The sequence below is a fragment of the Nomascus leucogenys genome, chromosome 3 (genome assembly GCF_006542625.1).
Source record: "Nomascus leucogenys isolate Asia chromosome 3, Asia_NLE_v1, whole genome shotgun sequence".
Lineage (NCBI taxonomy): Eukaryota > Metazoa > Chordata > Mammalia > Primates > Hylobatidae > Nomascus > Nomascus leucogenys.
In genome coordinates, this window is record NC_044383.1 from 62,092,721 (window position 1) to 63,246,153 (window position 1,153,433).

Below are 1,153,433 nucleotides of genomic sequence, written 5' to 3' on the forward strand. Positions count from 1 at the left end.
CCCTACTTTTATTTTTTCTAAGAAGCACTTTATTTTTCCCTACACAATGATGTGTTGCTGGGGCATTGGAGTTTCCATAAAGAACTAAAAATACCATTTGACTCAGCAATCCTATTATGGAGTATATAGCCAAACGAAAATAAATTGTTCTACCAAAAAGACGCATACACTTGCATGTTCATTACAGCACTATTTGCAATAGTAAACACATGGAATCAGCCCAGGTGCCTATCAATGGTGGATTGGATTATGAAAATGTGGTACATATACACAATGGAATACTATGCAGTCATGAAAAATAATGAAATCCTGTCCTCTGCAGCAACATAGATGCAACTGGAGAACACTAATACCACATGTTCTCACAAGTGGGAGCTAAACAGTGAGTACATGTGGACATAAAGATAGAAATAACAGACAATGAGGAATACAAGTGGGGCAGGGAAAAAGGGGATAACAGCTGAAAAACTACCTATTGGGTACTATGATCACTATCTGGGTAATGGGTTCCGTTGTAGTCTAAATCTCAGCATCACACAATATACCTCTGTAACAAACCTGCACATGTACCCCCTGAATCTAAAATAAAAGTTGAAAAAACATTTCATCAGAAATGAAAAAAATATATATAGGTTAGGTACAAATATCTAATAGAAAATGGAAGAAAAAAATGTGAACGAAATCTTAACAACGAAAAAAGATGTAAAAATGACTCACACACATGGGAATAAGTTTCATTTTATTCAAAAGAAGTGAATGTAAATTTTTTTCAAAACTGAGATTTTGTATTTACAGGTAAAATGATGTAACAGGGACCAATTTATAGTCCATCTACAACAAGCAAAAAGTAAAGCCAAAAATATGAAACAAAAATTTTCAAGACACTGGATATTATGACATAAAAGGTAATGATCTTTGAGTGTTAGAAAACAAGTAATGTCAGCCCTGGGATTTATTAGCTTAATGTATTGAGTAAATTTTGAAACAGTGGTGCAGAGAACGTAGGTAAAACCTGGGGTACTCTCTCTGTTGGGGAGATTGAGCTGAGGGTCTAGGAAGAACAAGGTGATTAGAATTTGTTGAATGGTGTACAAAATAGGTTTCTATGAAAGGTGGAAAAATATATAGAATGTCAATACAGTTGAGAGGAAGTTAGGATAGCTATATTAGTATCAAAGTAGATTTCAAAGCAAAAAATATTATAAGGTATAAAGAAGCTTATGTCATGAAGATAAAATGTGATTTTTTTCATAGGATATAAAAAGCCTAAGCATTTATATGTGTAGTCAGAAAGCTTCAAAATATATAGAATGAAAAGTGCTAGAAATTCACAGAGAAATTAACAGATCTAAAACTGTAGTCAGAGACATCAATAACCTCTCAAAAATTCACAAAACAATTAAAAAATCAGAAGCAAATAATAGAAATGAAAAATACTATTAATCAATTTGAACTAATTGATATTTATAAAACACTCCATTCAACAACAGCAGAATACACATTTTCAAGTACAACCATTTAATCAGACAGATCATAGTCTGATCTTAATCTGTCCCAGAAAATAATTGAAAGCTTTTCTTCTAAGACCTGGACTCAAGCAAGAATACCCATTTTCACCATTTTCTTTCAACATTATACTGAATGTTCTAGCCAGATAGATTATGCAAGAAAGAGAAATAAAAACATCCAAGTTGAAAAGAAGGAAGCTAATTTACCTGATTGCAGATGACATGATCTTATAAATAGAAAACCCTAAAGACTTCATTAAAAAAAACCTGTTAGAACTAATAAACAAATTCCATAAAGTTGCAGGATACAAAATCAACATACAAAACCACTAGTGTTTCTATATGCCATTACTGAACTATCTGAAAAACAAATCAAGAAAATAATAACATTTACAACAACAAAAAGAGAGAAAGCTAGGAACAAATTTAACCAAGGAGGTAAAAGATCTCTATAGTAAAAACTATAAAACATTAATGAAAGAAATTGAAGAGGACACAATAAATAGGTATTCTCTGTTCAGGGATTGAAAGAATTAATATTATTAAAATGCCCATATTACTCAAAGTGATCTACAGGTTCAATATACTTTTGTCAAAACATCAATGATATTCTTCCCCCAAACAGAAAAAAATCTCTGAAGTTTGTATGGAACTACAAAAGACCACAAATAGCTGCAAAACTAATCTTGAGCAAAAAGAATGAAAGCTTGAAGCATCACACCGCCTGACTTCAAAATATACCATAAGGCTACAGTAACCCAAACAGCATAGTATTGACATAGACACACAGAAAGATGAAATAGAATAGAAAATACAAAAATAGATCTATGCACTTACAGCCAAATGATTCTTTACAAAGACCCCAAGAACACAGATTAGGGAAAAGAGTTGTTTTTTTGTTTGTTTTTTTTTTTCAATAAATGTTGCTGGGAAAACTGGATCCTCACATGCAGGGAGAATAAAACTAGATCTCTATTTCTCACAACTTACAAAAATCAATTCAAAACAAATTAAAGACTTAAATGTAAGACCCCAACTAAAATTACTAGAACAAAACATAGAAATATTTCATTAGATTGGTCTGGGAAAGCACTGTTTTGAATAAAAACTGAAAAGCACAGAGGACAAAAACAAAAATAGACAAATAGGATCACATCAAACTGAAAAGCTTCTGCACAATAAAAGGGATAATCAACATGTGAAGAGGCCATCTACAGAATGGGAGAAAGTTTTTACAAACTATACATCTGAGTAGCAGGTAGCATTTGAAAAATGTAAGGAACTCAAACAACTCAATAGCAAGAAAATAAATAATCTGACTAAAAAGTGGACAAAGCACTGTTGGATACAGTGAGTTCTTCTTCAAAGGTTCCACTTGTTCAACTCCCTTGTTCTTTGTCCTCTATTTTCAAAGCCTAACTTCCTTGCCTCCTTGCTCCTAGTTATGGTAAACAATCTTCCAGCCATTGCCAATCTGTAACCCACATCCATTCCCAATCTGTAACCCACATCCGTTCCCAATCTGTAACAACCCACATCTGTTCCTTATTTGGTGCCCTTAGTTCCAAAACTGTCCTTTCTGCAGCTGTAGCTCCCACCACTGCTCCACTTGAAGTAGCCAACTGGGATCAGCTTAGATTGTGTGGTCCAACTCCAGCCAATGGGGACCAGACACAGTAGCAGGGACTGACTGCCTCAGGGATAAAAACCCCTTCCCTATTTTGTTCAGTGTGCTCTCCCAGCAACCAGAAGAGCAAGCAGCACCCTTCTGCAGAAGTAAATTTGCCTTGCTGAGAAATCCTTTGAGTGATCATTTTCTTTGCGACTCCGAACTCTTATTTCCAACAGCAGTTGAATAGGCATTCCTCAAAAGAAGATATACAAATGGCTAACAGGTACATGAATAAATGCTCAATATCACTAATCATCAGGGAAATGTAAATCAAAATCATAGTGAGATACCACATTGGAGTGAGATACTCCAATTACAATGACTATTATCAAAAAGACAAAAAAAATGCTAGCATGGATGTGGAGAAATGAAAACATTTAGACAATGTTTCTGGGAATGTAAATTAGCAAAGCTAGTATGAAAAGCAGTTTACAAATCCTAAAAAATTTAAGAAAAAAGAACTACAATATGATCCAACAATCTCACTACTGGGAATATATCGAAAGAAAATGAAATTAGTATGTTGAGAGATATCTGTACTCTCATGTTTATCACAATGCTATTTGCAGTAGCTAATATATGCAATCAATTTAAATGTCCCTAAATAGATGAATGCATAAAGAATATGTGATATATACACATAATGGAATACTATTTAGCCAAGAAAAATAATAAAATCCTGTTATTTGTGAAAACATGGATGAACCTGAAGGACATTGTGTTAAGTGAAATAAGCCAGACACAGGAAGACAAATCCCACATGATCGTACTCATTTGTGGAATCTAAAAACCTTATCTCATAGAGGTACAGAGTAGAAATAGTGGTTATGAGTAGAGATTGATCAATGGGTGCAATAATCCAGTTAGGAAGAATAGTTCTCTGTTCTACTGCACAGTGGCTATAGTAAACAATATTGTATTGTATATTTCAAAATAACTAGAAGAGAGTATTTTGATGTTCTTACCACAAAAAAAAAGTAAATCTTTAAGGTGACAGATATGCTAATTGTCCTAATTTGATCATTGTACAATGTATACATGTATTGAAACAACACACTGTATTACATAAATATATATGTTTATTATGAGTTAATTAAAAGTGAAATAAAACTTTAAAAATACACCCACATATTTTTCCTCCTTATTTTCCAATATAATAAGAGTTTTTGGTTAAGTCAGCATTAATGTTTACATTATCATGATGGTGTATATCAGTCAGGGTACTAGCAAATGCTGATGGCACTTGAATTGGATAATATGGGAGGAGTTTAATAAGAGACTATGTATAAGAGTGTAGGCATGGTATAGGGAAACCAGTAGGGATACAGCTGGTAAACAGTGGGGATGCCTTTGCTATTCATAGGCCTCAAAGAACCTGCAGACAAACTGCTGTATGTAGAGAGCTGTAACTATATGCCATCAGCCTGGCATAACTACACTAGAGGCAGAGCCTGGAAACTTCTTATTCTCAACTCACCTCTTCCCTTCTTCCCTTTGATCTGCTGGGGCTCAAAATATATTTTTTTTCTCACTCTGTCATCCAGGCTGGAGTGTAATGACGTGATCTCGGCTCACTGCCACCTCCGCCTCATATATTCCAGCTATTCTTCTTCCTCAGGCTCCCGAGTAACTGGGATTACAGGCACATGCCACCATGCTTTGCTAATTTTCTGTATTTTTAGAAGAGACAGTGTTTCACCATGTTGGCCAGGCAGGTCTCAAACTCCTGATCTCAGGTGATCTACCTGTCTTGGCCTCCCAAAGTGCTGAAATTACCATTGTGAGCCACTGCATCTCACCTTCACAAAATTTAAAAATTATGAAGTTATGCAAAGGGCAATCTGCGATCACAATAAAATTTAACTTAAATAATTAATAACAGAAAGATAGCTAAAAAAATCCCCAAATAGATGGAAACAAAATTGTCTATTTCTGAATAAGCTATGGTTCAAAGAAGAAATCAAAAGGAAATTATAAAATATTTCAAACTGAGTGAAAAGAAATATACAAAATATCAAAATTTGTGGGATGCTACCAATAGAAGACTTAGGAGAAAATTATAGCACTAAAAACTGCCAATATTAGAACAGTTTTAAAAGTCACAAATCAGTGACCTCACTTTACACCCAAGAAATACTAGAAAAAGCAAGTAAGCAACATACTATAACTAATAATATTCAAAGCAGAAATCAGTATGGTACAAAACAAAACAAAAAATTAAAAAGATATCAAAAGTTGTTTATTTGATGAGAAACTTTATTAGTAAGAACGCTAAAACAGATGTTCAGATAAAAATGAGGCACAAGTTACAAATATCAGGAATAAGAGAGGTGCCTCATTGAATATTCTACAGTTTTACTAAGAGTAATACGAAATATTAGGAACAAATTTGAGAATATATTCAGAATTATATGAAATGGAAAAAAAAATTCAATAGAAACACAATGCTGACTGTTCCTTAAAATGAACTAGATAATCGGAATAGCTGTACATTTGACATCTATGTTTTCATTTATGTATAAAAGCCATAATAGTTTCTATAAAATAGAACTAATAAGTATGATTAACAAGATTGCATAACAAAATATTAATATACAAATTAGTTGAATTGCATTTTTAATAAATGAAGAAATCACATCTGTAAAATGGCTTTATTGATAAATGCTACTACACAGTAAAGAAAGAAATAATACATTTTCCAGAAAATTGAAGAGGAAGAAATATTTCCTCACTCATTCTATGAAGGCCAGAATTGCCCTGATATCAATACTAGAAAAAGACATTTCAAAAAAAGAAAACTGCAAATGAAAATTCCTCCTGTTATAAATGCAAATGTTCTAAACATAAGACTGGCAAATCCAACCCAACTTCATAAAATAAGCTAATTCATAATGATCACATGGTGTTAACCTTAGGAAAGTTGGGCTTTCATATTTGGAAGCATCATTATAATCCATTATATTGATAAACTAAAAAAAAAGAAAAGCCATATAATTATCTCTGTAAATACAGAAAAAGCATTTGACAAAATTCAACACCGATTTCTGACCAAAACTCTTAGCAAATTAAGAATAGAACTTCCTTTACTACATCAGGGGCATCAACAATAACAACAAGAATTTAGCTGATTTTAATGATGAAAGAATGAATGCTCTTCTCTTAAGATCTGTAGCCAAACATTGAAGCAAAATAACAAACAAACAAAAAGTAACAAAAAGAAAATAATCCAAATTGAAAGAAAAAATTAAAAATGTATTTTCAATGTAAAATATAATCATCTGCATAGAAAACATAATAGATTCTATTAAAAATAGAATTAATGAGTATGATTAACAAGAGTGAATAACAATATTAATATGCAAATCAATTGTAATTCTGTATACTATAAATTTCAAAAATTGAAATTCAAAGAGAAATTCTGATCACAATTGTATGAAAATATGAAGTACTTAGAAATAAATCTGACCAAAGATTTACATGCACACCAAAACAAAAATCCGAGATAAATCTTTGGAAAATCTAAAAAAAAGATGACCTACACCTTGTTCCTGGACCAGAAAACACAATATTGTTAAGTTGTCAATTCTTGTCATATTGGCATATGTATTCAAAGCAATCCTGATCAAAACCTTATCTAGTATTTTGGTAAAATTGACAAGCTGATTTTATAATTTATATTGGAATACAAAGAAAAACTAGAAGAGCAAAAACAACTTGAACAATAAAGGCAAAGTTGAAAAGTTAATTCTAGGTGATTTCAAGTTTATTACGAATCTACAGCATTCAGAAAAGTGTGGCATTGGCACAAAAGTAGAAAGATAAAACAATGAAACAGAATTGCAATACTAGAAATAGACCAACACATACATTTATAATTGATTTTTTACAAAACTGAGAAGGCAATTAGTGGCTAAAGTACAGTTCTTACACAAATGTTGCGGCAATAATTAGCTATAAGTGAGGAAAATTGAAGTTTCCTACAGAACTCACATCACTTATAATAATTAACTAAAAATTAATCATAGATGTAAACATAACATCTAAAGCGATCAACTAGAAAAAAGCAAATGGTAAGATGTTGTGTGCTTGGGATAGAAAAGATTTCTCAGCTGTAACATCAAAAGCATGATTCATAAAATAATTATTTGATAATCTGACTTCATTGAAATGAAAATCTCTGCTTTTCAAAGACAATGTTAAGAGAAGCCACACACTGCAGGAAAATATTTGCCAAGCATTGACAAAGGAAGTATATTTCAAGATTCAAATAGAAAATAAATGCCCCAACTAGATAATGGCCAAAACATTTGAATAGATGTTTTAACAAATAAGTTTTATAGATTTCAAGCAAGCATATGAGGAGATGCTCAATATTTTTAGGAATTAGGAAATCTTAAAGCGACATTGAAATGTCATGATACATCTGTTACATTGGTAAAAATTTAAAAGACTCATAATACCAAATATTTGTGATATGCCTCAAATCCAGTTGTTAAACACTGTGGTGGGGGGAATGCAAATTGGTACTGGTTAGTAATTCCTTAAAGAGTTAAATATGCATCCATTAATCTCTGCCATTTAATATACCTATACACAGACTTGTGCATGAGTGTTCACAGAAGCTTTATTTGTAATAGCCACCCTTGGTAACAGTGCAAATATCCATTGACAGATGAAAAAAATAAATTATGGCATAGCTATATAATGAATTACTTGGCAACAAAATAATATACTATTAAAACATACACATAACAATGGGGATGAATCTCAAAATGATTTTTCCTGAGTGAAAGAAACTAGTTACAGAAGGCTAGATATCATATGACACCATTTATTATATAACCCTCTAGAAAATTAAGCCTATGTGATTGCGTAAGCATGTGGATATGTGCTCAGCACCATTGGCATTAGGAAAATACATGTTTCATGTAACCTATAGTGTAAAAAATCAGATGAGTGATTGCCAGCAGGTTAAGGGGTAGTAGGGAAGGCTTATAAAGGTGCATAAAGAACCTTTTGGGGCTGCACACAGTGGATCACACCTATAATCTCAGCACTGTGGGAGGCAGAGGTGGGGGGATCACTTCAAGTCAGGAGTTTGAGACAAGCCTGGGGAACATAGTGAGACTTCATTTCTAAAGAACTAAAAAAATAAAAATCAAATACAAAGAAACTTTTGGGGTAATGCACGTTTGCTTTTTTAAAAAATTGTTTTCATTTTCTTAATAAGTATAGGACTATTGAGATGATCTATTCCCCTTGTATGAGATTTGATATATTTTGCTTTTCAGGGAACTCCTTCATTTCATCTAAGCTATCACATTTGTGTGCATAAATGTTTTTTATTGTATTTTCACTGTTCATGGGATCTGTAATGATGGCCTCTCTTTCAGTTCGTATATTAGTAATTTGTGTCTTCTCCCTTTTTTTTTTCTTGATTAGCCTGGGTAGGGGTTTATTGATCATTTCAAAGAAGCAGCTTTAGGTTTTGTTGATTTTCTCTATTGGTTTCCTGTTTTCACTTTCATTGGTTTCTGCTTTAAATTTTAGTATTTCTTTTCTTCTGCTTACTTTGGACTTTAATTTTTAATTTTTGTGGGTATGTAGTAGGTATAAATATTTATGGGGTATATAAGACATTTTGATATAAGCATACAATGCATAATAATTACATCAGAGTAAGTGAGATATCCATCACTTAAAACATTTATCTTTTCTTTATATTACCAACAATCCAATTATACTCTTAGTTATTTAAACATGTATCATAAGTTATTTTTGACTGTAGTCACCCTGTTATGCGTTCAAGTACTAGATCTTATTCATTCTATCTAACTATATTTTTCTACCCATTAGCCATCCTTACTACCCTCACCTCCCTCTACCCTTCCCAGCCACTAGTAACCATCATTCTACTCGCTATTTCCATGAGTTCAATTGTTCTAATTTTTAGCTGCCACAAATAAGTGATGACATGTGGAGTTTGTCTTTCTGTGCCTGGCTTATTTCACTTAACATAATGGCCTCCAGTTCCATTCATATTGTTGCAAATGACAAGATCTCATTCTTTTTTATGGCTGAATAGTACTCCATCACACGCATGCACAACATTTTCTTTATCTATTCTTACACTGATGGACACTTAGGTTGCTTGCAAGTCAGTTATTGTGAATAGTGCTGCAATAAATATGGAAGTGCAGAGACTTCTTTAATATACTGATTTCCTTTCTTCGGGGTATATAGTTGGCAGTGGAATTGAAGTATCATATGGTAGTTCCATTTTTAGTTTTTTGGAGGAACCTCCAATCTGTTCTCCATAGCAGTTGTAATAATTTATATTCCCAATAGCGTATGAGGGTTCCCATTTCTTCACACCCTCATCAACATTTGTTATTGTCTCTTTTGAAAAAAAAATACATTTTAACTAGGGTGAGATAATATCTCATTGTAGTTTTGACTTGCATTTATCTGATGATCAAAGATGTTGAGCACTTTTATGTATATATGTGATATTTGTATGTCTTCTTTTGAGAAATGTTTGTTTTGATCTTCTGTCCATTTTGATGGAATTATTAGATTTTTTCCTATAGAATTGTTTGAATTCCTTATGTATTCTGATTATTAATCCCTTGTCAGGTAGTTTGCAAGTATATTTTTCCCATTCTGATGTTGTCTCTTCACTTTGTTGATTGTTTCCTTTTCTGTGCAGAAGCTTTTTCACTTGATATAATCCCAATTGTCCATGTTTGCATTGTTTGCCTGTGCTTGTGGGATATTACCCAAGGAATCTTTGCCCAGATCAATGCTCTGGAGTGATTACCCAATGTTTTCTTGTAGTGGTTTCATAGTTTGTGGTTTTAGACTGAAATATTTGATTCATTTTGATTTGACTTTTGTATATGGTGAGAAATGGTGTCTAGTTTCATTCTTCTGTATACTGACATCCAGTTTTGCCAATTTATTGAAGAGACTGTCTTTTCTACAGTGTATTTTTTGGCACCTTTGTCAAAAATGAGTTCAGTGTAGGTGTGTGGATTTGTTTATGGGCTCTCTAATGTGCGTCACTGGTCTATGTGTTTTTATGCCAATACTAAGCTGATTTGGTGACTATATTCTGTAGTAAAATTGAAGTCAGGTGATGTGATTTTTCCAGTTTTACTGTGTTTGCTCAGGATAGCTTTGGCTATCCTGGGTTATTTGTGTTTCCATGTATATTTCTGGATTATTTTATCTACTTCTGTGAAGAATATCATTGGTTTTTTGACAGGGATTTCATTGAATCTGTAGGTTGCTTTGGGTAGTATAGGCCTTATAACAATATTGATTCTTTCAATCCATGAACATGGAATATTTTTCCTTTTTTGGTTTTCTCTTCAATTTATTTTATCAGTGTTTTATTTTTTCATTATAGAGATCTTTCACTTCTTTGGTTAAGTTAATTTCTAGGTATGTTATTTTATTTTTAGGTATTAAAATGGGATTTTTTGATATCTTTTTTAGGTAGTTAACTGTTGAAAAATGGAAATGTGAAGTGTCTGTTCATGTGGCCAACAAGCATATGTAAAAAAGCTCATTGTCACCAGTCATTAGAAAAATGCAAATGAAAATCACAATGAGATACCACCTCATGCCAGTTTGAATGGCGATCATTAAAAAGTGAGGAAACAACAGATGCTGAAAAGGGTGTGGAGAAATAGGAATGTTTTTACACTGTTGGTGGGAGCATAAATTAGTTTAACCATTGTGGAAGAGAGTGTGGCGATTCCTCAAGGATCTAGAAGCAGAAATACCATTTGACACAGCAACCCCATTACTGGGTATATACCCAAAGGATTATAAATAATTCTACTATAAAGACACATGCACATGTATGTTTATTGCAGCACTATTCACAATAGCAAAGACTGGGGACCAACACAAATGCCCATAAATGATAGACTGGATAAAGAAAATGTGGCACATATACACCATGGAATACTATGCAGCCATAAAAAAGGATGAGTTCATGTCATTTGCAGGGACGTGGATAAAACTGGAAACCATCATTCTCAGCAAACTAACACAGGAACAGAAAACCAAACACCACATGTTCTCACTCATAAGTCGGTGTTGAAAAATGATAACACATGGACACAGCAAGGGAAACATCACACACTAGGGCCTGTCAGGGGGTGGTGGGCTAGGGGAGCAATAGCAGTAGGAGAAATACCTAATGTAGATCACGGGTTGATGTGTGAAGCAAACCACCATGGCATGTGTATACCTATGTAACAAACCTGCACATTGTGCACATGTATCTCAAAATTTAAAGTATTATAATAAAAGAAGATAAATGGAAATATGAAAATGCTACCATTTGTATGTTGATTTTGTATCTTGCAACTTTGGTGAATTTATCAGTCCTAATAGATTTTTTGGTGGTGTCTTTATGTTTTTCCAAAATATAACATTATATCGTCTGCAAACAAGGCTACTTTTATTTCTTTCTTTCAAATTCGATGCCCTTTAGTTCTTTCTCTTATCTGGTTGTTATAGCTGCAACTTTCATTATTATGTTGAATAACAGTGGTGAAAGCAGGCATCCTTATCTCTTTCCAGATCTTAAGGAAGGGCTTTTAGTTTTTCACTATTCAGTATGATACTAGCTGTGGGTCTTTCATATATGTTTTGCTTTGTTGAGGTATACCCAATGTTTTGAGAGTTTTTAATTATAAAGGGATGTTGAAGTTTGTCAAATGTTATTTCAGCATCAATAAGAATGATCATATGTTTTTGTCCTTCATTCTGTTGATATGATGTATTACATTGACTGATATGTATGTGTAGAAACCATCCTTGCATCCCTGGGATAAATTTCGCTTGGTCAAGAAGAATGATTTTTCTTAATGTTTTGTTGAATTTGGTTTGCTAGTATTTTTGCTAGGATTTTTGTGTTAATGTTTATCAGTGATATATGGTTGTATTTTTCTTTTTATGATGTGTCTTTGCCTGGTTTTGGTATTAGAGTAATACTGGCCTCATTGAGAGAATTTGGAAGTGTCTGCTTTTCTATATTTTGGCATAGTTTGAGTAGGTTTGATTTGAGTTCTTTATATTTTTGGTAAAATTCAATGGTAGAGCCATTGGGTGTTGGGCTTTTCTTTGCTCAGAAACATTTTATTATGGCTCCAATCTCTTTACTTGTTATTGGTCTCTTCATGTCATGGATTTCTTTGTAGCTCAATCTTGGTCAGTTGTACATTTGTTATAATTTATCCATTTCTTCTAGGTTTTCAAATTTATGGGCATATTGTTTCTCATAATTACCTCTAATGATCCTTTCAATTTCTGCTGTATCTGATGTAATGTCCCCATTTTTATCTGATTTTATTTATTTGGATCTTGCCTTTTTTTTCTTAGTTTTGTTAAAGGCTTGTTGATTTTATTTATCTTTTCAAAAAGCCAACTTTTCATTTTGTTGCTTTTTTGTACATATCCTTCTTTTCAGTTTCATTTATTTCTGCTCTAATCAGTATTATTACTTTTCTTCTACTAATTTTGTGTTTCATATGCTTTTGCTTTTCTAGTTCCTTTAAATGAATCACTAGGGTGTTTGTTTAAATATTTTATACATTTTTGATATAGGTACTTCTTGATATAAACTTTTCTCTTGGTAATGCATTTGCTGTATCACATAGGTTTTCATATGTTGTACTTCCATTTTCACTTGTTTCAAAAAAAATTTTTAATTTCCTTTTAAATGTCTTCATTGACCACTAGTGATTCAGGAACATATTGTTTAATTTCCATGTAGTTGTGTAGTTTCAAAAATTCCTCGTTGTTAATTTCTAGATTTATTCCATGGTGTCAGAAAAGACACAACATAATTCATTTTTTTTGAAATTTTTAAGACTTCTTTTGAGTCCTAATATATTATCTATCCTTGAGAATGATCCATGTGCTAAGGAACAGAAGGTGTATTCTCTGTATGTTGGGTAGAATGATTTACAAATATCTCAGGTCCATTTGATTTTAGTGCAGATTAAAAGTCCAATATTTCTTCATTGATTTTCTGTCTGGATGGACTTCCTAATGCTGAAAGTTGGGTGTTGAAGTCTCTAGGTGTTATTTTATTTTATTTTATTTTATTGAGCTCCATCTCTTTAACACTAGTAGTATTTGCTTAATATATCCAGATGCTCCATTGTTGAGTATATATATTTTATATATATACACACACACAAATATATACAATGTGTATATACACACACACATATAATGTGTGTATATAATAAAAATATATACACATATAATGTGTATATATATATCAAATAGCTCTTTAGCACTAGTAATATTTGCTTAATATATCTGGATGCTCCATTGTTGCGTGTATATATATATATACATATATATATTTATAAATATATATAACAAATACGTATATATTTGCTGAATTCACCCCTTTATCATTATATATTAAGTTTCTTTATCTCTCCTTATAGTTTTTGTCTTGAAATCTATACTTTGTTTTGATATAAATATAGATTATCCTGATCCTTTTTTTTTTTCTGATTTTGATTGGCATAAAATATCTTTTTCCATTCCTTTATTTTCAGTCTATGTGTGGCTTTATAGTTGAGGTGTGTTTCTCATAGGCAGCAGATCAAAGGTTCTTGTTTCTTTAGCCATTTGGCCCCTCTGTGTCTTTTGATTGGAGAGACTAGTCCATTTACATTCAATATTATTACTAACAAGTAAGGACATACTCATTTTATTTGTTTTCTTGTTATTTTGTGTTCTTCTCTTCCCTCTTTCCATCCTTCCTATCTTCCTTTTAGTGAAGGTGATTTTCTCTGGTGGTACGTTTTAATTTCTTTCTTTTTATTTTTTTGTATCAATTGTATGCTTTTGATTTGAGGTTACAATGAGGCTTGCAAATAATATCTTATAACCCATTATTTTAAATTTATGACAAATTAACATTGATTGCATAAACTAACAAATGAGCTAATAAAAATACTAAAGAGAAAGCTAAGAAATCTCTACACTTTAATTCTCTCCCTCCATTTTTCCCTTTTTGTTATTTCTATTTATATTTTATTGTACTGATATATTGAAAAGTTGTTATTATTTTTTATCAGTTCATTGTTTTGTCTTTTTACTTAAGACATGAGTAGTTTGTACAACACAATTACAGTGTTATAATATTATTTGTTTTTCTGTGTATTTACTTTTACCAGTGAGTTTTCTACCTTCAGATGATTTCTTAATGCTCATTAACATCCTTTTCTTTAATGTGGAAGAACTTCTTTTGACATTTCTTGTAGGACAGGTGTGGTGTTGATGAAATCCCTCAGCATTCATTTGTCTCAGAAGGTCTCTATTTCTCCTTCATGTTTTAAAGATATTTTTGCTGGATATACTATTCTAAGGTAGAATTCTTTTTTCTTTCAGCTTTAAATATATCATGCCACTACCTCTTGGTCTATAACATTTCCACTGTAAAGTCTGCTGCCATACATATTGGAGCTCCATTGTATGTTGTTTGTTTCTTTTCTATTGCTGCGTTTAAGATCCTTTCTTTCACCTTGATCTTTAGAAGTTTGATTATTAAATGTCTGGAGGTAGTTTATTAGGGTTAAATTTTCTTGGAGTTCTATAACCTTCTTGTAGTTGAATACTGATATCTTTCTCTAGGTTTGGGATATTCTGTAATTCAGGCTTTGAGTAAACTTTTTACATCTATATCTTTCTCTTTTCCCCCTCTTTAAGGTCAATAACTTTTAGATTTGCCCTAGATATTGTAGGTGCACTTCATTCTTTTTTATTCCTTTTATTTGTCTCCTGTGACTGGGTATTTTCAAATATCCTATCTTTAAGCTCAGTAATTTTTTTTTTTTTTTTTGAGACAGAGTCTCGCTCTGTTGCCCAGGCTGGAGTGCAGTGGTGCAATTGCGGCTCACTGCAAGCTCCGCCTCCCGGGTTCACACCATTATCCTGCCTCAGCCTCCAGAGTAGCTGGGACTACAGGCACCCGCCACCATGCCTGGCCAATTTTTTGTATTTTTAGTAGAGACGGGGTTTCACTCTGTTAGCCAGGATAGTCTTGATCTCCTGACCTTGTGATCTGCCCACCTTGGCCTCCCAAAAGCTAATTTTTTTGTTCTGCTGATCAATTCTGCTGTTAAGAGACTCTAATGCGTTTTTTGGTATGTCAATAATATTTTTTAAACTACAGAATTTCTGTTTGATTCTTTTTAATTATTTCAAGCTCTTTGTTAAATGTATCTTACAGGATTCTGTACACCTTCTCTGTGTTATCTTAAATTTCATTGAGCTCTCTCAAAGCAGCTAACTTGAATTCTCTGTCTAAAAGGTCACATTTCACTGTCTCTCCAGAATTGGTCCTGTTGCCTTTTTTAGATCCTTTGGTGAAGTCATGTTTTCCTGGATGGTTTTGATGCTTGTGAATGTACATTGGTGTCCAAGCATTGAAGCGTTAGATACTTATTGTAGCCCTTGTAGTCTTTGCTTGTTTATACCCATCATTCATGGGAAAGCTTTCCAGGTATTTGAAGTGACTTGGGTGTTATGATCTATGTTTTGGCCCCTGCAGCCATATTTGCATCAGTGGGCACCCCAAGCACAGTAACACTATAGATCTTGCAGACTCTTAGAGGCATTGACTTGGTGATCTTGAATAAGATCTAGAAGATTTCTCTGAATTACCAAGGAGAGACACTTGTTTTCTTCCTTTACTTTCTCCCAGAGTCTCTCTCTCTCTCTCTCCTGAGTTCCCTGGAGCTGGGGGAGGGGTAAAACAAACATCCCTGTGGCTACCACCACTGGTTCTGCCATGGGTTAGACCTGAAGCCAGTACTGTACTGAAACATGTCCAAGGCCCACAGTAACAACTGCCTGGCTACTACCTATGTTTACTCAAGGCTCTATGGCTCTACCATCAGCAGGTGGCAAAGGAAGACAGGCTTGTATCTTTCCCTTAAGGGCAATGAGTTCTCCCCAGTACTAGTCAGGCCCAGAGATGCTGTCTGGGAGCCAGGGTCTGGAGTCAGAAACCTTAGGAATCTACCTGGTGCTCTGTTCTACTGTGGCTGAGCTGGTACTCAAGCCACAAGACAAAGTCTTTCCCAGTTTTTCTTACCCTTTCCAAAAGCAGTCAAATCTCCTGCCATGGCCACCACTGCTCAGGACTATGACAAGTACTATCTGGCTATGATCAATGTTCACTCAAGGCCCAAGGGCTCTTCAGGCAGCTTGTAATGAATGTTGCTAGTCCTGAGTCTCTTCCTTCAGGAAGTGGGCTCTTCTTTGGCCCAGAATAGGTCAAGAAGTGCCATCCACAACCAAGGTGTGGAATTGGGGACCCCAAGAGCCTGCTTGCTCCTCTATCCCACTGTTGCCAACCTGGTACATAAGCTGCAAGACAAAGTCCCCTGTACACATTCCTCCCCTTTTCTCAAGCCATAAGAGTCTCTCCCCATGGCCAGTAGTAGGAATGTGCTTGCTCATACTTGAAGCCAGCACAGCTCTGAGGCTCATCCAAGGCCCACAGTGAATAGTGCTGGCCACTGCTGCTGATTATGTATGGCCCAAGGACTCCTTAGTCAGTGGGTGCTGAATTCTGTCAAGACTGAGGCCTTCCTTCAGGGCAGCTTGTTATCTTTTGATCCAGGGTATGTCTGAAAATGTCATCTGAAATCTAGGGCCTGGAATGGGGGCCTCAGGGCTCTGCTTGGTGCCCTATTCTACTGTGGCTGTGCTGGTATCAAAGTTGTAAGAAAAGGTCCCCTTTACTCTCCCTTCTCTTCTCCTCAAGTGGAAGGAAGGAATCTCTCCTGGAGCTGCATGCTATGCTGCCTGGGATGGGGGAGGGAGTGACACAAGCAGTCCCTCTGTTACCCTGGCTGGTACCTCATTAGGTCACATGCATTCCAAGTGCACTGGCTCTGAGCCTAGTACAGCACCAGGTCTTGTCCAGGAATTGCAGTTCTTGCTATCTAGACTGCCTTTCAAGTGTATTTAGGGCCCCAGAACAATTCAGCTCATGGTTGCTGGCCTTGCTGGAACTCAAGCTCCTTGTGTTGCGATGGATGATTCCCCTCTGGCTAGGGCTGGTCTAAATTCTCCCTCCGTGGGTGCCATCTGGGTTCTTCTGGTGTATCTTGCTGCTGTGGTAGAACAGCACAGAATTCCAATGCAAAATCCCACAACCACTCCAATTTCCCTCTTCAAAGTGCACAGATTTTCTCTCTGTGTATGTGGCCACTGCCAGGGGAAGGGGGAAAGGCAGTGTCAGTAATAAAAGAGAGGCTTTTTTTTTTTTTTTTTTTCAAGACAGAGTCTCGCTCAATCAACAAGGCTGGAGTGCAGTGGTGCCACCTAGGCTCACTGCAACCTCTGCGTCCTGGGTTCAAGCCATTCTCCTGCCTCAGCCTCCTGGGTAACAGAGACTATAGGCATGTGCCACTGTGCCTGGCTAAATTTTGTATTTTTAATGGAGGCAGGGTTTTTCTATCCCCTGCAGTGTCTCTTTCAGTGATATGAAATTAAAACCAGGTACTGTGATTGCTAACCTAATTTTTAGTCCTTATGAATGTGTTTTTTCTGTGGAAAGCTGTTCAGTTTGCTGCTCTTACAGGGAGGATGATTGGTGGAGGTTTTTAATTTGGCCATCTTGCTCTGCATTCAATCCTGTTCATTATCTTGACTGTCATGGTGGTTTCGTGTGTGTGTGTGTGTGTGTGTGTGTGTGTGTATTTCAAAACTTATGAAACTGTCCACTTTAAATATGTGCAATGTATTGTATGTCAATTAAACCTCAATAAGATAGTAAAAAAAAAACCTAAAATACCACAAATATGTTATGTCTCACCTAGTAAATGGACAAAATTCTGAAATATGACAGCATGTTCTTTTGACACTGGGGAAACAGGCACTCTTTTCATTGCTCATGAGAATGTAATATGACACAATCTTTCTGGAGGGGAATTCGACAACATCTAACCAGTCTATAAATACACTTAACTTTTGCCCTAACAATATGAAAACACATATGTACCATGTCATGTTTTGATAGTGGCTAATGCTACTCCCTCTGCTTGGAGTGTTCATCTGTCTTAGTTAATTTTGATTACTATAACAAAGCACTTCAAACTGGAATTTATAAACAACAAAAACATATTTCTCACAGTTTTGGAAGCTGGGAAGTCCAAGACCTAAGTGACAGCAGTTTCAGTGCCTGGCGAGGACTCTCTGATTCACAGGTGATACTTTAAAAGAAATTTTTTTCTTTTTAAATTTATTTTATTTTTACTTTTTATTTCCATAGGTTTTTGGTGGAACAGGTGGTGTTCGGTTACATGAATAAATTCTTTAGTGGTGATTTCTGAGATTTTGGTGCACCGATCACCCAAGCAGTATACACTGTACCCAATTTGTAGTCTTTTATCCCTCACCCCTCTCCCACCCTTTCCCTGGAGTCCCCAAAGCCCATTGTATCTTTCTTATGTCTTTGCATTCCCATAACTTAGCCCCCACTTATGAACGAGAACATGCAATGTTTGGTTTTTCATTCCTGAGTTACTTAGAATAATGGTCTCCAATTCCATTCAGGTCGCTATGAATGCTATTATTTTTAGAAGACATTTATTTCTCACAGTTCTGGAGGCTAGACGAGCAAAATCAGGGTGTTAGCACTGTCAGGTCCTGGCAAGGGCCCTTTTCCCAAGTTATGGACTTCTCACATTGTGGAAAGAGAAGATGAGAGAGATCTCTGTGGTCCCTTTTATAAGGACACTAATCCCATTCACGAAGCCTCCACTCCCATGACGTAATCACTTCCCAAAGGTCCCACCTCCAAATGCCATCACATTGGTGGTTAGGATTTCAAAATAGGAACTTGGGGGGAACAAACATTCAGCCCTTAACAAGGAAGAAAGAGAAAATGGAAGATTGTGTGGGACAATTTCTAGCCAGACCTAGAAGTGCATTCAACATTTTTGCCTACATTTCTTTGACCAGAACTCTGCCCTATTGTTCCACCCTAGTGGTGTGGAAAACTGGGAAATGTGTTCCCAGCAGGAGAATGCATTGGCAAACCACAGCATTATTTCTACCATGTGGACTTTTTCTGGATCCTGATAATGTTTTAAGCAGTAAGAGTAGAATATGACTATTATTTTAGGTCTCTAGTCTATTTTGTTACCTTTTACCATATAAAGTGACAACCTCAATACCTAAATTTAGTATTTGCTTTGTATTGTTGTGTAACAAATTATCACAAATGTACACCACCACCCAATTATTATCTCATAGTTCTGTAAGTGAGAAGACTGGCATGGCATGGCTCTATTCCCTGCTCAGAGTCTAATAAGCCAAAATCAAGCTATTGGAAGATATGCATGCTTTTTCTGGAGGATCTGGGGAGGAATTCATATCCAAGCTCATTCAGCTTATTGTAGGATTCTGTTCCTTGCCACTGAACCTGGGACTGATGTTCCGAATTATTTGGCTTGTGGCTCTTTCCAACTTCAAGCCAGCAATGTTGCACGAAACCCCTCTCATCCCCCAGTGCTTCTGTCCCCTCTTCACCCACCCAGCCAGTGGTGACAGAGAGTAGCCCACTCTTCCACACACACCTGTAATCAGATAGAAGAGCAAAACTGGTAACATCTGGTACTTTAGGCTGCAATTGGGGGAGGCTAGGGTTCTCTTGGGACCTTGACAGATTTGGAAAATGAGTAAAAAGAGAAGGAAGGCTATCCCTGTGGGATACTCCTCTTGTAGCAGGCAGAATTTTGGTCCTAATAACATGTGCTCCCTGGTGTTACAACCCATGAATATGTTACCTTTCATGGTGAAAAGGACTTTGCATATGTAATTAAGGTTATGACTCAGTTAAACCTTAAGACAGGAAGATTATTCTGGAGTACTTGGGTGGGCCCAAGGTAACCATCTGAGCCCTTAAAAGCAGAAAACAAAGGCAGAGAGATTCGAAGGTGATACTTCTTTACTGTGTCCTCACATGGTGGAAAGGCAAAAGGGATCCCTAGTGACTCTTTGATAAGGGCATCAATCCCATTTATGTGAGCAGAGTCCTCATGATCTCATAGCTCCCCAAAGGCTGTCTCTATTAATGCCATAAACTTGTGGGTTAGCTTTCAATAGACACATTTCCATAAACATTTAGATCATAGCAGGAAAGATAAAGCATAAATTAAGGAAGTTATTTCCTATATATAGTAGGTTGAAAAGGTGAATAGAAAATGAAAACAGACATGTGGTATCCAAGATGAGAAGTAGTGACACATCTATGAGTACATTTTTGTATATCTCTGAGCTTCTCTTGCATTATTTCACATAAACATTAAATTCCTAAAATATAAATTATTAAAACCAAAAAAGTGAATAAAAGATAAAATGTAATATAAACAATAACGAATAAATAATATAGCAACACTTACGGCATTGAGGGAAAAAAAATAACCTAAGCAACTTTTGTAAACCATGTTTTGACTTAATACTGACAGCCTACAAATAAAAATATACATACATGCTGCACTCTAATCAGTAAATATGTTTTCCACAGGGCTATAAATTAGCAACTACAAAATTATTTTGTGTGCATGCTGAAATTGAAAAAGTACATTTGTAATGTATGATAAAAATTGAAATTTTTACTATTAGAATAAAATTATAAATAAAGGCAGACAGGAGGTCAAAATCAATAAATTGCACCCTGTAGTGTTGGATTGGAATAAAGAGGTTAGCGTAACTCATGGATACCACAGCTAGATATTTGTGTGTATTTAATGAGCTAGTATATATGGGTATCTATCTATCTATCAACATATAATTATGTGTTATATACAAAGCATATATGTATACATGTTTCCTAGCTCTTTCCACTGAGAGGGATTAAAGAAGTAACACTCTAGATAGTAATAAGCACACCCACCCTATGGATCTTGATTTGTAAATATCATTCCCAATAAAAGATACCAGAGCTCTTTGGATAATCTCTTGATCTCAGTCTTAGAGCAAGGAGAATAGAAAATGACCCTGGAACAACTTGTGGTGTCAACAAGTGAGGATACGCTCAAAATAAAAGATAGAGATTTGTTTAAAGAACAAAGGAGGAAATGATGGGGTTCCTAATGCCTACAATTTGAACAATTTAGCTAGCAACATAAACATTGATAGTACTGGATTTTAACCCACAGGTTAAAATAAACATCCAGAAGTCCATATTGATATACATAAACAACAAAATACACACATAAAAATTAACCAGTGAGGCAACAAGAATAGCTAATCCATATAATAGAATTCCAATTAATAAATGTAGTAAGAAAGAAGGAAGTGGGAAGCTCCATTAGGCAACTCCATTAATAATAACAGTTGAAGACAAGATCCACTAATGGATGTTAAAATTAGTAAGTGAAAGCTTGAAAGGAAACAGAATTTCTGTTTTAAATTAACTCCTCCAAGGTATCTATTAACATGAAGGAGGAATATAGTGCAGTGGAGAAACACAGTGGTTAATCACCTAAACCAAATAGAGTCTAACATTACAGGTAATAACAAATATTGACAAAATAAACCCCAGGATGTCATTTACTGAGAACACATAATTGATGGGGTTTCTTGCAAATAATGCATAACATCAATACAAATATGTACAAAAATCAAACAAGTATTGAGGGATATACAATAACTGGTCAATACTTTTCAGAGTCAAGGTCATGAAAAACAAGGAAAGATTGAAGAATATTGGGAATGGTTACAAACTGCAGGAGACAAGAAAAATAACAGATAAGTGCAATGTACAATCATGGATATGTTCCTGGAACAGAAAAAAAAAAATATTAGTGTAAAAATTATGGAGAAGTAGTTTCTTAATAGTATTTTACCAATGTTAATTTACTAGTTCTGATCATTGTACCATTGTTAAGGAAGATTCTACCATTAAAGGGAGTGGGGTGAAGTGTATACAGAAGCTCTTTACTATTTTTTTAATAATCTGAAATCTAAAATCAGATCAAAATAAAAATTTAAAAATAATAATGTGTAAAAAATAATTTGAGGAATGTTAAAGACAAGAGCGCATTTTGTCTGAGCCATTCTCAGCTCCTGTACTACATATGTAGAACCCATAAACCCTTGTAGTCTTCAAGGAGAAATATTGCAGCAAGCTTAGCTGAGGGCAGCAGTCCTGCCATGTGGCCTGCTTTGATAACAAAAGCGACTTCAGAGTTTGAATTACGGATAAAGGACAAGACAGAAACTTCAGAGGTTCTACAGTGTCAGGGAGAACCCTTGTAAAGTCCTATCAGTTGCGAAGCTCTGTTAGTACAGCGAGAGATACTAGCATAGATTACAACTGCTGAGGCCCCAGCTGCAAGCACTGGTAGAGAGACAAAGGTAGTCACGCAGAATGGTGATGCTGTCCAGACTGTCTGAACCAAAGCTCCTGTAGAACTGAAGACCACGTTTCCTTTGCTACTGCCATAAAAAAAGAATAGTTCACACTCTTCCCTCACGTTTCTAGATTTCATCTTTAGAAGAATAGGAATGAAGATTTCAAAGATTATGTGTTTTTACCAGAAATGTTCATCTACAGGAACTCTTTCATGTATTGCATGGGACTGAGTTTACCAAATTTGGAAAACACACACAGACATACAGATACATTTGCACACACGCACTGCAAAACAGCAGCAACATCAGCAATGGAAACACAGAAATGTCCCATTCTTACCCTCCACCACTGAGTGGATGCTCATAAAGGAGATCAGGAGTCTAACTACAACAATTGATATTCCCTCTGAGATATGATATGAGTAACAACTGTGGCCTCTCTATTCTTATGAAATAATGTTCAACCTAAGTGTGATGAGGGGAAATGTAAAGTAGATGACATTTAGGTAACATAATTTTTACGGTAAGATTATTACAATTTAAAAAATAATCACTTTCGATGTTGATGGTAGAGGAAAACAGCAACCTCATTTCTGAGTGTAAATTGCGACAAACGTTCTGGAAAGTGATCAGGTAAAATAAAATGTTAACTATCCTTAATACTCTTTGACCTGGATATTCTACTTTTGGGAATCTCTATTGCATCAGTATCTGAAGATATATACACAAAAAAATATTTACTTCTGCATTAATATGTATTGACAAACCTTGAAAGAAACTAGTCTATTAACAAGAAAATGGTAGTACAAATTCTTGCAAAATGTGTTCTATGAAAATTATCGTCGTTATTACAAAGAATGAGCCAGATGTGCATAATGATAATCATGTCATACATTTTAGGCATGGAAAAAAGAAAGTTTAGATTAAAAAATAGAAAATTTCTAAGTAGTTGGTATGGGTAAATGCAAATTTAAAGGGACAAAAATAAACTGAAATAAAAACATTAAATTAGACAAATTTAAATATATAGAAACATTTTTTAAAAGGAAAACTCATTGGTGGCTAGAATGAGAAAAATTATGTGTCTAGAAAAAATATGTACTAAATGCATGTTAGGATTCTTTATTAAATTTAAAGTTTATCCTTATATTAAAGTTAAACTTTAATATAATATCATTTTGCTACTCTTTGCAGGCCTGTTTGAAAATTTTGTTTGTTTTGGTTGTGTTCTATGATTTGCATTTGAGCTATTGGTTCAAACACAGGCTGTCAAAAATAATGGCAACTAATGTAAATAAGTGACAATTTGTGAAAAAAAAAATCAGGTAATTTACCGCCAAAGTGAATTAATTTAGGAAATGGTTGTTTATTTTGCTGATCTCTACATTACCTGAATGGAAAATATGCTCCTTATGTCACTATATTTGTGATGTTTCAATTTTTTAAAATTATTTAATTTTTTTTTTTGAGGTGGAGTCTCACTCTATTGCCCAGGCTGGAGTGCAGCGGTGCAAGCTCAGCTGCACTGCAAGCTCTGCCTCCCGGTTTCACTCCATTCTCCTGCCTCAGCCTCCCGAGTAGCTGGGACTACAGGTGCACACCACCATGATGGGCTAATTTTTTTGTATTTTTAGTAGAGATGGGGTTTCACCATGTTATTCAGGATGGTCTCGATCTCCTGACCTCGGGATCCACCCGCCTCAGCCTCCCAAAGTGCTGAGATTACAGGCATGAGTCACTGTGCCCAGCCTTATTTTTCTTTTAGAAAGAAGTCAGCCCTTTAAAAAATCACCAAGAATAAAAGGAAAATGTAGATTGTTTTTGAAGAAATAAATTTACATGTCCTCTCTCAGATATTTTTACATGTTTTTTTTACAAATAGGTTTAAGTAATTTTGTTGAGAAACAAAAAATTCAAATACTTATTTTCCCACTTCCTTTTCATTCCATTTGAATCTATTCTTGGTTAGTTAACGGAACTAGAAATCAGGCAACATTATTCAAGCTTTAAAATAAAAATAATATAGTAATAAGACAATTGAAATTAAAAAATAAAAAGAATTGATTCCATAGCAGTCGGTATTTTACAGCTTTGCACCTATAGATGTGTTACACTGGACATTTTAAAAAATCATGAATTCATTAAATGAGGATTCATCTAAATTCATGTTTTAAATTTCTACAACTTGCTACCAGACATTGTCATAATGAATTCACCCTGAAACACACCATCACCCTCACGTTTATCACAAATTAACAGAAATAGACAAACATTAGCGAGGCAAATCATGTTATTGCACTGGTGGTTTACAGAGAGCAGTATCATAATGATGGCACACAGGCCAGATCTGTCAGGAGGCAAATGACAATATAATTAGATTCTATGTCTCACAGGAGAATCTAGAAAGTGTCCACAGGACAGTCATTTTTTTTTCATTTTCTCTTCTGTCAAATAATAAAAAGAGATTCTTAAAGAAGGAATATGTCAGATATGCAAGTTTTTTTTTTAATTTTTGTTTTTTACAATATTTACATATGGTTATTGCATAGCCTATACTAGTTAAATGCAAATTTGATATGACACATCCATTTGGTGTGCAAATCCAGAATTTGAAAGCATGAATTCTAAGCAGAATGAAACCACAAACATTAATCTTCTAGTTTACCATCCCTCTAAATTTGCTTGACAATGATTATGGTCAAAGTATTTGATTCATACAAACATTGCTACTAAAATTAATATAATAGTGTCTTCTTGAAAAATTAAAAACATTGTGCCTGATTTTAGAAAGTGCATGTCAAATCCCTATGTGAATAGAGGCTGCACTTCTAGTTGAGAAGAAAATGAAATCAATTAGACATTCTGAAGTTTCATAAAAACATGCAGATTGCAACAGAATTTTGGACCTTATGTCTTTATACTGCACGGAGACTTTTAGTCTTTTATCTTCCCATTCGTATTCATTTTACACAATTCTATTTCTTTCTAACTACAATCTGCAATGATTAATGGACATAGAACAGTTGTAACTGTTCTTATAATGAGTTTTCTGAATTAACTTTGCCATCTACATCTTTAAAATTGTACCAGGTGACACAGGAGAACTATTTTAAATCCTTTGATCTTTTACATTTGAAATGAACACCTTAAGGAATACAACAAATTAATATCAAAATGAATGTTGCAGCTATGAAGAGTATATGTTTATTTAGGCAGGCATATATAATGAATGTTCTGATCATATTTATATTAGTAGGTTGAATTTAAACTTATATTCATGGAAATATTGACACCTGTCAATATTAAATAAGTTATGTGAATTTAAACATATTTTAATCTCTTCACAGTCACATTTTTTATTATAAAATAATGTAGAAAGTTAAATTTATTAAAAAGGGAGAAAATTTAAAGTCCGTTTACTTTTGTCAATTCTCTCTTCAAGCAATTGATTTGTTATACTTTTACTATAAAGGCCAAGATTAAACAAATTATATAATTTATTATCAAAGATACAGCTGTTTAGAAATGTATGTACTAAATAGATTAATATGAAACTGTTTACTAGACTTTTTATAAAAATTAACATTTAAATAAGGTAGATCAAATTAGTGAATTATTTAAAATGACTTTATTTTCTAAAAAGAGACATATATGCATATAAGCGTGTGTGTATACTTCTTTTAATGGGTAGGATATACATACAGGTTATTGGTAATTATAAAATAATACAATGAAAATAACATAACTGTTTATTGGATTAATACCGTATGGAAGGAAGTGGGTATTGTTGAATCTAATCCTAATAATAATTATGCATGTAAGTTAAGCATTTTTACCTCCATTTTGCAGTTAAGAAAAATATGTCCCAAGATGTTAACTCACTAGTCCAAAAGGATACTTAGGTGAACAATTGAACAATAGTCACCAGGAACTAAAGTCATGTTCCACTCTGTTTCCAGGACCCATGTGTTTTCTACTAAATCACACTAGTCAAAGTGAGAGTTTTAATATGAAATCTTTTAAAGCAGAGCTTTGGTTATAAATACATAAAAGTTAGAATAATTGTATTTACATTAAATAGTTGTTTAAAGATTAAACGCAGTGACAAATAAAATCCCTAGCACATATTAGGGAATATGCGTATTATGAAGAGAGAAAGAATATGTATACACCCTCTCTCTCTGTATGTATGTATGTATGTACATGTATGTACATACGTGTGTGTGTATATACACATATACATATGAGAGAGAGGGAAGCATTTTTTAGATTGAGTTCAATAAAAATTTACAAATATTCTTTCTAATTACATTTTCTGCAAATGCAGATAAGTGGAGAGCTCATATAATCTCTGTTCAGAAAGCACTTACAATATTCTAGGTATTCTGTATTTTTTTTTCTCTTAACTGGAGCTTTCATAAAGTTTTATCTGCAACAGGGTGGAATTGTTTACATAAGATGTTGTTATTTTATGACCCATTTCGGAGGCTCCCTGAAAAGAACTACAGACATGTCTGCTAAATAAAACAGCTTTTATTATTAAATTGGGACATAAAATTTCAGAACAATGACATTGTAAGGAGACTGATTTACTTAAATATTTAACTTTTTCCTCTTGTGATGACTACAGTTCATTATTCCAGTTTGGTTATGTTTTGTTAAGTGATTATTCTTTCTAAGTCCTTAGGAAAACCTTAGTCATAATTTGAACATAATTTTTTCTCTTCTACCTACATTTTATGCTTTTCTTTTCCTTATGTAAATGTATGATTTCCTAATGCTTCTTCAACTTGAATTTTAAATAGCATGAGTGAATAGCACAATTTCTTATTTTGAATTTTGAATACAACATAGAGAAAACACCTGAGTAAGTAAATATGTATGTATTAACTTTTTATATCTTGGATCATTTCATAATTATTGTTAGCATCCTATAACATGAATCAGTGAAGACAATGTATAGATCTATTAAAGTAGTACTGTTAATAGCATATCTATTTAGTGGATAAAGTAAATGCACCTTATGGATGGTCACAAACAAATTTGTATTTTTACCTCCATTTTGTACTATTTTACCTTCATTTATGTAATGTTCTTCTCTAATTATTTATATACAATATGCTAGCTTTGATCTATACTACTTTTCTGTTTCAGCAAATTAGATTATTGCTAAATTCAAGTCAGTAGGCTAAATTTAACATTTAAGTTTCTATGCAGTGTATTGTAAGGCAAATACTTTAATATCAAAATTTTACCATATTATTACATGAGTTCAAATTATATTAATCATTTAAACCAATGCATCCGAAGGAACATAAATCAAATGTAGAACTGATAACTACTTTTTATGCTAGTAAATATATTGGCTGTTTTGACTCTCCTGAAAGATAAGACTCAGCAGATACAACTCATAAAGTCATATTTTAGCCATGGAATTTCTTATTTTGCTATGTTATAATTTATTATATTCAGTAACAAGATGTTTTATTTAAGGTTAAGATAAATTACTTGAATTGTATAGATCACTCTGGAAACAGCATTATACCTTAATATTTATTTAAAATTATTTATTTGAAAATAATAATACTCATACAAGTTAATTATAAATGCACAAATATGTACATGCCCTGCCAAGTAAGATTATAAATATTACTTTTTGGTAAAATATTCTATTGTCAGATAACTTTTTAATTGAAGGAAATGTTAAGCCTAAAATATATAAAAACACTTAAAGATTTTTAAATTATCATTTAATATCCAGGTGTTTGGGAAAAATAAAATCAATTACTATTTTGCTTACATCATAGGGGAAAAATATTTTCCTGATTTCAGTTCCTGTGTTTATAATGAATATGAGCTAGTAAGATGATATTCATAGTATGAAAACAGGATTTCTTTATATCCTTGTGTTCCTTTCCAAGATACCCAAGGAATACTGTTACATATCAGCCTACATAGTTTCCTATAAATTTCAGTTTCACACATTACGATTTTGTTAACTCTGTGCAAACTTCCATAATTACATATCTCTGGAGTCATGCATATAGAACCAAATTATATATACATTTGTGTATACATGTAATTATATATAAATAGTTTACATGCATATATAACTTATACATACACATGTAAATAAATTATATAAATAAATATATATAAATTATATATATATTTATTTTCCTAGTCACCTTTGTGAGGAAAGGGTAGGGTCTTTACTAAGAAATTTGTAAATATTATGTTAAATGCAGAAATTGACTTACTATATATCATATATATATATGAAAAGAGAGAGACAGATTCTTTTTATGCACATTTTAATACTTATACCACATTTGACATTTGGAACATTTCATAATCTAAAGTGGTAATCAATGTCAAATCCATATTATTATCTCCACTTTACAGGAGACAATATGAAAATATGAATCAGAAACAATAAGAGAGAATCAATTAAAAGGTAAAGTATGTCGCACTCTATCTCTTCAATCACTTTTCAATATCCACATACTCAAGCACTAAAATTAATCATAGAGAATGATTTATTGTTTGAAAGAAAAAAAAAAGCAAGCCTCTTGACTTGGTTTCTCTAGACATTTGTGTAAATAGTTTTATTTAATTTAAGTCCTTATATGACCATTTATTTGAGGAAATTTTCTTCTTTTCTGAATGTGATCCTACTTATTGTCTGTATCATTTGTTTGGCAATTCAAATGCCATAGAACATTGGAATATAAAAAAGTAACAACAGTTTTGGAATTCTGACAATGTGACATAAGTTGTGTGACCTTGGATATGTTACTAGACTTCTTGAACCTAGTTCACAGGGTACAGTGTTCCTCCTTTTTCAAGGTTTCACTTTCCACAGTGTCAATAACCTGTGGTCAATGCAGTCCAAAAATATTAAATTAAAAATTCCAAAAATAAACAATTCATAATTTTAAATTACAAGCCATGCTGAGTAGTGTGATGAAATCTCACTCTATGCTGCTTTATATCACCCAGGATATGAATAATCCCTTTGTGCACTTTATACACTTGTTTATACTACCCACTCGCTAGGCATCAACATCATCTGTTTCTGACATCCAGCCATAGACATCGTTATGCCAGATGATCCCGGATCAACCAGAGCCGATGATCCCCCTTCTGACATATTTTCAGAAGGTCAGTAATTGCCTAACATTACAATACTTGCATCATGAACCTCATGTCAACTCATTGTGTACGTATTATATCATCTCACATTATCACAAGTAAGATGAGTACAGTACAGTAAGATATTCTCAGACAAAAAGAGAAAGAGAAAGAGAGTGACTGCACCCACATAACTTTTTTACAGCATATTGCTATACTTCTATTTTATTGTTGTCATTAATCTCTTACTGTGTCTAATTTATGAATTAAATATTATAGCATGCATAGAAAAAAACCATAGTACAGTCATTCCCATCCCATGTCCAGGATTCTCCACAATACCAAAATCTGCAGATGCTCAAGTCTCTTACACAAAATGGCATAGTATTTGAATATAACCTACACACATCCTCCCATATACTTTAAATCATCTCTAAATTACTTATAAACCTAATATAATATTATGTAAATAACTGTTATACTGTATTTTAAAATTTGTATTATTTTATTGTTTCATTACCTTTTTTTCCAAATATTTTCAGTCCATGGTTGCCTGAATTCATGGGTATGGAACTCATGGATACAAAAGCCAACTTTATATAGAGCGTTAGCTATTACATATAGTTTCATGCATCCACTAGAGGTCTTGAAACACATTCCCTGAGGATAAGGAGGACTACCGTATTTGTAGGTATAAAGAGACCTAAGTTGCTGCAAAGCAGCCTAGTAAAGTGAGAGGGAACAGAGGCAGAGGGTATTAATTAAGAGGATGGCTTCTGGAGTCAGGCAGTTAAATTTGAATCTACCACTTTGCTTGTGAGGTTTATGTGTTATATCAGTGTTTTCAATTATTGTTAATTTTATTGCCATGACATAAATCTCAAATAATGATTACCATATTGTTTACTTTTAAAATATGTTTTTATGGCTGGGTGCAGTGCCTCACATCTGTAATCACAGCAGTTTGGGAGGCCAAGGTGGGTGGATCTCTTGAGCCCAGGAGTTCGAGAGAAGCCTGGTCAATGTGGCCAAATCCTGTCTCTTCAAGAAACTATTAAAAATTATCCAGGCATGGTGGGATATGCTTGTAGTCCCAACTGTCCGAGAGGTTGAAGTGGGGGATCCTTTGAACCTGAGAAGTGGAGGCTACAGTGAGCCGTGACTGTGCCACTGCACTGCAGCCTGGGTGAGACAGTGAGACTCTGTCTCAAAAAATACAATACAATACAATACAATACAATACAACACAATACAATACACTCATTTAAATTCTGTACACTTATCAAGTTTGATTAAATTATAAACTAAAATGTATCCAAAAACTGTGTATAGCATATGGCTTCCATAACATATTTCTAGATGGGAGATGAGATCTGTCTGAAAACTGGAAATACTTGGTGATATAAATGATTCCAGTTAAAATTCATTTTTTAAATTTGGCAAATATAAAATTATACTCAGTGAGAAAATAATTAAAACAAAGAACCAAGTTGCTTGATTTTTAACAGAGGCAGCTCAGAATGTGGTGGCTCAAGAAAGATGATTATTTCTCTTCCATCTAGTGCTTTAGAGGTGAAAGGCTCCACATTAACGATCCACGAGATCACCTAGGAATCTGGTTTATTCTATATCGTCACTCTACAGACCCCTAAATATGTTCCCTGCTCACATACTTGAGGCTGGCTCACTGGTACCACCTTCTTATTCTGGGTGAAGCGCAGGCATTTTCCCTGTTAAAGCACACGGCTCAGAATTTGCATACATTCCTTTAGATTACATGTCACTAGTTGGAACTTGGAAGCATGTCCATCCCTAGCTGAAAAGAAACTATGTTTTCTAGCCTATCTGTGTTCCCGCCTTAAAGAAAGGTGAGAATGGATGCTGAAGGACAATTTGCTTTGTTACAACTCAGTTAATATTTCTAGAAACATTACAATGATGACTCCTAATTCAAATTAATGTCTGAGTCTGAATTTCAGACAGCATAAACTGAAGAAAGAAGTGAGGATACAATAGAGATAGGGAGGTAGTATTACCAATAGTTAGGTATATTTACCATTTTCGTTATCCTTTTGAAATATTTTCATAAATTCTTTATCCCCTCATGAACCGATATTTTCTCTATAGACACTCAGTTTTTTCACTGATCTTGCTGCAAAAGTGGCCTGTAGGGTTCCAAAGCATGTGCAGAGAAATAGTTTGGTGGAGACTTTTGGTGAACATCTTATTTTCATATTTCTTCTAGCTTCAAAGAACAAAATCTATCCAAGCTCCCTCAATGGAATGAGAATCGTCAGGGATGTAGCAAGCTCACAGGCATCAAGAGCATTGGGGTCTCACAGGAGCATTGTGGTTTGATGTGAGAAGGTGCTATAAAGTATTTTCTTCTCTTCTCTGTATGTATGCTTCTTTCTTCTTAGTAAAATAATTTTTTTAACTGTGCTGCATCTTTTCTCTGTAGACTTGACTCTACTGATGACTAATAGTTTATGCATAGGCATGGCTCTTAGCTTTCAGCTCAGCTTTCTTTTATCCAAATCCCACATACTTCATAAATTTTTATTAAAAGTTTCAAATGTGAATCTGATTAGTTGTCAATTCTCAGATATTGTAGCACAGTTTCTTACAACTACTATGATTGTGAGTAAAATATTTCAAAAGAGCTATTTGCAGGTTAAGCTAGATTTAGTGGACTTTTATCATTCTGTCATGAATATACTTTGTACCGCTGTTCTTAAGTCATTTGTAAATTGCACCTGCCTGCTTGTTTTAAGGTTAGGAAAACAACAACAACCACAAAAACTAAACCTACTGGCTTTATTTCATAAAATTCATAGCCTATTTTTTAAAGCGCTTTTTGTACTGTGAACTCAATTAAAGGGATGTTAATATGGAAAAAATAATGCATTAAATTACACATATAAAACATATGCCTTTAAAACATGGATACATCCAAAGTTTTATTTCATATTAAAAATTGGTAAATTATGTAGGCATATACAACTTTACACATTCTGAAACAGAGAAGGACTATTGGGTAATTTTTATAAACATTGAAAAGAAGTTCATATGAGAACAGTAACACGAAAATGATGCAGTTTCTTTTAGAAGGCTATCCTATTTGAAAAATTTCTTAAGGTATAGACTTAATTTTGTTATTTACTCAGTTAAATTTATATATACTAACAGTCATAGCTTGAACTATATACATCATATAGAAAAACATTTTACTTTTTTGTTTTTATGTTCTACAGTGCAGTGCTCATTGATATTGTCCACAAATAGAATTTATACAAAATCTTTTTATATAAAAGGAATCCAATATGCTACATTGTATTTCCAAATGAATCAAACTAACTTGGGCTTTGTCTAAAGACAAAAAGTAAAAATATAAAGAAGGAAAATAATATTGATAATTTAGATCAAATATATTGCTACAATGAAAAATGCAATTTTACTGATTTTAATTTTCCAGAATTCCTACAGATATTTCTCTGAAGAAGAACAATTTTATAACCATCCTCTGTAATTTTTATGGTAAATTTAAAAGTTAAGGTCATTTTTCTCTTTATGCTTTGTTTTAACTACAATGTCAATTATTACACTATACTCATTCTGGTAGCTAAATACATTATTTTAAAAAATGAACTTTCTATCATAAACTTCAATTGAGTAAAAAAATTGGTAATAAAATTTATAATGTCTTAAAAATTGATAGCTTGTGAAACTATGCTTTTAAAAATAATTTGAAGCAAAAAGATCATAGGCATCTGAATTTTTCAAAACAAAATGTGTCAAGTAGTATGAATATTACTAAATAAAGGAATAATCTAGTAAATGAAATGGTAATTTGATTGGTGTACATGTCAATTCATTAATGAGTTTAAACTCATTAAGCAAATTTTATGAGATATCTATTTTGTGTCAACTACTAATTTAACTGCTGGATGTAGAGCAATGACCAAAAGTAAAATTCCCTGATCTAGTGGAGCATATATTTTAGACAATAAAATAATCAACAACAATAACAAAATACGTGTACACATACACACTATGAGTGGTGATAGGTCCTTTGTAGAAAAAAAATAGGCCACTGCAATAGTAAAGAAGATAGCAATTTTTGATAGAGAAGTTATTTGTCAGAGACCTGACTAAAATAAGAAAAAGAAAAACAAGTGATAAAGCAAAAATACATAAAGATATGTGAGGTATTGAATGCTATTCATGAAAACAATTCTACCCATCAAAATAACTTGCTAAAGCCAAGTTTATTAACCTACTACAGTAAAGGAGAGATTCAGAATATGGAGTATCTCACATTAATGAGATTTCGAAGGGCAGGGCAGACGTTGTGACTGCAGATCTAAGAGTGAGCCCAGCTGAGAGTAGCTGAACTTCCCAGGAAAACCATAGTCAATCGCCAACACTCAGAATCATGAGCCAATTACATTGCTATTGTTTTAAATTTGGGGGTGCTTATTATGTAGTATTAGACAGGTAATACAAACAAGAACTTGAAAAGATTAGTTACTGATGACTAAATAAATTAAATTGTGCTATAGATAAGCCATTTTCTTCAGCATTTTATCAGTTTTTATGACTTAATATTCAGCAGTATTACATAGAATATACTGAGCAATTGATCCAATAAGATTTACAGATCATGGTATTTCCACATAACCACCCTCTTCGCAACTCTTCATGATTAGATTTTAATCTTTGTTTCATTTCATTTAGCAGTGTATCAAAGTAACTTTGAAAGACCCCAATTAAACAAAAAAAATCCAAATTAAGGGTAATCAAAATACAATATATGTGTTTATATAATTCTAAAATTTAATGTTCAAAAAAATATTGTTTTTAAATATAAACCTTGTATGGAATCTTCCTACAAACTCAAGAATATATTTAAAATATGTTGCTATGAAAATTATCAACAAAACAGCAATCTAAATGACTTGATCTCAAAATCAATATTAAGAAGATTGCAGACATGCTATTTTCATTATATTTAACTTTATGTGTTGATTAAAAGTTTCAGTTTCCTGTGTAATTCACATGACTTGGAAGCAATCCAGTACTCAGGCAGGAACGTTAAGAACTATATAAGAATATAGAACCGGAAAGCAAGAATATGAGCTAAATTTGTGTAGTACCTGTTTGGAATTTTGTTTACGAGGTTCTTAAATATTATTCAAGAGTTACAATTCAATGTCGGCTGCCATATTTGTCAATTCAATGTATAGAAATTAATTCAATAACAATGAGAAATAAACATGACTAGAAGAAGGGACAGAAAAAGTTATTGAGATTTTGAAGATGATAACTATGTATAAGCTAATTAAAGCACTAAGATTCTTCTTTGGAAGGCAGGATGATAATAGATTCAATTGAAGAAAAAATAGAAGTGAGAAAACTAGGTCAATGGCAGATTTTCCATCTGTCCCATTCTCAAAGATTTTGATTAATTACACACTTTCTTCTTCCCATTTTTTCTCTCTTATTCTTCTATAGGTTTCTCCTTTTGGCCTTTTAATATGTTTTCTTTTTTAAAATTTTTTAAAACATGTGATGGGCCTCCAAAAATTATAAAAATAATCAACTAAAATTGAAAAAGGCAAGTTAGCAAAACAACCAGCTCTATTTACTAAGCTCCTACTCTATGTTTCAAGAAAGGTACTGGTCTGCAGGGGGTAACAGGCCTAGTTCCTATGCTTAAGAAAAACTTAGCAAAGGTTGGTAACAGTGAGACTACCTTTTATATGTTTACTTACCCACTAAAATTTTATTAGCTAAAACACCAAAAAATGAAAACGTTATTTAATGTTTTTTTCATTGATTTCAAGGAAACAAATGCAAAATGAAAAGTAAAATGGAAAAAAAATTATGTGGTTAGAAGTATATTTGATGGTTTAGGACAAGATTGCTATTTATAAAAGGAAAAAAGCTGTATTAAGAACATGTATGAGCAATAGATATGCAATATGATGAAGTAAAAATTGAGGGTAAAAGAGATAACTGGAATTTCAAAAGTCATGCAACTGCCTAAGTGATATGTAGGAGTTCTGTGGGTGATCCTGTATGGGAATTACTTGTAGGTGTTAATGGAAGGCTTGGAAAAGTGCACAGAAAGCACATGCCTGGGGCTCCCTGATAGAAATCAATGAAAATGGTTGTTTAGTAAGAGAACTATATAAGTGACAATTTTCCCTAAGAACCCAGGACTACAAATACGTTAACAATATTCCATAAAATAATTATGTGTTGAGTGTAATAGAAAAATGAATGTAGCAAACAGATACTTTGAGAAGGGGGAGAAAGGGAACATCTTAGAATGTTCCTCTGTTTTCTCATTTCAAAGAGGCCCTCAAATTAATGGCTAAAATATTTACTAATTAACTAGTGTATTATGTGTGTAAAATTTTATATTGCTAGATAACTTAGTTATTCATGAATTATCTAAGCAGTTTATGTCCATCTTCACTAAGATGCCCAGGTTTGTTGGTTTATCTAAGTAGATTTACCACCAGGAGAGAGAGAGAGAGAGAGAGAGAGAGAGAGAGAGAGAGGAGAGAGAGAGGGGAGAGGGAGAGAGAGGAGAGAGAGAGCAGAAAGGAGAAGAGAGCAGAGGAGAGGAGAGGAGAGGAGAGGAGAGGAGAGGAGAGGAGATATTTCTACACATTATTCAGGATGGATGCGGTATTTTTTTTTTTAGTATTATGTAGTATCATTTTATGTGTTGTTTAAATTCCTTTGAGAACTCTCAGTTTTGTTTTAAACTTTCCTAAATATATTTCACGTACATTTTTTTCTTCAAAATTATTCCTAGGTAATATTTGTTGTAATCACTTTTTAGAGAATAAAAATATGTCTAGATGTAAAATTAAATGTATAAAGACTTACTCTACTTTCTGTTTCAGATAAAAAGTTAACTTTTTGTATATTTTCTAAGATTAACAAGGTTTGTTAATATTTCAAGAGAATTAGATTACTAAAATTAAAATCAATAAACTATTTGTATTGCCCAATAATTCCTGTACTGACATACACTCCTTTCCTCTAAAGCTTTTACTTTCTCACCAATGAAGCTAACCCATTTATGCCTGAGGTAGCAATTTTTTTAATTTTTGCAATCAGACATTGGCAATGGCCTTAAGCAGTAGGATATAAATAACTCCCACATACATAGTGTTCCAATAATGGAACACTAGACATAAATAGGTTAAGAGCTTTTGAATGCCTGTGGTATCACTAGGGTCAAAACAGACTATTTTTAGTTCACTGACCTTTAAAATTTGGGAAGGGGCCCCAATACTATTATGTCATAGAAATATCTGTGATATAGTGCAATAATTGTATTCTGATATTATAATGAATAATATTGTTATATGATGTGGTCTAGTGACCAAAAGGGTATAACAAAACTTAGAATAGATTTATCCTAGGAGAACCTGGGTTTTGTAGGAAGAAATGTACGGAAGAAAATAATATGTCCACCAAGTTGTGGAAACAAAAATATTTAAGAGCCAATGCAGGACTGTGATCCCATTTTTCTTTTTGAGAATCATATCACCATGCTATAAACCCTCCTGCGGCAGTAAGTATGTACTATTCCTAAAATATTTTTCTAAAAAGCTTTGAAGTCTTGCTGGCATTATGGTTTCTGTATCACATAGGTTGTAAAACATCCAACCCTAACCTAGTACCTGTTTTGTGTGTGTGTCTGTATGTGTGTGTGTGTGTCTGTTTCTGGAAACAGAAGGACAGATACTTCTGAACTGGGGATTAATAGTCATTTACTCTTCATTTCTGTGGTTTTCTGAAACATTCATTCATTCATTTATCAATAAAAATTTTCTGCTGATTTTCCAAATGTCAATCACACTGTAAATTCACTTGCATGACATGAACTGAAGGACACTAGGGGGAAAATATCCATTAATTTATTTAATAAAGCTCCTAGCAGAGTATAAAGGAACAAGTAGAAGTATATATATAATTAATTCAAAAGTGAAGGTGATTATCTGAAGCCTAAATAAAATTAGGCAAGAAAAAAAATAAGTTGTGGGCTAACTAAAATGAAAGCATGCCTGTGATAATAAGAGCATCATATAATAAATGCTATGATTTATCTGAAATTTTATTGTGTTTATGTTTTTCTAATGTCAAGTATAAATGTCTTTAATTATCTCTAGAAAGCTTCAAATTATGGTCATATTTTTTACATACACAGTTGTTTTTATTAACTACCACATAGTCTTTACTATCATATCTTACATTTGCTTTTTCCTTTGGGCCTACTCCTTCACAAATATTACCTACCTTTAATATTCTAACTCATCTCCCAGCTATAACTCCAAACATTTTATGTCTTTCTATTTTGAAATATTTCAGCAATTAAGTTTGTGCTCAGTGATTTAATAAAATTATCTACTGCCTTGGTTTTTCCAAAACTGTTTCCTGGTTTGTTTCAAAGTACTTGGGAAAGAAGTCTGGCAAAATTTGTTCTACTCCCTTTGCCATTTCTTACAAGCTGTTGACCTTGGATGACTTTTAAAGCTAGCTTAATCTGCGTTCACTGCTCCACTGACAGGTTAATGCTGTGAGAAGTTGAGTGATTCTTAAAGCTACCAAGCCAGCCATTACTTGCATTTTTGTAGAATTTTCAGCTTTTTCTGAAGATATTCATATGTTACTAAGATTTTCTTTTTCATCATGAAATAGCTTGTTACTGATTACTTCAATGCATATCATGCTGGGAAACATCACATATGACCCAACATGAATTTCACATTAAAACTTACATTACTTCCCATATGACAACTTTGTATGAGTCAGTTCTCACTAAAGAACCACACGTTGTAGCAGAATATATTAAAGTGAATTTGATTTTTTTTTTGAGATGAGTAGTTAGACATATGGGTCTGCAGTTTAGAGGAAACATCTGAACTAAAGATATAAATGCTGATTATCTGAGCATGGTTTTTATTGAAGGCCTGCTGGTAAATGAGATTACACATGCAGGAAAAGAATAAACAGTGAAAAGACAGGGCCTAAGACTGAGCTGGAAGAACTTCACTTTTGTATCACCATGATTCTTCAAAATGAAATGGAAAAGGAGTGACCAGAAAGTCTAAAGAAAAGCAGGAAAATGAGTGACAGCATCCAAGGGAAGAGGTAAACCCACAATTCAAACATTCTCATTTAATTATCATCTTCCTTTCTGATGCCATTTTACTAATAACTTAAATAAATTTAAGTAAAATTAAAACAACATTGAAAAAAGTGTTAATATTAGAATGTTTATAAAATTCATCTATAGTAATATATTTAGGAGTTTAAAAACAGATGTTTATTCCTCACGTGTGTGTGTTTGTACATTTGTGTATAGGTGTTTGCAGTTTTTACATAATTTGTGTGCATATTACTTTTTTTTCCTTTAATCTCTCCTAATAAAATGTTGAATAAATGACTTATGTGCAGGCTAGTAGAGACACCATATAGATGTGCTCACTTTGTGAAAGAGTATAGAGGGGAACTTCTATAAAGGATTATATGCACATAAAAATCCAACAGATATGCCAAAGAAAAATGGCATCTCTATCTTGATTCACAATGATACATGGAATTTAAAAGGATCACAGAAGGCATTAGTAACTACTCAAAAGTTCACGCAAAAATTCAAAGACATGTAGTACTGCCAAGAAGCCAAGAACCACAACTGAGGAAATGGAACCCCATAGTTAGAAGATACCAACTATAATAAAAGAGGAGAACAGTAGTGTGAAATGAACAAGGGTACATTGTGAACTTTGTAATTTCTGATAAAACAGGAACTACAGAGAAAGACAGTATATGAAAAAATATTAAAAAATCATTGGTAAAGTACTTTCTGGGTAATAGAAATAACTAAAAGTACAGTGAAAGATAAATAGAAATCTTATGTATCAGATGTAGAAACAGATCTTTGAAAATCAACTGGATAACTCACAGCTACTACAATCCTGGTCCAATCGTACTGGCATCAGTTTTCAGCACTAGGACTAACATAAACCCCTTGTGACTGACTTGATGAGATTTTCTACTCTCTTTTTCAGGTGGCTCTCAAGTCTCACACTTAAAAGTAATTTGTAAGCCTCTTAATACCACCTTGCTCAGGGTCCTGTCTGCAGAGATATAAAGGAGTAAAAGGCGATGAAGATGAACAGGTATTCTTACTCCTTCTTTAGAAGACTTCCCTGCCCTTTTTCAAAATTGACTGCACAATATCAACAAGCTTATATTTTTATACCTTTTCTTCATGCCTTCATCAGCTGTACAGTTTATGCCTCTGCTCACCTCTGGATAGGTATGCTTTTAAATTGCTTTGTTTAATATTCTTCTCGAAGTCATATAGCTTGAGGACTTTGAATTACAGCATTGTCCTATAATAGGTACAGCACCTTTGGGGTTGGGCTGCTTATTATTTAACGTAGGCTTCATCAGAAGTTTTTTACTGGGCTTATTCTATTCATGATGAAATTATTTAATGGATTGGACTTGGCAGGCTGTAATCCAGAACGTGTTTTTATTTCTTTATATCAGTGGCTTTAGAATATGCTGTCAGATCTCCCTTTCCTGCAGTAAGGCCCTATTTCATGAAAATTCTAGAACTTTTTAAATTCACCTTTGAATATTAAAAAGGTTTCTTTTTCTTTTGAAAACAGTTTTTATAATTATATTTCTTATTCAATTTAACACTTTTTTTTCCTTCTCATATAAGCTCAGGTAGGTCTGACCAACATTTGGCAGATGACAGTGTAGAAAGTTACACAGGTAGTAAATAGAAATGGTAAAGCTGGTGATATCTTAGTATAGCTTCTGGAATCCCTTTCTGGCAGAGTTTAATGTTTCCTCAAAATATTGGTATTTTGCAGATGGATGACTTTTAATATTGCACTGTTCCCTAACAGATGATGGTGTGTTGTTTGATTCCCTGTTCAAATCATGCATCCAATGAGATATCCAGTGGATAAGGGTAGCTCTTATTGTTGGAGCTACCCTTGCCTGGGATTGCAGAGCTCTTGACCAAGTTCCCTTTAAGATAACTCTCCAACCCAGCTCCTTATTGTGTACATACATAATGCAGCCAAGATCTAGATGTTCATGTTGATCTCAGCTCTAACATCAGAGACAGATGCAACTATCTTTTTACCTTTAAATTTTCACTGAAGGGCACTAGATACAAGTCCCTGGGCTGTTTAAAGACCAAAAGACACATACAATGACTAAGTAGATGTCATGAAGTCAGTTGACTTGAAATGGTAAAGGTCCAGATGGGTGGAAGTAGGACAGGGCACACACAGCTTTCTTCAGATAATTCTCTATCAATCCTCTCTGAAAATTGGTCTCTTGCTTTCCCCTTTGTACCATTAGGAGTGGGAATGAGCTAAATTTTCCTTCCTTCAGCAAGACCTCTATTTGAAATTTGAGTGAAAGTTGTCACCTATTGTCCCCAGGTTTCCATTCTCATCTAAATTGAGAAAATAGAAATTTTTTTAACATCCCATTATATATTTAAGAATCATTTCTTAACCTTTTAAATCAGGAAAAGGTGATGATGATAAAAATGTTAGTTATTAAAAAACATAATGTATAGACTCTTATGATTGAATAAAAAGAATGGTGTAGAGCTAAACCAAATGAAGGAATTATTGTTTGGAGGCAAAATTCACTGATTTCATTATTGAAAGATCACCTGGATATTCAGGGGAACAGCTCATTTTAATTTGCTTGTCTTAATAAAAATGCTTCATGAACTAAAATGAAGAAAAACAGGAAATATATTTCTAAATTTCAATATATAATTTAATATTTGAGCTCAATATTTGATATTAATGTAGTTCTTTAACAAATAGTCTTTATTAAATGAAATTGGTATACATATTGTTTAAATATTTGTTATTAATATCATTGCTCTTCTTAGTGGAATTTAAAAATTATAATATCCTGAAAACTATGTAAAACAGTGATTGCAATTAGAATATTCTTTGTATGGTGGAAAGTAATGTGCTCTTTTAAAGAGACAGGAGAACATTATCATTAAACAACCAGGGAAACAGTATCAGATACTGTACTTCTGATATCTAATAACCTTCACAGTTGATAGTGTCGAAGTTGAATCAAATCATTTCATTATACTGCAAAAGCTGTTCAGGAAAGATCTAAATATGTCATATTTTATGCTTTGTACAACTATATCTTTAGCAGCTACAGGCACTAGGTAGTGAGAACTCTATTTTAACTTTAAATCTAGATTAGCCAATTTAGAGTAGAAAACAGAAATTTTGATCAACAAACATGTCAATATCAGAAGTGAAATTTAAAAAAAATGTGGGGATAAACTAAACTAGTACCGACCAAATGTCTAATAAAAATAATGCACACATAGAAAAAAAGATAAATATACCTCAAGAAAAAAATCTTGGAATCATTCTTTATTACAAGGGTTAAATTAAAAAAAAAAAAATCCAGGCTGCCTTTCAGAGTTTCAGGCAATTTCCATTAGGCTTAATTTTCAAGCATGGTGTCAGGAGGAGGGGAACAAAAATATTTAAACACTGGAAATTTTAAAGTGCTAGTTTTGATTTGACAATTACTTTTTACATATATTTTATGTGGATAAGACAATTCAATCTTTTATTGGTTATAAAGAAGACATTTGACTTGATGAGCTCACAGTATCTCCATCTTTGTTGTTTTAGTTCTCTCAATATATGGCCTTACTCATGATAAGATTGCCAAGTCCTCTCAAAGCGTTAATTCCCTGATAATTGATAGGTAACAGTACTCTCATTAGTTTAACTTTTAGAGAGATGTGTTTATTGCAAAGAATATTCTTGCCTGATATATTCTTAATTGAAAATTAGGCTGTTGGCCTTAAATTTCTTGTGTATATCCTTTGCTAATGTGCTAACCTGGGAAACAATGTGAGCTCCCAATAATGATTTTCACCATTTATCCAAATAGCTTAATAAAGATAGGTTTAAGAAGCTTGCTTCACTCTATGAACCTGGCTCTTGGCCTTACTTTGATTTTAATTGACCTTTCAAAGTTTGGAGAAGAGAATGGCCTTCCAAATGAAACTCTGCATCCCAAGATAGACATACGATAGAAAAAGAACTATGAGGCAAACAGATAGCTCTTTTTTTACAAACCATTTTTGTCAATTGAAACTCCAGTACCTAGTACGATGAACTACCTTCATTTCACAGATGGCATTATTTTATTACTTATCCATAGCAAGTCTTTCCCTAGAGATGAAACAGGGAAGGGGATCTGTAAGCTATATTTAAAGCACAGATTGCTATACTTTGGAACAGCATACCTTTCTAAGGATCTGATGAAAAACCCATAAGCATTCTCTCTAGAGAAAGTCACAAATACATGTATCTGTGCAGGAGACTACTTACTACTCAACAATAAAAAGGAAGGAATTGCTGGTATGGCAATACAAATAAACTTCAAAAACATTATCTCAAGTAAAAGAAACTAGAAATAAAAAAATTTATGATTTTACTTATATGCAACTTGGCAAAACTAAGCTATAATGATGGAACATAGACACAATGTTTACCAGAGGTTAGGCATTGAGATGATTACAAAGAAATACAAAAAACTATCTGGAGTGTGGAACACGTTCTATATGTTGACAGTAGTTGGAATTACACAGGTACTTTTATTGGTTAAACCTCATTTTAATTAATAAAAGTTAAACTTCAATAAATTTACTTTCAAAAAGTCACATACAGGCCAGGCACAGTGGCTTGTGCCTGTAATCCCAGAATTTTGGAATGTTGAGGTGGGAGAATTGCTTGAGCCCAGGAGTTTGAGACCACCCTGGGCAACATAGTGAGACTCCATCTCTACAGAAAAAAAAAATAGCCATATGTGGTGGTGGGTGCCTGTGGTCCCAGCTACTTGGGAGGCTGAGGTGGGGGGAATCACTTAAGCTCAAGAGGTCAAGGCTAAAATGAGCCATGATTGTGCCACTGCACCACGGGTTAGGCAACAGAGTGAGACCCTGTTGAGAGAGAGAGAAGTAACATACCCACAGATTCAGGTGGTCCACGGACTGGATGAAGTCCTTCTATGTATCTCTTAAATATCTTTGAATCCAAGTCTGTATAATAAAATATGTAGTACAAAGTACATAATAAAAAAATTGGATTAGATTATGAAAGGCCACAGTGCCTTAGTATTTTCTCTGAAAGAGAGTGAGGAAGCATATATATTTTACAAAAAATCAAACAGTACACAAAATTTTAGTGTTCATTACTTGTATAGCCTTGAGCCCAAAAAAAGATAATTCTGAAGTTCGCTCTAAAAATTATCATAACTTATAATGAGAAACAGATCCTTTGCATATATTTTTGAATATTCTGATAAATTCCAAAAAATAGGTATTACATGTGTGCATGCACACACACACAACACACACACACATTTGACATAAATAAAAGCAGGGAGAAAACAGAAGGATCTAATTATGAAGTATTGGAGTTGACAGGAACTATCCAGATTGTCTATTTCGCTCTGGAAACTAATAGATGATGCCCTCTGTCGTTCAGGGAACCAAAGAGTGCAGGTATAGAGTGTGGGCTTGAGGAAAGGGATATAGGTTTGCAATAGCTGCTTAGGGAAATAAGAAGGAAATGATGTAAAACAAAAGAAAGGTCTGCAGAGTGGCAGAGACTATCCAGCTAAAACTGGAATCCAGAGATCTCTCCCATTGTGCTCCATAGTCCTGGAGGGAAGAAGAGCTACAGATGAATTAGGATGGGAGGGAGGGGCTTGAAGGTCGATGTCTGAAGCACTAGAAGATAGCATTGCTTGTGGGAGTGGAATCAATGCTACTGACCTTGGGATCCATGCTGAAAAGGAAAGAAAGAGACCCTGGGCAGAGAAAGTTGATAAACTAAAGGAAAAGGAGGTAGTTCAAGGCATCAAGGCACAGGTGTCCTGAGAAGGCAAAGAAGTGAGTAGGTTAGAGTCCTGGAGAAAGAAGATGCTACAGGAAAGGGTGGTATATTTGGCGTTTAAAATCTTAGCAGTACAGTAATGTGCTTTCTGAAATCTGGGCTTTATTATCTTCTAAGACTGAAAGTGAGACTGCACTTTCCATTGAATCAGAAACAGAATTGGTGGAAGTGACCTACTTACTAACTCAACAGGCACAGATGTAAAACTTAGTAGGAAAAAAAATACTTAAAAAATTTGCTTTATCAAGATTAGGAAGAGAACATAAGAGATAGGAGAAGTGAGGGGAGCAAGAAAGACCGAAGAGAGAAGAAAGATAAGTCATTGTGTTGTTTATTTTTTTCCTGAGACATCTAATTTACAATCTCTTTCTCATGTCTATTCTAAATTCTAACTACATCTATCTATCTATCTATCTATCTATCTATCTATCTATCTATCTATCTATCTATCTATCTATCTATCTTACAGTGTAAGGAACGTGGGCCTTCTCCCGATTGTCTGATTATTTCGGTCTTAATGCAAGGTTAGATTCACTTTCCAAAGCCATATTCTGGTCCTGACACAGGGATTTTCTCAGTGAAAATTCCTAGCAGATTCCCCACCAGTCTGTCATCCAGGAGTGAAGCTGTATTGCTTTTAAAAACCAAAAAGAATCTGCTCATCTTTAGCACTGACCCCGCCCTTCTCAGGTTTCTCTCATGAACATCAGAATTGACTACAGAAAAGAATAAGAAAACAGAATACAGGTACTTCTTCATGGCCAGTTTCCTGGGGGCTCAGGGACTTTATTTTTGCATTGTGCAAATTACGTTCCCCAAATAAAATTCTATTATGGATGTAAATGTCTAGTTCAAAGGTTTTTTATTCTAGTTATTTAAAAAGTAAATCATTAAATACATTAAAAGTATAAAATGTAGGTATGCATATTTATATCATCTCTGTCTATCTATCTATCATATATCTATCTATCTAGTAAACATGAGTAGATTCTAAAGTAAATTAACTATTTTGGACTTCCAAAGAGATATAGTCATTTTTTGTTGCAATAAGCTATATGAAAAAAGATGGTCCTGAACAATACTCCTTATGAATAGGAGAGACAGAGCCAATGGCTTTTGAAGGTGATTTCTCCCATGCTATTTCCTGAAAGTCAGGAGAATTCTTTATATATATATATACTTTAAGTTCTGGGGTACATGTGCAGAGTGTGCAGGTTTGTTACATAAGTATACACGTGCCATGGTGGTTTGCTGCACCTATCAACCCATCACCTACATTAGGTATTTCTCTTAATGCTATCCCTCTCCTAACCCCCCATCCCCTGACAGGGCCCAGTGTATGACGTTCCCCTCCCTGTGTCCATGTGTTCTCATTGTTCAACTCATTGTTCAACATGAGTGAGAACATGTGCTGTTCGGTTTTCTGTTCTCGTGTTAGTTTACTGAGAATGATGGTTTCCAGCTTCATCTATGTCCCTGCAAAGGACATGAACTCATCCTTTTTTATGGCTGCATAGTATTCCATGGTGTATATGTGCCACATTTTCTTTATCCAGTCTGTCATTGATGGACATTTGGGTTGGTTCCAAGTCTTTGCTATTGTGAATAGTGCTGCAACAAACATACGTGTGCATGTGTCTTTGTCGTAGAATTATTTATAATCCTTTGGATATATACCCAGTAATGGGATTGCTGGGTCAAGTGATATTTCTAGTTCTAGATCCTTGAGGAATCGCCACACTGTCTTCTACAATGGTTGAACTAATTTACTCTCCCAGCAACAGATGCATTCTTATTTCTCCACATCCTCTCCAACATCTGTTGTTTCCTGACTTTTTAATGATTGCCGTTCTAACTGGCATGAGATGGTATCTCATTGTGGTTTTGATCTGCATTTCTCTAATGACCAGCAAGAACAGGAATCATAACAAACAGTCTACAGGAGAATTCTAAAGATACAGTATTATAAAGTAAAGAGACAAAGCTTAAGTGTGAGGTTAGCTCTTCAAAGGGTCATATAGTCTAACTCAGGATCCAGAAACAGACATACCTGTAGGATCCAGGTAGATCCAACTCTATCTGAGGGAAGGAGCATGGGCTGGTTAAAAGGATCAGTGGCAAATTGGAAAGTATTAAAGAATTTAAATTAGCAGTTACTATTCCCTTTAACTCATTCTTGATATGTGAAAAGGTGAATATTCCCAAATAATTTAATAATTTCAGAGGGGTTACAATTAAGATTTTTAGATTAAATCTCTAAATATGTTAATTATACAACAGAATTTAAAGGTGTAAACTGTACTGTTTGAGCCAGAAAACAGCCTGCAGGCAAGAGGGAGCCTTAAGGGTGTCTGGTTTGTACTCTCTGGTCTGAAGACAAAGCATTTAGTTAGTAATCTGAAAGCTCAGGACCTTCCCCTGGATATCTCTGGCCTAATATGTAATGTCATACAATAACTTCAAGGTTCTTTGCTTTTATTTACTTAACAGAAAAATATTGGTGATATCTGACTGCTTACATTTTAGGATTGTTATAAGGGCCAAATAAGATAATGGAGAATTGGATCTGAAATGTTCAAAATGCTACTGAAAAATAATTTTATTAATTACAATGGTGACTTATGAACCACGACAAAGATCTATCACTGATGAACAAATAATATATTGTTTCTGGGTTGTCACCTCTGTTTTCAGTCTAGAGAATTGTTTGTTGTACTGTCTTCATAAGAAACTATTATCACTTTAAAGTGTGTAAAATACCACTGGGCAAGCACAATTTATCACTTGGCCAGACTCATAGGAAGTTGGTTGACATGTTAATTTAACAAGTGTTATTTCAGCTGTAAAATTTTGAGTGGTTGCCTGGTCCCTGGAGATTTGAGGTAATCTTGATATGATTAATACCTTCGTGGTTCTCTTCCAGTATGACTTGTAACTGAACTGAATTTTTAGAAAATATCTTAATCACACAATAGTGCTATTAAATGAGTGCTTATGGATTTAGAAATGAAAGATGTTTTAACAATTTAAATATTAGACTATAGAGAGGGGGTAAAATTAGCACCAGTTAAGATGAATGTTACAAAACTGACTGGGTTGTTCAATGGCTCTCATGGACAGCTGTAAAGTTCAGCCACTGTGTCCAAAGGGATGTATTAAGCTTGAGCGTGGTTTGGGAATTTGTCAATATCAAAGAGGTGAACTTTCATAAGCAGGTTCTAGCTGCTCTGTAGAAGTTTGCAAATAATCCTCAAGAAGGCTCAGTTCCATGGAAAGCATCATTTATACATGACTGCAACTTGTACATCCAGTGGCATGAATGGGAGACTCTAGAAGCCATATCGATGAGCATCTGGAGCTGTATCAATTCAGTGATTTCACTGGTCATATATATTTTGTTTTTAAATTATATATAATTTAATAATATCAAAGATACATGTAGTGAAGATACAGTTGGATAAGTTTTGGAAAATACCACCCATGTAAACCCACAGATGAATTAAATGTGTATTGAACATTCCAACACTTTAGTAAGTCATCTCATACCCCTTTTATGCACACCCCTATCCTGAGAGGCAGCTACTCTTCTAGTTCTATAACCATAGATCCTTTTGTTTGTTATAAAATTTTATCCAAATAGAATTATACCTTACACCATTTTCTCGTATCTAGCTTCTTTTGCTCAGTATGTTGTTAACATTCATCCAGGTTGTTTAGCATATCAGTAGAACATTCCTTTCTATTGCTCTATCTCTCTCATTATTTTTCTTATTCTCTCTTGATTAGCCTAAGTTTTTATCAAAATAAAAATTTCAAATATTGGCTTTACTAATTTTTTATTGTTTGTCCATATTTTGTTGATTTCCTATCATTTATTATTTCTTCTATTTATTTTGGGCAAAATTCACAATTTTGCTGGCTTTTAGTTTAATTCTCAGGTATATTAAAGTATACAGAAAAAGAAAAATAAAATTATATATATTTACTTGTAAAATGTGATGTTTTGACAAATATATACAATGTAAAATGAATGAATCAAGCTAATTTACATATCTATCACCTCACATACTTATTTTTTTATAGTAAGACATTTTAGTATCTACTGTCTTTGCAATTTTCAAGCATACAATATATTATTGTTAACTGTGGGCACCATGCTGTACAATAGATTCCCAGAACTTATTCATCTTAACTGAGACTTTGCACATTTTGACCAATATCACCCTCTTTCCATCTCCTTTCCTACCTACTGGTAAACATCATTCCACTTTCTATTTCTATGTTGAGTTCAACTTTTTTAGATTGCACATATAAGTGACATCATGGATTATTTGTCTTTGTGTGCCTGGCTTAGTTCTCTTAGCAACATATATTCCAGGATCATGCATGTTGTTGCAAATGACAGAATTTCCTTTTTTTAGGTTGTATAATATGTCATTGTATACATGCATTTTACACACACACACACACACACACACAAACACACACACACACTTTATCCATTCATCTGTCGATGGACCCTCAGGTTGATTCTATATCTTGGCTATTGGAAAAAATGCTATGATTAATATGGAAGTGGAGATACTTCCTTGACATACTAACTTCAGTTTCTTTGGACACATACCAGAAGTGGGATTGTTGCATCATATGGTAGTCTTATTTTTTATTTTTTAAGAACCACCATCTCTTTTCCAAAATGGAACTGTGCTAATATACATTCCCACCAATACTGCACGGGGGTTCCCTTTATGCCACATTCTCACCAACACTTGTTGTGTTTTGTCTTCTTTTTGTATTTATAAATGTTTTAGTTTTAATTGAACAAAATATCCATATATAACATTGAAAACACTGTTTTAAAATATGTATACATTGCAAAATGACTAAATAAAGCTAATTAATGTATGTATTACTTCCTATACTTATCATCTTTTGTGGACTTTTGTCTTTTTGATATAGCTATTCTAATAGATGTCAAAGAATATCTCATTGTGGTTTTAATTTGCTTTTACTTGATGGTTAGTGATGTTGAGCAATTTGTGGATAATTGTTGGCCATTTGTGTATCTTCTATTAAAAAATGTTTACACTAACCATTTGCTCATTTTTTGAATTATTTGAATTATTTATATATTTTGGATATTAACCTTTTATTGGGTGTATGATTTGAAATATTTTATCTCATTCTATAGGTTTTCTCTTCACTGTGTTGTTTTCTTTTTTGTGCAGAAGCTTTTTAGCTTGTTGTAACCTTAAGCTTGCAGCAAAAGAAGCTTATCTATTTTTATTGCTGCTGTCTGTGCTTATAAGATAATATCCAATTTGTTTTTTTCCCAGACCCATGTCAAGAAACATTTTCCCTATGTATTCTTTTAGTAGTTTACAGTTACAGGTCTTATATTTAAGTGTTTAATCCATTTTAGTTCATATTTGTATATGAGGTGCCATAAAGTTCTCATTTCGTTATTTTGCAAGTGGATATCCAGTTTTTCCAACATTATTTATTCAAAGACTGTTCTTTCCACATTTTGTGTTGGCACATTTGTTGAAGATCAATTGACTGTAAATTTACAGATTTATGTCCCCGTTCTGTATTATTTTCCATTGGTTTATGGGTCTTCTTTTATGCCATTGTCATGGTCTTTTGATTTCTAAAGTTTTGTAGTATATTTTGAAATCAAGTAATGTGATGCCTTCAGCTTTGTTCTATTTTGCTCAGGATTTCTTTGGCTATTCAGAGTCTTTTTTGGTTCCTTGAAAATTTTAGGATTGTTTTTACTATTTCTATAAAAAAAAAGTCATTGGAATTTTTAGAGGGATTGCACTGAATCTGTAAATTGCTTTGGGTATCATGGATACTTTAATAATATTAATTTTCCAAACCATGAACATGGGATATATATTCACATTTGTGTCTTCAATTTCCTTTATCAGTTTTATAAATTTCAGTGTACAGATTTTTTACCTCCTTATGTAAATTAATTCCTAAGTATTTTAATTTTTAAGGCTATTCTAAGTGAGATAATTTTATTAACTTCTTTTTTACAGAGGTTTTTGTTAGTGTATAGAAATGTTCCTAATTTTTCTATCTTGATGTTGTATTCTATAATCTCCCTGAATTTATATATTAGTTCTAACAGTTATTTGTTCAATTATTTAGCATTTTCAATTTAAAAGATCATGACATCTGCAAACAGTTTTACTTCTTCTTTCCAATTTGGATACCTTTTATTTGTCCTGCTTCATTGCTCTGGCTAGGACTTCCAGCGCTATATTGAGTAGGAGTAACAAGAGTGGCATACTTGTCATGTTCCCGTTGAGTACAATGTTAGCTTGTGTGCTTGTCCTATATAGCCTTTATTATGTTGAGATACATTATTTCTCTAATTTGTGAGAGTTATTTTTTGATTATAAATTGATGTATTTTTTAAATGCTTTTTCTGCCTCTATTGAGATAATCTTTTGATTTTTATCCTTTTTCTGTCAATATGGTATATCACATTGATTGATTTGCATATGTTGAACCATCTTTACATATCAGAAGTATATGCCACTTGATTACAGTGTACGATCTTTTCAATATGATGCTCAATTTGGTTTGTCAATACTTTGTTGAGAAAGTTTACACCTGTGTTTACTGGAGATATGGGCCTATAATTTTCTTTTCCTGTAGGCTCCTTCTCTTGCTTTGGTCAGAATAATGCTGGTCTCATAAGAATTTGAAAGTGTTCTCTCCCTTCAGATTTTATGTATAAATTTGAGAAGTATTGTTATTCGTTTTTCTTTTTCTTTAAACGACTGGTAGAATTCACCAATGAAGCCATCATGTTTTGGGCTTTACATTTTGGAAGGTTTTTGATTACTGATTCAATCTCTTTATTAATTATGATCTGTTCAGGCTTCCTATTTCTTTATGATTTAGTCTTAATTGGTTGTATGCTCCTATAAATTGACCCATTTCTTCTAAGCTCTCTATCCAATTTTTAGCATGTAATTTTCCATATTATTCTGATGGTTGGATTTCTGTGGTATCAGGAGCTTAATGTCTCTATTTCATTGATAATTTTATTTTAGCTTTTTCTATTTTTTCCCTTTGGTAGTTCAGTTAAAAGTCTGTCAGTTTTATCTTTTCAAAAAACCAGCCTTTTTTAAATGATCTTTTTATTGTTTTGTAGTTTTTCTTTCACGTATTCCTCCTATGGTTTGTGTTTTTTCCTCTATTCTGCTGCATTTTGGCTTGGTTTATTCTATTGCTACTTCATTGAGGTGTTGAGTTATTTGAGACACGATTTTCTTAATCTAGGTGTTTATAAATGTGAAATTTGGTCTGTGTTTGCTGCATCCTGTATGTTTTGGTATGTTGTGTTTTCATTTTCATTTATCTCAAGAAGATATATCTTGTTTTCCCTTTTGATTTTTTCTTGAGCCATTAGGTATTTAGAAGTTTTTGTTTGATTTCCACATATTTCTAAATTTTCCAAGTATTCTTCTCTTATTGACACAGTTTCATACTATTGGGATCACAAAAAAAACTTGATATAATTTACAACTTTAAAAAAATTGTTAAGACTAGTTTTGTGGCCTAACATATAATCTCTGCTGGAGAATGTCCTGTGTATGCTTAAAAAGAATGTGTATTCTGCTGCTGTTGGATGAAATGTTACATATATGTCTTTTAGGTCCTTTTGTTTTATACAGTTGTTCAAGTCTGTTTTCTATTGATTTTCTGTCTGATCTATTCATTGTTAAAAGTGTGGAGCTGAAATCGCCTACTCTTATTGCATTATAATATTTGCTTTATATATCCATATATTTTGATGTTGAACAAATACATATTTAGATTGCTTTTTTTATACAAGTTTCATTTGGTTAGTTTTAGATATGAGGATTTACTCTGTTTCCAGAGTTGGACTTGAACCCCTGGATTCAAGCCATCCTCCTGCCTCAGCCTCCCCAGTAGCTGCGACTACAGGCATGTGCCACTATGCCAAACAACATAGCTTTTTCTTCTTGATATATTGACTTATTTATCGTTATTTAATGGCTTTCTTTGTGTCTGTTGACAGCTTCTTACTTGTAGTATATTTTGTTTGTGTAAGTATAGCCACCCCAACTCTATTTTTTTTTTACCATTTTAATGGAATAACTTTTGCCATCCCTTCACTGACAGCCTGTGTCCTTAAAGCTAAAAAGTGAGTGTCTTCTAAATATTATATGGGTGGATTTTGTTTTTTATCTGTTAATTCACCCTACATCTTTTGATTGATTGGATTATTTAATTTATTCACATATAAAGCAACTATTGGTAGGTAAGGATTCACTACTGCCATTTTGTTAATTATTTTCTGACTGTTAATGTAATCACTGTTTCATTCTTCCTTTATCATTTTGTAATTTTTTGTGACAATGCAAAAGAAGGGAATCAAAATTTATTTTTATCTTTTGCATATCTACTACAGCTTATTTTTTTATTTGTGGTTGCCATGAGGCTTTTATAAAATATTTTACAGTTATAACAATCTATTTTAAGCTGCTTACACTTAACTTTCACTATATGCAGAAACTCCACACTTTAACTTATTTTTGCCCCAGATTTAAAAATATTGATATCATATTTTACATATTTTTATATCATGCATCTATTGTTACTATAGTTATAATTATTTTTATCTTTGCCTTTTAACTTTTATATTATTTTGCCTTTTAACTTTCATACTAGAGTTGAAAGTGATTAATGCACCACCCTTACAATATTAGAATATTACAAGTGCTTTTCTACTTACAATGGGTTTATATAGATGTAACCATATCCTAAGTCATGCACCATCTGTATTCTTACCTTTACAGTTTCATACTTTCATATGTTTTTATTTTGCTCTTTAGTGACCTCTTATTTCAACATCAATAACTCCCTTTAGAGTTTATTCTAAGACAAGTGTAGTGGTGATAAACTCCCACAGCTTTTGTTTGTCTAGAAAATTCCTTATCTCTCCTTCATTCCTGCAATATACTCCTGACATTTATATTCTTACTTGACAGGTTTTTTTTTCAGTACTTTGAATATATTATTTCCACTCTTCCCTGCCCTTCAGGTTTCTGATGAAAAGTCCACTGATATTCTATGAATATTTTCTTGTGTGTAATGTTCTGCTTTTCTCTTGCTGCTTTTAAAATCCTCTTTGTCTTTGAATTTTGAAATTTTTATTATAACGTGTCTGTATTAGCCCATTATTGCATTTCCATAAAGAAATACTTCAGATTGGGCAATTTATAAAGAAAAGAGGTTTAATTGGCTCACAGTTCTGCAGGTTGTACAGGAAACATTGTGCTGATATCCACTTGGCTTCTAGAGAGACCTCAGAAAGTTTTCAGTCGTGGTTGAAGGCAAAGGGGGAGCCAGCCCATCACATGGCAGAGTGGTATGAAGAAAAGGATAGATGCTACACATTTTGAAACAATCAGATTGCATGATAACTCACTCACTATCATGAGGAGAGCACCATGCCATTCATGAGGGCTCTGCCCTCATGACCCAAACACCTCCAACCAAGCCCTACTAACACTGTGGATAACATTTCAACATCAGATTCGGAGACACACTCATCCAGACTATTTCAGAGTCTCAGTGAAAATCTCTTTATATTTAATCAAATCAGCTTTTGAAGCTCTCTATGGAAGTTTTCAGTTCAGTCATCCTGTTCTTTAGCTTAAAATTTTTTGTTTGGTTTTATTTTATAGTTCCTTTTTCTTTACCTTCTCATTTTGCTAATATATTGTTTTCTTGATTTCATTTAGTTATCTATTAGTCATCTCTTGTTGCTCACAGGACTTCTTTAAGATGATTATTTTGAATTCTTTATCAGGCAATTTGTAAATCTCCATTCCTTTAGGATTGCTCACTTGTACCTTCTTTTGTTCTCTGGTGGTGTCATGTTTTCCTGATTATTTGTAATCCTTGTGCCCATGCATTCATGTCTGCACATTAGAAGAAACAGACATTCACTCTAGACTCTACAGACTGGATGTGTCAGGTAAAACCTTCCAAAAGTCAACCTGTCCACAGATTCTGGGTAGATTATCTGGTGAGGTTCATAGGCAAACTTGCTGCTAGAGTTCTCAGGCAGACTGGCTTGATGCCTTGGTAAGCAGTTGGGCAGGCCTGTAGCCTGAGTTCATAGAGGCCAGCCTGGAGCTTGGAAATGTGAGGTTGGGCCTGGAACCTGGGTCTCCTGTGGAGGTCCTGAAGCTTGGGTCCTGAGTTCACAGGAGCTGGCATGGAGCCTGGGTCTGTGGGAAGCAGCCTAGTTATGGAGACTACTAGAGGTCCCAGACCTTGAGTTTGCTAGAGTGGGCCTGGAACCCTGGGTCCTCTGGGACTAGAGCTATGGGAAATAACCTGGAGCCCAGAGAAGGCCTGATGTTGGGGTTAGCCTGGAGCCTGGGTCTGTGGGGGCTTGTCTAGAGCTTGGGACTGGGGAGCTGACCTGCTACCTGGAGCTGTGGGGGCAAGCCTGGGGTATGTGTCCACAAGGGCTGACCTGGAGGATGTATCTGTAGGTACTGGTCTGCAGGCTAGGTCTCTAGGGGGCTGGCCTGGAGCCTGGGGAAACCAACGCTGGCCTGTTGTTGAGTAGACCTGAAGACTGATTCTGCTGGGGTGAACCTGGGTCCCAACTGCAAGGACTAGCCAGCCTAATATGTAGGGGTGATCCTGGAACCAAGGTCCATGGAGATTGGCCTGGTGCCAGGTCTAGTGGGGCAGGCCTTGACACTGGGTCTGCTAGAGAGGGCCTAGACCCTGTGTCTGCTAGATTGTAGACTCACAGGGGTCAATCTGGTACTAGGCTGGTCTGGTGCCTGTATCTGTGGGGCCCAGCCCTGATGTTGGGTACACATATGCTGAGTGGTTATTTAGGTAATTGGCAGCCAGACTGGAGCTGAAGTCTGTGAATACCATACAATAGTCTGGGGCTTAAGGCGGATTGGCTGGCACTGGAGCAAGACTGAAGCCTATGACCACAGGTAGTAGTATGGAGCTTGAATCTGCAGGGCCTGTCCTGGAGTCAGGGGCTGCAGCTACCTGCCTGGAACCTGGATTCATGGATCGCAGCCTAGATATGTGGTCTATGGGTCCTGTACTGGAGTATGGAGCTGTGACAGCTGGCCTGGTGATGGGGTGGATCTGGAATACGGGTCTTCTTGTGCTGACCTGAAGTCTGCGACTGTGGGAGCCAGTGTGAAGCCTCATATTTTGGTCATTAGACTAGGGCTTAAGGATCTAGCCTGAATCTGGGGTGGATCTCAAAACCTGGGGCCATGGGTACTTGTCTGGAGCCTGGAGCTGCAGGAGCTTCCTTGGAGTCTCAGTCTCTGTGTGATAGCCTAGTGCTTAGGATGGCCAGGAGGCAAGGTCCACTGGTACTGGCCTTGAATTTGGAGCTTCAGATACCAGGCAGGTGCTATGGCTGAACTGGAGCCATGGTGGGCCTTGATCCGAATCTGCAGAGACCGAACCTGTGGCCTAGGGCCAGGCTAATTCTATGGTGGGCCTGAAAACTGGCTCTGTCAAGGAATAACCTTGCACTGGGTTTCACTAAGGCATGTCTGGTCCAGGGGTCTGTGGCAAAAAAGAGGTGCTCACTTCACTGTCTTTCCTCCAGATGGAGAGTATCTCTGTGCTGTGGTGCTCTGACTTTGAGGAGGGAGTTACAAGGATAATGTGAAAATTTCCCTCATACTTTCCTTAATGTGTTTTTCTTTTTTCTGTGCTATACGCACGTACTGTAATCCATTACCTGAACTTCTGAGATATTATGAAGGCATTTTCATGTGTGGATAGTTGTTCAAGGTGATGTTTCTGCCAGGGGAAAAATGCTGGAAAGCCTATTATGCCATTTTGCTGATGTTACCCTTTCAGAAGACTTTGCTTACTTCTTAGGATGTAGTCCTAAGTCAATGATTTTAAAACTTTATGTATTTATAATATAATAAATTCAATCCATATCTATATCTTTTCCTCTAAGACTACTTTGACTACATGTTACAAATTTTAATGTGCTGTGTTTTCATCATTATTCAATTTGAAATATTTTGTAATTTTTCTTATGATTTCTTCTTGTACATGAGTTATTTCGAAGTTTTTTTTTAAATTTTCCAATATTTGGAAATTCTACAGGTATAGTTCTATTAATTTCTAGCTTAATGCTGTTGATTACTTAGTCTGTTATAGAAGAATAAAACAGAGAAATGAATAAATCAAAGAAAAGTCCTAGCCTTCAAGCAATTTACATGCTAATAGGGGAGCTAGACAAAAAATTACATCAATTAATAAAATTTATATCATGTTTTATATCAATTGAGGGGAAAAATTAAATAGATAAGGGGGCTAAAAGTCATCATATATGAGAGGTTGCAATTTAGTTTATATATCTTTGACCCAAATTGCTTATTACTACAAAATACAGAGACAGATTATTTCTATATGAACACCCACTGGCCTACTTTTCAGAAGTTATTAACTCCTTACATTGCTCACTAAGCATTTCATAGATTCTTCAGCTCGGTGCCCCAGGTGTGCATATGCTGAGGTTCCTCAGGATCCTGCCCAATATCCATGCTCTGTTATTTTTCTGCTGACCTGGCTAATGAATCTGACTGAAACAGTTGCAATACCTACTGTCTTGCTCAGAGCTGCCAACAATCCAAAATGGGGACCCTCTATTCATTTTCTGATAGTAATGTTGCTCTCAAAGCTGGTTATTGGGTTATAACTATTGAAATGATTCCAGGTTTCTCATATCTTAGAATTCTCATGCCTTAGAGTTCTATGTCTACTGAATCACTGTTTCACAGGGAGAACTGGTATTTTATCTACTCTAATTCAAGGCAACCTCATTGCATGCCTAAAATAACTGAAATAAATAAATAACTATTTACTTGATCAGAAATATCAACCCCTTTTCTCAGCTGCAAGAGTGGTTCCTCCCATCAGGGCTCAGATAATGCAATCTGATGTTACTGATGTTCCTGAAGCCATCGACATGCATGCTAATCCACGGTCATTTTTTCTAAAGCTTGAATTATACAACTTCCTGCACATTGATGGTTTCCAAGCCCCTCATACCTTAAATATAATTCATTATCAGTCTACGGTATTATCTCTGCTAGGCAGAGATAGATTCTCTTTAATTGGCATCTGGGGCTATGCTCTTAACTCTGGAGAAAGATGACATTTCTTTAGCTTTCCTGACATTGGTTCATTCAGTGGGTGAATAGTAGCAACGAAACAAATTAGTGAATTGTCCTGAATTCTCAATTCAGTAAGTATATCAACTATTTTGGCTAAAGAATAAAATATTATGATGCCAAAATTAAGAGAAACATATATTTCTGATTTCCAAGAGGTCACAGAATCCGTTGTGGGCAAGGAACAGGAAAGAGGAAAGAGCCAGGATGGTGTCCCCTGTGTGTATGTATGTATGCATGCATATGGGTTTGTGTGTAAATATGTATCTTCCATTCAAATGCATTCTGAGTTTGCATGACCATTTTACTTCCTTTGAACTCCAAACAACTTTCTTCCTACTATCCCAAAGAATATTTGTAGCTGGGGTAGATATGATTTTTAGCATTTTTGTGAAAATAAATCATTTTTAAAGAATATTGTTTTAGTTCAATTTTCATCTCTTTTTATAGACAGTTGTTTAATGAAGCTAAATTATTTCCTATTTCAGGGGATACATGTGCTACAGCTGCATATTAATATCTTTGAGGCATTTATTTTTCTTTACTACAACACTGGAAAAGATTTTGGCTATTGAAGGACAAACTATTTTTAATTTCTTAAAAGTTTTTTACTCTATAGTACCTTCCTGTCCTGTGTTCCATTATTAACTACAGTAGAAGTGATTTAAAAGATATTTTTGCTTCACCTTTGTATGGTACCATTTGTCAAATCCTAAGAAAATTCCAAGGGTTTCCTTTCTTTTTGATACAGAACTAAGAATGAGTTAGAACCTAGTGTAAAAATACTGTATGGACCACTCTGTCTACATGTGTCTGTTTCAAAATTTATAGTTGTCTTAGTTATTATACATTTCACTTTTGTGCTCTCCTTGTTTCTATATGGCTGGGGGAGTCAGAAGACCATAAGCTCCATCTGTTTGTATCTGCTCAATACCTTTTTTTAAAAATCAGCATCTCCATGACAATATTATTTTGATAGACTTTGTGTATGAGTCTTTTTATTCCTATTAGCAAATTCATGATTGATGTTTAAAGGGGGAGGGATGGAACAGTAATAACAGTGCCCAGCCCCAAAAGTTGAATGATAATTTATCCAATCCAACCAGGGGAAGGAACCTTCTTCTGTTCCAGTATGTGACAAGTATATGACCCACATCTGATCAATGAAATGTATAAAAAAGTCTGCTGGGCTAAGCAAAATATAGGATATATGAACTTTTTTGTCACTAATAAAAAAAAGCACAAAAAGATGTTTGTTCTTTGGACTCATCACCCTTTTTCCCTGCTTGGTGCCTAGGCTTCACACTGCAACTATCACTGGGGTAGATAGGACTAAAATGTTGAATAAGGAGGAAGACCTTTGGAATTCGAGGAGAGAATAAAATAAAATACCCAATTCTGGTTTTGATTTTTCCAAATTTCTTGTATTTAAGAAAGAGTAAAACTGTTTATTTTAAGATCCTATTAGTAAAATATTATATAGAAAAAATCTTAATAGAAACAGATACCAAAAGTCAGGCCAAGGTTAGCTTAATAATAAAAATTATATGAAACAGTTATATTTGCATATTACCTTTTCATCTCCATTTGCTTGGGGCTAGCGGACTTGGCATTTTATACCATTGCAATAATGAGCTTTCATATTAGGAGTGCTTTTAGAAAAAGCAGCAGATATTTACTTGGTTCATCTTTGGAAGTTAGAATACCTCCAACCTTGTTAAAAAAAATCTGTGCCAGGTAGTCTATGCAGTCAAGGTCTATGCAGTCAAAACAATAGCTCTATATTGAAGTTCTGCAGTTTGGATTCAAAGCGCAGCTTTGGTTCAACAATGCTCTGTCAAGTATTTTAAAAATTATCTATCTATCCATCCATCTATCTAATCTATCTGCCCTTTGGAAGCAACCTCAGTACTTAGGGTTGGTTGTGCCATTCCAGATTTCGAGTATAATTCCTGGGTCTCTTGGATAAATATAATCCTAACCCCTATGTCTGTTTAATAACATGTGGAGTTATACCATTCATATACCATATAAATAGGACATATGCAGCTTCATGAGACAAATTAAAAATACTCATAAGCATTGCAGCCACACTTACAATTGTTTTAAATTCCATTTTAAAGTCACTATTATTCCGTCCAACAGTATGTCAATCTCTTTCTAAGGAGGAACTCTCTACTCCTATATCTCTCTGCGACCATTTGAATGCTTTAAAATAATTATGGAGTAGTACTAAGAGTTTAATGGGGATCTTGAATTTTGACAGATGTATTCAATTTGGAGTCCCTGAAGAAATACTAAAGATATTTAAGCAGAATGATAATGATAATAAAAAATTGAGGTAAATAAAATAGAAGAAGATTCAGTCAAGAGCTACCTTGTCTACTGTGGAATATGCTGAAGTCAAGAAGTGAATTCAGCAGAGATATCTAAAGTGGCAATCCCTAAGATATTAGATTCTTTCCCATAAGATGAAGTTTCTAGACATCTAATATAAAATGTGTATGTATGTAAAGTGATGAAATTTATTTTGTAAACATATTCTTAACAAAAACTGAACTTTGATGACATATTTTAATGCAAAATGTTATTGCGGTGTTTTCACATAACACTATTCCAGAACAGCAGGTGATTACTTCGAAGTGTAACTTGTTCATTGATAATCTATCCAAATAACAAAGTTATCATCAATACTATAACACACTATATCAATGTTTAATATCAAAATTAAAAGATACTGTAGTGGGTGACGTGTTCATTTTGTCTACAATCATCACAAGTGATTTCTTGTCAATTTCTGAAGTAAATTTAATATAAATCTATGTATTTCTCATGGAAAGCATAAGCACTATGAATGCCTTAGGAGACTAACTCAGTCCTATTTTGAGCGAGATTTATGCTTAAATTGGGAAAAAAATGTTTTCCTTGAATTTGTAGCCTTTAGGATCTTAGGTTAATTGGAGCTTTCTGTCATGTTCTACAAGCCCCATCTAAGAAAAATCCTGAGTTACCCTGGATGAAACATTCTGAAACTGCCTTGGGACTAAAATAAGAGGCCAGTTTTTTCTTGCTCCTGGAACTAGGGAGAAAACACCCAAGAAACAGCAACCGGGGCTGGGCGCGGTGGCTCACGCCTGTAATCCCAGCACTTTGGGAGGCCGAGGCTGGCAAATCACGAGGTCAGGAGATAAAGACCATCCTGGCTAACATGGTGAAACCCCATCTCTACTAAAAATACAAAATATTAGCCGGGCATGGTGGCGGGCGCCTGTAGTCCCAGCAACTCGGGAGGCTGAGGCAGGAGAATGGCGTGAACCCGGGAGGTGGAGCTTGCAGTGAGCAGAGATCGCGCCACTGCACTCCAGCCTGGGCGACAGAGCGAGACTCCGTCTCAAAAAAAAAAAAGAAAAAAAGAAAAAAAACAGCAGTCGGACTCATTGTCCTCCTGAGTATCTCTGTTTTTTGTGAAGTGATGTTTGGACAGTAATCTGTCCTGGACAGTCCTCCATAATCAAGTCCAGTTGTATTCCTTTATGAAATATATTCACCAAAACAATGTATATACTTAAAATGTATCATTTCTCTTATATTTGAATGTAAAATAATTAGTATAATATTGGAAAGGAAAAATAAATAAAATATTTTAGAACTATTTTCCTTATATAATAAATGCTTTCAAGTGAAATAATTTAGTTATAAAAGATTTAGTTTGGCATACATTGGGAAAAGTAGAAAAATATTAGTTTTTAATGATCTAAATTAGCATTCTGTGATTCACTAAGCAAATACATTTTTTATCTCCTCTATTTCCAGTATGCAATAGGCAGTTGAAATAAGTTTTAATATATAGAGAGACTATTTTGGTTTTATTTTTCCAATGTAAATATTATTATTAACAAACTAAGCATTCTAAAAGCTACTGTAGCTAAACCTATTGTTTACTTGATATAATTCTGTTTGGCTCTTATGGCTGAAGAATTGTAAATGGCAGCAGGATTTAAACATCAACTCCTAACTTCACTTGGCTGAGAAAGGAATTAAATTGGTCGGGAGTAATGCTGATAATCTGATGTCTTTGACCTTTCTACATATCCTGCTTGGAAGAAGGAGGAAGAAATATTGGAACAGGTAATGGAAACTGGCATATTATGACATTTAGTGTCTAAGTGAAGCACTGTACTTAAAAAGTTTGCTTGTAATTATAAGTAAAATAACTCATTATGATATCTCTTGTTTCCAAATAAATGTGAATGCTTTGTGTCCAACATATCATCTGATTAGATTTGGTGACTTGTCTTGCTTTGTAAGTTGTAATACACTATACAAATAATAAGTAACACTCTTTGGCATTTTGCCATCACCACAGTTACCCTCTGCCCACCATACACAAGCCAAAATCAATTTCTCTGCCAAGGAAGAACATCATAAACTTCTAGCTCTATGCACCACAGATGTAGATACCCAATCAGATGAGGAAGAAGATGATGGAGTAGAGGACTAAATCTGAGCTAAAATGAGCCCTAAAATAGGAAAGCCTATGTTGGTGAATGAGTCTGCCTCATGCCTGGCAATCTAGGGTTACAGATATCTGTTGGTTTTTTTATCTATCCAGTAGCTGTCCTTCTTTCTTCTCATAATAGAACTCCTTTTCATGTTGAAAACTCGTTTGAGGAGATTTGAAATTGTGTTATTATAAACATGGTGCCTTGTGACAGTAATAAATATATAGGCCGGGACAACAGGCTATTCCATTTACTTTATCTTCCCAGCTAAAAATAATTGGCTCAGAAAAGGGCATATGACCCAAGCTAGGCCATCAGAGTCTTCTGTATAACCTTACTGCTGTACTTCTCAGAAAGATGGTCTCTTTTTCTTGCGATCTGAAACTGGCAGAATGTGTGTTTGGGTTTGGATGTGACCATCTTTCCAGTGATAGGGAGAGCAATTCTATCTGGACGCTCCCCAAACATGGTATTATAAATATTTTCTGAACTCCTAAGTTCAAATAATATCTGTCATTAAGGAAGCCATGCTTTGCCAATGCTTTTTGTCTCTTTCTCTGATAAATGATTAATGAATATCATTAATTATTTGACTAAATGTAAAATTAGATTATCTCAGCTCAATTTTTTTCACATTTAGTAAATTCTAGTAAACTGATTATTTGAGCAAAATTTCCCTCCTATAGTAAAAGGAGCTTCAACCAATTTCTTCAAAGATATAGAAACATAGAACACCAGCATATTAAAGAGATATTTTTCAAAGAATTTTGCTTTCATATTAACATACATATTTGAAAAACTAATATCTGAATTAATGAGCAAAAATAGATACCACATCTTTTATGTGGTATTGAATAAGTTATTACTCTAGTTTTCAGCTTCTTAATTATACATTTCAGATTATGATTGTTTCGACCTCATTCAAATATTAAAGAAAATGATATATATAATGTGGTTAGCATCCTAAGGTATAAAGTACTCAATAAACATTACACTATATAATCTCTTCTTCCTTCTTCTTCTTCCCTTTATAAGCCAGCACCATCATTTTCAAGAAAAATATTGCATTTATAGACCATGAAGTATAAAATAGCATCAAGTCTGTCACATGCATTTGCTTGAGCATCATTGTACTTATTCACCATTTTCCCCACTATATTTTCTATGACATTCTTGAAACTATCAGTTTGGGAAGGACACATCTGGGAACATATGGGAGAAAGAAGATTGAGAAGCTGATGTTTCTCATGCATCATAACACAATGGAAAATTTTCTTATGAATAGTGATGTTGATGGCAGAGGACACAAAGCTCAGCTGACTATACACTCTAATCTTAAATAGTTTAGGGTACTCTAAGCTACTGAATCCAAGAAGACTAGGGTTTACATAAAAGAAGTTGTGTATGTATGTGTGTCTGAGCATGTGTGTGTGTGTGTGTGTGTGTGTGTGTGTGTAGTTTGTTGGAATGGGAAAGTAATCCAAACAGAATTATTTTAAGTATTGCAGATTTTATAATGTTACCTCTTTAACATTGGATAATGTCTTATGACAGCATTGCAATGACTAGTATCTGTTTTAAATCTATCTTTATGCCAGGTATTGTGAAAATGAGCACTGACAATAGAAGAGTTGCAAAACAATTCTGCAATATTGACTCAGATTATCACAAATCCAAAGGTACAGGGTAAGGAAATTAAAAACCTAAGAACAGGTACAGTGTTACGGAGTATGCATGGTTTTTAATTTTGTATTTTTTATTTTACTACTTAACTACTACTAACTTGACCTTTCTGCTTCCTCATCTTATACTCAGCTTCTTCTTTTCTTTCTTTCTTTTTTCTTCTTTTATCTCTTCAAACTTCCCTCTTCTTTTTTTCTCCTACCTGATTAATTACTATCATGTTTATTCCACAGTTTAAACTTTCTAGAAAATAAATTACAGAACCAGGTACATTGTATCGTTTAAAGTAAAAACATAGTGCATAGACTGAAATTCTACAGTTTATTTGTTTTACTTTAGTTTTAAATTTTATTTATAGATTGTGTAAAATTGATCATGAGTAACAAAAATTTATATGTGAAAATAAATATGATAGCTTGTATCCTATAACTCAGTTGCTCAGCTGGCACATTAGATTAAGAAAATAATAGTGGCAATGTCACTCATAATCCATTTATGAGAAAAAAGAAACAAAATTTTATTTCTTAGACATTTGGTGGAAATCAATTGTGTGTGTGTGCATGTGTGTGTGTGTGTGTGTGTTGACTGAAGAGAGAGATTTATTTTAATAAGTTGGCTCAGATGATTACACCATACACTTCAAGGTGGCACACTGAGACCAAGGGGAGAGTTGATGTTGCAGTCTAGACTCTAGAAAGACCGTCTGGAAGAAATATTTCTTCTTCCTTAAGAATCTCCATCTTTTTTTTTTTATTAAGGCATTCAACTGATTGGATGAAACCCACCCATCTTGTAAAGGTTGATTTTCTCTACTCAAAGTCTACTGATTTAAATGCAAATCTCACATCTACCAAAATACCTTCACAGCAAAATCCAGCCTGGAGCTTGACCAAACATCTGTGCACCACAGCCTAGCCTAGTTGACTCATAAATTAAATTAGCACAAATTCAACCCTTCCCCATCTGGCACCCATACACATATCTTTAAACCATACTTAATCTCCAAAAAAAAGATAATAACAAGGTCATACTTCCATCTAACAGGATAATATGATACTATATTTATTTGAAAATACACCAACCCTTTCCCCAGAAGAAGATACAGAGATCTCGAGTGATGTCGACACTTCTTGATATCTTGTAACATATATACTATAATTCTAAGTTCCCAATACTTAAATACTATGATATAAAATCGATACATTTTGTGTTATATGTTGAGAGTAAGAAAATAAACAAATTTGACATGCAGGCATATTCAAACAAAATAAAAAAGAAATACTCATAACAGCCCTTAGTTCTGTAATTTGTCATGTGCTCATAGCTGACATTTATTCTGACCTTCTTTCACTACCCACTCTGTATTTCCTTTGCCCTTAAGAAGCCCCCCACTTAGTCATGGTTCCTTACCTGTAGAGGGAACTCAAACCTTCATTCTTGAAGGATCTGGGCCATTAGTATTATTGCTTGAACTAGGTTGTTGTAGTTTTCCATTAATTTTCTTCAAAAGGCATGGGAATAATAAGAAAAACAATAATTAATATCCTGTATTCTAAACATTCTCTTCCTTACTTTCATTGAGGAGAGCTGAACTAGTTTCCCTTTGGTAGTCAGGATCAATCACCCCTGTTAGCACAGCAACTCCCTTCTTCGTCTGATGGTTCAGAGCCATAGGGAGCCAAGGTGGCAATCTTAACCTCCAGTTCAACTGAATGATTTTGTCTTCTGGGGAAACTCGTTTTGAAAGTAAGACTTTTAGACTAGAGAGTAAGGTAGCAGGGACAGGAAGCAAATATTTTGTTAAGGAATCACAGTAGGTAACAGTGAATACTGCTACTTCCACTCCACTGCATGAATCCTGGACCTGTAAATCCTGCCTATGGGAGAAGCAGTACAATATACTGAACACTGATTTAGGGGATATAGAGCTCCTGGAAATTCTTGACTCATAAGTATTTGATTAGTAGCATCCAATGGTGATATTTTGCATATTTCTATTACCATATAACACCATAGCATGTCAGTGCTTTCTTTATGACTAAAAATTGAGTTATTGGTACCTTTACATCTAATCAGATTAGAGAACCAATAAAGGGTATTCAACTAGGAAAAGAGGAAGTCAAATTGTCCCTGTTTGCAGATGAATGATTGTGTATCTAGGAAACCCCATCGTCTCAGCCCAAAGTCTCCTTAAGCTGATAGGCAACTTCAGCAAAGTCTCAGGATACAAAATCAATGTGTAAAAATCACAAGCATTCTTTTACACCAATAACAGACAAACAGAGAGCCAAATCGTGAGTGAATTCCCATTCACAATTGCTTCAAAGAGAATAAAATACCTAGGAATCCAACTTACAAGGGATGTGAAGGACCTCTTCAAGGAGAACTACAAACCACTGCTCAATGAAATAAAAGAGGATACAAACAAATGGAAGAACATTCCATGCTCATGGATAGGAAGAATCAGTATTGTGAAAATGGCCATACAGCCCAAGGTAATTTATAGATTCAATGCCGTCCCCATCAAGCTACCAATGACTTTCTTCACAGAATTGGAAAAAAACTACTTTAAGGTTCATATAGAACCAAAAAAGAGCCCGCATTGCCAAGTCAATCCTAAGCCAAAAGAACAAAGCTGGAGGCATCATGCTACCTGACTTCAAACTATACTACAAGGCTACAGTAACCAAAACAGCATGGTACTGGTACCAAAACAGAGATATAGACCAATGGGACAGAACAGAGTCCTCAGAAATAATGCCGCATATCTACAACTATCTGATCTTTGACAAACCTGACAAAAACAAGAAATGGGGAAAGGATTCCCTAATTAATAAATGGTGCTGAGAAAACTGGCTAGCCATGTGTAGAAAGCTGAAACTGGATCCCTTCCTTACACCTTATACAAAAATTAATTCAGAAACTGGATCCCTTCCTTACACATTATACAAAAATTAATTCAAGATGGATTAAAGACTTAAAATGTTAGACCTAAAACCATAAAAACTCTAGAAGAAAACCTAGGAAATACCATTCAGGACATAGGCATGGGCAAGGACCTCATGTCTAAAACACCAAAAGCAATGGCAACAAAAGCCAAAATTGACAAATGGGATCTAATTAAACCAAAGAGCTTCTGCACAGCAAAAGAAACTACCATTAGAGTGAATAGGCAACCTACAAAATGGGAGAAAATGTTTGCAATCTGCTCATCTGACAAAGGGCTAATATCCAGAATCTACAATGAACTCAAACAAATTTACAAGAAAAAATCAAACAACCCCATCAAAAAGTGGGCAGAGGATATGAACAGACACTTCTGAAAAGAAGATATTTATGCAGCCAAAAGACACATGAAAAAATGCTCATCATCACTGGCCATCAGAGAAATGCAAATCAAAATCACAATGAGATACCATCTCACACCAGTTAGAATGGCCATCATTAAAAAGTCAGGAAACAACAGGTGCTGGAGAGAATGTGGAGGAATAGGAACACTTTTACGCTGTTGGTGGGACTGTAAACTAGTACAACCACTGTGGAAGTCAGTGTGGCAATTCCTCAGGGATCTAGAACTAGAAATACCATTTGATCCAGCCATCCCATTACTGGGTATATACCCAAAGGATTGTAAATCATGCTGCTATAAAGACACACACACATGTATGTTTATTGCGGCACTATTCACAATAGCAAGGACTTGGAACCAAGCCGAGTGTCCAACAATGATAGACTGGATAAAGAAAATGTGGCACCTGTACACCATGGAATACTATGCAGCCATAAAAAATGATGAGTTCATGTCCTTTGTAGGGACATGGATGAAACTGGAAACCATCATTCTCAGCAAACTATCGCAAGGACAAAAAACCAAACACCGCGTGTTCTCACTCATAGGTGCCAATTGAACAACGAGAACACATGGACACAGGAAGGGGAACATCACACACTGGGGCCTGTTGTGGGGTTGGGTGGGGGAGGGATACCATTAGGAGATAAATCTAATGTTAAATGACAAGTTAATGGGTGCAACACACCAACATGGCACATGTATACATATGTAACAAACCTGCACATTGTGCACATGTACCCTAAAACTTAAGGTATAATAATAAAAAAAAAGAAATCCCAGAACAAATTCAGAAAACTCATCCTTAAGATTCTGTTTCTCTAAAACCACTCTTGCTACAAGTCTGTTAGTCAGGATTCTCCAGAAAAACAGTACCAATAATCGTGTGTGTGTGCGTGTGTGTGTGTGTGTTAGTACACAGAGTGAGACAAAGATTTATTAATATCAACAAATTGGCTCATAGTTTGATCTAATAATAAATGATCTAGTGTACCAGAAAAAGCACCAGAGAAAGACTACTTTTGAACATTGTTCCAAGGTTTTCTGTCAGGTAATTTTAACTAGTAATACAGCAATTAAATTATAAGAATTAATCCTTGGGTTCATATGTCTCAAGGATTCATCTTGTCAATAAGAATTGGAAATAATTGGAAAGCTAAAAATCTCAAACTCAGTTTCCACAGACACCTTTCAGATGGTCCCTGTAGCTTTACTGCTTACTTGAATTTTTAGAGAAAGTGTCCACTCAACAAGGCCAGGACAAAATTTTATATATGTTACAATTTCATTTATCTAAATCTTGTTTGCTATCCTTTTGGCTGGACTTTTTATCTTTACTGATTGCAGTTTACATATAGTTGACTTAGTCTATTATCTCCATTTACCAATAATAAAGTGTTGTTTATTTCAAGACTTCCTAGAGGAAATAATTACCATACATTTTGAATTGAGTTTTTCCAGTTATTAATGCAGCCAATTTGCAAGTTTGTCAAATATGTCATCCCTTGCCAAATCCTGGGAAAATGCACATAATTGTTGTACCTGAAATTAATGCTACTAAACTGAATTTTGATCATTGATATTCTAATAAATAGCCTTATCTAATATCAGAAATGATATCTATTAGTAGACATTTAGAAGAGCATTGACATAACTAATGTAACTTTTATAATCATAATTCAAAATGATCATGTGCATTGTTCCATTCTCCACTGATAATTCTCATCTATCATTTGTATATCCATATTCTTTTCAGTAATAATTCAAATCAAATAATACTAAAAATGAGTGAACATTTAAAACCATAGGTTATTTCAATAATTGGAAAATATCTATATTTCTAATGTACTAGATTTCATGTTTTACTACAGCCCCCAAAGATAATATACACTTCCATTAAGTTTTATGGATCACTTCTCCTATGGCTTTGTTTTATTTTCCTACTCAGGAATCAGATTCTTCTATGTTTACCACAGCCTAAATTTTCAGTGGGGATATTGGTCAGACAGCTCTAAGCTTATAAAATACTCACAATAAATATTTACTCTTTAAAAAGTAGATGAAGGAACAATACTCTTCCTAGGGGTATATATACTAACTAATATAAATATGATTTTTAAGTATTTTAATACCACCAATATGATTTGGAGTAATTTGGCTGGCATAAAAAGTGTCTCATTTTATCTGACATGAAACACTGTACATCCTGAACCCTGGAAGCACAATAAGTTTTTTAGCCTAATAAGTTACAGATAATGAATTAACTTTAAATTTTCTTTCGGTAAACTGGGAAGGTGGGGCTTTGCATCACTGTTCATTAACACTTTATGTTATACCCGTAGTAACACAATAGTTGTATTGTAATAATTTATATCAAAGCTCAAAGAAAAGGCAAGTTGTCTATGTAGATGTACTTTGGAAGACTTTGGGACTTCTTTACTTATTCAGGCCTGGGAAATTTTTGCCATGTTGCAAGAATATTGCCCAATGCTTTCTTATTATCCTTCTAGTAATAATTGTTTGTCTCACATTAGTTCAATGTCTGTGAATCAGAATTCTAAGGTTTACCACAGAGTCATATCCTGATTGTAAAAAAAAAATTAAAATATAACAGATAGACTGTAATATTTCTGATGAACTCTCAAACACAAAGTTGGATCCTTGCACATAAAACCTTATTTTAAAGGAGGCATGACATTGGTGAAAGTCTTTACAACCGTTGATGATATTGTTGCGGCTTCTGTTAATTGAAAAGCAAAAAAGGAACTGATAATTTTAAAATCGTAGTTCTAACACTCAAAGAAAAAAACAATTATTTTGTAGCTATGGTAACAAATATCACCAGACTGCTTTTAACTTCATGGAATTGATCAACTAAAACTAGTCTCAGTAAAAATGCTTTGCAAGCCAAACAATCAGTATCAGCTTCTCATTTCTGAATGTCAGCCAATCAGGAACATACCCACTCCAGTGCACATACTTCTGAGTGTTAATCAGTTAGCAGCAGGTCTCACACAAGTAACCATAGTTTTATAGATGATGTCAATCCATTTACATCTTTAAAAGTTGGCCAACCCTTATACTTTTATTAATTCCAAAGTAATACGAACAGTATGTTTGGCTTGGAGAGCCTATACCTGATCATCCCGTCTCTTTCTTAACAGTAAGTTTGACTTTAATATTTTAATTTTACTTTTTTTATAAAGTAAAATGATTTAATCATTCTTTGAAATTAGGGAAAAAAAACTGGGTATTGTGTACCCAAATATGCACCCAGGATCCTTTATCTAAGACAAATAACTTTTTTAGTAGTTACTTTCTTTATTACTAAAACGGTGCTGAATGAGATATTTTTTAAGTTTTATTAGCATTCAACATTCTGAATGCTTACACATGCATATGCCATTGAATTGCATTGTAATGAATAATTTAGGAATCAGTAAAGTTGTATAATTTGCATATTATATAAATTCTTAAATGAGACATGTTTGTAGTTCAATTTACAGATTGGTATTAAAGGAAAGGGGCAAGCCTGAAGGAGAGAATATTGATTGACTACATTTATGAAAATTATTCTGGTAAGCATTTAATTTCCAAATTACTTAATAGCTTACTTTCAGGAAATACAACGTAATGCTATTATACAAATAATCTCACAAGCATTATAAAAGGAATCTGAAAACTTTATTTGTGTGATACAATCTCTTTTGACACATCAGATAACTCACAAGAGAGCTAAAGTAGTTCATTATACTGCTTTGAATCTAAGTCTCCACTTTGGTGAAGTGAAATGAAATGAAGTGATAACAATCTCTTTTGACATATCAGATAACTCACAAGAGAGCTAAAGTAGTTCATTATACTGCTTTGAATCTAAGTCTCCACTTTGGTGAAGTGAAATGAAATGAAAATACTTAAAAGCTAATTGGAGATTGAATGGGAATACATATTTTCCTACACATGAAATACCTACTTTCTATATTTTCAAGATGTGTATGTATACATTTAATTTTATCTTTTTAGTTTATTTGCTTTTATACATTATTTACATAGATCATTCTTCCAAATGCCATGTTTATTTATTCACTTTATTATATGCTTACACAAATAGAATATGTTTGATTAAGCAACTTCATTGAAATAAATTATCCCTAAAATGTGTATCCCACGTATCTCTTTCAGGACATGGTTGGCAGTTTGGCTTAGCCAAATAAGACTTTCTGTTTTATTTTAAAGAACAATATGATATCCCAACATTCAGATAATTTTATTTTCTCTCTTTCAACTGTAAATAATGTAAAAATATTATTTAGCTTTTAAATTGAAGAGAAGTAGATGCTGACCATAATGATCAACTACTATATACTAACAAGTGTTCAATATTATAATTCAAATATAATTTATCTGAATTTTTGTAGATTAAATGAACATTGTTTGTCTTCCAAAAACATTTAAAAAAATTAGACTCTCCCTTCTTAAAGAATTAGAAATATCAAGACAAACAAGAAAGGAAAGACACAGAAAATTTGAACATAAGAGCTACTGGCACTGAATATACTGCTCACTTGCTGACCTGTGGAACTATTGCTTTGCCTTTATAATATATCCAATTTTTTATATCACATATGGGAGAATTTCTCCCCTAAAACCTGAAAGAAGCTAATAAATAGAGATATTTATCATTTTACTTTCAAACTTTCATTTTTACGGAGCTAACCAAAGGAATAAGCACAAGAAAATTTCATAAACTGATTTGTGACAGAAGAATCCTTAAAAATGTGGTAGCTTCTGGAGGAAAATGATGCACCTGGTTATTGGCAGGTAAAATCAAAGGACAAACCAACATTAAGATACATTACTGGGTTAAAAAAAAAAAAGGTAAACTAAGCTATTAATACTGGTACAAAAAGATAAGTTGTTTTAAAATCTATAACTGCAAATTATTTATGAATATAATTGTATTAGAATAATATTTCCCCTTCCTTTCTTTCCTATGCTTTGCTAAGGGAATAATATAAAACATATACATAGAAAGCAGGAAGAACTTGAGCACTGTTTTCTTCCTGTGGCACCTAGAACCACCGAATCCCAAGTGACATTGTGGCCAAATCCCCTCCAAGCTTCAAGCTCAAACATAAATGAAATCACTAAACAGTCTTTGATAGCAGTGATACCATGGGAGACCTGGAGTTGAATTAACCAGAGATGAGTTCATCAGCAGCTTCTGAGACCCAAATCACCTCAATAGTGGGTGATATGTAAATAATTGCCTGCTTGATTTAGTCACTGGAAATATAATAGAGCTTACATTCTCAGGGGTGTGGGAGAAGGGGATATAATCAAACAAAATAATATAATAGTATATCTTAATTTCAGAGAGAAAGATAAATAGATAGACATATCAGTACCAAATATTAGACATGTAAACTAGCAAGACATTTAGAAAGCAATGAAATGACAGCTACCTAAAGAAAAAAAGTCTGCATAAACACACAGACTACCCTTTTTATTGAAATTGGCAAAGACATTTTAAAATAACAATTATACATGTATTCAGACATCTAGAGATAAAGTAGAAAGAATTAAGAGATTGCAATCCCAAAGAACCATGTAGAAAAGACAAAAATTATAAATACAAAGAAAGTCATGGATATAGTAGTAGCAAGCATCACTGAACTTAAAAAGAGATCAATATAAATTACCCCAAACAGAAAACAGCACAAAGAGATAGATGGGAGTTAAAATTTAATAACCCAACACAATATTAGTATTGAAGTATCACACAATCTTTTATATCTATAATAAAAATAATTGTCTAAAAGGAGGTAAAAGGAATAAAGAGGAAGAAACTGTTTTTTATAATGGTGGCCTGACATTTTCAGATTTTAAAGAACACTATCAATTTATGAAGTTCAAAAAACCAAAAGTGCAATGGATGTACAGAAAATCAGATTTGACACATAATAGTAAATCTATTGGAATAAATCTAGTTTAAAATTTTTTAAAGTAATTTAAAGGAGAAAAACTGATACCTTACATACAATAAGGTAGGGATAAATGTAACAGTTTATTTATTTTATTTTATTTTATTATACTTTAAGTTTTAGGGTACATGTGCACAATGCTCAGGTTTGTTACATATGTATACATGTGCCATGTTGGTGTGCTGCACCCATTAACTCGTCATTTAGCATTAGGTATATCTCCTAATGCTATCCTTCCCCGCTTCCTCCACACCACAACAGTCCCCGGAGTGTGATGTTCCCCTTCCTGTGTCCATGGGTTCTCATTGTTCAACTCCCACCTATGAGTGAGAACATGCGGTCTTTGGTTTTTTGTCCTTGCGATAGTTTACTGAGAATGATGATTTCCAGTTTCATCCATGTCCCTACAAAGGACATGAACTCATCATTTTTTATGGCTGTATAGTATTCCATGGTGTATATGCACCACATTTTCTTAATCCAGTCTATTGTTGTTGGACATTTGGGTTGGTTCCAAGTCTTTGCCATTGTGAATAGTGCCACAATAAACATAGGTGTGCATGTGTCTTTATAGCAGCATGATTTATATACCCAGTAATGGGTATATACCCAGTAATGGGATGGCTGGGTCAAATGGTATTTCTAGTTCTAGATCCCTGAGGAATCGCCACACTAACTTCCACAATGGTTGAACTAGTTTACAGTCCCACCAACAGTGTAAAAGTGTTCCTATTTCTCCACATCCTCTCCAGCACCTGTTGTTTCCTCACTTTTTAATGATGGCCATTCTAACTGCTGTGAGATGGTATCTCATTGTGGTTTTGATTTGCATTTCTCTGATGGCCAGTGATGATGAACATTTTTTCATGTGTTTTTTGGCTGCATAAATGTCTTCTTTTGAGAAGTGTCTGTTCATGTCCTTAGCCCACTTTTTGATGGGGTTGTTTGTTTTTTTTCTTGTAAATTTGAGTTCATTGTGGATTCTGGATATTAGCCCTTTGTCAGATGAGTAGGTTGCGAAAATTTTCTCCCATTTTGTAGGTTGCCTGTTCTTAAAAGAAGTCATTCAATCCAAAAAATAGAAGAAAAAGAAATATCACCTCTGAAATACTGAAGGACAAAAGACTCTCAAATTTGGGTTCAGTACTCAGCAAAGTCATTCTTTAAAATGAAATGAAGATAGTTTCAGGTATATTGTAACAGTATTTGTTACTGTTAGATCTCGATTCCTATATGCATGTATGTGTGTGTGTGTGTGTGTGTGTTTGTGTGTGTGAATATATATATATCTGAAATTCTCCAAGCTGAAGAGAAAATATATCAGTTGGAAATTTAGATCTACAGAAATTATTAAAGAGCATTATAAATGGGTAGATATACTAAACTGTCTTTTGGTTTCTCTAATTTTGTCGAAATATATTGAAGTGTTCAAAGACAAAACAATTGCATTGTATGTGGTATTTAAATCATATATAGGAGTAACAATATTTAAAAAATGGAAAGATAGTAATTAAAATAATACTGTTATAGTTCATATTTTGCATGAAGTGGTAGAATAATAATACAAAAACTTTAATAAATTAAGGATACACATTAAAATATTTAAACAAAATATAAAGAAGAAACACAAAAATCCAATACCGTAACTAATGTACAATGCTAAAAAGTAATATTTTTTAAAAAAGCTAAAAAGAAAAACCAAATAAAAAATAGAGATTTTTTTTTAAAAAAGAAAAAGATTCAAACCCAATTATATCAATATTATGTAAATATAAAAGGGCTAAATATTTCAATTACAAAGACGGCCGGGTGCGGTGGTTTGCGCCTGTAGTCCCACCACTTTGTGAGGCCAAGACAGGGGCGTTGCTTGAGCCCACAATTTCAAGACCACCCTGGGCAATACAGTGAGACACCATCTCTAACAAAAAAAAAAAAAGAGGGAAGATTTGTCAAAATATATTTAATAAAAACAGGTCCCAATTAGGCACTGTTTACAAGAGATGCAATGCATATAAAAGCACAAATTTATTAAAATTAAAACAATGCAGAGATATATGCAACATTAAAATAATAAAGAAATGTATAGATGTAAGCACTCATCATAAAAATGCTGCTGCGATTTAATAATGATAAAAGAGTCAATTCATCAAGAAAAAATAGTAACCCTAAATGTGTTGGCACATAATAAGAGTTTTAAAATATGTGAAGCAAATTTTCAGAAATGAAGGGAAAAATAAACCAACTAACAATAATAGTTGAAGACTTTACTATTACTTTCTTAGTTATTGATGAAAATAAATGGACAAAATTAAGTAAGGAAAGAACATATATGAAAACAAACACTATTAAATATCTTTAACGGATTATGCAAAAATAAAACAAATAGATAACATTACTTTTATATACATAAATTCAACAAGATAGACTACATGATGGAGTATAATACATTCTCACAGTTTCAAATTACTAAAATTATACAGAGCATACTATCTTACAAAAACAGAACTAAATTAAAATAAAAAATTGAGTTCTAAAAATTTTAAATATTTAGAAAATATTTAAAATGTTTTTAAATTATACATGAATCAAAGAAATATTTAAAAAGTCATTAAAATTTTGAACTGAAAAACTATGTGACTTAGCTAAAGCAGTTCTAAATAATAAATTTATATGTTTAGCAATCATATTAGAAAAATAGAAAAATCTAATACATCAGTTTTAAGCTTGAGAAGTTCAAAAATGAGAGAAAGGCATATCAAAGGGGGTAGAAAAAAATATTCAGAGGAAATGAATTAGAAAGTATTCCAAAAAGCCAAAATTTGTTTTTTTATAAGAAAAATATTTTTTTATTTTTATTTTATTATTCTTTTTTTTTATCTTAACTGATTTCTTTAGTTAGGACTTCTAGTATTATATTGAATAGGAGCAGTGAAACTGCGCATCTTTTGTTCATGATTTTAAGAGGAATGCTTTCAGCTTTTTTTTATTCAGAATGGTTTTGGTTTTGGGTTTGTCATAGATGACTCTATTTTGAGATATATTCATTCAATGCTTAGTTTGTTGAAATTTTTATCATGAATGGAATTTGGATTTTATTGAAAGACTTTTCTGTGTCTACTGAGATGATCATATGGTTTTTGTTTTTGATTCTGTTTATGTGGTGAATCATATTTATTTGTTTTTGTATATTGAACCAACCCTGAATCCCAGGAATAAAACCTACTTGTTCATAGTGAATTAACTTTTTCATGTGCTGCTGGATTCAGTTTGCTAGCATTTTGCTGAGAATTTTCACATCTTTGTTCATCAGAGATATTAGTCTGTAGTTTTTTTTTTTAATTGTGTCTTTGTCAGATTTTGGTATCAGGGTGATGTTGGCTTCATAGGATTAGCTAGAAAGGAGTCTTACCTCTTGGATTTTGGGGAACAATTTTAATAGAATTAGTATCAGATCTTTTTTGTACATTTGGTAGAATTTGGTTGTGAATCCTTCTGGTCCAAGGTTACAAAATACTGCTGAAAGAAATCAGAGATGACACAAACAAGTAAAAAAAAAATGCCATGCTCATGGATTGGCATTGTTAAAATAACCATACTGCCCAAAGCAATCTACAGATTGAACACTATTTCTCTCAAACTACCGATGTCATTTTTCACAAAACTAGAAAAAATACTAAAATTCATATGAAACAAAAGAGAACCTGAATAGCCAAAGCAATCCTAAACAAAAAGAACAAAGTTTAAAGCATCACATTACCCAATTTCAAACTATACTACAATGCTCCAGTAACCAAAACAGCACAGTACTGGAACAAGAACAGGCACCTAGACCAATAGAATAGAAGAGAGGGCCCAGAAATAAAGCGACACACGTAACAGACATCTTATCTAAGCAATAAGGAAAGGACTGCCTCTTCAATAAATAGAGCTGGGATAACTGACTAGCCATATGTAGGAGAATGAAACTGAACTCTTACCTTTTCTCATATACAAAAAATAACTCAAGATGGAATAAAGATTTAACTGTAAGACCTCAAACTACAAGAATCATAGAAAAAAAAAAAACTGAAGAAATGCCATGTGGACATGGGCCTTGGGAAAGAATTTATGACCAAGTCTTCAAAAGCAATTGCAACAAAAACAAAAATTAACAAATGAGACCTAATTAAACTAAGGAGATTCTGTACAGCAAAATAAACTATTAATAGATTAAACAGAGACCATATAGAGTGGGAGAAAATATTTTCAAATGATGCATCCAACAAATATCTAATATCCAGGAATCCCACAAGGTTGTCAGAAAAATTCTCTTATGATGAGTCAGAAAACCAATCATGTTCTTTGAAGCAGTTTGGAAGAGGTAATCTTTTTGAAGACATAACAAAGGCCTACTAAATAAAAGAGAAGACTTTACTAGCATCTTAGCCTACATGGGGGTAGGGAAATAATCAAACTTTAGATACTGCTAGCTTTACTGTATCATACAAAAGGGGATTCTCTAATAAATACTTGTGAAGTTCACAGCTGAAAAATGAATCCTTAATAAAAAAAACTGAGACTGAATCATAGCATTATAGCACAGTTCCTTTCTCTCACAATTTGACATAACATCAGCAGGGCATAAGATATTAACAACAGACTGTAGCTAAAAAAAACTGCAAGTGTCAGACTGTATTTATAAATTGTTTAGAGAAATCTAGACAAAAGGGCACATGCAAAAAAACAGCAAACCCAAAAACCTAGAAGAAAATCAAAGACTTGCCTTTCTTCTTTGATTGCGCTGTGTTTAGTGCAGCTACAGCAAGCAATAAACACAGCCCAATTCCTAGTTCAGAATAACATAAAACATCACAGCAAAGGTCTATTTCCCATAGTTCCCATTAGCTGATACATGATATACAGCTTTTAAAAATGCAAAGCATAAATAAAAGCCAAGAAATACAACAGCCTGAAGAGACAAAGCATGCATCAAAACCAGACTCAGACATGGCAGAGATTTTGCAATTATCAGACTGGGAATTTTCCATAACTATGAATGGTTTCTTAAGAATTCTATTGAAAAAGCCAAAATGCAGTAACAAAGCGGCAATGTAAGTACAGAGATTTTTAAAAATCTAAAAAATATTGAAAATTTTCTATCTATTGAAAACTCTGTAATACAAATAAACAACAGCCTTAATGGGTTCATCACTGGACTGGACATGCCAAAGGATAAAATCAGTGAGCTTAAATGTGTATCAATAAAAGTTTCATAAAGTGACATGCAAAGAGAAAACAAAAGAGAATATCAAAGACCTATGGAAAAATTTCAGATGCAACATATGTATTATGGGAATACCAGAAGAAGAAAGAGATAGTAAAGAGATAAAATATCTGAAGTAATAATTTCTGAGAATATTTCATATATTAATGGCAGACATCAAACCATAGATTCAGGAACACACAGTGAATGCCAAGCAGGTTAAAAAGAAAAAAACAAAAATAAACAAATTCACATGTCAGCATATTATATTCAAACCACATAATACCAAAGATAAAATAAAAATCAGGAAATCAGCCATGTAAAAAGACAAACATCTAATCTGTGGAGGAACAAGTATAACAACTACATTGACCATCTTATCAGGAACCATGCAAAAACAATACACGAGTCAAGTGGTTTCTCTTAGTAGTTTTGATTTACATTTTCCTCATGACTAATAATGTGAAGCATCTTTTCAAATACCTGTTGGCCATTTTCATGTCTTCTTTGAAGAAATATCTATTTAGGTTTCTTGCCCATTTTAAAAATTGGGTTTCATGTTTTATTCTATAGAGTTGCATATCTTTATACATTTTTGATATTAACTCTTATTAGGCATATAGTTTACACAGCTTTTTTCCTATCCATATATTATCTTTTCATTTTCTTGTTTTCTGTGCTGTACAGAAGCATAGTTTGATGTAGTCTAATTCATTTATTTTTGCTTTGTAGCTGGAACTTTTCATGCTATATCCAATAAATCATTGCAAGGCCAATGTCAAAACGTTTTTTCTGTGTGTTGGTTTTTTTTCTTTTTGGACTTTAGTGGTTTCAAAGACCCACGATGATAGCTATCATCAAAAAGACAAATATTGGTGGGAGTGTGAAGGAAGGGAACCCTTGTGTACTTTAGATGGGAATGCACATTGGTGCCACCATGATGGAAAACAATATGGAGATTTCTAAATAAATAAAAAGTAGAATTACTTTATGACATATAAATCCTTCTTCTATGTATGTACCCAAAGAAAATCAAATCAAATCATCACCTCATAAAGATATTTGCACTGGGGAGGGGTCAAAATGGCCAAATAGAAACAGTTCTGCAGCTCCCAGCAAGACCAATGCAGAAGGCAGGCGATTTCTGCATTTCCAACTGAGGTACCCAGTTCATCTCATTGGGACTGGCTAGGCAGTGGGTGAAACCCATGGAGGGCGAGCAGAAGCAGGGTGTGGTGTTGCTTCACCCAGGAAATGAAAGGAGCTGGGTGACCTCCCTCCCCCAGCCAAGGGAAGTGGTGAGCGACTGTGCTATCCACCCCAGGTACTAGGCTTTTCCCAGGATTTTTGCAATCCACAGAACAGAAGATTCCCTTATGAGCCTACACCACCAGGGCCCTGGGTTTCAAGCACAAAACTGGGCAGCTGTTTGGGCAGGAACTGAGCTAGCTGCATAGATTTTTTCATACTCCAGCAGCACCTGGAACCCCAGCCAGACAGGAGAACCATCCAGTCTGCTAAAAAGAGGGCTGAAGCCAGGGAGCCAAGTGTTCTCACTCAGCAGGTTCCACTCCCACAGAGCCCAGCAAGCTAAGAAACACTTGTTTGAAATTCTCACTGCCAGCACTGCAGTCTGGAGTCCACCTGGGATGATCAAGCTTGGTGGGGGGATGGGCATCCATCATTACTGAGGCTTTAGTAGGTGGTTTTCCCTTGACGGTGCTAAGGAGTTGGGGAGATTTGTACTGCGTGGAATTCACCACAATATGGCAGACTGGCTGTGGCCAGACTGCTTCTCTAGATTCCTTCTCACAGGATAAGGCATCTCTGAAGGAAATGCAGCAGCCCCAGTCAGGGGCTTATGGATAAAATTCCTATCTCCCTGGGACAGAGGCCCTGGGGGAAGGGGCGACGGTGGGCGCAGCTTTAGTGGACTTAAACTTTCCTGCCTGACGGCTCTGAAGAGAGGAGCTGATCCTGACAAGGAGGGTTCTCTCAGCATAGCACACCAGATCTGCTAAGGGACAGACTGCCTTGTCAAGTTAGTCTCCCGTGTCCTCTGACTTGGAGAGACCTCGGAACAAGGGTCAACGGACACCTCATACAGGAAAGCTCTGGCTGGCATCAGGGCAGTGCCCTTTTGGGATAAAGCTTCCAGAGGAAGGAGCAGGAAGCAATCTTTGCTGTTCTGCTGCCTCCACTGGTGATATTCAGGTGAACAGGGTGTGGAGTGGACCTCCAGCAAACTGCAGTAGACCTGCAGAAGATGTGCCTCACTGTTAGAAAAATAACTAACAAACAGAAAGCAACAACAACAACAGCAAAAGACTACCACACAAAAACCTCATCCAAAGGTCATCAGCCTCAGAGAGTAAAGCTAGATAAATCCATGAAAATGAGGAAAAAACAGCGCAAAAATGCTGAAAATTTCAAAAGCCAGAATGCCTCTTTTCCTCCAAATGATCACAACACCTTTACAGCAAGGGCACAAAACTGAACAGAGAATGAAATTGATGAATTGACAGAAGTAGGCTTCAGAAGGCGGGTAATAACAAACTCTTCAGAGCAAAAGAAACATGTTCTAACCCAATACAAGGAAGCTAAGAACCTTGATAAAAGGTTACATGAACTGCTAAATAGAATAACCAGCTTAGAGAAGAACATAAATGACTTGATGGAGCTGAAACACAGAGTATGAGAAGTTTATGAAGCATACACAAGTGTCACTGGCCAAATAGATCAACCAGGAGAAAGGATATCAGAGATTGAAGACCACCTTGCTGAAATAAGGCCTGAAGACAAGATTAGAGAAAAAAAATGAAAAGGAATGAATAAAGCCTCCTAGACATATGAGATTATGTGAAAAGACCAAACCTATGATTGACTGGTGTACCTGAAAGTGACAGGGAGAATGGAATCAAGTTGGAAAACACACTTCAAGATATTATCCAAGAGAACTTCCCCAACCTAGCAAGACAGGCCAACATTCAAATTCAAGAAATACAGAGAATACCAATAAAATACTCCATGAGAAGATCAACCCAAAGACACATAATCATCGGATTCTCCAAGGTTGAAATGCAGAAAAAATGTTAAGGGCATCCAGAGGGAAAGGGCAGGTAACTTACAAGGGAAGCCCATCAGACTAATAACAGGTCTCTCTGCAGAAACTATACAAGAGAGAAGAAAGTGCAGGCCAATATTCAACATTCTTAAAGAAAATAATTTTTACCCAGAATTTCATATGCAGCCAAACTAAGCTTCATAAGTGAAGGAGAAATAAAATCCTTTCCAGACAAGTAAATGCTGAGAGATTTTGTCTCCAGGCCTGCCTTGCAAGAGCTCCTGAGGGAAGCACTATAAATATATATGTAAAGAAAAAAACAGTACCAGCCACTGCAAAAACACACCAAAATGGAAAGACCATCAGTACTATGAAGAACCTGCATCAACTAGTATGCAAAATAACCAGCTAGCATTATAATGACAGGATCAAATACACACATAACAATAGTAACCTTAAATGGGCTAAATTCCCCAATTAAAAGACACAGGCAAAAAAAAAAAAAAAAAAATTAAATAGAGTCAAGACCTATCTCATGTGCAAAGACACACATAGGCCCAAAATAAAGGGATAGAGTGTTTCCCAAGCAAGTGGGGGGTGGGGGGGAAGCAGGGATTGCAATCCTAGTCTCTGATAAAACCGACTATAAACCAACAAAGATCAAAAAAGACAAAGAAGGGCATTACATAATAGGAAAGGGATCAATGCAACAAGAAGAGCTAACTATCCTAAATATATATGCACCCAACAGGAGCACCCAGATTCATAAAACAAGTTCTTAGGGACCTACAAAGAGACGAGCGCCCACACAATAATAGTGGGAGTCTTTAACACTCCACTATCAACATTAGATCAATAAAACAGAAAATTAACAAAGATATTCAGGGCTTGAACTCAGCTCTGGATCAAGTGGACCTAATCGACATCTACAGAACTCTCCACCCCAAATCAACAGAATATACATTCTTCTCAGTGCCATGTAGCATTTATTCAAAAATTGACCACATAATTGGAAGTAAAACATTCCTCAGCAAATGCAAAAAAAATGGAAATCATAACAAACAGTCTCTTAAACCACAGTGCAATCAAATTAAAATTCAGGATTTAAAAACTCACACAAAAGCTCACAACTACATAAAAATTGAACAACATGCTCCTGAATGACTCCTGGGTAAATAACAAAAATAAGGCAGAAATCAAGAAGCTCTTTGAAACCAATAAAAACAAAGAGACAATATAACAGAATCTCAGTGTTAAGAGGAAAATTTATGGCACTAAATGTCCACATCTGAAAGCTGGAAAGATCTCAAATGGACACCCTAACATCACAATTAAAAGAACTAGAGAAGCAAGAGCAAACAAATTCAAAATCTGCAGAAGACAAGAAATTACTAAGATCAGAGCAGAACTGAAGGATACAGAAACATGAAAAGCCTTTAAAAGTCAATTAATTCATGAGCTGGTTTTTTTGAAAAGATTAACAAACTAGACCACTAGCTAGACCAACAAAGAAAAAAAGAGAGAAGAATCAAATAGACACAATAAAAAATGATAGAGTGGATATCACCCCGATCCCACAGAAATACAAACTACCATCAGAGAATACTATAAACACCTCTACACAAATAAACTAGAAAATCTGGAAGAAATGGATAAATTTCTGGACACATAAACCCTCCCAAGACTAGATCAGGAAGTTGAAACCCTGAACAGACCAATAACAAGTTCTAAAATTGAGTCAGTAATTAATAGCCTATCAACCAAAAACAGCCCAGGACCAGATGAATTCATAGCTGAATTCTACCAGAGGTACAAAGAGGAGCTGGTACCATCCATTTTGAAACTACTCCACAGAATTGAAAAAGAGAGACTCCTCCCTAACTCATTTTATGAGGCCAACATCATCCTGATACCAAAACCTGGCTGAAACACAACAAAAAAAGAAAACTTCAGGCCAATATCCCTGTTGATTGAAAATCATCAATAAAATACTGGCAAACTGAATCCAGCAGCACATCAAAAAGCTTATCCACCACAAACAAGTTGGCTTCATCCCTGGGATGCAAGGCTGATTTGACATATGCTAATCAATAAACATAATTCATCACATGAACAGAAACAATGGCAAAAACCACAGACTATCTCACTAGATCCTAAAAAAAGTCTTTGAAAAAATTCAACATAACTTCATGCAAAAAACTCTCAATAAAATAGGTACTGATGAAACATATCTCATAATAACATAATAATAAAAGCTATTTACAACAAACCCATAGGCAATATCATACTGCATGGGCAAAATCTGGAAGCAATCCCTTTGAAAACCGGTACGAGACAAGGGTGCCCTATCTCACCACTCCTATTAAACATAGTATTGGAAGTTCTGACCAGGCCAATCAGGCAAGAGAAAGAAATAAAGGGTATTCACACAGGAAGTGATGAAGTTAAATTGTCTCTGATTGCAGATGACATGATTCTATACTAAGAAAACCCCATCATCTCAGCCCCAAAACTCCTTAAGCTGGTTAGCAACTTCAGCAAAGTCTCAGGATACAAAATCAATGTGCAAAAATCACAAGCATTCCTGTACACGAACAATAGAGAAGTAAAGATCCAAATTATGAATGAATTCCCACTCACAATTGCTACAAAGAAAATAAAATACCTAGGAATACAATTTACAAGGGATGTGAAGGACCTCTTCAAGAACTACAAACCACTGATCAAGAAAATAAGAGAGGACACAAACAAATGGAAAAACATTCCATGCTTATGGATAGGAAGAATCAATATCATGAAAATGGCCATACTGCCCAAAGTAATTTATAGATTTAATACTATTCTCATCAAGCTACCATTGACTTTCTTCAAATAATTAGAAAAAAAAACTACTTTAAATTAGTATGGAAGCAAAAAAGAGCCCATATATCCAAGACAATCCTAAGCAAAAAGAACAAGGCTGGAGGCATCAAGCTACCTGACTCAAGCTATACTATAAGGCTACAGTAACCAAAGCAGCATGGCATTAGTACCCAAACAGATATATAGACCAATGGAAAAGAACAGAAGGTTCAGAAATAAAACCACATATCTACACCATCTGATCTTCAACAAACCTGACAAAAACAAGCAATGGGGAAAGGATTTTCTATTTAATAAGTGGTGCTGGAAAAAATTGGCTAGCCATATGCAAAAAATAGAAACTGGACCCCTTCCTTACACCTTATACAAAAATTAACTCAAGATGGGTTACAGACTTAAATGCCAAACTCCAAATCATGAAAACCCTAGGAGAAAACTTAGGAAATACCATTCAGGGCATAGGCATGGGCAAAGACTTTATGAATAAAACACTAAAAACAATTTCAACAAAAGCCAAAATGGATAAATGGGATCTTATCAAGCTTCTGCACAGCACAAGAAATTAGCATCAGAGTGAACAGGCAACCTACAGAATGAGAGAACATTTTTGCAATCTATCCACCTGACAAAGGTCTAACATCGAGAATCTACAAGGAACTTAAACACATTTACAAAAAAAAAAAAAAAAAAAAAAAACAACACCATCAAAAAGTGGACAAAGGATATAAACAGACCCTTCTCTAAAGAAAATATTTATTCAGACAACAAACATGAAAAAAAGCTCATCACTGATGGTTACAGAAATGCAAATGTAAACCACAATGAGATACCATCTCATGCCAATCAGAATGGTGATTATTAAAAAGTCAGGAAAAAATAGATTTTGGCGAGGCTGTGGAAAAATAGGAATGATTTTACACTGTTGGTGGGAGTGCCAATTAGTTCAATCATTGTGGAAGACAATGTGGTGATTCCTCAAGGATCTAGAAGCAGAAATACCACTTGACATAGCAATCCCATTACTGGGTATATACCCAAAGGATTATAAATCATTCTACTGTAAAGACACATGTACATGTATCTTTATTACAGCACTATTTACAATAGTAAAGACTTGGAACAAAACAAAATGCCCATCAATGACAGACTGAATAAAGAAGAGTGGCACATATACACCATGGAACACTATGCAACCATAAAAAAGAATGGGTTCATGTCATTTGCAGGGACATGGATGATGCTGGAAGCCATCATTCTCACAAACTTACACAGGAAGAGAAAACCAAACACTGCATGTTCTCATGCATAAGTGGGAGTTAAACAATGAGAACACATGGACACAGGGAGGGGTACATCATACGCTGGGGCCTGTTGGGGGATTGAGGACTAGGGGAGAGAGATCATTAGGACAAATATTTAATGCATGTAGGGATTGAAACCTAGATGATGGGTTGATAGGAGCAGCAAACCACCATGGCACATGTATACCTACATAACAAACCTGCACATTCTGCACATGTATCCTGAAATTTAAAGTAAAATTTAAAAAATTAAAACAAGAAGATATCTGCACTCCCTTGTCCATTGCAACCTTATTCACAAAAACTAATGTATAGAAACAGTCTAAGTTTCCATCTATGAATAAGTGGATAAAGAAAATCTGCAATATACCTACGTCACACAAACACACACACACACACACACACACACACACACACTCACACATTCAATGGAATACTATTCCACCTTAAATATGAAAGAGATTCTGCCATTTTCCACAACATGCACAACATGGATGAGCCTGGAGGACATAAGGTAAGTAAAAAAAGCCTGATACAGAAAGAAAAATATTGTGTGATCTCGCTTACTTAGGAAATCTTAAAAATAGTCATATTTATATAGATAATAAAATAGTGGTTAATAGGGATGGGCTTGAGGTGGAAGAATTAAAGAGATGTAGGTCAAAAGATACAAAGTAGCAGATTCTTAAGATAAACAAGTCTAAAATCTAATCTGAAGCCAGGTGTTTGTGACCAGTCTGGGCCACAGAGTGAGACTTCCTTCTCAATAAAAACAAACAAATTACTTTTTAAGAATATTTACAAAAAACATCTAATGTACAATATGAAGACTACAGTTAATAATATTGTATTATAGCCAAGATTTGGATAAATAAATAGATTACAGTTGCTTTTGCCACAGGAAATAAAAATGGTTAACTATATAAGATAATGAATATGTTAATTTGTTTTACTATAATAACTATTTTGCTGTATATATATGTATCTCATAAAATCATACACGATTTATTTTTAAAAAGACTGAGAGGAGTGAAATATCTAAAGTGTTGATTTAAACAATTATAAACAGAATTCTATTTTCAAGGAAACTATCTTTTAAAAATAATGGGGAAATAAAAGACTTGTCAAGTGAACAAATACTGAGGGAATTCATCATTCATCAGTAACCTTCCTACCAAAAAATGTTAAAAGAAATTCTTGAAGGAGAAGAGAAATTATATAAGTCAGAAACTGAGATCTGTATAAAAACAGGATGAGTGACAGAGAAGAAATAAATGAAGGTAAACTAGAATCCTTTATTGACCTAAAAATTATTTTTCAGAGTAATGATAGTAACTTTATATTGGGTCATTATAGAAAAAGATAAGTAAAACAAATGACAACAACATAAGGATCAAGAGGAAGAAATTGTTAATACTCTGTTGTAAGGTACAGGCATGACTCGCACACACATATAGTGCTATTTTATTTTAGGGTGGAGTTACATTTGTTGTGGAAGTTTCCTGAATTTAGAACGATAATTTTAAAAAACTAAGAAGAAAAGTGTTATAATAGTACTGTAAGAGAGAAGAAAAAAAGAATAAGACAATTCATTAAAACAAAAAAATGAGGGAAAAGAAGTCAAAGTGAAATAAATAGTAGCAAGTGAAATGAATGGTAACAGTTACAAACCTGGTGGCTGCTAAAACAATTTTATTGATAGTAATTTTTTAAACTTTTATTTTAAGCTCATGGGTACAACTGCAGGTTTGTTACATAGGTAAACTTGTGTCATGGGAGTTTGTTATACAGATTATTTCATTACCTAGGTATCAAGCCTAGTACCTATTTGCTGTTTTTCCTGATTCCCTCCTCTCACCCTCCACCCTTCAAAAGACCCCAGTGTGGGTTGTTCTCCTCTATGGATCCATATGGTCTCCTCATTTATCTCCCATGTATAAGCGAGAACATGTGGTATTTGGTTTCTCTTACTGTGTTAGTTTGCTAAGGATAATGTCCTCCTGCTCCATCCATGTCACTGCAAAGGACATGGTCTCTTTCTTTCTTACACCTGCATCATATTCCATGGTGTATATATACCACATTTCTTTATCTGGTCTATCATCGATAGATATTTTGGTATATTTCATGTCTTTGCTATTGTGAGTAGTGCTGTAATGAACATACATGTACAGGTGTCTTTATAATAGAATAATTTTTATTCCTTTGGGTAATATCTAGTAATGGGATTGCTGGGCTGAATGGTATTTCTATCTTTAGGTTTCCAAGGATGTGCCACACTGACTTCCACAATGACTGAACTAATTTACACTCCCACAGTGTATAAGCATTCCTTTTTCTCCACAACCTCACCAGCATCTGTTATTTTATAACTTTTTAATAATAGCCATTCTGTCTGGTGTTAGATGGTATCTCATTGTCAATCATATGATAGCTACTTTAAATACGAATGTTTTAAGTACACTAAGAGGCAGAGTTTTTAAGAGTGAATTAAAAACATGTTGTAAAAAAGAAACCCACTTAAATATAAACCATGGACGGTAAATTAAAAAAAAAAAAACTATCGATGGTTTAAATTATAGGAATGGAGAAAGATGTATCATGCTAATACTGATCAACAGAATCTTGGGGGAGATTTACATCAGTATAATTTTGTAAATTATGCAGCTCCAAGGGTCTATCTCTCCACATAATCTTTTCTTAAAGAGAAGAAAAAATGGTCAGTATCAGGTTTGTCAGAACTTTTGGAAAGAGTCAAAGGCTTATAGCTGCTACATAAATAGTAAATCAATAAGAGGCAACCTAAAAATGGCATTCAAGGAAATCTGTCAAAACCCTAGCTACTATACGCTAAAAGAAATGGAGGCTTCAGAGACCACACACAATGTAGAATATGGTATATTATGTCTTAAGAAAAGGTTTAAAATTAACTAAACAAACAACTATTACCTACAAAAGGCAACAACAAAAATCCCTGAAGAGAAGTAAGAATCTGATTACCTTAGCTGACACATCATTTGATTGACATATGATGTGAAATTAACAGAGAATATCCCTGAGGAAGCATAGCTGGAACTACTGTACAAAGACTTTAAGCAAACTGCCTAAATATAGTCAGATAGCTAAAAGAAACCCGAACATGATGTCTTAACAAATAGAGAATATCAACAAAAACAGAAAGTACAGAAATAATCCAAACAAAATTTTGGAGCTCTAAAGCACAAAATCTGCAATGAAAACATTACTAGATCATTTCAATAGCAAATTTGAGCAGATAAAGAATTAATAAACCATCTTAGGTCCATTGGGGTTAACTGGGCTGAGGAGCAGGATGAAGAAAAGACTAAATAAAGCCTAAGAGAGCTGTGGGACACAATAAAGTACACCAATATATGCATAAAGGGAGTCTCAGAGTATGGGAAATGAGATAAAGGAACAGAGAGAATATCTGAAAAAAGAATGACAAAAAGTCTCCGAATTCGATGAATTCATTAATCTATACATACAAGAAACTCAACAAAATTTAAGAATAAAAACCAAGTGTTCCACACCAAGACACATCATAATTAAGCTATTGAAATCTAATGACATAGAAAAAAACTTGAAAGCGGCAAGAGAAAAGCAACTCATCATATACAAGAGATCCTCATTATGATTAAGAGTAGATTTATTATCAATGAGAATGTCATAGCCAAGAAAGGAATGGGATGACATATTAAAAGTGCTGAAAGAAAAAAAGAAACTGTCAACTGAAAATTTGTTAAACTATCCATCAAAAATTAAGGAGAAATTAAGACACTCACGTGCAAAGGTTGAGAGGATTAATAATAATCGGCCCTATAAGAAATGCTAAAAATGTCCAACAAGCAAAAATTAAAAGACACTAGAGAGTGATTTTGAAGTTATACTGAAAAATAAAGAGCACCATTAAAGGTAATTACACATGTAAATATGACAAGAAGTATTGATTTATTTTTGATTTGTAACTGTTTTTCCTATGAGATTTAAGGTACAAACATAAAATGTTAATTATAGATCTATTTTAATGGTTAAGCATTGTATAAGGATGTGATTTGCGATGACAGCAATATAAGGGGAAAGGGAAAAAGCTTTATAAAAGCAGATTTTTATACACTATTGAAGCTAAGGTGGTATTAATCAAAGTACATTGTTACAAGTTTAGTTTATTTTTTGTCCCCAGGTTAAATAGTAAGAAATTACCTGAAAGATATACAGAAAAAGGAAATAAAAATAAACTAAAATGGTACACTATAAATAAATAAACAGCAAAGACGACAAGAAATAAATTTAGAAACAAAACACAAAAAAGACACAGAAAAAATAGCTAAATGGAAGAGGTAAATCTTTCCTTATCAGAAATTACATGAAATATAAATGGATTAAATTCTCCAAGAAAAAGGTAGTGTGTCCAGAATTGGTGGGTTCTTGGTCTCATTGACTTCAAGAATGAAGCTGTGGACCCTCGCAGTGAGTGTTACAGTTCTTAAAGATTTAAAGATGGTGTGTCCAGAGTTTGTTCCTTCAGATGTTCAGATCTGCCCAGAGTTTCTTCCTTCTGGTGGGTTCGTGGTCTCGCTGGCTTCAGGAGTGAAGCCGCAGACCTTCATGGTGAGTGTTACAGCTCTTAAGGTGGCGCGTCTGGAGTTGTTCATTCCTCTGGGTGGGTTTGTGGTCTTGCTGGCTCAGGAGTGAAGCTACAGACCTTCATGGCGAGTGTTACAGCTCATAAAGGCAGTGCAGGCCCAAAGAGTGAGCAGCAGCAAGATTTATTGCAAAGAGTGAAAGAACAAAGCTTCCACAGTGTGGAAGGAGACCTGAGCGGGTTGCCACTGCTGGCTCCGGCAACCTGCTTTTATTCCCTTATTTGGCCCCACCCACATCCTGCTGATTGGTCCATTTTATAGAGAGCTGATTGGTCTGTTTTACAGAGAGCTGATTGGTCCATTTTGACAGGGTGCTGATTGGTGCGTTTACAATCCCTGAGCTAGACACAAAAGTTCTCCAAGTCCCCACTAGATTAGCTAGACACAGAGCACTGATTGGTGCATTTACAAACCTTGAGCTAGACATAGGGTGCTGATTGGTGTGTTTATAAATCTTGAGCTAGACACAGAGTGCTGATTGGTGTATTTACAATCCCTTAGCTAGACATAAAAGTTCTCCAAGTCCCCACCAGGTTAGCTAGATACAGAGTGCTGACTGGTGCATCCACAAACCCCAAGTTAGACACAGAGTGCTGACTGGTGCATATACAATCCTCCAGCTAGACATAAAAGTTCTCCAAGTCCCCACTAGACTCAGGAGCCCAGCTGGCTTCACCTAGTGGATCCTGCACCGGGGCCACAGCCGGAGCTGCCCGTCAGTCCCGCACCGTGTGCCCACACTCCTCGGCCCTTGGGTGGTTGATGGGACTAAGCTCTGTGGAGTGGGGGTGGTGCTCATCAGGGAGGCTCGGGCCACGCAGGAGCCCACAGCATGGGAGAGGCTTGGGCATGGTGGGCTGCAGGTCCCGAGCCCTGCCCCATGGGGAGGTAGCTGAGTCCTGGCAAGAATTCGAGCATGGTGCCAGCAGGCCGGTGCTGCTGGGGGACCCAGCGCACCCTCCGCAGCTGCTGGCCTGGGTGCTAAGCCCCTCACTGCCTGGGGCTGGCGGTGTTGGCTGGCTGTTCCAAGTGTGGGGCCCACCGAGCCCACACCCACCCAGAACTTATGCTGGCCTGCGAGCGCCATGTGCAGCCCCAGTTCCTGCCTGCACTTCTCCCTCCACACCTCCCCACAAGCAGAGGGTGAAGGCTCCAGCCTCAGCCAGCCCAGAGAGGGTCTCCCACAGTGCAGCGGTGGGCTGAAGGGCTCCTCAGGAGTGACCAGAGTGGCCTCCAAGGCTGAGGAGGTGCCGAGAGCGAGCGAGGGCTGTGAGGGCTGCCAGCACACTGTCACCTCTCAATCCCCCCTCTAAACAGGACACCTCAACTGCTGTTGGGAATTTGACCAATGACTGTTCTAGCTACTTCCTGCTGGATGGGGCAATGAAGGGGCCCTGCAGTTGTAGTGTCCTGCAGAGGGGAGCTCTCTAGTCCAGTCAAAGTGCCAGTGGGTCAGTCCAGGGGTCCTCGGTAGAAATTGTTAGTTGAACTCATTTGGGGTTCCATTCATAAGACCATCTGTAGCTTGAAGGCCTCGATTCTACAGGAAACAAATTTGACAAGAAGGTTAAAAATACAGGGCCCAAAGGCGAGTAACAGCAAGATGGCTGCCACAGTACCTAGAAAGGGGAGAAGCCCTGTTGCCCAACTCCAGAGGTTGGTATAAAAGTTTGAAATGCATTGTCTGATTTAGAAGCCTTTTCCTGTAAATTCCAGGCAGCATCTCATACTATCCCTGACTGGTTAGTGTAAAAACAACACTCTTCCCCTAAGAAGGTGCAGAGTCCTCCTCTCTCAGCAGTGAGGAGGTCTAGGCCTCAGCGGTTTTTGAGAGTCACTGCTGCCAAAGAGTCTATTTGGGATTGTAAAGTAAGGATAGATTTCATTATTTCTTGTAAACTGTCTGAAAAATCCTTTGAGAGTGTGTGGTAGTAGGATAATGAAGTAGTTAAACTGGCTATTCCGGTTCCTGTAGCAGTAGCCATTTCTAACCCTATAAGCAAAAGCAGTGATTTGAAAGAAATTTATTGTTGCAAATATCTACATTAAAAGAAAGTTTTCAAAACACTAACCAATTTTACACCTTAAAGATGTAAAATAGATAAGCAAACTAAACACACATCTAGCAGAAGAAAAGGAATAATGATTATCAAAGTATCAATAAGTTAAATACAACATTCAAAATTAATAATCAACAAAAGCAAAAGTTAGTTATTTGAAAATATCAAAAATTTAAAAAATAGCTAGGTTGACTTAGAAAACTCAATTACTAAAATCTGAAATAAATGTGAGGACATTACTACTTACAGCACAAAATAAACAGAATTATAAGATAATATTATAGGTAATTATAAGCCAATAAATAAGGTAATCTAAATGAAATGAACAAATGTCTAGATAAAATTAGTGAGACTAACTGAAGATGTGTCCGAAAATATGAACACCTATAACAAAAGAGATAATCAGTATTCAAAAGTCACCCCAAAATGAAAAGACCAGAGTAAAAATGTCTTCTCTGGTGACTTCTACAAATCCTTTAAAGAAGACAACACCAATCCTTTCACATTCTTCCAGTGTATAAAATAGAAAAGAATATTTACTAACTCATCCTATGACCTAAATTCAGATGAAGACATTACAATAATTAAAAAAAAACTACAGATTAAAATCCCTTATGAATACAAATGGAAAAACTCTCTGAAATGCAATGATGGTTTAGCATGTAACAATCAGTCAATATAATGTGTCACATTAATAGAATGAATAAAGAAAACCCATAAAATTATCTCAACTGATACAGAAAACAAATGGAAATAAATCCCACACCGTTTCGTAACAAATATTCAAAAAACAAGAAATAGAAGAGAACATCTTCAGCATGATAAAGGTTATTTACAAAAATCTCACAGCTAACATCATATTCCATGGGATAAGAATGAAAGAATTCTCTCCAAGATGGGGAAAAAATGAAGACACTGGCTTCTATTACTTCTATTAAACACTGTACTAGAATAGCTAGCCTGAACATTTAGGGAAACCAAAGAAATACAACGCATCCAAATTAAAAAGGAAAAAGTAAAGTGAAATTCTTCTTATTCACAAATGACAAAACCTTACATATAGAGAATCCTAAAGAATCCACCAAAAACTTAAAAATTATTGGAGTTAATAAATGAATTTAGCTAAGTTGTGGGGCACAAAATCAACAAACAAAAATCAGTTTGTTTCTATAAACTAGCAACGAACAATCCAAAAATTAAAAAAATTAAAAAGTATTCCAACAGGATTCAAAATAATAAAATATCTAGGAATAAATTTAACCAAGTAAGTGAAAGAATTTAGCACTGAAAACTCCTAAAACATTGTTGAAAGACATTAAAGAAGACATACATAAATGGAAATGTAGCTTGTGTTGATGGATGGGAAGACAATATATTTAAGATGGCAATGTTACCCAAAGTAATCTATAGATTTAATGCAATCTCAACATTCCAATGGTGTGTTTCACAGAAATGGAAAATTCAATTAATAAATTTATATGGAATTAGAAGGTGATCACTTTTTTGGAAGTTTGAGAATAACATATGTGGATACTTATGAAATGTTTAGTATAATTTACTTACGCCAAACTTGAGTGTCTTTTCATGGTATATTTTTGAGATAGACTCTGAAAATTCTGTAATGGAACATGTTGATGTGTTCACTTGAGCTGTTTTTTGGAAGGGATTTCAGATTCAAATCTTACAGAATAGGTTCTATAAAAGTCTTCAGGCCGTTGATTTTTTTTTTAATCTTTAAGAAATATAAAGATTTGATCCATGGGGTTCTTCAGCTCACCTAAAACTTTGCGTGTATTCTTATCCAATCCTACATTTTTGGTTTACCAGATCTTTCCTGAAATATCTCTCCTTAACACCTATTTTTGTGGTATGGTTTGGTAACCAGGTGTGATGTTCTCCTGATACACGAGTGCTTGAGAATCTTCCTATTGATTTCATGCTATGCTGAAGAATGGATATATCAGGAAGACTGCCTGAGATCTTACCTGCCTAGATTCATTGTTCAGTGTTCTGTATTTCTGGCTCTGCCTAAAGAAGAGCCACCGTAACTATGACTCCTACCCTCTCAGATGTATTTTATCTTTGACAATAACCATATATAATATTCACCTATATTCTTAAATACCTGAAACCAAAGCAAACATATGTTGATCAATATATCTGTAGATTACTATATATTTACCAAAGTATCAGAATAAACTTTCAATCATATTAGCTATTTTAAGCTGGTACTGTAAATAGAATGGATGCTTTTGTTCATACACAGAAGCTGACAAAAAAAAAATCTAAATTTAAAATTGGCAAGTGATTCTGTTCATTTCTTAACTGTGAGTTCTGAGAACAGCAAAAAAAAATAGTGAAATTTTTGTTGTCATAATCCAGTATTAATTTCTGCTGGTTATTTCTTGGAGGTTGGGAAAGTTTGGTTAGGATGCAAGATACAATAAGCACTGGAATGTAGAAAATAATTATAAATTGGACTCTATTAAATTTAGAAACTTTTATTTATTAATAGATTTCCTTAAAAGTATAAGGAGCCAAGATATCATGGTGATGACATTTCAATGCATATAACAAATGGAGGGCCCTACCAAAAAAAAAGAAGAATTCAGAAAGAATCTTTGCTAACCAATAAGAAAATATTAAACAATCCTATAAAAAGATGGGTAAAATATGAGAACAGGCAATCATTCCAAAATATTTCCAAGTGGCCAATAAATATTTAAAATGTGCTAAACCTCATCAAGGAGATGTGAATGAAAACCATCATGAGATATAACTACACATCCTCCCTGATTACTTAAAAAATGCACAGTACTCTTTGTTGAAGATCTTGGACAATGAAACTCCCATACACTACTTGTGAATAAGAAAATTAGTATAACTATTTGGGAAAATTGTTTTGCAATATTTCCTGAAATCGAGTTGATGCCATCCCTGTGGCCATGCAGTTCTATTCCTAGGTAGACACTCCAACCAAATGTATCCTATTTAATCCAAAACTGTATAACTATTTGTAGCAACATTATTTATATTAACCCAAAACACTTGGAAATTATTTATGTGTTTATTAATTGCAATAATTAATCATTAGTAATTATTATAGCATACTATAATAATATTAAAGTGAAGCACTACTACTCATGGAAAAAGAAGTGAATGGATCTCACTAACATAATAAGCCAGACACAAATAATGCATGTTGTATATTTTCTTCCACATAAAGTTAAAAAACAGCTATGTTGTTAGAAATCAGGATACTGATTTACAATTGAGCAAGAGGGATTATTACTAAGGGTCAGTTAAAGGGTTTCTGGAATTTTGGTAGTATTCTGTCTCTTAGGTGGTTTTCATTGGTTTATTCAATTTTTGTGACACATAGAATTGTATACTTATTATTTGTGATTTTTTTCTGTAAGCATCTTATACGCCAATTTAAACTTAATTTAAAAGTTGTGAAAGTTATCTAAACAATCTATCCATAACTTCTTTCAAAAGAATATATCTTCTGCCTTCAACCCCAATCCATAGCTTAGAACTTGTGACTGAGCTGAGATTATTTAAGTAAAGGGGAACAATTTGTATAACAGATGCTCTCTGGGCACTGCTCTTCTGAATGTCTTGTAGGGTTAGCAGTGCTCAAGATGCAAAAAATTATTCTTAAATCATTGAATCAGCGTAAAGATTATAAAAAGTAGACAAAGTTGTTTATATTAATAATATAGAATTTTATTCACTGTGAATTCTTCTTTAGAAAATACCAACATAGCCTTTCTTTTGGAATATAAGAGTATCTTCTTGATTTACTAGAACAGATAATAATCCGTACTTTGGGTGTTTAATGAAGCAACCTATTCTGCCTTTCTTCCATCTTCCAGCCCCACTCTCAGTAGTGAACCAAAAAAGTAACTTTGAGATATTCATTGATTTTTAAACTTTGTCTTTTAATAAATTTTGATTTGAATGATGCATTCGGCTCTGTAGTAATCCATGTAACTGCATGCAAACAATTGTAATAGTCTTTTAGCTCCATAATAGGCTTCTTATAACATGATAAATTCAAATACAGTAGTCCACTTAAACCCTTCATATCTCATACTCATTCTGATTTTTTAACTATGGCATTTGATCTCTGGGTTTGTCCATAACTTCGTATGACATTTAGGTTAAAATCATTAGATACATTCAGCATTTACTGAATTCAAAGTATTGATCTCTCTTTGGGAAATTTTTTTCTCTTTCCTCTTACATTATGTTGAATAAGATATTAACACAAAAATTCTGGTTTTCTCATGTAATAGCCTATGTGGTCATTGAAACAAAACTCTGTAAGCTCACTTTTTATATTTGTTTAAAATTTGTTAATTGGTTGAATATTCTGTCTTCAGTTGCTTTTAAAGGTGAGAAAGAATACTGTCAATCATATTTTTCAAGTCTTACATCCTCCAGACTAAGTTTGTGTTCATACTTTGACGTGCTTCTACTGCATATTAAAAGTGAGCTTATTTTTTTTAAATTCCTCTAAGATGAATTATTCTGCTTGAGAGGGCCAAGCTGTTCCAAAAAGCCTACTGCTGACAGTGCTTAACTAAAGTCAACAAAGAGAAGATAAGGCTTACTGGTATTGTTTGTTGAAATATTAATACCAATTCCAGCTGTAAAAATGATACATACTTTAATAAAGATAGCTTGTTCCTCACCAAAGTTTGCAGTACTCTTTATTCTATCCATGCAGGAATATTCCCAGCAGACAGATTTAATCTCATAAAAGATATGGGTTACTAAAATGTGGCTATCTTACGAATGTCCCTAAGGCTTTTAAAACAAGCAGCCAACATGTACTACCTACATTTCGCAACCTTTAAAACACCACATATCTTTTCCTAATTAGTTTTATTTAAAGGAATACATTAATTTTGTTTAAGATACTACTTCACATATGGACCTCTAAGATGTTCATCTGTACACCAATTGTGTGATATTTTCCTTTGGTTCTCGGATTTTGTTTAGCTTTTATTTTTTTCTGTGTGTGGTGTTTGTTGAGGTTTCTTTTGGGACTTTTTGTGAGATTTCATTTTTATTTTTGCTTTTGTAAAATACATTCACATGGACCACATGGAGTCAGGAAGCAGCATAAATTATGTAGGACTACAGAGTTAAATTGCCAAACTAAACTTGAATGGTAGAAACATTAGGTACTAATTTGTCGGCAGAGATGCTTTGTGTCATGTGCTGTGTGTATGCTGATTAAAAAAGCATTATATGGGTCCAATGCCACTTCAGTTCCATGAACTTTTTATGTGACATGGCACATCAAATCTGCCAAGCACAGGACCATCTGGAAAGAGAGTACCAGTCAGGAAGGTGATTTTATGAAGGAAAATAATCTAGATAAATAGTACACATAATAAAAGATAAAAAAGTAACACATGGAAACATGGCAATTGTGTACCTATGTATATACATACACACACATATATGGACACACATAATTATACATATATACCCACATTATATATATAAACATCTGTGTCAGTATCTATATCATTTAACAAATAAGTAATTTTCTAAAATGTTTAGTGTATATATATGTAAGTTCAATCTTGTTTATATAACAAGATAAAATAAACTACTGCAATACATATTTTGTTAAAATATATCTTAACATTTAAAAATTATTTTCTCTATAGCTATTTATAATAGCAAATTCAGCACATACCATGTACCAATCATTATGTTAGGGACTAGGGATTTCATGGCACTCCAAATAAAAACATTTGGAAAGTAACTGAACTGAAAAATAACCAAAATGTTTGGAGCTGAAGTAGCCCCAAGTTGTACTGGGCAAAGCAAGGCTCAAATCATGGAGACTGAAAAGATTACAGGGGAAGAAAAAAAAAAAAACCACCTACATTATCTTCATTTTAAGACATTTGAGATAGTTTAAGAAGGTATGTATAAAGCACCTGTTTTTGTTTGTTTGTTGTTAAGTCACTGTCTATGACATAATAAATGCAGTGAAGATAATTTACAGAACTGGAATAGTTTGCTTTAATATTTACAGGTAGATATAACAACCAACTTAGAGTTCCAAAAGTGTTGTGTTTTTAAGTGTTCAGTTTTTTATAAACACCTAATCATCTGTTTACCTTTTTAATATTTTTAACCAATTTGATAGGAGAAAATTATGCATTATGCCAGTTTAATTAATAATCAGGGCAATAATTTTGAAATATCATATTTGCTACCCTGTAGTCCTGTTTCTGTGAGTGTTCCATGTATGCCTTTGCCCATGACATCTATGGGAAGAGCATTTCAGGCTGAAGTGAAAACAAGTGCAAAAGCCTTTAGGTGAAAAAGAGTGGGTTATTAGAGAGTCAGGTAAAGATTACTTTTTTACTTTATACTAAAGTATCAGAAAGAATAAATATGTAAATTTTATTCCATTTAATTTTTTTATTAAAATAGTATTATTGATTTAAATTAATTTCAAATAGCTAAAACTGATAGCAATTTGCTATAGAGACTTATATTGTTAAAAAATCAAGTGTATGCATATATATGTTTTATGTATGTACATAGACACAGGTTTACATGTTTGTATATATTAATACATATTTATAAATATTTGCATTTATACATATTAATATTTATATATGGATATGTATTGTATGCAGTACATATATACATAAATATATTGAAATGTGTTTATATTTATGCATATGAATGCACCAAACATATATTTATTTATCTGTTTAGAAAGATTATATCCTATTATTTTACATTACATGGTAAAATGTCATGAACTTCACTTTAGATTAATATAGAAAGCTGAATTCACTGTTTTGTTTTTTTTTTTTTTGAGACAGAGTCTCACTCTGTCGCCCAGGCCGGAGTGCAGTGGCGCGAAATCTGCTCACTGCAAGCTCCGCCTCCTGGGTTCACATCATTCTCCTGCCTCAGCCTCCCAAGTAGCTGGGACTACAGGTGCCCGCCACCAAACCCTGCTAATTTTTTTTTGTATTTTTTTTTTTAGTAGAGACGGGGTTTCACCATGTTAGCCATGATGGTCTCGATCTCCTGACCTCATGATCTGCCTGCCTTGGCCTCCCAAAGTGCTGGGATTACAGGCGTGAGCCACTGCACCCGGCCTGAATTCACTATTTTTAAAAAGTTTTTAGTAGTTTAAATTATGGATGCAACACAATTTATTTAACAATTTCTCAAAGAAACATAGGTTATTCATTTTTCCACTCCCAATAACTCTGTATTTAACATCTTTTCAAATACATACTTCTGTCTTGGTATTCCAGGTACATTTTTCAAAATGTGATTCTTTTGTTTTGCATTTTTTTGATTTAAAGGTATGGGCTTGCTGTGTACAGAAGGTAGATACGAATTGTGTTCTCTTCTTTGAGTCATATCCCCTGAAATCTTGGTGAGGAGAGCTCTTTTATGCCCCTCCGCCATTTTTTAAAATAATGAATGTAAGCTGATTTTGACATGAAGAAGCTCATTGTGAGGTGATGTTTTGTTTTTGACTTAAATGGTAGGTCTAGGTAAGCAATGTGATGGTCTAAGTAAGAGTTTTAGGAAGAAGCAAAAGTATGTACAAGTTGTAGTTCTCATTGTGATGAAGAATGAAGCTGATTTGTTTAGTGAAGTAGAGACACAAGCCTGCAAAGCCCTGAACAGGCAGAACGAGTAAATGTAACTCATGATTTCTTTGGTCTTGGTTTTAGCATCCTGGCCATCTTGCAGTACATGTGTCTATGGGTTCTGAATGATAACCCTTTGTTGGTTAATTTTGAACTTTCTTTTTTCTTTATATAGTATAAGGGGTTTCTTATAGTAAAAATATTATTGATTTCTTATAAAATACTTTGGAGCAGACATTTTCCCACCATTATCCATTTTGTGAGTGATTAGATATGGCAATATTTAAATACGATGTTAACATTTTTCAAAAACTGAACCATTTTGCAGAATATTTATGGCATAGTCCTCTGTGAGGTAACATAATGCTGACTTAAATTTGTATAATTAACTTTTATGAGTCTGACTATTGGTAGAATCAAACTGGTACTTTTTAAAGCATTCTCACTTTATCCATCTCAATCCTTCGTACCATAAAGGGTAAGTGCAAGAATTTTCTTATGTGAAAAGTTGATAAGTACAAAACATTATTGGAAGCAGATGACCTGCATTTCCCAAACTTAAAAGTTCTGAGAACGTACTGTATTATTAGCAACATTTCTTGGAATCCATAAGGTAGCTGTAATTTGTTAACACATTCCTTTTGTCCCAATTTAAAAAAATAAAAGACCAAGTGAACTAACCTGGCCCAGAAAGGTTACATGACTGGCCCACAGTGACTGAGTTATTTAGTGACTGAATGTAATTTTTGTTCGTTTGTTTGTTTCTCAGGTAATGCTCTTTTGGGGACTTACAGAAAGATAAGACTTCTAAGTCATCATCATCATCTCTCCAATTAAAAGTATAGTGGAGGCACAGGGACAAATGTAAGCCAACACCTGACTAACCCAAACTACCAAGAATATATTTTCAGTTTTTACCAAACAATGTATTATGTAATTAGAGTTCTTTTTGGAGGCTTGCAAATCCTCTAACAGTAGAATTTTGTCTTTCTTTCTTTTAATTTTCCTGCTACTTAGGTTTATGTTAAGAAAATCTTTTCATTTTACATTAGTTCTTCACTGAATGTAAGTCTCTGGTGGCAATGTAATAAAATAGAATTTATTAATCTTAAAGTGGATTAGAGTTATCTTAGTCACTCTAGCCTGGAAATCATTCATAGCTGTCAGATAATTGGGATAAAACTTATGATCTCTTATCAAGAAAATGCTCTGTGAGCAGTAATACTTAAGATTCATATAATTTCAATTAATATATATGTATTAATTCATTAATACATGAAACCTTAAATTGATATAATCACCCCAGCTTCACAAGATACTCATCAATATAAGTAGTTATAGTTTAAAATATGTATGCACTTCAGGAAAAAATTCTATATTTCATAGAAAGTAGAATTTGTCATATTGGTGTGTGGCATTATTTCAGCAAGCCTATTTCCATCCTGTTCTTAGCTGCGTAACTTTTAAAGATTTATTGTTTCGGTTACAATTAGATAGTAATGGTAATACTTCCAAAGTAAATGTAAGGAAGTTTATTAGCTTATATAAGGTATAAGTCTGACAGCAAACTAGAACTACCTAAAAGAATTTCACTTCAGATGATAAAGGATAAGGGAAGGAACCTAAAAGCAGCAAGAGAAAAGAAACAAATAACATACAATGGAGCTCCAATATTTCTGGCAGCAGAGTTTTCAGTGGAAATCTTCTAGGCCAGTAAAGGGTGGCATGACATATATAAAGTGCTGAAGGAAAAAATCTTTTACCCTAGAATAGTGTATCTGGTAAAATATATTCTTCAAACATGAAGGAGAAATAAAGACTTTCCTAGACAAACAAAAGCTGAGGAATTTCATAAATACCAGACCTGTCCTATAAGAAATGCTAAAGAAATTACTTCAATCAGAAAGAAAATGTCATTCATAAGAAGTAAGTAATCAACCTAAGGTACAAAACTTAATGGCAATAGTAAGTACACAGGAAAAACTCAGAATATTATAACACTGTAACTGTGCTATGCAAACTGCTCTTATCCTAAGTAGAAAAAATAAATAATGAATCAATAAAAAATAATAACTACACAACTTTTCAAGACATAGTCATTACAGTAAGATATCAATAGAAACAACAAAATGTTAAAAAGTTGGGGGGAAGTTAAGGCAAGTTTTTAGTAGTTTACTTTTTGTTTGTTTATGCAAAAGGTGTTAAGTCATTATCAGGTTAAAATAATGTGTTATAAGACAGTATCTGCAAGCCTCATGGTAACCTATAAATGAAAATGCATCCAATGCATAGACACACACACACACACACACACACACACACCACACACACACACAAAAAAAAAAAAAAAAAGCAAGAAACTAAATCATATCACCAGAGAAAATCACCCTCATTAGAGGAAGATAGAAAGGAAAGAAAGAAGGAAGAGAAGACCAGAAAACAAATAATGAAATGGTAAGACTAAGTCTTTGCTTATCAATAATAACATTGAATGTAAATGTACTAAACTCTTCAATCAAAAGACATAGGCTATCTGAAAGGAAAAGAAATAAAACCCATTCATCTGTTGCCTACAAGAAACACACTTTATCTATAAAGAGGTATGTAGGCTAAATGTAAAGGGATGAAAAAGATCTTCCAAGCCAATAGAAACCAAAAAAAAAAAAAAAAAAAAAAAAAAAGCAGGAGTAGCTATACCTGTATCAGACAAAATAGATTTCAAGACAAAAACTATAGAAAGAGACAAAGACAGTCACTATGTAATTATAAGGGGTCAATTCAGCAAGAGGATATAACAATTTTAAACATACATGCTCCCAACACTGAAGCATCCAGATATATAAAGGAAATATTATTAGAGCTAAAGAAAAGATAGGTCTCGATACAATAATAGCTAGAGACTTTAGCCCTGAACTTTCAGTATTAGACAGATCTTCAGACAGCAAATCAACAAAGAAAGATCACAATTAATCTTCAGTATAGACCAAATGAATCCAATTGATATTTACAAAAAATTTCATTCAAGAGCTGCAGAGTACACATTCTTTTTTTCAACACATGGATCATTCTCCAGGATAGACCATATGTTAGGTTAGAAATCAAGTCTTCCATCATTCTAAAATAGTAAAATAATATCAAGCATCTTCTCTGACCACAATGGAATAAACCTAGGAATTAATAACCGTTAATTTCAGAATTTTTAATTTAAGAAATTTTGGAAACTATAAAAATGCATGTAAATTAAGGAATATGCTTCTGAATGGCCAGTGGGTCAATAAAGAAATTAAGAAAGAAATTGAAAATTTTTTGAAACAAATGATAATGGAAACAGCATAGCAAAAGCTATGTGACACAACAAAAGCAGTACTAACAGGGAAGCTAATAGCTATAACTGCCTACATCAAAAAAGAAAAAAACTTTCAAATAAACAATCTAATTATCCATCTTAAATAATTAGAAAAGCAAGAGCTAACCAAACACAAAATCAGTAGAAGAGAAGAAATAGTAAATATCAAAGCAGAAATAAATGAAATTGAAAACAACAATACAAACGACCAATGATACAAGAAGTTGGATTTTTGAAAAGTTAAATGAAATTGACAAGCCTTTAGCCAGACTACCTAAGAAAAAAAGAAGAGCCAAATAAATAAAATCAGAAATGAAAAGGGAGACATTACCACTGACGTTGCAGAAATTGAAAGGATCATTAGTGGCTACACTGAGTAACTATATGCCAATATATTGAAAAATCTAGAAGAAGTAGATAAATTCCTACACACATACAACCTACCAAGACTGAACCACAAAGAAATGCAAATACTGAACAGATCGATAAAAAGTAATAATATTGAATTCATAATAAATAGTCTTCCAATAGAGAAAAAGCCAGAAATCAAAGGCTTCACTGCTGAATTCTACCAAACATTTAAAGAACTAATAAAACATCCTATTCAAACTATTCTGAAGATGGAGGAAGAGGGAATGTGTCCAAACTCATTCTACAAGGCCAGTATTACCTTGATTCCAAAATGACACAAAGACACATCAAACAAACAAATGATCTCTGTGAGCAGTAATACTTCAGATTCATATAATTTCAATTAATATATTGAAATTATATATTATATATATTATATATATATGGCCCACAGGCCAATATCTCTGATGAATATTGATGCAAAAATTCTCAACAAAATATTAGTAAATGGAATTCACCAATGCATTAATAAGATCAGTCATCATCACCAACTGAAACTTATACCTGGGATGCAAGAATGGTTCAATGTATGCAAATCAATCAAAGTGATACATAATTATCGATAGAATTAAGAATAAAAATCATATCATTTCAATTGATACAGACAAGAAAGATTTGGTAAAATTTAACATCACTTTATGATAAAAAGCCTCAAACAACTGGAGATAGAAGTAACATACCTCAACATAATAGAGGTCACTTATGGCTAGTATCATGCTGAATGGGGGAAAAAAAAAACAAAAAACTGAAACCCTTTCCTCTAAGTTCTGGAACATGACAAGGATGCCCACTGTCACCACTGTTATTCAACATAGTACTGGAAGACCTGGCTAGAGCAATCAGAAAACAGAAAGATATAAAAGTAGCCATAATGGAAAGTAAGAAGTCAAATTATCCTTGTTTGCAAATGATATGATCTTATATTAGGAAAAAACCCAAAGACTCCACCAAAAACTATTAAAACTGATGAACAAATTCAGCAAAATTGCAGGATACAAAATCAACTTACAAAAATCTGTGTCATTTCTATATGCTAACAATGAACTATATGAAAAAGAAATAAAATTAGTAATCCTATTTATAATAAACACACACAAATTAAATACCTAGAATTAACCAAGGAAGTAAAAGATCTCTATAATAAAAACTATAAAATATACATAACAGAAATTGAAGAGAAAACCAAACAAATGTAAAAATATTCCATGTTTGTGGATTGAAAGAATCAATATTGTTAAAATGTCCATACTACCCAAAGCAATCTACAGACTCAATGCAATCTTTATCAAACTTTCAATTAAATTCTTCACAGAAACAGAAAAAAAATTTCAAATTTATATGTAACCACAAAAGGCCCAGAGTAGACAAAGCTATCCTAAGCTAAAATAACAAAACTGGAGGAACCACATTACCTGACTTTAAATTATACTACAGAGCTATAGTAAGCAAAACAGCATGGCACTGGCATAAAAACAGACACATAGATCAATGGGACAGAGTAGAAAAGTCAGAAACCAAAACAGCATGGTACTGGCATAGAACCAGACACATAGATTGATGGAATAGAATAGAGAAGCCAGAAACACTCACACACACAGAGTGAGCTTATTTTTGACAAAGGTGCCAGTAACATACATGGAGGAAAGACAATCTCTTTAATAAAGGGTGCTGGGAAATTGGATATCTATAAGCAGGAGAATGAAACTAGACCCTTATCTGTCACTACACATAAAAGCCAAATAAAATGAATTAAAGACTTAAATATGAGACCTCAAACTATGAAACTACTGTAAGAAAACATTGGAGAAACTCTCCGAGACATTGGTCTAGGCAAAGATTTCTTTAACAATACCATACAAGCACAGGAAACCAAAGTAAAAATGAACAAATTGAATTACATTAACTTAAAAAGCTTTTTTACAGTTAAAGAATACAATCAACATAGTGAAGAGACAACACACATAATGGGAGAGAATATTTTCAAACTAACAGTCTGACAAGGGATTAATAACCAGAATACATAATGAGTTCAAACAACTCTATAGGAAAAAATTTAATAATCCAATCAAAAAATGGGTACAAGATTTGAATATACATTTCTCAAAAGAAGACATACAAATGGCAAACAGGCATATGAAAAGGTCATCAACATAATTGATCATCAGAAAAATGCAAATTGAAATTACAATGACATATGACCTCACCCCTCTTAAAATGGCTTTTGTCCAAAAGACAAGCAATAACAAAGTCTACCAAGGATGTGAAGTAAAGGGAACTCTTATACATTGTTGGTGGGGATGGAAGGTAGTACAACTACTGTGGAGAAATGTTGGGGGTTCCTAATAAAATTAAAAATTGAGCTACCATATGATTCATCCCATTGCTGGGTATATACCCAAAATAAAGGAAATCAGTATATCGAAGAGGTATCTGCACTTCTGTGTTTATTGCACCACTGTTTACAATAGTTAAAATTTTAAGCAACCTAAGTGTCCATTAACAGATGAACAGATAAAGAAAATGTGGTACATATACACAATGCAGTATTATTCAAAAAAAGCAATGAGACCCAGTCATTTGCAAAAACATGGATTGAATTAGAGATCATTGTGTTAAGTGAAATAAGTCAGGCACAGAAAGACAAGCACCACATGTTCTCACTTACTTATGAGATCCAAAAATCAAAACAATTTAACTTATGGGCATGGAGGGTAGAAGTGTTGTTAGCGGAGGCTGGGAAGGGTAATAAGAGGCTGGGTGAGAGGTGGGGATAGTTAATGGGTATAAAAAAATTAGAAAGAATGAATAAGATCTACTATTTGATAGCACAACAGGGTGATTATAGTCAATAGTAACTTAACTGTACATTTTAAATAACTTAAACAGTGTAATTGGATTGTTTGCAACTCAATGAGTAAACGCCTGAGGGGATGGGTACCCCATTCATCATGATGTGCTTTTGTCACATCATATGCCTGTATCAAAACATCTCATGTCTCTCATAAATATATACACACACTATGTACCTACAAAAATTAAAAATTAAAAATAATGAAATCAGGGTTCTGTTTCAGTGAGTTAGGTTCTAACTACTGAATGTTACTACAAGGCCAAAAAAAAAACAGCCTGTCATTTTTTTCCATCCACACCTAGAATGCCATTTTACATGAATTAAATGAATTAATGGATGGATGGCTGGCTGGCTGGATGGATGAATGAATAAGTCATCCATTTATATTTTTAAAAATATTTATATACAACTTATTTGATGAGATCAGCCATGGCAACATAGCAAGGCCCTGTGTCTGTAGAAAATTACATGTATATATCTAAAATCTTACTTGAAACTAAGCTATCAGTTTTCAATCATTTTACCTTGCTTGAAAGATAGAAATGACGGGTACAAGTTTTAACTGAAAAGAGAAATGGAGGAAAACAATTTACTGATTATACTATAGAAGCCAGAGGTTGGAATTACATATCAAAAGGACAGCATTCCTTTTAAGGGTTCTCAGTTTAGCAGAAGAGACAGGCAGATATGGTGGAGTTTTATTGGAGTAAACGTGATAAGTGCTAGTATTATTAGGGCTCATCTGAGGATCTTGTAAATAAATTCAAGTGTTAAAGGGAAAGCTCAAGAAATATCATTGTGAGCAATCAATAACACATTATGTTCTTGAAACTATAGTCAGTTTTGTCTTTTCAAAACATACAGGGAATAATGAGAAGCAGTAGAAGTGGAGACTGATATGGTTTGGCTGTGTCCCCACCAAAATCTCATCTTGAATTGACCTCCCAGAATCCCTACATGTCATGGGAGGGACCCAGTGGGAGGTAATTGAATCATTGGGGCAGGTTTTTCCCCTGCTGTTCTCATGACAGTGAATAAGTCTCACAAGAGCTAATGGTTTTATAAAGGTCATTTCCCCTGCACATGTTCTCTTGCCTGTTGCCATGTAAGACATGCCTTTGCTCCTCCTTCACCTTCTGCCATGATTGTGAGGCCTCTCCATCCATGTGAAACTGTGAGTCCATTAAACCTCTTTCCTTTATTAATTGCCCAGTCTCAGGTATGCCTTTCTTAGCACTGTGAGAACAGACTAATACAGAAACATAGTCAGGTAGCAGATTACAGTGAGCTTCATAAGCCCTGCTTTGAAGTCTGACTTTAGCTTGTTTGGCTGAGGAGAGTTTGCAGGCTGAGAAGACCATAGAGGGAAAATCCTAGAAATTACCAATATAGATGGATTAAAGTTTGGAAATGTGGATCATTATATGCCTAGGAGCTCTATCATTTTGTTTATACTACCAAATATATTATCATGCAAAATATGATGAATGGCTTTGCTATTCCATGTGGCATGCAGAAGAGTAGATAAAACAAATGGAGGACAGCCAGTCTGGAGCTATGGGTATTTAATAGTGAGCCAAGAGGGAAGGCACTAAATAAAACACATAAGGGCTCTTGTGGAACCAGGTATCCTGTTTGCTAGTTCTTTTTATTAGTTCAACTGTGTTCAGTACTATATTTCTCTCTGTAAGACATTCCTTGCAGCTATATATAAATACTTTCATCAATAAACTAATGAGTGGGAAAGAAACAGAAATTTACCAATATTCTTTATACCTTTGATAACTGAGAGTAGATTATGAAACAGATGTTTTGCATTAAGGTGCATTGTAAAAGTGTACTCTAGCATAACTTCTAGAATTTTTTTTTTTTTTTTTTTGAGACGAAGTCTTGCTCTGTCGCCCAGGCTGGAGTGCAGTGGCGCAATCTTGGCTCACTGCAAGCTCCGCCTCCCAGGTTCACGCCATTCTCCTGCCTCAGCCTCTCCGAGTAGCTGGGACTACAGGCGCCCGCCACCACGCCTGGCTAATTTTTTGTGTTTTTAGTAGAGACGGGGTTTCACCGTGGTCTCGATCTCCTGACCTCATGATCCGCCCGCCTCAGCCTCCCAAAGTGCTGGGATTACAAGCATGAGCCACCACGCCCGGCTAGAATTTTTCTATAAAAATAATAGCAATTTATTTACCAATCAAGCAAAGTGTAGGCAGTAGTTCAACACCTGTCAAGGAGATTATAGTCAAGGCACAACAATTATATCCTCTATATAATACTAATCCAACATAGTCTAAATATATTTATTTAGACAAGGTAGCTTTTATTCTATATGCTAAAGAAAATTGGTATTTGGAACTTTAAAAGAAACAAATTCCCCACTAATGTGTATGTCCAATACAATTGTTGGAAAAAGGCAAGTTAGATTAGAATTCCAAAGCTACACATGGTGATAGAAGTGATTGTACATTCCTTGGTGATCTATAAAATCAATTGCAACAATAGATCAAGCAGAATCAAAGTTCCCTCAGAAATCTCAGCATAAGTAACAAGTCATTACAAACTCCCTTTGGTGCAATGACTAGGCCTAAGCCCAGATTGAAAATTTTAAAATAATTGACTCTGAGGGAGATGGGCGATCAGCTGTGTAGCAACTTTTATGTAAAACTCTTGCCAAGGCCAGTATATTTTATATGGGAACATTGGAATCAAATTGTCCTTTAAAAGATGGAGATATACTTTTCTGCTACTACAAAACAGGATTTATATAATTTATGTTTCAAATAAGACTGGGAATATTGTAGTATCAAATGAGGTATGTTTTTGGAATTCCATATCCCAAAGGAAGTTTTTCTATAATAAATGGAAACTAAATAGCAAAATCTTAACATCTCACTATATAAGGATACTGCACCCACTGAAGTTGACTTTATCCCAAATGTCTTTTCACTGTGTGGAACTTAAATTTACATACACTTTTATGCATTCTGAGATAAACACATAGTTATTCATCTTCTTTGTTTCCCAGTTTAGCCAAAATAATGTATTATTATTTCTCTCTCTCTCTGTGTGTGTCTCTCTCTCTCCCCATCTCTCTCTCTCTCCCCGCTGTCACTTTTTTTTTCCCTCTCTCTCCTTCCATGACCCTTCTCTCTCCTATCCATCTTTAAGCCATATTTTCTTTAGGGACGATGGTGTTTTGTTTTCTTTATTTCATTGAAAAACTTTCAGTTGTTTTACTGTTTGACAACAATGAAAAGTTTGGCAATGGGACTACAATGAGAAATCTCAATTATCTTAGAAAAGAAAAATCAGATCTTTCATTAGATTTGGCCCACATGCTCAGTGTGTGAGACATCAAAGCAAAAATATAATATTAACACTATTGAGATATGATGGCAGAGCAGGACTTGATCAAAAGCATTATATACCTAAAGAAAAAGATGGAAAGTACCAGCCACAAGATAAATTAGGCAGATTTAGGAAGATATAAAATTGTATTTGTTAAATACAAATATTTAAGATGCTCACTTTAATTATGTACATTAGAAATTCAATGATGTTCAGTCTTTTGGAGTCACTGGAAAGACAATTTCAATATTGAAAATGTCTACAGAAGATCACTTCAATCCAGATTAACTGCATTTTTGAATTGTGTTACTAGCACCTAGCACATTTCCTGTCATATAATTGATAAAATAAATTATCTGTTCTGATTTTATGCTCTTTTGGTGAATCCACCCTTAAACATTGATTTACCAATGTAAACTAATGTATACACCTTCCTTAGATAAATCTTATGGTAACATCTTACCTTCCCTTAAGGAAGGGAATCAAATTGTATATTCCAACATGGGTATTCTGATTTCACTCTAGTTATAATTCTTTCGGATAATTGAATTGAGTTGGATTGTGGGTTTTATTCACTAGTCTCATGAGCTTGGCCAGCTTTCTCTTTGATAGATTACACTTGTCCTTTGGCACAGTCATGTTTAGATTTGGTAATACTTGATGATGCCAAATTCCCTATAAGTAATATTACCCTTGAAACTTCTTGATAGCTAGATTGCTTCTAGTAATCTTTGCCTTTCATAATAGCCTTTTTGGACTATTACAGTTGATTTTGTTTCATTAAGAAATCAGGAATAACTGTTAAAAGAAAAAAACTACTTCTTCAAAATCATAAGAAAATAAATTCTCAATAGTTAACTGTCAAACTAAGTATTTTCTAGAGTGTAACATAGTGTGCTAAGGCTTTAAACATCTTTTCATTATATCTTCTCAACATTTTTATTGGTAGGTCTTATTGTTATCATTTTAGGAATGGAAGGATTGAAGATTGAAGCAATTTTACCCTGGTCAGTTAGTGATGTAGCTAGGATTTGAACCATGTTATTTCTGATTCTGAGTCTTGTATTTTAAAAGCTTGCTACCTATTGACACCAAGCACAACCTTATTAAAGATTCATAATCTATTTGCTAATATTACAATGCTTTAAAATAGTATTTTCCAAAATTTTGAGGAAGATTTTCTCTTCAGTCTAATGCTCTCCCAACTGAGCTATTTCAGCTGCTTGAGGAAGATTTTCTATGATAAAAATATTTAAGAATTCCAATTTAAAAACAGCTTCTTACAAAATTCTTCAGAGCTTTTAATATAACAATAAATGTTTTCAATCTAGAAGAAAAGAATGCAGCATAAACTCTTTTTAGGCTTATTTGAGCATAGTATATTATTTTCAGAAGGTATTTCATTGGGTAACAGCTTCATATACATATATCGATATCACTGGTTTTTAAAATCTAGCAGTGAGAAACAAGGGAAAATTATGAAGCCTGTAAATTTGCAATTTTAATAAAAAAGCACTCATGTAAATGGAAATTGATAATTTGTTGGGAGCAAGCCCCCCAAAGTCTAGTCATAAACTGGCCCCAAAACTGGCCATAAATAAAATCTCTGCAGCAATGTAACATGTCCATAATGGCCATAACACCCCAGCTGGAAGGTTGTGGGTTTTTGGGAATGAGGGCAAGGAACACCTGGCCCCCCCAGGGTGGAAAACCCCTTATAGGCATTCTTAAGCCACAAACAAAAGCCTGAGCGATCTGTGTCTTAAGGGCGTGTTCCTGCTGCAATTAATTCGGCCCATCCCTTTGTTTCCCTTAAGGGATACTTTTAGTTAATTTAATATTTATAGAAACAATGCTAATGATTGGTTTGTTGTTAATAAATATTTGGGTAAATCTCTGTTCGGGGCTCTCAGCTCTGAAGGCTGTGAGACCCCTGATTTCCCACTTCACATCTCTATATTTGTGTGTGTGTGTCCTTAATTCCTCTAGTGCCGCCGGGTTAGTGTCTCCCTGACCGAGCTGGTCTTGGCAATAATCAATATCACCACCATTAAATCTATTCACTATAACTCAGAGTCTTCTAGCTGCTGCCTAGCCTCAGAATTTACAGAATTTCTATTTGGATAAAAGAGCTTTATTTTCAGAAGAAGGCCACAATAATTATTTTTTTTTCTAATAAGAATACCTGTAAACAATTTATATTTGTTTTTAAAATGTGCCCAATGTACCTACAATGCAGATGGATGATCAAGTAACAGGAAACTTTATGTTCCCATCATTGACCTTCTTCACTAGTCAGCTACGTAAGTGCAATCTTGGGTTTTGGCACCTCACCTCATCTGTGGTCCTCACCAGAATTCATAAACTCACATATGCCATTTAATTTGGTCTTCAAAAATTGTGAAATAATCCAAAAAAACTTTGTTATGAAAGATATTCACATAATGAAAGATTTGGCAATATTATATATGTATATATGTGTATATATAATATATATGTATATATATTATATATTTGTATGTATGTATAATATTACATATGTTTATGTATATATAATGTCTATATTTTATCTATATATATTAAAAATATATTTACACAGACATTTAAGACATTTTACATTATAAAAAAGACTCATGGAAAATGTTAGTGACTTGTCAAAATATTTTTAAAGTGTTCTATAAGTTGAGAGGAATTTATACTAATACAGAGTTCTGGAAAATAGTAAGAAATCATAAATTCTTCATGTGCAAAAATAATCTACTAAACCTAAAACAAATATCATATAACTAGAAATAAACATAATGTTTTTATGACTACTGATATATTTATAGGTAGAAAGAGCATAAGACAATTTTTTTTTTTTTTGAGACGGAGTCTCGCTCTGTTGTCCAAGCTGGAGTGCAGTGGCGCAGTCTTGGGTCACTGCAAGCTCCGCCTCCCAGATAAATGCTATTCTCCTGCCTCAGCCTCCCAAGTAGCTGGGACTACAGGCGCCCGCCACCACGCCTGGCTAATTTTTTGTATTTTTAATAGAGACAGGGTTTCACTGTGTTAGCCAGGATGGTCTCGATCTCCTGACCTCATGATCCGCCTGCCTCAGCCTCCCAAAGTGCTGGGATTACAGGCGTGAGCCACCATGCCTGGCACAGACAATATATTTTTAAATACATAAGCAAAAATTTATGTTTTGATAAATATATTAGAAATACTTAAAAGAAATTGTAAGATAAATTTGAATATATTTGTTGACACTATTACAAAACAATTCTATTGCACTATTGGCATCCTACATAGAATTACAAAGCAAGCAGAATGTTGAAATTAACTTGACATATTTTTTATACAGGTAGTTAGGGTAGATCAAGGCAAATATTTTGCCAAACTTGATGCAAAATAACACATCAAAACTATTTCAAAACCACACTTCTATGCTATTTAGCCAGAGTTATGTATCACAGCATGTTTGTATAGGTTAAGCAACAAGAAAGCTTTATTTAAAACTACTATTTCAGTAATTGTCATAGTCACATAAATGGCAGTAAGGTAGTTTTTACAGAATTGCAAAAACCTCATGTTTTATCTCAAAACCTTGAAAAATAATAGTTTCAATGGTAGGAAACCCATCATCACCAAATACTGCAAAAGAATATCACTGATGAAATCTACCTATCATCATTACTATTTGCTTATTGAAAACTGCATGTATTCTATTAGAAACTGTAATATCATTTGTATTCAAAAAATAAATTATCCTCAGTAACCCAAAAGGTCTTACCTATTTGGAAAAAAATGATACATGTCATGCTCGGGACAATGCTAATAGAAAATAGCATTTCAGAGCAAGTGACTGCAGCTCAGTCATACTGTGGGTGAAGCCTGCACTTCAGATTTCCCAGAGTGTTCATTTTTCACAGGAGCCACTCTATCCAACCATCCCCCCAAATATTCACCCAGCAGGTGGTCTAAAAGTAGAAGTTACTAAAAGTAGAAGTTTATTAATTCTGGAGAGGCCCACAGATGAGGTGCCAAAATCCCAGATTGCCCTTATGTAGCTGACTAGTGAAGAAGGTCAGTGATGGAGACACAAAGGTTCCTATTACTTGATCTTCCATCTGCATTGTAGGTACATTGGACACATTATTAAATCAGAAGATACTGCCATACTTTGACAACTGGTCTTTAATTTCCATCATAAAGCCAAAAAATTTTGTCTGACACAAATCAACATAACTATATTTGTTCTCTTTTATTAATGTGTATTATATTACTCTAATAATTGGTAATTTGTCAATGACCAAATGATATTTTGTGTAATATATCCCATTTGACACAGCTGTATTTCATGTGACTTCCAAATGTTCTAAATTACTCTTTCCTAAAATTTATTGGTTTCTAGTAAAAAATTCTTTTAATCTTTTTTCCTCAGCTAATATTTTGCTGATTTATCTTTTTTTATATTTCAAACTCTAGCTTCAAACCTGCCATCTTTACTGGTATGAATTTCTATTTTTGAAAACCAAATAAGCTCAGCTTAATAGCAATTTATCAAAAGCTAGCTTGGAGTTCTGCATGCAACTGCTTGGAGCACAAATGTAATAAGAAAATAATTGTGGAGAATTATAATGAGAAAAGTACCAATAATTCAGGCGATTAATCTTCTACAAAAGAAAGGATAATTCTTCCTATGAAGCCAGTGATAAACAAATGCTATAGGAAGTAGAGGAAAACAGCAATCAGTGGGTTCATGTCTAGTATTTTCTTTTTTCTTCATTAACTCAAGCGCTGACAATAAAAGGATGGGAATTTTGTAGGAGATTAGACTGGAAGAGTTACGGTTTGATTTGTTCTTAATGTTAATCATTTTCACATTATAAATTTAGTTTTGCTCAAATGTATGTAATTTAATTTGTTAAAATCAATGTTATCCCAAAATGTCTTAAGCAGATCAGTTTGCTTTTTCAATATGAATACATTTTTAAAAAACCATTTATTTTAACTTCAACTTTGAAACATTTTTTCTTAAAGACCTTTCTTTAATTTATCTCACACTTCCTGGCATTTAGAATGAGAAATAGATTTCCTGTTCCTTAATCTAATCCTTTATGTTATTTTTATACTTTTGACTACTTAAACACAAATTTTCTCATCATTCAACTACTTCTGAAAAATTCTCAGATTTTGAATAAATTAATTTGTGCTATTATTGTAACAAGAACAGAAAGAATTACATCTTCAACTTTTGATAGGAGAATTCAAATTTACACCTGCTTTAGCTATGTCAACAAAAGTTATCATAGGGGATCTCTTTTGCATTTGTCTTTTGGATTGGGAATTTTGTGATAATACAAATCTCACAAATTTTAATATCAAACCTACATTAAGGCAGTGCAGTAGTATTAATTTGCCTAAGAGCCTGGCAGAGAAAAACGTGGTTCTTGATATGTCCCTGTATTGGTGGGTAGATTTTTTTTTCTCTCACTTTTCATTCAATGTGTATCCTTCGTGGTCAAACTTTATGTGATGACTTATCTTTCAGTATTATTCCTGTGGTCTACACGTGGGAATTCATACGCAATTAATCACAAACCTGGGGTGAGTGGGGGGGGATGTCAGCTTACAAGTGCATGTCCAATATTTATCTTCCTCTTCATTCCTAGCCTTCATTTATTTTGGAGGCATTAGCTGTTTGCTATGCTTAATACCTATTGGCCAGATTTCCAAGGGGTTTGTAACAAGATGACTGAAATAATTGACCCAAGTCACGAGGTATTTTGTAACTAAAGCAGAATTTTTACTCTTTTAAGTCATTGTTCTTTGAGATATTTTCTGCACAATTGTAAAACATAAAATACGATTATTTTTCTTACTCATGAATATCCATCCTCCATATATATATGTATGTGTGTGTATATATATATGTGTGTGTGTGTATATGTGTGTGTATATATATGTGTGTATATATATATTTAGAGAGAGAGAGTTGGATAGTTTCTGGGATGTCTAGTTTATTGAGATAGACATAGATATAGATAGATAGATAGATAGATAGATAGATAGATAGATAGGGATAGCTAGCTATATAACTCAAACTTTTTCATACCTGCTTAATATCGCATAATATACATATGCCAAAATTATTTAGCTATTTTCCTCTTCCTGAACATTTAGATATGGTTGTTGCTACTACAGTTATAAATACTTCTTAATCTAGAGCAGTTTTATGTTCATAATAAAATTAAGAGAAAGGTACGGTGATTTCTCATTTACCCTCTTCCTCCACACATGTATAATCTATAAACACCATTATCAATATTCCCCATCAGAGTGGTACATTTGTTACAACTGATGAATCTACATTGCCATATAATAATCACCCAAAATTGATAATATACATTAGAACACACTCTAGATATCCATACATTCTATGGATTTGAATAAATGTGTAACACATGTATCCATTATAGTATCATGTGGAGTATTTTCACTGCCCTAAAAATATTTCATATTCCCACTCTTTCTCTTCACCCCACTCCCCTAGGAAACCACAGTTTTTTGCTGTCTCTAAAATTTTATCTTTTCTAGAATGTCATATATTTAGAATCATACTGTATGTAGCCTTTTCAGACTGAATATCTTTTACCTATTTATATGAACTTAAGTTTCCTCCACCTCTTTTAATGGCTTGATAGCTAATTCCTTAGTGCCAAATAATATTTCGTTGTTTGAATGTACCACAGTTTATTTTTTTTATTTGCCTACTGAATCATATCATGGTTGCTTCCAAGTTTTTGTAATTATAAAAAAGTGGCTAAAACATCCATAAGAACATTTATGGTGTGGGTATAACTTTTCAACTTTTGGGATAAATACCAAAGAATATGATTACTAAATCATCTTGCAAGACCATTTTTAGTGTTGTGAGAAACCCCCAAAATGTTTTCCACAGTGGGAGTACCATTTTGCACTCCCAGCAGCAATGATGGCCATCCTGGCCAGTATTTAGTGTTGTCAGTTTTCTGGAATTTGGCCATTCTAACAGGTGTATAGTGATATCTCATTTTTTATTTTTAATTTGCAGTTCTCTGATGACATGTGATGTGGAGGACCTTTTTATGTGCTTATTGGACACCCGTATATTTTATTTGGTGAGATGTCTGTTAATGTCTTTGGTCCACTTTTTAAGTGGGTTTATTGCTTTTTCTTACTGTTGAGTTTTAAGAATTCTTTGTATATTTTTGGATAATGACCCTTTATCAGATGTCTTTTGCAAATATTTTCTTCCAGTCTGTTTCTTGTCCTCCCATTATTTTAATAGTGTTCTTTGCAGAGCAGAAGTTTTTAATTTTAATAAAGTCAGCTTACCAATTCTTTCTTTCATGGATTGTGCCTTTGGTATATATCAAGCTTGTTTAACCCATGGCCCAAGAGCTGCATGCAGTCGAGGAAGGCTTTGAATGTGGCCCAATACAAATCTGTAAACTTTCTTAAAGCACTATGAGGTTTCTGTTGCAACTTTTTTTTTTTTTTTAGCTCATCGGCTATTATTAGTGTTAGTGAATTTTATGTGTGGCCCAAGACAATTCTTTTTCCAATGTGCCCCAGAGAAGCCAAAAGATTGGACACCCCTGGTATATGTAAAAAGTTATCCCTAAACCCGATGCCATCTAAGTTTTTCTCTTATGTTATTTCTAAGATTTTTATAGTTTGGGGTTATATATTCACCTCTATGTTCAATTTTTAGTTTTTTTGTGGAGGGTAAGGTCCGTCTCTAGATTTATTTTTATTTTTTATTTTTTGCAAATAGATGTCCAGTTGCTCCAGCACCATTTGTTGAAAATATTATTATTCTCCATTGAATTGCCTTTGCTATTTTGTCAAAGATAAACTGACCATATTTATGTGGGTCTATTGCTGTGCTCCCTATTCTGTTCCATTAAGCCATTAATGTTCTTCTACTGATACCACATTGTCTTGCTTTCTGTAGCTTTACAGTAAGTGTTGAAGTCAGATAGTGTGAATCCTCACTTTGATCCTCTTTTAAAATATTATGCTGGTTATTCTCTGTCTTTTGGTTCCCCATATAAACTTTTGAACTAGTTTGTTGATATCCACAAAATAGCTTGCTAGGAATTTGATTGTTCTATATATTCAGTTCTTTCCTTTTTTTCAACAGTGTTGTAGTTTTCCTCATATTGATCTTTCATATATGTTGTTAGATTTATCCCTAAGAACTTTGTTTTTGCATGCTAATATTAATGGTATTGTGTTTTTAATTTCAAATTTCACTTGTTCATTTGTGCTATATAGGAAAGTAATAGACATTTGTATGTCATCCTTGTATCCTATAACCTTGCTGTATTTGTTCATTTGTTCCAGTAAGGTTTTTTGTTGTTGTTGTTAATTCTTTTGGATTTTCTACATAGATGATTATGTCATTTGCAGAAAAGGCAGTTTTATTTATTTCTTCCTTATCTATATATCTTTTATTTTGTTTTCTTGTCTAAGTGCATGAGCTAGTACTTCCAGTATGATGTTGAAAAGGAGTGCTGAGAGGTGATATCCTTGCCTATTCTGATATTATTAGGAAAGCTTCCAGTTTCTCATTATTAAGGATAATGTTAGCTGTTAAGTTTTCGTAGATATTAAATTGAGAAAGTTACCCTCTATTTCTAGTTTACTGACAGTGTTTATCATAAGTGAGTGCCAAATTTTGTCAAATGCTTTTTGTGTTTTTACTATGATTATATGATCTTTCTTTTATAAACATAGCCTAGTAATATGATGGTTTACATTGATTAATTTACTAATATTGAACCAGCTCTGTATACTTGGGATAATTTTCACTTGGCCATGGTGTATAATTATTTGTATATATTAGAATATTTGATATACTAATATTCTATTGATAATTTTTCACATCTATATCCATAAGAAATGTTGATATGTAGATGAATTGTCTTGACGTGTTTTTGTCAGCTTTTAGTACATAGGCAATGCTGGCCTCATAGAAAGAGTTAAAAAGTAATCTATCTGCTTTTATGTTTTGAAAGACAATGGACAATTGGTATAATTTATTCCATAAATGTTTGTTAGAATTCACTATGGAACCCACCTGGACCTGCCTGGTACTTTCTGTTTTGAAACATTATAAATTATTGATCATATATATATATACATATATATATATATGCTTATTCAGCTTCCCTATTTCTTGTTTGTAAATTTTGGCAAATTGTTTATTTTAAAAAACTGATCCATTTTATCTAAAGTATATAATATGAGTTATTTATACTATACTTTTATTATCCTTTTAGTGATCATTAAATACATAGTGATGTTCTGTGATTCGTAATTTGTGTCCTTTTTTAGTTTGCCTTGAAACATTTTTTAAATAATTGAATTTCTCTGAAAAAAAGAATATCAGATTACCTTCAAAAAAGGTTGTGTGGAGTATCTAACATTTATAACAGTAATGTGATTTTCTTTTTTTCTGAAATTTGGTAAAGTTTAGATGGTGCTTAGATGTTTGCCAAACAGGTGGATGGAAAATATTTTGTAATTTCTGCTGTAGCTTAGAGTTATCTGGATCCTAAAAATTATACATTTCTTTGTCAATTTTTATTTATTTATTTATTTTTATTTTAGAGACAGGGCCTTACTCTGTCACCCAGGCTAGAGGGCAGTGCTTCAATCATAGCTCACTGCAGCCTCAAACTCCTGGGCTCAAGTAATTCTCCTGCCTCAGCCTCCTACGTAGCTAGGACTACAGGTGCACACCACCATACCTGGTTAACTTTTTAAATTTTTTACAGAGATGGAGTCTTGCTATGTTGTCCAGGCTGGTATCAAATTTTTGGCCTCAAGCTATTCTCTCACCTTCACCTCCCAAAGTGCTGGGATTACAGGTGTGCATAATTATACTTAACTCAGAAAAACTCTTATATTAATGACAGATGTACATTTTAAAAATGTTTTGACTATTATTTTACATTTATATTTTGTATCTATTTAAAAGGAGATATTATCGATATTAGAAATATTCATACTTGTCTAAGCCACATATTGCTTGCTTTTTTAAAAAGTCTTCCTTTTTTAAGTCTTCTTATCTGTATTAGAAATATTCATACTTGTCTGAGCTACATATTGCTTGTTTTTTTTAAAGTCTTCCTTTTTTTAAGTTTTCTTATCTTTCTTAGGATTTCCTCCTTCACATTAAACTTATTTTAAGAGCTTAGATTAGATTATTATATTTTTTGAATGCAAATATAATTTATAAAAATGTTCTGCAATATAAAATTATACAAAAATACAGCAATTTTTTTTCTATTCCATTTTTACTTTATTTTAATTTTGAGACTGGGTCTTTCTCTGTTGTCCAGGCTGGAGTACAGAGGTGCGATGACTGCTCGCTGCAACCTCTGCCTCCTGGGCTCAAGCAATCCTCCCACCTCAGCCTCTTGAGCAGCTGGGACTATAGGCATGCACAATCATGCCCAGCTAATTTTTGTATTTTTGGTAGAGATGGGGTTTTGTTATGTTGCCCAGGCTGTTCTGGAACTTATAAGCTCAAGCCATCTGCCTGCCTTGACATCTCAAAGTACTGGGAAAACAACTGTGAACCACTGTGCCCAGCCTTCTATTCCATTTTTATTGATTGATTTAAAAGCATGCTTCAGGTTTCTAAAATAAGAAACAATTGATTACTATAACAAACATTTTGGGATATTTTAATATATATATATATATATAATCTATCTATCTATATACATGCTATCTTTGAACCATATCTATTTTTTTCTTTTTCATTCTTTTCTTTCTGACTATACAAAAATAAAGATTAATTTCAAAGAACCACCAAAGTATTGCTATGCTAATTTCTGAAGTACAGAAACAAAATATTAAGTATTGTTTCAGAAAATTTATTTAATTATGTGTATTTTTCAATGTAATAAAATGTACTCTAGCTAGTGGTTTGATGATATAAATAACTCTGTGAGAGATATTTTTATCTGCTTCCTTTGCTCTTCCACTCTTTTTTTACACAATAAGTTTGTTGAAAAGAATCGTGGGTCCAAGGTAGGAGGTTTAGTTTTCAAGCTTTTTGATACATATTTCTAAACTGCCATTCAAAATATTATGCCAATTTTCATTTCCATCAGTAAATACATGAGTGTGCTTTCTGACTCACAGCACTGAAAATTATCATTACTAAAACAAAAAATGCAAATGTACCTTATTGTCTATTAACATGTTGCTTACTTTGGAAGCAATGAAAATACCCTGTGAGTACATAACTACATAAGTTGTGAAACAAAATACAACTAATTATACAAATAAAATATATAGATTTCCATTTGCCGATACATCAAGATGTTCAAAAACTCTTGAGTTATATAAAGTTTCATCACCATATGCCTATAATTTCAGTTTAGTCGTATATATTCATTTATATGCAAGGCTTTGGGTTTAAAAAACATAATGTAAGTGGATGCTAATGATACATGGTAAGTGGTGGGTAGCCTTGACTTTAAAAGCTACACATTTATAACCTATTCACTAATTTTCCAACAAATCTATGTATGACTTATTAAAGATATAATAAAGATGAAAAACAGAGAATTGTATTTACAAAGACACAATTGATAAGCAACACAAACACATTATGTCGTTTACTTATCCTCCTTAAAACAGCCTGCCTTTGCCTGCTAATAGATTCTGAAATAGGTAAATTCAATCCATTGGAGCTTTAATGGTAAAGTGATTCTAATGCAAAGAGCAATCCCTATGGTGTACAGAAATTTAGGGTGATCTTAGCTAGTAAAGAGCATTTCGAAAATGTTGTGGAAGGCACTGGAAACAAAGTGGGCCCAGATCTGATCTCAGGGTACTCTGTCTCCTGGCACTGCTAGTTCCAGTTTGTCTACGTCACCAGAGTTGGGCTGAAAAAATTTTAAGCAAGGAACTCTAAAGCACTAGAAACCCTGTGATGGGGGTCCCTGATCAGGTCCTTGCTTGATGAAGTCTCAAGGTGGTCTTTATCATGCATACAAATGAGATTATAACACCATGCTCAAGCTATTGTGGCTTCCTTACTTTGTACACACTGGATAGATCCCAGAATAAGAGAGCTGTGAAACCTAATAGACAATTTAGGAAGTTTTCTAATATCATGTTTGCTAATGAGATGTCATTACAAATTTTGTAATGTTGTGAAATGTAAGAGATTTTATTGATCAGGGTGCATACTAATGGCATAGAAAAATCTACATAGTATTTTTTAAGAAGGTATTGTGGGACAGTGTTAACGAAAAGAGTCAAACTGTGAAATATTTGAAGAATTTATTCTGAGGCAAATGTGACCAATGACCCATGATGCAGTCCTCAAGAGCTTCTGAGAGCATGTTCTCGAGTTGGTCAGGGTATAGCTTAGTTTTATATATTTTAGGGAGACACGAGACATCAGTCAAATACATGTAAGATTTACCCTGGTTCAGCCTAGAAAGGTGAGACAATTGGAAGTGTGGGGTTCCATGTCATAGGCAGATTCCAAGATTTTTTGATTGGCAATTAATTGGAAGAGTTAAGTTATTGTCTAAAGACTGAAGAATATCTGGATTAAAATAAGAACTTGTGACCAGGGTTTTATCAAGCAAGCGAAGCCTCCAGGTAGCAGATGTGAGGGAGACTAGATTGTAAATGTTTCTTATCAGACTTTAAGAGTCTATTTCATCAGTAATTTCAAAATAGAGGAGGGTATAATGAGGCATGTTCAACGCCTCCCTTCCCATCATGGCCTGAACTAGTTTTTCAAGTTAGCTTTGGAATAACCTTGCCAAGAGGAGGGGTCCATTTGGATGAATGAGAGGCTTAGAATTTTATTTTTAATATACATTCTCCACTTTTTGGCCAAGATTTGCTAGAAGCAACATCAATGGCCACCAAATTTTTACTTTGTCCCATAGCATAGCTGAGGTGGAATGGCTGCCTGCCCCAGGCCCATCCTGTCCCTTGGTAGGACCCTTCCCTTGCATGGCCAAGGACTTACAATTAAAATATTTATGGCCAATTCAAATGATCCAGGCCAGATGGGAATGGATGTGAACAGACATTTGTTAACCCTTAAATAAATTAAGCAAAAAGACAACAAACAGAAAGCCAAGGACAAGGTTACAAAGCTGACTAAGCTACTGTAATCTTAGTTTTTGTTACAGGCCTATAGCAATTAGCTATACAAAACATAAGCAATACTAAAGCCTTTTAGCTAAGGGATTTTAGAGATTGGTGCTGTAATGCCTTTTGCAGTCTTTTAGTAAGTTTTAACTATCAGTATTATACCCAGAAGGCTTTGTCACAAAATGTTTTTATAATCTCTCAGTAATAATTTTCTTTTAATTCTATAAGAAGGATACAATTCTTTAAGGTTGGGATGGATGAAAATATGCCAGATAATAGTTCAAAAGAAAGTCTCTTGTTTTACCAACTGTTTAGACATCTACATACCCACCTACATTTGATTGGGGTGGTCTGAACTAATTCTATCCCACAAAACCAGCCCCTTTTAATCTCATGTGCCCACCTTTTCCATGATAGCTCCTGGGCCTAGAGGGAGGGCACTTGTATAGTTTTAACAGCAGGGAATTTGTGTGAAAAAGTTTGTTTTCAGTGGGATGCCAATTGGGGGAGACTTGCACCTTTAGTCTTCAGAATAGCATTATTCTGGTTTCCTTGGAGGTAAAACAAGGAGAGACAAATAACATTAATATTTGACAATGAAAAGATTACTTGTATGTCAGAACAAAAAAGGAAACTATTCCATTAGGGCATCAACTAAAAATGTGAAGAAAAGTTATAGTCTCGTACTCTTTAGAGGATCACTGTAGCCAAGAAATAATTCATGATTCAATCTGCACTCAACAAAAAAAGTCAGGGCTGAAATCCAGTAACAAGTGTTACACTCTTCCTTTGAAACAATTTGTCTTTCTTTTTAGCCCTCCTTTTCTACTAAAGAGAAATTATATTATAGTAAGAACGATTTGTGTGCATAGTTAGTTTTAGGTTTATTATACTTGGCTTGATTATTCACATCAACTGCAACAAGAATTGATTGGCCATATAGGCTCTTTTTAATTTGGCTTTATTGAAACTTTACCTACAAATATATTAATCTAGTCAAAGTCTTGGTAAAATAACAAAAGTCTCCAAATGAACTGTTTGAAAAGAAAGGACTCTTACTAAACTTATGCAAGTAACTATATTGCCATAAAATTAAGAAGTTTCCAAATTTGGAAGAACTCAGGTAGAGAGAAAGGTAAACTTGTTCACAAAAATGTAACTTGCCCAAATGCTGTAAAATGTAAGTAACTCCAAAGAAAAGAATTTCCTTGACTCCCCTTTAACAAAAGCAGCAGCCTCTCAAGCAAAATGTCCGCCTTTGGAACTGCCATTCACATGCTAAGCAGCTCTTGTTGTTGTTACATGAGATCACTTTATCAGGCACTGTAGAAACCTGGAAGCTTGTCACATAGTTAGAGTAAGTCTTAGGGGAAAAAAAGAGGCTCCCTGCTTTTGAGTATCTCCTCCTTGTACCCCAGGTTGCAAGATCCTAAGTAAATCATTTTTATTTGATCATGGAACTCTTTTAGACACCATGATTTTCATTAGCATAAGGATCCCTTCAGGTAACATTCCACAACAAGGTAGTAAATGTCTCTCAAGTTGAAATTCTCTACTCCGGTAATTGCCATTGGGAAGTACTCCCAGTTTTTTGCTATAAACCACAATAAAAGCTCCACAAAGGACTCTGAAGTGGAGGATTTGTCCTGACTAGCACTTCAGCTTTTACCCTATATTCTGTGGATTCAGGCAATCTTACTAGATCTCATTTAGTGTGTCCATTTAACATTTCTCAAAGGGAAGATCTACATGCCTTCAGTTTTATACTACTAGATAGGGGGACATCCCCCAGTCAGATACAATACCCATTTTTAGAACACATTTAGGTAAAGGAATCACAACTACCTCGCATAAAGACTGTTTTTTAAGCATCTCAAATTTTATAATCGTAACAATCTATGCATTTCTATGTTCTGATACCAGGGAACATTTCTACCACTAGACCTTTTTACCCAAAAGAATTTGGGTTCCCAGCAGGTGGTTGAACCAAGGGACTCAGGCTCAGAAAGATGATAATACTAATAGGATTCATGTCCCCACCCAAATCTCACCTTGAATTATAACAATCCCCATGTGTCAAAGGTGGGATCAGATGGAGATAATGAAATCATGGGAATGATCTCCCACATGCTATTCTCATGATAGTGAATAAGTTCTCATGAGATCTGATGGTTTCTTTAGGGGTTTCTTCCTTTGCCCAGCTCTCATTCTTCTCTCTCCTGCCACCATGTGAGAGAGATTTGCTTCCTCTTCCACCATGATTGTAAGTTTTCTGAGGCTTCCCCAGCCCTGCAGAACTGTGAATCAATTAAAGTTATTTTCTTTATAAATTACCCAGCCTTGAGTATTTTGTGATAGCAGCATGAGAATAGACTAATACAAATACCAATCTCCAAAATGGAAAAATTCCTTTTGATTATACCCTCTGGTTTGAACCGTTACTTGGTTTTGTCCTCCACCCACATTGACTTATCCTTTTGGTAAACACGGGTGGAGCCCACCACAGCTCAAGGAGGCCTGCCTGCCTCTGTAGGCTCCACCTCTGGGGGCAGGGCACAGACAAACAAAAACTCTGCAAGAACTTCCACAGACTTAAATGTCCCTGTCTGACTGACAGCTTTGAAGAGAGTAGTGGTTCTCCCAGCACGCAGCTGGAGATCTGAGAACAGTCAGACTGCCTCCTAAAGTGGGTCCCTCACCCCTGAGCAGCCTAACTGGGAGGCACCCCCCCAGTAGGGACAGACTGACACCTCATTCAACCCGGTACTTCTCTGAGACAAAACTTTCAGAGGAACTATCAGACAGCTGAATTTGTGGTCTCACGAAAATCTGCTGTTCTGCAGCCACCGCTGCTGACACCCAGCCAAACAGGGTCTGGAGTGCACCTCTAGTAAACTCCAACAGACCTGCAGCTGAGGGTCCTGTCTGGTAGAAGGAAAACTAACAAACAGAAAGGACATCCACACCAAAAACCCATCTGTACATCACCATCATCAAAGACAAAAAGTAGATAAAACCACAAAGATGGGGAAAAAACAGACCAAAAAAACTGGAAACTCTAAAAAGCAGAGCACCTCTCCTCCGCCAAAGGAACGCAGTTCCTCACCAGCAACGGAACAAAGCTGGATGGAGGATGACTTTGATGAGTTGAGAGAAGAAGGCTTCAGACGATCAAACTACTCTGAGCTACGAGAGGAAATTCAAAACAACAGCAAAGAAGTTAAAAACTTTGAAAAAAAATTAGAAGAATGGATAACTAGAATAACCAATGGAGAGAAGGGCTTCAAGGAGCCGATGGAGCTGAAAGCCAAGTTTCGAGAACTACGCGAAGATTGCAGAAGCCTCAGTAGCAGATGTGATCAACTGGAAGAAAGGGTATCGCTGATGGAAGATGAAATGAATGAAATGAAGAGAGAAGGGAAGTTTAGAGAAAAAAGGATAAAAAGAAATGAACAAAGCCTCCAAGAAATTTGGGACTATGTGAAAAGACCAAACCTACGTCTGATTGGTGTACCTGAAAATGATGGGGAGAATGGAACCAAGTTGGAAAACACTCTGCAAGATATTATCCAGGAGAACTTCCCCAATCTAGCAAGGCAGGCCAGCATTCAGATTCAGGAAATACAGAGAACGCCACAAAGATACTCCTCGAGAAGGGCAACTCCAAGACACATTATTGTCAGATTCACCAAAGTTGAAATGAAAGAAAAAATGTTAAGGGCAGCCAGAGAGAAAGGTCGGGTTACCCACAAAGGGAAGCCCATCAGACTAACAGCTGATCTCTCAGCAGAAACTCTACAAGCCAGAAGAGAGTGGGGGCCGATATTCACCATTCTTAAAGAAAAGAATTTTCAACCCAGAATCTCCTATCCCGCCAAACTAAGCTTCATAAGTGAAGGAGAAATAAAACACTTTACAGACAAGCAAACGCTGAGTGATTTTGTCACCACCAGGCCTGCCCTAAAAGAGCTCCTGAAGGAAGCACTAAACATGGAAAGGAACAACCGGTACCAGCCACTGCAAAAACATGCCAAATTGTAAAGACCATCGAGACTAGGAAGAAACTATAGCAACTAACGAGCAAAATAACCAACTAACATCATAATGACAGGATCAGATTCACACATAACAATATTAACGTTAAATGTAAATGGGCTAAATGCTCCAATCAAAAGACACAGACTGGCAAACTGGATAAGGAGTCAGGACCCATCAGTGTGCTGTATTCAGGAAACCCATCTCACGTGCAGAGACACACATAGACTCAAAATAAAGGGATGGAGGAAGATCTATCAAGCAACTGGAAAACAAAAAAAGGCAGGGGTTGCAATCCTAGTCTCTGATAAAATAGACTTTAAACCAACAAAGATCAAAAGAGACAAAGAAGGCCATTACATAATGGTAAAGGGATCAATTCATCAAGAAGAGCTAACTATCCTAAATATATATGCACCCAACACAGGAGCACCCAGATTCATAAAGCAAGTCCTGAGTGACCTACAAAGGGACTTAAACTCCCACACAATAATAATGGGAGATTTTAACACCCCACTGTCAGCATTAGACAGATCAACGAGACAGAAAGTTAACAAGGATATCCAGGAATTGAACTCAGCTCTACATAAAGTGGACCTAATAGACATCTACAGAACTCTCCACCCCAAGTCAACAGAATATACATTTTTTTCAGCACCACACCACACCTATTCCAAAATTGACCACATAGTTGGAAGTAAAGCTCTCCTCAGCAAATGTAAAAGAACAGAAATTATAACAAACTGTCTCTCAGACCACAGTGCAATCAAACTAGAACTCAGGATTAAGAAACTCACTCAAAACCGCTCTACTACATGGAAACTGAACAACCTGCTCCTGAATGACTATTGGGTACATAATGAAATGAAGGCAGAAATAAAGATGTTCTTTGAAACCAACGAGAACAAAGACACAACATACCAGAATCTCTGGGACACATTCAAAGCAGTGTGTAGAGGGAAATTTATAGCACTAAATGCCCACAAGAGAAAGCAGGAAAGATCCAAAATTGACTCCCTAACATCACAATTAAAAGAACTAGAAAAGCAAGAGCAAACACATTCAAAAGCTAGCAGAAGGCTAGAAATAACTAAAATCAGAGCAGAACTGAAGGAAATAGAGACACAAAAAACCCTTCAAAAAATTAATGAATCCAGGAGCTGGTTTTTTGAAAAGATCAACAAAATTGATGGACCGCTAGCAAGACTAATAAAGAAGAAAAGAGAGAAGAATCAAATAGATGCAATAAAAAACGAAAAAGGGGATATCACCACCGATCCCACAGAAATACAATCTACCATCAGAGAATACTACAAACACCTCTATGCAAATAAACTAGAAAATCTAGAAGAAATGGATAAATTCCTCGACAAATACACCCTCCCAAGACTAAACCAGGAAGAAGTTGAATCTCTGAATAGACCAATAACAGGTTCTGAAATTGTGGCAATAATCAATAGCTTACCAACCAAAAAGAGTCCAGGACCTGATGGATTCACAGCTGAATTCTACCAGAGGTACAAGGAGGAACTGGTACCATTCCTTCTGAAACTATTCCAATCGATAGAAAAAGAGGGAATCCTCCCTAACACATTTTATGAAGCCAGCATCGTCCTGATACCAAAACCTGGCAGAGACATAACCAAAAAAGAGAATTTCAGACCAATATCCTTGATGAACATTGATGCAAAAATCCTCAATAAAATACTGGCAAACCGAATCCAGCAGCACATCAAAAAGCTTATCCACCATGATCAAGTGGGCTTCATCCCTGGGATGCAAGGCTGGTTCAACATACGCAAATCAATAAATGTAATCCAACATATAAACAGAACCAAAGACAAAAACCACATGATTATCTCAATAGATGCAGAAAAGGCCTTTGACAAAATTCAACAACCCTTCATGCTAAAAACTCTCAATAAAGTAGGTATTGATGGGACGTATCTCAAAATAATAAGAGCTATCTACGACAAACCCACAGCCAATATCATACTGAATGGGCAAAAACTGGAAGCATTCCCTCTGAAAACTGGCACAAGACAGGGATGCCCTCTCTCACCGCTCCTGTTCAACATAGTGCTGGAAGTTCTGGCCAGAGCAATCAGGCAGGAGAAGGAAATAAAAGGTATTCAATTAGGAAAAGAGGAAGTCAAATTGTCCCTGTTTGCAGATGACATGATTGTATATCTAGAAAACCCCATTGTCTCAGCCCAAAATCTCCTTAAGCTGATTAGCAACTTCAGCGAAGTCTCAGGATACAAAATTAATGTACAAAAATCACAAGCATTCTTGTACACCAATAACAGACAAACAGAGAGCCAAATCATGAGTGAACTCCCATTCACAATTGCTTCAAAGAGAATAAAATACCTAGGAATCCAACTTACAAGGGATGTGAAGGACCTCTTCAAGGAGAACTACAAACCACTGCTCAATGAAATAAAAGAGGATACAAACAAATGGAAGAACATTCCATGCTCATGGGTTGGAAGAATCAATATCGTGAAAATGGCCATACTGCCCAAGGTAATTTATAGATTCAATGCCATCCCCATCAAGCTACCAATGACTTTCTTCACAGAATTGGAAAAAACTACTTTAAAGTTCATATGGAACCAAAAAAGAGCCCGCATCGCCAAGTCAATCCTAAGCCAAAAGAACAAAGCTGGAGGCATCACGCTACCTGACTTCAAACTATACTACAAGGCTACAGTAACCAAAACAGCATGGTACTGGTACCACAACAGAGACATAGATCAATGGAACAGAACAGAGCCCTCAGAAATGATGCCGCATAGCTACAACTATCTGATCTTTGACAAACCTGACAAAAACAAGAAATGGGGAAAGGATTCCCTATTTAATAAATGGTGCTGGGAAAACTGGCTAGCCATATGTAGAAAGCTGCAACTGGATCCCTTCCTTACACCTTATACAAAAATTAATTCAAGATGGATTAAAGACTTATATGTTAGACCTAAAACCATTAAAATCCTACAAGAAAACCTAGGCAATACCATTCAGGACATAGGCGTGGGCAAGGACTTCATGTCTAAAACACCAAAAGCAATGGCAACAAAAGCCAAAATCGACAAATGGGATCTCATTAAACTAAAGAGCTTCTGCACAGCAAAAGAAACTATCATCAGAATGAACAGGCAACCTACAGAATGGGAAAAAATTTTTGCAACCTACTCATCTGACAAAGGGCTAATATCCAGAATCTATAATGAACTCAAACAAATTTACAAGAAAAAAACAAACAACCCCATCAAAAAGTGGGCAGAGGACATGAACAGACACTTCTCAAAAGAAGACATTTATGCAGCCAGAAAACACATGAAGAAATGCTCATCATCACTGGCCATCAGAGAAATGCAAATCAAAACCACAGTGAGATACCATCTCACACCAGTTAGAATGGCCATCATTAAAAAATCAGGAAACAACAGGTGCTGGAGAGGATGTGGAGAAATAGGAACACTTTTACACTGTTGGTGGGACTGTAAACTAGTTCAACCATTGTGGAAGTCAGTGTGGCGATTCCTCAGGGATCTCGAACTAGAAATACCATTTGACCCAGCCATCCCATTACTGGGTATATACCCAAAGGACTATAAATCATGCTGCTATAAAGACACATGCACACGTATGTTTATTGCGGCACTATTCACAATAGCAAAGAGTTGGAACCAACCCAAATGTCCAACAACGATAGACTGGATTAAGAAAATGTGGCACATATACACCATGGAATACTATGCAGCCATAAAAAATGATGAGTTCGTGTCCTTTGTAGGGACATGGATGAAACTGGAAAACATCATTCTCAGTAAACTATCGCAAGGACAAAAAACCAAACACCGCATGTTCTCACTCATAGGTGGGAATTGAACAATGAGAACTCATGGACACAGGAAGGGGAACATCACCCTCTGGGGACTGTTGTGGGGTGGGGGGAGGGGGGAGGGACAGCATTAGGAGATACACCTAATGCTAAATGACGAGTTAATGGGTGCAGGAAATCAACATGGCACATGGATACATATGTAACAAACCTGCACATTGTGCACATGTACCCTAAAACCCTAAAGTATAATAAAAAAAAAAAAAAAAAAAAAAAAAAAAGAAGTAACTTTTTGTTGCCCCAGTTTAAGTTATTTTGGTGGATAGCTTTGAGGTTAGTATCCTGAGCTGACAGAGACCCATATCTGAGCTTAGTCTAGCCTTAAGGCTGAACCAGGACTCCTTCACTTTCATTTCAGGTATTTGCAAATAACAATAATTTTAAAATAAAGAGGAAAATGATATAGTACAACTAAATGAATAAAGAGAAAAATAAAAAGATTGGGAATGAGAAACCTTAATCCTTGTGTGACCATGTGGTCACTCATCTTGAGCTGAAGCTAGGCTGTATTAGTTACTAAACATAAAAGTTTGAATATTTTGCTTTTTTATGATTAGTTAGGATTTCCTTATGCATTCAGTGAACTAACTCCCTGGGGTTATGGGTATGATTCATCTATAAATTCCACTGGTAACTTTCATGTCTGGTGACTGAATACAGCCCAGCTGCAGGCCCTGAAGATGGGTGACCACATGGTCACTCAAGAGTTAAGATTTCTCATTCCCCATCTTTTTATTTTTCTCCTTATACATTTAGTTTGAATATATAATTTGCCCTTTATTTTAAAGCGACTCTTAGTCTCTAAACTAGAAAAAAATTACATTTTCCTTCACAAAAACCACATCCTTGTGTTTTTATAAGTGTCACCATAAACACCTTTTACTCTCCTATAATTTTTAACTCTTAGTAACCCCAATTCCCAGTGACAAAACTGAGGTTACTTAATTTATCATAACATGATTTTAAAATTTTAGCTACAGGAGAGAATTTTCAGATTAAATTTACCAGATGAATCTTACCTAAAAATACCAAGGTAATTCAAATTAAAAGACATCTGGGATAGCTGATGTTAATCTGATAAGCACTTACCTTTCTTTAAGCCAATAGCTTAGAGCTTGTTCCTATAGTTCAGTAGTGAAATATCACTTCTACCTGACACATATAAACATATAGATATAACAGACATACAGAAAAGGCAGGTGGAAAAGATTTTCTATTTACGTGTTTTCAAAAAATTCCCTCCAATACTTTACATTATTAATTAAAAAAAAAGTTACAGGAGATAAGAAGAGGTGGAGGAGAGAGTTACCATCTCAGGCCTTTTCAAAAGAGAGGAATTTCCAAAGTAAGAGGGTACAGTAGAACTTGAACTTCTAAGATATCAATCTAAAGAATTTCTAAGAGAAACATTATAAAATTTAAAAACTAAAAACTTATATTATTAAGAATAAGTCAATATTTTAAATAAAATCTTGTTCTAACCAATTATTTACTTTTGTATTAGTGTATTTTAATATCGCGGTCTATTTTCTAGAAAGAATTATAATTTGGTTTTGATAATAGCAAAGTTAATTAGATAACTCTTTTTAAAAATAAATTCATCTTTTACACAGACTATTCAAAATATGCTTGGACTTTTTGATTTGTGTTAAATATTCTTCTTTCATGAACAACCAGTTCTTTCACTTTAGGACAAAAAATCCACAATAAAAAAAATTTTTCTCATATAAAATGACTTTTAACTTTTCGTACCAAAAATACCTCTTTATAGCTATAACTTTCTTTATATCTCTCTTATCTCCTGGTTCATTTTACTTTGTTTTATACATAACCTCTAAATAACCTCTGACCCAGACAAAAATTATTCACCTTTAAGAGCAACAACACACTTTTAAGATGGATTAAAGACTTACATGTTAGACCTAAAACCATAAAAACCCTAGAAGAAAACCTAGGCAATACCATTCAGGACATAGGCATGGGCAAAGACTTCATGTCTAAAACACCAAAAGCAATGGCAACAAAAGCCAAAATTGACACATGGGATCTCATTAAACTAAAGAGCTTCTGCACAGCAAAATAAACTACCATCAGAGTGAACAGGCAACCTACACAATGGGAGAAAATTTTCGCAACCTACTCATCTGACAAAGGGCTAATATCCAGAATCTACAATGAACTCAAACAAATTTACAAGAAAAAAAACAAACAACCCCATCAAAAAGTGGGTGAAGGACATGAACAGACACTTCTCAAAAGAAGACATTTATGCAGCCAAAAAACACATGAAAAAATGTTCATCATCACTGGCCATCAGAGAAATGCAAATCAAAACCACAATGAGATACCATCTCACACCAATTAGAATGGCCATCATTAAAAAGTCAGGAAACAACAGGTGCTGGAGAGGATGTGGAGAAATAGGAACACTTTTACATTGTTGGTAGGACTGTAAACTGGTTCAACCATTGTGGAAGTCAGTGTGGCTATTCCTCAGGGATCTAGAACTAGAAATACCATTTCACCCAGCCATCCCGTTACTGGGTATATACCCAAAGGATTATAAATCATGCTGCTATATAGACACATGCACACATATGTTTATTGCGGCACTATTCACAATAGCAAAGACTTGAAACCAACCCAAATGTCCAACAACGACATACTGGATTAAGAAAATGTGGTACATATACACCATGGAATACTATGCAGCCATAAAAAATGATGAGTTCATGTCCTTTGTAGGGACATGGATGAAACTGGAAATCATCATTCTCAGTAAATTATCGCAAGGACAAAAAAACCAAACACTGCATGTTCTCACTCATAGGTGGGAATTGAACAATGAGAACACATGGACACAGGAAGGGGAACATCACACTCCGGGGACTGTTGTGGGTTGGGGGGAGGGGCGAGGGACAGGATTAGGAGATATACCTAATGCTAAATGACGAGTTAATGGGTGCAGCACACCAACATGGCACATGGATACATATGTAACAAACCTGCACATTGTGCACATGTACTCTAAAACGTAAAGTATAATAATAATAATAAAAAAAACCACTTTTAAAAATGTTTTTCTATCATTATTAAATTAGAAATTAGAAATTCACCCAGACGTTTAACTATTATTTAATATAATGTTAGATTCTAAATTATATGATGTTTATGAGCATTTATTCCATTGCATCTACCTGATTAATATATTTAATACTTTCCCTAGATTATTTATGAAAACTGTGCTAGCCGCCATTTAAAGTAATTTCACTGTTAACTATTTTAACCCATTTATGCCTGAGGTGGCAGTTTTTTGAATTTTTGCAATCAGATGTTTGTGATGACATTGTGTAGTAGGATATAAATAACTCCCACATGCTTAGTGTTCCCATAATGGAACACTAGGCATAAATGGGTTTTAGTAGCCTATGAATTTAAGGTTTTTACCTAAGTAGAAAACTTAAGGTTAAATATATTGGTATTTTATAAATAACTCAGGATTTAGCTGTTTTCATTAAACCAGCAATAATTAATATCTTATTTATCAAAAATTACATAACCAAAAATCATTCTGTTGGGGGTTGAGTTTATAGTTTTATAACTCTTATGCCAAATTTTGACATGCTGTTTGGTTTTCAGCTCAGAGGTGCATTCTAGAGGGTCTTCTCCACTGCATTTTTCTTCCCAAATTAAACTCAATTGGATTTTCTGCACATTTGCATGAGGAACTGAACTGTCATTTTTATTGATAAATGAGAGACTGAGTTTCCTCAGTTCCAAAGAGAAAGTGCGTTTTGCTTCTCTTAGCCAAAAGGCACCTTGGGTGACTAGTGGCCAAGTGGGAGTGTCTGTGGTATTAACTCATTGCAACATGCAGTGGACCTAAAGGGAACCCCCCAAAAAATTAGTTTTAAAAAGACTCATCCAGTAAACAGATATAGGAGCTGGTCTCCCTGTGTTTTGAGCTGTTTGGAGCTACTAGACCTCTGGAGAGAGAAACTGACACACATAAGAGGATGGAAATGACTCCGTGGTGACACACTATGGAGTCCTGCCCACAATCAGCACACTTCAATCCACTATACTAAACCCTAGGCCACAGTTCAGTTATTCCTTCTAAGAAAAAACAAGTCAGAAACAAATAATCTAAGAATAAGGAAAGACAACGAGAGTAACCCTTGTCAGGCATCCTATTGGTTTTATGGTGCCTTTACTTGCAAGTGTTTCTGTAACATGAACATATTATGGTCTTTTTGTGTACATTTTAAACTGATAGACAAATTAAATCAAGGAGAAATTCAGAGCCCAAAGGTTAACCTGCAACCATAGAGTTCTTAAGCTCTCTACTTCTCTATTTTCTTTTCTGCCTGCTTTAAATCTGCTGTTACTTTTCTACTTAAATAAAAACCACAGTTTGGATCCAACCCATTTTGTTTTTGTTGTTGCAAACTGAAGAGTTTGTATTAATATCTCATGGCTAGAATTCTGAAGTAAAACTATAGGATCTTTGTTTTTTTGTGTGTCTATGTGTACGTACGTATATTTTGTTATGTGTATTGGCCACAAGGTACTGAAATGGCTAAAATTTAAACAGTACTCGTAAATTAAATAATAAGCCCAAAGGCTTTTCAAGTTCATGTGACAAAAGTAAAATCTTTAGTAAGTAGTCTGATTTTAAAATTATTGGTAAAGTCATATTAGAAATGTCTTAATAATTGTCAGCATTTTTGTTTGCATTTATCGATCAAGAAGTTTAATACTTATTCTTGAAGAACACTATAACGTTAACTTAGACGTGTCTTTCTCTGCAGCAGTGGTTCTCCAAATTACATGCTCATAAAAAGAACTTGGAGGACCTGTTGAAACAGAGAAAGCTGAATCTCACACCAGAGATTCTGAGAGTAAGTCCAGATTGAGGGCCCAGATTTGCATTTCTAACAAATTCCCAAATAATGCTAATGTTGTTGGTCCAGAAATCACCTTTTGCAAATCACTGGTTTATAACCTTTACTCTTTGTTAATAGTCAATCTTCTCACCAATCTGCATTTTGTAATTGGGAACAAAAATTTTTGGAGATCAGAGGGCTTAAACCAAAAACTATGTGATATATTCCTTTTTATCTTGTATGAAACGACTGTATTAGAATAAATTTAATGTGTTAATTGTATTTCTGAAATACAGTGATACTGCAGAGGCATTAGAAGTTAGTTGTAATGGAAGTGGTTGATTGCAAATAGAAAGAATTAACAGTTGTTTTCGTTATTTGTTTTTGTTTTTTGTTTACGAGACAATGTCTCACTCTTTCACCTAAGCTGGAGTGCAGTGGCATAATCACGACTCACTGCAGCTTCAACATCTGGCTCATCTAGGCCCAACTGATCCTCCCACCTCAGCCTTCTGAGTAGCTGAGCCTGCAGGTACACACCAACATACCCAGCTAATTTTTTAAAAATTATTTTTAGAAGAGATGAGGTATTGCTATGTTGTCCAGGCTGGCTTCAAACTCTTGGCTTCATCCGGTTCTCTCACCTTGGCTTTCCAAAGTGCTGGGATTACAGCACAAGCCACTCTGCTGAGCGGAAGTGATAGTTAAGCTGTGACTATGCAGGATGAGAAAAAACGTTTGATTTTAATAAGCAAGATTTCACTTGGGATTGCTATCATAAAATAAGGGTCCTTTGGAAATCACTGGTTGATTTCAGATAGTAGAGAATTCTCTTAATAAAAAAATGAAGATAAGGTAATAAAATTCAAAAAGAAATTCTAGAAAAGTACAGAAGACATAGGAAAAGAGAACTGCTATGCATTCATGAGAAAGAATGAGATCATGTCCTTTGCAGGGACATGGATGGAACTGGAGGCCATTATCTTTAGCAAACTAACATAGAAACAGAAAACCAAATACTGCATGTTCTCATTTGTAAGTGAAGCTAAATGATGAGAACACATGCACACATCGAGGGGAACAACACACACTGGGGCCTATCATAGGGTGTAGAGAAGAGGGTGAGGATCATACAAAAGAACTAATAGGTACTAGGCTTAATACCTGAGTGATGAAATAATCTGTACAACAAACCCCCATAATACAAGTTTACCTATGTAACACATCTGCATATGTAACCCTGAACTTAAAATAAAAGTTAAAAAAGAAAAAGTGAAATATTTATCATTGAAGTATGTAATATTTGTAATTATTAATAATATAGATGTGATATTTGTACCATTTTCTAAACAATAACTCAGATTTAACTTTTAATGCTGGTTCAAAAATAGAATCAAAATAAGGAAAGTTAATACATTTCAGGATATGGCAATAAAAATACATATTTTTGAAGCCATAGATAAAAACCTGCTACATGTTTTTTGGGTGTTCATCCTCAGAGACCTATTTATTGGTTGTCTTTTGTAATTTTTCTTACGTCATAATGTACAATGTCTACATTAAATCTTTAATCACAGAAAACACTTGAATCCATTTGTTTGAAGTCAATTTTTAAAAGTTTTATTTGTTTGGGCTGGGCGCACTGGCTCAGGCCTGTAATCCCAGAACTTTGGGAGGCCGAGGAGGGTGGATCATTTGAGGTCAGGAGTTTGAGACCAGCCTAGCCAACACGGTGAAACCCAGTCTCTGATAAAAATACAAAAATTATCCCTGTGTGGTGGCAGGGGCCTGTAATCCCAGCTACTCGGGAGGCTGAGGCAAAAGAATTGCTTGAACCCGGAAGGTGGAGGTTGCACTGAGCCGAGATCATGCCACTGCAGTACAGCCTGGGTGATGCAGCAAGAAGCAGTCTCAAAAAATTAAAAAAATAAAAAAAGTTTTCTCTGTTTGAAAAGAAAATTTGCAACAATAATATATATTGCAAAATTGATTAAAAATAAACTTATTTTAAATAGACATAATAGCATACAGTATAGAATATCCAGTTTTATTAATTCTATTTTGAATTTATCAGCAAAAAATAATTTCATAATCCACAAATATTTAAAAGTATTTTAAAATGTTATTTAATTTCAGACCATCCAGAAACTTAATCAAGTTGAGCAAAGAAAAGTAAAAATATGATGAGCTAATAAAAATTAGAGGCTTTTACGAAGGAAAGTAAAATTTTTATAATTGAGACATAATATTGAAGAATCTATGACAGTAATATAGTAAAAGGATCTAATGAATGATGTGATTGACCACCCTGTAATTGTCAGTACAGAAAATTGACAGGCTAGAGATAGCATTGTCAGAGAGTAGCATTGTCAGCTGCCAGCCTTCAATTTGCTTCAATGAGTATTAAATAAGTTGATGTGAATAATAAAAAGATAATGAGGGTGATGCATTCAGCAGACATTTTTTGAGCACTGACTATGCACAATACTATTCCAGGCATTATTTTCATAATGAATACACCACACTGAACAACATGATGCAGAACAAAATGTCACCGCTTAGTTGAACTTGAAATCTAATGAAAATGAACAAAAATAAAGAGTATATATGATAAATAAGACTCCTCCTCTTACAAGTAGAATAGGAAAAGGGGAATTGGGAGTCTTGCAGTAGGTAGGCAGGCCTTAATAAGTAGGGTAATAAAGATGAGGATTCAGTGTTTTATTGTAGTTAACGAGTGGAGCTGTATAAGGGCTGGTATAAGGAGCTGGGTGGGGCTGGTGGAGGATTGTATGGTTATAACTTACTGCTGGCACCAACAGAGTGTGAGCTTTTTATCAGCTTCTCCAGATGGTGGTAGTTTGACACTGTCAGTACTCAAACATCAAAAATTGAGTTGGATTGTTTACTATAAATCTTCCCTGATGTTTGATGAATTTAATCAGCCATATTTCATTTAATGACATTTAAATTTGATTAAATAATCATTATGGTGCTCTATGAGGACTATAGCCTGAAAGCAGAAAGGATGGTGAAAATCCTATGAGTTTCTTATTTAACAATCCAGCCTTGTGTATTTTGAGATACAAAATGAGTCTCTTAGTCATTATCAAAGATGTTTGGAATTTCAAAGTAGACAAGAAGTACCTGTGAAGCCTTGTGTTGTGGCTTTAAGCATGATCTGGATTTATATTTTGGATATCTATGAGGCAAGAAATTCCTAGAGTTCATCTAGCCAAAATGTGCTTCCTTGAACAAGTGATTGTTGCTGCCATTGCCTGGACCACACAGCCACACTATTGGCAATGGTGCAACAGAGTGTAAAAATGTATAGAAGGGTGGATTGTTGGCCGGGGCATCCAGGGCTAAGATGACTATCTGAAGTTTGCCTTATTGTGCTGAACCTTGGTTCCTGCTCTTAATCATGACTTCTCCTACCTTTATTCTACCATTTGTAGTAATGACAGTGCCAGCTATAGAGTGTACAAACTCTCTTTTTTATTACTCAGTTGTTTGCAAGCCCTCCTTCCATCCCACTCTTTCGCCCCCAAGTAGCTAATGGCTTTTGGTGCAGTTAAGATCTTGTCTGCAGTGACTGTGTACAAAGGCAGGGCTGGCGAGGTAATCCCCATGGACAGTCAGATAAATATTTATTGTGTTCATTCAAATATGAAGGTAAACTGTGGCTGACAGTTTATTCACCCAGGCACCAAATAGAACATATTAACTCTGACTCCAAAAAATGTAACAGTTACAAATTGACTGTAGTAATGGGAAGCATAAAAATATAGGCTACAAATTATGTCATTGACTGATTGGTGTGTTTCTTAATTTATATGATATTTTCAGTTTATTAACTAATGGATGTTACATATATTATTTTTATGTATCAAATATTATGTTGAAAATACCTGATAGCTAACACAATAAAACTCCTCAATATACTAATGATGAACTGTTAATATTCCCCTTGTAAACCAGTTAATCAATTTCGACTTTATAAATTTCGAATGTATAATACTAAACAAATACAAATATATGACTTTTATAACTTACCTGTAAATTAAAGTTGTCCTTTATTACTAATATCCTGTGAAGTAATAATTTTTTTTCTTAAAATTATTTTTAGTGTTACTAATATAGCTACATCATTTTCTTTGTGATATATCTATGTTCTTAGAAAAGTAATATCCAATATTGTAAAAATATATTTAAATAGAAAATTCATAAAAAGAAAAGGATGAAAATACAGATGAACAGGTGAACATAATCTTTCTGAATGGCAACTGTCTAACGTACATGAAAGTCCCCAAATTATGTATCTTTGACCGCAAAAATGATTTCTACGATCTTATTTTAAGAAAGTAATCAACAAATAAACAAAAGTTATTTTGTTTTTCAGTAAGTTAATCAGCATAAGAATTGTGAATATTTAGGAAAGTTTAAAAAGTCAAAAAGGTTTTGATCATTGTTTTGGGGGTTAGTGATGGAAAAGTATGAGTACTGCTACTGTACTCAAGCTCAAGAACAGGTACTCCAACAAAGAACCTATGCCACAGAAATAACTGTAACGGACTATGAGTAACTGACTCAGGACAAGATGAGAACCAGGAGTTAGTTCTAAGCAAAGAAGGCCTTGGTTTGGGAAGGCAAACAAGTGTTAAAGTAAGTCAATAAAAGACTGATTTTAGTGAGCAAAAAAGCTAAAAAAAAAAAAAAAAAAAAAGCAAGCAAGCAAGAAAGAAAGATACAAGGGGTCTGAACTAAAATTTAGAATTGTGATAAAGCCCAAGGATGGGTGAGGGTGAGGATCAATAATATATGTTGATATTATGGATTTCTCACAGAAAACTACAAGGTAATATTCTGTATTCCATGTCACAAGATAAGAATAAATGGCAACATGTCAAATCAAACTATGTTCATAGATGAGTGTTCTTGCTTGGTATATTTTCTTCACAGTGTAATTTGATGCAGAGAGTGATGGCAACAATTCTGTTTTGGGAGGATTTGTGGATCCAATGTACAAAATTGAGGGAAAACACAGCAATAGGAAATGACATGGTCACTTTACAGTTGGCTTTTGGAAATCAGAGGAAAAGAAATTATGTATCACTAGTAACTTTCATCTTAAGTGTTACTGCCTATAATTTTTCATTGTTTTTGTCCCTAGAAAAATAAATAAATGTATATATATAATCATTTTTCTTCATCCTTAAATCATATCAAAACACCTAATGTAGCATTCAGTATTAATTTGAACAGCACAAGTGACACTTCAGTCCAACAAAAACATAAACAATATTTTTCTAAGAAAATAAAATAGAGTTCTCAACTGCTCCATTATTTTACATAGATCAAATAAGCATAATTACTTTTAAAAGCTGACTTCTCATAATCTGCACAGTATCAAACTGTGGGTAGGTAATTAGGAATTATATGTCATATTTCTAATCCACTTTTTTTTCAGAAGGCTATCATTTCTCAGGAATTTACAAACATAACATGCTGATTTTTTAAAATTTTGTGTACTATTGAAAAGGTTTAAGATTAATATAAACAACTAATGATCCTAGGACAAAAAGTCCAAAACTCTCAAAAATAAGAAGAGAAGCTTGTTGCAAACTGTAATGTATTAAGTAGGCTTGTAGAATATGTCACAATGATTCTTTTGTCCTTTCTGTTTTTGTGTAAGTGGTAGCTAAATTTACAATTCAACTGAAAATTATGTTTTCAAAATTCACCTTGGCTCAGTCATTCCCTAATCTTCCAACCACTTATTTCCTGCTACAATACTGTCTTGTCTTTTCTGCCTAAATACAAGAGGCACATATCCTCTAATCATCTTAATTCATGTGGTAGAGATTTTTTCTAGATAAGACATTATTTATAGTCCTTTTATAAAATGTTCTTTTATGTTTATTTGGACCAATGGATTGAAAGGGAAAGTTGGTCAGTAATCTGGCTACTAAACTCAAATAAAATTTAAAAGAGAAAGATATTAGTTGTGCATCTGTTACATGCCAGGACCTATGCTAGTACTAAAAGTTCAAAGAAGAAGGAACAAATAAATGAAAAAAATTGTTTGCTCAGGGCAGATAATAAGATCCAGATAACCAAACAATATAACAAAATTTAGTGTGAAGTGAATGGTAAAGTTGGTAGACGCATTGTGTATTTTAGGGAGGTGGATCTTAATAGAGGTTTTGATGGATGAACTTTTGAAGGATGATTCAGGACTTGCCAGTCAGCAAAGAAGGGAGTGACATTCCAAATAAACAATACAGTGTATTATCAAATGTGGCAGAATTGAAATAGCACAGCTTGTTCAGGAATACCCAAAAATTTAGTACTGCTTTGATTAGCAGGTACTGCTGGTTGCCTGTCCCAATGCAATCCCTCTTTCTTCATAGATGGCAGAAGTATATTTACTTGTACTTAATTTCTGGTGTTATCTTTATGAGTAGCTAGTTTCTCAGAAAGAGAAGTCCTTGCCGTGTCCACTACATTGGGGACACAACACTATGTGTTCATTGAATAGTTTCCTTTCCTTCTTGGCTGCATTAAAAAATAACATTTCTCAGAGCTCTTGCAACTAGGTGGTGCCACTATAAATAGTTACTATAAAATAATCTTTAGTTACAGGAAAGGCAGTTTCTGGCAGATACAATGCTGTGTTTCTTACATAGTTTGATTGTCCCAGTGGACTCAGGAAAGCATTTTCCAGCTCCTTTGTATCTGGATAAGTCAATGACCACATAATGCACAACAGCTCCTACCCTGAAGTCTCTTGTGCTATTGATAGAGGCAGGAGACAGCCAAATGCTGTCTAGTCATGGTGTACAGGGGGCTTACCTAAACATGCCCATGATGAAAAATCCCGGGGCCGGGAGCAGTGGCTCACGCCTGTAATCCCAACACTTTGGAAGGCTGAGGTGGGCAGATCACAAGGTCAGGAGTTCAAGACCAGCTTGGCCAACATGGTGAGACCCTGTCTTTACTAAAAATACAAAAATTAGCTGGGCATGGTGGCACGTGCCTGTAATCCCAGCTACTCAGGAAGCTGAGGCAGGAGAATTGCTTGAACAGGGACCCGGGAGGCAGAGGTTGTTGTGGGCCGAGATCGCATCACTGCACTCCAGCCTGGGCTACAGAGCAAGACTCTGTCTCCAAAAAAAAAGAAAAGAAAAGGAAAAATTCCATTCCTTAACACATGTGCAGTAAGGGAAATAAATCAATGTGGAGTGGCTCACACTAAAGGTCCACGTGTGCCTGGAAGAATGGGTGGAGACACCAGAAACTTGTGCCTTATGCTGGGGAGGAGCCTGGCCTCTTTGACTCATGTGTGGTGGCCTGATATTCAGTTTTCTGAGCTGGAAAATCTGTGTGCAGGGCCCCTATTTTTGTTGAGAGCTTTCCTTTTGCTTAATAAATTCTCTCCTCACCTTTCAATGTGTCTGCATGCCTAATTTTTCCTGGTCATGAGGCAAGAACTCAGATTTTAGCTGAACTAAGGAGCAAAAATCTTGCATCACTTTGGCAGCCTGGATGAGGACATGAGGAAGGGTGAGTAAAATGCAGACACCCAAACCTCTTTCACTTTTGTCTCCAAGCTTTCTCATCCTTGGACATTTCCTGGAAGCAGACGAAACTGCCCCCACCATTCCGTCACTCTCAGGAGTCAGGAATGTCAGCCTTGGTCCAACCCAGTTTTTTCTATAGAATTTCCCTTCTTTTATATTTTGTGACTGTAATGGAACCTATTTTTTCTTTTACAATATTGGGGGTGTTTTGGCCCCACCCCAATGCCACAGGCATGCACTTGGACAGATAGGCAAATGGCAGCTCCCCACCACACCATTCCCTCCTGGGGTGCATGTTTATGTCTGCAGCATGTGCATATGGTGTCCAACAGCCATACGAGGATGGACTGAGTCACAGCCATTGCCTGGGCCCTATGGTGGTCTCAGGGACCCAGTCCTCACTCGGACAGCTGGCCAACATTTCCCAACATGCATCCATGAAGCGTTCCCCTCCCCAGGTCAAGGTGTCCAGCTCAATCTGACAGCAATGAAAAGCTTATCTCCCTATTGGAGAAACCCATTTGCACAGGAATAAGAGGTTTCTTCCCCAGGTATCTTTTTTTTTTTCTCCACTCTGTCAGCAGTTAACACATCTCTATATTTAAGTTTTTTTTTTATTTTCTCTACCCTATCAGCAGTTAGCACAGCCTTGTATTAAAGCTGTTGTTTTTTTTTCTTTTTCTCTACCAAATCAGGAGTTGGTTAGTTGGTGAGAAAGTAATTGTGGTTTTTGCCATTACTTAGAATGGTGGGGATTGCAGTTGCTTTGGCACCAACCTAATAAAAGAGCTCTGTGAGTAGAGGGGGTTCGGTATGCCAGAGATTTTTTTCCTTTTGGAAGGCATCTTATTAGACCAGGACCCCAATTTACAGGACAGACTTTTTCCCTTCCTTGTTTGAGAAAGACCCAGTTCTACAGCTTCACCTTAGCATTCAGCTTATGATAATGCAACAGTCAGTCAGATGAGGGAAACCTGGGGCCTGATGAGTCCATGCACCCCCTGAGGCAGTTCTTTCATCCCAAACTCAATTCCAAGCTTCGGGTTGAAGCCCTAGGTGTAAAAAACATCCAAACAAACAAAAAACTGGATCTGAGGGATCCAGAAGCAGATATCAATGAAAGTTAAAATGTGCAGCACAGAGCACAGGTGAGCATGACTAATTTCTGCCAATTAAGCCAAGCCTCTTGTTTCATGGGTAAAGGTCTTGCTAGTATCCATGGCATAAATGAAGTCTAGGAAACTCAAAGGCTACTGACAGCAGAGGGAAAGGCAGCATGTAGGTAAGAACAGATAATCCCACCCCTTAGAACCCCATTATCATGGGTGAAAGTGGCATGTGAAACCTTGTCAAGGTTGCCAGGACTTGGGGATATAAGGACAACAGAAGGAAAGACAACGCTTTTTCTTTCTATCCCTCATGTATCCCAGGGATGCCTGGCTCCCCTTTTTCTGAGTACCTGTTCATCGTCAGTCCATACCCCTTTTGAATGTATCCTGAACCCCTAGGGCTTCTTTGAAAAAGAAATGCCTTTTTTCTCCTTTGTCCTCTCTTCACAGATGGGTAAGTGTGTCCTCATACCAAGTGACACTCCCCTTGGATGCATCCTTCAAACTGAAAAAAGTTAATATCTGAAACCTTAAACTAGTTGGCTTAGAATTGAGCTTGGGAGAAGCATGACATGCCAGCAAATGAGTAAAATATTTTTTTACCAGTCAAAATTTTAACCTCTCTCTCTCCTTGTGCAAAGTGGCAAAAAGAATGATAAGAACCACTGTTTATATTCTCTGTAAAGTTTTGATTAATGAACAAGGATTTATGGGGTTGGTCTTAAGCTGTAGACAATCTGGTGTGCTTTTGGTTTCTTAATTGAGGCTTGTTGGTTTCACCTGTAAGGTTACTGCTGATAAAGTTCAAAAGCCAGAAATACTGGCTACTTGGCATAACTAAAGTTGGGTAATATGGGATTGAAAAGGACTTTCTTAAAGAGTGCTCAGCTTAATTAAAAGTGGATATTCAAGTTACAGGTATATTTGAAAGGACTTTATCCTTTTCTCTTCTTGGACCTTGCTTTGCTGGGAAAAGTGTTTTTTTTTTTTTTTTTCTCAGTAGATTAAATTACTTTTCTCCATTTTGCCTTTCCATTCTTAATGCATGCAGGAGGGGCCCTAAGATAACTTCTAATGCCCTGGGACTCCTTCGGAAAAACAAAAAAGGTGCCATGAATTCCATTTTGGGAGACACCTCTGTTTTCCTCATGGAACCCCAGGAATTACAGGCAGATAGATCTCTCTCAAAATCTGTTTTTGTCTTCCAGCTATGCCTGTTTATTAGGCCCTAGAAACTGCATTATCTCCTAGACCTGCTCTTAAAGAGCCCCACCAGAGACCAATAATCCTATTAAAAGACTGACAAATGAAAAATTTTATAACTACTGTATCTTCTTCTGTCTGTGTAGTTACATATGTGTTGTGTGTAACGCCTATAAAAAAGAATTCTTATTAATTGGCCTAAAGAAAAATAAGTGCTTAGATCAAATATTTTTGAGGAAAAAATACAAGCTGTAATGCTTTTTAGTTCATATGACTTTAATCTTTGAGAAATAAAAACAGTCTTAAAGATTATTGGTAAAACACAAATGTCATTACAATGTAAGTAGGTGGCCTAAATATATGGGTTAGATACTAGGTTTACTAAATATTTTTAGGTTATAAACTGCTTCTTTAGCTATTGAGAATTGTTTCACCTGCCTGCTTCACAATTGGTAAGGCCTGGGGACATATGGAATTAACTACTCCCTTAACTATGCTGTAAGCAGTCAAACTTTATTGGCACCTAGTGTGTAATTAAAACAACTTACCAGATTTTACACTAAAGTTAAAAAATTGCTAAGAGGTACTATTGTAACATGTAATTGAGAGTACTGAAAATAGATTTACATGCAAGGTGTGTAAGAATAAAATATGCTTTTAGAAAAAAAGATTATAAGAAGGCATGGAAAGGTAAATTTTTGCCTAGGGTTAAAAGATTGTTTTAAATTAGATAAGATAAAGCTAAAGGTTTAAGCAAGTTATGGAAGGTTTCTAAATTTAATATTGCACAAAAAATTATGTGTGTGAACACTAAATTAAAAAGGGTATTATATGGTTTTTCTGTAAATTGAGCATTGAAATAAGAGCAGAAGATTTCCTTAAGGCATTAATCTACTCTGTAGTAAAATTTGTAAAGAGTTCTAAAAGATTGATAAGAATCTTTCCTCAGGGTCAAACTGGTTAAGATTGGATAGAATTGTCTATAAGGTTTTACTAGAAAATTAGGGTTGATGGGCCAGGCATGGTGGATCACGCCTGTAATCCCAGCACTTTGGGAAGCCAAGGTGGGCAGATCACAAGGTCAGGAGACTGAGACCATTCTGGCCAACATGGTGAAATAATGTCCCTACTAAAAATGCAAAAATTAGCGGGGCGTGGTGGCACATGCCTGTAGTCCCAGCTACTTGGGAGGCTGAGGCAGGATAATCACTTGAACCAGGAAGTCAGAGGTTGCAGTGAGCTGAGATTGCACCACTGCACTCCAACCTGGTGACAGAGTTAGATTCCATCTCAAAAAAAAGAAAGAAAGAAAAGAAAATTCGGGCTGATATTAAACAAATGTAAGAGAAAAATTTGGTTTTCTCTCCCTTGTACAGTATTTTCATGTAATAATATAGGATAATAAAAGATTTCCATTTGCCTTGGGGATACCCTGCTAAGGAAAAGACAAGAGACAAATTGTTTGGAAAGCTAAGTATTTCCTGTTAATGATTAAAAAAAAATCTTAAGATTTTTGCTTGTCTTTTATATGCTTTATCGGCGGCCTTTTCAGCTGCCTGTGTTGCTGGTTTCTGTTTTTCAAATTCCCGGTTTTCAAAAACCTTTTGGGCTATTTCTAAAAGCTGACTGATATTCATTCCAGCAAATCCTTCTAGTTTTTGGAGTTTTGTCCTAATATCTGGGGCTGCCTGGGCCACAAATGCCAAATTAAGAACACGGCTATTTTTGGGAGCCGCTGGGTCAAAAGGGGTATGAATTAGAGAAGCCTCCTGGAGTCGTTCCAAAAACGCCTCTGGTAACTCATCAGGCCCCCGGACAACCTCAGTTGTCTTAGACAAGTTTATGGGCTTCCCAGTGGCTCCTTTAATACCAGCGAGGAAGTACCTGTGAAAATCGTCTAAAGCTCTCCTTCCACCTGAGGAATTTGGGTCCCAATTAGGCCGGGTGAAGAGAAAGACCTCCTCCAGGAGGTCTCTAGCTTCCTCCTCAGGCCTACCGGCTGACGCAAGGAAGTGCTTTCTGGCCTCCCTTCAGATATGCTCCCTCTCCTCAGAGGGAAAGAGGGTTAAAAGGAGCTGTTGGCAGTCATCCCAGGTGGGCTGATGGGTCCGGAGCACGGACTCCATCAGTGAGGTCAAAGCCTGAGGCTTTTCAGAGAAGGGAGGATTATGAGTTTTCCAATTATACAAGTCTGAAGTGGAAAAAGGAACATAAACCAAGAAGGCGGGCTGAGCGCGCTCGTCTCCCGGAGGGACTTGTGCCTCTCTCAGTGGTAGGAGAGGGGCTGCTTCCTCCCGCCACAGCCGCAGCCGGGAGGAAATGGGCGGCGAGCCCACAGGGGACGTCGTTGAAGTAACATGAGAGGACGCTAGAGGGGCAGGTTGGTTGTAAGGCGGCGGAACTGCGAGAGGAAGACTCTCCTCTTCTTCAGAGAGGGGCAGAACAGGGGGAACCGAACCGGTTGAGGGTCGAGGCAAAAATGCGGCCTGGCTCAGAAGTACTTTGGAGGTGGAGTTGTGAATAGCACATGAACCAAGCCATGGAGGTGGGTTTTCAACCAAACATAGCCATTGATCTACGTAGGGGAACTGATCAGGGTGGCCGGAGTTCCAGTAACAACCCGCTACACGGCTTGAACAATGGTAGGATTTAATGACCCTTCAGAGGGTCATCCTACTCCAAACCTTGGCCATTCCAGTTCACACAGTGTCCAGTTTGCCTTTCTTAAGGCGGACTCCATAGTCTTCTGAGAAACCAAGAGAAAAATGGTTCAGCATACACTGGAGAGGGCTCCAACCCTTAGAGGGCTGGGAGAAAGTGTTTCCCATTTTATTATTACTATTATTTAAAAGAAACTTAGCAAAGTCTCGAGCAGAATTTTCAGATCCAACATGGACAGAAAAACTCTTTCCCTGGGGAGCTGGAGTGTCAGAAAAACAGAATTAGCATGATCAGGAAGAACAGAAAAACCACAACAGCTAATACCACTTGCCACATTGTTGTAGCTTTTAGATTGAGAGAGAAGAACTCGGGGCCAGCCCGTGATCTCCTGGGCCGGTTCGACCTAGGCGTCCTCCTTCTTTCCTTTTCTCTAGACTTATACCCTAAATATTTTTGATGTCTCCACGATTCAAAAGCAAACAGTTCAAATTCAGCTTTTTCCTTTAAGGGTTCAAGGAGTGAGAGCAGAGCCAAGTCTTGGAGACACTGAACTTGCTGTCGCACCGGAAAATGAGATGTACAGGGGAGGGGGCAAGGACCAGGGGAAAAGGACTACTCGGATCGTCCTTAAGATGAGAGAGTAGCCACAGGCGAACAGAAGAGGAGTCTAAGCGGAGTAAAGCATGACAGGCGTAGGCTTCTTTACAAAAGGCCTTATTTAAGGGCACAGGAAAAGTTACAGAATGACAAAAAGAGGTGAGCAAGGTCTTCAGGGTGGCTATTTTGAATCCACCACCAGTTTAATTTAGTAGAGGACCAATCACTAGGACGTGGGGTATGACAATCTAAATATCCACAACCTTCATGGTGCCAAAAATTCCATTCAGGTGAATGTTCTCCACACTCTTTTCCATAACAACACCTTACTTGTTTATGACAGAACAGACAAGACTGTGGTGGCCAGCCTAAACGATTGATGAGATCTCTAACCTCTTATGTCAAAAAATCAGCACTACGGACCTTGAAGAAATTTTTACCCAGACGTCGCGGACAATATCGACGTCCTGACATGTAACACCTTAACAACTATTAAACAAGACAATAGACACTGAACAAGACAATAAACGTAGAACAAACAATTGACCTTAAGGCATGTAAACAATTATGACAGTTTTCCCTGTTTTACCTTCTTTATTAGACAGACAAAGGAAGGGGGTCCCGTGATGGGATCATTCAGATGCCCGCCTGGCCGCTCCCCGGGAGGGGACTTGGGCTCCTCTTAGCATAAGCAGGCCGGTGTAAACTGCCGGCTCGGATTGAGCTATGCCGGATGCTGCCTTAAGCCTTATGAGGTCGCCACGGAACCGCAGGTGAGGGCCCACTCGAACTCCGTAGCTTTTGCCGTGGAGCTACAAATTGGAAGACAAACGCAAGCCTTTGTCCTCCCACATTCACACACCATTCACACAGAGTTTATAACAGTTTTTTTTCTTTTCTTTATCGGAGATTCTCCAAGAAACTGGAACAAAAGGAGGATATAAGATAGAAAAGAGAGAGAGAGAAAGAGAGAGAGAGAGAGAGAGAGAGAGAGACCAGTCAGCCAGAAACCAAGGCTTAACTCCCCAGCGTCCTGGGTGCGAGTTAAGTCAAAGGGGGAGAAACCTTCGTCAAGATGTCTCCCCACCCAAACCAAGATACAAAGGCACCTACCAGAAACCAAGGCTTGACCCCTAGCACCCCAGTGTAACGGGCCAAGTCAAAAGAGGAACGCCCTCGTCAGGGCCGCTCCCCTCTTACCAGAAACGAAGTCAAAATCTGACCTACCCCAAAACGAAGTCAAAAATCTGACCTACCTGACCCCAGGGATAGAAGCTGAGGACTCGAATGCTGAATTTTAGGGCACTAGCACGGTGGTCGACCCGCTCTCCTCCAGAAGGAGGTCACTCTTCTGGGACCTGAAAAATTCTCTGCTCGGGTGCCCCTCCCCCCACCCCCCGAGCCGGCCGTCCTTCCTTCCTTCCGGGGGAGCCCGGAGTGAGACCCGCTCTCGCCAGGTGGGGTTAATAATCTCGCTGGGGCCTCCAATTATGTCGTAACCAGAGAATTAATTAAAACACCACACTTTGAGACTAATTGAGTCCTTTATTAAGCCGGCGGCCAAAGAGACAGCTAATGCTCAAAATTCTCTCGACCACGAGGAAGGGGCTCGATTAACTTTTATACCTGGGTTTAGGAAGGGGAGGGGGACTCAAAAGTAATAATTCTACAGAAATAAAAACATGCAAGAATAAAAAGAATCAAAATGGTTACATAGTGATAAACAACTTAAAAGACAAATGGTTACAAGAAGAGCCACGGTACCAGGTGCAAGGTTTTAAATCTTTCATTATACTTAGATATAGGGTCTATGCCGGACATGAACTCAAGGTTTTATATTGTTATCTCTTGGAGAAAGTTCCTGGGAACTTCATACATGGTTGGTGTTGGTACCTTATCAGTTAATTGGGCTCCTTTGAAATGCCGAGGATCTGTTTACCCAGGCCAACTCCTCACGAAAAGGGGTTGGGTGAGGAGCCCTAGTGTCTTGTAAATTAAGGGGTCAATTGGAGTTTGTCTGGCTTTCCTAGCTAGAGAGAGTCTTATTTACCTGAGAAGCAAGGCTAGGTGATTTAAAGAGACAAGCAGGACAAAATTCAAAGTAACGGGTTAAAGTAAAAGCACAGTTAGGCACTTCAACAGCCAAACAATATCGAATACTGAAGGAGAAAATATTATAATTAAATTTTTACAGAGGAAGGATATAGGGCTTATTAATAAGAAGTAACTTACCAAATCACTGAAATTCATGTTTATGAAGGAATTTGTTAAATAAATAGAATGTTATATTTTTTATAAAAAAGACAACACTGAAGGCAAATTTTTTAAGAAGGGAACAATTGGTTTCATATAATTTGGCTTCAGAAATTATAATACCATATATATGTGTGTGTATGTATGTATATACATAGATATATTTCCATACAATTTGTATGTACACACATATGTGTGCGTATACATATACATGTACACACATATATATGGTTTTATAATTTCTGAATTATACAGACACATATACATATACATACATATACATATGTATATGTATGCTTTTTTATATAAAATTCATATAAATCATCTTATTTAATATTTATAAATATTTTGAAGTTGAATATCTTTATAGTATAGGTGAGAAAACTATGGCTCAGAAATTTTATGTCACACAGGTAGTAAATGAGCCACCTAGCACAAGAACTAGGACATTCTGATTCTACATCCCATATACATTATCTTATCCTATTCTGTGTTTGTGCTTAGCTTGGATAAATTTTTTATTAGATATTAACGTATTTGTGTTGTAGTCTTATCTGTCCCTCAATATTGTGTGGCAATGAAAAACACTCTTCTACTTGCTCATATTGCAGTGTTGTCATCTCTAATATCCCTTTCAACCTTGCATGTCTTTGTTCATAATTTAAGCTTAGATAGGTGGGACTGATAATGTCTCACATCATTAGCTCTTTCTTATATAACTTGCATTTAAACCTTATTTTTCTAATTTAAGTTGAATATTTAGGTCACAGTTTTAGAAAGGGTCACTGAGGGAGTTATTTGATATAAGATTTTATTTTTGAGTCACTCATATCACATTCCCTTTGACAGTTAAAACAGCTCTGCTTATACAAAAATAACTCATAAAAAGTGTGTTTATTCATATTTTATAACATTTTAAAACTACAGAGGTTTTTATTCAATATAGCTATGATGTAACAACTTATGACATGCTTAACAGTGGGCAGAAGTAGCTGTCATACTATCATAATTTATCAGCCTCCCTTTTGGGATAAGAAGGATGATGGGCTAACATGGGAGCAGGAGGAAATCTGCCAACTCATTGCCCTGCACCTGGGGCTCAGCCTGTTGCTAGTCTCTGTAGAGCATGCACGGTAATAAATCTATACTGATTAATTAAGTGGTGCTGCCCATTGCTCTTCTTGTCAATGAACAAAACAAATGCACTCTGAAATTTCCAGTTCCCAGTCAAGCTATTATCTATCTATGCTTAGATTTGTCTTTCAATTTTCGTTCAAGAAATATTTACTGGGCAGCTTTTACGTAACAGTCAAAATATACAAAAATAAATAATCTCTGACCTCTGAATTTTTTAATTCTAGTAGAAAAAGGAACAAAGAAACCCATGGTTACAGTACATTGAGGAAAGTGTTAAGAGAGTGTTGATGGGTTATATAGGATGTTCTTATTGGAGCATAGAAGAAAAACTACCTTAAGGGTACAACTGAAAATAAGATGCATAAAGGAGGACAGTAAGGGTTACAAAAATGAGTCAGAGCATATTGATTTAGCATTTGCTACAGGCAACTGCCCTTCTTTGGATTCTGTTGTGAGGGAAGCATTAGATGCTTTAGGAAAATGCACAAACCTTTCAGGTCAGACCTTGAGATTTAGAGCAAGTGAACAGCAACATCAAAGTATTTGTGATATTTTCATTCACTCATTCATTCATTTACCCATTTGTATATTCATTTATTTATTTACAAGTTGCTGGAATAAAATTGAGCATATCACATGTGCTAAAAAGATTCACAACCACTATAAACCATATGTGGGATTGTTTTTGTTGTTTTCCTTGTTTGCAGTGAGGACCATAAGAAGTAGAATTGACTGAGACAGGGAGAGACTCAGCATCACAGTGTGAAAACACTGTAAACACAAAAACTTTGAGTTTCATTCCAAATTGAAGTGATGCTTTTTCTAAGACTATACTACTGTGCTGAGGAATGAGCCGGCTAAACAGTTCTATCTCTGATCAGCACACCCAGTTTGCACATTAAGTCCATTCTTCAGCCAAGCCAGTTGCCTCTGCTGGAGGAACCCAGCCCAGCTTGTGGCTGTTGCACACTGCAGAAAGCACATTTCTTCTGCTGGAATTGCATTCGGCTCTACTATTTCATATCACATCATCTAAATGGCTCTCTCAGATAATGGTGTTACCAAGCTCTGCCTTAGTGGAAATTTAACTCAAAGTCTTTCATCTCACAGCCTTAGAGACTACAAACATGTATTTTGCAGCATATTTTAATGGTGTCATACCTTTCACCCTTCTAAGCTCTCTTTCCTGGAATGCGTCTCTACTAGTGAGAGGGCTTTTGTGATAGGAACTAACTGGAAAATCGTTCTGCAATACTTGTTCAATGGAAGTAGGGGTAGGGAGTTCCTAGTGATTCCATCATTCTTACCAAAATTTGGATGATCGTCTGCAATACAATGCATGCTAGCAAAGCACCGTTGGTGAGTCAGAAGGCCCTCTTCACTGTTCTGCTGACAGTCGTGGTGGGTTCATGTCTGCACATCTGATGTGCCTACAGCGAGTTGATATGCTACCTCTGGCTCATTCAAATTAGAGCTCAGCGTCACTTATAAAACCATCAAACACCAACTGCTTTTCCTCCTGAGCTTGTGACTCCAGGAAACCAGTATCAACATGTAATAACTCCTGAAAGACTATTTCAAAGCCTGTCCTGTAGTTCTACTTTCTGGATGAGCACAAGTTAATCTTGACATAAAGACTCAGATTCCTTTGGGCCTCAGCTATGTGGGGTTGTTTGATGGGAGAACTGTAATAGAAAAATCAAGAGAATTCTTCACACCTTTAAAAGGATTCTGAATATGGAACTGAGTCCTACAAATATGGCAGAGCTAAAATATACTGGTTTCCAATATGAAAAGAGACCACACTGCCTGATGCTATTCATCACAATCTCTATGAGGATCCTTTATGTTTGAGGGCCTGCTGACACTGCTGCTACTTTATATTTGAAAATACTTTATATGTATTATTTACTTTATATGGGAAAATAAGTCCCAGGTAAATGTGTTATATGTTACCAGCTCTGCCTTTCCAACTGCAGTTTATTGTGGATCTGCCATTTTTAAGGGCTGCATCTGCTATTAGCAAACACACTACACACCTGTATGCTTTTTACCTGGCATGACTTTAAAATATTTTTGTTTAATGAATAGAAACTTTCTAGAAAAGTTAGTTGTAAGGAACATCTTATGTTTGCACTGGCTGTTATTACATAATCAAAAATGTATTTGTAGGAAATACAAAGAAATGGCAACTTTTCTGAAAAAGGAGATAACACCGTGTCTTTTCCTCTCGACATTTTTAGCCTTGCAGCATGCTGGCAGAATTATGTCAGAAGAGATTTGGAGTCTAAAATATACATTTTGTCCTTTGCTTTTTTCAGTTTTATTCTTGTTTTTAGAACTTTCATAACTAGAAATCTCTCCTATAGAGCGGACTCCTGGCTAAAGAAATATCTATAAACAGTGAACTATAAGGACTTTAAAAAAAACATTTAACTCTGCTCATTTTAAACAGAAACTTTAAATTGGATTCTCCCACTTTTCTCTGAATATACAATTTTGTTGGATTTAAATTGCTATATATTTTATTATGCTCACAATTTACTGAACTCCAGATTTCTTGTTTTTCATGCTTCAGAAACTATAAAACAAATTTTGAAGAAATAACTGGACATATGGTCAGTCATGATTTACGGTTACCAGATATTTCTCATGAACGCCAAACTGTGATAAGAAGTTCACTTTCCTACATTAAGATGTTGTCCAAAGACACATGGTTTTCATTGGCTTAAACTAAAAACTCCCTAGCTGCTCAAGGCATAGGATGTTCATAACAATTGTCGGTGATACCATTAATAACCAACGATGCCGAGGATAATTTTTCTGAGTATCCAATCTCATTTTCTTAATTCCAAAAGCATATGTAACTGTTTTCATACTTTTTATGTGACCATGAAATAAGTCATATAGGAAGAACAGGTTCTACACCAGGAGTTTCAGAGTAACAAACTACACAGATCTGAACAAAAATCTTTAGGAAAGTCAATATCTAAAATTTCTAAAATAAAGAATGAAATCTTTGAAATAAAGTAGCAGATATATAAATAAATATGTGTATCAATAAAGATTTCTTTGAGCAGTACAAATCAAAGAAAGAAATTCAGTTTAAATCAAAGGATTTGATCTTTCTACTGTAGACAGTTTGAGGATACATAGCACAGTGGCATAAAGAAAAAATCAATGAAGAAAAAACAACTAGAATGATAAAAACAAGGTACTCTAGAAAATGCCAGCTCAGAGAATATTTTGAATCTCTGAGTTCACTAACAAGCAGTGATTGTATTCAATATCACAATTGCATTCCTTTGGATGTTTAAATATATTCACATCCCATTTTAAATACACTGGAGAAACATATTAATACATAATATATTCCATAATATTTTTTGATCATTAAAAATTCCCTAATTTAAATTTTTATGTAATGCATGTGTTAATTAGCTTGATTTATCCATTTCACAATGTAAATGTACATTAAAACATCATGTTATAACCATAAATATTTAGTTTTTACTTATCAATCAAAAAATAATTAAAAAATACATGATTAAATGGAATTTCTCAAGCCTCTGTTAAAAAACAATTGTTACAATTTTATTTTATATACAGCTTTTAAACGTGACTTTATTATGTTCTGAACTATGTATTACACAAATATCTGGTTAGTATAATTTTTAGCAATTTAAGAAATTTACTTAAAAGGGTTGCCTATATCATGCTTCATATAGAAATTATAATTTGTTTTGAATGTATGTCAATTAAAATATATTTTACTTACATATCCTGATAACTGGTACATGAACATAAGCATACATTCCAGCATATGAAAGTGTAATTGTTAGAGGGGGCAAAATGGCTGACTGGACGCAGCCAGAAGGAACATCTCCCACTGAGAAACTGGGCATTGGGAAGACTGGTGCACCCCTAGCAGATCTTCAGAGGGAAGGCATTGAGAGCGAACAGAGGGATGACAAAGATGCTGGGCTGAAGTGGGAGGAAGCTGGGAACCATGCATTAGGCTATCACACACCATGACTCATTCCTGGCTCGCAGCAACTCCTCGGGCAGGGGTGAGTTGAGCAGGCAAGCCACCCTGAGCCTCTGGAATCCCAACAGGTGGAAACCCCTTGACCACCATACACATTTGAATTCTCAGGGAGAACTGCTCAGAGAAGTGGTAGAGGCAGAACTCCAGCTGCAGCAGAGCCCAGAGTGTTTGGTGTTGGGGTCCCTGTAGAGGAGCACGACCGGGGTCACCATCCCCTTAGGCTAGACTTGCTCCCATAGGAGACTTTAGCCCTAGGAAAGTATCAGACCTGAACTCAGCAGAATGGTCTTGCCCATCAGACTGGGCCAGTAAAAGTTGAGCATCTCTCAGTCTGCTGGCCTCTCCCGGGGTCCCAGCAAGCCCTCAGCTTCTTGCAGTGCAGCCCCCAAGTACTTCCTGTGCCTACATCATGGATCCTGGACTAGCAGATCATGCCTGACTGGCAGAGTGCTCCAGCAGAACAGCCGCAAGGGACCGCCAGCTCCCTTCTCCCACTGCAGCCTCCCTATGCTACATGCACTCGCCCACAGCCACCCCCCACATCACTTTGCTGGTGTGTGTGTGCATAGGAAAGCCTGACATTTCCTTCTCCACCAACATGGATGTGAATGTGCACCCTGCCAGGTCACTGCTGCCTGAGTGAGTGCACCCCATACCCCTCCCCTTGCTGCACTGCCATTGTTGTCAGACCCCGTCAGACCCATAACCACCAGCACCCCACCCCTGTGCTGAAACTGCCGCTAGCATGATACAAGGCATGGATAAAAGCAGACAACCCTCACCCTGAGTGGCCATTGCAAGCTACAAGAACATGCACAGAGAGGCAAACACCGCCACCTGCGGGGGAGCCCCTGCGTCCTTGCTGAGCCATACTCTTGCTACAAATGCCCATATGGAAGCCAGCATGCCAGCACCTGCTAGCGCCCTGCCACAGCCAGTGAGTGTGTATCCCATCATGCTGCAGCTGCAGCTGCAACTGGCACATGCAAATATGGGTAGATTCTGATGCCACTGCCCTACGAAGTGCTTTGCCTGGCACTACTTTTGGAATGTTGTGCCCAGCAGTCCAAGAGTGCCTTGGCTGTTCTAGCACAGGAAGTTCCTAAATTGAGTAGCCAGAGTTCAAAGCAGGGGCCTTATACCAGTTCCCCAGAGATAAGAGTACAGAGGTCAGGGTTCCTAAACTGAGCTTTGGCCTCCTAAATTCTTCCAGAAATAAAGCCAGTCATCTGAACTCACCTTATGCCACAGTTAAACCCCCAAAGTCATCAAATAGATTAAAAAACAAACAAACAAAAATATTCAAAGAATTCCAACTTCGAAGATTGAGAAACATTAGCCCACAAAGATGAGAAAGAACCAGCCCAAGAACTCTGACAACAAAAAAAGCCAGTGTCTTCTTTCCTAAAAACAACAACACTAGGCCTCCAGCAAAGGTTCTAAACTGTGCTGAGATGGCTGAAATGACAGAGAGTTCACGATATGGATAGAAATGAAGATCACTGAGTTCCAGGAGAATGTTCAAACCCAATCTAAGGAAGCTAAGCATCACACTAAAAAGATAAAGGAGCTGACAGACAATATAGTCAGTATAGAAAAGAATGTAACCAACTTGAGAGAGCTCAGAAACACTTCAAAAATGTCACAATGCAATCCAAGTATTAACAGCAGAATTGCCCAAGTTGAGGAAAGAATCTCAGAGCTTGAAGACTGGCTTGCTGAAATATGATAGTCAGACAAGAATAAAGAGAAAAGAATTAAAAGGAACAGATAAAACTTCTGTGAAATACGGGATTCTGTAAAGACACCGAATCTATGACTCATTGACTTTCCTGAAAGAGATGGGGAGAATGGAATCAGCTTGGAAAACATACTTTAGGATATCATCCATGAGAACTTCCCCAAATTAGTTAGAGAGATCTGCATCCAAATTCAGAAAATGCAAAGAACTCCCACAAAATACTTTATAAGAAGATCATTCCCAACACACACAATCATCAGATTCTCCAAGGTCAAAATGAAAGAAAATTGTTGTTAAAGTGAACTCAATATGACCTGAGAAGGACTCTGTACCTTTATATTTGAGTCCCTGTGGACAAACTACAACCTAATTTAATAGGTAGACAAAATTGAGAACCTAACTTGGGAGTGTGCACCTGTAACAGTGGCTGGGTCTTGGCCAATCCCAGCAGCCATACGTCAACCACTCATACACTGTCAAGTGTTCAAACTGTGCTTAAATAAGGCAAACACTGAGCTGTAACCAATCCAGCCATTCTGTGCCTCACTTTCCATTTCTGTATGTAACTTCCCTTTTTTTGTTTTGTCTATAAATCTTCCAGCATGTGGCTGCACTAGTCTCCCTGAGTCTGCTGTGGCACTGGGGGCTGCCTGATTTGCAACCAATTCATTGTTCAATTAAACACTTAAATTACTTAAATTTAATTCAGCTGAAGTCTTTCTTTCTTCCTTCCTTCATCTTTCTTTCTTTCTTTCTTTTTTTCTTCTTTCTTTTTCTTTTTTTCTCTTTCTTCTTTCTTTCTCTTTCCCCTCTCCCTCTTTCTGTCTTTCTTCTTTCGCTTTCTTCTTTAAAAAAAAATGTTAAAGGCATCTAGAGAGAAAGGACAGGTCACCTACAAAAAGAAGCCCAGCAGACTAACAGTAGACCTCTCAGCTGAAACCTTACGAGCCAGAAGAGATTGAGAACCTGCATTCAACATTCTTAAAGAAAATAATTAAAACTATTTTAAATTCATATGCAATCTAAAAATGAGCCCATATAACAAAGGTAATCCTAAGCAAAAAGAACAAACTGGAGACATCACATTACCTGGTTTCAAACTATACTACAGAGGTACAGTAACCAAAACAGCATGGTACTGGTACAAAATCAGACCCAGAAACCAATGAAAAGAATAGAGAGCCCAGAAATAAGGCCACACACCTACAACTAACTGATCTTCAAAAACGGTGACAAAAGCAATGTAGAAAGGACTCTATTCAATAAATGATGCTGGGACAACTGGTTAGCCATATGCAGAAGGTTGACACTGGACCCCTTCCTTACACCATATAAAAAAATCAACTCAAAATAAATTAAGGATGTAAATGTTGGATCCAAAGCTATAAAACTCTGGAAGACAACTTATGCAATATCATTCTTGACATGGGAACTGGAAAATATTTCATGACAAAGATGCCAAAAGCAATTGTAATAAAAACGAACATTGATAAATGGGGTCCAATTAAACTAAAGAGCTTTTGCACAAAAAACACAACTACCAAAAGAGTAAACAGACAACCTACAGAATAGAACATATTTGCAAACTATGCATCTTACAAAGGTCTAATATCCAGCATCTTTAAGAAACAAACAAATTTACAAGAAATAAAAAGCAAATCCCATTAAGAAGTGAGCAAAGGAAATAAGCAGACACTTTCAAAAATAAGACATACATGTGCCAACAGGCATAGGTAAAAAAGCTCAACATCACTGACTATTACAGAAGTGACTATCAGAACTACAGTGAGATATTGTCTCACACCAGTCAGAATGGCTATTATTAAATAGTCAAAAAAGGACAAAAAACCAACCGCATGTTCTCACTCATAAGTGAGAATTGAACAATGAGAACACATGGACACAGGAAGGGGAACAACACACACCAGGACCTGTTGTGGGGTGGCGGGGGGGAGATAGCATTAGGAGATATACCTAATGTTAAATGATGAGTTAATGGGTGCAGCACACCAACATGGCACATGTATACATATGTAACCTGCATGTTGTGCACATGTACCCTAAAACTTAAAGTATGATAATAAAAAAATAAAAATATCAAAAAAAGAAAAACAGATGTTGTCAAGGCTTTAGAGAAAAAAGGAATATTTATGCACTGTTGGTGGGAATGTAAATTAGTTCAAACAATGTGGAAAGTAGTATGAAATTTCCTCAAAGAGCTGAAAACAGAACTACCACTTGAAACAGCAATATCATTACTAAGTGTATACCCAAAGAAATATAAATTGTTCTATCATAAAGACACATGCATGCATGCATTCATTGAACTAGTCACAATAGCAAAGACATGGAATCAAGCTAAATGCCTATCACTGGTAGACTGGATGAAGACACATAGAGGGGAAAACACACACTGGGGTCTACAGAGGGTAGAGGGTGAGAGGAGGGAGAGAATTAGAAAAAATAACTAATGGGCACTAGTCTTAATATCTGGGCAATGAAATAATCTGTATAACAAACCTCCATGACACAAGTTTACCTATGTAATAAACCCACACTTGTATCCCTGATCTTAAAATAAAAGCTTAAAAAAAGGAAAATGTGTCACATATATACCACGGAACACTATGCACCAATAACAAAGAATGAGATCATATGTTTTGCAGAAAATTTGATGGAGTTGGAGGCCAATATCCTTGTCAAACCAATATAGGAACAGAAAACCAAATACCACATGTTCTTACTTATAAGTGGGAGCTAAATGATGAGAACACATGGACAAAAAGATGGAAAAAACAGACACTAGGGCCTATCTGAGGGTGGAGGGTGGGAGGTGGGAGAGGAAGAGAAAAAGTAATTATTGGATTTTAAACTTAATACCTGAGTGACAGAATAATCTGCACAACAAACCCCCATGACATGAGTTTGTTCTATTTTTAGGTGTAATTGTTATTGGGTACATGGTGAAATAATACATTTCAAACTTTGTATGACAGAGCATAATTAGTTATTAACTTATTTAAAAATTTTATTTACTCTTCTTGCTTAGTGAAAATTAAATGTTGGTCATTAAATAATAAGGCTAATATTTTCTCCTAAACCTCAGACTTAAGAAAAAATGTTTTATAAATAGCCTATACAGTCAATTATTTAAAAAACGAAATTCAGCTTTTAGAAATGGAAAATTTATTGAGTAGAGACTCTCCTTGTCCTGCCCAAAGCATGTAAAATATTTTGAGTAAAGGCAGACCAAACTCCTCAATTTACAGTGATAAATATGCCAAATATTGCCATTTGTCTCAAGTAATATATATTAAAGTTAATGGGAACCAAATATCTAAAAACCAACATTTGTCATTTTATACAAATATCTGGTATGTTTTCATTACAGTTAATCTCATGCTGTTAGGTTGTAGGCTTTTTTTTCTTTCCAATTTACTAGTCATATAAATGAGAGAGGACTACCTGTACTGGAAATTGAACTGAGAATGATTTGGCTTCCTGATATTACTTAATAACAGCTTGCAAGAAGTTAATGCCATTCTGAAACCCATGGCCAAGAGTAATTATAGCTGTAAAGTCAGTATAAAAATAGTAGAAAAGGATAAGTCTCTGACTATGAAGCTGTGTCTATATGCAACATAATGGAAATACAGGAAAAAAGGGAGTGTATCCATTTGGCAATATTACCTGCCAGTGTGATTCAGCATTCTTATTTATGGTATTTGAACCTTAATTTATAAATCAAATAGAAGCAGTTGGTACACATTTTCAATTTGAATTGTCCCAGTGTGATTATCACTAAGGTACACGAATGTATATACGTTTTACCAGAAGCAGCATTTTAATAATTGACTTGAGTTTAGAGCATTCTGTCAGAAACCATCATAATCAAAACCATCATACCTTTAGGAAGGAATTCACAAGAATATACTGACCATTGCTTAATTTTTATTTCTAAAATAGAATAAAAAATTAATGCTACATCATTATATTCTAGGCAGGGTCATGGTTAATTTCTATATCACATATTACATAATGTTATTCTCAACAACAACTGCAAGGCTGACTCTCTGGACTTAATTTTATTAAGGAATAAAAAAGTAGGTTCTAAAGATTTATATCTTTCAAAGCCCTATCAAACTGTGAAAGATTAGGCTGCCCTCTATGTGTCTATATTATATTTTCTAGAATTGCTAATGAGATTTCAGATGAGGTTTAGTTGTAACTTCTCAGCTCTTTTGGCCTCCACATACTACAAGACCATAAGCTAAATATCAGTTGAAGAGCTCTCTGCCACCTGAATTTTTGGTGAAATTGCATATAAACCCACATTCAATAGAATTTTGTCAACCTTCAAAGATGTTGTCCGATTCTCAGGGTTCTACAGTCTCTGAGCCTTTTATTTACCCTAATTCTAGTGTTTCTCAATGATGGCTGTCCCTCTCTCTTCAAATAGCAACTCTTCCTCATTTTCCATGTCATTCCACCACCTTTCTTCTTCACATCACTATAGCCATTAAGCATTTCATTCAGAGTATACGTGTATCCAGCAGCATGTTCCGAGATGGTTTGAGACCCTAATAACTGGTCACATTTAATGCACTTCAACTTCTATCCTTTGTTTGCTCTCTTTCTCTTCTTCCTAATATAATTACTTCCTTAATGTCTTTGATATTCTTCTGTAGATTTGGTACATTATATTACTCCATCCTGAAAAGGAAAAAGGGGATAGTGAAATTCACCTTGTAAAACAATTAATTATCAAAATAATATTCCACAAAATATAGTCTTCCCAAGGAGCTTATGTGGTAGGTTTTAAGGAAATTGCATTTTGTTGCATCTGTTTGCAAGTTAAATCACAATTAATAGACTTTTCTTCTATCAAAGTAAGCATGCAGAGCTCACAAAAATCAAGGATAGCTAAGTTAGGGGAGCTAAGTTTTAATTGCCTACATTCTTTTTTCTATTTTTATTATCATGAATTGTAACCAAATTTCACATGTTCTCATTTATAAATGGGAGGTAAGTTATGCAAAAACATGGAAACATTGAGGGAAACAACATGCAGTGGGGTCTTTTTGAGGCTGGAGGATCAGAAGAGAGAGATTAGAAAAAATAACTAAAGGGTACTAGGCTTAATACTTGGGTGATAAAATAATCTGTACAACAAGGCTTCATGACACAAGTTTACCTATGTAGCAAACCTGCACATGTAACCCTGAACACAAAATAAAAGTTAAAAAAATAAAGTTTTTATTGATAGAATCTCATGGTGTTTTCGAATGACTTCAGCTTCCATTAATTCATTCAGCAAGGGTTTCAGAGTACCTGTGATGCATCAGAGACTATTTCAGGTTCTATATATCTGGCAACAACAACATAAATAACCAAAAATGTGTTAAAGGGAGACAAAAACCTAAATAACATACTATATATTATGTTCCATACTAATAAATACAAAAGAAGAAAATAGAGCTTAAAGGGATATTGAAATGGCTGATATTAGAGGAGGTATAGTAGTTTAAATAGGAAGGTAAGGGAAAGCTTTAGCATGTGCAGGATGAAAACAAGAGAAAAATTTCCTATTTCCATCTTAGGTCCAACACTGAATAAAAAGCAACAGAAATCTACTTCTGAGAGGAGGAGAAGTTTGAGGAGAGAAACTCCCCACCGTGATTCAGGCAAACGAGAATGACTAAAACCTCAGGGTAAAATACAAAGACTCAGAAAAAAAAAATCCTTAGACATCCGAAATGTCATCCTTAACACAAGGCAATCACATCCAACTGCTAGAAGAATTTGAAGACTGTGACGTCCTGAAGGTCACAGTATCAGCAAGAAAACTCAAACTCAGCTCAACTACTTATTGGTTTGGCACACTGACAGAAACATTGAAGAAGAAGTCCACTTATTTCAGAAATAAGTGATCTTGACTTCAGTGTCTCATGTTTCTCCTACAATGTTGACATCAATTAAAAAACATAAGCTCATACAAATGCAAGCAAGCAAACAAACAAGCAAACAGAACACAAAATGTCAATTGTACTAGTCTCAGAGAGATATCTAGATGTTGAAACCATTGAACAGAAAATTTAAAATAACTATTACTATATGTTTCACAATTTAATGGAAAAGGTAGGCAATAGGCATGAACATTTAGATAATGTTTTTAGAAAGAATAAACCTATAAGACAGCTAAATAAAAATTCCATAATTAAAAAATGCAAGAGATAAAATTCTTTCAATAGGCTCACCAGTGAACTTAACACAGCTTAGGGAAGAATTGGTAGATTTAAATATAGGCCAACAGAAATTGCTAAAAACTAAAATACACAAAGAAAAATGATTGACAAAAAGCAAGCAAACACTGCCACCGTAAAAACAGATAAGAGCATCCAAAACTGGAAAAAAATTCAGTCTAAAAAATGTGTCATTGGATTAGAAGAAGGGGAAAAATGAGAAAATAGCAAAAGTGATATTGGAACAGAGAATGTTCGAATTTTTTAAAAAATAATAAAAGACGCTAAACCCAGATTCAAGAAGCTAAGAATAACACAAGCAGAATGAATAGCTCCAGAAAACCATACCTAGGCATATTATAGCCAAACTGCTAAAAATAAAAAATAAAGAAACATGTCTTTAAAGACAAGAGAAAGGTAAAAAGAAAATACAGTTTACATACAAAGTGGCAAAGATAAGAATTATACCAGACTCTGTTTAGACACCACACAAGCCAAAAGATGTGTGAGATCTTTGAAGTGCAGAAAGCAGAGGCAAAAACAAAAATCTTTGTCAACACAGAATTCTGGACTCAGAAAAAATGTATATTTTTTAAATCAAAGCCTAATAACAACAGCTTCAGATGATCATAATCTGAGAGAATTAATAACCAGCATTCTTGTCCTACAGGAACTGTTAAACAAAGTTCTTCTGAGAGGCCTTTGGTTCTAGATATGAATCTACACAAAGAAATGGAGGCTCTAGAAATTGTAAAATAAATAAACATTATTTCCTTATTTTTAATCACTTTTAATGACATTTGGCCATCTAAAGTAAAATTAGTAGAAATATCACATGCTTATAACACTTCTAAAATAAAACATATGACAACAATAGCATAAATATTTGGAGAGAGGGATTAGAAAAAATACGATTCTGGGAGGAGAGGTGTGATTTCATTAAGTAGTCTCTGCTGCCTTAAAATACATTGAATTTTATGGAAAAAAGCGATTGCATTAGTTAAAATAATAGGTTATGTTGAAGGAATTGGCGAACTTATAAACGTTAGTTACTTTGTACCACACAATTTTATATTTCACACAATTTCATAATTTCAGATCTGTATTGGGTAGCTCTTCAGGGCTGCTTGTTCTTCATGACTCAATGGCCCTTATCTTATCACAGTAGATGAAGAGAAAGGATGGACTGTCACGCACAGGATTCTGATTCCCTTTGCCAGTCATTGAAATGTATCATATTCATTGGTCAGAACCAGTCACATGTCTCTGCTGCCATTCCTTAAATGTATGTTGACTGGTAAGTATAAAAATTTGTAAACCAGGTGTGGTGGGTTACATCTGTAATTCTAGCACTTTCGGAGGCTGAGGCAGGATCACTGGAGCTCGGGAGTTTGAACCAGCTTGGCCAACATTGCAAAACCTGATCTTTATTAAAAAAAAAAAAAAAGTGATAATTTATATTCCTGGGAAGGGGAAAAAAACTAGACATGCATGTGCATTGGTAATTTTTGCCACAGAGCTTCACTAGGTGAACTAGCGATTAACTTATACTCAGCATGTTGGCCCATGAAATATGAAATTGATGCATTTGCAGTTCCCTAAAAGCATGGAAACATTTCTATATTTGTCTACCTATCTGTCTGTCTATCTATCTATCTATCATCTATCTATCTATCATCTCTCTATCATCTATCTACCTATCTATCCATTGATCTATCTTACCTATCTCTGGGTTAAGCATCTCTAATCTGACAATCCAAAATCCAAACTGTTCCAAAATCTGAAACTTTATGAGCACCAACATGATGCCACAAGTAAAAAATTTCACATCTGTCCTGCTGAGAGAAGAAGTAGTCAAAATGCAAAGAAAACTTTGTTTCATGAACAAAATTTTTAAAAAACGTATAAAATTTTCTTCAGGCTATGTGTATACGGCACATATAAAACATAAATAAATTTTGTGTGTAGATTCGGGTCTTTTTCTCAAAATATCGCATTATGATATATGCAAATATTCCAAAACTTGAAATTTAAAACACTTCTGGTTTCAAACATTTCAGAGAAGAAATAATCTAACTATATCATCTCTATATATTATGGCTTCAATTATATAAAAAAGCCTGATAAAATGAGTGTGGCTAACAAAAAAATCTTAATATTTTATATGTGTTACAGCCTTAACAAAGATTAAATAGCAGAATACATGTTCTAACTTAGTTGTTTTTATTCCTTTTTAAAGCCAATTTAGTCCCCTCACATTTCATTTAATAACAGTAGAAATTTTTATAATATTTGGAATATATATGACATTACATATCCTAATGCTGCATGATAATCGCCACATGATGAACTTTAATAATCAATGCTTAAGATGTTAATATAAAGTTTCAGATTGTTAGTAATAACATTTTAAGAAACTCGAAGTCCATTTTTTAGATTGTAAATACTCCTGCAGTTATATCAAGTCTTATATAGTTTATTAGGAATTATCTTTATATAAAAATATATTTTTATCTGTCATCCAATTACCTTACTCTCTAAAATTATAGTCACTGATTTGGAATAATCATGATTGATTTTGTTTTGTTTTCAGAATATAAGTCAAGAAAACCAGAAACAAATCCTCTTACCTATCCAATTTTGACAATAAAAGTACTTCTATTTTTCCATCATTTTTTTCTAATTACAATATAACCAAATAAAATTCTTTTATTTTTGAAAAAGTTGAAGTATAGCACATTTCTCCAACTGTTCCTGCTAAGCTTAGAAATTAACAAACCTTCTACATGAATTTATCGGTTAAAACATGCTAAACAGTTTCCAATATAGTGAACCTGGAGTATTAATTTCTTAAGAAATTATAATATCACTTCATTATGTGTACATCTTCACAGCCTGTTCAGCTTTTGCTTAATAATAATTAAATGGGAGATATGGTTAGTAAAAGCTGATGATCTATGTTTTTCATTGGCATGGACTTAGACATTCATATGCTAAAATACACACAGATTCACAAACACAAGCAGTTATACATGATGTCTAGAATAGAAGTGAATTAGAAATTTATTTGTTTTAAGAACAAAAAACATAAGAGACAGGCTCAGAATATTATGAATAAGTGTATATAAACATATCTTCCTAAGAAGGCAGTGGATGAAAATTATTTGAAATTTTTTTCTTAATATTATATATAATTTCATTTATTCTTAAACTTGTTACTAATCATTTTTGATGAGAGGAGAAACAGACAAATTGGTTTAATAGTTTTACAAGGATTGATTAAAATTTTGCTTGGCTAAAAACCCAATTTTCATAATTTTAAATGTCATTCCCATGGAAAAATAGTCAACATTATCTGTCTAACATTTGTAGACATTCATGGAGTAAATCTCCCACTGGATTATAATTCCCTTAAATTTTGAGACTAATTTTCTTTTTGTTTCCTACAGCATTTAGCATGATGCTTGTCACATAGGAATGTCTCCACAGATATTTTTTGAAAGAATTAATAAAAACACGGTGGCTGTAATTAAACATCATAGAATGTACTTATTATACATTTCTCTCATTAATAGTTTTAATTCCATCCAGTTGTTTTAAAAGATTTGTGATTTCCTTTATCACACACTACAAAGAAATTCCCAGGCCTTTAAATGAAACTTGGAACATACTGAGAGTGTCTTGATTTAAAGATCATTTCCCATGGGATTCCAAGATATCATCTTCTGTGCCATAACTGCATTTTGAGGGAAAAAGAATATCAAGCTTCTATTAAAAATATAATAATGACAATTATTTAGAGGGCATTTACTAATGGTCACCCCAAGTGTGTGAGAGGAGTCAGTGCTTTAACTCTCATTATTCAAAACTCATTAGCCACTGTTGAGTTCATGGGCAAATTAAGTATCATGTGGTTAAAGACCACTGTCAACAATAATATGAGATGTGTGATGGAAAATTGTATCCCTTTCTGTAAATGCTATTTTGTATAAAATAAATTGAAAATATAAGTACTCTTGTGTTCCTACCTATAAAATTTTACATTTTCTTAAAACTATTTCTTTAGTATATTTTCTTCAATTGCCAGGTTGGGGAGAGGGGCATCTCATGATTCCATTTTTTACCAATGGGACGAAGTCTCAAATGGGTAAAATGATGCAAGGGCACACATGACTAGTAAATTACAAATTTTGAAATGAACTAAAAGCATTATTCTTTACATTTAGATTCAGGGTGACTTTCTTGATAGCCCCACAAATTTATGTTGGACTGAGTAGTACAGTTGCCAGGTAACATATAGAATGATCAGTTAAAGTTAAATTTTAGATTAACTTATCGATGTTTTAGTATGCATGTGTTCTAAATATTGCATGTAACACACATAAACTAAAAAAAAGTTTGCTTACCTAAAATGAGAATTTAACTGAACTTAGAAATACACATTCTATGTAACATTAATGAACTTAATAAGCAATGCTTAAAATGTTAATATAAAGTTTCAGATTCTTAGTAATAGCATTTTAATAAACAGTAACTCAAGGCCCATTACTTTAATTTTTAGACTATAAATATTCATATGTCTATATAAAAAAACAGAATGTTTTTTTCTTTGTTTGGTTGGGTTTGGCTAAAACTCGCAACTCTAGTTGGGTAGGGATATATGAAAGACTCATGTTTAGCAAATGAAGAAGGAGCGTCTGATAGACAGAAAGTAAAAACATTTTAAGATTGTTAGTAATCTGCTATAGATCTCTGATATATCCAAAACACTTTAGACCTGATTAAGAAACAATAAACTAAATAAATAAAGCAAATGAAGATACCGCTAGCAAACAATAATCCACGAAATCAATGGTCCATTTTAACTTTATTGATTTCCACTTTTGTACAAGTAATATCAGCCTGTTCATTTGTGCTTTTGTTTCTTTTGCTCAGCAGTAACATAGTTATCTTCTCAGCAGAAGACATATTACACTCGGCTTGCGATATTGTGGCTCTGTGGTGCTCTGGACATGGAAGACTTAGAGCTGGAAATATAGTCTCATTGATCTGGTTTCAATTCTGGCAGTGGAGGGAAAGGTGGATCTTTAGACTAAATCTTTATGGATGCAAGTTCAAGAGCCCAGACCTTGAAACCAGAAGTCGTGGGTTCAAATACTGACTGCCACTTACTAACCGCAGTAATTAAATCAGTTACATAGCTTCCTCTTTATGATTCTTAATCTGTCAACTGTGCTTGATATTATACTAGGCTTATAGAGTTTTTATAAAGAGCAATGACTAATTGTACATAATGCTCTTATAATGATCCAGGGAATATGGTCCTTTTATTACTATTGATATTATTAGACATTTAATCTACCATTTCTAGAAAAATTTTAGTTTTATCTAAGAGATAAGATTTAAAACATATAGTAGTGAGAGTAATAAAATATACTTTTTTTTACTACCAACATTAGACATTTGAAATTTACTGAAAGTAAAATAATTAACGGCAGATGTGATACAATAAATGGAATTAAAAATTAGGCACCTGTTTCCCTTTTGTACCTGCACCAAGTCCACTGTCTTTTGTGTTTATAAGAGTATACCACTCATATATATACATTTACATATATAATTAGCGTTACATGCTTAGAAATGCTTATCCATGCATGCTCTGTGCGGCTCTGTTCATTACTTGCACCATTTGTCTTGAGACCTATGGATTGTTTTTGTAATATCAAAATCATCTTCAAATTCATATCTATGAGTATTTTAAGTTATATTCTTTATAGGAACCAAACTGGCAAATAATAAAATTAATATTTCAATATAGCTAATATAAACACAGAACTAAAAATAATCTATACTTCTGAAGATATATGCAGCCTTAATTAATCAATAGTAATAGGTAGTAAAATATTTGAATTAGATTCTGGCAATTCAATATGGTTTTAATTTCTAAAAAGTAGTTTCCAAATTACTGCTACTGCCTCAAAATACAAAGAGAAAAAGGAGAATGGTATAAGTAGTACAGGAGTTGAACCAAATAGCTCTACACTAGAGTATCATTGGATGTGTATTCTGAGTTCTTAGCACTTCACATAACGATTTCCACATGAGGGGCATTAGCTTTTTTCTGATAGTTTCTCTCCACTTCAGTCTATTTCTTAATGGGTATTTTCATCAAGCAGAAGTAAGAGAAGTAATATACAAGCATAAGATTTCTGCCGTGCTTTTTACATTGTCTTCTCCTCCGTGTCTCTGTGTCTCACATCTCTCTACTTTTCTTTCATAAGGACACCTGCCATTGGATTTATGTGACCCATCCTAAAAAGGATGATTGAATCTCAATATCTTTAACACAGTTACTTCTGCAAAGACTTATTTTTCCAATGCATATAGAAGTTATGTTTACCTATTCTGTAGTCTATTAAGTATGCAGTGACATTATGTCTAAAAAACAATGTAATTATGTTAAAGCAATTTGGGAGGCCAAGATGGGTGGATCACAAGGTCAGGCATTCGAGACCAGCCTGGTCAGCATAGTGAAACCCTGTCTCTACTAAAAATACAAAAAATTAGCCGGGCATGGTGGTGGGCTCCTGTAGTCCCAGCTACTCAGGAGGCTGAGGCAGGAGAATCACTTGAACCTGGGAGGCAGAGGTTGCGGTGAGCTGAGATTGTGCCATTACACTCCAGCCTGGGCAACAAAAGCGAAGCTCTGTCTCAAAAAATGTATACATATATATATACTTTATCACTAAAAAATGCTAATGATCATCTGAGCCTTCAGTGAGTCATAATCATTTTGCTGTGGAGGGTCTTGATTTTTTTGTTGATTGCCCCTGACTGATCAGAGAGGTGGTGGCTGAAGGCTGGGGTGGCTGTGGTAACTTCTTAAATAACACAATAATTAAGTTTGTCACATAAATTGGCAAGTCATTTCTCTGTAGCATGCAGTACTGTGTAAACGCATTTTAGCCACAGTATAACTTCTTTCAAAAGTGGAGTCAATCCTCTCAAACCTTCTTGCTGCTTCATCAACCACGTTTATAAATTATTCTAAATCCTTTGTTCTTATTTCAACAATGATCACATCTTCACCAGGAGTAGACTTTATCTCAAGAAACATTTATTTTTGCTCATTCATAAGAAGCAACTCCTCATTTGTTCCAGTTTTTTCATGAGATGACAGTAATTCCGTCACATCTCAAGGATTCATTTCTAATTCTATTTCTCCTGCTATTTAGACCACATCTGCAGCTACCCACTTCTCTTAAGTTATGGACCCTTCAAAGTCATTCATGAGGTTTGGTATCAAATTTTTCCAAACTCCTATTAATGTAGATATTTTGACTTTCTCCTATCAATCACACATGTATTTAATGAAACCTAGAATGGTGAATCCTTTCTAGAAGTTTTTCAATTTACCTTGCCCAGATGCATCAGAGTAATCCCTATCTGTGACAGCTATAGCCTTATGAAATGTATTTCTTAAATAATAAGAATCAAAATTTGAAATTAATCCTTAATCCACAGGCTCCAGAATGTATGTTGTGCTATGAGGCATGAAAACAACATGAATCTCTTTGTGCATCTACATCAAAGCCCTTGGGTGACTAGGTGCATTGTCAATAAGCAGTAATATTTTGAAAGAAATATTTTTTTTTCTGAGGAGTATGTCTCAACTTTAGTCTTAAAATATTAAGTAAACCATGCTGTAAACAGATGTGCTGTCATCCAGGCTTTATTGTTTCTTTGATAGCGAAAAGGCAAAGTAGACTTAGCATAATTCTGAAGGGTTCTAGAATTTTTTTTTTTTTTTTTTGTTGAGACAGAGTCTGGCTCTGTCCCCCAGGCTGGAGTGCAGTGGCACCATCTCGGCTCACTGCAAGCTCCGCCTCCTGGGTTCACGCCATTCTCCTGCCTCAGCCTCCCGAGTAGGTGGGACTACAGGCGCCCGCCACCATGCCCTGCTAATTTTTTTTGTATTTTTAGTAGAGACAGGTTTCACTATGTTGGCCAGGATGGTCTCGAACTCCTGACCTCGTGATCCGCCCACCTCGGCCTCCCAAAGTGCTAGGATTACAGGCTTGAGCCACCGCACCCAGCCTGGGGTTCTAGAATTTTTGAAATGGTAAATGAGCATTGGTTTCAACTCAACATTACCAGCTACATTAAGCCTCTAATGAGAGATTGTGGCTGTCATTTGAAGCTTTCTTCTACCAATAGAAGGCAGTTTTGTCTACATTGCAAATCTGTTGCTTAGCCTAGCCACCTTCATCAATAATCTTAGGTACTTCTGGATAAGTTGCTGCATTTTCTACATTAGCACTTGCTGCTTCATCTTGCACTTTGTAAATTATGGAAATAACTTTTTCTCCTTTAACCTCATGAACTAAACTTTGCTAGCTCCCAACTTTTCTTCTGTAGCATCCTCACCTATATCAGTCTTCTTGAATTGATGGGAGTTAGGGCCTTGCTCTAAGTATTAGCTTAATGGAATATTGTGGTTGGTTTGATCTTCTATCCAGACCACTTAAATTTCTCTATATCAGCAATAAAGCTGTTTTGCTTTCTTATAATTCATTCATTCACTGGAGTAGTACTTTTAATACCCTTCAAGAAGTTTTCCTTTGCATTCGCAACCTGGCTAACTGCTTTATACAAAAGGCATAGATTTTGGCCGTTCTTGGCTTTCTCCATGCCTTCTTCACTAAGCTTAATCATTTCTAGCTTTTGATTTAAAGCGAGAGATGTCACTCTTCTCTTGAAAACTTAGAGGCTATTATGGGGTTATTAATTGGCCTAATTTCAATATTATTTTGTCTCAGAGAAAAGCGAAGCCTGAGGAGACAGAGAGAGGGAAGGAGAAAGGACCATTCAATGGAGCAGTCCAACATTTAATTATGTTTACTTTTATGGACACAGTTTGCAATGCCCCCTCCCCCAAATTATAATAGTAACAAAAGATTACTGATTACAGACCATTATAACATATAAAATAATAATTTAAAAGTTTAAAATATTGTAAGAATACCCAAAATGCGACAAAAGATACAAAATGAGCACATTGTTGGAAAAATTGTACCAACAGACTTGCTTGATGCAAGGTAGCCACAAATCTTCAATTTGTAAAAAGCATAAAATCTAATGAGCACAATAAAGGGAGGTATAATAAAAGGAGGCATGCTTGTATTAGTCGGCTGATATAAGTATTCCTACTGTGATGTAACATAGATTATCCTTGGTTTGCATAGTTTTGATATTAATGAGTTTTAGTTTTCATGATTTAGTTAAATAACACCAACCCTCCAACAACTTGGTCTTAATTTTGGAAGTCCCACTGTATTTTCTGTGAAGAACTGCAAAAGGTACAAATTTGGCTGTTAGCTTGTTATTCTACTAATCACTGTGAAATAACTGATGCATTTACTTCATTATCAACGACTACGGAGTCAATTCTTTTCGAGTATGTCAGTGATTAGCCACTGCTCATCCGTTATTCATTTCACATGTAGACACAAAGCTGTAGTTGTATTATGTGGCACTTTTGTCTCTCACTGAAAAACCCTCATACAATTTTACAAAAATAGGTAATTAAAAGACAACATTAATCATCCAAGATGAAAGTGCAGCAAAGAAACTTGATGTCTGGAAATGAAATTTGAATGAAATTCAAATAGAATGAAGTTACAAAAGAAATAGCTAATGGCAAAAATGTTGATATTGTCTCCATTTGGAGAAACTAAATATGCAGCTGGAGAAACTTAGTAAAGGTAAATTTACCCACATGCATAAAGAAAGTGGTTATGATGAAAATAATAAAAATGTCTCACAGGACTGGCAGCTGCAACAAAGTTTACATTAAAGAAACACTAGGAGATTTTTATGACATTGAAAGCTGAAAGGACAAAATGTTGGAAAATAATAAAAACTTCAAAAGGAGTATGACTATTGGCCTAGCCATGGAAACGACACACCATGTAAGTTATATGACCAACAAGAAGGTAAGCACTATCCAAGCTACTGTAAACCCAGAAATAAAGCCCTTTAATTTTCAGTAAGTCAGAGTATAATAACATTTATCCCATCTTCATTAAATTTCAGTACTAAGCAAAAGTGTTTTACTATTTTTATTTGTGTATAGTCTTCTAATTAACGGTATGATAAAAGTTTTTTTTTATTTAGTTGAAGTTTACTAAATAGTTTCCTATTTGTTGTTTTAATGTTTAAGAAATGAACATTTTTATTTATTTATTTTTTATTTTTTTATTATTATGCTTTAAGTTGTAGGGTACATGTGAACAATGTGCAGGTTTGTTACATATGTATCCATGTGCCATGTTGGTGTGCTGCACCCATTAACTCGTCAATTAGCATTAGGTATACCTCCAAATACTATCCCTCCCCCCTCCTCCCACCCCACAACAGTCCCCGGAGTGTGAGGTTCCCCTTCCTGTGTCCATGTGTTCTCATTGTTCAATTCCCACCTATGAGTGAGAACATGCGGTATTTGGTTTTTTGTCCTTGTGATAGTTTACTGAGAATGATGATTTCCAGTTTCATCCATATCCCTACAAAGGACATGAACTCATCCTTTTTTATGGCTACATAGTATTCCATGGTGTATATGTGCCACATTTTCTTAATCCAGTCTATCGTTGTTGGACATTTGGGTTGGTTCCAAGTCTTTGCTATTGTGAATAGTGCCACAATAAACATACGTGTGCATGTGTCTATATAGCAGCATGATTTATAATCCTTTGGGTATATACCCAGTAATGGGATGGCTGGGTCAAATGGTATTTCTAGTTCTAGATCCCTGAGGAATCGCCACACTGACTTCCACAATGGTTGAACTAGTTTACAGTCCCACCAACAGTGTAAAAGTGTTCCTATTTCTCCACATCCTCTCCAGCACCTGTTGTTTCCTGACATTTTAATGATAGCCATTCTAACTGGTGTGAGATGGTATCTCATTGTGGTTTTGATTTGCATTTCTCTGATGGCCAGTGATGATGAGCATTTTTGCATGTGTCTTTTGGCTGCATAAATGTCTTCTTTTGAGAAGTATCTGTTCATGTCCTTCGCCCACTTTTTGATGGGGTTGTTTGTTTTTTTCTTGTAAATTTGTTTGAGTTCATTGTAGATTCTGGATATTAGCCATTTGTCAGATGAGTAGGTTGCAAAAATTTTCTCCCATTTTGTAGGTTGCCTGTTCACTCTAATGGTAGTTTCTTTTGCTGTGCAGAAGCTCTTTAGTTTAATGAGATCCCATTTGTCAATTTTGGCTTTTGTTGCCACTGCTTTTGGTGTTTTAGACATGAAGTCCTTGCCCATGCCTATGACCTGAATGGTATTGCCTAGGTTTTCTTCTAGGGTTTTTATGGTTTTAGGTCTAACATGTAAGTCTTTAATCCATCTTGAATTAATTTTTGTATAAGGTGTAAGGAAGGGATCCAGTGGCAGCTTTCTACATATGGCTAGCCAGTTTTCCCAGCACCATTTATTAAATAGGGAATCCTTTCCCCATTTCTTGTTTTTGTCAGGTTTGTCAAAGATCAGATAGTTGTAGATATGCGGCATTATTTCTGAGGGCTCTGTTCTGTTCCATTGATCTATATCTCTGTTTTGATACCAGTACCATGCTGTTTTGGTTACTGCAGCCTTTTAGTATAGTTTGAAGTCAGGTAGCGTGATGCCTCCAGCTTTGTTCTTTTGGCTTAGGATTGACTTGGCAATGCAGGCTCTTTTTTGGTTCCATATGAACTTTAAAGTAGTTTTTTCCAATTCTGTGAAGAAAGTCATTGGTAGCTTGATGGGGATGGTATTTAATCTATAAATTACCTTGGGCAGTATGGCCATTTTCAGGATATTGATTCTTCCAACCCATGAGCATGGAATGTTCTTCCATTTGTTTGTATCCTCTTTTATTTCATTGAGCAGTGGTTTATTTTATATCTTGATAAATATTTTGATATGATTTTACAAGGACACAGGTGAATTGTAAAGTTTCCCATTGGTTATTAGGATTGTTTCGCAAGGTTTCAGCAAAACAGTGATAAGAAATATTATAGTAAATGATTGGGAAAGCTGAATAATAATCCATCAAAGTCAGAGCCTAAGGTCTAACTATGCCAAAAGGAAGATGGTGGGATGAAGGCCACTGTTTTCTACTTCAGTTGACCTAGGGTTGTTTACTTTCAACTGTTGTTTCTTGGTAATCCCAAATATTGTCTGAAAAATGTGGTTTATAAAATAAGGCAATTACCACTTAATAAAATAGTCTGTCTTTATCAAATGCATATGAAACAATTCATACTACAGAAATGTAATTTTTGCATAAAAATTAGTGTGTGTGCTTACATTTAATCAGATTAAATTTTTCAGTGATTGTAATACATCCTCTAGTGTTATGTACATTCAAAAAGAAAAATATGTGTTGACATAGTGCTTTTTCATAATGGCTTTATATTTGGTAATTTTTGGCTGGTGTTTAGATTTAATAAGCCAGAAATTATTTTTGCTATCTGATATTTATAAAAAAAAGAGAGAGAATAGACAAAATTTAAGAAAAAAACACACACAAAATATAAATTAAATAATCTGGTTAAAATATTCCTAAGATTTCTTCACTTTTAGAGTTTAATTCTTTATTGTATTTTTGGCTTAAACTAGTTGATGTTTATATCATTTACAAAATATAATTTTTTGTTTTACGAAAGCATTGGTGGTGCAACATTTCTTAAAATAATCTGTTTAAGAAATAAAAGCCATCCGTGGAACTACGTAGAGCTAATCTACCTTTGACTCCTGCTTGAAAAATGTTGAAAAATATATTTTATTGTCTACTTCCCCTCTCTCTATACCAGTTTGCTCCTTGGGATTAAAAGATTGCTCCACTCTTCTCCTTGGGATTTCCTTTCAAGCTCTTACTCTTCTTTTTACTTTTTTAGGGAATAATTATGTTCTTATCTTTCATTTCTAACACACTTAATCTAAATACAGTTTCTCTAGAGAGAGCTTGTCTGATTTATTTGAAAAAAGCTGCCATGAACCCAGGATTTGGGGCAATTAGCCACACTGATCTTCAGAGAGAACTCTATCATGGTTTTTAACCTCTGTTTTGAAATAAAATGTATATCTATTACATTTTAATGAAAGTGCAACTGCATTACTTTTAATGGTAAAAACTGCAATTACTTTTGCACCGCCTAATATTATTGTGACCATTTTGCTATTTTTATTTTATTTCATTTTTTGAATAAAAATGCTGGGTGAAGTAGTGTTTTAAAGCATTGTTAAGTACGTTGTTCATAAAATGCTGCATTAAAACACATTCAATTGCAAATTGTGAAGCACGATTTTGTTTTTGATAAGTCTCTTTGAAGCTTGTTTGTATTTTCATTCTAAATCCAGGATATTGGTGGGAATATATATAGTACTATGTTGGTAGAAAACTCATTCAGATAATTATGTTACAAGCTCCTGTACGTTACATAATTCTTATTTTCAAGTGGAATTTTACTGTAACTCTTACTTAAGACTGCTGGATATTGCTATTAAAGTCTTCTCTTGAACTCCAGCAGTCAAAGCCAAGGAAACTGGCACATGTTCCTCTGTAATGTAGCCTGGGAGACTCTGATCTTATAAACACTCTATCCAGCAATCTTTCTGAACTCTGGAAAACAATTCAAATAACATTTAAGAGGTTACAATAATGAAAGGCAGGTCTTTTAGAACTAACATAGTAGTTTCAGCATAGAGAAAAATGTTATTTTGATTACTTCTAAACTGTTGAATTTTAAGGGATTTGCTAGTGCTTTAACATATTTTATCTATTGCTACAAATTATGAGTTATAGCAGTACTCACGACAGAAAAAAAATACCTCCAACAAATATGCATACAGGAGAAAATACTCGAAATCTGGAAAAGTCTGTGGGGCAACATCATTACCTAAAAAGTAAAACAAACATGTAATATAAATTTTACTAATGTAATTTATTTGTCCAGCATACCTAAACTATTATAATTTATACATGTAACCTAATTTTAAAAGTTAATGAAGCATTATATATATATATATTCAACTAAGTCTTTGTGTTATATTATATAAAATATGTCTCAATTCAGACAAATTACATTTCAAGTGCTCAAGAGCCACTGTGGCTAGTGGTAACCATATTGAACAGATGTAGGAATGTATTCTTCTCTCATTAAAAATAAATATTTAGAGATAGTCTTCTTTTTGGTATATATTGAAAAAGAGACATAATATTTTCTCACTTCCCCAATTCCTTTACACATGTTCCTAGACAAAAGGATGCACAATACTTTCTTCAGCATTTAATTATGCATCTGGTTTCAGTATGGATTGCACACAAAAAAATATTTTCTCCAGAACTGTAAGATTGTAAAGCAATCTTTTCTGTGAAATATTCCTGATCAGCCACCAAGCACTTTGAGTAGTTTGTCTTAGAGTGGTAATCTATCAAAATATTTTATTTAAAAAAATTGAAGAATTAAGTAATTTATATAGAAATAATCACTTTTAAATTTCTTCTTTTACTAACAGGCAATGACGGATTGAAAATGCACTAGTTTTAGGTTCAATTTAGACAAATAGGCATGTCTAAATCCCAGTATGTTGGGATATACGAACTTGAGTGAGTTATCTAGCTTTTTGCTTGGTCTCAGTTTTCTAATTTATAAAATTTGATAGATAGCTATATTAAATAATTGCCCAAAGTCACCTATTGGTAGTAATTGGTTAAACTCATTTTTGAGTCAGTAAAGAGAATACACATACATATAAAGAGTTTAAAAATGAATTATTCAGTAACATAAGAAAACATTTCAATAAACATAAACTGTCAAGACGTGGTTTTGTAGCAAAAAAAAAACAATATGATGCTATAAATTTTCAGAGAAGGATGATCACAGTGTAAACAGGAATACACAGAAAGACATCATAATAATAGTCACATTTTTGTCTTGGTCATTTTTAAAAAATTTTGCACTGAAGATAGTGTGCCATCCAAATCACAAAATAGCTTGAATAAACGCATTTCATCAGGAAATCACATGATATGTTCAGAAAAAAAAATAATCAGATCTACCTGACTGAACTTTTGGGAAGTACATTTAGCACTTTTGGAAATAAAGTAAATCCATATTGTAGACATAAATAATAGATTACCTATTTTAGGTTGGTGGAGATACAATAACGAAAGTAGCCTTTAAGAAAGAAATTCTAAAAATAATGTCCACATTAATTCTAATATGCTCATTTTTTTCCTGTCTTGCATTTTCATTTTTAATGTTGTTACTATTTAGAGGGCTTATGTGATTAGAACATTGAGTTTTCTATCCTTGATGGATTCAGGTTCTGAAAATCTGCTCTGAATTAACTAAAACAGTTTTACACATAATATCTCTAATTCTACCAATAATAGTGTATGATAGATATTATTATCCTGCTTAATATATAAGGCAAACAAGGCATGGGAAGGTTTACAAATTTTCTCAAATTCACACTTCATAATATAATGAAGCTAGGAGGCTGACTTAAGTGAATTTGATGGCAGAGCTACTTTATCCTATCCTATGTTATTAGATGTTCCTCTATGTCTTGGACACATTTATGTTTACCATTTGTGAAACTCACATATCTATTCCTGCCTTGTTCTTAATAATTCTTAATGCATCAATGAAAAAAAAAAACAGCATGATTCAAGGGATTAATGCACTAGACTCACCACAGGGTTAAATAACAGAAAGAAAGGTGGTCATTCTCACTTCTGTAGGACAATAGTTATTCAAGAAAAGAATCTCCCACTCATATGCCCAACTGTCACAAAATGTTTAGGTTCTAATTATTTATCGCATACTTTTAAAAAACAACAATTTAATTATGGAGGAAACATTACCTAATTTGAATTTATTTCTTACATCTGTTATATTCTTATATTCAAATGTTTAAACAGGTGAATAGCACAGCATTCTACATTTTCAGATAAAATGATAGCAAAATAGCAGAAATTCACATACTGCATAAAGAATTATTATATGTTGGCTCTTTCTATCATGGTCTGTTTGTGCAGGCTGGTGACAAAAGATGAGTAGAATATGAGAAAAAATTGAAAAATTTAGTATTCTCAATAAAAGATTATAATTTTTTATTCAGACTCAGAAAGGAAAAAGAAAATTCTCAGTGTTTATTTTGGCTAAATTGTTAACTGCACTTGCTGTTTTATAAGATGAAAGAAAATGGCACTCATCATAAATGCACATTTTAGATATAGCCATATAGTCATGTGTATGTGCATAAATTGTCTGGGGCTGAATAGAAAATAAAAATCATTATCTTATTCAGTGTAATGGAAAGTATGAGTCATTCATTTCCTTCAGAAGCTTGTTCTCCTCCTTTGTTCCCTATTTTAGTTAATTGTAACATCCTCCTCCTAGCCCTTCAGCTTGTAAAATATGAAATTATTATATCTTTATAATTCTATATCATTCAATCTATACCCTACCATTATTTCCTAAAACTTTCATGTCTCTGTACCATTTTTTGTACTATTTCCTCAGCCCAGAATTGTATCTTCTTTAATTCAACATATATGTATTCTTTATCTTTTTCAGAAATATATGATATAAATTTTGACTTATGATATCTTTTCTCAAAGTTTTACATAGTAAAAGTCTTTTTTCTATTTTGCATTCTGCTAGAATCATATCAGTTTATTTTAAGACCTTTAATATTTTCTATCTTGATTTATCTAACACCTCATTATATCTATTTCTTATTCCTCCTTCTGTAGTGTAAGATGCCTGAGAGGTTTCAGTGTGCAGCACAAAAACTAAATAACTGTTAATTGACTGGTTGAATAGTTTAGTGCATTTTTCTAAAGTAGAAACTAAATGGGAGTAAACTAGACAGCTTTGGTGACTGCACTGGTATTGTTTTGTTTTCTTTTTAAATTAAAAAATATAAATTCTCTAAGCAGCTTTCTTACTACAAACAATAATATAATAAAGTTCGGGATAAATGATATTTAGTTCTAAATAAAAGTGTCATTTATCAATATATTTCTGTTATATTTAATATTACTTGTTCAACCAGTCACTGATTAATGAGGTAATATTTGAAAGGATTCCTGTGGGATCTATTCAAAGCTGTATTTTTAGTACTTCTTTAATATTTTAAAATTATTTTCTTAATGTTAAATTCCAATTTTACCATAAATTGGTTATTCTTATATAATCTTATGTCCAAAAACCTTTAATAGTAACAAATTAACAGGTTAAAATGGCAATGACCTATGAAATGGAAAGGAACTGACAATTTGGAAAAGCAAAATAGCAACCTATAAAGTAAAATACAATGCATAACAGAGAAACATTTAAGGAGTACTATAGAAGCTATTGCCTTTTGAATTTAATAACCTATAATGGATGAAGAAAACTTTTCTATCATGTCTTTTTAAAAACTGAGATATAAATTTTACTTATCTGACATACATTTTAAACTCAATTGTTAATAATAAGAAAAAATAGAAGAATTATACAGCTATACTATACTTTTTCTTCCTTGTTTTCTGAAACAGCATCTAAAGTTCCACTCCCTGGCAGGGTATATGAGATTTTCAGTTTCCTGGCAGATGTACTGTCCTGAGGCAAGGCCCACAGAATTGACAAATCTCCTCCCCTAGGCCCTGGTTTTCTTATTTCAGAAAAACATTCCAAAGACTGTGAACTCACAACAGTGGTAACATCTGTGGATATCCTTCTTGAATGCTTTAAAGTATCAAAAAACACAATAAAGTGGCTATTTAAAATAATTTACCAATATGAAATCTAATTGAAAATATAATAAATATAGCAGAACAATGTTAATGAAGTATTTAAGAAAAGAATATAAGAAAACAGCATCTTTTTTCATCAATATAAATTGTTGTATCATTTTTATTTCTAATTTTAATCACTGAGTACACATAATTTCTTAAGTAATACAAGTATTTCCCTATGAAATATTTCAAAATACATAAATTGGCATTGGGGAAAAGAGACTTACCAAGGACCCACTCATTCTTGTAGTGAGTGAAATGTATCAAAGAAAACCCTAAATGTTCATAATTTGGAGTGATTTTAGCCACAGTATAAATGTGGTATATATACACCATAAAATACTACCCAGCCATAAAAAAATGAAATCCTGTCATTTGTTGCTGCATGGATAAACTAAGAGGTCATGATGTTCAGTGAAAAAAGCTCGACGCAAAAGGAATACCACATGATCTCACTCAGTTTTGGAATTTAAACAACTAGATCTCATAGAAGCATAGAATAGAATAATGGCTAACCGAAGTTGAAGTGGGCTGTAAAGAAGGAATGATAGTAACTGAGACTGGTCAAAATTATAGTTAGATAGGAGAAAAAAATTATGTGTTCTATATCACAATAAGATGACTATAAACAATATTATAATTGGTATTTCAAAATAACTAGAGGAGAGGATTTTGAAGGTTCTATCCACAAAGAATAAATAAATTTTGAGGTGATGGATATGCTTAATACACTGGTATGATTATTAAACAATGTATATTTGTATCAAAACATTACACTGAACCCCATAAATATGTGCAAGTATTATGTATCAAGTACAACAAAATAAATAAAATATTTCCTGTATCCCATGACACATGTAAATAAAAATAAGTAGGGCTAGAGAATTTGCTGAACACAAAGCAAGAACAAAGACATCTCAAAGATTGTCTAATAAAACACATCAGAGGAACTAGCTCGTATCAATTGTTGCCAAAATCCCTGTAGCTTTCCAAATGCAGAAACTGACTAGCTTCCAAATTTTTATTTTTTCAACACTTTAGTCAAGAGGAGACTTTTCCTGAACATGGGGTATACTTACTGTATGACAGAGTGCATATCAAACATCAAATGACATATTATGCTTCCCTTGCAGTGATTGGCAAGCAAGTAATAATTAGATGTATCAAGATGAGTTCAGAGGACAGAACTTGCTGTCACATCTGTTTATTTTCCAAAAGTAAATACATACACACATATATATATATACACACACACAGATACATATATATGTATATATACAGACATATATATATACACACATATATATACACACATATGTATATATATGCACAAGGAGTTATACTGTAATAAAATCTTACTCTTGAATAAGAGGTCAAGAAGGAAATACAATGCTTTGTTGTGCTATTTGATAGTCCTATCTTAAATAAAGAGACTTTCATAATGTTTCTTTATGTTGTATTATATTTAACACAAAATAGATGAATAAACAAAATCACGTATTAATTAGGGAGGATTTGAATAAAAGGTTCTTCTTGTAGGGATAATTATTCTAGCATCATAATTTTGTAAGGAATTAAATGAACTTCATTTTAAGGCTTCTTAGAAAGCCAAAATTAGAAAAAACTTTGGTCTTATTAAAAGTCTGGTAAGAACAAAGGGAAGTTGAAGTTCCAGACATGTAAATTCCAGTGCATATGTCTTTATACTTCCTTAACCAATTTCATTCTTGTTGAAATGTGAATGCTATAAATTTAGCATCTGTTCTACCTACACTTGTTCTAGAGTGAACCAAATGGTAGTTGAGTTCAGAAAACATATAATCAGTATTCCACTGTCTCAGTGGACTACGTAACTTGAGAAAACAATGGGAGACAATTCAGTATCTTCATATAAATTCCAATACATTTATAATTTAAAAATATATATCTAAGAAATCATAGCAAACACATCCTTAATGAAGGCATATATAAAATGATAAACATCAATAAATTTCTGTTATATAGTTACCTTCATTTATAATCCATATCATATTGCATTCTCATTACATATGAAAGCTTATATTGGATGTTACTTTTATTCTTTGACATCAAAGTTATACTAACATTTTACCATACCTGTTTTTGCACAAAGAAATCTATGACAATTTATTACTTCCTTTAAACTATGTTTTTTATGATGTTCTATGTTAGAAACTTTAATATCAATCTATGTTCAGGCTTGACCAACACTTGGAAATCTGTTTTTGTCATAGATAGAGAAAGATAAAACCAACAAATATATATCTCAGTGTTTTAATAGGCCAATCTTGATGATCTGGTTTTGGTATTTCTGTCATTATATTGGATTTCCTTTTTCCTGGATTCAAAATTCATTCTCTTTAATGCTGTGCTTCCCTTGCCCTATACCCTAGTTACTGGGTTTCTTCTCTTACCTACTTTGTTTGTGTCCTCTCTGTAACTGGGTGTATTAGTGCCTAATTCATACATCCAATCATTAGATCTCCTTTATGCCTTGTGGCTGTGATATAAATAATGAAAATAAAAACTTTATTAATTTTTTTAATATAGGTGTCTTTGTTTATATGTTTTATATTATATATTTTCTATAATACCCATGACAACACCATGCTGTAGGTATTGTTGTTTCTATTTTATACACTTAATAATTGAAAAATGTATGTATTAAAAGGCTTAGCTGTTTCACTCACTGATGCCTAATTGGTCAGGAAAGTTTCTCACCAATTTTTAAAGGTACTTTCCTCAGTGTCAAAGTAAAAATATGTAACCTCTTATACCATTAGCATTATGCACATGGGCTAAAAATTTATCTGCCTCTCTTTGATTTATCACCGCCACTAGATTGTAGTTTTATCTTTAGCACTAACTCTGGTTAATTGGTTGAAATAACCTATAATTCTGGGTCACAAAACTGTATTTATTTAATTTTTTATTACTTTTTATTTTGAGATAATTGTAGATTCACATGCAGTTGTAAGAAACAATAGAGAAATGCAAAATGCCCTTTACCCAATTTTCCCCAACGGTAACATTTTTTGGAATCAAATAGTACAACATCACAACCAGGAAATTGGCATTGATATAATTCACCAAACATATTCAGATTTCACCAGTTTTATTTTCACTTGTGTGTGTATGTGTGGGTATTTAGTTCTGTGCAATTTTATCACGTGTAGATTTGTGTCACTGCCATCAGAGTCAAAATACAAGACAGTTCTCTTACAATAAGCTCTTATGCTACCCTTTTGTAACCATGGCCACCTCCTAACTTCCTAACCCTGGTAACCACTCATCTCTTCTCCATCTCTATAATTTTTTCATTTCAAGAATATAAATGTAGCCTTCTGAGGTTGGCTTTTTTCAGGTATCATTTCCTTTAGATCCATTTATGTTTTTATGTCCCTCAATAATACATTCCTTTTTATTTTTGAGTCATATTGCTTGGTATAAATGTGCCACAATTTTTTAAAATTATTTTAATATGGTAGGTTTGGGTTGTCTTCAGTTTTTGGATAGTATAAATGAAGCTGCTGTAAACATTATATTACTTTCTTTATGATCATACATTTCATTTCTCTGGGCTAAATATACAATCACTGTATCATATGAAATCCACACCATTACTTGTGTAAGAAACTTCCATACTCTTTCCCAGAGGCTGTATTATTTTACATTCTTAACCAAAGTATATTAGTAGTTGTTTCTTTGCAATTTTGACATCATTCCCTAAGTGATATTACTATTTTAAAAAACTTTTAGTATTCTTATAGGTGACTAGTTGTATTCATTCCTCCTCACACTGCTTTAAAGAACTACCTGAGACTGGGTAATTTATGAAGACAAAAGGTTTGACTCACAGTTCTGCTGGATGTATAGAAAGCATGGCTTGGGAGGTCTCAGAAAACTTTCAATTATGGCAGAAGGAGAAGGGGAAGCAAGCACTGTCTTCATGTGGCAACGAGAGAGACAGAGTGAGAGAGAGAGAGAGAGAATGAGGAAGTGCTATACACTTTCAAACTAACAGATCTCATGAGAACTCATTCAGTATCATGGGAACAGCATGAGGAAAATCTGCCCTCATGATCCAATTACCTCTTATAAGATCCCTCTCCCTATATTGGGAATTACCATTCAACATGAGATTTGGGTGGGGACACAGAGCCAAACCATATCATTCTTCCCCTGGCCCCTCCCAAATATCATGTCCCTCTCACATTTTGAAACACGATAATGCCTTCCCAACAGTCCCCTAATGTCTTAACTAATTTCAGCATTTGCCTTCCCAAGAGTCCCCTAATGTCTTAAATAATTTCAGCATTAACCTGAAAATTCAAGCCCAAAGTCTCATCTGAGACAAGGCAAGTCTCTTCCACCTATGAGCCTGTAAAATAAAAAAAAAAAGTTAGTTACTTCCAAGATACAATGGAGTTACAGACATTGGGTAAATGCCTCCATTCCAAGTGGGATGGAGTTTGGCCAAAACAAAGAGCTACATAACCTTTGCAGGTCTGCAATACAACAGGGCAGTCATTAAATCTTAAAGCACCCAAATTACCTCTTTTGATTCCATGTCTCACATGCAAGGCACACTGATGCATGAGACAGGCTCCTAATGCCTTGGGAAGCTCTACTTTGGTGGATCTGCATGGTACAGCCCCCATGATTGCTTTAACAGGCTGGCATTGAGTGCCTGCAGCTTTTATAGGTATGTGGTGCAAGTTGTCAGTGGATCTACAATTCTTGAGTCTGGAGAACAATGGCCCTCTTCTCACAGCTCCACTAGGTAGTTCCCCAGCGGGGACTCCATGTGTGGGCTTCAACCCCATATTTTTCCTCCACATGGCCCTAGTAGAGTTCTCCATGAGGTCTGCACCTGGGCAGCAGACTTCTGCCTGTATATCCAGGCACTTCCATGCACTCTATGAAATCTAGGCGTAGACTCCCAAACCTCAACTCTTGCTTTCTGCATCCCTGCAGACCCAAACCACGTGAAAGCTACCAAAACTTGGGACTTGCACCATCTGAAGAAATGGCTTGAGCTGTGCCTTGGCCCCTTTTAGCCATGGCTGAAGCTAGACCAGCTGGGATGTAGGGCACCATGCCCTGAGGCTGCACAGAGCAGTGGGGCCCTGAGCTTGGCCCATGAAATCATTTTTTCCCTCCTAGGCCTCCATGCCTGTGATGGGAGGGGCTACTGCAAAGGTCTCTAAAATACCTTGGAATCATTTTCCCCAAATCTTGGTCATTAACATTTGGGTCCTTTCATGTAAGTTTCTGCAGACAGCTTGAATTTCTTCCCAGAAAATGTTTTTTTTTTCTTTTCTACCACATGGCCAGGCTGCAGATTTTTCAAACTTTTATGCTCTGCTTTTCTTTTAAATATAAGTTCCAGTTTCAGATAATGTCTTGTTCATGCATATGGTTGTACACTGTTAGAAGCAGCAGGTCACATCTTGAATGTTTTGCTGTATAAAATTTCTTCTGCCAGATACCCTAAATCATCTCTCTAAAGTTCAATGTTCCACAGGTCTCTGGAGCAGGGACATAATGCTGCCAGTCTCTTTGCTAAAGCTTGGCCAAGAGTGACCTTTACTCCAATTCCTAATAAATTCCTCATCTCCATCTGAGACCACCTCAGCCTAATATCATTGTTCATACAGATATCAGTATTTTGGTGAAAACCATTCAATAAGTCTCTAGGAAGTTTCAAACCTTCCCTAATCTTCCTGTCTTCTTTTGAGCCCTCCAAACTGTTACAACATCTGTTATTTAGTTCCAGATTTGCTTCCACATTTTCAGGTATCTTTATAGCAATGCCTAACTTCTCTGGTACCATTTTTTTGTATTAGTTTATTCTCACAGTGCTAGAAAGAACTATCTGAGACAGGGTAATTTATGAAGAAAAAAAAGATTTAATTGGCTCACTGTTCTACAGGCTGTAGAAGAAGTATGGCTGGGAGGGGAAGCAAGCACTGTCTTCACATGGTGGCAGGGGAGAGAGAGAGAAAAGGAGGAAGTGCTACACACTTTCAAACCAACAAATCTTGTGACAACTCACTATCATGAGAGCAGCATAGGCAACATCCAGCCTCATGATCCAATCACCTCCCACTAGGTCCCTCCCCCAACTTTGGGAATTGCAATTCAATATGAGATTTGGGTAGGGACACAGAGTCAAACCATAGCACTAGGGATATCTCATTATGGTTTTGTTTTTCTGTCTTTTACTGGCTAATGGTATTAAACATTGTTTAATTAATCTGTCTGTGTCTTGTTTTTTCTAATTGTTTATTTCAACTTATGAATTTTCATAACTCTTTAAATATTTAAAACATAAGCTATTTGTCATATCAGTGGTTTGCAATTTTTTTTCCACTGTGTAGCTTGAGACAATAGGATTTAATGCTTTGTTTAGGTTTATATGATAGAATTCCATGACAGTTTAGCAATTTGTAGGAAGAAAACAGGGAAGAGACTTAAAAAATCCTAGTTCTCTATGTATTTGCTATTCTTATTCTAGATATTAAACATAGTCCAGACTTTGAGCATGCATACTATCTTTGCTTCTCATCTCTTACAATCTGTTCAATTGGAAAAATGTATACAAACCAATCTTGTAATTTATTAACCAGAATAATAACCAGAATAATAGACTTTGATTGGTTCTAACTATATGCTCTTGCTATCAACCCTTGGAAAGTCATTTTAAAAATTGTCGCATTGAACATCTTAATAGAAAATCACTGACACAGGTTTTACCAATGTAATCCAAAATAATTTATAAGTGATTGTTAAGTTCATTAACACTTGTAAAACATATGTGTATACTAATATTTAATGCTGGATTTTATTTACTATATTCTTGTGACACATTTCTGCCAGTTTTTATGATAGAATTATATTTGGGCTAAGTTGTCATAAAATTTATTTTAAAGAATCTATTTTTCTTTTTTGTGTGACTAAACAACAAGATAAAAGAAAGCCCAACATATTCTTCCTTCCTTATCAGCTACAGCTAGGCGTATTCTTAAATTTGAGCCTGAGTTGATGGTTTAATGTTAATATTTTCAGAATCATTCAGTTATGTGCTCCTAGAAAGAGGAAGACCCCACCACATGTAGTACATAAGAGTCATTTCCTAAATCTGAGCCCTTATATGCAGGAGTGATGGAAAAAAAATTCCATTAAGTCCCCCTCCCTAACTATTAAGATAATACCAAATATTTACTTTGAGCTTGATTCAAACAATCTGTTTATATATGCTTTCAAAATTGATTGATGACCACATATGTATGATGGTAATAAATCTAAACTTTTTTTTCTGGAAATAAAGTCTTGGTCTTCACAGGCAAAACTAACTGCTTAGTGAAATGGTCACCTCTTAGTGAAAGGATAGAGGAAATGAGGACCATCTTTGCTAGGCACTTCTTCCTCTCTATCCTCTTTATTTTTTCCTACTAATTAGCAGACTGTATTTGTTTTTAACGTGTCATTTTTGCCTGCATAGAAAGAATTACAGATTGATTTGGAGGCCAGCTGTGAGGTCGGGGTAAAAATGCCCTTCAATATGTGTCCCCCTTATGGCCATTCTCCAGTTGCTTCCTTACGATGAGGGTGCCGGCCATTAGCTCACATTGTATAACGTAGGCTAGGCAATCAAGTCTTATACCTGGATAATACTTTCTGGGGTAAACTTCTCAATCCAGGTACATGAATTTTATTTTGTCAGCTTGAAGAGAGAGATCATGGTTCAAAACAAAGAAAGATTGACCTAAGCTTCTGATGTGAAAAATGACACAGTTCTGCTCAAAGATTTTGCTCCTTCAATTCAAATATGAAGTCATTCATTTTAAATAAATAAATAAGCATATGTGAATTTTTTCTCCTGTTCTTAAGCAATAGATAAAGGTAAATAGAAAATTATAATTGTAGTCAGAAGCATTTCTGTTCAAATTTCTAAAATTCTACAAGAAAACCTAGGCAATACCATTCAGGACATAGGCGTGGGCAAGGACTTCATGTCTAAAACACCAAAAGCAATGGCAACAAAGGCCAAAATTGACAAATGGGATCTAATTAAACTAAAGAGCTTCTGCACAGCAAAAGAAACTACCATCAGAGTGAACAGGCAACCTACAGAATGGGAGAAAATTTTTGCAACCTACTCATCTGACAAAGCGCTAATATCCAGAATCTACAATGAACTCAAATAAATTTACAAGAAAAAAACAACCCCATCAAAAAGTGGGCAAAGGACATGAACAGACACTTCTCAAAAGAAGACATTTATGCAGCCAAAAAACACATGAAGAAATGCTCATCATCACTGGCCATCAGAGAAATGCAAATCAAAACCACAGTGAGATACCATCTCACACCAGTTAGAATGGCCATCATTAAAAAATCAGGAAACAACAGGTGCTGGAGAGGATGTGGAGAAATAGGAACACTTTTACACTGTTGGTGGGACTGTAAACTAGTTCAACCATTGTGGAAGTCAGTGTGGCGATTCCTCAGGGATCTAGAACTAGAAATACCATTTGACCCAGCCGTCTCATTGCTGGGTATATACCCAAAGGACTATAAATCATGCTGCTATAAAGACACATGCACACGTATGTTTATTGCGGCACTATTCACAATAGCAAAGAGTTGGAACCAACCCAAATGTCCAACAACGATAGACTGGATTAAGAAAATGTGGCACATATACACCATGGAATACTATGCAGCCATAAAAAATCATGAGTTCATGTCCTTTGTAGGGACATGGATGAAACTGGAAAACATCATTCTCAGTAAACTATCGCAAGGACAAAAAACCAAACACCGCATGTTCTCACTCATAGGTGGGAATTGAACAATGAGAACTCATGGACACAGGAAGGGGAACATCACACTCCGGTGACTGTTGTGGGGTGGGGGGAAGGGGGAGGGACAGCATTAGGAGATATACCTAATGCTAAATGACAAGTTAATGGGTACAGGAAATCAACATGGCACATGGATACATATGTAACAAACCTGCACATTGTGCACATGTACCCTAAAACCTAAATTATAATAAAAAAATCTGATATTATGATATTATTGTTAGCAGTGATTATCTCTTCTAAATGGAATATATAGCACTTCATTAACATGTGAATTTTTACAGCGATGTAAATGTTAGTTTTAATTAGGTAGTATAATAAAAGTGAAAAAAACCCAGAAAACTTACATTTTAGAATATGAACTTCAAGCTTCATTCTTTAGTTAAGTGTTTTTTAACATTTCAAATTTTTGCCAAACTATGGGAAAGACAATTTGGTGTGAAATGTTCCCAAAGGACTTAATCCATAGGTCATTCTTAAAGCACATTTACTTTTAAGAGCAAATTCATGTGAGAGGATTTATTCAACTAAAATATAATTTAAATTACAGAACAAGTATATTACTCCTAAGACGTATTTTATTCATTGTAAATTTCAGAAGATGAGGTTAAATAATTCATGTTCCTTTAACTGGTTTACTGGTAAACTAAATGTAAAATGCTTTACCTTATAATATTCAATATAATAACCACAACAAAATGAATTTAAAATATTTTTACAAATCTTTGTGTGGTGTACCTGCAGACAGACTGCCTGAGACATTTAAAATCACCTCTATTTTAATTCCTGTCAGATTCCCATCATTCTAAATTTTCTAGAAGACAGTGAAACATATTAAAATATTTGAACAACATCAATGTAGCTACAGAACCCCTGAAATTAAGGCAGGCCATCTGGATCCCGTTTTGAGCTTTATTTGGACTGCAAGTCTTCAAAAGATAGGTTATCTATTTTTCTAGTTTACTGTAGATTAGAAGTTGCAGTTAGATTAAAAGCAACAAACTAGATGTGGGAGGAGGTAGTGAATGGGGGTGGTTAGAGATATTCTGACAGCATTGAGAAGTTGGAGCTGACAATCTGACATTGAGGGATACAGAAACTCCCAAGCATATGCAGAATGTGCTGTGGTTTTAGCACAGAACAAGAATGGAGATACATAATGATGGTGATGAGTCATGAAGAAAACGACTACATTATGTGCTGTGTCCTCTGTTAGGGAAGGAAGTAAAATGTACTCTGTGCTTTTTGGAAGAATTTCTATCAAAACAAACAAACAAAAAAGTGAAAATGAATCATCAGCACCCGATGGAACAAACTTCATTTATCTAGAATATTCAGTCCTATAAAATGTGGCTTCATGATAAAATCACTCTGATTCTCCTAGGGTTTTATCCTGGAACAAACTGAGATTGTAAAACTATACAAGTCCTAATCTACCAAAAATCTGGTTTGGAATTAAAGTTTCATTCTTTAGTTAAGTGTGACTTTGGACAATGGAGCCTATTTGAAGTTGAGTGTTCATGTATCTGTAAATGCCAGTTTTGCATTTGTCATGAGGTTTCATTGCAAACCAAAAGGGAATATGGAATTGAAAGTGAAGTCACATATGATAAAGGAGTATTACTAATAATCCTTTTAAGCCTCCTCTGTTGATAACTGAGAGCATCTGGGATTTTGGAGTAATTTTTTTAAAGAACAAGCTCTAACAATCTTGCTGAATTTAAGGATACTTTATTTTCTAAGGCTCTTACTTGGATATCATGTAAAGTACCAGTCGGACTCCAGGTCAGATACCCGTCACCTTAAACACTCTGAAAGACAATAGAACACTTGCAAACGTACACAGCCTCAGAGCAACTTAAACAGAACCACAGAGTCTCTGAAATTAAGAGACCCTCAAGCTCTCTCTCTGAGCTCTGTTGGACTCTAAATCTTAAAAAGCTGGTTTATCTGTTTTCTATCTTATTGCAGATTAGAAGTCACAAACCAGTAGTGGGTGGAGGTAGGGAGGGGCAGTTGTTAAATACATTCTGATAGCATTGAGAAGTTACAGCTGACAGCCTGACATTGAGCAATACAAAAACTGCTTCAAACTCACACATTACCATATGGAGGAGATAAAAAAGAATTAGAACCACACATAATTTCCAAAGATACCTCAATTCATCTCATTCCTTTAACATGACTTCGTTGTGAAATTTTTCAATGTTTTACCTTAAGCATTGAGTTGGGTAGTCCAGTGGATGAGGATTTCATACAGAGGCAAGGTGAAGACAAATAGGAACTGAACTTACATTTAAAGATCATGGAATGGAGATGGAGTCCTGTGACTGGTGTGCAAAGGCCAGTCATAACAACTTTGGTTGAGAAAGCTGGGAGACTGGTAGAACATTCTCAAATTTGCAGGGAGAACATACACATAAAACTAGTGAGAAAGAAGTCAATTAAATAAGTGATTCTCCTTGCGTTTGGAGTTTTTTGTTGCTATCATTACCATCACTTTTGTTTTTCCCATTTTGAGCGTACTAAAAAAATTATGTTATTGAAAATTAAATCTGAGTTACATAAGTGTAGTGAGATGCCAAAGGGAGGATTTGCACTCCATATTCACACTTAACTGGTATTAGTGCTGTTCAGTAGAACTGTCTGCAGTGAAGTAAATTCTGTATCTGTGTTGTTCATTAATACATGTAGCTGTATTAGCCACATGTAGCTACTGGGCATCTCAAATGTGCCTGGTATGATCAAGGAAGCAATTATTAATCTTTAATTAATATTGTTTCATTTAAATTTAAATTAAGTGGCCAGATGTTACTTGTATTTATGCTATTGGACAATACTGGTCATCATGATTTTTAAACATCAAAACAATTCAAATGAATGGAAAGGTGTTAGGATCCAAAAACATGTAAGATAGTCTTTGTGTAAACTTATTCAATGTAAAAATCTCACCAAAATCTGAGAGGCTATTTATTGAAGCTGAATGTAAGGAAAATGGTATCAAATACTGCAAAAGCAGTTCTCGCCTCATTTTGATGCCTGCCCCGAAACCGAGTAATATTATCAGGGCACCAAGGGAATCACTGAGGCATTGATGTTGATGTTTATGCAAGAGAAAGATCTATTGGGATTTAGAATGAAAACATTTTTTTTCCTCAAGATAAAGGCAGCAGAGAAAAAAATTTTAGAAAGTAAGTGATCTCAGGAAGAACACTATTTATTTTAATAATAAACTTTATTATCTCAGACAGGTATAGCTGATGTTGGAGCAAGGTAACAAAGAATTCCTTTCAGAGACAAAAATAGAAAATCAAGTCTCTGTTATTCCTCCTAGAATTAAATAAAGCATGAAAATAGATGTTTAATTAAGTTTAAAAGAATAAAAGAATACTTTTTAATAAAAAAGTATCAAAATATTAGACTTAATATTTATACATTTAATTTATAATAATTATAAATACATAAATTTATATGTCTTCAATTTACTAAATGCATATAAGTGAAACTGTTTATCTTTTTTGTTATAATTTGCTTTGTTTGCTTATATTAAGTATTATAACATGGCAACAATTTAAAGAGCCATTACTTCTAATGGTGAAAACTGCAATTACTTTTGCATCAAGCTAATAACTTTAAAGTGAATGCTTTTAAGACAAAAATATATTGTATAGGCAATGAAATTATTTAATAAAACATGAAGTGCCTTGATAGTAAGCTAGGAGAGAATGTGACTAATTTTAATGTGACATGGTTTTCTAGGCTTATATAAAACAGATTTGTCTCATTTGCAATATCTTCTCATCTCCTCTGTCTCCTAATTTTGAAAACTTGTTCATTATATATTTAAGGACTAATATATACCTGTGCTAGATTTCAGAGAAATATACATGGGGCTAATGAGACAATGTAGGTTATCACATTTTAAACCAGGGTATCATTTCTTCTATAATGATGACTATATTGTATCAGGTAATAGACTAAGAACAATTAAACTGATCGAATTAATATTGATTCTTTGTTGGTTCTATTTTATCTTAAAATTGTAAGTGTCTCTTAAGAGTACATAGGAAGTGAAAATCTTTAATTATAAAAACAATCACAAAAAGTAGGATAAGACATCAATACATTGATTATGCCTACTATCTCAATTTATTTATCTTATATAAAGGATAAGCTAAAGAAAAGTAAACATTCACAAGAAAACAATGACTTTTTAAAAAGTATTAATTTCTGAAAGGATAATCTGTTTTTGAAGGACCATATACTTTTATTAAACCAAAATTTAAGTGATGATACTACGAAGTAATGTATTTCCTCCTTGAAAGTGGTGATAGATTGTAATATGTAATGGTTTGCATGCCACAAAACAAAGTTCTGTCTTCCATAAGCACAGAAAAGCTTATTTATTTTTATTTTTATTTTTTTTTTTTAGATGGAGACTCTGTCTCTGTCACCCAGGCTGGAGTGCAGTGGTGCGATCTTGGCTCACTGAAACCTCTGCCTCCCAGGTTCAAGTGATTCTCTTGCCTCATCCTCCCCAGTAGCTAGGATTATACTTGCCCGCCACCATACTAGGCTAATTTTTGTACTTTTAGTAGAGACAGGTTTCACAATGTTGGCCAGGCTGTTCTTGAACTCCTGACCTCAGGTGATCTACCCATCTTGGCCTCCCAAAGTGCTGAGATTACAGGCGTTAGCCACTGCCACTGGTCATAAGCACAGAAAAGCTTTAACTCAAGGAAGTAACATTAATCTTTTTAAGTATTAAGTTCTTTTAGAAATATTTTATCGCATTTCCAAAAAGAGTGATCTTTTCTCATTACCTTACACCTTTTTGTTGGTGGGTTTAAGCAAAATCATTATTAAAAGAACACAGTGTTTTTATTTAAAACGTAATCAGCTTAAAAAATGAAATACCTTAAAACAACAAAATCCTCTCATTCAATTTAACATGGAATAATATTTTTTATTAAAACCAGAAGAGTTATGGTTTTCTTAGCATTCCCCACTAAGAAATTTCTTTCAAATTCTTTAAGTCTTTTTAAGTCAAACATTTGAGTTGTACTGTAACATGGACTACAATAAGTTACTCAGTGGACCTGAATGGAAATGTAGAAATTATTTATTATTATTAAATTAACCATTATTTATTGCCTATACTACTGCACATTGCATCCTAATAGGTGCACTGGGTGTGTCAGTCAATAAAACATAGTTCAATACGTATGAAGTTTCAGTTATGCAAGATGATTAATTTTAGAAACCTGCTTTATGACATTGTGCATATAGTTAACAATACTCTATTGTATACATAAAAATTTGTTGATAGTGTAGTACACACAATAAGTGTTTTTACCATGATAAAACAAAACAAAATGACAGCAGAATAACCTCACAATACTATTTCTTCAAAATTTAGGAATTTAGCAGATGTCTAAAAGATGAACAATTTGGAATGTGAGGTACATGGGAAATGTAGTAGAAAAGGGGTTTGGAAGGTATATTGGAAGGCCCAATTGTGATATGTTTACATAAATTTAGGTAATATCATATATTTATAAAGAACTTTTTCACCAGAACATGGCTAGTGATGTACACTGTACTTTAAGACTTCATTATTGATCATGATGGAAAAGATGAGTGGAAAGACAAGAACATGCAGACCAGAGGGTCTATTAATAGTCTTACTATAATAGGCACGTCAAGACAAGCCTCTTGACTTAGTTAATGTCAGTGGAATTGTAAAGGAGAGATATTCAAATGACCCTACACATTTAGAAACTTAAGAAGACAAAAGTGCTGAGTGATTGTGAATACATGATTCACTCAGTATCAGCTATAAAAATAACAATAACAAAACTATATAATATTAAAGATAGAATTATTTAAATCAAAAGTGAGTTCCTCTATAAATTATGACAAGATGGCATCCTGAAATGAATCTTTCATGTTGACTCACTATGGTTTCTGATTTTTGTAGTCTCTTATGAAGGATGATGGATGCAGTAGTCTTGTGCCCAAGAAACTAAGGTTATTATTTTTTAAAGAAGACTAGTCATGAGCAGTAGTGAGAAGGGGGAAAGGATAGAACAAAAAGTCTGAACTGTAACAGTCTGAGTAATCAATTGAGATAACTCTCCACCTTCAAATCAGTCCAAGATACTAAGATTTCAAGGCAAGTCTATCAATATTTAAATTAATAAAGTTGAAATAAATAGGTTATGAAATAGATGTTTAGATAATTTTGCTTCTCAAAATTAATGAACATTTATAAATGTACATAATGTATACATGTATATTAGATATATTACATATAATTTATAATATGCAATATATACACAATATATAATGTACATATATTACATTCTGTTCTATATACATGTGTATATATGCATATAAATATACACATGTGTTCACATATACATATTTGTAAATACAGATATATGTATATATGTACATATATATTTTGTGTATATATATGTATATACGCATATACATATATGTGCACATATGCGTATATAGTAGAAATCTTAGGGTCAGAAAATGACTTTTTTCTATAACTTAAAATGCATTAAAATTAAATGCATGAATAAATGCTTATAAATTAAAAAGAAAGGCAGAGAGGGTAATAGTGAGAAACCTCAAAACACCCAACTAATCCCTGAAATCGTATTGATTAAAAAGAATGCCCTATAAGTCATGTATATTTGAATCATGTCAGCTTTCAAATTGATGATTTCTCAACCCAGATTTTTAATATAATTACATCATACTAAGTTTAAGAACATAGCAGGAAGTCTATGAAAACTGGAACAAATTCTACTTGTTTTGCATTTTTGAAACCATAATATGCATGATGTGAAGTAAAATTTAGATACTTTTGCTGCAGACATATTAGCTTCTATTTTTGAAGAAAAGTTATAAGGAAACAAGGAGATTTAAGAGACGTTTGAGGAGAAAACGGGCTCTGCTTGCTTTAAATTTTAACTCATCTCTACAACATGGCAAGCTAATTAAAATCCTGGCTTTAATAAACTTAAAATTATATTATACCAGAGAAGTAAATATAAAATTTTTTTTGAGTCAGACAAATTTGAAGGTTAAGTCAATAAACAATTGCAATTGTTCTTGTGTTATAGTCTAAATTAAATTTTTAAAATACCCTGATTTATGTATGTGCATGTTTTGCCTTGCAGTACTTTTTTTCTTGATATTCCATTGTTTCTTTGTACAGAAAAAAAATTATTAAGTTGGAAAGCTCCAAGTAAACAAATCATAAAATAAATGATCAGTTTTATTTTTCTTAGCTATTTTTTATTTCTTTTAACTCGTTTAACAATTTATTTCTTCCTTTTCTGCATTGTTCTTTGATTCAAAATTTGTATTTTTTCCTTTCCTATATTTATAAAGTGTTATTAAATAATTCTATGAATATTTGGGTATTAAATCATTTTATAATATCATTGTTCATTTATTTCAGACACTAAACCCAGAAAAGCAGCCTATTAAAAGAGTTTCTCATCAATGATAAATTTTATATATTTCATAATCATAATGGGGAAAGGTTTCCATGTGATCAATGGTAAGCGGGGGAACAATTACCATTATTTTCAATGAATGCTGTGCTGTGATTTCTATCCTATTGAACATAAATTTACTTTTTGATCATTTAAAATGCCCCAGGGAAATAATGCACAATTGATATATTTACTTTTCCTCTTGCAATTGAATAAGCATAAAATTTATAAATTAAAAGTATGGATTATTCATTATATTTGAATGACTCTCAAATTTAAAGAGTTTTTTTTCACATTAATACAATATATAGTAGGAGAAAAGAAGGCAGGTGTATTAGTCTGTTATCACACTGCTAATAAAGACATATTAGAGGCTGGGTAATTTATAAAGAAAAAGAGGTTTAATGGACTCACAGTTCCACATGGCTGGGGAGGCCTCACAATCATAACAGAAAACAAAGGAGGAGCAAAGTCATGTCTTACATGGCAGCAGGCAAGAAAGAATGAGAGCCAAGCAAAAGGGGAAACTCTTTATAAAACCATCAGATCTCGTGAGACTTATTCACTACCACACGAACAATATGGGGGAAACTGCTCCCATAATTCAATTATCTCTCACTGAGCTTCTTTCACAACACATGGGAATTATGGGAGCTACAATTCAAGGTGAGATTTGGGTAATGACACAGCCAAAGTGTACCATTCCAACCCAGCCCCTCCAAAATCTCATGTCTTCACATTTCAAAATCAATCATGCCTTCCCAACAGTCCCCCAAAGGCCTAACTCATTTCAGCATTAACTCAAAAGTTCACAGTCCAAAGTCCTATCTGAGACAAGTCCTTTCTGCCTATGAGCCTGTAGAATCAAAAGCAAGTTAATTACTTCCTAGATATAATGGAGCTATATGGATTGGATGAATACACCCATTTCAAATGAGAGAAATTGACCAAAATGAAGGGGCTAAAGGCCCCATGCAAGTCCAAAATCCAGCAGGGCAGTAAAATCTTACAGTTCCATAATGATCTCATTTGACTCTATGTCTCATATTCATGTCATATTGATGCAAGGGATGGGTTCCCATTGTCTTGGGCAGCTCAGTTCCTGTGGCTTTACAGGGTACAGCCTCCCTCCCAACTGCTTTCACTGGCTGGTGTTGAATGTCTGTAGCTTTTCCAGACACATGTGCATGCTGTTGGTGATTCTACCATTCTGGGGTCTGGAGGAAGGTGGCCCTCTCCTCACAGCTCCACTAGGCAGTGCCCCAAGGGGGACTCTGTGTGAAAGCTTCAGCCCCACATTTTTCTTCTGCACCACCCACAGGTTCTCCATGTGGGCTCCACCTCTGCAGCAAACTTCTGCCTGGACACCCAGGCATTTCCATACACCCTCTGAAATCTAGGTGGAGGTTCCCAAACTTCATTTCGTGACTTCTGTGCACCCACACATTCAACCTCATGTGGAAAGTGCCAATGCTTGGGGCTTGCACCTTTTAAAGCTAGAGCCCAAGCTGTACCTTGACTCCTTTTAGCCATGGCTAGAGTAGCTGGAACGAATGACACCAAGTCCCTATGCTGTACACTGCAGGGGGGCCCTGGGCCCAGCCCACAAAACCATTTTTTCCTCCTAGGCCTCAGGGCATGTGATGGGAGGGGCTGCCACAGAGATCTCTGTCATGCCCTGGAGACATTTTTGCCATTGTCTTGGGGATTCGCATTTGGCTCCTTAATACTTATGCAAATTCCTGCAGCTTGAATTTCTCCTCAGAAAATAGGTTTTTCTTTTCCATTGCATTGTCAGGCTGCAAATTTATGAACTGTTATGCTCTGTTTCCCTTTTAAAACTAAATGCTTTTAACAGCACCCAATTCAACTCTTGAATGCTTTACTGCTTAGAAATGTTTTCTACCAGACACCCTAAATCATCTCCCTCAAGTTCCAAGTTTCATAAATCTCTAGGGCAAGAGCAAAATGTTGCCAGTCTATTTGCTAAAATATAGCAAGAGTCACCTTTACTCTGGGTCCCACATTCCTCACCTCCTTTTGAGGCCACCTTAGCCTGGATTTCATTGCCCATATCATTATCAATATTTTTGGTTAAAACCATTCAACAAGTCTTAGAAAGTTCCTAACTTTCCCACATTTTCCTGTTTTCTTCTGAGCCTTCCAAACTTTTCCAAAACTTGCATGTTACCTAGTTCCAAAGTTGCTTCCACATTTTTGTGTATCTTTACAGTAACACCCCACTCTACCAGGACCAATTTACTGTATTAGTCCATTCTTACACTACTAATAAAGACATACCCAAGACTGAGTAATTTATAAAGAAAAAGAGGGTTAATGGACTCACAGTTCCATGTGGCTGAGGAGACCTTACAATCATGGCAGAAGGCAAAGGAGGATCCAAGTCACATCTTAAATGGCAGAAGGCAAGAGAGTAACAGCCAAGTGAAAGGGGAAACCCCTTATAAAACCATCAGATTTCATAAGACTTATTCACTACCACCAGAACAGTATGGAGGAAACTGTCCCCATGATTCAATTATCTCCTACCGGGTTCCTCCCACAACAAATGAGAATTATGGGAGCTACAATTCAAGTAGAGATTTGGGTGGGGACACAGACAAACCATATGAGTAGGATATTTAATAACTAGATACAGACACAGAGCAGATTAAACTGCATTACCCTACAGTCTTGACAATGCTCTTGTTTTATTACATTTTAAATCGTTCACAAACAAATACCTTCTGAAGTGATTTATTACATCTAAAGTCATTTCTCAATCAAATATCTTCTGTTTTACTTTTGGAAACAGAAATAACTAAAAATTATTATTACCAAGGAATAATTCAATTCTCTTCAAACATATAAAGTAAAATATTATTTAATATTTTTAGTTCATTATCTACTCTTTATACAAATGATCATTATCTACTCTTTATACAAATGATCATTAATAATATTATTTATAGTAGGCTTACATTATTTTGCTAGTGTACTTAATTTGATGACAATTATCTCAACAATTAAAACATTTGTGTCTTTTGACTTACAAACTATGTCTACATATGATGCAAATTTTAATTCATGGTCCTAAGCTGTCATATAAAATGCTTCATTAAGTCCTAAAGTAGCCATAGTAATAAATCAGTGTACAAGTTAGGTAAGTTTATTTACCCTGCAGTGTGCATATTCTAGTGCATTTAGACAACCATTTTAGTAACAGCTTTTCATTCATGGCTTCTCAGCCTTTTCATCTGCCATCAAGCATCTATTGCTTTTATATCCATTATAATTTATATAATCTCTTCATAAACAAAACTCAATTGAAATCCCATCATTCATCCATTTATCTGTTGATTGACAAAAAGGTTAATTCCATATCTTGTCTATTGTGAATAGTGTAGAAATAATCATGGGAATGCAGATATCTCCTTGACACGTTGGTTTTCTCTCTTGAATATATACCCAGCAGAACTTTTTAGTTTTTTTGAGAACTTCCATACTGTTCTCTTTAGTGGTCATGTGGTACATATACACAATGGAACATTATTCGGCCATAAGATAATAATATTCTGTCATTTGCAAAAACATAGATAGAACTGGAGGACATTGCATGTTTTCACTCATATAGTAGGTAAAAAAATAAAATTTAACACTGAAAGATAGAGAGTAGAATGATAGTTCTCAGAGGATGGGAAGGGTAATGAGGAGAGGGGAATAATGAGGCGATGGTTAATGGGTACAAAAATACAGTTAGAAATAACAAGATCTAGTGTTTGGTAGCACAATAGGGTGAACAATCATTAACATTAAATTATTGCATATGTCAAAACAATTGAAAGATTGAAATTGGAATATTCCTAATACAAAGAAAAAAAATTTGAGGTGATGGATACCCCAATTATCCTGAATTCATCATTACACACCATACGCTTGTATAAAATATCACACATATACCAATAAATATGTACTATTATGTGTCTATAATAATTATAAATAAAAACATAAAATAAAATGAAATAAAATCTCAAGTCAAGTCATTACACTTCACAAGAGGATCCACAAAAAGAGATGTTAAGAGCGTATATGAACGTATGAGTAAAATATTTACTTGTTCATTACCACATGTATTCATTCAGCTAATATTTATTTGGAGTATACTTTGTGCTGAACATTCTTCTATCCATTGGTGAATAAATCAGTGCCAGTTAAGTCTCTTTATCTTTCAATGTGTATATTATAGTATATCTATACCACCACTATAGCAGAGTTTTCATTCACAGCTGTCCAACAGTCATAATTTCATATTTTATAGTTTCCTACAATTTGTATATATGTCGTTCCCACAGTGTGTGTATATGTTTGTATTTAGGCATACACACACACACACACACACATACATATATATATTTATGTTTATAAATTTGTGTTTATAAATGTGTATGGACATCAATATATCTATATTTCTATCCTTCCATCTATCTGACCTCCCTTACTTCTGAATTGTAAATACATTTAAGTTCAAAACATTTCACTTACAAGGGACTCAATTTAAAACTTCATTAAAAATGAAAAAATGCAAATCACAAAACATATAATTTTTAGTTTCTTTTTAAAAATTTTTGAATACATAATAGTTGTCTATATGTATTGGGTACCTGTGATATTTTGATACAAGCATATTATGTGTATTAGTTAATCATGGTAATAAAGATTTCCATCACCTACAACATTTATCATTCCTTTGTGTTAGAAACATTCCAATTTCTATTTTTTAGTTATTTTAAAACACAATAAATGATTCCTAACTATTGTCACTCTATTGTGCTACTGAACACTAAGTCTTATTTTTTCTATCCAACTGGTGGGTCAGTTTAGTAGTTTGGTTTTAATTCTTCTCAGAGCAAAGAACAGGCTAGAATATCTTCAGTTCCTAAAATTTATGATAGCTAGTTAGCTAGATATGGGTAATATCTAGATAGATATAGATGAAAAGAGAGTTTTGCTTACTCTGTTTAAAATTGATACAATGGATTCCACTGTGTTGTCTGAAAATACCAGCTAGTATTTTAATTGGTTTAAGAAGTGGAGTATTGTACCAGGTTCTACAAAATAGCCATGGCTTAATTAAAAGGGTAGAGAATTTTCATACGAACTCAGCTACTTCATTTTGTAAAGCTGATGAACTGAGTTTCCTAGTGAACATATTTGTTGCAACTGTCATGTTCTGTATGTTGACCAGTCAAACAAAGTGCCAACCAATGCTGTAGCAATGCTAGAAATAATAAAGTCTAAATCTTGGTATAATTTGGCTCCATGTTGTCAGATTCAACAAAATCCAGTAAGAGACAGTAAAGCAATTGAACTAATCTAAAAGCAGAGATGGAAGGAAATACAGTTTAGTGAATGGAGAGATTTACTACACTCCCAGTTAGAAACTACAAAGGGTCAAAAAAAAAAAAATGCTTCTGTATGCAAAGTGAGAAGCCCTGGGAGTTGCAACCTAAGCAGAAAGTCAAACTAGTCCTGCAACACAAATGTGATGAGCCTGTTGGCAAAGGCAATGAGTCTATTGGAAAAGATAATTTAACTGGTTTGGTTCCACACACAAGTTCATTATTTAATAAAGTTTCAGCCTAGCAGCCACTAAGTTGAGGAAAAGGGACGTAGATGCAGCTTAGAGGCCTATAAGTAAAGTATTATTGTCTTCAGGCTTAAAAACTATATGTAGAGAGTACTAAATGGTGAGATTATCTGGAAGGAAATAAACTGGGAGCCTTATAAGTTTTTGCTAAAACAGCGCTACCAAAAACCCCAAAACCTGACCTGAAACTATCTGTATATATTAAATTCTTAAAAGAATGCTTAGAATGCCCAAGTTTAATCTTTAAGATCTCAATTACTAAAGCTGTGCAGACTTTAAAAATGACATATTCTTTCTGCTCACCTCATGGTCATGAAAGATAATGAGTAAAGAATAACTTCCTTGATAGTAATGCTATGCAAGAAGCATGTTTCACTGCAAGAGTAGGAGACTGAAATATTACCTATGAGAGATATTACTTAGAATATTTTCTCTTTTCCCCTTTCCTAAGTTGGATATTTTATCCCTAGTATTCTATTACATCTTCACAGCATGTATTACGTATAGCTTATTTTGTATACTAGTGACAAATAACTGGGCTTTTTAAATTACAGGATCAGCAGTCCTCAGATTTGAACTAGATTGAAAAAATTGAACATCACTCAGATATCTTTGACCTCGAATATGGAGTCAAATACTGAACTTCATAGGGCAATTATATTTATCTTTCTTAGAAAGCCAACGAGTGTGTGTCATGCATAGAAAAAAAATGGTATAAATTTTGTGGAAACCAAAGGGATGGATTCAGAGAAAAACAAAACAAAACTGTCCATATCTATTTTTATTCTTTAACAATATAACTTTTTATTCAGAGTGGCAACGCATCCAGCTCTAACACAACATTTCACAGCCTCTTTGATGTGGGAACATGACTATACTCTGATTGGTAATGTGTAAGAGGTAATGGTATGTGGAAATTCTCACTGGGAGCTTGCTCAGCTGGAAAGTGAGTCACTATCGCCCTCCTCTCTTTCCTCTTTTCTCTTGTCTCAACACAAATGTTTCCCAAAGCTGTGGCATAGTTTTTTTTTTTTTTTTTTTTTTTTTTTTTTTTTTTTTTTTTTTTGCTTTTTCTAGGGAATGAAATCCAGAGTCAAAAAAAAGCCTACATTCACAATGGCTTCATGGGAATTATAAAGTGGCCTTAGATTGCTTATATCTGGACTTTTTGCTATGTGTGAGATAAATAAACCAGAGTCATATTTATTATTTTTCCATTTGTTTGTGTCCTCTTACTTCCTTGAGCAATGGTTTGTAATTCTCCTTGAAGAGGTCCTTCACATCCCTTGTAAGTTGTATTCCTAGGTATTTTATTCTCTTTGTAGCAATTGTGAATGTGAGTTTATTCATGATTTGGCTCTCTATTATTGGTGTATAGGAATGCTTGTGATTTTTGCACCTTGATTTTGTATCCTGAGACTTTGCTGAAGTTGCTTATTAGCTTAAGGAGAGTTTGGCCTGAGATGATGGGGTTTTCTAAATATACAATCATGTCATCTCCAAAGACAGGCAATTTGACTTCCTCTCTTCCTGTCTGAATACGATTTCTTTCTTTCTCTTGCCTGAATGCCGTGGCCAGAATTTCCAATATTATGTTGAACAGGAGAGTGGTGAGAGAGGGCATCCTTGTCTTGTGCCAGTTTTCAAAGGGAATGCTTCCAGCTATTTCCCATTCAGTATGATATTGGCTGTGGGTCTGTCATAAATAGCTCTTATTATTTTGAGATATGTTCCATCAATACCTAGTTTATAGAGAGTTTTTAGCATGAATCGGTGTGGAATTTTATTGAAGGCTTTTTCTGCATCTATTGAGATTAGCATGTGGTTCTTGTCATTGGTTCTGTTTATGTGACGAATTACATTTATTGATTTGCATATGTTGAACCAGGCTTTCAGGGATGAAGCTGATTTGATGTTGGTGGATAAGCTTTTTGATATGCTGCTAGATTCAGTTTGCCAGTATTTTGTTGAGGATTTCTGCATCGATGTTCATCCATGCTCATGGATAGAAAGAATGAATATCATAAAAATGTCCATACTGCCCAAAGTAATTTATAGATTTGATGCTATCACCATCAAGTTACCATTGACTTTCTTCACAGAATTAGAAAAAAAACTACTTTAAATTTCATATGGAACCAAAAAAGAGCCCGCATAGACAAGACAATCCCAAGCAAAAAGAACAAAGCTGGAGGCATCATGCTACCAGACTTCAAATTATAATACAAGGCTACAGTTACCAAAACCGCACGGTACTGGTACCAGAACAGATATATAGACCAATGGAACAGAACAGAAGCCTCAGAAATAATGCTACACATCAACAACCATCTGATCTTTGACACACCTGACAAAAACTAGCAATGGGAAAAGGATTCCCTATTAAGTAAATGATGCTGGGAAAACTGGCTAGGCACATGCAGAAAGCTGAAACTGGACCTCTTCCTTACACTTTGTACAAAAATTAACTCAAGATGGATTAAAAACTTAAATATAAGACCTAAAGCCATAAAAACCCTAGAAGAAAACCTGGGCAATACCATTCAGGACATAGGCACAGGCAAATACTTCATGACTAAAACACCAAAAGTAATGGCAACAAAAGCCAAAATTGACAAATGGGATCTAATTAAACTAAAGAGCTTCTGCACAGCAAAAGAAACTATCATCAGAGCGACAAGGCAACCTACAGAATAGGAGAAAATTTTGCAATCTATCCATCTGACAAAGGGCTAATATCCAGAATCTACAAGGAACTTATATAAATTTACAAGAAACAAACAAACAACTCCCCCTTAAAGTGGCCAAAGGATATGAGCAGACACTTCTCAAAAGAAGACATTTATGCAGCCAACAAACACATTTAAAAAAGCTCATCATCACCGGTCATTAGAGAAATGCAAATCAAAACCACAACGAGATACCATCTCATGCCAGTTACAATGGCAATCATTAAAAAATCAGGAAACAACAGATGCTGGAGAGGGTATGAAGGATTAGGACTACTTTTACACTTTTGGTGGGAATGTAAATTAGTTTAGCCATTGTGGAAGACAGTGTGGTGATTCCTCAAGGATCTAGAACCAGAAATACCATTTGACCCAGCAATCCCATTACTGGGTATATACGCAAAGGATTATAAATCATTCTACTATAAAGACACAGGCACACGTGTGTTTATTGCAGCATTATTCACAATAGCAATGACTTGGAACCAACAAAAATGCCCATCAATGATAGACTGGATAAAGAAAATATGGCACATATACACCATGGAATACTATGCAGCTACAAAAAAGGATGAGTTCATGTCCTTTGCAGAGACATAGATGAAGCTGGAAACCATCACTCTCAGCAAACTAACAGGACCAGAAAACTAAACAGCACGTGTTCTCACTCATAAGTGGGAGTTGAACAATGAGAACGCATGGACACAAGAAGGAGAACATTACACACTGGGGCCTGTCAGGGGCTAGGGGGCTAGGGGAGGGATAGCACTAGGAGAAATACATAATGTAGATGAGGGGTTGATGGATGCAGCAAACCACCATGGCACATATATACCTATGTAACAAACCTGCACGTTCTGCACGTGTACCTCAGAACTTAAAGTATAATAATAATAATAATAATAATAATAATAAAAAGACATTATATCCAGGCATCGTTACCCCAAAATGAAATTGTGTCCTAACTGATAGAAGGTACAAACACTAGATTATAAATGACATGATTTCAGCTAGAAGAGAAATACTTTTGAGAAAGAGAGAATAATTGGCAATAAGGTAAATAAAGGCCCACTGAAGTGGTAAAATTTGAGCTGAGTAGCAACTAAGGAGCATGCTATGTGAAGATCTCTGAAGAAAAAAGAAATTGCAGGCAGAGGAAAATGCAAGAGCAAAGAGCTTGAGTCAGGAAGGATTTGCAAATAATTGAAAGGCCAGAGGAACAGGAAGATATATGTTATGGGAGAGCAGCAGAGAATTATATAAGAAAGACTGGCAGTTGGCTAACCATGAAGAATTATAAAATTTTATTTTATTTTCAAGAGAGATTTGAAGCCATGGGGGTAGTTTCAGTAAAATGATGGCATAATTAATTTGTAATGATCACTTTCACTGCTCTGTAGAAAATGAATTTTAGGTGCTTAACAGTTGAAACACACAGACAAATAAAAATTATTGTGGGACTTTAGGAGAGAAATGATAGTAGTTTGTTTTAATGGTAGAAATAATGGAAATGGTAAAACTGTTCAAGTCAGGATACATTGTGTGATTAGAGGTACATACTCTGGTAATTTGATTGGAGGATGGGTATTTGTGAGGGAACAAAAAGAACAAGGTTATTATATTTGCTTTTGTGTTGATGGTAGCTTTGGTGATGGTAAGGATGATGAGTTAATGGTCCTAGTGACATACACTGGATTTGAATATAATTATAATGGAATTTCTTGGAATTTTTAAAATAAACTTAAAAAAAAACACCTACAAGGTATATAACAAAACATAAAACTTGAGAATTGTAAATATGTGAATATGTCCAGATAAACACCGCCAAATAAAGAGCAACAATGCCTTTTCATTCTCATGAATCTACATACCTAAACTATGCACTATTCTGATTTCTCTTACCATACATTAGCTTTACATTTTTTTGAATTTATATGTAATATAAATTATCTCACATGCATTATTTTTGTGGGTACTTGATCATTTTGGTAAACATTTTGTTTACAAAATTTACCCATTTTTATGACAAACAGTAGTTTGTTCCCATTACCGTTTGATATTTCATTGTATAAATACCAAATTTTATGTATCCATTTTATTATTTATGAATATTTGGGCTATTTCAGTTTCTATTTTAATGTAATTGTGTGTGTCTTTTGATGTATAAGGTATGCATTTCTTTGGAGTATATACATAGATTTAAAATTTCTGGATAATAAAAAGTGCATGTTTTCACCTTTGGTAATTCAAAATTTTTTTTATTATATTGTTTGACTCCTACTGGCTTACGAGAGTTACTGTTGCTTCACATCCATGTCAACAGTTGGTGTTATGGGTTGTTAATTTTAGACATTTTGGCAGGTGTGTAGTGTTATCTTTTCATAATTTTAATTTATATTTTATTTATTTTTTTTTTTTTTTTTGCACATTCAGCAAGCACATATTTATTGGGAATGAGTGAGGAAAGTCTGAAAGCATATGGTGTGATCATATAGATGGCTGAGAGCCCTCGATTTCCTTGTAGGTTTGCCTTCACATGGACCTGGGTTTTGGGATCAGGGTCATCAGATTCCAAAGCCAAGCCCTGACTCCTATTAATTGATTTATTATGCAGGGCCATGAGGATTTGTAAAGAGTTTCCTACTATAAACAATTAATGAGGTTGTGAAGATTTTTAGCAGCTTTTTGCCTGTTTAAATATCCTTCAGCTGTTTAAATTTTGCACATTTTTAAGTTAGGTTGTTTGTCTTTTTCTAATCTGTTTAATGTGGGTCATGAGTCCTTTGTTATATAAACTAGATCTATAATTTAGATCTATATTATTTTTTCTTTCTATAAATCTACTTATAATCTATGGCTTACTTTTTCAATCTTTGATGATGTCTTTTAATGACTTAAAAGCCTTAAACTTAATATAGCACAGTTTACCAGTGTTATAAGGTATGATTAGAGTTTTATATCTTGTTCTAGAAAACTTTGCCTATCTTAGATCATGAAGATATTCTCCTCTATTTTCTTCTAAATAATTTTTGTTTTATACGCTGAAATTTATTTTTATGCATGTTTTGATGCATAAGATATATAATGCATATATATGTATTAAATCTATAATTTACTCAAAATCATTTCTTTCCTCATTAAAATGGTGTTTCAATGTTGTTGTTAACTTAGTGCTAATTTTTAAGTTCTATTTCTATACTTAATTCTGTGTCTTTGGTCTACTTTCTGTGCTTGTACACATTTCTAATTTATTACAATTCTATAACAAATATTTATATCTGGTATTGTATATCACCTAAGCTGCTTCTTTGCATTCAAAACTGTCTTCACTACTCTTGGCTTTTACTTTTACCTATAAATTCTAAAATCATACTGTCAAATTTTTACTAAAATATTCAAATGACTACAAGTTTTTCTATTTCTTAAATTTTGTCAATTTTAATTTTATTATATACATGTATTATTCATATTATATTATTGGTTACATAATGTTTACTTTTTATAAACTATTTGGCCATTGTAAAATATATTTATTTCTAATAATTATGTTTGTCTTGCCTTAGTATTCTTTTCGTTCTTTTCGTTGTATATTCGTGGTATATCTTCTTTGTCATTTTTTCTTTATATTGTCTGTGTTCTCATATCGATTTACATATCATTAAATCATATTTGAGGATTTTGTTTTTTAATTTCATTTGGCAATTTTTGACTATTAATTAGATTAGCTTACTTTAATGTAATTACTAAAATATCCGGAGTAAGCCTTACCATTTTACTTTTTATTTCCTGCTTATTTCACCTATTCTATGTTTATCTCTTATTTCCTATATTATTTTGGATTATACAAAATATTTGAAATATTATTCAATTTTTCTCAGTTTCTTAGTTAAATACGATTATAGAATTATTATTTGACTTAATGGAATCTACCATAAATGATTAATTTTATTATACTGTACCTTAGATAAACCAGAACCATTGAACACTTTAACTCCATCCATCACATTGTATCATTGTATGACTCATGTTACAGATTTAATTATATGTCTTAGTGATGCACATGATGTAATTATGTGTTTGGTCAAATACAATTTAGATTTACCTGTATATTTAACCTTTTTTTTTTTTGAGACAGAGTCTCACTCTGTCGCCCAGGCTAGAGTGCAGTGGTGCCATCTCGGCTCACTGCAAGCTCTGCCTACCGGGTTCACGCCATTCTCCTGCCTCAGCCTCCGGAGTAGCAGGGACCACAGGTGCCCGCCACCATGTGCAGCTAATTTTTTGTATTTTTAGTAGATACGGGGTTTCACTGTGTTAGCCAGGATGGTCTCTCCTGACCTCGTGATCTGCCAGCTTCAGCCTCCCAAAGTGGTGGGATTACAGGCGTGAGCCACCGCGCCCAGCCATATTTAACATTTTGATTGCTAGTAATTCCTTTCTGTCTTTCTTTACTTCCATATGGGATCATTTTTTTTCCACCTGACTAACTTACTTCTTCCACTGCAGGTCTGCCGAAAATGAATTCTCTTAATTTTTGGTTTGTATGTATTATTGTTTTACTTTTAAGTATATTTTCACTGAGTATGGATTGATGATCTTTTATTTTAAGCATGTAAAGATATGAATCTATGGTCTTTTGTCTTCCATTGTTTCAATAGAGAGTAAATAGAGTAGGTCTTACTTTTTGTTGCCAACATGTCTTTTTGACTGATACTAAAAATTTATCTTGAAATGTGAAATTTAATGATGTATTTCATAATTTTGGAATTTTTTTTGTTGTGATATCTTCAAAAGTATCTTTTGCTGTATTTCCTCCTCTCCTTCTCTTGCTGAACTTCAATTGCATAACATTTTATTATGCATTTTTCCTCATACATTTTATATGCTCTTTGATGTATTTTATATACTTTTCCATCTGTTTTTCCTTGTGTACTTTGACATGATTACTAACCTGTTTTCCAGTTCATTAATTATATTTTTGTGTCCAATCTGCTATCAAGTCCCTTTGTCATATTCTTTAATTATTATAATTTTCTGTCTCAAAATTTCAGTATGAGTTTTAAAAATATTCTAGTTCTACTTAAATCAATCATCCTATCAATGTTTTTGAACTTATTACTCACAAGTATTTTAGAAGTTCAGTAATATAAGACTAACGTCTGGAACTCATTTGTACATATTTATATGTTATGGTTATTTCTTAATTTTGATTTTTTAAAAATATGGATATCATATATGAAAATTTGAAGAGGATCTGGAAAACAAATTAACACAGAGAATATAAACCTTGTGTTCTGGCAGCCATATTGATTTCGAGATTTCTCAATTCCTTCAGCAACAGAGTTTACTACAGGATACTTTCAAAGTCTGTGAAGCCTAATAAACCTCTATTTAGTCCCCAACCCCAAGGTATAGCCTTTTAAGCTTTCCATCTGGAAGCTTAATATATTCACCAGAAATCCTTCTTGGTAGGCCTTAAACTATATTTTCCCCCCAGTTTTATTTAGGACTGATGAAAGCTCCACTGAGGTTATTATAAACCAATTTTTTTCTTGGCTTCTTAGCCCCCTTTATATTACAGGTGAAATACCTCAAATATCTCAAGTAGAAAAACTGGTGCAGATTTTCATCCTGTCTTCAATACTATTTTTCTTTCCAAAATGTTTACTTCTTAGTGTTTGTTGGCCCGGTACTTATTGCCTTCAAATTCTGTCTCCTCAGAATTATGACATAATTAAAAATTATTCTGGCTATTCTGGCTCTTAATGGGTACCCTTTTCAGCCTCCAGCACCGATAATGTAGAACTTGGAAAAATGTCTTGCAGCATGGGGATCTCACCCCAGTGAAATGTCATTTTCTTCTCCAAAATATTAATAAACAATGTCACGGCTACCTCTGATGCTATCCATTTACTAGAATATATATGTTGCTGCTGTTGTTTCTTGTTATCTAGCTTTTGTAGTTTTTCTTGACATAGGTTAATCTGGTAAAAGTTTCTCCAACATAAGCATGATCTCTTTGGTTTTGCCTTTAGTAACTAGTTAGTTGTGCCATTTATTAAAATGTGACATATTCATGCAGAAACACATATGAGGGTGTCAGAAATACATAATTCTATCTTGGGTATGTAAAGTTTGAAATGCCTTTAACACACAAGTGGATAGGATCAGTCAATAATGGCATGTTTAAGTCTGGTTTATTCCTGAATTCAACAATTAATGTCCATCATATGCCAGATACTATTCTCATGGCCAAGTAATAAAGACACATTTGATTTAAAAATACATTAAAATATATTTAAATGATGTAAAAATAACTCTATATTTTATAAATTATGTTTTCACATGTTTTGCATAACATATAAAATCTGCTATAATGTTTTTTCATAATTTATAATTTTCTTACTGAATATTTCTAGTTATTTCTTATTATGTGATGGTTTATAGCTTCATAGCACTTTTTGTTTCTCTGAAACATACTTAATATATAACATATTTAATATTATGTAGTTAGATTAAATAATTGCTTCCAATAGGGCTTTGAAAGCCATTTTGAGAAATTTTTATGAAAAAGTATTGATATAGTAATTGGGGTCTTGTATTTGTTTGTTCAATTATACCTCTCCACTACATCCTGTCCTGCTTAGCATAAAGTGTGGCTCTTCCATGAATCCTAATGAATTATATGACTTCCTCTAAACTTTCCAACAACTCTGTAAGGAAGTTATTACATTTTTATTTATATATTTTTAAAAAATTGAAGCATACAGGTTAAAAACTTTGGCGATTTCTTAATTTTTACAAACATGCAAAAGACCACACATGGAAAGCTGGGACATGATATGTGGAATAGGGAGAAGTAGAATCAGAGTCTGACTGTCACTTGCATAAACATTAGAAATAAAGGAAAATTTTAATGATTTAAGTATCCTTAAATATTAGAAAATAAACACTTGGAATATTCATTAATCATTTTTAAATATATAAAAATCTGTTATTTATTTTTAACTCACACTGTATTTTTCCAATACTCATCCATTAGCTGTTTTATTAGTCCTTCTTTCAATTGTTTTTTTAACTCATTACTTATGCTGCACCAGATATTATAATAAAATTACACATGGTCATGTAAATTAAGTATGTTATGGGTTGAATGTTTGTTTTCCCCAAAAATTCATAGGTTGAAGCCCTAACATCCAATGTGATGATATTTAGAAATAGGACTTTTGGGCTTATTAGGTTTAGATGAGGTAATTAGGATTAGGTAATGATGGGGGGGCTCTTGATGGAATAAGTGCCTTATAAGATGAGACTGGAGAGCTAGCTTTCACTCTCTCCACGATGTGAGATAGTGCAAGAAGGCCACAGTCTGTAAGCCAGCAAGTGGACTCTTTCCAGAACTTGGCAATGCTCACATCAAAATCTCAGACTTCCCGATGTCTAGAACAGTGAGAAGTATATTTCTCTTGTTAACACCCCCCAGCGTGTAGCAGGCCAAGCTAAATACTATGCTACTTATAGTAAATACGCATTATAAATACATACCTATGCAAAATATCTGAGTGCCAGGCCAACAGAGGACCCCTAAGAAGTATAGAGCAGTGGTTCTTAAAAATTAAAGTATGTGAGAATCACCTGGAAGAGTTAATAAATTACAGATTGAAGGCTCACCTCAAGTTTTTTATTCAGTACACCTAGTATGTTTTTGAGAATTTGCATTTTTGCAGAGTTCTCAGGTGTTGCTACTATTGTTGATGTGTGGACTCTATTCTGAAAACCAATGCTCTAGATCAGGTGTCAAAATATATTTTTTAAAAAGATGTATTATTTTAAAACCTGTCAAGCATTCAAATTTGCCTTGGCTAGCTTTGTAATTTAAAGTGGTTTGCCAGAATATGTTCCTAAACATTCTGCAATACTTAAAACATTTATCTTGTGGCAAAATAAGTCACTTTTAAATAGAAACAAAAGGATGATGAGACTCCTAAAAAGACTAAAAATATTCAGTTTAATATTTCAACTCTCTCACAAATAAAAAAATGTGTGCTGATAATAGAGCTTTATCTCTTGCTAACTTCACTCCTTGAAATATAGACTAGAAAAACAAGAATGCATGCCTGATTTTGATGCATAATGTCTTTTTCTTCTTGCAAGAATTTATTTATATAGGCATTTGAATTTTGGATTAAATGTTTTTTTTCTTTCCCTTTGAGAATTCAAGATATTATAAACGCTTGGGGTTTTTGAGAATTTGTTGAATGAGAGATAAATGTGTATACTTCTCTTTAGAGCTATCACTAAATATATGACCAAACCATCAAATAAGATTTTCTCTGAATTTATTAGACAATCTGTACAAGGAAAAAAACTGCTCAAATTAAAATTTGTTTGACATTTTTATATGAATGAGATTCCAAACATACTTCTTAGAGAAAGTGCTACTGATAAAAATATACCATAAAATGTTAAAAAATACTCGAAAGACAGGATATATCTATTTGCCTCCTTCTGTAAAAGGCTTTAAACACACATTTGCTCACACATAATACAAGTTTTCATTACAAACAATTATCATTACAAAATGATAAAGAAAAATAAAAATATAAAGAAAAAGTGAGCAAAGTTTATAAATAGAGTAGGCAAAAGAAAGGTAAAACGTCAGTAAATAAGGAAAAAAACATATTTCCACACTATTTTAGAAACGGAAATCAAACAAAATGCCTTTGATTGTGTATGAAATACAATGGCAATTAATTTTCCTTCCTTTTAAATCTTCAACAATTAAAAACAGAAGTATTGATGACATCCAGCTCTATTGACATAGCAGGTAATAAAACATTTTCGAAGGGTAATCTGGCAATATTTATTTAAATTATATATAAATGCAATGTCATTTATTCCTACTTCAAACTTTTGGAAGCCTAGCTTGAAACGATACAAGCAAAAGCTGAATCAATACCTGCATGCAGACATTCACGAGATGTTAATTTGTAAACGAAAAAATAAGAAGAGAAACTAGAAACAACTCGAATGCCCATTAAATTGGAAAGATTGAATATGTTATGATGTAGCTGGTAGATACTATACAGCTATTGAATATAGCTATATATGTTATATCCCTATCAGATACACAAATGCATATTTGTACACAAATAACAAGAGTAGGAGGATGAAATAATTGTTAGCTATTCTTCAAATCTCCAAAACTGTCAGTTACAATATTTCACCTCCTATATACCTCCTCCAACACTTTATGTATTGTTAAATTTTCTGAACATTATATTCCAGACATCATTTTAACAGAACTTACATTCTTTTTTCATCTTTATCATATTCTATTATTTAGCTCATTAATGGATTATTCATCTTAATACTAATTGTATTAATTTCCATACTTTATTCCATGAAAATAGTTTCTAAATTGCTTCTTTCTTATAGCATCCCGATCTTGCTTTATGGATATCAAGTCCAGCTGTTCTATTGATTCATCTTGATCCACTTTTTTTTTGATTTCTAAAAATGTTTAGTAATTTTTTAATGTTTCTTCATATGCAAATATTCACATGCAAATAAAAAAAAAGCTCTGGTTTATTTAGGTAGCTGTAGGAGGTTTTTGTTTTTGTTTTTGTTTTCTCTACAGCCTTATACCACTACTGGGCAATGCCTACAGTAAAATATGGACGAGAGGACCAGGGTTACTGACATGTGGCTTCATCAGAGAATAAGTGGAAACTCTGGAACTCCCTGCACTGTTAAAATAACTTTTCTCTAAGAATTGTTAACTATGTTATATTTTCTGTTAAGCAAAGTTGTATTGCCTTACCTTGCCTTTCTTTCAACCCATCTTTTTTAGAGGGCCATCAAAATGAAATTGAGTCACTTAATTACTCGGATAATTTTTGATTGTTTGTTGGTGAGACGGAACCTCGCTGCGTCACCCAGGCTGGAGTTCAGTGGCGCGATCTCCGCTCACTGCAAGCTTCGCCTCCCGGGTTCACACCATTCTCCTGCCTCAGCCTCCCGAGTAGCTGGGACTACAGGTTCCCGCCATCACGCCTGGCTAATTTTTTTCTATTTTTAGTAGAGATGGGGTTTCACCGTGTTAGCCAGGATGGTCTTGATCTCCTGACCTCGTGATCCGCCTGCCCCGGCCTCCCAAAGTGCTGGGATTACAGACGTGAGCCACCGCTCCCGGCTAATGACTCGGATAATTTTTAAATGCCCATGTCCTATCTTTCTTAGTAGTTAATGATCCCTCATTTAGTACACTTTTGGCACTCCTTATGAAGAACCTTACTTATCTCTTTAAATTTTTCTCTGCTTTCATTTCTTCACCAATGTGATTTCACAAGTAGTTGAACAGCCTGAAATGTATTTAAAAATTTCAACTATTTATGGATCTTCCAGTTTTTAGCTCTTTGACTGGATATTCTCCATGTTTGTTTTAAGCTGACGATGCCATTCTAGACCTATTCATTAGCCAACACTACCTTCTCTACAAATCATAATATTCATTCTGAAGAGCTCCACTTTACCTGTTTATTACACAACACCATCCAATTCTCATTCTTTCTAGCTTCTAACTTTGCTTACTCCTCTGTTAATAGCCCTGCTGGTATATTCCAGGGCACAGTTTTGTATTATTGTAATCTTGATCATGATTCAGAGTCTTTTTATTCAGTTTCTCTATGTGAAATCCTACTGATTTCCTTTGACCACAGAATCTGGGTGCCATCCACTTGTGGCTGATGTTTTGTGGGAATTAGCCACTGTCCTGCAAGCCAAAACTGCTCAGTGATATTGATTACACCACTCTGGGGAGGCCTGTTCTGTGTAAATACAATTCTTTATTCTCCAGCAATGCCTTGAGGCATGATATTTGCCAAAACAATATTTATCCATGGGCACTTCATTTTACTGGCAAGGTTAGGAAATATATTTTTCACACCATTTTTTTATAAGTGCTCACTTCACTTAGCAAATCCTTAAAGCATGATTCAACTTTTATTGGTTTTCTGTTACCAGTGCACAATTATAAAATTTGGTGCCAATACTGAAAGATATTCCTAATCCTACCTGCAAGTCAAGAATCACTGAGCATTTCAATTTCACTAGAGAAGTAATAGGCTTAAGGAGCTTTCAGGTAGAGAGACAGTATCACAGAAAACTCACAAAGATGGTATAGTTATTGACAGCTCTGAAGATCCTAAGGGACAGCAAACTCTTAAAAGGGAAATTTGCTAAGGGAATTGATAAAGTAGATGTTTGATCTGTCAAGTGAATAAAAATATCTCTACCAAAATAAAATCAGTGTAAATTGGAGAAAAGAAGTGGACACAAGAGCTAAAAGCTACTCAATATATTGTGAATGTAATTAGATTTATTGCATGCATGTACATTCAGCGATAGATACAATTAACCTTGTTTGTTCTGTGATTTCTATCTTGCAGTTTGAAATCTGTACCATTTGTGAGTAATTTTCTTAAAAGCATAATCAGATTAAATAGGTATTGTCAGTGATTGCTGCCAGCTGGACTTCAGCATGTACCGGTCTTAATTTAAGAATGATTAACTTCCACTCCATAATTTCATTGTTTAACGTTTGCCAATTGATTCCCCCACACTGACTAACAAACAAGCCTCTCTGTTTTTAATGCTTTTTGCCTTGATTTTTTTCACTGCTTTATGTGGTTGATGTGATCCTAGCTACAAGAAAACGAGTGCAGGGCAGGGGATATGCTCTGTGAGAATTTGCAAATTATCCAAAGGAGGCCCTGAATCCCTGCCCATTCAGAGAGTGTTGGGATTATTTTTTTGGTTATGGTAAAACTGCAGTGGCATATAAAATTGTATACATAAGTGTTTAATCATTTCATAATGTACCTGAATCATCTTTAAAGATGATTTTTTTTTCTTCCCCAGAAACTGATGGCTTTAGGTAAAAAGCCTTAGCTTGGCACAAAAGTCACTTTGAAGCACTTTGGACTGCTTCCCAGATCTGCTGTGCCTCATTTTTTGCTATATAGTGACATCAGCATTTCATATTTCAATGTTTATTTTAAGGAAAAAGTGCTTTTCAAAGCTAAATAAACAATGATATCATTAAATTGGCAACATTGAAAGAATAACAAAAACATCTTTATATGCATTATGTCCTTTTAAAACTGGAATAGAGAAACAAAAAATGACTTTATTAATCAAACATAGTTCATAAAATTGGTAACACAAAAAAGGCTCCTCTCAAGCTGGAAAACATGCATGTTGTTACTTCTCGTTTTTCAAATGTGACTTATTAAATATCACAAAATTAGGTGCATCTCATATTTCTTAAAATGCTTTGCATTTACAACTTGAGGAAATATTCTTTGTGGAAAGCTTATGCAACAAATTTTGGTCGGGTGATTGGAAATTGGACACATACATTGACACAACAAACTGATAGATATATTCCTTATGTGATGTTAGATTTATTATAAGTAATTAAACTTTTATGTTAGTGTGTTATATATATTGTATAGGTAAGTATATTTTGAAAATGTAAAGATAAAATACATTTTTTCAAGCTTTATATGTTTTAAGGGCATTTTTTTGTATCCAGGGTAAATTGAGCAAGTCAGAAAATACTTAAATTTTCACTGCATGCAAACTTGGGGTTCATAGTGCTCTGCTGGTTGTTATGAGAACTAACAAGAAGCACGTGTATATTCCTTTTTAAGAAGTAAAAGATACTGATAGAAAATTTAAAAACCCGTAAGTACAAAATTATATTACAGTTTAAGTAAACAATTCATGAGAATGTTATATGAGATAGAGAAATGGGAGTCCTCTAGGAAAATGATTCATTTGAGAGACTGGTCAAAGTCTTTGCTCCATCAACCACTGTGAATCAAATAGTTAAACCACTTTGTTGTTGTTGCTGCTGTTGTTGTTTTTTAACACTTTTAAGTTCAGGGATACAAGTGCAGGTTTGTTACATAGGTAAACTAGTGTCATGGGGGTTTGTTGTACAGATTATTTCATCGTCTAGGTATTAAGCCTCATACCCATTAGTTATTTTTCCTGCTCTTCTCTCTCCGCTCATCCTCCACCCTCTGATATGTCCCAGTGCATGTCATTCCCCTCTATGTGTTCATGTCTTCTCATTATTTAGCTCCCACTTACATGTGAGAACATGTGGTATTTGGTTTTCTTTTCTTCTGTTAGTTTGCTAAGGATAATGGTCTCTAGTTCTATCCATGTCCCTGCAAAGGACATGATATTGTTCTTTTTTATGGCTGCATAGTATTTCACTTTTTCTGTAACATCTTCTGCACTTTTCTAGAATTCCTCTTGGTAGCATAAAATAAAAATCCTTTGGAAATGACTGGTTTATTTTAGATAATTAGTTCTGGTGTGCAAATATTATGTAATGTCCCTAGGAGCATTCTCTTAATAAATTAATTAATATAAACTAATAAAACTCAAAGAGGCACGCTAGAAATGTATAGAAGGTACTATAGAAAAAGTGAAATAGTATTCAGCCAAAAAAAATGGGCATTTAGGTTGATTCCATGTCTTTGCTATTGTGAGTAGCAATATTGTGTGCTGCAGTGAACACACGTGTATTTTCTCTTTATAATAGAACAATTTAGTGGACAGGGAAGACATATTTGAAGAAAAATGATTCAAAAATTACTTTTGATTAATAAAGTGTAAGTTGTCATATTACTTGAAGTATGTCTTCCCTGAACACAAATTGTCCATAATGACATATTATTTTACTTCCTAATACAAATATGTAATCCCTTAGGCACCACATCATGTGTGTATATATGTGTGTGTGACACATATGTATATATATATGGCATATATGGATCCATTTTTTATGCATGCATTCAGTCCTCCTAATTATGCTACATTCTTACAGTGGAGACCTTTATATTACACCTTTTGTTTACTTATTACCAAGTAGACCTTATTATATGTGTTAGGCACTCCATGAATGTTTGCTGATCAAACACAATATGCTTTAATTGCAAAAGATGTACTTTGTGGCACGTACCCTGTCCCAAGCCCCTTGAAAAGGCAGTCCTTGTGCCATATAAACCTCTCTCTAGATAAAGATCTAGCTGAGGCAAATAATCCATAGATATTCTAATAACCTATGACATGTAAGAAGACAAGACCACCAAATTCTACCTATGGATAATTTAAATTGAGCAACACAGAAAGACTTACCCTCCGGAGTGAGCTGTGGGTAACCAGATGGGTCATAATGAAGAATCAGACTGGGGTCATATTTTGCCGAACGTGAGATACTTATGTGGAGGGAGCTGGTTGAGAGAAAAAAGAGGTTGAAGTATACAAGAAAGAACGAGTAGCCCCAAAGAAATGCGCTGTTTTAAGTACTGGAGGCTTTTGAGACAAGATTCAGTTTGCAACAATTTACCTGTTTCATTTTTTGCCTGGTGGAGTGGAGAAAAGATATAACTAACTATCTTTGTACAATTTAAAGGGGAAAAAAGTCCCTTTACATTATTTTGATGAGATGATCTTGAATAAGCCCCTCCTACTAGTTGAGAATCATTGACAGGATAGATAAAAATTAATGTCAGTTTTTAGATCTCATTATTTAATTTTATTAGAGCACGTAAGATAGAACAGCTCTTTTTCTTAGTGAAAATTAGTACAGAAATTCAAAATAGAAATATCTAAACACTTTATCTATTTTAGATTGATAAATGTGTATTTAAACTTAAATGTATATATCAAATTCTAGAAGTCAGTTCCATAAAAAACAAAATAAATATGCATGCATAGAATTACACACCTTGCTAAATTATCGCTGTTTAATATCTTCCACTTACGTCTGAACAACCAAGTCATAAGCTATGTTTTCAGTAGCTTTTGAGGTTTAATTGAACATAAGATCTAAACACATTTTAAGCTTTTTTATTGTTTAAGAATAAGTTCTATACGGCTTGACAGGATTAAAACAATAAACTCCAATCATTCTCTGAACCAGTTTGGTTCAGAGAATGGGTAATTTCTGATTCAGTTTCCTTTAGATGATCAACATAATCCTTCATAAATGTCATATGATGAATTGCTAATAAAGAAGTAACAATGTTAACACAATTCTAGAAAGAATATCTAAAGTCAAATTGATTTTAAGGTTGAAATGCCATGTACAACATTTATACTCAAGGTAATGTTCAGTTATTTAAACTCACCACTGGCCAGAATGTGACAAGAAGAACCATTTAAGTGATAAAATTTTCAATTTCATTCTGTAAATATTTATTGGGCAATTACAATGTGCAAACCACTGTGTAAAATTCAGTTAAGAAGACAAGATATAAAAGACAAGATCTTTGCCCTACATTCTGTAAAAAATGTAAGCAACAATATAAGCTTACGCTTGTTATCTTTCATATTAGCTGCAGACATCTTTCCTGAATTGTTATTATAGTTTTCAAAGTATAATCCATATTTTCCAAACTGTGATTATCTTTTGTCTCCTAAAGAAAGTAAATCATAAGAACAGGCTCAAGAGATAATTCAATGATTTTCTTAAAGGAGCCAAGTCCTGAGCGAGTGGTTATAAAAAAGCTAACTCTAGAAACCAGGGCTTCTCACTTGTGGTTTCTTATCCCCCATGTGATATATTCCCTTTGTCTAAATTGCTGCTTTGAGAAATAAAAAGCCATTGTCTTGGCAGTATGTAGAGGACGTTAAGAACAGTTACATAGAGGTAACTGTACAGGTTCAGCTTAGCAAGTACGGCCAATTTGTGAGAGAAAAATGGGTTAGTGACATTTTCAATGAAAAAGCAAAGGAAAACACGACAAAGAAATAACAAGCATTCTTCACAAAAGATGAACATACTCTTGCCTTACTTTTCTACCAAAATGTGGTGAGGACATTGAAAGTCTTTAGTTTACCGAACTGTGTTTATTTCCAATTGAGTCTCGGCAAGTTGGGGTTCAGCATTCAGCACGTGGAGTTAGGATAATTTTATTACAGCTTATGTGTTGAGTATGATTTTCAGCACGTTTTTGTTTGTCTAAAATACTCAGAGAATCCAAAACAAAACCATTAAAGTAGGCACATTATTACAAAAGTGAACACTGCTTATAGCTTTGCTAGGGTTTCCTGTGATACATTTATTTTTATGTAACCCTGATCTTTATTCTAATATAAAATATTTTCTTCAAAAATAAACCAAACATTTCCAGGAGACATGGCTGTATCTACATCTCATTAAATAAGTAGATATTATATTGTATTAGTTTACCAGGGTTGCTGCAACAAAGCCACTGAGTGGCTTCAACAACAAAATTTATTTTTTCATAATTGTGGACAGTAGAAGTCAGAGAGAAAAGTGTCAGCAAGGTTGGTTTTTCTCTGAGGACTCTCATTTTGGTTTTTGTGTAGATCTTTGTTCTCTTCCTGTTCCTTCATAAGGTCTTCCTTTTGTGTGTCCTAATCTTTCATTTTATTAGGAAACTAGTTATATTGGATTAGATCCCACTCTGATGACCTCATTTAAACTTGATTACTGCTTTAAACACTCTATCTCCAAATACAATAATATTCTCAGCTACTAAAAGTACTTCAACCTAAAAAAAATTTAGGATGGGGAACACAAGTCAGCCATAATATGTTTGAAATACATAGTTCCTTCTTTAGAGTAATGTAATATTGCACCTCAAGACCTTTATTTCTAGGGTAAAAATTATTGCTATAATTAACACCCTTTATTTTTTCATCTATTGATATGGAAAATATTCTTTTTTGAGCAAATGTAAAAATCAAATTATATTACATATTATACAAAACATCTAAAAATTATATATTGATCAAAACTGTCTTAGATACAATAAATCTAAAGAAAACATAATTAAATAAATTAAATTTAAATACCTTTTGAAATATGCATTATGATCAAGTAATGTTTATTCTAGCAGGGTAAGACGTGGTCAATTAGGGAAATATATCAACATGAATTTTTAAATAAATTAAAGTATACATAAAACCATTTACTTCTGGATGCAGACAAATCACACAATAAAATTTGGTAGCTATTCCTAATTTCCATCTCTAGTGAACACGAAATTAAAAAATTAAATATAACAAAATGCATTCTCCTAGCCAAAATCAATTAGTAATGGTGAAAATAATAAATTCAATTGGATCAAAATTAGAGAAAATATTATTTTGGCTGTTATTTAACTGAAATCCACAAGGATGCTGATGGTTAGATCCAGTTAGGGTACATTTCATATGTCCTAAAGAGGATGTCCCCCCATGAATGAACTCTCTTCAGAATGTCAAGTACTGTCTATGTCTTTAAATTCAATTTTGTGATGTACTAGCTAATTCTGGAAAACAAGAAAAGAACATTTTCCATAGTAAATTCCATTCTATTTTAGTGCCATAAAATAGAATTCTAAGCATTCTATTATATGGCAGCAACAACAATTAGAGATCATTTTAAAAATTCATTTACAATACTGGCAAAATAAAAATTCCTAAAAAAATTATACAGAAAATATCGAGGCCCTGTACGAATGGAGCAACAAAATTTTTAAAGTAAATAAATGTATCTGAGTTATAGTGAGAGATGTACAATTTTTGTGGTTTTGAAGGCAATTTCAAAATTTCAATTCTGTTAAATAAATACAGGAATTTACTGAAATGACAATGATAATTCAAGTGTGGTTTCTTGAAATTGTTATAAGTGACTCATAAGATCAAAAAAAGAAATACACATCTTAGAATTTTAATTGGATTTTGAAAAAAATATCCACAAATTGAAGACTCAAAATAAAATTGGTATAATGAAATCAACTAGCATTATAATAGTAATAAATAGAATTAAGAAGAAATAGTACATCAATGAGGAATAATGATTAATTTATTTAGCTATAATTGATGAAATTATGGGAAAGAAAAATCAAAGGTGTACTCCCAAATACACTGTATATAAAATAAATAATTTCTGTTCATTTTTAGATATAGTTATTGAAAATAAAACTATAAAATATTAGAAAAATTAAGAAAAATGAATGTAAATGGTTCTAGTGAAAAAGGTCTGATTAAGGAAAATAGAAAACACAAAAGCCATAAAATAATACATTATTAAATATATTTTTCTGTATGGAAGAACAAACTGAAATCAGATGACAAATTAATTATACTCCAAATAACTGCTTGTGATCTATAATATGCACAAAGGATTAATATCACAGTATGAAAAGATTACTCAAAAATCTTCCAGGAAAACACAAGCAGAATTTTAAGTAGGCAATTCTTAGTGGAAACATGTAAAAATATATTTAAAAGTAGTAGGTAATCATTACTACATATGTTATTTTTAAAATCACATTTTACTTTGTGTTTTATAAGTGATTTTACCCTGACTATATTTTTTTAATCTTACATAAATTAATGTAATAAAGAAAAGCTTGTAAGTTATTTTTACCCTAAAGATATCTGCATAATAAGAGGGAATGCTCCCTAAATCCTTCTAGGACTTGAATATTACTCTAATACCAAAACCAGACAAGAACATAACAACAACAAAAAACTACAGACCAATAACCCTGATGAACACAGACGTGAAAATGTCCAACAAAATACTAGCAAACTGAATTCAACAGTATACCAAAAAGATAATACACCATGATCAAGTCTCATACCAAGGATGCAGTGCCAGTTTAACATAAGCAAGTCAATAAATGTGATATATCACACAAACAGAAGTAAAAACAAAAATTATATGATTATCTCAATAGACACAGAAAAAGTATTTTGACAAAATCCAGCTTCCCTTTAGGATTAAAACCCTCAGCAAAATCAGCATAGAAGGGACACAGCTTAAGGTAATTAAAACCATCTATGACAAACCCACAGCCAACATTATATTGAATCGGGAAAAGATGAAGCATTTCCCCTGAACACTGGAACAAGACAAGGATGCCCACTTTCACTGCTTTTATTCAGCATAGTACTGGAGGTCATAGTCAAAGCAATCAGACAAGAGAAATAAATAAAAGTCATTAAACTGACATTATTTCTTTAAAAGAAACACAGATTCCTCTCCACATTTTGGGACAGTTAAGTACATTAAGTAATTTATTAAATTTTTGTTTTAATTATATGTTAACACAAGATTATATGAAGGACAATATTGTTAACATCATTTCTATATAGTTAAAAAACTATATTTACCACTAATTTGTGATGATCCTTAAAGCAAAAATTATTTGGCAAAAGCAATATGACACAACATGAGATTCTCACAATATGAGATTCTCACAACACAATCTCACACAATATGAGATTCTTCTCATGCTGTGGCATCAGTTGACAACTCTATAAGACTTTTGTTCAAAAACGTGTGTCTAGAAGAACAATGTACCTTGTATAGGACACAATTATAAACCATATTTTAGTTATTTGCTTTACAAAAAACAATGTACATAATGTATATCTGAATTTACTTTTAATGATAAAATATTGTTAAAACTTTGTCACTGTTATTTTATATTTCTATTGCATATGGTCTCATGCATGTGCTTATTTGTCCAAATACTTGCATAATAATAAAAGATGAACAATTATTTTTGTTCTGGACCAAGAGTCAACAACACACAAGTTACATCCCACAGGTTATATCCAGCCAGCAGCTTGCTTTAAATCTGGCCTAAGAACTAAGAATGGTTTTACATCTTTAAACCACTGTAAAAACAATGAAAGAAAACAAAATTGAAGAAGAATATATGATAGAATTGTATGAGTTGAAAAACCTGAAATATTTGCTACCTGACCCTTCAAAGGAAAAAAAAAGCCAATTTCTACAATAAGTAATTACAAATCCATCACATCTGAAGCTAAATTATGTTCCAAAAGTTTACAAAAATCTATTTTTATACATACTTTGTTATTATCATTTCCACAAAGTTAATATACAAATTACGAAAATATTCAGACTCTTGTGAGTCTCAACTATGTTGTAACATTCAAATAGCAAACCTTTGTTATGCAAAGAAGTATGGTGCCAGTTTGTGACTGTGAATTAATTACTTATCTAGTCTAAGCTGCATTTTCTTCATCTGTGACATAGGGATGATGGCGATAACCCCTGGGTGGTATTTTGATGTTCATTGAATTAATATAGGTGAATTACTTAATACAGTGACTCGCACACAGTAAGTAACTCAAGAATACCAGTTTTTCTTCCCACATTTTTACACTGATTCATTTTATATAATCATTTAAATTATGGGGATTAGAGCTCCACCAGCAGGAATGGACAAAAGCAGTTTCTTTCTTAAAATGCAAAAAAATAAAACAATAGTGCTAGTGCCAATATAGAATTATATTAGTATACTAAAATAAAAAATTTTATTATATGACTAATGTTCTGTGTTTGATGCATATGGTTAACAGTGGAGTATTTTGAAATTATTCTGCTCAATAAATTTATATATATGAGGGACATAAAATTACCTATGGGACTTAGTCACTAATAGAATGGAGAAAATTTCTCTGTGTTTTTCTCATTGTTAACTGTGTATTGAATAATAGCTAATGGCTGTAATTGCTCACAATTGTTAAATACCTACATGTTAGTCTTCTGCTGTACAGAATACTTCTCACGCATTATTGCACTTAATCTTCAAAAATCCTTTGAATTAAGTATTATTACCCTCATTTTAAAGATGAGAGAATTGAAGCTTAAAAAGTGTAAGTGATTTGCGCTGGATCTCACAGCTATTAACTGATGAAGTCAGAATTAAAACCAAAGAAATCTGACCCAGAACCTGTGCTCTTCACTGTGCTAAACCATTGCTGAACTGATAGAAACTTGTCAACAGTTAATTTGAAGTTGCTTATTAAAGCTCTTCACTAATTTTAGATAGTATATTAATTTAAATAGTTTAATTCTAAAATATGGGGAAATGGGAGAAAAAGAAAAAGATGTGCAATATTTGAAATAATTCTAGGCCTATTGAAAGAGTAGGCAGTTCAGAAAGAACAGGCATAAAATATAATATTAGAAAAGTGTAAAAGAGGTTTTGTAAATTGTTGTTGTGGTCTGTTTTTGAAAGATTAGCCATTAAAAAAGGATAAGTTCATGTCCTTTGGAGGGACATGGATGAAGCTGGAAACCATCATTCTCAGCAAACTAACAGAAGAATAGAAAACCAAACACCACATGTTCTCATTCATAAGTGGCAGTTGAACAATGAGAACACATGGACACAGGGAGGGGAACATCACACACTGGGGCCTGTTGTGGGGTGTAAGGTTGGGGGAGGGATAGCATTAGGAGAAATATCTAATGTAGATGACGGGTTGATGGGTGCAGCAAACCACCACGGCACATGTATACCTGTGTAACAAACCTGCACGTTCTGCACATGTACCCCAGAACTCAAAGAATATTTAAAAAATATTAATCTTTTGAAAGATTAATATGGTTGTAGATATAAACAAATATGACAAAGCAAATATATATTTCAAATTTCTGATTTCATACAGAGTAGTTGGATTTTCAAACAACCACATTAAATTATTACACCACTTTCTAAATATATTTATTCCACAGATTCCTTCTAGCAGTTTTTATAGATAACAAATAATTATAGATTATTCAGTCACTGCATGAAATGCCTGACTTGTTTTGTCCTCAAGATTATCCTCACATAGTGAAAAATAATTATTCCTGATTTCCAACCATGTAGGCTTTTTTTTAAAAATTAAGAACCCAATAGAATGTTCTAGTAATCAAATTATTTGTGGATTTTATAATATATATATATTTAAAATATTAGTGTGCCATGTTTATTTTCTCGCTCAAAGAAGCATCAGGACAAAAGGTGAATTTTGTGTGTATACGAATCAATATTAGTAAGCTCTAGAGTACGGTATCCACTTTCCAGACCCTTGCAGGTATCTGACACATCTCACTAGAGGATGTTAAGAAATGATCTCCAAGTTCAGTGAGTTCTCCAGGCCTGAAGCCCTTTACGTGAATTTCAAAGTGAGAATTTTATTCAACAATTGATTTCTTTGCTCTTGCCATAGCGCATACTTAGCTACTGCTACCAAAATATATGAAATAATCTTACAAACTACTTTAGAAAAAATTAATTTCATATAAAGCAAGATAAATGGCTTCCAGGGATTCTCATATTATTTAAGAATCTCTCAAAAAGAATGGCAAAAAATATCAATATTCTTTTTTTCCACTGCCTGGCTGTAACTTTTATCACCCTTTGCAATAACGGGCCAATAAGTTTTAATTTCTTATTATTAAGACAATCATGTATTTTATGAAGCACTTAATATAACAGCTTTATTCCAGTACAATATTAATATAATAACAAATATAATCCTTCTCAGAGCCATTTGAGGAGCATATCAGAAACAAGTAAAGGAATTTAAAAGCATGTGCAATGGGAGTAAAGGATTTAGAGTTATGTAGTTTGGAGCGGGGCACTTGGCAACTGGAGTTTAAATCAAATGGATTGCACAAATGTAAAGTCTACCCAGCAGAGAATTGCAATAATAAAGTTATATATTAGTTCTGAAAGCTATGACTAGAGATCTAAACTAATTTTCTTCTATTGCTGTCTTAGATGATCAATGGGGTTAGGTGTAAATGTTCTAGCTAGATGATGAGAAGCTATTATTCTTGAACTTATTATTGTTAAGTAGCAACCAAAAATATAACTACCTTAACATTTTGAGTAACATCAAATTTAAAGAGAAATAAGCTTGTTTTATCAGTAGCAGAATTTATTTAAAATAATGAGATTAAATTAAGAATTCTAACTCAATGACAAACCAAGTTTTCAGAAATGTTTAAGTCTAATTTTGACAGTTTTACTGCATTTCCAGTTATCACTAAAACTCAAGAATGAAAGATTAAGTTTGCTGTAAAGTTTATTTTATTTCATTATTTATTTTATAATTAGAAGTTTTAAGATATATTTCATCACATTGAAGTTGAGATTTTACATTACTTTCCTCGGTGTTTTTATTCTACTCTAGACTATAAGATTTACCTGAGGGGAAAAGGCTATATCTGTTAGATTCACTAATATTTTTTCAGTTTTTAGAACAGTATCTGGAATGATATATATGTTTGTTAAATAAAAAATGAAAAATGAACATTATGTATAATGTTATATGAGGTATAAACAGTTAAAAATTCTCTTAAGAAAATTAAAACCAGTAATGGACCAAAAGTATAGGAAGGAGATATAAAGAAAGACAACAGCACGTATCAGTGTGAGGAATACAATCACATAATTGTGATTTTACTTCATAAGAAGGTCTACTGAACATAAAATACTTATAGAGCTAAGAAAATATGGTGTTTTTTTTTTTTTTTTTTTTTTTGACAGTAAGCATTGAAAGTCTAAGTCCACTAGGGAGAAAGAAGTCGAAAATTGTGTAGCTCAGTTCCCTTAGGTTTAGGAAAATAGGGACTTTTTAGTTTGGGTACCTAAAGCCTGAAATTTGTCATGAATCATCAAATATTCACTTAAATACAATGTAATATTAAGTTATAAAATATCACATAGAACCTTCTGTTACATTGTCCATCTCCAGAACTAAATATTTAGATAAAAGTACTATTATCACAATAATTAATTTGTAACCAAGACAGTTCTAATTATTATTTAGTTCTAACTCAATTCAGATGGGTATCTAGCTAATATTTCCTAAAATCATACGGTGGGTGTTCTCTTAAACGTGAGAACTCAAAAGGAAAACTAATGTCAGTGCTGCTTAAAGGTTTGTTTACATTTTATTAATGCCCCTGTTAAAATATTATTAGTAAGTTTAAACAAACAAAAGAAATAAAACAAAGTAAAAATTATCCAAGCCATTAACTGGTAAATTCTGAAACTGGCTTAAATTACTTATTGAAATTATGACCATAAATTTAACTGCATTTATCTTCTGGAGTCTAGTGAAAAGGTACTGTCTATAGGGATTCAATAATGCTTAAAACTTTCTCCTCTTTTGAATCTTTTTTCTTGCCAGGCACTACTCTAGGTGTTAGTTCTGCAGATCTCAACTGTACTCTCACAGAACTCATTTTCTGTAGCTAGTTAAGTCCCCAAATTCATACTATGTAATATAAGGAAAGTACAGTGCTCTCAGATCACATGAGATGAGCATTTACACTAGATGCCTAAGCTGTGAAATGGAAGAGTTAAAATGAGTTGGCAAGCATGCTTTTGTAGAAGTTTTCTAAGTCAAAACACATCACCTAACAAGAATCCCAAGCCAATGTGATAATAACACAATAGAGAGAATTAAAGGATGTCAATATGGTGCAACGTAAGTTGTCACAAATATACAGAAATCTGCTTATTAATGGTCTCGCATGCCCTGTTAAGGAGATTTTGTCTTATCTCAAGAAAAATATCAGGATTATTGAACAGCTTATCTTTAAATAGGTGAGTAAAGTGATTTGAAAGCTAATACATTTTTTTCAAATACTTTATAGCACAGAGTTTATTATTGTATCTTAAATCCTTGAAGATAAATTTATATGTGACTTTTGATGCAATGAAACAGATAAAGATTGATTTTACAATAGAGTTTACTTTTTAGAGCAGTTTTTGGTTTACAGAAAAATTAAACAGTTGGTATAGAGATTTCCCAAATATTCCCTGCCTCTACACATGCATATTCTCTCCTATCATCATCATCATCCCTTCAGTGGTACATTTGTTACTACTGATGAACCTACACTGACCCAAAATAATAAACCAAGGTTCCTAGTTTTCATTAGGGTTCACTCTTGGGGTTTTACCTTCTATAAATTTGTACAAATGTATAATGACAAGTATGCATCTATCATTATAGTATCATATAGAGTAAAAGACCTCTGAGATACACCATTCATCTCTCCCTGCCCCAAGTGTTGGCAGTAAATAATCTTTCTAATGTATCCATAGTTTAACCTTTTCCAGAATGTCATATAGTTGGAATCATACTGTATATAGGCTTTCTAGATTGGCTTCTTTCATTTAGAAATATACATTTAAGATCTCTCTACCTCTTTTCATGGCTTGAGAGCTCATTCCTTTTTACGGCAGAAGAATATTAAGTAGTTTATTCATTTACTGGAAGACATCTTGGTTGGTTCCATATTTTAGCAGGTATGAAAAAATCTGCCATAAATATCCAAATATCCATTATTATCCACACTTATTTTGTGTGGAAAATAAGTTTTCAATTCATTTGGATAAATACCAATGAGTGCCAATGCTGAATCATTTGGTAAAAACATGTTTAATTTTTAAGAAACTGCTAAAGTGTCTTGCAAAGTAGTTGTACTGTTTTGCTGACACACCAATAATGAATTAGCATTCCTGTTGCTCCACATTAGCACATTTTAAATATTATCTACAAATTAGGTTGAAGGAGAAAAGATGGTGCATGAAGATGCAATAAGAATAATTTTTAAATGTCCCGTGGAGTATGGTGACTTAAATGAGAACACTAACAGGCAAAGAAAGTAAGTACATTTAAAGTATAATATGAATATAGAAATTTACTTCTGAAATGGCACCATCAGAAGGTCCATAGACAAGTTTTTCAGTGAAACAAGCACTACTGGTAAAAATCATTGAAAAAAACTCTTTTGAAATTATTCAGAGGAGATAAAACAAATGAGATATTCAAGAAAATCTACTTGAACTTGGTAAAAACAGTGAAGCTATGGAATTTAAAATGTGAGCATATCCCTTTCTCTTCCCTTCTACTTCAGCAAGATGGAAATTCCAGGCATGTACAGTAAAAAACACAGAGCTCCCTTCTTCAAACTCTAATTCTAGAGATATTGTACCTTCTCGGGAGGGAAAGACCACTAGAGTTTTCTATTCTCCATAGCTTCGCATTGCAAAGCTTAAATTCTAGAGGAGTATAATCAAAAGATTGGGGGCTTCTTTCTTCTTTCCAGCCCAACTCACAAGGCACGGATCAACCTCAAGTACAGTATACTGAGAATATTGGGCATCATAATATTTACCCCAATTTATTTGTAAGGCAGAAATTTTATGGAGGGGAAGCATGAAGGAAGAACAGTTTGACCTACCACTCTGCTCCTAAAGGGTGTCACCTAGAGAGAAGCATCATACTGTCTCGACCATCAGCTCCAGAGCTGAACATCAGATTGTTTGCCATGGGAAGAGGCAGACCACAAATCAGAGAACTCTGAAGCCTTACCCAAAGGAAATGCCTCTATCTGAAACAGAGTATTGAGAAGTCCAAGTTGAAGGGTGACATAAAAAACAATGGAGCTCTTGATAGTAAGCAAATTAGTAAAGACTGATGCTTCATGGGAAATAAGGCCTAAACAATTAGCCAGCTTGTTTGCCAGAGAGAAATAGGAAAATACAAAGCTGAGATGGCTCCATCTGAAGTGAGACAAAAAATCTCAAACATTTACCTCAAAAGCTATCCTCACAAAGGACTCTGGATTTAATTGGATTAAACTGTGGGTCAATTTATGCCATAGGACCATCTTGAAAACAATAGAGGAATTAGCTAAAAATTAGTGTACCCTAACAGTTAGACGTGCTCAGGGAAAGAGAAAATCAAAATTAGCCTTGTTAAACCACTTTCATTTAAGTGTGACTTTGTGCATACCCAAGGCTGCACCGTCTAAGAAGCAACGCCAAGATGTCACCCTGTGGAGGTAATATGCTTCACTAAAATAGTACAGCTAGTCATTAAATAAGTAAGCAAACAACAGTAAGAGGCACTAGAGGGATGAATAGTTGTTATTTGAGTTGCTACAATATATCTAATATTTCCAGTTTTAAGTAAAAAGTATTAAAATGCAAAAATAAATAATAGAAGTGTGATTCATACACATATACATATACTATGCAAATAGGCAAAATAAAGAGCTAGTGAAAGAGACCAGATGTCAAATTCAAATTTCAAAGTAGCTATTTTAAATACACTTAAGGAAAAACAACAGCAACAAAACATGATCAAAGAAGTAAAGACAGTTACAATGTCAGTGTTATATAAATTGGAGAATACCAATAAAGAGAAATTATAAAAATAAACTGTACATAAGTTTTTGAATTGAAAACTACAATAACTGGCCACGCATGATGACATACGTTGCTAATCCCAGCATATTATAAGCCTGAGGCAGGAGGACTGCTTGAGGCCAGCAGTTTGAGACCAGCCTAGGAAACATAGCAAGATCTTGTCTCTATAGACAAAAAGAAAGAAGAAAAAAAGGAAACTATAATAACTTATAAGAAATTTCACTAGCAAGACGAAAAGCAGATTTGAACTGGTAGAACATACAATTAGTAAACTTGAAGATAGATTGATAGTGATTATACAATCCAAAAAGTGGGTGAGAGAGAGAAAGAGAGAGAAAAAAATAAAGAAAATAATCTTAGAGAAATGTGGGATATTGTGATGGGGTAAATTCATGTCAATTTGGATAGGGTATGGTGCCCAGACACTGATCAAACACCATTGTAGATTTTGCCATGAATGTGTTTTAGATTTGTTAACACTTAAATCAGTAAACTTCGAGTAAAGCAGATTACCCTCCATAATGTTGGTGAACTTTATCAATTATTTGAAAGGTCTATGAGAAAAAGACTAAAGTCCCCTCAGGAAAAGGAATTCTGCCTCCAAGCTGTTTTCAGGCTTGAGACTATAATATCAACTCTCCTGGGTTACCATCCTGCCCTTCAGATTTGAGACTTACCTGCTGTGTGAGGCCAATTTACACACACACATACACACACCCACACACACAAAATTGGTTCTCTTTGTCTCTGGAAAACATTGATTAATACCAATACCATTAGGTATACCATAATATGCGTAAAGACAGTACTGGAAGAAGAGAAAGGATGCAAAAAAGAATTCAAATAAATAATGTTTTTAAATTTCTGAAATTCATTGAAACACTTACACACATTCAAGTAACTGGACATAATCCAAGTAGGATAAATACAAAAATTCACACAGACATAGCATACAGTAAAAATGCTAAAAGTCAAAGAATAGAGAAACTCTCAAAAGCAACAAAAGAGAAACAGCCAATCATGTACAAAAAACTCCATGAAGATAAACAGTTAACTTCTTATTAAAAAAAATACGAAGACAGAAGTCAGTAAGAGAACATATTCAAAGGGCTGAATGAATAAAAACCTGTCACCCAAGAAACACATATCTGGAAAAACAATCTTTCAAAAAGGAAGGCAAAATAAAAACATTTTCAACTGAACAAAAACTGAGAGAATTAATTGTTATCAGACTCCGTACAAGAAACACTAGAGAAAATTCTTCAGGGTTAAAGCAAGGGACCCCAGAGAGTAATTTAAAACCACACATTAAAACAAAACAAAGCAAAAAAAGAGGACTTACATTTCTGGTCTAAGATATAAAGGGCTTGGAAGTTGAATTAGTCAGAGTTCTCTTAGAGAAACAGAACTAACATGACATATACATCCTGTTTATATATATATACATATATATACACATATATACACATATATATATAACATATACATGGGATGTACATATACATATATGTATATATACATACGTATGTATACATACGTATATACATACATATATACATACGTACATACATATATATACACACACACACACACATATACATGGGAATTTATTATTAACTTACACAATCACAAGGTTCCACAATAGGCTGTCTGCAAGCTGAGGGGCAAGGAGAGCCACTCCGAGTCCCAAAACTGAAGAACTTGGAGTCCGATGTTTGAGGGAAGGAAGCATCCAGCGTGAGAGAAAGATGTAGGCTTGGAGGTTAGGCCTATCTCATCGCTTCATGTTTTTCTGCCTGCTTTATATTCGCTGGCAGCTTATTAGATGGTGTCCACCTGATTAAGGGTGGGTCTGCCTTCCCCATTCCACTGACTCAAATGTTTATCTCCTTTTGCAACACCCTCAAAGACATACCCAGGATCAATAGTGCATCCTTCAATCCAATCAAGTTGGCACTTAGTATAACCATCACAGAAGTCATCACCCCTATCTTCAAAATAAGAAATATCTGGACAAACTGAAAACCAACAACTTTTCTTAGATCATAAAAGTATTGAGGACATACTGCCACTTTGAAAATCAGAAAGTCAAAAAAATATGAAGATTCACACCTTACCAGAAGCAGAATCCTAAGAGTACAGTTCCATTGCTGGGGCAGTAATAATAGAAACTCTTAAACTGTGATTGACAAATTGGTAGGGGATAAGTGTTAATGAGATTGAAAGTTCATTACTCCAGTGATCCAGTCTTAGGAAGAACCACCACACTCTATTGAACTCAGATTATTTTACTCAATATATTATGTGTGGCTGTGAACAAAAAATTACAAGGCATACTAAAAGGCAAAATATAAAACCTGAAAATATAAATACTAAAAGGCAAAATATAAAATTATATAAAATCTCTTCAGATTTTATATCATTAGGATTAAACTCAGATATGGCAAAGATTTTGGGATTATCAGAATGGTAACTTGAAATAACTATAATATTTTGCTAAGGGTCCTAATGTAAAAATTAAATAGCATGCATAAACAAACAGGTAATGTAATGTAAGCAAAAAGATAAACTTATAAAAATCCAAAGGAAATGCTAGAAATAAAATTACACTCTAACAGAAATGAAAAATGTATTTGACATATTCAAGAGTAGACTGGATATAGTTTAAAAAATCAAAAACCTTGACATTATATCAATAGACTCACAAAACTGAAATGCAAGAGAAAAAAGAAAAAATATATAACAGAATATCCAAGTATTCTGAGACACCTGCAAAACCTAGAATATATGCATAATGAGAATACCAGAAGAAGGCAAAAGAGGTAAAAAATAATAAATATTTACAGTAATAATAACTGATAATTTTCAAAAATCAAGGACAGACACAAAACCATAGATACTGAAAGCTCAGAGAATACCAGAGGAAATAAAAACCAAATAATGTATATTTAGGCATATCATATTTAATCTGAAGAAAATCATAAATAGAAAATCTGGAATGAAATAATAAAAGGAAAAATGCTTTATCTGTAGAGGAACAGGCATAGGGATTTAATTAGACTTATCTCAGAAATCGTGTAGGCAAGAAGACAGTGGAATGGACTAATCTGTTAATAAAAAAAAGCAAACAAAACACAAATCTAGAATTCTATATCCAGGAGAATTATTAATCCGAATTAAGCAGTAAAAACAACTTATTCAGATAGGCGAAAATTGATAGAATTTGTTGCTAGTAAACCTGTCTTGCAGGAAATATTTTCAAAAGTTATTCAGAAAAAGGAAAAATGAAATAGGTTAGATTCTCATAACTACATAAAAGAAATAGACAAATCCCCCATTGTCACTAAAGATTTCAACATCTCTTTATAAGTAATTGGCAGATTCAACAGGCAGAAAATAGGTTAGTGTACAGTTGGCCCCAACAGTTTTTTCAATTAACATTAATTGGCATTTATAAACATTTCAACCAACAATAAATATGATTATATTTATTATAAAATATATTCATATATATTTCAACCAACAATATATATTTAATATTATATAAAATATATTCATATATATTTCAACCAACAATAAATATGATTATATTTATTCTAAATAAATATAAATATAAAAATAAATATATATGATTATATATATTATAAATATAATATATAATTATACATATATATTTATATAAAATATATTCTTATCACACTCACATGGAACATTTACCAAGATAAGCTGTGTGATGGGCCAAAAAGAACTTCTTAACAAATTAGACAAAGTATATTCTGAGACTTATATGGAGTTAGACTAGAAAACGATGAAAGAAGAAGAGCTAGAAAACTTCAAATTTTTACAGATTAAATAACTAACTTCTAAATAGTTCATGGTTAATTAATGTCTCAATAACAAATTAAAAATATTTTAAATTAAATGAAAATGAGAATATGGTTTTATAAGGTTTGTGGAATTATGGAAGGCAGTGTTCAGAATGATAGACACACCACTGAAGGCATATATTAGAAAAAAGCATCAAATAAAAATAAACGTTTATTTATAGATCTAGCTAGATAAATCCAAGGGCTATATGAGGAAACTTATAAAACTATGAAAAAAAAATCAGTTAAGATATAAATAAATATATAGTTCATGTTTATTGACAGAAACACTCAACATTGCTAAGATGTGCATTTTTTCAACTTGATCTGTAAATCCAATGCAATTCTAGTCAAAATTCCAATGAGTTGTTTTTTTGCATATTGGCAAACTGATAACAAAGTTTACATGAAAAGGCATCAACAAGAATAGTAAAAGCACTTGGGGAGGCTGAGGCAGGTGGATCACTTCAGGCCACTAGTTTGATACCTGCTTAGGCAACATAGTGAGTTCCCACCTCTCTTTATATGTTTTTTTTTTTTTTTAATTGGCAAGGTTTGGTAGTGCACTCTTGTAGTCCCAGCTATTCTTGAGGCTGAAGTGGGAGAATTGCTTGCACTCAGGAGTTTAAAGTTACAGTGAGCTATGATCATGCCACTGCACTCCAGCCTGGGAAACAGAGTAATACCCTATTTCAAAAGAATTGAATTACAATTTTGGAAGACTCACAATGCATGACTTCAAAACTATTACAAAGCTGCAGTAATCAAGACAGCCTGGTTTTGGTGAAAGAATGATTATATTGACCAATGCAACAGAATCGAGAGCCCAGGAATAGACCCATACAGATATAGTCAACTAACATTTGAAAAAGGAGCAAAGGCAGTTCAAAGGGGAAAAATAGTGTTTTCAATAAACAGTTGTACAATAATTGGATATCCATATGCAAAAATGAACCGAGAAACAAACTTCATATCTTTCACAAAAACCAGCACAAAATGGAACACGGACCTAAATGTAAAACACAAAATAATATAATTTCTGGAAATGCAGTAGAAAGTCTACATGACCTTGTGTTTGATGATGAGTTTGTAGATAAAAACTTCAAATGTACAATCTGTGAAAAAAAAGAAAGTTTATACTTTCTTAAAATTGAAATTGATCTGCTTTTTAAAAGATAATTAACAAAAAAAACCTGAATGATAGTTAACAAAATAAAAATACTGATCTTTACTAAATAAAAAATAATAACTTTTTAAAAATCAATGGTCTTTAAGAAACATGGAATTACATAAAGCAACCAATCGTTATAAGTTGTTGGCTTTTATGAAAGAGAAGGAGAAAAGAACCTGAAAAACATATTTAAGGGAATAATTTAAGATAAATTTTCTAATATTCCTAGTCAGATAGACATTCAGATACAAGAAATCCAGAGAACACCAACAAGATACTATGCAAAATGAATTTTACTAAGGCATGTAGTCACCAGACTGTCCAAGGTCAGTACTAAAGAAAAAAAATATTAAAGCAGTTGGAGAAAAAAGTCAGATCATATACAAAGGGAACCTCATCAAGTTAACAGCAGATTTCTCAGCAGAAACCTTACAATCCAGGAGAGATTGGGGATCTATTTTCAGCATTATTAAAGGAAAGGAATTCTAACCAAGAATTTCATATCTTGCCAAACTAAGCTTTATAAGTGAAGAAGAAAGAAAATATTTTCCAGAGAAGCAAGCACTAAGGGAATTCATTATGATGAGATTAGCCTTACAAGAGAGTTCTAAACATGTTAATGAAAGAACAATACTTGATACACACACACACACACACCCCTCAGTTACGTACATAGTTCACAGACCCTGTGAACCAAGCACGCAATATAAAATACAAAGAAAACAGCTAAAAACTTCATAATAACCACACATATCAATACTAACCTTGAATGTAAATGGTCTAAACCTCACTTAGAAGGCACAGAGTAGCAAGCTAAGTTGTTTAAAAAAAGGACCCATTCATCTTCTTTCTTCCAAAGACTCATCTCACATGCAACAACACCCATAGGCTCAAAGTAAAATAATAGAGAAAGATCTATCATGCAAATGGAAGGCACATACAAAAAAATAAGTGCTCACTATTTTTAAACTAGATTTTAAACCAACGATAGTAGAACAAAAGACAAAGAATGGCATTATATAATGATAAAGTGTTCAATTTAACAAGAGGACAACTATCCTAAATATATATGCACCCAACATTGGAACACACAGATTCATAAAACAGGTTTTTATGAATGTAAAAACAAAAACAAAAATTTTGGACAGCCACAAATTAATAGTGGAGGACTTCAACACCCTACTGACAGCATTAGACAGATAATGAAGGCAAAAAGCTAACATAGAAATTTTGGACTGAAATTCTACACTTAACCAATGGGAACTAATAAACATTTACATAATACTTTACCATCAGCCACAGAATATATATTCTTCTTATCTGCACACAGAACATACTCTAAGCTCAACCACATGTTCAGCCATAAACCAAGTCACAATAAATTCAAAAAACTTGAAATCATACCAGCCACACTCTTGGATCACAGTGGAATAAAAATAGGAATCAACACAAAAAATCTCTCAAAACCACACAGCTACATGGGAATTCTTGCTCCTGAATGACTTTTAGTAAACACAGAAATCAAGACAGAAATTTAAAAAAATTCTTTGAAAAAAACGAAAACAGAGACACAACATACCAAAATCCCTGGGATGCGGCAAAAATAGTGTTAAAAAAAGTTTCTAGCACCAACCACCTACCTCAAAAAGTTAGAAAAATCTAAAATTTATGATTTCATATTACACCTAGAGGAACTAGAAAAACAAAAGCAAACTAAATTCAAAGTTATAAAAGGAAGGGAAATAAATAAAATCAGAGTGGAACTGAATAAAATTGAGATCTAAAAATCCATACAAAGAATCAATGAAACCAAAAGTTTTTGTTTGAAAGGATAAACAAAATTAATAGACTACTATCTGTATTAACACAGGAAAAAAAAGAGGCAACCTCAATAAGTATCATCAGAAAAAAAAAGTAATGTTATAACTGATTCCACAGAAAAACAGAATATATACTCACAGACTATTATGAACACCTCTATGCACCCAAGCTAGAACATCTAGAGGCAATGGTTACATTCCAGGAAACACTAAACCTCTCAAGACTGAATCAGGAAGAAATTGAAACCCTGAACAGACTAATATCAAATTCTGAAACTGATCAGTAATAAAAACCTACAAACCCCCCAAAATTCTGGACCAGATAGATTCACAGAAAAATTCAACCAGATATACAAATAGCTTGTACCAATTCTACTGAAACTATTTCAAAAAATAATAAAGACTCCTTTCTACTTTATTTTATGGAGCCATTATCACCCTGATACTATTACATGGTAAAGACATCACAAAAAAAGGAAACCTACAGGCCAATATTCCTGACAAATATAGACACAAAAATCCTCAACAAAATACTAGCACACTGAATTCAACAGCACATAAAAAGTTAATTCGCCACAATTAAGTAGTCTTCATTCCTGGGATGTGAGGATGGTTGAACGAATCAATAAATGTGATTCACAACATTAACAAAATTAAAAACAAGAACCATATGATCATCTCAATAGACATACAAAAAAATTATAAGATTAAACATCCCTTCATGAAAAAATCCTCAACAAGCTAGACATGAAAATAACATACAGTAAAATAATAAGAGCTATCTATGACAAACCCACAGCCAACATCAGACTGAACAGACAAAAGCTGGAGGTATTCACCTTAAGATGAGGAACAAGACAAGATTGCCCATACTCACCCTTCAATTCAACATAGTACTGGAAGTCCTAGCTAAATGAATCATGCAAGAGAAAGAAATGAAGGCACCCAAATATGAAAATGAGAATACAAATTATCTCCCTTCACTAAAGATAGGATTCTTTACCTAGAAAACCCTAAAGACTCTGCCAAAGCCTCTTAGAACTGATAAATGACTTCGGTAAAGTTTTAGCATAAAAAGTCAATGTAAGAAATTAGTAGCATTTCTATACACCAAAAATGTTTAAGCTGGGAGTCAAATCCAGAATGCAACCCATTTACAATAGCCACCAAAAAATGAAATAAAATACCTCAGAATACATCTAACCAAGAAGTGAAAGATCTGTACAAGGACAACTACAACACATTGCTGAAATAAATCATAGATAACACAGACAAATAGCCAATCATACTATACTCATGGATTGAAAAAATCAACACTGTTAAAATGACCCTATTGCCCAAAACAATATACAGTTTCAATGCTATTCGTATCAAACTACCAATGTCATTTTTCACAGAATTAGGAAAAAAATTACTCCAAAATTCATATGGAATTAAAACAGAGCCCAACAAGGAAAACTCTCTTAAGAAAAAAGAACAAAGCCAGAGGCCTCATATTATTCGGTTTCAAACTATATTATAAGGCTACAGAAACCCAAACAACATGGTATGGTACAAAAACAGATACACAGAACACAATAGAGAACTCAGAAATAAAACCACACACATACAGCCATCTGATCTTTGACAAAGTCCACAAAAGTAAGGAATGGGAAAATGATTCCCTATTCAGTAAATCGTGCTGGGATAGCTTTCTAATCATATGCAGAAAAGTGAAACTGGATGATTGTCTCTCCCTCTATAATAAAATTAACTCAAGAGAGATTAAAGATTTAGATGTAAGACCTTAAACTATAAGGATTTTAGAAGAAAATGAAACAAATACCATTATAGACATAGGCCTTGGTAAAGAATTTATGGTTAAGACCTCAAAATTAATTGCAACAACAAAAAAAAGTTGCAAATGGAGCCTAATTAAATTAAAGAGCTTCTGCACAACAAAATAAACTATCAACAGAGTAAACAGGCAACCTGCAGAGTGGGAGAAAATATTTACAAACTATGCATCCAACAAAAGTCTAATACCCAGAATGTATAAGAAATTACAATTTCGACAAGCAGAAAAATAACCTTATTAAAAAGTGGTCAAAACAAATAAGCAGATATTTCTCAAAAGAAGATATACAGGTGGCCAACAAACATGAAAAAATGCTCTATATCACAAATCGTCGAAGAAAAGCAAATGAAAACCACAATGAAATATAATCTCACACCAGTGAGAATGACTATTATTTTAAAAATTAAAAAAAAACATATTAGTGATGCTGTGGAGAAGAGGGAACACTTACGGAAACCTATAGGTGGGAATGTAGATTAGGTCAGCCACTTTGAAAGCAGTTTGGAGATTTTTCAAAGAACTTGGAACCCACCACTGGACTCAAGAATCCCATCACTGAGTATATACACAAAGGAAAATGAATAGGTCTACCAAAAAGACACATGCACTTACATGTTCACTGCAGCACTATTCACAATAGCAAAATATGGAATGAAGCTGCATGCTCATCAGTGGAAGAGTGAATAAAGAAAATGTGGTGCATGTACACCATGAAGTACTATCCATTCATAAAAATGAATGAAATCATGTCCTTTGCAGCAACATGTTTGCAGCTGTTTGCCATTATTCTAAGCAAATTAATATAGAAATTAAAAAGCATGTATTGCATGTTAGCACTTATAAGTGGGGGCTAAAAATTGGGTACGTACGTACTGAAAGATGGAAAAAATAGACACTGGAGACTACTAGAGGCGGGAGAGGTGGAGTGGAAAAAGGGTTAAAAAACTACCTATTGGGTACTATGCTCAATACCTGGGTGATGGAATCATTCACTTGCCAAACCATGGTGTCACATAGTATATCTATGTAACAAACCTGTACATAAATCTAAAATATAAATTGAAATTTTTTTTAAAAAAAGAAAAAAAATCATGGAGTTTAAAAAGTTATTTGAAAAGCAAGTATCTAGTAAATAACTTGTGTCCAAAAAGTACAAAAAGTTCTTAAAACACAATAGCATGACAGGAAAACAATCTAATTTAAAAGATTATCACTGACCCACAAAAATGTAAATAACCATAAGGGAATATTATGAAGACCTCTATACATATAAACTAGAAAATCTAGAAGAAATGGATAAATTCCTAGACACATACATCCTGCCAAGACTGAGCCAAGAATAAAGTGAATCTCTGAACAGACCAATTATGAGCTCTGAAATTGAATCAGTAATAAATAGCCTACCAACCAACCAAAGTTCAGTAGCAGTAAAATTAACAGCTGAATCCTATCAGACGTAAAAAAAAAAAAAAAAAAAAAAAAGCTGGCACCATTCCTACTGAAACTAGTCCAAAGAAAAAAAGACAAAGAGGGACCCCCACTTAACTCATTCTATGAGGCCAATATCATACTGATACCAATACCTGGCAAAGACACAACAAAAAAAGAAAACTTCAGGCCAATATCCTTGATGAACATAGATTCAAAACTCCTCAACAAAATACTGGCAAACCAAATCCAGCAACATATTCCACCATGAGCCAGTAGACTATCCCTGAAATGCAAGCTTGGTTCAGCATACTTAAATCAGTAAATGTGATTCATCACATAAACAGAGCTGAAGACAAAAACCAAACGATTATTTCAATTGATGCAGAAAAGGCATTTGATAAAATTCAACAGCACTTCCTGTTAAAAACTATCCACAAGCTAGGTATTGAAGGAACATACCTCAAAATAATAAGAGCCATCTATGACAAACCCATAGCCAACATCATACTGAATGGACAACAGCTGAAAGCATTCCCCTTGAAAACTGGTGCAAGACAAGAATTCCCTCTCTCACCACTCCTATTCAACGTAGTACTGGAAGTTCTGCCCAGGGCAATCAGGCAAGAGAAAGATATAAAGGGCATCCACATGGGAAGAGAATAAGTAAAACTACTACTGTTTGCAGAAGACATGATACTGTATCTAGAAAAGCCTATAGCCTTGGCCCTAAAGCTCCTTGAGCTGATGAGCAACTTCAACAAAGTCTCAGGATACAAAATCAATGTGCAAAAATCACTAGAATTCCTACAGACCAACAATAGTCAAGCCAAGAGCCAAACTAGGAATGCAATCCCATTCACAATTGCTACAAAAAGAATAAAATACCTAAGAATACAGCTAAGGAGGTGAAAATTCTCCACAAACAGAACAAATCACTGCTCAAAGAATTCAGAGATGACACAAAAAATGGAATAATATTCCATGCTCATGGAAAAAAAGGATCAAGATTATTTAAATGGCAATACTTCCCAAAGCAATGTATTGATTCAATGCTATTCCTATCAAACTAACAATAACATTCTTCACAGAACTAGAAAAAAATATATTAAAATTCATAAGGAATCAAAAAAGAGCCAGCATGGCCAAGGCAATGCTAAGAAAACAAAACAAAACAAAAAAAAACTGCCTTCAAACTATAGTATAGGGCTACAGTAACCAAAATAGCATAGTACTGGTATAAAAACAGAAACATAAAACAACGAAACAGAATAGAGAGCCTAGAAATAAGATTGCACACCTACAACTATGTGATCTTTGACAAAGCTGACAAAAATAAGCAATGGAGAAAGGACTCCATGTTCAATAAATGGTTCTTGAGCTACTTTGGAAGAACAATGACATATGCATGTACATGTGCATCACAGCACTATTCACAATAGCCTATATATAGAATCAACTTAGGTGCTTATCAATGATGGATTGGATAAATAAAATGTGGCACATATACACCATGGAATACTACAGAGCCATAAGACGGAATAAAAGCAAATTCTTTGCAGCAACATGGATGCAGCTGGAAGTCATTATCCTAAGCAAACTAATGCAGGAACAGAAAATCATATACCACATGGTCCCACTTACAAGCGGGAGCTAAATGATGAGAATGAACACATAGAGGGGAACAACTGACACTGGGGCCAACCAGAAGGTGGAGGGTGTGAGGAGGGAGAGGATCAGGAATAATAAATAATGGGAACTAGGCCTAACAGCTGGGTGATTAAATAATCTATACAACAAGCCCCCATGACACAAGTTTACCTATGTAACAAAACTGCACATGTACCCCTGAATTTAAAGTAGAATTTAAAAAAAGAAAAAATGAAATTATATTTATTGTTGAAGTATGTAATATTTGTAGATATTAATAATATAAATGTAATATTAGTACAATTTTCTAAACAAGAACTCAGGTTTAACTTCAAATGTTGGTTCAAAAATAGAATCAAAATAGGGAAAGTTAATACAGCTCAGAATACAGCCGTATAAATACGTATTTTTGAAACCATAGATAAAAACCTGCTACATGATTTTTCTTATCTTCATTCTTAGAGACCTGTTTATTAGTTCACTTTTATAATTTTTCTTACATTATAATGTACTATGTCTACATCAACTCCCTAAGCACAGAAAACATTTGAATCCCTTTGCTTACAGTGTACCTATAACAAACCTGAACATGTGCCCTGAACTAAAAATAAAAGCTAACTAAAATAAAATAAATTAAAAAATTACAAAAGGAATCTTACCAAAGACTATACACAAAACAGCAAAGAAATATACAGAAAGATTATCAATATCATTTGTCATTAGGAAATTGCAAGTTAAATCAGTGAGATAATACTATACACCTGTTAGAATGACTAAAATCTAATAACTGATAATTCCAAATGTTTTTGAGAACTTAGAAAACAGGAAATGTCATTAATTTCTAGTGGGACATTTGGCAGATTCTTACCAAGCTACAAAGTCCCAGCATTTACATTTCTAGATATTTACCCAGTTCTTTTGAAAATCTTTATCCACACAAAAACCTGCACAAGAATGTATATAGCACCTTTATTTGTAATTACTAATAAATGGACATAACCAAGGTGTTCTTCAACAGATGAACTGATAAGCATATTTGTATAAAACCATACAAGGAATATTATTCAACAATAAAAAATGTGCAATCAATCCACGAGAATACATGAATGAACCTTAAATGCATATTTATAAGTGAAAGGAGACATTCTGAAAAGGGTACATACTGTATTATTACAATTATATGACATTCTAAATAAAGCAAAACTATAGAGTCAGTAAAAAAAAAAACTATTCTTGTAATTCATGAGAAGGGGATTGTGTTGAATAGGTCAAAGATGGCATATTTTTAGGGTCATGAGACAATTTCATATGATAGTATAATGATTTAAACCATAGTGCATGTTTCAAAACCTATAGACACCTGTGGCTTTTTAGGGTACAGCCACCCTCCAGTACAGTGACGGTGGCTTTTCCAGGTGCACAGTACAAGCTGTCAGTAGATCTACCATTCTGGGGTCTGGAGGATGGTGGTCCTCTTCTAAAAGCTCCACTAGGTGGTGCCCGAGTAGCAACTCTGTGTGGAAGCTCTGGCCCCACATTTCCTTTCCACACTGACCTAGCAAAGGTTCTCCATGAACCTGCAGCAAACTGCCTGGATATCCAGGTATTTCCATACATCCTCTGAAATCTAGGTGGAGGTTCCCAAACCCCAATTCTTGACTTCTGTGCATTCACAGGCTCAACACCACATGGAAGCTGCCAAGGCTCAGGGCTTGCACCCTCTGAATCCATGGCCTGAGCTCTGCATTGGCCTTTTTCAGCCATGGTTAGAGAGGCTGGGACACAGGACACCAAGTCCCTAGGCTGCACACAGCATGAGGACCCTGGGCCTGACCCATGAAACCATTTTTTCTTCCTAGGTCTCCAGGCCTGTGATGGGAGGGGGCTGCTGCAAAGGTCTCTGACACCCCCTGAAGACATTTTTTCCATTGTCTTGGGGATTAACATTTGGCTCCTTGTTACTTATGCAAATTTCTGCAGCCTGCTTGAATTTCTCTTTAGAAAATGGGATTTTCTTTTCTATCTCATTGTCAGGCTGCAAATTTTCTGAACATTTATGCTCTGCTTCCCTTATAAAATTGAATGCCTTTAACAGCACCCAAGTCACCTCTTAAATACTTTGCTTCTTAGAAATTTCTTCCACGAGATACCCTGAATCATCTCCCTCAAGTTCAAATCTCCACAAATCTCTAGGGCCGGGGCAAAATGCCACCACTCTCTTTGCTAAAACATAGCAAGAGTTACCTTTGCTACAGTTCCCAACAATTTCCTCATTTCCATCTCAGCCTACCTCAGCCAGGACTTTATTGTCCATATTACTATCAGCATTTTGGCCAAAGCCATTCAACTACTCTTTAGGAAGTTTCAAATTTTCTCACATTTTCCTGTCTTCTTCTGAACCCTCCAAACTGTTCCAACCCCAGCCTGTTTCCCAGTTCCAAAGTCACTTCCACATTGTCAGGTATCTTTTAAGCAGCACCCCACTCTACTGGTACCAATTTACGGTATTAGTCTGTTTTTAAGCTGCTGATAAATACATACCCAAGACTGGGCATTTTACAAAAGCAGGAGATATAATGCACTTACAGTTCCATGTGTCTGGGGAGGCCTCACGATCATGGCAGAAGGTGAAAGGCGCATCTCACATGATTGCAGACAAGAGAAGAGCTTGTGCAGGGAAACTCTCATTTTTTAAAACTATCAGGTCTAGTGAGACTTATTCACTATCATGAGTACAGCATGGGAAAGATCTGCTTTCATGATTCAAGTACCTCCCACTGGGTCCCTCCCATACCACATGGGAATTCAAGATGAGATTTCGGTGGGGACACAGTCGACCCATATCAAAGATGTATTGTAGTTTTGATTGGAATTAATTTAAATTTATAATTAATATTTTTGCAATAATTATATCCAAGTGTATAGCTCATTTTTTCAGTTTTAAAGTTTTGTTAAAACTTTCCTAATGTCTTTAAATATATCTCCTTTCATTCCTTTTTAAGTTGATTCCTGTTTAATATCATTCAAATAAAGAAAAATATAAACATCTCTAAATTTTTTTAACTGTTCCCCTTACTGAAAAGCTCTTTGCATTTTCTTTCTAATAATTTGTCATGGGCTTGTTTTAGATGTTACTAATAGAAAACCATACAATATTTTTCAAAATAAGTTTTATACTACATTAAATTTTAAAGAGCAAATTTAGAGCCCTATGTACTATTACTCTTTACCCCTAGTCAGGTTGATAAGAGAGGTAAGTTGGAGTTACAATCTGGCTGTATCTATTGACCCACAACCACTAGTTGCCACAGCTATATTACTGATATTTGTCTTTTAGTTAAATCATGTAACAAATTATGTATTATAAATATATATTACAAATTTTATATATAAACATTATATATTACAAATTATATATAAACGTATACAATTATAATACATAATTTTACTATAACTAAAAGTTATTGATATAGTAAATGTGTGTGTATATTATATATAAATATATTATTGTATCTGTAAGGTATACATTGTATATATAGTACATATACTATATATAATATATACATAATATTGTTTACATATATAATATGTAAATACAATATACTTAATATATAATTATATATTATATATAATATTGTATTTATGTAATATATACACAAATTTACTGTAACAGGTAGGGTAGTAACTCAGAAACATTTACATAATTAAAAAAGGATTTATTATTAGAAGCAATACACTAAACATAGGGGTTTCTCTTGAGGAATATTATGAGAATATGGAGACATAGGGCATTATATTCCATGAAATTGTTCAGTATTATTTTCCAAATTACCTTTTTATAATTTGATATTTCTTTATGAATATAAAGCTAAACATTTATATTAAGATGGAAACAAAAAGTGAAATGTAATCCATCAACTGCTTCCTCTGGTTTATTAACTATGATGTAAATCAGTATTAGATTTGAATCCCTATCTCATCACTAGAAAGGTGCACAACTATGAGGTAAGTCTTTATATTGTTAGCCTTAATTCCCTTACAGGTATAATAAAAATAATCTTACCTATACCTCATGATTTCTTACAAATTAAAAAAGGAAATTATAGGGAGAAATGCAAATGTTTAGATTTTATATGACGAAGATGTTTACCAAACCAACCCAAATATTCATGAGGCAAACAAGTTTTGAGTGTTTAAACAATGTAATTTAAATCAAGTTATAGTTTACCTTAAATCCCCAACTGAAAAAAAGAAATGGAATTATAGGGGAGAAAAACAATTGGATCATATATAAAACCTCAGCATTAAATTTATAATACAAACAATTGGAAACACAGTCCTTATTGTTATATAAACATTGAAAAATTGATCATTTTTGATGGAGTAAATGACATAATTTGCATATGAATAAATTTGAAACCATACAGAATGTATATTACTTTAAAAAGAAATCACATACGTTTTCAGTAGTTTTTATTGAGTTGGGAATAGCCTTTGAGGAATTAAATGAATATTTTCTCTTTGCATTTACCAAACAGATTAAGAACAGATGCTGGAAAGTTACGTACAATTCCCAAGAGCAAAAGAAGAACCAAAGTTTAGGAGAGACAGGTGGTCAGGCAATTAAAATATCTGAATCTCAAAAATCTCTAGGGTCCAATAAAATCCCTACAAGAATTCAGAAATAAAAGCACATTGCTATGAAGAATATTTTCTTTAATATTGAGATATACTTTTAAAGAGTGACAAATATGGATGAAGAATTAATTTTTACTTTTCGAAAAAACAAAGTAGATGAGAAATATGGTGAGTATATAAAGTTCGAGGATTATAGGACAACAGATATATTAGTTAATAATATGTTAAATGAACTTTAAAATATTGTGACATTGTGTCTATTATGACTTTTTTGCCTTAAACAGCAATTGCTTCAAAATTTCAGAGTATAATGGCATTCTTTGAACTGCCAACCACTCACGAAAAGATTTTACCTATTAAAGAAAATAAAACTTGTTCATTGTGTTTTTCCTCTGCTAACTTTAATTTAAAAAAATGAGTAAATCAAGGCCCACACGACTTAAAATGAACTTGAATGAGACAAAATGAAGAAGAGAGAAAAGTTGATTAGTAATTGCATAAAGGGAAAACACATCTATAATCTTAAAAGCTTAACTGAAAAGCTATATTAGATGATTAAATATTATGCATTCTAGGGCTACAGAAGCAAGCAGAATAGGCTTCTACTGAGTTCAAACACATTTGATAATAAAATTAACAAAAAATATATTATTTCTTCTATAGTAAGTAATGTTCTTTTTTTAGTTTGTGTGAATTAAATATGTAAACAGAAATAGAACATATCATTTTAAATAAATAAAAAAGATAATTTACAACAAAATGTGGATTTATTTATGTTACCTAATATAACTGAATGCCTATAAAATAATACTCCAAACAGTTTTATGTTATTATGATTTATACAATACATGTTTCTGAAGAATATATGCATATATTTATGTGTATATGCTATTATGCACATTTTCTTCTAATTTAACACTTTCATTGTGCCCTTCACTTCCACACATCTCCAAAAGATCAGGAGGAGGCCTACAATATAGTGAGGAACTGGACAAGTCCAGTGACCTTTTATTTCCCCAGGAATGGTCCTCACTGTTTCCCTGGGAGGTTGTTCCATTGCTTATAGCTTCCATTCTGCTGTGGACTGCATTGTGTTCCTTCAGAATGTATGTAGTAAAGCTTTAACCCCCAATGTGATTGTATTTGGAGATACATTCTACAAGGAGTGAATTAGGCTTAAATGAGGTGATCAAGTGGGGCCCAAACCTAATGGTTTAGTAGTTTTTCTGATAAGAAGAGACACCCGCAGATCTTCTCTTCCTCTCTCTCTGCACTCACATAAAAGAGACCATCTGCAAGTCACACCAGAAAGTGCATCATGTGACACCTTGATCTTGTACTTCCCAACCTCTTCAACTGTAAGAAAATAAAGGTCTTTTGTGTAAGCCAAAATAAACAAGCAAACAAAAAAACATAACTTTGGCTTAGTAGAATGTATCACCTCATAAAGAAGAACCTACGTTACAGTTGACCCTTGAACAACACAGGTTTGAATTGAGCATGTTGACTTATATACAGATTTTCTTCTACCTCTGCCATTCCTGAGGTTCCAAGACCAACCCCTTCTCTTTTTCCTCCTCCTTAGCCTACAAAACTGAAGATTATGAGGATGAAGACCTTTATGATGATTCACTTCCACTTAATAAATAAAAATATATATTTTCTCTTCCTGCTGATTTTCTTAATGATATTCCTTTTATCTTCCTAACTCAACTGTAAGAATACAGTTTGTAATACCTACGCAAAATATGTGTTAAAAGAGAGTTTATCAGTAAGTCTTTTTGTTAACAGTAGGTAACTAGTTGTTAAGTTTTGGGGAGTCAGTGGTAACATGACTGGTTTTTGATAGCTTCAAGGGTCGACTGTATATTCTTTTAACAAACAAATATTACTGATATTTAATAACTGAATAATTTCATTTTGGGTCAACAATTAATCAGCCTCTGTCTGTTGAATATGTAACTGAATTTAATTGCCTATTAAATAGAAAAAAATAGATCTGGGACTAATAAATAAGTTCACACACTTAAGTCCAGAGGTCTTCTGTCCTTAATATTTTAACTATAAAATAAGTTACAGAGAATGATAAAAGATTACAGAATCAAAACACAAAGATAGCCATGGGAGGTCCTAAAAGGCAATAGGTGCATCTCTAGCAAGTGGCAAAGACAGAGCCTGGAAAAATCTCATGATAATAATAACTTGGCAAAAAAGGGAATTTATATATAGAGTAACAACTTCAAAGGTTTCTGGGATTCTTTTGAGTAGAATTATCCTTAGTTAACAAGAATATATTACACAAGTATTTGTTGAACTATTAGTTGTGTGCTGTGTGCCAAGTCTTATGGTAGATGCTACCCACTGGAAGTTAGATGTGGTCTCTATTCTCATAAATCATGCAATGTATTGGAGGTGTCATTTGACTTAATGATAATATTAACTTCAAGGCCTACAAACCCTTTGGTGGAAAATTCAGGAATACACAACTGGAACTTTCGACCTTGTATTCAATGTTAGCGCATCTCAAATGAAGTGACAGTGAGGATTACTAGGAATCAACCAGGTAAAGAGAAGATACTAAAGGTTTCCAGTCAGATGAAATAACATAAGAAAAGAAACGAGTTCATTCAGTGTGGCTGCAGATAAAGTGTAGAGAGTGAGGATAGAATGGGAGACTGAAAAAGTTTAAAATGGGTTACATCCTGAAGCACTTCACAAACTGGATGCATTCCTTGTAGTTTGAATATTAACAGAAAGCATGACTGACATTTCTGTATTGAGGGGCATTAGTGATTTTGTTTCTCAGAAAGAACATTGTAGGTGCAGCATTGTGAAATAATTTAGCAAAGGGCAAGTTAATCTAAAGGAAAGACGATGGTGACCTAAATGAAGGAAATGGTAAAAGCAACAGAGTTAAAGTCTTTTTTCAAATTAGAGAAAATGGTGGTTATATTTTAGGGGAGAAAGAGAAAAAGAAATTAAAGATAATACTGAAATATTTTAATCTAAAATTAACAGTTTTCCAGGAACTTTGCTAAGTGCTTTAAACATCTTTGTACAACCTTGTGAGGCTAAGAACAATGTACAAATGTTAAAACAGGCTAAACGGGTAAAATATCTTACCAGTCATCTCACTACCAATAAGTGATGGAACAAAATTAAAATTAAAAAAACTAATATTTGATTCAGAGCATATATTATCATCCACTGCTTCATTTTAAAGAAGCAAGAGATATTTAGATTCATGGTACATTTAATTACCAATTATAGGTATATATTATTTAATTAATAACCTTATAATTATATAAACTGAAATAAAGTCAGCTGTTTAAAATATTTAAGAAAAATTTATGGATGCTGTGGAGCCAGCGTTGAGTGAATTTGAGAATGAAAGCACATACAGAGAGAGACAATGTTGATTTTCATTGTTCTAAGTAGCAGAGTTAGTGCTGGTAATTGAAATGGTAGTCGTGGCAGATAAAGACAGAACAGAGTGGGAGAGAAATGAATATATCTGAAGAAATGGCAGAAACAGCAAAGACAAAGGCAATCATCCCAGAAATGTCACAGTGTTGGCGAGCTGATACTACTTCAAGAAAAATTTCAGTGACAGATGGATATAAGAGGAGCTACATCAGAAGTAGAAGGTAAAAAATAAATGGTGCTATAGGTGGTGAGAAAGGAAATCTTTGCAGCAGATGATACAGTGGTTTGGATCCAAAAAATGACTTTGATACTGATGCAGTTTATATATCGATATTGATATTGAAGTGCTGATACTACTTCAAGAAAAATTTCAGTGACAGATGGAGATAACAGAAGATACATCAGAGATAGAAGGTAAGAAATAAATGGTGCTATGGGTGGTGAGAAAGGAAATCTTTGCAGCAGATAACGCAATGGTTTGGATCCAAAAAATGACTTTGATAATGATCCAAGTCTACATCTGTATCAGTATTACTTTCCTTTTAATTTCCGAGTAGTATGCCATTGAGTGGATGTACCACAATTTGTTTTGCCATTCAATTCCTTAATGCACATTTGGGTTATTTCAATTTGGGATACTATGTTTAACTGAATAAGAAATTTTAAAACTTTATTTCCAAAGTGTTTGTACCATTTAATAGTCCCACCAGTAGTGTTACTTGGCATTCTAGTCCACCCTTTCTCATGGGCAAGCAGTCATATTGTCTTGTGATTTTAATTTACATTTTCCTGATGAATAATGGACTTTTACATCTTTTTATACCATCATGTGTCACCAAACATTTTGGTCAATGATTGACTATATACAATGATGAGAGATTATAATACTGCATTGTTACTGTGCCTTTTCAATATTTAAATATGTTTGGATACACAAATACTTATCATTCTATTACCATTGCCTACAATATTCAGTATACTAATATGCTGTACAGGTTTGTAGCCCAGGAGCAATAGAACCATATAGCCTAGGTGTATAACAGGCCATACCATCTAGTTTTGGGTAAGTACGGTCTATGATGTTTACATAATGATGACATGGCCACACAACACATTTCTTAGAATACATCACCCTTATTAAATGATGTATAACTGCATGTATATTGGTCACGATCCTAGTAATGTTTTTATTTAAAATATTTTACATATTTTTTATTGCACTACTTATTTTCACATCTGTGAGTTTTAAGAATTCTTTACACAGGAACACATATGTTTAGCCTGTGGATTGCATTTTAATTTCTCGAACCTTATTTTTTTAAAAATAGAAGCTTTACATTTTTGCAAAGACCATTTTATCAGTTTCTTTAATGTTTCAGCATTATGTTACTAAATTAAATGTTTGACTACCCCAAGTTTTCAAAGAGATACTCCAACATATTCTACAATATCAGATAATTTTGGGGTTTAGCATTCAAAAATTTTAGTCTATGACACATTTTGAGTTAACTTGTATGCTCAAGTATAGATTAAAAATTAAGATAGTCTGGTTTCTACTATTTTAGCACCATTTGTTGAAAATTGCTTTCTTATTAACTTAGCTGTGCTCATTTTGCAAATCAATTGATTGTGTATATGTGTGTTTCCAGACTCTATTCTAAAACCAGTATGTATTGACCTATCTGTATCTATGTTTATGCTAATTTAACACTGCTTTAATTACTGCAACATATTTTAAGACTTGAAATCAAGTAAAAGAAATCACCCAACTTTATTCTTCATTTTCAAAATTATATTAGTTATTACACACTCTTTGTGCTTACATATACATTTTAGAATCAGCTTATACGTTTCTACAGGTAAACCTTCTTAAAATTTTGATGTAGATTACAATGGATCTGTAGAACAGTTTGGGGAAACATTAATGGTATTGAGTCTTCCTATCCATGAACATGATATATCTCTCGTATTATTTCTTCTTTTATTTCACCTAGTAATTTTTGTAGCACTTTAAAATAAAGTTCTTGTACATATTATTACATGTAACCATATTTATTTCATATTTTATACTCATAAGTAATGTTATATTTAACTTTCTAATGGTGTTTTTTCTAAATATACTAAAAACAATTGATATATGAGTAGTAACCTTTTATTTCCTAATCTTACTAAATCACTTCTTATTTCTATTGGCTTTTTTTAATGCTGGCTACATATAGAATCATTCTTTCTATGAGCTAAGAGAGTTTTACATCTTTCTTTACATTCTGTATGCATTTTATTTTTTCATTGCCTTGTTAAACTGGGGATGCCTTCAACTATAATGTCGAACAGCAATAAAACAAAGTTGTTTTCTGTTTCTGCTTCTATTTAGCATTGTAATTTTCTACACAAATTTGAATATGTTGTGTTTAATTTTTTAAGTTCAGAATAGTTGTTAAGCATTTTTGTTTTATCTTTTGAAGCATATGTAATTTAGAGATGTGTTGCTTACTTTCTAAACAACAGTTTTTTTAAAAAAATCTTTTGATAATTATCAACCCAAAGTCAATGTGATCATAGTTCATATACTGCATAATAATCTTTAAAAATTGTTGAGAGTTCTTTTATAATACATCATATGGTCAATTTGTTGAAAATACTATGTTCACTGGAAAAACAGCATCTATTCTGTTATTGTATAAACTGTTAATAAATGTTAATTATGCTCAATTTGTTTATTATGTTGTTTAGTTCTTTTATAACCTAAGTGTTTTTCTGCAGGTGTGGTGTATAAATATGGAAAGAGTATTATTAAAATACATAGTTACAATTGTGCATTTGTCTGTTCTAGGTTACATCAGTTTTTACTTTATATATTTTGACATCATTGTGGAGGGCATACAGAATTGTTATGTCATCTTACTGACTTGTTATCTTTCTCATTGTGAAATTCTCCTCTTTTTTTCTTATTTGCTAAGACTGTATTGTCTTATATTAATGTAGCCACTGTGGCTTTTTTACACTTTGCATAATATAACTTTTCCCATATTTTATTTTGGTCCTATGTATGTCTTTATATTTCAATTGAGTTTATGCATACAGCAAGTGGTTGGTCTTTCTTTTTATATCTAGTATGACCATCTCTGTATTTTAATTATAATCTTTAGTCTATTTACACTCATTTTAACTGTACATATAAATTTATATCTACCATCCAGTTTTTTTAATTGTACCCTCATTTTTCATTTTCTATTTTCTTTTGCATTAATTTAGTATATTTTGGTAATTGATTGCTTATTAACTATTTTATTGTATTTTCATTTTTTCTTTGGGATTTACAATATGCATTTTAATCACAGTATCCCTTCCATTATGTTATACCATTTAATTTTCTGTGCATGACACTTAAAAGGGTATAATTTCATTTCTCACTTCTTGAATCTTGTGCTATAATAGTACTATATGTTGCTTCTTCATAAGATATAAAACACACAATGCATTTAAACAGTTGATAATATTTTGGAAAAATGTTTAAAGTTAAAAAAACCTGTTTTACATTTACTCTAATATTTATAATTTGTGCGCTCTTTATTCATTCCTGGAAAAAAAAATACCATGTGATTCTATTAGCCATTATTTTCCTTCATCCTGACTAACTTTTTGAAATATGTTTTGTAGTATAGGTCTGCTAGCATCAATTTTTTTAATCTTTCTTTTTTTATTTCACCTTATTTATGGATATATTTGCTGGATATAAAAGTCTACATTGACAAATTTCTTCTTTCAGCACAGGAAGACTTTATTTTTATTATCTTCTGGATTGCATTGTTTGGTATTAAAAGTTAACTGTCATTCATATTATACTTTTTTCTATAGGGAATATGGAGTTTTATGGGGAATTTTCACTGTTTTTTAACAATTTAATTATGATGGTTCTTATGGTATTATTTTCTGTGTATATACTACTTACATTTATTAAACACCATGGAAATATGTAATTATACTTTATTTATTCAAATATATTCTCCTCATCATCACTACTCTCTTATTTCTTTAAAAATTCCAATTGCATGTGCAAAAATATTTGATAATTTACCTCAGGTAACTGAATCACTGAAACTTTTTTCCTTTCTCATTTTCTTCTCTCTTTATTTTTGATATATATTATTACTTTATTTTCAAGTTTACTAAATGTTTCTTTTGTAGTGCCTGATTAACTTTTAAGTTTATACAAAAATATTGTCATTACAGCCATTTTCTTTTTTAACTCTAAAATTTCCATCTGGTTCCTTTGTATGTTTTATTTCTTTAGCTATATGTTTTATGTTCCACTATATGGCTTGTTTTGTTGAATGTTTTCTGTGCACCTGAAAAGAGTATGTCTTCTGTTGCTGTTGTGTGAAATGTTTCTTAAATGACAATTAGGTTTTCTTTGTTTATTCTATTGTTCAAGACTTCTACAGCTATTAATATATCTAATATATTCTTGATTTTTTGTCATTTTGCTATATGAATGTTAGAGAGAGCTTTAAAATGTCAACATGTAACTGTAGATATTTGGTTTTCTATAATTTTAGTACACGTAGCCCTTTAAAACATTTTTTTCTGCTGGTTACATCATCTCTCTCTTTTATTGTTGTTGATTCTATTGAGTGATAATATTCCTAGCTTTGGTCACATATTTTTCTCTTGGCATGTCTAATAATTTGTGATCTGATGTTATGCACCGTGAGTTATGTTAATGAATTATCACATCAATGAATTATCACATCAATGAGTTACATCATGTTTATGCTGTATGTTGTTTCTTGTCATTTCCCACTGGACTTCAAAAAAATTCAGCTTCTTTTTTTTTTTTTTTTTTTGCTGATTGTTTTGATCTATTTTAGACTTAGGATTTAGTTTTTCTAAGACAGGTCCAAAGTAGTGTTCAATTCAAGGCCACTACTATTAATATATGTCCCTTCTAGAGTGTCCACTAAGTTATCCAGATGATCACGACAATCTTACTACTATTCTTGTGATTGTCTTGTGGAGTTATACTTCAAAGACGAGGGACCTAATACACAGAAAATAAAAGGGACTCCATATGTAGAGGTCTTTTTCTGAGCAATTTCTCCTTTCTAGAACTCTAGCCTGCAATTTTCAACTATCTGAGCATTCTGACACTACTAACTCTGACACCTCAAGTTAGAAGGTCTGCCAAGCTGTTTTCTTTTTCATTTCTTGTGTGTACAGTCTTAAAATTGCCTTAATTAATAAAAATATACACACATAGTGATTGACTTAATATTCACTATGTTTCTTTTCTATTAGTACTTAGAGTTGTATGCTTTTTGTTTAATATTTTTAAAAGTATTATTTTATATATTTTGCAGAGATTTCTAGTTGTTTATAAGGGGAGGTTAAGCCTGAACAAAAGCACTGAGCTAGGGGCATGCTTTGTTGCTGTTCCTATAATGGTTTAAGAAGCTTGTTTGTTCCAATATTTGTGTATTTCAGACTAATCAAAGTACATGCTGCCTTGGCTGGTTGAAGTAAGCAAAAAAGTGGTCCAGAAAATAAAGCTTGTTGCCTCACATACATCATATTATGCATACCAAAAGTTATTTCAGTATATACATATGGAAGAAGTATATTTCATCATAGCTGAGCTGAGTAAAGTTTTTTGAGCAACTTCATGAAGGAATTGAATTCCTCATACTGTGACCTGCCTCGGTAGTAAGCCAGGTAAATCAAAGTATCGGTGAAATATTTAACATAGTATTTGAAACATGTGAACAGGCAAAAATAATTACTTACTTACCTGACTTCTCTGACACTGGAATGCACTGAAAGTGCCACACAGGGTTTTAGTTTACAAATGACAAGCAGTTAACACAGCTCTTTCCATTATGTTTTTGGATTTTAAAAATTGTAATGAGAGAATATTTAAGTAAAATAAAGTACAATTAATTAAATTTATTGAATACAAAATGACATATATGTGCTTAGGACTATGATTTACAGAATATCATTTTTCAGATCATTTATCGCCATGATTAAACAAACGATTTAATACAATTATGAATAGTACATGTATCTATTTTAATCTATGGTATTATGTTATATTTCAACCAAGATCAAATTCCATAAAACTATGTAAGAATTCTGAATTCATTTTGGTCATAAAGAAGCTTTATTTTAGTATGGATGATTTGTTTAGTGGAATGCTTTCATGGTAGTTCTTTAAACTGATCTAGCCTTACACCATTCAAATTGATTTTAAAAATTCAGAGTATGTTTTAAATAAAATGTACTTTATTTGTACTATATACATATGTATATATGTAATTACAAATAACTAACTGTTTGGCAAGTTTAATTACATTCTTCTTCATTTTTTTCTGGAATTTTCCAAGATGTCTTTTACTGAGGTTTTGTTTTTTTTTTAAGGGGGCATGGATATTTATGTGAACTCCCTCAGATTCAGGCAACGTCTTAAGCTTAACACACATAAGCTTGACCCATGTCTTGCATTCCAATCTTGGAGTGACAGCCAAACTTCTCGGAAGGTATTAACTTCTGTGATCTATTGGCACTAAGTAAACAGAAGAGAACACTTTCTGTGCCCCAAGAAAATCCCAGTGAATTAGAGAAAACAGCAATTAAAAATTAAAAATAACTATTTTTTCAACGATCTGCAAAGATAAGTCTCTTCTCTTATGAGAACTTTTGAGTGGCTTTGCACTTAAATTTCTTGTCAAGTTCATAATTCTGAGTGCTATTTAAAATATTTTAGATCAGATAAAATGAAAAAAGGTCTGTCATAAATTCTATCTTACTAGCATACTATTAATACTAAAAATCATAAAGATAGTCTGAAAACAAACTGATGATTGATGTAGGTCAAAAACTATAAAGTTCAACAAATGGTTTGTCATTTGGCAGTATATCAGAAGACTTATTTCCAAAGACCAAGTAAGACACAGACCTCCAATTCAGGAGCATTCATCATGAGAGAAGTTATTATCCTAATTCATTATTTCAAAAAAGTAAGGAAGATAAAAACGTGATAATATCAATAAATATTAAAAATTATTCTGATAATATTTACTAGTCATTTACTAAAAATTAAGTAAAATAATAAAAGGAAGTAATTGTTAAATATGATCAAGACTATATAAACCGGCCAGGTGCGGTGGCTCGTTCCTGTAATCTCAGCACTTTGGGAGGCTGAGGAGGGCAAATCATGAGGTTAGGATTTCGAGACCAGCCTGGCCAATGTGGTAAAACCCCGTCTCTACTAAAAATACCAAAAAATTGGCTAGACATGGTGGCACGCGCCTGTAGTGCCAGCTACTTGGTAGGCTGAGGCAGGAGAATTACTTGAACCCGAGAGGCGGAGGTTGCAGTGAGCCGAGATCCGTCACTGCTCTCCAGCCGGGCTACAGAGCAAGACTCAGTCTCAAAAACAAAACAAAACGAACAAACAAACAGAAACACCTCAGTTATTTAGTAAGGTAATTATATTACTGATTGTCTGTTTTTTTGTTTTTTTTTTGAGACGAAGTCTTGCTCTTATTGCCCAGACTGGAGTGCAGTGGCGCAATCTCGGCTGACTGCAATCTCCGCCTTCCGGGTTCCAGCGGTTCTCGTGCCTCAGCCTCTCTAGTAGCTGGGATCACAGACGCTCACCTCCTTCCCCGGCTAATTTTTTGTATTTTTAGGAGAGACGGGGTTTTGCCATATTGGCCAGGGTGGTCTCAAATTCCTGACTGACCTCAGGTCATCTGCCTGCCTCGGCCTACCAAAGTGCTGGGATTACAAGCGGGAACCACCACTCCGGCCTAGAATGGGGCTTTCAATCACTTCTTTTAAAAGCAAAATTTTGTAAACCGTTTGACTACAAAGATCTATATTTCATGGAATCAACACCTGTATGCTGTACAATATTTTAAATTATGTTTTAATTAGTTTATCTGGAAGTTTTAGCCCCAAGAGGTCATTCCACATACCAAATGTAGGGTTAAGTCAGGGTTAAACCTTTCTTTTTTACCAAATAGAAAGGAGTGGTTGTGAAAGGTCAGAAGAGATACTTCTCCATCACTGATATGTTCTCAGGCAGATCTGTTTTAAAAAAGGGTACATGTGAAGTCAAGAATCTGGAAAATTATTCTTGTAAGACTCACTCAGAACAAGCATACTTATAAAACCTTCATCGCAAGTACAATATCTTGGTTTGAAGACCACACTCAAAAATGTATTCCCTAACAAGATAAAAGGCAAGTAATCCGTGAATAATGAAAATGTGTGTCATGAGTCCAACCAAGAAAAAGAATTTCTTTTTTAAATTTTATGTGGCAGGAAGGTTAGTGTGGACTCAAATAGAGACTTTTAGAAAAATTTCTCCTTAAGATTTTGGAAACATAAAAAGTGTCTCTAAAATTAGAAAGTTTGAATCTAATGTATTATTTAATTAAAAAATAGATAAAAGGGAATACAGTGTACTTATATTATAGGAATCTAATGTACTATATTGTGTAGTGTATTCCTACATTGCCTGTTTCAATAGAAATGAAAAATAATAGATTCAATATTCTATTCAATATTTTATTGGATTTCTATTCAATTGAATATAGTGTACTATATTCCTACATGACCTGTTTCAGTAAAATAAACATTGGCCAATGGATGTTATAAAAGAAATACTGGAATATACCCATACATAATTGGGTGATTTAAGCTATATTATATTTTTTCAAATAATTTAATGTTAAATACAGAAATGATGTAAATAATATTTATTCTTTTAGTAAAATAAAGGAAGCAAAATATGACTTTTTAATGGTATTTTTACAAGTATTTTTCTCACATAATAAAATTTAATGGCTTAATGGCATATTTGCTTCATTTATAAACATTTCATCATGAAATCTAACATAAAATTTTACTACATAAATATATTTTATCTTTGTATTATTTTAGAAAAACGTAGTTACTCCTTGCTGTCCATGCTCAACTTTACAGGTTGCCTTGCTTCCCCTGGGAACTTTTCAGGGAGAGAAAATGCTACCTTTAATCATATGCTTTATTACTTTTTCTAAATGAAATCTTCAGCAATATTTTTCAGCATGTTAAGAAGAGACGCTTAGAATTTGGGATTGACTATGAAAGGAATTCTATATTGTAAGATTTATATCAACATGAGTAGAGCTAGAGGTAATGATAATCAAATATATCTGCATATTTTAAAAAACTATTTCAACTTATGTTTACAATCATATAATTTATTCATGCTGCATCAGCCATGTGATTACAATAAAGCTACTGTAAGCATCAAGTCTCATTAAGTTTAGCAGGAAGATGAAGCAACCCCAAAACAGAGACACACTAAAGTTGAATTTTTAAATCATTGAACAGAGCACTAAGATTTTATTTCCTAAACTTACTGGAGCATGTAGGATTTGAGGGAAAAATGTGTACACATGTAGATGTGTAAACCTTTATGCTTATAATTCTTTTTGTTATTATCTTATGAAAAGTGATTGATGGAAGGTGTTTTAGGATTATTGAAAGACTTAAAGGTAGAAAGCAGGCAGAGCAAGATGACCAAACAATCGCTCCCCCCAACCCCAAGAACATAAAGTTGAACATCTATCCATGCTAGAAAGCACTTCCATTAGAACCAAAAATTAGGTAAGCAGTCACAGAATATAGTGTTAACATTATGACAAGGAAAGAGGCACTGAAGATGGTAGAAAAGACAGTCTTGGTATCTGCACTACCCCTTCTAATCCCTTGGCAGTGGACAGAGAGATTCTGTGTGCTTATGGGAGGGAGAGCAAAGTGATTGTGGGAATTGCATTGGAAATTAATGCTGCTCTGTCACAGAAGAACAAAACACACAGCACAATTCTGGCACCCATGGAGGCAGCAGTTAGACTACCCTCAGCTAGAGAAGATTCCTCTGCCCTAGCAGTATAAACCTGAATTCCATCTAATTCCACTATCTGACCAAAGTGGTCTAGAGTCCTGAATAAATTTAGGCCACAAGGCTGCAGTCTTTAGGCAAGCCCTGGGGCTTGGCTAGACTCAGACTCAGTGGACTTGGTGGGGCATGTGACCCAGTGACACACTAGCTGTGGTGTCCAAGGGAGTGCTTGCATCACCCCCCCCCAACTTCAGCCAATGCAGCTTGGGAAGAGACTCCATGCCCCTGCCAAAGGAAGAGGAAAGAGTACTCTGCCTTGCAAGAGTCTCTGCTTGAGTACCAGCTCAGTTACAGTAAAATAAAGCACAAAGCAGTTTTCTGAAGGCCCTATTGCTAGGCCCTAGCTACCGAACTGCTATTTGTGTTTGTGATGGAGTTTCGCTTTTGTTGCCCAGTCTGGAGTGCAATGGAGTGATCTCATCTCACTGCAACTTCTGCCTCCCAAGATCAAGTGATTCTCCTGCCTCAGCCTCCAGAGTAGCTGGGATTACAGGCATGCCGCCACCATGCCCGGCTAATTTTTTGTATTTTTAGTAGAGATGGGGTTTCTCCATGTTGGTCAGGCTGGTCTCGAACTCCTGACCTCAGGTGATCCCCGCCACCTTGGCCTCCCAAATTGCTGGGATTACAGGCATGAGCCACCACGCCCAGCTGGACTGCATTTTTGGATGTGCTGTGGACCCACAAAGGAACTTGCTGTCACACAGGGAAGAACTCAGTCCTGGTAATATTCACCACATGCTGACTAAAGATCTCTTTTGCCTTGAATAAACATCAGTGATAGCCAGGAAGTAGTCACCATGGGCCTTGGGACAACCCACTACTATGCAGGATTCAAGTGTCACTCAGTGTTGTTCTAGCTGTGATAGACATGAGAGTGCTTGCATCATGCTCCCCCCAACTCCAGGTATTCCAGCAAGGAGTGGTGCCTTCTGCTTGAGGAAAAGTGAAGAAAAAGAATGAAAGTCTTCCTGTGAATCCAGGAAATTCTCCTGAATCGTACCCAAGCCCATCAAGGCAGCAGGAATCTGCAAAGTTTTTAAAATTCCTGAGTTTGGGACATTCCCTAGTGCAGATAAAACTGCATTAATCAGAGACTTAGATTACAACACTTAATTTCCTTTGAATATCTGGAAAGCCTTCTCAAGAAGGATGGATAGAAACTCATCCAGATTGAGATTAGAATGAATACCCAACTCTTGAACTTAAAACAACACAAAGAAAGACTTCAGAATCCTGTCAGAGAAATGTAACAAAGAGATTAAAATAATGAAAAAGCAAGTAGAAATCCTAGAGTTGAACATTTTAGTTAATAGACTTAAAACTTCTTAGAGTTTCTTAACAGCAGAATTGATCGAGCAGAAGAAAGAATGAGCTAATTTGAAGATACACTATATAAATACACAATCAGAAGAGAAAACAAACACAAAAAAAAATTTAAAAAAGCATGGCTTTTTGCTGGCAAGATGGCTAAATAGGAACAGCTCCAGTCTGCAGCTCTCAGTGGGATCAATGCAGAAAGAGAGTGATTTCTACATTTCCAAATGAGTTACCTGGTTCATCTCATTGGAACTGGTTAGACAGTGGGTGCAGCCCAAGGAGGGCAGCCAAAGCAGGGTGGGGCATCGCCTCACCCAGGAAGCGCAAGGAGTGGGGGAACTCCCTCTCCTGGCCAAGGGAATCCGTCAAGGACTGTACAGTGCATGCAGGCCCAGATACTGTGCTTTTCCCATGATCTTGGCAACCTGCAGACGAAGAGATTCACTCCAGTGCCTACACCAAGAAGACCCTGGGTTTCCAGCACAAAACTAGGTCACCACCTGGGCAGACACTAAGCTAGCCTCAGTAGTTTTTTTTCATACCCTACTGGTGCATGGAGCACCAGGAAGACAGAACCATTCACTCCCCTGGAAAGCGGGCTGAAGCCAGGGAGCCAAGTGGTCTGACTCAGCGGATCACCCCATCACGAGGCCAGCAAGCTGAGATCCACTGGCTTGAAATTCTCCCTGCTAGCACAGCAGTCTGAGCTTGACCTGGGACACACAAGCTTATTGTGGGGAGGGGCGTCCACCATTGCTGAGGCTTGAGTAGGCGGTTTTACCCTCACAGAGTAAACAAAGCTGGCAAGAAGTTCAAAGTGGGCAAAGCCCAAAGCAACTCAGCAAAGCCACTGAGGCGAGACTGCCTCTCCTCTCTGGGCAGGGCATCTCTGAAGAAAAGGCAGCAGCCCCAGTGAGAGACTTATAGATAAAACCTCCAACTTCCTGGGACAGAGCACGTGGGGGAAGAGGCGGTTGTAGGCACAGCATCAAGCAGACTCAAACATCCCTGCCTGGCAGCTCTGCAGAGAGCAGCAAAACTCCCAGAACAGCATTTGAACTCTGATAAGAAACAGACTGCATTCTCAAGTGGGTATCTGACCCTTGTTTATCCTGACTGGGAGATACCTCCCAGTAGGGGCTGAGAGACTCCTCATACAGGAGAGCCCTGGCTGGCATCTTGCCGGTGCCCCTCTGGGATGAAGCTTCCAGAGGAAGGAACAGGCAGGAATCATTGCTATTCTGCAGCCTCCACTGGTGATATCCAGGCAAACAGGGTCTGGAGTGGACCTTCAGCAAAATCCAGCAGACCTGCAGCAGAGGGGCCTGACTGTTAAAAGGAAACTAACAAACAGAAAAAAAAAGTATAAACATTAACAAAACGACGTCCACTCAGAGACCCCATTTGAAGGTCACCAACTTCAAAGAACAAAGGTAGATAAATCCACGAAGATGGGGAGAAACCAGTGCAAAAGGCTGAAAATTCCAAAAACTAGAATGACTCTTCTCCTCCAAAGGATCATAATTCCTCCCCAGCAAGGGAAGAAAAATGGATGGAGAATGAGTTTGATGAACTGACAGAAGTAGGCTTCAAAAGGTGAGTAATAACAAACTCCTCTGAGCTAAAGGAGCGTGTTCTAACCCAATGCAAAGAAGCTAAGAACCTTGAAAAAAGGTTAGACAAATGTCTAACTAGAATAATCAGTTTAGAGAAGAACATAAATGACCTGATGGAGCTGAAAAACACAGCACGAGAGCTTTGTGAAGCATACACAAATATCAATAGCTGAACCAATCAAGCGGAAGGAAGGATATCAGAGATTGAAATTCAACTCAATGGAATAAAGCGAGAAGACAAGATTAGAAAAAAAAAGAGTGAAAAGAAACTAACAAAGCCTCCAAGAAATATGGGACTATGTAAAAAGACCAAATCTATGTTTGATTGGTGGACCTGAAACTGACTGGGAGAATGGAACCAAGTTGGAAAACACTCTTCAGGATATTATCCAGGAGAACTTCCCCAACCTAGCAAAACAGGCCAACATTCAAATTCAGGAAATACAGAGAACACCACAAAGTTACTCCTTGAGAAGAGCAACCCCAAGGCACATAATCGTCATATTCACAAAGGTTAAAATAAAGCAAAAATGTTAAGGGCAGCCAGAAAGAGAGGTCGGGTTACCCACAAAGGGAAGCCCATCAGACTAACAGTGGATCTCTCTGCAGAAACACTACAAGCAAGAAGAGAGTGGGTGCCAATATTCAACATTTTTAAAGAAAAGAATTTTCAATCCATAATTTCATATCCAGCCAAACTAAGCTTCAAAAGTGAAGAATAATAAAATCCTTTACAGACAAGCAAATGCTGAGATTTTGTTACCACCAAGCCTGCCTTACAAGAGCTCCAGAAGGAAGCACTAAACATGGAAAAGAACAACCAATACCAGCCCCTGCAAAAACATACCAAATTGTAAAGACCATTGACGATATGAAGAAACTGCATCAACTCGCTTGAAAAATAACCAGCTAGCACCTAATGGTAGGATCAAATTCACACATAACTACATTAGCCATAAATGTAAATGGGCTAAATGCCCCAATTAAAAGACACAGACTGGCAAATTGGATAAAGAGTCAAGGCCCATTAGTGTTCTGTATTCAAGAGACCCATCTCATGTGCAAAGACACACATAGGCTCAAAATAAAGGGATGGAGGAATATCTACCAAGCAAATGGAAAAACAAAAATAGGTTGCAATCCTAATCTATGATAAAACACACTTTAAACCAACAAAGATCAAAAGAGACAAGGGCATTACATAATGGTAAAAGAATCAGTGCAACAAGAGGAGATAACTATCCTAAGTATATATGCACCCAATATAGGAGCACCTAGATTCATAGAGCAAGTTCTTAGTGACATACAAAAAGACTTAGACTCCCACACAATAATACTGGGAGACTTTAACACCCCACTGTCAATATTAGACAGATCAATGAGACAGAAAATTAACAAAGATATCCAGGACTTGAACTCAGCTCTGGATCAAGCGAACCTAATAGACATCTTCAGATCTCTCCAGCCAAAATCGACAGAATGTACATTCTTCTCAGCACCACATAGCACTTAGTTTAAAATTGACCACATAATTGGAAGTAAAACACTCCTCAGCAAATGCAAAAGAACAGAAATCATAACGAACAGTCTCTCAGACCACAGTGCAATCAAATTAGAACTCAGGATTAAGAAACTCACTCAAAACCACACAACTACATGGAAACTGAACAACCTGCTCCTGAATGACTACTAGATAAATGATGAAATGAAGGGAGAAATAAAGATATTCTTTGAAACCAATGAAAACAAAGACACAACATACCAGAATATCTGGGACACTTTTAAAGCAGTGTGTAGAGGGAAATTTAAAGCACTAAATGCCAACAAGAGAAAGCAGTTAAGATCTAAAATCAACACCCTACCATCACAATTAAAAGAACCAGAGAAGCAAGAGCAAACAAATTCAAAAGCTAGCAGAAGGCAAGAAATAACTAAGATCAGAGCAGAACTGAAGAAGATAGAAACATGAAAATCCCTTCAAAAAATCAATGAATCCAAGAGTTGGTATTTTGAAAAGATCAACAAAATGGATAGACCGCTAGCCAGACTAATAAAGAAGAAAAGAGAGAAGAATTAAATAGACGCAATAAAAAATGTTAAAGGGGATATCACCATCAATCCGACAGAAATACGAACTACCATAAGAGAATACTATAAACACCTCTGTGTAAATAAATTACAAATTCTAGAAAAAATGGATAAGTTCCTGGACACATACTCCATCCCAAAACTAAACTAGGAAGAAATTGAATCCTGAATAGACCAATAACAAGTTGTGAAATTGAGGCTGCAATTAACAGCCAACCAACCAAAAAAATTCCAGGACTAGACAGATTCACAGCCGAATTATACCAGAGGTACAAAGAGAGGCTGGTACCATTCCTTCTGAAACTATTCCAAACAATAGAAAAAGAGGCACTCCTCCCTAACTCATTTTATAAGGCCAGCAGCATCCTGATACCAAAACCTGGCAGATAAACAACAAAAAAAATGAAAATTTCAGGCCAGTATCGCTGATGAGCATTGATGTGAAGATCCTCAATAAAATACTGGCAAACTGAATCCAGCAGCACATCAAAAAGCTTATCCACCACAATCAAATTGGCTTCACCCCTGGAATGCAAGGCTGATTCAACATAAGGAAATCAATAAACCTAATCCATCACGTAAACAGAAACAATGACAGAAAAAATAAACACACATGATTATCTCAATAGATGCAGAAAAGACCTTCAATAAAATTCAACAGCCCTTCATGCTAAAAATTCTCAATAAACTAGGTACTGATTGAACATATCTCAAAATAGTAAGAGCTATTTACGACAAGTCCACAGCCAATATCATACCGAATGGGCAAAAACTGGAAGCATTCCCCTTGAAAACGGACACAAGACTAGGATGCCTTCTCTCACCACTCCTATTCAAGACAGTATTGGAACTTCTGACGAGAACAATCAGAAAAGAGAAAGAAATAAAGTGTATTTAAACAGGAAGAGAGGAAGTCAAATTGTCTCTGTTTGCAGATGACATGATTCTATATTTAGAAAACCCCATAATCTCCGATCAAAATCTCCTTAAACTGAGAAGCAACTTCAGCAAAGTCTCAGGATACAAAATCAATGTGCGAAAATCACAAGCATTCCTATACACAAATGACAGAGAGCCAAATGGTGAGTGAACTCCCATTCACAATTGCTACAAAGAGAATAAAATACCTAGGAATATAACTTACAAGGGATATGAAGGACCTTTTCAAGAAGAACTACAAACCACTGCTCAAGGAAATAAGAGAGGACACAAACAAATGGAAAAACATTCCATGCTCATGGATAGGAAGAATCAATATCTTGAAAATGGCCATACTGCCCAAAATTATGTATATATTTAATGCTATACCCATCAAGCTACCATTGACTTTCCTTAAAGAATTGGAAAAAACTACTTTAAATTTTATATGGAACCAAAAAAAATCCCGCATACACAAGACAATCCTAAGCAAAAAGAACAAAGCTGGAGTCATTATGCTACCTGACTTCAAACGACACTACACGGCTACAGTAACCAAAACAGCATGATACTGGTACCAAAACAGATATACAGACAAATGGAACAAAACAGAGGGCTCAAAAATAACGCCAGACATCTACAACCATCTGATTTTTGACAAACCTGACAAAAACAAACAATAGGGAAAGGATTCCCTATATAATAAATGGTGTTGGGAAAACTGGCTAGCCATATCCAGAAAGCTGAAACTGGATCCCTTCCTTATACCTTATACAAAAACTAACTCAAGATGGAATAAAGACTTAAATGTATGACTTAGGACCATAAAAACCCTAGAAGAAAACCTAGGCAATACGATTCAGGGCATAGGCATGGGCAAAGACTTCATGACTAAAACACTAAAAGCAATGGCAGCAGAAACCAAAATAGACAAATGGGAACTAATTAAGCTGAAGAGCTTGCACACAGCAAAATAAACTATCATCAGAGTGAAAAGGCAACCTACAGAATGCGGGAAAATTTTTGCAATCTATCCATCTGACAAAGGGTTAATATTCAGAAGCTACAAAGAAGTTAAACAAATATACAAGAAAAAACAACCCCATCAAAAAGTGGGCGAAGGAAATGAACAGACATGTCTCAAAAGAAGACATTTATGCAGCCAAGAAACACATGAAAAAAAGCTCAGTATCACTGGTCCTTAGAGAAATGCAAATCAAAACCACAATAAGATACCATCTCATGCCAGTTAGGATGGCCATCATTAAAAAGTCAGAAATCAACAGATGCTGGAGAGGATGTGGAGAAATAGGAATGCTTTTACATTGTTGGTGGGAATGTAAATTAGTTTAACTATTGTAGAAGACAGTGTGCCGTTTCCTCTAGGATCTAGAACTAGAAATACCATTTGACTCAGCAATCCCATTACTGGGTTTATACCCAAAGGATTATAAATCATCCTACTATAAAGACACATGCACACTTACATTTGTTGTGTCAATGTTTACAATTGAAACTATTTGGAACCAACCCAAATGCTCATCACTGATAGACTGGATAGTGAAAACGTGGCACATATACACCATGGAATACTAAACCGCCATAAAAAAGGATGAGTTCCTGTCCTTTGCAGGGACTTGGATGAAGCTGGAAACCATAATTCTCAGCAAACTATCTCAAGAACAGAAAACCAAACACCGCATGTTCTCATTCATAAGTGGGAGTTGAACAATGAGAACACATGGACACAGGGAGGGGAGCATCACACACCAGGGCCTTTCAGGGGGTTGGGAGCTAGTGGTGGGATAACATTAGGAGAAATACCTAATGCAGATGACGTGTTGATGAGTGCAGCAAACCACCATGGCACGTGTATACCTATGTAACAAACCTGCACGTTCTGTACATGTACCCTGGAACTTAAAATATAATAAAAAAGCATGCCTACAAGATTTACAAAATAGCCTCAAAAGTGCGAATCTGACAGTTATTGGTTTAAAAGAGGAGATTGAGAGAATGGCATAAAAAGTTTTTCAAATAAAATATAACAACTTTGCAAAACTAGAGGAAGATATCAATATCCAAGTACAACAATATAATAGAACACAAAGCAGATTTAAATCAAATACAACTACCTCAAGACAGTTAATAATGAAACTCCCAAAGGTCGAAGTTAAAGAAAGGATCTTAAAAGCTTTTTAATAAGTCCAATATTTCTGTTAGTAGACTTCTTAGTGGAAACCTGACCGGCCAGAAGAGAGTGGCATGATATATTCAAGTGCTGAAGGAAAAAAAGGACAACTTTTTTTTTCTTTTTTTTTTTTTTGAGATGGAGTCTTGCTCTGTCACCCAGGCTGGAGTGCAGTGGCGCAATCTCGGCTCACTGCAAGCTCTGCCTTCCAGGTTCACGCCATTCTCCTGCCTCAGCCTCTCTGAGTAGCTGGGACTACAGGCAACCGCCACCACACCCGGCTAATTTTTTTTGTATTTTTTAGTAGAGACGGGGTTTCACCGTGGTCTCGATCTCCTGACCTCGTGATCCACCCGCCTCGGCCTCCCAAAGTGCTGGGATTACAAGCGTGAGCCACCGCCCCTTATATCCAGAACAAAAAATCCTTGTCACATGAAGGGGAAATAAAAACTTTCCAAGACAAACAAAAGCTGAGATATTTTGATCAACACCAGACCTGTCCTACAAGAAATGCTTAAGGGAGTTCATTGATCTGAAAGAAGAGGTCATTAATGAGCAACAAGAAATCATATAAAGGTACAAAACTCACTGGTAACAGTAAACAAATAAAAAAATACAGGATATTCTAACACTGTAATTGTGTTTTGTAGACCACTCATATCTTGAGTAGGAAGACTAAGGACAAACCTATCAAAAATAGTAGCTACAACTTTTTAAGAGATAGAGAGTATAAAAATATAAACAGAAACAACAAAAAAATTAAAAATCAGGGGAATTAACTTAAAGGGTACAGAATGTATTAGTTTTTTCCACCCCTTCTCTTTCAGACTTTTCTTTTTTTATTATTGTCATTATACTTTAAGTTTTAGGGTACATGTGCACAATGTGCAGGTTTGTTACATATGTATACATGTGCCATGTTGGTGTGCTGCACCCATTAACTCGTCATTTACATTGGGTATATCTCCTAATGCTTTCCCTCCCCCCTCTCCCCACCTCACAACAGGCCCGGTGTGTGATGTTCTCCCTCCTGTATCCAAGTGTTCTCATTGTTCAATTCCCATCTATGAGTGATAACATGCGGTGTTTGATTTTTTATCCTTGGGATAGCTTGCTGAGATGGTTTCCAGCTTCATCCATGTCCCTACAAAGGACATGAACTCATCCTTTTTTATGGCTGCATAGTATTCCGTGGTATATATGTGCCACATTTTCTTAATCCATTCTATCATTGATGGACATTTGGGTTGGTTCCAAGTCTTTGCTATTGTGAATAGTGCCGCAATAAAAATCCGTGTGCATGTGCCTTTATAGCAGCATGATTTATAATCCTTTGGGTATATACCCAGTAATGGGATGGCTAGTTTTAGAACCTTGAGGAATTGTCACACTGTCTTCAACAATGGTTGAACTAGTTTACCGTCTCACCAACAGTGTAAAAGCATTCCTATTTCTCCACATCCTCTCCAGCACCTGTTGTTTCTTGACTTTTTAATGATCACCATTCTAACTGGTGTGAGATGGTATCTCATTGTGGTTTTGATTTGCATTTCTCTGATGGCCAGTGATGAGCATTTTTTCATGTGTCTGTTGGCTGCATAAATGTCACGATAAAGTGGGCTTCATCCCTGGGATGCAAAGCTGGTTCAACATATGCAAATCAATAAACGTAATCCAGCACATAAACAGAACCAAAGACAAAAACCACATGATTATCTCAATAGATGCAGAAAAGGCCTTTTACAAAATTCAACAGCACTTCATGCTAAAAATTCTCGATAAATTATGTATTGATGGGACGTATCTCAAAATAATAAGAGCTATTTATGACAAACTCACAGCCAATATTATACTGAATGGGCAAAAACTGGAAGCATTCACTTTGAAAACTGGCACAAGACAGGGATGCCCTCTCTCACCACTCCTATTCAACATAGTGTTGGAACTTCTGGCCAGGGCAATCAGGCAGGAGAAAGAAATAAAGGGTATTCAATTAGGAAAAGAGGAAGTCAAATTGTCCCTGTTTGCAGATGACATGATTGTATATGTAGAAAACCCCCTCATCTCAGCCCAGAATCTCCTTAAGCTGTATTAGTTTTACCTTAAATTAAAATATACTACTAGAGAAAATTACTTTTAGACAAAGAAAGACAGGTAAGAAAAAGGTAGAGAGGATCGTGAAACAACCAGAAAACAACAAACTGGCAGTAGTAAGTCCTTACCAATTAATAATAACATTGAATGTAAAGGGACTAAACTTCCCAATCAAAAGGCATAGGGTGGCAGAATAGGTTTTAAAAAATAAATAAAATATAATATAATAACATATAAAATAATAAATATAATATAATAAAATAAAAAATAAATATAATATAATATAATATAATAACATAATATCTATAATTATATTATAATAATAATATAAAATATAATAATATAATACAATATAATATAATGCTGCCTATAAGAAACTCACTTCACCTATAAAGACACATGTAGGCTAAAAACAAAGGGATGGGAAAAGATATTTTATGCAAATGTAAACTAAAGAAGAGCAGGAGTAGCTTTGATCAAATCAGATAAAATAGATTTAAAGATAAAACTATAAAAAATACAAGGAAGGATATTATGTAACGATAAAGGGGTCAATTCATCAGGAGGTTACAACAGTTTTATTTATTCACCTAACACTGGACCACCAATATATTTATAAAGCAAATATTACTAGAAGTAAAGAGAGAGATAGACCTTCATACAATAATAGCTTGATACCTAAACATTCTACATTCAGCATCAGACAAACCATCCAGACAGAAAATCAACAAAGGAACATTGGACATATTCTGCACTATAAACTAAATGCACCTAATAGATATTTACAGAACATTTTATCTAAAAGCTGTTGTATACACATTCTTTTCCCCAGTAAGTGGATTATTCTCAAAGATAGACCATATATTAAGCCACAAAGTGAGACAGAAAACTAAAAAAAAATTCAAATCAACATAAATTAAAGTCTTAAATGAAACACCTGAAATTATGAAACTACCAAAGGAAAACTTTGGGGAAATTCTGCACGACATTGGTCTGGACCAATATTTCTTGAGGAATACCACAAAAGCACAGGGAACTAAAGCAGAAATGGACAAATGAGATCACAGAAAGGTAAAATGCTTCTGTGCAGCAAAGGAAGCAATCAGCAAAATGAAGAGACAATGCACATAATGGTAATAAATATTTGCAAACTACCCATCTGACAAGGAATTAATACATAATATATAAGGAGACCAAAAACTCAATAGAAAAAGTCAAATAATATTATTTTAAAATGTGTAAAAGATCTGATAGGCATTTCTCAAAGGAAGACATACAAATAGCCAACAGGCATAAAAAATATGCTCAACATCATTAGTCATCAGAGAAATGCAAATAAAAATTACAATGATATTAATCTCATACCAATTAAAACTGTTTTTCCACAAAGACAGGCAATAATAAATGTTAGTGGGGTTGTGAAGAAATGGGAAATTTCGTATATTGTTGGTGGGAACGTAAGTAAGTACAGCTACTATGGAGTGTAGTATGGAGGTTCCTCAAAAAACTAAAAATAGAACTGCCACGTAATCTAGCAATTCCACTACTAGTTAATGTATCCAAAAGCAAGGAAATCAGTATATCAAAGTTATATCTGCACTCCCATGTTTATTGCAGCATTATTCACATTAGGCAAGATTTAGAATCAACCTAAGTGTTTATCAACAGATAAATCAATACAACACGTGGCACATATATGCAATGAAATATCCAGCCATAAAAAGGCATAATATTCTATCATTTGCAACAACATAAATGGAACTAGAGGGCATAATGTTAAGTAAAATCAGCCAGGCACAGAAACACTCATTTTGCATGTTCTCACTCATATGTGGGAATTAAAAATAACAAAAAATGGAACTAATAGAGATGGAGAGTAGAATGATGCTTACTAGAGGCTGGGAAGGGAAGAGGGGAAGTGGGGAGAAGTGGTGATAGCTACTGAGTGCAGAAATATATCTAGATAAATTAAATAAGATCTAGTATTTTATAGCAAAATAGAGGGACTATAGTAAGCAATAATTTCTTGCATATTTAAAAATAACTAAAAGAGTGGAATTTGAATATTCCTAACACAAAAAAAGATAAATGTTCAAGGTGAGAGATATCCCAATTACCCTGATTTGATCATTACAAATTGTGTGCCTGTATCAGAACATTATATATAACTCATAAATATATGCACGTATCATGTACCCATAATAACTAAAAAAAAGAAACTTTAAAGATTTTAGGGATTTTTAAATGAATGACATAAAAAGATGAAAAGCAAAGCAGGTAAAGAGAAAAGCGGCATATTTTCATAATGTATTTAGTAATTTGTTATATATTCAATATATTATGTATTAAATTTATTATATATTCAATTATATATTTAATGACATTATATACTCACTATATTGTACATATCCACTTTATTGTGTATATATAATGTATGTAATATCACATATATATCATATATATAATTTGGGCCTAAATTGCCTTCTTAGATTCATTTTCATTGTTTATAATTACTAAATATTAATACTCTTTTATAATACAGAAAGGCACTTTTACACACTAATTTTATTAAATGTACATCAGGTATATATATTCATGTTACTATGATACATCTTGCCAAGTGGGGAAAAACCCAGCGTGGGTTATCTTTATTACTGATTACAACTGAAAACTTTGGTCCACAACCTGAGGACTCTGAATGGTAAAGCAACACAACCAGGTTGAGACACAAAGTCAAAAGTTAAAGTGACCTGTATGGGTTGCATGTAAGTATGAGCTTGCTTGCATGCTCTGTCTCACACACTGTCTCTCTCTCTCTCTTTCTCTCTCTCTCATCATATGTATGTGAATTTGATTATTTTCATAAAGCACAGCATGAATAATTATTTGCCACATAAGATCCTTTTTATAATGGCTTTGAAGGAACTTTGTTCTATCTCAGAAAAGACTTTTTAAAGCCTTAAGCCTAGTCATGGTTTATTTGTGTCATTAAATTCCTTTGTAAGTCGGATATATTCCTCTGTACTTGAGGTGTCAAGACAACATGGGGCTCCTCAGCTTGTTAGAAAGTTACATTCTATTGCCCAGAACCAGTCTCAAAAAATAAAAAGAAAAAAGAGAAAATTTACATTCTTTATTTCCAGAAGTAAGGAACTCTGTGCAAGGACTGTATAGACAAGGTATGATGTCAGTTTCCCAAAAGGCTTTCATTGGCTATATAAGTCAAATTGTATTTCTTAAAAGGAAAGCATGCCATTCCAATCAAAGCCTTGGTAAAATAACCAGTTTCTCCAATTGTGTCCTTTTGCAAAAGAAAACATTCTTGTTTTAAAAAAATATGGAATGCTTCATGAATTTGCATGTCATCCTTGTGCAGGGGCCATATATCCTTCCAATTTTAGTATGTATGCTGCCAAAGTGAGCACAGAAAACAGATTCTTATCACACTTATGCAAATAAATATATTGCCATAAGTTAAGAATACTCAAAAATAGTTTCCAAATTCTGGAGAAATCAGATAGAGAGAAATATGCTCCAAATTTTATTTATAGGATTATACTTTACTCAATTGTTAAAAGCTGCAAAAAGCTCAAAAGTTTTCTTCACTTTAAAAAAATGAAGAACTAGCAACGTTTTAAGTAGAGTCATAAAAGGATTATTTTAGTCTTCTATTAGTTCAGTCCATGTAGTCAACTACAGTATTGCTAGAATTCATAAACATTTCAGCTATCGATGGGAGTCCTGAAAGTTTTTCCTCTTTTCTAATGTCACAACATCCAAAGTTATCAGAAACGTGCATTTAAGAGCACCTTTTAGAGTCCTTTAGATTATAAAACCTTCTTTTAAAGAGGATTAACATGAAACAATAATTGTCTGTGGATGACAAAAAGTCTTAGGGCAGCCACAGTTAAAGGCATAACTGACAAAGAAATTTGTTACCTCTGTGGCACACAATAATTTAACATAACAATTGTAATTATTAGCATATGCCAAAAACACATTTATAAAAATACTGTCCAAAAAAGCCATATTTTACCTCTGCATTAGTGTACTATTGATGTCAAACCTAATTCTTGATAAAACATTATAGATAAATATATCCAATCTTAATTAGTTTGAGCATAAGGTAAGATTCTCATAAACCTTTTATAATTTTTTTTACAATTTTTCTAATGAAATGTTCAATGCTTTAATACAAGCTTATCTAACCCATGGCCTGTGTACTGCATGTGGCCCAAGACATCTTTGAATGTGAACCAACACAAATTCATAAACTTTTTAAAAACATTATAATTTTGGGGGGGACTTTATTTTTTTTTTAGCTCATCAGCTAACATTAGTGTTAGTAGTTTTGTGTGTGTGTGTGGCCAAACACAAGGCTTCTTCTTTCAATGTGGCCCAGGAAGCCAAAAGATTGGCCACCCCTGCTCTAATAAAACTCTGTTGTGCTTTCATTCAAATATTATATTTATGAAGAAAACTGCGTAATACTTCTTTATAGTTGATATGTTCACACACAGAATTTCTTTTACAAGTTTAATCTTTTATGAACCTTCCACAACTTTCTTAAATTTTCAACTTTATCCTATCTAACTTAAAACAATCCTTTATCCTTCTAAACTAGGCAAAATAGTTCACATTTCCTGGCTTTTTATAACGTTTTGCTAAAAGCACATTCTTGTTTCCTTACATACCTTGCATGTAAAACTGTTTTTGCAGTAGTCTTGAGTACATGTTGTACTATTAACTTTTAGCAACTTTTACTTTTGGTGAAAAACCTGGTAAATAGTGATTCTAATTTTGTACTAGGTCTGGAGCCTAGGAAACCCAACAGTGCAGGTTAGGCCTGATGTTTTCTAGCATTGCAAGGAGTCATGGCTAACTCTGTATGTTCCCAGGCCTTACCTATCTTTAAAGCAGGCAAGTTGTACAGTTAAGGATCATAGTAGCAATCTATGACATTAAAGCTTTTAGTAGACCTAATACCCTTTAAAACTGTACATTGTTAATAAATTTCCTTTCATGAATGTTTTATGACTTACACAGATCATCTATGACATGCTTGGACTTTCTGACTTATCCTAAACATCCTTCTTTTCAAACAACCAGTCATTTTACTTTAGGGCAAGGATTTAACATATAGGATGCTTTGTCACATAAAATCTCTTCCCTTTATAACATTCGTTGCCAAATGAGGTTCTGGAATAAACTGGTCTTACTGTTTACACGACACCTTGACTTCATCTTTGATATGGTAATCTGCTAGGCAGGGACCACACTTCTTCTCTGTCCTGTGGGTCTCTCGTGCTTGAGGCCTTGGGCCAGCCTATATTCTTGTCTCCATGACCTTACAGTGACTCTTTGAAGGAGCATTTTAGCAACAAAATGTTTATATCTTTTCTTATAATCTTGTATCACATGTTCTTTAAATCAATGAGGAGATGACTTTTCAGGTAACTGATGCAAAAGAGCTAGAATTCCTTCCCTTGGAATATGACCCTGAAGGTCCTGATACATATTGAGAAGGGTTTGGAAGTGATTAGAGAAATGGCGCTTACAGGAGGAAGTGAGAGGAAGCTGTAGGAATACTCACAGAAGGCCTTTATATGCTTGCAAAAACAGTAGGCCTTGGATTTGAGAGAGAAATGTTTATTTGCCCTCTTGACATAAAGAAGTAACCTCCAGAGGACTTTGGACTTGGGAGAAAAACTTGCAAATGGAAAAGAAACAATTTCCCCTCCTCCAAAAAGGGAGCTAACACATAGCTCATAAAGGAAACTAAGTAGGATCTTTAAACGACCAGTGTGAGATACTATGATGGGAGCACACTGCTTCAAAAGCCACAGGAAAACTCAGCCCTGGGGCACAGCATGAATAAAAAGCATACGGTAAGTCACAAGAAGCTGGCAGAACTGGGCTTCTAATTAGTGTGTTTTTAGAAGTCACAAGGCCTGTGAAGTGAAAGCAAAGAGGCAGATTTGCCTGTGGGGTGGATGGTCTTGTGGGTGCCCAAGACCATTTTAAAATACACACAGAGAAAACAGAAGAATAGATGGTACTGGTTTGTAAAAAAATCTGATGTTAGTTGTGAAAGGAGAGGAAACTTACAATCATGATAGAAGGCATCTCTTAAGGAAGCAGGAGAGAGAATGAGTGCTAGCAGGGGAAATGCCAGATGCTTATAAAACCATCAGATTTTGTAAAGACTCACTCACTATCACGAGAACAGCATGGGGGAAATGCCCCCATGATTCAATTATCTCCCACCGGTTCCATCTCCTGACATGTGGGGATTATGAGATTATAGTACAAGATGAGATTTGGGTGGGCACACAGAGCCAAACCATATCATTCTGCCTCGGCCCCTCCCAAATCTCATGTCCTCATGTTTCAAAACACAATCATTTCTTTCCAGCAGTCACCCAAAATTCTTAGCTCATTCCAGCATTATCTCAAAAGTCCACATCCAAAGTCTCATCTGAAACCATGAAAGTCCCTTCCACTTATAAGCCAATAAAATCAAAAGCAAGTTAGTTACTTTCTAGATACAATGAGGGTACAGGCATCAGGAAAACACACCTGTTCCAATTGGGATAAATTGGCCAAAACAAAGGGGCTATAAGCCCCAGGCAAGTCTATAATCCAATATAGTGTTAAACCTTAAAGTTCCAAAATGATCTCCTTTGACTTCATTTCTCACAACCAGGTCACACTAATGCAAGAGGTGGGCTCCCATGGCCTTGGGCAGCTTCATCCCTCTGGCTTTTCAGGGTACTGCCCCACTCCTGGCTGCTTTCATTTGCTGGTATTTAGTGTCTGTGGCTTTTCTGAGTGCATGGTAGAAGCTGTCAATGGATTTATCATTCTGGAATTTGGAGGACAATGACCCTCGTCTCAGAGCATCACTAGGAAGTGCCCCAGTGGGGATGCTTTGTGGAGGCTTGGACCCCATATTTCCCTTCCACACTGCCCTGGCAGTTGTTCTCCATGAAGGCACCACTCGTGCAGCAAACTTCTGCCTGGACACACAGGCTTTCCCCTACATCCTCTGCAATCTAGGTGGAGCTTCCCAAACCTCAATTATTGTCTTCTGCACACCCACAGGCAGGACTGACACCAAGTAGAAGCTCCCGAGGCTTGAGGCATGTGCCCTTCAATTCAATGGCCTGTGCTGTACCTTGGGTTTTAGCCATGTCTGGAGTATCTGGAATGCAGGGCGCCAATTCTATTTTTTCCCTCCTGTGGCTCCAGGCCTGTTAGGAGAGGGGCTGCCACAAAGGTCTCTGACATACCGTGGAGACATTTATCTAATTGCCTTGGTGATTAACATTTGGCTCCTTATTACTTATGCAAATTTCTGCAGCTGGCTTGAATTTCAACTCAGAAAATGGATTTTTTTCTGTTGCATCTTTAGACTGAAAATGTTTCAAACTTTTACGCTCTGCTTCCTCTCAAATGCTCTGCCACTTAGAAATTTCTTCTGTCAGATACCCTAAATCATCTCTTTCAAGTTCAAAGTTCCACAGATCTCCAGGGCAGGAGCTAAATGTCACCATTCTCTTTGCTAAAGAACAGTAAGCATCACCTTTATTATAGTTTCTAACAAGTTCTTCATCTCCATCTGAGACAACCTCAGCCTGGACTTAATTGTCCATATCATTATCAGCAATTTGGTCAAAGCCATTCAGCAAGTATCTAGGAAGTTCCAAGCTTTCTCACAACTCCCTGTTTCTGGAACCTTCCAAATCTCTAGGAAGTTCCAAACTTTTCTACGTTTTTCTGTCTTCTTCTGAGCCCTCCAAACTGTTCAAACCTCTGCCTGTTAACCACTTCCAAAGTCACTGCCACATTTTTGGGTATCCTTACAGCAGCGCCCCACTCCCTCAGGACCAATTTACTGTATTAGTCCATTTTCACACTACTGTGAAGAAATACCTGAGACTGGGTAATTTACGAAGAAAAGAGGTTTAATTGACACTCAGTTCTGCATGGCTGGGGAGGCATCAGGAAACTTAAAGTCATGGTGGAAGGTACCTCTTCACAGGGCATAAGGAGAGAGAATGAGTGCTAGAAGGGTAAATGCCAGATGCTTATAAAACCCTCAAGTTTCATGAAAACTTACCATAAGAACAGCATGGAAGAAACTGCCCTCATGAATCAACCACCTCTCACCATATTTCTTCCACACACATGAGGATTACAACATTACAATTCAAGATGAGAATTGGGTGGAGACACAGAGCCAAATCATGTTATTTCTTTTGCTTTAATATGTTTATTGTTGTGACTAATACTGCTATAAATGTCAGTATTTTTTTTCTTCTTGTGGACCAGTGCTTTTACTTATCTTGAACAAATATCTCTAAATCTTCTGCTTATATAATAAAAAGCTTGTTTATCTTAAGTGGCTGTGTCAATTTTTATCAGCAATGGATTTCCCCTGGAGTAAGCATTCCAAGAGGCTCAGATGGGATGTTTCTATAATGTAGCCTTGGAATACCCAGCATATCACTTGTTCCATAATGTATTACTTAAACAAGTTATTCGGGTGGGATTAATCAAACTAGAATTCTAAAACAAAAAAAGAAAAAAGTTCAAGCAACACACAGGAAAGGCTAGAAAAAGAAAACATAAATTAACCCTGTCTCTACTAAAAACACAAAAATTAGCTGGATGTGGTTTTGTGTGCCTGTAATCCCAGCTACTCAGGAGGCTGAGGTAGGAGAATCACTTGAACCCGGGAGGTGGATGTTGCACTGAGCTGAGATCACATCACTGCACTCCAGCCAGGGCGACGGAGCAAGACTTCATCTCAGAAAAACAAAAACAAACAAAAAAAAACTGTAGATAACAAAGAGAAAAAATAAAATAAAATGAATGACTGAAACCCTAACATATCAGTAACTATATTAAATGTGGATGGTCCAAATGCATCAACTAAAAGACAGATGTTGGCAGAGCAGATAAGAGCCTAACTCAAGAACACATTGTCATTAAGACATTCATCTTTAATACAATGATATAGGGAGAATAAAAATAAAAAATAGAAAAAACATATTCCATGAAAACAATCAAAAGAATGAAGGAATGGTTATAACATGTCAAATAAAGTAGACTTCTCAGCAGTTTAGTATATTGTCTATAATGGTGGTCTCACATGTTATAAATCGTAGAGAACTAAATAAACAAACACATAAATGAGTGTATGTAAAAATTAGTGAAATCTGAATAGACTTCATGGATTGCAGCAGTGTCATTTTCCCATTTGGAATATTATTATACTTCCATGTGCAAAATGGTAATATTTTAATAAACAGAGTAAAGATTCTTTGACGTCTCTCAGTTTTATTCTCTGCAACTGCATGTGATTCTATAGTAATCTTAAAATAATAAGTAAAAGAATGAGTAATAAATCTGGCCCTTAAATAAAAGAATGAGAGTGTTTTCAATACACAGATATAGAAAGACCTCCAAGTTATAGTGTAATGTGGAAAAAGTCAAATTTCAGAAAAATGTGTATAGTTTCTATCATTTGTGTAAAAGAGAGGTAAGAGAATACATATCATTATTGATAGCATAAAATAATAAAGACAAACTTTGAAAGAATACGCAAGAAATGCGAGACTGTGGTACATGTTGAGTAGGTTAAGGAAAAGTGCACCATTTTATGACATATAAATTATGTGAACATTTTGCCTATTTTGAAGTTAAGTATATTAAATAAAAATATAACAAATCACATTAACACTTGGGGAACTCAGTCTTTTTTCTCACCCCAAATGCAGAAAAATTTAGTAAATTTACAAAAATCAAAGACAGATGTATAAAATACTAAAACAGTAAGACCAATAAAATTTGGTTGAGAATAGGAAAATATCTAACACCAAATGATAAAAATATTTATATCAAAAAAGAAAGAAAAAACATTATATATAATTTAATATTCATTTATTATGAAATAATTTCAAAGCTATAAATTGAAATATATGTCTCAACCTTATAGAATAGCTATCAAACATTTATATAATTAATGCTAAATACGTAGATATAGGCCCACTAAAATGGGACACAAAGCAAACATGCAAAATTTCATTCTCAGTAAATATTTTAATTGACATCTTAAAACTTGTCTTATATCCAAAATTATAAAAACTAGCCAAAAAGGTGGAAAATCTAAGCAAAACTTATTAGCAAATTATTAGTTTCTTTTAAGCAAATCCAAAGGAATCTACAGAAAACCTAAATTTACTGAGAGTGTCAGTAATATCAAGATAAAAGATTAATGTTAAAAAAGTGTTTCTGTGGTAATTAAATACAGTAAAAACAATAATTGATTAATATAGTAACAAACTATATTGTACACAGAGTTACAGATTTGTTAAGGTAAAATCTTAGAGATTCCTAACTGCTGCCAAAGTAGCTTATACTTTAAGTAACAAAGAGTGGTACAAATTTACTTGTCAGGGAAGCAGCATATTTAGAACATCATTTTAAAAAGATTAATCCAAGACCTATTAAAAAAAAGATTGCAAATAGGAGAGAGGGTAGGTTATAACCTTGCTTGTTATTCTACTTTTATACTCTAGATCATTAGTATTAAGGGCCTGCAGGGAAATAATGAAAATTGGAAATGAAGACTAGAATATAAATAAATTTGTGTAAATATAAATAACATGGTAGTAGAATTTCTACAACTTAACGACTTATTAGTTATGAGATGCAGAATTCAAATGCTCTCCCTGGGTGATTCAGAATGCAATTAATGAAATTAAAAAATGATAGAGATATAAAATTTAATGAAGGCCAAGAGAATATAACACCCTTAGAGAAGAAGAAAAAGGGGCTGAGAAGGTGTCATGGTGGATCAGAAGCAATTAAATAAGATTTGCTTGTGTTTATTTGTATGTAAATCAGTGTATATAATCTGTAAATAAAAAGAACATAAAAAATCATTTGAAGAGTTTTAATCTGTATCTCATTTACATTTTCTAAACATTTGACAATTTAATCATTGAAATGGCTAATTTTATGTATTAACTTGACTGGGCCATCATATTCAGATCTGTGGCCATACATTATTCTGGATATTTCTTTGATGGTGTTTTTTGATGAGATTAAGATTTAAATTGGTGAATTTTTGAGTAAAGCGGATTACCCTCCATAATGTGAGTGGGCCACATCCAAACAGTTGAAGGTCTGAATATAACAAGAGACTGACCTTCCTCTAGCAAGATAAAATCCCTCAGCAGAGGGAATTCTCCAGCAGATGGCCATGAGACTTCAGCTGCAGATTTTAGACTTGCCAATGTCCATAATTCTATTAGTCAATTTTTTAAATAAATCTTTCTACATACATTGTGTCACTTTATGACCGAGATATATTCTGAGAAATGTGTGATTAGCTGATTTCATTGTTGTGTAGACATCATAGAGTGCATACATACAAACCAGATGGTATAGGCTACTACATATCTAGGCCATATGCTTTTGCCTGTTTCTCCTAGGCTACAAGCAACTGTAACATGATAGTAAGTATTTATATATATTTAAATGTATCTAAACACAAAAAGATACAGGAAGAATACAATATTATTATTATTATTTTTTAAACATGCCTTGCTCTGTCATCAAGAGCTAGGGGGCAGTGGCATGACAATAGCTCACTGTAGTCTCAAACAGAAGCTCAAGAGATCCTCTGGCCTCTAACTCCCAAGCAGCTGGAACTACAGACATGCACCACCACACCGTGCTAATTACAACTATTTTTTTTATGGGTGGGATGTAGCTGTGTTGTGTTGTCCAAGTTGTTTTCACACTTCTGGCCTCAAGCAATCCTCCCACCTCAGCCTTTTGAGTAGCTGAGATTAATGGCCTAAGCCACTGACACTGCAAAAATACACAATTATACTTTTATGGAACCATGGTTATATCTACTGTACATCCTTGACTGAGGTGGCTTATGTTGTCTATGACATGGTACACAAACACACCACACACACAGGCACACATTCTACACACACAACACACACACACACATCCTATTAGTTCTGTTTGTCTGAATAATTCTGATTAACGCAACCATTTTGTCTCATTTTATTTCTAATTTTTTAACATAATCAGATTCATGGACTCACTGTTAAAATTAAAATTCGTCTTCTCTAATTTCTCCTTCTCAACTCCCTTAATAGAAATGCAGGCTCACAAGGGCCCCACTCTAAACTATCTTTGATTTTTAATTTCTTATAATCTGAACATTCTTATTTTATTGCCTTTATTTATTATTGCATGTTAGATATGAAAAGGATCTATTTCTAGCACTCACATATATTGAGCTCTTGTCATTTGGTCTGTTTAGTGAAATACTTCATTACCAGAATCTCTTTTCCACTGCTGTAAAAGCTTTAAAGAAATAAAAAGTAAAAGTGAATCTTATTCTGTGCCCCCTCCAACTGTTTTTAAAGCTTGATTTTCAAAACACATTTGCCTCTAATAATTTCATTTAATAGATTTTGAATCTGTACTTGTGTGTATTATAGGCACCTCAGATTAGACCTTATTTTTCGCTGATTCTGTGAATTGCTAGCCCTTGCCCTACATTTTCAATTAGGATTAATGATACCACCTATTTATGTGATAGCAGCCTTAAAAGTTTCTATGACTTGCCATTCTCTCTCTCCTTTTTCATCTCCATCCTCTTATTGCCAAATAAAAATGAAAAAGGGCAGACTACTGCTAAATGCAAAAACCAGAACTAATGTCACCAATATTGTCTAAGCAAAAGGACCTAGATAAAAAGTACTGCATAATACGCACAACTATTTATATACATTGCATAAAATATATCTGTGGTGATACGTCAGCAATGGTGAACGTTGAAAGGATATTGACTATAACGATTCTTGAGAAAGGTTTACAAGATGCTGGTAACATTTGACATCTTGATTTGGACAATGAATACATAGGTCTATTAACATTACATAATTGTCAAATTTTGACTAGAGAGTGTAACATATTAATCACAATTATTTTAAACTCCGTGTATGAAATTTCTCACTTCTGGGGCTTTTTAGTTATGATTCTGTAGACAATTTATATTTTTGTCTCCTTGATTTCTTGGATTGTTTCAGAATTTTTGACCGAATGTTGGATATTTTGTACAGAAGAGTCAAGACTAAGATAAATATTACTTTAATAGGTACTCTTTTTCTCTTATATACATTAACATGAAATGTTGAGTCTATTTAGTCAGTAGTTGAGTTTGAGTTTTCTTACTGGCCCAGTTAACTTCCGAGTAGCCCAAGGTGGCTCATAGATCAATCAGGTAGCTAGCTGTTTTTGGAAAGAAGAATTGGAATACTTAATAGAAAAGGCTACAAGCTGGGTACCAATGTGTGTGACCACACACCAGGCAGAGGAGGACACTTGTTGTTCCATGTTGCTATATTAATATTTTCTTGGTGTGAATGGGTACATGGGTTTTGGGAATGAGAAGTGGTCTGAAGTAACTGGGGAAGACTGTGCATTGGGCATTTGTCTCACTGTTGCTCCTCTCTACCCCTTTTTAAAGAAAATGTATAAATACTAAATCTCCTAAGAACCTCTTCAGAAAAAAAAGCCACAGATGCTTCTGTGATCCACAATTTTCTAGGTGTGGCCTCAAATTGGGTCAATAAACCTCAATGATTTGAGACTCATGCCTCAATTACTCAATTTGGTTGTCAGAACTTTCCAAGACTAAATATGATCGTTTAATTTCACATTTTTGGTTTCCATAATTTTTGAATAATTTGGGACACTTGTATTTCTTTTGTTAGCTGTCTCATATATGTATTTCCTATATATGGGAGAATTGGATGTATATAAATTTTCTACCTATTTTATTACCATATTCTTAAGCTTTTTAATAACAATTTAATATATCAAAGATATTAAAACTTAAACTATAATATATGTATCTATCATTTACAATTTGTAATTTTCTTTTCAAATCTAGTGTTTGATGTTTTTGAAACATAGACATTTCAAAATATAATAATTTAATATATTATAAGTTTAGAATTTGTCAGAAATTGTCTACCATTTACATATGAATTATGTTATATTAATTGTATGTAATTTTTAAATGTAATGTTTTATCTCATAAGATCTTTTTATCTATTTTTATAGTATTGTTCCAAATAATTTATATATATATTTATATATAAATATATATACTCTATGGAATCTTTCTAGCCACATCAGAGCTATTGAGAGCTTAAATTAAGCTTTTGAGTATTATTTGGTTTTACAATAAACATTTAGTCTTTTGTTGAACATTTGTAATTATTTTTGATAAATGCCAAGGAGTACAAATGCTCGCTCACAGGATATGTCTATGTGGTGTTTTAGTAGGTTTTAGCAAATTTGTTTTTGAAGGGATTATATAAATTTTTACTCCCACTACCTGTATATTTCCAGTTTCTTTTCAAATTTTAAATACTTATTTAATTACATATTTTAAATGCAATGATACATTAGTTATTTTAATAAGTGCATAATATTTTAATTGAATTTATGACTTTCCCCGGCAGTATTCCAAATACTTGAAGTTACACTCAAAGATTATTATTATACCTTATCTTGAGTAGTCAATAAATAAACTAATCTTTTCCATTAAAATGGTAAGAGGAAAATTCAACAAGCTGATCTCTTCAGGATTGCATGAGCTTCTGTCATTTTTTTGTAGGGTGAGTCTATCCATATTTGTGTGTGTGTGCCATCCTCTGCTACTTTTGTACATTCAAATCCATCTTATCTCCAATACTTTTGTTTGCTACAATTTTTAAATTGTTAACTCTTTCTTCCCCCACCCCTACTTCTGTACTTGCTCTGTTACCCTCTGTATTAGTCTGTTTTCATGCTTCTAATAAAAACATACCTGAGACTGGGCAATTTACAAAAGAAAGAGGATTAATTGGACTCACAGTTCCACATGGCTGGGGAGGCCTCCCCATCATGGTGGAAGGCAAGGAGGAGCAAGTCATGTCTTACATGAATGGCAGCAGGCAAAAATGCAGCTTGTGCAGGGAAGCTCCCCTTTTTAAAACCATTAAATCTCATGAGATTTATTTGCCACCACAAGAACAGCAAGGGAAAATACTGCCCCCATGATTCAATTACCTCCTACCAGGTCCCTCCAACAACACATGGGAATTCAAGATGAGATTTCAGTGGGATCACAGACAAACCATATATTTCCACTCCTGGCCCCTCCCAAATCTCACGTCCTCACATTTAAAAACCAATCATGCCTTCCCTAAGGTCCCCCATTGTCTTAACTCATTTCAGCGTTAACTCAAAAGACCACAGTCTAAAGTCTCATCAAGACAAGGCAAGTCCTTTCTGCATATGAGCCTGTAAAATCAAAAGTAAGTTAGTTACTTCCCAGACCTAGTAGGGGTACAGGCATTGGGTAAATACCACAATTCCAAATGGGAGAAATTGGCCAAGACAAAGAGGACTCAGGCCCCATGCAAGTCTGAAATCCAGCAGAGCAGTCAAATCTTAAAGATCCAAAATGATCTCCTCTGACTCCATGACTCACGTTCAGGTCATGCTGATGCAAGATGTGGGCTCCCACAGCCTTGGGCAGCTACACCTTTGTGGCTTTGCAGGGTATAGCCCCACTCCTGGCTGCTTTCAAAGGCTGACGTTGAGTGTCCATGGCTTTTCCAGGCACATGGTGCAAACTGTAAGTGGATCTACTGTTCTGGGGTCTGGAGGAAGGTGACTGTCTTTCCACAGCTCAGAGGTGCTCCAGTAGGGACATTGTGTGGGGGCTCTAACAACATTTCCCTTTCACACTGCACTAGCAGAGATTCTCCATGAGGGCCCTTCCCCTGCAGCAAACCTCTGCCTGAGTATCCAGGTGTTGCCATACATCCTCTGAAATCTAGGTGGAGGTTCTCAAACCCCAATTCTTGGCTTCTGTACACTTGCAAGCTCAACACCACATGGAAAATGCCAAGGCTTGGGGCTTGTACCCTTTGTAGCTCTATGTTGGCCCCTTTCAGCCCTGGCTAGAGTGACTGGGATGCAGGCACCAAGTCCCTAGGCTGCACACAGCACAGGGACCCTGGGCCCAGCTCATGAAACCATTTTTTTTTTCTCCTAAACCTCCAGACCTGTGATGGGAAGGGTTGCTGTAAAGACCTCTGACATGCCCTGGAAACATTTTCCCCATTGTCTTGGTGATTAACATTTAGCTTCATTACTCCTGCAAATTTTTACAGGCTGCTTGAATTTCTTCTTAGCAAATGGGATTTTTTTTATCACATTGTCATCCTGCAAATTTTCTGAACTTTTATGCTGTTTCTCTTTTAAAACGGAATGCCTTTAACAGCACCCAAGTCACCTGTGGAATGCTTTGCTGCTTAGAAATTTCTTTTGCCAGATACCTTAAGTTCAAAGTTTTATACATTTCTAGGATAGGAACAACATGCCACCAGTCTCTTTGCTAAAACATAACAAGAGTCACCATTGCTCTAGTTCCCAACAAGTTCCTCATCTCCATCCAAGACGACCTTAGCCTGGATTTTATTGTTCATATTATTATCAGAATTTTAGCTAATGCCATTCAACAAGTCTCTAAAAAGATCCAAAATTTCCCACATTCTCCTGTCTTCTTCTGAGTTCTCCAAATTGTTCCAACATCTTCCTGTTACCCAGTTCCAAAGTCACTTTCACATTTTTGGGTATCTTTTCAGTAATACCCCACTTTACTGGTACCAATTTACTGTATTAGTCTGTTTTCATGCTGCTTATGAAGACATACCCGAGAATGGGAAATTTACAGAAGAAAGATGCTTAATTGGACTGATGGTTCCATGTGGCTGGGGAGACCTTGCAATCATGGCAGAAAGCAAGGAGTGGCAAGTCATGTCTTACATGGATGGCAGCTGGCAAAAAAAGAGAGCTTGTTCAGGCAAACTTCCCTTCTTAAAACCATCAGATTTCATGAGACTTGTTCATTCACTATCACAAGAACAGCATGGGAAAGACCCACCTCCATGATTCAATTACTTCCTAATGGATCCCTTCCAAAACACATGGGAATTTATGATGGTATTTGGCTAGGGACACAGCCAAACCATATTACCCTCTAAAATCCTTCATCGTAAACACTCCTACATAAGCATTCCTTTGATCAAGTATTCTGCTCCACCATGTCCTGATGTTTCCTATGTTAAACCTGGTGCTTCTTATATAAACTCTCCTTGTGAATACTTTCTCCCTTGTGAAATATTCAGCTGAATACTGCTTATTTTTATAAGTATGGTGAGTCTAGAGTCTGCATTATTTCCTTTTCCATTCACTCATTCAAATAACTAGGGTTCTATTGTTATCCAGAATTCTATTTTGAAAGTTATACTATCTTATTCTTCCTCTTTTTGAACCCACAATTACTGGCATCTAGGAACTCCACACTGTCCTTTGGTCTTCTTTATTTCACATTATTTTTTATTCAACCAGAGAAGAACATATATCTCTATCTTATCATCACCTTTTCCATTACAAGTATTTTTCCTTCTGATACATGCATATAATTATTCTTAATTTTGAATTAACACTTTTTTTTACTGTTATACATAACTTCTGAGAAACTCTATGTAAAATTACATAGCCCAAAAGATTGTGACCATTGTAAATTTCTGGCTTGTAAACTCAGTATGGAAGGAAGTCTCTTTAAGTGTGGGCAAACTTGCTTCCTCACACCATACAGCATCTATTAAAAACTTATATATTGGCCAGGTGCAGTGGCTCATGCCTGTAATACCAGAATTTCGGAGGCCAAGGCGGGTGGATCACGAAGTCAGGAGATCAACACCATCCTGGCTAACACAGAGAAACCCGGTCTCTACTAAAAATACAAAAAATTAGCCGGGCGTGGTGGCGGGCGCCTGTAGTCCCAGCTACTCCGGAGGCTGAGGCAGGAGAATGGCATGAACCCGGGAGGTGGAGCTTGCAGTGAGCTGAGATTGCACTACTGCACTCCAGCCTGGGCTTATATCTTGTCTTCCCCAATTCCTTGGTGTCATTTCATTTTTTTTTAAGCCAACAAATGCCCTTTGCAAACAATACCTAGAGAAAATTGAGGCTGGATTAGGGAGCAAGATAATGTCTTAATCAGTACTATCTTGGAATGTTTCCCTGTATAATGTTTCCCTGTACAATCACTCTTCATTATAATTGCCTTTGCTCAGAGGATCTGGACTATGACAGAATTTGAGATACACATTGAAAATGATCCCATAACAACAGACATACTTTATCATCCTTGAGCAAGTATTTTCAATTGCCACTTTTCTTCATGCTTTTCTACATGAATTATTTAAAATGTATTGAGACACTTCAATTAAAATTTTCCTTAGGGCTTCATCCTTTTGCATTTATTTAGACAGCCTTACCCCATGCTATGTATTAAGCTTTCTCTTTTTTCCATTTTTGGTATGGTCTTTTTTATTTATTCACATATTCATTTATATATTTTGTTGTTGTTTGCCATTTTCTTTTTTTTTTCAACTTTTATTTTAAGTTTAGGTGTACATGTGCAGGCTGTGCAGGCTGTCACATAGGTAAATGTGTGCCATGGCTTGCTACACAGACTATCCCATCACCTAGGTATCAAGCCCAGCATTTATTAGCTACTCTTCCTGATGCTCCTTCCCTGATCTGATAGGCCCCAGTGTGTGTTGTTCCCCTCTATGTGTCAATGTATTCTCATTCTTCAGCTCCCACTTATATGTGAGAACATGCAGTGTTTATTTTTCTGTTCCTATATTAGTTTGTTGAGGATAACGGCTTCCAGCTCCAACCATGTCCCTGCAAAGGACATAACCTGGTTCCATTTTATGGCTGCATATTATTTCATGGTTTAGATTTCTTTATCAAGTCTATCATTAATAGGCACTTGTTGATTTCACATCTTTGCTCCCGTAAACAGTGCTACAATGAACATATGCATGCATGTATCTTTGTAATAGAATGATTTATATTCCTTTGAGTATATACCTAGTAATGGGATTGCTGAGTCAAATGGTATTTCTGCCTCCAGGTCTTTGAGAAATTACTACATTGTCTTCCAAAATGGTTGAACAAATTTAGACTTCCACCAACAGTATAAAAGTATTCCTTTTTCTCTGCAACCGTGCCAGCATCTGTTGTTTCCAGACTTTTTAAGTAATCATGATTCTGACTGGTGTGAGATGATATCTCATTTTGATTTTTTGTTTTTTGATTTCTCTAATTAGCAGCAATGTTGAGACTTTTTCTACATGTGTGTTTGCAGTATGTTTTCTTTTAGAATTGGCTGTTCACGTCCTTTGCCTACCTTTTAATGTTATTTTTTACTGTAAATTTGTTTAAGCTCTTTGTAGGTTTTTCCCATTCTGTAGGTTGTCTGTTCACTCTGATGATAGTTTATTTTGCTGTTCAGAAGCTCTTTAGTTTAATTACATTCCAACTGTCAATTTTTGCTTTTGTTGTAATTGCTTTTGGCATTATCATCAAGAAAGCTTTGCCTGTGCCTACGTTCTGAAAGGTATTGCTTAGATTTTCTTCTAGGGATTTTATAGCATTGGATTTTATATTTACTTTTTGTATATGGTGTAAGGAAAGAGTTCAGTTTCAATTTTCTGCATATGGCTAACCAGATCTCCCAGCAGCCTTTATTGTGGAATTCTTTCTTAATTGTTTGTTTTTGTCAGGGTTGTCATTTATTTCTGAGTTATTTATTCTGTTTCATTGGTCTATACATATGTTTTTATACCAGTAGCATGCTATTTTGGTTACTGTAACCTTCAGTATAATTTGAAGTCAGATTGTACTGATACGGGAAGGGGGCAGGGAAGTGCTGGGTAGAGAAGTGTGGGGTCTGTGGCTAGGGTTCCACCCTTGGGCCTGTGCCCATGGACCTAGGTAAGGACAGGCATTTCTGTTTCTGTGTCCAAATGTTGTATTTTCTAAGCAACCGTGGCCCGCCACATGGCCCATCCTGTGCCTATAAAAACCCCAAGACCCAAGTAAGCACACACACAATTCACTGGAGGTTGAGAGGAATACACTGACAGAAGAACACACTGACTCTAGCAGGACATCAATGGCATAATGACGCAGATGATATGGAATTCAGCCAGAAGTGGCCAGTGGAGAGCCGGGCCACTGAGCGGCTCGATTCCAGGGGAAGACCACCTTTCCACTCCATCTCCCTTCTGGCTCTCATCTAGCTGCTGAAAATGACATCCACCACTCAATAAAACCTTGCACTCCTTCTCCAATCCCACATGTGATCCAATTTTCCCAGTAGACTAAGGCAAAAACCCTGGAATACAGAAAGCCGTCTGCCCTTGCAATAAGGCAGAGGGTCTAACTGAGCTGATTTACACAAGCTGCCTGCAGACAGCCAAACTGAAAGAACATACTGTTTCACATGCCACTGGGGCTTCAGGAGCTGTGAAGACTCAACTCTACATGCTGTGATGTGGTCAAAGCCCACAGTTCCCACGACCTGACCTTCTGTATGCTCCCCCTAGGGGTTTGAGCTGTGGGGTACCAAAGAAGCGAGCCACACCCCCATCACACATCCTGCAATGGGGATAAAGGAACTTTTCCCATTTCAAATGGGGGCTCGTCCAATATCCTGGAAGGTGAGTGCAAATCAAAATTGTCAGATCATCTTCTTTTCCAAAACCCTGCAACCTCTCTGTTTTTCCTGCAGGTTAAAGGCGCTGTTTCTCTTCAGAGTTTAAACCACCCTAACCGAGGCAGATGAAAACCCCAGACTTATTTAGTTAAACTTTTCTTTCTCTCTCATGTTTTGAAATGGCTCTCATCTTTTCCTTTATATTGTTAAGAGTTTTTCTACTGGCTGTGGCAATGTTACTAAGTAAAACGAGCATTTGGTTCAGCCCCAAAGGTGGAAATCAGACCAACTGTTTTAGAGGCACCATCTCAGCCTCCACCCTCTGCCAATCACAGGCACACAAGGCTCAGGGCACCTCCCCTTACCATTTCCAGTCCCAGCTGGGGTGCCTGGGAATGTCCACAGCAAGCAAAGGCTGAGCCCAACAACTACGAGTTGGAGTGGGAGAAAACCAGGATCCCAACAGGCCTATGGGTGGGCACTTCTCACCTGCTGTGCTATTGGAATGTTTTTCCCCTGGCCAAGGAATTCAACCTGGTTTGAACCAGGGAAAAGATACAGGATTAAAGGGACCCACTTACAATGAGCAAGAAGTTCTTCCCCCAGGATCTCCCTCGCCTTTAGCACCTTAAACATTTTTTCTCTTTTTTCCTTTTCCAAGGGAGAGGGCTCCCCCTCCCCAGTACTCAATTTCCTTTTCTTTTTTTTTTTTTTAATTATACTTTAAATTCTGGGATACATGTGCAGGAAGTGCAGGTTTGTTACATAGGTATACATGTGCCATGGTGGTTTGCTGCACCCATCAACTCATCAGCTACATTAAATATTTATCCTAATGCTATCACTGCCCTAGCCCCTCACCCCCTGACAGGCCCCAATGTATGATGTTTCCCTCCCTATGTCCATGTGTTCTTATTGTTCAACTCCCACTTATGAGTGAGAACATGCAGTGTTCGGTTTTCTGTTCTTGTGTTAGTTTGCTGAGAATGATGGTTTCCAGCTTCATCCATGTCCCTGCAAAGGACATGAACTCATTCTTTTTTTATGACTGCATATTATCCCATGGTGTATATGTGCCACATTTTCTTTATCCAGTCTATCATTGAACATCTGGGTTGGTTCCAAGTCTTTGTTATTGTGTATAGTGCTGCAATAAACATGCGTGTGCATGTGTCTTTAGAGTAGAATGATTTATAATTCTTTGGGTACATACCCAGTAATGGGATTGCTGGGTCAAATGATATTTCTGGTTCTAGATCCTTGAGGAATCGCCACACTGTCTTCCACAATGGTTGAGCTAATAAAATAAAACATGAAGACAAGTTTAGATCACTCTGTGATCTAAACACTCTCTAATAGAGAAGTTGATGGAGGAATGGCCCCTGCTAGCTGATAACTACAAATTGGGCAGGGGCCATTTGAGACACTCTAAAAAATATAAACAGCCTCTGAAATATCTTTTCTGTCCCAAACTCGATTTCAAGCTTCATTCTGAGGCCCTGAGAAAGAAAATCCAGGTCTGAGGGATCCAAAGCCAGGCAACAGGCTCAATGTAAATGTGCAGGACAAATACCGCCAACTAAACCCCCACCCCATGAAATGAATCCATGCCCCATGGCATAAACGGGCCTAGGGAACTCAAAGGTTGTTGATATCAGAGAAAAAAGTAGGCATAGGTTAGGGTAGTTAATTCCTATTTTCTAGGTTTCCCCTGTTTCATGGGTGCATCCTGCATTGGTACCTATGTCCAGCACCTGCCAAGGTTGCCAGGACTCAAGGCTAACAGATGAAAGGGAAAGGAAAGATGCTCACTTTCTGTCTCCATCACACCCTGAGTTTTCACTGAAACAAGGAAGAAAATGAGGGATGCACTATTCTCTGTTTTTCAGAATGGGCAACCAGCTCTCTTGACCACTCCCAGCTTGCATTCCTCTGGAGTATATTCTGAACCATTGGGACTGCTTTGACCCTCAGAATCTGGAGGAAAAATGCCTCATAGCTTTCTGCACAAAGGTTTGGTCAAATTATGAAAGACTTTATTGGCCCCAAGAAGGACACATTCATTTTGAAACCATCAAGCTGTTGCAACTTTTCTGTAGACATGAGGACAGATGGCCTGAAGTCCCATATGTGCAGGCTTTTCATACCTTGTAAGGCAATCCAGACCCTAGCCAACAATGTAGGATTGATCCAGCCCTCCTGTTTGCCATCTCAGGTAAGGCTGCAAGGGGCAACCCCAGGGAACTAAATAGACAAGTCCCAGAGGCAACCCTGGCAGTGGAGGCAGTTCCAGGTCCACCTTGACCTTCTTGACTAGCTTCAGCCTCTCACATGCCCCCTCCTAGAAACCCTTGCCCTAAACAAGCCCCAGTCTCTCTCTTGCCCCTCCAACAGATGCTTGGTGAATTTGGCCCCAGTAAGTTCCTACTCCCCTTCTCCCTAGAGGACGTAAAACAAATTAAGGGAGATCTTGGCAAGTTTTCAGATGACCTTGACAGATATATAGAGGCTTTCCAGAATTTTATCTAAATATTTGAACTCTCCTGGAGAGATGTTGTGTTACTTTTGAATCAGACCCTGACAGACACTGAGAGACACGCCACTCTGCAAGCAGTAGAGAATTATGGGGATGACCTTTGTATCTCATATAGTGTCAGGGAAGGGAGTGAATATTATCCAACTAGAAGAGAAGCAGTACCAGTGAATGACCCTAAATGGAATCTCATTGACGAGTTGGAAGATTGGAAGAGGAGACACTTTCAAGTGCGCATAATGTGAGGCTTACGTAGGAATAGAACCAAGCCCCTCAATTACACTCAGTTATTCACGATCAACCAGCGATTTGATGAAAATCCCACTGCTTTCTTGGAAAGGCTAACAGAGGCCTTGGCAAAGCATACCTCTCTATCTCTTGATTCAGTCAAGGGATAGCTAATCCTAAAGAATAAATTTATTAATCAGGCAGCTCCTGATATTAGGAGAAAGCTACAAAAACAGGCACTGAGGCTAGATAGTACTTTAGATGACTTGCTGGAAATAGCCACCTTGGACTTTTATAATAGACACAAGGAGGCCCAGGAAAGAGAGAGGAAATACCGGGGAGAGTTAGAAGCTTTAATGGCCACGATGCAAGCCCAGTAGCCCCAGAGTTCCCAGGGTACACCTGGCAAATGCTAAGGATATGACGAGAATAGTTATCTCTCTTCTAAAGTGTAACTACTTCCATTCAAAGTTTAATTTCTTTCACCAGGGTGAAACAGCTCGGAGCACAATGATGGTAGTATATTTCAATTCTTATATCTACAATCTTCAGCATAGATTCTTTCCTTGTATAATACAGCTGTTTAACCCATGCATACTAAATCTTATAAAACTTTGTTTGTTTGTTTGTTTGCTTTTTATCTCATGCCTAAAAGCCATCAAACTCCAAATGGTCAGGCAACTGGAGCCTCAGATAATGGCTCCCCTTTGCCAGAAACCCTTAGGTAGACCTCTGAGAGGGATCTGACTACTGTTTTTCCCCCAAAAATGCCTCTTGTCAGCAGGAAGTAGCTAAGACTGGTCATTGTCCATATTGTAACAGCAGTTAGATGTACCTCTTCAGAAGGGAGAAATGATATAGGAGGGAGGCAGAGAAGTGCTGGGGAGAGAAGGGTGGGGTCACTGGCTAGCGCTCTACACTTGGGCCTATGCCCATGGACATAGGTGAGGACAGGCATTTCTGGTTTTGTGCCCAAATGTTGCATTTTTCAAGACCATCCTGGCCTACCATGCCCTTCATTCTGTGCCTGTCAATACCCTGAGACCCTAGGAGGCACACACACAATCTGCTGAATATTGAGTGAAATACACTGGCAGAAGAATACACCAACAGACTCTGGCAGGCTATTGACAGCAGAATGATGCAGACTACATGGAATTTGGCCAGCAGTGGTTGGATGAGAGCTGGGCCACTGAGCGGCCCGGCTCCAGGAGACCACCTTTCTACTCCATGTCCCTTCTGGCTACCATCCATCTGCTGAGAGCTACTTCTACCACTCAATAATACCTTGCACTCATTCACTAAGCCCATCTGTGATTTGATTATTCTGGTACACTAAGGCAAGAAACCCGGGATACAGAAAATCCTCTGCCCTTGGGATTAGGAGAGGATCTAATTGAGCTAATTAATCCAAGCCACCTGTGGACAGCTGAACTGAAAGCACACAGTGGTACATACACCCACTGGGGCTTCAGGAGCTGTAAACACTCAACCCTAGACGCTGCCGTGGGGTAGGAGCCCACATTCCCCACAACCTGCCTGTCTGCATGCTACCCTTAGGGATTTGAGCTGCAGGACACCTAAGAAGCGAGCCACACCCACATGGCACACCCTGTGAGGTGGATAAGGGAACATTTCCCATTTCAGTGTGATACCTCTACCTACGTTCTTTTTGCTTAGGATTGCCTTAGCTATTTGAGCTATTTTTTGGTTCTACAAACATTTTAAAGTAGTTTTCCTGATTCTATGAAGAATTTCAATGGTAGTTTAATGGGAATAGCATTGAATCTCTAAATTACTTTGGGCATTATGGCCATTTTTACAATATTGATTTTTCCTATCCATGAGCACAGGATGTTTCTCCATTTGTTTGTGTCCTCTTTGATTTCTTTGGGCAGTAGTTTAATAGTTCTCCTTGAAAATGTCCTTAACCTCCCATTTTTATATTTTAACTTTATAATAATTATTTTACCTTAAATTAATTTTTGTTTTAGGCTAACATTTCATATGACTAATTGGTTGTATCACTACCTTTATTTGAATATACTGTAATTTTCTCACTAAGTTGCAATTTTACAGATCTCATAAACACACACAAACAGATACACACATTTATACTTATGGTGAATTATAAAACATGTTTTCCACTTTATGAATCTATATTAATATTCCTTTGGAATGACTTTAATCTTAACATTTGATTGTAAGGTTTAATTGATTATATTTAAATTTTGATGAGATTGATGCCACATATACAAAGTATTTAAACATACTTTACCAAAAAAGAGATATTCATAGATAGAATGTGATCCTTAAAAAAATCAGTAAAATTTGAATCCATAACACAGATGGAGTGATTAGTTTTATTATGGATGGGGTGCTTTTTCCATTTATAAGTAGAAAGTAACAACAATAGGCAATTGTGCTAAGTTTATGGTTTGTTACTTGCATGTTGAAGAATTTATTGCTGATGGATTCTGCATTATATATGTTGTTATTGTTTATACTAAGCTAGTCAACTTAATGCTGACATTTCTCCTGAATTTTGAGTAATTTCTAAAGCTTTTCAATGAATGATTTTTCTTTAATATGACTTCTCAATTTTATTTAATTCTTATTGCTGATTTAATTCTCTATATTGTAAATTTTTATTAATTCATTTAACTCACTTTTAAATTTTTAAAGTGTTGTGCAAAATAGTGACATTAGTCACTAGGCTTTTGCCTGCCTATCCGTTTTTCCTCTTAGGATATCACGATTTTTCTTTGTTAAATACTCTTATTCCATTGCTTATAGTTTTAACTTGAGTCTATTAATGTTCTCCTTCTTCAGTCTATGGCAATCTGTTGTGGAAATTTGATTTTTAATAAAAGAACACAATGAAGAGAGGGTCAATGCCTAGTAACTTTACCAGTTCTTATTCTTTCTGAGACACAATTCTTCAGTTTTTCCTTTAATTGGTCAGCTGCCCAATAGATTTATTAAATGTATTTTATTGTACTTATGTTAGCCAAATTCAATAGGTACTTTCAGCAACCATTATATAGCAAAAGATATAGAGTCGAGTAAGCCTAGGGTTTGATGGCAATAACTTTTCATTTGTTATTGAGCTGACAAGGGGCAAATTGCAGTGGAAATCTCATTGATTTTCTGTGATGTAAAAGTAACACCTCATAGTAGCTAATTCATTATCACCTGTGGTCACATAAAACCCTATGCCTACTTTAGGAAAGTGTCCTGAATGATTGGGTAGCCAAATGTATAGAATAATTTGAAGAGGATGAGGAATTCTCTAATGATGAAGGGAAAAAGACGGCTGCATACTAGATTAAATAAAACAAGAGAACGGCATACTCAAATCCTTAATTTCTCACCACCAGTCATAAAATATTAGAATTGTTATACAAAAAAAAAATCATACTTCTAGGCACTGGATTGAAATCACTGGAGAAAAATAAGTCAGTGTTACATTTTTTGTGTAATTAATTAGAACAGCAATTGAATTCAAACCCCTCCTAGTTTTCTGACATGATAGTTAAAGAAATCCAGATAATCAGGATTGGGACATATGTGCAGATTCAAAAATTACACTTGTAAGTTAACATTACAGATTTGATTGAACTGCCTTAACTCAGCCCTGATTTCATTTCCGAATAATTCTCATTAAACTTTGCCTTTGGAGAAGCCTCTGAAAAATTCATTGGGCTGGCCTGGGAGTGTGGGGGAGAAAAATGTAAAGTTGGCATTCTGTAGCATCTTGATAGCTCTTTGTGCCAGCAGTCTTTCTTTTATTTTTATTAACTAAATCAGTGGACCACTAGCAGAAGGCAGAGGTTATCATTTTAATAGTCTCCTGTGGTTTCTCTCTCTTGGGTTAATGCCCTATCTTGTTGATTCTGCTCCACTAGTAGCTTGTGGGGACGACAAAAAATATCTTTTTGCATCTTCTCATCTTTCGGTAGAAGTTGTATCTCTCCTTAACGTTGTTGGCTTCTCAGTATGACCTGTGCTACTCACATCCAAATGCTGGTGATACTGATGGAGTGCATTTGCTGGTTTTGAAGGAACTCTTCAAGGACTCCTTGTCCATGCCAATACCTAGTGTGAAGAATCCAGGCAAGCTGAAGCTGTGCCCTCCATGGCTTCTCTAGAATGTGATCTGCCTCTCATTACAAACTAGCTGCAGTGCTTTCCCCCTCTAGAAGACAGCCCTTTTGAGAACTGAAAATGGCAATTTGAGGACTGGCTACTTCTCACAAATTCTTCTGAATCCACATAAACTCATGTTAATTTACTATATCCAATTTAAAGTATATTGTTTTTGCCATCCAAATATGTTCTGCTTTTCTCTATATGGCCCCTGCTATTTATGTGACAACAATAATCAGATACTAGACACAAAATAAAGTATAACTTAGGGAGTGGAGGAGTTCAGACGGATGAGGGGAGAAACAGATTCTTATTTCCTGAGAAGACAGTGTGCTCTTTCCCTAGTTGCTTTTATATAGACAACAGAGTGTGTGGAGATGGTGGGAAACTATTCAGTTTCTCCTAGAATACCACTGCTTAGTAAATCTTCTACTGGAGTCTTTGACAATCTTTCATATTGAATAGTGAAGCACCCTCACTATACTTAAGCTGTGAGGTAACTATATGCTTGTTTTTGCATTATTGTTCAGCAATAATGATTAGAAATGGCTATTATGTAAGGAATCAACTATATGTCTCAAGTTTTTAAATATAATAAAACTTTACGTCACCAAATTCCAAAGTGAACAAAATCTAAATTCGTCATGAACTGACATAAAATGTAGATGTAAAATAGAGAGACATAGAGTTTTTACTCATTAAATGTAGCAGAAACAGTGCATTAACATCTTAAGAACTGTTCTTAGTAATGAATTTTGAGACTATTGACTAAAGAAGCAAAACAATGTTATACCAGACTTAACTTGCGCCTGTAGATATGATTACTAGAAATCTTGTGTTTCCTCAGTTAAGTCAGATTTCTAGTGTAAATCTGTATGCAAACTTGGTGCCTAAATGTCATCGGACGGACAGAGATATCACATGCCCTTTTAAGAAGTTAGGATTCAAACACATTAAATTCAGAAAGATTCTGAAGTGCTAGTTAATTTAATAAATACATCAAAAACTCTTACCTTATTATATTCTCTGAAAGATACTAGAATTTGCTTTCTTCACCAACACTTTAAATAAGGAAGATATTTGCCAAAAAAATAACACAGATTACCGGCCGGGCACAGTGGCTCACATCTGTAATCCCAGCACTTAGGGAGGCCGAGGCGGGCGGATCACGAGGTCAGGAGATTAGGACCATCCTGGCTAACACGGTGAAACCCCGTCTCTACTAAAAATACAAAAAATTAGCCGGGCGTAGTGGCGGGCTCCTGTATTCCCAGCTACCCGGGAGCTGACGCAGGAGAATGGCGTAAACCCGGGAGGTGGAGCTTGCAGTGAGCCGAGATCGCGCGTCACTGCACTCCAGCCTGGGCGACAGAGCGAGACTCCGTCTCAAAAAAAAAAAAAAAAAAGAAAGAAAAAGAAAAAAAAAAAGACACACAGATTACCAAAAATGCACCTATGAATAATGAACTAAACAGTTCCAATTGAAATGGGCGCTCCAATTTTAGTATGTCTGGGTGGATTACAAACATAGAATCCAAGTATAAGAACCATAGCAAAGTTTTAAAAGGAACAAAGTTGATATGAGTAACATGATGGGTATAAGGACAGGCACAGTAATCCAATCATCTCCAAAGAAATGTCTGAGAGGATATGATTAATTATAGGTCCATAGGAAAGAAATTTTTAGGCCACCCCTAAGGAAATATTTGTTATATATATAAAATTAATAACTACCTTAATTCTGTTATTATTATTGTATTATATTTTCTTGTACAACTTAGTATGTCTGATATATTACAGAGTCACCATGTTCTTTTTTTTCAGTTAATGTCTGAGTCTTATTATCAACTACTTAAATAAATAGAACTGTTCGAAAAAACCTGAGGTCCATATTGTGAAATATTGTGATCCTTTCTTAACTGTTTCCCTAAAGGGACAATGATCTTGCGTTTATTTTTTTCACAATTAAGCTTTGAAGAAACAAACAAAAAAAAACAGAATTGTTGAAAATTATTAGACATTGGGTCTTATCTAGTTATAATCCTTAATCTTTCGGGATCTAAAACAACACTGATCTGCTGGTGTCAATGGAGCTCAAGAGTGTCAAGAGACAAATAGAGTTTACATGAGTGCTACATGGTAGGCACAGGTGAGCTCAAATCTTTTTGGTGGTCATTTTTCAGATCTTAAATTCAGTTATAATTGGTATACTATCATCTGCAAACATTTAAACATGGCTACTGATGTGTGGATGAAATTTATATTTCCAGAAAGTGTCAAATGGAAATTATTAAAGTTATTATTTCAAAAATAGTTGACCAAAAGCTATATCTCATTTCCAAAAGAATTCTCAAGATATTCAATCATCAATGACTTGAAAGGTTGACTTCTCTCATGCCTCTTTTTAATATTGCAATAGATTTCAAGCAAAAGTTTGATAGTTTTGGGGAAATTACATGTTTATTATATATATAATTAAATAAAAATAACATATTTCATCAAATTATTTTACTTTCCTCCTGAGCCCATAGGTAGATCACTTTGCCCCACTCCCCTGCATTCAGATAGGACCACGTGGATGAGTTCTGGACAACTGTGGGCTGAAATGAAACATAATATTATTAGGATTGATGAAAAACCATAATTATAATAGTTTACACACTTTCCTATCCTGAAAGTGCATGTTCCAGCATGGCTGGAAGTGACACATTCCAAAATAGTTGTGCCACATGATGGAAAAACTCCACATTCCTGAGTATGTCAATTAGAATATAGCCACCCAAAAAATCCACCAATCCACCAGTCCAGAGTTATCTGTATCACACTATGTGTGAGCAAGAACTTAATCTTTGTTATACAAATTTACTAGGATTTTAAGGTTGTTTTGTTAGTTTATCCTAATGAAACAAAGGTGGAGCTACTTCTCAGTTCCTTATTATAGTTACTCAGTTCTCCTAGTGACTGCTATTAATTTTTCACTCCACTCATATTAAAAATAAAAATAAATGGCAGAAGTTTACTGTCTTTCATAAGAGATATTTCCATCTTGTTTCAGATATATATGTGCTCTCTGTTTTTTTTTCATACAGTATATGCTCCAAGGAACTTGTCTATCTTACAATTTTCACAGCACATAAACATGGTAAACTGTATTGACCAAATCATGCTGACATTTTCTATATGTTGGAAAATAATAGTTACCTTATATGTTTTTGTCAGACACAGAGCTTACAGAAGATGGGGACTAAATCACACACACACAAACACATACACACCAATTCTGAGACTTGCCACTTAAGTGGAGTTTCTCACAATGCAATTATGTGGAGTTTTAGGAGCCAACAAATTGAAGGATAATTTTCTATAGCTTCAAACTGAAATTATTACATGTCTCATACTTGAATTTTTTTTAGATATTGTAGAAAGCACATAGACATTTTGGCTCTCTTACCTTATCTGACTTACCAATTAAATAAAAAAAAAACTAGTTTTTAGTGCACCCCAATACAAGGGAAGACTCACCAGCTGCCTTTAACTGCAGATCCAGTGTGTCTGTGTCCTGACCCTTTAGATTCAGAAGCTATGGTAAAGAAAACCCAAATTAGAGGACATTCCCATCAGTTGCACACTTTCTGGGCAATATGCTTCAGGTATTTTTCTCCATGCCATCAATACTGGTCAGTTGGACTGCTATGATGAAAGTGATTCAGATTATTGTTGGAGTTTTTTTTTTTTTAAACTGCCAGCTTCAACACCAGAACTTACATTTATTTGTGAGTCTACATTACAACTATAGAGAAAATGCAGGGGAAAATAGCACATGGGAAATTGTCCCACATCTCTCCTTTTTCTTGCTGCCAGCCTCCAAATGCTATTACTGTTTTTCAGATAATGGGAATCTATAGATAGTGATATATTTGTGTTGCATAGTCTATCCCTAGGACCACATTATTGCCCATTAAATTTGAACATATGAATGAAAGTTGCCATAATTTTCTTGTCCTACTGTTTTCAAAGCATATATCAGTGTCTGTAAAATATGTGTTTTAGATTTGTTTATTCAGTATCTACTTTTCTCAAATGGAAACAAATACACCTTAAACAACGTCCTCAATTATCTTGCTCATTGTCCTACTCATTGCCCCTAGAAAAGTGCCTGCATAAGGTAGGAGCCAATTTATATTTATTGAATGAACATTAGTTTGTCTTCTGTGTTTCTCGCAGATATTATTTTAATTTGTCTGCATCTACGAGAAAATGTCTAACTTAAATGATCTTAAATAATTTTGCTTATTTTTTATTTTTTATTCCTTCCCTTCTCTTTTCTTCATTTCTTGTTTCCCTATTTATCTTCTTCATTCTTTTATTCATTCATTAGTTCATTTGTTTCTTCTCTCCTTTTTTTCTTCCTTTCTTCACCTATTTGTAAACTATTTGTTTTAAGTTTGACATGGTTTTCTGACATCAATCCTGTATATGCTGCACTGATATAAAATTGTTACTCACCTGTGGAATATGCTGATCAGTTTCCATTCTAAGTGATCAGTGCTCAAGATATACCAGTTAAATAATTTTTACATTCTTCTGCATATCTAGCCCCTTTTAAGACACATTTACTAGTTGAATGTTAGCATAGGCAACTCAAAGTTAACATATCCCAACAGAGCACATCGCAGTTTCCCCAATAACTTCATTTGGTTTACATTCTCAGATAACAGCAGCACACAAGTCCAGTCTTTCCAACCCTTTCACATAAACTGTATAGTGAATTCCATCCTCTTAAACATTTGTCTTTACTTTCCCCAGCCCCTGATTCCACCCCCATTAATGTAGCCACTGACTCCCTACCATGACTCCCTACCACCTAAAACAAGGCAATAGTATACTGACTGGTTTCCCTGTTCATTGTTTTACACACCTCTAAACAAGCATTTTCCAATTGAATTTTTCAGAGCTATGGTACCACAAAGTGCTTTAAAAAGTGTGATTTTGGAAGTTATAATACACATTAGTGTATTAAAGAATCTGAGATGAGCCACAGTGAAGAACCTATATAGAATAGTACTACAGAAGATATGCTATCTAATCAGACTGCCTGCATTTAAATTTTAGCACTTCCCAGTACATAATACAAATCAGCACATAATTTGTGCTTAATACATATTTTGGAGTTGAAAAGATAATCCACTAATAGATAAATATTATGGGAATGTTAGTTAACTTTCTTAAATCTCACTTTCTAATCTTATATTGGTGGTGAATAATGGTACTTATATATCGGCTGGTAATTAATGCATTGAGCTGAAAACATTTTTAGGAACTAAGAATGGGTAAAGGCAGAGGTGAGTTACTTTTGTCATGTAAAAGGTCATACTAAAATAGGCACTTTGAGATTGGATGTAGCTGGGTTATCACAAACACAAGCTACTTTTAGTTCTCCGCTCTTCTATACAAAATGTGTGGCCTCCCAGATTTTATGAAAACTTGGTGCATCTCCTGTCATCTCATTTATATTCCAAGCAAAAAGAAGTCAGAGAGTAAAGGGTAGATACACATATCCCTTTACATCAGGAAAACAATAACCTCACTGGATTCCTCACTGAGCAAACTCTGCTTACTTCTCACTAGACAGAACTGGGACACATAGTTACGCTCAACTGCAAAGAATCAATGAAATAGTTTTTTTTACTGTGCGTGTAATATAAACATTTTGCACCATATTTCTGGTTATTTTAATAAGGTAGAAGGAGAGAATAGATATATATGAACATATCAACTTTCACTACTCAATGAACCCAGCTACTTGCAGTTTAAACAACAATCATTTATTGTTCACATGCCTGTGGGTCAACTGATTCTGTTGACATATATTCAGCTCTACTGAATTCAGACTGTCTCATGTCTTCTGGGGTCTGAATGGTTTGGCAGTATGACCCAGTCACTACCCCAACTCAGTGGCAAGGAGTAGGGTAGTGACTGGGCTATGTATCTCATCACCCAGAAGGCTAATCTGGGCTTGTTCAGAAGGCAGCAGACAGCATGGTTCTAAAAGCAGCAAAAGGTATGACCCAATGTGCAAGCTATTTTCACATCTTGTAGGCTTGCATAACTTTGCTACTACTGTATCTGTAGCCAAATTAAGTTTAGCAAGCCCAGAGTTAACGTGGAAAGATGCCACCAAGCAGCTTAGTTACAGATAGAAAAAACAATCAGACTTGGAACATTACTGTAATCAATTTAAAACAGTTCCTAGTTGTGCTTGTCTCAAGAAACCATAAGTATATTTCTGGAAATAAGTATGATGACTCAAATAAAATGCATAGCACAACATCTTCAGCATAATCAACGTTCTATCAAATTTAGTTATAATTTTTAAGCATTTAAAGTTATTTTTCTTATTTTCCTTGATAACAGAAATCTTTTCTTCTTTTTTTTAACATGACATATAATCCCACTAAACCACTGTTATATGGAATTACATCTGGTGAAATCCTGCTCTGAGCTCTTCTTCACAATTCTTCCAGCTTAGACGTTTCAGATAAAAATATGATCCTGCCATTTTTTTTACTAGGTTCTTCAAGGACTTCCCAGGGTGACCTCATAAAAAGCAAACTGTGAGCTTGGCATGGAAGGGCCTTTGTTAGGATAGCTATACTTATCCCTTCTACATATTCATTGCTTTTGATAGTAACACTTCCATAATTAGTGTGTATATATATTTATTATACTTTAAGTTCTAGGATACATGTGCAGAACGTGCAGCTTTTTTATGTAAGTACACACATGCCATGGTGGTTTGCTGCAGCTGCACTCATCAACTTGTCACCTACATTAGGTATTTCTCCTAATGCTATCCCTCTCTCCTAGTCCCCCACCCCCCGACAGGCCCTGGTGTGGGATGTTTCCCCTCCCTGTGTCCATGTGTTTGCACTGTTCAACTCCCACTTATGAGTGAGAACTTGCAGTGTTTGGTTTTCTATTCCTGTGTTAGTTTGCTGAGAATGATGGTTTCCAGCTTCATCCATGTCCCTGCAAAGGACATGAACTCATCCTTTTTTATGACTGCATATTATTCCGTGGTGTATATATGCCACATTTTCTGTATCCAGTCTATCACTGATGGGCATTTGGGTTGGTTCCAAATCTTTGCTATTGTGAATAGTGCTGCAATAAACATACATGTGCATGTGTTTTTATAGTAGAAAGATTTATAATCCTTTGGATGTATAGCCAGTACTATTTGAAATATCTAAATATATTTAAAATATTTAAAATAATGTAAGCTTCTCGTTTGCTCATTCTCAGGAAATAAGATGATGTTCTTTATGGATTGATATATTTGATATTAATATTGCTAATTTGACACACACTAGTGACATGAGATTTATACTGATACATTTTTATTTTTAATTGAAGTATATATTAATGCCTTGGAGTCTATAATATATGTGTTATTTCTAAACTATATATTGTCTTTAGGTTGATATAATTTAGAAATAACACATATATCATATATTCCAAGGCATTAATATATATAGTTCAATTAAGTGGAGAATATGTGACTTACAAATTTCAAGAAATAATTCCAGAAGGCGTAAAATGTTCCAAAACCTAGATTAAATGCACTCTAAATGGATGGATTGACTAAAGCAGTATTAATATACAAAACTCGCATTCAGTCTGTGAGGTTATTCCACAACGTAAATTCTCACTGTGATTAACTCTGCTGTACCTCAAATGCAGTGAAAATATTTGTACTCTTTAGAGTCACAGTAGCTTGTTCTGAAATGGTCTTTCTGTTGTGAGGGCACATCTCTGGTGTTTCTTGTGTGTCCAGATTTTCTCTTCTTTTAAAGAAACCAGACAGATTTGACTAAGATTCACCCCAAAGGACTTATTTTAACTAAATCACCTCTTTGAAAGCCTAATCTTCAAATATAGTCACATACTCTAGCACTAGAGGTTAGGATTTTAACGTATGCATTTGTAGGGGACCCACTTTTGTCCATAAGAGATAGCAAACTCCATGAAGGTTAAATGTGTGGCTAGTTGTCTTGCAATTGAATCTGCAGAACTAGTAGAGCATTTGGCCTATAGGAGATACTCAATATGAATGTGTTAAATTAACCAATTATTTGGCAAATAAATTATTTGTGATATTTCCCTGTCTTTCAACATAGTCTTTCTTTTTTTCCATTTTATATAGCCACCAAAGTCAATAATGAGAATCCCTAATACGGGGTTCATAAAAAGGTTATAAATTTCACCAAGGACTGATACACTTTATAAAATCTAGTTATTAAGTTGCTATGGGAAACCAGAATACATATGCACAAAATTCTTTATTGAGAATAGTGGATTATTTTCATTACATGTGATATTGTAAAAGTACCTGGCAGAGTAGTAATTCCAAGGCAAATCAAAAAGTTACTGTGAATGATAGACTCTATGTGGAACAACTGTAGCCACACAAGAGCATCAAACTTACTCTGGTAATATTTGTAGCTACTTACTAAAATATGAAATTGGTAGTTTAGTTAAAATATTTCTGAAATTTAAGCTGTGTTGTATTAGTCAACTTGGGTTGCTATAAAAAAAATATGCCAAGTGGCTTAACAACAGACATATATTTTTCACAGTTCTGGAGGCGAGGATGTCCAAGATAAGATGCCATCAGATTCAGCTCTGGGGGAGGGCCATCTTCCTGGCTTGCATTTGGTCTTTTTCTTGCTGTCCTCTCTCATAACAGACAGAGAGTAGGAGTGTGAGTGAGCGCGAGCGAGACAAGACCCTAGATGTCTGGTCTGGTCTCTTTTTATAAGGGCACCAATACAATTATGGTGATGCTATACTCTTGACCTCATCTAAATCAATGTCCTCATCTCCAAATACCATCCCATGGGGGATTAGGGCTTCAAAATTTAAATTTTGGGGGAACACAGCTCAGTTCATAACACATATTATGTAGAGATATAAAATATATAAAGTAATCCTATTTCTCACTATATTTTCAAATTTTTAATAATCCATACCATTTTTAATCATCATTGTGTTAATACTTAAAACATAACAAGCACTTACTTAACATATTTTAAATAAAAACATGAATTATTTAAATAAAGTTGATGCTTGCTTTTAACATTTCATACCCAGGACATAAGATTATCTAATTTCCTTTGTAAATTATTTTATTCATAACGGATCTATCTACTGTTTATTCGATAATTTCCTCAGCATACATTTAATGAGTAAATATTTTTAATGAGCTTGGCATTGGCACAATTAGGTACATAGCACTGTCTTCTAGAATAGCTATCTCAGATGGTCTTTAAACATTAAAGAAAACTTCTAGATTATATACAAGATTAAGAATTATATAGGAATAAGAAATAATGAAAGTGTGTTGTGGCTTACATGTTTTTGTACTACATTTTAAAGAATGTTAGCTTTGAAGATTACTTATGTGACTTACGTGAAAGTCTGATTAAATGCATTTAGAACAAAATGAGTTAAAAATAGTTGAACAAGAAACTTTAGTGCAAATTTGCTGTCATGAATATGTTCTTTGATTGTGACTTTCATTCTCTAAGAGTACAATAGAAGACAAATCATTTAAAAAATAATTAGCCATAAACTCTGAAAGGAGAGAAATATGTTACAAATGTTCTCTTCAACTTTTACTTACCTTAAGGCAGAATGATATTGAATCAGCATTTTATCTTATTTTTTTCAGCTAATGGAGGTAGAGAATGACTTTTACAGTCAAACCTGTATTCTCAAACTCATTTATATTTCTGTGTAAAATGATACAGCCAGAAACAGCCATCTCACTTTCTGAATATATCTACAAATATATATAAATGCCTAAATACGTATATATGCATATATGCATGTATAAATATAATTATAGGTTTATTTTGTAAACCTTTAATCAGGTGTTGGCCTTTATATCAAAAGCTTTTTTAAAAAAATATATGATTTTTAAATTTTTGTGTTTTGGATTTCATTATGCTAATATACTGTATAACAGTGTTCTTTCCAATATTAGGCCAACTTTTCATTTCTGGAGAAATGTTGACTTGCTCTTGACATATTTTATATTGAAATTGTCTGATCCTAAGTTTTTTTTAATTTTAACCTCTTTTTATTAGAAACATCTTTAAAATTTATGACACTATTCAAATTTTATTTCTTTTCACTTCAATTTTTGTAAGTTTGGCTAATTTCATCCAATGTTATTTGGTTGTTAATATCCTCAATATTATCCATTTAATGTCTGTAGAATCCTCCCTTTTAATTTATAATTAATAATTAGTGTTTTCAGATCGCTTTCCTTCAATAGTCACTTTTGGGATGTATATACGTACTAAAATACACATATATTTATATAATCAAGGGATCAAACTTTTAAAAAATTTCTTAATTTATGTATGTTTTCTATTTTATTATTTATAATATTCAGAATTATTTTTCTTTTTAAATTATCAGGCTTAATTTGCTCTTATATTTTATCTTCTTTAGATGATATCTTGATTAATATGTTTCCTATTTTTCTTTTTGTAATAGGTGCATTTGTGACTATAAATTTTATGCTTATAACAGGTTTAACTGCATCTGCAAGTTTTCATATGCTATGTTTTATTATTATTATTTACTAACTTATACTTTTATGCCTTATTTTACTTATTTTCTTAGAAGCACATGGATTAATATCAAAATGTTTTGGTGATTTTGAATATGAAGAGTGTGTAATTAAATTTTATTTTAATTTTATATATACAACACTATGTAAGATTTAAATTATTTAAAATTTGTTGACACATAATATTAGTGCTCAGCATGTTAATTTTGGCCCAGCCCACATGCATTTATTTAAAAGGGTATGCAAACTTTAAATCTTGCATTCAGTGTTCTGTATATGCGCTTTTGTTAAGTTTTTACATTAGTTTTCCAAATATTCAATATTTCTGTGGATGTTTTGATTTTTGTATCTGCATCTCAAAGAATTATTTTAAAATAATTCTGTATGATTATGAATTTGTGTACTATTATTTTTAGTTTTTAGTTTCTGCTGCACATATTTTGAGGCTGAGCTATGAATTACAAAAATTTAAGCCTGTTATATTATTCTTTAGAATGACTACTTTTATTATGAAATATCCCTTTACAATTCTTATCCTTCTGTGTTAAAGTTCACTTGGCACAATAACTTTTTGGGTTGCTATTTGCTTCATAAATATCTCTCCACATGTTTGTTTGCAACCTTTCTGCATCTGTGATTTTAAAAATTTTTCCTTTTCTTTTTTTTTTTTTTAATTATACCTTAAATTCTGAGGTACATGTGCAGAACTTGCAGATTTGTTACATGGGTATACACTTGCCATGGTGGTTTGTTGCACCCATCAATCTGTCATCTACATTAGGTATTTCTCCTAATGCTATCCCTCCCCCGAGTCCGCAACCCCCGACAGGCCCCAGTGTGTGATGCCCCCGCACCCTGTGTCCATGTGTTCTCATTGTTCAACTCCCACTTATAAGTGAGAACATACAGTGTTTGTTTTTCTGTTCTTGTGTTAGTTCGCTGAGAATGATGGTTTTCAGCTTCATCCATGTCCCTGCAAAGGACATGAGTTCATCCTTTTTTAGGGCTGCATAGTATTCCATGGTGTATATGTGCCACATTTTCTTTATCCAATCTATTATTGATGGACATTTGGGTTGGTTCCAAGTCTTTGCTATTGTGAACAGTGCTGCAATAAACATACTTGTGCATGTGTCCTTATAGGAGAATAATGATTTATAATCCTTTAGGTATATATCCAATAATGGGATTACTGGGTCAAATGGTATTTCTAGTTCTAGAACCTTGAAGAATCGCCACATTGTCTTCCACGATGGTTGAACTAATTTACACTCCCACTAAGTGTGTAAAAGCATTCCTATTTCTCCACATCCCCTCCAGCATCTGTTGTTTCCTGACTTTTTAATGATGGCCATTTTAACTGGCGTGAGATGATATCTCATTGTGGTCTTGATTTGCATTTCTCTAATGACCAGTGATGATGAGCTTTTTTTCACATGTTTGTTGGCTGCATAAATGTCTTCTTTTTAGAAGTGTCTGTTCATATCCTTTGCCCACTTTTCAATGTTCTTTTTTTTTTTTCTTGTAAATTTATTTAAGTTCATTGTAGATTCTGGATATTATCCCTTTGTCAGATAGACAGATTGCAAACATTTTCTCCCATTCCGTAGGTTGCCGGTTCACTTGGCTGATAGTTTCTTTTGCTTTGCAGAAGCTCTTTAGTTTAATTAGATCCCATTTGTCAATTTTGGCTTCACTTGCCATTGCTTTTGGTGTTTTAGTCAGGAAGTCTTCGCCCATGCCTGTGTCCTGAATGGTATTGCCTAGGTTACAGTAACCAAAACAGCATGATATGGGTACCAAAACAGATATGCAGACCAATGGAACAGGACAAAGCCCTCAGAAATAATACCACACATCTACAACCATCTGATCTTTGACAAACCTGACAAAAGCTAACAATGAGGAAAGGATTCCCTATTTAATAAATGGTGGTGGGAAAACTGGCTAGCCATAAGCGGAAAGCTGAAACTGGATCCCTTCCTTACACCTTATAAACAAATTAACTCATGATGGATTAAAGACTTAAATGTATTTTAAATTTTTTCTAAGTAATATGCATTAATTTTCTATTAATGCCAAACAAATTATCACAAATTAAATGTTGTTTTAGTGTCTTAAAACAACCTATATTTATTACATCACACTTTCTGTGGGTCATAAGTTTAGATGTAGCTTAGCTAATTTCTCTGCTTGGGTGTCACTAGGCTGCTGTCAAAATTGTGGCTCTGCTGTGTTCTTAACGAGAGATCCAACTGGGAAAGAATCTACTTCTAAGCTTATTCATGTGTGGTAAGAATTTATATCTTTGCAATTAAAGGTCTGACAGTCCCAGATTCTTCCTGGTTGTCACCTATAGGCTACTCAGCTCCTTGAGGCCACCTGCAGTTCCCTGAAGCTGGCCACAGTTTCTTGTTACACTGGCTTTGTATCGTGGTTGCTTACTTCATCAAGCCAGCAAGAAGAATCTCTAGAATGAGTGTGCTAAAATGAGAGGATTTCTGTAATAAAACTGAATGTAATGTGGGTGCTATATTCATCAACTTTGTAATAATCTAACCTCTAAAAGTAATACACAGGTCCTGACCACGCTCAGGGTAGCCAGGAAAAGTGTGTAATAACACAAAGTCTTGAAGACCAGAAGGCCAGGAAGTGGAGACATGTTTGTCTGCCACACAACGTATAGTTTATTTTCTTTTAAACTCTAGTTTGGTGATTGGAATCTTATAATTGGATTGTTTACTCCATTGCATTTAATGTTATATTCGATATTTATAGAAAGCTATACCAATTCTTTCTATTGATCAATTTTTTGTTTTGGCCAAGCTGTTGGCTTAGCTTCATTTTTCTTTTCTTTTCATTTTAAGAATTCTACTCTTTCAAGTTATTGTAATTTTCCTACCTTTATCTCACTAATTGTACATTATTTTATTAGTTTCTTAGTAGAAATTCTGTAGGTTATAACATACATACTTGACTTAGAGTCTACTATGAATTAGGACATTATTAGTTCTTAGATCAAATAATGGCTTTACAACACTTTAAATCTGTTTATCATATTCTACATTTTGTGGTGGCACTTTCATATATTTTATATCTAGATACATTTTATGTCTCACATAAAACAATATCAATAATATATATATTCAATATGCACTTGAATTCACCTTTTTACTCCTATTTTAAGGTAATTTCATCTGGCATTATTTTCCTTCTGCATGAAAGGGATTATCTGTTAGCATACTTTTTTGTGCAGGTTTGCTGGAGATTAATTGTTAGTTTTTGTTTGTCTGAAAGTATCTACTTTTACCTGTTAATTATATATACATATTAAAGATCATGCAAATCTGGATTTTATTTTTTAAAAATTTTGCAAATCTGGATTTTAAACACTTTCCTGTTTAATGTTTATATTATGCATATAAATGGGCCTGTTATTTCTTAACATGATTATGAATATAATTTTGACTCTAGTTTCTCTTAATGCAACAAAAATCACTTTTAAAATTCCACTTCACTTGGCTTATCTCTTGAGGGCTATTTTCATTTTAATAAACAGTGTAAAATTATAGTGTGAACAGTCCTCATAAAATTACACCAAATATGAAATGCTAAGGGAAATGAGTTAAAATAAGACCTAGAGGCCATGGTTTTTATTTAAAATAAATTTGTAAATTCATTGCATTACACAGAGAGCCCACCACAGAAAGCATAGCATAATATAAAATAAATATGTCATTTTAAAGAGGATATACATTTTCTATTATAAAACACCAGCCAATTTGGGATAAATGAAATAGATAAGGATTATGTTTTCTAGCAAAGAGCATGTTATAGTCATCATTAAAATTACATTTCACACTTTAATTTGATATTAGTTCTTCTGCTGAAACTAGGGTTTACATTGATATATAATTTAAATGTTTTTAACACTAAATTTTTCTCAAGCAATTTTACTGGACCAAAAAAAGGTAAATTTAACAGGTTGTTTTAAATAATATAATAAAAATTGCCAGGATAAACACCTTGCTACTACTATGAAAAATAATACTAAAATAATTAATATTAATTGATAGTTTACATTTTTGCAAAACATTGTGTTGAAATCTGTAATTAAGTGTCAAGTAGTTACTTAAATTTTATTTAGTGAGTATTATTAATTATTTCAATTTATAGGTGTGAAATGGTGACAGAGACATAAGAAGTAACTTTTGGGAATGGCATAGACAGTACATTTGGAAACAGTTTTCAAATTCAGGCAATCTAGTTTTATAGCCTCTGAATGTCCATCTTTGTGCTTAACTGCTGTTTCAATTGGTGGAGGCAATAACGCAAACAACAATTTCAAAAACTGGAATAACAGTTTCTTGAGAATATTTCTTGAGAAATGGATAAAGCCTATTTGCTATTTAACAATGTATTGGGCCTTGTGATTCACTTTAAAGCTATTCAAATTGGTAAAGTAAAATCTTTGCCCTCCTGGACTTCACTGTAAATGAGAGAAAATAAATACATAACATACTGTAACATGTATTAAAATATAGATAAATATAAATAAATGTGGGGGAGCAAGTGATTTTCCTGGAAATTAGATAAATTCAGAGAAACAGTAGAGTGCTTCTTCTTTTTGAAAAATTACCCAAAGTTCTTTAGGTAAGCAAGAGGTAGATGACTCTTAGGAGTGGGAACAATAGGCCAGGTGCAATGGTTTATGTCTGTAATCCCAGGATTGGGAGGCCAAGGTGAGAGGATTGCTTGAGCCCAGGCGTTCCAGATCAGTCTAGCAAAACATGATGAGACTTTATGTCTACAAAAATGAAAACGATTAGCTGGAAGTGGTGGTGCAGGCCTGCAGTCCCAGCTACTCAGGAGTCTGAGGCAGGAGGATTGCTTGAGCCTGGGAGAGCGAGGCTGCAGTAAGCCATAATCCTACCACTGCACCCCAGCCTGGGTGACAGAGTGAGACCCTGCCTCAAAATAAATAAATAAATAAACAAACAAACAAACAAGCAAACATTTAAAAAGTGGAAACAATAATAGCATGGTGGCCTGAATTTCCAAAGCATGCTTTTGAAATGGTACAACATTACATGCGATTATCACAGGAAGAGACTCAGCCAAGTATAATGGGAAAAAGTAAGGATGGAAATTTGCTAGGTTATAATTGGCATTGTGTAACAGGTTATGATTAAAGTGTAATTTATTGGAATTACCAAACACTATAATGGAGCTACTCTAGTAAATTTTCTTATAGGTAAATGCCATTTCTTCACAGTCACATAGAATATGAGTAACATATTTGACTGAGAATTGCTAATTAGGTTTGTGCACTTATTTTGGTGTCTGAAGGATACACTTAATTCCCTAGATAACTGGGTTTAGATATCTAACATTGGAAATCAAAATGTCTGCCGGCACGGCGGCTCACGATTGTAATCCCAGCACTTTGGGAGGCCGAGGCGGGCAGATCACGAGGTCAGGAGACCATCCTGGCTAACACGGTGAAACCCTGTCTGTACCAAAAATACAAAAAAATTAGCCGGGCGTGGTGGCGGGCGCCTGTAGTCGCAGCTACTCCCGAGGCTGAGACAGGAGAATGGCGTGAACCCGGGAGGCGGAGCTTGCAGTGAGTGGAGATCGCGCCACTGCACTCCAGCCTGGGGGACAGAGCGAGACTCCGTCTAAAAAAAAAAAAAAAAAAAAAAAGAAAATCGAAATGTGTCACCTGTAGAAATTATGAGACCTCTTCCTTAACCTAAAGAAGTTTGTTAGCCATAAATAATGCTTCAGGAAGGTGTGAAAACCATACTTAACTATACAAGAAGTAGATGAAGCACAAGCATAGAGTACCAGTGAAGGGGATACTCAAGAAATAATTAAAAGACATTATAGATACGTATAAATACTTTATATGTATAAATATAAAGTATTCTCAGGAATGCTTACAATTTTATTGATTTTCCTAGCATTTATTTTATAGTTCAGTATTGCTATAATTTAGAGTAACACATATAGGTTGCATCATTATTTTTATATTTTAGACTCCCCTCAAAGTAGTTGCAAGTGAAGAAGCATGAGGTAGGAATTAGTTATGAAAGCATATCTCTAACCTCAGAGGAAGGCTTCCTTTGGATTCTTCAGAGAATCTTTAACCATTTCGATTTCATGATTATTACTTGAGAGCCCATTGCAGTGACTTATTTGCTCCCAGAGCATTCAGTAGGTTGCCTAAAGAACACACCAAGGCATGAAGAATGGAGGATTTGGGTTCCAAGTGCCATTCCGAACTATGGAGAGCTCCTCAGGAGCAGCTTCACTGGCTTATCAGAGTCTGGTTGCTTCAGGGTGAGGTTCCGAAACACCAAGCTTGTAGGTCAGAGTAGCAGTTAGAAACAGCCAGAAATGGACAAAACCAGCTACATAAAGCTGATCTTGGAAAACACTGAGTGAAGGAAACCAAGCCAAAAAGTACAGATGTTTCAAGCCACAGTAAATGTTTGTAGCCAGACCCAGGAGACGAAGCCAGAGTCAAGCAATGTGTAGTTCCAAGACGCTCCATGAGATATGATCCCTTCTGTTCTCACAACATTGTAGGTTCATTTTATTATGGCCATGTATTATATTCTAATATGCTGTCTAACCAAATCAATGGAAATCAATTATTGTTTGTTTAGGAAACTCACGTTTGTATTTTATTTATTTATTTATTTATTTATTTATTTATTTATTTATTTTAAGAGACAGCGTCTCAGTCTGTCACCCAGACTGAAGTGATCATAGTGATCATAGCTCACTGCAGCCTCTAACTCCTGAGCTCAAGCAATCTTCCCACCTTGACCTCTCAAAGCCCTGTGAGAACAAACTACTACAACAGTTGAGAGTACATAACAAATTTTATCCAGCTTTGAGTGGAGGGCTCCTCACTGCCCTGCTTCCTCTACTGGTTACATCAACACCTCAGGGTCTGTTATTCTGTATCAGTTCAAATTAAGGTTTAATTAAGATAATCAGTTATCTAACATAATAAGTCCAGAGGTAAGTGATACAGTGTTAGACTTCTCAGGACCAAAGGTCGCTTTTTTCAACAATCTGCCAAATGTAATCTCCACGGTTCCCTGATAGATCTTCCACAAATTACAGCCATACCTTGCCGATATTGTAGATTCAGTTTCAATTACCATAATAAAGCAAATATTGCAATAAAGCAAGTCACACAATTTTTTTGGTTTCCTGGTGCATATAAAAATATGGTAATACTATAATGTAGTCTATTAAGTGTGCAATAGCATTTTTCTAAAAAAATACATACTTTTGCTAGAAAATGGTTTATTGCTAAAAAGTGTTAACATTTATCTGAGTCTTTCATCAATGTTCTTAACTATATATTCTGCTAATACCTTATTTGATCATGTTGAGATTATCTGGTGTTTTTCCTAAACCCTCTCCATGTCAAGACCAAGAAGTATTGATGGCTTTTTTACACACTCACATACATACACACACTCTAATAATAATATTAAAGTTTATAGCAGATGCTGCCAGAGTCCTACCCACATCCTTTCAATTCCCTTTACACTATTTGATCAGCACCTGCTGCAGCTTCTACATGAGCACGTTCTGCTTCACCTTGCACTATTATGTTATGGAGATGGCTCTTTCTTTGAACCTCACATAAACTAACCTCTGCTACTTTTCATTTCTTTCTTTTTTTTTTTTTTTTTTTTTTGAGACAGTCTCATTCTGTCCCAGGCTGGTGTGCAGTGATGTGATCTTGGCTCACTGCAACTTCCACCTCTCAAGTTCAAGCGATTCTCCTGCCTCAGCCTTTTGAATAGCTGGGATTACAGGAAGTTGCCACCACGTTCGGCTAATTTTTGTATTTTTAGTAGAGACGGCATTTCTTTTACTTTAACTCTTCTTTTTATTTGAACACTTAGAAGCCATTGTAGGGTTATTGCTAGACCTAATTTTAATACTGCTGTGTCTCAGGGAATATGGAGACCTAAAGAGATGGCCAGGCAGTAGATCAGTCAGGACACAAATGATATTTATTCATTAAGATCACCAAGTTTATGGGCACCCTGTGTGGGATCACAAAATAATTAAAATAGTTATGTCAAAGATCACTTATCACCGATCACCGTAACAAATATAATATTGAAAAAGTTTTAATTATTATTAAAATTACCAAAATGTGACACAGAGATCCTAAGTGATCAAATGCTGTTGGAAGAAATGTTGCTGGTAGACTTACTTGATGCAGTGTTGCCGCAAACCTTCAATTTGTAAAAAACACAGTATCTGAACAGCACAGTTACGCAGAGAACAATAAAAATGAGTTATGCCTGTACAAAAAAGACGAGTTAGAAAGGTGAGAGAAAACTAAATAATTGAATAATATTTGGTAAAGAGTGATTTTGAGACATCTGACTTTTAGTTAAAAATAATTGTTATAAAGGAAATTTGATTTTTATTTGATTGTTTTAAGGTGGTCAGTCATTACTTTTTGTTTGATGTACTTAACAAAATGTCCTTCTTCAACCCTATCTCAATAATTTACAACCACCAAAAATACATAATTTTTAAAGGTACTTTAGCAAAAACTTATAGCTGGTAAAATTACAATAGATTACTACAGAAAGACAAGTTAGTTTTATACTTTTAAAAAAACTTTAAAATTTAATTTTATTACAAGAATGTTATACCATGACATTCTTGGTGGAATCCACCTTTGCTAGAAGCAGCCATCTAGCTGAAAATACTAAGGATCCAATTTTAGCTTGAAAATCTTAGGGTTCTTACTATTCATGCTTTATTACTGTTAGAGAGATTTTACTAATCTTTCTGATTATTTGATATTGTATCCAGTTTATTTTCTGCCAATAGCATAGAACACTATCTTGTGCCAGAAAGAGTCTAAATTTTGAAGCTTTCATTAAGCACAATTTTTTCCACTTGTAAATCATATTTATATTTTTCTTGAATCAAAGGGAAAATAAGGTAGAACATTAGAATGCATGAAGAGAATTTAACTTATTCCACAAGGGATAAGGAGTTTGTATAAGTCTATAAAACTTAACTTATATTTCATACGCAAAGATAGAAGTGGAAGAAACAGGCCTGAAAATTTATGACCCTTCAAGTCTAAAATACTATTGTGTGTTTCATTCTTCCTGTAGGTATGGCAATGAAGAAAATATAGTTGAAGGATTGCAAGTGGAGTTTAACACTATGTTGTTGTATACAAAATAAATGAACAGAGATTACTCTGTTTTTGAAATTTGAACATGAATAGAATAAAGGAATAATAAATGTGTATTTAGAGGGTTAATAAGATTTACCCTTTCCCAGATCTGAACTACAAAATGTAGAATATAGCAGTATTTTTTCAATGCTGACCACTTTTATTAAATTGTCATAATTAATTGTTCTTTAAAGGTGTTTTGTCATACCTTTAATGTCAAGTCCACATATTAAAAGTAATTTGAATATAGTAAAACACTATTCTGCCCACATATTAAAAGTCCACAAGCTGAAAGGACTTTTAGTTTTTTAACTATAATAATAAAGTTAAAAAGAGTCTATTTGGATTTTATTTAAAATAATTATATTTTTCAGCATGATTGTTTTCTATAGCATCTAGCTTTCATTTGAGGAAACTCAGGTTATCATGTTTCTAGTACATTAACAACTAGTTTACTTCAAAAGGAAAAAATAAAATATTCTAAATAAGATCAAAATCACAAATCTTGACTCCTCTTGGAACCTTAATTTAAACTTTGGAAACATTAATATGGTAGATTTTTTCCTCAGAAAAACAATTATAAAAGCAAATAATCACTTAATTTTAATATAAAATGTTACAACCATTTTTTGAAATTGATAAAATACTCCTAATTCAGTGTAGAATGTAGTAGTACAGGGTAGGTTACTACTCTTCCTTCAAAAACTAGGAAGAGAAAATAAACCAAAAACAATATTGTTACGGACAGCAGGAAACTAGAAGTGATTGAGACTAGAAATGATTTCTGTAAAGAGTCCTTCTTAGTTGATCCATGATTACAGGCTATTCCCTCCGTTTAGTATTTGGCTGCTTCTGAGCATGAGCTGAAGATCAGGTATGGTTTATGCAGAGGCACTTAACTGGGGAAAAAGAAACCAGCAGAGTTTGTGTGGCCAGACGGAGCTTGTGTTGCAGGTGGAAAGCTACAAGATTCTCAACACACAGCTGGTTTTTACTACAAGGCAGCACTGACATTTGTGGAGCTTCAGGAGACTGGGCTGCACTGGAAATCAGAAGGGAATATATTGCAGTCTCAACACGTAGAAGACGAAGTGCTACCAGAAGGAGTCCTGCCACAAGCACAAGGAACAGTTTTCTCCTCAGGGAAATTGCCAGGTTTTGAAATCAGAAGTGTTTGCAGGATAAAGAATTAAGCTCAAAAGGACAGAATTTCTAAGCCCACAGTAGTAAGGGCTGATTTAAATAAGACACCAATGGCAGTACGAATGAATTTACATATAACTGCTACTGCAATATAGAATAAATATTTGAAACTGCTATAAACAAGAATGATTTTCATGCCAACCCAACTTTGGTTTAAAAAGAGTTAAAATACTTTTATGCTTCTCTTTGCATTATAAAATGACCCATGAAAATCATTTAGTGATCCCTTGTTGAATCCAGGCAATATATAAAATCAGAATAGTATTATTTTTCTATTATCTTGTGACATCAGTTATGATACCAACTGTGAAATGATTGCAATTAAAATAATATGTTTATTTTTCTCCAAAATTTGGACATAGTAAAACACTATTCTGTATTCTGCCTTAGCTGGAGGTGAAAGGCAAGATAGAGAAAAAAGATTCATAAATGTGCCAAATCCTGAGTGAAATATTTTATATGTATCTGTCTCATTTGATCTTCGGAACCACCTGATTGTTAACTGTATTTCTCTTTAGCTATTAAGGATCTACAAAGACATTAGCAAGGTTGTTTTGTAGTCTCAATAAAAGTAATAATCACTGACATTTACTGAGCCCTCATTATGTGCTAGGCAACCTGCTTAGCGTTTTTCTTACATTAGGTGATTTAAGCCTTAAAATAACTCAATGTTCTCGTGAAAAAAAATGAAAAAATATATTCGGAGAGGATAAGTAACTCTAGCTAATAGAAAGCTGGGATTCATAACTAGACTCATTTGACTCCAGAGTTTGCTGTTAGCCTCTACATGCCATTGACTACAAGCAATCTTGCCAACATTAGTTGTAGCCATGTTTAGGCATGAAGACATAGGTAATAAGCTTACTTCAAGCATAACAAAGCTACAGTTATTTCTCTTTTAAACTAAGTATGTTAAGTTGCTGTGTGTGTGTGTGTGTGTGCGCGCACTTGGAGAGGAGAGTAAAATTTTGCAACGTAAGACACCTTTTTGTCTGAGTATTCGAATTTTGATGTGACAGACTGAGAATGGGAAAATCCAACTGTCATAAATCCCACCTGTCATAAGTTACCCAAAGAAATATATTGTTTGTCATTCTTTAGAGGTTTTATCAAAGACCAAGGACATTAAGATTTCTCTATCTCTATCTATATACACATATGAATGAATATATATGTTGCCGTTCTTGTATTTTATAGGAGACTTCTCAATGCAAGCAGTTGAATAAATCTGTATATATGTTTACGTGTATATACATACACAAAATTTTGTATATGTGGATATATTTTGTATATATGTATATGTGTATATAAATACATATACATAAAAATTGTATGTGTTAATTAAAAATAGTGTATGTGTATATAAATACACATGGAAACCACTTCTCTCCTTAATAATATGTGCCACACACACAGCCACACACACATCCCAAAATGTCCAATAAACATGAGAACCAAACTTATAAATTCTGCATTTTTATTTTAGGTTAAGAATAATTACAAGAGAAAAATAAAAAAGAGATTATGTATAGTAATATCATTTTCAGGAAACCTCTGTTATTTTAAGACCATTGCATCAGAAAGACTGAAGAGAAGAAACATTTATTAAAAACCTTTTTAGTCTTAATATTGGAAACATTACCCTTATTATTTTTTCTTCATGCATAATGCACCAAAAATTGTAGGTTTGGCAGTCATAGCTCATAGCATTAGACAAGTTATTTTACCCCTCTGTGACTATTTTCCTACTTATCTACAAAAAACATTCTATGAGTATTTCTGTATCTATCTATAAAAGTTTACCAGTGCCAAAATGCTGTTGTGAAGATACAGTAGAACAATCATTGCATTAAAATGCACTTGGAATTGTGTCTGCCCATATTATTTTTCAGTGCAAAATTAGTGTTAGTTATAATAGATTCTTTATGTTCACAGATTGAGCATAGCTTCTGTTATCAACATCTTCAACAAATATTTTCCGGATTAGTGGTTCTAAAATCTATGGCCATATTACTAATTTTTCTTTAATTCTGTCTTCAAGCTAGTTGCCTTTGAGCCAGAATTGTCGACAGAGAAAGCAATATCTCTTGAATACTTTTAATAGTGTAAGATAAAATAAGTATTCAATTTGTATAAATATGAGCTGGCTAAAAAATTGTAGGGGCTTTAGATATACAAACATTATTTATACTTTTTGAAAATAATTAAGTGTTCCATTATGAAACTTCTAGTTTCATATATTTCAGAAATCTTTCTGTAGATAACATATGTGATTTATTAGTTTATGCAAATATATTATATTGGTTTAAATGAATTGTGTTAGCTCAGAAAAAGAACTAAATTAATCAGAATAAACAATTCCACCCTCTGCCACAGCCCTTTAGGAAATGAGTATGGAGAGGGAGAAATAATGCATTTGATTATTCTCTCCCACCTAGCCTTATTCCATGGCAGTAGTGAATGTGCAGCTGTATCAAGAAAGGAAAGAAAACTCCACACTCTTATTTCTCCCACGAACTCTTCAGGAGATTACAGACTTTTTCTACTGAAAGAGTAGTTATTTTAACCCTTTGAAATGTTTTCTCCATAAACTGCACCCTTCACACACTTTCCAGAAGTAAAAAGACATTAACATAAAATATTCTCTGTAAGAAGAACATGAGATAAAAAATTTGGTGTGACCTTTTTTTTTTGCATTTTTTTTCTATTATTTCCAATGGCCAGGTGCAAATTTCACCCTTGGTATAACCGTGAATGACAAAGAAAGAAAAATCAAGTACATGCCAGATGAATATCAGCTTCATTCCTTTATAGATATTGTGTATTTTTTAGAGAAAAGGGTAAAACTAAAAGAACAATTTTTAATTTTTTTCACTTGGAATTTCTTTAATAAAGATGTACCTGACGAATTATTGAGCTTTGCATTTGCATATTTCAAAGAAATGAAAATATCACAATAGATGAATTCATTACAATTTAACCTCAAGCCTATTTTCATTTCACTAGAAACCAATATAATTGACATAGGCCAATATAATTCTGGTAAAAACTATAAACTGTGCATACTTACCATTATATTATGCACACAGATCAATTTACTTCATTCTAACTGAGCCCTAAAACAAACTTTTGTTTTCCCTGTGGTTATCAGATCTGTCACAAACCATTAAATATGGCATATTGTTTAATAATTTTGTTTTGCAAGCATTATGTTTTAGGTACAAATCGGCATAATATTTGTTAATATTACTATAACTTATGCCAAATAAGTTAAATTGTATTTATTCTATCCCCTGGAACTTTAAGCATCTAAATTACTAAAGATGAGCTTGATAATGCTCTTTAATCAAACATATATTGGAAAACATGCCTAACTTTGGCAGATGATGGATCATAGGCAGATGGATAGATAGATAGATAGATAGATAGATAGGGCAACTTTTCTTTTTATTGTAATTTAAAGTCAATATTAAAAGTACTGAAAATTATACAGACATTTTTGTTATGGGAGATTTTTAATATGTTTTGGAAAATGGTCTGTGGAGGGCACATTTTTAAAAATCCATTCACAGTAAATATATATCTAACAAGGAAGGATTTAGTTTTAATAATAATGCACAATAAAAGACATGGAATGCCTAAATGCCCATCAATGACTGATGGGATAAAGAAAATGTGGTACATATACATCACGGAATACCATGCAGCCATAATAAAGAATGATACCATGTCTTTTGCAGGAAAATGGATGCTGCTGGAGGCCATTATCCTCAGCAAAATAACACAGGAAAAGCAAACCAAATAACACATGTTCTCACTTATAACTAGGAGCTAAATAACAATAACTCAAGCACATAAAGAGGGGAACAACAGACACTGGGGCCTACTGAAGTGTAAAGGGTGGGAGGAGCAATAGGATCAGAAAAATGTAACTACTGGGTACTAGGTTTTGTACTTGGGTGACAAAATAATCTGAAACACAAACCCCTGTAAGACAAATTTACTTATATAACAAACCTTCCCATGTACCCCTGAACCTAAAAAAAAAATAGATAAATCATACTAAAACACACTTTAGGGTGAACATAAAAGAAAGGATTTATTAATCTCCTCAAAAGTATGTTCACACTTCAACAAAGGTGTTCATTTTGAGCACCGAATATTAGTCAATCTTTATCCTCGTATTAAAACATAATAATAATGCACAATATAATAAAGAGTATGAGAGCTTTTCTGAATGTTAATTTGAATTTTAGAAAGTTAATAACTTAGCAAAATTATCGAAGATCTCAATACCTGTGATGCTGAAGTTATTCGTGCTCATATTCATTTCTGATTTTGGTTGTTGACATGATGTCAACCCCAAATTTGAGCTGTAAATGAAGAAAATCAGGCATCAAATTATCTCATCTATAGAACATGAAGTTCTATCAATGTTCTGTAAGAAATTACCAATTGGACTGATATGACTCTAAGAAAATCTGGTTATCCTTAGGAGCAGCTCTGTCATGAACTAACAGATGTCAGTCCATCTTGGATCTCACTGACCTTCACTACCCTATCTCACAAAAATGCTTATGGACCCTTCTCACTCACAGCCATGAACTTCTGAGTTACTATGTGCTGCAGCCATAATAATTTTTCTATTACTTCTCCCATCACTTTTGGATTAAGATGTCTAGGCTTTATCAGCAGGTCAATTAAATCAGAAACTCTAGGGTAGAACTTGGCATTAGTATTATTTATAATACCTCAGGTAATTCCAAAGTGCAACCAGGATTAAGAATCATGTGATCTATATGAATTCTAGATATATCTTATCCAGTTCCATAGATTCAAATACCATACATATGCTTATAATTTACAACTTAAAATATTCATCTCCCTTGAGTCACATGTCCAATTACCTACTTAAAATATTCACTTGAATGTCTTGTGGGAATCTCAGCATTACTTTTCCAAGTAGAACTCTTGATTTCCCCCACCCTGTCTGAAGCCTGCTTTTACCCAGGGTTCTCAAGCTCAGAAATGAGTACCTTCTATGATAATTTGTTCGAGCCCCAAACCCTGGAGTCACCTTTAATTTATCTCTTCCATTCTTGTTCCATTTCTAATTCCATAGTATACTCTGTTGGCATATTTAAAAAATGCAAGCCAAATTTAATCAACGCTCACCACCTGTATTCTAATCTAATCAAGATTTTCCCATTCTCTGTTATGCTGAGATACTGATCCTGTTAATGTATGTGAGCAGCTGATAAGACCTGGGTGAGTTACAGTACCGGAGCTTATCCCATCTCTCTTAGAGAAGCTCTGTCCACACTTTCCCAGGACCACTGTGGTAGTTTTCTAACTAGTTCTCCTGGTTTTATTTTTAATCCTCTACAGTTATTTTCAAAACAGAAAATAAAATATTTGAAAACAATAATCCCAATTATAATACTCTCCTCCTCAGGTCCTTTATTAGGCTCTCATCACCAGGGCCCCATCTATTTCTCTAACTTCATCTCTCTACTTCTCTCCCCCAGTGACATCCAGCTTCTTGCTGATCCTAAAAAGTACCAAGCTTGTTTCTCCACGGAAGATCTTGGTACTCCAGATTATCGCATGGTTCATTCCCTCATTTAATTCAGGTATCTGCCTTATGATACCACTCAGAGAGGGCCTTCCCAATCACATCTCTCCTCATTATGTTTGTTCATGCCAGAGATTATTGCTATATGTTAAGTATGTGTTTTTTGCTTATGAAGTTTGTCTCTCCAAAAATTATAGAAGCTCAACAAATGCAAAGATAATGTTCACTGCTATATCTTGAGCATCTACAACAAGCACCAGTTATAACTATGTTTTGAATAAATGAATAAATGAATCTGTAACTGATTATCAGGCCATACTTCTTCTCCTTCTTCTTGTAAAACTGTCTAAACAACTTTCCCGACTTCCTGAGTATTTGGAGCTAGACACTACTGTTAAATTGATTGTTGTTCCTAATGGCAACAGACATTATTAAAAAAAAATACATAAAAAATGCTTTTAAAATCAGAGCAAAGTTACAGGGAACTTTCAGGATCACTAAATAACTTATTTCATTTAATAACTTTCAGGTTATTTAATCATTTGCAAATTAAAGCCAATTAATGTCCTGAGAAATATTTTCAGCTGCTTTCCTAAAGGGTCGATACCAAATTTATTTAAATAGATCCTCTACAGAGGTATCCTAATAGTCAACTTCACCAGAGGCTCACATATTCCTGAAAGAAAAAAGATGAATAATTTTAGCTATTCAATATGTAATTTTGTATTCCACAAACCCAAAATTTTTTGTGGTTAATATTTTGATTTACTAGTACCTAGTAAACAGCTATATAGATTAAGTCACCATTATTTCTTTACATTTCTATTTTCTCCCAAGTATGACAAAGGCATGATTTGGAAAATGTAATATTAGGCTATATTTAATCTAAAGCAATCTATGCCCAATAGACATGTAGAAACAGCATGAAAAGAAGTTGAAAATAATTAACAAAATGGATTAATTGCATTTTAAATGGAACAGACATTTAGTATGGATACCTAGATGATGCTCTAATTATTATCTTTTCAAAAATTAAAAATCTAATAAGCCTTGCAAGTAATTAAACATTATTATTCTGGATTCATTTTAATTAATAGAAGAATAGTCAATAATACTTCCAGAGTCCTAACATAATGTTTTGAGATTATGTTGTAGCTGAATTCTTTGGATAATTATTTAGTGCCTTATTTGACTATCTACTTACTAAAAAAAAAAAGAAAAAAGAAATTGCTTGCTGATGGTGTTAATTGAATATATTCAATTGCAAGCTCATATTTTTAATACTTGAACTTATCAATGTGTTATTCAAACAGCCTACATAAATTAATATTATTTGTCCAATCGTTTCTTCACCAAACACAGAATCATTTCTAGAACAAATTTAAAATCAGTGTTTCATTTTGCAAGACTTAGTTTATAGAATATTTTATTCTTAATTGTTTCATTCTTTTTTAATTCATGTTTTCTTGATCACAGACTGTAACTTAAAAAAAACTGAGGACTTCATCATTTTTATTTTTGTATATACTCTACCTTCTTTCAAGGTATCTAAAATATGTTGAAAATACATGGTTTTTATATTGAATATTTTCTTTTAATGCTTTTGTGATTTGCAGCCTTTGTATTAGAATATGCTGAATTCTCAGCTGGTAGATTTGTAAATAATTGCGTTATGAAGTATTAGAAGGATGTATTCAGAATTTCAGGGTGAGAAGACTGAGGAGGAAATAATTATCTGTATTCATGTAGCAAAAGAGGCATAGGAAACATATATGTTTATGTGTATTCATAAATGTACATATTCACATACATAAGTACACATGCATTCAGAGAAAACAAGTGTAAAATTTGTGCATTAATGACGATGTTATTTGGCTATAGGAGGTGGTTGTACAATAAATCTTCATAAAGGGTAAAAAAAATCAGAAGATTATCACAACATGACCAGGCAGCTTTTGTTCTAAACAATGCTGGAAGTAAAGAAAATGGTAACTGGATTTCTGACAAAAATTAGTTAACTGTAATGTTTAGCCAAGTAAAATATGTAACATTTATGAAGAGACAAATGGTTCTTTTGATCATTATATGTTTGTGAATGTCAGGTGGAAGAAGGGTCACAAGTGTAAAACTGATAGTATTTACTACAAGAAAGTATGTGACTAGGTGCTAACTATTTTTTGCTGACTAAGCACTGATTTTGAAATCAATAACTTAATTTGTGTTAAAGCTATTATTCTTGCTGTTATATTTCTGTTATAAGAAAATTCAAACTGTTAGGTATTTTGATCCAACGTAGAAGACTTGGTTCTTGGTAAATATATTTAGTAAAGAGTGATAAATTATTTTATCTGTAACGAATATTAACTATTGTAATCAAACAATAATTTTACTACAGAATGCAAGCAAGTGGAGCCAAATGATACCTAAATCCTCCTACTTTTTTTTTAGGCAAAAATATATCACATGCTTTCTAGTGTAACTTTTAACATACTTTCATATAAGATATTTTTCAAAAATTTAATCCAATCAGGAAATAAATTTTTGTTTACTCTTCTTATATTTTAACATCGAAAATTATTTAGTCAAGATTTTATATCTTCAGAAATAACAGTATAATACAGATAGAGCTTTCCTAATCGAAAAACCTGAAATCCAAATGTAAAACATTTTTAGAATCATCATGATGCCACAAGGAATATATTCTGAAACTCTCATACATTGCTGGTAGAAATGCAAAATGATACAAATGTTTTCCTTAACAGTTTGGGCAATTTTCTAGAAAGAAAGTATAAAACTCCTATGCAAGTATGTGACATTTTTTGGGTATGTTTTGAAGATATCTTTTATAAGTTTGAGGAAGATCTCTTCCATTCCTGGGTTACTAATACTTTGTATCTCAAATGGATGTTAAATTTTATCAAAGGCTTTTTTTCTGAATCATTTATTTTTATAATTTTTTTTCTTCTTTAGTCTGTTGGATGGCTATTTACGTGGACTGAATTCTGATTCTTGAATCAGCCTAGTATTCCAAGGAAAAACTCGACTTTGTCATACTATATTATTTTTTCCATGTATTATGGGATATGTTTGCAGGCATTTTGTTGAAAATTTTTGCCAATATGTTATAAGCAATATTAGTCTATAGCTTTCACTTCTTTAATTTCTCTATTTGTTTTTCAGATAATGCTGGTCACCTTCTCAATAGTCTTATTTTTTTTTTAGACGATATTATTTCTTCTTTGAAGTTTGGTAGAATTCACAAGTGAAGACATCGGAATATGAAGGTTATTTGGTGCAAGGTTTTTAGCTAGAAATTCAATTTCTTTAGTAGATAGTATTATTCATGTTTTCTATATCTTCTTCAGTGAACTTAGGCAGTTCGTTTTAACGCATTTATCCATTGCATCTAAGTTGTCTTATTTATTGATATAGAGTTATTCTTGATATTCCTTGATTTTGCTCTTAATATTAATAGGGTTTGCAGGAGTGCTCCCTTTTTTATCCCTGGTATTATTCATGCATTTTCTCTTATATTCCTGATCAATCTTATTCAATACCTTTCTTTTTTATATTTTAAAGGAATGACTTTTGATTTTATGGATTCTTTTTTTCTACTATTTTGCTTTTTCCTGCTTTTAATTTTACTGACTTCTGTTCTTTCATTTATTCCAGGTTTATGCTTTTCTATACCTTGTGTCTGAATGTGGAATCTTACTTTGAAAGTTTTCTTCCTTTCTAATACAAGCATTTAATATTATAATTTTATCAGTAAACATTGTTCAAGCTACATGCTACATATTTAATATGTTGAGTTTCCATTTTTATTCATTTCAGAACATTTTCTTATTTTCCGTAAGTTTTTCCTTTTGACCCATGTGTTAAAGAAAAATGTGCTGTTTATTTTCAAAATATTTGGGTAGATGTCTAGTTTAGTTATCTTTCCCTTAATGATTATTAATTTTATTCCAGTATGGTATAAGATCATACTTTTCCGAATTTCAACTATTGTATGTATTAGACTTTTTATAATACCCCAAATGTGGTCAGTCTTGGAGAATTTTCCATGCAAATTAAAAAATAACAATAACTATGTTGTTCTTGTTGTCTGCAGTGTTACTGTTTAGGTCAAGTTGGTTGGCACCATTGTTTACCTTTTCTGTTTCTTTTTGTTAACTTTTATTTTGTTCAAGGGTTCATGCACAGCTTTGTTATATAGAAAAATTAATCTCACGGTTGTTTGATTTACAGATTATTTAATCACCCACTAAGAATAGTACCTAAAAGTTATTTTTTCCTATCCTCTTCCTCCTCCTACCCTCTACCACCAAGTAGGCCACAGTGTCAGTTGTTCCCCTCTATATGTCCATGTGTTCTCACCATTTAGCTCCCACTTATAAGTGAGAACATGCAGCATTTGATTTTCTGTTTCTGTATTAGTTTGCTAAGGATAATGGCCTCCAGCTCTTTCCATATTCCTGTAAAGGATGTGATCTCATTCTTTTTTATGGCTGCATAGTATTTCATGGTGCATAGGACCCTATTTTCTTTTTCTAGCCTGCCATTGATGGACACTTATTAATAGGTTGATTCCACATCTTTGCTATTGTGAACAGAGCTGCAATGAACATATGTGTGCACGTGTCATTATAGTAGAGTGATTTATATTTATTTGGATATATCCAGTATTGGGACTGCTGGGTGTAATGGTAGTTCTGTTTTTAGTTATTTGAGGAATCGCAACACTGCTTTCCAAGATGAACTAATTTACACCCCCACCAACAGTGTATAAGTGCTCTCCTTTCTCTGCAACCAAGCCAGAATTCGTTTTTGTTTTTTTTTTTACTTTTTAGTAATAGCCATTCTTATTGGTGTGACATCGTATCTCATTGTAGTTTTCATTCACATTTCTCCAGTTATTAGTGATATTGAGTATTTTTTCATATGCTTGTTGGCTACCTATTCTATCCCTTTACTGGTTTTCTGTCTACTTGTTATATCTGTTACCAAAGAAAGAGTATGCATGTCTTCAACTATAATTTTGATTTGACTATTTTTCTTTAAATTCTATGAGTTTTTTATTCACATATTTCTAAGTTCTCATTTTAGTTGTATTTATTCTTAGGCATGATGTTATGTCTTCATGAAAAATTGACTCTATAATCATCTAATATATCACTGTATTTCTCATAATATTCCATTTCCTAAGTTTTAATTTTTCTGGTATTTCTGTAGAGTAACACATTAGTGTTTTCAGTCCATATTTTTTCACAGTTTTTCTTTTAACCTGTATCTATCTTTATATTTAAAAATGAGTTTCATGTAGATAGAATATAACTCTTACTTTAATTTTAATGTGAAAATATGTCCTTTAGTTAGTGCTTAGCTCATTTACATGTAAGGCAAGTATCATTAATATTGGATAACAGCCACTGGTACCACCCTAGTGGCAGTTTTCTAAATGTTTCATGCTTTTATTATTTTTTCTGTGTTGTCAGCCATTTTCATAATTAATTTATGGCTTTGTAAATCTTAATGCCTGGCTAAATATTAATACACTTTTTTCTATTTTTAACATATTTTCTCCAGCGTTTGCAGCCAATTCTATTTTAGAGCCATTAAAATGAGAAATATAACTTAATGCTCACTTTCACATATTACATTTGAATGGGTTTCATTTATTTATGCAGATTCATGTTTCTTTTTTGTGTCAGTTTTACTACCTGAAGAAGTTTCTTAAATGTTTGCTATAGTGTCTTATTATTTTTTGTGTGTTTACTGTAACAATATAACACAAATTATTTGGCTTAACAAAATCATTTATTTACTTAATGTTCTGGAGGCCTACAATATGAAATCAGCAACACTAGCCTGATATCAAAATGTTGACAGGGATTTATTCCATCCAAATATGGCCCTAGAGAAGAATCTCTTTCTGCACTCTCATTTTCTGATGGTTACTGGCATTCCTTGGTTTGTGGCACCGTGAATCCAATCTCTGTATTCATGGTCACATTCCTTTCTCCTCCCTCATATTTCTTTCGGTTTCTTTCCCTCTTAACCACATAATTCAGGAAAATCTTTCTAGTGCAGGATCCTTAAGTGAATCATATATGCAAAGTCTTTGCCGTTTAAGGTAACTTTCACAGGTTCCAGGGATTAGGACATAGAGAGCTTTGGTTAGGGGTGAGGGGATTATTCAGTCTACCACACACTGGAAGGTTTTCATCAGACACATCCTTACTCCTTTTACATTTTTGAAGGTATTTTTGCTGTTATTAAAATTGAAGGTTGACTTTTAAAAAAAGTCTTTCTGTCTTTTATTTATGAATTCATTATCTTCTGGCCTATATAAGTCTGCTTCCATTCTTACCTCTGTTTGTTCTCTCTCCCTGTATTCAAGAGTTTTGTTCAATATTTTTTTGTTTTCTTCATCATAAAATGGCACGTTTATGTGTGTGTGCATTTGTGTATGTGTGTGTGCACAGAAGTATTTATCCTCTCTTGTTATCTAAGTTTATTGAATCTGTGGTTTGTGTCTGTCACTAATTTTGTAAAGTTCACAGCCATTATTTCTTCAAATATTTTGTGTGCCCCATTATCTCTCTCTTTCAACTTTTGGATTTCCTATTGCATTTATATTGAATCATGAGATTTCCCATAGCTTTTGGATGCTCTATTCTAGGTTTTCTTTTGTAATATTTTTTTCTTTTTTGGGTTGCAGTTGCGTGATTTCTTTTATCTTCAAGTCCACTGATCCTTTCTTGACTTTCAAGTTTATAAACGAACCCCTCAAAGACATTCTTGATCTCATACTATGAGCTTTTAGAAATTATTTCTAGCATTTCTATTTGATTCTTTCCATCACCCTACCTAAATTACCCATTAGCACATTTTTCCACTAGAACTTTTTTTTAATTATACTTTAAGTTCTTGGGTGCATGTGCACAACGTGCAGGTTTGTTACATATGTATACACGTGCCATGTTGCTGTGCTGCATTCATTAACTCGTCATTTACATTAGATATATCTCCTAATGCTATTCTTCCCCACTCCCCCACCCCACAACAGGCCCCAGTGTGTGATGTTCCCCTTCCTGTGTCCAAGTGTGCTCATTGTTCAATTACCACCTATGAATGAGAACATGTGGTGTTTGGTTTTTTGTCCTTGCGATAGTTTGCTGAGAATGATGGTTTCTAGCTTCATCCATGTCCCTACAAAGGACATGAACTGATCCTTTTTTATGGCTACATAGTATTCCATGGTGTATATGTGCCACATTTTCTTAATCCAGTCTATTGTTGTTGGACATTTGGGTTGGTTTCAAGTCTTTGCTATTGTGAATAGTGCCACAATAAACATACATGTGCATGTGTCTTTATAGCAGCATGATTTATAATCCTTTGGGTATATACCCAGTAATGGGATGGCTGGGTCAAATGGTATTTCTAGTTCTAGACCCTTGAGGAATAACCACACTGTCTTCCACAATGGTTGAACTAGTTTACAGTCCCACCAACAGTGTAAAAGTATTCCTATTTCTCCACATCATCTCCAGCACCTGTTGTTTCCTGACTTTTTAATGATGGCCATTCTAACTGGTATGAGATGGTATCTCACTGTGGTTTTGATTTGCATTTCTCTGATGGCCAGTGATGATGAGCATTTTTTCATGTGTCTTTTGGCTGCATAAGTGTCTTCTTTTGAGAAGTGTCTGTTCATATCCTTTGCCCACTTTTTGATGGGGTTGTTTGTTTTTTTCTTGCAAATTTGCTTGAGTTCTTTGTAGATTCTGGATAATAGCCCTTTGTCAGATGACTAGATTGCAAAAGTTTTCTCCCATTCTGTAGGTTGCCTGTTCACTGTGATGGCAGTTTCTTTTGCTGTGCAGAAGCTCTTTAGTTTAATTAGATCTCGTCAATTTTGGCTTTTGTTGCCATTGCTTTTGGTGTCTTAGACATGAAGTCCTTGCCCATGCCTACGTCCTGAATGGTATTGCCTAGGTTTTCTTCTAGGGTTTTTATGGTTTTAGGTCTAACATGTAAGTCTTTAATCCATCTTGAATTAATTTTTGTATAAAGTGTAAGGAAGGGATCCAGTTTCAGCTTTCTACATATGGCTGGCCGGTTTCCCAGCACCATTTATTAAATAGGGAATCCTTTCCCCTTTTCTTGGTTTTGTCAGTTTTGTCAAAGATCAGATGGTTGTAGATGTGTGGTATTATTTCTGAGGGCTCTGTTCTGTTCCATTGGACTACATCTCTGCTTTGGTACCAGTACCATGCTGTTTTGGTTACTGTAGCCTTGTAGTATAGTTTGAAGTCAGGTAGTATGATGCCTCCAGATTTGTTCTTTTGGCTTAGGATTGACTTGGCAATGAGGGCTCTTTTTTGGTTCCATATGAACTTTAAAGTAGGTTTTTTCAATTCTGTGAAGAAAGTCATTGGTAACTTGATTGGGATAGCATTGAATCTATAAATTACCTTAGGAAGTATGGCCATTTTCACGATATTGATTCTTCCTATCTAGGAGCATGGAATGTTCTTCCATTTGTTTGTGTCCTCTTTTATTTCATTGAGCAGTGGTTTGCAGTTCTCCTTGAAGAGGTCCTTCACATCCCTTGTAAGTTGGATTCCTAGGTATTTTATTCTCTTTGAAGCAATTGCGAATGGGAATTCACTCATGATTTGGCTCTCTGTTTGTCTGTTATTGGTGTATAAGAATGCTTGTGATTTTTGCACATTGATTTTGTATCCTGAGACTTTGCTCAAGTTGCCTATCAGCTTATGGAGATTTTGGGCTGAGATGATGGGGTTTTCTAGATATACAGTCACGTCATCTGCAAATAGGGACAATTCGACTTCCTCTTTTCCTAATTGAATATCCTTTATTTCTTTCTCCTGCCTGATTGCCCTGGCCAGAACTTCCAACACTATGTTGAATAGGAGTGGTGAGAGAGGGCATCCCTGTCTTGTGCCCGTTTTCAAAGGGAATGCTTCCAGTTTTTGCCCATTCAGTATGATATTGGCTGTGGGTTTGTCATACGTAGCTCTTATTATTTTGAGATACATCCAATGAGTACCTAATTTATTGAGAGTTTTTAACATGAAGGGCTGCTGAATTTTGTCAAAGGCCTTTTCTGCATCTATTGAGATAATCTTGTGGTTTTTGTCTTTGGTTCTGTTTATGTGCTGGATTCTATTTATTGATTTGCATATGTTGAACTAGCCTTGCATCCCAGGGATGAAGCCCACTTGATCATGGTGGATAAGCTTCTTGATGTGCTGCTGGATTCAGTTTGCCAGTATTTTATTGAGGAGTTTTGCATCAATGTTCATGCACCCAATACAGGAGCACCCAGATTCATAAAGCAAGTCCTTAGAGACCTACAAAGAGACTTAGACTCCCACACAATAATAATGGGAGACTTTAACACCCCACTGTCAACATTAGACAGATCCATGAGGCAGAAAGTTAACATGGATATCTAGGAATTGAACTCAGCTCTGCACCAAGCGGACCTAATAGACATCTATAGAACTCTCCACCCCCGAATCAACAGAATATACATTCCTCTCAGCACCACATCACACTTATTCCAAAATTGACCACATAGTTGGAAGTAAAACACTCCTCAGCAAATGTAAAAGAACAGAAATTATAACAAACTGTCTCTCAGACCACAGTGCAATCAAACTAGAACTCAGGATTAAGAAACTCACTCAAAACTGCTCAGCTACATGGAAACTGAACAATCTGCTCCTGAACGACTACTGGGTTCATAACGAAATGAAGGCAGAAATAAAGATGTTGTTTGAAACCAATGAGAACAAAGACACAACATACCAGAATCTCTGAAACACATTTAAAGCAGTGTTTAGAGGGAAATTTATAGCACTAAATGCCCACAAGAGAAAGCAGGAAAGATCTAAAATTGACACCTTAACATCACAATTAAAAGAACTAGAGAAGCAAGAGCAAACACATTCAAAAGCTAGCAGAAGGCTAGAAATAACTAAGATCAGAGTAGAACTGAAGGAAATAGAGACACAAAAAACCCTTCAACAAGTCAATGAATCCAGAAGCTGGTTTTTTGAAAAGATCAACAAAATTGATACATCACTAGCAAGACTAATAAAGAAGAAAAGAGAGAAGAATCAAATAGATGCAATAAAAGAATGACAAAGGGGATATCACCACCAATCCCACAGAAATACAAACTACCATCAGAGAATACAATAAACACCTCTATGCAAATAAACTAGAAAATCTAGAAGAAATGGATAAATTCCTGGACACACCCTCCCAAGACTAAACCAGGAAGAAGCTGAATCTCTGAATAGACCAATAACAGGCTCCAAAATTGAGGCAATAATTAATAGCTTACCAACCAAAAAGAGTCCAGGAACAGATGGATTCACAGCCGAATTCTACCAGAGGTACAAGGAGGAGCTGGTACCATTCCTTCTGAAACTATTGCAATCAATAGAAAAAGAGGGAATCCTCCCTAACTCATTTTATGAGGCCAGCATCATCCTGATACCAAAGCTTGGCAGAGACACAACAAAAAAAGAGAATTTTAGACCAATATCCCTGGTGAACACTAGAACATTTAATATGTCAATCAGAGCAAAAGAGCTACATCTGATATTCCTAACACATGTATTATAGTAAAGTCTAATTCTTTTGATTACTTTGCATCTTCAGAATGTGTTGATTGTATTGTTTTTTTAAAAACCTTGTGCCGTTTTGCCGAAAGCTATACATCTTGTGTACAAAAATGGAGACGGTGGTAAGTAGGTTTTATTGCTTAAAATAAACACACTTTTTATTCTTAAAAGGCCCTTAATTTGATAGTTTATATCAATATATCTAGAAATTAAACTGGGTTTTGGATATGTTTGTATGGTTTTTCTCAGTTCAAACAGGCTTCATATTTCTGTAGAATTACCTTATGTTTAGCATTTGGACTATTTTACCAGAGATTTTGTGTCAATGTACGTTTCGCCTTCAGTTTTAGATTTTCCATATTGTGATGTAGCTCAGATTTGTCTCGACATTCTTGTCCATTTTCTATGCACATATTACTTTTTATTTGATGTTAGCCTGGTAGAAAGAAGTAGAATATTCTTTGCTATTGTGATTAAAGCTCAGTGTTGGGTAGATGTAATATCTACCTAATACTGAATCTCATTCAGAATTATTCAACATGGGCCTTCAGATTGGTGCATTGTCAATGAGCCTGCCCCCACATCTGCTGTATTCCGTGCCCAGCATGCATTCCTGCATAAAGCAGCCGTTCTTTTCCCAGACATATATCATGAAGGATTCATTCTCAGCACTCTTGTCAGTCTCTTTCAGAACCTTGTAATGACAACTGTGGAGATAAGACTGTGGATGGATATCAATTACTTTGTGTCTATGGCCTCGACTGGTTCACTAGCCCATTATAATTGGCCACTAGCAATTCATTAAAAATTTTAGGTGAATTCTTACTGATCTCCAGCAGTGTATGCCCCAATAAGAAAGTTTTGCTTGGATGTTTTAGTCTTTTCTTACATTTCAGTTTAACCAGTCATCCTGTGACCACAGATTTCTTAGGGTTTTCAGAAAAGTTGTACATTTGCAGATTATCTGTTGTATTATTGTTAAAAGGATGAGAGTGATGTTCCTTCCAAATAGCTAAATACTAGGAGAGAGTGTATTTTTTTCTTATTAAAATGTTTATTTGCATTCCTTATATTTAGATATAGGGTGCATTTTGAATAAATACTTGCATAAGGTATGAGTTAAGGGTTATTATTATTGTTGTAATTATTATTATGTGCCTCTAGATAGTTGATTTTCATAGCATCTATTTTCGAAAGGGCTATGCTTTCCCTATTATATTAGTTAGCACTTTTATCGATATCATTTGACTGTACATGTGAGAGTCCATTTTTAACTGTCTATTGTTTTCTATTGTTCTATATTTCTTTTGCTTTTGCCAGGAAGACATTATATTGATTAATAACACTTTTGAGTGATAATGATATGAAGTAGTGTTAGGTTCTTTAATTGTTGTCTTTAAAAAATGATTGGCTATTCTAGGGTATTTAAATTTTAATGTAAATGCAAAATCTGATTTTAAAATATATACAAAAAATCCTCCTGATATTTTTGATTGGGATTATATTCAATCTATAGATTATTCAGAAAGTAATGTCTTCTGATCAATTGATTTAATATATTTATTGTATTCCAATCTTCTCTTATTTCTTTCAGTGATTTTTTATTGTTTTTAGTGTACAATTTGCAGATTACACTTTCAATTTAACCTTATGCATTTAAATTTTTAATGTTATTGTAAATTATATTTTTAAAATATCAATTCCTGATCTTTTGCTAGTATAAAATTCTTATGCTGTTTAATATTGTTTTTTACAATTTTTAAGTCTTGACTCTGTATTCTACAACTTTGGTAAAATTATTTATTACTGTTATGAGCTTTTCTTGTAGATTCATTAGGGGTTTCTATATGGATGATTATACCCTCTCCAAACAAAAATAGTTTAACATCTTAATTTCCAATCCATGTTTTGTTTAGTTTTTACAGAAAGTTAGGACATTGAGCTAGATGTTGAATGGATATAGTGAGAGGGGACATTTTTCTCTATACTCAGGGAAAAAGCATTATTATTTTAGACTTAAAAAATCCTTTATATAAATTTGATTTTTGTTTTATCAGGCTTTCTTTACTTAGTTGTTAACATGAAGTCTTCTGTAACATTTCCCCTTATTTCTCTTTTTATTTTAATCCTTTTTGTATGTTTTGTTTTCCCTCATTTTTCTTTCATTTTACATGCTAATCAGAAGCACATTTGCTAATCTTAATTTGTTTTATATTTTTTAGTTCTCATTTCATTTTTTAGTTTCTCTTTTTATCCTGAAATATATGTTCTCTGCACCTATAATAACCAAATTTTCTTGTAAATTTTTAACTTATTGATGAGAATTGATTTACAATTTTTGTTTTGTTATAATATGTAATCACTAGTTCAACTGTGGCTATTATTCTGTTTACTATATTGAACATTATATTGAATTGTTCATGGCAGATTGGTGGCTCACGCCTGTAATCCCAGTACTTTGGGAGGCCTAGGTGGTGGGTCATTTGAGGTCAGGAGTTCGAGACCAGCCTGGCCAACATGTTGAAATGCTGTCTCTACTAAAAATACAAAAATTATCTGGGCCGGGTGCGGTGGCTCACGCCTGTAATCCCAGCACTTTGGGAGGCTGAGGCGGGTGGATCACGAGGTCAGGAGATCGAGACCATCCTGGCTAACATGGTGAAACCCCGTCTCTACAAAAAAATACAAAAAATTAGCCAGGCGCAGTGGCGGGTGCCTGTAGTACAAGCTACTCGGGAGGCTGAGGCAGGAAAATGGCGTGAACCCGGGAGGCGGAGCTTGCAGTGAGTCGAGATAGTGCCACTGCACTCCTGCCTGGGCAAAAGAGCGAGATTCTGTCTCAAAAAAAAAAAAAAATTAGCTGGGCATGGTGACATATGCCTGTAGTCCCAGCTACTCAGGAGGCTGAGGCAGGAGAATCGCTTGAACCTGGGAGGTGGAGGATGTAGTGAGCTGAGATCACGCCACTGCCCCCCAGCCTGGAAAAAAGAAGAAGAGGAGGAAGAGAGGAGGAGGAGGAGGGGAGGAGGAGGGGGAGGGGGAGGGGGAGGGGGAGGGGGAGGAGGGAGGGGGAGAGAGGGGGAGGGGGAGGGGGAGGGGGAGGAGGGGGGGGGAGGGGGGAGGGGGAGGGGAGGGGGAGGGGGAGGGGGGAGGAGGAGACATGTGTTTATGTGTCTGAATTATACTGTTTTATTCTTTTTTATTTGTCTGGATTTCTTGGATAGTTTTAATGAGTGCAAACCCTTTCCTCTTTCTTGTTGATAGCCCTAATCTTATAGATTCCTCTTAGATTTGATCTGAGCTCTAATAGGGCCAGCGCTTCAATTAGGTTTAATTAAGATAAAATTATCCAAACCTTCAAATACTGGAGCTACTGCCTCTTTACTAGTCTTATCAATAATTGAGTGGAAGTGGGTTCACATCAGATTTCTCTTTGTTTTCCAGTCCCTCTTTCGTTGATGCTTTTATAATATAATTTGAAGTTGAGGGCAAGGATGAAATAATACTAGAGCCAAATATTGTGCATCTCTCTCTCTCTCTCTCTCTGTGTGTGTGTGTGTTTTCCAGATTCCTTTTTGTTCCAGCAGCCCATATTGTCATCGCTTGCTAGGATTATTTTTCTTTTCTCAAGCTTTCAAAACAATTTTATCTGATGTACACCTGTATCTCCATCTTCTCTGACCCAAACAAGGTCATGATCCTATAAAATAAAGCTATCTTAGCTTTCTGCTACCTAGAAAGTGCTTGTTTATTCTCTGGAGTTCAGCTTGTCTAGGCTTTCTCAGATACTTTAGTTTTGCTCAGATGCACAGAAAACTGATATTTTTAATTTTCTCTAAAATTTTCTTTTAGATACCATGGGCATCCTAAATAGTAGGAACGTATATATTTGTTCACTGTTAATCCCTTAGCAGCTAGTGAAATGGCTGTATAGGTTTGCAACTATCATTACTGAAAATATATATGTTTACAATGGGTGTGCATTTGCTTATATTAAACAACAGAGAAGATTTCCACTTAAGACAAATGAAATAAACATTGTATGTAAACAGCAATTAAACAATTAATCCCTGAGAGGGAAATTATGGACATTTAAATTAGATTTCTATATACAATAGCTGCTTTATATCATAGTTTCAAAAATAAGATACAATTGTACTGTGGAAATTTAGAAGGTAACCTTGACTGTATTGTTTTAGAGGGGAGCTGTGAAAAGTACAGAAAAGAATACGTTTTACAAAGGTAAACTTTTAGAAGGTGTTTATGAAAGGAAGAGATTATCTAGAAATAATGAAATTCTCTACATATGATATAGGTTTAAAAATACTAAGTGTGGCAATACAGAAGTGTGTATTTATTAAGTTTACTTGAGAAGAAATAGCAGAGGTCAAATAACATATAATATCACAACTATGAGGCAGAGATTCTTCTCACTGTAGAGGGTAAGACGTCTTTTTTTCCTTTCTTTTATTATTATTATACTTTAAGTTTCAGGGTACATGTGCACAATGTGCAGGTTTGTTACATATGTATACATGTGCCATGTTGGTGTGCTGCACCCATTAACTCGTCATTTAGCATTAGGTATATCTCCTAATGCTATCCCTCCCCCTCCCCCCACCCCACAACGGTCCCCAGTGTGTGATGTTCCCCTTCCTGTGTCCATGTGTTCTCACTGTTCAATTCCCACCTATGAGTGAGAACATGCAGTGCTTGGTTTTTTGTCCTTGTGATAGTTTGCTGAAAATGATGGTTTCCAGTTTCATCCATGTCCCTACAAAGGACATGAACTCATCATTTTTTATGGCTGCATAGTATTCCATGGTGTATATGTGCCACATTTTCTTAATCCAGTCTATCATTGCTGGACATTTGCGTTGGTTCCAAGTCTTTGCTATTTTCGAGATGGAGTCTTGCTCTGTTGCCCAGGCTGGAGTGCAGTGGTGTGATCTCAGCTCACTGCAAGCTCCACCTCCCAGGTTCACACCATTCTCCTGCCTCAGCCTCCCTAGTAGCTGGGACTGCAGGCACCCACCACCATGCCCGGCTAATTTTTTTTTTAAATTTTCTGTAGAAATGGGGTTTCACCGTGTTAGCCAGGATGGTCTCGATCTCCTGACCTCGTGATCCACCCGCCTCGGCCTCCCAAAGTGCTGGGATTACAGGCGTGAGCCACCGTGCCCGGCTGGTAAGCCGTCTTTTAAAACTCGAAAAGAATGGTTGAGATAAGGTTTATGTAGGCTATGAATAAAGTGACTATATAATTTTATATCCAAACCAGTACACTTCATGTAGTGAAAGTGGTGATATCAATAATGTTGGGAAATTAGGTATATACTCCTGAGATTGTCCTGGACAAGTTCCAAAATATGTTTCACTAGCAATAACTGTCTACCTCCTCCTTGTGACAAATGAGACTCATTGTAAGTGACACTCTACCCCGTAGTTGCCATGGCTTATACCACTGAATGAGCAAGTGACTGAGTCTTCCTAGAGGAGGTCTATATTGCTGATAATGGCTTCCAGTTGTATACCAGTTATGATTCACTCTGGTGCCATAGACTTGCTTTGTTTCTCTTGGCAAATTGATCAGGAACGCTGAACCTCAGTTTTCTCATATAAAAATGTGAAATTATCAAGCGATCTGTGATATAAACTCTAGCCACCTGCAGAAATTGGTTTTATCCTATATAGGGCGTGACTTTTATCAAAACTATAAAAACTTTCTCATCTGACAATTATCTATTGATTTTTAGCTTTCAGCCACTCCTGCTTTTAAAAAAAGAGAAAATAAAAAGTCAAGCTTCTATTAAAATAAACAATATCAGTAACTAATATTCCATAAATTATTTTTGGCCCTTCTTTGTTTTGTTTTCCTTGATTTTATATAAATTTTCTTGAACATATAAAATTGGATAATGGATGAAACTTTTAAAAATATGATATTTTTCCATTTGTAATTTTTTAATTTTGTAGACATAAAGGCCATTAAGTATCCCATTATCTTTATGGTTGTGATATGGTATGACCATTTTATAAAACATTACACATTAATTTATTTGTAAAATATGACAATTTGAACAAATATTATAATATGGTTTATTATTTATTACTCTATATTTTCAAGTTATGGACATTGTATAACTTTACAGTTTATATTTTCAAGTTAATATAATTAATAAATATTGCATGCATAAGTTCAACTTTTCAATGTTACATCATTTAAAATAATGTTCAGCACCTATGGGATGTATACATAAATGAGACATATATACTCAATATATTGTCTCATTTAATTCTCATAGCAATGGTATAGGGTCAGAATTGTAAAATCCTTTTAGAGATGAAAAATGTGAGATGTAATGGCCTGAAATAAATTCCCAAAGCCACATCACCAGAAATGTTAAAGCTAAAAATGAACTCAAGTCTACAAAATTTTACAGTATGAATTCTTAACTACTTTCTACAGTTTCTTTAAGAGTCACAACAATGTAGGAAAGTTAGTATTATACAACTCCTCATTTTACAGTTGAGAAACATGGCTTTAGCCTAGAGAGGTTAGATAGCTCATGGTCAAACTATTACTAATTACAGAATTTAAAGAGGAACATCGAGTATTAATTTTTTTTTGCATAGCCTATGTGGTATTTCATTTATACAATCATTCTTTAATTGTATTTATTCAAAGTAATTATATCATTAATGTGAGAAAAAAGCAATAGCAATAATTCAAGCCAAAGCCACATAGAATCATTTTTAAAATCACAAGTTGTTTATGTTTATTGAAACAGTCTTTATTCACTTTGTCTCTTTAAATATAAAGAAAAGTCATTTTCAAGGGATTAGTGTAGTCAGAATATGTCATGTGCTTATTACTTTGGTTATTTCAACAACTTAATCTTACAGAAAAATGACAATGAAAATGTTACTGAAGATACTACTATTTGATTAACCAATACTAGTAATACATATTGTAATATACGTGGAAGCTATCACCAATTTAGTTTTTGGTCTGGGATATAATTATAATAAACTGTACTCTGTAGTCTCTGTTCTTTCCCTATATCTTTTTTTTTACTTTCTTCTACTTTAATTTTATTTTTTTAGTGTAACCCTATTGCCAATGTCACTTCTGCATTTTTTCCTCAAATTTTTATTTTCCTTTTTATCTCTATATTTAAATAATAGTTCTTGTCTCTTTATACCTTTTTACAAATTTTCATATACTACAATTGCAAATTTGTCTTTGCTCTCTTTTAAACATTCATTCTTATAGAATCTTCCTTTTTTATTGCAATCGAAATCCTCTTAATCATTATATTGGCTGTTTCCTTTATAAACAATAACTAATTTTAGTAGAAAATAAGTTCTTACCTGACATTACTTTTCTTATAATATAATTCAAAGTATTAAAATAGTAGGTTTTAGGCAAAGCTTCTAAAATAATCCTCTTCCCCCTAAATTACATTTCCTCTGTTGAGATTGTGATAACTACTCATTGCATTAAAACATGAGGCACAAACCTGGCCATATTGGCTAAGCAAAAAAATATGAATATTACCATTGCTGAAACAGGAAACCATAGCATCACACAGCCAGCCATGGATGGCTTAATGAGTAGTTAATGCATTGTGTCTGCTGCTTTCTATACCAGGAAAATAGATACCCAATGCATTTAACTTTTTTTTTCTACTTAATCCAGTTCTGAGTGTAAGTCTTATATGAAGAAATTTGATTAGTAGTACCTAAACAATATTTAGAAATTCAGCTGTAGGACAAGCTGGAATATGCAGTTTATACCTTTCTGGGAGCTACTGTGGAGAAAGAATACTAATAAGAGTTTGGAATGAAAGTTGAGTAAGCCAATCTACAGTATCCATCAAAGTTCTTCTTATTTCAGTGTTAGAATCATGTGTGATTGCTTACTTTACTTGCTATACTATTCTGTCATATAAGGCATTGAATTCTACACATTTTCCTCTTATCATTTTTAATGTGTCTATCAATTTCTTCCATTTCTACTATTTATTCTCTTTAAGTCATTTTGAAATTAGTCTCATACTGTCACAAAAGCATCCTTACAGGCTTTTCAAAATCCAGGACTTTCTCCATACAGTAATTTTATTTAAATGCCCTTTAATAAGTAATTTTCAAAGAAATTCAACTTTCAGAGTGGCATCTGGAATCCTATTTACATTGAAAGGCTATTCTCACTGCTCTGGACATGTAATTCAGAATGTACTTCAAGATGTCCCATGGTAAAGAGCTGCATGGCGTTGCAAACTTTCTGTGCCTATTCCCTTAACTTAAAAATCCCTTGCTACCTTTTGACAAATGTATAATTTTTTTCAGGGCTCAATTCATGGGTTATTTCATTCATTAAATATCCCTTATCCTAACTAAAATTAACAATTGTACTGTGAGCATCCAATAATACTTAACCTCTGCTTTTCATACAGTATTTACTTGATCGCACTTCATATTTTCAATATTTATGTATTATATTATACTTAACTTATTTCCAGTTCCTTGAAGATCATGTACAAATCAACTTATAAAAATGTATATTGCATCTAACATAAATATATTTCTTGAATGAATGCATAAATGGACAAATACGTAGATGACATTCTATAAATAAGGAAATAGGTGTCATGCAAAGAGATCATGGACACACATAGTCGGAAACCACAAATAATCTAATATTGTACACCTACTGGCAAGTCAACACATTAGGCTATCACACTTTCACATGCATATACAAACAGAAGAATATGATGCTTCTGAACTAGAGACACACACTATTTATTACAGCAAAAACAGAAACTGGGGAAGTATCTTGCACTGATTCCTTGTATCACAAGTAGTATAATATTTCACAACTGTTGTTTTGACCCAGTTTTGATGACATGGCTAAAACCTCCCAATTCGACTTCACAGGCAGTATGCTAAGTCCCCATCCCAACTAGTTCCTTTATCAGCCCTATCCCAAACTGCCAAGTACCCCTAGATATTTAACAAACATGGATAGCCCTTTGTTCCTGGGGCCCTAAAGCTACATCGTTATACATTGTTTGTTTTAGATTTAATTAACTACACCTATGGTAAAACCTAAAAGATTGGATCATGAGGCCTTGAAATCTGCATTTTCAACTCTCTGTTCATAGCATCCTCAAAGTGTAGATGAACTGACTTTAGAGAAATAAATACGTAACACTGATAATCTTGCAATATTTCCTTATGAACTCAAAATCTTGAACCATAAACATGTAAAGACCCTTATGCACATTAAATTCACTGAGCTCTGTATCAGGACAGCTATGCCATTCTGCATGTACCTTTTATACAATCTATTGTAAGATGCTTTTATTGAGATACACCTATAGAAATAATCTAACACTACCAAATAAAAATTTTTGGAAATTTATATGTTCATCACCCTGTATTATTTATGCAAATGTTATTCCACATAGGGTAAACACTTGTCTTGTTCTCATCTCTGCCAGAAACCTCATGTGATACGTTTTCATGGATAGTTTTCTAATACATATATTTAAATCTTATAATTGTAAGGATTTTAAATGGGTTTTATTCAAGTGTGCTCTCCCTTTCCTTCCATAATCAATGTGTTGGGGTATATGTCTAACATAAGGTGGTCCACTCTGGAGCCAAAGGCTTTGATTATCACAATAATGCTGTATGCAGTTCTCATATCCATCATCTCAGGCTTTTATAACAACATACCGTAGGCTGGTTAGCTTAAAGAATAGGAATTCAGTTTCACAGTTCAGGAGGCTGGGAAGTTCAACAGCAGGGTGACAGCAAATTCAGTTCCTGGAAAGGGCCCTCTTCCTGGTTTGCAGATAGCCACGTTGTCACTGTGCTCTCACATGGAGAGAGTGAGCATGAGTGAATTTTTGTCCTTCTTTCACCTCTTACAGGGATGTTAATCCCATCCCGACCTTATTTAACTCATATTACCTTCCAAAGACCCCACCTCCAAATAGCATCATGTTGTGGGGTGGGGCTTTAACAAGAATTTGTGGGATACAACATTCGTAGCACTCTCTGCCCCACTGCTGGCTGTTACTGGCTGTAAAAATGACTCCACTTTTGCTTATATTAGAAATTGCAGCAATACAGGATAGGATAGTTTGTATGAATCTCCATATCTACACAAATAGTAATAAAATTATGCTTTAGATCCACTGCTTTTCTGTCGTCAGAATGGCTATTGTCAGTTTCTCTGATTCACTGGTTTTCTCTGGTTTAGTCACTGTGGATTCCACTCTTCTCTTCCCAAGTCACCAACGCTCTGCCCAGCTGATTCCTTTGTTCATTCCTTTCCCCTCTCATATACTTTCCTTTAATCGATATTGCATTTTGTCAGGTCTTAGATTTTATAATTTTATCAGTTCATTTTCTGCTTTACTTTTATTTTGAAAATCTGTTTTGACACATTGTCTTAAATTCTAAGTTTTGGGGAATTCATAAGATATCTTTATTTATAATATTTTGAGTATTATACAAGGTACTAGAATAAATAAGAGGAATGCACAATCTCTTTCTCCAAGGGGTTTATAGACTATTTTTAAAGTCTAATAGTAAATGAGCAATTTTAAAATCAGTGAAGAGTTGCTCTATCAATTAATCATATATAGTCTGTGAGAACTTGCCCAAATCCATCTGGATTGAATGCATTAGGTGAAGAATCAAGGGAGATTTTCTAGAGAAAACCTAATCTGGAGAAAAGCTAAATTATAGGATAGCTGAAACTATGATGGAGAAAATCTGAAACTTGAAAAAGTACAGACTACATAGGTGAGGAATGGACATGCAAGTAGGAAATGAAATCAGGAAAATCTCAGAAAAGAGTACAAGCGTGATAGATTCAGAATACAAAGTAGCTGGTCTGTGAGTGTTAGGGTATGAAACTAAAACGTAGGTGGGAATTGGGCATAAAGGGTACCTACATGTTATTCTAATGTGTTTTTATTTATAGTCAAGGTTTAAGTACTAAGTTTTTGAATAAATTTGTGTAGGGAAATGACACTTTGTGGAGTTTAGTCAGGCATATTCATTTTAAGATGCCTTGGAATATCAAAGGAGACAGGTGCAAAAGGTAATTGAATGTATGGCTCTGGAGCTGAAGTCTGGACTAATGATGTATGTTTATTATTCACTAGTATATTGCTCTATTGAAACTATGGATATCCATAAACTTGTATTCTAAAGTGCTTAAGGAGATGTTTAAAAAGATTGGCAGCATAACTTTTGGGAAAATCAATATCATGCCCCATTGTTCCATGGCATAAAATCCAAAATTTTGTCCAACAGCTTATTCACACTTTTGCATAATTTCTGGCTTTCTTATTTGATACTACAAAGAGACTGTATCCTTTCTTTTTTATTATTGTACTTTAAGTTTTAGGGTACATGTGCACAATGTGCAGGTTTGTTACATATGTATCCATATGCCATGTTGGTGTGCTGCACCCATTAACTCGTCATTTAGCATTAGGTGTATCTCCTAATGCTATCCCTCCTCCCTCCCCCCACCCCACAACAGTCCCCGGAGGGTGATGTTCCCCTTCCTCTGTCCATGTGTTCTCATTGTTCAATTCCCACCTATGAGTGAGAACATGCAGTGTTTGATTTTTTGTCCTTGCGATAGTTTACTGAGAATGATGATTTCCAGTTTCATCCATGTCCCTACAAAGGACATGAACTCATCATTTTTTATGGCTGCATAGTATTCTATGGTGTATATGTGCCACGTTTTCTTAATCCAGTCTATCATTGTTGGACATTTGGGTTGGTTCCAAGTCTTTGCCATTGTGAATAGTGCTGCAATAAACATACGTGTGCATGTGTCTTTATAGCAGCATGATTTATAGTCCTTTGGGTATATACCCAGTAATGGGATGGCTGGGTCAAATGGTATTTCTAGTTGTAGATCCCTGAGGAATCGCCACACTGACTTCCACAATGGTTGAACTAGTTTACAGTCCCACCAGCAGTGTAAAAGTGTTCCTATTTCTCCACATCCTCTCCAGCACCTGCTGTTTCCTGACTTTTTAATGATGGTCACTCTAACTGGTGTGAGATGGTATCTCATTGTGGTTTTGATTAGCATTTCTCTGATGGCCAGTGATGATGAGCATTTTTGCATGTGTTTTTTGGCTGCATAAATGTCTTCTTTTGAGAAGTATCTGTTCATGTTCTTTGCCCACTTTTTGATGGGGTTGTTTGTTTTTTTCTTGTAAATTTGTTTGAGTTCATTGTATATTCTTGATATTAGCCCTTTGTCAGATGTGTAGGTTGCAAAAACTTTCTCCCATTTTTTAGGTTGCCTGTTCACTCTGATGGTAGTTTCTTTTGCTGTACAGAAGCTCTTTAGAGACTATACCCTTTTATAAACATATTTTTTAAAAATTTATTTTCCAAAATGAATTTTTAAGAACAATAACTCAACATTTTTCATTGTAAAATTGTACTTTTTCTCCTGCCAAAAATTTGCTTCTTTATGTGGTCATATTTGACTCCTGATTATTACCCAAATTTTAAATTTCTCAGGCCTTACAGTTATGACACTGGAAAAACATATTCATTGTCCCAATCATTGGGTGAGTTTTGCGGTTCTCCAGTTCTCCAGACCAAGCAGGAAGCAGAGAACAAGCAGGTAAAAAGAAAACAAAAAGGACCCAGAGGTAGCACACAGACCAGGACTTCTTCAACTAAAGGACTAGCAAACAGTACAGGTACTTAAAAAGGTTAAATAAGGGAAATGATGATTGACAAGAGACCATGGATTAGGGTATTAGGAGTCACTAATTCAAGTGATTCCAGTGGAATGTTAATGGACAAAATTAGATTGTGTAGATTGTCGAATGAATGGGATAAGGTAATGAAGATGTTTAATATAAACCAATCTTAAAATAAGCTTACCTGTTGTGAAAAGATGGAGAAAGATGGCACAGGTGGAAAGATTTTAAAGAGTAATAATTCATAATTTTCCTTGCTTGTTTCTGAATTAAGTGAATCTTGTTTACTTATCTCACTATTTTTTGAATATAGGAAAATAAATATGTTAGCTGTATCCAATTGTTGTAAGTGGCTCAGAGAATTTATTTATATTTAAAGATATTGGTGCTTATTTTTGAATAATTTGCAGTTCCATAAGATGTGTTAAAAGTCTATGATTTATGGAATAAGGGCACCTTTAGACAACAGTTAAACTGTATCTTTTACTTTTTGTCAATTGTACTTTTTCAGGCTGATGTTTGTCTCTGAATGTGCCCACAATCCTGGAGTTTTCCAACATACGTTATTAATATTAATTGTAGTTCCTTTAAAGTAATTACACTTCTGTGAATAAGAATTGTTGAAATTCCTTTGAGGAAAGATTTCTCAGACATGTTATATAATTATATATACCACTTTGAAATGCATGCATAATATATGTGTATAAGCAGTTTGTCTGAATGCTAGTATGCATCTGCATGTAATATATACTTCTGAATCAATATATAAAATGTCCAATTTACCAGCTTTGCAAAACATTTACAAACAGAAGATATTTTCTCATACTTCTAAAATCAGTTTTTTTCTCATACTTCTAAAATCTGTTTTTTCTCATGTTTCTAAAATCACCATAACCTAATTATATTGCAAAGAACATTCTTTTTAAATATAAATATTAACATTCTTTTTAAGAATGTTCTTTGTAACATTTTTAGATTATGGTGATTTTAGAAGTGTGACTTCTGACAAAGAATCGTAGCAATTGAATATTATGCACAGTAAATTTTTCATTATTGGACATTGTTCTGTTTTTACTGAATGTGTTGAAATGTGGCAAATTCAAATGATGTTGTGTCTTTGAAAAAAAATCCACTGATTAGTACTCATGTTCAAATTCCAAGTGCTTATCATTATTGCATTACTTGATGAACACGAATTTGAAATGCAAAGTGATAATTCGTTTGAAATGATGAAATGAGACAGGCACTTGTATTCATATTTACTAATATGGCTTTGCATATTATGCAATAAACTGCATAATAAATTGTGCTATTTTGGCATTTTTGTCAGGAGTATTTTGAAGGTTTTAATGTGGTTACTAATAATGTTTTAGAAAACAGTACAATTAATTTTGTGGTTTTTGGCAAATCTGCTTATCTTTATAGTGAGGATCAGCTATGATTAAGTTTGAAAATTGCCATTTCCCTTCCAGTTATGGTTACAAACAATTTAGTATTCTTGCATAGTCAATAAACATTGACAGAGACTTGGGAATAATCAGAGGGAATACATATGCTCCCTGCTGTAGAAGAATTTGGCCTATTATAAGAGACAGATCTGAGAGCAAGTAATTGCTGCTCTACATGGCTATGAACAAAGCACTGTGGAACCCCAAAGAAAAGAAAATTCGGCCTGGGCATAAGGGCCATAACGTGGGAAGAGTTGGTGAAACAAAGATTTATTTGAAGGTAATATTTACATTGGATTAGTAATGATGAATTGTGGGAATTTGCTTAGAAAGGATAGGCTAATAAACAATAAGGTAAATATTGATGCTTATTAAATTCAAAAAAACTTTAAAGGAGATATAATAAGCATTGTTTTTTATCCTGTTTTTTAAAACTCATACAAACAAATCTGAATAGAGATGCCAAGGCTACACAAACTATGGGTGTGGTTCTGACAATAAACTGAAATTTATACTAGGGGTTTATAAATATTTTGTCGATGGATCTCTCCACCTATTGGATATTATCTTCATTAACCACAATGATGGAAACCAAGGCAATGTGGTGAAACCAAATTCTCTGTGAATTTGAAGCCAATTTTCTCAGTCACTATATGTGGGCTTGTGTGTGAGTATGTGTAATACCAGCATATATACCAAAATTTACATATATAGTAAAATTATTATTCAATATATGTGGTATATATGCTGGTATATATCCTATGAATTAACCACCAAATGCTAACAGAGATAGTTTTAATCTATGGGTGCAATGGTGGAATAGAAAATAACCTAGTTGCCATGATTTCAAAGTCATAGATATGCACACCAGTAATTTTGTCAAGGTAATCAAAATGTCAAAATCAGAAAAATTATATTCCTTATAGAGAACTATTTTTGTAAACTCCTGTTAAAATTATGCCCCTGGTTTGAAAATATGTAATATATTCAATTCCTTTAACTATTCACTGAGTGATTTTTAACTACTTAAGAAAAAAAAGTTGAGTTACTGCCAGGTTGGTTTATCAAGCTACTACCTCATTAGGGAAATGATTAAAAGGCATAGTTCGTTATTTCTCTCTTCAGGAATTTATCAAGTAACTTTGAAATAAATATTGTTTACAAATATAAAAAGATAAATTCAAATTTTACTAAAATATTTATGCAAAAATGAGGCATATGAATGGATAGTTGTTTTATTTTGAAAGTTAAGTCTGATTGGAAAGTTTTGATACTGGAAAGCTTGGAAAGCAAGCTTAAGTGAATGCTGATAATAAAAAAAATAAAATATTATGTCTTCAACAGCTCCATTCTGTGAAACATGAACATATGAATTAAAGAAGAACAATTTCAAGTTATGTTTTTAAAAAGTATTAATACTATAGACATGTCTTTACATTATTAAAATCAGTTTGTATTTATTATTATTATTATTTTATTATACTTTCAATTCTAGGGTACACGTGCACAATGTGCAGGTTTGTTACATACGTATACATGTGCCATGTTGGTGTGCTGCACCCATTAACTCGTCATTTACATTAGGTATATCTCCTAATGCTATCCCTCCAACCTCCCCCTACCCCATGACAGTCCCCGGTGTGTGATGTTCCCGTTCCTGTGTCCAAGTGTTCTCATTGTTCAATTCCCACCTATGAGTGAGAACATGTGGAGTTTGGTTTTCTGTTCCTGTGATAGTTTGTTCAGAATTATGGTTTCCAGCTTCATCCAAGTCCTACAAAGGACATGAACTCATCGTTTTTTATGGCTGCGTAGTATTCCATGGTGTATATGTGCCACATTTTCTTAATCCAGTCTATCACTGGTGGACATTTTGGTTGGTTCCAAGTCTTTGCTATTGTGAATAGTGCCGCAATAAACATACATGTGCATGTGTCTTTATAGCAGCATGATTTATAATCCTCTGGGTATATACCCAGTAATGGGATGGCTGGGTCAAATGGTATTTCTAGTTCTAGACCCTTGAGGTATCACCACACTGTCTTCCACAATGGTCGAACTACTTTACAGTCCCACCAACAGTGTAAAAGTGTTCCTATTTCTCCACTTCCTCTCCAGCACCTGTTGTTTCTTGACTTTTTAATGATCGCCAGTCTAACTGGTGTGAGATGGTATCTCATTGTGGTTTTGATTTGCATTTCTCTGATGGCCAGTGATGATGAGCATTTTTTTATGTGTCTTTTGGCTGCATAAATATCTTCTTTTGAGAAGTGTCTGTTCATATCCTTTGCCCACTTTTTGATGGGGTTGTTTGTTTTTTTCTTGTAAATTTGTTTGTGTTCTTTGTAGATTCTGGATATTAGCCCTTTGTCAGATGAGTAGATTGCAAAAATTTTCTCCCATTCTGTAGGTTGCCTGTTCACTCTGATGGTGGTTTCTTTTGCTGTGCAGAAGCTCTTTAGTTTAATTAGATCCCATTTGTCAATGTTGGCTTTTGTTGCCATTGCTTTTGGTGTTTTAGACATGAAGTCCTTGCCCATGCCTATGTCCTGAATGGTATTGCCTAGGTTTTCTTCTAGGGTTTTTATGGTTTTAGGTCTAACATGTAAGTATTTAATCCATCTTGAATTAATTTTTGTATAAGGTGTAAGGAAGGGATCCAGGATCCAGTGTCAGCTTTCTGCATATGGCTAGCAAGTTTTCCCAGCACCATTTGTTAGATAGAGAATCCTTTCCCCATTGCTTGTTTTTGTCAGGTTTGTCAAAGATCAGATAGTTGTAGATATGCAGCATTATTTCTGAGGGCTCTATTCTGTTCCATTGGTCTATGTCTTTGCTTTGGTAAGAGTACCATGCTGTTTGGTTACTATAGCCTTGTAGTATAGTTTGAAGTCAGGTAGTATGATGCCTCCAGCTTTGTTCTTTTGGCTTAGGATTGACTTGGCGATGCGGGCTCTTTTTTGGTTCCACATGAACTTTAAAGTAGTTTTTTTCCAATTCTGTGAAGAAAGTCATTGGTAGCTTGATGGGGATGGCATTGAATCTATAAATTACCTTGGGAAGTATGGCCATATTCAAGATATTGATTCTGCCTACCCATGAGCATGGAATGTTCTTCCGTTTGTTTGTGTCCTCTTTTATTTCGTTGAGCAGTGGTTTGTAGTTCTCCTTGAAGAGGTCCTTCACATCCCTTGTAAGTTGGATTCCTAGGTATTTTATTCTCTCTGTTTGTCTGTTATTGGTGTATAAGAATGCTTGTGATTTTTGCACATTGATTTTGTGTCCTGAGACTTTGCTGAAGTTGCTTATCAGCTTAAGGAGATTTGGGGTTGAGGCGATGGGGTTTTCTAAATATACAATCATGTCATCTGCAAACAGGGACAATTTGACTTCCTCTTTCAGTGAATCAGTTTGTATTTTTAAGTGAATCAGTGCTCTTAAGATGAGAAATGCATGCATATAAAATATATAATTATTTTATATTTACTTATCAAATAGCTTGTTTCAAATCAACCCTAAAAAATAAAATTGTACTTATTTTGCAAAATAAATTTATTTTCATGATCATTAAAACGTTTTCTGAAGCAAATTATACAGGAGAATATAGGAATACCATGCATAGTTAGACTAATTATCTAGCTAGTTTGGGATATAGAATATGACCTGTTTAAAATCCATGTCATGGCTTTTTGATGACAACCTCAACTATTAGTGATATTTTATTAAGTATATCATTTTATTATCAAAATTTAGGGCCCTATCTCCCATTATTTTATATAAAACCTATAGAATATTTGTAGCCATCAATAGAGATATAAACATAGATATTGTAATATGTAAATTTATGCAATATATTTTAATTTGAAATTATATAACTTGCACAACTCTAGGTGTATAATAAGTTAGATATCAAATTAAAACAATCAAATTTGATAATAAAAAGTCTCCATTAATAATTTTGCCCAATAAATTCATGCAATTTGAAAAAGATAGTCTTACAATTTCCCAGCAGTACTTAATTGGAAAACATGATATGGCACATTTCTAGGCTAAAATCTTTTATATTGATTTTTTTTTTTGAGACATGGTCTTATTCTGTCACCCAGGCTGGAATACAACGGCTGGATCACAGCTGAAGTGATCCCCCCACGTCAACCTCCTGAGTAGCTGCGACTACAGGTGCATGCCACCTGTAGAGACACAGTCTCGCTATGTTGCCCAGGCTTCTTGAACTTCTGATTTTAAGTAATCCTTCCACCTTGGCCTCTCAATGTTCACTGAATACAGGCATGAGCCACTGTGTCCAGCCTATGTCTTAATGTACATATACACACTATAAAATTTAGTAGTCTAAAATTAGTAATTCTTAGTTTAATTAAAGACACAGAATTTCGGCAGGGCACAGTGGCTCACACCTGTAATCCCAACACGCTTGGAGGCCAAGGCAGGCAAATCACTTGATGTCAAAGCAGTTTGAAATCAGCCTGATCAACATGGTGAAACCTCGTCTCTACCAAAAATAAAAAAAATTAGCTGTGTGTAATGGCGCGCACCTGTGGTACCAGCTACTCAGTACACTGACGCAGGTGAATCTCTTGAACCCAGGAGGCAGAGGTTGCAGTGAACCCAGATAGCGCCACTGCACTCCAGCCAGGGCAACAGAGACAGACTCCATCTCAAAAAAAATAAATAAAATAAATAAAAAATAAAAAGCATAATACATGGAACAAAACTTTGCTTAAAAACAAGCAGAGTAGTATTAAAAGCTCATGGATATATTTTTAAATGAGTCACATGTACAACATTTATTATTTATACTTTCAGAAATCTAAGAAGTTTGTGTGTGTGCGTGTATTTATGCATGTACACCTATGTTAGGATTTGAAGGAAAGAGGGTAAAATAAGTTACCCAAAGTCGAAGTGACTTCTGCTTGTAGCAATTTCCTGTGGTTTCTGGGAGCAGACAGTTGAGTGTATTATTGTCAGCAAAGGACACTGAGCAATAAATAAAGAACACTGGCTTTGTAAAACTGAGGGGATTCCAGGGGAACAAACAGAAAGGCAGCTCCGACTTTCACTAATCTTGTCATGTAAGCTCACCTTGGACGTATGATTAGAACGCTAAATGTTGACTTGAATTATTTTCAATTTGGTTAATATATTACTAAGAAATGTTTTAAATTGATTAGAGAAGTGTAATCAACGCTAAGGGCATACTACCCTGAATGTGCCCGATCTCCTCCGATCTTGTGGGCTAATCAGGGTCGGGTCTGGTTAGTGCTTGGATGGGAGAACTGTGATCAAAACATCGTACAGATTCCCCTGAGATGCATTAAGAAATCTTTCAGTCAAAAAAAAAACAAGAAAGAAATCTTTCAGTAGAAACCTTCACTATTTATTATTTTTACTAATGTCTCCTTTTTTTTTTTTTTTTTTTAGAGTTTCGCTCTTGTTGCCCAGGCTGGTGTGCACTGGCACAATCTCCGCTCACCGCAACCTCTGCCTCCCGGGTTTAAGCGCTTCTCCTGCCTCAGCCAAGTAGCTGGGATTACAAGCATGCGCCACCACACTCTGCTAATTTTGTATTTTTAGTAGAGATGGGGTTTCTCCATGTTGGTCATGGTCATGAGACCACGAGGTCTCAAACTCCCGACCTCAAGTGATCCGCCTGCCTTGGCCTCCCAAAGTGCTGGGATTACAGGCGTGAGCCACGTGCCCGGCCCGCTTTTCTTTCTTTTTTATTTCTTAAACTTTCCAAAATGTTCTTCCCTTAGATCTTGAAAATCAATTAAGAATAAAATCAGGGTTTACAACGGATGTTATTCAACATGGAAGGATATGGGAAAAATTCCATGGTGTATTAATTATAAAATCAATATTATAAATTATATAATCTCCTTTGCTTCTATTACAGTGGAAATGTGACCCTGTCCTACCAAAGACAAATCCTTCTACTTGTGTCTTGGAACCCATTCGATCTTGCTTTCTCAAAAAATGCTTTTCTACAGCTCTGCCCTCCTTCATCTCTGATGTTGACTTCTCCTTTCCTCTGGCTCATTTTTATTAGCATGTAAGTGTACTTTGCATGAATCTTCTTGAAAAGAATATCTTCATTACATTTACTTTTGAATCTTCAGGTCATCTTTCAAATCTACTACTCAAATTGCTTTTGTCAGGATCACCAATCTTGCACAGCGTTGTACTTGGCTGTGTATTGTTCTTAACTGCCACTATTTACATTCTCATTTGACTTTTCTTCTTTCTCTGACAAACCTTAGAATATTGGAATTTCTGAAAGCAGACCTAGCTTTGCATATATGTATGTGTGTGTATAAATATATATATATATATTTGCTGATAAATGTTACATTTGCATCTTTAGTGTTGGTCACTTTTATAATCTTGGGTTTCTTATATCCATTATCCAACATAAAAAAGATTATTGTTTGCATGTCAAAAATAATGTTAAATATAATATATTCAAATTTGCATTTTCTATTTTCCCATTCCAAAATCTTTCTTGTCTATTCTTCCTCTCAGTGGGTCTCAGCTCATTCTGAGGCCAAATAACTATGAATCATTCCTGATTCAACCTTTTTTTCTCAACAACTTCACCCCATTTACATTGAATACATCGATGAGTACCGTGGCAAATTTTAAATTCTCCCACTCTGGTATGTCTCCAGATTTTTTAAAGCAACCTCAACTCTCACCGGTGGCACTACAATAACAGTGTAACACGCAATTTTGATCCAAATTTTACCCTCATTATCCACTTAGTAGCCAAAATGCTATTTTACAAGCCCGATCACATAATTTTTTAGTTTTAAAACAAATAAACACATCAAACCAAAATTATTACCTATGGCTTTCATGGCTAAACATATCTGTGTGCAATCAACATTTCCAAACTCTCCCTTTAAATTTTTCTCTTGTTCAATATATTCCAACTGCAAGAGACCACTCCTTCTCCCTGCTTATTTGTCTTTGTATCATTTGCTTGCCATATTCACTATGACCTGTGTTAGGAACACTCTTCCACTGGTTTTTCTCATGACTGGTTCCTTCTCTTCAACTATGTCACATCTCAAAGCAGATACTGAGACATCTGCCCCACCCATATTATTTAAAAGCCTCCTCACATCTTTCTATTTTAGTTAGTCTCTGGCACATACTTATCTCTTATTTCCTTCTTAGCACCTATATTAATATTGCTCATTCGGATTTGTATGCACAGATCTGGATAGTCCCTCCTCTCACCAAAGTTTGTTCCATGACAGTGAGAATTTTGTATTATGCTTCCTGTTGTATACTTAGGTTGTTGAACACTTTCTCACACAGGACAGATACTCCGAAAATGTCAAGTTATAAAATGAATAAAATATTGATTTCATCTGCTTAAATTTATAAATGCCTAGTAAACACTAAAATAATGTATAAAAGATTTAATAATTATTTCATTAGCTATATTATGAGTATTGTTTTAACTAAAACTAAATTTTTATTTACAAATGAATGGATAAGTTATTACATAGCTATACAATGGAAACTTACTTATTAATAAAAGCAATGAATTATTGACATGCAACAACACGGATGAGTATTAAATCACCATGATGAGCAAAATATCTAGACAAAATATGTATGTACTGTGTAATATCCTTTATATAGATGTATACACATTAGAGTTCTCTCTATAACAGAAAGCCATTCAATGGTTGTGCATGGACAGAATCTAAAGACATGAGGAATATTAATATGTTTGGTGTGATAAAAATGTATTTTTATTGGAATTTTGGTTCCATGAATGTATGCGTATGTGAAAATCCATCAAATTGTTCACTTTAAATATGTACAGCTAATTGTGCAGAAATTATTCTTCAATGAATTTTCAAAAAATACATCCAAATGAGAAATAATTTGGATTGGTGTTTCTTGGTGTTTCCTTAGGAAATTCTTAAATTGAAAATAAGCTTGAAGAGGAATGTAGCTATTTATTACCAGTGATAATGCATGTACCAAACAATATGGTGATAGGTTTTTACATTCCAATATGCAGACTTTTGTATTAGGTACCCACATTCTGATGATGAGTGTCCTGCTGCAAAATTGTCCAATGTCAAGTGAATCAAACTTCAATGCAGCAATAATCATTTTTTTTAGCAGAGAGGAAAGTATATTTTCTATTTAAAATATAGTTCTTCTGCCTTCTCAGTAACTGGCATTGATTTTTTTTTTTGACAGCTGGATTCCAGCTGCCATCCATTTCAAAGAGAAAGTATTTAGATATAAAATATTTAGGTAAATTATTATTTTCCAAAATACAATGATTTAAACATTCTCATAAATCTGTAAGAGTAAAAGAGTTAGTACTTCCTCAAAACATAATGGTTTCTTTCATAAATGTGTTTGCTTAATGCGTATTGATCTTATACAATTCTTCATATGGATGTAATTATTTTCAATTAAATTTATTTTAATATTTTTCAGCATAACATAGGAGTCAAAACACATTAAATTGGAATCTTTAAAAGAATTTGGAATAAAATAATCAAAATAAAATTAATAACAATATAATGAAAATAATATTATATAAGTAATAATTTTAAAAATGTATAATATTCATTTATAAATTACTTCATAGGTTTACAGCCATTCAACCATTATTCAAGTAATACTAAGTGGTTATTCTGTGCTGAAAACTGTGCTGGACAATAGGAATACAAAGATGAATGTGACAGAAACTCTGCCTTTTATAATGGCACCCATTTAAAATTATTAATTACAATAATAAACGTAAAACTATCTGCAAAGAAATAATACAGCAAAATGATTAAAATACAGGGTTTTTGGAGGAAGAAAATCCTGAATTTCTACCTTAGCCTTACTACTTCATGTAAAGTACTAGACATCTCAATTCCCTACCTTAAAAATGTGACCAGTAATACCTTCCCCATAGATAGATAAGGACTTGTGAGAAAATGTTTGTCAATTCTTACTCAGTCACTGGCAAAAAGAAAAACATAAATATGTTTCTATCCCTCATATTCTCTAAGCTCTTGAAGAGGAGAAATTGTTTACTCTACAATTCATTTTTAACCAAAAAATCAATATACTTGTGCAACCACCAATCAGATCAAAATGTAAATTTCCAACATCCCAGAAAACTCTTGTGCATTCTTCATGCAATACTTTCCAAAGACAATCACTACATTTTTCTGCTCGAATAATTCATGTAAATGCCATTATATAGTATGCAATCTTTGTTTCTTTTTTTTTTTTTTTAATACGTTAAGTGCTGGGATACATGGGCAGAATATGCAGGTTTGTTACATAGGTATACATGGGCCATGGTGGTTTGCTGCACCCATCAACCCATCATCTACATTAGATATTTCTCCTAATGCTATCCTTCCCCCTGACCCTCACCCTCCGATAGGCCCTAGTGTATGGTGTTTCCCTGCCTGTGCCCATATGTTCTTATTGTTAAACTCCCACTTACAAGTGACAACATGTGGTATTTGGTTTTCTGTTCTTATGTTAGTTTGCTGAGATGATGGTTTCCAGCTTCATCCATGTCCCTGCAAAGGACATGACCTCATCCTTTTTATGGCTGCATAGTATTCCATGGCATGTATGTGCCACATTTTCTTTATCCAGTCTAACATTGATAGGCATTTGGTTTGGTTTCAAGTCTTTGCTATTGTGAATAGTGCTGCACTAAACATACGTGTGCATGTGTCTTTATGGTAGAATGATTTACAATCCTTTGAGTATATACTTAGTAATGGGATTGCTGGGTCAAATGGTATTTCTAGTTCTAGATCCTTGAGGAATCACCACACTGTCTTCCACAATGGCTGAACTAATTTCCCCTCCCACCAATGGTGTAAAAGCGTTCCTATTTCTCCACATCCTCTCCAGCATCTGTTGTTTCCTGACCATGCTAACTGGTGTGAAATGGTATTTCATTGTGGTTTTGATTTGCATTTCTCTAATGACTAGTGATGATGAGCTTTTTTTCATGTTTTTTTTTGCTGCATAAATGTCTTCTTTTGAAAAGTACCTGTGCATATCCTTAGCCCACTTTTTGATGGGGTTGTTTGTGTTTTTCTTGTACATTTGTATAAGTTCCTTATAGATTCTGGATATTAGCCCTTTGTCAGATGGATAGATTGCAAAAATTTTCTCCCATTCTGTAGGTTGCCTGTTAATTTTGATGATAGCTTCTTTTGCTATGCAGAAACTCTTTAGTTTAATTAGATCCCATTTGTCCATTTTGGCTTTCGTTGCCATTGTTTTTGGTGTTTTAGTCATGAAGTCTTTGCCCATACCTATGTACTGAATGGTATTGCCTAGGTTTTCTTCTAGGGTTTTTATGGTTTTAGGTCTTACATTTAAATCTTTAATCTATCTTGAGTTAATTTTTGTAGAAGGTGTAAGGAAGGGGTCCAGTTTCAGTTTTCTGCATATGGCTAGCCACTTTTCCCAACACCATTTATTAAATAGGGAATCCTTTCCCCATTGTTTGTTTTTATCAGGTTTGTCAAGGGTCAGATTGTGGTAGTGACATTATTTCTGAGTCCTCTTTCCTGTTCCATTGGTCTATATATCTCTTTTGGTACCAGTACCATTCAGTTTTGGTTACTGTAGCCTAGTAGTATAGTTTGAAGTCAGTTAGTGTGATGCCTCCAGCTTTGTTCTTTTTGCTTAGCATTGTCTTGGCTATACGGGCTCTTTTTTGGTTTCATATGAAAATTAAGGTAGTTTTTTCTAATTATGTGAAGAAAGTCAATGGAAGCTTGATGGGAATAGCATTTCATCTACAAATTACTTTGGGCAATATGGCCATTTTCACAATATTGATTTTTCCTATCCGTGCGCATGGAATGTATCATTTTTACATCATCTGTGTGAGAGCCATCATGTTTGCACATGAGGCAATATTTCATTTCTCATCAGTGTTATGAAATATCTGATTGTTTAGATATTTATTTTCATATATGTATATAAATCTTATTTTCAATTTGAGATTGTTATAGGTGATAGGTAAAGTTTATTTTTTGTTTTTAACTTTGCATCAATGTTTGTAAAAAAACAGTATGGTTTAGTGTTAAATCATGATATCTTATGGGTTAGCAAGGCATACGATCAAGTTTGCCCCTCATTATAACAATGTTGATTATTTAACACAATCTTTCTAAATTTTCCCCACTATGACACACATGGAAAATGGCAGTATTTCTATGGCACAGTGGGTAAACGGAAGTGGTGCTTGCAGCCAGAGTTATGTAGCCTGGTAGCCCCAGCCATGGGGACGGTGGAGGGGATTGCTAAAAGCACATCAGTAACCAGCTTGCAGGAATCTGTGACAGAACCATGTTATTTGTTCATTCTTCAACTGTCATAAATCATGCACTACAATATTTAATGGATAAATACGGTTCTTCTGGAACTAAATTGGGAAGGTAGATCACCATTTATAATTAAATGTAAGCAATAAGTAGGTAACCACACTGTTTAATGCCATAATTCCCAAAGTGTGGCTCCTGAATCAGCAGCATGTATGCCTCCAATGTAAATATCAGGGCTGCTGGTTGTAGGATCCATTGATCTGCAGTTTAACAAGCTCTTCAAGTGATATTGATGTCTGCACAAATTATGGGAACCACTGCCTTAGCAAAAGCACACTCAATGGCTTGATTTTAACACAACTGCAGACTGGAACACAGGCACCTGTGCAGCCTTACGGCCCTGTGCCTGTGCAGGAAAACTCTGGCCTATATAGGGATGCCTGGTCATTCTAGAAGATAGACATACGTGCCAAAGCTACTGGTGATTGTGGGCCATGGCCACCAATAAATAGGTCACTATCTCTAGGCAGATAGTGCTGAGTTCCTGCTGCTCTATTCTTTCTCTTGTCTTTTAGAGCCATAGGCACTCATTTCTGTTAAGAGTATATTCAATTTTAGTATTGATAGGTCATGAGTTTATATATGTTTAGCTTTAGTAGATATTACCGAACAATTTTATAAAACAGGTGCACCAATTTATATACCTGCTAGCAGATATTGGCATGTATGAGGCCCTCAATAGAGGAACTTATTTTAAGTGACTTAAGTGTTCACTGAAGAAATGATAAGCAGAAACTTCTAAATACAGACAACAGAGAAAATGCATTCTAGAAAATCAGGATATGAAAATGCATTCTAGAAATTCAGGATAATCAGGATATGCATCACAAATCATTATGCAACAGATTGGTATTGTCACTGATACTAAATAAGTGAGCATGTCTTGAGCTGAGGTCAAGTAGATGTGGGATGCAATCTTTGAAAAGTGTGAGATAACCATTTTATAAATCAAGATTTTGAATTTTAAAATTAAAAACAATAAAACATTAGAAATCTTTTGTGTATGTTTACATTGTTCTATACTAACTCTTTCTAATCTGTACACAAAGACATACTAAGATCATGGAATATCCATAGTTGTTTCATGAAAAGAGTCTATATTACCAATGCATTTGGTATATTTTGGCATTCTGGGTCCCACAAAGTTGTAATGGTTCTCTTACTCTATTACTTTTCAGAGTCTTGATGTCCTACATTAGGAATCTCCATTAGGCAAAGGAAGACAGCTTTTCCAAATCTAACAAGATGGGGAAATTTTTCTCTTATTAAGTGTCTTGTAAAACAATGAGTTTCAAATCTACATTTATCTGTAGTACCTGAAAACCTGAAGTTGAATAGAGAAAAAAAGCAATGCTTAGTCACCTAATCCTCACCTCTACCTGCACCAACCTGTTTTCTTTAATAGTTGCACAACTACGATTCAGGTACATATTATCTTTAAACTACACAAATGAAGAAAAGACTAAAACAAATTTTGGTAAAATTTGTAACTAATATAATTTAATGGAAGAAAATATTTTCCTAATATTTTCTCATAATGTGTAAGGAAAGAATGCTTGCCAGAATGACTATGAGGCAAGATTAATGGAAGTGATGGGCCTTAGGTAATAGATATATTTGGCAGATAGGAATATTATTATGTGTAGAATAAAGAGTTCAAATTAAGGAATAATATACAGAATATTATACAAGTATGAGTCTGTGGTGTTTGAATTAATAGATGTAAAAAGGAAAATATTAAATGCTGAAAAAGAGTATAACCAGGTCAGTATGGAGTAGAATTATGACACTTTTCTGAATTGAGTAGAAATATGATTGGGGCTGTATAATGTGAGAATTCACATTGATGATTGTATTAGGCAGTTCTTGCATTGCTATAAATAAATAACTGATACTGGGTGATTTATAAAGAAAAGAGTTTTACTTGGCTTATGGTTCTGCAGGCTTAAGGGAAGCATGGTGCTAGCATCTGCTTGGCTTCTGGGGAGGCCTCAGAGAGCTTACAATTATTGCAGACGGCAAAGGGGGAGTAGGCACATCACATGGACACAGCAGGAGCAAGAGAGGGAGAGAGAGAGAGAGGTGGGAGTGAGGTGTCACACAATGTTTCGGGAAGTCAGGGACCCTGAATGGGGGGACTGGCTGGAGCCGCAGCCAAAGAACATAAATTGTAAAGATTTCATTTTAATATGGACATTTATCAGTTCCCAAATAACACTTTTTAAATTTCTTATGCCTGTCTTAATCTCTTAATCCTGTTATCTTTGTAAACTGAGGATGTACGTCACCTCAGGACCACTGTGATAATTGTGTTAACTGTACAAATTGATTGTAAAACATGTGTGTTTGAACAATATGAAATCTGTGCACCTTGAAAAAGAACAGAATAACAGTGATTTTTAGGGAACAAGGGAAGACAACCATAAATTCTGACTGCCTGTGGGGTTGGGCAAAAAGAGCCATATTTTTCTTCTTGCAGAGAGCCTATAAATGGAAGTGCAAGTAGGAGAGATACCACTAAATTCTTTTCCTAGCAAGGAATATTAATATTAATACCCTGGGAAAGGAATGCATTCCTGGGGGAAGTCTATAAACAGCTGCTCTGGGAGTGTCTGTCTTATGCAGTTGAGATAAGGACTGAGATATGCCCTGGTCTCCTGCAGTACCCTCAGGCTTACTAGGGTGGGGAAAAAACTCTGCCCTGGTAAATTTGTAGTCAGACTGGTTCTCTGCTCTCGAATCCTGTTTTCTGTTGCTTAAGATGTTTATCAAGACAATACCTGCACAGCTGAACATAGACCCTTATCAGCAGTTCTGCTTTGCCTTTGTCCTGTTCCCTCAGAATCATGTGATCTTTGTTCTGCTTTTTGCCCTTTGAAGCATGTGATCTTTGTACCTACTCCCTGTTTTACACCTCCTCCCCTTTTGAAATGCTTAATAAAAAACTTGCTGGTTTGAGCCTCAGGTGGGCATCATGGTCTTACTGATATGTGATGTCACTCCGGTGGCCCAGCTGTAAAATTCCTCTCTTTGTACTCTTTCTGTTTATTTCTCAGCTGGCTGACATTTATGGAAAATAGAAAGAATCTACGTTGAAATAATGGGGCCATATCCCCCTGATAACACACATTTAAACAACTAAATTTTGCAAGAACTCACTCACTATTAAGAAGATAGCACTAAACCATGAGGGATCCACCCCCATGACCCAAACACCAGACCCTATCTCCAGCATCGAGGATTATAATTCAACATGAGATTTGAGCAGGGACAAGCTATATCAATGATCTACTGTTTGTCAGTTGAAAAATAAAAGTTCAAAAACAGTTGCAACATTCTTTCAGGGTGCTCTCAAGGTATCATCTAGGAGAGTGATGATGAGAAGATAAATCACAGGACATGTAGGATAGATATTCTTATGGAAAAATCTATAGTCCTTAGACTAAAAAATATAAAAAGAAGATGAAGTATTTGAAACTCTGTTTGAATATTAATAAAACTTCAGTGAATCAGATTGTTTTGAAAAAAATTATAAGTTTGGTTGTTATTGAAAAATTATAAATTTGGTTGTTATTTGAAACATGGTTTGCATTCAGGTAATATTTTCCAGTAACAAGCTGTGATTACAGCACTGTGACTTGGTAGACCATTAAGGATTAGTATTTTGATCTGTGATCCATCCATATAAGTAATAGTAAAAACCACTAGAATGAATGAGAGAATTGAAAGTAGCTATGTAGATAAAGGAATTTTTCTAAGAGTAAAATTTATTTAGCAAATAAATGAATAAAGAAATCAGAGAAGACAATATAAAAAGAAAAGTAATAGAGGTATATGACAAATTGAAAGGTCAATAACCGCAAATAAGACAGAGTTGAGAGAGGATTCTAGGTAAAGCAAAGCAAGGTAAACTGCCAAATATCCCCATCTCATATCATAACCAATGAGCTCTCTGAATTCACACTGAGGTTTAAATGTAAAATAACCAAGGGGCATTTTGAATTAATTTTGCATATAGATCCCTCAGCCATCACCCAAAAGTGTTATCAAGCCATCTAGGCAAATAAATAGTCTTAAGAAGAATAAAATTGAAAAAAACAAAATTGTTCCCATTTATTCTAACAACTAAGCACCCAACTTTTTGGGGTCACCAAGTGTCTAGCCACAAGATTGGCAAGCTACTTGGGACTATGGTGAGGCAGAGTAAAAACCAATGGCTGTAGTACAAGTAGGACAACGTGTTAGCTCTGCTCAGTGAGAAGACAATTACATTGAAAGGACAGTGGTAGATTAGGGAGTGATACATTGGTCATTACAAGAGGAAAGTGAGTCTTGTGTACAGCAAACATGGACTTATCATGAGGAAAATCAAGATGAGCTTATTTTCAGGTACTGAACTGACCTCCTTTATGCTGCTGCAAAAGATTCTGGGACTGCGCAAGTTCCTCACTGCAGTTATGCCTTCAAGAGGACCTTGCCCATGAAGAACATCAGTGGCTGGTGGTCTTTGCAGATGGCCATGTAGCTACCTCTCACCTTTTTGTTGCCATTGTTATTCTTGTGTAAGATTGGATAGGAAACTCAACTGGGTAACTTCTCTTCTCAAATAATTGAAAGAGGACTGTGATAATACCAAGAACAAACATAGAAAAGCCTTTTAGAAGAAACTATTGATGGCCTTATTGGAATGGATTTCCAAAGACTGGTGGTCAGACTTATCCAGGAATTTTTCTCCAGGCCAGAATAGTTGAGATGGTTTAGTGCTAAAGAAGTGGGGGGGGAAAAAAAAAAACCAACTAACCAAGGTCCTCAAGCAACAAATGAATGCTATGATTTCCCCAGTGGGAGAGGAGTAGGGACATTGACGCCATATGAAAATTGGCTTATTATTTCTTACTAACATGAAAACATTAGGTTGAGAACAGCTACTCAACTTGAATACCATTCGTAAATTACACATTACCGAGGACAAGATAAAAAGTCCCATCACCAAGCACTGAGAACACCAAATGGTGAATTCCGTGAATATTGTTGGTGTGTCTGCCTTATAGATCACGATGACTTTGTGATCTCAACCAGGTCCTTCATATATCTTGCTGTTTTAGAACATGAACCCTCTGTGCGTGCTGGATGTTTATGTAATTACCATGGAACCAGGGAGGAAGGAGGAGCCGGTTGTTCAGATCAACTTTGGAGTACTCTTAGCTGGACTCAACACCAAGGAACCGATTTTCTGTCCTTTGTCGTCCACACAATTTTCTATCCTTTTCCTCCATCACTGGGGAGGCCTGAAAGGATTTTCTACTGTGGGGCTTTGTAAATAATATAAATATCTCTCTACTTGTTAGGTATAAATTTAAATTTAAAATCACTTCTTTTTAAAGATATGCTGGGTGAGCATAGGGGAAAATTGTTTTCTAATTTTTTATGTGAACTACAGAAACAAAACAAACAAACAAAAACAGTTAATGAAGAAAGATGCTGTTGAAGTTTTTATGCAGTATAAGGACCTTTTAAATTTATGTTACATATGTAAATATATATTTCAGGTATATTGGAAGCATTTCCAATTCCCAGCCATGCTTTGCATTTCAATAATTAACGCAGAAAGGCAGTTGTCTGAGTGCTGGGACTCACAATGGATTGAATGTTTGTGCCTCATAGAATTCATGCATTTAAATCTTAAATTTCAATGTGATGATAGTATTAGGATATGGGGCCTTTGGGAAGTAGTTAAGTCATCAAGGTGGAGCCCTCATGAATGGGACTAGCACCCTTATAAAAGGAATCCCAGAAAGCACTCTTACTTTTTCTGCTATTGAAATATACAACAAGCAGTGAACAGTCTGCAACCTGGAAAGAGAACATACCCTAGAACACAACTTTGATTGCATCCTGATCTCAGACTGCAGGCCTGCAGAACTGTGAGAAATCAACATTTATTTTTTATTAGTCACTCCATCTATGGTATGTTGTTACCACAGCTAAAACTGACTACATCAGGCCTTTTTCAACCCATACTTGTAAAAATAATTTAAGTCAAATATAAAAGTGGCTTTTTTCAGTAAATGAGTATTTCATACAAGCTTTTGCTTTCTCAGAATGCTCTAGTCCCTACTCTACCTTCTAATTTTAATGATCCTCAATACCATTTGCTCATGTTATAGAAAATGATCTTCCACAGTGATTCTTTTGTGAGCTTCCTTGGACAGAGTTAAATTCTGTATTAGTAACTAAGTGTCACTGAGATGTTTGTGCCAATAGATTATAAAGTATCTGGGAGTTGATGTCTTTGCGAGTTCTTGCCCACTGTGAACTGGGCTCCTGTCTATGTGTGATTAGTCCATTCAGAATGATACCATGTTGGGGGAAAGGTGCTCTCCATGTTTTTAAGATGTTATTAAATATTTCTCTCTAGAAGGGATGTGAGTAATTTCTGTAGAGCTTATCAACTCTTCTTGACTTTGTTGCCAAATCAACACCTTAATGATCATTGACTTTTCTAATGCCCATGTAAATGCTATGGTTTCATCCGAAATGTGACCCCACTCCTTGCTAGTATGCTCACATCTCCTTGGGAATAGATAGCATAGGTCAAACCCATTTTTTACAATATAAATATTATCTAAATGGAATTAATATGTTCCAAAGCTGAAAGTGTTTCTCACCTAAAATCAGAGGCATAGAGTAATGCTGAATTAAGAAAAATAAACTATAGGATGGAGATAAGCTTGAATATGGGCACACATATTTGCATTGTAGATGTGGCATCTCAGAAGAGAACAAGAGGCATAACTGGTGAACTATCTGACAGATTAATAGACTGTGATGTTCCCCAGTGATATGCAAGGGCATACACTTGTCTTTCGTAGTGTTAGACACACTTGTGTTTGTCTTTCATAGCGTTGGACAATTTGGGATCCTTAAATCTCATTTTCTAAATGAGCGTATAGTGCTGAAACATTGTTATATATATACTGATTCAGATACTGAAGACCAATAGATTTTTAAAAATACTAGAAGATTTATGTACGAAGAAATGGAACACACAATTCTCCAACCATCGTACAAAATAACAAATTAAATTTGGCTTCTCTTCTCTGTGCCACAATTCTTCTCAAGGATCATTTCTCACTTTTTCCTCCAATAAGAAACAAAACCAGTTACACCATAAACCAAGGATATTTTTCAAGAGAGGATTTATATAGTTTTGTATGCAATATCTTAGAGCACAAATTAATTTCTTAAATGTTGCAATAGATTTTATTTGACTATTTTAACTTATTTATGTTTACACAGCTAAACTAATTTTTTAATTAAAAAAAAGAAAAAGAGATTTTTGCAGTGAAACTCAGATGACCTCAAAGATTTTTGTTCTATTTCATATTGTAGTGTTGACTCTAGAAAGAGGGAATTATGAAAGAATATAACTATTTCTAGACAATAGAATAAAATAGAAATGGTGTATGACACTGCTGTGAAGAGGTTAAATATCTTGTGTACATTCCCCACTGCTTTTTACCTTTTTTAGTTACCAAGGAGGTAATATGTTGAATAGGGCAGCGTCCTAAAATGGAATGAGTCTAGATACCTGAGTAATAGCTTGAAGAAAAATTTGCCAGAAAAAAACACTCAACCAGCATCTCCATTAGATTTTTCCACAAGTAATGAAGAACTATGAATTGAAGTTGCATTTAAGCCTCAAGTGCTGTAAGTTTCATTATAAAAGAAGTTGAGGAATTGCAGGAAGATGTAACCAAAAGAGAGATGTTCGTTTTATAATATTGTTTCTGAGCATTAACAAATTGCAATATCTACATTAGATTTTTCCATAAGTAATGAAGAAACTTGTATTTAGTAACTCTGATTTTGAGAGTGCATTACTGTATCAAGTATTGTAATTTGTACTAATGAAAGAAAGAAGTCAAAGATTTGCTGAGAGAAATAACCAAAGAGAGAAGAGAAATGTTAGTTTCATCATCTCACTTAAGAACATATGAAAAGTGCTGCAAAGAATTTGAGGAAGATGTATGCTGTTAAAAATCTATGATATTCAAAATTAAGAAGACTGTGGGATTCCATTACAAATGGGACAGGTTTTAAGTTTAACAGGTCATAATTGAGGACTCAACAAGAGCCATGCAGAAGTGTGTGTGTGTGTGTGTGTGTGTGTGTGTGTGTGTGCATGTGTGCAAGAAAGAGAGGGGGTGAAAAAGGAAGGGAGTGAGGAAGAGGGAAAATGTATTGAGGGACTATTAATCGAGAAGATATTCTTTGCATAGTTAATAGCTGAATTTAGAAGCATTTGTGGAACAAATAAGCCTTGAGAGAGTTAGATAAAAGATACCAGAGACAGACAAATATTTGAAAGAAAATTAAGGAAGTCACAAAAGAAAAAGCATGAATAAAGAATTGAGAATAAAATCGAATAGTTAGGATATTGGGATTAAGCATACAACAATATCTTCTTAAATATTTTGGGGGTTGGGGGTTTTGTGTTCCTGTGAGAAGTTTATTTAAGTTAACTGGCTTCAACTTCTTTCTCTGTTAAATAAAAAATGAGAAAATAGAAAATTTGTTTCCTCAGATTTCTATTTTATTATATATCCTTTCTAATATTCCATAGCTTAAAAGTTATGAAACTTCTAAATATGTGCACATAATTTTAAATAAGGAATTGCATTTGCCGAGGTAAAACAGTTCTTGAAATCCTGTATTACTTTTTCTTACTAAGTTAAATAAGGCTCCACATATTATAATGTATAAATCTCCAGTTAGAAAATAAGCATTCCCTCAGCCTTTGTCATGTAGTTTCTGGAGTGATTGCATTTCACTACCTCTGAAGACAGAAAGCAGACAAGCCAAGCTCAAGATACTTCATTCTGAAAATGTGAAAATAAATGTTTTATCTTCCACCATTTTTTCTATAAAAAGAATAAAATATTATCATACTTCCTTGATGAAAGCACAAGGGATGGGACTAAAGAAGACATATGATCAAATGATTGACACTGTAACTTTCCTGATTTAGAAAGATTGAGATATGCATCATTGTAATTCATATTTAAAAATGTCAGAGTGGATGCTATTTCTATCCCTGAGAAAGTGAGAAAGTAATGATATAAGCAGAAACACTTCCATTCCTAAAGTATTGAATTAATTGCTAACTTTCCAAAATCATTTCAGCTCTGAATGCATTCAGGTTCTAAACTCCAACTGAAAAAAAATTACTACAGGGTTCCCAAGAAACAGGCTCTTAGACAATGATTCCACTGAAAGTAGTTATTTGGAAGGTGAAGGATAAACCCACAGGGGTATGGGAAAGTAAGTCAAAGAAAGAAACTAACATAAATGCTTTATCAATCCAATAATGCTGAAGGCTATCGAAGGTTAACACTACAAGGAAAAACCTGCCAGAGTTATGTCACCTACAGGTGACAGGCAGGAATATTTAAACAATAGCTCTTGTCAAATATCAGTTGGAGGCTGAATTTGAGCATTAATTCCCAAGCATTCTATTCTGATGCACGTGTGAGAAAGTGGCTTCAGTGCAGAGAAAGTTGTCAGGCATAGAAATAAACAAACTGGCCTTTGGGAGTGAGACTGGTGTTCACAGATATCATAAGGCCAAGGGAATTTGTGTACGTCTTGATAATTCCTTCTAAAACTATGATGTGTTTTGAAAAGGTAACACTATAATAGTGCTGTTGTAGGACAGAATTTATTTAAATCTTGCAAATATGTTAGGAGATATTAAGGAGTGATGTGAAGAATAATGTCCAGTAATTCTTAATTTTGAAGATCCCACACTATTCTAGAAAGAATTAGCCCATAACTATCATGGAACAGAAAGGGATTTGGATTATCCATCTACCCAAGTAGATTTTAAAGCAGTTCTACCACATAAGACTGTTTATTCATAGAGTACAGCATCAAATTCTTAAGAACTATCTGTTGAAAAGATGGCTCAGTTGATGCCTGAGAGTATGTTTGTAGCATTAACAGAAATACAAAAGTCAGAAAGGTGTTGGAGGTGAGGTGGAGAACAAATAATGCATGCCATTGTGTACCCCTTGACTCTGTGGTGTGAGTCACTTATCTTTAAGGAAACTTACATAGAGTACTCACTAGGAAGACGCACTAAAACATTCTGGGGGGATTAGCATTATGTTGTATTCTCACTTCATAACCATTCATTTTATAACAATAATTTTTTTCTAAAAATAAAACAATGAAATGTTAATGTTCCACTGTTGAGCCCAGATAATAAGTTTTACGTGTGTATAAGCACGTTAATAGGAGAAAAGACTGTGCCTTTACTTTTTAAACATAAAAGCAGCATATTTAGTCACAACTAAGACTAGAGCAAAAAATGCTAATTCTGGATTTCTCCATGAGTCTGCAGAGATTTCAATTGATGTATTGCACATGCACATCAATGATCTCAAGTCCTCTCTCCTGGGAACTCCATTAACAGCTCCCAGTGAGGCCTAGGAAGTTTGCTTGCCTTTACTGCATGCTGTTCTATCAGCATATGCCAGAATAATTGCTGTTAGAGTTCGAGAAGCATTTTTTTTTTTTTACAGTGGGGCTAAGTTGCTTAGCCGCATTGGTTGGAAAGAACAATAACAGGTGTGTTTTCATGCTACACTGCACATCTACTGCCACATAGTTATTCAGGCTGCAGGATACCACTGAGAAAGATGGGGAAGTAATCTATGCAAGTGTGCTATATGGTTTTGGTTCTGAAGAAACAGGTGCTTCAAAATTAAGACATAGATATCTCAGAAGGAGCCAAGAGATGATGAACTGTCTAGGGACTGATATAAAATAGATACATTCCAATGGACTTGAATAACGTATGGAGAAATCAGAGCATCATAAGATCACCGGCAGGCTATTGAATTAGATACTGCCTATAAACATTTCAATAAATATGTGAAAGACTGAGATGAAGAGATGGAGAATTAAGATTTTCAACTGGCAAAAAGCATAAAAAAACTAAAAATCTTTATTTTTAAAAACTGGCCTATGATCTTTTTGCACAGGATATTTTCCATATACTAGAGATTTGTTGGATTTGGCACATGTACGGAATCGAGAACCATGGTGGTAATTACCTCAATGAGAAAAGTTACTAAAACACAGGGATAATTTACATCATCAAGGATCTAGATATAAGCACGGTTCATCTGTAGTGGGAGAAGAGATGGCTTAATGTTTACACTGTTATCTGTTTCCAACAATTATTTGAGAAGTTTTCTCAGTTGAATGCAGGTGTGTTCTCAACTGAATATTTTTTAAATACACTTACTCAAAAATTAATCATTGATCACCAGCCGTATGCCAGGCTCTAGGAATAAAAGAAAGACATCCTTGCTCCTTTGGAGCTGATGTCAGTAGAATATAAGGTAAGACAACCATTAAAATAGTTATTTTTAATTTACTATGTCTAGTTGTGACTAATGATCCAAAACACAAGAATAGAGTGAGCGAAAGCTTCAGTGGAAGGCTTATTCTAATCTGTGTGTTTCTATTAATAGAATTCTTCCACAAAAATATGACATTAAAGCTGGAACCTGAGGCGTGACTGTTAGCAAAGTGAAGAGGAGGGCAATGTTTAGAAACTACAGCATGTGCAAATTCCTTGAGAAGGAAGTTATTGGTGCATTCTGGGAACCTAAAGAAGAAAGTTAAACTATATTAGAGTCAACCAAGAGTCTAAATACGGTGACAGAGGCAGAAGAGATAGGCAAACAGCTTGTAATGCAGCCTTCTAAGGTATGTTAAGGATTCTGGATATTTCCCTAACGATAATGTAAACGTTGAATGATTTGGACCTAGGATAGTGGTTCTCAGTGAGGACAATTTTGCCCCCAGAAAAGATTTGGCAAAAACTAGAAACACTGAATACCTTATATGGGGAAAGATGCCATTGGCATCCCCTGGCTAGAGGGCAGAGATGCTGGTAAATATGCTGCATTGCACAAGACAGAGCTTCCAAAACAAAGAATTATCTGGATTAAAATGTCAATAGTGCCAAGGCTGAAACACTGTGACTTTCTAGAGACCTACAGAATTAGATTTAAAATCAGTGTTTGTTTGGAAAAGGCTGAACCTAAGGGAGCAAAATAAGATGTGAGGTGAAGAGTTAGGAAGTTTTGCAGTGATTTAAGAAAGAGGTAGCTTCTATTGAGATTGTAAAACAATTGCGATATTTAAAAAATTAGAAAAATGGGGTTATCTGAGAGGAGGCATTAAACACTGTTGCTGTTTATGCACTTTATCATGGATTTTTTCACTCACCTTTCTGTTAAGAGGGATCAACTTGGCCCACAGCTCCTTCATATGCTACTGGATGAACTACTTCCATTTCTCCAATTATTGGGTCTGCTGTATACACAGCTCAATAATGAAAGCTACCAACTTTTCCTGGAGGGATAGCAATAGTGAGACTAATGTGAGTTTAAGTTCATCTTTGTGGATTCCAGATGATCTTCACAATTTCTAGTTCAGTTTTCTATTTTTCAGCTAACATTCATCTTTTATGCCTGCAGACCTACAATCATATCTAAACCAATAGCTTTGTATAAACTACCCCCCAAAATTGTGCAGCAACAAATCACTCACAAAATTATTTCATTTCACTCTTAGTAATTGAACATTTACAATCAAACCATGGATGATACATTTGTAGCCTTCAATTAAATTAATTGTATAAGGTCAAGATTCTTACATGATTATTTTATACCATTACTAGTGGTTACACATGTCTAATCAAATTTTGACTTATATGGTTGATAGTCCTCAAGTTGAATTTTAAAAGGATGGACAGAAAGTGGTTCTTATAGCCAACTAAGGAGTGAAAGTCTGGTTTTTAGTTAGGATTCAAGAATGGTAAACAAATGTAGTAGTGGTAAATTGGAAACACTAAGATTTTCACAAACACTTATGTCTAGCTTTGAATAAATTCAATTTTAGATTGTATAAGGTAGTCTGCCCCTTTCCTAGCTGGCTTCTAATATTGAAAGTAATAAACTTCTCTTGGTGGAAGACAATGTCATAAAGATCCTCTAATAATCTTAATTGGCAAATTTGAGTTCATTCATGTCAACTTTAATTGCCAAAACTTTTTTTTTAAATTTTCATTTACTTCAAGAATGTCTTAGCTACTCTTGAGAATTTCTCTTTCATGCAAAATATAGAATGAACTTTTTATGGTCTATTTTTTATGATTATTAATAGAATCCAATTAAATGTATACAGTTCAATTTATAATGTAAGCTTATATTGTGGATACTGTCATCTTCATGAGATTATATGTATTTACATACTTGAATCTTTCTGTTTTAAATAATATATTTTACATATTTTAAATAAATATTTTCTACATATTATATAGAATATCACTGTTTACATAGATTTTGCCACTGTGAAGGGTTTTTTATTACGTTTTACAGCTAGTTATATTATTTATTTATTTATTTATTATTTATTCATTCATTTATTTTTTGGTGGGGACAGAGTCTTGCTCTGTTGGCTAGGCTGGAGTGCAAATCTCGGCTCACCGCAACCTCTGCGTCCTGGGTTCAAGCAATTCTCCTGCCTTAGCCTCCCCAGTAGCTGGGATTACAGGCAGGCACCACCACGCTGGGCTGATTTTTGTATTTTTAGTAGAGACAGGGTTTCTCCATGTTGGCCAGGCTGGTCTCCATATTTTCTAGATATTTAGGATTGCTGATATCTGTGGCAAGTTCTTATCTTCAGCTGAATGACAGAGATGAAAATTATTCTAAAAAGGTGAACAAGAAATTTATTTCTTCTTAAAGCCCAAGGGTATCTAAGGTTCCTTAGATATCTCAGGATTTTCTCAATCCTTACACAATAAATGACTGTGAAAAAAATGATTCTCAGACATAGGGATGAAATACTTTTTCCTGGAAGTTTTGGGCTTAGTGAGACAGAAAAGAAATAATTACAAGTTTCATTTATGAAAATATAGCATCCAAACATGTATAATAATATTTCTGTTTACACTTTCTCTTCAGAGCTAAAATACTCACATCTGAGAAATATGTTTTAAATGAATATTAATTGTAAGATGTAACAAGAAACAGATTTTAAAGATAGACACCATGTCATGTTTAATTTATAGCTAGAATTATCAATAACAAATACCATCATTTCTATTGATAAAAATAAAAGCAAGGATCTTAATGATTTGACATCTATAATTAAAATATAAAATAAAAATAATGAAAACTATTTAGCCTGAAGACATGAAGGATAATATGTGGATGATTTTAGCCTCTGTATTTTAAAAAAATGTGGTTTACTAAAAACTTCAGTTGTTCAACACATTACTTAGTTGGTAGAATGCACATAATAGAGTGTATTTTCCTAAACTTCCCTTTAACATCTTCCAGTGATTAAACACAAAATGTTCTTATACAGATGATGATGATGTTATTCTATTATCAGTACTTGCTAACTACTGGCATTAGAGAGAAACATCCAACTTGAGTTGTGGTTCAATAAACCATTTTATAACATAGTTAACCAAATTTAGTAGAGAGTCAAGTGTGGTTACCATTATTCTAAACAGCTTCTAAATCCAAATAAAATATTTTATGGCTTTCCACTGTTACAAAAATATGGAAAAGATCTATGCTTCATTGCGCTGTACCTATATGAAAACTATCCCAAAACATAATGACTTTAAAAAACAAATATTCACTTAGCTCATGATTCTTGCTGAGCCAGTTTTATCTGTCTGTGTTGGGCTCCTTAACGTCCTGCAGTTAGCTGGATAGTCAGCTCAAGGTTGATAGGTCTGGAGTGGTCTCACTCACATATATAACAGTGGCCAGGTTTGTGAGACAAGGACAGCTGTGCCATGTGTCTCTTCCTCATGCAAGTACCTGGGCTTATTCACATGGTAGTAGCTGAGTTCCAAAAGAGAGACGGGAAATATATAACACATCTTAAGTCCTATTTCAGACTGGTTCCCTATCATGTCTACTTCATTTTATAGTTAAAAGAAAAATTACAAATCCAGTCTATACATAAGTGAGTCAACTCTATCTCATGAGGAAAAAACTGCAACATCAAATTAAAAGAATATAGTAGAAAAAAATAAGAGTAAAGATTTGTGGCTATTTGTAATGTAGCTATCAAGAAGTGAGAATGAACAAAGGGTGCTTGTAAACTTAGCATACTGAACACAGTGCCTCTCTTGTCTTTGTCTTAAAGAAACTGGCCTTCCTGTTATTTCATACATCTATAATTTATGCTGGCTTCTACATTCACTAGTATGCTAACATAACTTCTATGTCACAAGAAATAATAAATTAGTTGAAATAGAACAGTATTAATGTAACTCTGCCTCTTGTTGAATTTAGTGCTTGAGAATAAATTGGTAAAGAGTTGTGAGCCTTCTCCAATCAAAAGCTTATATAAGAAGAAATTTAAATAAACTTGAAAATAAATTGTCTACATGATTCTATCTATAGTGTGACAAGATTTGGAAGGTTTTTTTTTATTTTATTTTTTTATTTTTTTAATTTTTAATGTTTTTGTTTTTTATGGTTGCATAGTTGGTGTTTATATTTATGGGATACATGAAATGTTTTGATACAGGCATGCAATATGTAATAAGCACATCATGGAAAATGGGGTATTCATCCCCTCAAGCATTTATCCTTTGAGTTAGAAACAATCCAATTACACTCTTTATTTTAAAATGCCCAATTAAATTATTATTGACTAAAGTCACCCTGTTGTGCTATTGAATAGTCGGTGTTATTTATTCTTTCTATTTTTTGTACCCATTAACCATCCCCACCTGCCCACAAGTCTACCCTTCCCAGTCTCTGTTAAGCATCCAAGAACAAAAATCTTAAAAATGCCACTCTAAGCAACGTTTAAGTTACTTCTTTCCAAGCTTTGTTTCCAGTGAATTTTTAATTGTTAGACTCAAAATGTGCATAGAAATATATGTCATAGTTTAGTCACTTATTCTGCCATAAGCACTTTTTCATGTTGCTACAATTTTTCTTAGCAGCCATTTTTTTAACCTTTTTATTTTGGAAATTTTCCATCATTTGAGTAATGGAAGTTGCATCACTCAGCTTCAGCAATTAACATTTCATAGTGATCTTTTTTTTTATTATACTTTAGGTTTTAGGGTACATGTGCACAATGTGCAGATTTGTTACATATGTATCTATGTGCCATGTTGGTGTGCTGCACCCATTAACTCGTCATTTAGCATTAGGTATATCTCCTAATGCTGTCCCTCCCCCCTCCCCCCACCCCACAACAGTCCCCGGAGTGTGATGTTCCCCTTCCTGTGTCCATGAGTTCTCATCGTTCAATTCCCACCTATGAGTGAGAACATGCGGTGTTTGGTTTTTTGTCCTTGCGATAGTTTACTGAGAATGATGGTTTCCAGTTTCATCCATGTCCCTACAAAGGACATGAACTTTTAAATTTTTAATCTTATGAAAGTTGAAAAATCACAGGATGATAACCATTGCTATTCTATTGCTATGGGTTTATTGATAATATTGTGAGACTAGGGTGAATTATTACTAATATGAAAAGCAAAGAAATGTAAGCTCTGAATCTATTTATTAAAATTCCTGAGGATAGACAATTTATTTAAGGCATAGATTAGACATGTGTGTGGATGTTGCTCATTTTCTCCATCTTGGCATATGTTTCTAAAATACATGTCTGGCAGAAATATACATGGCTTTACCTGCTCTTTATCATCTTGTACATATTGCCAGGGAGTACAAAGCTAACATTTCTGATCATTTAGAGTAAATATTTTAGAAAATATTTTGGATATTGTCAATCTTCTTAGCCTAAACACTTCATTTTAATGTAACTTATTTTATATTTATTTTATCAAACTTTTTTTGCTTTAAATATAGCTTATTCAAATCATGTCTGAAGATTGTGAATGAACTATAAAAATTACAAATTTTTCTGTCATTTTCATATTCATCTATTTGAAACTAATTAATATAGACAATTTTCTGAAACATAATATGAGACACATATATTTTCAATGAGAAATCATCCTAGAATTATATTTTAAAAATAAATTGCTTTGGGGTAGGTCTTAACCTCAATTACTTCAATTAGGTGTTTCATGGAAATCAGTATGCCTAATTATTGTTTGTTGATTTGTTTTGTATTCATAACATTTTTATGAATGTGATAAAGATTCATAGACAAAGTGAACTCAAAACTTTTGTCCCTGAAGGTTGTTTGAAACACAGCTATTCAGATTTCTTTATTGACTAATCTATATTTCAAGGTTCCAACTGTTAACCTCTACATTTATAGATTCTTTCAGATCTTTGTTTTTAGTGCATTATGATTTGAGTTACTAGAGTCTATCTTTTGTAAACTAGTCATTGTTCATAAGTAGATCCTAACCAACCCACTAAAAATCATATTTTCTGGTCTCAAGATTTGCTAATACTCAAACCTCTCTCATTCTCTTTTCATATTACTTCAGAGCATGCCAAGACACTTGTATTAACTTAACAGTGTCCCTGAGAGTACTCCTGAAACTAAAGTTGAAAGGTTTATTTTGGAAAAAGGGAGCAAAATTCTCAAAAAGCTGTTTATAACTTTGTAAACAATTAGGACTTGTGATTTTTCTTTATGAGTAAACTATACTGCCTGTACTAATAGCTGGAAACAAGTGGTAACACCATAGGAAGAAGCAGTGGAGGCTATTTTTGTAGGGAAGAAACCTTACTTCATAATTTTAAGCATGAAGGAAACTGAACGTCACGAAATTTAAATAACTATTCTAAACAAAAGAACTAGGAAGTGGAAAAGTCACCAGTTCTGTACTCTCTAATCCCCAAACTACATACGATATTTATCCTAACTGATTCTGGGAGGAGTTACCAAGTGATATGGTTTGGCTCTGTGTCCCCACCCAAATCTCATCTAGAATTGCAGTCCCCACGTGTAGAGGGAGGGACCTGACGGGAAGTGATTGTATTATGGGGTTTGTTTCCCTCATGCTATTAATATTCTCCTCAGGGAGGTCTCAGAAGTTCTGATGATTTAAAAGTGTGGCACTTCCCCTTTGCTCTCTCACTCTCTCTCCTGCTGCCTTGTGAAGAAGGTGCTTGTTGCTCTTCCTTCTAAAAAATGTATATATGTGAGTGTATATATATATATATAAATAAAATATATATTATATAAATCTATATATATAATATATATATAGTCTCTTTAACAAACTTGTCCAACCTATGGCCCACAGGCCACATGTGGCCTAGGATGGCTTTAAATGCAGCTCAAAACAAACTCAAATTTTCTTAAAACATCAGTAGTTTTTTGTGATTCTTTTTTAACTCATCAGCTATTGTTAGTGTTATTGTATTTTCTGTGTGATCTAATACAATTCTTCTTCTTCCAAATTGGCTCAGGGAAGCCAAAAGATTGGGCACTCCTGCTTTATGACATATAATATACTTATCTAAAATGGCATGTCAGCCGACATTGAAAACGATAGGAATCGCTAGTTCTCAGAAGCCTCCCTCAACATAGGTAAATTTGTTAGATCCCTCTGATAATCATATAATAAGAAGCAGAGTTTGAATCAAGTTGTTAAGATTGCCTCACTGCCCAATTATGTCTCTCATGCAACAAATGAAATAGGTTGGCCTTACAGTTTATTGACACAGCTTCATATATTTCATATTTTGATTTTTAATTTGGAAAACTATGTATCAGCTCCATTTTATTTTACAGTTTACTATATATTGATAATATTAAATATTACTTTATTCAGTATATTCAATATATTAATTCTTTTGAGTAAATACGGATTATTCTATAACCTTGAAATTTAAATTTAGAATAAAAATTATTTTCAATGACCTAATGCAATATTCATTTCAAACTATATTTGCCTATATACTTACTGACATTAGAGATTAAAACACTGTCTCTCTGTCTCTCTCTTTATATATATATATGTATATATATACACACAGACACACACAAACACACATGCATACATGTAGCCATTTTTATAAGTGCAATATGTAATCTTGAAAGTGTATGTACCATGAATTTTTTTTAGAAATCAATAATAATTTATGAGATATGATATTCTAAGTTTTGTAGAATGCTGCTACAAATCTATTACATTTTATCTCTACCAAAGAGTAGAAAATTAAAAACATTTAAATCAATTTTGTTTTTTGCTTTTTATGAAATTTATATAATTGAAATGAGAAATAAGAAAATGCAGTCAGAGTCCCACATGTAACAGAATCTAGGGAGCAGCTTTTTTTATTCTTTTGTATTATTCTTTAGTAATCTAAATGGTTTTGGGATTCCTTCTCATTGCCCTGGATTAAAGGTTCTCAAAGTGGGTCTCTAGATCATTTCAGGGAGTACACAAGGTAAAAATATTTCCATAATGCTAAGACATAGTTTTTATGTTTTCTCTGTTGATATTATCTAAAATGATGCAAAACCAATGGTAGTAGATACAGTCATGGTATCTTACCAAAATCTAAGCAGAGTATCAAATTTTATTCACAGTCCATATGTACTTCACCACCAAACAAACTGAAAAAAAAGTTTTGCTAAAAGACATTCTTGAGAAAGCAGTAAAAATATTATGTATTTAGTCTTGGTTATGGAGTACAAGTAATTTTCCTGTTCTATATGACAATAGGGAAGTTCACATAGAGCACTCTGCTGTCTAAAAATTATAATGGTCGCCTTGATTGTTCTAGTTGGGAACTAAAATAGACAATATTTTTTATAGAACACCATTTTTCACTTGAACTAATGTCAAATGGATAATTAATATTGAGACTTGTACATTTGATAACAATTTTCTCAAAAATGATTAGAGCGTCACTTCAATGAAAAAACTGGTAGTATTTTGTAGGATGTCATTCTGTTTGGATTTGTTTGATGCATTCTCATAATTATATTGAAGCTATGAATTTTTCTGGAGAATACTACAGAAGTGTGGCTGTTTTCATTACAGTATGGCAGGTGACACATGATACAAACAGGATGTTATTGGGAATGATAAATTTAATTACAGGTTTCTCCATTATAAGTTATTATTTTTTGCTTTCAATGCTCTATGGCTTTAAAAGGAAATCACTAAGTTGGGCCCAAACTCCATTGGAGGATAAGCAATCTCCATTTCTTAGAGGCAGGTATATCATATGTGCATATATATATATATATATATATATATATATACATACACATATATATAAATTTTCTTTAGTAACTTTAACTTCCTTCAATGAATTTCACTTTCAGCAACTATTAATGTGGTGTTCTGATGGTGATTTTCTATTCTACGAATTTGGTTATTTCTACATTTATTATATTTTGGGAAAGTAAATTTATTCCTTCTCATTTATTTATTTAATAATTTATGTTAAAGTTCATAGATTTATGAATTTTATTTCAGTCTTCAGGTTGTAATCCAACACTTATGTTATTTATTCTATTCCACTCATAGTCATTGGAAGTTCTTTCAGGTTTGTTCCTATGTCTGACACACCTCTATCCTTTTATTGTTTTAGCGGTTCTTTAACATTTTTGTACTACAAGATATTTCAGGCTTATTTTGTATTTCCTTGCACTGGTCCTAGAACAGGCATTACTACAAAGAGTTTTAGTTTCTTCCATTGGAGAATGGTATTAGAAACCAGTAGCTGAGTACTAGATGTGCTCAAAGCTACTTGAATGTTACTATTTTTAGTACTCTTAGTAATCACTGATAGTGTCTTCGTCAACCCAGATCTGTTAAGCTCCTCTAGTAAAATTCATTTTAATTATCATCCTTTTGAACTCTAGAATTTCTAATTTTTAATATAATTTGTATCACTTTACTGATCATTTGTATTTGGTGAGATACAGTTGTCAGACTTTGTCTTAGTTCCTTTAAACATGGTTTTCTTAATTCTTTAAGCAGTTATAAAGGCTGATTTATTCTTTGTCTTCTAAGTTAAATATCTAGGCTCTCACAGACAGTTTCTATTTCTATCTTTTTTTTTTTGGTATGGATCAATTTCCAATTAGTTTGCATGTCTCTCATCTTTTTTGGATTAAAACTAGACATTTTATGTAATTTATTGTAAAAATTCTGGAATCAGATCTCCCAACAGTTGTTATTGATATTTATTGCTGTTGTTATTGGTGTTTGTTTACTTTTCTATATTAATTCTCTCTAGTCTATATTCTCTGCAGTGTACAGTTACTAATGTGTCCCTCAATTTTGTTTCTTTGTTTTGTCAGCCAATAACTTCCTGAAATCTCTTCAGCCAGTAAGCTTCTCTTTTGGAGAGACAAAGAGAGAGAGAGAATGAGAGAGAGAGAGAGAGAGTGTGTCATTCTTCCTTAGGCTTCTCTTACTGCTTGTGCAGTACTTCAAAGTCGGCCAGAAGTCAACAAGGGAAGGCCTTCCTATCCTTTCCTAAACATGTGTGCAGCTTTCTACATGACTGGAAACATCTCAGAGCCTTTCAAAGCCCTCGTATACTTCTTGTTGCCCAGATATTACCCTGAATTTTTGGCTGTGTTCTTGTTTGTCCCAACTAGTATCATAGCCTTAGGAAATCTTATGTAAGACTGCAGCTGCTTATTTTCAGTGCCTGGGGGATAGGATTTTTCCTACCGAAGTGAGTTCTGAGTTAGTTCAAATAACCATAATACTTAGTGGCTCATGCCTATAATCCCAGCACTTTGGGAAACCGAGGCAGGGGGATCACTTGGAGCCAGGGGTTTGAGACCAAAATATAAAAATGAGCTGGGGATGGTGGCGGGCACCTGTAGTCCCAGCTACTAGGGTAGCTAAGGCACGAGAATCATTTGAACCTGGGAGGCGGAGGTTGCAGTGAGCCAAGATCGCGCCACTGCACTACAGCCTGGACAGCAGAGTGAGACTGTCTCAAAATAAAACACAAATAACCATAATATCCTGGGAATGAGGCTTTTCCTCAGAGGTTCATGTTAGATTAAATACTGGCAATACTCTAGTGATGAGACTTTCATAGAGCTCCAAACATGTTTGCTCTCTCTTGTAGCTGTGAGGCTGCTGGTTTTGAGGCTATTATACCATGTAGCTCGGAATAGGGTTTGAGAGATGTCCTGAATTAAAATGCCAATGACCCACTCTTCTTATTGAAATTGAGTAGTTTTTTCTTTAGGGTTTTAGGGTACATGTGCACAATGTGCAGGTTTGTTACATATGTATCCATGTGCCATGTTGATTTCCTGCACCCATTAACTCGTCATTTAGCATTAGGTGTATCTCCTAATGCTGTCCCTCCCCCCTCCCCCCACCCCACAACAGTCCCCGGAGTGTGATGTTCACCTTCCTGTGTCCATGAGTTCTCATTGTTCAATTCCCACCTATGAGTGAGAACATGCGGTGTTTGGTTTTTTGTCCTTGCGATAGTTTACTGAGAATGATGTTTTCCAGTTTCATCCATGTCCCTACAAAGGACACGAACTCATCATTTTTTATGGCTGCATAGTATTCCATGGTGTATATGTGCCACATTTTCTTAATCCAGTCTATCGTTGTTGGACATTTGGGTTGGTTCCAACTCTTTGCTATTGTGAATAGTGCCGCAATAAACATACGTGTGCATGTGTCTTTATAGCAGCATGATTTATATTCCTTTGGGTATATACCCAGTTCTGGAAATGGAATATTGTTATTTTTTGTTTGTTTATAAACCCTTTTGTTTAATTTTTTCCAGTTTTGATGTTTCTGTGTGAAATTATTGGATTTTGGAATAAAATATTTGTGCTTTGTTTTTGGATGGAAATGATAATAATTGAGTTTTAGCTTCATATATATTTTCACTAAAATCATATTTCTTTAGTTTTTCCAAAATTGAAATACAGTTTCTAGATGTAATCTGAAAGTAATCTCAGTGGCAACTTGACACACTTGGATGATAACATAGAAATAATTTTTGGTACAGAAATATTGATACTTTAAAGTGGTACAAAAATTAGGATTATGTGATACTGGCACAAAAACATGTTTTCATGAATATTTCTAATTTACATTGGAATATATTTTCATGTTAAAATAATCAGTATAATTTTTTCATAATTCTAACACATATTTTGTCCTTAATGTTTCGTAAAAACATCATGAGATTAATATATTTAAGATTAGAATAATTTACTCTTGTATATTATGCAACTTTTTCATACACTTTATTATTTGTTCATTGCACCTTTCTATAAAGATTTATTCAAATCTGAAAACTTCTTCATTCATTACTTTCTTTGCTGAATAAATATAGTTACATTTCAAGTAACATAATCTATACCGGGAAAATAAGATTGAACAAGGTGAACAGGATCTTTAATGTCATGGAATTTTCTTAATGGATGGTAAGGATAGGTTAAACAGACAAGTATTCAGACTGGAACATAGGAGCAATCAGAATTACCAGTATAAATAGAACACAGGAAATATAACCTTGTTTGCTGTAAGAACAGAGGCAACATCTGCGAACATTATCATATTTTCACTATTCAGTTGATAGCAATGATGGTGCTTGATATATCATAAGAGATAACATTGGCAAGGGGAAGAGTTTGTCATTTTCGTTTCCTCATCTTTCACTGGTCACTTAAAGATCTAACCTCAAAAGACTTCTTTAGAGACAATAGTAATAATTTTGATGAAAATTAAACTAGATACCACGTTGAGTATGGTAATTAAAATATCAAGTAGTTTTATAAACTGCAGTATGGATAAAGACACTACCTTGGAAAAAATAAATAGCCTTATGTTTTTCTTTTATACCTGTAACAACTTATTTTTAGAGTAAAATGTTAAGTTGGAACTGGGTCCATGATGCTTTGTGATTATGTTATTAACCTATCAATTAGATGTATCTACATTTCTTTGTAGCGCAAAATGTGAAGTTAATTTTTACATTTAATTGGTGAACACAGGGACCTCACTTTTTTTTATTATTGTATATCTTAGAATTCCAAGAGCACTACTTGCTCATATAGTATGTTTAAATAACTTTATTTTATTCTTCAGGTAATTAAATATTATTGGTCATTTTCTTTCATGATACTGCAGCTATCTGTAATCATTTTGGATTCAGAATCATTTAGGATTCTGAAACCAGATTTGTTCAGCCAGTTACTAGCCATGTAACATTGTAGTGGCACAGTTTTATGGCTCAAATTTGGTAAAAACTGAAATGAAAATGTCGAAAGTGGGCATTCTTGTCTTGTTCTAGATCTTAGAGGAAAATATTTCAACTTTTTTTCTTATTCAGTATAATGTTAGCTGTGGATTTGTTATGTATGGGCTTTATTGTGCCAAGGTTTGTTCCTGCTCCACCCAACTTTTTGAGGGTTTTGATCATAAAAGGATTTCAAATTTTATCGAAAGCTTTTTCAGTATCTATTGAAAAATCATAGTTTTTGTCCTCGATCTTATTAATGTGGGTGTCACGTTTATTGATTTTCATATGTTGAACCATCTTTACATTTCTGGGATGAATCCTACTTGAACATGATTAACCATCTTGTTAATGGTTGTTAAATTTGAATAGTTAGTGTTTTGTTGAGGATTTTTTTCAACTACGTTGATTGGGGATCTTGGCCTATAGTTTCCTTTTTTCTTTTTCTTTTTTTGTATGTCTTTTTCTGGTTCAGGTATTTGGGTAATGCTGGATTTGTAGAATGAGATTCAAAGTATTCTTTCTCCTTCAATTTTTAAAAATAATTTGAATAAAATTATTTACTTTTTTTAATGTTTGTTAGAATTCAGCAGTGAAGTCATCAGGTCCTGGGCTTTTCTTTGATCGAAAACTTTTTATTACTGATTCAATCTCCTTATTTGTTATTGGTCTGATTAAGTTTTATATTTCTTCATGATTCAATCTTGGTAGGTGTTCAAGAATGTATTTATTTTTTCTAGGTTTTCCAATTTGTTGGCCTAGTGTTGTTTGTAGTAGTCTCTTATGATTCTTTGTATTTCTATGTACCCATCAAAATGTCACGTTTTTCATCTCATTTCATTTATTTGAGTTTTCTCTCTTGTTTTTCTTACTCAAAAAACATCTTTTCATTGTGAAATGATTTTTGACAAATGAGAACACTCTTTGGGGAAAGAACAGTTTCCTGAATAAATGGTCCTGGGAAAACTAAATATCTACATGTAGAAGAATGAAACCAGATCCCCATTTCTCACTATGTACACAAAATCAACTCTGAATGGATAAAACATTGAAATGTAAGATCTGAATCTATGAAACTACAAGAGGAAAACAGGCAAAATACTTCATGAAATTGGACTGAGCAAAGATGTTTTAAGTAAGATCTCGAAAACACAGGCAACAAAAGCAAGAATAGACAAATAGGGTTACATCAAATCAAAATGCTTCTTCACAGGAAAAGAAACAATCAATAACATGAAGAGGTAGCATGAGTGAAAGTATTTGCAAACTATGCATCTAACAAATTGTTAATATCTAGACTATACAAGAAGCCAGCTAGGGAGAAAGACTATTAAAGCAACAAACAAACAACAACAACAAAAAGAAAATCAGGCAAAAGGTGTATATAGACGTTTCTGAAAAGAAGACATACAAATGGCCAACATATATGTGTAAATATGCTCCATATCACTTATCATCTGAGAAAAGCAAATCAAAACTACAACGGGAAATCACCTTATCCCAGTTAAAATGGCTATTAAGAAAAAGTCAAAAAATAGCAAATGCTGGATAGGAGGCAGACAAATGGGAACTCATACACTCTTGATAGGAATGGAAAACAGTATGAAGGTTCCTCAAACATTTGAAAAAACAGCTAACACATTTAGCAATCCCACTACTAGATATGTGTCCAAAATAAATGAAATCAGGATGTTGAAGATGCATCTGCACATCCATGCTTATTGCAGCACTGTTCACAATAGTTGAGATATGGATTCAATCAGCCGTACAATAAAATGAAATCGTGTCATTTGTGGCAACGTGGATGTACTTGGAGGACATTATGTTAAATGGTTAAGTGAAATGTAAGCCAGGCCAAGAAAGACAACAGCCTTGCATCATCTCACTCATATGTAGAACTTTAAAAAGCAGAATCCATAGGAGTATAGGATAAAACAGTGGCTATTCCAGAGGCTGGAGAGTATAGGAGCATAGCAAGAAGCAGGGACCAGGAAAGGTTGGTCAACCAACAGATACAAAGTTATAATTAGATAGGAAGAAACCTTTTGATATTCTAACAAAAGGTGGAATTACTACAGCAAATAATAATGTAGTATCTATTTCAAGAAATCTAAAAGATTTATTTGTGCTGTCAGCACAAAGAAATCATGAATGTTTAAAGTGATGGATATGGTAATTACCCCAGTTTGATAATTTTCCTATGTACACATGAATTTAAACCTCCCATTTTACCTCATCAATAAGTACAAATATTATGTATCAATTAAAATTAAAAAAATAAAAAATAGAATAAAGAAGTGCCAAATTTATAAAATAGCTAAGAAGAATTTAATGAATTAACATATATAAAGCATTTACAGTGCCTGGTACACAGTAAATACTCAATACATATTAGCTGCTACTATTCCCAAGTAGTAGAAAGAAGAGGGTCCTTCTCAAAATTGGACATCTAAATATCATTACGTTTAGTTGTTTGTGTTTTCATAAAAAGTTCTAAAGTGGCATTTCGAATTTGGAAGGGTATACTTTTGTAAAATGTACTTCCCGTGCACAGGCAAGTAAAGAAGCTAAAGAGAGATACAATTAATCAAAACTAGAGAAATGTAAACTATATTGCTAATTTGCTTTTAGGATAAATTACTGGCAAAGTCCAAAACTCAGTGAAATATTCTCATTTTCATTTTTTCTGAGTATAAATCTCCCCTATATCTGAGTCATGGCTTTTAATGCAACTTCTTTCTTTTCAATGCGTTCTAGTTTCAATCAAAGATAACTCAAGAAGTTGACTCTTGGGTTTGAAAGCTCCTTACACATTTCTTTGTTAAAAGCAATTCCTTTATTCCTACCTGTTTTCTTCTGGGCAACAAGACCTGGCATTACTTTAATCCTAGTTAATGCTGATTTAAACCTTGCTTCAATTTCTTATGATGTCCTGGGGAAATGATGATGTATCTTATATGAGAGACCCCATACTTCTCTTTAAATCTCTATTTTTAAAATATTGAAAAGAACAATAGACAGTTCATAAATTTTATTTATATAATTATATCTTTTTATTTGCAATACAATACACTTTTGCACTATCAATATGGGACTATAAACATTCTTTTTCATGTTTTTTCATAACATCTATGTTTCTTAATTGTTTCAGTCTGTTTTATGCTGTTGTATCAGAATACCACAGACTGAGTAATTTATAATGACCAGAAATTTATTGGCTCAGGATTCTGAAGACTGAGAAGTCTAAGATCATGGCACTGGCATCAGATAAGGGTTTTCTTACTGCATCTTCTCAGAGCAGGAGGCAGAAGGGCAAGAGGGCATGAGAGAGGGATGGAGACAGAGGCAAAGAGGTGTGAACTCAAGCTTGAAAAAAAAAATCCCCTCCCATGATAATGAACCTACTCCCATGATTATGAGGTCAGAGCCCTAAAAACCTACTCACATCTTAAAAAGTCCAAACTTTTAATACAGTTACAATGTTAATTAAATTTCAACATAGATTTTCCAGGGGATATTTAAACCATAGCAGTAATGTACACTGACTTTAGAGTTGCACTGTCAGGATTAGCAAAACCACACTTAATGTAAACTTGCTGATCAAACATGTTACATTTTATTATTCCTTAAAACACTGAAAGCATTATTATTACAGAATTGAAATAAATATTTTGTAGTGTCTTTAAAAACTAATATAAAAGTTAACTACTATAACATTTTGAGTGTTGTCACAAATTCATATTTATATTATAAAAGAAACATATCATTTGAAATAAAAACAAATTATAATAATATAATGTAGACATAAATGAATAAAAACTCAGAATAAAGAGATAGCTACTGTAACTTTCATAACATTATTTAACATATATGGTATTACGGGATGCATTTTAACAGTATTCATTATATACCATACAATAAATGCAGAAATATATTAATATTGTGTACATTAACAGTATCTGTATTCTATGTTAAAACTACTTTGTGACCGTCTTTATACAATTAACCATACATACTTACTCTTTTCTTATTGTAAAAGGTTCTGTGAAATAATTATCTAATCAAATGTATATTCCATATGCTACTTAACAACATTCAAATTGCTTCCAATACTATATTATTTGTATAAGTGATATAGCAGTGCATACACTCATTCATAAATTTTATATTCCTCTTTATATTTCATATTGAATAAAATTTTCTAAAAGTATACATTTAGGTCAAAAGGTTTAGGCTTCTTAATAATCTGATTAAATGGTGACAGGTGATTATAATTCGAAAGTGAGGTATATTTATTTGGACGTGAAAATAATGGTAACTGTAGAATATTTGGAAATTATTGAAATTTTAAAAAGCATCTACATCAGTTATAATCTGGCCACTCAATATTTATTTAAATGCTTATATATATATATATTTGTTATACATGTGTATACGTCTATGTTTCTGTATATATGTATGTATACAAACACACAAAGGAACAGACACAGCAGTTTTATAAATATACATGGAGTCACAATGAACACGGAATTACTGAATTCTGAACCACTATTCCTGGGAATAATTAGGACCATGTAAGCCTCTGATCACATTTTTATTAACTGATTAATTTATACAATTGTTTTATCTGTGTTTTGCATTAAAGAAAACATAGTATATATTATTGATTTATGAACATTCAATTCACTCATGACCAACAGCACTATACCTCGTGCCCGAACGAAAATTATCTAACACGTTTTCTCAGCAAAATACGTCACAGCCTTCTCATATTTAGAAACACTACACAGCACATTAACACTATGCTTGGAAGTCATTTAAAACAGCAAAATCACCAACAAAAACCACAAAAAATGTGACAAATGCAGCACTAAATAAACTACAAAAAGAACACTTTTTTTGTAGTAAGAAAGCTGAAACAAAAAGAAAGAACGTTGCCTGGTTCAACCTCATCTGGAAATCTGCATGGTTGGTCAGCTCAAATGTCTTGCTACTCTGCACATACCTGTCAATGACCATGAAAGTGCCATGACTGCTGATTTTAGGATTAAAAATACATTTTAGTAAATTAGGTGGATCATAAATATGAGATTCACAAATATTATGGATTGACTATATATGCACCAAAGTGCATACTTCTTTGCTCCTGTTTTTCTTTTGATCTTCTTTTCTCTTGTTATTCTTGCACTAACCCTACCCTGACACATACTAGCAAGTTGGTTGCATCATGTCATTGCCTCTTGATGTCAAGTTAATTTACTTTTGTGGTCAAACTCAGTAAAACTTTGCTTGAATCTTCAGTCTTCAGATCAGATCACAGCCTAGCCAATACCAACCATTTTCTCTGCACACACTTAACATATGTTTTATGATAAATGACCTACTCATCACAAGAGCTGATGTTCCAGAAGCAGCATAGATAAAAATTTTATATATATATATATATATATATATATGTATATATATATAACCTATTCTGTTCCACATGATTAAAACACTCTGCTTAGGAACTTACTGAGAATGCTTGAGTATATGAGTATAAATTCTGGGACAATGAATACTTATTCACAACGTATGAGCCTATTCAAGGCAGTAAATATATATTGACTTGACAAATTTACTTCCAGATAGTTGGCATGAGTTTACATTTCCGCTAGCGGTCTATGAGAATACATTTTTTTCCATTGTACCCTCACAAAAACTTTTATTTTAAACTTTGTAATGGTTTTATAAAACACTTATTAAAATTCAGTTTCTATTATAAATAGTGAGAATGAACTTATTTTTCAATTGTTAGATTTTTAACTTTTTTGTCAATTGTTGGTACTTCACTCTCTTTAACTGAAGTATGTTTTACTTATAGTTTTTCATTAGCACATTGTTGATTGTGATTATTAAATGTGGTTTGCTTCTTTATGCCACAACCCTGAATTCCAACTCCTTTAAATATTTTATAAGTTGAAAGTCATAATATCTAGGAGAATAGAGGCAAATATGGGCTTGATTATATACTGTCTGTAAATCAAGGAAAATTTTTAAAAATAGTTTCATATCCAAATTACTCTGTCTACCTCACTTTAATTCTTTTTCACAAAATACTTTTTAAATCCAATGCTTACTAATGTATCAAGCAGAATGTTATTCTGACATTTATGTAAAGTAAAAAGTTTTGCCTACATGACAATTAGGGAAGTTACAGGAAGTAAATGAAGGATTAATTTATTTCTTCAACTGTTTTTTTTAACCATCTTTTGATTTGCTTGGATGTAACTCCTTGTTCTCAGACCAATTCCTGCCATCTCCTTCCTTATCACATTGTCAGTAAGAAGTTGTACTATTTGAAGATTCATTTCTACCCAGACACTAAATTAATGTTAAATTTATGTGTTTGTATATTTAAAGTACCATCACTAGATATGGAGTCCAGAAATGGATTGCTGTTCCATTACCTTAACTCGAGTGTGCTTACTGATCCATGACCTCACATTCCATTATTGGACCAGAACTACTTTTTTCCAGATGTCCCACAATTACGTCTCCTTGTACTTCCTGGTATAGAGTCCTGTTTGTATCAAAGTTGACCTCATTCTGTTATCCCTCGCCTTTCCAAGGAAGACTACCATGAGTCAGGCTATTCCGAATATTATCTTCTAATAACTCCAGCCCAGATGGAGCATTTTTCATCGAAATGATTGTATGATTTTCTTAGTTTAGCCATGCAAATATTTTGAACATTTAAACATTTAAAATATTGAGTCTGTCATACTAAACAATTTATTATTTTATTTTATTAGTATACAATGATTATTTTTATTGTCATTTTATTTTGCATTTTGATTGCTCTGTTATTTCCCTGAGAACACTGTTAATTAGCATTCTCTCATCTATTTTATGTAACAAAGAAGATTATAAGGTTCAGGCACAGTTGCTCATGCCTGTTTTCTCTGAACTTTGGGAGGCAGAGATGGGAGGATCAGTTGAGACCAGGAGTTTGAGATCAGCTGTGGCAATATAGCAAGACCTTGTCACTATGAAAAGCCAAAAACAAAACAGACAAATGTGGTAGTCCTGGCTATTCAGGAGGCTGAGATGGGAGGATCCTTTGAGCCTAGGAGTTGGAGGTTATATTGAGTTATGATTGCACCACTGAACTCCAGCTTTGGCAATGGACTGACACCCTGTTTTTTAAAAAATAAGATTATAGATACCGGAGCCTAGAGACAATTCTTTCCTCACATGTCTACACATTCCTATATAAGAATATTAGGAGACTTTTTTCTCTGGATTAACTTTTCAATAATGTTTTATAACAATCATTCACATAATATAGAGAAAGTGTCTCTCTCTGAAAGAGATTTGTTTAATGTCCAGGAAAATCAGATATACCTCCTTCTATAGCAGTTTGGTCATGTTTGCCAGCAGCCCCATATATAAGCTCAAGGTTTCTTAATTTTACGGTTCCTTTCCTGTAACATATTCTACTGAATGTGTAAGTATCACCTGGCAATTATTGCATAACACTATGAGAATTGAGTTTCAAAGAATCAATGATTTTACTCTAGCTACTGCTGTGAATAATAAGCTGTCCTTTGTCTCTGACCTGAGAGTCTCATATCTTCTACCAGTATCTATAAAACTGAAAAGATGACTTGTTAGCTTTCAAATATGGTTAAATCTCAGCCATGCACAATTTCTAAAACAGGTTGTATACAGAACTGCCAGGCTTTTCAAAATAATGGTACTATACATTTATAGATTGCTTTTATATAAATGATTTCATTCAATTTTTAAAACACCTTTGAAATGTAAAACTAACACTGCTGGTTATTAAGCATGATTTAGAAGAACTTAACTTCGTTGAACTTCAGTTTATTAGTAAAAATGATATAATTTCTACTGCATGAAATCTTTACGTGAATTAAATAGTTGATGCATGTAATGTGCTGACAAGAATACCTGTTACAGAGTTGGTGCCCGATGTGTCTGTAAAATCTCATTATTTCTTTCAATTATTCTGAGACATAATGATCATCCAAGGCCTTATTTAAGATGTTGTCCTTGATATAACCATATTATGTCCCTTTAATTCTCAAACTACTTATTTATACTATCAATACGTTACTTGTAATTTAATAGCATGCTTTCATGCATCACTTTTTCAAATCTCTATAAAGATAAGCACCTTCAGAGCAAAGTCTTGAGAGCAAAATCACATGCATGCTATTTTTCTACCAAACTATCTAATAGAATCCAGTCAATATTGAAAACTAACTTCTGACAAAATTATTCTAAAAGCTCAATATATTCTGTAATGTGGACTTACTGGGCAATGAATAAATATTTTTGGACATGTGTCTTGTAGGATGTCTTATAGCTCATTTTTATAGTTGTTTTTTGTGGTTTCCTTTCATCACCTTAGAAAAAATACACAGATATTTATTTCAAGTAAGGCACAAAGAATGACATGTTAAATCAGAAAAGCTTTTTAAAAATAATTGTTCTTTAGGTGCATTTGGTACAAAAGATGACCCCAAATTTGAGAAACTTTCCACTGGTGCATGATAGACTTTCCCTAAGATGGTATCATAGAATAGGATGTTAGTAATAGTGAGCGTTGAGTTATTTATGTTATAATGTAAATGCCATCAGCAATAATTATAACTAGGAAGCAATATTTCTGGAAAATATACAAATCTTTATCTAATTATACTCTTGCTTCCGTTTACCTGTCTAAAGCCTCAGAATTTTATTTAAGATATTTATGTTTGTAACTAACAAAGTATTCAAAGTAATTGTATAATTCAAGAGCACATTTATATTTATAATATATATAAATTCAGAAAATTTAAATTTAGATCATCTGTATTTTTTGAAACTGCCAGAACTACACCAAATAATATTAAACATTAAATAAAAAACCAAGGGCTTCCTGGGCAAGATGGCCGAACAGGAACAGCTCCTGTGTGCAGCTCCCAGTGAGACCAACACAGAAGGCAAGTGATTTCTGCATTTCCAACGGAGGTACCCATTTCATTTCATTGAGACTGGTTAGACAGTGGGTGCAGCCCACAGAGGGCCAGCAGAAGCAGGGTGAGGCATTGCCTCAACTGGGAAGCGCAAAGAGTTGGTGAACTCCCTCCTGTAGCCAAGAAAAGCCCTGAGGGACTGTGCTGTGAGGGAAAGTGCTAGCTGGCCTAAACAGTACACATTTCCCAAGGTCTTCACAACCCACAGACCAGGAGGTTACCTCAAGTGCCTATACCACCAGGGTCCTGGGTTTCAAGGACAAAATTGGGTGGCCGTTTGGGCTGACATCTAGCTAGCTGTAGGTTTTTCTTTTTAATACCCCAGTGGCATCTAGAAAACCAGTGAGACAGGAGAACGGTCCACTCCCCTGGAAAGGGGGCTTAAAATTTTTGCTGCCAACACAGAAGTCTGAAGTGGACCTGAGACCCTTGAGCTTGATGTGGGGAGGGGCGTCCACAATTACTGAGGCTTGAGTAGGTGGTTTTCCCCTCACCATGTAAACAAAACTCTCAGGGAGTTCGGACTGACTAGAGGCCACCCCAGTGCTGCAAAGCCGCTGTAGCCAGACTGCCTCTCTAGATTCCTCCTCTCAGGGCAGTGCACCTCTGAAAGAGGCACCAGCCCCAGTCAGGGGCTTATAGATAAAACCCTGGGACTGAGACCTGGGGGAAGAGGCAGCTTTGGGCACAGCTTCAGCAGACTTAAACCTTCCTGCCTGCCGGCTGTGAAGAGAACGGTGGTTCTCCCAGCACAGAGCTCAAGTTCTGCTAAGGGACAGGCTGCCTCCTCAACTGGGCCTCTGACCCACGTGCCTCCTGATGGGGAGACACCTCCTAGCAGGAGTTGACAGACGCCTCAAACAGGAGAGCTCTGGCTGGCATCTGGCCAGTGCCCCTCTAGGACGAAGCTTCCAGAGTAAGGAGCAGGCAGCAATCTTTGGTGTTCTGCAGCCTCCACTGGTAATACCCAGGCAAACAGTGTCTGGAGTGAAACTCCAGCAAACTCCAGCAGAACTGCAGAAGAGGGTCCTGACTGTTAGAAGAAAAACTAACAAACAGAAAGCAATAACATCAACATCAACAAAAAGGACGAACATGCAAAAACCCCATACAAAGGTCACCAACATCAAAGACCAAAGGTAGATAAATCCACGAAAACGAGGAGACACTAACCCAAAAGGCTGAAAATTCCAAAAACCAGAATGCCTCTTCTCCTCCAAATGATCACAACTCCTCTCCAGCAAAGAAACAAAACTAGACAGAGAATGAGTTTCACAAATTGACAGAAGTAGGCTTCAGAAGGTGGGTAATAACAAACTCCTCCGAGCTAAAGGAGCATGTTCTAAACCAATGCAAAGAAGCTAAGAACCGTGATAAAAGGTTACAGGAACTGTAATTAGAATAACCAGTTTAGAGAGGAACATAAATGACCTGGTGGAGCTGAAAAACGCAGCACAAGAACTTTGTAAAGCATACACAAGTATCAAGAGCCAAATAGATCAAGCAGAAGAAAGGATATCAGAGATTGAAGAACAACGTAATAAAATAAAGCATGAAGACAAGATTAGAGACAAGAGAATGAAAAGGAACAAACAAAGCCTCCAAGAAATATGGGACTATGTGAGAAGACCAAACCCACATTTGATTGGTGTACTCGAAAGTGACAGGAAGAATGGAACCAAGTTGGAAAACACACTTCAGGATATTATCCAGGAGAACTTCCCCAACCTAGCAAGGCAGGCCAACATTCAAATTCAGGAAATACGGAGAAAACCACAAAGATATTCATCGAGAACCTCAACCCCAAGACACATACTCGTCGGATTCACCAAGGTTTAAATGAAGGAAAAAATGTTAAGGGCAGCCAGAGAAAAAGGTCAGGTTACCCACAAAGGGAAGCCCACCAGACTAACAGTGTATCTCTCTATAGAACCCTTACAAGCCAGAGGAGAGTTAGTGCCAATATCCAACATTCTTAAAGAAAATAGTTTTCAACCTAGCATTTCATATCCAGCCAAACCAAGCTTCATAAGTGAAAGAGAAATAAAATCCTTTACAGACAAGCAAATGCTGAGGGATTTTGTCACCACCAGGCCTGCCTTACAAGAGCTCCTGAAGGAAGTACTAAATATGGGAAGGAAAAACTGGTGCCAGCCACTGCAAAAACATACCAAATTGTAAAGGCCATCGACACTATGAAGAAACTCCATCAACTAATGGGTAAAATAACCAGCTAGCATCATAATGACAGGATCAAATTCACACATAACAATATTAATCTTAAATGTAAATGGGCTAAACGTCCCAATTAAAAGACACAGACTGGCAAATTGGATAAAGAGTCAAGATCCATTGGACACCCATCTCACATGCAAAGACACACATAGGCTCAAAATAAAGGGACGGAGAAAGGTTTGCCAAGAAAAAAAAAAAGCAGAGGTTGCAATCCAGTCTCTGGTAAAACACACTTTAAAGCAACAAAGATTAAAAAAAAAAAAGGAGGGCATTACATAATGGTAAAGGTGGTAAAGGGATCATTGCAACAAGAAGAACTATCAAAAATACATACGTACCCAATACAGGAGCACCCAGATTCATTAAGCAAGTTCTTGCATACCTAAAAAGAGACTTAGACTCTCACACAATAATAGTGGGAGACTGTAACACCCCATTGTTAATATTAGACAGATCAATTAGACAGGAAATTAACAAGAATATTCAGGAATTGAACTCAGCTCTGGACCAAGCAGACCTAATAGACATCTACAGAACTCTCCACCCCAAATCAACAGAATATACGTATTTCTCAGCACCACATAGCACTTAGACTAAAATTGACCACATAATTGGAAGTAAAACACTCCTCAGCAGGTGCAAGAGAATGGAAATCATGACAAACAGTCTCTCAGGTCGCAGTGCAATCAAATTAGAACTCAGGATTTAAAAACTCACTCAAAACCACACAACCACATGGAAACTGAACAACCTGCTCCAGCAACCTGCTTCAACTACTGGGTAAATAACGAAATCAAGGCAGAAATAAATAAGTTATGTAAAACCAATGAGAACAAAGACACAATGTACCAGAATCTCTTGGACACAGCTAAAGCATTGTTTAGAGGAAAATTTGTAGCATTGAATGCCTACATTAGAAAGTAGGAAATATCTAAAATCGACACCCTACCATCACAATTAAAAGAACTGGAGAAGCCAGAGCAAACAAATTCAGAAGCTAGCAGAAGACAAGAAATAACTAAGATCAGAGCAGAACTGAAGGAGATAGAGACACGAAAAACACTTTAAAAAGTCAGTGATTCCAAGAGTTGGTTTTTTGAAAAGACTAACAATATAGATAGACCACTAGCCAGATTAATAAAGAAGAAAAGAGAGAAGAATCAAATAGAAACAATAAAAATGTTAAAAGGGATATTACCATTGATCCCACAGAAATACAAACTACCATCAGAGAATACTATAAACACCTCTATGAAAATAAACTAGAAAATCTAGAGGAAATGGATAATTTCCTGGACACATACATGCTCCCAAGGCTAAACTAGGAAGAAGTCGAATCCCTGAATAGACCAATAACAAGAACTGAAATTGAGGCAGTAATTAATAGCATACCAACCAAAAAATGTCCAGGACCATATGGATTCAGAGCCGAATTCTACCAGAGTTACAAGGAGGAACTAGTATCATTCCTTCTGAAATGATTCCAAACAATAGAAAAAGAAGGACCCCTCTAACTCATTTTATGAGGCCAGCATCATCCTGATACCGAAACCTGGCAGAGACACAACAAAGAAAAAGAAAATTTTAGGCCAGTATCCCTGATGAACATCGATGCAAAAATCCTCAATAAAATACTGGCAAACCTAATCCAGCAGCACATTAAAAAGCTTATCCAACACGATCATGTTGGCTTCATTGCTGGGATGCAAGACTGGTTCAACAATAAACATAGTCCACCACATAAACAGAACCAATGACAAAAACCACATGATTATCTCAATAGATGCAGAAAAGACCTTCAATCAAATTAGACATCCCTTCATCTCACACCAGTTAGAATGGCGATCATTAAGAAGTCAGGAAACAACAGGTGCTGGAGAGGATGTGGAGAAATAGGAACACTTTTACACTGCTGGTGGGACTGTAAACTAGTTCAACCATGTGGAAGTCAGTGTGGCGATTCCTCAAGGATCTAGAACTAGAAATACCATTTGACCCAGTCATCCCATTACTGGGTACATACCCAAAGGATTATAAATCATGCTGCTATAAAGACACATGCACACGTATGTTTATTGTGGCACTATTCACAATAGCAAAGACTTGGAACCAAGCCAAATGTCCCACAATGATAGACTAGATTAAGAAAATGTGGCACATATACACCATGGAATACTATGCAGCCATAAAAATGATGAGTTCATGTCCTTTGTAGGGACATGGATGAAGCTGAAAACCACCATTCTCAGTAAACTATTGCAAGGACAAAAAACCAAACACTGCATGTTCTCACTCATAGGTGGGAATTGAACAATGAGAACTCATGGACACAGGAAGGGGAACATCACACACTGGGGCCTGTGGTGGGGTGGGGGGAGGGGTGAAGGATAGCATTAGGAGATATACCTAAAGTTAAATGACGAGTTAATGGGTACAGCACACCAACATGGCACATGTATACATATGTAACAAACCTGCACGTTGTGCACATGTACCCTAAAACTTAAAGTATATGTATTAAAAAAAAAAAGGCTGAGTAGAAGAGGGATCACTAACTACAAAGGAGCAAGGATAAAAATTATTTCTAATTTATCAGAAATCATGCAATCAAGAAGAGGGAAAAGTAAAATATTTGAAGTTTTGAAAGAACAAAAATGTCAACTTATAATTCTACACCCTGCAAAATTATTGTTCACCTAGAAAAGAGAACAGTAAGTTAGAAAAGAGAAGAATTGAGGACATTTTTTTTGCCAAAAGACCTATCTTGCAAGAAATGTTAAAAAAACAAACAAAACTTTTTTAGAGAAAAAAAAGGTGTTGATCAGATACATAAATGTATATTCAAAAAAGATCATCAGTTATAAGTAATCAAAAAGAAAATACTTTTATTTTTCTTATTCTCAACTAATCTAACATTTGTTAAAATAAGAGCAATAATATTTTCAATTATATATGCTTACAAATATATTCATATCTATCTGTCTATAAATATACAAATACATCTAATGCTTATATATATATTTTTTTGTTTGTTTGTTTGTTTGTTTGTTTTTTTTTGAGATGGAGTCTCGCTCTGTCGCCCAGGCCGGAGTGCAGTGGCGGGATCTCGGCTCACTGAAAGCTCCGCTTCCTGATTTCATGGCATTCTCCTGCCTCAGCCTCCCGAGTAGCTGGGACTACAGGCGCCCACCGCCATGCCCAGCTAATTTTTTGTATTTTTGGTAGAGACAGGGTTTCACCGTGTTAGCCAGGATGGTCTCGATCTCCTGACCTTGTGATCCGCCCACCCTCCTCGGCCTCCCAAAGTGCTGGGATTACAGGCATGAGCCACCGCGCCCGGCACTACTCATATATTCTTATTTATAAGTAAAATAAATGACAACAACTATACAAATGATAAGTGGAAAGAATTGAGAGTATTTGTTTTAAGGTACTTATGCCACCTATAAATTGGTATAGTATTTTTTGAAGTAGATTTGGATTACTTGTGAATCTATATTAAAGATTTTAGGGCAAAAACTAAAGGAAGTAATGAGAAGTGTAACTGATATTCAAAGAAAGAAAAAAAATTATATAAAATGCTCAATTAAAAACCACAAGACAAAAAAGTGGATAAGACAAAGCAGAAACAAGACAAAGAACAAGGACAACAAACAGAAAACAAACAAATATGGTTGATAACTTAAACATCAGAGTTCTACATGCGCCATTTAAAAATAAATTGTAATATTTCTATCATTTTATAATTTTCTATTAAACATTTAGATAGAGCAGACCAGAGTAACAAAAGTTGTCAGGAATACAGTGACGCATTACATTACGACAAAAATATAAATTCTGCAAGAATACCTGACTATCTTTAATGTGTACACAATCACCAACAAGCCATTAGAATATGTGATATTAAAAACTAATATAATCATTAGAAAAAATAAAACAATCCATCATTACAGTTGGAAACTGTAACATCTCTCTATCAGAAATGAACAAATCCAGCAAGCAGAAAATTGGTAGGCACATTGTTTGCCTCAACGTCACCAAATGGAGATAACTGATATCTATCCAAAACTTCATCCAGCAACAACAGAACACATACTTCTGAAGCTTATGTGGAACATTCACCAAGATACATCATATTCCAAGCCACAAACACACCTGAACAATTTGAAAGATTAGAAATCATACAATGTCTGCTTTCAGAGTATGATGGAATTAAACAAAAACACAGCTGAAAAAATACCCAAATACTTGGATATTTAAAAACATACTTCTAAGTAATATGAGTCCAAAAAACCTCAAAATAAATTTTAAAATATTATAAAGAAAACCATAACTTATGAAAATCTGAGGGATACAGTGAAAGCAGTGTTTAAGGGAAATTATGGTATTGAATGTATGCATTAGGAAAGAAGAAAGCTTCAAAAGCAACAATCTAGGTTCCTATCTTAGCAAACGTGAAAAGAAAGTTAAATCCAAACTAAGCAGAAAAAATAATAAAAATAATAGCAGAAGTCAATGAAGTTTTAAACAAATCAATTGAGAAAATCAACGTAACTAAAAGCTAGTTCTTTGAAAACATGAATGAAATCAATAAGCTTCTTGCCAGAACAAGACAAAAGAGACAGAACCCAAATTACTAATATTGGAAGTGGAAGAGGGAGTATCATTAAATATCACAGAGACATTAAAAATTAATGCTATGAACAACACTATGTCCACAAGTTTGATAACTTAGATGAAATAGACCAAGTCATAGAAAGATATCATATTTTAAAACTCACGCAAGAAGAAATAGATAATCTCAATAGGCCTATATATATTAAAATTTTTGAATTTATAATTAATAACCTTTCAGAACAGAAAATACAAGACTTACATGTGTTCACTATTAAATTTCACCAAACTTTTAAGGAATAAAGTATGCCAGTTCTCCACAATCTCTCCCAGAAAACAGAGATGACAAAATACCTCTTAACTCATTCTATGAGGTCCATATTACACAAATACGAAAATCAGGAAAAAGATGACAAGAAAACAAAACTACAAAACAATATTTTTAAAACATAGAGGTAAAAATCCTCAAGGAAGTATTAGCGAATTGAATCTAACAATGTATAAAAAATTATATACCACATCAAGTGAGATTTATCCAACTTATGCAAAGCTGTTTCAACACTTGAAAATCAATTCATGCAATTTGTTATATCAACAGGCTAAATAAGAAAAAATATCATCCTATCAATAGATCAACTAAATGCATTTGACAAAGTCCAACACTAGTTCATTATAAAAATATTTTAGAAAACAAGTAATAGAGAATAACTTCATCAACCTGATAAAGAATAACTACAAAACAATGCCAGATAACAATGTTATTGGTTAAAAATTCTAAACTTACCTACTAATATCAGGAACATGGCAAGTATGCCTCCCTCACTACTATTTTTCAACATTGTACTAAAAAATATGCAATAAGACATTAAAAAACAAAATGCTTCTGGTTTCAGATGGCTGACTAGCAGCTAGTCAGTGCCACTTTCTTGGAGAGGAATCAAAATAGCAAGTAAATAGTTACACTTCAAATAGATCATGTAAGAGAGCACACTGGAATTTATCAGAGAATCAACGAGATTTATAGAAAGCAAAGAAAGTGAAGTTCGGTAGCCTGCTGAACTGGGACTGGTGTGGCACGGGGAGAAGCTTCCTGATAAAAGAATGGAGTGAGACGCCCACAGTTTCACATTTCTATTATGAAAATTTCTAATTCTAGTTATAGAGGTGCCCTCAACACTCACAAGACTCCAGGCTAACACAAGGAGCTGCCTGGAAATTTTGCAGAAGTATTGCTTGAGCTCATGTGGAATTCTGTGATCACCCAATGGGTTCACCTTGCCCACTGCCTAGAAAGGGCACATTTAAAAGGAAAGGAAATTGCAATAGAGAAAGAGAAGTTTACTCAGAGACCGCTGTGTAGGAGACCAGAGTTTTATTATTGCTCAAATTACTCTCCCTGAGAATTCAGGGATCAGAGTTTTTAAGGATAATTTTGCAAGTAGGTGCTCGGGAAGTGGGGAGTGCTGATTGTTTGGGTTGGAGATGAAATCACGGTGGGTCCAAGTAAGTTTTTCTTGCTGTCTTCTGTTCCTGACTGGAATCGTGGAACTGGTTGAGCCAGATTACTGGTCTGGGTGCTGTCAGGTGGTACATTGGAACACAAGGTTTGCTAAATATCTCAAGCACTGATTTTAGGTTTTACAATGATGATGTTTTTCCATGGACATTTTGGAGAGTTTCAGACTCTTGGAGTCAGAGGCTGCATGGCCCCTAAATTGTAATTTAAAGTCTTGGAGATAATTTGTTAGTCCTACAATGGCAAACTGGTCCCCAGGCAAGAAGGGGGTGTGTTTTGGGAAACAGGTATTACTGTCTTTGCTTCAAAGCTACGCCATAAACCATGTCCCTCCCAAAGGAACACCTAGGAATGGACAAGGAAAGCTTAAAGGTTAGAAGCAAAATGGAATCGGCTAGGTCTGATCTCTTTCACTGTCATAATTACTTTCGTTATAATGTTTGCAAAAGTGGTTGTAATTCCTTCCTTTGCATTTTATAACATTTTCATCTTAAGATGTGGGCTAATAAAGATGGAAAAAGGTTGACAACCGATCTAATACCTTCCTGCTAATGGGGTGGTAATGGGGTAGATGTTGACCCCAAGGTGAGAGGAGTAGAATCACTTTGCAGCTCTCTGAGCTGTCTGAACATATTCACGCAGGCCAGACTGGGGTTCCAAGGCTTTCATAACAAAGGCATTAGTATTCTCATCTATTGCTTAGGTACAGCATTTAAATAGATGGCATGCTATAAGGTAAATAGTGGATACAATAGGATAAAATAAATACATAGGATTTAAAATGGATAGCGTAGGATAAACAATAGGATAAAATAAATAAATAGGATAAAAATAGGATAAAAAGTGAAATTCCCAGTTTTAAAAATAAAGATTTAAAAGCATTCGTTTGAGGACTTGTCAGCACAATGAATTTAAGATTTTGTCCAAATTGCTGAAAAACTCTCCTCAAGAACAACAGGTGTACTGCAGTGTTTTTTTAAAAAAAAACATATTGTTTTTCTCTCTTCCATCCCCATTTTATTAAAGATAAATCATAGTAGGTTAAGTTTACTTGCAAAACAAGTTTTATTCTTATTATAATAGTCCTGATTTTTTGCATAAAATGCAGTAGCAATAATTATTTGCCATATAGGAGCTTAAAAAGATAGCGTTGCTGAAACTTTGTTCTATAAAAAAATCTCAGATTTACTTTTTAAACACTTAAAGCCCAGCCATGGACTTACCTATGCCTGCAAATACATGTATGAGTTTGATGAATTTTTGTCCTCTCTAGGTGCCAAGAAAATTTTCCTCCTCTCTTGGTCCCAGAGGTTCCTGGGCCTGTCAGAAAGTGCCATTCTTAACTGACCACAGGTCAGGAACCATGTACAGGAACTGTGTAGACAAGGTACAAGCCCAAGCCTCCTGAGGAGCTTTTATTAACTCAGTAAGTCAATGCTGATTTCTTAAAGAAAGCATGCCATTCCAGTCACAGCCTCCATGAAATAACCAGTTTCTCTGATCGTGTCCTTTTATGAAAGAAAACAGACTCTTATTGCATTTATGCAAATTACTATACTGCCATAATTTGACAATACTCATAATACTTTCTAAATTCTAGAGAAATCAGGTGGAGAGAAAGCAATATGCTCCAAATTTTGCTCCCAGGAGTATACTTTACTCACTTGCTAAGAGTTGTTAATAGTTTAAAAGAAATGTTTCTTTGACTCCGTAAAACAAAAGGATTAGCAATCTTTAACAAATCAGCTCTCTGTGAGAGTCCTGGAAGTTTGTTTCTTTCCTCTATTTCAATCACACAGTATCTGAAGTTATAAGAGACCTGAATTCGATATGACCCATCAGAGTCCTATTGCTGATTATAAACTGCCTTTTGAAAAGAATGAAAACAAGATAACAATTGTCTGTGGATGACAAAATCTCAGGACAGTCATAGTTGAAGATGCAATCAACAAGGAAATATGATCATCTCTGTGACGCATAACAATTTACCATAACAATTATAATTATTACTGATAGGATATACTGAGACATATCAGAATTTATAAGAATCTTGTAAAATCTTGTAACACAAACTAATAACATGTTTATATCAATATAACCCAAAGAAAGTTAAACACAATTTTATATTTGACACTGTTTCTGCATGATTTTAATATGTCAAATAAGCCAAATGTGTGTCTTTTTTGGACTTTAGGGGACCTAATTTTTTTTAAAACTGAACTTAGATTTGATCTTAAAAGGTTTGTCAAATATGAAAGTTTTAAAATACTAGACATTTACTGGGCACAGTGGCTCATGCCTGTAATCCCAGCACTTTGGGAGGCAGAAGAGGGTGGATCACGAGGTCAAGAGATCGAGACCATCCAGGCCAACATGGCGAAACCCCTTCTCTACTAAAAATATAAAAATTAGCTGGGCATGGTGGCATGCACCTGTAATCCCAGCTACTTGGGAGGCTGAGGCAGGAGAATCACTTGAACCTGGGAGGCAGAGGTTGCAGTGAGCCGAGATCATGCCACTGCACTCCAGCCTGGTGACAGAGCAAGACTCCATCTCAAAATAAATAAATAAATAAAAAATACTAGATATCACAAAATAGAATCTCAGGTTACCATATGTCATTCATTCAGCCAAAATGATAACTCAAAAATTTTAAAAAGGAAAAAAACTTTACTGTGATAGGAGACTTAGCTTTCCAAATAACAAGACCCAAGGAAGGCAGCATGAGGCCAGTTGAATCTGTCTCTTCTCTCTCCCCTCCTTGTTTTTTGTAGTTTACTCAAAAGGCAAACGAAAACCTTTTATTGTTTATCAAAATAACATAAAAGTGTTTTTCAAAAAAGAAAATCAAATTGAATGTTTGTGTTAGTGCAACTTTAATGCTAAGGCTAGTTTTTAATTAACTTTTGTAAATTCATTCAGTTTTAATTAGTTTGACCATAAGGTAAGATTTTCATAAAACTTTTAGGGCACTTTGAAATCTTCTGTTAAACAGCAGATTAATTTTTTAAGAAAACCCCATTATTTGGACCCATGGGCCGAGATTTTGGCCCTGCATCAGTGTGCTTTTGTTTGATGTTCAATCTACAGAAAAAATCTAAATAATCCCCTTCACATCTTAGCTAACTTGCTCATACCCACATCACTTTCCTCACAAGATGAATCCTTCACAAACCCTGTTCAACTATCTTAATCTTTTAGCATTGTCCATTACTCTTTTAGTTAAGACAATCTTCAAAACCCTCTGAACTAGACAAAATTACATTCTGGTGAACAAAAACCGTATTTCCATGCCTTCTTCTTTTTTTTTTTTTTTTTTGAAACAGAGTCTCACTCTGTCGCCCAGGCTGGAGTGCAGTGGCGCAATCTCGGCTCACTGCAAGCTCCGCCTCCCGGGTTCACGCCATTCTCCTGCCTCAGCCTCTCGGAGTAGCTGGGACTACAGGCGCCCGCCACCACGCCCGGCTAATTTTTTGTATTTTTAGTAGAGACGGGGTTTCACCATGTTAGCCAGGATGGTCCCGATCTCCTGACCTCGTGATTCACCCGCCTCGGCCTCCCAAAGTGCTGGGATTACAGGCGTGAGCCACCGCGCCCGGCCCCCATGCCTTCTTATAATCTCCCACCAAAACCGCATTCTACTTTCCTTCTAGACCTTGCAACCTTGCATGTAAAACTGTTTTTCCAGTAGTTTCAAGTACATATTACACTGTTACATTTTAGCAACTTTCATTTTTGGTGAAAACCCGATATTGAAAGATATTTGGATTCTGTACCAGGTGTGAAGCCCAGGACATTAGACAGAAGTCCAAATAAAGTCTGACTGTTTCCAGCATAATTAGGGGACACAGCTAACTCCATATGTCCCCAGGCCTTATCTAGAATCTAATGGCTTTAAAGTAGGTAAGTCAAACAATTGTCAAAGAAGCAGTTGATGACCTTAAAGCATTTAGCAAACCTAATATCTCACCTGCCTAATTTAGGCCAGCTCTCTAAATTTTGAAGACATTATAATTTTACCAATAATCTTTAAAATTGTCTTGATTTCCAAGAGATTACTAAAGTCGCATGAACTAAAAGGCATTAAAGGTCCTATTTTTCTGAAAAAAAAATTGAGTTAAACATTTATTTTTCTTTAAACCAATGAATTCGAGCTCTTTAATATAAACATCACACACACACACACACATATATAAATGCAGAGAGACAGAAAATCCAGTAGTTGTAAGAATTTTTTATTTGCCAGATTCTTAATTGGATTACTGGCCTCAGGGTGGAGACTTTGGAGGAACAGGGCTAGGAGAGTATGCAGTTTCTAGGGCATAATAAGCAGGCACATCTGGAAGGCAAAAACAGATCCTCAAAATTAGAGGTTCCATTTTTGTATTACATCCTAGATACCCCCAAAAGAAAGAAATGCTACAGCACGATGCTTTTACTGCCCATTTCATTGCAAGGCAATCCAAAGCCAGTCAGCGCATTTTGTAATCAGCCCATTCACCATGGGAGTCTGATCTCTCACTTGGGGTTGAGGAGGTTTCCATACCTTTCACGTGGCCCAAGAGCATGCAAGCATGCAAAGCGCCAAGTATCCCTACATAACTGCAATTAGCCATACCTTAAGATATATTTCCTACCTAGTTATTACACACTAAGGCTAAAACCTCTTTCATAATGCAAAGTATTCTCTGATATCCCTAAAAGTAAAAAATGTCAGGTAACATAATGTAAAACAGAACAGAGCCTTAGATTTTGAAAGGAGTATGTCCTCCTTCAATTCCTGGGGTTTCATGAGGAAAACAGGTTTTTCCTAAAATGAGGTCTGTGATGCCTCCTGTTTTTCCCGAGGAGTTCCAGGCTGTTAGAAATTATCTCAGGTCCTTTCATGTGGGCATTGAGAGTTGCAAGAAGATAAACTGAGAAAATAATTAATTGACGGAGAAAACAAACAAAAATATTTTCTCAATAAAACAAGATTCAAGAAGAGAAAAAGCACAAATGTCGTGTGTGTGTGCATGTGTGTGTGTGTAGCTTGATATCTATTTTTTAATTAAGCTGACTTTTAACAATGGGCTCTTTAAAATATATATATATAATATATTATATCTATATTTTATATAGATATAATATATATATTAGGTCTCTTATTACCTGACTGTAGCCAGGCCAAACAACCAGTATTTTTGGCCTTTGAACTTTACCAGAAGTAATCTGCCAGGTGAAACCCATAAGCCTTAACAAAAGTTATGACTTAACCACAGTACACAAAGTGTTTTCAAAGAAGTGGTAAGCAGTTTTTACAAGATTTAAAGTCTACCATGGTAGCTCAGAGAAAGGAAAATTTAAGAAGGGAAGTCAGAAGTTGTTTATGGAGGGGAAGAGAATCAACAAATGGCAAAGGTCACACAGAAAGTATTCATTCCCTAGGTGGAAAATTGAACCTGAGCCACCATTGTGAAAAGACAAAGCCTTAGCTTTTGAGCTACAGCGTGGGTCAGGTTTCATTATGATTCCCAGAATGAACCTAGGACAGCCAGTTTCGAGCTTGCAACAGTTTTTATCTGCTCAAGGTATTTTTTAGAGCTAACTATGATAGGAACCACAACATTTCTGTCCTCTGGATGGCAGGGACCAAGAGAAAGTACCGCCACATTGTTGCAAGGTCAAGATCCCAAGAGCATTAAACAAGATTGCTTATCTAGTATTAATTTCAGGGACCCACAGCAAAGTTTGTAACTGACAAGTCTGCCGAACTAGCTTGAACCACAGGCTTATAGGGGTCCTAAGCCCACATTTTATCCTGTGGTACCACTTTCCATTACAAACAGACACAGAAAGACAAATGTATACCACAAAGTACACCATATTATCTAGAGCTCAAGACTAGTCTCACAAATCCTTTTTTCAATTGATCAAACCCTTGCAGAGGAGACAAACAGTGATATTTACGACTTACACAAAGCGGGAGAGAGGCCAGAAACCTGACTGGTAAAAAATTATTACTCATTTTGCCGGCACACAAGGTTTCTGAATTCCCTTGTTCTGAAGCTTCCAGAAGGATAGAGTGGCTTTTCATGACCCGACTCACTACGCCATAGCTGTGGGGGTCAAGCCATACTATAAAAGAAAATAATGATTTTCTGTATTATGGAACCATAGGCAAAAGCTTATCGATTTTGCAAGATGCTGCTCAGCTGGCTGCATGGCGAACTGAATTAACATTTGTCATCCCAGCTCAGTAAAATACACATAACCAAACAGACGCTACTCACTTTATTCAACACCCAGTATCAACCGGGCAAGGCTCAAACTTTCTCCTGTTCATCCCTGCCATCTTTAATCCACTCAAGGTGGGGAAGGATGACTTCCAAATGGGAATTTAATAGGTTGTCTTTGATCAAGATGAAGAGCAAACACTCACCTCTAGTCAGGCTGTTGAGCTTTTCTCAGGACTCATTGAATGTGAACACACTTACACAGGGTTCTTGGAGTTAGGCCTGCTGGACCTCCGTCAGCAATTCCTTCAGGTCCCCTCCACACATGCAAACACATACAACGAAGACAAGATGGACAGAAGACCTTCCAAACCAAGATACCTAACCAAAAATTTCAAGAGTATTTATTCCAAAACTAACCTCCTATTCTGTCTGAGAAATCTCCTTAAAAATCTTCCCAGTTGAAGAGAAGTCTCCAAAACCAAAACTCTTCCTACTAATTACAGCCAATGGAGACCACACTAAAAGAGCTGAATGGAGACCTCAAATAAGCCGGATCAAGATCCCCAAGGAGCCAAACCAAGACCCCCAAAGGAGCCAAATAATGATCCTTTAAGGAGCCAAACCAACTGGGGGAAGGAGGGAGGTGTTGGCAGTGTCTAGAACACACACTAGGCCAGTTTAAAGATGTCTTTTCAGTAACTATTTCTCTATTGCAATTAAATCAATGCATCATGGGTCAGCAGCACCCCACCAGTAGAGATGGTGCCAGAGTCAGCCCCTAGTCCAAGAGAACGAGGCAGCCACTTGTGCTGGCCTCTGGATCCATTGCCGGAGGAGGACTACCAAACTTCGGGCAGGTAGCCACAAGGGCAATCCCAGATGAACCACCAAATTTTCAGTCGCCCAATGGGTTCACCTTGGCCACTGCCTAGACAGAGCCAATTTGTCAAGTCAGGGGAATTGCAATAGAGAAAGAGTAATTCATGCAGAACCAGCTGTGGCTGTAAGCCAAAAACTTCTCTAATACAATTTATTAATTTTTTTAAATGGACATAACGTATAAGGGCTTCAAATTGATTTTAACTAAAATGTTAACTAAGTTAATACTATTATGGCATGTATTACAGAATGACTTTAAGGCTCATTTAATAAGTAACAAGAGACTGTTTTCATTCGTACCAACCCAACCTTAAGTTTCGTTGGAAATGAGCATTTGGTGTACTAGAAACTTAAAAGCATTTTAAAAATTTGGGGTTATTTGGCTGAGTATGAGAATAACAGAAATGGCAACAGTGGTTCATCCCTCTAAGCTATTTTAGAGTAACCAACTTAGGAGAGGTTCAAGATCTGGTCATTCTTTCTGAGGAAGAATGTGACTGGTTGTCAACAGAGATTTTATTAATGAATCCACTTTGAGCACAGACTGGTTGTACTGTCCCACATTTTTAGTTGCTCAATATATTATTAGAAGAAAGTCATAAAGATTTAGATTGAGTCTATGATTATCACCGATAGGCAAACAAAACATTCACCTCAGTAACTTTACTCTCTTATTGGAGCTCAATTTTCTTATAACACTCCTGACACTCCAGCCCCTTTTGATAAGAAGCTTACCTGATTTTAACTTCTTCTTCTCCAAAAGGTAATTAAATGTATTGTAGCATCCTGATTTGTTTTTTGAGACATAAAACAGACATTAGTAAAAGGTTTATGAAATAATATAAAAGCTTAATGTTAATACTATTATAGTTACGTTAATTGCTTAGTATTAACAAATGTGCCTTCATTATATAAGATGTTAATGCTAGGGAATACTAGGGGAATGTGTATGAGAACTTGCTGTAGTATGTGTACAACTGTTCACTATATTTAAAAATTATTACAAACGAAAAGGGCTATTTTTTAAATTACTGAATGTCTTAACATTACATTGGCTTACTTGAAGCTGACTCAGGTGCAGCACCAAAGGTGAACCTACTGGCCTCCTGCACTCTCTCTCTTAAGGAAATATAGAAAACTAGTACAATATTTTAGGGACAGTAATGATGATTAAATTATCTCACTCACTGTATTTTAAAAACAAAGAATCAGTTATGTTAACCCTAACTTTGTTCATATGACATTTGTCTTTCTAAGGCAAGATATTGATGCATAGGAAAATACAATAGAAAAGGCCTTGAAAATAAAAAGTAAGAATTATTTGACCTTTATTCTTCAGGTCAGTATACAAAAGATTACTTCCTTAGCTTTTTGTAATTCTAGTTGTCTGCTAATGACTTCTATTTTTTAATATTACATGATGAAATAATTATGTCTTTATGAAATTATTTTGATAAGGAACACTTGCCTCATTTAAAAATGACAATAATTTCCCTCCTTTACTTTTCCTAATAAGGTTATAGCAATGTCTTCATATTCCCCACTGGACACTTCTGTAATTTCTTTCTCCTCCTAATACACAGTGTCCCTCTAATCACCTATTAAGCAAACATGAGGTCTCAGTACTTTTACCAATTCTTCTACCCACCCCTCATTTTGCCTCTGTCAAATTTCACTTTTATATAATCCATGTTATTGTGTATATTCTGTTTTATAAATAATGTTAATACTGATAATGTTTTGTCTATAGGTTCATTCTGAAATGTGAAATCAACATGATTATGCTATATAAATAGTACTGAAAGCAGGGTCATGCATCTCATTATGAAATAATCTCCTTTAAAGAACTCCCGGGTTCATGACCCTATACAAATCAAAGGCTAGTATTCTTAGTATGAAAGTTCATTGAGCTCTAATCGATATTTTCTCAGGAATGTGTCATGCTCTTAGTTACTCTTATATTAGGATTTTACTATTCTTGAATTTTTTTGTCTTCTTTCTCCTTGCATTTTTAATGTCTTTCTTTGTTTTCTGTGCCACCTTCTTTGATTATTCTCCAATTTGCCTAAGATTTCTCTCATGCACCCTAGTCTTCTGAATCCTTTTGTTTGTCATAGTCACATTTACTGATTAGTTCTACATGTTGGTGTCTATCTGGACTTACTATTCTGTAGACTGGCTACAAATTTCACGGCCATAGATTTCCCTATATAACTTCACTTGTTCAACTTTATTTGCTCCTAGAATTTTTGTTTCAGCATCCGGCTTTATTTTATGGTATTTTCAGATTATGGTTATGTTATATTGCATATTCGCTTGTTCATATAGCATTTGTTTTTCCCACTAGGAAGTTAGCTTCATTAGAACAAGTAACTTCCCTGTTCTTTTTTTTCACATAGCTAAATGCATAGCACAAAATATGTACAAATTCATGTTTGTTGACAAAGTACTGGAAACAAAACAATGTATCTCTGACGAAAAAAATGTTATTAAAAGTGAAATTCTTAGAAAAAAGTCAAGTAAGTAGATACATACCAAAGAAAGGGTCTTTGGGACTTAAACTTTCTATGTGCCTCTGACTGATATGTCCGCATTCTACCTTTATATTTGATGCATAAGTTTATTTGGGTTCTCTTAGAAGCATTTCCAAAGAAAAGAATTTGAGTGCAAGTAATTCTGTGAGGGATGTGCAGGGGACAGCTATAAAGAATTAGGGATATATTAGAGGGAAGAGAAGTAGTAAATGAAAGTGTGCTACTAACCCAGCTATTCAGTGAGCAGCTGGAGCTCAATCCCTCTAGAATCTCTGGGGAATAGTGTAAAATATATGCCTCAGAATTATCCCTAAAGAGAGCTGAGATAAAGAGATATTTATATTCCAGCCCTCAAGAGTCATTGGATCCAGAACTAGAAATACCATTTGACCCAGCCATCCCATTACTGGGTATATACCCAAAGGACTATAAATCATGCTGCTATAAAGACACATGCACACATATGTTTATTGCAGCACTATTCACAATAGCAAAGAGTTGGAACCAACCCAAATGTCCAACAATGATAGACTGGATTAAGAAAATGTGGCACATATACACCATGGAATACTATGCAGCCATAAAAAATGATGAGTTCATGTCCTTTGTAGGGACATGGATGAAACTGGAAAACATCATTCTCAGTAAACTATCGCAAGGACAAAAAACCAAACACCGCATGTTCTCACTCATAGGTGGGAATTGAACAATGAGAACTCATGGATACAGGAAGGGGAACATCATACTCCGGGGACTGTTGTGGGGTGGGGGGAGGGGGGAGGGACAGCATTAGGAGATACACCTAATGCTAAATGACGAGTTAATGGGTGCAGGAAATCAACATGGCACATGGATACATATGTAACAAACCTGCACATTGTGCACATGTACCCTAAAACCTAAAGTATAATAAAAATAAATAAAAATAAATTAAAAAAAAAAGAGTCATTGGTTGTAGAGGATTTTACTTCCTTAGCCTGTATGGCCTGTCATGTGCAGGCAGCTTGTTACAGGAGTGAGAGCACTCAGTGAAGTTTGTATGCAGATACTGACAACTGTAAGTATATAGAGACTGCATGTCACTAAAGGTACTGGGGTTATTGGCGTAGCAATGACAATATATGTTAAACATAGTTTGGCTGCATGTAGAAGTCTGGCTTAGTACAATTATATTTTATAACTCTGAAAATATTATGCATACAGGTTATGAAATATGTGATTTCTATTTCTTTATAGTTACACTTTTATTTTTTCCTTTAATAACATCTTATTTTTCATGACCTTCTAAATTTTTATTTTTAGTCATATATCTAGTTATGGTTATTTTTATTTATACTCACCATTCCTTGAGGGTTTTTTGTTCTTATGTAAAAGAATCATGCTAAGCACCTTAAAGATTCAAGCTCTCATTGGCTCTGACCCATTTTCTTATATTATACTTGTTATCTTTTTCTTTCCTTTGCTCTCTTTCCCATTTAAAGGTGCACTATGTTAGATATTCATGCTATATGCCTACTTTTTTACCTCTTAACTTTCTCACTTTAATATTTGTTGTATGTTAGGAGATTAATTTTAACTTGAAGCCTTAAATTAATTTTGAAAATTAATTTTAATATGCAGTCTTATTTTGTGTAGCCATTAGTTCTTGGTGGGTTTTTTTTTTGCCTACCAAATCTTTTAAAATATTTTGGAAGGTATTTGTGTGAGTCTTGTTTATTTATAAACAGTGTCTCACTGTCACCCAGACTGGAATACAGTGGCATGATCACAGCTCACTGCAACCTCAACTTCTAGGGCTCAACCTATCCCCATACTTCACCTTCCTGAGTAGCTGGGACTACAGATGTTCACCATCACACCTGGCAAATTTTAAAAATGTTTGTAGAGATGGTATCTCCCTATGAGTTTATTTTATTTGTATGTTACCTTCATTAGCCTTAATTATCTCACTTTCTTCCAGGGTGAGATATTTTTGTCCTCTTCTTTAATGATTTTCAGGTTTTTGTCAACACATCGCAATTTTTGGTATTTAGTCATATTCACAATACCAAGATTGAGAGCCCTGTTTGCATGGACACAGAATGGTAACTGATCAGCTACATGTTAGCGGGTGATTCAATGAATTTTACATTATTATTGGGGATATTTAATTGCTCTATAATCCACATAAGCTGTACTACTTCTTATAATATTTTTGGTCCACTTTTCTGTAGAATATTCCACCAGTTTTATGCCTCTGAATATCAAATTATTAGTGTCTCTGAGCATAAAAATAGAGAAGAGGAAATAGAAAAAAATGAGAGCCTAATTCCTTTTTATATACAGAATTGTAAATGGCTACAGAAAGAACCAAGATACTATACCTGTGCCCCTAATACTAAAAAACTCTCTCTCTGTGGTCATCCTGAACAGTTCAGCTTCCAACACAATTAAAAGCTCTGGAAAAGCTATTTTAGGCTATGTTTCATTAACAATATTTGTTTATATTCTTACCACATTCTAGAAATATATAAAAATTCCTCAGCATTTTTTCATTGTGATTTTATACATTATTTAATTATTTACTATTATTTTAATGCAGGTTCCAATGAGGGAAAGTGCCAAGTTCAATGTGACTTTTCAGTTTGAATTTTTAAAGGGAAAATATTAGTATCTGATAAAAATGTAGCGTTACTCAATGAAGAAGCCTACTTTTATTTATTCATCTTAATAACTGAACCAGACAATCAAAAACACAGTTTTTAAAACAGCCGCTCACAATATTTGCTTTCATGTTATGCATTTGATTTCAATTTCAAATTGATCATTTTTTCCTTTAAAGCATACTTTTAAAAACTCTTTAATTCCCACAACAGCAAGAACTTAAGAGTGACTATGAATCCACATCAAAATGTCCCTTTGTGGACATTTTATTCCATAATATATAAATGAATGCAGCATAAATCCTTCTTTTAAATTGCAATCTGCTGCTAAGACTTTGTATCACTGAAGTTTACTTTGATAAAACTAGGAGGATTTTGGTATCTTTGCAAACTTAATGAAGAGATTGTTTGTCTTCCAATTAATGGGATCCAGAAAGTAAAATGTAAAGCCTCTTGAATTTAATTCCATTTTTATCTAAATAATATAAATTAAAATTAATACAATACTAACGGAAATCTTAAAAACCCTCTATATCCTGGTAACAAATCGAATAAATTGTGGACAAAAAAGACAGTTTATTTGTATTGGCCTCTATGAAAGAACATTTATTTTCTCAAAATAATTTTCTTTTTCAAGCAGTCTTTGAACACATCCATGCTTTTAGGTGCCTCATAGTTCAATGTATCTTCAATGAATGACATTTTGAAACTATAAAGGAGTCATTCTTTTTAAAAATCGGGTATTTGTATTACTGTAATACATTTAATAGGTACATTGTTTGAATAGATGTTACTATCATGTATCTAATCAGTTTTTCTTCTCTACTTTTTATCCAAAAATGGAAACCAACAGTTACCTCCAAATATAATATTTCACTTTTTCCCAACACTTATCCTTGTTCTGCGAAAACCATTTTGGGCAATTTTGGGAACTATTATGTGGTTAATGTTTCAGCAACCTGCATTATATCTTCATATGTCGAACTAAAGATTAGATGTGTTAAAATTAAAGAAGCTCACAGGTGTATCCATTCCTTCCCATGACTTATGATAGACTAAGTTAAATTGACATCTTCGAATCATCATTTTTTTAATCCCAAACTTGAGTGAGTAATATATACACCATGCTTTGTTGTGAGAATTAAATGAACTAAACCTAAACACACAGTATGTGCAAAATGAATTTTAGTTAGGAATTTTACCCACAATTTCCAGAATTTTTTAATGCTTTATGTTATAATTTCCCATTTCAGTTGTTCAAGTTTTATAATAAGAAAAACTAAACATACAAAAGTAGATTTAAAGTTAGATTTGAGTTGACATTCTAGCACCGTTGTTTTGCATGGGCAAAATTGCAAGGTAAGGCATATGACCTCTTTAATATTTAGATTTCTAAAACATTTAAAATCTCTAATAATACCCACTTTACTGAATAATAAAACCCAATTTACTGAATTGGGTATTATTACTGAATTGTGATAATTAAATAAGAAAGCACATAACAATGGAAAGCAAAAAGATTGAAATACAGTAAATACTTCAGCATGTTGTTAATTAGAGGTTAACACCAACTGAGTTGCATCATTTAGCCTCGGAAGCTTCCTTGATATCCTAAAGGAATTAACTTTTTTTTTTTAAACAATACTAAACATTCAATTGTACATATATAGCAGCATATTTGTTTATTTATTTATTTATTTATTTTTCAGACAAAGTTTTGCTCCTAGAATGCAATGGCACTATCTCGGCTCACCACAACCTCCGCCTCCTAGGTTCAAGCGATTCTCCTGCCTCAGCCTCCCAAGTAGCTGGGATTACAGGCATGCACCACCACACTCAGCTAATTTTGTATTTTTAGTAGAGACAGGGTTTTTCCCTGTTGGTCAGGCTGGTCTTGAACTCCCGACCTCAGATGTTCCACCTGCCTCAGCCTCCCAAAGTGCTGAGATTACAGGCATGAGCCACTGCACCCAGCCTATAGTAGCATGTTTTTAAGTAACAGTAAAATAATACCTTACAAATGAATCTCTTTACTACCTTGTGCCTTAATATATGCAGAAATATACTTATATGTATTTCCTAACCCCAATAAATTATCAGATAATGCATACCAAAAATTATTTTAAATAATCTAAGAGAGAAAATGAAACTGATATTCTAAAGGATTACTTAACTCAATAAAGTTTAAAAATGTGAATGTTGATTGTGAGCAATCACTTTAGGGACATACATACTAAGCAATACAGGAAAAAGAGTCTTCTCCATTCGTAGATCCAAATTATAAACTATTACATATGTTGGAATTGTTCACATCATTAAGGAAAAAATATAGGTTTTTTACAACCTAATTTAAACTGCGTTTTAGTTTTCTCACTGTTTTGTTCATAGCATTTTTCTTTTTTAGCAAGCTCTTCTTTAAACTACTTTTTGTAGTCATAAAAATAGATCCGAATAGTCCAATATAAAACAGTTGATGTCATTAATAAGTTGTTTTATTTTATATTAAGCACTTCCAGGGAGTGGAAAATGGGAAGAATGGAAAATAGGAGGAATGGAAAATGGGAGGAAAAGAACAATGAAGGAACATCATCAAAATTCAAGACTGCAGAGATGTAAAGGCTGTAATGAGAGACCTCAATCACTTGTCTTTTGCTAGTAGCTTCAGCCTTGCTCAGATTTATGAGGCTTTACAGAAGTACATGATAATATTTTTTTCTCTTCTTCCCTAGATTTTAAAATATTTTCCTATGTGATGTCATAAAATAATGGTTTTCTAGTGTCATACTGTGGGGCTGTCTATGCATGTCTATGCTGTCTAATGCATCTACAGGCTCAACACCATGGGGAAGCTGCTAAAGCTTGGGGCTTGCACACTCTGAAGCCACAGTCTGAACTATACCTTGGCCCTTGTTTAGTCACAACTGGAGCAGCTGGGACAAGAGCACCAAGTCCCTATGCTGCACACAGCACTGAGAACCTGGCCTGGCCCACGAAATCATTTATTCCTCCTAGACCTCCAGGCCTGTGATGGGAGGGGCTGCCTGAAGACCTCTGACATACCCTGGAGACATTTTCCCCGTTATTTTGGAGAATAACATTTGGCTCCTCATTAGTGAGTCAAATTTCTGCAGCTGGCTTGAATTTCTCCTCAGAAAATGGGATTTTATTTTCTATTGCATTGTCAGGCTGCAAATTTTCTTAACTTTTATATTCTGCTCCCCTTGTAAAACTAAACGTCTTTAATAACATCCAAGTCACATCTTGAATGCTTTGCTTCTTAGACATTTCTTCCACCAGATACCCTAAATCATCTCTCTCAAGTTTAAAGTTCCACAAATCTCTAGGTCAGGGGCAAAATACCACAAGTCTTCTAAGACATAACAAGAGTCATCCTTGCTCCAGTTCTCAACAAGTTCCTCATCTCCATCTGAGATCACCTCAACTTGTTCATATCATTATCAGCATTTTAGCCAGAGCCATTCAATAAGTCTCTAGGGAGTTCCAAATTTTCCCACATCTTCCTGTCTTCTTCTGAGACTTCCAAACTGTTCCAACCTCTGCCTGCCTGTTACCCAGTTCCAAAGATGCTTCCCCATTTTCAGTTGTCTTTTCAGCAGCGCCCCACTCTACTGGTACAAATTTAGTGTATTAGTCTGTTTTCATGCTGCTGATAAAGACATCCCTGAGACTGGACAATTTACCAAGGAAAGAGGTTTAATGGAGAACTCACAGTTCCATGTGGCTGGGAAATTCTCAGAATCATGGCAGAAGGTGAAAGGCATGTCTCCCATGGCAGCAGACAAGAGAAGAGCTTGTGCAGTAAAACTCCCCCTTATACTAATCATCAGATCTCATGAGACTTACTATCATGAGAATGACACTGGAAAGGCCTGACCCCATGACTCAATTACCTCCCACCAGGTCTCTCTCACAACACATGGGAATTCAAGATGAGATTTAGTTGGGGACACAGCCAAACTATATCAGGTTAAGAAGAGAATTTCTTTGGCCTGTTTTTCTGATTATTGCCTAATATTTTTGTTGCATATTCTAGAAGATTAACATGCAAACATGTAATTTTAAACTTTATGAAATAAAAAGTAGAAAAGTAATGGGAAAATCTAAATATGACATCAGAGCTTTCTTAGTGACACCTCAAGTCAATGTTAGAAATATGAGTATACTCTAATAGTGAACGGAAGGGGTTCAAATGCATTTAATTTATTTAAAATATTATTTAAAAATAAAATCATTCGATGATATAAACACCAGGGTTTTTTTGGTTGTTTGAGTGGTTTGTTTTGTTTTGTTCACTCACAGAACACTCTTTACAAAGTACTCAGACCCTAGAGTCTGTCTTACAAGACTGTACAAAAATAGCAGATTTTAAAACTATCAATGATAGGTGCAGCGCATTCTAGAAAAGAAATAATATAAAGTTTAGTTCTATATCTCACTATCTTGCCATAAAGACAAACATAAAATATATTTTATAAGAAAATACAAAAATGTGAGTCTTTTAAACAATATATAAAAGGCATTATAGCACAGTGTACATCACTTCTTATTTTGAAAAACATAAGCTTTAATTTTGATCTTTTAAATTATTTAAATACCACTTACTTTATTGAAGGAAATAGTGTAGATTACTAAAAATTAGAGAAACAGTATACAAATTTTATTGCTACAAGAAATGGGTATATAAAAATGTACTTAAAAGAAATGCAAAATCAATAAAATAGTCCATAGTTAAAGTTCATATATCAATCCATATTTAACATTCTTTCCACTTATATACTGAGGATTATTTACCAGAAACTATCAAAGATAACCCACCTCATATTATCCTATCTACAAAATAAAATCATTAATATTTTTATTGTGCACAATGTGAACACAAGTCAAGATCCTTGAATCAGTAGCCTCACATTGTAAATAGAGTTTGTAAAATCTTTCAATCATTCAAAGTTCATTTAAGTAATTATTTCTATTCTAGACCATTTTTAGCATGATACTACCAAATACAAGCAAATTTTATGACAATTTTAATGTATTTTTAAAATTTGAATATAAGCAAATGCACAAAATGAATGTACAGAGCTATGTATTTTAATAAGATGAATATTTCTGTATTTAGCTACCACAAATGTCAGGAAATAGCACATTAATAGCATGCAGACACATTACTACGTTGTACCAAAATGCATGAGAAGTTTGGGAAAGCTTTGGGGAAGGAACCCATGCTAAGAGAAAGCAACCATCACGTGGTTGAGCAGTAATGGTAGTCGAGATCTCTCTGTCAGATAATAGGAAAAAAAGAGCAGGATCAGATTTTATAGCTTAGAATTTCATGCAGAAGCGTTTAGATTTTTTGGTGAGCTCAAGTGTTTTGCAATCTCTCAAGTACCCTTGTCCTTGAAAAATTATTTTGTTCTCTATTTTATTGAAATGTATTATAACTGCAAAACATGAAGTTAATCTTCTTAAATATGAACGATTCTACCTTATTACAGGTATAGGAGTAACCTATGTACAAGGAAGAAATGCAAATGATGTTGAGATTCAAAATATAACGTTGTCTAAATTAGGAGTAACCCTTATTTTCAACTCAGACTGTGTACCATTGTACTAAAGCAGGGGAAAGCCTAATTTAGTACAGATACACTCAGTAATAGACCCCTGAATTTGCTTCAAGCAGTAGAAGGCAGAGAGTTTGTCGTTGTTACTTCTTTTGTTTGTTTGTACGCCTTGATTCGTGTTTGTCTGTTGTTTTCTTTTTAAAAAAAAATTGTTTTTTTCAGTATGAAGTGAAATCACAAAGCAGGCTGTGAGTAAACAAAAAAGGCTGGATGTGCAGAGCCCTGCAGAAGACAGAAGGCTCTTCCAGTGCATAGGCATTTATCCAGGAAGGACTGTTAGCTGTCATAGGTCATAAATGAAGAATAGGTGTTAAAATCACTGTAGCCAAAATGTTATATTGTGAAGTGAGTCATTTTAATACAGATCTTGCCCCCTCAATGTTCAACTCTGTAGCTTGATGTGGATAAAATGTCTTTTTCTCCTTGTGATTTTTGTGTTTATGCATTCTGGAGAACTGATAAAATCAGAGTCCTCAGAAAAATAGCGTATCTTGACAACCACTCAAGTTGTTTCATTTCTCTATTGTATCTGCGTATATATGTTTTTAAAATAACCATTAAATCCTGTAATACTGCTATTTTATTGAAGATTGGAGATAAAACTTAGAAATATATTCCTAACGAACAGAGATTCTAAAATGCCAGTTAACTTACTTACCATGTCAAAGCAAATAAACAAAAGGAAACAAAAACCTGCTTTCTTTTTCCATCACCCACATATCCGTCCTCCTTCTCCACCCTCACTTAAAGTCTGTTTCTGTTCACTTTGACATGGAAGCAGGAGTGAGCAATATGCCATGTTATTAATGTGTTTACAAACTAATTTTGTAATTTGTAATAGTTTCATATCTCATTTTCTAAAATACATATTTCCTTATTTTTATCTTAGAAACAGTTATTTCTTCCAGAAAATAGAAATGTTCTATGTAAACATTTAAACTTTCTCATTAAATTATGTATCAGTCTTCTCAAAATTGAACTTTATTTAATCATGATCTGTCTTGATTTCACAACTTTCTTCCTCAAAAAATTATTCTTTACTAAAACTAAAAATCATTCAAAAAATCAAATCAATTTTGAAAATATTATATCTCATAATAATTTCCTGAACTAAAAAAATAACAATACAAAGAGATATTTTCATCAGTACATGGTAAAACAAGCAGTAATCTGGCAGGGTGATTATAGTATACTATAGGAACCAAACATCATTTCTACATCCTAAATTATTCTTTGTTCAATGATTTATTATTGGGAGGATTCAAATAAAGATAATAAAATGTTGAAGACTTCTTAATTATATGTATATATAATGTGTGTATATATATGTACATATGTATAAACCATACACATTAAAGCATCATCAGGTATAAATATTTTTAAATCTCTACATTATTTTAGCATAATTAATTTTTGGACTTTATTATTATGTATGTTATTATATTTAAGAAGTAAAAATTTTTATTTAAAGTTTTATCTTCAAATTATTTCGAAAAATGGGAGGGGGTTGTATTTCACAGTTTTCACATCAGATATGTCACCTCAAGACAAGTTTAACAACAGAAAAATTGTTCACATTTCCAAAGAATTTGTAACACTGAAAAGAAAAAAAATATGTATATGTACTCAACATTAAAATTTGTTTGAGATCAAATATCATACTTTTACTATTTTTCGATACCTAGAAAGTTAATAGTAATGCATTTGTCTATTCATTTCATTCTTTTCGCAATATTACTAATAATATTTTTTGGTTTTCTCCTTTGCAAAGTAATTCTGTATAAAAAGCTACAACTGTGCAAGTGATATTAATGACCAATTGAAAAAAATTATTTTTCTGTAAACTTTAAAAATTTTGAAAACATTAACAATTATATTACTTTTGAATTTATAAGACAATGAAAAATAAAACTAATATGTATGACACTATAATTTAAAAATAAACATTTAGAATTAAATATTTTTTTGTAAACATTTTTCCAGAGTCCTCAGAAAAATAGCTTAAACATTATTTAAGCAATATTTATTTGTTTAAACAAAATTAGTTAAACATTGTTTGTCTTCTTTTTTTTCTTTTTTTTGTGTGTGTGTTTTATTTATTTATTTTTTTTATTATACTTTAGGTTTTAGGGTACATGTGCACAATGTGCAGGTTTGTTACATATGTATCCATGTGCCATGTTGATTTCCTGCACCCATTAACTCGTCATTTAGCATTAGGTATATCTCCTAATGCTGTTCCTTCCCCCTCCCCCCACCCCACAACAGTCCCCGGAATGTGATATTCCCCTTCCTGTGTCCATGAGTTCTCATTGTTCAATTCCCACCTATGAGTGAGAACATGCGGTGTTTGGTTTTTTGTCCTTGCGATAGTTTACTGAGAATGATGTTTTCCAGTTTCATCCATGTCCCTACAAAGGATATGAAATCATGCTTTTTTATGGCTGCATAGTATTCCATGGTGTATATGTGCCACATTTTCTTAATCCAGTCTATCATTGTTGGACATTTGGGTTGGTTCCAACTCTTTGCTATTGTGAATAGTGCCGCAATAAACATACGTGTGCATGTGTCTTTATAGCAGCATGATTTATAGTCCTTTGGGTATATACCCAGTAATGGGATGGCTGGGTCAAATGGTATTTGTAGTTCTAGATCCCTGAGGAATCGCCACACTGACTTCCACAATGGTTGAACTAGTTTACAGTCCCACCAACAGTGTAAAAGTGTTCCTATTTCTCCACATCCTCTCCAGCACCTGTTGTTTCCTGCTTTTTAAATGATAGCCATTCTAACTGGTGTGAGATGGTATCTCACTGTGGTTTTGATTAGCATTTCTCTGATGGCCAGTGATGATGAGCATTTTTTCATGTGTTTTTTGGCTGCATAAATAATGTCTTCTTTTGAGAAGTGTCTGTTCATGTCCTTTGCCCACTTTTTGATGGGGTTGTTTGTTTTTTTCTTGTAAATTTGTTTGAGTTCATTGTAGATTCTGGATATTAGCCCTTTGTCAGATGAGTAAGTTGCAAAAATTTTCTCCCATTTTGTAGGTTGCCTGTTCACTCTGATGGTAGTTTCTTTTGCTGTGCAGAAGCTCTTTCGTTTAATTAGATCCCATTTGTCAATTTTGGCTTTTGTTGCCATTGCTTTTGGTGTTTTAGACATGAAGTCCTTGCCCATGCCTATGTCCTGAATGGTATTGCCTAGGTTTTCTTGTAGGATTTTAATGGTTTTAGGTCTAACATTTAAGTCTTTAATCCATCTTGAATTAATTTTTGTATAAGGTGTAAGGAAGGGATCCAGTTTCAGCTTTCTACATATGGCTAGCCAGTTTTCCCAGCACCATTTATTAAATAGGGAATCCTTTCCCCATTTCTTGTTTTTGTCAGGTTTGTCAAAGATCAGATAGTTGTAGATATGTGGCATCATTTCTGAGGGCTCTGTTCTGTTCCATTGATCTATATCTCTGTTGTGGTACCAGTACCATGCTGTTTTGGTTACTGTAGCCTTGTAGTATAGTTTGAAGTCAGGTAGCGTGATGCCTCCAGCTTTATTCTTTTGGCTTAGGGTTGACTTGGCGATGCGGGCTCTTTTTTGGTTCCATATGAACTTTAAAGTAGTTTTTTCCAATTCTGTGAAGAAAGTCATTGGTAGCTTGATGGGGATGGCATTGAATCTATAAATTACTTTGGGCAGTATGGCCATTTTCACGATATTGATTCTTCCAACCCATGAGCGTGGAATGTTCTTCCATTTGTTTGTATCCTCTTTTATTTCATTGAGCAGTGGTTTGTAGTTCTCCTTGAAGAGGTCCTTCACATCCCTTGTAAGTTGGATTCCTAGGTATTTTATTCTCTTTGAAGCAATTGTGAATGAGAGTTCACTCATGATTTGGCTCTCTGTTTGTCTGTGATTGGTGTACAAGAATGCTTGTGATTTTGTACATTGATTTTGTATCCTGAGACTTTGCTGAAGTTGCTAATCAGCTTAAGGAGATTTTGGGCTGAGACAATGGGATTTCCTAGATATACAATCATGTCATCTGCAAACAGGGACAGTTTGACTTCCTCTTTTCCTAATTGAATACCCTTTATTTCCTTCTCCTGCCTGATTGCTCTGGCCAGAACTTCCAGCACTATGTTGAATAGGAGTGGTGAGAGAGGGCATCCCTGTCTTGTGCCAGTTTTCAGAGGGAATGCTTCCAGTTTTTGCCCATTCAGTATGATATTGGCTGTGGGTTTGTTGTATATAGCTCTTATTATTTTGAGATACGTCCCATCAATACCTAATTTCTTGAGAGTTTTTAGCATGAAGCGTTGTTGAATTTTGTCAAAGGCCTTTTCTGCATCTATTGAGATAATCATGTGGTTTTTGTCTTTGGTTCTGTTTATGTGCTGGATTACATTTATTGATTTGCATATGTTGAACCAGCCTTGCATCCCAGGGATGAAGCCCAATTGATCATGATGTATAAGCCTTTTGATGTGCTGCTGGATTCGGTTTGCCAGTATTTTATTGAGGATTTTTGCATCAATGTTCATCAAGGATATTGGTCTAAAATTCTCTTTTTTGGTTGTGGCTCTGCCTGGCTTTGGTATCAGGATGATGCTGGCTTCATAAAATGTGTTAGGGAGGATTCCCTCTTTTTCTATCGATTGGAATAGTTTCAGAAGGAATGGTACCAGTTCCTCCTTGTACCTCTGGTAGAATTCAGCTGTGAATCCATCAGGTCCTGGACTCTTTTTGGTTGGTAAGCTATTGATTATTGCCACAATTTCAGAACCTGTTATTGGTCTATTCAGAGATTCGACTTCTTCCTGATTTAGTCTTGGGAGGGTGTATTTGTCGAGGAATTTATCCATTTCTTCTAGATTTTCTAGTTTATTTGCATAGAGGTGTTTGTAGTATTTTCTGATGGTAGATTGTATTTCTGTGGGATCGGTGGTGATATCCCCTTTTTCATTTTTTTTTGCATCTATTTGATTCTTCCCTCTTTTCTTCTTTATTAGTCTTGCTAGTGGTCTATCAATTTTATTGATCTTCTCAAAAAACCAGCTCCTGGATTCATTAATTTTTTGAAGGGTTTTTTGTGTCTCTATTTCCTTCAGTTCTGCTCTGATTTTAGTTATTTCTAGCCTTCTGCTAGCTTTTGAATGTGTTTGCTCTTGCTTTTCAAGTTCTTTTAATTGTGATGTTAGGGTGTCAATTTTGGATCTTTCCTGCTTTCTCTTGTGGGCATTTAGTGCTATAAATTTCCCTCTACACACTGCTTTGAATGTGTCCCAGAGATTCTGGTATGTTGTGTCTTTGTTCTCGTTGGTTTCAAAGAACATCTTTATTTCTGCCTTCATTTCATTATGTACCCAATAGTCGTTCAGGAGCAGGTTGTTCAGTTTCCATGTAGTTGAGCGGTTTTGAGTGAGTTTTTTAATCCTGAGTTCTAGTTTGATTGCACTGTGGTCTGAGAGACAGTTTGTTATAATTTCTGTTCTTTTACATTTGCTGAGGAGAGCTTTACTTCCAACTATGTGGTCAATTTTGGAATAGGTGTGGTGTGGTGCTGAAAAAAATGTATATTCTGTTGATTTGGGGTGGAGAGTTCTGTAGATGTCTATTAGGTCCACTTTGTTTAGAGGTGAGTTCAATTCCTGGATATCCTTGTTAACTTTCTGTCTCGATGATCTGTCTAATGTTGACAGTGGGGTGTTAAAATCTCCCATTATTATTGCGTGGGAGTTTAAGTCCCTTTGTAGGTCACTCAGGACTTGCTTTATGAATCTGGGTGCTCCTGTATTGGGTGCATATATATTTAGAATAGTTAGCTCTTCTTGTTGAATTGATCCCTTTACCATTATGTAGTGGCCTTCTTTGTCTCTTTTGATCTTTGTTGGTTTAAAGTCTCTTTTATCAGAGTCTAGGATTGCAACCCCTGCCTTTTTTTGTTTTCCATTTGCTTGATAGATCTTCCTCCATCCCTTTATTTTGAGTCTATGTGTGTCTCTGCAGGTGAGATGGGTTTCCTGAATACAGCACACTGATGGGTCCTGACTCCTTATCCAGTTTGCCAGTCTGTGTCTTTTAATTGGAGCATTTAGCCCATTTACATTTAACGTTAATATTGTTATGTGTGAATCTGATCCTGTCATTATGATGTTAGTTGGTTATTTTGCTCATTAGTTGATGCAGTTTCTTCCTAGCCTCGATGGTCTTTACAATTTGGCATGTTTTTGCAGTGGCTGGTACCGGTTGTTCCTTTCCATGTTTAGTGCTTCCTTCAGGAACTCTTTTAGGGCAGGCCTGGTGGTGACAAAATCACTCAGCGTTTGCTTGTCTGTAAAGTATTTTATCTCTCCTTCACTTATGAAGCTTAGTTTGGCTGGATAGGAAATTCTGGGTTGAAAATTCTTTCTTTAAGAATGTTGAATATCGGCCCCCACTCTCTTCTGTCTTGTAGAGTTTCTGCCGAGAGATCAGCTGTTAGTCTGATGGGCTTCCCTTTGTGGGTAACCCGACCTTTCTCTCTGGCTGCCCTTAACATTTTTTCCTTCATTTCAACTTTGCTGAATCTGACAATTATGTGTCTTGGAGTTGCTCTTCTCGAGGAGTATCTTTGTGGCATTCTCTGTATTTCCTGAATCTGAATGTTGGCCTGCCTCGCTAGATTGGGGAAGTTCTCCTGGATAATATCTTGCAGAGTGTTTTCCAACTTGGTTCCATTCTCCCCGTCATTTTCAGGTACACCAATCCGACGTAGGTTTGTTCATTTCACGTAGCCCCAAATTTCTTGGAGGCTTTGTTCATTTTTTTAAATTCTTTTTTCTCTAGACTTCCCTTCTCGCTTCATTTCATTCATTTCATCTTCCATCAGCGATACCCTTTCTTCCAGTTGATCGCATCTGCTACTGAGGCTTCTGCAATCTTCACTTAGTTCTCGAAACTTGGCTTTCAGCTCCATCATCTCCTTTAAGCCCTTCTCTCCATTGGTTATTCTAGTTATCCATTCTTCTAATTTTTTTTCAAAGTTTTTAACTTCTTTGATATTGTTTTGAATTTCCTCCCATAGCTCAGAGTAGTTTGATCGTCTGACGCCTTCTTCTCTCACCTCGTCAAAGTCATCCTCCATCCAGCTTTGTTCCGTTGCTGCTGAGGAGCTGCATTCCTTTGGAGGAGGAGAGGTGCTCTGCTTTTTAGAGTTTCCTGTTTTTCTGCTCTGTTTTTTCCCCATCTTTGTGGTTTTATCTACTTTTGGTCTTTGATGATGGTGATGTACAGATGGGTTTTTGGTGTGGGTGTCCTTTCTGTTTGTTAGTTTTCCTTCTACCAGACAGGACCCTCAGCTGCAGGTTTGTTGGAGTTTACTAGAGGTCCACTCCAGACACTGTTTGGCTGGGTGTCAGCAGCAGTGGCTGCAGAACAGCAGATTTTCGTGAGACCACAAATTCAGTTGTCTGATAGTTTCTCTGGAAGTTTTGTCTCAGAGGAGTACCCGGCCGAGTGAGGTGTCAGTCTGTCCCTACTGGGGGGGGTGCCTCCCAGTTAGGCTGCTCAGGGGTGAGGGACCCACTTTAGGAGGCAGACTGTCTGTTCTCAGATCTCCAGCTGCGTGCTGGGAGAACCACTACTCTCTTCAAAGCTGTCAGTCAGACAGGGACATTTAAGTCTCTGGAGGATCCTGCTGAGTTTTTGTTTGTCTGTGCCCTGCCCCCAGAGGTGGAGCCTACAGAGGCAGACAGGCCTCCTTGAGCTGTGGTGGTCTCCACCCAGTTCGAGCTTCCTGGCTGCTTTGTTTACCTAAGCAAGCCTGGGCAATGGCGGGCGCCCCTCCCCCAGCCTCGCTGCCGCCTTGCAGCTTGATCTCAGACTGCTGTGCTAGCAATCAGTGAGACTCTGTGGGCATAGGACCCTCCGAGCCAGGCGCAGGACACAATCTCCTAGTGTGCCGTTTTCCAGGCCCGTTGGGAAAGCGCAGTATGAGGGTGGGACTGACCCAATTTTCCAGGTGCCGTCTGTTACCCCTTTCTTTGACTAGGAAAGGGAACTCCCTGACCCCTTGCGCTTCCCGAGTGAGGCAGTGCCTCGCCCTGCTTCGGCTGGCGCACAGTGTGCTTCACCGACTGTCCTGCACCCACTGTTTGGCACTCCCTAGTGAGATGAAACTGGTACCTCAAGCAGAAATGCAGAAATCACCAGTCTTCTGTGTCGCTCGGGCTGGGAGCTGGAGACCGGAGCTGTTCCTATTCGGCCATCTTGGCTCCACCCCGTCTTCTTTTAATTGCATAATTTTCTATATAGAGAGACATTCATTTCTATGCCTTGGCTGGTGAATTGGACTCTTCTCTACATTTATATTAGCTCTCAGCATTTTGTCCTTTGTAGTGTCTACATCAGGCAGTATATCTGAGAGTTCCTTTAATGTAAAGATTTGTTCCTTGTCACTTCCTCTGAGAAATTGTCATCCTTTAGTCACAAACACCTGTCTTAACAAATCCTTGGAAGCTGATTGCAAATTTTACATCAATATCTTTATCTGGAGTGGTAACTTCACCAGATACCTTAAAATTAATCTGTGCAGCGCATTCCATGTTCTAACATTATGAGATCAGTTTTTATTCGTAGTAAAGATTTTCCACAGTCTTTTTGTAATTACCATATTCTTTCAGTGGGTAGCTAACTCCAATGTTTTGGGCAAGATTTTTGCAAAGAGATTGGGATTATACTTCCTTTTTTAATGGAAATATTTGATTCAAAATAGAAATAAGTATTTCATTTCAACCATAAACGGGTTTCTGTTCCTAATGCAGTTTTCAGATGTTGAAGCACCTTTGTCCTGTGTTTTATATTTATCATAATTTTTCAACTCAGTCTATATCTCAACTTCATGAAGGCCTGGGTGAGTTCCTACATTTGCTTTGCTGTTGCCATTTACAAATCTTCTATTCACATTCAATTTCACTCCCAGAATTATCACATTTATTTCTTTGCTATACTTTCATCTTTGTTGGTCAGCTTCTTCTTTTGCTACCCCATTTCTATAAAGTGTCACATAAGTTTATCACTAGGAGTCAGACAGTCAATGCAACTACGTGCTTTGCTGTAGGTATATGAACTGAATGTTAGACCTACAGTGATCATTCTTCAAAAAAAATGGATAGAACATAAATCATCATGGATAATGAGAGACATGTTATTTACATAGTGATGTTTAGACTTAAGGTCTAGCAACAAAGTCCACGTTTTATGGGATTAATCACAGCTAACATACCATGATCATATAATTTTGATTCTTCATTCTGTTAATGTGATGTATCATACTTACTGATTTGCATATGTCGAACCATCCTTCCATCCAAGGGATACACCACACTTAATCATGGTGTATGATCTTTCCAAGGTCCTGCTGAATTTGGTTTGTGCGTATTTTGTTGAGGATTTTTGTATATGTTCGTTAAAGATATTAGCCTCTGATTTTGTTTCCTTGTAGTGTTCTTGTCTGGCTTTGGTGTCAGGATAACATTGGCCTCATGAAATGAGCTCAGAAGTGTTCACTCCTCTTCATATTTTTAGAAAAATTGAAAAATGAACTATCTTAATTATTCTTTAAATTTTTGGTAGAATTCATCAGTGAAGCCATCAGGGCTGGCCTTCTCTTTAATGAGAGATTTTCACTGACTCAGTCTCCTTCCTCATTATTGATCTGTTCAAATTTTCTATTTCTTCATGATTCAGTCTTCGTAGATTGTATGTTTCCAGGAATTTATTTATTTCTTCAAGGTTATCCAGTTCATTGGTGTACAATCTTTTATAATAGTCTCTCACAATTCTTTGTATTTCTGTGCTATCAGTTTTAACACATTATCTTTCATTTCATGTTTTACTTATTTAAAAGACTTCACTCTTTTTGTTAGCCTACCTAAAGGTTTGTTAATTTTATTTATCTTTCCATAACTCAAACTCTAAGTTTTGTTAATCCTTTATCTTGTTTTTCTAGTCTCTCTCTCTCTTTTTTTTTTTTTTTTTGTATTTTTAGTAGAGACGGGGTTTCACCATGTTGTCCAGGCTGGTCTCGAACTCCTGACCTCATGATCCGCCCACCTTGACATTCCAAAATGCTGGGATTACAGGCATGAACCACTGTGCCCGGCCTCAAGTCTCTTATTATTCATTTCTTCTCTAACATTCATTGTTGTTTTCTTCTGCTAACTTTGACCCGGGTTTATTATTGTTTTACAAAGTGTAAAATTATGTTCCTATATTGATTTTTCCCTTTCTTCATGTAGGCATTTGTTGTAGTAAAATTTTATTATTGGAAACTATTATTTCTATAAAAATTTAAAAATATAACTACCATATGATCCAATACTACTACTTATAGGTACATATGCAAACAAAATATTATCAGTATCTTAAAGAATTATCTCTAACCCCATATTCATTGCAGCATTATTTTTTATAACTAAGATATGGAAACAACCTAAGTGTTTGTCAATGGTTTAACAGATACAAAATTTATATAATAAAATATTATTCAACCTTTAAAAGTAAGGAAACTTTGCCTTTTGTGAAAACATAAATGAATATGGAAGACATTATGCTATGTGGAATAAGACAGACATAGAAGACAAATACTCCATGATCTTAATTACATGTGGAATCTGAAAATGTTGAACTCAGAGAGCCACAGAATATAAGAGTAACGACCCAGAAGAAGTTGGTGGGTGGGGAAATAGAAATAGATTGGTAAAAGGGGGCAAATTTCCAGTTATAAGATGAATAAGTTCTGGCAACCTAATGTACAGCACAATGGCTATAGTTAATAATATTGTATTGAATACAGTTGGCATTCCACATACACAAGTTCCGCATCCACTGATTCAACCAGGTGCAGATGGACAATGCAGTATTTGTGTTAGGATTTCTGTGTCTGCAAGTTCTGCAGGGCCAAGTTTGGGACTTGAGCTCTGCATATTTTGGTATCCCTGGGATCCTGGAAACAATCCCCTGCAGATACCTCGGGAGTGCAGTACTTGAAATTTGGTACAAGAGTAGATTTTAAGTATTCTCAGTACACACACAAAAACGTTACTACATGTGGTGATGGATGTGTTAATAAGCTTGATCATGGAAATTATTTCACAATATATATATATGTATATCAAAACATTACTTTATATACCTTAAATGTATACAAGCTTTATTTGTCCATTGTGCCTCAATAGATCTGTAAAAATATACACCACTATAAAGGAAATTTGAACTGTGTTTTGGGGCCGGTGTTATTTAACTAAATTGTGGTAACTTATTTGTGCCTAACAGAGTTGTGCAAAGTGGTGAATTCTGTATCTAATGAGAATTTTAATTCCTCTATAAGCTTTATAATCAGTAGAACACAAGACATGCGAACAATTTAACCTAAAGTAGTTTATTAAGTTGTATCATAGAAATATTTACAATGAGCTCACAAAATAAAAGATTCACTGTGTATGTCAAAAAAGTTTTGTAAAATGAAAAAAGAATGTGATGTTTGAGAAGAGGCTTAAAAATAAATAAAACAATAGCATCAAACATTTCTATATCCAACTTTAAGCATTGCTTAGAGCAATGGCAAAGCACTTCTTAGTGGAAACATCCATGCACTGTCAATATCGAGATTAAAAAAAATCTCTAAGAAAGCATCTGGGAAATGCCAAGAGTGCATGACATCTAGTATCCAAGGTTTGAAGAAAAAGGAAGAATACAGAGATGAGTCCAGCTTTCTCTCGTGTTTATTCCATCAGGAAATTTAACAATATTAGATATGCAGGCTTTGAAACTACAAGATTAATTGAAAGTGTTGGCATGTGGCTATTATTCCAGTGAGTTTTTCCTTATTTTCACATGGTTTGGGAGAGAATAAATGATCATAGGGCCAATGCAGGTATGAGATCTCTCCCATACACCCCAGGTAGGAACCTAAAAGTGAAATATTATTGAGGTTTTGCACTAGCAATGATAAAATATATGAGCATACATACTTGACTGCAACTCAACTTCAAACAGCTCATTCCAAGACAAAGTTTCGGTGATCAGGTCATGCTCTGACAACCACATTGAAAAGTTAAATTCTCTTCAGAAGATAACATCAGCCAGAGCCTATGATATTGTGACAAATACATTCTACAAAATATAGTATATCAAAATAAAATTTGTCTGTCATTAGACAGGAACAAATTGACTGAAAACCAAAATAAACAATATGAATAGAAAAATATTGGAATTGAGTCACTGATTAAACATAATAAAAAGTACACAAAATATCTTTATTTCATAGAAGATATAATTATCGAAGTATAATTTTAAAATCATCAAGTAGACTTCTAGTTTTAGCACAAGAGTTCTGAGTGCTATGTAAAGTTTCATTCTAATCCAGAAAACAGGAAAAGTGAATAAATCGAGTGACTGTAAAATAACTTCGCATGAACACATTACAAAATTGAGGTCACAGGACAAAGTATCAAACCCAAATTTTATAGTGACAGATGTTTTCAGGGACAAATGGGATCTGAACATAAATCTACCTGGGGATGCTGCTGTTCAACACTGCATAAGCAGAAAGGAAAATAAAACTGGAGAAATTTAAAGGGATGCTGAGGACTGAATGTGGACTGGCCTGCGTGAAGTCCCTAAGGACCACAGCTATGGAGAGTTACCCACACACTTGCTGTCTACTCCTCTGGGAATACACAAGTTTTTAAAAAGTTTATCATGTAAAGAATACAGTGAAGGCTTATCCCACTCTCTGCTGCTGATAGGGAAATGGGGATGGCAGCCACTGTCAAACTTTGTCCCAACTCATCTCTACTACCTCCACTACAGAAATACACACAGACACACAGACACACAGACACACACACACACACACACACACACACACACGCGTTCTATATGGGGAAAAGGTCATTAAAATGGTATCCCAGAGGGCACTAGTCAAATTCCATTGCAGCATGGTGGCATGGGAAGGGGAAAAAATGTTGAAATTCTCTACCTTGCATGTGTTACAAAAGCTTTAGTTAGCAGGAGCAAAGATATAAAATCCACCACCTGAATATGTAGTGGGAAACCCACTGCAGCTGGTGAAGGAAAAATAAGAAAAACTTTGAAGCTCTTCCCGGGGGGGAAGAGCTAGAATAAGTACTTGTCATAGCATTACTTGTTGGCGGGTCGGTGGCACTTGTGAAGGCCACATTTCTAAGATAGGGTTCACAATGCATGAATAAAACTGAATTACAGAAAAGAACATAGAACCCTACCCCAACTAGTGCATTCTGTATTGCCACACTAACAAGTGTTGATTAAATATAATCGTGTGATATAGCTAAGAGGACTACAAGAGGCGGGCATTTTTTGAGAAGCAACACAAAAGGAATGCCCAAAGCTATTCTAGTGCTGAAATCCTTAGTTTATTTGACACAAATAGTGTATTTTCTACTCAACTGTACATTACTACATTATCTCTATCAAGCCTCTGAAATGAAATAACAGAGGAATATTGATTTTTCAATTTGAAATTAACAAAAGAAATATCAAATATACATAGACCCTCAGTATTAGCTGAGTCAGACTGTGGTAGTTGCATTTCGGTAGAATTTGAGGGGGGATGAAAGAGAACACACACTGTCTCTTCAGTGTTGTGTCTCTGGATCAATTTAGGGTTTGTAGTTGGGCTGTTCAAGACCACTGTGATTCTATTAAAAATAATGTAATTTGTTTCACCATATTAATCATTATTTAAAATGAAATAAATGTAATTGTCTTTTTTGTTTCTGCTTTTAAAACTGAAGGACTGCCTTTATTCATGAAGCATTCCTGGCATTCATGGAAATATGTTTTAATTTCCCCTTCAAAATTTATTTAATCAAACTATAATTCCTATTATGTTATTATATTTATATATTTTTCATAATTTAATAATCATTCTGAATTTTAATAAAATGTAAAACACTGATTTGCTAGAAAATGTTAAAATGCATTCAAATATTTTAATATGGTCTCAAATTTTGGAAATCCATAAAAAATACATAGTTTGAAGAAAATCTTTCTTGAAAAATCAGATAAATTCATTATATATGTAGAAATACAATTTTAATTCATGTACAATATGAACATGAATTAAAGATGGAAAATGCAATTGGGAAACATAAATGTACATGTTTATACAGAGTTTCTCTAGGCAGTCACGATTTTTATATTTAAGGAGAAAATTAGTTAATCCCAAAATATGTTACTCTTAAATTACTTAAAATTGAAAGTATAATCTGTCTTCTGTAGTTATGTAAAAATAAGAAAGCAAATGTTCATTAATAAAAAATACAACCTTACCAATTAAAGATAGAGCATACAGATCTCAGAATTTATTGCATGGTGCTAATGAATGAATTTTGTGAAGACATAAATTGACTGTTATCTTTTTTTAAAATTTTTTTTCAGCATACAAATGAGTGGGAACTCATGTGAATGAATCTTGAAAACATGGTGAAACAAAAGGAATTTATTATTATTCCTTATTATTCCTAATTATAATAATTATTATAAATTATTATTATGCTCTATCTCCACAATTTGCCCTCTGATGCATTCAAACATCCTTAAATGGGCTCTTCCCCTATAATCACCTTCATTTACCAGGTCACTAAGTAAATGGAGTGTATTTATGCATGTGTGTGTGAGTTTTGGGGGCGGAGTTAGACACGACTTTATTATTGCAATGAATATACTCATTTCTTGCAAACAAATAGAAAACGTTACACATTTGCTGTATATCTCATAGTTCTCTTTGAGCTCTACTCACTCATAATCTATAAATTTGTTTTTTTTCTTCTGATATTTCTGAAGAAATACCAATTCTCCTTTTCATATGCTAACCAGAGTTTAAATATAAGTTAACACCGTTACCCTTATTTCTTTAAAAAATTTTAGTTCTCATCAAAATGCAGTGAGTATGCTTTAAGGTAATTTTTTCAAATATTCTATTATCAATGTTATATTTTTGACACTTATTATTTGTGAATATTTTATTTCTAAACATTCACTATTCAATAATCTCTTGTGCAACTGAAATATATGTGGTGCACCTTTGTAGAAAATGCTATCAAATGTCAGTACTTCAGGCTACAGATTTAATTGGGAAGTTAAAATCAAGTATTTAAAAGCATATGAACTTATAATATGAATATAATTATAATTATTCATGATAGTTGATAAATTATTGGTGATCCAGTGTAATTTATGAAAAATCTTAAAAATTATATTTTATTATCTGAGGACTCTCATCAATTTTTCATGATTTTTGAATTTACAGTGGGCTTAAAATGTCATAAACTTGTTAAAGACTCATTATTTTCAATAAGGGTTGAGTGAGTTAAATTAAATTCAGTAGATAGTCAAATTTTCATTATCTTTTTTAAGGTAGTCTGCAAATAAACAAATGTGCAATTTATAAAACCAAAGCTAATTTTTCTTCAACGTTAGTAGACTCTTCAAAGTTAGAATTACTAAACTGAACAAAGGGCTAAATCTTTTGAGGTCTGGGTCAGAATGCTTGGGAAGTCTCAAATCTTAGAAATCATAGAAACCAATTAATTCATGTTGTGCAATCATTAACATCCTCATGCTCTGTCATATGTACAAATTGATAATTGAGAGACAAATCACCCTCTAGCTGAAATTTTTAGACCAAAACTCCCAAAGTGCAGGAATATAAATAGAACTTTAAATATTTCCTATATAATAAACTTCAGTCTTATTATGATAGAGTATTTAAAGTGTAGTTTAAATCATGTCTTATAACAATGGACTTTGCTTAAATATCTGGGATATTGTTTTTATTATTTATATTTTTATTCTTTTAGACATTTTGTTTATTAATTCCCTTTTTAAAAATATTTTCTCTATTTGGTTATTTAAAAAATATTATTTATTGGCTGCTCTGTCTATGGAGCAGCCATTCTTTTATTTCTTTACCTTCTTAATAAACTTGCTTTCATGTTAAAAAATTTAAAAAATATTTGTTAATTGAGTAACAGAAACAAGATATTAAACAAGCAGTTATGAGTGCAGCTTGTTCTACATATACTGATACTGTGAGCAACAATTATTACTCTTAATACTATATGACAAGAAAAGTTTCAGTACCCACCTTCAACCTAAGCCCCTCCATCCGAGCTTGTCATTGCTAAACAACTTTCAAAACATGTATTATCTAATTACAGGTAGGGATTTCAAATACATAGAGAAAAATGAATTGTATTACCTTCTGAGAATGTTTTCATGAAATGGTGCTCAACCGTTGTGACCTATAAGACAATAAACTGGGAATAGCATCTAGTTTACAAGCTAGTTCCGTATCTGTGAACTATTAACTAAATAATTCAGAGAATTTTTCTCTAAAATAGAAAAGATGAAAAAAAGTTACGAGGATGTGGCTGAAAAATCTCTGCCCAAACTATATAGTAATATATGAAATAAAAAGCTGTAATTTTCAATTAGATGAACTGAATGAGAATCATCAGCTAAATCACTTCAAAGACAGCATTGTCCGTTAGACTACTTACTTACTACGTAATATACAGCAATAATATTTCTATTACTTATAGGAGGAATTACTAGAGCTTGTCAGTAGAAAATTTGATTGGCATTAGATACTAAAAATCTAGACTCTGATCCATACAACATTAATTAGCAGAAAATGAAAAATAATTTATTAATGAAAATGATAAATTACTTTCACTCATTAGATTCACATTTTCCACATAAACTAATATTTTAAATTTTGTTAGTATTTTTAATTTTATGAGTATTAACATTGTGAATCACTTCACCAAATAAACAAACCAATGTTTGATTGCTAATAAACACCTCATTCTCCCAGCTATTGCATGGATTGTGTATTTTCTTTCTTTTCCTTCCTTCCTTCTTTCCTTCCTCTCTTCCTTCCTTCCTTCGTTCCTTCCTTCCTTCCTTCCTTCCATCCTTCTTTATTTTTCTTTTCTTCTGTCTTTATTTTTTATTTTATTATTTTTAACTTTTATGGACACATAATAATCATAAATATTTATGGGGTACATGTGTATTTTGATACAAGCATCCAATGTGTAATGATCAAATCTGGGTAATTGGGATATCCATCCTTCAAGCATGTATCATTACTTTGTGTTGGGAACATTCCAAATTAATTTTTCAAGATATTTTGAAATACGTGATAAATTGTTTTCAATTAAATTGACCCTACTGTGCTACTAGACACAAGATCTTATTCCTTCGAATTATCCTTTATCCTATTATTCCCTCCCCATTATCCTTCCCAGCCTCTAGTAACCACCATTCTACTCACTGCCTTCATGAGATCAAATTTTTTTTTTTTAGCTACCAGAAATGAGTGAGAACATGTAATATTTCTCTTTCTGTACCTGGCTTATTTCATTTAAATTAATGTCCTCCAATTTCAACTATGTTGTTGCAAATAACAAGATTTAATTCTTTTAAGTGGTAGAATAATATTTTGTGTGTGTGTGTGTGTGTGTGTGTGTGTGTGTGTATACAAAACTTTTCCATTCATTTGTTGATGGATACCTAAGTTGATTTTATATCTTGGCTATTGTTAATAGTTCTTCAATAAACATGAGAGCTCAGATACTCTCTCTTTGTTATACTGATATACTGATTTTCTTTTCTTTTTTTTTTTTTTTTTACAAATTAGATTGCTTTTATTTTAGTCACTTTATCAGCAAATCACTGCTTCTCTCCCCAACCCCATCCTTTCCAATCTTCCTTCTTCCTCCCTCTCTCTCAAAGGGAAATAAACACAGACAGGAATCACCACAGATTCCTTAATATTGAATTAAAGGAAGAGACTTATCTTAAACAATAACTACTCTTTGTGTATAAAATTACGTGCGGAAAATAAAAAGATAGATGTCAGATATTATGGTTTGGCTGTGTCCCCACCCAAACTCTCATATTGAATTGTAATCACCATAATCCCCACATGACGAAGTCATGTCATCAGATCATGGGGGTGGTTTCCCCTATGCTGTTCTCCTGAGAGCGAGCGAGTCTCAGGAGAGCTGATGGTTTTATAAGCAGCTGGCATTTCCCTTGCCTGCACTCACTACGTCCTGCCGCCCTATGAAGAAGGTGCCCTGCTTCCCCTTTGCCTTCTGCCATAATTGGAAGCTTCCTGAGGCCTCTCGGGCCATACTCAACTGTGAGTCAATTAAACTTCTTTGCTTTATAAATTACCCAGACTTGGTTATTTCTTCATAGCAGTGTGAGAACAGACTAAGACAACAGATGATATTAACTTACTGTAAAATTCTTAAATAATTTTGGGCATTTTCTGCTATAATATTTGCATTCTATCAACAGGATTGAATTGCAATATATAATAAACAAGTGAGATATTATCTGCCTCCACAGTATATTTTATTTACATTTTGGGGTATGTACAAAAGCTTCCCAGTATTTTGATCGTCCTTAAAATGAAATGGATTTGGTCAGTTTCAAGGTTGCACCACTATCCCCATGGGCTTAAGGTCAGCACCAGCGGAACTGACCTGAAAGGAGTCTGGTGATTTCCTTTCTTTTAGATATACACCCCGTAGTGGAAATGTTGGATCAAATGGCACTTCCATTTTTAATTTGTTTAGGAACCTCCATACTGTTTTCCACAGTGGCTGTACTTTCTGCCTTTCTATTTTTAAATTACCTCTTTGGCAAATGTATTTCTACATGTCTTCATCTCATCTTTTAGGTTTGATAAATATTACCACCTTAAAATTTCATCAAATTTTCATCATTCCACTGAACAGCCACAAAATAGTATTTGACATGACACTGAAAAACTAGGCCAGGCACAGTAAAAATAATAATAATAATAATAATAATAATAATAATAATAATTGTCTGAGGCTCATTCTTATTCCACCTACCTGTATTAATCCTGCTCTCACATCAGACATTTGAAAGTAACAAGATATTAGATGTTTGCATGAGCATGCAAAGCAAAAAAAGAAAAGAAGAGAGAAGAGGAAGAAAGAGAGGGAACAGGGAAGGAGGATGTGAAGAAAAGGGGAAACAGAAGGAGAAGGGAAGAAGATGTTCTGAAATTATTTACCTTTGCATGCCAAAATCGTAGCAGGCTAAAATAATCTCCCAAAGTGGACAAGAATGTCAAACTCTAATCAAATTCAAGAGACATGTTACATTAATGCTTTTATCACGTTTATTCAATAGTGTTTTCTCTTGAGGAATAAAAAATCTTCTAATTGCAGACAATTCTCTTTTAATATTTAGTAAATGAAATTGCAAAAGCAAATTGACTTTTTAGTTCAGAGACTGACTGCAATATTGTATAGAAAATGTTCTCCTGAATTTTAGTTCCAGAATGATTTCTTTTTATTTTACAAACCCCAGAAATGAAACATGAGAATGTCATAGGCAGTCTCAGGGACTAGCAAAGGGAATCAGCTAATATACAGAGTCTTCTGGGGAACCTGTTCAGTTACTGTTGCCATTGACTAGTAACCATAGCCTCCTTTCTACTCAGTGGCCTTTTTCCAAAAACATAGTTTTAGTTAATGTGCCTACTTCTCAATTTGGCACACATTAAAAGCAATTACCACATACTTCTCTCATTTAAGTTCTCATCTAGGTCCCTCACAAAGGGTTTATTGAAGGAAGCTCACTGATTTTTCCCCCGCGAAGAATTAAATGTTTATGCTTTATTCCTATAAACTAGATCTATCTTGACCATAATAAAAAATTTAAAATCATAGACCTCTAATCTCCAAAGGGTAAAAGACTTTATTTCCCGCAAAGCTAAGGAACTAGTTCTATGAAACATATAACTCAATCATCTAAATTGTCTCCAGAACAAAATGCATCCTAGAAAATTAGATTTCAATATCTTACTTGCTAATCATTTTTCTAAACTTTATTATTGTTTGTTATCAGAGAACATGAGTTTTAGATAATGAATTCTCTCAGATACATGAAGTCATCTATTTTTATGACCCAAACACAATGCAATTTGGAAGTGATTTCAAAGTTGATATCAATTGATATCAGTTCCATAAAAATTAATCTGACAAATTTCAAAGTATATATATATATATATATATATATATATATATATATATATATATAGTGATGTATACAATTTTTAGGTATCTCCTCCTGAAGTGACACATCTTTTTGACCAACGAAATTTTCCTATCGACTTATCACTAAGTATTGATCAAGACCAAACATATTTAAACTACATAGTCTACACTACTGACATTGTCAGTCTTATTTCACACTTGCATCCTTATTGTTTCCTATGCCAGAACTACTAAAAGTCAGTACCTAAGCCATAATGCATGATGTGGTGATCTATGGAATTTTTTTCCCGCCAGGCATAGTTTTACTATTTCTTTTTCTATTTAACTCACCTTTTCAGGTTTAAAACACTCTTAATACTGAATGTCTTTTCTTTAATCTATTTATCAAAGTTTCATTTTACATATACATGTATATTTATGTATGTGTATATATATTAGTATGTATATATGTATACATTTCTATTAGCATTTATATATGACTATCAAATTTTCTATAATTTTATTTAAATACACAAGTATATTAAACATCTCCTACTTGTTGGGCACTACCCTTGGAAGTAAAAATATGTGATAAGAATCTCTGGCCTCACGTAATTTTCATTATTGCAAAAAGTGGTAAAGCAGTATATAAGTAATTGAAATGTTTTCTTAAATATATACTATTAATATGTGGTTCTTTTTATTTCTATTTTTGTGATTAATTTTTCTATACTGCACATTTTTGTCATTGCTAAAATTTAAAATTTGTTTTCTCCATTAATTTATTAAATACATATTTAACACTTCATATTGCTAGGAACTAATGCCAAATGCTTTATCTACAATACTTCATTAAGTTTTACAATTAAATAATGAGGCACTAATATTATTCGCCTCATTGCACAGATGAGAAAATTATAGCAAATGACAGTTAAACTATTTTCGAAAACCAATCAACAAATAAATGGTAGAAAGATTTTTGTTCAGACAATTTTAATCCAGTTCTTGCCCTCCTAAACTTTATGCTAGGTATCCTGAAAATACTTGTTAATGTTCATATATGTTATAAATGTTGAGTAATAACATTAACAACTATATAGCTCAGAGAAGTATTTATTTTTATATAAGGGGTCGACAGTTGTTTTGTAAAGGGTTACATACAGTCTTTGCCTCATGTTCTTCTTTGCTTTGTTTTTTAGTTTTATAATATTGTAAATGTAAAAATCATTTTCAGCTGAAAGCTGTGCAAAATAAAGTCAGGGGTTTAATCTATGGATTGTGGTTCACAGACCATAATCACTAGTAATAAAAACAGGTCTTATTTTTTAATTAGAAGTATCTGTTGTTTTTTCAAGACCTTCTCAATGTGAAACAATTTATCATGCAATATGTTATAAATAATCCTTTAATTATTCTCCTTTCTGTATTTAGAAGTAATATTTTTGTTAATACACTAAGATTTATTGAATAAATTAAAAGAAAGAAAATCAAATGGACAATATTTAAAATATACAATTTTAACTAATTTAATAATTTCAGTGTGTTAAAGAACATTTTCTGGTTCAATAAATCTTCACAATTTTGATGAATAAGTAAGAAATATTAACCAGAGTTAGATTGTTATTTGAAGTTAAACAAAATAATAATCGAGTTGTTCTTTATTTAAATTTCATATTGAGTTCACAATAATTCTTAGCATTTGGAAAAATAAAGAAAAGATAGCCATATCACAAATTGTTTATTTGGATTATGTGCCATGTAAATTTGAAAATTGACGATAATAATGATAATAGTATCTTCTGCCTAGCATGTAAAATTTTAGAAAGAGCATCACTCTCTCCTTAGCAATCAGTATAACTTGAATAAACGACAAAAGCATAAGTTTTCTTCAGACCATCAGAGAGCTGTGGTTTCATTGTAATTAAGCTTTTTAAAAAATAAAAAGAGAGAGCGCTCCCTCTTCTCAAAGAGAGATGACACATGCATATTGTCATACTTTTGCTGAATATAGGATATTCCACTGCCATACAAGCAGGTAAATAAAAATTAGTTAACATTTTAACAAACTGGTATAAGCAGATTGTGGGCTAGTATGAAAGTCCTCTGGGGTATGGCAGGGAACGGACACAAGAGCCCAGTCACTACGAGGTTCTTTTTTTTTTATTATTATACTTCAGGTTTTAGGGTACATGTGCACAATGTGCAGGTTTGTTACATATGTATCCATGTGCCATGTTGGTTTGCTGCACCCATTAACTCGTCATTTAGCATTAGGTATATCTCCTAATGCTGTCCCTCCCCCTCCCCCCACCCCACAACAGTCCCTGGAGTGTGATGTTCCCCTTCCTGTGTCCATGTGTTCTCATTGTTCAGTTCCCATCTATGAGTGAGAACATGCGGTGTTTGGTTTTTTGTCCTTGCGATAGTTTACTGAGAATGATGTTTTCCAGTTTCATCCATGTCCCTACAAAGGACATGAACTCATCATTTTTTATCCATGACGTCTGCAGAGTGCCGAGGAGACACACTAGAGAGATGATACTTCGGCAATTGAGACAAGGCAGAAGTTAATGATGAAAAGGCATGAATCCCTAATTCCACGTTCAGAATCTTCTCTAATAGCTCTAAGCCCTTAATCAACTGAATAAAGGGCACATGTCACACCCACGGCTCAGGTAAAGACGCATTTTGTTGTGAGAATAGGAAGGAATAATCCTGTAAACCTAGGATGGAGTAGGAAACAGTACTGACCCCTTGAGAGCCTATCCTATTACTATTCGAGGTCTCCTCCCTCTCGGAGAGTGGCAGGAAATCTCACTTGCACAAGACTCACCATTGCTACAAGGCAGAATTTATCTTTCATGACAAAGGGGGACAGTAATGCTGGGAAAACTGCACTACTGAAGCTGAGGAATAATTAGGTAGGTAGGCCCAGAATGAAAGAGAATGCACTATGTCTCTCAAAAGAAATCTCTAAATAGCCTATGAGTCAAGAATGGACTCTGTGAAAATTAGAAAATAGCTTGCATTAAAATGAAAGTGCAACATATCCGAAGTTGTGGCTCCACAACTAAAACGACACTTAAAATGAAATTTATAACATTAAATGCTTATATTAGAATAGAAAGAAGGTTGTGAATCAATAGCTAAAATTTTGAGAAACTAGAAAAATAGAGCAAATTAAACCCAAAACAAACAAAAGGAAAGAAATAAAACTGAGTGAAATCAATGAATTTGAAAACAGAAAAACAATAGAGAAAAGCAATGCAACAAAAAACTTATACATAAAAACATTAATACTGATAAACATATAACTAGATTGATAAGGAATTAAAAAGAAGACAAATTACCAGCATCGCTGATAAAGAGAGGACATCACTATAAACATTATGAATATTAAAAGAAGGAGAAATGTTTATGCCTAACTTTACACCAATAAATTAGACAACTTCAAAAAAGTGAACAGATCCCGTGAAAGACAAAATGAGCAAATCTCACTGATAAGTAATCTTAATAGTAATATATTTATTTTAAAAACTGAATTGTTAGTTTACAATATTTCCGCAAATAAAACTTTATGGCCAATTGGCTTCAGTGGTGAATTCAGTCAAATACTCAAGGAATAAACTGAAACAATTACACACAAAGTGTTGCAGAAAGTAAAAGAGGAGAGAACACTCATTTCATGAGGCCAGAATGACTCTGGTACAAAAATCAGAGAGAAAGAGAGAGACAGCGAGACAGAGAGAGAGAGAGAGAGAACTATACGTAATACCATATTTTTATGAATGTATGCTCAGCCATACACAACAAAATATTAGAAAGTTAAATTCACTAATATACTAAAAAATATGATACATGATGATTAAGATTAAGTGGGCTTTATTCTGGAAATGTATGGTTGGTTAAACATTTAAAAAGGAAACTATTTAACCATATCAACAGACTAAAGAAACACATATAATTACCTTAACAGATGCAAAGGAAGCATTTGACAGAATTTAACGTACATATAAAAATATTCTCTAGGCAAATTAAGAATCAAAGTGAAGTGTCACAATCTGGTAAAGGATATCTAAGATAATCCTGCATCTTATGTTATTCTATCATGCTTAATGATAAAATGATAAATGCTCTTCAACTAACAGCAAGAAGTATATACATTAAAACAAGCCTAACTTAAAAACAATAGTATTTACAACATAGCCAAATCAAGCAAGAATGATTAAAAAGCTAAATTATAGTATCTAGAAATTAGCATGGAAGAGTTCTGTTAAGGTTTATGTGATACCATGTGTTACATACACATAGATTTTCAAATTATAAGATATTTCCAGTTTTTCTACTGGGGAGGGCAGTTATTTCGATACAATATATTGCTTGAAAAATCAAGCCAGAAAAAGTCAAGTATATCCACTTTTATCACGTCTGTTTAACATTGTATAGAGTTTTTACACAGTGCCAAAGCAAAAAAAGAATAAAAGAAATAGAAAGCATACAGATGGTACAATAAGGAGTAAAACTGCCGGGCGCGGTGGCTCACGCTTGTAATCCCAGCACTTTGGGAGGCCGAGGCGGGTGGATCACGAGGTCAGGAGATCGAGACCACGGTGAAACCCCGTCTCTACTTAAAATACAAAAAATTAGCTGGGCGTGGTGGCGGGCGCCTGTAGTCCCAGCTACTCGGAGAGGCTGAGGCAGGAGAATGGCGTGAACCCGGGAGGCGGAGCTTGCAGTGAACCGAGATTGCGCCACTGCACTCCAGCCTGGGTGAGAGAGCGAGACTCCGTCTCAAAAAAAAAAAAAAAAAAAAAAAAACTGCCTTTATTCTCAGAAGATATGGTTGTCTGTATAGAAATCCCTGGAAAATCTATAAGAAATCTATTAATAAAAATTGTATTTATAGAGTTTCAAGATACAAAATTCATATACAAAATACGTTTTATTTTTTCAAATATTTTTCAATTTAAAGTATAATAATTACGATTTATAATAGTACTAGCTATATGAAATACTTACATATAATTATAACAAAATATGTACAGAATTTTCATGCTTGAAATTCTAAAACATTGATGAGAAAAAACATCAAAAATGAACTAAGTAAATGCTAGAGATACACCGGTTTCATGTATCACAAAGTTTAATATTGTTAGATATCAATTTTCTCCAAATTGATTTACAGATATATAATCCCATTCGAAATTCTAGCAGGATTTTTTGTTGTATAAATAGACATCCCTAGTCTACTCTTACAGACCACATGCTTTTATGACACACTTTATAGCTACAGCGAACAAAATTGTATTTCAGAAAGGATAAGCATGTAGTTTAATAGTACAGAACAGAGTCCAGAAACAGACTCACATATATAAGGTCAATTGACTTTCAACAAAGGAGCTAGAACAAGAAGAAAATGTATTAAAAGGAGAAAAGCTGGCTTTTCAGCAACAGTAGTAAAATATTTGTATATCCATATGTCCTCCTCCCCCAAAATCATAGCCTGAATACATAACTTCATAATATATGTGCACCAAAATTCATTCAAAGTAGATGATACACCTAAATGTAAAACTTAAACCCATAAAATGTTTAGAAAAAATATGAGAGAGAATATTTGTGATCTTGGGATAGGTAAATATTTCTTAGATAAAATGAAATAAGCACGAATCATAAAACAAACAAAGATGATAGTTTAGGTTTCAACATTTAAAAGTTCTGCTGTTTAAACTATGGTGAAGCATATGAAAAAAGAAACCAGAGACAAGGAGAAAATGCAAACAAAACACATCTTTATATTGTAATTTGTATATAATAACTATGCACATACATACAGATATGTTTACAACTCAGTTATGAGAATTAAAAAAATATTTAAAGGTTGCAAAGCATTTGAATAGACATTTCACCAAAGAAGATATATAGATGGCATATAAGCACAGGAACTAATGCTCACCATTACTGATCCCCATAAAAATGTTTATTAAAACCTCATTAATTTACCTTTACATACTTATTATAGTCGTTACATTAAACAACAACTACAAAAAAAAAAAAAACCCAGAAAACCTAAAATGCCAAGTGCTGTTTAGAATGAGAAACAGTTGTAACTCTTATCATTGCTGGTAAAAACTGACATGGTATAACCACTTTGGAAAGTAGTTTGTCAATTTATTAAAAAGTTAAATATCATACTTGTAAATCCATTATTTGTGGTTTCTCCAGTGACAGTTATATTTAGGAAGTCTTCCAATTCAAAGATCATAAAATATTTTTGTATATTTTCTTTCATTTATTTATATGTTCTATTTGTCTTGTATCTCATGTTTAAGGTATGAAGTAAAGATTGGGCTTTGTTTTGAATAAAAAATTAAATATGTCTTTACACTTTAGCAATATGACTCTTGTAAGTATTAACCAAATATGTATGATGTGTATGTTCATGCACAATCTTATATTTGGACATTTATAATGGTTTTATTAATAAATGCCAAAGACCTGTGACATTTCAAATTCTCTTGAACAAGTAAATGGATAAACCAATGGGTATGCATTCACACATTGAGATACCACTCAGCAATATAAAGGAAAAAACTACTTATATTTGGATGAATCACAAATGCATTATGCTCGTTTAAGACAGACAAACTACAAAGGGTGTATATTTTTAATTTTATTTTTATCGTATTCTGGAACAGTAAAAGTAGATCAGCGATTACCAGGTCAGAGTTCAAGTCATAGGATTTACTATGAAGGGTCACTAGCAAACTTCGGAGTGTTGGAACTAATTTGCATTTTGATTGTGATGGCAATTGTATGACTTTAACTATTTTCCAGTATTCACGGACTATCATATCTGAAAGAGGTAAACTTAACTGAATATACATTATAACAAGCATGACTTTAAAAAAAATAGTATGTTCAACATAGCCAAATTAAGCAAGAGTGATTAAAAAGCCTAAGTATAACATCTAGAAATTACCATTGAAGGGTTAAGCTTTTTTTCTGCTATGGTTTATGTGATGCCACTTATTTCATAAATGGAGATTAATAAATTATAATAAGATATTTTCAGTTTTCTACTGGCGAGGACAGTTATTTCTATACAATATATTGCCTGGAAATCAGTTCTACAAGGTGACTATAATCAGTAGGTTACTTGGGAGTAAATGCTCAAGAGGATAATGTAAACTAAACTACATTTCTACTTGTAAAAGAATTCTTGCATAATATTAATTCCAACTGAATTAATAACAGAAAAAAATGCAAAAATGAAATATTTGGACCCATCGCTGACCCTTACTTAAATGATTGCAATCTAGAGTTTTGATTTACTTGGGGTTCTGCCATCTAATTAACACATTTTCAAGTAACAAATACATCAGCATATAAGCATTATATCTCTATCAGCCTGGATCTTAAAAATATTTTGGATATGCCAAATTCCTGGAATTTAGCAGGTATGCATCATGACATCCATCAGGACTTTGCGTTTAATTATATGGATTTGAACTATGAGTAATGGTATGTGCAATTTAAGTGATATGATATACATTTTTAAAATTAGAAAACATTTTACTGAAATATTTATTTGTAACATAAATAGATATATTTATGTAAAATGTCAAGTTCTAAAGATAAATAGTGTAGAATTACACAAACTAACTGATAGTATTCCAGGTTATGACCATTAAGTCAGGCAATGGGATGTGAAAGGCAGAGAGAAAGCTCATTAGTTCATGCAGAAATGTTAGGATTGTTTTATCTCTTTACAGGAATAAAGCAGAAGATCATATCGCTGCCAGTGCTGTTTCCTTGGGGAAAGATGGATATTGTGCATGTTATCTAGGTGTACTCAGAAGTGGCAAAGCTTTTGATCTCATATTTTATCCCGTGTCAGCAAAGGGACTATCAACCACCAACCCCTGTTATAAGAGAAGAGTCCAGCTCCAGAAAAGAATTCTGGCAGGAGAAGTCAGATTTGGTCCCTTTCAATTATATGCCTACTAAGGCATGATCTTCAGCACAAACTGGGGAATAAGGTTGACATTTCTTAAGGAAGGTCTTTCAAGGTAAGATGAAATATCTTATATGTCTAGATATCTATTCATTAAGTATGTGACAGTAATATGGACTACTCACTAATAAAAAAATACTAAAGTAGCACAGGAGAGAAGCCTAACTTGCCTTTTTATACAAAATTGATTGCTGTAACCACACTAACAGAAGCCATTATCCTTAGAAAAATAACAAAGGAACAGAAAACCAAATATCACATCTTCTCACTTATAAGTGGGATCTAAATGATGAGAACACATAGAGGGGAACAACACGCACTGGGGCCTATTGGAGGCTGGATGGTAGAAGAAAGAAGACTATGAGAAAAAACAACTAATGGGTACTAGGTTTAATACCTGGCTGATGAAATAATCTGTACAACAATCCCCCGTGACACAAATTTAAATATATAACAAAAGTGCACTTGTACCCTGAACTTAAATAATTTTTTAAAATAAATATTAGGTATTTTATTTTATTTTTTCATTCTTTTTTTTTTTTTTTAAGACAGGGTCTTGCTCTGTTGCCAGGCTGGAGAGCAGTGGTGCAATCACAGCTCACTACAGTCTGGAACTTTGGAGTTCCTGGGCTTAAGTGATCCTCCTACCTTAACTTCTAGAAGAGCTAGGACTATGGGGTCAAACATCACCTTGCCTGGCTATTTTTTTTTTTGTAGAGATGGGGGTCTCACTATGTTGTCCAGGCTGGTCTCGAACTCCTGGGCCCAAGTAATTGTCCTGCCTCAGCCTCACAATTTGCTGGGATTGCAGATGTGACCCACTGCACCTGGCCAGAAATATTAGAGATTTTCTTATTTACTCATTTGACTTGCTCATTTTAAGAAAATCATTTACAAATTATTGTTCTATGATCAGCAAATGTTTCAGAAAATTAAAAAAAAAGTTACCAAAACTTTGAAACAATTCCAATAAAGTTTTGCAGAAACTAATTACAGCTTGCAGGAGGAGAATAAAGATATAAAAATGCTCAAAAAAATCCTTCCCCATTAAAGGAGAAAACAATGGTGTTTATAAGGCATAGTTGCTTTCATCTATTACAAGTCATCGCATTCACATAGAACATATGAAGAGTAATTGTTACATCATATTTTGAAATCAGTTGATTGAGGCTTACTGTGTGGGTTGGGGTGTGGGAGGTAGGGTACCTTCAGCTATTCATAGTCCATTTGTGTGAAATAAATTAAATTGAATTCATCACAAATGGCCCAATTCTTCCCAGTATCCTATATACCATCACATGGGCTAACACATATGAAATGCCCAGTTGACTGAAATGCATTCGCTATGCCTATTTAGTTGCGATTGCAAGATACAAATAGACATTGACAAATGTCCCCGTCCACTTTTGAAGATTATTTAGTGTCAATAAATTGGAAAAAGTAAAAATCTAGTACCTAATGGGGTAAGTTACAAGTTCACTGAAACATACTCTATTCTCAATAAGGCCTGTTCTACATCATGTATCTCTAAGTTCTATTCTGTAGTGGTTCTTTACAACCAAACTGTTTCCCCAGATCACTTGACTTACATATTGATTCACTAAACTTCATTAACATTCTAGCGCTGCAAATAGAGCATATCATGGTTCCTATTTTATAGATGGATAAAGAGAGCAACATAAAGCTTAGCCAATATCAGAGCATACACCCTAATACAGGTTCTCGTTCTTTTATCTTTTTCTTGAAAAATGTTTTCTTGAAAAATGAAGAATTCTCTTCTTACTCAGGAGCTACACGAATAGATATTTATTTAGCAATATAAAACAATATAAAACATTTTGAAAGTTGATCAAAGAATGTTACACTTTTATAGAAACAATATATTATACAGGAGCTCTTCTATGGGCTAGGTAGACATATGTTGTCACATTTACAAATATAAACATACTGTCTTTAAACAATTTGTTTATACCTCTGATATATTAAAGTTGTTATGGATAGATAGTAAATAGATGAAACTACAGAGATAGATACACAGTAGACTGATACACAGACAGTACTCAATATATACACAGATAGTAAATAGATGATGGATAATGTATGTTTTGTGTATATAAAACGTTTAATTTTGCTTTCTGCTATACATCTCTTAGGTCTAGTTTTAGAGAGTCACCTGGTTAACTATAAAAAATATGTGCTTTGGTTTCTGTGAGAATCAGGAGCTACTTTTGAGAACAATTTCAAACCTCCTTCCAATTATACAGCAATTCATTACTCAGTCCACTTTAAATATAAACATCAAGTAGCTCAAAAAAGACACTTTAATGGACCATTAAAATATAGAGCATATAAATTTATAAGTAAAATAGATTTATATACCCCAAAAAACTTATGTATAAACACGTTCTGTATACCCTCCTGTTATGGTTGGTTTGGCTGTGTCCCCACCTAAATCTCCTCTCAAATTGTAATCCCCACAAGTCAAGGGAGGGACCGGGTGGGAGGTGATTGGATCATAGGAATAGTCTTTGTCATGATGTTTTCATGATAGTGAGTGAATTCTCAAGAGATCCCATGGTTTAAAAGTGTGGCACTTCCCCGCAACCCTCTCTCCTGCTGCCTTGTAAAGAAGGTGTGTATGCTTCTTCCACTTCCACTATGATTGAAAGTTTCCTGAGGCCTCCCCAACTACATGGAATTGTGAGTCAATTAAACCTCTTTCCTTTATAAATGTCCCAGTGTCAGATAGTATCTTTACACCAGTGTGAGAAAAGACTAGCACACCTTCCCTGACTCACACACACTACTATATCATTTTCTGGAATTGATGATTTAAAACAAATAATGAGATCTAAGGAGATTACAATATAATCTTAGTTTCAGTGTTTTGTTCACAAAGATTCTCATATGAAAAAGAAAGCATTCACGTATTACTTGTCTATTTAAATTTTTAAAATGTATTTATTTTAGAAATTTCAAAATAAAAATATTTGCAGACACTAATTGTAAATATCTATCAAATTGCCAATCATAGGTAACAAGAGTTACCTTATTGTTATACTTCCTTAATTTAACAAAATTGACATATATGTTGTAAGGGATTTGGTTTTCTGATATTTTCACTTAACACTTTTGTAACAATATCCCATGAAATTAAATGTAAGCATTTAGTATTGAGAGTTTGATTGTTTTTCCAATCTTTTACATGTGTAAAAGTTTAAGTAGTATAAATATTGCTCTCCAAAAGTTCTTAAATATATTTTTGGATGAATATAGATGTTTTATGAATTATCATCTCAATATTTTAAGTATACCTTTCAATACTTTTGTGTTTTGTTTTACCATATTTCTTTATTCCCCTAAGTTGTATTTCTATTTATTTATCATACATGCTCCCACACAGAAAGTATGTCTGATTTTAGAGTAGTATGTTATCCAATATTGGGTCAATAAAACACCATTATGATATCCAGTAAGCACTCAATTAATATTGATGACTGCTCAATAAACAAATCTTATTAGTTCTTATCTTTATGGAGTTCTTCATTTGTTTTGGCTTTGGCTTCATAGTCTATAAACCATCATTAATTTTATTAAAGATATCTTGATATCAATTCTTTTATTAGTAATGAAAATATTGCTACTCTATATTAGTAGCATTTTCCTAGAGCTTTATTTAACATAATTAAGAATCTAAACTAGGCTTATATTTAAATATGCTTTTTAAATTGGGAGATAGATTATTATCAGATAAGATAGAGGTTCTCTTGCTCTATCTCTCATATATACATATATACACACATTTATAATACATATATATTATATATAAACACATTCATTTAAATATGATTTGTTTTTCAGTGACTAAATTGTGTCAACTAACTTTAAAATGTTTAATTTAAAACCAGTACTCTAGATTTTTGCCTGTATTCTACCCAGAGAGTAAATATTAGTGATATTCTTTAGTATGATATGGTTTTAGCAATTTTTTGAATTTTCCTTGCATAGATATTTTAGTGGTTGAAAAATGTTCAGAGGAGAAAGCTAGAAGACTTACAAAATGAAAACATGAGACCCTGTCTTGACATCTCACTACTTTAATCCCATTGAGATGGCTAAAATTAAGTGGAAATAAAATGAAATTTGTACCAGGATTGAAAAGCCAGAAGATAGCATCACCAAGGTGGACAGTTTAAGTACTTACTGGTATATATGAAGCAGATAGGTTCAAGTTAACGAAATTTTCCTTATTTCGACAAATATACAAGAATATCAATTCGACGAATGCTTGCATTTTCCTGAGAAATCAATGGAAATCATCTAAATGAATTGCAATAAGGACAATAAACAAGGAGGGTCTTGAAGATGTTATTAGGGCACAATAAAATAATTTTAAGTACCCCAGAAGTACATTGTAAATAGCTGTAATGTTCAGCCTTCACATGCTTCCAACATGGTGTTAATTAAATCACAAGGTATGTCAAGAATGATTCTTAGTGAGTTATCAGAATACATAAAGAGGGAATGCAGTGATCCTCTAACTTCTTGCTACCCAAATAATAAGAAACATTATAAATTTGCTACAATTTTATATATCCCTAAACTCTAAACTACATCGACTCGTTGAGTGTCCCTGCTATATCCTGTAGACAATTAAAACTGTGATATCTTTCATGTTAACATCACAAATAAACAGAACAAGAGAAAGAGGAAATCAAAGCCACCTATGATGTAGAGAATAGCACCAACCATTGACCCCAATGAGCAATTGGGAAAAATTTAAAAAAACAATTCAAACTTGACAAAAAAGAAAGTTACTCTTTCTAAAGATTTTTGCCAAATAACAAATGAAAGCGTTACTTCATTCTTGACGTGAAAAATCAGGTTTACTTATTTGCCTATTTACAAAGATTATAGCATTAGCATACATCCTTTGACAGGAGAACAAACTGAAAGAAACTGGAAGGAAGTAAAAATAAAAGGATTTCTTTAAAAATGAGTTGAAGGAGGCCGGGTGCAGTGGCTCATGCCTGTAATTCCAGCACTTTGAGAGACCGAGGCGGCAGATCACTTGAGGTCAGGAATTTGAGACCATCCTGGCCACCATAGTGAAACCCTGTCTCTATTAAAAATACAAAAATTAGCCAGGAGTGGAGGCACACGCCTGTAATCCCAGCTACTCGGGAGGCTGAGGAAAGAGAATCGCTTGAACCAGGGAGGCAGAGGTTGCTGTGAGCCAAGATCTTAACACTGCACTGCAGTCTGGGCGATAGTGGGAGACTCCATTTTAGAAAAAAAAAGAAAAAAAAAAAAGATGAGTTTGAGGAAATAAAAAACAGAGTCAGCTCTCTGATTTTAGGTAGTTTTTCCTGGATTGTCCTGCATGTTCGTATTCCGTGTGTCTATGGTTATATTTGCGTGTTTTTGAGTAGGTGTATTCCTATTTAAGTACGTTGCTTCAGATAAATGAAAGTCATTATGTTCCTTTTTGTGAGTCAAAACCACACCATGTTTCTCTAATTACAAGCCTACAGAAACGCTAAATATTTACTTGATAGCGAGTTCCTATAAGTCTATAACATGGGTCATGTAAATGAAAATATTAATGGAAATTTTCCTTAATGGGAAGACTTTCCAATGATGGTTTTCTTTCTTCCTCTATTGCTTTTCAGGTTCCTTTTTACCCTAGTCTTTCCTAGGGTCACAGAAATTCCTATAAGTCCTAGCTCTGCTCTAAGATAAAGTGCATCTGGTCCCTTTAAGAGCTAGTTACCTTTCTATTGAAAAACATCTAGCCAGACATTAACTCATACCTCAGAACTTTTGTCTCACAAATATATAAACATCACATCTTGCATGCCCACAATGGCAGTGGACACGCGTCAGTAATGGTTTATGTGGTTCCCTTGACTTCCCACTTTACTTACTTAAGATGAAAAGAAAACCATCAACTCTTTTCACCATGCACAAAACACCAACTTGACAGTCCTGTCTGAACCTTTCTACCTCAACTGTTGTGTTCACAAGGTGAGTGAGGTTAATGTTGGCTCAACAGATTTTTATCATCCCATGGATTTCCCTATACTGGTAGATTTAGTTTGAGAATATGGAGGTACCTGGTGAGAAATGTGATGTTCTTGTTCTTTGAAAACTCAGTCAAGCCTGAGAAAGAGTCTCATTTTAATATCCTGTTACTGTAATTTGCCGTTAGACAAAAACTGTAAGTGGAAATTTATATATGTGAAATATATAGCAAATTTGAACTCTATAGGTTTGTAAGAATACACACAGCTGCAAAAATATTATGGCTTTATTTTCCCAAGACCTCACCAATTGGTTAACATGTTACACAACTTTGCCAGTGAGATAGGGAAAATGATCTTATTACAGATTTAATATTTACATAATGACTTTATTGAGGCATGACTGACATTCAATGAGCTGCATATGATTTCATGCTTCACACATATTAAATATATTTATATATTTTAATTTATCATCATATCTATACATTATCTATGTACACAAACTGTCACCACAATCAAGATAATGATTATAACCATTACCTCAAAAAGTTTTCTCAAGCTCTTTTGTAATCCCTTTCTCCCACCCCTCTTGCCCCTATTCTCATACTCTCTCTACAGGCAACCATTGGTATACTATCACTATACATATGAGTTTACAGGTTGTAGAATTTTTCTTCTACCAAAGTCATTAAGGTAATCAGGCTGAATTTTATTAAATAGAAATATATGCTATGCACTTTTTTTTGAAATTTTTCTCTCAGCATACTTATATTGAAATTCCTCCATGTCGTGTGTATAGCAATGGTTGTTTAAATGTTAATGCTATTTTATTGTATGAATATACCACAATCTGTTTATTAATTCAACAGTTATTGGATATTTGCATTGTTTTTACTTTTTAATTATGAAGAATAAAACTGCAATGAACATTTACATGAATACAAATGCAAGAACATTTGATTTCATTTATTTGCGGTTAATATCTTGGAGTATCAAGTAAATTCTACTTGATGCTCACTGTATTTCTACCTCAGAGTCTGACTAACTAGAGCAGTTCACATATACATAGAAACAGCATAAAAATAAACCTTACTTGCCCAAACAATCTAAAAGGGAAATGCTTGATGCAAGTATTAAAACCAATATGCCACCAAACAGAAATACATCAAGAGTGCAAGTGATATTTTCTTAAACTGATTTTTATTTTTCTAATAACAAAGAGTAGATTATTTATTGGCAAGGTCAAATATAAAAAGACATGTCCGTAAAGATGAGTGAAGGTTAAGAAACCTGCACTTGTGCCCCTTAAATATATAAAAGTTTAAAGAAATAAAAAAAAAGTGGAGAGTGAAATACAGAAGCTGTTTTACTACTGGCTCCCTCTTGCCTTCAAATAGCATGGAAGGGTAAATTCAAGAACAGTCTTGTTTTTTTCCCATATTCATCATGTAATGTCATTTTAATGTTATTATTATGATTTTTACTTTCACTTTAATTTTAGATACAGAGGGTACATGTGCGGGTTTGCTACATGGGTATATTGCACCAAAGTAATGAACCTAGTACCCAACAGGTAATTTTTCAACCCAGGCCTGACTCTCTCCCTCCTCTAGTAGTCCACAGTGTCTATTGTCCCCATGTTTAGGTACATGTGTGCTCAATGTTAAGCTCCCACTTGTAAGTGAGGACATGCAGTATTTTGTTTTCTGTTCCTGTGTTAATTTAGGATTGTGGCCTTCAGCTCCATCCATGTTGCTGCAATGGACACAATTTCCATTTTTATGGCTGTTCAGTATTACATGGTACATATTACCACATTTTCTTGATCCAACCTTCCATTAATAGGCACCTAAGATTGATTCCATGTATTTACTATTGCTAATACTGCAGCAGTAAACCTACAAATGCCTGTGTCTTTTTGGCAGAATGATTTATTTTCCTTTATGTATATACCAGTAATGGGATTGCTGGGTCAAATAGTAGCTCTGTTTTAAGTTATTTGAGAAATCCCCAACCTGCTTTCCACAGTGGCTGAACTAATTTACATTTCTTCCAACAGTGTATAAGTGTTCCCTTTTCTCCGAAGCCTCACCAACATCTGTTGTTTTTTGACTTTTTAGTAACAGCCATTCTGATTGTAGTGAGATGGAATCTCATCGTGGTTTTAATTTGCATTTCTTTGATGATTAGTAATGAGCATTTAAAAGTATTTGTTGATTGTATGACTTTAACAAGCAAAAATCAAATCACCCCATTAAAAATGGGCAAATAACATGAATAGACACTTCTCAAAAGAAGACATACAAACATAATGTCATTGTAATTTGATTGAAATTTATTATCTACATATCAACATGTAGAAAATTTTAATATCTTATATGTAGTCCAATAATCATTAAAAGCATTCCCTAAAGAACATAACCTAATAGGATAAACTTTTAAAAGGTTTGCAATAGTAGTAAATTATTATTTGTTGTGCCTTCTAATATTTTTGTGACTACAAGATATTCGTAAGATAAAATTTACTTCAAATATATATCTGCCTGGTTCGAAGCCCAAAATTGCATGATTATTCTGTAATTTTAAAGTTAGTTTGACAGCATTTTAAATCTCATTTTTTAACCTGCCACAAAATATTGAAATTTTCTAAATACGAATTCACTTATTTCTTATGACACCATGCTATATTTATAGCTGCTCTAAAAGTGATTTTATAGACATTGAATCCAGTAGTAATTTTCTGATATATAGTTCCAACAAGAAAAATATTCAATAACATCACTGAGGAAATTATATTTAGCATTAATTGGCTGCTTATGAATATTTAGAATTCAAACAAATAAATGTCTATAAAAACATCCATTCTCCCTAAATTTCCCTGTGAACATTACAAAATTTTAATAAATTGAGGAATTTTGATTTATAAAAATAAAGTTATTGTTTATAGGACTATTTGCTATACAAATACTTTATTAATACACAAAAGTTATTCTAGTAACACAGACCTGCTCTGCAGAGTTAAAAATATAATAATGCCATTGAAGCAAATGGCACCTAAAAGATGTTAATTACTTTTATTCCATCAAAATGAAAGCTATTAATGATCTATTTTCTTAAAAGACTAATTTGTAACTTTTTTATCTGCAAAATGGCAATTGTATATGATCCAAATTTATAATTTTATGAGAGAATTCAAACCAACTGAGTTGAGTTCTGGGACTTGTCTCCTTGGCATGGGCTGAATTCAGATGTGTCAGAGTGACAGATGTGAATTGTGGTACCTCCTACCCAGAGTCACACAGCTCCAGACAATATAATGCTAGTAATTATACCTTAACTAACCTGTCCTGAGTAGAGAGATTCCCTGATGATTATCTAATTACTCTAAGTGGTCAAATAATTATTCTCATATAAACAATAAAAAAACTCCAAGGATAATTGCTGTTGTTTCTCCTTAGCTTCACTAGCCTCTTACTGCTCCTCTTTAGGACTTGTTCTGAAATTCTGCTTTGGACTTAACAAAGGACTGGCATTTAGATGGAGGGAGAAACAAAAGTGCATTCAGTTTACAGAGTGAAAGCTAAGCTGTAAGGGCAGCTCCTCACATGAACTAAGCATTTCTCCTCAGAGAAGGTCCTAACAGAATTTTATTTCCAATGTGTTTTGAAATACATTAAGCATTAAATGATGTTGACAAATATGCTGTTTAAATGCTCCAAGTGTTAGAATCTGTAGATTTTTATTAAGCATTCCATTTACTATAAAATTCACTTTATGCATTTTGGATTTCAACTTTCATTTCATACATTATTTCATTCCTAAATACATTTTGTCAACTTTCAAAATTTACATTAGAGCAGGTGTTACTAGAATGAGGTCCCAAGTGTATTATTCCAAAAGTTATAAAAGTGAAATGAAGAAAATGAATACTTCGGACCATTGGTTTTTAAACATGTGTGTTCCCTGACATAGTTTCAGCAGAAAGTTTTATCAACTTAAAAAAATAACCTGATCCAGTCACCATATTCATGGGGCCATGAGAATAAACTAAATTGAGTTGCATTCAGATTTCTGTGCTAGGTGGCTACATTTCTCTTTTGAGTTTTTTTTAATGACCAGAATCTTGTAAAACTGAGTGAATAAGTAAATATTATTATAAAGTTATATTTTTATAACCAATTATTGTCCAGCAGAAGACCAGGCATTGTTTTCAATCCCAGATGAAAACTCCAAACACGTTTGGCTTTTGCATCTTGGTGTTGGGAGTCACCAAGGGAAACACAACACAGTTCAGCACCAGGTGGAACAATGCTTTCCTTACATAGAGAAGACACGGAGCAAGATCAGCTTCAGTGGTGTGAGTTGGTTCCCGATGGCTAGTGGGTATTCCTTGGCAGCTAACTCGGAGCAGTGTGCCAATGTGCACCCATCTTTTGGGGTAGGGAAAGGACTATGACCAGGACTGAGGGAGCACCTGAGAGCCATTGACGAACATGCTTAAGCAGAAAAAGGGAACACTCACAGAATCAGAAACAGAAAGACATTTCCACACAGGCGATAAGCCTGGTACCTGCCATGTGGATACTTTATCTCTTGATAAGATCCAGGCTTAAGGCCCATTCCTATGTAGCAGCCAACAGGGGGTCAAAAGACACATAAAACTGCACATAAAACTGCCATAAGGAATCTCATAGTGATGACTATGAGATGGATGCCTCAAACCAAAATTTGGTTTGGATGTTCAGGCTGATATTGCCACACATGCAGCAAGAGGGTATAAAAAGTTGTATTGCTGTCTTTATTGGGCTTTTGTGAAAAGCAGAGCAGACTCCCAGCAGATTCAAAAATGGCTTGAGTGAGCAGAGAAAGAAAACATGTGTGAGTTATATCTGTCTAGTAGATAGAACAAAGGTTCTTATGCAGACTCACAAAAACATCTGTCTTTGTGGTCTGTTTTCTATTCTTTTAAAAGTTAATATAATTTATCTCAAAAAGTTTTATTTGATTCTACAATTGTCCTCCTGTATCAATTTTTAAACATAAATTCATATGAAATACACTGTAAAATGCTAAACCAATAAAAATACAATAAAAGACACTGCAATTAACTTGTATTTTTCCCTCTGAGACTATATTTTTTCATTTAATAATGGGTAATTTTGAAAAGATCAGTTAAAGAAACTAAATTATAAGAAAAATAAATTGTCATTACAGATATTGTCTCTCAATATGAATATTCATTTTTTCAAGTATTAGTTAAAATCTTTCTTAGTTTCTTTATACATATGTTTTACTTTATTATCCCTTTAGAGTAATAAAATATACTTATATTTCATGTAATTTGTAAAATATAATTACCTTTAAATATGTAATAAGTAATCATGTAAGTGTAACATTTTTATAATATATTTAAAATGTAAAATAATGACTACTTTGTTCATTCAAATCATTAGTAAACATTGTATGAATGTCAGCCTATGAAGTGAATGTTAAATTAAAATTTTTTTCCTGCTCATACAACTATTAACTTTCAGTTTTAAAATACATTTTGCCCGCTAAACCTCAGTAAATATGATATTCCCATAATGGGTTCCCTATTTAAAGACAAGCTATATTTATTGAAGCAAGTGATTCCATTTAACAAACATAATGTGGTGAAATCTGTTTTTGCTTGTTTTTTTTTTCTTTTTAAAAATATTAATTGTAAAATGTCTTAGTAAAAGTAGAAGTATTAAGGCTTATGGGATTCTCCTTCCCATAGTTAAATTTGAGACAGGTGATAATTAACATTACTGTATTCACCTATGAATGGCGATCAACAGGACATTATGCTAATTGAAATAAGCCAAGCAGAGAAGGACAGACACGTCATGATTTCCCTTATACTTGAAGTATAGAAAAAGTGCAATCGACAGAAGCAGGGAGTAGAATGGTGGTTGAAACTAGGATTTGGAGAGAATGGGGAAATATTAGTCAAAAGGCACAAACTTTCTGTTATAAGATGAATAAGTTCTGGGGATCTAAGGTACACAGCATGGTGATTATAGTAAAAAATGCTTTATTGTATATTTAAAATTTGCTAACATAGTAGATCTTCGGTATTCTCCATACACACACACACACACACACATAAAAACTATGTGAAGTGATGGATGTATTAATCAGCTCCACTGTGGTAATCACTTCAGGATGTATATGTATATCAGATTATCAGGTTGTACATCTATAATGTATACAATTTGTATTTGTTAATTATACGTCAATAAAGCTGGGAGCAATTTTATAATATGAAATTAGGGACATGTTTCATTGAAATACACTCTAGAAGACAGAGTTTCCTTGCTAAATTAAGCTCCTCTTTGACAATGACGTATTTGTATTTTTTTTACTTACATTGAGTTTTTATTTTGTGGCTATTTTTAATGAAAGGTACTTTTTTAAAATTTCGTTTTTCATCAATTCTTTGAAGAACACTTGTCTGCAATTTTTACAATGCAATTGAAAATGAAAAATTACCTTTGAATCTGGATGAAAAATTAAAAACAGCCTTAAGTATGTTTCCTTTGAATTTGTCAGATATTCATTGCTCAGCCATTGCTTGGATACCATGTCAGGTACACATACGAAAGTTCTTAACTTTGCTGCATCACACAGATAGACTCAAATGCACTTGTAGTAAAACTTCTGTGTTTCCCATTATTTTCTCCATCCTTAATCTTTGCCCCAATTATACTTCAACATTTTATTAAATTATTATCCTAATGCTCTTTATCTCCTTCTTGACAAATTCTACAAACTTTCTTTTCTTTTAGATGCTTTGACTTCTATAGGCTTCTCCTCATACTCTAGTCCACTTTGTTCTCTCATTCTTAAAATGTTCTTCTTCCTTCATATGTTCATTTACCTACTTTTCAGTTTCTAGCTTTCCATATTAGAGCTCCTTGTTTACTTCAATATCATCCAAAAATTGTTTTTTGGTCAGCTGATCCTCTTTAACTCTATGAGTCCCTCCATGGCCTTGATTTGTTGCTACATTATGATGAATTTCTTTGTCCCTTTTTCTAAATCTAGATGACTCCATCTAAGTAACTGATAGAAATGAAGGTCCATATATCTACAGGGTACAAAACTGTAAAGAAACATGTAGAAGAATAAACTCACTGTTTGCACTCTAAATCAATCCAAACAAAAAATTTTAGTTATCTCTGTCATTCATCCCCTAAATAATAATAAGAAAAAAATAGTTCTTAAGACATATCTAGCTGTATCTTTCATTTGATTTCTTGACCATTGACTTGGGTCATGCCCCATGTTTTCCTCATTTAGGCTCCATTTCCACCTCTCCCTATACCAAAACAATCTTTCTGAATTCTGCACTCAAAATGCATCTCAAAATTTATTAGCCTTACATTTAAGAACATTTCTAGCTTACCAATATTCTTTTCACATCTATTCTCTACTCTTTTACAGACACTTGCACTGCAGCCAAGTTATCTGCCTTATGAACAACGTTTTGTCTTAGAAGTCTCTCTGTTTTTATAAAGTGACATGATTTCTTACTCTGTTATTGATGCCTACTGATCTACTTCTTTAATAAACCCATCACGTATTTTCATCATGTAATCTATAGGCACTTTTTCTGCAGTGTTAACATCGTCCTCATCATCCACTTGTGACATCATGCCAGAACTGAAAATGATTTGAATTTTGCAGCATTTAGAATGTCAGATTTTCAAATTAGGGATAGTCTACCTGTATTGTAGAAGTGCTCTTTCATTATTTTACATAGGACTTAATTCAACTATTTTTTGTTTGTGTGGAAGGGGCAAAAATAAAGGAGGCTGCTGGAAACAAAATTCTTGTTAAACTCAGTGTGTCTGTTATGAAAAAGGCTGGTCCCCACCTCAACTGTCATGCCTGATTAGGGATTGCCCACTTTACTTATTACATTATTACCCTGTTCCTCACCAACCCACTCCCCTCACCTGCCCTGCCTTCTGTCACACACTTCTTCAAATTTGTTAAGATATAATTAGACCTTTGTAAAAAAAATATGGATAAATATCCCCCCAAGAAACATAGAAGCAGATAATTAGTTTGTTTTTGTTTTTTACTTATTTATATTTTTAACCTTACTAAATACTATTTTGGTCACATTGGGTAAAAACTAATCCAACTGCATAATGGTAGAGAGCATTTCAGCTTTGCTAATTTATTCTTATACTTTGATTTCATAAATAATTTTGATTTCATAAATAAAGTTTCTGTAAAGGCATTCCAGGGATACTGAACTTCTTTACTGCAAATTCTCAACTAGTCTAAAATCTACTTCCCCTAGACTAACACAAAATTCTTTCTTCTGCTTTGCCTTTTTCTTACCCTTCTAGCCTTGTGCAGAGTAGTACTCTTTTAAAAATGTAAATCAGATCCTTTTATTTCCCTGCTTAAACCCTTCAATGGGTTTCATTGCTATTAAACTAAAATCCACACTTTTTTCCATGATCAATAAGGCTGACTAACATCATTCTGCCTAATTCTCTAAATTCGCTCCTTATTATTGCCACTCTAACTCAGTGTCATTCAGTCCCTCTGACATTCTTTTTTAGTCCCTTATTAAAGTCAAGCCTTTTGTAGCTTTCAGGACTTTTTATATCACTTCTCACTTCACACTTTTTATATCACTTCTTCACATACTTGACTTATTCTAATCTCTCACCACACAGGTCACATCTCTAGACGGGCCTTTCATTTTTTAAACACAAAAGGAAATCCAATTAAGCTTACACAGGCACATACACACATACAGCATTAGTTTTTTTCATAACTAAATATTCAGAAGGAAGAGTAGCATTTGATCCAATTGTCCATTCACAAGACCAAAATGATGGTGTCTTTTTCCTTTCCCTCTCAGTTTTTTTGTTTGCCCAATTCATCCTATGTCAATATCCATGCACCCCACCTGAGAGTTTTTAGTAACACCAAGGTCTTTATGCTTCAATATATTTATCCAATTTGAAAGAGTAATACAGTGCCATTAGCTTTTTTGAAACTATATGGAAGAAACTTTCTTTTTTGAAAATATATGGAAGTAACTTTCCCAGGAAACCTTCAAAGAACCTGCTGTTGTGCCTCACCTTAAACCAATTACTATTTTCAAGGGAATGAAGGAGAGTGCAGAGCTTGATACAACAGTATTCACCCCCCAGAGCTTGGAGGTGGGGAAGGTTAAAAGCTTTAAGAGAGCAAGAAACCCTTAATGAGATGGAGGGAGACTTGGCAACCTGACTGCGAACAGTGAATAGGAGAAGGAATGGAGCAGGATACAGAAAATCAGCAGACATCCACTCTATTCTTCTTGTTGACTTTCTGTTTTACTGCTCTGTGTATTAGTTATCTCACTAAGAGGATGGTAAGTGCCTTTTTAAACCCTTGTATACTGCAGCATCTAGGACACGTACACAATGATTTTGCTGAGTGAATCAATAAATGATGGAGTTATAAAATAGTATAATATATGGAGAAATACAGTGACCTCAAGAGATAGAGCTAAAATATAAGCAGGGGCATATCATGAAGGACCTTGTATACTCTATGAGTATAGGCTCGGCTGTGTCACAACAAAAAATGATGCAAATACTCAATAACGTAAAGCAGTAAAAGTTAATTTATGCTCATACTCTCTATGCAAAATGGATGCTTACAGCTCTGTATACTGTCTTAATCAGAAGCCCATGTTGATGGTGGCTTATCGTCATCTGTTTCCACCACTATTGCATCATGAGGAAGGTTAATGGGGAGTCTTTCACTGGCTGTCGGTTTTGGTAAATAAATGATCATGTCACCTCTGATTGCATTTTATTAGCTAAAACAAGACACATCTAGCTTCAAATGGGAAGCAAAAAGTACCATTAACTATGTGTCTGAAATATTTGTTTCAAAACTGCATATTTAAGGGTCTTTTATCAAATATAAAGGACATATGTGGACAAGAGAAATTGGAACAAAAAGAATAGGAAGGGTACATGTTCAAGCACTAATAACAATTTCAACCTAGTTCATAATTGCGGGGGAACATACTATGGTTTATTTTCACGTAAGATTGAAAATAAAACATTGTCTTATGTTTAAATTAACTAAATGCTTATAAGAAATCAACAGAGACTATACAAACAAACTATATTGAAGAAAATAAAGCTGAAATGTTGGTCAATTTTAAAATATTTATTTAGGGAATACCATTATAAAATATTGAGTAAAAAACTGTTGAGCCAAGACCTGAATCCATATTTTTCTTACATCAAAATAAATGTCCTCTTTATACTGTTTCTGTTTGAAATAAAAGCAAGCAAACAAATAAACAAACAAAAACTACCAAACTCTTTACTCCCGACTTAACAATGTTCTCTTCTATTTGGAGAGTTATCTATTAGCATAACTCTCCCAGCCCCATTTGTCCTCCTATTTACTTTTACTCTGAGTAGAAATTTGATTTATGTTATTGGTAAATTTCAAAAAGAAAGTGAATGTACTTAACTCAGTTTTTTCTTTCTTCTTCTTTTTTTTTCAAGATTTGACTTCCTAGACAGAAGGTCCATTGTGTGAGTGCTGACTCTCAGATTAGGAAAACTGTGTTGCTTAGCAGGACATGTGACTAGGTCAGAAGTCTCTCAATTTTGGTGTCCAATGTAAGGAAATCCATTGTCACAACGGGTCTTAGTTTCATTGTTATTCATCAACCACCTAAACAATAAAATTAATATGTAGATCTGAATGTGTCTCATTCCTTACATCTGTTTCTCAGTTGGTTCAGGACTTAGGGAGAAAAAACAAAAATGTCATATGTGATGCTCAAATACCAATAAAACATAAACAAATAATAATAATATGATGGTTCCTTAGAGAAAGGTTAAATGAAGCTTTTTGTGGAGTTTCCATGTAGACATGACTTTCTAAATGAAACTTACAAAAATAGTAATACGTGGTAGATAGAAGAAAGTTATAGGTAGAAAGCCTTTTCCAAGTATAAAAGTTTCTAAATCTAAATTGTATCTGCAATTTATTCTATCTGATAAAACTGTCATTAAGGGAAATAAATGAGGGATTCAAGTTCCAAATATGAACTGCGTTGATATTGTTGTTTGGCCCATGATCCTAAACAATTATCAGCCATTCTTTAAGACAGATCACAGTTCTTATTCTCTATAGACTTTTCTAATTTATCAAATAATAAAATACAGTTTTTTTCCAAATTTCTGCACAACTTCTTATATTTCATATTTTTATCCTTTTTCTGTTTGTACTGAACTGTTGTTTAAATACTTCACTTTTCATATAATTCTTCAGTTGTTTAAATTGTATCACATTAGCTAAATTAAGCTTTTCATGGAAACTTCACTGAGGATTATAAATCTTTGTATTTTCACAATATCTTGCACTGCCTTTTAGATTTAGTGCATAACTTAATTATCTATAGTTGGTTTTATCTTTTAATGTGAGCATAGCACAAATTCAATTGTAATGAAAAATAAGGCAAATAATATCTTATATTTTAGCTTTATTCTCAGCTAAATAATCTGATCAGAAAATGGACTGTGTAGTATACAGTGAGAAATGCATACTCTTAAAGAGTAAAATGAATAAGAAAGTTGAGGGTATAGAATTTTTATGAGACAAAGTAGGTACTCATCCAATCAGTCAATCAATAAATATTTATCCATAGACTACTCTGTGGCATGCACTGTGCCTCATGCTAAGTACAAGATCCTGGGAAAGTCTGACATGCTGTCTGTCTTCATGAACTTAGAGTTTAAAGAGAAATAGATAAATAGAAAAAGTAACGACATTTGATGGACTGTTGTGACAATATATTTATTGATTTTTTTATTCTTTATGAAGAAGTCTATAGATCAGATACAGAAGTCTTATGCACATTTTTTTTTTCAGCAAAGGAAGTGATAAGAATGGAATTTATTATGTTAGTGTGGCAGTGGATGTATTAATATATGTATGGGGTGTGCTGGAAGTTTGAAATTTAGCAGGCTTTCCTAAATCCCAAACTGAATTCATACATTAAGTAGTTCAAATATTGGAGATACAGCCTTTTGCAAAAAAGAAAGGCAGTATGACCACGGTGAGGCAAAGTCAAGCAAAACAAGAATACATCTTACCATCCAGCAGATAACTTGGATGTGCACCAAGAATGGCAGTATTCTCTTGTCTTCAGGTAGAGCCTTCCTTATTTGACTATCATTGGCCACTAAGTGTCTGTACAAGAAAATTAGAGTACAGTGAAGTTTTATGTGGAGAACAAGTATTTTAGAATGTAAGAACAAAAACAGATATAAAATGTGTTTTCATTAATAAATCATTTAAGTAATTTTAATGTGTCCTCATAGAAGTCAACTTAATTGACTAATGTTCAAATAATTTTTTAAAAAAACAAGGATTAATACATAATTAAACAATTGTTCCATATTAATCACATTTGAAAATTTTCAACTATAGCTAGGAGTTACCTTCAATTAGGGGCAGCTAAGGAAAGAAAATGAAAAGTGGGTCAGAGAACCAACAAATATGGAGATGTATAATGCAGTATGCATGGGTATGATTTGAGACTTGTATAAGATAAACTGATATTACAAGTTTATAAATTCTTTTGGAGAAAATATGAGTAATTTGAGCAGGGAAATTTTGTCTTAAAGTGTTTTATTCTGGATTTGTTGAAATTATATGCATGTTTTAAGATCCAACAAAAGAATTCTGACAACAGATGTATAATTTTTCACATACATTTTGGATATAATTTATATATCTTTCCATACATATATTCGGAAGAAATAGTTAAAATAGATGAAAAAAATAAAATAAATAGTAAATATACTTAAATAAAAATGGATCATTTACCCTATGGTTGAAGTGTCTGACATAGAATCTTTTAGGAAATTTCTATGTGCTTATGAGGCAAGCTATATCCTTATATTTGCACTATTATCTTATTAATCCATCTAGATAATTATTGTTTTAAAACTTTTATACACTCCAAAATACCTTTCCAATATGTATCATTTTTTATAGTATAATAAAATTATCTTACATATTAGCATTGATACAACAAACTTTTAACTTTCCTGTTAATATTTGAATTTAATAAAATACTTTGAAATGCTTTAATTTTCTCCACAAATCATTGGGGTGTGGGAAAAAATTGATAGAATTAATCTATTATTCTATTTATCTGTGGAACAGAGGCTGGATAACTGGAAAAGCTGTTTCTGAGTCCTGGCTTGCTAACTGAGTATGCTCATATCAGTTATTGGCAGCACCTGTCATCTGCCTTGTGTTCTTAGATGCAACATGAATCTTTTTACCTAATGATATCATCTCTATGAGAGTACAGGAAATGCCATATTGGGTTATACATGTGATCCTTCTAATCCTAAGTTTGTTTTGCTAGATATTTCTAGGGCTGCCTTATGGTAAGATATGCCTTATAACACATGACATTAAGCAATACCTATTAAAGATACATTGAACACGTCTCAACAACAGCATGTGCTTCTTTCTACCCCATACCTACATCATACAATGATGATTGTAACAGAATAAAAGCAGTATAATGACGTCAGGCTCAAATTGAGGTCATAGGGGAGTCGATGGGTGAGTGGTGGGTAGCTGGAAAAACACTCAAGGAGTTGTAGACAGTTTCTACATGGCTTTACTCTTTTTCTGGGTGTGAGTGAGCTTGGACATGAGCGAGCCCAGGCACAAGCCATATGTCCAGCGTTAGCAGGGTAACATTGCTTTTATACACATGCTTTTTACACACCATTTATAGGCAATAATGGCTCTGAGCCAAGCATGAACTCATGTGGGTGATCACCTAATGTGCCTCACGTGGCGTGGTTTACAAAATGAGGGGAGTTGTGCACCTGGGTTCCAAACTCACTGAGTCATGCTGGACTGAATGTCTGCCTCGACCTATTCTTGATCACAGCACATCCATTTCCCTAACAACCCACCCCTTAGGCAGAGGGAGACATAGGCCTTGGACACACAGGTCTGACACATAGGCCTTATACATATGTCCTGGGCACACAGGCCCCAGACACAAAGGTCAGACACATAGGCCTTGTACGTTAAGCCAGGTTTTTATTTCACTACCTTGAGGATTGTTGGGGCAGGCAGCAGCCAGTTACCATTCAGCTTATAGTTCTTGCCACATGGCTTGGCCCCACATGGGCCGGTGACCAACTAGTCACTTTTTTAACTTCTAGGTGGTGGTTTAGCCTCAATAAACTGCACAGCTATCAGTGCAGATTATCATAGGTGTCACCTCCTTGAAGATCACTATTCATATTGCTCTGAGTTCAGCCCATTGACTACTTTGTCCACAACCAGTATCAAACCACATGTTGTCAGTAACAGGCTGGACTGCGAAAACAGTCCAAGCTACAGCAGTGCCCTGGCTAGACCCATCTGCATACCATGCCCATCAGGAATGGGGGTGTCTCAGGCACCATGGCCTTGTGCCCCAAGCCTTATCTTGCATTAGGACTACAGGTCCCAAGACTTCCTGCAACTCTACTGCTAAGGGGCTTGTGTACAGTGTACACCACTGTTCCAAGTAGGTGTCTCACTTTGCTAAAGTGAATGTATGCACCATCCCAGTATGGGGGATCATTACCCATAATGCACCCATCCAGCTATCGGGTAAGTTGTCCACATGACAACTGCAGCCCGTCCTGTCACACTCTGACAAGCCCGAAGAGCAGCATATACAGCTGCTAGCTGTTTCTCTGTCAAGGAATACTGGAGCTCAGCTCCCGTCTGTAGTTGGCACCAAAAGCCTACTGGCATTCTGAAGCACTCTGTGTGCTGCCACAGGCCCCAACCAAAACCATCTGTGGTCACATGCACATCCAGCTCAAATGAGCACCCTGGTCAACTGCCCATAGGGCTTGTGCCTGCTGAATAGCCCACTTGACTGCCAGGAAGATTGTCTCAGCTGCACCATCCCCATGTCAGGCAAACTAGCATCGCTGCTTCTAAATCTGAAAGCCAATCAGAGATTAACATAATATTATCAACAAGACCATGACATACGGTGGGGCTATTCATGTAGCCATGTGGCAACATTCTGAAAGTCCATTGTTGCTCTCTCATGAAGGCAAACAGTTCCTGCCTCTCTAATAAAAACAAAAAAAAAATTGCATCAGCCACGTCCATCACATAGTGGTACTGTCCCAATTCTGTCATCAATAGGTCCATCAATTCCATGATAGATGGCACAGCTGCCAAGTCGTATAAAACGTCCATCCCCAGAATATATCTGTTCTGGTGTCTCCCAGCACCAGAACTTGTTGTACATTGGTGGGAGACCAGTGGATTGCTAATTTCACATGTGGCCTCCGCTTGTCTGGTGTCCCCCCAAAGCCAGGCACCTCAGCCAGTTCCCTCATCAAACAGAAAAAGGCTTTCCTCCCCCGCCTGGCTGCGGCACATAGTCCTTGAGCTGGAGCACCGGGGCGGGACCAGGTCACACAGCAATGTCTTTCTCCGCTTGGGCATTTTCTGGAATTGTTGCTCAGTAGACAACTGTCTCCACAAAGTTAAGAGTACTTCACTGGGCTGCTTATCGATTTTCTCTCAGTGAAACCCAGTCAAAATCAAATCACATATGTGAGCATGTTACTCATCGGCACCCCCTTTTCTCTTGTGGGGGACCCCCTTCTTTATGGCACAGACCCCCTCATTCCCACCTAGAGCTTCCAGACCTGCATACACAGCATCCTCTAATTGCTTTTTCAAGCTCTGTAGCTGAGCTTCTAGGTGCCCCGCCTGCGACTGGAGATCCCCATTCACGGAAGCCTCTAATTTCTTTTCTGAGCTGTGTAACCTGTCATCGGACCTCCAGGCACCCCACATGTGCCTGGAGGGCCCTCACCTGGACTGTATCCCTCAGGGACTGGGTGTGTACTTCTCTTCGCGCGGTCAAAAGTGCCCACCCAACTCCACCGGCAAAGGCTCATTCCTTTTCACTGCTCTGTGCTTCCAGCTGCTTCAGTGCTTTCTCTACGCTTGTGGGTGACCCATCCACCACCGCCCAGGTTTCCACCAGAGCCCATCGGAGCAGCAAAGCTGCCAGCAAGTACCACAACTCGTGCTGCGGCCACATGGCCAACCCGGAATCAGTGGGGACCAAAGGCTCACTCACTCTGGGATCCTGTTCGTTACCCCAATTGTCAGGTTCTAACTGAGGCCGGAAGGGAGTTGGTGGGTGAGTGGCAGGTAGGTGGAAAAACACTCGAGGAATCGAAAACAGTTTAGACATGGCTTTATTCTCTTTCTGAGTGCAAGCAAGCCCGGGTGCAAGCCTGGGCACCACCTGTATGTACAGTGTTAGCAGGGCAATTATACCTTTTACAGAAAATAGTGGCTCTGAGCCAAGCACAAGCTCATGTGTGTGATCACTTAATGTGCCTCACGTGGCATGGTTACACAATGAGTGGAGTTGTGCCTCTGTGCTCCAAACTTGCAGTCATGCTGGACCGGATGTCTGCCTTGACCTATTCTTGACCATAGCACATCCATTTTCCTTACAAATAGACTGAGCAAAAAGAATTTAAAAGTGACCACAGCAAATGATGAATGCCAAATTATTCTTTAAGATGGTCTGTGGATGAATGAATGGTAGTTGACTTACAAGTAAGCTTCTTTTTTTCTTGCAGTAGCCTACAGTAGAGAAGTACAACAAATATGCAGACACCCTCGTGCTACAAAATTCAACAATGTCAGGTAACAGTGTCTTTAAAAGTGTGTAATTGAAAGGGACTAAATAGAGGAGAATTGGTAGAAGAATTTATTTGGATCTCAAATATGTTCTGTCTAAGTCAAACAGCCTAGTGATTGCTTATTCTGCGGTGACAGAAGACAGGTTTATTGTTAGTGAAATCTGAACAGGAGAAATTTCAAACATTGGGGAAACATGTCCGGAAAAAAGAGATAAAGAAAATGTCTTTTTTTTTTTTTTTGAGACAGAGTCTCGCTCTGTCGCCCAGGCTGGAGTGCAGTGGTGCGATCTCGGCTCACTGCAAGCTCCGCCTCCTGGGTTCACGCCATTCTCCTGCCTCAGCCTCCCAAGTAGCTGGGACTACAGGCGCCCACCACCACGCCTGGCTAATTTTTTGTATTTTTAGTAGAGACAGTGTTTCACCATGTTAGCCAAGATGGTATCGATCTCCTGACCTCGTGATCTGCCCACCTCAGCTTCCCAAAGTGCTGGAATTACAGGCATGAGCCACCACGCCCAACCCAGCCCTCCTTTTTTTATTAGCTTCTACAATGCTGACTTTCAGACTCAAACCCATTTAGTAATAAGAGAGAATTTCTTCTGTAAAGAAAAAAAAAAAAAAAAAACGAGTAAGCCTGAGAAGTATGTATTTCCAACTCTGGTATTTGAGAATCTTTCACGGAAAATGGCGAATTCTCATTAGATCACTTTATTATGCACACCAGTTGACAAAATCTGAATAAGCAGACAAAGGATCACCCATGTGTAAGAAAAACTATTCAAGGTTAACTGAGAATTTCAAAAGATCTTACAAAATAAGGGACAAAAATACAAATAAACAAATATATAGCACAGAAATACATAGAGCAAAAGAAAAAGAAACATTTATGTAATACAAATAATATTGTCAAATACAAGAAACATTACTCTCCCCACTAGCCAAGGGTAGAATGTCTAAAAAGCAATGCTGAAGATCAGAGAAACGTGAATTAAAACCATGATGAAATATATTCTCACACGTCAGAATGGCTATTATTAAAAAGCCACAGAAATAACAGATTTTGGCATGGATGTGGAGCAAAGTTAACACTTATACACATTTGGTAGGAATATAAATTAATTAAACCTCTATGAAAAACAGTATGAAGCTTCCTCAAAGAACTAAAAGTGCGTCTATGATTTGACCCAGAAATCTGGCTACTGGATATCTACCCAAAGGAAAAGAGTTCATTATATTAAAAAGACACCTGCACACGTATAAAAATGTGAAAAAAAGAAAAGGTGTTATAACTAATAAACGAGTTAAAAAATTAAAGAGGATACCAAGTCAGTGCATGAAAATCAATTATATCTTTATATATACAAATACACACACACACACACACACACACCATGGAATACTGCTCAACCAAAATAAAAGAATAAAATAATGCCTTTTGCAGCAACTTGGATGGAGCTGGAGGCCATTATTCTAAGTGAAGTCACTCAGGAATGGAAAATCTAATACCCCGTGTTCTCACTTATAAGTGGGTGCTAAGCTATGAGTACACAAAAGCATACAGAGTGGTATAATAGACATTGGAGATTCACAGTGGGGAGAAGGAGGGGGAGTTAGGGATTAAAAAAAGCATCTTGAGTACAATGTACAATATTCAGCTGACAGATGCATTAAAACCCTAGACATCACCACTGTACAATTAATCTATGTAACCCAAAACCACTTGTACCCCTAAAGCAAAGCAATTGAAATAAAAATAGAATTTAATTAAATGTTAGAAAAGAAATTAAAAATTGAAATATAGAAAATAGTAGAAAACCAATTCTGAAGATGCTGGGAGGTAAAATGTTGAAATAATATAACATCTAAATAAAATAAGCAGAAAAAATAAAAAATAAGAATAAAATAAAATATTGAAGACGCCCCCAATAGTATAACAACATAAATTAAAAAGATCCACATAATAGCAAACTATGGTCAAATTTTGAGAACATTGGGCCTAAAAAGGAATAAAAGGTTGTGTCATTCTAGATTTCCACATTACAGTTACTGCACTATAAATAAAAACTTCAAAAACAGTCTATCCATTTTTTACATATACTAATTTGTCCTCTGTGGCTTATAATCTTGGATGTCTCAGGAGTCATAAGAGGTTTCTACTGGAAATTATCTAGTATGTAGTAGAAATTAATTATTACAGTATGCCTCAGGATTAGCTTTGGTTGTTGTTTAGATAAAATGCTCCACTAACTATATTTTGTTGGTCTAGATTTTCTGTCTGAACATTCTCATTCAATCTCATACTACCACAATGTAATTATGATGCTCAAAGTATTTTTTTAACTCTCAGCTCATTCCCCAGTTTAAAATTTCCTTTTACTGAACATCTAATTAAGATTAGCTCACTGGTACTTCAGAACTTCTATGTAGTACTCTGCCTTGTCTGAATTACTGTATTATTGAGGGGAGGAAACTCTAGTTGTCTCATCAATACAATTCACTCCTTCCTAATAAAAAACACTTATATTTGTGGCAATGTGTCAAGATAAAATCTTACGTTTCACAGACTCCCATGTTTTGAGACATGATAATGAAATTAATTTCTGCTCAATAACTGTAAGTTGAATTTTTTGCATTAGATTGCTGATAATGCTTCTTAAAATTGAGACAGGTAGCTAAGACACATTATTTTTTTCTTTTTTCTTCACTTCCTGCCTAAAATATGTGTTTGATATGGATAACATGAACAGTTGTATGCCTATTGAAGAAACTGCATCTAGTTAAAAACTTTCCCACAAGGGAATCTCCAAACCCAGAATATTTCATTGGTGAATTACATCAACTATTTAAGAATGAAGCAACACCAATTCTACCCAATTTTTTCAAAACATAGATGAATGAATATTGCCCAACTCACTTTATAAGGCCAAGATTAATTTAATAAAACAAATGCAAAATATCACAAGAAAAGAAAAAAAAATAGATACAAGCATCTTCAAAACATAATAGCAAATCACATTAAGTAACATATAAAATAAATAATACAGCATTACCAAAAGGAGTCTATCCTAAAAATGCAAGGCTGGTTCAACACTCAAAAATCAATCAATTTAACTCACCATATTAACAGAATGAAGAGAAGAAATTCTATAGTCTTATCAATCAGATGCATAAAAGGCATTGCCAATATTCAAAGTTTACTAATGATAAATATTTTCAGCAAACTACAAATAATAGGAGAAATTTTAAATTGGAATAAGGACAACTCAAAAAGATTAACTTTATTCAATATCATATTGAACCTTAAAAAGACTGGAGCCTTTCCCCCTTAAGTTCTATTATCTCTCTTATCCAATAATGTAATAGAATTTCTAGCAAGCTATAAAATCTTGCATATTTAAAAAATTTTAAAAAGCTATTTGTATTATAAACAATATGAATGTCTACTAAACAATATATGAAGAAAAGGTATTATAACTAATAAATGAGTTAAAAAATTAAAGAGGATACCAAGTCAGTGCATGAAAATCAATTATATCTTTATATACTCCCAATGAATCATTAACATATGAAATAAAAAATAGCACAATATATAGTGATAACAAAAATAAAATGATTAGATATGAATCTAAGTGAATACAATACGTCTTTGCTGAAAACTACAAAACACTAAGGAATAGGATCAAAATAGACCTAAATAAGTTGAGAGGCACAAGACTAAATATTGTGATAATGACTACTCTTCCTAAATTGTTTTATAGATACAATATATTCCTAATAAAAATCATTGTGGGTTTTTTTTTGATATTGATAAGTTGATTCTAAACTTAGTAAATAGGCAAAACCATTCTACTAAAGAGCAAAAATAAAAAAACTCACATTATTTGATTTCAAGACATACTACAAAATTACAGTGATTACCAGGAGAGTATAAATGCGGCAAAATGAAAAACACGGAGGTTGATTGAATGACAGCATGGACGAAGACCCAAACAAATATGGTCAACTGATTTTTTTACAAAAGCACAAAGATATTTCTGTGGAGAATGGAAAGTCTTCTCAAGAAATTGTGTGGGAACAATTGGCCATCCACATGAAAAACAACTTAACTTCAAATCACACCTGATACCTGATACAAATATTAACACATATGAAACATAGACCTGAAAGAAAAATCTAAAGCTATAAAACTGCCAGAAGAAATCATAAGATAATAATTCTGTGAACTTTTTAAGGCAATATATTTTTTGATAAAACATTTAAACACGATCTGTAAAAGAAAAAGATAAATTGTATTTTATTAAATCGTATGACTTTCTTCTGTGAAGGGCAACATTAAGATAATTCAAATACAAGCCACAAAATATGATAAATTATTCGTATATCATAATTCTGTCAGAATACTTTATTCTTAATATATAAAAACATTATTAAATATTTATTAAATTATTAAAAACTCAGGAAGAAGAGCATAAAAACTCAACTAAGAATGGGCAAGGCTGGGACCTGTGGCTCATGCCTGTAATCCCAGCACTTTCAGAGGTCAAGGTGGGTGGATTACAAGGTCGGGAGATCAAGACTACCCTGGACAACATGGTGAAACCTGTCTCTACTAAAAATACAAAAATTAACTGGGCATGGTGGCACAAGCCTGTAATCCCAGCTATTCAGGAGGCTGAGGCAGGAGAATCGCTTGAACCAGGTAGTCAGAGATTGCAGTGAGCCGAGATCACACAACCACTGCACTCCAGCCCAGCCTGGTGACAGAGTGAGACTCAGTCCAAAAAAAAAAAAAAAGAATGGGTGAAATTTGTTTCACCAATGGCCATACATAGAGGATAAGTAAGTATATGAAAATATACTCAACATCATTTGCTACTAGGAAAACAGCAATTAAAACTATAAGGGGGTGCCATCATGGAGTTAAATTTTTAAAAAGAAAAAAATTATATATATATTTATATTATACATATATATCAAATATATCACATTCTGGCAAAAAATGTTAAACAATTGAAACTTATATTGCTGGTGGAAATGCAAAATACTACAGTCACTTTTAAAGATAGTTGGAAGTTTCTTATACAGTTGAAAATATACTTACTCTATGATTCTGAGAATCAATAGGAGAGACATATATATATAGAGAGAGAGACAAAGAGAGAGAGAATAGAAATTGGCTCAAGCAGTTATGGAGTGCAAGAAGTCTCAAGATCTTCCATCTGCAACCTAGTAAACTGGGAAAGCCAGTGGTATAATTCTGTTCCTGGCCATAGGCCTGAAAACCCGGGGAGCTGATGTTCAAGGGCAGGAGATCGATTTTCCAGCTAAAAGAGAGTGCAAATTTGCCCTCCTGCACCATTTTTTTTTTTCACTATTTGGCTCTTCATGGATTGGATAATGTCCACTGCCTTAATGTAGGTAATCTTCTTTATTTAGTCTACTGATTCAAATGCTAATGTCTTCCAGAAATACTCTCACAGACACACCCAGAAACAATGTTCTACCAACTGTCTGGACATACCTTAGCTCCTTAAGGTTGACACCTAACTCTGAACATCATGCCCAGAAATCTCCATCCTTAATACAAAATAAATAAAAATGTATAATTGCAAAAGACCAGTACATTCATATTTACTAACTTTATACTCTTCATTAATAACTTTATTCATAATTATCCCAAACTAGATATGCCTTAGATGTATTTAAATTGGTGACTAGATAAACAATCTATGGTACATCCATAAGATAGACTACTAGTCATCAATAAACATGCACTCTACTATTACCTATGTGTGTGTGTGTGTGTTGTGTGTGTGTGTGTGTGTGCGAACACAGGTAGATAAGCAGATGGATTAGTCATATATATAAACTTCAGATAAGTCCAAATATTGGAACAGAAAAAAGTCCTTATAAGATTTTGTGGTGTAGGAAGGATGGATTACAAAGGGAAGCACAAAGGTATATTTAGGAGGTGATTGAACAGCTTTTTATACTGAATGTGGTAGTGAATACACAATTCTATGCAGTTGTTAGAACCTAAAGCGCCGTGAAACAGTACATTTTACTATGTATGAATGTAAAAAACAGATAGAATGTATATGAACCCAAAATAAATTTCAAACCATAGCAACTAAACATGAGTATATTAACCACACTGAAAGGGATTGAGATTAAAATGACTAACCTGTTTTTGAAGAAAGATATTTTGATTAGATAATGTAAAATTAAGGACAAAAAACTTAAATACTATATAGATGTATGAGTTAGCAATTCTCAAAATAATGTATATGTATACCAGGGTATGGTATCACTCAAGAAATTGTTGCCTAGTTCAAAGTCCTGGAGAGTTTCTCAAAGTTTGCATTTATTAGTTTCATTCCTTAAGATGTTAGATTTAATTCCTTAATGAATTTTTGTTTGATTTTTGTATATGGTGAGAGATAAGGATCTAGTTTTATTGTTCTACATATGGATAGCCAGTTTTCCTAGCATCATTTATTGAAGAGACTGTCATTTCCTCAATGTATGTTCTTGGTGCCTTTGTCAAAAATGAGCTCACTCTACTTGTAGGGATTTATTTCTCTGTTCTCTATTCTGTACCATTGGTCCATGTGTTTATTTTTATGCCCATATGATACTGTGTTGGTTATCATAGCTCTATAGTGTAATTTAAAGTCTGGTATTGTGATTCCTTCAGTTTTGTTCTTTTTTTCCAGGATAGGTTTGGCTACTCTGGGTCATTTTTCATTCCATATAAATTTTAGGATTTTTTTTTAATTCTGTGAAGAATGTCATTGGTATTTTGATAAAAATTGTTTTGAATGTGTAGATTGTTTGATTAGCATGGAAATTTTAATTACCTTGATTTTTCAAATCCATGAACATAGAATATCTTTCCATTTTCTTGTGTCCAATTTATTTGATCAAAGTTCTATAATTTTCACTATAGAGGCCTTTCACTTCTTTGGTTAAGTTTATTTTTAGGTATTTTATTTTATTTGTAGTGGTTGTAAATGAAATAACGTTCTTGATTTCTTTTTCAGATTGTGCAGTTGGCATATAGAAATACTACTGACTTTCATATGTTGATTTTGTGTCCCATGACTTTACTGAATTTGTGGTCAGTTCTAATAATTTTTGGTGGAGTCCTTAGGTTTTCCAAATATAAAGCCATATGATTTGCAAACAAGGATTACTTGACTTCTTATTTTCCAGTTTGCATGTCCTTTATTTCTTTCTCTTGTCTGATTGCTCTAACTAGGTCTTCCAGCACTATGTTACATAACACTGGTAAAAATGGGTATCCTTGTGTTCATGAACTTAGATAAAAAGCTTTCAGTATTTGCCCACTCAATATGATATTAGTTGTGAATCTGTCATATAAGGCTTTTATTGTGTTGAGGTACGTTCCTTCCATACACATTATTGAGGGTTATTATTATAAAGAGATGTTGAATTTTATTAAATGCTTCTTCAACACCAAGTGAAATGATCATATGCGTTTTTTTCCTTCATTCGTTTGCTATGATGTATTGTACTGATTAATTTGCATATATTGAAACATCCTTGCATCACTGGGATAAATCCAGCTTGGCCATGGTGAATGATCTTATTAATATGTTGCTTAATTCAGTCTGCTAGTATTTTGTTAAGGAATTTTGAATCAATTTTCATTAGGTATCTTGTTCTGCAGTCTTTTTTTTAAAAAAATATGTCTTTGTCTTGTTTTGTTGCCAAGATAATACTGGCCATGTAGAATGAATTTGGAAGTATTTGGTCTTTGTTAAGTAGTTTTATGCAGTAAGTGCTATGGTCCATTGAAGAGTTTTAGAAAGCTCTTTTTAAAAGTGTATCAGTTTTAGAAAACTCTTTAGAAAAGTATATCAGTTTAGTGGCAATTAGAGGAATAGTATGAAATGACTAAGAATAGAGGCACCTGGAATGAAGAAGATTATGCTTACTTAAACATATTGAGAAGGAAAAAATATAAACAGTACTTTGGTGTGATTTGACATGGTGGCATGGGGCAGGGGATGGGAAGATACTCATTCTAGTAAGGTAGCTAAAGAAAAGGTAGTAAGCTAAAGAAAAGAAAGACTATATAGAGAAGAAGGAGGTAAAATGATTAAGCTGCAAACATTTTCAAATGTGAATTCTTGTGAAAGACCATATGGAAAATAGATAGAAGAATCAATAGTCAAGTCCCAAATTAGGAGGAGAGGGTTTGATTTGATTTGATAGAGAGGAAACGCGCTTATCTAAGAAAAGTACATACAAAAGGGTGATGGGCCAATGAGTTCACCTTATGGAATACAAAAGTACTTTGTTAGAACAAGGACACTAACCCAAAATGATAAATAAATATTTTCCCCTTATAGGTCTTGAAATATAAGTTTCCTTTGAGTTTGAACCACCAGAAAGCTTAGCATAAAAATACTGTTTAAAAATAACAATTGTATAACGCCTTTTGACTTAATTTTCTCTGTTTTAACTTTAAAGTTCATGAATATTGATCTAAAATCATTTTTTAATCTCTATAATCTTTTAATATTATATTTCAAGTAATTGCTACAGAGCTTTGTAAAACACTTTGTGTAAAATATTGTGGCTATAAAGTAACTTACTGAATAAATAAATTTAAAATGATTAATAAATATACATTGTTGGACTAGAATCGATGATGGTTGGCATACCTACCTGTTGCAATACTGACCCTGGGAAATTTTACAGTCTACAATGTAGTCTCACTTCATATTTATCTTAATATGAATCCAGTCCTTGTGCTATTTCTGTGACAAGCAGCAATCAACTCAACAGTAGATCTATTATAACATGTGCTGCAGAAAAATTAGGATCTGTGAGAGAAAGAAATCTTAACATAACTCCATATACGCTACTTATTTCTCTCCTTCAAACAATCCAATAACTACCTCTAGCTTGTCCTGGTGTCTCTCTGAGTGTTGTGGTAATTTAAAAAGACAGAGTAGTCAAGCTTTCAGACACATAAAAATGATGTTTGATTTTATAATGGCCTCCAGCATCAGGCCAGCTCTTCTCTGTCTGGGGACTTGCCCTTTCTGTATTTTAATTGAATGGGGGCCATAACCAGCCCCAGGAACAAGAGAAAAGAAATGCTTAATGTTTTTCAACATATTTTTAAATGAGGAAACCATTCACAATAATATTTATTTTTCCTTTTCTGTACATTATGAAGGTTCAAGAAAGTCATTTTTCTTTGGTTTGTGGTTGACGGAAAATGGAAAGGCTTATATCTGGCTCATTCTTAACACTTAAGTCTTGAGATGAAAAGGATTTTCTATGAACCTTTACTGTGGGGCATGCTGTGAATTTTGTATTCCGTTCCTCGGTTCCAGGAGGCAATGAAAATCTAAAGCTCAAGTTCATCAAAATAAACAATTGCCATAAGCCTGAAAGCTGTCTTCATTGCTTTTGTTTTTTCATCTCGCTAATCTCCTAACCTCGAGGTTTAGAAAGATAACCATTTCTTTCAGCTCCCTGGTGCATTTAAGAAGAGTTGTTTCTCAACCCCACCACCAATCCCACACCCAACTGCCTGGACTGTTTGTGGGACTTTTATTTTTGCAAGGGAGGTAATTCAGATACTTAAAGAGCTCTATTGCTAGAAATAAAATTTATAGATAGTTTTTAGCCATTTTAGCCTCAGTTCAAAGATAAACTCTTTTCTGACATCTTCACTAACTCTCCAAAGAAAAATTAATAAACTACTCACTGATATCTCACAATACTTGTTTAAATACTGTACTTTTATGTTACATGTTACATTGCAAACTTTCTATTCAAATACCTGAGCTTCCATTAGATGTGCACAATTGTTATTCAATTTTCCATCCCAGAGTCTTATATTTTGTATTTTGCTATAACTTGATGACTGGTGCTCCTAAAATACCTTATATTACAAGTAACCAAAGCAGCATGGTACTGGTACCAAAATAGAAATATAGACCAATGGAACAGAACAGAGCTCTCAGAAATAATATCGCATATCTACAACTATCTGATCTTTGACAAACCTGACAAAAACAAGCAATGGGGAAAGGATTCCCTATTTAATAAATGGTGCTGGGAAAACTGGCTAGCCATATGTAGAAAGCTGACACTGGATCCTTTCCTTACACCTTATACAAAAATTAATTCAAGATGGATTAAAGACTTACATGTTAGACCTAAAACCATAAAAACCCTAGAAGAAAACCTAGGCAATACCATTCAGGACATAGGCGTGTGCAAGGACTTCATGTCTAAAACACCAAAAGCAATGGCAACAAAAGCCAAAATTGACAAATGGGATCTAATTAAACTAAAGAGCTTCTGCACAGCAAAAGTAACTACCATCAGAGTGAACACGCAACCTACAGAATGGGAGAAAATTTTTGCAACCTACTCATCTGACAAAAGGCTAATATCCAGAATCTACAATGAACTCAAACAAATTTACAAGAAAAAAACAAACAACCCCATCAAAAAGGGGGCAAAGGACATGAACAGACACTTCTCAAAAGAAGACATTCATGCAGCCAAAAAACACATGCAAAAATGCTCATCATCACTGGCCATCAGAGAAATGCAAATCAAAACCACAAGGAGATACCATCTCACACCAGTTAGAATGGCCATCATTAAAATGTCAGGAAACAACAGGTGCTGGAGAGGATGTGGAGAAATAGGAACACTTCTACACTGTTAGTGGGACTGTAAACTAGTTCAACCATTGTGGAAGTTGGTGTGGCAATCCCTCAGGGATCTAGAAGTAGAAATATCATTTGACTCAGCCATCCCATTACTGGATATATACCCAAAGGATTATAAATCATGCTGCTGTAAAGACACATGCACATGTATGTTTATTGCAGCACTATTTACAACAGCAAAGACTTGGAACCAACCCAAATGTCCAACATTGATAGACTGGATTAAGAAAATTTGACACATATACACCATGGAATACTGTGTAGCCATAAGAAAGGATGAATTCATGTCCTTTGTAGGGACATGGATAAAGCTGGAAACCATCATTCTCAGCAAAGTATCGCAAGGACAAAAAGCCAAACACCGTATGTTCTCACTCATAGGTGGGAATTGAACAATGAGAACTCACGGACACAGGAAGGGGAACATCACACTCCGGGGACTGTTGTGGGGTGGGGGGAGGGGGGAGGGACAGAATTAGGAGATATACCTAATGCTAAATGACGAGTTAATGGGTGCAGTAAACCAACATGGCACATGTATACATATATAACAAACCTGAACACTGTGCACATGTACCCTAAAACTTAAAGTATAATTAAAAAAAAGAAAAAAAACCCTCAAAAGTAGGGAAGCCGACGGTGCAGCCTTCAGTCTGTGCCCAAGGCCCAAGAGACCCTCGCAAATCACTGGTGTAAGTCCAAGGGTCAAAAAGCTGAAGAACTTGGAGTCTGATGTTTGAGGGCAGGAAGCATCCAGAAGTGGAGAAAAATGAAGCTTGGAAGATTCATCAAGCGAAGTCCTTCCAACTTCTGCCTGCTTTATTCTAGCTGCACTGGCAGCTGATTAGATGGTGTCCACCCAGACTGAGGATAGGTCTGCCTCTCCCAGTCCACTGACTCAAATGTTAATCTCCTTTGGCAATACCCTCACAGACACACCCAGGAACAATAGTTTGCATCTTTCCATCCTATCAAATTGACACACCACATTAACCATCACAGTGACAAACGGAGTTAAAAAGAGAGATAATTTTTTTTCATAAAAAGCTATAGTATGTCAGTATACAGAACTCAAACAGAGTTGATAAAAATGTTCCACACTGTTAAATATTGAGGCCAGTGGCTACTTGTGACTATTAGACACTTGAAACATGGGTAATGTGATTGAGAAACTGAATTTTAAATTTTAGTTTAACTTTGATTAATTTCTGTTTAAATGCTATGGCCACATGGGCTACTATACGAGACTGCATAGCTCTGGTGATCTCATCCAGTCCAAATGATGGCTTCCAAATTATATCTTCTGAAATTCTTAATAATATATCTAATTATTTGCTAGACACTTCAACATGAATGTCTGAAAAACATCTGAGACTTAGTCTGTTCAAATCTTGGGTTTCATAGAAAATTACTGGCTGCCAATGCAGTTCCCATCTTCAGCAAAGCATCTGCATAGCCTCTACCTCAAGATGAAAACCTCTAGTCATCCTTGGCTCCCCTCTTTCTCCAAGTACCAACAACCAATCGATAAAAATATCATGAAGACTTTACCTTCAAAAATTTACGAACTTTTCATCAAATCTCAAAGTAGACTCCAGTCCCAGTGGTATGCCTCTCTTGCCTGAATTACAATACCCAGTTGCCTCCTGGCTGATTTCCCTCCTTTCACTCTTACTGCAACAGACCGGTCTCTTTTATTGGTGTTCTTTGTCTTTGTTTTCACACCAGATCTCTGAGAACACCAGCATCACTAGTCAACTATGAGTCCAGAGAATGGATCAAATACACTCCTCTGTGAAGCCCTTGAACTTGGTTTGTTTTGCCTGGAATTATCTTCATTCAAATATCCTTGTTTACATTCCTTGACTTCATTAAGGTTTATACTCATATTCATGGCGTAAAAATAAATTATAATCCAATATCAACTTTTGAAAGATTCTTCCAAGAGAACTGTCAAATCCATATATGTATTATGTATGTGTGGGTATGTGTGTGTGTGTGTGTAGCAGTCAGCTAGACTTTCATTATAGGCTACATATGCAGTGTTACTGATCAAAGAAAAATAATTAAAATGTTAAATACTTATTTTATATCCTTAATGATGATCTAGTTTGATAATAAATAGTTAAGAACTTTTAAATGGGAAGTACTCAAAAGATAACATTAAGTGGCTGTATATTTTGTCTGTACATTAACATTGATATCTCAAATTATTGATTAGCTTGTTTCAGTTGCAAGCACTGATATTCATAAAAGTTATCTGCTTGAGAATTATGGAAAATTGTTTACTAAATCTATTAATTGCTAGGGTATTTTATGGGTTATAACTCTTTGATCAATGGCTAAATGAAGCTCATATATTAGTACCTGCAGACACTTTATATATTAGATTAATAAAGTTAAACTGCTATTCTTTATTTTACATAATGCATCAATATAGTTTTATAGACAAATATTTTTAAACTATTAAGTACAGATGACTACATTTTAAACTAAAGGCTTCAATGAAAAATGTATGAATATGATGCACGGTGATAATTTTGCCATGTAATCACTGTTACGTTTGGTTATGCCATCTTCTACAAATTGACAACTAATGACTCTTTGTGTTACAAGGAAACAAAAAGCATTTGTAAATTAAATATATTTTAAAATAAAGTTTTATGTGAATATACACATTGTTTGCATGACCAACTTAAGGCTAGGTATCTATAGCTGTTGCTGATTTGAACAGAACTTAGAAAGACAAAGAGTTTCATATATCCCAGCATGACAATGGTGTTTCAAAAGTGTTTGTTTTAGCAACAAATTTTCCTGCTATTAAGATATATTTTCCTGGGTACCATAAAGGCATACATGTATACATCAAGTACTATAGACTGATCAAGCACCATGTATTTTGTGCCAAGTGCACTAAGGGATCCTGTAAGGCATATCAGTGGCTTTTATTGGCAGGTGATTAATGAAAGGAACAATAGATATGCCGATAGGCTCTTATTACCGCTTCAACTGAAAAAAGTTTCCTGTTCATCAGGTCTGTGTTTGACACTCTCAAAGACAATTGCTTTTTGTGGCCAAGTAAAGTTTTTGGATTAACTACACTAAACAAAAGTGGTAGAAAAATCCTCTTCAAAACAGTAGGTCAACCAATGAATCATTTAATTAGATTGGTACCATTTCTCATAGAAATTCCTTTTTCTTTCTACTCTGGGGTAAAATGTAGAAAACCAACATGTGTAACATGTAAATAAACATACTTTATAATGGAAAGAAAATAATATTTAAGCACCATGCTATGTTCTTTACACATACTACCTTAACACTTACAACAATTTTTATATACTATCCGATAGAAATTCAAGTTCTAGCAACATAATCCGAGGAAGGGATCTATTTGCTCACTTACCTGACAAGTTCAAAAGAAGAATAGGTAGAGTCAGAAGTGGTTACAGGAGTATGATGATGGTCTCAGGAATATGGGCTGCTTTAAACATTTCTCAGGTGTATTTTACTCCTTTGTTGGTCTTATTTTGAGTCACGCTTTATTCAAGGGGTAAAAAATGAGTCACTAGCAACTTTGATATTTTATTGTCCTTAAGGCTAGCCATAATCTTAAAAAGCAAGTGTCAATTTCCCAAGAGCATTCTCAGGGGATTCTGGATAGACTGATATTTACCCTATTTTCAGTTTAAAATAAATTGATAAATGGCCTAAGAAAATACAAACTCTCAAAATAAAAGTTATAAATATATACAGAAATGCTAGGAGGAATAATACCATGTTCTCTACAAAAGTATTGTAATTCCCAATATGTGTTCCCAATATGTGTCAGCATAGTGAATTAAATGAAGGCCCACCCAAATATATGTCCTAATCTCCGAAAACCACGAATGTGACCTAATTTGAAAAACAGGTTGTATCCGTCTATTTTGCATTGCTATAGAGGAATATCTGGGACTGGGTAATTTATGAAGAAGAGAGGCTTAGTTGACTCACAGTTCTGGAGGCTGTACAAGAACTAGGCATCTGCTAGGCTTCTGGTGAGGGCCTCAGAAAGCTTTTACTCATGGCAGAAGTCAAAGGGAGATGGTGTGTTATAGATAAAGAGAGGGAGCACGAAAGTGGGAGAAGAGAGGTCCCAGGCTCTTCAACAACCAGACCTCCCTCGAACTATATCAAGTGTCTGCAGAAATAATCAAGTTAAAGGTTTTTTAAGATGATACTGTACTGGATTATTGAGTGGGCCTGAAATCCAAAAGGAAGTGTCCTTGTAAGAGATAGAAGAGAAAAAAAACACTGATGAAGAAGACAAAGCCGTGTGAAGATGAAGGCACAGATTGGAGTCATGCTGTCACAAGGGAAGAAACACCTGGAGTCAGCAGAAGCCAGAAGAGGAAAGAAAGTTTACTCCCATTGACCCTTTGATGAGCTCACAGGCCTACTGATGCCTTAATCAGGACTTGTGGCCTCCAGAACTGAGAGAGAATAATTTGTTGTTGCTTAATCTAACTAAGTTGTGGTAATTTGTTGTGGCAGCCAGAGGAAACTAATACAGTGAGTGAGAAAATTGAGTTAAAAGCGCAAAGCAATTTGCCCATGTGTGTACAACTAGTAATTAGCAAAGTAGAATTTAAAACCAATCATTTTATTTGACTCTTAAATTCCATGTCCATTCTGCTGTTTGCACAGCACTGATATTTTACAGATTTATCGGGCAACAATTATAATTCAAATGCTTATTTCTTTCACTAAAGCATAGATTCATTGGGGAAGGCTACATTTTTATTCCTTCTTGCTCATAGTAAACTTTTTTTTTTCATATTGTCAGAAAAGCAAGACTTTCTTTGCCACCAAACTCCTCACCGGTAAATCACCCTTAAAAAGCAATAAGTTTTATTTTTCTTAATTTCAGCCTACATAGAGATTCATCTTGGCTGTATATACTCAATGTATTCAGTTTTGACTTTCTACTTCCATTTTTTTGGTAATTTTCTAGCTATCTACATTTAAATCTATATTAAACTCTATATTTATACCCATATATCTATTCTATTTTATGTTTATAAATATATAATAGAATTTAGAGATAACCTACATATATTGAGGAAATCTAGAATATTTACATATGTTGCTGAATATACATATTTACATATATTGCTAAATATATATTGCAAATATATGTAGGTTGCTTATGTCTAAATGTACATTATGGATTAATACATTTACATCTTTGTACTTCATATTCCCTTTGTTTAGAATGTCCTTTACCTATTTTCATCTATCAAACTGTAACCAGAGTTTGAGTTTTATATTCAGAAAACACACACACACAAACACACACACACAAAACCTTTCCAGGTCACTCTAGTGTAAAAAGAGAAAAACATCTTCTTTCATTTGACACCGAGAAGCTTGTATGTCTACTAGAGTATGAAAATGTTTTATAGTTACTATTAGATTTTAAGCTATTGGGAAACTTTGGAATCATTTTACAGACCCCAAACTCAAAAAAATAACTCTTTAAAACTAAAATGTAAATCTACTCATGGGAAGACTAGAGGTGCAAAAATGTTTACACAGTTCTTACACATTTAAATTTTCCCAAAATATATTTCATATCACTGTATGGCCTTCATAGTAATATCTAACTTGGAAAACAAGTTTATCCAGTCAGAAAAATTATGACACCCTCCCTTAAATCTGTTTCATGCTGCAATGTGCTAGTAGTGACTGAAGATGAGACCAAAAATAGAATGTCCGTGTAAGAGGGTGGGATGAAAGTGACAGGTAGAAATATATACTGCAGGTGTAATTTATAATTAGCTTAAGAGACCTGAACAGCTTTCTGAGTATCTTCACAAATGTCTATCTAACACAGTGCTTTATATGCCCTGCAAATTACATGGTCCTTCTTGGTAGAAGGTTAGAGAACACAGAGATCAGTTATCTCTGAGAAAATGTATTACTAGGAAAATTTGGTAACAGATTTAGAGCAGGCCGGGCGCGGTGGCTCACGCCTGCAATCCCAGCACTTTGGGAGGCCGAGACAGGAAGATCACGAGGTCAGGAGATCAAGACCATCTTGGTTAACACGGTAAAAACCCATCTCTACTAAAAATACAAAAAATTAGCCAGGCGTGGAGGCCAGCGCCTGTAGTCCCAGCTACTTGGGAGGGGGAGGCAGGAGAATGGTGTGAACCCAGGAGGCGGAGCTTGCAGTGAGCCAAGATCTTACCACCGCACTCTAGCCTGGGCGACAGAGTGAGACTCTGCCTCCAAAAAATAAAAATAAAAAACTGATTTAGAGCCACAAAACAACTAATATAAGATACTTGCTTTCCCTGACTTATCATTTTCCTCCCAAATCTATTGTCAACTATCATGACGCTAGTAAAGAACTAGTCCAATCCTGTGAGGAATGATGATCAGACACAGCTCTGAACTTAGGTTTGTTGGCAGAGATAGTCCACCAATAAATTATACTTCCTCAGACAACAATTCATAATCGTTACAAAAAATTAGCTACCAAGTTCTGTGCTTCTCAAACCCTTTTCTATTAGGCATGGATTTGTAGGCTTTCTCAAAACTTTTGCAATTAGTCATGGACTTCTCACCAATGAAACATAAGTGCATGAGGAGAAGCGATGCGTGTACTTCTAGGCCTGGTTCATAACAAAATTCCAAGTTTGTTATTCTTTTTTATTTTCTTATCTTCTGGGTGCCTGGAATGAAATCAACCTCCAAGACAATCTCAGAAAATGCTTTGTTAAAAATGATAGAGCCTCTATCTTCTAGAATCCCTTAATTATTATATGAAGGAGGATCACCTGATGAACTGCTCTCCAGAATAAGCAAGAGTAAGAAATAGACTTATGCTGCTTTTAGCCATTGGAAGTTCCTTTTGTTATATCAGTTAGATTACTCTAAACAATACTTTAATAAATAATAAAAGTTACCATAAAAATAAAAAATGGACAATGCATACAGAATTATGCCAACTATTGGAAGAAAACTTTGAACACCAAGTGATACTGATAAATATTTAAATAAAATAAAATACCTTTACATAAACTAGTACAGTATATAAAAAAACTTTTAAAGTTTCTGGTTTTAAGAATTAAGAAAATTTCATGGCTATCTAGACAAAATGAGAATAATCAAACCTCTGATAAGCATTCAAAAATATGACTGAAAACATAACTTCTCAATGGTAGTACTTAGTTCTCGAAGAACAGTAAACAAATTCCACAAACTACCTGTTTTTATACCCAGTCATTTTTTTATTAAATAAAAATTTGACATGCACATATTTTTCAAAGATGGGAAAAATCTTTAGGGGACAGAGAACATTTCTTGAACAAAATTAAACAAGCAAAAATTCCCAGAAGTACTTAGGGATATACTAGTCTAAGATGAAAGAAAACAGAAGATTTTAGGAGGGATATGTAGAGATATATTGAGCAAATGTAAAAACTTCTTATAATACTTAATTTCTTGGGAGATTTAAAAATATGTCTTATATATGTTTATATATTATATATGTGTATATAATATATAACTTATGAATATATAATATATGCATAATTATATATTATATATACCTTTAGTCACTTTTTTCTTACTATAGTATTACACTATAGTATTAATAGTATAGAATATATAGTGTATTTATAGTATATAGTATTTGTAGTCTAGTAATTTATTTGTAGTATATTTCGTTGTTTATTTATAAATAGCATTTATATTATAGAAATTTATTTCTATAATATACATCACCTTATCTGGAAGGACTTCTATTCAAATTGATCCTTCTATTCTAGTTGCTAACCCCAGGAGTATCTTTCTTACCTCTTTTATTTTCTTTATAAATTATATAATTTATGTTTTTGTATAGATACGTATATATTTATTCATTTTATGATCTGTTTTCACTAAAATGTAAGCTAAAATATTTTTATAATTTATGTATATATATATAGACATATATACATATATTCATCTATTTAGGTAGTAATTGTAGGGAATGAAGGTGATTAGAATTTTCAACTAAAGGCAAAATCTGAATGATAGTAGAAACACGATTGTGATCATACTATGTTATTGACTATTCAGTACAGTTTATTTAGAAAATCATAAGGTAATGACTGCTTAATATTTCCATTACTTAAAACCAACTACAAAGCATATAACGTGATGATTACAAAACCACATATATTATTTAAAATACCATGGAATAGAATTAATTACAAGTTCAAATGTTCATGGAAAATGGATAAAAGTAGACATACTAGGAAAAAAGTAAAGCAAGATGATTTCAAACACATAGAAATAACAATACATTTTTCACCACAACAAAACAAAAACTGGAATCAATGAAAACCACATCACAAGGAAACTAGCTACCTGGAAATTAAAAGTCAACAGAAACATCAGTCAATAAAATCACCCATGACCTGTTTTGTATTTGCCTTTGTATTTGCCATTCCTTTTGCCTAGATGGCACTTTTCTCAGATGTTCACATCGCTCAGCTTAACACTTCAGCCTTAGCCCAAACATCACCTTCACAGAAAAGATTTCCTGATTCTGCTATTCAAATCGCTCACACCAGCACTCTCTTTCTTACCTCTTTTTTCCTCCACAAATTATATAATTTCTGTGTACGTATACATACATACGTAGTTATTTATTTTATCTGTCTGCTTTCACTAAAACGTAAGCTAGAATATTTTCTTTATTACATTCACTGATGTATCCCTAATTGCCTAGAAAAATTCCTCTGACATGACAGGAGGTTAATATACCTGTTGGATGAATTAATAAATTAATGAACATATATAGTTAAAGGATTCATGCTTAAAATTGAGCTGCTTGAATGTTAGGATTTTAACAACATACTTTATATTTTTTCTAAATTTGGTCATGAAGAAAAACATTTTAATTTTGAGTGGAAGAGATATCTATTAATCAAACAGTAGTACCAAAAGTCTAACCTTTTGGCCAGGCACGGTGGCTCACGCCTGTAATCCCAGACCTTTGGGAGGCTGAGGCGGGCAGGTCACGAGGTCAAGAGATTGAAACCATCCTGGCCAACAGGGTGAAACTGGGTCTCTAATAAAAATACAAAAATTAGCTGGGCGTAGAGGCACGTGCCTGTAGTCCCAACTATTCGGTAGGCTGAGGCACGGGAATCACTTGAACCCAGGAGGCAGAGTGGGCTAAGATTGCGCCACTGCACTTCAGCCTGGCAATAGAGTGATACTCCCTCAAAAAAAATAAATAAATAAATAAAGAGTTTCAACTTTTAATAGGAAAAATCACTGAAAGAGAAAGCGTATTTTGTAATTGAGCTGAGACCTGTAGAATAAAAAGGAGTTACCTTGTCAAAGAGGAAAAGAAAGATTATAGATACAAGGAATTTCTTATGAAAGGTCCTCTGGTGAGAGAGTACATGGTGAGCACAAAGAATTGAAAGAAGGCCTGTGTGGGGAATCTCCACAATTTTCTAGTTTTGGCATGATAGCTACAAGTGAGCATATTCGTAGAACTTGAGAAAAGCTAACAGATTGGGAATAATTTAAAATAAAAAGAAAATAATTGGTATTGGATTAAATATGTGAATATGGGGTTGGAGAGAGAAGGAGGTGTCATGAATGATTCCTACATCATTGCATTTGAAACTGTGTAGACAGTAGCTTCATTAATTTAAATGTGGACTATAAGAAGAGATTCACATCAGGGAAAGAAGTTTGACATTTCAAATCTTAAGGCATGAAGGCATGATGGATAATGTGTTGAGTAAAAAACAGTTGGAAATAAATATATGATGCTCAACATATTCAGTTTATGAACTATCTATAAATAGGCAGTTAGGAAAGTCTTGGATGAAAATGGAGTTACCAAGAATGGGATGTAAGTTCTTAGTAAATGATAGCACCCAGGGATATCATTCTGAATTTCCTACTTTGAGAACTTTGAAGGTACTGTGGACAAAGAAAGGACAGTGAGTCTGCAAATGAGAAAAAGAAAAGCAAGCAAAAGGCAGAGAGTAAAACAGGAAGAAATGTTAGAGAAAATGAAAACAAGAGTAAATTGTAAGGGGTTGACTGGTAGAGGATAGCAAGGTCACTCATGTCAAATACAACTGAAATGAAGACAGAAAAAACATCTCTACTTACCAACAAAAATGTGACCACCGGCCAAAAGCAAATTAACACTATGAAAGGAACCTAGTTATCTCCATACTTTAGGATGAACATGCCAGGAAATTGGACTTGGGATTCGGAATCATATGAGCATCACCCCTGGTTCTTCAAGTTTGCATTTTTAATTTTGGTTCATACTCAGAAATATAGTCTTGTTCTCAGAGGATTTTTTTTTCAGAATTAAATTATAAACAGATGCGAATTTTCAGTGAACATCTAGGTGACTTGCCTCTTCAATTATTTTGGATCTTAAACTTTCTCATTAAGTTTGGTCCTAATTTGCTTCCCAAATCATCTGCTTCAGTTGTTGATATAACCTGTGTTAGCAGTAGGGCTGTGTGTAAAACATCTGAACCTAAAACTCAAAGTTTTAATAGTATAATTATCTTCTAAGTTGTTACTTAGAATAATGCTGCATTCAAAATACAAATAAGAAAAATGCCTATCATTTTAATTCTGCTTTCAGATGCAATTAGACAGTCCACCACAAAACCAGGGATGGTGACATTTATCATTTGCAACTTTGACCTACCAACTTTCTTTCCATTGATTCTTTGCCTACAAAACCCTACTTTATGCATCAGTCAAAACCATTTTTGCCAGGTATAATATTATTGTGTGTACACCTTTCTCTAATGTCTGTTCTATGGCATGTGGCTCCAAAACTTAATTTTTTAAATAGCAAAATCTTAGTCTTCAATGGAATTTATATAGACGGTCAATTTGAGAAAAGGCTTTATTAATTAATAAAAATAACTTGTATATTCACAGAGAATTGCAGTCTGCAAATTTACATTGAATGTCCTTATTATAGTTAAGTATATACTGCTTTGCTTTTTGTCTAGAATAATTGGTTCTAGCTAGCGCTTTTTCCAAAGTGTATGTTTCTAATCTCCATGCAATTTTCTAAATCTCCTTTTGACTGTGAACTGAAACTCCAATGACCATCTCATTCAACATTAAAAATAATGTTAATTCCCTTAAGATATAAATTCAACAAATTAGGAGTTATATTGATGCCATACTTAAATACACACAGTGAATTGTTTCAGCTGTACTTTGGACCCTGAGTTCACAGTCTTGGAAGACAGATCCAAAACATTTTTTACAACACACATGTAGTCACTTTGATGTGCTGATACCCTGTTTCATTTTCTATTTACGGTGGTGAGAAATTAACTCGTTGAAGCCCTTTAGTAGATATATTAAAGCCCGGGGATATTATCTTCAGTCACAAGAGATACTGCATGAGGTTAGCCTTAAGAATAGTTAACTTCTGATTTCCCTCTCTGTATTCCCTCATGCAGAGTAAGAACTGTTAGTAATGATGTTGCCAATAATATTGTGCCTCAACTTTTTTTAATGTTAAAATTTAAATAACAAAAATGCTTTTAAGATCCAACTTTTGTTATGAATATTTATATTTAGAAGTTTGCTAGTGAGTATAGTTTGGTATCTTCTACTCTGACAGTTGTCTAATTAGGAAATACTCCTCTCTGTGGTTATTGGGAATATCATTTTCTATTGGGTTTCATACATTTAACTATATTTATAATTCACATCAAAACATGTACATTCAAGCATAAAAGTCTTGATTTTCTCAGTTCAGGTTTGTGGTAGTACTTAAGGTTTCATTATTTTTAGGCCTCAGAGAAAAAGGAAATATCCTTACTTCTCACTTAGTTCATAATATAGCTTTGGACATCTGGATATTTTAGTTTCATTATTATCTAGAATTCAAAGCAACAACTGAAAAGACAGATTGGGGTTGGGACTGAGATAACTTGTGGAAAAAAGTTATTAAAATGCAATAAAGCCCTATATGAATGTACTGCAAAGAATCGAGGATGCATTCCTTAATATATCCTCAGTGTTTTGACAGCCAACAACAAAGTCCAGAATTGTACTTTCTAAAAAAAAACCATATTTCCACAGGCAAAGAATACATATACATCCACATGTATCACAGCACTAATTTACTTAAATGGCTACAGGGTTTTATGCAGATTCTGCTACCAATGCTATTCCATTATTTGGAGTTTTGAGAAACAAGAAAGTTCAATTAGGCTTCTTTGCAAAATGGTATATATGATACCATTCAGACAAAGACAGCTTAGTAGAAAAAAAAAAAAAACCTTAGAAAAGGAGAAAAATCTTTATTTACAATGAAAATGCCAATTTTAGTACTTTCTATTTTCACTTATATATACAAAGACAAAAATACTTACGAGACAAAAATAGACATTAGTAGCTTAGATGTCACCAGTTCTTGCAAAAATGCTTCAATATTTCAAAAAAGTTACAACTTTTCCAAACAACTCTTTAAATATATCCAGGCATCTGCTGCCTAGAAGAGTTGTTAACATTTTTGGATAAGCATATTTCCTAGCTAGCTATTCTTGAAAGCTATGCTTTGAATTCTTTGATTTGAGCTAGGTGAAATGGATAACACACCAAGAGCTTTACTCTCAACAAACCTCTGTTTTAAGTTACTCTTTATGTTGGAGGTGAGAAGACAGACACCTGATGCTTTCCTGCCATCTTAATTTTATCCAAAGTGAAAATATTTCTTTTAGACAAGCATTGTTGAGAGGAATCCTCTACTTTTTGTAGCACTTTGAAATCAGATGTTGAAAATTGTGGAGATTTTTTTTCAAGTGGGCTAGCTTTCTATTTTACCCTGAAAATAATCTTGACTAAAATTTGTGTCAAGAATATATTTTACCCATCACCTAGCAGAGACAACCCCCTGCCACCAAAACACTGATTACTATTTACTTCTCAAAGTATATACAGGTTGAGCATTACTAATCTAAATTCAGATACTCAAAATGCTGTAAAACGCAAACACCATAAGCAGAAAATTTCACATCTGACCTCATGTGAGGAGTTGCAGTCAAAATGCGGTCAAAAGTTTGTGTTATTTACAAAATTATTTAAAATATTGTATAAAATTATCTTTAGGCTGTGTGTACGAGGTATATATAAAACATAAGTAAATTTCATGTTTAGACTTGGGAGTCATCCCAAGATATCTCATTGGTAAATGCAAGTATTCAAAAATTCAAAAAATTCTACATTTGAAACATTTCTGGTTCCAAGCACTTCAGATAAGAGATACTCTATTGCTTTAAAACATTATTTTACTAATAGTTTAAAAATATATAAACTTGCATGGACACACACTGCAAAAACATATTAGATATTTTTTCCCAAATCTAATTAAAAATTTTGAAGTATTGACTCTCCTTGGTGGCCTAACATGTAGCTTTCTTTTAATAATGATAGTGTAGTATACATTATAGTTGTTTAACTCTTTTATAAAATCAATATTTAGATGAAAGGACACTTGGTAACATAAATTAATACAGCCTCTTTGTTCTTAGGGTTTATATCTACCCAAGAAATATTCTCTGTAAAATATACCATACACATATGTCATTTATATAATCATTTTATATAAACCTACCATAAACCAGAGAAAAACCACTGAATTTTATGTAATTCAAAGCATGGATGATGGATGATGTACCTTAAAAATTCAAGGTACCTCTTATTACACTAATAAAACATATACTTTAAACTATATTATTTGTTTATAAAGCTCCATGTCCAGGTTAAGGGAATAAACAGTGTATAAGGTATATTGCTAGTAGTAAACTGATATACTGAACTTTTAGGCAAGAACTTATTTCACAAAAATAGTTTTCAATGATGTCAGGAATTTTAGGACAGCAATCAGTACAATGTAAAAGCACTCATTTTCTCTCAAATGGTGAGACATTTTGTACTTGAGAAAAATTAAACTATCTTGAAAAATATGGTTCTTAAAGAGGCACAAAACTGAATATATTTTTAAAAGATATCAAGGCTTGAAAGCATCTTATCTGTATGAGAGCTAGTTATTAGTGACAGCTTGGTATTTTAAGCTTCATATACAATAAAACATATGTTTATATGTTCATGAATTTTTCCTTTGAAAGTATCTTTTTGATAAAAACAAACATTTGCAAGTTTTAAATTAAGAAACAGACATCATTAGACCACCAGAAGTCATATTTCCTGTAGATAAAAGTTAAATTCTAGTGGGTTTTTAAAAATTATATTGAGACATATTAGTTTGCAGAAAAAATCAGAAAATTAATAAATGCTTAGCAAACATTACATACTTTAACCTATGTCAGACTAATATTACTACATTTAAATATTTATTGCCTATTTATTCTTAGCAACTATATATACTACTTTGTTTATAGTTATCAATTTTTTTTTAGTTTTCTAGAGTGTTTCTTTTAGTTAGAATGAGTCACCTAAACTATATAGTATATTTTTATATTAGAAAATATCAATTAGAATTAATAACAGTTACTAAATAATTTAGATTGAACCTTTACCAATAAAAGAAGGAATTGATGATGTATACAAGTACTTGACTACATAATATATTTTTGGATAGCTCAAACTGAGAATTAGCTTTGTGTTATACAGTGTCCATCAGAAGTACTGATCACTAACACCTATAGAATGGGATTGTACATCAGGTTCTGCTTTAAGTGCTGTAATTACATTGACTTACTGTATGTCAAAACAACACCTATGATGTAGGTACTATTATAATCTCATTCTATAGACTGTGAAAATGAAGTATAAAGAAACTATAACTTGTCAAAGATCACAAGCCAATAAATGTTAGAACAGGGGATTCAAATTGGAGAATCCAGATCCACAATCTGGCCTCTCCTTCATTGTGCTATCCTACCTGCAAAGAGTTGAGCTTCTGTGCAGTCACTAGGAAGCTGTCAGATTAACAAACCCAACCTCTTTCCATAGAAACAAATGGCTTAAGAGGAATGAATCTTTCACATTTCTCCAACTTTCTTCAACAATTTCTTTTTATTTTCTTACAACTTCTATCAATGTTCGCCTTTTCATTTTTCTCTAGGACTTCTGTTTTATGGTGGAATAGTGCAGAGTGGCTGGGCCATTTGGAGTTAGTTTTCAGAAACAAGATGAGATAAAGAATGAAGTGCAAGCCTTCCATCCAAAAAGAGACCTTTTAACTTGTCTCTATTTCAACTATCATTGATCCAACATAGTCAAGGCAAGCAGACAAGTGAGGATTTATGTTATTATTGTGTTATTATTTTAATCATTTGTTACATTTTGGAAACATCTGAAAAAGCATTTAGAAATGCCATGAAGAGATGTTACTTCTAAAAAGATGAAAATGGTGCCAAATACACCAATGGTAGATTTATAGCTCAACAAAGATAAAGATAGCCTCCTTCAGACACAATCAATTATATTTACCACATGAGGAGGCAAGAATTTTGAATATGGATTTAATTAAAGCCATCCAGGGGCACATGCCATGACTGAATTTAAGAGTTATTCAAAATAATTTTAAAATATTTATTTTAAGGGTAGAGTTACTGACATATTATTCAAAGTTACTTCTCATGCTGAAATAAACTTTCTTCTAATATCATCCCAAAATATGTACAGTCAAGTCTAACAAGAGATGATAAAATTTAGAGGTAAATAAAAAAAATAGCAATATTTCACACATTAAGCTACCATGTAAGACTGGGACTGAACTGAATGCAGTTGCAGCCACATTTTAATTGTGGAATCACATGGAATTATTTAATCACATGGAATACAGAACTCTTGAGTTGGAATTGAACATCTACATGACAACAAGTAGTAATGAACCCAAAAGTTCATCTCAGTTTTAAGGATTGAAGAAATCTGAGTTGATCTCTGAGTTCTGTTTTTCTTATTCTTAAAAATTTGACTAAAAGGCTATTATCGAAAAGATAAAAGACAACAACTGTCATAAATGTAGAGAAATGATAATCCTTATATATTGTTAATGGGAATGTAAATTGGTACAGCAATGACAGAAAACATTATGGAGGTTCTGCAAAAAATTAAAAATAAAATTTCCATATGATCCAACAGTCACAGTTCCGGATATATATTCAAAGGAAGTAAAATTCAGGTCTGAAAGAGATGTCTGGATGTCATGTTCATTGCTGTATTATTCACAATAACCGAGATATGGAAACAACCTACATATTGGTCAACAAATGAAAGGATAAAGAAATGTGGTACACACACACACACACACAGACAATAAAATATTATACAGCCTTAAAAAAGAAAAAAACCCTGTCATATGTGACAACAAGAATGAACCTAGAGGACATTATGCTACGTGCAATGAGTCAGAAACCAAAAGACAAATACTGCATGATTTTACTCATATGTGGTACCTAAAAACGTCAAACTCACAGAAGCAGAATAGAATGGTCGTTGCTGGGGGTTGGGGTAGAAAAAGTAGGTGGCCGGGCGCGGTGGCTCACGTCTGTAATCCCAGCACTTTGGGAGGCCGAGGAGGGTGGGCGGATCACGAGGTCAGGAGATCGAGACCATCCTGGCTAACACGGTGAAACCCCGTCTCTACTAAAAATACAAAAAATTAGCCGGGCATGGTGGCGGGCGCCTGTAGTCCCAGCTACTACTCCTGAGGCTGAGGCGGGAAAATGGCATGAACCCGGGGAGGCGGAGCTTTCAGTGAGCTGAGATCGCGCCACTACATTCCAGCCTGGGCTACCGAGCGAGACTCGGTCTCAAAAACAAAAAAAAAAAAAAAAAAGAAAAAGTAGGTATGGTTGGCCTAAGGCTTTCAAAGTTCAGTTATTCAAGCTAAATAATTTCTAGAAATCTAATTACAGCATGGTAACTATAGTTAATTATATTCTTATTACATACTTGAAATTCGTAGAGAGTTAAGTTTAAGTACTCTCACCACACACGCATAGACACAAACATAGTGTAACTATGGGAGATGATGGACATGTAAATTAGCTTAATTGAAGGTAACCATTTTACATTGTATGCATACATCAAAACATCATGTTGTACATCCTAAATAGATACAACTTTTATTTGTCAAGTATACTTTAATAAAACTGGGGGAAAAAACTTTGAATACATAAATTAAGCCTGATAATATTGCCCTTTTCTGTGTTTATACAGTTCTCTATTAAACAACATTAAAAGAGGAAAAAAAATAAAAATAATTTAGTCTTAGTGCTATTTTTAAAAATTTTTCATTTCCAAGTGTTTTGTCCTTGTTCATATGGTGTAAGAGATTACCAAGGGAATTTGAACCAGATCTCCAGCTCTACTTACACTCCTTAATATATCTATACTCTTCTGGACTTAGTCATCTCAGTGACAAGCAGACATTTAATCTTTATATAAGAAAAAAATAGGTAAAGAAATCTCCCTTTTAAAACTTGTATTATTCAATCAGAACTTCTGGAAATAAAAGACACATTTAAGGAACTATAAAATTCAGTGGAAAGTTTTAACGATAGGCTACACCACATAGAAGAAAACATTTCAGAGCCCAAAGACAAGACTTTCAATTAAGCCAATCAAACAAAAATAAAACATTAAATTAAATTAAAAATAAAGAGCGATGTCTGTAAGAAATATGGGATTATGTAAAAAGGCCAAACCTGTGAATGTTCCTGAGGTTGAAAAGAGAGCAGAAAGTCTCAAAAACCTATAATTGAGGAAAACTTTCCTGGCCTTATTAAAGATTTAGACATCCAAATACAAGAAGCTCAAAGAACTCCTGTGAGAGTCATTGCACAAAGGACCTCACCAAGGCATATATTCTTTGGGCTGTCTAAAGTCAATATAAAGGAAAGAATTGTGAGTGCAGTGAGACAAACGCATCAAGTAACCTATATGAGAAAACCTATCAGAATAACAGCAGACCTCTCAGCAAGAATCTTAAAAGCAAGAAGGGATTGGGGTCCTATCTTTAGTCTCCTTAAGCAGAATAACTCCCAGCCAAGAATTGTGTATCCAAAAAAACTAAGTTTCATAAATAAAGAAAAAATAAAGTCTCTTTTAAACAAGCAAATGCTGAGGGAATTTATCAACATTACACCAGACTTACAAGAAATGCTAAAAGGAGTTCTAAGTCTGGAAACAAAAGGTTGATATGCACCAGAAGAGAAAGTCTTGAAAGAACAAAATTCATAGGGCTAATAAAACAAAAACACAATGAATAATATAAAGTCATTAGGTAAGAACATGATGACTGTAACAGAACCTCATATCTTAATATTAAGGTTGAATGTAAATGGCCTAAATACTCTACTTAAAAGATACAGATTGGCAAAATGTATTTAAAAATTACAAACCAAATATTTACTGTCTTCAGGAGACCCACCTAACACATGGGTATTCTTATAGATGCAAGGTAAAGGGGTGGAATAAGATATTTTATGCAAATGGAAACCAAAAGCAAATATGAGTAGCTATTCTTATATTAGATAAAAACAGATTTTAAAGCAACAACAGTTAAAAGAAAAGATGAAGAAGGTCATTATATAATGAAAAGTAGTTCAACTCAACAAGAAGATATAACAATTCTAAAAATGTATGCACCTAACTCCAGAAAGAGTGAATAAAGCCCTACTAGACTTAAAGAAAGAATTAGACGGCAACACAATAAAGTGGAGAACATAAACACTTCACTTACAGCACTAGACAGATCATCAAGGGAGAAAGTCAACAAAGAAACACCACATTTAAACTGCACTCTAGAACAAATGGACCTAACAAATACTTACATAATATTCTACCCAAGAACTGCAGAATATACACTCTTCTCAGCACAAGGAACATGAAACAAGATCTACCATATGATAGGCCACAAAAAGAGTGTCAATATTTTTTTTTAAATCAAAATCATATTAAGTATCTTCTCAGACCATAGCAGAATGAAACTAGAAATCAATTCGAAAAGAACACTCAAAACTATACAAACATATGAAAATAAAACAATCTGCTCCTGAATGATTTTTTGGTTAACAATAAAATTAAAATGAAATTTTTTTCAAAAAATTCAAAATGAATGATAACAGTGATAAGAGTTATCAAAACCTGTGGTATACAGTAAAAGCAGTGCTAAGAGGAAAGCTTATAGTGCTAAATGCCAACAGCAAGAGTCTAAAAGGTTATAAACTGGCAACCCATTGTCATGCCTCAAGGAACTAGAGAGAAAAGAACCAATCAAACCCAAAGTTAGCAGAAAAAAAATTAGAAATAACAAAATCAGAGCAAAACCAAATGAAATAGAAAAAAATGCAAACACTCACACACACACCTCAAACAAAAAATTAATAAAACACAAAGCTAGTGCTTTGAAAAGACAAAATTAAAAGACCACTAGCTAGATTAACCAAGAAAAGATTGATTCAAAAAAGTTCAATTAGAAATGAAAATGGAGACATCACAGCTGACAACACAGAAATACAAAAAAGACTACCATGAACACCCCTAGGCACACAAACTAGAATATCTAGACAAAAGGGATAAATTTCTGGAAATATAAAACCCCTACCTCTAGCTTGAATCAGGAAGAAATAGAAATACAGAAGAGATCAATAACGAGCAGTTAGATTAAATCAATATGAAAAAAACTGCCAAGGGCAACAAAAAAGCCCAGAGCCAGATTGATGTACAGCTGAATTCCATCAGACATTTAAATAACTGATAACAATTCTACTGAAACGATTCCAAAAGATTCAAAAGGAGGGAATGTTCCCTGATTTATTCCATGAAGCCAGTATTATCCTCATACCAAAGCCAAGAAATGACATAACAAAAAAAAAAAGAGATAAAACTACAGAACAATATGCCTGATGAATAGAGATGTAAATATGTTCAACAAAATACTGGCAAACTGAATCCAACAGCATATCAAAAACATAATTCACCACGATAAACTGGGTTTCATTCCAGGGAGTCAGGGATGTTTGCAATACTCAATACAACATGATTAATCACATAAACAGAATTAAAAACAAAAAGCATATGATCATCTCCATCAATGTAGAAAAAACATTTCATAAAATCCAGCACCTCTATAAGATAAAAACCCTCAATAAACTAGGCATAGAAGAAACATACCTGAAAATAATAAAAGAAGCATATGAAAAAACCCACAGCCAACATCTTACTAAATGGGGAAATGTTGAAAGCTTTTTTCCTAAGAACTGGAACAAGAAAATAATAAACACTTTCACTACTTCTATTTAACATAGTACTGGAAGTCCTAGCCAGAGCAATTAGGCAAGTTAAAAAAAAAAAGAGCACCTAGATTAGCAAAGAAGTAGTCAAACTATTTTTGTTTGCTGATGATATGATCTTACACTCAGAAAAACCTAAAGGGTCCTCCAAAATACTCCTGGATCTGACATATAAATTCAGTGAAGTCTTGGGTTACAACATCACTGTACAAAAACAAATAGCACTATTATACACTAACAATGACTAAGCTGAGAATTAAATCAAGAATTAAATCCCTTTACAATAGTTAAAAAAAATACCCAGGAATATACTTAGCCAAGGAGGCAAAAGATCTCTAAAAGAAGAACCACAGAACACACTGAAAGGAACCATAGATGAAACAAATGTGAAAATACATCACATGTTCATGAATTGAAATAACTAATATTGAGAAAATGATCATAATGCCCAAAGCAATCTACAGATTGATTATAATTCCTATCAAAATCCCAACATTATTTTAACATATTTAGAAAATTCAATTCTAAAATTTATAGAGAATCAAAAAAGAGCATTATAGCCAGTACAATCCTAAGCAAAAAGTATAAATCAGGAGGCATCACATTACCTGACTTCAAATTCTTCTACAAGTCTGCAGTAACAAAAGCAGCAAAGTACTGGTATAAAAGTAGATACACAGACCAATATAACAGAATCCAGAATCCAGAAATAAAGCTAAATATTTATCTCCAATCAGTCTTTGACAAGGTATATTAGTCCATTCTCACACTGCTATAAAGACTTGCTCGAGATTGGATAATTAAGAAAGAAAAAAGTCTTAATAGACTAATGGTTCCACATGGCTGGGGAGGCCTCAGGAAACTTACAATAATGGCAGAAGGTGAAGGGGAAGCAAGGCATTTTCTTCACAAGGGGGCAGGAGGGAGAATGACTGCAGAGGAACTACCAAATACTTATAAATCCATCAGCTCTCATGAGAACTCACTCACTATCATGAGAAGAGAATAGGGGAAATCACCCCCATGATCCAATTACCTCCACCTGGTCTCTCTCTTGACACATGGGTATTATGGGGATTATGAGGATTATAATTCAAAATGAGGTTTGGGAGAGCACACAAAGCCTAACCACATCATTTCACCCTTGGACCCTACAAAATGTCATGTTCCTTTCACATTTCAAAACCAATTATGCTTTCCCAGTAGTCCCCCAAAATCTTGATTCATTCTATTATTAACCCAAAATTCCAAGTCCAAAGCCTCGTCAAGACAAGGCAAGTCCCTTCTGCCTAGAAGCCTGTAAAATCACAATCAAGTTAGTAGCTTCCAAGACACAATGGAGGTACAGGTATTGGGTAAATGGTTCCATTCCAAATGGAAGAAATTAGCCAAAACAAAGATGCTACAGGCCCCATGCAAGTTCAAAATGCTGCAGGGCAGCCACTAAATCTGTAAGATTAATCTGAAATTATCTCCTTGACTTAATGTCTCACGTCTGGGTCATGCTAATGCAAGAATTAGATTTCCCACAGTTTTGGTCATCTCCAACCCTGTGGCTTTTCAGGGCACAGCCCTCTTCCTGGCTGCTTTCCTAGGCTGGCGTTGAGTGTCTGCAGCTTTTCCAGGCACACAGTGCAAGCTATCAGTGGATCTAAAATTCTGGGGTTTGGAGGAGAGTGGCCCTCTTCTTACAGCTCCAATAGGCAGTTTTTCACTGGGGACTCTGTGGGATTCCCTCATTTTCCTTCCACACTGCCCTAGCAGAGGTTCTTCATGAGGACTGGACCCCTGCAGCAAACTTCTGCCTGAACATCCAGGTGTTTCCATACATCCTCTGAACCCACATCCTCTGTACATCCTCTGTACCCACAGCCTCAACACCATGTGGAAGCTGCCAAGACTTGAAGCTTGCAGCCTCTGAAGCAATGGACTGAGCTGGACATAGGTATGTTTTATCCATGGCTGGGAAGCAGGGCATCAAGTCCTGAGACTGCACAAAGCAGCAAGTTCCTGCATCCAGCCCACAAAATCATTTTTCCTCCTAGGCCTCTGGGCTTGTGATGGGAGGGGCGGCCATTAATACCTCTGACATGCCCTGGAGACATTTTCTCCATTGTCTTGGTGATTAACATTTGGCTCTTCATTACTTATGCAAATTTCTTCAGCAGGCTTGAATTCTTCCCCAGAATATGAGTTTTCCTTTTTTTTTTTTTTTTAATAATATACTTTAAGTTCTGGGATACAAATGCAGAACATGCAAGTTTGTTACATAGGTATACACATGCCATGGTGGTTTTCTGCACCCATCAACCCATCATCTACGTTAGGTATTTCTCCTAATGCTATCCCTCCCCTAGCTCCCCACCCCCTGACAGACCTTGGTGTGTGATGTTCCCCTCCCTGTGTCCATGTGTTCTCTTTGTTCAACTCCCACTTATGAATGAGAACATGCAGTGTTTGGTTTCCTGTTCCTGTGTTAGTTTGTTGAGATTGATGGTTTCCAGCTTCATCCATATTCCTGCAAAGGATATGAACTCTTCCTTTTTTATTGCATCAGGCTGCCTATTTTTGGAACTTTTATGCTCTGCTTCTCTTTTAAACATTAGCTCTACTTCCAAACCATACTATTGTAAATGCATAAAACTGAATGCTTTTAAGAGCACTCAAGGCACCTCTTGAACACTTTGCTGCTTAGAAATTTCTTCCACCAGATACTCTAAATCATCGTTCTCAAGTTCAAAGTTTTGCAGATCTATAAGGTGGGGCAAAATACCAGCAGTCTCTTTGCTGAAGCATACCAAGAATCACCAGTATTCCAGTTCACAACAAATTTGTCATCTTTATCTGAGACCACTTTAGCCTGGACTTCATTGTCCATTATCACTATCAGCATAATGGTCAAAGCCATTCAACAAGTCTCAAGGAAGTTTCAGACTTTCCTACTTCTTCCTGTTTTCTTCGGTGCCCTCTAAATTGTTCCAACCTCTGCCTGTTACCCACTTCCTAAGCTGCTTCCACGTTTTCGGGTATCTTTATATCAGCACTCCACTCTATGCATTACTGACTAACTGTATTAGTTCATTCTCACATCACTGTAAAGAACTGCCTAAGCCTGGGTAATTTAGAAAGGAAAGAGGTTTAATTGACTCAAAATTACACATGGCTGGGGAGGCCTCAGGAAACTTAAATTTATGGTGGAAGTCACCTTCTTCACAAAGTGGCAGGAAGGAGAATGAACACAGGAGGAACTACCAAACACTTACAAAACCATCAGATCTCATGAGAACTCACTCACTATCATGATAACAGCATGGGAGACATCATGCCCATAATCCAATTACTTTCACCTAGTCTCTCTCTTGACATGTGGGGATTATGAGGATTAGAATTCAAGACGAGATTTGAGAAGGGACACAAAGCATAACCATATTACAAAGCATATAAAAATGTTAATTTGTAAAAGAACATCCTATTCAATATATGATGCTAGGAAAATTAAATATCCACATGTAAAATAATAAAGCTACAGCTCTGTCTCTCACTATATAAAAAGATACAAGATGAATTAAAGACCTGAATCTATGAAAATTCTAGAAGAGCACCTAAGAAACTCTCTGCTGGACATTGGCCTACAAAAAAAAAATACATTGCGAAGGCCCCAAAAGGAAATGCAATGAAAACAAAAATGAGACCTAATTAAACTAAAAGGCCTCTGCACAGCAAAAGAAATAATTATCAGTGTAAACAAACAACTCACAAAATGAAAAAACAATTGCAAACTTTGCATCTGACAAAGGACTAATATCCAGAATCTACAAATAACTCAAACAAATCAGCAAGAAAAAAAACTAAAAAATCTCATCAAGAAGCAGGCAAATGACATGAATAGACATTTCTCAAAAGAAGAAATAAAAAAGGCCAACAAATACATGAAAAAAAGTAGACATCACCAAGCATCAGGGAAATGTAAATTAAAACCATAGTGAGATACCACTTTACTCCTGCTAGAATTTCCATAATTAAAAAGTCAAATAATAATAGACTTTGTCACGGATGTGGTGATAATGGAATGCTTACACACTGCTGGTGGGCTTGTAAATTAGTAATACTTCTAAGGAAGACAACATAATGATTTCTCAAATAAATAATAATGGAACCATTCTATCCAGAAATCTCACTACTGTGTATCTCCTCAAAGGGAAAAAGTCACTATATCCCAAAACACCCACATGTATATGTTTATCACAACAAAATTCACAATTGCAAAGATATAGAATCAATCTAAGTGTCTTTCATCTGATTTAAGGATAAGGAAAATGTGGCATATATGCATTATAAAATATATTACCACAGAAAAGAACCAAATATTCTACTGCAGCAAATTGGATGAAACTGGAGGCCATTATTCTAAGTGAAGTAACTCAGGAATCAAAAATCTAATACCATATGTTTTCACTTGTAAGTGGGAACTAAATCATGGGTACATTAAGGCATACTGAGTGGTGTAGTGGATACTGGAGACTCAGAAAGGAGGAGGAATGTGAGGGATGAAAAACTGCCTATTGGGTACAATGCACATTATTCAGATGACAGGTGCACTGAAATCCTAGACATCAGCACGATATAATTCATTGATGTATTCAAAGACCACTTCTACTCCTAAAGCAATTGAAATGAAATTTAAAAAATAAGTGTTACTTATATGCTGAAGATTCCCAGCAGCCTAGTTATCCAAAGTAGACAAATGCAGAATTTTTTTTGTTATCCTCTTTCAACTATTTTAATCAACTAATTTTTTTATCTTAATATATTTCAGAGAGACAATTTTTATCATCTGCATGACAATCTTTATGTGTTCTTTTTCCTACTTTGATGTTTCTCCACTCCATTCTATTTATCTATGTATCTCACAGGTAAAAATATATAATCCCAATTTAAAATGTTACCACATTTCTTCTCTTTAAATCAACTCTGACTAATTAAAGATATAGATGTTTGTATACAGAAACATTTATAGATATGTGCATATACATGGATTAATATATACATACACACATATATAATATACATTAAATTTATACAAATATATAATGCACACATACATTATGTATTAAATATATGTTAATATATGTGTGTGTGTGTGTATTAACTCATTATATATTCAAGCTCTGTAATTAGACATGGCTTTAAAACAACTACACCTCGGTAGAAAGGAGTGCACCTGGCTTATTTGTCTTGGTTTCCAATACTTTTTTTTCTAATAAAAGGAACCAGAGATACTTGGAGAAATAGCTGATTCTTAGACCGGGGCAAGAATTAAACAACATGAGTCTAGAGCATCTGATAGTGCCAGGAGGTAAGAAAATGCTCAAGATAACAACAACTCTAATAACAATAAAATCCACAATAAAGGGATATGTCAATGGAAAAAATGAGCCAAATGAAAGACTTTTCAATGGCTGAAGCTAGGACAGTTTCTGAAACAAAATCAATACAAGTAAGAAATAAATAAATATTATTTCATACTGATATAAATTATTGAATGATACATTAATAGGGGTTATAGACAAAACTCTCTGCAGACAAACTACAAATTACTTTCGTAGATATTCTGTCCTCCAAGTGGTGGAGCGTAAGTGTGGACCACATAGTGACTTTCTTTCAAAGAGGCTACTATGTGGAGGGAAATGAAGGGTTACAGTGGGTGAACTTGAAATACACTATGTAAATCATGTAATAAGTATAAACATCAATAGTGGTAAGTCATGTTGATAGCATGTGTCTTTGATACAATGAGAAGGGCACTTTGTAATCTTTATCCCCAAACTGATAACCACAATCAAAACTTGAGGAAATCATCAAGCAAATTCTATGGGAGGATATTTTATCAAATACCGGACCAAGATTCCTTAATACTCTCATTAAGCAAACCAGAAAACCTCTCATTAGCAAAGAAGAAAAGTCTGAGAAACTATCATGTTTAAGAATAGCTTAGAAGGTAAGAAAACACAAAATGTGATGTAATATCCTAGATGGAAAGCTGGAACAGAAAAAAAATCAGGTAAAAACTAAGAAAATTTGGATAAAGTGTATTTTTCAGCTAGCACTAATGTGTCAATATTGGTTCATTAGCCGTGACAAATTTACTACACTAATATAAGATGTGATTTTTTTATATAAATTTGAAAGTATTCTGAAATAAAATGTTTATAAAAATAAGAAAAAAATGATTCTTAGATAATTCTGAATATAGATGATGACAAAATAAAACCAATAAAAAACATGAAAACATAATTAGAAACTTTAACAGTGACATAGCTACAAACTAAAACCAAAAGACTTAAAATTACCCAGAAATTATGGACATAAATGAACATAAATGAGGAAAGTGTTGTTCTAACCTCATACAAGTTTCTCAAAATCCTAAGAAGACATTTTATTCTTAAAGTATGATCTACATGAAAATGTAATTCAATTGTCTTTGATAGAGATAGCAAGAACGAGAGGTAGAAGCATGAATGGCATGAGTAAATGTGAGAAGATAATTTTAAAATCTTTTAACAAACAAAAGCGAAAGCCCAGACCCAGATGTGTTAGCGGGTGACTTCTATCAAACATTAAATCATACAAAGTTTTTAACATTCTTCCAAAAAATTACCCAGTGGCATTTATCCCACAAATGCAAGATTGGGTAAACATTTGGAAATCAATTAACATAGTAAGTCTGTTGATAGAAAAAGCATACAAACAGGAAAAAAAAAATGTATTATTACCTCAGTAGACACATAGAAACTATTTGGCAAAACCTAGCACCCATTCATGATAAAAACACTCAACAAAAAGGAATATAAAACAAATTATTAAAATTGGTTAAGATCTACATAAAACCCATAGCTAATACAAAAAATAATAAAAGACTGAATTCTTCCTTCCTAAAATCAGAAACAATTGACAAAAGTCTACCAGAGTAACCAAGAAAAAAGTAAAGACACATTTACTCTTATCAGGAATGAAAGAAGGCTTTAAAAGTATTATTGACTAAAGACTCAAGCCAAACAAAATAGACAACTTAGATGAAACTTATCAATTCCCTAAAGGCAAAAGTACCATAAATCACTCAAGAATAAATACATAATATAGTCGCTTAAAGGACTTGAATTGCTATGCAAAATCTTCCATAAAAAAAAAGGTCTCCAGGGCTTAATGTTTTCATTGGCAAATTCTATCAGAAATGTAAGAAAAAAATAATAGCAATTACACACATTTTCCAAATAGAAAATAAAGGGAATGTTTGCAGTTTTACTCACCTATCATCATATGAAAATTGGTCATAACTTCATTATTCAGATGACACTGCTGACCCCAACTCAATGCAAATACCTGGCCAGATGTTTTATGTTCCCTGAAATTATGGTTAGCTATAGAATTTAATAATCACTGATATATTTGAATATTTCACTTTTTCTGGTTTACATATATTTCAGGACTAGGTGGCAAATTATAAAGTCTATAAAGAAGTTTCAACAATAATTATGTGTAGTATTAAAGCAGGCTTTCCTCAAGGGTACTTCTACTTTACTTAACTCAAAGGTCTTTGACCCAGAATTGGGTGAGAGACAACAACTATTTACAGTGGTAGTTAAATTCCATTTCTCTTCCAAAGGCATGAATAGGTGGTACTTTTCTTAGTTTAAACAAGTTTAGTTATACCTTTGTGAGTAGATGCACTCTTCATTTCTTTCCTAAGAGTTCCATGATTAAGTAACTATATCCAAAGTTTATAGCATATGTACCACTTGCTGAATTAAGATTAACATGCTTACCCTACATCTTCTTATGACAACCTTATACATATGTTTATTTTTAGTTACATAAAGCATGTGGACTCCAGTGTCTCAGTCTCTCTCTGTTTCTGTTATGAGACTGTTTAAACATTTATCTCTTACATATGCAACTTTAATCATAATTTTAAAAAACTGCAAAAGTAATTTTATTTATTTAAGAATTTTGGCATATATTTACCAGTTTATTCTTTGTGACATGGAGAAAAGGATGTTTTTTGAATCTTGGGGGAATATTGCTTATGACAGATCTAATTCAAAATTCCAGTTGTTTAAAGCTAAAATAACAAATCCTTTATCAATTGGCCCATGGTAGCAGATATGTTGACATCAGAGTATTAATCTTATTAAGTACAAGGCCTCAGGTGATTAGAGGCTGTGGACTAGTTTTATTCTTCCTTCCCTAAAAACCATGTGCTTCAAATTTTCTTATTCTGGACTACAAATGGGTATTTGCATTTCTTTTATTAGATCTTAATGCAGTAAACAATTCCAACTGTTGTACATTTTTATATTTTCTGTTGCCTCATGACCATGATCAATTTCTTAATTAGTATTTTTGTTTTGTTAGCAATCCATAGAAACATATTGTGAATAACAAAATAATAATGATTTTAAAAATAAATAAAAGTTTACAAGGAAAGTTATAAAACTGAAGGAAGGCCTGAATATAATTATATTAGGCAAAAGCATACGTAGAGTGACTTCTAGAATTCCATAGTCAGAAAATAATTTCTTAGATTTAATGTAGACCACTTGTTGATACTGGATTTTCACTGACTTCCACCAAGATACCTATATCATTTATCACTACTTATAGTCATGTATCAATACATAATTATGTAGGATCATTTGAAAAAAAAGAATGGCTATATTTGGTCAGCTACACATTATAGACACGTCCAGGTACATTCTAGAGTATTTGCCTTCTCAGTATTTTTGTGCTTCAAAAACAGGCATGTAGAAACGTCTGGATCTGCCACGTGCCCTATGTCAGCCGAATGGTCAATCTCAGTCCATTTCTCCAGACATAAGCTGTTCTACTCTCCACATACCCCAGTAGACTTCTTAGGGCAATGGAGCTCCTCTGGGAGCCAAGTTTCTGGTATGTTTTTGCAAACAGGCTCAGGTTTTTAACAGTTTCTCTTGTACATATAATGAAACTACATTCATCATTTGTAACAATTTAACCTAAGTTTAATTCCCTTAAAATCTCGTTACAAGCTTTATGAGCTTGTAAAACTTAGGTTAAATTGTTACAAATAAATCTACAAACCTTGTAGAGCTCTTACTCCCTCTCATGTCACAAGTTTCAATATGTATTTTCTCTTATCTAAGTGTGCTTTAAATATAGTAAAACTTCTTACTTTATTACTACATAAAAGTAAAAAAAAATTCACTAAAGTTAATAATGTCATCTTATTAGCCAATTTAGCTGTTTCAATTAAAGAAAAGAGAGAGTGGGGGTTGATGGCAAGATGGCCGAATAGAAACAGCTCAGGTCTGCAGCTCTCAGCGAGATCAACGCAGAATTGGGTGATTTCTGCATTTCCGACTGAGGTACCCAGTTCCTCTCATTGGGACTCGTTGGACAGCGGGTGCAGCAGACAGAGGGCAAGCCAAAGCAGGGTGGGGCATCGCCTCAGCCGGGAAGCACAAGGGGTTGGGGAGTTTTCTCCGCCACCCAAGGGAAGCCGTGACAGTCTGAGCCTAAGGAACTCCGGCACAGATACTACCCTTGTCCCAGGGTCTTCACAACTCACAAACCAGGAGATTCCCTGTGATGCCTACCCCAACAGGGCCCCGGTTTCAAGCACAAAACTGGGCTGCCATATGGGCAGACACTGGACTAGCTGCAGAAGTTATTTTTTTCCATACCCCAGTGGTGCCTGGAACACCGCCAGCAAGACAGAACCATTCGCTCCCCTGGAAAGGGGTGTTGAAACCGGTGAGCCAAGTGGTCTAGCTTGGTGGGTCCCGCTGCCAACAGAGCCCAGCAAACTAAGATCCACTGGCTTGAAATCCTAACTGCCAGCACAGCAGCAGTCTGAGATCAACCTGAGATGCCCCCTGCTTGGTGGGGACAGGGGCGTCCACCATCGCTGAGGCTTGAGTAGGCGGTTTTATGCTCACGGTGTAAACAGCCACTGGGAAGTTCCAGCTGGGTGGAGTCCACTGTAGCTCAGCAAGGTTGCTGTGGCCAGATCGCCAGATTTCTCTTCTCTGGGTAGGGCATCTCTGATAAAAAGTTAGCAGCCCCATTCAGGGTCTGATAAATAAAACCCCCATCTCCCTGGGACAGAGCACCGGGGGGAAGGGGCAGCTGTGGGTACAGCTTCTGCAGACTTAAACGTCCCTGCCTGATGGCTCTGAAAAGAGCAGCAGACCTCCCAGCACAGTGTTCAAGCTCTGCTAAGGGTCAGACTGCCTCCTGAAGTGGGTCCCTGACCCCTGTGTATCCTGACTGGGAGATGCCTCCCAGTAGTGACTGACAGACACCTTATACAGGAGAGATCTGGCTGGCATCTGCCAGGTGCCCCTCTGGGATGAAGCTTCCGGAAGAAAGATCTTTGCTCTTCTGCAGCCTCTGCTGGTGATATCCAGGCAAACAGGGTCAGGAGTGGACCTCCACCAACTCTAGCAGACCTGCAGCAGATGGGCCTGACTGTCAGAAGGAAAACTAATAAACAGAAAAGAATAGCATGTCCACACAAAGACCCCATCTGAAGGTCACCGACATCAAAGACCAAAGGTAGATAAACCCACAATGATGGGGAGAAACCAGCTCAAAAAGACTGAAAATTCCAAAAACCAGAATTCCTCTTCTACTCCAAAGAATCACAACTTCCCACCAGCAAGGGAATAAAACTGAACAAAGAATGAGTTTGATGAATTAACAGAAGTAGTCCTCAGAAGGTTGGTAATAACAAACTCCTCTGAGCTAAAGGAGCATGTTCTAATCCAATGCAAGGAAGCTAAGAACCTTGAAAAAAGGTTAGACAAATTTCTAACTAGAATAACAAATATAGAGAACATAAATGACCTGATGGAGCTGAAAACTATAGCACGAGAGCTTCATGAAGCATACACAAGTTTCAATAGCTGAATCAATCAAGTGGAATAAAGGATATCCGTGACTTTAGATCAACTAAATGAAATAAAGAGAGAAGACAAGATTATAAAAAAAAGAATAAAAAGGAATGAACAAACTCTCCAAGAAATATGAGATGATGTGAAAAGACCAAATCTATATTTGATTGGTGTACCTGAAATTGATGAGGAGAATGGAACCAAGTTGTAAAGTACTCTTCAGGATATTACCCAGGAGAACTTCCCAGACCTAGCAAGACAGGCCAATGTTCAAATTCAGGAAATAGAACACCACAAAGATACTCCTCAAGAAGAGCAACCCCATGACAAGTAATTGTCAGATTCACTAAGGTTGAAATGAAGGAAAAAATGTTAAGGACAGCCAGAGAGAAAGGTCACGTTACCCACAAAGGGAAGCCCATCAGACTAAAAGCAGATATCTCTGCAGAAACCCTACAAGCCAGAAGAGAGTGGGGGTCCATATTCAACCTTCTTAAAGTGAAGAATTTTCAACCTAGAATTTCATATCCAGCCAAACTAAGCTTCATTAAGCAAAGGAGAAATAAAATCCTTTGCAGACAAGCAAATGCTGAGAGACATTGTCACCACCAGGCTTGCCTTACAAGTGCTCCTGAAGGAAGCACTAAACCTGGAAAGGCACAACCAGTACCGGCCGCTGCAGTAACACCAAATTGTAAAGAACATTGACACTATGAAGAAACTGCATCAACTAATGGGCAAAGCGAGCATCATAATGGCAGGATCAGATTCACACATAACAGTATTAACCTTAAATATAAATGGGCTAAATGCCCCAATTAAAAGAACAGACTGGCAAATTGGATAAAGAGTCAAGACCCATCCGTGTTCTGTGTTCAGTAGACCCATCTCGTGTGCAAAGACACACACAGACTCAAAATAAAGGGATGGAGGAATATTTACCAAGCAAATGGAAAGAAAAAAAAAAGCAGAAGTTGCAAAACTAATCTCTGATAAACAGACTTTAAACCAAAAATATTAAAAGAGACAAAGAAGGGCATTACATAATGGTAAAGGGATCAATGCAACGAAGAGCTAACTATCCTAAATACATATGCACCTAATACAGGAGCACCCAGATTCATAAAGCAAGTCCTTAGAGACCTACAAAAAGATTCAGGCTCCCACACAGTAATAGTGGGAGACTTTAACACCCCACTGTCAATGTTGGACATATCAATGAGACAGAATATTAACAAGGATATTCAAGACTTGAACTCAACTCTGGACCAAGCAGACCTAATAGACATCTACAGAATATACATTCTTCTCAGCACATCATCACACTTATTCTAAAATTGACCACATAATTGGAAGTAAAACACTCCTCAGCAAATGCAAAAGAATGGAATTCATAACACACAGTCTCTCAGACCACAGTGCAATTAAATTAGAACTCAGGATTAAGAACTCACTCAAAACTGCAAATCTACATGGAAACTGAACAACCTGATCCTGAATGACTATTGTGTAAATAATGAAATGAAGGCGGAAATAAAGATATTCTTTGAAACCAATGAGAATGAAGACACAACGTACCAGAATCTCTGGCACACATTTAAGGCAGTGTGTAGAGGGAAATTTATAGCACTAAATGACCACAAGAGAAAGCAGGAAATATCTAAAATTGACACCCTAACATCAAAATTAAAAGAACTAGAGAAGCAACAGCAAACAAATTAAAAAGCTAGAAGAAGGCAAGGAATAACTAAGATGAGAGCAGAACTGAAGGAGATAGAGACACGAAAAACCCTTCAAAAAATCAATAAATCCAGGAGCTGGTTTTTTGAAAAGATGAACAAAATAGATAAACCGCTAACGAGACTAATAAAGAAGACAGAAGAATCAAATAGACACAATAAAAAATGATATAGGGGATATCACCATTGATACCACATAAATACAAACTACCATCAGAGAATACTATAAACACATCCATGCAAATAAACTAGAAAATCTAGAAGAAATAGATAAATTCCTGGACACCTATACCCTCCGAAGTCTAAACCAGGAAGAAGTTGAATATCTGAATAAACCAATAACAAGTTCTGGAATTTAGACAGTAATTAAAAGCCTACCAACCAAAAAAAGTCCAGGACCAGATGGACTCACAGCCAAATTCTACCAGAGGTACAAAGTGGATTGCTACCATTCCTTCTGAAGCTATTCCAAACAATAGAAAAAGAGGGAATCCTCCCTAAATAATTGTATGAGGCTAGCATCATCTTGATTCCAAAACCTGACAGATACACATGAACGACAAAAAAATTTCAGGCCAATATCCCTGATGAACATTGATGTGAAAATCCTCAACAAAATACTTGCAAACCGAATCCAGCAGCACATCAAAAAGTGTATCCACCACGATCAAGTCAGCTTCATACCTGGGATGCTAGGCTGGTTCAAGATATGCAAACAAATAAACGTAATCCATCACATAAACAGAACCAATGACCAAAACCACATGATTATCTCAACAGATGCAGAAAAGGTCTTCAACAAAATTCAACAGCCCTTCATGCTAAAATCTCTCAATAAACTAGGTATTGATGGAATGTATCTCAAAATAATAACAGCTATTTATGAAAAACCCACAGCCAATATACTGAATAGGCAAAAACTGAAAGCATTCCCTCTGAAAACTGGCAGAAGATAAGGATGCTCTCTCTCATCACTCCTATTCAACATAGTTTTGGAAGTTCTGGCCCAGACAATCAGGCAAGAGAAAGGAATAAATGGTATTCAGATAGGAAGAGAGGAAGTCAAATTGTCTCTGTTTGCAGATGACCTGACTGTATATTTAGAAAACCCCATTGTCTCAGCCCAAAATCTCCTTAAACTGATAAGCAAATTCAGCAAAGTCTCAGGATACAAAATCAATGTGCAAAAATTACAATATTCCTATACACCAATAACAGAAAAACCGCCAAATCATGAGTGAACTCCCATTCACAATTGCTACAAAGAGAATTAAATACCTAGGAATATAACTTATAAGGGATGTGAAGGACCTCTTCCAGGAGAACTACAAACCACTGCTCAAGGAAATAAGAGAGGACACAAACAAATGGAAAAATATTCCATGCTCATGGGTAGGAAGAATCAATATCATGAAAATGGCCATGCTGCCCACAGTAATTTATAGATTAAATGCTATCCCCATTAAGATACCAATGACTTTCTTCACAGAATTGGAGACAACTTCTTTAAATTTCATATGGAACCAAAAAAAGAGGCTTCATAGCCAAGACAATCCTGGGCAAGCAGAACAAAGCTGGAGATATCAAGCTATCTGTATAGGCTTCAAACTATACTACGAGGTGGTAGTGACCAAAACAGCATGGTACTGGTACCAAAACAGAGATGTAGACCAATGGAACAGAACAGAGCCCTCAGAAATAGCACCACATATCAACAACAATCTGTTCTTTGACAAACCTGACACAACCAGCAATGGGGAAAAGATTCCCTATTTAATAAATGGTGTTGGGAAAACTGGCTAGCCATATGCAGAAAACTGAAACTGGACCCCTTTCTTACACCTTATACAAAAATCAACTCAAGATGGATCAAATACTTAAATGTAAGACCTAGGACCATAATAATATTAGAAGAAAATCTGGGCAATACCATTCAGCTCATAGGCACCAGCAAAGACTTCATGTCTAAAACACCAAAAGCAATGGCAACAAAAGCCAAAATTGACAAATGGGATCTAATTAAACTAAAGAGCTTCTGCATAGCAAAAGAAACTATGTTCAGACTCAACAGGCAACCTACAGAATGGGAGAAAAATTTTGCAATCTATCCATTTGACTAAGGGCCAGTATCCAGAATCTACAAAGAACTTAAACAAATTTACACGAAAAAAACAACTCCATCAAAAAGTGGGCAAAGTGCACCACTGCACTGCAGCCTGGGAGACAGAGCTAGACTCTGTCTCAAAAAAAAAAAAAAAGTGGGCAAAGGATATGAACAGACACTTCTCAAAAGAAGACATTTATGCAGCCAACAGATGTATGAAAAATGCTCATTATCACTGGTCATTAGAGAAATGCAAATTAAAACCACGATGAGATACCATCTCACACCAGTCAGAATGACCATCATTAAAAAGTCAGGAAACAACAGATGCTGGAGAGGATGTGAAGGCATAGGAATGCTTTTATACTGTTGGTTGAAGTGTAAATTAGTTCAATCTTTATGGAAGACAGTGTGGCGATTCCTCAAGGATCTAGAACTAGAAATAGCATTTGACCCAGCAATTCCATTATTGGGGATATACCCAAAGGATTATAAATCATTCTACTATGAAGACACATGCACACCTATGTTTACTGTGGCACTACTCACAATAGCAAAGACTTGGAACCAACCCAAATGTCCATCAATGATAGACTGCATAAAGAAAAATTGGCACATATACACTGTGGAATACTATGCAGCCATAAAAAGGATGAGTTCATGTCCTTTGCAGGGACACGGATGAACCTGGAAACCATCATTCTCAGCACACTATCACAAGAATGGAAAACCAAACACCACATGTTCTCACATATAAATGGGAGTTGAAAAATGAGAACACATGGACATAGGAGGGGAACATCACACACCAGGGCCTGTCGGTGGGTGGGGGGTAGGGGAGTGATAACATTAGAATACCTAATGTAGGTGACGGGTTGATGGGTGCAGCAAACTACCATGGCACCTGTATACCTAAGTAACAAAACTGCACGTTCTGCACAGGTACTCCAGATCTTAAAGTATAATAAAAAAAAAAAAATGAAGAAAGAAAAGAGAGAATTTAGGGAGGATGTTCTACAGCCATTCTGAACCTCTTTAGCTACTTAGCTCACACTGCTCTCTTTGTTCTTGAGTTCACAATAGTGTTGGCCTTTTTTGTTATGTTTCAGAACTCTATCTAAGAAGGAGAACACAGGTATCTTCTTCACTTGTTCAAGTCCAGTATAACCGAGAATTCACTATGACTTCTGGGGTTCAATTTTTAAAAACAAGGCATATACCTTTACCTCAGTGGTACTGCATTGCTATATTCTCTGATTTTATGCCTTCATGGCCCAGGTGAATTTTGACGAGAAGCAGAATAATATTTTCTGTAAGATTTTTTTTAAAGATACATTCAGTGTACCAAGATCTGGTTTTTGAAGGACGTATTACAATAATATGACAATGTTATTCTCTACCAGTATAAAAGTCAACAACTTCATCCTGAAATAATGAATATCATGGAGCAGTATTAATTATAGGAATACAAAAAAACACATCAATATACACATTTTATATGTATATATGTATATGTGTACATGTATATTATTTACATATATACATATATAGGTATATACGTATATAACAGTTTTATATATATATATATAAAACTGTTATGAGGCAATTGGCAAAATTCTTATTTCAGGTTAGGAGCTTAGCGTTTTCCAATATATATTATTTATTTTTAGCATTTTAGCAGAGACTTTTAGTTAAATAATCACTTTAGATATTACAGCTAGAAACCTGAGCTGAGCAGATATATTCAAGGCAATGTCTCACGCTAAAATTGGTCAAAAAGGGTAAATAGCACCTTTAAAAAATATTATTTGTAAAGAAAATTATATCATGGTTCATGTCATAATTTTAAAACATTTTACTTATATCTTATTATAAAATCATAGGCTCAATAAATAGGATCTTTATCAGTTTCTAAATTAAGAAATAAAATATTTTACTTAAAAATACCAAAACAAAATGGAAACGTTGTTACTGATATAAAGTATATTGGAGAATCTGGCTTGGCTGTGAAAACTAAAAGGGCTTGCTGATCATCTACCCTCCAGTGCAAAATTTGAGGCAGCCCGCTGAAAGATAGACTTGACAAAGCAGATATTCTTTTCTAGGTCACTGCCTTTAATAGGTCAAGATTTTTCCCATGTTCAAAATTTAGAGATTTATTTCCCTAAATAAAGAAACATAAACAAATGCTATCTGCTACCACCATCGTTAGGTCACTTGCTCCAACATTATCTACAGAAAAAAAAAAAAAGGATTTTGTCAGAATCCAAAGAGAATCCCTCCACTTTGAATGGGGAAGGAGTGGCACGGTGACTTTTTAATAAAGTAACTAGAGGGCTGAATTACATTTCCCAGAATTCCCTTTCCATTATGTTGTCAATAAGGGTGAAAAACAAGAGAGATTCTTTGGAGATTTGGAGGGCTAGGTGAGTCAGCAGCCGTTTTGTAATTTATACACACAGTGGCTAACCTGATGACTTACCTGTGTCTGAAAGAAGTAGCTGAGCCCCCAGATGCTTTTATTTTCCCCTAGATCCTTGTTAGGCCTCTCTGGGTACTGGTCTGCCTGTGAGTGCTTATTTCTGTGTCTAAACAGCTACTGCAGAACAGACTAGATACCAGGGTCAACAACATAAAAAGCTGACACAGGTTTCAGTCTTTTTTTGTGGGGTTCCAGGCCAAGCATATGGCATTCATCCTGCCCTCGATTTACCCTCACTTTACCCTTCTTGCTTTCTGACTGCCTACCCCGTGGATTTCAAGGTCAAGCAACAAACAAACAGACAGGATGCTTTCAGGGATGGTTTAACAACCTCTCCTAATATCTTGAGGACAAATCCCTGTAAGGAATTGCCTTAAGGATTTTTGTTTTCTGACATTCTCAGGTTTTTGTCCTCGCAACTTATTGGTTTAAACCTTGAACTATTGTTCAGCCAGATATATGACCATCATTCGGGGTACTGCATTCTATCTGTCTCCCATCTTCATTGTGTTCGCACTTACAGGCTGTCCCTTGTGACTGTTCTATAAGACTGTTTTTGAGCCTACAAAGTTTTGTCCTCATAGATCAAACAATGAAATAGGCATATCTACTACAAGAATATATTGAATTCAGATTTAAAAGTTCTCTTCCTAGTTTTGTTGTTCTCTAAAAGTTGTCTATCTGCATTGCACAACATAGCCAATCACATGTGCTATTATTAAATATAATCATAAATATACTTCAATAATCAAATATTATAGATACCAAAAATAAACTGCCAAAAGCATACCGCAGCCTCACATTTTCATACAACGTTCCATTATCTAATTGCTAGAGAGATATTAAAATCTCCAATTAAATTCCTTTGCAAGTCAAGCCCTGGAGGCTGAAAAAAATTAAAAGACAAAATCAGATTGTTTTGATCTTTTGAGTTAAAATTCCAAAGGAATTAAACTTAGTTTAAAAAAATTCTGCTCAGTCTAACCTCAGGAATTTTCTCTTCCAGAGTGGAGCAGATATTTCTTCAGCATTCCCCATCAACTGCATGAATATGTATCCTTTAGGACCTCTGCAGGTAAATTAGATCAATGTCATGTGTATGACATGCCTCCTTTTAAAATAAGTATTATAGATTACTAGGGAGCACAGTAGTGGCCCAGCAGTCTCTGTTCACCTGTTACTCTTAGACAGCAAGTCAATACTTAATGTTTTAGATGTTGTTCCCACCTAATTTATTTTTATATCATATAATATTAAGTATTGTCCAAGAAGAATGTTGAGATTTAGTGGTATCTGAGGACCAAAGGATCAATGGAGTGCTCAGTTTTACTCTTGAGAGAAAGGCAGTCAGTTTTGTCATTATTCTTACGCCACATCCTGTGAAAATAATTTCAACTGAGGGAAATATCTCAGTAGAAGTTGATCTTGGCTCTGTGCATTAATTGTATCTAGGAAATTCTTTCTATGTAGTGTCTTCTTTCTCAGGAAATGGGAATTCAAAACATTCTTTATAAGTAAAGGTATTTCTAAAGTTATAATTGCCAGGCACAGTGTTATTAGGGTTTTGCTCTGCTGCTCAGACTGAAATGCAGTGGCATGATCATAGCTCACTGTAGCCTTAAACTCTGAGGCTGAAGCAATCCTCCTGCTTCAACCTCACGAGTGACTGGGACTGTAAGTGCACACCACTTCTCCAGGCTAATTTAAAAAAAATGTAGAAACAGAGTCTTGGCTTGTTGCCCAAGCTGGTCTTCAACACCTGGCTTCAAACATTCCCTCCCACCTCCACCTCCCAAAGTGCTGGGATTACAGGTGTGAACCACTGTGCCTGGCACAGGTGCCAAGTGTTTTTGATTGTTATTTGTATGTTTGCTTTCAGGCTGGAGTGCAGTGGTGTGTCCTCTGCTCACCTCCAGCTCTGCCTCCCAGGTTCAAGCAATTCTCCAGACACAAGGTTTTATTGAGTTTTCTTTCTTTCCTAACTTTTCTTTTTTTTTGTCATAGAAATCTATTTATTAACATGGAAATATGATCACAATGCGTTATGTGAAAAATATTATAAAATAGTATGCAGAGTATGAGCCTGTTGGATTCATATATATATATTCATATATGTATATATATACTTTAAGTTCTATGGTACATGTGCACAACGTACAGGTTTGTTACATATGTGTACATGTGCCATATTTGTGTGCTGCACCCATTAGCTTGTCATTTACATTAGGTATATCTCCTAATGCTGTCCCTCCCCCCTCCCCCCACCCCACAACAGGCCCCAGTGTGTGATGTTCCCCACCCTGTGTCCAAGTCTTTTCATTGTTCAATTCCCACCTACGAGTGAGAACATGAGGTGTTTGGTTTTCTGTCCTTGTGATAGTTTGCTGAGAATGATGGTTTCCAGCTTCATCCATGTCCCTACAAAGGACATGAACTCATCATTTTTTATGGCTGCATAGTATTCCATGTTGTATATGTGCCACATTGTCTTAATCTAGTCTATCATTGATGGACATTTGGGTTGGTTCCAAGTCTTTGCTATTGTGAATAGTGCCACAATAAACATATGTGTGCATGTGTCTTTTAGCAGCATGATTTATAATCCTTTGGGTATATGCCCAGTAATGGGATGGCTGGGTCAAATTGTATTTCTAGTTCTAGATCTTGAGGAATCACCACACTGTCTTCCACAATGGTTGAACTAGTTTATAGTCCCACCAACAGTGTAAAAGTATTCCTATTTCTCCACATCCTCTCCAGCACCTGTTGTTTCCTGACTTTTTAATGATCACCATTCTGACTGGTGTGAGATGGTATCTCATTGTGGTTTTGATTTGCATTTCTCTGATGGCCAGTGATGATGAGCATCTTTTCATGTGTCTTTTGGCTGCATAAATGTCTTCTTTTGAGAAGTGTCTGTTCATATCCTTCACCCATTTTTAATGGGGTTCTTTGATTTTTTCTTGTAAATTTGTTTAAGTTCTTTGTAGATTCTGGATATTAGCCCTTTGTCAGATGAGTAGATTGTAAAAATTTTCTTCCATTTTGTAGGTTGCCTGTTCACTCTGATGGTAGTTTCTTTTGCTGTGCAGAAGCTCTTTAGTTTAATTAGATCTCATTTGTCTATTTTGGCATTATGAAGTCCTTGCCCATGCTTATGTCCTGAATGGTATTTCCTAGGTTTTCTTCTAGGGTTTTTATGGTTTTAGTTCTAACATGTAAGTCTTTAATCCACCTTGATTTAGTTTTTGTATAAGGTGAAAGGAAGGGATCCAGTTTCAGCTTTCTACAAATGGCCAGCCAGTTTTCCCAGCAAAATTTATTAAATAGGGCATCCTTTCCCCATTTCTTGTTTTTGTCAGGTTTGTCAAAGATCAGTTGGTTGTAGATGTGTGGTATTATTTCTGAGGGCTCTGATCTGTTCCATTGGTCTGTATATCTGTTTTGGTACCAGTATCATGCTGTTTTGGTTACCGCCGCCTTATAGTATAGTTTGAAGTCAGGTAGCATGATGCCTCCTGCTTTATTCTTTTGGCTTAGGATTGTCTTGGCAATGTGGGCTCTTTTTTGGTTCCATATGAACTTTAAAGTAGTTTTTTTCCAGTTCTGTGAAGAAAGTCATTGGTAGCTTGATGGGGATGGCATTGAATCTATAAATTACCTTGAGCAGTATGGCCATTTTCATGATATTGATTCTTCTTATCTATGAGCATGGAATGTTCTTCCATTTGTTTGTGTCCTCTTTTATTTCATTGAGCAGTGGTTTGTAGTTCTCCTTGAAGAAGTCTTTCACATCCCTTGTAAGTTGGATTCCTAGGTATTTTATTCTCTTTGTAGCAGTTGTGAATGGTAGTTCACTTATGGTTTGGCTCTCTGTTTGTCTGTTATTGGTGTATAAGAATGCTTGTGCATTTTGCACATTGATTTTGTATCCTGAGATGTTGCTGAAGTTGCTTATCGGCTTAAGGAGATTTTGGGTTGAGACGATGGGGTTTTCTAAATATAGAATCATGTCATCTGCAAACAGGGATGATTTAACATCCTCTTTTCCTAATTGAATACCCTTTATTTCCTTCTCCTGCCTGATTGTCCTGGCCAGAACTTCCAATACTATGTCGAATATGAGTGGTGAGAGAGGGCAACCCTGTCTTGTGCCAGTTTTCTTACTCTCTTAGTTTCCATTTTTGTTACATCATTTGCACTGAGGGTGAAGAAAAGATGAGTATAGCTTCTGTCTATCATTGGTTAATTGTTTGTTCACTTGTTACCTCCCCTGCTCTTGAGGATTTCTATTGCTAGCCACTGATAGAATCCTACAGAACTTTCCTACCTTGAGTAAAGTCCAGATAGAGACAAAAGACAGGAAACAAGCATGAGATGATACACTGTAGGTTGTGCCTTAGTCAAGTCAGTTGAATATCTTGCAGAGTTATCTGCTACTTTGCTACCATAGCAAATATTAGAAAGATTTATATATAAATCCTTTTATGTGGAGTTTCTGTATATACATATATATGTGTATATGGCAGCGATGCAACAATTGATGTCTCCAAGATGCACCAATAAAACAGTAAAATATACTTCTTAGCAGAAGATATTTATTTTTGTTTTATTTGGCAAGAGAGAAGATTGAAATACTTGATTTTATATTTCATCAAATGAACAAATTTAAACTCAATCTTCTAACTGAAGAACTTACACATGCCTATAGGTTTTTCTCCCTTACTTAAAACAATTCAGTGAGGAAATTATTATTTTTTTCCAAAATTTGTTTATTTATTTTTTATTATACTTCAAGTTCTAGGGTACATGTATGAAGAAACAGAGCCTTGATGAAGTTAAATAAGTTGTCCAAGGTCACACAGCCAGGAAGTGCTAGAAGCAGGATTTAATTGCCAGCAGTCTTTCTCCAAAGTATGACCTTTAAACCAATATGTTATACGGCCCCATGAATAAAAAAAAAATATGCTTTCTTGAAAAAAGGAAAACATTGAAACATTCAGGCTCTGGTAAAGATTATGACTCACGTGTATAGGAAAACTCCAAATTATGTCACATCTTTTGACAAGCTCTAGCATCAGTTCTGAGAAATTACTTGTATATACTATACATCTCTGTTCACTAAGAAAAACATACACTGTATTGACATTTTCAAAATGGCACAGTTTTAAAATCTCTATTGCAAATGGACAGGCTAGAAATTAATGAGGTATGAAGACAGTTAATGCAGGCAATGCTACAAGCTCTTTAAAAGGACCAACACCATTGTTAGTAGATCAATTATGCAAGTTTGGCCATGTACATCTGTTGGTTTGCCAGATAGCTAATTAATATGTGTTACAGCCATTAAGTTGTTTAAAGACACATTTTGTGATTCCATAAAATCTCATTTATCTAGTTTAAGCCATACTTGTTTTGATCTGCCACACAAAAATCACTAAAGGCCCATATTTTGCATATAAATTTAGCTCTAAAGAAGATGTGCTTTTGTTTTGACCTTAGTTTGAACGGAATAGCATCTATTTTGACTGACATTTCAGTGGACAAAAAATGGCATGCTTGATATATTGATAGATTCTTTATCAGGACTTTTTTTTGTTTCAGTGTTGTTTTTATTTTACGTTCAGGGGTACATGTGCAGGATGTGCAGGTTTGTTACACAGGTAAACGTGTGCCACGGTGGTTTGCTGCACAGATCATCCCATCACCCAGGTATTAAGCACAGCATCCATTAGCTATTCTTCCTGATGCTCTCTTCCTCCTTCCACACCCCACCCCCGAAAGGCCCCAGTATGTATCGTTTTCCCCAGTGTGTCTGTGTGTTCTCATCATTCAGCTCCCACATGTGGTGTTTGGTTTTCTGTTCCTGCGTTAGTTTGCTGAGGATAATGACCTCCAGCTCCATCCATGTCCCTGCAAAGGATATGATATTGTTCCTTTTTATGGCTGTATAGAATCAGGACATATTTTTATGTCTATATAGGTAATTGTGTTTAATATGACAAAAATTCTCATAATATTATGATCTAACATTTATTGAGTTTTGACATGTACCAGGAATATTTAATTTCTTAATATATTATATATTGGATTACTTGATACTCAGAAAAACCTTTGCAATATGTTCCTCAACATCTGCATTTTGCAAATGAGGCAAAATGGTTAAATATCACACTGTAAGCAGGTGTAAGATTCAAGATGACTAACCCGGGCAGCCAATATCCATAGCATTAACTATTTCCTTTTACTGTCTTTCAGGTTTTCTGATAGGAATCAACTTTAATTTTCTAAGAGAAACATAAAAATAAACTAGATTTTCTGTAACCACAGTAAACTCACTAACATAATTTAAGCTTTTCAAGATATTTGAAAAAATTGTTTAATCCTATTCTTCTAAGGATAGCCCCACTAACGCTAGAAAAAAAAAAAAAAAAAACTATGCAGTTCATTCTTCTAAATTGAGGTCCAGCAATGCTTTGAATCTAGGCATGAATATTTAGTTTGGTTCATAGCCATGTTGATTCAAGGAATCAAGACTCTTTTACATAATCATGCTATAGAAGGCAAAGAACAGTCAGGTTTTGTCTTATTAAAGAGGTTTAAAGTTAGGACAAAATTGATTCAAATTTGGAAACATCTCTTCTCTTCTCCAACTCTTACCTGTTCTCCCAATGGTATAATTTTTTTAAGCTAAAAAATAAGAATCCACTATTTTGCTTAGAAAATATTTATATGTAGTGAAGTTTCAAAATTAATTAACGCAACCATCTTCAATTGGAAAGATAGTTTATTACAATATTATTTTCAACAGGAATTTAATATTGCACAATATACTCTCAACTGTGAGGTAATATTGAAACTACTAAAATTAACTTCTTTAATTTTACATGTTTCAGTTTGACAAACATAGAATTAAATAGAAGAAAATGATTGCATTTCTCCATTCCTTCCTTTTGTTCTTTCCTTTTTTCCTAATGAGATAAAGAAGTAATGTGTGTGTTCCCAATCTCAGCCATATGTTGCCTTTTCCCCTAATTTTCTGGAAGGTGGATTCATATACATCTGCCCACATTTTTGCAGTCACATACAGAGTTTTTGGCACTGTGGTTGGACTTTGGAAACATACCTAATCTGTTTTTGCTGTATACAAAAAGCCTCAAATCTAAAACTTTAGAGGAAAGAAACACATGTGTGCATGTATGCAAATGTATACACATAAGCATACATGCATGCATACATACATACAAGCATACACTTTCCTATAAAAAAAATGGCAAGAAAAAGAAAATCAATGTGACTTGATTTATGGTTGTTTCTTTCTACTATGGTGATGCCAGGTGAAATGAATTGTTTCAGCATCACACCTTGTGTCTTGGGTGGTGTTGAAGAAGAGTAAGGATGAGAAATACGATAATAAACAGATTTTTTTTAACAGTGCATTTGCTTGTTAAATTTCCTTAGAGGGGCATACAGTTAGAAGAATGTATTCATAAGCAGTTGCTAGTGGTTTGAACTCATGATGGAGCACTTGGAAAAACAGATGGAAATACTGCTACTAAGATGGAATGGAGAAAAATCATGTGAATAAACACTCTTGAATAAGGGAATGGGTATGTGGCTATTTATTTTTAATGAGAATGCTCAGCACAGTAGCAGAAGAGGTTTTCAATATGTCAAGATAATCTTTTCTGTTCATGTCTGCCATATTCTTTTCTTACCCATCCCAGTGATTGTTCAATGGGCTAAAGGAAAATACGGTTTACGCATTGGCTTAAATTATAGATTTCACCTCACCAAAACTGATCTTACTACTATTGATGGCTTCTATCTGTCAACAGAAGAGACCAAAGCTGAAATCATTCCCAGAGGGACAGGCCAGCCACCCAACAGCATGTTGATTAGATTAGAGATGCAGAGTTAATGCTGCGTCCTCACTGAAATACACACTCCGTTCATATGTAGATATACTTCTCTTGCCGGTAATTCTTCTGCCTGTACAACAACATATGGACTTCCTAAATGCCATATTCACTATCCTTATAACCCAAAGAGCATTATTTCTGTATATAAGTAATTTTATAACAAAATAAATGAGAAAGTGAGAAAAATCTTACACCATGGGATTTACCAGTCCACCCATGTATAGTATATCATCATCCAGAGGTCGTTGGACAGCTAGATGGGTGAAATGGTCTAATGAAGACTCATTTATGGCACTTGCTGGGAGAAGTTGGTGTTCTATTCAACAAAAAGTGGAATATACTCTTTTTACAAAATTATTTTACTTTAACTTCTGTGACATTTATGCTGAATGTACAGGTTTGTTACATAGGCATACATGTGGCATGGTGGTTTGCTGCATCTATCAACCCGTAATCTAGGTTTTAAGCCCCGCATGCATTAGCTATTTGTCCTAATACTCTCCTTCCCCTTCCCCTCCCCCAACAGTTCCTGGTGTGAGATGTTCCCCTTCCTGTGTCAGTGTGTTTTCATTTTTCGGCTCCCCCTTATGAGTGAGAACATGTGATGTTTTGGTTTTCCATTCCTGTGTTAGTTTGCTGAAGATGATGGTTTCCAGCTTCATCTATGTTCCTACAAAAGACATGAACTCATTCTTTTTTAAGGCTGTATAGTATCCCATGGTGTATACGTGCCACATTTTCATTATCCAGTCTATCTTTGATGGGCATTTGGGTTGGTTCCAAGCCCTTGCTGTTGTGAATAGTGCAGCAAAAATCATACTTGTGCATGTGTATTTATAGTAGAATGATTTATAATTCTTTGGGTATATACCCATTAATGGGTTGCTGGGTCAAATGGTATTTCTGGTTCTAAATCCTTTAGGAATTGCCACACTGTCTTACACAAATGTTGAACTAATTTACACTTCCACTAAAAGTGTAGAAGCATTTTTCCGCATCCTTGCCAGCATCTCTTGTTTCCAGACTTTTTAATGATTGCCATTTTAACTGCCATGAGATGGTACCTCATTGTAGTTTTGATTTGTATTTCTCTAATGACAAGTAATAATGAGACTTTTTTTCATATGTTTGTTGGCCACATAGATGTCTTCGTTTGAAAGTGTCTGTTCATATCTTTCACCCACTTTTTGATGGGGTTGTTCATGTTTTTCTTGTAAATTTGTTTAATTTCCTTGTAGATTCTGGATATTAGACCTTTGACAGATGGATTGCAAAATTTTCTCCCATTCTGTGGATTGCCTGTTCACTCTGATAATAGTTTCTTTTGCTGAGCAGAAGTTCTTCAATTTAATTAGATCTCATTTGTCAATTTTGGAATATATGATGCCATTACTCCATTAACCAGAACACATGGATCAAGAACATCAGGAATGGAAGAAAGGGTTCATCTCTCCATTATTTCTAAGAAACCATATAAATATGTGTGTATGCATATTGTTTCCAGTTACTAAGATCCGTTACTGTTAGAAACTTTCTTTCTTCTAAGGAGAAGAACTTTCTTTCTTCAAAAGAGAAGAAAATCTTTTCAGAGCACAGATTCATGCTTTTATTGAACTTGAAATGAGCCACTTCCACTTGGCTATGTTGGGTTCTCCTTCCATAACTACGATAGAGTGGCCATACAGGCTAATCTTATTATCAGTAGTTGATGCTAAATAGGAGGGACAGGAGGAATATATTAAGAAACCATGGATTCAGGGAAAGTTGTTCTTAATATTTTCATGTTCAGTAGTAAAAGTCAATAAAAAATAAGTAAGGCCCAATCTAGGCATGATGAATAAAAACTAAATCTTCAGTTGAGATTACCCCACTAGACAAATCTCTAAGACTAACTGAGGTGTTTGCTGAGATGTTAAGTGAGATTAAAGCAAGCCTGGGATGTGTATTGAAAGAAGGTCATAAATACCAAATACTGCTTCATGACTCTCTAGGGAATGAGAACAGTAATAGTTATACTTAAATTATTCCTTGATTTTTATATTTTAATAAATATTAATCAAGAATATATTTTCTTGCCCTTTCTATTATTTTATAAATGATCTGATGGTATAATTACCTTTATAATTATATCTTTAAGTTGCAGATATCAGAAGAGAGGTTGTGATTTATCTAGAAGCAGCAGCAAATGATAGATGAGTCCTGCGTTCTCCCTTTTGCGAAGGTAATAAGCAACATCCTTAAACAAGGTATAATTATATCATATTAGGAAGCAGTATTATGTGGTTGCTATTATTTTTATTTATAGATTAAATTTAGATAGAAAGGCGTATTTGGTTCTTGAATTGGCAAGATGACGGACTTTCTCAGATTGACATTTTATCACTTGGAAATCATTCCTACTTCCTTCTGTCGTCTACAAAATAGTAGCAAGACCTGAGGACTTATTTCTAGAATATCTTAACCATAGGATTCTAATGTGATATTTAGAATGTAAATGACAGTAAGAAAACAACTTTTTTTATTTCCCCAGTGGTAGTACTAAGACAATATTTAGGTACAATGTAGATGTGAGGATTGCATTGAATTGAAACATTTCTCAGGTGAGTTAGCCACATCAGTGCTGCAAGTGCCAGAGATCATCTCAAGCATTTTTTCAACCTTTTTACAATCTTCTAATGTCCTGAAAGTGATTTTCCATGAACATTTTCTTACAAACTGTCACTTTTTATTATTAATTTTATTTTTGTTATATTTATGTATGCATTTACTGTATGTATACATGCATTACATGTTTATATGTACCATTTAAAATGTTTATATATAGCCACTATTTCTAAAATTTTAATAATCACTACAAACAAACTTTGTAAGCACTAAGTAATAACTCCTCATTCTCTCCTTTCTCCTGCCTGTGCTAAACTCTAATCTATTTCTGTATTTAGGAATTAGCCTACCCTAGATATTTCATAAAAATTGAATCACACAAATTTGGTCCTTTTGTGTCTGGCTTATTTAATTTATCATAATGTTTCCATATTTAATCCTTCTTTTAGCATGTATCGGAACTTTGTTTTTATGGATAAATGATATCTTATTGTATTTATATAGTATACTTTGTTTATCCATTAATCTGTTGATGGGCTTTGGGTTGTTTTCCCCTTTTAACTACAGTGATAATTATACAGTGACTATTGATGTACAAGTATCTGTTTGAGTTTCTCTTTTCAGTTATTTTGGATATATACTAAGAAATTGAATGCTGAATTATGATAATTCGATATTTTGCTTTTCAAAAAACCACAGGACTGTTTCCCACAGCAACTGCAACATTTTACGTTCCGATTATCTCTGTATGCAGGTTGTAATGTCTCCATATCCTTGATATATTCGTTATTTTATGTTTTTCTTTAAACTAATTGTAGTCATCCTAGAAGCTATTACATGATAACTCATTGTGGTTTACATTTGGATTTCCTTGATAAGTAAATATGTTAAGCAGCTTTACATGTGCTGACTGGTCATTTGTTGATTGTTTTTGCATAAATGTCTCTTCAAGTCCTTTGCCAGTTTTTAATGTTTGTCTTTTTATTGTTGATTGTAGTTGTTCTTTATATTCTGAATAGCAAGCCCTTATTAGACATATGATTTCCAATTTTTTTTCACTCTATAGTTTATCTTTTCACATTTTTGATAACATCCTTTGAGGTGTAAAAGTTTAATTTTGATGAAGTCTAATTTATCTATTACTTATTTTTGCCCCTCATGCTTTTGGTGTTATATTTAAGAATCCATTGTTGAATCCAAATCATCAAGGTATATTGCAATGGTTTTTAATGGATTTATTTACTTAGCACTGATCAATTCTGATTTATTATTTGTGTATGGTGTTAGGTGCAGAATCAACTTCATTCCTGTACATGTGGAAATTCAATTGTCCAAACACCATTTTTTAAAAAGACCTTTCTTTCCCCATTGATTGGACTTGGAACCCCTGTCAAAAAAATCTATTGACCATAGATGTATGTGTTAATTTCTGGCCTCTCAATTGTATTCAAATGGCCTGTACAGTAATACCTCCATATTCATGGAAAATTGGTTCTAAGACACCCTGCAGATACCAAAATCCACTGATGCTCAAGTCCTTTACATAAAATCTGGTAGTATTTGCGTATAACCTATGCACATCCAATGATACATTTATAATTATTTCTGTATTAATAATAACATATAATACAATGTAAATCTTATGTAAAGAGTTATTATACTGTATTATCTAGGGAAGATTATAAGAAAAATTGTCTGTCTGTACATATTCAGTACGTGTATATCTATCAGTTTCTTCCTCAAATATTTTTGATGTATATTTGGTTGATGCTTGTGAAACCACATGTTGTCTATCCTTATGCCACTACCACATTCTTTTGATTACTATAACATTGTAGTAAGTTTTGGAGCCAGAGAATATAAGACCATCTCCTTTTTAATTTTATTTTTTCAAGATTGTTTTGGCTAATAGATGCCCCTTACAATTCAACATAAATTTTAGGATTGCTTTTTTCATTTATATGAAAAAAGCTATTAGAATATGATAAAGTTGTTTTAAATGTACTTTAGATAATTTTAATATGTTAATATTAAGTTTTCCTAAATATGAAAAGGGGATGTATTTCCATTTAGTCAGATCTTATTTAATTATGTTCAGCATTGTTTCGTAGTTTTCAATTTCCAAGTCTTTCACCTCGTTGGTTAAATTTATTTCTAAATGTTTTATTCCTTTGGATACTTCAGCAAAGTGAATTATCTTATTAATTTCCTTTCTATATGTTCATTTCTAGTATATAGAAGCACACGTGTTTTTGAGTGTAGACCTTTTTTATGAAGTCTAGAAGTTTAGTTTTCTTGTCGATTATTTGGGGAAATCCACATACAGTGTCATTTCCTTTTTAAATATAAATCATTTCTCCCCCTTTTCAATTTGGATGTCTTCTTAAAAATTTTTCTTGCCTACTTATTCTGGCTAGAACTACCAGTACAATGTTAAAAATAGCACTAGTAAAAGTAGGCATCCTTGTCTTATTCCTGATTTTAGTAGAAATGTTTTGAATCTTACACCACTAAGTAGGTTGTTAATTGTAGGTTATTTGTAAATGCCTTTATCATGCTGATAGAGTTCTCCGTTTCCAAATCTCTGAGTGTTTTTATCATGAATGAGTGTTTGGGTTTGTCAAATGTTGTTTTTGGTTCAACCAAGGTGACCACGTTTCTTTTGTTTTATTTCCATGGGCACACTGTTTATTTTCTTATATTGAATTGTGATTGCATTAGTGGCATAAATAACACTTTTTCAAGATGTGTAATTCCATTAATATGCTATAGAATTTGGTTTTCTAGTATTTTCATTGATAACTTCTGTATCAATTTTCATAAGGCATATTGTTCACGATGTCATTTTGTTGTGATGTCTTTATCTGGCTTTGCATTGAGGGTAATAGTGCATTCATAGAATGAGTTAGAAAGTGTTTATTCCTCTTCTACTTTTTTGGAAGAGTTTGATGAGGTTTGTTGTTAATTCTTTAAACTTTTCATAGAGTTTACTAGTGAAACCACCTGTTCTGGATTTTTCTTTGTTGGGACCAAATGTTTTTAAGCACTTAGTTTCCTGTACTTATATTTTATAATATTTGAGGTGGTTTGTTTTACGTTATTTGTTTTCTTTTTCTAACTGATGAATGAAGCAGTGACTCCTATTTCATTAACAATAAGGTGATGAATTAAGCTCATAGGAATGATTAAAAGATAGAAAATAATAGCAACACCATATTAAACTGAACACAAATCCTTTTCTCTAGGAATCTATTTGACTCTTAAATCCATAGAGACAAAACTATGAATGGTTTATCAAACATGTTTGAGAAGTAATGCATTTGAATGAATGACAACAATGTAATTAGGGGTCATATTCTTTATTTATTAGTGAAACAGCATGGGAAACAATTGAAGATTAGTACATCATTGTGTTCAAATTAACAGACTCTCAAATGTTTTTATCATCACTTTGTAATCTCGTAGATTATTCTTGTTTAAGGCACAAAATACAATTAATTAAGTCAACACATGTTCTTTATGCATTTCTGATTTAGAGATAAGAAATATTTCTAGTATATGTGAAAGAAACACTCTTTAAAATAGGTGAATCTGGAAGTTTGATCCTATTGAAAAACAATTTACTCACATGCTGAGGCAATTTTTCAGCATTTTTAGTGGATATTTTCAGTGGTAGACAGATTTAAGCACAGCTGAATGAAGAGTTTCCAATAATACCATGGGACTTGGTTATTGCTATCTGGATTTTTGATTTTGTATTCCCCTATGTATGTTAAATTACTGGTAGTGATATATGTCACCAGGTCTGGTACATGTAAGAGAAAGAGAAAGAGAAAGAAGCAGTTGATAAAGCATTATGGTCATAAAAAAAAGTTCAAAAATGCATCACTGGCCGGGCACGGTGGCTCACCCCTGTAATCCCAGCACTTTGGGACGCCAGTGAGGGCAAATCACCTGAGGTCAGGAGTTTGAGACCAGGTTGGCCAACATGGCAGAAATCCGTCTCTACTAAAAAAAACCACAAAAATTAGCCAGGCATCATGGCAGGTGCTCCGGCCATGTAAGTTTCTGGCTTCCCATTCACTTTCCGCCATAACTAGGATTCCTGAGGAATCTCCAGAAGCTGAGCTGATGCTGCCATACTTCTGGTGGAACTGTGAGCCAATAAAACTTCTTTTCTTTGTAAATTACCCAGTCTCAGGTATTTCTTTATAGCGATGTAAGAATAGACTAATACAGGCATCTAGGTTCACAATACTGCTCTCCCAGGCCCTGTAAATACTAATTGTTTTTGTGTTTGTGCCATACCATATCAAACCCCAGCTTTCCATAAAGTTAGGTGAGATACAGTGCCCTGTGCAGCATATGTTCCTTATTCCCAGTGTAAAAATAAATTCAGACTGAATGATGAAGAAGTGTTTTAAGAGAGAACTCAACTGTATTTGAGAAGAGAGGTTGGTGTCCCAAGTAAAGTCCTTTTTTTTTTTCTATTGGCCACCTGTAGGAGAGAAAAATAATAGTCTTGAAAGTGATATTATGTACATAAATAGCATAAATAGAATGCAATTATATTGTTTCTTTTAGACACACAATCCTATCTATGGAAAGACTTAAATTTTAGTTAACCCATCTTTCTGTTCAGATGCTCTTTTGCCTTTATATTACCTAGAAGTGAGGACCTAGAAAGAAGTGACCTTTGTAAATTAATCAACATATGAAAGGCTGGTAATTTTTGTGCCCCAAAAAGATAATAAATGAAATTATGCAGACTCAGCAGATGCCATAGTAAAAAATTAGAATGAGAAAAAAGAAATAATAGGGAATTAGTTGTGTAATAGCACATGTATGAACATAATCTCCTATTTAACCCACAAAATGCCAAGTTCAGTCAGTATTGATGCCTAGATTTTGTAAATTGGACTTAATATAGAGAATTTTCAGTAAAATTATTATTATTATTATTATTATTATTATTATTATTTTTGATGAAGTCTTGTTCTTGTCGCCCAGGCTGGAGTACAGTGGTGTGATCTTGGCTCACTGCAACCTCCACCTCCCGGTTTCAAGCAATTCTCCTGCCTCAGCCTCCTGAGTAGCTGAGATTACAGGTGTGTGCCACCATGCCCGGCTAATTTTTGTACTTTTGGTAGAGACGGGATTTCACCATTTTGGTCAGGCTGGTCTCGAACACTTGACATCTGGTGATCTGCCCACCTCAGCCTCCCAAAGTGTTGAGATTACAGGCGGCAGTCACTGGGCCTGGCCTATTATTTCTTTTCTAAGATATTTGGGAGCAATTAAGAAGTCATTCATAAGGGCACCATCCTATCAGTATTTGTTGTAACCATCCAGAAGAAATAGGGTGGACCCACACACACTCATATTTGGTTTGTATATCAAGATTGATGAAAACACACACACCAAGAGGCCCGAAAAGTTATATTATTTTCATAATAAGTCATTCTGGGAAAAGCACTGCACGGCTCCCAAGATGATCTAATAATGGCTTGAGAAATAGCAAGAAGTGATATATGGCTTGAAATTTTAATGGCAATGATGATGTGAGGCCAGAGTAAGGGTTCTCATGAGCAGGAAGAGCCTGGCATGGTTTGAGTCTCCTGGTGACCAAAGGAAGGAACACCAGATCTTTCTTATTACCTGCTCAGATTTGGGGCAGTAAAGGAAGGGCTAGAGGTAAGGCTTAAAAACCATGAGCAGGCAAACATCAACAAATGGAGTCCGACCCAATTTCAGTGTTATTCTACAAATAAGCAACAATATGACTAATAAAAATATTATTATTTTATATATAAAAATTAAATTTATGAGAAAGGACAATGATAATAGCTATGCTAACTATTGAAAATATCATTGAAATGGAAAGTTTTCTATGAACTACAAATCAGCACATTAAATTCAAAAGCTAAAAATCTCTATATATCAGCAATCATAAAAGTGAGAAAAAAATACCCTAAATACATAACATCAGGCTAGAATAATGTTCTAGAAAATTTAGATTTTCCAAGTCTGAAGAAATGAGAGCTTACTGTGCTATTAATTTATTTCCTCAATCTACACTAAAAGTTTAATATGTGGCACATAGGCAATAACCAATATCAAGTTAGAATTAAGTTGATGAAAGATCTATGATTAAATTGGGAATGTTTACACTTTTTGAAGAAGAAATAAAGGAGTTCAACGAGGCAGAGAAAGGTAAATATTACCGAACATGAGAGATGTGGTCTTAAATACTTTTATATATTATCTCATTTGACTCTTATGACATCCCTAAGTGTAAATACTATTTTTATTCCCATTTCACAAGTAAATAGACTTGTCCCATGAAATAGAGCTGATAAGGGGTTGAGCCAAGATATGAACACATTTCTAGATGATTCCTGAAATCTCATTGACAATGATCATTGAATGAAAATGGACCTTAAATGATTTTACAAAACATAATGGTTTATGAAGGAATTTTTATAATATGCATCTACTCATTGATATTTTATCTATAAACATATTTAACTTCATATTTACAGTCATATGCAGACACAGATTAGAGTGAAGATTATAGACAAAAGTATTGATTGTGTTTATGTTTGGATATTTGAACTATTTACCTTTATGTTATGTTTAAACTTCAATTTTTATTTTCACTAATCTCCACTTGTTAATATTTTACAATGAACATGTGTATTAATGTTTTGTGACAAAACGCAATTAAGAAAAAATTAAAAATGGGCATGGGTTAAGAGAAAAGATATATAGTACTTGAATAGTTATCAAACTGGACTTTTAATTTGTTGAATTATTGAGAAATTAATGAACACAGTGATGGACCTTAGACGACATTTATCCATAATTTTTAAAACCAAGTGGGAATTTGTAGTTTTATATTTAACATTGTCCTCATTTTTCAATAGACAGAAGACCCTACATTGTATGAAGAATAATGAGAAGAAAGAAAAGTAATTACTTGTAACTCTGGAACACCTCATTAAATTAAATATAGAGATTTTTTTAATCCCCTGATCTGAGTGCTGAATCTTTAGAAAAAATAAAGTATCGGTTGCTTGTAGACATTCTATTACAAAAGTCTCATTTTACTGCTAAAACAGGTCAGTCCACATTATATTTTTCTTCATCCTTGCTAACATTTTCTGTATCTGTTAAGGGTTTGCCTTAATTAACTAAATTAACTGAATCTTCCTTTTTTAGGACTCAACAGTTTCTATGCAACAAAAATGATAGAATATATTTGACCTGTTACACTTATATTCATTCTAATTAAAATGCACTTACTTCTTTTAAAAGAAAGTTCTTTTTATCCATTATATACCCTCTATTAGACATATATTCTTTTTCTGCATAGACACAGGATTTAATGAGTTATCACAATTTGAAATGGCTATTCATAGGCAATTTTAGTTTAATCAAATATGTCATAAGTTTCAGATTAACCACTAACCATTAGAACTGGCAGTACAAAATAATTGTAGTAAATTGATATAGGCTTCTCCTGAAATTTTAAATGCCAATATAACAAGTCTTGTAATATTTTTGCCAAGAGTTAGTTGCAATAATTTGTGATCATTACTGACAGATTAGCACGATAAAATATTCAAATTTGTCAAAGGTTTCACATTTTTAGAAATTTAAATCTCTGTCCCACTTCTATGTATTTCATAGAAACATACAATCTGTACTCTGCAGTGCTATTGCATCTTTCTAATTTACCTTTCTAAATAAATTGTATAGCTCCTGCTGGTTAGGTCTTTATCTCAAATTCTCTTCTGCTGAGGAACTGAATGTTTTGCATACAGTAAGACATGCAGGTTGAAATCAGAGAGCTATTCATTTTTATTATATAATTAGAGCAATAAATGGTAGTAGAATTTCTCATTGAATGGGAAAATGATAAATTAAAAGCTGATACCTCAGATAAGTTTAGTTAAAATTTACTTTGAGTCTAATATCAAATTCATTGAGAATCATTACCTTGGAGACACAAAGCTTTGTTTTCTCCTACTTAATCTATGACATATCATATATTTTGACGAGATATTTGGACCATAATTATTTATAACTATTATAATTGTTGAATCTTCTTTCTTGGTTCAGAAATTATCTGCTGTTGACTCACCATTCAGTGGCATTTTTGGTTCGTTTCTTATTGGTACAAAGGATTTAATTTTTCACAAAACCTCATCTTACTAAGTAACTTGTGTGTCCCACAGACCTCCCCACTGAATAAAGCTAAGATATAATATCATATTCTCATCCACTGCCAGAACAGGATGCAACTCTCCACCAGTCTATCTCCTCAAAGTTTTCTATTTAGTTTAGATTTCTTTTAATGTTTATTAAATAATTTTTAAAAACCATAATAAAACCAGTGCATACTAACATAAAGGAAATCTTTGGCATTCTCATCACAAAAAGGTAACTATGTGGGGTGTTATACATACATATATTAAATAGCTTGTTTGTACAGTCATTTCATAATGTATATGTACATGAAAGCATCACATTTTATACATTAAATATACACTTTTTTCGTCAATTATATCATAAAAAGATGAAAATATTTATTTCTCTATCCCAAGGTAATTTAAAAATCTTCATGTTATCTTCCTCAAAGTTTTGTACTAGTTAGTGGGGATTTACATCTAATTGGCTTATTTGCTTTGAAAACACCCTTTAAGTAGCACTTCAAAGATTATGGGTTTAACTGATTTGTCTTGTTAAGAGAGACAAAGTTTAGAAATGGCAGAAATATTTTTTTGAAGATATATTTGTATGGCCAAGTTTCCATGGTGTAGAATACAGTTTTATTTCTTATTCACTATATCTTACAATACTCAATATGTAATCTTAAATATATTCCATATTACTCATTTTTTACCTTTTCCATAAGAAATAACTAGATAAGTATATTATTTGAGAAATTCTCCAAACTGAGGCTTTGTCTAGCACTCTCTTCCTTACGTTTCCAAGTTTACAAAAGGAAGAATTACAGATCATTTACAACCTTATGTATCTCTTTTTCAGGTTTGCAAATTATTTTTACTTTAATTTGTATTGTTTTTCTGCATCTTTTAAAACTTTCTTATACCTAGCAATGTCTACTTTTAACATTAAATAATATGTTTAGTTGTAAATTTTATTAAAAGACGTGCATCCATAACACATATAAATATGTGTGTGTGTGTGTGTGTGTGTGTGTGTGTGTTTCTTTATCGAATCATCCATTGATCCATTGGTAGATACTTAGGTTGATCTGGTGATTTTTTTTTCTTTTAAGGTATCTTATTTATTTATTTAAAAGTTGTTAATGTCTGTGAGTACATAGTAGGTGTATATATTTATTGGTTACATGAGATGTTGATTCCATGACTTTGTTGCTGTGAATAGGGCTGTGATAAACATGTAAGTGCAAGTATCTTTTTAGTAAAATGATTTCTTTTCCTTTGGGCAGATACCAACAGTGGGATTGCTGGATCAAATGGTAGCCCTACATTTAGCTATGTGAAAACTTTCCACACTGTTTTCCATAAAGGTTGTACTAATTTATATTCTAAACAACAGTGTACCAGCATTCCCCTTTCTCTACATTCTCACCAATACCTGTTTTATTTTTTTCGTCTTCATAGCCATTCTAACTAGTGTAAGATGATATCTCATTGTGCTTTTCATTTACATTTCTGTTATGATTAGTGATGTTCAGCATTTTTTTAATGCTTGTTGGACATTTGTGTATCTTGTTTTAAAAAATGAGGAATGCTACCTATTTTATATGCTGAATAAACACTTAATGCTCAGTTCTGTTTCTAGGCCTTCTATTTGGTTTCATTGATTTTTGTTGTTTTTGGTGGCACTACTACACTGCTTTAGCTACTGTTGCCTAGTAGTAGTATAACATCTCTGGCAATAAAAGTCCTTTGTTGGTCTTATTTTAAAAATTCTTTTTACTTTAATATTATAAAATATACGTAAACTATTAATAATTTTTTACCTTTTAAATAACCTTTTATTATCTATGTATCTATCTACCATCTGTCTATCTATCTAAATGTCCAGGAAAACCCTTTTTGGTTAGTTGATTCTTGCCTTTAATTGTCTTTAAATTGGTTCAAAGCTCTGTAAATTGGTAGAACAATTCATTGTTCACAAGAATGCAAATTGGAGAATAATTACTGCATACAGATATGTAAATGGTTCTGTCTAGTGAAAGAACAGCAATACCATGGAAAAGTCCGATTTGTGTCCAATTGCAAGTTCACTTTAATATTCCTAAACTGTAAGTGTCTGATCTGTGAAGTTCTCCTATAATTAATTTTGGCAATATTATTAGTTAAATAAAATTTTTGACATTTGTTCTTTTTATATTTGTATGAGAATTATTATTTTATCTTTGTAGGGAATTATTTCTTAAAAATAGTATGGAATATTCTTCCAAGAAAAAGCAAAAATAAAAGTATAAAAGAAACAATATAACAATTCGAAAAAGACTCTTAGTAATAAAATATTTTAGTTATTTCAAGTGCAGAATTTTGACAAATGTGATTGGTCCTAAGCCAGATATTGTACTAAACACTCTGGCTAATGTTCCAGAAACAGAGGGCTTTCTATAAACTCATTGTATTAACCATAGATAGATGTTACTGGGTGACTTGGGAAGCTGTGACTGCAAATTTACATATAGCCATGTGATTTGCCGAATTCAGTCAAATGTCATCTGGATAAAATGTTGTGGTCTAACAGATAATAATAAAATGCCAAATAAGTTCAAATTAGAAGAGGTTACAAAATATACATAAGTCTGTAAAGGATTACATGGAATGGCCTTATCATATTATTAAATATGCATTGGAAACATTAAAACATCTTCACACGCCAAAACAAAATCTAATAGCAAGTTAGATACTTTATTAGATAAGTGTACAATACATTTTTAAAATAAAGATCAACATCTCTGAAGGACGAACAAGTATAGAAACCTAATGTGTAACACAAGGACTATAGGCAGTAAAATTGTACTGTATATGAAATTCATGTTAAATGAGTAGATTTTAGCTGCTCTTGCCACAAAAACAAAAATGGGTAACTATATGAGATGATGAATATGCTGATCTGCTTTATTATAACTTTTTACTATCTGTATCCATGACAGTGTGTTGTGCACCTTAGTTATACATGATAACATTTATTTAGTAAAGAAAAATCGACCATCAAAGTCATAGCTGACCCAACAGCGTTGCCACTAGTAATAAAAATTTAAAAAGAAAAAAAGACAAACATGGTTAGTTTTATGTTTATTAGTCTATGACAAAGTGGCCCTAAAAATGGGCTGTCTCTGACTGTTGAGACCTCAAAAAATTTTGATATCTACAACTCTTTATCACCTGACACAACATATACTCCCTAAATGAGAAGGTAACTGTTTTACTGGCAGGTATTTTTTAAGTTAAAAATATTTTCAATTAATTGTACAAATATTAAAGTAAATCAAACCAAAATTTTTATATTTTGAGATAAAAATAATCTGTGCATGTTTAGTTTATCCTAAAATTTAAAAAGTTGGCATATTAATTATCTTATAATCAAATTTAAAATACATTATTGAGTAATTGATTCAAAATTTTAACTTGTGTATGATCACATGCATTACTGGAATACGGAGGAGAACTTAAGATATTGTTAGGTAAATACCTGAGTTCTTAAGAAAAGGAGGTCAAATATATTTATAAGCATAAATCAGTTATTGAATAAATTTTGTTAAATTATAAAGGCCACAGAAAGCTGACTATTAAATTTTCTATATATTTTTACAGAGCAAAATCAGACTTGTAAACTAAAAAGCGAATCTTTAAAAAGAACTACACTTTGCAATTCTTAACTGTAATGTATTGCATTTTAAATAATCAATTCTTTAAAAAGACATAAAATGGATTTCTTCTTTGCACAATGGCATTGTGTATCACACTACAAAAGCCCACAACTGGCAATGAACATTGCTATTGACGACAGAAAAATCGAAAGAATCTTAAATAAAAGTTAGCATTTTATTTAAGAATTTTTAATTCCACATGTTATGAAAGTTTCACGAAAATAAATATGCAATAAAAATTAGATTAATTTTATTATCTCATATTAGGATACACTTGGGTGTTAAAGTTCACTATCTACACATGAACTGGATTCATGCTTTATAGTTCTTTCTTCCTTTTATGAGAATTCTTACATATTCACACTTCCCATCTGTGTAATTATGAAACTCTCTCGATATATTTCAGATCCAAAATTTTCCTCCCAGAAATTTAAACCTACAAATGGGTTGAGTTTTTGTATTTCTGAACCTTCAGGTAATGGCTCATAATAATCCTGTTACTCCTTTTACACACATTCTAGCACAAGCTAAAGAAGTTTCTTAAAATATAAGCATAATCTGGCATCATACCACAGTTTATTGGTAAAATAAATTTTAGTATTCATTTTAATTGAAATATTTTATATATCTCAAGATCTTCATAACTGAAGTGTCACAAAATATAAGGAGCAAATTCCACGGCAGTTATTTGCTTGAACAAAGTAGTTATCAATATTTTTCATTACTAATTTCTAAAATAGTGTGTCTGCAATTTAGCTTAGCAAGATGATATGCTGTGATGCAGAAAACAAAGTTAGAAGTTATATTGGTAAGCACATTTAACAAAGTATAAAAATTAAATTTTTCCTAAAATTAAATATGAAGTGATGGTAGTAAATGTAAATGTATATCTGTGTGCATACTTGCATATATAGTTGTATATGTGTGTGTTTACACATACACCGCTACACAAACGTGCACATATACAAGTAGCAAGAGCGTAAATGAAAAGATTTTGAGAGAGAAACATGAGCAAAGGAGTGGAATAGGTGGCTCCAATCACCCGTAAGTCCACAGAAACATGGAACAAGAAGCAGGAACTGTCAAAACCAACTTTGCCCTAACTCTGGAAAGAGTCAAAGATGTACAGAAACCAAGCACAATTTGGATCAAGAAAAAGTCAACTTAAAAATAGTAAAAAAGCATTGTGACATTTTAACTTTCTTTTTCTCCAAACTCTCCCAACTGAGTGGCACTCCTGAAGATAATAGCCTGCATTCCAAGTGTGAGACCATGCTCCTTGATTCCAAAGGGAGCAGAGCATACCTAGTTCACAAAGAATTGTCTGGGTCTTTTCTAACCCATCAGGAGATACTTGAAAAACTGATGAAAGGTGTTCATCTCTGTTTCAGCTAACTTGGAGCTCTCCCAGTGTGGAAAGGCAGCAAGCTTTGTTCAAAACACATTGTAAAGTGGGGTGAAACCCACAGCTAGAAGAATTCTCCCTATCTCTTCATAAACAAAGCCCCTAATAACCTATTTTAACTTAACTCACTATATTTTAATTGATGCATTATTTATGTCTTCCAATAAGATTGCATTTCTTAAGAATGTTGACCATATTTATATTCATCATTCTACTGCCAGTATATAGGCATGTGGTAAAGTGACTTAACACATAAAAAGTCCTCCATGAAAAAAAAAAGACTGACATAATAGAAAGAGTCATTGTAACTCACATAGAAACTGAATTTCATTTTTATGGAAATCTTTATTGTAGCCTAAGTATTTATTTAAGATTTTACATTTAAATACATGCTATTTATTTAAAAGTTACAATGAACTAATGCAATCTCCTTTAGTGGTTTATTTATTTCATTCTGTTTTGTTTTTACTGAATGCTCTCTAAAAATTTGGTCTCCAATAGTTATCCAATATAATCCATCGACAACATAAAAAACTCTACACTGGAGGATATTTCTTAAACCCCTCAGATAAGAAGAAAATATAGTTCATTTCTGAAACTCAAGTCTAGGAAACAAAGCTATAGCATACCTGAATTTATCGTTGTTAACACAAACACAAAAATAGTTTTTAATCTTTCTAATTTTTATTCCCATTGGTGAATTAACAGTTGTGAATCCAAGAAAACTAAGCTCTTACTTCCAATTTGGGCAAAGAAATGGTCCCACCAGTGAGGTGAACACTAAAAATTAAGCTATGTTTTCCTCTATAATACTTATTTTAAATTGTAAATTTAATTATTTATTCTCCCCTCATCAGCATTAACAATGAAATTTGTAAATGATAGTTATCAAGTAAGCCTTAATGAGATCTCATGCACCTTATATTATTTCAACAAATGGATCCTGTACTACTGGCAAAGTTTCTGCTAGTCAAGTTTCTCCAAAATCGTCCCAATTTTCCACTTAATATTATAAAGAAAAGAGTGAATCTTCTTATTGCAGGCCAAGATGGCCAACTAGAGACAGCTGCGGTTGGAGGCTCCCACTGAGAAGGAAAATGGTGAGTGAATTCTGCACCGCCAAGTGAGGTATACAGGTTATCTCACTGGGACTGACTAGGCAGTTGGCAAAACCCACAGGGAGCAAGGAGAAGCAGGGTGGTGCGACAGCTCACCTGGGAGCTACAATGAGCAAGGGAAGCTTTCAACGCTGGCCAAGGGAGGCGGTGAGTGATCGTGCTACCCTGCCCAGGAAACCACGCTTTTTCCACCGGTCTGGGCAACCCACGGATCAGAAGACCCTCCTCATGAACCCACGCCACCAGGGCCTTGAGTCCCACGCACAGAGCTGTGCAGATTCTTAGTGGCCACTCGGCTGGAGACTGCCTAAGACAACTGAGCTCCCCTGAGGAGGGGCGGCTGCCTGCTCCAAAAGACGACTGAGTTCCTGGATGGAGCGGGCAGCAGCCATCACTGCAGGCCCAGTCTGCCGTTTTTCCCCTGCTGCTGCTCAGGGGAGACCGGACATTTGAACCCAGGAGGAATTCCCCACAGCACAGTACAGCACAGCACAGCGGCTGTGGCAGATCCTGGCCAGACTGCTTCTCTAGGCCAGACTCTGACCCATCTCTCTTCACTAGGTGGGGCTTCCCTGCAGGAATTTCAGCAACTTCAGGCGGGGGTTTAGGGACAGAACTCTGATCTCCCTGGGACTGAGCCCCTGCAGGGAGGGGCAGCTGTGGTCTCCACTGATTGGCAGACTTCATCTTTTGCCCTGCTGGCTCTGAGGTATCTGGAGAGTCCAGACAGGTAGATTTCCCATCACACAGCGCATCCCCTCCTCCAAGGGGCAGACAGAGTGCTTTGTTTAGGGGGTCATGGACCTCATGCTTCCTGATTGGATAAAACCCCTCAACAGTGGTTGCCAGACACATTATACAGGAACATTCCACTGATACCAGGACGGTTCTTTACTGGAACAGAGATCCCGGAGAAAGGAGCAGTCATCATTGCTGTTCTGAAGCCTCCACTGGTGACACCTCTAGGTGCAGGAAGGACCCAGGCCAATAGAATCTGGAGTGGACCCCCAGCAAGCCACAGCAGCCATATGAAAGAGGGGCCTGACAGTTAAAAGCAAAACAAACAAATAGAAAGCAACAACAACAGCACCAACAAAAAAAAGTCCAAACAAAAACCCCATCTACAGGTCATCAGCCTCAAAGATTGAAGCAAGATAAACTCACGAAAATGAGAAAGCATTACTGAAGAAACACTGAAAACTCAAAAATCCAGTGTGCCTCTTTTCCTCCAAATGACTGCAGTACCTCTCCAGCAAGGGCATAGAACTGGGCAGAGGCTGAGATGGATGAATTGACAGAAGCAGGCTCCGGAAGGTGAGTAATAATGAACTTCACTAAGCTAAAGGAGCATTTTCTAAACCATTGAAAATAAGCTAAGAACCATGATAAAATATTACAGGAGCTGTTAACCAGAATAACCAGCTTAGAGAGGAAAATAAATGACCTGATGGAGCTGAAAAACACAGCACAAGAACTTCACAGTGCAACCACAAGTATAAGTAACAAAGTAGACTAAGAAGAATAAAGTGTATCAGAACTTGAAGACTATCTTGCTGAAATAAGACAGGCAGACAAGGTTAGAGACAAAAGAATAAAAAGGAATGAACAAAAACTCTGAGAACTATGTAAAAAGACTGAACCTACGACTGATTACGGTACCTGAAAGAGACAGGGAGAAGGGAACCAAGTTGGAAAACATACTTCAGAGTATCATATGGGAGAACTACCTCAACCTAACAAGACAGTTCAACATTCAAATTCAGGAAATTCAGAGAACCCCAGTAAGACACTCCATGAGAAGGTAAACCTCAAGACACGTAATCATCAGATTCTCCAAAGTCAGAATGAAGGAAGAAATGTTAAGGGCAGCCAGAAAGAAAGGCCAGCTCACCTACAAAGGGAAACCCACAGCAGACCTCTCAGCAGAAACCCTACAAACCAGAAGAGAATGGAGTCCAACATTCAACATTCTTAAAAAAAAAATTCCAACCCAGAATTTCATATCTGGCCAAACTAAGCGTCATGAGTGAAGGAGAAATAAGATCCTTTTTAGACAAGGAAATTCTGAGCGAATTCAACACCACCGGTCTGCCTTGCAAGAGTTTCTGAAGGAAGCACTAAATATGGAAAGGAAAAACCATTACCAGCCACGGCAAAAACATTCTTAAGTACAAAGATCAATGACACTATGAAGCAACTACATCGATAAGTCTGCAAAATAACCCGATAGCCTGATGATGACAGGATCAGATTCACACATAACAATATTAACCTTAAATATAAATGGCTAAATGCCCCAATTAAATGACACAGAATGGCAAATTGAAAAAAGAGTCAAGATCCATTGGTGTGCTCTATTCATGAGACCTATCTCATGTGCAAAGACACATATAGGCTCAAAATAAAGGGATGGAGTAACATTTGCCAAGCCAATGGAAAGCAGAAAGAAGATGGGTTGCAATCATAGTTTCTGAGAAAACAGATTTTTAAACCAAAAAAAGATCAAAAAGGAAAAAGAAGGTCATTTCATAGTGGTAAAAGGGTCAATTCAATAAGAAGAGCTGACTATCCTAAATATAGGATAGTCTGAATACAGGATAATCCGAATACAGGAGCACTCCGATTCATAAAACTAGTAGAGCTGTACAAAGAGTCTTAGACTCCCACACAATAATCGTGGGAGACTTTAACACCACCTCAATATTAGATAGATCATTGAGACAGAAAATTAACTAAGACATTCAGTACTTGAACTCAGCTCTCCATCAAGTGGATCTGGTAGATATCTAAATAATTCTTCACCCAAAACAACAGAATATACATTCTTCTTGGTGCCACATGGCACCTACACTAAAATTGATCACGTAATTGGAAGTAAATCACTCCTCAGAAAATGCAAAAGAACTGAGATCATAACAAAAATTCTCTCAGACCACAGCGCAATCAAATTAGAACTCAAGATTAAGAAACTCACTCAAACCACATAACTATATGAAATTGAACAACCTGCCCCTGAATGACTCCTGGGTAAATAGTGAAATTCAGGCAGAAATCAAGATGTTCTTTATAACTAATGAGAACAAAAAGACAATATACCAGAATTTCTGGGATGTAGCTAAGGCAGTGTTAAGAGGGAAATTTATGGCCCTAAATACTCACATTAAAAAGCTAGAAAGATCTCAGATGGACACCCTGACCTCACAACTAAAAGAGCTACAGAATAAAGAACAAACAAACCCCAAAGCTGGAGAAAACAAGAAATAATCAAGATCAGAGCAGAAATGAAGGAGATAAGCAGGAAAAATCCTTCAAAAAACCAGTGAATCCAGGAACCATTTTTTTTGAAAAATAAAATAAAATAAATAGACCCCTAACTAGACTAATAAAGAAAGAAGAATCGAATAGACACAATAAAAAATGATAAAGGGGATACAACCACTGATTCCACAGAAATATAAACAACCATCAGAAAATACTATAAACACCTCATTCAAATAAACTAGAAAATCTAGAAGAAATGGATGTATTCCTGAAAACATACACCCTCCCAAGACTGAACCAGGAAGAAGTTGAATCCCTGAATAGACCAATAACAAGTCCTGAAATTGAGGCAGTAATAAATAGCCTACCAACCAAAAAAAAGCCCAGGACCAGACAGATTTACAGCTGAATTATACCAGAGGTACAAAGAGGAGCTTGCACCATTTGTTCTGAAACTATCTCAAACAATTGAAAAGGAGTTGCTTCTTTCTAACTCATTTTATGAGGCCAGCATTATCCTGATTCCAAAACCTGGCATAGATAGAACAAAAAGGAAAACTTCAGGCCAATATTCCTGATGAACATGGATGCAAAAATCCTCAATAAAATACTGGAAACTAAATCCTACAGCACATTAAAAGGCTTATCCACCATGATCAAGTAAGCCTCATCCCCAGGATGCAAGGCTGGTTCAACATATGCAAATCAATAAACATAATTAATCACATAAACAGATCTAAAGACAAAAACCACATGATTATCTCAATAGATGCAGAAAAGGCCTTCAATAAAATTCAACATTCCTTCATGTTAAATACTCTCAATAAATGAGGTACTGATGGAACATATCTCAAAATAATAAAAGCCATTTATGACGAACCCACAGCCAATATCATAATGAATGGGCAAAAAATGAAAGTATTCCCCTTGAAAACTAGCATGAGACAAGGATGCCCTCTCTCACCACTCCTATTCAACTTAGTATTGGAAGCTCCGGCCAAGGCAATCAGGCAAAAGAAATAAATAAAGTGTATTCAAATAGGAAAAGAAAAAGTCAAACTGTCTCTATTTGCAGATGACAGTAGTCTATATCTAGAAAACCGCATTGACTTAGCCCAAAAGCTTTTTAAGAGGATAAGTCTTAAGCAAGTCTTAGGATACAAAATCAATGTGTAAAAATCACAAGCATTCCTAGACACCAACATTAGACAAGCAGAGAGCCAATTCATGAGTGAACACCCATTCACAATTGCTAAAAAGAGAATAAAATGCCTAGGAATACCTAACCAGGGAAGTGAAGAACCTCTTCGAGGAGAATTACAAACCACTGCTCAGGGAAATCAGAGAAGACACAAAAAATGGAAAAACATTCCATGCTCACGTATAGGAAGAATCAATATGATGAAAGTGACCATACTGCTCAAAGTAATTTATAGATTAAATGCTATTTTCATTAAACTACCATTGACATTCTTCAAAAAATTAGAAAAAAAACTACTTTAAAATTCATATGCAACCAAAAAAAGAGCCCATATAGCCCAGACAATCCTAAGGAAAAAAAAAAAGCTGGAGGCATCATGCTACCTGATTTCAAACTATACTACAAAGCTACAGTAACCAAAATAGCATGGTACTGGTGCAAAAACAGACACACAGTCCAATGGAACAGAATAGAGATCTCAGAAATAAGACCACACATCTGCAACATCTGATCTTTGACAAACCTGACAAAAAAAATGAGGAAAGGATTCCCTATTTAGTAACTGGCATTGGCAAAACTGGCTAGCCATATGAAGAAAATTTAAACTGGACCCTTTTTTTTACACCTTACAGAAAAATTAACTCAAGATGGATTAAAGACTTAAATGTAAAACTTAAAACTATCTAGGCAACACCATTGAGAACATAGGCACGAGCAAAGATTTCATGACAAAAATATCAAAAGCAATTGCAACAAAAGCAAAAATTGACAGATGGGATCTAATTAAACTAAGAGCTGCACAGCAAAAGAAACTATTATCAGAGTGAATGGACAACCTACAGAATGGGAGATAATTTTTGCAATCTATCTGAAAATGGACTAACATCCAGAATCTACAAGGAACTTAAACAAATTTACAAGAAAAAGACAAACAACCCCATTAAAAAGTGGGCAAAGGATATGAACAGACACTTCTTCAAGGAAGACATTTATGTGGCCAACAGACATATGCAATAAAGCTCAACATCACTGATCATTAGAGAAATGCAAATCAAAGCCACAATAAGATATCATCTCACACCAGTCAGAATGATGATTATTAAAAAATCAAGAAACAATAGATGCTGGCAAGGCTGTGGAGAAATAGGGATGCTTTTACACTGTTGGTTGGAATATAAATTAGTTCAACCATTGTGGAAAATAGTGTGGAGGTTTCTCAGAGACCTAAATCAGGAAAACCATTTGACCCAGCAACCCAATTACTGGGTATATACTCAAAGGAATAAAAATTATTCTATTATAAAGATACATGCAGGTGTATATTCATTGCAGCACTGTTCACAATAGCAAAGACATGGAATCAACCTAAATACCCATTAATGATAGACTGAATAAAGAAAATATTGTACATATACACCATGGAATACTATGGAGCCATAAAAAAGAATGAGATCATGTCCTTTATAGGGACGTGGATGGAGCTGGAAGCCATTATCCTCAGCAGACTAACACAGGAACAGAAAACCAAACACCACATGTTCTCACCAATTCATGGGAGCTGAACAATGAGAACACATGGACACAGGGAGAGGAACAACACACACTGGGCCCTGTCAGAGGGGCAGTGGGAGGGAGAGCATCAGGATAATAGCTAATGCATGTTGGGCTTAAAACCAAGGTGATGAGTTCATAGGTGCAGCAAACCACCATGGCACACATTTACCAATGTAACAAAATCCGCACATCCTGAACATGCATCCCGGTACTTAAAATTAATTAAATTAATTTTTTTTAAAAAAAGAGAGAACTTTGGAAGAAAGAATTCATGGCTCTCCAGGGAGCTCTATTAATGCTTCCCCCTCAAGAAACCTTTTGTGAATAATTAAGGATATTCTGGCAATTCCAAAACAGATGTTCCAAGCTCAACAGGTAAATGGAAATCAGATTAGGAGGGACTGGGTCTGGAACCAGATGCCCTCACAAAGTGGAGCAGCAGGAAGGACACCCAAAATCACTTGAGGGGTCACAATCTAGAAGACATACCTCCTTTCCTAGACTGTGTGAGATGATTGCCTCTTTTTGTGGCCAAAAATAATTAATATAATGACAAAAAAGAAAAGAGTGAATCTTCTTCTTATAATAAAACGGACTCAAATAAATTATAATTAACACTGGGTACAATAACTGTCAAGAAATATCCCCCTTATGAGAATTTATAAGAAATATTTAAGAAAACATTCATTTTCATAAAAGCCAAACTCAAAATTAAGACTTTCATACAAAAAATTAATCTATAATACATATAGATACATTTGTCTCACAGGCAATTAATTGATACAGTCTAATTAACATGGTGATGCAATAATGTTATATTATTTGATCCATACATAAAAAAGTGAGAGTAACACGTTACTATCTATATCTCCTAGAAAATATTTTTTTCTTATTGCTCAATTTAAAAATGTAAAATAACCTTAGCCAAGTGTAAGATGTTTCCCCTGAGATGTTGCAACCCTTTAATGTACCTTATTGAGAGATTACACTGTTTTCTCCCAAAACCCACTAAATCCCTACAAGTCACTCTGACTTTCTCTGTATTCAAAGAGTCCTACTCATAGCACTTTTCACTGTCTGCACTGTTCCTGAAGGAGACTGTTAGGCCCATGGCCTTACATTATCTTGGATCAAATTGTTGGAGATTAAAGAGCGGGGTGATTGGCATCTCTGTTATCTCCTTTGTCCAACACATCCAATAAGTGGTTCACATTTTTATTTATGAACCTTGGATAATTGTGTAATACGGTTTAGTAATGGTAATGATATTTATAACATGGATAGTAGTAATAATGTTTAATTGTGTTGTTCTATATGAGTGGCTTAGGGAGGACTGGGTTAAAATAATTTTCCTTATTCTTCTTGCTGACTCCCATACTGGTAGAGGAGATGGGGGGCTTTTGGAACGTGTATTCAAATAAGCATTTGCAATCAAGCACAAGTCTTGTTGTGACAAGATATATTTTCAACTTATTTCAAACTGCCTAGGCTCTCAAAAAAAACCTTTTTCTCTCATCACAAAGAATTTTTTATGACACAATTAAGATCAGTAGAATGTATCTACCTAAGGATATAGGAAGATAAGTAGTCTTTAGTTATACTTTCATTTTTATATCATAACTGTTTTATTTATTTTCTCTAAAAGTCAGTGCAACAAAACAATGCAAAGACTGGAATATAGGTTCTGTCATAAACAACATTTTACTTTAAGTATATATTCATTGGGCCTTGCCAGGCAGAATGGAGGTTGAATTAAATAACACTTTCACAACCAGACATCATTCAGAGAAGGCTAAGTTGTAAAAATAATTTAAAATAAAATTATCTAGAAAAAAATACCACAAGATAAAACAGGATAACCAAATGCTTCTAGTCTTAGACTTTGGCTTATATTGGTGACATTGAACTTAACATTTGACCATATATTCCAAAGTATATGAATGTGTGCACGTGTCCGACTATTTTATCACGTTCCTCAGTGTTTTCCATTCAATAATTATCTATTAATTTGGAAGAGCAAATAAATGCATTCTTTCTTATAAGACTCTAGTATTATATTAGTTCAAACCTCTTGTGTGTCAAAATAGATCTAACTATAAAAAGGTACTTGAATAATAAAATCTTAAATATTTATACTGAAAATATATAGACAGAATAGATTTTTCATTTTATAAATATCTTCTCTACAGTATCAGTGGCAGCTTGCCAATCAGTCTTTTCTTGTACATTCTCCTCGTAACAGCTTATTCTATCATGTACAGTTTTGCTTATTGTGAGATTTTTAAACCAAAATTTGTCTTTCCAAACAAATGCTTCTTTGATGTACTTTTCCCCTTATATTGGATGGAAGAGACAATTGATGAAATTACTGATATTTTAAAAAAGCTGTCCCAAACATATTTTTACATATTTCCTTTTTAGGTCAAACAAGCTCAGATTCTTTAGCCATTTTAGTCTAACGCATTGTCACTGTCTACATGGGATAGCAGTGGTTTTCATGGGGTTCTCTCTGACTGTCTCTTTCCCTGATCTCCCTGTTTTTAACTGGTCTGTCTGTAGGTATTACACTCTGCTCTTAGTCTCCAACAATTGCCAGATAACAGATCCACTGGTTTTGTTTGTTTATTCAAATTAAGTTTTTTAAAGTTTTATTTTTTAAATAATGTCTTTCAATTTCAATAAATATTATAATTTATTTTTGAATTTTTAAAATTTTGTTTCATATATAAAAGGTGTATATGATGTTCACCTATGTAAGCATACATATTATTGTGTATATGCTGTATTGTTTTTTGACAATTGTTTTTTTAAACATTAATTGCTCTATAGTTTGATCCAACTACACCTAGATCTCTTTGATGGGAGGGCCTTAGCTTGGGCTGCTATAACCAATCACCATACATTGGGTGTCTTAAACAGCAAACATTTATGTTGCACAGTTATGGAAGTTGTGAAGCCCAAAAGCAAGGTGTCAGCTGATCGCAGGTGTGTGGAAAACTCACCTTCTAGTTGATGGATGGATACCTTCTTTTTGTATGCTCACATGGTGGAGAGTTGCCCTTTCAGAACCTAATAACCTCCTAATAGCCATATGTACAATTTCCATCACATTGTGAATTAGGGTTTCAGGATATAAATTTTGGGTTACACAAACATACGGTTAATGGCAGGTAGACTTTGAGACACATCTTTGCCCTTTTTTCTGACCCCAGGGGGGCTCTTAGCTGCCTATTTCTCTGGTTGTCTATTTTAAACTTCTAGTTCTGCACTTTATCTTTTTGCTTTCTTGGATATACCTGTCTCCTCTTAAGTGCATACCGTGAAAATCCCCGATGTTTTCAACAGTGCCCTTAGACATTACTCTCTGAGCTTGTTCCAAATAAAATCAATCCACTTAGGGAGAGGTACTAATTTCTCCTTTCTTAAGATCTACATTTCCCCCTGGGTAAAACATTTGTACCACTGTCTTGTAGCTGGGAATAGAGTAATGGCTTACTTCTATCAGATGGCACTATGATTTATAAGCAGGGTGCAGGGCAGGGAGTATAACCTCTATTTCTTTCAGCTTGCCTCTCCTGATGAGAAACCTCCATCCTATGAGTAAATTAAGGTAAGAACAATTAGAGCCTAGTATTTTCATCCTGCTGCATCTGGAGTAGAGTTTTTACTTCATAAATGGAAGAAGGGCAGAGGAAGGAAGCCACAGACCTCACAGCTGCTATTGATTGAAACAGAGCTTCTGTGGCACAGATCTGTGGAGGATGATAAATGCTGGCAGCCTGCCCTTCTTAGCAGATACCATAGCCCTAGACTGGTAGCTACGGAAGAAAGAGCCTCATACACTTATGTAAAAAAAAAATGCCAAGAATGGGCAGGAGAAGTGGCTTATGCCTGTAATCCCAGCACTTTGGGAGGCTGAGTTGGCTGGATCACCTGAGGTCAATAGTTCAAGACCAGCCTGGCCAACATGGCAAAACCCCGTATCTACTAAAAATACAAAAGTTATCTGGGCACGATGGCATGTGCCTGTAATCCCAGCTACCCAGGAGGCTGAGGCAGGAGAATCGTTGGAAACTGGGAGGCAGAGGCTGCAGTGAGCCGAGATCATGCCACTGCACTCTAGCCTGGGCAACAGAGCAAGACTCCGTCAAAAAAAAAAAAAAAAACATCTAGGAATATAACTTCTTTCTTGACGAACTGACTGGAAAGAAAATCATTGTTCTGCAAATGCCACAGATTCTCACTGTTCTTACCATGATTTATCGATTTTCTTAAATAAGTGTTTGTTCCATTTGCTCTTTGCCCTTAGGAAGTTTCTAGCGTTTTAAAATGCCTTCAAATATATATTTTAAAAAATAATTTTTACCAGTTATATTTGTTTTTCTGGAGCATGTCCTCAGAAATCATCATGCTTCCCCTCAGAGATCCTCTAGAAATGTGCATCCTGTATCACTCTGTGGTATGAACATAACTACTATTATTTATTCATTTCCCTATTTATTAGTTTGGAAAGTCTTCCCTTTTTTATTTTCATTTTTTTATTTGCATTTATTTACTTACTTATTTTGAGACGGAGTTTCGCTTTTGTTGCCCAGGCCAGAGTGCAGTGGCATGATCTTAGCTCACTGCAACCTCTGCCTCCTGGGTTCAAGCTATTCTCCTGCTGCAGCTTCCTGAGTAGCTGGGATTACAGGTGCACACCACCATGCCTTGCTCATTTTTTGTATTTTTCGTAGAGATGGGGTTTCACGATGTTGGCCAGGCTGGTATCGAACTCCTGACCTCAGGTGATCTGCCTGCCTCAGCCTCCCAAAGTGCTGGTATTACAGGCTTGAGCCACTGTGCCTGGCCGAAGTTGTCCCTTTTACTAGCCCATATCTTCTTGTGTATATTTGCAAAATTTCCCATAATGTATAATCCTAAAAATAGATTTTGTCTGGGATGTTATTTCTTTGTCTTTTATCAGAAAAATTTTACTCAAATATTTTACCAGCAATTTTTTATTTTTTAATTTCTTTCTCAAATGTTTTTTAATTTATAATTCCACTAGTAGTGTATTGGAATACTTTTCAAGAGAGGTTGGCATATGGTGAGCCTCACATTTGCCTCTACTTTTGTCCTATGAATAATTTGCTGGTTTGCTGTAGGGGGATAGAAATTGAAAGAAGCAGCTTTAGGTGTACAGTAGCCACACTGTTCCAAGGTCACGGAAGTTGAAATTCAGGGCTCACAAGGAATCTGAGTATTAGGGAGATACGATATAGAAAAAAGTAGCATTCACTCTTCTAAAATTGCTATGTGTTTTTCTTCTTGAGTTACTTGCTGAATCTTAAGCTGCATATGCATTAAAAAGTTTGAAAAATAAATTAAAATTAGGTGCTGTGATGCTATATCATTAAGCAATTATTAAGCATTTTGCAGACCTAAGCAAGACAGGTGTTGAACTTCAGGACATGTCAGATGGAGGAAAGCTGGTAAATACTTAGGCTATTAGTGAGGGCTATGGTAGGAAGAGAAAACTAGAAACAAATGAGTTCTACAAAACCTGAAACCTAGCGTGGACTGAATGAAGGTAGTCTGCCTGTTTTCAAAGAGCCTAAGAGAAGGTAAATAAATCAACCCTGGAATAAGTAACATCACCAAGCATCATGTTAACTTTTCATACTCATTGTCCAGCATTCTTTCAAATGTCACCAAGCATGCCAGTAAGCAGGATCAGATGATTAACAATTGAAAGAAAAAAGAACAATAGATACAAATTCATAATTTATTCAGAAACTAACATTAAAATAACTATTATTAAAGTGTTCAAGATGAGAAATAATTTCACCAGATAATTTAAATTTTTGTATTTTTATTTAAATTTTAGAACTATATTCTAGACCAATATAATAATAATTGAAATAATTCAATAGGTGTGTTAATAGTAGACTTAAGCAGAAAAAAAGATTATTGATCGGGAGTGTGCATCAGGAGAACATATCTATATTAATATACATAAAGAAATGATAAGAAATATGGAAAAGGATATAAAAGAAATGTAGGTCATTTTGCAAAAACTGTATACAAATTTAAGCATAAGAAAGAGCAAAAAGTTGATGAGGATAAATAACATTTGAAAAGATACTTGTTGAGAACTCTCTGAAACTGATTAAATACATAAAGTCCGGGTTTGCAAAACATGCAAAAGAAACAAAAGATAAAAACAAAGCCTATACCTGATGGCCATTTGTATGTCTTCTTCTGAAAATGTCTATTACAATATTTTACTCATTTTAATTGATACATTATTATTTTTGCTGTTCAGTTGTTTGAGTTCCTGATATATTTCGGGTATTAGCTTCTAGTCAGATGCATAGTTTGTGGATATTTTCTTCCATTCTGTAGCAATTTCGTCTCTTCCCTTTGTTATTTCTTTTGCTGTGCAGAAGCATTTTAGTTTGACACTTGTCTATTATTGCTTTTGTTGACTGTGGTTTTCAGGTCTTATTTAGAAAATCCATGCCCAGATCAATGTCATAAAGCATTTTCCATGTTTTCTTCTAGTAATTTCAACGTGTAACACTTAAGTATTTACTCCACTTTTAGTTGATTTTTGTAAGTGATGAAAGAATGGTGTCTTGTTTTATTCTTCTGCATATGAATATTCAGTTTTCCTATCACCATTTAATGACGGGACTGTCTTTCTCCACAATGTGAGTTATTGGAACCTTTGTCAAAAGTTATTGGAACCTTTGTCAAAAGTTAGTTGGCTGTACATGTGTAGATTTATTTTTGGGTTCTCTGTTGTGTTCAATTTGTCTATGTGTCTGTTTCCATGACAGTACCATGTTGTTTTGTTTAATATTGTTTTGTAGTATATTTTAAGTCAGGTAATGTGATTCCTCCAGCTTTGTTCTTTTTGCTTAAGTTTGATTCCACTACTTGGGGCTTTTGGTGGCTCCATACAAATTTTAGGTTTGTTTCCATTTCTCTGAAAAATATCTTTGCTATTTTTATAGGAATTACATCGAATCTTTATGTTGCTTTGGATAGTGTTGACATTTTAGCAATATTAGTTCTTCCCATGTATGAACACAAGCTACCTGTCCACTTATTAATGTCCTTTTCAATTTTCTATAGTCAGTATTGTATAGTTTTCATTGCACAGATATTGTACCTCTTTTCTTAAATTTATTTCTAGTCTTTATTTTTTGTAAATTTAAATGGAATTGATTTCCTTGCTATTTTTTTCAGATAGTTCACTGTTGATATCTAGAAATGCTGCTGATTGTTGTGTGTTGAATCTTAAAAGCACCAATCTTAAAAGAAAAAAAAAAAACAGAAAACTAATGTGGGCTTAATTAAAATTAGTGAAGTCAAAAGGAAGAATTAAGAAAGGGAAAAATACAAGTGATAGAATAATATAAGATTTTTTTCAATACACACACCAAACTCTGTAAAACTACAGAGCAGCCATAATTTTTCCCCTGTCTTTTAATGCACAGTTCTTTTCAATTTGACTTAGCGGTGTCTTCAATCAAGTGGTGAGGGTGTATTTCTCTTCCTTGTAAATCTTGCATTGACCAAGTGAGCTGTCTTAACTAATGGAGCATTAAGCAAAGATCAGACAAGCAGAAGTTCAAAAACTGCCTAACATTGAATTTTGCCCTCTTCCTGCTTTTTGGAACACTGTTACTTGCTATCATGTGAGGAAGCCTAGCCTAAGCGATTGGAAGCATGGCCCTGTCATCATCATACCTGCAATAAGCAGTACCTAACAAGGCCTGGCACCAACTTCCAGGCATAAGAATGAGGCGATCCTTAGCCAGTCACCTTTACCCAAAGAATGAGATGACTAGAGCTTCATTAGTAAGCCCAGGAAAGATCAGCAATATTCTTAAGTTAAACCAGTTCAAATTCACTTTTCAGAAAATAAAATTGCTAAATATGATAAATATTTAGGGTATCTATTGGTGAATGTCTCAAATAGTTAACGTAACAATTAAGTCTATTTGAAAATATGTACACAATAGTTTGAAGTATATCAAATAATAAGCATAAATGTAAACTCTCAGCATCTCAGTATGGTAATATTATAGAGAGGGTTTTTGCATCTGGATGTGCTTGTATTTTCCCTTCTTTCTTTCTTTCCTTCCTTCCTTCCTTCCTTCCCTTTCTCTCTTCCTCTCTTTTTCTCTTTTTCTTTCTTTTTTTTTTTTTTTTGTTCTTGAGAAAGGGTCTTGCTCTATCACCCAGGCTGGAGTGCAGTGGCACCATCACAGCACACTGCAGCCTCAACTTCCTGGGCTCAAGAGATCCTCCCACCTCAGTTTCCTGAGTAGCCAGGACTACAGGCATGCGCCATCAATCTCAGCTAATTTTGTATTTTTTGTAGACAGAAGATTTCACCATTTTGTGCAGGCTGGTCTCGAACTCCTGGGCTATAGCAATTTACCCTCCTCTGCCGCCCAAAGTGCTGGGATTTTAGGCGTGAGCCACTGTGCCTGGTCCCTATTTTCCTATTTTAATTATGTTTATTAATTACTATTAAATTTGAAATCATTTTATTTTATTAAAACAGGAGAAAAATAGATGTTTTCCTTCTGTAAAATATTTAATAATACTAGCTGAGTAGTTTTCAATATATAAACAAAAGAAAGCTAACATTTAAATTAGGAATATGTGTATAAAATTTGTACAGCATTGTTGAATAAATTTGCTGTTATGATCATTTCAGCTTTCTGAATGCTTCTTAAATGCTCAAATGAAAATTTTATTTATCTTCTTGTTGAGCATTTTACTTAATACTCTTTTATCAAAACTATCCTTATAAAGTTTAATTTTCCTATTGCTTGTTACCCAGTAAATTTTCATTAAGAAATTAAATGCAGGTATATTTATTTCTATATTTACTTTTATATCAACTCATATACTAGTGTCTATTATTTAAGTTAATTGCTGACAGATCTAAACTTTGGCTATTTTGTGATATATATGTTAAGCAGTAATTTCATTAATAATTTTAGCTCAAGGTTAGTTAAGTTCAGTGCCCTATAAAAGCAAATTAAAATACTTATACATCAACTGATATATCATTTTTCTATATTTTTTCCATGACACTACAAGTTGTTCACATATTTAAAATGGATTATAATATATTTGTATGTAATTCAAAACGTTAAAATGTCAGTGTTACTGGATGTAAAATAATTTCTAAATTTATATTTTGTTTTTGGTTGTTAAAACATTTTATATGAAACATCACATTTAAATATAAATTCCATGTATTTCAAAATGCACATAATTTTGTTTTATAAACATTTTCCTTAAATTGTCTATTGGACTTCCTAGTTTTAAAAATATGGCTTAGTCACATAGGCCAAAGGGTATAATTGTCTAAATTATTCTACAAAACACTTACGGTTTTCGTTAACATAGTTCAATGATATAAAACTCATTTAGTTACAAATATTTTATGAGTGTTAGAACTTGCAGACCTTAAACAGGTTTTCCAAACTGTTTTATTGCTTGTCAGCAGCAAAGCATATTTTTATTGTCTTCTATGCTGCCTTTAATATATTTTATATATCTACCAAGTAAAGAGATGAGAATGTGAGTATTTACATTTCATATTTTATCATGGAAGGATAAGTTAAATTATGTTTTATCCAGTGATATTCTGTTGACTCTGTGATTGCATCTTCAGTTCCAAACAATATACATATATTCACTGAACCAATAAATTACTCATTTCAATGCTTTACTTGTGTCATCTGTCTCTTCTCCGGAAAAAAAAATGGTTCACAAAATTAGTGGTTACTACAGGTAAAGCAAACCCGATAGAACATAAAGAACATGAAAAAGTTTCAGAAAAAGGCAAGGAAAACTACCCCATACTAGTAAATTATAGACGAGATTGTTTTCCCTTCAAAAATTTGCATATAATTTCAGGGGAGAAAACTTCTATAAACAAAGGTTTGGTTTTGATTTGTTTTCTTGTTTTACAAAAAGACCTTAGGATAAAATGAGACTAAGTCCAAAATTAACATAGATTAAATACAGTAGCCACCCCTTACTCAGAGAAAATATGTTCCAACTCTCCCTTGTGGATTCCTGAAACTATGGATAGTGCCGAATGCTATATACCATGTTTTTCTCTTATACATACATACCTTTAATAAACTTTGATTTCATAAATCAGGTATTTTTTTACTTTGGGGCTGTTATTAATTAAAATAAGGGTTACTTGAACACAAGCACTGCAATACAGTAAGAGTCGATCTGATAACCAAGATGGCTCCTAAGTGACTAATGGGCAGGTAGCTTTCGCAGCATGGATAGCTGGACAAAGGAATATTTCATATCCTGGGTGGGACAGAACAAGAGGGCACAAGATTTCATCATGCTATTCAAAACAACATGCATTTAAAACTTTTGCATTGTTTATTTTTGGATTTTCCATTTAATATTTTCAGACTATAGTATACCATGGGTTACTGAAACCACAGAAAGGAAAACCAGGGATAAGAAGGGACTACTGTAACTGGTAAAATTTCATATAATTTTGATTACAATTTGCATTATAACATTATATTATAATTATTGGTCCATGGGTATATATAAAGGAAGTGAACAGAGTACTCTGGAAATATAAATTACAATGAGATACTTGGCGAGCAGATTTTATAATTCACAGGTATATACAATTTACCTTACTGTATTTTTCAACAAAATTGAACATAAATACACTGAAATTGAGTTTTTTTAAATACATAGACATTAGAGAGGAGGGGAGTTCGCTACTGATTGCAAAATGTGTCACTCTACATGGAAGAGTTTGAATTATGAAAATACTTTATTTTGTATTATCAATGTTCCATTTCTCTATTATGTATGTCTACCCTTCCATCCGTAAATCTGTTTATCAATTTAACATTTATCTAATGTGTTAAAAACTGTATAATCATTGGACTTTGAGGGTATAATCACTTCTCCAATTTCTATATCTATATATGTATATCTCATCTGGAAAATAATTGTATTTCTTACAACTGACTTAACTAGACTTAAATAGAATGTTTCACATTAAATCCTTTCTTGTTTCTTCTCTGAATTGTCACTTCTGTTTTAAGAATAGGTCTTAGCACATTAAATATTTCTAATTAAGGCTGTAATGTAATTGATTGTAGTGAAACATACAGACTGAAAAATTTAAGTATTTTTGTGGCAGGCCTATAACATCCATGGTTTAAAAGGAAGAAAAATAAACTGAAACTAATCTACAGAGACAGTTTGGAATCTGATTGTAGTTTTTTTTTCTTTTTTTTTCATGCCTACAAGAATTTAGTGTCTCAACAAAGAGGAAACCAATTTAACTTCTCTAAAAGTGAGAAGTAACCTCATCTTTTCCATTAGCGAACCCTATCGATTCAACTCTCTTGCCTTACTTAAATGCAAATGTATTGCCCCATGACTCTAAAACCAGTCAAAGGACCAACCTAAAAGCCCAATGAGTTGTTATGCTACAATGTGACAGGAAGATTTCAAGACTATTGTATACAGAGTATATGCTTATACTCTTAATATGTGGTTTAGTACTTGACATCGTCCTCCAACTGTCTTTTTACTTTTCATTTTTCTTCTTCATTCAGCATTTTCAGAATTGGGTACCCAGTTCCCTAGGGAAATACGATAAAGTGAGAAATCATTTACCCCTTTGATATTATGCTAAGGAATCCAGAAAGAAATATGATACCCTGCCAAGGCACTCATATAATATAGTTGTATGTCAAAAACATCCTACAGAAAAAGTATAGGAAGAGTCCCTAAGTCCCTTCCGAGCTATTTGTTCATCTTTTTTTTTTTTCTGTATTCATTCAGCAAGTATTTATGATGTCACCTGGCTCCCCGCCAGACACTGGGGAAACAAGCGTGGAGACGGGGCACTGCCTGCACAGGGCACATTTTGGGGGAGAGCTACCCTGTCTGGTGCACCATCCTCACCTGCACCTGGCAAGGTGGGTGAATGGGGAGGAATCCAGACAGGTGACCTGGGGGATGGTGGGCTATTCTCTGATTTGGGGAACACAGAGAGGACAGGAACGTGGAAAGTAAATGAAGATGAACAAGTTATGTCTACAGTTCTGAAGCTGGAGAAAGATGTCTGGACTTCAAAGGAGATTTCGGAGGCAGCAGCTCACAAGGAAGTGATCCTGAAATCGTGGCTGAAGGCGCTGAGTGCTCAGTCTATCCAAGGATGATGATGCTCTTCAGAGTACTGACGTCACTTCCTGTACTGGGTGGCATCGGGCTGCCAGATAGAGTCAGAAAGAAAACAGGCGGGAGCAGTCAGTAAACTTCCGAAGCTTTCAATGACAGGAAAGCTGGAGATTAGGAGCCAGTTGGAGGTCATGATGCCCCGCAGCCTGGGACTCTGAGATTCCGCGGGTGGAGAATGTCTCAGGTAAGAGCAACCATGGTTAGAAAAGTATTCCCGGCCGGGCGCGGTGGCTCACGCTTGTAATCCCAGCACTTTGGGAGGCCGAGGTGGGCGGATCACGAGGTCAGGAGATCGAGACTACGGTGAAACCCCGTCTCTACTAAAAATACAAAAAATGAGCCGGGCGTGGTGGCGGGCGCCTGTAGTCCCAGCTACTCAGAGAGGCTGAGGCAGGAGAATGGCGGGAACCCGGGAGGCGGAGCTTGCAGTGAGCCAAGATCGCGCCACTGCACTCCCGCCTGGGCGACAGAGCAAGACTCCGTCTCAAAAAAAAAAAAAAAAAGTATTCCCAAGAGACAAAGGCAAGCCACGAGTCACTCCTTACAGAAAGTCACTCTTGGTCCCTAAATATGTGCTCACAAGTCATTCTCCAAAGCACAACTTTATTTTCAGAAAGCAAAGGACATCAAAAATAAGACTGTCCTGTGCAGATGTCCAATAGCCTTAATGTGGGGACCAAATGCCCCCCGGCCATTGGAAAGACAGAAAAGTTTCTCTCCTGCATTTTCAAATGTTAATTTCCTTAACATACTGAGTAGGCTATCAATAAGGCTCACCAAAATACCATTTTATTCTCTTTGTTGATATGACAGCATGCATGCATGCACAAACACACACACGCAACTGGTATAACTATTCTGACTATATTTCATAGTTTAAAAAGTCTGATCACCCAGGCGCGGTGGCTCACGTCTGTAATCCCGGCACTTTGGGAGGCTGAGGCGGGCAGATCACAAGCTCAGGAGCTGGAGAACAGCCTGACCAACATGGTGAAACCCCGTCTCTACTAAAAATACAAAAATTAGCCGGGCAGTGGTGGCGGGCACCTGTAATCTCAGCTACACAGGAGGTTGAGGCAGGAGAATCGCTTGAACCCGAGAGGCAGAGGTTGCAGTGGGCCGAGATCACGCCCCTGCACTCCAGTCTGGGCGACAGAGTGAGTCTCTGTCTCTAAAATAAAATAAAATAAAATAAAATAAAATGTCTAATCAATTTGAGTTAGATTTGGTTGGTTGATGAAAGTGGAAAACCTGTTTTCATCTCTCTGAATTAATGTTACAAAAAAAAAACATAGAACTGAAGATAGACCAAATGGCATGACAGCATGAGATCTTCTGACACTCTCACTAGTGAAACTAATCGAAAGTATTTTAAAAATCAAGCATTAACATCTCTGGAATTGTTTCTAAAAGCAAACAGCAAATGAATAAATGCGTCTTAAAGAAAATCTATAGAAAATCAGAATTGACTCCATTTACAACAGATCTTGAAGATGTTCAAAACTAAGGGCACACTGGAGAAATATGGGGGTTGGGATGAAAAATATTTTGGAAGGAGATTTTTGGATTTAATGAAGATAAGGCCTAAACAGAAGCAGAGAAAAGAATGAGAGAAATTAAGAAAAAAATAAAAGCTGAGAAGAACCCTGGGTGAGAACAAATGTCAAGCATGGATTTGTTGGGCCATAAGACAACACTATGTCTAATAACTTGAGGAACAGTTAGAATGTTTACCAAAGTAGCTACAGCATTTTACATTCTCTTCAACAGTGTATGAGGATCCTGACTTCTATATATTAATACAAAAACTAGTTATTATTGACTTTTTTATTTTAGTTGGTGGGAAGAGGTATCTCATTGTGGTTTTGATTTAAATTGATCTGATGACTAATGATATACATATTTTTATTTGCTTATGTGCCATTGGTATATCTTTGTTAGAGAAATACCTATTCAGATTATTTGCCAAATTTTAATTGGATTGTCTTTTAGTTATAGATGAATGTTGTTTACATATTCTAGATATCAACATTTTATCACATACATTAATATGATTTTGGCAATATGGCACACACATCTTCAAAAATATATAGTACAATAGGCACATTCAAATCTCTTTCACTATGAACACCTTGAAGTTATGAATATTATATGAGTAAAATCCTTGTGATTACTCAGGACATTAAAAAACTTTGATATAAAACATTTTTCTAAGAAATTTTATCCTGATATATTTATGGGAGAGTTCCAGTTTTTCACTTCAGTATAATAGTAGCTAACAGATCTATAACTTAGTTATATTAATATACATTTGCTAACATTTGGGAGAAGATTCAGTTTAGCATTCCTGTCCTGGGTGGCTTCCCAGGCACATTTAATCAATTAATTTAAACATTTTCTTGATAAAACTGGAAAATAATACACAAGTAGAGGAAATAATAAAATGACCTCTTTATGTACCCATCGCACACCTTCAAAAATTATTCACTAATGGAAAATCTTGTGTTATCTAAAAACCCTGCCCATACCCCCCTTAATCACTTTATTTTAAAGCAAAATTCAGACATTACTAATTTCACTTCTAAGTATTTCAACGTTTGCTTCTGAAAGTTAGGGTTTCTTTTTTCCCTAAGTTTATCCACAATACTATCATTTTACCACAAAAATGAACAGTAATTTCTTAATATAATAAAATATCCATGAATGGTTCATATTTTCTCATGATACACAAATGTGTTTGTTGTTTACTGTTTATATTTAATAAGGTTTCACATAAGGGTTATACATTGTAACTCATTTATACACTTTTAAAGTCTGTTAACAATTTTCAGCTTACTCTTTCTCTCTCTTAGTTTATACTCCACCCTTCCAGAGTATAAAACAGATTTTCCATTTTCATTGGCCCGATCTAGCTCAAATAGCTCATAAGGGACTTAGGGACTCTTCCCATACTTTTCTGTGGAATTTTTTTTTTTACATATGGATATATTATATGAGTGCCTTGGCAGAGTATCATATTCCTTTCTGGATTCCTTAGCATAATATGAAAGAGGTAAATGATTCCCCATTTTACCATATTTCCCTAGGCTTCCAGTATATCCACATCCTAATTCCCAGAACTTGTTAATTCCTCTACCTGCTTAAATCACAGGCACATGTGATTGTTTACTTAAAGACTAAATTAATTTTAATATCAGACATCAACAAAACATAAACACAAATCTCGGCAAAGGAAAGAGAAAGGGAGATTATTGTTAAGTATAGATATACTTATAGTGGTGAAACTTCACTTACGGATTCCAAATTCAGCTTATTTTCAGCTTTGTATATGTTATTTTTATACATCTTTCATCAGTTTTAATATTCTATTCTATAAATCAGCTATTCTAAACCCAAAATGGCAGATTGCATGAAAATTTCTCACAAATTTTGGGGTAGGGAAGAGAATGGCTTTGACTATTTTTACTGTTAATGAGGATTGCTGAAATTTCAGTTCTTCCATAACAGTTGGTATCGATTGTACAGAATACAATAATATCTGGATCAGTGAAAGTGTATGGAAATACAATGAATGCTTTTATATTCTGATCACTGGTTTATTAGCCATTTATATCACAGTTCATGTTTTTATTTGTTAGCATTTTGAAGTGTATAATAAATAATTTTTTTGCATTTTCATGGCTTACTGATATACTTGTGTGGTGCATGTTCCCTCATTTGAGATTGGTTACATTGCAGCAGACACAAGTGAAGAAGAATTGTATGATTCTCAGAATAGAATCAGTTTACTTCTTTTTGGCAAGGAAAGGTCAGAGAATAGTTGACAAATTAATAAGCATTCCACAATAAATTAGGAAAGAAAATGCAGTTTTCTTCAGAGAAAAACAAAATTAATGTTTTTATATTCCAAATACTATTTATTTTGTATCTACAATTCTTTCATTATTCACTTCTGTTTATTAATCCTACAGTATTCAGGGGAATAGATGGCTTTGAAAAACTTCTATTAACCCATTGCTTTGCAGTTTTGAATTCATACTACAATTCAATAAAACAGAACTTATGTCTTTCATTAACATTTCTTCTCAGTGCCAGATACTGTTAGTAAAACAGAGCTTCAGATGATTGATAATATATTAGATAGATGGATAGACAGACAGATAGATAAATTCTTTAGAAATACTACTGAGAAATGGAACAAACTATTGAATTTTTTTCTTCCAATAACTCATTTTAATCAGTGATTAATTAATATTTTTATAAGAAATTTTTATGCCCTAATCTCTCTGCAGTCATTTTATTGCTCTGTACCTAATCTCAGGGACCTGTTGTATGGGTGTTATATTGTAACACTCTTGTGTAACTTTCAAATGTCAATGTATTAATTATATTATTATATATCAAATTATCACAACCATAACTATTAAAAAAATATAATTTCATTATATTGCAATTTCAGTGCTTTAAGAGTCCAGGCGTAGATTAGACAGTTGTAATCAGTTTCACTGAACTAATATCTAGGTGTTGGATGGTCTGTGATCTAACTTGAAATTCAGGTTTCTCTTCTAAGTTCACTGGTTGTTATCAGAATTCAGTTCCTTGTAGCTGTGTGAATAAGGCTCTAAGCTCCTCAAGGAAATCTGCTATTCTGTGCCGTGTAATCCTCTCCACAACATGGCATTTTGATTCTTTAAGACAAGAAAGGAAGCTTCCCTCCTCCTTTGAATTTTTCTGACTTTTTCTTTTTGACTTCTAGACTACATTTTAAAGGGCTCAGATTATTAATTACAGCCCACCGAGAATAATTTCCCTTTTGATTAATGTAAAATCAACTGATTAGGAAACTTAATCACACCTCCACAATCACTTAACCTTTGCCATAAAATGTAATCTAATCATGGAGTGATGTTCCATCATAATCACTTGTCCCACTAATACTAAAGGTGAGAGGATTATATAGGCATACACACAGGGGATAGACATCTTGTGTGCTCTCCTAAAATGAGGCAAACCAGAAATAGACATTTTATTTCTTTCAAAGATACTTTATGTTATGATTCCTGTGTCCTCAGAGCATTTTCCTTGTCATTATGTCAGCCAAGTAAGATTGAGGGACAAGTTAAGAGAATTAATAATGTTACAATTTTAAAAAGCTTTATTTCTAAAGAACCCAAAGCACTGCCAAATCACCTTATATCAAAATACATGATGTAATTCAAAAAGTCATGTTCTCAATGTGATAGCAAGGAACTTTTAGAACATTTCAAAAGCTGACCGATAAAATGTGAAATTAAAACATTGACTTGTTGATAAACACATTCACTCTTGCTATATATTTCCAACTGATACCTCACAGCAAGTGTTCCATAGTCCAAGTAGAATGTTAAATCAAATATCGTGAAATTATGTATAAAATATGTCTTTATAAATGTTGTTAGCTATATTATTTAAATTCTTTACCTATATTCAATATTTGCCGCTTGACTATTGTGTGCGTAATTATTGTGTGACTATTAAGTGTGTTTATGCAATATATCTCTATTTAAAAAACATATGGTGAGACAGGGTTGGCATCAGCACCAGCAGAGTGGGCTTGGATGGGTACAGCTTGGAGGGAAGCATTTAAGCCAGGGTCTTGTGAGGACAACCTCATCTACAAGAAACAAATCAGGGACAAGGATGCAAGATACCTCATGGACTTCCCACCATCCCCAGGGTCCCCAAGAAAACAGCAGCAGAAACTCATGGTTCACAGAAAGAAACAGCTTCAAGAGCTTTATTTTGAATAGAACAAATACCCAACCTACCAGACAGGAAAGCACTGGGCTAGCAGGCTCAATTGGGCCGACAGGCTCCACCTGAACGAGCACCAAATACAGGTGTGGCATGAGAAAAATCAGGCCAGATACTCTAGGCAGCAGCTACAGCATCAGCTCCAGTGATAGGGCAGTGTGGTGAGGGAGGTGAGGGTGCCTGGCACATACCAGGGGAGCCCCCGCATCTGTTGGTTCCGTGTTAGGAGAGAGAGGCAAATTTTTGCAATTCTTTTGTCATTCCTTTGGCCCAGCCACTTGGGAATCTTTAAAGCAGCAGGACCCGCTGTTCCAAGCCATAGCCAAGCCTGAGGGCCCTGTGCCTGGTGCCCAGTAGGGCTCTACGGCTGACCCAACCCTAGCCTGGCCTTAGGACCCCTGTACATCCCATTGTTGGCCAGACCCTGCATTATGCTTTGACTCCACAGGGCTCCTCTAATGCCCAAAGAAAGAGATGGTTTGTGAATCAGAAAGACTGTGGTTCCAAGACCTTACTGAATTCATAAGGGAATCAGTCCTTGAACAGTCCTGCACATCCCAGGGGACTCAGAGGGGACAGGGGCACTGTCCATCTGCTCGCTGCATGAGTGCGGGTGCCCACAGTGGTGGCTGGTTGGTTTTCACTGCTGGTTACTCTTTCTCACCACGGCCGCACCGCCATTTCTTTATCCGACCTGCTAGTGTTGGGCCTTTACATATTTCTACTGTGCTACCATTACAAGTTGGGCTCCACTTCCTATTATTTTGAGTGGCCTCTAAGCATTTCCGTCAGTTACTATGACTAAGATTGGAATTGCTCCTCATGGAGTATGTTTAGCTGTAGTGAATGCCGCCCATGAGCAGCTACCTTGCTCATGTTCCTTTCCTTTCCCTTCACCCCCTTCCTCCCTCCCTTCCTCCCTCCCTTCCCCTTCCCCTCCCCTTCCCCTCCCTTCCCTTAGCCCTCCCCTCCCTTCCCTTCCTTTGTTCCCTCTTCCCTCCCTCCGTCCCTTTCTTCCTTCCTTCTTTTCTTCTCCCCTTCTTTCTTGTTTCATGTATATATCATGTAAATCACGACTTTTTTATATAAATATACCCAGAGAATTCCTTACTACAGTGAAGCAAATTAACATATACATCATCTCACACTTGCGTGTATATGTGTGAGTGTGTGGTAAAAGCAACTGAAGTCTACTTTTCCCGCAAATTTCCAGTATATGACACAGTATTATTAACTCTAATTCTCATGCTTTACGTTAGATCTCCAGACATAGTCATCATACTTAATGGCAACTTGGTGCCCTTTGGCAACATCTCCCCATTCTCAACAACTCTTCTGCTCTTCGTGTCTATGTACTCAACTGTTTCTTTTTCTTTTAGATGCTACACGTGAGATCACGTGCAATATTTTTATTTCTGTGTGTGGCTTTTTACACTTAGCATAATATTTTCATATGTCATTCGTATTTATAGCCATAAATACCCATGAGATTTCTAAAGGGAATTGAAATCTTGTTTGTCCAGTGCTCCTGCTGGTCAGCAACCTTGCTGACATTTAAAATTGTGAGACTTTTAAACATTTTATGATCTGCTGATATCATAATTTTAACATTCATTTTCCTGAGGATCATGAAGTTGAGCAATTCTCATGTGTTATCGAACATTAAGGAATCTTCATAAAGTGTTTATTTATGTTTGTTTTTCTGAATATTGTTTTTGCCTGTTTTTCTAGTTGATTTGATTATTTACAATGATTAAGAATTTCTCAACACTAAACTCTCTTGGCACTTAATATGCTGCATATCTCCCATTCCTTGCATTGTGTTTTTAATCTTAGAATGTCTTTCACTGAATAGATTTTTTAAAAATTTTAATGTCCATTTTACCACTTCTCTAATTGTATAGTGTTAAAAAATTACTGTCTTTAGTTTGCTGATACTTGAGTAAATGCATGTGTGTATACATATATATATATATATATAATAGAAAATGCATATATGTGTATAAATATATAATAGAAAACAAAGATATTCCAAATACAAATACAATTTAAGAATTAGATTCAATATACATAAAATTGCACTGTCAAACTGTAACAAACATATTTAAATATTATCTGCTGGTCACAAAAAAATTGCTGACTATAACAATTGTAATGAGAACATTAGTGCATTGGTCTAGTTTTTCCTTTTCTTTTTTTCTTTTACCCCCTAGTGTTGTTGCTTTCTTGTTTAAGAAATCCCTTACAATCCCAAGGTTGTGAAGATATTCTGTTATATTTCATATAAGACTTGCTTTTAAAAGCCTTACTTTAACTTTTCATATTTAAGCATTGAATACATACGATTATTCAATAAGGTGTATGTTAGGGGTTCAATTAGGCATTCTCTTTCTCATAAATATTCAATTGTCCTTTGTCAATTGAAAAGATCATCCTTTCCCCAGTGCTTGTCAACGCCATCTCTGTCATATATGAAGGATTTATCTATATTATATACTATGTTATTGAAGTTTATATTTTTGTGTTGGTGGTCTATATCTATTCTGGAATGAATAACATGCTGAATTAATTACTATAAGATCAAAATAAGTCTAGATATTTGGCAAGGCGGATCTTCCTACCTGATTTTTTTTTCTTGCTTTGTTCTTTACTGAGAGTCGCCCAATTTTTACGGGGAGACTACAAAATTTTAAACAGCTTTCAAGTTCCCCCAACATCGGTCGGGATTTTAAATGGAATTGCATTAAATTAAATGACTTTTCAGAAATTGTTGTTTTTACAATACTAAGTTCTCCAATCTGAGAATATAATTTATTTATTTATTCACGAGCTTTCACAAAATTTTATTTTTATCTGTTTGTCTTATACATAAAATTCAGGTGATATATTTAGATTTATTTTATATCCAGGAACCTAGCTCAGCTCTTTTTATTTTTAGTAACTTTTTTGGACATTGTTTAGGGCTTTATAATTTGAAAATTCATTCAAGTTATATGAAAAATAATGTTTACATCTTAATACATTTTTACAAGATTTCCATGATTTTTATCAATTTTCAAAATAATCACTAAAAGTAAAATAATAGGCACTATCAAAACCAAAACATACGTTAAAATACAAAGAAAAGAGATTATACAGATCAAGAAAACACAAAATAAATATAACAAAATTAATAAAAGATTTTATAACCATACCAGATATATAAAAGCATCAAATGAGCGTACCTCATCTATTAAGTAAAAAAGGATCTTCAAATTAACTCAAGAAGTAAAACCAGTTTTTATGCTGCTTACAGAAAAATAGTGAGAAAAAGGCTAATATAACCAAATTGGAAAAGGTATCCTAGACACCTTTAAAAAGGGAAAAACAGCAGAGATTGACATCTTGATCTAAGACAAGGCAGAGTTGTACCTCAAAATTTCTTTAAGAAAATAAAAGATAATGTGATATTAAAAGTCACAATTCATAATGCATATTTAACAGTTATGAAGAGCTAAACTTTGAATAACATAGGTACCATCTTTATAAACCAAAACTTTAAAAGATAGAATAAGAAATAAATATAACTTTTCTGTATCAAGAACTTACTGCTACATAATAAGATCTCCAAACTCAGTGGCTTAAAACAAAATATATTTATTTTGGTAGTAATTTATATTATAATGGGAATTTAAACTGGGTTCAACTGAGTCCTTTTATTGGGCTTGGCTACTTCATGCATTTTAGGTTAATTAATTGCAGGCTGGCTTAGAGGTCCTTCTCCTAGGGCTTGGCTGACCAACAGATATCATGCCTCAACTCTTCAAATGGTTTCTTATCCTCTATCAAGCTAATATGGGTTCATTTTCCCAGCAGAGTGAGGAGTCTGCAAAAGAGCAAAAATTAACAAGAATACTTAAGGCTCAGACTTGAAGAATGGTACATTTTGGCTAGTTACTTATTTCATTTGCTAAATCAACTAATAAGACAAACCCAGGGGTTTTACATCTGAGAAAAAAATCATACAATCGTCAACAGAGTCTGATAAGGTATCTGATTATATCAAACACAGACACCTAATGCTATTGAAACCTTTTTACTTATACATATTTATAAATCAAGTGAAGTGCTACAGATAAACACAGAGTTCGATGATACTATGTAACCTCAGGACTTGAGATACCAGCAAAGGCTTTTCTTGGAATGTACATTTAAATAAATATCTGTATAAAGAGCAGGGATTAGAGATGGAGTGGTTAGTGGCACTGCATATAGTGAGAATGGCAAATGTAGATAGACCTAGTCCTGAAAATAAACAAAAGCCTAATATGTCAAATGGACTAAAAGAAGGCCAGTAATGTGAATAAGATGGAGGAAGGATTTGGAGAACTAGGCAGTAGGCTAAGAGCAGATTAAACAAAATTTGTTGCTCTGAAAAAAGACATTGGCACATTTCTTAAGACAACTCAATAATGTGTCCTAAAAGCCTTAAAATATATATATATATGTATACATATATATGTCAAATATATATGTGTGTCAAATATATATATATTTTGTCAGATATGTATATATTTTGTCAAATATATATATATACTTGACCTAAAATTCATGTCTTTCGAGTTATCCTAAGAAAGATACAGAAGATAAACATAGACTTAAGTAAATGATATTCAACATGGTGTTATTTTTATGTAATGCAAAAGAAAGATTGTACAACACAAGTACAATCAATAATTAGTTAACTAAATCATATTATATCTATATATAAAGTATTTGGAGTAAAAAAAATTCTGAAAAAACATTATTTATAAACAATTATGTTTATTACATATTGTTGAGATGGGGAATGAACTCTTCCAAATTCCAAATAAATTCTAATGCTATCATATATTTAATATTCACTGATATTCCGAATTATATTTTTGCACTTTAGATATAAATATATGTCATATATGGCTATAGGAGTCATATGTGACAAAGACACAATTTTACATTTGTAATATATTATGACTTATAATCTTTAAGAAATTTAAACATTCTGTTTCAGTTGTTTGTACACTTAAGATGTTGGAGTGGCTTTCTTTTTTTAATAATAATACTAGAGCATATAAACTTTTTAAATATTAATGTTTAAAGTAAAAATATGATAATTTTAGGAGGCCCAGATATCACATTTTATAATTACATAGAACAATTGAAGTTTATGGAAGTTGGTACAAATTATTCATTAGAAAGCGAAGAAACAGTTAGCAATTATTTACACATTTCTTAAGAAAATAAATTGAACTTTTAATAATAATCAAGTCAATCGAAGTTATATTAGACAATTATAAATGTGACCATATTTTTAAAAAATTCAGTTTGTGGAGAGATAAGTTGAATTTTTAAAACACATAATATAATTACTCATCTTTGTAATGTTTGTCAATAAAAGATTCATTGATAAGTATTTTGGATAAAATTTTATTTTTCTTATTTTAAATCATGATAATAAGTTATCAATATAGAAATTCTCATCAATGATAATGACAAGTAAGCTATAAATTTATTCATTTCAAACTAGAATAACAAATACATATAATTATTTTCCGGATAATTCAGATGAATAGCAGACTCTTAACATTGTACAAAATAAATAATAAAGTTGAATGGTTCTTAGAAATAATTGTTTTAAAAAGCTACACAAAGCACTTTTCATTTTAATATTTAAAACATTATCTCTTAGAAGTGAGATATCAATATTAAATACACTTTCTGTGTATACCTGACATTAATAATGATGTTTCAAAACTATTCTAGTCATTTTTTTCCAATTAAAATTGTCTACTTCTGTTAATTCTAATTAGATTGATTCATAGAGCAACTCAGCTATAAGTAATATTTTTAACAAGGCATCTAAATTTTTAAATTAATATGCATCCATTTACATTTGACATAACAATTGTTAACAAGTCACTTTTATTACTGATAGCTCAAAATTTAGGGAAAGAAATCTTAGAATGCTATACTATTTATAGGAAAATACTGAGTTCTTAAGAAAACTGAAGACCAGATATTTGATCATAAAGAACACTATCAATCAACATTGTGCTATAATATATCAATAAATGTGTTTGTTTTCTCTTCCTCAGTTTTGGAAAATAATATGTCATGGCAGTTAAGGATGCAAATATGACTTCAAGATTTACTAGCTTCCTTACCAAAGGACAAATAGCACGATTTTCTTACACCTTATTTTTCTCAAATGATAAAAAGTTGTTTTATACATATATATGTATATATACATATATGTGTGTATATATATACACATATATATACACAAATATATACACATATATATACACATATATGTGTATACATACATATATATACACATCCCTTCAGTGATAGAAAGCTAATAGGTACCCAATAAAGAATAAAATATTACTCCAATTTTCATAATAAATATTTCATTAATTTCTGAGATCTAGGAAAATCTATGTATCTTAGTGACATTCATGAAATTTATATGTATAATGTGAGTCATTACAGTTAAGATAAACATGCTTACAAAGTAAAAATTAACATAATTTTATGATAAAACAACCCAATAACTTAAGAGATCATTTACTATACTCATATAATATTACAGATGAGTAACCTCCTTCCAGAAATATTTAATAATTTGTAAAAATTGATAATTAACCAAAACTAAAACACAGGTATACTAATTAATACTCTAGTATTTCTTTTATAGCTAAGATTTAGATAATATAAATATTACCCTGATTAGTTAAATGGCTCATGACACTAAGAAAATGCATTCGATATGGTACTTTTAAATAAGAATGAATGACTCAATCTAATAATCAATAGATAAACAAATAACTGTTAGTTGAACATGTGCTTCATGTATAGTTTTCTATTTTATTTTAGCAAAGGCCGAAAAAATTTGTGTAGAGGAATCCCAAAACAGAAAAAAGGATTAAAGGATACAAAATAAATGGGAGAAATGAAATTATTATACCACTTTAAATTTACTTGCATTCTGTGTTCTGAGAAAAAGATTTTCATTAATGTAAAAGTCAACTGAGTTGCAAAGTGTATGAAGAATTTAACTGAGGAAAACAGTGAAATATATGATTGGCAGTTCATACAAATAAAAGTAAGCAAAAGTATAATGAGTAAGTCAATTTGTGTTGAAAACTACATTAAAATAGACTAGAAGGAAAGAATTTATTTAAATTAAATGTACTATTCAAATTTAAATTTGGAGTTATTACCAAAAGAACAGTTGGTACTCCAATAAGAAAAACCTTCTCACATTCTACCTGCTATTATCCTCATGATACAACTGTACACCTTTTAAAAATTATCTTCATTATTCTAAGATTTACCTAATTTTTACTTATTATCTCATGATTCTACAGGCATGGTTCATTTCATAGAAGTTATTTTCTAATTCTATAAAGAAAAATGAGGGGTAACTCATAGGACTTAGGTAGAGCCTCTAGATTTAAATATAGGATGGGAAATAATAGGAGAATCTAAGTACAGAGTATGACATTATGAAGATTGTGTTAGGACATTTTCACACCACTCTAAAGAACTTCTCTGAGACTGGGTAATTCGTAAAGAAACGAGGTTTAATTGATTCACAGTTCCACATGGCTGGGGAGGCCTCAGGACACTTACATTTACGGTGGAAGGGGAAGCAGGCACCTTCTTCACAAGGGCAAGAAAGAGAAAGTGTCTAAAAGAGGAACTGTCAAACACTTATCAAACCATCAGATCTCCTGAGAACTCACTCACTTTCATGAGAACAGCATGGGGACAACTGCCTCCACAATCCAATCACTCCCCACCTGGTCTCTCTCTCAACAGGTGGGGATTATGGGGATTACAATTCAAGATGATATTTGGGTGGGACACAGAGCCAAACCGTATCAAATATCTTACATAGACAATTTCAATTATTAGCCATAGGTTAAAACAATAACAATGAATATTTTGAAGTTATAGTTTAGCTATGTGTAATATAATTGGTATTATTAGTCTACCTTAAAGTCATATTTTGAGAGACAGAAACTTCATTCAATGAGTAAGTATGAAAAATAACATGGAAATAACCTCAAGGCTCATACGAAAAAACTGAAAGTGCTGGTAAACTTATATTTATGAGAACCTATTAGATTAGTTTTATGTTAGCAAAATAATCTTTTATTTGCTAATATTATTCCCTTTTGTCAAGTTTATTTTTGTAATTGAAAAGTAACACTTGTACATATTTATGGGGTACATGTGATACTTTTATACAAGGATACAATATGTAATTAACAAATCAGGGCGGTTGGGATATCCATCACCTCAAACATTGGTGTTAGGAATATTCCAAATATTATACTTTAGCTGTTTTGAAATATACAATAAATTATTGTTCACTATAGTTGCCCTATTGTGCAATTGAACACTATAACTTATTTTTTTCTATCTAACTGTATTTTTTAACCCTCTTTTTATTCTCCCCTTCTTTTCCAATACATTTTCTGCTTTCTGGTAACCACTATTCTATTCACATTAGATCAATTTTTGTAGCTCTCACCTATGAGTAAGAAAATGCAATACTGTCTTTCTGTTCCTGGTTCATTTCACTTAACATCATGTCTTCCAGTTCCATCCATGATGCCACAAATGACAGGATTTCATACATTCTTGTGGCTGAATATTATTGCATTCTGTGTACATACCAAATTTCTTCATCCATTCTTTCATTGATAGACACTGAGATGGATTTCACCATTTGGCTATTGTGAATATTGCTGCAATAGACATGTGAATACAGAGAGCACTTTGATATCTGATTTTCTTTCTTCTGGCTATATAAATAGCAGTGGTATTGCTGGATCATATGATAGTTCTATCTTTACTTTTTCGAGGATCCTCCATACTGTTTCCCATAGTGGCTGTACGAATTTACATTCCCCAAAACAGTGTACGAACATTTCCCTTTTTCTGCATCTTCACTAGCATCTGTTATTTTCTGTCTTTCTGATAATAATCAACTTAACTGGGGTGAGATAATATCTCACTGAGGTTTTAATTTGCATTTCCCTGATTATTAGTGGGTGTTGAACATTTTTGCATATACCTGTTGGCCATTGTATATCTTGTTTTGAGAGTATCTATTCAGACCTTTTGCCTATTTCTAATTGGATTATTTGCTTTTTTGCTATTGAGTTGTTTGAGCTCCTTATATATTCTGGTTACTAATCCCATGTTGGATGGATAGTCTGCAAATATTATCTCCCTTTCTTTAGGCTGATGCTTCACTTTGTTGATTGTTTCCTTTGCTGTGAAGCTTTTAGGCTTAACATAATCTCATTTGTCATATTTTTCTTTTGTTGCCTGTGCTTTCGAGGTCTTACTCAAGAAATCTTTGCCTAGACCAATGTCCTAAAATGATTCCCCAATATTTTCTTCTAGTAGTTTCATAGTTTCAGATTTTTATTTGTCTTTAATTCATGTTGTTTTAATTTTTGTATATGGTGAAAGACAGGGGCCTAGTTTTCTTCTTCTGCATATTAATATCTAGTTTTTCCAGCACCATTTACTGACGAGGCAGTCCTTTCCTCAATGTTTGTTCTTGGTGCCTTTGTCAAAAATGAGTTCGCTGTTAATATGTGGATTTATTTCTGTATTTTCTGTTTTTGCTTATGTCTGTTCTTATGCCAATACCATGCTATCTTGGTTACTATAGCTTTGTAGTATATTTTGAAGTCAGGTAATAGAAATTAAATACTATGTGCTCAAAAAGTTGGTGGGGCAAAGAAGAAATTGAGATGGAATTTTTTAAAAAATTCTTGAAACAAAAATGGAAATACAACCTACAAATATCTATGGTACACAACAAAAGCAATACTAAGAGATATGTTTATAGCAATAAGCACTGACATAAAAAGGAGAAGTGCTTCAAATAACCTAATTATACACTTCAAAGAAGTAGAAAAACAAGAACAAAACAAACTCAAAATTAGTAAAAGGAAAAAATTTAAAGATCAGGACAAAAATAAATGAAATCTAGACTAAAAAATACAAACAACGAACATAACAAAAAGTTGTTTTTTGAAAAGATAAACAAAATCAACAAACTTTTAGCTAAAGAGCAAAAGAGAGTGTGGTGGCACATGCCTGTAATCCCAGATACTTGAGAGGCTGAGGCACGAGCATCACTTGAACCTGGGAGGTGGATATCGCAGACAGCCTACATCATGCCACTTGCACTCAAGTCTGGGCCATAGAGTGAGACTCTGTCAAAAAAAAAAAAAAAGGCAAAAAAGAAAACATCTAAATAAAATCACAAAGAAAAAATGGAGTCATTACAACTGATATCAATTTTATTAATTGTGGCGATTATGGCATTAACACACCATCAAGTGGAGCAATGCAACACTTGCAGGACCAAGTGCATAAATTTGCTAAAAATTTCCAAAAATCAAATTACATTATGCTCTATGAGAAAATAAACAAGTTTTGGCATTTATTCATCACTATTGTGCAACAATATGTTTTCTTAACTTTTAACTAAATAAAAATGACAGTTTATTCTAAAAGAAAGTGAAAGCAGAATGTTTCTATAACTTATGCATGGACCTCTAAATGATATGGGCACTTAAATGTTGTTTGTACATTGAAATTATTTTATACAAACAGTCTTCTTTTTCATATTTTTACTAAACAAATTACAACAAAAGAAATACGTGGGGACAAAAATTGGTAAGTATAAAAATAGTATTAAAACAAAATTCTCAGTGTTGCCTTCTTTTCTTACCTGTCTTAGCAACCTATGCCCAGATCATGCCTCATCTCTCCTCTAGGCAACTCTTATATAGACACGAGTAGACTACAATTTGCATAGCTAGATGATTCCCATGCTACTCAGGGAGATTGCAAGGGCTTAATTTGAAAAAGGTGGCATTTTGCCTTATTGAAGATTGGATACATAGTGAACAATTTGAGATTTCTCTAAGTACCTTGGAATCCTTAGTTTAACTGCTGCCAAGAGGGAGCTATTAAACCTTAATTTTAAGACTGAGGAACATGGAAATTTAATGTCAGTCAAGAAAAAATTGACAGATTTCATTTCTGAGGGCCCTGGGGACAAAAACTGTGGCCTTCCCATAAGAACTATCACAAGGTGACATGTTATGAAGAATTGCTTCTCCAAGGAGTTTCTGATGCAAATGAACACATATCTTCTGAAGGTTATATAATGTTCTACCTGACACAAAAACAGACCAGACATTTCTCCTTTAAGATAACACCTAGCCAGCAGCCCCTATTGCCACTTTTCTTAAATTTACACTAAAACATCTATGGGAAAACACACATACAATAATAATAATAATAATGAAAGAAACTTAAAAACAAAACGAGAACTAAAAGTGAACTTACTGCTAAAATCAATGGTTGGGTTTCCAGCAACTACCCAAAATAAGAGAAAGAAATTAAAAATGTTCAGTTTCTTAAAAACAGTTAAAGCTACCATTCTAAAGAAGAAAAAAATAGAAACCCTCAGGTTTAATGTCTACATACTGAGTCATAATTTCATTGTCTATTCTTCTATATAAAGTTTGCCACTCACAAAATTATGAGTGAGACCTATGTGTCAGGATTTAGGAATTGTTGATTCCATGCTGTTTTTAAAATTGAGTGAGAAGATAGAAGTGACACCCCAAAATTCATATACAGATCATTGTAGCTTATTTTTTTAAAAGTTTTTACTCTTCTGTTCATAATATCAAATAATCAAGCAATAAGAATAAGGATTTTTCTCAAATTAAATGAATGTTTTATGTACCGGGGAAGTAGGCTGTTCTCAAGCTGTGCATCTGAAAGCGAAATCACTCAGCTTATACAAAAAATGTGAGCAGAATTTAAACACCCACAAGCTAAGACATACCAACACCTTTCATTCAGCCTCTTCAATGTCTTTATTCTGTCCATTTTCTTTATCAGCATTGCCACTAATGTAAAAACAAAAGAATATCTTTAACTAAATCACTAAAATAGTCTTCCAATTGCTCCTTTTTCTATAATCTTTCTCTGTCCAGTTTATTTGTCACGCTGGAATGAAGTGATCTCTCTAAAATGCATGTACAATTATGACATTCTCTTTATTAAGACTTTTGAATTTTGACTCATTATTTTTTAGGATAATTGAAACTCACCAAGAGAATGTGTGACTCCTGTATTATGTGGATCATTTTTTAAATCATTTCAGTCACACATTTTCTGCTAAAACAGTGTGGTAGGCAAAACAATGACTCTTTACTCCTGCAAAAATGTTCACATTCTGATTCCCCAAACCTGTGTGTCTGTTACTTCAGATGAAAAAATGGACTTCCTAGGTGTTATTAAATTAAGGGCCCTGAGGTGGGGAGATTAACCTGAATTATCTGGCTATAGTCAATATAATTGCAAAGATCCTTATAAGATGGATGCAGAAAATTCAGAGTTGGAGAAGGGCATATAATGATGACAAAAACAAAGGTAAAGGGAAGAGACAGAAACCATTTTGAGGTTTTTGACTTTCAAAACTGAGAGATAATACATTTGTGCTGTTTTAAGCCACTAGAATTGTGGTTTGCTATGGCAGCAATACGAAACTAATGTACTTCACAAATGCAAAAAAAGCAAAAAAAAAAAAATAAAAGGAGCTAAATCAATTCTATGAAGCAATAGAAGAAGTGAGGGACAGGGGATTACATAGGAGAAACCATGGGACAGAATTGGTAAAGGCAATATTTTTAAGACTTAAATTCTTACCAAATTAATATATATTTAATATAGTCCTAATAACAATTTCAAATGTTATTTATATTAATTGACAAAGTAATCCTACAATGTATATGAAAATACAAATGGTCTGGAGTAGCCAAGAAAATCTTGAAAAGCAGAAAATTTATACTGGCAGACTCTAAGTCTTAATATAAAGTTAAAATAATTGAGATAGAACTACTGGAATAGTAGTGTTAGCCTAAAATCATGTATAAAAACAGATTCACAAATACATGGGCATTTGATTTTCAAGCCAGTCACTAATTCAGTTCAGTGGACAAAGTAAGATATTTTCACAAAATTGGGGTGGAGTAACTGAATATTATTGGAAAAAACATAAATATTAACTATTTAATGGCATAGTCAAAAGTACTTTTTTCCGTGAAAGCTAAAACATGATGCTTTTAGGACAAAAGAGAAAGAGAAAGAAACTATGCAGCTTTGAGGAAGGCTAAGATATTTTAGATAGCATGCAACACCATTAATTTAAAAATATGTGCATAAAACTAGCATCTAGAACATGAAGAACATCTTCATCACCCATGATATTTCACTCATAATGCTCTCTCTTATGTAAAGACCAAAGGGCTAACCACCATTCTCATTTATTTGTACCAAAAATAGTGTTTTATGTTAATACTATGCAGTATGCATTCTTTTGTATTTGGCTTTTTTCACTCAACGTGTTTTCAAAATTAATCCATATATTATTCTATGTAATGGTAGCTCCTTAATTTTTATCACTGATTAGTATTCCATTGTATGAATATACCACCATTTGTTAATTCATTCTTGTTTGTGGATATTTGGTCATTTTCATTTTTAGGTTATTATAAATAAGACTACTATAAATGCTATTGAGCAAGAAATTTATATATGAACACTAGTTTTCCTTCTTCTTGGATAAACACCTAGAATAATAATTACTGAGTCACAGAGTAGTTGCATCTTGAACTATACAAAAATCTGTTCAACAGTTTGCCAAAGTGATTTTTCTATTTTATACTTCCATCAGCAATATATGAGCTTTTTCATGCTTCCTAAACTTGATGTTGTCAGTTTTATTTATTTATTTTTTATTTTAGCCATTGTAGTGGTTGTGAAATATGGTTTTAACTTGCATTTTCCTTAAGGCTAATTAAGTAGATTACATTTTTCTGTGTGTATTGGCCATGCTTCTTCATGTTGTTGTGAAATATCTGTTTAAGTCTCTTGCCCATTTTTTTCTGGCATTTCAATTCTTGAATAATAAGTTCTCTATAGATTAATTAGATATTTATAATAAGAATATATTATCTATAATCCATGGCTTGCTTATTTATTATGTATATGGAGAAAAAATATTTAACTTTGATAAAATCCAACTTGTAATTTCGTATTCTTTATTATCATTGATTTGGTGTTGCATCTACAGAAACTGCCCACCTCAAAATTACATAGGCATTTATACTATCTTTAGAAATCTTATAATGTACTGTTTTAAATTTAGATCTATTATTTACTTCAATGTTTTTTGTTTCATTTGATATAGGGGTTAAATCGTCCATTTTGGCATTGGGTACACATAAATTTCATCACAATTTGTTAAAAAGATTTCTTCTATTGGATTAAATTTCTATTCTGACTGAAAAGCAATTAACTTTATACATGTGGCCTTATTTCTCTTCAATTTATTCTATTCTATACCTTCAACTACCTCACAGGGACACCCTTCTCATCCTACCTGAGCTCCGTCTCTCCTTACAGGGGAAATTCTCCTTACATTAATCAGGCTTTAATATTTCACAATGGACTACAACTTTTTCTCCCTATGGACGCTTTCTGATTCCACTTTGGTTCTGAAAACCCTCTGTAGGTCATCATGACTAATCACTAACTATCAATACAGTGAACACTCACATGTTCTGCTAAACATAAAGGATTTTGCACTTACACTTTTTAAATGGCCATACTCCCAAAAGCAATTTACAGATTCAATACTATTCTTACCAAACTACCAATGATATTTTTCTCTGAAGTAGAATAAATTCTTCTCAAATTTATATTTCTAGGAATAGAATCACATCTTCTGCGAAGAGATAATTTGACTTGCTCTTTTTATTTGAATGTGGTTTATTTCATTCTCTCACCTGATTGTTCTGGCTAGGACTTTCAGAACTGTATTGAATAGGAGTTGTGAGAGTGAGAGTGGGCCTCTTTGTCTTGTCCCAGTTCTCTAGAGAAGTGCTTTCAGCTTTTGCCCATATAGTATGATGTTGGCTGTGGGTTTGACATAGATGGTTCTTATTGTTTTGATGTATGTTCCGTTGATTCCTAGTTTGTTGAGGGTTTTTAACATGAAAGGGTGTTGATTTTATTGGAAGCATCTTCTGCATCTATTGAGATGATCATGTGTTTTTGTTTTTACTTTAGCTTAAGCAGTCAAACACATTTATTGATTCACCTATGTTGATCCCACCTTGCATCTCAAGAATAAAGCCTACTTGATTGTTGTTGATTGGCTTATTGTTGTGCTGCTGAATTTGGTTTGCTAGCATTTTGTTGAGGATTTTTGCCTCTGTGTTCATCAGGGATTTTGGATGGAAGTTTTCCTTTTTTTTTTTTTTTTTTCTGTGTCTTTACCAGGTTTTGATATCAAAATGAGGCCGGGCTCATAGAATGAATGAGGGAAGAATCCCTCCATCTGAATCTTTTGAAATATTTTCAGTAAGACTGGCACCTGCTCTTCTTTATATGTCTGGTAGAATTTGGCTGTGAATACATCTGGTCCAGGGCTTTTTCTGCTTGGTAAGATTTTTTCTCATTGTTTCAAAATCTGAACTTGTTATTGGTCTGTTTAAGATTTTGACTTCCTGGTTCAGTCTTTGGAAGATGTATGTTTCCAGGTACTCATCCATTTCTCTAGGTTTTCTAGTTTGTGGGCACAGAGATGTTCATAGCCTCTGAGGGTTTTCTGTATTTCTATGCTTTCAGTGTTAATGCCCCCTTTACCATTTCTGATTATGTTTATTTGGATCTTCTCTCTTTTTTGCCATTCTTAGTCTAGCTAGGAGTCTGTCTGTTTTATTTATTTTTCTAAAAGCAAACTTTCAGTTTCTTTAATCTTTTGTATCTTTTTTTACATATCAATTTTATTCAATTCAGCTCTGGCTTGGGCTATTTCTTTTCTTCTTCTAGCTTTGAGGTTGGTTTTTGTTTTTCTATTTCCTCTAGATGTGATGTTAAGTTGTTAATTTGTGATATTTCTAACTTTTTTTAATGTTAATGTAGATATTTAGTGCTAAAAACTTTCATCTTATCAGTGCTTTAGTTGTGTCTCAAAGATTCTGGTAGGTTGTATCTTTGTTTTCATAGTTTCAAAGAATTTCTTGATTGCTGCCTTAATCTTGATGTTTACCCCAAAATCAATCAAGATCGGGTTGTTTAATTTCCATGTAACTGTATGGTTTTGAAAGATATTTCTGAAATTGATTTCCATCTTTATTTTTTGCTGTGCTCTAAGATTGAGATTGTGGTTGATAATATCTCAGTCATTTTAAATTTGTTGAAAATTGCTTTATGCTTTATGATTAACAGAATATATGCCATGCGTTGATGTGAATAGTACATATGCTGTTGTTGTTGGGTGGAGTGTCCTGCAGCTATCTGTTAGTATATTTGTTGTGTCACGTTTAGGTCCCAAATGTCTTTGTTAGTTTTCTGCATCAACAATCTCTTGAATACTATCAGTGAGGTGTTGAAGCCTCCCACCATCATCATGTGGTTATCTAAATCTCTTTGTAAGTCTGTAAGAACTTGACTTATGAATCTGGTTGCTCCATTGCTGTATGCATATACATTTAAGAAAGTTAAATGTTCTTGTTGAATTGAACACTTTATCATATAATGTCCTTCTTTGTCCTTTTTAATCATTGTTGGTTTAATATGTTTTGTCTAAAATTAGAATAGCAACCCCTGCTTTTCTTTATTTTTTGCTTGCTTGATAGATTTTGCTCCATGCTTTTACTTTAAGTCTGTGAGTGTCCTTGCATGTGTGATGGGTCTCTTGAAGACAGGACAAAGTTAGGTCTTGCTTCTAAAACTAATGTGTCACTCTGTGGCTTTTAAATGGATTGTTTATCCCATTCACATTTAAGGCTCATATTGATAAATTGTGAATTTGATCCTGTTATTGTATTAGTTGGTTATTATGTAGAGTTGACTGTGTACTTACTGTATAGTACCCATGATCTATGTACTTAACTGTTTATGTGATGGTTCATAATATTATTTCATTTCCAAGTTTGACACTCCCTTAAGGACCTATTGTATGGATCTGGTGGTACAAACTTCCCTTAGTATTTGCTTGTCTAAAAGAATTTTATTTCTTTTGCACTTATGAAGCTTAGTTTGTCAGACTATGAAATGCTTGGTTGGAATTCATTTTCTTTAAGAATATTGAATAACTGCCCCTAATCCCTTCTGGCTTCTAGAATTTCTTCTGAAAATTCCACTGTTAGCCTGGTGGGGTTCCCTTTGTAAGGTGACCTGCCCCTTATCTCTAGTTATTTCTTTCTTTCTTTTTTTTTTTTTTTTTGAGACGGAGTCTAGCTCTGTCACCCAGGCTGGAGTGCAGTGGCGCAATCTCAGCTCACTGCAAGCTCCACCTCTTGGATTCACGCCATTCTCCTGCCTCAGCCTCCCAAGTAGCTGGGACTACAGGCAGCTGCCACCACCTCCGGGTAATTTTTTGTATTTTTAGTAGAGATGGGGTTTCACCGTGTTAGCCGGGATGGTCTCCATCTCCTGACCTCATGATCCACCCGCCTCGGCCTCCCAAAGTGCTGGGATTACAGGTGTTAGCCACCGTGCCCAGCCTCTCTAGCTATTTCTAATATATATTTTTTTTCATTGACCTTGGAGAATCTGATGTCAATGTGTCATAGGGATGGTCCTCTTGTACTATTTCTTACAGGGCTTCTCTAAATTTCTTGAATTTGATCTAGCCCTCTCTAGCAATGTTGAGAAAATCTTCATGGACAATATTTGCAAACATGTTTTCCAAGTTCTTTACTCTATCTCCCTCTCTTTTAGACATGCCAATGACTCACTAATCTTGATCTCCTTACTTAATTCCAAATTTCTCAGAGGCTTTAGTCATTCATTTTTATTCTTTTTGCTTTATTTTTGTATGACTGAGTTGATTTGAAGAACCAGCCTTTGAGCTCTGAGATTCTGTCTTTAGCTTAATTTATTCCGCTGTTAATACGTCTGGTGGCACTATACAACTCTTAAAATGAATTTTTCAGCTCTAAAAGATCAGGTGTTTTAAGGTTTATTTCATCTTTCAGCTCTTGAATCATTTTACTGTATTCCTTAGATTCCTTGGGTTAGGTTTGTGCTTTCTCCTGAATCTTAATGATCTTCATTGCCATGAAAAGTCTGAGTTCTATGTTTGTCATTTTAGCTATTTCAGTCTGGTTAAGAACTATTCCTGGGAAGCTAATGTGGTCATTTGGAAGTAAGAAGAAACTCTGGCTTTGTGAGTTGTCACAGTTCTTGTTCTGGTCCTTTCTCATCTGTGTGGGTTGATGTTCCTTTAATGTTTGAAGTTGCTGTTCTTTGGATGGAATTTGTTATTTTATATTCTTTGATGCCCTCGAGGATTTGACTGATATAAGTCAAAACCTCGAGGGCATCAAAGAATATAAAAGATATAAGTTGGGTTGGTTGATTGGCTTTTGATATGGTTTTGCTGTGTCCCCACCTCAATCTCATCTTGAATTGTGACTCCCGTAATTCCCACGTGTCATGGGAGGAACCCAGTTGGAGGTGATTGAATTACAGGGATGGGCCTTTCCTGCACTGTTCTCTTGATAGTAAATGAGTCTCACGAGATCTGATGGTTTTAGAAATGGGAGTTTCCCTGTACAAGCTCTTTGCCTGCTGTCATCCATGTAAGATGTGGCTTGCTTCTCCTGCCTTCCACCATGATTGTGAGGCCTCCCGGCCATGTAAAACTGTAAGCTTTCTTTGGTAAATTGCCCAGTCTCATGTATATCTTTATCAGCAGCATGAAAACGGACTAATGAAGCTTCATTTCTGGATAATTTTACTGTCAAAGGCTTAGCTCAGCACTCCTGGGATGTGTACCCTAATCTGGGGTGGTGCGATTAGGTCTATGGCTTTGTTTTATTGCTCCTTCTGCTTAAACACCTGCTACACTGTGAAGCCCGAGGTGTTCCTGGTTCACTGGTGATAACACTCAAATTGGGTGACCTGGGGGGATGATGCTGGCAATAGTGCTCTACTGAGGCAGTGGCAGCAGGGTCTTCACTTGCAGGAAGCAGCAAATTGGCAGTGTCCTGGAATCTGTACACATATATGTGTGCCAGTAGCAGTGGCATGTCAGGGTACATCTGAGTGCCAGCCATGGTGGAGTCCACATGTGCATATGATGGAGAGGTTGCAGCAGTGAGGTCTGCATATATGTACAAATGCCAGTGGTAGAAGGGCAGTGAGATTCATGCATTCATGTGTGCCAGGAAAGCAGTGGGGGCAGGCTGCAGTTGATTACATGTCGGCAAAGTGATGGGGCAAGGCTGTGGACATGTACATGCCAGTATAGGCCTGTCTGCAAAAGCAGTCTGATGGTTTTGTGGGGTCTACCAGTGTAAAAGCTATGTTGGTAGCTGCTGGGAAGTGCCCCAGTTGGGCATCTGAGGCTGTACTAAAATTGGTTGGAGCCAGACAGGAATCCTAAGAGAGGCCAGAAAATGATGGGGGCACTCAGATCAGCCTGGCCCCATCCCACAGGCAGGATAGCCCTGTACTGTTCAGATCCAACAGCCAACAAAGGCTAAAGCCATCTAGAGGAGGGTGGCAAGCCTTGGGAGATGGGTTTCGTTGGCCATTCTTTATTGCAGCTGTTCCTGTACCTAACCCTCTGGGATCTGCACAGCCTGGAGTCCTATCCCTGCCAACACTCCAAGCAGTTTTCTCTGCCAGCTCAAATGTCCATTGGGGTTGTGGGGACTCCTGCTGCTAGGATTCTGGAGATCCATGGTGAGAGTGGGCCATTCCATGCCTATTTAACTCATTCCTTCTCCAGGAGCCACTCAGAACCAGAAACAAATCCTGGTCCTCAGCAACAAGGTGCAGGCTTCTTACCATCCACCCCATTCAGTCCAGATTCTGCATCCTCCCTCTGTACACTCTAAATGTCTTCCTTCTGAAGATCTGCTACAAGTGTACCAGTCTTCTTGATGGTCTGGTCTCTCAGTGGGAGGAGCTATTCCTGGCTGCATCTAGACAGATATCTTGGCTCTACTCTTATGCTATTTTGAATATAATTGCTTTTGCAATTTGATTTTCCAGTTTTTCATAGCTATTATATAGAAATACAGTTGAATTTTGTTTATTCACTTAGTTTGCTGTTATTTTGCTAAATTCCTTATTAATTCTAGCATTTTGTAGATTCCATTGTTTTTTTTACATAAGCAGTCTACTTATCTGTGCACTAAATGTTTAAAATTTCATTTACAATGCAAAAGTACCTTTGTCAAAAATAGTAAAATTATACTATTTTTATTTTATCATATAAAAAATCTTAATAAAGTACCATTATCATGAAATCATATTTAACAACAGACAAAATATAAGTTTTTAAATAAGTTAAATAAATAATATATCTTAATATAATTAAGATATATCTGATTTTATAATGGTGCTGTATTTACAGTTTAAATTCTTTTGTAACAATTATAGTTTCTCAATTGGTGCAAAAAATTTCAATGAAGTAGAATATTAATTGCTTCATTCTATAAAGATTTATTGAGCATCATGTCTTGCCACAAATAACCTCAAATTTGGAAGAGATTGTGACACCTAATTGATAGTGTGATGATTATTCTTTTCTGTTAATAGAACATATTTTTAAAGTGATGTATGTGCATTCATGCATATGCTTGATTATGCAAACTACAGATATGAATATAATAAGCTTTGATATGAATACATACTTATGTAAAGAAAAAATGCATTTATTTTGGGAGGGTCTAAGCATTAATAATGTTAATAATTAATGTCTATCTATACATAGGTAGATTTGTAAATAGACAAATATCTAGATATATATTGATAGAACGGCAGATGGACATTAATTATTATGTATCCTTTGATAGTATTATAAATCTTAATGAGTATTATTTTTAAAGAAATTTATGCAATTTATTCAATAAGAACATTCGAACAAATATGTAAATTATAAAACAAGAAGGAAGTTACTTTAAGGTAGCAGAAACACACTAAGAACAATATTTTTTAATTCCAAGAAAAACAAAAACTGAACACTATTAGCCAAATTGAAAAGTTTCACATTCTATCTCACCTGCTCTTATTACCTTGGTGAATTTTCTTTAATTAGTAGTGAAAATAAAATGTAGAGAGATTACATGAAAAGATAACCACTAGAAGAAGCTATAAAAGGCAAAATAATCTCTCTACATTTAACCCCAAATTTTTAGTTATTAGAAAAAAATAGCATAGAACCATAAATTAAATATTGTTGACGCCAGGAATGATACTATTAAGAATTTTCAGAAAATTTTCCTCATAGAACAAAATTTTATGTTCACAAATACATTGGTGAAAAAAATCAATTTAAGATAGCAGATTTTCAATTAATGACTGAGTTTACTCTGGAATGCCAAGTTGGATTAATATAAGAAAATTAATTTATATAACACATTAGTAAATTAAAGGAGATAAACATATTACTAATTTACTTAATTTGATAAAACACGTCTACAAACAGACACACAAAAAATCTTGGAGCAGATATAAGAAAAAGTGGTCAAAGTTTGAAAGCTTTTTTTTTTAATATCTGGAATAAGCCCAGGGTAATTAATATACCTTTTTTTGTTATGTGAAAAAAATCAGTGCCCTAATGATAGAAAATAAGTAAAACAGTTAGTTTAATAAGAAGTTTAAAACTGTTATTAATTATAGATTATGTAATTCTATGTTAAGGAATGCCCAGAAAAACCACTGATAAATTATTAGAGTGAAAGAAATTTAAGAATTTTGAGAGACAGAAAATGTTATATAAATTCTATTTTCTTACCAGCAAAAAGAATACAATATAACTTTTAAAACAGCATTTATACTGCAAAAAGGAACAACTTATGAATAAATCCAGTATGAACAATTTAAAATAAATTATAGAAATATTTCTAAACATTGTATTAATGAGATAATAGTTTTATTGGTCAGGGTTCTCTAGAGAGATGGCACTAATATTATATATATATATACATATATATATGAAGGGGAGTTTATTAAGAAGTATTACCTCAGATGATCACAAGGTCCCACAATAGGCCATCTGCAAGCTGAGGAGTAACGAGGCTAGTCCAAGTCCCAAAGCTTAAGAAATTGGAGTCTGATGTCCAAGGGCAGGAAGCATCCATCACAGGAGCAAGATGTAGGCTGGGAGGATAAGCCAGTCTAACCTTTTCACATTTTCCTGCCTGTTTTATATTCTGGCCACACTGGTAGCTTATTAGCTGGTTTCCACCTAGATTAAGGGTGGGTCTGCCTTTCCCAGCCCACTGACTCAAATGTTAATCTCCTTTGGCAACAGCCTCACAGACACACCCAAAAACAATACTTTGCATCCTTCAATCCAATCAAGTTGACACTCAGTATTAACCATCAGAATAGTTTATCAATTATTTGATATGATATTATGTTTTGCAAAGTAATGTTATATTATAAAATTGTATACTTATAAAACAATATTATAAAGTAAGAAATAATTTTATATTAGCTAATATATTTATACATTAAATACTATTTTGAAATGGATGTGAATAAATATACACACTACAGATGTAGTCATATATTGTTATATAATTTCCCATCAATTTTTTATAGATTTCATAATATGCTAATTAATATTGCAACAATTCTTGTTGGAACTTGAAATGATAATTGTCAAATGAATACAGAATAGTACATAGCCAAGATTAAACAACACAGTACTGCAAAAGAAGAAAAGGGACATTTTCTATCAAATATCAAGACATAATTTATTTTAAAAACCAGTTAATTAAAATAGAAACATGGGACAAAACAGAAAGCCTATGGAAAATGTAAGTGATTTGTACTGTATTATTATAATATTATACGGCAATGAAATAAACCTTATTTGTGTGAATTAATCTCAAGCAAATCAAAATAAATTATCTTCCAATAGGAAAATTTCATGGTTTATATAGTGAAAACCAAATATATATATAATTTAATATATACCATCTAATAAATACCTCAAGGCCTGGTGAAAAGAATGCTCATGTGAGCAATAAAAAATCCTCACCGTTCTTCACTGATCTGTGGAGTAAAAGCCATAATACTTAAACACACATGTGCACTCTCCTATCATTGGTCCTCTTTCATTACCCTTTAATATGGTATCAGAGACAATGTCATATACTAATCTCAAAAATTAAAAAGATGCATAAGGAAGTTCCCTGTCACCATCCCATTTTATTAATAGACATGGACTTTCCATAAGCCATAAAGACCATGGAGGAAGATTGTAAACCAATAAAAAGTTAATCAAATATTAGCTGCAATTGCAGCCTCTACTTTACCTGTGTTATCTTTATTACAAGATATTAGCACAGCGTCTGGAACTTGCCATATTTGCTAATGGGGGGAATGGAATCTTTCATTTTACTTATCATTAATAAAAGTAAAAGCTGTTAGCATTTAACTGAGATTTTAAGCAGTGAAGATTTACTTCCTTGCTCCCAAGGCCTGTTCATGGTTCTGTCAATGTTTCAATAGTTTGGAACATTTGAAAACGTATTCTCCAAGATAACAAACAATCTGCTACCAATTGTAGCCACACCTTCAATAGGACCCTATGTATGTTGGAGAACACATGTAGCAACCTTGGGAATACTGCATTATTTAACTTATCTGATAAATTAGAAAACTGTTAGCTTTAAGTGGCACCTGGATGCAAAAGGGGACTACAGATGGTTCAGGCTGCAGTACCTCCTTTCCTGTTGCTCAAGCCACTTGGTCTGGCACACTTCGTGGCTCTTATGGTGTTTGTAGTAGATAAGGACTCTGAAGGGAGTCTCTGGAAAGCCCCAAATGGGAAAATTATGGCACAGACACCATGATTCCTAAAACAGAGCATTATTTGTTTTTCACAAACAGATTTGATATGCTATTAGCCAAAACTGAGACTCTCACTATAGAATATTAAGTGATAACTGACTGGAAATGTACATCAAAAGGTGAATATTACTAGATAGCTAATCTGGGAGTTACAAAAATGATCCATGATAGGATGGAAATACTATAATAAATCAATTTAAGTGTCCATTAATAAATAATATTACATTGTATATATACACATTAAATATATGTATCACATTTTAATGTGTATAAATTGAGTAATACACAATAAAATAATATTTTAATGTCACACAAACACACACAATGGAATATTATTCTACCATGTAAAGAAATGAGATCCTGGCATTTGCAACAACATCTGTGGAACTGGAAGACGTTATCTTAAGTAAAATAAGCCAGGCACTGAAAGATAAATGTCACAAGTCCTCACTCATGTGGGGTAGCTTAAAAAATTGATCTCAGAGAGATAATGAATGGAATGGTGGTTATCAGAGGCTGGGAAAGGCAGTAGGGATGAGAAGATTAAGATAGATTGGTTAATGGGTAAAAAACTAGAGTCAATAGAAGGAATAAGATCTAGTGCTTGGTAGCACAATAGGGCAACTATAGTTAATCATAACTTCTTGTATATTTCATATAGACAGACGGGTAGATTTGGCATGTTTCCAACACAGAACAAAGATCAATGTGTGAGGTGATGGATATCCCATTTACTCAGTTTTGATTATTACACATGGTATGCTTTTATCAAAATATCACACATACCCCATAAATATGTACAGATATTATGTATATATACGCATTAAGAATAAAGAGGTAAAAAATGATTTGACTTAAAAAGGTCCAGAAAGCATAGCACATCAGATTAGCATGTCATCTAGGCCTAAAATTACCTATCTTTGTTTCACTGATGTTTTTCCTTCAGCATATATCTATGACCTCACTGGCTATTCTTTATGTCAGCAGAGAGAGAGAAGGGGAAAAATCCACAAAGGGTTATATCAATATTTTGGTGTGGAAAGGAAAAGAATCACTACAAATATATAGTTTCAATCAGTGGTGATAATGAAAGACAGTGAGGAGAGCAGACATGTTTTAGTGGACATATACTTGAAGATTATCTACTTATTGGAAAGAAAAATGATTGGAAACAAGAATTTTTGGCTAGTGACAAAATAAGAATTTTGGCTAGTGACTCCATCATCAAGGCCTTGGGATGGGGAACATCGACGGTCAGAGACAAGACGGCTAGAGGAAATGCCATGCAGGGGGACTTTAGGATGAGGAACATGGTATTTAGATTTTGTCTTACGTCTATGTCTTCCGGAGTACACTTTCCACGTAGGAGATGCTTAATCATCTGGTGTGCAAAATCACTTTTCCAGTGAAAGTCAGTCTTCAAACACTTCAGTGTTTGCACAGTGGATCTATACAAGAGGTAATCTATGTGTTATCTCAACCCCATTGGGTCCCTCTTATACAAGGTAACCTACTACTGCTGATGCTCAGTATATGACACACAAGCAGCAGAGACCAATGCTGAACCTTCAATATCATATCCCTTGAATAGATCAACCAGGCACTTCGTGGAAAAGAATTATATATGACTACTTTCAACCTGAGATCTTAATCATTTGTCCTGAATGAGATTAGTATGTGTTCTAGGTATGCATTTCCCTTTTCTGGAAAACATTTGCTCTATGAACACCACGTGTAGAATCACCACAGAATATCTGAATTAACAAAATTAAATCTTCAAAACGTCACCTCAGATCAAAAATCTGACATTGTGGTAAATAAGGTACAAGAATGCATCCTGAACCAAAGGATCTACTTGCCCTATTATGTATCCTTCAGAAGATGCTATCATAATATATCATTGGAATAGATTTTTAAAGACTCAGTTAAAATTCTAATTTGGGAACAATATCTAGGAAAGTTAGAGCACTGTTTTTCAAAATGTGGTACCTATGTTAAACTAATAATCTTATTTGATGCTGAGAGATAAGAGTGATCAGGAACCAGTGAAAACAGAATTGGTCATTCTCACCGAAAGCCTACTTACAGACTTGGAAATATGTGCTTTCTTTGAAACACAGTCTATGTAATTCTGAAAGTCCAGGTAACTACAAGTAAAATGATCATGTCTCCAGTGGACAAGAGCAGGGTCTCAAAGAACCTAGATCTAAATCCAGGACTGATAACTAATCATTTTTGGCTCCTCATGCTATACTCAACAGGAATAGAAAGGAGTAACAATGATGGCAGAAGTAATTATCCCTAGTTTTCATAAAGGGTCAGGATTGCTATTACACAATGGAGGAGTGATAAGTATGTGTGAGATTCAAATGAGTCACTGGAACACCTCCTGGGGCTTACTTGCTTAGTACAACAACCATAGCCTGTCAAGGTCATGATATCCAGGAATTTCAAACATTCTAGTTCATAATCAAAATTTAACACAGATTATATTCAATTACTCCTTGTGTACACAGGCATTTATCAAAAATATATTGGAGATCAAATGATGAACTCACCTAAAATAGCTGTAATAACCAGCAGATTGTGTAATGGCAAACCTATGGTTTTCTGAAGATTAAAATAATAAAATTAAATATGTATGTATATATATATATATATATAGCAGAATTCCCACGCAATTATAAAATCATTCATATATTTATGGCTATGTGTTTATGTGCATATACACACACATAACACAACTTGGGTTTTTTACATTGCATTATTTTAGCTACATGTTACACAGCCATGCAAAATCATGTAACAAGAACTAGTGAAGTCTGCAAACTCATCTTAGTTAATGAATATAAATACAACTTGTGATTATACATTCCCTGTGAAGCAAAAATACATTGGAATCAGACTTTCAGTGTTCTGTCATATTATCATGCCTGTATAAAGTGTCTATTTGTTTTATCAACCCAAATTTACAAATAATTATAAACTAATCTCTCAACATGCCCTTAAGGGGAGCATTGACTTATATTTATTGGAATTTTAAACAAGCATAGGCCACTTATTTAATTTTTCAAGCAATGTCTATAACAAATACATTGTATTATTACATAATATATCAATAATTAGATATCTCTTTTAACATAATGTAAAATTTGCTATAGAGTGTTAAAAACCATGTTTTTCTCATTCAACTTGCTGTTTGAAGTAGAAGACAAACACGGGCACATGCATTGTAAAGGTCCATTATATTTTTACCATATTTTCAAAGAGAAATAGTGTTCCATCATGTTTTCAAAGAAAAAGAAAGAATTTAGGTGTGAATTTAAAGAAGAATCAAACTGCAGTAACATATATTTATTTATTTATTATTAAAAATAATCTGGGATACTGAAACCTCATATATATTAGAAAAAATTTGGAACTTAAGACGTGAGGATTTTTTAGACCACACCAGGGATAATTATTCAAAATATTCAGAGGTCAGAAGACTGTAAAAAGCATCATTTTTCTTATATTTTTTCCTCACACAAACTCCTGAAAGAAAACATGATGATCTCCATTCTTACACATGAGAAAAATGAGACTGAGGAAGCGTGAGATAGGACACTTCTTTTTAAATTATTGTTATTATTTATTTTTAGACATTTAGGGAGTACAAGTAACAAAACTGCACTTGTACTCCCTAAATCTCTCTCTCTCTCTTTTTTTTTTTTTTTTGTTTGTTTTTTTGAGATGAAGTCCCGCTCTGTCTCCCAGGCTGGAGTGCAGTGGCGCAATTTTAGCTCACTGCAACCTCCGCCTCCCGGGTTCAAGCAATTCTCTTGCCTCAGACTCCCGAGTGGCTGGGATTACAGACACACGTCACCATGCCCAGTTAATTTTTTTGTATTTTTAGTAGAGACGAAGTTTTGCCATGCTGGCTGGGCTAGTCTCACACTCCTGACCTCAGGTGATCCGCCTGCCTCGGCCTTCCAAAGTGCTATGATTGCATGTGTGAGCCACCGCGCCAGGCCCTGTACCCTCTAAATCTCTACGAATAAAATCCAATGGATATTTGGCACAGTGGTGAGGTCTGGGCATTTAATGTACCCATCACCCAATTAGTGAACATCGTATCTGATAGATAATTTTTCAACCTTTACTCCCATCCCACCCTCCCTCTTTTTGGAAAATCCAATGTTTATTATTCCACTCTGTGTGTTCATATGTACTTATTGTTTACCTTCTACCTATAAGTGAGAGTGTGTACTATTTGACTTTCTGAGTTGTTTCATTTAAGGTAATGACCTCCAGTTCCATCTATGCCATTGCAAAAGACATTATTTTACTGTTGTTATCTTTTTTTAATGCCTGAGTGGTATTCCATGCTATATATACCACATTTTCTTTATCCAATCACCTGTTGATGGACACTTAATAATTCTGTGATTTTGCTATTACGAATAGGGCTGAGATAAACATATAAGTGCAGGTGCCTTTTTGATATAATGATTTCTCTTGTTTTCTTTTTATCGTTATTTTTTAATGTGGCTAGTAGAAATTATTTCTCATCCTTTATTTTAAGTTCAGGAGTACACGTGCTGGTTTGTTGCATGGATAAATTGTGTGTCACCTGGGGTTTGGTGTACAGATAATTTTGTCACCCAGGTAATTAGCATAATACCCAATAGGTAGGTTTTCAATCATCAGGTAGATACCCAGTAACTAGATTGTTTGATCAAATGGTAGCTCTACTTTTAATTCCTTGAGAAATCTGCATACTGTATTCCATAGAATTATACACACTTTCATTCCCACCAACAAAGTATAAGCATTCCCCTTTCTCTGCATCCTTGCCAGCAATGGTTGTTTTTTACTTTTTAAAAATAGCTATTCTGACTGGCATAAGGTGGTATCTCTTCATGGTTTTACTTTACATTTCTCTGATAATTATTAATGTTGAGCATTTTTATAAGGTGTTGGTAATTTGTATATCTTGTTGTTGTTATTTTTAATAAACCTGTTCATTTTATTTACCCACTTTTTAATGGGATTGTTTTTTCCTTGTTGAGTTGAGTTTCTTGAAGAATCTGGATATTAGTCCTTTGCCAGATACATAGCTCACAAATACTTCTTTTTTTTTCCATTCTGTAGGTTGTCTATTTAATCTGTCAATAGCTTCTTTTGCTGTATGGAAACTTTATAGTTTAATTAAGTCCCATTTGTAGATTTTTGGATTTGATGTGTTTTCTTTTGAGGATTTAGTCGTAAATTTTTGGCCCAGGCCAATGTCCAAAAGGGTTTTCTCTAAGTTTTCTTTTAGACTTTTATAGTTTTAGGTCTTACATTTAAGTCTGTTATTCATCTTGAGTTAATTTTTGTATATGTTGAAATACAGGGCTTCAGTTTTATTCTTTTGCATATGGCTATCCAGTTTTTTCAGCACCATTTATTGAATAGCATCTCCTCTCCGCACCATGTATTTTTGTCAACATTGTCCAATATCTGCTGGTCATACACATGTGGCTTTATTTCTTGGGTCTCTATTGTGTTCCATTGATCTATATGTCTATTTTTATACCATTATCATGCTGCTTAGGTTATTAAAGGCTTGGATGCAGTACAGTCTAGTGAATGTGATGCCTTCAGCTTTGTTTTTTTTTTTTGGCTAAAGATTGCTTTGTCTCTTCAGGTTCTTTTTTGGTTCCATATGAATTTTAAGATGTTTTATAATTCTGTGAAAAATGATGTTAATATTTTGATAGGAATTTTGTCGAATCTGAAGGTAGCTTTGGGCATTATGTCCAACTTAAGGATATTGATTCTCCCAGTCCCTTAGTGAGGAATATTTCTACATTTCTTTGTGTCCTGTACAATTTATGTCAGCAGTGTTTTGTAGATCTCCTTGTAGAACTATTTTAAGTCCTTGGTTAAAGGTGTTTTCGGTATTTTATTTGTTGTAGCTATTATAAATTGAATTGAATTCTTAATTTTGCCCTCAGCTTGAATGTTATTGGTGTATCAATATTGCTATTGATTTTAGTACGTTGATTTTGTATCCTGAAACTCTACTGAAGTCACTTATCAAATCTATGAGTCTTTTGGAGGAAGTCTTTGTATTTTCTATGTATATGATTACATCATCAGTGAACAGAGATAACCTGATTTCCTCCTTTCCAATTTAGATGCCTTTTATTTATTTATCTTGTCTGATTACTCTAGATAGAACTTACACTGCTACATTAAATAAGACTGGTAACACTGGTCATCATTGTCTGTTCCAGTGCTCAGCACTAATGCTTTCAAATTTTCCTCATTCAGTATGATGTTGACTGTGGGTTTTTTGTACATGACTTTTATCAATTTGAGATATATTCTTTCAATGCCTAGTTTATTGATAGTTTTTGTTATGAAAAGATGATAAATTTTATCAAATGCTTTTTTGCATCTATTGAGATGATCATATAGTTTTTCCTTCATTCTATTTATGTGACTTAACACATTTATTGATTTATGTATGCTTAAATAACCTTGTATCACTGTAATAAAATGCACTTGGTTGTGATGTATTATTACCTTTTTGATGTGCTGTTAAATTTAGTTTGCTAGTATTTTGTTGAGGTTTTCGCATCTATGTTTACCATGGATGTTGACCTGTAGTTTTCTTTTTTCTTTTTTGGTTTGTTTTTGCATGGCTTTGGTGTCAAGGTGATACGGGCTTCATAGAATGAGTGAGGAAGGATTCCCTCCCCTTTGATTTTTGGGAACATTTTCAGTAGGATTGTACATCTGGTAGAATTCAGCTGTGAATTCATCTGGTACTGAGCTTTTTTGTTGCTGATGGGAGAAGTTTTATTACTAATTCAATCTTATTAATCATTATTGGTCTGTTCAGAATTTATATTTTTTCCAGTTCAATATTGGAAGGTTGTACGCATCCAGGAATTTGTCAATTTCCTCTATGTGTTACAGCTTGTGTTTATAGAGATGCTCATAGTAGTCTCTGACAGTATTTTTACATCTGTGGTATCCGTTTTAATGTCACATTTATCATTTATGATGGTGGTCATTTGATTCACCTCTCTCTTTTTCTTGGTGAATCTAGCTAGTGATGTATCAGTTTTGTTGATTTTTTCAAAGGACAAACTTTTCATTTTGTTTGTTTTTTGTTCTCACTTTCATTTAGTTCTATGCTAATATATGTTATTTCTTCTTCTGCTAACTTTATATTTGGTTCACTGTGGTTTTCCTGTTCCTTGAGGTATAATGTTAGGCTGTTAATTTGGGACCTCTCTGTTTTTGATGTAGGCATTTAACATTATAACCTTCCCTCTTTAGAATTGCTTTTGCTGTATCCTAAAGGTTTTCATATGGTGTGTCTTTATTTTCTTTAATTTAAATTGTTTTTTAATTTATTTCTTAATTGTATCATTTACCCGAAAATCATTAAGGACTAAGTTGTTTAATTACCATTTTTGTGTGTAGTTCTGAGAGTTTTTCTTGGTATTGATCTCTAGTTTAATTCCACTGGGATCTGAGAAGATACTTGATATGATTCTGGTATTTTAAAATTAATTTAGACTTGCTTTGTGGCCTAGTATTTGATGTATTTTGGAAAATACCTCATGTGCAGATGAGAAGAATGCATGTTACGTGGTTGTTGTATAGAATGTTCTGTAAATATCTGTTATGTTCATTTCATCTGAGTCCAGAGATTCTTTGTTGACTTTCTGCTTCTATGACCCATCCAGTGCTGTCAGTGGAGGGTTGAAGTTTACCACTATTATTATATAACTGTCTATTTCTTTTCTTAGGTCTAGTAATATTTATTTTTTTAATCTGAGTGATCTGGTGTAGAGGGCATATATATATATATATATATACACACACATATACATATACGTATATATATATATACAAAATATTTTACTGTTGTGGTTTTAAAATGTTTTCTCTGATATAAGCTACTCCCATTTGCTTCTGGTTTCTGTGTGCATGGAATATCTTTTTTCCATCTCTTTACTTTTAGTCTGCAAATGTCTTCACTAGTTCCGTGGGTTTCTTGTAAGCAACATATGCTTAAATCTTGTTTTATTTATTACACCAGTGTATTTCTGCTAAGTGGAAATTTAGTCCATTTATGTTCAAGATTAATATTTCTATCTGAGGTTTTCTTACTGTCATAATATTAACTGTTATCTAGATGCTGTGTAGTTCCAATTGTGTAACTGCTTTATAAGATCTGTGAGATTTTACTTTCACATGTTTTTATGATGGCAAGTATTGCCCTTTCTTTTCAATGATTAGAACTCCTTTGAAATTTTTTTTTTGTATGAATAGTCTAATGGTGTGGAATTCCCTTAGCCTTTGCTTGTATGGGAAAGACTAGTTCCCCTTCATTTATGGCGCTAAGTATAGCAGGACACAAAATTGTTGGCTGACAAATTTTTCTTTAGGAATACTGAAAATAGGACCCCAGTCTCTTCTGGACTGTAAGATTGTTGCTGTAAAGTTTACTGTTAGTCTAATGGGATTTCCTTGGTAAGTTATTAGATGCTTCTCTTTTGCTTTTTTTTTTTTTTTTTTTTTAAGTTGGAGTCTCGCTCTGCCACCCAGGCTGGAGTGCAGTGGCTGGATCTCAGCTCACTGGAAGCTCCGCCTCCCGGGTTCATGCCATCCTCCTCCCTCAGCCCCAGGAGTAGCTGGGACTACAGGCCCGTGCAACCACGCCCCGCTAATTTTTGTATTTTTAGTAGAGACGGGGTTTCACCGTGTTAGCCAGGATGGTCTCGATCGCCTGACCTCGTGATTCGCCTGCCTCAGCCTCCCAGAGTACTGGGATTACAGGCGTGAGCCACCACGCCTGGCCTCTTTTGCTTCTTTTAGGATATTTATCTTCACATTAACTTTGGAGAGTCTGATGACTATATGCCTTAGTGAAGTTCATCTTACAAATTATTTTTCTCTGGGCTTTTTGCACCTGAATGTCTAAATCTCTAGCAAAACCAGATAAATTGTTCTGAATGATTTCCTCAAATACTCTTTCCAACTATTTACCTTTTTTATACCTCAGAAACAACTCTTTCTCATAAGTTTGGTTGTTTTACATAAATCCCATATTTCTCAAAGACTTTGTTCATTTATTTTTTTTTTCTCTGTTTTTATCTGACTGGGTTAATTTGAAAGACCTATCTTCAAGTTCTGAAATTCTTTCTTTGGCTTTGCCTAGCCTATAAATAAAGCTTTCAGCAGTATTTTGTAATTCTTTCAATAATTTTTATTTCCAGAAATTTTTTTAATATCTCTTTAGTAAATTTTTCATTCATATTTTCAATTGTTTTTCTAATGTCTTTGTGCTGCTTTTCAACTTTCTCTTTGCTCTCACTGAATTTCCCTACAATTCACATTTTAAATTCTTTTTTTTTTTTTTTGGCAATGCAACTTTTTATTTGTAAAGGCTCCATGACTAGATTGGGGAAGGTTTTTTTTTATTTTTTATTTTTTATATATTTTCTTTTTTTTATTATTATACTTTAGGTTTTAGGGTACATGTGCACAATGGGCAGGTTTCTTACATATGTATCCATGTGCCATGTTGATTTCCTGCACCCATTAACTCGTCATTTAGCATCAGGTATATCTCCTAATGCTGTCCCTCCCCCCTCCCCCTACCCAACAACAGGCCCCAGAGTGTGGTGTTCCCCTTCCTGTGTCCATGAGTTCTCCTTGTTCAATTCCCATCTATGAGTGAGAACATGTGGTGTTTGGTTTTTTGTCCTTGCGATAGTTTACTGAGAATGATGGTTTCCAGTTTCATCCATGTCCCTACAAAGGACGTGAACTCATCATTTTTATGGCTGCATAGTATTCCATGGTGTATATGTGCCACATTTTCTTAATCCAGTCTATGGTTGTTGGACATTTGGGTTGGTTCCAAGTCTTTGCTATTGTGAATAGTGCCGCAATAAACATACGTGTGCATGTGTCTTTATAGCGGCATGATTTATAGTCCTTTGGGTATATACCTAGTAATGGGATGGCTGGGTCAAATGGTATTTCTAGTTCGAGATCCCTGAGGAATCTCCACACTGACTTCCACAATGGTTGAACCAGTTTACAGTCCCACCAACAGTGTAAAAGTGTTCCTATTTCTCCACATCCTCTCCAGCACCTGTTGTTTCCTGATTTTTTAATGATGGCCATTCTAACTGGTGTGAGATGGTATCTCACTGTGGTTTTGATTTGCATTTCTCTGATGGCCAGTGATGATGAGCATTTTTTCATGTGTTTTTTGGCTGCATAAATGTCTTCTTTTGAGAAGTGTCTGTTCATGTCCTTCACCCACTTTTTGATGGGGTTGTTTGTTTTTTTCTTGTAAATTTGTTTGAGTTCATTGTAGATTCTGGATATTAGCCCTTTGTCAGATGAGTAGATTGCAAAAATTTTCTCCCATTCTGTAGGTTGCCTGTTCACTCTGATGGTAGTTTCTTTTGCTGTGCAGAAGCTCTTTAGTTTAATTAGATCCCATTTGTCAATTTTAAATTCTTAATCAGTCATTTTATGATTTTCATTTTGTTTAGGAGCCATTGATAAAGAGCTAGTGTGATCCTCTGAGGACATCAAAACGCTCTATTTTTCATCTTGTCAGAGTTATTATGCTGATTCCTTTTCATCTGGAGAAGATACTACTACTTATTTTTGAATTTGCTTTTGTTCGAAAGGGATTGCCTCTCCTTTGAGGGTGTGACTCCAGTGTATGTTTGGTAGGGTCCTTTGGCTTTGGTTCTGAGTGCTTCCAGGGAACCAAGGCTCTATGAATTCTTTGGTTATAGATAGTTTTAGTGTGGTGGTTTTCTCAAATGCTGGTTGTTTGTAGGTTGTAGCAGTAGTATACTGGGTATGTGAGCACAGTCACTGCCTCCTGCAGAGATGGTAAGGTGGATTTCTTAGGAAGCTTATCTCATTTCCCAGCCCTGTGCACTTCTGAAAACAGATATTGTATTAGGTTGTGCAGATCAACTTCCCAGCAAGTAAGTGGTGCTTGCAGGAGAGAGACAGCTGAGAAGGTAGCAGTGAGATTTATGTGTGTTCTGTAAAAGTTGGAAGTACTTGAATATCCCAGTTGATGGGAAGGACCATAGAACCCAGGGTTTTCTTTCCCATGCTGTGCCTCTGAAGTGGGTCGAGGGAACACAGCCAAGCTGGGCCAAGTTGAACTATCCTGTAACTAGGCTTTCCAATGGCAGGTATGAGCACTGACCTTCATAGGAGAGAGCAAGCAGCTCTCAGGGCACTGGGGTATCTTTTCAGGAAGAGGCAGAGATGCTTCTCTCACACCAGAGGGCCTTCATGGAGGGGGGAGGGGCAGGTCAGCCCAGCAGAGAGCCATGGCACCCACCCACCTTCCACACCCCCAATCTGGAGGGTCTCCTTTGGCATCTGCCACTGGCAGCATACCAGAGCAGCTAGCCTACTCCAAAGCAGTCTGCATTCCGATTGTGATGCCATTCCAGGATGAAGGACTCCCTGTGCAGCTCTCAGGTTACAGACTTCCTGGTCGAGTCCTGCAAAGGAGGGGCACCCAGCTCCCATGCTGCAGCATGAATCCATGTGACACATTTTTTTTTTTTTTCTTGAGATGGAGTCTCGCTCTGTCACCCAGGCTGGAGTGCAATGGCGTGATCTCGGCTCATTGTAACCTCTTTCTCCCGGGTTCAAGTGATTCTCCTGCCTCAGCCTCCCAAGTAGCTGGGACTACAGGCAACTGCCACCATGCCAAGCTATTTTTTTTTTGTATTTTTAGTAGAGACAGGGTTTCACTATCTTAGCCAAGATGGTCTCCATCTCCTGACCTGGTAATCTGCACACCTCAGCCTCCCAAAGTGTTGGGATTACAGGAGTGATCCACTGCGCCCAGCCTATGCCACATTCTTCTCTTGGTTTTGACCATGGGGGCTCTTTCTCCACTCAAGATCAGATCACAAATCTCATCCCTCTGCCCCAGAAGGCATGCTCAAGTCCTAGGAGTGTTACCGGAGGTCCTTGCTCCCAGAGCTCCCAAGATGGTGGCCTGCCACTTCCAACATGGCGGGGAGGCTCTTGTTCTCTGGCCTGGGGTTCTTGGCCTCATGGATTCCAAGGAATGGAATCTTGGGCCATGCAGTGTGTGTTATAGCTCTATTAGAAGCCATGGGTCATGGAAGAGAACCGTGGAACCCAGTAACTAGTGTTCAGCTTGCTTAGGATGAACCCAGGCACTTAGCTTTGCAAGAACAATGGCAAGCCTTTAGCCCTATCCAGAGCGGCAATGGGCGCCTCGCTGGATCAGGAGCACAGCAGACACCCTGCCATATCCAGAGGGGTGGAAGTCAGCAGTGGGTCTGCGACGGCAGCAAACAGCAGTGGTGGATGGTGAGCGAAAGCTCAGCTCGAGCCCCAACGAACCACAAGAGTGTGCAGTTGCAAGATTTAATAGAATGAAAACAGAGCTCTCATACAAAGGGAGGGGACCCAAAGAGGGTAGCCACTGCCAGCTGGAATTCCTGGCTTTATATCCTGATGATTGTCCCTCCCCCTGTGCTCTCAGGTGATAGATGATTGGCTATTTCTTTACCTCCTGTTTTAGCCAAACATTTTAGTGAGCTCTCTTTACTACCTAATTGGTCAGGTGCGAGCTAAGTTGCAAGCCCCGTGTTTAAAGGTGGATGCAATCACCTTCCCAGCTAGGCTTAGGGATTCTTAGTTGGCAGAGGAAATCTAGCTAGTCCTGTCTCTCGGGAGGATAAGACCAGGCCAGAGAAATTGTCCTTGAGATCCTTGGACTCAAGAGTTGGCTGTGATGAGAATGGCAGGCTGGTCCCAGGACACCAATCAAACATTCAGGCAGGACAATGGCCACTGTGTTGCAGTGCTGCCAGGAGGAAGGGCAGGCCGGTCTACATGGGAACAATCATGCAGGCAGCTTTGGGGTATTTCAGACGGTGTGGGGCGCATGGTCTGAACGTGCCTTGCTCCCGCAGCAGCATGCAGTAGTGTAGTGGTACTTAGGGCATGTGAGGGTGCCCAGCCTCTACTATCCCTGACCCAGTAGCTGGCAGCAGCAGCAGCAGCAGCCTCAGGGCAGGAGGCAGAGCCTTCAGGCATGGGGTCCAGGTATGGCTTTGTGCTGCAGCTACCCAGCACTTGGAAGCCTGTGGTACTCCATGAGAGTTTGAGCAGAGCCTCTGCACAATCTCTAGGTAGCTCCCTATGCCAGTCCAGAGGCCTGTGGGGATCTGGGAAGTCTCTTGCATTCAGGATGATAAAGGTTACTGGCAGATATGTGGAGCTCCAGGGGTCTCTCCTTGGCTCTATGAAAGGGGCACTTTCCCCTTCTCTGGGTCCAGGGGCAGCTTTTGGCTCCCAGCAACCCCAAGCTGGCAGCCCTGCTTTCCCCTTCCTTCACTCTCAGTGTGTCCCATCACCACTCTGTTGAATTCCAGTGTTTATTCCAACGATCTCTTTAAAGTGTGAATATCTTGCTCATTAGTCGATGCAGTTTCTTCCTAGCCTCGATGGTCTTTACAATTTGGCATGATTTTGCAGTAGCTGGTATGGTTGTTCCTTTCCATGTTTAGTGCTTCCTTCAGCAGCTCTTTTAGGGCAGGCCTGGTGGTGACAAAATCTCTCAGCATTTGCCTGTCTGTAAAGGATTTTATTTCTTCTTCACTTATGAGGCTTAGTTTGGCTGGATATGAAATTCTGGGTTGAAAATTCTTTTTTTAAGAATGTTGAATATTGGCCCCCACTCTCTTCTGGCTTGTAGAGTTTCTGCCGAGAGATCTGCTGTTAGTCTGATGGGCTTCCCTTTGTGGGTAACCCGACCTTTCTCTCTGGCTGCCCTTAACATTTTTTCCTTCATTTCCACTTTGGTGAATCTGACAATTATGTGTCTTGGAGTTGCCCTTCTCAAGGAGTATCTTTGTGGCGTTCTCTGTATTTCCTGAATCTGAATGTTGGTCTGCCTTGCTAGATGGGGGAAGTTCTCCTGGATAATATCTTGCAGAGTGTTTTGCAACCTGGTTCCATTCTCCCCATCACTTTCAGGTACACCAATCAGACGTAGACTTGGTATTTTCACATAGTCCCATATTTCTTGGAGGCTTTGTTCATTTCTTTTTATTCTTTTTTCTCTAAACTTCCCTTCTCGCTTCATTTCATTCATTTCATCTTCCATCAGCGATACTCTTTCTCCCAGTTGATCGCATCGGCTCTTGAGGCTTCTGCAATCTTCAAGTAGTTCTCGAGCCTTGACGTTCAGCTCCATCAGCTCCTTTAAGCACTTCTCTGTATTGGTTATTCTAATTATACATTCTTCTAAATTTTTTTCAAAGTTTTTAACTTCTTTGCCATTGGTTTGAATTTCCTCCTGTAACTCAGAGTAGTTTGATCGTCTGAAGCCTTCTTCTCTCAACTCGTCAAAGTCATTCTCCGTCCAGCTTTGTTCCATTGCTGGTGAGGAACTGTGTTCCTTTGGAGGAGGAGAGGCTCTCTGCTTTTTAGAGTTTCCAGTTTTTCTGCTCTTTTTTTTCCCCATCTTTGTGGTTTTATCTACATTTGGTCTTTGATGATGCTGATGTGCAGATAGGTTTTTGATGTGGATGTCCTTTCTGTTTGTTAGTTTTCCTTCTAACAGAGAGGACCCTCAGCTGTAGGTCTGTTGGAGTTTGCTGGAGGTCCACACCAGACCCTGTTTGCCTGGGTATCAGCAGCAGTGGCTGCAGAATAGCGGATTTTCATGAGCTGCAAATGCTGTTGACTGATCGTTCCTCTGGAAGTTTTGTCTCAGAGGAGTACCCGGCCATGTGAGGTGTCAGTCTGTCCCTACTGGGGGGTGCCTCCCAGTTAGGCTGCTCGGGGGTCAGGCGTCAGGGACCCACTTGAGGAGGCAGTGTGCCCGTTCTCAGATCTCCAGCTGCATGCTGGGAGAACCACTGATAAAGGGCTAATATCCAGAATCTACAACGAGCTCAAACAAATTTACAAGAAAAAAACAAACAACCCCATCAAAAAGTGGGTGAAGGACATGAACAGACACTTCTCAAAAGAAGACATTTATGCAGCCAAAAAACACATGAAAAAATGCTCATCATCACTGGCCATCAGAGAAATGCAAATCAAAACCACAATGAGATACCATCTCAACCAGTTAGAATGGCGATCATTAAAAAGTCAGGAAACAACAGGTACTGGAGAGGATGTGGAGAAATAGGAACACTTTTACACTGCTGGCAGGACTGTAAACTAGTTCAACCATTGTGGAAGTCAGTGTGGTGATTCCTCAGGGATCTAGAACTAGAAATACCATTTGACCCAGCCATCCCATTACTGGGTGTATACCCAAAGGACTATAAATCATGCTGCTATAAAGACACATGCACACGTATGTTTATTGCGGCACTATTCACAATAGCTAAGACTTGGAACCAACCCAAATGTCCAACAACCATAGACTGGATTAAGAAAATGTGGCACATATACACCATGGAATACTATGCAGCCATAAAAATGATGAGTTCACGTCCTTTGTAGGGACATGGATGAAACTGGAAACCATCATTCTCAGTAAACTATTGCAAGGACAAAAAACCAAACACCACATGTTCTCACTCATAGGTGGGAATTGAACAATGAGAACACATGGACACAGGAAGGTGAACATCACACTCCGGGGACTGTTGTGGGGAGGGGGGAGGGGGGAGGGACAGCATTAGGAGATACACCTAATGCTAAATGACGAGTTAATGGGTGCAGGAAATCAACATGGCACATGGATACATATGTAACAAACCTGCACATTGTGCACATGTACCCTAAAACCCTAAAGTATAATAAAAAAAAAAAAAAAAAAATTAAAAAAAAAAAAAAAAAAAAAAAAAGAAAAACAATGTCTGGATATTCTGGTCTTTTCTATTTTTTTTTCCTTTGAGTCTATTATCTTGATTAACAGGCATTTTCCACTTTTTAAGTGTCCAATGTTTAAAATTACTTACTTTGGTTTAACTACTTTGGAGGCATAAGGAGAATTAAAATATGTTGTAAATTATTAAAATGGCAGAGATGCCATTCTTCAACAGAGGTTATTTAATAATCCTAAAGTTAAAAAGGTAGTAAGTGGCAGAGCTGAAAGTCAAAGTTCTGCATGAATGCAGATTGCTTGATTTTTTTTTTAACTACACAAACTATCACTGTACTTTAGGATTCTAAACCTCTCAGAAAAATGGAATAATAGTTTTTAAGAAAAATCTAATCCTTGCAATGTAGCACTTGAGAGAAAGTAATTAAACGATTTGAAATCCACAAATTTTCCATCAGGAATCCCAAAACAAACTGAAGTCTTAAATAAAATGAACATAGTAGACAACCCAGGCAACATCACTTAAATGCTGTAGGATTTTTCTTCCAAACTTTGCACTCTAGAGTGAGTCAATGAGCCAATAAAGACAAACTTGCTTAGATACATACGTATGTTTAAAACTAAAACAAAAAACAGGCTTCCTGTCTTCTTTTTCCATCATTCTCACTCAAATATTATTTTTTTAAATGTCATTATTTTATTAACCAGCAATTGTTAATTCAAGAAACAAATATGATGGAAAGGGCTGGAGGGAGGAAGCTTCTAATTTACTATTTGTGTTTCCTCAAGGAAGTTATATAACTTCTCTGACCTTCAGTCTTCTCATTTGCACATTCAGAAAGTTGTAGAAATTTGAAGAAATTGGGTATAAAATATCCTTAGTATAATATCCAAAAGAGTATGTTTTTTTCTAAAATCCAGTATGTTATCATTTTCATCACATTAGCAAACCAACAGTTCTCCACTAAGGCTTATGACAAAGTTGGTGTAAATCTCCTACCATGTCCCTTCTATAAAGGGGCAACTCAGTAAGGACCCAACTATAGGTGCTTTTCTAGATAAATAACACAAATCAAATAATGTGGCTCATCTAATCCAGCAGTATGCCACGCATCGATATTCTAGGCAAGAAGATAGAGAAAAAGTAAAATGATTTCGGCTTTTGTTTTTGTCATGGGAAACTCCTTCCAGCAGATATTCTGTCATATATGATTAGTAAGAACTCAGTCAAGGGAACTGATGTTAACAGCAATAATTTTGCTCAGTCATTATTCACCCTCTCAGACTGGGGTTGGACCTACCTCATTTCAGGTCAAGGAATCTTGAACAAACTTAAATCAATATTTCATTATCTAGGATTAGTGGTAAATATAATATTAGAAGTAATCTGCCATTTAGGATTAAATAATGAGTTCCATTAGTCTTTTGGATCATTCACATTTAAAGAGGTTATTAATATAGTGAACTAAATACTATTATCTTTGCTATTTTCTATGTGTTCTTTGTTTCTTTTTATTGATTTTTTTCTGCCTTCTCTGGATTTAAGAATATTTTATTATTAAGTTGTATCTCTTATTTATTTTATATAACAATTCTTTTGACTTTAAAAATGGTTTCCCTAGAGTTTAGTGTATGAATTTTAGATGAGTCTACTTTGAAATAATATTAAATCACTTTATTTGCAGTGTAATGACCTTATTACCTAAAATTCCCAGTATTTTCTCCTACTTTTATGCCATTGTTTTCATACTTTTCACTTATGCAGATGATATAAGCACACAAACATTGCTACGTTTTTCTTTAAACAGTCCGTTATCATTAGAGCAATTCAAAATAAGAAAAAAGTGTTTTACCTACATCTATTCTATTTCCAAAGCTATTGACATACAATATTCCTTCTTTCTGAATAACTTCCTGTAATATTTTTTATAGACTATGTCTGGCAACGTATGAATCCATTTTTGTGTAAGGAAAACTTAATTTCTACTTCTTTTGAAGAATACTTTGCTGGTTATAGTAATGTGGGTTGACTGCTTTTCTTTCAGCACTTTAATGATATCATTACATTGACTTCCTGCATGCATGGTTTTTGATAAGACTGCTGGAAATATGATCTTTGTTACAGGATGGTATTGTGTCTTCGTTCTCTGCCTGTTTTCAAGATTTTCTCCTGTGGTTGATTTTCAGCAGTGAAAATACGACGTGTAATGTACTTAGGTAAGTTTGTGTGTGTCTGTGTGCATGTGTGTTTCCTTTTGGGGGGATTGAGGGAGGTATGTATAATGTTTATTGTTCTAGTTTCATAGATCTCTGGTTTGTTGTCTTTCAGCAGTTTAATTACTTTCTTTTACCCATCTGGGATTTATATTACACTCACAATTGGTGGTTTGATATTTTTTCATAGCCCTTAGATGTTTGTTCTCTTTAAAATTTTCTTTTTTACTCTTTATGTTTCATTTTGGGTAATTTCTATTAATCTAACTTCAAATTCACTTATTCTTTCCATGGTTGTATCTATTCTACTGATAATCCTACCAAAGACATTTTTCATCTCTTTACTGTTTTTTTATTTCTAATATTTCCATTTGATTTCTTCTTATACATTCTATATCTCTGCTGAATTTGCCTATCAGATATTGGATACTGTATATGTTTTTTGTTAGAAACTTTAATATGCTAACTATATTTGTTTTACATTATCTGTTACATAATATCAACTTTTGTGTTAAATCTGAATCTATTCTGATGTTTTTTTTAATCTGTTGGGATTGTGATTTTGCTTGTCTTTCACATGCCCCAATATTTTGTTTAAATCCAGATGTACTACATAGAAGAGTAGAGACTGCAGTAAATAGGTTTTATGCCTGGAGATGAGGGCATTTTTTTTTCTTTGTTTAGAATTTTGATGTGGGGGTTAATGTAAATCTGGTTAAGAGTTGCTCTAAATTTAAAATTTACTGTTGCTATTTACCCAGAATGCAGCAATATTTTCAAATTCCTGTAAAGCTACTTATTGCCTCAGGTGGAGTAAAGCTTACCAGGTCAATTTCTGTTGGATTTTGAGTTACATGTTTTTCCTTTGTGCCTCAGATTCAGTCCTTGCATACTCTTGTTCCTCTCTTATTTCTCTCTCAGCAATTTTTGTTGTTATTTATTTGAAGCCTCTTAGTTTGGTAGTGGAAGATGTTAAAGAATTAGGAGGTAGATATGTTTGATTGTTTTTTTCTGGCTTAGTTTTAGACCAGTATCATGTACCTGGGTCTTGGTGGTATGGCCTTCTCTGCCCCTTTCCTGGTTGTAGCTATGGGTTGAGTGTGTAATACTGCTCCTCTTCTAAGAATAGATCTTTAGCCCCTTCCTGATTCCTTCTACTAGTTACAATAGGAGTTTAACAATGTCCTAAGTTTAGTAGTGCTACTGCATGGGCCATTGGAAATTAAAGTTTTTGTTTCATAGTGAAGGTGGTAGAGAAAAATTGGGGCAGTGTTTCTTCCCTATTGCATAACTGCTGTTTCCCTACTCATTTCTGCACCATTATGGACATTTAAGGGTCTTTAAGATACTTCCTGTGAGTGTCTGGTGGGGTTTCTGCAGGAAAAGCCTTAACAATGGTTCACATTATTCTTCTGGCCCACACTCAGCCTTCACCAATTTTTGAGCTATTCTAGCTAAACTAATCCTATCAGTATCTAGTTGAATCTTTTCAAGTAAGTACATGCTCATGTCTCCCTTTGCCTCAAACGCACTGTCTCTCCCTTAGATTTTGGGGCCATTACTTGCTTTATGAATATAGTGTTCCAATGCATTTGAAAAAAGGCATGCATTTGAAGTTAGTGAAGTTTTTGTTGTTGTTGGTAGGAAAGACACTGTGTATAGCTCTCTATATCATGGGATTGAAGCCAGAGACTCCATTAGTCTTTTGGAATATTAATGATTTATTTGTTATATTAAACTATGCAGAATTATTAGTCTCTAACTAAATCAACATAGAGGACCTAGTAAGTCAAAATATTGCTTATTGTTATTTGACAAGGAGAGACTAAAAGAACCTGAGATACTTTTACAATTGGAAGCAAAATAATACTCTTATTAAAAAGTTATCACTCTAGATTATTATAATGTGGCTTATATCTTACCAATTTTCAAGTTTAGGTATCTTTCATTATTAAAAATTATTGAAATAGGAAGACTGTAATTAAGAGAAAATATAGAAATTCAAATGTTATGAACAAGGAGAAGATTTAGATGTGCAGCACATCTGGCTGAATTTGTTATTGCATTTAAGCACTGAATTGAATTCTGAGTTTTCTAGCAGGCAAGTCAGAAATTGAGGCTTATTATTAGTTGATGTGGTTTGGCTGTGTCCCCACCCAAATTTCATCTCAAACTATAGCTCCCATAATTCCTATGTGTTGTGGGAGGGACCCAGTGGGAGATAATTGAATCATGGGGTCATCATACTGTTGTTTTTTTTTTTGACAGTGAATAAGTCTCATGAGATCTAATGATTTTATAAAGGGGAGTTTTCCTACACAAGTTCTCTCATGTCTCTTTGTCTTCTGCCATGTAAGACGAGCCTTTGTTCTTCGTTTGCCTTCCACCATGATTGTGAGACCTGCCCTGCCATGTGGAACTGTGAGTCCATTAAACCTGTTTCTCTTTAAAAATTACCCAGTTTCGGGTATGTCTTTATCAGCAGCGTGAAAATTGACTAATACATGAGTCAAGTAAGATTCTGCTTTGAATACCACTTTGGTGTTGTAATAGACACTTTCTCATCTCTAGGATTTCAGGTATACATTAGGAGTATAACAGTTTTGGGAATGAACCCCTCCTATAAATTGATGAAAGCCTAAACTCAGAAGAAAATCCTTGCTATTTTCACAGAAACCATTCCTTAATTCTATCTAAATAAAATGAACCCAATAAAAGTGGCTATAAGCTTAGATAAAATATACCTTTAGGAAAGTATCTTACTCATGAAAGTAAGATCCATGAAAATTCTACAGAATCTCTTATTTATTAAACTAGTATCCACAATTTCTGATAATTGTTACTGTCTGGTGTTACAAAAGGAACTGGAAGTAAATGATGACTTTGGACAAAAATGGACTAAATAATATTAAGCAATTTAAAGGATATTTACCAGTAAATTTATTTAAAAACTAGGGAAATTGATTAATTTTAGAAATAATTAGTAACTAGTGATTTGGAAAAACAGATGGAAATGAATTATTTGGCACAACAATATCATGCCTTAGTACTGGGGTTTGGAATCTTGGTTAAGTGTAATTGTTTTCTGAATATCATATTATATTTTTAGCAGAAAAACATATTTCTTATTTATTTCACCATATATCCACTTTTAAGAGAATAAGTTTCATAGCCACCTATAGAAATTCCTACTTAATTTAAAGACAACTTATAATTTGGTGATAGATGTTTTCTATGTATTTTAGTAATAATCTTGGAAACTTCATAACATGTCTTAAACAAAAAGCAAACTATTAAAGCAACATTAATATAAAAATAATTTTTGTAATAATAATACAACCCCATTTTCTGAAGCATCTTAGTTTTTAAATATGTTTTATTTCCAACAGTTGCTTTATGTCCACAGAGCAGACTGCAGTTTCATATTTGAGTTTTCAAAATAAAACAATGTTTTTTCTCCTGTATTTTGTTAAAAATTAAAAATTTCATTTGATTTCCAATTTAAATATTAAATATATTGTTCATTACAAGTTGTTAAAGTTAACATTATTTTGTAAAAATTAAGTTCATAAGAACACCTACTTTATAGAACATTGACTAGGAACAGCAAAACTCATTCAGGTTGCATAACTGAAGTCTACGAATTCTTCACAAGAGTAAAGCAGTATTGAAGTAGAAAGGGAAGGGGGTGTTGAGAAAAAACAGAAACCTTTCCTATTTGTGTATAACTTAAATACAATTTTTCCATTTGGAGTGATATTTGAATAAGCCTGTATAAAAATAAATATTTTGAAATATGTTCCTAATTAATGAAATCCTTATAATAGATAAGACATACGTAACACTATGGCCCAAAATATATCCTTTGATAGGCTAAATTAATGGTGAAAAGTTCCAAAACACCTCCTTTATATTTTCTGTTGACATTGAGAAACCTATTACCTATATTTTTTTCTTTTATTCTAATGAAAATTTCCCAGTGAACCCACACGATCTGTTTTTATTGGTAAGGGTTTAAATAGAACAGATAAATTATTGTAAGAGTTACAGTGTAAATCTAGGGGGGATGGATTTTAACTTGAAATATATTTCCTTACCTTGACTTTTTACCTGCAACTGGATTCCCCTTTCTTCTTTTGAAAATGTTTCTATTTGCTATCTCTTTCCATTCAAATAGCTTCATCTCCCAGGTCTAAAGGTAAATCAGTCAAAGCAAATCAAACTATAGAAAGTACAGAACTGTAAAAGTGCACAAGAGATTTGGTAAAATATGCCATTTGAAACATTGTCAGCCAGATTTTATCAGTTGAGAAGTAAATGGGAAGGAGGCACATTTGGAAATACACAAACATTTTAGTTTGTGTTTAGTTTTAGTTTGATACCATTATATATATAAACACACCATTTTATATATATACACACCATATATATATACCATTATATATAGTATATATACCATATATAATACATATACCACTATATATGTATATATACCATATATGTATATATATACCATATATATACTATATATACCATTATATATGTATATATACCAAATATGTGTATATACCATTATATATGTATATACCATTTTATATATATACACCATTATATATACCATTATATATAGTATATATACCATATATACACACCATTATGTACATATATATATACTATATATAATGGTATATATAATAAATAGATATAATGGTATATATATAATGTATTTTTGTTTGTTTTTTGAGACTGAGTCTCACTCTGTCTCCCAGCTGGAGTGCAATGACGTGGTCTCGGCTCACTGCAACCTCTGCCTCCCAGATTCAAGTGATTCTCCCATCTCAGCCTCCAAGAGTAGCTGCCACCACACGCGGCTAATTTTTGTATTTTTAGTAGAGACAGGATTTCACTATGTTGGCTAGGCTGCTCTTGAATTCCTGACCTCATAATTCACCCGCCTTGGCCTCCCAAAGTGCTGGGATTACAGGCATGAACCACCACGCCTGGCCATGGTGTAATTTGGATCTGTTTCTAGGCTCTCTGTCTTTCATGCCAACCCACCCTTCCCTCCGCACTCTGGTCCTTTATCTTTTCTTGGGCCAGTCTTACACTCTCTAAATTCATGTGACTGTTTTTTGTTGTTGTTGTTGTTTTGTTTTGTTTTGTTTTGTTTTGAGACAGAGTTTTGCTTTGTTGCCCAGGCTAGAGTGCAGTGGCAGGATCTCAGCTCACTTCAACCTCGCCTCCTGGTTTCAAGCAATTCTCATGCCTCAGCCTCCTGAGCGGCTGGGATTACTGGTGCCTGCCACCACACCTGGCTTATTTTTTGTATTTCAGTAGAGACGGGGTTTCACCATGTTGGCCAGGCTAGTCTCGAATTCCTGAGCTCACACAATCCACCCTTCTCGACCTCCCAAAGTGCTAGGATTACAGGTGTGATCCAACTCGCCCAGCCATTTAATGTAACTTTGGAATCAGTCTTTAAGTCTAGCAATGGAAGTCCTTCAGCTTTGTTCTTCAAAATTTGCTTGACTATAATATTTTCTATACCTTTAATTTTTTAAAATTTTATTTCTGTTTTTTTGGCAACTAGATTGAGAATAGTTTACAATTATCTTTAATTTAATAAACTGTTCTTCTTTGAGAGTAGGATATATTGAATAGGACATGATGGTAATTTTAATATACATATCAGATAATCAATATTATGGGAAATAATAGACTTAATTACATATTTAACAGGGCTATCAGTAAACATCTGTATCTTTCATTTACACAATTCCTTTCTTCTAAGACTTTTAAGATCTAAGTTAAAAATATAAATGTTATGTTAAATTTTTTGGAAACAAAATCAGAGATAAAAATTATTGGGCTTAATGCATTATAAAATTTGGGATGCATAAATATGAATACTATCCATATTCTTATCCAATTAACTGGCATCTTGATTCAACTCTTCCAACATAATACATATGGAATCTGAATGTCTCTTTAAATAATTTGCAGTACTAAAAGCTGCCGAGATTTTGAATTCAGACTTATTACAGAATTCACCACAGAAATTTAATAAGATAATTCCTTTCTAGAGCTAAAACTTTTAGTAAGAAGTTAAAATAAACATTTTTGTCATTTATTAAGCTAAATAAATCTTATCTTCAGCTCTATGTTCATAACATTCTTTCTTTGGGAGATCAACATGACACCAATAAGGGAACAAGAATAATACTTATCAAAACTTACCTAGTTACTCCAGTCAAAACATATGGAGTCATCACTTATTTACCTTATTCATGTCCTTATCCAATGAATTTGCACTTTGATTCAGCTGAACTAACATAATACATATGGAATCTGGCTGTTTCTCCTCACCTTCACCTTTACCATTTACATCCAGCCACCTGAACTCTGGCAAACACATTGCCAGAGTTTTGGAAAAGCCTATTTTCCACAAAACTAAAGATCTTTGAAAATCATAAGGCAGATCATATCAAACCTCGCTCATAAGTCTTTTGAACTCACAATACACTTGACATTAAACCCCAATGCTCACAGAGCATCTAAGATGTCGTCTACAGTAGAACCTGTTGTCTCAAACCTGATGTCCTTCTACTTTTGCTTAGGTCACTGTGTGCTATCTGCTTTAACCTCCTTACTCTTTAAATACGTGAAGTATACTCCTATCTCAGGTCTTTTGTATTTGCTTTTTCCTCTCTTGGAATGTTCTCCTCTAAGATATTTGTACAACTTGTTACATTGACTTATATTTCTGCTAGTTGTCACTGATGTAGAGGACATGCTGACTACTCAATCTAAAATTTCACCAATTTCTTTTTGAGTTTCTCCCATTTTTTGGCATATCCGTTTACTTTTTTAAAAATTATTATTATACTTTAAGTTCTAGGATACATGTGCAGAACATGCAGGTTTGTTACGTAGGTATACACGTGCCATAGTGGTTTGTTGCACCCATCAACCTGTCATCTACATTAGGTATTTCTCCTAATGCTGTCCCTCCCCTAGGCCCCCGCCACCCAACAGGCCCCAGTGTGTGATGTTCCCCTCCCTGTGTCCATGCATTCTCATTGTTTATCTCTGACTTATGAGTGAGAACATGCGGTGTTTGGTTTTCTGTTCCTGTGTTAGTTTGCTAAGAATGATGGTTTCCAATTTTATCCATGTCCCTGTGAAGGACATGAGCTCATCCTTTTTATGGCTGCATAGTATTCCATGGTGTATGAAAAGTCAGGAAACAACAGTTGCTGGAGAGGATATGGAAAAATAGAAACGCTTTTACACTGTTGGTGGGAGTATACAGTAGTTCAACCATTGTGGAAGGCAGTGTGGCGATTCCACAGGGATCTCAAACCAGAAATACCATTTGACCCAGCAATCCCATTACTGTATACATACCCAAAGGTTACAAATCATTCTACTATAAGGACACATGCACACATATGTTTATTGCAGCACTATTAACAATAGCAAAGACTTAGAACCAACCCAAATGCCCATCAGCGATAGACTCCATTTATTTTTTTTAAATTGTGATGGTCTTTCCTATCTATTTGAATGTGAGTATTGGAATGGCAGGATATCTCTGTTCTGTACATTATCCCCTGCTAGTTAGGATAAAGTCTGGTATATAGCAAGTGCCTAAGAAGTTACTTGTTATATACATGAATGCATAATGTGTCCTCACATTCTAGAGGCTTATAGCTCTGAAAATTCAAATACATATACCTACTGCTCTGCTTTTTCCTGAACTCAAGTTCTCTAATAACTTATTAAAAATCATACATGCCTTCAACTCTAATCTTCATTAAATTACTTCCTCCATTTAAACTAATAAATGCTTCTGGCTAAACATTATATAAAATGTTAGCATATTCCATTCATTCAATATAAATTTATTAACTTCAAATATTATATAAGTTCTTGAAGATTCAGATATTTATAACACATTATCAACTTTCCAGGAGCTGCCATTCAAGTGGGGGCACAGACATATAAAGTCTTACGTTTATCAAATAGAGAGATAGAAGATAACATATCGTTATGGATTAACCCATTAGGAGAGGCACCTGCTTGAGAAACGTGGGTCAGTATGGCTTCTCAGAAAAGATGATACCTGCATTGATTATTTAAAAAATCTTCTTACTACTGTTTGCCATTCTAATGCTATTTTTTTTAGTTTCTCAAATTTTAGATAACCAGAGTACACATAAGTTTTGAAATTGTTTCCTAAGCCATCGGTAAAAGTATTAGGTTTTATCAGGTGAAGCTTGGCAGAAGAACACTAAACTTCCCCTAAATCAATACTAAATTACCAATTGTTAATCACTATGTTTAGGTTCCTGACAAGCAAAGTTCCTACACAACAATAACATTATCTAAACCACATGCAGTTCTGTCAATGGAAAAACAATACTGTGTCATTTGAAAGAGAAGTAACTGTATTACTGGAGTCAAGGTAAATTAGATTTCCTCTTTCTTGTTATTGATAAAGCCTATCATGCTACAAAAAGAAATTTGTTTCACAACTATGTGTCTTGTGAGTGTTTTCAAAAAGCAAAAACATTTTCTAAGTAAGTTTTATTCAATAAGTATTAATAAGGATGGAGTTATCTTCAAAACTGAGTTATTTAAATGTATCTAAAATATCAAAAATGTGTTCATAAGCCATAAGAATGATGAAGGGGCTGGATAAAGGAGTTTTCAGCTTTAGTCACTATTTTCAGCTGAATAAAAATGACAGAATAATAATATAAATGAAAGAAAACAAAGTCAGAAGAAATATTGAAGTACGTATTTCAGTGTAAAGAACTATAAGCTTCAGCTTTGGCATAAATAGTGATCACTCTCATTGAAGATAATACAATGAATTGTGGATGTTGCATAAGTGAAGTCTACGAATTCTTCACAAGAGTAAAGCAGTATTGAAGTAGAAGGGGAAGGGGTTGTTGAGGAAAAACAGAAACCTTTCCTATTTGTGTATAACTTGAATACAATTTTTCCATTTGGAGTGATATTTGAGTAAGCCTGTATAAAAATAAATATTTTGAAATATGTTTCTAATTAATGAAATCCTTATGATAGATAAGACATACTTAACGCTATGGCCCAAAATATACCCTTTGATAGGTTAAATTAATGTTGAAAAGTTCCAAAACACCTCCTTTATATTTTCTGTTGACATTGAGAAACCTATTACCTATATTTTTTTCTTTTATTCTAATGAAAATTTCCCAGTGAACCCACATGATCTGTTTTTATTGGTAAGGGTTTAAGTAGAACAGATAAATTATTGTGAGAGTTACAGTGTAAATCTAGGGGGGATGGATTTTAACTCGAAATATATTTCCTTACCTTGACTTTTTACCTGCAACTGGATTCCCCTTTCTTCTTTTGAAAATGTTTCTATTTGCTATCTCTTTCCATTCAAACAGCTGCATCTCCCAGGTCTAAAGGTAAATCGGTCTAAAGGTAAATCAGTCAAAGCAAATCAGACTAAAACTAAACACAAACTAAAATGTTTATGTATTTCCACATGTGCCTCCTTCTCATTTACTTCTCAACTGATAAAAGCTGGCTGACAATGTTTCAAATGGCATATTTTACCAAATCTCTTGTGCACTTTTGCAGTTCTATACTTTCCGTTTCACTGAGGGCAAACTCTCCTGGAGCACTTCACCTTAATGGCACTTTTGTATTATCCTTTTAAACTCCTTTTCCCAGCCCTTCCATCATTATTTCTAGTAACTAATCTGCATTATCTCCGTGGAAGACCTCATCTTCCCTCATTGGTCCATTTACCGCTCAGATCCTATTGGTGCCCAAACTGGTTTCTCTAATTCATGGTTTTCTTTGAAGCTAACTTCATGTACCTAATCATCTGAGGGTATATTTTAAATTCATTTAGTATCGTTACCTAATATAGAAACTTCAGTGATATCTATTCTTAAATTTCCTCTTTCTCTTACCCTTAAATGCAGTTACTGGTTTCATATTCTGTGTACATCTTAAAACAGAAACTTCTCTTTATTACATCTAACCTTACTGTAACATAGCTCATTATAGACTCTTACCTAATTCTCCATTACAACCCCTTTGCAAGTGAGGAGAAAGCACGTCCTGAAGAAAAAGTTGTATTGACTCAGACACTGTTTTATAGTTGACTAAGTTGATATCCTTTAAAAACAAGATATTTGACATGAAATCCAGACTTCCATTTTCTCTTGCATATTTGGATGATCTGGCAACCATTATCTGAGTTATAAATTATGGTAAAAGTAAAGTGTTGTAATAAAGCAATCTGAAAAAAAAACTTAAGTGTACTAGAATATTACTTAGTAACCATATTTGAAGAAATGAGATAAAACATAACAAAAAGTATGGGAGAATAAACATTTTTTCAAGTTTATATTGGAAAATTGAGCATTAAAATACTGGTGATGCAACATGTCTCCTCAAATCAAAGAACATTGCAAACATTTAAATCCTGCTACAAATATACACAATAACACATTCATAATTATAATTTATAATTTTCCATAATTAATTTCCCTAAACTTTTTCCTAAAATTAATTTTTCCTAATGGATGTACATCAACTTTTAATCTTTTATTATATTCGTTGCCTACTGATAGACACTTTGATTGTTTGCAGATTTGTAATGATAAAATTTATACAAGAAACATTTTTCACCTTAGAAATAATGAAGTCTTTTTATTGTTTCTCAGAGATTTTTAAAGCAATTATCTTCAACCCAGATGTTTAAATATGGTATCTGTAACTACTGATAATTTTGTTTCTTATTTTCATTATTTGTAATTCCTCTTTCATTGACTGTTGCCTTCACAAACATTAAATAATTGTGGACGTTCATAATTTGGGGCTTTAGATTGTATACCTTTCTTCTTTCATTATCGTTAATCATTCATGTTAAGGTATTAAAAGCATGACACTATATTTATATATACATATATAATATATACACGTTAAAAAAATATATATATATAAATTACCTTCATTTTCCAAATAAACATTTGACAAAACTCAACATCAATTTAAAACGATATATATAACCATATATGTATATACGTATAACCATATATGTATATATATGGTTATACGTATATACATATATGGTTATGTGTGATTATATACATATATATGATATACACATACATATATACATTAAACATATATGCATATATGGCTATATATGATTATATATGTATATATGGTTAGATATATATGGTTTTAAATTGTATATATATGGTTATAACATATACACATATATGGTTTTATATATATATAAAACTTTGTCAAATGTTTTTTGGAAACTCAAGATAATGTGTATATATTATTTAAATTTATGTTTTGCTTTATTGAAAATGAGCAAAATTCCAGTCTTATTAATGACTGAAAATAGTTGTCTGAAAATTAGTCTGATAGGTAACATTGAATTTTATTTGCTAATTCTATTGAAAATATTTGCCTCAATTTTCATAAATGAGATGGCCAATATGTGAAAAGCATTTAACACAGTCATGGCACACAGTATTTTATAAGTGCTTTAGCTATTTTATAAATGTATGAGTTGTATTCATTCATGATTTAAAAACTATGAATTTCTTATGTCTTATTCTATAAAGAATAAAAAAACTAGAGTGGTTTGTCCCGTATTCAATTCTCTATACCAACACATCTTCCTGGACTAGGAGTGAGGTAACATTTTTAATTTTATATTTTCTCCTAGATAACTTCATAATGTAAATAATATGTGTGTGCCATCATGTCCTGCTCATCCAACCTAGACTTAATATAATTAACTCTTTGCTAATAATCGTTAGGAAATTATTCATAGCACATATATCATTCTCCATGTTTTCTAACCATCACACACAATGTTAATACTTGTAATATTCCCTATTTCTAACCAGACTATCTGTATTTTAAACTCATTATCTATTAATATCTTTTAATTGATTTAATATTTAGTATTTTCTTCTTAACACAGAATTGATTTTATTTCTTGGCTGGCTAGAATCTATAAAATGCATGACAAAAGTTTTCTCTGAATGTATAAGGAAACACAACTTCAACATGGTTTCCATGAAACGTTAAAAAGGTTGGAAATGTTTTCTTTTTTTTTCTTTTCTTCTTTTTCTTTTTTTTGGGATACAAGGTCTCACTCTCAGCCAGGCTGGAGTGCAGTAGCAAGATCTCAGCTCTCTGCAACCTCTGCCTCCTGGGTTCAAGCAATTCTCCTGCCTCAGTCTTCTGAGTAGCTGAGACTAAGGTTGGCAATTTTAAAATAGGGTTTCAGACTTCCATGAGTCCACTAGTTGTTTGCCAGGTCATTAGCTGATTAAAAATAAATAAATAAATAATGTGTGGACGTGGTTCTTTACTAAGAATAATGTTAGTTTTAAAGTTGTAGTCAAAACATAATAGAAATCGATGGCTTATAAAAACTCAGTACAAATTTCAAAAACCTCTAGTAATAATTTTGAAACATTTTTTTTTGTAAGGCATGTCATGATATTACTCTTATTCTTGTGTGTGATTTAGTATGTGTTAAGGTTATAAAGACAAATAAAAGTTTAAAATAGGAGGCTTAATTCTTCCTGGTGAAAATAAGGGAATTGACTTCTTGTCACCTCCCTTTTTTCTCAGAGCATATACTTAAAAAACTTGTAGCTTTAAGTATTTTTCCTTTCTTTGAAATGAATTTCACATTTCCTTAAATGAATGTAAATCCTTTTCAAAATGTTATAAAATTTCGGCCAGCTTCATGTTGACCCAGAAATGCCTTTCTCTAAAGCTTAAGTACCATCTCTTTGAAAGGTAAACATCGAGGGAGATAACACCCCTATGTCTAATTTTCTGTATGGAGATAGGATTCCAACTTTCATGAACTTCTTGCTCCAACTTGCAAAACTACCTTTTTGTTATAAAGATAAGAGAAGTTTGTTTATACTGTTGATAAAGCCAGTTAGCTGACAAAGATGGTCACTATAATTACTAGATGAACCTGGCATCGAGTCTGCGTGAAAATGGTGCTGTCATGTTCTCTTAATGAAGACTAGTTATTGCTTATCTTGGAAACATTTATGAAATGAGTTGTAACTGGTTGGCTATATGTAAGGGTGCTATCTGTTTCTGTGTTTGCTATCTGAGCAGATTGCCTTGGATGCCCATTATATTCTAATATAAATATTAGTCAGTAATAAAAGTGTTTTATTTCTCTGCTACTCTTGGGGAGAGGGTTCTGAGTTCAGGAATGATACTGTTTGGAATTACATTTCTCCAACAAACGTAATTTGTCATATTTTATATAGATCAGCCTCACACTAACTACCAAATATGGAATGTAAATATCTTCTTCCCAACATCTGAGAGAAAAATAAAAACACATGCTATAATTTTATTATGATATTTGTCAGGATTGGCATACTTGTTTACTCATGAAAACAACCATCTGTGCACATATTAATGAATTAAATAATGAAAAGCACGTGACAATTGAATTTAAATATGCAAAATTATCTAATGACTCTGACTATGTATAAAAGGCAGTAAGATAAATAAAACACAGATCTTGCCATAAAATGACTCATAATCTTCTGAGATATTTATTCTCTTCTGAGGCATAGATTCATTAACATAGTATAAGAGTGAAAAAAGCACTATTACTCCACCTACTTTATATAATATTTAAAAGTAATAACCCTTTTAGCTCATAATAATTCCTGGGAAATAGTTACTTTACTAATAAAAAATATGATATTTATCATTAATAAGTTTCAAACAATGATACTAAAGGTTAATATGTTATATATGAATGTTTTTTGTTTTCCTTTTTTTTTCTTTTTTTGAGACAGGGTCTCTCTCTGTCACCCAGGCTGGAGTGCAGTGACACTATCTTGACTCACTGCCACCTCCACCTCCCGGGTTCAAGCTATTCTCCCACTTCAGCCTCCCAAGTAGCTGGGACTACAGGTGCATGCCACCACGCCCAGCTAGTTTGTGATTTTGTTTGTTTGTTTGTTTTGTTTTTGTTTTGGTAAAGGTGAGGTTTCAACCATGTTGGCCAGGCTGGTCTCGAACTCCTGACCTCAAGTGATCTGCCTGCCTCAGCCTCCCCAAGTGTTGGGATTACAGGCATAAGCCACCATGCCTGGTCACTATTTCATATTTTAAATACATGATTTACTACCTTTTAGATAATTTCAAAAAAGAAGTGAAATCTCTCATTTACATCATGAGACTAGTCACTAAGAACCATAATTTTGGAATATTGAACACTTCACATTCAGTAAATTTTACACTGCTGGTTTGAAGAGGAGTTAAAAATCTTATCAAATTTTGATTACTAAAAAACAAAAAAACTTTTGTTCTGAAAATGATACTTTTGATGTGTAAAAATATTTTATTATTAAAATATTTTATTTAATATGAAAATAGAAAAAATAAGATAAATGAATGTGTGGATTCTTAACTATTTGAACTGTAAAGAATTGAAGTACTTGTATTCACAAAAAACGTATCTTCCAAGTGTTTAGTAACATATAATGGTTACTGATATGATAGATGTTAAATAAGAAATCTTTACCAAAGAAACTAAGAATGTTATTGCTTAGAACACATAATTAACATGACATAAGTTGATGAAAAATATGTATATTAGGAGACTTTGAAAACATAGAAATAAACATATAAGTCTTATACAATGGTATTTACTTAGCATATATCCTTCAAAAAAAGATAAAGTAGCAATAGAAACAAGTATGGTTTCTTTTTATCACTACAAAAATTTTGGAGAATTATATTGTTAAATCAAACTCATATATTGATTAAACCGAAATTTCAAGATTAGGATATGGTCATTTTCTTATAGCTCAAGAAGTATTTGAATAATAGAAACGCGAAATTATTTTAAGAATGTATAGCTGTTATTTTTAAAATACGTACTTATTGACTAGTAATTTGCATCTTGTTGGCTGTTTTTCTTTGCAATCAAGATTCTAGAATATCAATTTTATCACTTTGCAGTGTGATAAAATAGTAATATTTGAGAGACAAATTTTTCTTATATTGCAATTAATTTCTACTATACTTATTTTTGTTTAGCTTAAATTGCTAAGTTGTGAAATAACTACTCTAAGGTTTACATTATATTAACCTGAAGAAAGAAATTTGCATGAAACTTGTACACAAGCACACACACACACACAAACACACACACACACCTATTTCTTTTGAAATAAATAGTGTTTTGTAGATGAAATTAGCTGTGTAATAATACTTATGTTTCAATGTGGGTCTCTCCACTGACATAAATTAGAGAATTTAGCAAGAATTTATTTGAACACACTGTAGTTTATTTTGGAAGTAATTTCCAAAGTGAAGAAAGGAGAATCAAATAATAAATAGTCTTTTTTAACTTAATGTTAATCGGTTTACACTGCCTCATCTAAAAGCATCCGGATAATAAAAGTGTGTCACAGAAGAGATAAAGTGTGACTCAATGGACATTCAGCTGTATGGCCTGCAAAATATACTTATGATGTCATTGCTTTTTTGAAATATCATTAAAAGGCAGGAAATAACATGCTTAAATTAAAATGTGAGATAATAGATTGAATCAATTTACAATAAATGATAAATGAATAATATCAGAATCTTTCCTAGAAACAATCTTTTAAACAAGAGAGAATAGGTACAAGAAAATGGACAAAGGGGAAAAAAAGTTCAACTTAAAAATAAAGGAATATATATGACAAAGTGAGTAAAAGGTAGCCTGCTTTATAAATGTGTCTGTGGATGCCAGCAATCAAATCTAATTTAGTTCTACTGTTAAACATTTTTATCACTATACAAATATGTAGATTGCTTATTACCTATTGTGTTAGATTTTTCAAACTCATCTGTGATTTTAGCAATGCCTTAGTGTTTTCTTTGTTTTATTTACTTTCAATATTTATTTATTTTTAATTGATACATAATATTTGTACATATTTATGAGGTACATGTAATATTTTGTTACATATATAGGGTGTGTAATGATCCAGTCAAGGTATTTCAGATATCTATCGCCTTTTGTATTGTCATTTTGATGTATTGGGGTAATTTTTTCTAGGTATTTCAAAATTTAGAAAACATTGTTTTACTTCACAAGTATAGTAGTACATTAGGGGTTATATTATTGATTTAAGACACTTTCATATTACAGTTATCTTATGTGAAAATGCATTCTGAGTTCCAAGAAATGATGAGTTTTAGAAAATAGAAGTGTATCTATGTTATTTAAAAAATTTTCCCCAGCCTTATTTGGGTATGATTGACAAATAAAAACTATATGTATTTAAGGTGTACAACATCATGACTTAATATACATACATGCTGTGAAATGTCTTTAATTTATACTTGTATCCCCCAACCTGTTGCGCTCTGCCTTTCACTTTCTGCTTCTATGTTTCTCAATACAGCAAATATCAGATGCAAACTATGCATCCTACAAAGGTCTTATATTCGGAATCTATAAGGAACTTAAACTTACAAGCAAAAACCAAACAACTCTGTTAATAAATAGGCAAAGCACACAAACAGACACTTTTCAAACAAAGACATATATATATGGCCAACATGCATGTAAAAAATGCATAACATTAATAATCATTACAGAAATGCAAATAAAAGCCACAATGAGATACCATCTCACACCAGTCAAAACGGCTATTATAAAAAAGTCAAAAAATAGCAGATGCGGGTGAGGTTTAGGAAAAAAGAGAATGATTAAACACTGCTGGTAGGAATGTAAATTAGTTCATCCATTGTGGGAAGTGGTTTAGATACTTCTGAAAGAATTTAAAACAGAATTACTCTTCTACCCCACAATCCTATTATTTGGGTATACACCCAAAGGAATACAAATTATTCTACCATAAAGGCACATGCACATTTATGTTCATTGCAGCACTGCTCACAATAGCAAAGACATGGGATCAACCTAAATGTCCACCAATAGTAGACTACATAAATAAAATGTTGTACATATACACCAGGAAATGCTACTCAGCCATAAAAAAGAATGAAATATGTCCTTCGCAGCAACATGGATGGAACTAGAGGCCATTATTCTAAGTGAACTAACACAGTAACAGAAAACCAAGTACCGCATGTGCTTACTTACAAATGCAAATTAAACATCAAGTACATGTGGACACAAAAAGCGAATGACACTGGGGCCTGCTAGAGGATAGAGGGTGGAAGGAGAGTGAGGATCGAAAAGCTCACTATCAGGTACTATTCTTATTATCTGGGAGATAAAATAATCTGTACACCAAATGCCACAACATGAAATTTACCTGTATAACAAACCTGCACATGTATCCCCAAAACTAAAATAAAAGAAAAAAAATACAGCTAATGCCTCTAAAATCTCCTTCTTTAAACAAGCACGCATAACTTTGAAATGTAAATGATTTTCGCCCTAACCGCAAAACCTTGACCAATGGGAGAAGGGAGACTATTATACTTCTTCCTGTTAATATTTCTTTCTGTTAATACTTTTCCCAGTTAATACTTAAAGAAATATTAATATAATACGTCTGCCTGTTAATCCTTGATGCTCAAATAGTTTTGGAAAACATTCCATATGCTTTTAAAAGGTCCAAAGGAAGTTAGAAGTTTCCAAATGGAGTCCCCGGTTTCCCTCAATAATGTACTCTTATTATTGAACTTTTATCCCTACTCATGATCCCTGGTTCCTCTTTCTTTCATTTTGGAACTACAAGAAGACCTAAATTCCTGTTTTTGGCTTTATTTTTATGGTAGTAGTTGGGGAAAAGAAGATGAAACCTAAGTATCACCAGTAATCAAATTTAGTATAAAATATACTATTTAATCCACACTTAATTCAAGTATTTGCTCAAATAAATTTTCAGTGTTTAATATTATTTCTAGATATTTACATCGTATATTTTGAGTGTAAATTTTGCAATCTTTCAGATTGTTTATGTATGATTTTATAGAGCAACATATTGGCTTCTTTCTTTAAATTTGCCACTTGAATAATTACAACAGTTTAGAAAGTTTTTTTTTTTAAAGGAATTCTTGTTATTTTAAAAAAAATATAGATATTAATACAAAAATGTAGGTCACTTATTAAGAATGATTATGGTGTTTGACAATGTATGACAAGTGTTTTCAGACTAATCTTTGCCTTAGTAATCGTTATTATTATTTGTTCTTAACATTGGATTAATGTACATGAAATGTTAATATGTGCAGTGACAATGGAGAGAGATCATTTGAATGAATTAATTATTTGAATAAATTATTTCCAACTAGTCATATACGTGATATATATGATATATATATGCTATATATAGATATAGATATATATGATGTATATAGATATAGATATATATGATATATATATGATATATATATATATATAATTTTTTTTTGAGACAAGATCTCACTCTGGTCCCCAGGCTGAGTACAGTGGTGCATGATGGCTTACTGCTTCTTTGAACAAACAGGCTCCACCGATTTTCCTACCTCCACCTTCTAAGTAGCTGGGACTACAGGTGTGTGCTACCACACCCCTTCTTCCTGTTAATTGTTTTTTTTGTATTTTTAGTAGAGATGGGGTTCCACCATGTTTCCCAGGCTGGTCTTCAACTCGTGGGCTCAAGTGATCCGCCAGCCTCAGCTTCCCAAAGTGCTGAAATTAGAGGAATATGACACTGTGCCCATCCCTCTCAACTAACAATACATTTTAAAAATTTTACTTCTTCTGTAGATTTTCAATGGTTATAAATCCTGATGATAAAACTAGTAACCACTGCTTTTTGAGAATGTATGCTGTATGGTGTATTCACATTGCCTCATTGAAAGTTATTTACTAACTGCTTTTCCAAATAGAATCTGCTGTCACTCTGTCCTGTTACTGTAACAATTCTTGCCCACATCACTTATCCTGGCTTATATCATATTACACATTAATGAGTTTATTTAATTATTTTTTATTTCCTCAGAGCTATAGTCACAATTCCTAGATCTATGTATGGGAAGCAGTAACTACTGAATTAATATTTGTTAAAGACTGAATTTACAACAAAATACTGTAAATATATCAATTTCTCAGTGAAAAAAAAATCATATTTTGAGCAGTTAAGCTAATTGCTTAAATCCACTCTACTCACAAAAGCTGAGAAATGACTTGATACCAGGACTAAGAAGATCTAATATTAATTCTAGCATGTTTTACTACAGCCTTCTGTCTCCCAAGCTGTAGCCATATGCCAAGAAGTGTCTTACTCTACAGAGACTTTTTAATGTGCTTGTGCAGGTGGTGGGGGGAGGGCACCTGAATAGTATCACATTTGCTGCCCAGATCTCTGGCCCACTTAGACCTAACTCACAATTAAATGAAGATCCTCAAAGTACAACAGAAATTTTATAAAATGCAATGTATTTTATGTTAAGGTTACCTACTGTGATCTTTCCTAAAATGTGAAGCTGAATGAATATTTTATTAGACATTTTAAAAAGACGCTTACAGTAACAGGGGTCTGTCATATGCTGTGTCAAAGAAATAGTAATATAGATGACATTGAGACACTGACATTGTAAAATATTCATGACAATATAAGTATGTATTAAGAAGCTGAAATTATAGAAACTTCTTGTACTGGAAATGCATCCTCTTTTCTCACTTAAGAAGCCTATATAATGTGATGGTCACAATTTCCTTATTTTTGAGCAAGTCCTTTTGTTATATGCATACATATTCACATTATGTTTTCCATTCCTAGTAATTCTTCTGCATATATATTTTCCCGAACTCAAACAACTATTCTTGAGTAAAGCTTTTCAAGATCCTTTGCAGACAGACTTAATAATTTCTTCTTTCAGTTCAGCAGAGTTTCTTCCATGACTGTGTCAACCCCATTGGTATTTATTTCCATCCATGCTATTTTATGCTCCCCAGTGCCCACTGTCATCTCATAGCTTCCATTTCTGTTATTCATACCTGACCTATAGCAAGTATGTTCTTCTATTCTAGACCAAAAAATTAAATTATCCTTTGGAGAAATTTTGTTCATTTCTGAATTGAGAAAAAGTGAAAAGACAACAAATAGGTTAGCTTAATAGGTCAACAGCTCAAAAATAAAATACAAAATAATACAATATCCTTTAGACAGAAGGAGGAGAGAGAGAGAGAGAGAGACAGTGTGTGTGTGTGTGTGTGTGTGTGTGTGTAAAGCGGTGTGTGGATAGAAATGTTTATGCTTTCACATACAGGTATTTAAAAAAACCCTTTGAGACGGGAAAAATAAGGCAGTCGGGAAAAAATCAGAAAAGTAACGAGAATTTTCACAGTGCCCAGGCTTAACATATTTTGAAATAATTGTAGAGGGAATCAGTTCCTTCATTAGTATGCCAAATATAATTCAGAAAGGAAACCACAAAGCTTAATTAATTTTGCAAACATTTAAAAATTTATCAAAAAAATTCATATATGCACCAATATTCCATATACAATCTAAACAATTATCATATTTTTTCTCATATTTTACCAATGTTTTCCTCATATTTTATCAATGTTTGAATAAAGTGTCCACTGAGGAATTTTTCTGTATTTATAGCATTCAAGGTTATATTTCATCTTAAGTCATTGTGGAAATGTAGGGCATATTTATATCATTCACCTAATATTTTTTAACCTTATTCCATTGAAACTATCCACTTGAAGTCATTGTTTTCACTTTAGAAATATAACATTTCTAACATCCCCTACCTCACAAATACTAACATTTACTGTGGGTTACTTGAGTACAAATTGTTGAGGCCAGCTTGCAAAACATGGCTAAACCCTGTCTCTACAAAAAAAATACAAAATTAGCCAGGCATCGTGACACATGCCTGTAATCCCAGCTACTTCGGAGACTGAGGAGACTTTGGCTGGGAAATCGATTGAGCCTGGGACGTCGAGGCTACAGTGAGCCATGTTCGCACCATTGCACTCCAGCTTGGGTTAATAGAAGGAGACCCTGTCTCTATTTAAAAAAAAAAAAAAAGAAAGAAAGAAAAAAGATTTTTTTGGGGATACAGTGAGTTTAAATGAGTAGCATGCAGGCAGAAACCTAAAATAGAAGAGTAGAGAATTTGATTTAGTTTGACTTGAGTTCTTTGTATTTTTATTTCCTTTGAAGGGCCATGGATGAAACTGGAAACCATCATTCTCAGCAAACTAACACAAGAGCAGAAAACCAAACACCGCATGTTCTCATTCCTAAGTCAGAGATGAACAGTGAGAACACATGGACACAGAGAGGGGAACATCACACACCGGAGCCTGTTGGGGAGTGGGGGGTGGGCGATGGACAGCATTAGGAGAAATATAGATGTAGATGATGGATTGATGGGTGCAGCAAACCACCATGGCACATGTATACCTATGTAACAAACCTGCATATTCTGCACATGTACCACAGAACTTAAAGTATAATAAAAATAATTTAAAAAGATAATAATATCCAAGCACCTCCTACTATGTGAAATGTTTAATCACAAACTAGTCTTTGTATTGCCCTCAAGTCATAATTATGATGTAACTTTAGTATGTGAAGTAGCTATTGCTTCGCACAGATAAACTGAGCAAAAGCATACAATTGACAAACTAATCTCAAAGTGGTCCCCACTACTAAATGCTGAACGTTTCTCATCTTGTTTCATGTGTATGATGAAATAAAGGACAAGGCAATCAGGAAATGCGAGTTCTCATTCTGGTTACATCATTGGCATCATCAAGTCCCCTTTTCTGGACCACAGTTTTCTCATCTGAAAAATAAAAGAACTTGGACTAGCTGCTTTTTAATGGCCTTTTCTTCATGCTTATATAACTCTTCCTGTTAAGGTCTTATTTTAAAAATAAGAAATGAAATGTTTACATTTATGACAAATTCCTTAATGGATATTTTGGAAATTTAATTCGTTGCAGTTATTTGTGCAATTAATACAGCAAATAAAGTAGAATAAGATAGCCTCTTAATATTAATAATGTGTCCAACTATGTTAAATAAAAGAAAATCATTGGGCTAATCTTAATCTACCATTTGTGATGGAAAAAAATAGTACAGTTTTGATTTTCCCTGTACTGGACCTTCTCCTTCTCTTTTGAAGAGAGATGTTTCTTAACTCTCAGCAGCATACATGCTTTTATAACTTAACAGATGACAAAGGCACTTCCCCCACAATTCTGTGCATTTTTAGCAATGCAAAATTTTAGTTTGGTGATAATTCTAGGTATCAGAGGTGCTATTTTGTCTTTAGGAAACCTTGATAAAAAGAAATTAAAAATTGTCATACTTTATAATAGTTACCATATGTGCTATAAATTTATGACAACGTATTTCTCCCATTATGTGTCTAAATTTCCAGAATAAATTTTGTAACAGTAAGCCTAAGTAAAAAGTCACATGTTTATGCTAAGCTTTTCATATTCACAATATATTTCTTTTATGTAAATTCATAGACAAAAAGTACTTTGGGAATATTAGAATGTAATATTACAACAGAAATTCACTAAATACTTATGGGAGTTTTTTGTTCTTGAATGAACAGCAAAGTGAATGAGCGTATTCCTCTCTAAAACACTTTCCTTAATTTAATTCCTCTACCATTTATGTATTCATACATAAAATACTACAAATATCATGAGTTCATTTATTATGAAGGTAAATATTACTGAGTTTTACTACTACTGTCTTATTTCCTAAAAAGTTCATTTTTTATTGTTTGTATTCCTAATTATGTCTTTTAATTTGAGTAAGTGATATTTTTAGAAAATAAGTGAGAAATATGTGACTATATACAACTCCTGGCATCTCATTTAACTCAATTCATTATGTAAACTGTACAGGCATTATAGGCTAGTTATGGAGTATAGTTAGTATAGAATATATAAAACTAAATGACACAATCTCTGCCCTCACTGTGGTCAAACCTTGAGTTAAAACACATGTAAATAAGTGCATATAAAATATAAACACAGACTTCATTTACTCAGTGGATAATATTTAAGCAACTATGATGTACTGAGCAAGCAGTTAGCAAGATATTGAGGATATAGATGGAAACAACAGGCAGTCTCTACCTATAATTATAATTATATAATATATAATTAGGTATAAATGGAGTGCTATACATGTAAATGAATAATTAATGAAACATAATGCGGAAAAAGAGACTGACCCCAATTTTAATTCTAAAGGAAGCACTTGTTACTTGTGAAGATAAATAGTTTCAGGCCCAAAAAGCATCTAAACAAAATTAGGAAGTTTCTGATGGCTTTTATAAATAATAGTTTCAAAGCAGTGCTAATACATAAAGCTGTAGTGACTTAAGATATAAAATGAAAATATATTAAATTAAAAATGTGTTTCCCTTTAATTAACCTGGTAGTAAAATATTGAGTTTTTAAAATTTTATTTTCTTTATTGTTTTCTTTTTGAAACAGGATGCAAGCCATCAACTTGTAATACAGGCATAGGTAGTGTCACAGAGAAGCTAATGAAACTTAAGTTTCAGGATTCCTCACTTCCATAGGTTTATTGCAAGGTACTTTGACTAATTTTATATTATTTCTTAAAGCAAAGCCCCAAATTGTGCAAATTTCAAAGCCTTCAAATCCCTGGGTTCTCTTTTGTTGCAGAGTTAAGTCTGTTAAAAAGCTCACAAGAAATACCAGCGTTTTGATTAGGAAACCAAATAGGAAAAGAGGAAGGAGGGAAACTAAGCAGAACAAAACAATTATAGATTTGAATTTGCAGTTTCCTAATAAGAGGCCTGTCAACTTATTTGTTTTAACTTTTATTATTATTATTATTTTCAGCAGAGAGAGCAGGAACAGGGAGAATAGATTTAAGTCACAATTCAAATATCACATTCTTATAAAGGCTACTCCTTGTTCACTACCTACGATAGAATCTTCTCTGCTGGTCCATTCAATCTTATCATTGCCAAGAACTATGAATATCCTGAGACTTTTGCCTAGTGGCAAACTATCAAGCAAACCTGCTATAGTTTCCTGGTTGTTAGCAGAGAAATCTGGATCAGAGACAAGGGTCTTTATTACTGCAGATCAAGCAGCATGAACTTCATGCCTTCATTTATTCCCCTTGAGAGGACAATGAGGAAAAGCCCAGATGGATGCCACACAAGCACCAAGTTTGTGTCAAAGCCAAAATTAAAAATTAGAACCAAAAAACAAAAAACATACTCACAAAACCAATCTTAGGAAACCTCAATACTTTAAAGAGGCCCTCACAGGCAAATCTGCTGAAACCTGACTTAGAAGGAGACATTATTTAACTATTTTGGAGGGCAGAAAATCTGTCCTTTGCTCTGGAGAAAGACACTCTGTTTCCCATATTGTCTTGTTATATAGGATTGAAACGATAGTATATAAAGGAAACTTCCAATACTTGTGAGCAGATGATATACAGACACGTGAAAATCCAATACAGAACGGTCTATCAGAAATCATCAACACTTTGGAATTTCCTTTGCCTGAGAATTTAAAAGTTTCTACAAACTTAGAGGAAGACTGAGTGTTTCCACAGCAAGAAGTGGCCATCAAAGTCTGTTTAGTCATTCAGTGACAACCCATCTCAGTTAGCATGCTTTAGCAAGCTTACTAATCTGTGGCAACCCTTTGCTTCTGAAAGTCAGACCATTGGAATGAATTATGTCTAATAATCTCACCTCTGAGTGGCAAACAATGAACAATCACCTTATCTGAGTAACCATGCTTCACTGCTTACACAGATTATGTTGACTCTGTTATATCCCCAAAAGCCCTCTAACCACTGAACTCATTTCCTTTTAACATTACATAAGATCAGCAGTCTGCTGTCTTCAAGGAGACTGCAGCTGATTAGCATATATCTCTCCAGAGGCAATAAATGTCCCATGTCTTTTTATTTCAGATAATGCATAGTGGTGTCATCACTTTATGACTTTTTTTATGCATTCATTCACTTACTTGTATTAATTTGGTATCTATTTTCACTCCTTAGATGATAAGCTCTATGAGAATGGAGTTCTCATCTGTCTTATTGGCCACTATGTTCTTAACTAGTTTATTCTCAAGCCCAGAGTAGACTATCCACAAATACTGATTGAAGGGTTTAATTAATTAAATAATTCAATGTTGAAGGTTGGTAAGACGTGTGACAATAAATAAATTACATCAATTAAAGCTATAGTAGCTGCTCACGTTCTAGTCTACATTAAGAGGTATGTGAAGATTGGAGAGCCCTAGAAGACTAAAATGCATTAGGGAGAGTCTAAACTCATGATAAACTATGACAGTTGAAAATGAGGAAAGATGAAAAAATTGGTGAGAAAATAAAGCATTCAAGATTATGACTTCAAGGTTTAAGTAGTTGGCAGAATCTAGAGTAATGTTGCCCAATAGAACTCTGTGCAGGAATAGAAATAGCCACATATGGCTACTGAGAACTTGAAATGACTCTAGAGGGACTTAGGCTTTGATTTTTAAATTTAATTTAATTTAATTAATTTAAATTTAAATTCAAATAATTATGTGTAGCTAGTAAGATAGTGTTTTCAACAGCACAGATCTAGAGCATCCTTAACATTTTTATTTTGGGGTGCCTTTGAAGGGCTGACATAAATTCTGGATTTCATTTATACAATTTTGCGTCTAGGGTGAACTCATGGAAAAAGCCTTTTGAACTACAATGGACAAATTGGTGCAAAGAAGGTAATGGAATGAAGAAGTCTATATAGGAATGATCAGTGATATTGACATAGAAATCACATAAAATGATGGAAGAAATTACACACCCACTGTTTCTCAATTCTGCTCTTTGGAGTTCATTTCTTAATAAAATAATGGCATTTTAACCTTGTGCCTTAGGCTCTGCTGTCCACAGACCCAGGCTAGGAGACCAGGCATATGCAAAGAGAGGATCTAGAAAGTAAGCCTTCACTATGGGATTTGGGAAATGGAAACGGATTTATCCCCACTTTGTTAGCAGTAAAACCCCATGGATGAAGATAAATGAGGCGGTGTTGATCCCTCACATTCAGTGATACAACTGGGGAAACATTAAGAGTTTCTTCCACAAATACATTCAAATACCATCATACAGGAAAATTCAGAAATTTTACTTCTTCCTGAAACCAAGAAATGGGCACATTTAAAGATGACTAGAGTGTTGAATTATGTGCAATAATTAATAGGAAGGGCAAATCATACAGCACTTAAAAATTCTGGAATTTTCAACAGCCATTTTTTAAATTTTCGGACAAAAATTTTACATATTTATTGTGTACAACATGATGGTTTGAAATATGTATACATTTTGGAATGGCTTAGTCAAGCTAATTAACACATTCATTAGTTCACATGCTTATCCTTTTTTGTAGTGAAAACACAAAATCCACAGTCAACAATTTTCCTTCTTTTTTTTTTTTTTTTTTTGAGACGAGTCTCGCTCTGTCACCCAGGCTGGAGTGCAGTGGCGCAATCTCGGCTCACTGCAAGCTCCGCCTCCCGGGTTCACGCCATTCTCCTGCCTCAGCCTCTCCGAGTAGCTGGGACTACAGGTGCCCGCCACCACTCCCGGCTAATTTTTTTGTATTTTTCGTAGAGACGGGGTTTCACCGTGGTCTCGATCTCCTGACCTCGTGATCCACCCGCCTCGGCCTTCCAAAATGCTGGGATTACAAGCGTGAGCCACCGCGCCCGGCCAACAATTTTCAAAAAGGAAAGTTATTTAGCAGGAACACATACGATTTAAGTGAAACAGAATAGATTGAGTGAATTGTAAAAAACAAACTGGTCAAAGATTTGAAGGTGGAAGTTTTCAGTGAAATATTTTGCAGCTAAATTAAATCTGTTGACAGGATGATTCAGCTTTTTGGTGGGAAGACATAAGTGATCATTCAACTGTGTAAGTGAATAAGTATATAGAATGGCATGATGAGCCTGTTAACTTTAAGCACACTATAAGGAGATATTTGGGGGTTTGGAGGCAGTCATGTGTACGTGTACTACAAAGAGCTTTGGAAAAAAATGGTAATGTTTGTTTATATGACTTCCAAATGCTCTAGTGTTAGCAGAGAAATGCTGAGTTGATCAATTATGTTAAAACTCAATTTTAAAAGTAAATTAATTTTGGGATTAATTCAAATACTTTGACCCGTTCGTCTTTTCTTTCACTTTACATTTGTGTGAAATTAAAAAGTGTAGCATGCTCTAAGTACTTTAATCAAAAGGTTTTTAGAAGCTGAGTATGTATCTACCATTTTGAATCTCTGGCATAGAATTTTCTTTTTATTCCATTGAATGTGGCTGATGTCATTATACATGCTATCAAGATATATCACCATCTTCAGTATACAACAAAAAATAATTGATTGGATAAAGTAGAGAGACACAATCACTTTATGCAGAGATTTGCTGCCTGTTGATAATTTGAATTTTGCTCTTAAGGAAAAAAGAAACATGATCACAAAAGTTGGTAGAATAAAATAGAATTCATATAGGTATTAAGTAACATAGATAAAGTTTATTTACTGTCTACTGATTCTAGGACAAAATTTTTAAATCCTGTAAGTCTCAGTTCCCTCATATATGAAGTAAAATAGCTGAAAGAATTAATGAAACAGCATATGCAAATTATTAATGATGCATTTTGATTCACCAAACACATGATTAATCAGCAAATAATTGAGAAGGTGGTAAATCCAATTCATGGTTGTTAAAGCACATATAGAGAAAACTTCTATTGCTCTTTCTCATGGCTTTAAACTTAACTAGTCTCAGATTGTTTCAATGCAAAGCAATTTTAAGATAAAAGCTTCCTAAATATATTTACTATAACTTATTAAGTTTAATAAGAATATTGCTGTAACTGCCCCTGATAGCAACGTAAGACAGACAAATTCCTAATCAGACAGGGATGGGTCCCCAGTGAAACTCAACTTTCAAGCCAAGGACAGCCTAAAGCCTGAAAACCGAATTATCAGTTCTGGATAGAATCCATGGACCAGAGTGAGATCTTCCATCCCCGTTTTACTCACTCACTCTTAATTGTTTAATTGTTTTTTTTTTTTTTTCTTCTGTATTGTGCCTTTTAACCAATGAATGGTGCCTTTTCCAGGACACCCAAAGACCAATCAGCACACAATCCCCCATTCTAAGCTCATTATAAAACAGGAATCAGCTTCACAAAGGGCTATCCACTTTCAGGTCCCCTATTGCTGTCTTTTCTTTCACTCAATAACTTCTACTCTGCCTTACCCACCTCCATTATCTGCATACTTTATTTCTCCTGGTCACAGGACAAGAACCTGGAAGTTGCCAAACTGCAGGAGCAAAAGAGCTGTAACTCTTCTGCTAGCTAAGCTGTGGGTGGTGGGAGTAAAAGAGCTTTAACACTGCTGCCTGCTGAACTACAGGAGTAAAAAAGCTGCAACACCCCTACCTAGATACTAATAATATCAACAATAATTATAGTTTTGTAAAGATAAATTTCCCTTTGGGTGACTTGCAACATATTTTTTATGTTCAAAGAAATGCTATGTTTTCTCAATTCTGTATCTCTTCTTTTTCACATTGTAAAATTACTAAAATTGAGATGTATATTACAGCTCAGGTCAAATTTAACATAGTAGTCAGTAAATTCATGAATTATCTTGCAATCTAAGGCATTTTAGAATAAGGAAAGTTGATTAATTGCAATGAGTATAAATATTTATAGTTACCTTGTTTGTGCAAAGAAATACAATTTTACTTTTTTCAATATTCAATTTATTTTCTGACTTTAAGCCCTCTTTCTGTTTGGTGTATAAAGCCAATATAGTCACTTCATTGTAAAATAAATCCTTCTATGATCCCTTAGTTATTGGGGAGTTTTGATTCAGGAATTAAATTTCTCCTCCTGGTGTTCATTTCTAACCTAGATAAGAAGAGGCTTTCGCAAATGCCAACTTGATGGTGGAAAGGAGTACCCGTTTCTTGGTCTTGATTAATCTCTTCTCAAATATGAGTTGCCTTGACAAAGATGGCGTTATCATAGCTTAATATGTTTCTAATATTGATATTCAGAACAATGTGCAAATGAACACTAATTTATTTTCAAAATAAATAATTTATATAAATCTTGGTATTACAGGCCTTTTAACTTTATGTTTTCCCTAGTTCTCACTAGCTTTCAAAGTTCTCAGTCCAGAGTCCCCACATCTGGGCACCCCCCCAACCCCTTCCCCCTCCGCCATGGATAACATGATGAACTCACTCTTTCTAGGCCAACTCACATTAGTCTAATTTCTGTAACATAGTTACTGCAGGTAAGAGCTTCAGCTCACTGTGGTTAAACAGGCACTGAGCCACATGCCATGATGAGGTCAATCTAAAAGCAATGGTGTAAGTTTCTTTATAGAATGTAGAGTCAATCTGGCTGCTACAGAATGTGCCTGTAGGGCCAGCTAATCGGGAAGCTAAGGCAGGAGGATTATTTAAGCCCCAGAATTGGAGTCCAGCCTAGGCAACATAGCAAGAACCAATCTTTAAAAAAAAAAATAACAATAATAGTAAATTAAAAAATATTTAGAGTCACTGCTCATTCAGCAATTGAATTACTGCTATATTTATTAACAACCATTCTTGCTGTTGACAAGTTAATTTAGGTTTATTTGCCCAGAAGAATGTAAATTCTATTTGTTTACTGAAATTAATGTATTAATTGATAAGAAAATATTTTCTTACATCCTTATGAATGAAATATATGTGGGTATTAACATAAAATTCTACTCCATTCAATCTCTACAGACTGAGGCTGATTAAATATACTGGGAAAATACTATACATGTTGTTCTTTGGCTGTTCATAAACAAGTAAGTGACATTTAAAGTTACAACTACTTTAACATATAAATTGACCAGGATTCTGGAAAGTGCAAGAGAATAAAAACAAAGCAAAGGTAATTAAAGACTGCTAATAAATTCATAAATTACAAAATATTAAGCATAAATATGAGATAAAATAAGCAAATGAAAAAAGTGAAAACAAAATCTGATCTATCTGGGGACAAGAGGAAACAGTCTAACATATTTGTATATCATCCCTAGAAGAAGCGGCAGCCCACACCAAAATCTAATTTTAATTTTACCTCAAATTTGAAAAATTAAAGCAAAATGTTGAAAATCCACTTGGAAACATGACACTGATGTAAATTCAGTTAAACACTTGACATTGAAGATAGTGTTTTTGTTTTTATATTGATGTTATTATAATGAATATAAATTTTAGAAAATACAATATTGTGGTAAAATGTTTCTTGTTAAGAAACTTAAGGACCAGAAATGTAGTTGCACTGGGTTATGGCACACACATATTTGAAAATTACGTCTAAAATAAGTGTGACAAAAGAGTTTGGTGCTGTAATTGTCAAATTTACAAACTCATGTGTACTGAGTCACTGAACTGTACCATTTTGGACAAAGCTGATACTGAATAGAAAATATACTATATTATATGAGATTGTACATTCTCTTTGTGCTGCCTAACATTGATTGAATTTCAAAAACATTTGAGACTTTAAAAACTTCTTCATAAAATAACTAAATGATCTACAATGGTAACAAAACATCTAATTAAATAATAGTCTAAATTTTGGTTCAAAAAAATTATTAGAAATTTGTAATAAAAATATACAAATTATGTACCCCCAAATAATATTTTGTTTTCCAATTTTTAGTGAATTACATTTAATAAAATAAAAGTTTACATGACAGGAAAGTACTAAAATTTATCCTTAAAAATAAAGGTCACAACCAAGCAAATTAAATTATGGCAGCATTGGATTTAATCTTGAAATTCTATAGTTTCGCCTTGGAATTTCTCAAAGCGTGTGAAGAAAATTTTAATAGATCTATTTAGCATGAAATAATCGTATAATTAAAACAGAATAAAATAAAACTGAAGAAATATATGTTAGAATGGTGCCTAAAATGACAAATCATTCAAAATAATAATAATAATAATAATTAGTTTCAATTAATTATATAGTAGAAAGATAGCTTAAATGTAAATTCATAAAAGTTTTTTGAGTGTATAAATATAAATAGCATATGGAATTCTTGTTCTACTTTTTGTTATGGAGATTATGTTCAGGTAAAAGGAAACACACACACACAAGCAAAGAACTAACTATATTAAATAATGAAGATTTTCTTCTTATCTCTAGAAGGCTGTCAAAGTCATTAACATTAAATGTGAAGCTATGTAATACACAGATATGTGGGAAATCGTTTCTCAACATCTGTTTTAGTAAGTAGGGATTATCAAATCAATTTCAGCAAATTTCTCGTTTCAAAACAGATAGAATAGAGTTAATACTTTCAAACATTGCTTTAAAATGTGAGTAAATTGATACTGATTGGGGCATGGCTTTTCATTAGTCAATCATCCTTAAATAATAAATGAGATGGCTGGGCATGGTGGCTCAGCCTGTAATCCCAGCACTTTAGGAGGCCAAGGAGGATGGATCACAAGGTCAGAAGATGGAGACCATCCTGGCTAACACAGTGAAACCCCATCTCTACTAAAAATACAAAAAATTAGCCAGGTGTGGTTGCACGGGCCTGTGATCCTAGCTACCCAGGAAACTGAGGCAGAAGAATCGCTTGAACTGAGGAGGTGGAGGTTGCAGTGAGCCAAGATCGCACCACTGCACTCCTGCTTGGGCAACAGAGTGAGACTCTGTCTCTAAATAAATAAATAAATAAATAAGATGTTTTGCTTTCTAAATGAAGAACAACTAAACCCAGCAACTTTTTCTGCATTGGTACAAATAATAGAATGTAATACCCAAAGACTTTTTTCTCATTCTTTTATCCTTCCTATTACATTTACATTTTCCTGTTATTTATTACTTGTCTACACAGAGATTCATATACATATTCATATATACATATATGAATGTATGTATATACGTATATGCATATATGAATGTATGTATATACATATATACATATATGTTTTCATACATAAATACACATACATTCTAAATATTTATCTACACCCATACTCACACACAGTAAGGTATCAGTGGCAGTCCTAGTCTCTTGTAATGAGGACCTCAGCATAGTCATCCAAATATTAGTTTGATTTTAAACATATTCAATTGGGCTGTGTAGTTCAAGTTGACAGAATGGAATAGAGAAAACTTTCTTCTCAAACTAAAATATCATGGATTATTTTTTACCTGTGTCAATACTGCCTTACTATAAGCATGACCTTGGATATTCCACATGAATATTTTTAGCCTTTTGCTCAATTGCCATTTTCCCTTATTTTTGTCTAATACCAAAAACAGACCTTATTCAACTAACACATACACAATGCACTAGTCATTTTCAGAATGGCAGAATTTATTGCCCTTTTGAAGCAGGGCGAAAAGGGTATGTTGTCTGTATGGTGTCACTAGTGAAACTGCCATTTTAAAAAATAAAGGCAAATTCCTACTACACCCCAGAGAATCTGTTCAAATACATGAAACGTAGAACCTTAACACTGAAAATGCTTTCAAAGTCACAGGCCTGGTTTCACAGACTGAATTACTGTTGACTTTCCTTAGCATTTTCTGATAGTTAATTCCAAGGGGACTTGTAGAGCTATTGCAACACATTTCTTAGGCTGTTCTGAAGAGTGCCTTCTACTTATAGGTGGTCAAAAAGAATTTATGAAGACAGGCTTAGGAGAATGTTGCTCTCTAATTTCCTTCTGTCTGATATTTTTATCTTGATACCTATCAGTTTCCAATGTATTCATCTTTAACCATTATATAACTAGAAAGTCTGGATCAAAGAGAAACAACTGTGATGAGCTTGGAAAGAATAGGATAAAGTGTTTCTTTTTCCATTAATGCAAAACAGATTATTTAGTGTGTTTTAAGCTAAAACAAGAGCTGCCAAACAAATGTAAAAATGAATTAATTTCAATTACAACTACTATAATTACAATATTTACATTGTACTAATATCATTCCAAACTACTGTCAAAAATTCCTAATGTTTTTCAATCTCATGATGATGGATTATAAAAGATAAATGTGTCTATGAAAGTAATCTAGATGTACATTCTTATTGATAGAGATATGCTAAGTGCAAAGTCAACACTGAAATTAAATTCCTGGCTGCAAGTGACTACACACAAACACGCACACATACACACAAACATACACACACACATACACACACAGACATGTGAATCAAAACAAAAGAGAGGACAAAATGACACAATAGTCATTGTTTGCTAATTATTTTTGTTAAACAATTGCCATTATTTTAATAATTATTTAGTATATTCTATTGATCAATCACATATAGGGCATATAATAGAGAAATAAAACAGCTTTCATGCCAATATGTGAGTCAGAAAATAAACATGTAATACATAATAATGAATAAATATAGATAGAATTATAAGGAAAAATTAAGTTGCATAAAAGACTGGAGAAATTGCAGTAGATAAAGCAAGCAGACCCACTCCTACATAAATTTTTCTATCCATATGACTTTCACACCTTATGATAAACCTTAGAACAACTCGTTAGTATTACAATATCTTTTTTAGGAGTGCCACAAATTCTAATATTTCCATTGACTGAGCCATCCTACCAACCAGGTCATGTAAATAAGATGTCCAGAATATATAGATTAAAAACAGTATCTTTTCAGACATTTTTTTAAAAATCACAATTTGAGCAGAACAAAAATCAGCAAATTTGATCAAGATTAAAGTGTGTTTTTAAATTACTGAAATCAATTTATTCTAGATATGTTTAAAACATAAATGTTTTAATATGATCATGATAAAATACATACTTTTGCTTCTTTGCCTCAAAAAAGATAGTAACTAAGTGTGATGGTATGAAAAACACTAAAGTGTGTGTGTGTGTGTATATATATGTATATATTTTATATCTATTCAGTTAAATTTGAAGTTATAAAGTACATAAATTTATTTACATGTCATATCATAAAGTATTATTTTATTTACAAGTTGAACTAATCCCACCCTTATTTTCTTCTTAAAAAGTAAATTAGTGGCACTTTCTTATAATTAACATGAAAGTGTCATTTAAAAATACTGCCTGCTTCTTAGATTTACATGACAAAGGAGACTTTTCAAGTCTGGCCTCTGGCCCGTTTGTATTTGGCTATTAAAGTTTGTGAGTGTAAAAGAGTTACTGGATTATTTATTGCAGAGTGACAGAGAGAGTAAAAGGCTATAAGTGAGTGAATGTTTCGTTTGTAAGCCTACATTCAAACAACTACTTGCAGAAGTGACTCCTGGCTAATATGGGCTTAAAGTGTTGTCAGTACTACATGCTGAACTATGAGGGTCACCACTGAAACCAAACATGGCATGCAGTGATAAATGAAAAGCAGGCAGATCATTGCAAGCAGAGTTCTCTTTATGTTTAGTTTAAGATGAGTCCATTTATGCATCCTCCTACTCCATCGGTATGAATTATATATAGGTGTAGATATATGAACAAATACATATATATACATAAATTCATATGCTAAACATAACTCTTTAATCCTATTAGCCAGAGTTTTCTGTACCTTATTAATTTTTTTAATATGATTTATCTTATCACTTTCAAATGAAGATATTAACAGAGATAAAGCAACAAAGCATGTATGTTCTGATTTTTAAAGAAATTTTCCAGAAATTTTATGGGTCAGATTCTCTTCATCCCTGTCCTCCTTCTTCTTCTTCTTCTTCTCTTCTTCTTCTTCTTCTTCTTCTTCTTCCTCTTCTTCCTCTTCTTCTTCTTTCTTCCTCTTCTTCCTCTTCCTCTTCTTCCTCTTCCTCCTCTTCCTCTTCTTCCTCTTCTTCCTCTTCTTCCTCCTCTTCTTCTTCTTCTTCTTTCTTCTTCCTCTTCTTCCTCTTCTTCTTCCTCTTCCTCTTCTTCTTCTTCTTATTCTTCTTCTTCCTCCTCTTCCTTCTTCTTCTTCTCCTTCTTGCTTCTGCTTCTACTTCTGCTTCTCCTCCTCCTGCTTCTGCTCCTCCTCCTCTTTCTCTCTTAATCTTCCTTCTTTCTTCTTCTCCTTCTCATTCTTCTTCCCTTTGCAATTAGTGCAAATGCCTGCTGAATCTCAGTTCTCAGTTGTGTATTCCATGCAAAATAATAAGATTATCTTATTTTAATTTTTGGCCTCATGCCTTCCAAAAATATTTAACAGTGATTGGTAGCTAGGGTACTGATATAACTTACAAGCATAAAAGCATACAATTTAATCTTTCTATTAATGGAAAATAAGATCCACACCATAATCCATCTTCAAAATCACTACATACATATAGATCTCTCAAATTGTTTTTGATTATTTACAATGATATTCCATGGGATTATTAATGCTTTTATTTCTTACCACTTTTATTGCAATGGGAGAAAATTATCTGTCTTTACAAGACTTACCCACAGTCAATTGTTAGTGACTAAGGGACTGAGGACAAATTATTTACCTTTCATATAAAATTTTTAATATAGTTTCTTGCATAGTAGGTCCTCAGGAAATGATGAATTAATGAATGTGTTAATAAATAAATATGTAATTAAAAACCCTTAGACATTATTTTGCTCAAATCACATACTTTGTATGAAAAATGAGTCAAAATATTTTATTCATTTCATGATGTTACAAAGTGCAAAGTAACCTGGTATACACAGTGATACAAGATGTTTATAGTAATTTTACTCTGAGACTTCATATAAGGTTCTACTTTCATCATTTCTAACTAATCATATACATTTATTTGTTTGTAATTTCTAACTAATCATATACATTTATTTGTTCATTTGTTTGTTTTGTTTTTTACCATTACCACTCCCAAAACCCTGCATTGGCTACCCTATCCAACTAACTGGCTGAGGAACACAGAGTGGATTTTTGATTTAATCTAAATGGTCTCAACTTTCCTCAATTTCTTCTTTTTATCAAAATGATTTTCCCTTGTGTTCTCTTCCCTAATATCTCATTAGAAAGTAATTCTAGCTAAGACATTTGTGACTGACAATGTTAAAGCATACTTACTCTTTCAGACCAAGATTAGTTTGAACAGAAGTCTTTTTTTATTTTGGATTCAGGTGGTACATGTGCAATGTTACTACATGGGTAAATTTTGCTTGATGCTGAGGTTTGGGATATGAATGGTCCCATCACCCAGGTGCTAATAATAGTAGTCAATAAGTGTTTAATCAACTCACACACCCCTCTCACTTCCCATCTAGTAGTCTCCAGTTTCTGTTGTTCCCATCTTTATGTCTACATGTTATAATGTTTAGCCCCCACTTATCAGTGAGAATATGTGGTATTTGGTTTTCTCTTACTGCATTAATTCACTTAGGATAATGACCTCCAGCTGAATCCATGTTGCTCTAAGGGAGATGATTCTGTTCTTTTTTATAGCTATGTAGTATTCCAAGGCATATATATATACTACGTTTTCATTATCCAGTCCACCATTGATAGACAGCTAGACTGATTTATCTCTTTGCTGTTATGAATAGTTCAGTGGTGCATGTGTCTTTTTGATAGAATGAATTATTTTCCCTTTGAATATATAACCAGTAATGAAATTGCTGGGTCAAATGGTAGGTTTATTTTAGGTTACTTGAGAAATCTCTGAACAGATTTTTTTGATAGTGGCTGAACTAATTTTCATTCCCACCAACACTGTATAAGTGGTCCCTTTTCCCCCCAGTCTTGCTAGCATCTGCTATGTTTTGTTTTTTAATAATCGCTATTCTTACTAGTGTGAGATGGTGTCTCATTGTGGTTTTGACTTTCATTTTCCTTGTGCTTAGTGATGATGAGCACTTTTTCATATGTTTGTTAGCCACTTGTACGTTTTCTTTTGAAAAGTGTCTGTTCATGCCCTTTGCCCATTTGTGAATTGGATTATTGGTTATTTGCTTGTTGATTTAATTTCCTTATAGATTCTGGATATTAGACATTTGTCAGAAGCATAGATTGAAAATATTTGCTCCAATTTTTTAGGTTGTCAGTTTAACCTATTAGTAAGGATTATTTTCTTTTCTTCTGGCAGAAACTCTTTAGCTTATGTGGGTCCCACTCGTCAGTTTTTGTTTTTGTTGCAGTTGCTTCTGGGACTTAGCCATAAATTATTTGCCAGAGCCAACATGAAGAAGAGTATTTCCTAGGTTTTCTTCTAGGATTTTTATATTTTAAAGTCTTCTATTTAAATATTTAATCCATATTGAGCTAATCTTTGCATATGGTGAGAAATAGGGGTCCAGATTTATTCTTCTGCATATGGCTTGCCAGTTATCCCAGAACCATTTATTGACTAAAAGTCCTTTTCTCATTGCTTATTTGTGGAAAAAAAAATCAGATGGTTGTTTTTGAGTTTTTTATTCTATTCTATTGGCCTAGGTGTCTATTTTTGTACCAGTATCATGTTGTTTTGGTTACTGTGGCCTTATGGTATAGTTTGAAGTTTAGTAATGCAATGCCTCTGGCTTTGTTTTTGTTTGTTTGTTTTGTTTGTTTGTTTGTTTTTTGATTAGAACTGCTTTTGCTATTTGAGCTCTTTTTTGGTGCCATATAAATTTTAGGATAGATTTTTTTCTAATTATATGAAAAATGATGTTGGCATATGTATAAGGATATTGAATCTGTACAATGCTTTGGGCAATATGGCCATTTTCATGATACTGATTCTTCCAAATCAGCATGGAATGTTTTTAAATTTATTTGTATTGTCTCTTATTTCTTTCAGCAGGGTCTTCTAGTTTTCCTTGTAGAGATCTGTTACCTCCTTGGTTAGCTATATTCTTAGACATTTCATCTTTTTGGTGTCACTATTGTAAATAGAATTGTGCTCTTGATTTGGCTCTCAGCTAGACTCTTATTGGTGTATAGAAATGCTACTAATTTTTGTACATTGATTTTATATCCTGAAACTTTACTGAGGTTGTTTATCAGTTCCAAGAGCCTTTTGGAAGAGTCTTTAGGGTTTCCTAGACATAGAATCATGCCATCTGCAAAGAGAGAGAGTTTGACCTTTTTTCCCTTCTACTTGGATGCCTTTTATTTCTTTCTCATTGCTCTGGCTAAGACTTCCCATGCTGTATTGAATAGAAATGGTAAGAGTAGGCATTATTATCTTCCTCCACTTATCATGGGAAGTGGTTCCAGTTTTTGCCTATTCAGTATAATATTGGCTATGTGTTTTTCATAGATTGCATTTATTATTTTGAGGTATGTTTCTCCAGTGCATGGCCTGTTGAGGGTGTTTATCATGAAGGAAGCCTGAATTTTATCAAATATTCTTTCTGCATCTATTAAGATGATCATATGGTTTTTGGTTTTTATTGTGTTTGTATAGTGAATTACATTTATTGATATGCATATGTTGAAGCAACTTTGCATCCCAGGAATGAAGCCTACTTGATCATGTTGAATTAACTTTTTGATGTGTTGCTGTATTCAGTTTGCTAGAATTTTGTTGAAGATTTTTGCATCTATGTTTACTAGGGATGTTGGCCTGAAGTTTTCTTTTTTCATTGTGTCTCGGCCAAATTTTGATATCAGGATGATGCCTGCTTCAAATAATGAGTTAGAGAGGAATCCTTGCTCCTTGATTTTTTGGGAATAATTTCTGTAGGATTAGTATCAGTTATTTTTACATCTGGTAGAATTTGTCTGTGAATCCCTCTGTTCCAGGGCTGGTTTTGGTTGGCAAGTTTTTTTTTTACTGATTTTATTTTGGAAGTTGCTATTGGTCTTGTCAGGTTTTCATTTTCTTCCTGGTTTAATCTTGGGAGGTTGTGGGTTTTAATGTCTGAGACAAATGGATGAAATAATATATAACTCTTTCTTTGTGGAAATTTTGTTTTTCTTTTTCATTTTGCAAAGCAATACATTTAATGAAATAAAAAACTAGCTTGCCATTGTTATTGCAACTTTTCCTGTATCATCCACTTGTTGTCCAAGTTCAATAACACAATATTGATTGGTTGTGCTATGTCTTGTGTAAGATTTGCACTGTCTTGTGGATAGCAGCTCAGTTAGAACTAGGCCTCCTTGACCCATGAGCTATATAGCAACAATGAAGCCTCAGCTGAATTTAGTTTTGGAGCAGACAAAAGAAAGGGCTAGTATAGAATGAAAGGGTATATGAGAGATGTAAGTTCAGAATGGGATCCAAGAATTACACTTGATTTAAACTGAATATTTTAATTAATTAAAGGTATATATATTTGTGGTATATAATGTGATGTTTTGAAATATGTACACATGGAATAGCTAAATAATACTAATTACCTCATGCATTACCTCATATATGTATGAATTTTGTGGTTAAAGTACTTATCATCTACTCTCTTAGCAATGTTCATAATCTATTGTATTGATTATGGTGACCATGATGCACAATAGATCTTTTGAACTTATTCTTCCTTAATTATATTACACTTAAATTGAAAAGAAACCTGAGGCCATGCATTTCCCTTTTTAGGTGAAAATGCTTGCATATTCTAGGGTATTACCATCTATCATTTTTAATGTATAATTCTATATCTTTTTTGTTTAAATATTATTGGACTATTTCTAATCAATGGGTAGTAGCTGCCTATATTCACTACTACATCAAATACATGTAATTCAATTACATTAATCATTCATAGCATATTTATTCCATCAAATTCACCACGTTCTTAAAACACGTAGTCAGGATTTGGCTTTTGTAATGCATGTATTTTATTAATTTGAGTCATAGTTTTTTTAATTTTCAATGATTAAAATATTTATAAATAGAGATTATCAGATGATTATTCTTAATGGAAATTTTGTTTTTTCTATTTTACACAGAAGTTTAATATAATAAAGAATTAGCTTGCCACATTTATCACTACTTTTCCTTGTATCATTCCACAGTTGTTAAAGTTCAAGGATCTCAAAAGTTATTTTTGATATCAATCTTTTATATTAGCTTTCTGGCCCTTTTGATATTATTACATCTTTCATGTATTTTTTTTTCTCCCTTCATCTGTGATGTTGCTAATTATCATCTTCCTCAAAATTTTGGATACTTTTATACAATATTACTTGAAGTGTATTCCCTTAAAAATGAATGTTTATCGTTTAACCAAAACTACATTATTTTTGAAAATATGTTTTTTGTTTTTTTCACAGAATCTTACTCTGTCGCTAGGTTGAAGTGCAGTGATATCATCACGGCTCACTGCAGCCTTGACCATCTGGGATCAAGCGATCCTGCCTCCTCAGCCACACAAGTAGCTGGGATCACAGGTGCTGCACTATACCCAGCTAGCTATTTATTTTTTGTAGAGATAGCCTATGTTGCCCAAACTAGTTTCAAACTCCTGGTCTCAAGTGATCATACCATCTCAGCCTCCCAAAGTACTGGGATTACAGGCATGTGCCACTGTGTCTGGCCAAAAGGTAGGTTTCAAAAATTTACATTTAGGAAAAGTTAAACAAATTTCCTCTTGGGAGGGCTTCTACCAACCCTAATCGAATATCCATTTTGAATTATTGATACAGATATGCAGCATCAACAATTGTCAAGATGATAGATATATCCTACAGCATGGACTGTGGACATGGGGAAAGACTGAATCTTCATCAGTAGTTGGGCAATTGTTACCCTAAGGAAAGCAATCAATCATGAGAATTTAATTTAGATTGTTCATTATTGGAACTAAGAGGGGGAGAAAATTCAAGTCATTAAGAAAGTACACCGAAAAGAAGCAGAACAGTATAGATTTTTGCCAATGATAATGAAAGCAAGACAGAAACTAGCTTGAGAAATGAGGTATATGTAGAGACATTAAGAAAAATAAGAAAAATAGGAGGAAGAGAAGTTTTGGTAAGAGAAGCTGAAACTTCAGATATAAACTTGTTTTTTATTACTTGTGAGATATCCAAGAAAGAAAATGATTGAATGGGTCCAGTGCTCAAGAGAGTAATCTAAAAAGGCAGACTCTATTTGGCTATAATTATATGGAGGTAACAATACCTTAGAAGTAGCCACGCTCATCCAAGGGAAAAAAAAAATGAGTGAGAAGATGAGACTAATGGTCACTGGAGGGAAATATAGAGGATGCCTAGTGTATACAATATATATATGACATAACAGTAAAACCCAGTTTCTGCGTTTGTGTGTGTTTCACAACCAGGAACAGTAGTAATAACCAGAAATTCAACTTGCTTAACATCAAATTTAATGATTATTAGAATGTAGAATTTAAACTGTCTCTTAAAAATAATTTTCAAGTTCTTCTTTTTGACTCCAAAATTAAATCTTAATAGAATCTTGGAAGTTTTATAAAATGTGGAACACTAACACTCCGTTACTATAAATCACTGTTTTTAAAAATTTTCAATGTTTTATTATTTTAAAATATTTTAACTGAATAGCATGCTGTATAATCATGGTGCAGATTCTTTCAGCTCCAATCTTGGTGTTGCCACTCCATTGGTTGTATCATCTAGGAGCCCAGAATATTGAGAAAAATTATATACATTATGTGAAAGTTAAATATTATATACTTGTTATGCATTTAAATGATAATTATTTTTATCAGTAGACAGTTTAAGACACAGCTTTCATGAAATATAGTCAAAAAGCACAATAAAGTCATTGTTATAATCTGTTTCACACTTATGAAAGAGAAACTGAATTCTTAAATCTTACCATGACCCCAAATTAGATATTATACTATGCCTAGGAGAAGGAAAGATCAAACAGAATTAAACAGTGAATTTTATATGAAGGAAATACTAAAGAAATCTGAAAGAGATTGTGATTTTTAAATAGACAGTGGTTCTTTCATGTATATATTGTGTAATTTGCCTCAAATAAGTTTTTATTTTTCTTAATTGGATGAAAAAGTGAAATATTTTATCCTCAGAAGCCAAGTTTACCTCTGCATTGAACGAAATGCAGCTATGGGTTCTCAGAGGTATCTCAGTGTATTTCTGAAGAAGCATTTTAAGAGACAGAAGGCATAGTCATGCAAATAAGATGAAAGAGAAAACCTTGCTTTCCCCTGTTTATCTACTTTTTCTGCAACTATTGTTTTTTCTTTTTTTTTTTTCCAAAAGATGGTAGTCATGGATATGGAAGTTGGGCTTAGTTAATCGTAAATCATCTATGCAATGCCAAAACATGCAGTAAGAGTGAAAATTTGGTTTATCACCCCAAACATGTGAGTGCTTTTTGGTGTGTCCTTGCTATGGTTTGAATATTTGTTCCCTCTAAACATCATGTTGAAATTGAACCCCCAATGTGGCAGTATTGAGAAATGAGTACTTTAGGAAGTAATTGGATCATATAGGCTCTCCCACCATGAATGGTCAATTACATTCATGAATTAGTCCATTGGATTTATTAGTGAGTTAATGGTTAATAGGTACTTATGGGTTGGGAACTGGTGGCTTTAAAAGAAGAAGAGATACCTGAGCTAGCATGTTAGGACATGAGCATATTCAGACCCTTACTATGTGATAGCCTGTACTGCCTCAGGACTCTGCAGAGAGTCATCGACAGCCAGAAGGTTCTTATCAGATGCAGCCCTTTGACCTCAGGCTTCTCAGTCTCCCTAACTGTAAGAAGTGAATTCCTTTTATTTACAAATTACCTAGTTTCAAGTATTTTGTTATAGGCAACAGAAAATGGACTAAGACAAGAAATTAGTACCGAAAATGTGTTGTCATAAAGCCATGACACCCCTCAGGGTTCCCTTTTTTCACATCTATCCACTTCCCCTTGGACCTTCTATGTTGTATTGTGAGGCAGAATGAATGCTCTCACCAAAAATCAAAACCATGCCGCTAAACTTCTCAGCCTGAAGAACTTTAAGCTAAATAAACTTATTTTCTTTAACAATTTCTAAGTCTCAGGTATTCTTTTATAGCAAATCAAAATAGAGTAAGACAGTCTGCTATGATAGTTCTGCTTTTTTTGCATTATGACAATTATTTGATAATTTGTTTTGTATTTCCAAAGTAATTTAGTCAATTGATAAATATGTATTGAATATTTTTAAGGAAAGTACTCTAGAAGGCAATATAGAAAAATGAAGACCATGATTTCTTTTTCTTTCTTTCTTTTTTTTTTTTTTTTGAGACAGAGTCTCGCTCTCTACACTTCCTGGGTTCACGCCATTCTCCCACCTCAGCCTCCCAGAATCAGACACTGATTTCGAACTTAATAATTATATTGGCCAGGTGCGGTGGCTCAAGCCTGTAATCCCAGCACTTTGGGAGGCCGAGGCGGGTGGATCACGAGGTCAGGAGATCGAGACCATCCTGGCTAACACGGTGAAACCCCGTCTCTACTAAAAATACAAAAAATTAGCCGGACGTGTTGGCGGGCGCCTGTAGTCCCAGCTACTCGGGAGGCTGAGGCAGGAGAATGGTGTGAACCCAGGAGGCGGAGCTTGCAGTGAGCTGAGATCGCGCCATTGCACTCCAGCCTGGGGGACAGAGCATGACTCGGTCTCAAAAAAAAAAAAAAAAAAAAAAAAAAAATTATATTTTCCCCCAGTAGATATGTGGAATGTATATAAACAATTACAATAACAGAATATGGCCAAGATGCCCTGATAGAAGTGTGTATTAAGTAACAGACATTTTGAGAGAAGAGATATTGTCTCCTGTGTTTATTGGAGGAGGAAGAGAGAAGACATTGAATATGTCCATAAAAAGAAGATAGATATCAGCTGAATTTGAAAAAAGTAATAACACACATAAAGAGGGTACTCTGAGCATTACAGATATGGCCAACATTCTAATCAAATTCGGTTGTTGAGGAATTGAGAAAATTACTAAAATATTTTAATGATTTCTATTCACTATCAAATGACATTTAAGGCATTTGAGATTTACTGATACTCAAGATTCTCTGTAAGCTAGTCTGAAAAAATGAAAACCATCCTTGCCACCCTACAGTTCTGGTTTTTCACCTTCTACACCTTATTTCTGATGTTTTTTTCCTCATATTATCATTTCAACATGGTCATATCTGAATTTTGTCAAGTTATAAACCAGTGTCTGAATATGTAAAACACTACTACTGCTTTTTCATTTTGCTTGTTCTGGAGCTTCCTAGTTTTAAGTAGCCACCAAGTAGCCACTGTCATTTATCTGGGTTTAGGACATATTTATCCCTCCTAGAATATGCAAATATTTACATCATTGACTGAATCACTATTAAATTTACTTAACTCAGAAAGTACATTCACTTATCCAAAGATCCTGGCTTACACAGATCTGCTGAGCACTTGCTTATAAATAATCCTGAGGTTGTCAAAGGCAAGAGGTCAAAGTAGACGGTTCTCTCTTGTGTCAGTATTTATAAAAATACTTGACAAATTCTGTTACACTAAAATGCAAGAGGGGTAAATGTAATAGTAGATATAGAAGATCGTATTGCAACCTAGCTTTGTCTGACCAGTTCAGTTCCTTTTAACTTTGTTTGTTATGAAAATATAAATATTTGGGACAAATTTAAATGGAATTGAGATAATAATAGTAAATGTTTCAGTTTTGCTCAAAAGCTATCTCTGGAAGATGAAAAGGAAGATAATAATACCTGTCTCAAATAATTATTATAATAATATATCCACATGTTTGAATATTTATTTTGATTATAGGTTTCCTCTAGCAATTTCATTTGTGGTAACTTATGAGGATACTATGATGGGTACTAAATAATTTTCTGTAGTTTTGGACAAAATTCTATTTCATAAATACTTTTAAGTTGCCTCTGTGATTTATCAATTCAATATAATTTTTATACCTTGAAATAAAAGTATGTTAAATTTTCTTCTGAAATGTGGATACTAGGTGGACAGAAAAAATAGCACATTTATATATAAAAAAACAAGTAAACCAACTTTGGTGTTGGTAAGAGACTACATGGTATGAAAGTAGAATTAAAGAGAATGCAATTAATTAGATCCAAAGCATCTGGAGGCCATTTCAATTAACCTAGGTCTGAATGATCTAAGGGTAGAATTTATTTTTTCTTGCTAGATTAGATAGAAGATGTAAGAATATGTTAGAACATTTTGTTTCTGTTGTAAGCAATAGTCACACAGAAGTACTATAATCCATCAGAATTTTCATTCACTGACCATTTAAACACTATAAACCACAGTAAGATAAATAGAGCTTTGAATTGCTTTCATGGATGTTTGCAATAGGGTGAAAAATAAGATTAATTCAATAAATATTCACTTAGAATCGACTTCATGCTGCAGACACATAATTTTTTAAAAAATATTACTGGTGAGATGCTCACAGTCTATTGGAAAAGAAGATACATGTACAAATAATTGCAGAATTTGACATTATTGAGGTCAAATCTTCAAACTTTGTTTTTACAGATTCTTTAATAAAGAAATGCTGGCTTCAAGCTTTCTTCCAAGACATATATTTAAAATAAGTAACATGTTTCCTGTATATGGCTCCATGCTAGGATTCAAAGTGTGGTTCAGTGTTTCTGTGTGTCCCTAAACTTTCAGGGTCTCTGCAAGCTTAAAACTAATTTTATAATAATACTAAAACAAAATAATCTGCCTGCCTCATTCTCATTCTTTTGTAAATAAAAAAGCTACATCACTACAGATTGAATGCAGGAGTAAATGAAAATCTAGCTGTCTTCTATTAAAACAGACATTAAAGAGATTTAGAAATGTAAAAGAGAGCTACTTTTCACTAATTTTTACTGTCTTAAAAAAGATGGATGTATTTTATAAAATTGTATTCATATTCATATTTTATAAAAATGTATTCATATTAACATGTAATAGACATATGATTGATATTTTAAATCATTTATTTAAGATAAGATTTCAAGTTTTAATTTCTAACTGTGGTCTTCAAAAATTGTTAAGCATGTAAAGAAGCAATGAGAACCGAGACTTGAGATCATAGCTATGCATCACCAGCTTTTCAACTTTTCAGCTTTCAATCAAGAATGCTGTTGCCCAAGTTTATGTGTATAATTTTGCGTGTCAATTCAGAAGGCTTATTAATTTTGTTTTGGGAATAGGGGAAGGAAGTGTCACAGATATGCTAGTGCAGCATCTCAGTAAGCTGGTCCTGATCAGTTACTAGCTACATCTTAGTCTGTGTAAATATTCTGTATATCATTCTTGCCTCTAAGCATTTTATGAAATACATTTATTAGGGAAAAATAACCAAGAGATTTAGGGTTTATTATTTTTGGTATTAGAATGGTATTATATATTTTAAAGTAGGAGAATATTGTGATTAGATTCCATTTTAGAAAACAATTAGGTCTGTAAAGCAGTGTGATATTTATGTTAGGCTACAGAAAAAAAATGAGTTACAGATAAAAAGCAGTGTCTAATTCACTCATGTCTGAATTAAAGCAGGCATAGTAGGGATGAGGAGGAAAATATAATTCATCAAATATGTGAGAGTTGAAATAAACAAATCTGATAACTGGTACTTGATAAATTGAATACATGGTGGCCATCTATAGAAATTAAAAGGGAAGATCTAATGCGATCATGGCCAAAACTACATTGATTAAAAAGAAAATTTGTTTACACATTTACATAAAACTAGATATAGAGCAAGGTATTGGGAAGTATATAAGTTTATTCTTACACTACTATGAAGAAATATTCCTGATTGGATAATTTATAAAGAAGAGAGGTTTAATTGACTCACAGTTCCATATGGCTGGGAAGGCCTCAAGAAACTTAAAATCATGGTGGAAGGGAAAGAAGAAACGTTCTTCTTGATGAGGCGGCAGGAGAGAGAAGTGCTGAGCAAAGGGAGGAAAAGCCTTATAAAACCATCAGGCCTTGTGAGAACTTACTGTCATGAGAAGAGCATGAGGTTAACTGTCCCTATGATTCAATTAACTCCCACTGGGTCCCTTCCATGACACCTGGAGATTATGAGATTGGGGTGGGGACATACCAAATCTCATCATATCAAAGCAAATCAATCCATCCCTGCCCCCTCCCATATCTCATATTCTCACATTTCAAGACACAATAATGCCTTTCCAACAGTTTCCCCAAACCTTAGCTGATTCCAGCATTAACCCAAAAGTCCAAAACCAAAGTCTAATGTGAGACAAGGCAAGTCCTTTACACCTATGAGCCTGTAAAATCAAAAGCAAGTTAGTTACCTCCTGGATACAATGGGGGAACAGGCATTGGGTAAATACACCCATTCTGAATGGGAGAAATGGGCCAAAACAAAGGGGCTACAGGCCCCATAAAAGTCTGAAATCCAATAGGTTAGTCATTAAACCTAAAAACTCCAAAATGATCTTCTTTGAATCCATGTCTTACGTCCATGTCATGCTGATGCAAGAGGTTGGCTCCTGCAGTCTTGGTCAACTCTGCCCCTGTAGCTTTGCAGGGTACGATTCCTCTACAGGCTGCCTTCACAGGCTTTGCATTGAGTTTCTGTGGCTTTTCCAGGCATACGGTGCAAGCTGTTGGTGGATTTACCATTCTGGGGTCTGGAGGACGATCGCCCTCTTCTCACAGCTCCACTAGGCAGTGTCCCAGTGGGAGCTCTGTGTGGATGCTTCTACCCCACATTTCCCTTCTGCACTCCCCTACCAGAGGTTCTCCATGAGGGCTCCACCCCAGTAGCAAACTTCTACATGGACATCCAGGCATTTCCATACATCCTCTAAAATCTAGGCAGAGGTTCCTAAACCTCAATTCTTGACTTCTGTGCAACCAGAGGCCAAACACTGCATGGATGTTGCCAAGGCTTGGGAGTTACACCACCTGAAGCAACAGCCTGAGCTGTGTTTTGTGCCCTTTTAGTCATGGTTGGAGCTAAAGCAGCTGTGATGCAATGAACCATTTTCCAAGGCTGCACAGAGCAGGGAGGCCCTGATTCCAGTCCACAAATCCATTTTTTCCTACTAGGCCTTCAGGTCTCTGATGGGAAGTGCTGCCATGAAGATCTCTGACATGCCATAGAGATATTTTCCCCATTGTCTTGGTGAATAACATTCCATTCCTTGTTAATTATGCAAATTTCTGCAGCAGGCTTGAATTTCTCCCCAGAAAATGAGTTTTTCTTTTCTATTGCATCATCAGGCTGCAATTTTTCTAAACTTTTATGCTCTGCTTCCTCTTGACCACTTTGCTACTTAGAAATTTCTTCCACCAACTGCACTCCAGCCTGGATGACAGAGCAAGACTATCTCTCAAAAAAAAAAAAAAAAGGAAAAGAAATTTATTCTACCAAATATGCTAAATCATCCGTCTGAAGTTCAAAGTTCCACAGATCTTTAGGACAGGGGCAAAATGCTGCCTATTCTCTTTGCTAAAGCATAGAAAGTCATCTTTATTCGAGTTCCCAACAAGTTCCTCATCTCCATCTGAGACAACCTCACTATCAGCATTATGGTCAAAGCCATTCAAAAAGTTCCTAGGAAGTTCCAAATTTTCCCACATCTTTCTGTCTTCTGAGCCCTCCAAACTATTCCAACTTCTTCCTGTTACCCAGTTCCAAAATTGCTTCTACATTTTCGGGTGTCTTTACAGCAGCACTGCACTCTGTGCAGTACCAATTTACTGTATTATTTGTTCTCACGCTGATAATACAGACCCAAGACTGGGTAACTTATAAAGAAAAAAGGTTTAATTCACTCACTGTTTCACATGGTTGGGGAGGCCTCAGAAAACTTACAATATGATGGAAGGGGAAGCAAAAACATTCTTCTTGACAAGGTAGCGGGAGAGAAAAGTGCTGAACAAAGGGGGAAGAGCCCCATATAAAACCATCCAGTCTCATGAGAACTCACTCACTATTATGAGAACAGCATGAGGGTAACTGCCCCCATGATTCATTACCTCCCACCAGGTCCCTTCCACGACACGTGGGGATTTTGAGAACTATGATTCAAGATCAGGTTTGGGTGAGGACACACCCAAACCATATCAGGAAGATAGGACAATTCCAACTCCTTTTATCTAAATATTCTTGGACATGTTCCTATGTTCCTTGACTTCTATGGTATCTGGTATCCAGGCTTTATTTTTAAAGTGGAGTTTATAATACTAATCTAATTAGCAACATTAACCTAATAAATAGATAAATATAAAGCTAAATATAAATTATTAATTATGTGAAATAATAACAATTATATCTGTTATTTGGCATTTTAAAAAGACTAAATTTGTAGACCAAAATAAAATAAAAGGGGAGGATATGTTGTCCAACATATAATAATAGTTTTTGAGATAAGGGTAAAAATATTGTTTAACTCTGAATTTCATGATATATGAATGTTAAATCTCATGGGTAACTGCTACTTGTATAATTTCCAATTTGTTAAAAAAAAAAGAAGGAAAGGAGTAAAAGCCCACAATCAATGGCAATAACATGAAAAAAGTAAACAGAAAATGCAGCATGAAGATAAAGAGACAAGAAATTTATCAAATATACCAGTAATTACAACTAGGACAATTCATTACACTTCCCTCCCCTCAAAACACAAAGATTTTAAGACTAGATGTAAAAGAGAAAGACAACTGTATGCTGCATTTGAGAAACCTCAAAATGTCAGAGTACAGATGGATTAAAAAAATGATAAGAAAAAGATACAGGCAGCTCCACTTCCTTGGTAAGTTGTCATAGTCTATGCATTTTTCTGTGATGCATATATTGATTCAACACGAATTTGTGAGATTCTTCTACATTAATGCAGTTTGGGAGATAAAATATTTAAGCACTTTGCTGTTTAGGATTGTAGAAATATGTGAAAAATTATGTGATTAACTTATTAAAGGAATTAAAATCAAAGATGCCTACATCTTTAGAGGCTGAAAGGTGATTGAATCAAGGTGCTCCTCATGAGGACCTCCAAAGAGTGGGTTTGTTTTTTCAGTTAAGAGTATTTATTTTATTACTATGTAAATTTACTCAACAATATTAAATATTATGCTGTATATTAAATATACATTTGCTTAGTTAACATTGTAGATATACATAAAGTAGATTTTAATTGCTAAAAATAATCATAGTCATTTTATTATGGTGTTAAAAGATATTTGTGAATGTCAGTGAAAATGATGGAGTAGGCCGCTCCAATTACCTGTTCTTCTACAGAAACATAAAATAAAGAAAAACAAATTGGCCTGGCGTTGTGGCTCACGCCTGTAATCCCAGCACTTTGGGAGGCTGAGGCGGGTGGATCACGAGGTCAGAAGTTCAAGACAAGCCTGGCCAACATGGCAAAACCCTGTCTCTACTAAAAATACAAAAATTATCTGGGCATGGTGGCACGTGCCTGTAGTCCCAGCTACTCGGGAGGCTGGGGCAGGAAAATAGTTTGAACCCAGGAGGCGGAGGCTGAAGTGAGCCAATATTGTGCCACTGAACTCTAGCCTGGGCAACAGAGCAAGATTCAGTCTCAAAAAATTTCAAAAAAAATTGAAAAACAAAAGAAAAAAATTGAGCATTAACTAGTAGAACTAACTTTGTCAGAATTGTGGAAAACAGTCGAAGGTTTGTAGCACGCAAGTAAATACTGAATCAAAGCAATAGTCATTTTAAAATGGTAGGAAAGCTCCACGGGATTTTTACTTGCGCTTGTTGGGCTCCCTCCCCAGATGACGGATGAAACATTACCCTTTGACAAGCACTGCCCACTGGTGTAGCTGTAGAAATTGACATGTAAAACATAGCAACTTGGAATATCATTTCATTCAAGCAGTGCAATGCATGACATTGTTTTCATATTAAAAATAATGCCAATAGATTACTGAAGTGCTTCCCATCTTGCTAAGTCATAAAAATATGGAAAAGTTAGTTGACATTGATAAATAGGACTTCTACTTGATGATTTTTGAGGTTTGGGAATTATAAAATTTTAGGAAAAAAATTATTGTATCAAGAAATAGAAAATGCAATTTATCTAAATTTTCACTTTTAATTATAAGCCACTAAAATAATCTCTTTCAATTTAGGGAGAGGTCTCAGTGGTTTCCTCATATTCTTGAAGTTAAAAAAGGCATTTATCCTGTTCTACTTTTAAGAATGGTTAGGTTGAATGATTTGTTAAGTACAAGTCTAGATAATCATCCACCATACCTCACCTCCCAGAATAATGTGGCAAATTATTTAGCTTAAAACTGGCTATATTAACTTTATATATATACACACATGGGTGTATATATATGCATCTACATATATATGTGTATATGTGTACATATTTTACTAATTTTCTCATTCTCTTGCAGAGTAAACACTTTTGGATATAAATTGTCATATGTTAGCCAATTATATTTACTGATAATTATTTTTGAACATATATTCATATTATATTAATTTAAATGAAAGTTTCTTGAACTTAGCTACTCTCGCAACCCTTTAGGTTGGAGGCAAATATTGACATTTGTTATTTTGTATACATTTGTGAAGATAATTTTTGACTTTCTTTACAAGTCAGAAGAAAAAAGCAAAGCTTAGGTTTGGAAAAATGGTTTAGGGTGACAAATAAAATCCTGAACTTGAACTTTCTTTCATACTCTGAATTATAAAATGAATTTATTTTACAACTATTATGAGGCAACAAATTCTCCAAAACATAAATCTAACAAATCAGTTTCCAAAATAATTCTGAAAATGTCAATTGCTTTGCAAGATGAAATTATTTTTTGCCAGCTAAGACTATTATGCTTTGTTTGATGGTTTGTATTTTAAGAGTCTTTTCCAAAAACGTACCAATTTTAGCAGGTTATTAATTAACCATTATTTAGTCAGATTACCAATCCTTATTTGGAGATACTCAGACAATAAAAATAACAGCTGGGGGAAGATGAATATGTTAAGCAATTCAGTAATTAGGTTACTTTTTGTCTTCATGACCACTATAATGTAAACCTTATGAAGGCAAGAATTGCTTTGTATAATGTAAATATTGTTTGCAGGTACACTTCCAGAGCCTAGTTGAAAACATTTATTGGTTGAATAAATGAATGATGAATGCAAAACAAAACTAATTTCATACGGAAGCTATTTTCTCATCATTATTATTATTTTTCCTTAAGATTTCATTGTAAATATATCCCCAGCTGCTATTCCTAAAGAAATCCAGATGAAGAACCAGAAAAAGATATGCAATCTTCCAAATTTACTGCCAGACATTTACATTGAGTAAGAATACCTATGTAAGTGTCTGAGAAAAGGCAAGTGGAGAGGGACTGCAATATATATTTCTGAGATTTGGCAGGAGTTTTATCAGGATGAATTTGGAAAATAAGGAATGAGGCACAACCATTTGAGAAGATGTGAACCCAAACTTAAGACAACATATTAAAAGTGCCAGCAACATCGTGTTTAGTATTCCCCTTTTGATATATTTCTCCCATCCTTATACTCTATAGATGGCTTTACTTATATATGAAGAAAGAGGTATTATCTGTGGAACATGACTGGTTTAGTTTGGATTACAAAAGCTTGAGAAAGCTTCTTTCTCAAAAAATAGTTTAAGCCTGAACATTGATTGACTTGCAGTGGGAGAGTAACCATTTGCAAATAATATCAAGTAAGATTTTCCCATTCCTATGCTATGCCTTTGGTTTCTAATCAGTATCCTAAAGAGTATCAGTGTAGGCAAATAGGTCCTCATCATTTTAAAATATTCCAGTCATTATACCTGAAAAAAGGATATGATCATTTCATTCTCTTTCCTATTCCTCCTTGAACATAATATTGTGCTATGCTGTCTTACATGCCCAGCTGTGCCTAGAGTTTCTTCGATCTTAAATTTTGCCTTTTTCTTTCTTGCGTTTAGCCACAGTCTAGGGATGGGAGACATTATCAACCGAGATGAAACAAATTGACTCCAGTTCAAGAATAATCCAGGTTGGTTTGGCATCAAGCTCCAAATGAGACACTTCCCCAGCAAAAAAATATAGAGTTAAAGGCACTGTGGGTGATTTTTTTTCAGCAAAATGATTGATAAAGTAAATTATTCAAGATTTATCTCAGCTAGTATCTATCTCAAATATACACATACAACTACTTCAGACAAATCAGTAAGAAACAATAAAAACGTCAAATTTATTCCATGTAAATATAATAGCTACCTGTTTAATGTTTTAAAACAATAAGCTGCTTGGGAGGAGTTACCCATACTTTTCAAACAGCTACTTCTAAAAGCTTTAGGATACATCTTTCACTTTGCCAGTACAAGGTGAAACAGAGTTATATACTTGTGGCAGGTTTTTTTTTTTTTTTTTTTTTTTCTGTTTTGTTTTGTTTTCTGAGACGAAGTCTCACTCTGTCGCCCAGGCTGGAGTGCAGTGGCCTGATTTCGGCTCACTGCTAGCTCCGCCCCCCAGGTTCATGCCATTCTCCTGCCTCAGCCTCCTGTGTAGCTGGAACTACAAGTGCCTGCCACCATGCCCGGCTAATTTTTTTTTTTTTTTTTTTTTTTTTTTTTTTTTTTGTATTTTTAGTAGCGACGGGGTTTCACAGTGTCCGCCAGGACAGTCTCGATCTCCTGACCTCGTGATCCGCCTGCCTCGGCCTCCCAGAGTACTGGGATTACAGGCATGAGCCACCGCACCCGGCCACTTGTGGCAATTTTATTATCAGGATTTAGATAATAATATAGAGATGTTAATGTTGTAAAATCAAATAGGTATAGATAATTATATGATATGAAATGCATATAATTCTTTTTTTTTTTTTTTTGAGATGGAGTCTCGCTCGTTGCCGAGGCTGGAGTGCAGTGGTGCAATCTCGGCTCACAGAAAGCTCCCCCTCCCCGGTTCACGTCATTCTCCTGCCTCCACCTCCCGAGTAGCTGGGACTACAGGCACCCACCAACACGCCTGGCTAATTTTTTTGTATTTTTAGTAGAGACGGGGTTTCACCATATTAGCCAGGATGGTCTGGATCCCCTGACCTCGTGATCCACCCGCCTCGGCCTCTCAAAGTGCTGGGATTACAGGCGTGAGCCACCACGCCCAGCAGGAATGCATATAATTCTATAGATAAATATGAGAGTATAAGGAAATTATTTTAAATGACAAGAGGATCTCAATAAAGGCCATTGGAATTTAAAATATGCAGTCTGAAAAATCCAAATTTTTAGTCTGTGAAATAATTCATGTTTTAATTATCTTTCTCCAATAATATGTGAAATAAAACATTTTTGTGTGTGTTGTGTTTTAGAAAGACTAAAAATAATTTTTGCCCAAATATATCAATTTTATCTTTATAAGTATTAACAGTGAATGTATATATATATGTCAGAAATTCTTAATTACAAATAAATAATTTGTTTATCACTAAAAGCTCCATGGAAACATAATTCTTTGTTTCTAAGTAATTGCATATAGTGGAGAAAAACAGGTAGACAATATCAGCTTAAGATATGTAACTTTCTTTAAGGTACTAAAAATGGAGAGAGGTGGCCAGCCTAAGGGATTTTAGAACACCTTAGTACTGAAGAGAGCATAGGAATCCAGTGACATCTAAATTCTGGAGCAATTATTTGTCTCTGCTTCTTACCTGTTTTGTGAACTTGGGTATTTTTTAAAAGCTGAACTTCATATTTCTCCAAAATTATTGTATCTCCTTTCATAGAGGAGGAAGTGCCCCCAAGAAGGAGAATGTTGGCACAGTAACTATTATTTTGAAAGAATGTGTAAGTCCACAATAATTTATCCATATAAGTATTCAAAACTGATTATTTATTCCATAACTTTGGTGACAAACTCATTTAGCACAAATATGTCCTGAAGTAATTTATAGTTTTATTTATTTAATTTATTGAAGCAAAATGTATGGACTACTTCAGAATAGTATTGTTTTTAATAATTGACTTTCTTAATAATGGACTTTCAATAATAGACTGTCTGTGGTTTTACACATTATACTATAATCACTTCACAGTAGTCATCCTATATCAATGTTTTTACCTTTCGTGATTTCAGTTACCTACGGTCATCCACTGTCTGCATATATTAAGTGGAATACTCCAGAATAAACAATTCATAAGTTTTAATTTGCACACCATTCCAAGTAGCATGAAGAAATGTCACACTATCGGCTTTGTCCTACCTGGGATATCGATCATCCCTCTGCCCAGTAAATTCACACTGTATAGTCCCTTAGTAGCTCTCTTGGTTATCAGATCAACTGTCACAGTATTGCAGTGCCTGTGTTCAAAAAACCCATTTTTACTTAATAATGGCCACAAAGCACAAGAGTAGTGATGTGGGCATATTGTTATAATTGATCTATTTCAAATATTATTTATCAATATTATTAATATTATTGTAATTTTAATATTATTTAATATTTATTGTTAATCTTTTGCTGTGACTAATTTATAAATAAAACTTTATCATAGGTATGTACATATAAGAAAAACTATATGTATATATTCCCATATTCATATATATCTCTATACCTGTAGGATAACTATATATATCCATCCATATAGATATAGGATTCCATATAGAGTCCTATAGAGAAATATATATGAATATGTATTATAATATATAATATATATGAATATACATAATATATATGTATATAATATATATGAATATATATAATATATAGATATATATAATATGTAGGAATATATATAATATATAAATATATAAATAAGGAATATATATAATAAAAAAATAAAAAAATATAAAATAAAAATATAAAAATAAAAAAAAAAATAAAAAAAATATAAAAAAAAAATAAAAATAAAATAATAAAAAAATAAAATAATAAAAAAAATAATATAATATATAGAATAATATATAATATATGATATATAGGAATACATATTATAATATATGATATATAGGAATACATATTATAATATATATATAGGAATAATATATATAATATATAGGAATAAATATTCTAATATATATATAAATATATATAATATATAGGAATATATATATAATAATATATAATATATAAATATATAATAATATATAATATATAAAATAATAATAAATATATTATAATATATAATATAATATATATTATAATATATAATATATAGGAATATATATTATAATATATATTATCATATATAATATATAGGAATATATATTATAATATATATATATAATATATAGGAATATATATTATAATATATATTATAATATATAAGAATATATATTATAATATAATTATATATATAATATATAGGAATATATTATAATATATTATCATATATAATATATAGAATATATATAATATAAATATAAATATAAATATAATAAAATATATAAAATAAAATATATAAATATATATATATATATATAATATATAGGAATATATATTATAATATATAATATATAGGAATATATATTATAATATATAATATATAGGAATATATATTATAATATAATATATAGGAATATATATTATAATATATAACATATATAGGAATATATATTATATATTAATATATTTATATATAATATAATATATAATATTTTCTGAAGGAAAATCTGAGAGTTTCTTGTTGTAGGAATCCCAGGTACAACTGGATATGGATGTTAAGGAGGAGATTAATTTCTTAAAAAGAAAAAAACAGATATCCATATTTTATAATGTATACCAAGATTAGAAGGTCTCCACGTTACTGGTTTACCAAATGGCAGTAATGTGGTATACTGCAAATAGAATATTAAGACATTTTTATCTGTGAAATTGGATTAGTACAAGTGAAAAAAGTCTTCACACTTCAGCAAAATGGAGCTTTATGTTAATGAATCTTATCTCTGAGCAAAAATCTTTGGTTCGATTATTGTTGTCTTGATCTTAAATATGAAGAGAAACTACAGAATCAGCAGATACACAAGAAATCCCTTTAACTTAAAGAGTAAAACCAAAATAATCATTGAAAATAGTCCAAAACAAATAAAATAATGCACAAAGACAAAAACTTAAAATTGTTCTCTGGGATATTAAGAGATTTATAACACATTTATGAAACAAAAACGGGATATTATAAATTTGGAATATTTACAATAATAAAAAAGAGTTCTTGGAGATTAAAAATATGATAACATAATTTTAAAATACACACATATCTCAGTACAAAAGTTGAAATCTTCCGAAGTGGAATAAACCAAAGAAAAAAGAACTTCTACTTTTGTGAAAATGAAGTGGACATACAATTCCCCATTCTTCCCAATAAGTACAATAATAACTTAAGGCTTTACAAATATTATTTAAAGACATAAAAGATATTTTGAAGGTAGAGAAAATGCAGACAAACTGGAGAGCCTGGGACCTGAAAAATAACATAGTGGTGAGTTCCTTGTGTTTCTTTTCTTGCCTCACACATCCCAAAGTGGATGCTGAAGAAGCCATAAAACTAGATACTCCAATGGGTGTAGACAAATAAAGCTCTAACAAAATCCTGCTATCTCTAGCCAAAAGAAGGCAAACGGCAGTTTAATGAGACAGTTAATTTTTAGACAATGACTGGACTACTCCAGACAAACCACAGGAAACTTGTGAACTCTCACCCATCCTTGTCAGTAAAGGATGAGGCATCTAGACGTTCACTCTCTCCAAATTGTAATGAGGTGTCCTGCTAAGGATTGAATGTTTATGCCTTTCCCAAATTTAAATGTATAAACCGAATCCCCAATGTGTTGGTATTAAGAGATTAGGAGGTAGGGCCTTTGGGAGGTGATAAGGTCATGAGAGTGGAGCCCTCATGAATGAGACTAGTGCACTTATAAAGAGCTAGAGACCACAGTCCTCCTCTTCCACTCCGTTAAGACACAGTGAGGAGACAGCTACCTATGAAACTGAAAGCTGCAAAGCAGGCTCTCCCCAGACCCCAAATCTGCAGTACCCTGACCTTGGACTTCTCTAACTCCAGAACTGTGAGAAAAAAAATTTTTTCTTGTAAATAAGCTACCCACTTTCTGGTATTGTTATAGCAACCCAAATGGTATTTAAGACAGGGACAATGAATATGTGGACAACAAAATTAAAAATAAAATACCATTTACAACTGCTATATATATGCAAATTTATCAAAATTTATATAGGTTTGGTATGCTGAAAACTATACAACATTAATGAAAGTAATCAGAGAAGATCTAAATAAATGGAGATATGTTACCATTATGGATTGGAAGACTCAACAACAAAAATGTCACTTTTTTCCAAATTGATAATAAATGTTTAATTAAATTCCTATCAAAATTCTGGCAAGATATTTTGTAGATTTAGACAAAAGTATTTTAAAACATTCTTAGAAAGATAAAGCACTTGAATAACTGAAACAATTTGGAAGAATAAGAATAAACCTGGAATAATAATCTATCTGCAATTATGGTTGTTATATAGCCACAGCAATCAAGACTGTGTGATATTTTTAGAGGGATAGACATACAGATCAATGAAATAAAACAGATATTCAAGAAGTAAACCCACATAAATATGCCCAATCAATTTTTGACAAAGGTAGAAAGTCAATTCAATGGAAGAGAAACACCTTTTTCAATAAATAATACCAAAGAGAGAATATATGCAAAAAATTAACCTCAAGTCTAATAAGGCGAAATAACCTCAAATCATATAAGGCAAAAATAATTGAACATGTAATGCAGATTTAAATATAACCACAAAACTATAAAACTTTTGGAAAAATAGCATAGAAAAAATATTAGGGATATAAGGCTAGACAAAAATGTCTTAGATATTATAACAAAAATGCAATTAAAAGGAAAATGTGATCAAAGAAAATGAATAATATTAAAATATGTAAATAAAAAGGAAATTAAATTTTAAAAATTGATAAAGTGAGCAAAATTAAAAATGTTGTTCTGTTAAAGACCTTACTAAAAAGATATATATACAAGGTACTGACTAGTAGACTGTATATACAAATGATATTGACAAACGGCTAGTTTCTGGAATATACAAAGAAGCCTCAAAACTCAAAGCAAAAAAAAAAAAAAGTCATTGAGAGGTGAGCAAAAGATGTTAAGAAAATGATTTAAATTAAGAGGCTATACCAATGGTAAAAAAAAAAAAATATTCAACATCATTGGCTATTAGAGAAATGCAAATTAAAACCACATTGAGCTATTTACTTCACACTTATCAGAATGGCTAAAATAAAACACAGTAATAACATGAAATATTGGTGAGAATGTATGGAAACAAGATCATTCAACTATTGCTATTTGGAATGTAATACCCCTCTAAGGAAACACTTTGGTCACTTATTAAAACAAGTAAACAAAAAACTAAAAATATAACTACCATACGACCCAGAAATTTTACTCCTGGACATTTATTCCAAATGTACAAAACCTTATCTTTAAACAAAGAGTGTGTACCTACGTCTCTTGCTGCTTTATTTAAATAGCCAAAAACTAAAGCAAGCCAATACTTCAAAAAATGGAATAAAAAGGATGAACTATTGGTATATACAACAACTTGGATAAATCCCCAGGTAATTATGATGAACAAAAATGTCAATATCAAAGGTACATATTGTGCAATTCTGTCTATATAACATTCTTGAAATAAAAAAATTATAGAAAAGGGAAACATATTAGTAATCACTGGTGAGTAATGAGAGTTGAAGTGTGAGGGTGTGAAGTTGAAGTGTGTAGGCTATAAATGGGCAATATGGGCATCCTTGTGGTGATGGCAATATTCTGTATCATTTTATACTGTGGCTGTATCAGTGTCAGTATCTTGGTTGTGATACTGTATTATAATTTTGAAAAATGTTAATTTTGTGTGAATAGTATGGGGTTTCTCTATTTATTATGATGCAATGTGAATCTACAATTCTCAAAAAACAAAAGTTTAAAATAAAGGGCACAAAAAGACAAGGAAAGACTGAAATTAAATAATATAGATTGATAAATAATAATAAATTTTATGTTCCAGAGGCTCAATATTAAAATAAAATGAGTTTTTAACAAAAGAAAAACCCAAATAGAGGAACTATTCAAACAAACAAAGAAAATTTTTCAAAATTTAATACATTTGGATATTTGATCTAAAAGTGCCCATGTAGCCTGCAGTAAAATAAATGTACTCTGTTAACTTGTTTATTTTTCTTTTTGTTTGCTTTTTTGTTTTTCTGAAAGGAAAGTATGAGACAAGAGTTTGATTGCAGGTAGTTTATTTGCGTGTTGATTCCTGAGAGGAAGAAGGAGGGATCAAGGAAATTGAAAACAGTAAGAAAGGAAGGACAACATAAGAATATGTAATCAGTGATATGGACAACTATAGCTCAGTTCCATTGCAGTGTTCTGAGGAACACATGGAATGCTTTCTAGAATTTTTCACTCAAAAATAAAACAAAACAGTGAAAAGCATTTCTCCATTAGTTTCCAGAATTTTGAAATGGGAGCATTCCCTGAACACCCCCCTTGTAGGACATGCAACAAGGATGTGGCTCTCCATTCAATCACCAGGAGCTCAAACCCCTTATGGGACTAGGAACATGCAGATGAGCAGGTGCAGGAGCCAGAGTGAGTGCTTTGGGCTCTCAACCACCTCCTCTACTGGTAGTACCTAGGGGTGGGTTGGTGGGTGTCTGCAACTCCCACAGCCAAGTGGGCATGTTACAGTGCACTCTTTCAGCTTTGCCATCCACAGATAACTTACAGGTTAACCAGCTTGGTGAACTCTCTGCCTTTTCACAACGGCAGAGAGCTTTCTGTATCCTGAGCGGTGTCCAGTGTCCCAGAAAACTTGAGTTACACAGGGACAGGAAGGATGAATGTGGACATTTTATTGAGTGGTGGAGGTGGTTCTCAGCAGTACCAATGGGGAGCTAGAAAGGGGATGGAGTGGAAAGATGATCTTCCCCTGGAGTTTGGCATAACTTCTCTTTGACGGCACCCAGCCAAACTCCTCTCAGTGTTCAGATACTCCTCTTCTTTCTTTCCCTATCGTGCTGTTCTGTCATTTGTCTGCTTGTATCCTTGTCTCCTCCTAGATCCTGGGGTTTGGTGTTTACAGGATAGGAGGGTAACTTGGTTTCTACCTCCATGGCAAAGTTCTTTGGAACTTTTTTTATATATATAGTGCTCTAAAATTTCTCAAGGATGTACTTTAATTTATATCCACACATCAGGTGTTTCTTTTACTCTGTATTGCATTGTCTTAGCTACACATGGCTGCAGAAGAGAATACCCTGCAACTTCTTGCCTATGTTATCTTCTCCAGAAGTGAACACAGAATATTTCTGTTTTGTTTTGATTTATTCCTTGGGAAAGTTTACATACATGTGAGTTCAAGAGTCACAATACTTTTCTTCAGCAATATTGGAAGCTGAAGGGCCATGGGATAGTGTCTTTACAACTTGAACAACAAAAACATTCCAAAATAGAAATCTACACACAGCCTTGCATTATATACTCAGCAAATTAATAATTAAGTGTTTAATTTAAGTGATTTTCTGGTGCTTGGTTCTCAAGAAATTTACTGCCACATACCACTTGTCAAGAAGGTATACAAGGAAGAACTTCACATAAAATTAGGAAGCAAACTAAGAAGGACAAAAGCAGGAGATCCAGTGAACAGGGCACCTCAGCACAAAAGAAATACAGACAGGAAAATTCTAGAATTTGGGCCAAGGAAATTTCAGCATAAGAGCTCTGCAGCAGATCTTTAGATTTCATAGCATCAGATCTTTCCAGGAAAGATAACTTTAAAAGGAAGAAAAAGTTGTTAAAAAAACGTGATGCTTTAAAAGTATTGAAGATAAATTTATACAACTGAAGGGAAGTGTTGGAAGTGACTGAATGATAAGTATGTAGAAAACTAAGTAAACATAGACATAAGACAAATATTAACTGAAGCAGCTAAAGAAGCAAGCAAAATTGTGTGAGACAGGAAAAGTAAAATTAGCATATAACGTGACTAAACTCTGTAAACCTTTTCTTAGGAGTGCTCTATTCAAATTTATAATCCAGCAACTTCAGGCTAATGAATGAACAGAAGGTAACATGAGCTTATGGAAGTGTGCAGATTTACCATAAGGCTAGTAAAGTTTGAATTTTAGGGCCGCCAATTTGCATGAGACCTTAGTCATGTGTTTATACAGGAAATTTTTTTTTGGTAGAATTTGCAAAAGTAAAATATTCTAATTGTAATTTATAAAGAATATAGTTATTTTTTTCATTTCAATTTGCATTTGGGACTGTTTCTACACCATTCTGATCTCTCCGTTGATGAAGGGAAAGTCTACCTTGGTATTCACCTCCTATTTTACAAATAATATGTTCTTATAGTAATGTAATTCTCATGGAGTTTTCAGATCTGAATTATATGGACAATTTTGCATATGCATATATACAACTAAGAACATAGTTTTGAAACAGTCTTTAATAATTGCTACAGATTCATAGATATTACAAAAACTTTGTATAAATGAATGTTTTTATCTACATTTTGTATTTTATTCATTAGTATAAAAGAGCCATTCACCACCATCCTTATAAAAATGAGTAAAAACGTTCATAGTGTTGTCATATCTTCATTGATAAGATAAAATATGCATGAATGTGTTATGTGGGATGAACTAGTGGTTGAGTTTAGACCTGATGAATGTGGAAAAAATAATGAAGTGAATTTCCACAAAACATAGTCTGAATATTGAAGTTGGTTAAATGATGGCTAAAAAATGAGGTCTGTTAAGAGAAATAGTTTCCCACACCCGATTTGTATAGAGCTTAATATACCAATATGAAATAAAGGAACCTAAAATTATTTTAAAATATGTACTATAAACACATTATATAGTCCATAAATTTTACTCTTGAAATAATAATATGTGGAGTTTCCCCTTTGTAGATAGGTGATTATTACTGATAAAATATGGGATTTTTATTTCAACTATATATTCTAAATGAATATTTTAGGAAAGTTTCCCTAGAGTTACTTTAAACTATTTTTGTCCCGAGTTTAAATCATATCCCTTTCTCTTAGAAATCATTTCTATTTTGATCCTTCAAAATGTTTTCATTCAAAGAGGGAACTCAAGAGTGTATTCTTCTAAAGTTCTGCAATAAATTTACAAAGATGTAGAGAAAGTGCTATCCATCAGCACAACTGGTCTTTATACAGTTCTAATGCCTTGCATAGGCATTTGTAGCCCCCACAAAAATTGGGTTATTTTAGGACTTCATTAAAGACTCTATTCCAGGGACATGACAATGATTCAGAGAGGTTTTGTCTGTACTTACTTCACTTATAAAAACATATCGGTAAAATAATTCATTTATACCACCTAGTTGCAAAGCAAAACATACCAAAATGGGAAAATGAGCTGAGGAAAGCTATTGTATTCTCCACGGGGAGAAAAACACACCAAGTAAATTTGTGTTTAAAATAGTGAGCCAATTTTAATACTAACTTAAAATTAAGATAAGTGATTGTATTATAGAGTGTAACTCATTGAAAGTATTTTAAAACATAATTTAGAATAAAATGATTTAAATATATACAATACATTATTTATGGAAAATTATAAAATACTATATTTTCTGCTAAATTGTTTAAATAATAAAAGACCGATTAGTTTGGACTCTATGCATTTATATACAAAAACCCATTTCCAAAATTTATCTCCTAAAATTTTTCTCAGAGTAGTGAAAGGAAAAAAGCATAAACATTAAAAACAGGTAGTCAAGAATTTAAAAACAAGTGACACCACTTACTTATCTGCTATCTCAGACAATAACATGTAAACTATTTTAAATTTAATTAAGGTTGGTCATCCATAAAATGGTAATACTGTTGAAAGTTTTGCATTGAAGTCATCATCAGGATAAAAGTGAGGTGATATGAAATCATATAGCAACATCCCTCATTAAAGAATTATAAATAAAAGCTTTCATCATTTAAGTAACCTATTAATGATGATAATGATGAAAAGGATGAAATTATAATACCAATAATAGTAATAATATCATTTCTAACATTTCTAAGGTATTACTATATGACCAGCATTCTTCTAGGTACTTTACAATTGTAGATTACCTAATTAGTTCCTAAGAAAACCCTTATGATATTGTATCTCCATTTTGTGTGTTAAACAGATATTAAGACACACAAAGGTTTAAAAAATTGCCTCATATTTACAAAATTAGAGTCAGAATTGGAAGAACTGTCTGACAATAGAATTTACGTCAATCGCCAACTCTGAAAAGGCAAGTGTACTATTAGCAGCACTGATTTAATTTAAAATTATGTATTTATTTGTCTTTTTATTTAGCTAGCATATTTTGGTGGGTGAGAGATGGCATGGACTCCAAGCAATCCATTCTTTTTTCTAATTCCGTATCTCTAATTAAATGTTGCCCATCAAAAATGTCTATTATACACTTTTTCTGCCTTCATACAGTATCATTATCTGCTCATCATCTAAAAATAATAATTTTCACATGAATTTTCCTGCATATAGCTAATATTTGAAGAATTAGCATAACCCTAGATATATATTTTATATACATGCATATATGTACATTATATATATACACACACAAGTTCACACCATATATATTTTATATATATGCATATATTTAATTCACATGAGTATTGTCAAAAATGTTAAGCACATCCCCGTAGGTGAAACCATTAGTAAGCATTACAGCCTGGCCTAGAACCTATGTATTCATCATACTTCAAATACTTTGTATTTTTCAACAACCAAAAATGTTTGACTATTAAATCATCTAGAACTAATCTTCAATTTAGAAGTAACTAAAGTTAGTTATTTTTACCAGATTCTGAATATTTTCCCTAAATATTATAAAGCGTTTGTGGGAGTTTGGTTAAGTGAGTCAAAATGGTGATTTACATAAAAAATTCTTTTTTAATGGACAATTATATTACAGTTTAAATACTGTATGTGTTACTAAAAATTTTCACATGACACTAAATTTGCATACTGAAAAAATGGTTGGTGCAAAATTTCAGGTGATGAAGAGCAATCTGATTAAAGCTGCCATGTGTTTAAATTTTTAACTTTGTTGATAACTTGTATTATTACTGTGTTAAATAAAACCATTAAATTTTTTTTGACATGTAATTGTACTTTGTTACATAGCAAATCTGATATTTAAAACTAAATTATATTGAAAATCCATTAGATTAGATTTTTAAATAGTATATATATATACACACACTATATATATATATTTACTATTTATAGTGTGTGTATGTGTGTGTGTGTGTGTATATATCTATATATGCGTATATATATATATATATATATATTTTTTTTTTTAAGATGGAATCTTACTCTTGTTGCCTAGGCTGGAGTTCAATGGCGGAATGTCAGCTCATTGCAACTTCTGACTCCCGTGTTCAAGCGACTCTCCTGCCTCAGCCTCTCTAGTAGCTGGGACTACATGTGCCTGCTAAAATGCCCAGCTAATTTTTGTATTTTTATTAGAGATGGGGTTTCATCATGTTGGCCAGGCTCGTCTCGAACTCCTTACCTCAGGTGACCCACCCACCTTGGCCACCCAAGGTTTTAGGATTACCATGACTGGCCGGTAATTTATCTTTTAATGTGAGGAAATAAAATGTAAGTTATATTTATAAGAGAAGCTGTACAATTATTTTGCATGCTTCATTGGATTCATAAATGCTACTTCGGGGGGAATAAATCTGGCATATTGAAAATATTTTATGTGGTATGTTAATTTTTTCATACGGTTTTCTAATATATTTGAAAATTACTTGGCAAATTATCTTAATTTAGGGATAAAGCATATGTTTTAAATTTTAATTTTCTAGATGACAGGAAACATGTTTAAAGCATTTTACGTTTTATATAGTAGTTTATACTGACAAATCTGTGTACTTAAAAATTTTTTCCGAATATTTCAACAAAAGGCAATATTAACTACAAAAGAAAGAGAAATATATATATCCATACATTTTACATATACAGCTAGTATGTTTTGTTGGGTGGGAAGTGGCGTGGATGCCAAAATATATATATATATTTGGAGGGGGGAATATACATACATACACATATATACACATATGCACACATACACACATATACACATATGCATACGTACACATATATAGGCATACACACATATATGTATACACACATACACATGCATTCATACATGTATACATTCACATGCATGCATGTGTATACATACACATATGCACGCATATATGCATGCACACATACATACACACATACACACGTAGACATACACACACATACATGTGTGCATGTATGTGTACATGCATATACACGTACATGCATGTCTATGTGTATGCATATGTGCATGCATGCATGCACACATATGCAAGCATACATATATGCATATGTGCATATATTTATAAGTGCATATGTATATGTACATGTGAGCATGCATATACATGTGTACATGTATGCATGTATGCATATGTGCAAACATGTATACAAGGATATACATATGTGCATATATGTATACATTCTTATACATATGTTTGGAGGGAAGTATATATATTTTAAAAGAAATACGTGTGTTTGTACCTATATGTATTTCAAAGCTCTGTCATTCAGGCTGCAGGGCAGTGGTGCAAACTTCACTGCAGCATGGGACTCCTGGACTCAAGTGATCTCTAGCCTCAACCTTCTGAGTAGCTTGTAGTCAAGTAGCTTGACTACAGGCAAGCACCACCATCCCTCATTAATTTTTTTTTAAAATTGTCTTTTTTAGAGATGGAGGTCTCATTTTGTGGCCCTAGCTGGTCTAGAATTCCTGGTCTCAAGTAATCCCGCTGCCATGACCTGGAATAGGCAATGAGCTACATTGCTCAGTCAGGGAAATATATATTTGTCCAAAGAAATTGTTAATAAGGTATCTCAATGTTTTGTACATTTTCTATATTTTATATAGATATAGATAAATTATATATTATGTTAGTATTCTAATGATCATAATCATCTTAATGTTAATGTTCCTTTGTGAAAAATTATACTTCATCTTTTTATCCAGCAGACACGTAGCCAGTTCTGAGAGATATAAATGAATAAAACATTCCAGGCTTTGTGAAACTCACAATCTAGAGAAAGAAGTACATCTGTAAACACATAATTACAGAATGCTATGATTGCTGTCAGCACAGTGAGATTCATAGAGAATATTCTCTGAGAAAGGGTAAAGGATAATATGTAAACTCAATCTTAATAACTATTAGGAGTTCATCCGTGGAGAAAATTATAAAAAGAAAATTTATTCAAGAAAAAGAGTTTGTACGAATAAACGAACATCAAAGGAAAACAACCTATTAATGAAAAAGTTGAAAGCTCAATTTGCTGCTTTTTATTTAGTGAGAATTTTAAATTAGTAGAAAATTTGAGGCTAGAACTATTCTAATGACTGTATACTGTACACACCAAAGTGATACAGATTTTAAGATTGTAATGGTTGGCCGTGCCCAGTGGCTCACGCCTGTAATCCCAACACTTTGGGAGGCCAAGGCTGGTGGATCAGGAGGTCAGAAGATCGAGACCATCCTGGCTAACACGGTGAAACCCTGTCTCTACTAAAAATACAAAAAATTAGCTGGGAGTGGTGGCGGGCGCCTGTAGTCCCAGCTACTCGGGAGAACTTGGGAGGCTGAGGCAGGAGAATGGCGTGAACCCGGGAGGCGGAGCTTGCAGTGAGCCGAGATTGTGCCACTGCACTCTAGCCTGGGTCACAGAGCCAGACTCAGTCTCAAAAAAAAAAAAAAAAAAGATTGTAATGGTCTTGAATAATACATGTTTTGAAAAGACCCTCTTAGTAAAAACGAAGAAGAATTGAAAATAGGAAGGGAGAAAACAGGAAATCAGTTGGAATCGAAAATCAATAATTAATAAATATTTTCAACAACACTTGGTGACTAATGGATGCATTAGCTGACAGAAATATTAACCAATTGGTTTCTAAATTTGGTAGTTTAAAATCTCTGGGTTAATTGACATGAATCAATCACAAAGTAATTCAGGAGAAAAAAATTTATTTGAGGGATATTTGGTTCTTGTCTGGAGGTGTTTATTTAGAAGTTCCTGTTTGACAGACTAGAAAATATGTTCAAATGGAAGTTGAAATTAATCACTGAATTCAGAAGGGCAGCCTATAGAAAAAATAGACATTTGTAGGTAATTAACATTAGGCAGTGGTTGAAATCAAAGAAGAGAGGGATTTTCCACAATGGGGAAGAATTCTGAAAGACACAATCATGAAGAAGACTGATGATTTACTGGGTGTGCAGAAGAATAGTGAATTAAACAAAGCAGTGTAATCCAATGGGGAGAGTTTAAAATCTGATTTAAAATGTCAAATTCAGGATAAACCCGAAGAAAAAGAAGATTTCAAAGTATCTCTCTTAAATACAGGGGTTGTCTGACTCCAGGCCAAAGTCTTCTGTCTGATTTTTCAGGCTTTAACATAGGCAATTACAAACGCCTGTCCTGGCATGCTTCATGGGGGAAGCTCTCCACTCCACTGGGGCACACAGCTAGGACCTTAGAGTCTGTGAAGGAGTTGAGTAAGTACTCAGTCTCTCCATCCCTGCCATTCTCCGAAGTATATCTGTGTTGCTAGCCAAGATGCCTCCATTTGGCTAGTTTGACACCTTCCTCAGTTACCTCTTTTGAGACCTCATTATGGGAGAGGCAGGAGTGCTCTGAAGTCTTCTCCACGCTAACTCAGTGCTCAGTACATTTCCACTCCTACCCCCTTTGTCCTCTCCCTGCCCTAGTGCCTGTGCCAGAAATGGCAGGAGCCTTTGTTCAAGGTCCCCCTGTGGTGAGATGATTTCCCCATCTGTGTTGATGCACTTTACTGAAACTCAGTATGTTTCCATGGTGTGGAGTGGGGGCGGGGGGGAATGGAATATTGTGTCGGTAGTGACTTTCCGGCCTCTTATTTCCACTATTGTAGTTAGTAAGTAAAGCCTTAATTGCTACTTTAATTTTGGCATATTTTAATCAACCATCTTGACAGCTGGAAGCTGAACTCTCTCCAGTTTAGCGTTTGACAATAAATAGGTGCAAGAGCAAAAGCCCAGCCTAAATGTGGGGTAGTGGCAAGCTCAGATGCTGGAGCTGATGGTTCCTTGTCTTGGAGACAGTGTGTTTGGAAGAAAATAAATTCAAAACCTATAAAGTCGCAATGGAGAAGTTTCAATCCAGTAAAAGCCAACAGGTTGACAAAGAATAAAGTTTCAATAGAGGTAGTTATTATTTCCTGCTCTATTAGGAGAGGCTTAATACAAACATAAAAGCTGTACATTAACATTTCTTTAGTTTTCCATAACCCTATAACTTTCTATAACAACAGGTTTCAAAATGAATTATTTTGTAGATAATCTCCATCTAATGAAGAAGGAATGGTGTGCCAAGGCTTTTACTATATAGATTCCAAGTAAAATGTGTTTTATGGGAATGGGGCACTTTTTAATATTAATTTCATTTTCTAATATATGTCATCTCTACTGATTAGCTGTTATTAGTGCTACATTTCATTTTTCTGAAATAAAGATTGGATCAAGGACAAAGAGAGTTTCTTATTCATTTTGGGCCCCCTAATGGCCAATTCATTGTCTGACACATTAGAAGTGATCAATATAGTATCACCGAATGAAGCCACTCTGTTGCTTTTTACAAAAATGGCAATAAAGAAACAACAAAAGCAAAAACACTTTCAGAGGTAACACAGAATTGTATAGCAATGATAATACAGACAATAGTGATGATGTTTGCAAGAGTAATTAATTATCTTTAGGCACTTTAAGTCCTAGGTTATGTAAATTCTGGAAGCAAATCCAACAGATAGATAAACAGAGCCTATATTTGATACCCTAAATTCAGCTTTTCTTTAAGGAGATATATTCTTCTCTATACAATTTTATATGCTTGGCTCTCTCTCTTCTCTTAGAATCTGAATTGTATATCAAAATCTATAACTTGAAAGCAAAAGTAATTAAGCAATGGTTACTACAATTTTTCAAATAGGTAAGAGTGACTAATTTACTCATTTTGTAAGTAATACATTGGGTATATAGATACAGAGATTGTTACTTTTTTATTTTTGAAGATTTCTTTAATTTTTTTAATTTTCATTTTACTTTAAGTTCTGGGATACATGTGCAGAACATGCAGGTTTGTTAGATAGACATACATGCGTCATGGTGGTTTGCTCCACCCCAGAGATTGTTCCTTTAAAAAGATCTTGAAAACAATGAAGAACAGAGATAATAATTCACACATAGTATCCTGGCATTCAACATGACTTTTAAAATCATTTTATTAATATCAAGGCTTTTGTGTTGCTAATTTACAATCAAGGTATCTTCTATTAAAAATGGCTTCTAAAGTTTAAGAAAATTTCTATATTTGTTTTGTTTAATTTGCAACCAGAATATCATGTTAAGTCCTGAAGAACTGACATTTTGGTTCGAATATTTGTGCTTAGAACAGAAAGTAAATATGCCTGTTGAGATGACAACCTCAAGGTAGACGTCAACCTAATGGCTCTGTATGCCTTCCCAACTTTTACTTCCAATTAAAATGACAAACGAAATATAAAAAATAGAAAGAAACCCAAAACAATATTTAAAATTAGGGAGAATTTGCTCACTATATTAGAAACATCAAGAAATTATTGTAATTATTTGTTATGTAGGGTGTAAAGGGACATATTCAACTAATAACAAATCTGTGACTCATTCTCTATCTGGAAAGCATGCCAGATCAGATCCCGGCAGAATGCCATTTGTATTTAATAAGATGAACCATGGGCAACTGGGAGTGAATTTTCAACCTTGGCAATACCACTGGGGAAGCATTCTTCTTTCTTTAAGCCAAAATAAGAGGAGTGCATTTGGCAAGGTTTATTCTTGGCTTACACTTGGAGCCCGCTTAGAACAGAAGGCTCTGCCAGGCAAAATCAGGGGGTATGCTGTGGTTGGCTCTTAAGGAAGTCATCTATTCCAAGCAATAACCAGGCACCCTGAGGAGGCCAACTCCTGGCTGCCTCACCAAGCACTGAAAAGACACACTTAGACAGAAGGCAAACTGCCTGCTGTGACTGACTCTACTTCTATTTTCAGCTCCTCCTTTCTCTGCTCTCCCAGATTATCACAACATCTCTTTTGTGGTGTGGTAAAAATCTATAAAGTATATATAAAAATTTCTTTTCTCGCCTCTATTTTCTCACAGATTTGGACTAAAACCCATAACAATCTCTAACAAAACCAACTTCAATTTGAATTTGCTATCAACCCTTATCAGAAAAGCATAGTCATTTTTTAAGTGTGAGCTAAGACAAATATTTTCCTCAGTATGAATAAATAGTATTGTTCCAAGAAAAAGGACTACATTTTAGAGAAATTTAAATTTATATTTTTAAGAGATGGATTTTTTTTTCAAAGCCATAAAAATTGCATTGAGGGGAAAGATCCACATAGTGAATTGGAAACTGCAATATGGCCGGGTGTGGTGGGTCACGCCTGTATATATCAAATATACGCCTTGGTCTTTGGGAGACCAAGGTGGGCGGATCACAAGGTCAAGAAATAGAGACCATCCTGGACAACATGGTGAAACTCTGTCTCTACTAAAAATACAAGAAAAAAAAAAATAGCCGGTCATGGTGGCGTTCACCTGTAGTCCGAGCTACACTCAGGAGGCTGAGGCAGGAGAATCGCTTGAACCCGGGAGGCAGAGGTTGCAGTGAACTGAGATTGCACCACCGCACCCCAGCCTGGGCAACAGAGTGGGACTCATCTCAAAAAAAAATAAATAAATAAAAATAAAAAAATAAAGAAAGACACTGCAGTATACAGTCAGCAATTGTTTCGCTGCAAAAAACTAAAGTGATAAAGTAGAAAATAAATGCAGGAAATTTCCCTGACCCTGGAATTCAGATAATGTTAGTGAATATATGAAAATAATGAAATAAAAAACATGATAGATGGACTGAGATTATTCTATTCATATATGATAGTATCCCCTAACTAAGGGCATTGGGAAAGAGGGAATACAAAATATTCAAATACAATATAATGATTTTATTCATTATGAAAACCTAAATGACAAAATTTTAAAAACTTATTACACTTGAACATATTTATATCTATTTAATATTTTCTGTATATGAAAATCAATATACTAATATATTCTGTGTAGAAAATATAAAGCAATTAAGTAAGGAATAAAACTTAGTCATATACAAATGCCTGTCTCCACACTAAATGCCAACACAGTAATACAACAATGTAGTTTTACTTACAAAAATTACAAAATCAGAATACCATATCCATCTAGTTGGTGGTTCGAGTTAGTAAGGAGCCACTTATAAGCATGATATAGCTGATGTGGATAAAAATAAATGAAGCATGTGAAGCTCATTATAATAATTAAATAATAAATTTTGAATATTAGTTATTACATGGAAAGCTATTCTGATCAATTGATTTTTTTAATTTAGAAAATTAAGGAAACTATTAAAAGAGATATATGTATTGAGGTATAAAATTGTACTGACACGTGATACTAATTTGTTCATTTTACATTTATGACAGTCCATACAAGTTAATATATGAAGATAACTATATACATTATGTTAGATATGTTTGTAAAAACAAAAATTAACATTAAAAATAAGCAGGCAATATGCCTGTCAAAGTAAGAAAGAGGAGGAAAAGAAAGGATCATATTCAGCTTATCTATTGGTGCATAACAAAATTAATGATGTAAATCAGCAATTTATTATTATTTTCCACAATTATTATTTATTCTTCTTTCCCAGCATTGTGTGAGCCTGAAAGACCTGAAAGGCTGTAGAAGGATGGCTCATCCATGTCTGTGGCCACAGATGGGAGGTCTTAAATGTCTGGGAGCTTGAACAGCTGGGATTGGACCAGGCATTGCTCTCCCTCTCTCTCTGTCGCAAGGCTTCTCCTCCTGCTTCCGTTAGACTATAAACATCTTGGCATTTTCAGGGTGTTCAGACTTCTGATGTGGCAGCTTTGGGGTGTGAGAACAAGGGAGTGGGAATTGCTAATCTTTATAAAGCCTAAGCCAAGAACTTCACTTCACCACATTCTAGCGGTTACAGCAGTCACAAAGACTGTGTCTCTCTCTGAATGCAAGGAGTGTCATCTTTGCTATTTAATCTGACACAAGCCTAACAGAATTAAGACCTAGTCCAGGAGGGGCTGATACTTTATTTTAATGCCTCACGTTACTCATCTGTAAAATAGAGTTATTAACACATGTTATGTAATAGAATTGTTGTGAAGATTAAAAGTTTATGGAATATAGGAAAAGTGAAAAATTTTCAGTTATAAATTTAAAAGGATTAGAATTTTAATTTTGCATTTTATTGACAATTCAATTAAGCAACATTATTTTTCTTTCCTCTGAATCTGCTTCTGAACATGCTCTCTCTCGCTGTCTTTCTGTCTCAGTCTGTCTGTCTCTTAACACACACAACACACCCACATTCATAAAATTTCTAATCTTGATCAAATTCTAGGACAGACACACACACACACACACACACACACACACACACACACACACACTCAAATGTCAGCACATTCTAGAGCAAAATAATATAATAGATAATTATCATTTAAAAATGCAAAGAAAAATTAAAATTACATTTAAATTAATAAAATCACATTAACAGATTTTAGAAGAGCTGAAGCTATTTTGGAAACTTATAAATAAGTTAAAATAAATATTAAATCTTTTTTTTTTTTTTTTTGAGATGGAGTCTCGCTGTTTCACCCAGGCTGGAGTGCAGTGGCGCGATCTCAGCTCATTGCAGGCTCCGCCCCCCGGGGTTCACGCCATTCTCCTGCCTCAACCTCCCTTGTAGCTGGGACTACAGGCGCCTGCCACCTCGCCCGGCTAATTTTTTGTATTTTTAGTAGAGACGGGGTTTCACCGTGTTAGCCAGGATGGTCTCGATCTCCTGACCTCATGATCCGCCTGCCTCGGCCTCCCAAAGTGCTGGGATTACAGGCGTGAGCCACCGCGCCCGGCCATATTAAATCTTAACTCTAAGTAAAAGAAGGAATTAAATTTCAATGAACGATGCTTTGATAATAAATATGATACATTTAGTAAACTACACGTAAAAATGTATTAGGAAAAGTAAAAGCTTTGTTGGCAGTAAATTATCACATTAAATCCTATTGTCAAGAAAGAAAGAGAAAAATAATTATAATTTCAGCTTACTAAGATATGAAACAAACAGCAATGTTAATATTGAAGAATATTGAGATAAGCAGTTAATAAAAATAAATGCATGTTCCATGGTTTGGAAAATGGCAGGAATAAAAAATACACAAGTGGATCTATTTATTTTAATAGGCATGCTTTTTAAAGCCTCTTGGAAAATCTAACAAGGGGAATAATAAATAACATTATAAATGTGACTGAATATAATCAGAGATGAAGAGTGCAAAATATTAAGCAAATAATTGTAGTATGTTATGCTATCAAGTTTGAAAACACAATGAAATAGATTTTTTGTTCTAGAAAAAATGTGAAATTCCAGCATTATTTTGCAGAAGTTCTGAGTAGAATATAATTGAAAAAAAATGTCTAAAATAGAAATATAATAAAAAATAGAAGTTTCAAAATTATTTAAATTCCAGTCAGTTTTACATCTGAATTCCAAGAACAGATAATTCTGTGTTTTAAACAATACCAGAACACAGAAACTGATGGAAGATTTTTGATTGTCTTATAAATCTGTGAAAAGATGAATTTTAAGGCCTAACACTTTAGAAATAAATACTTATAGTACAAACATAAAAGTAAAATTTAGAAAATTAAAATCAGTACTGCATTGTAATAATGTTAAATAATATTGCATAACATTAAAGAAATAGTAAAAAGTATAAAACATCTTAATAATTTGTTACTGGTATTTATAATTTCTCCAGATGTGAAGAACTTAAAACATTAATATTAAATTAGTTCACCAAAAAGGGCTTGTAAATACAGTAGCTTTACTTCCTGTAACATTTGTCTCTATTAATCATTAGCAGACATTGAATACTGTCCAAAACTACTTTGTTTGTCGATCTAATAAGAGAACTTTATTATGTGTTGCATTTCCAAACTGAGTCTTCCAGTTGGCTTACAGGTGATGAGTTCTGTCTGCTACTGAATTCTCCACTGAAAACACATTCATCATTAATAACAGAGCTTTTAATTTCCAGCAGTTGGTAGCAAATAAAAAAATGTGGTGTCAGAGCAATATTTCCATAAGTTTCATTTTTATGCTTTTTATCATTTGCATTAAAATGATATATTTGCAAAATACAAAGTAATTCTAATAATTGGCACAGTTCCACATGAAATAATTATACAAGTTAGATTCAATGTGAAATAAAATTTAATCTGGAAATATTGACCCCTGCAAGATAAAGGCAATTAACTCCTATGGGGAAAGCATGCAGGTGGCCATTGTGATAAATCTGCTTCTAATATGAAAAGGAATTTGAAAGTCTGAAGTGATGCCTATAGAAAAGATTATAAGCCATAATTTATGTTTTTATAACAAGGCTAGCACTAATGTCCAACTTTAATAATTTTATTCATATGCCTTGACTAGTTCTGCCTTTTTTTCTTACATTTGTTGTTATTTATGAGAGAAGGTGATGAAAGCTATTCCAAGGATTATTATTTCAGAAATGTGCATTTATTATTCGTGGACTGATCTGCCTATACATTGCAATGATAATTTATGTCAGTATGCAGTGAGGAAATAAAATACAGAATTGCACTGGCTTTGGAGTGTCTATTCTCAACCTTTTCTTGGACAATGTCCAAGTTCATCAGCAATAAAATGTTGGTAGAGAAGAAAATTATAGTGATTCATGCTGAAATACAGTATCTCTATATTGTTATAAAACAGTAAGCAAAATACCTTAACAAATTCTAAATGTATTTCTGGCTCTGCTTTCAAGTGTACATTATAAATATGACTCTCTTTGCAATGCCATTCAAATAATCCACCTACTGTTATTCATAAGCCATAATCCATAGCTTATGAATAGCAATCAAACAGGCCGGGTGCAGTGGCTCACGCCTGTAATCTCAGCACTCTGGGAGGCCGAGGCGGGCAGATCACGACGTCAGGAGATGGAGACCATCCTGGCTAACACGGTGAAACCCCGTCTCTACTGAAAATACAAAAAATTAGCCGGGCGTGGTGGCGGGCGCCTGTAGTCCCAGCTACTCAGGAGGCTGAGGCAGGAGAATGGGGTGAACCCGTGAACCCGGGAGGTGGAGATTGCCGTGAGCCCAGATCGCGCCACTGCACTCCAGCCTGGGTGACAGAGCGAGACTCCGTCTCAAAAAAAAAAAAAAAAAAAAAAAAAAAAAAAAAAAAATCAAACATAAGAATTGCATATTATTTATTGGGTGTAAGATGAGAAATGAGAAATTTCATCTGATAGTCCTCCAATCTATCGGTACTAAGAAACAAGATACAATGACACTAGAAGAAAGCATGAAATATCTATTTGACTACAATAAACTTACCGAGTTATATTGTAGTATATTTCAATATAACAGGAAAATATAGATGAAGAAAATTGGACTTAGTACAAATATATGGCAGGGTCTCTTCTTAATGCATGTTTTCAATCTCCTCAGTAACTTAATTGATGAAGTGATAGAAGATAGCCATAAAACAAAATATGCATATCATTTCTCTAAATTACTGTAGCATTAATTATTCATTCCAATTATTTGACATTTATCAGTTATTGCCTTTATCTCTTAGATATGATAAATAAACAATAATTGGTAAATAAAAGGATTGAGATCTGCTTTTTATCTAGATTACAATATTCCTGATAGCGGAAACTTTGTACGCTAGGAGCACTTTTAATGTTCATATATACATCAGAAAGTGAACAGTTGATGGTAATGGAGCTACAGTGCAGAGTAAGAATCAGTGTATAATAACACAAAATTGGTATCTGGTATATGGAAAGAAGTAATTGAAAATATAAGAATTCATGCTGCAAGAATCTAATTCCTTGTCAGAAAAATAAATGGAAAACTATATTTGAAGATTTTAAATGCTGTTCTTAAGTGTATTAGGATTAGATTAGAAGAATGCTAGAATAAAAGTACTTTAGATGTGTGTGTGTATATATATAACAGTTTTATAATTTTAATTATATATTTATAATATTACATATTTTAGGTTATATATTTAATCAATATACAATTAAAATCTAAACAACTTATAAGATGAATATCTCTTATGTACAAGGGATTCTAATAGAATCTATGATAATTTTCCATTCCCTTTTATTATCTAGGATTTACAAAACCATAGTTTGGGATAAGAATTACACTTGGGAAGATAGAAGTAATAATGAAAGGTGTCAACAGCAGTCTGTGTTAAGCAAAATTATTAAATGGTCCCTGAATTCCCACTCTGTTGTACATACTCTGTGTTAATTTTTCCCCTTGAATATGGGCTACTTCTGTGGCTATGATAGGATACGCCTCTCATGATTTGGGTACTTCTCAGTGGACTCTGAATTAAAGAAAGATTATATTGGGTGACCTAATCATAACAGCCCTAAAAGGAAGATGAAAAGGCAGAGAGACACACTCCTGGCCTGAAAAATAAGCAAATATCCACACTGTGAACTGTCTATGGAGGCCATGTGGCACGGAATGCCATGCTCTGTAGGAGCTGAAAGTGTTCCTTAACTTACAACTAGCAGAAAATGAGGACCTCAATCCTACAGCACACAGAATTACACTCTGCCAACAGCTGAGTGTTTGGAAGAGGACCCTGAGTCTCAGATGAGTTCACAGACTGATCTGCATCTTGATTGCAGCCTCTGAGACCCTACATGGAGAACTCAGTAAACCTGTGCCCAGAGTCCTCACTTATGGAAATGATGAAAGAATAAATTTCTCTTATTTCAAAACGCTGTTTGTGGTAATTTGTTACACAATAGAAAATTAATACAGAGTCCTTGATAACTATTAAAAGCCTCAGACAGATGGCACAAAATAATTGTTATAGACATGTAGAAAAGGGAAAGGTCTCTTGTATTTACAGTAATAAGCAAAGATAAGAGAAGAGATCATTTGCGACAGAAGACCCAAGCTGACATTTCATGGGAATGATAAGAAATTTCTTCTTCTTATCTCCAATTTGCTGGCTTACAGGGGGTAGTAAGAATGACATTTGTAGCCCTGAGTTCAGGCCAATACTTCAAAGTGTCCTCAGATTAATACATAAAAGGAATAAAAATTGAGGAGAAAGTGGATGAGTGTCTGAAGCTTGGGCAGCAGTTGGTTTGCCTAAGAAGTGACTGGAAAATATTCTGAGTATGTGAAAAAAAGCGGAGATTAGGAAAATCTTTCTTAGGTTATATCCATTTGAAAAAAAATAATAAAGCAGAGAAAAAAAGAAGATAGAGGAGAGGAACTCAAGGAGAAGGGAAAGTAGAAGAACAAAAAAAACAACAAAAATTATTTGCTATCAAATATGTAATTTTATGGCTAGCTTAATATTGAATTATTGCAATATGTAGTATCAAATTAACCTTGGAAAGTCATGAGTGTTATAAAAATTTGCTGGGTTCTTAAGAAAAACAATGTATTAGCCTTACACTTTTGTAATGTTTTCCAATTTGCAGATAATGTATATGACTCCATTTCAATCACCACATTCATACTGAGAGGTCATACATGTAATTTAATTATCAATTTACAACCTTGAGTATGGGGCTTACAGAATCTAATAGGTACAGACAGTTTTTGAGAACTATAATCTCAGTTTCAGTCATAAATTAACAAACATTTTATTTCATTTTCTGGCATTAACTAAACAAAGAATCAAGGAAGAAAATTCATTTAGTGTGAGAAATAATTACTTCATTTTTAAAGTATTGAGTTTGAGGAAGAAACCACAGCAAGTCATAGAATTTATTTTTGCTGGATAAAATTCCATGAGTTTTTTAAATGTTATAGCCTGTTACAATTTTAAACATACTGTTTCACATTTACAGTGCAAATGAAGATTTTCAATGAATTACGACTAAAATAACGAACTAGTAAAATAGAGCATTTGACCAGCAAACTTACCTGCACATAATGTTTACAAGAATGGCGATCATTAAAAAGTCAGGAAACAACAGGTGCTGGAAAGGATGTGGAGAAATAGGAACACTTTTACACTGTTGGTGGGACTGTAAACTGGTTCAACCATTGTGGAAGTCAGTGTGGCGATTCCTCAGGGATCTAGAACTAGAAATACCATTTGACCCAGCCATCCCATTACTGGGTATATACCCAAAGGACTATAAATAATGCTGCTATAAAGACACATGCCCACGTATGTTTATTGTGGCACTATTCACAATAACAAAGACTTGGAACCAACCCAAATGTCCAACAACGATAGACTGGATTAAGAAAATGTGGCACATATACACCATGGAATACTATGCAGCCATAAAAAATGATGAGTTCATGTCCTTTGTAGGGACATGGATGAAACTGGAAACCATCATTCTCAGTAAACTATCGCAAGGACAAAAAACCAAACACCGCATGTTCTCACTCATAGGTGGGGATTGAACAATGAGAACACATGGACACAGGAAGGGAAACATCACACTCTGGGGACTGTTGTGGGGTGGGGGGAGGGGAGAGGGATAGCATTAGGAGATATACCTGATGCTAAATGATGAGTTAATGGGTGCAGCACACCAACATGGCACATGTATACATATGTAACAAACCTGCACATTGTGCATATGTACCCTAAAACTTAAAGTATAATAATAATAATAATAAAGAAATCTTTATTGTTTTTTAACTTAAGCTGTGATTGAAACTGATAAGACCGAATAATGTTTGTATTATTCATAATCCTTTATTTAATGTTAGAATATATTCTTGAAAGTAAGGCAGTGACAGGCTTTTGGTTGACAATTATGGAACTGAAGAAAACACTGTATCAGGAATACATTTAGGAAATTTATCTTGTTGACTGTATTCCTCTTGACCCTGTCCAGGTTATTCTCTTCTGAGGCATTATCAGCCATAACAATGAATTTTTGCTTGAAACAATTGTAAATCTTGCTACTAGGATGGTGAAAATATTTTTTTAAAGTCCCCAAAGTGGTGTAACATGGAGCAATACTGATTTTTAAATCTTTACAATACTTGAGGGTGATTGGGCTTAGCCGAGTAGTCAATTTTTCTACAGAAATGGGGTCAAAGTAAAGAGTTGACTACACTGGGCTGAAAGACGAAAGGTAGCTCACCCACAGTTGTGCTGTCTGGGAAGGCTGGGGTGAGCAGGAATCCTGGGATGGCTGGGACTTCATGGAGTTTCCAGGCCAAGTCCTCTCCCTGTGACCTTTCCATGTGTTTTATCCAGGGTGGCCAGTCTTCTTACATCATAGCTCGACACCCAAAACTGCAAAACCAGAGTTGCTAGGTCTCTTCCAGGCTATGTCCCAGAACTGGAGAACATCACCTGGTCACTAAAACCGCCAAAAACACTTAGGACAATCCCAGGGAAATGTAATCGGGCTCTGGGCCTTCTTGTGAGAGCAGAAGGACAAAACTTTTACCAAATTAAAGGAATAGCATTAAAAGGAGTCTTTACAATTTCCCTATCACTATAACAAATGTGAGACTCAGGCTTAAAGTTTGGTGTTCTGTCCAGAAATTGTCTAGAGATGTGGGTTTCCTCATGATTCAATTTCTTTGAAAATACTGTGTATACCTGTTTTCAAGGTGGGTGGTGGAAGGCCGGGCGCGGTGGCTCACACTTGTAATCCCAGCACTTTGGGAGGCCGAGGCGGGCGGATCACGAGGTCAGGAGATTGAGACAACGGTGAAACCCCGTCTCTACTAAAAATACAAAAAATTAGCCGGTCGTGGTGGCGGGCGCCTGTAGTCCCAGCTACTCGGACAGGCTGAGGCAGGAGAATGGCGGGAACCCGGGAGGCGGAGCTTGCAGTGAGCCGAGATTGCGCCACTGCACTCCAGCCTGGGCGACAGCGCGAGACCCCGTATAAAAAAAAAAAAAAAAAAAAAAAGGTGGGTGGTGGAGTATAAGTTCTCAAATCCTGGCTGGATCATTTGGGTTATATGCCAAGAGCAACTCGTGTGGTGAGGAGCCATCAAGGGAACTGGTAAATCATGTATGTTCAGATATATAATTTATTCCTTAAATAGGATTAGGACTGCATGCGAAAACATATTAGGTCAGTCTGCTGTAATGAAATAGCATAGGCTGAGTGGCTTGAACAAAAGAAATGTATGTCTTACAGTTCTAGAGACTGGAATTCCAACATCAAGGTAACAACACAGTGTCTGGAAATGGCTCTCTCTATTCCTCATTGCATGTGAGGATAAAGACGAAGCTCTCTGGTCTAATTTTATAAGGTCACTAATCCTATTATGTGAAGCCCACGTCAGGACCTCATTTCAATCTCATTATTTCCTAAAAGTCCCATTACTGGTCAGTATGCGATCAGTATCATCAAATGGTTAAACTAAATGTATATGTAGATGGTGTAAATGAGGAAATCTATCCAAGGAAGCCTGAGTTGAATATAATAGGACAAAACATAATACCTTATTTTATACGGCTTATATATTAAAAGCATTGTTTCTAAAGGTCAGTTTTAATAAGTTGGAAAGGGCTAGTTTTTTCAACACTGTAGAAAGAAAGAAACTGAATCTAAGGTAATAAAGGTAAATTTTTGTGTAATATCAATCAAATCTATATAATTGAGATTTTATTTCAGACCATAGAAACACAACCTGAATAGTTTTTGCCAAACAATATATTCACACAACTGATTTGTTTGTTTATTGCGTTCTATGATGACTTGTATTTCTCAGCTTGGCTAGACCACAGCGCTCAGTTGCTTGGTAAAACACTAATCTAGATGTTGGTGTGAAGGTATTTTTTTAGATATGATTAACTTTAAAGTCAGTAGGCCTTGAGTAAAACAGATTACCCTCCATAATGCGAAGGAGCCTCATCCATTCCCTTAAAGGGAGTAACAGAAGAGACTGACGCTTTAGAATTCAGCCTCCTAACTGCAATATTAAAAGAAAATTGCCTGAGTTTACAGCCTATTCGTGAATTTTGCATGCAAGATGCAACATCAAGTCTTACCTGAATTTCCAGCCTGCCAGCTTGCCCTATGGATTTCAGACATGCCAGCCCTGACAGTCACCTGTGCCAATCCCTTAAAATAAGTCTCTCTATACATGGATGTATTTATTCTATTGGTTCTGCACATTATTTTTGAGAGTCATGACTAATTCAGTGGTATTTCTATTTTTTCATTAAACAAGGTCACTGAAGAAAAATAGAATTTTTATATTTTTTAATTTACCATTAAAATGTATACCTTCGTTACTTCAGTATAAAATAGAGCCACTACAAATTTGTGTAAATGTTAATTGGCTTGTTGAATTGGTAAATAAATGAATTAATTAAAAAATGTATGTCAACTTATGTGTTTTACATTTCTACAGCACTTAGAAAAATGCTAGTATATAGCTATTCATTAAATACTTTAACTTGGTTTTTAAAAAAAAATGGAGTTCTGTTAGACAAGCCACTTTTTGTTTATCCAAGGAGTTTTTAGCGCATAAAAATAAATTAGCTTTTCTTATTTATTGCAATAACCATAACTTTTCACTTATTTTTTATTGAGCTTTACTAAACATTAGGCACTAGGGTTAAGTGCTTTAGATTCCATTAGCAAAAATTCTCATATTCAACTATGAAAATTATGTTCATTATTCCCACTTCACAGCTGAGCAAAGTAAAGATTTTAAAAGTTAAATGATTTTCCAAGTTCCAAGTTTATACATGTAGTAAGTGCACACGTTTTTTTTAATTTTTTATTTATTTTTAGTCCAAAGCCTAAATTCTTTTAAATTCTTTTAAACACTGTATTTTGGTGTGGAGATTTTACATAAATAAAGTATTGTTGGCATTTTGCCACGTGGCCCTCACAGCTGTCGGTTTTGAAACTAAGGGTGTTCTCTGTCTTTCAGGCTCTGTTGGCTGCTGCTTTTTGCTTCCCTCTGTGAGTCAGCTACACTATTCTCTCTACCAACCTTTTCTCTTTGTATATTCATGTAATCATTACACACATACATATGGTCTTCTCAAGATATTAGGACTTTTTTCTACATAAATTATAGGATCTCAATTAAAACAAGACTGGGGAAAAATGTATTCGTTTATATAATACATGAGACAAGTAGAGGGTCACCTGGGTTTATGGGGCAATTAAAGCCAAATTCTCAAAGGCTGTCAGAGTGTTCTCTCATCACATTTGCCTCTCTTTCTTTTCTTGGCTCGTTCTCTTATGCTGCAGAACATTCTCCCATGGCAGGAGAATGGCCACTGATAGCTGCAAAAGCTCACATCTCCATCACTGGCAAGGAATTGAGAGACTTTCTCTCTCTTTGACCTCAAATAAAATAATATCTCATCAGGGTTTCTGATCAACTGACTTTTTGTTTCATGCACACACCCATAACCAATTAATAACCATAAGGAAACTGTAATCTAAAATATATTGCCCCTACTTAAAGTACATAGTTTCTTCTTAGAGGACTGTGGAAATATTCTACTAATTGAGAAAAAAATAGATGACCATTCTACTCATTTCTAACATGGCCTAACTGGTTACCACAGGCTGACTTCTCATGACTGTTGAAACACATACCAAAATGTGCCAGTGTTATGGAGGTTAAAGAGTAAAAATTTCTTTCTCATTATGTCTTACTTTAGTAATAAGTTATGAACCAAATTTCCACTATCGAATCCCCATATGGCCTCATATTTGCACTTCATCTGGACTGGTTCACAAAGTACTACTGATTTTATTTTAATAAGTGCCTATGCCATCATGTACTATAGACTGCCAGCTTCTGATAAATTGATGTAATATATGAAGGTATACATCAAATAATACATTTTGAGTAAATAACTTAAAAATTATATTGGACTCTTTTTTTAAAAAAAGTTTCCATAAAGACATATATGGGAAAAATATAAAGTAATATGTAGAATAAAAGCTTTACAAAGAGTGAAAATTATGTTGCTATATATAAAGGTATTTGATGATCCAGTTTAATCCAATTACATACTGTACTATGTAGAGAATAGCGTGGACTACACATGCAGCCAATCCTCCACAGAAATCTACCTTTTCCCAGCAAAGATTTGATAATTAACACAGATTGGATATTGTCTTTGAAGAAGCTGGATTGCAGAGTTATTTTTTCAATGCCCACTGTATATCTATACTTTTTAGGAAATGTTTATGAGGTGATGGAGTTGATAGCATCTACAGATACATAGTGAATAAATGATCTTATTAGAAGTGTTCACATTTTGCTCATAATTAAGGATCCAAATTACCACTCCCAAAATATGGCTGTAGGAACTTCAATCAAAAATATTATGAAATCAGCCAGGCGCGGTAGCTCACGCCTGTAATCACAGCACTTTGGGAGGCCGAGATGGGCGGATCATGAGGTCAGGAGATTTGAGACCATCTTGGCTAACACAGTGAAAACCCATCTCTACTAAAAATACAAAAAATTAGCTGGGCGTAGTGGCGGGCGCCTGTAGTCCCAGCTACTCGGGAGGCTGAGGCAGGAGAATGGTGTGAACCCGGGAGGTGGAGCTTGGAGTGAGCCTACATTGTGCCACTGCACTCTAGCCTGGGCAACAGAACGAGACTCCATCTCAAAAAAAAAAAAAAAAAAAAATCGTATTTTCTCATTTCCCAAAAGAGTTTTACTGTAAGTTGTAATAATAAGTGAGATCAGAAAATAAATAAAATCTCTATTATAAGTAATCTAATTCCTCCTGCATCATACAAGATGAACTAGGTGCAATACATGTCAATATATCTTTGTAATATAGGCTGTAATATATTTTTAAAGAAATCAAATTGGTTTTAGAGTTCACTGTCAAAGTGGAGTTTTTCTTTAACATCTAATAAGATAGAAGGACTAGATACTACTGAACCTATGTCTAGTTAAGAACAATAAAAAACAGATATTATAATACAGAATACTTACCTTTTATAAAATTTTATATATTTTATGATGCAATTAAATAAACACAGCTATCTACAACAAACTATAAATAAGGTATAGACATTATTAAGAAGTTTTACATGTTTAGTCCTTCTTGAAAGATCTATCCAGTTATGGCTGAATACGGCATCATTATTGTGTGCCTGTCTGGATTGTTTTGATCTTCTCCAAATTATTTTCCTATTAATTGTATGTTTTATTGTATTCTTACTTCATTTAAGTTTGGGAAAAGTGACCTTTTAACAGAAGCTTATTTATTATCAGATTATGCTTTATTCACCAATTCAAAATTATCTTAAAACTTTCAAGTAGGTTATCAGTGATTAAATGGTTTAGAAGGTATATCTTTCCTCCAGTACACTCTGCAAACAGAAGGGCTGGTTTTCTACATGGCTTTTAAACTCATTTATGATTTTTCTTTCTTTGTTTTTTGCTTTGAGGTAATTCTGTAAGTACTTTTTAATAATAAAATATCTTCCTGATTGAGCAGAAAATGACTTATCAGTAGGCGTCAGATATAAAAATAAATGCCCTGCTGTTAGTACTTCAGAGGAAATGGGATCAATCTCTGAATCCTGAAGTGGTTAAAAAAAAAAAGTATCAAAAAGGGGTATTGATTAAGTTGAGGCTTGAGGAAGGGCAAATGCTAAGGTTTTAAATGAATAAACAAAAACCTTGAAAAGAGATGGTCCAAATGAGAGATAAAAGAGGAAATCTCATTTGAGGAATGGCAAATTGGTTTATATGATTAGACATACATATCTGTGTGTTGTGTACAGCAGCTACAGCTGGAGAAATACCTAAGATAAATATTCTCAGCTAACAGAAAAATCTAAAGAGGTAGAGGCACGTCAAAGCCATGCAATTTAATAAGAAATTAATGTGTAAAAAATAAAATCCTTTGGATATATATATATATATCTATATATATACCCAGTAATGGGATTGCTGGGTCAAATGGATTATAAGTCATTCTACTATAAAGACATATGCACACATATGTTTATTGCAGCACTATTCACCATAGCAAGACTTGGGACCAACCCAAATGCCCATCAATAATAGAATGGATAAAGAAAATGCACTATATATACACCATAGAATACTATGCAGCCATAAAACAGAATGAGTCCATGTCCTTTGCAGGGACATGGATGAAGCTGGAAACCATCATTCTCAGCAAACTAACACAGGAACAGAAAACCAAACACCACCTGTTCTTACTCATAAGTGGGAGTTGGACAATGAGAACACATGGACACAATGAGGGGAACATCACACACTGGGGCCTCTTGTGGGGTGGGGGCGAAGGGGAGGAATAGCATTAGGAGAAATATCTAATGTGGATGACAGGCCAATGGGTGCAGTAAACGACTATGGCACATGTATACCTATGTAACAAACCTGCATGTTCTGCACATGTATCCCAAAACTTAAAGTATAATTTAAAAAAAGAAATCACTGCAAATCAAAACCACAATGAGATACCATCTCACACCAGTTAGAATGGCGATCATTAAAAAGTCAGAAAACAACAGGTGCTGGAGAGGATGTGGAGAAATAGAAATACTTTTACGCTATTGGTGGGACTATAAACTAGTTCAACCATTGTGGAAGTCAGCGTGGCGATTCCTCAGGGATCTAGAACTAGAAATACCATTTGACCCAGCCATCCCATTACTGGGTATATACCCAAAGGATTATAAATCATGCTGCTATAAAGACACATGCACACGTATGTTTATTGCGGCACTATTCACAATAGCAAAGACTTGGAACCAACCCAAATGTCCAACAATGATAGACTGGATTAAGAAAATGTGGTACATATACACCATGGAATACTACGCAGCCATAAAAAATGATGAGTTCATGTCCTTTGTAGAGACATGGATGAAGCTGGAAACCGTCATTCTCAGCAAACTATCGCAAGGAGAAAAAACCAAACACTGCATGTTCTCATAGGTGGGAATTGAACAATGAGGACACTGGGACACAGGGTGGGGATCATCACACACTGGGGCCTGTGGTGGGGTGGGTGGAGGGGGGAGGGATAGCATTAGGAGATATACCTAATGTAAACAACGAGTTAGTGTGTGCAGCACACCAACATGGTACATGTATACATATGTAACTAGCCTGCAAGTTGTGCATATGTACCCTAGAACTTAAAGTATAATAAATAAAAAAAAAGAAATCACTGTACAATATCCTTGAGCATTTTCAACATGTCTTCTGAATAGGAACAAATCCAAATTATTGTATTTGTAGAAGATAATATTTTCCAGATGTGCTACATTTAGATTTCTTACATCCTGTGCTTAATATTATAATAAAACCCCTGAGTAACGAGTTCAGAATCTTCAATGTGTTTGTTTCTGACAGATGATGCTCAGCCTCATGATAACTGTTGAGGCACTAAAGTGTAACTGAGGTAAGTTTCCAGTAAAATGTGCAGAAGTGTGCAGATTTAAAATTACAGCACTATAAAACCCCTAAAATCAATATGGCATTTCTATATTATATCATAGAATGGCATTATAATGTTCATCTAAAAATATCTGTTTAATAAAGATATTATAAAAAGAAATCAAAAGAACAATTTGAAAGTATGTATGCTTAATAATCTTAAAGTGTTCATATTCACCAACACTATTCTAAGCACTGTTCATATATCATTTGATTTAATATTTGCAAACATTTTTGGAACATATCATTGCAATGTGATTTTTCAGATGAGAACACTGAAGCATAGACAGTATATTGATTCTATCAAACATCACATGGCTAACAACTTACGGCTCGAGATTTTGGCCCTAAACTGTAGGCTTAAAGAGCCTGCATATTTCATCTCTCTGCTCTACTTTCTTCATGCATTATATTCACATACCCAATTTATAAGAAATTGCTTTTCAGAAGAATAATTTTACCCATTTTTAAATTAACCAGAAACAGGGACAGTATGTCCATGGTAATTTAGAAATAAATTCTATCATAACTTTTCTTTGTTATTTTCTCATTTTTCAAACTATTACTCTTTCATTTATCCTTTGTTGCTTATGACTCAGAAATTCAATGTAACCAAGTGTCATTTCCAATAGCTAGATACATATCTGGCCCTTTAAGAAATCTAGGAATAAATGCTTCAAATCAATAATCAATTACCAATAACATACTTAGTTTTCAAAGGATGTATCAATTTTCACCTGCAGATTAAAAAGACAGGTCTTGATTTGCTTAGTACAAGGATAGCTGCAATTTCTTATCCTTTGAGATTATATCCTATACAGCTAGAGTAGACCGATGAGACTGATTGGACCTTCCTGTGAAGTTAGGTAGAGGAGGTGTGTGCCAATTCAAGGAGCAGCATTTGCCTCATATACCAGAGGCACATTAATCCGTTGGCACAGGCAACCTTCCATAGCCACCTCTGTAACCTGGGTTTATAGTGGATTCCTAGTCTTGGGACTCTTTTCCAGAATAGTAATCAAGACATGTCAAAGAGCAAATATGATTCTTTACCACTTTTCTCACTGATTATTAAATTTAATAGCATTATCATTTTATATACTTTAACCTTGTTTCTGCCTTACGCATTTTTGTGTGGGCTCCATTAAAATAAATTTGTGAATATTTGTTTTTATGTTACTCAAGTTTGCCCGCATTTTTATGATAGGGCAATCTGAGTGCACAAGGCCTCGAGGTTATCGTATTATCCACTCACTAGCGTATATAGTTTTCAAGGCTTCATGAAATTATTCTCTGCAGAATGGCAGACAAGCTTCTTGTTATGAGATACTTTACTTCTTCGATGCATTTATACAATCTTAGACAAATGCAGCTTCTTTATATATTTTAAAGGAAATATCCAAGAATCTGTACTGCATATACTTTAATTTTTATTTTAATAGGTACATAAAACATATTATGTAAATTTGATTTTAAAATATTTTGAGAAACTAAACAGTTTTTATCACTATAAAAATACCCACAAAATTTTCCAAAATCATATTCACTGTAAATTAATTTGTTGTTTACCGCAACTAAGTGTTTGTTAGTGAGAATGTTAAAAAACTAGGTGTAACACCTAATCCTGTAACACTTGGCTGCACACATTAGTATCATTTTGTGCACTTCCGTTTATCATTACCCTTTGGTTGAGATGTCCCAGATACTTGTAAACTCATATAATGCTTTCTTATGGAAATTGATTTAAGTGTGGTTTACACTGGAACATGATAGAATTCTATGTAAGAAACACTTTGGGGGAAGTTTTACAAATGAAATTATTTTTCATTCTTAAAAATAAGACAAATTCCTTGGGTTTACTTTGTAAATAAATAAGTAAATAAATAAAGAGGCTTATTGCTTTCAACATTTAAAATCACAGCCCTTTTGAAAAAAAAATACAGGATTATATGATCAACGACAATACACTCTTTCTACAACTGAACGATAAGAATCATATGCCAGATATTTGCCACTTTCTGAAATGAAAAGGGAAAATAAAAGTTAGGTAACTCCAGTTACTTAGACTTTTCACAAAAAGAAAAGAAACAAAACAAAACAAAAACCAGATAAGCAAAAATAAAACTGTAATAGTGTATGAGTTTGAAGGCACACATAGAAACATGTCTTACTTTTGTACACATAGGAAAATTTCTGGGATTTTCCCTAACTCAAAATGAAGAAAGGCACTAACATTTACTATGCGATTTATTTAAGTAGATGTTTTCTAATCATGGGAATTAAGTTATAAAAACATTCTCATCTTTAAAATATGTAACACTAGTCAAATACTTGTCAAATGCATCATTGTGACAAGATGATCCTCTGAGATTTCTACAGTATCCTTTTTCTATCTTCAAGTCGCACTGTAATACAGAAAATATTTTACAAATTCCCTCAAAGGCAGTTTCCTGAAATATTTTCCCTCTTTTTTTTCCCTTGGAAGACTGGGAAATACATAAAATATGAAACAAAATTCTAAGGAAGTTTGATAAATAGGTAATCATATAAACATGTGTAGTTGGCATTACATGAATGAAATACATAAAGTAATTAAGATGACCTGGGCGGCCCAAGTCTGAAAAAAAATTTCACTTTTCTTCAAATAATTTTTCCCTATTTTTGGCGTTCCATGTTGACATTTGGAATTCAAGATATTCAAACTCACAGTATATCACATAAGTTTAATCTTAAAAGTGAAAAGAAATATTTATCTCAAGTGAATTGTTCTGTCATTACACTCTAATTTTTTATTTACTTACTTTTTTCTTCCTTGGAAAAACAATCATTTCTTCTAACTTTTATATCTCTCTGTTTCCTGTCTACTTGCCTACTCTTTCGATGTCTTTATGTAATAAATTCCTATGTTATATTACTTTGTATGTATATAGTTCCATATTTGGTTGTCTATTAAGAAAATCTTGCAGATGTTGTAAGAAACTGTCTTTGACTTTTTCTGCCATCTGGTGAAGGTTGTAGCTGGAAAGAAAGTTGCTATCTGGTGGTAATGGGAAGTCATCTCTGCAAAAGTTGTGGAGAGGAGAAAGGCAAGTGGGTCAGGAAGGCTAGAGCAGAAATGAAAATCAGTAAAAGTTGGACAAGTAGAGCCAGGAATGAAAATACAGAGTCTGAAGTTTTTCAGCCATACGTGGTAAACCACTGGAGTTCAGCAGAAAAGTGTGAGAATTGATTTACATTTTTTGATGTTTTGTTGTTGCTGTTTTTCCAAAGAACTGAAAACAACATAGTGAGGATAGGATTGGGATTGCAAGGTAGTAAAAACAGAGATAGAGAGGCCAACGAAAACATATTATTGAACTTCTGGCAGAAGGTGATGATGGCTAATGTCTGAACCTTATAAATCATGAATAAGTGAATATGGCTGAATAGAAATTGAACATTGAAATTCCCCAACAATAAAGTGGAAAGCAGACCCTAAAATATGAAGGACTAATTTTAAGGAAATTATAGGAAAGTACAAATGAAACTAAATTTGTTGAGTGGCACTGTGCTGGGCACTTGACATGTATTATATGTCTAAATCTTCTCAATCATCAATGAAGAATTGATTGTCATTCAAAAGGTTGATGAATCTGACTCAGATATTAGATATATGATCTGAGCTAAAATGTTTCTTGGTTGCTTAATGGGATTTATTTCAAAGCATTGTCTGACAGAAATGTATGGGAAATACATGACTGAAAATTTTATCCCCAAGAAGCACATACAGATCAAAACAGAATGAAGAAAATGTAGATTAATTTATGGATGATTGCTTTAGGGTAGATTTTTAAAGCACTTATTAGTAATACATACACGGTGTCCATTGCCAAATGACGGTTGGGAACAATGCAGTGAATTATTTTGTGGTTTGACTCCGTGTATCTCATTCTTAACACTTTAATGAAAGATGAAGCCACAAGTTAGGAGAAACAACTCAGTCTGGAGGTCCCTGTGAGGAAGCACAGTTGTGCTTGAGCCAAGTAATCAGGCAGACACTGGGTGCCTAATTAGATTTCCTGACAGAGGGAGCTCTTTTATTCATGGTAAAAGAAAAGCAACTTCCTCCCCGTCCCAATTTAGTGTTTGAAAAAAATAACTTCCTAATGTTACTGTTGACAGTTGATGTATGATTATAGGATATTATTTAAAAACATTAGCAAATGGGATTTTTTAGAAAGCACACATTATACAAATATTCAATAATTCTATTACTTGAAAACTTTAAGAATCTAGAAATGTATTTAGACATTTTTGCTTGAGTTTTTAAAAGTCATTTTCATTGCCTTATTGTTTAAAATGTCAATTACTTTTTTCTGATGATGTTATTAAAATTATTACTAACTATAGCAGATTTAGAAGGCTTCTTGGCTATCTAAAATTGTAGTTTGGATAGCTTTGATTTATTGATTGATTGATTGAGGCAGTCTGTCGCCCAGACTGGAGTGCAGTGGCATGATCTTGGCTTACTGCAACATTTACCTCCCTGGTTCAAGTGATTCTCCTGCCTCAGCCTCCCGAGTAGCTAGGATTACAGGTGTGCGCCACCATGCCCAGCTAATTTTTGTATTTTTAGTAGAGATGAAGTTTCACTATGTTGTTCAGGCTGACATCATAGTGATCCTGACCTCAAGCGATCTGCCTGCCATGGCCTCACAAAGTGCTGGGATGACAGGCATGAGACACCGTGCTCAGCCTGATTACTATTTTCTATGTTGTATTGAACATTATTTCTAGCAACTTGGTATTCTCCAAATAGCATTTACCTTTTGTATTTTGGCTTAGATATTTTAATAGATTTATAGCATTAAAAATCTTTAAATATCTTTCTTCCTTAAAATAGAATATAAAGTTTACTGTATGAAAACATTCCTGAAAGAGAACTCTGACGAGCAATGCAGTATGAAAATAAATGCTCAAGGTAACAGAAGCCGCAGTTTAGACAACTAGGCTTTATAGTTACAATCACTTTCCATATTCAATGTCATTATTTTTGTTAGTGTGGCAATTTATAAAACTTATTTAGCAGTGATTCTTTGGTGGCAACCATTTCTGAATGACATTTTAAAAGATGCAAAAGGAAGCTGCTGTTAAACTTACAATTCGTTTAAGTGTAAATAGATCATGCAATATAAAATATATTCTTAAATATATACTTGGCAACACTATAAAATCATATACCCAGAACGTTTCATGATATATTTTGCTCTCCCTTGTAAGCCATGAATGAAATGTAAATTATCGAGGTTTCTGAGGGTAGCAGTAGAAACCCCTTTGTTTTGTATAGTGTAAGTTAGTATAAAAAATAAAACATTTAAAAAGAGGTATGTGTATCACCACCATTCAGAGATAATGCCTCTGTATATATTGATGCCTTTCTATCAATTTTTTCCTACAGTGATATAGAAATTTTCCTTTGACACCAAATATTATTTGAAAACTTTATTCTCAATAAATAAAATATCATGAATCATATAAACGATCCCCTATGATGAATATTTAATCCAAATTCTATGATCACATGATATTACAGATGACCTTCATATCTAACGTTTTAATCATATTGATTATTGTTTTCGTTGGATAAGTTAATACATTTAAAAAATTTAAATAAATTAATAGCATTCCTTTATATGAAATTAATGAATCAAAGGGGAGAAGTACGTTGTCTTTTAAACATGCTTACAAATGTTTCACAAAAGACTTGTGTAATTTAAACGTACATCAGGAGTACATGACAGTCCATGTCACTGAACTTTGAAATGCATTGCATATTATAGTTGTCATGTTATCAAATAGTTACCTATAATTATACCTGTAACATTTTTTATTTAAATAGTAGCTACTTTAAAATACTCATGCTTATTAGACATTAATTCTGCCTGAATTTCCTGTTCATTCACTTTTCCCAGTCTTAACTAAGAATGGGCCTCTTCTTTTTCTTAATGATTTCTAAAAACACTTTGAGTATTAATTATATTAAGTTGTCATCTGTTTCAAATAATTTTTCAGAATTACTGTATACCTTTTAACATTATAAGGTATTGTTGATATTCTAAAATTGTAAACTTTTGCAGTATAATTCTCTACATTTTACTTTTCTGTAATTGTTATGTATAGTTAATGGTTGCATATATTCTGGAGTACATGTGATGTTTGGTACAGGCATATAATACGTAAAGATCCAATCAGGGTAATTGGAGAATTAGGTAAACACTAATTCCACTGTTTTATTTATTTATTATTATATATAATAATTTATTGTTAACTATAGTCACTCTATTGTGCTATCGAATACCTGTTCTTATATTTTCACTTTATGTTTTCCTCTATTGCTCTTGTATACAAGACTTCTTTTTTAATAGTAGATTTTAAAATACATATGCATCATTTATTTACATTGTATTATATTATCTTATTCTTTATATTTATTTTACATTTAAATTTTCCAAACATTTGTAACATATTTGTTCTAATTTCAAAGTATATTTTCTGAGTGTTAAAAATTAGGTAATTACATCATATTACATGTTTATTTTCTGTTTGATATTAAGGGCTATCTTTTTTTCTAAATTGTTTTAAATTTCAAATACCTCAAGGTTGTCTATTCTGGTTTTAAATAATGGTTCCTGGGTGTGTGTGTGTGTATATATATATATATTTTTTTTTTTTTGGAAGATGATTGGAAGATGGTAAGATGTTGTGTTAGTCCATTCTTCTACTGTTATAAAGAAATACTTCAGACTAGCTAATTTATTTTGAAAGGACAGCATTAATTGGCTCATGCTTCTGCTGGCTGTTTATGTAGAAGAGTGCTAGCATCTGCTTCTGGTGAAGACCTAAGGAAGCTTACAATCATGGCAGAAGGTGAAGGGGAGCTAACATGTCACAAGGTGAGAACTAGATCAAAAGTGAGAGAGGGAGGAAGTGCCACACTTTTTTTAAACAACCAGATCTTGCTTGAACTCACAGCAAGAACTCACTTATCACCAAGGGGATGGTGCTAAGCTATTCCTGAGAAATGAGCCACCACAATCTAGTCACCACCTACCACGTCCCACCTCCAACACTGGGAATCACATTTCTGTATTTTTAATTTTTGTGAGTACGTAGTAGGTGTATATATGAATGGGGTACCTGTTTTAATACAGGCATATAATGTGTAATAATCAAATCAGGATAGAGGAGTTGTCCACCACCTCAAGTACTTATCCTTAGTGTTACAAACAATGCAATTATACTCTTTTAATTACTTTTAAATGTACAATTAAATAATTATTGACTATAGTTACTCTGTTTTGCTGTGAAATTCTAGGCCTTGTTCATTCTTTTTTACTATTGTATTGAACCCATTAACCACCCCTGCTTCCTCCCCATGCACCCCACTACTTTTCCCAGTCTCCGATAAACATGCTTCAACTCCGTATCTCCATGAGTTCGATTGTTTTAATTTTTAGCTTTCACAAAGCTAACTTGTGTAATTTACCTTTCTGTGCCTGGCTTATTTCATTTAACATAATGACCACCAGTTTTATCCATGTTGCAAATGGCAGGAATGCATTCTTTTTTATAACTGAATAGTACTCCATTATATATGTGTACTACGTGTTCTTTACCCATTTGTCTCTTGATAGACACAGAGTGCCTAAAATCTTGGCCATTGTGAATAGTACTGTAATGAACATGGGAGTGCAAAAACGTCTTCATTATACTGGTTTTCTTCTTGTGGGTATATATTAATACCTAGAAGAGGATTGCTGCATTGTATGGTAGCTGCAGTTTTAGTTTTTTGGGGAACCTTCAAACTGTTCTTCAAAGTGGCTGTACTAATTTACATTCCCACCAACAGTGTGTGAGGATTCCTTTTTCTCTACATGGCCACCAGCATTTGTTATTGCCAATTTTTTTTTAATAAAGGCCATTATAACTGGGTTGATATGATACCTCATCGTAGTTTTGAATTGCATTTTTCTGATGAGCAATGATGTCAAGCAGCTTTTTATATGTCTGTTTTACATTTTTATGTCTTTTTCTGAGAAATATCTATTCAGAGCTTTTTACCATGTTTTAATTGGATCATTAGATTTTCTTTTTCCTATAGAGTTGTTTGAGCTCCTCATATACTTTGGTTATTAATCCCTTTTCAGATGGGGAGTTTACAAATGTCTTCTCTCATTCTGTGGGTTGTCTCTTGACTTTATTAATTGTTTCCTTGGCTGTGTAGAAGCTTTTTAACTTGATGTAATCCTATTTGTCCATTTTTGCTTTGGTTGCCTGTGCTTGTAGGGTATTGCTGAAGAAATATTTGGCCACTCCAATGTCTTGGAGAATTCCCCCAATGTTTTCTTATAGTAGTTAAACAGTTTGAGTTTTTAAATTTAAATCTTTAAATCATTATGATTTGATTTTTGTATATGGCAAGAGAAAGGGGTCTAGTTTCATTTTTCTCAATATAGATATCCAGTTTTCCCAGCACCATTTATTGAAGAAACTGTCTTTTCCCCAATTTATGTTCTTGGCATCTTTGTCAAGAATGAGCTCACTGTAGGTGTGTGGATTTGTTTCTGGGTCTTAATTCTGTTCCATTGATGTATGTGTCTGTTTTTTGGCCAGTAACTTGCTGGTTTGTTAACTATAGCTCTGTATTATTATTTGAAGTCAGGTAATGTGATTCCTCCAGTTTTGTTATTTTTTATCAAGACGGCTTTAGCTACTCTGGGTCTTTTGTGGTTCCATATACATTTTAGGATTGCTTTTTCTATTTCTGTGAAGAATGTCATTGGTATTTTTTTAAGGGTTGCATTGAATCTGTAGACTGCTTTGGATAGAATAGACATTTTAAAAATACTGATGCTTCCATTCCATGAACGTGAAATAGCTTTCCATTTCAGGGGTCTCTTCAATTTCTTTCATCAGTGTTTTACAGTTTTCATTGTAGAGATCTTTCAGTTCTTTGGTTGAGTTAATTCTCAGATATTTTACTTTATTTGTAGCTACTGTAAATAAGATTGCTTCCTTGATTTTTTTCAGATTGTTCATTGTTGGCATACAGAAATGTTACTAGTTTTTATATTTTGATTTACTATGGTGCAACTTTACTGAATTTATCAGTTCTAATGGTTTTCTGGGTGGAGTCTTTAGGTTTTTCCATCTGCAAATAAGGATAATTTGACTTCTTCCTCTCCAATTTGGGTGTCCTTGGTTAGTTTCTCTTGTCTAATAGCTCTAGTGAGGACTTCCAGTAGGATGTGGAATAACAGTGGTGAAAGTGGACATCTTGTTATTTTCTAGATTTAAGCAAAAATAATTTTAATTTTTACCCATTTGGTATGATGCTACCTATGGGTTTGTCATATGTGATTTTTATTCGGTTTAAGTATGTTGTTTGTATACCCAGTTTTTTGAGAGTTTTTATCATGCAAGAATGTTAAACTTTATCAAATGTTTTTCAGCATCAATGGAAATGAGTATATCATTTTGTTCTTAATTCTGTTGATATGATGTCTCATGTTTATTGATTTGTGTATGTTGAACCATCCTTACATCCTTGGAATAAATCCTACTTGGTCATAATGAATGAATTTTTTAATGTGTTGTGAATTCAGTTTTCCAGCAACTTGTTGAGAATTGTTAAAATTGTCATATGAATGTTCATCAGAAATATTGGCCTGTAGCTTTTTTTTTTATTTTTATGTGTTTTTGTCTGGTTTGGGGATTATGGTAATACTGGCCTAGTAACATGAATGTAGAAATATTACCTTCTCCTCTATATTTCAGAATAATTTGAATAGTATTGGCATTACTTCTTTAAATGTTGTTAGAATTCAGCAGTGAAGCCAATGGGTTCTTGGCATTTTTTTAAAAGGGGAGAATTTTGACTACAACTTCAATCTTGTTAGTTATTATTAGTCTGTTCAGGTTTTGGATTTCTTTATGATTCAATATTGATAGGTTATATGTGTCTAGCAATTTATCTATTTCTTACAGATTTTCCATTTTATTGGCTTATGGTTGCTCATGGTAGCCACTAATGATCCTTTGAATTTCTATGATGTTAATTGTAATGACCATTTTTCATGCCTAAATTTATTTATTTGGGTCTTCTCTTGATTTTTTTCTCAGTTGGGCTAAAAGTTTATTTTTGTTTATCTTTTCAAAAAAACCTTTTTGTTTTGTGATCTTTTGTATTGTTCTGTTTCAATTACATTTGTTTTTTCTCTGATCTTTATTGTGTATTTTCTTCTACTAATTTAGGGTTTGGTTTGCTGTTGATTTTTTAGTTCTTTAAGATGCAACACTAGGTTATTTATTCAAAGTTTTTTTGTTCCTCTTGGTGTGCGGGTTGCAGGGGAGAGGGTAGAATGATTGGCAGAGGCTAGTCTCTAGTCATCTTGCTCCACCCCTCCCTGGGATTCACATTTCAACATGATATTTGGAGGGGACAAACATTCAGATGATATCAGATGTATTTTTCTAAATTCTGGAGATTAATCATCTCTTGCTTTTAACAGAAATGCTAAATTATCAGAAAATAAATTCATTTATAACTTTCTATCAAACGGTATAATTTAAAAACTATAGGACTTATATGATTATACAGCCCATATGCCCCAAAATAAGCCTTGAAGAGATTCTAACATGTTTGCTGCCCCTCTTTCATAGTAGAATGGTTTACCCAAGTAACAACGTCCATATCTCAGCAGGAATTCTGCCACTGTGCTTTATATTCACAAACCTATCACTATTCACAGTTTGATATATGAAGAAGTTACATAGTTTCTCACTAGAGATACCATTAGAATTATCTTTATCAAAGACAAAGCTTTTAGGACCTCAAAAATAATAGGAATTATTAAGACCAAAGGGTCCAATGAAGTATCTAATTTAACTCTTTATTTTAATAATGTGAAGAACTACTTCTCTTTCTCATTTTATCCATCCTTCAATTCTGGTGAATTAGCAAAGAATGAACAACTAGTGTTGAATTGGTTTTGTATTAGACTCCCAAGAAGACTGATACAATTCTTTAACTCAATTAAATTCAGAAAACTAGTGACTTGGGAGTAGAAGTAAGAATGAATATTATTCCCTCTTGTCTTTAATGCCACCTGGAAATCAAAAACAAAACCTAAAAGAGGTATAGAAAGAAATCTTTCACAATTTTGACAATGATCATGAGCATGATTTACATCTTATTTGCAGTTATAAGCCACTCATAGATAAATGTTTGTATGTACGTAAGTGGGGAAGAGATTTCCATATGAGTAATATACTTATTTATATCAAATCTCACAGACATCATAATTTGAAAATTTTATCATGAGAAAAATATGATTATAAATTGAGACTGATGTTTCAGGTTTAGCCCAAGAAGATTCTCAAATAGGATGTGTAATTGAATTACAAATTGAATGTGTAATCTTAAATTGTTCAGAGTGTTTTGAGTTTTTCACAGAAAAAAGCCTAAATCAGAATTATTGTTAGTTTCTATTGTTCTGTTCAAAATTTCAGCCACTCCTTTCCCTATTAATGCCATCAATTTGCAAGGATACATCCAAGAGGCAACTCAGAATGAACTACTTGGGGTTATGTTCAACCTTAAATGTTTGTATAACCTTTTCAATATTATTTTTCAGCTATGAGTGTCCAGGTGATTCAGTTATATATAAAGGGATATACGTAAAAGTATTAGGTTCAATTTCCAGGTGATATCTTTAAAAGGAAGCTACTTGCCCTTCTTGATTCTCTCCCCAAAACACCCCCAACACACACACTCAGACTTTACTTGTAGGCAGGGACACAGTTGTGGTGTTGGTGAAGCATAGGACTTAGGGTGAGGAGATATCTCAGGGAAGGGCAGAAAAACATAGGGAATAGATCTCTGTTCCTGAAATACCTTGTAGGGGAAATTCACAGTTTCCCAATGTTGATTCTCAATTTAGATATTTACAATAAAATAAATAGCAGTTTTCTGTCTTATTTTTATTCAGTTACTGCTAAATAAATTGAAAAAAAATCTTACCTGTTGTATTATTCTATTTTTGTCTATTATACAGAAATATTTCATTTGAATTCCTCGTATATATTCCCATTATTTTTTGTGTACATCTACACATAGTCCCCAATGTTAAATACCAAGAAGTGAAAATGTCAAGTTAAATTTTTCAATGTTAAAATAATATATGATTAAAACTGCTCTCTAAAATAGCTGAACTATTTTCCACTACCATACAGCAGTGCATGTGAATACACATTTCCTGATTGTCTTCTAGTATTTGATACTATCAACTATTATCAACTATTAGGGTTGCCATGTTTTCCAAGTACAAATATGTTTAAAACCATCAGTACATCATCATCACTGTTTTTAGTCACTATTAATTTTTCTTAGACCCACATATTTATATGCATATTGTTCTGCATTCATTCCTTAATTTCTCATCTTCCATCTGGAATAATTTTTCATTTGCCTAATGAGCACTCACCCCCATTTTTGTTCTTAGTACTGGCAATCTTGTAATATTTTCTAACACTCTCTGTGTGTCCACAGATTATTTCGCTTTATTTCTCAATGGATACTTGCAGTGATAAAATTGCGGTTCAATGGTTATTTTTTTTTAGCACTTTAAGATCTACCATTTCTTTGTGTTCTAGCTTCCATTGTTTCTACTTTGGTTTCATCGTTAACGAGTTAATGTTAGTTTAATTACCTGTGCCAGTTATTAAGTTGTGTTTCAGCTACATATTACCTATCTACAAATTTATTTGTGGGGTTGCTTATTAGAAGGTATAAACCACATTTCTGCTTTGCCAACCAGTTCTACATTAATCTCTGCCTATGGGGATGATTGAAAAAAACGAGAAGACTGGAAGAGAAAGAAGCAACTTGCTTCTTTCCAGTTGCTTCCAAAGGGTCTCTTTTTTGCTTGAGGTTGCCCTTACAGACTTTAAAAATATCTTTTTTTCATATTTATCTTCCTTTAAATATTTACAATTATTTTAGGTTTCCAAAAAATTACACTAATCACACTATGTATTTTGTATTTTCCTTTAACTACATAACAATTATGTCTATAAATTTATTCATTTCCAAACCATTTTAATTATGGTTTCCTTTTATATTATACAAATAAAATAATTTATTAAACCAGTTCCTAATTACCCAATTTTGAAGTTTCTTTAAATTTCTATTTCAGTATGTTTTGTAACTATTAAATTTTAATATGACATTTACCTGCCATATAATACTCTTTTTCAAATTAAGCTAAGCATTTTATAGATGATCATTTCCGCCATGATGCAAAAACCATGAGAATAAGTCATTGCTTTTTTTCTTGCTAATGAGGGACTTGAGATTCTGAAAGTTTAGGTGGTTTACTTAAGCTCACACATTAAGTAATTGTTTGGTTTTCTTTTACGTTACACCAAAGCTAAACTATTTTAACAATATTTATATGAAATAATTCTTATTCTTTGCATTTTGTCTGCTAGCATACTTGCTTTATTGCTTTGGTCTCTATCACCTATTTGCTATACTTCTGAAAAGGGCTCACAGTTTTCATTTGAGGATTAAAACCGCATTCAACCTTAGGGTATACAGTTTGGGTGGGACATCACCTCTACAAATAGGAAAGGGGCATGTAATCTAGTTCTAAACAAGTTGATAGACTTACATCCTTGGTCACAGTTAATTCATTGCTGCCCATGTGACTCAGACCATATCAACCAGACTTACTTAGAGCTATTTTTGTATTTTTTGGGTGAGTGGGGGGAGCATCAAGGGCAAATTTGGTTTTGAACCTCAGCACTTGTGAAGCTGCAGTCAACCAGTCCTGCATAGGCACATGAAGAATAAACCCAGCACATGGAGAGGGGCAAAGCTAAGTCAAGAGATGGGGGCCAATCTGCTTCTCATGGTATGTCTAGCACCCAGAATTCAATGATTCCCAAAGCCAGTTATACCCATCTAAATCTCCTTTTAACAATCATCTATTAACAGCTATTTTTTTAATTGAGTTTCTTCACTGAGCCAGTCAATACACTAAGGACTTTATCTGATATAGTAATTTTTAATGCTTAAAACAACTTTGAGATGTAGATATTATTGCTATCTTTATATTACACATAAGAAAAATAAGGCCTGGAGTGTTTTATAAGACTTGTAACATATCTGAATTCATGGAGTAGATGTTATGATTAAAATTTGGTCATTCAGAAAGTTGTTTAACATTTCTCTCTACTGTCTTTTTTTTTTTTTTTTGAGCAAGTGTGACTTGTTTTTTTGCTGTTGCAACCACAAATATCCTTACTTATGAAGTAAGGAATTATTACTACCTTCTTTATAATCTCTTCTATTGTTTTGTGATATTCTATTTTAATTTATTCTCCTAATTGTCAATACACGTGAAATAATCTCTGTCTGGACTTTTATGTCCAGGCCATCCTTCTATTGTTTATTTATCACCCTTTTCATGATACAAAATATATTGATGATTGGGATTAAATAGAATTTAATATGGTTATGAGTTATATTCTCCATTGTCAGCAACTTTTGCGGGATAACAAGCACTCTTAGGATATGATGCATCTGCTAGAAATAATGATTCTGTCTTGCTGTCTGTCCTTCAACAAATGAACATATAAACTAGTCCTCAATAATGCAGCTAGCAATGCTCAGGGTCTATTTGGACAAAAAATATGTATAAGACATTGTAGACAATAACATTTTTTTAATTGTTATACTTTAAGTTTTAGGGTACATGTGCACAACGTGCAGGTTTGTTACATATGTATACATGTGCCATGTTGGTGTGCTGCACCCATTAACTTGTCATTTAGCATTAGGTATATCTCCTAATGTTATCCCTCCCCCTCCCCCCACCCCACAACCATCCCCGGTGTGTGATGTTCCCCTTCCTGTGTCCAAGTGTTCTCATTGTTCAATTCCCAGCTATGAGTGACAACATGTGGTGTTTGGTTTTTTGTCCTCGTGATAGTTTGATGAGAATGATGGATTCCAGCTTCATCCATGTCCCTCCAAAGGACATGAACTCATCATTTTTTATGGCTGCATAGTATTCCATAGTGTATATGTGCCACAGTTTCTTAATCCAGTCTATCAGTGTTGGACATTTGGGTTGGTTCCAAGTTTTTGCTATTGTGAATAGTGCCGCAATAAACATACGTGTGCATGTGTCTTTATAGCAGCATGATTTATAATCCTTTGGGCATATACCCAGTAATGGGATTGCTGGGTGAAATGGTATTTCTAGTTCTAGATCCCTGAGGAATTGCCACACCAACTTCCGCAATGGTTGAACAAGTTTACAGTCCCACCAACAGTGTAAGTGTTCCTATTTCTCTACATCCTCTCTAGCACTTGTTGTTTCCTGACTTTTTAATGATCGCCATTCTAACTGGTGTGAGATGGTATCTCATTGTGCTTTTGATTTGCATTTCTCTGATGGCCAGTGATGATGAGCATTTTTGCATGTGTTTTTTGGCTGCATAAATGTCTTCTTTTGAGAAGTGTCTGTTCATGTCCTTTGCCCACTTTTTGATGGGGTTGTTTGTTTTTTTCTTGTAAATTTGTTTGAGTTCATTGCAGATTCTGGATATTAGCCCTTTGTCAGATGAGTAGGTTGTGGAAATTTTCTCCCATTCTGTATGTTGCCTCTTCACTCTGATGGTAGTTTCTTTTGCTGTGCAGAAGCTCTTTAGTTTAATTAGATCCCATTCGTCAATTTTGGCTTTTGTTGCCATTGCTTTTGGTGTTTCAGACATGAAGTCCTTGCCCATGCCTATGTCCTGAATGGTATTGCTTAGGTTTTTTTCTAGGGTTGTTATGGTTTTAGGTCTAACATGTAAGTCTTTAATCCATCTTGAATTAATTTTTGTATAGGGTGTAAGGAAGGGATCCAGTTTCAGCTTTCTACATATGGCTAGCCAGTTTTCCTAGCACCATTTATTAAATAGGGAATCCTTTCCCCATTGCTTGTTTTTGTCAGGTTTGTCAAAGATCAGATAGTTGTAGATATGAGGCATTATTTCTGAGGGCTCTGTTCTGTTCCATTGGTCTATATGTCTGCGTTGGTACCAGTACCATGCTGTTTTGGTTACTGTAGCCTTGTAGTATAGTTTGAAGTCAGGTAGTGTGATGCCTCCAGCTTTGTTCTTTTGGCTTGGCAACGTGGGCTCTTTTTTAGTTCTATATGAACTTTAAACTAGTTTTTTCCAATTCTGTGAAGAAAGTCATTGGTAGCTTCATGGGGATGGCATTGAATCTATTAATTACCTTGGGCATTATGGCCATTTTCACGATATTGATTCTTCCTACCCATGAGCATGGAATGTAGTTCCATTTGTTTGTATCCTCTTTTATTTCATTGAGCAGTGGTTTGTAGTTCTCCTTGAAGAGATCCTTCACATCCCTTGTAAGTTGGATTCCTAGATATTTTATTCTCTTTGAAGCAGTTGTGAATGGGAGTTCACTCATGATTTGGTTCTCTGTTTGTCTATTATTGCTGTATAAGAATGCTTGTGATTTTTGCACATTGATTTTGTATCCTGACACTTTGCTGAAGTTGCTTATCAGCTTAAGGAGATTTTGGGCTGAGACGATGGGGTTTTCTAGATATACAATCATGTCATCTGCAAACAGGGACAATTTGACTTCCTCTTTCCCTAATTGAATGCCCTTTATTTCCTTCTCCTGCCTGATTGCCCTGGTCAGAACTTCCAACACTATGTTGAATAGGAGTGGTGAGAGAGGGCATCCCTGTCTTGTGCCAGTTTTCAAAGGGAATGCTTCCAGTTTTTGTCCATTCAGTATGATATTGGCTGTGGGTTTGTCATAGATAGCTCTTATTATTTTGAGATACATCCCATCAGTACCTCATTTATTGAAACTGTTTAGCATGAAGGTTGTTGAAATTTGTCAAAGGCCTTTTTCTGCATCTATTTAGATAATCACATGGTCTTTGTCGTTGGTTGTGTTTATATGCTGGATTATGTTTATTGATTTGCATATGTTGAACCAGCCTTGCATCCCAGGGATGAAGCCCACTTGATCATGGTGGATAAGCTTTTTGATGTGTGGCTGGATTTGGTTTGCCAGTATTTTATTGAGGATTTTTGCATCAATGTTCATCAAGGATATTGGTCTAAAATTATCGTTTTTAGTTGTGTCTCTGCCAGGTTTTGGTATCAGGATGATGCTGGCTTCATAAAGTGAGTTAGGGAGGATTCCATCTTTTTCTATTGATTGGAATAGTTTCAAAAGGAATGGTACCAGCTCCTCCTTGTACCTCTGGTAGAATTCGGCTGTGAATCCGTCTCATCCTGGACTTTTTTTGGTTGGTAAGCTATTAATTATTGCCTCAATTTCAGAGCCTGTTATTGGTCTATTCAGAGATTCAACTTCTTCCTGGTTTAGTCTTGGGAGAGTGTATGTGTCGAGGAATTTATGCATTTCTTCTAGATTTTCTAGTTTATTTGCGTAGAGGTGTTTATAGTATTCCCTGATGGTAGTTCGTATTTCTGTGGGATCGGCAGTGATATCCCCTTTATCATTTTTTATTGCATCTATTTGATTCTTCTCTCTTTTCTTCTTTATTAGTCTTGCTAGTGGTCTATCAATTTTGTTGATCTTTTCAAAAAAACCAGCTCCTGGATTAATTGATTTTTTGAAGGGTTTTTTGTGTCTCTATTTCCTTCAATTCTGCTCTGATCTTAGTTATTTCTTGCCTTCTGCTAGCTTTTGAATGTGTTTGTTCTTGCTTCTCTAGTTCTTTTAATTGTGATGTTAGGGTGTCAATTTTAGATCTTTCCTGCTTTCTCTTGTGGGCATTTAATGCTATAAATTTCCCGCTACACACTGCTTTGAATGTGTCCCATAGATTCTGGTATGTTGTGTCTTTGTTCTCATTGGTTTGAAAGAACATCTTTATTTCTGCCTTCATTTTGTTGTGTACCCAGTAGTCATTCAGGAGCAGGTTGTTCAGTTTCCATGTAATTGAGCAGTTTTGAGTGAGTTTCCTAATCCTGAGTTCTAGTTTGATTGCACTGTGGTTTGAGAGACAGTTTGTTATAATTTCTGTTCTTTTACATTTGCTGAGGAGTGCTTTACTTCCAACTATGTGGTCAATTTTGGAATAGGTGTTGTGTGGTGCTGAAAAGAATATATATTCTTTTGATTTGGGGTGGAGAGTTCTGTAGATGTCTATTAGGTCCACTTGGTGCAGAGCTAAGTTCAATTCTTGGATATCCTTGTTAACTTTCTGTCTCATTGATCTAATGTTGACAGTGGGGTGTTAAAGTCTCCCATTATTATTGCGTGGTAGTCTAAGTCTCTTTGTAGGTCTCTAAGGACTTGCTTTGTGAATCTGGGTGCTCCTGTATTGGGTACATATATATTTAGGATAGTTAGTTCTTCTTGTTGAATTGATCCCTTTACCATTATGTAATGGCCTTCTTTGTCTCTTTTGATCTTTGTTGGTTTAAAGTCTGTTTTATGAGAGACTAGGATTGCAACCCCTGCCTTTTTTTATTTTCCATTTGCTTGGGAGATCTTCCTCCATCCCTTTATTTTGAACCTATATGTGTCTCTGCACATGAGATGGGTTTCCTGAATACAGCATACTTGTGGGCCTTGACTCTTTATCCAATTTGCCAGTCTGTGCCTTTTATTTGGAGCATTTAGCCCATTTACATTTAAGGTTAGTATTGTTATGTGTGAATCTCATCCTGTCATTATGATGTTAGTTGGTTATTTTGCTCGTTAGTTGATGCAGTTTCTTCCTAGCCTTGATGGTCTTTACAATTTGGCATGTTTTTGCAGTGGCTGGTACCGATTGTTCCTTTCCATGTTTAGTGCTTCCTTTAGGAGCTCTTTTAGGGTAGGCCTGGTGGTGACAAAATCTCTCAGCATTTGCTTGTCTGTAAAGTATTTTATTTCTCCTTCACTTATGAAGCTTACTCTGACTGGATATGAAATTCTGGGTTGAAAATTCTTTTATTTAAGAATGTTGAATATCGGCCCCCACTCTTCTGCTAGATTGGGGAAGTTATCCTGGATAATATCCTGCAGAGTGTTTTCCAACTTGGTTCTATTCTCCCTGTCACTTTCAGGTACACCAATTAGATATAGATTTGGTCTTTTCACATAGTCCCATATTTCTTGGAGGCTTTGTTTGTTTCTTTTTATTCTTTTTTCTCTAAACTTCTCTTCACGCTTGATTTCATTCATTTCATCTTCCATCACTGATACCCTTTCTTCCAGTTGATCTTATCAGTTACTGAGGCTTGTGCATTCGTCACATAGTTCTTGTGCCTTGGTTTTCAGTTCCATCAGGTCCTTTAAGGACTTCTCTGCATTTTTTATTCTACTTATCCATTCGTCTAATTTTTTTTCAAAGTTTTTGACTTCTTTGCCATTGGTTCGAACTTCCTCCTTTAGCTCAGAGTAGTTTGATCTTCTGAAGCCTTCCTCTCTCAACTGGTCAAAGTCATTCTCTGTCCAGCTTTGTTCTGTTGCTGGTGAGGAGCTGCATTCCTTTGGAGGCAGAGAGGCACTCTGATTTTTAGAATTTTCATTTTTTCTGCTCTGTTTTTCCCCATCTTTGTGGTTTTATCTACCTTTGGTCTTTGATGATGGTGATGTACAGATGGGGTTTTGGTGTGGATGTCTTTTCTGTTTGTTAGTTTTCCTTCTAATGGTCAGGACCCTCAGCTGCAGGTCTGTTGGAGTTTACTGGAGGTCCACTGCAGACCCTGTTTGCCTTGGTATCAGCAGCGGTGGCTGCAGAACAATGGATATTGGTGAACTGCAAACGTTGCTGTCTGATCGTTCCTCTGGAAGTTTTGTCTCAGAGGAGTACCCGGCCATGTGAGGTATCAGTCCGCCGCCCCTACTTGGGGGTGCCTCCCAGTTAGGCTACTCGGGAGTCAGGGACCCACTTGTGGAGGCAGTCTGCCCGTTCTCAGATCTCCAGGTGCTTGCTGGGAGACCCACTACTCTCTTCAAAGCTGTCAGATAGGGACATTTAATTCTGCAGAGGTTATTGCTGTCTTTTATTTGTTTGTGCCCTGCCCCCCAGAGGTGGAGCCTACAGAGGCAGGCAGGCCTCCTTGAGCTGTGGTGGGCTTCACCCAGTTCCAGCTTCCAGGCTGCTTTTTTTACCCACTTAAACCTGAGCAATGGCGGGTTCCCCTCCCCCAGCCTCGCTGCTGCCTTGCAGTTTGATTTCAGACTGCTGTGCTAGCAATGATTGAGGCTCTGTGGGCATAGGACCCTCCGAGCCAGGTGTGGGATATAATCTCCTGGTGTGCTGTTTGTTAAGCCCATTGGAAAAGCGCAGTATTAGGGTGGGAGTGACCCGATTTTCCAGGTGCTGTCTGTCACCCCTGTCTTTGACTAGGAAAGGGAATTCCCTGACCCCTTGCGCTTCTGGGGTGAGGAGATGCCTCACCTTGCTTCAGCTCACACAGGGTGCACTGCACCCACTGTCCTGCACCCACTGTCTGGCACTGCCCAGTGAGATGAACCCAGTACCCAAGTTGGAAATGCAGAAATCACCCGTCTTCTGTGTTGCTCATGCTTGGAGCTGTAGACTGGAGCTGTTCCTATTCAGCCATCTTGGCTCCACCCAACAATCACATATTATTTTTAAAATATAGAGTGACTTTCTTTATGTTTTCTTCTGGTCTTCACACTGTTTTATAAAATTTTAGTTAATGTTAAAAACTACAGAGTAAATATTTTTAGATTGAAAAAAATGTTATTTTGGGTAGAAAGAATCTGACGTACTACAATTACTTATAAGGTAACATTTTTATATTATTTACAAGTATATTTACAGCAACATTTTTAACATGAACTTTTAAAAATATGAAGGAATCACATATGCAATTTAAATGGAATACAGGAAAACATTTTCTTTTGTGATAATAGTATAATATAACTGTAATAACCTTCACAAGAAAATGATAGCATTGTCCTGCCACAGAAATAAAATTCTATGTTTTTTGATAGGAACTAGAAAAACTCACATTATTCTGTTCTAAACTGAATCATTTAAAAAACCTGCTGCTACAGAATCACACAATTTTTCTGTAAAAATATGTCTTATATATCCCAAGATGCTATAATTGAAAACAATAAAATGTACTATTGTAAGATCAACGAGGGTTGAGATGACTATATTCTTATAAGCTGAAAAAGACAATCAGTGTGATAATTAGAGCATGTTAATTACTCTCTACCAGAAACAAAAAATGCAAATGATATACAGCAGGAAATTAACAGCAGTTACTGTTCAATATTGCATGACTTTTCCATTAAGAATAATATGAGAAGTTGTTAAATTATAGAAAATGAGAATAATGAGGCTAGAATATTAAAGAGCTTTAGGTTTCCGGTCTGGCTGTGGAGGAAATCATTAGAAATGATTCTGAGCAAGTGTTACATTCTGTGTGGGTTCAGCAAGCTTGTGGAGTACAATGGGGAAATCTTCATGTATGCTTTTGTTTTTACAAGCTCGAACAAGACTGAGTATTCTGGCTCAGCTAGAAGCAGTTCAGTAACCTTTCCTGAATAATACATTTGCCAAAATCTAACACCATTTCACCCTTTTCTTTAAAAATGTTGGACTGATGGAACAATGAGTATAATTTGCCACACTCTCAGAACAATCCAAAGAGTAAGAAAAAGTCTTTTAATTACAAATCATTTTTTAAAGGAAAATGATTATATGACTCAGATTTAGATAAAACGTAAATATGGCAAGAAACTAAGAAAGCTTAACTTTTTCATATGTACTACAAAGAAAGAGTCACATGAACTATCTTTTGGAAAGTTTTAATGTGAAAAGAAACTTCATTACAATCATAATACATCACCTAATTTACCATCATCCCTATATAATTTCTTCTGTAAAATGATACAAATAGAGAAGGAGTAAAACTAGAAACTGTGATACTAAATATACATTTGGAAGAATGTGCAAGTGTACTTTATAATAAATACACTTTAAGTTCTGAGGGAAATGATATGCTTGTTCTAAACAGATAATTAATTTATCCAAGCCAACAGGACTTGCTTTAGTAGACTAGTAAATTATATTAAAATTAAAATTATTGGTTCATAAAAAAGGAGGGGAGATGAGTCAAAACTGAATATTTGCAACATTTTAGTTTTTGTTTATTTAGGAATTTTACAATTAGTTGAGTACAATCAATGTACGTTTATCTTGATTTATACCATAGTATATATAACAGCTATACTACTTAATGATTTAACTACTTTATTTTGTTTTACTCTTAGTCTAAGATCCTGTGTTTTAGTTTATTTTAAAAAGATCAATGTAAAATTAAAGACAATGTATTCTATGAGATCATGATCTTTACATGATTTAAGCAATAGCATGTTTTCACCTGTAGAGCAGAGTTTGAAGTTTACTTCTTCATACTGTCCAATAACTCCAGATCCACTATGAAAACTTTTTATTTTTTCCTTGAACACAGCCCGTTTTTCCTAATAAAATACTGAGTTCTTATCATAATCCTTCATTTGCCTTATTTTCTTCTTAACATCTATTTGTTACAGACTGCCCTTTGGTTTCATTTGTGGAAAGACATTTTAAAAGCATCCTTGTAAGTACTATATCACTAAAACTATTCCACAACAAAATTATTGGCATAAGTAGATCATCATAGCTAAACGCAAGCTGTTGCTAACTACACATAAGCAAGCTTAGCCATCGCTTGTATAATATCACTGCACTCCAGGTAGGCAATTCAGTCCTTTGGAAATATCTCCAAAACATCCCTCAAAATGATTATTGCCCAGTAAATACACATTTTGCTGCTTAGTGCCATGTTCTTATTTTTGTTGTTGTTTTTCCACCACAGCAGTTTTAAAAACAGTTTCTCTGACATTAATGTCATACTGTTTCTAACCTTTAGGATCTGTGCCATATTTTTCATCAAAATTCAAACAAATAGATTAAAAAAGTGAGATTCTGCTTGTTTTTTTTTTTTTTTTTTTTTTTTTTTTTTTTCTTGAGACGGAGTCTCGCTCTGTCGCCCAGGCTGGAGTGCAGTGGCGCAGTCTCTGCTCACTGCAAGCTCCACCTCCCAGGTTCACGCCATTCTCCTGCCTCAGCGTCTCCGAGTAGCTGGGACTACAGGCGCCCGCCACCACGCCCGCTAATTTTTTGTATTTTTTAGTAGAGACGAGGTTTCACCGTGGTCTCCATCTCCTGACCTCGTAATCTGCCCGCCTCGGCCTCCCAAAGTGCTGGGATTACAAGCGTGAGCCACCGCGCCCGGCCGATTCTGCTTAAGTTTTTACAATTTCCACCCTACATCATTTAGATCATGTAATCTTCTTTCACTGAGCACACAGAAAGCAGTAAGACAGCTTTCACTGCAAACTAATTGGATGAAAACAATAATATGAGCCATCTTCCTAACTACCGCTAATTTTCACAGCTGAATCCATTGTAATATGAACGACACATATTCTGACAACATCCAAAATGGAGTATGTATACAGGCACCACCTGAAGGTGTTCTTATGATTATATTGAACATTAAGTTGTAGAAGTACATAGTGGGCCCAGGATCTGATATACCCTCGGGAGAAACACTTCAAATGAAAGACAGAAGTAAAAGCAAACATGCAACAACAGCAACAAAATATGTATCCTTTGAAAGCCCCCAAACCACACAATTTTTAATACATTTTCAATTCTGGTCCATATAATAGTTCCACATGGCAAATAGGACATGTGTGAAATATTGAAGTTTACAATTAACTTATATAGTAAAGTAAATTTAAGTAATGCAATTTTACAGAGAATATAAAGCATCAAAAGGTAAACAATGAAGTAAATGACATAAATTTTACAGATTTTATTTCAGTTTTAGGACTCCAAATCTTCTACTCTTTTTATGTAACACACAATGATGCCACGCAGATCATTAGCATAAACACAAGTCCATGTTTTATATAACATGTATCACTATTTCACATACATCAGGAGAGTTAATCTTTTTTTTAAATTTTATTATTATTATACTTTAAGTTTTAGGGTACATGTGCACAACGTGCAGGTTTGTTACATACGTATCCATGTGCCATGTTGGTGTGCTGCACCCATTAACTTGTCATTTAGCATTAGGTATATCTCCTAATGCTATCCCTCCCCTCTCCCCCCACCCCACAACAGTCCCCAGTGTGTGATGTTCCCCTTGCCATGTGCATGTGTTCTCATTGTTCAATTCCCAGCTATGAGTGAGAACATGTGGTGTTTGGTTTTTTGTCCTGTGACAGTTTGCTGAGAATTATGGTTTCCAGTTTCATCCATGTCCCTACAAAGGACATGAACTCATCATTTTTTATGGCTGCATAGTATTCCATGGTGTTTATGTGCCACATTTTCTTAATCAAGTCTATCATTGTTGGACATTTGGGTTGGTTCCAAGTCTTTGCTATTGTGAATAGTGCCGCAATAAACATACGTGTGCATGTGTCTTTATAGCAGCATGATTTATAATCCTTTGGGTATATACCCAGTAATGGGATGGCTGGGTCAAATGGTATTTCTAGTTCTAGATCCCTGAGGAATTGCCACACCGACTTCCACAATGGTTGAACTAGTTTACAGTCCCACCAACAATGTAAAAGTGTTCCTATTTCTCTACATCCTCTCCAGCATCTGTTGTTTCCTGACTTTTTAATGATTGCCATTCTAACTGGTGTGAGATGGTATCTCATTGTGGTTTTGATTTGCATTTCTCTGATGGCCAGTGATGATGAGCATTTTTCATGTGTTTCTTGGCTGCATAAATGTCTTCTTTTGAGAAATGTCTGTTCATAACCTTCGCCCACTTTTTGATGGGGTTGTTTGTTTTTTTCTTGTAAATTTTTGGAGTTCATTGTAGACTCTGGATATTAGCCCTTTGTCAGATAAGTAGGTTGCAAAAATTTTCTCCCATTCTGTAGGTTGCCTGTTCACTCTGATGGTAGTTTCTTTTGCTGTGCAGAAGCTCTTTAGTTTAATTAGATCCCATTTGTCAACTTTGGCTTTTGTTGCCATTGCTTTTGGTGTTTTAGACATGAAGTCCTTGCCCATGCCTATGTCCTGAATGGTATTGCCTAGGTTTTCTTCTAGGGTTGTTATGGTTTTACGTCTAACATGTAAGTCTTTAATCCATCTTGAATTAATTTTTGTATAAGGTGTAAGGAAGTGATCCATTTTCAGCTTTCTACATATGGCTAGCCAGTTTTCCCAGCACCATTTATTAAATAGGGAATCCTTTCCCCATTGCTTGTTTTTGTCAGGTTTGTCAAAGATCTGATAGTAGTAGATATGCGGCATCATTTCTGAGGGCTCTGTTCTGTTCCATTGGTCTATATCTCTGTTTTGGTACCAGTACCATGCTGTTTTGGGGGCTTCATTCTTTTCTCTAATTACATACGAGAAAACTGATTGATAGAATTTAAAGGCTGGTTCAATAAATCAGCCTGGTTTTAAAAATATTCTAATACCTGGTCCTGGATTCTTTCTACTATATAACAGAATTTACAGATAGGAAGTATCTGGCTTGTCATTTACTCAATAAATAAATAATTATCACCTCCCAAGTGTTAAGTACTTTTCTATTCACACTGAGGGTAAAAACCACAAAAATATTTCTGCTTTAATGCTGCTTCTATTTTTTATATTATTGCTATTTTTTGCTAAGGGATAGAAAGGTAGTAGCAGGGTGAAAAGGAGCAAGAGCAGCACGGGTGTGGGGTAGCATACCTCTACCTACCTTTTATATGGTTATATTTATGGAGGTATGTGATTTATCATTATTCCCATTTAAACTTAACCCTGAGTTCATAGGGAATTTTTGCTTTTCCTACCATAGGATTTTTTAAATTTTTCTTTCCCTTGGCAAGCATATTCGTATATAGTCATCTCTCTTTCTTGGCCTAGCTGATTCCCATTTGTCATTAAAGATAGAACTTAGTGATTATCTTCTCTAAAAAGTTGCTGTTCAACTTTCCAATATAAATGGCCACTCCTTTTTTTCTTATTTTCAGCATTTATGATTATCAGAGGAAGTGCTATGCTTTAATTCATCTTTTTGTGTGTTTACATTACCATGCAATATTTTTTGATGAAAAGTCACATTTTTTCCAGCAATTGGCACACTGCCTGGCACTTGGTAGGGAGTCAATAAATCTTTATCCAGTTAAATGCCACTAGAGTTCTATGGTGTTATTTGTTCTAGTGATTGTCACAAACAGACAATAATTACAATGATATAAGTGCTTCTTTTTCCTTTTTTAATGGGAAATTTTACAACGAATATCAAATTTTTGAAATTGAGTCACTCATGAAAAGAGAAATTTTTGTCTTTTTAAAGAGCAACAAAACATTTTGATTATCAGCCTGATTAGGAATCATTAATCTAAAGGATATCCTGATCACATTTATATACTCAACGTTTTTTCTTGGAAGCCATTCAGGCACTCCATCTTTTTAGTACATGATGATGTAAAAAGGGGAATAACACATAAGAAAAACTTGACAATGGGAAAACTAACAACCTGATTAGAAAACGGGGAAAACATGCGAATAGAAACTTTAGCAAAGATGTACAAGTGACAAATAGGCCTATGAAAAGATGATCTACTTTATATTTCATGAAGATATTGTAATTTTACACAACACAGATACAACTACACAGTTATTAAGAAATCAGAAACACTGTCAGTACCAAATGTGGTGAGGATGTGGAACAACAGAAACTCTCATTGATTGATGGTGGGAATTGGAAAACAGTTTGGTGGTTTCTTACAAAATTAAAAGTACTCATAGCAAATGAACCAGCAATCATGCTACTTTGTATTTACTCAAATGAGTTGACAAGTTTCTATAAAATAGATGTTTCCAGCAACTCTATTCATGATTTCCAAAACTTGGAAGCAATCAATATGCCATTCAGAAAATGGACAGGTTAAGAAACTATGGTATATTTGGACAGTAGAATATTATTCAGCACTAAAAATAAATTACCTACTGGATCATAAAAAGATACGCAGGAAACTTAAATGCATGTTACCTAGTGAAAGAAACCAATATTAAAAGGCTTAATACTATATGATTCCAAGTATACGAAATGCTGGGAAAGACAAAACTATGGAGAGAGTAAAAAGATAAGTTGTTGACAGGGATTGGAGGAAAGGAGGGGTGAATAAGAGGAGCACAGAATACTTTTAGGGCAGTGAAACTATTCTGCATGATACTATAATTGTAGATATATGTCATTACACATTTGTTGAAACCTGCAGAATGTACAATACCATGAGTGAACCTTAATGTAAACTAAGGATTTTGAGAAATAATGATGTGTCAGTGTTGGTTTTTCCACTGTAACAAATGTATCACTGTGGACCAGGTTATTGATGCCAGAAAGTCTGTGAACATGTAGGGTTAGGGGTATGTGGGAACTCTCTGTAATTTCCACTTAATTTTGCTATAAAGCTAAAAATGCTGTAAAAAATCAGCCCATTAAATTACCTAATACTAAGGCAAAAAAACATAGCATAATAAAATTCAATTAATTTTTCAACCAGAATAGTACCATACATGAAAATGAGTATTAAGCCATCAAACAAGCCTTGTATCTTCAAACTAGACACATACAAAAGTATCACTATTATTGTTTGAATATTTTGTCCCCCTCAACTCATGTTAAAATGTGACCTCCAATGTTGGAGGTGGTCCTAGTGGGAGTTGTTTCGATCATGGGATGAATGTCTCATGAATGACTTGGTACTGCCCTCATGGTAATGAATGAGTTATCACTCTATGAATTCAAGCAGGATCTAGTCTTTTTAAAGAACCTGAAACTGTTTCTCTCTTTTTCCCTCTCTCTCTCTCTCTCTCTTGCCATGTGTCATGCTACCTCCTTTATTGACTCTCTTGTTCTATTCTGCTTGTTCTATTCTGCTGTTAATACTTCCAGTTCTATTATAAAATTACGGTAGTGTCAGTTCAGTATAATTCTTTCTCAAAATGGCTATTTTGTCTTTCAGCTCTTGTATTATTTTATTGGATTCCTTAGATTTCTTGCACTGGGTTTTAACTTTCTTCTGAGTATTTTTTTTTTTTTTTTGAGACAGAGTCTCACTTTGTCACCCAGGCTGGAATGCAATGTCCCGATCTTGTCTCACTACAACCTCTGCCTCCTGGGTTCAAGCTATTCTTCTGTCTCTGCCTCCCAAGTAGCTGGGATTTTAGGCACCCCCTAAAGCAAGCCTCCCGAGACACTGCCTCATGGTAATGAATGAGTTATCACTCTATGAATTCATGACTGCAAGCCTCCCGAGACACTCACCAGAAGCAGATTCTGGAACTGTGCTTTGTGTACAGCCTGCAGAACTGTGAGACAAATAGACCTCTTCTCCTTAGAAATTACTAGGTCTCAGGTATTACTTTATAGCAATACAAAATGGACTGACACAATCACCAAAAGGAATCTCTGAAGCTTCTGTTTGTATTAAACTTTTGATTTACATGTCACAGAATAATGAGTATTATTTTATATTCTTTTTTGTTTATGTTTGCAATTGTGATTATTTATATTTTATATGCGTACCAAACATTTTAAATGTTTTAAAATTCCAATATGGCTAAATAATACATTATCGCCACCAAAAACATTCAAACCATCATTTTTTATGTTCAGAATATATAATATTAATTAATAAAAAAAGCAATAAAAATAGGCAGAAGTATTAGGCCAAGATGGCCAACTAGATGTAGCCAGGAAGAGCTTCTCCCATCAGGAGAGACCAGACCATGAGGAAAACCAGCACACTCTGAGAAGATCTTTAGAAGGAAGGCATTGAGAGTATATGAAGACCCTGCCACTATGTTGCTGCTGCACAAGCACATGTGCAGACACCACTACTCTGCTGCCACCAGCATGCAGGCAGACCCTGCTGCAACACTATCCCATTGCTGCCAGCACACATGCATAAGTGTGGACTCACTGCCACTGCCCCAATGATGCACTTTTGCCAGCTCCTCTAATGGGAGTGTTACTACCGGTGGAGCAGGAACACCTCATTCCTTCCATCACAGCAGATGCTTAACCTCAAGGTGTCAGAGGAAAAAAGACATAAGCCAGCCACTCAGGATTTGCTCTAACACTGCTGAGCTGAGGCATGCAGTGCTGAGCTAAGCCATCATCCCCTGAAATCATGCAGAAATAAAACCAGTCAAATGAACTCAATTTATACAATAGTCAAACTTGCAAGGGTGTGAAAAAATTACAAAAGCAAAAAAGCCCCATCCAAATAGAGTGATTTCCAGCATTAAAGGAATATCAGGCTACACAGATGAGAAATAAACATTCCAAAAATTGCAGCAACTCAAAAAGCCAGAGTGTCTTCTTACTTTCAGATGACTGCACTAGCTTCCCAGCAATGTTTCTTAAACAGACTAAAATGGCTAAAATGACAGACATCCAATTCATAATCTGGATAGCAACAAAGGTCATCAAAACTCAGAAGAGCAGGACGTGGTGGCTCACGCCTGTAATCCCAGTATTTTGGGAGGCCAAGGTGGGCAGATCACCTGAGGTCAGGAGTTTGAGATCAGCCTGGTCAATGTGGCAGGAACCCGTCTCTACTAAAAATACACAAAATTAGCCGGGCATGGTGGAGGGTGCCTAAAATCCCAGCTACCTGGGAGGCAGAGACAGGAGAATAGCTTGAAACCAGGAGGCAGAGGTTGTAGTGAGACAAGATCAGGACATTGCACTCCAGCCTGGGTGACAAAGTGAGACTCTATCTCAAAAAAAAAAAAAAATACTCAGAAGAAAGTTAAAACCCAATGCAAGAAATCTAAGGAATCCAATAAAATAATACAAGAGCTGAAAGACAAAATAGCCATTTTGAGAAAGAATTATACTGAACCGACACTACTGTAATTTTATAATAGAACTGGAAGTATTAACAGCAGAATAGAACAAGCAGAAGAAACACTCTTAGAGCATGAAGACTGGTTCTACAAATAAAGTCAATCTGACAGGAATAAATAACAAATAAATAAACAGATCATCAAAAAATGGGATTATGTAAAGAGACCAAACCTATGACTCACTGGTGTCCCTGAAAAAGAGAGAGAACAAGCAAATGGAAAACATTTTTGAAGATATTGTCCACAAAAATTTCCTCAACCTTGCTAGAGAGGTTAACACCCAAATTCAGAAAATTCAGAGAACCCTTGCAAGATACTACACAAGAGGATCATCACGAAGACACATAGTGATCAGACTCTCCAAATTCAATGCAAAATAAAAAATCTTAAAGGGAGCTAAAGAGAAGAGGCTGGTCACCTACCTATAAAACTAAACCCGTTAGGGTAACAGGAGACCTTTCAGCATAAATGCTACAAGCCAAAAGAAATTAAGGGCCAAGATTCAACATCCTTAAAAGAAGAAAATCCAACCAAGAATTTAATATTCAGCCAAATTAAACTTCTTAAAGGAGAAATAAAATTCTTTCCAGACAAACAAATCCTAGGGGGATGTATTACCACTAGATCTGCTTTAAAAGAGGTCCCTAAGAAAATGCTAGCCATGGAAATGAAAAATTGCTACTGACCAATAGAAAAACACACTTAAGTACACAGACCTAGAAACTGTAAAGGAACTACTCAATCAAGTCTACCTAACAACCAGATAACAACATGCTGACAGGATCACATTCATGAATATTAATATTAACCTTGGACATAAATGGGCTAAGCACTCTACTTAAAAGACACAGAATGGCAAGTAGGATAAAGAAGCAAGACTCAACTGTATGCTGTATTAAAGAGACCCATCTCACATGCAATGATACCGATAGACTCAAAGTAAAGGAATGGAGAAAAAAATTACCAAACAAATGGAAAACAAAAAAAGGAGCAGTTGTTGCTATTCTTATGTCAGACAAAAAAGACTTTGTTGATTCATTTTCCAACAATGATTAAAAAGGACAAAGAAGGAAAATACATTATAATAAATGGTTCAATTCAACAGGAAGACTTAATGATTCTAAATATATATGCACTCAATATTGAAGCTACCAGATTTGTTAAACAAGTTCTTAGAGGCCAACAAAAAGATTCAGATAACCAGACAAGTGGAAGAATTAATATCATTAAAATGACCATACTGCCCAAAGGAATTTACAGATTCAACCCTATTCCTGTAAAGCTACCAATGTTATTCTTCAAAGTATTAGGAATACAAACTATTCCCCAATTTATATGTAACAAAAAACAAGCCCAAATATTCCAAGTGATCTTAGCCAAAAGAATTCAAAGCTGGAGGCATCACACTACTTGACTTCAAACTATACTACAAGGTTACAGTGACCAAAACAGCATAATACTGATATAAAACCAGACACATAGACAGATGGAACAGCTTAGAGAACGCAGAAATAAAGATGCATATCTATAGCAAACTGATCTTTCACAAAGTCAACAATAACAAGCAATGAGAAAAAAAAAATCCCTATTCAATAAGTAGTGCTGAGACAACTGGCAAGCCACATGCAGAAGGTTGAAACTGAAAACCTTCCTTTCACCATATACAAAATCAACTCCAGATGGATGAAAGATATAAATGTAAAATCTAAAACCATAACAACTCTAGAAGAAAACGTAGGAAAAACCATTGTGTACATAAGCCCTGGCAAAGATTTCATGACTCCAAACACGACTGCAACAGAAACAAACATTGACAAGAGGAACCTAATTAAACTAAAGAACTTCTGCACAGCAAAAGAAACTATCCACGGAGCAAACAGATAACAGATAACTTACATATTACATAACTTACCATTACAGAATGGTAGAAAATATTTGAAAGCTATGTATCTGACAAATGTTTAATATTCAGAATTCATAAGGAACTCAAATCAATAAACAAGAAACAAAACAAACAATGCCATTAAAAAGACGGCAAAGAACATGTACAAACACTTCTTAAAAGAATGCATACACATGGCCAAAAACGAGAAAAAAATGTTTAGCATGACTAATGATTAGAGAAATATAAATTAAAACCACAATGAGATACCGTCTCACACCAGTCCGAATGTTTATCATTAAAAAAGCAGAAAACAATGGATCCTGACAAGACTGCAGAGAAAAGGGGACCCTTACACACTGATGGTGGGAATGTAAATTAATGTAGCTACTTTGGAAAGCAGATTGGATATTTCTTAAAGAATTTAAAACAGAACTATAATTTGACTCAATAATCCTATTATAGTATATATACCCAAAGGAGTGTGTAAATGGTTCTACCATAAAGACACATGCATATGTACATTCACAATAACAAAGATACGGAGTCAACCTCAATGCCCATCAGTGATGGACTGGATAAAGACAATGTGGTACATATGCACCATGGAATTCTATGAAGCCATAGAAAAGAATGAAGTCGTGTCCTTTCAGTAACATGCATGCAGCTGGGGGCCATTATCTTAAGCAACTCTACATGGGAACAGAATATCAAATACCAGATGATCTCACTATTAAGTGGGAAGTAGTCACTGATACATATATTTGCAAAGAAGGGAACAATAGACACTGAAGCCTACTTGAGAGTGGAGGGTGAGAGGAGGGTAACGATTGAGTACCTATCAGATACTATTTTCATTTCCTGGGTGATAAAATACGTACACCAACCCTCCAGGACACACAATTTACCCATGTAACAAACCTGCACATGTAACCCAAGAACCTAAAATAAAAGCTGGAAGGAAAAACAAAAAATAAAACATAAAATAAATAAAAATGAGCAGAAGACTTGGAACAAATATTCACAAAAGAAGATATAAAAATATCTATATACACAAAAAGATGCTTAATAGTCTTTGCCATAAGAAAAACACATTTAACCCAAATAATAAATGGCATTATGCTTATAAAAATAAAAGTTAAAAGCCTAATAATATCACGTTTTAGTGAGGATTTGAACCAAATGGAGCTCATAAATTGCTGGTGAGAATGAAAAATGCTATCGCCACGTTAAAAAAAGCTTGGCCATTTCTCATAAATTAAATATCCACTTATAAAGTGCTAGATACTTTTTTAAAATCACATTAGATACACCGAGGCAAAACACAAAAAGTTTCCTGTTTTTATGTAGCTTGTATTTGGTGCAAAGATACCATAAACAACAAAAATATATGAATTATGAAGTATATAAAATGTCAATAATGACACAGAAATTTCACATCTATGTATTTATTCAAAGGGGATATATATATATAAAATATTTATCCCAAGGGAATATATATATATATATATATATATATATATAAATAACCACAAAAACTTTTACAATAATATTAGTAATAGATTGATTAATTACTGCAAAAATGAAAACAATTTAATGTCTATCAATATGTTATCAGATTAACAAATTGTTGTGCATTTATATAATGGAGGATACCGCAGACAAAAATGAATAAACTTCTGTTATACACAACAGCAGGAATGTGTCTGATATAATGGAAACACCATCGCATTTGTATCCACTACTTTTAATCTTGGAAGCCATTGAGGCATTCCATCTTATTGGCATATAATGAAGTAGAAAAAGGAATTAAAACTTAAAACATTTAAAACTTAACAATAAGAAAACTAACAACCTGATTAGAAAATGAGAAAAGATCTGAACAGTGTGTGCATATGTATGTATAAACATATCCATATATATGGAATATACATACATATGTAATGTATCAATATATAAAAATAGTTTATTGCTGGTAACATTTTGTGAAGTTCTAAGTAAAGCCAAAACTAAGCTTACAGAAATAACAGAAATACCAGTGTTGTGATTTGACTGCAAGACTGACGGGAAATTTTCAAGGGTGATGGAAACGTTCCACATTTTGGCTATTTTGGAGATTGAATAAAACTCATCAAACAACTATAATCTGTGCATTTTGTTATATTTAAATTACACAACAATAAAAATATTTTAAAGTATTTTATAAATTACGATGTAGTTTAAGAAGAGAAGCTAAAAGATGTTTTGACAAATAGTGAAAATTTAGAAAAATTTCATATCCTCTTGTAGTATTTCCTTTGTAAAGGTCAAAACCTTTGATCAGTTTGATGAATACATTATATTTGTTATTTTAAAATTAGTTGTTTTTATATTCATAATTATTTCTTAACTTGAAAAGTATAATTTATTTGTAGAATAGAGTATATCACAAGCATACATCATGACAAAAAATTGTGCTTTTCTTTCTCTCATTGCATTCCGTTTGATTAGAAAAGTGCCTAGCACTTGGTAGGTGATGAGTATTTATTTGTTGACTAAATGAAAGTCCAGATATCTCCTATTGATACATTATGTTGTACAGTAGAAATAATCTAGGTCACAGATCACTCCCATGTAACTAGAATACTGATTCTGAATGTACCCATGTAGCCAGACTCAGATAAAGAAACAGAAGATTAGCAGTCTCCAAAATCTCCCCTTGTCTTCCTTTCCATCCACTATGCTCTAAAGGGTAAATTAGATTCTTGTTTCTAACACCACGGGTTAGAGCTTCAGACAATCTATGTGTATAGATTATCTTTAATTACTTCCTTTCTAATATCCCCTGCTTATTATTGTCAGTATCTTGCCAAGTTTATTTTAGTTTCAAGAAACGTTACCTTAATTTTAATTTCTGGTCTTTCACTTGTATAAATTTTAATTTCTGGTCTTTCACTTGTATAAAACTTTAAGAACTTCCTAACAAGTCTAATAATTTGAAGTCTTTAACTCACCCAGTCTGTTTTACCATCTTAAGCTCAGATATTTTTATTCCACTTATTTGTGCATACTGGTATATGTAGGTTTGTATGTGTATATATACTATGTATATACACATAATATGTATGGACCTACATATATGTATACAGGAATAGCTGTGTTTACACACACACACTCTCATATTTTTATGTCACCATGTTCATACAGTATCCTTTTTAAAAATCTTAATTATCTTCTCAATTTTTCTCCTCTTACAATGAATTGATTTACTAATTAAAATTCCACCTATTCTTTAAGCTTCACCTCCAATTAGAAGTCTTTTAAAATGTCATCCATTAAAGTTTATCTAATTCTCCACTGTGAACTCAAATAATATTTTAAATGTATTCATATATCTGGTGTCACAACCCTGCTTGGATTACAGCTGCGATGCTACGCCCCTAAGTAGGTTTTGAGATCTATGAAGATTAAGATCTTATAGGAGTCCATAATTTTCTATTTTCATAGTAATTTTCTTAGGAATCTTCTAAGTAAGTTGTTCTTTATATTTACCCCATGTTATATAAAATAATTTGTTGTAATTGTTTAAGCTACAGACAACTCCACCTCACCCCACGCTATTAGTCTACAAAGGCAAATGAGGAAATCTGGATTTCAATTAACACCTCTGATGATTATTTGGTGCACTATATGTTTAAAACCTCTGCCCAACCCAATAGGCCAATGCAGTCATTTACTCACAAATAAATAGCATACAACCAAATTATACCGTTCTATTTGATGATCTATAACCAGGTTTAATGCAATCAGAAAATGTAGTTCAAATTTTGTTTCTAAATAATAGTAGCCAATACATACAACATTTCCCATGTAATAGGTGCTTTTCTAAGTGCTGTGTATATATTAACTCACTGAAACCTCACCATAATTCAGAAGTGATTACTACTATTGTTACCATTTTACAGATAAAGAAAATGAAATCAGAAAACATTAAGTACTTGCTAAAGATTGCATCTCTTTTAAATCTGGCTGCAGTCTGTTCTTATAAACTATACTGTACTGTTTGTAATGCATAAAGTAACATAATTTTATATAGTAAATATTATACATATAAAGAATCTTAAATTTGATCAAAGTTGGCATGGAGCATAGAAGACATAAAGTGTCAATTAGTTGATCACAGGAAAACCCAACACATCCTGTTTAGCCTTTTATCTGATCCCCAGATGGAAATCATTACTTCTTAGCAGTAGAAAACACACTCAGCCATTATTGAATCCAAATTGCTAGTTTATGTGAATTAGGTGCTTGCTACAATTATTACTCATGAAAGACTATCTGGTTTAACGTAAAAAAATATTTTTTGAGAATTAGGATTAAAATATTTCTCACTATATTTGTAAAACCAGAAAAACTCCCAAAGACAAACTTGGCCATGAATCTTAATCACTGGTATTTAATTTGGAACCATTATTTTTATAAACTCCATTCACGATTTGTTGAAATATCTGATTTTAGACATGTAAAATATTCAAATTCATACAAATAGAATGACCATGTTATTCAGTAGCTTGTGTGAATAATTTAACTCAAAGGCTATGTCACACCATTTTTATTATTGTATAGTCATTATTTTTGGTCAAATTTATTTATTTATTTGTTGTTGAAAGGTTAACTGTGGTGTGAGGTTATTTTTGTCACCTTCTACAGGCAAAGCACGTCTTATACCTTATCTCATACAAGCCTCATAACAAACTAGAAAGTAGATATTGCTTTGAGATGAATGTACCAAAGCTCAAAAAGCGACTTAACAAGCTGGTCACACAGCAAGTAATTTTCAGATCTTGGAAAGAAAAAAATATATATTTTTACAGAAAATAGGTATTTTTGAAATAGACTATTTCATAGATAATGATGATGACAGATAGGTAGATGGCTAGAGCTATAGGTAGATCACCTATGTGTGTGGTGTGTATATGTGTTTGTATGTTGCATATCACATAAATATCATTCACATCCCAAATTCAGGAATTACTTATAGAATGGCAATTTACCTTCATTTCTGATATCAAGAATATGAGTCTTGTTTATTCTTTAAACAAACTTTTATTGGGTACTTCCTCTGTGCTGGCACTATTCTAGGTGCTGAAAATAATCTTGAACCATACTGACAAGGTCTCTGCTCTTAAAGGCTGATATTCTTGGGAGGAAACACAGAGATAAAATCATAGAATTAAAATTAAACTTTGCTGTTTTATGCAGATATAACAGAGGATTCTTTACGTACATACATACATACATACATACAGCAAGCAAGGCCTCTCCACGGAGATCGCATGAGGCTAACATCTCATTACAAGAAGCCAGGCTTATGTCCCTCACTTTCTAAGGCAAAGGCTGGTACACAGTTTCTGAAGCAGAAGTAAGCCTGGCTCATTTCCAGGATTGAGAAAAAGGTCGATTTTATTTGAACTTAGTGGTCAAGGAAATACAACTATCTGTTTTGGTGAAATATTTTATCACGCTTGTTTTTCTTAACACTGGAAAATCAGTGGAGGAAGAAATGCCAGTATCAGAAAAGTTACTAGTGGGCAAAAGAAGAACACTACAAATTTGCATTTTCTCTATATACAATTCATATTTCTTTTGATATGGAAGAGAAAAAAAATAAAGATTCATGCTGTAGTTATGCCTATCCAGATGCAACCTAACAGTTAAGCTCAGATAAATCTTTTTGTGTCTATGATATGATAGCCTTTATAGGAAAAATTGCATAAGAAAATACAGCAAATAATGAAAAGAGATAACAACATGGCCATTACTAGAGTAGTCAAGGTATATATATTTCTGAAGAAGAAAAAGGATGAGAAAAATTTGATTTCTTTGGCCTAGGTTTGGACATGGACAATATTAGAAACATCCAAAAACTATCCCTTTTTTAAATCAATTTTAATTTGCTACAGACTTTTATTTAGTACATAAACAACAATCTTTGCACCAAAGATGCCACTATCTAAATATGAACACGAAAAATATACACATAATAAATATTTTGGTATTATTCCCCTAAAACAGTAGTGAATGGAGACTGAAAAGAATAGGAAGAGAACTGATAGGTATTTTCCTGAGAAATAGTGGAGATAGTTAGAGCTTTGAGATGGAGAAAATCATACATATATAATGACTTGAAAATAAAATAGTAGCTGTGAATTCACTCAATTTCAAAAAGCTACCCTAAGCATAGAAAGAAGAGTTGAAGAACAAAGGGTACAAGATATCTAAGAGGACCAGAAGCTATTACCAGAAGCAACAGATACGAACTATAGCTCTTTTGCTGACCTCAGGCACCAAATTCCATTTGGACAGTACATTCAATATTGATGAGTCTGTTTTCCTTTCATTGACTATTCTGCCTTACAGTGTACTTTTGGGATTTTAAGCTAACAAGTACTATGAAAACTGAACTTGGAATCTAGGGCATAGTTGGAGAAATCAATCATACACAGAAACACAGAAAAGTGCCTTGCTTACTAGAAAAAAATCCATAATTCCATTTCACAAGGCAAAAGAAATATCTAAATGACCTTTCCAAATAGGTCAAGTGAATAAGCACATATATATATATGTTTGTATATATATATATTTTTTTCCTTCCTTCCTTAAGTTACAAGCAATTGCTATACAACCTGAAGAAAAAGGCTAAGCTGACATTTATCTACCCACTGGAACCAGCATATTCATAGATTCAGATATAAATAAAGACACTAGAGAGGAATAGATGAAAGTAAAGGATGTAAGAACTGTCAGCATGAACTTATGAGACTACTTGACAAACTCAAGTGTTCAGTTACTGGCATCTGAAAAAAGGTGACTTCTGTAGTATACCTGCTCTCAGAATTTATAGAAAGGTAGGTTCATATTTGAGGAAAACAAGATATAGGTCTTGTGGAAGACTAGGGAGAGAGAGAATAATCATTTGCACTTACTGATCTATTCTAATGTTAATACTGAAGACAAAAAGTAGAGGAAAAAGTTTCTTAGAATTTTGAGTCAAACTGATAGAGGTGATGATAGCAAAGCAGAAAACTCACTAGAGAAATGAAATAAGTAAAACTGTTATCCATCTGGCCATCACTATGAGATGGTTTCAATTCGATGTTGAGAAAAGCTGACAGAACAAAAGGTGATATGTTTTATATGTGACAAAAATAACAAAATAAAACTATGTAATTTTAAAGAGCATTTTTAATAGCTCAAGATTTTGTTAAACAATGGAGATAAAGCCATAAAACAAAATAATTTTATTAAAGCAACATATGTACTAGAAATATTTTGACTAATAAAAGAAACCAAAGCAAAGCTAAATATAGCTACTTAGAATGCGCCAAATCAAAAAGTTCATGCCTGCATTTTTTCAAAGTACAGTGTTATAAGAATTTAATTTAAGAATCATAACATCATATACTAATTTCTCTAGTAAATATAGATTAAGGTTTATACAAAGAGCTCATAATTCATAATTTTATTAATAATGTAAAACCTAATACAAAAATATAAATATGGCCAATAATATTTATATATTTATGTACGTATTTACATATGTATGCTTGTGTTTATTTGACTAAATTTCTAAAACTTTCATTAGCATCTTCTACATACACGTATGGATTATGCTTTTTGATACTCTCTTTTTGAAAAATGTTTTTTAATCATCCCAATCAGCATTATACTGAAATTTGAGTAAAAGACAAAAAATTTTATTACAGCAACATATGTAATATAAATATTATGACTAATAAACCAAAGCCAAGTTAAATGTAGCTATTTTAGAATGTACTCTATCAAAAACTTCATGCCTGCATTTTTTTCAAAGTATAGTGTTATAATAATTTAATTTAACAATAATAAAGTCATGTACTAATTTATTTAGCAAATGCAGATTAAGGTTTATACAAAGAGCTAACAATAATTTTGTTTATTAACAATGTAAAACCTAGTAATACAAAAATGTTATGAGTGAATATTCTTGTCAAATTGAATTAATAATTAAATAAAATATTCTATGTCTTATCCTTTCAGGGTAATCTTTTTAATTATAATCTCTCAAATAATTATAGAGGAAAATATATTGTTAAAATATGTATACATATTAACATACATGTTTCTACTTAACACCTAGAGAAAGCCAAGTTAAATATATGTGAAAGATCATAGTATGCAAATTTATATTTCATAGGCTTTTGGGTTAAAAATATATTAACTTATACATTTGGCTAAAAGATTAAATGGCCAATTCCCCTCAGAACTACAGTTAAATTCCATAATTTTTTTATTCATTAATTAATTTTAAAACAAGTATTGATCCTAAAAACATAAAAACATTATTCATTATTTTTAAAAATTATATTGCTGAAAAGATGCAATCTGCATTTTTATCACATCATAAAATCTTTTAGAGTTTCATCCTAAAATATCACTTCCAATCTCATTTTTCATTTTCTAAAACTTAGCCAACTTGTTTTGAAAATACGACAATTTTAAAAGAAATAATATGTTGTTGGATTACCAATAAAAGCTTAGGAATGGTAAAGCTTCATTAAACAGTGTAGACAAAAAGAGCTTCACAGATTAACTGTTGCAAGAAATTATCAAATTTGACTCATTTCCATGATTATTTTAGATTCTCCCCTAATTTTTAAACGTTTTTATTTTGAAATACACCTCAAAATGATTGTATATAATATCAGAGAATACTAATAAGGGGAATGAGATAGATTTCCATAATACATCACTCAGTTTAATGGAGAGAAAATAATTATAGTAACTGTGAAGTATGAAGGGTGCTCTTTCTCGTTTGCATTAACTTCTATCCCTTTAGGAAGAAACACACTTCTAAATTGTATGTGTTTCTCTCATTCTTCTATTTATAATTTTCCACATATAAACATTAAGTGAAACATCAACTGGTTTTTTATTTATGGATATTATGTAAAATAATTCTTATTGTGTATTCCTTCATATTGTATTCACTCAAAAATATTTTATGAGATTCATCCATGTTCATGTATATACTTGCAATTCATTCATATTCACTCATACTGTGTAGTCATTATATGCATATACAAGAATATATCAGTTCAACTAACGAACATGTGGATTTTGAAATTCTATTTTTGTTTTAAATAATAATTACTATTATTATTTATAAACTTACTCTGTATTTTACAGATATTAACTCATTTTATCTATTATGACCATCTCTTAAAACACTTAAAAATGCCTTCTGGGATACATCAAAATCATTTCCTCTGGGGTGATATTTTTGGAGAAGATTGCTGTGTCATGTCCATATTTGCTAGGCAATGTCAAATTGGTTCTCAAACTGATTGCATTAATTTATGTTCCCATAGTTTCAGTGTTTCCTTTGTTCAACACTCTAGCCAGCATTTGGTATTGATTCATTATTTCATGTAGATCTACTGGATATGAAATCTCATTTTGCATTTAACATTCTTATGATAAATAAAGGTTGAAAATCTTTTCATATTTTGAGTCATTGATGCTTTCTGCAGTAAGCTTGTTTATATCTCTTTCTCATTTCTCATTTTTTCTTATTGATTCAAATTATTTTTCTGTTAAATATCAACTATTATAAATATTTTCTCCTACCTTGTGAATTTTTTCTTAACATATGCTATTATCTTGATTTTGTTTTGTCTCTGTGCTTTCCATGTCTTTTAGTAAAAATAAATAAATAAATAAATAACAATGTTAATGTAGCCTATCGTATCTGTTCTTTTATTATTTCTGTTTTGTACATTTTAAAAAATATTTTCCTACCATAGGACTGTAAATACCTTTTCAAAATATTAAACTTTTGACTCTCAAATTTAAGTATATCAGGTATATCAGGAAGTAATATTTTGTGAAATTTAAAACCAAGATTCATTTTCTCATTCTTTCATTGACTTTTTCTTTCTTTCTTTCTTCTTTCTCTCTTTCTTCCCTTCCTTCTTTCCTTCCTTCCTTCCTTTCCTTCCTTCCTTTCTTTTTCATTTCTTTCTTTCTTCTTTCTTTTTCGTTTCTTTCTTTCTTCTTTCTTTTTCATTTCTCTCTTTCTTTTTTGATATGCAGAAAGCTATCAGCACCATTTATTGAGGAGCTCATCTTTTCTACAACAAACTGCATGCAATGAATACTCCTACTTTTTATTCAGATAGAGCTCCCATGTTATATTCCATAACTCCATTTAGCTCTACATGCAACTAAATAACAGAGCTTAATTTCTGTTTATTCGCAATGAAACAATCCTAGTATGCCAATTACCCATATCTGATTCTTTTCCTTAAATATTATTTTAAATATATTGTATATTTTGCTTCTCTAAATATATTTTAGAGGCAAATTTTAATTTGCATGAAATGATTATTGGAATTACATTGACTTAGAAGATCAATTTGGGGAGAATTTACATCTATTCATTATTAATTCTCACAGACAGAGAACATAGAATATACTCTACTGACAATTTCAATCAAGTTAATACAGTTAGTAACTTAAAAATGGAGGACTTGTATATAACTGGTTGGATTACATGTACAAATACGTTAATTTTGTTTCTATTAGGTATGTTATTTTTAATTAAATTTTATTTTCTCTCTTCTACTAGTTATTTTTCAAATATTAATATTTTATTTGAAAAACTTGTTAAATTCCTTGGTTAGTTCTACAACATTTACGTTTACTTATGGCATTTTTATGTAGACAACCATAGTATGTAAAAACAATAATTTTCATTATTTTTTCTTCATTCCTTAAGTTTTATAATACTTTTTGTCTTTTTGCCCTCTATTGAAGTTTCTGTACATTTCAAAATGAGAATAAAAAATTAGTTATTTTTATTTTGTTTCTGTCTTTAATAGATAATGTCTAAAAACTCACAAACAGGCCTACTTTTTATAGACGTTTGGTGAATAGATATTACAAAATTAAGAAAGTTTTGCACTTTAAAATTTGTAATAAAGTTTTTGTAATGGTCTAAGTTTTTGTAATGGTCTAATTCTAAATTGTAACTTTATCTGTATCTGTTATACATTATGTTTTTATTGTTGCAGTTATTTGTGAGTGTGCTTCTTTCTTTTGGTCACTAAAAATCCTGCCTATATTTATTCATTTTATTTCTTTACTGAGTCAACTTCTGACTTTGTTGGTTTCTATATTTTACATTTATTTTTGTCACTTTATTTTCTGCACTTCTGTTTATGATTTTTTTCTCAACAGATTTTAGATTTGTTTTAAAGTTAGATGCTCAAGTCATTAATTTTTTCATGTATCAAGTTTCTAATATGAAGCATTTGGCTGCATCCCATAACGGAACTAAATTAATGTAACCACTTTCTCCTGTAAATTTAAGTTTGCTCATAAACTGTGACCCAGCAGTTTCACTCTTAAATATAAGCCCTAGAGAAATACTTGTACAGGTGCAATAAAAAGTTTTTAAAATTGGATTCATAGCAAAAATTTTATTGTTACACATATATATGTATGCACACACATACACATATATATATATATTCTGTAAATGTTAGGCGTAGCAAACTATAAATAATATTTAAGCTGGTTGATAATGTCATGTAGATTTTCTATACCCTCACGGATTTTGTATCTAGTTATTTTATTAGCTAGTGAGATTGTTGTGTTAAATTCCATGAAGATAATATGGATTTGCTTTTCATGTTCATACTGTCAGCTTTTTTGTTTATTATATCTTGATGCTCTGCTATTAAATCTATATTTAATTGCAATTGGTATATTTTCTTTAAGAATGAACTGATAAATCATGACAATCATCATACACATTTTTTATTGATCAAACATCATCTAATTATTGACTAAATTTGTTGAATTTGATTGTATACAAATTATCCCTCAACAGTAATAAAAAATAAACACAAAAATTTTATCAGTTTAAGCCCAGGAATGTTTTCCTTGCAACTCTAGCCTATCATACTGTTAGAAACTAAATTCCTATATGCATTACTCAGTTGCAAAAGAGAAGAGTATTAAACGTGTATTTCTTAGAATATTACATATATGTAAGGACAACATGCTTTGTTTTATCATGCTGTTATTGTTAAAAATGTTCTAAACATTTTTACTGATGGCAGTATTCTTGTGTCTATTAATCATTTTACTTCTTTATTTTATAATAAGAACAATATTTCTGAGTCAAATTTTCATATCAGGAGCATCATTCTATTTTTATATTTTGTTTCTGAGGTAACAGAGAGGGATTATCTGATTTTGTACAGGTATATAGAAGCAGAGCGAAGAAAACACCAAGTATATTCTGCAGTATTTACTGAACTTGCAATAAGCTGACTCTAAGAGTCAGTATTTATTTTTGGTCAGTTCATCTCCTGTGTGTGTGTGTGTGTGTGTGTGTGTGTGTGTGTGTGTGTTTATGTATTTGTGTGTGTGAGTGTTTGTGTGTGTGTTCTCAGAATCTGAAGTTTTTGCCTTTCCTTGTTAATCTCAAGTTATTCTGATTGGTAGATGTTTGAGTCAGACACATTTGAAAACCTGAATACAAACTTTTCTCTGGCTTATAATGAATTCGTTGAATGTGATTATGCAAACTAACATTAATATTTAGTGAAAATAAACTTTTCAAAGTGCTATAATTTTATATGAAAGTGATAGAAAGATACATAAGGATTCCAGCCATAGTACAATATGATATTAAGAAAAACTGTAAAGTTATGCTAAATCTTACATTTATATACTTTTATTGATATTTGGGAGAACAATATGAGCATTGCTTTTTTTATTTATTAAAAATGTATCCAAATATTGTAATTATTTGAAGAAAGGAAACGAAATTCTTGGCTATGCTTTTATTTCTTTACCAATTTTCCTGCCGAGAATATTCTTTTTTTTTCTCTTAACCTGGTGAACTACTATTTATCCTTCAAGTCTCAGTTCATTTGGTTTTATTTATTTTTGAATTTTTATTCCTAACCCTACCCAAATTTAGCTTTTTCTGTCCTCTGGTAAAATAGTATTTTGTTACATATTTTAATTAAAAAATGTTTATTTATAAATTGTTTCTTTATAATTTATCTCATATTTATTTGAGTCAAGTGCAGAGTCTCATTCACTCAATTTCTGACATAAGTTTCAAAAACTGCTTGCTAGATTATTATTTTAATTATTCTTGTCTTTTAAATTAAGACATTTCTGCTGGTTGACAGCAGAATGGCAGAGTAAGGTCTGCCATTCCAATGAGTGAAACTGCCTATCCAATGAGAAGAAGAAGAAAGATTAAACATCAAAATTAGCATTTCAGAACTATTAAAAATAACCAAAAAGTTATAACAATACTGAGAGTTGTTTTGAGAAAAATAATAAATCTTTGTAAAAATATTGAGTTTGATGGCATTTAAAATAATCTCTAATTATTATCCTCCTTGATCATTTTCCACTGTGACCTAGCAAAATAACAGCCTCAAAAACAGGGTAGTAATGAAAACCAGAAACCTGGCAGTTACAGGAGGCAATAGAATCAGTTTGGTCCTATCATTTTCTGACAGAAAGAATATATTTTGGTATTCTATTACATAGTATGATGACTACAGCAAATAACAAAGTGGTATAACTACATAGGTTGAAGAGAAGATTTTGAATGCCGTCACTACAGAAAAAAGATAAATTTTTGAAGTGATGAATATGGTGAATACAAAAATTTGGCCATTATACAATATACACATGCAATTAAATATCACATTGTACCCCACAAATATTGTGAAATTGTATTGTAAAAATGTATTGTATTAGCCAGGCGCGGTGGCTCATGCCTGTAATCTCAGCACTTTGGGAGGCTGAGGCAAGTGGATTACCTGAGGTCAGGAGTTCGAGACCAGTCTGTCCAACACTGTGAAACCACGTAGACTAAAAATACAAAAAATTAGCTGGTTGTGGTTGCAGGTGTCTGTAATTCCAGCTACTCAGGGGTCTGAGGCAGAAGAATCGCTTGAACCCAAAAGACGGAGGTTGCAGTGAGCCAAGATGGTGCCACTGCACTCCAGCCTGGGCAACAAGAGTGAAACTCCATCTCAAAAACAGAAAAAAAGTATTGTATTGTAAAATTATCTGCCAATTATCAATAAAAATTAAATTTAAAAAACTATTAAAAGCTTCCCAAATAAAATCAAAAAATTAATCTATTCATAAAAAGCTGCAAGACATTTAAATAAGAAAAACTCAAAGAGATTCTCAGATACATCAAAATTAAACTGTCAAAGACAACAATGAGAGAATCTGAAATCAGAAAAAAGGACTCATTATGAACAAGAAATATACAATAAAATAAATAACCAATGTCTTATTAGAAACTATAGAGGACAGAAGATGGTGAGTTGCTATATTCAAGGCGAGTGGTGAAGTAAAAAGACTGGCAACCAATAATCTTGTATCCAGCAAAAGTAATTTTTAAAAATACAGGAAAAAGAACACACTCTCATATGAACAAAACTAAAAAACAAAACACTGTGGCTAGCACACCCACCTCCCATACAGAAAATACCAAAGAGTCCTTTAAGCAGAAAGAGCAGAACACTGGAAAGTAGTTTATTCAACATGGAAATATTAAGCTCACCAGTAATGTGTATAAATATATAAATATAAAAGACATAATAATATTTTTATAACTTTTTCTCAGTGATTTAAAGATAACCATAAAAACATAATTTTAAAAATGAGTTAATAGATTTTTATTGTATAAGGATGTCATTTGTGGAACAATAATAGCATTAAGGAGAGGGAAGAAAATAAACCTATACCAATAAAGTGGTGGTGTTGTTTTAAAATTAACTTTCTTTACTTCCATACTAGATTGTTGTACATTAAAATAGTAATTATAGACATGAGGCCATTCAAAATAATAAATATACTAAGAAACTTGAGAAGTATTTTAAAATCATACTCTAGAAAATAGCTATTTAATATAAAATAAAATGTTAATAGAGGACTATTAAAGAGCCATAAAACATAAAGAAAACAAATAGAAAAATAATAGAAAATAAGGCAAGTTCTACATTATTAGAAATTAAGTATATGTATATAGAGCAAACATTAAAATGAAAGGCAGAGGTAGAAAACATAAATTTTTTAAAAAATGATTCAACTATATCACTGCACAAGAGTTACATGTTAGATGCAAACTCAACTAAGTTGAAAATAAAAGGAGGAAAATGTACACTATGCAAACAGTAACCAAAAGAGATATGGATGGGATGGCTATTCTAATATTAGACAAAATGGACTTTAAGATGGATTATAATTGAAGAAAATATATAGTGATTAAATTACTAATGACAATTTATAACAATTAAAGGGTCAAATAATTAGGAAGACATAAAAATTAAAAGCATATATGAATCGGTCATCAAAGCCCCAAGACAGTTGAAGTAAAACTTGATGCAATTAAAGGAAAAAATAACAATACATAAATATTTGTTGTTGATTTCAGTGCCCCACATTTGATAATAATAAAAGGAGAAAAAATTAATATGGATATTAAAGACATTAAAAAAAATCTTGTCCCCAGGATAAAACCTATTGTAAGTCACAAATAAATTCTCAATAAATATTAAGAATTGAACTCATACAATGTATGGTTTCCAGACAAAATAGAATGAAATTAGGTGTCAATGAAAATATAAATTTGAGAAATTTATAAATATGTTAAATTTAAACAATGCAGTTTCAGTTTTCAATATGGAATGAGTCAAACAGAATCACAATCAAAATTGAAAAATAATTGGAGAGGAAGACGAAAATACCACATACTAAAGAAATTAAGTTAAAGTGATACTAGAGGGACATTTATAGCTTTAGACACTATAAATCAAATCAATGACCAAACTTCTAGTGTAAAAGTAATTGAAAAGAAGAAAAAATCTGAATCAATGTTATAACAAAGATTACAGTTAAAAAAGGAAAATAGGGAAAAATTATAAAATTTAAAAAAGGTTTATTATTTTAAAAGATCAATACAATTTATAAAATTTAACTAGAATTACAAGAATAAAAACAGTAGGCTCACATTACTAAAACTCAGAAAGAAAGAGGATGCATTGTTATTGACCTTACAAAAAATATATAGTGACATATATATATACACACACACACACACATACAGACACATATATATCCATTTTTATGATGATGATAAAGACATACCCAAGACTGGAAAGAAAAAGAGGTTTAATGGAATTACAGTTCCACATGGCTGGGGAGGCCTCACAATAATGGCAGAAGGAAAGGAGGAGCAAGTCATGTCTTACATAGATGACCACAGGCAAAGACAGAGAGTTTGTATAAGGGAACTGCTCTTTTTAAAACCACCAGATCCTGTGAGACTCACTAACTTTCATGTGAACCGCATTAGAAAGACCCACCCTCATGATTCAACTACCCTGTGATTCAACTCCCACTGGTCCCTCTTACAACACATGAGAACTGTGAGAGTTACAAATCAAAATGAAATTTGGGTGGAGACACAGCCAAACCATATCATTCTGTCCCTGGCCTCTCCCAAATCTCATGTCCTCACATTTCAGAACTAATCATGCCTTCCCAACAGTCTCCCGAAGTCTTAACTCATATCAACATTAACTCAAAAGTCCACAGTCCAACATCTCATCTGAGACAAGGCAAGTCCCTTCCACTTATGAGACTGTAAAATCAAAAGCAAGTTAGCTACTTCCCAGATACAATGGGGGTACAGACATTAGGTGAATATAGCCATTGCAAATGGGATAAATTAGCCAAAACAAAGGGGCAACAGGCCCCATGCAAGTCCAAAATCCAGTGGGGAAGTCAAATGTTAAAGGTCCAAAATGATCTCCTTTGATGTGATGCCTCACATCCAGTTCACATTGATGCAAGAGGTGGGTTACAATGGTTTTGGACAACACCACTTCTGTGGCTTTGCAGGGTACATTGTCTCTCTTAGCTGCTTTTATGGGCCAGCATTGAGTGTCTGTGGCTTCTCCAAATGCACATTGCAAGCTGTCAGTGGATCCAACATTCTGGGGTCTGAAAGACATTGGCCCTCATCTCACAGCTCCAGCAGGTGGTGCCCCAGTAGGGAATCTGTGTGGGGGCACTGTCCTAGCAGAGGTTATTCATAAGAGCCCCACCCCTGCAGCAAATTCTGCCTGGAAATCCAGGTGTTTCCATACATTCTCTGACATCCCAGCAGAGGTTCCCAAGCCTCAATTATTGACTTCTGTGCACCCACAGGCTCAACACCATGTGAAAGTTGCTAAGGCCTGGGGCTTGTACCCTCTGAAGCCACAACCAGTGCTGTACCTTGGCCCTTTTAGTCACAGCTCGAGAAGCTGGGGCAGAGGGCACCAAGTCCCTAGACTGCACACAGAATGGGAGACCCTGGGCCTGGCCCACTAAACAATTTTTTCCTCCTGGACCTCCAGACCTGTAATGGGAGGGGCAGCTGTGAAGACCTCTGACCTGCCCTGGAGGTCATCATCCCCACTGTCTTGGGGATTAACATTCCACTCCTTGCTACTTATGCAAATTTCTGCAGCCAGTTGGAATTTCTTCTCAGAAAATAGAATTTTCTTTTCTATTGCATTGTCAGGCTGTCAAACTTTTATGCTCTGCTTCCCTTATAAAACTGAATGCCTTTAACAGCACTCAAGTCACTTCTTGAATGCTATGCTGCTTAGAAATGTCTCCCATCAGATAACCTAAATCATCTCTCTCAAGTTCAGTGTTCTACAAATCTTTAAGGCAGGGGCAAAATGCTGCCATTCTCTTTGCTAAAACATAGCAAGAGTCACCTTTGCTGCAGTTCACAACAAGTTATTAATTTCCATCTGAGACCACTTCAGCCTGGACTTTATTGTCCATATCACTAACAGCATTTTAAGCAAAGTCATTTAACAAGTCTCTAGGAAGTTTCAAACTTTCCCACATTTTTCCATGTGCTTTTGAGCCCTCCAAATTGTTCCAATTTCTGCCTGTTACCCAGTTCCAAAGTCGCTTCTACATTTTCAGGTATCTCTTCAGCAGTGCGCCACTCTACTGGTACCAATTTACTGTATTAGTTTATTTTCATGCTGCTGCTAAAGACATACCCTAGATTGGGAACAAAAAGAGGTTTAGTGGCATTACAGTTTCAAATGGATAGGGAGGCCTCACAATCATGGTGGAAGGCAAGGAGGAGCAAGTCACATCTTACATGGATGATGGCAGGCAAAGAAAGAGAGCTTGTGCAGGGGAACTCCTCTTTCAAAAGTCATCAGATCTAGTAAGACTTATTCACTATTGCGAGAACAGCATGAGAAAGACCTGAATCCATGATTCACTTACCTTCCACTGAATCTCTCCCACAACATGTGGGAATTGTGGGAGCTACGATTCAAGATGAGATTTGGGTGGGGATACAGCCAAACCTTACACACACACACACACACACTCACGCACGTTAATAATGGTTGCTGAATTTAGTGCCACACATTTATATTTATATATAATATATAATATATTTTTTAATTGTTATATTTATATATAATATATAATATAAATATATATAAATATAAATGGCTGTCCAGCAGCACCAAAAATATATAAACAAGGACTACAAGGGAGATTTACACAACTTTTATTAATGACTTCAATGGAATGCACATATTTCTAGAAATACAAACTACCAAAATTTACTCATCATAAAGAGAAAATCTAAAAAGACCTACAATAAGCCAAAATGGCAAATAGAAGCCATCTGGCTTTACTACCCACTACCCCAACTACAGAAAATCAAAACCAAATATACATTGTCAAGATTATCACCAGCAATATTCCAGAACTTAAATATGAGGAAAAGAGTTCCCTGGAAGACAGAGAACTGAAAAAATTAGGAGCATATGGTAAGAGAATCAGACTTTCATATCTGCAACATTCTTTCCCCAGTCTGCCAGGTACCAAGCATGCAGAATGTCCTCCCACCCCCAACTCATCAGATAACAACATCAGGAAAAAGTAGATCCAGGTAGACACGAGCTTCTACATCTTTTATTCCCTGATAGAAAATCTATCCCTGCCTTAACCCACAGGAATTAATGTGAGGGCCTGAAGGGAGAAAACTTCTTGAAGACAGCTAGATACAGGGGAGAAGGTAGGACTAGTAATCTCCAGGCAGGAAAAATTTCCTCTGTGTTTTGGCCAAAGAAGAGGTTAAAACAGAGTGGCTGTCTAGCAGCACCAAGCTATAGGATGTAAGTTTCAGGCCGGGCTCAGTGGCTCACGCCTGTAATCCCAGCACTTTGGGAGGCTGAGGCGGGCAGATCACTTATAGTCAGGAGTTCAAGACCAGCCTGGCCAACAAGATAAAACCCCATCTCTACTAAAAATACAAAAATTAGCCAGGCTTGGTGGCATGTGCCTGTAATCCCAGCTACTCGAGAGGTTGAGGCAGGAGAATTACGTGAACCCAGGAGGTGGAGGTTGCAGTGAGCTGAGATGGCACCACTGCACTCCAGCACTACAGCCTGGGTGACAGGAGCGACACTTCCTCTCAAAAAAAAAAAAAAAGTAAGTTTCACAAGTCCTATAGGCACAAACTCCTAGCCAGTTTTCCCACACTGCCAGAATATTCCCTGGGGGACTTCTACCATTCAGGCTAGGCAATGCTCTTACCTTTGCTAGAGCTGAGGTAAACACAGGGTTAAGGTGCCATCTAGTGCTGAAGAAGAGGCAGTGATCTTGGAAAAATATATTCAACAGGTATATTGCAAATAAATCTATACACAAACATATCCAAAAATCGAAACAAGCCAAACAGAGAAAACTGGAATAAATAACTAATCCTTCAATGTGAAGACATAAAAGTAAATGCAGAATAACAATATAAAACAGAGAACTATAAAACCCAAACCTCCCCAGACAAACGAGGAGACAGAGAATTATTCTAATGCGAGTATGAAAGGCAAGTTGTCTGATAAAAAGTTCAAAATAGCATATTTAAGGAAACTCAATAATCCACAAAATAAAAAAGGAAAGCAACAGAAATTTATCGAGAAATGTAATGAAGATTGAAATAATTTAAAATATAAAACGGAAATCTTAGAAGTAAAAAGTATATTTGCTATACTGAAAATTTTATTACAGGCTCTCAACAGCAAAATGGATGAATCAGAGGAAAGTCTTACTGAGCTTGAGGACAGGCCATTATAAAATACACAGAGGAGAAAAGCGAATGAAAAAGAGTAAAGAACAGGATATAGATAATTAAATTACCCCAAAAGAAAAAAATTAAGAATTATTAGGATTTGGCTGGTCACGGTAGCTCACGCCTGTAATGCCAGCACTTTGGGAGGCCGAGGCAGGCGGATCACAAGGTCAGGAGTTCGAGACGAGCCTGACCCACATAACAAAACCCTGTCTCTACTAAAAATACAAAAATAAGCCATGTGGTGGCAAGCGCCGTAATCCCAGCTACTTGGGAGGCCGAATCAGGGGAATCGCTGGAACCTGGGAGGTGGAGGTTGCAGTGAGCCAAGACTGCGCCACTGCACTCCAGCCTGGGTGACAGACCAAGACTCCATCTCAAAAAAAAAAAAAAAAAAAAAGAATTATTAGTATTCAAAATGTAGCTGAGGAAGAGCAAGGAATAAAAATTGCATTCAAAGAGTAATAACAGAAAATGTTCCAAAATTTGAAAAAGATGTAAATATCCAGACATAGAAAGGTAAGAGATTGCTGGATTAAACACAAATAAAACTACATGATGGGATGTAATAATCAAACTCTCAAATGTCAAGAGAAAAGAGAGGATTCTAAAAGCAGCAAGAGATAAGCAGCACATATATAAAGGGGCTCCAACTTGTCTGGATAAAAAGTTTCTTAATAAGTAACATTCCACCATAAGGATGGAATGGGATAGCATGTTCAACATGCTAAAAAGCAAGACTGCCAAACACGAATTTAGTGTCTAGAAAAGCTATCTTTCAAATACCAAGGAGAGATAAAGTCTTTTCCAAACGAAAGCTGAGGGAATTCTTTACCACCAGACCCATCTTTAAAAAAATGCTACAGAGTTATTCAATCTGAAAAAAAAGCAAAAAAAAACAACCTAATATTCAAATATAAACCACTTGAAGGCCTAAAACCTAGTGGTAAAAGTAAATACTAAAAAAAAACTCAGAATATTCTAACACTATAATTATGTGTGTAACCCACTCATAATTTTATTATGAAGGCTAAAAGCCAAATCTATCAAAATCAATAATATTGATATCAATCTGTTAAGAGATAGGCAATATAAGATTACATGAATTGAAGCCAAAAAATAGGCCAAAAGGAGCAGGGGTTGGGGGTGGAGTTGAAATGCAGAATTAAATTTTTTTTTGTCATTGTTTGCTTCTAGTTTTTCTTTATAGTCAAAGAAAAGTTGTCATCTGTTTAAATAACTGGTTATACCATTAAGATGTTTTTCTTTTTTTTTTATTTTGCTCTTTAAAAATACTTTATTATGTCGTTTCTGATACATACAAAGTAACATATATTTGAAAACTGGATAATACAAATACTGTGACTTCACTATTCTAACCCTTGATTTCTATCAGAAGTAACTACTACAATGAGTTTCATTTTTATGATTCCCTTGATTACTTTTGTCTAATTTTTTTTTATTATTATACTTTAGGTTTTAGGGTACATGTGCACAATGTGCAAGGAGAACTACAAACCACTGCTCAATGAAATAAAAGAGGATACAAACAAATGGAAGAACATTCCATGCTCATGGGTTGGAAGAATCAATATCGTGAAAATGGCCATACTGCCCAAAGTAATTTATAGATTCAATGCCATCCCCATCAAGCTACCAATGACTTTCTTCACAGAATTGGAAAAAACTACTTTAAAGTTCATATGGAACCAAAAAAGAGCCCACATCGCCAAGTCAATCCTAAGCCAAAAGAACAAAGCTGGAGGCATCACGCTACCTGACTTCAAACTATACTACAAGGCAACAGTAACCAAAACAGCATGGTACTGGTACCACAACAGAGATATAGATCAATGGAACAGAACAGAGCCCTCAGAAATGATGCCGCATATCTACAACTATCTGATCTTTGACAAACCTGACAAAAACAAGAAATGGGGAAACGATTCCCTATTTAATAAATGGTGCTGGGAAAACTGGCTAGCCATATGTAGAAAGCTGAAACTGGATCCCTTCCTTACACCTTATACAAAAATTAATTCAAAATGGATTAAAGACTTAAATGTTAGACCTAAAACCATTAAAATCCTACAAGAAAACCTAGGCAATACCATTCAGGACATAGGCGTGGGCAAGGACTTCATGTCTAAAACACCAAAAGCAATGGCAACAAAAGCCAAAATTGACAAATGGGATCTAATTAAACTAAAGAGCTTCTGCACAGCAAAAGAAACTACCATCAGAGTGAACAGGCAACCTACAGAATGGGAGAAAATTTTTGCAACCTACTCATCTAACAAAGGGCTAATATCCAGAATCTACGATGAACTCAAACAAATTTACAAGAAAAAAACAAACAACCCCATCAAAAGGTGGGCAAAGGACATGAACAGACACTTCTCAAAAGAAGACATTTATGCAGCCAAAAAACACATGAAAAAATGCTCATCATCACTGGCCATCAGAGAAATGCAAATCAAAACCACAGTGAGATACCATCTCACACCAGTTAGAATGGCCATTATTAAAAAAACAGGAAACAACAGGTGCTGGAGAGGATGTGGAGAAATAGGAATACTTTTACACTGTTGGTGGGACTGTAAACTAGTTCAACCATTGTGGAAGTCAGTGTGGTGATTCCTCAGGGCTCTAGAACTAGAAATACCATTTGACCCAGCCATCCCATTACTGGGTATATACCCAAAGGACTATAAATCATGCTGCTATAAAGACACATGCACACGTATGTTTATTGCGGCACTATTCACAATAGCAAAGACTTGGAACCAACCCAAATGTCCAACAACGATAGACTGGATTAAGAAAATGTGGCACATATACACCATGGAATACTATGCAGCCATAAAAATGATGAGTTCGTGTCCTTTGTAGGGACATGGATGAAACTGGAAATCATCATTCTCAGTAAACTATCGCAAAGACAAAAAACCAAACACCGCATGTTCTCACTCATAGGTGGGAATTGAACAATGAGAACTCATGGACACAGGAGGGAGAACATCACATTCCAGGGACTGTTGTGGGGTGGGGGGAGGGGGTAGGGACAGCATTAGGAGATATACCTAATGCTAAATGACGAGTTGATGGGTGCAGGAAATCAACATGGCACATGGATACATTAAGATGTTTTTCTAAGTCTCACAATAACGACAAAGCAAAAACATATCATAAATACACAAAAAAAGCACTGAATTAAAACATACTTTCAGAGAAAATCTCTTAACCAAAAAAAAAAAAAGGCAGTAATAGAGGAAGAAAGAAAGAAAGGTGATACAACACAACCAGACAACAAGTAAAAATGGCACTGGTAAATCCTTACCTATCAATAAGAACTTTGAATGTAAATGTATTGAATTCTCCAAGAAACAGTTATAGCGTGGCTGAATGAATAAAGAAACAAGACCAAACTATACGCTGCCTTTGAAGAAAACTGCTTCATCTATAAAGAAAAACACACACCAAAAGTGAAGATATGGAAAAACACATTACAAGGAAATAGAAACCAAAGGAACAGGAGTAGCTATACTTATATTAGATAAAATAGGCTACAAGTCAAAGACTATAAAAAGAAGCCACAAAGGTCACTGCCTAATGATGAAGAGGTCAATCTTGCTACAGCATATAACAAACAGGTATCTGCGTACCCAACACAGAATTCAAGTATTTAAAGCAAACACTAACACATCTAAAAAGAGAGATGGACTCTAATACGATGATAGTAGGGGATATTAGCATTCCACTTTCAGTAATAAACAAATCATCCAGACAGAAAATCAACAAAGACACATCAGAGTTAACTTACACACTTGACTAAATAGGCCTAACTTAAATTGACAAAATATTTTACCAAACTGGTGCAGAATACACACTATTTTCAACAGGATGTGAAACATTATACAAAACAGATCATATGCTAGGTCAGGAAACAAGTCTCAACAAATTCAAGAGTCCAAATTATATCAAGTATTTTTTCTGAACACAAAGAAATAAAATTATAAATCAATAAGAAGAGAAATCTTAGAAACCACACAAGCACATGGAAATTAAACAACATGCTCTTGAATGACCATTGGGTCAAGGAAGAAATTTTAAAAAAAAATTCTTGAAATAAATGCATATGGAAACACAACATAATATCTATAACATACAGCAACAGCTGTACTAAGGGGTATGTATGTTTATAGCATTAAACATCTACATCAAAAAAATTCAAATTAACAATTTTATGATGCAACAAAGAGAAATAGAAAAGCAAAAACAAATCAAACCTGAATTTAGCAGAAGGAAAACATTAGTAACAATCAGAGCACAAAAAAAAGCGAAATTGAGATTAAAAATGCAGGCCGGGTGCGGTGGCTCACGCCTGTAATCCCAGCACTTTGGGAGGCCAAGGCGGGTGGATCACGAGGTCAGGAAATCGAGACCATCCTGGCTAACACAGTGAAACCCCGTCTCTACTAAAAACACACAAAAAAATTAGCTGGGCGAGGTGGCAGGCGCCTGTAGTCCCACCTACTGGGGAGGCTGAGGCAGGAGAATGGTGTGAACCCCGGGGGGGCAGAGCCTGCAGTGAGCTGAGATCCCGCCACTGCACTCCAGCCTGGGCGACTGAGAGACTCTGTCTCAAAAAAAAAAAAAAAAAAAAAAAAAACGCAATACAAAAGATCAGTTAAAAGACAAGTTATTTTTAAAACATATTCAAAATTGACAATTCTTAAGCTAGACTAACTATGAAAAATAGAGAAGATAGAAATATATAAAATTAGGAATGAAAAAGAACTCATAACAACTGATATCACAAACACAAAACAAAATTATTAGAAACTATTATGAATAACTATACACCCAAAAATTGAAAACCTGAAAGACATGAATTGTTTGACATATAAAACTTACCAAGATTAAATCTTGAAGAAACAGAAAACCTGAACAAATCAATAAAAATTAATCAGATAGTGTATTAGTTCATTTTCATGCTACTGATAAAGACATTCTTGAGACTGGAAAGAAAAAGAGGCTTAATTGGAGTTACAGTTCCACATGGCTGGGGAAGCCTCAGAATCATGGCGGGAGCGAAAAGGCACTTCTTACATGGAGACAGCAAGAGAAAATGAGAAAGAAGCAAATGCAGAAACCGTTGATAAACCCATCAGATCTTGTGAGACTTATTAAGACAAGCCACCATGATTCCATTACCTCCCCTTGGGTCCCTCCCACGAGATGTGGGAATTCTGGGAGATAAAATTCACTTTGACATTTGGGTGGGGACACAGCCAAACCATATCAGATAGAAAAAATAGTAAAATGTCTCCTCAAAAATAAAATAAAAATAAAAATAAAAAATAAATCCCAGAACCCAGTGACTTCCTTGCTGAATTTTACTGAACAATTAAAGAAGAACTAATACCAATTCTACTCAAACTGTTCAAACAAATTGATGAGGAAGCAATACTTCCTAACTCATCCTCTGAATCCAACAATGCCCTAATACCAAAACTAGACAAGGACAAAACAAAAAAAGAAAGCTACAGGTCATGGCCGAGCAGGTGACTCACACCTGTAATCCCTGCACTTTGAGAGGCCGAGGCGGACCGATCAACTGATGCTGGGTATTCGAGACCAGTCTGGCCAACATGATGAAATCTCCTTTCTACTAAAAATACAAAAATGACCAGGTGCGGTGGCTCACGCCTGTAATCCCAGCACTTTGGGAGGCCGAGGTGGGTGGATCACAAGGTCAGAAGATCAAGACCATCCTGTCTAACACGGTGAAACCCCGTCTCTACTAAAAATACAAAAAAATTAGCAGGGCGTGGTGGCAGGCGCCTGTAGTCCCAGCTATTCAGGAGGCGGAGGCATGAACCTGCGAGGCAGAGCTTGCAGTGAGCCGAGATCACGCCACTTGCACTCCAGCCTGGGTTACAGAGCGAGACTCCATCTCAGAAAAAAAGAAATAAAAGAAAAAAAAAGAAAAAAGCTGGGCATGGTGGCACACTTCTGTAATCACAGCTACTTGGGAGATTGCACCATTGCACTCCAGCCTGGGTAACAGAGTAAGACTCTGTCTCAAAAAAAAAAAAGGAAAAAGAAAGCTGCAGGCCTACATCCTTGATTGACATATATGCAAAAATCTCAACAAAATACTAGCAAGCCGAATTAAACAACATGTTAAAGAGACCATCCACAATTATCAAATGGTATTTATCCCATGGATGCAAGGATAGTTAAACATAAGCAAATCCATAAAAGTGATAAATTGCATTAACAGAACCAAGAACAAAAAAAAAGATTATTTTAATAGGTTCTAAAAAGCATAAAATAAAATAAAATTCAATATTCCTTTATTATAAAAACATTCAACAGAACAGGTATGGATGGAATATGCTTCAAAAGAGTACAGGCTATATATGATATACTCATAGCTAACATTATACTGAATAAGGAAAAATTGAAAGGCTTTTCTGCCACTTTCCCCATTTTTATTCAGCATAACACCAGAAATCTCAGCCAGAAAAATCAGATTAGAGAAATAAATAAGGGGCATCCAAATTGAAAAGGAAGATGTCAAATTTTCTTTATTCCCAAAAGACATGATCATATATTTAGAAAACCCTGAATACTCCAACAAAACACTGATACAATTAATTTTTAAAATTCAACAAAGTTGCAGGTTATAAAATCAACAGAATAATCAGTAGTGTTTATATATGCCAACGATGAACAATCTGAAACAGAAATCAAGAAAGCCATTTTATCTAAAATAGCTACAAAAATATAAAACACCTGGAAAGATATTAAACCAAATAAATAAAATATTTCTACAAGAAAAACTATAAAACCCTGAGGAAAATAGTTGAGAAAAAAAAGGAAAGATATTCCATGCTCATGGATTAGAAAAAGTGAATTGATAAAATATCCAGTACCCAAAGCAATCTATAAAGCCAATAAAATTCCAATCAATTGGCCAATGACATTCTTTACAGAAAAGTTAAAAAAAATTTTAAAATTTATATGAAACCACAAAAGACCCAGAAGAGCCAAAATATACTACTAAGTTATAGTAACCAAAACAGCATCACAGTTGCATAAAATCAGACACATTGACTAATGGAATACATTACAGAAACCCAAAATAAACTCATACATTTATACCTAACTCATTTTTGACAAAGGTACCAAGAATACACATTGGGGAAAGGACAGTCTCTTCAATAAATTGTGCTGGGAAAACTGGATAACCATATGCTGAATATTAAATTGGACCCCTATCTCTCAGCATATACAATAATCATATCAAAATGAATTCACAGCTTAAATCCAAACTTCAAGCTATAAAAATACTAGATGAAACACTGAGGAATTGCTCCAGGATATTGGTCTGAGGAAGATATATTGAGTAAGACCTCAGAAGTACAGGCAACCAAAGCAAAAATTAACAAACAGAATTATATCAAGATAAAAAGTTGTGCACAGCAAAGGAAGCAATCAACCAAGTGAAGACATGGCCCACTGAATGGTAGAAAATATTTACAAGCCAGGCGCGGTGGCTCACGCCTGTAATCCCAGCACTTTGGGAGGCCAAGGCGGGCGGATCACAAGGTCAGGAGATCTAGACCATCCTGGCTAACATGGTGAAACCCCATCTCTACTAAAAATACAAAAAATTAGCCAGATGTGGTGGCAGGTGCCTGTAGTCCCAGCTACTCGGGAGGCTGCGGCAGGAGAATGGCTAAAACCCGGGAGGCAGAGCTTGCAGTGAGCGGAGACTGTGCCACTGCACTCCAGCCTCTCCAGCCTGGGTGACAGAGCAAGACTCTGTCTCACACACAAAAAAAAAGAAAAGAAAAGAAAAGAAAATATTTACAAACTATTCAAATACCAAGGATTAATAACCAAAATATAAAAGAAACCCAAATAGCTCATTGCCAAAATAAATAAATGATGCAATTTAAAAATGAGCAAAAGGTCAGGCATGATGGCACGAGCCTGTAATCCCAACACTTTGCAAGGCCAAGACCAGATAATCACTTAAGCTCAGGAGTTTGAGACCAGCCCTGGCAACACATTGAGATCCATTCTCTATAAAAATAAATAATTCATCAGGCATGGTGGCATGTGCCTGTAGTCCCAGCCACTTGGGAGACGGAAGTGGGATAATCACTTTTGCCTTGGGGGTAGAGGATGCAGTGAGTCATTGTCATGCTACTGCACTCCTGCCTGGGTGGCAGAGCAAGACATTATCTCAAAATAAATAAATAACAAAAATCAAAGTAGACATTTCCTGAGTAAAGACATGTGAATGACTAATAGCTTTATTTTAAAAATGCTCATCACTAATCATCAGAGAAATGAAAATTAAGACCAGAGTGAGATATCATCTCACCCCAGTTGAAATGACCTTTAACAAAAATGCAGGCAATAACAAATGCTGGCAAGAAGCTGGGCGTGGTGGCTCACGTCTGTAAGCCCAGCACTTTGGGAGGCCAAGGCAGGCGGATCATGAAGTCAGGAGATCGAGACCATCCTGGCTAACATGGTGAAACCCCGTCTCTACTAAAAATAGAAAAAATTAGCCAGGCGTGGTGATGGGTGCCTGTAGTCCCAGCTACTCGGGAGGCTTAGGCAGGAGAATGGTGTGAACCTGGGAGGCGGAGCTTGCTGTCAAATGCTGACAAGAATATGGAGAAAGTGGAACACTCATACACGGTTGGTAAGGATGTAAAATAGCCTGACCACTATGAAAAACAGTAAGGAGTTTCCTCCACAGTCTACAGATAGAACTAACATATGGGCTGGGTGTGGTGGCTCACGCCTATAATTCGAGCACTTTGGGAGGCCAAGGTGGGAGCAATGCTTCAACCCAGGAGGCACAGGTTGCAGCCAAGCAAGATTGCACCACTTCATTCCAGCCTTGGTAACAGACCAAGGCCCTGTCTTAAAAAAAAAAAAAAAAAAAAAAAAAAAAAAAACCTATATAACCAAAATAAATAAAATCAATTTATCTGCATTCCCATGTCTATTGCAAAACGATTCACGCTAGTAAACATGTAGAATCAACCTAAGTGCTCATCAAAGGATGAAAGGATAAGAAAATTTGTACATATACACAATGGAATACTATCAGCCATAAAAGATAATAAAAACTTGTCATTTGTAGCAATATGGATTGAACTGGAGGTTGTTATATTAAGTGAAATTGGGCAAGCACAGAGAGACAAAGATTATATGTTCTCACTCCTATTTGGGAGCTAAGAAAGTGCATCTCATGAAGCTAGGGAGTACATTGGCACTTACCAGAGTCCAGGAAGGGTTGGGAGAAGGGAAGTGAAGAGAGGTTGATAATGGGTACAAAGTGCAGCTAGATTAAAAAAATAAAATCTAGTGTTTGATAAATCACAGAGTGACTATAATAAATGACAATTTATTGTATATTTAAAATACCAAATAGTAAATAATTCAAATGTTCCTAGCATTCATAAAAATAAAAGTTTAATGGGACAGATATCCCAATTACCCTGATTTTGTTATTAGACATTAGATGAATGTCTAAATATCACATGTACCCACAAAATATGTACATTTCTTCTATATTAATAAAAAATTAAGAAGCATTGAAAATAGACTTTCAACAGTGAAAGAGATTCATTTAGTAATGAAAAGACTTCCAACAATTTAAAGCCCAGGCTCAGTTGAGTTCACTGGTGAATTCTATCAAATATTTGAAGAATATTTAATTCATATGACTAAGATTTAATTAGAAAAATTAATGCCAATTATTCACAGACATTTTCAAAAAATAGGAATGGGGGAACCCTTCAAAATTTATTCTATGAGGCCTGCTTTTGCTTGATATTACAACCTGCAAAAGATCACAAGGAAAGAAAACTACAAACCCATGTTCTTATACATGTAAATTAAAAATCCTCAATGAAACATTACAAAGTCACATTCCAGCAACATATAAAAAGATTATATACCACTACAAAGTGGGATTTATTCAAGGAATAAAAGTTTGTTTCAATGTACAATTATCGGTCATTGTAATAAGCCATTATACATAATGAGATAAAAACCACATGATCCTCTCAATAGACCCAGTAAAAAGCATTTAATAATATTCAATATTATTTCATGATAAACTCTCAATAAACCAGGAATAGACCTTGTCTAACAGATGAAGGTATCTATTTTAAAAACTCTCCTTTAACACATTTGTTATTGCTAAAACACTGAAGCTTTACCACTAAGAGATGAACAATTCAATATTGAATAAGAATAAAACTGGAGGAATGACACTATGCGATTTTAAGTCTTACTATAAATCTGCAGTAAGTGTACAAGAAAATGTGGTGATGATTAAGAAAAAAACAGAAAGACTAAAAATGGTGGAAAGTCCAGAAATAGACCTACAAAAATAAAATTATTTGGTCTTTAGGAAAAAGAGCAGATGAAATACAATGTGAGAATGACAGTATTTTCAACAAATGGCACTGGAAAAATTGAACATCTATATACAAAAATAAATAAGTCTAGAAGCAGATCTTATATCCTTCAAAAATTAATGCAAAAGTAACCGTAAACATAAATGTGAAAGGCAAAATATAAAACTCCCAGAAGATAACATAGGAGAAAATATACATGATCTTGGGTATGGTATTGGTTTCTTAGATACAACACCAAAAGCAAAAAATAAAATCCTGAAATAAATAATTGATTATCTTGACTTATTAAAATAAACATTTCTGATGTATAAAAGGCAATGTCAAGATAATAAGAGGGCAAGAAACAGAGTGAGAGAACACAGTTCCAAAAGACATATGTGATAAAAGTCTCATTCATAATGTACAAAGAACTCTTTTTTTTTTTTTTTTTTTGAGACAGAGTTTCGCTCTTTCACCCAGGCCGGACTGCAGTGGCGTGATCTAGGCTCACTGCAAGCTCCGCCTCCCGGGTTCACGCCATTCTCCCGCCTCAGCCTCCCAAGTAGCTGAGACTACAGGCGCCCGCCGCCGCGCCTGGCTAATTTTTTGTATTTTTAGTAGAGATGGAGTTTCACCGTGTTAGCCAGGATGGTCTCAATCTCCTGACCTCGTGATCCACTCGCCTTGGCCTCCCAAAGTGCTGGAATTACAGGCGTGAGCCACCACACCCGGCCAACAAAGAACTCTTAAAATTCAACAATATGAAAATGAACAAACTGGTAAAAATTAGCACATACTCAGCAAAGAAGATATACAGATGACAAGTAAATAGAAGATGTTCCATAGTATATGTTATGAGGGAAATGCAAATTAAAAAACAATAAGATAACATTATACATCTATTAGAATAGCCAAAATTTAAAAATCTGGCACCAAATGCTGGGCAGAATGTGGAGCAACAAGAACTCCCTTTCATTCGCGGTGGGAATGCAAAATAGTATAGCCATTTTGGAACAGTTTGGCAGTTTCTTACAAAACCAAATGTGCTATTACAAAACAATCCAGTAATCATGCTTCTTAGTATTTACCCAAATAAGTTGAAAACTTATGTACGCAGCACCCTGCACACAGATACCTGTATAAACTTTATTCATGATTGCCAAAACTTGGAGGAAATCAAGATGTTCTTCAGTAGATGAATGAATAAACAGTTACACATGTAAACAATGGAATATTATAAACTATCAAACCAAGAAAAAACATGGAATTTTTTTTTTTTTTTTAAGTAGAGATAGGGATTTTGCTGGTCTCAAACTCCTGACCTCGAATGATCCACCTGCCTCAGCCTCTCAAATTGCTGGGATTACAAATGTGAGCCACCATGCTTGGCTGGAAGATCTTTAAATGCGTATTACCAAGTGAAAGAAGTGAATCTGAAAATGTTGCATATTGTATGCTTTAAACCATATGACATTCTGGAAAAATGGAGTCATAAAAACGGTCAGTGGTTGCCAAGGGTTGGGGAGAAAGAGATATAAATAGACAGATCATAGAGGATTCTTAAGACAGTGAAACTACACTTTTTCATACTAGAATGGTGCACACATGTGATTATACATATCTCAAAAACCATGTACATCAAGAGAAACATTTATGTAAACTATGGGTTTAGGTTGCATATATGTGGGTGTAAGTAGGATATGGGGCTCTCTGTACTTCCTGGTCAATTTTGCTGTTAACTTAGAACTGTTCTATAAATAAAATCCATTTTTTAATGGGCAACGTAGATATTTCCCCAAAGAATATACACAAATGGCTAATAAGCACATGAAAAGATGTTAATCATCATTAGTTATTATGAAGTCACAAATCAGAAGCACATGAGATGCCACTTTACACCCATTAGTATGACTATAATAGAAAAGACGTGCAATAACAATTTATCTGACAAGTTAAAGAAATATAAAATAAAAGGTAAGTATATTTTATGTAATTCTATGAAACAGTAACAGTAGATCAGGAGCTGTTAGTACTCTTTTTTTAAGTTAGAACTTAAAGCTGAAAATATATGTCCTGCCAAAGATCAAAGAGATAGTAAAGCTAACCAAATGTTGGCGACAACATGTGGAAATCAGATATCTTATAAGTTGTTGATGGAAATCAGCACATTAAAAACACTTTTGCGCCTGGGCACGGTGACTCAGGCCTGTAATCCCAGCACTTTGGGAGGCCTTAGGCGGGTGGGCCACCTAAGGTCAGGAGTTCAAGACCTGCCTGAACAATATGGTGAAACCCCTTCTCTGCTTAAAATACAAAAAATTAGCTGGGCATGGTGGCATGCGACTATAACCCCTACTCAGGAAGCTGAGACAGGAGAATTGCTTGAACCCGGGAGATGGAGGTTGCTGTGAGCCAAGACCATGCCACTGCACTCCAGCCTAGGTGACAGAGGAAAAAAAAAGACAAGACAAGAAAAACACTTTTGCTGAACTGCAGAAGTTAGACATTGAATTACTATGGCCCCAAACTACAACTTCAAAATATATGCCCCAAATGATTGAAAACACATTTGCACACAATAACTTGTGCATAAATGTTTATAGCAAACTTATTCATAACAATCCAAAAGTAAAAACAACACAAATGTTAATCAAGTATATATTATATATGCATGTGCCTACCTACCTTAAAAAGGAATAAAGCATTAATACATGTTACAATGTTGATGAACCTTGAAAATATGGTAGGATCAAGAATTCAATGAAAACAAATTTTCTTATCATATAATTTAGTTTACATGTAATCTTGAGAACAGGCAAAATTGTAGAGGTAAAAGTTAGATTAGTTGATGGAGGTAGGAATGGTGTGTGACTAGAATTTGGTACAGATTTTGAGGGGCATGCTATGGTTTGAATGTGTGCTCTAAAAGTTTGTGTGGGAAGCTTAATTTATCTGTCGTCATAAATAAAGGGTTAATAAGGGCTCTATTCTCATAAATGGATTAATGTCATTTTGACAAGAGTGGGTGTATTATCCTGGGAATGGCTTTGTCACAAAAGTGAACTCTCATTGGTTTTCTTGTTCTTGCCTTTTCACTTTGTAATCCCTCCTTTATGTTATGACACAGCAAGAATTCTCTCACAAGATGCCAATGCCATGCTCTTGGACTTCCCAGTCTCCAGAAATTTAAGCTAAATAAACCTCTATTCTTTATGGAGTACCTAGTCTGTGTTATTCTGTTACAGCAACATAAAATTGACTAAGACAGAGTGTGAGGAGATAATGATAATATTTGAGTATCAGAGAGTGGTGACAGTTTCACAAGTTTGTAAATAACTAAATGTACTGAATGACGTGTTAAAGGAGAGTGATGTTTATGGTAAATAAAACACAATCTATGTATGTATATGTACACACATATATAAATAAATTTATATATATAAATTCATATATATACATACACATATATAAATGTATATATGAATTTATATATACATGTATACATTTATATATACATATATACATTTATATATACATGCATACACATACATATAAATTTATATATGTGTACATATATATACACATATGAATATATACCTATATGCATATACATATACATATGCATATATAGGCACTCTTATTTTCTTCATAAACATTTATGCATATGAAGAGAGAGCATCATTTTGATGTTGTAGCTTTGGAATCAGTCTTTCTGGGTTTGAATATGGGACATCCATTTCCTAGTAATGTGATAGTAAGCTAATTATGTAACCTCCTTAAGTTTCAGTTTCAATTTCATCATCCCTAAAATAGAAAAGAAAAATGCTATTCTGTCTGAAAATTTCAGTGTATGTTAATAAAAGATCTTCCAATCCAGAGGCATTACATATCATTCTATTCCATTTATTTTTGTCTTCTTCAATTTCTTTTTTTTTTTTTGAGACAGAGTCTCACTCTGTCGCCTAGGCTGGAGTGCAGTGGCGTGATCTTGGTTCACTGCAAGCTCCACCTCCCAGGTTCACGCCATTCTCCGGACTCAGCCTCCGGAGTAGCTGGGACTACAGGCACCAGCCACCACGCCCGGCTAATTTTGGTTTTCTATTTTTAGTAGAGACGGGGTTTCACCGTGTTAGCCAGGATGGTCTTGATCTCCTGACCTTGTGATCCGCCTGCCTCGGCCTCCCAAAGTGTTGGGATTACAGGCTTGAGCCACCATGCCCTGCCTTCTTCAATTTCTTTAATCAATACCTTATCATTTTCAGTATAGAGATTTTTCACCTCTGCTTACATTTTTTATAAATCTTGATAAAATCATGCTTTTAAATTATTTTTCCAACAGTTTGTTGTTGAAGTATAGAAACACAATTTATGTTTGTATGATGATTTTGTAAATTGTAGCTTTTCTGAGTTTATTCATTATAATGTCCATAATACCCAAAGCAATCTGTAGAGTCAATGCAATCTCTATAAAATTTCAATGGCCTTTTTCCAAAAAATAGGAAAAAAGTCAATCCAAAAGTTCATATGGAAGCGCGCGTGCACACACACACACACACACACACACACAGAAACATGAATAGTGAAACCAATCTCAGGAAGAAAAAAGCTAGAGTCATCACACTGCCTGATGTCAAACTAAATTACAAACAGTAATCAAAAGAAGATGGTGCTGGCATAAAATGAGACATAGAGTCCAATGGAACACAATATAGAACTCAGGAGTAAGCTAACCAATATGTGATCAATTAATTTTTGACAAGGACATCTAAAAAACAAAATGGTGAAAGGAAACCTCATCAATAAATTGGGCTGAAAAAAACTGAATATCTGCATGCAAAAATAAAATTGGACCTTTGTCTTACACTGTATACAAAAATTAACCAAAAATAAATTAAATATTGAAATATAAGATCTAAAACCATAAAACTCTTAAAGAAATCATGGAAAAATTTTCCCTGACAATTTTTTAAATATGACATCAAAAGCACAGCCAACAAAAGCAAAAATAAATAACTGAGACTACACAAAACTAAAAGTTTCTACACAGCAAAGAAAATAATCAAGAAAATAAAAAGACAACCTACAGAACGGGAGAAAATATTTGCAAACCATATAATTGATAAGGGATCAATATGCAAAATATATAAATCTTACAAAACCTGACAGCAAACAACAAACAAAAAACCCACAATCATCCCAATAAAAAATGGCCAAAGTGTCTGAATAGGCATGTTTCCAAAGAAGACATAAAAATTGCCTACAAATATATGAAAAGCTTCTCACCATCACTCATTATCAGAGAATGCAAGTTGAAACCACAATGAGGAAGCACTTCACACTTGTTAGGATGGCTGTTATAAAAAACAAAAAACAAAAAACGAGACAAATGTTGGTTAGGGTGTGGAGAAAAGGTAACCCTGTACACTGTTGGTGGGAATATAAGTTGGTAGAATCATATGAAAAACATTAAGAAAATTCCTCAAAAAATTAAGAATAGAACTCTTATACAGTCCAGCATATATTCTGGGCATATATCAAAGGAAATAAGTATCCTGAAGAGTATCTGTATCTTCCTTCTTTATTGTGCTATTATTCACAATAGAAAAATATGAAATCACCCTAAGTATCCATCAATAAATGAATGTATAAAGGAAATGTGGTACATATATAATGGAATATTATTCAGCCATGAAAAAGGAATCTTGTTATTTGTGGAAACACAGAGAACTGGAAGTATGCTTAGTTAAATAAACCAGACAGACAGAAGCAGAGTAGAATGGTGGTTACCAGGGGTATCAGAGAGGGTCATCATAAGATATTGGTCAAAGTATAAAACTTTCAGGTGAATAAAAACATTGTGGGGATCTAATATACAACATAGGTGATGACGGACATGTTAATCAGATTGTGGTAATAATTACACAATAATATACACATCAAATCATCACATTGTACACCTTTAATATACATCACCTTTATTTTTCAATTAATTATTTAAAAATAAATACATAAATTAACAAATATTTGAGTGTCTTAGTGAAGTATCAATTCTTACTTTGATGGGAAGAATTATGTCTTATTCGTATTGGATATTAAAGCTTCATCACAATAGATGATGCACACAATTTAGCCATTTATGCCATTCCCCCAGAATAAAGTTCTATGACAGAGAAGCAATCCAGAGTTTATTCTTTTGCTAAATAGCCACATTTTCGGTCAGAAAAAAATGGCTATTGTCTACTGCCATACCACCCTGAACGTGCCCGATCTCGTCTGATCTCAGAAGCTAAGCAGGGTCGGGCCTGCTTAGTACTTGGATGAGAGAAAAAAAATGGCTATCAAATTACTAATTTGACAAAAATATTCCCTGATTTAAAGGATTTCAATAATATCTACTTAACACTTGTGAAGCCTATCTAATGATAACTTTACAAAAGTATTGATTTTAAAATATTTATCAAACAACTTTAGGGTTGTTTGATAAATTTTAAGCTTCCTTAAAAGTATCTTCAATAATACTAAACATAAAATGTCAAGTTTTCCATAATTTAAGACACTCATTATTCTATTATCACCAGAAGCTGACAGATTTGATTCCCAATTTACAGGGAAATAATTCTGACAACACTTAAAATGCCTGGTAGATCCAAAGGACACTTATTTAAATCACTGTAGTCTAGAGAGGACAGTAATAATATTCTTCGTCATTTGAATCATCCCCAGTACATTGCACTCGCTGCTGTCTACTTAAAGATGCTACAAAATTTTGACTTGTATAGAGTAATAAGTTTTATCTTTATTCAGCTTAGACTTCTGTGAAAAGCATAGTGGTAGGGGATCTAAGAGCAAATGATGACAGAAAACTTTAGTATGTTGCCTGAAAAGAATCTTGGGTAAACACTGAACTGCTTGTGTTTGTTGTGAGGTATCATGCTTTTGACTGGCAATCAATTGTTCTAGTTGTAATTAGAACAAGTTGGGGAAATAAAATGCCATGCAACATCAATTCAGTGAGAAAAAGAAAAGTTGATTTTTAATCAAAAGAGGCAAGGTGAATTTTTTGAGAGATCTGTTGAGCTTTGTTACTCTCTATCTGGAAACTTATGGTTAATTAAACCCTCCAGAAATATTTTATTTTGTTTATATACTAAAGATACAAAAATGCCTTAAAGAGTCATTGAGATAATTAAATTTTATCATATATATATAATGTGTTTGCAATTTTGCATGATATACAAAATTGCATGATATACAAGTTGCAAAATAATTGCTTGATGTACGTATAAATTAGTTACTTTTACACTGGTACTGATACATTTTCTAGGTCCAAAATGGCATTCACTCTTTTGAACTTCCTGGAGACCTTCTATGTTTTCAGGGCAACTTTAAGCATGTTGTTTTGTTTGAAAATTCCTCAGAAATTATAACTTTGAACACTCATACACACATATATTTTCTATACTAATACATGTGAGTATGTATTTTAAATTAAGTTTTGGGCAGGGAGCGGTGGCTCATGCCTCTAATCCTAGCACTTTGGAGGCTGAAGTGGGCAGATCACCTGAGGTCAGGAGTTTGAGACCAGCCTCCCCAACATGGTGAAACCCTGTCCCTATTAAAAATACAAAAAATTAGCCGGACGTGGTTGTGGGCATCTATAATCCCAGCTACTTGGGAGGTTGAGGCAGAAGAATCGCTTGAACCCAGGAGGCGGAGGTTGCAGTGAGCCGAGGTCGCTCCATTGCACTCCAGCCTGGGCGATAAGAGTGAAACTTCGTCTAAAAAAATATATTTTTTGACTTAAATAGCTGTCATCTGCAACTTGATGATTACCTCTGAAGGCAAGAACCATAATTTAGAAAGTTTGGTTGCTTCTATAGTGTCAGGAATGCTTTTGGCATTAATGCTTCACATAATGCTAGGTTGGCTAATATTTGTTATTGATTAAATATGGACTCAAAATTACCATTGCTTCTACAATATTAACCTGTTTTTAAGGACTATGGAAAAGTAGACAAAGAGATGCACTGCCTATTGATTTGGTGAATGTACTATTTTCTATTCCAAGCAGAAAAGAGAAGTAGAAAGAGTTTACAGTCACATTTAGGGAGATGTTGGTCAAAGCATCTGTAACTACAGTTAGATAGGAGGAAAAAGTTAAAGGGATCTACTGTATAGCATGGTGCTCATAGCTAAGGACAATACATTGTGTTATTAAAAAATGTTGACAGAGTGGATGTTGTGTTCTCAGTAAAAAGATGATAACTCTACAAGGGAAAGCACTTGTTAATTAACTAGATTTAACTACCACCATGTGCATATACTTTACAACATTGTGTTATACATGATAAATGCATACAATTGTATGTCAATAAAATTAATTAATTGAAAATATTTTATGGTTTTTATTAAGGGCTACTTTACTTTTTTTCTGAATTTTGACTTGGTACCAAGACATCTGGAGTGGCTGCGCATCCCTCAGAGCTTCATATGGATCCATTACATTAGAGACATGAGGTTGATGGGGCAGGATGAGTGAGAAGTGGCTAGCTTACTGGAAGTCTTTACGAGATATAGTACTCTAGAGAGTATAAAGTAAACTCTTCAAAGAATCATGGATCTAAAACTACATCAAATTTGGGGGGTTAAAATGGTCAGCAGTGTGCTGGGACATCCTTTTCAAGGTAAAAAATATTGCAATTTATACTTTGTACATCGAAGTAGTGCCAAAATTCGTAGGGCACTTTGAATCCTGGAGGCAGTACATTGCACATCTAAGAATAATACCCTGGATCATATATGGGGTGATACAAAAAAAAATGTGCCTGTTTTGAGTGGAGCCCTGCTCTGCAGCAAATCTGCGTGGCCAGAAAAGCAACTCTTAAACATTATATTGGAGGTGTTGGTGGTTGTGGGAAAAAAAAAGGGGGTGTACAATTTGTGGCAATTGTGTACATTTTGTGGATCCCCAGGAGGAGATCCACAATGTAATGTGGCAAATTCCTGACCCTCTAGCAGAAAATTAACAGCCTTTTAAGAAAAAGCTTCTGAGACGTACTGAGCCCTAGTATAAACAGAAAGCCTCATTACAGGACATCAAGTGCCCATATAAATTATGATCCCTGTACTGTCAGATCCATTGAGTAGTAAGATCTGAGGACAGTAACAATCCGTAGTTTGATGGAGTTGGTTTATCCAGGATCAAGCAAAGTAAGAACCGAAGGAAACAAAAATTTCATGACCAGGAAGCCCAGAGATTCATGCCATATTCCACTGTTGTATCAGAGGCCTTCACTCAGCTCATAACTTTAACTATATTTCAGATCCTACCTCACCAGTTGAAGAAAGAGGAAAAGGCCTGCACATAATCTATGAATTAGTTGGCTCACTTTATGAAAGCCTTTCACAAATGAATAGGAACTGTACTAGAGCCTTAATCAGAAGTAATGTTGAAAGATATTAACGAGAGAAAATCCTCCTGATAGGCATAACTTCAGAGGGTGCACATATTTTGTGGGCCATGTTTATAATATATGAACTCAAACAGAGATAAATTCTTTAGCAAGCAGGTCAGGGCTTGGAGGGTGGGGAAAATGGAAAATCCAATATCAAGAAGGTCAAAGGTAGATGTATATGGATGAATATATGAAAGTGGGCAAAAGTGGACAAGTGAACATCCCTCAAAAAATATGAACTAACCAACCAAATTAACAAATGTTCAGACCAGTTGACAACAGACTGTCTGTTGTGCTGGTGTGATGGACATGTGAAGACAATGGCCACAGTAGCAGAGACGGGACTTACTGGTGCAAATTCATGCCCCTTGTTACCAAGCTAAGGCTTTCTGCTGCTACTTCTAGATCTCTATTATCCTAGCAACAGACAGCAACACTATGCCTATGACGTGCCTCAATGTCTTGAAGAGATCAAATGTCCTCATGATTTCAGTTTGGCTACATTGGAACTCTTCAATCCTAGAAACATTTTTTTTTTTTTTTTTTTTTTTTTTTTTAGAAAATGACTCTGTGGTTGAGTTTGTATTTTCTGCCATCAGGGCCTCAGTTGGCACTACAACGTAACGTTTTACAGATAATTTGAACCGTTAGAATTGTATCCTACTTAACGTTCCATCGGGCTAGCAAATGTACTTTATAGCAAATCAGATGCAGAACTAAGCTTGTAAAATAGGAGTCACTTCATGATATAACTTTTGGGCTACTCAGAATCTGCTGGCCTGATAGTCATAGGGAAGATCTATCGAAAGCAAGACAGAAGCATTAGTTCAAAGGCAATACTCTCCCAGGATGGGGGTCTCTCCTTCAGAATGCAGTACACCCAATAAATCAGAAAATTCTATATGTTGATGTTTTCCTAGTAAGAAATATGTGTATGTATGTAAGTGTGTGTATATGTGTGTGTATATATATATAAGACATGTATATATGTAACTATATATAGTCAAGTAAGAAATATAGATATATAGAGGAATCGAGGTGCTCAAGGTTCTAAATGCTATAGAGTCAATACGAGATATATATTGTCATTAAATAAGTGCTTTATTCTTGATTTGGATCAATTTATTGTCCAAGTCAGGTTTTTCTGCATATCTGAGAAGCAATTCATTGTCCAAATTAGGTTTTCCTGGTGCATGGATGTAATTCTCATATGATTCTCCAGAATAAACACTTCCTAGCTCCAAGGGGATGTTGTGTAATGAGAGACTTGTAATTTCTCAACTCCTCATTATGTCGGCCCGGGGATATACGTGTGTTTCTCTCATATATCATGAAAACCATTAACTATAAAAATCTTGTGTCTGCAATTTGCCTTGAGAATATGATACAGTGGTATGATGCAGGAGATATGATCAGAACAGAGATTGGTCCAAATATGAATACTATACAGAATTTAAAAAACAAAGCTCACTATATAGACTTCTTGTTTGGCATCTTTTTTAGCTATTTTCCAATACTACAAATATTTTAGGTATCCCAAAAGTCTTAATTCAATCATTAAAGCCGATACGTATTGAACATCTACTATATTCTCAGCATTATATAAACATAATTAATACAGACTTACAGCCAAGAGAAAATTATATACTTATTCTATAGTAATTTTTAAATGATGTTAATAGTAAATGTTCTATTTTGTAACTAGTTCAGAGGAAAAGAAAATCATTAAAAATTAGGGAACAACTTTTCTAGGGCCCAGTAGAGGCCATCTAAATTTAAAATTAAAATTCTCTTCAAAATGACCAGATTTAGTTCTCTAACTTTGTAAGTTACGTTTTATTTTGCTTCCCAGAGTCTTTAGGTGGTCTGAAATGTAGAATTTTCTTTTAGAGTCAATCATTAGTTTCTCTGCCCTTATGGAACTAAAGCAAAACTACCCACTTGTATTTGTTATTTTTGCTTCAACAGGCTACTGCCCAGGGCCTCTTCATTCTCCAAAGATTATTCCATTTATATTACAGTGACTTGTTCAAAATAAATCATTCATAAGAACCACTTTATTTCCTTTTCAGGCAATAAGGTAGAAATGTCACTAGAGGAGGCAAAATCACTTTTTTTTCGGATTTCTTAAATTCAAATGATAAGCTCCATAGGTGCCTCTATCACAGAATCATTGGTTCAGAAAGGACACTTTTTTTGGTGTGGTGCTAAGCACTGAAATAAAGTCTTTCTACAAGGTTGTCATGGTAACATGCATGCATCACCTGTCCTGTTCACATTTAAAATTTGTATTCTGATATCTTGCATACAAATATTTGTTTTAAAAATTTCCAGTAACCTGTACTACATTTTGGTATTTTTAATGAAGTTCATATTACAGTTAAATTTAATTATTAAATTAACTATTTATAAACATGTATGCATAACTAAGAATCTACTAAGCTCATAGAAACAGGTGTAAAACATGTTGGTGATTTGTAGCACTGTGTAAATGTGCACTAGGCAAAATTCTAAAACTATATATGGTTGATCAGTTTAATTCAGTCCTTTTGTGGTATACTTATTCGCATAAAGTTAATAGAAACAGTGAGTTTTGCTGGAAGAGCTTGCTCAAGAGTGAATCAGGGCGATCTTGTTGTTACTGCTACAGCTGTTTCTACTTAAATCACGAATAATACTATAAATATACAGTTTAATGAATGGTTATTGTGTGTCATGTCCTATGCTAAGCACTTAACATACTTATGCTTTTTTTTTTATCATTAACAAGATCACTCTGATTTACAAAGAAAAAAGGACTTACAAAGAAAAAAAAAAACATGGAGGCTTAAATGTCTAAGTTCCTGCCCAATGTCACATTGGAAATCTGGAATTCAAAAAAATTCTAACTGCAAAAACCATATTTTCAACTTCGTGATATACTTCCTTTTCAGAAAAATTCTTATGGAAACTCATTGGAAAAAATGCAAGAATTGAGTTAGACACCAGGAAGCGTGGACTTCTCAGAAGTGTTGTTTAAAAAAATGGTGTGAAAGAAAATGCCACATCCAATTTAAGAAACTATGCCCTGAGTATTTCATTGGGTATTATTTTTAATTAACTAATTGTAAGTATTGTAATAAAGAATTATAGATTAGCAGTGAAACTGTATACTGGGAACCATTCTGTGCTAAGTAACATTATGTTAGTGTCTCCTTGAAAAAAAAAATACTTATGCCCAGCATTCAGAAAGTGTATGTGTCATAAAACCATTTTGTACTTGAACCTCATTCTGCCACAATCTGACCCTTTCAGTCACATGAGACTTTTGCCCTGCTTCATCTCTCTCTGAAAGATTTATCACCTCCTAACATACATATTTCCTGCAGCAAATATGGCCATGTTCTGTCCAATCCTACTTCAGGGCAAATGTATCCACTAGCTGCTAAAAAATTTGGCCACTGATGGATTATAGCTTCAAATGTCAATTGAAATTGCTTTGGCCAAAGGGATGTATCTAACCCAAAGTTGCATTTTCACCTTGCAGCCAACCAGTTTTCCATGATGCAGAAATTCAAAGCAGCAGCCTTAATTCAATTTGAGACAACTGAGAAAGGCCAGCCTAGCTCCCCAGCTCCCTATATGATTGGCTGAGGTCTCACGGGCAACCACGTTACTGGTTAGCTTCTTGCTCTTCCCAGTCCAACTTCATCCACTTCCTCAAAGATTATCTGACAGAGGCTTCTAAGTAAACTTCTTTACGAAATACTTTATCTCAGGGTAGGAATTTCTTCAATCAGTATAGACATGGAGCAAAAAAACCTGTCTCTTTTCTTTAACATGTAAATAATCAGCTGTTATTCCTAACTCATGTCTGTTATATTCAGCCTGAGAGAAGAGTAATTATCTCTAATTTTCCATCTTTTCTACTGGCTTTGATATCCTTATATATATTAAAATAACACTAAAAGTAACTTCAAATTATGTTTTCTCAGATTTAGTTGATCTTTTTTGGCCCTCGGCTCTTACATCCTGTACTTTGTCCCTAGTTTTCAATTTCTGATCCTTTATCTTATTTTAATGTGAGCATCAACTTTCTGAGAATAAAAATTCTTACTTCTCTTGCAGTTAACATTAAAATGCACATGCCAGGATACCTAGTAATTCAGATAGAATATTTTGTCCCATTTCCATATCATTCTACTATCACTTACACAGGCATGTTTGGTCTCTTCAGAAAATAAAACTTACTCAATGCTTTCCTGTCAGTGGAATTCAACTGATTTTCTACAACCTTCACTTAGCAATCTAGAAGTTCGTCACAAAACAAACAGAAAACAAAAAAAACTTGTCTCACCTTCCAAGTGTTTGATTTCCACTCTTCCATGGTAGCTCAGAATACTGCTTGCTTCTGCAGGTTTTTTCAGACTTCTCTTTTTACCAATATATTTACTTTTTAAAACATCTCTGGATCAAAACAGTGACTGTGCCTAGGACTAATGAAGAATCGGGCCCCTCACAGGGCCTTATCCCCAACAAATCTTTTTGCAAGTCGGCCTTATCTGGTGCTCCAGGAGTCAGAGATACTGATATTGATAACTCACTGATGCTTTCCCTTGTTTAATGAATTGTCCCTTGACTAGCATTGCCGGTTTAACAGTCCCCTCACAACTTTTAAATTCTTTGCAAAAGGAAATATGGTGATAGAGACAGAAAGTCCCATAGACACTTTTTCACCTGACCTTTCTTCTTTGCTAGATCAGATCTCTCTCTCTCTCTCTCTCTCTCCTACACTCTCCACGTTATAAGTCTTAGCTCTATCGCCTTTCTACTTTGTAAACTGTTGATTGTAACTCTGACAAAGGCTCAAATTGATCTTCAGAACCTCTGCCACTTTGTATCTGAGTTGTCTTTGCCCTAACCTTTAGGAACACCATTTCAAAGACAGTATTTTCTTATTAATCAAATACCCAATCTAATCTGACTTTTCTGTTTCAATTTCTGCTGGAAAAAGGCGAGGATTTCTCAAAACTGTGGCACGACCTATTTCTACACCAAATATAGGTGTTCTAGGAACTGTCATGGTGCTGGCAAGTGTGGGATTTAGTGTGTTGATAAGTGCATAATGAGGTTGTAGGTGAAACCCAGCTCAAATCCAGTGCCATGTTGAGTCCAGCTTATTCCACACCCTGGTTTTTCAGGGACTTATCAGTCCCTAGCTTATGCAGCTATTTCAACAGTTTCCTTTTGCTGGCCATGTGAAACTGCTGCCTGAAATTTTCTATTCTCCTGCAACCACCCTGTATTATTCCCATTTCATACAGAGTGTATTAGTTTGATGTAGTCCCACTTGTTTACTTTTGTTTTGTTGCCAGTGCTTTTAATGCCATATCAAAACAAATAAGAAGCATTGTAAAGACCAATATCTAGGAGCCTTCCTACTATGTTTTCTTTGCATTTAAATATTTAATCTATTTTGAATTAATTTTTGTATATGATGGACTATAAGGGTTCAATTTTATTGTTTTGCCTGTGAATGTTCAGTTTTCCCAACCTCATTCATTGAAGACACTCATTTTCCTTTTGCACATAGTAATAAAAAGACATATATATGTCGATTTATTTTGTCTTCCCTCTTTTAATGTTGCTTATAGTAATTTTTGGGTGGAATAATATTTAGACTTTGAGTCAATATTCTTCAGAGTGGTTTCTAGCTTAGCTCTAGAGTTGATAAATGCTTTTCCTACATAAAATGCTCACTTTATCACTTTTAAATTTTTTCATTTATTGGTTTATTTTTAGAAACGAAATAACTTTTAAATATAACACATATTTCTGGTGTGTTTTGCTTGATAGTTATCTAATTCTTTGACCTCCAAATGGAACCAACTATCCCAGCATTTTAAATTGACAAATATTCCGTTTTACTTTAAAACTGTATTGCACTTAAAATGTTCACACTTATGTATACATATTTTACTTGAAACTGAATTGTATTGATTCTGAGTTATTTTGCTTATTTTAATTACTGCATATTACTCTCAGATTGAATAATATTTCTTTTAATTTTTCACATTTATTTTAAATAGTCTATCTCTAACTATGTGATAGCTAGTAAAAGGCATCCTTCTAATATTTTTCCAAACATTTTAGGTTTAATCTTTTCTTTTCCAAAAATAGTTCTATAAAGAAGGTTTTATTAAGATTAAATTTATTGAACATTTTATTTTAGTAAAACAATGAGAAATGTTTTATATTGTTAGCTGCATGTTCTCATAGAATTTTAGAAAACTTTATCTTACTCAAATATTTTAAAATCTCAGAGACATATTACTCACCATCAAGAGTCCATCTACCTATGTCTCATTGATACAGCATCATTATGCAAAGAGTGAGATACCAATAAATCAATAAATGTCTTGGTTAACTGACTTTATAACAAATGAGTATGTTCACAGAATATACTGTGGACTGATTCAGACACACTTACCTTGGTTTATTCTCTTTGGGACAGGAGAAGAGGGAAGATGTTTTTAACAGACAGTAATATTTAATAATCATCAAGCGAAAATTTGTCAGAAGGTATACTGTTTTTTGTGTACATCATAAATGCCTACAACCATGTTATTATTTTTTTCATTTTATAAATACTTCAATTAAAAAGTATCAGAGCAATGAATTAAACCCACCTCTGAATAGTTTCAGAGTTGAGGTTCTTTCAAATATAGGAATGTAGAACAAATCTTAGATTCTGAGTTACATATAACTTTCATTTTTTTATTTAGAACACAAAGCTACTCAAGATGGGAACTGATAAATTTAGAATATTTCAATATTAAAGTTAGCAATAACTTTATCTTATTGATATTTATCTCTAATGTACATAGCCAAAATTTTAATATTAGATTTCTTTCACAAATCTTCTTACTGTTTTTTAATTTTGAATTAAAAGGGATTTAGGTATCAAATATTTTTCACCTGAATCTACCTTAAAAAATGTTACTTCCTGCCATTCTGGGTCCTACTGCTTTCTAACACGACTAGGATTGTTTCAATAAATTAATATTCATTAAAGAAGCTGAGGTTGAAAGAAGAGTATATACATTGAATGAAAGTTATTTTTTATTTTGACTTATTAACTAATTAATTACTTATTAAGTCTGTGGTTTAATAAGTAAAGATAAGAGGAGACACTTTGAGGTCAGAGTATCTGGGTTTAAATCTCAACTTTTTTAGGTGCTAGCTGTTGATAGCAGGTTGTCTAACTTTTCTAAATGTTAAGTTACTTCTTGTGAATTAGGAGAATAAATATTAACTCCCTTGGGTGGTGTGGAGATTAAATGAGATAACGTATGCAGTGTGCACTCCCACATAATGAGAAGTGAGTAAACGTGAGCCATGACTAGTAGTAAGTGGGTACAGTAATCTTAAGGGTGTAGTCATGTGGAGACAGCATCACTGTCTACTTTTTTCCAAAGCAGGGCAAAACAGTATTCAAATAAGGTTGCTGATTGAATAGAGTTGCAAAATTTGAGCAAAAACTGTGTGTGTGTGTGTGTGTGTGTATCTCAAAGGGACAAAAAGACACCAAAATTAACAGATTCTGGAAAAAAAAGTTTGCAAATATATGTCAGAAACTCTTCCACAAATTTGTGTGTCAACATATCTTCAGTCACTGTGACACTTAAAAATATAAAAGAACTATTCAGAAACATAAGGTGAGAAGATTGGGGTCGTTTGATGCTTAATACAAGTGTACCACATCTAAACTTTGCATCTTGGCCAGCCTCGGTAGCTCACATCTTCTATCCCAGCAGTTTGGGAAGCTGAGGCAGGAGGATCTCTTGAGCCCCAGATTTCAAGATCAGCCTAGGCAATTCATGAAATCCTGTCGCAACAGAAAATAAAAAATTATGTGGTGGTGCATGCCTGTAGTCCCAGCTACTGGAGAGACTGAGGTAGGAGACTTGCCTGAGCCCAGGACATCGAGGGTTCAGTGAGCCATGATCCTGTCACTGCACTCTAACCTGGGCAACAGAGTGAGACCCTCTGTCGAAATGAATAAATAAATAAACTTCACATGTATTCATTTGCTATCATTTCTAATAAATTTAGAAATGTATTTTACGATGTGCAATTTGAACAATTTAAGTTATAGATTTAGATTTATTGGGATCCTCCCAGAGATGTTTCATTATTTCATTAGGTATTGCTCTGGTTGTCCCCCAAATTTCAGCATTTTAACATCTTTTTTTTTTTTTTTTTTTTTTTTTTGAGACTGAGTTTCGCTCTTGTTGCCCAGGCTGGAGTGCAATGGTGCTATCTCGGCCTACTGCAACCTCTGCCTCCCGGGTTCAAGCGATTCTTCTGCCTCAGCCTCCCGAGTAGTTGGGATTACAGGCATGCACCTCCAAACCCGGCTAATTTTTTGTATTTTTTAGTGGAGACGTAGTTTCACCATGTTGGTTGGTTGGTCAGACTAGTCTCAAACTCCCAACTTCAGGTGATCTGCCCACCTCGGCCTCCCAAAGTGCTGGGACTACAGACGTGAGCCACTGTGCCCGGCCAGCATTTTAATATCTTATCAAAATAACTTTTCAGAATTCAGTCCTCTATATAAATAAAACTTACTGTAAACTTGGTTTTCTTAGGTGTACAGGAGGCAGATGCCTAGGGATAGGGAGGTAATGAGGTTTATTTAATTACATATGGAATAAAGTTACCCTAGTGACTTTTAGTGTCTGCATTTTAACAATTTAAATTTCTTCTGGATTTTAAACTACCCGTTTTAGTGATTTATTAAGACTTCTTACAAATCAAAGTACTCAAATCTACTTTGAATAACAAACAAACTCTAGCTTGACTATCTGAAAATATGCGTGGTTTTTACTTATTTTCATCTTCTTATTTAAAAGCTAAATAAAACTCAATAATAAAAAATAGAATTATGCAAATATGAGGAGGTAAACACATTCAAGAAAACCCACCTGGAATAGATAAAATTAATCTCTAGTGCTAAAAAAAAAAAAAAAAAAAAAAAAAAAAAAAAAAAACCTAGAAAACTATTTCCTGTTGACTATTATTTTAGTTAAAGAAATGGATTTCTCCATATTCCTTCTAAGCTAATGAAAAATTGGGAAGAAGCCTAGAAGCTTTAGGTAGTGCAAAGCCAGGAGGATAAGGATGCTCTGTGTGATCAAGCTCAATTACAGAGAAGCAGCAAGGAGCTTTGTAGAGAGGACTTAGGTGAAAGATAAAGATTCCAGACAGCTAAGCATGAAGGTTGGTAAAAAAGGCATCAGCAGGAGGAAAAACGTCATTGCTCCAAAAAGTGGCTTACCTAATGCCTAGGCAATAAACAAGTGAGTTTAGTCAGAAATTGCAGAGACGGAAGGAACTAAGAATAAATATCCCTCCTGTGTCAAAATCTGTATGAGAATGTATAAACAAACTAATATACACATACACACACACACGTATATATATACACATATGTAAAATATATAAATCACCATATATAAAATATCTATATAATTTTTTCTTTAAAATTAGAAAGCAAATTACAGAATTTTAATTCACATCCCTAGAACAACATACACATGTTTTCTTTTCGTACTTTGATCAGAAATATACTTTGACTATTTTTATTGTTATGTATTAAATTATAATAATCAAAACAATGTTATTAATATCTTCCTAGTTTTCTTACTTCCTTCAAAGATGAGTTTATTAAGAATACACTGAGCGTGATTCTTACATAACTTTGTAATATATCATGAATTGTCCAGAACTACATAGCTTTTTTACATTGAAAGTCTTGGTGTGTAAAACTTAGGCATAATATTTTCAGCAACAAACATCACATGTTCTCACTTATTTGTGGGATCTAAGTTAAAACAACCAAACTCATAGAAAATAGAAGGATGGTTATCAGAGGCTGAGAAGGGTAGTGGGAGTTGGTGGGGGAGGGGAGATGGTTAATAGGCATCAAAAAAATAGAAAGAATGAATAAGACCTACTATTTTATAGCATCATAAGGTGGCTATAGTCAATAATAATGGAATCGTACATTTTAAAATGACTTAAAGAGTGTAATTAGATTGTTTGTAACTCAAAAGATAAATACTTGAGGCGATGAGTACCCCATGCTCCATGATGTGCTTATTTCACATTGCATACCTGTATCAAAACACCTCATATACCCCATATATGTATGTATATGTATAGATATATACATATGTATGTTATAGATATATACACATATACATACATATTCATACACACCTACTATGTAACCACAAATTTTTTAAAAAATAATTAATTCAGAAGTTCCCTTATTAAAAATTCTCAGAGCTTTATTAACCCAATAGTATTAATTGTTAATCAGATTAACTGGGAGTTACTTTCCTTGTGGACCTAAAGTGATTCTAGTCACAACTGACAGGTTTCAGTGCGGATAGCTGGTGGAAGCGGAAAGTGGAATGCACATAATACATATTACTCGGTCCGTTCGAAGGATAGAAATAAGTCTAATTTTATTCTTACAGGTTCTATTATTATTTACTATATTTCCACTATCAATTATGCTGCTACTCACTTCGACTATAATCCTAGTTTAACTTTTACTATTTTGTTATTTGCAATGACAATGTATTGCTTGTCTGTGTTTCCTACCTAATTAAAAATAAAAATGTTATGATTTAAACAATAGAATAAAAAGTAGTTATTACTGGAGGAAAAAAACCTAATGTAAAGAACACACAGCATAAGTTTGAAGAAGTATTAAAAGTCAAGCATAACTGAAACACAGGAAAAATCACAGGGAAACATATATAAGTTGAGACTTGTACAGGAGACCTTGAAGAGAGGTTTAGATAGCAATAATTAAGAAAAGAAGCTTAACTTAATAACCAGAGAAGTTAATCACAGCCTAAAAGATGAACTTTTTAGCAAAAGGGATTTGTATTTATAAAAGCTCAAGCAAAATGCAGATGCGTGCAAATCCATACACAGTTTTTGTAGATTTTCTGCATCTCGATAAAGTCAAATATTCAGCTTTTGCATAGTAAATGTATTTTCTATGCCGTTTTTCTTATCGTATTATAAACCACTTTTTGTTTGAAAATTGCAGTCATAGCATCATTTGCCTTGTTTGGCAAAACTTTGCATTTAATTATTAAAATTAAAATTACTTTTAAAATAAAATTATAAAGCAAACAACAAACAATATTTTATTTATATTCTTATAAAATTATATAAATATTGTCTCCTTTTACAAAATCATATTGTTCCTATTATTTGGTCAATATATTGACCAGAAATGCACTTTGACTTTGTTTAGTATTATTTCATTAATCATGGCCAAATGATGATTCTTTTGGTTTATGATTCTTCGCTTGTTTTTTATTTTATTCAAAGACAGTTTCACTCCATTTCTTTAGGTCTTTTAAAAATTTAACATAATCGTTTATAAAGAAGAAGCAAGTTAGACTGTTTCAAATAATGAACATTTGGTATAAATATACATATGACAAAAGACGTCACCCCAAGGAAATTAAATAAAAAGTGTTATGTATCAGAGGCCTTACACCTAGGATCACTGGCAATGCTAACAACCTCAAAAGGAGTCAGTTTATTATTAATCTTGACTCAGTTAGTCTCCAGATACCTGCTCTTTTCTGCTTCTCTACTATCTGCCTCTTTTATTATGTACTTGTCGCCTCACTCTCCATGGCTTTTGTTGACCTAGTATCCTCTTCTTTCTAGTCCTAGACCTTCACGAACCCTACTCAATTTCATGAACTATCAGCTTCAACTAACTTTCTGTTTCTAACAAGTCACATTATCTCTGCATTTTCCCAAATTCCAATTTAAGTTTATTATTATAGTAATGTAAATAGAATTACACGTTACATAACATTTTTTTTTCTAAATATGTTTATTCACAACTTAAAATCTGGATAGTTGCAGGAATACTAATTAACTGCTTGCAGTGGAGCTAGCAGCATCTAGGCTGTGTGTGCCTCAGGCTTCAGAAGAGCAATGGTGTTGCTGAGAGTTCCCTGCTGAATGTGGGGACTGCACAGTGGATGCAGGTGTGGAACACTGCAGCTAGCTCCCTATCAATAATCTTTCCACTCTGAAACTGAGGATGAACCTATAGGAAATTATGTCAAGAAAATGCCTTTATTAAAGGACCAAAACAAAATGTACATATCATTAGCCTCACTAAGGTTTTCTTTATTTTCTGCAGTGATCTGGTGATCATTCTGCAGCAGTTAGAACATTTTATGATTTTCTTATTCTATGATAAATTAATATATGTATATATTTTTCTTAAAACTTGGTATTACAATTTTTAAAATCTGACATGTTTTATGTTCTTTTTATCTTAGTCCTCATTGCACATATTAAATTTATATGTTCCTTATTATTAGAATCTTTTTCATTTTCTAGTTTTCAATTTCTCATTTTATCTGCATGCATAAACAATTATTTACTAATGGTGCATTTTTAGTTTTACATTGTAGTACTAATGTTTGCCTTGTTTAAAGGACATTTTATCTCCATTGCTTATAAACTTTAATTTTTGTCTGCTAAAGTTAAATTTTCATTAACTTTTAATGTCTTTTCATAATCTTTTATATTTTTCATTTAGTTTTATACTCTTCTTAAAAATTTTTCTTATTTTATACTTTTAATCAATCTTCTTTTTCTTCTTGAATGTCGTTTCCTATATTTTATATTATATTGATAAATCAAAGCATGTCTACCAGAAAAATATAAAAGACTGTCTGAAACTCAAGTTCCAATCAAAATTCAAAGAGAAGTTTTGTGTACCTGAGCAATATGTTTCAAAAACGCATGTGTAGGGGTAAGGGAACAAAAATATACAGGATAATTTGAATAAGAAATATAAGCATGAGCATTCACATGAATAGCAAGAAATATTTTAGCCATAGTAATTAAAACATTAGGTAAAGCATGTGGTATCTTGAGTTATAACTCTCACAAATCGTAACAGTGACCTTGGGTTTTATCTCAGTTGTCATGAGAGAACTTTGCAAAGTTCTGTGCAAGTGAATCACATGATCTGCTTGCCATTAAAAATATTCTGGTATCAGGATGATGTTGGCCTCATAGAATAAGTTAGGGAGGAATCCCTCCTCCTCAATTCTTTGGAATAGTTTCAGTAGGAATAATACTAGCTGTTCTTTTTGGTTAAGACTATTTATTACTGATTTAATTTCAAAGCTTGTTATTGGTATGTTCAGAGATACAATTTCTCATTGGTTCAGTCTTGGGAGAATGTATGTGTCCAGCAATTTATTCATTTCTTCTAGATTTTATAATTCATATGCATAGAGATGTTCATAATATTCTCTGATGGTTATTCATATTTATGTGAGATCAGTGGTAATATCCCTGGGTTGTTTCTGATTGTGTTTACTTGGATCTTCTCTCTTTTCTTCTTTATTAGTTTAGCTATCTTATTTTTTTCAAAAAACAAGTTCCTGGATTGATTCCTCTTTTGAATGGTTTTTCATGTGCCAATCTCCTACAGTTCAGCTCTGATTTTGGTTATTTCCTGATAGAGACACAACAACAATGACAAAAACAAAACAAAAAAAAAACTTCATGACAATATTGCATTGATAACCACCAATGCAAAAGTCCTCAACAAAATGATGGCAAGCAGAATCCAGTGCAACATCAAAAAGCATATCCACTATGATCAAGTAGGCTTTATCCCTGGGATGCAAGGTTGGCTCAACATACACAAATCAATATTAATGTGATTCATCACATAAACAGAACTAAAGACAAAAATGACATTGTCTCAATAGAAGCAGAAAAGGCATTCAATAAAGTTTAACACTGCTTCATGTTAAAAACTAGGTATTGACGGAACATACTTCTAAATAAGAGCCATCGATGAGAAACCCATAGCCCACATTTTCCTGGATCTACAAAAGCTGGAAGCCTTTCTCTTGAAAACTGGCACAAGACAAGGATGCCCTTTCTCACCACTCCTATTCAACATAGCATTGGAAGTCCTGGCCAGAGCAATCAGGCAAGAGAAAGTAATAAAAAGCATCCAAATCGGAAGAGAGGAAGTCAAACTATCCCTTTTTGTAGATGACATAATTCCATATCCAGAAAAACCCACCGTCTCAGCCCAAAAGCTCAAGTTGATAAAGAACTTCAGCAAAGTCTGATACAAAATCAATGTACAAAAATCATTAACAGTCCTATACATAAACAGCAGTCAAGACAAGAGCCAAATCAGGAATGCAACCCCGGTCACAATTGCCATGAAAAGAATAAAATACAGCTAACGAGGGAGGTAAAAAATCTCTACAAGGAAAACGGCAAAACACTGCTCAGTGGAATCAGAGATGATACAAACACACACAAAAAATTTAATGCTCATGGATAAGAAACATCAAAATAATTAAAATGGCTGTACAGCCCAAAGCAACTTACAGGTTCAATGCTGCTTATATTAAACTACCATTGAGAGTCTTCACAGAACTAGAAAAAGCTGTTTTAAAATTCCTATGGAACTAAATAAGAGCCCGAATAGCAAAGGCAATCCCAAGCAAACAGGACAAAGCTAAGGGTATCATGCCACCCAACTTCAAACTATGCTACACGGCTACAGTAACCAAGACAGCATGGTACTGTGTCCGGAATTGGTGGGTTCTTGGTCTCACTGACTTCAAGAATGAAGCTGTGGACCATCGCAGTGAGTGTTACAGTTCTTAAAGATGGTGTGCCCGGAGTTTGTTCCTTCAGATGTTCAGATGTGTCTGGAGTTTCTTCTTCTGGGTGGTTCATGGTCTCGCTGACTTCAGGAGTGAAGCTGCAGACCTTCATGGTGAGTGTGGCAGTGAGTGTTACAACTCTTAAAAGTGGCACGTCTGGAGTTGTTCCTTCCTTCTAGTGGGGTCATAGTCTCGCTGGCCTCAGAAATGAAGCTGCAGACCTTCGCGGTGAGTGTTACAGCTCATAAAGGCAGCACCCACCCAAAGCCTGAGTAGCAGCAAGACTTACTGCAAAGAGTGAGAGAACAAAGCTTCTGCAGGGTGGAAGGAGACTCAAGCAGGTTGCAGCTACTGGTTAGGGTGGCCTGCTTTCATTCCCTTATCTGGCCCTACCCACATCCTACTGATTGGTCCATTTTACAGGGAGCTGATTGGTCCGTTTTACAGAGAGCTGATTGGTCCATTTTACAGAGAGCTGATTGGTCCGTTTTGACAGAACGCTGATGGGTGCATTTACAAACATTTAGCTAGGCACAGAGCACTGACTGGTGCATTTACAATCCTTTAGCTAGACACAAAAGTTCTCCAGGTCCCCACCTGACACAGAAGCCCAGCCCATTTCACCTCTCAAGGGCAATCATTGCGGGACTTTGTGGCACCTAGCACAGGCACTCCAGCAGCCCAGAGGGAGCTTGTCCCCTGATCAAGCCCAGCAGGTGCCAGCTGGCCACGCCCACCCAGAACCCGTGCCAGCCCGTGATCACCAAGCTCAGCCCCAGCTCCCACCCACGCCTCTCCCTCCATACCTCCCTGTGAGCAGAGGGAGCCAGCTCCGGCCTTGGCCAGCCCCAGAGAAGGGCCCTCATAGTGCAGCGGTGGGCTGAAGGGCTCCTCCAGTGTGGCCAGAGCGGACGAGGCCGAGGAGATGCTGAGAGCGAGTGAGCAAGGGCTGCTAGCACATTGTCGCCTCTCAGTACCAGTACAAAAACAGAAACACAGAACAATGTAACTGCATAAAGAATCCAGAAATAAGGTTACACACCTGAAGTGATTTGATCTTTGACCAAGTTGACAGAAACAAGCAATGGGGAATGAACTCCCTATTCGATAAATGGTGCTGGAATAACTAGCTAGCCCTATATAGAAGATTGAAACAGGATCCCTTTCTTACATCGTATATAAAAATTAACTCAAGATGGATTAAAGATTTAAATGTAAAACTCAAAACTACAAAACTTTTGGAAGACAACCTAGGCAATGCTATTCTGGACATAGAAATGGGCAACGATTTCATGATGAAGATGCCAAAAGCAATTGTTATAAAAGCAAAAATTGAGAAACGGAATCTACTAAACTAAAGAGATTCCACACAGCAAAAGAAACTATCAACACAGGGAATAGTGAATAGAAAACCTACACAATGGGATAAAATACTGGCAAACTATGCATCTGATGAAAGTCTAATATGCAACATCTATAAGAAGCTTAAACTTACAAGGAAAAAATAAAAACAAATAACACCCTTAAAAAGTGGGCAAAAGGGCCAGGCATGGTGGCTCATGCCTGTAATCCCAGCACTTTGGGAGGCCGAGATGGGTGGATCACTTGAAGTCTGGAGTTTGAGACCAGCCTGGCCTACATAGTGAAACCCTGTCTCTACTAAAAATACAAAAATTAGCCAGGCCTGATGGTGGGTGCCTGTAATCCCAGATGCTTGAGAGGATGAGGCAGGGGAGGCAAAGGTTGCAGTGAGTCATGATTGTACCGTTGTACTCCAGCCAGGATGACAAGAGCGAGACTCCATCTCAAAAAATAAATAAATAAATAATAAATAAATGGTGGGTGAAGGAGCAAAAGACTCAGACGCTTTTCAAAGAAAGACATATATACAGCCAACAATCATAAGAAAAACAGCTCAACATCACTGATCACTTAAAGAAATGTAAATCTAAACCACAATGAGATACCATCTCATACCAGTCAGAATGACTATTACTTAAAAGTCAAAAAGCACTAATAAAAGATGCTGGTGATATTGTGGACAAAAAGGAACACATATACGCAGTTGGTGGGAGTATAAATTTGTTCAACTATTGTGGAATACAGTGTGGCAATTCCTCAATGACCTAAGAAGAGAACCACCATTTGACCCAGCAATCCCATTACTGGGTATATACCCAAAGAAATATAAATTGTTCTGTCATAAAGACACATGCATGCATGTGTTCAATGCAGTACTATTCACAGTAGCAAAGACATGGAATCAACCTAAATGCCCACCAATGGTAGACTGGAAAAAGAAAATGTGTAACATACACACCATGGAATATTATGCAGCCATGAAAAAGAATGAGATCATGGCCTATGCAGGAACATGGATGGAGTTGAAGGCCATTGCCATTAGGAAACTAATGTAAGAACAGAAAACCACATACCACATGTTCTACTTATAAGTGGGAGCTAAATGATGAGAACACATAAATACACAGAGGGGAACAACACACACTCCAGCCTATCAGAGGGTGTAAGGTGGCAAGTGGGAGAGGATCAGGAAACATAACTAATGGGTCCTCAGCTTGATACTGAGTGATGAAATAATCTGCACAACAAACCCCCATGACATAAGTTTACCTATATAACAAACCTGAACATGTACCCCTGAATTTAAAATAAATTGTAAAATAAAAATAAAAATGTCACCCTGGTTGGAGAATCAACATCTAGAGCAAAGTGCCGCATCAGGGAGATTAGTATAGAGAACATCAAGCAGAGAGAATACTGCAGCTTGGCTAGGATGTGGAGATAACAAATGAGTATTAGGTTTAGGATAAATTTTTAAAGAAGGGCCAATTAAAGTAGTTACTGTAAATTAACTGCATGTAGATTGTGGGGAAAAAAATTAAAGTTAAATTCTGTTTACAGCCTCAGCAATTGGAGGAATCATGGTGAATTTATTCAGTTGATGTAAATTTGTGAAGGAGTAACTTTGAGACAGAAGAATCCAGGATTTATTCTTGAATGAGTTACATTTGAAATGCTCATCAGACATCCAAGTGGAGATGTTATAAAGACAGCTGAGTGTGTGAGTCTACACTCAAATACTGAAATAAAAAATTCGAAATGATCAATGTGCTATGGTACCAAAAATCATAAGTCAGCTGTGTCATTAGACAATAAAAGAGAAATTACTCCAATATTTAAAACGGAAAGGATGAGAGTATGCTTTTTAAATGAGAACTGCTGGTGAATTACCAAGATAACCTAGATAGTAAATTTATGTTTCAAGAAGAAAAAAATCAAAATTGTTGAAAAGTGTATAGACATGAAATAAAATGAAGACAGGCTTGTTCATCAGTATGACAAAATTAAGATTTCCGGTAACCAACGTAAGTATTATTTTTAAATGGTGGGTTTCAGAGTCTGTTGAGAAAAAAAAATCATATGCGGAAGCACAGACCTTAAATACAAGTAATTAGTTCAAATTATTTTGGTACAAAAGGGAACTTAGAAATATGGTGATAACTGAAAGAAAACACATGATCAAGAAAAAACTCATTTAATATAGTTTTTGTGCTGATAGTAATAATCCAGTAGAATGGAAACATTGATAAGGCAGAAAGCAAAGAAGATAAAAGGAGCAACTTCAGGAGTGACCCTAGAGAAGGGTTACTCCAAGAGAAGGAGAGTCACTCCTGAAGTTTATCCTTTTATCTTCTTTGGAGCTGAGGAGGGAACAGGATTTAGTCCACAAGGGAAATTGTTCACATTCCATGGGAATACACATAGGGCATTGATTAAAACAGAAGATTAAAGAAAACATAGAGGGGTAGATGCTGGTGGATAAGGTAGGCTAATGCATTTGTTGGAAAGTAAGTGTAGCAGTTCTCTTCTGGCTTGTTGAATTCATTTTATCTAAATAAGTCAAGTTACCAGCGTTCTAAATGAAGTTAATAAAGACAAAGTTTACAAACTATGAAAACATTCTTACATACTGACAAAGGTTGGTGTATAAAGATATATAAAAACCTAGTATAACCAGTGCAAAATCAAAAACATAGAAACATCAGCATAAAATATCAACAGACAATTACAGAAAACAAAGACAAAAGGCAAAGGGAATCTGAAAGATAAATTGAATTTATTGCCAACATGAGATAAAATTTCATAACTAATATATTGACAAAATTAATTTTTCTTACCAAATATTGTAGAATTGTGGGAAATCAGTGGTTTTCATACACTAATGGAGAGTATGTTATTTAACTCAATTTAAACAGCCATTTGAAACTTAGTCTTGTGAACACACATTTCGCTCCTAGTTAAAGAAATTGTTTTTTAAATCATAGAATTATACATACACTGTATATATTTACATATGTAGTCAAAGCACAAAAACATCAAGGGAGAGGATAGATACCAACTTAGGGTTAAATCTGAGGAAGGACCAGCTGAGCGTGGTGGCTCACGCCTGTAACCCAGCACTTTGCGAGACCTAGGCAGGAGGATCACTTGAGGTCAGGAGTAGAGACCAGTCTGGCCAACACGGTGAAACTCGTCTCTACTAAAAGTACAAAAATTAGCTGGGCATGGTGGCATGCACCTGTAATCCCAAATACTTGGGAGGCTGAGTCAATAGAATCGCTTTAACCCAGGAGGTGGAAGTTGCAGTGAGCCAAGACAGCACGCCACTGCACTCTAGCCTGGGTGACACAGCCAGAACTTGTCTCAAAAAAAAAAAAAAAAAGAAAGTTAAATCTGGGGACAGGAATAAGTTCGGGTGAAGCTTCAATTGTGTCTTTAAGGTGCAATATCTTTTTTATAATCGTTGCCTAAAATTTACCGTGACAAACTGAATCTGGGTGAAGTGTCTACAGACATATCCTACATTTTTCACTATACTTGTCTGCATATTTGAAATAATGTTTAAAAATATATAAAATATCCTTAGAAGAGTGGTTCTATGTGAAAAATATGACCAAGTCAAAACATTTCCTCTTCCCCCCTCAAATGTCCTTAGTGTTGCCTTCAGCTCTCTCTAGAAAAATGAATATTTAAAAACAAAAATATCAACAATAACAATGGGTGGGATTTTGCAATATATACCCTATACCTAACATATTTGAAGTTACTTAAATGCGTAATATTTCTTTTCTTATAGGGCCATTAGAAAAATATCTTTTTTCACGTTGAGGGAACTATAAATAAGAAAATTAAAGGAACTTGGGTTGTATCACACAACTAGTTAATGGCCAAGATGTGCATTGACCCTATATTTTATATAGTCTATATAACCCTATATGGCTGTATTCTAATCTAACATAAAGTTGGTCTCTTCTAATACATCTCACTTAAGGTTGACTTTTCATGACAGACAAAATCTCAACTTTTAAGTGGGCTATATACTTTAAGGTAGATGGCTAATATGATTTACAATATTTTACCGAAAACTCACTACTAATAATGCCAGTTGTATTAGATAAGTTTTAAATGGTATAATATGTAAGGCCCTTAGAATGGTGCCTGGAACTGTGTAAGCACTACACTAAAATGTTAGCTAATATTGTTATTTTTATAATCTCCAAAACCATTGCAAGATGGTAAGTGTTGTTAGCAATACAAAGATAAAACCAAGTATCTTACTTTGAAAATAGATAATATAGTTTAAATTTATAGTCAAAAGGAGAAGAAAAATCTGTATATAACTAATTAAGAACCAAGATAGAATTAAATGGATACTATCATATAGGTGCAAAATACTAAGGTATTTTAGGACCTAAGTGAAAGAGAGAGGTTAATGGTCCTTCTGAGACTTGGGGAAGAAAAAATGAAGATAGGTTGAAGAGATAAGAATTCTAACATTGCACGAAAAGAAAAATTTTGGACAAAGCAAAAAAAGGAGAATATTTTAGATTGAGAAAATCATATAAGCCATGGTAGAAGCATAATGTCTGTGTGACTTGAAGTTGGTGAGGATTTGTGGAGAAAGGAATGTACTAAAAAAATAGATAAGATATAATTATGCAGAATAAAGCAGTGGATGCCAGCTAGCGTTCATTCTATAGTCGATGAAATGCATATAAGTATTCAACTTACTTCTTATTTTATTATAAGTCTTGTTTAGTAAAGTGATTTAACTGTAATTCATTGTGAGATTATATATACTACAAATTTATTAGAGAAAAGATAAGATTTTTGCATCTTATTTCCCTATCTTTTTAAATGTACTCTTTCAGGTTTCTCTACATTTGTCATATGTACTTAAAGCCTACAATTTCTGTAAGTACAATGGTTATCTGATCCTTCAAAATTAAGGTTGGATATTTCACATTCTTCCCATTTTTTCATATTATTATTTCATTATTTTCGTTCTTCCTTCCCTTTTGGCTGCTTATCATGGTAAACACATTTTTGAATCAGTATCTTTGACAAGATAAGAAATGTTTTTAATGACCATATATTTCTTGTCTTAATAATCACAGAATTAGTCTTTTCTTTGAAAAAAATAAGACTTCCAAAAATCTGCATATTTTAAATTTGGAGGGAGTCATTAAACACATTAGAGATTCTTCCGTGAGAGGGAGTAAAATGTCTGCTTAATTAATGAAAACTTTTAGAGATATGCTTTGCACCGATCACACTAGGTTAGAATATTGCAAAACTCAGCAGAATTCTGACTTCTAATCTATTTTAACCTTGATTTTTTTTAATTTTATGATATGCATTTAATGTTAATTATTGAAGAAAAATGTCACATAATTATATTTGAAATGAATTATGTTATGTGACAACCATTATGTTTGCATAAAAAGGGCTATACTTAATTTAAAATTTAAATTTATGGTTACCATATGACAACCTAGGACATATAATTGATCTTCAAATCTAACAGTTTTGGAAAGTAAATGTAATCATTTATAACACTAAATAAGTAGTGATTTAGAATTTGCTTTTGTTACCAAGACATAATACTCATAAATTCACTTTCAGTTATTAAAGGTATCTCTACATCAGAATTCTTCCTTTTTTAAAATATCCCATATCCAACTCCACCTCTCTCTGCTAGATTACAGAATTGAAGTTTCCTCAATAACTGTTTGTGTTTAAATCTTGTCTAATACATTGAGAAGACAAGATAAAATAATTCCAGAAAATCTCTTACTCTGATTTTTTTTGGCAGCCTAAAATTAACTCATAAGAATCTAAAATAAAATAAAAAAGCATTCACATCAAAACACCATGGGATCTGTTAGGTTTTTTTTTTTTTAGACAGGGTCTCACTTTGTTGCCCAGGCTGGCCTGCAGCTCACTGCAGCCTCAACCCCCAGGCACAAGCAATCCTCCACTCAGCCTCTCAAGTAGCTGGGACTACGGGTGTGTGCCACCACATCTGCCTAATTTTTGTAGAGATAGAGTGTTACCATGTTGCCCAACCTTTCTAGGTTCAGAACCTCCTTTAGTTACTTATCCTGAGGCAAAGTTAACCTTTACTCTCCTTCCAGGGCTGCTTCTGCTTCCCTCGTTTTCAATTATATATTTGTATCTGTTTATATATAATGTTTTACATATAGTGCCAGATATTCTTACAAGAGAAATTAAATCCAAGAAAGTTAATCCATAAATGTAGGAATAAATATATAAATACAATATGTCATAACAATTCAAGAGGCTATATAATTTTGAGTTTAGAAATATAAAAATAGAGAATAATATTGAACTAAACTCTGAAGGCTATAACAAGTAGGAAAACTTTTCCAGTTCCCATTTATATTTCAATCCCTGTCACTAGATAGATTAATGTTGTGCTAATGTCTGTCTTATATTAAATTTTATCATAAGAAATGAAGCATTAGAATTTTTGTACCCTAAAGTATTTAACAGTTAATGAGCCTGATTCTCCCAGTGCAAATTCTACTGTCTAGAGCAAATGTAAGATATACACAGCTGAAACAACTGAAATACAACAGTTTATCAGATTAATTTGATTGTTTTTCTTTTTTTTTCTTTTTTTTATTATACTTTAAGTTTTAGGATACATGTGCACAACATGCAGGTTAGTTACATATGTATACATGTGCCATGTTGGTGTGCTGCAGCAATTCACTCATCATTTAACATTAGGTATATCTCCAAATGCAATCTCTCCCCCATACCTCCACCCCACAACAGGCTCTGGTGTGTGATGTTCCCCTTCGTGTCCAAGTGTTCTCATTGTTCAATTCCCACCTATGAGTGAGAACATGCGGTGTTTCATTTTTTTGTCCTTGAGATAGTTTGCTGAGAATGATGGTTTCTAGCTTCAACCATGTCCCTACAAAAGACATGAACTCATCATTTTTTATGGCTGCATAGTATTCCATGGTGTATATGTGCCACATTTTCTTAATCCAGTCTATCATTGTTGGACATTTGGGTTGGTTCCAATTCTTTGCTATTGTGAATAGTGCTGCAATAAACATACATGTGCATGTGTCTTTATAGCAGCATGATTTATAATCCTTTGGGTATACACCCAGTAACAGGATGGCTGGGTCAAATGGTATTTCTAATTCTAGATCCCTGAGGAATTGCCACACTCACTTCCACAATGGTTGAACTAGTTTACAGTCCCACCAACAGTGTAAAAGTGTTCTTATTTCTCCACATCCTCTCCAGCACCTGCTGTTTCCTGACTTTTTAATGATCACCATTCTAACTGGTGTGAGATGGTATCTCATTGTGGTTTTGATTTGCATTTCTCTGATGGCCAGTGATGATGAGTATTTTTTCATGTGTTTTTTGGCTGCATAAATGTCTTCTTTTGAGAAGTGTCTGTTCATATCCTTTGCCCACTTTTTGATGTGGTTGTTTTTTTTCTTGTAAATTTGTTTGAGTTCATTGTAGATTCTGGATATTAGCCCTTTGTCAGATAAGTAAATTGCAAAAATTTTCTCCCATTTTGTAGGTTGCCTGTTCACTCTGATGGTAGTTTCTTTTGCTGTGCAGAAGCTCTTTAGTTTAATTAGATCCCATTTGTCAATTTTGGCTTCTATTGCTATTGCTTTTGGTGTTTTAGACATGAAGTCCTTGCCCATGCCTATGTCCTGAATGGTATTGCCTAGGTTTTCTTCTAGGGTTTTTCTGGTTTTAGGTCTAACATTTAAGTCTTTAATCCATCTTGAATTAATTTTTGTATAAGGTGTAAGGAAGGGATACAGTTTCAGCTTTCTACATATGGCTAGCCAGTTTTCCCAGCACCATTTATTAAATAGGGAATCCTTTCCCCATCGCTTGTTTTTGTCAGATTTGTCAAAGATCAGATGGTTGTAGATATACGGCATTATTTCTGAGGGCTCTGTTCTGTTCCATTGGTCTATATCTCTGTTGTGGTACCAGTACCATGCTGTTTTGGTTACTGTAGCCTTGTAGTATAGTTTGAAGTCAGATAGCGTGATGCCTCCAGCTTTGTTCTTTTGGCTTAGGATTGACTTGGCAATGTAGCCTCTTTTTTGGTTCCATATGAACTTCAAAGTAGTTTTTTCCAATTCTGTGAAGAAAGTCATTGGTAGCTTGACAGGGATGGCATTGAATCTATAAATTACCTTGGGCAGTATGGCCATTTTCATGATATTGATTCTTCTTACTTATGAGCATGGAATTTTCTTCCATTTGTTCGTATCCTCTTTTACTTCATTGAGCAGTGGTTTGTGGTTCTCCTTGAAGAGGTCCTTCACATCTCTTGTAAGTTGGATTCCTGGGTATTTTATTCTCTTAGAAGCAATTGTGAATGGGAGTTCACTCATGATTTGGCTCTCTGTTTGTCTGTTATTGCTGTATAAGAATGCTTGTGATTTTTGCACATTGATTTTGTATCCTGAGACTTTGCTTTAGTTGCCTATCAGCTTAAGGAGATTTTGGGCCGAGACGATGGGGTTTTCTAGATATACAATCATGTCAACTGCAAACAGGGACAGTTTGACTTCCTCTTTTTCTAATTGAATACTCTTTATTTCTTTCTCCTGCCTGATTTCCCTGGCCAGAACCTCTGTCACTACATTGAATAGGAGTAGTAAGAGACGGCATCCCTGACTTGTGCCAGTTTTCAAAGGGAATGCTTCCAGTTTTTGCTCATTCAGTATGATATTGGCTGTGGGTTTGTCATAGATAGCTCTTATTATTTTGAGATACGTCCCATCAATACCTAATTTATTGAGAGTTTTTAGCATGAAGGTTGTTGAAATTTATCAAAGGCCTTTTCTGCATCTATTTAGATAATCATATGGTCTTTGTCATTGGTTGTGTTTATATGCTAGATTACGTTTATTGATTTGCATATGTTGAACCAGCCTTGCATCCCAGGGATGAAGACCACTTGATCATGGTGAATAAGCTTTTTGATGTGCTGCTGGTTTCGGTGTGCCAGTTTTTTATCGTGAATTTTTGCATCGATGTTCATCAGGGATATTTGTCTAAAATTCTCTTTTTATTGTGTCTCTGCCAGGCTTTGGTATCAGGATGATGCTGGCCTCATAAAATGAGTTAGGGAGGATTCCCTCTTTTTATATTGATTGGAATAGTTTCAGAAGGAATGATACCAGCTCCTCCTTGTACCTCTGGTAGAATTCGGCTGTGAATCCATCTGGTCCTGGGCTTTTTTTGGTTGGTAAGCTATTAATTATTGCCTCAAGTTCAGAGCCTGTTATTGGTCTATTCAGAGATTCAACTTCTTCCTTATTTAGTCTTGGGAGAGTGTGTGTCGAGGAATTTATGCATTTCTTCTAGATTTTCTAGTTTATTTGCGTAGAGGTGTTTATAGTATTCCCTGATGGTAATTCGTATTTCTGTGGGATCAGTGGTGATATCCCCTTTATCATTTTTTATTGCATCTATTTGATTCTTCTCTCTTTTCTTTTTTATGAGTCTTGCTGGTGGTCTATCAATTTTGTTGATCTTTTCAAAAAACCAGCTTCTGGATTCATTGATTTTTTGAAGGGTTTTTTGTGTCTCTATTTCCTTCAGTTCTGCTCTGATCTTAGTTATTTCTTGACTTCTGCTAGCTTTTGAATGTGTTTGCTCTTGCTTCTCTAGTTGTTTTAATTGTGATGTTAGGGCGTCAATTTTCGATCTTTCCTGCTTTCTCTTGTGGTCATTTAGTGCTATAAATTTCCCTCTACACACTGCTTTCAATGTGTCTCAGAGATTCTGGTATGTTGTGTCTTTGTTCTCGTTGGTTTCAAAGAACATAGTTATTTCTGCCTTCATTTCGTTATGCACCCAGGAGCAGGTTGTTCAGTTTCCATGTATTTGAGCGGTTTTGAGTGAGTTTCTTAATCCTGAGTTCTAGTTTGATTGCACTGTGGTCTGAGAGACAGTTTGTTATAATTTCTGTTCTTTTACATTTGCTGAGGAGTGCTTTACTTCCATCTATGTGGTCAATTTTGGAATAAGTGCAGTGTGGTGCTGAGAAGAATGTATATTCTGTTGTTCTGTGGTGGAGAGTTCTTTAGATGTCTATTAGGTCCACTTGGTGCAGAGCTGAGTTCAATTCCTGGATATCCTTGTTAACTTTCTGTCTCGTTGGTCTGACACATAACAATATTAACCTTAAATGTAAATGGGCTAAATGCTCCAATTAAAAGTCACAGACTGGCAAATTGAATAAAGAGTCAAGACTCATCAGTGTGCTATATTCAGGAAACCCGTCTCACGTGCAGAGACACACATAGGCTCAAAATAAAGGGATGGAGGAAGATCTACCAAGCAAATGGAAAACAAAAAAAGGCAGGGTTGCAATCCTAGTCTCTGATAAAACAGTCTTTAAACCAACAAAGATCAAAAGAGACAAAGCTATTACGTAATGGTAAAGGGATCAATTCAACAAGAAGAGCTAACTATCCTAAATATATATGCACCCAATACTGGAGCACCCAGATTCATAAAGCAAGTCCTTAGAGACCTAGAAAGAGACTTAAACTCCCACACAATAATAATGGGAGACTTTAACATTAGACAGGTCAATGAGACAATTTGATTGTTTTTTTAGTGTACCTGATCACTATTGATTTGGCTGATGCATTGCTTCTGTTACCTTGTCCATGGTTAATGTAACTCATTTACTTTGACTGTCCCAAGCTACTGATAAGGGTCCACAATGATCCATTTAATTGGCCAAATTCTGGTTCTTTCAGTCATCTAGATCTAGCACATAGCTATACTACCAATATTAGTTTTCAAAGAAATTCCTAAACCTTTTAATGTACCAATTACTAAATTATTTCCTCTGGGCAACAGAGTCAAAACAATCATACTACTTTGTGAACTATTTTATCATGTAATTAAGGAGACATTTCTAATATGCTCTGTTTACTTATGAGGAAAATAAGACAATTACCTGTGGTAAGAATAAATTTAAGTCAAAAACCTATGAGAATGTAGCTGTAGGTAATGAATTCAGCATGAAATTTGGTTTTACCCTACTTCATTATTAAAAAAAATCTTGGCCTCCCAAGCACCCTTCAAACAAACAGCTCTTACCAAAATGGTATTAGCCTAAAACGATAAAATAACACACACATATGCACACAAACACAACTTAAAAAAAAAAACTCTTTGTCGTAGAATTAATACTCATTTTAATTCAAGTGTCTACCTTAATGTTTCCTATAATATTACTCTTTCCTGTAATGCAATAACTGAAGAATATAGGATGATTAGTCTAAATTATATATGATGAATCTGTGCTTGTGCTTTTTATAACTGAATGCTAAATAATTATTAATTAATTGAATTGTCAAAGTGGCATATCTGATGTATGCCATGAAACTAAAATAAAATAAGCATTATTGAAATCTTTCACCACATTAGATCTATTGACATTTTCAACCAAGTCTCTGAAGCCATTTTATTTGTATCACTTTTTAAATTGTAATGTGAAAATATACAAATTTACCACATAATTACTTTATCCTTCACTATGGTTTAATCTCTCTCATTGGAATAGTAGAAATTGTCAAAATTTTAGTATGTTGCTTAAGACCCCCAAACCATTTATTGTCTGCTAATTGATCTTTTCTAATTAGGGTTACTTGTATATATACTTTTCAGGTTTTTACTTGAGGAAATTATTATCTATTAATTTCTATTAATTCATTTGTGTTTGTCAATTTATTTAGAAACTGTGAATTCTCTGCCACATTTAGTAGGAATAACTGAAAGAAAAGTCGAGCACTTCCCTTCCAAGAATTCAAGTAACTTAATAAATACAAATTAAACTATGTGAGATAACTCATAAACATTTTATACCATAATATTTGTGGAACAATATTTTATAGAGAAGAGGACATTGACATTGAAAAAAGTCAAGATTTGTTCAATTTCTAATTCTGCCACATGCTAATATTTGTCACATTGTAGAGTATTTTGTGAACTTTGAATATTAAAATATACAATGTGTGTTAAAAACTGTCAACTTCCCTTCTCATGTAATATAAATCAAGACTCAATCTTCTTCAATAATAAAAGTCACGAAGTAGAATTCGGTAACAAGTAACTGAAATATATGTTATCTACTCACCTAATTCTGAGAAATGACTTCTAATTTCTTTCAAAGGGAATACTCTTCTAATATGTTTTTTAGAAGAAAATCCCCTCCATTGAGATCTGAGTAAATAGGATGATAACATATACATTATACAAGCCAAGGATAAGACCTGCTAATTACAGTGATGACCAGACAAATTAATGTTTATACTAGTACTAATATATTTCTCCAAAGCCACTTGTTTTTCTGTTTGATTTATTTCCTCTAGAGCCATTATGTTCTTGCAATGTGGCCTTTTTAATGGTATTTTAAACTGGATTTCGTTTTACAGCATTGCATTCTTCAAATGTATCAGAGACAGTAACCATGCATGAACCAGGATGCAGACAGTAGTGAACTGTATTGGATATCAGTGGTGATAGCAATAAGTCAAAAATTCACACCTCAATTTATCCTCTATGCCCTCTACCATCTAACTTCCTGGATATTCGTAGACTCAGTAGGGACTTATGACTCATTCTCTACTTTTCCTTCGTGAATGCTTTATTGCAAATAAGTGATAGAAATTTTATTTCTATAAATCCTACTGTACGTCTCATTGACTTGTTCACTCATTTGCCATTGCAGAATCCTTATACTTCTTCAAAGCTCCTTCATTATTTATTGCAGTGTCATGTAGGTTTTCCATGTGTGCTGATAAACAAGATTTTACAGCTCTGCATGGCACTTCCCATGATCTGCCCCTTGTATTCTGATTCTAACCCAGAAGTGATGGCAATCACCAAGTGCCAACTGAAGGAAATAGTCAATGAAATGTACAGTAGGATTAACAGAACTAAAATTTCTGTCACTTACATGCAATGAAGCATTTATGAGAGAAAAGTAGAGAATGGATCAGAAGTGTGCAGGTAATGCAAGACACTTAGTAAATGGTTTCACAAACAAGCATATAATTATATACATTGACATATACTTTGAATGTGAATAACAAGATGTAATACATTAAGACATTTCAGGCTTAATTTAGATTGAAAGGCTATGTGAGGTCTCTAAGAATTAACACAGACCATGAGATATAAAGACATTAAGGAGAATTATAAATAAAAATAACATTTCACTTTTTTAATGGCTTTTGAACACTGTGATATCATAAGAATAACTAGGAAAACAGTGGACAGGAAGATCTATGAAGGCAATTAGTCTTATAAAAAATTAAAGCATAGCACAAATCCACTACAATGAAAACAGGAGCAGGAAGGGATAGAAAGATAATAGAATCAAAAATAGTCAAGAAATAGACTCAACTGCAGTATATATATATATATATATCTAGTACATACATATATACACACGTACACACATATCTATCTATATATAGACCTACATATGTATCATGTGTATATGTATATGTATCTACATATAGATATATGCATATATTTATATATACCTATAGATACATATATAGATATATAAACATGTATATATGTATATAGATACATATATACAGATATGTAAATACTATGATAATGATTATATCTCAATCTACTGAGGAAAAGATAGCTTTTTTGGTAAATAAATAATTTTGGAACTAATGACTAATTTATGTAAAAAGTTAAAGTTTTTCTCACCATACACACGAATAAACTCCAAATGGATTTGTGATCAAATTTTTTTTTGTTTTGCTAGAAGAAAACATGGGTAATTATCTCTATTACCTGGATATAGATAAAGACTTTCTAACTCTAGCTAAAATTCAAATGCAACTTAAGAATATTGGTTGATTTGACTATGTAAAAATAGAGATAAAATTGTCATGGTGAAGAGTACCAGAAGTAAATCAAACGACAAATAACAAAGCAAAAAAGTTATTTGCAATGTAAATCACAAATACAGGATTACTAGTCTTAATATAGAAAAGATCATTTTTATTTATTTTAATTATTATATATGTAATGATCAGACATGTTTATGAGGTACATGTGATATTTTGAAACAAGTATACGATGTGCACAGATCAAATTCAGTGTAGTTGGGATATTCATCACCTCAAGCATTTATCACTTCTTTGTGTTAGGAGTGTTGTAATTCCACTTTTACAGTTATTTTAAAATATACAATAAATTATTGTTAACTATAGTCACCGTGTTGTGCTACCAAACACTAAATCTTATTCTTTATACTTACATAATGTCCTTCAGTTCTATCCATGTTGTTGTGAAAAGAATGGTGTCATTGTTTTTTTATGGCTTAACAATAATCCATTGTGTATATATATCAAATTTTCTTTCTCCATTCATCTGTTGATGAACAATTAGTTTGATTCCACTTCTTGGGTAATGTGAATAGTGCTGCAATAATCATAATAGTGCAGATATCTTTTTAATATACTGATTTATTTTCTTTTTGGATATATACCAAGCAGTGGGGTTGCTGGATCACATGGTAGTTCTATCTTTAGTTGTTTGAAGAACCTGTATACTCTTTTTCATAGTGGCTGCGCTATTTCACACTTCAAACAAGTGTATGAGGGTTCCCCTTTCTCTACATTCTTGCCAGCATCTGCTATTGCTCATCTTTTGAAAAAAGGCCATTTTAACTGGAGTGAGATAATATCTCATTGTAGCTTTCTTTGATTTGCTCTTCTCTGATACTCAGTGACGCTGGGCATTTTCTCATACACCTGTTTGCCATTTGTATGTCTTCTTTTGAGAAATGTCTATGGAGATCTTTTCACGGCTTTTTTTTTAATTGGATTGTTTTATTTTGCTATTGAGTGTTTTTGGAGCTCCTTATATAATCTGGTTATTAATTCCTTGTCAGATGGGTAGTTTGCAAATTTTTTTCTCATTTGTGGGTTTTCTTTTATTCATTTAGTTAACAGTCTCTTTAACAAAGCGTGCTGAAAAAAGAAAATATTCATATGCAAAAGTATGAAACTAGACCTCAAACTCCCACCATATACAAAAGCAAACCAAAATAGTTTAAAGACTTAAGTTTAAAACCTGAAACTACTAGAGGAAAACATTGGAGAAACACTCCAGGACATTGGTCTGGGCAAAGATTTCTTGAGTAAAATCTCCCAAGCACAGGCAACCAAAGTAAAAATGGACAAATGGGATTTTATCAATTTAAAAAGTTTCACCACATCGAAGGAAATTTTAAAAATTGATATAAAAAGCCAAAAAATATTATAGATAATAGGGAAAAGATATGAACAAGCAATCCACAAAAAGAGATACAAAAAGGACCGTAAACATGAAGTAATGTTCAACATCACTCCTAATGAAAGAAAGGCAATGTAAAGTACTCTGAAATTCCATTTATCACTGCTGGGATTGGCAAAATATCAGAAGCTTGAGAATTGGCAAGGCTGTGAGAAATCAGGCAGTCATAGACCTTGACTGCTAAAATGAAAATAGATACAATCCCTTTGGTGAGAAATTTGGCAATATCTAACACAATTCTTCATGTGCTCTAACCTTTCCAATCAGCAGTCTCACTCTTAGTTGTATCCTTGCAGATATAACTCCGAAAACATAAAAATTCACAAACACAATTCAGTAGAGCATTATTTTTCATTGTAAAATATTAGAAACCAGTCATTGGAGATTGAATACTAAACTAGGTTACATACACACAACTTAGAATGTACGATCATAATACCCAGCTGTAAAAACTGAAGGCCTGTGAACTGATGTAAAAGTATTTCCAGGAGACATTGTGAAGTAAAAAGAATACCAAATGTGTGTGTGTGTGTGTGTGTACACATTTTGTAAAAGGAAAGAAAAGTAAGATAGCATGCACATGTATGTGTGTATACACATGCACACACACTTATCTTTAAAAAGAAGTACAGTAGTAATAAAATTGATAACTAAATTGGTTACTTACAAGGAATTGGGAGAAATGAGGTGCAAGAGACCCCTTATTTTACTTTTGTTTTGACTTTTGTAAGCATGATAATATTCTACATTTTTAAAAATATTGAGTTAATTTAAATCAATAATAATGAAAAGGAAAAACATGTAGAAATAAAGTTAAACAATGTTGGTAGATGTACTTTATTTTATTTTAGTTTTAATTAATCGATTATTTTTTGAGACAGGGTCCCTCTCTGTTACCCAGGCTAGAGTGCAGTGGTACCATCATGGCTCACTGCAGTCTTGATCTCCCAGGTTCAAGCGACCTTTCTACCTCAGTCTCCTTAGTAGCTGAGACTACAAGTGCATGCCACCACACCAAGCTAGTTTTTAAATTTGTTTTAAAGACATGGTCTCACTGTATTAAAGTGCTGGGATTGAAGGTGTGAGCCACTGGGTCTGGCCGTGCAAATGCATTTCGAATGAATATTATCACCACACTGAAGAAGGAAAAAAAAGAGAGAGAGGCCGAAAAGCAGAGAGATAGACAGAGGAGTTTCAGAGAGAGAGAGAGAAAAAAAGAAAAAAAACTCAAGTAACATATGAAAATAATATTTGACAATATACAATATACTGTAAGTCTTTGGTGTAAGTGGCGGTTGCAAATAAATCTTCAACTCCTTTTAGGAAGTCTACTTTTGTAATGTGGTGGGCAAAATATTCTGAAACAATTTTAGATGTATTATAGAGTTGAGCAAAAAATGGTATGTGTTGATACATTTGGGATCCAAGGTTCTCACTGAAGAAGGAGCAATGACAACTGTGGAGTGCAGGGAACAGAAAAGGACCATGCCATTGTGCACTATGTACATTTGTACCAGTGATGTACATTTGAATTATGCAAATATTTATAAAAAGACATATATTTTCAAGCTCTATACTCTGTAAAGGTCAAGACATAATGACACTCCAATAGCAATGAGCATATCAAGTGCCTGAATCTTGGTCACTAATAACATACCTGACCGAGAGAAACCACAGATCCTAAGAAAAATGTCTCTTATAGAGCCAAGGTATATACCATATAAACCTGTAATGTCTGATGCCAGAAGTATAATAATAATAGTAATAACAAAGTAATAATAATAAAGTGGGAATTGTTGCTGTTCAAATCTGGGACAATTTGAGAACCAAAATAATTCAATATATCAACTAATGACAAGCAATTAAAATTATAAATATGTTAATTCATACATATAATAAATCAATACATAGGAATATGAATATATAACTGAGAGCATAAAGGAAAGAATTCCAGAGTTGGAAATCAGCATTTTGCAGCCATCATATTAAGAGTGAATCAAGCAAGGATCATCAATAGATACTATATGTAAGAGGAAATTATGATGAGGAACAGGTTATCTGTATGCTATTTAAGACTTTCTCTACAATCTGCTAATTGGTACAAGGGAATAATAAACAGTATAAATATGGTGGTGAAATCAAAGAACACCTGGATAAACTCATCAGAATTAACTTTACCAATTCAAGAGATAGACATTGTTTGACTTCAGATATAACTCCGTGAAAAGAACAAAACACCACAGATTACAATTCAGGACATAATGCATAATCTTCTTATAATCATAAGAAAAAAGACAAACAACTGGCGGAAGAGAACAGTGCTCTTCAAAAAATAGCAGTGGAAGACAAAAAGAGGCTTTTAAAATGTTCCAGATTAAAGAAGTCTAAAGTGACATGACAGCTAAATAAAAATATTTGTCCCTAGATGGAGTCTTGTATTGGAGAGAAATAATATAAAAATTATACATCTTTTGACAAAATTGAAATTTGGATGGTATAATATATACAATTTTGAATCAATATTAAATTTACGGAATAGATAAATACGTTGTGGTTTTGTAAAAAACAATACTAGTATCTGAGAAATTACAAACATGTATTTAGGAGAAAAGGCCATGATCTATGAAACTTACCCTCAAATATTGGGAGAGAGAAACAGAAATCCACAGAGTAAGAGAAGAGATCAGGCAAATGGGGTAAAGGGTAATAGTTGGTGAGTCTGAATAAAAGGTAGACAAATTCCCTTAGTACAATTCTTATTCTTGCAAAATTTTGTGTGTGAAATTATGCACAAATAAATATTTAAACAAAAGAAGAGTGATGTATTGTTTAAAAATGTGATAAACTTTTAGTAACATTACGAAAGGGGGATGAATGAATTAAAATAATTGTGATGGCTGAATATTTAGGAGAAATACACATGACATATTTATTTCTAGAAGAGACTTTGTTTTGCTATACGACTAAAGGAAGCTTTCATTCAAAAAATGCAAATCTGGTATTTTCATGTGTATGAATTTTAAGGAAACTCCTTGCCAGTCAGACTGTTCTTGACTAAGCAATCTGGTATGCAACCAAGTAATGAGATGGAGTTACATAAGAAGCTGTTGTAAATGTAATAAAAAAAACAAATTGCAATAAGAATGTATTGTATATTTTAGCTGGTTGTTTCTTTCTTATCTCTAAGGAGCAAGAGAACTGGATCAGAATGTCAGATAAAAATCACTCTAATAGATGAAAATTGTCTCAGCTGTGAACAAAGGCTCACATCTGTAAACCCAGCACTTTGGGAAGCTGAGGAGGGAGGATCATTTGAGGTCAGATGTTCAAGAGCATCCTGGCCAATGAGGTGAAACCAGGTCTCTACTAATTATACAGAAATCAGCCGGGTGTTTTGACACATGTCTGTAATCCCAGCTACTCTGTAGGCTGAAGCACAAGAATCATTTGAACCAGGGAGCAGGAGTTTGCAGCTAGCCGAGATTGTCCCATTACAGCCCAGACTGGGCAACAGAGTAAGACTGTCAAAAACAAAAAAAAGAAAAAGAAAAAGGAAAGAAGGAAGGAAGGAAGGAAGGAAGGAAGGAAGGAAGGAAGGAAGGAGAAAGAAAGAAAACTGTCTCTAACAATATGTGACTAGCATACACATGCTGATTAAAATAGACAAATCGGCATAATAGTTTCTTATAAAAACTAACCCTTCAATCGGTGAAGTTTATAAATTTAGAGGATCTAATCACCTGCTAATGACCAAACACTAACACCATATTTCTACACTTTAAAAATGTCCTATCACTTATAAGCCTTTGAAATGACATTTGCTTCTTTTTTATAATGAAATTAACTACAAATAAAATGTAGATTCCATATCTTAAATCTCAAAACATGGGTCAAATTATGTATTTCTTAAGTGCAATAAGATTAATTTGTAATTTTTTACACTTAAGTCTACTAGGTACTCAGTATCTAGGTACTAGGTATATTTATTTTCATTTACTCATTAAATAGATATTGAATATTTACTCTTGGCAAGTCACTGTGTTAAGTTCTTGGGATATAATAATGAACAAAATATTGTCCCTACCACAGATAAACTTTATTTAACAAGGAATACAAACAAATTGGCCATTTATATTCATTTTGTCAGTACTTACTTCATTAAGCACAGGTTGTTTTGCTACAGAAATGAAAAAAGTGGCATCCAAACTAGGTTTTGGTAGTTAGGAAATATTTTTATTATAAAAAATAAATAAATATTTAACTAGGAAACTGAATGATAGCTTACATATAATTTACAAAGAAAAAATATTTTGGCTGTGTGAATATTGTAAGAAGTGTTCTATAATATCCAAAGAGTGTATGTGCAGGAATAGACATATAGAGAGATGATGTGAACTGCAATTATTTCAGTGTGGTTGAAACACACAAAAACAATGTGAGAGGTAAGGCTTGAGCAGAATTCAGTGTTTGCATCAGAAAGGACCTTGGGTCTATATAGCTGGGACTTTATCTGATAATATTCAGTAGGTATACACTTGTCCACAAATATTTATCAATCAACTACTATGTGGTTGTACAGTTCTGAATGTAGCATTTGTTGCCCTTTGGAATTTATATTCTAGATTTTAGGCACTAGAGAATATAGCAGATTAAAAGCAGGCAAACAAACAATTGGACAGTGAAGAAGTGAAGGGATTAAATAGTTTACATAATAGTTGAATAATATATACAATCTATTTGTTAATTCATTAAATACTTGTACATTCTGTGCACCATATCCTGAAGATATTATAGTAAACAAAAGACATATGCCATTTATCTTCTAGTGCTTATGATTTAGTGGGAAATGGGAAAACGAATGAACTGTTATTTTGCCTAATTATGTGCCAGACACTACTCTAAACACTTCACAGATGTTAACTCTTTTAATTTTTGTAACATCTTGTAAGAGAGGTACTTTATTATACCTATCTTATAGATGAGCAAAACAGGCACAGAGAGGTTAAGTAACTTGCATAAGAATTTGATGGAGTAGAGCTTTGAGCCAAGAAATGTGGCTCCATTCACTAAACTATTAAGCTATGTTTTTTCTGAAATATGAATAACTGTGAAAGAAGAAGAAAAAGAGAATGCCATGCAGCGTATTATCATATTACCTAATCAAAAGTCCTGATAGCCTTCTGTGAAGAACTGAGAGGCAGAGACCAAAATAATAACAATAAAAAGAGAAGAGAGATTTGTTTCAGGAAGAGTGCTCCAGATTCAGGAAAGAATGTATGAAAGAGTGACTAGGGCAGTGGGACTTTAGAAGCATGGTCAAGATTTTGATCTTTATCCTGAAGACTAGAAGCAGGAAAACTGCAGCCCATGGGCCAAATCATGTCTTCCTCTTGCTTTGTAAATAAAGTTTCACTGAAACCCAGCCACATCCCTTGATTTATGTATTATCTATGATTTACTTTGTGCTATAGTATTAGAATTGAGCAGTTGAGACAGAGACCATATGGTCTGAAAAACTTGAAACATTTACTATCTGGTTGTTTACAGAAAAAGTTTGCTGACCCTAATTGTAGGCAATAGAAAGAAAATCAAAGGTGTCCAATTGGAAAGTGATATAATTAATTTTCATTTAAGAATATCACTCTATATGCGGTATGGAAAACAGACTGGTGGGGGGAGAATCAAAAGGAAATTAAGAGACCATTTCAGTGTTCATTTAAAGATAAGAAATGATGGTGGCTTGAACTAGGCTATGATGATTAACAGATATGGAAGGTGATTAAAAGTAGAATTTGGGTGGTTCAGATTCCTACTTTAAATAGTTGCGTAGATGGCAAGTAGCGTAAAGGAGTGATATAGCTAACTGCAGATTAGGGGATTTAAATAAGGCTTCCAGGAGAGTTCTGATGGAATGATGTTCTGGGTGTAGCTATCTAAATGAAGGCTGCATTAATTCATCCAGGATGATGGCAGAATTTAATAATGATTTTGAGTCTAGTGTCCAAATTGCTAATAAATATAGAAAAGAAACCCAGCATAATTAAGTGACTTAAAATATTTTTTAAAGTTTAAAATATTTTTAAAGCATGCAAATAATGATCAAGAAGAGATATTAATGAGTGAAGAAATCTGATCCCAAGTCCAAAACCCAAATTTCCTTAAATATGATGGAGGGAAGCTCAATTATCATTTATGGAATGCTGAGGGATCAGTTAATTCCTAAGGCTAACAGAGCAGAAGAAACATTTACTAAATAGTGTGAGGGTGAGATAGAATAAGGGTGGGATGTATTTCCTTTTTCACATTTTTTTTCTTTTTTTCTTCTTATCTTCACAAAACCCACAAAACTACCTCTCTGACACTATGCCCACTACCCTTGAGGCTTTAGTCACACAAAGAAAACAGCTATTGTGCTATGCTTTCATAATGTTTAACTATGCCTTGTACTAAGGAATACCAGAAATTGGCCTTATAAGATTTAAATATCTAATGAAGATTGTGGAGTGTCGCGTCGTTGAAAGCATTGCTGAAGTTGATTTATAGCCTTGTTACCTTGTCCTGACCACCGGGTGGCCCATTATCAAGATAAACACTGCAACCAGATTTGCTCACCTCCATAGCCTACCAGTCACGTGCTTTGGCCTGCCCAGCCTGCCTACCCTACCCTGATGTCAATTTCTGAGCTTTGCCTGATGAAATATCACTATTAGCTTTTTCCAGGAGCCCCTGACGGATCCTTGTGCCTTGTCTCCACTGGCTTCCTTGAGCTGCAGTACAAGCCCTAAAAGAAAAGCCTTGTTTGGGAAATCTGCTTGCCCCCTTGTTAATTTCCATTACATGAGGAGCCAAAGAGCCTGTGGTCTATAACAAGGGTATATAAGGAATTATTTTCCATTAGGTAGAAGCTTCAGAATACAAATTTCATCAGAAAAAATAAAAGAAGTGGAAGAATAAAAAATATATGAATATATGTGGTCATATTTAGGGAATAATTAAAAATTACAGGGATGTGAGGCAGGGTAATATTAACCAGCATATACGTTTTTAGAAGATGCCGTTTAGTCTGACCTGATGCGTGAAGTGTGATACTGGGGTATGTGAAAATTTCATGAAATTAATTATTTTACTATTCTATATATATATTTTTTTCTCTGAGCAATCATTCCTGCCTCTTGTACTCCCCAGGACCTACTATTTCTAAAATTACTACTGAGAGCATCTTACCCCTTATTCCCTAAGTCTAGTTCATGATTTTAATATCATTACATTGAAAATGGTCCTTCTGCCAATCTTGCCTTAATATTTGTCTTGGGTCAGATTTCAGATAAACTGCACCAGTACTTTTATTCTTTAATATAAACTCATTTCTTACATGTAAATAACTATAATTTTAAATATTATCTTTAAGAATATGATGACTTGAGTTTTTTCTAGGCTTAAACATTTTATCCTGGCTTCAATTCCACATGTGTAACTGAATACAAAATATATCCGCTTGAATGCTCAGTTATTGCTTCAGATTCAACCCATTCAGTTTTGAATATAACATATTCAAATATGGCCCTCTGGTTTACTACATTATTTCTTTCAGTTGTACCACTGCTTTTCAGGTCTCCCAGGTTAGGCAGTTTAAAAATCATCTTCACTGTCTCTCTTTACTTTGCTATGGTTAATTGGCCACCAAATCCTGTAACTATAAAATTAAGTCAAAATATGTAGATATTTTACTATAAAAATCATATTGGGCAAATTATTTAACATCTCTGGGTCTCAATTTTACCACTTCAGTCAAAATGAGTATTTTTCTCATAAGGAGGATAATCCAATGAAGCCAGAATTAGAGACACCATACTGTATTGTTTCAGAGCATGAATTTCACAGTAAAATTGCTTGAGTATAAATCCTAGCTCTGCTCAGAACTAGCTGAGTGAACTGTAGCAAGGTACTAGCTTCGTGATCTTCTTTACTTAATTTCTCTACATTTAAAAGGGAGATAATAAGAGCTTCTACTTTGTAGAGTTGAGGATTAATGGAACACATATTTGTAAAGCTTTTAGAATATTTCCTGACACAAAGGAAATGCTAGATAGATCAGTATTTGTTAGATGAAGGTGGGATCAATATATAGCTTATAGCCCTATTCCTAGCACATTGTAAACACTGACAAATTCTAGCTATTTGTCAAATATTAGCTCTAGATATCATGGTTTATTCATCTTCTCAGCTTCCATTGCCAGTAATCTAACCCATGTATTCATTAGCTCATCCATGAACCACAGTCAAGAGTATTTGTCTCTAACCTTTCCACCTATGCTGGATTATCTGTGGTTAGTTTAACATCACACATGTTCCCTTCTTACTCTTAGAGTTGTTAAGCTATGTTTCCCACAATTTTCTCCTACTAGAGTTAAGACAATGAAAGCACACAAGCAAGCCTCAGTGACTGTGCCGGAATTAGCAGTTACCTGACAAGGAATACTGTCAGCAGCTTCAGATCATCCGGTGAGAATCACTTCAATGCTGTTGGCAACTGAAGTCATAATCAATGGCTTCATTTCCATTTCTTCAACTCTGGAGTCCCTTTACATTAGTAATAATTTTCCTAACTTTTGCTCTTCCAGCCCTTTCAAAGTTGCGTTAAGTTTCTAATTTTCTATTTGAATCCTTTCCTGTCCCAAATACCTAAAATGCAATTTTTTTCTTTCAGTTTTCCCATACCTAATGATAAAGTCAGTAATATGGTTCCTATTATCCTATGACACCTCAAACCAAGTTCCTATCAAACTTGAATGATTTCCTATAAAAAACCGTTTTCCTGTTATTATAAGAATCTCTATCTCAAACAGATGCTCCCACTGATTAACTTTTCACTGCACATACTACAGTAGTATAATCAAAGTTTGGTCCTATTCTTATGAAAAACAAAGAAACACTTCCCAAACAAGAGGAAGTCTTTCTCATTCAGTACTCTTTCATCTGACTTTTCATTTTGTGTATTTTCTGATTTTGGCTCTGATATTTGAATACCTACTGTGCTATATTTGTTTTCATATATGTCAAGCTTCTCCTGTCTTTTCAGAGTTCTGCTTCCTCTGTCATATCTGTACGATGGCTTACTTGCCTACTGCTGTGTATAGATTTTTAAGAGCAGAAGATACGTGTACTTCTCATTCCCAGCAAATTATTTTTACCAAATCCATGGATAGGATTACATATAAGAAAAAGTTGGTGTCTCATTTGCCCTACTCTGATAAGAAACTAAAGCTAACCATAAGTACTTAAGTATAAGCATAAATATTTAAGTTTAAACATACAAATGCTTTCTTCTGGTTTACCTGTGTTTTTAAGAATCAAGAGCAATTATTTCCCAAATAGGAACCGTATCTAGAAATAAATTCTCTCTTCCCAGGTTTCAAGACCCAAATTTATTCTCTTGGTAAAGAAGAAAAAAGATGGCAGAATAAAGATAACTAACTTTTTCATTCCAAAACTCCCATCAAAACTTTCACTATGTAGACTAGTTCTTTGTGATACCTAACATAGTTCTTCCACAAGGAGAGGTGAGGGACAGAGGAGGGTGTCAATGGTATATCATCTACCTGTTTTTGTCTATAGTTTTCTTAATCCCTAACTCATAGTTACTCATTTGTTTTCCTTCTATTTTTTTCTGGAATTCTGGAAAAAAAAAAACACAAACTGTTTCACAGTCCCCCAATTAATTATTTATATTATTTATATAAGGGCATGCACTACATGATAAGGAGAGTACGGCGGGTGTGCTCATACCCCAGACCTAATACTCTCTAGATAAATTTCCTCAGTCAAGTTATTTAAATTCTCTGTGACTCAGAGACACACAGTTTATTAAGTTTTAAGAGTAGAATAAAAGTAGGGCCTTTTCCATGCAGTTGCAAAATTAAATAATATTTTTAAAGCCACATAGGAAACTGTTATGCACAATAATACATATTTCAGAAATGCTAGCTTATTAAAACAGACATGATTCTGAATATCACAGACAAATTAATTCTATTTTGAAGCATAACTTTTTCACCAATTATTTGAGTCCAAAATTTCTACTTTCATCTCACCAAATACTTCCATAAGTTTGTAGTATCCTACATATAAACAGAATTTTCTATTTTTTGTCAAAATAATTCTTTTACTCTAGTGAAGTTGAGCTCCCTATTTCTGTATATATATATATACATATATATACATATACATACACAAATATATATCTGTATATAAATATATATATTTCTTAATAATAATAGAATAATAATACACATATAAATGAGAATTTCTGGCTTACACATTCCTTTCTCATATACTATTACTTTTAATCCTATACTATCCCTTTGAGATAAGAAGCTTTATATTCATGTTTCAATGGAAAAACCAAGGTTTAGACAGGTAAGATGACCTGTTCAATAGTGCATTTGAAATAAAGCATTCTGAAAACAAATGTGAGTGCTTTTCTGCTTGTTCTTCATGTCTTGGCTTATTCTGTCCTAATTACCTAAAATTTCCAGTTAATATCATACATATTTAACTTAATGTGAAAGTTTCAACTAAAAATGTAGCCCTTAAATGATTCCCTGACTTTAAATATTTCAATCTGTTTATGTCTTGTTTTTCTATATAATTTATACTATATGCCTAAGCAATTTAATTTCATAAAAAGAAGGAATCTGAGATTAAAATGTTGCACAACTTAACTGAATAAGTTGAACTTAAGGTAAATATTAATATTAATCTTGCTTGATTTTATGCTTTTAATATATGAAAACATTCAGATTTAAGAATTAAAATATTAGAGAAGAATAATGTTCCACTCTATCCTTCTCCAAATACAAATACTGCTATTAATTTGGTATCTGTCAACATTGTCCTTTGAAGTGTATTGACTATAATACTTCATATACTATACTATGGTATGCTATGCTATGCTATGCTATGCTATGCTATGCTATGCTATGCTATGCTACACTATGCTACACTATGCTACACTGTGCTATACTATATACTATAATACTTTAATATGGTTAATACACTTTTTAATATGGTTAATACACTTATAGCATTATCAGTATGTATATATATATAATAGTGTATGTGCATATACATATACACACATTTACATACACTATATCCAGACTACATTATTATATTACAGTGTATATGCATGCATATATACTAATCTTCACAATAACATATGAGGTAAGTACTAGTAACCCTGATTTTTCAGATGAAGAAACTAAAAACCAGAGGTTAAGTAACTTCTTATATGACAGACTGGTTAAGTGGCAGAACTACGATTTAACCCCAGGAGTTCTGGCACTAAATCTTGAAACTCTGTTTTATTATTCGGCCTCATGATAGCACTTGACAGAGTACTATATGGCTTTACACTTGTGAACCTTCTCATCTACCAACATCACTCCTTTTCTTTTTAAAAACATAATGTCCAGTATTTTACATTTATTATAGTTTATTTAAATACTTTACCAGTGGATTAGTATATTGTTTCCTATTTGGTGTTATTAAAAAATAAAACTTTTTCATATGTTGTATTGTGTGCATATATGGGCTTTTTTTCCTCGTGTATGTTAGAAAAGTGGAAGAGATAGTCATTTGGTACATGAGAAATTGTGTTTCAAATTTGGCTGTATTAGTAGGTATTTCAGAGCCAGTGTATAGGGTGCCTTAGGAAGAGTCATGTCCTGTTACTGTAATGGAGAAATTAATCAAAGCCACAAAATTCTATTTACATTTAAAATATTCTTCATATATAAAGTCTATGAACAGAGATTCCCACTAAGCTAAGAGGTGAGTTGAAATTAGACTTCTTTCCCCCAGTGACTAATGCTTATACATAACATGGTTATGAAGAATATGTAATCAGTAATTAGGAATCAGTAGGAATTTTGTCTTTCTAGATGTGGTAAGAACTTGAGTCGCATAGGACTGACATGCAATTTTCTAAAGTTTGTATCACTTATGTATCACTAATTTGAGACTCTTTTTAAACAAATAGCCAGTGTAAAAAATAATAAAGGTAAAAGAGTAAAGGGCTAGTTTATAACTTGTCTTCAGAATTTTGGATACAAGACTAGCATTTACCTAACGCAGGATTTGTCTTTCTTTACCGGAAAATGATCTTATCCTTAAAGCAGCAGATTTTGTCTGACATTTGCTATATTCTGTCTTTCTTATATGCATAATTTTTAATATTTTCTTTGTTCTCAGTATTATCTAGTTGGTCTCTTAGAAAACATTCACCATTATAAATAATGTTAACAGATTTATTAATAATAATATAAAATATGTAACCATACATGAAAGTTATACTGATTAATATTTTTGGATAAATTATAACAAGGTAAATAGAAAATTTCTAATTACAGACATGTTTATAATCTGTTTAACACCAATGTTCGTTTGGTTGGGAGTTAAGGTGTAATTTAATTAATTTTTAAATTTTTTTTAATTTCAGATTTTCAGTCTATGCTACAGAGTAAGAAAAATAATGTATTTCCTGTTATAAACCCTACAATTACTCACATATTAAACACTGCCATATTTGAAAGCGGGTACAGTACTCTTAATAGTGAAGGTGACTTTGGAAAGACAGATGAAATATTTTTCTTTTCATCATGTAACATTATTTAGTATTTTTAAACAGTGAATGGCAGATGAACGATAGTTTTAGCCAAGTAAAAACTCAGGTAAAAAATCATTTAGTGATTCTTAATGAGATGAAAACATAATTTGATCCCAGAAGTGAAAATTGGAAATGTCAAGATACCTTTCATTAGTAAGTAGAAATAGTTATATATAAAACCATTTGTAGAAATAGGATGCGTATACCATGTTGTTACTCATGAGGAAAAATGCATGACCTTGAAATACATTTCACTTAATGCATTCAACAATTCATAATCAACTTCATCAATAGAGTTAAGACAAACATTGGAAGAAATCAACTGTTACCTAAAATATTTTGATCATTTTACTTTTGAGATACTCACTATTCTTGATCTTCCTTTGCTCTTTTTGGCTCATTTGACCTATATATAACTTTAAACAGCTCCCTGGCTGACAGACAGGCTATCTCATCATATGGTAAATGGTAATACACTCCATTACACAGTAACTTTAAAATCATAGCCCCACTGAGAACCTGCTCTAAGAGTTTAACTACTCTCTTGGAAGATATCAGCCAATATCTAGATATATTAGCAGGAGAGACTTTACTGACCACAGAAAGATCTGGAAGGGAGCCAGGATCTTATTTCAATTCTTAATAAATATCTCTGGAAGTTCAAATGATTAATCTATTTTTGATAAATGTGTACAGAAAAGAAATCAAAATTTTTATATCAGAACAAAATCTGCCTGCAGCTCTGTCTTTGGTCAGTATTCCAAATAATTTTGATATTCATCTACCAAAGAAATAAAATATCATTAAAAGATATGCAGCTTTTAAAACTTTACTTGTTTTACATAACAAGGGCTGTATATGGCATAATGTGAAATTGGCAAAAGGAATAGTGGCTGTATTGAAATATACAAATAATATTTTAAACCTTGCAGAAATTATACGTGACGTGTTATTTTTTATTTAATAATTACTTTTCATTCAGAGTGCAACATACAAAGATATTATTGTATAGCAGTGTAAAAATCAGCAATAACAGATTAGTGGACAAATACACAATATTTGTTTATTTTTTATTCTCTTAAACCCATGGCTGCAACCACCAGCATGTTGGAATAATACATTTCACTTAGCTGATATATAAATACTTTCTATTTTTGTTTTCACTTTTAATCATGACATATTTTTAAGGATACATTTTAGAAATAAATGAAGTAGTTAAGTGTGGAATTTTGAATTCCTCGGAAGAAAGCCATTATACATACACACAGACATGAGTGGACTTATAAAGAAAAATACTCTGGACTGGAACTGGTGTGATATTCCTTTGAGCAGCCTGATAATAATGTAATTATTTTCCTTGTCCCTTATTATTGGTGTTAACGATTTATAAAAGAAGGTAAGAACTTTCTCATAAGGTATATCAATAATTTTCAGCATCTGGTTTTAGAACTATTTTATGTATAAAAATAGAAGAGAAATTGGTTGGCTTTGACAATTTTCACATTTTTAGTTAAGAAAATACTGTAAAGTTGCCTTTTCTTCAAGCCTAGTGGCTGCCTAGTATTGCATCACATCATTCTCATGAATAAGGTGGCCGTTACTGTATGACATGCTCTAAGGAGGCTGTAAATCACAGCAAAGTATAATGAGAAAAGCCACTGAAAAGAAGCAAATAAAGATTGCAATTATGTGTCCTTGTAAAGGACAAGTCTCCTTTACTTCTATAGGAATGGTTTGACCAAGATGGAAAAAGCTAAAATTCTGAAGAACTCCAAATAAAATGTGTATAACCCTTATTCACAATGCTTAAGTGATAATTTATCTTAATTATTTTTAATATAGGGAGGTTTTAGCATTAAAGTTCATTATTTTAATACATGAATAAATCAAAGTAAGACAAATATTGTGTTTCAATTCACAGACTAGTTAACTACCTTACAAATATATAAAGGATTAGATAACACAAAATAAAGATCAATAAGTTTTTTTTTTTGAGACGAAGTCTCGCACTGTTGCCTGGGCTGGAGTGCAGTGGCAGGATCTCGCCTCACTGCAACCTCCATCTCCCGGGATCAAGCCACTCTCCTGCCTCAGCTTCCCAAGTATTTGGGTTTACAGGTGCTCACCACCACGCCCAGCTAATTTTTTTGTATTTTCAGTAGAGACGGGGTTTCACCATGTTGTGCAGGCTGGTCTTGAACTCCTGACCTTGTGATGTGCCGGCCTCAGCCTCCCAAAGTGCTGGTATTTCAAGCATGAGCCACCGCCCAGCCAAATAGTTCTTTTTAAGGCATTACTAATACTCGACCAACAAACCAACTATATACCAATAATACATTTTTTTCTAGTGCCTTTTATTTTCCCCCATGTCTTTTCTTGGCTAAATAGTTCATTTATTATTAGCAGTAAATAATATTCCATTTTCTGAAGACACTACAGTTTATCCTTTAACTCACTAAGGGACATCTTGGTCACTTCTAAGTTTAGGACTTTATGGATAAAGCTGTTATAATAACCTTCTTGCAGGTGTTTTTGTGGACATGTTTTCACATATTTGAATATACACCTAGGGGCTTGGTTGTTGAAACAATATAGTGAGCATGTTTACTTCTGTTAAAAAAAAAAAAATCTGTCTTCCTAGGTGGCTGTACTATTTTGTGATTTTCCCCAGGAAGGGATAAGAGCTCCTGTTACTCCCCAGGTATGTCAACATTTAGGGTTGTCAGTGTCCTGGATTTTAGTTATGTTAGTAAATGTGTAATGGATTCTCACTGTTGTTTTATTTTCCATTTCCCTGATGACATGTGGTATATAGCATCTTTTCAGATGTTTATTTGCCACCTATATATCTCCTTTGGTGAACTGTCGATTAAAGTCTTTGGGTTTTCTTTTTATTCAGTTATTCAATTTCTTACTATTGAGTTATTGGGTTCAACTTCTTACTATTGAGTCAGTAGGCTCATTGTTTAGGATAACAGTACTTTTTAAGATACTTTTTTGGGAAGTATTTTCTCCTCATCTGTGGTTTTCCCTTGACAGTGATTTTCACAGAGGAAAATAATTAAGTGTTAATAAATCTCAGTTTATCAGTTATTTCTTGCATGGTTTATACAATTGATGTAGTATCTAAAAAGTCATTATCAAACTCAAGGTCATCTAGATTTTCTCCGTTATTATCTTTCAGAGGTTTATATTTTTGCCTTTTACATTTAGTTTTGTGATCCATTTTGAGTTCATTTTGCAAGGTCATAAATTCTGTGTCTAGATTCACTTTTTTACCTGTGGATGTCCAGTTATTTCAGCATCGTTTGTTAAAAAAAAAAAAATCTGTCTTTTCTCCATTCCATTGTCTTATTGACTTTACTTCTTTTTCAAAGATCATTTGACTATATTTATGTAGATGCTTTTCTGAGCTCTCTATTCTGTCTCCTTAGTTTATTTGTCTATTATTTGGTCAATGCCTCACTGCCTTCAATAATTGTAGCTTTATAATTATTCTATGGTCAGAAAGTGGTAGTCCTTCAACTTTGTTGTTCTTTAACATTGTGTTGGCTATTCTGGCTTTTTTGCCTCTTCATATAAACGATATAATCATTTAGTTGATATCCACAGAATAACTAGCTGGGATTTTGATTGGGATTTTATTGAGCCTATAGTTCAAGTTGGGAAGAACTGACATCTTCAAAATTGTGTACCTTCCTATCCATAAACAAAGCTTTGTCTTCATTTATTAGTTCTTTTATTTCTTTCATTGGAATTTGTGGTTTTCACAACATATAGCATACATTTTTTTAGATTCATACCTCTGCATTTCATTAATTTGGGTGCTAATGTAAAGATACCGTGCTTTTAATTTTAAATTATACCTGTTCATGGCTGGTATATAGAAATATAATTGACTTTTGTGTATTAATCTTATAACTTACAACCATGGAATAATTTTTTATATGACCAAGGAGGTTTTTGTTAATTCTTTTTTATTTTCTACATAGATGATCATGTTATATGTGGGTAAAGACAGTGCAATTTTTTGTTGCCAATCTGTATATGTTGTATTTCCTTTTCTCGCCTCACTTCGTAAGCTTGGATTTCTGGTATGGTGAGAGGGGACATTCTTGTTTTGTTCCTGATATTAGTGGGAAAGCTTTTATTTTTCTCACCACTCAGTACGATATTAACTGTAAGTTTTTAAAATGATATTCTTTATCAATTTAAGGAAGTTTCATTCTATTTCTTGTAGACTGAGAATTTTTATCATGAATAAGTGTTGGATTTTGTGAAATGTTTCTCTGCATCTATTTATATTTCCACATGATTGTGTTTTCTTTAGCCTGTTGAAATGATGAATTGCATTTACTGATTTTCAAATGTTGAACCATTCTTATATATTTAGGATAAATCCAACTTGGTTGTGGTTTGTAATTCTTTTTATATATTATTAAATTTAATTTACTAATATTTTATTGAAGATTTTTTGCAACATGTTCATGAGAGATATTCGACTACAGCATTTTTTTCTATAATGTCTTTGTCTAATTTGGGAATGGATTTGTTTTTCTAATTTTTTTGGCTGCTTTTTTGTTAGCATATAGAAATGCAGTTGATTTATTTGTATGTTGGTTTTGTATCCTGAAATTTCACTGAAATTGTTTATTTATTCTAGCAGTTTTTTGTGTGTAGCCTTTAGTGTTTTCTACAGAGAAAATCATGTCATTTGCCAAAAGAGATAATTTTACTTTCTTTTCAATTTGAATACATTTTACTTGTTTTTCTTGCCTAGTTTCTCAATCTAGGGTTTTCAGTAATATAGTTAATAGAAGTGGCAAATGAAGATATTCTTGTCTTGTTCATTATTTTAGAAGAAAAGCTTTCAGTTTTTCATCATAGTCTATAATGTTACCCGTGGACTTGTTATATATGGCCTTTATTATGTTGAAGTGTATTCCTTCTATATGTAATTGGATACACATTTTTATCAGGTAGGAGTGTTGGATTTTGTCAAACATGTTTTCTGCATCTACTGAGAAGATCATGATTTTCATCCTTCACTCTATTTAAGGAGGTATATTGCATTAATTGATTTGTATATGTTGAAATATCCTTTCATCACAGGGATAAATTCCCTTTGATCATGGTATATAATGCTTTTATTGTGCTGTTGAATTAGGGTTGCTAAAATTGTGTTGGGAAATTTTGCATCTGTATTCATGACGTATGTGGCTCTGTCATTTTCTTTTTTTTCCCGTCATTGTCTGGCTTTGGTATTTGTTTTGGCAAATCAAGTGTACTCATATATGCATATTTAAAATGCAAATGCTTATTCTTTGTAAGATGGAGTTAATGTCAATAAAATTACTTAACAAGAAAAATTTGACTTCTTCCTTTCCAATTTAAATGCCCTTCATTTATTTCTCTTGTCTAATTGCTCTGGGGGAATTGCAGTATTACATCGAATAAAAGTAGTGAAAGCAAGTGTTCTTATCTTGTTCCAGAACTTAGAGAAAAAAAACTTCAATTTTTTTCTTTTTTTTTTTTTTTTTTTTTTTTTTGAGACAGAATCTTGCTCTGTCCCCTAGGCTGGAGTGCAGTGGCGAGATCTCGGCTCGCTGCAAGCGCCGCCTCCCGGGTTCACGCCATTCTCCTGCCTCAGCCTCTCTGAGTAGCTGGGACTACAGGTGCCCGCCACTATGCCCGGCTAATTTTTTGTATTTTTTAGTAGAGAGGGGGTTTCACCGTGGTCTCGATCTCCTGACCTTGTGATCCGCCTGCCTCGGCCTCCCAAAGTGCTGGGATTACAAGCGTGAGCCACCGCGCCCAGCTAAACTCATCCTTTTTTATGGCTGCATAGTATTCTATGGTGTATATGTGCCACATTTTCTTTATCCAGTCTATTATTGATGGATACCATCTCACACCAGTTAGAATGCTGATCATTAAAAAGTCAGGAAACAGTAAATGCTGAAGAGGATGTGGAGAAATAGGAATTCTCTTACACCGTTAGGGGGAGTGTAAGTTAGTTCAACCATTGTGAAAGTGTGGCAATTCGTCAAGGATCTAGAACTAGGTTTGTCTAAATTTTTTTGTTCTGTTGTTTTATATTTCAACAATTGTAGAAAAGTGTTTTTTATATATATATGAATTTGTTGTCCAATAGCATTCATTTGTTTATCTCTAAGACTCCAGTTAAACATGTGATATGTCTACAGTCCCTAGAGAATCTACGTTTTGATACTCTTTGTTTGGCTTTCAATTTGAATAATTTCTGCCACAATCTCTTCAAATTCAAGTTTTACATAGATTTTATTCACCTATGTTTTGCTAAATTTTGCTCCTAAATTTTCAAATGTTAATTTTTTAACTTAATCCTTTAAGATAATTGAATATTTATAGCCCTTCTATGATAATTTACACGTCTGTACTGTCCCTTGGTTTGTTTCAATTGACCTATTTCTCTTTGTAACAAGGTCAAATTCTAACTTCTTTCCAAATATCATAATTATTTATTGCATGTCCTATATTCTAAGAAGAGGCAAAGATATGCAATTCTTATTCCAGAGACGTGAAAAAGAAATAGATTGTGAGTAAATAGATTTGGGTAATTATCACATACTTCTTTGGAGATTAATAGTGCATGTGGTCATACTGAAGGGTTTAAAACATTCTATGATAAACCAATCTATTTAAGTCCATGAAGCAATTAATGTTTCACATGTACTTTTCTGACCACAGAAATTGAGGAAAAGCTTATTATATCCTGCTCAACTTTTGTTTGGTAAATGCTAAATTAGGCTCTTGAAAAAGAAAAAATAAATAAAGGTGCTTTTAACTAATGCTTAGCACTTAACTGTTGTGGAAAGGGCTTTGTCACTGTAGATTAATTACTTCATTAAAACACATCTGAATGTGTAAGAAGAGCAGCATACTTGAAATTAATAAAAAATTGTAAATTATATATTTATTATTTTGATAAATTAGACATTTTGCAAGGTTCTAAGGGGCCACATAGTCCAGATTTTGTTTCAATTATTTTGTCACAAAATGATGTCAGTTTAATTTGGTTAACTTGTAGGACATTTATAAATAGAAGTATTTCCTTACACAACTTGTATACTTTGATTTTAAAAGTGTCATTCTACAACCTACAAGAAAATGCATTCATATGTATGAATTTATGTAGAATAAAAAGTAAATGAGAACATCTGATTGCTATGTTCTTCTAAGAAATGTCCAATTAAAAATAAGAGTGGCAGTGTCCAAAGGTAATGACTGGAAGCTAAAATGTCAGAAGACCTTGGTCCTGGTGTAAATTATACCACACTATTATTCAAAAGAGAGAAAAGAGTTGTAATAGTGTATGTGGAATTTTTCATAGGTTTAATTTCCACTTCAATGCCAAAGTATCTCATAAGGGCAGACAAGAACTACAAATTAAAGATTCCACTGAAGAAAATTTTCAAAATATGTCTAAACAAAATTTATAATGCATATTTTAAAAAGTATCGAGCAGCTAAAAGTATAGAGAGGATCCAAGTTAGTTAAAATCTAAGAAAGTATAAAATAAAGCAAGATGACTCCTCCAAGGGCAGATGAAAAAATGTGTATTCTAGTCTGTTGTTAAAGTAAGCTACTTTGAAGGATATCAGTGAACTTGAAGTAAGCCAGTCTTCAAAAACAGTGAAACAAGGGTAGCTTCCAGTTTTCCAAGAAAATGTCAAATCCTAAAACTGGTGATTACGTAACTTATGTCTATAGAATGACAAATTTGACAGTGTAAGGAGACAATACAAATAATCAAATTTATATAACATTTTAAAAACATGTTGTCAACCAACAAATTTGTTGTACATTACTTATAGCATACCTGTAGCATATATCCTTCAATAATTGTTTTCAAAACATAAAAGTATATATGAAAAAATACCATATGTATGCATATTAAAAGAAAATTAAATACACTGAGTATCTGTTAAATACTTAAAATAGCATAAAATTATTCTTAATATTCATTTACTTAATTTAATACTCAGTCAAATATGGCTCTAATAATTTTAGTAGTATCTTGAATTTTTTTAATATTGTCTTAAGCATTTTAATTTTTCCAAAATTGCCAGCTTTTTTTTTTTCAAAATTGCATATTGTGGTTAAGATGAAGTTAAACTTCAATTTTTATCTTTGTTTACATTTCTTCTAACTTTCATATGATTTTACATTGAGAAACTACTAACTCTTAAGTTGTCAATTCATAGTAAACTCAGAACAAATTCTGCTACATGGAAGTTATTCTCAAGTCGGTATTTTTTTTTTAATTTGGACTGTAAATAGTTTGGCAAAAATATTTTACATATTACTGTCTTTTTGCTCCTGTTTAGAATACCTTTCTTTATCAAACACTTTTACAAGTCAAAATTTACAGTAACTATTTCTTTATAGTTATTGATTGTTTTGCAAATTTGATTTGCAAACTTACAGGCGATTTCAACTTTAGTCTATCATTGTTGAATATTTATTTAACCCATAAAATAAGAATATGTATAGAAAAGAAATATTTTTACCGATTGAAATGTTTCAGAAGAGCAAATGTTAAATTTCAAAATTAAACTTCATATTCCACTTAAAATTAAATTTTTAAATTTAATTGTTTGCTTTTATAGAGATAATTTTAGTGTTCCTACATAATTTTTATTTGCATTTTCTCTGCAAAAGTGAGTGATATTTTTTCTCAATGTTGACGTTTTAAACCTGATTTACAATAAAATTTAGAACAATGTTGGATGTTTCACTTTGAACAAACGAACTTCCAAAAGATTTACTTTGATTATGTCAGTTGTTTAAGAAGATCATATTATTATTGGATTTTACTGACTTCTATTGGAAGCATCTGAGGACTCTGCTATCAAATGATAGCAGAGGGAAGAAATGGATTAATTTATAAAAGTAAAATACACTCAATTTTAAATTTTACAGCATAATTGATTTAATGTTACCTTATAAAACATTGTTTTAAAATAAGCTTATTTAGTATATAAATACGACTTATACTTCTTACCTGTGAGCACATTAACATGCTGATGCAATTCACTGAATAATCAAAAGTTCAGCTCACAAGTCAGTTTTCTATACATAAGATCAATTTTTGAAATTTCAGGTTGTTTTAGTGTGAAATGTATGAAATTTCTCCACTCTTATAAATATTAGTTTGTAGTAAAAAAATTATAGTTTGGGATGTAGTCAAAAAAGAGAAAAACAAAACATAAGAGTATGTATTTAATGTTAAAATTTCTTTTTGGGAACTCTGAAATATATTCTATTGAACAAAAGACAGAAGTGTATATTTTTAATGAAATAGTTACATCTTAAGTGGACAAAAGTTTTAAGTTCTGTTTGTTTGTGTTTTTTTTTCCTCTAAGTTTATGATTTTTTTTTTTTTTTTACTTTTTCAGAATCTTGCTCTGTGGCCTGGCTAAAGTGCAGTGGCACGATCTCGGCTCACTGAAAACTCCACCTTCCGGGTTCAAGTGATGCCCCTTCCTCAGCTTCCCACGTATCTGGGACTACAGGCACGCACCACCATGCCCGGCTAATTTTTTGTGTTTTAGTAGAGACGGTGTTTCACCATGTTGGCCAGGATAGTCTTGATCTCCTGACCTCGTTATCTGCCCGCCTCGGCCTTCCAAAGTGCTGGGATTGCAGGCGTTGAGCCATCACACCCGGACGATTATACTGATTTATAAAGCCAAAAGTCTTCAAGCTGCTGTAATATATCCAGTAGTGGTAAACTGAAGAACATCCACAGAATAAAATTCATCAAGAACCTGCTCATTAAACAGCAACGCCTTTGAGTTGCTGGGACTGGGAGATGTTTAAATGGTGAACATGGGAAAGCTAAATGGGCCCAAGCTAAAGGAGAAATATTTTCAAGAAATTATTTGTCACACAAATTGGGGTAGAATTTATCCTCCTATGGCTAGAGAACACAGAGGATGCTCACAGGATCAGACATAATGCAGCCAGCAGTGAAGACAGATTGGCTAAGATGAAGAGTCAGTTTTTCGATTCGTTAAAGTTAGCCTTCAGAGTTTCAAAAACAAAAGCAAAAACACTGAAGGGAAGCTAAGGCTTCCATAGAAACCATATGATAGAGAGTCACTGTGTAAAGATGCCCTTAAAAGATTTTCGGCAATGGCACAGGCAGAAACCTTTCTGTCTTTGGCGAAGGGATGTTAACAGCGAGAACCTTGAATTTCAGCATAAGTTGCATGGAATACAGAGAACTGGAATGCCAATTTTGAAAATGAAACTAGAACCATTCTCTTAGACCAGAGTTTCCCAACCCTTTTCCTTATGTTAACATCACCTAAAAATGTCATAAAGTGACAATAATCAAGTACAAATTAAAATTATATTTCCCATGTGATTCTAATTGGCTGTCAGGTTTGCTACAGATATAAGCAGTTAAAATTTATCACAGGATTATTTTTTAAGACAAATCTGGACGGTTATGTCAGATCTCACTTTTTAATATATATAAGTGATAAGGTACAGTAAAAAAAAAAAAAAAACAACACCAGGAACTTATCCGTATTCTAACAAAATAAAGGACAAATTATTTATCAAGAAAATCACACTCCATGGGCAATCTTGGAACACTTCAATAGGAGAAAATTTGTGGAAACTTGCTACAGTGTTTCAGGTTGTTCTGGGTGATTTGAAGATGAGCTTAAGAGAGTGAGGGTGTGTTCTGTACTGGGTTCTTTCAGGAAGCAGATGCAATGTGGTGGTTAGCCTAATTATTTTTAACTTGAAAGTGAAAGAAATTAACATGTGTTATCTGTCATTTGTTAATAAAGAGAAGACCCTCAGTGAGCCAAGAAACAGGAGAATATTTGTTTATTCGATATTGTGGTGGCACAATATCCTTTTATTTGGCTTATGTTTAGAAATGAGGTCAGACTGACCTTATTTTTCAATGTGTCAAATATTTTTGATGTTCTGTGAAATTTTTGTTGTATCAAGTTCAATATTCCAACTTTGAGCAGCCAGTGCTCAAAGCCTTTTACCCTCATATACTCACATAACTAAATAAGATACATAATTGTATTTTATCATGTGTTTAATTATCTTCAAGAAATCTTGTTATGGGAGATGTCATCAGCCTGATGGTGGAATAAGAGTTCTCCAGCTTCACTCTAGCCATCCCCAAAAGTAATCCAACTAGCAACAATCCACAGGCAAAAAAATACCATCCTGAAAATTCCAGAGGTCAGGAGTGAGGCATAGACACCACTTTCGACCACAGAACCAAAAAAAGTTGTAATCAAATAGTAAGAAAAGGGAGTTGGAGGTGAACATTTAGCTTCTGTACCATTCCTGGATCCTTCACAGGCATCTCACTCCTGTCTCCTCTCACTAGAAACATCAGGAGTACCATCAGGGCTAGATCATCTCTGGTCAGAAACAAAGAATGGGTGTGGAATTCACAACAATCAGTGCATGGTACGGGGTGGTTGCTCTGCATTCTGACCAATGGACCACACCACAGAACTAGCCAATGCATTACACTACAGGAAATAGAATCCATTGATTTTCCAAGCTGGAATTCCTAGCTGGCTTCCCCACACTGCCCAGCTCTCTTATTAAGTCTTTAACTTAACAAGTTAAGTTTGAGAGGCAACTGTAGGTCAGAAAATACTTGTACAAGGAACATCTGGCCCTGCCAAATCTTAACAGTGGAGATGTAATCCATCTATGTTTTGATACTAATGTGTCCAGAATTGGTTCCTTCTGGTGGGTTCTTGGTCTCACTGACTTCAAGAAAGAAGCCGCGGACCCTCACAGTGAGTGTTACAGTTCTTAAAGATGGTGTGTCCGGTGTTTGTTCCTTCAGATATGCAGATGTGTCCAGAGTTTCTTCCTTCCAGTGGGTTTGTGGTCTTGATGACTTCATGAATGAAGCCACAGACCTTTGCAGTGAGTGTCACAGCTCTTAAAGGTGGCACATCAAGAGTTGTTTGTTCTTCCCAGTGGGTTAGTGGTCTCACTGACTTCAGGAATGAAGTGGCAGACCCTCACCGTGAGGTTATAGCTCATAAAGGTAGTGCAGACCCAAAGAGTGAGCAGCAGCAAAATTTATTATGAAGAGCGAAAGAACAAAGCTTCCACAACATGGAAGGGGACCCAAGTGGGCTGCCACTGCTGGCTGGGGTGGCCAGCTTTTATTCCCTTATTTGTCCCTGCCCACGTCCTGCTGATTGGTCCATTTTACAGAGCGCTGATTGGCCCATTTTACAGAGTGCTGATTGGTCCGTTTTACAGAGTGCTGATTGGTGCATTTACAAACCTTTAGTTAGACACAGAGCACTGATTGGTGTGATTTTACAGAGTGCTGATTGGTTCGTTTACAATCCTTTAGCTAGACACAGAGTGCTGATTGATGCATTTATAATCCTCTAGCTAGACAGAAAAGTTCTCCAAGTCTCCACCCAACCCAGAAGCCCAGCTGGCTTCACCTCTCACTAACATTAAGTCTTCCTTACATGAGAAAACAACTGCAGGCCAATGATTACTAACAGAGCTTCTGGCCCTTCTCAATTCTAGTGGTAGTATGGTGACCCTGCCAAAATTCATTGCTCAGCTTAAGACTACCCTAGACTTGGAGGCAAACCCAAGTCCACATATATCTGTGCAGCATAGCTTCCCATTCTACCTACCTAACAGGGCTGAGCAGCAACCCAGAGACATTGTTCAGTCTTGGAGCTCATCACATGGCCCTGCCCAACTACAGACTCCAAATAACAGTATCACTCAGCCAGGGAAAACAACCTTCAACTCTGCCCAGTCAGAAATGATTGGAGAGCCCCTCCAGCAGCCCACCTAAAAAGCAGTGTCGTCAGTGGTCTTTCCAGACCAGGGAGAACAGTCAGAAATACTATTTTACCTCAGCACAGGAAATGGCCCAGAAAACCTTAAGAACCTCATACCAATATCTGCCTCTCTGGTATTGCTGCCTGTCAGCCCATATAGAATCCCAGGCTAGACTAATTAATAAAGGTGTACTACCACCAAAGAATACCAGAAAAGACCAAAGTAAGTTGTCATCTCCTCAAATGCTTAGGCATCAAAATAAAGACTCAAGAATTATGAAATATCAGAAAAATGACACCACCAAAAGAAACTAATAACACTGCTGTAATTAACCCAGAAGAAATTGAAATCTGTAATATGATTGACAAAGTATTCAGAATAATTATCTTAAAGATATTTATGAGACTATAATACAATATGGATAGAAAATTAAATAAAATTTGGAAAACAATATATGAACAAAATGAGAGGCTTGATGAAGAAACAGAAACAAGCTGAGCACTGTGGCTTATGTCTGTAACCCCATGGAGGCTGGGAGGCTGGGAATCAGAGGCAGGAAGATTTCTTGAGCCTAGGAGTTCAAGACCAAGTTGGTCAACATAATAAGACCTTGTCTCTACTAAAAATTAATTTTAAAAAATTAGCCAGGCACAATGACTCACATCTGTGATCCCAGCTTCTCAGAGGCTGAGGTGGGAAGATCACTTGAGTCTGGGAGTTGGAGCTTGCAGTGAGCTATGATTGTGCCATTGAACTTCAGCCTGGGAAACAGATCGAAATTCTGTCTCAAAAAAAGAGAAAATAATAGAAACAATAAATATATAGAAACTCTAGAAATAAAATATACAATAACAACTGAAAAATTCAATAGAAAGCTTCAATAGCAGACTTAATTGGGCAGAAGAACATTGTGCTCAAAAATGTTTGAAATTATCAAATCCAGGAGAAAAAGAAATAATAAGGAAGTCATACGGAAAGTTTGGAACATCAGCAGAACTAACTTTTGCATAACAGTTTATTAAATATAATAAAGACAAAATAGCCTAAAAGGTATATTTAAAGAAATAATGGCTAGAATATTCTCAAACCTGTGGAGAGATGATAAAATCCAGGTTAAAGAAGCTCAAGAATTGCTAGTAAAATTCAAGTGAAAGAGGAGTTTAATAAACACACCATAATAAAATTATTAAAAATCAAAAACAAAGAAACATATTACATTCTAAGGAAACCAAATATGGCTTTCACCATCTTTCTCAGCACACACCTTGCAGACCAACAGAGTAAAATGATATATTCAAAGTGCTGAAGGTGAAAAAAGAAAACAAAATTGTCCACCAAGACTATTCTTCCCAGCAAAGCTGTCCTTCAGAAAGGAGGGATAAATAAAAACTTTCACAAACAAAAACTAATGGAGTTCATCACCACAAGGCCTGATTTAGAGGGATCACTAAAGGGAGCTCTTTGTTATGAAATAAAAGCCTTCTAATTAAAACAAAAAACGAAAATAAAACCTCAATGATATTAGTAAAATAGTCATACTCAACATTCTCTTATACTATAAATATGGCATATAAAGCAATAGAAAAATATTTTAAAAAACTGTAGCTACAATAAATTGCTGAGACACAGATTACAAAGCCAAATATAAATTATGACATCAAAATTATAAAAGATGGGGAAGAGAGAGTGAAAGTGTAAAATTTTGTATGCAATTAAAGACAAGTTGTTATCAGTTTTATATAATATGTTATAAGGATAATATATTTTATATAAGTCTTATTGTAATCTCAAAGCAAAAACAAAATATAAAAAGAAAGACTTCAAACCATACCATCACACAGCAAAGTAAGAAATCAAGAGAGAAAGAAAGAATCAAGAGGTCTACAAAACAATCAGAAAACAAATTGCAAAATGACAGTAGCAAGTCTTTACCTATCAATAATTATCTTGTATGTAAATGGACAAATTCCCCTATTAAAAAACAACGGTTGGATAGATTTTTTTTAAAGACCTAACCAAATGCCGCCTATAAGAGACTCACTTTACTAGCAAGGTTATACACAGACTGAAAGTGAAGGGATGGAAAAGACCACACAAATGAAAACCAAAAGTGAGCAAAGATAGCTATACTTATATGAAACAAAAAAAATTTAAGTCAAACATTATAAAAAGAGACAAAGATGGTCACTACCTAATGATAAAAGGGTTAACCCAACAAGAAGACATAACAGCTATAATCTTATATGCACCCAACTTTGGAGAACCTAAATTCATAAAGTCTTGTTGGATTACAGTGTCATAAAACTACCAACAATAACAGAAGAAATCTTGGAAAATACATAAATGTGTGGAAATTGAAGAATAGGCTACTAAACAAGCAATTGGGCACAGAAAAAATTGAGAGGTGAAGGCAACTGGACTTCCTGGGTCAAGTGGGGACTTGGAGAACTTTTCTAACTTACAAGAGGTTTGAAAAATGCACCAATCAATGCTCTGTAAAAAACACACCAATCAGTGCTCTGTAGCTAGCTAGAGGTTTGTATAATGGACCAATCAGCACTCTGTAAAATGGAGTAATCAGCAGGACATGGGCGGGGACAAATAAGGGAATAAAAGATGGCCAACCTAGCCAGCAGCAGCAACCCACTCAGGTCCCCTTCCATGCTGTGGAAGCTTTGTTCTTTTGCTCTTCACAGTAAATCTTGCTGCTGCACATCATTTGGGTCCATGCCACCTAACACTCACCACGAAGGTCTGCAGCTTCATTCTTGAAGTCAGTGAGACCACGAATCCATTGGAAGGAACCAACTCTAGACACAAAATCAAAGAGAAAAATAAGAAAGCACCTTGAGAAAAATTAAAATAGAAACATTACATACTAAAACTTATGGGATAGAACAAAAGCAATCCTATGAGGGAAATTTATAGCAAAACAACCTATATATTAAAATATTATATATAAAATATATGTATAATATGGTATAAATCACAAATAGCTAATCTAATGTTACACCTTGAGAAACTAGAAAAAGGACAAACTGAGCCCAAAGCTAATAGAAGAAAATAACAAAGATCAGAGCAGAAATAAAATAGAGATTAAAAAACAATAGAAAACAACAAATGAAACTAAGAGGCCTTTTAAAAAGATAAACAAGTGAGAGGTGGAGAATTATCTCAGAATAGAAAGCTCCTCAATCTTTTCCACCACAAGAACACCAAGTTAACAACTATCTACACAGAAAAGACACGTTCATAAGAACCAGGAATCAGGTGAGCACTCATAATACCTGGTTTTAAATTCTTATCACTGAAAGAGGCACTGAAGGGATAGAAATAAATTGTCCTAACTGACCGATGCCACCCCTTCCCAATCCCTCAGCAGTGGTGGTCTGGTGTAGAGAGCATCTCTGGGCACTGGGGGAGGAAGAACCCAGCAATTGTGAGGCATTGAATTCAGCACAGTTCTGTTAGAGCAGAAAAGAAAACCAGACCAAACTCAGCTGAACCCCTCTCACAAAGGAACCAGTTAAACCAGCCTTAGCCTGGGAGAAATTACCAATTACAATGGTACAAACTTGAGTATCTGTAAACATTGCCACCAATGGCCAAAGTTCTCTCACTCTCTAAGTAAACTTGAAAGGCAGACTAGGCCATAAAGACTGCAACTCTTAGGTGAGTCCTTGGGCTAAACTAGGCCCAGAGACAGTGGATTGGTGGGACATGTGACTTGCTGACACACTAGTTGGGGCAGGCAAGAGAGTGTTGGCATCGCCCTGCCCCTAACCCCAGGCTGCACAGTTCACAGATCCAAAAGAGATCTCTTTCTTCTGCTTGAGGAGAGAAGAGGGAAGATTGAGGAGGACTTTGTCTTGCATCTTGGATACCAGCTCAACCATGGAAGGATAGGGAACTGGTCAGAGTCGTAAGGCCTCCATTCCAGGGCCTAGATCCCAGGTGAAATTTCTAGACACACCCAGGGCCAGAAAGGGAACCCACTGCTTGAATAAAAGAACCTAGTCCTGTCAGCATTAATTGCCTGCAAAGTGAGGAGCCCTTGGGCCCTGAATAACCAGCAACAATAACCAGGTACTACGTCAAGGGCCTTAGAGAGCTGCTGAGACTTGCTGGCTTCAGGTAAGGCTCAACACATTACCAGCTGTGGAGGTCACAGGGCAAAACTCCTGATTCAGAAAAACAAAGGGAAAAATAAAGGGGACTTTGGCTTGCACCTTAGGTACCAATGCCACCACAGGAGGATAGAGCACCAACTGGGCTCTTGGGGTCCCTGATTCCAGGACTTAACTATTGGATAACATTTCTGGACCTGCTGTGGGCCAGAGGGGAGCCCACTGACTTGAAGGTTGAGTCCCAGGACAAGCTGCATTCACCACAAGCTGATTTAGAATACCTTGGGCCTTAAGGAAACATCTGTGGTAGTGTGACAGTATTCCTTGTGGCCAGGGGTGACAGTGGCTACTGGGTGAGGTTTCTCTGCCTTTGGGAAGGGGAGGGAAGAGTGATAAGGACTGTGTTTTGTGGTCTGAGAACCAGCTCAGCCACAATATAATAGAACACCAGGTAGACTTCTTAGGTTTTTTTAGTCTAGTCCCAGACTCCCAGATGGCACTTCTGAAACCACCCAGGCCTGAGGGACCTCGTCATGCTGAAGGGAAGGATACAGGCTTGGCTGACTTTGCCACCTGTTTCTTGTAGAGCCTCATGGCCTTGAGTGAACATAGGCAGTTGCCATGGAGTGGTTATAGAAGGCCTTGGATAAGATCCAGTGCTGTGCAGGCTTCAGGTTTGATCCAGCAAATACATAGTGATAGTAACCACAGGGGTGCTTATGTCACTCCATCTCCAGCTTTAGGTGACTCAGAACAGAGAGAGAGACTCTGAATGTTTGGGAGAAAATAATGGAAGAAAACAGGAGTCTCTGCATGGTAATCCAAAAAATTCTCCTGGATCTTGGCCAAGGCCATCATGGCAGAACCTGTATAAATCTGCAAAACCCATAGCATAATTGGGCTTGGGGTGTCCCCAAAGCAAAAATAGCTTAGACCACAACACTCAAGTCCTATCAAATATCTGGAAAGCCTTCCAAAGGACAACTACAAATAAGCCCAGACAGTGAAGACTACAATAAATACCTAACACTTCAATGCCAAGAGAACAAAGGGCACCTACTAATATCAACAACATCCAGGAAAACATGACCTCACCAAATGAACTAAACACAGCACCAAGGACCAATCCTGGAGACATGGAGATATATGAACTTGCAGACAGAAAATTTAAAATAGATGTGTTGAGGAAACTCAAAAAAGTTCAAGATAAAACAGTAAAGAAATTCAGAATTCTAACAGATAAATGTAATAAAGAGATTGAAATAATTAAAAGGAATTAAGTAGAAATTCTGGGGCTGGAAATGCAACTGGCATACTGAAGAATGCATCAGAGTCCTTTAATAGCAGAATGGATCAAGCAGAAGAAATAATTAATGAGCTTAAGGACAAGCTATTTGACAATTCATGGTAAGAGAAGACTAAAGAAAAAAGGTATACAAAATAATGAAGCATGCCAACAGGATCTAGAAATGAGCTGCAAAAGGGAAAATCTGAGAGTTATTGGCCTTAAAGGGAAAATAGAGAATAAGACAGGGGTAGAAAGTTTATTCAAAGGGATGATAATAGAGAATTCCCCAAACCTAGAGAAAGATATCAATATCCAACGTACAGAAGGTTTTAGAATGCAATCAGATTTAACCTAAAGAAGACTACCTCAAGGCATTTAATAATCAAACTCCCAAAGGTCAAAGATAAAGACAGAATCCTAAAAGCAGCAAGAGAAAATAAATGAATAACATACGATGGATCTCCAATAAATCTGGCAGCAGACTCTTTAGTGGAAATCTTACAGGTCAGGAGAGAGTGGTATGACATATTTAAAGTGCTGAAGGAAAGTAACTTTTACCCTAGAATAGCATACTTGGCAAAAATATTCTTCAAACATGAAAAAGAAATAAAGACTTTCTTAGACAAGCGAAATTTGGTGGATTTCATCAATAGCAAACCTGTTGCACAAGAAATGCTTTCATTCAGAAAGCAAAGGACATTAGTAAGCAATAAACACTTGCAGGTATAAAACGTACTAGTAATAGTAATCACACAGTAAAATACAGTGTTATAACACTGTGACTGTAGTGTGTAAATTACTCTATCCTCAGTAGAAAGACAAAATGATAAACCAATATAAAATAATAACTAAAACTTTTCAAAACAGTCAGTACAATAAGATATAAATAAAAACAAAAATTTTAAAAAGCAAGATGATGAAGTTAAGGAGAGTTTTTATTAGTTTTCTTTTGGCTAGTTTGCTTACGCAAACAGTGTTACGTTGTTACCAAGTTAAAATAATGCATGATAATACAGCATGGGCAAACCTCCTGGTAACCTGAAACCAAAAAACATACAATGTATACACAAAAAATAAAAAGCAAGAAACTAATAGCATCACCAGAGAAAACTATCTTCACTAGAGGAAGACAGAAATGAAAGAAAGAAGACCATAAAACAACCAGAAATCAAATAACAAATTGTCAGGAGTAAGTCCTTATCAATAATAACGTGGAACTTAAAAGAACTAAACTTTCCAGTCAAAAGACGTAGACTGGCTAAATGGGTGAAAAACAGGACCCATTGTTCTGTTGCCTAAAAGAAACACTTTACCTGTAAAGATACAAATAGACTGAAAATGAAGGGATGAAAAAAGATATTCCGTGTCAATAGAAACCAAAAAAAGAGAAGTCGCTATACTTATGTCAGAGAAAATAGATTTCAAGACAAAAACTATAAGAAGAGATAAAGAAGGTCACTATATAATGATAAAAGGGATTAATACAGCAAGAGGATATAAAAATTTTAAATATACATGCACCCAACACTAGACCACCCATGTATATACAGCAAATATTATTAGATCTAAAGAGAGAGGTAAGCCCCAATACAGTAAGAGCTGAATATTTCAACACCCCATGTTCTCCACACCACATATTCATAATTAGACACATCTTTTAGATAGAAAAATCAACAAAGAAATATCAGACTTAATCTGCACTATAGACCAAATAGATTTAATGGATATTTACAGAACATTTCATCCAACAGCTGCAGAATACATACTCTTCCTTAGCACATATATCATTTGCAAGGTAGACCGTATGTTAGGTGACAAAACAAGTTCCTAAAACATTCAAAAAATAAAATAATATTAATATTATCTTCTCTGACCACAATGTAATAAAACTAGAAATTAATAACAAGATAAATTTTGGAAACTATAACAACAGACTGAAATTAAACAATATGCGCCCAAATGACCAGTGGGTCAAAGAAGAAATTAAGAAGAAAATGGAAAAACTTTTTGAAATAAATGGTAATTGAAGCACAACATACCAAAGCCTCTGGGATACAGCAAAAGCAGTACTCAGAGCAATTTATAGTTATAAGTGCCTACATCAAAAAAACAGGAAAATCTTCAAAAGAGCATTCTAACAATGCATCTTAAAGAACTAAAAAAAGCAAGAGCAAACCAAACTGAGAATTAGTAGAAGAAAAAATAATAATAAAGATGAGAGCAGAAATACATAAAATTGAAATTAAAAAACAACACACAAAAAAAATCAATGAAACAAGAAGTTTTTTGAAATGTTAAACAAAATTGACAAATCCTTAGCCAGATAAACAAAGGAAAAAAGAGAGAAGATCCAAATAAATAAAATAAAAAATGAAAAAGGAAATATTACAATAGATATTGCAGAATCCAAAGGATCATTAGGGGCTCTTACTATAGGCAACTATATGCCAATAAATTGGAAAATCTAGAAGAAATAGGCAAATTTCTAGATATATACAACTTACCAAAATTGAACGAGGAAGAAATCCAAAACTTGAACAGATCAATAACAAGTAATGAGATTAAAAACATAGTTAGAACTAATATTATTAAAATGTTTATAATGCCCAAAATAATCCACAAATTCAATGTAATCCCCAATAAAATTCCAGTCCTTTTTTACAGAAATGGAAAAAAGTTCTTAAATTTGTGTAGAATGACAAAGATATCAAATAGTCAAGATAATCTTGAACAAAACCACAAAACTGAAAGCATCATACTACTTGGCTTCAAAATTTATTAGAAAGCTATTTTAACAAAAACAGCACAACACTGGCATAAAAACAGACACAGTGACCAATAAAATAGAACAGAAAGCCCAGAAAAAAAAAAAAAAAAAAAACTGATTTTTAACAAAAGTATCAAGAACAAAAAAGGAGACAAAAAAATAGTCTCTTTAATAAATAGTGATGGGAAAATGCTGTCCAGAAATTTGACCCTTACCTTATACCATATTAAAAAATCAACTCAAAATGGATTAAAGACTTGTACATAAATCTAAACTTTATAAAACTTTTGACATTGTAAAAGTTTTAGAAAAAACCTAGGGTAAAATCCCTGTGACATTGGTCTGGACAATGATTTTTTTGGATATAAACTTGAATGCACAGTCGACAAAAGAAAAAATGGACAAATTAGATGAATTCAAACTAAAAAGTTTCTGCACAGCAAAGGAAACAGTTAACAAAGTGCGGACACAACTCACTGAATATCAGAAACTATCTGCAAACCATACATCTGATCATCAGTTAATACCCCAAATATATAAGAAACTCAAATAACTCTTTAGCGTTTTGTAAGCTGAGGCAAAGGAGCTGAACAGATATTTCTCAAAAGAAGACATACAAATGGTCAATAGGTGCATTTTAAAAATGCTCAGCAGCACTAATTATCAGGAAAATGAAAATTAAAAATCACAATGACATATTACCTCACACCTATATAAAGGTTTTTTTTGTTTTTGATGTTCAAAATGATGAAAGACAACAAATGAGAGGATGTGAAGAAGGAGGAATTCTTATATATTGTGGTGAGAATGTAAATTATTACAGTCTTTATAGAAAATGGCATGAAAGTTACTAAAGAAACTAAAAATAGAACTGCCATACAACCCAGTAATCCCTCTTCTGAGTGCATACACAAAGGAACTGAAATCAATATATGTCAGAGGGATATCTTCACTTCCATGTTCATTGTAGCATTATTCACATGAGCCAAGATACGGAAACAACCTAAGTGCCTATCAAGAGATATGTGGATGAGTGGGAAGGCAAGAAAGAAGGGAATGAAAAGATAATCAAAGGGTACAACACTTTATATAGACAGGAGAAATAGATTTTTAGCTCTATCGCTCAACAGCATGTCTATTTTCAATAGTAATATATTTTCCAAAATAACTTAGGAAACTTTGAATGTTTCATCATTAAAATAATATATGAGCAAGGTGATGGATATGTTAATTAGCTTGATTTAATTATTCTACATTGTGTGTGTGTGTATATATATATACATATATACCTCACATTGTACCCCATAAATGTATGCAGTTATGACATGTTAGTCAAAAAATGTATTAAAAGAATATATAAATAAATTTACTTCATCAAAAAAGAAATCCTACTATGTTTCTATAAAATTTAGTATTAAAAATTACTTTCCAGGTTATATGCATAGAGAGAGTGGAGTAGAATTACCGTGTTTGGGTTCTAAAATGAAACCTTGAAGAATAAGAAAACCATATTCCTCATGGCATGTTTTAACATGACCCATGTCTTCCGCATATTATAGTTTGTTTTGTTTTATATATTCACTGAGGATAACATAGGACATTAGTTTCTCCTTCCAGGCTTACAATAAATTCTAAGCCAAAAAATTTTTTCTATTGGCTGTGTGTGTAGGTATGTGTATCTGCAAATCAAAGAGGAAAATACTTTATTTTATCATTTATAGGCTGTGCTAATCATCTCTTTAAAGGAGACTAAAATTTATGATGTCAGGGAAGTACTAATTTAAAATGAAATCCAGGATTGAGTTCATGAAAGGAAACTGGCAAAGAGACGGAAAGTATATGTCCCCTTCTGGAGATCAAACAAACTAGATATTATAGATAAAACTAGTGCCTAAAAATTTATTCTGCATGAGATTAAGGAACACTTTACTTGTGAATTTCCTGAAGTTAAGATGCCTTTTAAATATCATGAGGAAATACTCAACCCCAAACAGCAACAAAAATAAACACATATAATATAGTAAAGGTAGTTCTCTGTGTCATAGAAAAAATGTCACAAAATAAAAAAATAAAGAAAGAGGAGAATAGTTACAATGGTCTTTCATTCATAAAAGTTAAATTACAGAGTCAAGATGGTGTGAAAAATAACTCTATATAATGAAGACAACTAGTTTGGAAAATAGCATTATGAAATTAAATCTAGAAATGTAGACAGTCACAGATGCTTGTGAGTTCTATAGAAAAAGTTAAGCCTTTTTTAAAGAATTGTTAACAGGAAATGTTCTCAGATTAAAGTCAACAAAAGTCAAAGAGTAGCATTTGCAATGTTACTCAACTAGCAGTTGTGGTATGAATTCAAAAGAAGTAAATTAGAAGGTAACTCTTACAGTTAAGAGGTCACTGCAATAATCTAGAGAGAGAATGATGGCGCAAAAATGTAAGGGAGAAGCAATGAGAATGGGGAGGATGAGATGAATGCGAGAAAAGTTAATGAAGTGAAATCAAAATGCTTTGTGTGTTATTAGAGGATGAGAGGGAGATTACTCTTTTGTTTCTGATTTGTGTGTCAGGGGAGGAAAGTGTCATTAACTAACATTGGGAATCCAGAAGCAGGAGGAAGATTAAGAAGAGGGAAGAAAATAATGAAGTGAATAAATTAAATCTGAAATCTTTCAAAAGAGAGCTCAGTAGAAACGTATTTTCAGAATTACTTAGTGTATAAAATGGTACCTATAGGAGTGATAAAACCCTGGAGGGAGAAAAACAGACGTTTAAAAAATGGGGAAAGTCATCAATATTAAAAGAACAGGCAGAGGATGAAGAGCAAACAGAAATGATGGAGCAGCGAGTGTCATGGAGGCGAGAAAGCAAACATTTGTTTCTATCTGAGCAACACCACAAAGGAGCAGAGGGTGATGCCCAGAATGAAATGGACAGGCAGCAGTTACAGTGAGACTGCTAAGAGATCCCTGCATATAGCCATTAAAAGATCATTTTATGTCTTAGAATATTTCAGTAGAATATAGAAGTGAAAACCAGATTGCAGTGGGTGGAAAGAGCAAATATGATGTGAGGAACACAAGAGAGAAAATATGCTCTCATGTTAAAAAAATCACACACACACACACACACACACACACACACACACATACACACATACATACGAAGACCAAAAACTTGTTCTCTGGAAAAGAAAACTAGGGTGTCATAGCAAGGGAATCTTATGTTCAAAAAATAATGTCTTTTGTTTTTTTGATACAATAAAGGTTTTGCTGTTTTTACTTATCAATAAGTAAATATTATCAAATACTTAATATGTGCCATGTACTACGTAAAACTGACATCATACTATATATGATCTTGCTATATGACATCTTTCCATGAAAATCCACAACTGTCATCTTTTGTGATTACATGTGATATGTGTGTATGTAATTGTTATTATATTATAGATAGTATGTTTCCAATTTTGTTAATAATAAATTTTAACCAGTATCTTTGCAAATGTACTAAGTACACAGCTAAGAACAATTATTTGCTGAAGAATGCATGCTTTTCTTTCCAAAAATGCTACAGAGCCTTTATTATGATTTTATTCTGTCTCATCCTACAGCCTCCATAAGGCATACCAATCCGCATTGTTTGTCTAGGTCTTAACACAAATCGTCATCACAACACCTAGAGAATCTTCAGATCCCTAACAGCAACTCCTCATGACATCATTTAAATACATCATAATAATCCACATACAAGGTGACACTAAGTAAAATACAGTTGTGTGTGTGTGTGTGTTTTAATATTGTGCAAGAGATATCTCTACAGACCACTAGGCCCTTCGAAATTTCACTGAGGAAGCAAGCCAAGCCATTGTATTTTGTATGAGGTTTTTGTTCTATGCTTTGGCACACACCAACTACCTAGATTGTTTGTTATTTGAGCTTCTAGATTTCTATTACTTCCTGCACTTTGGGACCTGTTGGCATCAAGTTGTCACTCTAATGGGCCAGCAACATGTCCGGTCAGAAATCTTCAGCCTAAATCATGGTACAGAGATGGAGAGTTCATATAAACCTGAGGTAAGAGAGTAAAATTGTCCTAAATGTGCTGGAATCTGACTCTAATTTCAAATATGAGAAAATAAAACCAGTCACTGGTGAGGCCTGAGTTGAACTGGTGTCACCTTGTTAGCTAACTTCCTCAGGTGGAATGTTCAAGGAAAGCATCAACCATGTGAAAGGGACAAACAACTGGTCCAGCTGTCAGGGAGGTGCAATTCATCTTCATTCCCTCTGATTTATTGCATGTATTTCAAGTTTAAATATCAAATACCCTTCCTATCATCACAGACCCAACCCTTCCTTATCAGCATTCCTGCATTTTGCTTGAATCCTATTAATGCTGTGTATTTTACTTCTGCAATTCAGAATTCAGCAACTCATGAGATCAAACATTTATTTGATTTGCAGCTAACTTAGATCTGCTGTTGCAAGGTGTAGCTCCATTTAGCATTTTACTAGATAGTCCCTAAGTTTCCTTCTGTGTCTTGAATAGTTTAGAAATGTGAACATGGCATTCTCATTTTAACTGTTCTCTTAAAAGAATCTACTTAACTTCTGTTTTTAAAACCTGCATATCCTTCTAGGGCATCAGTAAAAACAGAGGTTTACCCAGTCCACCCCAGCTTCTTTTAATTCCACAATTGTTCATAATTATCTGTTAAAAACAAAAATTCATAAAAAAAGCTAAACCAGATGGGATGCCAGTAAAAGTGGAAGAAATCAGGCTTACCCCAGGCAAACAGGACATATAGTGACCTTAGCAAGATGATCCAGAAGTGCTGCGCCACTAAGCACTTGGGCAGGAGAAAATGAAAAGCATCTGTGAAAGATGATAAAATCCTGGAGAATGTTTCTTTTTTTCTATTTATAATTTTTCAAATACAACGTCCAGCTCAAGATAAAAGATAAGCAGTCATGTGAAGAGAGAAGAAAAATTAGGAATTCACAGCAACAAAAAACAAGAGACAGATCAGTAGGCACCTCAGATAATGGAATTATGAAACACAGATTAGAAAATAACGAATCCAAGTCTGAATTTTTTTCTCAGAGAATTGGACCTACCTGATTAAACATCAAATACACACTTCTATATATACTAAAAAATAGATATAATTTAGAACACAATTGAGAAATTTAATATAATTTAGCCATATTTTCTTTTAACAATTAAAATATGTCACTGTCCTTTGGCATTCTAATGCTGATGTGAACTCTAATTTCATTTCTTTTGAATTTAGCATCTTTGTACCTTTTAGCATCCTTTTCCCCCTTTATCTAGATATTCTGCAGTATCACTTAATGTCTCTATTTTAGTGCTTCTTCAATCTTAGAATTCATATCATCCATTCTGAAAAATAATTATCCATAATCACTTCAAATATAGTCTGGCACTCATTTTTATTGTACCTTAATGGAATTAATTATAAATCAATGCAGGATCTTCTCATTCTATTCTCCATTACCATCCTTTTATCTTTTACAACACATTTTGATAATAATAACACATAATAATATTATTATTATTGTACACCTAATAAGTGGCAGGACCTATGTAATTTACATTTTACGCCTAAAAATCATAATCAAATCTAAAAATATATTAAATAACTTGCTAATGGTTACAAGTTTGCTTTTGTGCTACTTTTGGCAGGTTTTTCCTTTTCAACTCTGTATACAGTGTATCACACCAAAGTTTAATATTTAATTATTTTTTAAAATTTATTTTCCTCTTTGTTCCTTTTCAAATCTGTATGCTTTTCCACAATGTACCACTTTTGCTGTATCAATTGTATTTTATAATTTGTCTTCTTGAACACATTAGTACACATACTTTAAAGTATCTGTCATGTTAATGTGGTATCTGTTCTTTGTGTGTTGAATCTCGTGTTTCATAAAGTTGCTAGTTTATGCTGTGAAATATTCTTCAGCTGACTTTCTTTCTATGTGATTATCTTTCTCCTCTGAGTTATCTACTTGTGCAGCCTTCCCATCATAGGTTACTTAGATAACACAGTTAATGTGCATATAGACCCATGCCAGCATTTAACATAGCTTGAGTTCCAATTTCTTGCCAGCAGCACTTTTTACCCCACACACTCCCCAGCATGAGTGGGCCATTTATTTGATCTGTTCCGTGGTCGAGGACTGAAATTACTTTTAGACTGTTACATGAAACAGGCTGCCCTTCCTTGAAGTGTTTTGTTTTGTTTTGGTTTTGTTTTTGTTTTTGTTTTTGTTTAACTCCAAAGTAGAAACGAGATTTTGGACTCAGAATACTAATTTATTAGCCAAAACTCTGTCCAAGGAAATCACCTTATATCAATATTCCCAAAAGATTTGTGACTTTGCTTTTGGGTTCTATTATGGGATTTTTTTCCTTCTTTATTTCTAGGTTGTGGAAGTTCCCTTTGTTGCTGTAGAGCTAAAGTCTGCATTTAAAATATTCTATTATGTTTCCTCTGGACTGTCCATGTGTTTGGAGTGAGAGTAACAAATGTCTTGAGTTAATTGTATTCTATATATCACTAGGATGTAGTAAAGCAATATTTACTCCTAGATTTGTGCATATTGAATAATCCTCTTTAATAGTCCTTTTTGCATTTATTATTCAGCTTCCTTAAATAATACAATGATCATATATTGAGAATTTAATCTCGAGAACACGCAACCAAAATTTATATTGAATTTGTAGGTAATGTTGAATTATTACTACTGAAGACAGCGTTAGCCACATTTAGTAAAATTAACCAACACACAGGCAATAATATTTTTAAAAAACATTGTTATTGTGAAATCTGAGAAATACTGCTTAATTCCCTTATATATCCATTTAATTCACTAGGGAGAAAGCAATAGTTCCACAACAAACTATACAAAAATATACAATATCATGATACATTAGTATTTCAGGATAATCTATAAGACTTGGTAGAAAATACAGTCTCTTAGAATCAGACTTACAGGTTTTTATTAAGTGTCTTCAAAGTTATTCCCATTTAAAAACTCATTTAATTCCCCTTACTTCCATTTCATCAAATCTTTATGCAGAATATATTTCTAAATACCAGAAAATTTCTCTAATTTTCTCATCTTTACTATTCAAATTTTTCCTTTATAAAATATAATGAGATTTATTTTGTCTTTATTGCAAGCTTCTAACTATAACTGAATCAGTATCAATGAACAATTATTCACAAAAGCCTTCCTTATATCAGCCATTTCTAATTCTAAACCAAAAGAATGTGCAGCTGAATAAAGCCAATCTTTCATCTACATAATGGAACATAAAGCCTATTTCCTACTTGCCTGAGTACCTTAAATCAATATATCAAATAATATAAAGCATTCTATGTTGTAATAATAGATTAAAATATTACGAAATTTGCCAATTTAAAAAAATTAAATGCTATAATATGAAAGCTTCTGGATATAAAAGATATAAGTCTAACACAACTTGTAATTATTCTGATAGATTTTATACATGCATCATTGGTACACAAAACAGTAAGAAATTAGTAGGTAAATACATAATAATAATAATTGTATTCATCATGATATTTATAGTTTAATCCTATTTAACTTAAGCTTCTAATTTCTTATCAACTGAAGTTCTCTTCCTATCATTTCAGGGCATGCTATAGCTGTGGCTGAAGTAAAGTAGAGTGTGTGTATGGGGAGGAGGTGCCATCACAAAACTCTCATCTTTCTCCCTCTTCTCTCAGACAGCTTCTTTGAAGTTTGCAGCAGGAAAGAGGGAGAGAGAAATGACAGGTCTTATGATTGTCCATTGTGAGATGGATGTCCCCTTTCTTTTGTTTGGTGTGGTTTCTTACCTAATGGTTCACAATTTTATATATATAATATATAAATGTATATATCATATATACATATATGTGTATAAATGTATATATCATATATACAGATGTCTATATATGATATATTATATATCATATATGTCTATATATGATATATCATATATCATATATGTCTATATATGATATATCATATATATGTATATATGATATATAATATATATAGACATATCTGTATATATGATATATAATATATACATATATGTACACATACATTTATACATATATGTATATATGATATATATTATATATCATATATAATATACATGATATATGATATATAATATATCATATATATAATATATATCATATATAATATATATCATATATAACATATATCATATATAATATATATCATATATAACATATGTCATATATATAATATATATCATATATAATATATATTATATATATAATATATATGTCATCTATAATAATACATAAGTTATATATAGTATATATATTATATATATAATAAATACATGTATAAAAGTAGTCCAAATGAGTTTTCTTATATTATGGGGATATATATTCTTGAATAGCCCTATGTAGTTTTATTCCCTGTACAGTTCCCATGCAGAGAAGTTGGTACCCCACTCCATTCCCAAGTTCAGATTTGACATACTTTTCTCTCTCTTAGTCCTGCTCCCAACCTTGTCATCTCTTGTTCATGAGTTATCTTTCCTAGAAGAATAACCTCCTCAGTAGGACACTAAAAAGACAGTTGAATCTCAAGTGACTTCTTATGATTCAGGAAAACCTGCCTATACATGCAGGCCGACATTGTAGAAGTGCAGTAAGACTCACTTGCTAGAGAACTCTACAATCTCTCCCTTGCCTATTACTCTACAATTCTGACTTTATGGGTTAGAAGAGCAGTTCAGTCAGCCAAAATTTTGGTAGCTATTTGGGGCAGTGAGTGGGATGAATACCTCTTCTTCAAGAATTACCATCTCCCTCAAAGAGACTATTATTGCCTTGCCTACTGTTTCTACCTTTCCTCATTTATATAGAAAATGAATCCTATATTATTAATATATGATACATAAACAGAAACATTAACATAAAATATATTGTTAATATATTTTAATGATATATTAATTCTACTCTCTCTCTCTCTCTCTATATATATATATATATGACTAAGCCTCCTCCTAATAGTCACTGTTTTATAAAGGATTAATAATACTCTCTCTCTCTCTCTCTCTCTCTATATATATATATATATTTATTTATTTATCTCTTTACATATATGGTCTTATATATATAAACTTTCTATATATATATGTGTGTGTGTATATATATATATACATATATATACAGAGAGAGAGAGAGAGAGAGAGAAAGAGTATTATTAATCCTTTATACTAAAGAGAATAAGTGAATATTAGGAGGAGGCCTAGTCAGAAATGGTACAATTCAAAGTTTATTTTAAAGTGTGGAGAATTTCATTTCTATTGTTTTCAAATTCACATTTTATTTGCAAGTCTGAATTAGAAAAATAAATTTCACTTGACTTGCTTCAAGCAGTTTTCTATAGATGCTCAAAGTAAAATTCTTTAAGACAGGGAGGTGTACCCCCCTAGGTGTTACCCTAGCAATCACTCAACATTATTCAAATAATCACACATCTCAGAGTATTCCCCAATAGCTTACAACTTTCAAGAACACATTTTCTGGCAAAAAGTAATTCCTTATTAAATAATATTTAATAATGATTTAAATAATAAATCATGTCAGAAATAGTAACATTGTGCAATGGAAAATACTTTGGATCATAAATTGATTTTCAAAAAATACTGCTACTAATTTAGAAGTGATTCAAAAAGGCAATATAACTTAACAGTAATTATAAATCTTGGAATAATTCACTTGATTATGTTTTGGGGATGTAACATATTTCTCCTTTTAGAATTCCTCAGTGACTACTCTAGCTCTTTAGTATGTATAATATTAGATATTGACAGGTCATCAACAGCTAATAGGAATGCTGCTAACTCCTCAAAAGAAATATATTCCATATGCTAGATTCTTAGTTGTGAAATGTATGGAAATTTGGGCTCTATTCAGCATTTCAGAGAGATAAAATATCTGCCTTGCAATTAATGGAAAAGTACACATTGTATGGTTAAAATGACAAAAACATGCCATAAGTTTCAATATATTCCAAAAGACACCCAAATGTGACATATTTTCTTTTTTTGTTACTTTTTCTCTATTTATAGCAGTAGTCTGTCAATCCCCACTTCCTTTCAAAACACATGCACTCAACATTCATCCCAGATTCTCAATTATAAAATCATTTCATCTAAACTTTGAAGATTATTTGGAATTCTTCGAGTTAATAGACAAAGTCAAATCACTTTTATGAATAAACACATGAAAGTAAAGTGTATTATATTTCAAATTGTTTAAATAAGACAAATATCATCTCAAAGTTTAAAAATATACTCACATCCACGGTTTGAACTTAATTTTAACTTAACAGAATTTAATAGTAATGTAGATTTGGGGTAGGGAAACTCTGACCTATGGGCCGAATTCAGCCCACTGCCTATTTCTGTAGATACAATTTTATTGGAAACTAGACACACTCATTTATTCACCTCAGAAAATTACGTAGGCTGTTTGTACACCATAATGAGAGAGTAGAGTAGCTGCAAAGGCACACAAAGTTGCATGTGGCACACATATTTTCTCTTTGGTTTTTGCTACTTAACTCATCTCTGGCATAGACTGTGATTATTATTATTTTTTTAATGTTGAGATTTCCATCAATTGAGATACAGAGTAATAGATTTGTAAGTATAGGTCATATTTTTTGACTTGTGTAGCTCACAAAGCTGGACACTTTTACCTGGACATTTTCAAGTTTGGACTTTGGACACCTTTAAACCTTTAGCTGTAAGTAAATTACAAATAAAATGTGAGTGTTTTAGAGGCCTATATTGTTATTCTTGTTTTCACCTTCTTTGTTATTTTTTAAAGGAATGAGATCTCAGTTCAAAATTCTAGTATACAATCAGCACATTCTTTTTAAATTGTAATAATGTCTATTTTGAAACCATAGAACTCCAGGATAGTAACAATTAAAAATCAGTGTGTCAGTTTGAAGATTTTTCTCATTGCACAATCATTATGTCTGTTTGATCTCTAGGAGTATTTCGAATATTAGTTACTAATTTCCACTACTCTCTCTTGTAACTTATTAATTGTCCTTATCTAGTTTCAGCAATTAATTCTTACATGTGATTCCAAAGCTGACCAGCATTTTGCATGGGACTTAGTCTTGGTAATCTAAACAGTTCATCATGAGACATCATTCTATTGTATTCGCTAAGCCTTTTCGTGTTTGTTGGATCTTACTTCTATTTCAAGGCCATTCATGGGACTTGTGAATCATGCTGCTTTTCCTATAATCTGCTGTGGTAGGATAATATCTACAGGACCCATTTATCTATTCTTGCTCTATAACTTTTCCATTTTGCTTTTCTTGCAGCTTCTTTGTGGCTTTGCCTGGGAATAAGGAGCAGAAGCTCCTTTCTAGAATACATCACTGCCTTATTTTGACTATGTCTCCCTTCACTCAGTATAAAAAAAGAAAGTTCTACATTTCCCAAACCCTATCTTTCCTGCTCATTTACTTATGGCCAGTAGTTTCCTCCTTGAAAGATAATGGCCTATACAAAATAAACCCATAAAAAGAGCATATATCTCTATATCTTGCAACATCTTTCTGCAAAAGCAAAGAATCCAAATATCAAGTTGGGTTGAATGAAGGTGAAAGAAAAAAAATGGAAACAAAACTGGGAAACAAAAATAAAAATCTGTTATGGTTATGAAAATAATACTTTACTAAACTTGTTTCCTGCTATTGCCATATCAATCTTAATCAAATATTAATTTTGCATATCAAACATATTTTTGTGCACGTATGTTACTGGTCCAGATAAGTTAGGGTAAAGCAACCACCTACTTTTTAATTTTAATAGTTAAATATAATAATCATTGATACCATTTCAATATATATATATCTACTACAAGTTGGTGTTTGTGTCTGCTCCAAACACAGGGTTTCAATATGATGAAGAGTTCTTTTACATCATCAAGAAGAGGAAGAAAGATCCTAGAAAACCACGTAGGCACTTTTCTCTGACTCAGCCAAGATGGGAAAACATATCACATTAACCCACTTATTATGAACCCTAGATAGTCACACAATTTCACTTTAGTGTAAGTGGGCTTAAAATGAGTCATCTTTGTTCATAAGGGAGAACTTTGTAATGAGATTTGGTGAACAGATAATAGTATTTGTAACACAAGAGATATAATTTGATGATGTTTCCAATTCTTTTAAACTGTAGTATAGGGATTCTCAATCATTTGATAAAACATATCACAATGCAAGGGAAAAGTTCCATCTGAGGAAATAAGGGAACAAGCTAAGAAAACTAGTTTGGTAGGAAGCAAGTGAAAATATTTACTCATTCTAAATAAAACAAGGGAAAGAGTACAAGGCTTTCTCCTCCCATGTGTTCTGTATATCATATCCTCAAATGATACATGTAATTACATGGTTTTCATAACTGTTTTATTGCAGTAAAACATATGTGACATAAAATTTACCATCTTAAAAATTTTAAAAATATTGACAGTATTATTAAATATATTCATAAAGATGTATATCATCATCACTATCCATCTTCAGATTTCTTTTCATCTTGCAAAACTAGAACCCTGTATGCATTAAAAAATATCTCAATACACTTCCTCTGCTTCTCTGGCAACCAACATTCTACTTTAGGTCTTCATGATCTTGACTATTCTAAGTGCCCTATCTAACTGGAAACATACAGTATTTGTCGTTTTGTAACTGGCTTATTTTACTTAGCATAATGTCCTCAAGTTTCTTGCATGTTGTAGTATATGCTTGAATTCCTTCTTACAATTAAATAATATTCTATTGTGTTTATATAGCATATTTTGCTTATTTATTCATCCCTCAAAGGACACTTGAATTGCTTCCATGTTTTAGCTGTTGTGAACAATGCTGCACGTGAACGTTTAACTATCTCTTCAAGACTTTGATTTTATTCTTTTTAGTCTATACTGTTTAATCATATGGTAATTATATTTTTGATTATTTGAGGAATGGCCATACGGCCTTTCATAGTAGTTATATTATTTACATTTCCAGCAACAATAAAGAAGGGTTCCAATTATTGTGCATACCACAATTGTTACTTGTTGTTTTTTTCTTTGATAACCAATACATTAATGGGTGTAAGGTGGTGTCTCGTGCTAGCTTTTATTTTATATTTCTCAAATGATGAGCAATGTTAAGCATTATGTCATGTGATAACTGGCTATTTGTGTATCTTCTTTGAAAAAATGTCTATTCAAGTTCTTTGCCCATTTTTGAATAAGGCTGTTTTGTTGTTAAATTTTAGGAGTTGTTTATGTGTTCTTGATATTAATCTCTTATCAAATAAATTATTTTCAAATATTTTCTTCCATTCTGTATATTTCCTTTTTACTCTCTTGATAGTGTCTTTTAATGTATTTTTTAATAATTTTCTTGAAGTCCAATTTGTCTAGTTTTTGTTGCTGTTGTTACCTGGGCATTTAGTGTCATATCCAGGAGATTTTTGCCAAATCCCAAGTTGCAAGGCTTTTTCTTTATATTTTATTATAATAATTTTATAGTGTCCGGCCTTACATTTAGCTCTGTGATTCATTTTCAGTGAATTTTTGTGTATGGTTTTAGGTAAGGGTCCAACCTTATTATTTTGCATGTCAATCCAGTTTTCCAGCATCAATTGTTAAAGATTGTCCTTTACCTATTGAATGCTCTTCATACCCTTGTCAAAAATCTTTTGAAAATAGAGGTGATAGTTTATTTCTGGGCTCTCTATTTTATTCCATTGGTCTGTAAGTCTGACTTTATGCCACAGCCACAATGTTTGACTACTGTAGCTTTGTATTAAGTTTTGAAATCAGGATGTGAGGGTTCTCCGGCTTTGTTTTCCTATTTCAAGATTGTTTTGGCTCTTCGTGATCCTCTGAAATTTTATGTCAATTTTAGAATGGGTGCTTCTATTTCTGAAAAATAAATCATTAGGATTTTGATAAAGATTGCACTGAATCTGTAGTTCACTTTGGATAGTATCAACTTTTTAACGATATTGTTTCCAATCCATTATCATGAAATGCGTTTTCATTTATTTATGTCCTCTTTAATTTCTTTCAACAATGTTTTGTAGTTTTCACTGTACAAGTCCATCTCCGTAGTCAAGATAATTCCTAAGTTTTAAATTTTTTTTTTGTAAATACAGTTGTTTTCTTCATTTTCTTTTCAGGTTGTTCATTGTTAAAATGTAGAAATGTAATGGATTTTGGTGTATTGACTTTGTATTCTGCTACCTTGCTAAATTCATTTACTAGTACTAATAATTTTCATGTTGAATATTTAGGATTCTACACCTAAGATTGTATCATCTGCAAAAGGGATTTTTTTTTCTTTCTTTCCCATTTGGATGCTTTTTATCTCTCTTTTGTTTGTTTGCCTAATTGCTTTGACTAGAGCTTCCAATACTATGTTGAATTCAAGTGACAAAAGCAGATATCCTTTCCTTGTTCCACGTTTTAGAAGAAAAGCCATCAGTCTTTCACCATTAAGCATTATGTTTGCTACATTTTTTATATACAGCTTTTATTATATTTGAGTAGTTTCCTATTATTCCTAATTTGTTCATTTTTATCATAGAAGTATGTTGAATTTTAACAAATGCTTTTTCTGCATTACTTGAGATAAACGTTTTTTTTCCCCTTCATTCTGTGAATGTTGAATCATCTTTGCATATTTATCCAATAATAAACTCTACTTGGCCATAGTGTACAATCTTTTTAATATGCAGCTGAATTTGATTTGCTAGTATTTTGTTGATAATTTTTAATTTATTTTCATAAAGGATATTGGTATGTGGTTTTCTTTTCTTGTAGTGTCTTTGTCTGACTTTGGTGTCAAGGTAATATTTGCTTTACAAAATGAATTAGGAAGTGTTTTTGCCTCTTCAAATTTTTTGGAAAAGTTTGAGAAGAATTGATGTTAGTTCTTTTTTTAACTAGTTGGTAAACTTTACTAGAGAAGGCATCAGATCCAGGGTTTTCCTCATTGGGATATTTTTGATTACATACACAATCTCCTCACTAGATATAGATCTATGTAAATTTTCTATTTATTCCTGACTTAGTCTTGATAGGTTTGTGTTCCTAGAAATTTGTCCATTTCATCTAGGTTAACCAAGATTTTGGTATACAATTATTCATAGTACACTGATAATCCTTTTCATTTCTATAGAGTTGGTAATAATGTCTACACTTTCATTCCTGATTTTCAGAATTTGAGTATTCTTTCTTTATTGTTAGTCCATCTAACTAAATTTGTTTTTTTTTTTTTCTTCAGAGAACAGTCTTTTGGTTTCATTAATTTTCCCTTTTTTTTTATTAAGTTCTCTATTTATTATACCTTTCTCTAGTTTTTATTATTTCTGTCTTTCTGCTAGCTTTGGGCTTAATTTGTTATTATTTTTTCAGTTTCTCATTTTAAATTAATGTTGTTGATTTCAGATCTTATTTCTTAATATAAATTTATATAGACATAAATTTTCTCCTTAACACTGTTTTTACCATGTTCTATACATTTAGTGCATGGGGTTTTAATTTTTATTCATCTCTAAGTATTTTTGAGTTCCCTTTGTAATTTCTTCTTAAATCCATTGATTTTTGAAGAGTGTGATATTTAATTTTGACAAATTTGTAATTGTTTTCATCTTTTCTTTGGTTTTTGATCTCTAACTTTATCCCATTGTGCCTAGAGAAGATATTTTGTATAATACCTATCTTTTAAAATCTATTGACACTTAATTTGTGACCTAATACATGACCTATTCTGTAAACTATTCCATGTGCACTTGAGAAGAATGAGAGTTTTGTTGTTGCTGTTGGGAAGAGTGTTTTTGTTCCCAGAAAGAAAGTGGTCTGGTTGCTTAGTCTTGTGGTCCAGTAACAAGATGCAGATGGACTGGCAAAGAAGAAAGTTTATTTCTGCAACTGGTCACAGGGAGAAGATTAGGAAAATTCACCAAACCAACTCAAGGTTACAAGTTCTCTTGTAGTGCTTATATACATTTTAAGCTCTATGCCTACATGTGGGAATGCACGTACACGCAGGATTGTTTCATTCAATCTATACCTCATCTTTAACTAGGGCCTGGGGTCTGGAAAGCTTTCTCTAGAGTCTTGGAAAGTTTCTTAATCTTAAGTGGGCCCTTGTATGAGGTGTATGTGCAAGAATGCTTTTATTATTCAATCAGATTTTAGGGTCTGAGAAAACCCAGGTGGGGTCTTAATGGGTTTGTTTTCACAGTCCAGCCCTTGTAGTCAGGCAGCAATTTCTCCAGTTCTTTAATGTTTAACTTATGCGTTCCTCAAAATTATACTAAAGGGTTAGTGGAAACTGACTGCTCTGGTTGCTAATGGAAACCTTGCCTGCCGCATTTTGTATGTGTCTATTTGATCTAATTGGTTTATTGTGTTGTTTAAGTCTTCTATATCCTTCCTTATCTTCTCTCTGTTTGATTCAATACCAAGAAGCATCCAACTAATTGAAGCATCCAACTAATATAGTAGAACTATCTATTTCTCCTCTCAATTCTGTCAGTTGTTGATGGTCTGTTATTAGGTACAAAATGTTTATAATTGCCATAGCTTCTTTCTGTGTTGTACATTTTATTAACCTATAATGTTATTTGTCTCTTGTAAACTTTTAAAATTTAAAGCCTACTTTTGTGATACTAGTGTAGCCACGGTGCTCTTAGGTTACTATTTGCATAGACTATTTTTTCCATCTTTTCACTTTTAATTTCTTTGCATCTTCGGATCTATAGCGAGTCTCCTATAAATGGCAGATAGTTGTAACATAATTTTGTATCTATTCTGCCAATCTCTCTCTTGTGATTGGAGAGTTTAATTAGTTTAAAGCAATTACTGGGAAGGTGGGACTCACTTTCGTCACTTTTTGTTTTCTATACACTTTATAGATTTTTTTCTTGTCCCCTCATTTCCAGCATTATTTTGTGTGTGTGTGTGTTTAGCTTTCTTTTTCTTTCTTTTTTTTTTTTTTTTTTTTTTTTTTGCAGAGGAGTAAAATGTTTAATTTTTTCTGATTTCTTTTTGTGTATATTCTATAGTGATTTTACTTATGGCTACTATGGAGATTACATATAGTATCCTAAAGTAGTAACACTCTATACCACTTTTACTTTAATAACATAAAAAAGTGTTCATTTACAACTCTGTCTTCACTCCTTTTAGTTGTTCATGTCTCAAAATTACAGCTTTACACATTGTGTTTTTAAAAACATAAACTTTCACTACCTTTAAATGCATTAGTCTCTTAAATTACATAGAAAACAATAAGTGACATTACATGCCAAAATTACAATACTAACTCAGACTAATAGTTATTTTTTAAAACATAGTAGTGTCTTAAATCATGAAGAAAATACTTAAAAGACTGGAATTCCAAATGGTTGTAACAATAATATAAGTTTTTATAATGACCAATATGTTTACTTTTGTTGAGATCTTTATTTCTTCATATAGCTTTGAGTTATCATCCATTGTCATTTTATTTCATTTTGCAGGACTTCCTTGACCATTTCTTGCAGCCCAGGACTAGTGATAACGAAGTCTCTCAGCTTTTGTTTATCTGGGAATATCTTCATTTCTCCCTCACTTTTGAAGAATTGTTCTGCCAGACATAGGATTCTTGATTGACAGCATTGTTTTTTCTTTTAGCAATTTGAACATCATGACCAACTGCCCTCTCACCTCCAAAGTTACTAATGAGAATTCTGCTGATAATCTTACTGAGAAAGTTTAGTATGTAGCAAGTCACTTCTCCCTTGCTGCTTTCAAGATTCTCTTATTGTATTGTCTTTTGAAAGCTGAAGTATCAGTGAAGGTCTCATCTTTGAGGCCTTCTTATTTGGTTTATTCAACTTCTGGGATGTTTATATGCACATATTTCATCAAATTTGGGAAGTTTACAGCCATCATTTCTTCAAGTATTTTTTCTTTCTTCCTGGGACTTCCACAGGCATATAGTGGTTTCGTTGATAGTGTCTCACAGACGTCTAAGACTTTTCGCTTTTCCTTAGTCTTTTCTTTTTTCTGATCTCATATTCAGTATTTTCTATTGTCTTATCTTCAAGTTTATGGATTTTTTCTTCTACATGCTCAGATCTACTTTTGAATCCCTCTGGTATTTTTTGTTCATTTTAATTGTTATATTTTTCAGCTCCAGAATTTATTTTTGTTTTTTTTCTTAAGTTTTCTATCTCTTTAGTGGAATTTCCATTTTGGTTATACACCATTTTCTTTACTTTATCTACATCCATCCCTTAGGTCTTTGAGCAACTTCAAGACAGTTGTGCTAAAGCTTTTGTCTAGTAGTTCCGCTATCAGATCATTTTTAGGGACAGTTTCTGTTGTTTTATTGTTTTTCCCCTTGAAAGGGAGATAATTTTATATTTGTATACATCATGGTTTTTGCTGAAAAATGAACATCTGAATCTAACAATACAGTCACGCTGGAATCTGATTCTTCTTCCCCAGGGTTTGTTGTTTTTGTTACTGTTTTTGTTTTCTTGATGTTTGTAGTCTGTCTGTATGCCATGAATCACTCTGAGGTATAAAGTTAAGGTCTTCTTTAGATTTCTTCTGAGCCTGCACCATATCCTAGGTGTGCATATTCGCTTTCTAATTTTGTCCCCATATACAGTTGCATTCGAATGTCCCAGTCTTTAATATCTGGCTCCCAGAAGAAAATAATAAAAAACAAACAAAAGAGTAATAAAGGCTGGGACTAAAGGTCAATAGATCTTTATATTTCATATAAATTAAATAGACCAGAGAAGGTGGAACTCACAACAAAGCAGGGAGGGTAAAAAGTAATCCTTTCCTTTCTCTTTTTTGACACCTCCATAATCAGAAGCAGCAATCAGCATCAGAACACAGATCTCCTCGACTCTTTGGAATGAATGGTGTTTTTTTGCCAACTCTGCTTCCAGTAAGTTTCTTGTAGGCAAACTCCTCCTGGAATGCAGGAAAAGCTGCCTGCCATGGCAGTGGCTGGGCTGCTTCCTGTAAACTGTATGCAGACTGCTCCTGGAATGCAGGAAGCATTGCCAAGTCATGCACTGGTTGCGGGGGATTGGTAGCTGCTACTCTACTAGGATCTACATTTGACCCAAAGTAACTGCAACTTATCCAAGTCTTCTCATGTAAGTGTCATGTCTTCAATAAATTCCAGCATTCCAAAATAGTTGCAACAAAAAACTTTTGTCAGTGCAATTGTTATTTAGGTGGGAAACAATTATAGTTTCCTGGTTCTCTTTATTCTTCCATCTTCACCCCTTGCATTATTGCAAGGTAATTTTATTCCTTCACTTGTATAGCCATAAAGAAAACATATGAGTTCATAACAAAACCAGCCGATTTTCATATTTTGCTTTTGCCATATAAATGAAATTTATTTTTCATAGGAAAAAAACTATGGAAGTATACAAATATTTAATCAATACTACCTTTACTACTGTTGCATTTTCTTCTTATATCTTTATTAATTCTCACTATGTGAAATTCCATGAAAAACAAAAAAAAAACAGTTATATGTTCAAAAAACATGTTGGCATGGATATCCTCTTAATTAAATCTTTTTTTCTAAAATTGGTAGAAAATGTTATTTTAAGAGAAAAACATGAGATTTCCTTTTGCTTCCTTCAGAACTTTATCATAATTACATATATGAATGTGATACATACATATATATAATGCATGTGTGTATTTAATTTGTGGTAAATGGTTTAAAAATAAGCAAGAAAATTAAAAGAATAACAAGAAAGAATATAATTATGTTTCAACACAATATAATAAATTTTAATACATGTATTTAAGAAAATCAGAAATACATATGCTTTATTTGTATTGAGTGATTCTAACTATAGGGTAATGAGTTTTACAGAACAAATATTTTTGTACATGCTAGGAAAGCAAAATGAACTGCAATAAGTAAGCATGTACTGTGTCTCCTTCAATCGTAAGTCTATCACAATGTGAAAAAAAAATCTAGTTGAAAAGGACAAGTAAAGCAGAGTCAGCAAACAGGCAACATGGTTCTGAAGTCCTGATTCACTTCCTTTCATTAGTTTCCTTATTAAGTCAACTGAAATTTAAATTACCATATTCAAAGTTTAATTTATTTTCTTAGTCATGCAGTTAACCACATTTATAGAAGCCTGACTCTTCTAGGAAAGAAAAGTGCTGATAGTAGAACTAATATGAGAAAAGAGGAAAAGAAAGTGTAAATATCCATCTAAAATGCTAATCAGTTATTATTCTAAAAATGCATGTGATTATTTTTCAAAATTTTACCTTTCAGGATGCTAAGATATAAATTTATTTTTAATTTTAATTTTCTCTTTCTTCAATTGTATATTTATGGATTTAATCCAGCTTCACCACTCTATAACTTTATTTATGTAGATTTAAATTTAATGTTGGGAAAAAGAGGGACTACTCTTGGCCTGTAGGAAGATGCCATTTTTACTTTAACACATATGGAAAAAGAGATAAATTTATGTTATGCATATATATATATATATACACACACACACATGCACACACACATAACCTACAATGTTAATTCAGAATTGAAGATCATTTAGAGGCCATGTAATTAAAACATACACACACACACACACACACACAACCTGCAATGTTAATTCAGAATTTGAAGATTATTTAGAGGCCATGTAATTAAAACCTGCATTTAATATAAAAATCCCCTTCTATAATGCATCTCTTGGAGTTAGCTAAATTTGTGCTTACTTGATTCCAGTAAAAGAAAACACATTACATCAAGACATACTCCTCTAATAACTTTAACTTTATAGACATTTTTCCTAGATTGGGCTGCCTAGATTTTCATGTAGGAGGTTTATTCAATGCAATAAGGGAGTGTCCTTGAAATCAACTTCTATAAGGGAGTTAAGGAAGAAGGATTACACAGAGAAAGCAATTAAACTGGAATGAAATTGTACAAAGGCATTGGCCAATGTGATGAAGAGCTCTGAAGCTAGGATGGTCCTTTCGAGTTATCCTGCCTGCAGAAAGGTGACCTCATTCTTTATACCATGGTATAAACCAGTCATTAGAATTAGAGTGCCCCTGGGGATGTCTTGCGAGCTCTATGGAGGTAGTATTTTTGGCAGAATGAGTTAACTGTGAGCTGTCAGTGTGGGGGAATGAATGCTTCAGTCCTAAAGGGTGAATCTGGGTGACCTACTAAAGATTTCACTCAGCCCAACCCTCGCTCAACACACATCCATTATCTTTTAAAAACAAAATTTTCAAACAGACCTATAAAATTCTCCTTGATCTTCCCTGGAAAAAAACTATCAAGAAGTATACTTGGATGAACTCTGTCTTTTACCTCTCTACCTCACCACTGACACTGAACCAGAGGCCTCAACTGTCATTTATGGACTCTCTCAACTACTTCTCATTCAAGATTTTGCTTAACCTAGGCTAGCACCTCTGTAGAGGCATGATCAAGAGCATTTTCAGTTATCTATGTCTCCAAATACCATGCCCTATTCAGATCATAGCAACCACAATAGTCCATTTACTGTAAAATTTGCACCAAGGCATATCAAGAGATGCTCCAAATGTTCATCTGAAGAGCCACATATCTCCCTCCATATCTCCAAATTTTAACATCAGCCCAATATGCTGTTGATAATTATGATCAATAATGCTAGAAAGGAGAATAACGTGTTTTCTTGCTACATGGTTTTTTATCACAAGAAGCCTACACTGATCAAAAAGCAGCCAGAACCTGATGTTATTAGAATTATTGTTACAGCCTCTGGTGAACTCATTGACGTGGGAAGTACAAAATCCTTATGCAGGTAGCTAAGTGTGCTGGTAGGCAGGGGCACTCCTACTTTCACCACTGAGTTCCTAAACACAAGTTTTTGACCTTTTGGACACAGCATCCAATAATAACAACTGACTTAGGATGGAAAACAAATTCTGGATAATGGCAGCCCATTTTCATTTTCAGAAGCCATGATACTGCTTTATTAAGCCAGCAGCTTCTGGATGGCAAATATTTGATATAGCCAATTCTCTTAGTTTGTGCTTCTCTAACAAAATAACTGAGACTGGGTAATTTATAAAGAACAGAAATTTATTCACACAATTCTGGAGAGTAGTATGTCCCAGATCAAGGAGCTGGCAAGTTTGACATCTAGTGTGGACACAGTCTGCTTCCAAGATGGCACTGTGAATGCTGTGGCTTCTCATGGCAGAAGAAACAGAAAGAAAAAAAGAGGCCTACCTAGTTCCCTTCAGCCCTTTTATAAGGCAAAATTCCCATCCATGAGGATGGAGCACTCATGGCCTAATCTTAATTGGAATGCACCTATGCATCTGGCATGAGTTGCTTTTCCTGCTCTCAGGCCACCATAGGATAGGTCAGCAGCACTATCACAGTGTTTGTGAAGTGCTTCATTTACAGACAAGTTATCTCATGTAACATCTCATCAGACCAAGAGATTCAATTGATAACAAAGAAAGTAGTTACATGGCAGTGAAATCCACTGGTGCTATTGTCTTAATGCATCCCAAAAAATTCAAATGTTTAAACTTAATCCCCAATGCAAGAGTCTTAAAAGATGAGACATTCCAGTTAAAATACCAGGGTTTAAGAGGTCCAAGTTGCTAATTGAGTTCCTTGGAAGAAGTAACCTCTGACAGATAAGTGTTTGTCTCTGTTGCTGACAAGTTGGATAACCAGCGGTGAGTGAGGCTCAAACAGTAGGTTTCATGTGTAGCCTACATCTCTGCTACCTTGATTATTCCATTCCTGCAGCTATTAGCCATTATGCCGGCACTGAAGACTGATGGGAACGACTGTCTGGTAGAATCATTCTGTTTTCTTTCTTTGGTTGCTTAGAAGTGCATAACTAACATACAATTCAAGAATCCTTACAGTTTGTGAAGTTTACCCTTATGTTCTTTCTCCAGATCTCTTTGTATCTGCTCTGTCTCTGAGTTGGTAAGGAGCACTATTCAAAGATCTGCCCCTTGGGAGAATTATCCCTTGTCATTGTCTTTCAGGGTGACACATAGATTGACAATAGTGCAGCAGAATCTCAGTTTTAGTTTGTACTCACTGATCCAAAACATCTCTTAACTAAAGTTAATCTTTTTCCTCCTCAGTCAGCTGGTCATAAGCCACAGCCACGCTCTATGGGTTGGCTGACTACAAGAGTAGATAATAACACTAGGCTCTATGCTACTTGTTTGTGCAGCTTATTTGTGAATTCAAGACATTCTTATTGTCAATTCTGAGCATACCACTTCCGTCATAAGACGGAATGCTGTTAGGCGGCAGATGTGGTGGTTTTGATAGAACCCAGCCTATGGCAGGCTTCCCAGGCTGCATATTCATCTATTGTGCCATAGTGAGTTACTTTCTCTCCTCCAGGACTCACTGGCATTCCAGTATCTGTTGTTGAATGAGTATAATTTAAATGTCTTAGATCTGCTGCAGGGCCTTCACAAACTTCCATGTCACTGAGAAAATGTGTTGAATCTCTGATAAGATTCTCTGTGATCCTGCTACCTCTCTCTTTAGCACAGTGTATATTGCTTTGATAGACACATGTCCTCAGGCAAACAGCACCATCCGGCATCTAGAGAGCATAGGAAGTTTGCGAGTATTCAGATATTACTTAGCATATTCACTCAGTTCTCTGAATCTTTTGTTCTTTCTCTCCATTTGTTACCAGGCTATTTCTCTCACTTAGTGTTAGGCATTACGTTTTCCAAGTTTCTAAGGACCATGAGTAGTGCACAGAGACAAGTTCTTTGGGTAATTATAAGAATGTTAAACCTGTATCATAAGAAAGCAAGCTTATATTGATAAAATCCTCATTATATAACTTTTTATTCTGTTCCGTCATGATGCAGGTCCTCAGAACCCAGTCACCATGTATATTCTCTGGATTCCTGTTGGCACATATTGGCTAGTTCTACAATTCCTTTGAAGTACAGTCTCTTTTTTTTCAGCATGCCCAAAGGTAGCTAGGTCTCTATATTCTTGCATTGACCTGCCACAGAATGCAAGCTGGGTGTGGAGTTCAAGTTAACATCAGATGTGACAACTCTTTTTGCCTGAGGAAATTCCTGGAAAGTTACTCATTAGAGAGTGGTCATCTACCAACACTCCCAGTAGCTATGGAATAGGTGCCTGGGTAGGGGATCTGTGTAGTGCATCAAAGCTTCCATTTAAACATTCCAGATTTCTTATTTACACTTTCAATCATTTTTGCATAATGCATTATCTCTTACACACCACATGCATGCACACACACACACACACGATGCCCTTGACTATAACCTAAGCTCACCATAGAACTGACAGAGAATGTGTCCGCACACGCACACACACACACACACACACACGATGCCCTTGACTATAATCTAAGCTCACCATAGAACTGACAGAGAATATGTCAGATGACCTTCTTCTCCATTTCTTCTCTGTTTTATGTTATTTTTGTTCCACTGAGTTTCTGATACTTCTTTTTTTTTTTTTTTTTTTTTTGAGACCGAGTCTCTCCCTGTCATCCAGGCTGGAGTGCAATGTCACAACCTTGGCTCACTGCAACCACCAACTCCCAGGTTCAAGTGATTCTCCTTCCTCAGCCTCCAAAGTAGCTGGGACTACAGGTGTGCACCACCACATACTTAGTAGAGATGGAGTTTCACCATGTTGGCCAGGATGTTCTCAAACTCCTGACCTCGTGATGTGCCCACCATGGCCTCCCAAAGTGCTGGGATTACAGGCATGAGCCACTATGCCCAGCAAATTTTCTGACACTTCTTTCTAACACAATCCTATATCTGACACAATTATTAGGATCTACTTCTATAAGATCTTAGATGTATTACATAAAGGATATTGGAGTAAATCAATGAACTTCTATATTACAATTATAAAATTTCTTTTTTTATTATTATACTTTAAGTTCTATGGTACATGTGCACAATGTGCAGGTTTGTTACATAGGTATACATGTGCCATGTTGGTGTACTGCACCCATTAACTCATCATTTATATTAGGTGTATCTCCTAATGCTATCCCTCCCCCCCACCCCATCCCATGACAGGCCCTGATGTGTGATGTTCCCCTTCCTATGTCCATGTGTTCTCATTGTTCAATTCTCACCTATGAGTGAGAACATGCGGTGTTTGGTTTTTGGTCCTTGCGATAGTTTGTTGAGAATGATGGTTTCCAGTTTCATCCATGTCCCTACAAAGGACATGAACTCATCATTTTTTATGGCTGCATAGTATTCCATGGTGTATATGTGCCACATTTTCTTAATCCAGTCTATCATTGACAGATATTTGGGTTGGTTCCAAGTCTTTGCTATTGTGAATAGTGTTGCAACAAACATACATGTGCATGTGTCTTTATAGTAGCATGATTTATAATCCTTTGGGTATATACCCAGTAATAGGATGGTTGGGTCAAATGCTATTTCTACTTCTAGATCCTTGAGGAATTGCCACACTGTCTTCTAAAATGGTTGAAGTTGTTTACAGTCCTACCAACAGTGTAAGAGTGTTCCTATTTCTCCACATCCTCTCCAGCACCTGTTGTTTCCTGACTTTTTAATGATTGCCATTCTAACTGGTATGAGATGGTATCTCATCGTGGTTTTGATTTACATTTCTCTGATGGCCAGTGATGATGAGCATTTTTTCATGTGTCTTTTGGCTGCATAAATGTCTTCTTTTGAGAAGTGTCTGTTCATATCCTGCGCCCACTTGTTGATGGGGTTGTTTTTTTTCTAGTGAATTTGTTTGAGTTATTTGTAGATTCTGGATATTAGCCCTTTGTCAGATGAGTAAATTGCAAAAATTTTCTCCCATCCTGTAGGTTGCCTGTTCTCTCTGATGGTAGTTTCTTTTGCCGTGCAGAAGCTCTTTAGTTTAATTAGATCCCATTTGTCAATTTTGGCTTTAATTTTCATTGCTTTTGGTGTTTTAGACATGATGTCCTTGCCGATGCCTATGTCCTGAATGGTATTGCCTAGGTTTTCTTCTAAGGTTTTTATGGTTTTAGGTCTGACATATAAGTCTTTAATCCATCTTGAATTAATTTTTGTATAAGGTGTAAGGAAAGGATCCAGTTTCAGCTTTCTACATATGGCTAGCCAGTTTTCCCCAGCACCATTTATTAAATAGGGAATCCTTTCCCCATTTCTTGTTTTTGTCAGGTTTGTCAAAGGCCACATGGTTATAGATGTGTGGTATTATTTCTGAAGGCTCTGTTCTGTTCCATTGGTCTATATCTTTGTTTTGGTACCAGTAGCATGCTGTTTGGGTTACCGTAGCCTTGTAGTACAGTTTGAAGTCAGGTAGCGTGATGCCTCCAGCTTTGTTCTTTTGGCTTAGAATTGTCTTGGCATCAGGCAGGAGAAAGAAATAAAGGTATTCAATTAGGCAAAGAAGAAGTCAAATTGTCCCTGTTTGCAGATGACATGATTGTATATCTAGAAAACCCCATCGTCTCAGCCCAAAATCTCCTTAAGCCGATAAGCAACTTCAGCAAATTCTCAGGATACAAAATTGATGTGCAAAAATCACAAGCATTCTTATACACCAATAACAGACAAACAGAGAGCCAAATCATGAGTGAAATCCCATTCACAATTGCTTCAAAGTGAATAAAATACCTAGGAATCCAACTTACAAGGGAAGTGAAGGACCTCTTCAAGGAGAACTACAAACCACTGCTCAATGAAATAAAAGAGGACACAAACAAATGGAAGAACATTCCATGCTCACGGGTAGGAAGAATCAATATCGCGAAAATGGCCATGCTGCCCAAGGTAATTTATAGATTCAACGCCATCCCCATCAAGCTACCAATGACTTTCTTCACAGAATTGGAAAAAACTACTTTAAAGTTCATATGGAACCAATAAAATGTCATTTTTAAACACCATTTTATACCCTCATAATTTTTACTTCCAAGATTAGAAAAATTGAATACTCATATAGAATTTGGGAAAATATCAAAATAAAAAAAGTTAAGAACATTTAGTACATAAAAGATTTTCTTGCATTTATAAGTATTTTGGAGCCTCAGATTGTGTATGTCTTCAAAGAGTTAAAACAAATCCTTCCTTTTTTATTAAAGACATTTGCATGAACAGAAGACATTGTTTTTAACAGTTCTCAAGCTTCTGCTGTTTTTATACTATCTGAAGGCTGTATCATCTTTTAATGTCAATGCAGTTGGTTGCCATAGAAATTATAACGATGTCACTCACTATTTAAGTCTAGAAATAAACAGTAGGAACAGATGGGCATTTTAGAATGAAGGGCAGAGTTTTAATGCAAATTTTCCTGAAAACAAAGAACAACAGGTTAAAAATCACATGCAAAAAATAAAACTACCTTGTGCAACATTACAAATTAGGGTGTGGTTTTATATTTAACCATCTAATTTCCTGGGTTAGAATCAGGGCCATAAGAGAAAAAGGGGCAAGAAAGGCATTTTCACAGAGCAAAGATGAAAACAGAAACTTTTAAGGTTGGAACTGGGTTATGGTTACAATATACAAATATAAACACCAAGCAATGCCAAGCAGGGATGAGACTGAGACTGACTAAAGAAAAATATGAATTTAACCTCCAAGGAGTTGGTGTGGGTGTAATGACAGTTAAAATTTTAAAAACCACCAGTAATGTGTGTGAAGACCTATACAAAGATGTTTAATATTCATGGCCAGAGAATCAATGTAAGCACATGTTATATCTAGGTATACAATGGCAACAGATTTTTTTTCAAAATGCATTATTTCAAAATTGTTCTACCAATGACATATGAAAAACTTACAGATACGTCTGTATTTTTTGTTGAAAAACCATCTCTCTGACATATAATATTCCGCAATTATTCAGCATATAATATTCAAGGTACTGTGGACACCAGTGTGTAGGAATCGTGGTAAAATTAGATCAGTCAAATCAGAAAAAAAAAGTAATCTAAATGCTAACTATATGACTTTTATTTTTGAGAAACTGTTTATACAACTGTTACTAAAATGTCTTAAGTATCCAGTATCCTCCTTATCCCTCATATTAAAAAGCTTTTAGACTTTACTTAATTATATGTTTCCTATTGAATTATCAGTAGTTTTTATGTATAAAATAATTTACTTATTGATAAAGTTATAACAAAGCACATAATAATTTTAACTTACAAGTGTTTTAGTTTATATTTTAAAATTTTTAAACATTTGCAAACTTTCAAGAAAACAAAAATTGAATTTAAAGCACAGAATTTACTTTCTGATACATAAGATGTCTCCTATGTGAAACCAAGAGACAATGATTAGATTATTATTTTTTCTTTTTTTTTTGGTCATAGTCTGCTAAAACAAAATAGATGCTAACTTCCACATGGTAAGGAAATCTGAAATAATTTATAACTGGGTATTGGACAAACCAAAAGCTATTATAATATAGCTGTTGAGCTTCTGATATTTAATTTTTCTGTTAATGCAATTAGACTGAATACATGTAAATTATTGGGAAATGATATTTAAAATAATGGAATAAGATTTTGAAAATTATAGTTATCTCTTTTGAACATTTGTCAAAAGATAAAATATACCCTTCTCTCTTGATAGATATGAGTGACATCTTTCCTTACACTTTTCAAAGACTGAAAAAATTTGGTCAGGTCTGATTTCTTATTGGCTTTTCATTAACTGGCCTCACCCTACCAATATAAACTTTTGTGTATTTTTTTTAAGTTCACCAACACACTTGATTGATTTATAAATTGCATTAAAAAACAGCCTAGGTTGTTTTATATCATTTTTATCCTCAGTCAACATTTCAGTAGACATTAGGTAATAAATTTAGTTATCTTCATTTTGGAAAACAGAACTTTCTCTGTATATTTAAAATGTCTGCATTCCTGCCTCTCTTTAATTTTGAAGCCAAATTAGTGTAAAAAGGTAGATTATAGTTGCACTATGCACTTTCTAATTTTTTATTCACACTTTATGTCTTCATTTCTGATAATGACCTGCCATAAACACTATATTCCTCAAGATTACTAATGAATGCAGTGAGGATAAATCTGAGAAACACATGTTAAATGTTAACTTATTTTATATTTCTTTTTATGAGATGATTCTGCACTTCCTACAGTTTGAAACTAGCTTCTCTGGGGTTCTAAGACAAAATGCTTAGTTTTCCTCCAATCTCTTTGCTCACTAAACTTCAGTTTCACTTCTCTTTCTTTTCAGATGTATTTTTTTCTGGAATTCTCATAATATTTTTGCCATTTCAGTTTTCATCTTTAGAGATGGTCTTCTAGACACCCATACTTTCACTTCCCATAAATCTTCAAATTTGTATCATCATTTTCAAATATCACAAACATGCTAATGACACGAAGTTGTTCTCTTGAGCACTTACGTCAGGAAATTTTCAGTTAGATGTCATATATATGACTGAAACATGTCTATATGTGATACACACATATATAAGCACAAACATATAGATATAAACATATACACACACACACACACACACATATCTGTGGCTGCAAATTAATGTTCAACTCAAATTCCTTTTAGTACCTGATATGGTTTGATTCCGTATCCTCACCCAAATTTCATATCAAATTGTAATCCCCATGTGTCAATGGAGGGGCCTGACGGGTAGTGATTGGATCATGGGGCAGTTTCCCCTATGCTGTTCTCATGATAGTGAGTGAGTTCTCTTGAGAGCTGATGATTTCAAAAGTGTTTGGCAGTTACAACTTTGCTCTCTCTCTCTCTTTCTTCTGCAGCCTTGTGAAGAAGTTTCCTGCTTCCCCTTCACCTCCACCGTGGTTGTAAATTTCCTGAGGATTCCCCAGCCATGAGGAACTATGAGTCAATTAAACCTCTTATCTTTATAAATTACCCAGTCTCGGGTAGTATCTTTATAGCGGAATGAGAATGGACGAATACAGTACCCCACTATATTACCTTCTGTTCTATTTTCTGTATCAAATGTCTAGCCATTCATACTTGAAATCTGGGAATCACCCTATAGATGCCCTTCCCCTGGAGGATATTCTCTTTTCCTCACTGTTCCTCATTCCATTGGTCAGAAAATATTGCTACTAATTGCTACTATATTTTCTCAATTTCTGTTCATGCTATTCCTTCCTCTGCATTCCATTATTGCCTACTCCTCCTTTTGCATCTTCTTATGGTTATATATATTAAATTCAGTCTGACCTATTTTGATATAAGTAAATAAAATCTTAAAATGCTGTAAATGACACCTTCACTTCATGGTACTTAAAATTTCTTTATTACATCATGTTCATTCAGGTTGTCTTGTCTTTACACATACTGTTATTTTTTCCCAGAATATTTCAATTTCTGACATATTCTCTGATCCTTGCTAGCATCTATCTTTGGGAAATTTTACTTGTTCTACAAGACTCACATAAGCAGCATTTCCTGCAGAAAAATCTCCCCATATGTCTACCATTGGATGTGACTATATCATAGTTTCCTTTTTTATTCACTTAACAACATATCATTATTTCAGTAATATGTTTACCATATTCTGATCTATTATTTATTTTAGGTTAGTTTACAAAAGCAGGCATTGTGTAATATGTTGGCATCCTAAGTTAAAGCACTTGCAAATATGTTTAATAAATACATGAAAGAATGAAATGCAAAAATTAAATAAAATGAATAATAAATCTTATAAACATTTAATTGCATGATTTTGTTTTTCGGATTACTTATTCTTTTACGTGGGCCAGACATGACTTTAAAAACATGTGGTAGACATACCTTGTAACCTAGGCACTGGATTTGGCCCACCACCAGCATCTTAGACCTTTCCTTGCATCCTGCTCTAATATGCCACTAACACATGTTCTTACTTATTACTCAAACTGTAATGTGTCTCTCTCCCAGATCCTCTTCATTTCACTTTATCTGGACTCTCCAGCTCCGCAATTTTTTAGCCCTATGTAAAAACATGCTGCCTTTAAAGAATCTTTGGGCTCATGACACGTGAGACTGCATGCAGTCTTCTAGATTGACCATTCTGTGGAGCAAGATCTGAGATGAGATGCCATTTGGTTTTGGGCAATTTAGCCAGAATCATTAGATTGTTACAATGTTTGGGGGACATACAAATCTCATTAGTTATTAAGAAAAATTATAAAATATTTTGGGGTATACAAAAGAATATTAGATAATTCGAATTTAAAATTTTGAGACTGTAATGGTCAAAGGATTTTGTAAGCAATCATTATTGACATATTTATCTATGAGTAGCTTTATCTTAAATACTGAAGAGGATTCAAGTATCTAGAAACAGTTGACATCTAAGACTAAGTTTCTGTATCAGTTCTAGTATAATAACTGTTCCCAGGAGAGTAAGTATAGCATTTGATACAGCAACCAATTTCATCTACCCTATAATATATACTAAGGCACTTGTTAAAGAAAATAATTACAAATCCAAAGGACAGAAACCCAGTAGAAACTAGTAAAATTTATTTTCGTGTGTGTGAGTGTCTGTGTGTTTCTTGAGGAATGCATTCTTAGGTTGAATAACTAGAAAGAGAAACAAGGAAGTAAATAACATGTAAGTCAGCTTAGAGTAGAAGGAACGAGATACGATCTCAATGGGACTCTCAGAAGCTTCTAGGATATTTCCAAGATTTTATTCCTTTATTTTGCTGGTGCTTAAGTGATGATTCATTTTATAATTAATTATTTATTAAACTATCAAAGTAAGTTTTACTCCCTTCTAGATATTTGTGTTAGATTTCACAACAAAAATCGTATGAATGAAAGAAAAAATTACCTATATATTAAGACAAATAAAAAATGTCCAAATTTATTGAAAATGAAATCACTTTCTCTGATCAAAATGAAAAAAAAATGCTTTTACTAAATAAAAAGGGGATCACTCCTGCAGAAAAAATATAGGAAAGTATATTAGAATTAATTGATATCCCTAAAGAGGCCAAAGAAAATAGTTGAGTAGAATATAATATTTCATGTGATAATAGCAGAAAATCTGCCCTGAGAGAAGGATCGGAATATTCACTTGAAAATCACACAGCATGAGTAAATACATCACACTGCAATATGTTGTAATGGTGTCACTGAATTCCAGCAATAAGAGAAATTATGTAAACCAATATTTCTTCAAATGTGATCCCCAAACCAGCAGTGTCAGCATCACTAGGGAATTTGTCAGAATGGCAAATTTCCAGGCTGTATCAAAGATTTCTTCTGAGTGTGGGGTTTAGCAATTTATGTTTAAACAATTCCACCATGTAAAAATGTAAGAGCCACTGAATATAAAATTCTAAGATAAAAATAAAATAAAAATCAAGTAAACTAAAAATGGGAAACTCAGACTGGCATCTGGGTTTCTCACAGTAATACCTGATGCTCAAGGAAGGAAAGTGTCATCTGACTTCTGAATCCACTAAGGCATGATTCAAGTGTAAAAGCAACACACAAACATTCTTAAACATGAAAGAAGTCAAAGGTTACAGGACATTTATTTTGGGATGTTTGTGAAAAAAAAATAACTCTTAATGATGAGTTTAGCCAGCCAATAAATAATGCATAATATAGAGTTCAAAAATGGAGAAGCTGTAAAAAGAAAGAGATGTTGGAATCAATCATATGCTTTTAAGTGTATATCTAAGTTTGAATGACTGTGGAAATTGTGTTTTTTGTTTATAAACAGAAAAAGAGAGCATGACAATTGAAGATGTATTATAAAATAATACACAATGAAAGTGGCAAGAAGGAAAAGTAGGGGGAAGTACTTGGACAAAGGTTTCTTCATTTTTAAAATAATTAAAATACAGCAGATAAAAGCCAATAAATATAGCAATTTGTATATGAAAACAGTCAATAAAACTTCCAGTCTTAAAATAATGTTACCATAATGACAACAAACAAAGAAAACAAAGAAGGATCATATAGAAAAAAATATGTAAGAATCATTAAACCAGAAATAAAACACAAAATTGTGATTCTGAGAGCATATATCACTTATATATAAATAAATGTATGAGATAAATGTATTTGTTACAATGTTTAAAACTAGAATAGTAACATTTGTAAACTGGAGATGCATATAACACAAAGTGGCTCAAAATAATTGAAATTGTTAGCCAAATATATGAAAATTGCATGGGAAGAAAAAGCAGAGGTTGAATTCAAAGAAAAAGCAATACATAAAGGAAAAAAGGGGTAGTAAGCTATGATAATCATAAATATATTTTCAACTTAAAATACATAAAATTCAAACTGTAAGAAGAGAATAAATGGAATAAAATACAAGGAAGATAAAAGATAAACCAGACAAAAAAATTTACAGTGTATTGAGTACTCAATTATCATAATGATAAATTTGATCTAGTAGATGAGTTTAAACTCATATGAGTTGACAATACACTAATATTCTCTCAAAGAGTGAATAAAAATATTTCAAAAATTACCTATATATTAAGACAAATAGAAAATGTCCAAATTTATCAAAAGTGAAATCACATTCTCTGATCAAAATGAAAAAAAGAGAACTTACCAGTTAAAAAGAAAAAACTGGTAACAAAAAACCACCATATAAAATAGAGTATTAAACAGCTATTAAATTAAGAGAACAAATAAAATACAAATTCCAAAAATGGGAAATAATTTCAATGAATAATATAATTGCTAATTTACCTAAATTCATCATCCTGGTAAAATAGCTGAAGATCACTGAAGTCATATATTTAATGTCAGAAAATAAGAATTAATGAATTATGCATTTTAAAAAATAACAGAAAATATTAGATGTAATGTAAGAGAAACAGAAACATAATGAATTGAAAAACAAAAAAGAAATTAATTTATACAAATAATAAAACAGTAAAGTTTATATTTTACAAAGAACTACAATAAATGTTTTTTAAATATAACATAGGTATGTCATTAGCTAATCTAATCAAGAAAAAAAGTATAAAAATGCACTAAATGGAAAAATTAGAAATGAGAAAAATTACACAAAAATGGAGACATGTAGTGAATTATGAGACGATAATTTGCTTATCTCTGAAAACAAATCCAAAAGCCAATATTTTAAAATACCCGTTTTTCAAGTTTTCAGTGCATGCATGCTCCCTCTCTCTCTCTCTCTCACACACACACACACACAAACACACACACACACAATACAGGTATTTCAAAAGTGAATTTAAATAACAATTTTCACATAGATAATTCCAATTCTCTATTTAAAATTTAAAGTTGTTGATCTGAAATAGCAGCATCAGTATGACTGGAGAGCTTGATAGGAATAACCAATTTCAGACCCCACCTAGACCTATTGAAACAGAATCTGTAATTTTACCAAGACAAGTGGGTAATTCACATGAACATGAAAATATGAGAAGCCCTGTATTAAGGCATTGGTTCTCCACATTGTCTATATATTAGAATCATGCAGAAAGTTGTCAAATAAACAAGCAAACAATCAAACAGAAAAAAATCACAACAGAATTGTGGAACTCAGACCCATGATTTTGTTTAATCAGTATGAAGTAGCTCCTAGACAATAATGACTTTTAGAAATACTGTTGAAGAACAAGATGATAGCATATGAATCAGATATGAATTATGCATAAACATAAAATATTTTTGTATTTACTAATAAATGATATCAACATCATGTGCTAGGACCATATGGTTTGATAGCTGTGGGGAAATCTGTAATTTGCCAATCATCTCTCACCCTTTGTGTTAAATTTAGGTAAATTTGTAACATAATTCAATTATGAAAATTTAATCACTACAGAAGTTCTGAGCTCAGTATCAAGATTGCCTTATTCCATGCATATTTTCCTTCCTTGTACTTCTGGTCCCACTTTCTAAGCAAAGTTGATCGCTTCTCACCCTTTTGGCTAAGCTCAAGTGTCTAACCAAAAGATTTCCCCCTGTCTAACACTGTCAACTGTCAACTGGAGAAGAAATAGGGGAGGTGAGAAGGTAATGAAAGTTATTAGCTACAAACAGTTGCTAATGTGTTTGGATTTCTTGTCCTTCTAAAACTGGCTGCTTGTGGGCTTCTCTGTGCCCCTGCATCCATAGCTCCCTGACTCCCTTTTTGTTGCTCCATTCAGTCTTTTCATGAGGTTATCTTCAGCAGCCTTTTTCTCCCCTTTCCCCACACAAAAGGAGATCCATCCTACAGCTGCTTTCACAGTGTCCCTATGCACAGCCATTGTGAGTGCTTGCAAGCAGGCTGAAGACTCACTAAACTTCAGCTACATTCCCAATACCCTAGGAACACACGAGGACCCACTCCATGTAGGCAGAGAGTACCAGCTACCTGTTTTTCTCTCTCACCCAGCCCTCTGCTGTCTTCCACGTCACGCTATGAAACCTGGGCAATTCTCTGATCTACCAACTTTAAGAAGGATGACTAAAAGCAGTCTCCGATTTTGTGGATATTTGGGGAACATGACAGAAACTATACCACAGAGATAAGCATGGAAACACACTTCTAAAGTCTTAAATCTTGACTTCCGAGAAAGTATTTCCTTCCTCTGATGTCCTCTTTATAAGGCAAAGGAGCAGTGGGAAGAGGTACTGCCACAGAGTTGGTGCACTGCATTCCCTGGTTTGTGGTTTCTACCACTGAAGTATGTTTTTTTTTTTTTTTTGAATTCAGAAAGTAAATATTATCTGTCATCTCCAAAACAAGTAGTCCCAGTGAAAACAAGATTGGTCATAAAAAAATTTAAACAATAAATTTTGATGTTGTAAGTTATCCACAGACATATATAATATGTATTATCCCATTACTTGTGAATCTTAATCTTAGTGCTATTCTAGGATTGTGCTTAACATTTATCCACTAAAAATTTTCTAAACATATTTATGAATAATACAAGTAAGCAGACTTTTTAACATCATTATTGAAATTTTTTCTGTAGGTTTGCTTTTCCTTAAATTTTATTTTTAAATGTAAATATATATTGTAAAAGAAAAAAAATAATATTAACGGGATAAAGCTTCAGAAAATTCAAAGAGGATTTAAAACTAAAATACTACAGATACAACATTAAAATTGTGTTAAATGGCTGGCTACAAAACTACAGATGTGAATAGTATAACCATATAAAAAAAGCAACGAGCTAGATAATATGATGGAAGGGTAGACAGCAATTTCAGTAGGGAATTAAAAGAAAAGACAACAATATTAGGAAATAAATGAACAAAAACTATAAAAGAACTGTGCAAATACAACTTTGTTTCAAATGAGTGACACAACGAAGAGAGCTTTATAAATGAAAAATCAAATATTACACTGGATGGGAATACACAAGGTAGAAATGGTGTGAAGTCTCACCCATTGAATCTAAAATACAAGGATATTCAAATCAAAATATCTGAGGAGATTTTTGAAACTTGACTATTTTTTTTCTTAATTTCCTATTGGATAACAATCACTCAAAGTGACTAGAAAACTTTTGAACAGAGAACTCTCAAATATTAACTATTTCAAATGCATCCCAGTATATCTATCACTAATCTATCTCTGTATCCATATATATATATATATATATATATATATATATATATATATCTGTGTATATAAGCAAATCAATGAAAAAATAGGGTGATAATCACTTTCATTAAGTGATAAATGTGTTCTTCACATCAGTGAAGAAAGATTAATTATGTAACAAATTTGTTTTCTTAATTTCCTATTGGATAACAATCACTCAAAGTGACTAGAAAACTTTAAACAGAGAACTCTCAAATATTAACCATTTCAAATGCATCCCAGTATATCTATCTCTAATCCATCTCTGTATCCATATATATATATATATATATATATATATCTGTGTATATAAGCAAATCAATGAAAAACATAAAGTGATAATCACTTTCACTAAGTGATAAATGTGGTTCTTCACATCAGTGAAGGAAAGATTAATTATGTAACAAATTGTTTTTCCAACAATTGGGTAACCATTTTAAATAAAACAGTTTAGATTTCCCATTAGACCAAAATAAAAAATACAGATGGAATCATGGTTTATATGTTATTATAACAAAAAGACTTACTATATAAATACAACTAGAAAAATATTTTGAGAATTTTAAAATATAATTTTGGCATAGAGAAGGCTTTTATTAACATAATTTGAAATCCAGCCACCAAAATAAAAATGACAAATAAATTTTAACATGATTTATTAACTATTTCCAGGGAAAAATTACTGTAAACAAACTATAACAATGAACTGGGAAAGTACCTTTACAACGAATAGCAAAGGAATAAATCCTGCAATAGGCATATCCATTTAATAGATAATAAAAATATCAAAAGCACAAAATAAATAACACGTCGTAACAGAATAAAAATGCAGAAGACAGGTAGAACACAGAATAAGAAATAAAAAAAGGTTAAAATATCTGACCTTTAGATCATAGTTTTACATATATGTAACAATCAATTATGCATATGTATAAATTTCAGAATTTAATTGGGAAAAGCTTTTCAGAACTTAGATTAGCAAATATTTAGAATAAATTAGTATACATTTTAATATGTTGTGTGAAATGATATTGTTACCCATTATTAGTAGAAGTACAAATTGATACAATATCTCAGAAGAGTTTGTGGCAATGTTTATCATATGGAAATCCACATCCTTTAACTTACCAGTTTCATTTCTACTACTGCATGTTACATATATTCACATATACCCACATACACACAAAATAAATATTTTTGTAGCACTGTTTATAATAGATAAAAATATTTAAAGCAAGAAAATATTCAAACTTATACACATGGAAAAGCTATCTCTGATGAAGAGACAATAAAATGAATTGAATAGGGGACTTTATTTTCTTTTAGTATTACAATGATCACTAATTGCTGCCTTTATGACAGAAATGTTCTCATTCTCAACTTGTTTTATTTAATCCTGTTTCATTGCTAGTTTTGAAGATGTATTTTTGTTGGTCCCATCAGGATGTTGTTAATTGACAAAAAATCATGTAGGAGTAGTCATAGCAATTATGCACAAAACATTTCCCAGTCTTCACTGTTTGGTTTGCCTCAGTAACTAGTTGTGCACTGAGGAAAATATCCTTTATGATATGAAAAATAGCTAATACGCAGAAACTGATTAGTTTCTTATTATCTCAAGACAAGTTAAGGAATAGACACGAAGCTCATTTCTCTGTAATCGGGTAGTAGCACAAATCATATAGGACTTTAGTAACATTGTATAAGCTTTTGCTAAATAAAATGATACTTTAATAATTTATGTGTCATTAACAGGTATGAACCATGGTGTAAAAATATTTCCCAGTATAGGAATATGAACACTATGTGAATGATAAGAGTAAGAGGCTAACCTTAAATACTGCATTTCTCCAGTGATGCAAATTTCACAGATTCTCCTGACTCTTATAAAGTGAACATTTGGAAAGCTTAGAAAATTACTGATGGCCCCTAGAAGACATTGTGACCTTCTGAGGGCCACTGTCCATCTGTCAGTGAGATTACCATACCACCTCTTGTCTGCAGAGAATCAGTGATGCCCAGAGTATTTGTTCCAGATATAAATTGCTGTTGCATTCAGCTAGCAATATGCACATAGAGGGGACCAGTGTGCAAGGCACAGACCCCACCTGGGCACAGACTCACTCTAATACAGGACAAGTGCCCTCACCACAATTACACATAATTCCTATAGACTGAAATCAACACCAGGGCTTTTGAAGCAAAACTAATCACACCATTATGGACTGGTTTTGAAGATTACAAAAGATGTAAACATGAGGAATGTACACTGGAGGCCATGAGTGGCCTCTAGAATGCATTTGTCTGTGCAGTTTTAGCAGAAGTGGGGGGCAGGGTGGGGTCTTAGTGACACAAAGGGCACAACCGGAAGGCTGCAGGCTTGGCCAGGCCACACTCCCCTGGGGCCAAACCAGAGCCACTTCTGAGGCCAAGGCCAACCCAGGAAAGCCCCAGCCCAGAAAGGGAGGTCCAGGGCAGCTGTGCCCACAAGCAAACAGGGAAGATCTGGACTGCAAGACACTTTATTTTGGAGGAAGTCAGGGGTCTTCCTATAGATGCAGCTCAATTTTTGGTCAGACTCCTCCTAGGGCCAGCAGACGGTACCACTGGGCCCTTCTTGCCTGTTCCACCAATGATGAGAATTAGCACACTTTCAACAAATGTGGAGCTCCATCTGAATAGGACAGAGCCATCTTCAGGGTGAAAGAGTTCAACAAATTGAAAACACACATGGATTTGCTGCTATGCAAATACAGAAGAATTTCTAATCAAATAATCTTTCCAAATGTTCACTAAAGAAAGCTGATGCTTATTTGTAGGAGATTAGACCTTGCGACTCCCACTGAGATACATGTCCCTAAACTGTCTCCTAATCACCTCCATTTTTAACAGTATTGGAGGCAAAATTGATCTGAAACTATCTTCAACCTTTATCTATGTAAGAACTTTGGCTCACAAACATGGAGCTGGATGTGGATTTTGGCTGACACACCTCATCTTTCTGCAACATTAATTCTCTCATAATTTGCAATGATTTCAAAATCCATTTAGATTATGCATCTGATATTCTAGTTTCTCAATCTGTTGACCTCCTCTTCTGCAATGACTATTACCCAGTTACCTAGCTGTTGCTTAACTCCCCAAAACACAAATAGTCACACCACCATAATTTCAATTCCAGTAATCTATTCTCTAAACACTACCTCTATATTTTCAGCTCACTCGTTTTGGTACCCCATCTCCCAGAAATCTTAGATGCCATTGGAATGTATTAGTAATTGATACCACTACATTTGTTATATCTAGAAGCCCCTAATGTCTTTACTCATCTCTTTTAACAGGTTAGATTGTATGATGCCTTACTATGGTTTTAATGGAATTTCCCCTCTGAAATTCATGTAGAAACCTAGTATCAAGGAGACAGTATTGGAAGGTGGGACCTTTGAGAGATGAATAGGTTATGATGGCTCCCCCCTTATGAATGGAAAGGGCGGTGATATGATTTGGCTCTGTGTCCACACCCAAATCTCCCCTTGAATTGTAATTCCCATAATCCCCACGTGTCAAAGTTGGGACCAAGTGGAGGTAGCTGAATCATGGGGTAGTTTCCCTCCTGTTGTTCTCCCAATAATGAGTGAGTCTCATGAGATATGATGGATTTTTTTAAGCATCTGGTATTTCCCCTGCTTGCACTCATTCTCTCTCCGGCAGCCCTGTAAAGAGGTAGCTTGCACTATGATTGTAAGTTTTCTGAAGCCTCCCCAGCCATGTAACTGTGAATTAACTAAACCTTTTTTTTTTTTTAAATAAATTACCCTGTCTTGGGTATTTCTTCATAGCAGCACGAGAACAAATTAATACAGCCCTTTTAAAATGAGTTATTGTTAGTGGGTTTGCTCTCTCTTCTGCTATTCTCTAATATGAGGACACTCTTCTCCTTTTGGCCTTTGACTTTTCATCATGTGAGGATGCAGCAAAAAGGAATTCAACCAGATGTTGCAAACTGGATCTTGAACTTTCATTCCCTCCAGAACTGTGAGAAAGGCATGTGTGTTTTTTATAAATTACCCAGTCTGTGGTGCTCTATCAGCACAAAAGGGACTAAGACACCCATCATTTAGCTTTTTTTTTATATAGACCCTCAACATTCCTGCAATTCTCTTCCTTCATTATATTTACCTGATAAAACTCCAATGCTACGTTTAATCAAAATCTCATCTATATTCACCTGCAACAGTCCCTGAACAAGGCTGCCCGAAGGCTTTAACTTAAATTCACAACCCTCATGTGGGCCACTCAATTCAGCAACCATTTACCATCTTGTATCTCCTTAAATCACTAAGACCCCTCTCCAGTTGCCATGGTTAGCTGATAATGCTGCCCTTTTTTCCATTGAGAAATTAAAATAAATTAAAATAACAATTCTTGCTTTTTCTACCTATATGAAGCTACCTGCATCAGAAGTCATGTATTTTGCTTTCTGGATGAGCAGATCGTGGTGTAACCTAATGCTAACTTTTCTACTTCTGCATTAAATTATGTTCCTTTTTATTTACATCATAAAATACACTGTGTCATTGACCACCCTCTATGACCTATTATCAATTGTCTTTAATTTTCTCATAAACTAAGAAAAATGCGATATAAATCTAATGCTGAAAAATGCTTTTTGCCAATTTCACCTTCTGCCTAATTTTTCAGCACCATTTATCACAAAACTCTTTAAAGGAGTTGTCTATATTCTCAGTTTTCATTTCCTTTCCATTTTTTTTCTTCTCCAACTTTTATTTAGAATCGGGGGTATATGTGTGGGTTGTTACAAAGATATAATTTATGATGCTGAGGTTTGGGGTATGTCTGAATCTGTCACCCAGGTAGTGAGCACAGTACCATAATATCCAATAGGTAGTTCTTCAGTTCATGCCCCTTCCCACTCCCTATCTTTCCTATCTAGTAGTGCCCAGTGTCTATTGTTCCCACCTTTATGTCTATGTGTACTAAATGTTTAGCTCTCACTTATAAGTGACAATATGCAGCATTTGGTTTTTCTTTTCTGTGTTAGTTTGCATAAGATAATAGCTTCCAGCTTTATCCACGTTTCTGCAAAGGACACGATTTCATTATCTTTTATGCATTTGTAGTATTCCATGTTGCATGTATACCACATTTTCTTTATCCAATGCACCATTTATGGGCACCTGGGTTGATTCTATGTTTTTGCTATTGTGAATAGCACCGTGGTGAACATTTCTTATGAACATACTTCAATCAATCTTTCATTTTCAGGACTATACCAAAACTGTCCTTATCAGAGTTACAGGTGATACCCATTTTGCCCAGTCTTGTGGACAACTTTCAGAACTTGAAATTGTGGCATGATCACTATTTCATATATTTAATCACTCTCTCTCTGACCAAATTAATATTTTCTATTTCATAAGACAGTTATAATGCCTTTGTATGTTTCTAGGACTTCTCTGATTTCCAAGACAAGAGGATTCCTTGCAACTGCATGTTGCTGTAAAACATTCTTTCAAATTATTTTGTTATCCTTTGTTTAATGCATGAATGGCTTACTAGAATGTTACCTTCTTAAGGACAAAATCATGTCTGATTTTACAGTACCATAGTTTCAGTGCTTAGCCTGCTGCTGGCATATGACAGTTGTTCAATAAATGTATTGAATAAATGAATGCATAAATATTTTATAAGGTTTTTCTGTTTCCTTTCTCTGGCATTTCTAACACTTTGTCAATTCTGTTCAGATTAATGAAGAATAAAGAGTTTAAAAATATTTCACATAGTTTGGCTCATCCTCCTGTGTAGTCATAAAATCAAATGAGACAAGAATAAAAAAAAGCTATAGCTAATTACTTACATAGTAGGGATAAAAGAGTAGTATTCAAATAATATTCTAAAATAGTATATAAATTTGAACAAGCTAGGAGTTGTAAATTGTTTGGACAAACAACTTAAAATCCTTTAGTATTTCTGTTTATGAAATGAGTCTACTTTATTAGTTGACTAGCACTTACAGAGTTGGTTATATTTTGCCAATAGAAAATTAACATGAAGACATCTTTATAATTTGTGGTCCCAGACTCCCTTGCTATTTCTTAAATGTCAAATTAAAACTCAGAGACCTTTCATGTTCGTGTGTCTGCAACTCTATTTACCCATATCTCTATCTGATTTGTGCCTTCCTTTTCTTAAGGTCTTTGCTCAAATTAAAATTGCATCCTGTCCCTAATTCTACCTTGCCAGCTTTATTTACCTCATAGTACTTATCATTGCGTAATATACAGTATAACTGAACTCATTTATTGTTTTTCTTTTCTGTCTCTATGCACCAATAACATATAATCTTCATAGAGGTAAGAATTTCTGTCTTCGGTCACTGTGAGATACACAGTGGTTTAATAATCATTTGGCACAAGAAGCACTCAATAAATATTTATTGAAATGAATGATCTTTACCTTTTAGTGTCTTTCCTCAGAAAATTAACAACTCAGTTACCTACTGTGGTCACCTTTTCTCCTAAAATAAGCTTAAGCTTATGCTGACTAAAATACATTGAATTAAATTCAATTAAAACTAGTTAAGGTTTATCTGCTTGGGAAAAGTGGCATCCTCATCACAAAGTATCTGAATTTTTGAGGAGGTAACATATTTGCATGATTATCTGTATATTTCTACGAGTTACTGTGTTTCCCAAGTCTGTTCTGTTTAAAAAGTTGAAATTCAACTCACCATGCTTTGCCTTTTGATTCTTACCTGAACCCAGTCATCAAAACAGCATTGCCTTTGATCTTTATCTAGCAAAAAATAGTATTTTTTTTGTCTAGTAGACAATTTTTTTGTCTAGTAGACTTTACTGAGCCTTTTATGAGCAGAATAAATCACAGAATTGCTAATAGCATATTGAATATTTAACATTTTTGTTTTTAAAAGTACCTTTTACACATTTCACCACCACAGGTTCCAGATCGCTGACTTATCATCTCATCTGCTCCTGGCGTCTCTTTTGCTACTTCTCTCCAGTCTTCTCAAACCCCCATTTATGGTTATATATTAAGCAAAGTACTTTAGTCATCTTTTTTACTTTTTTATTCTTATACAATTCGAAATCTAATGGTTATTTCTTAGTTAAGTGATTTATTGATATTTACTTTTAAACAAAGTCACTTGTTGCACCAGGAGAAAATTTGATTGGAGTCTATTCATGCTGGTATAATATTTTTATATTTATTTGCTGCACAGTCATGTAATACAAACTCAATGTAGGCTGTTTTGTTCTTTTCAATTGTGCTTCCACTTAAAATATATACACGCACATGCTTTGCTGAAACCACCATGAGGCAGCTGTTGTGGACAGATGGCCTGTGTTGACTACAGTATAATAAACTATATTAAATGCAATTAACACATTTTCTTACATCTAACAGGAAGTAGTTGAGTGTCATCTATTTCAGCCCAAAGTACCTTTTGGGTGTACACATGCATTCATAAATCCTCAGATGCCATGCGTTTTTTAAGTGAGCACTTCTGTCAGCATTTATAAAAATGTCTAAGCTTCTTGATTATAATTACTGCTAGTTATAAAATAAAAACAACACCAGAAAAAAAATCCATACTGACCATGTTGAATTAGGATACTGATTTAAGAGTATTTTTGCTTTTATAGTTATTTGGATTTTTCTTAAATAGCCCTTAAGTAAAGAAGCAACCACATTTAACTCATCTCAATTAAAACAAAAAAAAAAGAAAATAATATTTTGTTTTTTTAAAATTTTATATTGAAAGAAAAAGTGTATGTATTTACTGTGTACAAGGGCATGTTTTGAAGTATACTGTATATACATTGTAGACTGACTAAATCTGGCTAACATAGACATTGCCTCACAGAGTTTTTATTTTGTGGTAAGAATACTTTGTATACATTCTCAGGGTTTTTCAAGAATGCAATACATTATTAACTATAGTCACCATGTTGTTCAACAGATCTCTTCAACTTTTGTCTCTTGTCTAACTGAAATTTTGTAACTTATTCTTTCCAAAAAAATCTGTATAAATAAGAGCAAGTAAAATTTACCAAAAAAATGATAAATACATGTAAATCCTAGTGTGATAAAACCACTTTCTATATGTTTAGAAACAATTTATGAGTTATCTCATTAAATATTATTTTAAAAGGATGTGCTTTTAGAACTTTATTATTTTTAGTCATGATGTCAGACAGTTATTTGATTATGTATTGCAGCTTATTTCAAATTTTAAAATCCAAATGAATACAATAATAGCAGGTAATAATGAAGTATTTGCAGTATTATAAAATAACTCTAAGCATATTGCCAACATAACTGTTATCAATTTTCCTATATTTTTGATGGATAAATCTGAAAGACAAAGAGAAAGTTTACAGTTGAAGTATTAGATTCATACTTTGATACTTCCTAATCTGAATCTAAATCATCAACTGTTAACACCATGCTACACAGCTTGCCAAAATTAGCTCCAAATAACTATCAGGAAGTGAAAAGTAAGATTAATCATTTAAGTGTTACTAAAGTATTTCTTAACTACATTAATTGTAACTTTGTTACTTGGTATAAAAGTGGACATTTTTCTTAGTAACTCAAATGAAGATTAAAATGATGCTTATAGTATTACCTAACATGAAAAGCAAACAAAATCTATGAATATTGAACCTAAAAGGTCCAGTTTGAAGATCAATGTGCACTATCACCATATGTAATCCATGTCTTATGTAGCATTTAGAGAGAAATAGTACCAATTTAACAGATTTGTAGAAATATAATCTTTCGGAAGAGCTGCCATTATTTTTTGCTTTTTAACATGCTTTCTATTAAATATGTAATCCATAGCTTTGTTATAAATTTAGAAATAACATCAACTTTAAACATCTACCTATAACATCATATGATGGAAGAGGACTAAAAAAATATTAATTATAACACACGAAAAGCAAGTTTTACAGTCTGGAATGCAACACAGTTTTAAAAGGGTGAAACTTTAATAGAAATGTCCAAAATATTTATATCTATCTGCCATTTTCACTGTTGCAGTTGCACTTATAAAATACCAGTGGGAAGATATTTTGGATTATAAAAGTCTACTTCTTAATGTGAAGATATGGAATATGTGCTATGAAACCAATCAACAAACATCAAGTTTATTGAGCACTTAATACTACCATCGTTAGTGTTATTTTTTGCAATTTAAAGGGCCCATAAGGAAAGTCATTCTAATTTCACATCAGAAGGCTGAAACTCAGTTAATGAATTCTCTGCATTGTGATAACAATAGGGGATCTAGAAAAAAGTAATCTGCATGATTCTAACCTTGAAGGTCTCATAGAATCTGGAAAAGACTGATGCACATAAAAAATTAGCAAAAATGTGAGAAAGAATGTATGTAGAAAGAATCCACAGGGACTTCCCTATTTATTTCCTTAGAAGTAATAATGTCTCAGGATACTTAGGCTGTTGCTTCACTAGCCAGAAACCTCTGTGGCTGGTGGCACCTCTGCTTGAGTTTTGCTCACACCCACTGGACTCATTTCACCCACTCAGCATGGCAGGCTCTCACTACCAGCCTGGATCCCATGCCTGCCAGGGGTGAGCCAGGTGCAGAGTGGCAAAAGGTGTGTGACCAAGCAAGCGTGGGGTTTGCCAGTTCGCAGACCCAGGCACACTGGCTGTTGCAGTAGGGCAGACAGCTCTAGGCACCAGCTGCATGTGAGGCTGTGGCTGGACCAGAAATACCACAAGTGGATTCCACTACAGGTACCAGTGTCTGGACCAGGGGAATATGGTTGTACCACAAAACTCTGAGACACCAATAATTTCAGAGCCCTAAAGAGGGTGTTATAGAATGTCACATCCCTGGCTTGAGGAGCCCTGAGGTCTGGTCTACAGCTCTTCTCTCCTTCTCATTGCTCACATCACAGCTAGCAGGGGTGCATGTTTTGGTGGCAGGGGTGGGGGCAGGGAACATGTGTTCAGCCCATTTGTGTTACAGCTCTTTCAGTCCTGCTGCCCCATTCCAGTCCATTTCTCCTGGACTGGCCTGGCCCAGCCGCTGCTTCCTGTCACATGAGGTGGCTGCCCAGTGCCAGCAGAGGGTGGCAGGGCTATAGTGTTATAACCCTTTCAGCTCCTGCCTTCAGCACAATGATCTGGCCAGTGAAGTGTTACAGTCTGTTTAGCTCCTGCCATTTGGCAGGTCCCGAGTTCTTGTCCCACATCCAGGAAGAATGAAGTGACATGGACAACTAGAGTGTGAGCAAAGTGAAGAAGACCTTTATTGGGTGACTGAACAGCTCTCAGCAGAGAGGAGACTCAAAGTGGGTAGTGCCTATCAGCAGGGAGGTAGTATTGAGGAGTGTCTGAGTCTGGCTGAGTCTGGGGGTCTTATGGGCTCAGAATGGAGGAAATGCATGCTGATTGGTCCATGGTTGATCATGGGCAGTCCTGAAAAAAGCACCAGTTGATTAGCCAAAAGGCATCATGGAAGTTCTCACTCCAAGTCTCAGACTTCACATGAAACTTGCAGCCCAGCCCCCAGGCTTCAGGCCGTCAATGGCTTGAAGGGGAGGTTTCATGGGGGACTTACTCCTTCCCACCTAGAAACCTGTCTGCCTCCCACCACCATCAACATACCATCCACAGCGCCCAGACTATCCACACTGAATGGCACCCGCAGGCCCATGCTAAGCTGCCCTCTGCCTCCCAGCCTCCCTCCCATTCTCATCTGCGCAAAATATTTTAGTCTCAGCAACAGTTTCCAGCAAGGGTGGCAAGGCAGTGCAAGATTGTTGTTTCAGCACTACTGTGACTGCATGCACACCCAGCCAGGTCACAACAGCACTCAGGCTCAGCTATCAGGACACATCCACAACTTTGCTCCACTGCAGAGTGGGTGCCAGGAGTGCAGAGAGGCCAGAGATTGGGTACAGACACTTTTTTTTTTTTTTTTTTTGAGACAGAGTTTCACTCTGTCGCCCAGGCTGGGGTGCAGCACCACAATCTCTGCTCACTGCAAGCTCCACCTCCCGGATCCAAGTAATTCTTCTGCCTCAGCCTCCCAAGTAGCTGGAACTAAAGGCATGCACCACTGTGCCTGGCTAATTTTTGTATTTTTAGTAGAAAGGTGGTTTCACCATATTGGCCAGGCTGGTCTCAAACTCCTGACATAATGCACCCACCTTGGCCTCCCAAAGTGCTGGGATTACAGATTTGAGCCATTGCACCCGACCGGGAGCAGGCACTTCTAAGCCTGCAGTGTCAGGGGGTTTCCTGCACCCCCAAGAGCACAGGGATGCCCAGGTCTGGAGCTGCAGCTGGGCAGCTGCAGCTGGGCCAGAGAGTACAGGCTCCCACCCCTCTAACTCAGTAGGGTGTGGGGCTCCTACTGGGATCACCTGTTCCTGCCCCCTGCCAACTCCAGATTACACAGCCCCAGCTGAGCCTCCCCTGATGCAGCTGGCATCCTCCCAGTGGCCACTCCAAATGGTCCACCATCACAGCCATCAGTAACTATCAGTTTCCTTCATGGAAAACACTGAATATGTAACCCTCACACTACACTTATAAAATTCTATTTTAAAATATATAGGTGTTTCAGCCACCTGAGTAGCTGGGATTAAAGGTCTGTACCACCATTCTCAGCTAATTTTTGTAGTTTCACTAGAGACCCTGTTTCAACATATTGGCCAAATTCCTGATCTCCAGTGATCCTCCCACCTCAGCCTCCAAAGTGCTGGGATTATAAGCATGAACCACTGCACATGGCCTAGAATCATTTAGAAAGGTTAAAAAAAAGAAGAAAGTTAATGAGAAAATTTAAATAAATTATAGTTTATCAGCACAATGCCATGTTATGTCTATTATATTAAATATATTCCAAATGATTTCTTAAATTTAAAAATAAAATGTATAATTTTATTTTTATTAAAATAGCACATTCTACTTATGTGTATATATAATGCTGTGTTTCATGCATTAAAAATATTTGGGAAAATACAGATAGCTATCTATGTGAATCATAGCCAACAGAGACCGCTAGACAGAAATGAAAATCTATCCAACACATGGCTATAGAGAATTTAAATGACTAAATTAAACACTAGTATAATTTTCAGTCTTAAAAGTAATTTGACTCTTTTCATACCTAATTAAACATGGGAAAGAGAGTAGATGTGTGTGTAATATGTAATTGAAGTTCTAGAGTTCATTCATTACCTTTGGTATCTCAATAAATACAGTTTATTTTAATATTTAAAAAAATCAATTCAAGAAAAGAATATTCAGATAAAATGGTTGTGTGTAATTTTAATTCACTTTTTATGCAATTAATGCATAAAACAGGATGCTTGAATTAAAATAAGAAATACAGGTAAAATTCTTAATTTTAAGATCTTATTTTTAAACATCACTAGAGAAGTATTTCCCTATTAGTTAATATTATAAGAACTTCCTGTTAAATTTTCTCATATCACAATTATGAGAAACAGCATGATCACTTGGCCATATTTTGTATCAAGTAATTATACCTAATTAGGAATTTTTGTTTGCACTGATAATACACAACAATGGTGACCCCATATACTACAATCATGATAGCAGGACCAATGTTCAACTCCATCACAATTATAGGATAAGTGCTCAATAAGCAGTTACTAAGTGAATGAAGATGATTTTAATACTATTTTGTTACATCATACTCAGGCAAAATTTCTCCTTTTAACTTATTATTGTATTTAAAGTAATATTCTGTGATATATGTGATGCTAAGTATTTATTTAAATGTTTTTTATTAGATCCTATACAAAGTTTTCTTTCTGCCTTCTAAGCACTCTGAAAAAATACCTAGAATCCAAAACCATTAGCATAAAAATATTCTCATTTGCACACATAAATTTCAGGTTTCAAACTGACAATTAGGATAATCGAAAACTATACAAGATTTTTACCCATGAGAAATAAAAGTAACAGATCCACATCAGCTTCATTTTGTTCTTTAGAGCTTTCATAATCCACTGACTCAGGCTTGCTAAAGATTTGACTAGTCTCATTACTGAAAGGGCAAACTGCAAGAGACTGAGAAAAAGTACGACTGGAAGAAGACAGACAATTAAATATAATAGTCCTTGAAAACTAGTTATTGGAGAAATTAAAATCGAAAACTGATGAAGCAGGGAATATCTCACAAATGTACTTACTCCAACTTACCTTCTGTAAGGATATTCCTTGAATGTTGTAAGAAGAAACATTACTTTGAGAATTAGTTCCTCATTCCCACTCATTCCATAGCATCGCTAAGACAGCATAATGATGCTATAGAATGAGCATCACTTTTAGGCTCCAATTGGAAGGAAAAAAACTAACCATCTTAACTTGTGAAAAGGCCAGAAAGTGAAAATACAAGAAATAAGTTCAGGTGTATTATTATCAAGAAGAAAAATCTTTAGAAATTATGATGTACCCACCTGACAGTAGGCCGCTGATCGGCCGCGGGTCTTGTCGACCGCTAGGCCACCACGTTCATGTGGAGGCTCCCAGGCGCCCGCGCCGCGCTTCGGGTGAGCCGGACGGCGGTGGAGAAGCTGAGCCGGGCTGAAGCGGAGAGCCAGACAGCGGCGGGAGCGATGGAGCGCGCTGTACTGCGCTGTGTACCCTCGGAACCCAAGCTGAGCCTGTCATTCGCTTTGGCTGATGGTAGCCACAAGAACATGCAGCGCGACCAGATCGAGCCGCTGGGTCGAGTCCTCAGCCGCATCGCTACCAATGCCCTAAAGGGTCACGCTAAGGCGGCCGCCGCCAAGAAGAGCAGGAAGAGCCGGCCGAATGCGAGCGGCGGTGCGGCCTGTTCAGGGCCGGGACCCGAGCCAGCTGTGGCCTGCGAGCCCGTGGTGAAGCTGTACTACCGGGAAGAGGCAGTGGCTGAGGACGTGCTCAACGTGGATGCCTGGCAAGAAGGCGCGGTGATGTTAAGTACAAGGTGGAGCGCAACCCGCCCGCCTTCACCGAACTGCAGTTGCCGCGCTACATCATGGCCGGGTTCCCTGTGTGCCCCAAACTCAGCCTCGAATTTGGGGATCCCGCCAGCTCCCTTTTCCGCTGGTATAAGGAAGCCAAGCCCGGAGCCGCGGAGCCCGAGGTCGGTGTCCCCTCGTCATTGTCTCCCTCCTCACCTTCTTCTTCTTGGATTGAGACTGATGTGGAGGAGCGCGTCTACACCCCGTCCAATGCGGACATCGGGCTAAGGCTCAAGCTTCATTGCACCCCAGGCGATGGGCAGCGCTTTGGGCCCAGCTGGGAGTTGGAAAGTGTATGTGTGATAGAGGCTGGGCCTGGCACCTGCACTTTTGACCACCGGCATCTCTACACGAAGAAGGTGACGGAGGACGCTCTCATCCGCACTGTCTCTCACAACATCCTGGCAGACACGTACGCGCAGACTGAGTTCTCGCGAAGGGTTCTGTACCCATACTGCGCCCCCTACGCCCTGGAGCTCGACTACCGCCAGAACCTTATCCAGAACCTTATCCAGAAGGAACTCACCGGCTACAACGCCGATGTCATCTGTTTGCAGGAGGTTGACTGCGCAGTGTTTTCTGACAGCCTGGTACCCGCCTTAGAGGCCTTCGGGCTCGAGGGGGTGTTTCGAATCAAGCAGCACGAAGGCCTGGCCACTTTCTACCGAAAGTCTAAGTTCAGCCTTCTTAGCCAGCATGATATTTCATTCTACGAAGCCCTCGAGTCCGACCCACTTCACAAAGAACTGCTGGAGAAACTAGTTTTGTACCCATCAGCGCAGGAGAAGGTGCTCCAGAGATCTTCTGTTCAGGTTTCAGTTCTTCAGTCTACAAAGGACTCTTCTAAAAGGATATGTGTTGCTAATACCCATCTTTACTGGCATCCTAAAGGTGGGTATATTCGCCTCATTCAAATGGCAGTAGCCTTGGCTCACATTAGACATGTTTCATGTGATCTGTATCCTGGCATACCAGTTATATTTTGTGGGGACTTTAATAGTACACCATCAACAGGAATGTATCATTTTGTCATCAATGGCAGCATTCCAGAGGATCATGAAGACTGGGCTTCCAATGGGGAGGAGGAAAGATGCAACATGTCTCTTACGCATTTCTTCAATCTGAAAAGTGCTTGTGGTGAACCTGCTTACACAAATTATGTTGGTGGCTTTCATGGATGTCTAGATTACATTTTCATTGACTTAAATGCTTTAGAGGTTGAACAGGTGATTCCATTACCTAGTCACGAAGAAGTTACCACCCGCCAGGCCTTACCTAGTGTTTCCCATCCCTCTGATCACATAGCACTTGTATGTGATTTAAAATGGAAATAGATGTGTGTTTAATGGAATTGAAGTCTGAAAAGGAAGTAGTTGTTTTAGCAGAAAATTTAATATGAATCAAAGCTTATATGTAACCTTCAAAGAGGAATGGTAAAATGTTCAACCCTCATAGTTATGTTACCAGTCTTCGTTATGAAACTGTTGATAATGTTTGCATCATACATCTTCTCTTTCCTTGTTTTCCTCTACAATTGGAGGAGAAACAAATATATTTATTACTATCAAAATAGAAAATTGAATAATTTTTCTCCAACTTGAGACTCTCAGAAAAGGAAGATTGAATTATCATGTTTTTTGTTTGTTTGTTTTTGTTTTTGTTTTTTTTTTTGAGATGGAGTTTCACTCTTGTTGCCCAAGCTGGAGTGCAATGGCACAATCTCGGCTCACTGCAACCTCTGCCCCCTGGGTTTAAGCCATTCTCCTGCCTTAGCCTCCCAAGTAGCTGAGATTACAGGCATGCGCCACCACACCTGGCTAATTTTTGTGTTTTTAGTAGACATGGGGTTTCGCCATGTTGGCCAGGCTGGTGTCGAACTCCTGACCTCAGGTGATCCACCCGCCTCGGCCTCCCAAAGTATTAGGATTACAGGCGTGAGCCACCACGCCTGGCCCTTGTGTACATTTTTATAAGAGAATTTTTTTAGCTAGTAGTTCAGAATTTTTAAAGTACCATTTGAATTATCTTAATTTTTCTTTCATGACAACACATTCCAAAATGAATCATGCTTATGTACTAAGAGGGAAAATGTATATAAGTTAAGGGTGAGAGACTTAAGTTATAGGTGACCTTAGAGACCTAAGGTGAGAGACTTGACACATGGAAGGAGTAACATTAGGGTCTACCTCTACCTCAATTTAGTTAGCGATTTACTACAATTTCAGAGCTTTAACAAAAGATAAAAATAAATCGTCACCAATTGTTATTGCTTCTCATCTTTCATTTTTCAATGAACAAGTAAGCTATTTTCATTCTTATTTTTAGGATTTTAGTTTTTAGTGTATGGTACAAATGAACACAGTTTATATTCTAATTCTTACTGCAGCTCATTTTAATTTTTAGGATGCAAGCACAATTTAGTATTCAAAGTGAGTAGCAACATATTCAGCTTGATCCCATTGTCTTTAGTTACTCTTGCCCATGAAAAATGTTCATAAATGAACAGGGTATTTGACCATATGATATTAGAAAATATAGCACATTACTTTATGAAAAACTACCTACTGATATGGGCTTGAAATTTTGGATGAATCATTGAGCATATCTATGCTAGAAGTAATTTCAAAATTGTTGGTTTTTATAAACAGGAAAAAAGGTGCGTAGTGGGACATATAAGCATCTCTGAAATAAAAAAACTATTCTTTTTACAGACAAGCATTATCGTTTGAGTTACAGACAACAGTGTGTATATATGTAATATATATATAGTAAAAGGAAATTTAAATATGAAGCCAAACTTTTTAAAATTAGAAACTACAAATGGTTATACTGATTAGTGTCTAGCCTAGAGTGGTAAACCAGGTTTTACTAATTCAATGATCAAATACATTATTTATAATGCATTAGCTGTATTAGCTGTTGCTTTTTTGATGTTCAGGATAACTATGTTATCTCATTTCTGCATTTAATTAATAGCTTGAGTAGTAAAAGCCCACCCCCTTCAAGAAAAGCTTTGATTTTCCCCAGTCATGAAAGCCCTTGTTTCAAATTCTTTAATCTCTGAACCCAGTATCATAAGAATTTTCCTCTTTTGATAACATCTGTACTTTCATATTCTGCTCACTATCAAATGTATTGTTAACTCTTAGTAAGTTTGAAAATGAAGGGGTTTTATCTGCACTTGACATTGAACCTTGAAGTACTTTAAGTACTCCAAGGGAAAAATTAAAGTGGAAGTTTCTTGGAATCTTGTTTAGAAAAAACTATAAATAAAAAATTGATGCTACCAAAAAAAAAAAAGAAATTATGATGTAATCAAATATATTAGGTTTTTTAAAAAGTCAGGTTTTAAAAGATATTTTCTGTGATACTTTTCTCATTTCTAGGCAGATCATTCAAATTTTCACATAATTTTTGCAAAAAAAAGGCCTATCTTCAGGTTTACAGGCTATTTTGAATTTTTGGTTAATGCAGCATTCATTAATCTACAGATATCCAACAGGTTTTCAAATACCAGCTATAATTGGAGCGTTTTAACTCTTAAGCAGTTGATTTAAAAAAAAAAAAACTACCAAAGCACTTATTTATCTGTGTAAAAGGTTTAGTCTAATCAATGTTTCCGCCATCAGACAAGGTTGACCAATGAAGAGTAAAGTACTAAATAGCCATTTGATAGCATTTCTCTTGAATACTAACTTAATATGTGCTCAAATATTCTGAATGTTTTGAAATTTGTTTACTTAAAACACACATTTACATAAAATGCATTTTTTTATAATTACTTGATTTTCAGATTTCACAATTTACAAAGTAAAACTTCTAGATAGGGTAAAATACTTCCATTAGTTTGTTACCAGTGACATGTATCCGAATTACCTGTGGCAAATCCATAGAGATCTGCAGCAACCTCAACTTTTGCCTCCTTGGAAGAAAGAATTTAACTGCGGGGCATAAGGCAGAAGGAGCAATGGAGGCAAATTTGAGTAGGAGTGAAAGTTTATTAAAAAGCTTTAGAACAGTAAGGAAAGGAAAGAAAAGAAGGAAAGTACAACTTACAACAGGGCCAAGCGGGTGACTTGAGAAACCAATTGTGCAGCTTGACCTCTTGACTTGGGGTTTTACATGTTGGCATACTTCCAAGATCTTCTATTACTTCTCCCCACTCCTGAAATCTTATTTGGAAACTGCTGATTGGTTTCAGGTGTTTTCTATTAGGAGCCTGCCTTTCCCTGGCACTGGCTGTGACCCATTATTAGATAATTGGATAATATTTAGATAAACTGTTAACACCCGCCCGACCATCACCTGATGGTCACCAATACTCCTAGTATGTGTCTGTTTGGAGTGGGGGAAACCTCTCCTGCCCAGCTCATACCTAACTAGCTACCCAATGTAACATGTTCATTTATTTTAATCTGGTGGTGGCCCAACACTGAGTTTAAATATAATAATATTCCATTTCCAGAAAACTTAGACAAAACATTTCAGCTTTGAGGACAGATAACAGTCAAAATAAAAACACTTTCAAGTCACATACTTCAAATTAGAAAAGAAAAGTAATCTTAAATACAGAAATATAGTCCAGTCCCTAATAGAACAGATGCACATGCAAATTACTATTAAACCTTTCCTTTGGTTGATTTACTTTTTGTAGCATTTTCTGGAATGTAAGGAATTGAAGTGAGAGATGCACAATGTTAGTGTAGCTTCATTGGTCATCTTTGGTAAACATGGATAAGGATTTCAAGGTGAAAAAAAGGCTGCCAATTGTGGAACAACGTATTTGCTTGTTCTAGTCACTTCTTTATGTTGAATACAATAGGGAGAATAAATAAATGTGTTATTAAAAAATATATTAAGGTTAGATATTACTTCAACACTTTTGGTAATTTAGTAATTCAGTCAAAAGTACTGTTGGGAATTTCCAAATTCTGAAGGAACTTTTTTCACAAGACTAGCATTTTTCAAATCTTGTGTAATATTCAAGAAAACTAGTATTTCCTAATGAATATTTCTGACACTGATGATGATGTTAATACATATTTTGCAAGATATTTTCAACAATTTTGTTGTAGTTCGTCTGTTGTCCATAGTATGACTCTTCAAAGTTCTTGCTGTATCTAAGTTTATGTTATATGATATAATTAAAGATGTTTTACTTTGCTAAAGCAATCAGCACCTCCAAAATTATCAGTTGGCATGAATGTTACTATGCAAGCAGAGAAAATCCACTTTATCCGTCAACTTAAAATTTTTATTTTAAGTTATGTAACATAATTTATTAAGCCTATGATGACTGAGTCATCCCAATAATTTTAAGAGATAGCTCTACCTTATATTAAAGGGAAAAAGGAAAGGCTTTATCTAATACAAAGTTCTATAGATTGGTTATACAATGAACTTTTCTACTGTAATACAAGAGTGAAAGGTTAATCTGCCAAGCTAAGAAAGCCTTCTCACTAAATTAGCATTTGAATAAGATATTTATGTTTATTCATTATATCATCATATTGCCAGATAAAATAAGTATATTGGCTCCAAAACAATATGTTTAATTGCTCATTAACAAAGATAAGAAATGCTTATAAAATGATTTTAATGTAAGTTTTTAAAGCACATATAAACAAATTCCAACTATCTAGAGATGACCATTCTCAATGTTTTAGAGAGGACCTCCCCAAATCTTATCTTAGCCTGCCAGTCCATATCATATCAATATTGAGTTTTAAGTTTTTTAGTTTAGTTTAACCAATGCTTCCTATGGCATAACAAGATTCACCCACTATCAAACATACAACATCTGAATCTTATAACACAAAAATTTTACAGAACCAGTTAAACAGGAACCAGGAACGGGTGACTTTTTTCAAAACTATTGACAAAATAGTCTTCTGAATAGCCATGTACCTAGTTCAAATTCAAGCGGTTTTATTGGTAAGTAAAAAGGAACAAGTGGATATGAAGAGAAATCTAGCAGATTCTGCCACTGTTGACCTCTTTAGTTATTCAAACACCCATGTTTACATTTATTTCCTTTAGAATAATATATCACCACTTCTCTGAGTGAGACAATCATCAAATCCAATTTGATTACAAAATTCATTTCAGAGTCAGAAATCTGATTCTGGATATTGTGCATTCTCCCAACATGCCTAATTTGAATGATGAAATAAGAAAAAATTATCACAAGAAAATCTTTTCTAGAAAGGAAAATGATTTTAAAACACAGCTATTAGTCATCTATAGCCATAGGCCAACACTATCCTCAGGAATTGCGAGGATTCCATTTGCGTTAGGGAAAGACATCCTCTTGTTAGCACTTTTGAAAAACCTGCCTGAGACCTCCCTAAAGAATTCCCTTGTCTGTGTTGTCCTCCATGGCTTCCAATCCAAGCCCTTGAGAAGTGATTTACTTTCTTTCCTCCTCAAATCTGAAGTAGCTTTAGAGAGTATGGTCTTCTGGGCTAACCAATTTACATTGCTCATTTACTACTGAAGGCTGGTCTGGAAATCCGGGAATTGTCTTAGAGTTTGTTTGATATTTGCAGGTCTAGTTTGTAGCCACCAGGCAAAACAAAATAAAATAAAATAAAACATAAAAATTCCCTGTAAAACATTTTAGATGTTCATTCTACTTTCTTCTAGTTAGCTTATTATGCAAGTAACATTTCCAAAGATCTCATCCAGATATGGAGTCTTAGTCTTTCATTGCAGGCCTCTGTAATAAAATTCACCTTCCTATATTTCAACTTAATGGCTACTACATTGAGGGTTGCATGGGAAGGCACTCCACATAATACTCTCTGTCGGGGTGCTCACGGCGTTTGATTAGGGCATCTGTTTAATCTCCTTCTAAGGCTGCCACTTCAGCACCATTGTTTGTAACTGCTTCACTTTGAGGTAGAGGAGTTGAATTTTCAATTCTGTCAGTCTACAAATTTTGAACTTTTAGCTTGATTGCAGGCTCTAGACAAAGTCTTTGTTTGCAAAGCTATGTTCTGTTCCATATCTGCTTTCAATGGGCAAGTCTAGCCTGAGATGTTTTCTTTTTTTAGAATTATGCTTAAGGCTACTAAAACCAAAAACTTTAAGAATTTTTCCTACCGTTTCCCATAAAGCTTTAACCATTTCTAACATTGAAAGGCAGCACCAGTGAAAGTATAACCAGTGTTTTCCATGGCATAACAGTGATACGGCTTGGATGACCAGAGAAACACAGGGTCTTTTGTCTCGCGCTGATAAGATTAAGGACAAGGACATACATGCAGTGGTTTTAGGAGCAGAAAGTTTGATAAGCAAGAAAGAAGAAAAAAGCTTCCCCGTACAGAGGGAAGAGGGGGTTCTGAACAGAGAGGAACCCTGTGTGTAATGGAAAACAGTCAATCATATTGGGAGGCTGGAGGAGATGGTGTCTGATTTGCATAAGGCCCAGGGGATTGGTTTGACCAGATGTGTTATTCTCGTAGCCCATGAAATAAATTGACCCTCCAACCCTAGCCTTTTAATATGCAAATGCAGGTCACCATGATGTCCTGCACACGTGGTGTTACCTGGAGGTGGCCATGACACCTGGCACATGTGGTGATAAGTATAAGAGGGTGGGAACCACCATGTTGACTGGACCTGGTTTCTACTCGTGGCATTTACATATCAATGCTTGCCAGTCTAGCTTTCCAAGCTGCTTTCTGTTAGAAAAGAAATGTTTGGGGAACTGTTTTATTAAAAGAAAAAGCCTTACCTAGGACTTCTTACTCTATCTGCCTAAAACAATTTCTTAATAACTGCTGTAATATTCCTCCCTGAAAAGATATCACCCTAACTGCTATTAGGAGGTTTCAGGCAATGGCTCTTTCTGGCTGCTTCCTGCTAAAAAGGGGCAGCAGGAGGGGAACAGCACCTAGGGTTCCTCCCAGGGTCAATCTAAGGGTTCTTGGCAGAATGGCACATCCATGCATATTTTGATTTGCAGCATCATTTGGAGTTTGATTGCTTCTAGGCAAGAGGAAACAATTCGAGTTATGCTATTGAGTATACAAGGCCCAAATATTAATACAGGACACAAGCAAGAGGGGGCTTAATAAAGAGCTAACTGATTCCATAAGGAACACTGGAATTCATTAAAGAGGGATTGCAGGCACCCAAAGCTGAAGCCTGCATTTTCTCTTAACCTGTCAATGATTTCGATTTGATCTTTAAGTATCTGTAGGTTTTCCTCTACTAGACTAGAGGTGTTAATCCAGAAGCAGCATGTTGGATTTAAAAGTGCACAGGTAGGCCAGGCACAGTGGCTCATGCCTGTAATCCCAGGACTTTGGGAGGCCGAGGCAGGCGGATCACGAGGTTAGGAGATTGAGACTATCCTGGCTATCATGGTGAAACCCCATCTCTACCAAAAATACAAAAAATTAAAAAAAAAAAAGTGCACAGGTACCTCCTACTTCAGCTATAAGGACATCTAAGTTCCATCTATTTTGTGCTACTACTGAGGCTAAGGAATCAATAGATTGCTGTTGTGCCTCTATGGCACCTACAGTTGCCTTCCATCCTTGTTGCATTGTAATGGAAATACTAAGTACTGACCTTTCGAAGAGAGGGATGCCTGCAAACCAAAATAGACCTCTGGCTATAGAATTTTCCATGCATGGTTTTTCTAAGATGGGATTGTCATGTGCATGCTCTGCCCAGTCTGCCCTTTCAGTTAATCTCCATGTGAGGGCATAGAAATGAAAGATGTCTTTGTCCAGTGTATCTGAGATAGTGCAGTTTCTAGAAAAGAGCCTCAGTTAGGGATGTCTCCAGATGATGCTGACATCTCAGTAGAATTTAAAAATAATGTCAGGAACTACTGCTACTCTAGTACATGTTCCCTTCCAGTGCTTTGGAAAGATGAAGTGTAGCCAGGAGCCACAAAGAAAATACACTCCTGTTCCTTGAAGGGACGGTTCTAAGTTTTGGCTTGTGAGAAAAACTGGCAGATTTTTCTCATATCTTAGAAGTTCCCCTTTTTTATGTATAATAGGGGCATCCTTGAGTTAAAAGTACCTGTATTTAGGATAATCATTTATGGTGCCATTTGGAATTTGACATGCCAAATGAGAAGAGTCCACCTGACAAATGGAGTTTAAAAAAATTAGAGGTATAATATGCCCCGGCCAATATCTCAGATGATCCTTGTGGCAAGGGCTGTCAATGCAGATGTCCCCAGTTTGCCCACAGATTTGTAGACCACTACTATTAGCAAACATCTTACAAGGGTCTGGAATTCCCTGAGGGGACATATTTGGACATATTTGTGTTATCTTTTACATTATAGTCAAGGTGGTTATTTAGATCATGCCATTCCTATAGGGACTTCCAACCAGAAGGAGAGGCTACATTCTGAAAGCCCCCTGTTAGGGCTTCTGATCCTTTTCCATCACCCTTATTGTGCTTTCCTCTCCAAATCTTTGAACTACCAGCAACTGCAAGTGTGATGTTACAATATCTGAGATCTCTCAAGTATAATCCTTCCTTGCTGCTTTTAAAGCAGAGGGAGGCATTTGTTATTACCTGGTCAACTTTTCCCAGCCTGAGGGTATGAAGCTAATTTTTGGGGAGAGTGCTCTTTGGCACTGAGAGCAAAGTGTTCTCCTGAGAGGAGATAGTTACCCAGTTGAAAGTGTTCGCATACCATGTCCCATTTATGCCTGATAAGTCTTTAACAGTTCAAGGTAAAGCTAACAAAGGCAATCCTAAGCAGGTGAGTTCTGGGTCATCGAATGGTTCTTCAGTGTTACTAAACTGAGAGAACTGTTTAGGACAGACCCAACAATTAGTCTTGTATAAATGGGCCATGGCTGATATTGTAGGGGCTAAAGGATGTGATGTATTACTAAGTTTGATAAAAAGTCCTAACAGATTTAGTGATAGTAAAATACTCATGTTTACTTTATGTTAGTAACTGCTCTTCCTGCTATGAGGATAATAATTAAAGAAAATGCTACAATAATTGAGATTCTCTGTCCGATAATCCACCCTGAGGGTGCTATAGTATATAGTCATACTGCAAATAGCAGAGTGAGTATAACAATTCCCACAAGGCTGGCATAGTAAATAATTGACAACAAATCTCGAAAGGAGAGTTAGAAACGACAAAAAGTATTTGGTGAGGTAGTAGGTCTCACTCAGATACTTATCTTTATTATTTTCAGCTTAAGATCTTCTATTTCTTCACATTAATATTGAGGATATTCCTCTGGGCTATAAGGGGTTGCTCCCTCAGCTCTCCAGGCTTTGACTCAAGTGGGATGTACACAGGAGTCAATCCCTGTAACTTTTATTTCCAAGGGGGTTAAAAGAACAGTGTAAGACCCTTTCAAGCTTGAGCTTAGGGAGCGAGAGAGAGAAGGGAGAGCTTTTTACCAGTATCAAATCTCGTGGGTTAAATAGAGGTGGTCTTATTTCCTGGGGTTGGGCTTTTGCTAATTATGCTAATTCCTGTTGAAAGTGAGCCAGACAGGTTACATGCTTAGATAGCTCAGAGGTTTCCTGATGCAATAGAAAATGATTGGTAAGTAAAGGTCATCCATATAGCATCTCAATAGGGCTAAGACCTAGTTTTGAAGGGGTATTTCTTATTCATAGTAAGGCCATGCCAGGAAGGTGAGTTACTTGGGATAATTTTCTGAGGTGTCTCTTGATAATATCATCAGTTTTCTCTACCTTTCCTGAGGATTGGGTCTCCATTAGCACAATGGAGATGATATTCCATTTATAGAGCTTTTGAGACCCCTTGTGTGACAGCTGCCTTAAATGAGGGCTCTCCTTGTGTGGGGGGGAGCTTTTTTCTTCTTTCTTGCCTATTAAGCTTTCCGCTTCTAAAACAACTCCACCTGTGTCCATGTCATTAATCTTATTGGGGCAAGACAAACGATCCTGGTGTTTCTCCAGTCATCGGAGCCATATCATTTTGGTGTGTTGGCTGGGAGACCGAGGTACAACATTCACTGGAGCAGTGAGTATAGGAGCGAACTTAAAAATCTGTTCTACCATTCTGAGGCACTCTCGGCCTCTATTTTAAAATCAAATCAAATCAATCAATGAGCATTCGTCAGCCAGTTAAGAATACGCTTATTGTGGCCACTGTTCTAAAGACTCAGATGTCAGGCTTGTTGGTGAGAACACGGTGAATACCCATGGGTCATTGGGAATGTTGGCCATGTTTCAAATCAGTTTCTTTTCACAGTGAAACTTAGCCGTCATGCAAGGCTGGGGAAAGTTCTGAGGCAAGTGAGAATTTCTGGCCAGGATACAGCGTGGTGTTATTCAAAGGCTTCTAAACCAGACCCAGTCTCTGACAGCTTGCTCTGGGAGTTGGTAAAGAATCTCCAGTTATTCTGTCAAAAACTTTTCTTCTTTTTCTATCCATGGTCTCTTTCTCCCTTGAATGTGCAGGAATTTTTACAGCCTAGGGAAGTAATCCTGTTAGGCAAAATCAGGAAATGATTTTATAGTAGTAACCGAAGATATAGCTCTGGAATGCCATTGCAATCTTCTAGGAACAGAGATCTCCACTTCCGCCACAGTGATGTTACTTGCTACCAACGTGTTGGTGAGCGCATGTCATTTCTAAGCCAATAGGGCCACCTAGTGGAAATAGAAATCCTCTTCATAAAACACATTGCTGGCCCGCTATGTTACATTGCAGCATCACAACTTTGTATTTTTGTGCTTTTCTACTGGAAACTAGGCTTTATGCTACTTCTGTGAATAGGAAAATTCTGCTTTCAGCTATTAAGAGTAACATGTCCTCCACAACCAAATTTTAGTCCTGATACTGTCCCATCAGCACGAAAATTGACATTAGGTCCCCACATCCCTTTAAGGCACCTACTCTTTCTCCGATTAAGACAGTACTTAATCAGTAAGGGGATTTTAAGTTCAAAAGTTAACTGGAGCTATTTTTCTAATGGTAAATGTTTTAGCCTGGGCCATAATAGCAGGAAATGTAGCACATTCCCTCCATTAAAGAAGCCTTGGCTTTTATATAGTCTTTCTCAGATCCATTTTTTAGGGAGACACACAGGTCACACAAGTCTAAAAAGTCAAAGAGAAATCATAGGCAGAAGATTAGGGCTATTTGGGTAAGTGTGATTGGCCTAGAAGTATAGTTCCTCTGGTGCCATAGCTAGGAGGGTCATGCCTACAACCACTGAAGGCACATTCAACAGGGCGCTGGGACCCAGGAACCAGGGAGGGAACATAGTTGGGGGGACGCCCCCACTGTTTTCTTCTCTACCCTGGGTCACATACAGAAGGGAAGGAGACTAAAGGGATGCCTTCTCTCCCTTCTCTTTCTAGATGGGTAACAGATCATCTTCAGCATGCAGTCTCTTGGAGTGCATTTTAAAGCACTGGGACTCCTTCAATCCTGAGACTTTTAAGAAAAAGCACCTCATAATTGATTGCACAAGGGGATGGCCTTCTTACCATCTTGGGAACAGACAAACCTGGACTGGTAGGGGGAGCCTTGATTTCAATATTATCCAATAGTTAGATCTTTTCTGCAGACAGAAGGACAAATGGACTGAGATTCTCCATGTACAGGCTTTCTGTGCCCTGTGAGATAACACAGAACTTTACAAGCTCTATACAGTCGACCCAGGTCTTTTAGCAGCCATGGCAGGCAAGCACACAGGGAATAGTTCCCCAGAGCTAAAGCAGATTCCAGAGGAGGAATCTGAGACAGCCATTGAATGTCCCAACCCTTCTAGTCATCCTCCAATTGTACCATTAGTTCCTCCATCTCCACCATCTCCAGTACTACCATTCCCCCCCAACAAACACACACACAATTCCCTCTTAACTCTGCAGGAAGTGCCTGATGGAAATGGTGCCACAAAGGCTCACATTCCCTTCTCATTATAGAACCTTAAACAAATAAATGCAGACTTAGGCTGATTTTTTGAAGACCCCAATTGGTATATAGAAATTTTCAAAAATTTAACCCAGGTGGTGTTTGACCTCACATGGAAGTATGTTATGTTGCTCCTAAGCCATACCCTCACTGCAGCTGGAAAGCAGGCAGTTCTGCAGGCTGCAGAAAAATATGGACATAAGCAACTTGTCTCCTATAGCAGACAAAGGAGAAAAAGAGGAGACAGGGAAGATAAAAAAGCAGTGGAAACTCCATTCGCACTAAGAAGAGAAATAGTACTGGTAGACAACCCTAATTGGAATCCCAATAACTCAGGAGATGAATGGAAAAGCAAGCACTTTTTAAGGTGCATATTAGAGGGCCTATGAAAAACTAGGGCCAAATGTCTCAATTATTCTAAAGAGTCCATGATAGACCAAAAACCAGACAAAAACCCCACAGCCTTTATGGAAAGGCTGAGAGAGGCACTAATAAAACATACCTCTTTATCCCCTTGTTCAGTTGAGGAACAGCTCATCCTGAAAAACAAGTTTATTACACAGGCAGCTCCTGATATGAGAAGAAAACTACAGAAGTAAGCTATAGGACCAGATGGCACCCTAGAAAACCTCCTGAGAATAACCACTTTGGTCTTTTGTGATAGGGATCAGGAGGAGGCCCAAGAAAAGGAGAGGAAATACAAGAAAAGAACAGAGACTCTAGCAGCAGTGTTGTAAGCTTGCAAAGTCCAGGATCCCTAAAGTGCATCCACTAGCTGTTATCGATGTGGCAAGTCAGGTCATTTTAAGAAGGAATGCCTAGGCAGAAAGATGAAGCCACCTCAACCTTGTCCAGCCTGTGGCAGAGAACACTGGAGATGGAACTGCCCCTGGAGGCGCAAGTCACTGGGTTCAGAACCAGTCTCACAGATGCTCTAGCAGGACTGATGGGTCCCAGGGCTCAAACCCCTGGCTCCAGTGACTCACACTGCTATTACAGCACAGGAGCCCTGGGTGATGCTGGAAATTGAAGGAAGAAAGGTAGATCTGCTGCTGGCTACTAGAGTCAGTCTCTCTTTTCTCCTTTCTAATCCAGGCCTTCCCTTTACACATACCACAACCATAAGTAGTGTCTCAGGAAAAACTCTAACCAGATATTTTTCTCAACCTCATAGCTGCAGATTTGGGTGGGACCTATCATTTAAACATGCTTTTTTAATCATGCCTGAGACTCCCACTCCTTTGTTAGGTAGAGATATTCTAGCTCACATGGGGGCCAGCACCCTTATAACCAGAGGGTAAACTCTTCATCTCCCCTGATGGAAGCTAATGTTATTCTGGAAGTGTGGGTGACTGAAGTAACAAGAGTTTGAGCTATAACCACTAGGCCAATCCAGATTCATCTTAAGGATCCCATTTCTTTTCCTAACCAGAAACAATATCCCCTAAGGCCAGAGTCTAGGAAAGGGCTAGAAGCCATTATTAATAACCTAAAGATGCACCTGGCACACAAGATGACAAGGAGAAGAGTGTGGGAACCACCATGTTTGGTGGACCTGGTTTCTGGTCACTAGCATTTGCATATCAATGCTTGCTGATCCGGCTTTTCAAGCTGCTGTCTGTTAGAAAAGAAATGTTTCAGGAGCTGTTTTTATTAAAAGAAAAAGCTTTACTGAGGATTCCTTACCCTTTCTATCTGCCTAAAATAATTTCTTAATAACTCCTGTAATAAGAAGATTCACAAGCCATAAAACCTAGTGTATTTGAATCCTATAAAAGAAAAATTGCATCCAACCAGCTAAACAGGCAAGGGAGACTTTATTGAAGACAATTGCAGTAGGGTAGAGATTGCACTCAACTCAACTGGAACAAAAAACAGGAAGATTTTTAAACCCCGAGATGACCTAATGAAAAGTACTGAAGGACATTTGGAAGAGGTGGATCAGTGTGATTAGGCCATCTGTGTTTGCTAATTGGCACTCATCATAGTTAGGCTTCTACTTTTCCACAGAAACTGGGACATTGGAGCCTACCTTTCTTGATAATTACATTTCAAAGTAATGTCCACCCTCCCCAGATCCTTGAAAGAGACATTCCTAGGTTGTAGAAGATTTACATCTCAAAGGGGTAAAGACAGAATTTACAACTGAAATGTCTTTTCCGAAGGAAATGCTCTAAGATAATGAAGGTCAGGGATCTATAGTTAGGAAGGAACCTATCTAAAGTTTAATCAAGTTGAGGTGAACATCAAGGCTGTCTTTGTCAATCCTCAAGGCACAGTGCCCAACACTGTGCCAATAATTGATTTTTAGTTTTGTCAGAGGCAGCATACAACTTTCAGGTGTCAAGTACTGTATCAATGTTAGAATTAGTATTTATTTCATACAGTAGAAAAATCATAACAGTGGCTGACGATACAAGGTTTTATTATGTATTGTTAAAAATCCAGCAATCAGCAATCCAGGGTAGATGTGCCAGATCCACTAATGTGTAAGGAGTCAAGCTCTATCACAGTGTTCTCCATTACTTCCCTTAAGTTTATGACCCTTTTAGCATGATTTAAGATGCCTGCAGAAGCTCCAATCACTCTTCCACTTTCCAACCCGTAAAAATAGGAGAAAAAAAAGTAAACTAAGGATACCATTCCCTTTAAGGAGATTTTCTGAAAGTTTCACAAACCAATTTCACTAACATTCCATTTGTAAAACGTTGTTACACCCAGCTGCAAGAATGAATGAGGAAGGTGGTTTTATGAACATAGCCTAATTGTTGGTTCTATTGTAACTGATAGACAGATTCAGTCACTTGCCACCTGAAGAATCCAGTTAACAAGAATGAAATCTGGTATGAACAAAGTGACTTTATTCCAAACTTTAGCTTAGGGTAAAAGGACAGTCTCTTTCCTTTAAGGGCATTGCTTCACTTTGTGGGCAAAAAGCAGGGGATTTTAAAGGGGGATTTGGCATGAGCAGCATGCAGGGCAGGGAGCAAGCAGGTGCAGGGTCTACAGAACTCACTTTGGTGCCTTATCTACAAGGTGGCTGAGCTGGCACCATTGCAGGCAGAGCTACGCTGTAAAGTGGCCATCTTCTCAAGATATTCTCCAGGTAGGAGAAAGTTTTCTCACCAGTACACTTTAGGTTTTCAATTGACTATTGTCTCTTGAGGCAATCTCCTGGTAGGGGAGGTTCCCAGCCCTGGAGCTTCTAAGTAAGCACATGGTTAGATAAGCTTGCCCTGTAAGGAATGTCTGGTGAAAAGAAGGTAAAGGTTATAATTGCTCTCTAAAGAGCTAAGTTAGTAGGGGAACAGGGGAAAGCAGGAGAGAAAAAATAGAAAAAGTAATAATTATTTATCCTTCTCTTCCAAAAATGGGGTACTCAGTTACACTATTACTGAGAAGGAAAGAACAAATTAGATTTTGGATAACTCATTCTGATTCATGTTTTAAAGATATGGTTCTCTCTCTCTTTCAAACCATGTATACATAATCACGTAACAAAGTACTCACACGTTTCTCTTTCCTTGTTTCTTTTGAATGTGTGTTGAATTTAAAAATAATTTTGAGTTATATTAAATAATGCATTTATGGATTTTTTTTCATTTCTTACTCTGTGTGTGTGTGTGTGTGTGTGTGTGTGTGTGTGTGTGTGTGTGTTACCTTATTGGGGTAAAAGGAACTTTCTTCCTACATCCCAAAGGTTTGAGAATTTGAGTCTATAAGCAAACTGACAACAGAGAGATTAGCAAACTTATTAATGTACAAGTGTATGGGAGTTATACAAATATAAAATTCAAAGAAGGACCAGATGAGTGAAGCTTAAACACCCTCTTCACATGAGAGAGAGAAGTAGGGAATATAGACAATTTTACAGAAAAAGTAAGTAATTTTTAGGGGACATGAGTGGGCCTGAAGATCATACAAGAGCTTGGCACAAGGTTCTTCTGGGCTCTGGAAGAGGTGGTGACAATTTACGGGAAGGTGAGTGGTGGAAGTGCACTGAGAACAAAGATTGTCTGACACAGATAAAACCTCTCAGGTAACAGCCCTCAGAATAATAGATGGAAAGTTTGTCTGGCTAGGTATAGTGACAATCTTTAGTTTCTTCATATTTAAATAATGTCCCCTCTTTAATGAGGTATCAGACAGGGGATGAAAGGCAATTTTGTTTCTTTTGGAAGAACTTCCTTCATTCCTATAAGGGAAATTCAGAGAAAGCCCCACCCTTCCACTGGGGAGGAAGCAAGGGAAGGTCAGAGACCTTGATTCTGAGGCAGCTTCTAAGGCCTTTCAACTTTCTTTAATTCATAGGGTTCAGCATGACAAAGTGCCATACTTTGGGGTGTCATTTTCTATGGGGTGTCATTTTCTGAGCCACAACAGCTTTACATACTTATCAATTATTTGTTGTGAAAACACTTAAAATCTCTCTCAGCAATTTTCAAATTCACAACACATTGTTATTAACTATAGTCATCATGTTGTACACTAGATCCTTTGAATTTATTCCCCTGAAATTTCACATCCTTTAACCAACATGTCCCCGATTACCCTTGTGGCCCTCAGCCACTGCTAACCACAGTTCAATTCTCTGCTTCTATGAGTTCAGCTTTTTTAGATTCCAAATATAAGTGAGATCATGCAGTATTTGTCTTTGTGTGCCTGGCTTATTTCACTGACCATAATTATATATATATAATGATTTTCAGCTTTTTAAAGTGAGCTAAATTTGTGTATGGTTTTTATGATAGCATTATATTTTCTTACAACTATATAGCTATTACAAAGTACAAACATTTATTACCTTGAGCAAGAACATATGTGTTATTTTAAAAATTTAATAAAAATATTTTTCTCCACATTGTGAAATTCAACCATTTTAAATTGGCGTTTCTCAAACTTTAATATGTATGTGAATCACTGATGTATGTTATTAAAATACAGACTCTGAGTCAGTATTTCTGAAGTAGAACCTGAGATTTTTGCATGTTTAACAACATGCCCGGTGATGCTAATGCAGCTGTTTATGGGCCACACTTTAAATAACAAAAGTGCTAAATAATAACAATAATTTATGAAAAGGTTTAATTTGCACTAATATCATTTCTCTGTCAAATGTACTATATAATATAAAGATTTTAAGACTCCTTTTCTCATCTAATTCTCTCTGCAATACAATAAATATTTAGTTTGTTATTATAATACTATTTTACAGATTAAGAAAATGAGGATCAGGAACATGAGATGGTTGAAACAAAATCACAATATAAAATGCATACTTTGTTAGTTTATAAGAATTGGCTGTGTCCCCACCCAAATCTCATCTTGAATTGTCATCCTCGTAATTCCCATGGGTCAAGGGAGAGATCTGGTGGGAGGTGATTGGTGTGGGACGGTTTCTCCAATGCTGTCCTCATGACATTGAGTGAGTTCTCATGAGATCTGACTGTTTTATAAGTGTTTGACTGTTCCTCCTTCATACACTCACACTCTCTCCTGAGGCCTTGTGAAGAAGGTGACTTCTTTCCCTTCTGCCATGATTGTAAGTTTCCTGAAGCCTCCCCAGCCATGTGGAATTGTGAGTCAATTAAACCTCTTTTGTTTATAAATTACCCAGGCTCAGGTAGCATCTTTATAGCCATGTGATTTTCTAATTGTAATCTATCTCATTCTAGCAAGCAAAAATTATAAGCAAATGAAAATCGGGCCACATATTAAAATGTGTTTATTTATGCCAGTATTTTTCTTGGTATAATTAATATCATGTTCCTTCATACCAGGATGGCCTTGAATAATTTTCTTCTATGTTCAAAGAATAAAAATATATTATTTCAGCCTTTAGTAGAACAATATGAGGGTATAGGTAAATATCTCATATATGTATATATACCAGATTTTATGTGTGTAAACATATGGAAAAATTATTTTAAATTCTGATACATAACTTAAAATCTTGAATGACTATTGCTGTGCATAATGTAGCAAAAAAGACAGAACAATGTATAAAAGAGAGGGGTGAGGGGTTAAAAGCAATCAATGCTAGATCAGGCATGCTGACTGGGCATTACCTGAAAATAGATATTCTGTACCAAACATTATTTTTATACATTGGAATTTTAGGATTTTTTCTAATTAATTTTTATCTACTCATTGAGGAAAATGATTTATAAAAGAAATAAGCCTTCAAAGTTAAGTGAATATGCAAGAGCAGAATGACCGAGACTTGTGGAACCTAAATTAAAGACTCACAATAGGGTTAAATTAGAGCTAAATTAGAAAGTTTAAAAATATTTGATTGGCACTACTTTTTTTAATCTGGTAATAAAATGAATAGAAAGTAAGTAACAAATGTACATTAATTACTACATATCACTAGAATTAATTAAGCTCAGATAGTGTTTGTCACATTTTTGGGAACAATACTGTCCAGCGTGACATTACTAGGCAACCTGTGTACAAATGGCATCTTACATGAAATATGGGATCCTGGCTCCCCTGCCATTTTCTCTGCATCATTGCATATCTAGTCTAGGCATTGGAGCCTGCCAAATCAACAGGAACTATGCGTTTATTCGCAAAAGATATGTGGAAAGAAGAAGAGAAGGACAAGTGGGTTGTGTAATCAGCTTTGAAAAGTCTGAACATTTCTAGAGTGGCTGTAGCCACTCTGCAATGAAAGAGAAAATATGATTAAAATTGTCAGCAAAACTATTTTTTGTGGTAAAAGACTTTATTTTTTCTTAATAAAAGACAGTGCAATGAAATAGTTTCAGTATTATATTAGATTTTCAAAATATGACAGTTATATTATACCATTTAAAAGTTGTGCTCCTGGAAAGGGGGACTTTTGGATTACAGAATTTTCATTTTTAAAAAATTTCATTTCAGATAGAGTTTATTTTTAAAATTCATACTTTATGTTTCTGACACATGCAGTATTTGAGTTTTGTAGCAGACTTTTAGGTACTGGATAAGTAAGAAATAAGCAGATAAAGAAAACTTCATGTTTAATTTCAAACTATCGATAAACAAGTATCCAGAATCAAGTGAACTTATGGACTCACCATTTGTTTATACATACATATGTCAACAAATATATATGTATGTGTGTGTAGGTGTGCACATATATTTTAATGTAATTTGATATTACTAATATCATAATTTAACAAACATAAGTTCAGAAACACCTCACTTTACATTAAGATGCAATCTTCAGTATAAAAAATTAAAATATAAGTATGTGATATCAGAATACAAGAATTAATGAGGATTATAAATAATAAAGGCCAGGTTTAACGTCAGTTTCTAAGTCTCGAATGAAAAAACAGTTTGTTTTTCTGGTATGAAGGACCTCAACCTAAATTAGTGCTAAAGCCAGAGAGAATTTCATCTATTTCTTGATACACTGTATAAAATAAATACTAATGCTGTTAATTGTTGAAATCAATCTGGACTTTTGTATTTTTGTATAGATTTGCTTTCTTCTAAGAACATGGGTGATATAATTGCATTATAGCACTTTAAGATATTTATTTTCTTTAGAAGAGGTTCTAATCACTCTCTTAATAAGTATTCTAGTTGTTTCGAATTTTGTTCCCGAGGGGTTTTTCTAAATAACTAGCCTATTACATATTTAATTAAATATGTTGCTCCTCAATCTTTAAGTATCTTCACTAAGAATGTATTATTAAATTCTGTACATTTGGTTGTACTGACACATTTCAAAAAACTTTTTATTTTAGGTAACATTTTCTTCTTAACTTTCACTAGTTCCACCAATATTCTTCTTACATTTCTGTTTGACATTAGAAATTTTAGTCGATAAGTAGTTTCCTCCTTTCAGATCAGGCAATACTCTCTTTATACATAGATGCACTTCAAATGACCAATTAAATTAAGAACTCATTCTGGGAAATTGGGCGGAACTATTATATAGTGTGGGAGGTTAATACTATGTCCTTGTTGAGAAAATTGTCAGAGTTGAGCACATTGTGCTACAACCCTTATTTAGATCAGCAGCTCCGCATGCAAGTCTAGGTAATGCTAATGAATATTTACAGGTGATGGGCAAAGGAACATTGGCCCTGGGGTAGAAAAGAGACAAAATTGATCTTCACTGCTATTATGAAGAAAATAATATCTGCAACTTAAGGGGAATGAATATAGTGATTCATCTATTCATTCAAAATATTTATTTAATACATATATGCTTCTAAATAATACATGCTTGAACAGGTGATTCTACATCTTACATCTTACAAAATATATAAATATTATGTAATTATGTAATATGACAAGAATATAATGTTCATACAATTTCACCCTAAAAGGGATTTTTTTTTTTTTTGACAGAGTCTCACTGTCTCCCAGGCTGTAGGGCAATAACATGATCTAGACTCATTGCAACCTCTGCCTTCCAGGTTCAAGTGATTCTTGTGCCTCAGCCTCCTGAGTAGCTGGAATTACTGGCGTGTGCCACCACACTCTGCTAATTTTTGTATTTTTAATAGAGACAGGGTTTCACTATGTTGGCCAGGCTAGTCTCAAACTCCTGACCTCAAGTGATTCATTCTCCTTGACCTCCCAAAGTGCTGGGATTACAGGCATGAGCTACCGTGCCCAACATAAAAGGGGCTTTAAACAGCATTCTAATTTAATCGTTTCTTAGGCAGTTGAACAACAAATACCTGAGCAACTCAATAATATTTGTTTAAAGACAGAAAAAGAGGTAAAACTAGTTTTGTCATTTGGGAATAGTCTATACTGCTTAATTTTCTCAAGTTTATTCTCCATGTCTCTGCTTGTGTTTTCAGCATTATCAATTAAAATATTTTACCAACTTTTTTTTTGTTGTTTATGTCTTTGATTTTACTTGCTTAACTCTTACTCTCACTCTCTATATCATAAACTCCTGTGTCACTTCTCATTCCATTTGTTATCAAAACAGCACATTTTAATTACTTGGACATTTGAAACAAGTTTTTAGTTCAAAAAAAAAGTAATTTTTCTTTTATTAGTAATGCATCATATCTTCCAGTATTAGAGAAATTATGACATCATATAGGGGAAAAGTTATCTTGTTTATTCTATAAAGGCTTTACTAGAAGCTGACATAAATTTTAATAAAAAGTCTAATCTGGCCAAATAAGTCTATAGTAATCTATTCTACTAACTTTAGATGCTATTACACAGGTATTGAATGACTAGTGCTCTTTTTAGCAATCAGATATTTTAAATTCTCATATGAATTTTTAACAACCATGGATGCTTGAGTGAACTCATTTAAAACTATATGAAAGAAAGAGATGTAATTTTTAATGAAATGATAGCCAGTAAAACTGATGGCACTCCTTTTATGTCTGTTAGGCAAGGTTAAGTAAGACCATCAACATATAAAAGTAATGGCCTCAGCAGATTGTGAAAATGGAATGTTAATGCAAGCTTACTCAAATTGTTAAACTAGAAAACTAAGTGCAATTAATTTGACTGAGTTCTTATCCCAAAAGTGAAGAGGTTTTCTTGTTAAAAAAAAACAAAAAAAAAAAAAAAAAAAAAAAAAAAAAAACTGCGCTCCCTGGAGTTTATGCCAACCTTCTTCATTTTGCATATCCAACTGATCATTTTGAATGAACATTACGTGAACTTTTACCCTTACACTTTGTAAAAATGTTGGCTTTTCTCAGTCCTAAATCAGGTATAAAATACATTCTGAGAGGATTCAACAAATTGTAAAGGTAGCCTCATATGTTTTCCTTATTGGTCTATTTGATCTTTGGCAAAATATTATCTTCTATTAATAATTGGCAGAATTTTAACTTTCTTTGCCAAAGTTGGCATTAGAGCATATAAATTATGAATACACAAGGGTGTTTTATGGGGAAGTGTGCAGAAACAAATAGAGAAGTCACATAGGAAGCAAGAGAATATCCAGAAAAATAGAAAACAGAAGCATTGGGCAAATGTGAAGCAATATTAGTATTAGAGGAATTCATACTCCAAAGACTCATAATTCCAGGGCACATCAGTGAGCTCTGATAAAAATCCTGTGTTTCAAAATACAAGAAAGATGGTCCCACCATAGAATATCTCACTGTGTCATTTTATGTAATTTTTATTTTTAGAAATTTAACTATCCATATCATTAATTGATAAAATCTTAGACCTAATATTTTAAATATTAGTTGAAGAACTTAATAAAAAGAAGAATATCTGCAGATTTTACAAGACTATATAATTCATACAATAGCCATTAAAATGTAATTAAATTCTAAACATATTTTAATTAATTATTCTCTATTGTGTATAATTGATTTCCTCAGGAATGTGCATTAAATATATTACACTTAGTGTATAATCCAAATAAATATAGACTGTCTACTAAATTTTTACTCTATGTAGGCTAAGACCAGCACCAATAAAAATGATACAATAATAATAACAACTAATGTTTGTTGATTATCCCAGATCTTAAATGTACTAACATTATAAATCTTGACAATGACTTTTGGAAGTTAAGTGGTATTATGTTCTCTGTTTTTTAGATAAAGAAAGAGAGCTATGTAAAGTTTAAGTAACATTTGCATAACTATTGTAGTATTATGTCCTAGTAATGGGATATAATCACAAACTAATCCATGCGTTAACCACAATGTTCTCTCTCTCTCTTCACACACACACACACACACACACACACACACACACACATATTCTCCTACACACTGTCTCATCAAAGCAAAAAGCAAATACAATTTCAAGATTGTATTAGTCAAGACACAATTTACTCTTAGAGTTTTCATAGTTTTTTTAAAGCTAAAAATAAAGAGAAAAATATTTCTTGTGGAAAAACATTAAGAAAAATATTAAGTACTATAAATCAAATCGGAAATTAAAAATTTATTGGTTTATTTCCATTATTCAGGGGGTGAGAATCAGGAAAGAAAGAGAGATGATTCAAAGTAGGAAATATTAATTCTGATTTTGTACAGACTACTAATGTTACACTTTTATGTAATTACAATACATTGACTTCCAAATAAAAGGAATGCAAAAATACTAACTGCTACATTGAATTACTTAATAAATTTTTGAATTGTTTAGCTGTGCTGAGTGGATAAAAAATTTACTCAAAGTGGATGGCAGAATCAGAAGAAATTGCCACAAGGCAGTTTGGTAGGTCATAGCATATTATCAAATAATCATGCTGCCTTTCCAGTGTTTGAAAATAACAGAAGAGTCTGCAGAAAGCATTTTTTGTTTGTTTTTCAAAATTTTATACAAAAGCCAAAAAGACATTTGAGGTGGAGATTAGGAAAACCACAAGGGGCAAAATTATTTGAAACAGGAATAAAGCACCTTTAGGGGGGTTCTTATTTCACAATATAGTTTCCTTTCCTCTAAACAACCCCAGGTTGCTGTTTTCCCCATCTGAACTGGATGATTTCCAGAGATTAAATGCTTTTCATTTATTTCCTGATCAGTCTCCCTGAAAGATTCATCTCTGAGTTTGCAGGCGCCAGCTAAAAGCAACAAAATTCCAAGCTGTGGGTAAACCTGAATTACATGGAAATCTCTTGCCTTAATCTCTGTCATCTTTGAACTAGCATTTTTTCCAAATCTGAAGAACTTGTTTCCAAATACACTTCTTCCATACAGCGTAACTAGGTCTATCACATAAAAACTAAAACATGGTCTCTCATTTTCTAATATGGTGGAAAGTAAACATAATGACTATTTTGCTATGAGTTTTCAATGCACACTTTCTCTTAAGGGAGAAAAAATATTAATATCTTAAAGTAAGCATGAATGTATTTTATATACCATAAGTAGCAGTGAAGTCTTTATTTCCTGTCGAGCTGAAATTTTATTTGACTCTTTCATTTAAAAGCTAAATGATTTATAATTATTTATTTCAATTAATTATTTCTTTACTTACCAACAGTTTATTTCCCTATAACACAGATAGAAGAAAAAAACCTTTATTTTAGTTCAAAATCTTTAATAGACATACATTGAGTCAAGTTTTCAAATATGCGACTTGCATCCTTGCAGTTGTTGAGTTCCATAACCAGACATGAGTGATAACTTTCCAATGTAGTTTTAAAATGTGAGTTGTTCAAACTGTAGCCTCAGTTATGAGGAGTTTCCCTTGATAATTCTTTCAGATATTAAACCACACTGTTACAATGTCAAGAGATGGTTCTACAATGGATTGATTTGAGCACAAGAGAAGGAAAAGGAAAAACAGAAAATAATTCAAGAGACAAAAGCATGAAACTAAAAGATAAGGAAAACAAGAATATATAGCAGGTACAACAAAATCTGTTAATAATTGTTATTATATTTGTTAGTTCATAATTTATAACCATACAATAAATATCTTCTTGCAATTTAGTATGTTTCAAATCTGTAGAACACATTAGAGAAATAAATACATTAAACTGAGAGATCTTTATAAATACTAACTCTATCTTGTTACATTTGGAATCAGCATATTATCATTATCATCCTACTGGCATTTAAGTATCCATGTAAACTTACAAATAATTCATCATCCGCAAAACATTCCCCAAAGAACCTATTACTAGCAACAACTCACAGATGATTATCCTAAGTTTAAATTACTCAGGGTAGTGTCAAAATATATATCAACTTTAATTTAAATGTATATTTATTGTAAAACTCAAGAATTTTACTCAACTTTTTATCCCTATCTGGAAAACTCCTTATGATAAAGCACTTAATCAAACTGTGTGATCTTTTATAGCATATCCCTATAGTACTAGTTGTAGTAATTATATGTTGCTGCTAAAGATAAAAACCTATATCTCAGAGGGCTAGTACAATTCATATCAGAATTTATATCAGGAAGTAGTTCTCTTCCACCTGCCTTTTCAGAATTAAGGCTTCTTCTAGCTTATGGTATTGATAATTTCAATATTCAAGTTGCCTAAATTTATTTTCACCAAATAATGGAAGGAGCCTGCAAGTGACACTATCTCTTCTTCTCATATTCTGTTGGCTACAACTCAACCACATGGTGACATCTAACTGAAGAGGAGGGTGACAAATGAGGGCTTTTGTTTTCAGGAAGAAGGTAAAACAATTGATGAAGAGATATTTAATCTTTTTCTGATAATCAAAGCTCCATTTAACTCTTTGTCATACAAATAGAATATATTTAGCCTCTCCTAAAAGGAGGGCATCCCCAAGTCACATCTAATCATAAGATATATCAAAGTGTCAAATCCTTGCTGTTCCATATTAGGAACCATAGAAACATTCTTTATTTCTATTTAATTTTTCTATTGATCATGATAGAAAAAGCCACATAAATTTCATTTTCCTACCATACTCAATTTAATATGAAAGTATACTTGATATCTTTTGGTTGATAATGAAGAAATTGGTTAGAATTCAAACGCATTTAATTTTAGTTTATCCTCAGATCTGTTGTTAACCAACATGGAAAATCTGAATTTAATCTAAAAGCCAGCTTCTGCACACAATGAATATCCAATATAATTTCTTAAATAATTTTTATAATAGCCATTATAATTTTCCCTTTATTTTTAAAAATTAAAAAAAGAGATAAACATGGAAAGCAGAGACTCTTCTCATTTTAACTACTTTGTTCTATAGAAAATCTAAATTTTCTTGAGAAATTTATATTGCTTAGGGAGAGAACACTTATGTTGGTTTTATATTTAACATTTCCCCAAGCATATAATTTCTTTTTCTTTGTTCCTTGGAAACATTATGACAGGGAAAATGTTAACTGCAAAAGAGATACAACAAGAAATAGTGGAAAGGTTCACAAAATATTATTGCATTAATAAATGGTTTGTTTTAAAGTCATTCTTTGAAGAGAAAGAAAAACAAAAATTTTTAAAATAAAGAGATTGGCTTTTTTTTTTTCCTTGCTGTCTTTGGCATGTGCCTCTCCCAGGACAGCCCATGCTTCTGAACCAGCATCATTTTTCTGCTTTTTCATTTCAAACCCTTGAAATGATCAGCGTTTTTTTTTTTTTCCTTGATGTCTCATATTTTTGCTTATTTCCCTGTAGCACTTAAGGGAATTTAAATGAAGGCATTATAATAATTTTTACCCTTCAAAACTCATTTCCAATAGATTCAGTACCCATTAAAATGTGATACAAATATGCCAAATGATATTTCTGTCTATTCTTTTTCTAATTTACATGAAATGTTCTTTTTTCAAAAATAATCATCCTTTATTCACCCATGACAACATTTTCAGACATAAGAAACATCAAGAAATAAACTTAATATTGTATTAAGGATTCAACTGCAAGAACCATTTTATAGTTTGTTTTAAATATAATTACCCCCTTTTTCACACTAAATACTTAAAGAATGTTTCTGAATCATCTGGGACTTTCAGGTAATAATTGTAAACAATAGTTTATTTGTCTTAAACCCTGAAAATAAAATTATTTAACATTTACCTTAATGAAGCAGCGGTGGATGATTTGGGTTACAGAAAATATTATTCTAACTGTATTTCAGAGACTTGTTCTATTTTTTTTGAAGGATATCTGACAAAAGACTCTCATGATCAAAATGACAAAAAAATAGTTTTAATAAATTCATGTCTTTCTCTGACACAATTTACCTATATAACAAACCTGTACATGTACCCCTTAAACCTAATAAAAGTTGGAAAAGAATTGTCTTCCTCTGAAATTTAAACGTAGTACCTTAAGATTTATGGAATACCTAGAAAACATACTTTCTCCTTTGACTAATATGAGCTATACATTGATTCTATCTGCAGGTACAATACAAACAAAATGGTAAACCGTACATAATTCTATGGAGGAGCCTACAATAGGTGAGGAGAGACAGGCATATTAATAGGCAAATTATTAGGAGTCTTATGAAATAAAGGAAAACTAGCCATATGAAAGAGAGCAGTAAATATGAAAAGTCGCCCCTAAGCTTCCTCTTGAAAGATGAATTGTTTTAAATTATTTTTTTATTTTTAATTAGTGAGTAATAATTACATATATTTATGGGGTAAAATAAGATATTTTTATATATGGTTGCAATGTAGAACAATTACATCAGGTTACTTAAGAAATCCACTGCCTCACATACTTACCTTTTTTTGTGGTCAAAAACATTTACTTTTTCACAATTTTGAAATATACAGTGCATTATTATTTATTATACTCACCATTCTGTACTATAGATTACTAAACCTTATTTCTTCTGTTTATCTGAAAATTTGTACTATTTAATCAAAATCCCCCTTTTTCCCATTCACTCCACCCCGACAACCTATGACAAACACATTCTATACTTCTATAAGTTCAACCTTTTAGTCACATACAGGTCAGATTATGCATTATTAGTTTTTTGTGCCTGGCTTGTCTCACTTAACATAATGTCCTCTAGGTTGATCCATGTTGTCTCAAACGACAGGATTTTCCCCCTTTTAAAAGTGGAATAATATTGCATTTATATATATATATATATAAAATATATATATATATAATATATTCTATATTCATTAATCTTATGATTTCCACCTAGGATGCTTCTAAGTTTAGCTATTATGAGTGGCTAATGCTAAGGCCGTGAACATAGGACTGCAAATATCTCTTCAGTATATAGATTTTGATTCCACTTCTAAGTATATACAGAAGTGAGATTGTGGGATTGTATGGTAATTTTATTTTTAGTATTCAAAGAAATGTCTATACCATTTTCCTTATGGCTTTACTAATTTACATTCCCACCAATAGTGCACAATTATTCCCTTTTTCTAGACCCTTGACAACACTTGTTATCATTTATCTTTTCAAAAATAGCCATTCTAACAAGTGTGAAGTGATAGCTCATTGTGGTTTTAATTTGCATTTCCCTGATGATTAGTGATGATGAGTATTTTTTCATATATCTGTTGTCCACTTGTATGTCTTCTTTTGAGAAGTGTCTATATTTTTTGCCTCTTTTTAATTCAGTTGTTTTCTTGCTGTTTAGTTCTTTATATATCTTAGATAATAGCCCCTTATAAAATGTATAATTTAGAAGTATATTCTCCCAATGTATAAGTTGTCTCTATACTCTGTTAACTGTTTCCTTTGCAGTATAGAAGCTTTTTAGTTTGATGCAATACCATTTGTTTATTTCTGCTTTTGTTCCCTGTGCTTTCGGAGTGATATCCAGGAAATCTTGTAGATGACACAAAGAGATGGAAAGATATCCATGCTAATGGATTGGAAGAATTAATGTTATTACAAAATCTGTAACAGCAAAATGGATCTACAGATTTAATGCAATCCCTATCAAGTTCCAGTGTCATTGTTAATGCAAATAGAAAACACTGTCCTAAAACTTGTTTGGCAATATAAAAAACTTCAAATAACCTAAGCAATCTTAAGCAAAAAACCAAGGTGAAGGAATCATACTACCTGGCTTTGAAGCTATCATAAAGATATAATAATCAAAATGACATGGTACTGGCATAACAACAGACACACTGACTAATGGAACATGATAGAAAGTCCAGAAATAAACCCAGGCTTTTATGGTCATTTATTTTCAAGAATGGTACTGAAAACACACAGTAGAGAAATGATAATCTAATCAATAAAAGTGTTGGGAAAACTGGATATCCAGGTGAAGAAGAATAAAATTAGACACTTATCTCATGCTATACACAAAAATGAACTCAAAATAAATTGAAGACTTAAACCTAATACCTGAAATTGCAAAGTTAATAGAGGAAAACAGGGGAAATGCTCTGTGATGTTGGGCTGAGCAAGGTGGATAGTTTTTTACTTAACTTGATTAGAGGTAAAAAGCTGTGCCAAGAAGAGCAAGTGTTGAGAAGATTGATAGAAAGCAAGGAAAATAAAAATACATATAAACAAAAAAATTAATGTGTATTAAGAATATAAAAGATGGAGAATACCTAGGTGTGCAGACTGTGAGGAGATGTGTGACAAATATTCGTGGATTATTAGGCCAGTACCTTTGCTGTGTCCGTCTCTCCTTTAGGCCTAAATTGTGTAAATGTTAATTCTGTCTGTAGTCTTCCACACATACTAGTCCTAGAGTATGGTTATTACACTCATTTCTTCATGTATACATCCATACTCCTCTAAATTAGAGATTATCACTCTGTCTTCTCTCATTGCTTTAAGCTATATTTGACTCTAGTTTAACGACTATGTATTCTTTAATATTTTAATTTATACTATGCTCTTTTTCTTAACATTTTTAAGTAGACTTTAAGGGATGATACTTAATTTGTATTGCCATAACAATATATTAAATACATAGCGGTGTTTTGATAAAGTTTTTGTGGTAAAAGCATTTAGATTAACTTTAATAATTTAGACCTTCTTGCTCAATTTTTGCTTTCTGATGCTAGAATAGCAGTAGTAGAATAATAAGTTGGGTGATCTCCTTGTTAGAAACTGCATTCAGTTCATTGCTAGTGTAACAAATTACAACAAATTTGCCAGCTTAAAACAATACAATTTTATAGTGTTACTGGTATGCAGTTCAGAAATCTGACCAGTCTCACTGAACTAAAATCAAGGTGCTGGATAAAGTTGTATTCTTTCCTAGAAGCTCTAGAAGAGAGTACATTTTCTTGCCTTTTTTAGTTTCTAGAGGGTGCTTGTTATCTTTGTCTCATTACCTTTTTCTCCATTTTCAAAGCCAGCAAGTGTGGGTCAACTTTTTCCTAAAATTGCATCACTCTGATCTTGCTTCAAGTGCCACATCTCCTTTAACTCGTCAGCCTCCATCTTCGACTTTTAAAGACACTTGTGATAATACTGGGCCCTTCAAATGAGCAAGAATGACTCCCTATCGTAAGGTCAGCTGATGAGTAATCTTAATTAGGTCTGCAACCTTAATTCGAATTTGCCACATAACCTCATATATTCACAGGTTCTGGGGAATAGTGTGCAGATTCCTAAGATAGGACATTTTAGTGAGTTTTTAAATTTCAGGATCAATTCCAATTGATATTTGACTTCCTTCCCTCTAGAGGTATTTCCAAGAGAGTCAATCTGATCAAAGAATAAATAAACATAATAATAAATATGTAAAGAAACACATTCACTGTAATTTTGATTTCTAATTATTTTTCCTTTTGTTTAGAATACACATGTTATAATTTTTTAAAGACTTTAACATTTGTTTTTCATATGTTTCTATTGGTTTATTACCGACTATGAAATCACTCAAATTTGAGAAGCATATTAACAGACTTACTTTACTCCCAGGACTAATTTCTAGATGTTTTAATGATTATTTCAATTCCTCTAACTCCTATGAAATTATTGACCTAGGTGAGTCATCTTTTTTTATCTTATTTGAATACAATGGGTACATATACAGAAAAATATAATTTTTGTTCTTAGTATAGTTGTTATTTTTTTGTATAGCCAGGATTTATTTTTTTTCTCTTCTACCCCATGCCCAAAAAATATTTCCAGGAAATCTAACATGATTGATTTGTCAAACTTAGTGACTTACATGAGCTATCTGCTTAGGGACAAAACATTTTCTTGGGAAGAGCTCATCAAAATCAAATAACAATTTAAAGTATTCTTGAGAATTTGGTTCATTAGTTGGAGGTCCTTTGGTGTAAAATAAATCATATATAAAAATATTTTGAAGAATTCTGAGATTAAAGGAATCATGAGAAATAGTCAAGAATAGCCTCCCTCTCCCTAAAAGAAGCAAGCTATAAGTATAGTCTGGACCGGGAAGAAGTGGTCATTAGCAGTAGGAGGGGCAGGGTTGCCAAAAAAAGATGAAGAATGTAGCCAGGATGAAGAAAAATTACCTCAGAAGGATGGTTTAAGATGCAAGAAGTCAGATTACATAAAATGGTAAATATGTATGCAAAGGGAAAATAAAATGATAATATCTAATTTGTTTAATTAGAGATGTAATAATTAAAATATTCACAAGAACAGAATATATATTAGAAATTAGGAGATTTAAAGTGTTTGAAGTTCTTTGCATTTGGGGAATGAAAAACATATTATGAGCTCAATCTTCTCCAAATGTTCTTAATATTCATGCTACATAAAAACAATTTGAATTGCATGCATTTTGGAGAACTTGACATAATTATTCTAAAATTTAAATGGGAAATGATATCCATGAATAACCAAGTCCACCAGAACAAAAAGAAGAGAAAAACAGACACATAGTAAGCTAATTTCATATGCAGTTTGAGAAGAGAAATTCCTCAGAGTAGTCAAATGTCTTCTGAAGAGGAAAAATTTAAGGGACATATCCTATCTGATGTGAAGGCATATTATTGAGCTATTTTCTTTAGAGTGCTTTTGGCAAAATAATAGAAAGAATTAAGATAACATCACAGAAAGCCTAGAAATAGACCCAAGCTTATATAAATACTTGATATGTAACTAAAGTGGTATCAAAGACTTCTTGATGAACTGAGGGAACTGTTCAATAAATGAGCTCCAAAATACTCGTTCTCTATTTAGGTAAAAGAGGACAATTAATTCCAATTATAAACCTAATAATCAGACATAAATAAATCAGCTAAAGAAGGATAAAGTCTTAAAATGTGAAAATAAAATTATCTTAAAACTTTGTAGAACAAATGTAATGAAGAATAATTATAATTTCTTAGGTACGAATTTTTTTGACAAAACACAAATTATCACTAATCACAAAATAAATGCTGATAAATTTAACTGTGTTAATACCACATATCTGTATTCATTAAATAGCATCATACAATGATGAAAATATTAGCCAAAAACTGAGAGAAAGTATTTGTAACACATATAGTTCTACTATAGAATATTTATACACCAAGAAGAAAATATCTGCAAGTGACAATATGGGGTAATTCTCAGAAACATAATAATGCATTATAAGTTCAAGGAGACCATACATAGTACAGCAGTTTGTAGCTTAAAATAAGCAAAAGCAACAAAACTAAATGCCTTAAGTACATATATATGTGTGTATATATATATATGTGTATACGTGCGTGTATATATGTGTATGTATGTGTATATATGTATATATGTGTATACATGTATATACATATATACACACATATATACATGTATTTCTATAAAAAGGTATATATATACACACATACATATATGTATATATACACATATATATGTATGTTTATTTTGTGTGTATATATAAACATGTATATGTTTATATATGTATATGTTTATTTTGTGTGTGTTTTAAAATATAATCTAATGATTTTTGTCTTTTGATTAGAAAGTTTAATCCCCTTACATTAAATGTGACTACTGACGTATTTAGATTTATTTCTGCCATCTTACATAGGCAGAGTCTTCATATTTTTTCTATTTTTTCACTTTTGTTCATTCTTGTATTCTTTTGATGTGTTTTCAATTCTTTTCTCCTCTATCATTCTCCTCTAATGTCCTGTTGCTGAGATGGAAAGTGCTAGTCAACAATCTATTCACAAGTTATTGTTTCGTTCTTTAAAATGTTTTAAATAAAACTGTCTGGCTTTTTAAGATCTTATGTTTGTATTTAATGTTCTATAATTTCAGTAAGATATGTTTGGTTACTTTTTTAGAAATGTAACCTCTTTTTGGATTGTAATTACTGACTTTGCAAATGATTTATGGGGAAATATTAAGTTATAATTTCTCCTTATTTCCTTCCTTACTTCTGATTAGATGTACATCAGAGCTGCCACACTTTGTCCTTTTACCCTTGCTTTCATTTTTCCCCATGTCTTCTCAGAGATTACTTCACACACTGCATGTGATAAGCGCCCTACATTCCTGCAGTTCAGTGGCTGTACAACCATAGGCAGCACAGCCTACTTTTTTGCTGACCTTTGAATAACCCAATTATATTTGTTGAAAATTCATTAAAGCTTTCTTCCATTGTTTAAATATTTTCTTTAATATTTAGTTATTATGTTTTTAATATTTGGACAATCTCTTGAATAATTTCTTGGATCAGTTTGCTTAGTTTTACCTCTCTTGTTTCTTACACATATTTTAATTCCTGTCTTTTGCTTTTTAAATATATTTAAACTATTTACTTTATAGTGAGTGTTTGATAATTTCATTATGTGGGCCTTGGTTAGTCTCACTCTATCATTGGTCTGCTTTATGTTACTCATGGTGCTGTGCTTTCTCTGAATTTGGTCATTATTGACTGTGAGCTTCTATTCTTTTATATTTGAGAATAAGGCCTGGTTAGATGGTAATTTTCATTTGTAATAGCTTGTGTTGTTGTTCAATGGGCTTCTCCGATACAGCAACGCATTCATTATACTCTTAGAAGTAATCCCAGGCCAAATTGTGTGAATTTGAGCTGCAGAACTGCATGAGGTCTAGTTTGTGCTTGTAATTTCTCAAGAGATGATGTCTTTCTCACTCTCCAGAACCAAATTCAAATCAGGCAATTTTTAAAATTTTACCTTCTCAGGATTAAGTTTATTTCTAGCTCACCTTTTCACAAAGAGTAGAAACATTTTCATGCAGAATCCTATTAAACTCCAACTTAGAGTGAAACCTCTGGGTTTTTCTCCTGTCCTTTGCATAACAAGTGGCAGATAAAACAGAAACTGAAGTCACCAGGATTTTTCACCTGCTCTGAAGCAAATGAACTTGAGTGCTTTCTTACCTCTCAGGATTAGCAATTTCACTTTACGTTTAGTTTCTGAGGATTCCTCAGTTTTTGCCAGCTCATCTATGCATACATAATTTTATCCAGTATGTTTAGTTGTCTGCATGTGAATTCATAATAGTATTTCAGATCTCTAGATTTGCATAATGCTAGACATAGAAATATTCTTATAGCTTGTGTTGGTGATATCAAACTTATGTATTATTATGAACCTTTTACAGCTACATTCTTTATTTTTCTCCATTGGCATACATAGTCATTTTTAATACCCACCCCCCAACATAAAAGTACAAGTGTCATAAGTCTGTGTAGAGTTTTAGTACTTATAACAAGAATATAGAAATAATTGTGTATACAAAAGAAAACAAATATTTGAATTTTATACTACTTAAGGAGAAATAAAATAAACCAGGAATCATTAAAGTTATCATTGCTATCCCAGGATCCTTTCTTTTCATTGATTTGCTTTCATTAACCAATATGTGGCTGATTTTTCCTCCTTTGTTTACTCTAATTATTTATAACTGAACCAAAATGGCATCCATAATAATAGGTTGCTTAAAAATATTCAACTAGCTATTTTGTGTGCTTTATCAACAGAACTGATTTGTCATATTACAATTCATTCAGTGATTGAAATAAAAATATCGATACTGGTGGATATTCATATTCTCTTCTCAGAGGTTTTTGAAACAGTGAAACTCCATCTTGAATAGGGACTGGGTAAAATAAGGCTTACACCTACTTGGCTGCATTCCCCGGATGCAGGAGGTTAAGACACTCTTAGTCACAGGATGAGATAGGAGGTCGGAACAGGATACAGGTCATAAAGTCTTGCTGATAAAATAGGTTGCAGTAAAGAACCTGGCCAAAACCCACCAAAACCAAGATGACCACAGTGGTGACCTCTGGTCGTCCTCCCTGCTCATTAGATGCTAACTGTAATTCATTAGCATGCTAGGAGACACTCCCACCAGTGCCATGACAGTTTACCAATGCCATGGCAATGTCAAAAAGTTACCCTATACACTCTAAAATGTAAAGGAATCCTCAGTTCTGGGATTTGCCCACCCCTTTCATGAATAATCCACCCCTTCTTTAGCATATAATCAAGAAGTAACAATAAATATGCTTAGTCGAGCAGTCCATGCCACTGCTTTGCCTATGGCCCAGCCATTCTTATTCCTTTACTTTCTTAATAAACTTGCTTTCACTTTACTTTATGGACTCTCCCTGAATTCTTTCTTGTGCAAGATCCATGAACCCAAACTTCTCTTGGGATCTGGATCGGGGCCTCTTTCTGGTAACACCCTGATGTGCACATGGAAATATAATAGGAATGCATATGTTACATTAATCACTCAGTAGAGAAAGCAAATAGCACCCAAATAGCAAAATATGCTAAGCTAGTCAAGCAAGGGGTCAAGTATTTGCATAAGTTTAAGTTGTCTATCTAGTCTTGGAATGGATTAGCTTTTGACAACCACAAAGCTTAATGCTATTCAGAGTAATTATTCAAACATTCTACCTTGCTCAAAAATCAATCTTAAACAGATCTAGTCATTTTAATATTCATTAGAAGGGGTCTGTTTTGAAGTTTACATGTGGTTTCTTTTTGCCTAAACCACATTTTGTGAATTATCCCCTTTGTAAAACTTTGTTTAAATTTCTCTAAGATGTAGTCTTTGTTCCTTTTTTGAGACTCAGGCATAAGGAATGCATGACTAGAATTTGTAGTCTTTGTTCCATTTTGAGACACATGAGTACAAATACATTGATGTCCATGGATAAAAAAGAACTGGTAGCATAAAAATTTTATTTTTTTGGTTCATTTCTTTTTTCTGCTTTTCAAAAAAAGATACATATACTTGATATCTTTTTTGACTAATGGGAAGGCAAGGAAAAAAAAACCAGAGAAACCTTTGAGATTTAGAGTTTCAGAGAATTCCCATTTGAGTTTGTTTTATACCACGAGTAAAAATATGTACAGAGAAACACATATAACATTCAACATGTACACAATGTTTCAAACAATAAGTACACAATATTTGAATACTTCAAGACAAAAAATATATGAATCCTCCAGTGCAGAAAAAAGAAAACTAAATTATGGTTTTACATTGTGGCTAATCTCTCCATGAAGCAGAAAGAACAAAGAGGAAAGAAGAACAATGATCAAAAGAAAAAACTCTGGAACTAGAGAACCTGGATTAAAATAAAGGCTCTATCATTTATTAACTGTGTAACTATGGGAAGCTCACTTTACTGTTCTGTGTCTCAGCTTCCTCAGCTGTCAAATGGAAATAATAATTCCTACTTTTATAATAGGTCTTTGTAAAGCCTTTAGAATGTAATTAATACATATTAGCAATATAAAAGTGTTTATTATATATATGAATAATAAGGAATGAAGCAGGAGAGGACATGAGGTAAACTTATGAATCCCCTTAATATCAAGATTAATTTAATTCTGAAGAAAATAAAGAGCCTTTTAAGGGACTTAATTAAGAAAGTAGGATTATTAGACTTAGAAATGTTTGAAAAGTCACTTATGACTACTTGTGACTGATGAGGTCAATAAATCAGAAGAATAAATTTAAAAATATACCCTATGTTGAAGATTGTTACAGAGGAGATAAAGGACAAAATTTAAATATGTTTAGAGAGAAAAATATATGATTTAGTAATTGACTAGCCATAGGAACTAGAAGAGAGAGGAGAGGCGGTAGTCTGAGTTGTCTAAAAGTTTTAAGTAGATGATGGTGTGATACACTTAGATGGACAAAATGAGAGTAAAAGCAAGCATAGCTTATGTTTGAAGATATGGCAGTTTATTGAGTCTCCAAATAATAAGGTAAATATTCAAAAATATTAATTTATTCAAATTTATGGGATTAAAACTTCAATATCCTTTAAATAGTTTATTTTTGAAAGATTAACATTTTTATATAAAATATTGCATACTCAATAATTTAAGCTGAACCAATTATAAGTTTAGTACATTAAACTCCATATATTTTAAAAGTACATGAGTATAGATTGTTTTAATTTATTCTTGTTTTAAACTATAGTAAGTTTCTCTTTTTAAAGTGATTTTTATTTTGCTATACTCTCAATTTTTTTTGTTGTGTGTAGTAATGGCAAGTAGAAAAGTTATAGCTTGGAAATCACGATTTTTGACAAGCCAGGATAAAAATGAAAAGAACATTTAATTATAATAAGGCTTGTGAAATGACATTTCTTTTTAAAATAAAATAAAATTCCAGTTGTAGAGGTAACCAAAAAAAAATATTGAGCTTTGATTAACATTCCAACCTCTAGGTAGCAGTATTACAAAAGATTTTCTCATAGACCCTATATAGATACTCTATCTTGAAGCACTCCATCTTTTTTTTTTTTTTCTGTCAAGTTTCTCTTTTCCTATTCTTCAGGCTGAGAGTCCTTCAAAAGAATGTGTATGCAATCTGACTGTTATATCAAACACTTCTGGCAAGGGAACATAAAAATTTCTGTAAACCTATGTAAAAAAGAGTATAGAAGTATCAGGTTGTGAGGTCTAAGGGAAGTCAGTGGATGATTGGTGGGTAGCTGGAAAAACACTTGGGGAATTGTAGACAGTTTCAACATGGCTTTACTCTCTGGGCACAAGCGAGCCACATGTACAGCATTGGCTCAACCTTAAACAGCCTATATTCTTACTGCATAAGTCTATAACACAATATTTTGTATCAAAGTGGTTGGAGATATCCTCACATCATTTTATCTTTTGCTGTGAAACTGTCATTTCCACCACCTTATCAGGTTCTAACTGACATCCAAGAGGAGTTGGGCAAGTGGTGGGTAGCTGGAAAAACACTCGAGGAATCACAGACGGTTTTGACATGATTTTACTTTCTCTACTGGCATGAGTGAGAACAATATGTACAGCTTAGGCAGGACAATTACACCTTCTACAGACAACAGTGCCTCTGAGCCAAGCACAAGCTCATGTGAGTGATTACCTAATTCGCTTCATGTGGTGTGGTTACATAATGTGTCTACCTGGCGTGGTTACATAACGTGCCTATGTGGCGTGGTTACATAACATGCAGAGTTGTGTGCCTGCACTCCAAACCCGCTGAGTCATGTTGGACCGAATGTCTGCCTTGGCCTATTCTTGACCTCAGTACATCCATTTTTCTTACTCTACCCTCTAGGCTGAGGGAGACATAGACCTGCACACACAAGTCTGACATAGAGGCCTGATACATAGGTTTTGGGCATATAGGCTCAACACAGGCTTCATACATAAGCCTGGGCACACAAGCCCAACACACAGGCTTAACACATAAGCCTGACACATAAACTCTGGGCACACAGGCCTGATACACAGGCTTCACATACAGGCCCCAGACACACAGATCTGACATATGTGGGCAACCTCCCATGGTGACTTTATCCCAATATTGAATATTGCTTTATGTATTTTTGTTCCCCTATCTTTAGGGGCATTGGGGCAGGCCCCATTGGCTGTTCATGATCTACCTTCTGACAGACTACTGGGCTAGCCCACAATGGAGGTTATTCCTCCTTGGTATCAGACTGAGTGGGGGTCTCTGGCCAAGATGATGGACTCAGGCCTTGCATTCACAGCAGCTTCTAATTCCTTTTCCAAGCTCTGTAGCTGTGCCTCCAGGTGCGCCGCTTGCCCCTGAAGGTCCCCATTTATGGTAACTTCTCACTGTATTTCTGAGCTGTGTAGCTGGGCCTCCAGGCACCCAACCTGTGCCTGAAGGGCCCTTACCTGTGCTCCATCCCTCTGAGACTGGATGTGTACTTCATGTAGTGTACATGGTCAAAAAAGCCCATCCAACTCTTCCAGTAAAAGCTGTCTTCTTTCTGGTGCTCTACACTTCCAGATGCTTCAGCGCCTTCTCCTTGCGTGCAGGGGAAGCATCTATCACCACCCAGGTTTCCACCATATCCCATCCGAGCAGCACAGCTTGGGATCCTGTTTGTGACACCAATTATCAGGTTCTAACTGAGGTCTGAGGGGAGTCGGTGGGCAAGTGGCGGGTAGCAGGAAAAACAGTCCAGGAATCATAGACAGTTTCAACATGGCTTTACTCTCTCTCGGCATGGGCAAGTCATATGTACAGCATTAGCAGGGTAATTATACTTTTTACAGATAATAGTGGCTCTGAGACAAGCATGAGCCCACGTGGGTGATCGCCTAATGTGCCTCATGTGGCATAGTTACATAATGTGTGGGATTGTGCACCTGCATTCCAAATCCACCCAGTCTTGCTGCCGCAGAAGTCTGCCTCGGCCTACTCCTGATGAAAGTGCAGCCATTTCCCTTACAGGATCTATGTGACAGCATCACTTATTTTGGATACAGTTACTGAATAGTCCTTACAGCTTTCTGTGTGTAAAGCAAAAATAAAATTTGAAGACCCTAACTGACTAAATACATCCCCTCTTTCAGCCAAGGGGATTTAAAGAAACCTGAAAAACTAATTCAATCCATGATGGGAAGGGAAGTTGTTTCGACAGGCCTAATTATACTCTCCACCCTTTAGAGTTTAGGCCCAGCTGACCAGCATAAACATTAAAATGGACATCTTAAGACTGAGAAAACAGACTCTTTGTAGCAATAAGATATCAAATTCCAACCTGACTCTACTATAACATCACAAGACAGATAAAAAAGGAAATCAAGATATTTTACTCCAAAATATGTTTCTTTGCCACATTTTGAAGTGGTCCTGTAAAGTCATCTTTGGTAGGGAAAAATTTGCTTCTATAAAGAATCTCTGTTAACATAACTAGATCTTTTCCCTTCCAGACTCTCCCAATCTGAAGAGATTAACTGAGAGTATAGCACCTTTTAAAGGTCTATATATGAAACATTTGCCATCTATTGTCTCCAAGAGTGGCCACATATGGGACTTCATGTACATACTAAGAACCTTGGTTTCCACAACCCATTATCTTAACCTAGACACTCCTTTCTATTGATTCCAGGTGTTTAGAAAATAACTTACCTCTTCCAACCAATTGCCAATAAGAAAATACTTGAATCCCCCTGTGACTTGTAAGCCCCCACTGTGCCCCCTTACTCTCTGCTTTGAGTTATCTTGCCTTTCGGGGCAGAACTAATGCATACCTCAAATGTATTGATTGATGTCTTAGGTCTTCCTAAAATATATAAAACCACATTGTAACCCAACGACCTTGGCTGAGAATTGGCTTTTTTTCATCAACTATGATAAGCATAACACTAAGCAAAAATGTGGGAAAAACATTAAAGAGGTTAATCTCTTTAGTGTAAGTATTACAATACTTACATTCTTTTCCTTCAGTTTAAAAGGGAAAATCAAGTTTAAAAATACACACACACACACACACACACACATACACACACACACTCGTTAGTAATTCTGATCAAAATAAAAATGTAAATTTCTGGAGATATTCAAACACAATAATATTTGTGGAAAAAAACAAAGAAAACTAATTCTGTGGACCTTAAATATAATAAACAGATAAAGTAGATAATGGAGGTAGAAACCACAATAAGAAATGGAGAATGATATCTGGAAATTTAACTCCATGAAGAAATGAAAATGAGCTTAGTACACTTGTGTATAGCAGAGTATTTCACCCAGTTTCAGTGCACAAACATGATTTACAAAACATGAACACTACTCAACACCGTTGCTCGTACTGAGTAGCTTTTCTCTTGGGGGACAGGATAGATTGTAGAAAACCCAATAAGATGGAATATTAGAGCACTAGCTTGGGGAATAAATGTGCAATAGTCCTGCAAGATATTATAGTTAAGTTATCAACATATGAATGTGTTTCTCCATACAAGATATTATAAATAATTTATTAATATATGAATATTTTTCTCCATAGCTCTTCACAGGAAGGCCAGAAAGGAAGGGAAGGGTGACAATCAAGTCACTAAAAGCAAGAGTAAGCGTAAGAAGAGAGGGGAAAAAGAAGGTAACAGAAAGAATGAATTTGCAGGCTAACATTTTAAAACTCAGGAGAGAGAGAGAGAGAAAAAAAACTATACCAATTTCAACAAAGCCAGTAAGTTAAATAATTTTTTTGAGGGAATTACAATTATAATGCAATGTAAGAATGGCACTTCACAAGTGTGTTTCTGAAATTTAAAGAAAATAATTATATATATAACCAAAGATGCAAGATTATGAAAAAAATATGAATAGAGAACATGTACATATGAATACATAAATATAAAAATATATTAGAATAAAATAGTATTAATATTTGAGAAAAATTCTGGAGAAGATTCAGTAAAAAGAGCTTCCAGTGCATATTTAACATGTATTTCAGAAGTAAAGAATACAGAAAAGAATAGAGAAGCAACATTCAAATGTTTTTTATCTAGAATTTTCCTTAAATGAAAAAATATATCAGTTCTTAACTGGGAAAGACACACAAAGTAAAATAAATGTGAATAAATATAAACAGATATTACATAGACCTATACAATTAAATAAATGACAAAATAGTGAAAACAACTAAAAAGAAAATGCAGAATTGTTGATAAATAGTAATAGATTAATAAAGATTTCTCATATTCAAAAATACTTCACAAAAGACCTCAAAATACCAGCTTCAATCCTTAAAGAAAATATAATAAAATCATTCAAGACAAATAGTATGTAAATATATTTTAAGTACACCAATACAAATGTATATCTCCTCTGAAAAAGTTTTCTCAAAGAATTTATCAGTAAAAATACAAATGATCAAAGAAGACGCAGTAAACCAATTCTTAATACAATATGAAACAAATCGAAGTTTAAATAGTAGTGACCAATTTACAGGTGATTTCAAAAAGGCAAACCTAAAACGCTCCACAGCAATAACAAGTAAGATCTAGAGGCACATTTTCAAATAATTTAAGACATGCTAAGTTTTTTTTTCTTGATTCAGAGGAGGAGAGATACATTAAATAATTTGAAGAATAAAAATTATTTTAGGTGAATTATTAAATATCAAAATCATTGTTGTCATAATATGTGTGTGTGTATTTCAGCTAAAAATAAGGAAAACAATATATAGAGAATGCATTGTAAGCAAAATAGAAAGTAATATTTGTAAAAATATTATCGTACAGTATATATTATATTTTCACAGTAATTTTTATAAGTTAATAATAACTATTAAAAGACAGAGAAACTCAGATTGGATAAGAAACTTTTTGTTGACCTATATTACTCTTAGGAGGTAATTATGATAAACAGAATCTAGCAAAAATATATTTTAATTTTTAAGATAAATGAAAATGGTGCAATAGTGTACAACATAATTTTTTTGCTTAATAATTGTGGTAAAAAATGTAACATGAGATTTACACTCTTACATTTTAAAGTGCACAATGCAGTATTGTTAAGTACAAGCACAATGTTATACTATAGGCATCTATAATTTATTCATTTTGAATTAGTGAAATTTTATACCCATTGAATAACCCATTCCCTCCTCCACTCAATTGCTGGCAACTACCCTTCTATTCTCTGTTTCTATGAGTTTGACTAACTCCTATACTTCATATATAAATTTGGAATGTAATTATTCAGAATTCATTCTTCTGTGACTGGCTTATTTCACTTATCATTACGTCTTCCAGATCCATCCACTGTGTTGCATATGGCAGTATTCCCTTCCTTTTAAGGCTGAATAAGGAGCCAGTACATGTATATAACACATTCTCCTTTTCTATTCATCTGGCAATGTATATTTAGGTTCTCAAATCTAGATTTGTGAATAATGCTGCAAAGAACATGAGAGTACAAATATCTCTTCAATATCCTTATTTCAATTTCTGTGGATACATACCCAGAATTGGAATTTCTCACTCATAAGGTAATTTTATTTTTAATTTTTGAGGGAACTCCATACTGATTTCCATAAAGGCTAAATCATTTTACATTTATACCAACATTGTGCAGGGTTCCAATTTCTTTATGTAGTGCCAACATGTTTTCTTTGTTAATTTAGCAATAATCTTCCTAACAAGCGTGAGGTGATACCTGCTTGTGATTTTAAGTTGTATTTCTCTGATAAATAGTGATACTGGACATATCCTTATATGCCTGTTTGTCTTCTGTATTTCTTCCTTGGAGAAATTTCTATTCAAGCCCTTTGCCTATTTTTAATTGTCTAACCCCTTGTCAGGTGTATGGTTTTCAAGTATTTTCTCCTATTCTGAAGGTTGCTTTTTCACTCTGTTTCTTTTGTTCCGAAAATACTTTCATTTTGATATTGTTCCACTTTTCTGTTTGTACTCTTGTTGCTTTTGCTTTTGGTGTCGTATAAAATAAGTCACTGTCTAGACCAATGTCGTGAAGCTTTCCTCCTGTTTTCTTCTAAGAGTTTTACAGGTATGGGCTTTATGTTCAACGTTTTAATCAACTTTGGGTTGATTTTTGTGTATGGTGTAATATAAGAATTCAGTTTCATTCTTCTGCATGTGGATATGCAGTTTTCATATCACGATTTATTGAGGAGATTCTCCTTTATCCATTGTGTTTTTTGGGGACCACTGTCAAAAGTCAGCTAACCACATATATGTGGGTTTATTTCTCAGCTCTCTATCTGCTCTATTGGTTTTTATGTCTGTCTTCAGGTCAGTAGACTGCTTAAATACTGTTGCTTTGTAATGTATTTTAAAATCAGCAAGTTTGAGGTCACTAGTTTTATTCTTCTTTCTGAAGATTGCTTTGGCTATTCAGGGTTTTTCTGGTTCCATATGAATTTTAGGATTTTTTTAATTTCTCTAAAATAATACCATCGAGATTTTGATAGAGATTGCATTGGTTCTGTAGGCCACTTTAGGTAGAATTGACATTTAAACAATATTGCATTATCTAACTTAAGAATGGAGATTTTTTTTTCATTTTTCTGTTTCTTTTTCAGTGTATTTAATGGTGTTTTATAGTTTTCAGTGTACCAGATTTTTGCCTCCTTGGTTAAGTTTTTTCCTTAGCATTTTATAATTTTTTATTTTATTGTAAACTGGAAGGTTTTCTTAATTAATTTTCAGACAGTTCAGTGTTAGTGCATGACAATGTAACTAATTTTTTTATTTAATTTTGCATCTCATAATTTTACTGAATTTGTTTATTAGTTTTAGCAGTTATTTTTGTAGTCTCTTTAGGGTTGTCTGCCTACAAGATCATATCATCTGTATGATCCTCCTACTTTCTGATTTGAATAACTTTTTTTTTTCTTTTGCGACGGAGCTTTGCTCCTGCTGCCCAACCTGGAGTGTAGTGGCATGATCTCGGCTCGCTGCAACCTCTGCCACCCGGTTCAAGTGATTCTCCCACCTCAGCCTCCTGAGTAGCTGGGACAACAGGTGCACAGCACCAGGCCCAGCGATTTTTTTTTCTTTTGTATTTTTAGTAGAAAGAGTGTTCTGCCATGTTGACTAGGTAGGTTTGGAACTCCTGACCTCAAGTGATCCACCAACCTCAGCCTTCCAAAGTGGTCGGATTACAGGCGTGAGCCACCATGCTCAGCCTGATTCGATTTTTGTATTTTCTTCACTTATTACTCTGTACAGTTTTTTTTAGTACTAATTTAAATAGAAGTTTTAAGGCATATGAAAACTGTTAAGGACAAATGAGAACAATAGTTATTGAAAAAGAAAAAAACACAATATCCTCCAAAACATTCTTCTTAATTGACTAGTATGGATTTAACCTCATTGTATAAAAATAGATAAGCAGAAACTTCTGTAAAAACATATAAATTGACCAACTTAAAAATGAGATTTTTTTTTATTATACTTTAAGTTTTACAGTACATGTGCACAACGTGCAGGTTAGTTACATATGTATACATGGGCCGTGTTGGTGTGCTTCACCCAGTAACTTGTCATTTAACATTAGGTATATCTCCAAATGCTATCCCTCCCCCTTCCACCCAAAATGAGATATTTTTAATATGTCTTTGAAATGTAGAACAAAAATTTTTAAGAAAATAGAATATGTCAGTAACACAATCAAAAAGTTTGAAGCCATAGAAGTAAGGATGAGAGAAAAAGAGAAAGAGAGAGAGAGAGAGAAAGAAAGAGAGAGAGAGAGAAAGAGAGAGAGAGAGAGAGAGAGAGAGAGAAAACATGTACTGTCTTTTATAATCCAGTCTTGGATGTCCCATAGCATTGCTTCTGCTGCTTTCTATTAGATGAGGCAGTTACCAACTTCAGCCAATGTTCAGGTGAAGGGAACACATACACCCATAAGAGAAAAACCAATGTCACAGAACTTCTAAAGAAAGAACTTCTGAAATAGGATTTATATTAATATAGACATTTTGTGATTTTCAATCTATTTATAACATTTGAAATGTTTGGATGCCCCATTCTTAAATTCATTGGGGCTTACTCAACAGGTGTGTAATTTATGCATGTATTTATACATGGTGCTACATACCTAACTTCCTCAACTTTTCTACATCCATCTTAGTTTTTCTTGGACTAGAAGTCTAAGTATTAACTCAATTACGTAACTATCATTAAAAACATAATTTTGGATTCCAAATGTCGATTTAAATTTCTTGCTATGTTTCTGAAATTAAGAAATTACTTAGAGTATAATATTCCCTTAGTTTATTTTATCTTGTGGATAATAATGTTGGAAATTCGAAAGCCAAGACAGTATTATTTTATTAAGAAGATAAATAAAAATATAAAAATCCAGTCTGAAATAAAGTAAAAAAGTAACATTTGAATAATAATGTTTACCACATTGTACAGGTTTACAATTTGAAGATTGTAACATATTTTAGTGTCTCAGTTATCATTTTATTCATTACAGAAATTGGCTTCTATATGTCAGCTATGACTTTATTTAAAACCATGGCCAAAACATTAATATTCCCACAAGAGAAATTTCAGTCATTATATTGATTTTTATCCTGCAGTATAATTCATCATTGTGTGCATGTTCCATTTGCTTTCTAATTTATATTAACTGCCCTATTTATTGTGGTAGAAGGTTGCTCTTATGAAGTACTTGGGTGACCTAAGAGTTTACATAATTTATTTGATAAGGCTATTTAGCTGTCATATGTTGCAATTTCTTAGCCAGTCAACAGTCTATACAGAATTATATAAGCAACCATAAATAAGTTATTTCTATTTGGAGATGTCTATTTCAAGATTGTATAAAATTACATAAAATTAGGAGCTGATTTATACTGTGCCTTACTTATCTTCCAGAAAGTGTGAATATATCTGTACCCATTTTAGATAACAATATGTATTAACAAATAGTAAAAATGTTACATGATGTACAAATATATAAAGCTTTATAAATCAATACCAATCAATTGGTTCTGAACTGTTTGTCTTTTTTTCAGAATTAATATGTTAGCAATATTCATATTATGCTTTATATCACTAGTCCTCAAAAGGCAGTCTTTAGAACAGCAGCCTCAGCACCACTTGGGAGATTGTTACAAATGCAATCTTAGATCTCCATCACGCTTACTGATTCGGAATCTGTGGGGATGAGGCCTGGCAATTTGTATTTGTACAAGGCTTCCAGGTGCATGCTGAAATTTGAGAACCAACTCTATATTCATGTTCTGGGTTGACATTCATTTAGATTAAACACTGGATTTAGTTCAGATTATTTTCAAGTTGGGATAGGGACTAAGTATGTGATGAGCTCTTTCAAAGAAATCCTATAAATGAATTACAATAGAAATTCTTGGCCTCTTGCTTGAGCAATGCAACAAACTACTGTATACCATATCTCCTATCACAAAAGGATTATTTCCCACACATAATTGAGCATCCCTAGGAAATATTTTCAGTCAAGGTCATTACAGCTAAATAAATTAAATAGTAAACCATTACTATTTTCTCAAATAATGTTGGCAAGTCCTAGCCCTCTTAAAATCAAGACTAATTATTTTTTGTTTTGTTTGTTATTCTTGTTGTTGTTTGTTGTTGTTGTTTGTTTTTGAGATGGAGTCTCGCTCTGTCACCCAGGTTAGAGTACAGTGGTGTGATATCCGCTCACTGCAACCTCCACCTCCCAGGTTCAAGTGATTCTCATGCCTCAGCCTCCCAAGTAGCTAGGATTACAGGTGCACATCATAACCCGGTTAATTTTTGTATTTTTAGTAGAGATAGGGTTTCACCATGTTGGCCAGTGTGGTCTTGAACTCCTAACCTCAGGTGATCTGCCTGCCTCGGCGTCCCAAAGTGCTGGGATTACAGGCTGCCTTGAGTGGCTTCTAAAAACACAATCACCAAAATTCCCCAAGTTGGACCTACAAACATAATTTGTTGATAAATTATGGATTTGGATGCCCTTTTTGCTGGTAGAGAATTTTATTGTCATGTGGATTCCATGTTTCTTCACTCTCTTTTAGCTCTAAATGTAGGTCTGCTCTACCTGTTTACCGTTTTCTATACCCTCTTCTTGCTTTGCATGTATGCAAAGTATAGTTAAAAAACTTTCCCATGGCCGGGTGTGGTGGCTCACACCTGCCAATCCCAGCACTTTGGGAGGCCTAGGCAGGTGGATCACCTGAGGTCAGGAGTTTGAGACCAGCTTGGCCAACATGGTGAAAATCCGTCTCTACTAAAAACACACACACACACACATAAAAATAGCCAGGCATGGTGGCAGGCACCTGTAATCCCAGCTACTTGGGAGGCTGAGGCGGGAGAATCGCTTGAATCCGGAAGGCGGAGATTGCAGTGAGCCGAGATTGAGATCGTGCCACTGGACAATATCCTGGGTGACAGAGTGAGACTCTCTCAAAAACAAACAAACAAACAAACAAACAAACAAACACAAAAACCTTCCCATGTACCCTATTTACTCATAGAGAAAGCTTCAGAATACCACCATAGGTCACATAACCATGTGTAACACAAAATTTCTAACTCTCCAAATGAGACTGAAACCTTTTCTGTCAATTAGTCTGACTACAATTTTTCTTTTTTAACTTGAAATTATAAAAACCTGACTATTACATTTTTATGGCATTAATTTAATTTTTAGCATTTATAATGACTAATGAACCCATTTTCTCTCAAATTTAATTTCCTAATTGTTTAATAATCATTCTTTATCACATCTGAGGAGTTTAGAAATGGACATGTACATCTGTGAAGCTATGACTTTCGTGTAGTTCTATTTGACTTTCTGAAAGTCTCTATCTTCCTCCTCTTTGTAGAGAGTTGTCTTAAAACCTATGTATATTCTCCAAACGGCCTTTCTCTGTCTTCTTTTCTGAATCCAAAGTGAATTAGGTGAATATGATGAACAGTTTGTATCCTCTCTATATGAACAGAAAAAATGTATAAAGCCTCATTTGGGGCTTTACTCTTTATGATGTGAAGTTCATTATGCTTATTTCAAAGATGTTCATATTAGACCCTAAGATTTTCTGTCCCATGACTCTTGGGATTCTAAATAAGGTAAGCAAATGGAACGGCATGTTTACACTTTAATCTAAACGTTATTTTGTGGTAATAGGATTTTCTTTTAGGATGTTAAAATATGTTGAGAAGCATGCCTGCAGAGACCACACTGTGCACAGAATGAGCCAAATCATCCCATTACATTCAATTAGGTATGGTAAGAAAGATAAACATAACAAATGAGCCTGTGGAATATGCAAACAGTTTGAAGGAAAAAAAATAGAAATGAGAGAACTGCCAAATGACAAGCAAGCACCGGTACTTTGGCAAAAGATTTAAGTGACATTTCTTTCAGACATTAGTAAAGTCATAATAATGGTATTATTTAGAGAGTAGTATTAAATAGAGAACCAACCCTTCAGGTTTCTTCAAATGAGATGAATATCTCTTTCCTTGCTAGGTGTTTAAAGAATCATTTTCATACCTGTAAGTACCACTTCACAGAATGACTTCTTTTCTGTGCAGTTCCTCTTAACTCAGTCATGCTCAGGTTTATTAATTACTTAGGACAAAGCAACATATATTAGCGTAAGAAAAATATAAAATAGCAGAATACTGTGTTCTGCCGAATTTCACCTAAAGCTAGCTTAAGAACATTTTGTAATCATTTTACCCATAGACTAGCTGATGCACTTTGATCAATTAATTATTCCATATCTCTTCTCTAACTTTTAGTTATTCTAGCATTCCCTTGAAAGATTTTTTTTTCTTCCTTGATTTATGAGTATTTTCCCCCAAATTTCAAAGTGCAGGTTTTTGCTGATAATAAAAGTAATACAACTAATACATCATGTGGGTTTGACTACTGAATGAACACATTCAATAATTTGAATGTACACATAAATGAACATATCATGGAATATTTCTAATATCCCTTCAGCTTTCACATTTATTTCTGAAAACAACTGACTTAAGCCAGGCATGGTGGCTCACACCTGTAATTCCAGCAATTTGGGAGGCTGAGGTGGGCGGATCACTTGAGGTCATGAGTTTGAAACCAGCCTGGCCAACATAGTGAAACCCCATCTCTATTAAATTACAAAGAAAAATTATATGAGCATGATGTCGTGCACCTGTAATCCCAGCTCCTTGAAAGGCTGAGGTTGTAGAATCGCTTGAATGCAGAAGGCAGAGATTGCAGTGAGCCATCACGCCACTGCATTCCAGTCTGGGCAACAGAGCGAGACTCTGTCTCAAAAAACAAACGAAAACAAGAACAACAAGAAAATAATTGACGTTAATAATTTCAACTGTTGTTTCTGTTAAAGTGGTTTCAAATTGCATGTAGGTTCTAATTTTTTTTTCATTATCACATTTCCACGTTTCCTTATTTACAATTGGTTTGCAGCCAGTGCATTGAAAAGTGAATTCCCTTTTAAGCAGATTTGGATTATAATTCCAAAAGACACAATCCTCAATACTGAAATCCCTAAATATCAAAATTCCTAAAGATAAAAATCTCTAAAGCCAAAGCCTCTAAAATTGAAGATCTCCAATGTCTAATTAAACTTCCAAATTGTAATGACAGACTTGGCATTAGGAGTGATCAAGACTTCTAAAAGTGAATTTCAAGTTATCATCCATAATTTTATTTTTTCATTTCAGCCCAGTAAATGTGGCAGAAAGTCAAGATAAGTGGATTTGCCATGCAATATGGCAACATGGAAAACTTCAATTTAAAAAAGCATCATTTGTCAGCATTGGCATTCCCTTCGATTGATGAAATTCTAGGAGGTTTTTTTTTTTTTTTTTGAGACGGAATCTCTCTGTTTCACCCTGGCTGGAGTTCAGTGGCGCTATTTCAGCTCACTGCAAGCGCTGCCTCCCAGGTTCACGCCATTCTCCTGCCTCAGCCTCCCGAGTAGCCTGGACTACAGGCAGTAAAAATACAAACAACAAAAAAAAATTAGCTGGGTGTGGTGGCAGCGCCTGTAGTCCCAGCTACTCGGGAGGCTGAGGCAGGAGAATGGCGTGAACCGGGAGGCAGAGCTTGCAGTGAGCCGAGATAGCACCACTGCACTCCAGCCTGGGTGACAGAGCGAGACTCCGTCTCAACAACAACAAAAAAAAAATCATGTTTGCCCTAAGAAGCCAGTGAAGTTACTGAACTTCAAAAATGGCAACTGTGTTGTTGTTGGATCAACAGTGTTATTTCAGCCAAATTTGTGATCAGCATCTAAGTGCACACAAAATGGATTTCCACATGCCCAAAACAACATAAAAGCATGGCATAGAAGATGAGAAATTTTAATAAGAAATGCTCATGTTCATTTATAGCAAATCATAGAAGTATTTAGGTAAGAGTAGTGTCACATAGAAAATGAATGTGAATCAATTTTCTGAGAAAAGCTGTGTCTTTAACAAAAGCAGCTATCTCTTGTGAGGCAAAACTTCAAGATATAATTAATGCTTGTGAAAATCTACCAGCTCTTGTGGACTATCTCTGTGCAACTTCTCAACTGCTCATAATCTATCACTGTAATAAACTTTTTCATATGTCAGATTTTCTTTTTAGATTTTTTCATTATTTTGAATTGTCAGAATTATTCTTTACAATTTTTATACTAAGTATTTCACCTTTGTATCATTTCCAATACTGAAATTATAAATTGTGTAGAGACTTTTAGAGAGTTTAATTTGTTTATGCATTTTTTTGCAAATTTGATTCCAAGAAAGAACATTATCACATTTGCTTTGTGTGTAAGCATTCTGCACGTACCTAAAAATGTTGACACTTCCTCAGTAAAGGAAGATATGTTTTTTCTGTATATATGCATTTGTGAAAGATACAATTTCTTGGGATCTTGGCTGTTTGGGCAACTCCATATATAGTGGTGACCTACTGTGGTTTTGTATTGATCTTGTCAAAAGACCTAGGTTGTTTATCATGGTATTACAGATAACTACATTTATGAAGCTGAGTACACACAGTTACTAACCAAAGTGATATGTATTTATCCATTTCCCTTCTGTCCTACCCTCTATGAATAAGTTTTGTCTGTTCATAACTGTTATACTCATGCAACTGTGATTAGTATACCCAAATGTTTATGCTTGCAAAAATATGTATGCTATTATTCCCTATTTTATTGTGTAAAGTGGCAAATGATGTGTTCTGTTGTGTTTTTATATGTTTGTCAAATAAATCTCCTTTTGAAAATGTAAATACATTTATTTTAAAGATTTCTAAAAATTTTTTTTCAGAAATATATTTACAGGATTTTGATTTTTGGGAATTTCAACATGCAGAATTAAGAAGTTCAGGAATTTATCTTTTGGGATGGTGATTAGCTCTCCTTTTAAATATGTACTTTTTCCCAACTTTCCTTTTACTGTTTCTAAGATTTTTAGTCTATTTAGAACTGCAACTTGAAATCAGTGGGACTGCAATCTTTCCATTGTTTTTTCTTTCTTATGTATTATATGTTCATTTTCAAAGCCTCTTTCAAAATGGATTATTTTTCTCCTTAGCTAACTTGGAAACCACGAAGTAAATCCTTATGCCTAGATGTTAAACATTTGGATTTCTTACACATTGTCACCTTTATGTATCCTGCAACCAGCTGCAGCATTGCTTAGGTAGCCCCTCCAAAATACCTGTTTTGTTAATTATTGCCCATGGTACCTTTTTACTCTGTCTAGATCCGTTCAATATTTATTGGTTACATAATACAGTCCTTGCCCTCTTTATGTCTTATGTTGTTCAAACCTAAGTATTTCATCACCAGTTCCCATCACCAGAAGCGTGCTGTCTAATACAAATATAAAATAAGCCTACAAATGAGAGCTTGATATCATTTGGCTCTGCGTCCCCACCCAAATCTCATGTTGAATTATAATCCCTAGTGTTGGAGGTGGGGCTGGGTGGGAGGTGATTGGATCATGAGGGTGTTTTCTAATGGTTTAGCACCATTAGTGCTGTCTCAAAAGATCTGATTGTTTAAAGGTGTGTGGCACCTTCCCCTTCACTCTGTCTCTCTCCTGTCCCACCATGTGAAGATGTGCCTCCTTCCACTTTTGCTTTCTGGCATGAGTAATAGTTTCCTGAGGCCACACCAGCCATGCTACCTGTAAAGCCTGCAAAAAACCATTAGCCAATTAAGCCTGTTTATAAATTATGCAGTCTCAGGTAGCTATTTATAGTAGGGTAAGAATGTACTAATGAAGATAATTGGTACCAGGAATGGGGTATTGCTATAAAAATACCTGAAAATGTGGAAGTGACTTTGAAACTGAGTAAGGGCTGAGGTTGAAACAGTTTGAAGGGCTCACAAGAATATGGGAAGATGAGGGAAAATTTGGAACTTCCTAGAGATTTGTTAAATGGCTAGGACCAAAATACTGATAGTGGTATGGACAATGAAGTCCAGGCCTAGGTGGTCTCAGATAGAGATGAGGAACTTATTGCAAACTGAGTAAAGTTCACTCTTATTATGCTTTAGCAAAAAGACTGGCAACATTTTGCTCCTGCTCTAGGGATCTATGGAACTTTGAACTTGGGAGAGATGATTTAGAGTATCTGGCAGAAGAAACATTCTAATCAGCAAAGCACTCAAGATGTGGCCTGGCTGCTTCTAACAGTGTATGTTTATATTCATGAGCAAATAGATTTTCTAATACTGAAACTTATATTTAAAGGGAAAGCAACACATAAAAGTTTGGAATATCTCCAGTCTGATCATGTGGTAGAAATGAAAAACCTATTTTCTGTGGAGAAATTCAAGGCAGCTGTAGAAATTTTTATAAGTAAAGAGAAGCCAAATGTTAATAGCCAATATAACTGGCTAAATGACTTGAAGGCATTTCAGATAACTTCGTTGCAGCTCCTCCCATCACAAACTTGGAGGCCTAGGAGAAAAGAATGGTTTTGTGGGACAGGACCAGGGCCCTACTACACTGTGCAGCCTTGGGGCATTGCGCCCTGCATTATGGCCATTCTAGCTCCAGCTCCACCTCCAGCTGTAGCTAAAAGGAACCAAGATATAGCTCAGGCCGTTGCTTCAGACGTTGCAAGCCCTAAGCCTTGGCAGCTTCCAGGTAGTGTTAAGCCTTCAGGTGTGCAGAGGGCAAGAGTTGAGGCTTGGAAGCTTCTGTCTAGATTTCAAAGGATATATGGAAATGCCTGGATAGCCAGGCAGAAATCTGCTGAGGGGGTGGAGCCCTCATCATGAACCTCTACTAGGGCAGTGCAGAGGGGATATGTGGGGTTGGAACCCCACACAGAGTCCCCACTGGGGCACTGCCTAGTGAAGCTGTGAGAGAGGGCCACTGTTTCTCCAGACCCCAGAATGGTAGGCCCACCATCATGCACCTGGAAAAGCCACAGGCACTCAATGACAGCCCAGGAAAACAGCTGAGGGGGCTGTACCCTGCAGAGCCAAAGGGGCAGGGTTGCCTAAGGCCTTGGGAACCCACCCCTTGAATCAGTGTTGCCTGGACGTCAGACATGGTGTCAAAGGAGATTATTTTAGAGTTTTGAGAATTAATGGCTGCTCTTCTGGGTTTTGGACTTGCATGGGGCCTGTAGCCCCTCTGCTTTGGTTAATTTCTTCCTTTTAGAGAAGGAGCATATACCACATTCCTGTACCCTCATTGTATCTTGAAAATAACTACACTGTTTTTATTTTACAGGCTTATAGGCAGAAGGGACTTGCCTTTTCTCAGATTAGACTTTGGACTTGAACTTTTGCATTAATGCTGGAATGAGTGAAGACTTTGGGGCACTGTTGGGAAGGCATGTTTGGCTTTTGAAATGTGAGAAGAACATGAGACTTGGGAAGGACCAAGAGGAAATAATATGGTTTGGTTCTGTGTCCCCACCCAAATATTATGTTGAATTATAATCCCCAGTGTTGGAGGTGGGACCTGGTGGGAAGTGACTGGGTCATGAGGGTGGTTTTTAATGGTTTAGTGCCATCCCCCTAGTGTTATCTCATGATAAGAGTTCTCATGAGATCTGGTTGCTTAAGAGTGTGTGGCACCTTCCTCTTCATACTCTCTCTCTCTCGCTCTGCCATGTGAAGACATGCCTGCCTCCCCTTTTGCTTTCTGCCATGATTGAATGTTTCTTGAGGCCTCACCAGCCGTGCTATATGTACAGCCTGAAAAAATTGTGTATGAATTAAACCTATTTTATTTATAAATTACCCAGTCTCAGGTAGTTCTTTATAGAAATGTGAGAATGGGCTAACAGAGAGCTATAGGTGTAATTAAACATTTTATAATAGCCACATTAAAAAATAAAAACCAACAGTTAAAATTTGTTTTAATTATATATTTTATTTTGCCATATGTATCAAAAATGTATCTGATGTGTCAAAAGTATTCTTATATTCACTACATTTTAAGTTTGCAAACAGAGAAATGGGCTAGTAGCCTGCATGTTTGGCAGAGCAGTTCTAGAAAATGGAATTCTCCTCAACACCTTTCCTGACTAAGTGTATTTTAGTATAATAATTCCTTTTTTTTTCTTTCTCACAACAATGTTTGAATAAAATAGAGGAAAACATAAAAGTCAAGGAGCAAACAACTAAAACTAGAATTTGCTTAAATTTTATTTTACCCTTTCTGGTAGACTAGCCATTTAAATAATCTGAATTCTACTCTCCTTAATTTACTTTTTCTTCAAAACCTATGTACATGGTTAAAAAATGAATGCTAATTCAAAACATCTAACCAAACCCATGAATTCTTGTCCTAAATCCATGTCACTTTTGCTTCACACTCACTAGTATCAACAAATTGCAATTCATTCAGTTGTTTCTTCTGGCACGTACTTTCCTATTTTTAATAATATAATCTACTGACTTTTATAAATGTTTTATTTCATATATTATTTATTGATTTCCAAACACAGAGAGTGAGAATGCTGTATTCTTAAAACAGTCCGCCTCCACATCCACACTTTCAAACTTTATCTTTCTGTCTTGTCTTTCCTCTCCAAGCTCCTATTATATTTATATTACAGTCTCTAGTTGAATCAATACATTACTTGGACCATGTAAATGTTGTTCACAACTGAGCAAATACAGTATATTTACATTCTTTTTTTGAACATCTAATGATTTTCTCTAGAAAAAATAATTACTCACTATTTTGGTATTTTTTTTGTCTTTACATCTGATAATACATCTATTTTTTCTCCAGTTTTCCAGTCTGGCTGGGAGCCTTATAATCTCCACTCAATATAGCAAAACACATTAAATAACATAACTTCCTTTTATTTTGCTTGAAATATCTTATATTCTTAAATATTCTCTCCAGTTACTCCAATCTGGGTTGTATATTCTTAGAATCAGCTTCACAGATCTTTTTGGGAGTGCCTTAAATCTCTCTTCTGTATTGGATATTTTGTATTGTATGGATTTGTAGACACTGTGTTGCCTCAACCTTAATTTGCTATCTTGTGTCCTGAACATTAGTGTTTGGTGCCATATTAGTTTTGAGAACTCAGATGCTGAAATTATATTATTTTTAGAAATAAGACATTTTAAAAATGTGGATGGGTATATACCAAAAATGGTGAATGAGTCCTGTTCAGCCTCCCATTCTCAAAATGTGGCAGAATACAATTCTTATCTTCTGAGAGAGAAGGGCTAAGGAAGAGGAGGATAAAGCTCTCAGTGTATGAAAAAAGTAGGCAACATTTTCTCAGGTGGAAGGCACATACATTATGATTTCTAATGTCCTCAGTTTTCTCCTGGCTCCTCTGGAAAATGAATGAAACCAGCACTAAATAACCTGTATTTCTTAGAAACTCTCTTTAGCCATAGCAATTAAATAGCCAATGGCCCAAGAATCATCTCCACTGGTCTTTCTAACCAGAACAGACAAACACCATTATGTGACTCTGACAAGCACCTGGGACCACAAAGATTAGGGATATATAGCCAGAACCTAGAATTTCTAGACAGAATTCTGAAACCTTACCCTGACAACTTTAAATTTTATGGGATTTAAGTTTTTGAATTACACTTAACATATTATTGTGAAGATTTTACACAATTATCTTCACAATTCAATGCTTTTGGGAGGTTAAGTATAGAAACCTATGTTGGAAAGAATTTTTCTTCTGAAGTTGAAAGCATTTATCTATTGTTCTCTAACTTCTTGTAATATCTGATGGTATTTGGATCCTAGTTCCCTTTTGTGTAACTTTCCTCCAGTTCCTGAAAGGCTTTAGAACTTTCTTTTTATCCCCAGTCCTCTGAAAGGTATTGATGACTGACTGAGACATCTTTTTCATTCATTGTGCTAGGAATTCAGTGGGCTTTTTAATTCAGAAACTCACAAGCTGAGCTGAAATGATTTTCCTTACTTCATTTACCTCATCTACTTTCTGGAAAATTTTTTCAACGTTCTACTAAAATTTTATTTTCTCCTATTATTTTTTAAAACTTTAATAGACTTTTAATTCTCTGGTTATTCATTTGAAAGAATTGCTATTCTTTCACTAAACCAGTATTTTTTTCATTTATAGTTACTTTAAAATATTTTCTTTGTTACATGTGGCATCTAAATTTCCTCCAGTTTTCATTTGCTTCTCTTCATTTTAGAGACTCTCCCTCAGTGTGTGAACTTCAATGTATATATAGCCATGTATAAGAGAAAAACGCTAAAAAACTAACTAGAGGTAATAGATGCATGAGCTGCACTTTTTGAGAAGTGTAGGGTAATAGGCCAGGTTACAGATGTTTTGTTGGAAGCCCTTAGATATTACTGCAGAATTTCTCTCTTGGTCAGTTTTCTAGAGAGGAATTATCTAACGTCTTGCCTAACAAGTATAAATAGCGTTGGTATTATTCTGGAAGATGAGTTAGAGAAATGGTATGCAGGTTTTAACTTATTTCTCTTAACTTTGGTAAAGAGTAACCCCGAACCTCATCCATTTTAACGTATGTGAGTCTACAAACTCTTGCATTTAGTTTTTGCAGAAAATAAAACTCCATCCTCCTACTTGGGTGGGAGACAGATGGTTGCCTGCTTGGTTTGGAGAGAGAGGTGAGAGTCTAAATATTCTCTATACTTTATTTTCAAGCAGTTATTCTGCTTTTATCCTCATTTTTCACAATCTAAGTATCTAGTAATTCTGTTTTTTGGGGACTTTCAAAATCTGCTTGATTTTAGTTGGCTTCCTTGACATTAGCATCTTCTTTTACTGGCATATATCTTTCAGCATCCCTTACTCTGAAAATATCAGCATTTACCTATTTGAATTTCATCTTACAAATTGTGTTGGTTTTCTTGTCTCCTATAGTCTCTTCCCTGTGCTTTGTGCATTTCATTTTTATCTATTTATACATGATTTATACCATGATTTATTATGATTTTGTATGAACCTTCTAAGAAAACAGAGATAAATTATTTCAACTCTTCATGTTTAAGCAGGAATCTCAAGTTCTTCAAATTGAAAATGACAGCTACTTATTAAGATTGTGCAAAGACTAAATGAGGCTAAATGAGACATGTGCAAATCTCCTAATTCTGTTTTGTCACCTAGTTAGTTAACACCCTATCTTTAAATGTTAATATATACAGTCTCTACTAAACTAGACTAAAATTATTTCTCAAGTCAGGGACCATAATTCCTCTTCATTTTGTTTGCACTCATTTTTACATACTTAATATAGCTGAATATACATTGAAAATATTCAATAAATACTTAATCATTGAAAATATGTGTTTCAGCCGTTCAAAATGTGACTTCTTTTCACACAGATATAAAACTTAAAAATAAATTATCTCTCTACTAAGTAAAAACCTTTGTTCCCACTTAGCTGCATAATCCAGTCCTAAAAGATTATTACAGCCAAAACTAACTCACTAATTTGTGTAATTCTTTTCAAATGGAGCTATAATGGTAGTTTGATGTACATAAATGCAGTATAAAAATGACTTTTCTCATAAAAGCATTTCTCAAAAAAATTGACCACCGCATTTTCTATATTAAAAGATTCAAATACTTGTTATGAGGCCTGTGATTATAAGACGTGTGTGTGTGTGTGTGTGTGTGTGTGTGTGTGTATGTGTGTGTGTTATATTATGTAACTCACTAAAGATTTGTCGAATTTATTTATTTGTGTTGTGGTGCTTTTAAATTATTTTATTTTGATAATATAATTATTTTCTGTTGTGACATAATCAAGTACAACCTCACCCAGAGAAGTGTTTTGCACACAGCACACATCAGATTAGTGAAGAAGAAAGAAACCTAAACTAGATGGTAGAGTAGGAGATTCCAACTTTTATTTTGCAAGGAGCAACAATTCAGTAGCTACCCATGACCAAAAATAACTATGGACGAGCTTAGGAGTCCACTTAAGTCCCAGAGATCAGCAAAGGAAAAACACAATAATAACAGTACAAAATGAGTAGGAAGAAAAATTTCATTTTGCCTGCATCACCCCATCCCTTGAGCCAGTACAACTCAGCATGAAAGGGGAACTCCCTAACTCTTGTGGGCCCTTTACAGATGAAACAAATAAACAAAAAAGACTGCTGGATGTAAATCCAGGTTCCCCAGCTTTTTGGGACACTACCAGAACCAACAGCATCAGTTATATCCAACCCAGATCTCTTTAGTTGGTGAATAGGACAAGAGGAGCATAGCAGAATTAGAGAGGGAGGGAGAGAGAAAGGGAAAAAAAAAACAAGGGCAAATTAGGTATATTACCTCTGTTTTGATAATAATTTGGTCATTATTTTAGAAGAGTGACCTCGCAATTTCATGTGTTGGAAATTAAAATAAAGAAGTCTTGTTTTCAAAAAATAGCTTTTACTGGGGAGTTGCCAAGATGGCCAAAAATGAACAGCTCTGGTCTGCAGCTCCCAGCATGATCGAGGCAGAAGATGGGCGAGTTCTGCATTTCCAACTGAGGTACCTGATTCATATTACTGGGGCTAGTTTGACAGTGGGTGCAGCCCATGGAGGGCGAGCTGAAGCAGGGTGGGTGCTTGACTGCTTTGTAGCCTAACTGGGAGACAGCTCCCAGTAGGGGCCAACAGACACCTTATACAGATGGCTGGCCCTCTGGGACGAAGCTTCCAGAGGAAGGATCAGGCAGCAAGATTTACTATTCTGCAATATTTGCTGTTCTGCAGCCTCCACTGGTGATACCCAAGCAAACAGGGTCTGGAGTGGAACTCCAGCAAACTCCAACAGACCTGCAGCTGAGAGACCTGACTGTTAGAATGAAAACTAACAAACAGAAAGGAATAGCATCAACATCAACAAAAAGGTCATGTACACCAAAACCCTATCTGTAGGTCACCAACATCAAACACCAAAGTTAGATACAACCACAAAGATGGGGAGAAACCAGAGCAGAAAATCTGATAATTCTAAAAATCAGTGTGCCTCTTCTCCTCCAAAGGACTGCAGCTTCTTGCCAGCAATGGAACAAAGCTGGACAGAGAATGACTTCAATGAGTTGACAGAAGTAGGCTTCAGAAGGTAGGTAATAACAAACTTCTCCGAGCTAAAGGAGGATGTTCAAACCCATCATAAGGAAGCTAAAACCTTGAAAAAAGATTAGACGATTGGCTAACTAGAATAGACAGTGTAGAGAATACCTTAAATGACCTGATGGAGCTGAAAACCATTGCACAAGAACTTCGTGATGCATGCACAAGCTTCAATAGCCAATTCAATCAAGTGGAAGAAAGAGTATCAGTGATTGAAGATCAAATTAATGAAATAAAGTGAGAAGAAAAGGTTATAGTAAAAATAGCAAAAAGAAATGAACGAAGCCTCCAAGAAATATGGGAGTATGTGAAAAGACCAAATCTATGTTTGATTGGTGTACCTGAAAGTGATGGGGAGAATGGAACCAAGTTGGAAAACACTATTCAGGTTATCATCCAGGAGAACTTCCCCAACCTAGGAAGGCAGGCCAACATTCAAATTCAGGAAACACACAGAACACCACAAAGATACTCCTCAAGAAGAACAACTCCAAGACACATAATTGTCGGATTCACCAAGGTTGAAATGAAGGAAAAATGTTAAGGGAGAGAAAGGTTGGGTTAAGCCAGAAAGGGAATGTTAAGCCAGAGAGAAATGTTAAGCTAGAGAGAAAGGTCGGGTTACCCAGAAAGGGAAGCCCATCAGACTAACAGCGGATCTGTCAGCAGAAACCCTACAAGCCAGAAGAGAGTGAGGGCCAATATTCAACATTCTTGAAGAAAAGAATTTTCAACCCAGAATTTCATATCCAGCCAAATTAAGCTTCATAAGTGAAGGAGAAAAAAAATCCTTTACAGACAAGCAAATGCTGAGAGATTTTGTCACCACCAGGCCTGCCTTACAAGAGCTCCTGAAGGAAGCACTAAATATGGAAAGAAACAACTGGTACCAGCCACTGCAAAAACATGCCAAATTGTAAAGACCATCCATGCTATGAAGAAACTGCATCAACTAATGGGCAAAGTAACCAGCTAACATCATAATGACGGGAACAAATTCACACAATATTAACCTTAAATGTAAATGGGCTAAATGCTCCAATTAAAAGACACAGACTGGCAAACTGGATAAAGAGTCAAGACCCATCAGTGTGCTGCATTCAGGAGATGCATCTCACATGCAAAGACACATTTAGGCTCAGAATAAAGGGATGGAGGAAGATCTAGCAAGCAAATGGAAAGCAAAAAAAAAAAAAAAAAAAAACAAAAAAGCAGAGGTTGCTTTTATCAGAGACTAGCAATGCTAGTCTCTGATAAAACAGACTTTAAATCAACAAAGATCAAAAGAGACAAAGAAGGCCATTACATAATGGTAAAGGGATCAATTCAACAAGAAGAGCTAACTATCCTAAATAAATATGCACCCAATACAGGAGCACCAAGATTCGTAAAGCAAGTCCTTAGAGACCTACAAAGAGATTTAGACTCCCACACAATAATAATGGGAGCCTTTAACACCCCAATGCCAATATTAGACAGATCAATGAGACAGAAAGTTAACAAGGATATCCAGGACCTGAACTTAGCTCTGCAACAAGAAGACCTAATAGACATCTACAGAAGTCTCCACCCCAAATCAACAGAATATACATTCTTCCCAGCACCACATCACATTATTCTGAAATTGACCACATAATTGGAAGTAAAACACTCCTCAGCAAATGTAGAAGAACGGAAATCACAACAAACTGTCTCTCAGACTACAGAGCAATCTAATTAGAACTCAGGGTTAAGAAACTCACTCAAAACTGCACAACTACATGGGAATTGAACAACCTGCTCCTGAATGACTACAGGGTAAATAGTGAAATAAAGGCAGAAATAAAGATATTCTTGGAAACCAATGAGAACAAAGACACAACATACCAGAATCTCCGGGACATATTTAAAGCAGTGGGTAGAAGGAAATTTATAGCACTAAATACCCACAAGAGAAAGCAGGAAAGATCGAAAATGGACACCTTAACATCACAACTAAAAGAACTAGAGAAGCAAGAGCAAACAAATTCAAAAGCTAACAGCAGGCAAGAAACAACTAAGATCAGAGCAGAACTGAAAGAGAGAGAGCCAAAAAATCCCTTCAAAAAATTAATGAATCCAGGAGTTGGTTTTTTGAAAAGATCAACAAAATTGATAGACTGCTAGCAAGACTAATAAAGAAGAAAAGAGAGAAGAATCAAATAGATGCAATATAAAATGATAAATGGGATATCACCACAGATCCCACATAAATACAAACTACCATCAGAGAATACTATAAACACCCCTATGCAAATATACTATAAAATCTAGAAGAAATGGATAAATTCCTGGACAAATACACTCTCCCAAGACTAAATCAGGAAGAAGTTGAATCCCTGAATAGACCAATAACAGGCTCTGAAATTGAGGCAATAATTTATAGCGTACCAACCAAAAAAAGTCCAGGACCAGACGGATTCATGGCCAAATTCTACCAGAGGTACAAAGAGGAGCTGGTACCATTCCTTCTGAAACTATTCCAATCAATAGAAAAAGAGGGAATCCTCCCTAAGCCATTTTATAAGGCCAACATCACCCTGATACCAAAGCCTGGCAGAGACACAACAAAAAAAGAGAATTTTAGATCAATATCCCTGATGAACATTGGTGCAAAAATTCTTAATAAAATATTGGCAAACTGAATCCAGCAGCACATCAAAACACTTATCCAACACGATCAAGTCGGCTTCATCCCTGGGATACAAGCCTGGTTCAAGATATGCAAATCAAGAAATGTAATCCATCACATAAACAGAACCAATGACAAAAACCACATAATTATCTCAATAGATGCAGAAAAGGCCTTTGAGAAAATTCAACAGCCCTTCATGCTAAAAACTCTCAATAAACTACGTATTGATGGAATGTATCTCAAAATAATAAGAGCTATTTATGACAAACCCACAGCCAATATCATACTGAATGGGCAAAAACTGGAAGCATTCCCTTTGAAAACCAGCACAAGACGAGGATGCCCTCTCTCACCACTCCTATTTAACATAGTGTTGGAATTTCTGACCAGGGCAATCAGGCAACAGAAAGAAATAAAGTGTATTCAATTAGGAAATGAGGAAGTCAAATTGTCCCTGTTTGCAGATGACATGATTATATATTTAGAAAACCCCATCGTTTCAGCCCAAAATCTCCTTAAGCTTGTAAGCAACGTCAGCAAACTCTCAGGATACAAAATCAATGTGCAAAAATCACAAGCTTTCCTATACGCCATTGACAGACAGAGAGCCAAACCATGAGTGAACTCCCATTCATAACTGTTACAAAGAGAATAAAATGCCTAGGAATCCAACTTACAAGGGATGCGAAGGACCTCTTCAGGGAGAACTACAAACCACTGCTCAATGAAATAAAAGAGGACAAAAACAAATGGAAGAATATTCCATGCTCATGGATAGGAAGAATCAATATTGTGAAAATGGCCATTCTGCCCAAGGTAATTTATAGATTCAATGCCATTCCCATCAAGCTACCAATGACTTTCATCACAGAATTGGAAAAAACTACTTTAAAGTTCATATGGAACCAAAAAAGAGCACACATTGCCAAGACAATCCTAAGCAAAAAGAAAAAAAGCTGAAGGCATCACTCTACCTGACTTGTATACTACAAGGCTACAGTAACCAAAACAGCATGGTACTGTTACCAAAACAGACATATAGACCAATGGAACAGAACAGAAGCCTCAGAAATAATGCCACACATCTACAACCATCTGGTCTTTGACAAACCTGACAAAAACAAGAAATGGGGAAATGATTCCCCATTAATAAGTGGTGCTGGGAAAACTTGCTAGCCATATGCAGAAAGTTGAAAATGGATCCCTTCCTTACACCTTATACAAAAATTAATTCAAGATGGATTAAAGACTTAAATGTTAGGCCTAAAACCATAAAAACCCTAGAAGAAAACTTAGTAAATACCATTCAGGACATAGGCATGGACAAGGACTTCATGTCTAAAACACCAAAAGCAATGGCAACAAAAGCCAAAATTGACAAATGAGATCTAATTAAAGAGCTTCTGCACCGCAAAAGAAACCACCATCAGAGTGAACAGGAAACCTACACAATGGGAGAAAATTTTTGCAATCTACCCATCTGACAAAGGGCTAATATCCAGAATCTACAAAAAACTCAGACAAATTTACAAGAAAATAACAAACAACCCCATCAAAATGCGGGCAAATGATATGAACAAACACTTCTAAAAAGAAGACATCTATGCAGCCAACAGACACATGAAAATATGTGCATCATCACTGGTCATCAGAGAAATGCAAATCAAAACCACAGTGAGATACCATCTCACACCAGTTAGAATGACGATCATTAAAAAAATCAGGAAACAACAGATGCTGGAGAGGATGTGGAGAAATAGGAAAGCTTTCACACTGTTGGTGGGAGGGTAAATTAGTTCAACCATTGTGGAAGACAGTGTGGCGATTCCTCAAGGATCTAGGACTAGAATTACCATTTGACCCAGCAATCCCATTACTGGGTATATACCCAAAGGATTATAAATCATGTTACTATAAAGACACATGCACATGTATTTTTGTTGCAGCACTATTCACGAACTAACACAAATGTCCATCAATGACAGACTGGATTAAGAAAACGTGGCACATATACACCAAGGAATACTATGAAGCCATAAAAAAGGATGAGTTCATGTCCTTCGTAGGGACATGGATGAAGCTGGAAACCATCATTCTCAGCAAACTATCACAAGGACAGAAAAACATACTCTGCATGTTCTCACTCACAGGTGAGAATTGAACAATGAGATCACTTGAACACAGGGCGGGGAACATCACACACTGTTGTGTGATGGGGTGTGGGGCTGGGGGAGAGATAGCATTAGGAGAAATACCTAATGTAAATGAAGAGTTGATGGGTGCAGCAAACCAACATGGCACATGTATACCTATGTATCAAACCTGCACATTGTGCACATGTACCCTAGAACTGAAAGTATAATTTAAAAAATATAGCTTTTACTTTTATCAAACATACATAGTTTAAAAATCAAGTAGACTTGATAAGGCTAGTATAAAAACCCTGAATACCCCTACATTATCATGTTCTTCTCAGAATCAATCACTTTCAGTCCTTTTAACCAAGTTTGGTAGTGACATACTTTCTTGCAATATTTAATTCATCTTCAGGCAAGAATGGGAAAAGGATAGGATAGTCCCTCGTACAGTGGAGAAAGATAGTCTTTTCAATGGTGTCAGGCACACTGGACATCTATATTCAAAAGAATGAAGCTGGACTCTTACCTTACACCATACACAAAAATTAACTCAAAACGAATGAAGGACTTAAATGTAAGACCTGAAATCATAAACATTCTAAGGGAAATAATAGAAAAAGAATTCATTGATCTTGGCCTTGGCAGTTATTTTGCAGACATAATTTCAAAAGCACAGCCAACAAAAGCAAAAATAAATAAGTGGGACAACATGAAACTAAAAAGTTTCTGCACAGCAAAGGAAACCATCAACAAAGTGAAAAGCCAACCCACAGAATGGGAGAAAATAAATTGCAAACCATATATCCAATGTACATTAATATTCAAGATATACAACTCAATAACAACAAAAACAAAAACAAGTAACCTGATTAGAACGTGGGCAAAGACTTGAACTCATATTTCTCCAAACACTGCAAATGTCTAGTGGGTATGTGAAAAGGTGCTCAGCATCACTAATCATGAGGGAAATGCAAATCAAAACTACATGAGCTATAACTTCATGCTTGGTAGGCTGGCTATTATCGAAAAGCAAAATGATAACTATTGACAATGTAGAAAAATAGACACCTTGTACACTGTTGGTAGAATTATACATTGCTACAGGCATTATGAAAAATGATATGGAATTTCCTTAAAAAACTAAAAAATAGGGCTAAGTTAAGATCCAGCAATCCCACTTCTGCGTACCTATCCAACACTATTGAAATCAATATGCAGAGGAAACGTTTGCACACCTATGTTCATTGCAGCATCATTCACAATAGCTAAGACATGGAAACAACTTAAGTGTTGTTGGATTAATAGGTAAAGAAAAGGTGACATATATATTGAGTACAAATATTTTAAGTGTCCGTCAATGGATGAATGAATAAAAAAATGTTTTTATGTGTTTGTGTTTCTGTGTGCATGTTTGCATATGTGTGTACAATAGAATATTATTTAGCCTTTAAAAAGCCTTCATAGATGAAGAAATCTAGCAGTTGTTAAATTTTGTCAGTCAGAAATATATATTTCCAGCACAAATAATAATTTTTAAAACTATTTCCATATTATGTATTGCTACGTCAGTTGGAATAAAATTTCCAGAGACAACCTCTCTAAGGAATTCTAATGATATGTCACAAGCAGAATAGGGGAATACAAAATGACTCATTCTGGAAAAATAAAGGTTAGAAGATTCAAAACTGGCTATGTTGATGAAAAACACAATGATTCTTCAGTGCTTGCAATGGGTCTGAAAATAAAAAAGAAACTTCTCTTCCTGAATCTTGGTATTAAAAATACCTCTAAACATATTAATTTACATGCATCTCTAAACATTAATTTACATTTAATTTTAAATGTTTATGTGTAATATCTATTATGCTTAACTATTGCTATAAAATTTTAATTCTCTAAAGGATTATTTTATCAAGCCAGACAAAAAGCTCTTTTGTAAAGTCTTCTCATTGTGAAAATGCGACCTGTCTCATACTTGAAACATGTTATATTTAGGTGTTTGTCTTAATTTATCTTTCTCTAATACCTTCTATTCATGTAGATTTTCTTAATAGTTGTATTTTATTAGGAGAATGACTCCTGCAAAGATTAACTTACATATTAAATTTTATTGATAATAAAAACATGATAACCCCACTCATGCCATTTATTCATAATTTTCCTCTTTCTAGAGCAAAGTGTTAAATTTTATAAAGGATTTTACATTTTCAATCATCACCAGAATGTTCTCTCATTTGTTGCTAACAAAGGTGGAAAACAGTATCTGATTGTATTAGGACGTATCTGATTTGGTAACTGAATGCACAGGATTCATGTTAATTTCCCTTTGCTGTTCATACTTTAGACCCAGAAAATTGTTGCATTTTTAAAAGGATAAAAATATGAATCTTATCAGATATCTTTTAGCTTCCATATCTAGTCATTTCAAATGCTAGATCTATTTTGCTACAGATCTGTCTTATGTAATATGTATAACATTAACATGATCTTAGACACTTATTTGTGGCAACTAAGCTTATGGTCTGATAACTTTGGTCAGTGAGTATACATTGATTTAAATTACATATAAAACCCACATGAGAAAATACTGTTTTATGTCTGGCTTCAGTCACAAGGCCTGAACAATCTGACAAGAAAATTCTTATTATAGTTATTTATGGAACTATTACATTAAAAATATATTGTCTATTCAAGAAAGCACAAAATACTATAGTTTTTTAATGTGGAATGTTTGTACTCTTATTTTATTTTACTTATATTATTTTCTGAGTGGAATTAATAATCTTAATTCTTAAAACTACACAATAAAATTTATCAGTGACAGATTTCTATGCTTCTAAAGCATTCAGGCCTCATCACTCCCATTTAGAAATATTAGGTGTGATCTTTATTTCAATATAATTAGTCAGAAGCTGTATTGTTACCAGTTTGCCTCCCATATTTAATCAAAAGAGCCTTGAAGATAAGTTTTTACCTTGTTACCAATCTGATCATTGAATCACCCAATATGCACATCACATACTTGGGGTTAAATAAATACTAAATGACTCAGCAAATGAATGAAGGTTGAATCCATTAAGGTCTGTAGATCAGGGCTTTATTTATTGTGTTTGCTAGTATATAAAGAAAATCGTGCTTCTTATTCCCTGAGTTTACCCAGATCAAGTTTTCCTCACTGAATAGTGAACAGGGTGGACACAAAATGTGGTAAGTATATTCATGTAGAAGATGACAATATGTATCCTTTCATATGATTCAAACACACAAAAAATACACGTACCATTTTTTGGTATTAAGAATATTGGTAACATGATATGTTGATTCAAAATATATAACTTATTCTATGTTAGACTGAATCTAATATATACCACATTTACTAACCAGATCTGGAATAATTTACAAGTATTATGTGAAGTAGGTTGTAAAGATCACTTGTAACACAAGAAACTTTACAATTTAAACTTACAGCTCAAAAGGTTGGTTAGTCAATTACTTTTTTTTCCCCTAGAACCATAAATGTTTGTTGCTTAAGTACAGGATTTTTCACATAGTATTAATAATTTATGTTTCCTTTCTTCTATAATCTTGAACTAAATTGAGACAGCAAATAGGGACGGGCAGAGTGGTATGAGAAAATGAGGATCTAAGCCTAACAAAATGTTCATGGAAGGCAAATGTTAAATATTAACTTTATTATGATAAATTTGGAAAACTAAGCAGTCAATTCCAATAAACAAGTGTTAGGAATATAAATGACAAAGGAGACACACACATGTGCATGCACATACACACACACATAATTTAGGTCTTAAGATATTTAATCTCATATTTCTCAAGTTTTTGCTCACATTGCTAAGCCATTCTATAACAGTAGTAATACATATACATTTTACTATTAACTAATCACATTTTTATTATTAAAATATTAATTTTATATAATAATAGCTAATGCTTTCTTCTTAAATATGTGTGACTGTATATAAGTAGCAATTCTGTGTTCGTATATTTGTTTTTTAAATGATTCAGCCTTTGACAATGATCCAAGGAAACCTCAAAACGTGTGAGCTGCTGCTGTCTGTATTCACAGGGCATGTCATTTTGCAAATATTTAAGGAGCACTAAACTGTATCATCTCCTAGTATTTAATGACTGAGAGGTAAAGGTCAAATTTATCTCTGAGTATTAGCTTTCTCTGGTACTCTAGAGTTCTGAAACTCTGAAAGTGATAAAATATAGATAATTTTATTAAAAAGAGTATTCAACTCACTGGTAGTACTATATGGTCCTACCTTCTTAAACAGTAACATCTTAAATGTTCTTTTGATGCAGTTAGTCCTACAGGGTTATTTTTCACAGTTTGTTTCTCATCAAAAATAAAATAAGATAAAATTTCCAAAAATTTCAATGTAGTTATTGCTAAACTTGATATTCCAAGATAACATATATATATATATGTGTGTGTGTGTGTGTGTGTGTGTATTATACATATGTATATATAAAAAATTTAACAGAAAACTTATTATTGTTCCACACCAAAGGTTAGTTTCAACAACTCATTCTATGTCTTCTAAGAATTGTATTATTATTCTGAGTCATATATCTAAATTTAAACAATCTTTCTATAAATATAACATGTTTTATTCATAAAAATCAATTGCTTTATTCACTTCATATAAGAAATAGAGTAGTAACCCCCTATTTGCATTCTCTTTCTTGTTTCCATAGAATGGGAATTTTTAATATTCTATTTCCCAAATTTAATATTCTTTCACTTCTCACCCACAATATGTTCCCCCTGTAAGAGTCAAAATGTTAATGACAGCCCCATTCTGTTTCATACATCTGCATGCTTGTCATGCCAGTACCATAGGGTTTTAAGTACCGTAGCTTTGCTATATATTTTGAAATCAGTGTAACACTTCCAGCTTTGTTCTTCTTTCTCAAGGTTACTTCAGCAATTCAGGGTCTTTTGTGGTTCCATATAAATTTTAGATTTTCTCTTCTCTTTTTGCTAAAAATGCTCTTGGAATTTTGATAAGTATTACATTGAATCTGTATACTGCTTTAAGTCATATAGACATTTTAAAAATATGAAATCTTCCAATCCATGATCACATGATAGCTTCCCATTTATTTGTGTCTTTTAAAATTTCTGTCATCCAGAGCGAGACTCCGTCTCAGAAAAAAAATAATTCTATCATCAGTGTTTTATAGTTTTCAGTGTACGGATCTTTCATTTTCTGGGTTATGTTTATTCCCAAGCATATTATTATTTTTGATGTTATGGTAAACGGAATTGTTTCCTTATTTTCATTTTTGGATAGTTCATTATTCGTGTATATAAAAGCAACCAAATTGTGTATGTTGATTTTGTTCACTGTCAATTTGCTGAACTTGTTTATTAGTTCTAATAAGTTTTTTGTGGTGTCTTTAGGGATTTTTATATATAAGATTCTGTCAACTGAAAAAAGACAATTTTATTTCTTTCTTTTCAATTTGGAGTTCTTTTATTTGTTTTCCTTGCCTAATTGCTCTGACTAGCACTTTCAGTACTATGTTGAATAGAAGTGGCAACAGAAGGCATCCTTTTCTTGTTCATAATCTTAGAAAAAAAGTTTTCTAATGTGTAGTTAAATTTGGATTGCTTGTATTTTGTTGGAGATTTCTGTATCTATGTTCAACAGGAATATTGGCCTGTGGTTTCCATTTCTTATGGTGGCTTGTCTGACTTCTGTATCAGGGTAATGATAGCCTCATAAAATGTTCCCTCCATTTCAACTTTTTAGAAGAGTTTCAGAAGTGGTGCCATGAATTTATTTTTAAATATTTGATAGAATTAACCAGTGAAGGCATCTGATACTGGATTGTCCTTGTTGGAAGGTTTTTGAATACCAATTCTATATCCTTTCTCATTATTCATCTGTTCATATGGTCGACTTTTCTTCAACAGAGATGTTAAGAGAATATAATGGGGAGAAGATAATTTCTGTAATAAGTTGTGCTGGGAAAACTGGATATAAACGTTCAATAGAATAAAGTTGGAGCGTTATGTCAGACACAAAAATCCACTCAAAGTGGACTAAATACTTAAATTTAAGATCTGAACTATAAAACTCTAGGAAAACAGAGAAAAACTTCCTGAAATTGGTGTAAGCAATGATTTGCTGCATTCGACAAAAAATATACATGCAACAAACCCAAAAATAGGCAAGTGAGACAACATCAAATTTTGCAAAAAAGCTTCTTTAAGGCAAAGAAAAAAACATCAACACTAGTTGGGCGTGAAGATTACTCATGCCTGTAATCTCAGCTGCTCAGAAGTTGAGGCAGGAGGATTGCTTGAACCCAGGAGTTCGAGGTCGAAGTGAGCCATGATAACACTACTGCACTCCAACCTGGGTGACAGGTAAGACTCTGTCTCTATGAAAAGGCAACATATTTAAGGGAAACATATTTGCAAACCATCTATTTAAAAAGGGGTTAATATCCAAAGAATGTAAGAATCTCCTACATCTCAAAGCAGAAGAAACAACCTAATTAAGAAATGAGCAAAGGATTTGAATGGGTATTTCTTCAAAGAAGACATACAAACAGTTGCCAGGTATATGAAAGGTGCTCAATACTACAACTAATTAAGAAATGCAGATCAAAACAGCAATGAGATATCACCTCACACTTGTTAGGATGGCAAAGATAAAAATAAGAAACGACAAGTGTTGACAACTGTGGGGGGGAAGAAAACACAAGCAGAGTTGATGGAAATGTAGAATGCTGCAGGCACCATGGAAAACAGTATGAAGGATCCTTTAATAGTAATTGCATTAAAAATAGAATTGCTACATGATGAAGCAATCCCGCTTCAGGATATATATCCAAAATAATTTAAATAAGGTTTTGGAAGAGATATCTGCACCCCGATGTTCATGGAGGCATCATTCATAATTACCAAGATAAGGAAAGAATCTACATGTCTATCAATAGACAAATAGATAAAGTAAATGTGTTTCAAATATTATTCAGCCTTAAAAAAGAAAGAAAATCTTACTGTTTGTGACAACATGAATGGACCTGGAAAACATTATGCTAAGCGAAATAAGCCAGTTATAAAAGGACTTCATGATTCCACAAATACAAAGTATCTGGAATAGTCAAACTCATTGAAGCAGAGAATACAACGGAGCTTGCCAGGGGCTTGAGAGGGGAGGAAATAGGAGATTGTTGCTCATTTGGTATAAAGTTTCAATGGTGCAAAATGAGTAAGCTCTAGGGATCGATGTACAACATAGTTATCTGCACTTAACAAAATGGTATTGTTCACTTTAAAACTTATTAAGAGGATAGATCTCATGTTAAGTGATTTTACCAAAAACAAAAACAAACAAAAACCCCACCAAAGGACAAAATAACTCAAGGAAATTTTTGGAGATGATGGATATGTTTAGAATCTTGATTGTAGTATTAGTGTCATGATTTTATACATATATTGAAATTCATCAAAATTTAGACACTAAACATGTACGATTTTGTGTATCAATTATACCTCAATAAAGGTTAAAGCAATAAATATCAAAAATATTTGACTGCTTGTTTTTAAATGTTTTATCTACTTAACATTCTTTATTTTCCCCTTAATGTATTGGTTTTATTTAGCAGGCCCTGATGTGGTCATATAGACAATTTTGAAAATGCACTTAAAAATGGAACCTTAAACTTTGACTAAAATATGAGAGAGGTTGCATTCAATGGGATTTGATTTAGGAAGAATTCACCTCCCCCTTTCCAATGGCATACATGTGCAAACTTCTATTGTTGCTATGATGCCAAACATATATTGGAAATGTTTAAATTACTGACTGTGAGGGTTCTTTACAACTGGAAAAAATTCATTATTTGATTTTTTATCCATAGTAATGCAAAAAAATATGTTAAACACCTTTTCTCTTAATTCTCCTCCTCCTCCTTTTTTTCTCAATTTCTCCTCCTCCTTCTTCTTCCTTTTAAAACTGGCAAGATGACTTAATCAGCTCTAATCCATTTTTATTGACTACCCCCTAACTCACTAGCCTAATTATGAATTCCTTCATAGTACAAAATAGTTCTTTTTGTTTTGATTTTTTAAAATACAAAAGCCACTTTATGTTAATTCAATTATTTTGGTCTGTTGTTTTCTATTATTTTAAATGAAAATTTGCTGTTCATATATGCATGCCAAGTATAAAAAAATTAAGATCTGATCAAATTGTTCTATTGTTTTAAGTGCCTTACAGCATTACATTTTTTCCTTGGAATTCATGTTGTGTACCATCCTAGTGCCATTATCTTGTTTCTCTGCGCTTGGTCCAAAGGGTGGTTGAGATCCACTAACTTTCATTCAGATTGCATTATAGCATTGATATCTGAGAAAAAGAAAAAACTTTATCTTTCTTCTGACGTTTTTAAGCTTGGAGAATACAGCTGCTGACATTCATCATGTTCACAGTACTGATCAAGTTTGCATTTAGTATCAAGGCCACCATAGACAAATAGAGCTTATAAATGGATAAAGAACCTAACAAGCATTCTTGAGGTCCAGGGATTCAATATCTTCCAAATCCAAGCCCACATTTAGTCTTCCCAGATAAAAGCTAAAAAAAAAAGTTTTGTTGATTTTTTTTCTTAAACATAAGTTAGAATTATTTCAATTGAAATTATAATAGTCCAAGAGGTCTTTTAAGATTAATATTCTCTTCAGATTTCTATTGCTGTCTTTCTCTTTCTGACACTTTCTTTAATGTAATAATACAGGTAACTAGTTTGCAGTCAAAATTGGTTCTATCTTGAGAAATATTTTGTCTCATTAAGACAAATTTACATATCTGCAATGGTCCCATATGTGTTAGCTTTATATTTAATCTAAAAAAAAATCCCGATTTCACTTATTTTCAAATCTTTGGCAGGCCACTCATTGTTGCTGCCAGGCATTCCTACACACTCTTTCTTATGTTCACACAATTCACAGTTCTAAATGTGTACTTTAACAGAGTACAGCACAAATCTTCTATCCACTCTTTATGGAAGTTCTCTAAATACTTTATGGAATCTATCATGTTCCTGTAAGCTACATTTTATTCATGGTGAAATAACCATTTGTTCCTCATTTACAAGATATCAAAAATCTCAGTTACATTCATTGCCTTCTTGGAGTTACATTCCAGATTGTCAGTTTTTCTTCTAAAATATTACATGAAATTTACTAAAGACCATAATTTAGGTTTAGGATGGAAAGTGACAATAACATCTGTCAGGTGTACTTAGTTTATACACATTTTGTCAAACTAAACATATTATCTCATATGTAGAAAAGTCTTGATGCTGGACAAATATTCAGATATCTCCACAGTTAGGTTTGAGATATCCCTGTAAATTTTTTTTTTTGAGGCGGAATCTTGCTCTGTTGCTGGAGTGCAGTGGCACAATCTCGGCTCACTACAACCTCTGCCTCCTGAGTTCAAATGATTCTTCTGCCTCAGCCTCCTGAGTAGCTGCAATTACAGGCATGCAACACCCCCAGCTAATTTCTGCATTTTTAGTAGAAACGGGGTTTCACCATGTTGGCCAGACTGGTCTCACACTCTTGACCTAAAGTGATCCAACTGCCTCAGCCTCCCGAAGTGCTAGGAATACAGGCATGAGCCACTGCGCCCAGCCCAAGGTACCCCTGTAAATCCTTTACTATGAGTTGGAGAACTCAGAGTCAGTAAACTTTGATAAAACTAAAGGAAGCAATATAAATACTTTTCAATTAAATTTAAAAAAAATTATTTGTATTAGACACTTTCTGTTTCTCTGGGTTGGGAGATCTGTTCTTCTCTAGCCTGCCTGCTTTCTAACTCCAACCAGTCACAAACTCGACCCAGTCAAATCTTCATCAGGATAGTCACGTTTTCAGTGTAAGATTGAGTGTCTATCTAAGCTGCTACAACTCCAGCAATAACTGAAAGTTTTTACCTTCAAATATATGACTTTTATTTCTAAAGATTAAATTTTCAAACTGGTCTTGATTTGGTTTTAAATCAATGAAATGATAGTGAAATTATGATGGAGTGTATTTAGATGAAGTTTTAGAAAAAGATCATTTTCTTCCACTGTGCATCTAATAAAAACCATCTAATAAATTCTTTCCTTGACTTGCTTACAGGGTCATCTTCCAGAAGATTGGGAACATAACAAGGAAACTTCAATTTTTACTTAATTTTGACAAAAAAACAATCCTGCCTACAGAGAAATAGCGATGAGAAATGTAGGGAAAAATGTGTCAACTTCATGAGTATAGTTGGAAGCACATTCTTCTCTGCAGAAAAGCAGATTTTAAATGTTTTAAGAAAATAATGAAATAATTCTGTGGTAATATAATTTAACAACTTAGAAAATTTTAAGAGATTGAAGACAATATAGGACACTGACAAAAACCACCCAATTCTGGACATGCCACTTAAGAATGATATAAACTTTTGCATTATCTGTAACAGAAGGATAATAATTGTGCACATCCAAGGCTCTGTTAAGAAGCTTGAATGAATTAAATTATATAAAATGCTTAGACAAGCGCCTAGCAAAGGATCTGATTGAGACATTTTAATAATAAAATTCTGCAAATTTAATAAACGATAAGTAGAAGAAAAAGGAGCACTATAAAAACAAGTGAAGTAGCAGCTCAGATAATTTTCCAATAAGGATTAATGTATTTCATAATATTTAAAGAAGGGATACTTAACTACGGACAAATACGTGTATAGAATGAAAATATCATAGTCCCAGTGTGTATACTACAAAAATAAATTGACACTTGTAAAATACATCAAAAAGAGCAAGAACATTTATGAATATGGATATACTCAACATTTTAGGCAAATCTTAAAGAAACAAAAAGAACTACTAAATATAATATATTTGCTTTTTCTCTATCAATGAGAACAATTTGCAAACTGAAAAGTGTTTGAGATGTATAGCTGTGAAACCTCTTCTCTGTGACAAGTGAAGAAAAATATTAAATCAATTGAAATCTCTAGATACTGAGGATTAAAAATGTGATGTGATAAATAATTTAAAGTGTGATTGTGCAATCATTGTTGGCTATCATCTATGAAGTATTACAAGCAACAGGTTAAAGGACAGAATTTAGAAACATGTAAATGATACTACACTTTTATAAATGGGAAAATGATATATTTTGGGACCTACAGGCAAAGTGCAGTAAAAGTTGTCGCTGGCAAAATTTGGATACCAAATATAAGCCAAATAGTTTGTAAGCAAATTTGTAGTTGACAAAGAGCCAGGCTTACAAAATTCTAAACCCAGTCTTTCAAGTTCTTGTTTTGTAATTCTAGTCAAGCTATCTCACTCTCCTGATTTAGGAGTTTTCGCATCTAAAATGGAAAAGATTACGTCAGACACTATTTGATGTCTATTTTAACTAGAGTAATTTTAAACTTATAACTGTGTGATTCTGCCCTTGGCATGGGCAAAACATCCCAAACAAAACATGTTTTATTGTGTACATATTTGTGTGTACAAACAAAAGATGATAAAAATTAAAAGTAGCTTTGTTAAATAAAAATAAATCTAGACAGATGACATCAGGAAGACAGTGGAATAAGAGGCTCCTGACTTTCCCACCTCCCACAAAGTTACAGAATAAACATTTCACACATGAATCAATTCCCTCTGAGAAAAAGCTAGAACTAGTTGAGAAATGCCTACACATCAGGCAACTGCAAAAATGGACACGTAGAAATGGATAAGAAAAGATAAGACACATTGACTCACAGACCCCACCCTGGCACAGCCCCTTATGATCAGAAAGGAATTACCATCTCCTAGCTTCTCCTTGAGGACTGAAGGGATTGGATCATGCATATAGCACCCCAACTTCTGTATCCTCACTTTCCTGCCCAGAAGGTTTGAATATTAAATTACATTTCATTTGGAGCAAAACAGACTCTGCCTTTCAAAGTTTCCCTAATCTAATGTGAACAAAAGATTTGTTTTTAATAAGTACACAAGCACTTCCAGCAGCTATCACCCTCAGAATCACTGCAAAGAGAACAGGCTAAAATCCCCAGCTACCAGTTTTTCCCTGGAAGGAACTCTTCTGCATATTTTTCTAGATGCTGCCTGAGTGTAGGGCTTCTAAGGAGCCAGAAGCAGAGAGACAATGGGGCAAATAAACAGTGGGCCTCTGGGAGTCTGAATGGAAAAGTGGGCACTTTCTTTTCTTTATTCCCCAGCTAACTCCAGTGATAAATTCAGGTCTTCATATTCTCCCAGGAAGGAGGGTGTGCATTCATTGAGTGCCCCAACTTTTAAAACTGCCACCAGAGATACTGGTTCCTAAATGACCTAGCTCTGGGAGTTGAAGTGGTTCTCGATTCCCAAGTCTCTCTAAATCACAGAGATAAGGAGGTGGTTTAAAACTGGGTTCACTTACAGCTGCCATCCTCCAGTGTCAGAGTGTGGGGTCTGAATGGAGTGCAAGTATATGTTGCAGATTTTCTCCCACGCTTACTGGAGAGCCTACTGTAGGGAAAAGTCCAACTCAGCTTTTCCTTAAAGATCCAAAGAATTAAAACGCACATCTAAAATGCTAACTTTTACAGCTACATCTTGAGGAGCTGACTTTTATCTCACCTGTTTTGGGGGTACTGACAGAACTTGGCACACCCTAATATCTTGGGGACCCCTAAGGACAGAGGCAATGGTTTGGACAAGCACAAATGTTTGAGAGGCATCTAGAATTTCTAGCTGGACAAAATTGGGGAAGTTCTCCTTCTACAGGAAGACAGACTGACAAGACTGCGAAAGGGGGATTGGCTTATCCAGTGAGCAGAAACCATAACAGACAGTTAAAGAAAATGAAGACATAATGTTCCAATTAAAATAACAAGATAAATCTCCAAAACACAACCTCTATTAAATAAAGATAGGAGATTTACCCAACAGAAATTCAAAAGAATTGTCATAAAGATGTTCCCTGAGACCAGGAAAGCAGTGCATGAACAAACTGATAATTTTAACAACAAAAAAAGAAATATAAAAATGTACCAAACAGAAATCATAGAGCTAAAGAATACAATACTTACACTAACAAATTCAGTAGAATGAATCAGATGCAGATTAGACAAAATGGAAAAAAAAGACCAACAAACTAAAAAACAGGTAATTAGAAGTCACTCAACCTGAGGAGCAAAAAGAAGGGAACCTTCATGAAATTATCAGTACATTTTTTAGGAGAAACTTTGAAGAACAGAAAGGAGTAGAATGATATATTTAAAATGTTGAAAGTAAAGATTCCAAATGAATAATCCTATAATCAGCAAACCTGTCCTTCAAAAAATAAACTTTTCAGACAAATGAAAGCTGGGGGAGTTCATAATATTTATGCCTGCCTTAGAAAACATGCTAAAAGAAGTTCTTTAAGTTGACAGGAAAGGTTTCTAAACACCACCACAGAAGCATAAGAAATTTCGACACTCATTGGCAAAGGTAAAAATATAGGCAAAAAGAATATTTTATTACTATAATAGTAGTAAGTTAATTAATTATAATCCCACTAAGAAGTTAAAAAATAAGAGTATTAAAAGCAAGTATAATTACATTATGTTAATAGAAGCAAAATGTAAATAGTTGTGACAACAATAGCAAATCAGTGGAGAGACGAAAGGTAAAATTAGAGATTTCTTGTATACAAAAAATTTAAGTTGTTATCAACTTAAATTGTCCTGTTACAACTATAAGATTTTCTGTGCAGGTTCCTTGGCAAACACAAAAATAACTGTAGATGTTATACAAAAGAAAAAATATAGGTGTGAAACCATTGCTATATATATATATATGTATCTAAAAATAAAATACGAAGAAAGATAGCAAGATAGAAAAAGAGAGACAAAAGAACCACAAGACAAACAGAAAATAGTTAACAAAAATGCCAAAGGTAAATTCTTTCTTATCAAGAATCACTCTAAGTGTAAATGAAGCAAACTCCCCAATCAAAAGATATAAAGTGTCTCAATGAATAGTAAACAAGATCCATCTACATGTGTCTACAACAAACTCAGTTTAGATTCAAGGGTACATACTGGTTGAGAGTAAGAGATGAAAAAAGATACTTTATTCAAGTGGTAACCAAAAGAAAGGAGAAGTGTCAGTGTGCAGATGGGTGGGAAAATTAGAAAAATAAAAGAAAGAAGTGGCTATAATTACGTCAGACAAAGTAGACTTCAAGTCAAAAACAGTCTTTAGAAACAAAGAAGGTGATTACATTATGATAAAAGGATCAATTCAATAGGAAGATATAACATATATGAATATATACACTCAATGTCAGAACAGGCATATATATATAACTTGTCACACAATAGCAAAAATATCTCCATTCTTCTCAAGTACACACAAAATATTCTTCAGTATAGGTCACATATAAGATTACAAAACAGGACTTAACATATTTAAGATCAAAATTGTACCAACAATCTTCTTTGACCACAATGGAATAAAACCAAAAATGGATAATGGTAAGAAAATGAGAAAACTCACAAAACCATGGAAATGAAACAACATACTCTTGAGCAATCACTGGGTACAGCACAGGTCAAATGGAAATTTAAAAATATCGTGAGGCAAACTAAAATAGAACTGAACAAACTTATGGGATGTTGTACTAGTCAGAGTTCTCCAGAACAAAACTAATGGGAGATATGTGTATATGAAAGGGAGTTTATTAGGAATAATTGGCTCACAGGATTATAAGGGGATAGGCCACCAGCAAGCTGGGGGAAGTGAGAAGCCAGCAGGGGCTTATTCCAAGTCCAAAAGCCTCAAAACCAGGAAAGCTGACAGCACAGCTGCCAGCCTGAGGCTGAATACCTGAGAGTCCCCAAGAAACCACTGGAGCAAGTTCCAGTGTCCAAAGGCCTAAGAACCTGGAATCTGATGTCCAAGGGCAAGAGGAGCAGAAGCAAGGATCTGGCATGGAAGGAAGAAAGGTGAGCCAGAAACTCAGCAAGCAAAGTTGTCCCACCTTATTTGTCTGCCTTGTTCTAGATATACTGGCAGCCTATTGGATGGTGCCCAATCAGACTGAGGTTGGGTTTTCCTCTCCCAGTCCACTGACTCAAATGTCAATTTCCTGTGGCAAGCAGACACAGAATAATACTCAAATGTCAATCTCCTCCTCACAAACATACCCAGAAACAATACTTTACCAGCCATTTAGTCATGCCTCAATTCAATCAAGGTGACACCCATGAATTTGACAGCAAGCTGACACTTGATCATAACAGATGTAGTAAAAGCAGCCATGAGGGAAGTTTATAGCAATAAATTCCTAAATTAAAAAGCAGAAACATCTCAAATAAACAATCTAACTTTACACTTCACAAAACTAGACAAAAAACAAACTAAAGCAAAGTTAGTAGAAAGAAGGGAATAACAGATCAGAGTAAAAGTAAATGAAATACAGAATAGAAGAACTACAGAAAAAAATAAACAATACTAAAGTTTTTTTTAATAAACAAAATCAACAAACCCTTAGCTAGTTTGTCAAAGAAAAAAGATAAAAGATTCAAATAAAATCAGAAATAAAAGAGGAGACATTACAAATAATGACTCAGAAACTAAAAAAGATCATAAGTGATTGTAAACAATTATATGTCAATAAAGCAGATAAACTAGAAGAAATTCTTAGAAACATGCAACTTATCAAGACTGAATCAACAAATAGAAAGGCTCAATAGACCAAAAACCACAAAGGCTTGAAATAATAATCAAGTCACCCAATGGAAAAAAAAAAACAACAACTCAGGACCATACAGCTACACAGCTGAATTCTATCAAATATTCAAAGAATTATTACCAATCTTTTATGAACTCTTTAAAAAAATAGAAGAATCAATATCGTGAAAATGGCCATACTGCCCAAGGTAATTTATAGATTCAATGCCATCCCCATCAAGCTACCAATGACTTTCTTCATGGAATTGGAAAAAACTACTTTAAAGTTTATATGGAACCAAAAAAGAGCCCACATTGCCAAGTCAATCCTAAACCAAAAGAACAAAGCTGGAGGCATCATGCTACCTGACTTCAAACTATACTAAAAGGCTACAGTAACCAAAATAGCATGGTACTACTAGTACCAAAACAGAGATATAGACCAATGGAACAGAACAGAGCCCTCAGAAATAGTGCTGCATTTCTACAACTATCTGATCTTTGACAAACCTGACAAAAACAAGCAGTGGGGAAAGGATTCCCTATTTAATAAATGGTGCTGGAAAACTGGCTAGCCATACGTAGAAAGCTGAAACTGGATCCCTTCCTTACACCTTATAAAAAATTAATTCAAGATGAATTAAAGACTTAAATGTTAGACCTAAAACCATAAAAACCCTAGAAGAAAACCTAGGCAATACCATTCAGGACATAGGCATGGGCAAGGACTTCATGTCTAAAACACCAAAAGCAATGGCAACAAAAGCCAAAATTGACAAATGGGATCTAATTAAACTAAAGAGCTTCTGCACAGCAAAAGAAACTACCATCAGAGTGAACAGACAACCTACAGAATGGGAGAAAGTTTTTGCAATCACTCATCTGACAAAGGGCTAATATCTGGAATCTACAAAGAACTCAAACAAATTTACAAGAAAAAAACAAACAACCTCATCAAAAAGTGGGTGAAGGATATGAACAGACACTTCTCAAAAGAAGACATTTATGCAGCCAACAGACACATGAAAAAATGCTCATCATCACTGGCCATCAGAGAAATTCAAATCAAAACCACAGTGAGATAGCATCTCACACCAGTTAGAATGCCAATCATTAAAATGTCAGGAAACAACAGGTGCTGGAGAGGATGTGGAGAAATAGGAACACTTTTACACTGTTGGTGGGTGGGACTGTAAACTAGTTCAACCATTGTGGAAGTCAGTGTGGCGATTCCTCAGGGATCTAGAACTAGAAATACCATTTGACCCAGCAATCCCATTACTGGGTATATACCCAAAGGATTATAAATCATGCTGCTATAAAGACACATGCACACATATATTTATTGAGGCACTATTCACAATAGCAAAGACTTGGAACCAACCCAAATGTCCAACAATGATAGACTGGATTAAGAAAATGTGGCACATATACACCATGGAATACTATGCAGCCATAAAAAAGGATGAGCTCTTGTCCTTTGTAGGGACACGGATGAAGCTGGAAACCATCATTCTCAGCAAACTATCACAAGGACCAAAAACCAAACACCGCATGTTCTCACTCATATGTGGGAATTGAACAATGAGAACACATGGACACAGGAAGGGGAACATCACACACTGGGGCCTATTTTTGGGTAGGGGTAGTGGGGAGGGATAGCATTAGGAGATATACCTAATGTTAAAAGACGAGTTAATGGGTGCAGCACACCAACTTGGCACATGTATACATATGTAACAAACCTGCACATTGTGCACATGTACCCTCAAACTTAAAGTATAATAAAAAAAAAACTATGCAAAATAAAAAAAATAAAAAAATAGAAGTAAAGGCAATATCTCCAGCATCACCTTGATACCAAGTCAGACAAACAGAAATATAAGAAGAGAAAGCATCAGAACAATATCTCCTATGAGCATAGATGCAGAAGCCCTAAAAATATACTAGCTAACCAAATGTAATGTCACATAAAAAAGATTATACATAATTACAAAGAGGGATTGATCTTGAAGTGCCAAGTTGTTAAAAATAGGCAAATTCAATTGACATGATATAGCCCATTAAGAGAATAAAAGATAAAAATCACACAATCATTCAATAGCTGCAGAAAAAATTGACAAAATTTGACATTTGTTAATTATAAACACATTTAACTAAATGTGTATAGAAAGAAATTTTCTCAACTTAAAAAACATTCATAAAAAGCCTACAACTAATATCATAAACAATGGAGCAGAACTCAAATCCTTTTACGTGAGATGTGGTATGAGGCCAGGATACCCATTTCTTCATAGTACTAGAAGTACCATTAAACATAGTACTAGAGGTACCAGCAGAAGCATTCAGACAAGAAAAGGAAATAGAAGGAATCCGAATTATAAGGAAGGAAATAATTATCCTTGTTGTAGGTTCTATAATCCTATGTATCACATGTCCCTAAAGACTCCACAATAAACTGTCTGAACCAATCACTGAATTAAGTAAAATAGCAGGATACAAAATCAACATGCAAATATAAGTTGTATTTTTATGTTAATAATAATCTACCCCACAAAAAGGAATTTAAAAAATCCCATTTATGATAGCATCTTTAGCCAAGCAAGTGAAAAACCCATATACTGAAAATTTAAAAACTTAATGAATGAAATTGAATCAGACACAATAAATTGAGAGATATCCTGGATTTGTGAATTAGGAGACTACCTAAAGTGATCTTCAGATTCCATGCAATTCCTTTCAAAATCTCAATGGCATTTTTCACAGAAATAGAAAAACAATCCTAAAATTCATTCAGAACCACAAAATACTGTGAAGAGCCAAAGCACTCTTAACGGAAAAGAGAAATAAACAAAAAAGCTGGAGGCATTACACTTTCTTATTTCAAATTATGACACAAAAATATAGTAGTCAAAATAGTATGATACTCACATAAAAAGCAGACACATAGGCCAATGGAACAGAATAAAGAGGTCCAAAATAAACTCAGTGTATACAGCCAATAATTTTATAAGGCCATGAAAATGACAAAATGGTTAAAGGATTTTGTGTTTTCTTCAATAAATTTTGATACAAAAACTGGATAGCCACATACAGAAGTCTAAAGTTGGACCTTTATCTTACACCATACACACAAATCAACTCAAAGTAGATTAAATAGTAAAATATAAAACCTTACATCATAACACTCCTGAAAGAAAACGGAAGAACTCCCTCATGTGGATCTTGGCAATAGTTCTTGGATATGAAACCAAAAACACAGCCAACGTAAGCAAAGTATCAAGTGGGACATCAAGCTAAAATGTTCAATCCACCACATGAAAAGGCAGTTTATAAATAGAGAAAAAATAATGCAAACCACATATCTAAAAAGGGTTTAATTTTAAAAATAAATGAGTAACTCATAACATTAATTATAAAAAAACAAATACAGTCATGCACTACATAATGACATTTCAGTAAAATGATGAATAGCATGTATGGTGGTGTTCCCATAAAATTATAACACCATATTTTTACTGTATCTCTTCTATGTTTAGGTATATTTAGATACACACATACATAACTTTGCATTAAAATTGCCTGTAGTAATCAATACAGTAATATACTATACAGGTTTGCAGGCAAGAGTAATAAGAGTTTACTAGCTTATAGCCTACAGAAACATCTAGGTTTCTGCAAGTACGCTTTATGATTTTTGCACAAAGGTGAAATTGCCTAACGATGCATTTCTCAGTATATATTCATGTCATTAAGCAATGCAAGACTGCAACCCAAGTAAAAAAATGGTCAACGGACCTGAATCAACATTTTTTCACATAAGACATACAAATGGCTAGCAGAAGTATGAAAAGGTGCTCAGTATCACTAATCATTAGGGAATTGCAAAGCAAAACCACAACGAGGCATCAGTTTCACACTTGTTAGAATAGTCATTATCAAAAAGAAAAAGATAAACCGTGTTGGTGAGATGTGAAGAAAAGGGAACCTTTGAGAATGTAAATTGGTATAGTCGTTATGAAAAACAGTATGTAGTTTCCTAAAAAAAATACACAATATATATATGACCTATATAACTTTTTGCTGCATATATACCCAAAATAAATGAAATTACTATCTCAAAGAGATATCTACATTCACATGTTTGTTGAAGCATCATTTACAATAGCCAACATAAGGAAGCAATCATAGCGTCCATCAGTGGATAAGTGGATAAAGAAATTATATATAATACAGGTATTAAAATTGCCTACAGTATTCAATATAGCAATATGCTATACAGGTTTGTAGTCAGGAGCAACAGGAGTGTAGCCGGCTATACCATCTAAGTTTCTGTAAGTACACTCTATAATTTTTGTACAAAGGTGAAATTGCCTATATATATATATATATAGAGAGAGAGAGAGAGAGAGAGGCAATTTATATATATAGGCAATTTATATATATATAGGCAATTTATATATATATAGGATATATATATATCCATGTATGACAACATATAAATATGGATATATATAATCCATATATTGTGTGTATATATATGGATATATATATCCATATATATGTGTGTGTGTGTGTGTATATATATATATATATATATCTCCATGTATGACAACATGGATGAGCCTAGAGGACATTATACTAAATGAAATAAGCCAGATTTGGAAACAAAAATATGAAATAAGCCAGATTTGGAAACAAAAATGCTATATCATCTTACTTACGCGTGGAACATTAAAAAGTTGATTACATAGAAATAGAAAATAGACTAGTGTTTATCAAGGGCGGAGAAAGGGAGAAAGTGAGGGAGATGTAGGTCACAAGGTATAAATTTGTAGCTATATATGATGAATCATTCTAGAGATCTAATGTATAGCAGGAGGTCTATAATTAATATTCTATGATATATTAAAATTTTGCTAAAAGAGTAGAAATTAGGTGCTCTTACCACACACAAGAGGTAACTATGAAAGGTAGTGGATATGTTAATTTGCTTACCTGTGTTAATATTTTTACTGTGTATATGTTTATCAAAACATCATGTCGTACCCCTTATGTATATACAATATATATTTGTAAAAGACACATTTGAAAAATGTAATTCAACTTAGGAAAAAAGAGCTTCTTTAAATAGATTATTACATTTGAAATAATGTTTTGTATAAGTGGAGGGGGACTATACCAATGGGAAGAGGAGAACTACTGACATTAAGAGCATGCTCCTGATTATGAGATTTGCAAGGATCTCAAAGTCACAAAAGGACTTCCCTGTATAAGGAAGAGTAAACAAAGCTAGAAAAAAAAGAGGTGTAAGAAAATAGAGTAGATGCAGTTTATGTTGTACATACATAAGTACGTACAGAGTACAGTTGAGCAGTGAATGTTTTACCTTGAGGTCAGCCTATTTTCTCCAGAAGGAGCCTTAAGGAGCTTTTTACATGCTGGCTCAAGCTGAAGGTGGGTCAAACTTCAGGGGCTTGGGGGACAAAGAGAAGCTTAACCACAATTTGATCAAGTCAGATTTATAGGCATTTTTACAATAGCTCACTGGGGACACATAGTTCAGCTAATTATTTATGAGTGGAAGACTCAAAATTTGAACGGGTTCTGTCTGGCCTCATCATAGTAATAAACAAGGAGAGAATCCACGAGCAACATGGGAAATAGTCGTTCCATAGTAAGCCTTTTCCTGGAACACAACATGAATTTTTGAACATCTCTGTTTTCCAGGTCCAAAATAGTCAATGTACATGCATTTAGGTGGATGCGTTTTTACTTTTCTATGATAAGTAGCTATAAACGGAACCTCTGGGTCTTGGGGTGTCAAAGAAAAATTGCACTGGACAGAGTAAATGAAAATAAAGATTTTATTCAATATTCTTGCAGTAGGAAAGAGAGATTGAACTCAACTCCACTGATTCAAATTGTAAGCTCGTAGAAAAGTACTAAAGGATGTCAGAAGGAAGGCTGGTCAAAGTGTTCAGAACATATGTCTCGGCTAATTGGTGCTTAGCTTCTACTTTCCCACAGAGACCACAGAAGATAGGATAGGGGCACTCACTTTCTTGATGACTACATTTCAAATGAATGGCTTTCAGGTCATTGAGAATGACATTTCCTAGGTCCTAAAACTGGCAGGAGGCTGAAAGTATTTATATTTCAAAGCAGCAGAAAAAGACTTTATAATTGAAAGTCTTCCAGAGTAAATGTTCTAAGAAAAGTAAGGTTAGGTGCCTATATGAGGAAGAAACTTGTCTGATGTCTGGTCAAGTTGTTGAGAACATCAAGGTCAATCCCATGAACAGTAAGTTGATTTTTACCTTTATAAGAAACTACCAAATTGTTTTTCATAATAGTTGTGTCATTTTTTACTTTTACTGTTTTATGCCAGAAACTGGCAACAACCCATCAGCAGGTGAAAGAATAAACAAACTGTGGTATATCTAAACAATAGAATAATGCTCACAAATAAAAATAAATGAAAGCTGATATATGAAAAAACATAAGTGACACTCAGCTTATATTCATTAAAAGATGTCAGACAGGAAATAATACTCACTATATTATTCCATTTATATAAAAGTGAAAAGATAAGTCACATGTATAGTGAAAGAAAGTAGTTTAGTAGTTGCCTGGGGCTAGGGATAAGTCTGGGAAAGGAAGTAAGGCGTCTTTTACTGGGAGGATACAATGATTATATATGTCAATTGTAAAGGACTTGCATGGGCATATTAATTTATCAAAACTCACCAAAATGTATACCTATAATGAGTACATTTAATATTTTGTAAATAAAGCTCAATAAATTCTATTTCAAAAGCACAAATGCTATAAGACATAATATCACTAAATCACTAAACCCTCGTGTAGGAAGAAAAAAACACGTCAATTACTTTTCATTTTTATTGTACAAAGTTAATAATTAGTTTTTTACTTATGTAAGAAAAAGATGTCTGGAGATCAGAGTGTCTATGACCTCAGGCTCTTAAAAACAGAGCAGAAGGGTGGGGTAAGATCTTATTGAAATTTAAATTAATTTATTCATACTTTCTCTTGTTATGATTAGCAAGAAAGAGCAAAAAGTTCCCTAAGATATTCATAAGTGGTAACAAAATGTTCCCTGAACTACTCAGTTCATTGTTCTTTTTCCAATCTCCCTGTAAACAACTTTTAACTTCAAAGCATGTAAAACATCACAATTTCAAATAACCTAGAGAATATTTGTTTTGGAGAAAGATATATATTTTTTCTGCCTAAGGGGTGAATGAATTTGAAGAGCTGTGTATTTACCTGTACTATGATTATCTAAGTTGTCTAGATTATTTTGCTATTCTGATAAAATTTTAGGAATATTTTGTCTACTTATTTAGTGTGCTAGCAAAATAAATGTGACTCTTGCAGATTTGAACAGAAAGACAAGTGAAGCTTGATTTCTTTGACAGTGGTTACTGGTCTAATTGATCAATGAATGGCTACAGATAATATGTCTTGATTTCTGTTGGAACGTGACAACTTATGACATGAGATCCTGTGAGCCAGATAAACATTTTTATATGTTATAAAAAAAGGGTTGGAATTAATTGGTTAATCATGCAAACACAAAGTCGATAATAGTGATGGGAATAGCAGCATACCTATGGCTTGGTCTCTGTCTCTTTTTAGTTAAAATCTTTGTCACTGATTTTACCAAACATCTTGATGGTGTGCCTGTCATTAGTTTGTTTGTCCTAAGGCTATTCCCCTTCCTCTACCTCCTGTTCTGTTCAGCCTCTGAGAGGACTGGCCTGTCCAACTAGACTCCCTCACAATTAGAGGATATTGGTAGAACAGTGCAAGAGTGAGGAATGGAGGAAGGGCAAAAAGGAAGAAGCTAGGAAATGTGTTCCTATCACTCTGTGTGTTAGATGGCTTTTTCTCTCTATTTCAGTTTCTTCTTAAAAGTGCCATTTTCTGTGTTCCTGACTCGCTGGGAAGCCCCCATGGTGTTTCCAGCTCCCTCATACAGCCTCCCATCAGCACTCAAGTTCAGCACCTTGTGCTTGATGGTGTTTTCTAAGGTTGCTAATCTCTGAGTCTTCCTACTGCCCTTTCTTTGGCTTTTATCTCTTTCATACCTTTGTTAACTAGTTTTCCATGTTAATTTTACTCCACTGAACTACCTGCTATGGACTCTGTTTCTCTGAATTTCCCTTTATTCTCACTGATACAGGTGCCATGTTTGTTAAAATTATAGATGGCATGAAAGTAGGATGGTCAAGGGGGTAGAATTATAATGTATCTTGACAAATGTATTTTTCATTTTATGCAGATATAATCCATTTTTTCGGAGTCTAAGATGTAAGATTTAATTCGTATATACGTACCTATGAGTTTTATAGTCATAGAAAATTGACTGTAACTATATGCTTCACAAGGTAACTCAATAGAGGTTTATGAACTTGTGCTCAGGATAAGAAGGCATGTGTATATTCTGGGAAAAGATGCTAAGATAAAAGTCATAGTACAAAAGAATCAGCACCTGTGAAGGAAAGAGGGAGAAAACAGATCTGGACAGAGAAAAAGGTCAAATTTTAATGCAGTCCTGAAAAAGACTCGGCAAGCAGGTAGGAAATACTAGAGCGATGACTGCCTTTCAGAATGTCCCACACAGGGCCTAAGGACCATGAGTTCCTGGCTCTCGTAGCCATGCCTTTATCTCCAGATGCAAGTTGTCCATGGAAAGATAAGAGAGTTTTCTGTAGCGGAGGTGGACTCAAAAGAAACTGGAACTTGCCAAATGCCACCTCCTACTCAATACCAGCCCCTACACCTCACAGCTGGGTAGAAAGTCTTTCCTTGAAGGGTATCAGGGTGGTGCCTCTTCTGGTATTCCACAGCCTGGCTTTAAGTCCTGGATCTCATTTTTACTCATTTTGTAATCTTGGAAAACTTTTAAATGTCTATATGCCTCAGTTTACTCCTTTATAAAATGAAATAATAGTATCTAACTGTGATGGTTAGTTTTATGTTTCAACTTGGCCAGGCTTTAGGGTCCAGATATTTGGTCAAGCAGCAGTCTAGATGTTGCTATCAGGCTACTTTTCAGATGTATTTAACACCTAAGTCAGTAGATGTTTAGGAAATCAGAATATACTTTGTAATGTGGGTGGGCCTCATTCCATCAGTTCTGAGCTTTAAGTTAAAAGACTGAGGCCCCTGAAGAAGAATAAATTTTGCCTTTAAATTGCCTTTAGACTCAAGAATGCAACATCAACTCATAAAAGTTTTCAGCCTGAACTGTTACATGGCTTAAATACATTGGGCTGCATAGCACAGTGCTTGACAAATAGTAAGGACACAATATATTGGCTCCTACTGTTTACCAGGTTTCTATTCATTACCAACTTAAATTCTGAATGCATTATTTCAACTTTAAAAATAATGAACCGTATGTATAGGAACCCAAACCTTAATTCTTACATATGTAGTTCATTTTTTTTGAACCAACTGTATTTAAATCAATCTCAAGTACTTTAAGGAGTTTGTGTAATAATTAAATATTATACATGAAAGAAAATGTTAAATTGTACTATTTTTTATTGTAGCCCCCTAGACACTTTGTTTTTCCCAGCAAGTCTCTGAAAATTTATCATACAGATTACAGTATAATATTAGCCACCTTTTAGTACTAGAAGACTGTAAAATTCACTCCATGGTGTTTCAATGCATGAAGGTACTTTCAGAGTGTTTTATGTAGCATAATCCATTTACTAAAACTTTCGGTGCCCCTTGTTTTATGAGGTTCTGCAAAGATGACAGATGTTCCTTAATGTTTCACCCTGGGAATTCTCCCTCGAATAAAGTTGTCTACATAGGAAACTATGAATATAGATTCAGTTGTTTAGAGAATGAAAATCTTCTAATTTTAACACTATTTATTATAAGGTTCATAAAATATTTGCACTAAAACAAAATGTTACTGGAGTAAGATGAGTAACTCAAGCTATCCCTTAATTGTCATGCAAAAGGTTATTGCAAAACTGTTTTTAAATGCATGGAGGCTAAATGACCGTCTGTGTAGGAAAAATGTGGAGAAATTGTTCATATAAAGTTTTCTCTATTTTACCCATATCTACTGGTCGAAATCCACAGGAAGAAAGCCCCACATTTCCATTTTAATAATGGAATGAATTTCTTGTGATTTAAAACCCTCTTCAATTGAGTTTAAAATATAGGAAATCACTCAAAAACAACTACAAAGAAATATAGTTTTAACATACACAGAAATTTGTTTGAGTGAAAGAGCTGTTAAACATGAAATGCTTAGTTATCTGTTTTGTTTTTAGTGAGAAACATAGTATTTGGGTGTATTGTATGCATTTCTCTGCAGACACAGTGTCAGAAAGCAAGTAATTTATCTTAGAAAAAGAATTAAGTTTATATCACCTTACCACATTTATAGAAATATGTTTTAAACTAAGGCAAACCTAGTTCAATGACACAGTTACGCTTTTTTGGAACTCATTGAATGATATGATATTTAAGACTCAATAGCCAAGCAATTAAGTTAAAAATTTGAACATTTTGATTTGATCATATGGTTCCTCAAAGCAATTTAATTTTCTTGTATAACATTAATTATATCTGAATGATATTAGCTCCTTATATCTGTAGAGCTACAAATCAGCAGAACAATATGATCTGATGTCAAGTTCAAATTAAAAAGAAGGAAGTAACTAGTTACTGTCTTTTCACTTTCTTCCTTAGTTCATACAATGAGAGAGGAGCTGAAATTTATTTTAGTTTTTCAAATGTTTATTGAATGTATACTGTGAACTAGCTACTGTTTATTAGTACCTGCCACATTTATTAATAAAATGCTCTTCTTCAAGGGATTTAAAAATCAAATTTAATTAACTATTAAATTATATCTTGCATTGCATAAGAATTATGTCCACCTACAGATACCAAAGACCCTGTCTAAGTTTCGTATTGCTACTATAACAAATTATCACAAATGTACAGCTTCAAACAGCACAAATTTACTTTCTTGAAGTTCTGGTGACCGAAAGGCCAAAATCAGTTTCCCTGGGCCAAAGTCAAAGAGTTAGTTGACCTGCACTGCTCCTGGAGGATCAGGGAGATGATCTATTTTCCTGCTTTTTCTTCTCGCTTTTAGACCTACATTCCTTGATTTATGGCTTATTCTACCATGTTCAAAAACAGCAGCTCTAGCATAGCATCTGTCTATGTAATCAAATCTTCCCTTGCCTCCATCTTTTAAGAATTTTTCTAATGAAACTGGGTCCACAGAGATAATATAGAATTATCTACCCTAAGATCCTTAATCTAGTCACATACAAAAAGTCACCTTTTCTATACAAGAAATATTCACAGGTGCCAGGGATTAGGTCTTGACTATCTTCAGAAGTCATTTCCAGCCTTCCACAAAGCCCCAAACAGTGGCTCAAGCCAAAATAGAAGGGTACTTTTCCTGCCTATAAGTAAAAATTTGGTGTAGGAGATAGAAGCTAGTGACAGCACTGCAGTGTTGTCAGGGAAACAGAATCATTTCAGCTCTCTTCTACACCATGCTTCAAATGCCTATAAGATGGATTCTGGAGCGCTAGCTATTTTAACTATACTTTATGCATTAAGTAAAAGAAAGAGTGGAGGAACAAAGATATATAAATCTGCTGTCTCATTCTCTTTAACAAAGCTTATCCAGAAATTCCACCCAAGAACTTCATGTCACTTCTCATTGACTAGTGCCCACTCACACGTTCTTGTCTACTTATATAGGAGACGCGGTATGAAATTTTTTAGCTACAGATTGTTGCCTATATAAAATTGTGTTTGGGAAGGGGAAAATGGGAATTGGGTACTAGTATCTGCTGTTATACATCAATATTTATTAAGTCACTTTATAAACCTATACTTTTGGCATATCTATAATAAATTGCATACATTATTAAGTCAGTAATTATATCACCTCATAGTAAGATCATTGCTTACACAGTAAAATACAAACCCTTGTTGCTGAAATACACCATCTTTAAAAGTTGGGGCCCTTTCTTTGGGTGTGTCTGAAAAAAGGGAGATTGAGTATTTGACAGTTACGCTGTATCAGAAATACATGGCAGCTGTTATTGTATCATGCAATACGATCCACAGACACTAAGATTATAATGCCAGTGCTGGAAACGAAAAGTTGAAAGAACCGCAGATGAAGATGACTCAATTTACTTGCTTTTCTAAAGAATGAGAGAATTTTCTGCAAGGATTTGGGGCAGAAATTTGAAATAGCTCATTCCATTTTGCCTTACCTCCTCATTAGGTAGCTAAGATCTGAGTAACAAATCCTAGTATAGGCATTATAAAGAAACATTCCCAATATGTTTCCATTTTTTTTCTACTCAAAGTATACTATTAAAATGAAAACATATTAGTAAATTATGCTCTATAGAATAAAATATAAAATAGGATAATTTCTGGAAATTTTAAAAAAATAATAAATTTTAGGGTTTGGTTTACTCTTTTAAAATATCTTGAAAACACTTTGCTCTGTTTACCACATCCTCGGTGCTATTTATCTTGAGTGAAAAAGCTAAGTATACTCTTGATTTTTTATTTTTAGCCTCCCACAGCTGTTTACATTAAAAATTGCATCTAGACAGAATTGCTTCCCTGTGGCACAAACCACATTGTTTTGCTTTGGGGTTTCAAACATCGGAGGTAACTTTGAAATGTTCAGCTAAGTGCCTTGCACTCAGTAACGTGACACGACTCCCCCCTCGTGCTATTCCGTCTCACTTGCTGCTCCCTTTTAGGTGCTTTTGTGACATCAGTCCCTCTGACTCATCTTAAATGTTGAGATTTATCCCAGTTATTTTCCTGACTCTGCACTTGCTCTCCCTAGGAGATTTCATTGTCCTTGTCTTGTTTACGGCATTCATATCCGTATCCCCAGCCTAAATCTCTCCTGTAAGCTGCAGCTCTTTAAGTTTAAATGCCTATTGGAGTTTTCCATTGAAATGCCCCACAGATACCTACAGCTGAGCCTGTTCAAAGCTAAAATCTCTCCCATTTCCTACATATCTACCCTCTCTCTTTTGTTTCTTCTGTTAATGAAAGGCACTATCATTCACTCAATAGCTGAGGTGGGGAACAAGGCATTACTGCATGCCTTACTCTCATTTGTGGCCCTCACCTCCACCTCAGCCCTATCCAGTTACTATGTTCTATAAACATTCATTTCAAAATATCTTTAGAATCCCTTCACCCTATTCATCCAAATCCACCACAGATGTTCACATTAAGACGAAAATTCCTATTCTGAATAATCCACAGCTTTGCAACTGGCCTTAAGATTTTTGCATTGATACATCATCTTCCCAGTCCTAACCCTCACTGCAATGCACTCTTCTGAAAGCTTGTGTTTGATCATGTTTATCTCCACTTAAAAACTCTTGGCTTTAAACCCAGTTTCTTTTAGATGACTAGAAAAGTCCTTCATAATTCAGGTTCTGTTTTTCTCTCCAGGAACATCTCATTCTTCCCACTGCACACTCCAAATTTACTAAACATTTTTTTTTTAAATTCCTGACTATGCCATAAACTTTCCTAATTTTGCATACTTACTAAGCATAAGATCTGTTCTTTCCATCTGAATACCTCTTTAATTCAAGTGCTAATAAATGCTTTGGATCACAGTTTAAATGTTTCAACTCTTTCTGTCTCCCCAGTCTAATAAGAATAACACACATACACCACACCATGTGATCTACTTTTTTAAGATCCCTTTATCTTTGCTGTTCTTCCCTTAGACATTCAGCTTCAAAGAGTATCTGTGTGCTTGTATTAATGAATACAATAATCTTATGTTTACCTCTATTTCTTTAAAAGATGACTAGTTTCTGTCCTAATCTCTGTAAAGAAGATTTTAAAAATCAACATCCAGTGTCTAAGAGAGGAGGTGTATATTAGGGGACAGTGATCACAATAGGAAGCAATATAAAGACAACAAAAATATGACTGTCTTCCTTAACCTGCTTTTTAAAAACTGGCCTGAGGAGCGCAGTGCCTCACACCTGTAATCTCAGCACTTTGGGAGGCCAAGGCGGGTGGATCACCTGAGGTCAGGAGTTCCAGACCAGCCTGACCAACATGGTAAAACCCCATTTCTACTAAAAAAGAAAAAAAAAAGAAAAAAAAAATTGCTGGATGTGGTGGCGGGCGCCTGTAATCTCAGCTACTCTGGAGGTTGAGGCAGGAGAATTGCTAGAACCTGGGAGGCAGAGATTGCAGTGAGCCGAGATCCTGCCATTGTACTTCAGCCTGGGGGACAGAGCAACACTCCCTCTCAAAAAAACAAAACAAAACAAAAAAAAACTGGCCTGAGGAAAGGAGAGGGAGCTAACATTCCTTAGATTCGCGTGTTCTTTGATGCAGGAAACACTCGGAAATACCTTGAATGCTCGCTTACGTTTTTTGAACCACCTCTATGAGATAGAAAACTCCATTTTAATTAGTTTACTCAGGCTAAATATATTTGGAAACTTAGTTTTCATGATTGTCCACAGGGATTACCGAACTGTCTTTAACCCTCGTTTATATGATTTTCTGATTCAGATCGCAGTAACTTAGAACAAACAAAGCAGCAGAAAAGATTAAATACATTAAAAGGTATTTAAGTAGGACAATAACAGGTTAAGTCCAAGCCTGAGAGAAGAGAGCAAAATACTTTCTTGATGAGAATATTTAACTCAGAAAAATAAATATTATTTTTTTACATACACCTATTCCCTCATTCAATATATCTTACTAAACAGTATCACATACAGCAAAACTATTACATTAATAAGTAATTCAACCAAGAAGAAAAGAGGAAACGGTGCTAAAGTTGGTGAATAACATTTGATTAAATGAAATATTTATATAGTTTTTCCACAAAATACTAAGTTTACAAAAGGAAAAATAGTCTAGAGTCATTACACTCTGTAGTACTAGTGTAGAGTCATCAGATATCTCCTTAGTCAAGTAATCAATGTTAACATCACCAGTAATGGGGGGAATTAAATTGTGCACCATCTAATGGATTCAATGAGAACAATGCATCATAACTCCTATGATATTCTGCCAAAATTGCATTACCAGAATTGAATCATGAGGAAACACCAAACAAACCCAAATTGAGGCCCATTCTTTAAAGCAACTGCTGATAACTTCAAAAGTTTCAAGGTCATGAATGTCAATGCAAGACTGTGGAATTATTACAGAATGAGAGAAAGTAGAGAGACTAATAACTAAATGTAACACATTATTCTAGATTGAATCATTTTCCTATGAAGGACATTATTATAATAATTAGGGAATCACAAATAGTGATTCAGAATTAGAAGATAACATATCAATGCTAATTTCTTGATTTTTGTGTTGATACTTTGATTACATAAAAAAAATCTTTTTTTTTCTGTAGGAAATATTCACTAGAGATTTTAGGATGACAGGGACATTCATTTAGCAATTTACTCTCAAAAGTCCTAGGAAAAACAAAAAGTCTCTTACTTGTTGTTTTACTGTAAAATTGAAATTATTTAAAACAAATCATAAAATTCAAGAAAAAAGATAAAAAGGACTTGTCATATAAAATTGAATACAAATTCTGACTCTGTTGTCTGAGAACTATTTTATCTCAAAACAATTTATGTAAGCTTTATTTGATTTATCTATAAAGTATATTCTACCTCACAGTATTACTTTGATAATCAAATAAGATAATTTATATTTTTAGCAATCTAACATTTAATATTTTAGAAATTTAATAAATATTACTTCTCAACCCCAATTCATTATAATAAAGTTTCAGTGTTCACATCTTAATAAAAATAAGTTATTATGTCCATTCACATATATCTCTGTATTTTTCTTTCTCCTACATCTTCCTACAGTAACAAAATTTACCTCCCTTCTGTTTTATGGAATACCATATGAAGTTTACATAAAAACATTCTAGCATCACAAAAGTAAAAGTTTTCAAAGATTGTTGACACAAAAATTTAATTCATAGTTTTAGTAGAAGTATGTTGCCATTTTATTCATTTTGAATTTAAATTTTATTAAATGTTTTTATTATTTTTATTAATATGTAAAGTCTCACTCATTTTTGTGGCACACCACCTATAATATTCTAAAATATAATTTCCACAGTGTCTAAAGTTGTTTGTGACTGCTAATTAATGAAATAGAGCCCAAGAAAACTAAATAATTAAAGATGATCTTGGCTCTATTTCTTTTTAAATTAGCATTAAAATTGTGCATCTCAAACTTGACTCCATGTTAGACTTACCTGGTCAGGTTTATAAATATTCACATGCCCACACAGCACCCAAGAGTATGATATAATTGGCAAGGGTGATGCATGAGCATTGCCTTTTTTTCAAGCAGCTAGGAGAGAAACATGGACACAAACAGAGTTGAAAAACTTCAGGCTAGAGATGTTGGTAATGATAATCATTCAGTTTATTCCCTTCTGTTGTAGGACGCTATTGTAAGAATAATTGAGCAAGGAATATATAAAAATTGGCAATGAATCTTCTATTCTTGGGGAATCAAAAGCATCATTTTATTTTTATATAAGTGGATTGACAATAATATAAAAATTAAATGTAATAACTATGTAATCTAAAATGTTGTTCCAGATGTTGTTGACATTTTGTATTTTAGTCAAGAGAAGCTTACCTATCAAGTTCTATGTAAAATTTATAAAACACAAACACATTCATTCTGTGAAATGCCTTGTTAATCTTCATTTTCTACAGAACCTAGCACAGACCAAAAGGATATAAAACAATGAGAGAACATTTTATTATTTACTGTTATAATTCCTCAATAAATCATTCTTATTGAAAACCAAATGATCACATTGTTTCATCACATTTCAGTCTCTATTAGCACAAACATTATTATTCATTTTCCTGAATCTGTCTATACATCACTATGTAGTACATTCAACTGATTTAAATATAATCCTCAAGGTGAGAGTTTGAGTTGTATGCATGTCTACATCCCTAGTCCAAAGTAGAGTGCCTGATCAAATTGAGTGAATAGGTGAATGAGAAGCTAATATGATTTTTTGGTTCATTTTTAGACATCTTTGGTTCTCCTAATTTGGTTATCCAAATTATGACTCTTTTTCCCACACATGAAGTCATTTCAGCTGATATACACTGTATTTTACATTTTTTCTATGCAATCTGTGAAAATAAAATTTAACTCTTTATCTAAAACGTTGTTCTAGACATTGTTGATGTTTTGTATATTAGGCAAGAAGAGCTTACCTAATCTTTTCATATAGTCAGTTCGCAAAACAAAAGTTTTTGAGACTATTGCTAAGAAGTTGGAGTTGAATGTATGTATAATGAAAAAGTATCAAAGCATCATCTGTCTTAATAGAGGGGCTCATATGCATAAAATACTGCTTAAATGAATTCCTGTATATCAAGATACACTGCACTCTTTAGCTGAAGAAAACCATTCTACTTAATAGATACTATTTAATCTATGTAAGTAAAAATGAATAAATATGTGTTATAAATGAAAACTCTTCTTAATATACACTTTAATTCTTTATATTAGATTCTCAGCTTTCTTCTGATGTTAGTATCTTATTCAGCTTCCTTCTTTGTAAAGGTGGCTGAGTTGATCAATTACATAGCATTGCAGCCTTTGGTTTTATGCCTTTTCTTGTCCTTGGCATTCTCTTTGCCTCTTTATGATAAGGAGGATAATCCCTTCTTCAGTGGGCTCCTGTGGGGCTATAGCATCAAGGCTCTCAATAAAAATCGGAACAGTTCAACAATTTTTATTGAGTCTTGATTGAACAGCCCCTAGGGAGCTAAGCGCAGAAAAGAAGAGATAGGAAAAAGTAGTCAAGAGCTGTAATAGCCTCAGTCTAAGGACATAGAGCACCAGTCCAACGGAACTGGCAATGTCTAAAATTTAACAGCTTGGCATCAGTGAGCATCTCCTGATGCCAAATAATGAGGCACAGAGAAGAGAAATAAAAGTGGCACTGAAATTACATTTTCCTTTTCCCTTTATTATGAATCTGCAGAAATTACAACAGAATTGGGAATGGCCAAAGACAACAATCTTTGGTTTCCTTTAAGTGAAATCTTAACTTTCAAAAACCTAGGAGGTACATAATAAAGAATGGAAAATCCACTAGCACTGCTAAAGTTTCTTTATCACCACTAGGCCTTCCTCAGACCTTTCAAATCTCACAGCATTCATTTATCCTCCTTTAACCAAGTTGTTAGTGAAGAAAGAGCATGGCAATTAAATAAAAGTGTTCCACTCCCACCGCCAAAAAAAAAAAAAAAAAAAAAAGAAAGAAAAAGGAAACCATAAAGGTGGACATAGTTCCACAAAAAGGAGATTTTTTTTGAGTTAATAGAAGAACTAGAAAGTAGCAACACTCATTATTTTTATAGGAGTCAATAGAATGCTTACTGAGAGCTCTGGCCAGTTTGCTGTTGTTCCTTACAATACATGACAAATTTTGTGTAAAGCTGTTAAGTAAAAACAACTTTCTCTGGTCAAGTAGATGATTGGCTGAACTCTGAATAGAAAAAAAATGATAGTATTAAACTGTGTAAAACTCTCTGCATTATACAATATTGTAATTCTTCAAGTATGTGTAAAATATGCAACATTTCCTAAATTATGTATTTACTCTTCAAAGCATTTTGAAGTAGAACACTAAACATGTACAAGGAAAAATATAAATAGCTCAAAAACCTCATTGATATAGCACATCCAAAAGCTTAATATGTTCCTATCAGATTGTCACAATTTTAATAATGGACTTGTGCATTAGATAGGAAAATTATGTGCTCCTGATATATACCTATTCCTAGAGATGAAGAAACTAAAGCTAAGAAAGGCAGCACAATAAACAGTATCATGAAATAAAAACAGAAATAGATTAGTCTCCCTTTATTTGTGGGACATACATTCCGAGAGTCTCAGTCGATGCCTGAAATTGTGAATAGTATCGAACTCTATATACACTGCTTTTCCATTTAATAAATGAGAAGACTATCATGTCACTGATGGGTGGGTGGCATAGGCAGTGCGGCTATGCTGGACAAAGAAATGATTCACGTCCTGGGCAGGATGGAGATTGGATGGTGCAAGATTTCATCACAGTCCTCAGATAGGCATGCAATTTAAAACTTATAAATTGTTTATTTTAGTAATTTTTCATTTAATATTTTTGGACCACATTTGACCACAAGTAACAGAAAATGCAAAAAGTGAAACCATGGATGGAGGGCAGGGGAAAATATGATACACATGTTTAGGTCTCTTTCTTAGATTCAAGTTCCAAGAGGAACAAGTCTTAACAGATATTGCCTTGGAGAATAAGGTTCTCTCAGCTTGTACTCCTCTTAAAAGAAAACAAAACATTAGATAAATTAAATTTAATAGAGTTTAATTTAGCAATGAACAGTTTGTGAATTGGGCAGCCCCCAGAACCATTCAGAATGACTCCAGGGCTGCTACATGGTTAAGCAAAATTTATGGACAAAGAAAGGGAAATGATGTACAGAAAATGGAAGTGACATATAGAGACAGTCTGTGGACTGCTCAGCTGCTGTAATCGGCTGGAACACCTAAGTTTGATTTTCAGTTTGTTTACATAATGAATTAGGTTGCAGTTTGTTACTTAGGATTCATATGCAGACTTCTAGAGCCCAAATTCAGTTTCATTTAATATACTTTGACAATTTCAGTTTTAGGGACTGGTTTTTCTTAATATAGATGTCAAGCGATCAGTCAAATTTGTTATCCAGAGAGAGATAACACACTCTCTATACCCAGGGATCTACACCCTATTAAAAAATCAGAAATTCTGAGGGGGTTTGAAAGTTTATTTTCTATCTATCTATCTATCTATCTATCTATCTATCTATCTATCTATCTATCATCAATCTATATGTATCCTATCTAAAACTACATATTGATCTTTCTATCTATATATATTTTAGATTTATATATAATAAACTTACAGACTTTTCAGAATTTATAAATATATATTTTAATTATATATTAAAATTTGTGATTACATGTATTTGTAATTTTTGATTGTATATATTATTTCAAAACGTGTGTGTGTGTGTGTGTGTGTTTATTAAGCTTTTGGATCTTTCAGAAAGAAAACCACTGGGAAATACATGTGAACTGGTGAAATAATTTATCAATATATCAACAGTAAGGCTTCATTATGATGGGTTGGGGTTGAGAAGTAATATTTATTGAATTCCTAAAATATAGCAGTTTATCTGTGTGTGCATTGGTTTATATACTGATTTTAATAAAAAAGAAAACATAATGAACAGCATAAATTTGGATGTTGATTAGTGAAATGAAGGAAACAACTAGAGAAAGAGAGAGAGACAGAGAAGGATGGAGAGCCACTGAAGGAAGGCATGATTGAAAAATATGACTGATTTATTTGTGGGCAATTGACTACACAGCTATAAAGAAGAGACAGGAGAATCAGTTAGAAGGCTAATAAAATAATTTAGATGTAATTATCAGAACAACTTTAGGAAGAAATACTTAGGAAAATTATACAAATTCGAAATTCACCAGGCACACACACACACGTGTGTGTGTGTGTGTGTGTGTGTTTGTAAGCAGAAACACAAGCCAACTGGTTCAGAGAACAGAGTTAAGACACTGCTAGAATAACCTTGCAGAGTTAGTCTCTCATGACAACACCCTACAGGTAATACAGTGACAACCAGATGTCACAACCTAGAAGTACAGGAGGATTGACTCTGGGAGGTGTACCTAGAAATGTAAATTCCTCCACTTACATAGAATTGAGACTATCCCCCTCCTACAAGAGGAAGAAGAACCTTGGTTTCTTACCATTTGTAATATAAATACATCTTTCCAGGGAGAAGAAAAGACAGAATATCTGGGGTCTTCTAAAAGATTCTTAAAAGATTCTTAAGAGATATTCATCCTTAAGAAATTATATGATGTAGAAAAAGAATACATGCCTTTGGAGATCTATGAGCTAATCAGTCATCTTTCCCTTAACCCAATTTATTTTTTAAATATATAAGCATGCGAAGGAAGTAGAACCCCAAGTTAAATGAGGTCTTTTTGTATAATTATATATTGAGTCTATGCTCATCCTTTTATCTAAAGGAAATTCAAGGTGACAAATATAAATTGTCTAGTTAATATAGGTTGGGAAGTACCAGACCATCTGGGTGAGTGCCCTACAGGAAAAAAAAAAAAAAACCATGGTATCAGCAATATAATTAAAATAATTTTCGATGAATCAGACACAAGATGACCATGTTGTTTTCAATCAATTTTGTATCCAACAGAGGATAAATACTATTTATGTTAATCACACATATGGGCAACTCAAATACATATTCTGTACTTTCTCCTGCTATACAGGAAGCAGAAGTTGTCAATTCATTTAAAGCAATAAAGCAGAATTATTATCCTGCTGTGATTCTCCAGGTTCAGATTGTCACTAGGAGCAACAAAATAGGCTGAACTAATTTTAGTTGAACTACTGAGGCCACTTATACAACTTATGTGGAAAGGGTAACTGGAGAGCCTGCACCTGGTCCTAAAAGCAAGGCTATAGAACAATGATCGATAAGTTTGGAAGATGCCATTGAATGCCTTTCTCAGAATATACACTGTTGTATGTAATGGATCAATAGGCTATAAGATCAGAAAATCAGTGTGATATTAATAAATTGATAAATTTGTTGCTAAATTCAGAGGATATAATACTAGTTTGGTTTTGCATAGTATTTTAATTGTTTAAAATTATCAATTGAAAACAATATTATTTCAAAGAAGTTATCTTAATCCAAGTAATTCACTATGAGAAACATATTGAACTACATTGACTTTAAAAACTTTATAACTATATTCACGTTGTTTCAAATATAAACAAATTACTTTACTAATTACTTTATCCCTTCCTATGAAAAGTGAGAGAGAGTTATGTAATAAGGAAACTAAAGAATAATAATAATGAGAAGAGGCCATTGTTTAATTTTCTTTCATTATTTCAGATTTTCTCACATTTAGAAGTGGGAAAAATATGAATTGCTATTATTTAAGTTCTTAAAAAATACTTAGATGTTTGGTAAAATATTTAAAGAATTAGATGAGGAGACTCCAAGTCCAGATAAGGCAGCTGAGTAGGGAATTAAAATTTTGAAATACTTAATATTGTAGTTTTATTAGAGTAACATCTTGGGTTCCAAGTTATCCAGATATTTAGGGATGCCAAATATGTATTCGTCTTTGTTTCTTATTAATGCCACAATGACAGAGTCTGACATTTTCTCTTCTTTTCCATTGTTGATATTACTTTTCTTGGTTTTTAAAGAGAGCAGTCCAAAGAATAAATTTAAAGTCCAGTTAACAACACATGAGATGATGTAAAATATTATTACATTTCTACTAACATTAGAACAATATTATTACAAGAATTCATCTTAATCCAAGTAGTTCTCTATGAGAAATATGTAAAACTATGTTGACTTTAAAAATTTTGTAACTAAATTCACATAATTTCAAGTTTATGGGAGATCGCAATCTAATTTATTTTACGGATGAAAGTCCAAGCAAATGGAAACAAATGAAAATATGTTAGAAGCTGTTCACACTTTGCATACTTTTTCCATTTCATTTTATTTTACAGATATCTAACTTTCATCCTCTCATCTTTCAACAAATTACAATGATGAATTCTGTCTAAAATACAAATTACAGTTCCCATATAAATAACTTCCAAAGCTAGGTACCAGAGATGTGAAAGTTTTGACAGTAATATTCCACTTCTGAATTTAATTTCAATGTTCAAGAAAATAGAATTATCATAGTTAAGCATTAATTGTGTTCCAAATTTATGCTATACCTCTGAATTGATGTATTTTAGACTATAACATAACTTGCATTATTATTAAGTTTTTCTCTATTTAAAAATGTGTTATTGGAACAGAGACACATTTTATTTCAGACATGCCATAATTCCAGCATTTAAGTTATATTTGTCACTGAGGATTTATCATCATTTATCTTTTCAAAAAATCCTTTTTGAAGGACAGTTATGCATCAGTTACTTTGCTAAGATATTGCAAATGGCAAACGTTAAAGTGCACAACATCCCCATTCTTGTGGAATTATGCTTTTAATAAAAAAGAAAACATAATAAACAACATAAGTTTGGATATTAATTGTTGCAGTGAAGGAAATAACTAGAAAATAACATAGAGAAAGAAATGGAGAGCCACTGGAGGAAGTCATGATTAAAAAATATGTCTCGGCTTTATTTGTAAGCTACTGACGGTAGAACTATAAAAGTAAATACAGGAAAACCAAATAGAAGGCTAATGAAATAATTCAGGTATAATTAAAAGGACAACCTTAGAAAGAAAGTGAGGTTTGGGATAAGTAAACAAATTCATTATTTATCAGACATGATTCTTGGGACTGATGATTTATCAGTAATATTTAGTGATAATTTATCTAAATAAAGCACAGTTGCCTGTTCTCGTGGAGCTTACTATTCTAGTGGGGAAGCTAGACAATTTAAAAAGTAAGCAAATTAGAATGTGTGTTCGGTTGACATAAGTGACAAAGCAAAATATTGCATCAGGGATTGGAGGCAGAGGTTATCATTAGATTAGCATGGTCAAGAAAATCCTCATTCATAATATTTGAGTAAATGCACAGGTGATAAGGGGGTAAATCCTACAGACATATGAGAGGAGAGCATTCCAGAGAGAGGAAGTAGGGAGTACAAAGCCCCAGAAGCAGAAATGAAACTTAAGTTTGAGGAACAGTGAGAAATGAATGAGCCTGGAGAAGAATGACTAAAGCAAAATTAATAGATGCAGCCAGAAGTATGGTAAAGAGATCTTGTTTTGAGTAGTTAAGTTTTACTTGTAGTGGTAGGTTATGAAGCTAGAGGGATTTATGTAGAGCAGTTAGCTACGTGTGTTTTAATAGGACCATTCTAGCTACTGAATTAAAAATAAACTCCAGAGAAAAAGGGTAGAGACAAGAGACTATGGCAATAATCTTGTCACAAGATGGTGGTGTCTTGGACGAGGGTGTTATGCATGGAGATAACAAGTGCTCAGATTCTGGAATCTGAAATAAATAAATAAAACGGACCTTATTTTCTCACTAATTAGATGCATGCTTCAAGATAAGTATTCATTTTAATTCAACATTTTTTAAGAACCTGCAATATACCATTCTACGTCTTGAGGACACATAAGTAAATAAAACAGAAAAAAAATTCTGCCCTCTTGATGCTTATATTCTAGAGGAAGAGGATCGATTCTGACTCAAGAGATAATAATACTGAGCAGCAGGACGTGTAGAGGGTTCACTAACTTAGACTGAGATGATTCAGAGAGGAAGCTTAGGATCTTGTTTTCAGACCTTTAATTTTGTAGATGCTATGAGATGTGGAAGAAGCAGTTCAACAGAGAAACTAGATGCACGAGTTCTGGGGAGAGGTCTACATTGAAGATTTTAATCTGTCAGTCGTTAGCTAGAGATGAGAAGTAAGGCTCTGAGACTGGAAAATGCCACCAAAGAAGTTGATATAAATAGGGAAAAGGGGTTGGATTGATCCAAGAGGGACTTTAATATCAGAGATCTGGAAAATGAGGATACACTGGTATAGAAAGGGAAGTTAAGAAAGACCACTGGTAGCTGGAAAAACTCCTTCACACCAAAAGATTTGCAAAAATTCATTTAATTTTTCCATAAAATGGAAAATTATATTATCATCATTCAGTATTTTTATCTGATGAAACCGTAGAGATGTAAAAAAGGTATAATATGACTACTTCAAATCACTATGAATAAGCAGAAGCAGCAGGGTTGTGCCTGGGGTATAAATTCATCTTAAATTGAGGAGAGAAGATCAATGTATATGTTAAACAGAGAAGAAAAATATACTTAATGGTTTTTGGAAGAAGTGCAATTTTATTTCTCAAGTCATTGTTTGACTATTGAAAAAACTGTTTCTAGGAAGACTGGAAAGGTAGAACATGAAACTGTTACCTGAGTGTCTATTTGCAACCTGCTTTTCTTCTGTCATTTTTTTTTAACTATAGAAATGATATACTGTATAAGTAACAGAGTCCCAGCCTGGTTCTTGGAGAAAGCAAGATATGATTAAGCATATCTCTTGAATTGCAAGAATGGACCAATAGATATTTTTGCAAGCCTCTGGGAGGAAACTTATCTTTTGAAAAAAGGAAGAGCCAAAACAAATGAAACCTGTTCTGGCATAACATACCCCTCATCTTCAGCTCCCTAGGATGCATACTGAATATTATGTATACATGTGTCACACATACTAAAAGTTAGGCTCCAAGAAGATATATGTAGGTGTGTTGGGGACAGCAGCTCACCCAATGGTGTAACCCCATCTTCTGTTTGAAGCAATTGAGAAAAATTAGTGTATACAGATCCATAAGTATGTGGAAGATTAAACAATAGATGTATTGGCAGTGTTCTGCTCCTCTTCCCTGGTTAAAGGATATGTAAATCCTTGTTCCTCAATCAATAGTTCAATGCACAGAAATTGGGACGGAAGTGTATATGGGATCCTTGAAGAGGCCTCTGCCGTCCCCTGAATGACAAATGCAACACTGGGACTGAATACCCCTTGTCCTCCCTAGCATTAGTAAGCATCATTATTGGTTAATTCTGCACATCTGTGAGAACCACTCAGAAATAATATGCCATAAATTTATCTTTTTCATTCAGAAGGATTAATCTCCTTGAAATAAAACAAGCTGTGACCCATGGCAAAAGATGTTTTCTATAGAAAAACAACCCAAAGCTAATGGCTCTTTTATGCAATTGTAATCGCTCAAGAAGAGGCCAGTGCTCTCTGCTCACCCATCAGAGGAAAAATAAAGATGTTAAAATTACTTGCATCAACAATCAGTGCACTTGATTTACCCCCTGTGATGTGTGTGACTGAAGTGTCTGAGCACTGCGTCCTTGATGCTGTATTTGAGCTGTCTCCCAAGTGTAAGTTTCTGAACAGACAGTACAGCAGGAAGGTGGCTGAAGAGGAGAAGGTACAAAGTCATCACTGTTCTTTAACAGAAAAATCTGAGAGCCAAATATTTTATGACTCTCCTCATCTATCGATCTGTCTATCTATCTATCTAATCATCTCCTACTTTTTCTTTTATCCCATGTCAGTTCTATCCTCTTCCACTTTTCTCTTCACATTTCTTTTACATGCCATTGTTTTTCAGAGAACAGATTCTAGCTAGGTGGTCTAGGATAGAATCTAAGTTAATCTATTCTACTTTAGTAGATGTGTTTCTTTGGGTAAATTACACAGCTTGCTTCACTGTCATCAGTTTTCTATTCTTTAAACGGGCGTTAGTTAAATGGAATTAAGTAAACATGTAAGGTGCTTAGAGTTTTTTAAGTTCTACAGGAGTGGTTGGTATTCATAATAAATTAAATTAATAATTGATATATAACAAATTATTACTTACTACTTATTAAATTATTACTTCTCTTGTTCCTTTGTATTGATAGTAACATTACTGCAATAAAAACCAACCTTTATATATGGAATAAATAGTATCAGAATTATTATTAATTTTTGAGGACTACAATTTGCAAGTAAAAGACATTACCAATGACTTATTTAAAGGTATGTAGTTCTAGACTTGAATGATTTGTTTTTAATGACTTTAAACATTCTTATTCTACAAAATTTAGCAAAATACTCTTTGAGTACCATAAAAAGAATTTAGGAGTCACCCAGAATAGAGCCTTTTTCTTTCTATTCAGTTCAGTCTGTGGTTTCCCAGACTTTGATTTTGCTTCCAAGTAGTCATATTTTTCCACATAGTACAAAATCTAGGAAGACTATAGGGGAGACATACTGAAGAGAAAGGAGAGATATGCATTAGATTATGTTCTAAATTGCAGTTATCAGTGATTACATGTAATTCACTCTGCCTTTATCATTCTTTGGTTTACTACTTTATGTAACATATTCAGGTCGTCTTTCTACCCACAGTTGTTTTTCTTTTAAGCAGTTTTGTTTTCTTTATATATTTTGTCTTTCCTTAAACATTACAGTATCACAGATGTGTTTAAAAACTATGAATGGTTTTAATAAAAATAAAATAAATATTGAAAATAAATACACAAAAGGGATGTCTTCTTATAACACTATCTCAATATTCACCTTTATAAATTACATTGGCTAAATTTGAGATAGCAATTGTTGGAGAAATTTTGGTCATCTTCTTCTAGGCTGTGATTGTTGTTATTGCGCTTGTTAAAAACACATTGCAAAATAATTTTAGATGTAATTTACTGAGTGAAGTTAAAAAAATGTTTAAACTTAAGCTGAAATATATGGTTTCCTGCAAGCAGCAATTATATATTAATCACACATTTATAGTTTACATATATTATAATTACTTTATCTGCTCTATATGCACACTAAGGAATAATTTGAAAATTTCAGTGTTCACTTAACAATAATATATAGTTGAGACAGAGCAAATAAAGTTCTGGGCCCAGATATGGAACTAACTGATGATCTAATACCTTTATGTTTTTGTGTCCTGTTTATATTTTCTCTTCCTTTTGTATTTCCTCAGAGACACAGCAGGATCTTCAGCTGCAGCTTCAGCTGCAAGCATAAAAATTTTTGGAAATAAAAATGTCAACCAAAATGAAGAAAGCATGATCAAATGATGTGGTGTTATTCAACATTCACGGCACAATCTAAAGACTTGCATGGATTCAACTTTGTGTTTATTTCAGAGATACAGAATATATTTAACCAGAGCTAAAATAGTGACAATTGTTATTGAAACCTTACCTAAAGGTGTTTTTTTTTCTATTTAATGATGTGTACTTTAACTAAAAAGTTTAATATTGATATCAAAGTGAATGAAATATTTTAGATAAGTACTGCTTATTCAACATATTAAAAATATAGTTTGTATGATTATTTTTCTATTTCTGCTAAGGTAAAATAGTTTTATTACATATGACTTCAGAACATTAATATCTACTCGGGGGAAAAAAAGACTATCACCCTGTGAAAGTGACATCATTGTTTTCATATAAAACATGAGTATGACATTTTAGGTATGCCTTTTCTTTGCTCCACAATGGGAATTTGAATTTGCAAATGATTTTTGTTGAAAGGAGAGTGAAAATAGTATCAACAGTAAGCATCAATGAAGTGAGTTTTTTTTTTTCACTTTCAGCAGAAGCCCACTGTGAAGTTAATAAATACAATTAATATTTCTTGTTTGTTTTTCTCCTCATTCCATATCCTAAAATATATATCACATAAGATCTTATACAAGACACATGCAGCATATTAGTCATATCTCTAAAGAAATTCAGTAGCAAACGTACAATTTTTGTTATTATAATCAAACTCAGCATGAATTTTTCTAAAAAGAGTTGAAGTAATGGCATTTTTATTATTGATTTTTTATTTTTTATTTTACTTTAAGTTCTGAGATACATGTGCACAATGTGCAGGTTTGTTACATAGGTATACGTGGGCCATGGTGGTTTGCTGCACCATTCAATCCATCATTTAGGTTTTAGACACCACATGCATTAGATATTTGTCCTAATGCTCTCCCTCCCCTTGGCCCCCACTCCCTGACAAATCCCAGTGTGTTGTTCCCTTCCCTGTGTCCATGTGTTCTCGTTGTTCAACTCCAACTTATGAGTGAGAATATGTGGTGTTTGGTTTCCTGTTCCTGTGTTAGTTTGCTGAAGATGATAGCTTCCAGTTTCATCCGGGTCCCTGCAAAGCACAGAGTCTCATTAATTTTTATGGCTGCATAGTAGCTCACGGTGTATATGTACCACATATTCTTTATCCAGTCTATCATTGGTGGGCATTTGGGTTGGATCCACGTCTTTGCTATGGTAAATAATGTTGCAATAAACATAAATGTGCATGTGTCTTTATAGTAGAATGATTTCTATTCCTTTGAGTGTATATACCCAGTAATGGGATTGCTGGGTGAAATGGTATTTCTGGTTCTAGATCCTTGAGGAATTGCCACATTGTCTTCCATAATGGTTTAATAATTTACATCTCCAACAACAGTGTAAAAGTGTTCCCATTTCTCCAGAGCCTTGACAGCATCTATTGTTTCCTGACTTTTTGATAATCACCATTCTGACTGGCATAAGATGGTATCTTATTGTGGTTTTGATAGCTTTTTTTGATATGTTTGTTGGCTGCATAAATGTCTTCTTTTGAGAAAGGTCTATTCATATCTTTCACCCACTTTTTGATGTAGTTGTTTTTTCTTGTAAATTTGTTTAAGTTTCTTGTAAATATGGACATTAGACATTTGTCAGATGGTAATCATGCAAAAATTTCCTCCTATTCTGTAGGTTGCCTGTTCACTCTGATGATAGTTTCTTTTGCTGTGCAGAAGCTCTTTAGTTTAATTAGATCCTATTTGTCAATTTTGGCTTTTGTTGCCATTGCTTTTGGTGTTTTAGATATGAAGTCCTTGCCCATGCCTATGTCCTGAATGGTATTGCCTAGGTTTTCTTCTAGGGTTTTTATGGTTTCAGGTCTAACATTTAAGTCTTTAATCTATCTTGAATTAATTTTTGTATGAGGTGTAAGGAAGGGATCCAGTTTCAGCTTTCTACATATGGCTAGCCAGTTTTCCCAGAATCATTTATTAAATAGGGAATCGTTTCCCCATTTCTTGTTTTTGTCAGCTTTGTCAAAGGTCAGATGGTTATAGATATGCAGCATTATTTCTGAGGGCTCTGTTCTGTTCCATTGGTCTATATCTCTGTTTTGGTACCAGTACCATGCTGCTTTGGTTACTGTAGCCTTGGCCAGCATCATCCTGATATCAAAGGCTGGCAGAGACACAATAAAAAAAGAGAATTTTAGACCAATATCCCTGATGAACATCGATGCAAAAATCCTCAATAAAATACTGGCAAACTGATTCCAGCAGCACATCAAAAAGCTTATCCACCATGATCAAGTGGGCTTCATCCCTGGGATGCAAGGCTGGTTCAACATACACAAATCAATAAACGTAATACAGCATATAAACAGAACCAACAACAAAAACCATATGATTATCTCAAAAGACGCAGAAAAGGCCTTGGATAAAATTCAACAACGCTTCATGCTAAAAACTCTCAATAAATTAAGTATTGATGGGATGTATCTTAAAATAATAAGAGCTATCTATGACAAACCCACAGCCAATATCATAATTAATGGGAAAAAACTGGAAGCATTCCCTTCCAAAACTGGCACAAGAGAGGGATGCCCTCTCTCACCACTCCTATTCAACATAGTGTTGGAAGTTCTGGCCAGGGCAGTCAGGCAGGAGAAGGAAATAAAGGGTATTCTATTAGGAAAACAGGAAGTCAAATTGTCCCTGTTTGCAGATGACATGATTGTATATCTAAAAAACCCCATCGTCTCATCCCAAAATCTCCTTAAGCTGATAGCCAACTTCAGCAAAGTCTCAGGATACAAAATCAATGTGCAAAAGTCACAAGCATTCTTATACACCAATAACAGACAAACAGAGAGCCAAATCATGAGTGAACTCCCATTCACAATTGCTTCAAAGAGAATAAAATACCTAGGAATCCAACTTACAAGGGACGTGAAGGACCTCTTCAAGGAGAACTACAAACCACTGCTCAATGAAATAAAAGAGGATACAAACAAATGGAAGAACATTCCATGCTCGTGGGTAGGAAGAATCAATATCATGAAAATGGCCATACTGGCCAAGGTAATTTATAGATTCAATGCCATCCCCATCAAGCTACCAAAGACTTTCATCACAGAATTGGAAAAAACTACTTTAAAGTTCATATGGAACCAAAAAAGAGCCCGCATTGCCTAGTCAATCCTAAGCCAAAAGAACAAAGCTGGAGGCATCACACTACCGGAGAATTTACTGTGTATTTCAAGTGGAAAAGAGGCATGTACACATGCTTAGGGGTATGAATGCATAATGCAACACAAAGAGAAAGTAAAAAATTGAGATCAGTACTCCAACCTACCACACCTAGTAGCTACAATTTTTATCTACTAGTTTCTAAATTTCTCTTCACAGACACACAGAAATTACCTATTTTTTAATATTATAGAAGTTTGAATATTTGAAGGCAGCTAGTGATACACAAGTCCTGTTATATTTTCCAAAAAAAAATATCTTGCACTTTTAACCATCCCTCTGGTGTTAGAATATATTAAAATACTTGACATTCTGGGCCGAATTGTCCTTTCAAGTCTTGTATCCCACAATGTCCAAGCTTTTGCCCATTTCTTCAATCACACAAGCAGATTCATGATTCCCTAAATACATCATGAAATTTCAAACTGTCATGCATTTATGCTTGCTCCTCCTTTTAGCAAAAACATGTCACCTCCACCATGTCATACTGATAAAATCATTTCTTTTTTCATATGACATTCAAATATCAAGCTTATTGTAATGCCTCTCCTGATCCTGCAGGAACGATTAGTAGACTCTTCATCTCTGTGTCGTTGTATGTTTTTAATGCCATTTTTAATGCAGTCATTGGAAGAGGAATCTTTTCCTCTCTCACAGCCATCTTGACTGCTGAAAATACATATAAATTTATTTTCATTTGTGACACTAGGAAAGATGCATCTATCAATACTGTGTATAATTTAGCATTCATTAAAGAAAACAGACATAACACTAGTATCTTAGACAGAAAATGGTTAAATAGAATTTGCTGTTTAAAATATGTTAGAAATTATGAAGAAGCTTGATTGATTAAGTCTCTGGGAATGATTTTCAGAATACCACAGAACTAACCTGCCAGGGGCTCTACTCCCTCTGCCCTGTTAGGAAGAAGGAGAGTGGTGGATTAGAAAGCTTAAACTGAAACCATTAGTTTCAGAACACGTTGCCATAGCCATGGTTCAGGGATCAGTAAGCTGGAGGCAAGATATTATCAGCTGTTCCCTCGAAACTAGCACATAGAAACTTGGATTTAGGAATGTTACAACACAAATGTCCACATCTCTGTAATCTGGCATTCCAGCAGAAAAAAGAAGCAGAAATGTAGCTTTCATATAAGTTTTACCTTTCAACTTTATATTAGTTCAGTGCATTTGGTTATGAAAAACACATTTATATTACTAATCAAAAAAGATTCATAAAAATAGAGATTTTTAACTGTTCCTCAATACACTATTTATGTGATACTTTAGTCTTCTTAGTTTTCCCTCCCCTTACCATAAGACCAAGTGATCTGATGGATGGACTAGCTCAGCTCTGACAAACATTGCTCCACATGTATTCGCTGGTACAGGTTTAAGGTATTAAAAACTGTGAGAACAAAAAACATTACTGTCTTGGTTTCTTGAGTCTTCTTCACTTGACAGAGTGTAAGGCAGAAGCTAGAAAGCTCAACATCTCCTTACACATGCCTCCTCTCTTGAGCTAATCCCAATTCTTGGTTCAGAGCAAAGTGTTCCAGAAATCCATATCTATTTTGCTTCACAGGCAAGTAATGCCTTGAATTCTGGCATTATGATTTTTGGAGAGCCAAAAACAAAGGAAAACAAAAATAAGCAAATGAAACAACATACTCAAAGGGTAATTGAGTAGAATTAAGTTATCATTCCCTAGTTCTAGAATTTACATTTTTAGAGGTCAGGACCCAGGGTAAGATCATAAGGTCTTCAAATTACAGAATATTCTCAGTGATTAGCACCTGAAAGGCTTTCTATTATTTTGGTTAAATTTAAATGAATGTGATGCTCATTTAACATCTCTTAATTTTACATAGTAAAAGGGCAACATAAGAATGTTCAACACAATTTTTGATAATTAGGCGGATATAGGTTCAAACCTGGCTTTAGCTCTTATCAAATCTGTTACCATGCTAAGTTACCTAAACTTCCTATTTCTCAGATTTTTAGCTATAATTGAGATATAATATTACCTATCCTGTAGGGCATTTGTAAAATGTAAATTTTTATAAGAAAATGTTATAATGATTAATACAAGTGAGTTTTTTATTTCCTTTCTTGTCTTTGCTCTCCTTAAAATTATGGACAAACACATGTTCAGTTGCAATATATGTCCTCTCATTGTGTGAGGCCCAGAATTGAAAACAATGCTCTAGATGTGATCTGTCTAACACATCTGTAAAGGAGAGGCCACCATAGTAATTCAAATGAGATGTACCTAAACCATCATTAGATTATTTGATCAATAATTTATGCTATCGATTTAGATTACACTTAATCCCTAAAGTTTTGTTTATACCAACTGTTTTAGAAACATGTCTATGCTGTATTGGAAATAATACAGATGGTGTGTTGATCTCTGTGACATTTTGTGTTGTCAGTTTGGACTGTTGCCTCTGCCAGTCAAGATTTTCTTTTATACTGATTCTCCACTTCTATATATACTGCATACATTTTAAAACTTCTTGTAATCCATAAATCCTTTTGTACATCATGATTATCCTCATAAAGGTTTGTACAAAAGTTATTGGTTAAGCCAAGCCTGAGGCAAGGACTTAGATTTTCTGTTAGAGATCATTTTTTCAGATTGACAACCTTTTTGGCAACCTGATTACCCAGTTTATTCAATTATCAGTTCTCTTAATTATGCTCATTCACCTTAAATCCCTCAACCTAGTTCATAAAAATGCCATGGTATATTGTGTTAGATAAGTTGAAGAAATACAGATGCACTTGACATTATAAAATACAACAATATCCCATTTGGGGGAAGAAAAAAGCCTATAACATCTCAATTAACGTAATATTGATTTGATTTTGTTATTCACATTTCTTTTATCTAATAAAACATAGACATTTATGAGCCAGCTGTAATGGTATAGTTATCAGACTTATTACTTTGCTACATATTATTCTTCCTTACAGAGTTGCATTATTTAACTGGTATCTTTTAAGCAAAGTACAATTCTTGGACTTACTGATGTAAAACAGAATATTAATGATTATTCAGAGCCACTTTTATTGTTATAATTATCTGAAGATTGTTCAGCTACATTGAACTTTGAAGGGCTTGAACTCTCTGCTCGAATTTTTAAATTTAAGCAAAATAAAACATTTGCTAATGGTAGCTTTCTATTAATCTTGGATAACAATATCGAGAAAATCAGTACTAACTTAACGCATAATATAAACTTCCTAAGCATTTTTAAATTAACCTAATTTTGTAGTATCAGCCAAGTTTGAGTTAACTGATTAAAGGCAGACATCAAAATGTATATCTGATGAACTTAGGGAACAGGCTGAATATGAGGCATCTATTGCAGTAAATTAATTATAAGAGTTTAAATGTCTGTATGTTGGAAGAAGTAAAGAGAACGACAGGAGGTTATTTGCATTCGTCATGTCTTAAGCCCAGACATAAGACTCATAACTGACCCTCCCGGAGACAGAGTCATAGGCAGAATGGGAAGTGCCAATTATTGCAGTCTTTTGATTGTTCTGGTTTGTTGCCATATGTTGGAATAGAACGCTTGGTCCACTTTTGAGGAAGCCCAGCAGAGCTTTGACATATAGAGTGTGCCAAACAGTGCAGGGACAATCTGGTACTTTCATAGGTTTTCATCAGCATTATGTGGATGAAGGGGCACCACGTTTGTATAGCCATCAGTGTTTATAAAATCAACAAAAGCTGCAGCAAAAGGGTTGAGGACTTCCCAGACAGCATCCTGAAATGAAGAATTAGAGCAAAAGATTAAGACCATGTTATTCATGTCTGTAATAGTAGGTGCTTTTTATGTGTGCACATGAGGCAACTTTTGAGAATCTTCATACATAACTAGGTAAGATTTTGAGGGAGTCCGAAAAAAATATATGGGGAGCTAAAGCGAGGATCCAGTATAATTTTGAATATTACTACTAATATGATGTATTATTTACTTACAAGCAATATAGGACAGGGGAAACCAAAGTTGAATCTTTTTTTACAAATTATTACTTACCCTAAAATAAAGTGCTAAATAATTCTTTTTCCGTTTAGGTTATGTCTTCTTGTCCAGCCTCTATAGCTGCTAAAATACTTTTATGCATTTTAAATAAATATAAGGCAGGCTGTTTCTCATTTTTAACTCCTTTAGGATAGTAATCATATTGTGTTCACCTTTGTTTCAACACTCATCATACTGTGGAATATACTATGTTTTCAACAATCTTTTTATTGCAAATATTAACTGTATGACATAAAGCCTTTGAGTAAATGTTAATATATAACTCTATTCACAGTGAGAGTGTATGTCTTTTCTCTGCATCTACTTTCCATGGAAAGTGAGACAGAGAACTTAACCTACAGGCAACAAAAAAAGCAGAAATTTGAGTTTCTCAACATCAGAATCATTATATTTTAGAAATAACAACTATGTGTACTCAAAACTCAGTTATAAAAAATAGTGTAGACTTATTTGCCAATAATATATTTTAAATTTTATACTCAAATTTGAATTTTAAAGTTGATACTTTATAACATAGTCCTGAATCCTATGAAAATAAATGCGTGTCTCTTGTAATGAATTAAGAATATGGACATGATTATTAGAGAAAATTAAAAGCAGAAGTTCTCAGCTATTATTATTATCATGTTTTTATGTTGATGAATATGTCAGTAGTGAAAAGCAGATTGCCTATTTGTGTATTTTTTCATGTGCTGTATCATATCCTGTGATCATTTTCCCAGATGGTTCCTCGTGTGTTCATACTTATATTTCCCCACTGATGTTCACATTGTCTTTCTATTTTTGTTTTCCTTACTTAAAACAAAACAAAAGAATGCTTATTCTAATTTCATTTTTTCCTTCAATGTCTTATAAAATCAAATAGGGTGTAATTTTGCTGAACATTATTTTCACAATTGAAAGAAATATGGTAAGCCTTTTAAATAACATTTTAACAAATTCGATAATGGTCTTTGATTTAAAACAAAAAAGAAAAAAAATAGAAGCTACTCTTTCAAGCCAGAAAGGACCCCAAAGAAATTAAATATCTGACAATGAGTCTGGTTAATAAAATATACTATCACTGAGGCAAAAATGAGGAAAAAATTGGGTGAGAAAAACATATTGGAAGTTAAGATAACAATTCAGAATATGTCTATGCCTTCAGTTCGTAAGTCTGTAAACACTTTATATGTGTGTGAATGATGTGTTCAAATAATCAAGTAGTTTTTTGATATGTTATTTAATTCTCTGATGAAAAATGGACAACCTTAAATCAGCCAAAATTTACCTAATTGAATTTTAATATTTTCATAGAAAATATCTGGGAGACACAGTGCTTAAGAGTTAAAGAAATATCTGATAAACTATAATAAACTGAAATTTTTATAATCAGGATAGTGATTCAAAAAGAAAAACATGATGTCAATTAATTCAAGGAGATATCATTATCACAGATGTTTGTAATAGTAAAGAAACATTAAAAGTTTAGTTATTACTTCACTGTTCAAAATGGGAAGGAGACAATAATAAAAGTAATAAAATACTGAAGTAATTTTTTTTCTTTTATTAAAATAAATTATATGTTGGGTGTCATGTACTTTTTCAAGTAAAATATTTTACTTTTGTATAAAGCATGCAAGCCTGGGCTGGGTGAGCTGGCTCACGCCTGTAATCCCAACACTTTGGGAGGCTGAGGCAGGTGGATTACTTGAATTCAGGAGACCAGCCCAGGCAACATAGCAAAACCCTGTCTTCACAAAAAATACAAGAATTATCCATGTGTGGTGGTGTGTGCCTCTAGTCTCAGTTACTCAAGAGGCTGAAATGGGAGGATCACCTAAGACCAGGAGGTTGAGACTGCAGTGAGCCATGAGCATGCCACTGCACCCCAGCCTGGGCAACAGAGAGAGAACCCATCTCAAAAAAAAAAAACAAAAAATGCATGTCTTTAAGAAATATTAGTTAAATTCTTCACATGTGTAATTAATTTAAATAGAATTTAATATATTTAAATTTGTTCAATATATTTGTTTAATGTAAAAACTAAATGATTGTCACTTTTCAGTAACTTAGAGCTATATTACAGATATATCAAACAGGATTAAAATATGAGAAGTTCACTATTTTTATGGCACCCAAGTCTTACAACAAAAATTATAGTTTAAAATCCAACTTCTAACAATGTCCTAAGTGGCATGGGGGGAAATCATGTAAATATTTGAAACAGGTATAAGCTTTATGGCAGATGATCTTCGTGTTTTCATATCATTCTACTTCACCAACATTGTCTCACAAATGTAGTATGCTTCAAATATGACACAGACAAATTTAGAAATGAATTTGAAGGAAGACAAAAAAGACTTTGCTGCTTGGAGATCCAATAATTTGAATGCTTTCCTACCTTGTCATAACTATCAGTGACTCATGGCTTACAGAGTTTACTCAATTAAAAACTAACAACAATGAATTGTTTTTATTTTTATTTTTATGGATATATAGTAGGTGTATGTATTTATGAGATATTTTGACATAGGCAAAGAATGCCTAACAATCACTTCAGGATGAATGAGGTATCCATCACCTCAATCATTTGTCATTTCTTTGTGTTATAAACATTCCAATTATATCCTTTTGTTATTGTAAAACATATAATAAATTATTGTTGACTCTAATCACCCTGTTGTGCTACCAAATACTAGCTTTTATTCATTCTATCTAACTACATTTTTGTAACATTTAACAGTCCCCCTCCCCAGTACCCCCTACCATTCCCAGGCTCTGGTAACCATCATTCTACTCTCTATCTTTGAAGTTTTTGTTTTCATTTTTAACTCCCACAAATGAGTGAGAAATTGTGAAGTGTGTCTTTAGGCAGCTGATTCATTTCACTTAACAAAATTCCCTCCAGTCTCATTCATGTTATTGCAGATGATAGGATACCATTCATTTTTATGACTGAATAGTGCTCCATTGAGTATATGTACTACAACTTTTTTATTCATTCGTTTGTTGATACACACTTAGGTTGTTTCCAAATCTTGGGTGGCATTGGAAGTTCTGGCCAGGGCAATCAGGCAAGAGAAAATTATTTGCCCATTTTAATTGAATTATCAGATTTTTTCTGTTGAGTTGTTTCAGCTCCTTGTATATTCTGGTTATTAATCCCTTGTCAGATGGAGAGTTTGCAAATATTTTCTCCCATTCTGTGGGATGTCTCCTCACTTTGTTGATTGTCTCCTTTTCTGTGCCAAACTTTTTAACTTTATGTGATCTCATTTGTCTATTTTTGCTTTAGTTGCCTGTGCTTGGGGAGTATTAAGAAATCTTTGCTCAAACTGATGTCTTAAAACATTTTTTTAAAGCAGTTTCATAGTTTGAGATCTTAGATTTAAGTTTTTAATCCATGTTGGTTTGATTTTACTATACGGCAAAGGATAGGGGACTAGTTTTATTTTTCTGCATATGAATATACAGTTTCCCAGCACCATTTATTGAACTGACTGTGCTTTCCTCAATGTGTATTCTTGATACTTTTGTTGAAAATAAGTTCACTGTAAATGTATAAATTTATTTCTGTGTTCTCTATTCTATTCCACTGATCCATGTGTCTGTTCTATGCCAGTACTATGCTCTTTTGATTACTACAGCACTCTAGTATAATTTGTAGTCAAGTAATGTGATTCCTTAAGTTTTGTTTCTCTTGCTAAGGGTGGCTTTGGCTATCCTGGGTATTTTGTCATTCAATATAAATTTTAAGATTTTTGTTCTAATTATTTGAAGAACATCATTGGTATTTTGATAAGGATTACATTAAATCTGTAGATTGCTTAGAGTAGTATGGACATTTTAACAATATTAATGCTTCCAATCTATGAACATGGAATATCTTTTCAATTTTTGTGTTCCTTTTAATTTCTTGTATCAAAGATTTATAGTTTTCATAATAGAGATCTTTCCCTTCTTCGATTAAGTTTATCCCTAGGTGTTTTATTTTATCTGAAGCTCCTGTAGCTGGGATTTCTTTTTTGATTTCTTGTTCAAATTGTTTGTCACTGGCATATGGAAATGTTATTGATTTTTGTGTGTTGGTTTTGTATCTTGCAATTTTACTGAATTTGTTTATCAGTTCCAATAGTGTTTGGTTTGTCTTAAAACAAGATCATATCATCTGCAAACAAGAATAATTTGACTGGAAAACATCATTCTCAGTAAGCTATCGCAAGGACAAAAAACCAAACACCGCATGTTCTCACTCATAGGTGGGAATTGAACAATGAGAACTCATGGACACAGGAAGGGGAACATCACACTCCGGGGACTGTTGTGGGGTTGGGGGAGGGGGGAGGGACAGCATTAGGAGATATACCTAATGCTAAATGACGAGTTAATGGGTGCAAGAAATCAACATGGCACATGGATACATATGTAACAAACCTGCACATTGTGCACATGTACCCTAAAACCTAAAGTATAATAATAAAAATTAAAATTAAAAAAAAAGAATAATTTGACTTCTTCATTTCCAGTTTGACAGCTGTTTATTTATGTTGTCTCATTGCTCTAGGACTTTCTGAATACTATTCAAAATAATAATTAATAAAGTGATGAGAGAAGTATGCAAAATCAGCAATTTCCACCTGCTTTAAAAGTATGTCATTCAAAATACAGTCTTTTGGTGCAACAGATGCCATCACAGAGCCTCCCTAGATTCACTGAACAATAGTTTTCTGTTCCATCCTACAGGCTCCCCTCCATGAAGGTCTCTTAATACCAATAAGATTCATGTAGGCTATGGCAGGGGTGGCTTTGTGAGTGCATGACCTATGCAGTTGCACAGGTCTCTGTGCCTAGAAGGATCACACACTTGGTTTAATATTCTGCTATACCACTTAAAATCTTTAATAATTTTTGGATGATGAGCCCATGTTTCATTTTGCCCTTGGCACCACAAATTATGATCATTCTTAGGCCATAGGGAGGAGGATTGAATCTCTATTGCAGAAAGTCTCATTGAGCTCTGTTACTTCCTTCAGAGATTGTGTGTAGTAGCTGTGCTGTATAATCAGCTGGGCCCACAACCAGAAATTATCCCATCTTTCTTTTCCCTGGTAGCACAATTTGACTGCATCTCACTTTATGATTCACACTGTCGTCTCTCATTTTCCTCCTTCAGGGTTTCCCCACTGTCATGGAGGTATACTCTGAACAATGAGCTACGTGAGAAGCAAAGGTGGATAAATTCTTCTCTTGCTTCTCTGCTAAGAGAATAATTTGAGACATAATGCTTCCATATGACCTCAGCAGAATCTTCTTCTGTGACAGCTGTTTGTGTTTTCTGACAAAATTAAAGGCTTGGTAATACACTTCCTTATGTTATTTTCCTTCTTTCTCTACAACACAGAAATAAAGCAATAACAATAAAGATATGCCTCAAGACATATTTTTTTTGTTAAATAGAGTCTAGCTCTGTTGCCCAGTCTGGAGTGCAGTGGCACAATCTTGACTCACTGCCACCTCTGCCTCCCAGGTTCAAGCGATTCCCCTGCCTCAGCCTACACAGTAGCTGGGACTACAGGTGCTCGCCACCATGCTTTTCTAATTTTTGTAATTCTTAGTACAGATGGGGTTTCACCATGTTGGCCAGGGCTGGTCTCGAACTCCTGACCTCAGGTGATTGGCCCACCTAGGGCTTCCAAAGTGTTGGGATTACAGGCGTGAGCCACCGCGCCCAGCCACAAGCTATTTTTAAGATACCCAAACTAAGATATTCAGGGACAGTGAAAATGTCCAAATAAGTGTTCTTTAAATACAATATTTAGGCATTAATAAAAGTAATTAAATAATGACATAGGAATAACATCACTAATAGTTATGGTAATAAGCCAACTATTTGTCTATGAGTTCATGAAACCATTCAGGTTCTGCAAACTGCTGCTTTCCAGAATGTTTCATTTAGATACACTATTCCTGATACTATTAATCATTTGAATTCCAACTGACAATTCATAAAATGCATGCATTAATTTTATTTCATACATTTTAAAATATTTCCTATAGAATTCATAGTATTTGTGAAAAAATTTGAATATTAAGTAATTTAAAAGTCATTTAGCTTTATGTGTAATATTTAACAGGGCAAAGTCTACATTAACTACAAAATGTTTACTTACTGTATGCAAAAGGAATAAAGTGAAATGTATCTTTATGAAAAAAAGAAAAGAAATTATCCACTTGGGTCAATGTGTAAGAAGGTAAAATTAAATTTAAAGTTTGTGTTTAATCTAGATTATCTTGTGCCCAAGTCTATGTCAATATGACATAAATATTTTACCAATGAATTTATATTGGCAAAACCAAGTATATAGATAAAATTAATGGGTAAATTAAGTGAATGCAATTATGTAATGAAGTGGCTTTACTATTGCTCCTTAACTACAAGTCTCTGTGCCTAGAAAGACGACATACTTGGTCTTAACCCTCTGTTGTACCACTTAAAATCTTTAATAATATTTGGACAATGAGCTCACATTTTATTTAGACTTGGGCACCACAAATTATCGCCATTCTTGGGCCATAAGGAGAAGGATTGAATCTCTATTGCAGAAAGGCTCATTGAGCTCTGTTACTTCCTTCTGAGTTTTATTGTTTAAGAAACATTCAGCGACAGCACAATGTTTTCAGCATTATACTTCTATTCTCACTCTCTTGTTCAAGACCTTAGTCTCCATGCCAGTTACAGTTTCTAAATATATAATTCATTTGAGGTTCTGTAACCAAAGTTAGAGATGGGAATTAAAGAATGACAATCTTTAAAAAGATTACCTGCACCTTATCTCTTGCATTCTGTGTTTCCTATATAATATGTTGACAAATGTCCTTTTTCTCCACCTCATTTAAAAGTCACGCTTCCCATTGTTTTTTTCTACTCAACATTCAAGTGGCAAAAATTACTGGCACAGTATTTTCTTATTAAAGATTAACATATTTTTGTTTATTTCATTGTTAAGTAAGTAGTAATTTGGAAGGGGACCTGGATTAGAAAACAGGAAAAATGTCCAGTAATACCAGTCAACATTCCAGCTTGGATGAGTTCCTCAATTTCAGTGGCCTTTAATTTTCTAATTTAAATAATTGAAATCTTACTTTTGTGACACATTTTTGTAATTGCTATGATCAAAATTCCTGATAGCCTCAATCAAGATTTTCTTCAATTAAACATATACAATGCTAAATGAATATAAATTTTATAAATAAAGGAAGCCAACAAAACCCAAGTTTTATCCCAGATCATTAATATTTCATACTCAAATGAAATAGATAGCGCCTTCTACTTAGTGCCTAGTTTCTCAGTGAAACAGATACTTCTCCAGGTATTTTGATAGAATAAATCTTACAAAGAATTGGAGGCTTTCATACGTGTGGAAGGATTAGAGGCACAGGGATCACAGAAATTGTCTCAGTAATCTTAGCACTTACAATACCAAGAAGGGTGATTCTACAGACCAATGGAACAGAACTGAGACCTCAGAAATAACGCCACACATCTACAACCATCTGATCTTTGACAAGCCTAACCAAAACAAGCAATGGGGAAAGGATTCCCTATTTAATAAATGGTGTTGGGAAAACTGGCTAGCCATATGCAGAAAATTGAAACTGGACCCCTTCCTTACGCCTTATACCAAAACTAACTCAAGATGGATTAAAGATAGAACGTAAGACCTAAAACCATAAATGCCCTAGAAGAAAACCTAGGCAGTGCCTTTCAGTAGAACATGTAAAATCTAAAAGTAAAACTCCAGACCTGCACACATATGCTTCCAATTGATGGGATCCAGCCACAAGTTTGATTTCACGTGGATTCTACGACATCTAACTTTGAGGCTTTAGCTTCTGAGGTACAGGACAGAACTTAGAAGTAAGAAAATATCTGTCACAGGCCGTACCTTTGAATTCTCACCGTTCATATGTTCCTTTCTGTTCATATTTATCTTTTAAGCAGACACAAAAATAGTATCATCTTGTCTCTGCCTAACATGCATCTATTCTTCTTCTAAATAAAGACTTTCTCAGGTTCCCCAAAATAGAAAACTCAAAGTCCTTCCTTTACTGATGTCTGAGTAATGTTCATTTTTTATGACAAATTCACAATTTTCCTTTGATACTATGTCATTTACAGACTAAATTAGAGGTATGACCACCGTTAATGTAAGATTGTAGAAAAATGGTAGGAAAAAATGGTTAACATATACAAATATATACATAACAAAAAATTAAAAATATATTCAAAACCACTATAGCTCTTGTTTTTTTTTCAACTAGACACCAACCTGTAGTTGTTACATAAAATGTTCTTTCACTACCTATTCTCTATCTTTGCTTTCAGTGAACAGCTCAGTTGGACATGGTTCTTGAGCTTATGTGATAAATAATTTTATTTCTGAATAATCTAAGCCATAAACGATCCTTTCTACATTGTGTTGCTGTGATCCTTCACTAACATTTACCTGAGGAGATAGAAGTACTGATAGACAATTCAGGGAATTCCCTAAATTTCACAAATATTTAACCTTACGGTTATATTGGAACACTGTAAATAGGGAATACATATGCATATTCTAAGTAAGTGCTCACTGTGTGATAGGAAGATTCTAATGTAATCAAACTACTACCAGGTGAATGCCCAGTTTTTCATGCAGGGTGTGATAGCAGAGGCACAATATTGGCCTCTTACCCTCATAGGTTGGGAATGCAGCACTGAATGTAGCCTGGTCAGACACAGTAAAAGGAAACCAGTGTTTTTTGAGCTCATACAAAACATTAATCTCATAATTTTATTGTTAGTTAGTCCACAAACCCATCGGCCAAGCATTGGTGTGGCAGAAGATGGTCTGACATTCTGAGAATGGGTTAGCCTCTTTACCCAATTCTTATAAGCTGCATATGCACTAAATGCACATTAATGAGAATTTATATGAATAAAGTAGTTGTGCTTACATGTTATTTTCATTATCTTCTCCAGAATTCCTTGTCACAAATCTCCTAATTTTGCTTTTCTTGTCCCCACCCCATCCTCCCATTTATAACCATCATTCCCACCCAAAGGTTTTGGTAACTAATCCCATAGTATTGCTGTAACAAAACAGCTTAGATTGAATAATTTTTTTTAAATCAGAAATTTAATTCTCACAGTTATGGAGACTGGACAGTACAAAATTAAGGCACCAGCAGGTTTGATACCTGGTAAGCACTCTCTACCTCTAAGACAGAGACTTCTTGCTGCACGTGGAAAGGGAGAAAAAAACAACAAAAAACAAACAAAACCCCAATGAATTCAGTGTCCTCACACTGTAGAAAAGATGGATGGAGTGACAGCTCTCTGAAGCCTCTTTTATCAGGGCATTAATCTTAAAAGCAGAGCTCTCATAACTTAATAACTTCTGAGAAGGCCCTACTTCTTAATACTAATGCATTGAAGACTAAGCTTTAACGTGAATTTTGGAGGATCACAAGCCTCCAAAGGATAGTAGTATTTAAGCTATTTAAAGGAAGAACAGGTTTAACTCAGGGAAATACAGGGTTACACAAAAGTCTGAAGGTTGGGAAGCAAATATTATAGAAACTGCTTTCAGAGAAAATGGTTACTAATGGAGGCCACCTCTAAGGTTCTCAGGTACCCAGAGTACTAAAGTAATAATTAAGTGGTGTGCAAAAATGGCTTGAAATCACTACCAGAGAATAATGGCTACTCCTTATCCCTTTATCTTCCAGATAACACATGAGTGACTTTTATTGGAGTATATCCAAAGAAATCCTGCTGGCAACAAGGCCTGGGAAGTGCGCTTTTCAGGTTTCACTTCCCTGGGGTACATGAGAAAACATAGAACTTCAGGTTGATGATGATTTAGTAAGTCAAATATTATATTGGCAGATGCAAATTGACTTTATATTTTTATTATTTGTTCTACACTTGAATCTTGGCATTCATGTATAAAGAATAACTTTCCCTGGCCCATCCCATAACTGTATCAGTAAACAAGCATGAGTTATTTTTAAAATCCAGTCTGTAACAGGCCGGGCACAGTGGCTCACGCTTGTAATCCCAGCACTTTGGGAGGCCGAGGCTGGCGGATCACGAGGTCAGGAGATCGAGACCACGGTGAAACCCCGTCTCTACTAAAAATACAAAAAATTAGCCGGGCGTGGTGGCGGGCGCCTGTAGTCCCAGCTACTCGGAGAGGCTGAGGCAGGAGAATGGCGTGAACCCAGGAGGCGGAGCTTGCAGTGAGCCGAGATTGCGCCACTGCACTTCAGCCTGGGCGACAGAGCGAGACTCCGTCTCAAAAAAAATAAATAAATAAAAATAAAATCCAGTCTGTGAAAATTCTTCATAGTCATTATTCCTTTTGATTTCAAAATTGTGCCAAAATTAAGAATAAGAGTCAGCTCTTGTGTCTCTTTGAATTGTTACCATTTGTCTATGAGCATTTCTTTGTTTTCTGAAAGAATAAGGTGTTTCGTGCTCATTTTGTACTTTCCTTGTACCAAACCTGGGCCATGTAATAGAAAACAGTGTTTAAAAGTCAAATTCTGGCTGTTAATGCATTCATGAAAATTGGAATTTTATGGTTTTAAATTTTCTACCATGAGTAAAGATGAAATATATGAATATTTAGTCTGAAAATGAATATCATAATTTTATTAAAAACCAAAATTACAAGTTCCTCAAGAAAAGAAAAAAAGACAGTGAGTTTATTCTATATTAAAACAGTGTAAGAGCCATGACACCAAGTGCAATGGAGGATCCTTTAGAAAATTATGGATTGCAAAAGATAACAAATAATCAAACATCTTCATGTACCCCATAAATGTGTACACTTACTATGTATCCATAAAAATTAATAAAATAAAATTAAAAACAAAGAAGCAAATTTAACTATGATAAAAAAGAAATTTGAATATGATATCTATACAATAAAATATTTCTGTGTCATTGCAATGAAAATGATGTAAGGTTAGATGGAAGAAGATTGTTCTTGATATCTAAAAATAAACCTGTTTAAGTAGTGGCTATTATAGTACAATGTTATGATGTCTACAACTTTTTTTCAAATTGTTTAGCAAACACACGCATATATATATACTCATATGAAGTGAGAAAATTAATATAACAGGCATTAACAATTGTTATATTATTATATTGTTACATTTTTGTGTATTATTGTATTGTTATATTACTATATTGTATTAACACTTGTTGAAAATTGTTGTATATTGAATTAACAATTGTTGAAAATAGGTGAAATTATACTGCTTATCTTTGTTCTATTTTTCAACTTCTCTGTGTTTCCTGAATTTCTCAAAATAAAAAGATGAAGAAAAAAGAGTATGGCATCTTTTTATTCACTGACATAGAAAGATTCCCAATATACATCATTTAATGAAAAATATATGCTCTAGGACAGTTTGCCAAATATGTCACCATTAATTTACCAATACAAAATATGTCAATAATTATATGGTTTTCATATATCTTACATAGAACCATTTCCTTCAGAGAATGAATACATACATTGAGGAAAAATATATTCAAAATCACAAATTGGCACATGTATTTGGAATTAAATTAGAAATATAATTGGTAGGTTTAATGGAAAGCATAATTCCATTCCATTAGTAGGTTAAAAAAGGTAAACAAAGCTTTAATTCTATAATCTAGTGTTTAGGAAAGCTTAGAACTATTAACAAGACTACTCACTGTATTCTAATTCTAGAATAATAAAAACGATTAGCAAAAAATCATATGACTTAAGTACCATGTGCATGTTTATTTTTCAGGTGAGAAGATTGAGGCACATAGATGTTAAGTAACTTGTTCAAAAATCACACAGATAGTAAATGGCATGATTCCAGTTCAGAGCTTATTTATGAAGTTAGTTCTATGCTACTATTCTAAATGGCTACATTAGCTATTTGCTTCCTAACCAACTTACCAATTATATCAGATTCAATATACTGCATTATTTTTGTTTTTCTTCTCTTAGTGTTTTTCTTCTCTTTTTCTAGTTAAGTCAAGGTATAAACACATAAAATTACACACATTTAAGATGTACAATGTGCTGTTTTGATGTATATACACATTGTGAAATAATTGCCAGAATCAAATTAATTAACATCTCCATTACCTCAAAGAGTAACCACTTTTTGTGTGTGTATGGTAAGACCACTTATCTGCTCTTAGCAGATTTCAAGTGTACAATACAGTATTATTAATGATAGTTATCAGATGTACATATTATATTTAAAATATTTTAAAATAGAGGTTCAAAATCATTAAAAAGCCAGTGAATATGAGCAGTCATCACTGACACATGAAATTTTGAAATAAGACATTTTAAGACCATAGCTGTCTACTGGAGAAAAAAACATATTTTTAAAGAACTACCTAGAGTTTTAAAAATTATACGTCATCTAACCTTCAAAGTTGTCAGTGTTTTTAATGCAGTGTCACATATGCTGTAGGTTTAGTAGGTCTCTGTTTCTTCTATGGTTGTAATTATATAAATATAAAAAATAAAATATTTATCATCTAAACATCTGCTCCTCTTACAATGTTGCTTCTCCAAATCATAATATTAAGCAACACTGTTAGTCATTTCAACTGCTGATTAATTAATTAATTGCCAAAATTGCAGAAGAAAACTTAATGTCTGAGGAGCAGTGTATGTAAAGGTGCTAAAAGTTGTTTTCAAAACAAACCCACACAATATAAACAAATTCAAGGTTGTGAAGCTTAAATGTTTATTTACAAATAATGATCGTTTCTAACTGTTTACTCAAAATCCATTTTCCCTTCCTTTCCTGTGGACAAGATTGCCTAGGTAGAGACCATATCTGTGCACCTTTAATACATCTAGGTATGGTCAGGTTAATATATTGTTGCCTTTGGTCTGTGAACCAGTAACAACCAGCCAGCCCTTGGATGGAGTCAGGACAAAGGTTTCTTCTGGAATGGAGTTTAAATATGTTTTTTTAAACAGTCTGCAATATTCTTCCTTATGTAAATCATGAAATAAGCTACCATAGTAAGATATATTTTTTAGTTGTACCCTCTAAGGAATCATGACAAATACAATATTAAGTCATTTCCACAGATATTCTTAGAAAAACGTCCATGGATGGTGCTCCTAATAAATATTGGAAAACTCAAAATATATTCCAGAGCTCTGAGAATCAGCTAAAATAGGGGTCCTAAACCCCGGGGCCATGGACCTGTGCTGGTCCTTGGCATGTTAGGGGCCTGGATGCACAGCAGGAGGTGAGCGACAGGTGAGTAGGAAAGCTTCATCTGTATTTACAGCCGCTTCCCATTACTGGCTTTGCTTCCTGAGCTCCAACTTCTGTCAGGTCATCAGTAATGGCATTAGATTCTCATAAGAAAGCAAATCCTATTGTGAACTGCACCTCTGAGGTATCTAGGTTGTGCGTTGCTTATGAGAATCTAATGCCTGATGATCTCAGGTGGAGCTGAGACAGTGAAACTAGCGCTGGGGAGCAGCTGCAAATACAGATTAACATTTGCAGAGAGGCCTGGCGGCACCCAGACCATAATAAATCAATTGCTTGCAGATTCATATCAAAACCCTATCAGCGAGTGGCAGGTGACAAGCTGCATCTAGTGACAGGCTTTAGAGTGGCAAGTGAGTTGATTTACTTCAATTATGCAGCTGCATCTGGTTGGCAGGCTTTAAGTCAGAAGCTGACAGTTATTTTAGTCCACACATGACCTGCTCATTATTTTCTTCACCGCTTCCATGGGCACCCCTTTCACACACTACACACTTGTCTCAGTCACAATTTTGGTAAGCCCACAAGCTAATCCTAGTCAAAATAAGTGAAAAACAATCATTACTGGAGAGCTTATTTGAAAAGGGGGAAAGACCAATGATGAGACAGCAGAAAACCCTAAGGCTACCAAGAAAAAGAAAGATGTATTTAAAAGAAAATACCAAGAGTCCTACTTAAATTATGGGTTCACCATAACTGTTGACTCACATTCCCTCCGCCCGTTTTGTATAATATGTGGTGACTGGCTATCCAAGGAAGTCATGAAATGTTCAAAACTGCTTCACCACATGGAGACCAAGCACATTGCATTAAAAGACAAGCCTTTGAAGTTTTTCAAAAGAAAAAAAATATGTGAATACAAAGAACAGAAACAGTTATTGAAGACCACCACTTCATCAAATGCGTCTTCACTGACAGCATCATTCTCTAGTGGCTAAATGCATTGCTAAAGCTAAGAAGCTCTTTACTATTGGTGCAGAGTTGATCCTGCCTGCTGCTAAGGACATCTGTCCTGAAATTTTAGGAGAGGCTGCAGTTCAAAAGGTGGTTTGTTTTCCTCTTTTGGCTAGCACCATAACTAGATGAATTGATGAAATGGTGGAGGATATTGAGGCACAATTGTTAGAGAGAATTAATGAGTAACTGCGGTATGCAATTCAGGTTGACAAATCGACGTTCACAAGGCAACAATGCTTGTTTTCAGGAGGATGTACATAAGGATATGTTAAGTGAACTTTTGTGGCCAACAAACACCACAGCTGCAGAACTACTCAAGTCTTTGAATTATTACATATCAGGAAAATTGAATTGGTCATTCTCTGTTGGTATATTCATGGAAGGAGTGGCTGCCATGGCTGGACGACTTTCTGGTTTCACCACTCTGGTCAAAAACGGCACTTCTGAATGTGAGTCTACACACTGTGTTATCCCTATAGACAGACTGGCTAGCCAAAAAATGTCACATGAGCTTAACAACAGTTTGCAGAATGTGATTAAAATTATCAGCCATATCAAAGTATATGCCCTTAACTCGTGTGTATTCGCGTAGCTCTGTGAGGAGATGGACACAGAGTACATATGTTTTCTCTTATACTCAGAAGTGAGATGGCTTTCTAAAGGTAAACTACTGGTCAGAGTTTCTGAGTTCTGGGAGCCACTCCAGATTTCTTTTATTTCAGAAAAGCAGTTACCAGTAGCAACACATTTCATTGACACAGAATGGGTCGCAAAACTTGCTTACTTGTGTGACATAGTCAACCTGCTCAACAAACTCAATCTGTCACTTCAGGGGAGAATGATAACTGTGCTCAAGTCAGCAGATAAAGTGGCAAAGCCAAATTAAAATTATGGCGGAGACAGGTGAACATTAGGATTTTTTTATGAGTTTCAAACATCGGCAGAGATTTTGAAAGAGATTGAGCCTGGGCCTTCTTTTTTCCAGCTGCTGCATGGTAATCTCTCTCAGCTTTAAAAGAGTTTGAGCATTACTGCTTAACCACAGAAAACCCCTGAACTGGGAAGAAAGGGATCATGACCCATTTGTGAATAAGCCAGGTAAGTCGACTTTGTTCATGCTATAAGGGGATCAACTGCTTGAGACTGCGAATGATGGCGGCCTTAAAAGTATGTTTGAGAAAGCTTCAAATCTCCATTGTTCTGGATTGAAGTCAAAACCAAATATTCTGAGATTGCCACAAAAGCACTGAAAAGTGCTTCCATTTCCAACATTTCCTGCTTCCATTTCCAACATCATATCTTTGTGAAGCAGAGTTTTCCAATGACAGCAACCAAAACAAGACTACGGAGTAGACTGGACATAAGCAAGACACTTCAGGCATCTCTGTCTCCCATCCCTCCCAGATGGGACTGTCTAGTTGCAAGAAAACAATCTCAGAGTTCCCAGTGATTCTACATTATGGAGACTCATATAATTATTTCAGTGTAATATTATTACAATGTAATAATAATGGAAATAAAGTGCAGAATAAATGTAATGTGCTTCAATCATCACAAAACCATTTCCTGCCCATCCCCTTGGTCTGTAGAAAAAATGAATTCCACAAATGTGGTCCCGGTGTCAAAAAGGTTGGGGACCATTTAGCTAAAACACTCAACAAAGAAAACCCCATTAGAGGAAGTATAGGATATACAGCAATAGACTTAAAATCTCCTAAAGGGACAAGGGGGAAAATATATTTAAGAGGTCATGAAATAAATATATGAAATGTAAAGAAAAAAATTCAAGAACAAAAATATAGACTTTTTTTGGTAAAATGAATAGTTTGCATAAAACCATAGACTGGGTGGAGATGAAGAAAGAATATCTAACTGGAGAGAAAGACTTTGTAAAGTTTCCCAAGCTTGACAAAGAGAAATGAGATAAAACATTTGAAAGTTAATCAAATACATTATAGATTATCTCCAACGTTTTTTGTAAACATTTCTATTCATATGCAATACTTGCTACACATCAATGGGGTACATGTGGTATATTGACACATGCATACAATATGTTATCAAATCAGAGTATTTAGGAAACATCATATTGAATATTTATTATTTCTTTGTCTTGGGAACATTTGAAACCTTCTTTTTTGAATATTTTGAAACATAAATAAGTTGTTGTTAACTATAATCACCCTACTGTACTAACAAGCAATAGAAATTATTCCTTCCGTCTAACTGTTTTTATTTATTAACCAAGTTCACTTCACCCCTTGCACCCAACCTAGCCTCTGGTAACTATTATTCTACTCTCTACCTCTATGAGGTTAATTATTTTTTAGCTTCTACACATGAGTGAGAACATGAAATATTCAGCTATGTGTGTCTGGCTTATGTCACTTAATAAAATGGCCTCTCATTCCATGTATGTTGCTGCAAATGACAGGAATTTATCCTTTCTTTATGTGCGACTAAATAGTATCCCATTGCATATATATGCTACATTTCTTCATTTATTTATTGACAGACAGGCTGGTTTCATATCTTGACTACTGTAAATAGTGCTGCAATGAACATGCAGGTAAAAACATTTCATATACCCATTTCCTTTCCTTTGGATGAGTACCCAGCAGTGGGCTTGCTGAATCACATAGTAGTACTATTTTTAGTTTTGTAAGAAACTGCCATGCTGTTCACCATAATGGCAGTACTAATTAACATTTCAGTAATGTATAAGTTTCCTTTTCTCTAAATCCTCACCAGCATTTGTTATTTTTTGACGTTTTAATAATAGTCATTTTAACTGGGATGAGATGATAACTCATTGTGTTTTTGATTTACATTACCTTGGTGATCAGTGACGTTGAACATGTTTTCATATACCTTTTAGTGATTTCTATTTCTTCCTTTAAGAAATGTCTATTCAGACCCAGCACTTTGGGAGACCAAGGCGGGTGGATCACGAGGTCAGGAGATTGAGACCATCCTGGCCAACTTGGTGAAACCCCGTCTCTACTAAAATACGAAAAAATTAGCCGAGTGTGGTGGCATGTACCTGTAGTCCCAGCTACTTAGGAGGCTGAGGCAGGAGAATCATTTGGGCCTGGGAGGCGGAGGTTGCAGTGAGCCGAGATCGCATCACTGCACTCCAGCCTGGCGACGGGGCAAGACTCCATCTAAAACAAAACAAAACAAAGCAAAACAAAAAAACAAACAAAAAAAACAAAGCTATTTCGATCATTTGCTTACTTTTTAATAGGATTATTTGGATTATTGTTGTCGAGTTATTTGAGCCCTTTGAATAACCTGGGTATTAGTTCTTTGTCAGATGAATATTTTGCAAGTATATTTTCCCATTCTGTAGGTTGACTCTTCATTTTGTTGTTTCTTTTGCTAGGCAAAAGGTATTTAGTTCAAAATAGTCTTATTTTTCTACTTTTATTTTTATCTCATGTGCCTTTGAAGTCTGAACCACACATTCTATGCCTATACCAATGTCCTGAAATATTTTTCCTTTTTCATTCTGGTAGTATAATAGTTTGGGGTCTTCTGTTAGAGTCTTCAATCCATTTTGAATTGAGTGTTGTGTATGGTGAGGGATAAGGGTTTGATTTCATTCTTCTGCATATGGATATCCAGTTTTTTCAGCATCATGTATTGAAGAAAGTGTTCTTTCCACCAAGCATAAAAGCAATTTGATATCTTTTGCAGTTTTATGAAATTTTAGAATTTATTTTCTATTTCTGTGAAGAATGTCATTGATATTTTTATAGGGATTGCACTGATTCAGTAGATTTCTATAGACAGTATGGTCATTTTAACGATATTCATTCTTGTGATCAATGAGCATTGATTGTATACATTTGCCTGTTTTCTCCTCAACTTTTTTCATCAGTGTTTTGTAGTTTTCCTTGTAAAAGCCTTTGACAATCTTGGGTATTTCTTTCTAGTTATTTTTTCATAGCTATTATAAGTGGAATTTGCTTTTTGATTTCTTTTTAGCTAGCTTATTATTGGTGTATACAAAGGCTACATATTTTTATACGTTGATGTTGTATCCTGCAACCTTACTGAATTTCATTATCAATCCTGTTATTTGGTGAAATCTTCACGTTTTCTATTTAAAAAATCATCTCATCTGCAAAAATTGACAATTTAATTTCCTTGTTTCTAATCTGGATGCCTTTTATTTCTTTATCTTACCTGATTGCTCTGGCTAGGACTTCCAGTACTGTGTTGAATAAGAATGGTGAAAATGGGCTTACTTTTGGTGTTCCAGTTCTAATAGGAAAGGCTTTCAGCTCTTTCCTGTTCAGTATGATGTTATCTATGGGTTTGCCATAGATGACCTTTATTATTTTGAAGTGAGTTTTTTTCTTCATCTAATTTATTTAAAATTTTATCATGAAAGGACCCTGAATTTTATCAAATGCTCCTTCTATGTCTATTGAGACAGTCTTATGATTTTTGTCTATTATCCTGTTGTGATATATCACATTTATCGATTTGCATATGTTGATACATCCTTTACTCCCTGGGATAAATCCCATTTGATAGAAATGTATTCTCTTTTGAATGGTATTGTTGGATGGATTCATTATGCTAGTATTTTGTGGGGATTTTTGCATCTACATTATTAGGGATATTGGCCCCAATAATAAAACCGTTTTTGTTTTTTGTTTTGTCCTTCTCTGGCTTTAGTATTAGGGTAACCGTGGCCTCATTGAGTTAATTAAGGGACAAAATTCCTCCTCTTCAATTTTTTGTAATAGTTTGAGAAGCATTAACATTAGTTCTATGTTAAGAGTTTGGTAGAATTTAGCAATTCAGCCATTGGTCCTGGCCTTTTCTTTGTTGGAAAACTTTTTATTACTGAGTCAAACTCATTATTTATTATGTGTCTGTTCAGGTTTTCTGAGTCTTTCAAGTTCAATCTTAGTAGAAAGTATGTGTTCAGGAATTTATTTGCTCTAGCTTTTCCAATATGTTAGCATATAGTTGTTCATAATCGTCTCTAATGATGCTTTGTATTTCTGAGGTATCATTTTTAAATGTATTCTTTTTTGTTTCTGATTTTGTTTATTTGGGTCCTCTTTTTTTGTTCTTGGTTGTCTAGCTAGTAGTTTATCAATTAAAAAAAAAACCTCCTTTTTTGTTCTGCTGATCCTGTTTTTTTTTAGTATCTATTTGTTCCGTTCTACTTTAATCATTTTTATTTTCTTCTGGTGATTTTCAGTTTGATTTGCTCTTGCTTTTCTAGTGCTTTCAAGTGTATCATTAGGTTGTTTGTTTGAAATTTTTCTCCCTTTTTGATGTAGGCATTATTGCCATAAACTTCGTTAGCACTGTTTTTACTATATCCCATACATTTAGATAAATTGTGTTTCCATTTTCATTTGCTTCAAGAAAATGTTATTTTTTTCTTAATTTCTTTATTGTCCCAATTGTTGTTCAGGATCTGTGGTTTAATTTCCATGTATTTGTAGCATTTACAAAATTACTCTTGTTACTGAGTTCTAATTTTATTCCATTGTGGCCTTACTTTACATTATTTTGATTTGAAAAAGTGTGCTAAGACTTGTTTTGTGGATTAATGTATAGTTTATTCTGATGAATGTTTCATATGCTGATGTATGTATATTGTGAAGCTAAATAAAAGTATTCTTTAAATATCTGTTTGGTCTATTGATCTATAGGGTAGTTTAAAACTAGTGTTTGTTGATTTTCTCTGTAAACAATGTAACCAATGCTGAGAGTTGGTTGTTGAATTCCCCAACTATTATTGTATCAGTCTATCTCTCCCTCTCTTTTTAGATGTAATAATATCTGTTTTATATATCTGAGTCCTCCAGTGTTGGGTGCATGTATATTTACAATTGTTATACATTCTTGCTGGATTGATCCTTTTACTATTATATAATGGCTTTATTTGTCTCTTTTTACAGTTTTTGACTTAAAGTTTGTTTTATCTGATATGTATAGCTACTCACACTCACTTTTGTTTTTCGTTTTTGTGTAATAAATCTTCCATCCCTTCATTTTCAATCTATATGTTTCTTTACAAATAAAGTAGGTAGCATATAATTGCTACCTACTTTATATGCTAGGTAGCATATAATTTTTTAACCGTTCAGCTAGCCTGCTTCTTTTAAGTGGTGAATTTCATCCATTTACATTCAAAGCTATTGTTGATAGATAAGAACTTATTCTGTCTTCATCTGTCATTTGTTTTATATATCTTTTGTTTCTTCCTTTCCTATTGTTTATCACTGCGGATTGATTGTTTTATATATCTTTTGTTTCTTCCTTTCTTTCCTCTTGTTTATCACTGTGGATTGATCATTCTCTGTAGTGATATCATTTGACTCTTCTTCTTGTCCATTTTGTGTTTGTTTTTCCAGTGAGCTTTACTTTCTTGTATTTTCACAATGGTAAATGTAATTCTCTTACTTCCAGCTTTGTCATGCCAATCAACTGGTGATGAATTCCTTCAGTTTTCAGGAAAGATTTCATTTTTCCTTAATTTTTGAAGAATAGCTTTCTGGGTGTAGTATTCTTGCCAGATAATTTTTGTCTTTCAGCACTTTGAATATATCATTCCATTCTCTCATGATTTCTAAAGTTTCTGCTGAGAAATCTGCTTTTAGCCAGATGGAGATTCCTTTATATGTGACTTGATACTTTTCACTTACTGTTTTTAGAATTATTTCTTTGTTTTTGACTTTTTACAGTTTGACTATAACTTCCTTGACAAATAAGTTTTGGAGTTGAATATATTTGGGAATCTTTGAGCTTTCTGTATCTGGATGTCTATATCTCTTTCAACATTTACCATTTTTTAGCCATTATTTTGTTAAAGAGGGTTTCTATGTCTTTGCTATTTTTCATTCTTTTGGAATTTCCATAATTTAAATATTTGTTCACTTTATCATTCCCCATACATAGGAATACCATCTCTTTTTATTCTTTCCTTTTTTTCTGTCTGATTGTGTTATTTAAAAACATCTGTTTTAAAGTTCAGAAATTCCTTTTTTCTGCTTTGATATATTTTTGAAGCTCTCCATTATATTTTTATTTCATTCAATGAGTTTCAGTTCCAGAATTTCTATTCCTTTAACGATATCAATCTGAGATTATAAATTGTTTCCCTGACTTCTTTGTATTGTTTGCATGTTTTTCTTGTATCTTATTAAACCAATTTAATATTACTTTGAATTATTTTAAATTATTTTTATAGATTTCATTGTATTTAAAATCTGTTACTGGAGAATAATTGTGTTTCTCTAAAGATGTCATTTTCTTGCTTTTTTATGTTTCGTGTGTCCTTATGTTGATATCTGTGCATCTGGTGTAACAGTCACTTCTTCCATTTTTATGGATTGGCTCATTGTCAACTGTTTCCTATAGATGTATTTATAGTGTTGGTTGGGTAGTGTTTTGGCTTTGATTCTGGGTTGGTGCAGTAGTATAGTCTTTGAATAATTTCTTATATTATTATACCATATTATATTACACTATATTATATTATATATATTATATTATATTATATTAATCTGTGAATTCCTCAGTGGCTTGGGCAGTGGTTGTTAGTGGAGGTTATTCCCCAGAAGGCCTGTGCAGGTGCTGCAGTTGTGGATGGAGCAGATCAGTCCCCAGTACCACAGGCTAGGTTCACAGCTGCCAGCAGCAGTGGGCAGGGCCTGCCCTCATGTCCCCCAGTGGTGTGCACAAGGGTAGGGGCAGCAGATGGGATGAGTTGATACCCATTTCCCTGGATGATGTGCTAGGGCAGTGGCAGGGCCGGCAGTGGCAAGGCCAGCATTGGCAAGTCAGACCTGTTCTCCATTTGCCTGATGGCGTGTGCAGACAGATCAATTTCCTGGCCCTCAGGTGGGGCACTTGGGTACTGGCAGGAGTGTCAGGTGGCAGCATGGTTTTGCCCTCAGGCTCCCGGATGGCATTCACAAGAATCTCCTGTGCTGGACAGGGCAAGTTGATCCCTAAGCCCTCAGACAATGGATATAAGCACCACTGGCAAAGGCTACAGAGTCAGCAGGCCTGTTCTATGCCCCTACTCTCTCATGGTGCACATGGGCACTAGCTTCAGTGCATAGGCCAGATGGACCACCAGGCCCCTGGATGGCACATTAGGGCATTGGCAGTACTGGCGGTGGGCAGGGTGAACCTGTCCTCAGAGTTCCAGATAATACACATGGAATCCAGTAGCAACAGGGATTGTTGAACCTATTTTCAGGCCCACCGCAGGTGCATGCAATGCCATTGGCAGGGGGCATGGCAGGTTAATCCCTTGTCTCCTGCATGGTGGTGGCAGAAGATGGGCAAGCCTATCCTCAAGTCCCCTGGTGATGCAAATGAGCACCTGCCATGGTCAGCAGAGTGGATCAATCCCCAAGCCTCCACAAGGTGCACTCCTGGTGGCAGCAGTGATGGTGGGAGGTGGAGTGGGTCAATCTTCTGGCTCCCCATATGGCATAAATGGCCACCAGCAATGGCAGGCAGGGAGGGCCTGTTTCAGGACACAGAAAGGTGCCTGAATGGGTTGGTATTGAGGACCCCTGAAGGCACGTGTTGTTTATGGGGTCCTTGCTGCTGGGTGGGAGGGAGAAAATAGTGGTTGTTACCGGTGTCAACAGTCCAAGTCAGGCTCTGGAGAGGGCATATTTTGGCTCATTTAATCCCAGGGGCAGCGTCCCTGGTACACTGTACCAACTGTTGTTCCCTAAGCTAAAGCTATGGGGATCCAGCTGCTTTGCTGAATCCAGCCAGTGTTGCAATGCTGTGGCCTGCTGGAAGGATGTAGGGAGATGTCAGTGGCGTTCCAGGGATGTGAAGAGGCTGAGGCTACTGGGGTCCAGGGCAGGATACAGTCTGGTAGGGAATGGGCCCTCAAAATGGCACAGTGCTGCAGCTGCTTGGGTCTTGGTAGAGGTGTGGGACCCAGCTTGATCTACCTCTGAAACAATGTCGTTGCACGAATTACAGGCAGATTTTTATCCTAGTTTCAGGATTCATGAGAGGTGAGGGGCTCCTCCATGGCTGGGACTGCAGGAGTCTGTAGTGGAAATGTGTATCACTGAGGATTAGTGAAAAAGCAAAAGGATCTCTTGCTTACCTTATCCTTGCACTGGGGAGTTTCTCCTGGCTCTGAGCCAGTTTCCATTAGTCCACTGCTTTACTTCCCTCTCATTCCATACCTCAGAAGGTCCCTGTCACTTCCCTGCTGAATTGCAGTGTTTCTTACACACCCTATTTCTTGTGTGATTATCTTCTTGCTTAGATAAATTCCAAAGAAGTTTTGGAAATTCTTTGGAATTTCCACGTCAGTGCTGGGCACCTGTAGTCAGCCATCTTGAAGTTAAGTCTCTCAAACATCTTAGTAATTGGTTTCCAGAAGGACAGTAGATAGAGAATCTAGATATAAAATATCTAATATGAAAAGCATTTAAGAATTTCCTCAATTTCCCAAAGCATCATTATTTATGGTAACTTCAAAATGTAATTTGAATGACATATCTCATTCTGTACTAAAGGTACTGCACTATGCTCAGATAATTTTATTACCAATCCTTTCATATATGATATCAGAGAAGCTTTTCTGAATCAACTAAACTTTCTTTTCTTTTTCCAGAGTATCTTTTTTTCTTTTTTTTAATTTTGTTATTATACTTTAGGTTTTAGGGTACATGTGCACAATGTGCAGGTTTGTTACATATGTATCCATGTGCCATGTTGGTTTGCTGCACCCATTAACTTGTCATTTAGCATTAGGTATATCTCCTAATGCTGTCCCTCCCCCCTCCTCCCACTCCACAACAGTCCCCAGAGTGTGATGTTCCCCTTCCTGTGTCCATGAGTTCTCATTGTTCAATTCCCACCTATGAGTGAGAACATGTGGTGTTTGGTTTTTTGTTCTTGCGATAGTTTACTGAGAATGTTTTCCAGTTGCATCCACGTCCCTACAAAGGACATGAACTCATCATTTTTTATGGCTGCATAGCATTCCATGGTGTATATGTGCCACATTTTCTTAATCCAGTCTATCGTTGTTGGACATTTGGCTTGGTTCCAAGTCTTTGCTATTGTGAATAGTGCCGCAATAAACATATGTGTGCATGTGTCTTTATAGCAGCATGATTTATAGTCCTTTGGGTATATACCCAGTAATGGGATGGCTGGGTCAAATGGTATTTCTAGTTCTAGATCCCTGAAGAATCGCCACACTCACTTCCACAATGGTTGAACTAGTTTACAGTCCCACCAACAGTGTAAAAGTGTTCCTATTTCTCCACATCCTCTCCAGCACCTGTTGTTTCCTGACTTTTTAATGATGGCCATTCTAACTGGTGTAAGATGGTATCTCATTGTGGTTTTGATTTGCATTTCTCTGATGGCCAGTGATGCAACAAAAGCCAAAATAGACAAATGGGATCTAATTAAACTAAAGAGTTTCTGCACAGCAAAAGAAACTACCATCAGAGTGAACTGGCAACCTACAGAATGGGAGAAAATTTTTGCAACCTACTCATCTGACAAAGGGCTAATATCCAGAATCTACAATGAACTCAAACAAATTTACAAGAAAAAAACAAACAACCCCATCAAAAAGTGGCCTAAGGACATGAACAGACACTTCTCAAAAGAAGACATTTATGCAGCCAAAAAACACATGAAAAAATGCTCATCATCACTGAATCAACTAAACTTTCTTTATCCATGCTTAACTTATGTAAAACGGGAATTTAAATAAAAATGCTTTGCTATAGTTAGAAATATGCATGTTAATATTTGGGTTGTTGTTGTACATCTAAAGCAAGATGTTTTGCCAGTGTGTGTTACAGTTTTTTTGATGTTTATGTGTTTGTCTGCCAAACACTGAAGTATAGCATTCCTTTTCTCCCACTATCTTTAACTCTTCCCATGAGAAATGTAAACTTGGACTGCGGTACCCTCAAAGCTTGTGAGTTTAATCACATATGGCCCTAAGTATTTGATAGATACCTGCAATTTATGTCTACATTGTGGAAATATTAATTATCTACACTAGGCAGAGTTCCTTCAAATTGTCTAGGAAACCGCTAAACCAAATCATCCTTAGAATGTGTCCTCAGTGGATTGTGTCTGGCTCTTGTGAATGAAATGAGTGGTTGTCTATTGTTCTTGTCCTTTAGAATTAGTAACTGTACTTTATCAACAAATTTCAACTGAAAAAGTACTTTTAAATAAGTAAAAATACAGTCTCCAGTACAGCATGGTTACATAACCTATTACTAAAATAATTAACTTGTGAACCACAATTTGTCCTGACTCTCGTGGCTTTAAGACATATCTTTCTTAAATTTCATTAATATGCATTAACAATTACTAAATAATATTTATATATTGGAAAAGATATTTAAATGTCATCATAGGCCAGTGTTCAATATCTCTTATATATGTGCCAAAGCATATCATAAAATTACATTCTCTCCGGAAAACTCAGAGAGCCACCAGGTATCCCTGTCACTCTCTCTCCATCTGCCATTCTACCCTATTACTTGATACTTTCTGTGTACCATCATTGTGGAACCTCTGTCCCTCTGTTACTAAATTTGCTCTTATCACTCCCTACACTTGGGCAGCAGGAGGGCTAGGACCATGTTCCTGATATCAAGTATGTCCTTAAAAACATGCAGGACAGACTACACAGTGCCTGTAGAGACTATTTTTTTATTTGGTGTTTGCCTTTTTTGGGGGGTGATTGTGATTTTCTAGAGGTAAAGTCTTCATGAAGTGGACAATGCTCTGTAACATTATGCAAAAAAATTGAGTTTCCATTGAGAAGAATATGGCTGGGGCCATTTTAACTTCACTAGTTTTTTATTATATGTATTGCTTCTTTGATGTCCTTTCTTTGGCCTAACGTTTGTGTTTCACTTTTAATCTCAATTAAAGAGAAGAAGTGAATAGACAGAAATCTGTTCAATTTTGACTAGAGATCCATTTTTGGTTCATTTAACACAAGTGCATAGAAAGTCATATTCTCATGGATTAGAGTGAAAGGAGAATAGACCACATTTTTTAGTTCATTTAGCACAGTGTATAGTAAATAATGTCCTCATGGTTCAGATGAAATCAGGATTAAATTTTCATTGTATTTGTGACGCCTTTACAATTAACAAGTCTATGTAATTAATAAATCTTTTTCCAAATCATATGCTAAATCTATTGTCTATAAGTATAAAACCCCATGAGTTCTGCCTTTGGAAATTAAAAAAAAGAAACTAAACAGAAACATATTATGCCAAGGAACATTTTAGGAGATAAAACAGACAAATAATTCATGTGTCAAATTTGTAGATATTCTTTCACAAGTCTCACTCTGTCGCCCCATCTGGAGTGCAGTGGCGCGATCTCCACACACTGCAACCTCCACCTGCTGGGTTCAAGCAATTCTCTGCCTCAGCCTCCAGAGTAGCCAGGATTACAGATCCCTACCACCACGCCTGGCTAATTTTTGTGTTTTTAGTAGAGACGAGGTTTCACCATCTTGACCAGGCTGGCCTTGAACTCCTGACCTCATGATCCATCTGCCTCGGCCTCCCAAAGTGCTGGGATTACAGGCGTGAGCCACTGCGCCAGGCCGATATTCTTATAAAGAGAAAGGTGATTTGAAGCAGGTAACTGAGGTCAATGAGAAAGACTCTTGACAAATTAAAAGAGCACTTATTGATTTAACTCTAGGCTTTCTAATAGAAGCAAATTTTATAAGCTTTACCGTCTGTGAGATGTGAGATTTAAATATTCTTTCTATTTAATTTCCTTTGAATTTTCAGTTGTTTCCCAAAAGAAGCAGAGCTTGTCTACGTATATATCTTAAATAAATTTATATACTACATTTTACTTCTATTAGAACCACATCAAAATTTACCAGCCAGCAACCCTTTTTTCTCTCTCTCTTTAGTAATACATAAATTTAAATAACAATAAAATCTGTGTTCTTGGAATAGCAGATTGAAGAGATGAGACAACAAAAGATACTTTTCCCTTTGTATCACAACTACTGTTACCTAGAGTCTCTAAGTTAAGAAGATGTGAAATACACTAAATTTCCTTATTGACTAGGTCTCAGGTAGATCTTTATATTTGGCAGACGAATCTGGTAATCACATGCAAAACGTGGCAGCATATTCAAAAATGTTAATCAAATGTTATTACAGGTTCTGTTGTCTAATTATGCAATCAGTCAAATATTTCACTTTCAGGATAAAAGGTAAAGTAAACTGATCATAGGAAGAGTAAGATAGTGAGGACAATGGTCTCATGCAAAGTGTTCGTGGTAGGTAACCCTCCACTAATGAGAAAAATTTGCCCCAAGAATAAAATCAGTTTTTAAAATATATATACTTTCCAAGAAAAAAAGAAATTGGTCACACTTGATTAAAATATGCACTGGTAATGTATCTAACAACGAGCAACAATGAATATTGCACTTGGCGGAGTTCACAGTTAGCAAAACTTCCCATACTCTTTCTTGCTAATTGTGTTGATACTTAGCAGTTTTCACTTACATTGGAAAAATTTTCTGTACCCACAACTTTTGAAAAATAAAAAATGTTTAAGCCAGAAAAGAAAATAAGCTAAAAATCAGATTATATTTCTTATTAACTTTTACTGTGGAAGGAAAACAGATGGTTGAAATATTAAGGCCTTACTCAGTATCTGTTCACTGGAAGAGCTCAGAGCAAATTCTCAGTAGATATACTAGTATTTATGTGCTTTAGTGTAATAATAGCTTTAGGAAAGCAATTCAGAGAACCTGAGGGAGGTGAACCAATGAGCCTCTTGATTTTTATTTATTGCACAGTAGAGAATGACCACAGATGGGAAAAGAAAACATGTATTTCCTGCAGGGTAAAGAATGAAAGAGCCAGAGAATTTCTTAATCGTCCACAAGGCCAATAGCTAGCGCTTAAATTTTGACCAACATGGATCTTCTAATATTAGGAATGAATTGTTCACATAATATAAGTGCATGTTCACACACACACACAAAAAAAAAAACTGAGCAAGACTTAAAGCTTCCGTTTTATAAAGTCTTATATTTTGTTGAATTAATAAACTTTTAATGAGTGACAAAATTTATAAAGACAGAATGAGATAGTGATATGCTTATGGCACAGTATGTCCAGATTCCTCTTTAGAGATACTAAATGTAATAATTCCGTTCCTCAGTTTCCAAACATAGCATGATAACAAATTTTGCACGATTTTTGTTCAAATAAACATATGTCTTATTTGTGTTTCCAATGCACCAAAATAATTGATACTTTAAACTCAGATTTTTTAGATATTGTGATACCAGGGCTATGGCAAGGTTTTGTCCTTAATGAAGTTGTGAAGCTGCTGGGGAAATGCATTTGTCATGTCTCATTGTCCCACTCTAGTGTTACCTCACATTGCCGTTCTTTTGCCTCATACATTCTTTGAGATGCAGTGGCCCTGTGTTAATTTGGGGTCATTCTTGGGACATAATACTCCGTAGTGAATCTGGGACATTTAGTACCTAGAGTACATTTTACCTGGGTGTGAAATTAAGCCATTACCCTTTGAGAACTTGGAATCTCCCAAGACACCGCCTAGGCTTCTAGTGCTTACAGAACTCACTGTCTTCTGTATTCCATGTCCAAGTGTTCTCTAAAGAACATTAACACTTCAGAATATCCTTCGAGTCACGGTTTTTGGCCTTTTGTGTGCCTGCTATAGACTCCTTTGGCATTCTAATTATATATATATATATATCTGATATGATATATAGATCATTATATATAATATCATATATATACACAAATGGATACCATCTCAGAATGCTATAAATACATTTTCAGAAACAAAAGGCCAATCATATTGAAATGCATTATCAAAATATTATAAATATATTTGTGTATGATATAATCTGAGTACTTCCACAAACACATTAATGAATATGATGGATATAGAGGTAGAGCTAGTAAATCTGATGATTCTGAAGTAGCAAAAATCATCAAGATTATTTTCAGGTCAATGTAATTTAAATTGGTAATAAAGTCCCAAATACTGCTAATACTGTTTAGATTTGTTTCTACATTCACAATGGATATAAATGCTAAATAGTAGTTAGGGATAAGTGGGAAAAAAATAAGATTTACAAAATGATGTTCACAGAACCCCGAAATTCTCATCTGTAGGCCCCAAGTTAAGAATCTTCTCTTTATATGGTTTATGTTTTTACAAAATACAAAAAGAATTACAAACCTCCTCTTGTGTCATCATGCCACTCCAAAAATTTTACCTGAGTTAAGGTATTGTAAAAGCTGGTTTTCTGAGTAATCAGTAAAAAGAGAAAATTAAAATGAAGACAATTCAATGTATTACTGCATGATATACACACACACACACACACACATATACATAAAATACATATATTTATATATACATATAATATGTATTACTGCATGATATATATATACATATAAATATATATAATATATAATATTAAATATATACATATTTTTTCAGATCAAGGCCTCCACCCACCCTCCTCCCTTCAAAATGTAATCCCTCTGTTGCATATCACTAAATTCGGAAATATGTCAGACACATGAATAAAAATAAATCCTTATAAATGGACAAGGGAACAAGCAAAGTTGAATAATCCTCACTCAGTTCAGTACTGTTGCATAAACCATCACAATTCCCACATCTTCCCAATTTTCAAGGTGTTTCTTTCTCATTATTAGTTACAGCACCCAGCGGAGTCATTTGTTTGTGTCAGTCTTCTCTGAGCACCACTCCCACATAGACTGCAGCTCATCTTATTCTGATGTGGATTCTTGATCAGCATCATCTTCTCAAGGCTTTGACATTTGGTTTTCATAAGCTATATTTTGTCCTCTGCTGCCAGAATCATCGTCTCCTACTCCACGTTATTCTTTCTTGTTTGTTTTTAAATTTTTTATTTTTTATTTTTGTGGGTACATAGTAGGTATATATATTTATGAGATGCATGACATTTTCGTATAGGCACCCCATGCATAATAATTACAACAGAAAATGGGGTATCAATCTCCTCATGCATTTATCCTCAGCATTACAAAACATTCAGTTAAAATATTTTCGTTATTTTAAAATGGGCAATTGAATTATTTTTACTAGAGTCACCCTGTTATGCTCTCAAGTACTAGGTATTATTCATTCTAACTATTTTTTTAACCTATTAAACACCCGCACCTCCCCTCAACCCCCCACTACTCTTCCCAGCATCTAGTAACCATCCTTCTACTCTCTTTCTCCATGTGTTCAATTGTTTTGATTTTTAAATCCCACACATAAGTGAGAGCATGCAATTTTTTCTTTCTGTGCCTGGTTTATTTCACTTAATATAATGACCTCCAGTTCCAACCATGTTGTTGCAAATGAAAGAATCCCATTCCTTCTTAGGGATGAATGGTACTCCATTTTATATAAGTACCACATTATCTTTCTTTTAAAAAAAAATTACTTCAATTTCTGGGATACATGTACAGAACGTGCAGGTTTGTTATTCTTGCGAACATTCACATCTCTGACCACAGGGAGGTATCAAGAAGGAGTGACATTACAGCTTATTTAGGGTCTGCCATTATCATAGTCCAGGTCTATAATCAGGAAGGCCCTCTTTTTAGTCATACCCTCCTAATTACACCTCAATTACCTGTACATTTAGTAAGTGTAATCCTGACATAATATGGACCTTTGGAAGTCAACTCATGCCTTGCATATGTTATAAGTATGGAATTGCTTTGAATGTTCAGAACCCTCATGCCAATCTTGGTGTTCCACTTCCTCCAATATAATTAATCTCTGTTTCTTCTCCATAGGACCATTCTCCACTTAGGTATATGGAAGGACACAGAGTTGTCACTAAGTTGGGTGAGTTCCCAGTGAGAGGTCTCAATACCCATACTTTTTTTCTAGATGAAATTTATCCTAATTTTCTGCTTAATTTAGTATCCCATGAGAGCCTGTCTACTTTTCTCTGAAATATAGATGGAAGTTAAATTTGATGTGAAGTGGAGTGAAGTGGATGCTATGGATAGAGTTGAGAAAGAGGAAATAAAAATGTCAGCTCTAAGAATACTTGAGCCAAGGTTACTTTCTCCACCAAAAATAAATGTGAAGAAATAAAGAGTTGATGTTGAGAATATATTGCATCAACAGTTGATGTCAGACTTTTACTCATTTCTGTTATATTCCTTGGTTTAAGATCATCACAGAATCAACAGTGAGGAATTTTTAATAGATCTTTTAAGTGCCTTTTTTTTAATAGACAGTGCAAAGTTTTTCCAAAGATAAATGTAGGAGCTAAGGAATGTGTATATAATCAAATGATACTGAATGAAGAGAAAGAATTTGAATGTAAAAGTGAGAGGTGAAGCCAGCTGGGCTTCTGGGAAGGGTGGGGACTTGGAGAACTTTTCCATCTAGCTAAAGGATTGTAAACACACCAATCAGCACTCTGTGTCTAGCTAAAGTTTTGTAAATGCACCAATCAGCACTCTGTCAAAACGGACCAATCAGCACTCTGTCAAAACGGACCAATCAGCTCTCTGTAAAATGGACCAATCAACTCTCTGTAAAATGGACCAATCAGCAGGATGTGGGTGGGGCCAGATAAAGGAATAAAAGCAGGCCACCAGAGCCAGCAGAGCAACACCCTCAGGTCCACTTTCACGCTGTAGAGGCTTTGTTCTTTCACTCTTTGTAATAAATCTTGCTGCTAGTCACTGTTTGGGTCTGCACCACGTTTATGATGTAACACTCACTGCGAAGGTATGCAGCTTCACTCCTGAAGCCAGTGAGACCACAAACCCACCGGGAGGAATGAAAAACTCCAGACTCGCTGCCTTTGAGATCTGTAACACTCACTGCAAAGGACTGCAGGTTGACTCCTGAAGTCAGCGAGACCATCAGAAGGAATAAACGCTGGACACGTCCGAACATCAGAAGGAGCAAACTCTAACACACCATCTTTAAGAGCTGTAACACTCCCCGTGAGGGTCTGTGGCTTTGTTCTTGAAGTCAGTGAGACCAAGAACCCACCAATTCCCGACACAAAAGTACTCAGTTTTGGAAAAATAAAATAGAGTACTGCCTGATGGTTCAACACGAAGTAAGCCAAGATGAACTGCTTAGCCTTTAGTTATATCTTTTATTTTTTGTAGAATGATTCTCTTTTATAACTTTTAGGCTTTTATGGCTTTTCATTTACTAAAGGCAGCTCATTTTCTACGTAGAAATTTTATTAACTCTAGCCCAAACTGAGAAGAAGAGAAGGTGCTAAAACCCATCAATTATATATTCAATAGTGTCTCCATGATATATGTGAAATACCACAAACTAACACGTCTATGGGGCAGAAAGCATCTTTTGCTTCATAAAAGGGGAGATCATGGATGTGGACAATCTCTTTGTCAAATTGTTACTTTGAATTTTTTTAATATTAGAAGAATTTGGAAATAGAACAAAGGAGGGGAAGTGCAAAACAGCACTATTTTCCAACATAAGATGTTCTTAGGTGACCATGACTCAGAAGTTATAAGGCATAGTGTCAAAAAAATTTCACAACTAATGGCAGAATCATGGGGATATAGATCCCTAGAGTTCAAAGACCTGTTCTCTGCCTCCAAATTATTTGCTCCTCTCAGCTTGAAATTTTTCAGCCAATGAGTGCATGACCAAAGTTAAAAAATAAAATTTCATAAAGGTTATAATATATAGCTATTTAAATGAGTAAAAATTAATGTATTTTGAATGTTGATATTGCAAAAATATTTTTTCTTTTGAAATTTGATACCTCTGCTCAGGAAGAGTGACCAGAGTTAACAGAGGGACATTAAAGACAATTATTAGTCAATGCAATTATAAAGACCAAAACTAATAATTAGTTACATAGGGAGAAAATTAAATATTTCACAAGTATTATAAAGGTACCATTGATTAATCTTAAAGGAAAAAATAGCATGGATTAACATTTTACCAGAAGTTTTCTTATAAGTTCAGAAAGTCACATACCTAGTATTATTAAATGTCCATAGAGTTCTTTTTTTTTTTCTTTTTTTTTTTTTTTTTGAGATGGAGTCTCGCTCTGTCACCCAGGCTGGAGTGCAGTGGTGTGATCTACATTCAATGCAGCTTCTGCCTTTCAGATTCAAGCGAGTCTCCTGCCTCAGCCTCCTGAGTAGCTGGGATTACAGGTGTCCACCATCCTGCCCAGCTAATTTTTGTATTTTTAGTAGAGACAGGGTTTCACCATGTTGGCCAGGCTGGTCTCGAACTCCTGACCTCAGGTGATCTGTCTGCCTCGGCCTCCCAAAGTGCTGGAATTACATGCATGAGCCACTGCGCCTGGCCGATCTTTTTATTTAAACTTTTATTTAAGGTTCGAGGGTACATGTGCAGATTTCTTATACAGGTAACCTTGTGTCACAGGAATTTGATGTACAGATTATTTTGTCACCCAGAAGCTAAACCTAGTATGTAATAGTTACTTTGTTCTGATTCTCTTTCTCCTCCTACCCTTCAAACCTCAGGTAGGCTCCAATGTTTGTTATTCCCTTATTAATGTCCATGTGTTCTCATCATTTACTCCCACCTATAAGTGAGAACATGAGGTATTTGGTTTTATGTTCCTGCATTAGTTTGCGAAATATAATGGCTTCCAGCTCCATCCGTGTTCCTGCCAAGGACATGATCTCATTCATTTTTATGGATGCATATCATTGCATGAGGTATATGTGCCACATTTTTTAATCCAGTCTTTCATTGATGGGCATTTAGGTTGATTTCATGTCTTTGCTATTTTGAACATTACTGCAGTGAACATATGTGCACATGTGTTTTCTGATAGAACAATTTATATTCCTTTGGGTATATATCCACTAATGGGATTTCTGTGTCAAATGGTGATTCTGGTTTTCGGTCTTTAAGGAATGCTTTCCACCATGATTGAATTAATTTTCTCTCCCATCAACAGTGTATAAGGATTTGCTTTTCACTTCAACCTTGCCAGCATCTGTTATTCTTTGAGTTTTCAATAATAGTCATATCTTACTGGTGTGAGGTGGCATCTCATTGTGGTTTTGATTTGCATTTCTCTAATGATCCGTGATATTGAGCGTTTATTTCATATGCTTGTTGGCCTCATGTATGTCTTCTTTTGATAAGTGTCTGTTTGAGTTCTTTGCCCACTCTTTAATGGGGTTGCTTGTTTTTTCCTTGTAAATGTGTTTAAGTTCCTTACAGACGCTGGATGTTAGACCTTTGTCAGATGCATAGATTACATACATTTTCTCCCATTCTGTAGATTGTCTGTTTACTCTCTTGATAGTTTATTTTGCTGTGCAAAAGCTACTTAGTTTAATTTGATCCCATTTGTCAGGTTTTGCTTTTGTTGCCATTACTTTGGTGTCTTTGTCATGAAATATTTATCCTTTCCTGTCTCCAGATAGTATTGCCCAGATTGTCCTCCATCTTGAGTTGATTTTTGAATATAGTTTAAGGAAGGAGTTCAGTTTCAGTCTTCTGCATATGGCTAGCCAGTTATCATAGTATCATTTATTGAATAGGGATCCTTTTCCCATTGTTAATTTTTGTCAGCTTTATTGAAGATCAGGTAGTTGTAGGTATGCAGCCTTATTTCTGGGTTCCGTATTCTATTTCATTTGTCTATGTGTCTGTTTTTGTACCTGTACCATGCTGTTTTGTTTACTGTAGCCCTGTAGTGTAGTTTGAAGTTGGGTAGCATGATTCCTCTAGCTTTGTTCTTTTTGCTTATAATTGTGTTGGCTGTTTGGGCTCTTTTTTGTTTCCATTTGAATTTTAAAATAGTTTTTTTCTAGTTTTGTGAAGAATGTCATTGTTAGTTTGATAGGAGTAACATTGAATCTGTAAATTGCTTTGGAAAGTATGGACACTTTAACTATATTGTTTCTTCCTATCCATAAGCATGGAAATATGCAATGACATTGATAGTGTCAAAATAAAGGAGTGGAGAAAAATCTACCAAGAAAATGGAAAACAGAAAAAAGCAGGGGGTGCAATCGTAATTTTAGACAACACAGACTTCAACAAACATCAAAAAAAAGAAAAGAAGGGAATTACATAATGGTAAAGGATTCAATTCAACAAGATGATCAAACTATCCTAAATAACTATGCACCCAACACAGAAGCACCCAGATTCATAAAACAAGTACTTAGAGACCTTCAAACAGACTTAGACTCCCACACAACAGTAATGGGAGTCTTCAACACTCCACTAACAGTGCTAACAAATCATTGAGGCAGAAAATTCACAAAGATACCCAGCACCTGAACTCAACTCTGGACCAAATGGATCTGATAGACAACTACAGAACTGTCCACCTAATACAATGGAATATACATTATTCTCATCTGCACATGATGCATACTCTAAAATCTGGCACACATTGAGCATAAAACAATCCTCAGCAAATGGAAAAGTATGAAAATCACACCCACCGTTGTCACAGACCACCAGAGTAAAAGTAAAATTTAAGACTAGGAGAATCACACAAAACCATAAAATTACATAGAAATTAAACAACATGCTCTTGAATGATTTTAGGGGTAAATAATGAAATTAAGGCAGAAATCAAGAAGTTCTTTGAAATTAATCAGAACAATAATACAACATGCCAGAATCTCTAGGATACAGCTAAGGCAATGTTAAGAGGGAAATTTATAGCACTAAATATCATCAAAAAATTAGAAAAATCTCAAATTCGTAACCTAATATTACAACTAAAAGAACTAGAGAAGCAAGAGCAAATCAACCCCAAAGCTAGCAGAACATAAGAAATAACCAAAATCATAGCTGAACAGAAGGAGATAGAGACATGAAAAAACATTCAAAACATCAATGAAGCCAGGAGTTGGGCTTTTTGAAAAAATTAATGTGATTAATAGGCCACTAGCTAGACTAATAAAAGAAAGAAGATCCAAAGAAATGACAAAGAGGATACTGGCCCCCCCAAATACAAATATCCATAAGAGAGTATTGTGAACACCTCTATGCACACAAAATAGAAAATCTAAAGTAAATGGATAAATATCTGGACACATATGCCCTCCCAAGACTGAATCAGTAAGAAACTGAATTCCTGAAGAGATCAACAATGACCTCCAAAATTGAAGCAGTAATAAATAGCCTACCAACCACAAAAAACCTAGTACCTGACAGATTCACACCCAAATTCTACCAGATGTACAATGAAGAGCTGGTACCATTCCCATTGAAACTCTTCCAAAAAATTGAGTAGGAAGGACTTCTCTTCAATTCATTCTATAAGGCCAACATCATCCTGCTACCAAAACCTGTCAGATACAAAACAAGGAAAGTCCCAGCCAATATCCTTGATGAACACTGATGCAAATATCCTCAACAAAATACTAGCAAACCATAGTAATTCAGCAGTACATAGTAATCTCTTAAATAGACATTTATAGTAGCAGAACAATCTTAAACATTTTTCCACATTAACAAATTTTTATCTGTGATATCCACCAGTAAAATTATATAAATGTGATTTTTAAAAATACAGGCATATTTTACAACTAAATCTCTGAAAAGTGCTATGTAGGAACTAAGCACATAAGTATATGATTTATAGAATCCGATGTATACCCTGCTCCTTTTAATCTCTTTCTTCTTGTTTCCTTCCCTCTTTCCCTCCTCCTGTCTGTTCTTTTCTTCCTCTCTCCCTATTACTTCTCCTTTTTTTCTCTTACTTTTTAATTCAGAATTCATTGATAACCTTGATTAGACTTTTCTCTATAGTCTGGACTAGTGGTTTCAAATTACATAAGATGTAGTCCCTACCTTTGAGTCCCTCAATACTGGGGTAGTGAAAGAGAAGATTATTTATAAGATTCTGCCTGCCATAGCATTGTTATCTGCAAGAAGCTATGGAGAACAGAAAATGGAAGAATGACAAAGTCAAAGGGGTTCAGGGCATGGTTGGTTAAGGTAATGATTAGAACAATGGCTCAGGATGCTTCTAGGTGGGCACAGGTTTGAGGTAGATTGCATATATTCAGAGAGTTACAAGGAGTTCAGCATCTTGAAAGTATTATGTGACTATGGGCTGATGATCACAAAAATACAAAGGGAGAGTTAGGTTGCACATATGTGGAAGAGACATGGATAACTTTGAGGAGTGTTACAGACAGAAATGCATTCAATGACTGACTTAAGTAAAGGAATTTACTAGAAATTCAATTTAGTGAAAACAAATATGGATCCCTGTCAGGTCCTTCCCCATTCTTTTCCTTCATAAAGTGCCATTATTTGTTAAATATGCATCAGCTTATTAAATGATAGACTGTAAATGATAAAAACAATAATATATCTATATTATAATCACCACATTATCAATGCCAATCATAGTGCTTATCACAAAATAGGTGCCCAATAATTATTTTCTAAATAAAGAAATGAATAAACAGGTTAATCTGAGCCTATGAGAAATTTATAGACATTTACCTTAGTTATTATCATTATAGCTATTCTACCTAATGTTTTGACCATGTGGATGACAAGCAGAATGGGGAAGGCAAAATTATAAACAAACCTCACCCAAGATTCATGTCTCCTGGTAATTCAGTCATACCAGAGAACACAAATCTTGATAACGCTGTGAAAGGATTTTCCAGTTATTGCAACTAAACAGTTGAGCTGAGAATAGGAATATTTTCCTGGACCATCCGGGGGAGCCAGATGTAATCACATGGGCCCTTAAAAGCAAATGAAAGGCCGGACATGGTGGCTCACATCTGTAATCCCAGCACTTTGAGAGGCCAAGGCAAAGGCAGGTGGATGGCTTGAGACCAGCCTGGGCAACATGGTGAAACGCTGTCTCTACAAAAAATACTGGAATACTGAAATTAGCCGGGTAGAGTGGCACGCGCCGGTAGCCCAAACTATGGAGGAGACTGAGGTGGGAGGATTACCTGAGCCTGGAGAGGTGGAGACTTCAGTGAGCCATAATTGTGCCACTGCACTCCAGCCTGAGAGACAGAGTGAGATCCTGTCTAAAGAAAAAAAAAAAAAAAAAAAAGGAAAGCAGAAAAATCCATCAGAGAGATGTCTGAGAGAAGCAGGCCACAGGGAAAGCCTGAGAAGTAGAGTGTGCACCCTCTCAGAGCAAACACACCATGACTGACAGCCTGAAAGGAAACAAAGACCTCAGTCCTAAAACTGCAAGAAACTAAATGTTGCCAACAACCTGAATGAGCTTGGGAGGAGATTCATCTCCATAATCTCCAGAGAGGAGCAGAGCCCTGCCAACATCTTGATTTAGGTCTCAAATCCAGAGATAAGGAGACAGCTGAGCCATGCTCTGCCAGACTGTGACTCATAGAAACTGTGAGATGCTGAATGAATGTTGTTTTAAGCTGCTGAATTTGTGATAATTTGTTATAGCAGCAATAGAAAACTAAAACAAGTAGTTATAATATTCTTTCTTTAAAAATGTTAGGGAAAAGTAAACTTTGAATGAAGTCTCAGGAGTGCAAATTTTATTTTATGTCAATACACATAAAATAAAAGAGGAGAAAATATTTAACTGAGTGAGAATTATACTGTCAGGATTCGGGGTCATTGATACCATGGGTTTTTTACATCTTGTGCACCAAATTCCTTAATGGGCTTACAAGAATATGACTACTGGGGAAAAAAGAAAGCAGGGGAGATCTCGTTAGTTGTTTGGAGAAAAAGGTGAAAGAGAGAGGGTCTGTTTGTTTGCTTTAGCTGTATCGGTGAAGTACAAGATTTTGCTGAGCACGAAGCAGTCAGAGATTAAGTATAGGACTTAAACAGAATCCGAATATTGGAATTATTTGATCCATGACAAATACAAAAGGTTGCTGAAGTTCCAAAGACCAACAATTATGACAACGAATGTACCCATTATGCTTGTTGCTTCTCTCTTATCTCAGAAAATTCAGGGCAGGTCATTTAAAGAATCTTCTGCAAACAAGAGCATTTTATTTATTTGCGTGTTTTAGGCAAGAAATGTATATATTCTTCTACAAAAAGAAAATTACTTACATCTATTATTGAGAGGTGACAGCATGCTGGCAGTCCTCACAGCCCTCGCTTGCTCTCCGGGCCTCCTCTTCCTGGGCTCCCATTGGCGGCACTTTGAGGAACCCTTCAGCCCACCGCTGCACTGTGGGAGCCCCTTTCCGGGCTGGCCAAGGCGGGAGCCGGCTCCCTCAGCTTGCAGGGAGGTGTGGAGGGAGAGGCGCAAGCGGGAACCGGGGCTGTGCGCGGCGCTTGCGTGCCGGCTGGAGTTCCGGGTGGGCGTGGGCTTGGCGGGCCCCCGACTGGGAGCAGCTGGCAGGCCCTGCAGGCCTCGGGCAGTGAGGGGCTTGGCACCCGGGCCAGCGGCTGCGGAGGATGTACTGGGTCCCCCAGCAGTGCCGACCCAGCGCTCGATTTCTCACCAGACCTTAGCTGCCTTCCCGCGGGGCAGGGCTCGGGACCTGCAGCCCGCCATGTCTGAGCCTCCCACCCCCTCCATGGACTCCTGTGCGGCCCGGGCCTCCCCGACTAGCGCCACCCCCTGCTCCACAGCGCCGAGTCCCATCAACCACCCAAGGGCTGAGGAGTGCGAGCGTGCGGCGCGGGACTGGCGCCTCCTTCGACTTCTCAGACTTCATAACTGTAAGAAATACGTTTATTTTCTTTATAAGTTACTTAGTTCTATGCATTCTGTTATAAGCAACAGAAAATGGACAAAATAAAAAATACACGTAAACTAATGGCAACACTCTAATGTGATGTAGCATGTTATGTTGCTGAATGAAACAATTTGTGACAAGATAAATTTGGCCTCCGTTGCTAACTCACAGGATTTTTAGTTTGCCCTGACTGTGTGCCATGCATCTCTATGTGTTGACTCATCTTTCAACAGCTTTTTCCAAAACCTTGCTAAAGCTACATGGGGCTTCACTTGATGGAAATATATTGTTTACAAATTATCTTGTCTTACTCTTTTCTTATTATCATATTATAATTAAATACGGACTACTTTTGTCAACATATTTGTATAGACATAGGCGTTGTTTCACCTACATGTCCTAAAAATGCTTTCATTAATATTTAGATCAACCTCAGAATGGAAAATAGTATAGAATACTAAGGTATTGCCCTAGGAGGAAGTTTGTGCAACACTGTTTTACAGGTTCTACAGTGGATGAAATCAAATTCCACTTTCAATTTCCCAAGTTCAGGCTGCTCCAGAACAGAATGACAATCCAGAAAATCACTTTGATTCCTTATTTAGGAGAGAGAGGGTAGAGAAACTGTTCTGCAGAATTGGGATTAGGACCCCGGGTCTCTCAATAGACTGATAGATCCAGGGTTTAGATGGTCTACGATAATCAGAAAGAAGAAAATCAAGTATAATTCATGGATCACCATAATTAGAAAGAAAACAAAGTATGTAAAACTGTTCTCTTCTGGAAATGCCACTGAACGATTTATTTGAAGACAGAAAAGTTATTTGAAGGCTTTTATTTGATGTAAAATCCCAATAGAAGGAGTTGGAAGAAGACTGAAATCAATAGAGATTGAAAACTGGCAATTTCTTTCAAATAGCAAATGGTAGGAGAAAAAGAAGATGCTAAATAAAGAAATATAGGGGAGGAACATGGAAACTGGATAAGAAAATTAAGTTTAGGGGAAAAGCCTTAGAATTGAATGGTTATAAAAAAAGCAACAGAAAAACATTGGTCAGATTTTAATATTCAGACATCATCAAAATAATTTTAACTTACACTTTTCATAAAAGTTATGGTTTGAATTCATTATCTTCTATAGTTTGGCTCCAACCGTTGTGGGTTTTTTTAATTTCCATTTCATTTACAGGTTTTTAAAGTTGGCTGCAAAAATCTGTTCCCAAACAAAATTCAGACCTACCCAAGGAATTAAATATATTTTATGTACTCTCAAGACAGTTTTATCTCTCCTCAAAAAAATTAAAAGTACAATATTAACAACCTCCTACTCCTACACATGGTTTAGATGGAAAAAGATTTTGATGTCAAGCATTTTGAATGCCATTTACTCTTCAGTAAAATGAGATAAACATTTAGCCAGATTGAGATACTGAGGTTTATAAAGAATTTCATATATGCTGATATTTTGTCAGATGTATTTTTATGATGTATTTATAAATAATGGATCCATAATATGCAAATATACTACTGAAGCATATTTCTAACAGGCTTGGAAATAGTTGCTGTGCTTTAATGCATGTGCTGTGAATTTTATTAACAGTACCTAAGATGTGGCTAGCCACATATTATATGTTTTATAGGGGGAACTTACTAAAGATACTTTATTCTTAATTTATAGTGAGATAAAAAATAATAGTTTGCATATAAGAAATAAGCAGTTTAGGCAGTCATCCTGTATTATTAGGTTGGATTAAAACTATAATTGAAAACTTTATTCTTTAAAAAACCATAATGTAAGAGTTAAATAGTTGATAGGTATGAAGATGATAAATAGTTGATAGGTATGAAGATGATAAATAGATAAAAATATCTAGATTTATATAAATTTTTATTAACATATATGGTTCATATTAAATAAAATGTACTACAGTTTAATATTTATCAATGTACATTCAAATAGATATTTTGATTAACTGATACTTTATTGAAATTATTGCTTATTAAACTATAATTTTCTTAATTTTCTAACAACAGAGACTTTACCGATCTCTAGCCTTGCAAAGACTCTACTATGAAATATTAGGTACTCACTAAAAATTGTTCCAAAATGAAAATAATTAACTATATTCTAATAGTTGTTTATCAAATAATATTATATTTGCCAATGCATAAACCATTTATTATTAAATACTGTAATACAGCCTAAAGATGTGGTAAATGAATGTTTATCCAATAGATAGATAATTATTAAGTAATTCATATTTTAAAATCAAGATCTTGTTAATGCATGCAGATTCAATGTGATTAATACTATTGTTCATTACGTAGAATATATTTTAAAGTATAAGATATGAACCCATTCATTAAAGAAATTCATTTGATACTTTCATTAATGTTTTGAACTTTAATCAGGTAGCACAATATTTCATAGGTACATCTTAATTATTGATTTTAGTAGCCATAGTAGCTATATTGACTTATATGTAGTTAAACATATAGATTTTTTTAATGCAGTAAAATACCAGAAATATAGGAATCATTTTTAGCCACCTTTATTAACTTAAAAGTATTCTCACCTCTTCTAATTTTTGTTTATTTAACCAAGGGAGAGAGTACCTACTCCTCCAAAGGAGATGAATTTGAATTACCTCAACCATAATGGAGCCCTGCCATAGCTGGGGATCTGTATGTACTAATCCAATATTTCTCAAATGTGATTATTTGCTAAGTAAAATATGTTTTATTTTACATGGATATTTTCTGTTGTGAATAATTATGTATACAGCTTTAAAATCCACAGCCAAATTGGCCAAATTTTGAAAACATTTTTTAATAGTTATAAACAAAATAATGGCCTATATGATATTTGATATTTCAACTAGCCATTTTCTTTTCTTGTTTTTTTTTTTTTTGGTTCTTTTAATCTATTATAATCAGATCTAGGTAAAATGTAACAAGTAGCCTATTGTAAAGACAATTTTTACTTTTTAAATTGTAAAAAATACACAAGCATGGCATAAAAACTTGGTAAAATTTAAACTTAAAGAAGGAAAATAAAAGTTTGGAAAGCAGTAGCCCACTGAAAGGTAAATACTATTAACATGTTGGTTATGTGTGCTTCCTGTTTATGTGTTTTTGCATGCTTTTTAATAAGGTTGAAGTCACACCACTTTTTACAATGATGTGCAATTCTTTTGATTTTTACATAATGAAAACAGATTTTTTTTTCAGTTAGATCAGAATTAATCAAATGTATTCATTTAGCATATTATTAGAGTTACCCAAGGGTAGAATATCTCAAACAGTAATTATAATATACTTTTCATATGCCCCATCTCCAGAATTAGCTAGGCTTGTATATTTTATTTCCTAATTTGACTAGTGAAAACTATACCAAAATGATTTTTTTTGTTTCAATGAGTTGAAATATTTTCTGTTTATTGTCAGTGGTATTTCTATCATATTAATTATCTGTTCACTGTTTTTTTGTGAATGTATAGATGGTATTATTTTTATTTATAATGCATATTTTAATTATCAAAGAACACAGTGGTTATAGAAAAATAGAGTATCACACATGTAAAGTAAATAATTTCTAAAAATTCATAACATCTTCCTAAAGACAAAACTATTATTTTTCAGTAGGATCTTAGAATAATTTCAATTGCTGGTGGTGTACGTCTATATTATTTTGCTTCTTTTTTAGAAATGTAAATAGTGAAGCTTGTTTAGTTTTAGAAGAACTATATAATAGGTTAAATATATTCTTAGTTATTTTCATCATAATTTTTATAATTAGACTCAATACAACAATTAATATTTTATTAAATTTGAGTTGTTTTCTGGAAAAGCATGTTATTAGGTATTTTCTCATAAATCTTATTTACAAGTATAGTTTTCCGAAGTTCCTCATCAATATTATTTTTGTAATTCTTAGTTATATAATATGCTTAATGCTTTGCTACCATTTTTTCTTTATAAATTCGAGTCAATTTTTATCACCATCTAGAAATAATACTGATTTTGTGTTTATTTTTTAATCAGTCACTTTACTGATCTTTCTTATTAGCTTCAATGTCTTCTGCTTCTGTACAATAAATCATGTCATTACCAAAAATGATAATTTTATTTCCTCCTTTTTATTGTACAATTCATAGAAATATTTGTTAACTTATTGCAAACTAAAATACTAAAATTGTAAAATAATACTAGTAAAAGCAGGGACATTTGTATTTTATTATTATTTCATCTGATGTTGAGTACCTCTAGGTGACCAACATTATAACTCTAGAGTTTGCTTTTTAAATTATTTTTATCATGTCAAAGACATACATTGATTTCTAGTTTTCTAAAATAAAATGATTATTCTTCAAATCAGGAGTAAATCAAAAAGTTTTATTACATATATTTTGTTATCTATTATAAATAACCAATTTTTTTCATTTAATTAATAAATGTAAGGTATTTTGTTATGAAATTCTATACTTTTTATTTTGAAGGAGGTAAAATGTGCCGTCTCTGTGGTATTATTCCTGATGTCTTACATTTGATGTTTCTGCGGATGCATCATTATTTTTTTGTTTTCATATGTGATTTTACATATATTATTTGAATTGTATTCATCTATATTCATAGTTTTACTTATAAATTTATTTGCTTGTGTTTGTTATAGGCTATGATATATATATGTCATGCAGTGCTTAGTATATAACATTCAAATTATTCCTATCATTGATTCTCCAAATATTTTAGCATATAATTTGTCAAATATCTTAAAACATAATTTTCTGTTCATGTGTATGTAATATCTATATCATTATTAATTTAGATCTTTCTGTTTTCTCTGTTATATATGTTTTTCACTAACCATGAATGATTTGTATGTTTACTGATACTATCTGAGGGTTATAACATTTTACAATTCCCATTTATATACTTTTGTCTCTGTTTTTAAGTAATATATGTATATATTTTATGAAGTTTTATGCTAATTGTTTGAGAGATCATTTTAGTACACTTATTCATCCTTAAATCTTCCCTTAGTATTTCTATGCATTTATAGCCTTTAATTTTTTTTATTTTTTATTTTTTGAGACAGTCTTACCAGGCTGGAGTGCAGTGGCATGATCTCAGCTCACTGCAAACTCCACCTCCCACATTTAAGTGATTCTCTTGCCTCAGTCTCCTGAGTAGCTGGGATTACCGGTGCACACCACCACACCCAGCTAATTTTTGTATTTTTAGTAGAGACAAGATTTCACTATGTGGCTAGGCTGGTATTGACTCCTGGCCTCAAATGATTGGACAGCCTCAGCCTCCCAAAGTTCTGGGATTACAGGTGTGAGCCACTGCACCTGGCCATATGCATTTATAGCCTTTTATGTTTAAATTCTTCAGGGATTTACAACTTATTGAGATAGATAATTCTAGAATGAACAACAGTCTATATAAGTCTACAGTTTACTTATGATTTTTCTCTTAGATTAATGGAGGTATATATATGCCTCAATTATAATACTGAACACTACTAAAGATCTTGATACATCCTCCAAATAGACTTCCAAAGAAGTTAAGTAACTCTTACATAATAAAAGCATGACAGCTTTTATTAAATCATGTCACTACATTCTATTACTATCCACAAAAAATGTTTGCAAATGTAAGAGGTCAAAGAGATAACCTGTAATTAGTAGTATTAGGCTGGTGCAAAATTAATTGTGGTTTTTTCATTGAAAGTAACCGCAAAAACCGAAATTACTTTTACAACAGCCTATACTTAAAGAGATTAAAAAGTGTTTGCTTATGATGAGTTTATATTAATCCCTTTTTGAATATTCATTTTATATCTAATTTGCCACTGTTAGTTGGCTGTGTCCAAGATACCTTTTTTAGAAAGTAACCCCTTCTCTTTAGCTTGTCATTTATAGAAATTTCAAGGTGGATAGGTGCTACAGGCCTGCAAACATAGTACACCACTGTGCATGGTGAAAAAAAGAACTCTGAGATGAAGAAGAGTTAATAAAAAACAATCCCTGTAATTAAATGTAATTAAGATAATATCAGGACTTACCAGAGGTTACTAGGTCTAAAGGATATAAAATTTGTTCCTTTTAATGGTTGTATTTCAAGGTCAAATGGAGAACACTAAACGTACTTTGAGAAAATGAAGTCAACACAGGAAAGAAAGCAAAGCTGAGGAGAGGGGAAAAAGGAGGAGGTGAGGAAAAAAAAGGGAGATTGGGAAGAGAGAAGAGGAAGGGAGAGGTGCTAGATTTCATTGTTTAAGCCTCTGCATCCTCCTGTATATGAGGCTACTTCCTCTCCTGGAGTTGCAGTTATATGAACCAATGCAGAATACAGTCTATTCAGTTTTGAAAAATTTCAACCTGAATGTCATGTATATGTAACAGCCATTGTCGAGAAACATACAGAAATATTCGTACCAGACACAGAATATTCTAAGAGCACACTCTATAGAACTGGTGAATTCAAGTTCAGAAAAGTAGCAATAAAGATTTCCCTGTCTGACTTGGATTACGATAACATTTTTAATGTAGCAGTAAAAAAAGCTGGTTACATTCCTACCGTTTACATGTTTAAATTTAGATTACACTAGAAGTTTGGAAGAAAATAAAAAATATAAAAGGTTTAAATTTGGGAATCTGTTGTTTTAGGAGTTTTTTATAATGGTTTGGATCCAAGTTTGCCAATATGAATGGAAAGCATGCAGGTGCAGTACAAGTACTCCCCTCACCCAGTCCTAGCAATAAAAATTGCTGAGAGTCAGGTAATTATGTGCCTTATAGAAATAAAAAACCTGAATTATCTGTGTAAAACTGCATCCATTAGAAATGAAGGTAATGTACAGAAAAGACAAGCATAATAGAGGACCAGTAGCCATTAAGACCAGAAAAATGGAAGATGCCTGATCTCCTGGGAGGCCCCATGAACACCTCCACCTTCAGGACAACATATTTGGATACAATCAAGAGGAAAACATTTCATATTATCCTGAGATACTCATAAAGAAGGAATCCATATTATTGAAGGCTAGAAATTTGAGTGTTACCCAGCTTTTAAATTAGAAGTCTATAGAACAAGGTCCACATTCAAATATCACATCAAGATAAGATTTCTTGCTTAGTGTATTAATCCATAGAGTAGTTATTAATCACATAATCTGTCAACCAACGTAATTAGATTAATTCTTCCACGTTGCAGCTCTCAGTCGTATACACGTAAAACAATAAATGGACATAGTGCATATGCCCAGTGGGTACGGTTAAGGACAAATAGACTAGTAAAAAAATTCACTCCACTTCCTGGAAAATTATTGCTATTCCTAATGAGAAAAATGTCAGGCAAGTGTTTTTGCCTTCTTTTCTTCCTTTGCAAAGTTGTAGTTATTATTTTGGTAATCCTATTTTCATTCAACCACCTTACCCTGAATGGGTTAATTCTTGCTAAGATGTATACTAACTGGATATTTAGGAGGAATGAGCACCACCAGAAAAGTAGAGATTTGATGAAACAATTGACATGAGCTATATATTTTTGTAGAGGGATACATTTTCAACTTTTCTTTCTCTTTTAATGATGGGAAGTGACATTGTGATAAGACTAGTTCTTTTTGAAATTGCATTTAAGAGGAAATGAGTTTATTGTCAAAGGATAGGTTTCCTCTGATATCAGAATCTCTCCAACTCTGTGCAACTCTACTAGAATTTTCAATCACATAAAACCAAACTTCATAACCAAAATTTAGGAATGGACATATAATAACATTTGCCCCATCATAATATTCCATGTCCCTGGGAAGAGTGATTGGTAATAGAAGTGATCACAAGACACAGTGGAATCTTTAACTGGAATGTATACAGAATGGAGTTTGAAAGGGCTTGCTTTCATGAGGATATTAAATTGATACAGCTAATGCATTATTTTCACATTTTATCAAAGAAGTCTTCTCATTATTATTGATTTCTTGTTTACTTTATATCTCATAATGAAAAACTTTATTTTATTGTATTTTATATAATTCATCAACCAAGAGTTATAAAGTTTTAAAAAATATTAAAATGTTTGAATTTTTTCAAGTTTATCTAAAATTTTACAGTCAATATGATCATAGTTCTATAGTTGTAAGTGTAATTATAATCATATAGTTATACACACTAGAAAGAAGGTGCTCATTAAGAGCCCTATGATGTTGGTACTCTGATCTTGGACTTTCAGCCTCCAGATCTGTGAGAAATTAAAGACTATTATTTTAATCACCCAGTCTATGGTAATTCGTTATTGCAGCCCAAGCTGACTAAGACAGTATGCATAGACTAACTTTTGATGAACACTGTTTTACCAACACACCTAGCATAGAGCACGTATTTCATAGCTTCCATTTTACATTACTAAAGGTGTATTCAGCCCTATGTTTCATTTTCCTGGCAGTTTGGTTAGTTTCATTGTATTGCCAAGTTTAGAAAGTAACATACCAAAGTGTTTTATCATTCACATTTTGGTCTGATAAACCTTGATTTTCAATTTCAAATGCATGTCTCACTAATTCAATATGCGTTCTATATTTTCTCAAATTTTAATGGTGATAATAATAATATCTACCTTCTAGAACTGCTGTAAAGATTGATGGAAAGTATCATGGAAAGTTTTTAGAACAATGTCTGGCTCATATTAACATCCTGACAATGAATATTAGTTTTAATTATCTTTGGATGTACTGATGTAGCTAATACTGGTGTACTTAGTACAATTAATGATCTGAGGCTGTAACTCAAAACCATTGTATTAGTCTGTTTTCACACTGCTATAAAGACATACGCGGGACTGGATAATTTATAAAGAGGTTTAATTGACTCACACTTCCACATGGCTGGGGAGGCCTCAGGAAACTTACAATCATGGAGGAAGAGAAAGAGGCATGTCTTACATGGCAGCAGACAAGTGAGAGAGAGAGAGAGAGAGAGCGTGCAAGCCTAAGGAAATCTCCCTTGTAAAATGGTCAGATCTCAGGAGAACTCACTCAATACTACAAGAACAGCATGGTGGAAAATGTCCCCAGGATCCAATCACTTCCCACCAGGTCTCTCCCTAAATTCAAGACGAGATTATAATACAAGATGAGATTTGGGTGGGGACACTAAGCCTAACCATATCAACCATAGTAAACTTAAACTAAATTAATGACTATCAGAGTTCTTTTGGAAGTCACACAACTAAGCTGCTTCTGGGAATATCATGATCTCTAGGGGTGTAAGTATGAACTCAATATGTTTTTTCTAATGTTCTACTTACAGAAAGCCTTTTTAAAAAAATGTTAGTTCCCCCTGTTTATTGAGGAAGCCTATTTTGGTTGAATTACACATAAATGTTAAAATACACACATCTTAATCAACAAATAACATCTCTTAAAAGAGTGTCTCATCATTCTTTGATCCTAGAGTAACATTACCATAATGTAACTTGTGTTTTGGAGCTTATTCCTTGTGAATTGTTGTGACCTTCACATTAGAGAAGACCATGTTAAGATCACAAAACTCATGCTTACACTCTCAGATCAGGTTATGCCCAGGAGCAGACTGTGTGCCTTCCCACTGGCAGGATAGTTCAATTAGCCTACTCAATTTGGGTGAAATATGTGTTCATTAAAGTTTGCTCCTAGGTATGACTCAGATCATATACAAATATTTCATTTATTTGATACGTATATATATATGTCTGTGTGTATATTCACAGATAAGCAAAAGTAATCACAGAAATATTTATAACAGTGACGGAAATATATTTATATTGAAAAATATTAGAAGATATAGTCATTGGAGAAAAAAATTATCAGAATTTGGAGTTTATGTACCACCCAACTGGAAGAACTTTTTTAAAATTAAGCATACTATCTTTATTAAAATTGGGAATTCAGGAATCTAGACTAGGATTCAGCTCAATAATGAATTTTTGTTAACCCATTTGTGTAATCTCTGAATTACAGACAATAGAAAAATGAGAAATAAGCAGTTCCTGGTTTCAAGATTTGTGATATATAGTAAGATAAATAGATAAAGTCCACAAATGATTACAATTAAGCCTTTGCCAGAAGGGAATTTCAGCTAAAGCCGAAATTCACACTGAAATTCTATTAAACTGACAGCCACTTGAAAAGATTTTTTTTGAATGAATTGGTGTTTGAAAAGGAGCCATTGAGAAAGAGTAAGAGAGAATGAAAGAGAGAAAGACAGACACAACAGCACAGAGAAGGAGAGAGACACAGAGAGAATAAAGTTCTCTTACAGGCCATGGGTAACTAAAATGGAAGAATGAAATTAAAATGTTCAAATGCTAGAGAGGCTTCATTGCAGGGAAAGCCCTGCTAAGTTGACTCATTTATTTCATTTTTATTTGTTAACATATCTTGTTACAAAACCCAGAAGAGATTTCTGAAGGTAAATTTGTTAAATAAATTTTAATGTTTCAGTTGCTTGAAAAACATTTTCTCACTCCTTTAAAAAGTTATTTTTTAAAAAATCTAAATATTTCAGAAATATTATTGATAAAGCAAAATTAAATTAAACAATAGATCTTAGGTATTTGAAAGCAGGTGATAAACTTTTGGACTAAGATGCTTCTTTATTTTTTATTTTTATTTTTTAGAGATATTTGGAGTCTCACTGTGTTGCTCAGGCTAGAGTGCAGTGGCACAATCAAAGCTCACTGCAGGCTCCATCTCCTGGGCTCAAGTGATCCTCCCACCTCAGCCTCTCAAGTAGCTGGAATTATAGGCAGGAGCCACTGCGCCTGGATGAAATGCTCTTATTGACATGCTACTTGTTTCTGTCTCTTGGTTTCAAAAATTGCCTTCATTAATATCAATTTTTCGGCTCTTTATTAGTCTTCAAATTTTTTCCTTCCTAAATGTTCGTGTCATATATCATTACTTTCAGAAATGTGATTACTAGATACCAGTTTATCTCACTTTTTATTGAATTATTATTTCACTATAATACCTTTTATACACAAAAATATAATAAATTGCTAAAGTATCAGGAAACATAATTTATATGTTTACGCACTTCAATATTTGAAATAAAAAGTAATACTATTGAAACCACTGGGTCTACCACCCTGATCAAATGATTCTCTTTCCCCATGCCAAGAATATTAACTAGTTTTTGTTTTGTACTCATTTTCCCCTTCTTTCCAATTCAGTTTCATATATTATGTATATGTGTTTGTATAAGCAATGTATTATAAATATTTCAATATTTTCAAAGTGCATACATGGTATCCCAATGCATATATTCTTCTGCAACTTTTTTTCTTGGGTTCATATTTGTTAATTTTACTGTATTGACATATGGAAATATTTTTCATTCATTTCCATCCTTGACAAGTCTTCCTTCATAAATATAATACAGTTTTGCAGACATTTTATATTGAGGCATGCAATAACTATATATTTTATATTTTTAGTAGAAAATATGTTGCTATGACCATTCTCATATGCAACTCCAGTACATCTGAATATATTTGGAAAAAAATTTTCTAGGGCATTTGTTCAGGAATTAAGTTGTGGGATTAGATTTTTAAATATAATTTAGAATTTAATATTTTCTGGTTTTTGGATTGCAAAGAACTTCTTTTAGTGTAATGTTTTTCTCACAGATTTCAGTGAAAATTCAGTCATATATGAAGTTTCCATATATCCTCATTATTTGCATATTCTGTATTTTTAAATTTGTCTACCAACTAAAATTTATTTGTAACCCCCAGATCAATACCCCTTAGTGCTTTTATGGTCATTTGTTGACATATGCACAGCAACAAAAAATTTGGGTCTGAATGCATATTTTTCTACCTAGGGCTTCTTATTTCAGCTCATACTCTGTAAAAGAGTGTTTTTTTGAGTTTCATGCTTTTCACATTTTTGTGATTTTTTATGGTGATTTTTGTTGTCGTTGTTTAATATGGCCTCCAAACATAGTGCTGAAGAGCTATTTAGTGTTCTTAAATTCAAGAAGTGTGTTATATTCCTTGCTAAAGAAGCTTTGTTTCAGGGATACCTTATGGTGGTGCTGGCTGTAAGTTTAATGTTAATTAATCAATTATATATAAATATGTACATAATTTTTTAGACAGGCACACACAGAGATACACATAAAATAAGGTTATGTGGTGATCAGATGAGAAAAATGTGACCAGAGACTTTCAGGAGTCTGTCCCTCTATTTCCCCTAGAAGTAATGGTTTAACATTTTTAAATTCTGTTTGAGGAGACTTCATAGAACATAACTACTGTAAATTATGTAGATCAACTGTATGTTTATTTTTCTCTGTCCTCTTTACTTTGATATCTTAGTCTGTTTTCCTTTTCCTATACCAATTTTACGCTTGATCTAGTTACTGCTTTGATATAGGCCTATATCATTCACAAGGCAAACCTCTCTCTGTGTCATTATTTTTCAATAGTGTCTTATCTATCTGTGATTCTTTGCATTTGTGTGTTAATTTAATTTTCTACTTGTCAAGTCCAAGACATCCAGTTGATTGTCATGACTTTAAATTTGTAGTTATTTGGGAAAATCTTGTAGCTTTATATTTAGCCTTTTAGTTAATAATTATGGTTTAACCCTTTATCTTTGTCTTTCAAAATGCATCCTCAATAACCTTCTCTACTTATATGTCTTTTACTTTATTGACAGACTTAAGTAAAGATAATTTAAAATTTTTGTTTTAATTTAAAATTTTATTATTTCACAAACGTATGCTTTTTTGTTTGTTGTTGATGTTTAGGACTGGAAATGATTTTTTGAGGTGGATCTAGTAGCTTTGTTAAACTCTCCTCCTTTAGGTAATATTTTTACCATAGATCCTTTTGGGATTTCCATGGAGACAAATATATTATTTCTGAATGATGAGTTTCTTTCTTTTCCTGTCTTTTTTAAAATTAGATTTCCCAATCTTTACACCTTTTATTTTTTTTTTTTCTTACTGTATTGGCATATATTAAAGTGATACTGTGACATTCACCTTGTCTAATTCCTTATTTTAAAAAATTCTAACATTTACCTTAATTATTAAGAAAACTGTGGATTCCTTTTGTAGATACATTTAATTAGCTACAGAAAGTTGCAGTCAATACCCAGGTTTCAAAATGAATCATAGTTGCATTTTATCTAAGGCCTTTTTTTCTGTGTTTGTTAAGAAAAATCAAATTGTTTACTCCTTTGTTCTCAAAACATTATAAATTCAGTTTCTGGTTTACTATACATCCACACATTTAGTTTTATGAGTGTCTTCTGCTTTGGCTTTTTAAAACTTAATGTTGTGGAAATTTTTTTAAAAAATAGTTTTCAATGTGGATACATAGGATATTTTTATTGTTTATTATTCATATTTTTCATCAATTCTAGAAAATTATCTTCCATTTGCCACTTGAATAGTGGCTTTTGGGGTAGACTCATTATATTCCCTCTTTTATCTGGTACTTTACTAGACGTGTGTTAAAGTTTAATAGTCTTTCTTCCATATTATATAAATATAATAATAAAATTATTAGAACTATTGTAATAGTTAATATTTTCCTCTAGAGCCAACTGGCATCAGACATATTTTTATTGGTGCCTTTTGTCAGTTAACATATTTAAACAGTCATTGTTTCATGTCACCATTTTCAGGATGCAGGTTTTAAGCAGGAGTCTGAGAATGAAGCCTCAAAATTTACAATGGCCCAGCTATAGTCTTTTAGTCCCCTGCAATAAGCTGCTAATCTTCAACTATCTAAGATCCTATTATGGGACTTTGTTATGAGGATATTAGGACTTAATATTTTCTTATTACTCTAATATTAGCTTGCTCCACCTAGGGAGGGTTTTCATTCCTTTATGGGAGCTCAGCAAAGCATTTAAAATCACATTTGATGCAAGGTATCCATTTTCAGTGACATAACATTTTAGTGTATCTGGTCCAGAATTTGGAGGAAGTAGAAGATATTCACTAGTAACATTTACTTTTCTTTATGGAAATAAGATAAATAATTTATTCTTCAGGATAATATGTTAGTAGTGATGCAGTATTGCAGGATCTTTAATTTCTTCAGCAAACACATATTAAATCTACAACCAAATTTTCAGATTAATGAAATTTTGAGATTGAAGGTTATTTTGGCCTTATAATTACAAAATTTAAGGAAAAAAATATAGCTCTATAACTTAAACACAGGAATACATATTAACAAATACAAGTATTTTGATAAGTCCTCCTTATTCCCAGTTCTGCTTTGTGTGGTTTCACTTATCCAGGGTCAGTCATGGCCTGAAAATATTAAATAAAAAATTTTAGAAATAAACAAGTCATAAGTTTTAAACTGTGCACCCTTTTAGTAGCAAGATGAAATCTTGCACTGCTCTGCTCTATCTCACCAGGAATATGAACCATCTCTTTGTTCAATCTATCCATGCTCTGTATTCTACCTATCCATTAGTCATTTAGTAGCCATCTTGGTTATCAGATTGACTGTCACAGTATTGTAAGAATTGTGTTAAAGTAATCTTTATTTTACTAATGATGACCCAGAAGTGCAAGTGTACTGTGACTAATTTGTAAATTAAACTTTATCGTAACTATGTATGTATAAGAAAAAGTGTATTATACATAGAGTTTGGTAATCTCTGTGGTTGCAACTATCCACTGGAGTGGGAGTTTTGAACCCAGCCCCCACAGATAAGGTGGTATTATTGTATTTCATGAAACAGTTATTACCAAACAAAACTATGTGTGATGCTCGATTATGGTACACCTAAAAATGACAATTTTTGTTGTATGTAACTGAGCTACTTTAAAAATTAAAGAAGATATCTTCAATTAATCTATATTTTCCTTTAAAATAGAAAATAAAACAGAAATATCGTTAATCATTGCATACTTCAGGGATACTACAGAAAATACTCATTCCAATCAACTTTATGTCTTTACCTTAGTCAAAGAGCTCGTGGTTAAATGCAGCTATCCCATATTTTCCTACCACATGTTACTTAAGTAGACTGGAGTTTGTATCTACAAGTTTTGTAGCCTTGGCATAAATTTTCACTAGATGTAACTGTGCTCCTTCCTTTCCCACTCAAAAAGGGCATTTGAATGAAATAATAAAAACAAATGTCTAGTATACACGTAAATTTTAAAAATATATATTAATAGTAAATGATTAAAGGACTAAAGACGGAGTGTTTTAAGCATTGTGTGTGTTTATGTGTATATTATATGTATGTATGTTTGTATATATGTAGTCTAAAGAATATTTATTTAGCACAACATGCCTGGTCATAGAATTTTAGACCTAGAAAAGACCACTGAGATCATCTTGCTCAACTCTATCATTTTAGAAATGAGAAAGCCAAAGCATAAAGATGCTTGTCTAAACTTTACAGACTTGTCCTGTGGAATTATATTTCAAACAATTTAGACCAAGATAAAGAAGTTATATTTATTAATTTTATAAATGACAGAAAACAGAGAAATACATAATATGATGGATGAGAATATTAAGATTAAGAAAGTTCTTGACAGAATAGACTGATGTATAGCATTCGGGAGGATCATGTTTAACAAGGATAAATGTAAATGAGTGCATTTAGGTTACAAGAAAATCTGCAAATAGGAGTTGGTAAGAACTGGCCTCACTGTAGTGCTTGTCAAGAGGCCTTTTCAGTCTTTGCTTAATAAAAACCAGTAAAATTATCTGACTTTTAAATAGTGAAATATTCATTGAAATAGTATTTAACATCAGAAAGCAACCACTTAAAACCATGCCATATACCATGTCAGATAGCGTGCATTTTTTGACCACACCATTAGAGAAGCTCTGACATATTGGTTACCTTTCTGAGAGAATTATCAAGATGATAAGAAATCAGGCAACTTCAGGTATTTATATAATTAAAGAATTAATGCAGAGTTAGCCTTGGAAGCAAGAATTGTAGAGCTAACGTGAGGGGTGTTGTCAAACAACAAAGAATATTTATTTGCAAAGGAGTTGTATTACGGTCTTCTGTTACTAAAAAAGAAAAGGCAGAAAAGCTTATTAGAGAATTTTGTCAATAGAGGATGAAAAAAATGAATTCTGATTGGAAACCAGAAAGCCTGAAGTTATGCCTCAGCTCTCAATTATTGGATGTAACATCTTGAAAAAGCCACAATTTCTATCAACCACGATTTTATCTATTAACTTGGGATAATAATATCGACCTTGTCTATTTTACAGATGGTGATGAAAATAAAATGAAATCACAGTAGCAGTGTTTTATAAGAAATGCCTATATAAATAATAAGTCTGTAGTAATTTCAGTTCAAGGAACGCAACATGAAAATATAACATAACACCATACTGGCTTCTGCATGCATTGTAGCAGAAGTCAAAAGTCACATGTTGAGACTGTTATAATGGGGGAAATTGTCCTCAGATAATGCAGTGTGTTAGAGGGCATCTGAGGTCACTGTCAAGTCTAAGATTCTTCTTTTCTAAAAATAATAATTACAGATTTCACAAGATATTTCAAAATATTTTATTTTGGATGAATTTGTCTTTCAATAAGCTATCCTGAACCTAGGCAGTCACCAGAATTCTCATGTCATATCAGTTGGCTGTTTGCCACTTGTTTGGCAACATGGTATCTCATGTAATAACTTTATGTTTATTTGTGAAGACTGCTTCTAATAAAATAAAATTGCTAATTTGGGTAATACAATGAATATGGAAAGAAAAGCCATTTCTTTGACATTGATGATACTTAGCTGTTAAAAGCATTTAGATTAACAGATTATTAAATTCAGAGTTGGCAAGTATTTACAATCTGGATAGGTCAATCGTATTCTCTATTCAGAAGTAATCAGATATAGCAGTTTCTCAAAATTCTCTGTGGTCCTTCAAACATTTCAAGGACTGTCTGAATTGCTATTTATTAGTTGTATCTTCTAAAAGGTCTTGTGCATATTAGCTGAAATATTTACAGGTGAGTTCATAATTCCTAAAAAGGCCTGATATGTATCTCAGCTGAAAAATTACACATCTTTACCTTCAAAGTTACTAATCTTAATGTACTAAATTTTAAGAGAAATTCGATATTCAGATAGGCAGAAAAAAAAATAAAACATGGAAGGTTTTTTAAAAAAAAGCTGTGGAACAGCCTTATTACTAAATGTGCCATACAAATGAATTACACTGATTAATTCACTCAAATGTATTTCCCTTCTGCAATTGAGAGAAACATCAATGTAATCCACGTGGTGTAAAAAACAGTAATACATGATTGTTATGGGCTGAATGTTGTGCTCCTCCAAAATTCATATGCCCTGACTCCCGATCAATGGTATTTGCAAATGTGGTCTTTGGGAGGTGATTAGGTTTACATAAAGTCGTAAGGGTGAGACTCATTCTGGGATTAGATCCCTTATCTAAAGAGACCAGAGAGTTTGGCCCTTCCTCCCTCATTCTCTCTCTCTTTCCCTTCCTTCCAACATGTAAGGACACAGCAAGAAAACAACTATCTTCAAGGCAGAAAGATGGCCCTTGCCAGAAATTGACTCATCTTGCACTTTTTTTTTGTTTGTTGTTTGTTTGTTTTTTAAGATAGAGTCTCACTCTGTAACCCAGGCTGGAGTGCAGTGGTGCGATCTCAGCTCACTGCAACCTTCACCCTAGTTCAAGTGATTCTCATGCCTCAGCCTCTTGAGTAGCTGTGATTACAGGCATGCACCACCATGCCCAGCTAATTTTTGTATTTTTAGTAGAGATGGAGTTTTGCCAGGCTGCCCAGACTGGTCTCGAACTCCTGGCCTCAAGTGATCAACCCACCCAGGCCTCCCAAAGTGCAGAGATTACAGGCCTCAGCCACCACGCCTAGCCCATCTGTTTATTCGTGGATGTCCCAGCCTCCAGAACTGTGAGAAATAAATGTCTACTTTTGAAGCCACCCATTGCATAGTAATTTGTTATAGCAACCCTGGCAAAGGTAATGATCATTAAAAATTAGTGTAAATCTACTTCGTCCCTTATACCTAGATAATTAAAATAATTTAAAATGTTGCTTATTATGTCTCATTTGGAAGATTTCCATATTTCTTGACTTTTTTATAACGAAGTTGCATTTTCATAAGAAAAATGTGGTATTATATTTATATATTAATATTATCTATTCTGACTTTATTTTTCCTGCCACCATATGTTATTTTTTCTTTTACTCTTTCCTTTCCTTTCTCCCTTCCTTCCTCCCTTCCTGCCTCTCTTCCTCCTTACTTTACTCTCTTTTCCCCTCTCTTCCTCCCTCCTTCTTTCCCTCTCTTTCTGCTTCTCTTTCTTTTTTCTTGTTTTTCCCTTTCTTCGTTTTAAGAGGATTGATTCTGAAAAGGCTAAATTATGTAGGGATTCCCATTCTGCAGCCACTCATACATGGTAATACAATTTGGTTGGTTGTTCTGAGCCAGTTCATACTAGCTTGATGAATCATGAAGACAGAACTTATTTTATTTTTGTCTTTTTTTGAAATGATTCAGGAATATTGAAAAAAGAAAAGAAGGAGGAGAAAGATGGTTTAAAATGAGGAAGAAATAATTATTTATTCTCGGTTTGTTTAATTCTATAATTTGCAGTCCTTTCTCAAACTACCAGTATATAACATTATCTTCTGACAAGACTCACCTAAAATAACAAAGTCTTCATTTATTATTGACTTACACTGCTTGCTGTACTTCATGGAAAGATAGATATATGTTAAAGAGTTAGAAATTGGATTAGAACTTTAAAACTTGTCTCTCTATCTTTTCCTATGAGAATGGCTAATATGTAGCATTATGCTAAGCCTTTCAGATATGCTTTATATCAAATTCTGCAACAATCACTTTAGTAGATTCTGTTATTATCCTCATTGAATAGATAAAAAAATTGACCTTTAATAGAATTACCAAAATTAACCTAACTGGCCAGTTTTGTGGGTCTGAAGCAGAATGCCAGGTTGTTTGGGTTATAAATTTGTACTGTACTCTTCCTTTCATTTCCCGAATAGTCAAATGACACTTCAGCAAGTACACTGGTGAAGTCTCCAATAGTTTACCAATAATATGTAAATTGCTCCTTCAGTTTTTCATTATTACTTCAGGCCATTGGAGCAGTGTGAAAGGCTGGGGCTTGAGAGAGAAGCCTCCTGAGCCAGACTAGCTCTGTCCAAATACTGGCTCTCCCACTTTCTAGCCAACTTACTAATTTATATTTCTGTGTTTTATTTTTATTATGCATTAATACATGTAAAAATAGTATCTATAGCTAAAAATAATTTAGAAAATGTAAAGTTTCATATATATAAAGCTGTATCCAGACTGATAATGCTTTAATATTTTCAATGTTTATTTAGCACATGTTAAATACTCTATAGTTTTTAAATCTAAAAATTTGGCCTTAAACAATTATCAGTATAAATATGCCTTGAGGGGAAAATCTATTATTAAAAAGAGGCACAGTGCAGTTCCTCAAAAATCTGTAAGCATTGCAGTTTCACTTCACCCCACCAGAAGAAACTAGTCTGAGTTTTCTAAATGTTGATGATGCTAAGAAACAATTGAGTCAATTCAGCACTTGCATGTTATTTCAATGGTGTAGTGGAGTTTCATTGCTGGCTTGTATCTGGCTTCATTCCCCACAGTCAATATCATCCCTAGGGATACAGAACATATTACAAGTTATAAACATGTAGTCAATCAGGCATTTAGTTTTGTAAATTGGTATATGTAAATAATGATACAATTTGTCATGTCTAAAGTGTGTCAATGTAATAATAATTTATGTGAAATTATATAAAACCTTGATATTCAATATTGGAATAGAATCTACAACATAAGTCTATATTCAGAAGCCTACCAAATTTGATAGTTTAATCACCAGATACCACTCTTGTTTAATGAGCTATTCATTAATCATACCTTTGTTACATAGTCACAAAATGCACTCTTAAAAAAGAATGAATGTTAAGGTTTAAGGATGTCTAATATTCTCTTTAGATTTTCTTTAAAATATTTACTAGCACCTAAAACATACTATTTAAATATTGACTTTGTGAGATATGTATAAAGTATAAGCATGGCAGTGAAGAATCAGTTAAATTATTTGTAAGTATTTTAAAAAGCTTGAATCAAATGAAATATTAAAAAGTGAAGCTAAGACACTAAAACATAAAGAAAATAACAAATAACTTTAGAAGTTTTATCTGTGACACTGGAAATAGCCTCAAAAATGCAAAATAAAATGCATAGTCCAGAAAGCTTTTGTTTTTATTCTAAACTCACTCCAGCCTCAAGCTGGGGACATTTATACTGATTATATTTCTTAAAAAATGTCAATTATGACTTTGTCATATCTTATATCTTATAATATTTGGCAAAATAATCAGTACATAGAAATTGCTTAGCAATTTTCAGTTGAGCCAAATTCAAAGACTTTGACCAGTTATTATAAGATCTGTTCATTTATCAACTTTATTTTTTTAAATCACAACTTTCTGACTTATTCTAACCTCAATGCTTCCCTGTGAATAGAAACATGAATTAGCTTACCCGCTCTCAGATCTGACAAGTTTCTTGTGAATATATAATGAGTCCAGCAGCCCAATTAACATGACAAAAACCACTGAAGAGATATCCTTCATTTTCCATTTAAAAGTTCAATTTCTTCTGACTCTTGTTTTGGAGAATGCTGAATATACACGTGACAACACTCTAGAAAACAAAGTCTAAATTATTTTTACTTTCAAAATTATATTTTTCAGGTGTTCGGCCTAATTAATGTGTGCCTGGACTGAATTAATTACTTGGCAATTATTAGTATCTTTGCATAAATTATAAAATGCTAATATTTGAGTCATAAATATTATAATGTATATGATTGTATTATTATTGTCATTATTACTATTTAAAAAGGAAAGGAATGGTCATGGCAAATTTTCCTAAAAATAGTATGGATAACCATTACTTATGAGAGATTCGTTCCAGAAATCAAGAAATAATTAAGTAGCATATTTACACTAAGGTGTTTTACTGACATTGCTCCAAAATGAAATACAAACACCAAACAACAACAACAAAACCACCTTAACTTTTTTGTTGTTGTTGTCCTGGATGGTGATGTAGAGACCTGGATTTACTTTTCTTGCATGGTTTGTGTTTGCTGGATTAGTATTTTGTAACTGTCCCCACTGTTATTGTCAAATAAGGTTCATGTTTTCTTACTAGGTTTGTTCAATGTAAAGACTAGTGTGGGTAAGGGAATTAATTGATTAATTGTTTTTCTAACTTTAACAAATAACATTTTGTTGTGAATTAAAGCAAACTAGACCTACATTGTTAATTGAATTAAATGGCCTTCAAACATGATCACTACATGAAAAATTTAATGAATACTCTGTTTGGAATATGTGCTCAATAGTAATGTATCAAGAACAGGCTTAATACATCCATTCTTTATCATAATATACATTTTACAATACCTGCTTGAAAAATGTTTAAAATTCACAAAATGTTTCCATATGTTTACTTTCTTCAGTCCTTAAGATAAACTTACAAGGTAGATTTTATTATATTTTTTGCAAATGTAGAAACTTTGTGAGACTGCAAGTCTTGCCAGCATTTTTCAATAACTTAATAACAAACGTATCTTGGGGGTCCATATATCCCACTGTGAAAGTGTTTCATAACCTGGGGGATTCATCATACAAAAGGAATGTCTCAAAAAATTGATGAGGAAACAAAGGGATCTTAACTGTTGGATAGAAAATTAGTATCAATGAGATTGTTATATGTTTATCAGATAACTGATTTTTATACAGTCTTTATAAAGTTATTGTAACAAAGAAAAAGTAAATTTGTGTTATAATTAAATATAACTCCAAAAAGAAAAATTCTGAAGATGTAATCTCATGAATTATATGATGGTTTTTTCATATGGTAATCAATTACCATACTAATACTTGATGTATTGTGTAAATATATCAAAGGAAGTTTAAAAATCCCATGACTTTGTTCATATATACAATTCCTAGTCATACAATCAACTTAAAAGACTGCAAGAGCTACATTTACAAATCTTTATCTTTAATCTTTTCTTTTTTGGAGAAAAAGAATCTTTCTCCAAATAAAGAACATTTAAATCTCACTTTTACAAAAGGCTGTTCACTTATGTTAATAAGTTAGTGTTCACAAATCCAGAAAAGTGATTAATTATCTAGACAAAAAAAAAACAAAGAAAATGAATTTCAACTAACACCAAGGGATAAGACTAAAAATGCAATTCACTATTTTTTTCACTAATAAATGCCATTGCATCTCACAGTAAAGGTATTTTAAAGTACTTTACACTAAAACTCAAAGAATCAGACAAAATCCAACCAAATATAGCTAATACTCTCTGTCTGGATAAACCTAAGAAAGAACACTGGATTTCAGCAGGGAAGTGAAGGGATCCTCTGAGGTATGGAGAGAAAGCAAAGCAGCAAGACTGGCTGGGATTGACTTGGAGCTAGGAGAAACTTTGCAGTGCAGGGAAAAAGTAAACAAAAGATCCCAGGGCCCACATTCCTACCATGGATGCTTGCAATCATGGTCACAGACCTCACAGACCCTGAGCCTAAATATAGGAAGACACCTGGAGCCCATGTGACTTCCTCATTCTTGAGAAAGAATTCATGCTAGGTCCCGCATAAACCCTAAGACCCAAGCTTCTGCAGCATGGCACCATTTTGAGAGCCCAGCCATCACAAGACTACATCCTGCCCTGGAACCCAATAGCTTCTGTCTCCACATCCCTGGAGCCTGCTGAAATCCCCATGTCCACTCACAGAACTGCAGTGTCACAAAGCCAGCTGTACCTAGTGATACAGCTGCATTCTTAGCATCAGCATATTGGTCCATGCAGTGTTCTACAGCCTGGAAGATGGGCAGTCCAGTGTACATGGCAGCTGCCCCCAGGACAAAAGGAGACAATGTGCATAATCTTCAGAGCCTAGGATGCAACTGCCTAGGGCTACTGTCACTGACAGCAACCTCACTACCTCCAGTAGAAGGGCTGCTGCACACCTCTGCAGACTTCATGGAGTTTCAGGATTAACTCATCGTGGACACTGTTCAGACGCCTGAGTATTAGTTAGCACCACTTGTCACTGGTACATGCACGAGCTATTCAAAGCCCCGATAAGTGAGTTACCCTGACTCACTGCTGCTACAGCTAATATCCATGTGTGCTGTCAGGACCTGCTCCTCTAGCTGCTGCTGCCACTGCAAACCATGTACATTTCAGGGAGATCTGCGTAGCCTGCTGTCATTGCCACCAGTGCCCACCCAAATGTACCACTGCCCAGTACCCTCCCAATTACACCAGTTCACCCAGCCCACCGCTTGCACCACCATTGGGTCAATGAAAAAATTAAGAAGGAAATTTAGAAAAAGTCATGAAACAAATTAAAATGGAAACACAAAATACCAAAAACCTGTGGGATATAGGAAAAGCAGTTCTAAGACAGAAGTTTATAGCAAAAAAGTGCCAAATCAAAAAAGGTACAAAGATTTCAAATAAAAAAAAAAACTTAACAATGCATTAGAACAAACCAAACCCAAAGTTGGTAGGAGGAAAGGAATAATAAATATCAGAGAAGACACAGATAAAATAGAAACTAAAAAAAAGTACAAAAAATCAACCAAAAAAAATGGTTTTTTGAAATGATAAACAAAATTAATAAACTGCTAACTGGATGAACTGAGAATAAAAAGAGAAAACCCAAAAAGTAAAATCAGAAACAAACAAAAAAAAGATACATCACAACTGATACCATCAAAAAACAAAGGATCATTAGAGACTATTATATACAGCTCTACACTCACAAATTGGAAAATTTAGAGGAAATCAATAAATTCCTTAACACATGAAACCTACCAAGATTGAACTTGGAAGAAATAGAAATCTTGAACTGATCAAAAACCAGTAATGAGATTGAATCAGTAGTGATTAGTCTCCCCAAAAAGGAAATGCCAGGACCAGATGGCTTCACTCCTGATTTCTGTCAAACCTGTAAAGAGAACTAACATAAATTCTTCTCAAACTATACCAAAAAATTGAAGAAGAGAACATTCTTCCCAGTTTGTTTCAGGAGGCCAGCATTACCTTGACACCAAAACCAGACAAGGACACAACAACAACAATAACAAAATACAGGCCAATATCCCCAACGAACATAAATGCAAAAAATATCAGCAAAATACTAGCAAATCAAATCCAGCAGCACATTATAAAAATAATGCACCATGATAATCTATCCCTTGATCTCATTATACTCAAATCAATAAATGCTGCACATCACATCAACAGAATGAAGAACAAAATCCATAAGATCACCTAGATAGATGCAGAAAATCTTTCAAAAATTCGGTATCCCTTCATGATAAAACCTTCCAACAAATTAGACATTGAAAGAACATAACTCAATATAATAAAGGCCATTTATGACAAGCCCACACCTAACATCGTGACAACTGGAGAAAAGCTGAAAGACCTTCCTATACATATTCGACAAAGAATGTCTACTCTTACTACTTTTATTCAACATAGGACTGGAAGTCTTAGCCACAGAAATAAGCAAAAGAAAGAAATAAAGGAAGGAGATCCAAGTTGGAAAAAAGGAGTAAAACCATCCTTCTTTGCAGGCAATATAATCTTACATATAGAAAAACCAAAAGATGCTGTCAAAAGCTGCTAGAACTAACCAATGAATTCAATAAAGGTGCAGTATACAAAATCAGTGGCATTTCTCTACATCAACAACAAACTAGCTGAAAAGATAAATAAAAAATGCAATCTATCCATGTACAGTAGCTTAAAAATAACTAGTAATGAATTTAACTAGGCCAAAGACTACTATAACAAACTATAAAACACTGGTGAAAGAAAGTGAAGAGGACATAAGCAATTGAAAAGATACCTCGTGCTCTTGAACTAAAGAATTAATGTTGTTAAAATTACCAAACCACACAGAGCAAACTACAGATTCAATCTTATCCCTATCAAAATATCAATGACATTTTTCACAGAAATTAAAAACCAATTATACAAATTATATAGAACCATAAAACACCCCAAATAGCCAAAACAATACTAAGCTAAAAGAACAAAGCTGGAGGTGTCACACTTACCTGATTTCAAAATATACTATAAAGCTATAGCAACAAAAACAGCATGGTACTTGCATAAAAACAGATAAATAGACCGAAGGAACAGAAGAGAGAGCCCAGAAATAAATCCACATATTTAAAGGCAACAGATTTTTGACAAAAGTGTCAAGAACATATATTGGGAAAGGACATTCTGTTCAATAAATGATGCTGGGAAATCTGGATATCCATATGGAGAAGAATGAAACTAGACTTCTACTTCTGATACACAAAAATAAATTAAAAATAAATTACATACTTAAGCGTATGTCCTGAAACTATAAAACTTCTAGAAGACTACATAGTGAAAACACTCCAAGACATTGCTTTAGACAAAGATTTTATGGCTAAGACTTCAAAAACACAGGCAACAAAAACAAAAATAGACAAAATTGACTATGCTAAACTATTTTGATTCTGCACAGCAAAGGAGACTATGAATAGGGTGAAGAGGAAGTATTTACAAACTCTTCATCCTAAAAGGGATGAGTATCCAGGATATACAAGGAACTCAAATAACTTGGCAGAAAAAAAAAACAATTTGAAAGTAGAGAAATTATCTTAGTAGACATTTCTCAAGAGAAGACATATTAATGGCCAGCAAGTATTCATCCTTAATTATTAGGGAATTGCAAGTCAAAACCACACTATGATATCATCTTATCCAAGATAGATTATTTGTTATAAAAAGAAAAATAAATGCTCTTAAGGCTGCAGAGAATAAGGAACTCACATTGTTAATGGGAACATTAATTGGTAGAGCCATTATGGAAAACAGTATGGGGGATTTCAAAAAAGGGAAAATAGAGGTATCATAAGATTCAGAAATATTGTCACTGGGTATTTATTCAAAGGAAAGGAAACATGTATATCAAAGAGATTCCTGCACCCCCATGTTTATTGCAGCTCTATTTACAAAATTAATATATGAAATCAACCTAAATGTTCATTAAGAAATAAGGAAAGAAAATGTCATATATATGCAGAACTGTAATGCTGTTCAGCCATAAAAAATTAAAATTATGTCATTAATGGCAACATAGATGGAACAGGAGGACATTATGTGAACATAAGTCAGGCACACAAAGATGAATATCATGTATTCTCACTCATACCTGGGAACTAAAATATTTTTTTAGCTCGTTGATGTAGACAGTAGAATTGTGGGTATTATGGGCTGGCAAGGGGAAAGGGGAGAGTTGGGGGAGGAGGTTGGTTAAGGATACAAAATTACAGCTAGATAGTAGGAATGATTTCTGGTGTATGCAACACTGTAGGATGAATATTGTTAATTATAATTTATTACATATTTCCAAAAAGCTGTAAGAGAAGATGTGGAATAATCACAAAGCAAAGAATTGATAAAGTGGATATACTAATTACCACAATTTAATCATTACATGTTGCATATGTGTATCTAAATATTACTCTACATCCAATAAATATGTACAATTATTAAGTGTCAACTACAAATGAAAGGAAAAGGGAATGTTACCCCCTACTGTGGGGATAATAGATATTAACTATCTTCACGTATTTTCACTTCTATCACATCTCTCTAAATATAATTACACTTATAATAAAGATAATTTAGGAAATAAATTTGTAGCTCACCTCAATAAATTAGGAATGCAACAGCAAAATAAAGACAAGAAAAATAAAGAAAGAAATAAAAATTAATGAATTTAAAGCTGGTTCGTACTACCTATGAGAACACATATTAAACACTAGATATGCTTCTTGAAAATAGTAAAACTGATATTTGACACATAATCAAGAACAAAGGATCACATATTGTATGACTCTATCTACATAAATTTCTTTAGGAAATGAAAAACTGTTGAGTCTATCAGTGGTTCCTTGGGCTGGGGTTGGGAACAGGAATTGACTGCAAATTGATATGAAGATAATTTGGGGGATAATGGTTGTGCAAATGTATCAATTTACTAAAAGTCATCAAATTGTATACTTACAATTAATACATTTTATGGTTTTGTTTTATTTTAACTTTAACAGAATTACTAAAAAATTCACCGAAGTCTCAATTATGTACCTCAAATTTAAGATCATTTTAAAGATCCAAACCCTCTTTGAAATTTTAAAACTGTTATTTAAAAATCTACATTTAATGAGGGCTAGTAGTTTTTTTTCGCGTTTTGTTTTGTTTGTTTTGCTGCATAGGATCAATAGCATATATTTTAAACTTTGCTTGCTATATGATTTCTGTCACAACTATTCATTCTGCTGTTGCAGGGCACAACACCAATAGACTGTAAGTAAATGAGGGGGAGGGGCCGGTGTTGCCCCAGTGGCTGCTGTATGTCAACGTCTGCTTAAAAAGTATATTTGGGACATATAAAATTTTAAACCAAAATTTTAAAAAAATCTATTGCTTTTGCATAATAATGTTCTCACACAATTTTAGCCAAGTATTGTTAATCATAGCTGCTTAAAGTGCTCATCTGTGAATTGTGTATAAAATAGCATTGCATATTTTTTAAGTAAAAACTTTGTTTAAATTTAAATGGTTTATTTTTCCATATTAGACATTTTATTTCTTTTTTCTTTTCCATAATAGTGAGAAATTGTGCTATTAAAATATTTATATTTAATAGAGTTAACAGTTGCATGCTCACAAAACAAGCTCCATCAATAATTTTCATTTTGATGGTTTTTATGATAATACACTATAATTGGATTCAGCAGTAAATCCAAAACAGCTCTGAGGCATTGATTTTCCAAACAGTTCTGTCAAAATTATGCAGGAAGAAATGAAGCAGTGGCTTGATGAGGCATATCATGGAATGATTTTGAAATATTTTGCTTACTGAACAAAAGACACTAAGATGTAGATAGTTTGTTTCCTTCAACAGTTGTGGCAAGCATGCACATGTTATTAACACAAATCGTTTTTTTTATTAATCATGATCCTTATTTTGCTTACCTAAATTTAAGCAAATAAGTGACCAGACCATATTACCAGAAATTTACAAATGCCCTGAGCCTTATATGACAATTTTTTTTCATGTTACTTTCTATTCATACCATACACTACTTTGTGTGTAGTAGGGAACTGTTATAATTAATTGACTGAGTTTTCTTACATTTGCCAAGATTGTGGTCACTTCTAGTGGCCCATTCTGTTATTGACTTTAATATAAGAAGTTGGCTACTTAATAGTCCAATTATCCTTAATATTAGTTGAAAACTGCCAGGTGAATTCAATGAAATAACTAATAATAACCTTGTGCTACTTAAATTTGCTTGAAAACAAGCAAGTTATTTTTAAGGTTCCTATGTTAACTTCATTAACTCTCCTGCCCTCTAAAAAATAAAAACAAAACAATTAATTATCAAACTTTTATGTGGCGATCCTTAGCTTAGCAATTACTTTATTTAATAATAAAATATAAATAAATAATCATATTTCAAAAAATTCAGTCCTAAGAAAGCTCATTTGGTTATAACATTGAAAAGTTAAAAACAATCACATTATCTAAATCAAATAATCAGTTAAATCAATTTTGACTCATTGTGTTTCATGTATAATAACATCAGATAAGAATATTCATTGCATGGAAAATGTTAAGGATGCAATAGTAAATGAAAAAGAGCATGGTCAGATAGATCTTTCACATTCTACATCGTTAAAAGAGAAAAATTCAGTTATTTAAATTTATTTAGTTGGTACCTCATAGTGCCAAACAAAATTTCAATGTGGGAAAATTAGAAAAAAACTATTAAATAACTCTAATCTTTGTATCTAATCCCTTATAAAGAATTCTGAAGCGGGCTTGGTGCCGTGGCTCACGCCTGTAATCCCGTCACTTTGGGAGGCCAAGGCGGGCAAATCACCTGAGGCCAGGGGTTCAAGTCTAGCTTGGTCAACATGGCGAAACCCTGTCTCTACTAAAAAACAAAAATTAGCTGGGTGTGTTGCCACACACTTTTAGTCCCAGATACTAGGGAGGTACAATTACTATTAATAAATATTTGTATGTTTCCTACTACTTGTAAAGTATTAATATTCGTGTGGTTGTTATTCAACTGTGTAAAAACTACTGTTCTCCATATTGTACAGATGAGAACTCAGTGCTAGAGATGTTATCACACTTAGCAAAAGCCTCCTAGAAGTAAATTCAGAGCCCTAGATTTCCACTAAACCCTTCTCTTCACCAATCCCCATTCTTTTAACTATTCAAGGATACCTTCCTCAGAGTTATATCACCTTCTCAGAATGTCACTGGAAATCCCATTCCAGTAACTTTTTTGTTTTACAATATTAAGGGAGAAATAGGAATTTGTTTTGGTACTGCTTAATTCATAAGCTGCATTATTCAATATCCACTCAGGAGAAGCACAAGTATTCTATGTTTCAAGCAAACAGGACTTTAATGGAGCCCATTACTCAAAGTTATTAAGTTAGTAAAATTTCTGTTCCACCTTAATATTTTTACATCTGTATATCAATTATCACTACATGCATTTTAAAAATCAACTGACCCTTTTACTTAAAAAAAAAAACATTTTTAAAGTGAATGAGTGGATGGACTTATAGTAACAAGATCCTAAAAGGAAGTGGCACACCACATTGGGGTAGGAAAAATAAATGCTGGGGCAAGACCAGGGGCAGTGGGCCTATGGCTGGGGTCTGTGTCCCAGAGTGTCAGAAAATGTGAGACATCAAGCAGGACCAGATACATAAGTTGTGGGGCCCAGTGTAAAATGAAAATGCAGGGCTTTTAGTTCAAATATCAAGTAAAAAGTGCTGCCAATGGTACATATAAAGGTCTTTCTTTTTTCCCTGTGCTCTCTCCTTTGATTTGTCACGGTGGCTTTATTTTTTTATTCAATGTTGTTGTAAATAAAAACAAATTAAGGTTTTAAATCATTAGCATAATTTCTTTGCTTATTTCTGGAGGCTCCCTCTAAATAGTCAAAAGAGAGGAATGCAAACTTGTCTCCTTTGGTGGAAGACGGAATCTGTCCAAGCAAGGCATGAGGCTGGTCTAGGGAGCACTCGTATAGTCAGGGACAGGGATACTTGCAGAAAGGTAATACCCAAAGATGTCAAGAATGTTTAAATACGTACACAAGAACTTGCTCAGTAGCTGAACTGGGGGCCAGTGAGAGCTTTGATCCCACAAGAAAGCAGCCTCTGTCTGTATTCTGGCAGATACACTGTGAAACTGTCAACCAGGGGAGGGGTCAGCCTCCCCAATACCTCTTCTCAAGACTGTAGGGGGCATGCCAACCTGACTCTGATCCTCTCCACACACACACCCAGGAAGGGGAGTGTGGCAGTGGTCTCTGGGTCAGGGCCAAGAGACACAGACTTTGAGAGGCCCAGAATGCAAGTGTATAGGGGAGTGAGCAACCAAGAACAGGTCCCATGGCAGTGGCAAGAGGCACTTCTGAGGATCCAAGAACAGGGACATGCTCCATGGCCTCATCAGAATCCACTGAGAAAACGTAAATTCAAACAGAAAGCTACTGAGAGTGTCAAGATGACAACAAAAGAGCATTAAACCCTAAGTGTGGGCTCTTTTGAGCTCAGGAGTCAATGACAATGCACTAGTTGCACATCCAGGAAGCTCACCCTGACAGTACCTCATTGATGACATATAAGAAGCAAAAAAGCATGAGTTATTTGAATCTAGTAGGTGAAAGGAGAATAAATCCTAAAATGGGCAATCTGAATTGGATATTGGAGATATAAGGAAAGGCACTTCATGTAAGTGTTGGTAGTACTAAAGAAAAATATTTGCTTCCCGACAGACCAGTAGACCCTAAAGAAAGAACTGAAATCATAATAAAAAAGAACAGAGATCAAGTGTGGTTATGTTTTAGGAAGAAGGACCTGGCAGGGGGAAACCTGAGGATGAAGAAAATCAGAAATAAGGGGAGCTAAATAAAGATGCAAATGTGATGCTGAAGGAAGGGTGTGGGTCAAGGGAAATGCACAGAAAAATATGTGGGTATCTGCTGTAATCAATCCCAGCCCTTTGACAGGCCGAGGCAGGTGGATCACTTGAGGCCAAGAGTTCAAGATCAATCTGTCCAGAATGGTGAAATTCCATCTCCACTAAAAAAAAAAAAAAAAAAAAAAAGAAAGAAAAAAAATTTAGCTGGGCGTAGTGGTACGCACAGATACTCAGGAGGCTGAGGGAGGAGAATCGCTTGAACCTGAGAGGCAGAGATCTCAGTGAGGCAAGATTGTGCCACTGTACTCCAGCCTGGGCAACAGAGCAAGACTCTCAAACTAAACTAAACTAAACTAAACTAAACTAAAGCAAAATAAAAATATGTGGGTATCACAAAAATACTGAGGGATTTATGCTTTGAAATTAGGAGACCCTTCGGCAGAGAAGAGGACATATAAAGAGAGAAATGATCAAAAAGAGCATTTCTTCTATCACAGACTTCTAATGCTGTAGGATCATCAGCTCAAAGTCCAGGAACCATCCCGCAAGTAAAATCAAGTTTGAATGGCAGGAATATTCGTATACAAAACAGGATAAACAAAGGCCTTGTTCAATTCCCTAGCCATATTTCTTTTTCCTCTCAGATAATAACAGTGAATCCGGAATAAGATATCTTAAATAATATCACACAAATAATAGTGGTTTTCCCTTTGTTAGCATTCTGTCAGTTAGGCATCCTCAATTAAGATTTAGAGAGCTTTTCTAATTTTTCATATTAATCAGTAAGATGCTTTTCACAGTGTAAGCACTCAATTAATCTGCATTTAAAGCATTAAAAAACCTCTTATTTTATGTATACAAATTTTTAAAAGGAAAAGGAATCCAAGTTGTTCTCATTACTAATAATAACTATGCGCTCACACCTGCCCATAACACTTTAGAATATACGTTCTCTCTTTTTCTCTCTCTCCCTCCAGACCCCCATCTCTCTTTTACTCCCTGTCTTTGTTTTATTTATTTTTTATTTGTTTTTCCTCCTCCTACCATATCTGACTCATTGTCTCTCCAGGGTTACCACACTTCTCCCAATACATTCTTGACATATCCTACCCATATCAAACTTATATCACTATTTCAATTATTTAGAGGTTTCCTCAAAAGTACCTTCCTCTCTGGCCCATCAAAGTTCATGTCTTTCTTATGTGCAAAATGCATTCATTCCATCTCAACAGTCCCAATTTATTTCAGCACCAACTCTAAAGTCCAAAGTCTCATCTAAATATTATTTAAATTTGATATGGGTAGAATCAAGGTACAATTCATCCTGAGGCAAAATTCATTAGATCTTCAGGCTTGAGAATAATCCTCTTTGGTTCCATGTCTGGACTTCTAGGCCCAGTAATATGGCAGCAAGACCCCCACAGCTCAAGGCAGTAATCCCACACACAAAGCTTCATGTAAGCCTTCTAACCTGTTGATATCTTGCTGGTGACCGTCATGATGTCTGAATTGCCTTTTGGGGTCATTTTTTACTCACTTTGAAAAATAATGCATATTTATAGCCTAATAGTTCTACCATCCCACCCTGCCAAATCCCAAAAGTCAAACAGCCTTCCTTAATTTAGTCCATCTCTGTTCCCTTCGGTTCAAACTGGAAATGTTTCTGGTTGTGTAATCCCACATTTTGTCAAGTGGTTGGTTAGCCATATCTTTAATGTTCTTTTCAGAACGAGCTGTTCATTTTTTTGCAATATGGGTAGGCTGAGGATTTTCCAAATATTCAAGTTCTGATTGCTTTTTGTTTAACAATTTCTTTTTCAATTCATAATAACTATGAAGCAAGATAATATTGTCTTGCCGTTAAAACTCATAAGCCAAAATTTGGCTCAAAATCACTCAGAAATGAAACTAAATTTTCCCACGTGTAATTATAAAAAACATAATAAATTTTCAACAAATTTTAAGCATTATTTTTTTCAAGGTTGTATACATCTTAACTGCCAAACAACAGGCTCAAGTCCAACTATATGAATTTCTTACAGAGAAAAATTGGCATCGTATTTTGACTAGTCCATGTGGACATGGCAGGACTCGTTAAAAATGTAAAACTTCACTCAGATCTTCATAAGCTTCACAGGTCCACTAAAGTTTGAAAAAGTACTTTAAATAACCTTGTAGAAACAATCATCTACTTCACTTTTGACTAAGAACAGAACCAATAAATTTTATTTAACTAATGAACATTCAAAAAAGTTAATTTGTTTTATAAAGGTTATGTTTCTTTCAATAAACAGTTTTTATAATGTGTATTCAAATTCATGGCGAATGAAAAGTTGAAAACGCATTGTTATATGTTATACGTTGGTTTTTAAGAAGATAATAATGACTTCCAGTTCACACTGGCTTAGTAATGCTTTAAGAGAGATTACACTATTCAAATGACCTGTAATTTAGCTGAAAAATATCATCTAACATTTTTTCTTCACCCAAAGTGATTGATCATCTCAATGGTGAATCTCAAAATGATGCTCAGCTATAATTGGAACGAAAATTTTAAATATTCCATTTTGACCATCAGACATTCTTCTAGCTTTTCATTATTCAGACCAAGTATTGTCATGAAAATGAATTCATCAATGTAACCGAGATAAATGAGCCAACACAGAACAGACAGAACTATCTTCCGGTTCTTAGGAAGAAAATTGTCTCATTGCCCTATTATATCAGTGACAAAGACGTCTGGACTTTACGAGCATATCTTTCCATTTAGTCTTTTTAAAATATTAATGACACAATGATTTAACCTCAAAAGTAGGTTCAAGAAAGTGCTTAGAAAGTACTTCCAAGGTTGAAGACCAAAGATAAAACTAATCAAATTTTCTAAAAGATTAGTATACTTCATGCAAGCAAGTTCATAAAGAATATTATTAATAAACTGAAAAATGTAAGTTAAAGCAATTTAGTTAGTCAAAATACTCATATTTTAAACATAAAATTACCTACTAGGCAATCATGTAGTAATGCAATCAAAACATATTTTATATACATAAATAGGAGGTTTCTTAGCTTTAAGTCAAATTATCTAAGCCATTCAGATTCAGGCATGGGTGGAAATAATTGAGAAATGGTAGACTGAGCTTTTATAGATTTTACTTTCATGAAGAATTGATGAGTATATGAAATAAATCTTATTTTAAAGGAAGTTGCACACATGCTCACTGAGTTACTTTTATTAACAAAACCTTGGTGTTCATGGGAATGATCCTCATTTCCAGATCATGGCATCTGTTGTTAACATGTATCACCTGTCTAGTCTATGGACTTGTGCTTGGATCTTAAACAAATAAATATTTTATGCATATATTTAAAGTACATAACATGACATTTTAAAAAAGTTATTTAAGTAAAAAATGGCAAGCGCACGCACGTGCCCACACCCCACCCCCCCCACACACACAGCAACAGTGTTGTTTTAGACTACTCCAGCTACTGCAGGAATATGTTTCTTACAGCTCTAGAACCTGGGAAATCCATGGTCAAGGAAGTGGTGGATTCAGTGTCTGGTGAAGGCCCACTCTCTGGTTCATCTATGCTGTCTTTTCCCTGAGATCTCAGATGGCATAAAGGACATGGGAGCTCTCCAGTGTCTCTTTAGTAAGGACACGAATTACATTCATGAGGGCTCTGCTAATTGATCTAATAACTTACCAAAGTCCCCTCCTTCTCATACCATCACATTGAGGGGTTTGGATTTCAGCATATGAATTTTGGAAGACACAAACTGTCCGTCTATTGCAAATGTGTAGTAACCTCTTTAACTGTGTGTAATTTACAAGTATGGGAACCACATAACACATTGGTAGTTCGGCAGCTTGAACTTTTCAGATCAGAAGAACATCCCCAGTGGAGAATGGTGAAAAACTGCAGAAAGGCTGAAAAATAATTTAAAACTCAGTGTTCCCTGTGAGAATGAGATAATAATAGTTGCAATGACTGAGACAAGCTTTGTGGTAGCTGCTCAGACTTACATATCAGAACTTGTATGTAAAAGATACAAAAAATCAAAAATGCTTAAAGGAGGAGACCGTGATAGACTGTGCTCAGTATGAGGAAGTAGAAGCAATAAAATATAAAAGTTATCAATAATATGATCAAACTGTGCCTACAGATAGATTACACCTTCAGAAATAATTTAAAATAATGTTTTGCTATTTTAAAAATTTCCTAGTTCATGAATAAAAAAGAATATTAGATTGCTTCTAAGTTGATGACACTAAATGTATTATTTCTCTGGTTGTAGTGGACTAAAAGAAAGCACTGAAATAAGTACTTGTGTATCTTTACTCTTTATAATCATGCCTCCAACACATACACTTAGGAACTCACATACGCACTCACAAAGATATGCATACAGAGTGAACAGATAAACAGTCAAGCACACGATTCTCATGTTAATGTGATTTGTTGGGATGCTTATACCCTCCTTGCCTAACACTAATATACTGAACAAAGTGGCAGGGTACAGGGTTTTCTACCAAGAAGTAGCACATTTTTGAAAACCCAAGCAAAATATGAGAACAATGAAAATTCAGTGATTGGATAGGATCACAGAGAAGGTACAAAAATTGGTCCACTGAATTCCACACCCAAAATATGACAGAAGAAATATTGTGAAATTAAAAAAATCCTTTTTTTTTGGCCTACTTTCTTAAACAGAGAAGTTTTCTGCTATTAACCTGAGGCAACTGAGTAGAGAAATGTAAATTAATAAAAAAAAAAAAAAGCCCTAACCTTATACTTAGCCTCCCAATGAGTCATGATGACCTCTTGCTCAAAGGTAGGAGGTGGCAAGATAAAAAGCTGAGAGGCGCCATACATCAAAATTAGCAAATAAAGCTAACATGCAAGAGAAATTGTTTTGAAAAATCTGATTACAGCTTCCAGCTGCTTTAGCTAATTTCTTCACTTCCTTCTGTCATATTTTTCAGCACATAGAAGGTCAACATTAAACCACTTTTATCAAATAAACAAATAGTAAGTAATATCAGATAATTTACTCATTCAGAATATCTCCAAAACAGAAAACAAAACATACAAAACTTCAAGAAAGATATTATACATGAGAAGAATAATTCTAGAAGAAGTAAGAATCTGTCAGAAAATAATGTTCAATATTCTAAACCAAATTAAAGGGTAAAAATAAAGGACCTTATAAAAATATTTCTCTATTGAGACACAGGAGAAGAGAAAACAAATGAAATTTAGCTAACAGATGAGCTAAAGCTAATAATATTTTTCATATGTCTCATGTTTCAGAAAATAAATTGAAAATAAGGATGTTCAAAACTGAGCGCCATATAGAAGTAGCAAAATTAAATATTCCATACTGGTAACACAATATTTAATAAGAAAAATGACAGAACAGCTAGGAAAAAATTAAATTAAATAAGTAATAAATAAAGATTAGAGACGTTAGAAAAAAGAGCAAGTCATTGTGATATGCTTCATTTGTATTATTCAGGCACAAAAACCTAGGAGACAAATACACTTTAGGTATATGACTGAAGAAAATTTTTCTGAAGTAAAGAAAGGATTAAATCTCCTGCTTAAATGTGACCTCTGTGTCTCATGGAAAAAACTCTGCAGAAAACCAATATCAAGAAAAAGTGCAATGAAGTTAAATTTCAAAGAATCAGAAAAGACAGTATGGGTTCAGGCAAAAAGACAAGGAAAACACAGTAAGCTCGTCTTAGATTTCTCCACTGCAACATTCAATTCCTAGAAGACACTGGAACAAGAAACAAATTCTGATTAAAATGTATCACCCAGGAAAAACGAATGCAGAGACATTTTTATTTAAGTATAAATTCAGTGCTTAGTATGCCAAAACGCATAAGATACAGAATTTCTCAGACCCTTGGAAAAATAATTTTAAATTATCACAGATTTCAAAAAACTAGAAGAGTGTTAATTAGGCAATGAAGAAGCAGTGGTTGCAGGATTGAGACTGAGTTCTGCATTATTTTCTAAATCTAACAAAATAAGATAATTCTAACTATGGAAGCTTGTGTTGAATATCAATTTTGGAAATAGAAAAATAATGTAATATCATTAAAAAGAGTAAATAAATGTCAAAAGAAGAAAACGTTGGTAACTACAGCTTTTATGAAAAAATAATATCATATTAAAAATCAATAACTATGGAAACAATAAATGTGTTCATTTTAAATTTTGCAGATGAAAATGAGCACTAACTCATTAAATAAATAATAGAGAACAAATCAAGTTACCAGAAAGAAAAAGCTACGTTTCACCAAATCAAAGACTCCATCAATGTTTTAATGATATACCCAAAATTTTATATCATAAAGAAACAAAGGAAAGAAAATAGATGCTATTAGTTAAACTATTTTACACTGCTTTCTCCTTTCTCAGACTGTTGATATTATGCTAATTGAAAGAAATGTTTTGACTAGTCTAGTTTAGGCTAAATTTTGATATTGTCATTCTTCGACCTTCAGATGGAACCCCTTATCGACCATAAATTGGCTAGGGTATTGTTGAAGCTTATTCACACAGATTCTGACTCCTCTGAGCCACTTTTATTTTCGTAGTCTCTTAAGGTTTTATATACAACAGCATCTTCTATGCCATCAAGAGTGTTATGGATTCAGCCTTTCTTCAGAGAGTGTCCACTAGGGCCCTTAGGGTTTTCTCCAAGTAATTCATAGCATCCTTCAAGCCTTAAATATCTTAAATATGGTACTTTAATTTGTTGCATATAATAGGCACTCTATTTGCATAAACCTCAGCAACACAATGTAACAAAATTTTCTCCATTTTTGAGAATGTTCTTTTCTTAGGTCCTATGAAACCCTTGCTCTGTGTTTTGATAGTGAATATAAAATTCATTCATTCTTCCAATAATGGATATTGACCTCACTAATATCAAAATTTTACTCATTCCTATTTTATTTCTGGAATATTTAGTGTACAAAATAACTTAGTTTTATTTTAATGCTAAATTATAATGTAATCTTTTTGGAGACACAAATTTGGGTAACTTATTATAACTAATGACTATATGTATAGCATGACCAAGTTCAACTATACAAGGCGGTAATAACCAAATTTTGACTACAGTTTAACCGAAATGGTTGTAAGATGTATTTTTATTATGGAGATATCTAAACGTAGGGAAAAATGCATCTTAGAATTGGTGAATATAGTACTTTATATAATGCATAGAATTTATTAGAAAACAAAAAGGCAGAATGTATAGTAAAATTTGAAAAAAATAGAGATTTAAAAATTTTGAAAAACAATTTATAAAAGAACTAAAAAATCCCTTATATTTTAAAGTAAATTAAATAAAATAAATGGGCAAACACAAATTTATGTTGTAAAGGAGATTTTATTAAATTAAAGGAAACAATAGCATGCAAATCAAACCCGCACACCCCATAATTCAACAGAAATTATATTGAAGCACTCATCTCAAGAAAAATAACAAAATAAATTAAAGATATAAAGAAAAAAGAAAGTCATAAACAGAAATTAACTGAAATAAGAGAAGAAAAATTAATCAATAAAACAAAGAGTTGTTTCTTCAATTAAAAATATAATAACAACCAAAAAACCTTAGGGGAGACAGAAGCAAAAATAATAACAATAATAATAATATGTATATAAACAAATTTAGAAATTTGAATGTGAAAATAACTACAATTTTAGAGAAAAATATTAAAATAACTTTTAATTCACTACAAATACATTTGGAAAAATTTGGGACAGTTTTTGGAGAAAATGTGACATTATAAATATTTAAAAAAGAACATACTGAAGAAATCTGCAAGAACAATTAACATGATATTGAGACTTTAGTTTTAAAATTTACATCTCAATAAGTATCTGCATGAATAATTTGACAAAATCTTTCAAAATTTTTATTTATTTATTTATTTATTTATTTCATTTTTAAGACAGAGTCTCCCTCTGTCACCAGGCTTGAGTGCAGTGATGCTATCTCGGGTAACTGCAACCTCTGCCTCCTGTGTTCAAGCAATTCTCCTGCCTCAGCCTCCTGAGTAGCTGAGACTACAGGAGCGCACCAGCAGGCCTAGCTAATTTTTGTATTTTTAGTAGAGACGGGGTTTCACCATATTGGCCAGGATGGTCTCAATCTCTTGACCTCGTAATCCATCCACCTCGGCTTCCCAAAGTGCAAGGATTACAGGCAGGAGCATCTGGCCTCAAAATTTTAAATAAGTAGTAGTACTGATTTCATTTTAATAACTCTGCAATAAAGTGAAAGTACAAAAGTTGCCAACTAATTTCTACATGTTTAATGTTTTCATAAAGTAGCACTAGTCTTATACTAAAAAGTCAGATTGAACCACTTCTAGAATGGATGATTAATACACAACCTCTGAAAATCTTATCTTCTGTAAAAGCTGTGAGGACAATGGCAAAAATTGGCAAAATCAACTTTGTAAAGACTCTAAATTAATAAAAGGCTTTCAACAACCAGGAGAGCATTTATTTAAGAAAAAATGTCTGAATCTGAGTGAGAATGGCAAGCTTGTCGGGTTTTAATTTGCCCTGTTCCTACATCCTGTTTCCAGCCCCATGGTAGCCTCAAAAACCAGTAGTCATGCAAAAGTGGTAGCAACTGAAAGTAGCAGCTTAACAGCCATTGGAGAAAGCAGAATTAGACTGGAACTCACCCCTAGCTGCAGAGTTTTGTCACTGTATTGCCTAGCAATTCAATTAGTTTCCTAGTAAAATCTTCTTTTCAGGGATGATCTTTATTTTATCTGATTTAGAGCTCAGTAGATGGGAACTAACCTATCCTCAATAAAGGTTTTGTTTTGTTTATTTTTCTACATTTAAGGAGTACAAATACAGTTTTGTCACCTGGCTATATTGCATAGTGTAAAGTCTGGGATTTTAGTGTAACCACCATCTAACTAAGGTACTATGAAAAACAGTAAGGATATTACTCAAAGAGCTAAAAATAGAACTACCACTCAATCCAGCAATCCTACTACTGGGTATATACCCAAAGAAAAATAAATAATTACATAAAAAAAGATACCTGAACTCGTATGTTTCTTTCGGTGATGTTTCGCAAATAATCAGTGATTTTTAATGTCTTATCTTCCTAAAGTGGCAATACCAGTTGGAAAAAACAAGAGGCAGAGCTAAAACTCTGAAAAGAAAGAACTGGAAAATAAGATGTCCACAGGGGGCTTTATAAACTCCAACATATTTATCTGTTATGCCACACATATACACAGAACTGTGTGCACAGCCAAAAGAGAGTTGAGAAGGCCTTATTCCTTACTTCAGATTGATTTTTTTTATTTTTTTATTTTATTTTATTATTATACTTTAGGTTTTAGGGTACATGTGCACAATGTGCAGGTTTGTTACATTTACATGCAGGAAATAAAGGTTAAGACACAGCTGTAAAATTGCAAAACATCAAAGGAATGCTTTAGCACACATCCAGAACCACTCAGCAAAGACTGGGAGACTTACTGATTCAAGGCATTTAATGAAATACCTGTCCAATTATTAGCTGATCAATAAGCGAAATAAGTTGAGTCTGCCATGGCTGCATATGACAAAGAATATATAAAAGTATTAGGCTGTTCTTGCATTTCTATAAAGAAATATCTTAGACTGGGTAATTTATAAGAAAACAAGTTTAATTGTCTCACACTTCTGCAGGCTGTACAGAAAGCATGACGGCATCTGCTTCTGAGGAGGTCTCAGGGAGTTTTACTCATGGCAGAAGGCAAAGCAGGAGCAGTCACTTCCCATGGCTGAAGCCGGAGCAAAAGAGCAAGTGGGGGAGATGCTGTACACTTTTAAACAACCAGATTTCATGAGCACTCACTCACTATAATGGGGACAGGACCAAGGTAGATGGTACTAAACCATTTGTATTAGTCTGTTTTCATGGTGCTGATGAAGACATACCTGAGACTAGGTAATTTATACAGGAAAAAGGGTTTAATGGACTTACAGTTCCACATGGCTGGGGAGGCATCATGGCAGAAGGCAAGGAGAGCAAGTCACATCTTAAATGGATGGTGGCAGGCAAACAGATACAGAACTTGTGCAGGCAAACTCCCATTTTTGTTTGCTTTGTTTTGTTTTTCTTTTTGTTTTTTGTCTTGAGACAGTCTCCTGCTGTCTGGAGTTCTTGCAGGCTGGAGTTCAGTAGCACGACCTTGGCTCACTGCAAACTCTGCCCCCCCAGGTTCAAGTGATTCTCCAGTCTCAGCCTCCTGAGTACCTGGGATTTCAGGCGTGTGCCACCGCACCAGGCTAATTTTGTATTTTTAGTAGAGAGGGGTTTCACCACGTTGGCAGGCTGGTCTCGAACTCCTGACCTCAAGTGATTCACCCGCCTCAGTCTCCCAAAGTGTTGGGATTACAGGTGTGAGCCACCACACCAGACCCAAACTCTCATTTTTAAAACATCAGATCTCCTGAGACTTATTCACTACCAGGAGAACAGCATGGGAAAGACCTGCCCCATGATTCAATTATCTCCCACAGGGTCCCTCCCACAACACATGGGAATTATGGGAGCTACAAGATGTAATTTGGGTGGACACACAAAGCCAAACCATATCATTCTGACCATGGCCCCTCCCGAATCTCATGTCTTCACATTTCAAAATCAATCATGCCTTCCCAACAGTCCCCTAAAGTCTTAACTCATTTCAGTATTAACTCAGAAGTCCACAGTCCAAAGTCTCATCCTAAACAAGGCAAGTCCCTTTCACCCATGAGCCTGTAAAATCAAAAGCAAGTTAGTTACTTTCTAGATACAATGGGGGTACAAGCATTGGGTAGATACAGCCCTAAATTAGCCTAAACACAGAGGCTACAGGCCCCATGCAAATCCAAAATCCAGCAGTGCAGTCAAATCTTAAAGCTCCAAAATGATCTCTTTTGACTCCACGTTTCACTTCCAGGTCATGCTGATGCAAGAGGTGGGTTACCCTGAACTTGGGCAGCTCTGCCCCTATGGCTCGGCAGTTTGCAACCTCCCTCCTGGCTGCTTTCACCGGCTGGTGTTCAGTGTCGGTGGCTTTTCCAGGCACAGGGTTCAAGCTGTTGGTGGATCTACCATTCTGGCATCTGGAGGATGGTGGCGGGAACTATGGGAGCTACAATATGAGATTTGGGTAGGGATGCAGAGGCAAATTATATCACCATTCATGAGAATTCCACCTGCATGATTTAGTCACCTCCCACCAGGCTCCGCCTCCAACATTGGGATTACATTTCAATATGTGATTTGGGCGAGTACACACATCCAAACTATATCAATATTTTGAAGAATTAGTTCAGGAAAGTCATTAAATGAACAAAGAACAATAATAATAGCAGCAATAACACAACTCTGAAGACAAGGGAAAAAATTGATTTCCATGGTTCTATTTCCATGCTGTATTATTTAATATGTGTGACTGTTAAAAAATGAGGTACAAAAAGAAACAGGAAAATATGAACCAAACACAGAAGAAAAGCCAAGCAAAATAGTTAATAGAAACTGCAACAATGAAGCCCAGATGTTGAACTTACTAGACAAAAGTTTTTAAATAAGCTATTAAAATATATTTTTCAGTTTTACAACTCTTTTAGAATGTGTCTAGTAGATTTTCTGGTCTTTACCAGAAAGACTCCCTGCTACCAAAAAGAAAAAAAAAAGATTAAAAATATGTTCAAAGAACTAAAGAAAATTATGCACAAATAATTAAAAGGAAATATAGAATGATGTTTACGATGACAATATAAAGAAGTATAATTTTTTAAAAAGAACCATATGTAAATGCTAAATTTGAAAAGTATAATAACTGAAATGAAACAGGGTTACAACATTTTCATCTGGCAAGAGAACAAATCATAAAATTCAAAGATATACCAATTGAGGTTATTTAGTCTTTAAAAAAAAAAGAGAAAGAACAATAAACAGAGCTCCAGTAACCTCCAGTAACCTCCAGGGCATCATCACGCTTATTGACATGTATGGAGAGTGTCAGAGGAAAAGAGAGACAAAAAGTGGCAGAAATAATATTTGTGACTTTGGAAAGTCTAAACTTTGCCTTAATCTTCATTTTCCAAGAGTGTTTTAAAAAAACAACATCACATTAATGGATACACTGAAAAGGCTCAAAAACCTCCCAAGGAGATAACTCAAAGAGTTTAAACCTAAACATCTAGAAATGTCATAGTCAAACTGTTGAAAGCCAAAAAGATATTTTTTCCAACTTTTATGTTAGATTCAGGGGCTACACACACATGTTTGTTACAAAAGTATATTGTGTTTTACTGAGGTTTGGGGTGTGATTTAACCCACACCCAGGAGTGAGCATAGTACAAAACAGATAATTTTTAAAGTGGCAAGTGAAAAATGACTCAAAATATACAAGGCAGCTTCAGTAAGTTCAACAGCTGACTAATCATCAGAAGCACTAGAGCCATAAAGTGGTGAAATGACATATTAAACTGTTGGGAAAAAAAGACTGTCAATCAATAATTATCTAGCCAGCAAAACTATGCTTCTAAAATAAAGGAAAAATACAGACATTCTTTAATTAATTAAAAAGAAAGCCTGAGAGAATTCATAGCTAGTAGCCCTACTCTGTAAAAAATAGTACAGAAATATCATATGGCTAAATGAAGAAACCCTGCTGAATGACTTGAATCTATGCCAAGAAATAGAGAAAGTATATAGAAAAGGTAACTACATAGGTAAAAATTATAATTTAAAAAACAGTATAAATGTAGTTTTGGTTTGTAACTCTTCTTCTCCTTTATAACTCATATGTCTTACTGGTTCAAGGTATTTGTAGAATTCTCTGTTCGATTATTAGCTGATCAATAAGCTAAATAAGTTGAGTCTATCATGGGCACACATGACAAAAAATATAGTTTAAAGCATATATAGACCTGTGTACAGCAATAGTTATAAAATTGTACCATCATTAGTACAAAGGAGGAGAGAAGAAATTGAGCTAACTTGATATTTTATATTGTATGTAAGATAAATTGCTATAAATCTGAACTATATGATTATAGCTGACATGTTAATTATAATCCTCAAGGAAACCAATAAGAAAATAACCTAAAATATAGTAAAAAGAAACATCTGGTGAATTAAAATCAACATTAGAAAATATCTATTTAATAGAAGACAGGAACAGAGAAACTTAATGACCTAAGACATATAGGAAACAACTAGGAACTTGATAGATGTGAATCCCACATTATTAATAATTGTATGAATTATAAATGGATTAGTCATTCCAATAAAAAAAAACTGAGATTAAAGAAACACACACACACACACACAAACCATCATGATCCAACTATATACTATTAATAAGAGACACATTTTAGATTCAACCTTCATTCTGAAGGGTATAAGCCCTCGAGAATGCACTCTTTTCAGCTTGGGTTGCTTCACACAGGCATGCAAATTTATAACAAAGCAAGAGAGTACCAAGAGGTACCAAAGTGGATCAACTGTGTTCTGTAAATATCCCATCTGCTTTGTGTAAAAGCAGCCCTATATCCAGCTTCTGATATGAATTACAAACCTGTCACGGCTGAGACTCCTCCTTTCTCCTGTTGTTCCCTGAACAGAAGAAGTTAAAGGGTCATGGTGGCAATCATAATTTTGTAATGTAATGGAACACTTGCTGTGTTTTCAGGCCAGTGTTCTCACTTTGGGGACCAGGACTTCTAAACCTGAGGAGCCAGATTTGCATGGACAGGAACCATAGAGATCCCAGTGAGTGAGATGATATATAAAGTCAATCCTATCCCCTACCCCTCCACCCTCTTGGAGTCTCGCTCTGTCACTTGGGCTGGAATGCAGTGTTGCCATCTCGGCTCACCACAACCTCCGCCTCTCAGGTTACCTCTCTTGGTTTTTGGACCCATTTGCTCCTCTTTTGGGGGCACAACAACATACAGAGCTTATTGCTTTAATGAGTATACTCTATCTGATGTATAATGCCTTATTTTTAAAGAGTATTTCTCTGTTCTTGTGTTTCAGCTGAGCCTAGGAGGCAGTTTCAGTGCTTTAGGATGTGTGGATACAATTCTTTGGTATTGGGTCCAATTTTACACCTTATTGCTGTGAAATTTTATATCACTGGAAGTTTTGTTGTTGTTGTTGTTGTTGTTTGGTGGGGGAAGAGGGGTTATGTCTGTTGGTAAGGAATGTTGCAAGCCTCCGGATAGTTTTTGACTGAGGCTGTACCTACGGGGAAGGCAACTCTATGTGCATAATAGGTACCTATCGCTGTACAAAAAAAAACAAAGCAAGACGAAAAGAAAAGCAAAATAGAAACAAAACAAAACAAAAAACAAACTGTGGACTCTGAAGGAAGAAAGAGTCCCAATGTACTTGATTTGTAATCGAACGGCTTTTTAACTTCTCAAGGAATAATGCCATACTGGAGGTTCAGCATTAGGCTTTTTTGCTTACAGGTTGGACATTCAAGGATAGCATAACAAAGCTGGCTGTGGTAAGTGAGACAACGCTGTTGGTCCCATCCATATCCTTCATCTATCACCAGGGCTACTCTGTGCTATTGTGTCCCTTTTACCAGCTCTTTGGTGAATGATCAACTGACCAAGTTTTTTAGTCTATTCAGCTGTTTAGTACTTTTTCATGGTGGATTCTTATTTATGTGATAAAAATCTTATCAGTGCATGCTCGTTACCATTTGTTCATTGACATACCTCTACCCAGACCTTTGTATCTACACTTTTTTCGACTATTTCTTTTTAAATGCTGATTAAGTGATTAGGTCATTGGCCATTGCCTAGGAATTGATATGTATTTTTGCTACTACTTTGAAAAAGATACAGTTCTAAGTACAAAAGTATGTAAATGTACATAACACATATCACTGACTTTTAAAGAATTTATCATAATTCATTTTACAGAAAAAAGTAATGAGCAATAAATAATGTTTCATGATGTTTTGTATGATCCTTTTTAAGGCAGACACCGTTACTTTAAATGGTGAATTTCACTCTAAGCACATGCTATATATTTAATGTACTATTTGCCACCTGGTATCTTATTCATACATGTATCCCAACTTTCAGATCACCAGAGACCATTGATTACCACAGAGAACACAAACTATTCATAGTTGTTCTGGGCTTAGTAACCAAAATTGTATATGTATGTAGTGTGTGCATGTGTAATGTGTGTGGTGTGTGTGTGTGTGTGCAAGGAGATTAAAAGAAAGAGCAAAAGATAGTGTCAGAGAGTATAAGAAAACTTAAAAACAATTTTCAAATTTGCTATTTATTCCAAAAAGCAAAGTAATAATATACTGTTAATTTGCTCTTGAGATTGAGAGAGCAGTCTTTTAATTCCTGTTTAGTTTTCATCACCTTGAAGTAATTTAAATATAAAATAAAAATTTAATAATATGTAAGAAAGATCATTAGAAAAACATGTCATATAAATTGAATTAATTACTAATACATTGTTATGGTATGCAACATGGCAGTAACTCAGAAAAAAAACTTTATATTTTTATTTCAAAAACACAAGCATATTTATTGCTCTTTTTGGCCTCAGTGTATTTAAAACTGAATTTAAAAAATGATTTAGAACAATCAAAGTAGAGCTCTAAGTTTGAGACGTTTGTTATATTGCTACCCACTTCCCACTAAGTAGAATGGAAAAAAGAGAAAATAAATGATTTTCATATTTTGGTGACAGTGATGTGTGTTGCATAAGTTAAGCATTTAATGTTACTTTAGAGATATTTGACATATATCTCAGGTGAACTTATACAGATTTGTTTATTGCTATTTGAATTCATTTGTCCATTTATCACCTATTGAACAATTTTTGACATGATAGTGCTGAAGAATCTGTTAAACATGGAATCAAAGAATATGCTACATTTCTTATCCTTTAATATTCAGTAATAAGAACACCAAGAAATCCTCTAAATCATTGTCTATAAAACTGATAAAACATGACAGAAATTACTTCCATAACATTCAAAGATGATGAGGTTTCCCTACAGGGTTTTGATTACATGCTTTGCATTTGTTGACCTTGTGTTTGACTATGTATGTGACTTATTTAATATGTTATAAAAAGTACACAATAAAAATACTAATAATTAATGTTAACTAAAAGTGTATATGCTTATTTTATATGTGTTATATGACTAATATTTAAATCGCCTTTTCATGATGGGTATGTCATAAATATTTAATATCCCCATTCTTCAAACAGTGTTCAAATTAAGCAAATTCCCAGAGGATGTATACATTTTACTGCTGCAGACAGGAGTTAAACATAAGCCTAACCACAGACCTATATTCTTTCCATTATCCCATACAGCTTCTAGGATGATTAAGAGTGTTTGTCTGTTTTTGTGTATGTACACATAAGCAATAATATGTTTTAATTAATTCCTTCCAGATTGTATGAAAGAATAGTTCAAAGAAAGCAAAATATTGATCTGTGATATATTCTATTCCTTTAAAACATGCATTATAAATCTAGAGTTAAGTCCTGTTATAGAGTCATCAAAATAGAATGAAAAATATTAAAATTATTTTATATTTATTTGTTATTTTTTCATTTGTAATAAAATATAGCTTTTTCTAGCTAATATACAAGATTTGATGACTGTAAACTGCCATTTTATAATTGATGTTAAACGATAATTCTAAATATATAATAGACATTTATGCTACCACCAATGATATGTAATTGAGTCTGTATTCATATTTCATCTCTCAATATAAAGTTATATGCATATGTTTTCTTTTATCCTTTTAAAATTATTTTTAAATATTTTTTCTATTAGAATTATTTATCAAAATTTGCTAATTTGTTTAATCAACTTCAAAACAAAATTAGAAACCCAAAAATAATGCTTCATCTTTCAAGTTCAATGGACAGCAAGTTGATATGATAGATGCTCCCAATGAAGATATACATCCTGAACTATGCGACCATAAAAAGCAAAGCTCAACACAGACTCAGTGTATTAACAGTCATCTTGTTTATGGACATTAAGGCAGGATCACAGTAATTTATGTTCAAGCCACTATCCTTCTTTTCATTTATTGTGATAGGCCCGTAATGGCCTCCATGGTATTTATTGCAACTCTAAGTAATCTCCAGTTTCAGAACTTACGAATTTGCTACCCTTTCTGACTGGAGTATTCTTATCCTGGATATCCACATAGTGTGGTTCTTCATTAACTTTAGCTTCCTGTTGACATTTAAAGAGAGCTCTCCTCTACCATAAAATAGCAACTCCTCTTCTGGGCCCCAGTGTTCTCTACTCTCCCCAGTCTGTTTTATTTTATTCATAACACATGTAACTACAGGACATATTATATATTTATATTTATATTTTGTTATTGCCTGGCTCCCCTACATTAAAGCAAGCTTTCAGAGCAGATATTCCACTAATTTTTCACTATCTAGAATAGTGTATATTTCACAGGTCAAAGCCGAGTGTGTGTGTGTGTGTGTGTGTGTGTGTGTGTGTGTATATATGAACTATGTGACCATGAAAAGTAAAATTCAACACAGACTCAATGTATTAAAAGTCATCTTATTTATAGACATTAAGGCAGGATCACAGTAATGGATGTTCAAGCCACTATCTTTGTCTTCATATAAATATATATATAAAAATATATATATATCATATATATAAAATATATATCATATATAAAATATATATATCATATATAAATATATATGATATATATATAATCTTTTTAAATTAAAGAATGTATTACCTACACCTACCATAATATTTTCCTCTTATTTCATCAAGTGTGCTTAACTTTTTTTGCAATTCTCCGAAATGAAGTATTTTTTTTTTTTGAGACAGAGTCTTGCTGTCTCCGAGGCTGGAGTGCGGTGGCGCGATCTCGGCTCACTGCAAGCTCCGCCTCCCGGGTTCACGCCATTTTCCTGCCTCAGCCTGCCGAGTAGCTGGGACTACAGGCACCCGCGACCACGCCTGGCTAATTTTTTGTATTTTTGGTAGAGACGGGGTTTCACCACGTTAGCCAGGATGGTCTCCATCTCCTGACCTCGTGATCCACCTGCCTCGGCCTCCCAAAGTGCTGGGATTACAGGCGTGAGCCACCGCGCCCGGCCTGAATGAGGTATTCTTGTAAATAATACCTAATTGTAATACATGGAAGATTTAGTACAGTTTAATACACGTATAAAATGTGTTAATTTCTATCTATTTGTGGATTTCTTTATTTTTGACAATTTGATGTAAATCTAGAGAATAAGAGGGTTTTCTATAGCAGGAAAACAAGCTATATCCTGAATAAATGTTTATTTCTGATCACCCAAAATCAAACTGGTATTTTTATTCTTTTTAAAACATCTTCCTAATTGCATCACCATTTTATTTGGTCAGACTATTTATTTTAGTAGTTATTGAGTAATATTAATTTAATACTGATTTGTATTAAATTAATTTTAAACCTATTAATTTGTATAATGTATTAAATTAATTTTAAACCTATTAATTTGTATAATTTAGGCATATATTAGCAATGATTTACATAAGTTATGCTTTATTTAGAATAGTAAAATTATGAATCCTTTTAACTTTAAAGATATGAATTTCTAATTCATTCCAATAATTATTGCATAATTACATTTATATTTGAGGAAATACATTCTGCCTTAAATTAACAGTAATTTATCCTGTTCTAAGTTTTTAGATTTATATGGACAATGTATCGCATTTCATCTGATTTACATTTTCCATTTTCTAATACCAGAATGTTTGAACAAGGACAGGATTTGAGTGGAAGTATAACTCAGATGACAGAATCCATGATATAAAAGAAGCATAATATCCAATTCAGTTCTTATGTTAATAACCACTGCAGAAATTTCAAAATTCACAGCCAGGCCTTTCTGCCTCTGCTGAATTTCAGCAACAAAGATGTTAGATTCTGATTTGATAATACTATAGTTCCAACAATTAAATATAATTGACTGAAATTTATCCTATAGAAACATGTTATAATTTATAATAAAATGTCTCAGTAATGTTTTCAGCTAGCTTTCAATTTTAAACTCGAATACCAAATACCAGAATAGCTTACCTAGAATACATTTAGAGTTTTGTAGTACTGAGTGCATACTTATTTGCACAAATTTTTATATGTGAACTTTGCTTGAGCAAATGCTGTTTAATAATACCTAAGGCACTTTTTTATTTCCCTGTAATGATAAAGTTAGTTAAATATATAGATATATAATCAGCAACCATATTGATGCAGAGAGAAGGGAATTTAGTACACAACGGAGTACCTTTACTAGATAGGGCCAGATATTTGGTAGAAAATGGTTTAGAGGTTATAGTGAATAGAATAACAAAGAATATGGGGCTCCAAAGGGAGAATAATTCAGAAATAAATGCCAAAAAGATTTTTCATATATAACATTTTTCATGTTTATTCTTTGTTATAATGATTTGGGGAGCGAGGACATTATTAACTAAGATAAGCAAAATGACATCATTTTACTTTACTTCATAGTGCTGAGGATGAAGCTTGAGTAATGACATACAGCTTAAAGACTAGCTGAAATAAACAGAATCATCAAAATCATTGTGCAATTCAGCTGTGAGTAGAATTGGTTGTTATTTGTTATGTTAAGAGATACAATGGCATTTTGCAAATCTATTTATGGCTTCTGATTATCAAAGTCTATGACATGAACTTGAGTTCAAAGTCATTTCTTAATATAAATTTTAATCATTCCCTCCATTATGAGGTACAAGTCATGGAAACAAAAAATTGCATCAAGAATAATTTTATATTATTAAAGAAAACAAATGCACTTTTTTTAACCTTAACCAAGAGCATGACTTCAGAATTTGAAAAACATCAGAAAAGGTCACGTTCACAAATGCATGCAATCCAAATAACTGGAAAATTGAAAGAAAGAAGCAAGTCTTATTTAATGTATATTAATTAGTTCAAATCATTAACAAATATACAGTATTCAGGGCTTTTTTGTTTTGTTTTGTTTTTTGTGAGATGGAGTCATGCCCAGGCTGGAGTGCAATGGCACAATCTCGGCTCACTGCAACCTCCACCTCCCAGGTTCAAGCAATCCTCCTGTCTCAGCCTCCCTAGTAGCTGGGACTACAGGTGCCCGCCACCATGCCCGGCTAATTTTTGGTATTTTTAGTAGAGATGGGGTTTTACCGTGTTAGCCAGGATGGTCTCGATCTCCTGACCTCGTGATCCACCCACCTCGGCCTCCCAAAGTGCTGGGATTACAGGCGTGAGCCACCGTGCCTGGCCAGTGTTCAGTTTTAATGCTGCTTCCTGTACGTAGCACAGTCCAATATTCCCCAGACAAAACTGTGTGCTGCACAGTGTATTACAATAGCTCTCCACAAAAGCATTTTCCAGTTCAAATTATACTGCATATCGACATATACTTTGTTGAGGTCCACAGAAGTAGTAGAAAGGACAAAAGGGTAGAGAGGCTGTAATTTCATTATTAAATGATTGATTGAAGAGGTGGCCAGTTCCAGATCACAAATCATTTGCATGACAAGTATTAGGGTTACAGATTTGAAAAATCTACATGAGATTCCAAAAGACAATATTCGTGGAGACTTGAATACTGCTTATTTTAATCTGCATTTAAAAGCCTACCTGATTCACAGCATGTATTTTTCTCAAAAAAAAAACATGAAAAGTATAAATCTTACGTTAGCTCCATTATTGTAAGGCAATTTTAATATATCTACTTTAATGTAGATTTTATAAGTGAATAATATCTTGGTCACATATGCGTTATTTTATAAATAATTAAAATTTGTGCATCAAGTGTTTTTACTAGGTATTTGGAGTATAAGGGGTACCATATGGATAATATCTAATCAAAAAAGAGAGATACATTTAATATTTAAGGAAATTTTATCAGAGGCATTTTGCATATACAACTTTTATAAGAGACCTTAGGATCTGAGCAGGAAACAGTAAGACAACTCAGAAATTAACAACATATAACCACCTCTAAAACTAGGAAGGAAAGCTAATGGGAAGGGCTATTAGAATTGGAGCAAAATGGCTGGCATTACTCAGCAGATGCTGTAAGGTTGGGAGTCTGGTGAGAGTTAGTTTTATGGAGGAGATTCAGTCACTGACACAGATGCTGCCCACATATACAGGGGAAAATATTGCATTCCATTCTTCCACTGGTTCTTCCCATGAGTAAACTCTAGCTGGAAGTCAGTTGTTAAGGCCACCCGGAAAATATCCCTATTGCAGTCAGCCTAGCTGCAGTAAAGACTACGACACAGGATTGGCAAAGAAAAAATTCTTGGCCATGCAGGTTCAGGAAAGGCACTCTACACCTCTTGATCTATCTTGTGTGCATTTTAATTTTTTGGCATGTTTGACTCAAAAAAAAAAACCTTCATATTTCTGCCTAATATGAGACATCTACACTTGAATAAAGAAATGGTCTCTTTCCTTCTATCCAGGAAGTATCTCAAAGACATATCTATTTAGAATTTAATTTTTCCAGGTGAAATAACCATCTGCTGTGGCTTCTCATGATGTATCAATGACCTATGAACTAAATGTTAAATCAACCTAATCATTACTCTTCATTCAAAGTAGTGGAGGAAAGGAAATGGGGAAAAGAAATGTATATGTTGCTGCTATAGAACTCATTTTTGAAACAGAACACAAATTTGCATTTATTGTTTCCTGTTTAACCACCTCTATCATTTTTCTGTTGTCTTCAGTTGGAATATTAGCTCTTATTTATTTTATTTTACCTGATAGTTCAACTTTATTCTTAAAACATCTGACATACTAGTAGTACTACATTTATTACATTACTCAAATATTTCAGTGATCTTTAATGTAGTACATGAACTCATGAAGAGGTAGGTACAAGAAATTGCCTGAGCTCCAAACACTGTCTTTACTTCCAAGTACTGTGTAGTAGCAACTAAAACTTTCCCTGATAATACATGTCCATGTACATATAAGTCTATCTCTATATCTATACCTTTATCTATCATGACTGGAAGAGTATTCGAATATAAAGGCTCAAGAATACCAAAATATCCCCAACAAAATATCAAATCTACTTTTAATAAGATTGCTTATTTAATTCTATCCCTGATAGAAACATTCTTGTTTGAAAGCTAAAACCTGCGGAATTGCAGACCAAAGTTGCAGAGACAAGAAACCAAAAATCTCCAAGTGCATTATTTGGTATAATGGTAGGATGGGTCATTTTAACATTTATATCTTGGTTCTCTAATCTATGTAATCCGGCCTATGGTAAAAACAGTATCTTAGATTTTTAATTGATGAAAAAATTTGAAGAAAAAATTACCAATCTCACTGGGTATTGTTTGCCATTTGGCACTGTGACTGACCCTTCAGCTGGCCTGTCAAATTCCATTAGGCCAGCTTCTTCTGTATCATTGGGTACGTGATCTGCTCATATGATTATCCTTCTACTGAAGGCCCAGAATGAGCAGAAGCCAACAGTAAGCTAAACACTCAACATGGCTCCATTACTCAGAAAGAATATCCAACTACCTAATGGCAGGTTAATTACAATACATCTGTCCATCACTGAGGGGTGGCAATCTGGCTTACTTGAAGAAATGCCACTTACGATAGAAAAGTAGGAAAATAGATGTATTGATTTCTATATTCTTCTTTCTTTCCAATACTTGCTAAAGCCTCCCACTTGACAAATTCAGTTAGAAATTATGAATCACAGGAAATTATTTATACACAGGACATCCTTAATCCATTATGCAACAAGTCTCACCAACATTTGTATTTGGAATTTGTGAGAGCACAGTAAAACAGCAGCAATCCAAACTGCACAGCTATTCTTCCATTCTTGTCATGGTTCAGATAAATGCTTTTCCTTTCTTCTACTTTTAGAAAATAACAACTTTATCAAGATATAATTCACACATCATAAAATTCAACCTTTCAAAGTCTATAATTCAGCGATTTTATATATGTTTACCAAGTTGGATGATCATCACTACTATCTAATTTTAGAACATCTTTATCATCCAAAAAAACCTTTGTACCCATCAGTAGTCACTCTCCATTTTCTCTCCCAACCTCAGGCAGCCAATAACCTACTTTCTATCTCTATGGATTTTCCTATTCTGGATATCTCCCATAAATAAAACTATATGATATGTATGTATCATTTTATGATAGAGTCCTTGTACTGAGCCTAATGTGTTAAAGGTTCACCCATGTTGTAGATACTTTGGTTGTTTTTATATTTTATTATTAATAATAATTCTGCTATAAATACTCATGTACACATTTTTTGTGGGGACGTATTTTCATTTGTCTTGGATATATGCATAAGAGTGAAAGTGATGCATTGTTTGGTAACTCTATGTTTAACCATTTGAGAATCTGCCAAATTGTTTTCCAAAGCAGGTGCATCATTTTATGATCCCATCAGCAATATATGAGGGTTCCAAATTTTCCACAACCTTACCAATAGTTCTTGGTATCTATCTTTTTACTTTTAAACATTCTAGTGAGTGCAAGGTCGTATAACATTTCACCTTCAATTTGTATTTCACTAATGAGTAATAAGACAAAAGAAAAGGTCTCTTCATGTGCTTATTGAACATTTATATAGTTTCATTGATTAAATGTCTATTAAAATTCCATTTTTTAAATTGTTAAAGCTGAATTGTAATTTTATGTTAGGTGGCAATACATTTTGCAAATATTTTCCCATTCAGTGGGTTGTTTCACTTTCTTGATAGCACACCTGAAGCACAAACGTTTTTAATTTTGATAAAGTTAATTGTATCCATTTTTTTCTTTTATTTCTTATACTTTTGATAGTATGTAAAATAAGCCACTACCTAATCCAGTATTATGAAGATTTACTTAATTTTATTCTTACAGTTTTACAGTTTTTGTTTTTATGTTTAGGTATATGACCCATTCAGAGATAATTTTCTGTATGGTGTGGGGTAAGAATACAACTTCTTTGACTTGCATGTGGATAACCACGTATTCTAGTGCCATTTATTAAAATGACTACCCTTTTCTCCATCAAGTTTTCTTGGTATCTAGTCAAAGGTGAATTATTAATATAATAAAGATAAGCATTTACTTCTAAACTCTTAAATGTATTATTGATGTCTATATAGACTCTTGTGCCAGTGCCTCACTGTCTTGATTACTGCAGCTTTGTTGTGTGTTTTGAAACCATCAAGTATGGCCTCTCCAAATTTGTTTATCTAAGATTGTTTTGGGTATACTAGGCATCTATATAAGTCTTTTAGGATCAGATTACTTTGGGTATACTAGGCCCCTTGCATTTATATAAGTCTTTTAGGAACAGCTTGCCAGGTCTGCAAAGAAGTCATTGGGATTTTGATAGGGATTGTGTTTAATCTGTGGATAATTCTCAGAAGTATTGGCATTGCCGTCTTAACAAAGTTAAGTCTCTATCCACAAACAAAGGATGTTTTTCCATTTATTTTGGTTCTCTTAAATTAATTCCCATGATATCTCGTAGCCCTTTTTTTTCATTTCATACAACATGTTTATTTTCTTTTTGCATTAGTCCTTATTATGATGGATTTAAATACATGTGTTTAAAAGCTCAATCTAAATCATGCCTCTTTACAGAGGCACTATGTGCTTTTCTTAACATAATTTTTAAGTTCAGAAGTGCAGGTGCAGGTTTGTTACATAGGTAGACTTGTGTCATGGAGGTTTGCTGTACAGATTGTTTTCTTGCTAGGTATGAAGGCTAGTACCCATTATTTATTTTTCCTGATCCTCACCCTCCGAAAAGTTCCAGCGTGTGTTGTTTCCCTCTCTGTGTCCATGTGTTCTCATCATTTAGCTCCCACTTATAAGTGAGAACATGCAGTATTTGGTTTTCTGTTCCTTTGGTTGCTAAGGATCATGGCCTCCAACCCCATCCAAGCTCCTGCTAAGGACATGATTTCATTCTTGTTTATGGGTGCATGGTATTTCATGGTGTATATGTACTGCATTTTCTTTATCCAGTCAATTATTGATAGGCATTTATGTTGATTCCATGTGTTTGCCATTGCGTATAATGCTGCAATGAATGTTCACATGCATGTGTCTTTATAACAGAGTGATTTATATTCCTTTGGGTATATACCCAGTAGTGGAATTGCTGTTCTTTTAACAAATGTTTTAAGTACTTATTAGTTGTACATTTTTATGGGATACATGTGTTATTTTGATACAAGAATATGGTGTGTACTGATCAAATCAGGGCAAGTGGGATATCCATCACCTCAAACACATTATTTCTTTATATCTGGAGCATTCCCAATCTGCTCCTCTAGTTCTTTTTGAAATATGTAATAAATTATTGTTAACTATAATCACATCACGGTGCTACTGAACACGAGATCTTATTTCTACTAACTTCTTTTTGGTACCCAGTAACCATCCTCTCTTCCCCTCACCGCCTCCCATTACCCTTCTGATACTCTGGTAACCATCATTCTACTTTCCACCTTCGTGAAATAAATTTTTTTAACTCCCACATCTGAGTGAAAACATGCAATATTTACCTATCTGGCCTTGGCTTATTTCAGTTAACAGTGTTCTCTAATTCCATTTATAGTGTTGCAAATGTCAGGATTTTATTCCTTTGTTATGGCTGAATAGCATTCTATTGTATGTATGTATCACCTTTTTTTTGTCCATTCATTCACTGATGGATAATTAAGTTGATTCTATATTTTACCTATTGTGAATAGTGCTACAATAGATGGAAATGCAGATATGTCTTTGATATGCTGACTTTCTTTATTTTGCATTTATATCCAGCAGTGGGATTGCCCGATTATATGGTAATTCTATTTTTAGCTTTTAGAGGAATCTCCATATTGCTTTCCATATCGCCTGTACTAATTTACTTTCTCACAGTATACAAGCATTCTCTTTTCTCTGCATCCTCATTAGCATCCATTATTTTTTGTCTTGTGGACAAAAGACATTTTAATAGGAATTAGATAATATTCTTTGTAGTTTTAATTTGCATTTCCCTGATAATTAGTGATGTTGAACATTTTTTCACATACTTTTTGGCCATTTGTATGCCTTCTTTTGACCTGTGTCTATTCGGATCATTTATACTTTTTAAATTGGATGGTGATGATGATTATAATTAATTGCTATTGAGTTGTTTGACCTCCTTATATATTCTGGTTATTAATTGCTTGTCATTAATATTCAAACTTGAATAGTTTGTGTACAAATCTTTAATATTTTTACTCTAAAAGATTCTACATATTTTATTCTATTTGATTATAAAAATGAAAATGTTTTCTTAAATTCATTTTCAGAATTTTCATTGTTATATGTAAATATGCAGCTTTTGTGTGTGTATTCACTATTCCTAATCTGGATACCTTTAATTTATTTTTCTTGAATATTTGCCTTGTCTGTAACTTTCACTACCATGCTGTAGAAATTAGAAGAGTGGACATATCTGTCTTTTTTTTCTGATTTTAGGAAAAAGCTTTTCATTATTTTATCATTAAATGTGGTATTAGCAGCAGGATTTTTTTGGTCAATGGCCTTTATCATTTTGAAGACACTCTCTTTTGTCACTAGGTTTCTGAGTGTTTTTTTTAATTATGATTGTTGAATGTTGTCAAGTACTTCTTATGTACCTATTAAAATTGTCATGTAGTTTTTGTCTTTTTTAAATTTATATGGTGTTTTTCATTGATTAATTTTCAAATATTAAACAACATTACATTCCTGGAGAAACCCATTGGGTCATGTTATTAAATATTTTGAGATTTGGCTTGCTAATATTTGTTGAGAATATTTCCATCTATACTTATAAGGAATATTGGTCAGTAGTTATATTTTCTTGCAATATATTTATCTTGGTTTAATATCAGAGTAATAATGACCTAAAAATTCATTGCATGATTTTGTCCTTGCTTCTGTTTTTTGGAAGAGTTTATGATTTGTATTAATTATTTTAAAGATTTAATATAATCACCAGTGGGGCTAAGCTTGTGCTACATGTTTATTGTTGTAGTTTTGTTTCTGTTTTGGTGAAAAAAATTTAATTACAATTAACTCTCTACATGTTGTAGAACTATTCAGATTTTGGATTTCTTGTTAAGTTTAAAAGATTACATAGTTCTATGAATTTGTTCATTTTATCTAGTTTTTCATGGTATTTCTTTTTATTGTTTTTAGATTATTAGTGATGTACTCTCATCTAATTCTGAATATAATAGTTTGGGTATTCTTTCTATTTCTTGAGTAGTCTAAATAATGAAAAATAAATAAATATTTTTGGGTATCTTTTTTCAAAAACAAATTCTGATTTTGTTGATTTTCTGTATTATATTTCCATCCTGTTTTCTATTTATTGCACTTTAATCTTTATACTGCATGCCTGCTGCTTTTTTTTAATGTTGATTGCTCCTTTTTTTAAGTCTTTTAATGTAACATGTTACGTTGTTAATTTGAGATCTTTCTCATTTTATCTTGTGAATACATGTAACCATGCATTTCCCTCTGAACACTGCTTTTGCTACATTCCATAAATGGTATGTTGTGTTTACATTTTCAGTGATCTAAAAGTTTTTCTATTTTTAATCGTATATCATGTTTGACTCATTTCTTGTTGAAGATTGACTGCTTTTATTTTCATGAATACCCTTTTCAATTATTTTAATCTTATTACTTTTTTCAGAAAAAGTAATTTATATGAATTCAATTACTTAAATTTATTGAAGTTTGCCTTGTGAACTGACATATAATCTCCTTTGGAATGTTATCTATGATCTATATATATATGTGTGTATATATATGTATATCGTTTTATCATGTTCCCATAGCCTATTAAAAATGATGCATACTAATGTATATTATTGTTAGGATTTTTAAATATATTCTCAATATTAATTTATTAAGAACATTTTTTACTAGGCATCTAACATGTATCAGGCATTGGAAAAGCAAATATGAATAAGACAAACTTTCCTTGAGTAACTTACAATCAAGTGAAGGATAGAGGAAAATGCAAATGCCAAAATACAGTATGCAGTTGCAGTATGATATTATTTGAAGAGCACATATAAACCGTATATAAATCAGCTTTGGAGGCTTATCAAAAATCACTTCCATAAGATGAGATTAAGGAAGTAAAGATGACTGAAGTGAAAGACCTCACACAGCCCTACAGAATCAGTTTTCCAGAAGGAAATATAGATGAATTGTGACAAACACGGGAAAGTGATCTATTAAAATAAGGGCCTAGAAATTGGCTTTACATTTGGCACATAGTGGAGAATTTTATTGAAGAGATGAAAGGGACTGGTGTCATAATGTACTTTATAGTAAAATAGATGAAAGATGAACTGAATACCATTCATGAAAAAAAAGCTTATTTGAACAGATTGAGAAGGGTAGGGCAATACTATGAAGCATATCTTGGTCTAGAGGAGTTTTTCATTGAAAAAGGGGTTTGTGGATCTTTGATAATTCATGGCATTTGGTCAAAAAGATGAAAGAAATTATGGGAGCTTAAGAAGAAAAAAAGTTAAAATTTTTGCTTTCATATGTTTTTACAATTTGTACTTTAAATCATTTTTATAGCTTTGCAGAGCTCTCACTGTGATCTTAATAATATATAACTCTTATTGGTCGCTCATGTGAAACAAAAACTGCATGTACCATTGCCCTAGTCTAATTTAGCTAATTTAAAATTAAGTGGGTGTAGCTTATTTTAACAAAATTATTTTCGAATTTTTTTATCAACAATGTAACAATAGAAAATTTCATAATTTTGATTCCATTATTGTGCTATGTTATATTTCTAATTAAACAAATGTATCTGGCATTAAGAAAGGTTCACTGAAAGCAAAAATATATATAGAAATTGTATTTATATGCATATGTATATGACAGTGGATATGTAATAACCATTTGTGTATCATTTATTCAAAAATAATTACTAAATTCCTACCTAATTCCCTTTCTACTAATAGTAAGGACAAATATAATTAAATTGTATAATGAAATTCTAGTTGTAATTTTAAAAACTCTACTATTGTGGGAATTGGCACAAGAAGGCAAATTTAAGAGAAATCTGGACTTTATTGATTTTATTAGTGATTGTTTTGCACCGATTCTCACTCTACTATATTTTTAAATATTGGGGTCAAGTTAATATACAGTAAAATGAGCCTATCTTAAGTGTACAATGTAATTAGTTTTGATATGTGTGCACACCCGTGTAATCAATACTCTGGTCAGGATATATCTAACATTTCTATCACCTCAGAGAACTTCATTCTGATTCTTCCTGTAAATCTTTACCTCTAAAAGAAAATACTCTTCTGATTTCTATTACCATAAATTACGTTTTTTCTATTATTTATCTTGGTATCAATGAATTTATATAACTAAAATAACTATTGTTTCTGGCTTTATTATCTCAATATAATATTTTTGAGATTCATCTATATTGTGAATGTCAGTAGTTAATTCTTTGTATTGTTGAGTAGCATTCAATTGATTTAATAGACTAAATTCTATTATGCAGTTGATGGAAAATTGGGTTGTTTGGAGTTTTGCCTATTATAAGTGAAACTTATGTAATATTCTCACATAAGTAGTTTTGTTTGAAAATAATTGTTTCTATCTCTTGGGTAAGCACTTAAGACTAGAACTGAGAAAAAAAATGGGTGTATATTTAGTTTTATAAGAAACTATAAAATAGTTTTCCAAAGTGGTTGTGTAAATTTATAAGCCTTCAGAAATATGACAGTTCCAATACTTCCATATCCTTATCAACTTTTGGTTTTGCCTATGATTTTTCTATTAGCCATTAGTTTATTTTAATGTGACAACTAATTTACCATATAACTGATATTCTTGAGCAACATTTAATTTCCTAACAGTGCTTATTGATTTGCATAAAGTCTTAATTTTGATGAAGTCTACTTTTTTACTTCTATGGTTTGTCCTTTTTTGTCTTACCTATGAAATCTTTGATTAATAAATGTCATTAAAATATTTTATTATGTTTTCCTACTATTGGGGTTGCTTTTATTGTTTGAGTATTTAAGTTTCCTTTATTCCAACTTTATCCAGTTTTTTCTGCATCATTTGTTAAAAGACTTTCCTTTTTTAATTAATTGCTTTGATACCTTTGTATAAAATTAACTCATGATGTTTGTGTGGTTCTATTTCTGAGCCCTCTATTTTGTATCATTGGTCGTTAATTTTGTTCTTTCATCAGTTGCACACTTCTCTGAATTATTGACCTTTATAGTAAGCTTCAAAATCAGGTGCTAATATTAACGGTATACTTCTTCCAACTTTCTTCTCCTATTTGTCCTCCCCTTTAGCTCTACATAGATAGATTAAATATTTTATAGATGTTTTATGTCTATCTATCTACACATTTTCTTTAATTTGGGTATTCTATTACTTTGTATTTGATTAATTTTAAAATAAATTAAATCAATTAACCCCACGTTTATATTCCCCAAACCATTATTTCTTAAATGGTATTCTATTTATAGATTAAGAAAGAATTGATATCTTAACAAACATTCTGGTATTGAGTCTTACAATCCATCCACATAAAGGAAACATTTATTTAGGACTTCATAATTTATTTCAACATTTTTTGTAATTTTCTTCTTAGTGATCTCGCCCATCTATTTTTCATATGTGTCTAATATGTTTAAAACCTATTTATGCTATTTGGTCTATTAGAACAATCAAAAGTAAATATTTTGATTACTAAAAAGATAATTTTGTCTCTTGAAGAGAAAAAACAATGAAAACTACAGAGAATCTATTAAAGATGAGGATTCCTAGTAGCAAAATCAGACACAAGTTTCATTACCTTGAGATGTTAAAAGTTATTTTTAATCTGTTATTTAAAAAAATTTCTAGAGCAAAATTTATTCATCATATTATACTATAGTTCACCCTCACCCATGGAGCTACATTCCAACACCCCCAGTGGATGTCTGAAACCACAGATTACACTGAACCAAATATACACTACCTTTTCCTATATGTACACACCTAAAATAAAGTTTAATTTATAAATTAGGCAAAGTATGAAACTAACAACAATAATTATAAAATAGAACAATTATAATATTTTGTATAAAATTTATATGAATGTTGTCTCTCTCTTTCTCTATCTCAAAATATCTCACTGTACTGCACTCATTCTTCTTGTAATGATATGAGATAATAAAATGCCTACATGGTGAGAGAAGTGTGTGACTAGTGTTGGCTTTGTAACATAAATTTGAAAATTCAGAAATAAACAATTCTCAAGTTTATAACTGGGCATTGTTCTGAGTGGTATAATAAAATCTCACACCATCCCGCTTTATTCTGCTCAGATTTTTCTTATTCAGTAGGTATATTGGTTGTCAGCTCAAATATCTCACTATCACAGTGCTTGGTGTTCAAGTAGCCATTTAAAAAAATGTATTATACTTTAAGTTCTGGGGTACATGTGCAGAACGTGCAGGTTTGTTACATAGGTATACACGTGCCATGGTGGTTTGCTGCACCCATCAACCCATCACCTACATTAGGTATTTCTCCTAATGCTATCCTTCCCTTAGCTCACCACCCACTGACATGCCCCAGTGTGTGATGTTCCCCTCCCTGTGTTCATGTGTTCTGGCCCCCAAGTGTAATAGCAATGCTTTTGTTTTTTTTCAGACTGCAATTGACTGATACGAAGGAAAGAAAAACTATACAAAATGAAGGGGGACTACTGTACTAATTAATTCCACATAATATCAAAGTCATATATTGTAGAAGAACAAGTATTAATATTAGGTAATATGCTATCAAGGATAAAACCAATAATCTTAGAGAATAAGACTTAGCTCTTGATATTAATTGTGTGTGTGTGTATGTGGGTGTAAACGACTGTAACTGTTTATCACGGAAGAGACAAAACTAGAAAAGATGAGTTGGATTTGGTATTGATGGAAATTCATCTCTGCGTACAGCAAGAAAATTCATTCATGTGCAAATAGAGATTGAATAAAAGGGCAATTCACATTCTGCTTTATTAGAGTGAAAAAGTGATCATCGATAATATGCTGTCTGACCTTAGTGCTGACAAAGATAGAAAAGTCGTTACTTTGGTCAAACGTTTGTCTGTAGGTACACAATTTTTTTGAACTACTGTGTGATAATTTTAAGAAAATTTATTCATTTTAATATAGCTTTTCTATACTGAAGTCAGGTAGTTGTTAAAATGGAAATTACTCTCTTGAGATTTAGCTGTTCTTGTTGATTTTACTTCATTATTTTTCTACTTGTGATTACACGATTAGATTTTATAACTGATAATGTTAATGAAAAATAAATTTAAAATTTTCTTCAGGTTATCAAACTAAAATAGTTTAGTTATATATATTCTATATTTTAAATATCTAGAATATTTTACCAGAGGTAGAAGTGCCAGGATTTAAAATAATAATAATATTTCAGCCGGGTGCGGTGGCTCACGCTTGTAATCCCAGCACTTTGGGAGGCCGAGGCGGGCGGATCACGAGGTCAGGAGATCAAGACCACGGTGAAACACCGTCTCTACTAAAAATACAAAAAATTAGCCGGGGGTGGTGGCGCGCGCCTGTAGTCCCAGCTACTCAGAGAGGCTGAGGCAGGAGAATGGTGTGAATACGGGAGGCGGAGCTTGCAGTGAGCCGAGATTGCACCACTGCACTCCAGCCTGGGTGACAGAGCGAGACTCTATCTCAAAAAAATAAAAAAAATAATAATAATAATAATATTTCAATATTTCTTAGAAAAACAAAACTAGTACAGATAGCATAATCACTGAGAACTGAACACTATCCTAACGACTGAGGTTTCAATACAGCTTAGAAAGGAAATAGATAACATACCAATGGGTAAATGTAATAACCACATTCATGAAGTAGAAGAAATATTTTTGGAGTTTTATTTAACCAAAAGTAGGCATTGAATTGACATTATCAATAAATGTTTAATCTTTGAGATTCAAAAGTAACTAAAATATCCTCTAGAGTATTGAATATCTATCTATATATCTATCTAGATCTATATCTATCTTTTTTTATTTTTTTTTGTTTTTTTTTTTTTTGAGATGGAGTCTTGCTCTGTCTCCCAGACTGGAGTGCAGTGGTGCAATCTCGGCTCACTGCTACCTCGGCCTCCTGGGTTCCAGCTATTCTCCTGCCTCAGCCTCCTGAGTAGCTGGGACTACAGGCGCCCGCCACCATGCCCGGCTAATTTTTGTATTTTTAGTAGGGAGGAGGTTTCACCAAGTTGGCCAGGACCGTCTCCATCTCTTGACCTCATGATCTGCCCCTCTTGGCCTCCCAAAGTGCTGGGATTACAGGCGTGAGCCACCCTACCGGGCCGCACTGAATATATTCTTTAGTGAGTAATAGTGGAGATTAAAAACCTTAAATAGTTTGCTTTAGTTTGCCTAAAATTACTGTTGAAATCATAGACCAAAATGTTCACTATTTCTAAATAAGACACCTTAAGCATATGAAAGCGCAAATATTTTGAATGCACAGATATTTTACGAAAAGCATAAAGCAGAAGGCTGAAAAATTACTTGAAAGTAAAATATGTTAAAAACCTAAAATGTTAGTATAACTTAGATTAAGCTTAACGTTATTTCAAGTTGGACTTATATTTGTAACTTACAAGTTTATAGTCAAAGTGCATCTGACCAGTTTATTTGTAAAGAAACCTTCCCTTGTTATTTTTGCTTTTAACTCTAAAATGCTTACTTTTTTATTTTTTGCTTTTCAAGTCTCTGCTTATTTATTTGTCGTGTACATTTTCATTTAATTATTACAAATTTTTTGTAAAATATGCGTTTGCTAAAATATGATGCTTAACTCACTATATAGGGCCATGTTAATTTTATTTGGTTATCTCACTTACATGTACATCAGTTGACTTCACAATAAGAAAAACCAAGATTTTCTTTTTGTTGTAAAGTTATTCTACATGCCTTTTTAGGAATATGAATTTATTCATTTCCAAGAAGCAATGCAAAGTAAGTTTTCTTTGACAAGTGAGAAATAACTTCATAATTTTAATCTACATTGAATCCAGCATCTTAAGTTGCCTGACAAAACTGCCAAACACTTCCAGTCATTTCATATGAATGATAATTGAAAGTTAGGATATTCCAATTTATTATTTATAATGAGTAAGCAAAGAAGCCTATTAAAGATTAAACCAGAAGAGTGTTTTCAGCCATTCATCATCATTACTGTTTTAGAGAGCTTTAAAAATATTATAAAAAATGCCAACTTCCTAATCAATTACAACTATTAATAGTTCTTTTTACTCTTATTTACATTTTATTTTTCAATTTAAATACTATAATGGTATTTTTAATTTACCTGAAATTTATTGTCTGTTTTTATATAAAATCCCTGGTAGACTTTGAGAGTTGAAGAAATTTTCAAAAATGCTAGGGATAATATCTGATCAATAAATAATTATAAGATGAAGATGAATGAAGAAGACAGAAACATATTTGCAGGCTGAGAGAAATTTGTCATTAAAAAATAGCCAGCTGTGGGGTGGGCTGCAGACAGAGATAAGAGAGATGAGTGTTGGGGCAATCCCATAAGAGGCTGTGTTGTTCATAATTGGCTTAAGGGATTTCTTCCCCTGAAATTAAAATTAACCACAGACAATAATGGAAATGCGTATGTTGAGAGGTTTCTTTGTTGATTTAATATTCTGTTAGGTTGTGCTCTGAGTTAAGGATAAGTGTTAGAACAGAGCAAGGTACAAGAGCTGTGGATATTTGGAAAAGATGAGAAAACTGGGATATGGGGCTGTTCAGGGCAAAGAAGGAGTAATATAGGCAGTATAGAAGGCTCAGGGAAGTTAGAAATTACTATGAGATTGTTTTCTAACAGCCATTAGTGTAAAGGGTGCATGAGATACAACAATGAAATAATCTGTACAACAAACTCCCATGGCGCAAGTTTACCTATGTAACAAACCTTCACATGTACCCCTGAACTTAATATAAAAGTTTTTAAAAGATAATTAAAATTAGTAAATTTTGAAATAACTTTGTATATATTAGTAAACTCAGTTCATGCAATTTACCAAAATGATTACTAAAATTCTGATTTTAGTTTAAACACACACACACACACACACAATTTTATATTTCATGGCCAAAGTAATCCCATCAGTTTATAAATTTTCTGGGAGAAAGAATTATGCCCTATATCCTTACTTTCACTAGAAACAAATATTATAGTGCCCAGCATATAGAAGCTGCTAAAAAATAAGGGAATGGAAATCCACATTATGGTTCTCTCTGTCACACTTAATTCACATTTGTATGGTTAAAATTAATAAGAATAATAAAAAGCTTAGCTATTTCCCCAAAGGCTAAGTTATTTTAGCAACTTGGAACACTCTTCTTGAGTTAATTTATTCCTGAAATAAGGTGTGGGAAAGATTCTAAAGTGAAGACTTGTAAGTTTCTGTAATTTTCTATACCTGTTACTGAACCTAGTTTAATAATCTTTTAAAAGTATCCTCTGACTCTTACTCAGGTAATCAGACCACCTTTGATAAATTAATACCACTTAGGGTCTCCTCATTTCTACAGAATATGATATGCTCCTCCAATTAAACCTTTAGAACTGCTGCTTCTGCTGCTGAAAACCAACCAAATGGGAATTATTATGGAGGAATACAAATAATACATGCATTTTTTTTCTTCAAAATTGAGAGGATAAAGAAAAAGTAGGGCAAATATGTACCATGGGAGGAACTATGCAAGAAGATAGGCTGTATCAAAAATTAATTTTGACAAGGTAATAAAACATATACTGTGAAGGATATTTGGAAAGCAGAGATTAGAAAATAGATTAGAAAATGACAGTAAGTTTCCATGAAAATCTTGAAAAAATCTTAGTAATATTGTGAACTATGATGATACCCTAGGGAGCAAACAGGGGAATTTCATTCCAATTATTCTAGCATCAAATGTTTGAGTTAATTTCACATTTTAATATAGTTCACATCTATGCCAAATATCTACCTTAGCTTTTTCTGGCACATAGTAGGCATTCAGTTTATATTGCTGCACGGGTATATAATTTTATTACATCAGTAAAAGCACTTAGCATGTGCTAATATGATTCACAATGCTGGAGATAAAATATTAATATTGTAAAATTTACTTTGAACAGGACAAAGAGTATACAATTTTCCGTCTTAAAACTAATATGTGAATTCACAGATTCACATCTAAAATGGAATTCTTAGAATCATAAAAATGGCAAACCATCTAATTTATCCCTGCATTTAAAATTTCTAGATATTTTAAGGTGAGAAATGTTAATGCATTTATACATTTATTCAGTTATGTCTTAGCTGCTTTTACACAACCAGAAGGCACCACACCGAAATAAAGAGAACACAACTAGAAATAGTGATTAAAATTGAAGAGGACTTCTACTATTTTCTCACCCAAAGAACAATTTTCTTTCAAAATTAGAATTAACTTTCTTTCCATGATTATATTAGGTTGGTGCAGAAGCAATGGCAAAAACCACAATTACTTTTACACCAATCTAATAGTAGACTAATAATGGACAAACACCTTGAAAGTCTTGAAATATTTAACATTTGTTTAAATGCAATAGTGGACTTGATGTTACATGGCTGAAGAGAGTTGCTAAGTAGGGGTTTAGTAGTGAAACAAGACCTAACAGTGAAATAATATGTAATATATTACAAAGATAAAATATAAAATGTTCAAACTGAAAAGGCTAGTAAAAATCACAAAGTAATTAAAAATGGTGAGCAATTTAAAATCTACCTACTATTTAAATATATAAGAAGAAGAAAATATTTATTTGTTAACATCAAGCATCATGATGGCAAAAGACAGAAATAGTTAAATGCAGCTCCATTTTCTTTTCTTTTTTTATTTGACATGAAGTTTTGCTTTGTTTTGTTTTGTTTTGCTTTGCTTTGCTTTTTGAGACACAGTCTCACTCTTGCTGCCCAGGCTAGAATGCAATGGTGGGATCTCAGCTCACTGCAGCCTCTGCCTCCAAGTTCAAGCAATTCTCCTGCCTCAGCCTCCCTTAGCTCTTATTGCCCAACCTGTAGTGCAGTGGCACAATCTCAGCTCACTGCAACCTCTGCCTCCCGGTTCAAGCAATTCTCCTGCCTCAGCCTCCCAAGTAGCCGGGATTACAGGTGTCCGCAACCACACCCAGCTCATTGTTTTGTATTTTTAGTAGAGACGGGGTTTCACCATGTTGGCCAGGCTGGTCTCAAACTCCTGACCTCAGGTGATCTACCCACCTTGGCCTCCCAAAGCACTGGGATTGCAGGTGTCGGCCACCACACCTGGCCACAACTCCATTTGCTAAGACAGCATTGCTAGATGCCATGTCCACTATAGATACTTTCTGCAGATACTATGAGACTGCTATTGAGTAGCATGCTGTAGTTAACATTAAAGGCATTTTACTGTGGGTGTTTATTTTCTCATGTACAGCAGAGGAGAGGACATTTCTGATAATATCATTGTTAGACAAATGGTTTCTTTTCTAACTTTGTAATTTTAAGCTGGAGAATAACAGACGATTTGCCCCTTCTCAGTATTACCTATGATCTCTATGTACGTTATACTCAAGTTAGTATCTCCAGCTATTTATTATCTAAGAACCAACCAAAGAATATAGCTGCTTTCATATTATATCAAGACCATGGACTCTGTAAATGTTATCATCTAGTGTCAGTACTTAAACACCATCTATATGTGGGTGAATCCCAAATTATATCTCTAGCTTTTATTTATGTTCTGATTGCCAGATGTGGACATCTAACAACCAAAGACATCTCAACTAGCATGTTGAAAGTAATATGCCTTTTTTGCCTCTCCAAATTTTCTGGTTTCCAGCCTACTGTGTTTCCCTTAAGACCAACTGCCCTTTTCAGATACCCTAACCATAAGCCCTAGAATTACCATTTCATATCTCTCACTTTGTAACTTACATCCAATTATTTAGCAAATTCTGTCATCGTTACCTTCAGAATATAGCCAAAATAACATCTCACCACAGTCACCACTAGCATCATGGTTTAAGCTTCTTCATTTCTTACCTGGTTTATTGTAATAACCTCCTAAATTTCCTTTCCACCCACCTTCCCTTGTTTTAGTCTATTTTCACATTAACAATGCTCTTAAACTGCGAGTTTGATCATGTCATTCTTTGCTCGGCATCTTCCAATAGCTTCCCACATGAGTGAGGGTAAATTCCTGTTCTCTGCCTACCTTTACAACTTTCCCTTTCACTCCCTCATTCCCTGATCGTCGATTATGATGGTTTTCATGATGTTCCTCTAAATATCCAATTACTTTTTTTCTTTAAAGACCTTTGCATTTGCTCATTCTCTACTTTTTATATCTTTCTCAACTCCTTTCAAATTTTGGCCTAAATGTTACTTCATCAGAGATAATTTTCTTATCACTATATTTAAAGTGTCACTCTTATCATTCTTTATTTATATTTTCTCTGTACTATGTATTACAACTCAACTTATAGAGATTTTTTTTTCTATAAGTTGAGAATAGAACCCAATAAGAATATAATCTCCAGGAAGATGAGATTTTGTTTTGCTCACTAGTGTATTCTTATCAGCTAGCATAGAGCCTGTCGTATGGCAGAAACTCAATTAACATGTGTTGAATGAATGGATCATGAATAATAGTGTTTTTTTAAATAAATTATTTGTGATTAAAAAAGAATGGCTGCTGATCTATTATGCATTTGTTATTAATACGCTTTACTTTTTATTTTACATGCTACTTATTCTATTTAAAAAGTATCTTTTTCTCTGGTATCCCCTCTTTGGGAGGCTGAGGAAGAAGGATTTCTTGAGCCCAGGAGCTCAAGACCAGCTGGGACAACATAATGAGACTCCATTTGTACAAAACACAGGAAAAAAAAGTTAGTTGGGCATGGTGACACACAACTGTGGTTCCTGGTATGCTGAAGGCTGAGATGAGAGGATTGCTTGAGACCAAGAGGTACAGGCTGCAGTGAGCAGTGATAACTACACTCTAGAAGCCTGAGTGACAAAGTGAAACCCTGTCTCAAATAATAATAATAATAATAATAATAACATTGAGTCTCCACAACCCCTTGTCTAAACCCAGACATTCTCTACTATTGGCTCCAAGTCTTAAGGCAAGTTTAGGTTAAAATAAGTCTTTCAGGCAATTACTAATAAGAAAATATTTGAATCTACCTATGACCTGGAAGCCCCCTCTTCAAGTTGTCCCACCTTCCTGAACAAAACCCATATACATCTCACATGTATTGATTGATGTATTATGTCTCTTTAAAATATAAAAAACCAAGCTGTAGCCTTGGCACTTGTTCTCAAGATGTCCTGGAACTGTATCACAGGCCATTGGTCACTCATATTTGGCTGAGAAGAAATGTCTTCAAACATTTTACAGAGTTCAACTATTTTCATAGACATAGCCTCTCTCTTTTGTCCCTCTCAAATCACCAGAGTGTAATTTTGTATCTACTCTCAGTTTCTAAGGTCAACAAAGTTTTAAACAGTCAATTAGCAGGCCTCAACTGTGCCAAAATGATCAATTAGAGGAAAATGACTCAGCTCTATAGAGTACCAGGTTTAAATTCAAATAAGTTTATGTAAGATTCAAATAAAAATACATCAAAATTAATAAAAATTAAGAAAGATTGGCTACCATCTTTACAAGTCTGGGAAAAACAAACAAACAAGCTTAGTAGTGAATAAATTATGTAGAAAATACCATGGAAAATGTCAATTTAAGGGTTTAAGAGTAGAGTAGTTATTGATCGTTTTGGCTGAGTGAAGGGGGGTCAGGAGGAACGGTGGTTCTGCCCAATAATCAAATTCAACCAATCAACACATGCAACAGATAATAATAGTCAAAGATAGAAGCTTTTGCACAAGAAGTGATGTTTAGCTTTGTTTAGTGTTGGTAATATATAATTAAATGCAAAATCTCCCCTCAACCCTGAAAACCTCTCTACAAATATAGAGGAGAAAAAAAATTATTATTGAATAAGCATTAAACCAGATTGTGAAGTACATCACAGGCAGTCTACTAAGAGATGACAAAGACTGAAAGAAATCCCGCCTTATTAAGTAGCTAAGTAGATACAACCCTTGCAAAGTGTTCTCAAGATAAACAATAGCTAGCCCCCAGCAGAACACTTGAAAACACCATTTGTCAAACAAAATTTATTCTAAACTCACCTGTGGATTAAGGTGACCAACTGTTTGACCTAATTGGCCTTATCCAAAGGAAAAATACACCTCTCGTATCTTTATGACAAGAGATAGTTTTGTACCTTGTAGCTAAGCTACTGCTTAAGTTAGGCGTCTATCCTCCCATAGAAACTGGGAGATAAGGGTGCTATCTTCCTTGTGATTGCATATCAAAGAGACAGTTCTCAGGTCATAGACATTACTGGGTCTTTAAGCTGTCAAGAGCGTTACTTAGCTTTTAAAAAAGATTTACATAGGTACATTTTGAAGAGACAGGAAAACAATTTATAATGACACATTTTTTACAGTAAATGCTCTAAGAAAAGGGAAAGGAGGAGTCTTTTCCCTTACTTTGAACAGGAAGAATCAAAACTCCTATTTTTAATTTATATTTGTCCTCACAGTAGAAATGCTTATATTGCTATTTACCTACTATTATTAATAATTCTTTCTGAATGATGAGATGGGTGATTTGAGGAGAGTGGGTGTTCTCATACTGCTACCTTTCTATATATCTTTATTTACATTTTAAAAACATAAACATATGTCATTTAAATGACAGATAAGTAGATGAATCAAAATTGGAGCAAAGTGTACCTCACTTTAAATTTGCAGAAACAGAATTTTAGAGATAAACTCTAGAAATCTGCTTCTTTTTTAACAAACTTCTAAGGTATTTTTTCCTACTCTTTGAGGCTCATGCTATCATGTGTGGTTAATCAATATAATTAATCAAGTAATTTCTTTATTGAAAGTACATCTAAAAAATCTCCATTACATGAATCATAATGGGAACTAAGTGTCTAATAATAAAATCAGAAGACCAATTTCCAGACTTCAAAGTACCCACAATTTGGTAATGAATACAGACATAGGAAGGGGGCCCTATAATATACCCATCGATGTTATAATAAGCATTTGAAGAGATCTCCAAGGGAATATAGAGTGACTCACTTTAGGAGAGTAGAGAAATGCATCAGAAAAAAAGTGTGCCCTTGGACTCTGAGAAAAGGGCAGAAGTTTCTCAGGTATGCATAGAAAAGAATGTATTTTTGGTAGGGAAACTTCAGATTGAGGAGTCTTAAGATACCTTAACAGATTTTTTTCTCATTTATCAATTACTAACTTCTGATCCAAGAATGAAACAAAAGAGGTAAAAAGAGAATCTCTATTTAATGATTTCATTTTTAAAGTATGCTTATTATTATAATTAATTATGTCTGCATATGCCTAACATTATAATTAAAAGTTTGGGGGGGGGCAGATTTTAAATAATTATCTATCCTAAAACCCTTGAGTGGTGTAGAATGGATGAGCTTTCATTAAGTGTACTAAACAAATCGTGGTTATGATTTTGGTGTTATACAAGAGCAAAGGCCATTTTGAGTTTGGCCCATTAAAAATAGAGACACCAAAACAAACTTTAATTAAGCTTTACCATTTGATGATTTTAGAAGCGTAGCTGGTGGCACATCACAACTTTTTGATACATTGAATAAGACTTTAATGTCTTTTTTAACACTGTTCCTTTTTTTTTCCTGTTTGTTTTCTTCCCTCCTTCCTTCCTTCCTTCTTTCCCTCCTTCCTTTCTTCCTTCGTGCGTTTTGATATGTACTTCTATTTTTGTTTAAATATTTCAAAAATATAGTTTCTCTTTTGTAATAATTATTTGGGAGAATAAATTAAAATATTACCTATATAATAATTCATTTAAGAAATTTTCACTTTTTTCAATTGTCCAAAGAAAAACTTCAACCAAATTAAATTTAAAGGAGTTTAATTGAACAATGAATGACTGGCTAATCGGACAACTCTCAGAATCACAGCAGATTCAGAGGGACTCCTGTGATACCTCCTGGTCCAGAACAAATTTATAGACAAAAAAACGGAAGTTATTTACAGAAATTGGCAGTGAGGCAGAGAAACAGCTGGATTGGTTACAGGTGGATTGGTTACAGGTTGGCATTTGCCTTATTTGAACACAGTTTGAACACTTAGTAGTCTATGAGTGGTTGAAGTATGACCGTGGGATTGGCCAAGACTCAGCTATTGTTACAGGCACATACTCCTAAATTAGGTTTTCAATCTTGTCTGCCTCTAAAGCTAGGTTACAGTTTATCCACAAGGACTCAAATGTAGAAGTACAGAGTCTTTCTCAGGCCATATTTAGTTTGCTTTAACAATTCCCCTCTTTTGGTAATTTTCTCAATTTTGAGAGATTGACCAAAACTTTAGTCATTGATATCACTATTGCCATTGTAAATGTACTTATTTGATCTTGAAACCCACTGGGAAACAGTAGAACAATGGGTTTTGCAAGGAGGGAACAAAGAATGAGTAGGGGGTACCCCCTTATGCTGAAACATTCTGTTGGAAGGGGAAAAACAAAACCTGGTCTGTTTTAGGCATATTTAGCATGAGCGACTCCACTGTGGTGTGATTTGGTCTGTTGAGGCCTAGTGCAAGAGCTCAGTTCAAAACAATGTCCTCCCATAATTTTGCTCACAAAAATTCTCCCTTTTTGGTCAGGTTGTCAGATGACAGTTTGACCAAAACTCAGTGCCTTAGTGCCACTCTCAGTTACCATCAATTTGGATTTCTAGTCTCAGCATGTCACTAATAGGTTATAGTGTTCTCATGGTTACACATTTCCTTCAGCTTTTGCAATTCCTGTTGAATAGAGACCATTTAGCATTTTGGAGATGACTGCATGAAAACATTTAAAACCTCTGAGAGAATGCAGTGAGCCAGGGAGACCACACTTACGACTATTAGGAGGATAATACCAAGAGTTTAGAGTATGCTGCTTACACTGGGTCCCCATAAACCAAAACACCTAAAATCAAGTTGATGAAAAAATGAGCTAGTTAAAGAATCTGCTCACTTAACTAGGCGGTCTTTTTGTTAATCCACTACAACTGACCCTTTATAATACCAGATGTATTTTTCCATAGGCCAAAACTGCCAGCAGCTGCACAGATAATTCTCTGTTTAGACAATTCTACTATTTATCATAACTTACACGAAAGAATTTAAAGTGTGTTGTGTAACCATAGCCTTTACAGTAAAATCTTCCGTATGGCCTATATATGATAAAATCATTCAGCTTTGCCTTCAGGTTCTCTCAATAAATTTATCTAATCATTTTTCCTACCTAAGTGCACAAGAAAAATGAAACAAAGGAGTAGAACAAAAAGTCTCCATGAATTTCCAAAAGCAAAATTTGACAATCCCTGCAATATTACCATTTCCTACCAGTTTCTTTCTAACCCAGTCAGATGTAAGTGGCCTCTAACTGGATCCAAGCCAGTTAATTATTAGATCATATCTCATCCTGGACCCATTCTAGTTTCTCTCACGACTTCAAAACCCAGTTTGGAATAGACATTTGCTCAAAGAAACTTGGAGAGCTCAAAACAGAAATCCATGGAGCTCTGAAATCCGAGAGAGAACTTACCATGATCCTCAGCTGCTCTGAGAGATTGAAGGACACAAGTGGGTCTGGCAGGAACCTTGCTTGTTCACTCAGTGCTCCTAGGGGTAGTTAGAAGCTCTACTTCAGATCCCACTTCTGACACCATCTGTGAAAAGAAAAACTTCAGCTGAATTAAATGTAAAGGAGTTTGAGCAATGAATGATTCACAAATCAGGCTTTAACACAATAATACAATCTCAGAGGAGATAGTTATTAAAATCTCTGATTTTATTTTTTTCCATAAACAAGAATATATACAAATATATTTTCCTGTAATATGCTATGGAATAATATGCTTTGTAGTTGATATATAAAGGAGAACAAAAAATAGTTGGTATTTGGCTATGCATGGAATGGTTTACTCATGTTGTACATATTGTTTATGTTCATGTATTTCTTTCTTTTTTTTTTTTTTGAGATGAAGTCTTGCCCTGTCACCCAGGCTAGAGTGCAGTGGCAGGATCTCTGCTAACTGCAAGCTCCACCTCCTGGGTTCACACCATTCTCCTGCCTCAGCCTCCCAACTAGCTGGGACTACAGGTGCCCGCCACCACTCTCGCCTAATTTTTTTGTATTTTTAGTAGAGAAGGGGTTTCACCAGGATAGTCTTGATCTCCTGACCTCATGATCTGCCCACCTCGGCCTCCCAAAGTGCTGGGATTACAGGTATGAGCCTGTACACTTTCTTATTTCTTCACAGTATTTAAGTTTTTGAACAAATTTTGCAATGCTGCCACTACTTTTAGTAGCAACAACAAAAACCACACTGTACACAGAGGAAATTTCGAAGAAAAAATAAAATGCATTAGTCTAATGTATTAAAAATTAGCCAAGGACAGTGACAATTTCAATTACTCTTGGTGATAAAATTTGATAATATTAAAATACCAAGCTAGGTTGACATAGAAAATTTCAGAAGACAACTAGTTCTTGGATGCTTCACAACAGCATGGTAGAAACACTGAGAATGGCTTATTTCTACACAAGACATCAATAAGAAGCAAGTGTTAAAAAATTTTTTTTTTTTTTTTTGAGGAGTCTCGCTCTGTCACCCAGGCTGGAGTGCAGTGGCGCAATCTTGGCTCACTGCAAGCTCCGCCTCCCGGGTTCACGCCATTCTCCTGCCTCAGCCTCTCCGAGGAGTAGCTGGGACTACAGGCGCCCACCACCGCGCCCGGCTAATTTTTTGTATTTTTTAGTAGAGACGGGGTTTCACCGTGGTCTCGATCTCCTGACCTCGTGATCCGCCCACCTCGGCCTCCCAAAGTGCTGGGATTACAAGCGTGAGCCACCGCGCCTGGCCTGCAAGTGTTAAAATACTTTTATGTTTGAAAATTATTTTTGAGGTCGGGCGCGGTGGCTAACGCTTGTAATCCCAGCACTTTGGGAGGCCGAGGCGGGCGGATCACGAGGTCAGGAGATCGAGACCACAGTGAAACCCCGTCTCTACTAAAAAATACAAAAAATTAGCCGGGCGCAGTGGCGGGCACCTGTAGTCCCAGCTACTTGGAGAGGCTGAGGCAGGAGAATGGCGTGAACCCGGGAGGCGGAGCTTGCAGTGATCCGAGATCGCACCACTGCACTCCAGCCTGGGTGACAGAGCGAGACTCCGTCTCAAAAAAAAAAAAAAAAAGAAAATTATTTTTGAAAATACTTGTATTACTCTGATTTATTCTAACATATATGGTTTCATTTTATATTTACTTTTACATCTAAAGTGAAAATTCAAATATTCATATGTTAACATCTCAGTTATTTAGGGGACTATACTCTAATGCATTTATTAATTCAGTTTTTAACTTCTCTTCTACTTTCAGTTGCTCTTTTCTGAACCTATAGGAGTAGTTATAAGAGAGCCAGAGCTGTTTATCAAATTAGCCTTCTACTTGGGCACAGAATTTTATGCCATTTTTAATTCTTGCATGTGACTTTATCTGTGACAGTGTGTGCAAATAAGACATGACAGTTTTGAACAAAGGCTTTTAAAAATACATATTACCTTAGGTAAGGCCACATTTCTCATCAGCTAACTAGATATGGAAGACAAGGTGACCAAAAAAATGGTGAAGCTGTAAGGTGCAAAAAATAGGCTAGGTCCTTGAATCCTTACGTGGAAGAAAACATCTACCTCTATTGCCTGACTGAGAAATAAACTTGTATATGGCTCTTTTTACTTTGTGGATCTCTTTAACTTACTGTAAAATAGATATAACTTAATGGGTCAATTTTGAATTACTTAGTAGTTGTCCCCAAATTATAGGTGAAATAATTCAATTAAAACTTTTTGATAATTGCTTGATTCAATTTTCTTTATTCCCCCTCCCTTGATACCATTAATTTTAAATTTATTCCTTCCAAAGATGACATTTTTAAAAGGTGTATTTTACAATGTGTCTTAAGATGTTTGGGAAACTGAAAAGAAAAAGGGAGCATGTTAGTAATTATAGAAAAACACTTTTCATCACATTTTCCCATATCAGAAATTGTTCTCAGCACTCTATACATTTACAATTTGTAAATACTAAAGCTACGATTCCTAGTGAAATAACAAGAAAACAAACTCATTTATTTAAATGAATAATTTTGTTTACAAGAAATACATTAACAATGATGCATTGTCATTGCTCGTCTTGTTTAACTAAGGTTCTGTTAACTAAAATAAATAATCTTTGTTATCAATAGAAAAGTGAAAGATAGTTGTGGCTGACAGGAAATAAATTGCTTATCAGGGCTTAGAACTTTTTGTGAAGACTCGTAATCATTACAATATAGCATTGAAACATACAGCTAGAACGTAATTGTTTCTATTTTATTCAGGCTTCTAGTATGGATAAACAAGCAAAACAATGAGGTGAAAGAACAATATGAAAAGAAATAATTTCATAGTATAAGTTTCAAATAATAGTTTTAATAAAAAATAAATGGGGAGTCTGCATTGAATATAAAATAAATTTGATCTGAAAAGTAATATAGAAATTTATCAGCAATTAAAAACTGATGGGCAGGAGGTCATTTTTAAGCTAGCATTAAAATTGCAAAATACTATAAATTAAAAATAAAATTAATCTAACATTTTTGCCATACATTTATATATGTTACTGTATTCTCCATAAAGTGAATATGATAATTGATATAATGCTCAAAGAATAAAAATTCCTCTTAAGCAGTCATTTTTTTCTGACACCTGAGTCAGATTTATTTATAATGACTGTATTATCTGGATTTATTTTTCTTTTCTTTTGTGGGTTGTAGATTTAAACTTCAAGTCAAGGTGGAGTCACACTAGTAGCAACTTAAAAATGTACTTATAAATGTCTGTACTTTAAAATTTTTACATATGATTGTTTCTAAAACACAAAATATAACCAGGCAAACACACAAATCCGTGATTTTATTTGATGAAGTAATATAAATTGATTTTCAGTGAAAACTTGCAAATCCTTGTATAGGTAGTAACTATCCTAATTTTAGTCATTCTCTAGAGGATTTTTTTCTTCATTCTATGCTTAGCACAGAATCCCAGCAAATTATTTCAAGACTAGAAGCATGTACATGTGCAAGGAGAATAGCATAAAATATGCTCTTTCATTTTCATGTGATTTAAAAGATTGGTTCAGACATCATCTTTGTGAATTGTTCTCAATATGGAATTCAGTAGGATAGAATAAATCAGAAAGAGAAATTAAAAAAAGAAGTGCTTAGGGTGAGTAAACTAATGTGTACTATAATTAAACATTGGGGAGTAAATGCTCAATTTGGTCAAAGTACATGAGTATGGTTTAGTAGTAAGACTGGAGGTCCAGTTCAGAGTAGTGATATGTAATATATAATCTGTATTTTAAAAAATGTGTTCACATCCTATTTTATTTCCATAGTCATTTCTAGAGTTCGGCAACTATTACTTGCTTTGCAACTGGGCACAGAAAACAGGTCAGTTATAGTCTAAAGTGATATGGCAAATTTAAAAATATATATGATTATGATAAAATCCTACATTTCTACCATTCTTACATCTTAAGCTTTAATTTGTAATAATGTTATAGGTATATATTGGATTATACAATTAACTAAATATATTTCTATATATTTTTTATTTAATACGTATAGTGCATATGTTTACATTTGTATGTATATACAAATGTAGTACATATACATACAATATATTTATATTTATACGTGTATGAAGTAATACATATTACCTCAGGAACTTGGAGCATGATCTTAGTGGGAATAGGAGAATGCTCACAAGGCAGCCATAGAAATTAGCTAGTAAGGTGATCTTCACTTGTGGAAATTTTGGCCACACCGTTTCAAATTATAAAGGAGATTCAAGTATTTTCTATGCTCATTAGTCAGAATAAAACAGAACAAGAACAATCGCTCTTTTCTCCCCTCTCTGCCAGTAAATGAAAATATGTTTATGTGCACGTGGATATGCACACATAGATATGTGCATATACAAATATGAACACACACAATATCAGCCTATAGAATTTAAGCAAATATGAAAAGGGCAATCCTTCTCAATGGATACAAACCTGCAGGGAGCATACCTCAGTGAATAAATGGAGCCTTTTTGTAAAGAAGCAAATGCCCCTTCATTCACATAGGTGCAATGCCATGATATATATCTGATAAGTGGTTTATTTCCAAAATATATAAGAAACTCAGGCTGGGCACAGTGGCTCACACCTGTAATCCCAGCACTTAGGGAGGCCGAGGCGGGTGGATCACAAGGTCAGGAGTTCAAGACACTCCTGGCTAACACAGTGAAACCCCATCTCTACTAAAAATACAAAAATTAGCCGGGCGTGGTGGCGGGCGCCTGTAGTCCCATCTACTCAGGAGGCTGAGGCAGGAGAATCACTTAAACCTGGGAGGCGGAGGTTGCAGTGAGCAGAGATTGCACCACTGCACTCCAGCCTGGGCAACAGAGTGAGACTCCATCTCTCTCTCTCTCTCTCTCTCTCTCTCTCTCTCTCTCTATATATATATATATATATATATGTCTCAAAATATATATATTTTTATATTTTATATATATATGTTAGGAAAGCTATTATCAAAAAGAAAACAGGTAACAAGTGTTTGCAAGGTTGTGGAGAAAAGGGAACCCTTGTAGGCTATGAGTGAAAATGTAAATTGTTCTTGCCATTTTGGAAAATAATATGAAGGATCCTCAAAAAATTAAAAATTGCACTACCGTATGACCCAAGATCTACTTCTGAGTATATATCTGAGGGAAATAAAGTCAATGTTTAAAACTTGATATCCATTGCAGCATTACTCACACTAGCAAAGTTATGGTCAGCCAAAGCATCTGTTGATGGATAAGGACATATATATGTCTGAATATTATTCAGACTTTAAAAAGAAGAAAATCCTGCCATTTGTGACAAGTTGGATAAATCTGGAAAACGTTATGCTAAGCAAAATAAACTAGTTATAGAAAGACAAATATTGGATGATATCACTTATATGTGGAATCTAAAACATTTTAACTTAGAGACTTGGCATAACTTAGAGAAATTTTAAGTAGAATAGGGTCTTCTCGGGCTTGGGCTGTGGGGAAAATGGGGAGACATTGGTTCAGATTATACTATCTTTCACATCTAAGATGAACAAGTTCTAGATATCCAACGTGCAGCATGGTGACTATAGTTAAGAATGTACACTGGAAATGTGCTGTTTCTCACCACACACACACACACACACACACAAATGGGTAACTATGTGAGGTGATATGTATGTTAATTATCTTGATTGTGAGAGTCATTACATAAAGTATACTTACATCAAAACACCACATTTACACTTTAAACATATTTATAAGCCTCCCTATTTGTCAATTATACCTCATAAAGTTGAGTAAAATGATAAAATTAAATTAAATTAAAAAATAGAATAAGTGAAAGCACATTGCAAAATGATGCATTAGTCACTAAAAAACTTGAAGCATAAAACCTGACCTGTGAGCCTTTGCAGATGGCAGTTGGAGACCTCCAATCAACTGGCATAAAATTAGTTTAATTGGAAGGATAAAATACTTTTATCATTGAACAAAGTAGAACACTGAACTATAAAATGAAAGTCTCTAATGAGGATCTAACATCGAGGAGCGTAAGAGAATGCCATTGGCCATGCATCATGTGAAGAGCCTGTAGAGAGATATGTTGGGAAGGAGGTGAGTTTGTTAGGAGTAGAGATACTAAGTAGAATGATAGAATATGATATACATTCTGGGACTCTGACAACTTCTAAAATGTCCTCTCATTTACTGATTGGGCATTGTAATATTTCATAGCATGGGACCTTGCTTCAGGGTAGATTTGCATGTCAGTGAAATAAAACAGTTTTAGGCAATTGTCCCATTCTTCCCACCTCACATCTTCAGTATTATATTCTAATGCTTGCAATCATAAATATGTGAACATTGAACTTGCCATCTAACTGGGTAAGTAAAAATATTTTGTAGTTTCAAAGGTGTTATTAAAAATAAAGAAACAAATAGGAAGATAAAGGTAGTTTCAGAAATGATGTCATCTCCAAAGCACTGAGGAAGATATACTTAACCTCCAATATGTCAGTAAAAAGAAGCTGTAGTTTCATTACTTAAATTTACTATTGGAGTTCAAAGAATATTTACCTTGCCAATCAACTCTTATTCAGGATTATATGATAATTAATTTATATTGTCTTGAAACACATAATCTGACAGTGAGGAGATGTTTCTAAGAAGCACATTGGATTATATTTTAGGAATCCATTATGAGATTAAATATTTACAGTGAAAGAATGTATATTAGTTCTTTTTGGAATGTATTTATTTATACAGCATAGAATGATAATTGCATATAGGTCTACCACTGTGTATGTAACAAAAAACATTCAAAATTATAAGATTATTTCATAAGGTTTTCTCTAAGGCTGATGTGTTTACGGAGAGCTAGCATAGGTGGAAAATGAAAGGACAGGATAAGTAGAAAACAGGATTACATTCAATGTTCATGTGAGCTAGGTATTTTATTTTGAGAATCCACTCTCATAAATGATATTCCTTGACATCATTATTATTCCGTTCTCCTCAGTTCAATACGTTGGAATCCATGTTGTTTCTATTTGCTTTGCTTTGTTTTTATGCTTTTTCTATTTGTTCTTTCCTATTTCCCATTTCCTTCACCTCTCAGCTTTCACCACTTCTATTTTACCCAGATATTTTGCATCTAATAACACATTTACACAACTGCTACACTAATTAATGCTTTCATTATTACCCAGCCAGACAATTATTTAACTCTATTCTCCTTTCTTCTAAATCTAGCTGTCAGATTACCTTTTCAGACACATCTCCTATTGTTGTATTTGTTAATATATGTGTATATGAGCGCCACATTAGATTAAAAATAAGCTTTCTATTTTTTAAATGGTAATAAAAAAGCCTATGTACCTGAAATATATAAAGCAATCATAAAAATGTCGTTAAGGTGGTCTAAAAGCAATAGGAAATTTATAATACAAAATTAAATCTTTCTTGGTCAACCAAGATGAAATTGCCTTCCCTTCCATCAATTCTATCTTTGAACAATCTTTTCCCACTGGAAATTCAGGGTTGAAAGGCTAGTGTGGCTAAGGTTTACATGTCAATTCTTTTTCCCATATTGATTTTCAAGAACAGAATATCAATAAAATATTTATAGAATATGTAACAAATAATAGAGAAAAAATAAAATATTTTTTTGAAGTTATAGTTCTTAATTTTCTTTCAGTAATTGTATTAAATTGTTTATTTTATTTACAAATAGCTGAAAGAATAAGCCATATGCATTGTGGTTTCCTCCATTGGTCTATTTTTTTTAATAAAAACTTTACCAAGTAAGAAATTAGCATTGAGAAAATGTTTTAAAAATTAAAGTCATTGTAAGTCTTTTTTTTCCTACATTAAAAATAAGCCTAGATTTAACAATATATACATATATATATATAATTTTAATCTATCGTAGATTGGAAGAAACTAAAAAATTGACACTGTTACAGATGAAAACAAAGGGAAAAAACGCACGGTCAAGGATGATGCATTAGAAATAGAAGAAAGAAATTGAGAAATTTCTGAAGACAGGATAATTGCATCATGTTTTACTATAGAATATGCAGAAAAAAAGATAAACATTGCAATTATTTCATATACTCTGAATTTTTGTAACATATCATTGTTATAATTTGACAAAATGCCAAAAAAGTTAGCATTCTGGCAGATGATTTTTTCTATCAGTTCCACAAATATATGCTGAACCATTTGCACCATCTGCTGTGTAAGATTTTGCAGAAAGAAGGACAATAGACACTTTTGGACATCAATGTTAAAATGTAATTCAAGGGAATATACTGTATCAAAAAGAAAGAAACCAAAATAAATAAAATGACAAGAAGGTTCAGAACAGGACGGAAAAATAATGAAAGTTGAATCTTCTCATCATACCTTGCCTTTGATATGTTTGGAAATATTTACATAGAAATATGATATTTCTTAGCGATACAAAGTAAAATAAATTTTAATCAAACTATTCTTTGGAATACTAATAAGTAAGAAATATATTGTTGGGCCACATTCTTTAATTAAAAGTACTGTAGGTATTCCCACATAGTAGGAAATGAAAACAGATTAAAAAGCATTTTGTGTTAATTAATTTAAATATTTGTAGAAAACAGTTTATAAGTATCAAACTGTTGTTTTATAACATATGTGCTATATTCTCTAAACACAGACTTTTTATTGAGTTATTTATGGCATGAGTCCAAGGATGGTTTTACATAACTGTGCAGTAATAATATTCTGGTTTTAGATGACTATCTCTCAATGTAAATGCTCTTTCTTAGGATTATGTCAATTTAGAGGACAGTAAATCACACACACACACACACACACACACACACACACGTGCACGCACAGATATGTCCTTCAGAAGGAAGAAGAACCATTGCATCGTTCTCATTTGCAGGAAAGTGCTTTTTCTTTGACTACTCCTCAGCTGACCTCAGTACATGACTGTGAAACTCATTTTCTGTAAGAATTACAAGATCTCTAGCTGAGCTCATTAGCTCTTATCCTGGACTTGTGAATTCCAGTATTCTTGCATGGAAACCAGAGATTAATTTATTCAATTCTTTATTTATATTTTTATTAATCTAAGGAAACAAAGTACATATAAATTTATTTGACTATATAAACATAAAAACACAAAGCTATTATAATAATTTGAGTTAAAATTGTCTTGTTTTCACCATACAGCTTTGTTAGTTATCCTTAAAGTACTTTAGACTTTGAATTTTAGTTCTGAATATTTGTGCACACGAACATATACGCTACTCTCACGAGCTTGATGACAGTCCTCTAAAAGATATTTTCATATCTTAATTTCAACGATCTGTGAGTATTGCCTTATATGGCAAAAGATGGGATTAAATTAAGGATTTTGAGAGATTGGGTTATCTTGGTTGATATAGATAGGCCCTAAATCCAAGTGTCCTTATAAGAGTAAAGCAGAGAGTGATTTGGTAGAGACACAGAATGAGAAGCAATGTTATTACAACAGTAGAAAGTGGAGTGATGTGGTGAGTCACAAAATGCCAACAACTGTCAAAAGCTAGAAGAGGCAAAAAACACACAAATTATTCTTTATATTACCCCAGAGAGAGTCTAACCATGACAGATTTCAGAATTCTAGCCTCCGAAATTGTGAGATAATAAATTTCTATTGTTTTGAGCCATCAAGTTCATGGAAATGTATCACAGTAGCCTCAGAAAAGCAATACAGTATCCTTGGAAAATAAAAGACTATGAAATTTTTACACATTCAGAAATAATTGTGTAGACTTAAAGAACAGAAAGATACTATTATTTTAATTTCGAAAATTAGTAGTTATATCTCTTAATCGTGTATTGAATCAATATAATGTCCCAAGCTCTGATGGCCACCACAAGGATTAAAAAAAGATTTGGTCTCTCCTCTTCAGGATCTCACAATATAGCAACATGTCCCATCTATATCATATGTACAACACAGCTCAAAAAGCTAAATATCAAGCTTTAATGGAATAAGAGGCAAGCAGAAATATAACCAAATTCACTGTAATCAACTTCTAGACAGTGTGTTATGATGGCAAATATATTAAGTTTAAATCTGAATTCTTCCACCTATGACCAGCAGACTGTAGGCAAGAAAAATAAAATTGTTGAGGCTCTGTATCCTTATGTCTAAAGGTTACTGAAATTTTCTTAGGTAATAGATCTCAATAAGGAATAAATGAGTTAATTCCTACAAAATACAATTGTCTTCATAATGCTTCTAATCAATTAGTAGATCATTATACCTTCCATCTGCCAAACTTTCCAATAGTTGCTTTATTTTGGGGTGGGCAACTCATTTCACTTTTTTTTTTTTTTTTTTGGAGTTTTCCAGTTTTACCATTGAAAGTCTCATGTCCTGGAAGTCTCCTTAATCCTAGTCAAATCGCAAAAGTTGGTCACCCTATTTCTTAATGGTCACTAAACACCTGGCCTACAATCAATGATGCTTCTGGTATTCATGTTCTTTTGTGGTCCTTATTGAATTTAGTCTGTCTGTTTTCTTCATTTACCAATATTAAGGCAGCCAGATTAATACTCTGAGACTACTCAGTCTGAGTTTGGAAGCTGGCAGCATTTGCATTTGTGTTCTCTGGAAATCCTGAGGTGTCATGCAAGAAATCCAGTAATGCAAAAAGAAAAAAAAATATGTGGCATTAAGCCACTAGGTTTGTGGTCATTTGCAGCTGTAATAGGAGGCTACTACAATAATGGTAGAATGATGATAGGTTGATGATTACACCACTGGCAGCAAGGCAATAGGTGTGGTGCTATACCTGCATGAAAGGATTTGGCCCAGGACACATGGTGAGGAGTTAATGCTCAGGTATCTTTCACTAAGGATAGACACTTAGAAATTGAAATTATTTCATATATTCTGAATTTTTCTAACATGTTATCAAATATTTTATTTAATTTATTTAATTCCTTTGAAAGCTACAAATGGAAACTTGCTGGTGTGTGATGAAGATCTTTGCTTCCATAATCAATCTATGGCCAGGTATTTGTTTCTCATTTTGAAAGGCAAGTCAAATAGTGACATATTAATTTATTACCACACGTCCATGGTGTAAGAAATTAGTTTGTTACTCGGTAAAATGTTAGCCTATATAAATTCCATCTCATGTAATTGGGAGCTGAGATGTCTAATTTCCTCAGTCTTTGACCACCTTTGCTTAACAGCCCTTGAAGAAGACAGTGCTTAGTTCTTTATATTTAATTCTGGCTGCTCCAAAAGATAGGCAAGTAGCTAGTTGCTCAGAAATAGGCTGGTCTAGATTCTGGCAGGAACTATGGTTCATCTCTTTAAAGAAGTCCAAGAAAGCTCTTGTGTTTGGGTAAATAAGCCAAATTGGAAAAGAACACTACAGTTTGATAGAAAGAGAGATGCTTCTTGCCAGGGAAACCTGCTTATCTCATGCAAAAGAGAGAATATAGTTTGTTCTTCTTCATATATTAATTAAAATTTATTTTAAAATTGTATTTCTAAATATACTTCTATCCAGCTACAGTCAACACTATTACACTGTTTAACAAATTTTCTCTGCTCTTAGATGCTGAGCTAAGTTTGAACGCATGCTATGTAATGCTTTGCAGAGTTTTAAAGAACAATCTAGTCTAAATAATCAATATTTATATCCTCAAAAGTCCTTCCAAGTAGAAATAGAGAATGTCTAGGATATTGGTTATATCCCTGTAGCCAGGTGCCTGGAGTTCAATCTTTACTCTGCCATGTATCACTGTGTGATCTTCAGCAATCTACTTAGCCAGTGCCACATTTCTTCCTGTTTTAACCTTGGCTGAAAATTGTATCTGTTTCATAATGCTGCCAAAAGAATTAGATTAATTCATATTTTTAAAGTGCTCAGAACAGTGTCTTGATGCTAGGAGGCGTTAAAATGTATATTAATTATAAAGATTCAAGAGAAGTAAAGGACAGTAAGGTAGAAATTAAGAAATGATATCAGAATTTCAGAAGTTGTTAATCGAAACAAAATGCCAAGGTTGGCTTTAATCAGGGACCATTTGGTTGCAATCAATAGGAATGATTATTTGATTAGTTCAGGCAAAAAGGGGAATATATTAAAACATATGCAAAATCAAATGGCAAAAAACAGTCATCAGAGGATGCAACAGGAACTGGAAGATTGAGAGTCAAGATTTTTCTTTCTAAACTTTCACAGACTTATCGTTTACTTTTTTCACGTGGTTTGTATTTCTCCCTTAACAAACTAACTTTGCTTTGGTATTTCCCTTACAGAAAATTATCACTCAATTTCTCCCTTGGCATGGCTCTACAGCGCCCAAAACAGAGTAGCTCAAGTGACTATTTTGTAGGTAAAAACTTGTATTACTGCAGTTTTGGTCAGATTTTAATTCTGTTAGAGGTGGTGTGAACCTTTATTTTGTTAGAGGTGGTGTACAGTGGAAAGACATTCCTGAGATGTGTGTCCACAATAATCTGTTACTCTCTTTCATCAGATGTTGGCTTTTGGATGGAACTTCTGATCATTGTAAGAAACACTTCCAACCTGTTCTCTAAACTGAAGACAAATTTAAAAACATGAAGCTGTCTATAGATTTAATATATTTAATATATTTAACAACCCTCAACTTCTGCAAAATAATTTAGGTGTTTTAAATGATGACATAAGGGGAATGAGGCTTAGCCTATGGTATATTTAAATAAGAATAAGACATTTGCATTTTCTCCCAATAATATATTTTCAAAATCAAAATTTCAATAATATGACCAATAAAAAATTGGGGAAATTAGAAGAAATGGAAATACAAAGTACCAAATATGGGCTTGAGGTCTACACTGTGTATATGAATGCTTGATAGTCTTAGAACATTTACTGTTTGCTCACGTAGAAGACCTTATGATCTTGCCTTTCTTAAACCTCCTGTTATCGTGCTAATTTCTCCTTTCTTTTTCACTAAAAGTTGTTTGCCTGTGGTCTCAATTCAGATCCCTCTATATGACTCAGGTTTTACCTGAGTTCAGAAGTGGGAATAAAATATTATTATTCTATTCAATATGTATTTTTATAAATGGCATGATAAATATATTCATTCATTAGCAAACACTTATTTTGCCAAATATTTGTTCATAAAATTGAGTAAGTCTATAATTTTTGTCTTCAAAGATATCATAGGTGAAAGGGCAAGACAAATAAATAAACAGGTTCCTAGCAAATTTGGAACATTGGTAAAAGTTAAGCAGTGGTTGCAAGTGATGAAGCTTCTAGGATGAAGCATCATATAATTTGCTGGCAGAAGTTGTCCCAAATAGGGAAAGGAGGAATGGGATAAGGTGTTGTTATAAAGAAAGAATTACAAGCTGGGGAACAAGCAATTCGTGGTTTGGTATGGCTGAAATATTGAATGCAAGGGGTAGAAAATAACAAAAATATGCCCAGGAAACAAGAAGGAGAAGATCAAGGAAGTTCTACTCAATCTATTAAAGGTTTTAGGTATTAAGTCACAGGCAATAAAGTTTTGGAAAGCAAAAAGTCAGTAAAATCAAATCCCATTGTATAAGCTAGGTGTGGTGGCTCACACCTGTAATCCCAGCACTTTGAGAGGCCAAGACAGGTGGATTGCTTGGGGTCAGGAGTTTGAGACCAGTCTGGCCAACATAGTGAAACCCCATCTCCAAAAAAATAAAAAGATCAGCCTGGTGTGGTGGTGCACTCCTGTAATCCCAGCTACTCAGGTGGCTGAGGTGGGAGAATCGCTTGATCCCAGGAGGCAAAGTTTACAGTGAGCAGAGATTGTGCCACTACACTCCAGCCTGGGAGACAGAGCAAGTCTTTGTCAAAAAAAAAAAAAAAAAGAGAGAGAGAGAGAAAGAAAATCCCATCATATAAATGACTATCTGAGAATTTGTGGCTCAGCAATATAAATAGGGTAGGTTTCAAGTAGCCACTGATTAGAACATGAGGGTAAGAGACAGAGGAATGCAGTGTTAGAAAACAAGTTTCTGCATCAGATGATGAAATTAGAGGTGGGTATTATGGAGTCATTTAGCAAGGTGAGGTGCAGAGAATGGGAAGTATTCTTCAGGGAAGGGTTTTTTTTTTTTAAGTTTAGACACACTGAGTTTAGCAAGTAGATTGACACGCTGGAATTCAGGAGCAAAATCTTCTCGTAGAAGGAAGGTTTCTATCTGTCTCCCTCATATTAGACTGAATAGTGCTGTTTGTTTCAGAATGAATGGGAAATGAAATTGTTGACAAATTTGTGTATACAGCAGTATTATTTGTCTTTTAAAAATTATTCATAAGAAAATACTTTATCTTTCTGTTTAGAAAAGTTGTTGAAGTTAAAATTCTCTATTTCTTACAGATATCTAAATACTTTTATATGTTGCCCCATTGTTCTTGCCATGTAGTTTACATAAGGAAAAAAAATGTATTTTCTGGCATCCATTTATCAATGAAGGCACATCACCAAATTTCACATAGTTGTCTATAGGTACTCTCAAAGATAGAAGCAGGTCCCTTTGAATCTCAATTGTAGGCAGTAGTGTTCAGGTAAATGTTTAACCACTGGCTTTCCACTAGAGAAAGAAAAAAATAAAACACCTGATATGTAGTATTTGCCAGTCTCTATGGTGTCAATGCCCCACCATTGTTGTTGATTTCAAGCTTCTAGTGGAATGTCACTGCACATAGGCTGGGGAAAAGATGTGCACAGTTGGCTCTTGCAAGCAGTGCAAGACTGCTTAAGCATTCCAAAGCTTTCAGGCCTCCAGTACGCCCATGAACACAAAATCAAGTTATGATGAAAAAAAAATCATGAGGGAGACTTTTATTTTCCAGATAAGCAAGATGAATTCCCTAGGGCAGGAGTAAAATATGAACAAAATGGTCATATAATAAAAGCAACTACAATTTGAAAAAATGCATATATCCACTAATAAATTCAACTTCATATTTAATTTGTGAATACTTATAAGTCTATATTTTCAAGATATTCTATACGTTGATTTAATATACTTATCAATGATTACAAATCAAACTTATACTTTTCTTGTAGTAATATAACAAACAAACATGAAAGACAAATCACTTTAGAGTCTTGATGAAATGTAATTGACATTAGACAAATTGCATAGATGGATATAAATTCTGTGACCTTTCCTCAACTATTTCTAGCTTTTAAAAAAATATAGAAATATTTTATACAAAATATATGTTTTAATTCAAATACCAGCTGTAATTGAATAAAACTTTATTGTCTTCACCTATGATATTGCATTATGATGTAACCAAAACATCCCAAAGCAGTCATACTGTATAATTAATATTAAACTGTGTCTTACACCTATGCCAAGAAGCACTTGCAATGTCTTCAAAACTAAAATTAATATTTTGTAATCACAGGGGCTTTTCCTAGGAGCTTAGAATGTCTTATGCATTTTGTGTCATTAATTCTTTCAAAATTCATGGAAGCTGGAAGACAGTTATATCATCACTGTGTACTAGAATAATTAGATCAAAGGAGAGTTGTGACTAATACTGAATATAAGTTATATATTCAAAGTGGAATACTCGGTACTGTTGCCAGAATTTAGGGGCCTTCGTTAGTACCAGTAACAGATGGAACTAATAAAGGTGAAAAGCAAAATAAGTATATGTCGTCTAAAGGAGACTATTGCACTGGTTTGCTATAGCAGTGGGGAGTGAGTACTCGTTATTACAGGATAGAATAAAATGGATAACATTTGGAGAAATACCTAAGGTGGGTGACGGGTTGATGTGTGCAGCGAACCACCAAGGCACGTGTGTATCTATATAACAAAACAGCAGGTTCCGCACATGTAACCCAGAACTTAAAGTATAATTTATAAAAAAAGTATAATAGGTAGCTTTATTGAATTCATAGATGATCTGCTCATTAAAAAGCTAGAAATGATCACATAAATTTGAAAATTCAATTCATATTTTGATTTTTGAAGTTAAAAAATATTTATTGTAAAAAGAATAGAATAAGCTATCTTCCTTCATATTCACTTTAAAGTTAAAAGTACATTTATCTACTGACTAAAGCAAGAAGCAAGGAACTAAAAGTATTAAGCTATTTAGTTAACTTTATTTCTCTCTCTCTCTGTATGTACAGACACACACACAAATACATATACATATATATGTACATACACACAAATATATATACACATATATGTATATATACACATATATACATTTCTGTGTGTGTGAAAAAAGTGAACTGAAGGGTCTATTAATTGTTTCATAACACTAGATAATAGTAATATTTATTATCTGGGAAAAATATTTGTGTTTTATCAAATCTCTAGTTTAGATTAGTACACTAGTTATTTCACTTTGCCTTTTTATATATAGTTTATTATATTGATCATAATGTAACTATATATATATATATATATAAATATATATATATATAAAATTCAATGAAAACAACCCTGGAATAACTTTTCCCTTAATTATCCTGAATAAACACAAAAAAAACAGACAAGCAAGTAAACAAACAAACAAAAACTATCTTGACACCTTTTACAATATATTAATTATTCAATGCACACTTTCCTAATTATCCACCATGTCTTTTAACCAGTAGGCAGAAACATTTCTATGGAGAAAAAAAGAAAAGAAGTGTCTGCCCATAACATTCTGATTCTAAAATTGTGCAATGTGTATGACTGATATTCATTATCATTACGCATTGAAAAATTGCCTCACTAAGTGCTGCATCTATATATTTTGAGTATAAATTATAGAAGTATTAATAGAAGATATGCAACAGCACTTACTCCAAATTATGTCTTTTTGTCAAAAACGAGATACTAAGTGCATATTACCTAGTACTATTGAATATTTGCTCAAATTTCTTAAAAGAAAACTATTTAAATTAATACATTCTTTTAAAAACGTCATTGCTGAAAATATTTTGTTCTTCCTATGATGCATTTTTTCTAAATAAGTCTAATAATTTGTTGCACATAGACTTGACTTTCTTTTAAAATAATGAGGAAAAAATAAATGAATGATAGATATTTACATGTGGAATTGGTAGCTGTACTTGCAAATTAAGAGTTTTCGGTGACAATTGCTTTAATGAACAAACAGTAAATTCTTTGGATCTGTCATAATTCACTAGGTGAATAATCTGCTTTTGATGCCTCCCTAAATATGTATTGACATAAAATACTGCAATGACTATAAAGAGAAAATCATATCAAATAAGTTCACAATATATATTTAAAGAGTCTTCATCTGGTAGAATGTATTATATCAGTTTTAAAGCATGTCTTTCAAGGATGCTTTCAAATATAAATTTTTTTTAATTTGAAAAAAATTAACTGAAGGGTCTATTAACTGCTTGGTAACACTAGATAATAGCAATATCTAGTATGTGGGAAAACTGTTGTTTTATTGAATCTCTATTTAGTTTAGATTAGTACACTAGTTATTTCATTTTGCCTTTTTATATATAGTTTATTATATTGATCGTAACTAATAATATAAAGGAATAAAAGCAATCATGTTGATCAACTTACATTTTAATACCACAAAAAGAGTTCCAGAATTAATGTGTCAACAACATAGATAAATGATGCATACATTTATAGACCTATGATTGGAATCAGGTATATTTTGCATCTATTTCTAGATCATAGGACTAATCCTGCTTTTATCTATTGTGGGAAGCCCATATTAAATAGGAGCTCTGTACTTGGATAGAAAATAAGTCAGGCTGAATTGCACTTAGCTTTGCCTATTATGAACATATTTATATATACATATATATATCCACTTATATATGTGGTTTAGCAAAAGCTAAACCACAGAATCTTACCTGAACATGCATATCATCACAATTTTTGATCGCTTTTATATGTTTGCACTTTTTTATAACTTGTATGAATAGTTGTTAAATATTGACCAATTTTTTCAATTATTTTTAAGTGAAAGGTTGATTTTTTTTCACTTTTGTATTATCAGAGCCTATTATACCACCTAGTAAATAGTAGACTATGACTGTAGTTTCATTTCTATCCCTATTTCTGTCGATTATGAATTCCAGAATATTTACATTTTATTAATGGAGTGCATTATAGAAAAATGTATGCAGAAATCAAAATGTCTTCAAAATAAAATTATTCGCATCACAGTACTAATACTAATGATAATGACCAAAAGTAATTCATCATATTATGCAATCCTTATAAACTTGTGAGATAACATTATTATCTCCATTTTATATATGAAAAGTTTAGAACTCAGGAAATTTGGTTGGATTATGTACATTAAGCAGCCAGGAAGTAAGTCACAATTTCAAGTAAGGTTCTTCAACTTCTAAATGCTTGCTTTTTAAAATATGTCTAACTAATGTTTATGATGAAAGAAATTTCCTATTAAATAAATTATGCCACTATCTAAATTAAATTTTCTCATCCAAGTAAAGACATGAGTTTTATCTCTGAACTAAATTTATTTGTCCACAGTTTGATCAGTAAATGAATTTCCTTGCCTCCACCAGATCAAAAATGTAAAAAGCCAAAATACCCAGTGCCAGGAATTTTTAGAATAGAATATTCATCTGTAGAACATGTATCTGTTTTTCTATGATTTACAACATCACTATCTTCTTAAATTACTTTAAAAATTTATACATTTTTAATTTGAAACACTATTGTTTTATTCATCATTTACTCAAGAAAATTTTGCTGAGTCGACAATTATAAAAGAAGAAAGTTATGGCTATCTCAAGCTAGATGAGTCCTGACTTGCAAAGCAATTGAGACGATTTGTAAAACTTGAATACAGATTTAATACTTGAGAGAAGACCAAATAAAATAGATCTCACAGTTCAATTAAAAAGCATGATTATATTTTTCTAAATATAATTATTTCTAAAATAACTAAGTCTTATTAGAAATGCCTACCTTACATTATGTATACAATTTATGTTAAATAATATTTTTCAATAAACTCTTGAAAATAAATCTATGTGGAAGGAATATTCTTTATGAATATTCTTTTTTAAATTTACAAATAAGTATTTAAGTAATTATTATCCTTTGATCTGGAATACTATGGGATTTGGGTAGAGTCATGTTGTCATAGAATGTAGTCCTAAAACTAGAAATTTTTTCTGGTTAACACTTTTCCACATCAGCTGTCATTTGTAATCATTTTCACACTTGGCAGTTTTGCATCCTGTCTTCCCTGAAAATCTTCATTCAGAATATTCATGGTTTTTTTCCAGGGAGAAAAAAAATCGAATTTTTGTTCTACTTTAAATGCTTTCCCTCATATACATGCATGTCTGCGCTAGTCAATAGGTCTAATTTTCACTTTAGAGGCCAATGAGCTGCTCCTCTGTCAGTATGATCCATTAGAATGTGAGGAATGCTGATCAACACAGCAAACAGACTCACTCGTTTGATGTTTTCCCATTCTGCTAATACTCAGCATTTAACTGACATCAGCATCGTGTGGCAAAATTGCTTCCAGCCTCATTTAAACAGCTGCACATTGGAAGAGAGCTAAATGATAGGCTTTAGAAAGTTGCTGAGGCTTAAGTTTGAAGATACATAAATTAACCTGGAGAAAAACCAGTTTTAGAAACAACATTCCTGTTTACCCTGTTTACTGTCGCTGGGGCTGAAGAAAATGGGTTAAAATAGAGTCTGATGAATGATGCACAGCATGCTTTTGTTCAACCCTATGGCTTCAGCCAATAGGCTCTGACCTTCCACCTCAGGCCTTGCAGCCACTATGATTGATCTTCTTAGGCTAAGGCATTTGAAAGAACTCTTTGCTGTGCACTTATTTCACAGCCATGCCACATTCACAGACAATGCAACATCCACTGCTGTTTCTTTTTCATTAATGTTCAACTGTCTCTTTTTCTTCTTTCTTTATTTTCCTCCTACTAGTGCCAACCCACACAGATTCCATTATCATTGTTTAAAATTGCCATTTTTGAATGTTAGTAGTAGCAGCGTTTCTTTGTTCTCAAAACATCACAAAAACACATTTATATTGTAACATATGTCAAATCAGAGGAAACTGAGAATACTACTGAGAAGTCAATTTACAACGTTATCGAGATTTTTCTTTTAATAAATTCTGACTTTTCAACTTGCTTATCAATTTTCACAGCCTGAAAAATAAATTTTGACTGTAAAATAATAACAATGTTGAGATGATTTTCTCAAAAGTTCAGCAGAATTTTTTTTGGTAACATCTTTCAAATATTTGCCCTTTAAAATCTATTAAAAAAAAAAAAAAGAGCTTTCTTACAGAGCTCTCTGCAGTGCTAAATGCTCCATCTAGTGGCATAATTGAACCCTGGTAAAACTTAAATAAAGTTTGTTTACCTTATGGACTCAATGACGTTTGTTGTTAAGACAAAGGTGCTGAGAAATACAGTTTCAAAATATACGAAATTCGTATATTCTTTACTTATGAATATTTTATTTGTAATATCCTAACATTTTACATTATAAATAATTACACTATAAATTTATTTAGTGTATTTAAACAGAGCGATGAGATATTTTTACTAGCAACCTGAAATAACAAAATAGTGGATATTTATGTAAATAACATTTATATGAGGTGTATTATATGGATTTAAGTTCTAAAAGTGAATTAATTCAAACATTTTTAAATGATAAATATTTTAAATATAACATTTACCATATATCATTGGTCTTTATCAAACTAAACTTTTCCCTTAAATGTAACAATAATTTAAAATTCGTCAGTAGTTTAATTTTGTTCATGACTCCAACATATAATTATCTAAGTCAGGGATAAGCACAATTTTACTCCAAATGGTCAGATTGTCAACAGTCAACAAAGAGCTGACTTTGTGAGTTCATAAAATGTATTCTTCTTTACTTTATTCCTGTGGTGGTGGTTTTGTAACATTAAAAATAAATATTTTTTTAAAAAAGAAAAAAGTCATAGTTATTGGGCTGTAAAAAAACAGCTGGGGCTATCAAAAACTACACAAGCCATAGTTTGCCAATTCTTGGTCTAATTTATTATGTTTCTAATATAATTACTTTTGTGGCCATTCAAAAAATAATGTTAAATTAACATTATTGTAGTATTTCATTTGGTTTCTGTTTCAAAAATCATTATTGGGATGACTATGTAGTTGTGACAATCTTATAAAAGAAAATTTTAACATTGCATTCTACAGAGAACATAACTTTTTAAATTTAGAGCCCCAAGATATGATGTTGGGTAACATGACAGAAAGTTGTCAAACTTAAAAGAAAACTGAAGCACATATAAGTACAGTTTAAAATAACACTACGGCATTAGGAAGAATAGGTCTTTTGACCAATGAACAGGTACAGACAGGTGTGTTACTTCATGCCTATAAACTCAGCACTTTGGGAGGTCAAGGCAGGAGGACTGCTTTAGGCCAGGAGTTCAAAACCAGCCTGGTCAACATAATGAGATGCTGTCTCTACAATAGAAAAATTTAAAAATTAGCCACGCATAGTGGCAGGCACCCGCAGTTCCAGCTACTCAAAAGGTTGTGGTGGGAGGATTACTTGAGCCCATGAGTTTGTGGCTTCAGTGAACTATGATCAACTCTACTACAGTCTGTAAAAAAATAAATAAATAAATAAAATACAAGTCTAAGTTTTTGTTTAGGAAATTATTAGTTTGTGAGAGTTACAATAAATTTTATCTCTTTGTATGTAAAAAAAAATTCTTCACATAGTTCCTCACTGCACATAGGTCATAATGATTTTTGGTTTTTCTGAGCACTGGTGATAGCATTTTCTTGACCTTAAGGTCAAGCATGGTTATGTGTACTGCTTTGTTCCAAAAAAATATGAGTAGAATTGAATTATGCCATTTTTTAATAGAAGCTGCCAAGCTAAAAACAAACAAAAACCAGAAAATAACCAGGTGCTGTATGACAAATCAATTTGTAGCTCTAATATGGAGAACTCAGTTTGAATGGATTATTGCAGAGGGAGCGGTGAAAGGTAGAAGGGACCATTGCAATAGGAGGATGGAAATTATTGCAATAGGGAGAAGATTTAGATCATAAGATTTGAAAGTGTCTCAAAGGTTAGACATTACCTTTTCTTTTAGAGGGAGGAGTAATGAGGCTGGAAAAAAACAAGTGTTGAAAAATAGAATGTATTAGAGTTGCATGATTGGATAGTAGATCCAAGAATCTTTTACCCTGAGGCCAGTTTATTCTTCTTAGGGACTTTAAGGAGAGGTTGCATCCTGGCTCAGGCTGAGGATGTGACAAAGCTCAAGAGCCTGGGGGAAGGAGAGACTCTTTAATCAAAGTTTGGCTAACAAGCATTATGTCTCAATTGATCAGTGGGGACAAGTAGTTCAGCTTATCATTTATAAAGTATAAAGAATGGGAATTTCAAGGATCAGTGTCTGACTTTGTCAGAGTTAATGGTGGGGCTATACCTAAGTTTCATCTAAATTGTGCAGGGGAAGGATGTTTCTTTGCAGTATGCTGTTTCCTAGAACACAAAGAATATAGGAATTCTTCAGCTGCCCCTGTTTCCCAGAATGGCAGTGCTTAGGTAAAATTTAAAATTGCCACAGCATCTAATTGCCAGTGCCATAAAATTGTGGAAGTTCCTTTGTGCCAGTGGTTCTACAAGATTAAGGATGTCTGATATACAGAAGCAACACCAGAAGAAGCATGCCTAAATTGGTTCTTCAGACTTGTAATAAATTTGAAATGAGAGTACAATATACCTTTGTTCTTCTAAGTCACTAAAATTTTGGATCTTTCTTGTTATCACTAGGTTTATGTTACCAGGCTTATGGAACCTCGCATAATGTAACTCAATTACTCTGTCCCAACTCTTAAAGTCAGTTAGGGAGCAATCAAGGGACTTATTAGTTAATACTATTGCTGCTATGATTGGAATAACTATTTTACATTTACTCATTGATTGGTCATTCTACTCAATCTCCTTATTCTTGAATCATATTTTATATGTTTATAAAACCAAAAAAAAGCATTTGCAACCCTATATATATGTATATATGTGTATATATACACATATATGCACATATGCATACACATATATATGAAGATTGTATAAATGAAAAAACTCTGAGAAATAATACAGTTATAAATAGTTTATTTGAATAAGATGCAATTCATTAATTGGGAAACACCAAGCTGAAAGAGGATTAGTATTCCCTTGACAAAGCATCAGAGGCAAGTGTTTATTGGGTGAATGAAAAAGCAAAATAAAGAAATTATTTGATTGGTTGCAATTATGACATTGTTATTTTGGGTTCACCTTTTTGAAAAGTCTATGGTCACATAATCATGTTAGTTGACTTCTTATGATTCTCTGAGCTTAAGTTTTGTTTCTGTCTGAAGTAAGCATTTACCAAGAATGCCCCATAAAGTTTTGCTCATGTTCTAAGTTTAAGCATGCTTAAGGCTCTTTATAAGACCTAGGTGGTAAGGTCAGGAGTTTGAGACCAGCCTGGTCAACATGGTGAAACCCCATTTCTACTAAAAATGCAAAAATTAGCCTGCATGGTGGTGGGCGTCTGTAATCCCAGCTACTCGGGAGGCTGAAGCAGGAGAATTGCTTGAATGCAGGAGGCAGAGGTTGCAGCGAGCCAACGTCCTGCCATTGCACTCCAGCCTGGGAGACAAGAGCAAAACTCCATCAAAAAAAAAAAAAAAAAAAAAAAAAAAAAGAAAAGAAAAAAGAAAAGGAGGTGGTTTTATTTGCTCAGGAATTTTTCAAGCTCAGCCTCCATTTCTCCATTTTAATTTTGCCTTAACAGTTGAGAATAAAATTTGAAAATGAATAGATGGTGCTCAATAATATCTTTTTCTTATTATTTTCTTATGCACCATCCCCATTGAAAGGGGCAAAAATATATGTTTCTGATAGCTGTGATGATCCAAAGAAGCTGTTGCACAACATTGAATATTCACTGAATTAGTGTGTGAGGATTATAATTTCTGTAAAATTTCAGTATAGAAAAGAATGAAGCTCTCTGTTCTATTTAATTTAGCCTTGCTAGGCATAGTTTCATAATCTTAATGCTTTATTAAAAAGCATTTACAAATATGGTTATGTACAATACTAGTGATGTACTTATAATAATGTAAAAAATAAGAACTAGTTCAAATGTAAGCACTCTGGGCTTCTTTAAAATGGAGAATTTTGTCACCTAGATATAATTCTACAAGCATATTTCTTTTTATGAAAATTGTAAGCACAAAATTTAATTTTTAGTATTCTTGAGATAGGAGCACTCATCCAGATAATTTTAAAATAAAGATTTTATACAAAAACATTGAAGAATGGGGACAAAATTTAGGCAGATATTTAGTATTTACATTTTTTGAATGAAGTTTTCTGACTTGAAGATATACACAATGTCTCTATTTATTGAAAATGAAGCAACTGATTTTGTGTGGGAGCAGAGATACCTGAACCTGTTCAAGAAAAGTAGCTCAGATTAATCTAAAAAGTTCATAAAATGCTGAAGTTTGCATGTTTAAATATATTTTAATTACAAATAATGCTCTATATACAATGATATAATACATGTGTGATGCAAGCACACATTTATTATTCTTTAATAAAATAATCCAAAAAATAATTAAAAACAAGATAAAAATTAGTAAGATATTTTTTAAAAACAATACTTGCAAAATACACTTTCATTCACAGGGACAATTATACTGATGTCCTGGCCTAAATGAGAAATTGTATCATATATTTTCTTTTCCATAAGTGAGAATAATTTGCATCTTACATTTGCTAAGGAGTGCTTTACTTCCAACTATGTGGTCAATTTTGGAATAAGTGCAATGTGGTGCTGAGAAGAATGTATATTCTGTTGATTTGGGGTGGAGAGTTCTGTAAATGTCTATTAGGTCCACTTTCTGCAGAGCTGAATTCAATTCCTGGGTATCCTTGTTAACTTTCTGTCTCGCTAATCTGTCGTGTTGACAGTGGGGTGTTAAAGTCTCCCATTATTATTGTGTGGGAGTCTAAGTCTCTTTGTAGATCTCTAAGGACTTGCTTTATGAATCTTGCTCCTGTATTGGGTACATATATATGTAGGATAGTTAGCTCTTCTTGCTGAATTGATCCCTTTAGCATTATGTAATGGCCTTCTTTGTCTCTTTTGATGTTTGTTGGTTTAAAGTCTGTTTTATCAGAGACTAGGATTGCAACCCCTGCCTTTTTTTGTTTTCCATTTGCTTGGTAGATCTTCCTCCATCCCTTTATTGTGATTCTATGTGTGTCTCTGCACATGAAATGGGTTTCCTGAATATAGCAACGGATGGGTCTTGACTCTTTATCCAATTTGCCAGTCTGTGTCTTTTAATTGGACCAATTAGCCCATTTACATTTAAAGTTAATATTGTTATGTGTGAATTTGATCCTGTCATTATGATGTTAGCTGGTTATTTTGCTCGTTAGTTGATGCAGTTTATTCCTAGCATCGATGGTCTTTACAATTTGGCATGTTTTTGCAGTGGCTGGTATGGGCTGTTCCTTTCCATGTTTAGTGCCTCCTTCAGGAGCTCTTGTGGGGTAGGCCTGGTGGTGACAAAATCTCTCAGCATTTGCTTGTCTGTAAAGGATTTTATTTCTCCTTCACTTATGAAGCTTAGTTTGGCTGGATATGAAATTCTTGGTTGAAAATTCTTTTCTTTAAGAATGTTGAATATTGGCCCCCATTGTCTTCTGGCTTGTAGAGTTTCTGCTGAGAGATCCACTGTTATTCTGATGGGCTTCCCTTTGTGGGTAACCCGACCTTTCTCTCTGGCTGCTCTTAACATTTTTTCCTTCATTTCAACTTTGGTGAATCTGACAATTATGTGTCTTGGAGTTGCTCTTCTTGAGGACTATCTTTGTGGTGTTCTCTGTATTTCCTGAATTTGAATGTTGGCCTACCTTGCTAGGTTAGGGAAATTCTCCTGGATAATATCCTGCAGAGTGTTTTCCAACCTGGTTCCATTCTCCCCGTCACTTTCAGGTACATGAATCAGACATAGATTTGGTCTTTTCACATAGTTCCATATTTCTTGTAGGCTTTGTTCATTTCTTTTTATAATTTTTTTCTCTAAACTTCTCTTCTCGCTTCATTTCATTCATGTGATCTTCAGTCACTGACACCCTTTCTTCCAGATGATCAAATCGGCTACTGAACCTTGTGCATTCATCACGTAGTTCTCGTGCCATGGTTTTCAGCTCCATCAGGTCCTTTAAGGACTTCCCTGCAAAGGTAAAAGAACAGAAATTATAACAGACTGTCTCTCAGACCACAGTGCAATCAAACTAGAACTCAGGATTAAGAAACTCACTCAAAACCACTCAACTACATGGAAACTGAACAACCTGCTCCTGAATGACTACTGGGTAGATAACGAAATGAAGGCAGAAATAAAGATGTTCTTTGAAACCAACGAGAACAAAGACACAACATACCAGAATCTCTGGGACACATTTAAAGCAGTGTGCAGAGGGAAATTTATAGCACTAAATGCCCACAAGAGAAAGCAAGAAAGACCTAAAATTGACACCCTAACATCACAATTAAAAGAACTAGAGAAGCAAGAGCAAACACATTCAAAAGCTAGCAGAAGGCAAGAAATAACTAAGATCAGGGCAGAACAGAAGGAAATAGAGATATAAAAAACCCTTCAAAAAACTCAATGAATCCAGGAGGTGGTTTTACGAAAACATCAACAAAATTGATAGACCACTAGCAAGACCAATAAAGAATAAAAGAGAGAAGAATAAAATAGATGCAATAAAAAATGATAAAGGGGATATCACCACCGATCCCACAGAGATACAAACTACCATCAGAGAATACTATAAACACCTCTATGCAAATAAACTAGAAAATCTAGAAGAAATGGATAAATTCCTTGACACATACACCCTCCCATGACTAACCCAGGAAGAAGTTGAATCTCTGAATAGACCAATAACAGGCTCTGAAATTCAGGCAATAATTAATACCTTACACCAACCAAAAAAAGTCCTGGAGCAGACAGATTCACAGCCGAATTCTACCAGAGGTGCAAGGAGGAGCTGGTACCATTCCTTCTGGAATAGTTCTGAAACTATTCCAATCAATAGAAAAAGAGGGAATCCTCCCTAACTCATTTTATGAGGCCAGCATCATCCTGATACCAAAGCCTGGCAGACAGACAACAAAAAAAGGGAATTATAGACCAATATCCCTGATGAACATCGATGCAAACATCCTCAATAAAATACTGGCAAACCAAATCCAGCAGCACATCAAAAAGCTTATACACCATGATCAAGTGGGCTTTATCCCTGGGATGCAAGGCTGGTTCAACATATGCAAATCAATAAATGTAATCCAGCATATAAACAGAACCAAAGGCAAAACCACATGATTATCTCAATAGATGCAGAAAAGGCCTTTGACAAAATTCAACAGCCTTTCATACTAAAAACTCTCAATAAATTAGGTATTGATGGGATGTATTTCAAAATAATAAGAGCTATTTATGACAAACCCACAGCCAATATCATACTGAATGGGCAAAAACTGGAAGCATTCCCTTTGAAAACTGGCACAAGACAGGGATGCCCTCTCTCACCACTCCTATTCAACATAGTGTTGCAAGTTCTGGCCAGGGCAATCAGGCGGGAGAAAGAAATAAAGGGTATTCAATTAGGAAAAGAGGAAGTCAAATTGTCCCTGTTTGCAGATGACATGATTGTATACCTAGAAAACCCCGTTGTCTCATCCCAAAATCTCCTTAAGCTGATAAGCAACTTCAGCAATGTCTCAGGATACAAAATCAATGTGCAAAAATCACAAACATTCTTATACACCAATAACAGACAAACAGAGAGCCAAATCATGAGTGAACTCCCATTCACAATTGCTTCAACGGGGATAAAATACCTAGGAATCCAACTTACAAGGGATGTGAAGGACCTCTTCAAGGAGAACTACAAACCACTGCTCAACGAAATAAAAGAGGACAAAAACGAATGGAAGAACATTCCATGCTCATGGATAGGAAGAATCAATATCATGAAAATGGCCATACTGCCCAAGGTAATTAATAGATTCAATGCCATTCCCATCAAGCTACCAATGACTTTCTTCACAGAATTGGAAAAAACTCCTTTAAAGTTCATACGGAACCAAAAAAGAGCCCGCATTGCCAAGACAATCCTAAGCCAAAAGAACAAAGCAGGAGGCATCAAGCTACCTGACTTCAAACTATACTAAAGGCTACAGTAACCAAAACAGCATGTTTCTGTTACCAAAACAGAGATATAGACCAATGGAACAGAACAGAACCCTCAGAAATAATACCACACATCTACAACTATCTGATCTTTGACAAACCTGACAAAAACAAGCAATGGGGAAAGGATTCCCTTTTTAACAAATGGTGCTGGGAAAACTGGCTAGCCATATGTAGAAAGCTGAAACTGGATCCCTTCCTTACACCTTATACAAAAATTAATTCAAGATGGATTAAAGATTTAAATGATAGACCTAAAACCATAAAAACTCTAGAAGAAAACCTAGGCATTACCATTCAGGACATAAGCATGGGCAAGGACTTCGTATCTAAAACACCAAAAGCAATGGCAACAAAAGACAAAATTGACAAATGGGATCTAATTAAACTAAAGAGCTTCTGCACAGCAAAAGAAACTACAATCAGGCAACCTACAGAATGGGAGAAAATGTTTGCAATCTACTCATCTGACAAAGGGCTAATATCCAGAATCTACAAAGAACTCAAACAAATTTACAAGAAAAAAACAAACAATCCCATCAAAAAGTGGGCAAAGGATATGAACAGACACTTCTCAAAAGAAGACACTTATGCAGCCAACAGACACATGAAAAAATGCTCATCATCACTGGCCGTCAGAGAAATGCAAATCAAAACCACAATGAGATACCACCTCACACCAGTTAGAATGGCGATCATTAAAAAGTCAGGGAACAACAGGTGCTGGAGAGGATGTGGAGAAATAGGAACACTTTTACACTGTTGGTGGGACTATAAACTAGTTCAGCCATTGTGGAAGTCAGTGTGGCGATTCCTCAGGCATCTAGAACTAGAAATACCATTTGACCCAGCCATCCCATTACTGGGTATATACCCAAAGGACTATAAATCATGCTGCTATAAACACACATGCACACATATGTTTATTGCAGCACTACTCACAATAGCAAAGACTTGGAACCAGCCCAAATGTCCAACAATGATAGACTGTTTTAAGAAAATGCAGCATATATACACCATGGAATACTATGCAGCCATAAAAAATGATGAGTTCATTTCCTTTGTAGGGACATGGATGAAGCTGGAAACCATCATTCTCAGCAAACTATCGCAAGGACAAAAAACCAAACACCACATGTGCTCACTCATAGGTGGGAATTGAACAATGAGAACACATGGACACAGGAAGGGGAACACCACACACTGGGGCCTGTTGTGGGGTGGGGGGAGGGGGGAGGGATAGCATTAGGAAATATACCTAATGTAAATGATGAGTTAATGGGTGCAGTGCACCAACATGGCACATGGATACATATGTAACAAACCTGCATATTGTGCACATGTACCCTAAAACTTAAAGTATAATAAAAAACATAAAATATAAAAAATAAAAAATAAAGTATAATAAATATATATATGTATATATATATATATATATAAGTTTGCATCTTACCTAGCTTCCACTATGATCAAGAGAATATATTTGAGACAAAGCTCTTCAGGATTATGACCAAGTACAACTTATTCCATTAGGACAAAACTTTCCGTGTGAAGCTAACTGACCCCCTGTGGATCTTTAAATCAGAAAGTTGACTTCATTAACTCTGCACATGAATCAAGAAAATTCACTGGTTCAGATCTGCCAAATAAGAGTAACAGTCACATTAAAAAATAATGTTTAGAACAAAATAATCTATACCTAGCACAGTTAACATTTGTCTGATTTTGATACACCCGCTTCATCATTTCAGAAACATCAACATTTAGCCCACCACGATCAAAGTGGTAGGTGATCTCCCCAATGTCAACTGTGTATAACAGAGCTATGTTAGAATCTTGGACTTGGTTCTCTTCTTACAATTATTTACATTTTTTGTGATTAAATTTTCCATAAATTAATGTATTGAAATTCATTTATATTTTCAATGAGTAAAGCAGAGCTATTAAAAAGGACCATGAAAGACTTCCTTTCAGAATTTAGCAAGAATGTGCTGTAATTGATTGCTCATGAGTGATATCTGTTTTCTGCCTTGTATTCGGTCTTGTTTTGACTAGGCAACAATTTCATTCACCTTGTGCCAGGACAGAGCTTTGTCTTCTGGAGTGTGAATTTTCACAAAAAAATAATGGTTCTGTAATTCCATGTAGATATGATTTAGTTCCCAGACACATAAAATGACACAGGGAACTAATTCCTATCTACATGGGATTACAGACTGTATGCTTTGAGGTTGAAATTTTGCAAATGATTGCTCCGATAGAAATATGATTTAAAGGATTTTATCTTCAGTTGGTTGTTTCAACAATTTGTGTATTATGAGGCAGATGTCAAGCTTTCTTACAGATGCTTTGAAAATTCCAAAGCCTTTCCAGTCAACCTGTCTATAGTGACCTTTATTTTCCCCTACATTTAAAGATTTCCAAAATCAATTCATTCAGTATTGACACTCTAACTTGAGTGTCTCAGTTAGCTACAGGGTATCTATTTTTGTCTATAAGTTGGGGTATAATTGAACTACTAAAATCTCTATGTGTGTATTTTACTCATCTTTGTTATCTCCATAGTTGTTGGAACATTGTTGAGTGTCAATAAATATTGACCAAATTAATTATTCTTTAGTCAAAATTCTTACATATTTGACTTTAGGAAGGATGGCATGAGTAGCAGAGAGAAGGACGCTTTAATAAGCCAGACTGACTGACATGGGCAAATAAAACTTTGGTCGTATTTAGGTGACTTATAGAAAGTGGTGATGAGGTAAGAAGAGGTCCCTCTTTTAAGGGCCAAACAAGTTTTAGAAGCCATGTGTTTATAATCTATAAACAATTATAAACTCAATATTTCTGAATTAATTAAACATAAAATGATGAAAGAAATGTATGCTCT

The 1,153,433-nt window shown here is 34.3% G+C and overlaps 2 non-coding genes and 2 pseudogenes across 3 annotated transcripts; 3 read left to right on the top strand and 1 right to left on the bottom strand.

The window, feature by feature from the left end:
* Nucleotides 1-277,949: 277,949 nt before the first annotated feature.
* LOC115834533 lies at nucleotides 277,950-278,043 on the bottom strand (annotated as a pseudogene).
* Nucleotides 278,044-599,501: 321,458 nt separating this feature from the next.
* Nucleotides 599,502-599,574, top strand: LOC115834572. Its single transcript, XR_004029512.1, has one exon. It is a non-coding gene; the product is annotated as a small nucleolar RNA SNORD65 (small nucleolar RNA).
* Nucleotides 599,575-890,343: 290,769 nt separating this feature from the next.
* Nucleotides 890,344-893,101, top strand: LOC100598703 (annotated as a pseudogene). The gene has a single exon (XR_122251.4). The product of XR_122251.4 is annotated as a 2',5'-phosphodiesterase 12 pseudogene (transcript).
* Nucleotides 893,102-1,089,828: 196,727 nt separating this feature from the next.
* LOC115834546 lies at nucleotides 1,089,829-1,089,890 on the top strand. The gene has a single exon (XR_004029488.1). It is a non-coding gene; the product is annotated as a U7 small nuclear RNA (small nuclear RNA).
* The last annotated feature ends 63,543 nt before the right edge of the window (nucleotides 1,089,891-1,153,433 follow it).